The 924,250-nt window shown below is 43.3% G+C and overlaps 2 protein-coding genes and 1 long non-coding RNA gene across 7 annotated transcripts; 1 reads left to right on the top strand and 2 right to left on the bottom strand.

Moving 5' to 3' along the window:
- Nucleotides 1–88,273: 88,273 nt before the first annotated feature.
- Nucleotides 88,274–623,185, bottom strand: PRKCE (protein kinase C epsilon). 3 transcript variants are annotated; one of them, XM_045011041.1, is made up of 16 exons: nucleotides 622,169–623,185; nucleotides 457,943–458,006; nucleotides 295,263–295,422; nucleotides 292,078–292,112; nucleotides 288,942–289,027; nucleotides 286,294–286,426; nucleotides 282,490–282,632; nucleotides 280,012–280,044; nucleotides 279,489–279,585; nucleotides 278,634–278,848; nucleotides 275,560–275,733; nucleotides 204,901–205,055; nucleotides 154,949–155,087; nucleotides 149,748–149,936; nucleotides 133,809–133,955; nucleotides 88,274–91,428 (listed from the first exon to the last, which is right to left on the bottom strand). In XM_045011041.1, exons 1-16 carry the CDS (start codon nucleotides 622,514–622,516, stop codon nucleotides 91,282–91,284), a joined length of 2,265 nt encoding a protein of 754 aa, XP_044866976.1. In that variant the 5' UTR covers nucleotides 622,517–623,185; the 3' UTR covers nucleotides 88,274–91,281. The 3 variants fall into 3 exon arrangements, with proteins under 3 accessions (XP_044866976.1, XP_044866977.1, XP_044866978.1); XM_045011042.1 differs by lacking the exon at nucleotides 280,012–280,044; XM_045011043.1 differs by lacking the exons at nucleotides 457,943–458,006; nucleotides 622,169–623,185 and adding an exon at nucleotides 425,528–425,574.
- Nucleotides 623,186–666,101: 42,916 nt separating this feature from the next.
- On the top strand, nucleotides 666,102–923,133 carry SRBD1 (S1 RNA binding domain 1). 3 transcript variants are annotated; one of them, XR_006578521.1, is made up of 24 exons: nucleotides 673,614–673,736; nucleotides 675,484–675,624; nucleotides 702,968–703,114; nucleotides 708,354–708,436; nucleotides 711,267–711,432; nucleotides 713,414–713,776; nucleotides 716,031–716,197; nucleotides 717,870–717,987; nucleotides 718,451–718,589; nucleotides 726,898–726,994; nucleotides 730,195–730,330; nucleotides 746,183–746,286; nucleotides 753,664–753,771; nucleotides 760,842–760,999; nucleotides 761,292–761,382; nucleotides 762,471–762,578; nucleotides 812,108–812,199; nucleotides 832,918–833,000; nucleotides 891,587–891,693; nucleotides 893,924–894,100; nucleotides 898,252–898,428; nucleotides 915,775–915,959; nucleotides 916,380–916,592; nucleotides 922,108–922,243. XR_006578521.1 is itself a non-coding variant. In XM_045011858.1 (23 exons), exons 4-23 carry the CDS (start codon nucleotides 708,354–708,356, stop codon nucleotides 922,395–922,397), a joined length of 2,949 nt encoding a protein of 982 aa, XP_044867793.1. In that variant the 5' UTR covers nucleotides 666,102–666,119; nucleotides 675,484–675,624; nucleotides 702,968–703,114; the 3' UTR covers nucleotides 922,398–923,133. The 3 variants fall into 3 exon arrangements, 2 of the variants coding, with proteins under 2 accessions (XP_044867793.1, XP_044867792.1); XM_045011858.1 differs by lacking the exons at nucleotides 673,614–673,736; nucleotides 916,380–916,592 and adding an exon at nucleotides 666,102–666,119 and having other exon boundaries at nucleotides 922,108–923,133; XM_045011857.1 differs by lacking the exon at nucleotides 916,380–916,592 and having other exon boundaries at nucleotides 922,108–923,133.
- Nucleotides 883,444–885,377, bottom strand: LOC123367543. The gene is made up of 3 exons (XR_006578522.1): nucleotides 885,295–885,377; nucleotides 884,510–884,629; nucleotides 883,444–883,784 (listed from the first exon to the last, which is right to left on the bottom strand). It is a non-coding gene; the product is annotated as an uncharacterized LOC123367543 (long non-coding RNA).
- Nucleotides 923,134–924,250: the final 1,117 nt, after the last annotated feature.

The following is a 924,250-nucleotide window of genomic DNA, read 5'->3' as shown; positions in this document are numbered from 1 at the left end:
CAACAAAAAAACGTCAAAAACAGACTCCAAAGAGAGACTGCTGAACTTGAATTAATAGGCAAATTAGATACAATTAACTTAGGTTTGAACAGAGACTGGGAATGGTTGGGCCATTATACTAACTGAATCTATTTCCCCATGTTAAGTATCCTCACACCTTCTATGAGTCATCTCGATTATCACTTCAAAAGTTTTTTTTCTCCTGCTGATGATAGCTCATCTCAATTGATTGGCTACTTCCACCTTTTCATGTTCTCTGTATGTATAAATATCTTCTTGCTGTATATTCTAGTCTATGCATCTGATGAAGTGGGCTGTAGCCCACGAAAGCTTATGCTCAAATAAATTTGTTAGTCTCCAAGGTGCCACAATACTCCTGTTCTTTTTGCAGATACAGACTAACACGGCTGCTACTCTGAAATCTAAAAGATAGTATTTCCCTGCACTTAAAATAGGTAATACTGCCATATTTCAAGTACCAGCCTGTTTTAAAAGTATATACTGTGGTTGTTTAATAAATGTAGTATCCCATGCAAAGTACAGCAATAGAACAAAATGACCAAATATTAAAAAACACACAGAAGCCTCAATGTTTTATTTGATGCAGCAATAACAGCTTGTCCTCTGGCACAGATGGCATTTGTATTACTCTATATGCTTTTACTATGCCACATATAGCAATATAGACAGATTAGGAGTGCCAGGGAAACACTCAGGAGAGAGGATACTCCATGAAGTGACCTTTGTAGAGCTTTGTCAGCGTACACTCTTTAAACAGACAGCAAGTCCAGGAAACTGCAAAGCAGCAGAGGGGTCAGGCTTGGAAACCAGACTATCCCTAAGGTTGGTGTGTCCCTGCACAATGCTCCTGTGGGCTCCCTCCACAACGCAGTCCTATAGGAGCATGCTGTTACAAGCCATGTAGCCACTGGGTTTTTCCTGGCACCTGTGACTCATTCTTACTTTAATGGGATTGATGGTGCAGAAGTCAGTTACTGCTGGTCCCATACAGATTTCCAGCAGAAATTTGTATGGTGCAAAGAGGAGTATGAAGTAGACTGCATCTGCACAGGGCTTCTATGGCAGGGGTGGGCAAACTTTTTGGCCTGAGGGCAACATCTGGGTATGGAAATTGTATGGCAGGCCATGAATGCTCATGAAATTGGGGGTTGAGGTGCAGGCTCTGGCTGGGGGTGTGGGCTCTGGGGTGGGGCCAGAAATTAGGACTTCAGGGTATGGGAAGGGGCTCTGGGCTGGGGCAGAGTGTTGGGGTACAGGAGGGTGAGGGCTCCAGCTGGGGGTGCAGGCTCTGGGGATGAGGGGTTGGGGTGCAGGAGGATGCTCTGGGCTGGGACCGAGGGGTTCGGAGGGGGATCAGGGCTGGGGCAAGGGGTTGGGATGCAGGATGGGGTCAAGGGTGCAGGCTCTGGGCAGCACTTACCTCAAGCAGCTGCCAGAAGCAGCGGCATGTCCCCCCTCTGTCTCCTACGTGGAGGCACAGACAGGCAGCTCTGCATGCTGCCCTGTCCATAGGTGCTTGGGGCAGGGGCAGTGTGGAAATCCCCCTGGCTCCCCCTCCATGTAGGAGCCAGATGGATGACATGCTTCTGCTTCTGGGAGCCACACGGAGTGGAGCAAACCCCAGAACCTGGGTGACGAACTAGGAATGTTCTTAATGTTTTCTCTGAATACTGTGTTGGTGCCTCAGTGTCCCCTATGCAGTTCTTAAGTATCTAGGTGGTGGAATAAGGGTGTGTGATTGCTACAGAGCAAAGGGCCAGTGCACCTAAATGCCTGGCATTCCGTCTCCTAGCAACTGATGGCCTGGGCCCCTTCTCTGCAAAGGTGCCAACTGAAGGTGTTGGAGACAAAGGGATCAGGTGACCTCCTGGCCTGGGAAAGGAACTGAGCAGAGGAGGGGCTGGAAGGGTTGGGAGGCTGGAGCTGGTTGGGGACGAGGAGTGAAGTGCAGAGGTGGGGGTCTGGCTCACTGCCCCCCCCCAGAATGGACCCAGCTGAGGGGTCCGGTTTGCGGTACCTACAAGCTCTGGTTTAGACCGTGTTCCTGTAATCACATAAACCTCTGTTTTACTGGCTGGCTGAGAGTCACATTTGACTGCAAAGTGGGGGTGCAGGACCCGGTGGCTTCCCCAGGACCCCGCTGGGGGAGGCTCGCTGTGGAAAGCGCATGGAGGGGCAGAGGATGCTGAATGCTCCAAGGAGAGACCCAGGAGGTGAAGACGTGTGAGCTTCTTGCCCTAAAAAGTCTGCTCCAAGGGAGATGAGGCTCCCCAAAGTCCTGACTGGCTTTGTGGGGAGCAGTTCCAGAGCATCGCCCAGGGACTCCGTGACACCCTGCTCCCTGGCTGGAGTGTCAGAGCGGGGCAAGCCCCAGACCTCGCTCCCCAACTGGAGTTCAAGGGCTGGATTAAAATATCTGAGGGCTGGATGTGTCCCCTGGGCTGTAGTTTGCCCACCCCTGTTCGATGGCCTCCCTAGTCAGCAAAGACATTCAGAGATCTGCTTTCACTCCATACTCTCAGGGAGGTCTCTGGCCCCAGTTTCTCCCATTTGAACTGTAGAATTATAGTGCTTCTCACCACTAGAGTGGAAATAATCTTTAAGTGTCCCAATATCTATCTTTACATTTATATTCTTAATGTTTCATTAAGATCTGTGTGTGGCAATGAATTTCTTAGTTCTTTAACACCTGTTTGAAAGCCCACTGAAGTCAATAGAAAGGCTCCCATTTGCTTTAATGGCGGGGGAGGGGTGGGGGGGAGGGCGGGAGTGTTCAATCTGACTCAGATAAAAAGGGGGAGGGGGAGAAGAGAGGAAATCAATTGCATATTGAAATAAAAGTCAGAACTCTAACTTGTAATTAAACAATACACAATGAAACAGACAAATTTGAAATTTCTATGGGTTCCCTTAAATGCTACTTAATCCCAGAATAGCAAAGTAAGGTATATACACACACACACACTTTTGAGAACACAATTTTATGTAACCAGACATTCAAATCAATGTATGTAATGTGTTTATTTGAACAATCTAGTCTCCGAAATAGCATGCACCTGTCTCTGGAGTACTGTAAATACATGTAACAGTGTATGCATTTGCTTAAACTGCAGTGGAAAATCATGCAGACATGATTTTCGAACATGTGATGATTCTGGGCCAGTACTGCCGAATGCTGAGGCCCAGATCCTTAAAGATATTTGGCCTCCTAACTCAACAGAAGTTAGGAGCCCAAATACTTTTGAGGATTTAGGCCCAGTGCCCCCTGTGGAGTGCTCAGCACCCTCAATTCCCACAAATTAAGTGGGATTTGAGGGCACTCAGCACCTTGCAGGATGAGCCCCTCCAAAACCTCTTCTTTTTTAAAGTTCTAAACCATCATTTTTAGAACATATCGATTGCACACTTTTCACAAAGGATTACATCCATGAAAAGGTTGTTTTAAAATTAAGCCATTTTTTAGTTAGCCAAATTCCAGATTATGTGGAAAACTTCAATGCCTTGAAAAGAATTGTGAATCACAACTTTGTTGCAAGGAGCACCAGGGCTGTGCCCCTACACCAATCCCCAAACATGCTTTTATTTCTTATTTTTAAGATGGCTTATTTTGCTTGGCTTGAGGACATGAACTCCTTTTGGATGAATTTATTTTTGTCCCCATGTTCTTCTTTTTCTTGCCTCATCACCACCAGAGGATGCAACACTGTATCACAACATAATGCTGACACCTGAAGTGACAACAGTCTAACCCAGCGAGCTTTTATCTGTTTTTATCACTGGTGGCAAAGATACGTTTTTAATTAGGTTTTGTCCAGTTAGCCCTGCAGAGCCAGTCGCTGGGGAGGAAAAGTGGGAGACAGCATGGCATAGCAGATTGGGATCCCAGGACAGTGCTTAAGACCTGAGTTCTAGTGCCAGCTCTGCTGGGTAACCATGGGTTCATCACTTCCCTTCTGTGTGCCACAGTCTCCCCATCTTATAGATGGGGATAATGATACTAACATCCTTTTGTAAAGCCCTCTGAGTTCTAAAATCTAAGTTCTATATCTCTGTTAACAATTGTGGCATGAGCCAGAAAAGAATAGATGCAGAATATTTATTACTGGTGACATGTTATAGAAAAAGAAAAGCTTAACTAGTCAGTAGGGTTGGCAGCTAATTAAAATAATCTTTACTTATAAATTGGGCCAGTCTGATACGAAATTCAATGAGAGACACATGACACCATTTTGACAGTCATTTTTCAGACTATTGGTCATAACTTCAGCTAGCATAAATCAATATCGCTGCACTGAGTTCACTGCACATTCTATAAATCACTTTAGGAAAACCTCTTAAGTAGGCTCAGTCCTGTAGTCTTCGCAGAAACAGCTCTTGTTGAAAGGACTCTACAATCAAGCATGAATATAGTATTTCAGGGGAGAGGTTTGTGATTTTTTAGAAACTTCAAGATACAGAATGCACACCTTCAAGAAATTACTAAACAGATAAGCTCAGTCATTTTAAGGCATTGATTACTTACAGACACATTCCTGACGTTTCAGCCATCACACGCCCTTGAGAAAGGCCTGATGGCCAAAATGCTGGGAATGTACCTGTAAATATTAAAAGGCTTAAAATTACTGAGCTTATCTCTTCACCTTTTTTGGAAGGTGTGCTTAGTCTATGTTGAAAAATTCACAATATTACAATGGATCACTGCAATAATGTATACTGAGGATGTCTTAATGCTATAAGAAAGGAAGTATTTAAACTTGCCACAACAGTCTCACATGATTATTTCTTCTATGATCATCACTGATTTGTCTTTTACAAGTTTGTTGCATTAGGATCTATTTAAAAAGAAAAGTGGTGACTAATGAATACTGAAAACATCCCCACATGGTGTTGGCATAGACCACCAGAAATTGGAGCAGCATGTGTGAGGTTTATGTAACTTGTTGAATGAAGAAGGGTTTATTCTCCTTTCTTTCCGCAGCTTATTATTATCTAGTGATCTTGTGCTCTACTGGTTAGCATTACCTTAAAAAACTGAACTGTTGAAGATTATAGATAAATGCTTTTGAAAGCCAGGGCCCTAATCCATCAACACGTTTACGCATATGCCTAATTTCAGGCATTGAGTAGTTCCATTGTAATCAATGGGACTATTTATATGCTTAAAGTTAAGGACATGTTGATTCAGCATTTTTAAAGCACCAATTAAAAGGAGCCAGTTACATCATTTCTAAAACACATGTTGGCATCAAATGTTATTATATGATACCACCATTATTTATATTTAATGCAGTTAAATAGTTACAGTGAAGAAAGCTACATTTTTCACAATTATAACCTTTATCTACTGAAAGCCTTGTGATCCTTCTGGAGGAAAGGCACCATACAAGCAGGGGCGGCTCTAGGAATTTGGCCGCCCCAAGCACGCCGGTCCCGCGGCTCCAGGGGACCTCTTGCAGACATGCCTGCGGATGGTCCGCTGGTCCCGCGGCTCCGGTGGAGCATCCGCAGTCATTCCTGCGGGAGGTCCACCGGAGCCGTGGGACCAGCAGACCCTCCACAGTCATTCCTGCGGGAGGTCCACCGGAGCCGCAGGACCAGCGGCTCTGGTGGACCTCCCGCAGGCATGACTGCGGAAGGTCCGCCGGAGCCGCCTGCCGCCCTCCCGGCAAAATGCCGTCCCAAGCGCGCGCTTGGCGCGCTGGGGTCTAGAGCCAGCCCTGCATACAAGTGTAATATTACACACTTTTTATTGCACTTTGAAACCAGCCATCACTGTAACTATTATCCTAGCTCTCAGTGCACCAGCATGATGTTGATGCAGCATGTAGCCTCCTTTGGCCTCTTGATGTGAGCTCCACTGAAGGACACATACATGCAAGTACTTCTGTAATACTGCAGGTTTCTTTCTGAGGGACAGGGGGTAGGAGGTAATAGAAGCCTATACAAGAAAAATACCCCAAAATTGGGACTGTCCCTATAAAATTGGGACATCTGGTCACCCTGGTGATGTTCAGACTCCACCCATATATTTTAGAGCCCCTGAATATTCCATTAAAGTGGGCCTCTGATTACCTCTTACCAGCTCTTACCATGGAAAGACTTGCAGGCTCTTAAGCACAGAAGGAAGTGCTGAAAGTAGCTGAAAGTCCTGAAAGTAGCGGTGATTCTTGAACAACTATATATTCTTTTCCTCTGCTTGGGTGTGCTACATTATTTGGAATGCCACCTATTATCTAAATTGAAACCAGTTATCTGCATTAAGTAACATTTGTCTTCATTATATTCAGTTATACTGTGTAGTTTATGATACGACACATGCAATTACATTGCAAAATGGGAGGTTTTGTAAAATAAGAGGAGAGAAAGCTAGAACCAACATGCCACAAGTCATCCACGCTTTTGGGATAAGAATGAATAAGGACATTCCATAAGGAGTTGAAAAGCAACAGAGCACCATTTACCTAAGATTATTTTAAATTAATTTACATTGCAGAGTTACTTTGGTTAAGGAAAAGGGGGTACTTTAGCCTGTGTCATGACTGAGTTTCACCACCCTAAAAAAATCAAAGCACTTCATCGGTTGGAGTTATGCTAATTTAAACCAGGAGAGAATCCATTTCAAGTGATTCCTTAGTCTCCCTGTTCCACATTCATAACCTGAATTGATCTTAATAGGAATTATTCATAGGTACTAACAAAAGGACATCAAAGGCCCTAATTCTGATCTCGTGCCAGTTTTAACAGTAACAATTGACTTCAGAGTTACTTGTAATTGACATCAACCTTAAGTGCAATCAGAATCAGACTCCAAATATTTAACTATTGTGTAATCTCACAGAACATTGTGTGGTTACTATTCCTGTGTGTTAGGTCCAAAATAAATAAATAAATAAAAAATTGAAAATGCAGTTAGGTAAGGGCCTGATCCAAAGTCCATCTAAGTCAGTTAAAAAAGATTCCCATTGACTTAGATGGACTTTGGATCAGGCCCTAAAGATGTTACACATTTTAGATATCTATGTTGGTTATCCACCTAGGACAACCCTACTAAAACTTCAGAATAGTGTTACTTTGATAGTGATGCTTTGCACAACTCTGAAGGCAGCGGATTTACAACAGGGAAATGGATTTATGTTCTACATTTTATAAAGATACAGTGAGAAAAGGAAGGGGTAAGGGAAAGTTTGTTTTTGTTTTCTCTCTCTCTCTCTCTCTCTTTTTTTGGGGGGGGGGGAGGAGACAGGGAGGCTTCAGGCACCTACTTAAAACCTCCAATTACATTTTTTAAATAGTGGAGCTAGTTAGGCCTGTATGGCCCCAAAACCTTGGCAAGCCTGACAGGCTTGGCAGGTTTTTTCCTCTAACTGTGCCATAGAGCCTGAGGCAAATAATAGCATTCCAGACTTGCCCAGCTTCAGAACTCAACAACAAAGAGCAAATAAATATACCCACAATCAAGTTTTCAAAGCCATGGATTTGGATTTAGCCATATGAGTTCTACAAGTGTCAATAGAAGTGTGTGGCTAAAACCCCCTGTAAATGTAAGAGTAACTTAGCAGAGCTATGCTGTGCCAACATTCTTAAGCAGAATTCTTCATCCAATCCAGTGGGAAATGCCACTTAAGAATTGATGGCACTACATTGTGTATATTTAATAAAAACACCCAGAGTGGGATGTCTACAAGTGCTCATTGAGGCCTAACTCTCACATTGACTCTGATGGGAGCAAGGCTAGGTCCATGCTTTTTGAAAATGCCACTCTAAGTGTAACACTTGCTGCCTTTGATTGATATAAAGCTACTGCTTCTCCTGGGGGTGGCGGGGTTACAGTGAAACTCCCCATTCTCAAATGCTGTCTGCACTTCATCTGATTATCCAGCCATGTTGAGTTCTGCTTAACATCTGATGATAATGTCCTACAACATGGCTGGCTCCCCAAAACAGCATTGGAAAGTTTGTAAGGTTGTAAATTGAGGACCAGGCTAAAAGCATTTTTTCTTTCAGCAGTACCAAAATGCAAGCAATAAGGGCAACTGTATGTTTTACTTAAACCAAGATCCTGTCAATGGGTCCACTTGAAAACAATCAAGGAGGCTAATTTTGAATTGCTTAATTAACTAAGTGCTCATATGATTTAGCTTATTGGTTATGGCATATTTCTATGGTTACAGGCACATAATGACTTTAGTGGATCTTATCAATAAGCTTAATTTTCACTGTTCACAACAACAAGATTTGTTTGCTATTTTATTAATTTTCATTCCCCTATTGATGTTCTAGCTCTCTGCTTGCTAAAAGTATAGTGAGGAGGAAACTACTAGTGACTGTACTCTTACTTTCAGATCGTACCTGTTTGAAAGCAAACAACTGAAACAGAAATTGAGGTCTAAGTTCTATCTGTTGATTTATACTAGAAACTCTACTTTTTCGAAGTACATTGAAAAGGGATATTTCTGCCTGCATAATATTCCTGCCTTGTCATTTAAAGAAACAAGAAAATGTCACAAGGTCAGTTTCACAAACTGGATTATCCATTTTTAATTATGCAAGGGGATTTGCATTTCTTCTCTAGTACAATGTTACATATTTTAAGATCACTTGTAACATTGAAGTTAATGGTACTCAGCATCTGGCAGCATCAGGCCCTACCTGACATATCTTCGTGGATAAATTTGTGTTACATTGGAGCTAACTTTGGGCTCAGTTCTGCAGGGTTGTTTGGCACCTTCAACTCATATTAAATTCTTTGTTGACTTCAACAAGGGGTGGGCAAACTACATCCCAGGGGCTACATCCGGCCCTCCAGATGTTTTAATCCGGCCCTCCAACTCCCACTGGTGAGCAGGGTCTGGAGCTTGCCCCACTCTGGCACTCCAGCCAGGGAGTGGGATCAGGGGCTTGCCCCACTCTGCACGGCTCCCGGAAGCAGCAGCATGTGCCACCTCTAGCTCCTACGTGGAGGGGCAGCCAGGGGGCTTCGCATGCTGCCACTGCCCCAAGCACCTGCGGACAGGGCAATGTGCAAAGCCGCCTGGCTACACCTCCATGTAGGAGCTGGAGAGGGGACATGTGGCTGCTTCTGGGAGCTGCTTGAGGTAAGCACCACCCAGAGCCTGCACCCCGATCCCCTCCCACACCCCAACCCCCTGCCCCAGCCCTGATCCCCCCTCTCACTCTCCAAACCCCTCGGTCCCAGCCTGGAGCACCCTCCTGCACCCTCAACGCCTCATCCCCAGCCCACCCCAGAGCCTGCACCTCCAGCTGGAGCCCTCACACCCCTGCACTCCAACACCCTGCCCCAGCCCAGAGCCCCCTCCCACACCCTGAGCACCTCATTTCTGGCCCCACCGCGGAGACTGCACCCCCAATTTTGTGAGCATTCATGGCCCATCATACAATTTCCATACCCAGATGTGGCCCTCAGGCCAAAGTTTGCACACCCCTGACTTAGACCCTTATTTTATGACTGATTTTCAAAGCCACTGAGGGGATATGAATGCCATTTCAATAGAAACTGGGCATCGAAATCCTTTAGATAGCTTTGAAAAATCTCAGCCACAAAGTCAACAGCATATTTAAGAGTACACTGATGGGCAAGAGAGCAGTGGAGGAAACAAGTACCAAACATTTTTCCTGTTCATGGCTTGCTCAGGGTCACATAAGTATTTATTTTACTTTCTTCTGTATTACTAGGCATCCTAGTACAGAAGATGAATTTGATTTATCTAGTACCTTGAATGAATTTTATAAAATCCACCATCAAAAATAGGCAAGTCCCACATTTAGGTGAAGCGATCTGATCACAGGAATCAATAGACGATTTGTTAGATTTATTTTTCCCCTGAAATCTAGGGTTGGCAGAAACTCTCCCCTGCAGCCCTGAGAACATGACCCTTTCACTGAAACCTCAGTAGGGTCTTTTGTCCCAATTCCTCTTCAATCCCACCAAAACCCAAGACCCCCAGCACATGTGTTGGTCACTTCCCACCCCTCTTCTTATTACAGAGCCATTAACTAGCAGCTCTCTTGTGCTCCAGCAGCCTCCAGAAGGCATGTTGACTTTCCACTGAATCCTCGATCTGCCTTCCAGCTCTGCCCCAGCCAGTGTAGCTTCCCTAAGTCTGGGTCAGGCTCCTCCTGCTCTGCAGGTCACAGGTATTGCAGAGGAAGGACCAAAGCAGGCAGAAGCTCATCCATTGCAGGTTGGCACCAGAGCTACATGCTCTTGCTTGCCCAGCAAATGGGCATAACTGCCCCTGCTGGCTAGAGGCTGCAAATGAAGCTTCGTACTGCCCAATCAGCCTGGTAAACAGCACATTGCACCCAGCCAGGGAAAGTGAACCATGCTGCTTAGCACTGCTGCATCGAACAGCCTCAGCCTCCTCTCTGCTCTCTTACCTTCAGAGCCAGCCAAGATTTAGGGAGGGGGGGATGGATATGTGGGGGAAGCACTGTTCTCTGGATTTTTTTCCATTAAGTCCAGTGTTGCAGACTATTAGAATTTCATCACAAATCCTGTGCTAGTTGCTGTTATCCTTAAAACCTCAGCTCCTGAGGTCATGTAATTCTGAAAATCTTACCTTTAATTTTTCAAAGAAAGTAAGTTTCTAGTCCTAATAGTTGAAAAAAAAAGCTAGAAAAAAATCTTAAAAACTCAAAAAAAGCAAATAAAAAAAGAACTCAGAATGTTAGTTTAAGCTACTCATGATTTCTGAGTGCATAGGTTAACAATACTGTAAATCTTAAAGGGTAACTTTTTTTTTTTAAAAAGGAAAGACATGGGGCCTGAGTCTGATCTCACTTACACAAGTAAGAACCAGGAGTAATGCCATATTAAGTCAATAAAGTTACTGTAGTTATCACCTACTCTTTCAATTTTATTGAGAGAATCACAATTTTGGATGCATTTCTTTTAAGTCTCAGCTCCTAGAATCGAGATGATATGAGAATCCCAGCTTTCATTTTAAAAACGTGAAATGAAGTTTTAGCCTTCATGGTTGTGAAGGATACCTAGAAAGTGTGACCTGAGTGCTCCCTAAGGGTTCAGAAACCAGCAGGCACATAAAACCCCACAAAGTTTATTTTATTTTAAAAATTGTGTCTTTTTGAATGCTTGCAATTGGCAATACCAGCACCAGATGAGAATCAGGTCAGGTTTCTCCTTTGGGGGAAAAAAAAAAGAAAATCTCTATACTAGTGTGGAAAACTGACTCACCACCAGGCACGACCTAGCTGCTCTTTCATCTTTATTACCCTCTACCAGAAGTTGCTCTGGTCCAGTGGTAATCTGCCTTTTCTCACAAATTAGTCCTCTTGCTAGGTCATGTTTTAGTTCCACTTCTTCTACGTTGAGAGTCCAGCACAAAATACAGTGTTTTTACTTCTGACCTCAGCCCTGTGGTCATTACAGCCATGTCTCAGGGTTTTAAGTTATCCTTTGGTCAGGGAGCATCACACCACCCTCCCAGTGGCTGGCAATGGAACCCAGGCCCATCCTTCATATTGGGTTCCAGTTCCAGCCCTGTAATGAGCAGACAAGATCTGTCTCTTCTAACCCTTCCTAGGCTTCTTATAACCTCAGCCAGCCTCTCCTACCTGTAAGTTCACCCTTCTTTCAGGCCCAGGACTTGTATGGCTCCCCCTTGGAATCCCACAACAAACCCCAAAGCACAAGTACAAACTTAAACCAATTTCTACCTTCCTCAGGCTTTGCCTTTCGTGACTTATGTTCCCTTCGCTCCGTTGAATTGAGGAACACTTCCCAGGGTTTTCTCCCTGGAAGTCCAGAGCCTGAGCTTTTATCAGTGCCCACCACTAGCGTTTGCCCCACTCGACTGGCTGCTCTATGTCTCTCTCTTCTCAGAAGAGTATCCCAGAGCCACCTGTCTCCTAGGGTGACCAGATCACAGGGATGAAATATCGGGACACGGGGGGGGGGGGGGGGGGGGGGGGCGGAGCAAAAAAAATGGCGGCAGAGCAAAAAAAAAAAAAAAAAGTTTTGCAGGGGCCGGGGGCATTAGCAGGACCCAGCCGCGCCGCCGGATCGCACACAGCGCCCCAGCCGCGCGCACTGCATTCCCCGCGGAGCCTCCCACCCCGGGCACATGAGATTCGTCCCACCGCAGGCGGGGAGCCCCGCGCCTCTCCCGCTCAGCTGCACTCCAGCAGCTCCTTCCCGGCAGGGCAAGATGCTGGAGCGCAGCCGAGCGGGAGAGGCGCAGGATTCCCCAGCAGCGTCGGGGAAGTTTATCGGTTCGGGGGACCCTGGCCGGCTCCTCGCGCCAGCCGCCCTGCCTGGGACAGATCTCGCCCCCGCAGCCCCTCTCCACTACATGTCTCCGGCGGGCAGCCCACACCCCCGGGCCACGCCGCTCACCCGGGCCCTGCCTGCTCCGCGCTGCCCCTGGACCCACCATGCTGCCCCGTGGACTGCAGGGCTGGAGCAGCCTCCGCGCTGCACTGCAGCGCTCCCGGCCCCAGCCAGCCATGGCCCGTGTGCCCAGGCTGCTGCACAGGGGCGTCTCCTCCCCAGGTTCGGCTTGGGATCCAATGGGGCAGTGAGGGGGCGGGGCTGGGGGCAGGGATTTGGTGAGGGATCCAATGGGGGAAGGAAGGGGCGGAGTCGGGCCGGGGGGCAAGAGCCCCTCCGGGCTCCGCCTGTGCACGGGAGCGGAGGGCAAAATTGTTTGTTTGTCCAGTGTCCCGACCGAACATTGGTCGGGACGCGGGACAAACAAGCAAATATCGGGACAGTCCCGATAAAATCGGGACGTCTGGTCACCCTACTGTCTCCTCACCTTAACTTGCTTAGTCTAGAAAGGCACCTTGGGACTCCATTTCTTCACTGCCCTCTACTGCTCCAGGCTTCCTCTCTTTATAATCACCACCAGCAACCAACCAGGTGAAACCAGGTGTCTTAGGCCCACATTAAGCCTTTTGCCACCTGTGTGGGGTAGACATCCTATCACAGCTTATATGGCACACAATTAAGCAAAGAGGCAGAGATCCACAAAGGTACTTAGGTGTCTAAATCTGTGATCTACAAAACTCCCAATCAGCTGCTACTTAACCCTGTAGGCACCTACACTCATTTGGCACCCACATTTTCAGGGTGAAAGTTCCCTAGGCACCTAGGTTTCTGCCAATGGCTATTTAATTATTTAGCCAAAGTTGCACAGCTTCAATAGGAAAGACTTAAAGGCCTCTACCCATAACTCAATGGTTAGAGCACTCTCCGGAAGGGTGGTAGATTCCCATTCAAGTCTTTTCTCCTTATCAAAAAGAGTGAGAAATTAAAACCAAGTCTCCCACATCCCAGGTCAGTGCTCTAATCACTAGGCTAAAAGTTATACGGTCATCATTGCAACATTCTGTTCAGGGCCCCCAGAACTATAAGCCACTGTATTATCCCTCTGCCTCAGCAAGTGAGAGCTTTGCTGCTGGTAAACTATGTGTCAACTCCCTGACATTCCAGTCTGTCCACCTTGCCAGCAAACAACTCGAGACTCTGCCAGTCTAACCCTTGCTGGTAACAATAAGTGAACCCCAGTTCCCCAGAGCCATATCCCTGCAGCATCCAGTCCCTCTGAATGGAGTAGGGTGGCCAAATGTCCCAATTTTATAGGGACAGTCCCAATATTTGGTGCTTTATCTTATATTGGCTCCTATTACCCTCCACCCCACGCCCAATTTTTCACACTTGATGTCTGGTCGCCCTACTAGACACTCACAGAAATTATTATGTTCACTGCCTCCAAAGAGATAGAGCACACATCAACCTGTTAGCTTACCTGAAGACTTTAAAAAAGGGAAGGAGGAGGATCCAGGGAACTACAGGCCAGTCAGCCTCACATCAGTCCCTGGAAAAATCATGGAGCAGGTCCTCAAGGAATCAAGTCTGAAGCACTTAGAGGAGAGGAATGTGATCAGGAACAGTCAGAATGGATTCACCAAGGGCAAATCATGCCTGACTAACCTAATTGCCTTCTATGATGAGATAACTGGCTCTGTGGATGAGGGGAAAGCAGTGGATGTGTTATTCCTTGACTTTAGCAAAGCTTTTGATATGGTCTCCCACAGTATTCTTGCCAGCAAGTTAAAGAAGTATGGGCTGGATGAATGGACTATAAGGTGGATAGAAAGCTGGCTAGATCATCGGGCTCAACGGGTAGTGATCAATGGCTCCATGTCTAGTTGGCAGCCATATCAAGCAAAGTGCCCCAAGGGTCGGTCCTGGGGCCGGTTTTGTTCATTAATGACCTGGAGGATGGCGTGGATTGCACCCTCAGCAAGTTTGCAGATGACACTAAACTGGGAGGAGTGGTAGATACGCTGGAGGGTAGGGATAGGATACAGAGGGACCTAGATAAATTAGAGGATTGGGCCCAAATAAACCTGATGAGGTTCAACAAGGACAAGTGCAGAGTCCTGCACTTAGGAAGGAAGAATCCCATGCACTGCTACAGACTAGGGACCGAATGACTAGTCAGCAGTTCTGCAGAAACGGACCTAGGGGTTACAGTGGACGAGAAGCTGGATATGAGTTGAGAGTGTGCCCTTGTTGCCAAGAAAGCTAATAGCATTTTGGGCTGTATAAGAAGAGGCATTGCCAGCAGATCGAGGGACGTGATCGTTCCCCTCTATTCGACATTGGTGAGGCCTCATCTGGAGTACTGTGTCCAGTTTTGTGCCCCACACTACAAGAAGGATGTGGAAAAATTGGAAAGAGTCCAGCGGAGGGCAACAAAAATTATTAGGGGGCTGGAGCACATGACTTATGAGGAGAGGCTGAGGGAACTGGGATTGTTTAGTCTGCAGAAGAGAAAAAATGAGGGGGGATTTGATAGCTGCTTTCAACTACCTGAAAGGGGGTTCCAAAGAGAATGGATCTAGACTGTTCTCAGTGGTAGCAGATGACAGAACAAGGAGTAATGGTCTCAAGTTGCAGTGGGGGAGGTTTAGGTTGGATATTAGGAAACAGTATTTCACTAGGAGGGTGGTGAAGCACTGGAATGTATTACCTAGGGAGGTGGTAGAATCTCCTTCCTTAGAGGTTTTTAAGGCCTGGTTTGACAAAGCCCTGGCTGGGATGATTTAGTTGGGGATTGGTCCTGCTTTGAGCAGGCGGTTGGACTAGATGACCTTCTGAGGTCCCTTCCAACCCTGATATTCTATGATTCTATGAAGACTCACACTTTAATATAACAGTATCGAAACAGGTTATAGTAAAATCAAGAATAAGTTTATTAACAAAGAACAGCGATTTAAGCAGTACTAAGCAAGTGAAAAAGAGACGGTACAGTTAGAAACAAAACAAAACACGCTTCCTAGTGCCTCAAACTTAATTTTAGCAAGTTACAATCTTTGCCTAAGCACTTTTGTCACTTACGCCAAGTTACCAGCATCTTTAGCCTTCCTGATCAGGGTATCCAACTTTCACAGGCTCAGAGGGTGCTGTCCCCATGTCCCTAAATGATGGATACTTAAAATGTCTTTTTGCTCCCCTTATATTACCCAAAGTCCATTGTCTCTGCCTGAAGAGCTGGGAATGCATCCTGGGGTGCAGACTCTATCCCTAGGTATATCTACTAAATTGTCTCCTTTGCTGCTTATTAGTTTGATGGCTTTGTTTACCCTGTATATAAATGTACTTTCATTGTCCTCTGTCAGTAATCAAGCCAGTCAATCACATAAATACACATTTCTTTATTTAGGGCTCCACCTCCCAAACACATTTTATGAACATATTTCCAGCACACACACAAAACTGTTTGTACATGGCCCGTATGTACATCACACAATTATTTTCAGGACTAGCATGTCACCAGTTTACATATGATACCTTACATGATACCATAGATACCCCCAAATCACTGCTGTCATAATATATAATGAGTGTGCCAGGCCTGATATGAGTTACAGTATGGTGGGCCCTCTGCCATCTGGCATTGATAGGGTTCCCAGAGTCACAATCACCATCTCCTTCTCTTCCTCCAACTGTTTTGCATGGAGTGAGGCAGGTGCCTAACTCATTCGCACAAGACATGACTTAGGTGCCCAAGACACTTGACTGCAGGAGATGGGTTCCCAGCTGTTGTTTATAAACAGAGGTGGGCACCTATCTCCAAGGGAGAGGCAGGGCTTAGGATAAACCCATGTCATCAGCATCTCCCATTGGCTAGTTTAACTAAGAAATCACCTAGTGCACTGACTTTTGTGTATCTCATTCTGAGGCACCTCTCTCTCTCCATTCACTGTATAGAAACCCTAGGTGACTTACTCAGGCTTTGTGGAGCCCCAAGATTTTAAAATGATTATCTACGTGCCTGAAAGCCTAAGTCCCTTTGTGGATCTGGGCCACAGTCTCGTCCATAACCCTTTCATAAGATCTGACAGACTTAGCAGTGATTGAGGACAGGATCCAGGGAATTTCTGGGGCTATCACTCCTCAAGATACATATTACAATGCAGGACAGGTTTAATAGTATTTGGCAAATGGGTAATTTAATGAATTTCCCCATTTTTAGGTGAATGATTTATCCTATGAACTCAGTATTCAATATGCACTAGAACACCGTGAGAGCTGCCATATTGCAAATAACAAAATTACTACAATGCGTCTGACGAAGTGGGTATTCACCCACAAAAGCTTATGCTCCAATACGTCTGTTAGTCTTAAAGGTGCCACAGGACTCTCGGTTGCTTTTTACAGATCCATACCAACACGGCTACCCCTCTGATAAAATTACTACAATGAATCACAAGGCAAATTGCTTAAGAAGTAAATGCCCCAGTCATAAGATCAGTTGGTGTTCTGAGAATGTAAGTGGTATTTATATGTGCACAATGAATGCGGAATTACTGTGCGGTATTTTTTTGTGTGTGTGCAAATATTGGGGTGTGCAGTTTTTTATATTTGATTTTCAGGGCCCATATACTGTCATTTTTCCTTACATGGAACTCTGAGAAGTCATTAATTCCTCACATGGATGATTGATTCATTAATATTGGTAAAGTCCTTGGAGCTTCTCAGATTACAGGCCAAATGCAACTGAAAAATAATGTATAATTCAATAGTGGTATTGGATAATACATTGTTATAATTATTTATCATCATTACCACCAAAAGGAAATTGTGCATAAAATGGATGTCAAGAAGGATAGTTCCCTGAATTTTGACTGATTTGTGCAATTATGAGAATCTAAAGTTAAAATCATTTTGTCCATTTGGGAAGAACCCCTGAAATGAGTTCCAGCACTTTAACCTAATGTCTTGTTCCCTCTTGCTTAAGATATAATGTTGAAAAACCAAAGTTTTCAGGGAAAGCATTCTTTGCTGATGGAATAATACACCTACAGCTAATATGAGTACTGCTGAAGTTCTCATATTGTCTCAAAGGGAAACTATTCCAGTTATTGAGACCTCAAACCTATTGTCAGATTTGCTTCATCACAAAGCCAATGGATTATGGTGTCATTGTTGCAACTGATGCCTCCATTACTAGCAATTACATTGGGTAACAGCCAGTCACGATATAAATATAATGGCCCAAATTCTGTTTTCAGTTACACCAGTACAACTATGAAGGAATTTTTTTAACAAAATCTACATTGTCAGACTAAGCTACACTGACAGTGTCTCTTTAATAACCTTTGTTTTCCATCTTTAACTATTTACACATAAATGCTCAGAAGTAAAAGTTCAGCAAATTTTGCAAAAGAACAAAAATAGGCTTCATAAATGACTTAAGATGACTGGAACTTCATATTGAAGGATCTGAGCCTGAGAAGGAGGAAGCTGCTACAGTTGTGCTGAGAGAGTCCAGCAGAGGGGAAATTTTTAGCATTGCTACATTTAAATCTAGACTGCTTGCCAAGTTCTCCAACTGGATGGTATGAGAGGGCTCTTGATCAGTAAAAGAAGGGGAATGCCATTATTAGTAATAAGATGAGTTAACTATCCATTAATTGGCTTTTTCCTAAAAGGAGTGTTCTGATCATAAGAATTTTTGTAAATGCTCTCTAGTTAGTAAAAAAAATTATCAGAAGTAGGAGTTTAAATGGCCTTCTGTGAAATAGCTGTGTTATCTCTTGTTTACAGTACATTCTGATACTGTCTTCTTAGCGCTGAAACAGACGGACATCTGAATATGTGTTACTCAGTTTGCTGAGATGATAGATTATGAAGCATTTCCCCGTCCTATATTCTGTATTAAAGTTTTCTTTATAAACACTAATTGCCTTCATCAAGGCTATCCTCCCAACTAGGATGTCAGATACAAATTATATTTATATTGAAATGCTTGTGCCTATATATGATTTTAACCAATTAATAGTTCTGACAAGAAGAAACTGTGGGTCAGATCCTCAGTAGAACTACTCCAGTTTATACCAGTTTAATCTAAATCTATGGTATTTAACATCCCCAAATCCTCAAGTTCTAAAACAACTTTTCTTCATGGTTCTCTTTAACCCTGCATGTTTTCCTGTATAGAGAATTTTTATGTTAAATAGCTTCAAAATTATAATTCCTATGGAAGCTGCTGCACTATAAGTAACTTTTGGTATTATTTAGACTTGCTCTAACTTATTATAATAAGGGCCCAATCTTGTAAATCCTCACTCATGCATCTAAGTAGTACTGCCATGAACAACGGTTTGCAGGACTGCAACTTTGATAAGTGGTCTTCTCAGGCCTTACACAATCCCACTGAAATCAGTGGAAAACGCCCTTTACCTTCAATGGAAGTTGGCTGAGACTCATTTACACTGTATGGTGGAGGTATTAATTCCACAGCTTCAGCAGTGTTTAAACCTTGTATCCCTTATCAGCGCGCAGACCCTTACACAATGGTTTTTGATCACCCCAAGGAATATTGACAGAGACTTAGATGCATTAACTTGTAATGCCTTTCCTCTAAATCTTTTTAAGCAATCTTGTAAATTCAGAGGCTCCATCTGAGAGCAAAGGCATAGTGACTTAAACCTTTGGACCTGTAAATTGCCAGTCTGAGGGGTAATAATTAGGCAAAGTGCATGGTGTTTGATGTACATAGCCACATTTTCTATAATATAGCCTCCTTTTTTGTAGGCATTATTCATTTGTGCCTTCTAAAAGGAAGACTGAGCCTCAGCCCTTTAAACCTGAACCTCCACCTTTTCTGAATTAACATGTAGTTAAATAAAATCTGTATTTTTAACTTTTTTAAATTAAAAAGAATTGTACTCTGGTGTTGGTTACGTTAAAAAAGACACCATTGAGTTCAATGGAAACTGGGACTGTCAAGCCATTACAAAAATTAATTGTGATTAATCTGCAATTTAAAAAATTTATTGCAATTAATTGCACGGTTAAACAATAGTAGAATACCATTTATTTAAATATTTTTGGATGTTTTCTACAATTTCAAATATATTGATTTCAATTACAATACAGAATACAAAGTGTACAGTGCTCACTTTATATTTATTTTTTATTACAAATATTTGCACTGTAAAAAAAGTTGAACTTACAAATGTAGGACTATCTAAAAAAAACCCTGCATTCAAAATAAACCAATGTAAAATTTTATAGCCTGCAAATCCACTCAGTCCTACTTCTTGTTCAGCTAATCGCTAAGAAAAACAAGTTTGTTTACATTTTGCAGGAGATAATGCTGTCTCCTTCTTGTTTACAATGTCACCTGAAAGTGAAAACAGGCATTCTTGTGGCACTGTTGTAGCCGAGGTCACAAGATATTTGCGTGCCAGATGCTCTAAAGATTCATATGTTCCTTCATACTTCAACCACCATTCCAGGGGCAGGGCCGCCCAGAGGGTGGGGCAAAGGGGGCAATTTGCCCCGGGCCCCGGGCTCCGCAGGGGCCCCCAAGAGAAGAGCGGAGGCTCCCGCCTCCGCCCCTCTCCTGGAGCCTCAGCGTCTCCGGCGGGGCCCCTGAGCCCCGCCCCGCTCAGAGACGATCCCGCCCCGGCCCCGGCCCCTTACCGAGCACGTCTCTGGCGGGGCCTGAGCTCCGTCCCGCTCAGAGCCGCGTGGTGAGCGGGGCGGGGCTGGGAGCTCCAACGGGGCCTGAGCCCCACCCCGCTCAGAGCGCCGTGGGGAGGGGGCGGAGCAGCTGCCTCCGCTCGGCGTGGAGCTCACAGCCCCGCCCCCTCACCACGCGGCTCTGAGCGGGACGGAGCTCAGGCCCCGCCGGAGACGTGCTCGGTAAGAGGCCGGGGCCGGGGCCGGGGGGTGGGAGCGGGACCCGCCGCCGCCGCCGCCGAAGCGCAGCCCGGTCTTCGGCGGCGGGGGGCCCCTTCTGTTCCGGGACCCGCCGCCTAAGTGCCCGGAAGGCCCGCGGCGGGGACCCCACCCCCCGGCACCGAATTACCGCCGAAGACCGGGCTGCGCTTCGGCGGCGGGTCCCGCTTCAGCGGTAATTCGGCGGCGGGGGGCTCCCGCCACGGGTCTTCGGGGCACTTTGGCGGCGGGTCCCGGAACGGAAGGGCCCCCCCGCCGCCGAAGACCCCGGGCCCCCGGAATCCTCTGGGCGGCCCTGTCCAGGGGACATGCATCCATGCTGATGATGGGTTCTGCTTGATCACAATCCAAAGCAGTGCGGACCGACGCATGTTCATTTTCATTATCTGAGTCAGATGCCACCAGCAGAAGGTTGATTTTCATTTTTGGTGGTTCGGGTTCTGTAGTTTCCACATCGGAGTGTTGCTCTTTTAAGACTTCTGAAAGCATGCTCCACACCTTGTCCCGCTCAGATTTTGGAAGGCACTTCAGATTCTTAAACCTTGGGTCAAGTGCTGTAGCTATCTTTAGAAATCTCATATTGGTACCTTGCATTTTGTCAAATCTGCAGTGAAAGTGTTCTTAAAATGAACAATATGTGCTGGGTTTGCTATAGCATGAAATATATGGCAGAATGTGGGTAAAACAGAACAGGGGGCATACAATTCTCCATCAAGGAGTTCAGTCACAAATTTAATTAACACATTATTTTTTTAAATGAGCATCATCAGCATGGAAGCATGTCCTCTGGAATGGTGGCCGAAGCATGAAGGGGCATACGAATGTTCAGCATATCTGGCACATAAATATCTTGCAATTCTGGCTATAAAAGTGCCATGCAAATGTAAATATCTATATTTGTAAGTTGCACTTTTAGGACAAAGAGATTGCACTTCAGTACTTGTATGAGGTGAATTGAAAAATACTATTTCTTTTGTTTACAAATATTTGCACGGTAAAAATGATAATAAAAAATAATATACACTGATTTCAATTACACAAAATACAATATATATGAAAATGTAGAAATCATCCAATATATTTAATAAATTTCAATTGGTGTTCTATTGTTCAACAGTGTGATTAATCACGATTAATTTTTTTTAATCATGATTAATTTTTCTGAGTTAATCACGTGAGTTAACTGCAATTAATCAACAGCCCTAATGGAAATCCTACATGCACACAAGAAGCCAGAATACAGACTGTCATTTATTTAAACTCTGTTTTATTTGTAGTGATGCAAATGTTTATATGGCCTGATTCACACTCGCTAATGCAAGGAGGTATATATTCCAGCTCTATGCACCAAAGAGTTCCTTGCACCATAGGCTTAATTCTCTCTAAGGTCTCACCTTGTTAATATGGTGCATTTCATACCCAGGGGCTCTAGGGTAATTTACAGGTTATGCCATATCATCCTCTCTAATAGTTCCCAATGAGGATGCAAAAGGAGTGGAAAACCTGTCCCCTTGCACTAACCTCCCACCCATGGACACCATGGAAGTTCCTTGTATAAATTTATTTGGGCTTCTGTGGACTTTCAGGGGCTTTGGTTAAGCAAAAAGAGAGTAGATCTAAGACAGTAACAACATTTTAGTAGAACCCCCTGATTTGATCCTGCAAACCTTCAGAAATTATAAGAAAATGATTCATGAATCATAGAAGATTAGTGTTGGAAGAGACCTCAGGAGGTCATTTAGTCCAACCGCCTGCTCAAAGCAGGACCAACCCCAACTAAATCATCCCAGCCAGGGCTTTGTCAAGCCAGGCCTTAAAAACCTCAAAGGATGGAGATTCCAGTGCTTCACCACCCTCCTAGTGAAATAGTTTTTCCTAATATCCAACCTAGCCCTCCCACACTGCAACTTGAGACCATTGCTCCTTGTTCTGTCATCTGCCACCACTGAGAACAACCTTGTTCCATCTTCTTTGGAATCCCCCTTCAGGTAGATGAAGGCTGCTATCAAATCCCCCCTCACTCTTCTCTTCTGCAGACTAAATAAGCCCAATTCCCTCCTAAGTCATGTGTCGTTGCCCTCCGCTGGACTCTCTCTAATTTTTGCACATCCTTTCTGTAGGGAAGGGCCAAAAACTGGACGCAATACTCCAGATGTGGCCTCACCAGTGCTGAATAGAGGGGAATAATTACTTCTTCGAGTGCTGTCCCTGTGGGTGCTCCACTCCAGGTGATGGTGCGTCCGAGCGCCGTTTTTCAGAGATCTTCAGTAGTAGTGCCTGGTCAGGACGTACGCATTCAGCTGCTGTCTCGCTGTCTCGTTAGAGTCTGCCTGAGCGCGTGCATCCCGTGCACCCCTCAGTTCCTTCTCAATCGTCCTCAGCTGAAGACGGGACTCGGGGCAGTGCTGATCCTCTCCCCTGGTTTCTAAAGGAAACAATTACAAAAAACATAGAAATAGTTAGTTTGTAACATCCCAGTTGTTTCCCTTCTTTTAGAATAGTTACTTAATTTAAAAAAAAATTCTTCAAGTTTGTCTCCCGCTAAGATACTTTCTCCTGGCATTCTTAGCGCAATAATGCCAGGGGCTTCAGGAGTCAAGAAATGTGCTTCCTGTCAGGACTCTATGCCAATGTCTGATGGACACTCATGTTGTGTGAAGTGCCTTGGCGAGACACATGTCCCTACCAAGTGTGTCCATTGCACAAGCCTCAAAACCAGGGCTCGTCGTGACAGGGACCTGCGGCTGAAAATGCTTCTCATGCAGAAATCCCTGCAGCCGCCTCTGGACAGGGCAATGGCAAACCCTCTCCCTCATACTCCCCGGCCAGGTCCAAACCAATTGGAAGCATGGCTTCACCCTCTCAGGCGAAGAGGCAGATAGCCCAACTGTCTCCATGCAGAGACTTTCACAAGGGTAAAGGGTCTCCTGTGAGAACCTTACCCTCAGAGCTGACAACACCGAACGCAGGTGCCTCCAACCGTCCCAGCACCTCAGCCATGGCTCCTGCGGAGCGCAGAGGCAGGGACCCGACCTCCCGTACCAGGAAGGTCTCCTCAGCACCGGTCCCCTGGGCACCGAAAATAGACCCGGTTCCTGCTGCTCAGATAACAGCAGCAGACCTCCCACAGGGTGCCTACAAGTGGCCTATGGCACCGGGAAAAGTAAAACAAAAGTCTGTGCACACCTCTGAGCACAGATTGCGCGCAGCAGAATCACAGACCAGGGAGCAGCAACAACAGTTCCTCAGTCAGGACAACCTCTCAGTGGCACCTGAGCCTAAATCTCTGCTCCTGCACACACAGTGCTCACTCTTTGACCAGCCATTCTCCCCCCTGACCTGGCTACCTTTACTGACAGCGAGCCTGATATGCAGCAGCAGGCAGAGTTCTCCCCACCTGCCTCTCCTCCTCCACCAGAACCTTTGGCACCTCAGGTCATGGCTCACAACCACCAGCTTCAGTTTCCCTACTTCACCCCCTGTGGGTGGCACCTAACTTTTCTTATCTGATGCCTTGGCCTCACTGGTACCCTTGACCAGCTCCTACTGCCACTCGCCCTCATGCTTCTTCCACCAGACCACAAGCTCCTTCTGTGCTTCTATCTCCAGCTCCATCTACTTCTAGAGTGCCTGAACCTCCTCTGAAGAGGTGGGCTATGGACCATACCCTGATTCACCAACTCCTAACTCTCCATCAGCTCCAGATGGAGCCCTCAATGCCTCCGCCTCCACAGAATGTGGACGACTTTAAACAATTCCAGGAACTTTTCAAGAGGGTGGCACTCAGCCAAGACATCCCTTTAGAGGAGGTCCAGGAAACACAACACAGACTCCTCAAAACCCTCCAACCCTCTGCTCCCTCAAAGATCACGCTTCCCATAAATGAAGCACTGCTAGAACCAGCTGAAACTCTCTGGCGGACCCCAGCCTCTATCTTACCAACTTGCAAAAAGGCTGAACATAAATATTACGTTCCTGCTAAGGACACAGACTTCTTATTCTCTCATCCACAACCAAATTCTCTTGTAGTGGATGCAGTGACACACAGGACGAAACAGCCACACTACCAGCCCACCCCGCAAGACAAGGACCTCAAACACTTTGATCTCTTGGGACGCAAGGTTTATACCTCCTCCATGCTGCAGTTCAGAATTGCAAACTATTCCGTCCTACTTGCAAGCTACGACTTCGATAACTACAATAAACTCTTCGATTTTACCTCCCATATCCCAGAGACAGGAGAGCAGACTTGAAGTCAGTCCTCGTCGAGGGTCAATTGGTCTCCAGAATGGCCCTACAACCATCTCTAGACATGGCGGACACAGCAGCCCGCACTACTGCGACTGCAGTGGTTATGCGCAGATCTTCCTGGCTCTCTGCATCCAGTATCCCCAAAGACCTGCAGACCAAAATGGAGGACCTCCCCTTTGATAAAGATAAACTCTTTTCCAAGAAAACTAACAAAGTCCTTCACACCATGAAAGACTCTAGAGCGACCCTGCGTACCTGGGTATCTACCCATCCCTTCCCAGGAGACAACGGTATCAACCTTATCGGAGGCCATACACACAACAATATCACCGACCTCAGCCCAGACCATAAAATATACGTAGAAATCGCCCTAGACCTCCTAGGCTCAGACAAAACCAAGTGCAAACAGCTACCTCCCACCCATCGGGAAATAAACAACAATTTTGAAGCGTTGGTTAAGGGTCTGCATGACCACCCCTTGGCTCCACCACCTACTTGACCATTTGGCCACTACCTCCAGGTTTTCCACCATGCCTTGCAGCAGATTACACAGGACTGTTGGGTCCTGGAAATAGTCCAGTCCAGTTACTCTATCCCTTTTATATCCTACCCTCCTACCCTTCCCCCTTCCCTGTCCCTCTTCAGGGACCCCTCTCACGAGCACCTACTTCACGTAGAAGTGGCTCATCTTCTACAGCTAGGTGCAGTGGTACCTGCGCCAACACAACATCGAGGAAAATTTTTCTACTCCCACTACTTTCTGACCCAGAAAAAGACCGGGGGATGGAGGCCTATACTAGATCTATGCCGACTGAACATATTCGTAAGGGTACAGAAATTCAAGGTGGTCACACTGGGCTCAATAATATCTGCGCTGGAACAAGGGGACTGGTTCACAGCCCTCGACCTACAGGACACCTATTTTCATATATCCATTCATCCAGCCCACAGACGCTACCTACGATTCACAATCGGACACGACCATTTCCAATATAGGGTACTCCCTTTTGGACTCTCCACAGCACCGAGAGTATTCTCCAAGACCCTAGCTGTAGTCGTGGCCCACCTCCACAGACACAGGATCCCCTACCCTAGACGATTGCCTCATCAAAGGCAACTCATACGACGAGACGCTACAAGCCACCCATCTCCCTTTTCCACGGCTTAGACCTGCAAATAAACATCCAAAAATCCACCCTGACACCTACACAGCAGATTGAATGCATTGGAGCTCACCTGGACTCAAAGCCTCACTCCCACACAACAGATTCCTCACTATCAGACATCTCATACACATGCTCTCTGTTCGTCCCAGGATACAGGCAAGAATTTGCCTACAGCTCCTTGGCCACATGGCAGCCAACACCTTCGTGGTCAAGTACACGAGGCTGCACATGAGATGTCTTCAGGGCTGGCTCAACTCCAACTCCAAACCCAGCAGGCACAGCCTCTGCACGCTGCTGACTCCTCCAGCGAACATACTAGCTTCCCTACAATGGTGAACAAGACCAGAGAAACTCTGCACAGGCGTTCCCTTCCAGCAACGATCCCCGGCGCTCATGCTCACCACGGACGCTTCCCTGATTGGTTGAGGAGCGCATCTGTGGGGACATACAGCTCAAGGCTGCTGGTCCATGCCAGAGAAACGTCTGCACATAAATCTCCTAGAGCTCAGAGCAGTGGGACACACCTGCCTTCATTTTCTTCCCCTCATAAAGAACAAATCTATCCAGGTCCTAATGGACAATATAGCATGTATGTTTTACATCAACAGACGGGGGAGCACGATCGCACTCCCTATGCATGGAGGCCATCCGATTGTGGAATTGGTGCATTCAGCACCACATACAAATTATTGCTTTGTACCTACCCGGCACTCAGCAGACACTTCTCCACAGAAGTGGAATTGCACCCTGTGATACTACAACAGCTCTTCTCCCACTGGGGCACCCCATCAATAGACTTCTTTGCTACAACCCAGAATCGCAAATGCCACCTATTTTGCTCCAGAGCAGGATTCGGGACTGCATCCCCAGGAGACACGTTCCTCATCCCATGGAACAGCTCTCTCATGTACGCCTTTCCACCGATCCCTCTGATACACAGGGTCCTGCACAAGATCAGAGACGACAAGGCCTGGGTCATACTTATTGCCCCGGCTTGGCTGAGACAGACATGGTATCCTTACCTGCTCCACATGTCCTCCCGTCCTCCATGGACTCTTCCCAACAGACCAAATCTGCTTTCTCAGGACAATGGGCGGATTATTCACCCTCAGCTCCAGAAACTCCACCTGACAGCATGGTTCCTTCACAATTCCAGACCCACGAACTAGCCTGTTCTGAGCAAGTCCAATATGTCCTCCTGCATAGTAGAAGACTCCACTCGTAAAACTTACCTGCAGAAGTGGAAGCGCTTCTTCCTGTGGTGCTCAAATAAACACTTAATGCCCCATACTGTGACCCTCCATAACATCCTAGACTACCTCCTGAATTTGAAACAGGACGGACTTTCGCTCAGCTCCATCAGAGTACATCTCGCGGCCCTCACCACCTTCCATGATTCGCTAGATGGCTATTCACTCTTTGCCCACCCCACTATAAAACGCTTTCTCACGGGCCTACAAAATCTCTACCCTGAGATTTATCCATCAGCAGCTGCATGTAATCTCAACCTTGTTCTTCGCAGTCTTATAAAACCCCTATACGAGTCCTTAGTTACCTCATCTCTTCTTCACATGTCCATGAAAGTAGCCTTCTTGGTTGCTATAACATCAGCAAGGAGAGTAGGGGAAATAAGCGCCCTGATGGCCTACTCTCCCTACACAACCTTTTCTAAAGACAAATTTACCTTGTGACCACTCCCTAAATTTCTCCCTAAGGTAGTATCCACCTTCCACCTTAACCAACCAATATACTTACCTACATTCTATCCCAAACCTCATGAGACTCCGCCCAAGGTGACTCTGCATACTCTCCATGTCAGACGAGCAATAGCCTTCTATTTAGACAGGACTAAGTCATTTCATAAGTTTTTGCGACTATTTGTCTCCACTACCGAGAGATCGAAGGGTGCAGCTATCTCTAAGCAATGCCTTTCCAAGTGAATCTCTGACTGCATCAGATCCTGTTACTGCATTCAGAATGCTCAACCGCCCAAAGGCATCAGCACTCATTTTACTCGAGCTATGTCAACATCCGTTGCCTTCCTCCATAACGTACCCATCCTGATATCTGAAAAGCGGCAATGTGGTCATCTGAACACACATTTACCAAACACTATGCTATCACTCAGGATACCACGGCAGACACCATAGTAGGCCATACAATACCATTTACAGTACTCACTGCCGCAACTCCAAAGTCCCACCAGCCGTAGTGGGTTCCACTCCACATTCACCTGGAGTGGAGCACCCACAGGGACAGCACTCGAAGAAGAAGAGAAAGTTACTCACCTTACAGTAACTGAGGTTCTTCGAGATGTGTGTCCCTGTGGGAGCTCCACTCCCTGCCCTCCTCCCCTCTACTTTGGAGTACTATTCTGACTTCTCCACAGTAGAGAAGGAACTGAGGGGGGTGAGGGACACGCGCACACAGGCAGATTCTAACGAGACCGCCAGACAGCAGCTGAGTGCATGCGTTCCAACCAGACACTGCTACTAAAGATCTCCGATCAACGGCGCCATGATGCACCATCACCTAGAGTGGAGCACCCACAGGGACACACATCTCGAAGAACCTCAGTTACTGCAGGATGAGTAACTTTCTCTTCCCTCGATCTTCTGGCAATGCTGCTTAGTCCTACTGAAGGCACTGGGATTACTCATGTGAGCAAGTTTATTCTAACACTGTTTTAATGCTGATACTAGCAGTGCTAGAGTTAACTAGCAATGAGTTATACAAACTCCTGTTCCATGAGTAGAAAGCCACTCTGTAGAGGGGAGGAGGTGTCCAGCCCTGTGTGAGCAGGGAGATGATGGATTATGTGGAAGAAAGTCTTCACCTTCAAGGAGTTTAATTTTCTGCCCAACTTTGGTTATGGCAATGGGTTATTCTTTGGTATGTCAGGTTCTTGTCACAGTCCAATTCCGAGTAGACAGGTATTTGAATTACGAAAGCCACCACTGCAAATGGCACTAACTGGCACCCTGTTTGGAACTTTCATTAGAGAGGTGAAGGACTGAACAGGCCATGGAGGCTGAACTACGCAGTCACCCTTCGAGGTGGTCATCCAGAACGAGGCATGAGGCACAAGTGGGAGCAACAGCATGAAGCTTGCCCTGCCACAATGTGCTTGTTCTTTTATAAATCCTGACAAAGGACTGTCTCATTTCCAGGGCTGTCAGTCTAGCACAGGGGTGGGCAAACTATGACCGAGGGGCCTCATCCGGCCCTCCAGATGTTTTAATCTGGCCCTTGAGCTCCCGCTGAGAAGCGGGGTCCGGGGCTTGTCCTGCTCCGGCACTCCAGCCAGGGAGAGGGGTTGGGGCTTGCCCCACTCCGCGTGGCTCCCCGAAGCAGCAGCATGTCCCCCCTCTGGCTCCTGTGTGTAGGGGCAGCCAGGGGGCTTTGCATGCTGCTCCTGCCTCAAGCGCCCCACAGCTGGAGGTGAGCACCATCCAGAGCCTGCACCCTCGACTCCCTCCCGCACCCCAACCCCCACCTCAGCCCTAATCCCCCTCCCACCCTCTGAACCCCTTGGTTCCAGCCTGGAGCACCCTCCTGCACTCCCAACCCCTCATCTCCAGCACCACCCCAGAGCCCACACCCCCAGCCAGAGCCCACACCCCAACCCCCAATTTTGTGAGCATTCATGACCCGCCATACAAGTTCCATACTCATTTGTGGCCCTCAGGACAAAAACTTTGCCCACCCCTCATCTAGCACCTAACACAAACACTAATTTCCCATGAAAAATGAAAATTAAAACAGTAATTTTTTGGGTAATATTTCATGCTAGGCCTCAGCTGTGTCCAATTGTGGTCACTAATGTATAGAAAGGATGATGAGAAACTGGAAAGGATCCAGAGGCAAGTGACAAAAATGATCAAAAGGATGGAATGCAAGCCATCTGAACAAAGGCTGAAGAAACCGGGTATATGTAAAATAACTGATAACTCCCTAGGAGGAAAACAACAATGGACAGCATGAACATGTGCTGGAGATATTTTCACCTGCAAAATTTTTTCAAGTAAACAATTATGAAACAAAGGATGTATAGAGCCTTAATTTTCATTATTTGGTTTATAGTAGCACATAGAGGGCCCAACCTCCAGGCATTGTACAAACACAACTAAAAGATGGTCCCCGGTTCTTGTTACTTTCTCTGTTGCAACCCCCTTTTTTCTCCACAACTGACCAAAAGTGAAATGAAGTGAAGAAAAGAAAGCATAGGTTCCAACTCTTGGGGAGAGTAGTGACAATTTCAGCTTAGTGGCATTGTTTGCACAAGTTTCACACTAGTATATTAGGCAAAGGGATGTACTTCTGGTACAAAAAGTAATATCAAAGTTATGCAAGTATTTAGAATGTGTACAGGATCTACTGTAGATAAGTGCATATTCGGTGACCAAATAAGAGTCATGAGGATTTCTTTTTTTAAATACAAACAGAATGCACTCACAATCTTTAGTTATTCATCAACATTTATGGAGACTGATTGGTTATCAGGCACCAAAATGGGAATTCTGGTTTGGAGCTGTCAAGAGAATAGGTTTGATAGCACTGATATGCTTGTGGCTAGATAAAGATGCATAGCTGCTGTCAATGATTCACTGTGTGACATTTGCCGTGAATGTTTCTTGAGTCTGGGGGTATCTAGATGTCCAGGCATCTCTGTAAAAAGGCCAACTTTGTTACTCCTTTAAAAGTAAATGCAAACCTAATGGAAGCAGAGAATTGGGAACACACACACATTCATACACAAGAAAGAAATGCTGGAGCTCTTTGCAGCAGAGGTGTCATTTCTGCTTACACAAAAAAGAGGTGGGAATTTTCCATTCTATTCTATGTACTGAGAGTGAGACACAATGGCAAGTGTTCTCTGTTGTCTGTAGTTCAAATGAGGAAGAAGAAGAATCATTTTCCACTTGTATCACTATCAATATGGGATGCACCACTTATCAGTCACCCAGAGTGCAGTGTTTTGTTTTTCTTTGATGAACATGAATGAGCCCCAGTAAAGTATCAGGCATTATGAATCATTGTCCTGCACTTTGGGAGGTGAGATTGCTGATGAGGCAAATATAAGGGGAATGTCTCCACTGGCTGAGCTGTTAGAAATCAGTAAATACCCCGGAATTCTTTTGACCCAGTCTCTATTTGTTTTTGGCCAGATCATTAGCCAGAGACATGAACAGGTAATCCTTTCTCTTTATCCTTATGCAGGGAGCTCAAGGAAAGAGCAAATTAAGGGCATTTCACTTTGGGGTAGACCAGGTCTCCTTTTCAGAGACTGAAAGACTGATTGAGGCTGATCCCCAGGTGAGCCATGACCAGAAACAAATGTTTGTGGAATATCTGCAACTGCATGTGTAGTGGTGTTAGTTAACTCAAGTTAATTGGTAATTAACTCTCATTACAGCAGGACCAAAACTGCTAATCTAGACAAGGCCTGTTTGTGATCTCAGGCAAGTCACTTAGGCCTCAATCCAGCAAAGCATTTAAGCATTTTGACATCCTCGGATCAAAGGCACAAAATTAATGATGATGATTATAATTAAAGAAATGTCAGATGGCTCTCTTGTGTAACAAAGAGGTGGGGTATTTTCCCATTCTATTGCTTCATTGTAAAATCATTTTGAAAAATTTGCATTGTGCTATGCATACCATAAATTATTTTTTATTTAAATTGAAATGTGGAGCATTCTTCTGTGATTTTAGTACATGTAACATTATTGCCAAAAAAAGAACAGTAGGTTTGTCTCATATACACATTCAGACAAAATTAGGGTGACCAGATGTCCCTTTTTAAAGGGATAGTCCCGTATTTAAGCCCTCCTGCATGTGTCCTGACTTTTTCATTAAAATGGGCAAATTGTCCCATATTTTCTGCCTCCCCCCCATCAGTAATGGTGGGTCCTGCTGCCTGCCGGATCCCTGCTCATTAGCTACGCGCCCACCAGCAGTGAGTGGACGGGGTGTCCAGTGGCTGATGATGGGCGTGGGTGTGCAAGGCTGGTGGCAGGGCAAAGCTGCAGCGCGCAGTGCTGGCTGCTCCCCATGCTGGTCCATCAGCACAGCCCCCGCTGCATGCCAGCTTTCAGCCAGCAAGGCCTCATCCCCTGTCCCAGTTCCAGACGGTGCTGGCTGCACTCTGCGGTGGCTGGTGAATGCCTGCAGGCGCCAGGAAGCGGCCAGTTACGTGTCGCCTCTGCTGCCCACCCATCAGCTCTCTACATGCTCCCCCCTCGCTGTCCTCTCCCTGCTTTTCCCTTTACCCCACCCCGCACCAGCCCTGCTGCTCCTTCATATCCCCCGGAGCGGGGCACGTCCCACTCCCAGCGCTGGGCAGAGAACCAGCCCCTGGTTGGAGCGCTCAGCTCACCAATAGCCTGGCTGGCGGCAGGCTCCTTCCTTCCCCTACTGCCTCTGGCTGGGCCAGCAACCCAGGAAAGCTCAAGACCCTCTGGCCTGGGGCGCTGGCCAGGAGGAGCCGAGCCCCGCATGTGCCAAAGCCCTGCACAGCGCTGGCACGGGGAAGCCTCTCCGCCCCTCAGTTAAGCTCTAGAGTGGTGGTGGGGAAGCGATTCCCAGCATGTTCACACCCTTACCCTGCAGGCTCCACAGCAGCCCCCCAGGCAGCAGCTTAGCACCCTTTTCACCTGCCCCCGGGTCCTGCCCCCCAGGGATTGCAGAGCTGCTCCGTCCCCTAGGCACCCTCTGCTGCTGAGCCACCTCTCTGGTTGGGTTCACTGAAGCCCCTGCAGTCAGGTTCCCTGGGCCCTGGTGCACAATGCATCCTTAGGGCTTAACCCCTTTCTGCCCGCACTGTAGCTGGGGACAGAAGGTGGCTTGGTTATGTCGGTGGCCAGCAGCCTGGAAGTGTTAGCTGCCTTTCAACGCTGTGTGGGCAGGAAGGGACAAGCTGCTTCTAGCCACAGGGGAAGGAGGGAAAGAGATGAGCTCTGCAAAGACATGGGCCAGGTCATCCCTTCCCCTGCCCCGCCTCCGCTGTGGCTGGAAGCAGCTCCCGTCCCCTCCCTCCTGCACAGTGCGGAAAGGCTGCTGCTGGCCACAGTCTGGTGTGAACCCTGGCAGAAATCAGGGGGGAGGGGCATGTGACCCTGTGTGCCCCCCCACACATTGCCTCGGGAAGACACGGTGCCAGGTACCAGGAGAGGTGGGTCCGTCCCGGGGGCCCAGCCAGGCATGGGGGGCAGAGAGCACTGGGCAGGGAAGGTCAGGTTGTTCAGTCACTTCCCGCAAGTGAGAGAGGTGTATGAGAGTGTGTGTGTGTGTGTCACCTCTCCCTGTGTGAACCCTAAAGTCTTAAAGATAGGAAGGTAAATAAAAAGAATCCAACTACTCAGTATTTCTTTTTAACGGGCTCAGTCAACTTGATGCTAATTTGAATGTTTGTACAGCATAGTTCTGATTGATTGCCATTGAACTTGCTTGAATATGAGTAATGTTACCAGGTGTCCCATATTCAGCATAGGGAAATATGGTCACCCTAGACAAAATGAATCAGATGCTTGATTTATAAGGAAAAAACAGATGAAATCATACAAATATTTCTCCTTTGAACAGGGTCTGATTTAGAAATTGGGGTATGTTAGGTATTCACAGAATTTTAACTATGACATTAATAATATTTTGAGCTCTCATAAAGAGATTCCATTTCAGGTAGCAGGTCATGAGGAACAATCTGGGTAGTTATTACTCCATACATATGGCTGAAACTGTTAGTGCTATGAATGTTTCAAATCCAGAACATTCCCTTACCACAGAAAAAGCACGTGGGGAAGGAATCTGGGATGAGGAAGTCTCCACAAAGATTTCTTCAAGAGGTGCCCTGAACCTCATTACATCAAGGGCCCTTGTGTTTGCTTGGTTTGATTGGTTGGCTTTTGGGACGGGGGAAGATTTCAACATTTTATCGAAGTACTGTATGTGTTTGAAGCATCACTTCTGAGCATGTTCAGCTGGCATCTGCTAAGACTTCAACAGAGAAAGTCATGCCCACTTTGTGACAGTTTTGCACATACTCTGTCCAGCCTGATGCTCCCAAGAAACTGCTGCTCTTAGGCTGCTGCTGGGACAGTTTGCAAATCGAAAATGGAAAATTCCACCAAAACAAGAAAAAAAGCAACCATGTACTAACCTCAAATACAGGATAAGATTACACATGTGAAAAAAAATACATCCTTAGTTTTTGGGGTATCACCACAATTTTAACAATATTCTGCAAATCATAAATTTTCATGCTTTAAAAATGTTTTTTCTCTCCATTACAAATAAGTCATCAAAGTGGAAACTTACGTGCTATTGCCTTGTTAACACAGCCTTGCAGAAAACATTTGCTAGTGAACTAGTAATCGTAGCAAAGATAAGACTCCACCCTTTTCACATTGCATTCGCCTTACTGACATAGGAGTCTATATGTGACAACTTAACTACTAAAAATATTAAGTACAGGCCATTTTTCAATTTAAGAAAACAAGGAAATTAAATTGGGGGGGGGGGAACAGCCTTAAGCTAATTTTAACATGGCTGGATAAAAATCACAAAGTTAGGAAATGCAAGCGTTAAAGTTCTAACCACAACAATCATTCAGCCACAGGTATGTATTATTACTCTTATTTGTGAAGACCTGTCCATGCAAAATGTATCATACACAAAGACCATTGAGCCATGCGGAAACCCACTGAAGTCTGTAAGGATCTGCCCAGGCCTAGCAGTCCACTTGGACATTTGACCCACACACCACAAGTTGCAGGATCAGGGCCTACAACTGAACCATCAAGCCGTTTGCATACTCAAACTGCATGATCATGTGACAGACTTTATGTAGCCCTTGTCCTTCTGTATACCACCTCCTCCCTAATGTTTATTGCCCTTGGTCATCATCTAATACTAGGTTGTAAATTCTTGCAGGCGGAGATCACTTCTTCCCATTTTGCCTACCACACTTCTGGGTGTTTTCAAAATAATAGAGTGTAATAAAACTGACTCCCACTGAATTCCCTGGGTAGGATTAAAATGCAGAGCAATATGCTAGTGTTTGTTGTAAAGTATGTGCCACAAAACAAAGGGTATGTACCTTTGTTAAAATTGCTTTTTGGAACCTTAAATTTTGCATTGTCTGCTGTTTTGTAATTTTTATCTGTGTCACCTTAAGACTGCATTAACCTAAGTCTGTGCTTTCTATATACATACTTAGCAATGGTCTGTATGGGACTTGGTCCATACTTTGTAAAGCTCTTTTGTGTTCCCTTCAGGATGAAAGGTGTTATATAAATGTAACGAATGATTATGATGTCATTACAATGGAGCAATCAAAGCCCCAACCTTTTGGAACATAATTAGCTCAATATATTACACAGTTGCTGTTAACAATGATTTTGTTTCAATTATGTCAGCACTTCTATTATAACCCACTTTTTTCATGAATTTATATTACTCAGAAAAAGTAGTTCATTATAGTCTGAAAGCTGGCAGAGGAAATTATAGGCTAGAGAAATTTTTTTGAAAAGAAATTTTTAAAAATAGCAGTATCTATTTTTAAACTCAGAGTAAAAAAATATAACTTGGTTTTTGCACTAGTACTGCTCAGAATTGACACCATTGATCTGGTAATTAACCATACCATAATCACTATGGGTATTATGAAAACCAGACTTTTAAATGTGTAAGGACTTTAAAGTTTAAAGTGTTTGACGTAGCTATTTTTCCAAAAGAATTTTCATGATACTACTTATTTCTTCTGTAGCAAAGAAAAGTATCAATATCCCCATTTTATAGATAAGACACAGAAGGAAGGAGAGGTAAGGTGACCTGCCCCGGTCACACAGATGATCAGTGACAGAGCCAGAAATAGAGTCCAGGTCTGTTGACTCCCAGTTCAGTGCTGTGGCAACTGGGCCACAGTGCATCCTAGCAAAATTGTCTAAGACATTAAGGCCCCAACCCTGCAAACACTGATGGAGCTAGACACACAGTGTCAAGTTAAGTACATGCGTAAGTATTTACAGAATTAAGGTGGAAGACTGTTTTCTGCTCTCACATGTGTGCAGTAGTTTTTTGTGTCATGCATGGTAAGCAAGGTACAGACGCTCCCCGACTTATGCAAGCGTTCTGTTCCGGAACACCTTGTGTAACTCAAATTTTGCGTAAGTCGGAAATGTATACCTGACCATTATGCCAAAAAAAAAAAAAAGGTCCATCTAGATACCACAGTGGTGAGCGTGGTATATAGAATAAAATTCAGTGAAGAAAGGCATACTTACTGATAATGTTTGTTAATATTTATACAATACTTTGATGATATAAGGTGCTATACACATGCTGAATTATTTATTAATTATTATTATTATTATTAGAAAAGCAAGTCCAGAAACCTAAGTGCAAGCCAAAGTTTCCTGCATGGTACCAACCAAGCACACAAAATTGGTCCCAGAGAAAAGAGCCTTATGATTCTCAAAAAGCAGTTCTTGGTTTGCAGCCAAACATTGAGATACAGGTTGAGTCAGAGAACAGTAAAACTATAACCCACAATTCCCAAGAAAGAACAATTACCTTTATGAGATAGGGACATATGCTTTCCTCTGTAGTAAAAAAATAATATGCATGCACATACATAGAGAGAAAGAGCTAAGATCTGCAAAAAATTTACTCTGCAAATAAGCTGCATGTGTTTTTACAAAAGTGGCCTATCCTGCAAACCTTTCCTCTTGCAGATGTTTTCACTGGCCAAGATTTTCAAAAGTGACTAGTGATTTTGAGTACCTAATCTGAGACACCTTAGAAGGGCCTAATTTTCAGAGAGTGCTGAGCATCCTCCTCAGAAAATCAGGCCCCTCTTAGGTATCTCAAGCTGAGCACTCAAAATTACTAGTTAATTTAAAAAATCTTGGCTCTTGACTTCAATGGGATGACGTGGGTAAGTAAGAGTTCAAACCAACCAGCCATGTAAAATTTGTATTGTAGAAACCACCTGGGTGTGAGGCTTGCTCATACATCCTCTGGAGAGATTAAATACCTGCAGATATTACACCAGATTGTGGCACTGAGATTTGTTTGGGGTATGGGGCAGGGCATCAGGGAACTGATTATGACTCCCTCACACCTTGAGCCAGTCTGCCACAGCCCTAATCCCAATATAGGCTAGAACTGCCTATCAGTTCAAGGGACCATATGTCAGCTGAGAATTCTTGGAAAATATTGTGGTCTGGCTCTACTCCATTTGACCCTCTACGCTGGGAGGGTGAGGGAAGGCTGGCACACTGGATGAACCCCCCAAATTGGAAGATACAGGGACTTTTTCTTCCCTTTGAGCCACAGGAGCAGGCCAAAGAAAAGAAAGTCATGTCAAAGAATCTGGCTCAGTGTGCTGGAGACAATACAGAGGAATGCAGTACTAGACAAACTACTATGGCAGCAACCATAGTAGGTGGCCGTTATACGTTATGCGTAGAAATGCAGCAAGCTTTTATGAAGCTTGTTGTAGCCTGAGATGAAGCCCAAATACCTCCACCATTTACAGATGGCCTTTTTTATGCTTATATAGCCACTGAAACATGTATATGTTGGTCACACTAGCTACAGACTTCTGCTGATTGCAAGTTAATGATGCTCAAATTAGCAATAAGGTGCTATTAGTTTTCTGTAGTAACTTAAGTGGGAAAACAGTGTAATTCTTTGGGTTTTGCCTTGATTCTTCCCTTATTTTGCCAGGCAACTTTACTTCTGGAGTGTGCAGATCTTTTTCAGATCTTTATGGGACTATCTCTGTGTTTTTGGATAGCTTAGCACCAAGGAGAGGTTTTTACCTGTGTGTCTGTGGGAGGTTTCTAATGAGTAACTATGCTTTTTGGCATGTGAGTACATGGCTCATAGTAAGCTTCCAATATTCTGGGCAGAAATAACTTACTACTGGCAGAAATTAGCACCTCCAGGTGGGATGGTATAAATGTTTCAGTGGAATCCTAAGTATACTGTGGCCATCTGCTAATGACTGGTGTGTGGGCTGCCTCAGATTAAAAAGGGCTTGAAAAAGCTTGCTGCATAATTACAGACACCCTGTACAGATGCCCTATTCCAGATGATGCCATATATGTAATAATGCAGTGAACTGCATCTTCCCACAGCAAGTATCTCTGGTGTTTGGCTTTTTCCAGAGTTAGTTCTAGTCATACTTAGTACTGGTTTCTATAATGTTTCTCCTCTTGACCAGATGGCTTGCTGTGTAAGTTGGTCAGTCATTTTTATAGTAGATTCTTGTGGATCTTTGCCCTTTTCATGCTTCTATTGCAAAGGGAGAATACACGGCCATGAGTGAGTATACAGTGAGTTAAAATTCAGCTTAGGAAGGTTTAAGGGACTCAGTCATGACAAAAATCATATTCAAAAATATTCTTGCCTATTTCATTAATAGAATTTTTTATTATTAAAGCTGGAATAATTTAAGTAATGTGATTCACCTCTAATCATGTACTGCCTTCTGTTTATTTACTTTTTGCATTTCCTTTGAGCCCTGATTCAGCAAGGTAATTAAGCACATGCCTAACTTTAAGCATGTAAATGGCCCCACTGATGCCACGTGCTTAAAATCAGGTATTAAGTACCTTGCTGCATCAGGGCCTCATCTTGGACAATGAAACAATTTCATTGCCCATTCCATTTTTTATTCCAACATAATGACAAATGGGACGATTTTGACGAAACCTGAGCCTTGAGCAGGAAGAAAGGAGCAAAGTATGATAGTCCGGAGACATTATAAGAGCCATTATAGATACTGCAGATCCTCAGCTGGTGTAAATCCCAGGAAGTTGGGTTGACTTCAATGCCAAGTTACACCAGTTGAGGATCTGTCAAACTGTACTTAAGAGTAGTGAGTGCCTGACAATAAGAACTGTGTGAATGATTTTTGTCTGAGTATGGGGGAGGGATAGCTCAGTGGTTTGAGCATTGGCCTGCTAAATCTAGGGTTGTGAGGTCAATCCTTAAGGGGGCCACCTAGGGATCTGGGGCAAAATCAGTACTTGGTCCTGCTAGTGAAGGCAGGGGGCTGGACTCAATGACATTTCAAGGTCCCTTCCAGCTCTAGGAGATTGGTATATCTCCAATTATTACCTTTTTATCCATTGCTGGCAAAGAAGGGTGTAGCTCAGGCAGGTATAAAGGCCTTTGACTTTGGAAAGATGCAAACAATGAGGTTTCAGAGGAAAGCTATAGAAACAGCTCCAGTTCCTTGTACTTAGAATGACAGAGAACAAGAAGGGAGCCAGTTCTGTTTTGTTTTTGTTTGTCTGAATGCTCTCTGTGTAAGACTGAGAGCCAGGCCGCCCAGAGTATACAGGGGGCCTGGGGCAAAGCGGGGGAGCTGCGGCACTTGTACTCCCCCGGCGATGGTCCGGGTCTTCAGCATTTCGGCAGCGGGGGCCCTTTAGTCACTCCGCATCTTCAGCAGCACTGAAGGGCCCCCGCCGCCGAAATGCCGACAAAGACCTGGACCGCCGCCGGACCAAGGCTCGCGGGGCCCCTGTTGTGCCCGGGGCCTAGGGCAAATTGCCCCACTTGCTCCCCCCTCTGGGCGGCCCTGCTGAGAGCCATTACTACTCATGAGAAGATGGCTCGGAGGCAATTAAAGGCACATGACACTGTGAACTCTGTGAACAGTTAACAGAAAGAGTAGCAGACAGTGGAGTTCCCAGAAGAAATTTGGGAAACAGAAGTGCCTACATACTAACAGGTTCCAACAAGAAAACATGACCAGTGTGTAACATGCAGTGAAATGTGCCTGTTTCTGCAGAACAGCAGCTCTCAGAAGTGTGAAATGCCCCATTCATCTCAGTGTGTGCTAACTCAGAAACCCAGTGAAAATGTGATTGTTAACTCACTGTTAACAGTTTTTTCCACCTCACAGCCAAGAAGGCGCTCAGTCAAGTCCAAGGAGCCTACCAGAGCTCAGGGGCCTCCTCCTCAGTTAGACTTGCCACCAGTCTGGGTTTTACCCAGACAGTCCAGTTTTTGGCTTCTATGTCCGGGTGCCAGTAGAACCAAGCTCAGAAAGCCCAGTGAGGGATCTGAACCTCAGCGAGAGAAGGAAACCCCAAGGATCCTAGCAGAGCACCTGAGCATATTCGGACTTCACTGAGAGAGAGTCAAGTCTAGAGAGCATGAGCGATCATGTCTGAACATCTACACAATTTACTCTGAGTAGAGATGACTCATGTGAGTGGAGCTTATCTTATGAGCAGAGCTCAGAAGAGTACTACCACTTCCTCCCCCCCCATACACACACACAATTAATCTGATCCATAGGGATATAACAAGGCTTGGTATTAGGTCCAACCCTATTTAATTTCTTTACTAATTACCTGGAAGTGAGGGTAAACCATACACTAACAAAAATCACAGATGACAGTAAACTGGAAGGGGAGGACGGAAAAATGAAGGAAGATGGCCTACAGGATTAGAAATATGGGCAGAAAATGGAATGGAGATATAATTTAAAAAACACAGACTAATGTGGCACATCTGGAGAGAAATAATCTGAAATATAAATATTCCCTGAAAGGCAGAAACCTAGAAAGCAGTAAAGTCTAAATCAGGGCCAGATCCATCCAGGGTTGCCCCCTCTGAGACGCAGAAAAAAACCAGCCACTGACCATGCCAAGCCCCCGTCCTCAACAAAATCCAGTCCCTGGCCATCTCAACACCACCAACAACAAATAGGTTCCTAGTTCAACTATAGCTAACTATTACTAAAATGTTTTAGACAACCATTTTAGACAAAGACAAACACATACTAACACAGGCTGTATATTTTATATTGTTTTATCCTTGGTTTACACTATCCTAACATGCCATTGCAGTCTAGACTACAGGGGCTCTGACTGCAGAGCACTCTAACATGTCCCAAATGGAAAAAACAACAATGGCAAATTAAATCTTTTAACTGGCAAGGCAATACAAAATCTAGCCAGGCTGGTTAAAAACTGGCAACCCTAAATTCATCCCTTCTGTAACTCTGCTTAAATCAATGTTTCAGCAGGGACAAATCTGGGCCCTAGGGTGAGAGTGGACAGCAAATGATTTATGGGTTGGCAATGTGATGTGACAGACAAAATGGCCAATGCATTTTTACACTTCAAAGGCATGGAGCAAAGAGGGGATAGTCCTTCTCTGCAAGGCTTTAGTGAGAGTACAGAAGCAACAGTTCACTGCATATCAGCTTCAGAAAGCCGGGACAAATGTGAGGGAGTTTAGAGATGAGAAACAAGAATAATTATGTGTCTGAGAGGAACTGGTTTCTGAGGAAAGACTACAAGAGCTAAATATGTCCAGCTTGGCTAAGTGGACACAAAGGACAACGGGAGACAGATGAAGGCACATGAGCTGTAGCACCCCTAGCTAGAGAACCATTTTGATTTGATTTCCTCCAAATGGCTGGCAGATACCATGCTCTCTGTGGGGGCTAACCCTCAAGCATTTGAGACCATGTTGTGATGATCTGAGCCCTGGTTTGATCTCTATCTATAAGCAAAAAACATTGTCAGAATGTGTCAACTTTAAGAAAAGCTGTTTTTTCAAGGGGCTGTATCTCAGGAACCCTTAGTCAAATGGCCCAAAATTTGGATCATGCCCCCCCCCCCACCTGCCATGAGGCAAACCAGATTTAAAGGCAATCTGATTAACTGTATGAATTTTAGAGCACTTAGAACAGCCATGCTTTAAACAGAAAGCTAGTCTTAACTTTAACTATAGTAAAGCAGTCATTCTGCTATAATGTAATGAAATAATATATGCATAGATCTGAATACAAAAATCTGCCTCACTCCAGAAGCCTGTATATTGGAATTCTTAGCTGAATTAAAACATTCAGCAAATACCAAGCACTGGATACAGAGGTGTCTATTAGGAGCAAAATGTGTAATACTCAGAAAATGGAAATCTAACTTTTGTAAAGGGACTGCTCAGCTCAACAAAAACAAGCTCTCTACTCCCCAGACTGCAAGCTGGGAACTTGCTGCTTTATTCAACTGCATCATAATGGAGAGAGAGAGAGAGTGTGTTGGGGGGAATTCCCACTTACAACACAGGAAATAAGGGGGTATGAATGAAGCATAGCTCCATCCCATAATACTCTACATAACCCAGTTAATTATATTATAATCAGGAGAGGGATAGCTCAGTGGTTTGAGCATTGGCCTGCTCAGGGCCGGCTCCAGACCCCAGCGCGGCAAGCACGCGCGTGGGGCGGCCCTTTCCCGGGGGGGCGGCAGGCTGGGCCGGCGGACCTGCCGCAGTCATGCCTGCGGGAGGTCCACCGGAGCCCCGAGATGACCGGACCTGCCGCAGGCATGACTGCGGAGGAGGCGCTCGTCCCGCGGCTCCAGTGGACCTCCCGCAGGCATGACTGCAGACGGTTCGCTGGTCCCGCGGCTCGGCTGGACCTCCCGCAGGCATGCCTGTGGCAGCTCAAGCAGAGCTGCCGGACCTACAAACCGTCCACAGCTGCGGGAGGTCCAGCCGAGCCGCGCGACCAGCGGACCCTCCTCAGTCATGCCCGCGGGAGGTCCGCTGCTCCCGCGGCTCCGGGGCGCCTCCCGCGCATGACTGCTTGGGGCGGCCAAAAAGGTAGAGCCGCCCCTGGGCCTGCTTAATCCAGGGTTGCAAATTCAATCCTTGAAGGAGCCACTTAGGGATATGGGGCAAAATCAGTATTTGGTCCTCCTAGCAAAGGCAGGGGGCTGGACTCAATGACCTTTCAGGGTCCCTTCTAGTTCTCTGAGATAGGTATATCTCCATATATTTTATTTATTTAGACTATCACTTCACTACACTAAGATGACACCAGTTTACACAGAATAGTTGAAACAATTGTCAAACAGAGCTGTAATGGAGAAAATAACTTTACATAAGTGACAAAATGAGGGAAAATGCAGTATAATTTGGTGTCACATGGAATCATTAATGCAGTTGGGACATAACATGGTGCATACAAGATGTTTTACTTAATGTTTTTTTAGATTACAGTTGTAACTAGTATACATTGAGCATCATGGTCATAAATTGGGCTTTTCTTGGGAGTTTAAAAAAACCCTAAAAATTCACGAAACAACACATCTGTATATTTGCATTCTTATATCTTCCCATCAATAACATTGTCTGCTGTATTCATTTAATATCTATTTTTTCCCTTTTTCAGTTTGTTTTTCTATTATTTTAAAAAAACAACTAAATGTTTCATAAATAAACTGGACAAGTTATTGGCAAATGTCCTGTCAGGAGCATTGACAGAAGGGATGGACTAAGTCATCTAATAAGTCTTTTCCAGCTTATTTCTATGTCTCTGTGGAACTTGGCAATCTTTCCTGCACTTTTACTTCAGTTTAAAATAAGCTGTAATTGTGGTCTTGTCTAAAACTTGGCATATAGCAAGTTTATGGCACATAGATACACAAATATAGTAATTTTCATTTTCTGCATATTATATCCTGCCATTTATGATGTCTGTGGGGGAATAGTTCTTCATCAAACTTGCCTCCAGCTCTTTTTGTTGGCATCCATTTGCACAGAAGTTTTATGTCCTCATCTGTTTTTCCTTTTTTTACTATATTTTTTCTTACTCCTTTTCCTTCAGAAACAGGTAATAGTTACAAATCATGGGTAGAAACATAAAGACTTATCTAGTTCTTTTTGTCTCTTCATTGAAAAATAAGTGATATATATGGATGGGAGATATTATATAATCATACAGCCACTTATGTGGAACACAGAATCTTGATCTGTGTATTTCAGTTGCCTCATTAAGGCCATTTTATTGTAACACTAGACCCACTTGGCAGCACTAGGTCACTTGTTTCCGATAGCAATGAAAAAAACTGAATCCAGCATATTTTTCCAGGATGTTGTTTTCTCATCCATTTCAGTTTCCAGTTCCCATGAACTAGCTCATTGCTGTTGTGTTTGGATTCACTACACTGCAGGAAAAATGTTTAAAACATTGTAAAGGTTTGAATTAAAAAAAACCCTTTCTCTTCACATTGGGCCAAATCTTTAGATCTTTATTTTATTTTTACTCAGTCTTCACTCAGGCAAATCCCCACTAGTTTCACTGGGCATTGGAGTAAAAACTGAGGGCCACCTTGGTAACATTAAAGCTGTAACTTGCATTTGCAGGGCATTAAGGGAGAGTCCTGGGGGGTAATACTGCAGCAGAAGCTTAGTCTAGAACACTCAGCAGAAGCTCTGGAACACTTATCGAGAACTCCAAGCAGAGCACTGGGAGAGTGAATTCTGCAATGATACAGTGTCATCTGGCTCCACTGAATCGGTTCAGGACCAAGGCCTCACTGGGCATGTCTAGACTGCAATAAAACACCTACAGGTGTTCCATGTCAGTTGATTTAGGCTCAGGGTTCAGCCTGTGGGATTATAAAATTGCAGTGTATTGGAATTAGTCTGGAGCCTGGGCTCTGGGACCCCAAGATGGGGAAGGGTCTCCAATTCTGCACTCCAGCCTGAGCTTAAATGTCTACACTGCAACTTTATAGCCCTTCAGCCTTAGTCCCATGAGCCCAAATCAACTAACATGGGTAAGCCATGAACATTTTATTACAGTGTAGACATACTCATTCTCACTCCAGCACCCCCGCCTTTTGAGAGGCTCTCTCAACTGGTGGCAGTAATCCAGACTGGAGTCTCCATTCCCCACAGAGATACAGGTTTGTCCCTGCACAGGGCTGAATGGCTGGGAAGAATCTTTTAATCCCCCATGCATACCCATCCTGGGGCAGCCACACTTGGATCTTAATTACTGCAGGGTTTGATCTTGATAGGGGTCTATTCTATTTATTATTTATGTATTTATTCATTCACCCCTGGTGTTGGGGTGAGTAGTTCAATTTGTCTGATAAACTGTGCCTGGGGGAGAGCCAGGGCTTGAAAGCCTGGTTGAGGATTGAGCCCAGCTGAGAAGGAACAGGTGGGTCTGGTATAAAGCCAGGAAGTTGGCAGTAGAAAGGGGCTGCAAGAAAAGTAGCTTATAGCTACGCCCTAGGAAAAGGGAGGTGTCCTTTGGGGCTCTGGCGTTAAGCAGCCTGCAGTCCCTCCTTGGTGGGGTGGATGTTTTGGCTGGTGAAGCTAGAAATAGGGAGAGCCCAAAGATGTAGGAAGGAGTCCAGGGAAAAAGCAGCAGGGTCTCAGAGAAAAGTAACTACAGTTGTTAGACAGGGTCCCTGGACTGGATCCAATGTAGAGGTTGGACCCAGGTTCCCCTAAAAGCTATTGGAGAAGTGGACACTTTGGACAGCAAAGGGAAGACTGCCACTTTAGCTAGAGATCCTTTGATATCCTGGAAAGGAAGGATTCTAGTGACCTGGCCAGAGGATCAACCCATAAAAGAGAGAGCATGCTGGGTGGCAGAGAGAGAGGCAGCAGGGCATGTGAACAAGCAGCAGAAGGGGGCATTGGACCTAGAAGGAGCTAATCCCCAGAGCAGCTAGAAGGAAGTGCCCTAGTGGTGAGTGGAACCCTGTGACACCCCTCCCCTTCTTTTAGTCCAAGCCAGCCTTTGGGAGCGAGGCTTCATTACAGGATAAAAAGCTGTGCCTGTCTAACCCTGGGGGTTAACTGAAACTGATTTAGTTACAGCAGGGCAAATTTATGTGGAATATATTTTCAATGTAATAGTGGCTTTTTTATTTATTTAGCTTAAGTCAATTGGGAACAGGCTTGAGCTAAACTGCAATAAGTCACTCTTAAACTGAGAAGTGTTCATGAACGGTTTAAACTGGCTTAAACAAATAGGTTTTAAACCCAATTTAATTTAAAGTGGTGTCACTTTCCCATGTAGACAAGGCTCAAAAATCAACTGGCAGAGCCTCTAGTTTGAGCTCTGTAGGCTTCCTTCTCTGTTTAGCCAACTGTCTGTCTTCAGGTGTTTTTACATTCATTTCAGTTAAACCAGAGGTTCAGATGTGAAAACTGGCATATCAGGGGCCCATTTCTCCCACTTCAGGATATGAGCCATGCCCAGAAGTTGTTCATATCCTCTGGTGGAAGAATCAGGCCCACTAGGGGCTTGGTTTTCATTTTTTTTGCAGAAATGATGATCGCTAGCAATTGAAGTCAGTGGATTCCCAGCACTTCTGAAAGCCAAGTGTGGATTTGTGACACTCCTGAAAGCCTATGAACACCAGACATCATAATAGAATGGAAGTGGATTAAACTAAATGTGGGAGGGAGTTTGCCTCTCAGTAAAGGGCATGGTATATGTTAACTTTTTTGCAGTACTGTTCCTTTCTATAAACAATCTATGTACTGATCTGAAGATACTCATTTTGTATAGGTAGGCAGAATTCTTCAGACTAGTGTAACAGTAGGGTCTGCTGTCAACCCTCAAATGTTTCACTTAGTACAGAGAGAGGGACAATGCATGACTTTGGCCCTTTTATCTACAACATACCCACATTGCTATGAACACTTCACCCTACCCTGAGCTAACTCACTCGGAAAAATCTGAGAAACCAAGTAGGAACTGCCCTCGAGGGGACAGGTGAGGAGTTCCAACAACTGTCTAGTGGTGAAAGAATGGCATAATTATGATTGCTTTAATAAATACTATACTTACAGTGTCAGCATTAGTAAAGAAGACGGACTGCTGCGGGATAAGTGGAAAAGAGATAAGGGGATACCTTCCCTTAGACTCACATACAAGTTTCAATACAGAAACTGCAGGGCCTGACTGTCCGGTCCCTATCCCATCCCCCACATCAGGTGTATATCAGACACAAAAGTATTGACAACAATCAAGATCATAAAGCGAGTCAGTGGGAGAACTGAAAAGTACAATATCTGTTTCATGTTCTATTTATCACACAGTGTGGCAAAAATAAGAAAGATCTTTCCCTCCTGTGCTGAATGTCAGCTTGGTGCAGCCAAGGCTCTGGAGCCTGCTATCTCCTTCCCAAGCTGCACCAATAAATCATGCATTTATTAGGCAAGTCTGTGCTCTGTATAGTCATAGTGGGCCAGATCCTCAACTGATGTAAATCAACATAACTCCACAGACCTCAATGAAGCTATGCAGATTTACACCAACTGAAGATGTGTCCCATCATGAGCAAGGGTGCGTTAAAGCCCCCTGAAGCATCTCTGCTTTCTTCTATCCCACCTGGACTCTGTAGTTTTTAATTCTGAAGTCTCTAGAGAGAAATAAAATGGTGAAGACACCCAGGAAATCTTAAGGGCCAGACTGTAACACATGGATTAGTAATTTACATCTGGAGTAATCCTATTTACATCAATATGATTACACAAGGAGTAAGGTGCTTTTTCTATGTGATTATACATATCACAGTTTGGCCCTTAATGGGGTTAGGGATATGTTAAGCAAAGAGGATGTTGCTAACAGCTGTATGAGACAGTGGAGAGGCCCAGGGATGCAAGAAACCCAGTCACAAACAGAGAGATCAAAGAGCCTCAATTTTATGGAAATGAGAGCAGTAAAACTATCCCAACACTCTGGTACAAAGGGAAGCACTAGCTGATAATATGATAATGTCAGACAGAACAACTAGTTTCTTACCTAAACAAACAAGGGGACAGAAGAAAACAACAGTAGTCAAATATCCCATGACTTGAAGACCTACATTTCAAAGGCTAGCTCAGCTGCAGAGGAGACTGTTTCCTGCTAAGCCAATCAGTTATGGGCATGGAGCCTTCACAAACAGCTTTGCTGGCTAATGACTGCCAAGCATGGATAATTGAGAGTAATGTTTCTGTATTGAGCTTGAACTAGGAAGTATCCAGATATTGTATTTCATAAGACTGAAGGATCTAGCAGCAAATTCAGTGTTATTGAACCAGAAAGCAAGGGTTTGCCAAATGTAGATGATACCAAAAGTAAGGTATACATGCAAAAGACTTGCCCACGGTAATTCTAATAGCACTACTGAGCCCAGTTGGAATCACTGGCATGAGGACTTAAAAAGGGCATCTTCAGGCCAGAATGTTATGTGTGTGTGTGTGTGTGTGTGCGCGTGCAAAACTGTCTGCATCATGTGAGCACTCTTGTGTATGCTGTTAGAATAAGTCCTCCATGTAAAAGCAACAGCAGCAAGGCGTCTAGGGGTTATACCCAGTATGGTTGCTACTGCCTTACAGTATAAGATTTTTCAAAGCAGCATCACTGGTTAACCCCAGTGTCACATGTGCAAGTGAGTATCCTGGAGACTGAACATTGTTTTACAGGATTCACTCCCTTTGAAAGCTTCCAGTCTCTCTAAGAGTCTTCTAACTGTAAAAATGGCATTTCTCTTTGCCTTAGCTTCAGCACGGAGCATGTCAGCTCTCCAAGCCTGATCAGTCAAGGAATAGTCCTGTACTTTTCACAACCACAAGGCGTATCAGAGGGCAACAAAATCAGAGTTATTTTCAAATACTAATAAGGTCCATAAGGTCTAGGAACCAATAAACCCTTCTTTCTAATCCAATCGTAATTATTCTAAAGTAAAGCAATGGCATAGAAAATATAATTAATGAAATCCGATTGATCTATTCATTGTGAATGATTTTATTTAATTAATTTGTCCCTTTTTCTCTTTGCAAATTCTCTGTGAGAAAATCATGGTTTTTGATTTTCTCATTATCTGAAATTTTTCAAATATTTTTATAAACATATCTGAGGTTATGGACTATTTGCAAGCTGGGCATAGTGAGCGTTCAGTCCACTGTTCAGAAATGTATTACTTATGTGTTGTGACTGGGTCACCTAAGTTACATAGTATCATTTCTGTTTCTTGACTGGATGAACTAGGTACTTTTGTTTTGTGTGGAAGCAAATTTCTGCTGGTCAAGGAATGAATTTGTTTAAATTTGATTAAGTAACCTCCAGTTGCTGGCCCATAATTCACTGTAAAACTGAACAAACAAAATAGCGGTTAAGTTAATTTTTTCCTAGTGAATGAAAAGGGAGACCTAAGAAACTGAATTGAAATATGAGGTTTAATTCAGCAAGCTGGTTGAGAACAGACTCTTACCCCACTCATCCAGCTTTAGCTGAGACGATATAGTTGAAAAGGCCAAGCCCACATAGACAGACATCAACCACATTCATACTATCATATGACTGAGATAAAGACAAAAAGCTGTCTAAATCCTCAATACCTACACAGCTCAGAGCATGCATATCAGAAGCCAGCAGAGTGAAAGGAAGTTCAGCGCATTCAAACACAGCAGGCTCAGCCTCATGGGGACTAACAATCTATGCACTCTATGAAAGGATTTGTAAGGCCACAATATGGTAAAATATTCATATTCCTACTAGGCATTGCAAACTGGATTTGCAAGCTTCTTTGGAGCCAGTCTTCAGTCATAGAGTCCTGCAGGCAGTAGTGTCTCAATAAAACACACCGACAAATAACTCTGACTGATTGTTTTTGTTTATACATTTTTACCTCAATGTTTGTTCTTATCTGATCATTTATTTTCTCAGAATTTGATCATAGCCACCCATCCAGACTTTATCTAACTAAAGAGAATATTTAAAAAGCAAAACAAGTTGTTTCTCTGAAAATTTTTGAAGGATAATTGAATGTTCAGTTTTAATTACCGGTATTAGTTAACATTGCTAAGTAATTTCCATTATAAAACCCTGTTTTCAATTGCTTATAACTTTGCCGAACTTTAACTGTTTAGGCTGAAATGTCCCAGGCTGGGTGTCTGCCTCAGGCTGATTTTTTAAAAGAAAGTTTAAGCTAAAATTTTTCAGCTGTTTCTGAGATTGAGTGGGGAAAATCCACTGTTTTGTTCATGTTAAATTATTACAGCTGTTTCATGCCTCCATGCTTTGGATTAGTGAACTGAAATTTGAGCCTGATGATAAGGATGTGCCTTTTTTCATTCCTGTGAAAAGCCACCCAAATCTGGCCAAGCTATAACCCTTTCAAAACTGCAGTTTGCACATGTTCAGTAGAAGTTTATTATAGTTTGGGACTTAAAATTCTCTGAAGCTTGTCTGTCCTGAACATGGTCCACCCCTCAAACTCCGGTGTATCATCAGCCTGCATAGGTGCCATCCCTACAAAGTGACTGAGCATGCTTCATCCCAGGGCTGAGCAAGACTTTCCTGGCAATTTCTGTTCTCAGCTGCCAGATGTAGCACAAGGCATCAGAATGCAGAGCAGGGAGATGGTCACTCGTGCCCTCTTGATACCCCAACCCCTGCTGGTGCCCAGGCAGCAGGCCAGGAAGGAAGGAGGAAACTGCCTGGCTTGAATGCACAAAGTGAGAAGCAGTGGGGGCGGTGTGGACAGTAGCTGGAGGCATGGGGATACTGACAGTAGGCAGGACATGAGCAAGAGCTAGGGGAGTAGGAACAGTACTGGGTTTATAATAGTGCCAATGATGCCATGGTGCCAGTCCCACACTGGGAAGGGGCCCTTACAGACCTGTCTAACTCATCCACACAGCCAGGTCTGTCCCCTCCCCCAAGGCAGTCTAGCACTGAGGCCTTGCTGTGTGAGCAGCTCCTAGTCAGCAGATACCACTTGCCTGTATGGGGCTTCCCGCCAAGCACCCAGGCTCTGCCATGCAGGCTTTCTGGGGTCGTGTGCCTGTGGGTCTGCCCTGCTCCCCAGCATGGGTATGGCTCCGAGCAGTCTCTGCTCGCTGCCACCTGTAGGGCCCTGCCCACCTCCTTGGGGCCACGCCACCTGGGACTGGTGCAGAGGCTGTGCTGGTCTTGGCCAGTGGGAAGAGAGGCAGCACGGGGGCCTTGGCTGGGCCCGACTTGGCTGGGCCCTGCCAGGCAAGTGGGTCCTGAGGGAGCCTGGCTCAGACAGGCCCTGCTCCCACTCCAGCCTGACTGATCGCGCCACTCCGGAGGGTCCGGCCCCAGCTGCGCTGCCTGCTTAGCCCACCACTCGGGAGCGGCGGGAGTGCTGGTAGGGTTGCCAACGCGGATAAGAAGCTATTCCAGGAGATTTTTTTTTTCCAACATGAAGTAATGTCATTTTTTAAAAAATATCCTATTAAAATCTCCCAGATTGTTCTCAATAATCACCAGGAGATCAATGCCAATTCTGGGAGACTCCAGGCAAATCCTGGAGGGTTGGCAACCCTAGGTGCTGGCCAGTGCAGAGTGGGGGAGGTTTGTTGTATTTTAGGGCACTGGGCAGTGGGGAGTCTGTGTGGTGCACTGTGCAGTTATGATAATGGGGGAGTCCTGGGAAGTGTGGGGGGGGGTCCTGTGGGCAGGGTGTGTGTGCAAGGCACAGTGCAATTGTAGTGAGGGTCTGGGCGGGGTGGGGGCGCTGGGCATAGGAGCACTGGGCAATGTGGCATGGTACATGGTGTGGGCCCACCCCCGAGGGGAAGGGGCACACTGGCAGCACAGGGCCAGGTGGGCCAGTGCGTGTCTGGCAGCTGTAGGGTAACCAGATAGCAAGTGTGAAAAACTGGGACGGAGGGTGGGTGGTAATAGGTGCCTATATAAGAGAAAGCATCAAATATCAGGACTGTCCCTATAAAATCAGGACATCTGGTCACCCTAGGGGGCTGCCACTTTGTAAACAGTGTCTTTGTGCTGGGCGGAGCGGAGTTGCCACCACAGTGCCATGTCCCATTGCCCCTAGCCAGCCCCTCGCTCCGGGGATCGATCCCCACCCCCGCACCATGTCCCATTGCCCCTAGCCAGCCCCTCGCTCCGGGGATCGATCCCCACCCCCGCACCATGCCCCATTGCCCCTGGCCAGCCCCTCGCTCCGGGGATCGATACCCACCCCCGCACCATGCCCCATTGCCCCTGGCCAGCCCTTCGCTCCGGGGATCGATCCCCACCCCCGCACCATGCCCCATTGCCACCATGGAAGCCCACAAAAGGTTAATCCGGGCCTAGATAGGAACAGAAGATGGGACCATGGCAGCATCCAGGAGGAGAGGGGACAAGAGCACATGAAAGGACAGGGACAGGACCTCAGGTGGGAAGCAGGGAAAGGAGGAGAAAGGGGCAGAAGAGTCTATAATCACTAAAGAAAATTCCCCCCCAGAACCTGGAACTGAGGTCATGATTCTTTAGTCTCAACAGTCCTCTGCTGTCAGTCACTGACAAAGTGTGCATTTCATCTCCCTCCACAAACTGGTCCACAGAGAGGATGACAACGTACTGTTGTTTCTCCATTAGCTCAAGCAGTAGAGGTCTGTACAATGGATCTAAAGGTTCCAATTCTGCTGATGATCCATGTGGGTTTCAGTCTGATGCCACATGATGGAATTTCTGTTCTTCAGTTCATTCAGTGCAGAGGTCAGACCTGCCCTGGGGATGAATCAGGGTTGTGCAGTGAAGGAAGCCATTTTTTGTAGAACCCCTGCCTCATTTGTCACAGAAGTTAGATGTATAATGACTGAGGCAGAGAATTGCAGGAATGGAAAGAATGGTCTCATGGGTAAGTCATTTGAATGCCACGCTAGACAAAGAGATTCTACCTGTGCCTGTGTCACAAAGTTCCTGTGTGGTGCTGGGCAAGTCACTTACACTGAAACTTTGACAGGTGGCCATTATTTGTGTGTTCCTCATTTTCTGAGGTCCTGACTTGAGAATCTGGGGCCAGGTTTGCAGAAGTGCTGAGCAGTCACAACTGCAACTAAAGTAAATTGAAGGTGTGCTTTGAATATCTTAAGTGCTATAAAAATGTTAGGTACTCTGAAAAATCAGGCCCTAGATTTCTTAAATTTGGCACCCAAAATTAGTGCATACTTTTGGCAATTTTGGCCCCAATTTATCTGGCCCAGAACCTCACAGGCATTTAGGCACCTAACTCCTGTTGATTTCAATGGGAGTTAGGGTCATAAATACCTGTGAGGAACTGGGCCTCTGACATAATTCTCCTATCTGTAAAATGGGGATAGCACCCCCATTTCACTTCACAGCAGTGCTGTGGAGGTGAATTAATATTTGTGAAGTACTTGGCCACTTTACTTCTGAAGAGAGCACCCACATAGGGGTTTAACTTTAACTAATGTGCTTTAACTGCACACCTTTAGTTAATTCATCTTCACTTCTCTGAGTGCTTTCAAGTAGACTTGTCCCTCTCCCCTCCTCCCCCTTCTCCCCTCCTGCCCCCCCCCCCCAACATAGTTGAAGGCAGCCTGAGAGACGCCTCCTGCTCACAGCATTCCATCCCATACTCCTCTGGGGGTGAAGAAACTATGTCTGTGGCTCAAAAGCCTTCAGGGAATTAGGACAAAGGTTTTCTGTCAAGTGTTTCATTGTTTCATCACCAGAGGTTATCCTTTGCTTCTATCTCTTTTATGATACCAGTCTTTTCTCTTGACTAAAGGTTTAATAGAAGATCAAGCTCCTATGGAGGGCCTGATTCTTCACTGCCTTGCACATTTATACCTCTCAAAAGGAACTGTAACATTCTACCAAATGGGAGCAATAGTTTTATAGCTTTTTGGTCCAGCGGCAAATGAGAGTGAAGGTGTGCAGCAATGGAGAATGAGTCTCTTCTACAAACAGAATGTCAGCTGTCTTTGTTATTAAGCCACTTCCACCCAGGTTTGCCAAAGCTACAGAGATTCCAGTCCCTTCTGTTCCCATGGCCAACATCTCTCACTATTTTTGATTAATCTTAAGGGGTGGGGGGGGGGCATAGTCAAAATAAGTACCAGAGCTCTATGGTTGCCTGGCCTGCTACACCGCCAGACAGAAGTCCTGGGCATTTGGGATATTTGGGCAGCAGCTATCATCAGGAAGAGCTCCCGCTCCCCACAACAACGCTCAACATTTTGATACAGAATATTGATCTGTTTTGTGCAGAAATACTACTACCTAATTAAAGCTAAATTACTCATCCATTCACAGGATTGCTAAAGGCAGCAAAGTTCTATCACTGAAAGCAGAAGGAAAGACACCTAAGAATGCCATTACCTTCCAGTGCTCAGTGAATACTTTAATTGATATCTGAGCTGGCTCCAAAATCACATTCACCATTCCAGCAAATGTTACAATGTGGTACAAATTACTAGCAGATAAAGCAAAACGTTGGTCCCCAGCTGGCAGTGGCTAAGTTAATATCAGTATAAATAGGCTTATTATAGGACACATTACTGATTATATGCTATATTTGACATGCTGTGTAATTTTATATATTTTGCTTGTGAAGCACTGAAAGAATAAACAAATATACCTATCATTTTACTACCTGAATTTGTAGCTGGCATACAGTGGAATGCAAGGCTTGCTGTGCTGCTTGATGTGCAACAAATTCCAAAAAGGGGGTTTGTCACATCCCACGTATTATCACATTGAACCACCTTATAGTCTGTTAAATGCTATATTTGATTAGCTGAGAATAGTGGGCCATTTCCATTACATAACGCAATATATAGTCATAAAAGATCATCCTTATTCACCATCTTGGCTCCGACTCCTGGGTCCAGTACTAGTCAATATTTTCATTAATGGCTTGGATTGTGGAATGGAGAGTATGTTTATAACACTTGTGGATGACATCAAGCTGGGGGAGGTTTCTCGTTCTTTGGATTACTGTATAGGATTAGAATTCAAAATGAACTTGACAAATTGGAGAATTGGTCTGAAATCAGCAAGATGAAAGTCAATACAGACAAGTGCAAAGTACTTCACCGGGGAAGGAAAAAGTCAAATGCACAACTACAAAATAGGGAATAACTGTCCAGGTGGTAGTCCTGCTGAAAAGCATCTGGGGGGTTATGGTGGATCATGTGGGGCAGTTGTGAAAAAGGTTAATATTCTAGGGTGTATTAACAGGAGTGCCATATGTAAGGGTATGTTTTCACTACCGGTCGGATCGGTGGGCAGTGATCGATCCAACGGAGATCGGCTTATCGTGCCTAGTCTAGATGCGATAAATCAATCCCCGAGTGCTCTCCCATCGACTCCTGTACTCCTGCTCGGCGAGAGGCACAGGCGGAGTCAATGGGGAAGTGGCAGCAGTCAAGTCACTATAGTGAAGACACCGTGGTAAGTAGATCTAAGTACGTTGACTTTCAGCTACATTATTCACGTAGCTGAAGTTGCGTAACTTAGATCGATCCCCTCCCCCCACCGGTGTGGACCAGGCCTTAGATACAAGAGGTAATAGTCCAGCTCTACTTGGCACTGGTGAGGCCTCAGCTGGAGTCCTGTGTCCAATTCTGGGAGCCACACTTTAGGAAAGATGTGGATAAACTTGAAAGTGCCCAGAGGAGAGCAACAAAATAATAAGAGGCTGAGAAAACCAGACCTATGAGAAAAGATTTAAAAAACCTGGGCGTGTATAGTCTTGAGAAAAGAAGACTCAGGGGGACTTATTAACAGTCTTCAAACATGCTGAGGGCTGTTACAAAAACAATTGCTCTTCATGTCCATGTCTTTTATGACTAGACAAGAAGTTATGGGCTTAATCTGCAGCAAGGGAGATTTAGGTTAGATATTAGGAAAAGCTTTCTAACTATAAGTGTAGTTAAACTCTGGAATAGGCTTCCAAGGGAGGCTGTGGAATTCCTAGCATTGGAGGTTTTAAGAACAGGTTGGACAAACAGCTACCAGGGACAGTCTAGGTTTATTTGGTCCTGCCTCAGCTCGGGGGTTGGACTTGATGACTTCTAGAGCAGTGATTCTCAACCTTTTTGGGCTCAGGATCCATTTGTAAATGTTATGACCTGTTCCAACCCAGTAAATAGTGCGGTTTCAGTCAGATCCTGCCCCCACCCAGGGGGGGAGAGGTTGGGTCCTGCCCAACACTCACCTGAGAGCAGCAGCTCCCATGCTGTCAGGCTGGCTGGGTTTGGTTCTCTGCTCTGGGTGTTGTAACCTCTGAGGTTGCAGCACCACTCAGGTTTGGCCCCACTACCCTGACTGGACCAAATTTGTGTGAGTGGAGTTATGACCTGGCTCTTGGGGGTGCAGTAACACTCACTCAGATTTGGCCTTCCGAGACTCCTGTCATCATGACAGCTGAGCTAAACTTTAGTGGCACTGGGACCTCAGTGGTTGCAGTGCCTGGAGCAGGAAGGTGAGCCCAGCCAGCCCCTGGAGCTGCCACGCCACCCTTCAAAACAGTCTGTCAATCCAATTTTGGGCCCCAAAGTCACAGGTTGAGAAACCTTGTTCTAGAGGTCCCATCTAGCCCTATATTTCTATGATTCTACTGAATCATTTTTGCTGACCATGGTTTGTGCAAGGCTCTGATGGTATCTCAGCGAGATACTGAAATATGCCAGAGCTATTTTAATAGCTTCCGAAACCAGCCTTTACACTTGTAAAACCAGCCTGGTAGCCTTTCAGTCTGATGAATATCTTCTGCTCTAGTGATGCACTGCATATTGTATCCCACACTGGAAGTGCCACATTGTTTACTACAAGAAGAACTTTGCCCCATAATCCACTAAACTTCATTCTGACGTAGTCAGGGTAGAATCATCTTATTTTATTATCTACTGATTCAAAGCTGGAATTTGGCAGCTTAGACCACAACAGAACATTAGGTGATCTATCTCTGTTTACTTTCCACTATGTGTTTGGATACAAATCCATTCTCATCTCACCAGGGACCTTGTTTACTGCATACTCAATACTGTAATATGTTGCATGCCTCTGCAGCACTCTGGCTTTACATGCTGTAAATCAACAGTAGCTCTGTTTGAGTAAGGACTACGGGACTTGGCCTGTATAATCATAAATAATCCTTAAAGGAGACATCTAAATATTTATATTCTATTTCATTTTAATCAATCATAGGGTATACCTTTAAATATTGAAATGATAATGTGGTCTAATGAAAACTCGGTGTGATTTTTTCCAAAGCACTATGTGCCTGAGGAGCATAAACCTTATTGAAAGTCCCTGTGCATACTGTGTTACTTTCCATGAGACATGTGACTCTAAGGGCATGTCTACACTTACCGTGGATCAACGCTGCAGTGATCGATCCACCCGGAGTTGATTTAGCAGGTCTAGTGAAGACAGGCTAAATCGACTGCAGATCGCTCGCCCATCAATTCTGGTACTCCACTGGAATGAGAAGCACAGGTAAGTCAGCGGGACAGTTTTTCCCGTCAACCTAGCACGGTGTAGACACCACAGTAAGTCAACCTAAGCTACGTCGACTCCAGCTATGTTATCCACGTAGCTGGAGTTGTGTAACTTAGGTCGACATAACCCCGTAGTGTAGACCTGTCCTCAGTCACACAGGTGCTTTGGAAAATCCCAACCTCAGCTTTCAAGGTTTCGACTAATGTAGCCTGGGATTTGCAAAGGTGCCTAAGGTAATTCCCAAATGCCATTGAAAGTCAATGGGATTTGGTCTCCAAATGGCCTCAGACTTTTTCTTTACATCCCAGTCCAGCCATTAGCATTGGTGTTGAAAGAAAAGGCTTTGGCTGGTGTGAGAATGATCAGTCATGCTGCTCCATTAGTCTTTTTGGAAACAATTCATCAAATTCTGCAATTGGCCATGCATCTCATGCTGCCCCGTTGAGCAGAGTGGAGTTGCACAGAGTGAAGGTGGATTTGGCTCCATAACATTAACAAAAGAGCATTTAGCCTGGAAAGGAGATTTAGAGTGTACCGTGGTGAGATAAACAGATAACTATGAAGGATATAGTGAAAAAACTATCAGTCCTCTCTTTTTATCTTGGCTCATAATATGAGTACAAAGCGACACTCAGTTAGGTTAATGGCCAGTATATTAAAGACCAAAAGAAATGCTATTTTATCCAGTGTGACCAGATTTTCAAGAGGGATGGATAATTTATGACCATTAATAACATTTGTAGCTTACTGTACCAAGATAAAGATGATCAAACATTATGCTCCTGGTCATGAACAGATTGCCAGTGCGTATCAAGAAGGAACCACAGATTCTTCTTTGCCTCCCTGTGCTGGACATGTGCTGGGGTGGTATGTGAGGATAGCTGTACTTATACTTCCTCTACACATCCTCATTCTTCCTCCACACAGTCCTCTGCTGCCCACTTCAGGGAGCTTGTTGCCACCTCCTGCCCACCTTACTTTGAAAGCTGGCCAAACGCCAACAATTCTATGTCATGAAAAATGTTGAGGTTTCAAAATTTGTTTTTGTTCCACATTGGACCAAAAAGACCCTTTGAAATTTTTCATACAAAATTATGAGACACCAACCCCCAGTGTAGCCATTAGCCCAATGAGCAGGGTACTCCCGTGGGAGTCAGGGGTTCAAGTCCTGGCTGTGAATTAAACAGAGCGGGATCTTGAAGCAAGATCTCTCAGGTCCCAGGTGAGTACCTCAGACACCAGGCTATTGGCTATGCTGGGTGTGGCTCTCTAGTTTTGACCAGAAATTCCATCCTGATCTAGAGAAACCTTCCTGACAAAAATGTCATCAACACTGATACACTTTCTTGAAATATTTTGGTTCAATGAATCAGCATTTTTTAATGGAAAAACCTTTTATCAAAGTCTTTTGACCCAGCTCTGTTTGCTTCTCCTTGAGCCCTGACCTTCACGGCTACAAGCCAGACGGCAGAGTGGGGAAGAGCAGAGTAGGCGGTGCGCACAGTGTCATTAAGCTCTTTAAGATCTCAGCTTCTTAATTATACTCACCAATTGCCCCCTGCTGCTCCCTGTGGAGCCACAGAATGGGAGGGAGTGGGGATAGAGCCAGCACTGCTGCCCTGCTCTGTACTTCCTGCACCCACGCAACTCCACACGGAGCCACAAAGAGAAATTAATATGTTTAATTAAGAAGCTAAGCTCTGAACCACACTTCAGTCACCCAACTAGACTCTTCAGATCTTCCCTCTCTGTGCTCACCCATTACTCTGTGCTGCTGTTTGGCTTGTGGGGGTGGAGGTATTGGAAAGGCGAAGGAGCAGAGCAGCAAGGAGAGGGTAGGAAGCAACCAGGGATTAAGGCCCCAATTCAGAAAAGTACTTTAGCATTTGCAATATACACTCCTAAAAAGAAGAGGGGGGAAAAGAAGAGAGAGAGAGAGAGGAGTAAAGCAGGACTGTCAATCCCAGTTCAAAATTATGAGCCAGTACCCCTCAAACCATGGGACTGGCTTAAAAAATAGGATTTTTTTTAATTATAATTTTTTGGATCTTTATTTTCCTGCTGGTTTATGAGCATTTCGGAGGTCACTTTTTCAGGCTGTTTCCCAAGCCACAACAGCAATAAACATCCCTATTTTTTTGATGAAAGATGAGAGTCTTGCATAATCACATGACTTCAGGAGTTATGGCTTAAAGAAACCCACCAAATATGTCCAGTGTCACCAATTCTCATAAGAAGTTACAGAAAGACAAGAGAGAAAATTGAAAGAGAAAAGTGTCAGCAGGGCCGGCTCCAGCTCTTTTGCTGCCCCAAGTGGCGAAGAAAAAAAAAAGCCGCAATCAGCGGCACTTCTGCAGCTGCTCTACCGCGCTGCTTCATAATTCAGTGGCCAGTCCTTCCCTCCAAGAGGGACTGAGGGACCCGCCACCGAATTGCCGCCGAAGACCCGGACGTGCCGCCCCCTTCCATGGGCCGCCCCAAGCACCAGCTTGCTGCACTGGTGCCTGGAGCTGGCCCTGAGTGTCAGGAAAGAAACAGACAAAGGAAGAATATGGGGGGAAAGAAAGGTTTTAGGGCACACGGAGGCGATACGTAAATATTAGATATTATTAATTAACAGCCATTTCAGAGAAAAAATGGAAATGGGGGGGGGAAAGGAAAAGCCACAAAAGTAAGAGAAATAGGGTAGTATCCCTTTAAATAATTTGTGACGCTCACCATGTTCTGTTCTAGATGCTGCCAGAAACCAGTCAGGGTAGTAGTATGCATGTAGGTAGGCCTGGCATGTTTCTATATATTTAGGAAACAGGGTTGTCTGGAACTCAGCTGTGCCCATTTGGTGTCTTCATATTATTTTTGTCATGTGAGCAAAAGATCTACCCCATGGAAATGAACTGATGCTGCTGTTGAAGGGGAGGAAAGAGGAATGGATAGAGTGACTGAGATAGGGGCCCGCATGTGTGCATACATACCAGGGAAGGAAACTTAGAGAGAGACTTTGCCTTTTCAGCTTTATCTACACACAGTTTTTATAGCATATGGCGGGCCAGGCCAGTTTGTTTACCTGCTGCGTCCGCAGGTTCGGCCGATCACGGCTCGCAGTGGCCGCGGTTTGCCACTGCAGGCCAACGGGGGTGGCAGGAAGTGGTGGCCAGCACATCCCTTGGCCCGCACTGCTTCCCACTGCCCCCATTGGCCTAGGGCGGCAAACCACGACCAGTGGAAGCTGCGATTGGCCAAACCTTTGGACACGGCAGGTAAACAAACTGGCCCAGCCCGCCAGGGTGCTTACCCTGTCGGGCTGCATGCCAAAGGTTGCGGATCCCTGATCTAATACATTGTAGTTTTGTTTACCTGGAGCGTCTGCAGGCATGGAGCCCCTCAGCTCCCGGTGGCTATGGTTCGCCATTCCCATTGGCTGGGAACGGTGAACCGCAGCCACCAGGAGCTGAGGGGCTCCCTGCCTGCAGACGCTCCAAGTAAACAAAGCATCCCAACCTACCAGCGGCTTACTCTGATGAGCCAACCCCTGAAATATAGGGTCAGCTTATGAAAGGTATTAATACCATTATACAAGGCACTGGTGAGACCTCATCTGGAATACTGTGTGCAGTTCTGGTCTCCCAGTTTAAGAAGGATGAATTCAAACTGGAACAGGTTCAGAGAAAGGCTGCTAGGATGATCCGAGGAATGGAAAACCTGTCTTATGAAAGGAGACTCAAAGAGCTTGGCTTGTTTAGCCTAACCAAAAGAAGGCTGAGGGGAGATATGATTGCTCTCTATAAATATATCAGAGGAATAAATACCAGGGAGGGAAAGGAATTATTTAAGCTCAGTATCAATGTGGACACAAGAACAAATGGATATAAACTGGCTATTAGGAAGTTTAGACTTGAAATTAGATGAAGGTTTCTAACCATCAGAGGAGTGAAGTTCTGGAACAGCCTTCCAAGGGGAGTAGTGGGAGCAAAAGACATATCTGGCTTCAAGACTAAGCTTGATAAGTTTATGGAGGGGATGATATGATGGGATAGCCTAATTTTGGCAATTAATTTGTCTTTGACTACTAGCGGTAAATATGCCCAATGGCTTCTGATGGGATGTTAGATCGAGTGGGATCTGAGTTATTACAGAGAATTCTTTCCTGGGTGTCTGGCTGGTGAGTCTTGCCCAAATGCTCAGGGTTTAAGTGATCGCCATATATGGGATTGGGAAGGAATTTTCCCCCAGGGCAGATTGGCAGAAGCCCTGGGTGGTTTTTGTCTTCCTCTGCAGCGTGGGGCACGGGTCACTTGCTGGAAGGTTCTCTGCACCTTGAAGTCTTTAAACCATGATTTGAGGACTTCAATGGCTCAGACACAGGTTTGATACAGGAGTGGGTGGGTGAGATTCTGTGGCCTGCATTGTGCAGGAGGTCAGACTAGATTATCATAATGGTCCCTTCTGACCGTAAAGTCTATGATTCTATGAAAGGGTTATACAGTTTTTGCTATTTTTACCTATCCATTTTGGGGGTCGGCTTATAAACGAATGGGCTAATGAATGAGTATATACGGTATATAGATTTAGAAATGGATATAGCTGAAGAGGAAAAATAACCATAGTTTGGAAGCAGTTATAACATCATAAAGGTGCTTATACTGGAATCATTTATTTCAGTAAATGTATGGAAATAATCAATACCAGTATAAGAACTTTTATACCGATGTATCTGCATCTATACAAGGGGATGTACTGATTTAACTATACTGGTATAAAACCACTCTCCTAATTGAAATAGTTAAATCGGTCCAAAAACTGTAGACCAGGCCTTACAGAAAGAGGGGAAGAGACAAATTTTAATTATAATATTTTGCTTTATTTTAGAATTTTCTTTAACTCTGTCCTGCCTACTGATGAAAGACTATTCTCATGAGCTAATGGTTGTGTAATCTTTCTGCCAAGTGCACTAAGAAACATTCATAGAATCATAGAATATAGACTATCAGGGTTGGAAGGGACCTCAGGAGGTCATCTAGTCCAACCCCCGGCTCAGAGGAGGACCAATTCCCAACTAAATCATCCCTGCCAGGGCTTTGTCAAGCCTGAGCTTAAAAAACCTCTAAGGAAGGCGATTCCACCACCTACCTACGTAACCCATTTCAGTGGATCCAAGTTGTTTAGTTATTGGAAAATAACTAAAATGATGCCTAGGCCCCTCCCCCTAGACCTACGCTTATGTCTGCTTTGGAAGATAAATCTTCCCTGGGTCACCTTTGCAGACAATATTTTTCCCATTTGTAAGCATTTCTTGAATATGGAAGAATAATCTTTTATTGGAGGGAAAGGAAACACAATCAAAAGAACATGGGAATCTCCTGTAAAAATGTAAGGCACTTAAGTCAACAAACCAGGAGTTTGGTCAACCTTCCCTCCCCAGTGGCTCAATAAAAGTACATCTGATGGAGATCCAAAACTCTGTCCACCACAAACCTCACCCTCTGAAACCCCACTCATCAGCTGAGTCACTCTCTAGGATAGGGATAGCTCTCCTCTGTTGGGCTACCCACCATAGTACCCATTCCACTCCACCAGTCCAGTTGTGGAGTCTGCCCCCACTTCACTGCCAGTCCAACCCTACATATTCCTTCTATAAGCTCCAGGATGTTCAACTAGGAAACCAAGAGGAATATGACTTTTTAGATACAGCTCCAACTCCTTATCACTAGAAGAGAACACTGTCCCTCTCATCTTGCTGGGCACAAGCTTCATTATCCAACCTTAGTTCAAATCTTATTACCCGATGGTGGTTCCTCATCCAGGACCCATTTAGCACAATTCCTATGCCCTTTCATTAAATAGTAAGAATAAATATTATCACACATTTGCATTATAACTTAAACCAATTCTAACCTAAACAACACTTAGCTGGTGGAATTATGGGTAAATAGTAGGCCAGAGCTGCTTTGTTTTCCCTTCTCCCCAGTAAAGGGCACAGCGAGTTCCTCTAAATTCTCCGTATTACATCTGTAAATTGGTATCCTGTTTTAACACGTTGTCCGGTGGAGATTTTCTAGGACACGGTTGAGTTCCAGCTCTCCTACGTGTAGTTTAATTTAGCTCTTAATTAAAGCTCTTCGTTACACATAGCTAACAAGAATAGTGATAACTGATCACACTTTTGTACTTACATAGCAACTTTCATCCATCAATCCCAAAGCACTTTACAAAGATGGGTTAACTAAGTCTCACAATTCTGACATGGGATTGGAAGGTAGTGTTAATGTATATACCTATTTCACACATGGGCAAAGTGGGATATAGCTATATGTCACAATAGGCTTTTCATCAGGTCTGCATTTCTAAGTTGTGTAGGCTGCTATCAGCCCCAAGGAATCACTGCAGTGTGCCAGCCACACCCCAAATCATTCCCCACACCAGAGCTGGGTGTTGTAAGGCTAAGCTGGCCTTATAGCAGCTGGGGAATCCCCATCTGACTTGTTACGGCACATTTTGCCCTATTTACATTGCTGAAACAGGGCAGAACAAGCAGTATAGGCCTGGAGCGGGTAAGGGATTTTACCGAAGTCACACAGTGATTCAGTGGCAGAGCTGCAAACAGAGTTCATGCATCCTCACTCACAGTTTTACGACCTGACAATCAGATAATAATCTCTCCTCTAGCTACTGCTTTCTTCCTTTCATTTGTAAATAAAGTGTCCTTAAATTTTGGATTAAAAATAAGCATGCAAACCAGAATACATAGTTAAGAATGACTGTGGGCCAGCATCTTGGTAAAACTGAGATCAGAACTTGGACCTATCCATCCAATTTATGCTTAAGTCTAGTATAATTTCCAAACAGGGAACTCACCTTGCGTTTTTTTCAATCACGTAATGGGTGTATTTCATTACATTACTGATAAAGGGACTAAGCCAGCATGCCTCTGTTCCCTGCCCTGCCCCTTCCCAGGCAGAAAGAACACAGTATGCAAAACACAAAATCAATACAGAAAGGAAAACTTGTATGACAAGCAAAAGGATCACAAAAATAACAGGGGAAGATTCTGTGTTTGCATACCACCTAGCAATGGGGTCCTGGTCTGTGACTGTGGTTCTCAGGTGCTATGGCAATATAAATAATAATGATAATTAATTGGACCCTAAAACTCACTATCACAGTGGAATTCCTTGTAGATAACCAATATAGGTGAAATAAACCCCTGTTATATCAAGGGCATGTACTGCTAAGATCATCTTCTCAGATCATCACTTTGGCTGTGTCACCCTTTGAGCATCTGTACTGGCAGCCCTTCAAACACATCACACTACAGCAAGTCAGTGGCAGAGAAAGACCTAGATCTCAGGTCTCAACACTGCTTCCCCCCAGGCACCGGACTGTAGAACTTGGTCTGATCCACAGCGTTACTAGGTGCTCCACTCGCTCACACAGAATGGCTAATAGAGCACTGATCAAAGGACTCCTCTTATGATGCCTGCTGTGGGCATCTCTCGCACAGCGATGCTCCACTCCAAGACCTGGGACCGTGAAGCAAGTCCTCTTCTCCCCCTGACTTGTCTGACGAGAGAAGGGTTTGTTGAATGCGTGGTGGGAAAAGGACACCGGAGAAAGCCTGGGCTCTTAATACAAAAAGATAGTAGAGGAAACAGCTGCTGGCTCCCCATCACCAACACAAAGTAGGAGGGGGACTACATATCCCCTTGACCACACAACCCACCAACCCTCCAAAGAGCCAGGAGTACAGAGGGCCTCCCTGATGCAGGAGAGAGTGATTATCCACTTGTGTGAGAGGAGCAATGATCCACTGGTTAGAGGAACAGCTTGAGGAGTAGAGAGTGTGGGTTTGCTTCATCCTCAAACATCTGGTGTGACTCTGGGCAAGTCACTCAGTCTCTTTATGTCTCAGTTTCCCATCTGTAAGATGGGGATAATAGCATTTCCTTACCTCACTGGGGAGCTGTGAGGATACATACACTAAAGATTGCAAGGCACTCAGATAATCTGGTGATGGGAGAAGTACCTAAAATAGATGTAGCGCCTCACTCCTACTATCCAGGTGGGGGAAAAGATGGGAAAGAGGATATAGGTCTCCATCAAATGCGGACTGTTTATCCTTAGTGTCAAAGCCTTTCACAATGTGCACTCCACCCACTTACATAATCTTCATCTTGTAGCAAGGTCAGCCCCAGTCTTTGCTCTGCCAATGGTGCCAGCTTCTATCGCCTGACTCTCTGCTTCTCTTACAAGCACGTTCACACTCTCACCTAGGGTGTCCCTTACAAGTAGGAACAGCTTCCAGTCAGAATCCGTAAAGCAACCTCTTTATCCTCCTTTGCGTTCCTCCTCAAAGCTCATCTCTTCCACAATGCACATGGAACACTGTGTTCCAATGACAGCCTGGCAGGTGCTGAGCTGTGAGTACTGCTCTTGGCTGACTAATTGTCCCCATCTTCCACTCCAACCTGTCTATGTGTCTCATCCACCTATTCTGTCTACTCTTTTAGACTGCGACCTTTTGGGGGCAGGAACTATCGTTTACCATGTTTGTACAGCACCTAGCACAAAGGGGTCCTGACCTATTGTAATTGTTTAATAAAGAATCATGATTATTATTAATAATAATAATATTCAAAGTAGGCATTGCACGAGTACATTATCCACCTTGTCTGGGTTTGTTGCAGTTTTCCCAATGGGACCTATGAATCAAAGTTAGCAGTGATGTAACCTGTGACAGAAATTACACCTCAGGTGCAAATTAGCCATTACATAGGGATTAGCATAGTGTCATTTTCACTAGCGTGGCATTCTGTCGGGATGAAAAACAAACAAAACTTTGTACTATGGGATGGAATGGGATGGGTGGAGAATGGAAAGAAGGAATGAAGCACGAAAAACAACTAACTTGGGATATTTCCAGAGTAAGGGCCAGTACCCAGGCAAAACTCCTATTCGAGGCAAAGGGAATTTTGCCGGACTAAGTACTGCAGGATTTGACCCATGTGAATAATAGTTCCTTTGCTGCTGTGGCATTTCTAGCCTACTGCTTCAGACACAATAAGAAGATGCATCGTAGCAGTAGCAGAATAATACTTAAAATAATATCTTATTCTAAGCGGTTCTTATACTAAACAAATTTCTGAATCACCCCAGTCAAACTGATGCTCACTTTGCAACTCCTAATAATTACATAGCACTTGAGACAAGTGGGAACTAGAGAAGGAAATGACAACAAATGCTTTCTTAAAACTTATTGTCATACCAGATGTCAGCCACTTTTTTTCAGTGTATTTGTGTCTGTTGTGCACCTAACAATGCAACCATCTGTCATTGCAGTTACCCTCAGGAAAGGGAGTCACACATATTCACCAAGCAACAAAGAAACTTGATAGATATGGGATGTATTAAAACCGGCAAGTAGTAGGTCAAAGGGGAAAGTCATGTACATGTACATGTAGACCCTTGTAAAGTTCCCCTTTTTCTACCTGAGACATATTTTCCAGAAAGCTGAAGAAAGCACAGGACGGAGCTGGGCCACAAACAATTCATAGATGTCAATCTCTGGCCATTCACTCCAGAATGCAGAACAGCATTTCTCTGCCGTTGGCGTCAAAGCCAGGCCTGCACCAACGGTGAGCCACGCACCAAGCAAGAATTCTGTTATCGTTGTTTATGATGTTACAATAGTGCCCGGAGAGTCCAACCAAGATCAAGGCCTCATTCTCCCACATACTGTCTTTACACACAATCTGAGACAGACCCTGCCCCAGGAAGCTTACAAGCCAGAGGGAGACTAGATGCTCAACTGAACATACAACCCACCCCTACTGGGGACTAGCCACTGACACCCCAAAGAGCAAGGAGTGGGCAAGCAAGAGCTGAGGGCCTCTGACTCCCTCACGCAAGCCAACCCCCAATGGACATCAGGAGAGGTGGGGAGAAGAGATAGAGTGCCCACCCCTTTCCAGCAAGGGGAAAGAGCATAAAATGCCCCTCCTCTCATAAGCCAGGAGGAGAGTAAAGCTGGGTGTAATCGGCTTCTGTGGATGACACAGCAGGATCCTAGAACATCCCCTCTACCATATACTAAGACCCAAGGCAATTGTAATTGAGAGTCCCTTGTATAAAACTCTAAGCCAAGAGTCTGAGGAAATCACAAAGTCTTGTTGATCCACTTGTGACACCGGCAGATCAGGTACCAGCTCATACCAAGGGCCCTAGATCTCACTGAACACTGACAAATGCATAGCTGGAAACCAGTCTGGTTCACCTGTGCACTAGTATTGTTAAAATAGGTATTAGATTTATAGATATTGTGATACAGCATGGCCAGAGGGCAGCAGGAGAGTGTTAGCAGGGATCCTTATTCCCTGCAAGGGGAGGAAGGTTTGCTATAGATTAACTAGAGCACCTGAAGCCAATTAGAGCACCAGCAGTCAGTCACATGATATAAACCCCTGCTTCAGTCAGACAGTGTGGGGGTTGGAGCAGAGAGTGGTTTGAAGGAGTTGAAGCAGAGAACAGTTTTGAAGAGAAACAAAAGAAAAGTTTGGAAGAGTGCTGCGGTGGGCTGAGAAGTCCAAAAACCCTAGGTAAGGGGCACCTGGCTTGTGTAGAAGGAAGGCAAGAAGCCCCTCCACAAGCTGAAGGGCAGGAGATGGAAGTAGCCCAGGGGAAGGAACCACCAGTTCAAGTGGTTCACCACTAACCTCAGGGCCCCTGGGTTGGGACCTGGAGAAGAGGGAGGGCCCAGGTCCCTCCCTCTCCACTCCTCAAGGACACTAGTGGGGTACTTAAAAATACTGGTTCAGAAGCCCTGAACCTTCCCCAAAGAAGAGAAAGCATGAGACCCAGCATAACAGTACCGGCAATTTGCCACAATATGTGTTTAATGTTTGGACTTTATGAAATGCTTGTAAATTGCTGCATGCTTCAATCTCATTTATAACATCTGTATCCCATGCTATATGGCAGAGGTGGCCAAACTTCCGAGCCAAATACAATAATCTTCAGAAGTTTGAGAGTTGCAAGACACTCATAACCTGCCCTGCAGGGTGGCACCTGCTGGGGCTTGGGACTTCATCCCCACGTGGTGTGCCTGCCAGGGCATGAGGCACACCTGCTGAAGCCCCAATCCCCAGCACCTCCCCACTAAAGCCTAGAGACCCACCCTCCCTGCAGGCAGAAGCTCCTAACCCCACCACCCAGCTCCCTCCCACAGTCTATTAGGCGGAGAATGGGGGAAGGCAACATGGGGTCTTTGCAAGCCTCACTTCAACTGTAAAAGAGTTTGGCCACACCTGCTATATGGCAATATTTAAGAGTTTGCTTTGTAACTATAAAAGTGTTTGCTATGAAACTGGAAACCCCCACAATCAGGAGAGAAGCATTACCAAGTGTGAAATACTAGTTTACCACAAGACATGTCATCTCCTGCCCAACAAAAGAGGGCCTCTTTCTTTAAGGATCCCCAAAATCTCATTCATTAAGGATGCCCAAAGGGAGTGATGGACAGAATAGTTAGGCCTAATATCTGACACACCAATTGTGGTTCACTGATTTCTGGTTCAACCCTTAGCTTGTTTACCAGGCATAATCTCAGCTGGTCTAGTGTCACCAGATGAACCACTGTGGAACATCAGTGGACAAAATACTTTGTTGATTGTTCCACCCACACCCATAAAGAAAGGGTGTGCACAAACCCTCATCCCCTTACAGTTTGAACTCTAGGGGAAGGGAAGAAAAATCCCTGACCAGAAGGCTCCGTATCACTATGTTGCTAGGATTTTGGAGAAGGCAATATTTCTAAGCATAAGCAAAGGATCCCCAAGCTGCAGAGCTTGGGTTAGCTCTAAAGAACATACAGAGCTTGCACCTTACAGCAATTTCTATTAGGTTCCAAAAAGTAAGACTGTAACTTCTTGTGTGTGTACGTTTACCTGCTTTAACCTTGTAAATAACGTTCATTTCTTTTTCCTACTATTACAGGATTGGCTATAAGCGTTGTCTTTGGTGAGAAATCTAAGGTACAATTGACCTGGAGGAAGTGACTGATCATTTGGGACTGGGATTAGCCTGAATATTGTTGTGATTTTTGGTGTAAGGGACCATCTGTCAACAAAGGCAGACTTCCCTGGGAGGCAAGAGAGAGTGGCATGCCCAAGGGGATTGTCTGTGACTCCATGTTAAGGCAGTTCTAGTGCTTGAGGAGTTCACACCTGGTACTCTAATAGTGAAATCTAATTATCGAACACACAACCAGTTTGAGGTTTGTGCCCTGGCTTGTAACGGTCTGCCCTGATGTTGGCACCCACATTCATGAACCACTCCAGACAGCTTGATACCACTGTTATAAAAACATCCACCAGAAGGGATAATCTGACCTGTCCTTTCTTTACCAGTCACATGATGAACAGCAGCATTACAGGTCAAAATTCCAGCCATCTGGCTTTTCACTGGTAACCTCAGAATCAATATGGATTTCTTGATTTGGGGTTAGGTTAGCAAGGCCAATTCATCTGTCCTTGTTCATTGTGTAACCCAGATACACTTCCAATTTCCAGAGAATAGTGAAGGCCTGATCAGTAGTCACAACAGCTACAGGCAAAGCCCCGAGTATTTGAAGTCATGTGTTCTTCTGTTTGGCTAGATCTCCTTTGAACAAGATTTCAAAGATTCAGTTAGTGTTTGGCCATCGGGCACCTGTGACAGAAGATGACTGACTGAATCAGTGCTTCCTTTCACTCAGAATCACTCATTGTGGATACTGGAGAGCAGTTACACAAAAGTGTATGGTACACAAAAGTGTACTTGTATTGTACATGGAAACTAGCTTTCAAAGCAAACTGAGGGATAAATGTGGAAGCTTAGAACACCCATTAGCATCCTGATCAAATCTCTCTTTTATATCCAGCGTGTTATGTTCCAAGAGTACCGGCTATAAACTGCAGCTCTGTAATAACTCGCCGGGGCACATGCAGGATTGTTGTTTTGATAAATCTGCTTCCCTTTAGTGTCATCAAACCTTTGGGGGGGGCAGGGGGGAGAACAAACAGGTCAGAGTGCCAGCCTTTTTTTTTTTCAACCAACATTTGTACCTATTGAAACATTTTGCAAAATTAATTAGATGAAATAGTTTGCTGTCTCTGGAGTCTGGTGTACTCTTTTCACTAACACAGAGGCTGGAATTAAGCTGGCATCACTTCACAAGCCATTAGATCTGTGATTCACAACCTGGGGGCTGTGAATCTCTGATGGGTCAGGAGGAACTGTTGGATCACAGATTGCTGCAACTATTAGTGTACCACATTGGATGTCTGCGTCCCCCCCTCGCCCCCCCAGGAAGCATCTTGACAGATAGAGATGGCACAGTACGTTCACCTACCTCCCCCACACTAAGTTTTGGCTGCAGCGTAACCAGTGCCCAGAGGGGGAATGTTATGGTTGTGCTGTGCTCCGGCAATGAAGCTTTTTCTCCTACTGTGAATGACACTGAGTGAATTGTATGATGCTAGTCAACATTACAGAAGGTACCATATCAGTGTATAAAACTGTTCAGTAACTGTTTAGTGCAGGAAGGAACCTGGCTTGACTTATTCTCCAGCTACTGACCTGAACTGAAAAGAAGAGAGAGACAATCAGAATGAAAAGAAATGAATAGTGTCAGTGAGAAATAGCCAGAAATACAGCAGAGAGAGAGAGAGACATAGACCCACCCACTGCAAATAGAAGACCAGATCCTGACCTACCTCTACACTATGTGTGAGGGCCAGAAGTGTAGAGGAGAATGGAATCCATGTTTGTGAAGCACTTAGTCCCTGGCCCATGACTGGGGCTCCTAGGTGCCACCACAATACAAATAAATAACTGAGCAAGGGGGAAAACCCGCCTCAGTATCTGCTTAGCTCATACCCCTCCCCAGGAGAAAGAGTCCACACTTCACTCAATGGCAGTCATATCTGGCCATAAGGGAGCTGGTGAGTGATGGACAGAGAGGTAGCAATTCTCCTGAGGTCTGAGTTGGGGGCAGGAGGGAGAGGGCAGGATTTCCCCAGCTGAATGGCAGATGAAGAGGCTGTACAGGCTGTGTGGACCTGAACCTGCAAGCCTGATCAGAGTTGTCAGCAATGTAAGATGGATCCATCAGCATGACTATGGAGTACCTTCAGGTGTTAGGGTGGAGAGAGAGATCACAATCCCTGACTATTTTTCCATTGGAAAGTGCAGATTCATCAAAAGTAAAACATTTCACAGAAGTGTATCGATTTTTTAAATTAAATTTCATGAATACAAACTTCGAAAAAAGCCTTTTCATTTTCCATGTTCATATTTTATAATATAAAGTTTAAAAAAAATGAAATAAGTAAAACCTTGAAATTGGAACAAAACATTTCAGTGTTATTGATCCAAGATTAAATTTGCAGAATTTCATTTGCAGGACATTAGGTTTTGCTCCATATTGGAACGGAAAAAAATTCAAAATTGCAGAGTTCCCCAAGAATTAAAAAATCCAGGTCACACCCAGCTCTGGTTCTCAGGACCGTCATTTTATATATCATTTGAACAGCACTCCCTAATGCACTGTTGAGGCATTGGCTCAGTACTGACTCAGGAAAGAGTCCCACTGGCTCAATAATCAACACTGCTTTTTATAGCACATAGGTGTCTCCTAGGAAATGTGTGTGTCTGGTTTTCTCTAGTAGTGTGTGTTGTATAGTTGATTGGACTTTATGTGAATGTTACTTATTACTTCCTTGCTTTTAGAAACAGAATGAGTATATACAACTCCAAGGTAACTACGTTTTTTGTTGGACGATAGATAGATAGATATTATGCCAGAGTCATTGAGACACCAATAGTTAAGGTTGTCTTCTGGTTTGCAGGTATTCACATTTGTTTGTCTTATAGGAAAACTATAGTATCTGTCCCAAATTTTCAGCACACAAATACTGAGAAAAGTTTTAATTTCTGAGATGTTTCAAGAAAATCTCTGTTAATATCCAAGTTCTCATTGATTAAAAAGTGCATCTCCCCCCCCCCCCCAAATTTCACATTCTGAGTCTCATGCTTTTTTAGACTCCTCTAGCTTAAAAGCTACAGAGGAAAGATGAGAAAAAGCAGAAAGGCGATGGATTGTAAAAAGTCAGAGTTTGGTGGTCTATCTGGGGTGATGTCATTAACAACGAAAAAAATATGTTTAATCATCATAAGTGGCTCCTTCTACACCCTGGTTAGCTGAGGGAGAAAATGTTCCATGTTGATTTCTTCCAAGGAATAAAGAACTGCCTTTTGATATATGCCCTTGGTAATGCTCTCTGCATCCAAAATTGAGATAATAGGGAATGGATGTTATTAGGCTACAGGCTTTGTGTTGTGTCAGAGAAGATCACCACTGAAGTAACTGCTGGTTCATCCAAGACTAGGATGTCTGTGAAAACCAATATCACCTTCCCCAAACCTCAAGCTGTGTAGTTTTACAGAAGTGTGCAGAAGGGATGGTGTAAGGGTTATGCAGTGCAGATGGGAAAGTGAAATTTAGGAAGGAAGTGGTGGGAGGCTGGCATTCTTATTGGGACAGAGTTAAGGTTGGGGTGTGTTTATTACTGTCAAATACTAATGTGTGGTGTATTCTCTGTCCCAGTCAAGCCCGGGTTATCATTATCGCATTCCTATCCTTCTCTCCATTCATTCAAGCCCTACTCAAGCCTCATCCTTCTTGGCTTAGTTAACTTTCAATAATCCTTTTGCTTTTCTTTATAATTTCTAAAACCTTTGTTTATTCCATGGTTCTTTCTCATCTGGGGTACTGTCTCCTCTTCCTCCTTCTCCATCTCCCCAGTTCTAACTCACCCTTCAATCAATCCAACATGCTATCACTAAAATAACCTTCCTCTCCCTCCACTCTGTCCATGCCATCCTAGTTCTTTTTCTCCCTTTACTGGCTTCCTGCCTCTCACCATATCAGGTTCAAACTCCTTGTCCATACGTTCAAGGCCCTGCACAGCTGCCATCTGCAAATGTCTGATAACATGTTAACGAGGCATTCGCACACTATATCCATAAGTAGTTTATATATATCTGCAGGGAGCTCATCAGGGCCAGGTCTTTCCCCAGACATTAAGGAGGAGATGGCCTCAGCTATTTCCTCAGTGCTAATGTCACATCCCAAGGCCTCACATTCTTCCACTTCCAGTTTCTTAAGTGAATAGTCACTTAGGGAAGAATGTTTACGGCTGAAGTTTGATTCTGCTTTGGAATTGTATAGTTCCAAGTAGAATTCCTGGAATCTGTTGTTTACAAGCAAGGGTCAGAGGCTGTAGAATCACTTTCTACTTGCATTTGAGGGATATAACAGGAGTTTTGCCATGCGTAGCAGCTAAGTTAGATGACTAGCATTGTTCTCAGTGTTGCTATGCTCTCTGGCTCTAAGATTAAGCTGTTCAGCTGAGTGTGCAATATAAATTATTGTTAGACAGCCTGAGTAAATGCAAAATAACTTCCTTCTTGATCAACAACATCCTTTTCTTATCCCTGGTCAGGAGCATTAGCAAGATCTGAAAATGTAACTATGGTATAAGGTCTGATACTTAATATAAATGTCAAACAAATGCAGCAGCCTATTAATAACTGCAAAGCATATGGAAGGGATAACCTGCAACCTCAAGCATTTTGGTGGTTTACCACTGGGTACTATCCTCCTTAAAAGGTTAATAATGAATGATGTTACATGGGATTTCAGCAAGACTGTGCTGAGAAAGTGGTATGAGTCTGTTCTTTGATGGTACAACAAAGTCTTTCCTGGCTTTCTGCTGCTCTTAGAATCCTTCCAGCTGGAATTCCCTCTCTGGCCCATTTCCACTTTTACTGAAGCGAGTAGCCATATTCATCTAGTGCAGCGTCAAGCCCCCTGTTGGGGCTTTCTTATGGGAGCTAGTGCAGGGACAGATCACTTCATTGTCAGACTCATAAAATGTAATGATCAGGAAAAGAATGACCAAAGTGAGCAAAGAATTTTGCAGACATTTTTTACTGGAGCAAGTTCACCATATTCACTTGTAACCCTTCTGCCAGGCTAAATTGATAGCAGCAAGGGCTGGGTTCAATATATAGGGGTCCCTTCCCTACAACATAATGCAAAACCAGCTCGAGCTCCCACCCAGTGACCTGGGAAAATCTTACACACACCCCTGGGCGCCTCAAAGAGGCAATACTTCCCCTCTCGCAAGCACAGAGTCTCGGTGTAGCAGAAAATGTTTAATAACATGAGATAAACAACACAGCATTAAATTGGGAAAACACCTCAACTAGAGTTCATAGACCAAACCATAAGCAAAGACCCACCCCAGGAAATTGGGCTGTGTCCTCTTCCCTGGGCTCTTGAGTCCAGCAACCCCCACCCCAAGACTCCAAAGTCCAATACCCCAAATGTCCCTAGAGTCCAGCAACCCAAAGATCACCCACAGTGCCAAAAGTCCCGCAACCCAAAAATCTCTGTCCTGGGTCAGTGCAGCCCCAGAGTTCAAGAGTCTATTTGCAGGGTTTTCTCCCCTCCAGCCTGGGTAGAAAGGGGCACCGTACGTGGTGCGGGGCCGACTGCCCTGCCTCTCCGTGGGGTTCTGCTTCCGCCTTCCCCACAAACTGCTCAGCTCTGCTCCGCTCTGCTTTGCCAGCTGCTCTGCTCCACCAGCCATCCCGTGATCCGCTCCAGCCATCCCCACAAACTGCTCGGTTCCGCTTTCTCCGTGGGCCACTCCAACTGTCCCACAAACTGCTCCGCTCTGCCAGATCCCCCACTAGTTAGCACAGCTCTTTAGTGATTTCAGCTCAGGAACTTGTAACTTAGATTCTTAAGGGAATCAAAAATCAGCTCTGGTATTCAACAGTGGAGAGAGAAGGAAATGCAATTGATGCTTCTGGCTTACACAAGGAGCCCACTCCCTTGTCTAGCGAGTGCCACTCAATTGATGGTGAGACTCCCTGTCACAAAGCAGTTTCACAGTTCCTCATCCACACAATCAGGGTGACAACACTCCACTCCTCCCGTCCCAACAACAAAGAAACTGGGGATCCCACAACTGCCAAAGCAACCTTCCCAGGCTGCCGTGGGCTATGCCAGGCGGGGTGGGTGTGCCTATGCAAACACGATCAGCCCCTGAAATTCTTTTCCACACTCGCCATAATTCACCACCAGATGTCAGGGTAGAGCTCATACTGACTCTGCTTACACACTTAAGTAGTCTGAGATTAAGTAATGACACAAGCTGTCTATCCTAATGTCCTTCTGCCATTAGAAGACAAAGGTCTTCTGCAGCACATTCACTGTCAGCACTTGTAGCTAGGGCTCTACCAAATTCACAGTCCATTTTGGTCAATTTCACAGTCATAGGATTTTAAAAATTATAAATTTTCATGATTTCAGCTATTTAAATCTGAAATTTGTTATTCATGTTTGTTATGAATATGAATAATTTGTTATGATTTCAGCTATTTAAATCTGTTGTAATTGTAGGGGTCCTGACCCAAAATGGAGTTGGGGGGGTTGCAAGGTTATTGTAGGGAGGGGGTTGCAGTATTGCTATCCTTGCTTCTGGCTGCTGCTGGTGGCAGCGCTGGCTTCAGAGCTAGGCAGCTGGAGAGCGGTGGCTGATGGCCGGGATCCCAGATCTGAAGGCAGAGCCACTGCCAGCAGCAGCACAGACGTAAGACTAGCACGGTATGATATTGCCACCCTTACTTCTGCACGGCTGCTGGCGGGGCGCTGCCTTCAGAGCTGGGCACCTGGCCAACAGCTGCCACTCTCCAGCCGCCCAGCTCTGAAGGCAGGGCAGAAGTAAGGGTGGCAATACCGCAATCCCCCTAAAATAACCTTGCGATCCCCCCCTTTTGTGTCAGGACCCCCAATTTGAGAAACGCTGATCTCCCCCATGAAATCTGTATTGTATAGGGTAAAAGCACACAAAAGACCAGATTTTATGGAGGGAGACCAGATTTCACAGTCCGTGATGTGTTTTTCATGGCCATGAATTTGGTAGGGCCCACTTATAGCCTGTGGGTTTGTTGATCAACCCTGCTGATGATTTTTACATGAGAGAACACTGCTGTCACACTGAAGGGTTCCCCTTGGATACTCTATATTGTATGGAAGGACCCACCTGGTATAGAAAAGGCTTGACCAGGGGTAGGCAACCTATGTCACATGTGCTGAAGGTGGCACGCAAGCTGATTTTCAGTGGCACTCACACTGCCCGGGTCCTGGCCACCAGTCTGGGAGGCTCTGCATTTTAATTTAATTTTAAATGAAGCTTCTTAAACATTTTAAAAACCTTATTTACTTTACATACAAAATAGTTTCGTTATATATTATAGACTTATAGAAAGAAACCTTCTAAAAACGTTAAAATGTATTACTGGCACGTGAAACCTTAAATTAGAGTGAATAACTGTAGACTCGGCACACCACTTCTGAAAGGTTGCCGACCCCTGGGCTTGACTATATAGCATCATTGCAGCAGTCTGTGCTGCAAATAGCTAAAAATTCAGCCCTGAGCAGTTAGGGATCATTAACACTTGCCACAGTGATTTCCACATGGGTTACATCTGCACGCTGGAAGGATTTGGTCTGAGGCACCTGGAGGCTTGCAGAAGGGTTTAGCAGCTCAGAGAGGGGCTGAGCTGGGAAAGGTGCTGGTAGGGAGTTTACAGATGAGGTTACCTGTCTGCAGTACCGCAACACAATTTACTGTGAGCAAGGCTACAAGTTTGAAGTATACTGTGGCTGAGAATGAAGTTAGAGTTTGTGTGTGGGGAGGAGAGGTGGTTATTGCTCTGTGCAGTTAGAATGCAGACACAGGCAAGGAGTTAGCACATTGTCAATCCACATGGTTCCACGTCATATTGACAAATAAAGTTTAAAGGTCTTAAAATTGTCTCTATATAGGACAACCCCTCCCCCCCTATCCCAACATGAACGTACACACAAGTGAACGGATTTGTATTTGCATAATCCATTTAACCTTTATCTGTTTCACCTCACAACATCTAACTTAATCAACCACATCCCTATTAGAACACACTGTACAAGTTCAAAGAGTGAGAGACCTTCGACCACTCCTCACTTCTCATTAACCAAAAATCAACACAAAAATGTTCCAGAGATTACACCAACACAGGCAAAAATACATTTCATAGAGCTTACGGGAATCAGAGGTCCTTAATCTTCTTCAGAGTGTGGACTACATCTTAATAGGGCACTCATATCATTGTTACCTTCCCTCTCCATTTACAAAATCATGACACACCCCACTTCCACTTGCAATCAAATAAATCCCTGTGGCAACTACAGCAACTGCTTGCACAGCAAAGTAATATTGCAAAAGTATGTGATATATTTTAAGCTGCCTTTTAATGTGATTGTGCAACTGGAAAGAAGCAATACAGCCATTAGCATGACCAGCTTGTTCACCAGAGCACCAGCAAGTGTTCTCTGAGAATTGTTTTGCTATTATAAAGACATCATTGCCAGTGGGTAGGGCATTGGACTCTTGGGTTCTGTTCCCGGATTTACCGTTGCCCTGGTGCATGAACATGGGCAAAATGCTTCACTTTTCTATACCTTTGTTTGCCTATCCAGATAATGGTCTAGACTTTCTCTGTAATGTGCTTTGAGAGGTACAGATAAAAAGCATTCAGTACAGTACAGTTTGAAATGTGCCAATAGATAAAATATTACAGTAGTAAGAAAACAGCAATTTGTTGATGCAAATATGCTTATTTTAAAAAAGAAAAAAATGAGAAATAAACAAGGTTTTAGTTCCATTTCTGATATTTAGCCAAAGAAGTTTTAGATTCTAACCATACCAGGCATCTGGTATTGGTGTCCCCGTAGGAGGTGTGCTTAAACTAAGTTTTGTTTATTGAATATTGTCACTAAGCTCAATACTGTACAGGACATAAAAGGAGATGTGACCTATTCCCCAAGGCTGATGTCCTGAAAAATCACATTCTTTTCAGAGTGTCCCTAATGGTAGGATACAGGCCACCCCATTATACTGTGAATCTCCAACTCGCACTGGTCACATTTTTCTCCTCTGTGGCTTTGGGCTTATTGTCCTAGATGACTTTGTCTTCCATGTGAATCATGGCTCCTCAAAATTAGCTCATCAACTCCTGGTTTCTACGAAAACCCTGGGCCACAAGTCATTGGAGGTGTGCTGATTTACACCAGCTCAGGCCCTGTGTGCCATACACCACATACTGTATTAAATAAGTCATGACCATATGGAATCAACAGAATGAGTCAATGTAATCACTGATAATAATAGATATGCACCAGGGATGAATTTAGTACAGAATTTTTTAAATTAAACTCAAAAGCACTACACACTATGGATAAAATTATCTTCTTTGGGAGCACCTCAGCAGTGACCCTATTCTGTCCAAGGCACCATCTCACAAAGACCCTAAAAAGTCTCACTCACAGCCAAATGTAGAGTGCTTCTCTGGATAAAATATTGTCGTATTCACCTTCCTGCAGTGATAAAGTACATTGGCTCAGACACTGGTCTCAGCCTAGTACTGACTGCTGTTCCTAGATGCATACATCATGATCGTTCTCAGCTTCAGCTAACCTTGTCTAGCATGTGAGACAACACAGTGGGCAAACAGTGGATCTGCTTGATAGCTACAATCTCCTGATACCAAAACCATGCAGTTCCTCATGCCAAGTTCATGCAGTGCCCACTTCAGCAACAGACTCAGGGTCATTGGCTATCTTTTGGACTGGTCTTTTTCAAGGATTAAATAGCTGTGTACAAAACTGAACACGCTTTAATGCGTTTCCAAACTTCAGACAAGGTCTGGTGTAATTATTTCACAATATTTTTAGTAGTATTGTAGCTTCTGTTCCACCTTCAGCCCCTACTCCCTCATGTGTCGTGTAGTAACAGGAGGGATAGTGTGGGGACTGCTTTGACAGTGTGTGGATTAGTTTTCCTAATCTGCTGGAAAACTTCATCATTCCTAAAATTCCAGCAGAAGACGACATGAGCGAGCAATGTCCTACTGTTTATTTAAGGTTACCGCTGGTAGACAGTTCCTATGTTTTGGTTCTTGCTTCTGATAAAAGCTCACTGCAATCTGGTTGTCAGCTCTGTAATGTTTCCAGCATTAGCTCTGTCCCTCTCCCCAGTCCAGGTCTGCTCCTCACACCTTCAGCAGAGGGCTGAGCAGTTTGCAGGTAGTTATGCTGCTGGACCAGTGGCTGGAACTTCCACCTGTTATCTCATGGAAGCTGCTCGATGCTCCCGTCCCTTTTTTTCTCGCAGGAGGAGGTGGATGAGCCCTAAGAGCAGGTCATGGCTGGAAAGAGGAGAAGGACCATGTTCATCATCCTTGCCAATATTGGTAGCTGATCAAAAAGTCAGAGCTTGAGATTGGTGAAATTCCAGCAAGCTGGAATCGCTGGACACAAGATTGAGGTTAGACAAGTTTGAGAGTGGGGGATGAGGACGATCTGACATGCTGTGTGGACACTGTGTGGCTGTGGCTAGTGCTTCCCAATGTTTCCCACTACCCACCAATATAATTCCTACATTGGCTGGGTTTACATTCAGCCAGCCACTCTTCACCATATATTGATCTTACTTAGGCACTAAGCCAGGGGTCGGCAACCTCTGGCACGTGGCTCGCTAGGGTAAGCACCCCGGTGGGCCGGGCCAGTTTGCTTACCTGCCGCGTCGGCAGGTTCGGCTGATTGCAGCTCCCACTGGCCGCAGTTCGCCCTTCCAGACCAATGGAGGTGGCGGTAAGCTGCAGCCAGAACATCCCTCGCCTGCGCCGCTTCCCGCAGCCCCCATTGGCCTGGGACGGCAAACTGCGGCTGTAGTCCGATGCTCCCAGTGTGGTGCTCTGCTCTGTTCAATGTTGATATCAATCGGCTGCGTGCGTGTGTTCCCTCTGTGTGCTGTTCCAGCTCTGCGCAGATAGCTGACACAGCAGACCCCGAGAGAACCCCCAATGACCACAGACTCTCATAAGGTATGAAGGCACGTCAGCCAGGTTTATTGTCGAAGAGAAACACAGTCTCCAGCTCCCCGACATAGAAAGCCAAGGTGCTGCTGAGGTGCGGCTAGCTAGTACTTATGTGCTCCCTGACAATGGATTCGGCTCAGTCAGTGGCGGGACTTTCCACTGCCCCAGGGATGCATTCTTATACAGAGGTACAAACAAGTAACACATCATTCCTGATGTATTGAGGTGCAACCCCTCTATGTAGCAAGGTACAACCCCTCTACGTAGTAAGGTGCCGCCTCTCACCTTGTACATGTTGGTTCGAACAAAACAACTCTATCCATCATATTACCCTTTTGGCCCTGTCATTGGGATGGGTCAGCCTGTTCCTTGTTATCCGTGTGGAGTGTACAAGTATGCGAATGTTCTGATATCTGGTGTCCAGTACCTTTTTAGGTATGTCTCTTTTCGCAGCATCAGCCCTTTCCTTGCCAGCTTCTGTGAGCAGGGCTATCTCTGGCTCACAGCTTAACTTTGCTTTATGATAGCAAAAGTCTTGACCATTACTTTAGTTCAGGCCTTAGGCCCAATACCGGGCCTCTAATACCATGGTTTATATCTCAGGGCCTCCTCTTACTACAGCGGCCAGTGGTAGCCGCGATCGGCCGAACCGGCTGACGCATGTGGAGCCACAGGTTGGCCACCCCTGACCTAGATCATCCCTGGTCAGTGTTTGTTTAACCTGTTCTTAAAACCCTCCAATGACGGGGATTCCACAACCTCCCTTGGACGCCTAGTCGAATGCTTTATAATTAGAAAGCTTTTCCTAATATCTAATTTAAGTCTCCCTTGCTGCATATTAAACCAATTATGTCTTGGCCTACCTTCCATGGACATGGAGAACAATTGTTGTTATCCTCTTTATAAACACTCTTAACATATATTTGAAGACTGTTATCAGGCCTTCTTTTCATGAGACTTTACATGACCAATTTTGAAAAAAAATTTCTTATAGGTCAGGTTTTTCTAAACCTTTTATCATTTTTGTTGCTCTCATCTGGACTCACACCAATTTGGCCACATATTTCTTGAAGTGTGGTGCCCAGAACTGGACACAGGACTCCAGCTGAGGCCTCATCAGCCAAGTAGTGCATGTCTTATATACAACACACCTGTTAATATACATTAGAATGATATTAGCCTATTTCACAACTACCTCACATTGCTTGATTCATATTTAATTTGTGATCCACTATAACACTCCCAATCCTTTTCAGCAATACTGATGCCTAGCCAGTTATTTCCCATTTTGTTGTTGTGCATTAGATTTTTTTGGCAGTAATTTCCACTTTATTGAATTTCAGCTTGTTGATTTCAGACCAGTTCTCCAATTTGTCAAGGCCATTTTGAATTCTAATCCTGTTCTCCAAAGAACCAGCAACCCCTGCCATCTTGGTGTTATCCACAATTTTATAAGCACACTCTCCACTCCATTATCTAAGTCATTAATGAAAATATTGACTAGTATCAGACTAAGGACTAAGGACAGACCACTGTCTAGTTGAGTCCTCCCAGTTTGACAGCAAACCATTGATATCTACTCTTTGAGTATGGTCTTCCTCACTCTCCCAGCCCCTGCCAGGACTGAGCTGTCTGTGGTGCCAGAAGCACCATCTATTCTTTGGATCCAATGAAGAACTGACTGGTCTACAATGCAGCTCCTTATATACTAGCTTGCAACCCTCTGATAGGCTAGCCCCTTGCAGCCTCCCCCGGATTGGCTGCTTCCTGCACAGTCTCTGTAGGCTAACTTGAAGGATTTAGCTCCACTGCTCCTTTCCTGAGACAGGTGTGGCAGGACCCTGGTCCATCCTGTCACAATATTACAGTACTCCTAGAAACCCCATTCAAGAATCAGAGCCCCATTGTACTAGGCCAGGGGTGGGCAAACTACAGCCCGCGGGCTGGATCTGGCCCCTCAGGGCTTTGGATCCGGCCCATGGATTTGCTGCCCCCAATGGTGCCATGGGCCCCACGCTGTTCTGGGAAGTGTCTAGCACCACGTCCCTGCAGCCCCTGGGGGAGGGGGTGGGGCAGAGGGTTCTGTGCGCTTCTCTTGCCTGTGCGTATCTCCCCTGAAGCACCCATTGGCTGGGAATGGGGAACCATGGCCAATGGGAGCTTCAGGGGAGGTACCCACAGGTGCATGGAGCCCTCTGCACCCCCTCCCCCAGGGGACGCAGTGATGTGGTGTCGGCCGCTTCCCGGAGCAGCGCAGGTCCGAGGCCAGGACAGGCAGGCAAGAAACATAAGAACAGCCATACTGGTCCATCCAGCCCAGTATCCTGTCTACCAACAGTGGCCAATGCCAGGTGCCCCAGAGGGAGTGAACCTAACAGGTAATGATCAAGTGATCTCTCTCCTGCCATCCATCTCCACCATCTGACAAACAGAGGCTAGGGACATTCCTTACCCATCCTGGCTAATAGCCATTAATGGACTTGCACACCGCTACCACCCCAAACCCCTCCTGCACCCCAACCCCCTGCCCTGAGCCCCCTGCAGCACCCAGCACCCCTCCTGCACGTCAACCCCGTGCCCTGAGCCCCCTGCAGCACACCTCCCTGAGCCCCCTCACACAGTGTGCACCCCCTCCTGCACCCCAACCCCTTCCCTGAGCCCCCTCGTACATCCAGCACCCTGCCTGTGCTCCAACCCCTTGCCCTGAGCCCCTTCCTGCACACTGCACCCCCCTCCCACACCCTGCACCAGACCTACATTCATGGCCCTGGAAGCAATTTCACCACCCCGATGTGGCCCTCTGGCCAAAAAGTTTGCCAACCCCTGTACTAGGCTCTGAACAGATGAGCACTATCAATGATGCCTCAGAGATCTTACAGTTTAAGTGTCAGACAACTCACAAAAAAACCACAATAGGACACAAGTCAATGGGGGATGGGATGGGGAAATGGGAGAATAAGTACTTTCACTCACATAAAGTATCATTTATTTATTATTATGAAACCAACCATAACAATCAGGACAACTTTTTGGCAGGAAATGGAAAAGAGCTTTGAATCAGCCTGAAGGAAATACTGGTCTGACCAGGAGAGAAATATAATCTGTATGTCCACCTAATGTCCACCTTCAGGCTGAAAATTAGATGAGCCATGTTGGTGGGTCCAGGCTTCATGTGCAAGGTTGTTATGGGGGATTGAGTAGAACAGTCTGGATCAATGTGTCAGAGGCATCTTTGAAGATGGTGTTGAAATGCCACCAAGGCAAGAGAACTAAGGACTGCAAGCCACAGCTGCTAGCTCTGCAAGGAAACCTGCACTACTTGGAGGTTTGTGGAATAACAACATGGTGATGTTGGCCTTGTACGTGGATTCACAAATGAAGTGCTTGCACTCACTCAATTTATTTTCCTGGAGGGACTGCTCCTATATATGCTACTACATCAGGAACTTCTGCACACTCTAGGTCAGTGAAGCATAGAGTAACCCAAATTGACAAAATCAGCCAGCAACAGGCTAGTATTGTCATCAAGCCACGTTTTGGTGATGCTGGCAAGGGTAGAGGGTCTTCTCAGAGGCCATAGTCATGGAAAATAATGGGATTTATTATTACTGATCAGGTATTGTTCAACATGCGTGAGCGATTGTGGATGTTGCTTGTATGTGTAGTGGCCCTGGGTGAAATTGTTGTGTGTTTGCACCAGTGCACTGCAGCGATCTGGCACAAAGATTTCCTGATACTAGCTGTCGTTTCCCATGACCGGTACTCTTTAATCAGCATAGACTGTAAGAGTACATAAAAGGAACTAAAGAGGTTATATGTAGTGCTGGGTGAGATTTTTTGGAAGAAACATTTTTCCATGAAAAACACAACCCCCCCCTCCAACCCCCTACCCCTTCAAAGGTCTAACATTTTGTTCTGACACATTCTAAATGAACCTTTGATTTTTTTGGATCAAAAAAATGTTTTGTTTGAAATTTCTTTCAAATTTATTTTAAAAATAACTTAAAAACTTGAAAATTGGAGGGTAAGACCACAAATCCCATGTGTATGCTGGTTGTGCTGTTGTGTGGGTGGTTGTGTTTGTGTTGATTTGTGCGCTTGGCACATGCAGGGTGTGCGCGGGAATATTTGTGTTTTGGGTGGGGTGTGTTGTACTGGGAGAGTTGTGTTGATTGGTGTGGGTTGCAGTTGGGTGCACAGACGTGGCAGGTGGGCTAAATAATCCTCCAATTGTTCAGGCTCCCTCATACAACCAATGAAATTGCTGCACAAAAATGAGCTGTAAAGTAAGTTGATTGAGTTACCCGTGATGTCACAATGGTGTAGGACTCTTGGGATGCCATAGATACATGCCTTACCAGTGCTGTCCGTTGCACAGATGCAATTTTTAAAATCAAAATGGCTGAGAACTTAAATTTGGATGGTAACAGATGGTGCTGACTCAGAAAGAGTGCTCAACCATGCTTGAGCTGTTTCCATCACTTCACATTGACTCAACAGACATGTTGGACTTTCGAGTGAACAGTGACATTCCTGGAATCGTCTTATATCAATAACAGCATAGACAATCTGCTATTACTGAATTCCTGGGTCCCTCCCTCCATATCTCTCCATGGTTTCAAGTCCAACTCACTCTTTAGTAGATGTTGGCTGCATTCTATGCAGTCAGTAAGAACAGCTTTAACTGTTAAGCAAGAACATGAAGTTCCCAAACACCTAGAAACTGTTTTATTAGACTGTTGGTTTTGTTTGCTGGTAATGGTAGCTGCTTCCCCCTGCAGCCCCCAGGCAAGCACCACAGCACCAGTACTGTACTTGCCGGCAGGTGTTCTCACTACCAGCCATGCAAGACTGGGCTTCCATCTCTTGACAGCAAAGAAAAATACCTGCTTTGGGCTAAAAAGGGAAAAAACAAACCAATCTGACTTATTTGTGCCTAAAAGGGAGACATGAATTAAAAGGTGTATGCTAAAAGCAGGATTTGCCATTGTTTTTTGCCAGAAATGAGATTTTGGTTAATTTTGAGCAACTCTGATCGCGAGGTCAACACATATAGTAACAGCTTGAGTTACTCATTCATGAAATGCAGCCATTTCCTGAATATGGACATATGGTGTGTGGCTTAGGTAGCATTCCAAGTAGAGCGTGACTCAGTTGGATTTATGCATCTTTCCTTCAAAAGCATCCCAAAGCACTTTACATAAACTCATGCCCATTAACCCCTCCTGAAATGTAGGCTCCTCCAGGGTGGATCACATTGTCAGAAATGTCAGACTTCATTAAATTAATTAAATAAAATAGAGACAAATTCTTGTCCCAAGCATAAATTCAAATGACATAATATCAAAATAATCAAGTATCACACAGTGGTTTGCTTTTAGGTATATCAAAAATAAGACATCTGTGCAGATGGGCCTGGCTGCTGATGGACCCCGGGATCTGCAGGTTCTGGAAGACAAAGGTCCTATGCTTCCACGCTGCCTCCTGGCTGCTTCCCTTCACTCCCATGTTAGCACAGTCATCCAGGGCTTCTGCTGCTGGGAAATGCCCACCACATTTCATAAAGAATTTTTGTTTTTCAAAATTTCTGGGCTTTTTGATGAAAACAGAAATCCAATATATTCTCATTTTTTTAAGTGGGGAAAAAAGATTCTAAGAGGAAAAAAAGGAAAAACTGAAAAACTTCAGAAAACTATGTCATGAAAATTTTCAAAACCAGGTCTTCTCAAAAACTTCAAAATGAAAATATTTTCCAAAATTTTCCAAAGCTCATATCCATTCTCCATCTGCCTCTTGTTACAGACAACTGCCTTGAAGCAGCATGGTTGGCCAATTTACTGTAATTTGAACTACCTGGTTGTATAATAGCATATAATTTATCACTCTTTCATTTTTAAGTAGCATATTGTTTCCATCACAGCAAACACAGTAAAAATATAACGGATCAATTTGTATTATATTATAAGACAAATGAATGTTGGTAGGTTTGCACTCATTTAATGTATGCAAAATTTGGCCACTTACACTTTTAAGGCATGTGCTCGTTGTTATTTCTACTCAGGTAAATATTAATAGAAAATTAGTGACATGCACCTACATATTTACAACTTTCAATTTAATCTTTAATGAGAAAGAAGTGACACACTCAGAAGGGTCTGGAGATAAGGCACCTGTGTAATGGGGTAATTTAGAAAAAAATATTAAAGGATCCCTGCTAAAGAAGAGACAGGCATGGATTATCCCAGAGTCAGGATCTGTCACCTGCTGGTTTTACTGTGAAAGACTAATAGAAAGTGGCTTATTAAATATGGTGTAAGTAGATAAATAAAGATATAACTCTGAGGTTTGTGAGGGCGTGAAGCCCAGATTCTTTTTCTGCCTAAGGTATAATAGATAGAGGCGTTTGTACTTTACAAATCAAAATCCTCCAGAAAGGGGTTCCTCTGGTTTTCTGCATTGACTCTGGTCAGTTGAATCCGGACCTGCTACTGTGTTCAGGGACGTCAGGAAGCGCAGGAGGAACTCAGGCCAACAGCAGCCGGATCAGGACTGAGATCACGATCCGGCGATAAGTAGTAGAGACGTTGCCTCTTGGAGCTCTCTCTTCTCTCCTTCTCTCTCCGCGCATGCATTGAACATTAACTACCCTGACTTGCACGCAAGCTGTCCCATCCCCCAGAGTGCGTGTACAGGGTTGCTATACTCCTTTCATGTTGGGGCAGCTTGTTAAAGAAAGGGTTTCCAAAAACCCATCACACATAAACCAAATAACTTCACAGACTTCTAATGTGACTTTGGGTAAGTCACTTAATCTACCTTGTGCCTCAGTTTACCATTTGTTAAAACAAGGATAATACACTGTGGTGTTCTGATAATAAAATCATGATTGACCATGAGGTGTTCAGATACTATGGTGATGAGAGCCACATAAGTAGGTAGATATATTCAGAGTTTCTATTTGAGAGAGATTCTATCCTTCTGAAATATACATGTGCTCAGTACAGCTCTCCCAGCATGTACAGTGAATCAGAGTGAGTTGCATTTCTATCCATAAGACAGCAGTCTCTCAGCACCTTACAATTCACTAGCAAAGAAGAAAGCCTTTTTTAAATATTTATGTTTTAGAGACCGGGGGGAGGGATAGCTCAGTGGTTTGAGCATTGGCCTGCTAAACCCAGGGTTGTGAGTTCAATCCTTGAGGAGGCCACTTAGGGATCTGGGGCAAAAATTGGTCCTGCTAGTGAAGGCAGGGGGCTGGACTCGATGACCTTTCGAGGTCCCTTCCAGTTCTAGGAGATTGGTATATCTCCAATTATAAAAAAAAAAAGAAAAGTTAGCGGGAGGGGTAAAAGCGGACAGAAAAAATGACATGGATTAATATACTAGGGGAATAATGAAGTCTATTGCCTTGTAAGATGGCAGTTACATTCTTTGTATGCTTGGGTTTTGAACAACTGCCTCAAAAAGACAAAAAGTGACCCAAAGAGCTTTGTGTACCTCGAAAGCTTGTTTTTGCACCAACAGATGTTCATAGAATATCAGGGTTGGAAGAGACCTCAGGAGGTCATCTAGTCCAACCCCCTGCTCAAAGCAGGACCAACACCAACTAAATCATCCCAGCCAGGGCTTTGTCAAGCCAGGCCTTAACACCCTCTAAGGATGGAGATTCCACCACCTTCCTAGGTAACCCATTCCAGTGCTTCACCACCCTCCTAGTGAAATAATGTTTCCTAATATCCAACCTAGACGTTGATCCAATAAAATATATTATCTCACTCACCTTATAGATTCATAGATTCTAGGACTGGAAGGGACCTCAAGAGGTCATTGAGTGCAGTCCCCTGCCCTCATGAAAAGACAAGATATTCTTCCAACTGTATATCCAGAATATCAAGTTGCTTGATAACTGTTTAGCTGCAAAAATGTGTTATGGCACGGCCTTTGTTAATGAATGTCCCTTGAAAGCCAAAGTTACTGAGGCTCAGTGGAATTAAGGGGGCTGAGAGTGAGGGACAAACTGGAGTGATAATAAGGAAAAGCTGAAGGAAATGAGCAAAGAGATATTTGAATGAAATGTAAGGAATTTGCTGTTTTAAAGCTAGTTAATATTTGCTGTAGTTCGAAGCAGTTTGGAAAACTCTCTGCCAAAGACAATGAGCTGGTAGCTGCCATGCTGAGGCTGAACATTTACATACATGGTGGAAATGAGAAATAGCTTACAATTTGCCATTTGTCCTTCACGCGTATTTTCAAGGGCGACAAACCATTTAACTAATGCAAATCAAGACCATTTAACGAGGGTGCTCAGTACCTCTTAGTACTGGGTCCTTATTTATCAAATCCCCCTTTACAAAATGTCCTCCCACAAAAACCAACCAACCAAAACAAAAAATCCCAGCATAATGAAAAAGTATTCTTTCTTCAGCCTTGTAAAGAATGTTTTCTTCTTCCATTGGAATTGGTCATGAAGACTTAGAAAAAATAAGATTTAACATCGTTGTATTTATTAGGTTCTGAAACAATACACATTCACATCCTTTTGAATACAGTACATTTGGCACAGTAATAATGTTTACGATGAAATAACACTAATGAATGGCAAGAGATTCGAATTACATCCATAAGAAAAAGAAATCCTGTACAAATAAAGCCTCACCAAAAAACCCAGCCAACCCCAACTCTAAAACTGAATACATTTTATATTTAACGAGAGCTATTCTGCCCATAATTTAAAAAGAGGTAATTTTTTAGCTTTTTGGAGAGAATTCATTATTTTTCACTCTATGGAAAAAATGTTTCCACTTTTTATAAAATCTATATGGAAGAAAAACAAGAAACAGTGGATTCTTCTCTTTTTTTTTTTGGCATTTTGCACTCATTTTACAAAAAAAGATCAGGAAAGATTTTACAGAAATGTAACAGCATGTCCATTTTTAAGAATTATCTTTAAAAAAATGTTCAAGGTAACAGACAAACCTCCTAATGTAAACCCCACACAGAAGATCTATTTACTTGTATTGAAGAAACATCTGCCCATGCAAAAGTTTGACCTCCTTGACTCCTCACTTAGCATCCTTACAAAACAAATGCAGGTGCCAAGGCCTCTGGTAATAGAAATGTGTGTTCATGATTTTCACACTAAAAACAGGATTGATCTAAACCGTTTGCTCACAAAAGCTTTGTGGAATGTATTTACTCTCCAAAAGCAAATGCTAATAATTTTGTATAAAGGCCTCTAATTTTACAAACAGTAGTGCGCTATGCAATCATTTTTCTTCATTCTATTCACCTATGTAAAAGAACACTTAGCACTGTGATCAGTTCTTGCCTGGATGACAAAAGCTACAGGTGGTGAAAACTACACAGAGCCAGTAGTGACACATGAAAATGTATGGGCAATGTTACAACAGTTTCCTTGGAAAAAAAAATGAGATGATGTAATCATTAAAATGTTTCTGTGCTTGTACTCAACTCCAGAAGCTAGTCTTTTCCCAGTACATAAATTTACTGAAGATAAATTAAATTAATCTAAAGATTCGATCCATTATTACACCTGTAGGCCAGACAACACATGAATAGATATAGCATAATATTTAATATTTTGAAATCATCATAAGAATATATATAATAATTACACCTGAGTTTTTAAAAAAACAAAATGGAACTGAATGTTGTCATCAGTTACAAAGGCTATGAGCAGCCAGACGCATAATTGACACAAACTAACTCATTTGCTTGAGACCAAGATTTCTCTCTTAAAGCCAATGACTCGCACTTTGTCCACCACAATTTGTAACATTCCTTTCTCTTTCCTAGCTCTATCATAGCATAGAGTTGAAGAGAAATATAAAAGAGATTTAGTATAGCTTAATATATGTCTACATCTTTTTAACAAAAAAAAACCTCATCTCTCTGACAGTAACTTGAACCAATACACATACAGAGTATTGCACATGGACATTATTATAATTATTCTTTCATAGACTAAAGTTTTTATAATATGCCTGAACATGCAGCAGTTGATACCTCTATATTCAATGAATTCCACAGGCCTTGCAGCAAACACTATATACAAAATCTCACCTGTACAAAAGGCAAAAAAGCTTCTTAAGTGCCACTTTGCCAGTAACAAGTATATATATTTTTTGTGCAGCTGGAAATCCATGTGCAACAATTAAAATGGATTCCATTAACTGCTCACTCAGTCCAGTAAAATATATAATAAAATTACCTCAGCGATACATGTACACAAAAAACACAGGGTACTTCTGGAAATATAAGTACATAACACTGTTAGCATATCTACAGGAGGTAACTTCACATTAGTAATATTGTCCACATGAGTTACCACTTCAATTAATACACAAGAAAATCAATTTACATCTTTCCATAATGTCAGTTTTTGAATGTTTGATCTTCAGTCTTTCAACACACTTTCACATAATCCATGTTAAGCTTTGTTTTGTGTTTTTCTAATAGCACAGTTTTCATATTAGATTTTAAACATTAAAAACAGTAGTACTATGGTTTTGTAAAAGTGTGCAAAAGTAACACACTGCTGTGAAAAATAAATACACATAATTAAGCAGGATTGTTATCATTCAAATTGAATACAAAGGATTATTATTTTTTAGAAACATGTAATTTAAAACACCTCCATGCCTGCCAATGTTTGCTTTGGGTACAAACTTTTACTAAGAAAGAAAAGTAATGTTTACCCAATTACCTGTCAAATTTGTAGTAAACCTATGTAGCTTTGTTAAAGCTATTATAGGCTTTTGGAGAACTGATCGATTCTTATACTTTAGCCCTTTAATACCTGTCTATAAAGTATCTGATTTCCTATTTTAAGCAACTTTTTACATTATCTTCATGATTCTTTTTATTCCTAACTACTAATCATGAAAAATTAGCTAGGCCTGTTTTTGGTGGATAGTTTTACATTATGCTTGCACCCCAGTACGTTAAAGCATATGTATGTGATCAGTAATTGCACATCTAAGAAAGTAGACTTTTTCAATTACCACAGAACTGTGTATAACTGTCTTCTTCACATCTGAGTACAAACATTGTTGTAATCACCAGTGCAGAAGAAATGGCTCTCTCTCTCTTAATTAAAGATGTATGGCAATTATGTACTGTTGTAGGATGAGAAATAAAATCTGCTAAATCTCTGTTTTAAAATAGTATGGCTCTTTTTGTTTCATGAAAAGATGCAAATGATGTCCTTTCTGGGAGACGTTATGAGTCACAGAAAGGTTGCAAATTGCAAAAGCACGGCAGTGTGTTACATCTACAATTTCTGATACAAAATTGTTTTGCATTGTTTGTGAGACAGAAATTAAGAGTGCCTTCAGATCAGACGATTAAAGGAAAATAATAAATATATAGTTTAAATCGGGATACGGGCTCATGGTAAGAGAAGTAGTTCTTGATCTAGTGAGTCTCAGTAACTGGAGGATCTTCTTAGGACCACTTCTTGCAGCATCATTCATCTAGCAGCCCACTGCTGACTATGGCAGTAGCTCTTCTCCAAAATAAGAGAACCCTTTAAATTCTTCCTGATTGATTTGCTTTATAATTGTCTCATCCACTAGCGTTAATACTGGCTCTTCTCGTGTAAAGTCTTGATCAAAGTTATTTACATCCCTTTTGGTTTTCTGGGGAGGAAAGTATAAAAAGGTGAGTGAGTAATCAAATAAGATACTAAAACCAATAAACATCAAAACTGCTTTTGGGGGGGGGCTGAAATAAGCAGAATTTTCTGAAATGATAAAGAAAAGCTATTTCACACAAAGAATAACAAACATATGGGATAAGCTACCAAAGGAGGCCACAGTGACTTCAAAGAGCCCCACTGGTTTCTGGAGCGCGAAGGGGTCGTGATATGATGAGAAAGCAGGAAGCTGAGATTAAGAGTCATTATCAAAGAAATGGTATGGTAAGCAGTATGGCCGTTTCCTACTCTGACATTTTTCTACGGTTTTAATGGCATCACACTTGAGACGATTAAAGTGAATTGTCTTCCCCACAAGACAAACTTCAGCCCTGACTGAGCTGGTTACATTTGTGTTTAAAATGTAAATGTAGAGCTCATGACAGGTCCTAAACTCAACATCTTGGAGGCTCAGCACAGGCAATTCACGTTTCCCCATGCTGCCCTATTAATATGATCTGTATGAATCAGCTCTAGAGCTGAAATCCTGGCCCCACTGAAATCAGGGGTAAAGCTCCCATTGAGTTGAATAGGGACAGGATTTCTCTCTATGACCCCAGGGCCATTTAGTCCTTGGTCTTTTCTTGGCAATCACTGTGATTTGGATATCTACCAAATAGGAGCTGGACTAAGAACACCAACTCATTTCACATAGATCATTGAACAACCACATGACAGTGATTATGGTCAGTCACTACCCACACAGAAGTGACTTGAAGATGTGATTGAGAGGTAAAAAGCTCCATCTCTCATTACCAGTTTCCTGAGCTCTGCAGTGTTCTTGCATTCCACATTAATGCAGTCATATTTCAGGTATGCACAGCCTCACTGAAAGGAATGGGCATTTTTATTTGTTTAGACCTTTTACGGCTGTCCATTCTTTTGCTATGTTTCATGAAACATTTCAGAATAGTTACAGCTGAACCAAACGATATTCAATGAGGCAAAACTGCCATTTTAAAACTGGTTTAGTATCAATCCTAAAATCAGACAGATATTTTTGAGATTAAGATACCAGAAATACAGTAGCAACCTGACTTACAATGTACTGTGTCAAATCATATTCTAAATATATTTACATACAAAAGTGGTATATCTATCTCCTTTCAATACATATCTATATCTCTTGCTAATGCTAATGCAAGAATATACCCATTAAAGCATTATTTAGCTGGTCAACTCTACTGATGCATTAGAAAAATATTTTTCTTTATTTCACATAACTGACTTTTCTCATATCTGTCAAATAGTCATAGTAACTAGTATAATCTATTTTGGCTGCATAGATTTTATATACTGATAATTTATCTGTCATAGCAAAATAACTCCCCTACTTAAAATGAAGAATCTCTTTACGATTTGGGCACTACAGGATTTTCTAAGTGATGGGCAGTGAATAACGTATAAATCCACCTACTTGCTAATGGGATTTCTGAAGATACTATAACACCCTATGTACTGCCTTTAAAATGCTAAAGTGAAAAAAATTGATATATATTTTTTAACCTAGTACATAAGGATCTCATTCTATACAGTTTAAAAACAACGGGCTTTAAAGTCCTTAGTGAATTCTTACTCAGATGGGAAAATATTGGGGAAACTATCATATGAATTTGCTTTTGACTGTGTTCACACCCCTCTTCTGTGTGCTCTCTGCGAATATCCTAGCAAATGAGTTCATTGTCAGACATGTTCACCAAAGCAGAAAATCGTAAGTGAGTATTTTCAGAAAGTGACTTTCAAATTTGTAGTAAGGATTTTATGCACCAGAACCCTTATCCAATGTTCACACTTTTAGCACTGAATACGCACAGCCAATAACCTGTGGACAAGTTGTAGAACAAGAATTTTTTCAAGAACTAATTTTCATTGAATATATTCATGATGACTGTGGTTTGTTCGCTGGGAATTTGCAAACAAAAAGAGAGGCTAAAGTCATCAAACAGGCATTCATCATAAATCATTTGCCCAGCAAACTGAGGGCCAACTTTTAAAAAGTATTTAGGGGCCTAAAGATACAGATAGTTGTGAAATGGTATTTTCAAAAGCACCTACGCTCCTAACTCCCACTGACTTTTTAAAAAATCTTGTTTTCACTGGGAGTTAAGCACCTGGGCACTTTTAAAATGCCATGCGGTACTTATTTGCATCTTCAGGAGCCTTTTAAAATCTGGCACTGAGTTTCTAATGTGGGCAAAATTTCCAATGATTTAATAGGCCTTTTGTCTAGGAAAAGACTGAAGAAGAGCCTCAGAATTTTTCACTGTTTGTTTTAGATATGGAGGCAATTATCTACTTTTCAACATAGATATAAATATAGATATAATAGGACTAGTATAGAGCAACCTGCATTGCATATTCTAGCAGGCCTCTAACAATGCAATTACTCAAACCAGACAAAAATGAGTGGGACACAAACAAAACTGAATAGATTAACTAATGCAAGGAAAAAAGCATAACCATTGCTTCTTTTAAGCAAAAATCCTCATTTGAGATTTGTCTTCTTAGGCCATTTCTTCTTGAAGCCCCTTCTATTTTGCGGTGCCCCATCCACTGTGAACAAACAAGTCTGAGTGCATTACTGCTTCTTCCTGGCTTTGCTGTTTTAACATTCTTGCATGCTGGGTGCTGCATAGGCCCATAGCATGCACAATTTTAAAGCTGCAGAACCAGAGCACAGAAGGAAGGCAGCAAGGGCTGCTGCTGTCACCCAGAAAGGATCCTGAAAGGTAGAAGGGAGCTTGGCAAGAGAGAGATTCTAAGGCTTCACGTACACTATGAGCTAGGGGTTTGATTCCCAGCTTGCATACACATACTTGCACTAGATAAACGGTAGTGTAGCGGCAATAGTGTAAGCAGTGGCAGCAGTGGCATGGTTTACCCACCATGGTACATAATTGGCATAGCTAAGCCAGGCTGCTGCCACTGCTAATGCCTATGCTACTGTAGGTACTCTGCTATTTATACTCGTACTAGCTTGATAAGGGCTCACACAAATTTGTGTATGCAAGCTGGGAATCCCACTTACATCTACACTTACCTGCAGTGTAGATGTAACCAAAAAGTATATGAAGGGAATGGGATTCCAGTAGAGCCAACCCTAAGCATTCAAACTTCATGAGTAAGGCTACAAAAAAATCTTGAGATGGGATTAAAAATCATAATCACATGACTCCAGGAGCTAAGGCTTTAAGAAAAACACCAAATATCACAGGATTCTGATAATATCATGAGTTGGCAACAATGGGATTTTCTCATGGGAACTACCAAGGCAGCAAAGCCAGTGGGTACTGAAAGTCAGAGGAATTGGCAGGTGACATGGAATGTGAGTCAGGCTTCTTGGTGGAAGCCCAAGGGGAACACAGTAGTCCATGGAAACTGACTTCCCATATAGCATATGTCACAAGGAAAGTCCACTTGGTTTCAGAAATTGCATTTTTTCTGGGTTGTCTGGACAATATGCATGTCCAACCCAAGTGAACTGTACCAATGAATCAGAGACAGAGAGACAGAGCAACTACACAACAGTTTCTGACAGGAAGTGAAGGATACTATGCCCTGATGAAACTGCAGGTGGGCAGAAAGTAGCCAACCATTTTGAATTTGACTGAGGTCCCAGCATTAACAAATGTATTCTTATGAAAAGTGCCTTGTGACCTTTAATGACCACAGGTGGTCAGGTCCTTAGCCATCTCCAGAAGCACAGTGCCTCTTCTACCTTGAAAAAAAAGATGGTTACTCACCTTTGTAACTGTTGTTCTTCGAGATGTGTTGCTCATATCCATTCCAATTAGGTGTGCGCGCGCTGCGTGCACGATCGTCGGAAGATTTTTACCCTAGCAACACTCGGTGGGTCAGCTGGGTCGACCCCCTGGAGTGGCGCCATTATGGCGCTGGATATATACCCCTGCTGGCCCATCGCCCCTTCAGTTCCTTCTTGCTGGCTACTCTGACAGAAGGGAAGGAAGGTGGGTTTGGAATAGATATGAGCAACACATCTCGAAGAACAACAGTTACAAAGGTGAGTAACCGTCTTTTCTTCTTCAAGTGCTTGCTCATATTGATTCCAATTAGGTGACTCCCAAGCCTTACCTAGGCGGTGGGGTTAGAGTGAGATGTCGCAGAGCGCAACACTGCTGAACCAAATGCCGCGTCATCTCTGGACTGTTGCACCAATGCGTAGTGTGACGCGAAGGTGCGCACAGAAGACAAGGTAGCTGCCCGACATATCTCCTGAATGGGTACATGGGCCAGGAAGGCGGCAGATGAGGCTTGAGCCCGAGTAGAATGGGCAGAGAGCTGGCTAGTTGGAACGTGAGCCAAGTCATAATAAGCACGGATGCAAGACGTCACCCAAGATGAAATTCGCTGCGAGGAGACCGGAAGGCCCTTCATCCGGTCTGCCACCACTACGAAGAGTTGAGGTGTCTTTCGAAAGGGCTTTGTTCTTTCGATGTAAAAGGCAAGAGCCCTACGAACTTCCAGGGAATGCAACTGTTGCTCCCGATGTGAGGAATGCAGTTTCGGGAAGAAGACCGGGAGGAAGATGTCCTGATTGACGTGGAAGGCAGACACCAACTTAGGAAGGAAGGCGGGGTGGGGTCGCAGCTGTACCTTGTCCTTATGAAACACTGTATACGGGGGGTCCGCTGTGAGGGTCCGAAGCTCGGACACTCGCCTTGCCGATGTAATGGTGACAAGGAAGGCTATCTTCCAGGAGAGGAACAGCAGCGAGCACATGGCTAGCGGCTCGAAGGGGGCCCCCATGAGCCGGGATAGAACCAGATTGAGGTCCCACATTGGGGACGGACATTGAACCTGCGGGAACAAGCGCTCCAGGCCCTTGAGGAACCTGGAAACCATGGGGTCCGAAAAGAGAGTGCCCAGACTCCCCGGGATGGAAGGCGGAAATGGCTGCTAGGTGTACCTTTATGGACGAGACCGCTAGGCCGTGCTGTTTCAGGGACCAAAGATATTCCAGGACAGTAGGAACTGGTGTCTGCATGGGGACAGTATTATGCTGAGCGCATCGGCAGGAGAAATGCTTCCACTTGGCCAGGTATGTCGACCTAGTGGAAGGCTTCCTACTACCCAGGAGCACCTGCTGGACCGAGGTGGAGCAACGTAACTTGGACTGGCTTAACCATGCAGCATCCATGCTGTGAGGTGAAGAGACTGAAGGTCTGGGTGGTGAAGCCTGCCGTGGTCTTGTGTAATGAGATCCTGCCAGAGGGGTGGGGGAATTGGGTCGGTTACCGATAGGTCGAACAATGTGGTGTACCAGTGTTGTCTCGGCCACGCTGGAGCGATCAGAATCAGATGGGCCTTGTCTCTGCGGAGCTTGAGTAGGACCCTGTGGACCAGCGGGAACGGTGGAAAGGCGTAGAGGAGATGGTCTTTCCACAGTATCAGGAACGTGTCCGAGAGTGAGCCCGGGGAGCGTCCCTGGAAGGAGCAGAACACATGGCATTTCCGATTCTCGCGAGAGGTGTTCTGAGCCCCTGGGAGAAAGGACGCTACCAGATCGATGGAATGGGCTACACAGAACTCCCAGAGGTGAATGGCTTCCTGACGAAGGAGGGAGGAGTGTGCTCCGCCCTGTTTGTTTATGTAAAACATGGCCGTTGTGTTGTCCGTGAACACTGAGACACAACGGTCTTGGAGATGCTCTTGAAACATTTGGCACACTAGACGAACCGTCCTCAGCTCCCTCACATTGATATGCAGGGACAGTTCTTGAGCCGACCAAAGGCCTTGAGTATGGAGACCCCCGAGATGGGCGCCCCAACCCAGAGATGACACATCTGTGGTTAGGGCCATCGACGGTTGTGGTGAGTGGAATGGCATCCCTGCACAGACCAGGGTGGGAATCATCCACCAGGCCAAGGAGCCCAATATGACCTTGGGAACCATGAGGATCGTGTCCAGGCTGTCGCGGCCTGGCCGGTATACTGAGGCGAGCCAAGTTTGAAGTGGACGGAGGCGTAGTCTGGCGTGTTTGGTCACGAAGGTGCAGGTGGCCATGTGGCCTAGGAGACCGAGACAAGTGCGAGCCGACACCGTCGGGAAGTTGTGGAGGCCTTGGATTATTGTTACCATCGCCTGAAATCGAGGCTGTGGTAGGCAGGCTCTGGCGAGATTGGAGTCCAGAATCGCTCCAATGAAGTCTATCCTCTGAGCGGGCACCAGAGTGGACTTCTCGAGGCTGATCATCAGGCCTAGTTAGCTGAAGAGATCTTTGACGATACCCACATGGCGCCGCACTTGCATCTCGGAGATGCCTCGAATGAGCCAATCGTCGAGATACAGGAAGACGTGCACTTGACGACGACGGAGGGAGGCCGCGACAACGGCCATACATTTTGTAAAAACTCGTGGGGCCGTAGAGAGGCCGGATGGAAGGACTGTAAATTGAAAGTGCTGCTAGTTGACCACAAAGCGAAGGTACTGCCTGTATGGTGGGTAAATCGCGATGTGGAAATACGTGTCCTTCATATCGAGGGCGGCATACCAGTCTCCCGGATCCAAGGACGGGATAATTGTTCCCAGGGATACCATGTGGAACTTCAACTTTAGCATGCATTTGTTGAGCCCTCGCAGGTCTAGGATCGGTCTTACACCTCCCTTTGCTTTGGGAACTAGGAAGTAGCGGGAATAAAACCCCTTGCCCCTCAGGTCTTTTGGTACCTCCTCTATAGCTCCCATGACTAGGAGCGTCTGGACCTCCTGTAAGAGGGATTGCTCGTGAGAGGGGTCCCTGAAGAGGGACGGGGAGAGGGGGTGGGAAGGTGGGGGCGAAACAAACTGAAGGTGGTATCCCAATTCCACTGTGCGCAGAACCCAATGATCTGATGTCAATTGGGACCATGCAGGGAGGAAATGAGGCAGTTGTGGAAGGGAGGAAAAGGATCCAGGAAAAGGACTGGTGTGCCGTCCTCGGGCGCCTCTTCAAAAGCTTTATTTGGGCCCCATCGGTGGTTTGGGGGGGCCCTGGTTCTGACCCCCTTGGGGACCAGACTGCCTCCTGCGATTGCCCTGGCCATGTCTTCTGCCGAAGTCCTGTCATGGCCTGGGGGGGCAGGGTAGGTACGTTGAGGCTGGGGGCGGAAGGGTCTGCGCTTTGTCACTGGGGTGTGCATCCCCAGGGAACGCATAATTATTCTGTTGTCCTTCAGGCTTTGAAGCCTACGGTCAGTTTTCTCAGAAAATAGCCCCTGGCCTTCAAAAGGCAAGTCCTGTATGGTCTGCTGTACCTCAAGTGGAAGGCCTGACACCTGGAGCCAGGAGATGCGCCTCATCGCTACTCCTGAAGCCAGAGTTCTGGCAGCGGAATCCGCTGCATCCAAAAAAGCTTGGAGGGAGGTTCTCGCTACCTTCTTCCCCTCTTCCAGCAGGGGGCCGCGAAATCTTGGCGAGACTCCTGTGGAATAAGCTCCGTGAATTTTGCCATGGAAGTCCAGGTATTGTAGTTATTCCGGCATAGGAGGGCTTGCTAGTTTGCCACCCTAAGCTGTAGGCCCCCTGCAGAGTAAATTTTGCGGCCAAACAAGTCCAGGTGCCTAGCCTCCTTAGACTTGGGGGTAGGAGCTTTCTGGCCATGACGTTCCCTCTCATTTACAGATTGCACCACTAAGGAGAAAGGATGAGGGTGCACAAATAGGTATTCGTGCCCTTTAGAAGGCACCATGTACTTCCTCACAACCCCTCTGGCCGTGGGAGGAATGGAGGCTGGAGATTGCCAGATCATATCCGCGTTAGCTTGTATAGTGCGGATAAAGGGCAGGGCCACCCTGGTAGGGGCGTCTGCCGATAAAATGTCTACCACTGGGTCCTCTATCTCAGGGACCTCCTCCACCTGTAAGTTCATATTCTGCGCCACCCTTCGCAGAAAGTCTTGATGAGCCCTCAGGTCAATTGGGGGAGGGTCAGAGGAGGACGTGCCCGCCACTGCCTCATTGGGGGAGGAGGAAGAGGAAAGGCCAAGGACGAGAGGGTCCTGCGGGGGCTCCTGCTCTTGCGGACCGATGTCGGGCGCAGGTGGGGCCTGGGTATCCGCTGGCGGCTCAGCATCATCATCCGTGCCCATGGGGGGAGGTCGGCTTACGGTCGCCTCTGGCACGCGGTGTTCCGAGGCAGATCGTGGTGCAGCCGGGGGAACACCTTGGGCTTGTTGGTACGCCCAAGGTGTCCAGAAGAACCACTGGGTGGGACCTTGTTCATGACCTTGGTCCTCTGCAAAGGCGTGTCTGGCTGCCTCCGAGTCACGACCCTGTGCGTAATACCCGCTACCAGCCTGAGACGATGCTGAAGTGTGTCTCGAAGGCCAAAGGGCTGCTGAGAGTCCTTGAGTGGGCGCCGTGACCTGAGCTGACAGGTCGCGAGATGGCACCGGGGAGAGCGGTACCGGGAGCTGTATCAGTACCGTGATCGGGACCGGGACCTACGACCGTAGCGGTGCTGGGAGGTCAACCGGGATCTTGATCTCCTTTGCCAAGAATGGCTGCGGGAGGAGCAGGGCCGGGAATGGTGCTGGGAACCGGATCGGTACCGGGTGTACCGGGCAGGCGAACGAGAGGCTGAGCGGTGCCGCGAGTGCAACCGGTACCACGATGGAGAGTGGTGCCGGGACTGCGAGCAGCGCCGGGACCGGGATCGGCAGTGAAACTGGGATCGTCGGCGGGACTGGGATCTGGATCGGTGCCTCTCAGCGACTCCCATGGACGGCGGCCTCATCAGGGCAGGCTTGCCTATGGACTGTATAACCCGCACCGGCGGTGCCGGGGGTTGAGGCAGGGCCGGCTCCGTAAGTGCAATAAGTTCATGCGCGGTGGAGAAAGTCTCCGGGGTTGGTGGGAGACCGAGCTCGACCACGGCGCGTACCGGGGAGCTTTGGGGCACCGGACTCGACGGCCCTTGTGGGTCCGGAATCGATGGTGCCGTAACCATCGGTGCCACGGTGGAAGACTGAGCTGGGCAATCCGATGTGGGCAGTTGCTCTGGCTGAGGTAGTGACGGTGCCGAGGCAGCAGAAGTCTTGAGCTGCTTCCTGGGCCGTGGAGATAAGGATTGGTGCCGTGATGTCATCGGTACCGGAGGGGCCCGGTGCCGGGTGTCTTTCGCGGTACCGGAGCGCTCTGGAGCTGAAGGAACGCTTCAAACTGATGCAGTTTGTCCCGCGCTCAGTACCGAGGGCGCTGGACTAAGTGCCGCTTCCATGAGGAGCTGTTCAAACAAAAGTCGTGCTCCCGGTCCTAGGTTTAAAGGACTTACAAATGTGGCACTTATCAGGGAGGTGGGATTCCCCGAGGCACTTGAGACAGGAGTCGTGGGGATCCCCTGTTGGCATCGGCTTTTGGAACGCCAAGCACAGTTTGAAACCTGGTGACCTGGGGTGGAGGAAAGGGGATAATCCCCGATCCCCCAACAACTATATACACTACCTATACACAAATGACTAAGAACGAACTATAACTGTAAACTATTGAACTATCAATCACTATCTATAGAGAAACTACGAGGAAAGCTAGGGAAGTGGAGATCAGCTAAGCCGCGCTCCACAGTTCCAACGACCGTCACGGGCGGTAAGAAGGAACTGAAGGGGCGATGGGCCGGCAGGGGTATATATCCGGTGCCATAACAGCGCCACTCCAGGGGTCGACCCGGCTGACCCACCAAGTGTTGCTAGGGTAAAAATCTTCCGACGATCGTGCACGCGGCGCGCACACACCTAATTGGAATCAATATGAGCAAGCATTCGAAGAAGAAGATATCGATTCCAAAGGAAGAGTGCCACCTGCTTAATCACCATCATCCCCTTTTGTAACACATGTGCTTTTGAGAGCTCACAGCCAACCACTGACCACATTAGTGACCCTGTTTACCCTTTGGTAAGCTCAAAATGGTGTGACTTCCTGAGCAGATATATAACATTACAAATTAACAAACTAATGAACAAAACTGACTGTAAGATAAGATGACATTTGCAAGAAGGCCATTTTTAATTTGACTTAAAGTTACTAGTGCTGTTCAAAAGGACACAGACACAACATAATTGTTAAAAGACTGTCTCATTCAAGGAACACTGTTATTAGTCAGATGTCTCCAATGGTGTGTGTTGGTTTACACAAGGGAATCCTACTTCACGTTTAAAAATGCTAATTTTTGTCTTGAATCTCTATAGGCAGGTCATATAGTGGAAGGGCTCACAAAGGGCTCTGTCTGGAAAAAGACTTTGGAAAAAAATGTGTTTTAATTAAGCTGGGTTGCTGAAAGGCAGACTTTAAGCATTGTCTGACCAAGTACACGAACATTTATTTTGGCTGTGATGCTGAAAGATCTCCCTACCACACTTTTTTCCGACCAATTTAAGCACCGTCTATATGCAGTTAGTAAGTGAGTAATGTGAACTTCAGTACATGTTAATGAGCATGCACTGAACATGGATTCTTTGCACAGTGACTATTGCATTGGTTTTATTTTCACTTTCTGTACTGTACTGCCATTTAGGTCAACACTGAATTTTCTACTTCCATCCACAGAAACAAGTGTAGCAAACCAAAAGAAATGCAAACATGTAACAAACTTTCAAATGACAAAAATCACCTGTCAGCACATACGCTGATGATCATAAACTGAGAGTCAATAAAATATGAAACTCTCTCTATAAACTACAATAAATACCCATCTTATTTGATGTTCTGAGGCGTGAGACTATAGTAAGACGGTTAAAATTCTTTGCATTCAGTCTTCTCCCTAAATCCATTTGAGGCAAATCTGAACTGTGAATGCCCCATGTTTCCCTTTGAAATGAAAAGATACAGAAATAGCTAGGATTTGAACAAACGTACTATGAAAACATGCTGCATAAGTAAACACATATCGGCCCGTACATGACAAGAACAAAATCAGCCTGATCCTATGATGTCAATGGCAAGATTGTCAAGATTTGCTATGGCAGCAAGTTCTGGCCCAATGTGTGTAGTAAGTGGCCAGAAACACTCACTGAAATGTACAAATGCAGATTCTGCTTAAGAGGAAGAGAGACACTACCCCACAATCCTCTAGAGAAGGGAGAGTCTGGTGTACAGAAATATACACTAAGCTTTTTCATGGCCCAAGTAGACTGACATGACACCATCATTGCCAACCACATGCAGACAGTTGCTATAAGTGTAGACATTCAGTGAAACCTTTATTATAATTTACGCCACCCTGGTGCAGATTTCTGTCAACAGCAATATTTGACTCCTCCCAAGTTTTCTCAGACCATAGTCCATTCCTGAAGTGTGCAGCTCTTCTGAGGATCTATAGCATGAAACCTTCTTAGTGCCGTATGTGGGTATGGCAGCAGCATGCCAAGACGAATACTGATGTATGCACTGAATTTAGAGCTACTTCCTCCACTCCCAGTGTGCAGCCACAGGAGCACATGGCATCAGTGCAACAGGAATAGGTGGGGCAGGAATGTCTGCACCATTCAGTGTATATCATACTCTTGTGCAATTTAAAAGGCTCCTATCCAGGTTCTTGGTATTAACAGAGATAAAATAACATGGAATGATTGGGTTAGATTTTTTGATGCAAAGGTTGGGTATGATTATACTGACTTTGATGGGAATTGAGGGGTCTCAGCACTTTATATGACTGAGCTCTTGATAAGTTAAAAATGGACCAAATTCTGTAGCTTATTACAGTCTTTTTCAGATAAGAATCTCATTATCATCACACAAAAGACACAATCCTTTAGCATACCAGACAGAGCCAATTTCCTTTCTATTCTCAGCCTCTTTCAATTAAGTACCAGAAAATACTGAACCATCAAGGAACATCTTCCTTAATGTCAGTGCCCCATGTCTTGAAATGGAATGGAAAGTACCTGGATGATTTCAGTGTGAATTTTGCCTGAGTGAGAATTATAGTGGACTCCAGGGTTTGACCCAGTAACTCTAAGAGAAGAGTAGCCAAGACCTACCGAGTTAGTGTTCTCAGTATTTTCTGAATAACTTCTCACCAATAACATTTTCAGATGGTATTGTTCAAGAGTAATGGAAGCTACAGCAGTCAAACAGATGGCTGCAAAGCATAAGGTACTGTGGCTAACCTCACGTATCAATGCCCTCTCATTCACCTTTCTTTTGTGTGACAGCAAAAACAGCAGCGCTGCCTGAGGATTGTTTTACACCAATCCAAACCTCTGTTCACCAATGCAAAGTAGTTTCTAAAAGGTTGGTAATAGCTGTAAAGACGCAGTTATTTTCACACTTCACTCATTCTACATATACAGAAGATTCGGTATGAATATTGAGAAAAATAGGCTGAAAAACACAAGCTCAGCTTTCTGCTGAGTACTCTGAAGTTTTTAAAAAGTATTTGCATGTATAAAAATCCAATTTGTTATTATAAACCAAAATATTTGCTAAAATCTTCTTTTTGGGAACTACAAAATTTGAAATATATTGTCTTTGGCTAAACAGAATAGTTTTATGAATTAAGAATTTTCAGTCTGTCAATTGATCTTTTCATGTGGGAGGGCTGCAAGAATCAGGTGCATACTTCTTAAACAATCATTATCACAATGACTTCAACTAAAGGTTATCACCAGAGAAGGGTTTTGAACCCAAGTACCCAGTTTTTATGACTATGCTAACATTCTTTGCTTTTAATCAGAGAACCTTGTGTTCTTATCCTAAGTTATTTTTTGCATATAATGTGAAAAAATAACCGTTTCAGATTTCACTGGGAACAAATGGAAATTGAAAAGGAAACTGCTTTCATTAAAAGTTTTAATAGCATGAATCTCAAGCACTTAAGACATGCTGCATTATGCAATTCAAATATTAATTACCAATGCACAGACACCTCTCTTTAGCATCACACGACTTTACAGAATTTTGCATTTTAAGAAGGATAACATTGCCCTCTAGCAACCTGTAACCACTTCTGGAGTGGGAACATTATGCAACAGAAAGTGGAGGGAAATACCCTATCCAACTAAAGGGACATAAGAATGTACTAATTACTCATAAGAATGTACTAAAATGACTCAAACTGGAATATGGTTATGACACCAAGGTTAACAGCTCTAACTCTTGCGTGCACACAAAAAAATGCCATTGGACCCTTCATGATCACAGTACGGTTAGTTAGCCATCTCACTCATTAGATGCCACCCTCCAGAATCACTAGTCCCTATCACCATGTTGTGGCATTGGTTTAGTACTAACTAAGGCTATGCCAGCACTGGAAAAAGGGTTTTGGTTTTTTCAGTGAGATAACACACACATGAGAGTTATCGTGTTTTAAAAATCATAATGGAGACAAGGTACCTGTAGATTTTACGTTGAGGTAGCGAGGTGAGATCAACAGTATACCTACCAACTGTGGTTGATTTAGTTTAGTTTACCTCACATTAAACCTATACTGCCTTGTCTCCACCAGGATTTTACAGAAGGAAAGTTAATGCGCATTAGTTATCCCACAGTAAAGAAACACACCTTTTTTTTGGCAGGGAAGACAAATGGCATGTCTACACTTCAAATATAAACATGTTGGCATCCTTTTGTCTGCAAGAGATGGTGGGAATTGCAGCCTATGATGTCGATGGGTTGCAATGTCTCATGTGACTGAATAGTTCAGTCTGAGATTTGTATGATCTTTGGCAGTTATTGCATATGTATGTATCTTGGTTGTGAGCTGCTTGCTTCCTATGGGCTTTTTTCTTTTCAAGCTGCAGGAGCCAGCTCCTGTCATGGACTTTGATTCCCTGATGGAGACGATGGCGCCACTTGTTGCGATCACTTGCCAAGACTTCCCATTGGTAAGGATCAATTCCGAATTCCTTCATATCTCGCTTGCACGTGTCTTTATAGCAAAGCTTGGGACATCCTGTTGTTCTTGTTCCCTCTGATAGCTCCCTGTATAGCATGTCCTTGGGTATGTGTCCGTCTTCCAACCTACTCAGATGGCCCAACCAGCGCAGTTGTCTTTGCTTGAGCAGGGCTGTCACACTTGGTAAGTTTGCCCTTTAAAGAACCTCTGTGTTGGTGACTTTATCTTGCCTTTTGATGTTGAGTATGCGATGTAAACAGCATAGGTGGAAACTGTTTAACCTTTTCCCCTGATGAGCATGGCACATTAAAAAATGGCAAAAGTAGTTGCCTTGCACAGATATTAGTTATGTAAAATTGACATAATTAATTTTTAAGAACACCCTAACATTTAGATTTATATTCTAGAATCACTTGGCAAATTATAGATTTTATAATAAAATGTGAATTACACAAGCTACTAAAAAGCATCTGACACCAGAACAACTTCATTTATTTTTTAAGCAGAGAGCTTTGACGTATAAGAAAAATGCTGTGAACTTCAATACACTATCTCATCCTCACAGGCTGCGTCTATGGTATACTAGTCCCCTCGCCCCTTCACATCTCCCACCACATTGTAAACAGGGCACTGGCATCTTTATCTAACCCTGCTCAGAGCAGATCTTGCCAGCAGAGTGGTAAGATCTCTAACTGCCATCCAAACCCTGTCTACATTGGAGCTCCCATGTCCTGTAGCTGCTACTATTAATGCAGCTGCATCTGTAGTATTGCAATTAAGTGTATTTAAGGCCTACACTACACCCCATTCCAAAATAATTTTCAGTTAGCCTTCCCATATATTCCTCTGGTTTCTAAACACAGCACAAGTCTTAAGCACAACCATCTGAAAAACAACAACTGGATGTTGGGCCACTATTAATACAAGCTATTGTGTTTTTAACTTGAAGGGAAAAATTGAACATTAAAGAGTTATTCTGCCTTCTGTGGCTTAAACTACGACAAAGGCAAAAATAGTATCAAACACAACCCTGAAGCAAATGCTGCTAGTAAACACTTCATCTCTCTTATCTGAAGCATTTCCATGACTACAATGCGGAGAGTGGACACTTCCTGTCTTCTACTCTGCCTGTAGTAGGGTCTTCACAACATGTACACTTCTGAACATATAAGGTGTAACCACATATTAACAAACTCTAGTTTCTGTGCCCCTCTTCCAGCAACAGATGGTCCTAATGCAATGAAACTGCTGCTGTTTCATTGTGCAGGGAGGATATGCAGAGGCGGCAGCACTGCCCTACACTAGGAGAATGATGACTACACATACCAATCGGCCATTCTTCTGGGGCTGCAATAGTGGCCATAGATCAGCAATGCAACCTAGTGGCAGGTAGGGTTGCCAATAGGGCTGTCAAGCAATTAAAAAAATGAATTGCGCGATTAAAAAACTAATTGTGATTAATCATGTGATTAATCGCACTGTTAAACAATAGCATACCATTTATTTAAATATTGTTGATGTCTACATTTTCAAATATATTGATTTCAATTAAAACACAGAATACAAAGTGCACAGTGCTCACTTTATATTTATTTTTTATTACAAATATTTGCACTGTAAAAAACAAAAGAAATAGTATTTTTCAATCCACCTAATACAAGTACTGTAGTACAATCTCTTTGTCATGAAAGTTGAACTTACAAATGTAGAATAATGTACAAAAAATAACTGCACTCAAAAATAAAACAATGTAAAGATTTAGAGCCTACGAGTCCACCCAGTCCTACTTCTTGTTCAGTCAATCACTCAGACAAACAAGTCTGTTTACATTTATGGGAGATAATGCTGCCCTCTTCTTGTTTATAATGTCACCTGAAAGTGAGAACAGGCATTCGCATGGCACTGTTGTAGCCGGCTGTGACGGTGTACCCCATAAGGCTTCATGGGAATATGCTTATGAATGTATATATGATATAACTGGAATATGTTTTATGCTACATATGCTGTGTAACATATCTATGTAAAGGTTATGATATATTGAATACACTCCTCCTATTTATATGCATGTATCATTTTTGTACTTGAAGTTAGGAATATTGGCTGTATACTTGCTTGATTTCTAAGTAGCTTTAGTAAAGCATTTGGTCAGCTTCTTGAGAAAGGAATGTGCAAATTAAGTGCCCAATCAAGAACCACTTAAGCCAACAATGAACTCGAAGACGTCAATCCACACTGGAGCTTTCCCAGGAATGTGGCTTGGCTGGTAAGAAACTCAGTCATGCATGGACATGTGACTTGCCTATATGACTCCAAAATAGGGTGACAAGACAGTACGTGAGAAAAATCGGGACGGGGTGGGGGTTATAGGCGCCTATATAAGAAAAAGACCCCAAAATCGGGACTGTCCGTATAAAACCAGGACATCTGATCACCCTACTCCATAACTCCATCTTGGAGCTGGACTGCATAGAAGAGAGGAGGGGGTCTCCACCCACAAGGGAAAGTCTATTTAAACCCCTGGGAGACCCCTCCATCTTGTCTTCAGCTGGCTCAAGAGACAGCCTCTCCACCCCGAAGGATACCTGAAAGAAACTGGAACAAAGGACAATAACTACAGGGGATGTGAGTGATTGCTGGACCCAGACTAGAAGGAGACTAGTCTGTAAAAGGAAGCTTACTGGAATTCCTCTAAAGGTGAGGTTTATCTGTACTCAGTTTTCTTACTGTATTAGACTCAGACTTGTGTATTTTATTTTATTTTACTTGGTAATTCACTTTGTTCTGTCTGCTGTTACTTGGAATCATTTAAATTCTACTGTCTGTATTTAATAAAATCATTTTTACTTCTTAATTAACCCCAAGTATGTATTAATATCTGGGGGAGGCAAACAGTTGTGTATATCCCTCTATCAGTGTTACAGAGGGTGAACAATTTAAGCTTATACAGGGTAAAATGGATTTATTTGGGGTTTTGACCTCATTGGGAGTTGGGCATCTGAGTGTTAAAGACAGGAACACTTCTTAAATTGCTTTCAGTTAAATCTGCAGTTTTGGGACACATGGTTCAGACCCTGGGTCTGTGCTGGAGCAGACTGGCGTGTCTGGCTCAACAAGACAGGGTGCTGGAGCCCCAAGCTGGCAGGGAAAGCAGGGGCAATAGTAGTCTTGGCACATCAGTTGGCAGCCCCAATGGGGTTTCTGTGATCCAACCCATCACACTGGCATCGCAAGATATTTACGTGCCAGATGCGCTAAAGACTCATATGTCCCTTCATGCTTCAACCACCATTCCAGAGGACATGCAGCCATGCTGATGACAGGTTCTCCTCAAGAATGATCCAAAGCAGTGTGGACCAACACATGTTCATTTTAATCATCTGAATCAGATGCCACCCGCAGAAGATTGATTTTTTATTTTTTTTGGTGGTGGTGATGGTTTGAGTTCTATAGTTTCCGCATCGGAGAGTTGCTCTTTTAAGACTTCTGAAAGCATGCTCCACACGTCATCCCTCTCAGATTTTGGAAGGCACTTCAGATCCTTAAGCCTTGGGTCGAGTGCTATAGCTATCTTTAGAAATCTCCCATTGGTACTGTCATAAGTAGTTAGTTAAGGGTTAAGGTCTACCTGTAAAGGGTTAACACAGACCTGGTGAAACACCTGACCAAAGGACCAATCAGAGATAAGATTTTTTCAAATCTCTGTGGAGGGAAGCCTTTGTCTGAGTGAGAACTGTTTTTGAATCTAACAGAAGACAGTCATGTCTCCAAGTTCTCCTGGAGTAGTTTCTACTAATTAATAGTGAGTATTAATTAGAAAGGCGAATTAGTCTTATGATTTGATTTCTATATTTGCAGTTGTGTGTTTGCTAAAGGAAATGCTTTATTCCTGTTTGCTGATATTGCTTTTACTGAGAAAAGGGGGAGAGGGGATTCTCTCCAGAGATTGATAAGGTTATACCCTATGAGTGTCCAGCTTGGGCTCATAGAGATTCTGTATTTTTCTTTTTATTCTTTAATAAATTCTTTTCTTTTCTTTGGACTTGGTTAATTCCTTCCCTTGGGGAAATTCAGGGGAAGGGGAGGGGGAAGTGGGCTGCTTCCCTGTGTGTGTGAGATTCAAGGCGTTTGAATCCAGGCACCTCTGTCTTCAGAGCAGGCTGGAGAGAGGGAGGAGGGGGGAGGTTCCTCCTCTGTGAATTGATCTGTGTTCCCAAGGGGGGAAACAGGGGTGTCCCGGCCCACGGAATTGACCGGGTGGTGGCAGCCGAAGGGGAGACCTACCCTAGGATTTTGGGGTGGGGGGAAGACATGCGGGTCCTCACTTTGAAACCGCCCAGTTTCAAGTGAGGGTAGACTCCTGACATGGTGGCAGTGGTGTTTCGGACCCAGAGAGAGAGGCAAGGCTTTTCTACCAGAGGCACTCTGAGGCAGTTTCAGGGTTACAAGTATTTTCAGTTTTTTGCAGGGCTTTCTGTTACAGTACTTGCGTCCATTGTGATACAAGGTACCACTCAGGATTCCTGAGGTGGGGGGAAGTGCTCGCCAAAGTACATTCCCATCCAACAGGAAAAGCAGGTTTGGGGGTTGGAGAGAGAAACCCTCCAGCCAGGTTTTTTTTCTCCCTGTGTCTTTTGAAATCCTCTGGAGCCAGGGAATACAAATCTCTGAGAGGATTTACTACACTTTTCTGCAGGTACTAAGTAGCACCAGCCGGTCCGCTGGGCTTATTAGGAATATTGTTTTTTTGGAAACAGATTTTCAGCTGGGTTTAGCTGAGGCATAAGGTTTCTAACAGGCTGTGTTAGAAAAGGATTTTTTTCCTTCTTCTTTTCTTTTTTCTCCTTTTTTTCTTTCTGTCTGCTTAGAAACAGCTAGGAAAGAGGTGCAAGTTTTTCTAGGAGGCTTGTTAAAAAGGACCCCCACTGGGAGGTACTTAGCAAGTGCTAGAAACAGGACAAACCAGTTTTTTTGGGTCTTCTCAGTATATCAGCAAACAGCAACTACACATTTGCACATGAAAAGGTTTTCTTTCTTTTCTATTCAGTCTCTCGGGAATAGAGAGGGTTAGGAATTGGGGAAACCAATTCCCTGACTGCAAAGGGGTGTGGCCAGCACCAAAAAGCAACACCAGCAAGCCACACATAAAATTCACTGACTGCAGAGGGGTGTGGCCAGCACCAAAAAGCAACACCAGCAAGCCACACATAAAATTCACTGACTGCAGAGGGGTGTGGCCAGCACCAGAAGGCACTGTTCCCCATCCCAAGAAATTTCCCACCTACATGGCAGGTGAGGACACTAAGGCCTTCTTCAAAAAGGTTAAAAGGACCTGCCATGGGTACAGCATCCCTGAAGACCAGTACAAGGACTGGTCAGGAAAAAGGACTTTTGCTGTCTATGACAATTATTCTGTCCCCATGATACTGGGCAACCACTTGGCCCATCACGTTGAGCCGCCAGAAACAGAGGGAGTGGTTACACGCAGCCAAGCCAGACGAGCTGCTGCACCCATCCCTGTTCCTGAGCCATCCACCAAGACCCCGTCTGTGTTACCAGAGACCCAGACAGAGGTGGTGGAACCGGATCCCATGCCAACACCTACAGCAGCCATACTACATCCAGTCCCAGAACCGGAACTGGAAGAGCAACCAGCGCCAGCACCGGCGCCAGCGATTACAACTCCACCGCCAGAGGGCGACAACGGGCCTGAACTGGAAAAACCAGCACACACAAGCCTACCCTAGAGGCTCAGCCGGAGCCTGAAATAACACCTCGTGGACCAGCGGAGAGCGGTTCACAGTCAACAGAAACAATCTCATCACCTACATCACTTCCAGAGGAACTGGTGTCTCCCGCCTCAAGGGAACAGTTCCAGACAGAGCAGGAAGCCGATGACAGCCTCAAGAAAGCATGGGCGGCGGCACGCAGCAACCCACCGCCTCTCAGCTCCACTAACCGATCCACTAACCGATCCCGGTTCGTTGTGGACCAAGGACTTTTATACAAGGAAAGTCTTTCTGGTGGACACCAGGAGGGCTGGCATCCTCAAAAACGGTTGCTAGTTCCGACGAAGTACCGGGAAAAGCTCTTAAGCTTAGCCCATGATCATCCCAGTGGCCATGCTGGGGTGAACCGAAGCAAAGACAGGTTGGGAAGGTCCTTCGACTGGGAGGGGATGGGCAAGGACGTTGCCAAGTATGTCCGGTCTTGTGAGGTATGCCAAAAGGTAGGAAAACCTCAAGACCAGGTCAAGGCTCCTCTCCAGCCACTTCCCATAATTGAGGTCCCATTTCAGCGAGTAGCTGTGGATATTATGGGTCCTTTCCCAAAAAAGACCCCCAGAGGAAAGCAGTACATACTGACTTTTGTGGACTTTGCTACCAGATGGCCGGAAGCAGTAGCTCTAGGCAACACCAGGGCTCAAACTGTGTGCCAGGCCTTAACTGACATTTTTACCAGGGTGGGTTGGCCCTTTGAGATTCTAACAGATTCGGGAACAAATTTCCTATCAGGGACCATGAAAGACCTGTGGGAAACTCATGGGGTGCATCATTTGGTTGGTACCACCACCAAACTAATGGCCTAGTGGAAAGGTTTAATGGAACATTGGGGGCCATGATCCGCAAATTCGTCAATGAACACTCCAATAATTGGGATCTAGTGTTACAACAGTTGCTGTTTGCCTACAGGGCTGTTCCACATCCCAGTTTAGGATTCTCACCATTCGAGCTGGTATATGGCCATGAGGTTAAGGGGCCATTACAGCTGGTAAAGCAGCAATGGGAGGGGTTTACACCTCCTCCAGGGACTAACATTCTGGACTTTGTAAGCAACCTTCAAAACACCCTCCGAGACTCTTGGGCCCTTGCTCGAGAGAACTTAAGAGATGCTCAAGCGGAGCAAAAGGTCTGGTATGATCGACATGCCAAGGAGCGGTCCTTCAAGGTAGGAGACCAGGTCATGGTCTTGAAGGCGCAACAGGCCCATAAGATGGAAGCGTCCTGGAAGGACCATACATGGTCCAGGAGCGCCTGGGAGCTGTTAACTACCTCATAACATTCCCTGATTCCTCTTTAAAGCCTAAAGTGTTTCATGTTAACTCTCTAAAGCCCTTTTATCCCAGAGAATTACAGGTCTGTCACTTTACAGTTCAGGAAGGAGATGACACCGAGTGGCCTGAAGGTGTCTACTACGAAGGTAAAAGAAATGGTGGTGTGGAAGAGGTGACCCTCACCACAACCCTGCAACGTCTGCAGCGTCAACAGATCAAGGAGCTGTGCACTCACTTCGCGCCCTTGTTCTCAGCCAACCCAGGACGGACTGAGCAAACCTGCCACTCCATTGACACAGGTAATGCTCACCCGATTAGGACCCCACCCTACAGGGTGTCACCTCATGCCAAAGTTGCTATTAAACAGGAGATTGACAACATGTTGGAGATGGGTATCATCCGCCCTTCTACCAGTGCATGGGCATCTCCAGTGGTTCTGGTTCCCAAACCAGATGGGGAAATACGCTTTTGTGTGGACTACCGTAAGCTCAATGCTGTAACTCGTCCAGACAACTATCCAATGCCACGCACTGATGAGCTATTGGAAAAGTTGGGACGTGCCCAGTTCATCTCTACCATTGATTTAACCAAGGGATACTGGCAGGTACCACTAGATGAACCCGCCAGGGAAAAATCTGCCTTCATCACCCATGCAGGGGTGTATGAGTTTACTGTGCTTCCATTCGGACTGCGGAATGCACCTGCCACCTTCCAAAGGCTGGTGGATGGTCTACTAGCAGGATTGGAAGACTGTGCAGTTGCATACCTCGATGATGTGGCCATTTTCTCTGATTCATGGCCTGAACACCTAGAACATTTGAAAATGGTTTTTGAGCGCATCAGGCAGGCAGGACTAACTGTTAAGGCCAAAAAGTGTCAAATAGGCCAAAACAGAGTGACTTACCTAGGACACCAGGTGGGTCAAGGAACCATCAACCCCCTACAGGCCAAGGTGCAGGCTATCCAACAGTGGCCTGTCCCAAGATCAAAGAAACAGGTCCAATCCTTCTTAGGGTTGGCCGGATATTACAGGCGATTTGTACCACACTACAGCCAAATCGCTGCTCCACTAACTGATCTGACCAGAAAAACCCAGCCAAATGCAGTTAAGTGGACTGATGAGTGTCAGGAAGCCTTTATCCAGCTTAAGGCGATGCTCATGTCTGACCCTGTATTAAGGGCCCCGGACTTTGACAAACCCTTCCTAGTTACCACCGATGCATCTGAACGTGGGGTAGGAGCGGTACTAATGCAGGAAGGACCGGATCACAACTTCCATCCTGTCGTGTTTCTCAGCAAGAAGCTGTCTGAGAGGGAAAGCCACTGGTTCAGTGAAAAAGAGTGTTACGCCATTGTGTATGCCTTGGAAAAGCTACGCCCATACCTTTGGGGACGGCAGTTCCAGCTACAAACCGATCATGCTGCACTAAAGTGGCTTCATACTAACAAGGGAAACAACAAAAAACTTATCAGATGGAGTTTAGCTCTCCAAGACTTTGATTTTGAAATTCAACACATTTCAGGAGCTTCCAACAAAGTTGCTGATGCACTCTCTCGTGACAGTTTCCCAGAATCTAGTGGCTAAAAAGTGTTCTTTACATGTTATATGCTTAGTAGTATATGTAATAGTGCATGTGTTTATTACTCTGTTGGTTTTGCAGTTTAGGAGGAAATCGCCGCCAGTGGATCCCACTGTGACGATTTGGGGGGCGTGTCATAAGTAGTTAGTTAAGGGTTAAGGTCTACCTGTAAAGGGTTAACACAGACCTGGTGAAACACCTGACCAAAGGACCAATCAGGGAAGAGAATTTGAAAATCCCAGAGAGCGGGAACTTGGGTCTCTGTGTTCTTTGTTCTGAGCTCTTAGCCGTCTGGACCTACACCAGTCCAGATGTTTAATCAAGTCTGCTCATCTTTCTGAACTAATTTCTTCTATTCAAGCTAGTGAGTATTAGAAGAACTGGGTAATTGCATATAAGAATCCTGTGTCTGCAATTCTGTGTGTTTGCATTGATTATTCGTAATTTTGCCTGTATTGTTTGTACTGAGGAAAAGGGAGAAATTTCTCCAGGGATTAATAAGATTAGACCCTATGAATGTCTATCTTGGATTCATAGAGATTGTGTATTTTTTCTCTTCTTTCTTTTATTCTTTTAATAAACTCTTTTAAGTTCAGGACTTGGTTAAGTTCCTTACCTGTGGATTCAGGGGAAGGAAGCTAGGCGCCACTCGGTGGAGACAAGGGTTGTCTCCAAGCAGAGAGAGAGAGCAGGAGAGGGAGGGGGGAAGTGGGCTGCTTCCCTGTGTGTAGAGATTCAAGGGGTTTGAATCTGGGTTCCCCAGGGGAAGCTTGGGGGACAGGCAGTGTGTCAGACACTTTAACCTGACTGGTGGCAGCGCAAAGGAGACCTACCCTAAGGGTTAGGGTGGGGGAAGAATACATGCGGGTCCCCATCTTTGAACCCAAAAGCTCAAAGTGGGGGTGAGATCCCAGGACATGGTGGTAGTTAAGGGTTAAGGTCTACCTGTAAAGGGTTAACACAGACCTGGTGAAACACCTGACCAAAGGACCAATCAGGGAAGAGAATTTGAAAATCCCAGAGAGCGGGAACTTGGGTCTCTGTGTTCTTTGTTCTGAGCTCTTAGCCGTCTGGACCTACACCAGTCCAGATGTTTAATCAAGTCTGCTCATCTTTCTGAACTAATTTCTTCTATTCAAGCTAGTGAGTATTAGAAGAACTGGGTAATTGCATATAAGAATCCTGTGTCTGCAATTCTGTGTGTTTGCATTGATTATTCGTAATTTTGCCTGTATTGTTTGTACTGAGGAAAAGGGAGAAATTCTCCCCCAAGGAGTTCATTCACAAATTGTATTAATGCATGATTTTTTAACAACCATCATCAGTGCGGAAGCATGTACTCTGGAATGCTGCTTGAAGCATGAAGGGGCATATAAATGTTTAGCATATCTGGCACGTAAATACCTTGCAATGCCGTCTACAAAAGTGCCATGTGAATGCCTTTTTTCACTTTCAGGTGACATTGTAAATAAGAAGAGGGCAGCATTATCTCCCATAAATGTAAACAAACTTCTTGTTCAGCCAATTACTAAGACAAGCAAGTAGGACTGAGTGGACTTGTAGGCTCTAAAGTTTTACATTGTTTTGTTTTTGAGTGCAGTTATTTAACAAAAAGAATCTACATTTGTAAGTTGCACTTTCATGATAAAGAGATTGCATGAAAGTACTTGTATGAGGTGAATTGAAAAATACTATTTCTTTTATCGCTTTTACAGTGCAAATATTTGAAATAAAAAATAATAATATAAAGTGAGCACTGTACACTTTGTATTCTGTGTTGTGATAGAAATTTGAAAATGTAGAAAAACATCCAAAAATATTTAATACATTTCAATTGGTACTCTATTGTTTAGCAGTGCTATTAAAACTGATATTAATCAAGATTAATTTTTAAAATTGTGAATTTTTGGGGATAATAGCGAGTTAATTGCGATTAATTGACAGCCTTAGTTGCCAAATTTCTAATCGCACAAACCCGAACAATCTTGCCATGCACCCTGCCCCGAGGCCCCACCCCCACTCACTGCATCCCCCCTCCCTCCGTTGCTCACTCTCCTCCACCCTCACTCACTTTCACCAGGTTGGGGCAAGGGGTTGGGGTGGAGGAGGGGGTGAGGGCTCTGGCTGGGGGTGGGGCCGGGGATGAGGGGTTTGGGGTGCAGGAGGGGCTTCGTGGCTGGGGCAAGGGGGGTTCGGGTGTGGGAAGGGGTTTGGGATGCGGGCTCTGGGAGGGAATTTGGGTATGGAAGGTAGCTCAGGGCTGGGGCAGGGGGTTGGGGTGTGGAAGGGGATGCGCATCACTAATTCCAGGCAGCAGCACTGGCAGCTTGCAGGTCACACTTTATATTAACCATGCATTTTTAATTATAGATGTTTTAATATATGGTTAATAAATTATTACAGGTTCTTATAGATCAAAAGGTTGATTATAGCCATCTATAGTACCTTCAACAGATGTGCTTACAACCACCTCTGTAACATTTCTCATTTCTGTAACATGCTTATAACTTCTATTAATCATTTACCAGCCCCTTAGAAATTATATATTTTTAATAAAAGTCACAGTATATTAGGAAGATAGCAATATAAAGTGCGAGTTCTTTTTTAAAAAAAATACAGATTTGGTAGACTACTCAGCTTTTACTAACAAGCACGTTCACCCCAAAAGTTAATGGATATTTTAAAAACTTCAGTGCACAATCATGGATCACTGCACGTTGCTTCTAGTCCTTGCTACATCCCTTGCAGCTTCTGCACACTATGAGTATGTCTGCACTGCAATTAAAAGCCCACAGCTGGCCCATGGCAGCTGACCCGGGCTCCCGGGGCTCAGGCTAAGGGGCTGTTTAATTGTGATGTAGCCCGTTTGGTCTTGGGATGGAGTGCGGTCTCGAGGGCACTACAAGGACAGCATTTAATAAGTAATGCCTCTCTCCTCCTGTCCTTTTCAAATATCTACTAAACCAGGGGTCGGCAACCTTTCAGAAGTGGTGTGCCAAGTCTTCATTCACTTTAATTTAAGGTTTCTCGTGCCGGTGATACATTTAAATGTTTTTTAGAAGGTCTCTCTCTATAAGTCTATATATTATATAACTAAACTATTGTATTGTAAAATAAACAAGGTTTTCAAAATGTTTAAGAAGCTTCATTTAAAATTAAATTACGCCACTGGCCCACTCAGCCCGCTGCTGGTCTGGGGTTCTGTTCACCTAGGCCGGCAGCAGGCTGAGTGGGGCCTGCAGCCGGGACCCCAGCTGGCAAGGGTTCGGCAGCCAGAACCCCAGATTGGCAGCGGGCTGTGCGGGGCTGGCGGTCAGGACCCCAGACCAGCAGTGGGCTGAGAGGCTCAGCCCACTGCCGCTCAGGGGTTCCATCCGCCGGCTCCTGCCAGCCGGACCCGCTCAGCCTGCTGCCAGTCTGGGGTCCCGGCCCTGCCCACATACAGTGGGTACCTACCTTCTCCCTGGTTCTGGCCCATTCACTTCCTCTCTCTGCACTGAGCTGAGGGTGGGAGTGCACTGAGCACAGGGCTGGGGGTGAAGGGTCTGGCCAGGAGCTAGAATGAGGGAGGGGGCTCAGGGTTGGGGTAGGAGATTTGGGTGTGGGGCACTTACTTGGGCAGCTCCCATTTGATGCGAGGGGTGCAGGTGGGAATGTGGTGGGGGGGGTGCACGAGCTCCCATTTGGTGCTCAGGGTGAGGATGTGGGGGGTGCAAGAGTCAGGATGTGGTGGGTGCATGGGGGGTGGATTTGTGAGGGGGGTGCAAGAGTCAGGCAGAGGGATGGGGGCATGTGAGGGGGTGCAGGTGTCAGGGCGGGGGGGGGAGGCTGGGTATGTGTGGGGGTGCCAGAGTCAGGGCTGGGGTCATGGGGTGTGTGTGAAGAAGTCAAGCAGAGGGCTAGGTGTGTATGAGGGGGGTACAGGGCTCAGGGCAGGGGCCTGGAGTGTGTGCGGGGCTCCAGAGCCCAAGGCAGAGGGCTGGGGGGGTGTGTGGGGGGGGGGGTCAGGGCAGAGGGCTGGGATGTGTGTGAGGGGGGGTCAGGGCAGAGGGCTGGAGGGGATATGCCCCTATTCCACCCCCCCTTCTCCAAGGCCCTGCCCCCCGCTTCTTCTCTGCCTTTGCCAGGAGCACTGAGCACGCCGACTCTGCTCCTTCCCAACCCCCTCCCTTGCAATGGCCATCAGCTGATTGGCCAGCAGGGAGGGAGGGAGGGACGGAGAAGGGGCAGGAACCCAGCACACTACGGGGAAGAGGCAGGGGAGCCGGCAGGACCAAGCTTCTGCCCCCTGCCCCTTGCCCCCTGCCCCCGTGGGGGGAGCAGAGGGAGGAGAAGAGCGGGCTGGGCAGTGTGTGCCATTAAAAATCAGCTTGCGTGCCGCCTTTGGCACACATGCTATGGGTTGCTGACCCCTGCACTAAACTAATGGCCTGATTATAAGAACTGGTGGGACACAGCACCTCTAACATTCAGCCCCCAAATACTTTAATAAACAGAATCATATTCTCTCTCTACCAGTTACTCCTCAAGTGAGAGCCCTGCATATCAGCCTACAATGGCTCTGGTTAAAATGCCTGGGGAAATAGTGGAAGCTGTAGTTTTTCTGCACAGATTTTAAATTTCTGACTCTTAGAATGGGCTATTGATAATGTAATGGGTGCAGCCACATGAATTAGGGCAAAAGTAAATGCTTTGCCTACACTCTCTATCTGCCAGCTCCCAGCTGAGAACTGCAGCAGAGCCAGTGAAGGAAAGACTCTAACTCCCTCCTCTCCTTGCAATGACTTCCTCTTTACTATCTGGCTTGGGGATAAAGGGCCAGATCCTGCTCTTCTTGGAATCAACTGGAGTTTTACCATTAACTTCAACAGGACCAGGAGCAGGCCCCAACGAGATAATTTATCATCTGTGTTAACATATAAATATGTTATAACATAACATAATACAAACATGTCTGTGTGAGTGCTTCAAGAATGCACTGGAAATGGCCACAGTAATAAGAATCTGTGGTTCATATCATTTTCTCAAAATAGCACTGGGGGTTTAAGTAGCCAAAAAGTGAACTAGAATCAACGTTATTCTGAGGAAGCCCAAAAGCCAAGCTAGAACCTTCCTGCTGCTTATCACTCCATCCTAACTGGCACAGTTGGAAATGTAAAGTGAAGAGAGAGTTAAATGTAGAAGTGAACTGAATTTAATTATTCAGAATGAGAATATTTTAATATTACAAGACTACGAATATGCAAAAGGAAAGAAACAAACACTATTGGGCCCTTTGAACAGAATCAAAAGCAGCATTCTAATAATTGTTTAACTTATAAATATTTGGGGAATTGCACTGTTGGGAAGTAGCTTTAATACTTCTGTTATTCTACAGTGTTGTGGTATCAAAGCCAAAGACAGCTGTTCCCAGCACTGACACTCAATAGAATAAGAGACAACCCCGCCCCCCCGCCAAAAAATCCCAACCCAACCCAAAACAAAACAAAAATAAACCAGAAGACTAACAAACAGGCAACTGTTGGGAAAATGGACCCTTGTTCATCTAACCAAGGAACAGTGGAGTCCTTTAAAATATCATTTTGCTTATATTTTCTGATCTACTTTTTACGCCATGCTTCATGGCATCAAATTATTTGGATAAAACCTGCTAAAAAGATTTATCCCTCAATTATAGGGTTAAAAACAAGGTTCCAGATTATTTAGTCTTGGAGACCTAAGCCCTCTTGTCTACAGGGGAACACACAGAAGCCACACAAGTTTCTCCATACTGCCCTTCCAATCTGCCTCAACCCTATTCTGAAGTGACCACACTGAGGGTATGTCTACACTACAAGACTATTTCGAATCTACTTAATTCGAATTTGTGGAATCGACCTTATGAAGTCGAATTTGTGTATCCACACTAAATACACTAATTCGACTGTCTGAGTCCACAGTAACGGGGCCAGCGTCGACTTTGGAAGCGGTGCACTGTGGGAAGCTATCCCACAGTTCCCGCAGTCCCCGCTGCCCATTGGAATGCTGGGTAGAGCCCCCAATGCCTGCTGGGGGAAAAAATGTGTCGAGGGTGGTTTTGGGTAACTGTCATCATTCAACCGTCACTCCCGCCCTCTCTCCTTGAAAGCGCCGGCGGGAAATCTGTTCGCGCCCTTCTCTGGTTGGTTACAGCTCGGACGCCACAGAACTGCGAGCATGGAGCCCTCTGCAATCATCACTGCACTTATGGCCGTTGTCAACTCCTCGCACCTTATCGTCCACCTCTTCCACAGTCAGCTGCTGAGAAATCGGGCAAGGAGGCTCCGTCAGCGCGGTGAGGACAGGAAGTCACAGAGTGGCGCAGACCTCTCACAAAGCAGGGTACGCCGCGCAGTGGAGATCATGGTGGCAATGGGTCAAGTTCATGGTGTGGAACGGCGATTCTGGGCCCGGGAAACAAGCACGGACTGGTGGGACCGCATAGTGCTGCAGGTCTGGGATGAATCACAGTGGCTGCGAAACTTCAGGATGTGTAAGGGCACTTTCCTTGAACTCTGTGACTTGCTGTCCCCTGCCCTGAAGCGCCAGGACACCCGGATGCGAGCAGCCCTGAGTGTGCAGAAGCGAGTGGCCATAGCCCTCTGGAAACTTGCAACGCCAGACAGCTACCGGTCAGTAGCGAACCACTTTGGCGTGGGCAAATCTACTGTAGGGCTTGCTGTGATTCAAGTAGCCCACGCAATCGTTGAGCAACTGCTCTCAAAGGTAGTGACCCTAGGAAACGACCAGGTCGTCAGAGATGGCTTCGCCGCGATGGGATTCCCAAACTGCGGTGGGGCTATAGATGGGACTCACATCCCTATCCTGGGACCGGCCCACCAGGCCAGCGAGTACATTAACCGAAAGGGCTACTTTTCAATGGTGCTGCAAGCACTGGTGGACCATAGGGGACGTTTTACCAACATCTACGTCGGGTGGCCGGGCAAGGTTCATGACGCGCGTGTGTTCAGGAACTCTGGTCTGTTTAAACGCCTCCAGGCAGGTACTTTCTTCCCGGACCACAAAATAACGGTTGGGGATGTGCAGATGCCTACAGTGATCCTCGGGGACCCAGCCTACCCGCTAATGCCCTGGCTCATGAAGCCCTATACAGGCGCCTTGGACAGTGAGAAGGAACTCTTCAACTACCGCCTGAGCAAGTGCAGAATGGTGGAGGAGTGTGCTTTCGGACGTCTCAAGGGGAGATGGAGGAGCTTACTGACTCGCTCGGACCTCAGCGAAAAAAATATCCCCGCTGTTATTGCCGCTTGCTGTGTGCTCCACAATCTCTGTGAGAGCAAGGGGGAGACCTTTATGGCGGGATGGGAGGTTGAGGCAAATCGCCTGGCTGCTGATTACGCTCAGCCAGACAGCCGTGCCGATAGAAGATCCCAGCGGGAAGTGCTGTGCATCCGGGAGGCTTTGAAAGCTAGGTTCCTTGGAGAGCAGGGTAACCTATGACTCTCCAGTTGATTTACAGAGAAGCTGAACCTGAGCCTGTTTCAGTGACTGTTGACTTCGATCTGCGGTTACATACCCCGTTCTCCAGGTTTCCCCCCTTCCAACACATGTTTTAAAATAAATTTAATGGAACACTGATTATTAACAAAGTTTTCTTTAATTATGAATTCCTGTTCAAGGGTTGAAACATGGACGCAGACTGTGGTGGGTACGGTGTGCACTGATGTACAGACCGCTTCTACACTAGAGGAATGACAGGCTCCTGCTCCTACAGCGGTCTCTGGGGGGAGGACGGTTGCAGGTGGGTGTGCAGGAAGGGGTGGGTTTGCAGGAAGGGGTGAGGGGTGCCGTCTTTGGGATGGAGTTTGGATGCAGGCTCTGGGCTGGGGGTTGGGGCGTAGGAAGGGGTGAGGGGTGTGTGGGAAGGGTGAGTATGTGTCCGTGGATGAGGGCTCTTGCTGGGGCTCAGGGCATCGGAGAGGCTCGTGGCTAGGGTGGAAGGGCATGGTAAGGGCAGCCTGCCTTGCCATTTGTGGATGGCAGGCACTAGGACCCTGGGGCAGCATACACCTCACAGACTGACCCGGGGCAGCATTCACCTCCCAGAATGACCCTGGTGCCTAGTGACTGCAGTCTGTGTGTGTCCTGCTGTTGATCCTGCCCCCAAGTCTGTACCCTGGTAATGGGGGCTGTCCTATGCAATTAAAAAAACCCTCCCCCCCCTTCACACAAAGTCTTCTGACAAGGAAAACGTGACGGAAACAGTGAATAACAACAAACTACTCTTAATACTCAACTACACAGTGGGGGGATGAAACTTGGATTTGGGACTGGGTGATCCAGGAAGGGAAGCACTTCTCATACTTTAGGGAATGAGAGCTGTTTGGTACATGAGCGCTCTGCTGGGGTGGAGTGACAGTTTTCACGGCCCCTAGCGCCCCTCCTTCTTGTGATTTTGTGTGAGTGGGGGACAGGACTTTGTGGCGGGGGAAGGCGGTTGCAGATACAGTTCAGGGGGGCTCTCTGCTCCTGCCTGCGGTCCTGCAGAACATCTACAAGGCGCCGGAGCGTGTCCGTTTGCTCCCTCATTAGCCCAAGCAGCGTTTGAGTCGCCTGCTGGTCTTCCTGCCGCCACCTGTCCTCCCGTTCGCTGTGTGAGCGCTGGTGCTGACATAGGGTCTCCCTCCACTGTCTCTGCTCAGCCGCCTCGGCTCTGGAGCAAGCCATCAGTTCCGAGAACATGTTGTCCCTAGTCTTTTTCTTTCGCCGCCTAATCTGCGCCAGCCTCTGTGAGGGGGATGCCGGGGCAGTTCGTGAAAGAGCCGCAGCTGTGTGATGGGAAAAAGGAAGTGATTTCCTTGAAAAGATACATGTTTGCGAACACTGAACACAGTCTAGTCAGTTTCTGTGAACAAGACCATACAGGGTACCTAGTCTCACGAGCTCTCAGAACAAGTTCGAGATTTCGGAATACACTTTCATTGGCTGCGGTCTTGCACAGGAGATCGGACAAGCGGGGCGGTACAGCTGAATCCGTGTAGCAGCCAGGCCTGGTAAGCACTACACTATAGGCTGCTTAACAGTTAATGGATAGCTGTGCCCTCCCGCTGAAGGCAATCTGGAAAGCATAAAGTCTGACCCTGTTCCATCCCCTCGCGGCTGTGCCCGGGAAAGATCACTGTATGCTTTTCCTCTGCGGCCTCCAACACGTGGCTGTTAAACGAAGGTCATTGCTATGCAAAGTAAAAGTCAAGCATTCACAATAGTAACAGTACACTAATTGCCCTAATTAGATGCAGCAGTCGCCGAACGAGATTACCCTGAGGCGGGTCACTCGGAGAGAGAGAGAGAGGATGCTGCTAGAATCCCTGCACAGACCAGGACCGTATGCTGCCATGCTGGTGGAGGCAATGATTCCGCTGTACATTAGGATGGCCTGGCGTGGAAGAGTGTGCTTCCACGGAGCACCAAATAAGGCACCTCTCCCCAGGAACCTCCTGCGGAGGCTTTTCGAGCTCCTGTACGAGAGCTTTGTGGAAGTGTCCCAGGAGGATTTCTGTTCCATCCCTATATGTGTGGACCTTCTTTTTATATAGTTTTATAGGGAAAAGTTTTTATATAGTTTTTATATATTTTTTATTCCTGTTTTTTAAAAAATAAATGTTTCCATGTTTATAGCACTTACCGACTGATCCTTCCCCTGATTCTGAGTCCGGGTTAACGGCCGGGGAGGGTTGGTAGGGGATCTCTGTGAGGGTGATGAAGAGATCCTGGCTCTCGGGGAAAGCGGTATTGTAAGCGCTGTCGCCTGCGTCGTCCTCCACAAACCCTTCCTCATCTTCCCCATCGGCGAACATCGCCGAGGAACTGCCCGTCGACACTATCCCATACTCAGAGTCCACGGTCACTGGTGGGGCAGTGGTGGCAGACCCACCTAGAATGGCATGCAGTGCCTCGTAGAAGCGGCATGTCTGGGGCTGGGCTCCGGAGCGTCCGTTTGCCGCTCTGACTTTTTGGTAGCCTTGTCTCAGGTCCTTGATTTTCACGCGGCACTGCGTTGTATCCCGGCTCTATCCTCTGAGTGCCATGGCTTTGGAGACCTTCTCGTAGGTCTTTGCATTCCGTTTGTTGGAGCGCAGCTCCGAAAGCACAGACTCATCGCCCCACACAGCGATCAGATCCAGGACTTCCCGGTCTGTCCATGCTGGGGACCTCTTTCTATTCTGGGATTGCATGGACTCCTCTGCTGGAGAGCTCTGCATCATTGCAGGTGCTGCTGAGCTCGCCCCGATGTCCAACCAGGACATCAGATTCAAAGTGCCCAGACAGGAAAAGGAATTCAAATTTTCCCGGGTCGTTTCCTGTGAGGCTGGTCAGAGAATCCAAGCTTGGACTGCTGTCCAGAGCGTCAACAGAGCGGTGCACTGTGGGATAGCTCCCGGAGCTACTAAGTTCGATTTGCATCCACACATAGCCTAATTCGAGATAGCCATGTCGAATTTAGCGCTACTCCCCTCGTCGGGGTGGAGTACCGAATTCGAACTAAAGAGCCCTCTAGGTCGAATTAAACGGCTTCCTGGTGTGGACGGTTGAGCGGTTAATTCGAATTAACGCTGCTAAATTCGATTTAAAGTCCTAGTGTAGACCAGGCCTGAGAAGTTTGATCTTCAAGTCATTCAGTACCCGGACAAACTCTGTTGATCCTGCCAATTATGACAGTACTTTTGTGGTGGTGGCAGCTGTCACCTGGGAACTAAACTGAGATTAGCAAGTAATTTTACCACCTATCTATCAGCGGGTAATGATTTTCAATCACTGTAAATCTGCATGGGATTTGAACCGGTGATTAAAGAGGAGGGAAAGTGCTGTATCTTGAAGCCACCCCACTGCCCTTAAACATTTAACTCTCACCTATATTCATTGGTAGGGTCCCGTACATCTTGGGTTACACCAGAAATGAGAAATGGGTAGATGCTAACAAATATTAGCCACCCATAGATAAAGCCCAAAGTTGGTTTTCTCTCCATTCCCCCCTCAGGCTCTTTATAGAGATAAATTTATCACAGATTTAAAAAAATTGATAGGTATTAAATCTTTAATGTCCCAAACTCTTTATTTGTACACTAGCATTGTCCATAATGTCAGCATCACTCTGAGAAAAGAGCTCCTTAGTCAAAGAATCCTGAAAGGACAGCAGGGAGGTGGGGAGTACACAATGCAACAGTGCGTTAACAATGGTACATGAGTGTCTGAGGTTTCAAGCCCACTACCCAGTGTTTGATCTTAGCAATAACATTTCATGCAAAAGCATGCAGTATAGCCCCTTCCATTCCCCTCTGCTAAATGCTGATTGCCATGCATCAGGATGACTGAATGGAAATATATAATGAGACTGAAGGATACCTCAAGGTTATTAGGCCTAAAAATCGACCTACCTTGACATTTTCCCCATACTGAAGGCCTTACCTTAAAGAGGGACATTCACACTGAAGCAAACTTGAAAAGAGAGAACATTTATACAAAAAGAAATTTACTTGGCCAGTAATTTCCTGTGTTCCCTTTGCTATTATTTAAGGATATTGTATTTTAAGAAGGGTTTTCTTCCCCAAAGCCCAACAGTGAAGTCATAATTCTGCCTTTTTGACATCACAGTCCACTGCCATGGAAATTACAGTGATGCCAGAAATGCAGCATTGTGACTTGACAGCAGAAGGACAAGAAGCCCTCATTAAAAAGCACAAATATCTTTGCTCATTAGCAATCAATGCAAGGAAATAAATCTAAAACATGGGAAGATTAAAATGATTTATATTTCAGTGCAATAGATTTGCAAGTTTTTTCCAGAAAGAAAGTCCCTCTTTAAGGATTCCAGCCACATTTCATTGTAACCTGATATCTGCGGCAGCAATTTAAAAATAAACATACACCTGGCTTACTGAACAAATTTTCAGCAGCTCTCCATTGAGACATCTGCAAAATAAGCATCTTTTGTATGTGCAACTTTGCATGTTTGCATGTGCAAATAAGGTAACTGCACATGCAAAGGGCCTACTTGCATTCATCATTTATTACCCAATTTTCACACATTTGTGGGCATGCAGAAAAGTGTTTGGACATTCACAGGTGCATTAATGAAGCTCTGCTGAAGATTTTAGTAACTTTTCACTTGTGAAAAAAAAATCACTCATGCGCATTTTCTCCAGTCATAGCAAGTGCATTGGCTAGTTCTAAAATTTGGTATTTGTGGGGTGATTTTATTTCGAATTTTTGCTGCAGCACAAAATTAAAACAAAATTGCTGGCATCCTTAAGACAAGACTTATAAGGAGGAATAGCTTTAGGAAGAAAGATTTAAAAGAATGAAATACATACACTGTGACTTCGAGAATGATAACTAAGGGGGACGGGGCTATGATAACTGCTTATGATTATTTCAAGGTTGCAGATACTAAGAAGTGATAGCAACTCTTTAGGGTGGTTGTACAAATGAGCACAGGAAAGTTTAGGCTATCCAGAGAAATCTCTTAACACTGAGGTCTGTTATACTATAGAACAGTCTCCCAAGGGAAGTGATGCAAGTGTTGTCATTAAGAAAATGTAAAACTGGATTCAAATTGAGCGTACATACTTTAATAACAATATTTCTCAACTATATGACCCCTTCACTGGAGGATATCAAAGTGCCTTAAACAGGTGGGTAAGTATTACTAGTCCCATTTTACAGGTATGAAAACTGAGGTATGGAAACGCTAGGTGATTTGTTCACAGTCACACAGTTAGCCAGTAGAAAAGCTGGTAAAAGAACCTCTAGACATAGTGCTGCCTCCCAGAGCCTTTAGAATTGCAGACTGAACAGACAGACATTGGGAAAAATATTCTCAACAACACAACAATAGTGGTAAGCTGGCAAAATGCAGGGGATTCAGATCAGATAAACCAGACTCTCATTTGGCAGCACTTGCTTTTATTCCACATTGCCATTTACAATCCTACCACAGCAGAACAAGAGATTACAACCGGTCTTTCCCATCTCTCATTTTTATGATTCTAAGACTGCAGATCACTTTTGAAGCTTAACAGAGTTGACGACAGCAACCTTTTAAATTGGTAAAGTTAGAAGCTATAATGGCATGGAGGTTGAAAACAATGTGTTGCTCTGTGAAAGTTGGGTGTTCACAGCAAATCACCATAGTACAATTACTTTGTTAGCTCCATTTTTATACAGCCACAATAAAAATGGGTTGCTACAGGCACTGATAAAGCCATCAAAGTACCATACTTTGGTTTCATTGCCAAACAGATACCCCACAGGGTAAACATTTGGTTTACTAAGCATTGTAGTAGTGTCCAGCTCAGTGTTCCTCAACCTTTTCAGGGTGGTGACCCGTTATTTGAAGGTAAAAATTTTCCAACCCTCTTAAATGTATTCTATAAGAAGGGATAAAAAAAGTCTAAGGGGTAACCATGGTAAGTCTATACAATTTATTTGTGGATGTGTCTAGAGAGGATGACAGAGAATACTGTCTATACTCATTCATTAGCCTGTTCATTTATAAGCCGACCTCCCAAGATAGATAAGTAAAAATAGCAAAAACAGTATGATCCTTTCATAAGCCAAACCTGTAATTCAGGGTTTGGAAAACTTTGACTCCCAGCCTGTCAGGGTAAGCAGCTGGCGGGTCAGGACGTTTTGTTTACCTGGAGCGTTCACAGGCATGGAGCCCCCAAGCCAACATTCAATTCAATGATTCCATAGAGTTTTAAATCATCAAATTTTAGTGTAGACCCGTTTATAAGCCAACCCCCGCTCTTCAATGCGTCACTTTTTTACCAAAAATATTCAGCTTATGAACGAGTATATACGGTATGTGATCTGAGAGGGAAAGATTTTCTTTGCTTTAGATTGCAACAAAACTTTCAATAACTTGCGACCCACCCTGATTGCCTTTTGTGACCCATCCCCCAGAGGCTGTGACCCAGTGATTGAGAAACGCCAATCTTACTAAAGTAGTAATTTTACTGTGTCCATGTTAATTATACAAGAAAAAGGAGGAAGAATAAAGGGCTGATTTTCAGAGCTGCTGTACATCTGAAGCTCCAACTGACTTCACCCAGGTGAGCTGTGAATTTAGGGTTAGAACTTTCCCCCAGCTTCAGTGGGCAAGTGGGACTGGGCTAGAGTGGATCCTGGATCATAGTACCATTCTTTCCTTCCCCCCAGACACACAAAAGTCCATCTGTGGATGCTTCACTATTTGATGGACTGATGTGTGGGAGGTGGTGGGTCAGCAATGCAACCACACTGGAAACCCATGAGACTTTTGTGGCTAAATGAATGCTTTTCACCAATTTTCTCATTCACAGTGTGAGACCCCTCGTTTTGGGGAATGATCTGATCAAATCAGATTAATGGGCAAAGGCCATGCTGCCATGCAGCTAGAGAGGGATGGAGAGCAGAAAGCCAGCCTGGATACTTGAGGCCTTTGTGGTTCTTGGGGGATTAGCTCTTTCATTGTTGGATGCCTCAAAAAAACCCTATGGCTGGAGATAGGAGAAAACGTGGCCTCCCCAAATGGAAGAATCCTAGGGTTTCGCTGACACAATATGGGAGTATTGTGCCTGGTGGGGTGAACTGTCCCTTAGCCCTTATTCTAGAGGACAGGTTTAAGGTTCAAAGTGCAATTATAATCATCTAATTTGAATTCTATGACACAGGAAAATTCAAGAAGTTCTTTGAAACTCAAGCACAAGCTTTCTAAGAATAATGGAAGTAAACCTTAAGAGACACTATCAAGGTCACCAGGCCCAAGATTTAACATATCCTTCCTCCTTACCTCTGTTTGCAAAGTCCATTTAATTTCTGCATCAGAAGGGTCGCCGTGCTAGTCTGGATCTGTAAAAGCAGCGAACAGTCCTGTGGCACTTTATAGACTAACAGACGTACTGGAGCATGAGCTTTCGTGGATGAATACCCACTTCGTCAGATGCTGGGTATTCACCCATGAAAGCCCATGCTCCAATACGTCTGTTAGTCTATAAGGTGCCACAGGACTCTTTGCTCCATTTAATTTCTATTATTTACCTCCAAACAAATGCTTCAATACTATTTTTGCTTTAAAATAAAACAAAACCTTATAGCATCCCTCCGCAAGAGAAGCACCTAGAGAACTAGAGCAGTAAGCACACTAAAGGAATTCACTTCACCTGCATAAGCATGGATCCCATTGCCCTTCCCTGACCCACAACTATGCTACACTCTGTGTCACTCTTAGCAGTCCGCTGCTTAGCCCTTTGCTGATATTGCTCTGCCAATGGCTCCCCCTGTGCAAATGGCCTTGGAAGGGTCTTCTGTGCCTGGATGATTTTCATCCCAAGGCTGAAAGCCAAAGATAGTTTTGGAAAGAGATCTGTGTTTTTAAGCTTCCAAGGGATCATTGGAATCAATAAATCATTTTGAAAATGATGGAAAATTCTTGACAATATCCTTTTAATTTAGAAAGGTAATTTACTTGGTTACAACCACTGGCTGAATAAACTTTCATGAACCTCATTAGAAGCTGCACTTCCATGAAAGTTGCAGAGTTGCTTGTAATGGGCATAAATCGTACTTTCTGTAATGGTGTAAATACAGAAAGGCTGGTTAATGAACAGCCATACAGCTGCTTCTTACAAATCCAAGTGGAAGATTCAAAGATCAGTTCTAATGGCTGGTAGAGCTGAAAATGACATATTGGACCAATGTAGAAGAGGTTGGGAGCATGACCATTACTGCATACCCAGATATTGTCCTTTCTATTAGCTGCTATGGTTTCCTCTATCACTCTGCAGAGGGATCTTTGCCCTCTTTGAAACAGGAACTGATCCAAAGCCCAACAGATTCAATGGGAGTGTCTCTTGGCATTGATATCAATGAGTTTTGGATCAAGCCTACAGTAAGCACAGCAAGAATAAAAGCCAGTATGGATTGTGACACGATGGCCGATGTTCATCTGGTGGGTCGTGCGCTTTTCTTGGTGGTGGTGGGGGGCTAAGCTTGTCCCTGCTCTTGGGCGCTGAGGGCCCCGCTATTGGCCCAGGAAGGTGGTAGAGGGGGGACGCAGGGGAGTCCCAGCCCCTCTTAAACCCTGTGGGTTTTCTAGTCTCTTCCCCCTTGGGTGGGGTTACCCTCGGTCCTTAGGCACTGGGGAGGGAGTCTCCCTACCCTACCGGGGCAGGGTCTCCCTTACTTCAGTTCTCTGGTCTCTCAAATCTCACACACCTCCAAGATCCAGTCCTCTCTCCTTTCTCCTCCTTCTCTGACTGCCTGAAGCAGGGGGTTTTACGAGATTCCTGGCAGGGCAACCTAATTAACCTGTAGCAACCCTCCCTCGTCTACAGGGAACCACACCTTAATTAGCCTATGGCTTATATATTTCCCCTCTCCCACTCTCCCACTGCTCCCTGGTCCTCCAGTATCACAGGATGGAAAGGACTGTCAGGAATTCTAGATATTTACTCAGAATTAATTCTAATGCTGATGCTTCAGTCACCTCCTTTGGCAGATTATTCTACTGACCTCAGTGTTTGACCATTTTTCCCTAATGTCTTAAGTTTGCTTTTTTTAAAAAAATTAAGCCCTTTATTTGTAATTTTATTACCCATGATTCACTTAAATCAATATCCCTCTTTTCTTACTTCTTCAAGTATCTATAACACAGGTAGATAGCAAAATCCCCCTTAGTCATTTTAGGTCTTGGTCAGAAAACAGCTGCACACTTGTGTAAATATGTGCCTCCTTTGCACAGGCACTACTGTATACATTCGTGCAAATCTGGAATTTTGATGCACACATGACTAGATAGCTGCAAATGCACACAATGCCTATGTGCATTCACAGTGCATGTAAATGTGTGCCTATTTTCTGACTACAAATCAGGCCTCTTGGCTCAAAGGTGTTCTCACTATGTCAAGTCTTCCTAACCTCACTGTTGTATATCAAGCCCTTTTATTCTTTTACATTTTTAGATGACATTCTTAATCAATATTTCCTTCACAGAATTGCAAGAAGTTAAAAATTGTAGAGCACTTCAAGTGTGCCTTTGTCAGGGTTGAAAACAAGGAAGTTTATTAAATCGAATCAAATTTAAAGGGGAATTCTATATACTTTCCATTCCATTTGTTTTAGTCTTCTGTACTTTCTCCCTTCCATCTTTTATTGATTGGTGTCCTTTCAATCTTTCCTAGATTGGTGTCCGTATAAAATCTTCTTCTGGATTATTTATGAAGATATTAAATTTTATTGGCCGAACACTGACCCATGTGAGTCTCACTGGATGTACCTCCGACTTCGAGGTTGCACGGTTTATAATTGTGTCCTCATTGTGTAACCCTTTTGTCAACACTCAATACAAGTCACAATTTTCTTTTCCAAATGATATCACTTTTCTGATTAAGAGGTGCAATAAAACTTTCAGATGATCTTGCCTGGGGATTCTAATAAAACAGGGAAAACTAAACAGGTGCAAAACTATGGAGCTAGTACAAAATAATCACATAGTGTAATTAATTATGCTTGGTGCACTTTCAGAGTAGGGAGATGCTAACTGTAAGAACTGATAGAGACAAGTTAGAAGATAAGTTATCCTTGATACACTTTTTACTGAGAGGGAGGAACAGATTGAGAATGAGAAAATAATAGACCAGACTAAAAAATTTTGAATTCACCATCATAAGGAAAGGTTTCACAGAAAGCAGCCGTACAAGGCTACTAGATTTCAGGAAGGCAAAGTCTGGAGAGCTAAGTAAGCTGGTGAATAAGGTGTGATGGGAAGTATGGAAATCCAATGCTGTGATAGCAGCCTGAAGGATCATAAAACCCAGCATAATTAAGGTGCAACATACAATTATCCCTACAAGTAAGTATTTCAGGAGCCACCAGTTGACACTCTAGCTTTACAAGGATCTGCTTAGAGATCACCAACAAATCTCAATGGAAATGGAAGAGGTAACCAAACAAAAATATTAACAGTGATGTAAGGAAAAAGGAGCAAATATGCAAAAGGAGCTAATGCTATCAAAAGGGTGTGAAAGGAAATAAAAATGGCTTTTGCAATATATTGGGAGAGAAAGAATTATCAGAAAGAAAGATGGCCCATTAACATATTAGGAGGGGTTATATCAATGATCAGTCAAAATGGCTGAGATACTGAATTCCTTTTGTTTTTTAATGAGAAGAAAAACAAAAATTCATTTGGACAATTAAATAATGAAGATCTTGCAAAACAGCTATTGATAAAGTAGAGATAAGGGAATAGCTGGAAAATGTGAATGTATGCAAAACTACCAGTAGATAATCTGCATCCTGAGGTATTAAGGGAAAATAGCTGACAGAAGTACTGGATCACTGGCAATTAGTTTCAGAAATCTCTAGAGAAATAGGGAGATACTGGTGGCCTGGGGTAAAGCAAGTGTGGATTCATTTAGAACTTTACCTTGAGTTCTGGTCAGTCCATTACTAGAAAAAAGTTGACAAACAGGACAGGTTTAGAGAAGAGCAACAAAAATGATTATGGGATGAAAGGACACGTCTATGTGGAAATGTTAAAAGAGCTTGATATATATAGGTTGGCTAAACCTGAACTTAACCGTTCAAATATTTGATGGGTGTGAACAATGAATGGGAAGAAATTAATAAGGAGAGTACGAAGAGGTAAAACTCGGACTAAATTGGATGAAATTAGAAAAGGGAAGATTTAGATTTAGATTTAGAAATATTCCTGTGAGTGAAATCTATTAGGTAGTGGCATATTCTCCCAGTGAAATGGTGAAAGCCCAGTCACTTGGGATATATGAACCTACACTGTTATCCCACAGAGGAAAATTCTGCATAGACATATGGGACAGACTAGACGACTTAATAGGTCTTTTCTGCACCTAATTTTTATGACACTTGGATTCATTGGGCCCAATGTTTTTTAATATCTTCATAAACTCTCTGAAGAAAGACACAAACAGAACATTGAAAATACTTGCAGACAAGACCAAACAGTACAATTCAATAAAGAGGGAACAAAATTAAAAGAAGCATGAGGGTTTCCAAAGCTTTGGCACCAGGTGGAAAATAATATTGTCTGATTAGGTATAAAAGTACCATACTTGCAGTGCTATAGTCAAGAGTCTATTCTTTCTTTAGACTCTAAGCCAATGTTTTCAAATACCTCATCATAAAATTTGCCATACATATTCTTAACCCAAAAGCTGACATTTTTGTAAAATATAAATACATCTCATTTGTTTGGTGATTTTCGTTTAGAGGAAGAAAAGAATAATGAAAACTATTTTGCCTGGGTTCAGTTGCTTTAGCGAGAGGTGGATGTTTATCTACATTTGTTAATTTAAAATACGATACTTTATTATTACTTAGTAACAGATAGGTATCTGGACATAACTAGCCCATTAAACATTTTTCTTTCCTTTATTGGTTTTAGTTCTTAATGTTGTTTTATTGTATTTTTTTTATTTGATGTAATCAGGAACATTTTCCTAAACACCACAACGATTTACCAAGGTGGGACTATTGCATAGTTCCTACTGAGAATGTATATAACTTGAAGCACATTCTTCAGACTGAGATATCCATAGAAACTGAGGGAAAGCTTTAAAATAGGATCTTGTGCTCTCTTCAGTTTGCAAAGAGACTGAATAAAAAAATGTTACAGTGTATTCTAATCTGACACTTACCTTCAGAGGAACCAATACCAGGGAAATCTCTTCAGCACGGCACTTAACTCTGTTATTTCAACTGCTAATTGCTGCACCATGTGCATAGTTTCTTAATACAGCAAAAGAAACCAACTGGTACAAATTTTTAACCAAGTTATCTCCAGAGTTTACTCAAACTGCTACTTACAATCCGAGGTTTGAAGGGTGGCTTGATTTTCTTTTGTTCAAGAAGAACCCAGTCAATTTCCTTAAAGAACGGATGCTGTTTAATCGCGTCCTCCCCATTTTGCGACGCCACACAGCCTAGTCGCTTATTTGGGTTTTTTGTCATGAACTGGGGAAAGGAGAAGTTACAAAATATTAGTGACATATGGTTGATAATTATTTGCAATCCAAACACACATTCTCAGTGCAGCTCTTTGTAAGGATACTCTCCTAGAAAGGGTTGCATTTCTTGCATGAGTGATAGGATTCCCTCTAGGGGTCAGAGGTTCCAGGCAAACTCATCTGAGACTCCTACCTGTAAATCTCATGGGAAAAGGCTTCCTCAAAAATTTCAGAAATATCCTAATTTCACCTGGCTGGGAACAGACTCCTTTTCAGTATTTCTACTCCTACTTCCAGTGTTAGACAAAACTGGTAAATGCAGCAACAAACTATTAAACCCTCCAGAGTCATCTTAAGGATAGACGTTCAGGGAGGCTCTTATTTTAGCCACTCTGGTTTGTGCTGCCATAAATATGATTTTTAACTGTTAATTCAATTCTTTTCTTGAATTCATAGGATCACAATACAGATGCTCTAGCACACATGCTGGAGATGGAAGAAAAGGTGCGGGGACCTTGTCCTTAGTTCCCAGTGTTCCCACAAAGGATGTAGGCATAATTTATTTGTTTGCACTGGCAGTGCTAGGAGGACACTAAGTCACATTCTAAGCAGCTGCCAGAGGGAGTGTAGTCTCATACTGGAGTGAGTTGGGGCCTGGCTCTGCACCGCCCTTACACAAGAGCCAGTGGCTCTGAGACTTGGCTGAAGAGAACATAGCCTATGACTATTCTCTCCATGTGTAGCAAAAGCTGCAGATAGTGAGTTCTACTCAGTGCCTCTTGAGTCATTATACCTGCTCCTGGCTTCTGCAGGTATAATGTTGCCAGGAGGCCTCTGCATAGGTGCAATCCTTCTCTCCCTTGCTCCCAGGAAGGGCCAGATTCTAAGAGTCATAATTAAGATAATAAATATTTCATGACCATGATTTCTGTGAAAACAATATGATTCAGGGTGTTCCCATAAAAAGTCATGCACTGCATGTAGTCACACTCATGTAAAGTGGATATAAAACACTACCAAAACAAATTCTGCATGGCTGTAAATGATACTGGAGAGAATAAGGCCCCATGGAGTGGCGGCAATTCGGCGCACTGCTTGGGGGCAAAACAAGGGGGACTGCCGCCCCTTGCAGAATGCCGCCCCAAGCTCCAGCTTGGCATGCTGGTGCCTGGAGCCGGCCCTGCATGGAGTTTGTCACTATGGCCAACATGTGAGTGAGCTAGATTCTTCCATGAAATTTTACATATTTGTCTCTCTATATATGCAGTGTAATTGAGTATGGGAGAGCGATCAGGGTTTTAAAATAGTTTAACACTATTAGTTAAATATTATTAATTACTAATTTTTGAGTTTTGCATTTTTCCCAATTACCAGAGCATCCTTCCTCATAATTTCCAATGGCAAACATCCAGCTTCATGGGTATTTTGGTCTTTTGTTATCTTTACAAATTCTTAAGCCAGTACTGGCAGCTTTTTAACAGTATTCTCATAGAAAATAAACTTAATGAGAATTAACATATTGACTTTTCCTTCTATTTTAAAACTAAGGTTACAATCTTTGCATTTTTTGCCAGCACAAAGCCATGACCTTCGCTCATTCTTCTGCCCCAACAACCTTCCTTAGCCAGAATAGATCCCGCAGCAGAATCATACCCAAGGAAAACAGGCTTTATTTCATATAATCCTTTCAATATCTTTCTCCTTTGACAAACACATTTTCACAACAATATGGTTTTATTGTTTCTTTATACCATACAAATAAGACTATTTTGGACAGCCAAGGACAAATGTGGTTATGTTGAGTGGAAAGCTGCACATATACATTTTCCCTTATCTCCAATTGTCATAGGTCTCACCCCCACTTGGAGCTGTTGGGTTCCAATGTGGGGACCTGCACTGGTTTCCCTCTAAACTAAAATCCTAGTTTAGATCTAGTAAAAGCTGCCACCACTCAATCAGGAAATGTGGATTGAGACACAGTCCTTCCCCAAAATCCTAGGGGATTCCAAGAGCCCCAAATCCATGGAGTTCTTACACCCAGGAGAAATAAACCATTCCCCCCTGCTTCCTCCCCCCTCCCTTTTCCTAGGAGAGACACCGGGATTTAACTACAGAGGGATACCTCCCCCTCCCCTTTCCCTGAGAATCCACCCAAGGAAAGACCAACCAAGTCCTTAATAGAAAAGAATTTATTAAAGAATAAAAAGAAAGTAACTTGTCTCTGTAATCCAAGATAGAACCATACAGGGTCTAAACTTATCAATCTCTGGAGAGAATCCCCCCTCCCCCTTTCTTTCTCAGTGAAAGCAAAGTAACAGCAAACAGGAATAAAGAATTTCCTTTAGCAAACACACAATTGCAAATATAGAAAGCAACTCAAAAGACTAATTCGCCTTTCTAATTAATACTCACTATTAACTAGTAGAAACTACTCCAGGAGAACTTGGAGACATGACTGACCTCTCTTAGATCCAAAGAGAGCTCTCTAACAAAGAACACAGACAAAGGCTTCCCTCCACAGAGATTTGAAAAAATCTTGTCTCTGATTGGTCCTCTGGTCAGGTGGTCATCAGGTACTGCATGTTAACCCTTTACAGGTAAAAGAGACCTTAACCCTGATCTGTTTATTTATGACACCAGTATGCTGGCCAGGGCAAAGTTACACAAACATCTGTGCCCCAGCTATTGGCTCCTGTGGCTTCTCCCATAAATATGGTGTCGTTTTACCTTGAGCGATCTAGTTAACTTAGAGAAAGTGGTCCCCACAGATAAAGCAGTAATTTCAAATGACCCTTTGCAATGAGCATGTTGAGAAGTCCCAGCCTTTCACTTATTACTGAAGCAAAGAGCTTAGCAAGGGCTGATGAAAGTATTAGGCATGGTGGGTGAAATATCCCTCTGTGCTATACCAACCTGGTACCCCTGTGCCAGTGAGAGGAATGGGGGTGGTAGAGAGGACACCTTGGGGCTACAGGCAGAAGGAAAGGCACAGTGGTCAAGCAGTCAGAAGCACTCCATCTTTATGCTGGGAAGTTCCGCTCTATATTGGAAGCAGGCTAGTATGGAGAAGACAGTTGGGGGAAGCCACAAAGAAGGGCCTCTGGATCTCTGCTTACGCAGATCCAGTTGCAACGTTAAAAGAAAGTGCAGTGGCTGCTGTTCTAGCCTATAGGTAGGAGATGCTATAGCAGCTGCAGAGTGGAGGCAGTGCAGCCCCATTTCATGCCCCCAAGCTGTGGGCTGGAGTTTGTAAATGAGTGCATATATAGCCACCCCCCCAAGCAGGACAGCCACATATAAAGTCACAGGCTCCATGGAGGTTTAGAGAGAGAGTTTTACCCTGATATGAACAATGTATCTGCAGCCATGAGTGATGGGGGAATATTGGCCAAGGGCCCTGGAGCAAACAGATATTCATACAAATACGGCAGTGGGATCATTAACGTCCTCCACAGAGGATAGGGCATTGTTTTTTACAGGATAATCTGCATAGACTGCTTCACAATTAGGGTTGCTAAGCCTCCAGGATTGTCCTGGAGTCTCCAGGAATAAAAGATTAATCTTTAATGAAAGATTACATCATAAAATGAAACCTTCAGGAATTTATCCAACCAAAATTGGCAACCCTACCTCACAATGAACTGCACATGGAAGACAGCTTATCTGCTTCAGAACAGTGACCATAAGAATATAAAAATGACTATTTTATTCTACACAGATTCTCATTTTGCCTCCATTAACTAGTATCTTCCAGTAGTGAATTAAGCCACGTGACTAACATCTGTCACGTGCTGTTTGTTCGCTCTCATTCTCTCTCCACAGGGAGAAGTGTGTGTGCAGTGAAGTTTGTTTTGGTAGGGTTTTGTTTTGTTTCCTGTAAAATTTATTTCAGCTGCTACAGAAGCAGTTACTGCAGCCCTTAAAATGGTCTCTCTCAATGAACATGTGATCCATAGCTGGATCAGCAATTGATGGGAGACTAACCTACTATCTTCTTAAAGGTACAGTGCACTTCTCCCATGCAGTACATTGTGGTTCCAAACAACACATCAGCCATCTCAAGGACAGCCCTTCAAGCTTGGTCTTAAATTAAAGTGAGCTATTTTCACTGTTTCTTCAGGTTCCCCAATAGAAGGCAAGTCTCATGTCAGTAACTGCCTGTATTTTCTGCTAGGGGAAATAAAAACTATTTTTGAAAGAGACTTTGTCAAAGGATGATGATATACTGAGAAAACCACAAAATGCATTCCTAGGTTCCTCTGCTTTATTTCACACACAGGTGCAGCTAAGTGACTGGGAGAGAGAGGAGACCAGGAACCAGCCACAGCACACTTTGGAGAAGAATAACATGGAAGCCAGATGATATGCTTTTTGTACTGTGTAATCCAGATATCAAAGCAATAGAAGCTGGTCTCTGTCTATGTCTGGTCCTATCCTCATGCCAGGCTGCAGGCAACCAAGACATCAGCACAAGTATTTTTTTAAAAGTGCAGGGGATTAAGATGCTACTAATTAGTGTAGTTTAGTATTCTACCCCACAACCTAATAGGACTCATATGTAGATACTGAAGGTGAAGAGACCTGATGAAATGATACCGATGAAAATATTTTAAAAGTATTTTTAATGTTTGCCATATGTTTGTAATCCCTTAAAAGGCTGAAATGGACATTATCCTACTACTCCTTTTGTTTCCATGTGATAAATATCAATTCATTTCCCCTCTATTTTCTATGGAGCCCAAGCCAGTGCAGATTATTTATCTCCCAGTTTGCTAAAGCATCGTTGATGATGTAATTGTCAATACAATTATAGACTAAAAGAACCTTCCTATCAACCGCCACATGGTGGGATGGTGCCAATGCAGCAGGAGAACCACATAAAAAGTCACAGGATCACGTGTTAGTCATAGCTATTGCCTTTCTATTTTAATTTCTTGAGGCTGGATCCTGCTCCCAGTGAAGTTGATGCCAAAACTCACAATGATTCAAATGGGAGCAGGACTGGACTCTTGCTGACATAGTGGTAAATTAAAATTAATACCATGGGCCTAACGCTCAGTTATATTAAAGCACCTTTGCACCACTCTGGCAGTGTAAAGGGGTCTTAGTGTAAATGAGAATCTGATGTTGTAGGTCATGAGACTGAGGCCTTGTCTACACTACAAGACTATTTCGAATCAACTTAGTTCGAATTTGTGGATTCGACCTTATGAAGTCGAATTTGTGTATCCATACTAAATACACTAATTCGAATTTCTGAGTCCACATTCACGGGGCCAGCGTCGACTTTGGAAGCGGTGCACTGTGGGAAGCTATCCCACAGGTCCCGCACCCCGCTGCCCATTGGAATGCTGGGTAGAGCCCCCAATGCTGGGGGAAACATGTGTCGAGGGTGGTTTTGGGTAACTGTCATCATTCAACCGTCACTCACAAACGCCCTCCCTCCCTGAAAGCGCCGGCGGGAAATCTGTTCGCGCACTTTTCTGGTCGGTTACAGCGCGGACGCCACAGCACTGTGAGCATGGAGCCCACTGCGATCATCGCTGCACTTATGGCCGTTGTCAACTCCTCGCACCTTATCGTCCACCTGTGCAACAGTCAGCTACTGAAGCGCGGTGAGGAGAGTGGCGCAGACCTCTCACAAAGCAGGGTACGCCGGGCAGTGGAGATCATGGTGGCAATGGGTCAAGTTCATGGTGTGGAACGGCGATTCTGGGCCCGGGAAACAAGCACGGACTGGTGGGACCGCATAGTGCTGCAGGTCTGGGATGACACAGAGTGGCTGCGAAACTTCAGGATGCGTAAGGGCACTTTCCTTGAACTCTGTGACTTGCTGGCCCCTGCCCTGAAGCGCCAGGACACCCGGATGCGAGCAGCCCTGAGTGTGCAGAAGCGAGTGGCCATAGCCCTCTGGAAACTTGCCACGCCAGACAGCTACCGGTCAGTAGCGAACCACTTTGGCGTGGGCAAATCTACCGTGGGGGTTGCTGTGATGCAAAGGATTTCCTTTTCCTTTCCTTTCCTCGGAGATCAGGGTAACCTATGACTCTCCACTTGCTTTCAAGAGAAACTGACCCTGGGCCTGTGTCAGTTTGTGTCGATTTGGATCTGCGGCTACATGCCTTGTTCTCCAAGTTTCCCCCACTTCCAAAGCACGTTTTTAAGCAAAGTAATTGTTACACTCATTATTAATAAATCTTTCTTTTACTTTGCATTTCTGTTCTGGTGTTGAGACATGGACGCATACTGTGCTGGGCACGGTGTGCACTGACGTACAGACCGCTTCCTCCATAGAGGACTGACATCCTCCTGCTCCTACATAGGTCTCTGGGGTGGGGGACGGATGACAGTGGTTCTGCATGAAGGGGAGGGTTTGCAGGAAGGGGCGAGTGGTGCCTTCTTTGCATAGGGGTTTGGATGACGGCAGTGGGCTGCGGGTTTCTGCGTGGGAAGGGGTGATGGGTGTGGGAGAAGGGTGACTATCTGTCCGTGGATGAGGGCTCTGGTTGGGGCTCAGGGCAGCGGATAGGCTCGTGGATCCGTTGCAAGTGCATCGTAAGGGCAGCCTGCCTTCACAGTAATGGCGTGACAGGCGCTAGGACCCTGGACAATTATACACATTACGAAATGAACAGGGGCAGCATACACAACACAGAATGACCCTGGTGCCTACTGACTGCAGTGTGTGTGTGCCCCGCAGTTGATCCTTTCCCCAAGTCTGTACCCTGGTACTGTAGGCTATACCGTGCAAGTATGAAACCCCTGTCCACCCCATACACCGAAAAATCCTCTGACAGGAAAGACATGACGGAAACAGTGATTAACAGCAAACAGCTTTTATTAATCTAATAAACAGTGGGGGGATGAACCTTGGATTTGGGACTGGCTGAGCCTATAAGGGAAGCACTTCTACAAATTTCTAACGTGAGAAGTGCGGGGTACACGGCCGCTCTGCTCTGGTTCAGTGACAGTTCTCACGTCCTCTACCACCCCTCCGTCTTGTACTTTTGGGTGAGGGGGGGCCAGGACTTCTTGGCTGGTGAGGGCGATTGCAGAGACACTGCAGGGGGGCCCTGTCCTCCAGCCTGTGGTCCTGCAGGACATCAACAAGGCGACGAAGCGTGTCCGTTTGTTCCTTCATGAGACCAAGTAGCGTTTGGGTGGTCTGCTGGTCTTCCTGCCGCCACCTATCCTCACGTTCCATGAGTGTGCGATGCTGCTCACATAGGGTCTCCCTCCAGTGTTTCTGCTCTGCAGCCTCTGCTCGGGAGCAGACCATCAGTTCAGCGAACATGTCGTCCCTAGTCTTCTTCTTTCGCCGTCTAATCATTGCCAGTCTCTGCGAGGGGGATGCCTGGGCAGTCCGGGAAGGACCCGAAGCTGTGTGATGGGGAAAGTTAGTGATTTCCTTGTACAGATACATTTTCGCGAACAGTGAACACCGTCTAGTCAATTTCCATGAAGAAGACCGTACCGGACAACAAGTGTCACGTGGTCTCCAGAGAAGCACAACATTTTGGCCTACGCTCTGATTGGCTGCGCCATTGCACAGGAGAGCGGAGAAGTCGGGAGAGAGAGCAGAATCCCTCTAGCAGAGAGTCCTGGTAAGCCTTACAGTACATTATGCTTATCAGTTAACGGATAGCTGTGCCGTCGTGCTAACGGCAATCTGGGGAAATCAGATACTATGACCCTTTTGCAGCCACTCCCGACACTGCAGGGGAAAGATCAATGTATGCTTTTCCTGTGTGGCCTACAGCACGTGGCTGCTAAGCGCGGGGCTTTGTTATGCAAAGTATAAGTAAACCATTAAGAACAGTAACTATTCGCTAATTGCCCTAATTAGATGCAGCACTTCAGTAACGAGATTACCCTGAGGCGTGTCTCTCGAGTGCAGAAAGAAAGGATGTTAAGGGAAGCACTTCACCGACCGGGACCCTACGCGGCCATGCTGGTAGAGGCGATGGTTCCCCTGTATCTGAGGATGTCGTGGCGTGGAAGAGTGAGCTTCACCGGAGGACCAAATAGGGCACCTCTTCCTCGAAACCTCCTGCGGAGGGTATTTGAGGAACTGTTTGAAGCATTTGTGGAATTGTCCATGGAGGACTATTGTTCCATCCCAATCTGTGTAGACCTACTGTTCGTTTAGTTTCCCTTTAAAAAGTTTTAGATATAGTATTTATAGATAGAATTTATATTTTTGGTATACATGTTTTCGAGCAAATAAATATTTTCTTGTTTATACGACTTACCGCATCATACTTCCCCTGACTCTGAGTCCGGGTTCACGGCCGGTGAGGGTTGGTAGGGGATCTCTGTGAGGGTGAGGAACAGATCCTGGCTGTCAGGGAAAGCGGCATTGTGTTCGCTGTCGCCTGCGCCTTCCTCCACGGACCCTTCGTCGTCTTGCCCATCGGCGAACATCGAGTAGGAACTGTCCTGGCTCACTATGCCATCCACTGAGTCCACGGTCAGTGGTGGGACAGTGGTGGCAGACCCACCGAGAATGGCATGCAGTGCCTCGTAGAAGCGGCATGTCTGGGGCTGTGCTCCGGAGCGTCCGTTTGCCGCTCTGACTTTTTGATAGCCTTGCCTCAGGTCCTTGACTTTCACGCGGCACTGCATCGCATCCCGGCTGTATCCTTTCTGTGTCATGGCTTGGGAGACCTTCTCGAAGGTCTTTGCATTACGCTTGTTGGAGCGCAGCTCCGACAGCACAGACTCCTCGCCCCACACAGCGATCAGATCCTGGACTTCCCGGTCTGTCCATGCTGGGGATCTCTTTCTATTCTTGCATTGGGCTGACTCCTCTGCTGGAGAGCTCTGCATCGTTGCAGGTGCTGCGGAGCTCGCCCCGATGTCCAGCCAGGACGTCAGATTCAAAGTGCCCAGACAGGAAAATGAATTCAAATTTTCCCGGGTCATTTCCTGTGTGGCTGGTCAGAGAATCCAAGCTCCGACTGCTGTCCAGAGCGTCAACAGAGTGGTGCACTGTGGGATAGCTCCCGGAGCTACTAAGTTCGATTTGCATCCACACCTAGCCTAATTCGAGCTAGCAAGTGCGAATTTAGCGTTACTCCACCTGTCGGGGTGGAGTACCAAATTCGAACTAAGGAGCCCCCTAGTTCGAATTAAATGGCTTCCTGGTGTGGACGGTTGAGCGATTAGTTCGAATTAACGCTGCTAAATTCGATTTAAGATCCTAGTGTAGACCAGGCCTTAGGCAGCTAAGTGTTTAACAGACAAACTCTCCAAGGTATTTAGGCACCTAAAGAAACAGCTGGGCACCCAGTGGGATTTTCAAAAGCATCTCAGCAGATTAGGTGCCTACCTCCCATTGAAATCAACTATTTAGGTGCTTTTAAAGATCCGACTAGACACCTATCTGCATCTTTGAATACCTTTGAAAATCTGGCCCTGTGTCATTTTTGAAAATGTACCTTAGGTGCTTTTGCAAATTTTACTGTTAGAATGTGAAGAATATTTTCTATCAGGTCAATTTTAAAGTAGGGTCAAATTTGGAGCTGAAACTATCTGATCATGTCCTTTTAATTTCTAGAACCAGCTTTAAACACAAGCAAGACAGATTAATAGGCCTCCACAGTTCTGTAGGGACTCAGCAATTCATGGCCCTATTCCTCCAACTTTGGTGACCCAGAGATAAGGCACACAATACAGCTTCCCATTCAGCCATCCCCTCACTCTGCAGGAGCAGAGACTGCAGCAAGTCACCTTCCCTCTTCTGGTATTAGACACAGAGAAGATGGCATAGGAACCTGAACAGCAGCTTGGGAATCCTGAAATTTGCAAGACCAGTACTGATTGCCAGAAGGAATGAATCTCATACTTTGTCATTCAAGGAGAACAAAAGTGCTTCATATACAGTCACAGCAAGGAATAGAGACCTTTGCTGGAATAATATGGACACTGGTAAACATTTACGACTCTGCTGGTGTATTGGGGCACAGCCAGCAGTAGGGTGCAGAGATGCACTGTTCCAGTGGAAGTTCCTGGGGTGCTGCCCATAGATAGGTACCAGATCTCTTGGAACAGAGGGAGAACATGGTCATTGTGTCATCTTTCCATAGGGTGCACCTCTCCTTTCCATGTGGGCCCACTCTGCTGGCAACTGCGAGGGGAATGGGGATGAGGCACCCTGTCTGGGAAATCTAGCACTCCTTGTGGTGCCAGACCTGTGTAGTTCTTCTGAGTGTGCCCAGCTCCTGTAAATGAGTGCAAAGTGGCACAGCTCCCACAGCCACACTACAGCTGGTGCAGCTCTCAGGTGGTAACAGTGGTGGTTAGACAGAACACTGGTATGTCTACCACTATGTCATCAAGATCTGCTCTAAGCAAGGGTAGAGAAACAGGCCTCTGAGTTGGTCTAGGGGACACAGTAAAAATGCCCATGTCCCATCAACACAGGCACTACCACTCTTCTTACTACTGGTGGAGCTCTATTGGTGGGAGTACAAGTATCTGAGGCAACACGAAAGACCAATGATCCTGATTCAACCATGAAGACTCATGCAGAACTCCCAACAAATTCCAATGACTGCTAAAGGACAGCAGCACTCCACCCACAGGACAAGGAGTCAAGTGATTCATTATCATTGTACACTAGCCTCAACCATTGACACACTGGCTCCACAACGGCCTCTTCTTCCCCACTGCTCATACAGATCTCAGTGGTTTTCTGACACCCTGCACCGGATGAAGAGAGAGGAGCGGACGCTTGTGTGCCAATGGTGAGGGGGAAAAGGCCGATTCAGATAAAATGAAACATAAATTCCTCAAAGCCTACAATGAGGCTATATTACTAAGAGACTAAGAGAACCTTTCTATCAACCACCACTGAGGCTGCCAAATCCTGACCCAAATTGCTATCCAGGGTGGTAAACCACTTCACCAGTGCTGAATGCCTACAACCTGCATCTGAACTGAGCACCAAGTGCTGTAAAGAACTATCATCCTTCTTTGCTGAAAAGATCACACATCCAAGAAGCCTTCTCAAGCAGCAAGCAGCATGGATCTGTTCCATCTATGCCCACCAACCAACAGCCCACATGCATTTTCACAACTCAGTACATTCATTCATTAAGAAGTTCTGGACATTCCAAAGGAATCTTGACCCAAGACTTGTGAACCTGACCAATGCCCTTCCTGGCTTGTGAAAGAGAGTCATGACCAACTGGTGCAACTCCTGACTGAAATAGCCAAAGTGTCATTCAGGCAAAAAACCTTCCCCTTCTCCTTCAAACACACAATATTCTGATATACTGATATACTGATTCTAGCCAACTGCTGCTCAGTGTCAAACCTCCCATTTCTGAACAAACTCATATAGAAGCTGGTTGAGGCCATCTATAAGCTCATTTAACTGAAGCTAATATTCTAGATCTGGCACTATCTGGTTTCAAGGTAGGACATGGACTGAAATTGCTTTAGGGACACTGATGCATGATCTCCTCCTATCAAAGGCTAGAGGACAGACATCCATTCTCATCGCCCTGGACCTCACAGTATTTGACACTGCTGACTATACTGTAGTCTCACCTGAGAGTGGTGGGCAGGTGTACAGGGCAATGCATTAAAATGGTCTGAGTTTTTCCTAGAGGCACGCACCCAATGAGTAGTACTGGGAAACTGCACCTCCACCAATAGACCCCTGACTTGTGTAGTCCCACAAGGATCAATTCTCTCTGGTCTTTTTCAGTGGCTACATGCAACTAGTAGGTGAACTGGACAGATGACATTGACTCAAGTGCCAGCAATATGCGGATGACACACAATTCTACCTATCCTTCATCACATCAGACCATACTGCTATGACTTAGCATCAAGATGGCCTAGTACTTGGATAAGATCAGCTTATAGCTGAAGAACGGCTGGCTAAAGCTGAACAGCAGCAATAGAGAGTTGACACTGGTGGGCAGAGGGAAGCACTTTGAAGAGTTCACAGCCACCTTAGCAGTCTTTGTTTAAAAGAATATACCACAATTGGCCAATTACACCTGCACAGTCCATTGTGCAGGTGTAATTGTGGAGGTGGTGCCGAGCTCTCATATAGCTGCATTCATGAGTAACGCTTTCTATATCATCTCTGGTTGGCTAGGAAACTCTATCCCGTTGTGGTGGATGATGATCTGACCTCACTTATTCATGCATTTCACTACCTCTCAGCTGGAGTACAGTAATGCAAAATATCTGGGCATGAAGACTTCAGCACTTAGGAAACTCCCAGTAGTATAGAATCAGAACACTGAAGCACACGTTCTCCTACCACAAACACATTAAACCTGTCATTCGTTCTCTATACTGACCTCCCATAGAATATTGTTTCAAGTTCAAGGTCTTGGTCTTTATCTTCAAGGTACTCAAAGGCCTGGGCCCAGCATATCTAAAAGACCGCTTAAAACTCCAGGATGAAAATGGTGGTTGGCAACTTTGCTCCTCTGGAACAAGGCAGCTTGCTACAATAAGGATAAAGCTCATCAGTGTGGGAGACAGAAGTTTCTTGGGGGCAATCTGAGACTGTGGAATGAATGCCTCCACGAATTAAGGACCATCAAAACCTCACCACCTTCTGCTCCAAGTGCAAGGCGAATTTCTTTGACCTGGCCTTTTCTAACAAACACATAGCAATATGTATATATTTTTTTAAAAATCCAAATGACCCAAACAAGATACTCAACAGCAAATACTTTTCCCTCTGTGGAGAGGATGAGTAAACAAACAACATGTGATAGATGTGAGTCACATTGCTTAGTGCATTACTAGAAGAAGCTCAAATACTACGGTGATGAGCATGTCATAAGAACCTATACAGATTAGAATAGAGGTTTTCCCAGAAAGGCTAGTGAAGTTATAATCCACTGGTCAGTGCAGGTTACATGTCTGCCTCTATGCCTGAGTCACAGATTATATGAATCTGTTACCAGCACCCATCTGTAATTTTAGCTTTGGAGGTGCCCAGTTCAATCTCTGGGGTTGGCCAAGATGCCAGGCCGTCACACAAGTAGGAGCTCATCCAGGACTCAAACTAAACATCTCCAGCACTAAACACAAATCTCTACAACTTGAACTAAGCAGACAGACTCAGTAGCAGGGGACTGAAACAGACTCACATCCTCTATGGTCAGGCACAGAAAGAGATCAGTAACACACTGACCACAGACAGTGGAAACCAGAGGAAACTCATCCCAAGCGTCTGAAGCCTACAGCAGCTCAAATCCCAAATTCCACTTATGTGATGGCTGCCATACTGTGGATTGAATTAAGGACCTCCAGACCTCCAAATCTGTACAGCCTGAGCTAAACCACCAGGCTCCAAGGCTGAGAGCTGGAGCAGACCTGTATCCTCTGTGGATCAGGTACAGAGGGAAATGCAAAGCACATTGGCAGTAGGCTAGATAGATACAGCCTTTCTCTCCATCTCTTGCAGACAAACACAGTGCTGGGCACAATCTATCATGCATTCCAGCACTATCAGCAGTAAATAATCTCATTTGAATGAATAATTGTCTCTCTCACATGACAGAATGGAATTTTAAATAGCATCTCCTGCATATTCACAGAAACAGGCCTAAAAAGATCTGTTCTTGTAGGATAAGTAACATGCTGTCAGTAATGTTTACTGGAAAATTGTCCTTGGATTTTTTTTTGTGGGAATTAAAAATGGAAAATTTATTCTTGCAAAAAAATTAAAAATTTAAAACACTGAACTGAAAATTACATTTGAGGTAAATATATGTCGTTTTGTTAAACTTTCCCCAAACCCTATTTGAAGGGCTGTGAAAATGTAGTGTCTAAAGAACAAGACCCATGTCTGAGAGTACAATGTGAGGAAATAAACTGTTCCAAAGCTAATCCCTTGTTAGTATTCAGCAGTAAAATACAGAGACGCCTCTCTATTTCCTCTGTTTTTCCTGTTCTTCATCTGACAATGTGGCTAAAGTATTAGATGAAGATCACAAGTTTCTAATGTTCAGACAATAACTACAGACACAAGCAGATTGTTAAACATAAGGGGCCAGATGCTCAGCTGGTGTATACTGGCACAGTTCCATTGACTTCAACTGATTTACGCCGGCTGAGGAACTGGCCCAACCGGGAATACATCTTTTTAAAATGTAAAATGTAAAAGATGGTTTATGATTGTAACTCTCTTTGTAGAGTTTAAAAAGGGCATTAATGATAACAAACTACAAACAGAAAGACATCAACAAGGGATCACAGTAAGGTAAAAATAAGCATGGCTTGTATCAAAAGATATTGGCAGAAGAACAGACTAACCAGAATTATAAACTGACAACAAAACAGCATTACAGGAAACCAACCTATTATGTGTCATTGCATTTATTTTTCACAAAAATGTGTCGCTTACACAATAGGCCTGTGAATTATTTTCTCTGAGTGGTTAAGATTTATGGACGTGAGCTGTAACATTGGGATCAGTGTCTAAACTCTCATGAAGATGAGAGTGTTGGGCCCCAGCTTTTTGTTTGGTTCATTATGGACAGGGGCCACTGTCAAAAGTCAGATCTGCACTCAGCTTCTCTAAAGTTCAGGGCTATTGGAATTTTAGGGTTTGGTTCATGCCCACATGAGCTATCTGTTCCCTTGACTCTATACAAGGACTTCCCCTAAAAATCCACATCTTACTGGGCTGTATCTTCTCCCCTGTCATGGAAACACTTGTGGTAGGGAGAAAGTGCCATGGTAACTCATCATGAAATGTTCAGTTTCAGAGCCATTCTTCACTCTTTTAGGAATCATATGATTTACATTTGTCTATCTCATTTGTGGTGCAAACAGTCAGCTAGACGTCTAGCTGTTAATGTTTCTGCCCGGAGCTTGCTGAAGATTCACAAATCCAGATGCACAATCAGGTCTATTGTATAAGCGACACATTTTTGTGAAAAATAAATGCAATGACACATAATAGGACACACGAAAGAGTCATTTCAGCTAAGGACAAGAATAAGGCGCAGAAAAAGAGTCACTGAATGATGCTTCTTGTCCCAGTGCTGTCCAAGTCAGTGTTCACTCCAGCTTTCTGTGCCACTTGCAGAATGAAACCTTATACAGATCTTATTATGCTAAGACCCAACCTTTAAAGTTCTTCTCAAACTGAAAGCCCCAAATTTACCACTGGGATGCAGTACAGGACTGATGATTAAGTAGAATGTCCAGAATTACCTGGTGACATGTTTTGGCCACCTGACAAGTAAAACCCACCTGGATTTGACAAGATTCTGTCAATCACCCAGCTCACCCGGGGTGAAGGACCAAAGCAAAGTCACTTGCATTATAGTGGGAACATCTGTTTAAAAATGCCATTGTGTCCAGTAAGGAAAACAACATGCAGCTTTACAATATTTTTTGACAACATGTTAAAAAAGGCAGCAGGGTGGCAAAATTTTATGTGGATTAAAATAAAAACATTGACACTGTTTCTTTAATTACATAATGCTTCCCCTGCTCCTAGTGAGCATGCAGTGTGTAAAGTGTCAGAGTGATAACACAGCTCTAGTTGATTGTGATTTTCCCTGAAACATGATTCTGCCTAGATTTATACAGCATACAACTGCAAAGAACACAAACATTCTGTTCCTTTCCCACAAGAAGTGTAATTTATCCCAGGACCCATTATCCTAATAGTGGCACTCTGAACTGTGGTTGAACTCCCAGTGGTGACTGTTCTGAACTCCTGAAGGTAAATTCAATTTTTAGCAAGGGAATAAAAAGAAGAAAAGAAAAAAAGGAAGAACGAGAGAAAAAGAAATGGAAGACTCACTGCTTTTAAAATGCTGACAGCCTCTTTGCTGAGCCAGACTGGGTAGAGCACATCGTCATGAAGGATGGATTCAAAGAGATCATCTTCATTGTCAGCTTCAAAAGGAGGTTGCCCAGCCATCATTTCATACATCAGAACACCCAAAGCCCACCAGTCTACCGAGGGACCATATTCTAACTCTTGGAGGATCTGTTAGGGAAACAGAGAGGTCAGATTTAATAGGCAACTTGAGTGATACTTTCAGATGCATGTTTACTGATTAGACACAAGATGCTTATCCTACTACAGTGTCTCAAAGAAGCCAAATCCTGTTGACTTCAATGGCAGTAGGCCTGGGCTTTTTACTTGTGCAGCTCCTATTAATATCAATCACATGGCTAAGTTTCAATGTGTTGCACTGAAAACCAACCCGCAGTAGTGTTCTCAGAAGCATTAACCAAGTTTATTGGTCTCCCCTAGCATGTTCATGAGTAAACGAGTTGTATAGCCTTCTATATTGTTTAAACCAAGTCGGGGAAAAGTCTACTGCATATGCAAAAAATTGGTGGTAAATGTAAATTCAGAACATAACTGCCATCATGGGTCAAACCAATGGTCTATCTAGCCTAGTATGTTGTCTCTGACAATGACCAATACCAGAGCTTCAGGGTGAGTGTACAGAACAGGGCCGATGGTGTAATCCTCCCCCGCCTTCCTTTCTCAGCTTCTGGCAGTTAGAGATTTAGGGTCGCCTGAGCATGGGGTTGCAGCCCTGGCCATCTTGGCTAATAGCCATTGATGGACCTATCCTCCATGAACTTACTAAGGTCTTTTTTGAATCCAGTTATGCTTTTGGCCATCATAAGATTCCATAGCAATGAGTTCCATAGGTTAGTTGTGTGTTGCATGAAAAGTACTACTTCTTGTTTGTATTAAATCTTCTGTCTGTTAAATTCATCAGGTGACACCTGGTTTTTGTATTATGGAAAAGGGTAAATAACACTTCTCTATTCACTTTTTCCACACCATTTATGATTTTATAGACCTCTATGATATCCCCCCTTAGTCGTCTCTTTTCTATGCTGAATAGCCTTAATCTTTTCAGTCTCTCCTCGTATGGAAGCTGTTCCATACCCTTGATCATCTTTGGTGCCCTTCTCTGAACTTTTACCAGTTCCATGATATCCTTTTTGAGATCAGGTGATCAGAACTGGACACAATATTCAAGTGTGAGTGTACCATGGATTTATATAGTGCCATTATGACGTTTTCTATCTTAATGTCTATCTCTTTCCTAATAGTTCTTAACATTGTTAGCCTTTTTGACCACTGCTGCATGTTGAGCTGAACTTTTCAGAGAACTATCCACCAAGACCTCAAGATCTCTTTCTAGAGTGGTAATTAATTTAGAACCCATCCTTTCATTGTCCCTGTCTTGAACACTATAAATTGATGTAGTTGATCTTGTTGCACAGAGATCTGCTAAGATTTATAACGGTCCTTTTAGTATGAATACTGGAAGCCAAAAGCATTCGCCTTTGAGAATTTTGTTGACAATAGGAAAACACGATACCCGTTCGTGCAGCATCAACCCCACTGTACTATACTAAAGATTGTAGACTTTGCTTTAATTATCTTTGCTTCTTGGGAAAACTGGCAGGTTTTCTACTTGTAGTGGCAGCAAGTTCCAATGTGTGACACAAGTAAGTCCAACTTTGCAGCAGACACCTCGGGTGGGTTAGAGTGATTGATTATTATTTTATTACTCCAGGGCTACTGTTATTTAAGGAACAAGCTTAATTGTTGACTTTAGTCTGTTGGAAAGAAATCTGCAGTTTGGCTGCAAAGTATCAACACAAGAAGGTTCTTTTAAAGTTTAAAAGAAAAGGTACCGTGACCCCGGGCTGATAGCTGTAATGGCAACCCACCATACACACACTCAAAGGTTATTAGCATTATAGCTGGAATCCTCTGGGTAGGGATTATTGTATTCAGCTCTAGTGAATGCTGATTGTACTGCATATATAAAACCCATTCAATATTAATATAAGCGCAGGTATTGGTCTAAGATTTGAATCATAGTGCTTGGATCCAGATCTGAAATATCCCCAAAATCTGTAGGTGGTTGGACCCTGTGTTTTGGTTTGTGATATTATAGAAATACATTATAGAAATGTCAGCTGCAAAGTTGTCCTCAGAATTGGACTTCTCTGTGGTCTGGTGTGGGAATGATCTTTGGATTTCACATTTTAGCTTTGGCATCCTGCCAATCAAGAGTAACATGAACGATATAGTGGTGACTCAAGAGGACAAAACAGTAGGAAAGCTTGAGGAAAAGGAATGGTGGGAAGCAAACAAAAAGGGAAAATGAGTTTTGCCACCTTCAATGGGCCCAAATTTTCATCTGAAAATGTCTAGGAGTTTAGTACTGCCTTTTTATTTAGTAAAAATTTATAAAAGAATCCACAAAGTTCTGATTCTTTTTCCTAGTGGAGTAAAGAAATAATCTTCACAAAGCCAAAACCTTACACAAACTCATTTTGCTTTCCTTTTCTCACTGGAGTGCTCTCTCAAACTGCGCAAACCACCCTAGGCACAAATTGTGTAGCTTAAAAATGAGTTTACTTGCCTTTGCACTTACCAATACTTGGTATCATCTAGTGCTAAAAATACAGATTTACACTTTATCTTTAATTAGCAACCAACATTTTCCCCCTGCAAAATAATGTTCGATGAAAAAAATGCTGATATAACTTTCTGCCCAGCATCCTTAGCACAAATGCAATATGTGTGAGATACATGTAGGCTGCCTTTACTAGAGGGGCCTCTGAACTTTATTGGGAATGTTCCAATTGGGAAGATCCTGTGCACTGCAATCCAGCCTTAGAGACCACAACTCCCATGATGCCTTGGGGAAAGAGAGAGAGACTTGCTTTTCCAGGCAGTGCAGGGAGAGCAGGCAGTGGGCTCCATTTTTGGGGAGAGGAGCCAGATTACTGGTGTGGAGCTGTGTCCATACCAGGAGCTGCTGCTAGGAAGCCAGAAGCTGCTGCTGAGAGCCTGCTGGGGCTTTGATTGAGCAGGGAGCTTCAGAGATAGCTTGATGGCTTCACTGGAGCCAAGGGAGAGACTGTTGCTGTGCCTGGAGCTGACTGAGGTGGCCCTGCAGTGAAGGCAGTGTGAGTAACCCTCACTCCGGTTTGGGAAAGTATTTGCTCGGGAAGGGGCTCAGCAGAGAGTCTGAGTCTGAGGAGAGGCAGAGTGATCTTCCCATCGAACCAGGACCCAGAGCTGCTGACATGTGTGGAGCCAGCTCCAATCATCAGAGGGGTTGTGCAGCTTGTTGCCTTGGCTGGCCTGACACACAGAACTAACAGTGAGCTGTTGCCAGCTGCAGATCTCCAAGCACTCCCATGCATGTCTAGGACTCTGAAATCCAGAGGCGTGTCCACTGCGCGGTGGGGTAGATGGTGGCAGAGCAAATGCCAGTTACATAAGATTCATTTATTACTGTATATTATATTTGTTAATTGATTTTATTCAACTGCCCCCTGTGGATTTAAATTAGTAGTGACATATAATCTTATATACCCTGTTTCTTTAACTTGTTAAGTAAAGGTGTGTTAACGCTAAATTAAGTATAGTGGATGTATATTATTTATAATTGGTATTTTTGAGTTAGACCAATGCCACAGATTTATTTATTAATTATTATTATCGTTGTTGTTATTGTTGTTATTACTATTTGCAGGGGTTTATTCCTGGAGGTTCCCAAGGCACGCCATTGAGTGTGTACAGGGGCCAGCCAGGTGGAGGCACTGCCAACTGTAAATTTCTTTAGTATAAAGGGACTACAGCAGCGGGGTGAACAGAGGATTCCCACCTATCCAACAGCACCACTGGGATACTCAGGATCTCCTTTCATGTCAACAACATCAGGCACCCAGGCGAGTGTTGCCTGTTCCGAGTAACCCAGGAAAGAAAGAGGGGTTAAATACAGGACAAAATTTTCAAGGATTGGTGACTAAACTTGAATGGGCAAATCTGTACAGCACCTGTTTTGCACATACCAATGCCTGTACTTGTAAAGGGAATCCATGTAAATGGTGCTGACTCAGCTTAGGCACTGACCTTTGAAAATGTATCCATTGTATTAAAATCTAGGTAACCTACAAATAGCATAGTGCTATGTCATCGTTTTTATCCAAATATCACCCACTATGTGAATGTAAGTTATGTCCCTGATTTCCTTCAGAAATCCATCCATGCATAAATTTGCATATTTCCCATGCCATTTGGACGAACAGGGGAGTCTAGTATATGTCACTCATCAGTACCTCAGAGCAGAGAAACAACGATACTCCCATACAGGTCTAACACAATATGATACCTACAGTATGTTACATTGTGTCAGATCATATCTATGTACATCTTATTACATGGGTGAACACATCCCTGTTTTTAGGCCTGGGTACAGGTCACTGCTGGTAGGGAGTATCCGATTACATCCAGCATCTGAAAGATTTAGAAGCACCTTCAATGCGGCAATAGGCTCATAAATGTGGACAAGGAGAAGAATAATGCAATGTGCCAGGAACATGTGTTAGGGGAAAATGTTAAATGACAACATCATGCAATAACAAATTGGTCACTTTAGCTTCAATTTGACATTTTTGTTCTTCACCTTCTAGTACAGAACAAGACAAATGACTAGATGATAAAAGAGCAAAAGTTGAGCATGTTTACCTGCTCGAGTCTTTTGGAAGTTGCAGCAAGGAGTGTATGACATGGGTATTTTGACATCTGGAGTGACTACTCAATTGAAAGGAAAGGTAACATGGAATGGGCAAATATCCAGTGGGAAAACGTTATACACTATTACCCACTAACGAAAGAATGACAGACAACTGGCTACCAGCAAAGCTAAACAATTTACTAGAGAATGCCAGCAAATACAGTATAGGAAACTTTTTAAAAGCAAGGTTGCAACAGCTATCAAGTACAGAATCACAGACATTGCCTCTCCCTTACACTCAAAGGGCCAGATTTTGCGAACTACTGCTGCTGAGTAGGTTACTCCTTGTAGAGATCCACAGATTTCAACAGGATTATTCAAGTAGTGCAGATGACAGAATCTGGCCCACACTTTTCACCTTGCACATACAACAGATACAATATGATTACTGGCAATATTTGTATGTGAAGCCTGGTATAAAAAATACCTCTGGAGCTATGTAGTCTGGTGTTCCGCAAAATGTAGTGGTTGTTACTCCGTTCAGAATCCCTTCTTTACACATTCCGAAATCCGCCAGCTTGCAATGACCCTCTGCATCCAGAAGAATATTGTCCAATTTCAGGTCTCTGGGATAATAAAAAGGTGTAAGATTCAATATTTAACCCTCTCTCGCAAACAGGCCACATACTGCAAACATTTTAAGTACATGGCCCCCATCTGATCCACAAACTATAGGAAAGCACAAACAGGTAAGTGCACAGCAAAAACAAACAGAATCAGCTGTTTGCTATGCGCATGTAGAGTTTGCAGGAGTCATTTTGGTGTAACAAGAAAACTGAGGGTACCAAGCACTTTGCAGGATTAGGCCCTTAAACTTTTGCCAGGTGCATAAAAGCACAAGCCTCAAGCCCAACCCAGCCGTACTCAGCACAGTATCAAGGATGAGTGTGAGAAGACTTGCCCCTGTATAATTCCCAAACCTAGGCCTGGCCAGAGGCCACTTTGGATTCCATCACACCTAAGGCCCTGTCTGCACAAGAGAGATTCACAGTGGACAAAGTTTAACAATGAAGTTATACTGGGGCCAAACTCTAATGTAGATCTGCTGTATGAGTGCAAAACGAGGCTTACCTCAGTCATGCTTACCTGGGCATGTTACTGAGTTACAACAAACCCTGCTTTGCACCACTGCAGTCTGTCTATATTAGGAGTCTGCACTGGTGTGTAACCAAACTGATATAATTGCATCAGCACAAATTCCTTAATGTAAACAGAGGCTAAGAAAAGTAGAAGTAGCCATTCTAGCAACAAGGGTTCAAGTGTTGCTCCAGACATAGCCCTTTGCCATGCGAGAAGAAAGACACCAAACTATGATTCCAGCTTGACCCCAATCAGAGGTTCTGTCTACGCGTGCTACAGAGGCAGGCTCGGCAGGCTTTGCTTTTCCTTTGTCCTGCTGGAGTGATGCAAAGAGTCAGAGCACGTTGGAGATCTGGCCTCGAAAACTGGTAGGAAGTTACCATTGCCAAAGGCTAGCAATGTTCTGAGATCTGAGCTTGGAGGTGCCTCCACCTGGCTGGCCCCTGTACACACTCCAGGGCAGGGGTGGGCAAATTGTGGCCCGGGGGCCACATCCAGCCCTCCAGACGTTTTAATCTGGCCCTCGAGTTCCTGCCGGGGAACGGGGTCGGAGGCTTGTCCCGCTCCAGCACTCCAGCCAGGGAGTGGGGTCTGGGGCTTGCCCCATACTGCGCGGCTCCTGGAGCAGTGGCATGTCCCCCCTCAGGCTCCTACACATAGGGGCAGCTTTGGGGCTCCGCAGGCTGCCCCATGCGAAGCACCGCCCCCGTAGCTCCCATTGGCCGGGAACTGCGACCAATGGGAGCTGCAGGGGCGGCACCTGTGGATGGGGCAGTGTGCAGAGCTGCCTGGCTGTGCCTCCGCGTAGGAGCCGGAGGGGAGACATGCTGCTGCTTGAGGCATGCACCGCTCGGAACCTGCACCCCCTGATCCCCACTCCCTGCCCTGAGACCCCTCGGTCCCAGCCCAGAGCACCCTCCTGCACCCCTAACCTCTCATCTCCAGCCCCACCCCAGAGCCTGCACCCTGAGCCAGAGTCTTCACCCCCACCTGCACCCCAGCCCCCAATTTCATGAGCACTCATGGCCCGCTGTACCATTTCCATACTCATATGTGGCCCTCAGGCCAAAAAGCTTGCCCACCCCTACTCCAGGGCGTGCCTTGGGAACCTCCAGGAATAAACCTATTCTAATAATAAATAAATAAATTAATAAATAATCTGTGGCATGGATTTAACTCAAAATACCAATTATAAATAATATATATCCAATATATTTAAATTAGAGAGCAATGTTCAATAATCCATCTTCCACACATTAAGGTAATATTTATATATCCTTTTAGGCTGAACATGCACACAGAACACACTGCAATATGAAGGACTTTTAAGTCAAATAAGGACAGTTTTATTGTTCCAGTACTCAAAGAGCGTCTCTTAAAGCCACTCTGTTCATTGTGCTAAATGCAACACTTAGCAGATTCTAAAATTGGCATATTTTTCAGTCCTGCAATCTGTGATTTTAAGAGAGGCACAGTACTGCCAACAACAGAATCCTCAGTGCTGGAGTTAAAAGCAAGAGTTGTCAAATACATCCAGGAAAGAAGACATCCTATCATAATTTGCATGAAAAAAATCACTTAAAAATATGGGATTGGGTTCCTCCACTAGAATTTTAGTTCAAAGTTCTGATTCCAACGAGAGAGAAGACTGAGGAGGATAAGCTCCCAGCCTTGCAATACCTCATTATTTTCTTTGCATAAAAAACAGTTCAGAAATAATCTCACAGGAATATAACACATTCATTGTTAAAGAGCAGCACAGCACATCCTAGCAGCTGGTTTCTAATCATTCTTAGCATGAATGTGTTTATGTCAAAAATACCCAACTTTCAGTTACTAGATTGGGAGGGGTCAAAAACATGTTGAGAAAGGGATATCCACCTTTCCTGTCTTGTATGGTATTTATACATTTTCTAAAAATACTGTTGATGATTATCTCATGATTTAATACAGTGGATACTGTGTACCATTAATTTACCTGTCACCTGCCTTAGGTTGGACCAAGAAGGGTAGAAAAACACTTGAATGAAAAAGCAAACAAGTAAAGAAACAAATTGATAAAAATAACAACAAAATAAGTAGAAAGTGTTTCTGCTTAGAGGTGCATTATACAATCTTTTTTATTGTTATTTATTAATTTAGACATATACAAAACTTAAAGAAGTGTCTTTCTGGGCTCTGAACATTTCTGCCATACATTAAAAATACAAGCCAACAAATACAGACAAAAAAAAAGAAAAAGAAAAAGAAAAAGAAAGAAAGAAAAGAAAAATAGCCGTTTTTCCTAAGGCAAGGAAGGGAACAAAATCCCACTCTATGTTCACACTGTACCAAATACTCAGCTGGAGCCAACTATGCTAAAACAGACTTAGTAGTATTATTCAGCCATATTTCAGTAGTATTTGCGTAACGTATATACCTAATAGGGAGATGTCTCTTTAAGAGACCTATGCGGGGATGGGGATAGGAATGAGTTGTGTCTGGGTCATTGTTGCTAGGCAGATTTACCACTCCCCATCCAGAAGTTTCTGGAATTGGGTTTGGTAGTTTTGGATATGCTCCAATAGGTTCCCTGCTGCTGGGGTCAGACTCCATGAGGGCAAGCGGTCAGAGCAACTGCTTTACAAAAGGCCATGTGCCCTGTGTGAGCTGGGAGAAAGGAGCAGAAAGGAGGCTGTTTTCCCTAACTCTGAAGCATCTTGCAACAGGTTAATGACATTGTTAACCCTCCAACAGGGAAGCATGGCCACTATTAATTACAGAAAGGGGAAATTGGGAAGGAAAAATAATTTACTTCTATTTTAATTGTATACTTTGAACGTTGTTTGATTTTAGCCAAATTGTTTTAGTTAAATTGTCTCAACTAGTTTGATTCACCAACTTTCTCTTTAGATGTGATAATGAGAAAAAGTCATTTATATTTTGCTATTCTCAGTTTTGTATTTTCTCGTAACGGTTTTTACAAAAATCTATATATTTAACTGAGTAGTTGGTTAATCAGTTAGCTGACTGGCTAACAGTGATTTCAGAGGAGGAAGAGTCTGCATGGATTCCAACTGAAGATTCCTACAAGCAAATGGAGAGAAGACATTGCTTTTGACTGACCTGTTTATATTTAATTAGTTTTCTTTATTTATATTTATGTATAACTGTGAAGATAATGTATAAGGATTATAAATTAGCCATGTTATGTTCTAAAATTAAATTATTACATTAGAACATCAGAGTTGCGAACTGACCAGTCAACCACACACCTCATTTGGAACTGGAAGTATACGATCAGGCAAGAGCAGAGACTCCCTCCCCCCCCCCCCCCCCAAAAAAGCAAACACAGTACGGTGTTACATAAACTACTAAAAAAATAAAGGGAAAGCAGCATTTTTCTTCTGCACAGTAAAGTTTCAAAGCTGTATTAAGTCAATATTCAGTTGTAAACTTTTGAAAGAACAACCAGAACGTTGTGTTAGCATTACGAACATTTCAGAGTTACAAAAAACCTACATTGCTGACGTGTTCATAACTCTGAGGTTCTATTGTATTATTTATTGTTTCTTTATCATAAGATTTTATAAAGTTATAAATTAAATTCATTCCTTTTGTTCCTGTTGGGACTTGAATGTGTGGAGGTTGACCCTGTGCAATCCTTGCTGAAAATCCTGAAAGACCGAATTCTGGGTCTCCAGCTACTTTTCTATGGGAGTTGGGGTTTTTTTTTGGGTACTGGAGAAGGGCAATGAAGTGAAAGGTTCAGAGCCCACCCAAAGGTTACATTTGCAGAACTGAGGACCTCATTCCTAGTCAAATCACCCCAACCTTCCTTCAGCATGAACCAAGCATCGTCATCCACTGACAACCCAGCCATCCAAGAAATAATTAAAGGCAAAGTCACAAGAATCAACATTTTTAATTCCATGAATCTGGTCTACTCTTTATGAAACAGTCTGCCCAACCTTGTGTCCCTCCACCCACAATGACAGGGATCATGTGAGCTAATCCCTTGGTACCAACTCTTCTCATTCAGGCAGCATTGCTCCACTCTGTTGGCAACTGTAAAGAGCCCCAGCTGACCATCCACATAAGGTCCTCCAGGGCAGGCCACAAAGTCTACTGTCCCAATACCAATGTAAGCACCCTCCTGAGTGCATTCCAGTACCACACAGGAAAAAAAGCCCCACCTCTAGGAACAAACAACAGCAAAACAAAAAATCCCCCCCACGCCAACCCTTTCAACCTAGTGGGTCAACCATTTCCGCTCACCATCCTAGGTAAGTCCCAATTACAGAATTTCTCATTGTCATAGATAGGAGACAGATACTAACCAGCTCAATCCTACCCTGCCAACGGGATGGGATAAATAAAACAAAAGAGTTAACGCCAAAAACCACACAAGCCCTCCATGAGACACTGCTTTCATCTGAGTCACAAGTGCTACACACACACGGATGTGTGTTCAAACAAGACTGTGACATCATTAAGTAGATCTAACAAAGAGAAGACTGGACTCTTGAAGACTGGGAAATTTCTACTGTGTGCAAACACTCTGAGGAGAGTTGTGAAACCATTTACGTTCCAGGCTGAGCTAGCTGAGCTAATAAAGGGGTCAACTACAGCACCAAAGCAGTGCTGCCAGGAAATTAATTCTTCTAGGTGGAGGTTCAGAAACAAGCTTGTAATTGTAGGTGTATTTTAACCTTCCAAATTTGGAAATCCCCACAACCTATGGAATAATAAAAGCTGAATTAGGAAGTTGAGCTGTTAGGGTCAAACAATCATAGCATGATTACATTTGACACAATTTGGGAACCAATTCCAGCTAGTATCAAAACAGAAGTTAAGAACAGAAAGAAGGTCAGAATGTAGCTAATTATGATAGAGGATTGATGAAATTCAAGAGACAGCTCAGATAACTGGAAACTCTGGAATTTGTAGTGGTAAGACTGATCCTGGAAGCTAACGATTCTTCTTACCTTTTAGCTTAACTCTCTGATCTTGGAATTGGGGATTTCCCAGTGCTGGCAGAGGTCACACTGGCAGCTGCTAGCATCTACTCTTTAACATTTCGTAAAGGCCAGCAGCATGCTTGGCAATGAATACAAAAAAGATGAATACATAATCACCACTCCTAGAGAGCAATAAAACACAATAGCACCAGACTGCCATGTGGTGGAGAGGCATAGTGGTGCAGTCACTAGTTTTATTTGCTTATGGGTAGCTAGACATTTGTAATGGGAAAGTTGGATAGAGACTCTAAGATAATTAATAGACAGGAAAATTCTGAATACATCGAAAGTGGATGATGCCATTTACATCACAAAAGTTTAAACCGACCTGCAAATGATCATCACATATTAATGCAGTGATTCTTGTAGCCTTCTTAATTTAAACGGTTAATATTTACTTGATTAGGGTTCACCTCTAGAAAGGCTAAAGTATGTGAGTTATCATTAAATGGAGGATCCCTGAGACACACATGAGGAATAAAAAATCTTTGGTTAGCCAAGAATTCAACACCTATTATAATCATATAAAGGATGGTAAAAAAAAAAAAAAGAACTTGTTTACTCATGGTCGCTTGTGGAGAAATCCATAGACAGGAAAGTGTATGACATCCTAGTTTCTACTATCTAGTCATCCTGATCTTCCCAGTTATGTTCTAGGTGCCACTCTGTCTTATACCATGTTACGCTAGTGCCCATTTTAGCCTATGCATATTCATAATGCATATACATCCCTTTTCTTCTTATCTTAACTTCCACAACCAACTTATGTTGGGGGCCCCAATTCCTATAGGTTAATCAATCATTTACTTCATACTCATTATCATTTACAACAATAGTTGCTATGGCATTACTGAAGTTAATGCTTGTGACTTGTGACATATATTCATAAAAATCCCTAAAATATCAGTAATTCATATTTGTTGGTTCTTACTTCATCTTACTGCACTTATTTATACTTCACACTTGTGAGTCAAGGTCTGTTGTCTGTCATTTATTTATGTCAAGCTATACTTAGGCCTTTCCACTCGTGCTTACTGTCAGTACAGGTCCGTAGGCTTCCAGGTTCACTACTTGCATTACAGCAGAAGCCACACCTTTAGGCATCATTTGAAATCCTGCAAATGCTACATTCTGAATCTTTTCCAAACTGTGACCCTCATCGACTTTAAGGCCAGAGGGTACCATCATGATCATCTAGTCTAATCTCCTGCACATTGCAGGCCACAGAACTTTGCCCATCCACTCCTGTAATAGACCCAGAACCTCTGGCTGAGTTACTGAAGTCCTCAAATCATGATTTAAAAACTTCAAGTTACAGAGAATCCTCCATTAGCACTATGCAAGTGACAAGTGCCCTGTGTTGCAAAGGAATGTGAAAAACCCACAGGATTTCTGCCATTCTGAGCTGGGAGGAAATTCCTTCCCGATCCCAAATATGGCAACCAGTTAGACCTGAGCACGTGGGGAAGAGTCAGCAGCCAGACACCTAGGAAAGAATTCCCCGTGGTAGCTCAGAGCCCTCCCCATCTAGTGTCCCCTCACTGGTCATTAGAGATATTTTCTACTAGCAGTCACAGACCAGCTCCATGCCAGTGTAGGCAGTCTCCTCATACCATCCCCGCCATAAATTTTTCAAGCTCAAGTTAGATTTTTTGCCCCACATTATTCCCCTTGGAAGGCTGTTCCAGACTTCACTCCTTTGGCTTTTAGAAACCTTTGTCTAATTTTAAGCCTAAACTTATTGGTGGCCAGTTTATATCCATTTGTTCTTTTGTCAACATTAGCACTTAACTTAAATAACTCCTCCCTTTCCGTGGTATTTGTCCCTCTGATGTATTTATAGGGAGGAATCATATCTCCCCTCAGCCCACTTTTGGTTAAGCTAAACAAGCCAAGCTCTTCGAGTCTCCTCTCATAAGGTGGGTTTTCCATTCCTCTGATCATCCTGGTAGCCCTTCTCTGCACCTGTGCCAGTTTGAATGAATCTTTCTTAAACATGGGAGATGTGAAAGTAGAATGAATTATATTGTAAAAATAGAATGGATTAAAGAAATGCTGTATGTACCTTTAAGCAGAAATAAGAAATGTTGAAATACAGGTGTCAGGAAAAGAAACATTAAGGCATAAACAATGAGGCCACTTAAGCTAATGGTGAAATATTAACCGGAGATTGGTAAAAAGTTCATAAGGAAATTAACTATGTATGTCTAGCCTCAGGTAAACTTGTCCGTTCTGCTTTCTTTGTCCTCTTGTTAAGTTCGCGCCCTTTTTATCTGTATAAAATAAGGTAGTGTGGGTCTTGGAAAGCACTCACATTATCTGGGTGTGTTAGCAGAGCGCTGTGCTAATAAAACAGAGTGGTCTGACAAATTGTGAGTCCTGAGTCTGACTTTGACAGAGACCATAATTGCACACTGTGTTCCAGATGAGGTCTCACCAGTGCTTTGTATAATGGTACTAACACTTCCCTGTTTCTGCTGGAAATACCTTCCTGATGCATCCCAGGATAGCATTAGCCATTTTTCATGGCCGCATCACGTTGGCATCTCATAGTCATCCTGTGATCAACCAATACACCCAGGGTCTTTCTCTTCTGCTGTTGCTTCCAACTGATAAGTCCTCAGCTTACAGAAAAAAATTCTTGTTGTTAGTTCTTAAGTACATGACCTTGCATGTTGCATTATTAAATTCCCTCCCGTTTCTATTACTCCAATTTTCCAGGTCACCCAGATCTTCCTCTCACTTGTCCCTCACAGAAAGAAGTTCTGGGACCCCTTTGTCTAGTCAAAAAGACAGGTGGAGGGCTTGCAACCCTTAACTGCCAGTTGAGAACCCATATGTTAATGGACTTTAAAATTATTCTTAACATAAGCAAAAAATATACTGGAGTATATGCTAAATTAGGAGAAATTTGAAAGAGACTTTAAAACAATAGCAGCACAATTCCTATAGCCAAATATGTAGGAAGCGAGGAGACAAGTTGAGGTTAACAAATTCATAGCTAGAACAGTCAAATGAAAATCTATCAAGGCTGCAAGACCCTCTGTACCTGAAACCATTGAGGAGTATTTGGTTCATTTACAGTTACCACATTTTAAAAAACAAATAGTTATGCAACTCGGGGGGGGGGGAGTCTAATAACTAAACGGACATATGGTAAGAGAGCTGGTAGGCTGAGGCACTTCACCCTGTCACACATAGAAAAGATGAAGAAACAAAGTGATTATAATAGAAAAGAATGGTCAGGAAGCATATATTTGCACCACACTGGAGTCAATGAAGAAACTGAAAGCAAGTAAAGAGCATCCCATGAGGACAAGAATTCAGAAGAGAGACCACCCCCACTAGAAAAAGGTACCATGTTTTTTCATTCCTTAGAAAAATAGTATAGTATATTCTTCTTTGTTTTGATTAGCTGAGGATAGTATTTTCTTTAGGAATGTTTCACTTAAGTGTATGAAAAATGTGCATGTACATGCATGTGCCTGCATATGTGTGTGTGTGTGTGTGTTAGCAGGACAACTGCAAGGCTCTGTTATCCATCATGTCACCCCAGTCTAATTTCTTCCCTCTTATTACTCTATACCTATTTCACACTACCACCACATTTGTACATTACTTGAGTGAACACATGGTGCTCTTTGCATATGTTCCTTGGAGACAGAAAAGCTGATATGCAACCAGTTATGGCTGCAGAAGAGCTGTATATACTGTGGCTTCCCCCACTTTTGTGATAACTCAAGTCCTGCTTGAGGTGTGGGAGATGTGGCCTACATCACTTCTTATCCAAGGTCTCCTGTGTGACAGTGTAAAGCCAATGGAGTAGTTTGTACAGATTTACCATATAAATTGCCTTCAGAACCAAATTCTCTCTCTCCTAACTACACTGCTCCAAAAACACTTCTATTTAAATGTGCAGTACCCTCTGCTGTGCAATTTACAATTACAGCAGTAACTTCTGATTGTGCAGCCATGAAAAATGATGCTGTGATATTATTCTGGTGTCTATGTTCACTAAACGTGTTCAAACTCAATAATAGAGGATGCTGAAAAGAACTATTTTATTTGAGTATAGTTTTAATTATACTTAGCACAGAGTTTAAGGAAGCTCTTTAAAAAATACTGAGCTTCCTCAACTCCCTTCAACTTCAGTGGGAGTTGGAGATATTCTGCATCTGGCTGGATTGATTTTTTTTTAAATAGGCATAGAAAGGGAATAGCAATTTTGACAGTGCTAAGGCCTGCGTTTCCCCAGAACTGCTCCAAGAAACAGCCAACTATTTTGTTAATTTGGATAGTGAGTAAATAGCCATCAATCTCTGCAATTTAGAGTAACTGTCTACACAGAATGACTCATTCTGTCTTTTGTTTCCCAGTGTAAATGCCAGCTGTCTTCCCCTAAATCTGAACCTCTCAAATGATATAGTGTGAGGTAGCTCAGTGACAACAGTCTATTAGATTTCTTCTTTCTCCTTTTGCATTCTGTTCTCAGGGACTAAGAAAAGTCATCTGTGTCTGGCAAAATGAGACCCCACAACATGAGAGGATTGCAAACAGCCCAACCAGTCATGCCAGGAAAATGCCCAAGTCACCTGAATGCAGTAGAAATATATTAAGCTCTCTTTTTCCTGGTTAGTGTGCCAAAATCTACTGTACAGACACAGTTCAGCTGACTTTAGCAATCGACCACCGAAAATATGCTCTTTTTCAACATTTCTTTTTTCAGGAAGCATTAAATAGAATAATTTGAGCCTTGGCTTTGATTTGTGAACACTTGCCAGCATCACAAATAACCATGCAAGCTGGCATGATTGAAGGATCTGTTCGAGAGAGATCCAGGACTATAGTAGCAAGGCTGGTGCAGGTCAGAACAGAGGTGCACGGACAGACGCCATGCAGACTGTAGGCCACCAATGGAGGGGATGAGAATTTGTACAGTGCCCACTCATACTGGGTCCAGTTCTGCAAACAGCCCTTCCTGTAAGGTGCTGAGTGCCCTCACTTCTAATAAGAGTTGAGATTATCATGCAGGATTGGATGATTATAACCTGACATTAGCTAGCAGCCAGTGTTATAAGTACCTCATTTGTATAGCCACCAGAATGTCTCACACATATTTATTTAGCTAACACAGATAATTATATTTCCACTAGGCGAAGCAGATGCATTTAAATAACCAAAATGGGTTTCTACCAGTAACATCAGAACATCTGCCAAATACCACATACTATAGTCTTTGAATCAGGGTAAACATGAGCTCGTGTATATAAATCTACATTTGAACAACAAAATCAAGTAGCTAAGAAACACGGTCACGTACTGGTTTAAGCAAACAATCATTTAAGAAGGATATATATCTACAGCAGCTGTTTCTACTCTAACTTCAAAATAAAGAACAAAACCAAAAAGCATATGATTTTCAGTGTGGGTGGCACTGGATTCAAAAGATTCCAGGAGCCCAGAGATGCTATTATTTTAGAGGCTAATCATTGCATTGGAGGCAAGGATCAGTTGTTTTTCGTTTATTTGTTTTTGTTTTTTTTATTTTTGAATTAAATGCAAAGTTGGGAGTTAAATAAAGGATCATAACTTATTGTAAGTGTGTAAAGAATGTCCAAGCTAGAGTAAAATGCTGGCAGTAATGTAAAGAAAGGGAGCAGCACTGTATATATTTACTCTTTAATTGGTTTGAACTGCTCAGAAAAGCAGGCTATATAAAAGAATCCTGAGGTCTTTCATAATTTTTAACTTCTATTTTGCCGCTGTTGTTTATAATAAACCCCTTGAACAGTGTACCTGAGATAATATCCATTGACATTGTTTTCTTCTATGGGAAAACCTGGCCTCCACTGCAAAGCTTGAATGGTCAGGACGTTCAGGGAGGGAGTCACAGGAGGTAGAAGGGAAGGAAACATCCCCTTCCAAGCCATGACGAGGCAATGGAACAATTCTAAGCTACTAGAGTTTGCGTTTGGAAGCATGAGAGTTCTTTATCCCATTATCACACAGCAATTAACAATATCAACTAGGTAGCAAACTGAAATTATTTTTCAACAAACCTGATTCTTCCACTTATGTAATTTAGGCCCAGATTCATTTAAGCATATTCTTACATGCTTACCGGAATATGGATGCTTTCCTGAATCAAGGCTTAATGGGCCTGTCTGGTGTCTGATACAAACTCACAATTTTCTGTCATTTTATTTGGTGCTGCATCTAAACGTTAGCAAGTGTACAGTACATCCCTTGATCACCAGAATCTCAGTTGTCTGAAATGTCATAATCTGAAAGAGGATTCTGTCTTCTCAAATCTATTAACACTATTGGCATAATTATCCGAAACCTCAGTTCTTCAAGCATATCATTGTCTCCCATAACATTCAGATAACTAATGTGTGGGGCATCTAAATCTCCAGGCGGCACTAGGGACCCAGGAGTGGTGTTATAGCCATGGGGCCCAAGACCGAACCTTCAAGCCCAGCGACCGAGTACTCCTCCTTCTCCCCTCTGAAGAGTCAAAACTGCTTGCCCAATGGCAGGGTGCTTACGACTTGATCCAGTGAGTGGGGCCAGTCATCTATGAAGTCCACCAACTAGACCGAAGAAAGAAGCAGATTTAGCACATAACCTTCTGAAGCCTTGGCATACATGGGATGGGTTGCTAGTTACCCCTCACCCACCCGAGCCAGCCTTAGGTCCCCAGGTCTTGGATATGGCCAAGACTGAGTAGCCTCAACTGAGGGACACCCTCTCCCCAGAACAATAGGAACAGGCTCAGTGCCTGCTGGCTGCCTTTCGTACAACTTTTACCGCCCTCCCCAGCCAGACTAGCATCGTCCAGCACACCATTAAGACGAACCCGGGGAGGTGAATTGGGAAACCACTCGCCCGCTCCCGCGACAGACACAGGAAGTTGTTGAAAGGGGGAGTCCAAGCGGTGATGGAGCTAGGAGTCATGGAATGATCACAGAGCGAATGGCACAGTCCCATCGCATTGGTTCCAAAGCCCGATGGGGCTCTCCAATTCTGCATAGATTTCTGAAGAGTGAACACGATATCAAAGTTTGACATGTACCCGATGCCCAGGATCAATGAACTCCTCAATCATCTGGGAAATATATCATGACCCTTGACCTCACAAAAGGCTACTGGCAGATCCTTGAATCTGAGCTCCAAAGAGAAGACCATGTTCACTATGCCGAGAGGGCTCCACTTCACTCGGATGCCTTGGGCCTCCATGGAGCCCCAGCAACCTTCTATCACCTGATGGACCACCTCCTGGACCCCCATACTAGGTACGCTGCGGCCTACCTGGATGATGTCACGGTATACAGCCGCCAGTGGGAGGAACATTAAAATCAGGTGGTTGCCGTCCTCTGGACCCTGCGAGAGGCTGGGCTCATGGCCAACCCAAAAAAATGTTGAATTGTCTGGCAGAAGACTGCATACCTGGGTTATACCTTTGGCAGGGGTCTCGTCCACCCCCTTAGAGGAAAGGTCCAGGCACTGCAAGCATGCCCGGCCGTGACGACAAAGCGCCAGGTACGATGGTTCTTACGTCTGGCTGGATACTACCAGCGCTTTGTACCCCAATTCGCATCCCTCGCGGCCCCCTCACGGCCCCTCAGAGCCATCCTCTCCCAGGAGGTGGATGGAGAAGAACATTCCATCCTCTACTTCAGCCACAAGCTTTTTCCTCGTGAGTGCAAATACTCGGTCATCAAGAAGGAGGCCCTCGCCGTAAAGAGGGTGATCAACGCACTCAGATACTATCTTCTGGGGGCCCCCTTCATCCTGATCACCGACCACGCACCCCTGCAGTGGCTGAACACCATGAGGAACTCTAACGCCAGGCTGATGCGCTGGTACCTTACCCTCCAGAAGTACCTCTTTACCGTCAGGCATCGGGCAGGTAAGGAGAACGCCAATGCTGATTTCTTCTCCTGCTTAGGGGAGAATCAAGAGACCAGCCCCAAAGATCAGGAGCTGGACTTGAGGGTGTGTGTATGTAGTGGGGTGGATTGGCCACCCACAGACCCGGAGGGGGAAGAGCCCCTCATTGAACTCTAGTGGGTGGAGCCAGGCCATGCTCAACCCTCCCACCGGAAATCAGTGGGAGGGCCCGGAAGTACAAAAGACATGCTGGAGAACTCAGCTGGAATGCAGCCACCGGAGGAGCCAGATGCCTCCTCTGAGTTCCCGAGCTTGGAGGCTGCTGCAGATCTGAACACAGAGGCGCTGCAAGCCCTGACAGAGGCCTGTGCATAAGGTAATGGTCTCAGTTGACAGTGGGTCTTAGAGAGGAGTTGAATGGTTTTCTTTGTGAGCTTGTGATCCTGGTCATGCTGATGACCCCAGCCTGTCCTCTTGCTGTTGGTGATTTGACAGGCTTGAGATCTCCTCTTCCTATAAATAAATGGTCTCAAAAACTGAGACCTAGCAAGGGGAATTGGGGACAAAACGGTTACATACTTTTCATAACTGTTGTTCTTCGAGATGTGTTGCTCATGTCCACTCCATTCTAGCGGTGTACGTTCCCACGTGCACAGTCATTGGGAGATTTTTGCCTTAGGGGTATCCACAGGGTTGGCTGTAGCACCCCCATGAGTGCCACACTCATGTGCTGGTACATTAGGCGCTGCCGACCCTATGCACTCTCAGTTCCTTCTTGCCGGCAACTCCAAAAGAGGGGTAGGAAGATGGATAACGGAATGAACATGAGTAACACATCTTGAAGAACAACAGTTACAAAAAGGTAAGTAACCATTTTTTCTTCTTCAAGTGTTTGCTCATGTCGATTCCATTCTAGGTGACTTACAAGCAGTATCCTCGGAGGTAGGCTCGAGTTCACAGTCTAGTAGCTTGCAATACTGCGCTACTGAAGCCAGGATCATCCCAGGCCTCCTGGGTAAGTATATAATGGGACGTGAATGTGTGGATAGATGACCAGGTGGCCACCCTACAGATGTCCTGGATAGCCACTAGGGCCAGGAAAGCTGCTGAAGAGGCTTGCGCCCTGGTTGAGTGGGTGGTTACCTTTGCCTCATCATAGCAGAAGTGAATGCATGCAGTGGATCCAAGAAGAAATTATTTGAGTGGACACTGGATGATCTTTCATCCTGCTGTTCATCCACCATGACGAACAATTGCGTTGACTTGCGGAATGGCTTGGTCCTTTTAGTGTAGAAGGCTAGCGCCCACCTGATGTCTAGGGAATGCAATCTACACGCCTCCAACTTACGTGGCTCTTTAGCATAGGTGCAGCCAAGTATTAATTAAAACTGCCTGCTATGTGCGCTCCTAATTTTTTAAATCAAAATAACACTTAACCATTACTTGATAAAACCACCTGATGAAAGATGCTGAAAGGATGGTATGAATCTAGGAAATTCGAATCAGGTCAAGTCTTGATAGTGGAATGCCTAAAAATGTCAACATGTCCCTAGACATGAAATTTATCCATAGACATGTTATCTTTAAGGATTACATTAAGATCAATCCAATAGGTTACTTTGACTTAAGAAATAACTCACACTTGTTTTTTGCAGTGCTTTTAATGTATATATGGGTAAAATGCCAAACCCACCATTATTTTGCAATGGAACAGTCATGATGAAAAATTAAAACAGAAAGGAAAGCAGTCACTGGATTTCATAAGCAATTTTTCTAGATAACAGTAGTACAAACATTCTTAGTGTTTTTACAGTCAGGATCTCATTGGGCAGAGGAGAAAAGAACCCCCCCCCACACAAACATAAATATCCACTTCACTGAGTGCTTTCTACTTCTATAGTACCTGCATTGCAGATAGGGAAACTGAGACACATTGATTGGATGGTGTCCTCTTAACCTATGACATTTCCATCCAAAACGTTTTTTATCTACTGAAAAGATTAGAGAAAAATATTTTCCTTTATTTTCACACTATCTTTATTGTATGTATTTGACAGCATTGTATATATAGTCAATTCATGGGTATTCACCCACGAAAGCTCATGCTCCAATACGTCTGTTAGTCTATAAGGTGCCACAGGACTCTTTGCTGCTTTTACAGATCCAGACTAACACGGCTACTCCTCTGATACTTGACCTCTTTATGTAGATTTTCCATCACCAACGGCTTGATCCTGCTCCCATTCAAGTCAATAGAATATTTCCCATTTTTGCAGGATAAAGCCACCCACCCCAAATCAAATTTAAAAAGAAAAAAAATCTTCATTTGCCTTGATTAATATGAGTGATTATAAGATAAACCTCAGACAAATTATCTAGCTTTTGAAATTGAGATATGTAAAGATTATAATGCTTAACTATATAAGTGGAAAAACACCTTACACCGTTAATATATACATTTTCACAGACTAGCCACAGATTTAATACCATTGTTTAGACACAGAAAAGTGGGCTCTAAAGCAACATTATTCTATGTTGTTTCAGGCATTCAGAAAAAAACTCTACTCCCTCTCCTCCATTTTAACAAAAATAACAGAAGAAAAGCTGCTACTGTAATCAGCCATAATTGAAGGCATTTCCTGTATTTTGTTATCAAAATGTTTTTTTTTTCCATTACATACCAAGTGAACTCTAGTAAGGTCAAGACACCAGAGAAAAACATGACCAATTATGCCTTTAGTCAAATGAATCAACTACTTTGCTCTTCTTTTCAGAAGCTGGAATCTAGATTTCATCTAAGGCCCCGTAATCTTATGTCCTAAGTCACATTTAAAGAAAAGAAAATGCTTCCACATTTACAATTACTTCAATACTATTTAGCTTGTCAGGCTTTTCCACGAATCCCATCACCTAAAAGCCATCGTTAACCTAAGCTCAGTACTTTAATTATATTACGTCGAAAAAACAAACCCTGTTCCAATATGATCTGAGCATGAGATAAGCACAACAGGATACAGAGATTTTCATTTATGACCACGATGCAGGGTTAAACTCTGCCCTCAACTGCAACTTTGTTGATTTCAATTATGTTGCCCTGTTGTCAATCCGGGTAGACTAGGGAAGTCAATGTAGTTACACCAGGGATGAACTGACCAACTGTTGTATGTTAAGGCCAATCCATGGTGCCTAAGTGTATACTAGATGGAGGTATATTCTCTATATACTTATAAATAGCTTCAGTTAATCACGGAACTTGTGCATGTACACTGAGAGAAGAATAAGCAATATAGTCCATAGTAACTTAGTTCACCCACAGCAGCCCTCTTCATAAAGGGCCTTATGTGTTCTAATAACTAGGCAGAACAAGGAGAGTTAAGAAAAGCATAGAGTAATATTTGTTTATGCCTAACCAATAATGTTACTGAAATTATATTTTTTAAATTGCTCATACTTTGCATTTGGGGCCTGATCCTGAAACGTGCTAAGCAGCCATTGCTCCAGTTGAGTAGGAGTTGAATTTGTAGTATAGTCAACAACATTGGTGCTTTAAAAGACTCCCCCTCCTCTTCCCCCCGTTAGCTTTTTTGACTCTTCTTCAGTTTTCTTGTTTTAATCAAACCTGGAGGGGGAACTGAATTAAAATCAGGGTTCCCTATTTTTTTCCTAGAGGTAAAATCTGGTTTCTTCACAGGCTTCAAACAGTAGTTTTGTTGGCAGCAGGTTAAAATGTTGCCTCCTGGCAAGACAGGATCTATTTTCAAGCATATTGTGGGCCTGGGGGGTGGAAAATCCTGAAAATCCTATGCTTTTGGTCACTAAGCCTGCAGCTGGATGGAGAATGTAAGTCCAAGTATGAGGCAGAGAAGACAGAGAGCTAGCTCATCATCCATGCAACTGCTGCTGGAATACCACATGCAGTCCTGGCATCCACAATTCAAGAAGGATGTTGATAAACTGGAGATGGTTAAGAAAAGAACCATAAGAATAATTAAAGGGTTGGAAAACACGCCTTATAGTTATGCTTGGCAGAATTCAATTTTTTAAAATAATTTCAATGGATAATAACGATGTTTATTTCTAAGCATTTTTTCTTATTTTTATCAATTTAAAACTTCACAGTTGTGGGAAACCATGGGGGGAGAGCATCAAACATCAATTATTTAATGACAACAGACGTTGAGATTCAAAAAGTTAAAGCTTTATAACTGTTAAAACACAAATTGTCAACATGTCAAAACAGACAAAGTAAATTTCCTTAAACGCTAATAAGTCCTCAAGCAGTATTTTTCTTACTTCACCTATATGTAAATTTCTGTTATTATTGATGGAAATATTTGTCCTTGGTTTGTGAATGTAACATGAAATCGACATTTACCAATAAAAATGTAATCCTTCCAAGCCTACTTATAGTAATAGACTCAAGGAGCTCTATCTATTTAGTTTAACAAAGACAAGGTTAAGGGATGACTAGTATCTACAAGGGGAACAAATATTTGATAATAAGCTCTTCAAATCTAGCCAACAAAGGTATAAAATGATCCAATGACTGGAAGCTGAAGCTAGATAACTTCAGACTAGAAATAAGGTGTAAATTTTTAACAGTGAGGGTAATTAACCATTGGGAAAATTTACCAATGTCAGTGGTCGTGGATCCTCCTTCACTGATAATTTTTAAATCAAGCCTGGATGCTTTTCTAAAAGATCTGCTCTAGTTAAAACAGGAATTATTTTGGGGAAGTTCTATGGCCTGTGTTATACAAAAGTTCAGATTAGAGGATTACAGTGATCCCTTTTGCCTTGGAATCTATGAATCCAGCCATGAAGTATCCATGGTCTGACATGGTGCCCCATTGAATTTGACTGCACTCGGTACAGCAGCTTAGGTCACCCATGCCTAAAGCCAACCCTGTTGATAGGCCACCAATGCTCTTATTAGAATTAAATGTTTTCTCCATACTTTTCTTTAAAAAAAATAAACTTCAGATCTTTAGGATTTTTTTTTTTGCCTCCTAATCCATGTGAGCATAGGTTGACTGGCAAAAATCCCAGTGAGACACTAAGTGTCTTTCATGTCAGCAGCACTACAATCCCCATATATAAGAGTTTGCCATAAAAATCTGTTGTGCTGCTAGTAGGGGCAGTTCCTGAAAGTGAAGTCAATGGAAGTTCTAAGCCCAAAACACTCTTAGGTCTGAAGTCTCAGACTTGTTCATCCTCTTCTCATTACTAACTTGCCTTTATGGATTCACAGTTCACAAACCCTCTTTCACAGCCTCTCCATTCTGTGAAGAGTACAGATCATAATGAAAGTAAAGGAAAATAAGTCATACTCAACAAGATAAAATACAAAAAGAGAAATATGGAGAACAAACATGACTGGCAACCCAAATTCTAGGACTCTTTTTTAGAGTCTGCTTTGTGTTAGGATGACCAGATAGCAACTGTGAAAAAAAACGGGACGGGGTGGGGGGGTAATAGGTGCCTATATAAGAAAAAGTCCCCAAAAATGGGACTGTCCCTTTAAAAACAGGACATCTGGTCACCCTACTTTGTATAGTCACTTGATACATGAGCTCAGGAAGCAATTCAAGCTTAATAGGCCTAGTGTGTGAAAGAGCAATGTAGCTAATTGTTTTATGAGCCTACGTAAGAAGTAAGCCAAAACATTAGGCCTTAGTGAGTCAGTCGTTTTTGCATCCAGGCCTGTTGTCAATGATGTGGGCAGAATGGAATACCCACAAAAGGCCATATTGTGAATCCCTACTCATCTTGCCAAGCACTTAGTCAAATAGTCCCATTGGTTTCTATAGGACTAGTCACTAGAGTAAGTGCACACCACAGTCTGTCCCTGTTTACACACGCAGACCACCTTTGAACTCCCTGAGTAACAGTCCCCACTTCATGCCTGTGTTAGGGAGAGACTAAGCCACCACATTCAGATACAGATTTCTCAAAAGTTTGGCGGGTTTTGGACCTGGGACTTTGATCTGAGCCTACACCTTTCGTTTCTATCATTTCCTTTACTACCCTAACCTTATGGAGCCTTTTAAATAAAGTTTCCAAGAAATAATAATTCCAGTATGGCAACCGCACCATAATATAGAGTAAAATCCCCTGGCACAGGTAACCATGGGATGGATGATTGCATTTAAAACCATTAATGTGCTAGCATGAGCCTGTATTTTTGTGCCATTTTGGACAACGCAAAAACTCTGCAAATTCATGGTGTGTAGACTGTGCGACGGAGAAGTGTTGTTGCAGGTTGCTATATACAATGCTTCTTTTTATAAAACAAACAAATGCCTCAAAATTCCCCCCACTCTTCTCCCAAGGGTGTCTTTAGTAGGGAATAAATACAAGTCCTCACTTCAAGCAGGCTCTTACTATAGCCCCATGTCAAGTTTCCATTGAGAAGAATGCTTTCTAAGTCAGAAATAACAACTTTCCAGGGAACATTGATATAGACAGATTTTTGCAAGCTCCCTCTGCTCTCAGTGAAACCTTTTGGGTCTTTTTATGGAAAGCCTTTCCACAGGCTAATGTACATGGTATTACATACAAATGGATTAACTCATATTTATGTTGACCCATAAGAATGTTGTTTCCTAACAAAATGTTTACTTATATGGAATCACTGGAGCAAAGGTTTTAATATTTCTCCTTCCATTCTGATTTCAATAGCATAGTTCACATGCCTAAGCTTGTTTTTACACAGCCATGTGATCTGAACTTGGGAAGGATATGTATGCTCTTAAACTGAAAATCTTTTCTACCCCTCAAATAGCTCTATATCATTTAATTGGGATGAAAGCAGCAGTACTCAGCAGAGATGTAATAGGGTTCTAAAGAAACTACTCCAAAAACCTATAGAATTTAATAGAGAATGAGATCTTTTCTAGAGTTGTGGGGAGAGAGAAGAGTTGTTTGTTTTTAAACCATCCGATAGTATTCTGTAGCAGAGAGAGAATTCTCTGGTTCAGAAGTTCTACAAAGGCTATCGTTTCTATTAAATTCCATAGGACACTTTCATAAGGGAGGATCTCTGGCAAAATTAAGAAGAACCTGGTCATTGATCTATAACATAACAAAAAATGTTTCAGACTCTGCTGATAGCACATAACTTTATGACCAGACAGAAAACTGATATTATTTTGTTTATTTTAGAAACAGTCACTGGAAAGAAACTTGAACAACTATTACATGAAATAAGGAACTTATTTTGCATTTCTTGTAATCCCCACACTACTGAACAAGTCAAATGGAGTTGTGGGTGCACAAGGAATGCACTATCAAGACTTAAAGGTGACATGATTTGGTAGTGGTCTCAAGAATAAAAGACAGAATTCTACATGTAATCCACTTGATAAATGTGGGTGATAGCTCCCTCTATTGGCTGGTCTGCATAGAAGATAAGAGCCTTCTACTGCTACCCGGTAATGGAGTTAATTCTGTAGTTCAAGAGGTAGAGGTCTTTGCTTTGGCAATGTGATCCTGGCTTCAAAGCCTGATTACAGGTTGTGGTGAAGGATCATTACATATGGAGTACAAATATTTATATTTCAGAAGCTGGCCATTTTCAGCTAGAGGTGCATAAAGAGATCAACATTATGGTTCCCTATGCTCACAGATAAAGGCTTCAATAGTGTTTTATTAACATTTACAAATATTTTTTTCTAGATAGAGAGCCTGTCAGTAAATTTTAGTTTCAAGGTAATTTTATATGTACTGTGGTAACCCATGAAAAATAAAGGGTTTAAACTGGACAGCTAATACAACCTTAACTCTAACACCATCAAGAAAACACAAAGTAAAGTTCACCTACTGTGTTTAACTATCTACATACATAATAAAAGGCACTATTCTTAATTGTCATACATGTTATGAAAAGCTGATTTGTAAGAGTGTCACTCATGAAAAACAACACCTCATGACTTGTTTAATTACAGGATATATACATTTAACAACATGAAAATTCATCCACAGAGCTACACCCACCTGGTATTTGTTGGAAAGTTCAACAGAGGACAAAAAGAAAATAAAAAAGAAAATGGTTCTACGAAGGCTGATTCATGAATGCAAAACTTGGGAGAAGTAAAAACTGTAAAAATGCAGACAGTTGTAACTTTTGGTATTTACATGGCAGCTAATCCATGCAGACACTGACCTCAGCAGGATTACAGGGCAAACTTTGCACAAAGATGAACTGTTCCTAAACAATTTCTTTAGTATGGAAACCATGTAGTTTGAGCCTGACATATTATTTTTAAAACTTTAAAGTGATATAATCTGAAGTACTCAGCAACAATCTCTTTGGGGGTGAGAGTGTTGGTTGGGGGAGTGTTAATTAGTCTACTCAAGAGGCTAGCTATTAATGTAATATTTCACAAATCTCCTGCTAAATGTTGGTAAGGCCAGTAATTATCCTATTAAACTTCCTGAAACTCACACTGGCAACCAGTTTTAACTCCTGCAGGAAACAATGATACAGATTTCCAGAGAACTGTTTTTTCATAGAATCATAGAATATCAGGGTTGGAAGGGACCTCAGGAGGTCATCTAGTCCAATCCCCTGCTCAAAGCAGGACCAATTCCCAACTAAATCATCCCAGCCAGGGCTTTGTCAAGCCTGACCTTAAAAACCTCTAAGGAAGGAGATTCCACTACCTCCCTAGGTAACCCATTCCAGTTCTTCACCACCCTACTAGTGAAAAAGTTTTTCCTAATGTCCAACCTAAACCTCCCCCTCTGCAACTTGAGACCATTACTCCTTGTTCTGTCATCTTCTACCACTGAGAACAGTCTAGATCCATCCTCTTTGGAACCCCCTTTCAGGTAGTTGAAAGCAGCTATCAAATCCCCCCTCATTCTTCTCTTCTGCAGACTAAACAATCCCAGTTCCCTCAGCCTCTCCTCATAAGTCATATGCTCCAGCCCCCTAATCATTTTTGTTGCCCTCCCCTGGACTCTTTCCAATTTTTCCACATCCTTCTTGTAGTGTGGGGCCCAAAACTGGACACAGTACTCCAAATGAGGCCTTACCAATGTCGAATAGAGGGGAATGATCACATCCCTCGATCTGCTGGCAATGCCCCTACTTATACAGCCCAAAATGCCATTAGCCTTCTTGGCAACCAGGGCACACTGTTGACTCATATCCAGCTTCTCGTCCACTGTAACCCCTAGGTCCTTTTCTGCAGAACTGCTTCCTAGCCATTCGGTCCCTAGTCTATAACAGTGAATGGGATTCTTCCATCCTAAGTGCAGGACTCTGCACTTGTCCTTGTTGAACCTCATCAGGTTTCTTTTGGTCCAATCCTCTAATTTGTCTAGGTCCCTCTGTATCCTATCCCTACCCTCCAGCGTATCTACCACTCCTCCCAGTTTAGTGTCATCTGCAAACTTGCTGAGAGTGCAGTCCACACCATCCTCCAGATCATTAATGAAGATATTGAACAAAACTAGCCCCAGGACCGACCCTTGGGGCACTCCACTTGAAACCGGCTGCCAACTAGACATGGAGCTGTTGATCACTACCCATTGAGCCCGACGATCTAGCCAGCTTTCTATCCACCTCATAGTCCATTCATCCCACCCATACTTCTTTAACTTGCTGGCAAGAATACTGTGGGAGACCGTATCAAAAGCTTTGCTAAAGTCAAGGAATAACACATCCACTGCTTTCCCCTCATCCACAGACCCAGTTATCTCCTCATAGAAGGCAATTAGGTTAGTCAGGCATGACTTGCCCTTGGTGAATCCATGCTGACTGTTCCTGATCACTTTCCTTTCCTCTAAGTGCTTCAGAATTGATTCCTTGAGGACCTGCTCCATGATTTTTCCAGAGACTGACGTGAGGCTGACTGGCCTGTAGTTCCCTGGATCCTCCTTCTTCCCTTTTTTAAAGATGGGCACTACAGTAGCCTTTTTCCAGTCATCCAGGACCTCCCTCATTCGCCATGAGTTTTCAAAGATAATGGCCAATGGCTCTGCAATCACATCCGCCAACTCCTTTAGCATCCTTGGATGCAGCGCATCCGGCCCCCTGGACTTGTGCTCGTCCAGTTTTTCTAAATAGTCCCGAACCACTTCTTTCTCCACAGAGGGCTGGTCACCTTCTCCCCATACTGTGCTGCCCAGTGCAGCAGTCTGGGAGCTGACCTTGTTTGTGAAGACAGAGGCAAAAAAATCATTGAGTACATTAGCTTTTTCCACATCCTCTGTCATTCAGTAAGGGGCCCACACTTTCCTTGACTTTCTTCTTGTTGCTAACATACCTGAAGAAACCCTTCTTGTTACTCTTAACATCTCTTGCTAGCTGCAACTCCAAGTGTGATTTGGCCTTCCTGATTTCACTCCTGCATGTCTAAGCAATATTTTTATACTCCTCCCTGGTAGTTTGTCCAATCTTCCACTTCTTGTAAGCTTCTTTTTTGCGTTTAAGATCAGCAAGGATTTCACTGTTAAGCCAAGCTGGTCACCTGCCATATTTACTATTATTCCTACACATCGGGATGGTTTTTTCCTGCAACCTCAATAAGGATTCTTTAAAATACAGCCAGCTCTCCTGGACTCCTTTCCCCCTCATGTTATTTTCCCAGGGGATCCTGCCCATCAGTTCCCTGAGGGAGTCAAAGTCTGCTTTTCTGAAATCCAGGGTCCGTATTCTGCTGCTCTACTTTTTTTCTTGTGTCAGGATCCTGAACTCGACCATCTCATGGTCACTGCCTCCCAGGTTCCCATCCACTTTTGCTTCCCCTACTAACTCTTCTCTGTTTGTGAGCAGCAGATCTAGAAGAGCTCTGCCCCTAGTTGGTTCCTCCAGCACTTGGACCAGGAAATTGTCCCCTACACTTTCCAAAAACTTCCTGGATTGTCTGTGCACCGCTGTATTGCTCTCCCAGCAGATATCAGGGTGATTAAAGTCTCCCATGAGAACCAGGGCCTGTGATCTAGTAACTTCTGCTAGTTGCCGGAAGAAAGCCTCATCAAAACTTTTCATAAAGTTTTATAAAATTTTCCATTTACACTAAGGTCCCTTTACACCAGTGGTTCTCAACCAGGGGTCTGGGCCCCGCTGCGGGGACATGAGCAGAAAGACAAAGCCCTGGACTCTGGGCCCCGCCCTGAGCCCCACCATCCATGGCTGAAGCCGAAGCCTTAGCAACGTAGCCCTCTGTGGCGTGGGGCCTCAGGCAATCACCCTGCTTGCTACGCCCTAATGCCGGCCCTGACTTCTATATGCAGAAAAACAGTTGTTGTGGCACAGGTGGGCCGTGGAGTTTTTATCGCATGTTGGGGGGGCCTCAGAGAGAAAAAAGTTGAGACCCCCTGCTTTACATCACTTTGACACTGTAAAGTGGCCTTAAAGTGAGTGTAACTGTAATTTACTCCTACTTTAAGGCCACTTTACACCGCTAAAGCAGTAGAAAGGGGACTTAATGTAAATGAGAATCAGGCCCTTTGAGTTAAATGGCCAGGATATTAAACTCCAGTATGCAGCTTCTGTGCATGTGCTGCCACCTCTTTCCATAATCATATTTATATATGATTATATATATTTCTACTATACATAATCATGCATATATCTCTACTGTGTCTTGTGAAATTGCCGGTTCCAAAGGTGTAATCAAATGAAACAGGGAACTTTGAGAAACAAACATTTTAATAAAGGAAATACTTTGTATTAAGAAAATTAGAGAAGAAAAGCCACAGAAGTTTTGCTTCATCCAAAAGAGAGCAATGCAGTGTATCAAAGTTTGAATGACACCTAAATTGTCTAGCACTCATAGAAGTGGGGGTATCAGTTTACAGACTTGGAAGCCAATTGTTTTATTATTATTTGAAAGTTGATCTTATTGCTACTTTATTTACAGGTTAATTCATAGGGTGCACTATAATATGGAACTCAACATTCATCATCATCAGTCAAGATAAATTATGTTGAATTCAACCACCTGTTCGGACCCTTTTATAAGCTGTAGCTCATTCTAGTCTGAGTCTATGGCTACACTGCAGATGTAAGAGCAGCACAACTACGGCACTCCTTACAGAAGAGATTTATCCATTGCTGTAGTTAATCCAGCTCTCCAGGAGGTGGTACTTAGGTCAACAGAAGAATTCTTCCATTGACCTAGTCGTGTCTACACTGGCCTTAGGCTGGCTTAACTATGCTTCAAAGGCACATGGATTTTTCAGATCCCTAAGCAACATAGCTAGGTCAACCTAAATTTTAGGTATAGAGCAGGCCTGAGTAGAGCCACAGCATCTTGTGCATTGGAAAATCCCATGGAAGGGCCAAGAAACTCTTTGAGGTTCCTTCAAATCATTCTGCTGAGGCAAGGGTTCTCCATCCTCTGGCAGTGGTTCTCAAACTTTTTTTTTCGTGGACCACTTGAAAATTGCTGAGGGTCTCGGTGGACCACTTAGTGATCTTTCCAAATGTTGTTTGTACTGTTAGCTAACTATTGTGAAGTGCTTTGGATAAAAGCACTATATAAAAAAAACCTTAATAATAATTAACATTTTTTGTTCTACAAATAAAAGCACACAACTCGTATTTTAATATCAATAGTCTTACCTTTCTAATGCGATGGACGTGCCCTCTCTCTACCACTGCAGCAGCCCGTGCTGGGGCTGGGAAGGACTAGGGTCTCTCCCCCACCACAGCAGCCCCCAGGCTGGGGCTGGGAAAGAGGGAGGTATTTCCCCCGCCACAGAGCTGGGGCTGGGAAGGAGGGCCATTTCTCCCCGGAAGCTGCAGCCCTGGAGCTGGGGAAAAGCGCCACTTTCTCTGGGCACCACAGCCCTGCATGTCCCAAATTCCCCCCACCCATTCTTCTCATCCCACTGCCCCCACCCACCTATCCCTTATTCCCCCCAAGGCCACCACCTCACCTTACATGTGCATCTTCTCCAGGGTCCAGGCACCTAATTAGTGGAGCCACACCTGCGTGGCTCCACTAATTAGGTGGGTGGCACTTCAGTCTCTTGTGCGCAGCCAGCCAGGTGCGCACCTTAGAGTGAACTATCCACAGACCACCTGAATGGAGCTCGTGGACCACTGGTGGTCCACGGACCACAGTTTGAGAACCACTGCTCTATGGAATAGGCAGGGAACAATACACACCAAACCTGCTGATGTTCTAAGAACCTTAGATAAATCCCACAATAGGCAACAACATTTGCCCTTTTGAGTCCTACTCTTGTGGCCTTGCTGCTGGTGGCTGCCACAAGCTTCCCCCAGCTCTTCCTCGGAGAAATTTCAATGGGTGGAAGTGGCATTCACATAAGATAATGCTGATGGGAGAAGCTGCTGTGGAGACTGGTTATCTCCTCACCTTTGCCATTCAGCACACCTTCTCCCCGATCTGCAGAGCCCTGACTTCACAAAGTTTCGTTGGGGAGGCTTCCATAGGATTGTGAGGGAAAGGAACATTCTGCAGAGATGATACCCTTTCATTTTGTGGCTGCTGTCATTTTAAGACCCCTTTTCACTGCAAGGAAGGTGTAAAAGGCCTTTGTGCAAATGAGAATCAGGACCTCTATATAATATTTATAGGGCATGATACACTGTGCCTCTGGAGTTATTACAATTTATCCCCTAAATATAGTCTGTATTTAGGCATTTTTGGTAATATCTTTTTTTGTTCTCAATATACAGCACCATAAAAGCTTATGACCTGTTACTCCGGGTTAACTGAGGTAAATATGTATTTAGGTGGTTTCTTAAGTGCATATTATTTCCCTACTGCAAGGACTCCTTCAGAACCGTCTCATATTTATTGCTTCAATGTGTGTTTGGAACCTTTTAAGTATCCATTATTCCCCTAATTAACCATAGCAATTCCATTTGTGTCATTATGTTTGTCAGGATATATTTAGGCACTTTTTTCAAAATGGGTTTTATTTACTTAATAGACCATAAAATCTCGCTTGGAAAACTTATGCTGTTTCAGGTAGATAAATACTGTGGAAACCATAGTGTTTACCTGTTAATACTTAATTTTACCACCATCTATTTGGACAAACCAGGTACTGTAGTTAATTTAGGTTACTCGTGACCAAGGTTTTCTCAGGACATTTGCTTCTACATGATCTTGGCCCTGGATACATACCACACTGGCACTAAGCCTTCCACTGATGGGTATCTGCACTCATACACCAGCTGCTACCTAGATCTTACTCTTGCTGTGATATGCCCTATGATGTGGAATACTTTGCTTCTCCTCCCACTTATCCTGAATCAGTCTTTTTCTTTCAAAGAGAGGCGAGGTGGGTGAGGTAATATCTTGGGCCAACTTCTGTCTGTGAGAGAGACAAGCCCGACCGGTCTGAAGAAGAGCTCTGTGTAAGTTCGAAAGCTTGTCTCTCTCACCGACAGAAGTTGGTTCAATAAAATATATTACCTCATCCACCTTATCTCTCTAATATCCTGAGACCAACACGGCTACAACTACACTGCATATATTTTATATCCCAAAAGACTTTTTTGCCAAACGATACACTAAACCTTAGAACTACCACTGTCAGCTCTATTTATTGCCCCTCCTTTCAGCCCTTTTCTTCAATTATTTTTGTGTGTTCATATTTTGAGAAGGAGGTATTATATTGTATTTGGTTTTATTTTGTTTCGTGGTTCTGCAAGTGCTTACATGAGAGAAGGGGGTTATATTATTCTGATCTATTATTAATAATAAGTCAAGAAGAACTATCTGGAATAGCTAAAATAAGTATCTGAGATGCAGCCCTTTATTTCAATGTCCTGTTTGGTGCTTTTACACACTGATTCTGAAGGGCCATAATTCAGCCCTACTGAGGCCAAACTCACATTGAAATTTTACTCCTTGGGGAATTCTGCGCCACCTTGCATCTCCCACAGATTTCTTTGATTCCCCACAGAAAAATGACTTTCTAACAGGGAAGCAAAGGGAAGCTGCAAGAGCAGTCATGCACCACACCCTAGCTGCTCAGGTGCTCAGGTACATCGTTTCAGACACCCAGAGCAGCTGGCAGAGAGGTAAATCACGGCAGGGCTGGGAACATCCCAGCCAGTAGCTCCTACACTGAGCTGCTAGTCCCAATTGGGCTGAAGGCAGGAGAGGACAGGACTGCCTCTTCCCCTGCAAGGAGTGGCTGGGGCTGTGTCAGACCCACCCACAGAAACTTCCCCCAGCTGCAGGAAGCTCAGCATTCTCCCTTCTTCCTGCTCCCATTGCTCCTCAGCTGCAGTGGGAGAGGTCATTGTACAGGGAGCTGCTCCCCCATTCACCCAACCCCCGTGCATCCAGACTTCCCATACCCAGACACCCCCACCAAGCCTCACCCTATACACCCAGAACCCCCCTAGCCTCCATGCCTGAACCCCACCCCATTGACCCTCAACCCCTGCAACTGGAATCCCCCTGTGCCCAGATGCCTTGCTGCCGGACTCCCACCCTGCATCCAGACCACCCCACATTCAGCTCCCTACATTCAAACCTCCACCCTTATGAGCCCCACACCCCTGCACCATCCTGAGCCCCCACATCAAGACCCCCATGCCACTGACCCCCAATTAGCTGCACTCAGAACCCCATCCCACCAAGCCCCACTCCCCCAGCATCCAGAACCCCTGCTGATGCCCCCACACTCAGACCCCTCCACTGAGCCCATCCACTTTCACCTGGAAGCCCCTGCAGAGTCCCATTGCCCCTGCACCTGGAACCCCCACAATGAGCCTCTGTGCATCCAGATCCCCGCACACCTAGAGCCCCTACTGAACTGCCTGCACCCAGATATTCCCACACAGAATCCTCTCACCCCACATCTGGATCACCCCAGACTGAGCCCCTCCACACTTGGATCCTGCCTGGTTGAGCCTGCCTGTCCCACACCTGGTGTGCCTGGTGCAGAGGGGCAGGGCCCCAGGGTGTTTCTGGGGCAGGCCCAGGACTTGTGCAGTATCAGGGTCGGGTGCAGTTTCACCACTGAGTCCATGTCTCCAGGGGTTGTGAATCTGCAGGGCGATCTCCTACTTTTGTGCAGTCAGTGGCCTGTGCTCCCCACTGCTATGCTGAAGCCTCTGCATGTATTTATTGACAAATAAAACTTGCAGAATTTTGCAGATTTAAAAAAATATTGTGTGCAGAATTTTTTGGTGCAGAATGCCCTCAGGAGTATGAAATGAACCAAAGTTCGAATCACTGTAAGGATTACTGAATTAAGTAAACCTGTTACAAAAGTGAAAATCAGTTGGGTGGCCTGCAGTTGATGCTACTCCAATCTCTCACCTCTCAGACCATCTTTAGTAAGAGCTTATAACTGGCTCTGTGGTCTTGAGGTATCTGCAGTCACCTCCACTGCCATTCTAGGCTCCCAGCGTTAGATGGCACATTTGGACACCAGGTGCAATGCCAGTGCTAGCCCATTGGGGGCCCTAAGGAGGTATATCCCCGCCTCCCAAATACATACTAAAAATAAGTAGGTGGCTCCCTTGCGCTGCTCAGGGCCCTAAGCATTTGCCTTGTCTGCTTATGCCTGAAACTGGCTCTGATCAGGTGTCTCTAACAACCAGCTAACAGGTGCTGTTGCACCACTAAATGCTTTTGATGATAATCCATTCTATTGGTGCTGTTACCTCTGAGTTCACCTCCAGGCACAGTCCTCAAAACATGACTCAACCTGGGTTTTAATATACAGTTTTGCTGATCTGTCGCTCTCTCTATTATTGCTGGGGAGTAAGTAGGATGTTGAGAGGTAGGCAAGGGAAATGTATAAAAGCAACTGGAGGCTTGTGCCACACAGTAGCATCCAAGATTGCCATTCCCTATTCTTAGGAGAGAAATTATTTGTGGTAATTCTGTACTCCAACATTCCCATTGTAAGGTGGGTGGACATAATGGTGAAAAAGTCTGACTTGTTAACATAATAGAGGTAGCCTATTACCTGGTAAGTGTGCATGAGATGAGCTTCCCAGCTTGCATATGGTCAAATAGAATATCATTCAGCTGAGATCCAGGTTCAATTCTCGGCTGTGTCACAGACTTCCTATCTGACTTAGGCAAGTCACCTAGTCTCCCTGTGTTTCAGTCCCCCATCTGTAGAATATGGATAATACTTCCCTATCTCACTGGGGTGTTGTGAGGATAAATACTTTAAAAGATTGTGAGGCAATCAGATACTATCGCATTGGGCACCCTATAAGTACCTTCGATGACAGATTTGCTTTGCTGGTGCTTCAGGCTGGCCATGTGAATAAATATATTTTGTAGGTTTATTTTTCCTGTCTGGCTTGTATTCTTAGTACCCTCCTTTTCAGTTGTGGAAGCTGGGTTACAGTTTCCACCTCCACTGTCTTAGAAAAATCTTTGTTGTTACTTGGGGCCAACAGATCACCAGTAACAAGATCCTTGCAAGAACTGGCCCGCAAACTATGCTGGACGTTCGCAGATTTCACTGGAGCGCATGCCTCAAGATCATCTGCTGAAGGCTGTGCTCTATGGACAATGTAAGAACTGCCAGCAACACAGAGGAAGGCCAAATCTCTGATACAGCAACAAGGTCAAGAAAGGCCTCAATAGATTCAGCATTCCCACTGACGACTGGGAAAATCCTGCCCACAATCGTTCAGTCTGGAGAAGCCAGATTAAGACTGGTGTAGTCACGGTGGAGAGCTATCAGAGAGCCCAGGCTGAGGCCCACAGGTGAGCGAGGAAGCAGAGTGTGCTCCAACCTCTATCTGGTGAGGGGACCTGTAGCCACTGTGGGAAGGTTTGCTGCTCACGCATCGGTCTCTTTTCCCATGCCATTGCTAAGCACTACCGACGGACAGATTTTGTCGCATCTCCTTTTGTCTCTCAAGATGTTTGACGGCCATATAACTATGTGTAGTTGACATGCTGTGATGATGATAGGAGTAGAAGCCCTATAAATATAATTCTCCCTCTCTAAAATCCTCCAGCTAAGCACAGATTCTCTGGAGACAAGATCTAGAGAATGGCAGGGGCAATTTTTCTTTCAGTTCCACATAAAAGGTAGTACTGGATTAAAGTGGTCTTTGGTGTAAAAAGTGTATCTGTATATTTATGTTATGTCCATGCTCACTCACTCTTGTTCCTCCGAGACTGCTATTGTAATTAAGTTCTATTAGTTTGTGGTCAAGGAGAGGTCAATGTGTCTGATGAAAAGACTGTAGGAAAAATGGTCAAGCAGGCAGCTCACCATGTGGCAAACAAAACTCTTATGAATTTCTTTAAATCCAAAACAAGTTACCAGGTATACAAACAGTCTGTTACAATTCTATTTCCCTTTCACTTACTGTAGACCCTGATCTATAGATCCTGACCTCCTATTAAACTTGTAAGTAAATTTAGCTAATTGACAAGGTTTTTATTTCTTATAATGCCCTCTTTAGTAATTTAATCTAAAATGTACATGACAAATTATTTTTATTACACAGGTGACTTGTTTTGGTCCATTCTTTTCTAATAACTTTTCTGGTGATAGCAATACCTTTTACCACTTTGTTTTAATTCTTTTTCTCTTACTGAAGAATAATCACCTTTCAGGTTTGACCTAGTGGATCGCAAATTACCTTCTCTTTCTGCCAACATTAATTTTGACCAGAATTAGTTTAAGTGATCCCGAGATATTCTGGCCTTATCACTTTTCAGCACAATCTTGGCAGTGAGTCCATTTTGTTTCAGTCTTTGGTTCTCCCACCAGGGTTGGTTATGGTTTATCTGAGGTCTTCCTGGTGAAGTCCTGCCATTGGCTATTCTGACTGTGGTGTTGGCTTTCATGCTCTGCTGAAAATGTTGGGTTTCTTACTGGCTGGTTTCCTCTTCTGTAATCCTTCTGGTTATTTTGGAGCTCGGCTTTCCCTCTGGTATTGGCCTTGCTGGTTCCAATTTAGGTGCCAGCTTGTCTGCTTCTAGCTCTCCTTTTTACAGAGGAATGCAAATTCTCCTCTTTTATTAGTTATTATGACATCTTTTCCTTTTGATTATTGGCATGGTTGGTACTTTGCCTTCAGGTGAATTGGCTTAATGGAGCTCTTCTGAAACAGCTAATTGATGCAGGTACTGTTGGCTACAGTTCAATACCAGGTACAAATCATGTTAGAAAGAGCAGAAAGTACTAACACGTTAAAACCTGTCAAGCTTATTAACCAGATGATGACAAACTAAGTTCTGTGACATCAAGTCATTTTTGTCCACCTCCTAATTAATTAAGTTTTGTTTTCTTCACTTAAACACTGAGGAGCAACTAAACTGGAAATTAAAATACTGCAAGTTTCAGTGATTGTTAGAGTGGATCCCCTGTAACTAAGTTGACCAATCAAAACTGACAATGAAAAAACCCAAGAACAAAAAAGAAAACAAAAAACAGTAAATGCAAAATGAAAACTAAAAATATTAAACAATAATAAAAGATTTTTGTCAAAACATGGAAAATATTAGGACTACCAAAATGTTTTCATGAAAATAACCATCTTTTAAATGGTCACATTTTACACCCCCGGACCCAGGGCCGCTCCAGGCACCAGCTCAGCAAGCAGGTGCTTGCAGCAGCCAAGGGGAAGGGGCGGCATGTCGGGCTCTTCGGCGGCGGGTCCCTCAGTCCCTCTCGGAGGGAAGGACCTGCCGCCGAATTGCCGCCGAAGAAGAAAGCGGCGTGGTGGAGCTGCTGCCGATCGCGGCTTTTCCCCCACCCCCCACTGCTTAGGGGGGCAAAAACCCGGGAGCTGGCCCTGGCCAAGCCTCCATGTTCCCTCCAAAACATGATCATTTTTTTTTATTTGCTCTGTTGAACAACAACTTAAATCTAGAGCTGCTTAAACATGTTGGGCCAACAATGACACTGAGTTATCCCTTTCTCTGCTGCACTCTTCTGTCTAATAGCATGGTGGAAACCCTTTGAAGTGCCAACGTTCCATGGTAATTTATGGAACAGCACCCAAGGACAGTTTGCCCTGTTCCACATATTACCATTGAACACTGGAAAGAGCATTCAACAGTATGCAAGAGGTCACAGCCTCATTCAAAATATAATGCAACGATTGCAGCAATGGTGTGACAGAAATATCAACTGTTTTAGAGACAAACAAACTTGTAGGGCCCTATGGAGACCCAGCCTTCACTTTGATTCCTTTTGTCAGTTTCTGTCTCAGCCTTTGAATGCCCAGGTTTTAAATTTAGAATTCTATCTTCAAGATTTTAATGCAATGAAAAATAAAATCAAATTTATTCTCATTTCACTGTTCAGAAAAAAAATTGACCACAAAATTATGATGGATTGGGACTTGTATATTTATTTCCATTGACACAACAAAGATGTTTCTCAATGTTGTAGAGGAAACTGCAGGGACTGAGTGATTTCAATAAACCATAGTATTAGCATGTGTTGTGGCATAGTAGATTTTTATTTCACATGCATATTCCTTAGTTAAAGTCTACTTATCAAGTGCAGGAAGATAATACACATTTTTCCTGTTATGAAAGTAAAAACAGAAATACCAAACATCCTAAAATAATTGACATTCAAAACAGAAAATAAATATTTTTTCATACTTCCTGTGAGCAATAAGGTTTTACTGTTGTTATCTGTCATGAAGTGCTGTTCCCTTTCCTACACTGTCTGCAGGAACATGGTTGCCCTCCCAGGAATGTAAACTTGGCATTAGCCCCGGCAGACTCCCACTCCCTCCCGCCCTCTCTCATTTAACATTAACTTACTCCCATACTATAACTGGAAGGTAGGGGGTCGCAGTTTTATTTACATAATGTAACATTATAAAAATGGGCATTAAACAAGGAAAACCTTACACCAAATAAACATGAGCAAAAAAATAATGATGCTGATCTTCCCATTGGGAACTCCTTTTGGAAACCACATACCATTCCCAAAGTTAGCGTAATGTTGCTAATCTACCTTCTTCTTAATGTTATATGCCCATTAATCTTTCCTTATATACCCAGTTCTCCTGCAAGCCCGATGCTTCCCATCTAAACTGAGGAATTTGTCAAGTTCCAAAACCAGGAGAAATTTTTAAAACATTCTACAGTTGAAAGAACCACATGGTTTACATCCTATTCCCACAGTCTTCTCTTCCTTCCCACAGCTGGAAATCTTGTTAAAGGGCTCTTCTACATAACAGTAGTCTTCAGCACAATACACAACCTAGGCAGATGGCAAGGTGGACTCTTTCAGACAAAATGCCAGAACCATGAGAACCAACACTTCTTCCCACTTCACCTCTTCTTCTGCCCTGTTTCTCTCCACCCTAGCCCATTGTCTTTTCCTGCAAGGAGGCATCCTCCTTATTCCTTCATTTAGGGATTGCTGACCTGCCTAGATTCAATAGAGGGAGAATGTAGAGAGGCTGGGAGTCCAGGATATTAAACCCCTTCAGCCATCATCCCCCAGTTTTGGAGACTGAAACTCTTAAACTAAGGGCTAGAATGTGTTTCAAGGAACAGATATGAACAAAGAGTGGTACCTAAATTGCACCATCCTAGGCGTAGCCCCAGAAGACATTGACTCTGACACACTCACAGGAAGCTCAATTCCCTCCCTCCTTCCTTCCCCTTTGCACTGGGGGTGACAGGAACAATTTGTTGGCAGCTGTAGAGGAGTGGCCACCAAACAGCATGGCTTGATGGCTTCAGGGCAGCCCTGTGTGCAGCCCCTCACCTCAGTTTCCCTTCTTGGATCCCCAAATAAAGTCCACACAGGATTTTTCCAGTCTAGTCACAACAGCCCTCCTTAAGGTCTGATTTATTAACTTAAAATTCACAACTAAACACGAAAGTCTTCCCTGGACTTCCACTGGGTACAGCCAATACTCCCCTGGTCTGGTCAGAGTCCCTCCTGCCTCAGCACTCTAGTACCAGCCCTTTTTCAATTCACCTCAAACAAGTACTGGACTGTAGTCTATCGTGAAAGTGCAACTTACAAATGCAGATTTTTTTTTGTTACATGACTTCACTCAAAAACAAAACAATGTATAACTTCAGAGCCTGCAATTCTACTCAGGCCTACTTCTTGTTCAGCCAATCTTGTACACCTCAAGCATCTGTGCCCCTCGAATATATGGATGTGGAAGTACATGTCCTGCAGATTGAGGGCAGTGTACCAGTCCCTGGGATCCAGGGAGGGGATGAGGCCAGGGAGACCATGCAGAACTTGAGCTTTACCATGTACTGGTTTAGGCCTCACAGGTCCAAGATGGGCCTGAGCCCCACTTTGGCCTTTGGGATAAGGAAATAGCAGGAATAGTACCCTTTGCCTTTGAACTCCACGGGTATTGCTTCCACCATCCTAGGCCAAGGAGCCACCCCACCTCCTGCTCGAGCAGAGCCTCGTGCGAGGGGTCCCCCAGGAGGGACGGAGGTAGGGGGGTGGTTGGGCGGGGAGGAAGTAAACTGGAGGATGTAGGCCTGGGAGATGGTGTTGAGGACCCATCAGTCAGATGTCAGCTGCGACCACTCCAGGAGGAAAGCACACAACTGATTGGAGAAGGGAAGTTTTACTGGGGGTGGATCCCTGATGAGAACTCGCAGGGAACCCCCGGGCGTCCCGTCAAAACTGCCTTTTCCCCGCTTGCTTGCCCTTGGAGGACCCAGGCTGGAGGGCAGGCCGAGACTGCCTCTGTAGGCGCCTCTTATAGTCCCATGACTTATGAGCGGTCTCATATTTTGGGTGGGTGGCCTGAGCAGGAGTCTGCTGCGGCTTGAACTTAGGTTTAGCCAGAGCTGGAACACAGAGACCCAGAGTCTGGAGAGTCATGTGAGAGTCTTTCAGGCCATGCAACTTTGTATCCGTTTGTTCTGCAAACAGAGCTTTGCTATCAAACGGGAGGTCTTGCAGGGAGGTCTGTGCCTCACTGGACAGTCCAGAGAGCAGGAGCCATGATGCCCTTCTCATGGACACCACTGAGGCGATGGACCGTGTGGCTGTGTCCACAGCATCTGAAGCTGCCTGCAGGGTTGCTCGCCCTGGCAGCTGCTGTGCCCTTCTCCACCAGCACTTTGAACTCCTTCCTGTTGCGTTCCTGCAGTGAGTCCTCGAACTTGGGCAAGGAGCCCCACAGGTTGAACTCATAATGGCCCAGGAGAGCCTGGTGTTTCGCCACCCAGAACTGGAAGCTCAAGGATGAATACATTTTTCTTCCAAAAGAGTCCAGCCTCCGCAAATCTTTATTTTTCGGGGTAAGGGCTGGCTGGCCCTTCCGCTCCCTGTGGCTGACTGACTCGACCACCAGGGAGTTATGAGCAGGGTGGGTGTATAAGTATTCATGCCCCTTGGTGGGCACAAAACACTTGAGTTCTGCTCTCAGAGATGGGGGCCAATGAGGCCGGGGTTTGCCACAGAGCATTTGAAATTTTTGCCACCCCTTCATGGAGAGGCAAGGCCACCTGCCCAGTGCCGAGGAGGACAGCACATTAAACAGGGAGTCCAAGGGCTCCTCCATCTCCTCTGCTTGGAGGTGGAGGCTTGCTGCCACCCTTTTTAAGAATTCTTGGTGGGCCCTAAAGTCCTCCTGTGGAACAGAGGGAGGCGGGGCCGTAATCGCCTCACCCAGGGAGGGCGAGGAGGCCAGCACAGTATTTTGGGTGTCCACCGGCACCAGAGGGTCCACCAGCTGGTCAGTCTCCAGGCACGGTGCCGAGGATGTACGTCCCACCAACTCCTTCCTCAGAGGTCTGGAGAAGGAGGCCGAAGGTCCTTCTGAGGTTCCGGCCACCAACTGAGCCCCCACCGGGGGCTGCGGTTGAGGCCATAGTGCCCACTGGTACCATTGGGCCAGCCACAGGGCTTGGTGCCACTGCACCTGCTGTGGCACCGGCGGGACCGGCTGTTTGGCCTGGCCCATCGATGGACGACTACAAAGGGAGGCCAGGCTGACATACAACCTGCTGCTGTCCACGGTGCCCGGTGCCATACACTGAATGAACAAGCAGTTTTGGGGACGAGCTACAGCAAAGCTGGAGCAGAGCAGCACCTTCCGAAGCACCTTCACTGGCGGCAAGAAGGAACTTAGGGTGGGGGGAGCGTGCAGCACCATGGAGGCACCACTCCAGGGGGTCGCTGGGGAACTCCTCTACGGTACTGTGAGGGGGGAAACTTCCAGCACCAGTGCACGTGACAAGCACACACACCTATTGTGGAATACACGTGAGCAATCACTCGAAGAAGAATCAACCTTCTGCTGGTGGCATCTGACTCAGATAATGAAAACGAACATGCATTGGTCCACACTTCTTTGATTGTTATCAAGCAGAACCCATCATCAGCATGGACGCATGTCCCCTGGAATGGTGTGTGCAGCATAAAGGGACATATGAATCTTTAGCACATCTGGCATGTAAATATATTGCAACATCGGCTACAACAGTGCCATGAGAATGCCTGTTCTCACTTTCAGGTGACATTGTAAACAAGGAGCGGGCAGCATTATCTCCTGCAAATGTAAACAAACTTGTTTGTCTGAGCGATTGACTTAAGAAGTAGGACAGAGTGGACCTGCAGGCTCAACACTTTTACAGTTTTATTTTTGAATGCAGGTTTCTTGTACATAATTCTACATTTGTAGGTTCAACATTCATGATAAAGAGATTGCACTACAGTACTTGTATGAGGTGAATTGAAAAATACTATTTCTTTTTTTACAGTGCAAATACTTGTAATAAAAAATAAATATAAAGTGAGCACTGTACCAATTTGTATTCTGTGTTGTAACTGAAATCAATATATTTGACAATGTAGAAAAAATCCCACCATATTTAAATATATGATATTCTATTATTGTTTAAGAGTGCGACTAATTGCAATTAATTTTTTTAATTGATTGACAGCCCTACTTACAACTTAAGTAAACTAACCTACAAAAAAGACACCTATTGTTTATGATATTTCTCATCCCTCACCCCTTTAAAGTGAACTGTCATTGTGATTGTTCAGCTTTCTCATCTTCTGTTTTACACTGAGTGACCTGCTGACTTGTTCAAATGGTGCTGAAGTGTACTGGAGAAATACTGCACTCTATGACCATTGTTCCCTAAGATCCTCATGGAAACGAGACATACAGCTCACGAGGTTATACTCTTAAAATTTGGCTTATAAGGATAAACATGAATGTTGGTGTTTGCCGGTGGTGCCTCAGTCCAAATCCAGTGGCCTCAGCTGGGAATAACAAGAATTCATTAAGTATCCTTTCACAGATTTTAAGGCCACAAGGAACCTTTATAGTCACCCAGCTTGATCTCCTGCACAAAATCGACTTAGAATTTCACCCAAGAATTCTTGCATGAACTCAATATTTTTTGGTTAAACCAGAGCATAGAATAATAAGAGCTGTGAAGTGTAGAGAAATATAAATGTAGCAGTCAGTGGAAGTGGTTAGACTGAACTGCTGGTCTCCTAACTGCTAGCTCAGTGCATGCTCCCCTACACTGAAGATTACATTAAACTGCTGATGACTGACTTTAAGAGTCAAATGGTCCATGGTCTTTCATCAGTGGGTGTGATGGAGCAGGGGCTGTCTGTGTGCTTGGTAGGCAGAGACAGGTATGCAGCTGTAACATGAGCCTGGCCTGGGGGAGGGGAGGTCTCACCTCTGGCTGTGGCTAGACAAAGGGAAGTGGGGAGTGGAGTCACTCTTCGGTTTTGGGAGGTGGGGTTTCAGGGGATCCTAGGCTGGGATCCAAGCACCCTGAACCCCCAGAAAGGCCAGATTGAGGGGTCCTGGCTCTGCACGCAAGCTGGGCTGTATCCTGTGTTCCTGTTGTTCAATAAACCTTCTGTTTTACTGGCTGGCGGAGAGTCACTGTGAGTTCGGGAAGAGGGGTGCAGGGCCGGACTCCCCCACACTCCGTGACAACTGGTGGCAGAGGTGGGATCGGCGGCACCCCGGGGACGGCGCTTCCTGCAGTAAGTGACTGGGGAGCAGTAAAACGAAGGGGCGATTCACCCCTGGGCGAGTGTGGCCAGAGAGCAGGACTTTGCAGTAACAGGGTCCCCCGGGGGATCACAGCAAGCGATCCCAGGGGCGGAGGAGTCTGCAGCTTGACCCTGGCAGAGAGGTGGTGACCTCAAGGACTGGCACACTAGGGGTCCCTCTGGAACCCGTGGGGAGCGGCGAACACCCCGGCCTGCGAGCGGCCAGCAGGAAGATGTATTCTCAGAAGCGCAAGTGTGAGCTGGTGGAGCTGTGCAAGCAGAAGGGGCTGCGCCATGGGAAGCTCACCAAGGCCCAGCTGATTGCCCGGCTGGAGGAGAGAGATCGCAGGGATGAACCGGTCCCTGTCTCTGAGGGAAGCAGCCGGGCAGATGCAGCACAGGCACCAGTGTCTGGACCCGCTGGGAGTGGTCAGCCGGCCGCTGAGGGCTCCTCGAGACCCCCCACCCCTAGGCCTAGGGGGAGGGGGAGGAGGAGCCCAGCTACCGAGGGCTCCATGACCCCCCCGGCCAGCAGAGGATCGTCCCGGCGACGCTCGGCCTCCGTGGAGCGCAGGCGGCTGGACTTGGAGAGAGAGATACAACTGAAAGAGATGGAGGAGCGTAAGGAGCTGAGGGCATATGAGGAAAGACAAAGGCAATGCGAATTCGAGGAAAGAGAGAAGGAGAAGCAACGCGAATACGAGGACAGGGAGAAGCAGCACAACCATGAGCTGGCCATAGCCCAGCTGAAAAGCAGGGAGGCCCCGGCTGCGATGAGTGAGCGGGGGCCCAAGCCTACAAAGAGCTTCGATAAGAACTTCCTGGCCCCGCGTAAGGAGGGGGAGGACATAGACACCTTCCTGACGGCCTTTGAGAATGCCTGCGAGCTGCACCAGGTTGACCCCGCAGACAGGATCCGGTGCCTCACCCCCTTACTGGACCCCACCGCCGTGGAGGTGTACAGCCGAATGAGAGGGGAGGAGGCGCGGGACTACAACCTGTTCAAAGAGGCCCTACTCCGCGAGTTTGGGCTGACCCCGGAGATGTACCGGAAGAGGTTCCGGAGTCAACGTAAGACCCGGGAGGGCACATACCTGCAACTGGTCAACCAGGCGCAGGGGTACGCCCGCAAGTGGACGGCTGGGGCCCAAACTAGAGAGGACCTGCTTGACCTATTCGTACTGGAGCACCTATATGAGCAGTGCCCATCCGACCTGAAGCGGTGGTTGATGGACCAGAAGCCGGAGAACCCGCAGCATGCAGGCCAGCTGGCCGACCAATATGTGGACAGTCGGGCGGGGGATGGCAGGGAGGAGTCTCGAGGGAGCAGGCCTGCCTCAACGCAGAGAGAGAGTCACCATGGGACCTCCCAGCGGGGCCCTATGGAGAACCCCCACAAAAGGGGAACGTCCAGCGTCAGATCCACCCGACCCCCGCGAGGGGACCCACGAGACATGGGTTGCTTCCACTGTGGCCAGCAAGGCCACATACGGGCCCAGTGCCCCAAGCTCCGAGACAGACCGAGCAGACCCAACCCGCAGAGGGTTGATTGGGTAAAGACCCAATCGGAGGAGGGGCAACATGCCCAAGAGAGGGGGGCTGGCAGCGTCCCACCTGGGAAGGAGGGAGGAGGGTCCCAGGTCAGCGCCCCTGGGGGGCTGGATGCTCCGGACACAAGGTTCTGCTACAGGGTGGCCACGGGGCTGCCCCTCCGGAGCGAGTGCCTTGTTCCCCTGGAGGTGGATGGGAAGAAGGTCACTGGGTACTGGGACACAGGCGCAGAGGTGACGCTGGCCCGGCCCGAGGTGGTGGGCCTAAATCGGATGGTGCCTGATACCTACCTGTCCCTGATGGGCGTGAGCGGGACCCCATTCAAGGTGCCTGTGGCGCGGGTGCACCTGAAGTGGGGGGTCAAGGAGGGCCCCAAGGATGTGGGAGTGCACCCCCATTTGCCCACAGAGGTGCTAATGGGGGGGGACCTCGAGACCTGGCCCGGCAATACCCGGGGTGCCCTGGTCGTGACCCGTAGTCAGAGTCGGCGCAGGGCTCTGCACCCTGACAACGGGGAAAGTACTCTGCCCGAGTGCCTGGCGGGGAGGGAACGCCCAGAGACACGACCCAGAGAGGCTGCGGCCTCAGACCCAGCCGGTGAGAGAGAGCAGGGCCCCATCCCTGTCCCAGCTGCTGAGTTCCAGGCCGAGGTGCAGAAGGATCCCTCCTTGCAGAAGCCCAGGGACCGGGCTGACCGCAATGCAGTGCAGACCATGAGGAGAGGTTGCAAGGAGAGGTTCCTGTGGGAGAAGGGGTTCCTGTATCGAGAATGGGCTCCCCCCGGGGAGGTGGAGTCATGGGGGATTAGGAGGCAGCTGGTGGTTCCCCAGAAATTTCGCCACAAGCTGCTGTACCTGGCCCATGACATCCCCCTCGCAGGGCACCAGGGAATCCGGCGCACCAGGCAGAGGCTGCTACAGAACTTTTACTGGCCTGGGGTCTTTACCCATGTCCGGCAGTACTGCCAATCCTGTGACCCCTGCCAGCGGGTGGGGAAGGCCCGGGACAAGGGGAAAGCAGCTCTGAGGCCTTTGCCCATCATAGAAGAGCCTTTCCAGAAGGTGGCCATAGACATGGTGGGACCTCTCAGCAAGGCGACCCGGTCAGGGAAGAACCACATCCTGGTGGTGGTAGATTTCGCCACTCGATACCCCGAGGCGGTGGCCTTGTCCTCTACCGAAGCAGACACCGTGGCGGATGCGCTGCTGACCATTTTCAGCCGGGTGGGGTTCCCCCAGGAAGTCTTAACGGACCAGAGGTCCAACTTCATGTCGAAGCTGCTCCAGTCCCTGTGGGAGAAATGTGGGGTCCGACCCAGCTGGGCCTCAGCGTACCACCCCCAGACCAACGGGCTGGTGGAGAGGTTCAACGGGACGCTAAAGATGATGCTAAAAACATTCATGCACCAGCACCCACAGGACTGGGACAAGTACTTACCTCACCTGCTGTTTGCGTACAGGGAGGTACCCCAGGAGTCTACTGGGTTTTCGCCGTTCGAACTGTTATATGGAAGGCGGGTAAGGGGGCCCCTGGACCTGCTGAGAGACGAATGGGAGGGGAAGGCCGCTCCCGATGGAGAGTCGGTGGTGGAGTATGTCCTGACCTTCCGGGAAAGACTTACCGAGCTCATGGGCCTGGCCAGGGAGAATCTGGCCCGAGCCCAGAGGAAGCAGAAGGTCTGGTACGACCGCACGGCGCGGGCCCGTGCCTTCGCCACCGGGGACCAAGTGATGGTTCTCATCCCCGTGAGGAAAAACAAACTCCAGGCTGCCTGGGAAGGGCCCTTCAAGGGTGTCAAGCAACTAAATGAGGTAAACTATGTGGTGGAGCTGTCGAACCGGGCTCATCACCGCCGGGTGTACCATGTGAATATGATGAAGCCATACTATGACCGGGGGAATATGGTGTTGGCCGTGTGTGGCCACTGGGAGGAGCCGGGGGATGACCCTCTAGTGGATCTATTCCCAGGGACAAAGGCTGGTTCCCCCCTGGAGGCGATTCCCCTCTCTGATCAGCTGACCCCAGCCCAGCATGCTGAGATCAGAGGGGTGCTGCAACTGTACCGACAGTTGTTTTCCAACCAGCCTGGGCGCACTAATTTGACCGTCCACCGGGTGGAGACTGGGGCACACACCCCGATACGCTGCTCCCCTTTTCGGGTTACCGGGAAGACTGCCCAGGACCTGGAGAGGGAGGTCAGGGACATGCTGGCTTTAGGGGTGATTCAGCCGTCCGCCAGCCCCTGGGCCTCTCTAGTGGTGCTGGTCCCCAAGAAGGACGGGTCGATCCGGTTCTGCGTGGACTATCGAAAGCTCAATGCCATCACTGTATCGGATGCCTACCCCATGCCAAGGCCTGACAAGCTCCTAGACAAGCTAGGAGGCGCTCGGTACCTCACCACCATGGATCTTACAAAGGGCTACTGGCAAGTGCCGCTGGACGCAGATGCCAGGCTGAAATCGGCCTTCATCACCCCCCTGGGGCTCTATGAGTTTCTGACCCTGCCCTTTGGCCTCAAGGGAGCGCCGGCCACCTTCCAGCGCCTGGTGGATCAGCTACTGAGGGGGATGGAGAGTTTTGCTGTGGCGTATATTGATGACATCTGCGTCTTCAGCCAGACCTGGGAGGATCACGTGCTCCAGGTTAGACAAGTGCTGGACCGACTCCGGGAGGCGGGGTTAACCGTAAAGGCAGAGAAGTGCAAGGTGGGGATGGCTGAAGTATCTTACCTGGGCCATCGGGTGGGGAGCGGCTGCCTAAAGCCGGAACCAGCCAAGGTGGAGGCGATCAGAGACTGGCCCGCTCCCCAGACCAAAAAGCAGGTCCAGGCCTTTATCGGGATGGCGGGGTACTATCGAAGGTTCGTGCCCCACTTTAGTGCCATAGCCGCCCCCATCACTGAGCTGTGCAAGAAGGGGAAGCCAGACAAGGTGGTCTGGACCGAGCAGTGCCAGGAGGCTCTCCAGGCGCTGAAGGAGGCTCTGCTCAGAGGCCCAGTTCTGGCAAACCCAAACTTTGACAAGCCCTTTATGGTGTTTACCGACGCCTCAGTCTCGGGGCTGGGGGCGGTGTTGATGCAGGAGGATGAAAAGGGGGAGAGACACCCCATCGTGTACCTGAGCAAGAAGTTGCTACCCCGGGAGCAGAACTACGCGGCCATCGAGAAGGAATGCCTGGCCATGGTGTGGGCCCTGAAGAAACTGGAGCCATATCTCTTTGGGCGCCACTTCACCGTGTACACCGACCACTCTCCCCTGACCTGGCTGCACCAGAAGAAAGGAGCCAACGCCAAGCTCCTGAGGTGGAGCCTGCTCCTGCAGGACTATGACATGGACGTGGTCCACGTGAAGGGAAGTGCCAACCTGATAGCGGACGCGCTGTCCCGGAGAGGGGGCCCCGAACTTCCCCGGGTCACTGGGCAGTGACCCCGCTCAGTTCAGTCTCGGAGGGGGGAGAGGTGTGATGGAGCACGGGCTGTCTGTGTGCTTGGTAGGCAGAGACAGGTATGCAGCTGTAACATGAGCCTGGCCTGGGGGAGGGGAGGTCTCACCTCTGGCTGTGGCTAGACAAAGGGAAGTGGGGAGTGGAGTCACTCTTCGGTTTTGGGAGCTGGGAGGTGGGGTTTCAGGGGATCCTAGGCTGGGATCCAAGCACCCTGAACCCCCAGAAAGGCCAGATTGAGGGGTCCTGGCTCTGCACGCAAGCTGGGCTGTATCCTGTGTTCCTGTTGTTCAATAAACCTTCTGTTTTACTGGCTGGCGGAGAGTCACTGTGAGTTCGGGAAGAGGGGTGCAGGGCCGGACTCCCCCACACTCCGTGACAGTGGGTTCACAGGCAAAATCAGTTTTGTGGTCTCAACCTCAAGTCATGAAGTTATGGTACAATTTTTCATAACTGGTATGTCTGTTTGAATGGCACAGCACAAACAACAAGAGTGCTGCTGGTCTGGGCTGAGCTAAAGGGGCTTTCATTATAAACTTTGTGGGTAAGTCTGTGCAGTGCCTGACTGACTCTGCTTGTACTATCAGTCCCAGATATGCCTAAATACCACCAAATACTAGGTTGTGGGGGAAAATAAGCTCTGAGAGTGTGTTTAGCACTGTGAAGGACATGGAAGTCACACTCCCTACACTGAGGACCTTCCATAATCTCATTAGATGGACATCACAAAGCATATCGAGGTTCAGTCATACAGCATGGCTTTTTTTAAAAACAGCAATACAGCTTTATATGGAACTATTTATATAAATTGAGAATGTGAGCTTTGTTTTCACCACAAGCAGCAGAATCAGATAACGCAACAGCACTGAGATACATAACTCTATTACACAGATCATTTAAACAAGACCGGAAACTGCTGTTGAGCCAATTGCAAAGGCATGAACTTAGATCTGAATTTCTTTTTTTCAAATGGGAAACTAGCTTTCCCTTTGAACTCTGGAGGAAATGAGGCTAATACTGTCTCTTAAAGAAGAACATCACTAACTAGCCTTGTAACACTCTAAAAATCTGACAAATAAGCCAGAGCACTAGCTAGAGAGTTACGCTTTTAGAAATAGACAGTTATGTTTAGCTCCAAACAGATACTTCCAAATACACCGCTACTTCGATATAACGCCACCCGATATAACACAAATTTGGCTATAACGCAGGTAAAGCAGTGCTCCAGGGGGGCGGGGTTGCGCACTCTGGTGGATCAAAGCAAGTTCAATATAACACGGTTTCACCTATAATGCAGTAAGATTTTTTTGGCTCCCAAGGACCGCGTTATATCGAGGTAGAGGTGTATGTGGCTAAACAGAGGTAATTTGACATATCAGGTATTTTGAAACATTACTCTCTTCAAACATGTTCCAAGCATGCTCTGAAATACTGCCCATATAAGAATCATTTCCCACCTTGGAGAACACCCACTAATTTCATATCACAATGTCTTTGGTAGAGCTATCACTATACAGGAAGTGTGTATTACTTCATTTGAGTGTCTGAGGGTAGGGTAGGTATTTTGATTGGTGGTTAATCAAGGGCAAAAAGTACTTTTTTTTTTTTTTTTTTTACTTTTGCTAGCTCACCCCACCACTTTGGAGATATAAATGAAATAATTAGAACCAAATGCCTTTTTCTTGCCAGTGAGTTAGTGCAATGTTTCAAACGATGATGGATCTTTTCCCTGAAAGATGACTGCATTCTGGTGCATGTTAAATACTAACAAACATTTTAGCATTCCTCAAGGGCTTATCACACCATGTATGAATCATGACCTTTTCTTAAAGTATGTTATATAAGCCAATAATAGTGACTTGCTTTTGAAAAAAAGGCCAGTGTCACTGTGTGATGTATTAATAGGAGTGTCATATTTCAGACTGATAATGTAATTGTTCTGCTTTACTCAGCACTGGCAAGGCCTGTTGGAGTCCTGTGTCCATCTTAAGAAAGATGTAAACATATGGGTACAGAGTAGCAAAAATGAAAACATGATCTATTAGGAAAGGGTGAAAGAATTGGGCATATTTCGTTTAGCGGAGAGGGCTGCATGATAACAGTCTTCAAATATGTAAAAGCTAGTTATAAAGAGGATGGTGATCAATTGTTCTCCATGCCTAGTCAGGGCAGGACAAGAAGCTGGCTCAGTTTGCTAGAAAGGAGATATAGTTTAGATTTTAGGAAAATCTTTCTAACTGGTTACCTAGGGAGCTTATGGAATCCCAGTCATTGGAGGTTTTGGGGAACAGATTATACCAGGGAGGGCAGCCCCCTGGTGCAGCGGGGCTAAGGCAGGTTCCCTGTCTGCCCTGGCCCCACACTGATCCCGGAACTGGCCGTCACCACATCCCTGCGGAGTGCTCTATGCACTACCCTCGCCTGCAGGCACTGCCCCACGCAGCTGCCATTGGCCGTGATCAGGAAACCATGGCCAATGGGAGCTTCAGGGGTGGTACCTGCAGGTGAGGGCAGCATGCGGCAGAACTGCCTTCCCCATCTTGTCCCCCCAGGAGCCACTGCTGGACATGCTGGCCACTTCTGGGAGCAGCTCAGGACCAAGGCAGGCAGGGAGCCTGCCTTAGCCCTGCTGCATGCTGCTGCCAGACCAGAGCTGTTTGAGGTAAGTGGTGCCAGGCTGGAGCCCACATCCCGAACCCCTCCTGCATCCTGCACCCCAACCCTCTGCCCTGAGCCCCTTAACCCCCAGCCCTGAGCCCCCTGCTGCACCCCTCCTGCACCCCAACCCCCTGCCCCAAGCCCCCTCTTGCACTCCGCACCCCCTCCTGCACCCCTACCCCTGTCCTGAGCCCCCGTTGCACCCCACACCCCTCCTGCAACCTCCTGCCCTGAGCCCCCTCCCACACTCTGCAGCTCTCACCCCCTCCCACACCGCGCACTCCCTCCCACACCCCAACCTCCTGCCCCAGCCCTACATTCATGGCCCTGCATACAATTTCCCCACTCAGATGTGGCACTCGGGCCAAAAAGTATGCCCACCCCTGGATTAGATGAACACCTGTCAGGAATGGTCTAGGCATACTTGGTCCTGTTTCACTCAGGGGATGGTTGGTTGGGGGTGGACTAGATGACCTCTTGAGGTCTCTTCCAGCCTTACATTTCTATAAGTCAGTGATTATGATGAAATTATGAATTATAGATCTTCAATTGTTTTTTTAAAGTAACTGAGATGTACATTTTATATGTTGTTAAGGTTCTCGGTGACCTTCAGATGAGAAATTAATAGTTGCTAGGAATAAAACAATGTCCAGGTCAAAGGAATTGTACTAAAATAAAGCAGCAGGAAGGGATGTGTTCTTAGTGGATTTTCCTTGCTTTCATCTCAGAACCCACATTTTTTCTTCTCATTTGTCTCTTCTGAAACTAGCCCTAGTACAAATACACCACCAATTATTTTAATACCACAGCATGTCTTACTATGATGTGCCAGAGCTACGGCAGTATAGCTTCTGAGTCAGAAGTTGAGACTATCTCAGCAAGCTTTAAAACACAGAGCATTGCTCACTCATCAGCATTTAGAATGAGTGTGTACACAGTGATACAGTGTAGTTCAGAGCCAAAGCACAATAGCTCTACATATGAGAGAGAAGAAGGAGGGGGAAGGTTATTACACATATCAATATAAGGAAGGTGTTGTATAATGTTATCAATTTAGATTTTCTTCACACTGCGGGTAATTTGTCTCAGAAGTAACCTTTTTGTTTGGTTCACTGAAATCAGTAAATTAACTGCTAATTACTCAGGGTGTAAATTCCAGCTACCAGTGCTGGGAAATGAACATTAGCCTATTTAGAAGAACTAATCCTCAAAATCCTTCACTTGTTAAGACACTAAATTTCTCCTCCCCACCCCCAAAAAACGGCAGTTTATGAAATTCTGACACCTTCAGAGAGGGGTTACCTAAACCCTACAGATATGTTGTTTGGGAAATAAATAAAGGGGGGTGGAAGAGTCCTTACATAGGCAACAAAGATAAGATATGTATTTAGGGCGTAAGCACTTACAATAATTTAAACCCCAGAAGAAGAGGGTTTGGAAAGGGTCCAAATTGGATCTGGTGAACTGATTTTACTTTTGCAAGACTTACAACCTGATTGTCAGTGTTATGGATCAGCCAGACATCCAACTGCAGCTAGAGATGACCAACCCTACAACTGGTCAACATTTTTCTGTCAAAAAACGTTTTACAGAAAAGTGTCTGCTTTCCATGGAAAATGTTGACTTTTCATCAAAAAATGAAACCTTTCCTCCCACTTTTTGATGAGAAGTTGAAATTGTCCATAGAAAGTAGACACTTTTCTGTGGAAATGTTCATTAGGTCAAAACCCATTTTTCTATCAAAAAACAGTTTTTTGACAGAAAAATGTTGACCAGTCCTAGGGTTGGCCATCTCTAGTGCTCACTGACTCCATTTTCGAAGCAGCTCTAATGCAGCATCTTTAAAAATGAGGCCATCAATTTTTTTAATTCCATGTCCTCAGCTAGACTCGTCCTCAGCTAGACTTTTTCACATAAAAAAATCTGGGTCTCCCCCTTCACTCCCCTAAAATAAGTCAGATTTAAAATTTGAGAGGAGGAGTAGGAATATCAGAAACTCTTAATATATATCCATGGCCCGCAACACAGATCTCAATAAGGTTTAAAAGACCCATATCCCAAAACCTACAGCTTTGCTGCTTGCTACAGGCATGCAAGATTTATCGCAAGTGGTGACAGGCTGCCAAAAATAATTTAAAAAGAGAGGAAGGGTGAAACGACAAGATAAAGAACTTAATAAACATACGGATAACAGGGTGAAAATTTCTCAAGTGGTTCCTCATTTCTAATAATAAATATTTATTCTTAAATGCATTCTTCACAGCACAACAAAATTGTCCATAAATTGGTTTGTTTTGTTTTGTTTTAAACTGGAAGGGTAGTGATTTAGTTTAGTTTTTGTTCAGATGGGAACTTTGGGCAGTAACAAGCAAATCCAAATTGTCTGCAAAGAGCCACTTCCTGTTAGGGATTGAGACTTCACCCTAACAGTTAAGAAGAAAGGCCATTGCAAACTACTATCCTGATTCTATCAGACTGGAGACAACTAGGACAAACAAACTCAGGAAGTGGCAGGGAGTTCGAAAGCGAGAGGAAATCTATGGCACAGAGAGGAAAGTGAAGAGATTGCGCTGATCTGCAAAAAGTTCACCCCTAGGTCAGAATGTGCCAAGCTTTTCAAAAAGCTTTATTTGTACTATAATACAAAACTGGCACACACAGCTGGCGATTGCTGCAGAGACTATTCAAATGTTAACATTCTGAATGATAAACTGCCAAAAAAAGTTCTATGTAAGCAAATAGGAACAAGCAACTAATCTAAATCTGGTTGCTAAGAGACAGAGGTTTTCAGCCAAATTCACCCTCAAGAATACGTTATTCTTAATCAAGAAAGTACCTGTAGATGACGCCATGCTGGTGAAGAAACATGAGTGCTGATGTGACCTCTGCAGCATAGAAGCGGGATCGAGGCTCGTCAAATTTGCGTGAGCGCTGAATTTGAAACATTAGATCTCCACCATTTACATATTCCATGACGAAAAAGAGGCGGTCCTGAAATTAATTAAAACAGTGCTATTAAGCTAATTTCTTTCAGCTACACAAAGGGCTGCTTTAAACTACACATTAGGCGACAGCAGGATTTGCGTCAAGAAACTGAAGAATAAACGCTACAATTCTGAACTGGGGAAAGCTGACAACCAAAAAACAAACAACCCCAGGGAAAACTGATTCAAGAAAGAGTGAACGAAAGAGAAAAGGAAGAGAATTAAAATACGATTAAAAAGTAATAAGGATTATTAAAATAGTACAATCAGCTTAGTATTTTTAAAGAAATGTTTACATGCTGTTAAAAAAAAACATTTAATATAAATATTACAAGTCAATGATGATTCTGTCAGTTGCTGAAGGGCAGGACAATTTTGCAGGTTGCCTGCCCACCTGGCTCCCTATCCCTACATATTATCAACCACTCTGTCTATAAAATGCCTTTTCTTCCAAATTATAACTTCACAATACATATTATTAATAATTATTTATATGGAAACCACTATTGTCAGTAGAAAGCAGTCAAAAATCACAAGTCAGGCTCTCTCAAAGATCATAAGATCGGCGTAAATATAACAGATTTTTAAAAATAATCTATTTGGGGTTCTTTTTAATTGTCTTCTGGTTTTTGAATCTTCGGGGTTCTTTTTTTTTCCAGACTTTTCTCCATAGCAATGAGGGATAGAAACCCTCTTCATTTTTCAGTGGCAGCTGCCATTTTCACACAATGATGTGACTTTGGGAGCTGGGGCTTTCAGAAAAACACCAAATATTGTAAGAGTCACAATAAAAAATAGCAGCAATTGGCAATGCTGAGAAACCAAATGTGAATGAGGCATTTTAAAGATCCCCAACCCAAAGAGCTTATAACATAAACAGACAATGCAGATCAAGCATAGGCAAAGAACATGGTATACACATTTTTATCATCTCTGTCCCATTTTCTCTAAAGGTTTCTTGCCCATCCTTAGAATTTTACCTAACTATATCATTAGCCCTACCCCCCCTTGCGCTTTTGCCTTTTGCGAAATTCAGTAGAGCACTTAAACATCACTGACTTAAATTAAGCATGTGCTTAAGTGCTGTCCTGAATGTGGATGCTTTCTTGAAGGGGGCTTGAAACATTTGCTTAGCCCAGTAAAAGTCAGAGGTGGAGGATGTAGAGGAAGAAAATGCAAGCACCTCAACTGTACACATCAGAACATTGGAATTGTCACAATGGATCATTTCCGAGGTCCAGCCAATCCAGCAGCAATCTCTGAGGCCATATCTTCATTACAGCTGCTACAGTGGCACTGTAGCACTGTAGCGTAGAGACGTCGTAGATCAACTGAGGGGGTTTTCCATTACTGTAGTTAATCCACCTCTCCGACAGGCAGTAGCTAGGTCGATGGAAGAATTCTTCCATCCACCTAGCCATGACTATATTGGGGGTTACATCGACCTAACTATGTCACACAGGGCATGACATTTTTCATAGCCCTGAGCGATGCAGGTAGACGATCTAAATATTAAGCATAGACCAGACCTGACAGTGACTGGTACCAGACAGTCACCATCATAGTCCTTTCCTGAAAGGAAAGACTGGGGAAACAATAGCATTACTGCTGCTAGAAGTAACAGACACTCCAAAGGAAATGGTATAGGCTATAGTCTTTCCACCTTCCAGACTGACTCAATATTGCCAATCCTAAGTGTTCAAAAATCATGAGACAGTCTCCAAAAATCATTAGATTTAAACCCTCATGATATTTGTGCCAAACAAAATAATACATGTGAGGTTCTTTTTTATTTTGATCCTCACGTCACATTTTTCAACTTTTTTCTGCAACCATGAAGAATAGAATCTTGCTTTTAAATGACAAAAAAAAAGGAAGAAAAGAAAAAAGATGAGATTCTCACAATCCCATGACTCCAGAAATTGGAGCATTAAAAAAAGCAACAAATATTGTAAGACTCACGATAAAAATCACAAGACTTAGCAACACTGCCGTCTGAGGGATTGCAGAGATGTGGGGCAAGAATACACTATACTTCCAAAGAGGAGATGCAAGCACCTGTTTTCAGCACATTCCCAACTTTTATTCCAAGAGTAGTGCATGCCTGTATGCTCTGCAGGCTGAATGCCTCCGAAGATTGGCATGGGAGAGGCACACAACCAATTTCCAGCATTACTGTGCCTTACACCTTCCCATTTGGAGATGACATGGGAAAACATTACAAATATGATAGGGATGAGAGGTCACAGTCTATGTCATTCAGTTGGCTAAAGTAATTCCTCCCAAGATGATCACCTTTTCACTGTAGCATTTTATGTTCTGCAAAGTTGGTAGAACCTGGGCATGACTGAGCAGCAAGATGATCAGGCAGCGTGAGAAAGGGGTCAGCATTTGCTACCTATGACATGCAGGCTGATTCCCAAAAATGCAACCCACTGGATGTGTCTACACCATAAAATCAAAAGGACTCATATCAAATGCACAAAATGCTGTCGATTGTCCTTGTTATGCTATAGAGAATCCCGAAGGAACAGCCTTTCTATGTCATGAGACTGCTGAGTCACCTATTCTACACTACTCAGTACTGTGAGTGAAGGAACTCGGGAGTAATTTCCTTGTGGGATGAAGATAAGGGAAGCAGTTGAAGACACATAATTACAGTGCTTATGGTTTCTTTCTTCAGTGGGGAGATACTGCTGGAGACACTATCTCCCAAGAGTGAAGACTGTATATTTATCTCCTAAGCTGCCTATACTGCCCCCTTGACCTTGATTTTATTTCAATTTTTATTTAATGACCTTTGGATACTCTTCCCTTATATGAACAGAAGTACCCACTAGAAGTTTTGTAATCCCAATCTATTTTAAAAAATGCTCAATTTTCTTGACTCTGATTTGAGCAGAGAGGATGCCCAACAAATCTTATGCAGAAATTCAGCAGAACCCTCCTTGCTACACAGACCTATTAATATTTTCTGTATGTTACTTAAGATGAGCTCCCAGTTCTTGGATGAGATCCTTAATCATAGGTACTGTTCCCAAACTACTTTCAGTCCAGTGTTTGAATTTCTTTGCCTAATCAATAGGTTGTACAGTTTCAAGTCCATGCACTTTGATATACACAGCGACGAACTCTGTAAATCCAGTAGGGTGCACAGGGAATCACTTCAACATCACTACCCCAATTCATTACTTCTGTAGGTGCAGTCATAGTACTTCCATGTTTGGTCCAAATAGAGCCCATATTCTCTCAAACACCTATCTGTGGCAATTCTAAGCATCACAGGTCAAAATGTGATTTCTGTGGTTTTGGTTTAGGATCCTTTACAGCAGGGGTCGGCAACCTTTCAGAAGTGGTGTGCCGAGTCTTCATTTATTCACTCTGATTTAAGGTTTCGCGTGCCAGTCATACACTTTAATGTTTTTAGAAGGTCTCTTTCTATAAGTCTATAATATATAACTAAACTATTGTTGTATGTAAAGTAAATAAGGTTTCAAAATGTTTCAGAAGCTTCATTTAAAATTAAATTAAAATGCAGAGCCCCCTGGACTGGTGGCCAGAACCCGGGCAGTGTGAGTGCCACTGAAAATCAGCTCGTGTGCCGCCTTTGGCACATGTGCCATAGGTTGCCTACCCCTGCTTTACAGGGTTTTCCTGATTTGTCCAATCTGGAATTTAATCTGGATTGTGAAGCCAGATGTCTTGTGCTCAGTTGAAAACACGGGATTCAGCAACAACTCTGGCCTCAGCAATGGCAAGGTACTAAGTCACACATCTCCCTTCATATTTTCAAATGGAAGGCAATCTCACCTGGATTATATTATACACACTCCAATGTACTTTTTCATTTATGTGAAAGGGTATCAGACACCATGTGTATTGACCAATGTTATGCCCTACAAACAGATTGCTCATCTCTCCAGGCAAGTGTACAGACTGGGTCTTGGATTTGCTGGTTTAACACCACTGTGGGTAAATTTATCCTACAGTGATATCTGTTTGACATGGCATTAAGTGCCTACAAAACACTGCTGTAGGTTACACTCTCCTACTACATACATTTACATTTCAAACAGCCTTCCTAGTTTTCCCAGCTGTGTACTACAGCCAGTTTTATTGGAACTGGCAGCCAGAAGTGTCTTTGAAAATCATGTTTTCCTTATGTCAAGAATTCAGGTGAGGATTTTTTATTTTAGTATAATGTCAATTTGTATAATCAATTGTAATAAGACACATCATGTCAATACTGCAGCACTGGCACAGAGAGAATCTTCCTGGAGAAAAGAGGACTCTAGTATTTTTATGACACCGTGCTTTTCTAAACCCATTCTTTGGCTTTTCATTTCCTATGCTCTAGAGAAAGGACTGCTCAATATGGAACGGGCATAAATAGAGACTAAGATAGGAGCACATTTGTTGGCGTCTATATCAAACTCTGTTTGAGAAATCTATTTACCTAGGTATTTTTCTGGTTCCCATCACTACAGTACCATCTGAGAAAAAAATGTATTGCTATATACTTTCATTAAACCTTTTGCACCCACAATTTGGGATCCTAATGCTAAGAACATATGTATTCTTTTGTTATCTCCTATTTTTATCCCATTACACACACACACACACAGGATGAGATTCTGGGCCTATTGAAGATAATGGCAAAATTCCGATGGACTTAAATACAACCAGGATTTCGCCCTCATCGTACACTTCCCTGTACAGAAACTGAGGCACACCTGAGAACATATCATTCATTATATGTGTCATTCATTAGATTCATTACAATGAGAAGGGTACAAAGTGGACAGAAGACAGTATTGTACAGTATTGACAACCAAGTACCTAGAGCAGCTAAGTATTAGATATGGTCTTATTAATCAATTTTGTTCCAAAACTGGTTTGGATTATCTTTTGGATTCCATATCCATAACATTTGAGAAGTATGTTTTGATGAACAAAAAAAAATGTGAAGCAGTCCTGGGAACTCCTTCATTACATAAACTAAAAGAAAAGAAAAGATCACAAACAAGCCATTATAGATTAATCCCCTCTTGGCATCTGTTATTCAAAACCAAAAAAGCAAAGGACTATAAAATAAGCAAATATGTTTTCTGAAGTAAAGACTTTTTAAAGGGTTTTTGTTTTTCCCTTAGTCTAACCTTCTCTCCCTTGAATTCGAAGAAGTTATGGTGGAATGAAAACATTTAAAATAATAAATGAAAACAAACAATCTAACACAGAGATGGTGGGTATGAGTGTTTCAGGGCAAAGAGGATTTGAGTTAAACAGTCTGGAAGACAACAACAAAAGCTTTCAACTTTAATCTGAATTTCCATGGTACTATAACCTTTCCTGTCTTTGGTTTCAACTATATCTCTTGTGATAACTTGCAGATCTGCCTGTCCTGACTTGTCCCAACCCCTCATCTTGGTCTACCTCTCCAATATAGCTCCTGGTTGTCTCACTGTCCCCTTAAGCAAACACGGGCAAAACCAAACTCCTTAACTTCCCTCTAAATTATCCTCTTTCTTTGTTATCCTAAGCACCACAACCTTCCTCTCACCCACAAAAGCCTGTCAACTGAGGCTATATTTGATTCAGCCTCTCTTATCCCACTCATTTAAGCTGTGCCCAAATCCTGCCTCTTCACCCTCCTCAATATTTCTAAGATCCATCCTTTATTTTCTATCTCCACAGCAAAAGCTTGCATCCAAGCCCTCATTATCTCCTGTCTTGATTTCCTATAACCGCCTCCTCTCTGCAAATATATACACCCACATTAGTTTTTGACATTTTTGTTAGCCTAGCAATATATATGCTACTGTCCTTCTTTCTGCCCTCTCTGCCTGTCTCTCTTTAGACTAAGTTCTTTGAGGCATAGACCACGCCTTCTTTTCTGTTGGGAAAACTGTGGTCACCTCCAGAAATAAATAGCAATAATCTTTGAGGGCATAACTGGGCCATCCTAGGTCATCTCTGATGACCAAGAACCTCCTCCTAGATATTCTTGCCAATTAGTTTTGTGTTGATACATGATTCTCTATAACCTATTAGTTGTTTAAATGTGAAAAGATACCATCGTTGGGGAACGGACTTCCATGTAAATCCCAAACAAAAGTTGAGACTGGGAACTACAGCTTTTGATGTACTGTTTACAACTGAGAAATTATCACTGCCTACCTCTTTTAAGAATTTATCATCATTATATCAGCCCTTAATTCACCCTACGCTTTGTTTGTTTTTCACTTAACATTTAATGAGATCACACTAATGAAAATGTATTCGTAGAGCACAAAGTACAATTATTACTGGAAAGCTCAAGAGTACAAACCTTTCCCCAAGTGAACCTCAGGAGCTGTGTGACCCCACATGGAGTTGAACACAGCCAAATTAACTGAAATATCACAAAGCAGAAATAAATCATCCAATGTGTTTTCCAGCTTCATATCCAAGACGTGTATCCATGCTATATGCCAGGCAAGCAATCTTTTCACTACAAGTCCTAGACTGTAGGATCTATCCCTGCAACCGTTCAAAGCACAGAAATCAGGAAAGGCATCAAACATATACTTCTCAAATAGAATTCACAGTTGATAAGACTTATCAGCATTCTCCAAGTACCATTTTTTCCTTCTTTTATGTTTCTCATACAAATGGGTGTGAATAAATTCTTCCTGATTCTCACTAAATCCTAAGTTCACGGTCTCAATAGACTTTTCTAACAAAGTATCAGAGGGGTAGCCGTGTTAGTCTGGATCTGTAAAAGCAGCAAACAGTCCTGTGGCACCTTATAGACTAACAGACGTTTTGGAGCATAAGCTTTCATTGTATTCACCCACGAAAGCTCATGCTCCGAAACGTCTGTTAGTCTATAAGGTGCCACAGGACTCTTTGCTGCTTTTCTAACAAACAGTATCAGAAAGTTACATCTGAATCAGATTTTTCCAGACACTACTGAAAAATATTTCAAAATCACGCTAGAAAAATTAGGAACGTGTGCTGATTGAGAGTAAATTTAACACACAAAAATAGCTCATACATGAGTTATATCTTCTGTTAAATGACAGAGTGTTTTGTGCTATAACAATACTAAGCTTGTTATCAATACAAAAGTCAAAATACACAAGAAGCCAGATAAATACATCATGTCTTTGGTATGCTGTGTAAGATGATATTTTATTCAAATCATGAGTGTATTAAACTCTTTCCCAACTAGCACAAAACTGTGATTACTTAACTCTATTTAAACAGGATGCTCAAACAGTTTGTTTAAAATTACCTAAAACTGCAGCAACTGTCCCACCCATTAGAACTTGAATAAACATTTCCTGCTTCTGATTGAAATTGCACAGATACACTGGACTTAGTACACAAAACTAAACGAGAGCCTGAAAGAACCAGAGATGGAAATGAACCAGTATCCTAGATTCCAACATCTCCCCCAGCCCCAATCTTGGAAAGGGTCATCTGCAAAATGAGTAAGTGTATGTAAGACAAGAGATATGGAGAAATACAGAGAAACAAAAACTCAAATTCATTTTATTCCCTTTCAAGTTTACTCAAACATAATCCTTTAACAAGAGACTGTGACATGTAAAAAGGCAGTTATGTTTATAGTAATTATCGTTTCCAATTTTTTTCAGTGTCTATTTTAAGGCCAATTATGGCTTTTTAAAATAAAAAATTAAGACTAGAATAATTTTTCCACAGTGTTTAAAAAATTGCTTCTGTGAATGACTAGAAGAAATGACTTCCACTGTAGTCTCATGTTCCTTGGGACGAACACCCAGAAATGATGGCACATGGTGAGAGCTCACAAACAATTTTAAGCATTTCAAGAACTGTAAGTCTGGGGTATTTTCAGTGTGCGTTTTATAAAATCTATTCTCACTCTCAGTGTTTGAATCAGAGGTGTTATCAGTAGTTATAATGTACAAATGGAAATCTATACTAACAAGAGGTAAGAAACATAACAAAAATATTTCTGACAATCCAGCTGCTTTAATTTCCTTCAGGTTGGTTGGAACTACCATTTTTATGCACATGATACTCAGTTTCATTCCTCTCTCCCTGGTGATCAGTTTCTAATAGGCTTTTGCCCTTTTCTTTCTAGAGGAAGAATGGTCTTGTGGTTAGACAATGGCCTGAAAGTTGGGTGATCTGAGTCTGTGACTTTGGGAGAGTCACTTACTCTCTCTGTGCCACAGTTCCCCAACTGTAAAATGGGGATAATAATCCTTCCTGTAACAGGGCGGTACTCACCCCTGCGGCGCCTCCTGCTGGTGACTCATGGAATTAGCTCCGTCCAGCGCCGGAGTGCCCTCTGCAGGCCAGTGATCCACCTGTTCATCTGGCCCCCGTGTCCCTCCCTGGACCCAGTGCCCCTTTCTCTGGGGTGCTGCCCCCTGGCAATAACCCCCGTCTCTCTGGGTCTCCCCTCCTTAGGTAACCCTCACCCTCTATCCCTACCTTGCCTCAGTGTATGGCTACTGCCAGTCATTGTCTAGCCCCCCACTCTGGGCAGACTGCAGTCTCAGCCAACTCATCCCTGGCAAGGAGGGTTTGGACCTGCTGCTTTGTCCTACCCCTGGGCCGCCCTCTGCAACCCACAGTACCTATCGGCCCACTCCTAGGCCACAGCCTGGGGCTTTCTAGGCTGGAGCTCCCCGGCTCCTCAGCCTTCCCCAGCCCTGCTGCACTCAGGTACCTGGTCTCTCTTTCCCAGCAGCTAGGCCCATCTCTCTCTGAAGGCAGAAGAGAGACTGTCTGGGCTCCTAGCTTCCCTGCCTTTTATAAGGCCCTGCTCCTCAGTTTGGGGCGTGGCCCACAGCTGCAGCCACTTCCCCAATCAGCTCAGCTCTGTCAGGCCACTTTTAACCCCTTAAAACCCCGGAGCAGGGTCCACCCTGCTACACATCCTAACATCACAAGGCCTATGCAAGGAGATATTGTTATATTTCTGAGGTGGTTAGACACTATCGAGATGGAGGACATATAAGATCCTAAATAAAAATACTGCTCAATTGCATTTTTATCTAACATTTTACAAACATTTTGGGGACTGGATGGCCCAGTTGGTAGCAAGATACTTTCCAAATATGAAACCCAAACAGGTCAGCTGTAGAGGACTTTTGAAGAAGATAAGAGTATTCTTCTTTACTTACTGTCCTAAACTGTTGTATGAGAACATAAGAACCGCTATACTGGATCAGACTAAAGGTCCATCTAGCCCAGTATCCTATCTTCCGACATTGGCCAATGCCAGGTGCCCCAAAGGGAATGAACAGAACACATAATCATAATCATCAAGTGATCCATTCCCTGTCGCTCATTCCCAGCTTCTGGCAAACAGAGTCTAGGGACACCATCCCTGCCCATCCTGGCTAATAGCCATTGATGGACCTATCCTCCATCAATGTTCTTTTTTGAACCCTGTTATAGTCTTGGCCTTCAAAACATCCCCTGGCAAGGAGTTCCAGATTGACTATGCATTGTGTGAAACAAATACTTCCTTTTGTTTGTTTTAAACCTGCTGCCTATTAATTTCATTTGGTGACCCCTAGTTCTTGTGTTATGAGACGGAGTAAATAACACTTCCTTATTTACTTTCTCCACACCAGTCAAGCTGAAAAGTCCCTGTCTTATTAATCTGATATGGAAGATGTTCCATACCCCTAATAATTTTTGTTGCTCTTTTCTGTACCTTTTCCAATTCCAATATATCTTTTTTGAGATGGGTGACCACATCTGGACGTAGTATTCAAGATGTGGACGTACCATGGATTTATATAGAGGCAATATACTTTTTGTCTTATTATCTATCCCTTTCTTAATGATTCCTAACATTCTGTTCGCTTTTTGAACTGCCGCTGCACATTGAGTGGCAATGACTCCAAGATCTCTTTCTTGAGTGGTAACAGCTAATTTAGACCTCATCATTTTATATGTATAGTTGGGATTATGTTTTCCAATGTGCACTGCTTTGAATTTATCAACACAGAATTTCATCGGCCATTTTGTTGTCCAGTCACCCAGTTTTGTGAGATCCTTTTGTAGCTCTTCGCAGTCTGCCTGGGACTCAACTATTTTGAGAAGTTTTGTATCATCTGCAAATTTTGCCACCTGTTTACTCTTTTTTCTAACGTGTGCTGTTAAACAGCTGCCACTTTCCTTCCAATAATTGGCTGCATTTCAGCAGAGGGTGTAGTGATTCCTGTTTAAAATAAAGGATTCTATAGCTTGTGAAGCCTTTGGAAGTCTGAGGTGAAAAGTATTACCATATATTAGTGCAGGGTGTTATTCATAAATTATTACTACTATGATTATCACCATTTGAAAGCAGCTTTACTGAAATTATTGAAAGGTCTCAGGGCCGAGTGGATAAGCACCATCTTTGCTGACAGCCTCAGTAGTAAATGAACAGACATGCAGACCAAGATGGCCCCTCATTCGCTGTGATGACCCCTCCAAAGTGTATTGAGGGATATTTGAGGGGAGTAGGCAGAACAATGTTGTTCATGCTGTACTTGGTGTGTGTCTAAATAGCCCACGTTAGGTTTCCAGGCTGTTCCAGGAAAACCACTATTAAAATTCACTTGCTGGGGAAAAAAAACCAACAGAAATAAAAATAGCTTGTGGTGGGCCGGCCTGATTGGATACAAACTTTTATCTAGAAATCAGAAAGGAAAACAGCATTAATGCCATGCTCCCTTCTCCCCCACAATCCACCCATTTTATATCGCTGGCCCTGGACCATATTCAGCCCATACTATGAACTGAGTCAGTAGTGGTCCAGGCAGGTTGTGGCAGGAATAACAACTGGTAGTGCTGAGTGATACCTGTACAATCCCACTATGTGCTTAGGTGGATTGTGGAGTGCTGAGGGCTAAGAGTTGCCAAAGCAGTTACCTAACTTCACCCTCACACTCTAGCCAAGTAATGGGAAACAACAAGCTCTGATCTGGTCAAGAAAGCCTATATTATGGATGCAAGTTCGGTTTTCAAACTAATGCTTTTGGAGCTTGTACAGAGCTTCTTATAACCTCTATATTAGATTAGTCTAACACCTTGTGTTTGTGGCCTAGACTGAAATATAAAATGAAGCCTCTGACTAGGGTTTTAACTTGAGCAGGATGCCTGTGCTCCAATTTTAACTTGCACAAAGCAGGTGTCGTATATTACTTTTGCCCTGGGGGTTTTACTATTGGCTTCCTGTTATGTATCAAGTTGTTTTTAGAATTAGAATAGAATTTGTTTTATTCAGTCTTTCATCTCCCTAAAGTAACCCAAAGTGCTTTCCAATGAGCCAGATGCTGCTGGTGTACAAGTGATTCTGTAAGCTAATGGGGGAGCAGGTATATCGTCAGCACTAGATCACAGACTTTTGGAAATTAGTTTATCATAACCAGGGAGTGTTATGGAATGTTAAGTTCTACCTGCTAGGCTAGCCCGTCTTACAGAGATTCTAGCTTTCTAGACACAGATGGAACAGATTCCAGGTGGTTCCACAGCTCCTGAACTGGATCTAGAAGCCTTCCATTGTCAGGTATCACAAACTTTAGGGGAGGGATAGGTCAGTGGTTTGAGCATTGGCCTGCTAAACACAGGGTTGTGAGTTCAATCCTTGAGGGGGCCACTTAGGAATCTGGGGCAAAAATCAGTACTTGGTCCTACTAGTGAAGGCAGGGAGCTGGACTTAATGACCTTTCAAGGTCCATTCCAGTTCTAGGAGATAGGTATATCTCCTATTATATAATCTTCTCCCTATCCTTTAACTCCAGCATGTTGAATAATTTATGCTAAGGGTGTGTTCAAAGAGCCAACCATTCTGCCCACCAGATCCTGAGACGTCCTGGTGTTACTAGGGGAAGAAGGGGAAGAGGCTAAAACAGAACCACTAAGGGCGGGGGTCGAACTAGGGTACGCAAGTTCAGCTACGTGAATAGCGTAGCTGAACTCGAAGTACCCTAGTTCGAACTACTTACCCGTCCAGACGCCACGGGATCGAAGTCCGCGGCTCCAAGGTCGACTCCGCCACCGCCGTTTGCAGTGGTGGAGTACCGGAGTCGACCGGAGCGCGCGGGGAGTTCGAACTATCGCGTCCAGATTAGGCGCGATAGTTCGAACTCCGAGAAGTCGAACTCACCGCGTCGACCCGGCAGGTAAGTGTAGACTAGCCCTTAGGGAAGATAATGAAGAGGATGGAACCACTAATCTCTCTCCTGTTTGTTCCTCTTCCACCAAGTTACTTCTTGGAAAGGGTTTGTGGCTTGGGTGGAAGGATAAGCAACTTCCCATGGGACAATCACGGAGGCTATGTAAAGGAGAAAAAAGTGCATAAACCAACATTTCGAAATTGGTTCACACAGTTAATTTAATGTACTGTATATAAGTTATTTGTCTGGTTAACATAAGCCTGACACTAATGCTCGTTTGCTTGCCAAGAGACAGTAATTAATAACTCACAAAAAACTGCTTAAAAAAATAAAAATATATACATCCAGGCTACCTTGGAGAATTAATCCCATTAGCACCAGTGTGCACACATACTGTACATAAACTTCATTTTTTCTGCTGTCTGCTCCAGAAACACTGTCCACCATATTTTCTTTGTTGTTTTTTATGTTCCCTGTGCCCTGGAAGGAGAGGGGGAATCAGGACAGTTGTTCCCTTTACCTGCCTTCCTTCTCAAGAGTAGTCATCAAATGAAGCTCTGGGAACATTAAGTGAAGCATTCAGGCTTCTACCAATTCATCACCAGAGGGCTGCTGTTCATTGAAGCTATCAATCTTGCACCTTCTATGGGGCAATCATTGCCCCCATCCATTAATCAACATGCACTTATAGCCCTGTGCTACAGTGCTCCTATGTAGAACACCCACCCTTATGTTATTTGTTTTTTCCTACTTCTATTATTATTTATATTACTTTAGCACAGGGGTGGGCAAACTACAGCCCGCGGGACCATCCTGCCCAGCCCCTAAGCTCCCAGCCAGGGAGGCTAGCCCTTGGCCCCTCCTCTGCTGTCCCCCCTCCCCTGCAGAGCGGCAGCATGTCTGGCTCCGGCCGGCGTGGCAGCCAGACACACTGCTGCTCTGCATGCTCTGCTCGGCATGGTAAGTGGTAAGTGGGCCGGGGCTGGAGCATTGTATAAGGGGCAGGGGGTCCCAGGAGGCAGTCAGGGGACAGGGAGAAGGGGGCGGTTGAATGGGGCAGAGGTTCTGGAGGGGGGCGTTCAGGGGACGGGGAACAGAAGGGGTTGGATAGGCGTGGGGTCCCAGGGAGCCTGTCTGGAGGCAGGGTTATGGATGGGGTCGGGGCAGTCAGGGGATAGGGAGCAGGGGGGGTTGGATAGGAGGTGGGGTCCCGGGAGAAGTTAGGGTTGGGGGGTCCCGGGAGCAGGTGGTCAGGGGACAAGGAGCAGGGGCAGGTTGGGTGGGTTAGGGGTTCTGAGGGGGGCAGTCAGGGGGCAGGAAGTAGGAGGGGGTGGATGGGGGTGGGGGGCAGGCTGTTTGGGGAAGAACAGGCTTCACTACCTGGCCCTCCATCTAGTTTTGCAACCCCAATGTGGCCCTCAGGCCAAAAAGTTTGCCCACCCCTGCTTTAGTACCTAGAAGCCCTAATCTAGGCTAGTTGACTCTCAATGCCTTGATAAGGGGAATTCCAAAATCACTCTTGACCAAACAGAAGACTGTAGGATTATTATTTGTCCATGCCACCATAATGGCACATAAGATACGGCAATTTTATATAACACGGTGGGGCGGGGGGTAGGGAGAGAAGTGTATTCAATCTCTGCCCTTATTTTAGGACCTGATTCTGAAACCTTTATTCACTAGAGTAGATCACTGATTCCAACAGGGCCACTCATGTCAGTAAGATCTACTTGCATGACTAAGTGGCAAAGGAGCTGGTTCTTCATTTGTACTTTCAGAGAGTTTGCGGGTGGAAGGGAAATCCTATGCTTCATTCAAAAGAGCTAACTGAATGAGATCTTTGCCAAAGTAAAGATATTCACTAGCAGAGAAATAGCTCTTCTCTACTATGTGAAGTGTTTCAATAATGTTCCCACGTACTTATAAACAGAGGTCAGCCAGTGACAACACTTGGTTCTAGCTTGACAGCACAGCAAGAAACTTTGTACTGCACTGTGATCATCAGAATGGAAAATTTACAAAAGATATTGTCCTATCAGTTCACAAATTATGCCCTGGGTGCCAGAAATAATTTATGTTCAACAATTTATTTGAACTCAATGTTCTGAGTAATATAAAATTATTACATTTCTGTACAATCAGAATTCTGTACTGGACCAGATGAATTCCCTTGAAATGGGAAATTAGCATGCAGTAAACATTTAGGCAATTGAATCTCTCTGTTTTAATGAACATACAAACAAACAAACATCGGCCCCCACAACTTTAGAATAACAGGGGATTACGTTACAGTATTTACCGATCAAGCTCTCTTCTGTGGGATCGCAGCTGAGCCAAAACAAAATAAATATGACAGCAAAGAAAAAAAGATACGACATTGCTCCAGAGGAAGTTTAGAAAGTCCCTTCTCCCCCACCCCGTCCTATTTTGTTTGGGAATATCTCATCCTTCCACATCCACCCAAACCCTCACACAATAATTGTTTGCTTCCCCTGGTCTAGGGCATTGATTCACTAGAGCTCTTAGGGGAAGCAGCAAGGTTAACAATGGTAGGCACACCAATGAAGCAACGGCTTTTTTTCCAAATGCCCACTGAATCTCATTTCCACAAATGCAAGTTCAGCCCCCCATACAATACACATCTCAGTGGAAAGGGTTCAAGTGTGGATTTTATCACTACAGAGACAAAATGGGTGAAGTAATATCTATTATCGGACCACCTTCTGCTGGTGAAAGAGACAAGCTTTTGGGCTCCGCAGAGCTCTTCTCCAACACTGCAAACAACACTGGGTTTTATCAGTTATTTATTATTTGTATTGCAGGAACACAGAGACCTCCCCAATCATCGACTGGGACCCCACGGCACTAGGCACTGTACAAAAGACAGAAAAAGACAGTCTGTGCCCCGAGAAGCTTACAACCTAAGTATAATACAAGAGACAACAGATGGATACAACAAACAGATGGGGGAGTACAAGGAAGCAGTGAAAAGATAATGGTCAGCATATAAAGCAGTGTTCACTGCATGCCAGCTGCCCAGTCATTGTCAATTCAAGCCACAGCCTTCGGGGAGGATAGGTGTGAAGGTGCAAAGAACCCAGCAGGAGACCCTTTGCTTCAGGCAGCATACACCTCCCCTAACACCCACTGGGCCTTCCTTTGAAAGGATGCAGAGTCAGTTCCCCTCCAAGGGGAGCCAGCTTAGCTGGTTGGTACATGGCAAGGAGAGGGGAATGGGCCCTAGACCAGCAGGGCCAACAGCCTTGCGCATTCCTTGTGTTCAGGAAAGAGAATGCAAAGGCCACAACAGTGCCAGGCTTTTTGGGGAGAGGGAGCAGGACCCCTTTACAAACTCTCCTCCCTGAGGCCCCAGGCAATGCCAAACACCAACTAATCTCGTACTGCACATCATTTTACACTGCCCTTTCTTACTCAGGGACAACCATGTCAAAGGAAAGCCATTTAATAAGACAGAGATGATAATTAAAACCAGAAGATTTCCCAAGAACTCTACTGACTTTTACTGGCACTCCTGGGAGTCGGACAATGTCACAATGTCTCATCACGGAGGAATAAACGTTAGTATGACCAGTAGCTTGTGGGTGGGGTTTTGACAGCATGTAAACCCTCCTCTCAAGGCTACAATTGTAATTGCTCAGAGCTTTTGTCTGTATCTACCAGAAGTACCTGTTTTGTTGCCTCACCTGAGCAGTAGCTAACGGGGGATCTTTCTGATATGCTGTTTGCTGCATTTGCTTGCACCCAGCATTAATTTACCCATAAAATCTTATTTCTTGCTTTGACAAATTTCCATTTGACAAGACAACAGACATGATTAAAAAGGCAGACCAAGCTACAAAGAGCAAAACAGCATTAAACATCAGTATCAATAATTGAAAATGAATTACTAAACCCTCACTTTTATTAAACCCCACCATTATTAAAAGTTCACTTTCTATAAATCCCCCATTCATCTTAAAGCAACTAACACAGGCATGAAAGCTCACATTCAGTACACACTCAGCCAATACATTTACCCAGTGTATAGAGTGACACCGAGAGAGGGAGGCGTTGTCCCTATGGGTCTCAGTACAGGACCTAGATTCTAATCCCACCTTGGATACAGACTCTCTCTGCAGCTCTGGTCTAGTCACTTAACCCATCTGCATCTGCAAAATTGAGAATAAAAAAATAAATAATACTTATCTACCACACACAGGATAAACTAAAGGGTGTCACCCATGACTGCTGATGCAAATTTCATCCTCGAAAGAAGCTGATCGGTGGTTGCCCTGATGCTGTCCCCAGGAGCTTTGGGTCGGGGAAGGAATTTGCAGCTTGTGGTTGGGGCTCACTAGGAGCAGCAATAGAAGCTGCCCTGGGGATGTGCGAATGTGTACCCCCAGCCATGAACTTTCTCCAGACAGCAATGCCCAGCTCCCAGTACAGTGGAGGTTGTAGTGCTTTTTGGACTATCCACCAGTGTTGTATCTCTGCCCTGGGTTGAGTTGGGGTGCACTCATGCTGGGTGAATCAAGCCCAATATCTGTAACAGGCTTCAAAGATGTAACATGCTACTACATAAGTGCACTGTAATGAATACTTTATCCTTGATCATGATATCAAAATGAAGTGATGGCATTACTGTAACATTAGCAGTAGCTTGTCATTAGCGAAGGGCATAAGGAACATTTCTCTTGTCCATTCGATAAACAGAACAACTAGGTCCAAATGTGCAAAAGTGTCTGAGCAGAAGGGAATGCAGACTTTTTGCATCCCTGACTTTGCACAAGTCTAATGGTACACACTGGTTGAAGTTTTATGGGCCCAAATCCTCTCTATGAACATGCACATTGGAACTTCAGAGAGGCAAGGTGGGTGAGAACCAACTTCTGTTCATGAAAGAGACAAGCTTTCGAGCTTACACAGAGCTCTTCTTCGGGTTGGAACTTCAATCATATCCAAAAACATGTGGACAATTTTGAAATGCTGGTCCTGTGTATGCATGTGTAGATGTGCACATGCTTTTAATAGGTATGTTTTCTTCATAGGCAGGATGTGCCTATAATGCAGTGGCTCAGCAGCAGTTTAGTTTGGCCAACAGTCTTGTCAATAACATTCCATCATTCTGGACCAGGAAAAGGGGCTCTAATATGCAGCAAATGCCAACTTCAGCTTATCTAAAGCAGTCCATATTTTCTTCAAAGCCTTCACAAAATTTTCCTCTTTGATTTGTAATGTTGCTAGTTAAAGGATAAAACTTTACAACACACAGCATCTATTGCAACATCAAAGATGATTACAGTATAGTCCGGTAGTTTACTTATCCACTTTGGAATGCTCATAAAAAAGAAAGATGTGTGCAATAGGAATTTGCAGAATGTGTTCTCTTTAAGATAAACTGACAAAGGAATGTACATGTGCATGGATACAGTAAGATCTGATTTTGACACATTATATATATATATATATATATATATAACTTAAATGGTGTCGTATTTTCAAACCCTAGGAAGGTATTTAAGGAGACAATGGAATGAGCCAGTTCAGAAAAATTTAAAGCTAGTGTGAATATTGTCCTAGAAAGTGCAATATGACTCAAAGCTCAAAAGAGAATTCGGGAGGTGGAAATACCCAGTTTAGACTAAGATTTTGGTATTGCTTTTGCAACAAAGTTTTCAGCCATCCAATGACATCACAAGATAGAGCTACCAAACAGATGGACAAATCAGCTTCAGAAGTAAAGTCTGTGGCTGGGAATTTTGGTAAATGGTCCTTACATAATGCCAGCATTTATGTCAATTATTAAGAAAAAGAACACATCTGCATTTTTTTTTACCTTAAAGAAATATTGGGCTAATTTCAGCCCTAGATCACCTTGGCTTCTGCTAGCATAACCCAAAGTATAAGGCTCCTGCAATGGGAAGTCCATGCAGAAGAGGACTGTGGTGATGTCAGGGACCTGTGCCTGCTTGCCACAAAATGGGTGTCTATAGTTAACCAGTGGAGGCCTTAGATCTGGCAATATTTGCTACATATAAAGGGGCATGGCTGGTGGATGCACTGATTCAGCACAACTCCTGAGAAGTCTCTGCTGGTAAAGCTCCTACTGTGCCCCAACAATAACTTAAAGCTACTCCCCAAGCAGGAGAACCCCTGAGAGGAATGAGTAGGGATACATGAATGCTTGACTGTCCTAACCCAGGGCTGAATCCCCACTGGGAAGCAGGGCCCCCTTAGTGGTGCAGAAAGGTTCAGTGGGGTGACTGTGGACAAATCACTTCATCTTTCTGAGCCTCGTTTCCCCATCTGTATAATAGGGCTAATCCTCTTTCACAGGACTGTATGAGAGTAAATCCAAAAACATTTATGGAGGTGGCTCAGATGACAGTCTGATAAGTACAACAGAAAAACAAATCAACTAAGGGAATTTTCTGTATGAGAAAGGGCCAGTCTCAGGGATATACAACTTGTAGCAGCCTCTGGAACTTTAATTCGATGTCTGTGACCATGGGCATCCAAGCAAAGTATTCTGAGTACCACTACAAGAAGAAGCTGGGGGAACCACTGGTGGAGGGTGAGCATAATTGCAGGAGGAGGAGGAGAGGTGTTTTTGTTGGTGAAAGCTTCCTAAAGCGCAAGAGAACTAATCCAGCAGGAAATATATTTTGAAGACTGGTACTGGTATAATGGTCTTTTAAAAAACGATGCCTGAGGGGATACAAGTGGGTGACCAGGGTGCTAGGCTAAGGAATGTAATTCTGGTTGTATTAATATTAATGGTGGTTGGTAATACAAAATATAATAGTCTCGTTTATTTCCATGTTATTTTGCAGACGAGATTTTTATTCACCTTATTTCAAGTGTATAAAAGATGAATCATACTTAACACAATGAGAATTATTCATTTACAATTCACAAACCAACATTAGAGAGTGAAAGCATTTAAAATAAAGTTGATAGGAAAGAGTAAGACTGCACATAGGTCAAATAACTTGGGTGTTTAAAGTTCTTCAACACTGAAGGAGCCGTTCAAAGCTTTTTTCCACTGCATATATCAATGAATTGTGACATCTGCATACAATGCAGTAGCGCAGATCAAATGTAAAAAAATAGTACAAATTCCATTCACCAACCACAAGTAAAGATTTTTTAAAACCCTGAACTTTCTACAATGCAGTAACGAATATGAAATCATGTTCAGGAAAGCACACCATTCAATGAAGCCCATTAGGGCCCTGATCCTATCATCTGATCCACACAGGCAGAACCTTGCAATGGCCCTGAAGTTAACTGGGTGCTGTGTCTGGGTCTCAGCAGGTCTGATGGCAGGAGTGGGATTTAATTTGTTACTGAATTGTTCACATGTTGTTATGTTCCTATTAGTTTAGAGTATCAGAAATAAAGCCAAGAATTCAGACTGATTTAAAGTATCTGATTTCAATCAATACAGAGAAGATTAAGGGTCATAATTTGCCCTCAGTCTTTGTACAGTACTGCCATTGGTGTCAATGAGCGTTCTATGCACCGATTCGAGACAGTGTAAAAACCAAAGTATTGGTTACAATCAGGCAATTTTATTTAGATCCCATATACAATAATGCAATTCCTTGAGCATTTCAGTTGGACTGAGACAGCACTGTTAAGGAGAACACTTGAAAACCCAGTTAAAGCAAGAGTACCGTTCTAAAGTAGCTTCAAAATACCTACAATTCTCCTCTGTGTCTGAAATTGCTTTCAAAATGAATGTAGTTCATATTTGTGTCATGGGAGCATTTTTTTGTTTCAATTGTCGCACACAGGAAAAAAATAAACTTGAAACTGATTCACACAAACTCAAACATGCCTCCCATTCTCTCATCAGGTGGACTTTTTACAGCAAAGCCAATGAAAACATGTTTCTATGTCTATACTGAACGGGAATAAAACAATAAAAATTATTTCAGCTGCTGCAGTTCAGGAAGTAAAACAAAACACTAAGTAGGAGAAAGGAAGAAAAAAAATTCCTGGCTTTCAGTCTCCTTGTTCTCTCTCTAGCCTTATTGTCCTGCTGCTAAAATAAGTTGCTCACTGGAAAGAAAGCTTCACCACCACTTTCATAAAGAGGTTTGTTTTTTGACAATGTTTTTTAACTCCCACAAAGTGCTTTTTGATCGACTCCTTGGGAAAAAATAACAGCAAAAAAAGCCAAAGTGAAATATTTTGTATTAACAGTGGGAAGTCAACCTGTGAAAAAGCACACAGACAGCGTACAGTATTGTGCATTTACTGAGAGTACGTGCAGCGGCTGCAAGTTGAAATCCTGTTGCTGAGATCTTGCAGAATACAAATAGGGTCTCAGAGTACTTAAGAGCACAGTAGCAGGGAAAAACGCCAAACCAAATTCTGCTCTTGGGTGTATGCACAGTGGTATTCTGTACCATGGGTTGCCCCGAGATCAAAGGAGTTGGCTCCACATATGCCAGGAGTCAATTGGCCTACTGTGTCTTATTTAGATCACATTTTCTATATAAAGCCAAGCTAATTTTCTGCCACCACAAGCAAAATGTTACTTCTGTGGGATCATTTCAATCCTCCCCACTCCCCTAAAGCCCAGCATACCCGTGATATCTTTTTGGTTTTGATATTTGGAGAACCTATTAAAACCCATAAAGTATTTGGATGTGCTCCAACTCCCACTTTAGCACAGGTTACTGAAGGACTCAGGCCAACAAAACCCCACATCCCTTTGCTCTCCTCACATTCCCTCTGCTTCCAATTTCACCATTCTGCACCTAGACAGTTGTACAATGGAAAAGGACAACAATGACCCAAAGAATGGCGTATGTTTACTGCATTTATTTTGTTTTATTTAAGGTGCAAATCTTTAAGTTCCACATCAACCGTTAATTCTGTAACAAATTTGCAAAATAATTCAAATTGATCCAGTGTTAACACTATAATGCTTCACAGCCAAGAGAAAGCAGGTGCCCATCTCCCTCCCTACATCCCCACTTTAGTAAAATTCATCCCCTCAGAAAAAAAAAGCCTGGATAACATACATAGGTTTTTCAATGTGTCCTGAAGGCAATCTGGCAATACTCACTTAGGGCCAACCACCAGCTGGGGACTGCAGGAGTACATTACACTCTGGCCACTCCTCCCTACCCCCGACACACTTCTACTTGGAGGGAGGCCCAGCAGGAAGGGCCAGCTGGGGATTGCTCAACACTGAGGGAGCCCCCTCCCCCAAATGAGTTATGGAGTCTCAACTCTGTGTGGTGCCTGAATGGCACACAGAGAGCAAAGTGGGGATTAAATCTGCCCCTATAATTTTAAGGAAGAATTCTAATATATTGTAAAAAAAATAAATAAATAACGGAAAGGTACTATTCAGACCCAATGTTATTAAACATTAGATCTAAATAATGCCACCTTAAGATCACTTTGATTTTATACTGGATGCTAAGGAACAGATTTTAAAATCACCGCAAGGGTCTAACTTTTACATCACACCCAAAAAATTAGGCAGAGCCAGGTAAAGCTCCAAATTTGGGCTGACACACAGGTCCGTGAATTGCAGAAGTCGCAGAATGCTGCAGCCAGAGCTTTAACTAGATCCAAACTACGGTAATTGGCCCTATTACATGAAGTGTTGAAGCCATGTTGGTCCCACAGTGGATGAGGTAATAACTTTTACTGGACCCTCTTCTGTTGGTGAGAGCTTACACGGAGCTCTTCTTCAGGTCTTCCACAGGCCAGACCTGAAGAAAAGCTCTATGTAAGCTCGATAGCTTCTCTCTCTCACCAACAAAAGTTGGTCTAATAAAAGATATGACCTCACCCACCTTGTCTGTCTAATATATCCTGGGACCAATATGCCCACAACACTTCATGTAATAGGGTCAATTAGTTTGGATCTAGTTAAAGCTCTGGCTGCAGCATTCTGTGATGTCTGCAATCTCTGGGCGACATATTTACTGACCTGTGTGTCAGCCCAAATTTGGAGCTTTACCTCTGACTAATTTTTTGTGTGTGTGGTTTAAAAGTTAGACCTTTACCATTATTTAAATGTAGTTTTGTTTGATTGAATAAATATTTAACATCCTGGACAGTGAACTTGTTCCTTCCTAATGTTTCTTTCCATCCGGACACAATGAATCAATGGATCTCTGCCAGAGTTATCCCATCTTAAGAAGGGACAAGATGTGTATCCTCCAGACGAGGTGGCCACTGAGTGTCCTGAGTTGCACTGTACCTTTTTTGCAGCCTGTGCTATGTTTAATATTGGTATATTTATGTCACATTGGTGTAAGAGACTTACACATTTAAATAATACGAGACTATCTGGCTCATTAAACCACTATAAACATATAATTTCCACACCGGATCAAAAATCTTGAGACGCTTTAATGATAAGTTAATTTTTGAAATGGGGCCAAATTCACCACTGGTGTAAGCAGGGCACAACCCAATTGACGTCAGTGGTGTTGTGCCTGCTTATGCCAGCAATTAATTTGGCCCATAGTGTTTAATTTACTTTGGCAACACCCAAGTGAATAGTTGCAGTATCACTACTTGGCAGTACTTTGTATGCACGGAGACTTAAGAACAATGCATTCCCTCTGGGGGTCACAAATTGGTTAGGACAAAATCAGAACCAAAACCAAACCTTTACCAATTCCACAAATCAAACCTCTTCTGAAGCTCAAGAAGGTTCCATTATCTTTTTGGTTTTTCTGTTTTCATCAGCATCTGCCCTTTTTAGTTCTGAGTGGGATTAGAAGCAGATTCACTCGATAAGAAAACTGAGTCTTGTACTTTTTTCTAGCCCAGCTAGAGACAGGAGGTACCAGTTCTGACAAGATTCCCAGCCCAGTAATGCAGAGCAAAGATGTCTTTTTAGTATAGGTTTAAACAACAAAATATTCATCATTTAAAACCTCACAAGGCTCTGAGAGCCCTCAGCTCCCACTGAATTCAATGGAGTAAGAAAACTTATGCTACACGTGCACACATACATGATTAAAAATCCTCAAATTTATTGAAATATTCAGAATCCAAGGAGACCAAAAGCAGCAATCTGAAAATAAGTATTTTTCATATGCTGTGAAAATAACCTGCAATGCCTGGACAGCTGCTGCTGTTCAGCACAAGGGCGATAATACCTAAACTGAATACAGACACTATCCTTACTTGATCTGACTGCACAATTGACATTAATGCCAACAGCAACTGCACAAATAAGAGCCATATGACTCCAAGTGCAATGTTCACGCCTTGTCAGGAACTCTGTTTTTAAGCAGACTCTTACTGCAGCAGGTTAGTAGCTGTAGACCCAGTTCTACCCTCCACACACACACCCATCTACCTCCTTCTGAGCCTCAGCTGTTGTGGACTGCCTTGAGGAGAGGGGTCAACATTAATGTTTGCAGGGAAAGTCCCCCCAAGATGTATGAGTGTGTGACCACTCCTCACATGATTAGAAGCCACCTACTTTGTCCCTAACCCTTTTTCAAATGTGAAGATTCCAAACCAGACTGACTCAAGATAGAGGCACTTCTCAGCTGGTTTTCACAGAATTTAGTTCTCCTTCATTCATGGGAGTAGAGAGGAATATCTGGTTCTATGTTTTGGCATTTCTGGTTCATATTGAAATTGGTAGTTTTCATGCAGCTACCAAGCAATATTAAAATAATCATAATCTTATATTTACAAAGAGCTGTCAATCACTTCTGTGGCATTAACAATATTTTCAAAGGCTTGTAGGCTGGGGAAAGGGATGCATTTTTGATTTCTCCATTTCCTTCCTATGATTGTCTGTTCTTATAATAATACTAAATACAATTTATCTGGGTATATTTTTTTCCTTTTTATTTGTAACTACTAAGCCAAAAGAAACTTGCAAAACTCTGGTCCGTTAACATAGTCCATGCATTGTTTCATCCATTAAAGGAGATCCATGTTAATTGCTCAGTAATGAACTGTGGAATTCCATGTATGCAGATATGAAACGTGAGTTTTCTTGAATATTTGCTTATAATGCCATTCCTCTTCCTTCCCTGGGACGTTTTGATTACACAGGTTTCTGCGGCTACATTACATGTTGCTCTGTTTTGAAGTGAGTTCAATAGGAAAGCCTGTATATCGCATATTTAGCATGAGAGTTTACAATAGACAGTAATGTTATTTTAATTCAACTTTTAAAAACAACAAGTACTTTCACTAGTTAACACTGTGCAACTTTGGATTCCCCCTTTCTTTTCTCCTGGTATGTTCTCTGAGAAACAGCTGGAAAACTCCGTCTAGCAACCTTTCACATTATTGATAGTTTTCACCATTTGGCACAACAGGGAGGCTGTAAGTACCAATCAGTGTTGCTGGATTTGCAACATGAAGCATTCTACTATTTTTAGAATGTGTAGTCCCCATTTAGAATACACAAGGCTATTCTACAGCATTAGTCTGCTAAAACATTCTTTCGTAGATAAAGAAAAGGAGCTCTTGCTTATTTTAAAATTATGAGAATCCCTAAGCAATCGTGTTTCTGAAACTGGATTCAAACACAAAATTCAAAGGGAACGGCTGGGGTACTCGGATCTTTTGAAAATCAGACCATTTATTTAGATACTGTGATGAGGCAAGGCCAGATGGCTACAGTAAAGTAGTGAGGAACAGGTATGTTAGCCCCAGGCTAACCAAATCCCTGGTACCATGGTAACCAAATGGCAATTGCTCTAGGTTAATCAAGACACCTGGGGCCAATTAAGATCCTTCTAGAAGGCAGTGGAGATAGCTACATTGATTGGGACACCCAAAGCCAATCAAGGGCTGGCTGAAACTAGTTAAAAGCCTCCCAGTTAGTCAGTGAGGTGTGGGTGTCAGGAGCTATAGGAGGGAGCTGTGTTGTTGGAGGAACGAAGCAGTACAAATTCATATCAGGTGTAAGGAAGGAGGTCCTGAGGTAATTGTGAAGGAGATATTGAGTGGGGACTGCTGTGGGAAAGTGGCCCAGGGAATTGTACACATCCTATTTCCAAAAAGTCCACTACAATAGCTGCTAATTTTAGGGTCCCTGTACTGGAGCCTGTAGTAGAGGGCTCCCCCCATCCCCTCCCTGATTAATCACTGAGACTGGGAGACAACAGAGACTGTGTGAGGGAGAGTAGCTTCTCCTCACCTCCATTGCTGGCTTATGATGAAAATAGCTCAGTAAGCTGTGACCCTTGCCTCTAGAGCAGGGGTCAGCAACCTTTCAGAAGTGCTGTGCCGAGTCTTCATTTATTCACTCCGATTTAAGGTTTTGTGTGCCAGTCATACATTTTAACATTTTTAGAAGGTCTCTTTCTATAAGTCTATAATATAGAACTAAACTATTGTTGTATGGAAAGTAAATAAGGTTTTTTAAATGTTTAAGAAGCTTCATTTAAAATTAAATTAAAATGCAGAGCCCCCCGGACTGGTGGCCAGGACCCGGGCAGTGACTGCCACTGAAAATCAGCTCGCGTGCTGCCTTCAGCACATGTGCCATAGGTTGCCTATCCCTGCTCTAGAGAGAGAAGGGCTACATGGAGGGTCACAGGGAACCTCTGAGGCTAGTGAAATCCACCAGGAAACACAGGACACACAGAGTCAAGGACAGAACTTTGTCACAATACTTGATAGGAGATTATCTTTGGGCACTTGTTTTTGAATGTGTTGGCCAAAGTTTGCATCAAATTTCTGGATTTTATACCTTCAGAAGAACTGAACGCTGAAAACTAAACATGCCATTTTGTGGATGCTCTGAAGTAACTTGCTGTTAATAAAATATCAATGCTGCAAATTAGCTTCTCAAGGAGAGGAAATTAAAATGTATAGTGAATTACACTTTACGATACAGTGACTAATTACAATGTAGATACATTGCAACTATAGTGTAATTACACTATACTCTATTCTAAAACTAATAACTACAAATCAGCAGTAGTAAAATCTCTAACTACTAGGAAAGAAGTATGGTAGCAATTCCCTTTCCTCCTTCTCCCCCTACCACTGCTAGTCTGCTCATGATCATTATGAATCATGAGGTGCCTATCACCATGCAGTTCAACCATGGTTCCTACTTCATGAGGAAAGCCAGAGATATTTATAAAGCCATCTTCAATCACCTTCACTTCTGTGGATGTGTTGGTGACGATTGCTACTCAGTGTAATGGACAGCCATGGCATCCAAGCACGGGGCCAGACAAAATGAAATAGAAGCTTAGCAGAAGCATATGGTATCTTCAGTGTTTCCACAGAAAGAGCCAGAGGCAAGGCAGAGATACAAAGAGTGTCACTGTAGTGTACTCACTTTATCCTTGCCTGTGCTTGTTAAAGATGCAAGTTGTTCTAAGATCTTGGATAAAACCTTGACATACTACTGATGGGGGGAAAAGTGGTCCTTATGGTAGGTCTTTAAAAGAGATTCTAATGCACAAATGATATCATCAGATGCAGATAAGCTGCAAAAGTAAGATCAGGGCTATATGCAGTGCTCTCAAAGATAGGTGCAAGACGATTATAGCAATCATTTCTCAAAACAATTTTCCATGCTAGACAGTGATCTCAAACACAGCATTTACACTAGAGTTCGCTGAGATATGCACACTAACAAAATACACCTAATGTATCCATCCCCACATGGGAAAAGCCAGCTGCTCAGGAGGCTAGAAAAAGCAAGTCAGGAGAAAGCCCTTAATTTTATCCTTAAGGTTCTCTTGAGCCTGGATTGATGCAATCACGTGTAAACCAGGTGGTGAAAACAGTGCTTGGACTGTTCTCTCACTGAGGAGACTTGTCATTGATCAGATAACAGCTGCTGTGTTATTGAAGTTACTCTGATAAAGCAATTTGGACTTAAAGCACATCATCATAGATTTTGCTTGCAACCCACAACTAGTTTAGCAAATCTAGCCAATGTAAGGGAAAGGATAAGTCTCTCTAAAAAAACATGAAATGTTTACCAGCAACATGAAGGACAAAACTGAGATTAGGCCCATGGGACCAGAGTATAATCTGTTTTATACTAATGTACTTCCACTGAGTTTAGTGGAATTACTTAGACTGGTGTGAGATCAGAATCAGGCACACACTCCTGGGCGAGGGGGATGTTGATTATACAGACACTTTTTAAAAGAGTCACATTATGAAAATGTCAAGGTTGCAAAGTGAAGCACTTAAAATTCAGGAAATGCCAGAATTAAGGTTGCCAGTGCAACCTTAATTTGTCCCCCTGGTGTCTATGCATTATGATGCAGTTCTTAATTACATGATCACATTCTGCCTCATTCAGGGCAGGGATGATGCTCTGGGTGTAAATCAGGATTGTGTAGCGAAGGAGACTTGTCTATAGGACCCTTCTCTCATTTGCTGCAAAAATTGGAAGGTGTATAGTAAATGCAGTAGGAACTGCAGGAAGAGAACAGATGGTTCTGTGGTTCAGGCAGTTGAATGCCACTCTGAAGAACCAGATTCTATCCCATCCCTATGCCACAGAGTTCCTACATGATGCTAGACAAGTCACTTCAAAAGAGTCACAGTTGTCCATTAATTCTTTATTTTCTGGGCCTGTCTTGCAGAAGTGCTGAACACCCTCAGCTACAACCAAAGGTGATTGGAGCTGTGCCTTGAACATATAAAATGCTATATAATGCTAAGCACTCTGAAAAATCAGGCCCTTTGTGTCTTCAGATCGGGCACCCAAAGTTGGCAGACATTTTTGACAATTTTGTTCTTAGTTTCTCTGTGCCTCAGTTCCCCAGCTGTACAATGGGAACAACTACAGCACCTAATCGCACAGGGCACTATGAATATACATTCATTCATGTTTGCGGAACACTCAGATACTACAGAAATACCCATGAGGAAATTAATAAGTTTATATTCAGGCAGGGTTTGAATGGTGTGTGTTAAATAAGATCTGACGCTACACACTGAATGAGTGAGAGATCCTAGGGAAAAACAGCATGTGGTCATGTAACTAAGGAGTGTATCATAATGTACACACACTGGAATGACAGCAAGGTTACCTGGGCAACCATAATTCTGGCATTTCCTAAATGCTGAGTGCTTGGCTTTGCAACTTTAATGTTCTTTTAATTTTTTTTGTGATGTAATTTTATATAGAAGGCACAGAGTTCTTGTTTTTAGATAGGTCATTTAAAGGCTTGCCAGGGAGAGGACAATTAACTTACACTTTACAGACAAATTCCCATGGGACCTAAGCCAGTGGTGAATGGAGTTTGGGTAGGTACCATATAAACTCTTAGATGCCATGTCCAACAAGTAAGATATTCTTCAGGAAACCTTAAGAAAAGGTTTACAAGGAGAGGCGGGGGGTGGGGTGCAGAAAGAGATAATTCAAAGGTTCACTTCCATGAGGCTATAGCAAAAGAGAGTAAGACTAAGTGGATGGAAAGTCAGGCAAGTGTAAGAAAATGGAAATGATCCTCTTTAAAAAGGTTGTGGATAAAATCCTGGCTCTGTGGAAGTCAATGGCAAGGCTCCCATTGACTTCAATAGGGCTAGGATTTCACCCTATCAAGACACTTGTGAATACGGAAGATACTCTAAAGGAAGAGAAATCTTGTCAGAGCTGCTGACTAATATTAAGTCAACTTTGGAAGCAGTTTTTTATATTTTTTTGCCTTGTCAGCAGGTTACTTGTATATCTGTGGTATGACTCTGACCTTATATCCTCAAAGGCATGGCCCACAATATCTAGGGAAACATTACAGGGGGTGCTGACGGAGAAGGGACATGTTTAACCTTGGCAGGAGGGAAGGAGGGGAGCTTAACAATAAGCATTTTTCTTTTTGAAAGCAGCTGCCTTCTTGAACTTCACTTAAGCAGAGGAAGTAACATCCAGCTGGGCTATTGCTATAACAAAGGCTTGGACTAGTACAGAAGCGAGGTCGGGTAAAAAGGGGAGGAGGAGAAGTCTGACATCTTCTAAAATAAGATACTTTGTAAGTCAGTGTGGTTAACTGGGTCCAAAGACCTGAGAGGCTGAAATCTTCTCTGCCCAGCTAAATTTAAAGAGACGTTTGGGGTTTGAACAATCTCAGAGACTGCTGCAGATGAGGTTTCAAAGGCATAAGAAAGAGAGACCCCCATCAGTCAGGCTGAGTTTCATTGTCTCACTAAAAAGAGGAGTAGTCAGACATTAGAGTACTATGGTGAGGAGTGCCATTTACATAGGTAGAGAAAGAGATGTTTTCTTTTTTTTCTCATAGGTCTCTCAGCCATATTTAACATCCCCCCCGCCCACACACACACAAGGAGAGTTCTGCAATGGTTCTTTGAAAGCTCTGAACTTGCACTGTCCATTCTGGGTGGAGCAGAGTAAGGCTGGGGTGCTAACAGGAGACTCAAGCTTCCCTGAATTGGCTCCCCAAAATTCTGCAATTTCAAGTGTTCCAGTGTAATACCATTGCCCTTAATCACTCAGAAAGCTCTGATGTAAGGGAGAAAGACTACCCTCAGCAGGTATCATTTCCTAAATGTATAACATCTAATAAAGATAACCTGGGTGTAACCTGGAACTAGTAGCCAGGCTCCCAACTATGTCCCAGCCCAAGTACTAAGTGAAACACAAATCCATCCCAAAGGACTTCACAAACTATACACAGTTTTTACTCCTGGAACTCAACCACTGCTTGGGTGGATGGCAGCTGCTAGAGGAAAAGGTGTAGAGCATACTACACAACAGAAAGAGACATTTTTGCCCCAAGAGGCCTAGGACAAACCTCTACTCTTGCTGGAAGAGCCAGGGGACATTTACTGTCCATGCAGGGTAAACAGGACTTTTGTTCATAGCAGTCTCCTGTGAAAAATCTAAATGATGATTCTATTAATGGTTACAGGGATGTAACTAGTACTACAGAAGTCCACAGTCACTATTTACGTTTGGGTGGCTTTTATAGCTCTAAGAAAGGGGAAATAAAACAATGAGCTGCTGTACCACTCTGATCTTCAAATAAACTCTGACGTGGCAACCACCAAGGCCAAGGAGTTACACAAGCAGGTTCCCATGTATCCAGATGAAAATGCACAGTACCCCTTAACATGCCCAGAATACTCTTGTCTATAATTCAGAAACTTCAAAGACAAAACAAACAAGGACTGGAAGGTGGGACATCTGATAAAAAAAACCCAAAAACAAAACAATGTACCTTTTCTATTGAACTGTTCTTATATGCCCGGGAGTTTTCTGTGGAGTATGTAACAGATGTGGAGTTCATAAAATGGTATTCAGAAGAGCTAGGAGCCAAGGTGACATATCTTCAGATCAGCAGATATAAAGATTAAGTTTATCATTCAGATTTCTTGAGTTTGGCCAACTTGTCAAATTTAGTCTTTTTATTGGGTTAGATGAATCCATTTGCATAGTGGTATATGAATGGCGGAGGATTTACACGCTCCCTTTCTCCAGCTCACTAAAATATTGCAGAATAGTGTGGTACTTCTCAGGTATGTGTAGTGCATCTAACACGAAGAGGTTCAGCAAAGGAGTAGGGTGCAGAGGTGCAAAGAAAGAGGGTGCTTTCCTCACTGTATAGTTTAAACAATTTAGATTCTTCTTAGAATTGGCTCACAGTTTTCCTCTGATATATCTGCCACATCTTCACACCATTCTGACATCCTAGACACCAATCAAAATGTGTGGAGCAAAAATCCCTTTTTCGTGCTAGGCCACTATTCTGTGTTTTCTCTTTGTTTACTTTAAGGAGAAAGACTACAGGTTACCTCCATCAGATTCAGAGCTTTCCTAAAGGCAAAAATTGAACATGAATGCCTATTGCTTAGCTACCATTCTGTGGCCTGGTCTACACTAGGCGTTTAAACCGGTTTTAGGAGCGTAAAACCGATTTAACGCCACACCCGTCCACACTAGGAGGCACCTTATATCGATTTTAATGGCTCTTTAAATCGGTTTCTGTACTCCTCCCCGACGAGAGGAGTAGCGCTAATATCGGGATTAACATATCGGAATAGGGTTAGTGTGGCCGCAAATCGACGGTATTGGCCTCCGGGCGGTATCCCACAGTGCACCACTGTGACTGCTCTGGACAGCATTCTGAACTCTGATGCACTGGCCAGGTAGACAGGAAAAGCCCCGCGAACTTTTGAAATTCATTTCCTGCTTCCCCAGCATGGAGAGCTCATCAGCACAGGTGACCACGCACAGCTCATCTGCACAGGTAACAATGCAGTCTCCTGAGAATCGAAAAAGAGCCCCAGCATGGACTGCACGGGAGGTACTGGATTTGATCGCTATATGGGGAGAGGATTCAGTGCTAACAGAACTGCGTTCCAAAAGACGAAATGAAAAAGTATTTGAAAGAATTTCTAAGGCTATGACGGATAAAGGCCACAGCAGGGACTCAGTGCAGAGTGAAAGTTAAGGAGCTCAGACAAGCCTACCAGAAAACCAAAGAAGCAAACGGAAGATCCGGGGCAGGTCGAAAAACATGCCGCTTCTATGCTGAGCTGCATGCAATTTTAGGGGGCTGCGCCACAAGTACCCCACCCCTGACCGTGGATTCCAAGGTGGGGGTTGTAATCTCTGCCATGTCTGAGGATTATGCAGACGGGGAAGATGAAGATGAAGAAGAGGAGGACGACCTAGCAGAGAGCACACAGCACTCCGTGAGCCCCAGCAGCCAGGAGCTCTTTCTCACCCTGACGGAATTACCCTTCTCCCAGCCCTCCCAAGCAACTATCCCAGACAATGACGCCATGGAAGGGACCTCTGGTGAGTGTACCTTTGCAAATAGCAAACATTGTTTTTTAAGCAAGCATTTAATGATTGATTTGCCCTGAGGACTTGGGATGCATTCGCAGACAGTATAGTTACTTAGAAAAGTTTGTTAACATGTCCGGGGATTGAGAGGAAATCCTCCAGGGACATCTCGATGAAGCGCTCCTGGAGGTACTCCAGAAGCCTTTGCAGAAGGTTTCTGGGCAAGGCAGCCTTGTTCCGCCCACCATGGTAGGACACTTTACCACGCCATGCATGTAGCAAGTAATCAGGTATCATTGCATGGAAAAGCATAGCAGTGTATGGTCCCGGTGATTGCTGGCATTCAAGAAGCATCCGTTCTTTATCTCGCTGTGTTATTCTCAGCAAAGTGATATCGTTCAGGATAACCTGGTTAAAAATCAGGAATTTAAGTAAGGGGGATGGCCATTTTCCTACTGGGTTCGTGGACTGCAGCAGCTTAAAAAAAACCTTTCCTGCATGTAGCCAAGCGGGGGGAGGGGAGGAGTGAAATGCCGATGATCTTTTTTGTGTTTGGTAAGCGGGGATCTTCCCCAAGCTACCAGCCACGCAGTGGGTGGGGGGATGGGAAGGGTGTTGATTAGCAGGCAGCTAGCGTGGTATTAGCCATGCGTTGGGGGCAGGGGTAAATCACTACAGAAGCCGAAAGACAGTGGCTTACCATGGCCGCATGCAAGCTGAATTCTGATGCCCGGACCTGTGTCTGTGAGATCTGTAACTCCAGAGCTGCAGGCAGTCAGTATTAAGATGAAAAATGCAACCTTGTAGGGAAATCACATGTGCTATGTAAGGTGAATAGTGCTGTTCACTGTGAAAGAGTATAACCATTGTTCTGTAAAATGTATCTTTTTAAATATTTCTCTCCCTCATGCAGCTGCAAATTTTTCAAGCGTCCCTCCTCCATCCCAAAGGCTAGCACAGATAAGGCGGAGGAAAAAGAAGACGTGAGATGAAATGTTCTCGGATATTATGGAAGTTACACGCAATGAAAGAGCTCATCTGAATGAGTGGAAGGACGTGGTATCAAATTACAGGAAAGATGCCAGTGAACGTGAGGACAGGAGGGACACCCGAGATGAGAGGAGGCGGCAGGAAGATCAGCGGTGGCGGGATGCAACTGTGGGGTTGCTGCGTGATCAAACTGACATGCTCCGGCGTCTGGTGGAGCTTCAGGAACGGCAGCAGGATCACAGAGTGCCGCTGCAGCCCCTCTATAACCACCCTCAACCATCACCATGTTCCACATCCTCCTCACCCAGACGTGTAAGAACGCGTGGGGGGAGGCTCCGTGCACCCGCCCACTCCACCCCCGTGGACAGCCCAACCAGAAGGCTGTCGTTACTGTGAAATTTTTTTAATGGCCTTCTCCATCCCTCCTATCCTCCTCCCAAACCACACCCTTACTTCTCTCCCTCTTTTTATAATGAATTAATAAAGAATTCATGATTTTTAAATGAGAGTGACTTTATTTGCATAAGCAAGCTGTACTCGAAGGGGGAGGGTGAGTTGCTTACAGGGAATGAGTCAATCAAGGGGGTTGGGTGTTCATCAACAAACACAGCAGTCACACTGTACCCTGGCCATTGATGAAGCTCGTTTTCAAAGCTTCTCTGATGCGCACCGCTTCCTGGTGTGCTCTTCTAATCTCCCTGGTGTCTGGCTGCGCGTAATCAGCGGCCAGGTGATTTGCCTCAGCCTCCCACCCCGCCATAAAGGTCTCCCCCTTACTCTCACAGAGATTGTGGAGAATACAGCAAGCAGCAATAACATAGGGGACATCGATTTGGCTGAGGTCTGAGCGAGTCAGTAATGTGCGCCAGCGCGCCTTTAAACGGCCAAATGCACATTCCACCACCATTCTGCACTTGCTCAGCCTGTAATTGAACAGATCCTGACCACTGTCCAGGCTGCCTGTGTATGGCTTCATGAGCCATGGCATCAAGGGGTAGGCTGGGTCCCCCAGGAGAACGACAGGCATTTCAAAATCCCCAACTGTTATTTTCTGGTCTGGGAAGTAATTCCCTTGCTGCAGCCGTTTAAACAGAGTAGTGCTTCTGAATACGCGAGCGTCATGAACCCTCCCTGGCCATCCCACGTGGATGTTTGTGAAACGTCCCTTGTGATCCACCAGTGCTTGCAGCACCATTGAAAAGTACCCCTTCCGGTTTACGTACTGGGTGCCCTGGCGCTCCGGTGCCAAGATAGGGATATGGGTTCCATCTATCGCCCCCCCACAGTTAGGGAATCCCAGTGCAGCAAAGCCATCCACTATGGCCTGCACGTTTCCCAGAGTCATAATCTTTCGTAGCAGCAGCTTAGTGATTGCTTTGGCTACTTGCATCACAGCAGCCCCCACAGTAGATTTTCCAACTCCAAATTGATTCCCGACTGAACGGTAGCTGTCTGGCGTTGCAAGCTTCCACAGGGCTATCGCCACTCGCTTCTCTACTGTGAGGGCTGCTCTCATCTTGGTATTATGGCGTTTCAGGGCAGGGGCAAGCAAGTCACAAAGTTCCATGAAAGTGCCCTTACGCATGCGAAAGTTTTGCAGCCACTGGGAATCGTCCCACACCTGCAACACAATGCGGTCCCACCAGTCAGTGCTTGTTTCCCGGGCCCAAAATCGGCGTTCAATGGATAGAATCTGCCCCATTACCATCAGGATCTCCAAAGCACAGGGGCCCGCGGTTTGAGAGAATTCTGTGTCTACGTCCTCATCATTGTCATCGCCGCGCTGCCGTATCCGCCTCCTCCTCGCCTCGGTTTGAAGGTCTTGGTTCAACATATACTGCACGAGAGTGCGCGAGGTGTTTAAAACATCCACGATTGCGGTATTGAGCTGAGCAGGGTCCATGCTTGCTGTGCTATGGTGTCTGCACAGTTCACCAAGCAAAAAAGGCACGAAACGGTTGTCTGCTGCTTTCAGGGAGGGAGGGGTGAGGCTGTACCCAGAACCATCCGCGACAATGATTTTTGCCCCATCAGGCACTGGGATCTCAACCCGGAAATTCCAAGGGGCGGGGGAGGCTGCGGGAACTATGGGATAGCTACGGGATAGCTACCCACAGTGCAACACTCCAGAAATCAACGCTAGTCTCGGACCGTGGACGCACACCACCGATTTAATGTGTTTAGTGTGGCCGCGCGCAATCGATTTTATACAATCTGTTTTGCTAAACCGGTTTATGTAAATTCGGAATAATCCCGTAGTGTAGACGTACCCTGTGATAGGCATGGAAGAGTTGGCCTCAAAGAGAATCTAAGTGGAAAAAAGAAAATCAAGGGCTGTGCTTTTTTATCCATCCTTACACTGCTTGGCCCAGATGAACCCTTTTTAACGTCTTGTACAGTGGTGAGGACAATGTCAGCACTTAAAAAAATAAATTATCGGAGGGAAACTTATCTTTTATGAAAAGCTTCTAGTTTTTCTCAACAATGTAAGAGAATTTAAATAAGGGAGGCAAGAAAAGAAAAAGAAAAAATACATACCTATCTCATAAATCTGGAAGGGACCCTGAAAGGTCATTGAGTCCAGCCCCCTGCTTTCACTATCAGGACCAAGTACTGATTTTACTACAGATCTGTAAGTGGCCCCCTCAAGAATTGAGCTCCCAACCCTGGGTTTAACAGACTACTGCTCAAGCCACTGAGCTATCCCTCCTCAAGGAAGGCAGGTGACCCATAAAATCCTATCCTACATTCTACCAAATTGTATCCAGACCCTCAGCTCAGGAAACACAGCATTTACAGAAAGGTGGAGATACAATAGGAGATTAATAAAAAGGAAGATCCAGTACTTGGCAATTCCACTGGAAATCAGCAGCCTATTGACACAAGTGTAAGGAAATGAGCTGAGTTTCTTAGAAAATTTGGTACAAGTGCAAAAGAAAACGTACAGCTTTTAAAAACAACAAGATATTTTAAGGGCTCTGGCTAAATATTGGAATATTTACTTTGAACTATTGCCCAATAAACACCAGTGCACGTTACCAGGCAACAATACCATGTTTGTTAATTACACTTTAGTACCAATCCCGTAGAATCATAGAATATTAGGGTTGGAAGAGACCTAAGGAGGTCATCTAGTCCAACCTCCTGCTCAAAGCAGGACCAACTCCAACGGAATCATCCCAGCCAGGGCTTTGTCAAGCCGGACCTTAAAAACCTCTAAGGATGGAGATTCCATCACCACCCTAGGTAACCCATTCCAGTGCTTCACCACCCTCCTAGTGAAATAGTGTTTCCTAATATCCAACCTAGACCTCCCCCACTGCAACTTGACACCATTGCTTCTTGTTCTGTCATCTGCCACCACTGAGAACAGCCTACCTCCATCCTCTTTGGAACCCCCCTTCAGGTAGTTGAAAGCAGCTATCAAATCCCCCCTCACTCTTCTCTTCTGCAGACTAAATAAGCCCAGTTCCCTCAGCCTCTACTCATAAGTCATGTGTCGTTGCCCTCCGCTGGACTCTCTCCAATTTGTCCACATTCTTTCTGTAGTGCGGGGCCCAAAACTGGATTCAATACTCCAGATGTGGCCTCACCAGTGCCAAAGAGAGGAGAATAATCACTTCCCTTGATCTGCTGTCAATGCTCCTACTAATGCAGCCCAGTATGCCGTTAGCCTTCTTGGCGACAAGGGTACACTGTTGATTCATATCCAGATTTTCGTCCACTGTAATCCCCAGGTCCTTTTCTGCAGAACTGTCACTTAGCCAGTAAGTCCTCAGCCTGTAGCAGTGCATGGGATTTTCCACCCTAAGTGCAGGACTCTGCACTTGTCCTTGTTAAACCTCATCAGTTTTCTTTTGGCCGAATCCTCCAATTTGTTTAGGTCACTCTGGACCCTATCCCAACCCTCCAGCGTACCTACCTCTCCCCCCAGCTTCGTGTGATCCGCAAACTTGCTGAGGGTGCAATCCATCCCATCATCCAGATCATTAATGAAGATATTGAACAAAGCCAGCTCAGGACTGACCCCTAGGGCACTCCTCTAGATACCGGCTGCCAACTAGACATCAAGCCATTGATCACTACCTGGTGAGACCGACAATCTAGCCAGCTTTCTATCCATCTTATAGTCCATTCATCCAATCCATACTTCTTTAACATACTGGCAAGAATACTATGGGAGCCTGTATGAAAAGCTTTGCTAAAGTCAAGATCTACCACATCCACCGATTTCTCCATATCCACAGGGCCAGTTATCTCATCATAGAAGGCAGTCAGGTTGGTCAGGCATGACTTGCCCTTGGTGAATCCATGTTGACTGTTCCTGATATCCTTCCTCTCCTCCAAGTGCTTCAAAAAGGATTCCTTGAGGACCTGCTCCATGATTTTTCTGGGGATAGAGGTGATGCTGACCAGTCTGTAGTTCCCTGGATTCTCCTTCTTCCCTTTTTAAAATATGGGGACTATATTTGCCTTTTTCCAATCATCCAGGACATCCCCCCGATTGCCACAAGTTTTCAAAGATAATGGCCAATGGTTCTGCAATCACATCAGCCAACTCCCTCAGCACCCTCTGATGCATTGCATCCAGCCCCATGGACTTGTGCTCGTCCAGCTTTTCTAAAGAGTCCTTAACTGGTTCTTTCACCACTGAGGGCTGCTCAACTCCTCCCCATACTGTGCTGCCCAGTGCAGCAGTCTGGGAGCTGACCTTGTCTGTGAAGACCGAGGCAAAAAAAATATTGAGTACTTCAGCTTTGTCCACATCATCTGTCACTAGGTTACCTCCCCCATTCAGTAAGGGTCCCACACTTTCCCTGATCATCTTCTTGTTGCTAACATACCTGTAGAAACCCTTCTTGTTACCCTTCACATCCCTTGCTAACTGCAACTCCGGTTGTGCTTTAGCTTTCCTGATTACACCCCTGCATGCTCGAGCAGTATTTTTATACTCTTCCCTAGTCGTCTGTCCAAGTTTCCACTTCTTGTAAGCTTCCTTTCTGTGTTTAAGCTCGCCAAAGATTTCACAGTTAAGCCAAGCTGGTCACCTGCCATATTTGCTATTCTTTCTCCACACCAGAATGGTTGGTTCCTGTGCCTTCAATAAGGCTTCTTTAAAATACAGCCAGCTCTCCTGGACTCCTTTCCCCCTCATATTAGCCTCCAACACTTCTGTTGATGTCAGTATTTCTGCCCAAGTAAGGACTTCAGGATTGAGACCAATATTTATAGGGATGAAAAAAATTGGAAGTGATTGGACAGCCTTATTGAGAAGAAGGGGGGGGAAAATAAGTAACCTGGAGAAGAAACCAGTATAAATAGCACCTTTTCAGGTAAAACAAAGGCACGGTGTCGACATTTGGTTAGTTGAAGGCATGTGGGGGAATGAATTAGTTTGGATATACCAGGGATCATATGATCAAAACAACTTTGGTTCCAATGCAAATGGGAGGATATGACCTCAATTTGGATAAATTAGGTTTCCAAATAATCAAAGACTGAGGGTAGTTAATAATGATCACATATTTATTAAGTCATAAGAGCTTTCATCAATTCAATATTAAGGAGGGGGGAAAAAATCAAACCCTAAAAAAAAAACCATGCAGGACATTTCAAAAGTTAAAACTGAATCTTCAGCTTGACTCTATCCCTTTGTGCTTATATCGTGGGATAAATAATAACAAGAGGACATGTTATTTGTAAATATTAAATCTATATTATTTGTATAGCCACAGTGTGCTAAGTGACTGTAATACAAACCAGAAATCCTTGTAATGTCTTATACAGTATAGTACGCAAACCGGGCAGGATCCTGCAGTCACCATATACACTATGCTCCCACTGAAATTAACAGATATTTTGGGTTCTCAACCAATGCAGGATCAGGCCCATTTTAATGCAGGCACCATTGCATAAGAAAGTCAGCACTGAGAATGATACATACAATGATTTTGTTTTCAAGCACAAGAAGAGAAACAGCGTATTAGATATTTTCAGGGATATTTTTAAATACTAATCACATTCTAATCAAACATGGCTAAAAAATTCTTTCGACTGAGACTGAGTATGGATGGAAACTTTCAGCCCAAAAGCAATTTCAGAAAATTGTGAGCAACCGAAAAAGGGATATGTAGAATGGCAGAGAATAGGAGTTGTGAGTGCTCTGCACCTTTTAGGACCATGCCCACAAGCACATTTCATCCAAAGGAACCCAAAGTGCTTTATAAACTGATAACAGCCATCATTACACCCACCACATTTTGCTGCTTGATCTTTTGCATTTGACATTATGATAATGACAGTAAATAGAACAACAACTTGTACCTGCAGCTTTAAAATGAGCAGTGATGTGTATGATGATATAATTCCTTTCTTCTTTTAGCAAAACTTACAAACAAGGAAATATTTTAAATAGACTTTCTATAGGGAAATGTAGACAAATCTCACTACACCAGTAAGCAGAAGACTGTCAGGATTTTAGCTCTGCACTCCACACAGACAACTTCCCAAACTGATTTTGTCTGCATATAAAAATATCAGCCTTTGTTTTTCTAATGTATATATTGAACATGGTTTTATTTTGTTGCTGTTGATCTGACAGAATTTAGTTTTTACAGAGGGAACGGAAAGACTGCAAATCTTGTTAGTTCGCCAAATTTAAATGTACACAAATCTAGGCTCTGAATTCTCCAGCCTATATTACTCAGGGATATAGCATGGAACAGTCCTTTAGGGTTAAAATATTCAAAATGCACTTTTTATCAGCTGTGCATCTCTAGAAGTTTCTTTTTTAAATCACAGCCTAATTATTGCATGTATGACTTTCCCCCGTGCCACTCTTGGATTGCAAGATGTTTTTCTTGTCATACAAGCAGGTCTGTAAGAAGCCCAAACAAGTTCAGAAAGAGTTATATAACATTGTTTGCATTTTTGGGGGCTATAATTAGAGTGATAAGATTATGGCAGAGATCCTAGAACAGATTAAGGATAGAATTCTATGATGAATGAAAGTTTGGGTCATTAGAAGTGCAGACCTAAAAGTTGTGTGTGTGTGTGCGTGTGTTTTTTTTTTTAAATGAACACGCAGTTAAATATCCAGGACAATAAAATCTTACATTAACATGCACCTGAAATGAAACTCATGAAGAGTATTGGTGGAGAAGTTAAAAAATACAAAACAAAACAATTTGCTACTAGCAAGCCTGACTCAAAAGGTGTGTTCTGCATCTAGATGGACAGCGATTAAGTAAAGGGACACATTTTGTCTTAGATGCATAAGGAAAAGTATTAGAAGACTGCAGGTGGACAGAAGTAATTTGCGCGGACAGAGGGTCAATATCCTACTAGAATCAGATTGTAGCACTCATGCAATTACATAAGAACATTACTAGGGACCGAATGGCTGGGCAGCAGTTCTGCAGAAAAGGACCTAGGGGTTACGGTGGATGAAAAGCTGAATATGAGTCAACAGTGTGCCCTTGTTGCCAAGAAGGCTAATGGCATTTTGGGTTGTATAAGTAGGGGCATTTCCAGCAGATCGAGGTATGTGATCATTCCCCTCTACTCAGCACTGGTGAGGCCTCATTTGGAGTACTGTGTCCAGTTTTGGGCCCCACACTACAAGAAGGATGTGGATAAATTGGAGAGAGTCCAGCGGAGAGCAACAAAAATGATTAGGGGGCTGGAGCACATGACTTATGAGGAGAGGCTGAGGGAACTGGGATTGTTTAGTCTGCAGAAGAGAAGAATGAGGTGGGATTTGATAGCTGCTTTCAACTACCTGAAAGGGGGTTCCAAAGAGGATGGATCTAGACTGTTCTCAGTGGTAGAAGATGACAGAACAAGGAGTAATGGTCTCAAGTTGCAGAGGGGGAGGTTTAGGTTGGACATTAGGAAAAACGTTTTCACTAGTAGGGTGGTGAAGAACTGGAATGGGTTACCTAGGGAGGTAGTGGAATCTCCTTCCTTAGAGGTTTTTAAGGTCAGGCTTGACAAAGCCCTGGCTGGGATGATTTAGTTGGGTTTGGTCCTTCTTTGAGCAGGGGGTTGGACTAGATGACCTCCTGAGGTCCCTTTCAACCATGAGATTCTATGATTCTATGATTAACTTTACAATAATCAAATCTCCTGGTTCTGAAAGAATGCATTTCAATTAATGAAGACAAATAGTTTTTATAGGGCAGGGAGTAAGTTTGCAGCTGGAGGAGCATCTTGAAGTGTTAGAAAATGAAAAGCTAAGAGTTTCTGCTTTGAAAATTGAAACAAACCATACATTTACTACACCTTCAGTATGGATAAGATTGTTTTAGACCAAAAACCTACTGATAGTCTTCCACTTGAAAGCACAACGTGACTAGTTCACCAAATTAACACATTAATGCACATAGACAGCTTCTCTATGTTAGAAATGTGGCTCTATGATTTAACCCACGGAAAGCTGAGCATCTGAACAATCTGATTGTTGGAAGCCAATCAATTGGTTTATTTTCAGTGCCAAACCCCTTGATGGAGTGGAGCAGCAGGCTACATTCCCAGTAGCCATCTGTGACCCTCCCCGCACCATGCATTTTAGGGGGCCCTGTAGTACATGGGAGATAAGGATACTTCATCTCAGTCCTACTGGATTTCAATGTATTTCCCACAGAAGAAAACCCCTTTACTTGGATTCTGAACCATCTTTCAGTGTTTGGCTCTTCAGAGACTTCAGAAACAATAAAAAAGTGATTTAGTTCAAATACATTAATTTAGTCAGAACCCCTGTTTAAAATCTCAACAAACGTGGTTTTAATCTCCCGTGTGTATGGGGCCTTAATCGCAAAAAATAATGTAAAGGAAAACTCACGTCACCCAAAGAAAGAAGGCACAAATTTCTGGAAAATGAAAACTAAATTAAAAAGGCAAAACTCTGTAACACCACCAAAAGCTTGTAAGCACAGCAGGACTGATATTAAAAAAAAGTTTATGAAAATAAGTAGTTTATGTTCAAGGGAAACAGGACAAAAATTGAATGAACGGTAATATGGCAAAAGCATGGATGCTCTGACCAGAGGAACACGATGGATTAACTTTTTCTATTCCCTGAAATAAGTTACCATCTCTCGTCTCTGATTAAGTACAGGGAGCAAAAGTCTTCCTCATAGATACTAGTGGAGAACTTGGCAAATGGGCAAAACTTCAAGAATCCTTTAAGCAAAAATAGTTACTTGAACAGTGTCCAGTAAACACACACACACATCCCCACTAAGTGGGCCATAGTAAAACTCACCACCACCAAACCCAATATAAATGAGAATGGAAAAATCATCTGTGCACACCTTTTATCGCACTTCTCCTATGGCTTTTACATTTTTCCCATTCCAACTCATAAACTGATATGTCACAGTGGGTAACACTTAAATACATGTAGCCAGCAGGTCAAAACTCGCGGTATCTGACTAACTGATCCATGTCTTGTTTGAATGCAGAATGTCAAGATTGCAGTCCTCAAACAAACAGCAATGCACTTAGCGACATTAAACAGAGCAGTCTTTGAGGGAGCAGCCTCATCATGTCTAGAGAATTTTCAGTTTCGCCTGAGTGAAGACTGGTGAAAGCAATACCACATGGACGGGATGTTTCATGATGTTTCTGAACAACATAGCCAGATAGAAACCACCACAAAAAGGGAAGTCTATAATGCTATGTAATAGGCCTCCATGTTTTTCATGCCCATCTCTGAAAGTTCAATGGGAGTTAACGCTGGCCTGCAAGACTGCACAGATACTTTGCACTGTCATTAACCAACATGTAAATCAATGCAGTGCAGCCCAGTTAACCTACATCTTGCTATAAAACAGTAGCAAAGGTGTGAAATCGCGTGGCTTTTACCATGGCAAAGATCTGAACTTCAAAGTCTAGTTGGGATCAGAGTTAAATATTATGAAGTTCTTATCCACACTATGAAAAGCTGCCATGCTGTGGAACTTGTATACTCAGAAGAATCTAATTATTTTATCTGTAATTCTCATAAATGAGGGTTCACTGTATATAACACAGGAATTAAAAAAAATACAGCTTTGTTATTGATTGATTGCATATTTTGTTTCTCTGTTTTACCAAAAGGGGCAATTTACAGGACATCTCAGTGTGTTTTATAAAATACATACTTATGCGGTAGTGATGGTAAAAGATTAAAGGCTAAGGGACTGCTCCAGCTCCTTACAAAATCAATGGGAGTTTTGCTGTAATCTTCAAAGAGATCAGGATTAGCTCACAGATGCTACTTCACTTATTCATAAGAAGGCTCACTGGAGATAAATTAAGCTGCTCATGTGAATAAGGATAAGGCCAAAGAAGGCAAGAATTACAGCCACTAGGCTCAGAAAAGTATTGGCTAGAGAATCAGAGACATTTGGTAAATGTTCTTATTTGTCTGAAAGAACAAACTGCTTTTCTGTTCAAACATTGCAACTTTCTTCCCTACACTAGTTAATTTCAAGTTAAATATATTCTTACTCGCTGCATTCACTCAGAGCCTACATATTTTCAGTATTTTGGTAATCCTATATTATATTTTTTATTTGTTTCATTGGACTATCAAAGATGAGTTGCAAATATTTTTTCATATTCTTTCAGTTTAACCACCTCTTTTGAGAGTATCATAGAAAATTAGGGTTGGAAGAGACCTCAGGAGGTCATCTAGCCCAACCCCCTCCTCAAAGCAGGACCAACAGCAACAGTCGGGCCTTAAAAACCTTTAAAGGATGGAGATTCCACCACCTCCCTAGGTAACCCATTCCAGTGCTTCACCACCCTCCGAGTGAAATAGTGTTTCCTAATATCCAACCTAGACCTCCCCCACTGCAACTTGAGACCATTGCTCCCCTGGGGCACTCCGCTTGATACCAGATGCCAACTAGACATTGAGCCATTGATCACTACCTGTTGAGCCCAACAATCTGATGACAGTCTGATGACAGATTGTTACAGTAAAATATTATGTATCATTGCCAAAAATATGTAAATGTACAATACTACCACACGAAGCCTTGTTTAGATCATTATGGGCCTGATCCTTCAATGGGTTTTGGATTAAGCACCAAATCTGGTAAGTATTTATCCAGCTTTAATTAATTATGCCACACAAATAGCAATAATAAGAACCTGAAGCTTAAGTTTTCAGATGCAGATCTCAAGCCAGATCTTCCGTTAGCCTTTTTTCCCTCCAATACAGTTATCAGGTGTAACTAAAAAGATAATCATCTAAATGGTTGAAAACATACAATGTTAACTACAGACATTGATCAGTAATAAATGAAATGAAATATTTTTAGATACATTTAGGGATATTTTTGGAGATAAAAAATCTCATCCCACTCTTAGAATAATTAAACCAGATTTTTAATGTCGTTTCAACTTAAACTTAAACCTATTATTGATTAGGTGCACAAATAGGAACAGCCAGTCCTTAACGTTGGTCAGAGTACAAATAACAGACGGGAACATGACCAGCGATATTTGGCAAGGGCATAGTGATATGGAACATCACAGCAGTGCAGGAAGATGCACTAAGTTCCTTTAATAATTGCCTAACTCTTTGCATATTTTTAGTATATTTCAAATAGATAAGACATTTTCTTATATATACGTAACCCATGGGTTAAACTGACATTCTCCTTGGTTGTGGCTGTAACCACAGCTGGCTAAAGACCAAAACAATGCACAAAATATTCATGGGACATAAGACTGTAAATCTCAAATGGGCCCATTTGTTCTGTGGTCATTTTTAGGACTATATCTAACCTATTCCAGAAATATGCATGTCCCAAACCTTGTATCAGTGTAATTTCCAGTCTTTGAAAATAATGTATAAGAACCTCTTATACATTCGCTAAAAAAGTTCCTTGATTTCAGAACTAAAAAAGTAGCAGTTAAAATCAAAATTCATTCAAATCATTTTGGGTTGGTTTTTTTTGGTTCATGTACATTTCTACTAACTGACTTGGAGCTTCCCACTTGGAGCTGTGTGTTCAAATGAACCCAGAATCACAAAGCAAAACTTAGCTGAAACTACCAAGTTACCCATAAGTTAGATTCCAGGGGCGAAAGAGAGATTTTTCTTGAAATTTATCCCAAGTTCACTCAGAAGGTTCATGATTGTGGTCCGGTTTCAAGTTTGTAACCAAAGTTTTGCACAGGATTATCAGTATCTGCCCCAAACCCAGCAACTGCTCCTGGTAAAGAAGAACAAATATCTACACTCACAGGAAAAGAGGTTAAAAGATTAGAAATTCTCATAATTTACTTCATCTTGTTGTCCCCCTTAATACTCTATTTAAATCCTCAAACTTCAGTTCATTTGTTGTTCATACATCTCCTTGTAACCAACAGTAGTTTGAACTTTTAGCACAGGAGATATCTTACTCATTTGTAAGCAAACATGTGGCTGGGACAAATAGTTTTTATACAGCCCTTCATTGTACCACGATAAGATCTGGGGAAACTTTTTTTTGCTTCATAGTTTAGATTTCTTTATTCTAATATAACATAGAGAAAATTCTCCACCCTGTCTGCCAAGACACAATGTTCTCTCTTCTGTCTGGGAAACAGCTTGAGTAATGTGATTTACCATTGACTTCAAGACTATTTTCAAAAAACCGGCAAACTTGTGTATCCTTCTGCCTCTTCAAGCAATTGCTTCCACATTTGCCAAAAGAATGTAAACAACTTTAAAAACAGCATGCTACTAATGGATAAAACATTAGCTTTCCCTGGACCAGATCAGTAACTATACCTAGTTGCTATCAATTCTGTTTTGCAGGCTGCTGTTAACTGTGCAATTGTGCAATGCTGGTAATGCTCCACACTTTGTGAAGGTTGCTGAAAAAGGGACTGAATCTTAGCAAAGTCTGCACTGTGTATTCAGCCCCTCGTTGAACAGCATCTTACAAAAGTAATAAAGACATGTTATGATTTGGAGCTCTCCTCTGCTTCTTAAACCTGAATTATCAGCCTAAATGAAGTATGAAAGGTGAGTAAAACAATACTCAGATATCGTGTTACACATGTGGCTGAGTTCACAAGTTAACCTAAGGGATATCTGAACTACACCAGAGTGTTTTATGTAACAATACAACATTAAACTCAACTATGGAAAGCAGATAATCTCCCTGGGCATGTCACCCAGCAACAACACTTTCTTAATTTTTCCCACAGATTGATAATTCATGGTAGGCAAACTTCCAAAAGTTGGATTTGGTTAAGCTCCTCGAAGTTCAGATTCCAATTTAAAGCCCTGCCAAACCTTTTTGATCAAGAATTCTTACTACATCATCATCTCCCTGTCTTTGGTTATGCCAGAAATGCTGCATAAGATGACTTTCCTATGGTCTTGGAGTACAGCAGTTGTCATTAAAGCACTTGTTCTTGAACTGCACAAGCACAGTGGCTATATTAAGGGCTGTTATAAAGAGGTTGGTGATAAAATGTTCTCCACATCCACTGAAAGTAGGAAAAGAAGTAAAGGGTTTAATCTCAGCAAGGAAGATTTATGTTAGATATGAGAAAAAACTTTCTAGCTGTAAGGGTAGTTACGTTTTGGAATAAGTTTCCATGGGAGGTATAATCCCCATCATTGGAGTTTTTTAAAAACAGGTTGGACAAACATCTGTCTGGGATGGTCTAGGTTTACATGGTCCTGCTGCAGTTCAGGGGGCTGGTGACCTATCAAGTCTCTTCCACCCCTATATTTCTAAGATAGAGCATCTTGTGTTAATAAGAACGCTTTGCCTGTCCAAGTTACTCAAGAGTGAGTGAGACCAAAGAGAGGTACTGGAGCTAAATGCATCAGAAGGATCATTCTGAAGCCTGTATGTCCTCAGAAATACATGGTTTCTGTCCATATCCTCCCTGTTTTTACTTTACACACTTTTGAAAAACAACACATTTGGGCCTCCTCACCTGCCTAGGCAATGTCATTTAATTTATCTTTCAGGACTTGTGCTCCTTACTAAGGGACTGTGGGTATATAACTCCAGAATTCAACAGCACTGAAGTCAGCCATCTTGTGTGTTCAGCCACTGTCACCAGAAAACCCAACATCACATAGTTAGGATAATCTTAGGCCCTGAATGGCAAGGTAAGTATCAGAGGGGTAGCCGTGTTAGTCTGGTAACTGCATGTTTGCAGTTTTGTTATCAGAATGGGAGGTTGGGACAAGAAGTGAAGGGTCCATGAAAATAGTAGGAATGTTTGGACAGCGACCTTGGTTTTAGGTGCCTTTAACATGTACGTTTTATTGTTGTTATGATTAGAAATGCTTTGCTGATAAGGAGAATAATGAATTGTTATTGGCTGTTGCTAGGGAAATTGTTAGTCTGTTAGAGGCTATTATGAGTTATGTGCTTTGGAGAAAATTTATAAAAAGTTTAGTTAGAAAGAGTGCTTTGGAGCAGACTTTCCTCTGGGTGAGGATTTGACACCTAAGTTCCCCAGCAGCTAGATGGAAGGAAGAGCCCCCCCAGAAGGCTGGCTGCTGAGTCCTCAAAACCATTTAAGACTTTTTGGATAACTAAAGGTTTGGAATACTCTGAACCTACTGTTATACATACACACACACACACACACACACACACAGTATGTATGTGCATGCGCACTTGAGACCTAATAAAAAAGTAGTTTTAGGTGAAAGCGCCCTGGTTTGTATCAAACAGATGAGCTGTGCTCCCATTGATTTATTCCTGACACCACCGGGAGAGAAACAGTAAAGTTACCACTGCTTTGGGTCCTGAAAACCCTGGGTAAGAAACAGTTGCCCACCTTTTCATAACTGTTGTTCTTCGAGATGTGTTGCTCATGTCCATTCCATTCTAGGTGTGTGGGAGGCCACGTGCACAGTCAGTGGAGATTTTTGCCTTAATAATATCTGTAGGGCCAGCCATATATCAGGCACTGCTGGCCCTACGCCCTCTCAGTTCCTTTTTGCTGACAACTCTGACAGAGGGGCAGGAGGGTGGGTAATGGAATGGACATGAGCAACACATCTTGAGAACAGTTATGAGAAGGTGGGCATCAGTTTTTTCTTCGAGTGCCTGCTCATGTTGATTCCATTCTAGGTGACTCACAAGCAGTGCCAATGGAGGTGGGCTCGGAGTTCACTGTCTTGCAGCTTGCAGCACTGCCCTGTCAAAGCCAGCATCGTCTCAAGCTTGCTGGGTCAGCGCATAATGAGACGTGAACATGTGGATGGATGACCAGGTAGTGGTCGGTACTTGTGCCAGGAAGGCTGCCGAAGATGCCCTAGTTGAGTGAGCAATCACAATTGCTGGCAGAGGCACCTTCAGCAGCTCACAGCAGTAGCGGATGCAGGCCGTGATCCAGGACGAAATCCTCTGTGCACACACTGGGTGACCTTTCATCCTGTCTGCCACCGCAACAAACAACTGTGTTGACTTACGGAACGGCTTCGTAATATCTATGGAGAATGCCAGAGCCCCTGTGACATCCAGGGTATGTAGAGTATGTTCCTCATCTGATGCATGAGGCTTTGGAAGGAAACGGGTAAGCATATGTCCTGGCCAGTATAAAACTGGGAAAAGACCTTGGGCAGAAATGTTGGGTGCAGTCACAGCTGGACATTGTGCTTGTAGAAGACCTTATAGGGCGGCTCCGAGGTGAGCTCCCTGAACTCAGACATCCTGCAGGCCGACGTTATCGCGATCAGGAACGAAACTTTCCAGGAGAGAAGCAGGAGAGAGCAGGAAGTCAGAGGCTCAAGGGAGACCCCATGAGCCTTGATAGTACAAAATTCAGGTCCTGGGGGGGACCGGGTCCCGGACATGTGGTTTGAGGCGCTCCAGACCCTTTTAAAACTGTGCCGTCACATGATGGGTGAAGATAGACCTGCCTTGGAATGGAGGATGGAATGCTGAAATGGAAGCCAAGTGAACCTTGATCAAAGGGAGGGAAAAACCCTGGAGCTTGAGGTGCAGCAAATAATCCAGGATGTCCTGTAGCAAGGCCTGGTCGGCCCAGATACGCTGTCCCAAGGCCCAACACGTGAACCTTTTCCACTTGGCCAGGTAGGTCATGCAGGTAGGTCATTCCTGCTGCCCAGCAAGACCTGCTGAACATGGGTCAAGCATGCCTGTTCATCCATGCTTTGCTATGCAGTAGCCAAGCTGCCAGGTGCAGCGCTGCCAGTTTCAGGTGCAACAGATGCCATAGTTCTGGGACAGCAGATCTGGCCAAAGGGGCAGCTGTAGCAGGTCAGCTGCCATAGGCTCAGCAACGTGCCAAACTAGTGCTGGCAAGGCCATGCGGGGGTTATTAGGATAATTGTTACCATGTCTTGCTTGACTTTCACAAGGACCCTGTGAATCAACAGCACTGGCGGAAAGGCATATATCAGTCCCCCCCAACCAAGGAATGAGAAAGGCATCTGACTGGGAGCCCCGGTCCATCCACCGGATCAAACAGAACACGTGGCACTTTCTGTTCTGCCTGAACGCAAACAGGTCGATCTGGGGAGTTCCCCACCTCTGGAAGATTATGCTGGCCACCTCTGGATGGAGCAACCATTTGTGGCAAGATGAGAAGGACCTGCTGGGGTGATCTGCCAAGATGTTCTTGGTGCCAGGTAGGTGGGCGGCTACCAGATGAATGAGATGCCACACACAAAAGCCCCAAAGGCTGAGCGCCTCCTGACAAAGGGTCGAAGACCTGGCACAACCCTGCCTGTTGATGTAATACATCGTGGCAGTATTGTCCTTTCAGGTCGGGGCAAGAGAGCCTGGCAGACCAGGCAAACTGCTCTGAGCTCCCTGACGTTGATATGAAGGACTAGATCATTCCATAGCCAGCAGCCCTGAGTGCTGAGCTCGCCCAAGTGGGCTCCCGAGCCCAGATCCAAGGTGTTGGAGACCAGGGTCAGTGACAGGGACGGGGTTGTGAAGGGGACTCCCTCCAAAACCAATTCGGGATCCAACCACAAATCCAGGGATGAAAGGATGTGATCCCGCACCTTGACTACTCAGTCCAGGCCATGCCTGTTTGGGATGTAGACTGAGGAAAGCCATGCTCACAGAGGCCGTAGATAGAGCCAAGCATGGCTGACCACATATGTGCATGCAACCACGTGGCCCATCAGTCACAGGTAGGTATGGGCCATAGTGAGCGAGTGGTTCTTCAAATGGGAGAGCAGGTCTGACATGGCCTAAAAATGTGACTCCAGAGAAAACTCTGGCTTGCATGGAGTTGAGAACTGCTCCAATGAACCCCGATGAACTGGACTGGTGTTAAGGTGGACTTTTTTCTGTTTATTAACAGGCCTAGATTGTGGCAGGTGGAACACACCAGACTGAGGCTCCTCTGCACTTGCTCCTGAGACCTGCCCTTGATGAGCCTGTTGTCAAGATACCAGAGAATTTGGACCCTTTGATGTCTCAGGTAAGATGCCACTGGCACCATGCATTTTGTGAACACCCTTGGGGCCAATGACAGGCCAAAGGGCAGCGCTGTAAATTGAAAATGGTGCCCACCCACTATGAAACTGAGGAAACGCCTGTGACCTGGGAATATGAGTCTTTTAAATCGCGGGTGGCGTATCAGTCTCCCGGATCCAGAGAGGAGGCCAGGGAAACCATGCGAAACTTCAACTTCTTGAGAGACTTGTTGAGGTGATGCAGGTCCAGTATGGATCTGAGGCCCCCTTTTGCCTTCAGGATTAGGAAGTAGCGGGAGTAGTACCCCCTTCCTTTCATGTTCTAAGGGACCTCGTCTACTGCCCTCAGGCACAGGAGGTTCTTGAGCCTCCTGAAGGAGGAGTTGCTCATGAGAAGGGTCCCTGAAGAAAGATGGGGAAGAAGGGGGTGGGAGGGAAGGGCAGCTGAAAATTGCAGGGTATAGCCCCGAGATACTAAGTCCAGTACTCGTCCTGAGGTGACCTGTGACCAGGCCAAATGGTAGGAGCAAGGCAGTTGAGGAAAGAATAAGGTGGATCCGGGGGATTGACTAGGGTGTTGCTCTTGAGCGCGCCATCAAAATGAGTACTCTGGCCTCTGGAATGTTTTGCTGGGCCAAGCTGCACAGGTGATCAGGAGGCAGAAGGGCTGCGACAACCAAAACCAGTGTCTCTGTCCCTTCTCCTTGCAGACCCCAAATGAGGCTGCCAAGGCCTTGGTGGTGGGGGCGGACGGAACTGCTTGTGTGCCGACTGTGGCGTATGCATGTCCAGCAAGCAAACACTAGCCCTGGTGTCTTTCAGCTCATGCAGCCTCGTATCCGTCTGGTCGGAAAAGAGACCATTCCAATGGAAGGGGAGGTCTCAAATGGAGGTCTGCATCTCCTGGGAAGGTCCGGCGGTCTGAAGCCAGGAGCTACGCCTCATCCCTACCGTCAACATGACCACCCTGACTGCTGAGTCCGCCACATCCATGGGTGGCAGGTATCAAAGGCAGGGGAAGGCTCAGCCTACCCAAACTTCCTGTGTGGTCCCGCCCACACTCCATCCCCAGGCCCCCTCCCACTTCCCGCCAGGGCTCTTCTTTCCCATGTGGCCAAGTCCCAGGCCAGTGGTGCCGGAACTGGGGGATGGTGAGCCAGGGGGCCATAGCCCTCCAGCTTTTTCATTGTTCACTGGAGCAGACCCCAACCCCTTACCCTCCTCTTCCCCCAAGGCTCCACTACCCCTCCCCCCGCCCAGGCCAGCATGTAGCCTGGCCAGGGAGCCCAGGGAGCTGTGGGGGACCATGGTGGACCCTCCACCTGGCCAGCTCCCCACAGCTGACCCAGCTCCGGACAGGGGTGGGGCCTCAGAGCTGCAGCCTTGCAATAGTAAGAGGTGCTCATTCTGCCTCAAGCCGCTCCGGGGTTTGGGGAGCTCTGGGCTCTGGCAGGGAAAGAGGGGCAGGAGGGGCAGAGCCCCAGGCAGAAAGGGTGGGCCAGCTGGGGACTAGCCTCCCCAAGTCCGCAGTTCACCCACCGCTCATGGCCGCATCCCGCACTGTTTGGAGGGAGCACCTGGCGCATCGCGATGCCCCTCTCTACCAGGGTATCGAACTCTTGAACCAAACCCTGCGTGAGGGATTCCTTGAACTTACGGAGGGTGACCCATAAGTTAAAGTTGTATTGCCCAAGAGGACGTGGTGGTTTGCCACATGAAACTGTAAACTGGCCGTGGAATAAATTTTCCTCCTAAACAAGTCATGTTGTTTGGCCTATTCATTTTTCAGGGTCAAGCTGCAGTGCCCTGTTTTTCCTTTTCATTGGCCACCGAGACCACCAGCGAGCCAGACAGAGGGTGGGTATAAAGGTATTCAAACCCTTTGGCCGGGACAAAATACTTCTTTTCAGTCTGTTTTGAAGTGAGAGGGATGGAGGAAAGAATTTGCCAGACAGGCTTGGCAATCTTGAAGACCCTGCCACGCACTGGTAGTGCCACATGGGTTGGGGTAGAGGCTGATAGGACATTAAACAGGGTGTCCACCTGCTCAGCCATTTCCTCAACTTCCAGCCCAAGTTCTTGGCCACCTGATAAAGCAGTGCCTGGTGGTCTTTGAAATCATCTGGCAGGCTGGCCCTGGAGGGACCTGTGACTGCCTTGTCCGGGGATGAAGATGAGGACTGTACCACCAGTGGAGGGCCCTGGTTCTCTTCCCCAAGGAGGAGGGAGGCTTAGGAGTGGGTACAGCCTCCTCTGCCTCAGCCTCCAGGTGTGCCTCTTGCACCAAGCCTGGTGCCATCGGTGCTGGCAGCTGCTGTTCCAAGGCGGCGGCAGGCGAGCGGAGTGAAGGGGGCATAGCCATGACTGGCATTCCCCATACATTCCAACAAGGCCATTGCAACAGCCACTGGCCGGGCTGCCACTGCGCCGATGCTGTCAATGTGACCTCCCTTCTGTGCCAGAAGAATCTCCTTCCAGAGACCACAATGGGGCCATCGACACCTGGGTCTGTTTGGAGACCATAGTCATCAGGGACTGGTGCCCGGAGCGAGGAGACTGGTATTGGTAATGAGGGGATCGATGTTGGTGCCAGGGGTACTGGAGATGGTACTGATGACACCTGGCTCTTTTTTCCCGGCACCAGGAAGCTTCCTCGCCTTCTTTTTAGGCAGCAGTGATGGGGAATGGTTCTGGGCAGAGCCCAGTGCCGGGGGTGCACTTTGCACCAACGCTGAGGTGCTCGGTGAATCCTGCCAGGACGGCTTGGAGGCTGGACGGAGGGCAGACTCCATGAGGAGAGCCTGTAACCAAATATTCTGCTCTTTCTGCGTGTGGGGCCGAGAGTTCTTACAAATGCGGCACTTGTCTTTTATGGGGTGCCTTCTCCAAGCACTTGAGTTAGCTGCTGTGGGGGTCACTTACAGGCATAGGCCTGTTACAGACAGCGCAGGGCTTAAACCCGGGAGACTGGAGCATGCCCCACCCACTGGGACTCTGACTACTAATTATTATCAAGGACAGCCCAGAGGATTCAGGGAACCTGAGGCAAAGCAATTTTGGGGGCCCCTTCCATAAAAAAAAGTTGCAATACTATAGAATACTATAGTCTCATGGGGGCCCCTGCAGGGCCCAGGGCAAATTGCTCCACTTGCCCCCCACCTCTGGGCAGCCCTGTTACTATCTACACTTAACAGCTTCTTAACACTAACTACTAAAGAATCAACTATATACAAGACCTTAAGGCTCGAAGTCAGAAGACGAAACCGATAGCCCTTGCTAAGCAAGGAAAGGCACTCCGACTAACCACCATGGGCGGTAAGAAGGAACTGAGAGGGTGAAGGGCTGGCGGCATCTTAAATACCAGCACATGAGCTATGGATACGGCCCTACAGATACCGCTAAGGCAAAAATCTCTGACGACCGTGCATGTGGGTGCGTGCACACCTAGAATGGAATTGACATGAGCAAGCACCAGAACAGGTCTATAAACCAATAAATGGATTACACTCCTCAATATAGTCCAGGTAGTTGTTTTCAACCACAAAAGAGAAGATGTAGACAATTCATTTAATAATAATAAATAATTTAATTATTGCTGAAATAATATTATAAATTTTAATAAATTGCTGAAATAAGTTTATAAATATTCTTTAATTTATCTCTGCTTCAGAATTTCAATGGGAGAACACTGCAGATTGAAAATTTAGACAAAATCTGAAAGGGGACTGACATCACTGTGTGGCATGTTTCTCAATGCAGTCTAATGCATTATGCATGATGCCCTTTTGGCTGTGGCATGACATTGCCAGCTATGGCTCACTATTTACATCCCTGATGGGAAAGCACAGCATGCTGCAAGTCTGACATCTTTCTTTGGATCCTAATCTCTTAGGGACAGTAACCATAATCTGAGGGAAGTTCTAGCACAGGAGGTATGTGTCATTTATCCTTATTACAATATGCAAAACATTTTGGTACATGTTATCCTTGATGATCCATCACGGAAGTGTATGTCACACTATCCATTGGGAATCCTGGCCTTTTTGCAGAAGCATGACTGTACTTTAGATAATGCTATTTCCAGTTGCTCAGATAGATTCAACGTTATCTCTTTAGAGTGTGGGAAAAGAGAAAATGCAGCCATGGTCATTGGAAGATTCCTGATGCTAAAAGCAACATCTGAAGAAATAATATGCAAGGAACCAATTAGGAACACTGCATTAGCATTTATATTGTATTATGGGATTTTTTTGTTTGCAGGTGTGATTTTAATTGGTTTTCTTCCCTTCAAACTGTGAAGTGTCCAATCCCAGTATGATCAGGACTCTTACACATTTTTGCTTCTATACAGTTTCTACCCTACACATTTCTGCTGTAGAATGTGTCTCATTCTCTCTTTCATGTAATCAACCTGGTATTACCTTTTCTCCTGTACTCTGCACTAATCTCTTGTAACCTCTTTTGGCAAAATGAAGTCAAGCAATAGATTTCATACATATATGAGCCAACATAGAAAGGACAGGCATATAAAGAATTAGTGAAAACTGATAAATCTATGTAAAATCTGTAGTCCACAAATAATGTTTCCAGTTTAGTACTTTATCATAATCCTTCCCAAAAGCACAGATCTTTGTAAATATCCAGTAAGCTGGTAAATATCACATGCTCATTTACTTTACTTGTACAGTAAACATGAGTTACTCTGAGCCACGTTTTCTCCATACCTATTCAAAGCGATTATCTATTGCTCTCTTTACCTACTGGACATTTCTAGTTCTATAAATGCAACAGTGACCTTTAAAAGCATTAATTATAACTACTTTATTTTCCATACTTTCCTGTTTCCAGTACATGATTAATTCTTGGCAAAGCGTATGGTTCTCACAGCTGAAAATACTGGCTATTCACTACTGTGAATTAGTCAGACAACAGGAGACATTGGGCCAAATCCTGCCATGAGTCAAAACCCACTGAAGTCAACTGGTGCAATTGAGGGAACAATTTGGTCCTTTTTTGTAATCAGTATTGCAGGGAGAGAAATTTCTCTGTAGCTAATTCAATGTAGCTGTTACTGAGGAAATAAAACAGGAGACAAAAATGTTTCAAGATCTTTGACTAAACCACTGACCTATTGAAATATTTGAATTCAACAGTTTTCATCACTTTGAAGGGATTTCTTTAGCAGAACTGTTTCATGGAAACGGATAGCATGGACCTCTTCAGCCTTTCTACCTGTTGTACGGAAGTTTCAGTGGCTACTAGAACAATTTCTCAATCAGCTCAATGGCATATTTAGAATATAGCCAAATTTGTGTACTGTCAAGTTTTATAGTTGGTTCAAATCAAAAGTTGATAGTTATCTGACATCTATTTGGATGCCTGTGTGAAGACAGTAGGAGGTGTTAGTCTAGTTCCTAACAGAAAGGTGTCTACATCCCTCAAATCAATATTACACTTGTTTTTTGGTCTCAGAAGGATTGAAGGACAAAATGAGTATGGAGACTGACCTGCTCACTCTCATTCTCCAGGTCAGGGTTCAGACATGCTGAAAAACTGTGCGGGAAAATTTGTACAGCCACCGTTTGGGCTGTACCTGTTCTATGTATAAAAGAGGGCTTATTACAGGGTTGTAGTGCCTTCCACAAGCACTAAATTCACTTAAAATATATCTTTTTTAAATGTAGAGTCATTTTCTTACAATTGATGATATTATTATAATACAAAATAGTGTGGTTGGTTGTAAAGTTAAAAAATTACACACAGGAAAGAAAGTTACTGTGCCTGGGAAAAAAGACACGAGTACTGAATACACTGTGTGATGCAGGAAGAAATGGATTAGTACACATGACTCAGTAGAAATGAAATATTTATGCTACTGTGTGTAGGAGGAGAAAGATTGCAGGCAAATTAAATGGAGAATTTCTCTTCTCTGGGAAATAATTACAGCAGTTTTGTAAGCTATAATATACTAGCAAAATTACTGGGATATTTTCTGAGACAATATTAAGTTCTCTCCATATTTAAATAATGTTTTGTGCTTCTTAGGACCACAAAGAACGTTAATTAAAACTTACAAGCTTCCCCTTTCCCCCATGAGATGTTGTTATTCACCATTTTTAGGAGTTGTGGAAAGTGAGGAACAGAGAAATTAAGTGACTCACCCAAGATCACACAGCGAGTGAGTTCAAGACCCAAGAGTAGAATCGAGAACCTCGGACTCTCAATCTTGAGCTCTAACAATGACATAACAGACCAGTCCATAGGGGTGCAGCATCAGGCATCAGAAGGAGTTCATAAGTGACTGGTTTGTTCAGCTCCTAATGATTTCTTTTTGTTTACTTATTTTGCAGTTTTCTAGGAGTAGACACCAGGAAGTGTGAATGACAATATGTCCCTATATTTTATATGAGGAAGATATGGTATCCTGGCAACATTGTGAACATTACCATTTACCCTGTCACACTAGTAGTGGAAACTATATTAATGTACATACAGCATCTCTGTGTATTCTTAGGGTTGCATTCTAAGGCTATGTCCACACTGCAGCAGGGGGTATAATTTGTATCTTGTGTAGATTTACCCATGCTAGCTGTAATCTAGTTAATTCACTAAAAATAGCAGTAAGGACATGGCAGCATGGGCTAGCAATGCATTTATATATCCAGAAAGGCCAAGCAGGCTTCTATAGCTCATGCTGAAGCCTACACCACTGCATCCTCACTGATATTTTTAACAAGCTAACTAGATTTAAGATAGCACAGCCTGCACAGGTACATCTACACCAGCTCCCCGGCTTGCAATGTAGGTGTAGCCTAACGGACTGACTGTGCCTCTTAGGCCTGGTCTTGCATTAGAGGCAGTGTGGAGGCTCAGTGCTTCCAGGGAAAAGAGACGGAACACAACTGACACCACCTCTCTTCCAGAGCATAGCAAGACACTCCACTGCATATCCTTCTCACCTTGGGGAGAGGACGAGAGAACACCGCATGACAGACGTGTAGTCACAGTGCTTAATGCTGTACTGGAAGGCACTCAGACACCACGATGATGAGCGCAGTATAAGAACCTGAATAGAACAGAAGCATCTGTTCTCCCTCCACTCGTGGCTGGTGAAGTGGGATTATGGATCTGCATCTTTGCCATCCCTTTGAGGAGGTCATCATTGCTCTGGGTGCTCCCTGAATTTAAAGACTGCCTGTGCCCTGCCATTCCATGCCTGTACAAAGGGGCTCCTTATGCCCTTTTTATTCCACCGTACACAGGTGCCAGCACAGAGGTGAGGCACAAATTTGACTCGTAATATATTGGAATAAAATATTAGATAAGAATCAACCCTGCCTCCATCAAGAATACAAAGCATGTACCGGTAGCACGTTAGAAGCTCAGTCATGTTACCAGAGTTACGGCATCTCATATGATGGGAACAATGCATAGGCCAAATTCAGAAGTGACATATAAAGTGGTATCAGTTGGACTCCCTTCCACTAGCTAACACCCGCTCCACTTGTGTATAAGTGAGTCTATGCAGGTATAAGCTACACACTGAGAAGCAGATAGAAAGTGTAAAGTATCCCCTAGCTGAATTTGGACCATAGTATGTAACATACAGAGTACAGAAAACTATCAAGTCTCAAACCCAGAATTATTCATTCTGACCCATGGAAATGTGAAGTGTGTGATAAACCTAAAAATTAGAATTATTACTTTGTGAGAGATTTAAAAAACAACAACCCAGTGCAGTGGAGGTTTAGATGAAGATGCAAAAAATGAATGTTTTGCAGATTCAACTCTTTTTCCCATGATGAAATACTCTGGTGTATAATTATCATTTACTGAGCTTGCTGCTGTTAAAAAAAAAGTAATAAAGTGCCCAAACTAATCCTGCATTTGGAAAGAAGCTGCAGAAGAATCAGATCTTCATGTACAGTTTCCTTTTTCCGGTGTCTTCCTACAGGGTGATGTAGTTGTTTACTTGTAAGAGCAGCAGCTAACAAACATTGGGTAAAACATTCTCTCTCAAATCACTCAAGTAAAACAGTGGCTCTTTCAGCATGGTTTAAAGAATTAGTAAGGCATAAATGATAACCTGACAGATACCTAGGTCAGCATCAGTTTTCCATGCTTCAGTTAATGTAATGGGCTTTGCTGTTACAGATACATTTCATGCAGCCTACATTAGAGCCAAACAGTGAATAGCCCTATGTGGGTACACATGGGGAAGGAGACCTCCAGCCACAATCTGGATTTTGCATGCGCCGAGTGGGAGGATTCAGGGAGTGTTAATGCTGCCAGTGGTGCTAGGTACTCCTAGCAGGTAGGCGTGCTATGCAGCTTGCATGGTGTGGGGGACTATCAAGATCGTTTAGACTGACCTCATGCACATTGCTGGCCATAGAATCTCACCCACTGGCTCCTGTAATAGGCCCGTAACCTCTGGCTGAGTTACTGAAATCCTCAAATCATGGTTTAAAAGATTTCAAGTTACAGATAATCCATCATTTACCCTAGTGTAAACCTGCAAGCGAACTGTGGCCCATGCTGCAGGGGAAGGTGAAAACCCCCCAGGGTCTCTGCCAGTCTGACCCAGGGGAAAATTCCTTCCCAAATTCAAATATGGCAATCAGTTAGACCCAGAGCATGTGGACAAGACCCACCAGCCAGACACTTGGGAAAGAATTCTCTGTAGTAACTCAGAGACCTCCGCATCTAGTGCTGCTGGGCATATTTGCTTCTGTGCACATTCCCTCAGCACACACAGGGGCCTACTACTTAATTACATGCTTTAGTGGCAGAAGGCCTCCAACGACAGACACCAGTATGATAGCCCATAGTATCTGGTAGATATGTGCAATGTGCATGGTTGTGAGGAAAACTCACTTCTAGAAGTGAGAGAGGTTGGGGTCAGAAAGGCGGGGCAAGCACCAGAGTCATGGGTCTGCTCCCTCCCCACCGTGCTTCCAGGGTCTCTCCCACTGAATGGACCCTGAAAGCTAAGGTGTCTTCACACACAGGAGGAGGGGGAGCGGGAGTGGAACATCAGCACTCTTGGCTGTTGTTTTGGCAGTGGCACTCCCTGCTCCCTTGACCTCCCCCTGTGGATGTATTATTTGAGAGGTTCTTTGTCCCTGGTAACTCCACACACCACCCAGCCAGACTTGTGACAAAAGAGTAGACCAGAACTCTTGCAGAGGCTCCTGTTACAACATGAACCATCTTCATCCTTCTCAGTACCACCGTGAAATGTATCAAACAGCTTAAAAAACACAATCGGCCCTAAACACTGGATTTATTTAAACCAGCATTATTAAATTATTCCTCCCAGTTGAGAACAATTGCACCATTCATACAAACATGTCAATTTAAAAACACTTCATGAGGAACAAACAAAAATGATCATTAAAATAGTCACACGATTGAAGTGAAGGCAACACATCACAGAGTCTGCAAGGGAATGTGGATTCTGCAACAGACGTGTATTCAAGTTCTGCACTCCCTACAAACCTCACTACGACATTTGCCCATTTTTGGAAGACGGCACCCTTGTCTCCTTTGATCTCTGCCAAAGCAGGGTATACAAGACAGACAATTTTGGCGGAAAAATGTTGGTAAAGCTTGTGGGTGGTATTCTGAAAATGCATCTGTACTCAGACATGGCTCAACAGGAGTGGTAATGTGTTTCTCAATGGGGAAAGTGTGCAGAGTTCTACAGTCTGTAGGTAGAAAGCAGGTAGGTCCACACACTTTTGACTCCTCCTGCTACTCAAATAAGCTGCTGTCTGCACTCAATCATTTCTGGTATAAAATCTACTGGACAAGCTAGATGGTGAATCTTCAGGTATAGCAGCAATTGGCATAGCTACACTAGTGCTGACTCCTAAATGTAGACAAAGGTAAACCAGGGTGAACCCTAATTATCTCAAATCAGTGCAGAACCTAGATTGCCCTTGTCTATACCAGCGTAGCTATAGTGAAAGCTGGTCATCATTTGCTGAATCAGGGCTATTCCTAAGTGTGGACAAGGCCCCAGTAGGTTACTACTAGAGCAAAATGTGGAGCCGCAGCTGCAACACTCACTTTTACATATGCACACCAGAAGCAAGTCATGGATTTGGATTTGAAAAGGGTGGTGAAAGAGTCCTGTTCAGTTTGGGTGCTGCATCCAATTCTCAAAATAAAAATCTTTACTGTCATAAAAAGAGAAGCTTTTAGATATTTTTGACTGATGCCTTCTTTAAGGCTGTGTCTACACTATGGACGTTACAGTAGCACAGCTGTACCGTCTCCTGTGTGCCACTCTCTGCCAGCAAGAGAGAGCTCTCCCGCCGGCTTAATTAAACCACCCCCAATGAGCAGCAGTAGCTATTTTGGCAGATGAGTATCTCCTGCAGATATAGTGCTGTCCACACTGGCACTTTTGTCGGTGAAACTTATGTCAGTCAGGGAGAGGGGTGTTTTCCACACTCCTGACTGATATAAGTTTTGCCGACAAAAGTGCTAATGTAGACAAAGCCTAAGTTACAGGACTAAGTATGGATATGGACCCTGAGGGAGTTTGACTGCTCCGATAGCTGGGTCTTGAAATGTAAAACTAACAGGGCTAATGGGAACAATGGCTCTTCAGTGAGCTAACCAGGCTTCAATAATCTTTCAAGAACAGCTAACAACGATTAAGCAGCATAACAGCAAGTTTTCCAAAATCAGGTCACCACGCCGGACACAGGAACTTGTGTGTATGAGAGACAATAATTACAGTATTTACTCAGCAACTTTACCATCCCGACTATTCTCAGCCACAACATCTACTTTTAAACAATGCACTGATCACTAAACAATCATAATGTGTTACTGTCTCTGGGATATCTAAATTAAACACACAGCCCGAAGTAATTCCTGAAGTATCATACTCAGCACAATGTTATTACATCAGATTGTCGGGGTTTCTCTGCACTGTATGATGCCTGAGTCATCACTAGATATTAGTCCTTTGTACCTCTTTGCACTTCATGAAATATCTGCAGAGCAGGTGAACTTCATTTTGTTTGCACTTGTGATTTGAATAAGTCTGTTGGAACCAACTAATAATAAAACAATATAAGTGTGTACAGTAACATCTGTTGTATATTGTATGTTTACCATTGATTCAACCCTCTCACACAGTTAACACTTACTGGTGGAAAATTTGTCTCTGCTCAATGTATTAATGTACCTTGTGTTAAAATATTTTAGCTCTGATGAATCTAAAAGTTACTGGGGCTAATCCAGTGGTCTGTTACACATACACAATCCCACTGAAGCCATAGGCATAACAAAATTGAGCCATACAAAATTTCTAATCTGACACTAACCAGTAACATAGGGCAGTGCAAACTTGTCCTAAACAGATTACAGCCATATAGCAACTACTGGATAATGAGTTTAGCTGCTTAGCAACCAAAGCACAAGAATACCAGGTAAAATGGATTAGAAACCTCTGATTTGTCCCAGATAAATGTAACTGGCCAGCCAGTGAGGTTAATTTGCACCGAAGATCTCAAATGACACCACCCTGAGGTATTATCACACAAGACATTTACTAGCCTGTTAAATAAACATAAGGGGGAAAAAACTTTCTTTAACATGATCAAGAACTATTTTTTCCCCACTTACAAACATGCTACTTCTTAAAGGAACTCTGTCAGGCTAAAAATCATGCATCAAAACAAAAAATATTACCTTTGTTACTTATACCACCTTATATTAAAAAAATAAAGAGCTTTTAAAATCTTATTTACTTTTCACCATTTATACTGTCTGTTCAGCTTTGAGTACTTCATTTTTAGGAATAAAAATAGACTAGTCCATTCCACTTCCTGGTTCTCATGCTATCCACAATACCGCAGTGTGTGAACTGTGAAAACTGCATGGGAATATTTAAACAAACAAACAAACATTTAAACAAACAAAAACCGGTTTGCACTGTCATTTAAATAACAATACATACCATCTCCATTAGTATTAATTTCTGTATGTTTATTTTTTAGCAAACCCTAATTTTTGGATGCAAATTTCCTGATAATATTGACATTTTTAGTCAGCAGTCAGAGAACTAAGGCATAGATTCTAATTATTTTTTTTGTTTCTGGTATCAGGGGCCTCTTTGTAGTAGGTGAGAGATTGCCCCTGCCACAAAGAGCTTACAGTTTAAATAGACAAGCCAGGCAAAGGATGGGAAACGTCAGTGCTTTAAATACAAGAACATCCTTCCAGCAACAACAACAATGTGCTAGGAGCTGTACAAACACAAAGGAAGAAATGGTTTCTACACCAAAGGGCTCACAATCTAAGGGTATGTCTACGGACAATGGCAAGCTGTGGTAGTGCAATGTGCCACTGTAGCACTGTAGTGTAGACCAGTGGTGAGCATGCAGCCCATCAGGGTAAACCACTGGCGGGCTGCCAGATTGTTTGTTTACATTTGCATGGCACCCGCAGTTCCCAGTGGCTGCGGTTCGCCGTTCCTGGCCAATGGGAGCTGCGGGAAGAGGCGTGGGTTGCCATACATCAACAGAAGAAGTTCTTCCATCAATGTAGGTAACCCACCTCTCTAAGACGTTGACAGAACAATTCTTTCATCAACCTAGCTGCACCTACAATGGGGGTTAGGTGACCTAACTACGTTGCACAGAATGTGAAATTTTTCACAACCCTGAACAATGTATCTAGGTCGACCTAAATTTTAGGTGTAGACCAGGCCTAAGACAAACAATCAGTATGGGAATGGTACAACATACAAGCGAACTGGTCAATGTAATCTAGTGAAGGTGAAGTAATTTTAAAAAATAAAGCTGCATAGTCTATAATGGGATGTCTTTCGACTCATCCACTATTAGTTGGCTGATTTCTAGTAGGTGGCACAGCAGAGTGGGTCTTTGAGAGGGATCTGAATGTGGAAAGATGAAAGGCCTTACAGTCTAGCTCAGGGACTGTGTATCATGCAGAGGATAGATTGCTTTTAGCACTTAACCACTGTAGGAAAAGCCCATTCTCATCTTGGGGAGGAGAATTTTTAGTGTCCATGTTAATAACCTTCCTGGTTTTCTCTGATCTTAATTTGTTTACGTAATTAATTACTGTTCCAAGAGAAGTTACTGTAGGGCTGATTGTAAATCTTCCATAACATGTGAATTGTAGAGGAAATCTGAGTATCAATCAATAGCGAGATTGTTCTGCTAAAAAGAATGTCTTCAATGCAAACTGGGGGATGTCTATGTATAATGCAATTTGGCCAAAGGGAAACATTTCTGTGAAGAGGCTGTTGATATTTTGAAAGCTACATTAGAGTAACAGCCTGAAAGATTTAACAAGGAGCACAAAGTTGGTCTAAAACCAAATGATGACACAGTAATGTAAGCATTAACTATTTCAATGCTGATCATTTTATCAGATAGCATGAGAGTGGGACACAGGAGTAGTGGAGGGTAGGAAATACTGAGGAAAGAACAGAGGGAACCCACTAACTGAGGAAAGAAGGAGAGGAAAAAGAGAAAGGAGGATGGGGGAAGAGAAGAAAGAAAGGTCAGAAAAAGCAGTGGTCCTGAAAGGAAACTTGTGTTCCCACTGAGGGGTACTGAATGCAATGAGAAGGTACTACACAGATCATAATGACGACAATAAAAAGGTTAGTAACTACCTAAAGGCTGTACCCTATCACAGATCTTTGTGCAAGCTTCCCATTGCCACAGCTGTACATGGAAAGTCGTATGTTCTTCTCAGTTTTCTAACCTGGCCTCCAGACAATAACTAAAAATAGGATGTTGCCTTCTGCACAGAGTGAGTTGACATCCCTGCTGAGCATACTCTGATAAGGTGAAAAATGGAATCGCTTCCATAATATATGAATGCTAAACGATACTATCTGTTTGTCTTAGGGTTTTATACTGTCATCTTTCATCCCAGTATCCAACTACCTGCCACATAAGAATCGACAGCAATAGCAAAGTCACTAGTTCATGTTGTCTCAGGCTCTTGTCCCTTTTCTGAGGTCAGGGTTTTCTTTTCTCTCTCTCTCTTTCATTAATTACCTTTCTTCTGACACTAATGCCCCTCTTCTGATAACAGCGCTGCCCCTTCTTCTGACACTAATGTCTTGCTTCTGACATCAGATTTGCCCTGTCGAGTGGTAGCAGAATTCTGGGGTCCTGCAGGCTGCCTTCCCAGTGGAGGGAAATCAGTGGTGCAGAGTTTGGGAAAACCCTAAGTTTAGCTTGTCTCATTTACACATATAGACACACCTGTCCTGGAACAGAGGCAGTCAAAAACAGCATGCAGGAAATCCCCTTTTCTAGAAATCTCCCTGCTATCAAGATTCTCTTGAAGGAAATCTGTATAACAAAACTACCAACAACACAGCATTTCCTGAAAGACTAAAATCTTACCCGCATACTAAGAAAAAAACCCACACTTGTAGGACCATATACTTGCACCATCTGGTGTATATTTCTTGCTAGTCCTACCAATAAACATGGGCAAAATTATCTTAGCCAGTATTTTTTCTCTAAATTCTCCATTAGCAGATGAAGCATGGTCTAACAGTCTGAAAAAAGGACTGAAGAGCCAGAAACTTGAGTTCTAATTCAGACTCTGGTAGTGACTCATTTTTTTCACATCAGGGAAAGTCACTGAGTTCCCAAAGTGGCGACTAATTTTGAGTGTCAACTTTAGACACCTCTGAAAACCAGACTCAAAGTGTCAAGCTGGGTATTTAAAATTTGAGGAAGCCAAAATTAGCAGTCACTTTTGGCCTTAATCGCTACCATTTGTACAATGGAGATAACAATGCCTACTTATTACACTTCCATGGCAGGGCTGTTCTTGATATTAATGTATGTTCATAAAGCACTTTGAAGATGAAATAAATATATTGTTTAAATTACTGAAATTTCTCTTCTAGAAACCCGGTTTATAAAACAAACACAGAAGACCAATGAATCGGATAAGTATGTATTAAATGAGTCACATGATGATCTATAAATGACAGATAGCATGGAAGTTCAAACTAGCCAGTTTATTCCTCTTGCCCACATCATTTTAATGAAGCTTTTATCATAGCTAATGCCATCTGTAATAAGTACACAGTATCCTATGCCGCCCCACCTTACTAGCACCTCTTTATTCCTTGTATTACTCCTGCATGCCCAAAGTACAAGCTAATGACTTCGAAATTTTTTTTATCAAATCTAGATTTCTTAACCACAAATATGACACGTGCACAAACATGTACAAATACACACACATTACATATTCATATTAAAATGTGTCACTATTTTCTAACAGAATAGCAGAAATGCATTAAATTGCTAGATTTTTCTTTAGAAACAACACATACTATCCTTGGAGAAATACTCCAGTACAGAAGAGAGGCAAGATGATGTTGTGGTTAGGGCACTAAACTGGAACTCATGAGACCTGTGTTCAGTTTTTAGCTCTGCCACAGACTTTCTGTATAACATCTCTTGGTGCCTCAGTTCCCCATTTATAAAACGGGCATAATGGTTACTAACCTCATGAGGGCTTGGGGGAATAACTATACTCTCAGATTCATGAGAAAGAAAAATCTCCAATGCAAATACACCAGAAAGCTGACTTTTAACATTCATAAATCCATCTGTTAAAACTAATTTTCTACAAAATTGTCTTGTTGTTAACTAACATCTCAGTATAATTAATAGATTATAAGGCAAAAAGGGACGATTATCTAGTCTGATCACCTGTCTATAAAATAAACCATATTTAGTCTGATCACCTGTCTATAAAATAAACCATATTTGAAGCATCTAGCATCCTTCATTTTTCAAATTATTCAAGCATTTACATTTCCTACTGAAAACATATTTTATTCTATGTTCAAGTAACTTCAAAACACTGAGCTGGTTTTGAGCAATCTTTTAGAAAAGTTTACCTTTAGGTTTGAGACAAAACATGAAAAAAATTCAGCTGCAAAAGGTTGTATTTTAGGAAGTTAGGAGCAATTCCTTTCATGATTTTATTTGAATTAAATCATTCAACAACCCCCCCTGCATTATTTGTTCAGTTTATAAGCTGTGTGAACAACAGATGGGAGTTTCACAAAAGTTTTCAGGTAACATCTTTTAATTTTCTGCTAGCCTCCCAGTTCAGCAAAACGCATGCTTATACCCATCCCCATTCACCAAGAACTTCAACACGTGCCTGGCTTTCATATCAATGGATTTAAGCACTTGCTTAAAGTAAAACACATACTTACATAATTTGCTCAGTTGAGACTCTTTTACAGATTATGGTTCCAATCTTGAAGTCATATGGGACTATTCATGTGATTAAAGTTAAGCATGTGTGTAAATGTCTGCAGGCTACGGACCCAATGTATGTTCCTGACAGCCTTCTCATCTGTGTGGGGAGGCTGTCTGACACGTGCCAGTCAAAACCGAGAAGCATTGTTAAAGCAATATTAACATGTAAGTGTATATCCGTATTAGCATCCACTTGGCATAGTTCCTGAATTGGGCCCATGGCTTTCCAAAATAATTTAAAATATTTTCCATAATATATCAATGATGACTATAAGATAATTTAGAAAAACATCTTAATGAAAAGGATATCTGAACAGATTAAAATGTCTACCTTATGAAGAGACAAGGTAGGTTTGGTAATATCTTTGACTGGACCAACTTCTGCTGGTGAAAGAGACAAGCTTTTAAGTTTATACAGAGCTCTTCTTTAGGTCTTCTCTGTGTAAACTGGCAAGCTTGTCTCTTTCACCAATAAAAGATGGCCCATTCAAAGGTATTAGCATACCCACCTTCTCTAATATAAGGGACCAACATGGCTACAACACCACATTATGAAGGCAAACACTACAGTGTGTCTTGCCACGCAATCTGTACTGAGCAACTTCTCTGCACTGTCTGCACGGTTTTAATTACACTTTACAGCATGCAAGGGAAAGCTCCCACTTTTTAGAAACGTTAATTTTTGTGGGGAAGGGAATAAAAGATAAAATGAAGTTACATACAGAAAAAACCCATCAAGTACTTTGGCAATTAATATAATGCCAGTCTTCCCCAGTATGAGCAATAAGATATGGTGGGGCCCCGTTCTGAGGTTCTCAGCACCTTGATCTCCTACTGCAGACAATTTTAGTCTAAATAATTAATCCAACACTTATGTTTGAAACATTGTTGGCTCCACTGTGCAAAAGCCTTTGTCTCAGCAAAGCTATTTTTATTGTACACAGTGCTTGTTTAAGAACTGTTTTCCTACCTGTTTTTTTAATTGGAGCTGAGCAAATAATTCAGTGAATAATATAGCTGTTTCCCCCCCCCCCAATTCACAAACAGTTTACAATTTTTGCTGATGTATTAATTATGTTTATATACAATTTCTACAAAGAGTCCTTTGTAGATTGTTCACAAGCAGTTCTTTGTAATATTTCATTATTGAGATGTGTTGCTTTGTTTTGACTGGACACATAGGTCACATGGTATTTTTTGTTGTTGTTGAACAGGACAAGCTAAATTCTTAAAGACTCCAGTTTCTTGTGAGAATTACGAACTCAACTTTTGCTCTCTGCTAATATAACATTTGAGTGAAATCAACCCCTGTATAGAATGTCAGCACAATGTCTATGCATGATTAAAGTTCCACATAAACCAATGGGGGTCCCACTATTTCCCATAGGATACTGTATCACAGCCAAATATATCTCACTGTGTCTTGGAACAACACTTGTTAGGTGTCTAGTTAGTTAACTCAAGTTACATAGTGATCAGTTCATTCAAGTTATAACTAGTCTAGTTATATAGTCTAGTTATTCCCCTTGAGAGAGGGGAAGTTCTGAATAGTCTCTTTGGTGGAGAGATGGCCTGAGTGGAAGCAAAGTGGGAGGAGAACAGAGGACTGAGAGGATGTCAGTGGGAGCTATAGACAAATTTGTGAATCTCTTACACTTGGAAATGGAGAGCGGGAAGAATACAATTCAGAAGTGTCACGGGAAAGACGGTATGGGCTGGGAATGGAAAGGGAGGGAAATCAGCAATAGAAGCAGGGAGGGAACAGCAGTGGCATAATTTACCTTATGCAAAACTGGCCTTTATTGATGTTAACATTCCCCAGTCACATGACTCGTATCAGCAGGACGGTATATTTATTTACATTTCAGGAGGTCTGGTCTCCCTTAGTCTTGAAAATCTCTCTGTGTTGATGAAATCTATTTCCTCCAAATGCCTCATCTATTATTGTAAGAGTAGTGTGTTCAAACGTTCTGAAACTCAACTGACATTCAAATTAGAATGATCCTCAGATTCTTTGAAGTCTCTTTGGTAGAAATAAACTTTATTTGGATTTTTTTCACATATGTTCCTAACACATTATTTGTGTTAGTGTCAGAAGATGTGAAAGGCTGAAAAAGCCACTACTTTAAATACTATGAGATTATGCCAACAATCTGCTAATGGAAAATTTGAAAACTGTAATCTAGATACTATTGACAATTTTCCTACAACACACTAACCAAACTTCTTGTCTTCTTAATCAACTGTTCAGTTAACAATTTTTCCTGACAATTCTGTTCAAAAACCTTTTAGGCACAGATATTCCATAATTGCATGCAGCTAATTACCACAATTGCAGATAAAGCCATAGCAAATTCATATATAAGCCAGGTAAACATTTAACTACTCATTTGTGCATATACATGTTTGGTTCTGCTATGCAACTAGACAGTATGATTTTTGTTATGCCTACTATTGGTTTAATGACTTTGAATTAGGAACAATGGGCTAATTTCTCCCAGGTTTAACTCCACTTATTTTAACAGTTACACCAACAATGACTTTCCCTCAAGAATTCAAATGCCATCCTTTGCTGAAAAAGAACCCTGAACTCAAGACTTAGCTGTAAGTAATATAACTGAATTTCAAGTATTTTATTTTAAATATAAACATTTATTTATTTATAGATTTTAAGTCTAAATATTGCATTTTCTCTAAGGACAAATCCTGGTCTCATTTAAATTAATGACAAAATTTATATTGACTTAAATGGGGTTAATGATTTGGAACATGTAATATTTTAAAAGAACTTTTTAAGGTTACAGATGTTTTTAAGGTTTTAACCAGATACAATAATTGATATTCTATCAACAAAACTGCTTATTTAGGCTTTATTCTGCAGTCCTTGGGCAAAACTCCCACTGACATCAACGAGATGACACAAAGTATGAGAGAACCTTTATCTACCAGGTGAAAAGCAGACGACTGTTGTCTGCTCTGCTGGACGACAGATGGAAATAAAGGGCTATGGGGATGAAGTATGGAAAGTATGGAATAGGACTAGTCTCAAACATCCTAATTAAACAGTTTCAGAGAGTGTAGACAATTCACTCACCATCCAAACAGAACATTTCAGCTTACAGAGTGTTTACATTTTGGTAACAACCCCAGTCTGCAGAGGGATTCCATATCCAAAATCCCCAACAGTGAACACACAGTGGAGAAGGGAATAGTCTAGGGAGTAAGGATCTCATTATCATCGTTCGCTGTCCTCCTACCTCATGGACAGCATTAGTTTTATGGGAGTTGATTTGAAGAGCAACATATCTGCCTCCTCTTCTTTTTGAACTTTACAAACATCAGCTTCATTTTACAGCATAAGAAACTGAAAATATGAACCGCAAGAGGGTTCTCCTGTAATCTTATTTCTGTCAGAGTTAACGAAAACAGAGTTTTAATGAACAATTTGGGTATCTCTTTCTCTGCATACTGGACACTAACAACATTTTTATCTCAGTTATGTAAGCCACTGATATATCGTATTACCGTACACAGAAACCCTAGAAAAGGATAACTCAGTAACCTATTGTTATTTCTCTACTGCCATCTTCTGGCATGTACAAGGCAACACAGTATTTATGCTGTTTAATAATGGCACTACATTTCCCATGAAGATTCTGTTTGGGCAAGCAGTGAGCTGGATATACTATTTTCCTTTGATTTCTTGACAACATGCAAATTGAAAGGAGAGCCCATTCAAATTTCATGCTTTTGAGGCGTCAATGAAATCCTCTAAGAAATATTTCAAAATACTGTGCATTGATACCTTTTATGCAGCTTCATTTTGAACTGCAAATACTTAATACTGTTGTATAGCTCTCTTGATGAAAGTTAACCAACAGGCTTATTTAGCATACCTTGGTCTGGAAGCAGCAGTAAAGTTGTGTTAGATAGGGATGTTTCCGTGCTAATGCCAGAATTCTCTTTTCTGTCATTGTACAGTCTACATCATCATCTTGAAGGATGACATCTTTCTTTAAGACTTTCACCGCATATACTTCATCTTTACCTTTTAGCTCAGCTAGCATGACCTAGAATCAGCAGAAATCTTTGCTTATATACAGCACATATAATCACACAAATATATTATACATGACAAATTTAAACGCAATAGAAAAAATGTGTAGAGATTTGAAAAGTACAGAACAATTGAAAGGATAACTGCATTCACCCGGCACTCTCAAGTTGCCAATTTTACGTAGCTAAGGAGCTGAAAAAATTCACATTTTAAAATGGACACTTAGTAGAACTTTGAATATCAGCCGCACGGTGTATGCCTCATTCAGTTTAGTTAAGATTCCAGGCAGTTAACTCCTTGTTATCCAGTACCTTACAGTTTGCCTTCTATGCCCTACTGCTGAGATCTGGAAAACAGGGAAGGGGACAAAGCTAGAGCACAATGTGGGTTTACTTCCCTTTTTGGAAAGTGCTGCAACAATTTTGTCATTCTATAGAACAATGCACATCACTATGACAGCCTGAAAAGAGCACCCAAAATCCACACCGATTTGAGGGGAAAGTCCTGTCCCATTCAAACCTGGGTGTGGCACAGAGGTACTCTGCAGAGACTGATTGGGGTATTGAGGAATAAGGAGACAAAGAACTGCTCCAGAACTGGTACTGCAGGAACCCCTGCATATGCAGAGACCTCTTTATTATGGAGGAATCAAGAATGGATCTGTGTAGCAGCAGATTCCCATGTTCCATCCCTATCTCTTAATCACCACAGAGCATAGCAGACTGAAAAGAAAATTACTGTAGATCTGCATAGCTCCAGCTCCACACATTCCCTGCCGCCCTCACTCGCTTTCAATAGTATGTCTACACTGTGAAAAAACACCTGTGGCAGCTGGCCTGAGTCAGCTGACTTGGGCTCATCACGAGGCTCAGATTGTGGGGCTATAAAATTGCAATTTAGATGTTTGGGCTTGGATTGGAGCCCAGGCTCTGATACCCTTCCCCTCACAGAGTCTGAGCTCTAGCCTGAGCCCAAATGTCTACATGGAAATTCTATAGCCCTGCAGCCCGAGCCCCATGGACCTGAGTCAGCTGACCTGGGCACCGAGACTCGGTGCTGTGGGTTTTTAATCACAGTGTAGACATATCCTCTGCAGTGGGTATGTCTATATACCCAGAGTGAGCCCCCAGAGAATTAAAGCTATGAAGCACGCGTGGTGTTTTCGGTCCTCTCACAGACTCCTGCTTCTTCCACTTATTGCCTCGGAGTGGAACTGCACCAGTTCTGCTGCCTAAGGGAAAAGATTTGCCAATTTGGAAATAATTACTCCTTGTTCTCACATGCCATCACTATTATCTTCTTAGTGCTACTTCTGAACTAAGATAAATCCTTGCAAGATATTCACAGTGAGGAAGATCAGACCAGTCAGTAAATTATTATTCATTATTTTTCTTCATAGAATCATAGAAGATTAGGGTTGGAAGAGACCTCAGGAGGTCATCTAGTCCAACCCCCTGCTCAAAGCAGGACCAACCCCATCTAAATGATCCCAGCCAGGGCTTTGTCAAGCCAGGCCTTAAAAACCATTAAGGATGGAGATTCCACCACCTCCCTAGGTAACTCATTTCAGTGCTTCACCACCCTCCTAGTGAAATAGTTTTTCCTAATATCCAACCTAGACCTCCGGCAATGCAACTTGAGACCATTGTTCCTTGTTCTGTCATCTGCCACCACTGAGAACAGCCTAGCTCCATCCTTTTTGGAATCCCCCTTCAGGTAGTTGAAGGCTGGTATCAAATCCCCCCTCACTCCTCTTCTGCAGACTAAATAAGCCTAGTTCCCTCAGCATCTCCTCATAAATCATGTGCCCCAGCCCCCATAATTCCATTAATTTTTCCCCTTTTCTCCCTCCCAAGAAGTATGCTAAAATATTAACAGCTTAATTATGGTCCATGCAAATCTGCATGCAGAAAAACCTGCATGCTCATTTTTCAAGCACTAGCACTAGTGAAAGCAGCCATTAGATCAACACCTGTGTAGACATGTGATGGAATTTATACAAGCTTCATTCATGCCAAACTCATTTGGTCAACTCAAAATCAAACTCAGCCAAAACCACAGAGCTTTGCAAGGTTTTCATCAAGCCCTTAATGGGCTCATGTTTGTTCAAAATACAGTCCAGGCTCACTGAAAGGTTTAAAACACTGAGTGAATCTTATCTGGGTTTCACATCAATAATGAAACCAAAATCAGGAGAGGTCTGCCTGGCCTGGGGGGGGGGAGGGGGAAGATGTCCTTAGGACAGCTCCGGCCTTCAAATTATTTTTGCTTTCTTTGTTGAGAAAACCGTGATTTTACTATTGCTAGCGTTAAGGGACACAATGCAACTATCGCAGAATGAACTGGATTATATCTTGGTCTCTTTCATCATCAATAGAACCACCAGGCTGCTGCTGCTGAGCTAGAGGAGGGATGGAGACCAAACACAACTTAATTTTCACATGGCATGTGGAATTTTCAAGGCAGAAAGTTGGACAAATACAACCAGCCATCATTTGACTTGCAAAGTGAGCAAATTTGAAGTGGAAATCATCTGAAGAGAGAACAAACACAGAATCCCATAATGTCATTTCTACACTTCTGTTTCCTATCGGAGTATACCCACTGTAGTTATTTGCCCTGTCAAGTAGTATTTATTCTACATTTAGTTAATGCAATTTCAATAGTGAAATCTTGAAATCTAGAAATCTAGTTCAAAGCTCTTAGCCCTCATTTTTCAAAATGATTTAAACAGTAACGTAATTCTAGCTAATCATCAGGATACATATTCATGAAAATAACTATTTTGAAAGCTGACTATCCCAATAAGTAAGACAAGAAAGAAACCCCTGTGGTGGGATCACATTAGGCAACATTAACATTAGTACTGTGTACAGCAGAGTCAAAAATAATCCATCAGAGAAAGCCACCAACCTTGCCAAAGCTGCCTTTCCCTAATACTTTAATGAAGTTGAACTCTTCAAGGCCCATTCGCTTGGTCTGGACTTGTTTGACTTCCCCGTTTTCACCATTCTCCCCAGGTTTATTAAGCTGATTGTCTGTTGATGTTGCTGCTGTCGCTCTGTGTTCTTCTCCTCGATTGTCAAATGACAAAGCTTTCCTAATGTTGTTTTCAAGCTCTTTGATTTCTGTGAAAAGGTGGGAACAACAGATTGACTTCTCTACAAACCCAGTCCACGCTATTGCAGGCGATTCCGTCCCTCTTCTCATTATAAGAAATATACTGCTGAATCTCTTAGGTAAAGTTATTTAGTTATCTAAGGGCTTATCTAATGAAATTTATAAGTTTTTAAGGGTGACCACTACATTTCAGTACCACATAAATAATGTGATGCAGGGCATTCAATCTAAATAAATAGATCATGCTGACACTTTCACTTCCAAGTGCTACAGGCCCCATTCTGCTTCCAGACACACCAGCATAAATAAGGAATGAATACTAACTCCTCTGAAGATTCAGGGTTCACGTGAACTCTCTCTTGTGGGTTCAGAGTTTCCCTGAGTTTCACTTGAAGTCAATGGAATATACTGGTGTAAAGGAGAGGAGAATCAGGCCCTTTCAAAGGTGTTTTTTTTAAACTACAATTCACAAATTTCCCATCAGATTTCCAGATCCCTGAAGGTGACTTTTTGTGGCTCACACTCCTTGTTTAATTTGAAGCAGATTGTCTATCAAGGCCAGGGTCCATTGTAACAGCACTATTACTCCTCATAGAGACTGACACTAAAGCAGTATTTATTGGTATGGAAACAAAACAGGTATCTAACCCTGATCACACGGAGAGGTCGGTGCTGACTTTGACCTGTCTTCTTCTGAAGGTGTGGTTCCAGGAACTGGCTGCTGAGATTCTGCACCTGCAATTAGCTAAGAACATTCCCACAAAAGGATATTCAGCTGTGAGATCCTCTAACACAAAGAGTGCAAAAGAAGCAACTTCAAAAACAAAGTAACTTCACAAAGGGAAGGAATAAAGGGAACTGAGTACACATCATCATCGCTAAATTATCATCTCACTGCCAGTGTCAAAAGTTAGATTCCAATGCCTACAGTACAGGCTTTCACTTTAAAGATGAACTGAAATGCTCATCAAACGCACAGAAAGAAGTCTATGTAAGATTTCAATTCAGTAACATGTGAACTTAACAACTGCAAGCAAATATATTTGTAAACAAATTAGTCAACAAATATTAGTTCTTCCATTAGAGTCCAATCCTTCAGGGTGCTAAGTGTCCTCAGTGGCAGATGTCATTGACGGCAGTAGGAGTTCATGCTGCTCAGTATTTTACTTACCCCAAGACCAGAGTTCTCGGTGTTGCCTTTTCCCTGTAATAGCAATAACAGTCCACAGATCTGTGCCAAAATCTTAGTGATATCCTCAAAGATTTTAGTGGTGCCCTAACTCTTAATGCTGGGTTTGGGCCTTAAAATGTCTTTCAATTCACAATTAAAACATACTGATATGTAGGTTTTAAGCCTCTGTTTCTGTTCATTATATGGGATCTCAACCAGCTTTACAATTTATTTCTTACAAAAGCACATAAGTACATCTTTAAATCCCCTGTCCTCTCACTGGTATGTTTGTTGCTGGACTGTCTCATTTACAAGTTACTACTGTCAAGATTAGGTGTTTTCTATGAAAAGCTACTTTATTATTGGTGGAAAAAAACCCAGCCAGGTGGGCAGAAGGTTTTCTTTTCAAACAGTAGTATTAGTATTACTGTAAGTACTAAAACAAACGACCTGGGTCAAATCAGCGGGACCATCCCCAGGTATATCACACACATTCACTGTTGTAGCAGAATTCACAAAAGACTCAATCCCGCAAGCTGTTGAGTGCCATCACAGTCAATGGAAACTTCCTTAAATGTATATGGTGTGAATAACCACCTTTTTAGGTAAAGATGTACTGTTAATTGAATGCCAGCATTTAAGAAACTGACACAGTATTCTAAAGGGGAGCAATGTTAGAATGTCAAAGTGTAAACAAATCACAGCATTGACTGAAATACTGCATGTAGTAACTTAGGGCCAGATTTGTAAAGATACTTAGGAACCTAAAGATGCACATAGGTTTGTAGTGGAATTTTCAAAAGTGACTTAGCTCCTAATTCCAATTAATTTTAATTGTAGCATTAATAGGATTTAGTTGCATATACATTTCAAAGCAAAAATTGACACACTATAAACAAATCTTCCCTAGCTGAGTTTTTGCCACTGGAAAACCTGAGAATATTTTCTACCTGTAAAACATTCCATAGTGAGCCCAGTTCTTCTTTATATTACACCTCTGCACCCATAATGAATTCAAAAGACAATATGGCAAAATGAAATTTAATATTTAGAGGAAACCCAGTTAGACAAAACACTGAGGAAGGACAGCAGTGTACTATGTTTTACTAACCTTTAGCCAAATATTTTAATAGATTCCACCTAATATAACTTCAATGATAAAAATTACATGTCGTCCGGGGAATAGGGGTGTGGACTTAGACCTAGTGTCTCTGCCACTGACGGCTGCACAACTTTGGGGAAGTTATTTTCCCTCTTTCCATCTCTGTTTCCTCTCTGACCCTTAGTCTAAATAGACTAAGTTCTCTGTCTCTTACTACCTGTTTGCACACTGAGCACAACAGGGCCCTGATTTTGGTTGGGCTCTCTACATGTTCCCATAATAATACAAGTGTGGTTATATAATGATTTTAATTCATGCTTCAATATGTTCCTTCAACAAAATGACAATTAAGGATGGAATTTTCAAAAGAGCCTAAGAAGTCCCACTGAAAGTGTTAGGCACTTCTGAAAATCCCACTCTAAGGCTCTTTCAGAACCAATTTTGTAAACAGAGCTGCTGTACACTTTTATCAGTGGCAGTGCTATCAAATATTAGCAAGCACTGCACACTAATTTTGTGCAATTACAGTACAGCAATTTTTCTTTATTTTCCTAAGATTTATTATTCAATTAATCGCTTTCCAATGTTCCCATAACTTTGTTTGTTTTGCTTTAAACAGTTTTTTTAATATTTCAGGACAAACATGTAGTTGACCGTGAAAACAAAATTATGTCTAAAGCCAAGGGACTAACATATGTCAGAAGAACTGATTGTAAAGGTCACTCATTTCAAGAGGTGAGAGACCACTGCCATCACGATGCAAATGTAGATAGATATGAGACCACATGGTGATCAGGGCCACATTGTAAATCCAAATTTAGGATACCTTTTAGGTGGCCCATGATTTTTGTTCAAAGGAAAAGCAGATTAAAAAAGCAGATTAGCTTTGGAAATACCTGCTTGCAGCCAATTTCTTTTTATAAGATAATGTTGTTGTTTCAGTGCATTTATCATCATTACAAGAATATCATAGGGTAGAGTCTAGCCTCTGGCAATCAAATGATCTCATGACAGTTTTCAACCAGATAGGCGTATTTATATATTAGTCATGTATTTCAGCGAGAGATCAAAGTAGTCACCTTGGCTTCTGAAAAGTCCAATTCCTCGTGCCAATCAAAAATAAAACCCATCTTGACTGTTTAAGTTGTCTTCAGGTTTGCAAGACTGTATCAAAACAGATTCCCCAAAGAACTTTACCAGGGATGACGTATGCTAAAACTCCAGAGGCAAGTCCTTTTAGCCTTACTCACATGAACAGGCACATTGACTCCAATGGATTTCTGGAGTGAGTTAGGTGAGTAGGATTCAGCACCAGCTGTTAATACTGATGTACATTAATTAATTTATTGCTCCTTTTATGTGAGATTTTTGGTTACCTTTTTCCTTCGTTGCCCACTATTAGTGATCTTATCTGGAGTGACTCCAAGATCTGCAAGTACTTTAGCTATTCCTCTAGCATCCACTCCACAGTTTGGTGCCACGTTTGTTTCACAGCGTCTATGTACATTCATCTTGCAAACTGCAATGAAATGTGTGGTGGGGAAAAAAAAGGGTTTTCAGTAACTTAAATAGATGTTTATTTAAAAATATCCATTTTATTTGATTTCAGTCAGATCTTCCAGGATCTAACATTTCTTTTAAAATATAATTCTATTTCAGTAGAAAAGAATTTAGCTGAATTTGGAATGGCACTTAACACATTAACATAAAATTATGAGTCCACTTCATTATTCTTAAGAATATAACAATAAAATATTAAATTTAACAGAAAATTGAAAATAATAGTTTTAGACATGCAACCTCAAGCTCCATGCATTTGGACACACACAATTCAGTTACTCTGGCAGTGGCCTGCGTAGGCTGAGCAACATGTTAAAGTGACTGGGCTAACCTCTACTTTCAGTTACACACATGATAATCCAGAATAACTCCTTTTACCTTCAGTACAGTTACTCTGGATTTACACTGGTGTGACAGAGCAGTCTGGCCCATTTATCTCTCCTAGTTCTATACTGAATTTTACTCACTGCCTACTATCACTTCAGCATATCCAATAGGGTTTTTACCACCATCTCAGCCTAAGAGGTGCTTTGGAATATGTTATCCTGTATGTTTCACTGCCTAGCACAATGGGGTCCTGATTCAGGATTAGGGCTCCTAGTCATTACAGTAATACAAATAATGACAATTAATTATTATTACTATTATTATTAAGACATTGATAAAAACCTTATAGAATATGCTGAGCTCATCATGGGTCAGTGAACAGTGCTACTCCTCAGGGCACTTTTCCTGCTCCTACTGAAGTCAATGGGAGCTGCATCAGGCCCCAGGACAGTGACAAGGCAGCCTTTACAACAACAACAGAGAAAACGAATAACCCTGCAAATCTCAGACATGTTCCAACTAGAAAAACATTTAGAGCTTTGAACTCAGCCTAATCCTGCTCCCATTGACTTCAAGGAGAGCAGAATTAGGCCTTAATCTAGCTCTTTCTAATAAACCGCTTACAGTAGTGTCTCTTCATCTGCTTTACTCAAGACTGTTATAATCCAGCATCACACTAACAAGCCATGTATTCGTGTACCTAGTTTTAATTGTTATATGAGGCCAATCACATAATAAAATTATCTCCCCCTTTGGATAATTATCCTCTACACAAGATGCACTGATTCCCTCTCCCCCTCCCCCTACTACTGTCTCTGTAACTAGCATGTTAGCATGACCAGGGAAGGCATGTAGTTTCCTGGATTCTCAGAAAGGAAAAAAATAGTAAAGAATGTGGACTTAATTAAAAAATAAAGTGGATTGGATTTGTTGGGAGCCCACTGACATGTCTGAATAATTTAGCCATCAGCGCCCTCTGGTGGATCATGATACAATGCATGCAAAATTACAAGTGGTGTCAGGCGCTAGATGGACAAGATTCTCTCACTTTAAAATTCAGTTGGTCAAATTCCTCCCTGTATCAACAGAATTATACAAGGCATGAATTAAGCCCAGTTTACCACACTATTTTCCTATTATGATTTTAACCAACATCTAGTCCAATACAAGTTACACTGCACAGCAATCATGTAGAAACAGGTACTCTGTATTTGGCAGCAATCCTGAGCACTTCAGAAAGAAGGTAGCATTGAAGTTCCAGTACACCCCCTACACACAAGAATGGAGCAGAAAGGTATAGGAAGAAATCCCTATGGGCTTGTATGTCTGATCCAAAACACAGCTGGTAGGTCAAACATTTGGCCTATGAGCCTTAACAGTGTGCCATTAAGAGCGGAATGAGCTGAAATGAAACAAAGCAGAAAATTCTGTGCATTCTCAATATGTAAAGTTATTTAAACAGAGGGAGGAAGGGTAATACGCAGTGTAAAACAAGATAAAAGAAGAGCATTTCTCAGGAATAAGCTTTTCATGGAGGAAGCCAGCAGAGCGTGCTTAAGCAGGCAAGTTTCTGGAAAGGTGAGCATTGATGGGCACTAGTTAAAAGAAAAACAGGAAGCACTACTCTCCTGCTGAGAAGCAACCATTTCTGGTTGTTTGTGAATTTTAGATTTCATGCAGGTCATGGTGTATTTTACAGGAAACAGTTTTATAAGGAAAGCATGAAAAGAGGAATGAAGATGCTATATGCCGAACCGTTGTTTATACGTGAGCATGATGATGATGATGATGAGGTGGTGGTGGTAGTGGTAGAGGAGGAGGAGGAGAAGAACCCACAATATAAGGAATTGAAACTTAATTGTTATAGAATGGAAAGGAGATGGTGGATTGACTATAGTTCTAAATGACAAATGGCAAATACCAAGAAGACCCAGATGAACTGAAAAGGGTGGTCTGAATTTCCCACCAACAGAATTAAGGTGACAGAGAAAAATAGGGATGGCAATAATAGGAAAATAATGGTCTTAGTCCTGCCACTATCCATCATTCAATGCTCCAGGGGGAGGCTTAAGCCTCACAATGCCCCTTATCGTGAAACACTCTGCCATGAGAGAAATTTCTTCATGACTTCAGATGGTGATCACCTCATGCCCTGAAGCATAAGGACTGGCAGCTCCCTAATAATTTCATTTTTACCCAGTGTAACTGCAGAAGATATTTTTCTTCATAGACTGCAATGCCTTCTATATGTCACCCTTAGCTCCTGCTCTTTGGAAAGTCAGGCAGAATTTTTATGAGTTTGGCATGAGCTTCAAACCATAGTCCACTAAAAACCCACAACAGATGGTTTGATTCTCCATTGATCCCAAAATGCTGTTACCCTGGAAGTATTTGGACAAACTTTACTTCTCCTTTCAGAACAACTATCTGTCTCAGAGGAATCTAGTCCTTAAGTCTGCCTCATTACCAAATGGAAATGTACATCCTCCTTCAGCAGAAAAGAAGCCCCACATTATCTAATCTAGCAGCCATAAGGAGATTTGAGGCCACCTCTTCCCCGCTAAATCACAAAACAGCCTGTGTCAAGGAGATTAAGGATGAGCAGCCAGTTCATTTCAGGTGCATGATCTAGCTTGAACTTGGGATGGGAAACTGATGCACAGTCCACCGCCTGTGTTCCAAATACTGGATAAGGACACAATCCCATTCTTTCAGAATTACTATGGGAGGGAGCAGGCTAGCCTCCACATAACATGGTGCAGCCAGACATACAAAACCTTTTTTCTTTCTTTTTTCTTGGTTTGGGACTCAAGTTTGGTCCTGCATGGACTTTGCACAGGTAAGGCTCAGCCTTCATGAAGGTATGAAAGCAAAAAATAGTAGTGTATAATTTCCATCCTACAGGAATAAAAATACCAAGAAACATTGAAGGGATACAAACCTTCATGCTTCTGTGAATATGTCAACCTCTAACTAATCGGATTAGGAAGAAACATTTCCCATAGGAAGGATATTCCATTGCTACCTACTGCAGGGTTTCTTGCACCTTCCTCTGAAGCATCTGGTACCAGATGTTGTCAGAGGCAAGACAATGGACTAGATTCTGATCCATGATGGCAATTCCTATTATCTTATACTGCCACTTGCTTTTTACTATTAACTGTACCTGCTAGAAAACAGAATGACTTGTCAATAGTAACGTATTTTCCTGTTATGGCAGGAAAGCACTTCCCAAACCAATGCACTGGCTGAGAAACATAGAAAATCTCTAAAGCAGAAGTGGTTCTCCTTACCTTTGCATTGTAAACCTTGTCTCAAAAGACCCCAGAGCAATGAACCACAGTGGTCACAGAAGGTGGGCACTTTGTAATTATGAATGCTGAACTTGTGAGGCATGTTGACACTGAAGCGCTGGGAGCCCACTTGCTGAAAAAAGCGAAGCACAGCATATTGAAATCCCCTTTGTTTCTAATTATTCACTTTTATGTCAATGTGAATGAGGGCCCTGATATGTTTTGAAAAGTACAGAGGTGAAACAAGATGAAATAGGTACATGTTGGTGTAATCATCCTTTTAAATGGGTTTATTTCCCCCCAGAGTGTTTCACCTTTTATTTTTTATTTATTTATTTTTTTTGTTCTTGGTGTTCAAAAGATCACAGATAATTGATGGTGCAAAGACTGCAGTCTGGTTCCAGGCATTCCTGGAAATAACAACTGCACAGCTATCAGCAGAGATCTCTCAGTGTGAAAGGCAAGGAAGTCGCTCCCAATTGTTTTGAGAGCAGGCATGGGAGGTGCTAGTACAGGAGAAAATGAAAGACGTCACAATCCACTTGCTTTTTTATATTCCACAGGTCTTTGGATTGGTAAGAAGAGAAAACAGGGTACTGTGTACAGGGAATCCACAGTATCATTAGCTTCTGACTGAAGATCATCAATGAAAAGTTAAGGGTGCCCACTGCATAGCAAAAGATTTATTTCAATGCTTTTTCTCCCTCTTTTCTATTACTGCTGGCTTCTCTCCAGTGGGCTAGCACCCCTCTAAACAATGAGAGCATCGTATCAGCAGTGCATCTAAGCTTCCACTAGTCTGGAGCCTGGGAACATAAATCTGCTCAAGTATCAGAGGGGTAGCTGTGTTAGTCTGTATCCACAAAAACAACAACAAGGAGTCTGGTGGCACCTTGAAGACTAGCAGGTTTATTTGGGCATAAGCTTTCGTGGGTAAAAGAAGTGGGTTTTTTACTCACGAAAGCTTATACCCAATTAAATCTGCTCAGGAATTCATATCTCCTTGTGGACACTGCTCAAAATCATTGTTAGCCAAAACACTGGTGCAGCGGGGCTACGTCATAACCCATGAACGAGATCATGTTGTGGAGTGAAAGCACGTCTGCTCCCCAGAACAGGGGACAGAATATTCACTGCAGAGGTTAAAGTGTTGTTCTAAACTGAAACACACTGCAAAAATGGCCGTAGAGAATGCCAGCAGCTGGTGTCTCAGTGACATCCACTTAGCGTACAAGTAAAATTCAGTTAGCGTACAAGTAAAAATAAATAATAAATAGAAGGTGGGGGAAGTGTTTCCCCCAACCATAAGTGCCAGGCCTGCAAACTTAGCCACTGGCAGACAGTATACTTTACAGCATCTTTTATGCTACTCCAAGTTACATGGAGGGGTGGAGGCAAATCTGGCTGGCCCGGCCCATAATTGCAGAAGCACAAAGGTGGTTTTAAACCACCTCTGTACACCCTCTCTATTTCCCCAAATTGCAGGCTGTGTCTTCACTGACAAAAATGGTTTGTCTTACCACGGAATAATCCATGCACATTAGCTGTCCTTCTGTAAAACCAGAATGGAGACAAGGCACTGCAGTTTTACTGCAAGGTAAACTAGGTGATCTCATCTAATTACCTCACATTCACACTACAAGGCCATTGGTTCCATTTAGGATTGTACAGCAAGATAACTATCACGTTAGTTATCTCACTGTAAACACTCATCTTTGATCAGTGCAGACAAAACCATACTGTGCATTTGTTAGCCACAGCTCAGGATCTGGGTCCATGTCTGGAGTGAGCTTTTTGTCTTCTTTAAAAATGTACATCCTTTGAAGTGGGAGTCCTGTGTTCTTTTATATTTAGAGCAGTGGTGAGTACTGTTGGTAGATATAAATAATAATAATATAATATCCAAGCTTAGTAAGACAGTTTATTTCATTATCAGCAGACATCGTTTGCTTAAATATCTGGTAACATAGATAGATAGATAGATAGATAGATAGATAGATAGATCCTTTTTAAGTTATGCCCAACATTTCTCCACAGCTGTGAAATAACTGTTAGAAAATCTGCTAACTACACAGTAATGGGTATAACCTCTCCTGTTTTATTTTATAACTATGGGCATTATTCAATGCAGAATATTACATGTTTTGCTTTTCTTCCACATTTGGAAGCCCTGCATGCAGTTAGAGCAAGCCCTCTGTAAATAATTTATGTCACCTCTGGGCACTCTTTTATGTTAACATATGATACACAAGCAGAGATTTTATACTACTGATAGCTAATGAATCACCCACTTTAAATGCAATTGGGAGAAAAAGGGTCTGAACCTGCTCCCACCGCATTCAATGGCAAAACTTCCATTAACTTTAATGGAAGCAGGATAAAAACAAAAAAGAGCTTTGAGATGTCAGAGAATTTTGATTTTGTCTAACACTTGCTAGCCAGGAACAGACTGCTTTACGATTATTCCCAAGTAAATGGAGCTGTTATGGTGATTTGTCATTCAAGAGTAAATGTTATACTATGTGGAAACCAGAAGGGTGCAAACAAACTCCATTACTTTTTGTTGATGAAATGGAGGAGGCGGTAGTGACATGAATAGATAAAAAGATTTCTTTTTTATCTAGAGCATTTATTTTATAAATATTTACCTCGTCATGAGTTTCCTGTTTCTTTAAACCAGCACACTTAGTTATTATAAGCTCATGGCATCTCTTGTGGACTACACAAGTGCAAACTGTAAACAAAAAGGGGATGAAAGAATGAGTTTTCATGAAGACAATTTTAGAAGTAAAAGCTTGAAGGCAAAAGGCTAAGACACTGGATCCCTTCCCCTGGGATATGAAAGACATAGGCTAAAAAGGCCCAGATCCTCAAATTGTTGTTGGAAGCATTGTCATGTTGGTCCCAGTATTTGAGAGACACAAGGTGAGTGAGATAATATCTTTTACTGGACCCAATTCTGTTGGCACTGATGCTGGAACATTTTTAGTAGTGGGCGCACTGAAAGCCAGCCCTCTTACCCCTGTCCACCACCCCCTCCACACCCAGCTGAAGCCAGGAACAAAGCCCTGGGTGCAGGGTGGCAGCCGGGACCCCGGGTGCGCAGGGCCAGCAGCCTAGGGAGACAGGCAGGACCCCGGGCGTGCGGGGGTACAAGTGGGGAGCCAGTGGGTGGTCCAGCACTCCCCGCACCCATAGTTCCCGCGCCTATGTCTACTGGTGAAAGAGACAAGCTTTCGAACTATATAGAGTTCTTTTGCAGATCTGGGTTGACTTGAAGAAGATCTCGGTGTAGGTTGAAAGCTTGTCTCTTTCACCAACAGCACTTGATCCAATAAAAGATATTACATCACCGGTCTTGTCACTTCCAGATCCACAAAGGTATTTAGGCTTCCATCAGTGTCACTTAGGGACCCTAAATACCTTTGAGGCTCTGGGCCAAAGTGACTTGTGATTTTGGGTGTAAAATTTAAAACACCTTAAAGGGTCCTGACTTTCAGAAGAAGTACTCTTTGCACTTTCTGATGATCAGGCCCCTTTAGGGGACTCTCAGGATGGGCAACCAAAATCCAAGGCACCCAAAATTACAAACCATCTTTAAAACTCTCATCCACACCTTAGTTCTGTCACTGGATAGCAGTTTATATAAAACACTCATTATTTGTTTAGTATAGTCAATGGGATCAGCACTATATAAGTCATGAAGATTAAAAACAGCCCCTGCCTAAAGAGCTTTCAGGCTTAAAGAAACACAGAGGCACATGGGATTCACTGTAATATCAGAAAAAGGAAGAAGTGAAGTTATTCATTTATTTATTATTGTTACTAATAATAATAAATGAACATTTCCCATTGTTTCAGCAGGCAAAAGTGCTTTGTCAATATCCAGTGTCAATTACATTTGAAAAAAAATAAACAGACAGTAGACAAATATCTGCAGATACAGCAGATGGGATAACAATTATAAGGTTGTCAATCCATTGTTCTCAAGATGATGAAAAATTGTCCTCCATGAAAGAAAGACTGGCTACTTTTGATAACAAGACACTGAACTAGATGGATTACTGGTGTATTCCATTATAGCAATTCTTATTTTCTTATGTAAAAATGTGTCTTAATGTTTTTGTTACGATGAGAAAAACTAATCTTTTCAGCTCTCTCATAACTGAAAAATAACAATGCATCTTGCTCAAACTTTCCAAAAATATAATCTTTGGCAGAGACCAAAGCAGGAAAAATTTCACCCCCCAACATGACTGTTTTGAAAAGTTATGAGCATAGGAAATTAGAGGTAAAAATGGAAACTCTTACTCAGTCTTAACTATAACATTTGCTACCGGTGACATCTATAATTATCTAATCTAATTAATTACAGTATTTTGCCATTAGCACCTCTCATCCAAGGTTCACAAATGCTTAACATGGGATAAAGCTTCCACCTTTTCAAGAGCAAATAAGTGAGAAACACAGAGGCCAACATTTCCAGAAATGTCCGCTGTGACAGTATGGGAAATCTGTCCATGTACAGCTTTTGAATTCAGCTTGCTATTGGGGACTCTCTATGTGTATCTGTGTCAGACTGCAATCTCCATTTTGAACATGGGGATTGTTTGTCTTTTCTGATGTATTTTGCCTCCACACTGAGCTAAAACCCACAGGAGGTGACAGGAGAAATTTATGCACCTGGCACAGAGCTAACAATGGAAGGTTGTTACACCTTAAAGATCATCCATTTCAAATGCTGCACCTTTGGAGAAAGAGAGGGCTGCTGCCTAGGGCAAACCAATTTTTCAAGTCTGAACTCCATGCAATGAGGAGGTAATTAAGGAATGGGTCACTTGATAAGGCTGATCCGGGGAAGACATGACAAAATGGACTGGAGGTTGTAAAAGAAAGGGTCTCTCACCAACCACTTTAGAGACAGAGAGAGAAAGAAACTCCATATTCCAGAGGAGAAGCCACATGCAGGAAGGCAGGGGAAGAGGAAGGATCCTGGACGCCTTAAAAGATTCTGACCTAAGCCCAAAGAATGCTCAAGAGTGGTGAGGAAACAAGGTACAGGTATTTTATTGTTTGGTCTAACTCCGTATATTTCTTGTGTTATCTAAAATCAAGAGTAATTATATTAGAAACCTTACAAAGTCTGTGTTTTATGTACTTCAACTATCACATGTTCTTGGAGACGTAAACGGCAAACCAGAGTGTTCACAAGGTTGGAGCTCTGGGAAAGAGTGTGCTTAAACACTGGTCAGCACTGGGCCTGGGAGCCTAGGACAGCTGGTCCATGAGGTTCAACTTAGTCAATACCAAGGATGTGTGCCAAGGATGCCAAAGAAAGAGATGGTGGTTGAAGCCTACCCAGACTCAGGGCAGCTTAAAAGCACATAAGCCCAGTGGGAAGGATCCAAACACTGCAGCCTGCTCAGTGTCCAACAGGGGGAGCTTTACCAGGGCTGCAACATCCACTAATTTTGGATGGCCAGCGAGACAGGTCTGATTTTCAGAGATGCTAAGTATACACTGCTCCTAGTCACTTCAACTGAACCACCCCTAGTTAATGGACACTTTTGAAAATATGTCTAAGAGACTTGCTCTCAGTCACAAGTCAGTAACTGATTCTGTTATAAAACCTACATATTCTGATTCATAGTCCTGTGCTCCAACCCCGCTCTTATATATATACACACTATGTCTGACGAGAAGTGCATAACCTTGCTTATTTATACATACCAGCAATAATATATTAGTATCTATTCTAGTTTCTCTCTGTAGATTTTCTCTTACCTTGACATTGGTATCCCTGTTTTCCTATTACACCCCTGTAGATAAGAACATACATAAAGTATTTTAGAAAATGTAAAATACATAGATAAAAAAGTCACACTATGCTGTTTTCTTCTTCTATTGGCCAGGTTCATGATTCACTAGAACATTTTCCTGTAACCCACAGCCTGCACGCTTCATCACTGACTAGTTTTCACATCATCCTCTTAATATGGGAGAAAGGTATATCACATAACCTGGGAGGGGGTGTGAATGCACCATCTGGATCCTGTACTTGGTGCATTCCTACTTACTCATGGACAGTTCTCCATCTACTAAACAGATGTAGTCCTAATAAACTGAAACTTGCTTTTGCTAATATTTCTCTTTTGTTTCTGAACTGTTGCTTAATTAGAATTTCTCTTTCCATGCCACGTCCGTCTTTTATAATGCTGGATTTATTCTGCAACTATTTTTGGCATAACTAGACTTATTTAAACCTAAACTCATGATGTGCACAGTGTGAAAACAAGAAAACCTCAGGATTTCAGAATGTGGAAGGCCCTTTGTGCACCTTTTGCCTGTTGTAATTTCTCCCCAAATCATGTCAAATCTTCTCTAGCCTAGTGCCCGATCCTGCTGTCCTTTCTTACATGAGTCCAAACAACTTGAAAGTACGTGACTTCACTGTGATTATGCACATGTGAAAGACTTCAGGATCTGGCCTCTACTTATAAACTCTTTAGAATAGGAATTTTGAACCAGATGCTGCTTCTTGCTACCCTAGAGTAAATCTGGCATAGCTCTACTGAAGTCAGTGGAGTCACTCTGGATTTACACTGGAGTAGCTGAAAGCCAAATCTGTCCCCATGCCTTTTCTTTGTAAAGTAACACACATCTGTGCATACCTGTAATTCATACGATAAATCATTTTTGAAGTGGAGCTCTTGACTTAGTGTTATGTTATGATCTTTATTAATTCAGACATGCATTTTAGGCTGAAAAGGACATTTACAAATGTGGGAACCTAAAGTAACCTAAATAAAAGTGGCCTGATTGTCAAATGTGCTGTGCACCGGCATCAACTTCACTGGGATATGTGGGTGCTCAGTGCTTCTAAAAATAAGGCCACTTTTGCCTAAATATGAATTTAGGAGCTTAACTTCAGGCATCCTAGCCAAAATTTATATTCTTAATATTGGGCTCATAAGTCTACTTTCAGGCACCTACATAGCAGTGGCCTGATTTTCATTGAAGTCATTGAGAGCTGCATTGCTCTGCATCTTTGAAAATCAAACCTCTTTGATCTAGGTGTCTAAATTGGTATTTAGGAGCCTAACTTTGGGCACTCATTTTAAAACAAAATTGGACTCAGGTTTGAAAATTTTGGCCTTCTTCAGTCCAATGGAGTAGGAAAAATCCTTGCTGATCTACTAAAGGATCCTAACAATATGCTCAGATAAAGTTTGTGAAAGTGACTAGGTTTTTCTCTCAAAGGCTGTTTGTTATATTCACTGCTGGAAGGAAGTAGCTCAGAAATGAAGAAGCAGAGAAATGATGGTCTGATAGGATATCTTGGGTGAAATTCTGGTTCCACTGAAATCAATGGCAATGTTCCCAATGACTTAAATGGAGGTAGGATTTTCCTCTTGTAGGAGGTGACAATCCCCTTTTCTAGAATCCTCATTCTGGGTGGTTTCTGCATGCCAGCTGATATTTTAGATCCTGAAACACCCTGGGCTCACATCCAAAATATCTGTATTTTCTAGGGGGTTTCTTCATCAAAACTGAAGCTTTTGAAAGCTTCAGGAAAAAAATTGGCCATGAGTACTTCCTCCTCATACAGAAGGCATTCAGGATGGCCTCCAAAAGAGGGAGGGGTTAGGAAGGCACACAGCCAAATTCAGTTTCACAGTGATTCCACTGACTTTACTGAAGTTACTCTGGATTTCTGCCCAAGTAACTAAGATCAGAATCTAGCTCACATTGCTTTAAATGGTGATTATTAAACTGAAAAATGTATTTGTTTAAATTTTTAAACAAGTCATACCACAGCTCTATGCGCTCATTGCTCTTGTGAAGTCTAGCTCTGCAGTGACACTTACAGTTGTGAAATATGAGATTTAGGCTAGCCAGTACAGTAGTGAGTTACAGGAATCAGATCCATTTTAGCTATTAGGCCACACAGGACTGAGCTCTGTAATCTAGAGAAAATCCCAAATTTTATCAATCATAATGGAAGTTTTTGACAAGTTTCAGTTATTGTTTGCAAAAACTGATGATGAATTAAATTAAAGAGGAAAAGAATTAAACTGCTGTACCGCTCTGTGACAGATATGGCAATTTCCTGTAATATCTCTGGGCGATCTCACTGTGTTAAGTTTATGTCATTGTGGGCCCATGGGGGAGGGTGACCACAGCCCTCCAGGAACTAAGAACAGTGCAGGGGGGAGGTGGGGGAAGAGGAGGGAGCTATTAGGCAAATTCACTCAGCCTGTAACACTTCCAGGGAGGTACCACCATCTGGACAGACTCACACATATTAGTACAAACTGGATTCTCCAGAGACCAACAGACAAAGGAAGGACTTCGGGATAAACAGCCTCAGTTTAAACTGACTCAGGGCCTTCTTTCTGATCCAGCAAACGGAGAGAACCTTCAGTCCATGGGAAGGGCTGGAGGGACTGACCCCTGCCAAGCCTGAGGCTGGAGTTGGGGGGACCTCTGGTAAGTTTTTTAGCCTGTGTGTAGATTTTTATTCTTTTAATACATTTTCTCTGCAATGCTTTCACCTTAAGAATAGATGTGTTTGCTTAGACAGAGCTGTGTGGTAACTCAGAACTGTGGGCAATTACACCGTTTATATCTTTCACAGAGTATGTGAAGTGCAAATGCTGGCCTAGTTAAGCAGTCTGTCTTGCTCAGAATAACACAGTGTAGGCAGGGAACTGTGCCGCCTGGAAAAACCCTGGGCAGTAGGAAGACGGACGAGGGTCTCCATTCGAGAAAGAGGTGACGGCTAAGGACCTGGGAGCTTAGAGTGGGTGCCCTTTCTGGACCATGGAGGGGTCATACAGGTGGAGTTCCCCTGACCTGTGACACACTCTACTCCTTTCAGACTGCTGCAAGACACAATGGAACCTCAACAGTTCAATCCAAAACAGCATGCCATTTGCAACAACAACAAAGCCAAATGTTGGTTATACCATATAAAGTCTCGGCAGTGCGAACAATATGTTGGTTGTCTAAGGTAGGTGGCCATAAACTTGTGTCCATTGACTTGATGAACTCTGCGTCGCACAGCACCCTGCCGCTTTCTGGGACGCATCCGCTCTCTGAACACACGTTCTTCATTGTCTTTGGGTGCTGAAAAGAAAAAGCACAGGGGGGGAAATAATAAGCATAAAATCATCCCAGACACACATTCTGAGAACCAGACATGCAAGGGAAAAATCAAAATCGAAGTCTTAAACAAGCCCCGTGTATCTAGCAGTTTAAGGAAACTCGCTTCCACAAAACTTGGTACAGGCTCTACCACAGGCAAAGCAGAGTTATGTTTATTTTTTCATTTAGGGCCTAACGTTAATGGGATACACCTCTTACTGACGTCAGTGGGAGCTGAGGTTCTAAGCAACTCTTATAATCTAACCCTTTCGCTGTAAACGCCATTGAGTGGGGATGAAGTCTTCTTCTGAATTTTGTATAGCACCAAGCACACTGCAACTACTTAAACAATAACCATTGCAATTCTCCAAAGTCCTCAGAGATCTCAACTCCCACTGCCTTCAGTAAGAACAGAGAGCGCTGCTGAATACCCCAAACTTTGGGAGAGCTTAAATGCAGAACAAAATTGTCCCACCTGGTCTTTTTCTCTGAAACAGGCAGGACAAAAACTCCATATGCAAACACCTGGAACTTTGGGGAAGTTCCGATTAGGACCTGAACTTTGTGGTTTTAGCTCTCCTCTAACAATAATGTTATTCTTATTAGTTGTATATATACTTGAGGAAAGGGAGGTAGTCTCATTAACTGGTGTTTGTACAATTGCAAGAAAGTGGGAGCTTTCGCGGATGGGGGAGATGAAAGTTTAAATTATGGCTTCAGACTCATAATGCTTAGAAAGACCCTTCAGGACACCAGGGGCTGTTTTTCAGAGTTGCATTGGAGGTTTATGCACAATTCCCATGAACAAATAAATAATCCTTCTATACACTGTTTTGAAAACATAGCTCTGTGTCTCCTCCAGAAGTTTCCGTATCTGTCAGGCAACTGTTCTGGATGAATTAGCAGCAAAGAATATCTGTGTTGTGATGTCCCATTATTTATTGTAAAGATTAGGATACAGCAGGTGACTTAAATAAATCATATCACATTAATTTTAATGGACATGTGCGCATTTATATCTTTCCTCACAACAATCAAGCCCAGCATTCAGAAGTGGACCTACTGAGCCACACTTTAGGCAGAGTTTTGCTGTGGAATTCGCAGGGTTTCTGATCATTACTTGATCCACCCCCCATCATTCCTGTAGTGTAGAAGGTAGAAGACTGGCAGATCAGCAAAGGGAAACTTCAAGTAACAGTAGAAAAACTATTTATGTTCCCAGTAGATAAATATCCATGTCCCCCCAAACCACTCCTTCAATCCATGCTAATTAGCACCCCTATTGACACACTCAGCAGAGAGCCCAAGGATTTAGCAATCTCTTCTGTCTATACTCACTGGCTCTAATTAAGGTACTTTTAAAGCACTCCTCACCTTGGTATCTGCAGGACAATACCTTTGTTTCCACACACAACATAAACCACTTTTACTTCTTCTTTCAATGGTGATGAATTCTCAAGAGGGCCTTCTCTACTAAACTTGGATCTAAAAAAAGCCTTTAGCTAAATTTAACCAATAGCACTTTCGCATTCTACAAAACTGGTTACCACTCAGTTCTTTCAGATGTCCAGACAGACACAAGAGGGTATATCCAAAAAGGGATTTAGGTGCCTTACTGCCATCCTCAACCCCTGCTCAGCTGCTGTCTAATCCTGATGGTGCCTAAATTCCCTAGGCACCTAATCTTCCACCAGTGGGCATGCACAAAACCAACCAAAGTCCTGACACCACCCAGCCACTTGACATCCTAGCTCATGCCTAAGCCCCTGCTGGATTTTCAAACTAGGCATTCCCCTGCCTATCTTGCCCGTGGGGCCCGATCCAGTAGATATGCTCTGAGCACTCCTAACCCGCACAAAAGACAGCCAAGGGTGAGCAGGCCCAGAATTTTTGTGGCTAGCAGGTGCATCCTGATTACCCAGTAGTCCAAAGATTAAGGCACTCACCTGGGATGTCCAAGAGCCAGGTTTGAATCCCCACACTGCCTGGTATGGAACCCAGTCGTGAACCCAGGAGGACTCCTACCTCCAGGTAAAGTGCCCTAATCTGTAGGCTATTGTGTATACTGGGGAAGGGATCTCTCAATCTCTCGCTGAAACTTCACATAAATACAGTAAATACTCATTGGGTCAGAGCGAGATAGTCTCTACAGACCACTGGTTAGGGCACTCCCTCAGAACATGTAAGAGCCAGGTTCAAATCCCTGGTCCAATGAATATGTAATTACACAAAGTGAAACAGTGTCAACAGGAGAAATTGAGTATTATGGGGTGGGGGTCACCTGATGGGCAAGGTATTCACCTGGGATATGGAAGGCCCAACTTCAAGTCTCTGCTCCTAATCAGGCAGAGCAAGGATTTGAAAACAGGTTTGCCATAACTCAAGTGAATACCCTGAGTCATTGGCTATAATAAGGAGTGTGGGTCTATTTTTTTAATGATAAAGGGATGACCTGACTTAGGCCCCTAACAGCTGTTAGTCCCAAGCAAATAGAGGTGCTTCCCTTCCCAGCCCAGAGTTAAGCACCTAAATAGTTTTAAGCAGACCCCAATCCCCCTCGTCTGCATTTCACTCTTCACAAGCTTAGGCAGCTCCCCCCTTAGTTTGCTGGCTTCTGTGAATCCCATTCTTAGGTGCCTAACTCTCCTCATCCATTGCATATGGAGCCTGAGCACAGAGGTGACAAGGAACTGGTGATGGGGGGGGCACGTGATCGCCCCATGTGTTGACTCTACGGGTGGGGCAGGCACATTCCCACCCATTTGCTCTAGCCTCCCCCTTACTCTCTAGCGCCCAGCGAGGCCCCACGCTCTCTCCCCCACCTCTTCTCCCCCTGATGTCTCCGCTCCCCGCTGGCCCCACAGCGGCTCACATGCCACATCCCAAACCCCGCCCCAGTGCCAACCACATGCTGTATCAAACAGAGAAATTGTGACCGAATTTAGGAGAGTGCTGACATTGCAAAAGCCCACCATGTGCCTCTGGGTGACCTTTCCATGCATGTGCTGACGGCCCCTGCCAGCAGGTGCTTCCCCTCTCCCTGCAAGGCAAGGCAGGCAGAGGCTGGAGCAGCTGGTGGGGGGCTCCGCATAGCAAGTGACAGCATTTGCCACTAAGAACAAGGAGAGAGCCCAGCTCTTGGAGCTCAGAGGTTGCCAGACTCGGGATAAGCTGATGAGCAAGGCTTGACGTTGAGGCTGGAGCCACCTAGAGTTGTCACTCACCTCCCCGCCAAACGTTCCTCCGCGTCTCACAGTTTGAAAACTTCTGAATAGAAGCTGTTGCTAAATGGAAGGCAGAAATCTAGGGGGGCACATGACCCGCCTGCCCCACCTACACATCACGTCTGCCTGAGCACCTAAATTGGGGCTTAGGATTCCACCAGAAAACAGGGCAACTAAAAGTTGTTACAACACTGAGCACTACAACACTTAAGTCCTTTTGTGGATCTAGCCCAGACTGAGCACTGATGACCCAGACTTGATTGTTAGTTGCCATGAGCTGTCAGCATTACAGGAATGTGTATGAATCAGACTACAGAGTCATAGTCTAGTGTCAAACAATATTTCAAGTGAAAAGTACTTGATACTTGACTTTCCTTCAGTTTCAGGACTATGTCTTTTAATATTATGCTGAAGAAGGACACGTACTTTGGTCCATCATATATGTCTGTCCACTTTTTTTTAAAATATGGGTTCTGCTCCAGACTATGTTATGAAACCAATTGTACAAAAGAAATGAAAAAAGATCAGAGAACAAATGCAGTCCGTTTCAACTTCATTTTTTAACCAATTGCTCAGAAGTCATCATTACTACTAGAAGCTGTAAATGTGAAAACTATTTACTTAGAATCATAGAAGATTAGGGTTGGAAGGGACCTCAGGAGGTCATCTAGTCCAACTCCTGCTCAAAGCAGGACCAACCCCAACTAAATGATCCCAGCCAGGGGTTTGACAAGCTGGGCCTTAAAAACCTCTAAGGATGGAGATTCCACCACCTTCCTAGGTAACCCATTCCAGTGCTTCACCACTCTCCTAGTGAAATAGTTTTTCCTAATATCCAACCTAGACCTCCCACACTGCAACTTGAGACCATTGCTCCTTGTTCTGTCATCTGCCACCACTGAGAACAGCCCAGCTCCATCCTCGTTGGAACCTCCCTTCAGGTAGTTGAAGGCTGCTATCAAATCCCACCTCACTCTTCTCTTCTGCAGACTAAATAAGCCCAGTTCCCCCTGCCTCTCCTTATAAGTCATGTGCCCCAGCCCCCTAATCATTTTTGTTGTCCTCCATTGGACTCTCTCCAATTTGTCGACATCCTTTCTGTAGTGGGGGGCCCAAAACTGGATGCAGTACTCCAGATGTGGCCTCACCAGTGCTGAATAGAGGGGAACAGTCACTTCCCTCAATCTGCTGGCGATGGTCCTATTAATGCAGCCAAAATGCCGTTAGCCTTCTTGGCAACAAGGGCACACTGTTGACTCATATCCAGCTTCTCGTCCACTGTAATCCCCAGGTCCTGCCCATCAGTTCCCTTTCTGAAGTCCAGGGTCCGTATTCTGTTGATCTCCTTTCTTCCTTTTCTCAGGATCCTGAACTCGACCATCTCATGGTCATTGCTGGCCAGGTTGCCACCCACTTCTACTCCCCCTAACAATTCTTCCCCATTTGTGAACAGCAGGTCAAGAGGAGCACAGCCCCTAGTTGGTTCGTCCAGCACTTGCACCAGGAAGTTGTCCCCAACACTCTCCAAAAACTTCCTGCATTGTCTGTGCAGTGCTGTATTGCTCTCCCAGCAGATGTCAGGGTGATTCAAGTCCCCCATGAGAACCAAGGCCTGTGATCTGGAAACTTCTGTTAGTTGTCTGAAGAAAGCCTCGTTTACTTCATCCTCCTGGTCTGATGGTCTATAGCAGATGCCCATCACAACATCACCTTTGTTGCTCTCACCCCTAAACTTAACCCAAAGATTCTCAACAGGCTTTTCTCTAGATTCATACTGGAGCTCTGAACAATCATACGGCTCTCTTACATACAGTGCAACTCCTCCACCTTTCACCCCCCACCTGTCCTTCCTGAACAGTTTATACCCATACATGACAGTGCTCCAGTCATATGAGTTACCCCACCAAGTCTCTGTTATTCCAATCACATCATAGTTCCTTGACTGTGTCAGGACTTCCAATTCTTCCTGGTTGTTTCCCAGGCTTCTTGCATTTGTGTACAGGCACCTAAGATAACTAGTATCAGAGGGGTAGCCGTGTTAGTCTGGTTCTGTAAAAGCAGCAAAGAATCCTGTGGCACCTTATAGACTAACAGACGTTTTGCAGCATGAGCTTTCGTGGGTGAATACCCACTTCTTCGGATGCAAGACTTGCATCCGAAGAAGTGGGTATTCACCCACGAACGCTCATGCTGCAAAACGTCTGTTAGTCTATAAGGTGCCACAGGATTCTTTGCTGCTTTTAAGATAACTAGCTGATTGCCCTGCTTTCTCAGTATGAATCAGGAGCCCCTGCCCGCCTGCACTCTCCTCCTTGTGTTTCCTCCCAGCATCCCACTTCCCCGCTTACTTCAGTGCTTAGGTCTCCATCCCCTGGCAAACCTATTTTAAAGCCCTCCTCACTAGGTTAGCAAGCCTGCCTGTGAAGATGCTCTTCCCTCTCTCCGTTAGGTGGATCCCATCTCTTCCTAGCAATCCTTCTTCCTGGAACAACATCCCCTGGTTGAAGAATCCAAAGACCTCTTTTCGACATCACCTGCACAACCAAGCATTTACCTCCACAATTTGATGGTCTCTACCTGGACCTTTTCCTTCAATGGGGAGGATGGACGAGACACTACTTGTGCCTCAAACTCCTTTATCCTTCTTTCCAGATGTAGTCTGCAGTGACCTGCACAAGGTCATTCTTGGCAGTATCACTGGTGCTCACATTGAGAAGTAGGAAGGGGTAGCAGTTCGAGAGCTTGATCAGTCTCAGCAGACACTCAGTCACATCCTGAATTCTAGCTCTAGGCAAGCAGCACACTTCTTGAGTTTCCCAGTCTGGGCAGCAGATGGATGATTCCATCTTCCTTAGGAGGGAATCCGCGAACACCACCACCACCCACCTCCTCCTCTTGGGAGTGGTGGTCGTGGAACCCCCATCCCTAGGACGGTGCATCCCCCATGCCTTTTGGCAGATGGGGTTGCCTTCTGATCCCTTCCCTCAGATGACTCTTCCAAACCATTCTCCGCCATAGTACTTGTGCAGAGAACCTGAAAATGGTGTCTTACCTCCAGGGCTGGCTTTAAGCCATTTCCCTGGAATTGGGCCCCGCACCTAAGAGGGCCCTGTATCTTAGGTGTCTTTTCAATTTTTATTTTTATTTTTTTACTCACCCGGTGGCGGGGGGTGTCCGCTCCGGGTCTTCAGTAGCATTTCGGTGGTGGGGGTGTCCACTCCGGGTCTTCAGCAGCATTTCGGTGGCAGGGGGGTCCTTTGGTGCCACGGAAGACCCGGAGCGGGCCCTCCACCGCCAAAGTGCTGCCGAAGCTCCGAACCGCCACCGGGTATTCAAATCGGGCCCCGCCGTTCATAAAGCCGGCCCTACTTACCTCTATCTGCATGAGGTGGTACATGGGTTCTCCCCTTTCTTCTTCTGGAGGTCACATTTCTTCTCCATTCTGCCCCGCCCTCTGATTCTTCAGCATGCTATGCCTGCAGTACTAAACACTGATTTCTATCCAGAGAAACAGTTTGAAACTGTTTTCACATATTACTAGCCCTTTATCAATCAGTTTGTTTTGAAAACAAAAGAGATTTAGAAACTTGAAAATAAGTAAGAGAGAGTATGTGTGTGTGTGTGGGGGGCATTAATTAGTTCCCATAAAGGTACTTTTTAAAGGACACAGACTATCCATTCATACATCTGGATCAGCACATTACAGGATTTGCTAATAGATACATCCATAGCACAGCAATTTTAGTTGTGTTTTAAACACCAAAGAAGACTACTCTTCATTACATACTAACATCCTGCAAACATTTCATGTTCAGAAATGAGAGTTCATTTTAACAAGACACAAGCATCTGTTGGCTGGCCTATATGACATTATTTTAGTGGTCTCTTTCTGTTCCCAAAAGACAAGCATCTCAGTTCCCCCAAACGATCCCTTCAATCTGGGCTAATTAACATCCTTTATTCAGTAAAAAGGGGGTCAGGGGAGAGATAGCTCAGTGGTTTGAGCATTGGCCTACTTAAACCCAGGGTTGTGAATTCAATCCTTGAAGGGGCCATTTAGGGAACTGGGGTAAAAATCTGTCTGGGGATTGGTCCTGCTTTGAGCAGGAGGTTGGCCTAAATGACCTTCTGAGATCCCTTCCAACTCTAATATAATATAATAATCATTCCAAAATCTCAGGATTCAGGTATTTTTTGCAGCAGTCCCTCTGTGCTACTCAACACCTTGGAAAAATGGCAGGAAACCAAATGTCTGGATATGAAATGTTGCACTACGTAATGCAGTCATATTCTTCAGGAGTCATGCTGCCATTGGTCCCTTAGTCACACCTGCACACTATCCTGCTCTGAGGAGTTGCAGAAGGCACAAAGCCTGAACAGGAGAAAGGTAATTTTGCAACAGTATTAATTTTTCAATGTTTCACAAAAAAAATCTACTTGCAAGTAAGAAACTAGATGTTCTGATTGTATATAGCTCATCATTCATGATGCAGCATTTGAGCTATAGTACAGTCTTGACTCCTCTGTCCCTTGGTGTCCTCAATTTAAGATCTTGTGGTTAAGGCTACAATTACTTTACAAGGTATAATGTCACCTAGAGTTTTTACATTTTAGTCAATAACAGAAATAACAGGAAAATATTTTTAAGTCAAAAATTCTTTAAAACAGTAGTCTAATAAGTTATGCTTTCAGGCCTCTTACATAAAAAGTCTTCTTTATTAGAATCACATGTTTCACTTATGATAGCCATAGGATGGTCAGAAATAGTAAAGAATAATGAAAATAATAAAACTGTTTCTCTTGTAAAAGAAAGCACATACTTTAGCAATGCTAACATTAGATTATGGGGATTTGTTTGGGTTTTTCTGGTAATATTCACTTCTGTCATGCAATGGGTGAGGTACTAGCCTTTTGACACCACAGATCAAGATTACAGTTCTGATCAAGTCACAAGTGAAAACTGAATGCAGAAGTCAGTCGGTCACATCCTAGTCACAAGTGAACAGTTGTCCACCCTTACACTCACCATGTCACATCACAGGACAAACAGCTACTTCTCAAAAGAACTCTATTAAAAATAATAGTACCACCAAAACTATAGTATTCTACAGTATTCACCCACAACACTGCTGTGTCACTTTTGTAACACAATGTTTTGGACCACTGCCACAGGTTAATGTAGTAGCTTTATTAAGTGGCTCAGGACTGGACAAGCAGGTTTGTGGACAGAGCTGCGTTTGGAAGGCACCTGTGGCACCTGTTGGCTCATGCCCAGCTTTGTGTGCCCCTCATTCCCATGAACAATAAATTCCCCTCATCGGTTTAAATAAAACAAGACACATGCTCTAGCTATACACCAGTGAACATCTTCACTAATGCTGTCCATTTGGCTATCCCAGATGTTTACTTAGAAAAAACAAAAAACATAAAGCCCCCCCCAACCTACTTTTATCTGCTGGTGGTTCAGAGATGACCAGAAAATGCTCAGAAAGTATCAGAAAGAGCCATGTATGTATGGCACAACCAGACAATGCTCTCAAGATTTCCTTTGGAAAGTATTAGCTTTACATGTGAAATGAAAACATAATGCAGCTGTAGTTTACTATAAGGGCAGATAACAATGTGGCTATTTCCACAATGATTTCATACATGCCACAAGAATATAAATATGGAAGTGTTTTTATAGACACACCACCCCATGAGCAGTAATTTGGAAGTAGCAGTTGTGCTAGTCATACAGTTTAGTATATATAATATTTGCCTATTTGAACTCAATGAATTTAAAAAAAAGTCTTGGGAAATTCCTAGATCCCTAAAATAATTTTCTGGAGATACTTTCCTCTGATAGACAGTTTGAGAACCATTTTTTCAATAAGATTTATAGAAACAAAATCCTAGAATGGTAGATGATAGGTCCAGAAGAAACCTCTGAGATACAGCATCTAGTCCAGCCCAATTCATTTATTTCCATACTTAGTAGAGGAGTTCGAGTTAAGATTAGATGAGTTTGCCAGAACTATTTTATTAAGCAAATGGTTACAGTGTCCAAAGTAAATAGTTCGTTCCCCTCCTTTATGTTATTTTACTTAGATATTCATACACAATAATCATTCCCTCATTAAAAGCAGTTTCTTTTAGGGAAAATAAATTCAGTTCTCTTAAGCTTTCCTAAGAAATTCTAAAGCTCCCCCCCCCCTTTTTTTGTTTTGTTTTAGAGGGGGCATAATCCTTCACGGTATTATTTTCAAGAGAAGTGTGATAGACCCAGGCCAGTTGTGTACAGCAGAATAGCAGAGGATGCTCCAGGCTAATGAGAACACCTGACTCTAATCTGCAAAGAGTCAGATGAGGCCATTAAGCTACCTGACCACCTGACTCTAATTAAGGCCCCACTGATACTATAAAAGGGCTCACTCCAGTCAGGCAGAGGAGAGCAAGTGTGGCTGAAGGGCTGGTTAATGAAGACACCCTCAAACCATCGGTAAGGGAGCCCTAAGGTAAGGGTGAAGAAGGGAGAAGCAGAAGAGCTGTGGGGAAGTGGCCCAGGGAAATGTAGCAACTCTGGCAGTGAAAGGTTGGCTGCCAACAGCTGCTACCATTAGGGTCCCTGGGCTGGAACCCGGAGTAGAGGGTGGGGCCGGGTTCCCCCCAACCTGCCACTACAGGAACATCTCCTGGGAGGGGAAGTCAGGTCCCTGTCAGGACAGGAAGCTAAACTGTTCTGAAATAAGCCCCCAGGGACAACAGAGACTGGGAGTTCTCTCACAAGCCTCCTTGCTGGCCTATGATGAAAAGGGCTCAGTAGACTGTAACCCTGGCCCTAGGGAGATAAGGGCTATGTGGAGGGTCACAGTGAGCCACTGAGGCTAGCATAACCGCCTAGAAGCGCAGGACCCACGGAGGCAAGGTCAGAGCTCTGCCACAAGAAGGCACCAGAAATGTGCATGATAATTTAATGATTCTTGGGGAGGGGATGTCTCTGCAGCATATATTGCATGCAGTATTGTTGGAGTTGTGTTAGTCCCAGGATATCAACAGAAATATTATCTCAACCACCTGTCCCTCTAATATAGCATATCGCATTTAGACTGCCTGTGTGCCTCAGCAAACCAAAACCTTAAGCGTGTGCTATGTCTTTGAAAGACTGGGACCATAGCGAGTTGTCTGTGTTTAACATTGTCCAAAAATCTGGAAAATGTAGTGCACGTTGTATAACATTATGGAAAGGGACTCTGTAAAAGAGACGTTAAAGTCAAAATGTTCACAAGTGTCCATTAAGTTGGGGCGCCTCAACTTTTGGATGTCCAACTTGAGACACCCAGAGACTGTTTTTCAAAGGTGCTGAGCACCTACAGAGATTCCAACGGAAGCCAGTGAGAGCTCAGTATTCTCAAAAAATCAGACCCTGGGTATCTGAAGCTGGGCACCCAATAATTGAGGCACTCAGAATTAATGGACAATTTGAACATTTTGGCCTAAGTGACTTGTCCAAAGTCCAAGAAACCCTATGGCAGATCCATAAAGAGAAAATTCAGGTGTCCAGATTTCTAGTCCTGCACTGTAGGTGCAAGAACTGACTTTCAATTTTAGCCTCCAGGCTTTCATTTAGTATTAATTTACACTAAAAATCCTCAAACTATAACTTCACTATAACACTATATATAAGGTTTTTAATGATTTTTTTTTGGTCTATTTGCCTGAGAAAGATCAGATGGCTTCAATCCAGATTTCCAGAGGGAAAAGAGTTCTAATGGTGATGTCCTGGTTTGAGTCCTTGCTAGCTGAGAGACCACACGTACCATCAATAAAGTTGTAACAAGCTGGACGGCTCTCACTAGCAATACCTAGATTTGTCTGACAAGTGCCGGAGACAAGAGGCTATCACTGCCTGACCTTTTACTTCTTAATTCACTCCCAACCGTGGCTCTGAAAGACCTGGAATCCTACTGAACTTCAGGGAAAGATGCAAAGCAATGTATTTTTCCAGGTTTCTTCCAGATGAGCGTGATTGTGTGTGGGGCGAGTCTATTTATGTTCTTTGTGTTATGTTGTATGTTCCTAGACACCAATTGTTATAGACACTTTTTGGGACTTAAAAAAATAATAATTACTGGGTAGTCTTTAAAGAGGGCTGAGATACAGGATAGGAATCCTGCTTGTTAAATGACAAAAATTAAAACACGTTAGGTTTCATTTTATAATGAAATGATTAATTTTTAATGTAAACTGAAATGGGGCAGCAAGCAGCGTAAGACCACTGACTGCAACAGGTGGTACTCATCTTAGGTAGCAAAATGTGACATTGCCATCATCAATCTTCATTACTGCAAGTATTCAAGGCACTTCCTATGGTAAATACAAAGGAGTAGGAGAGAATACTGAGGCTATCAAGGTGTGTCAGGTAAAACTGGCAAGTTTTTCATTACCACCACTCTGTATCCAAATGCTGAGTTCTCAAAGAGAGCCCACTGGTTTCTTCCCTGCACCCAGACTACATTGCTGGCGCCTGGGTCCTGCAAAACATTCACACACAAGTTTCCTTTCAACTGTGACTACATTGTTAAAGCAAAAACTACACTGATCCCCATTGTTACATTGGTCACACTTTATATTAAGGATCCATTTATAAAAGATGTGTGTATAACTATTATATTTAAAACATTTTTATACATCAGCTGATGGATATATGGATATAGGCTATGGCGGTAAGCAAACTATTGATCTGCTGTACTCTAACAATTGAATAAGCATTTATTAAAATAACTATTAATCATTTATTAACCCTTTTTAGTCTACTGTATTTATAACTGGCATTTTAATAGAAAGGGTGATCATTGCATTTTATCATAGTGAGGCATTCTTCCAGCCTCAGAAAACAAGCAAATTGTTGCCATGTAGATTTTGATCACTATGCATTTATTAATTTAATAATAATTTGCACTAATGTAACACCCTCAGTTTCAGGATATCAAAGCACTTTACAAACATTAATGAAACAAACCTTACAACACCTTGCTTAGGTAGGCATATATTGTTGTCCTTTTACAGAGGAGGAAGGAAATTGAAGGGACAGGTGGAGGGGCATGCGCAAAAACACATTGCAAATCTGTGTCAGAGCCAGGAGCAGTATCTTGGATTCCTTAAATCACAGGATTGAGTGTAACCAGAAGATTATCATATGCTAAAATTATGCTCTGGGAATTTCTCTGGCGCTCCAATAGCCTAATGTCTTTACAGGCACAGAGCGCCACGAGAAAGAACAGAAATATTGGTACTGTGACCAGCCACACAGAAAAAGTAACAGAATTTTGCCCTTAAAGGTGCTATTTTCTAAAAGAAAGTGTGCATACATTCCAGGTACTCTTTTCTTTGTTAAGCTTTCTTGGGGTTAATTAACTTAAGCAACAAGTTAATGTCATAAATCTTGACAGAGGGAAAGTCATCGTTATAAACAATAAGGAAAGAGGTAAAATGTTATAAAGTTGCAGGTTTTCACTGATCCATAGAAAAAATTATTTAGGTGGTACTCCAAGGTCATATAAAGAATTAATATTTTATTACAAATACAATATTTCTGGACTTAATTTTTTTAATGCGAAGACAGTGATTTAGGTTTCCTAGCTCTTGAACCTGTTCACTCATGGCAAGTAAAAAGGCACTTTTTCCATGTACTTGAATGGAAGAATGATCAGGTCCTTAACTAGATGTGCACTGTCACCAAAGAAAATCTAAAGATGTCTAACAGTAAAAAATAAAATGGAAGAATTATTTATAGGATAAAAATTTTTTCAAAACAAGTGTCTTGACACATAATGTCCACTATTAATTACCATATATACTCATTCATTAGCCTGTTCATTTATAAGCCAGCCTCCCCAAAATGGTTAGGTAAAAATAGCAAAAACTGTATGACCCTTTCATAAGATGACCTTATATTTCCAGGGGTTGGTGGCTCCTGTCTGTCAGGGAAAGCCAGGGGCGGGTCAGGATGTTTTGTTTACTTGGAGCGTCTGCAGGCATGGAGCCCCTCAGCTCTCTGGGGCCGTGGTTCGCCATTTCCAGAGAGATGGTCCAGGTAAACAAAATGACAATGTATTAGATATTCAATTCAATCATTCCATAGAGTTTACAATCATCAAATTTTGGTGTAGACCCGTTATAAGCCGACCCCCACTCTTTGATGTGTCACTTTGCCAAAGATATTCGAGTATATACGGTAAGTAGATGCTTTCTGAATCTCCAAAAATAACTTTAACTTCAGATTGTGTAGGGCCCAGAATGGGCTAGGTGCTTTAAGTACTTGCTTGAGTTCTGCCTTAAATGAGATGCATCTAAATACGCGCTTAAATGTTTTCCTTTATTGGGACCAGAGTAAATCACAGTCCATGCTCTTAAGTGTTTACAAAAAACATTCCATTCATTCACACACACACACACCTGTGCGGGAGGAGAAATGGGCTTCTCTCCTCTCCGCTCATATCTGTGATCCAGGTGGCTAGTGCAAGGGAATAACAGGTGCCTTGTATTACTTTCCTTTGCTCTCTTGCATGGCTATGCAAGCCAGGCCATGATCTAACCCAAAGTGACCAGGGCAGTGACAGGCATGTGACTTTTTTTGTTCCAAGTTTTGTTTTATTATATATAAAATATCCCCACTGCCTCCTACTGGGCCGTTATTAATGTCTGATCCAAACCTTATTTCCATACCTGAATTACATTATTTATTGACAATGTCTTTATTAGCACCTTTAAGGTGCTGAACAGGTAACTGATAATATTGCAGCCCTATCCTTCCAAACTAAGAAACATGGCATTATCTATAGTTTACAGATGAGCCCATAAAAAGGGAAATCCTGTGTGCTGCACATGGATATTGAAGTGGCTGTGCCTTGACAATTTTTGCAAGAATAGGCGACTGACCTGGTGTTCTTAGACAAAATTTTCCAACCTCACTCTTGTGCAAGGCAAAACTTGAAGCCAATAGTCAAAACTCCACACCCACAGAAGTGGGATGTAGCACTTTGGTAGTGGCTGTGGGGTAGTTCTTTTATCCCTGGGGACAATATTCCATCATTACTTAGGCAAACTTTCCTGTGATATAAATGGGAGAATTTCCTCATATAGGACTCCATGATGGGCCCTTATATCTTCCATCAATCCATGTCCACAACTCCCATTAACAATACCAGGGAGTTACATTTATGCCTCAGGAGGTGAGCAGAAGACAATTTTTGAATGAAGGCTAATATTTAAACCACAGCTTAACAATTTAAAGGAACAGACGACTAGAAATCTAGTAAATTCAAACAAAAAAGTAAAGTTAAAAGTAGTTTCAGGTACTACCCTTGTCCCGGAGCCCCCGGCCAATTTTTGTGAAAATTCACACAAGCAACAGGGAAAACTGGCTAACTACTTGACTCTAGAGCAGACACATTAAAAATGAATATATGCAAAAAGCTGTCAAATCCACAGAGAAACCAAAATAAAAAAATAGAGGCACTTTTTTTCTCTAATCTCTTCCAATTATAATAATTGTAGGCATTATTTATAGCAATAGTAGCTAAAACATTTCCAGGCACAAGTGTGATTTTGAAGTTAAAGATGTCCCTTTAATAAAGACTTTGTCACAGAACTATCACAAAGATTCCATTGTTGCAAAAGAGTTCTGTTGCTAGAAATGCCATAGGAAATTTACAGTTAAACAACAGACTCTCTGAAAAATCCATTTTATATCTCAGGGTTTAGATATTTCAGCTTCCAAGACCTTTTTCTCAAGACAGAAGTTTAGAATAAGTATTTTCTGTATGAAAAGAGTCAATTTCACAGAAGCAGGGAGAAGAAAAATCAATAATACACTGTAATCATTTCAAAGGTTCAGTGACATCAAATAAATCACTGCAGACAAAATGTCACTATCACAAATGTGCACTTGAAGTGAGAGAAAAGTCTGTGTGGAATTTGTGTGTTCTTCATACAGACCACGCAATGAGCAAGATTCTAGAACTCTTACTCATGATGAGTGGTACCTTACTCTACTGAACCGAATGGGTCTACTTAAGGAGTAGCATGCTACTCAGTGTGTGTAAGTGTGTCACACTTACTCCAATAGGTTTCCAAGGGAGGAAAAAGTAACGCAAAGCTTTTGGCGACATAGTGGAAAGATGCCGTTCTTCATATCTGTAACCATACTACACTGACTGAGCCCTCATCTGGTCTCAACTAAAGCCTCAACCCTACAAAGAGATGCATGCAGGTGGGTCCTTGAGCCAGTGCACAGCCCGTTGACTTCAATGGTGCTGAAAGTATATGCATGTGTGTCTTTCTCTGAGCATCATATTACAGGATCAGGGCCTAAGCAGAGCATGGCTGTAAGTACTTGGAAAGGAAACAAACCCCTTTCCCAACAGGAGTTGTAGGAAGTAGTGTCAGTGATTCAGAAGGAGGCATGGTTCCCTCTGAATAACAATTAAAGCAGGTATCTGACAGCATTATTTTAAGTGCAAGCTGTTGATGGATAAGGGAAAGCTCAGGTATAGTTTGCTGTTTGATGTCAGGGCTGCAACATGGCATTGCTGATGGAAGCCTTGCGTGGTTGGAATCCTTGTACTCAGATATGGGTTTAGTTTTACAAACTTCTATTTCCTCTTATGTACAGCATACAGTTACCTAGAAATTGCATGTGGGCTTGAGCTAGCAGGATAAAAATAAGATGGAGGCTTCAGTTTGTGCTCAAGCCCGCCCAACCACTTAGACTTGAGCCCAAGTCGCAACCTGAGCTGCAACATCCACACTGTTGTTATAAGCATGCTAACTCACACCCGTCTACCCAGTCTGGGAAGCTTGCTCCCAGTTGCAGAGTAGACCTACCCTCTGAGGCATGGCACACAATCTCACCCTCCATTCCTACAGTTCTTTCCTGAAGAACCTCTGTCCCTGTCCTTAATACCCTCATCATCAGATGGACTTTCAAGCCCTTTTATACCCCTGGGATGGAGCTAATATGGCCCTACCTGGCCTTGTAGCCAGGCTGACTCAGAAGAAGAGCTTTGCACGTCAGTGCAGAGTCCTAGAACCTGCCCTCTGCCACACGAAGTATTCATTATTTTCATCTCTGCTTCCTAAGAGCTCTGATTTTCCAGTTCCATGGGTTATCATAGCATCTATTTTAATAATGAAACCAGATGTAATGAAAATACTTCAATATTCACTGTAGATGCCCAATGGGCTTTCAGAGAGATTCCAGTTATAAACAGTAAAGAGACAAATGTATTAATTTGAATCAAGATACATTTGTCTAATTGATCATAAACAACATTTTAAAACAGGATGATTAATAGACAAATCAGAAATAGCCTATTTGTCCTTCTGCAGGGACCTGAGGTTTGTTGCTTCAAGTGAAAAATACTGGGCTAGATTCCTATTCCCTTATAGGACTAGTCAGTGCTAAAAGAGTATCAGACTGCAGCCCATAACTCAGAACCTAAGACCACATCGCATAACATGCTCACTGTAATTAGATTTATTAACATTCTTATCATTGATCTTTCGATGCAAGTAGTAGTCTTAGTAAATTACAAGCGTCCAATCCTGCATTCTGTGCACCAGAACTCACAATGAAGTCAGCAGAGAGGATTTAGAGGGTAATATTTACTGATGAAAGAGTGGGGAAAAAGAGGAACATTGTACCAGGTCCCTGTCTGCAACTGGGATGAAGTGGAGATGAAATGGGTGGCTCCAGCAAACGTGATATATCAGGACCCCAAATTTCTCGACAGGCCCAAGGGTAATACAGTAGAGTCATAATGGCACCTTTCATATATCAGACAGATGTTGTCTTACAATTTCAGCTATTCTTATATTGAAATTTCAACCAAAATTAAAATATTTTCTAGGTCCAAAGTTTGGAATTTGGGCTTTGGAGAAATAAGAGTCAAATCCCACTCACCTTCATACTCACATGAATAACCCTACTGATGTCATTGGGACGGCTCATGCAAGTAAGCAGAACAGCATTTGTCCCTGAGTGATGGGGTTTATTATTAAAAATAATAAATAAAAAGTTTATCTCCACAACAGCTTCTAATTTGCTCACTAGCTTCAATATTCCTCAAACGTATTCTATCTGACCCCAAATGTACAGTATCTAGTGCTATCTTGCTGCATGATGACTTTAGGAGACAGGTAATTCACAACCCCATCAACAATCCAAAACTACCAAGTGCTGGAAAACAGATCGCAAAGCAATACAGAATATTTACTGCACCTGAAATAGACTAATTTATTAATAATCTTGGCAGCAAATTTTATTTCAAAGTAAAAAGAAGTGCATTGTCCTCTGATGCCAGTCTAAAACCTAGAGTTCTCCAGAGAAGGAGAACCTGACCAAACTGTCAAATTATTTTGTAAATAAAAGATTTATTATACTATTGGTTTAAAATGACAGATGCAAGTAAGATACCCAAGGACAGAGATGTCTGATAGAAGCACTATATTTTAGGTATCACATAAAATACTTTAAATATATACTACATTTAAAACAATATCCAAACCCAAATAAGTAAAATAAAAACCTTATAAAAATGTGGCATATATACTATAATAAACATATTTACAAATGAAATTATATAAAATTTATGCTCAAGTACGGATCTTATACCTTCTCAATCATTTTTGGAAGCACTCTGGATTGACAAGCAATATAGTACGATTGTATATACACATTTATACTCTTAATCTCAATCCGACATTGCCATTACAGATTCTTTAGTCCAATGTATATTTTCTTTTTTAATTTTTTTTTTGAAGGACTGGGGAGAAGTCACTGTACATATTTAGTAAATGTTTAGAAAGCAAATGTCTTTTTCCTTTTGTTCAAGTTTACTGTTCTTAAAAAAAATAAAACATAATTTAAAAAAGATGCCAGTATTATTATTCATAATCCTCCTGGGATTATTTTGTGATATCTCCACAGAGATTGCTACATCTAACAAACAAATGCTTATTGTAGCTATTTGTTTTCAATACATTACTGCATAACACAATATTAATTATTTTAATCAATTATTAAATGGCTTTAATTTCCTTTATTTTTTTTAACATATAAATCTATTTACTAAGGGTCTGATTCTGCCATCCTTACTCAATGAATGATATGCTACTCCTTGAACAACCCCATCATTCTAACCACTCATCCTCTACTAATGGTTAATTATCTGTCCAGTGCATTTGGGTGTAGAACCATTTAAAACAACATCAGACTTTGAAACAAACAGCAAAAAAATTCATTCCCTCCACCTTTTTCCAAACCACAAAGGAAATTTAACCTACTCAGGTAAATGCCTTCGACAAATTCTAGTCTCCTGACTAATGCAAGGGGTCCTAGTAAAGTACAATCCATTGCTTATTTATCTGCCTCAGCATTTAAATATACAATTTATTAATAAAAGCACTTAGAGAACAATGATAGAGGTAAATGTACATGTAAATCAGGTAGCAGTAAAAGTACAAATTATTATTTATTATCAGCTAAGTGCTCTAAGGCCCCAGTTTAGCAAAGCACTTAAGCATGTGATTAAGAATGTGAGTCGTCCCAATGAATAAATGGACTGCTCAAATACTTAAAGGTAAGCACAGCTTACTGAATCAGGCCAAGATACATTTGCATTGTTCAGCAGAAAACTGTGCTAAACAAACAATATGTTCCATTCCCTGAAGGACTTACATTCTATGGGCACAATGTGGTACAGTACAGGACAATACAGAATGATGATGGGTGTCGGCAGACTGTCATTACAGTTGGAATAGGTTAAGAAGCAGGCTTTAAATGAAGGTCTCCTTGCCCCTCAAAATAGGTCAAAATTAAGAAATACCAATGCAGAGTCCAAATAAGGAATGTTCTATCTCTCTGTTCAATCTCAAAGCATTTTTATATATAGCACTTATCACCCTAGCATCTAGGCATAGTGCAAGGATTAAAAAAACAAAACAACCCCCCCACACACAGTAAGATCAGCCTGCACAGTCCATTCCCCATCCTTCTGTAGATGTGATATCGAGTCCTATCATGAATGTGATGTCAGTTCTCTGTTCCATTCTAGTTTCTAATCTAGTTGCTACTTTTTGAGTGTGCCATTAAATTTTTTTCTGTTTTGTTTCTTTAAGGTCATTGGCCTAGATCTTTGAAAAACAGGCAAAAAGGTGCATACAATGTTGCTAACTCTCACAATTTTATCGCAAGTCTTGAAACATCTGACGCTTTGCTTAGTGCCCTAACTCTATCAAACGAAAGCTGCGGTTCTCACATAAATAAGCAAGTTTCTAGCCCTCATGGTTGCAGAGAAAAGTGTGAGTACACCCTGAAGCATAAGAAACCAAAAGGCAAATAAATAAGAAACCCCACATTATTGTTTTTATTAATAACGTCATGATTTTGGTGGACCAACATGACTTTTGAAAGGTTGGGGTTGGCACTATAGTACATCTCAGGGTATGTCTACATTACCCGCCAGATCAGTGGGCAGCGATCGATCCAGCGGGGGTTGATTTCTCGCGTTCAGTCTAGATGTGATAAATCGACCCACCAGCACTCTCCCGATGACTCCTGTACTCCACCGCTGCGAGAGGCGCAGGCAGAGTCGACGGGGGAGCGGCAGCAGTTGACTCACCGCAGTGAAGACACTGCAGTGAGTAGGTCTAAGTACACCGATTTCAGCTACGTTATTCAAGTAGCTGAAGTTGCGTAACTTGGATTGATCCCCCACAGTGTAGACCAGACCTTACAACGACTAGAAGATAGATTGACAGGATAGAACTCTTTAAACTCCTTTGCAAACAGGTTGCAGAATCTTGGACTATTCAAAAATTCTACTCTTTTCTTGATTTTCCAGACTTCCTTCTCCCAGAGTTCACGCTGGGGATTCTCTCTGTACTTCTGCCTTTGGAAGGGCTTTAAAAAAAAAGTCATTTATGTGCTATACATGCTATAGAAATAATACTTTCTGAAGTTTACCTGAGCGCCTAACAGTATCTGTCAACTGACAGACAGAATTTCAGGGTAGATTGTTTATACGTATGAACTTCTTGAAGCAGGCTAGTTGGATCTAGGCCATTTTGTGTGACTGATGGCAGTTTATGTCTCTAATGAATGTAAACTCACTGAGGGAGAGAGCTGGAAAATGACCTTTGAGGAGGCAGCAGATGTGTTGATTGAGCCACATTTTGAATTTCGTAATTCTGTTAAAGTTGATACAATATTGAAGAATGCATGAAAAACTCATTGATGGAAGCAGCTGGCAAGTGTGAGGAGTGGATGTTGGAGGATGAAGAACCTTACTGTAGGAATTAAGAATAAAAGGAGGAGAGAGTATTTTGGGGGAAAAATGAGCCCTGACTTGTATTTCTGTAAGAGAATAATTAACTCATGGATGAAGCACATATGCTAAGACTTTAAGTAGATTGCTCCATTAATACTTTCTCATCCTTATAGAAGAGAGAGAGAAAAAATGAGATCAGAGAGAGAAAAAATGAGATCACAAAGGCAAGTGAAAGGACCAGGGACTGGAAAACATCCAGAAGAATTTTATTTTCCACATGACCTGCCCAATAGCACAGTGCATGTAGAAAATGGATTTTCAATTTAGGTTTGGGATTATATAGACACTCAGCGTCTGGTTTAAATTGAATGTACTGTACATTTATCTGATCTGAGGGAAAGTGAGTGCTCCCTACCCAGGAGGTTTTCTGTCATCTCAATTGTTGGGAATGCCAACAGAAAAGCACCAGAGGGACAAACTTTTCCATAGGAATCTGGAAAGAGTCAATTTGAGCCCTGGCTTGTATTTCTGTAAGAGAATAATTGACTCATGGAGGAAGCAGATATGCTAAGACTTTAAGTAGACTGCTAGTGTTTGGTCCATTAATATTTTCTCAGACACTTAGGGCAGATCTTCAGCTGGTGTAAATGGATTTAGTACACCTGACTTCAAAGGAGCTATTCCAATGTACCCCAGCTGAGGATCCAGAAATTAGTTTTTCCAGATATTCTAATACAGGGGTAGGCAACCGGCGGCACGAGTGCCGAAGGCGGCGCGCAAGCTGATTTTCAGTGGCACTCACACTGCCTGGGTCCTGGCCACCAGTCCAAGGGGCTCTGCATTTTAATTTAATTTTAAGTGAAGCTTCTTAAACATTTAAAAAACCTTATTTACTTTACATACAACAATAGTTTAGTTATACATTATAGACTTATAGAAAGAGACCTTCTAAAAACATTAAAATGTATTACCGGCACGTGAAACCTTAAATTAGAGTGAATAAATGAAGACTCAGCACACCACTTCTGAAAGGTTGCTGACCCCTATTCTAATAGCTAGTGCTAATGCGAACCATGCTTAAGAAAAGGACCAGGTAAGAATCTCACAGACATAAAAGGTGCTTAACACTGGAGGCAATTCTACAGTGCTATTTCAAGCAAACCAAGTTCTCATCCCACTGCCCCCACACACACTTTCACCAACATAAATTTTGTCTGTCACCACTGGATGGCACTCTAGCATGAGAAAGAAAACATACCTACTAATCACAATAGCAAAATCCTATCTCAATCTGTGACTTTTTTAAGACCTGAAATTGTTCAGTCCTAAGAGCCAAAGACCACAGTATGCGCTGAAGGTTAACTTTCACCAAATATGTGAAAACTCTGTGAAAGAATCAATCAATGTGTGTGGGAGAAAATCTACTTCTAACATTTCTTCAAACAGTAAACTTTCCAAGGAAAATATTTGTTAAATGCTGGGCTGCGGAACTTACACTGTGGTTGTAGTTGAAATAGAAAACAGAGTACGGGGGGAGGGGCACCTTTTCCTACCCCCTTTTTCATCCCCCAGTACAAAGAATCTAAATCAAAAAGTATTGCAAGGTCTAAATAACTCCCCACCCACATTATTTTGGAGGTGTATCAAAAATACAGGGGTGGGAAGGAACAGAATGAATAGACAGACAACACAATTCTTGGCATCCCTTAAAGAAGCAGTATTTGGGGGGATTTATTTCATTTGTTTTCTTAAACTAATCTGGTTACAATAGTAAAAGATAACTTTTTCATGTGTTTTTATTCTATAATTTTGTTTAGCCATCACTTATTAAACAGTGAGTCAGCATTCTCTGGTAATGGTCCAAAGCACTTTCACTTACAGTGGTGATACTGAAGGGTTTGGTGTTCTTATAAAACATCATGGATGAGATTTTTAAAGCCACATAAGAGATTTAGATGCACATTTCCCATTGGAATCAATGGGAGTTCAGCTTTCAACCCCCCTAAGCAACTTTGAAAGTTTCAGCTTGTTGCTTTTTGTTTGTTTTTCTAAATGATGCATCCATTGTTTCAAGCCTCTAAAGTAACTGTATTTCTCAGGGTAGGTCCATACTTACCGCACAGGTCGACGCGGTGAGTTCAACTTCTCAGAGTTCGAACTATCACGTCTAATCGAGACGCGATAGTTCGAACTCCCCACGCGCTCCAGTCGACTCCGGAACTCCACCACCGCGAACGGCGGTGGCGGAGTCGATCTTGGAGCCGCAGAGTTCGACCCCGCTGCGTCTGGACAGGTAAGTCAGTCGAACTAAGGTAGTTCGACTTCAGCTACGCTATTCGCGTAGCTGAAGTCGCGTACCTTAGTTCGATTCCCCCCCACCACCATAGTGTAGACCAGGCCTCAGTAACAAATTAGGAGTATTTGGCTCCACTTTTCCCATACAAAACCTGCACTGACATCACTGGACATACCACAAGTGAATTAACAGGAGAGTATGACCCTGAATTTAACTGTGTGAGAGTGAGAGAACAGTTCTGTGCTCAAAGAATACAAAAAGCTCAGTGCATATTTCACATTGAGTGCCATCATCATAACCATTATCCAAGAGCTTGCCCTCGCTGAAAAATAAAACAGGTGAACTGGACTGGCTTTGGTTGCTTTAATTAATAAGAGATAATCAGATGGAATATTTATATTGGTCCAAAATATATCCTTGGTTATATCTACACAACATATTCAAGACTGTGGTTACACATGTGTAAGAGCAAGCAGAATTTGGCCCAGACCATTTAAATTAGGGATAGCCAATTGTTTCTTTTCTGTTCAAACCTTAATGATTCAAAATATTTTAGCAATTATAAAATCTTAACACAAACTAATTCAAAATTGAATTATTAAAAAAGTAAAAAAGTGGTTAGAGAGGGTTAGGCAATATTCAAGTATGAAATCAAGCCACTACCACCATCTGAGCTTTTTGTTTTCCAAGCACCTTCAGGCATATTAATTCTTTTAACACCATAATGTATTCATCCCAACATGCCTCCGTGCAGTTGCTGATAAGCATGTAGGAAGCCTGCCCACCATCAACAAAGGCAGAGAGCTAGTGAGCTTCTAGAAGACACATTTGGTATCTTCTACCATAAACTTAAAGAGGTCCTGCTGTTGCTAGTCTGCCTTAAAGAGGTCCTGCTGTTGCTAGTCTGCCTGTTCCCCTGCTAAGCTGAAATACCACTACAGGAAGCAGCAGCATTTGTCTGTCACTGATGAGAAGTCTTATGTTTGGAAAGTCTGAGCAAAGTGGAGAACTGGCAAGGCTGGTGGCGGTTAGTAACTGAAGGCTTTAAAAAAATACCCTTGAAAAATCTCAGGAAAACTAGGGCATATGGCAACATTTCCAAGAGTTACTTTCTGAGGGGTGTGATGAGCTTTTACACTCAGCTCCCATATGTGTGAATTACCTGCGAAGTTGTTAACAGTTCTCAGAAAAAGTTGCTAACACTGCCTTTAGAAAAAAAGAGTTCAACGGAGAAGTTCTCACATTTATAGTTTGAAAATGAATACTGTAACATTGTAGTAGGAGCCTTCCAATATGACTAATTGAATGCGAAATCACCGTACTCATGCTCTGATTAATTTTGCACTAACATTTCTATGAAGAGGTTGCTTTGGAAGCCAGAAAAAGGGCCTGATTACTACCCAGAGCTGGAAGAGATTATCAGCAGAAGCTGTCCAGATATGAGTTAATGTCATGCAAGCAACTTTTAAGAAGCTGTTAAAAATGGAATACATAAGACTCTGACTTTTTCCTCCAAAGACAGAAAAGAATAAGCTTAACTGGTTGGTTTCTTTAATAAACATTACCTTTTAACAAAATACCAGAGGCCAAATGCCAAGATATATGTCATTTGCTTTGAGAATTGGGGATAAAAGTGGTAATAAAAAGGCCTTTCCTCAAGAAATGTGAGCCTAAAATAAAACATTGTTAATATCCTGTATTTTATATATCAGAGGGGTAGCCGTGTTAGTCTGGATCTGTAAAAGCAGCAAGGAGTCTTGTGGCACCTTATAGACTAACAGACATTTTGGAGCATGAGCTTTCGTGGGTGAATACCCACTTCACATGCATCCGACGAAGTGGGTATTCACCACGAAAGCGCATGCTCCAAAACGTCTGTTAGTCTATAAGGTGCCACAAGACTCTTTGCTGCTTTTACAGATCCTGTATTTTGTTCTTTTCAACAATCCAAGAAATAGCATTCAAAGGATTCAAAATCAAAAAGAAAAATCTGAAGATTCTTTTAATCAAATGGGAGGAACCCCACCCCCCAACCCCACCCCAGGCCATTTCTGAATTCTAGTGCTTCACTAATCTCTTTTACTGAAAAGTCAGTCTTCACCCCATTTGCTCTGATGAAAGCAGAAAATACCCAACAATACTAACACAAATTGCACTTATCTTTTTAAATAAAGGGAAGTATAAAATCATTAAGAATCTTCTCTCAAATGATCATGTTTTAGCCTGAACTAAGCAGTCAGGAAAACAGAATGGAGAGAGTATTTATAGCATCAGTGAGCAAATTTAACAGAAATTACTTTAAATATTATAAGTATGTGAGAGACCAGGTTGGATCACAGGTGGTCCATGGAGGAGTAAAGGCTTGGAATAAAAATAAACATAGTAAATCGGTTTGAAATGTATCTGCTATACTACAAAACCCAAGAAATGAGAAAAAGAGAGAGACAACTTCCACTGCTGTCAGAAATGGGACTGCCATTTTATTTTCCACTGCATCACACAACTGACTTTCTTGAACCAGGAAATGTGACAATCAAGTGATATGATTGGCTGAACCTGGGTGTTTTATCATTTTTAATGTGTTTGGGGCTGTCAGATGTAGTGAGCACCCACAAGCTACACCAGGTTAATTTCCCCCTTTGTTGCCCCAAACATGCAGCTTAATTGTTACTGGTTCCTGAACATAATATAATTAATTCTTTGTCTACACTACAAAATTAACTCGATTTAAGTTACATCAACGATTATCCATCGCTGTAATTAAACCACTTTTGCAAGTCCACACAATGTTCCTTCGTTTTGTGCTGCTTTTCAACAAATCCTGCAAACTGCACACCCACCATCTCTGTCTGAAAGCATAGATCCTGCACTGCTCTCCAGTCTTGTGATGAGTGTTATGAATACAATGTGGCTGATCCTGCAGTATTTCATGAGCTGTGAATCTTATAATGACATCATGATGTCCGCCCTGCTGCATGCCATGGAAAGAAACAATTCAAGATTGCTGTTGGCATCCATGGAGCAGCTGCCGAAACAAGCACTGAGTTGTGGGATGGCATTGTGATGCAGGTCTGGAATGATGAGCATTGGCTACAGAAGTTTCGGATGCACAAAGCCACCTTCCTAGAATTGTGTGCAGTGCTCACTCCTGCCCTGTGGCTCAAGGACACCAAAAGGAAAAGGAGAGCTGCCTTCAGAGTGGAGAAGTGAGTGGCAATCACTGTGTGAAAGCTGGCAACTCCAGGCTTCTACCAATCAGTTGCGAATCAATTTGGAGTTGGGAAGTCCACCGCAGGGGTTGCAGTGATGCAAATGTGCAGTGCCATTAATTGCATCCTTCTACAAAGGACTGTGACTCTGGGCAATGTGCAGGAAATAGTGCATGGCTTTGCGGCAATGGGATTTCTTAACTGCAGAAGGGCGATAGATGGCATGCATATCCCCATTTTGGCCCCAGACCATCTTGTGACGGAGTACATCAACAGAAAGGGCGACTTGTCTAAGGTAGATCACCAGGGTCATTTCACCAGCATTAGAGTGGGGTGGTCAGGGAAGGTCCATGATGCATGCATCTTCAGGAACACTAGCCAGTGTATAAAGCTGCAAGCATGGACTATCTTTCCAGATGAGAAGATTCCAATTGGGGATGTGGAAATGCCAACTGTGATCCTGGGAGACCAAGCCTACCCTTTGTTCCTGTGGCTAATGAAGCTGTACACAGGAAACATATGTGGATAAATTGGAGAGAGTCCAGCAGAGGGCAACAAAAATGATTAGGGGGCTGGAGCACATGACTTATGAGGAGAGGCTGAGGGAACTGGGATTGTTTAGCCTGCAGAAGAGAAGAATGAGGGGGGATTTGATAGCTGCTTTCAACTATCTGAAAGGGGGTTCCAGGGAGGATGGATCTAGACTGTTCTCGGTGGTGGAGGATGATAGAACAAGGAGTAATGGTCTCAAGTTGCAGAGGGGGAGGTTTAGGCTGGATATTAGGAAAAACTTTTTCACTAGTAGGGTGGTGAAGAACTGGAATGGGTTACCTAGGGAGGTAGTGGAATCTCCTTCCTTAGAGGTTTTTAAGGTCAGGCTTGACAAAGCCCTGTCTGGGATGATTTAGTTGGGTTTGGTCCTGCTTTGAGCAGGGGGTTGGACTAGATGACCTCCTGAGGTCCCTTCCAACCCTGAGATTCTATGATTCTATGATTCTATGAAACCTTGACTGCAGTAAGGAGCACTTCAACAACAAGCTCAGCAGGTGCAGAATGACTGTGGAATATGCCTTTGGCAGATTAAGTGGTCACTGATGCTGCCTTTTTGGCAAGTTAGACCTCAGTGAGGAAAATATTCCCATGGTCATAGCAGCCTGCTGTGCTCTGCATAACAGTTATTAAGCTAAGGGAGGAAAACTTCCACAGGTGTGCGGCACATCTGCAGAAGCTAAAGACACAATAGACAGAGGCAGTATTGTGAGGGCACTCACAGCCTTGATTCACCCAAGTTAGATACATCACTCTCTCTCTTTCCCTCAGCGGGTACACAGCCTGGTAAGAGCCCTAAGCATGGGGAGTTTGGCCCGGGAGGGAAGGGGCAAGATGGGACAAATGTCAGGATGGTTTCAGAGGAGGATCACTACAAGCCCCTAGGTACACTATTCTGAATACTGGCACCATTTTCGAGAAACAGGGGTGATAGAAGCTGATTTCTCACTCCTGAGGATAACCGTGGCTGCAAGGGTGCAGCTCCGCATGCGTGTGGCTTCAGACCGTATGCTGCTCGCTTGTGTGAAGCATCAGTGCCTGCAGAAGTTATTGCCGATTGGCACAGCAAAGTTTCCTACTGCAGGGGAAGAAACAAGGCAGCACTCCCAAGGAACCTGCGGCTGAGAATTGCAGAGTGCCTCCAGGAAAGTTTCCTAGAGATCTCTATGGAGGATTCCTGGGACATCCCAGTGTGCGTTAAACTTTTTCACAGGGCTCCCTCTGCCTAGCTGCACAAGAGAATGAGACATAGGTGCAAACAGAGCTAATGCTAGTTATTTCTATCCCTTATCACTCTTCTATCCTGTTGAAAAAAAATGCTTAACTTCAAGTCTCCCTGCAGTATCAAAGCAAAATGAGTACTTACTGGAGCTCCCCGCTACTGCATCAAGCATGCCAAAGCCTGAGTGCCGGGGCTGGCTAGACCCTTCTGGAGTTAAAAAGAGGTCCTGGCTCCTCACACCACCAGATGACCCTGTCGCCTTATCCCCTATCCTCCTCCAACTCCACTTCCTCATCCACCACTTCATCCTCAGGGTTCACTTCGCTGGCTGCTGCCTATAACTGCCCTCTCCCCCTGCCCCCCACAGTATTCATGGGGCTGTTGGTGGTGGCGGTGGAGTCACCGCTGAGCATGGCGCGCATCTCCCGTAGAATTGGCATGTCTTTGGTGACGCACCAGACCAATGATTGGCCACCCTTGCCTCCTGGTACACCGGCTTCAGCTCCTTGATCTTAGCATGGTACTGCTGTGTGTCCCTTTCAGGCCCCTTCTCCATGCCCCAAGCAATCTGCCCTACGGCTGGAGTGGAGCTGCAACTGCAGAGCCTCCTTTCCCCACAGACTCAACACCAATGTACTCCAGGCAGGAGTGCATTTGCTGCAGGGAACTGGCATGGTCATCTGGGGAGATCTGATGTGGGCTGTCCATGCTGAGCAAACAGGAAGTAGAATTTAAAACATTCCTGGGACTTTAAAGGGAGAAGGTCATATACCTGTGTTCCTGGTGCAGGGCAGCAGAGTTCAAACTGGTGACCAGAGCAGTCACAATGGGTGTTGTGGGACACCTTCTGGATGTCACTTAAGGCAACACAAGCAACACAGAGTCTACACTGACATTGTGTCACTCTAACTTCGTCGCAAAATTTCTATGCCTCTCATTGGGGTGGTTTATTATTTCGGGATAACGGGAGAGTTAAATCAGTGGGAGGAGCATTGCAGTATGTACACCTCCACTGTTTTATCTATGAAAGCCAGGGGAAGAAACAAAACTGTGTAGTGTAGACCTGGCTTTAGTCTATGTGCAATATAAGGAGCAACCCATAGTGGTGGTAACTAAAATGTTGCTGTAAAATTGTTCTTTATTAAAATTATATCATGTGTGTTCCCACAACATGCACAGATCTAAGCCCTGCCAGTGGGGTGCTACCTCTACAACTGCATTCTCCGCTCACTATAATAAAATTAAAACAAAATAAAACGGTTTTCAGCTTTAACTATTGTAGTCACTACCAGGCACCTACTCTGGTAAATCTGACCAGTCCCAGGAATCCAAATGTCACTATCCCAAGATAACACAAAATATAATCTACAGATACTTTTCTTGGGTATATAAAAGGATCTAAAGATACTCCAAAAATAACAGGCCTTTGGAACAAACATATTTATTCTTTACACATTTACCAGAAAAGTACAGCAGCAAAACAAACATTCTCAGCAATTCTGAGACATCGTTAGGAAATTAAAATTGCTTTTTCATCCCCAAGAATTGCAAAGTAAAAGGTTGTGTCAGACTGTCCTAATAAATACTCACTTGTCAAATTTTTTGGTAACTTTGTGTTTTTACTTTTCATTATTTCTAATTCCCTCTTGAAGTCTAGAAAATAGTATTTCTTTCAGGATCAATTTTGTATTTTTACTGTCGGTCAAACATTGATTTTTTTCCCCCTTGGATTTTAAAAGGACTGTAGATGAAATTGACACATCTGTTTTTGTCTACAATAACAACTTACAGTTTTATAGAGCCTTCTTAATCATCTTTTCCCATGCACCAGCAACAGCAATGATAACAGCTGAGCGTTTGGGAATACATTTGTTAATTAAATGAATCTGCCACAGATAGCATGAAACATTTTAGCATCTTCTGCAATATTATGTTTAAGTTTAGAACAATGTATTGAGCATTACTATTGGTAACACTTTATCTTTCAAAATATAGCAGTTTTAAGGCCAAGTAGGTCAATTTTGGGGCCTACATCTTTGATAAACACCTCTTTCAGACAGTTATTGTGGGCAGTGGACTTTGCATTACCATTGGTTATGCCATTAACAGATACAAATTAAAAAGCCATAGCTAGAGCTTACAGTCTTAGGACCAAATCCTGCTTGCCTTTGCTTACCCAAACTGTCTGACTGACTTCAATAGTCCAACTGACATAACCTAAATGAGAGAACTGTGTGTGAAGAAGATTTGGTTTTTCTGTAGTGATTTACAAAAGGAAGTAATTATAATTATCCCCATTTTACAGAGAGGAAAACTAAGCCAGGTGAAGGGACTGGGAAATATCATGCCAATATATAAATACATGGTACACCCACAGCTTGAATACTGCATGCTGTTCTGGTCGCCCCCTTGAAAAAAAATATTACAATTGGAAAAGGTAAAAGGAAGGGCAACAAAAATGATTTGGGGTATGGAACAACTTCCATACAAGGAGAGATTAAAAAGACCAGGACTGTTCAAATTAGAAAAGAGACAACTAAGGGGGCATATGAAAAAGGTCTATCACATCATGAATGGTGGGGACAAAGTAAATAAGGAAGTGTTATTTACCTCTTAACACAACACAAGAACTAGAGGTCACCCAATGAAATTAACAGGCGCAGGTTTAAAACAAACAAAAGGAAATACTACTTCACACAACGCACAACCTGTGGAACTCATTGCCAGAGAATGTTGTGAAGGTCAAAAGTATAAGTGGATTAAAAAGAGAACTGGATACATTCATGGAGGATGGGTCCATCATGGACTATTAGCCAAGATCATCAGGGATGCACAACCTCATACTCCAGCTGTCCCTAAATCTCCAACTGCCAGAAGCTGGGAGTGGACAACAGGGGATGAATCACTTGAAATTGTCAAGTTCTGTTCAGTCCCTTTGAGGCATCTGGCATCGACCACTCTCAGAAGACAGGGTACTGAGCTAGATGGACCACTGACCTGACTCAGTACAGCTCTCCTTATGTTCTTGCCCAAAGTCACTCAGAAAGCCAGTGACAGAGGCAGGAATAGAATCCAGGTCTCCTAAATCCCAATCCAGTACTCAGTCCACTAGACCACAAAGAATTCACCCCAAGCAAGTGATTAGTTACTAAAAACATAAAAATGAACATGATGTGAAGATTACAACCAACATCAGATAAAACAGTAAGAGACAACCAAATGTTTAGCACTGAATTAGAATCATATTTTACTTTCCTGTGCATCAGCCTTTAGTATTTTTTCTTGCATCATAAATACAAATGATATCAGTCCATGATCAGTAATTTGACAAATTCCTCCTCTCTTCTTCTGAGCTGTATTTTTGCTTTGTACAATACAATGATAGCTATTTCACGTCATACATCACCTGCCATTCAGGCAGGGGCCAGCAGTCCACAATCATTTACTCACAAGTGTTAATCTTAGAAACAGTCAGGGGTGCTGGAAATCAAGGTGCTTGGGGTGCAGCAGCACCTCCTGGCTTGAAGTGGTTTCCATCATATATAGGGTTTCAATTTTGTTCAATGGCTCTCAGCACCCCCACTATAAAAATTGTTCCAATGCCACTGGAAACATTTATATCTAAAAGTAATATCTACCAAAAAAGTTAGCTGATAACTATTATTAATGGCTTTTATCAAAACTATATGCTTTAGCTGATATTTCAAAGGGAAAATGATATAATGAAACGGTTAGCTCAAGAGAAGAAAAGAAGGGCTTACATGGGTCATACAATTCCTTCCTTTCTTTCCTTCAGAATAATACCCTGAGTGCAGTAGATATGCCACAATACTGGACACCAAAGAGATTATTAAAGACTCTATGGTAAAGATACAAGTGCGATTCTGTGGATCTGTTTCATGTACTTTGGAGTTGCCCTATTATAAAATGCTTTTTTAAAAAAAGACCAATGCCTAAAACCTCTCTAATCACTTGGCTTGTATATTGTATCCCCTTTTCCCACCCGTTGTCTTCATAGTTTTAGACTGAAAGCTTTTTTGGTAAGAGACTGGTTCTTCTTCTGTGTTTGGAAGATGTCTAGAAGGTTTTCATATTACAACCACCACCATCTGCATTGTCTGTTATTCCCTAAGAAGTAACAACAAAAATACCACCACTTCTCATTTCTAGACTGTCTTGTTTTATTCAGGAACACGTTTGCCTAGGTTTATGCTCGCAACCTACAGAAATTATGCACTATTGTATTTTATTCCATGTGTTCAGGTGGCAGACTGAAGCTTGTTATCCTCCTGCTGTATCCACAAGGGACAGCACCCTGCTCTTTCTCTAAAAAGCCAGCATGCAGCTACCCCTTTCCTCAAGTTCCCATCCCAAATTCAATCTCTTCCCCCTCTCCCTTTCACACTTCTCTTCCTTACCTAAGCTCCCCAATCTTTCCTTCCCCTTCCCAAGAGATGAATAAACTCATTTCAGGGTTTTTCTGTGATCATTTCTCTGTCTTCCTCAGAGCCAGAGATCCCCAGTCTACAAACAGTGCTATTAGAAAGTAACAAAAAGAGTCCTGTGGCACCTTATAGACTAAGCATAAGCTTTCGCGGGTGAATACCCATGAAAGCTTATGCTCCAATATGTCTGTTAGTCTATAAGATGCCACAGGACTCTTTGTTGCTTTTTACAGATCCAGACTAACACGGCGACCCCTCTGATACTTAGCGCTATTAGAGTTGATTAAAAAAAAAATCTGCAAGAGCTTCTGCTCTCATTTCTTCATTTCCTTCACTACCTTTACCACAAGCTGTCAAATCCTAAGAATTCCCAGTTACACAGGACATCAACATTACTAAAAAGGCTACTGAACATAGATGATTAATTTAATATGAAGGAATTTAAATGTACAAAATGATCGATGTCAGAATGAATCATGGCTCTACAGAAACTTAATTTATTTTTAAGTACAGTTAAAGGAGTCAAGTATCAAAGGCTCTGTTTCAAAACTGACAAAATCAATGAAGCTTTAAGGCTTGACCAAGCATCTTCGCAACACTAAATCCAAAGCCTTTCCTCTTGAGGCTACTGACTGACGGGATTAAATACATTTTTAAAAGTACTAGCAAAACTTGGGGTAAATCAACCCTAAATGTATAACAATCACACTACTGTAACCTATGTTTACCTACCATACCTCTTGAGCCACTTGTGGCTTCTCACGGCCCTATACAACACTATATCTTTGTGTCTACGCACAATGCTGCAATGACAATGTGGCAGGGGAAACGGTATGTTAAGTGATAGACCAACAAGCACCCTCCTCCCCATACATAAAGTGTCAAAAACCAGGACAAACTCTGAATACCAAATCTTTGTGTAGGTTTTAACCATTTTTGGGTTTCTCTCTCTCTTTCAGCAGCTGATAAGGAGACACTTTTATCCCTTTACAAATTAACTTGTTTTCACCTTTACATATCAACCCTCTTTGCCTTCCTTCTCTCTGTTTTGAGCCCTTCCCTCTCATTTCCTATTTTTGACCCAGTGTAACTACGGAAATCTTCCTCACACTTCCATCTCCTCCCCTGCACCACTCTAAGCCCTTTCCCACCTCTATCCCTACAGCCCACATGTTAAATAAGTGACAATGTTCCATGCCAGCTGATTCTCTGACTTACACTAGTTGTTGAATGTGGGAGGAGTGTTGCCAGCATTCAAAGTGAGAAATGCTCAGGAAAATTAATTCTGATTATTCAAGAGACAAGCTGAGTGAGGTAATATCCTTTATTGGACCAAGTTCTCTTGGTGAGAGAGACCAACTTTCGAGCTACACAGAGCTCTTCCTCAGGCCTGGAAAGACAACTCAGGATCTGTCTACACTGGAACTTCGTTGGCAAAACTTGTGTCGTTCAAGGGTGTTAAAAAAACACCCCCAAACGACAAAAGTTTTACCCACGAAAAGTGCCGGTGTGAACAGCGCTTTGTTGGCAGGAGCACTCTTCTGCAGACAAAGCCACTGCCACTTGTTTTGGGGGGAAGTTTTTTGTCGGCAGGAGAGCTTTCTCCTGCCAACAAATAGCAGCTACACTGCCCGCCTTTTAGCAGTATGGCTGTGGCCGCACAGCCGTGTCACTGAAAGCGAGGTAGCATAGATCAAGCCTGAGAGTGTCACAGCTAAAGACAAGATTGAAGAGATGGTTTAGCATAGTAATTAGCACATATTCTAAGGGACCATTCAAGGTGAAGTGGCCCTTAGTTTAGCACAGGGGTTCCCAGACTGGGGGTCAGAACCCCTCAGGGGGTCATGAGGTTATTACATGGGGGGTCGCAAGCTGTCAGCCTCCACCCCAAACCCCACTTTTCCTCCAGCATTTATAATGGTGTTAAATATATTTTAAAAGTGTTTTTAATTTATAAGGGAGGGTCGCACTCAGAGGCTTGCTGTGTGAAAGGGGTCACCAGTACAAAAGTTTGAGAACCACTGGTTTAGCATAAGTAGTTAGCACATATACTATCTGTTCCATCTTGTATTTAGCTGTGACACTCAATTGTTTTTCCAGACATGAGGAAAAGCTCTGTGTAGCTCAAAAGTCGGTCTCTCTCACCAACAGAAGTTGGTCCAATAAAAGATATTATCTCACCCACCTTGTCTCTCTAATATCTTGGGACTGACATGGTTACATTATTCTGATCATGCCAGATTGTGCTGAGGCTGAAAAGTACAGCTGGTCCGGAACTTTTTTGACTGAATGTGTTTTGACCAAAACCATCAAAACCAAAACTTGTCACAAAAAAGGTTGGTTTCCAAAAATTTCCCACTTAAAACAAAAATGTTAGGGAAAAAAAATCAAAATTGTTGAAATGGGATGTTTTATACTTTCAATATGAAAAAATCATGTTTTTTGGTTCAAAACATTTTCTTTAAATGTAAGTAAACGGTAGGTTTTTTAAAATAAAATGGCAAAATTGAAACAATGTTTTGATTAGCTCAAATCATTTGATTTGGGATAGGACATTTTTTCAAAATCTCAAACGTTTCCCAGAACGAGGAACTGTTTTCTGCACAGTTCTACTGATAAGACTTTCTCCCTCAACCAATGGTGCTATCACTGGAATCTGTGCTTTCTTGTGAGCTGAGGTGTTTTATTTAAGGGCTATACCTGCCAGGCTGCTGGCATTGGTGCGGAAAGTACTGGGACCTGCCTGGTGGTGTGCTGAACAAGGAAAGAGTCATGGTAAGCCCAGCACTCTCTGTAATTCCTTCAGGCACAGAGCTGATGATTGAGCTCCCCACTGCCTGTTAACATAGAACATAGAGGCCATGTTGTCCATCAACACCTGCACCACCCGATCGGACAGTTGGGGAAGGAAGACACTGCAAGCCAGGTGGATGGTTCTGCGCTCCCTGATGTTTATATGCAATGCAAGCTCCTTTCAAGACCATAACCCTTGAGTCCGCAGTGTACCAAGATGCACTCCCCAACTGAGGTCGAACACATACGAAATCAGGAAGACAGTGGGTTGCAGGCTCACAAATGGCACACCTTCCAACACCAGAATTGTGTCAGACCACCACTGCCGAGAGGTAAGTACCTGCAGAGGGATCGTGATGACGTTGTCTAGGTGATGTCTGGCCGGGGAGTAGACCAATGCCACCCACATCTGGAGGGGTCGCAGCCTGAGTCTTGCATGTCAGAGAACACATGTGTGATAAATGAAGTGGGGGAGCTCCCTTTTATGGACACCCAGCCAGCCAGCTAGCTATAAAGTCCCTCTTGGTGGCTGCTTGCTTTACCTGTAAAGGGTTAAAAAGTCCCCAGGTAAAGAAAAGGGAGTGGGCACCTGACCAAAAGAGCCAATGGGAAGGCTAGAACTTTTTAAAATGGGGAAAAAAGCTTTCCCTTTGTCTCTCTGTTGTTCTCTCTGGGCTGAAGAGATGGGGCAACTGGAATGCTGTGTAAAGTTTGAACCAGGTATGAAAATTCATCGTCCATACCTAGAAGAATTCACTGGGACAGGGAGTGTTTAGACAGAGGCAATTAGTGTTATTTCTTTTATTTTCTGTAAGGCTTGTGGACTCCTCTGTGCTAACCCCAGATGCTTTTGTTTGCTTGTAACCCTTAAGCTGAACCCCCAAAAAAGCTATTTTGGATGCTTATTTTTTGGAATTGCTCTTTTAAAATCTAACAAAAGCCTAAGTTCTAGATGTATTTTCTTTCTTTTTGTTTTTAACAAAATTTACCGTTTTTAAGAACCTGATTGGTTTTGTGTCTCAAAAGGTCTGTGCATGTGTTTTTCAATGAGCTGGTGACAACAGCTGGGTTTCCTTTTTGTTGTTTTCTTTCTCAGCTTCCCCAAGGGAAAGGTGGAAAAGCTGAGGGGCCTCAGGGAAAATTTCCCAAGTTTTTCACTTGGGTGGTAGCAGTGTTTACCAAGCCAAGGTCAGAGAAAAGTTGTAACCTTGGGAGTTTAATACAAGCCTGGAGTGGCCAGTATTAATTTTTAAAATCCTTGCGGGCCCCCACCTTCTGCACTCAAAGTAGCAGAGTGGGGAATCAGCCTTGACAGTATGTTCATGCTGCCATGTGCCCTAAATAGTCTGAGACAAACACGGGCCATGGCTCTGACGTTGCCCTGAACCTGGCCTCTAGCAGGAATGCTCTGGCTTGGGTAGATTGGACCAGGATCAATGTTGATTTTTGTTCATTTATCAACAAGCCCAGAGCTTGACAAGTGGCTCGCAACGTCTTGACGCTGCGCTAGACCTGGACCCTGGAGCGGCCCTTGATGAACCAGACGTCGAGATATGGGGATCACTGACCGACATGGGTTTTTTGCAACAGTCAAAAGGTTTAAAGCCTGGGGACTGGGTCATGCTCTGTCCCTAGGCTGAGTCCCGTATGGGACTAACTAACTATATCTAACATAACATTAAAGGAATTATTAACTATACAACTTTAAACAACTATACACAACAAATTCACTACTAGACATAGTAGAGACAGGAAAGCTTGCCGAAGTAAGGAGACGTTCCAGCACCGTCACTGGCGGTAAGAAGGAGCTGGAGGAGGAGGGAGCTGGCGGCGCCCCTTATACAGGCGCATACATGTGCCACTCCAGAGGGTGCCAGAGCCGATCCCCTACGGATACCACTGAGGGAAAAACTTCCAGCAGCGAAGCATGTGGCGAGCACATACCCCTACAATGGAATGGACATGAGCAAGCACTCAAAGAAGAAACTGCTCCCACCAAACACATACGTGGATGGTAACTTTTTGTGCTTATGTCCAATTCCTGGCATTCATATGACACTATTTTGTATGCGAAACTATTTCTTATTCTGGCAGGAATTGTATTCTAAGATGTTACTCATTTACCCAAACGATATTTTGTACTGAAGTTTAACTGACAGCGTTTCTGAAATACTCCTTTTGTCAATCCCAATCTTGATATGTAACACTGGGTTTACAGGCCAATGACCAAGAAAATCATTCCTGTCAAATTTCATACCGCTCTTGTCTAAATGGAACCGCTGCTATTTATTCTTAACAGTTTGGAGGCACAACACTGAGATTTTGTCTTTGTTTTCTTACCTCATCAGACAAAAATATGGTTTTAAAGTTGTATACAATACAAAGAATATTATAACTGACAGAGGAAAGCTAGAGACTTAATTGCAATGCATGAAAAATTAAATTATATTTTTTCAAACTTAAGAAGCTACTGAACAATAATCATGTTTAAACTTAAAATGTTCCCTATACATAAATGTGATTCTATGCCTTTACTATGGCTCTGGCATACGACTTTCTCTAAGTGTTTACACTGTGGAGTCACTTGCAGAGGGTTTTTTCTTATACAGTGATAACTCTAATATGAAAAACTATGGTACTCCACTGAACAAGGTACCACTGAGGAACCATACATGAGCATGTTCTTTTTGTTCCAGGTGACCTGTACCGACGTTTTGCTTATTATAATGGATTGTAAGATCTTCTCTCAACTGCCCTCTGAACAAGGACCTAGTTTTAAAATGTAACATGATTACTCTCTTGGCTCTCCAAATCAAGGTTTTTTGGCAATTACAAAACTTTGCTGAGTCTTGTTGGCTGTTATGCCTTTTCTTATCTGCCCAAGTAATACTCAACAATGTGGAATTTGCTCCCAGAACACACGAAAAGTGCTAGCACACTGGAGAAATGTTATTTATTCAGTGACATTTATTTCACTGTTTCATAACATGGCTTATAAGCAATATATTTTTGTAAAATACTTCCAGACTATATTTATAATTACAAGAGAAATGTACTTAGGAAACAGTTCTCATGAGATGATCTGTAAAATGCCACACAACAGAAGTTTGTTGGCTACATAGGCATGAAATCCCATGTTTCGAGCCCAGAAAAATGTAAGTTAGGACTCAGATACTATTTCCATTTTTTGATTGGCAGTGCAACCTTGAGTATGTCAATCACTTTACTCATCTACCGAACATTTTAGCTATATCACAGAGGTGGCACAAAGCTTCTTTAATTAATAATGTTAGCAAAGTGCCTTGATTATCACCAGACAAAAGATTCTATAATAGTGCCATGTATTTTTATTATAGTATATATTCTTGCTACATTTACAGTATAGTATAGATTACTGAAATGTAGAGCTAGCTTTGCATAGCGCCAGAAAAGAAAAAGAGAAGTTTAAGTCTGCCCCCCCCACACAATCCCTTGCACTTAAATTTTAATTTTATGAACTAAATTACAAAATGAAAAAAAAAATAAGTTAATTCAAAGCAAGAATTATTTTTCTGAGATTGAACTAAGAATCTAAGCTCTATGAACTTTGCCATATTAATGAGTGTTTCTGTAAGATTCAGTATTTCAGTACCAGCACAACCCAGGTAATATTGATAAAGTTTCTGGCACTTGGCTATTTTGACATGACTTCTAAGGCAGGGGTGGGAGGAAAAGCATACGGAAAGAATGGAAGAGAGCAGGCAAAGGTCTGATGTCAGACAGGGCTACACAATGCCTTATTTTTACTGGTAATATGCAAATTTTACTGAAATCAACAAGAGCTGTGTGTACACATTACGGAGCCAGATTGTGCACAGGGATTTGAGGCAGGAAGGAGAATGAGACATTTGCATTTCTGAAGAGGCATTATATAAGTGGAATTTGCCATGGGAAGGAGGAGCTTTTACAAATGTGTGTTAGCTTACTAATATCTTGTGATGAAAAAGCCTGGCTGTTTAAGTACCTTATTTTTTCTTTTAATCACAAAGTTGTGATCTACAATTTTAAACAACCAAATCTTTAGCTTGGAAAACTAAGGGACCAATCCTGTTCCCAGTATACTCAGTGGGAGTTTTGTTACTTTGATGGAAATAAGATCAGGGCCTAAACCAGGAGTCAGCAACCTTTCAGAAGTGGTGTGCCGAGTCTTCATTTATTCACTCTAAGGTTTCACGTGCCGGTAATACATTTTAACATGTTTAGAAGGTCTCTTTCTATAAGTCTATAATATATAAGTAAACTATTGTTGTATGTAAAGTAAATAAGGTTTTAAAAATGTTTAAGAAACTTCATTTAAAATTAAATTAAAATGCAGAGCCCCCCAGATCTTTCTATAAGTCTATAATATATAACTCTTTCTATAAGTCTATAATATATAAGTAAACTATTGTTGTATGTAAAGTAAATAAGGTTTTAAAAATGTTTAAGAAACTTCATTTAAAATTAAATTAAAATGCAGAGCCCCCCAGATCAGTGGCCAGGACCCAGGCAGTATGAGTGCCACTGAAAATCAGCTCGCGTGCCGCCTTTGGCATGCGTGCCATAGGTTGCCTACCCCTGGCCTAAACCAAGAATATGCAATTCGCTAAACTCTAGAAAGCAAAGACAACACACCTTACTCAAAATGCAAAATCTTCTTCCTATTCTATAGGCTGCAGTTTGATCTTTAAAAATAGAATTATTTTAGTCTGATACAGTTTAGCAATCAAAAACAAAAATTCTGATCATACCACAGTTCATAAAAAAGAGTTTTACAAAGCATTGGGTAATCTTATAAAAAAAGCAGCTGCTTCTAAACAAGATAACCACTTGGTGGCAGAAGAATCAACACCTTCCTCAAAGACCATTTTGCTCTAAAGAAAGCAGGATTTGTACTGTACAGTAAATTATTTGCCAGTAACGACATAGATGAAAAATGTGTTGACTCACTATAATTCACCTTCATTACATACCCCTGCCCTCTGGAGCTAACTACTGCAAATTGAGTAGTTTTCATTTTTTGTAAACTGAAAACATTAATTACTGTACACTGAAGATGGCAAACAGATCATGGTAGCCAAGGCCAAATTTATAAATAAATCAAGTTTTTGGGGAAATCATTCATTTTAATGTTTCTTTTAATCACCTCACAGTTCAATAATCTAAAATAAACCTGTTTTAAAGATACAGTGAGACTAAAATGTACTTAGAAATGTGCATTAGAGCCCATTACTCTGGTACCTTTGAGTCTTATACCTCTGCAAATAATCAATTACCAGTTACATAAAATGGAATAGAATATCCCAGAATCCCCTCTTGCTCACCAACTCTTTCTCCCTCTTCTCCAAATGCCCTATCAGAAAAGTCATTCCAAAAGGATAGCCAAACAAATACAGAAATCAAATAATATGACAAGAATGAAAGAGGAATGGTTCATGCATTTCAGAATCATTGGCTGGTAGTTACTGAGCCAGGGAACAAGATACTTGCTACATCTTCACTCCTGCATGGCTACTCAAGCGCAGGTCAATAAAAAGTCACTAGCAGATGTTTGTCCACCTGCACAGACACAGTGCAAGCAGCAGAAAGCTAAAGTAAGGAAGTAAACATGCTATATTATGCCCTTTCTAAGGTTCATGCATGATCCTGCCATCAACAGTTAAAAACTAAATCAATCTGTTGACCTGAAATAGATATTTTTGAATGATCTTACAACCCTCACTAGAAGTTCAACTGAAGCCAATGGGACTAAGGTGAGGTCCATGCTTAAGCACTTCTGCCAGTATGGTAATGTTGGTTAGGGGTCAGATTTTTTTAATGACATTTTAATACTAACAAAATCCCTAGCATAGATGTAATTAGTGACGCTCTGTACTTTGGGGGAACACCCAGAAACCCTCATCCTTGTAAAATGATTGTGTGGTATTCAATGCAAAGTTTGTCATGTCAGGCATCTTCGGAAGGCTCATGATGTACTGAGCATTATTGTTATAGTGATATTATAGTAATGTTATGAGTTATAATTTCATGTATATAGTTATGAGGCTGAAAATGTATCCTCATGGCTTAAAATAAGCCCAGACAAAAACTCTCCAAGAGCATAGAGGCAGTTCACACCTCATCAGGGCAGGTATGGGACAAACCCAGCCCAGCCTCACAGGAACAAAAGACACTGGCTTAGGAAGCAACAAAAGAATCTATTAGACTCTTGAGGGAGTCAACTCCCTTCCTTTGGTCAGTTTGGAACTGCGATGAGGTAAGGCTCACCTGACTCTGAAAGGGGTGAGGACAAAGCCAAGAGGGAAAAAAGGACATGATAAAAGGGAGACATTCGCCATGCTCTCTCTCTCTCTCTCTTTTCCACCTACATCTCCAGACACCACACCAAGCGAATGAAGCTCTGATCAACGGGGAGAGCCTGGCTGAAGAGCAACCAGCCGGCCTGTGGTGAGAAGCATCTGAGTTTATTAGGGCACTGAAAGTGTTAAAATCAGCTTAGAATGTGTTTTGCTTTTATTTTCATTTGACCAAATCTGACTTGTTATGCTTTGACATATAATCACTTAAAATTTATCTTTATCATTAATAAATCTGTTTGTTTATTCTACCTGAAGCAGTGTGTTTGGTTTGAAGTATGTCAGAGGCTCCCCTTGGGATAACAAGCCTATCAATTTCTTTGTTAAATTGATGAACTCATATAAGCTTGCAGCTTCCAGTTGGCATAACTGGACACTGCAAGATGGAGGTTCCTAGGGTTGTGTCTGGGACCAGAGATATTGGTTAGTGACATTCGGTTGCACAATCCAAGGAACAGTTTACATGCCAGAGGCCGTGCTTGAACAGCCCAGGAGTGGGGGTTACCCAGCAGAGCAGGGTAAGGCTGGCTCCCAGAGTCAAGGATTGGAGTGATCTAGCAGATCACCTGTCTGGATAACACCAGTGGGGAATGTCACAGTAGTTATACCAGCAAAAAAATGCTTTTGACAGTATCACTTGTTTTGTTCAGGAAACTGGAATAAATTATACTAACAAACGCACTCTTTTGCCGGTATAAGCTGCGTCTACACTAGGAGGGTTTACTAGTATAGCTATACCACCAAACCTTTTGTATTACAAACTAGGACTAAGTGGGTGACTCAGGGTAGCAACCCTGATTCAAAACTAGAAATCCGTTAGTCATATAAGCATACATGTAAGCATACTAATCAGTTATAATGAACTATTCTGACACTGAAAAAAAAAGGAGGGAAGAGAACTTGAGACCTTTCTATATCCCATTTCTACACTTTCTATGGTATTTGCCACTTTAGATCGTGATAATACTGCTCAACATTCTTATTTGGAAGAAATAGCTCTATCTTGTCACCTAAACTCTTGCTCACAAAACTGAAAAAGCTAACAGCAAAAGTATAGGGAAGGAAAGAACAAATGCGTATGTGCCTCCTAGAATTATTACAATTAATGGAAGTGACAGTTTGTTACCATAGTAATGAACACTGGAGTTGGTCAAATTTTTAATAAAAAATGGCAACATTTTGTGAAAGATTTTTTGCACCTTTTCCAATTGGTTTACCTACAGGACTGAGAGGAAGTACAAGGGTTCCACTCTTCTAGTGACTGGATGATTACCAGAGGATAGATGCTTGTGGTACCATTATTATTAGGACTGTCAATGGCCCTTGTCCTGCAAATACCGGTAGTTAACTGAGAAACAACTGAACACACACACATACATACAAAATCCAATAAAGATAATCCACCATTTGCTGTTTACTCACATGGGACCTGATGCTGTATGTCATACACACAAAATTCCTCTTGATGGCAATATGAGATTGGGTCTCCTGTTGCCTTCCTGGATCCTGAAATCCAGATAGCCTTGTTGGTATTCTGACTCTAATTCTCCTTATGCTTCTTAGAATTAATGTGTACATCTGCTAGGGTACTTTTAGTTATTTTTAAGATATTAGCTTTTTTTGTTTGTTTGTTTGAGATAGAGTGCTTTGAAATCCTTGTTGGATAAAAGCTGCTGTGAAAGGTGCTATTATAAACGGGCCTTCCCTTCACCAATATGAACTGGCAAGAGCTATTCTCATGGAGGATTACTGAATTTTGCAAGTTAGTAAGTAAATAACCAGTAAAAACACACCACAAGAAGTATTTTGGTCATATTTTGACAACTGCAATTTTGCTTTGTTACTATGATAATATTTCAAAGAACCTTAGCAAAGGTACTATATAAAGATAAGAATTACTTTTTGGTGGCCTCATAATGGATGTGTACATTCAAACTTGTAGCCTCATTATAAACCTACACACTATCATGGGCACCCACTCACCCACAGAATAGTTCTCTACCCCTGGAACTCTATATTTAATAAGTTCCATCATGTCTCTAACTACTGGTTAGAACTGTAAAGAAATTTGTATTTTCAAAAATGTCTGTTTTCCTCATGTGGTTTACATTTTGATTCAGATGAAAGATCCCATGAAGAAAAGAGAAATTGTATTTATTTGTCTGAATGTATCAGAGCCTTGCTAAGAGGGAGGGATAGCTCAGTGGTTTGTGCATTGGCCTGCTAAACCCAATGTTATGAGCTCAATACTTGAGCGGGGCCATTTAGGGAACTAGGGTAAAAATCTGTCTGGGGATTGGTCCTGCTTTAAGCAGGGGGTTGGACTAGATGACTTCCTGAGGTCCCTTCTAACCCTTATATTCTATTATTCCATTTGCTAATTAGAATGCTGAATTTTCTCCTCTCTCAGTAAAGATTTATAGTAGCAGATTGCAGGCTTGAGGCTTCTTATTCTTGAATATTATATAGCAGGATGGCCAAATTTACTGATCCTCCAAGCCACATACAACGGTCTTCAGAAGTTAAGGAGTTGGGATGCACCTGCCTGGGCTGAAGCCCCAAGACGCCCCTTCCTGCTGGGCAGACACCAGAGGGGCTGCGAGGGTGGGGGATGCACAGGGGTCACATGCCCCCTAGATTTTTGCCAGGATTTGCTGGCCCAGCTCAGTCCCATGGTGCCGCCAGAACTTGGGCTTGATGTCCATTAATCAGGAGGCAGCTCTAAGGATAAAGGTTGACATCAAGGAAGGCACAAAGTTGGGAAGGAATAAAGACGACAAAAGGAGCAGTCAGGAAACAGTGGGGCAGATCATAATGAGCGGACTGATAAAGGCATTTTGAGTCAGTGATACTTGCAGAAGCTTTAGCTCACATTCCTCCCAGAAGCACAGTGTAATGGTTAAAGCACAGTCCGTTCTCTCCCTTCCTCTGCTATGGACTCACCATGTAAATCTGAGTAAATCACAATATCCGAGCCTCAGTTTCCCCAGCTGTAATACTGGGATAGCAATATTTACCTGTGCCACTTGGTGGTTGTGAGATTTAATTTGCTCATGTTTATACAGCCCTTTGAGAGCTCAGGTGGAAGGTGCTGTAGGCCAAATTAATATTGTATTTCATCTCAAATAATTAAGAACACGAAGTACAAGCATGTGTACAGACATAATTGTATAAATTAAAATCAAATTTGAGAAGAGTATAGTGCAACAGCATTTGTGTATTCATGTACACCCCATAATTGAATAAAACAAAAACATTTTACCGTAGGCCTAAACACCATGAAATCGCATGGCAACAAAACTGGCTGCTAAGCAACAGAAGTCCAAGCAGGATTACCACTGGTATTGTTATTAGAGAGCTATTTCCTCTTCAAAATATGAGAAGAAACCAAATTTTAATTCTCCAGATCACTTAGACACAAAATCGAGAGATTCTACTACACTGTCATTTCTATTTTTTGACAGGAGACTGAAGGTCAAGTAATTTCAAAATACCAGAGAAGTGTCACAAATTCCAAAAGAGTACCTGGAGTGGCTTAATGCTCTTATAAAAGAGAACTGATAGAAAAGAAAAGGGTCATACTGTTTACAAGGCATTTCAGACAGACACAATATTATGGGCAATAGCTATTAATGTACTTGGGACACATAAGTACATGCAGCTTTTTACATAATTAAATGACTTTACATTTACATGGCCTCTTTCCAGCTGAGAGATCACAAAGTGCTTTAACATACTGTAATTAACCATCCAGCTCATTGCTGGGCATTGCTACCACACAGTTCACCAGCCAGCCCATAAAAAGCTCCATAATTACTCCAGCACAGGAAAGGGAAGTACTGCTGGAGTTAAGAGGAGACTAGGCACAGGAGGGAGCCAGAGACTATGTGAGAGCAGGATCAGCCAGCCAGAGACAGCCTGGGAGTTGGCTGAAGAGGGAAGGCCAGACAGCCTTCAGCCTGGAAGGTGGAGCTGGAACTGGATGTCCTGAGAATGGGACAGAGATGTACCCAGTTGCTGGCAGGAGGCCAACAGTAGTCACAGTAGTGCTGCAGCCTACATGCAAGAGGACAGTGTGAATAAGTCATGACAAAACCAGTTTATCCTTATGCTCTTCTACTGGACTGTCCTTAGGGCTGGGTTGAGTGAAGTTTCGGCTTCAAGATATGGATAGACTTGAAAAGGCACATCTACTAGTTACTCACAGTACCTCAAGGGACAAGGCTGGCATTGAACCCTTCTACTGGACTTGTCTAGGAACTACAGTTTGTATTTTTTAACTCATTGACAGCTGGAAGTTTCTTTCTAGGTGCTAGGACTTTCCAGTTCTTCATCTCTTGGCTTTGAGCTCATCAAAACACCAGGTTACACTCCTGAGAATCCACTGGGGTTCAGTGCACTACATCTGTCGCAATCAAAGAGGGGTTCATTGCAGTACATGACCACAGACTGACATCTGGTGGGGTTTGATCAAGTATGTGTCAGAGCACAGATTTCAAATTCCCCTTTTAGAAACAAATAGGTAAAAGCATAATCTCAAAGCCCCCTGGGGACTTTACATGATACTCAGCATCAGAAGAGCAGCCTCCTCCTGACATCAGTGCATAATGCACAGGAACTGGAGGGTTTAAATAACAGCAGGTGGGAGAACTTCTGCCATTTCAGAGATCCTACAAGCCATGACTGCGCACTCTCTGCTGCAAATTCATTGTAATAAACTTTGACACACTCTGTATCTGTAAAGTTAAGGGCAATTAATTGCAATGGGGAAAGAAATAACTGCTGCAGAAAATAATGTACTGTAACCTAAATTTATTTCTTTATGGCTCTCTGTCTTGAGGATGGATCCAAATGGACTTGAAAAAACTCCTGTAGAGTAGCAGTGCCCAGAAATACCTTATAAAGCCAGGGGGTTACTCAAACATCTCCAACCCAAAGGGGAGTTGGATTTTCCTTGCACTGTGCCAAATAATGTGTTTGCCCATGGGGAAGAGAGGCATAAAGACAAGTTGCAGGTCACATAAAGCCTATCTCTGCCTAATATATTAACAAGCCGTGCATCCTTCCCATTTTGCCAAGATCAAGTGAGATTTTGGGTTATCTGCCATCTAACTGCAGACTGCAGAGTGTTAATAGGTACCAAGGGGCTGCTTAAACTGGCTCACCCAAATGATAAAAACATCCTCTATGGTTTGAATTAGTGAACTAGTACAGCTTGTTCACTTAGGACAGTTTTTTCCTGTTTTCTGTGTTCTCTGCCTCCTTTTGGACTTCCCTGCCCTCTATTGCACCACATTCCATGTGTCTATACCAAGGCATTAGCCAAAAATACAGACAGAATTCCAAACTGACGTGTTTAGATGGGAGTGCTGTGTTCTACCATTTTGCTCTGTACAAAAGTTCTATGCCCCTCCCTACATCTGTGCCTGAATCTAGGGTGACCAAATAGCAAGTGGGAAAAATTGGGATGGGGTGAGGGTTAATAGGTGCCTATATAAGAAAAAAGACCTGAATATCGAGACTGTCCCTATAAAATCGGGCCATCTGGTCACCCTACCTGAATTCCTCCCACTTCTATGGTCTGTCCAAGATCCATACCTGACTGATCCCTTTGTTCCTTCACTCACTCCAATTTATAACACTTACCCCCAACACTTCTTGTGTCACAAGAAGAGTCACCAAATGTCTTCCTTCTCCTCATTCAATACATTTTGGAAGTCCCATTTACTCCAGGAAACATTCCTGCTGTAAAACCACAGACCACTCTCTTTTGTTCTGTATTGTACCCGCTAATGCCATTACTGGGGGTGGAGGCTGAAGGGGGTGGTGGTATCTTGCAGCAATGATCCAGAACACCTCAGCTTAGATACCATTACTACACCGCTTTACATACAGCATATACCTTAGTGGATCTCTATTGCAGTGTTGAAATTTTATTTGAAGGGGGGGGAAAAAAAGAGGAGGAAACTGTGTTTAATAAAAGTTTACCATTTTCCATACCATGCACACTTAGGCCACTATGTGACTAGCAAGCACGACAGTGGAAGTTGTACTGATCAGAATTATTGTCAGAACAGGATTCCTACTTATTCACTAAATACAGTGGCCTCCCTAATTAGAGATCCTTTGTGCTGGGAACTTTCCAGAGTTCCAAGGAACTACAAAATCACCGTCTCCACCTTATAATTTCTTCTTCTGCACGTAACAGACTCTTGTGAATTTTGTTTTGAATCAGAAGGGAATATATGGATATAAAGAGTTTGGCTGGTGGAATCTCATTCCCAGAAGAAATGAGTCTAGGTTGGCAGCATGGCCTCATATAGTGGGTCTAAAGTAGCTCCTAGAAGAGCCAAAAGTCTGGCATAAGCAATGGCAAATGTAATCCAAAAGAATGCTGAGCACAGGGCCGGCTCTACAGTTTTCACCGCCCCAAGCAGCGCGCCGAATTGCCGCCACGGGCAGCGGGGGGGGCGGGGGGGGGGCGGGAAGAAGTCCCTGTGCCCTTAGGGCGGCAGGCGTGTTTCCATGGCAGCAGCAATTCGGCGGCAGCTTCTATGTTCAGCTGAAGCCGCCCCAGACAGCTAAACATAGAAGCTGCCGCCGAATTGCCGCCGCCGCGGAAACGCCCTAAGGGCACACAGACTTCCCCCCCCACCAGCGGCGGCAATTCGGCGCGCTGCTTGGGGGCAAAACAACAGGGACTGCCGCCCCTTGCAGAATGCCGCCTGAAGCACCAGCTTGTTATGCTGGTGCCTGGAGCCGGCCCTGGTTGAGCACATGCATTTTCTCTCCTTGTGTCCTTAGAACTCAGCCATTTTTCCCCACTCACAATGTGCTCATACTACAAGTGTTGTCACAACATACTTTTGAAGCAGACTGAGTGAGTAGGAGAGATGACCCAGCCATTGGTACTATGCAATCAACATGTAAAAACCCCCACCTAATTCAGCAAGGCACATCATTTTCTGAATTAAATCCTTGGTGGAGTACTGTTCAACAACTGTTTTGGTAAGTTTTTTCTTTTAACCAACCTCCATTACAGTGTCAACATTTGAAAGTGATAATTCTGCTCCTGCTCCCACTCTCAGTTTTACCCTTTTCCATTTGATATTTCCCTGTGTTTTCAATTAAACTGAAATTAACATAGCTGTTTTAGTTTAACACCAACAACTTCAATTCATATAACCCCTTATCATGCCAAAATATCTTGGCTGTTGCACCAGCATCACTGATAACGTCAGCACTGTTCTCAGAATAGCATTTATTAGCTAAACTGATGCTGCAAGGCCATCAATGGGAGCACAAATTACTGTGTTTATGTAAGTCTTGTTAATAGAGCAGCTATTGTTTCTGTGGGTATTTTGTGGTGGAGAGGGGATCTTCTGGATGATCTCAATATCCCTTTTTCAAATGGTCTTGCACCAAGCTATGTGTTCTTCTCTCCAAAGGAAGGCTGGATGGGACTTTATCTGAAGCTCAGCAAAACCTTGCCTAAGTTGACAAGAATGAGTCACTAAAGAGCAACACAAGACACTTACATTCTATCACACTCTCTACATTCTTGACCCTGAGCACACTGCCTGGAGAGCATTCTCTGCTCAGACCAACCTGGAGACAAAACAATAGGAACATTTACCTGTGCTTACCTGAAAATTTCCTTTCTTTCAGTCACAGGGTCCACAAGTCCATTACAGAGTATTTTGCCTGACTGGTCTGGTTTTGCCCCCAACTTGAGGACCTTAGCATGGTGAACAAAGAAGGCTGATCCCACTCACCCCATACAGATGCAGGCAAGCTTACATTTTGAGTTGTAATTGTTCAGCAGTGGACCATTAGACCTGATACAATAATAGATATTAGGAATCTGATGTGTTTTACTCACAAGAATATGCCAATTTTAAAATGCTGTAGGCCGAACTTTGGCAGATCGTTTCCCTGGGCCCATCTGTGGGAGCTCGCCCTGCACTGGAAGGATTCCTTCTGCAGAAGCTGCACACGCTACCCCTCTCCTCACACTAGTTTACTAGAATATGCAGCATTTGAAACTTAACAAACAAGGTTGTCACACTGTGATGTACCCCATATTCTTCACAGACATATTGTTATGATATGAATATGGCATAACTAAAATATGTTTTCTGTTACGCAAGATGGGTCATGTGAGGTATCACTGCAAAAGTTATGATCTTCTGAGTGTGTTTATCCAGTTTGTATGCATGTATCATTTCTGTATCTGAAGTTAGAAATACTGACTATGTAACAATTACACCTGTGTGTGTACTTGGGGGAATGCCCACCAGACAGTAGGCAATCAGCCTCAATGGCCATTAGGAAGAACAATAAGACTTGGAAGATACTGATCTCCCGCCTTCCTGAGAAGCTCCCAGGGTTGCTGCTTTGACACTACAGGATCTGGTGATTGTGTTATTTGGTACTAGAGCCCATCTTGGGCTTTCAGTGTTTTTTCCATTAAGAGGGGGTGAGGGGATCAGACTGGGAAATAAAAGATTCCCGCCTTATGTAAATTCTATTTAAGGCTGGGAAGTGAGGCAATCAGGACTCTTCTCCATTGCCTCCCCACCCAAGGAGGAACATTGCTAAAAACACCTGACGGGAAAGGCAGGGGCTAAGTCCAAGCTGAGACGGGTCCAGTCTGTAAAGAGAAATAACAGGAACTCTAAGCTACAGAAACGCTGCAACATGCCTAAAACAACATTCAGGGTCAGAAATTCCATTTTGTAACCTGCTTCTTAATTGTATTAAGTTTAGTTTGCGTGTTTTGTTTTATTTGCTCGGTAATCTGCTTTGTTCTATTTGCTATCCCTTATAATCACTTAAAATTTACCTTTTGTAGTTAATAACCTTATTTCTTGTTTATTTCAAAACCCAGTTTGTGCAATTCATAGCTGGGGGAGAGGGGGCAAAAAGCTGTGCATATCTCTCTCCACATTGAAGGAGGCGGCGAATTTTTATAAGCTTGCGCTGTGCAGATCTTTCTATACAGCGCAAGACAATATTATTTCGGGTTTATACCCCAAAGGAGGTGTGCATGTGAGTGCTGGCCATTCCGCTAGCTAAGTCCTCCCACACAGAGCAGATTTCAGCCTGTGTCTGCAGCTGGGTGTTGCCTTACCTGTGTGTGTGCTAGAAAAGGCTTGAGAGCCTAGCACAGCAAGAACAGAGTGAGAAAACCCAGGCTGATGGAAAGGGCGGGCTCAGTGAGACCCCAGCACATCGGGTGGCACCCCAGGTTCAACCCGACACATATACTTTTTAAACAAGTGAAATAATGTCATACAGCGATAGTATGCAGGTTTTAAAACAGTCAAAGACAAAATGCTTCTCACTGTGTGTGTGTGTGAGATGGGACCACAAAAATGAGTGGGTCAGGTTAGCAGGATTTGGCCCCACAGCTAGAATACACTTTACCTGTCAAGCTCTATTATAGCAAATGCTAAATCTACCTTAATGCAACATTAGCCATTTTTTTCTATCCCAGACTCAAATGCAAGGAAAAAAAAACCCTGAAGACAAAATTCTTTGAGGACAGTCAACTACTGTGTGAAGCCAAAGTCAAGACCAACATGTGCATCCTGCTAATCTTCAAAAGCCAAATATTTCTTAGAGGAACTGAGTGCGATCCATGACATGGTCATGAAAGTTTCCAGAGCATATTGTCCTGGGAGACTTCAACATCTATGTTCATAGTGCCTTTGATGCAACAGACCAACTCTCAGTTTCTCACAGGTAACCTCTATACCTATATACACAGCTCAACACACCCTGGATGTGATTTTTTTAGACTAAACACAGATATAGGGAACACAAAAAACACCTCCCCATCCAGGGTTAACCTCTGCCTCCTCCAGGCCAACATCAGAACTCTCTTGACCTTCAGGCAATAAGAAGCAAACATAATGGACTGCCCCTGGAAGCAGAATGAGCCAGTCATATTCCAAAACATCCTTACGAGCAACACTATCACAACAACAAGCTATATAAGAGAGTAAGGTAATAAACAGTAAGGATCTCCTAACAGTATAACCCTATCCATATTGACCTGTTAGTGACTCATGAAATCCCAGTGAAGCAAGGGATCTAATACTTTGCACTTACGTAGCATTAGAACATTATTTATTAAAGTCTCACAGCATTCTATGAAGAAAGTAAATACTAAGATTCCCATTTTACTGAAGGAGGAACTCAGACTAAATTAAGTCAACGTGCCCAAGATCACAGAGCCAATTAGTGCTGGAATCAGGATTAGACTCCCCAGGCACATACCTCATCTGCTAGGCTGAGTGCCTGCTGCTCAATTTACCAAAGCACGCTGTGCCTCAGTTTCTCCACCTATACAATGGGGATATCTGATTCCCTACAGTACCTACCGTATAATGTATATTCTTGGACTTTATCTATAATGACTATCATTGCCCTATTTTAAAGATATTTTGTTTTACAGACTGATATATTCAACATATTTGGTTTCAGGGCAGCTAAAAATATGCAGCACTACATTTAATTGGTATAGTGGATACTAATGAAAAATAAGCTTAGCTATAAAAGCTTAGATTAATATGCCGACATAAACCTCGGTGTTATCCCCTCCCGCAAAATCCCCAGTGGCCAGGGGCCTGCAGGAAGGAAAACTCTTGCAGAGTTTCAGAATTGAGGAGTGGGTTCGGCAAGGTGGAATTGGTCCCCAAAATCTGTATGGAAGATCCCCTATGTGTGTCTCTCAGGGTGGGCAACAATCTATCCCTCAAGTCCTTGTAACTGCTTGAACACTTACATCTTTGATCAAAGCAAGCTTATTTTAAACTAATTAGCATAAATGTTTAATTAGCCATCAAGTTTCATTTCAGCTTTTGAATCCAGTTCTACCACCCCACTAAATCCCTGTTGTTTCAGTTGAGGCCACTAAGGACTTCGGTCCAGGGATTCTTTTAATGAACAGGGCTTTTAAAGTGTCGGCGGACTTTGATAATGCACACGTTTGTGCGATGTTTCTGCTGTTTTGTACAGAAATGAATGTACGGTGATTGAACCAAACCTTAATATGTAATACTCATTCAAAAGCCAAGTGCTCCATGTGTAGGCGGCTCTTACTGAAAATCTTCCTACGGAAGCTGAACACATTTCTTGCAAAACAACACACTGATTTCTATGCAAGTAAGTTTGTTGCCTTCACCAAACCTGGCTCCATTCTTGTGAGCCAACTAATATATTCAACATCATCGCATTACCTACTGAAATAGCCATCCTAGTCAATACATATACTGTGGTCATTATTTATTATTCCATTTCAAAACCCTGCCGATTAATAGTTTATTATTACATTTGCTCTAGGTTTGATAAATAAGCTTTATGTAATGTCGACTCCGTTATAGTCTCATCAGCAGCAAATTCACTAAATTATCAGAAAAAAATTCAGATAAAATACTACCTATTTATTACATTCATTTCTATTTCCATGGTACAGTCCACACAAAAAGATCTGAAATGCTTTATGTCAGGCAGTCATGTAAAACATGATTCTTAATCATCTTCGTCTAATTTACTTTACAGTTTGTAACTGTACACTTGCACAATTGTAATATAAAGTTAACTGTAGTTTTTTACAGAATACTTGATGATCATATCAATGCATTGCTGGGAGTTTCCCTTTAGAGTCTTTGCTTCTCCCTTAATTTCCCCTCACACTTCGCAGCTGGCCAGCTCACCCTTCTAACCGACGCTGACGCCACATGTGGTTTCCTCCAGAGCAGCTCAGCCTTTTCATGGCTGACCGTATTACACCAAAAAGTTCCAGTGGCCATAATCAACACTTAGGGATGGATTCTGTGCCCTGTTCTTCTCCCTTTGCACTGATCATATGGGAGCAAACACAACCAGCACGTCCCCTGCCAGGGACTGCTCTGGCATGGGGGAGCCCCACCCAAGGCACAGAACCAGCAAAGCCAGTCCCTGCAGTCCCTGGTGCAGGGGGCACGTGGCTAGAGATTACTGCAGTCCAGCTCCTCCTCACTGAAACATGGTTTTTGAGGATTATAGCCAGATGGTGCTCATTAGAACAGCCTCGCTCTGCTCTAACCTGTTGCTGGAGCAGAGAATCAGAGCTGTAACTGGTTAACCATGGTTTGGGGTTTTCAACTTCTTTTCTTCACCCTCTCCTGGGCTACCCTCCATGGAGGATGCTGTTCTCCTTAGGGCTACCACAGTTTGGTAAGGAAACTGGCAGAGCTAGTCTCTGCTTCTTCCTCTGCAATACAGCATGTAGCCAGCAGGGAAGATGCTGAACAGCTGCAGTATGGAAGCGGCAACAGCTGCTCAGAGTGCTGCGGCTCACATCACAGATGCTTGTGGGACTACCAGGGAAGCAGGTGGCAAACAGTGCCTCCAACTCCTGCCCATAACAACTAGGCTGATTCAGACACTTCAGTTAAAAGACAGTGTGCAGCTCTGGAACACACTTCAAACTCAGAATCAAATACACTTTTCTTTCCTAATGCAGTCACGCTCATCGGCCACAACTTAGAGTCTTGAGGGCCTCGGGTGGGATCTCACTGTTCCATTTCTGGGTCAGCAGGAAAGAATCATGCAGGAGTGATGCAAGGCCTTCGTTTAATTTCAGTTTACAGTGTTCCCAGTCTGTACGGACCAGGGGCCTGATTCAACTAACTGATGTCAAAGAAACACTCTCCTATTAACTTCACTGGGAGTTGGGTCAGGCCTCAATTTCTAATCTAAAACTAGCCTGGCCCTGGCTACTTAACAAGGAACAAAACAATTTCTTCAGTCCACTCTAGGGATCTTTGATCTTTCCCCCCCATTTTTTCTATCTCATACATTTCCTGTAAAAATAGCAAAACATCTCTTTAGTTTTAAGATGCACTGATGCTATCAGATATCGTGTACATTTTTCAAAAGCACCTAAGTGCCAGATTTTTTTCAGGTATTTGTGTGCCTTAAGGGGCAGACAGGAACCCAGTCAGATTTTTCAAAAGTGTCCAGGCACCTAACGCCACTGATTTCAATGGGAGTTAGGTGCATAAAGGCTTCTGAGAATGCCACCATGTGCCTGTATCTTTATAAGGTTGCCAATTTTGGTTGGATGTATTCCTGGAGATTTCATCACATGACATAATCTTTAATTAAAGATTTAATCTTTAATTCCTGGAGACTCCAGGCCAATCCAGGGGGGTTGGCAACCCTAATCTTTAGATACCTAAATAAAATAAAAAAAATCTGTCCCTAAGTAACTTAGGAGCCTAAGTCCCATTTTCAAAATGGACTTAAGGTACATCTACACCACCATCTTCAGTGTACAGTAATTAATGTTTTCAGTTTACAAAAAATGAAAACTACTCAATTTGCAGTAGTTAGCTCCAGAGGGCAGGGGTATGTAATGAAGGTGAATTATAGTGAGTCAACACATTTTTCATCTATGTCGTTACTGGCAAATAATTTACAGATTAAGTTACACATGTGGGCAAAAAAGTTTATGCACTTTTAACAAAAAGCAGAAACACATGAGAGATTTTTCACTACCTTATAACTCAAAAGCAGCTTAGACAATTTCCTTTAATCTTTCAAAAAACAAACAAAAAATCTTGTTTGATCTGGGACTAAACATGAGAATTTTCAGGACAAAACTTCATTAAAAACTAAGCTACAGGTGACAAAACTAGCATAAGATTGGTGCAAAATTCAAGCTAATCTCTGGCTTTACTCCAAGCAAGGTACAGTAGGGTATGGCTGTGCTGCCCTGGGAGCACACTGGCAAGTGGATTCTGACTCAGAGCCGCATTCTGCCTCCTGGTTCCCCTGTGCTCCCGGGTGGGGGACGTACACTGTGAAAAGCCTAGCTCTGGCAGGTAAGTTTCCTGAGCATGCCAACACCGTGGGGGAAGAGCCAAAGGCCTGCTCACTCCTAACCTTTTTCCCACCCACATGCATAAGAGGAAGCAAGAAATATATCGGTCCCACAGAGGCTGCTCTCCCCTCTACATAAATACCCAGGGTACAGGGAATTTGCCAGATGCAGGGAGTGCAGTATTCCTCTGTGCAGCTCTACAAGCCAGGCCACAATCTGGCCCTTAACTAGAGTCATGGCTATAACCTCATTTTTACCATTCTAACCATTGTACAAGAAACTCCAAAAAGAGAAGTGAAGAAAGGTTTCAGAGACCTTGCTTCCCTGCACCAAATCACTATCCTCGTATTTCTTTACTTTGGCCCATTTTCCTTTCTGTACATAAGTTTGCCTGGCTCCCCTCCACTTAATTCTTCACACTTCAAATAACAGAGATCTGGCACTTTCAAAAGAGAATGTAGCAAATAAGGTCCTGTAAGTGAAAAGAAAAAAACCCCAATGAACCAAAGAAACCCCCCCTCAAACTTTCAAACTTTATATTCTTTGTGTAATGGATTAGACCAAGTAGTATATGAAAGTAAAAAATTCTGCTGTCCCATGTCGTCATTATTCTTCAGACAGCAGATAATCAGAGTAAAGTGCAACCTTCTGCCATGAAGAATTCAAATTCATTCTGTGAATTGCTGGTGTAAGTTCTGTGCACTTTTTAAAAAATATATATTGCTTGTCTTATACGGCGCACTGTGTTTTATGATCACATTGGCACAGCTATTTTAGTGAGGAGCCAAGATCAGAAGAAAAAATACAGAAGGTCTCTGAATTTATACCAGATGACCAGCATAGAAACACCTATATTTGGATTTTCCACAGCATATAAATTCTTTTTTTTCTTTTTTCTTTTTTTGGCAGAATGTTCAGGATTTTCCACAAAAAGTTCATATTAATAAAAGAGAGGAAATAGACTGCTGACAAAAGTATCAGAGACGTTTGAAGCATGGGACCACTTTCAGTAAGAGTGCCCCTAGAAAGGTAGCACATCTGTAAACATTTACCAGCAAGTATACCTTCAACACCAGCCTAAGAGTCGAGACTTTTCAAGTGGTCCTACAGATATGGCTTAGACTGAAGAGCTTAGTAATATTGAGTAGCTCATCTTGTACTAAAAAAAATGTTTTTTAAGAGAAAGACATGGGGGTGTGGAGAAGGATGCAGTTTGTTATGTTTAAAAACATCAAAAACTGGCTGTTGAAAGCTAGGCATCTAAATGTACCTTCCCGCACCAAAATTAATTGTTTGTTTTCAGGGTGATAAATAACTGCAGATCCCACTGACTCCAGTAGGAGCTGTGCTTCCTCAGTCCCTCTGAAGGACAGGCTACTTTTATAAAGGTGCCTAAATGTGGATTTATGTATATTGGGCACCTACATTGGGCCTATTTCTATTCAGCGATTACTTTCATCCTGTGGTCAATGAAATGAGAGAATTTTTTATTTAAAGCAATTAAATTGGCTTTCTCAGCATTGAAAATTCTAGAGAAAGTGGAAAACAATGCTACTAGAGCACTGTGACAGGATGGACGCGCCTTCTGGGATGCCACCTGATGTACTGGGATTTCACTGAGCCTTCCCTGCTCAATCAGCCTGGGTTCCCTCTCCCTGCTTTGCTGAATTAGGGTCTCTGGCCTCTTCCAGTACACACACACACACATAGGTAGGGCCACACCCCGCTGCAGACACAGACTGAAGTCAGCTCTGTGTGAGAAGATTCCCCCAGCACTCACATGCACACCCCATTTTGGGAGATAAACCCAAAATAATACTGTCTTATGCCGTATAGAAAAATCTGCACAGCGCCAGCTCATAAAAATCTGCCCTCTTCCTCAATGTGAAGAGAGATGGGCACACTTCTTGCCCCCCCACCCCAGTTAGAAATTGCATAAACTGGGTTTTATTATAAATAAGAAATAAGTTTATTAATTAACAAATACCAAAGGTGGATTTTAAGTGAATATAAGAGATAACAGACAGAACAAAGCAGATTACTAAGCAAATAAAACCAAACACACAAGCTAAGCTCAATATACCTAAGAATCAGGTTACAAAATGTAATTTCTTACTCTAAATGTTACTTTAGGCAGGTTGCAAATTTTCTGTGGTTCAGAGTTCCAGTTATATTTCTTTTCAGACGGGACCCCTGTCTCAGTCTGGACTCCCCCTTGCCTTCCCTTCAGGTGGCTTCAGCAGTCTTGCTTCTCGGGCAGACACTCCATAGAGAGGACAAGTCCTGTTTGCCTTCCTCACCACCCTTAAATAGGATTTACAGATGTCCCAGAAGGGAGAGAGATTAGTATCTTAATGGTTTTGTTGTTCCTTCCTGATGGCTCATCAAATCTGATGGCCAGTCATCTGGTGGGTGTCTTCCCAACACACCCAGTTGTAATTGTTACACAGTCCATATTTCTAACTTTAGCTACATAAATGATACATGCATACAAATTGGATAATCACATTCAGTAAATCATAACCTTTCCAATGATAACTTACAAGACCCATCTTGCATAAATTATATCTCAGTTATGTCGTATCCATATTATAAGCATATTTCCATAAAGAATATGGAGTGTAATGTCACAAGCATACTATAGAAACTATTTGTGCTGGATTTCTCTCATCATTGTGACATTGGTTCTTCCTTCACCCCTTACACCGGCCAGGGGCATATCAAATGGTGATCCTCGTTTCATCAGGGCACTGGTTAAATAATAATTTCCCAGTCAAAGTGGAGACCATGGACAGTTTTTCCTCCCATATACAAATATCCTCTGTCTATGTCCCTTAGCTGCAACATTTGTTAAACTTCTTACTCCCTACTCCCAGTTGTCTCACATGTATAGTAGGCTGCTGTAGTGAAATATATAGGTTATTCCACTTTCTGGTACTGTGCATGTGACTGAGTCAGGATCAGGTTCTCAGACACTGTAGAAAAGTATTTGATACAGCAGTCGTACAGTATAATATCCTTCTAAGAGAAGTTTAATGCAATTGAGCTAAATCTTGTAATCCTTACTCCCTATTGAGTGCTTTGCCTGGGGAGGGACTGTTGGATTGGGCCTAATTGCAGGGATCTAATTTCACTGAATTTGAATATTCCTTTGAAGAAGCAATTTAGGGGCATATGGTAACTGCATTCTTTATTTGTATAAGAATATATGTGGCTTATAGTTAAAGAATGTTACAGTAAGTGTTATGGATAATATATAAAAGTGAGCACAAAACAGGATGGGTCTAGCCTCCCCATTCAATGTGTGCACGATGCTGAACTGCCCAAGTGGCGCCTCCTCCCCCCCGCCACACACACACACAGCAGCTCCTTTTACCCTGCAACCCTAATCCCAGACTAGTGCTGAGGGGAGCCCCCCAAAATGGGTAAGTGGGGCCTGGGGGAGATAGCCTGCCCTGCACACATCCTGCAGCAACAGCCTCTGTCCTGCAGGGCTGGGCCTAGCTCCTTGCTCCAGGCGTTGCGACCTGGCACACAGAGTCACCAGGCCTCTCAGGTTTGGCTTGGCTGCCCCTCTAGGCAGCCGAGCCAAACCTCACAGGCACTGATTCTGTGCGCCTGGTCGTAATGCCCAAAGCAGAGCCCAGCCTCACAGGACCAGGGCCACCGTTGAAGAGTGTGTGCAGGGTGGGGTGTGCTCTCCAAACCCCAACTCCACTTCTCTGAGATCTCCCCCTCCACACTGGGCCAGAAGTGTAGGCTTGTCTGGTTTTTGCATCCTTTATGATTTCTGTGGGTGCAACTGAAACAGTGAACCTACGCTAACGCCATCCCTCGCACAATACCAAAACCAGGCTTAATCCTAGCCTCCTTTATTTCCCCATACACCTGCTCTAAAACACAGATGTAAAAGATTTAAAAAGCCTGTTTTAAAAAGTTCCCCAGATGGCTGGACACATTTTTGCCTGATCTTTTTGTTAATTATGTTGCATCGCTGACAATCAGATCAGTAGCTCTGATTTCTAATGCTATTAGCCATCTTCCATGCACAAGGCCTTCAAATAGAAGCATAATGGAGTCACGTGCTTTATGAAAACATTATTTACAATGATTTTGCCCCACATGAACCTCTGTGTGCGCCTTGATACAACACAAAAAAAACCCCTTTAAACACTGCACAGAACATGTATTGAAGACAAACGATAATGCAGGTCAGTTCATTACACTAAACAGGCACTTTAATTTGTTTAGTACTTTGGAGAAATTAGCTTTCTATACACATTGACATTAGCTTTTATATGAAAACTGACCAAAAATTACATTCTAAAAATAGCATTTATTGTTTTCAAGTCAGCTTTTATTAGTGTGATGATTTCCCATCATTGGTCATCAGCAGGCACTGAACCCAACACCTCCAAAACAAAAAGCATAAGCCTCTATCTTCTTTGATTGCAAAGCACGTTGGATGAATCTGTTAAGTCTGTTACCTGGCAACTTGTATGCAGACCAGTCACCAGAGTGGGACAAACACCCAAAAGGTGGTAATGTGAGTTACATAAGATTATTCTGGACATCCCTAAATGTGTTAGTTGCTCATGTTTACAAAAATATTTACATAGGAAAGAAAAAGAAAAACTAGATACTCTGGGCCAAATTATCTCAGTTAAAAACAGTTGGTTAATGGTATCTGCAAAGGAAAATAAATTGCATTTGTGCCCTTTTCCCCTTCTTTATAAAATATAGAAACAGTCTGATTTTTTAAACTGGCTTTTCTTCTATGCTCCCCCCACACTTAAATATAAGTAAGGCTAAATTTTGTGCTCCTTGTTTTTGCAGGACAACTATTGGAAGTTCTTAAAATTGAAGAATGAGCTTTGTCAGCACTCGGGTGAAAGGAAAAGCGGTGCTGACTTTCACAATGACAGCTTTTCTCCCAAGTGTTTGTCAGAAGTCTGAATTAAATAAATATTGATAAAAAGCAAAAAATAAAAAGTAGTTTTAAAAAGTCTGAGTAAAAATACCCTGCTTTCTCAGTTACTCAGGTTTCAGTCTCTTATCTTTTTCTGTGATACTCTGACTAGTTTTCAGTCCTCCAAGGAATCCTCCGGGAAAATCACAGAAGTCAAGATATGCTATTTCTAACCCCAAAAAAGCAGAAACAATATTTTAAAATAAAACTATCAAGTCTTCTTTACATATCCTAAAGAAGCAAAATAGAGCAGTTTCACCTTACCCGGAGATTTTTAATGGAGTTACTTAGGGTTTCATTTGGTGTAACAGAGCAATTTTTTTTCCTTTAAGGCAACAGATTGTTTGCTTCCAGTTTTCTAAAAGAGATGGTAATTCAATATGCGAAGTCCAAGAACTCTGTTTAAAATACAGTATTACAGGAGGCTTGCTTTCCTAAATCTCCACTGTGATTTTTAAAAAATTCATATCACGTCCGCATTTTATAACGGAAAAAGTGTAGAATGCTGAAGAATTATTTACAGGGGAAACTTTGTGAGAGCTCCACTGACGCAGTTTATTCTAGAGAACCATTTATAGAAGTGCCACTTTGTCATTTTCGCCCTGACTCTAAGCAGCATGTGATATTCCCACCCCTATACAATTGAGCTCATTATACTGTTTCCATAACAACCAATAGCAGTACATGAAATTACTTCCCAATAAGAGTATGACAAAATTAAGTTAGAGGCTGCTAAATGTATCTCTTAGAGGTTCATACAGTGAATGAGAAACCAAATCTGTGAAGCAGACAGGGTGGGTACCTAACGAAAGAGACCCAAAATGTTAAATACCCAATGAAGAGAAGTCTGGACATAGTGTTCAATCCTGCATTACACCTCTACCTCGATATAATGCTGTCCTCGGGAGCCAAAAAACTTACCGCGTTATAGGTGAAACCGCGTTATATCGAACTTGCTTTGATCCACCAGAGTGTGCAGTCCCGCCCCCCCAGAGCACTGCTTTACCGTGTTATATCCGAATTTGTGTTATATCGGGTCACGTTATATCGGGATAGAGGTGTAATTACACAGGAAAAAATTGGCTTGAACACCGGACCATAGGAATTTGTATAGTGGAGGAGACCAATTATCCATCTAGCCCAGTATCTTGTCCCGAAACCAGCAAAATAGCAGATGCTTCAGAGGAAGGTATAAACCCCCATAATGGGCACTTACATAATAACATACCGCCAGGGAAAATGTCCTCCTCCCCCATAAGATTTATATAGCATATACTTTTCTATTGTGGGTGGTGTAACCACAGATATTCTTACTATTCATAGATGTGTCTAATATTTCTACTATTCAGCCAGGATCCTGGCCTCAATGTCTCGTGACAATGCATCCCACAGGTTAGTTATGCATTGCATATAAATATTTTCTATTTTAAGTTTACTTTTTATTTTCATTGGGCACTACCTTGTTTCAGTAACAAAGAGAAGATAACTATTACCCCATGATTAACCTTCTCTAAATTACAGAAGAGCCAGTCGTAGTCTGTTTGTGCAGTGCCAACCACAATTCAGGTGATCTCTATTGGGGGACTCTGGGCACTACTGTAATGCAAATAAAAACAACAACAAGGCTATGCTCCTACCTAGCAGTTGCTCTAAACTTTGGAATCTAAAGTAAGATAACAGATTATTCTCTTGGCCTACTTCTTTAGGAGATCTCATCATAATCGGAACATAAAAACTTAAAGCAAGCCAGTTCTAAAACCATTTTACCATATATTATGCAAGGGAGGGAAAGAGCATCCCTCTTCTAATTCATACTCTTTTTAAAAATACACTCCATATTTGATCAATCCTAGATTATGAGATTGAAGACTACAAAGATACAGAGGAAAATTGAACAAAAGGTTTATTTTAAAGGACTTTAAGTTATTTTCCCCCAGGCACATACAACAATAATCAGCGTATATCACTATTTCTTAGCTGCTTTGGCACACTACTAAGGAGGAAACTGTTATGGAGGAACCTAAAATCCTCATAAAGGGCTTTGTACTTCAGAACTAGCACTGTTCTTACTACCGCCTAAAAGATCTGTATCTTCCCATGTGATCTGGTAACATCATTCACAACCTACGTTACCGACTGAACCACTGGAATTTCAAGGAAGGTGAAGAGAAAAATTCAATTTCTCTTTGGGAACCCCGGCTGTGTCTCAGACTAATGGGTAGTCTGGTTCAAACTCCTAGGAGCAATCTTCAAACCCAAAGCAGGAAACTTGTTTAATGGAGGAGGAAACTGGGATTGTAGAGTAAGCTAGATTGTAAAATTTTGCAGGCAAGCTCTTTGGAACATCCTTTTATCTGCCATCCTTAGGCCTGGTCTACACTAGGACTTTAATTCGAATTTAGCAGCGTTAAATCGAATTAACCGTGCACCCGTCCACACCAGGAAGCCATTTAATTCGACATAGAGGGCTCTTTAGTTCGAATTCTGTATTCCTCCCCGACGAGGGGAGTAGCGCTAAATTCGACATGGCTATGTCGAATTAGGCTAGGTGTGGATGCAAATCGAACTTAGTAGCTCCGGGAGCTATCCCACAGTGCACCACTCTGTTGACGCTCTGGACAGCAGTCCGAGCTTCGATGTTCTGACCAGCCACACAGGAAAAGCCCCGGGAAAATTTGAATTCCTTTTCCTGTCTGGACAGTTTGAATCTCATTTCGTGGTTGGACATCGGGGCGAGCTCAGCAGCACCGGCAGCAATGCAGAGCTCTCCAGCAGAGGAGTTCATGTAATCTCTGAATAGAAAGAGGGACCCAGCATAGACTGACCGGGAAGTCTTGGATCTGATCGGTGTGTGGGGTGAGGAGTCTGTGCTTTCGGAGCTGCGCTCCAAAAAACGGAATGCAAAGACCTACGAGAAGGTCTCCAAAGCCATGAGAGACAGAGGATACAGGCGGGATGCAACGCAGCGCCGCGTGAAAATCAAGGACCCCAGACAAGGCTACCAAAAAATCAAAGCGGCAAACGGACGCTACGGAGCCTGCCACCACTGCCCCACCAGTGACCATGGACTCTGACGATGGGACAGTGTCGACGGACAGTTCCTCGGCGATGTTCACGGACGGGGAAGATGAGGAAGGGTTTGTGGAGGACGAGGCAGGCGACAGCGCTTACAACGCTGGTTTCCCCGACAGCCAGGATCTCTTCATCACCGTCACGGAGATCCCCTACCAACCCTCCCCGGCCGTTAACCCGGACCCTGAATCAGGGGAAGGAGCAGTCGGTAAGTGCTTTAAACATGTAAACTTTTATTCTTAATATAACAGGAAGCTGAAGTATGTGAAAAGGAGGTCTCTCTATATATGGGGATAGAACAGAAATCCTCCTGGGAGATCTCCACGAAGCTCTCCTGGAGGTAATCGAAAAGCCTCCGCAGGAGGTTCCTGGGGAGAGCTGCCTTATTGGGTGCTCCGTGGTAGCACACTTTTCCACGCCAGGCTTTCATGAGGTACTCAGGGAGCATTGCCTCCCCGAGCACAGCTGCATAGGCCCTGGTTTGTGCTGGCTTTCACGCAGCATGCGCTCTCTATCTCCTTCAGTGACCCTCCTCAGGGCGATCTCGCTCGGCGACTCCTGCATCTAATTAGGGGAATTACTGTAATGTTACGCCTGGTCCAAAGTATGTTTAAAAAATCTCTGGACAGACGGCGTAGCAGAGACTCAGCACGCTGCTGCGTGACAAGCGTAACGGAAAGCCAAAGAATCAAATGGACGCTCATGGAGGGAGCGGGGACTGAGGACGCAAGGTATCCCACAGTTCCTGCTGTCTCCGAAAAGCATTTGCATTCTTGGCTGAGCTCCCAGTACCTGTACAGTCAAACACACTGTCCGCGGCGGTTCAGGGCATAGCTCGTCAATGTACCCCCACCTCCCACCCCCAGAAGGAAAAGGAAAAAAAATCGTCTCTTGACTCTTTTAAATGTCACCCTATGTGTACTGAAAGCTGCTGGTAGACGCGATGCTGCGGCACTGTACTGTAGCATCCTTCCCCCCCCCCCCGCCCCCATGGGTGGCTGACGGTGCAATAAGACTGATATCCGTCGTCATCATCATCAGCCTTGCTGTAGATGGTGTAGTGCAATATGACTGGTACCCGTCCTCATCATCAGCCCATAAGTAGACGGCCTGCTAACCGTCTTCATCATAGCAACAGGGGGCTGAGCTCCATCAGCCCCCGCCCTTCATGTGTAAAGAAAAGATTCTGTACTGCCTGGACTGTCATAGCAGCAGGATGCTGTTTTCCTCTCCCACCACACTGCTTAATGTCCTGTCTGGACAATCATAACAGCTGGAGGCTGCCTTCCCCTCATTTCATTTCAGTAACAAGTCACTGTTTCTTATTCCTGCATTCTTTATTACTTTAGCACACAAATCAGGGGACACTGCAACGGTAGCCCGGGAAGGCTGGGGGAGGAGGGAAGCAACAGGTGGGGTTGTTGCAGGAGCACCCCATGTGAATGCCATGCAGCTCATCATTCCTGCATAATCTGACACGGAGCGGCTGTGCTCTCTGGTTCTCTGAAACACTGGATCTCTACTACATTAGCCCCATCTTCTATGCAGGAATTATTCTATTTTTAGATACCATAAAGGAGGGATTGACTCGGGGAGTCATTCCCAGTTTTGTCTTTTGCGCCCCCGGCTGATCTCGGCCAGGGGCACCTATGACAGCAGCAGAAGGTATAATGCAATACGGCTGGTAACCATCATCACCCTGCCAATTTACAATGGCATGGTAGATGGTACAATATGGCTGATAACCATCTGTGCTGTCATGCAAAAGCAAATGAATGCTGCTGTGTAGCGCTGCTGAATCGCCTCAGTCCGCGGCATCTAGTACACATACGGTGACAGTGACAAGAGGCAAAACAGGCTCCATGGTTGCCACGCTATGGCGTCTGCCAGGGCAATCCAGGGAAAATGGGCTCGAAATGATTGTCTGGCGTTGCTTTCCCGGAGGAAGGAATGAGTGACTACATGTACCCAGAACCACCCGCGACAATGAAATTTGCACCATCAGGCACTGGGATCTCAACCTGGAATTCCAAGGGTCGGGGGACACTGCGATGGGGTGGAACAGGGGCAGAGTTTATGCTTTCCGGATTGCCTGCTGCAGGAGTGCGGACAAGATAGGTGCTGTGCATGGTGTTGTTCACAGACACAGACTAGACTGTGTTCATTGTTCGCAGAAATGTATCTTTGCAAGGAATTCACTCCCTCTTTCCCATCACACAGCTTCCACTGTCTCCAGACCTGCCACAGCATCCCCCTCACAAAGGCTGGCAAAGATTAGGCGGCGAAAGAGAAAGACACGGGACGAGATGATCGCTGAAGTTATGGGGTGCTCCCGAGCCGAGGCGGACCAGCAGAGCCAGTGGAGGGAGAGCCTCTCTCTGTACCAGCGCTCACACAGCGAACGGGAGGAGAGGTGGCGTGAGGAAGACAAGCAGGCGACTCAAACGCTGCTTGGACTAATGAGGGAGCAAACGGACACGCTCCGGCGCCTTGTGGATGTTCTGCAGGACCGCAGCCAGGAGGACAGAGCCCCCCGCAGTGTATCTGCAACTGCCCTCCCCCGCCACAAAGTCCCATACCTCCCGTCACCCAAAGTAACCAGAAGGAGTGGCGCCAGGGGCCATGAAAACTGTCACTGCACCCCAGCAGAGTGCTCAAGTACACAAAAGCTCTCATACCCTAATTTTTGAGAATTCCTTCCCTTCCTGACTCACCCTAGCCCCGATCCCAGTTTCATCCCCTGACTCTCTGGTTAATTATTAAAAATACTTTGCTGTTAATTACTGTTTACGTCATGCTTTTTTACACAACGCTGCGTTTGAAGGGGTGGGTGGGGAAGGGGGTAGGGTATTGCATAGGACAGTCACCTTTAGCAGGGTACAGAGACGGGGGCAGGATCAGCAGCAGGTCACACACACGGTGCAGTCAGTAGGCACCCTGGTCGGTATGGGAGGTGGTTTGCAGGTTCTGTGTGGGTGGGGGGGTACGTGACTTTGTAGCGGGGGAGGGGGGTTACAGATCTCATGCAACGGTCCCTGTCCTGGACCACAGAGCCACGCAGCAGAGGAATCTGTATCTGTCCTCCCCCGCCACAAGGCCCCATAGTCCCCGCACACAGAGTCCCAAAAAGGAGGGATGGCAGGCTCCGTTGAAACAACCAGTCCGGCATTGCAGACCGCTCTGGGAGCAGGAGCCTGTCATTCCTCGAGTTTAGAGGTGGTCTTTACATCATCGCACACCCTACCCAGCACAGTCTGCGTCCCAGTTTCAACCCTTTAATGCAAAGTCATCAATAAAGAAACCTTTGTAAAGTTACAGTGGAACATGTATTTTATTTTTAAACGTGTGTTGGAAGTGGGGGAAGCGGGGTGGACGGGGTATGTAACTGCAGATGCTGGTCAACAGTAACTTGGTAAAGAAACAGGGGCAGGTTCAGCTTCTCTGTAAAGAAACTGAACAGTCACAGGTCACGCTGCTCGCTGGTACTTGAAGAGTTCCTTGTCGCTGTGCAAGGTGCCTGCATAGGGCTTCACGAGCCAGGGCATTAGCGGGTAGGCTGGGTCCCCAAGGATCACTATAGGCATCTGCACATCCCCAAGAGTTATTTTGTGGTCCGGGAAGAAACTACCTTCCTGCAGGCGTCTAAACAGAGCAGAGTTCCTGAAAACACGCACGTCATGAACTTTGCCTGGCCACCCGACGTTGATGTTGGTAAAACGTCCCCCATGGTCCACCAGTGCTCGCAGCACCATTGAAAAGTAGCCCGATTTCTCAGCAGCTGACTGTGGAAGAGGTGGACGATAAAGTGCGAGGAGTTGACAACGGCCATAACTGCCGCGGGCTCCGTGCTCGCAGTGCTGTGGCGTCCGCGCTGTCACTGAGCAGAAAAGTGCACGAACAGATTGCCCGCAGGCGCTTTCGGGGAGGGAGGGAGGGAGGGCGTGATTGACGGTTCAATGATGACAGTTACCCAAAACCACCCTCGACACATTTTTTCCCCCAGCAGGCATTGGGGGGAAATCCCAGAATTCCAATGGGCAGCGGGGAGTGCAGGAACTGTGGGATAGCTTCCCACAGTGCACCGCTTCCAAATTCGACGCTGGCCCCATTACTGTGGACTCACACAGTCGAATTAGTGTTTTTAGTGTGGATACACAACTTCGACTTCATAAGGTCGATTCCACAAATTCGACTTAAGTTGATTCGAAATAGTCTTGTAGTGTAGACATACCCTTAAAGTGTTGATGTGTAGTTAAAATAAACTAGTACCACTGCTGCTGCTACTACTATTACTAATAAACTGAATATCCCAGGAAAAGAACTGCACTCATCATACATGCAACCAAACACAAGGCCTGAAATCTAGGCATCCTACCATAGCTCTAACAGTCTGAGCAAAAAAATTACTGAAATAAAAAGGACGTGGTCAAGGCTGGCAAGCCTAAAATTAGACCCATCAGCTGTGTTTTGGCTTGTTTTATGCCAGCCCTCCCCAAAGTGCATATGTTCCCTTGTTATAGGCAGGCAGCATATTGATATACAGAAGAACCCTGCTCATCGCTGCTAAGAACTGGATTATATTTCAATACCTCCCTTCTTTTCAGTATGGCATAAGGTCAGTGGTGAGCTTGAGCCGGTTCGCGCGATCCGGTTGTTAAATTTAGCAGCCCTTTTAGAACCGGTTGTTCCAGGATAACCGGTTCTATAAGGGCTTTATTTAACAAAAGCTCCAGCCCAAGCTCACTTCCCCCTCCTCTCCTGCTCCGCCCCCTTCTCCTCCCCCTCCCCTGCTTCCCGCGAATCAGATGTTCGCGGGAAGCCTGAACAAGCAGCAGGCAGGCAGGTAAGCTGGGGCACGGGGGGGGGGGCGGGGGCGGAGGGGAGCGGAGGTGCAGCTGGCTCAGCAGCTCCCGGGCCTGCTCCAGCCTGGTCCCGGCCCCCGCCGAGTGCCCCCAGCTTCGGCTCCACAGCTCCAGCCCGGCCCCCGCAGAGCCGGTGCTGGTTCTGGCCCCCGCGATTGTGGCTTCAGCCTGGCTTGGGCCCCGCGGAGCCGGCGCTGGTCCTGGCGCTGCAGCTCCGGCTGGTCCCGGGCGCTGGTGCTGGGCCCGGCCCCACGGTTGCAACTCTGGCGCTGGTCCCAGCGCTACGGCTACGGCTGGTCCCGGCCCTGCAGTTGCGGCTCCAGCCGGTCCCGGGCGCCGGCTCCGGTCCAGCTGGTCCCAGGCACCAGTGCTGGCTCTGGCCCGGCCAGTCCCTGGTGCTGGGCCCGTGCCCCGCGGCACCAGCCCGGCCCCCGCGGTTGTGGCTCTAGCCCAGGCCCTACGGCGCTGGCACAAGTGCTGGCTCCGGCCCGGCCGGCCCCGGCCCTGGCCCCCGCGGTTGCAGCTTGGGCCCCGCGGCGCCGGTCCCGGCCCCGGCCCCCGCGGTTGCAGCTCTGGCCCAGCTCGGGCCCCGCAGCGCCAGTGCCAGTGCTGGTCCTGGTGCCGCAGCTATGGCCCAGCCTGACTCGGGCCCCATGGCGCTGGTGCTGGTCCCGGCGGAGCGGCTCCAGGCAGCGCTGTAAGAGAACAGGGAGGGGGGTGTTGGAAGAGGGCAGGGGAGTTTAGGGGGTTGTGGGGGGGGGGTGGGTAGGGGTGGGGCGGTCAGAGGGCAGGGAACAGGGGGATTGAATGGGGGCAAGGGTCCTGGGGAGGCAGTCAGGAAGGAGCAGGGGTTGGATGGGGTGGCAGGGGGCAGTCAGGGACAGGGAGAAGGGGTGGTTGGATGGGGCAGGGGTCTCGGGGGGGCAATCAGGAATGAGAGGAGGGGTTGGATGGGGCAGCAGGGGGTAGTCAGGGGTCAGGGGAGGGGGGTGGATGGGGCAGGGGTCCCAGGGGGGCATCGAAGAACGCGAGGGGTTGGATTGGGTAGGAGGCCCCGGGGGGGGGGGACGGCCACAACCCCCTTGTGGGGTGAGGAGGAGGGAACCTGTTGTTAATATTTTGGCAGCTCATCACTGCATAAGGTGGAGGGCAGCAGGGAGGCATTGCTTTTGTCACAATGTTTTTCCCACCCGTTAACAACCGATGTAAAGAGCTGCACAAAGAAAGACGTCTGCAGTACACACTGAGCACATTTCTCATGCAGCAAAAAGAGAGCTTGTCAGCCTTAGGAGGATGGTTATATTTAAGGTACTGTACTTTATATTTTGGATCTGTCAATCTTCAGTTTTCCTTCATGCTATACATTCAGTTGTGGAATTTTCCCAGTTGTATTGTGCCTGGCTCCTGGACTTGAGAAGGACTCAGTCTCTCTGCATATATGCTACACATCTATGCTCCTTCAGAAACAATTCAAAATAAGTCTTGTCCCGAGAACTTCCTTGAACATAAAGGACAAGTCTACACAGTTTTTCTAGCAGTATAACTATTTCAGATAGGGGTCTGATTATTTACAATATGGAGAGACAAGGTGGGTGAGGTAATATCTTTTATTGGACTAACTTCTGCTGATGAGAGAGACAAGCTTTCGAGCCACATAGAGCTCATCTTCAGGTCAGGGAAAGGTACTCTCAGCGTCACAGCAAAATGCAAGGTGGAACAAATGGTTTAGCATAAGTCGTTGTCACATACTGTAAGGGACCATTCAAAGACCGATATGGCTACAATTACACTATTTACAATATAGTTATACTTGCACAGCCCCTAGTATGGACACAGTGATACTGGTGTAATGCAGCATTACACCAGCATAGTTTACTCCCCATTCTCTAAGGGAATAGTTATACTGGTATAAAGCACATGTATACTGGTATAACTATACCAATGTACTTAAAGCAGCACAACTTATGTGCATAGGCAAGCCCTAAGCCACATAGACAATGAAGGAAGTAGTTTGCCTTCTGCAGGGGTGAAAGTAACTTAAAGGACTTACCGGTACGCCGGAGTCCTGAGTGGGGGTGTGGCCTCAATTGGAAGAGGCGTTTAAAGGCCCTGGGGCTCTGGCTGTGGCTGTGAGATCCAGGGCCTTTAAATCACCCCGAAGCTACCAGCCGCAGAGGTGGCTGGGAGCCCTGGGGCTCAGGGGCGAAATAAAGGGCCCGGGGCTCTGGCCACAGTGGATCTCCGGGCCCTTTAAAGCACTGCCCAAGCCCTGCTGCTGGAGCTACGGCGGTGATTTAAAGTGCCTAGGGCTCCCCGCAGCGGCAGGAGCCCCGGGCCTTTTAAATCCCCGCCCGAGCCCAGCTGCTGGGCTCTGGTAGGAATTTAAAGGGCCAGAGGCTCTGGCCACTGTGGGGAGCCCCAGGACCTTTAAAGTGCTGCCCAAGCCCCGCTGCCGGAGCTCCAGCGGTGGCGCTTTAAAGGGCCCGGGGCTTCCCACAGCAGCTGGAGCTCCGGGCCCTTTAAATCCCCACCTGAGCCTCGCTTCCGGAGCTACAGCGGTGATTTAAAGGGCCCCGCAGCGGCAGGAGCACTGTGCCCTTTAAATCACCCCCCGGGAAGCTAGTCCAGTCCGGCACGGCGTACCAGCTCCTGCCAGTATGTCGTACCGGACTGTACCGGCTTACTTTCACCTCTGGTCTTCTGACATAAACCCTTAATCCTTGCTAAAAGTGCAAAGTGCAGTGGCCAAAAAACAGTACTGACAGTGTTATATTTTCTGACAGGACCTCAAATCTGTGGAGAAATGACATGATGGCCAATAAAGTCTTGTGTCCTGAGGCTGAAACAACCACAGGAATACCTATGGAATGGTTACCTCAGCATCGACATTCTGTTGTATGTGACTTTGAGAATCCTATACATACTTGCCTAATCCAGGATTAATTGGAGGCACCCACACATTTCAGCAAGAAGACAACTGGACACATCTCTCAATTACTTGCTGTGATGAACTTAGAACTGCCTTTGATATCATCGGGCAAGATTCTCAGGTGCTCAGCACCGTTAAATCCAGATTTTCAAAACAACTCAGATCCTATTAGTTATCAAAATAAGGAGCAGATTCTCAAAAGGGCTCAACACCCAGTGAGCTGTGTTTTTCTGAAAAGCTGACCACTGCTTTAGGTGCCTGTCTTCTGAAAAACTGCCTCAAAACATATCCTGTACTCCACCCCTGCATGTGTCCAAAGGTGCAGGAGAGACAGAGATTCTACCTGTAGGGTGTCAGGAAATAAGTGAATCCTTGTTGTCTGCTATGCCCCCTTTACAGGGGGAGGGAGATAGAAACAATATCTGATGTATCCAATCTGCTATAGGGACCATTACAGGAGGCTGATAGAGGATAGCGCTGGGAAACTACTTTGCCATTCAAGAACTGTTTTAGTGGGCTAGATTTTATTTCAACAAAGTCACCTAAGTCAGTTTTGTTGGTTGTACACCACAACATGCACATGAATTCTTAAGCAAGACATGGTTATTTTATATTTAATTGATATACAATTATTTCACCACAAAACAGAAACCTATAAAGATAATATATTTCATTCCAAGCAAGGACATATAAAAAAACCGCACATGAAACAAATGATTGCAGTAGTTAAGCGGTGGCAAAAATACTAATGTATCAACAAGGTGAAAACAAAAGGAACAAAACAAAAAAAGGAAGTATTTTTCACACATTGCAAAGTCAACCTGTGGAACTCCTTGACAGAGGATGTTGCGAAGGCCAAGACTATAACAGGGTTCAAAAAAGAACTAGATAAGTTCATGAAGGATAGGTCCAACAATGACTATTAGCCAGGCTGGGCAGGGATGGTATCCCTATCCTCTGTTTGCCAGAAGCTGGGAATGGGCAACAGGGGATGGATCACTTGATGATTACCTGTTCTGTTCATTCCCTCTGGGGCACCTGGACTTGGCCACTGTCGGAAGACAGGATACTAGGCTAGATGGACCTTTGGTCTGACCCAGTATGGCTATTCTTATGATCACCCATCTTCCAGGGTAGAATACAGAGAGCTTTAAGGGGAAATCATGTCTTACTAATCTATTAGAGTTCTTTGAAGGGGTCAAACAACATGTGGACAAGGGGGATCCAGTGGACATAGCGCACTTAGATTTCCAGAAAGCATTTGACAAGGTCCCTCACCAAAGGCTCTTACGTAAATTAAGTTGGGATAAGAGGGAAGATCCTTTCATTGATTGAGAACTGGTTAAAAGACAGGGAACAAAGGGAGGAATAAATGGTACATTTTCAGAATGGAGAGGGGTAACTAGTGGTGTTCCCCAAGGGTCAGTCCTAGGACCAATCCTATTCAACCTATTCATAAATGATCTGGAGAAAGGGATAAACAGTGAGGTGGCAAAGTTTTCAGATGATACTAAACTGCTCAAGATAGTTAAGACCAAAACAGACTGTGGAGAACTTCAAAAAGATCTCACAAAAGTAAGTGATTGGGCAACAAAATGACAAATGAAATTTAATGTGGATAAATGTAAAGTAATGCATATTGGGGAGAAAAAACCCAACTATACATACAATATGATGAGGGCTAATTTAGCTACAACTAATCAGGAAAGAGATCTTGGAGTCATTGTGGATAGTTCTCTGAAGACGTCCATGCAGTATGATCTGGTAGTCAAAAAGGCGAACAAGATGTTAGGAATCATTTAAAAAGGGATAGAGAATAAGATGGAGAATATCTTATAGCCCTTATATAAAACTGAATACTGTGTACAGATGTGGTCTCCTCATCTCAAAAAAGATATACTGGCATTGGAAAAGGTTCAGAGAAGGGCAACTAAAATGATTAGGGATTTGGAACAGGTCCCATATGAGGAGAGATTAAAGAAATTAAAGATTTTCAGCTTGGAAAAGAGGAGATTAAAGGGGGATATGATAGAGGTATATAAAATCATTAGTGGTGTGGAGAAAGTGAATAAGGAAAAGTTATTTACTTGTTCCCATAATATAAGAACTAGGTGCCACCAAATGAAATTAATGGGCAGCAGGTTTAAAACAAATAAAAGGAAGTTCTTCTTCACACAGCGCACAGTCAACCTGTGGAACTCCTTGCCTGAGGAGGTTGTGAAGGCTAGAACTATAACAGGGTTTAAAAGAGAACTAGATAAATTCATGGAGGATAAATCCATTAGTGGCTATTTGCCAGGATGGGTAAGGAATAGTGTCCCTAGCCTCTGTTTGTCAGAGGGTGGAGATGGATGGCAGGAGAGATCACTTAATCATTGCCTGTTAGGTTCACTTCCTCTGGGGCACCTGGTATTGGCCACTGTCAGCAGACAGGATATTGGGCTGGATGGACCTTTGGTCTGACCCAGTATGGCAGTTAGCTACTGCATTCTTGGATTGCAGGCAGTTTTGCCTAGTGGATGGAGTTAGTCAAAGTTTGGTTTTGATAGCTGAACCCCTCTGTAACTATCTGGAAACCAGCACAGTTAACACTACGTATCATGCACAATGGGAATTTATTTATGATTTATTTATGATTATTACACACCAGAATGTGAACCCTATAGTGAGGCTTAGAAATCTTTAAGCAATTACCAATATCTGATCTAAGGCAATAGATTTTTTTTCCAATGTTTTCAGCCTGGAATGAAGTCATAACTTACAATTAATAAAAAAAGTGACCTTAGCTTTGTGGAACCTGTGGACTTAACAAAAAAGTGTTTTAATCTCAATGGCAAAAAAAAAAAAAAAAAAAAGAATAACTAAATATGGGTTTCTATGTGAAATTTTTCCCACAGTTATCTCCAGTACTCCTATTATGACCCTACTGTGAAGAGCAAATTAAATCACCAGAGATTAATAAGTCTGACTTTGTTTTTAATAATTTTGATCTCAAAAAGGTTCCATAATTTCCATTTGCCTGAGGCATCCATGATTGTGTTGAGAATAATAATAAACTGTGTCTCACTCAAGTGGCATTGATTCTCTCCATCGGCCTCTCTTTTTCTATAAGACCCACAAGTTGTTCACAGGAAAGATGCAGGTTTTATTGTAAGAGTTCCATTTGAAAGAAAATGGTATTAACACTTAACCTGTTTTACAGTATCGACACAGGTTCCTGACTAAATTATATTCCATCAACTTTAAGATGATTATCTAAGGAGAGGTTGCTTACTTGTACAGTAACTGCAGTTCTTCAAGATGTTTTGTCTCTATGGGTGCTACACTTCAGGAGCACAAGCAGTGTGTGACTTCAAATCAGAGATTTTCAGTAGCAGTGTCCATGGGTCTGTGTCCTACTCATGCTTGTGCTCCAATCCCAGGGTTTATAGGGAAGGGAGTCTGTAACATCATGTGAGCACCCCCTTCTGGTCAGATGTGTCTGCAGTCTTTAGACAGTCCTAGCCAGGGTATTGGGCCATGCCCCCAGGGCTTCCTCCCTGGAGACAATTTTTTCACCCTCTCTGGGCCCTTGTGGCCCCAGTTGGGTCATTAAGTAGTTCAGATCCCCTTCTGGGGGTTTATCACTGTCCAACTGGAGGTCACTTCCCCAGTGGTCTATGAGGGGGGCCCCATGACCACCCACTACTCCGGGTCCCAGCCCAAGGACCCTAAGAATAGCAGCCATGCACCACCATGTCCTTTCAACCAAACTGCTTTCAGTTCCCTGGGCCTCTTCCCCCAGTCCCAGCCTTCATTAAAGCTTCACCTTACCTCTTGGCTCTTCTATGTTCAGGCCCAGCAGCCAGCCAGGAGCTCTTCCTTGTTCCCCCAGTCCCTGCCAGGACTGAGCTGTCTGTGGTGCTGCAGTTCCCTTTGGCCAGCCAGGAGCACCATCTGCACTCCTTTGACTCCGCAAAGAACTGACTCTGGGCTGCACTACAGCTCCTTTTATATACTAGCCTGAAACCCTCTGATTGGCTAGTACCTTGCAGCCTACCCCGATTAGCTGCTTCCTGCGCAGTCTCTCTAGGCCACTTCCAGGACTTGGTTCCACAGCTCATTTCCTGTGATGGGTGTGGCAGGATCCTGAGGCCTCCAGCAGGTGGCCTCTGGGCCACCCCGTCACAGGATCCCCTGCTTCCAATACATTTGCCACCACAAAATCTAGCCAGAGACAAGACTCTGAAGCAGAGGGAAAAGAGGGTGGGTAGTGCAGCACCCATAGGGACAAAACTTCTTGAAGAACTCCACATACTGTACAAGTAACCTTTCCTTCTTGGTGTAGTCGTCCCTGTGGGTGCTCCACTTCAGAGACTCCCAAGAAGTGCCTAGACCAGTGGTTCTCATCCAGGGGTATGCAATACACCTGGGGTATGCAGAGGTCTTCCAGAAGGTACATCAACTCATCTAGATGTTTGCCTAGTTTTACAACAGGCTACATAAAAAGCACTAGCAAAGTCAGTACAAACTAAAATTTCATACAGACAATTACTTGTTTATACTGCTCTATATGCTATACAAGTGGTTCTCTACCCACGGCCCACTTGCAGCCCAATCAGCACACAGCTGTGGCCCATGTGACATCCTCAGGGCCATACAGGTAGTATATATATTGTGTGCATGTGGCCCATATAACACATAGAGAGCTGCATATGCAGCCCACAATGGTAAATAGGTTGAGAAAAACTATACTATATACTGAAATGTAAGTATAATATTTACGGTATATTCCAATTTATTTTAAATTATATAGTAAAAATGAGAACGTACGCAATTTATCAGCAATAGTGTGCTGTGACACTTTTGTATTTTATGTCTCATTTTGAAAATAAGTAGTTTTTAAAGGTGAAACTTGAGGGTACACAAGACAAATTAGACTGCTGAAAGGGATATAGTAGTCTGGAAAGGTTGAAAGGCACTGCCTAGACTATGGAGGTCGGAGCTGAGGAGTAAAATCTAGTACTGATTGCAAGATAGCCATTCTAAAAGCATCATCTGCTCCAGAAGCATGTATGATAGCGTAGTGCCAGGAGAAGATATGATGAGATGACCTGATGGTGGCTTTAGAAATGTGTAATGAGAGTGTGCTTAAGAACAGCACTGTTCCCTGCTAGAATGGGCAGTCACCTTACGAGGAGGATGTGATCCAGAAGCTTTGTAGCATGACAGAATGTAGCTTGAGACCCTATTTAGACATCTTTGGGTGGAGACAGAGGCTCTCTTCATTCGATTAGAAAAGACAAAAAAAAAGAGCCAAGGGGAGGCTCTGAAAGGCCTGGTTCTTGACATGTAGAAAGCTAGGGGCCTTCTAAAGACCAGGCTAGCTTCCTCCCTGGAGTTACATGGCTTAGGGTAGAAGATTAGCAACAGAATGTCCTGGTTAAGGGAAAAACAGTGTGGGCGAAGGGTCATTTTGTCTCAATAGAATAAATTGTAGGGTAGACCCACCATAAGCACAACCTTTCCCCTACTCTCCTGGCTGAGGAGATGGCTATTAAGGGGGAGGTTTTGAAGGATAAAACAGAGAGAGCAGATCACTAGGGGGTTGAAACAATAGTTTCCTTAAGGTATTTAGAACACAATTGAGGTCCCAAGGTAGTATAGGCTCTCTGACACAGGTGAAAAGGTTGACCAAGCCCTAGATTAATCTGGATGCTATGGGGTGTGCAAATACAGAAGCCCATCCACAGGTGAGTGGAAAACTGTCATAGCTTGCACGGCGGATCTCGATGGAACTTAGTTACAAAGTTGTATTGCCTCTGGGCATGCATAAGGATAGGATCTTGCTCCTCCTTGGAGGTTTACATAGTGTATGGATGCTTTGTTTCCATCATAAGCCTGACCAATTGGCTCTTTATGAAGGGAAGGAAATGAATGCTTGCGCATCGGACCACTCTGACATCAAGTAGTTTGATATGAAGTGTGAATTCTTGGGAAGTCCATCTGCCTTGGGCTATAAGGCCCTGGAAGTGATCTCCCCAACCTATCAATGAGGCATCTCTGGTAACAGGCCTCATGGTGGGTGGGGTGAGGAAAAAGTGAGAATGGGATCCCCACACAGACCTTTCAATTGTGGGATGCATAGACTCTCCAGAATCTGGCTTGGAGATATCTCAACTGCAGTCTGGGTGGAGTGTAACAAATGGGCAGGCTGCTGTGTGACCTAGCAGCTGCAGGTAGGTCCATGCTGTGGTTTGAGGGCTCCTTTGAAGGGCAGAGATAAGATTGATCATAGTGGTAAATCTGTACACGAGCAAGAAGGCTCAGGCAGTTGTGGAGTCCAGGGTGGTTCTATGAATGCTATGTGTGAGCTTTTTTTGTGTTGAAACTCAGTCCCAGGGAGCAGAGGAGAGCCAGGGCATTGCTGGTCACAGACTGTAGTACAGGAAGGGACCAGCCTTTGAGGGGCAATCATCGAGATAGCGATCATCCCTAGAGGTATGAATTTACTGTAGTTCATATAGTCATATTTAGCCACTTGGGCATGGTAGTTAGCTACTACTGAAGCACAGTTGAAAAGTAAATTTTTCCAATCAAGAAGGTCCAAATGTTCGAGCTCCTTGGTTGTGGGGTGGACTTAGAATGATGTTATCTGTCTCTCATTTACTGAATCAACCACTGAAGTCACTTGGCCAGGGAGGAGGAAGAGGACTTGTTAGATGTTGCCACCTTATCCTCAACTCCCAGATGGTGTTCCTTTGGAGGGTCATCACCACGTAGAGGGGACATGATCATGGTGTGTTGGAGGGCACCTCTTGCTGAAGGGTGCCCTGTAATACTGCCCCTCATGTTCTTCATAGTTGTATGATTATGATATAATTATGACCTAATTAAGATGCATTTTGTACAAGATGGGTCATGTAAAGTGTCATTAGAAAAGTTATGATTTGCTGATTATAATTATCTGTATGCATGTATCATTTTTGTATCTGAAGTTATGAATATTGACTATGTATCTGTATTTCACATGTAGTCACACCTGCATGACACCCACTAGGCAAATTGCTTCCAGTCTAGATAGGGGGCTGTGAAGGGCCTATTCAAGGTAATGAGCCATTAGGAAAAACAATAGGCATTAGGAGAAGCTTATCCTCCACCTGGTAAGCGTTCCTGAGAATGCTCCAGACAGCCTGTAAGTAATGGCTGCTATGACTCAGCAAGGTATGCAAGGGCATGTGACCAGGCCACATGATTCTGGACTCCATTTTGGGATGTCTGTATGTTTCCACAAACTGGTCTGGGAGACAAGTTTGAAACAAAGGGTTCCCGCCATCTGCTAGAGCTATATTTGGCAGGGAGTGACATCATCTGTTGTTTTTCACTTCCCAACAACTGAACACCTAAGAGAAGCTTCTAAGGAAAAGGACTTGGAATGGGGGAGGGGATCCCAAACTGCAAAGCAAATGCAGCTTGTCCCTTAAGAATCTGTATGTTGGAGGGTGCTCCTCTAAGTGGGACTTCTTGCTGAAGGGTGCTCTGTAATACTGGTCTCCATATGGGGCCCAAAAAATTTCAGAAGGCCTACTGTGGTAGAGCTCACTGTGGTAGAGCTTAGGGGTACGGTGGTGGATCCTAAAGGTGCTGCTGCCAAGGTGGTTGGTTCATCACTGACTGAGTCCTGGGAGCTCCGCTTCAAAGCAGATTCAGGGGAAGGAGGCAGAAACTTGGACAGAAACCTCAGAATCTGAGGAAATATTCTTCCCTGTTTCTGAATGGCAGAGGGAGGCTGGTCATCATGGTACTAAGAAAGGGCAGTCAGATTCTTCAAGGACCATGAGATCCCTTGACAGCAGGTATCTGCTTGGGACCAGTGAGAAAGGCTGCTGTATAACCGGCTGTGATGTAGCCAGTGGTACCAGAGACAGGATATCAGGACAATCTACACATCCCTTATGTTCCTGGCCTGCTGGTGGGCTGGTACCGGGGAGCCAGAGCAGATTTCTTTGAAGAGTTCTTTTACCTAAAGGGCCATGAGCTGGGTACCAACACCAGTGCTGAGCAGGGTTTCTTGCTGTAGGAAGCACCAAGTCTTTTTAAACATTATGTGAGTCTTGGTACTGGAAGGCTAGAGGGGGAGGTTAGGAGCCTCAGCAGTACCCATGCCAGGATGCAAATTCTCCTTATTAACTAACCTTTGGGATGATTGTCCCTTCCCTTTCCACTCCCTACCAGGGGACCTGTGACATCTTTTTTCAGGATGATTCAGGGATTTTGAAACTGTCCCTTGAAACTTGTTTGTCAGAAACGGAGCCATGGAGGTCAATGAGGCATTTAGATCCTCAAAGCCAGGAGTGGGTGTGGGGGCAGGTGTGTCCGTCCATGGCCTGAATCAGAAGTAGGACTCAAGGAGCGTTCCATGAGGAGTACCTGGAGCCTGTTTTCCCTGAACTTCCTAGATCTTGTCTTGAAGCTGGAGCAGACCTTACACTGACAGAATATGAGCCTCCCTGAGGCAGCAGTTGTCTGTTGCTGAGGGAAAGACAAGGTTTAAACCCGTGGGGTTTTGAACTTATCCAAAGCAGAAAAAGGGGTTCTTAAAGGAATCAAGATGGGCAGGGAGACCCCGACTGCTGGGAAAAAGCCAAATGTGAGGTGACCCCCCCCCAAAAAAAATTTGCACAGAAGGTGCAAGAAAAACAAAACGAAGTTGAACTAAAAAAAAAAGAAATAAAAAGAATGAAACAAAGTATAGAAAAATAAAGGATTAGTAAAGCTAACCAACAGACACCACAGAACTCTGTCTCAGGGTGCAAGCAGTGAAAAGGAACTGGAATGTTGGTGGGTCTAACTTCCCCTATACACCCTCGGATCAGAGCACGATTTGTAGGGCTCAGCCTGGACCCACAGACACTGCTACCAAAAATCTCTGATCGAATGCACACAGGCATGTATATGCACCTGAAAGTGCATATGCAAACATAGGGACAGCTATTTGCAAGCTATTCACTTGCCTTTCCAGGGAAATTTCTTGTGACGTTGATTAAACCTGATAAGGAGTCTGAAGAAAGGATAATATTAATACCAGTGACTTCTTGAAAACAACTCAACAGCAAGTTAGAAAACATTTAGTCCAGGCTTTAGGGATATAGCTTTTGTGGTATTATAAGACTTCTTAACAGCAACCCAAATACTAAAAGTCAAATTAATATGGTTCCCATAGGATTACTCATGGGGCAAGGTACTAGTCAATATATGATCAGAGGTGGCACAATCTGGCTTTTAGGGAGCACACAAGTCAGATTTGTCTTTACTCTTGATCAATGAATTTTTTTGTCTTTTTCCCCTCAATTCTGTTAAAAGAAACCTCTTTAATGCATTACCTCAGACATATGACTTCCTAGTTACACTACAGAATTGTCTGATCCTCAGAAGAGAGCAAATACTCTGAGTAGGACAAATTTAAGCACACGAGAAAGTAAGGAATGGACTTCCAACCCCCTGTCAACAATTCTGCAATCAGCTCTCCTATGTGTCTCTCTGACTCTGAGGGGGCAACACAGAGTAGGCTTAAGACTTGGTTGGTGAGGTTACAAGAAACAGATTTATAGGCATATGGAGAACTCAAGTTGAAATGCAGGCACTAACGTGCAGACATTTATTGCCTACAATTTAAAGTTAGCTGGCCACAGCTACAAGGAGCATAAAGGCTAAAGAAAGCTATTTTAGGTGGTCTGTGGTACAGACTTCTACCTGCATAGCTGTATCAGTCAGGGCTTGTGACGAGGTGTGACTCCTGACCAACACAGCTGTCCTGGCAGAATCCCCTAGTGTAGATGCAGCTATATCAGCAAAGCTGTGCTTTTACCTGTAGAGCTTGTTTTGCCAAAGGATGGTTTTATTATGTTGGTACAAAGTGCAGCTTTACCAATATAGCGGTATCCACACGAGCAGAGCTTTGCTGCTATTGTATATCAGTATTTCTATAGTGGTAAAGTGCTGTTGGGTAGAAACAGCCTTGGATTTTCTGCTCAAGAACCAAAAGAGCCAGGGAAAAGAACAATTAGATTTTTTCCCAGAAATGGGACAAACAGGCAAACAAATTGAGTAAATAAAGACATAGCTCGTTACTCCACTTCAGTGGAAATTTCTAATCAACAGTTCCAGTGATAAACTGAATGCAAGTAGTAAGTGTTGCTTTAGTAAGTGTTCAGTAATTTTAGTAATAAAATTGGTGTAACCAAAGTAGAAGAAGGGAAATTTGCATTGCTCTTACTCATCACACATTGTACAAACAAGAAGAGCAGCTTTTATCCCAAAAAACAATAGTATAACAAATACGAAAAGCATCTCCAGGGATTATACTAAGTGCAGAATATGCAACCTAATAAAAGCTTTAATGTTTTCTTAAACAGTCCACTAGAGAATGAATCATCTCCACAAAATGTTATACATAAACAAGTATCATACATAAACAAAACGTTTGAAACTACACACTACCTAGATCTATCACCGTTTGATATGTTTGAAAGAGGAAATCCAATGCCTATAGGACCTCTGAGTAGCAGGAACTGATACAATCATCCTTAGAGACACTATAGATGAGGATGGTTTGTAGAATCTTGTACATCCACTTTTCGTGATCCCAGTGTACTGCACAGCTGTAACTGACAGAATCAGGGAAATAGTTCCATGAGCATTTTATAAATAACACATCAATGGTTGGATTTTCAAGATTTCCCGAAGGTGCTAGATGCCCAAATCCCACTGAAAGCCAGAGAACTGGGCACCTATCTCCCTTAGGTGCTGCTGAAAACCTCTCCTGAAATAAAAACTACTTACTATGTGCCTGATCCAGAGCATTTTGGAGTCGGTGGGTATCTTTCCATTAACTTCAAAGGGCTTTGCATTAGGCCCTATATGAACATACTATGAATTGTTGAACCACATCTTCCACAGTGGCCATGACAGGAGGTTCAGAGGAAGAACTAAAACCACCATAATTGATCATTATATCATAACATACCTCCAGTGGGAAGTTTTTTCCCCAACTCCTGGTTGGTTTACACCCTGAAGTATTGTGCGTGTTTACCTTATAAATAAATAATTATCTTAACTAGCTCTTCCTGAAGGGCCAGATGGAGAACCCAGTGCTCACACTGGTGACTAGTATGCCAAACAAGTGGTCCCCCATTGACTCCAGTTGGTCTACTCATGTGAGTCACTGTTAACAATATGAACAAGGTGCTCACAATCTAGCCCACAATGTGAAATTTGTTTAATTCTACTAAACTCTGTCAGTGGCAATGAGTTCTACAGGTTAATTATGTAAATTATTTCCTTTTATCAGTTTTAAATTCATTACTTTATCACAGGGGTCGGCAACCTTTCAGAAGTGGTGTGCCAAGTCTTCATTTATTCACTCTAATTTAAGGTTTCGTGTGCCAGTAATACATTTTAACATTTTTAGAAGGTCTCTTTCTATAAGTCTATAATATATACCGTATTTATCGGCGTATAACACGCACAGGCGTATAACACGCACCTTCATTTTAAGGGGGAAATTTCAGGAAAAAAACTTACCGGTAAATTTCAAATAAAGCTCCGGGCCCAGCAGAGGCAGCTGACCTGAGCCTGGAGTTTGCGGCCCCGCCCCCTCCCCACGTGGCTCTGAGCGGGAAAGAGCTCAGCCCCCTCCGGAGCCATGCGGCTGCTGCGCTGTGAGCCGGGTCGGGGCGGGGGGGGGCTCGGGCCCGCGCCGCTCGGGTCTCGGGGGGTGGGGGCTCGGGCCCGCGCCGCTCGGGTCTCGGGGGGTGGGGGCTCGGGCCCGCGCCGCTCGGGTCTCGGGGGTGGGGGCTCGGGCCGCGGGCCGGGTCTCGGGGGTGGGGGCTTGGGCCGCGCCGCTCGGGGCTCGGGGGAGGGGGGCTCGGGCCGCGGGCCGGGTCGCGGGCCGGGTCTCGGGGGGTGGGGGCTCGGGCCGCGCCGCTCGGGTCTCGGGGGTGGGGGCTCGGGCCGCGCCGCTCGGGTCTCGGGGGGTGGGGGCTCGGGCCGCGCCGCTCGTGTCTCGGGGGGTGGGCGCTCGCCCCGCGCCGCTCGGGTCTCGGGGGGTGGGGGCTCGGCCGCGGGGCGGGTCTCGGGGGTTGGGGGCTCGGGCCGCGGGCCGGGTCTCGGGGGATGGGGGCTCGGGCCGCGCCGCTCGGGTCTCGGGGTGGGCTCGGGCCCGCGCCGCTCGGGTCTCGGGGGGTGGGGGCTCGGGCCGCGGGCCGGGTCTCGGGGGGTGGGGGCTTGGGCCGCGCCGCTGGAGGGGACGGGGGCTAGGGCCGCGCTGCTCGGGAGCCTAGAGCCGGCCCTGGGTACATGGTTATATCGGCGTATAACACGCACACATCATTTGCCCCCTATTTTCAGGGGAAAAAAGTGCGTGTTATACGCCGATAAATACGGTAACTAAACTATTGTTGTATGTAAAGTAAATAAGGTTTTTAAAATGTTTAAGCAGCTTCATTTAAAATTAAATTAAAATACAGAGCCCCCCAGACCAGTGGCCAGGACCCGGGCAGTGTGAGTGCCACTGAAAATCAGCTCGCGTGCCGCCTTCGGCACGTGTGCCATAGGTTGCCTACCCCTGTTTTATAGGGACCAGATTACTACGAAAAACACTTCACTTGTGACTGCTGTCAGGTTTGAACACAGGTTTGCAGAAATGAAAGCCTGGTGTTTTCATCCACAATGACAGCTTGACTCTTGCTAAAGTGAGTGTAGTAACCCAGGGTTAGATTGCTACTTTCCCTGTGCCTCTGCACTGCAGGGGATCGAGGAAGCATGGGGGGAAAGATCCTTCCCTAATCATTGCATCCTCCACACAAGGGCTAATAACAAGTCTTTGTGCTTAAGATATGCAAGGACAGCAAGCTAGTGCTCAGAGCAAAGCTATTCCCCCCATCTTCCCAAAAAATACCAGCATACAAAACTGGCCTGTTGCTGGTATGAATTCAGAGTGTATCCCATCAAAAAGGGTAGCAGCAGCTGATCTGCTCAGTGAGGGTTATGGATTAAGGGACATATTTGTAAAAGTATTTAGGAACCTAAAGCTGCAGAAGGAGCCTAATAGAGTTTACAAAAGCACCTAAGCAGGTTAAGCATCTAACTCACTTAGGTGGTTTTGAAAATACCACCAGGTGTCCATCTGTATCCCTAGCAGCCTAAATATCTTTGCAAATCTAAGTCTACAATTTAGTACTAAAAATTATAACTCAGTATTGTATTTTCAAGACTTCTAGAGGCTAATCATTCCTTCATGAGAATGAAGTCAACCATCACACTAAAAAGCTGATCCTCAATTGGCAAGCAACCATCTTCAACTCTGCAAAATTACTGTTCAATATACCTTCTATTTTCTACTCAGCTTCCTCAAATTCCTGACAATCACTGTACAGAAAACTGATCACTTCCTTCCTTTGTTAATTTGTGTAGATAAAACCTCTCATTCAGCATCAAACAGAGCACATAAAGCTCAATTTTCTCTTTTTGTTGTTCTTGGGGTTGTTTTAGTTTCTTCTGCTACTAATCTCATTACTTGCTTTCACTCAATTTCTCCTGTTTTACCATGTTCAGCTTTTCTAATTGGCCTTGATCTAGGCTCCTTGTATCTCTGCTTCACCATATAGCCTTTTCCAGCATTCTATACATTCAGTTCCTTCTACTAAAAAACAAAACAAAACTAGACTCCCATGCTACAATGTATTGGCATTTACAAGATCCAGACAGAATTTGTAGGAATGTATGTGTATAATTCTGAGAGATTTCTAAGGCAGTAAAATGCTTTATGAAGCCCACACTATGAATCCCCAAATTCACCATATTTTTCAGCAGTTGACACTAAGCCAGTAATATAATATTGCTGCCAACATGAGCCCACTATGCTTAACGCAAAAGCAGTGAGCTCATACTCATCTACTTATCACCAGCTCATCAACATCCTGACATCTGTGAAATCTTGAAAATTTGCTATAGCGATATTATTCAATTGAAACTATGTTTCAATCTAAATGTTCCATAGTTACATTTAGTTAAATGTATTAACACTGACAATCTTATAAGGGCTGTAGTAGGTTTTTTCTGCTACATGCAGTTTGTACATAAGCCAGCCTGCTGGATTTTGTGAGGCACTGTACCTAACTTTAGCATTAAAAATAAATGGTATAATCTGTGCTCATCATTGTGAAATGCACAATCAGTAGCTATACTCGTCCATGTTATCACAAGTTAGAGAATGTGTTTTCCCAACTGTTTAGTTGCCAAGTTTAAAAGAAAAAGAGCTTTTTATTGGTGTAAAAAAGAAGCTGAGTACAATATAGCTTGTACTGTTAACTCAGGAAGGATAGTGCAGAAGTTGGGGAACCAGCCATGACTCAGGAAATCGGGGTTCAAGTCCTGACTCCTGTGTGACCTTGGGCAAGTCAGTTAAGCCATGTCTACACTAGCGTACTTACAACAGAACTGCTGTACCAATGCAGCTACACCACTGTAAGATTGCTCATGTAGCCGCTCTATGCCAAGCTCTCCCACTGACATAAAACCACCTAAACAAGTGGTGACAGAAGCTCTCCCACCGACATAGCATTGTCCACACCAGGGGCGGCTCCAGGCACCAGCTTAGCAAGCAGGTGCTTGGGGCGGCCACTCCAGAGAGGGGCGGCACGTCCAGGTATTCGGCGGCAACTCGGCAGAGGGTCCCTTGCTCCCGCTCGGAGCAAAGGACCTCCCGCTGAATTGCCACAGATCGCGATCGTTAGGTTGGGGTTTTTTTTGTTTGTTTGTTTTTTTGGCTGCTTGGGGTGGCAAAACCCCTGGAGCCGGCCCTGGTCCACACCAACGTTTATGCCAGCAAAACTTATGTCACCTGGGGGGGATTGTTTTTTTTCACATCCCTGAGCAACATAAGTTTGCTGACATAAGTGGTAGTATAGACATAGACTTAGTCTCTCTGTGCACACTTCCCCATCTGTAAAAATGGTATTATAAATGCTTCCCCCATCTGTTAGGTACTCAGATACTTACAATAATGGGGACCATATATGATAAGGTCCCAAACATTTCAAATATAAAATAAATTCAACAATGTAAAGATGCAATTTTAAAAGTTGTATTAGAGACACGCTATCTGTTTAAAAAACTCAAGTTAAACGAGACAATAAGATAAAAAAAACTGAAGAGATTTTCTTAAAAATAAAAAATGTCAAAGTCCAGTGATTTAGAAAGGCAAGCAAAACTATTTTTTCCTCAAACATTTTTCAGTTCCAAATATTTTTTTATTTTTGGAAGGGGGCTTTGGGGATTTTTGTTGTTTTGATTGTTCTCTCTTTCTCCTTTTTTCTTCTTTCCATTTGCCACTGAAAAAGAGACGGGAGAAAAAGGGGAGAGACAGGCAGCATGTGGAAAAAACAAACCAAAATGATGAGTTCCAACGGGGATCTTTTTGGAAAGCTGTAATTGTTGGGCCAGCTTGCATTGAACTTTAATGAAAGAGATCAACCACAGTAGTGCTAGACACTAAGTTCCTACTCCCTGCCTTTAGTGATCAGAAGAAACTGAATCATGGTCAGAATGGTATCCCTTTCAACTGGTATGTCCTTAGGTGGGAGGCAGGCAAGTACATAGAGTGGACATTGTTTTTTCAAGACCTCCAAGGTCAGATGTCAAGACTGCATGCATTACATTCAATGGTGATCCATGCAGGCAATGCTCAAAGAACTGGGGGTTTTGGGTGGTGTGTGTTCTTTAGGGGTGTTATAAGTGTGAAATGGTGTCATCGGATTTTTTAATTATTTTGCTTTAGAAAACTAGTAAAAATTCATAGAGATGGAAAGAAAAATAGGAATTTTAATAAAAGTGCAAACTTAACAGGATTTAAGCTCTTTACCTTTGAGATAGAAGGCAGACACTGAGCTGAGTCCTTTCCCCATAGAAGTTAATAGTGGATTTGCAACTGACTTTAGGGCATATGTGGTTAATATCCATGGGATTTTGCAGCTGTTAAATCAGCCACCAGACAACCCAATAAAAACCATGAATAAAAATCTCGCTAAAGGATAGAAAACTCAAATAAAAGATGTAAAAACCATTAATCCATTAGAACTACATTCTTGAAAAGCACGAGATGGCGCTCACTGAGAAGCAAAATCCAATCCCAGAACATATAAAGATATCTATATTTGGGAAACTGCTTTAAAAAAAAGTAAATAAACATATTGTACTGGGAAATTGGGTCACAGACTAAATCTGCAAGGCAACAGACCTCATTAATAAAAGAACCTTTACCAGTTTCAGTAAAATAAAAGGAAAAACTGCACCAATACTGGATCTCTAGGGATTGTTTAAAACTTTAGAGAAATGTCTGTACAAAAAAAACCACTATAATAACTTCAGGAAAATTATATACATGGACCATCAAGCCTCTAAAATGTATTGTTTTCTGTTAAGCCAGATAACCAGTATTTCCATATGTCTAAAACACATCTGATAATAAGACCTACTCTTTCAATTATGGATGAAAATGGGATTAAAATTGGGAGGAGTGATGGGGTGGGGGAGAGACACACCCACCTACCAAACTAGAAGAAATACTTCATTAACGCAGACTATCCAGCGAGCGATGGGGAGAGAGGGGAAGAGAAGCGAGGGATGGGGGCGGAGTCTTGAAGGAAGAGGCGGAGCAGGGGCAGGGCCTTGGGGGTCCAGTTACCAGCAGCTAGAAACGTGGCAACCCTAAGTCCAAAGTGGATTGGAAAAGAAGATTCCACCCCCTCACTCACCGTGTGCACAAAGTCTGATTACCAGGTGGTGATGGGGAACGGATATGGTTCGAAGCAACTACATAAACTTGTTTGAGAGTCTAAAAGGGTTACAATGTTTTGAAGCAAATCAGTATTAATAACTGAAAAAGTTGTGGAGCAAATACATTTAAAACCATATGTCTGCATTATAATCAGCGTTTCAGGAACTAATGGGGGCTACAGTTCAACATTAAAATGGATCCATTACAATTTAATGTGATTGCTAAAAGAATCAGATTAAGATACTGGAAGGACTGAAATTCCTTTATGGGCAACTGATTCCTAACTGATTCTACAGTCCCAGCCTCATGTGAAAAAGTAATTTATGGGACACACAACAAAATGGAAGAGATTAATAAGATCTGGAACCCATTTTTAATACTTTATAGGAAAATTCATAGAGATGAAGCACAGTTTAACATATGGTTTTACTGTACTAAGTGCAAGGAAGAAAAATGTGATTTGTGCATAGGTTCTTAAGAGGCTGGTATTTTTATTTCAATTCTAAACACACATACACACACACACAAACACACACACATATATGCATGTGGAGACTAGATGCAGTATGCGATCTAGTAGATAGGGCACTGGACAGGGAGTCAAAAGACGCGGATATTATTCCCAGTTCAGCTGCTGCCCTTCTGTGCGACACTGAACAAGTCCCTTTACCTTTCTGTTGCTCAGTTCCCTCACCCCCGCGTGTTGTCTAACTCATCTGTTTAGACTGTAAGCTGAGGTGGGCAAACTATGGCCTGCGGGCCACATCTGGCCCTTGAGTTCCCACTGGGGAATGGGGTTGGGTGCTTTCCCCGCTCTGGTGCTCCAGCCGGGGAGCAGGGGCAGGGCCTTGCCTTGCTCCGCTCTGTGCATGCAGCAGCTCTGCGCAGCTCCTGGAAGCAGAGGCAGCCAGGGGTCTCCGCACGCTGTCCCAAGCACCAGCTCTGCAGCTCCCATTGGCCGGGACAGGGCAGCGCACAGAGCGGCGTGGCCCCACCTCTGCATGGGAGGCCGCTGTTTCCAGGAGCTGCTTCAGGTAAGCGCTGCCTGTATCCTGTACCCCCACAACCCCCCTGCCCCAGCCCTGATCGCCCTCCAAACCCTTTGATCCCAGCCCGGAGCACCCTCCTGCACTCCAAACCCCTCATCCTCAGCCCCACCAGAGTCTGCACCCCCAGCCGGAGCCCTCATCCCCCTGTTCACCCCAATCCCCTGCCCCAGCCGGCCCTCCATACAATTTCCATAGTGAGATTAGGCCCTCAGGCCAAAAAGTTTGCCCACCCCTGCTGTAAGCTTTCTGAGGCAGGAATTCTCTCTTGCTATGTATAATGGGGCCCTGATCTTGCTGTGGCCTGAATGCATTACTTTAACAAGGATAACAATAGAGGCATTCTACAGAAGCTTTTCTGAATTTTTAAAAATATATATTTTACATCTATGGATTTGGTTTACATTGACATATTTCATTCAATTTTGGAGGAGAATTTAGCTTATGTTTTTAATAGCTTAATTATCTGTTTTGATTTCCATAAGGAAATAAAATATTTGTTATTTTTTAAAGTTCAAACAAAAATGTGTTCCCTAATTCACACCAAGGCCTATGGCCAAGCTTTTCAAAACTCTAATAGAGTTTGGGTGCCTCAATTTTTGGGTGCCCAACTTGAGACACTTTCAAGGGGCCTGGTTTCAGAGGGTGGGTGCTAAGCACTTTTTTAAAAACAAGGCCCCTTTTAGGTTTATCTAATCTATCACCCCAAAACTGGGACACCCATTAGGGTTTTTAAACTCTTGGTTTACATGCATGCAGGTTTTCATGACATTCAGACAGAATGCTAATTTGATTTTATTCTTCAAAAATGAAAAAAAACCAAACCAATCTAAAAGTTACTCTGTTCAATTAGATTGGACAAAGCACTAGCAAACATGCAACACTAAATATTTATTGATTTCTGAAAGATCAACTAGGGCAGTGGTTCTCAAAGCCAGTCTGCCACTTGTTCAGGGAAAGCCCCTGGCGGGCTGGGCTGGTTTGTTTACCCGCCGCGTCCGCAAGTTCGGCCGATCGCGGCTCCCTCTATTCACATCTTGACCTCACTAATGAAACTGCTAAGAAGTCTGAGGGTTTTTTAAACCTTTTTATTAAGGGAAAGTTTCAATAAAACATTAATACAGTATATGGTAAAATGCTTATTCAGGATCAGGTTAATATTCAAAGAACCTGGCTAAAGATTCTGTTTTGCTTGTTGAGGAGTTCACCTTCTCTGAGTATGATAGAAAGAGCAACCACATTTCTAAATACCTATTCTCTTTTTTGGTGCTCCTCTTGTGTACGTACTTGGTGTGAAACCTCTTCCATTCCAAAGGCAGATTAAAATAATAAGAACTGGAGGAATGGAACAAATATGAAATAACTTGACTAACTGTGATAAAAATTGACACCAAAACTGTTACATGGATACCTGTCCACTAGGGACTGGACTGAAAGCAGCATCATTTTGCATAGGACACTAAAGCAACATCAATAGCTACCAATGCTAGGCCACTAGTAACCAGGGATGCAATGAAGTGAAAAGCTCTATATTCCAATAGCAACTCCCTCTAGGATGCTCACCAGTATGTTCACTCTGCAAGACCAATGAGACTACTGCCCCATCACCTCTCTCTTCTCTGCAAGCTATTTGGATCTGGTAGAACGCTCTGCTTTGCTTGGCATATGAATGCCCCACAAAGCCCGGCAAATGACCCTCTAGAGCTCATTTTATAATTTAAAATTTTTAAAAGCCACAGCAAAACAACTCCAATATCAACCCAACATACTTTCCAAAAATAACCAAAGAAACCATCCATCACTGAATACTGGAAAAATTATCAAAATTTGGGTATTTTTTTTCTTTAAAGTGAAAAATCTCATATCTAAAAAACCGCCTTGCCCAACTGCCTTTTATTATTCCAAAACAATTTTCCTCTGGCAGAAGACTCCACATGAGAAACTTCAGGCACATTTGGTTTCATTTAGGCAAAGTTAGAGAAGAGGTCAAAACTGGTCATATAATGGAAAGCAAGTCACAGCTACTGCCTTTCCATAAAGAGCAAGGAAATCTGGTTGTAAGCCAATACTTATTTATAGCCAGCATTTATTTTTAGGTATTTATTTTAGCCACTAGAAAACAATTGCCTCTAAGAAATATTTATTACTATCTGCAACATTTTTATGGCATCTGTCAATGCAAGTATTTTGTTACTGCTTACAACTTATCTATGTTCACTATCTGTGTGCACATGCACACAGCGCTTTCATTGGAATAATACTGAGGCACCTGGAAGACCTGTTATGTTTCTAGCTAATAATAATGGACCTAATTCTGAGGTCCACGCTCAGTTTGTACTTGGTCCTTACTCAAGTTAAACTCCCACAGGGCCAACACCTGACCTCACTGAGCATTTTTTGCCTATAACCATAATGAACTGATCACTGCTGGTGAAATACGGTATCTTTCAAGTCCCTTATCCCAAGAGATTGTCCCATATTCTGAAGCCGAACTCCCACATTCCCATTTAGAAATGGGAAAGGCTAACTAATGATAACCAACTAAGGCTAATCAATGATCCTTTTTAAAAAAAAAAAATTATTTCATACGTGAACATTTATGAAACAGAACTTACATAGATTTTTCTTTGTAGCCCAAAGCCTGATGCCTTTTCAGCTTTTACTCCTTTCTTACTCAAAATTCTGTGCCGTTTAGACTGATGTGTAAAATTCTCAGTGGCTGGCTCTTATTTCGCAAAACTATTGCCCTTTAATATAGAGATTTCCTTTCACTGATGTTTTCTGTATTTCTCCCCTTCTCTTCAATTTTACTATTTTTTTCCATATTTGGGGTTATGTATTGAACTGAACCTTGTCCATACACTCCACTCCTCCTGGAACCAATAAACCCCGGTACTTATATAGACCCCACCACCAACGTATCTGACAACCTCCCAGGTATTTATTGATTTATTCTTGGAACACTCCCTGTGAGGTAGGGAATTATTACCCACCACATTTTACAGACTGGGAATGAATTACAGAGAAATTATGTGATTTACTCATGGTCATATTGGAAGTCTGTGGCAGTAGCACATAGAGAGTAAGCATAATAGGTTGCCTTTAGACATGCAGGGCTTTTCCAGACCAGGAAAATTAGTATGGCCAACAAAGGCCTGGTCTCCTTTTAAAGTTTAGGTAAACAGAGTTACGTTGGTCAGGGGTGTGAAATATCTACACCCCTAACTGACAGCTATGTTGACCTAACCCGCACTGTAGATGTAGGTAGGTTGACGGAAGAATGCTTCCGTCAAAGTAGCTACTGTTGTTTTGGGAGGTGGTACTCCTATACTGTACTGATGGAAAAAAGCCCTTCCATCAGTGTAGACTGCATCTACACTAAGGGGTTATGCTGCTTTAGCTACTGTGATGTAGCTATGCCAGTACAGTCCCGGTAGAGTAGACATATCCAAAGACAGTGATTTTTTACAAATATATAGCTTGCTGTGGTCAATGCTAACGGCTAGCTAACTTGCAGCTAATATTTTTAGACATCACTTTGTACAGACCAGGTGCTAAGCGGCATTTAAAAACATGTTAACTAACAAGTGTTGACTAACATTTTAAAAACACCATGCATTTTTTCAATCTACACAACACCACATTTACTGCCTAGGCCTTGTCTAGACTAGGATTTGGAAGGTTAGCTAACATGCTTAGCACAGACAAGGCACTGTGCACTTGTCTTTGCTAGGAAAAAAAAAAGGTGGGGGGTTTACCACATGGAAGATGGAGGTAAACCCAAGGTTCCCCTTTGCATTTACCTCAACCTTCTAACATATGTGAAAACTACAAACTGCTTTGTCCACACTAGGATTTGACACATTGGACAACACATGGTTTAAAAACCCACCTTTTTTCCTAGCGTACAGCCTCAGACAGGAGGCTCTTCACATGTGCTAGCCAGCACCTTCCAAATCTTAGTCTAGATAAGGCCCTATTTGGTAGAAAAGCCTGGATGGGTACACATTTCTTTGGTAGGACTGTGAGACAAAGCTACGGTAAATAATAACATTAACTACTTTGAAAATAGGTTTATTTCCCCTCCAAATGAAGTGGCACCAGCAGCTCATCTCATTTTTTCCATGAGTCGTTTACTTAGCTCCCTGCAGAAACACAAGAGCCTGTGTTAAAAACTGCTGTCAGTATTATCAGAGCTACAGAGTTCAACCCCACATTACCTTTCAGATGAAAGCACCATAGATATTTTTCAAAGCTCTCTCTACTGAATTACAGGGCTTAGATGAGCCCTCTGTCCTACTCCACATATAAAGTCTGAAGAGGCACTGAATAGTGCACAAATGGGCTTAATATTCATAGCTCCTCACCCAGACCCTCCTGGTTTTTCCCCTCTCCAACAGTAAAGAAGCCTTGAGGACAAAAATCAAGGAAAGCATTCTCAGAGATAAAGAATTATTGAGCATGGAAGATGCATACATTATCACAGCTTCTTGAAGTCCAAGAGCTACCTGGACAGATGAACAAAACAGCATGTTATTCTATGAACTACTGATTATCTTCATATTTTGCCACTCAAGACTTGGTTATTTCTTATTGCACAGAGTGGGTTAATTCCTTGTCTTCCAATCCAAGCCAGATGATTCACATTAGGCTAGCGATGTTAATGTCTTTAGAAATGCTGCCAATGCCATAATGCAGCAGAGCTTTCAATGGGTGTAACTTTTCTGTAAAGTGCATAATGGTTTTGCTGTTCTTAATGGTATGCCTTACTCTATCCCAAGATATTTTAAGTTGATTACTGAAGTCATAGTCTACTAAGGCCATTATCAACCATTCTGTCTGCATTAAAAAGGATCCCAATGCCTTGACTACCATCCCATTGCAATCAGCTCATCAATATACATAAGAGCTAGAAGCTTGATATTGATTGCTGCATCTAATGGACTCATTATGCAGTTCACTGTGACCTTAAAACAATTCCACATTGGATACTCACCCAGGTCCTTATTCAAAACAACAATCTAAATTATTGGGGGGGAGGAGGGAGGAAGAGTAAAAAATGATGAGCCTGCTGCTGTACCTTAATTAGCAGTGCAATGATAGGGTGGACTTTTTCCAGGCCTGCATGAGATGTTATGCAACACTATAGGCCCTATCCTGAACTAACAAGCAGCCAGTTTTCCCACACAGCATGAAGCGGAAGTTAATAGTAACTGGTCATTATTAGTGCTCATTATGGCAAAACAATCTGTGTTATAGCCTTCTGCTGCCTCAATGAACTGCAGTCATTCTGCATGCTGCTTTTTGCACAATATTCAGTCCATGCTCATCAAAATTGTGGTTGTTGTATAACATCTTTAAATGTGTCAGTAATTCAGCAAAACAAAATGTATTCCTTTCCCTACAGAAAAGCAGCACAAAGGTAGAGGATGCATGCACTTTGCAAATATTTTCCAATTAAAATATTTTTTTCTGCTCAGCATGTCTGCAATTAATACACACAAGCATTCATTTAGAAAAGAAGAATACAAAAATACTATGAAATGTGTTTTGACCTGCCTTGGAGCTGACCTCGTTAATACCTGACCTTGCCTGGAAGAACTCTGCTATGGACAATGGACTTTATCTAAGTTTCTCACTCCTTATTACACTTTAACGAACAATTAAGACAATGGAAGGTTTGAAATGTTAGTTGCAGTTATTGTGGTAGAGCCATATAGTTCTTTCTCAAGAATTGTATTGCAAGTATACAAATCTCTCTTCCCTGACTGGGCACCATAATCCCTGTACACTAAGTGGATCAATCAGAATTGCCAAACAATTTGCCTGAGCAAAGACATCACCTTAACTTCTCCCTCTGCAGGGGTAGAAAGACTACAAAAGGTATATGAAAGAAAAGAAAAACAGAGCTAAGAGAGTATGGAAAGAGAAATAGTTTTACAAAACGTGTGACATACTTATCTGGTTTCCGGTTTTGGGTTCAATCCTGTTCTCATGAAATCAATGAGAGTCGTGCTTGTGAAATCAGAATTTTGACTTTCACCAAGAGGTTACAATGTGAGGCCCAAATTTCTTGATAACAGTTTCCTTAGTTCTCCAATTACTTAGATTTACCTGGTATGATATTTCAGAAGCCTCTTTCCCATTAACATGGCACTTTCAAAATGTAAATATATCAAAAAGAGAGCTAAGAGGTGAATTGATCATGCTCTATAGGTACCCATATGGGGAGAATATTTCTGATAGTAAAGGGCTATTTAATTTAGCAGACAAAGGTATAACAAGATCCAATGGTTGGAAACTGGAGCTAGATAAATTCAGACTAGAAATAAGGTGCACATTTTTAAGTGAGGGTAGTTAACCGCTGGAACAATTTACCTTAAAACATAGAGGATTTGCTGTCAATTGATGTCTTTTAATCATGGCTGTCTTTCTAAAAGATATGGTTTAACTCAACCAGAACCTATTAGCTTGATGCAGGAATCACTTGGTGAAATCCTACTGTGGCAGAAATGGGGGTGCAATAATTTATAAATGCTGTGCATGACCTTGTTATTGGGATCTTTACTGTATGACTACACGGGGTTAACTGAACGGGGCTGTTGTGAAGCAAACAGGAAGGCAAAACAATAGCTGGGGATTAGCTATCTCCCAGTAAATACTTTATTATGGTTAAGAGACAATGCCTCAGCTATTAACTCCGAAGATAATGCATCTGGGCTTCAGCCAAGTAGCAACACTTATTCTTCCAGTGCTGGAAGCAAAACGGCTATAAAGAGTTAAAAAGACACTCTGACAAGAGGCAGACACAGTTGTCAGGGCGCCATTCTGGGAACAGATTTGACACCAGAGATGCCCTCCAGCATGTCTAAAGAACTTAGGGGACAGCCTAGGCTTCCACTGGAGAGTTGATAGGCCTTTAGGTAAGACAGACATGCATACAGACGGTTTTTAAATCCTTTTTTCAAATGTTATGCTTTATCATGTGGATGGTAGTCATAAAGCTCGCATAGCAATCCTAATGTTGAATGAAACAGAGCAGGCACTGACCAAGTGGGAATCAGTCCATGAAAGAATTAGAGATCGCTTTCAAACTAGATTCTTCAAATTAACAGTCATATAGTGCTATGCATCAACCAATGAAAATCCAAATAATCAAAAGCATCTTTGTCTTATCTATCTCAAGATGTGTTAACCAAAGTCCAAAAATATGATGCTATAATGACTCTGGGTGATTTTAATGCAAAGATTGAAAATAAACATTGATGGACTGGATAAAGTCATGGGCAAATGCAGCAGGGATTTGGACATGAACCTAAATGGTGAAAGATTAGTAGAAATTGGCAGTGTGAACAACCTAATGATAGGTTACAGAATATTTCCTAATAAAGAAACCCATAAAGCAACATGGAGCTCCCCAAATGGCACTACAAAAAACCAGATAGATCACTTCTGCATTCCAAGAACGTTTTGCTACTTGTTGGCAGGTATACCTGCGTACAAGGCAGCAGATCTGGGCAGATCCATAACCTTTGTATCACTAAATTGAAGATCAAGTTAAAGAGGATGAAGAAGGTAAAAATACAACTGTGCATCACCAATTAAAAGACAAAAACACAAAAAGCTTTTCAGGCTGAACTGAAGAACGGGTTCAGTGTTCTAATGGAGTTAACTGAAGCAAACCAAGACATTGATACTCTTTGTGAAGACATCAGCAAGTGCTATCTAGAAGATGCAAAGACAGTTCTGTTATCAGTTCTATCATCAGCATCATCATCATCAACAAAATCTGCTACCCAGGCAGCAGTGGAAAAGAAAAGTTTAAAGCAAAAACTTATGAATGCTAATGTAAACTGACCTCTAAGAGTAGAGTTATTGTGTTATCATTTGAAATACATCCAAGGGTCACCCTGGGATAAAAGGTTAAATGGTAGATAAGATAATACAACTGGCAGTAAAAACAAAACAAGTCAACCACACCTTACAACCTAACAGGGATTTTATTTAAAGCAGAACAAACAGCACTGGATTCCACCTACTTACAATAACAAATATATGAAGAACACATATAATAAAACAAATAATGATTCTGAACCTTTGAGGTTGGCAATAATGGATAATTATAATGGTCCCTTTTGGCCTTAAAATCCATTAAGCTATGAAATTCCAAAATACCAGGAGACGAGTTCTTCTTGCTGACTTTCTGAAGATCCAAGGTCCCAGAATTTGGCCGCAGTTGTGGAACGGGGTAGTCTGAAAACAACTTGCCTAGCACTCATCTTCACATTGTATTAGTGTACTGTATCTTTTTTATTAATATGCCAAATTTAGGTTTTATAGTGCAATTTGTTGTATGCACACTTGATTTCAATTAGAATGGGAATTGATATAAATGCACTTTATACAAGTTTTTCTTGCACTTTTAATAAAAAGATAGAAATTTACATATAAGAAGTTAAGAGGTAAAGTTGATTATTTTAGGGGTTTGATTAAAAATGGTTATTTCCATTTTTGTTGACAAGTGTGGAAATTCTTACTTTATAAAATGGCTTAAAAATCTCCTAGACTAGAATATTGGGAGCTTTCATTCATACTTAAAAATTAAAATAAATTCAGTATTGAGTGCCCCAATGATTAAAAAATAATTCCTCTGTTCTTTAGTCTGTCTGTAAATACTTTCATTTCAGTGTGGAAGTGATCACTACTCTGGGCCTGCACTCTGCCAGAGGATTTAGCAATTCAACAATATTTGATTATGTTTAGGAGAGCTTTAATCTTCCACACTGGGAGCTAAATCTCTCTCAGGTGTAACTATATTTAGTTCAAGGAAGTTACACTGGGGATAAATTTGCCGCTGAAACTCCTATTTGGAAATCTGAAGCTCTCAAAAATGTGACGTACTTAACAAATTGAAATCAAAGCACAGACACACATGACCAAAAGCTTGAGGTGATTAATCAAGGCCAGATTCTGCCAAACTTAGTGACACTGAGTAGTTCTTTATCCTATGTGTAGCTCCATTGCAACTACAGTGGCAGCTTCTTCCACCCTTACTCATGTAGCAACTTACTCAATGACTAGCCCCATTGATTTAAATCAGATTATTCATGGAGAAAAAGTACCACGTCAATAAGGATGGCAGAAGCTGGCCCTCAGTTGTGACTCAGGGTACGTCTACACTACAATACTATTTCGAATCTACTTAACTCGAATTTGTGGAATCGACCTTATGAAGTCGAATTTGTGTATCCGCACTAAATACACTAATTCGACTGTCTGAGTCCACAGTAACGGGGCCAGCGTCGACTTTGGAAGCGGTGCACTGTGGGAAGCTATCCCACAGTTCCCGCAGTCCCCGCTGCCCATTGGAATGCTGGGTAGAGCCCCCAATGCCTGCTGGGGGAAAAAATGTGTCGAGGGTGGTTTTGGGTAACTGTCATCATTCAACCGTCACTCCCACCCTCTCTCCTTGAAAGCGCCGGCGGGAAATCTGTTCGCGCCCTTCTCTGGTCGGTTACAGGTTGGACGCCACAGCACTGCGAGCATGGAGCCCGCTGCGATCATCGCTGCACTTATGGCCGTTGTCAACTCCTCGCACCTTATCGTCCACCTCTTCCACAGTCAGCTGCTGAGAAATCGGGCGAGGAGGCTCCGTCAGCGCGGTGAGGACAGGAAGTCACAGAGTGGCACAGACCTCTCACAAAGCAGGGTACGCCGCGCAGTGGAGATCATGGTGGCAATGGGTCAAGTTCATGGTGTGGAACGGCGATTCTGGGCCCGGGAAACAAGCACGGACTGGTGGGACCGCATAGTGCTGCAGGTCTGGGATGAATCACAGTGGCTGCAAAACTTCAGAATGCGTAAGGGCACTTTCCTTGAACTCTGTGACTTGCTGTCCCCTGCCCTGAAGCGCCAGGACACCTGGATGCGAGCAGCCCTGACTGTGCAGAAGCGAGTGGCCATAGCCCTCTAGAAACTTGCAACGCCAGACAGGTCAGTAGCGAACCACTTTGGCGTGGGCAAATCTACCGTAGGGCTTGCTGTGATTCAAGTAGCCCACGCAATCGTTGAGCAACTGCTCTCAAAGGTAGTGACTCTAGGAAACGTCCAGGTCGTCAGAGATGGCTTCGCCACGATGGGATTCCCAAACTGCGGTGGGGCTATAGATGGGACTCACATCCCTATCCTGGGACCAGCCCACCAGGCCAGCCATTACATTAACCGAAAGGGCTACTTTTCTATGGTGCTGCAAGCACTGGTGGACCATAGGGGACGTTTTACCAACATCTACGTCGGGTGGCAGGGCAAGGTTCATGACGCGCGTGTGTTCAGGAACTCTGGTCTGTTTAGACGCCTCCAGGCAGGTATTTTCTTCCCGGACCACAAAATAACGGTTGGGGATGTGCAGATGCCTACAGTGATCCTCGGGGACCCAGCCTACCCGCTAATGCCCTGGCTCATGAAGCCCTATACAGGCGCCTTGGACAGTGAGAAGGAACTATTCAACTACCGGCTGAGCAAGTGCAGAATGGTGGTGGAGTGTGCTTTCGGACGTCTCAAGGGGAGATGGCGGAGCTTACTGACTCGCTCGGACCTCAGCGAAAAAAATATCCCCGTTGTTATTGCTGCTTGCTGTGTGCTCCACAATCTCTGTGAGAGCAAGGGGGAGACCTTTATGGCGGGATGGGAGGTTGAGGCAAATCGCCTGGCTGCTGATTACGCTCAGCCAGACAGCCGTGCCGATAGAAGATCCCAGCGGGAAGCGCTGTGCATCCGGGAGGCTTTGAAAGCTAGGTTCCTCGGAGAGCAGGGTAACCTATGACTCTCCAGTTGATTTACAGAGAAGCTGAACCTGAGCCTGTTTCAGTGACTGTTGACTTCGATCTGCGGTTACATACCCCGTTCTCCAGGTTTCCCCCCTTCCAACACACGTTTTAAAATAAATTTAATGGAACACTGATTATTAACAAAGTTTTCTTTAATTATGAATTCCTGTTCAAGGGTTGAAACATGGACGCAGACTGTGGTGGGTAGGGTGTGCACTGATGTACAGACCGCTTCTACACTAGAGGAATGACAGGCTCCTGCTCCTACAGCGGTCTCTGGGGGGAGGACGGTTGCAGGTGGGTGTGCAGGAAGGGGTGGGTTTGCAGGAAGGGATGAGGGGTGCCGTCTTTGGGACGGAGTTTGGATGCAGGCTCTGGGCTGCGGGTTGGGGCGAAGGAAGGGGTGAGGGGTGTGTGGGAAGGGTGAGTATGTGTCCGTGGATGAGGGCTCTTGCTGGGGCTCAGGGCATCGGAGAGGCTCGTGGCTAGGGGGGAAGGGCATGGTAAGGGCAGCCTGCCTTGCCATTTGTGGATGGCAGGCGCTAGGACCCTGGGGCAGCATACACCTCACAGACTGACCCGGGGCAGCATACACCTCACAGACTGACCCTGGTGCCTAGTGACTGCAGTCTGTGTGTGTCCTGCTGTTGATCCTGCCCCCAAGTCTGTACCCTGGTAATGGAGGCTGTCCTATGCAATTAAAAACCCCTCCCCCCCTTCACACAAAGTCTTCTGACAAGGAAAACGTGACGGAAACAGTGAATAACAACAAACTACTCTTAATACTCAACTACACAGTGGGGGGATGAAACTTGGATTTTGGACTGGGTGATCCAGGAAGGGAAGCACTTCTCAAAATTTATGGCATGAGAGCTGTGTGGTACATGAGCGCTCTGCTGGGGTGCAGTGACAGTTTTCACGGCCCCTAGCGCCCCTCCTTCTTGTTATTTTGGGTGAGGGGGGGACAGGACTTTGTGGCGGGGGATGGCGGTTGCAGATACAGTGCAGGGGGGCTCTCTCCTCCTGCCTGCGGTCCTGCAGAACATCTACAAGGCGCCGGAGCGTGTCCGTTTGCTCCCTCATTAGCCCAAGCAGCGTTTGAGTCGCCTGCTGGTCTTCCTGCCGCCACCTGTCCTCCCGTTCGCTGTGTGAGCGCTGGTGCTGACATAGGGTCTCCCTCCACTGTCTCTGCTCGGCCGCCTCGGCTCTGGAGCAGGCCATCAGTTCCGAGAACATGTCGTCCCTAGTCTTTTTCTTTCGCCGCGTAATCTGCGCCAGCCTCTGTGAGGGGGAAGCCGGGGCAGTTCGTGAAAGAGCCGCAGCTGTGTGATGGGAAAAAGGAAGTGATTTCCTTGAAAAGATACGTTTGCGAACACTGAACACAGTCTAGTCAGTTTCTGTGAACAAGACCATACAGGGCACCTAGTCTCACGAGCTCTCAGGACAAGTTCGAGATTTCGGAATACGCTTTCATTGGCTGCGGTCTTGCACAGGAGATCGGACAAGCGGGGCGGTACAGCTGAATCCGTGTAGCAGCCAGGCCTGGTAAGCCCTACACTATAGGCTGCTTAACAGTTAATGGATAGCTGTGCCCTCCCGCTGAAGGCAATCTGGAAAGCATAAAGTCTGACCCTGTTCCAGCCCCTCGCGGCTGTGCCCGGGAAAGATCACTGTATGCTTTTCCTCTGCGGCCTCCAACACGTGGCTGTTAAACGAAGGTCATTGCTATGCAAAGTAAAAGTCAAGCATTCACAATAGTAACAGTACACTAATTGCCCTAATTAGATGCAGCAGTTGCCGAACGAGATTACCCTGAGGTGGGTCACTCGGAGAGAGAGAGAGAGGATGCTGCTAGAATCCCTGCACAGACCAGGACCGTATGCTGCCATGCTGGTGGAGGCAATGATTCCGCTGTACGTTAGGATGGCCTGGCGCGGAAGAGTGTGCTTCCACGGAGCACCAAATAAGGCACCTCTCCCCAGGAACCTCCTGCGGAGGCTTTTCGAGCTCCTCTACGAGAGCTTCGTGGAAGTGTCCCAAGAGGATTTCTGTTCCATCCCTATATGTGTGGACCTTCTTTTTATATAGTTTTATATGGAAAACTTTTTAGATAGTTCTTATATAGTTTTTATTCCTGTTTTTTTAAAAATAAATGTTACCATGTTTATAGCACTTACCGACTGATCCTTCCCCTGATTCTGAGTCCGGGTTAACGGCCAGGGAGGGTTGGTAGGGGATCTCTGTGAGGGTGATGAAGAGATCCTGGCTGTCGGGGAAAGCGGTATTGTAAGCGCTGTCGCCTGCGTCGTCCTCCACAAACCCTTCCTCATCTTCCCCATCGGCGAACATCGCCGAGGAACTGCCCGTCGACACTATCCCATCCTCAGAGTCCACGGTCACTGGTGGGGCAGTGGTGGCAGACCCACCTAGAATGGCATGCAGTGCCTCGTAGAAGCGGCATGTCTGGGGCTGGGCTCCGGAGCGTCCGTTTGCCGCTCTGACTTTTTGGTAGCCTTGTCTCAGGTCCTTGATTTTCACGCGGCACTGCGTTGTATCCCGGCTGTATCCTCTGAGTGCCATGGCTTTGGAGACCTTCTCGTAGGTCTTTGCATTCCATTTGTTGGAGCGCAGCTCCGAAAGCACAGACTCCTCGCCCCACACAGCGATCAGATCCAGGACTTCCCGGTCTGTCCATGCTGGGGACCTCTTTCTATTCTGGGATTGCATGGACTCCTCTGCTGGAGAGCTCTGCATCATTGCAGGTGCTGCTGAGCTCGCCCCGATGTCCAACCAGGACATCAGATTCAAAGTGCCCAGACAGGAAAAGGAATTCAAATTTTCCCGGGTCGTTTCCTGTGTGGCTGGTCAGAGAATCCAAGCTTGGACTGCTGTCCAGAGCGTCAACAGAGTGGTGCACTGTGGGATAGCTCCCGGAGCTACTAAGTTCGATTTGCATCCACACATAGCCTAATTCGAGATAGCCATGTCGAATTTAGCGCTACTCCCCTCGTCTGGGTGAAGTACCGAATTCGAACTAAAGAGCCCTCTAGGTCGAATTAAACGGCTTCCTGGTGTGGACGGTTGAGCGGTTAATTCGAATTAACGCTGCTAAATTCGATTTAAAGTCCTAGTGTAGACCAGGCCTCAGAGAGGCTCCCACTGATGTCATATAGCTTTCTGCCTGAGTAAGGACTGACGAAAAAAACTGAGCGAAGACCTTAGGATTGGGTCATATTGTACAGTCCTCTAAGCTAATTGCTTCTAATGTGAAACTGTTTATTAGAGAATCTCAAACACACCCCAAATTTCACAGACACAAAATGTGCTTAAACAGAGGCTGCCTTTTTATTAGTATTCCAAACATCACCAAAAGTGCTAACAAATTAGCACTTTTGGTCCAGCCGTGTTTCAAATTTTGGCCCCCAAAACACAATTTACCTCATTAAAGTTATAGGTGAGCAGTTCACCTCCAAACAGAATAAAAAACAGTTCTTTTCCTGTCTTAGAAATTTGGTGCAATTAAGCATTTGTGACCTGAAAGAACAATGTTTGTTTCCACCTTATTCTCCAGACAAGCATCAACAATGAAAAATGCAGAGCACACAGTCCTTGTCATCTACATTGCTTTCTACCATACAGACCTCTTTAACACTGAATTCTGGGCATCTGATTCACATCATTTTATAAATGTGTGTTGATAACGCCAAATAGCCGCCCTATAAAATTTCAAATACAAATCTGCTCTGTTGCTGCCCATTAAACTCCGATGTCCCTGGACAGAATGATTTTAAACACTTTTGGAAACTGCAAGATGTGGTCATGGAAGATGCAAAAATTATAACTGCCCAAATGAAGTTGCCTAGCATGACTTTGGGCCTGCTGACTAAGAGGGTATGAACACAAGAAGAAATCTTTCATTTAAAGGAAGATACAGTTTCAAGGTCCTGTGACCAGTAGAGTAATAAAGGTGCCTGACAAAGATATTTTTCAACTTACTATGTAAGGCTTTGTCTACACTGGCAATTGAACAACAAAACTTTGGTTGTTCAGAGGTGTTACCCTCCCACCCCCGAAAGACATAAGTTTTGCCGTGGCAAGTGCCAGTGTGAACAGCGTGTTGTCGGCAAGAGCACAAACTCTGATCACTGGGGGAAGAATATTTTGTCAGGAAAAGAGCCAACAAACAGCGGCTACACTGAGGTGCCCGACTTTTAGCAGCACAGCTGTATCAACACAGCCAGGTCACTAAAAGCTGCGTAGTGTAGACAAAGCCTTACGCAATTAATAAGCACAGATGAATTACATCAAAGTTCAGGTGAATGTCTAAACTGACTCTCAGTCGATTCAGCCACTGTTCTGTGCTCAGAACTAACTGGAAATAGTCCTTATTGTTCAAGCAATCGAGGCTTAACTTGCAACTCTGTCAGTTGCTTTTTCCTTTGGAATCTACACATGAGACGCAACAAGCTAAGCTAAATCACATGTTCCGACTCAAATGGCCAAAGGAGAAAGAGCAACCTAGGTTTGCCTAGACAAGGACACATAGTATCCAGTGCAAGCCCATGTGATCTCGCACTGTGGAGTAGCGCGAACCCAGAGAAAGTTGCAGCCCTGTGAAAATGGGCACACAATGTCCTTCCTGCTATCTTCTCTTTCATACACACACACACACACACACACACACCCCTGCTCCTCTATCATCAATAAAGTTCCAGCTGTCTCAGTCAGCACAGGTTCCCACTATGTGCTCTGCCTCCCTCTGTGGAGTCTCAGAGTCCAGCTGGGGCAGCACGCTAACAGCAGCACAGGTACAGATCTTTACATGCCAGGATGACTGTGGGGAGAGAGACAGAGGCTACAGGGCAGCAAGGAGAGGCTGCAGCTCACCAACCTACCTACCTACCTACAGCCAAGGTGTGAACCCCTTTGGATTTGTAACGCTCTGCTCACTATACAGACCCCCTTCCTCACGATGGCTCTGTGGCCTGGGAAAATGCTAGGCTGAATCCACAGATCTATTTCTTGGCAATGAAAGCATTCCCATCCACATACATTTATACAGATGGGAAGGTCATGGTCCCAGATCAGTAACTTTCACCAAAATCCTTGAGAGGATGACAAGCTACAGTCCTGCAGACAGGGGCAGCTCTAGCTTTTTTGCTGCCCCAAGCACACTGCCTTTGGTGGCTTGCCTGCAGGAGGTCCCCGGTCCCGTGGATTCGGTGGTGCACCTGCAGGAGGTCCACCGGTCCCGCGCCTTTGGCGTACCTGCCGCCGAATTGCTGCTGAATCCGCGGGACCGGTGGACCTCCCGCGGGCACACCGCCGAATGAGGCCATAATGGTTCAATTCCATCCTCAGGCATAATTCCAACTGCAGTCAAAAGGACTTGTGGCCATGTAGCTGAGGAGCTTTTTGGCCCCCCTGAAATCAAAAGGAGTCTTTCCACTGACATCATGGGCTTTAGACTAGGCCCTACATAATACATGTCCAGTATCCTCCACCAAATGCTGTTAAATCCTTTTCTGCAAGAAACTTTTATCTAATAATGTATAGAGTTTGAATTACCCCCAAAACACTTTCAAATCCCTGTGAAACAAGATGCAACTTTTCCTGATAGCTTTATCTTTAATTTTAATATTTTTCATAAGAGCCCTAAACAGATCAAAATTAATTGGAGCCTGGAAGCAAAGGAGGAAGACCTCATAGTTGCCTGTGATGAAAAAAAATTCTACACAACAAATTTGGGATATTTAAGCTCAAGCGGGGTTGCTGGGTTTTAGCAACACTTCCACGATGAATTTGATCCAGTGGGATGGGTCTTACGTAGGTTTGCTTCATTTCAGATAAACCTACTGATGGGTAATACTAATTTGTAATGATACCACAGAAACTTTTCTATTTTCACAATTTTAATTGACATTTTTATATGCATACATACGGCAGCAAAAATGAAAAACTAATAATAATTACACAATCAGCAACCACCATCAATTATTTGTTTTGTTTCCTGTAACTGAGGGATGTTCTTAAACCTCAGGGCCCGATGGTCCCATCTTTTTGCCTGTGCTATGGGAACCTAGATTTGCTGGATCTTGCTAGATGGACTGCAGAAGGGGAAACACAATTTTCCCCGACCCCTCAGATCACTCACTGGAGGTGGGCAGGGTGAAGGAGTGGAGGCTTAGCTCTTCTCTATGACACTTGTTAGCCCCACACACTGGGAATCACAGAATAAGAGAAATCAGCGCAGGTTACCTGGATCTGGGCAGATACATGGGTTTATAGAGCTTAACTGTCTTCCAGGTGTGCTTGGAGGGAATTGGGTGAGTGGTGGAGTAGGGACACTGCTCCTCAGCAAAACAGTGTATTGGAAATTTGGTAATTGGCAACTAGGAGTTTCCATTCCCCTCCATAGGGTTTCCCCATATAACAACAGCCATGTGGAACTCCAGCAGTCTCAGAAGCCCTATATTTGGCTTTCTAGAGTCAACATTCCAATGAAACCCAGGAAACAACTAAGCTGAGTCCAAAGGCCAGCCCCGGGTGGCTGTACTGGGTACTGTGACTAGCCCTTGTCTTTCAGTTACACTGATTTTGGAAACTTTGAGTCCAGTTATTGGTTTATATTTTGAAGCCAATCTCTCCCTAGAAAAGCACTAGAGACTGCCTTTAAAAAAAGAAATGCATTGCAGAGATTGTCTTTGCCTCTTATAAAAATCCCCAAAATCATAGAAGCCTGTAGATCTGGACTTTGTGGGCCCAACACCCACCTCTGTTGTTCTTTATACTGCCATTTACAGCTTCCGTCAAATGAATAAAAATTGGTCTTATTACTAGGGGGTACTTGCATTGCAGCATTTTGCATCTTCTGAAACGCAAAATGAATTCCTGGATACTTTATTCTAGGACATGTTTCCAGCTGTGTTTCATAAAGCGGCCACAGTTCGCTTTTTAATTCACTCTAACCCAGTTCTAGGCCTTTTCATTTACAAGGGCGACATGACATGATTTCACCTAGATCTTTTGCTTTTAATGATCAGATTTACCGATCATTAAAACCTGTGGTTTTCTTAGTGTAAGCAGAGTCAGGATGAGCCCCACCCTGACATCTGGTGGTAAATTATGGGGAGTGCGGAAAGTGTTGCATTGGTATTTCGGTTATTTGCATGGGCACTCCCACCCCACTTAGCATACCGCAAAGCAGCATGGGATGGTTACTTTCACAGCTGTGGGAGCCCCCAATTTCGTTGTTATTGGGGCAGGAGGAATGAAATGTTGTCACCCTGATTGGGTAAATGGAGAACTACAAAATTGTCTTGTGATGGGGGGTTTCATTGTCAGCTGGATAGCGCTTGCTAGATGGGGCACATGGGTTCCAAAACCCATTGAGAGGAGAGAGGCTGGGGCCAGTATCTGTACTTGGTGGTGCAGGCTCCTTGTGTGAGCCAGAAGCACCAGTTCCACCTGTGCCTCTCTCCACTGTGGAATGTCAGAGTTAACTTTTGATTCCCTTAAGAATCTAGATGCAGGTTACTGAGCTGAATTCACTGGGGCTCCCCTACTATGAGCTGAAATCACTGAAGAGCTGGACTTGCTGAGCTGGACTTGCTGAGCTGAGAGCACTGTGCTAATGAGTGGAGCTGAAATCGCTGAAGAGCTGGACTTGCTGAGCTGAGAGCACTGTGCTGATGAGTGGGGGAGCCTGAAGCAATACTGGCAGAGCAGAGTGGAGCAGTTTGTGCAGCCCTGGGTGAGTGGAGCCAAACAGCTCGCGAGGACGGCCGGAGCAGATCACAGGACAGCTGGTGGACCAGAGCAGCTGGCAGAGCAGAGCAGCCCACAGAGCCAGCGGAGCTGAGCGGTTGCGGGGACGGCTGGTGGAAGCAGAACCCCACGAAGAGGCAGGGCAGTTGGCCCCGAACCACGTAAGGTGCCCCTTTCTACCCAGGCTGGGGAGGGGGACCTCTGCAAAGAGACTCTTGAACTCTGGGGCTGCACTGACCCGGGACAGAGACTTTTGGATTGTGGGACTTTTGGGACTGTGGGTGATTTGGGGGGTTGCTGGACTCAAGGGCCCAGAAAGAAGGACACGGCCCAATTTGCTGGGGTGGGTCTTTGCTCACGGTTTGACCCATGATCTCTAGTTAAGGTATTTTCCAGATTTAATGCTTGTTGTTGTTTATCTTATGTAATTAAACCTTTTCTGCTACACCAAGACTCTGTGCTTGCGAGAGGGGAAGTATTGCCTCTTCGAGGCGCCCAGGGGTGAGTGTAAGATTTTCCCAGGTCACTGGGTGGGGGCTCGAGCTGGTTTTACATTATGTTGTGGGGAAGGGACCCCTATGTATTGAACCCAGCCCTTGCTGCTATCGTTTCGGCCCGGCAGAAGGGTTACATTAGTAAATAACCTATCAATGTTAAAGAGACAAAGTAACAGACTTTCTCAGAAATACATAAGGTTACAAAATATATCAGACATCCACTGATATGATCGTTTAATTTAGAAGGCACCTGGAGGAAACTGAATATCAATATTTGCAAAACTTTGCTAAATGGTTCACAACAAACTGTGCTGGGGTCCAGTGTTTAAAATGGTAGATCACAATGGGATCTTAAGGGTGTCCAAGGAGCAATATTTAACCCCCACTTTCAATAGGTACATTTTCTTAGTTCCCATGCAAAGCAGCTGTTGCAGGTGCTCATGGTCAACAAGGGAGAGGAGCTCTTTTAGGCAGGTTGGGGTTGCAATATTAGGAGAGGTTTTAGTATCCCATACAGATTGTAGTTTACAGAAATAAGAGCTTGATATTAGATTTCAAAGCTGGAGGAGGGATGTTGTGTAATTGCATACAATTACTTATAAATATGTGCTGTAGGCCCATGCTGGAATTGCACTACTAACTGCAAATAATAGGGTACAATTATTACTACCACAGAATTACTTTGCAGTAATAGGCACACAGCACCAAACCCCAACCGGTTCCCTTTATGTTCCATACACATTTATTTCATGTCTTGTAGAGCTGATCGACATTTTTTCTTCTAAACTTATTTTTTTAAGACAGAAAAACCAGGAAATGTCCATTTTTTGGCAAAAATGTTGGGGTTTGCATTTAAAAAATAAAAAACAAAATATCACCAATGCTACTTCACCCCACCCCACCCCTTGCCCCCCAAAATGTAAAACCAAAAATTTTGGTTGCAACCAACATAAAAAAAATTTGGTTTTCAGGGTTTAGGTTCTTTCTCCCTTTCCCTCCCAATCAAAAACCCCACACAGACACTTTTGAACAACAATTTAAGTTTTCATAGGAGGAATAGACATTTCCTAGCCAACCCCGGTGCCTTGCTTTTCAATGACCAAAGTGACACTGCACCCCTTTTAGATAAGAAAACAGAATCAGACACTGAGTAACACCCAGTTCATGTGAGTTCCAGTCTTCCCCTGCCTGTGTAAGAAAGCATCTCCTCTCCACACAAAGGGGCTTCCCCACACACACATAGCACACTGGAGACATGAGTGGCACCATGGTTCAGTTGGTACCATCCACTGCACACCTGCAGATATCTGGGCATTAACACTTGAATTGTCTCTCCTCCGTGACTACTAGCAAGTTGCTACTCGAGGGCCCAGTGGCAGCCAATGCAGCATGGATCCTGCAACAAGCAAGGAAGAGGGTCTCAGTGGAGCCCTGCAGAGATGCCTCTTCCAAGCAAAAGAGATCTGGGGTGGGGAGAATCCTACAGGCCATGCCTCCACAAATATTTCCCCCACTTAGAAGATATTTTGGAAGTCATTCCATTAGGTGGGCCTCACAGAATTTTTCCTGCCTCTCCTTCCCCTTCCGCAGAAGGAGAGATCTGGCTGCACGGGATTAAAACAAAGCAACAATGATTTTCTGCACAGCTTGTGTATGAAGTGTAACCAAAATCCTAACAAAGTAAAGGAGTTTTTTAAACCTGAAGCTAAAAAAAAAAAAAAAATAGCTTACCCCTGTAACACTGGACATTTTTGTGAGTCTGCATTTATTATTATGACCATGAAATGGAACGGGTTTGCCCTTCTCCCTCTTCTGCAGCAGAAGTACACTCTGTCAGCGTTCCCCTTCAACGGCTGTTAAATCTCACTGCCTTTCAGGAGCCCTACAGATCATCTGGCCATAGTTTTATTTTTGAAATTAATAAAAGAAATTATTAAAGAAATTATTCCTTTCAGCTTTTTTTTAAACTCTCAAAACTATTCATGAAGAATTTCCACCTGATCTATAGTAAGCAGTGAAACTCAAATCAAAATACATTTGTATTTTTCATTGTTTTGATAAGAATATATTGGCCCAACCCTGAATATATCAGAAAACCGCATACACTCTTATTTACAGCACACAATTAATTCCCTGGCTCTATTACACATAAAAATGTTAAGAGACACTGTCAGGTTACAATTCAAATTTTACAAGAAATCCCACAGAATTAGTTAACACTCATAAAAAATGAGCAATACTAAAAACAGAGGGATTTTAAAAGCCTAATTAGTTTTTCACTCCTTAGGCTGTTGGGCTGGCGCTGAAGGATTCCTGCTGCAGGCACACAGTCAGGAGTGGGGACTGTGTTACTCTAATGCCATGATATCTCTTAGCACTCAAGCCAATGGAAGGGGCTTTTTAGTGGCCTTCAGGATTTCAGTTGCACGATCATGTTTAGCTTCCAGCACCTGGGAAAAGAATTAGAGGAAACTCACTCTCTCCTAAGCAGGTTATTCCTACATGGGAGTGCATGAAGTCCCAAATTTCATATTTAAAATAAAACAAAAATCTTGTCGCACTTCATTGGCTCATTTGAGTCAGTTGAGCATTGTGATTTCATTGTCTGATCAAACACACCGCCCCTGCAGGGAGCTCCTGCAGCACCAAGGGAAGTCCTTGCAGCACTGAGGAAGTTAGCTGCTACTCTGCATCCCAGAGATTAGCAGGAGTATTGCACACACACATACACACCATGCAGTGTGGAACTACCCTCCACCAAGCCTGCATTCTTGTGAGTGACACAGGGACCACGGCTTGGGCCACAACCTGGTGTCCTGCTTTAAACTGTGCACAACTGGTTGAAAACAGGAGTTTTGTGGATAGAAGCCCCCTTCTAAAACAAGCTACAATTGCCTGAGGTCTACAAACAAAATCTGACACAAAGACCAGTGAAGTCAATTAAAAGACTCCTGGTCACTTCAGTGGGCTTTGGATCTGACCCCTCAGGAGCTTGTCCCTTGAAAACAATGGATAAACAGAACCCCTGGTACTACGTACAACATAATATACACATTGTCCTGCAATTCATAAAAGTCCATACATGGAAGAACGACTATTTCAAGCTGGGAAAGTAATCCATTTCTCATTATGGTGACCATACGTCCTGATAAAATCGGGACCGTCCCAATATTTGGGTGGTTGTCCTGCATCCCAACCGATCTTTGGTCAGGACGCAATTTGTCCTGATATTTCGCTTCGCCGGCAGCACTCGGCTTTTTTTTTTTCTCCGCCGGACCCCCCGCAATGTGTCCTGATATTTTTTTTTGCTCCGCAGCCCTCGGCTTATTTTTTTTATTTTTTTATTTTTTTTGTGCTCTGCCGGCGGACCCCACAATGTGTCCCAATATTTTCTTCATCCCATCTGGTCACCCTATTTCTCATTGACTTTCTGCCCTAAACTTATTTTGTGTAAGCTGCCACTTTCATCAAAGTGTGTCATTTTCACTTTTAACTTACAGTGACCTCAAGTAAACCTATATGTAGATCTGCTAAAGAGTATTTGTCTGAGATAAACACTTAAACAATCTAAGCATACAATAATATGAGATGTTTTAAGTAATGAAACTCCCCTGGATTAGAGTTGTATGCCACTAGAACAAGTAGCCATGACCAATTAAAAATTCCACAAGAATCACTTAAAGTTGATAACTTTACAGTCGTTGAGTTAGAAAAGTTGCTACACAAGGGCTATAGAATGTCAAGAGTTTCTAAAAGTATGTTCTTATTTTTCAAAGAATGTTGGTATAATCAGCATTAGAATGTATCTACCGGTACTTATAAATTTAATAAATCTGTTACAATAATATGGTACATGGTTGTTATAGCCTAGATTCCATTTGGCTACAATATAGGCAGTCTTATTTCTTGGTGCATTGATGGAGTTCAGACAGGACACAGGGGAATACTTCCTTCTCTCGCCCTCCTTTCTTCCTGCTCCTAAGTAATTCACCAAATGGCAGTAAAAAACAACAGTCAATCTGCAGGACGGTACACAGTCACCTGGTCTCTTGTGCTAATGTCAGCTACCTTTGGCTTATGTGTGTGACATTCTCTCTCATTAAGGATAAAGGATTTTTTCTTTGTTTACATTCTTATTGTTATTGTACCTGCAATCACTGCAATTTCTTAAAGTGGAATTTATTTTTCAAATTGAAATAAATATATTTTGAATCTGCAAATGTTGACAGAGAACATTTAATTACAGAACTAAGTATCTGTCTTTTTTTTTCAGATCTGTCAACCAATGTCCAACTGTAATGTCCAATAGAGTTTGAAGATTTCTTACCAAGAAGACAGTATATTTCACATCACTAATCTGAATGTGGATTTCCTTAGCCACACCAAGGATGGAAGCAAATACTGTTTAGCAAATAGAGTTCTGTTTCCCTCATTCCACTTCCTTCTTTTGATGACTATTGAAGAGCATGTTGAAGTACAGCAATATGGTCTGAATAGCCCCAATCAAACAATATTTACTGTTTGTACTATGTAATTAAATAGGAACAAAGGCAAGCAACCTTATAAGATTCAAATACATGGAATAGTGTCCATGGTAAGACATGCAGAAACTTCTCAAGGAATTAATCAATTACACAAATAGAACCCCAGATTTCTAAACATCTCTTCCAAGGATAGGTTCTTTCTCAGAAACCAGATAGCAACAGAGAAGATAGAAGCTCATTTTAAAAAAAATAATTTCAAAGATGAATTCCTGTTCCACCCTAATTATGGAAAATGATGGCCTGTAACAAAACAAGTATTGCACAGGCAATAGGATGCAATTTTCCCCACATCGCCCTACCAAAGTGGACTGTATTCCAGCAGAACTAACATCTAAGGGTCACAAAGAAGTTCAATCTCCATGTCAATTCAATTGTTGTCATTTATGCTGAGCACATCAGCAGGGGTGCCCTTTGTAATAAAGCTTTTTGTGATATCTCCCCTAGGAACTAAAGTTAGACCACCAACTAATTTCACACAGGCCACCCAAGAATCCCTCACAGCACAAAACAAGAGCAGGATTTTTGAGCAATTAGAGGATTTTCCTTTCTTTTTCTTTTTTGTGTGTGCATTGTCAATTGTAATACAGAAATCGGTAAAATAACAGAGCAAGAGAAATTCTCAATCCTGCTGGCTAAAATAACAGAAAAATCCTACACTACAAGGACTAACAAAAATAGGACACACACAGCCCATGATGGAATCCATGCATTACAAACAATGCTGACATCATGGTACAGCTCACCATGGAGAGCCAGCTTTCCATGCCTTAGGCAAATGCTCAACTGCCTTTTACCAGCACTATTAGTCACTACCATGACAGCAATATAGGATGAAATCAGCATCCATTACATTGCATGGCTACCTTAAATGCCATCAACCACTGTAATAGCAAAGGCCTGGAAAATTACTTGGAGCGAAATTGTGCTTTTGCTTGTGCTAGTACATTTTTCAATTGATGTAAACCCATTAAGACAGTTAATCAATTACAAATCAAAATCCATTCTCTGTACTATTAATGAGTGTATCTTTGCTTAGGCATAACCATGGACTGAAATGCTTTCCAATTAAACCCTTACAGTGTATAAGTTATGCAAAGTAATATGAAACCTCTCCAAGCAATGTTACTTACAAACAGCAATTTCCTTACTTTACAAGATTTAAAAAATACATAAATCAGATTTTTTTTAGCACCAATTTACCTTGGACCAAATCCTGATCAATGGAAGTTTTGCCTGAGGCCTGGTCTACACTAGGAGTTTATGTCAAATTTAGCAGCGTTAATTCGACTTAACCGTGCACCCGTCCACACCAGGAAGCTAATTAGTTCGACCTAGAGGGCTCTTTAATTTGAATTCTGTACTCCTCCCCGATGAGGGGAGTAGCACTAAATTCGACATGGCTATGTCGAATTAGGCTAGGTGTGGACAGAAATCGACCTTAGTAGCTCCGGGAGCTATCCCACAGTGCACCACTCTGTTGACGCTCTGGACAGCAGTCCGAGCTTGGATGTTCTGACCAGCCACACAGGAAATGCCCAGGGAAAATCTGACATGCTCCGGCGCCTTGTGGATGTTCTGCAGGACCGCAGGCAAGAGGACAGAGCCTCCCTGCACTGTATCTGCAACCGCCCTCCCCCGCCACAAAGTCCCAAACCCCCCTCACCCAAAGTAACAAGAAGGAGGGGCGACAGGGGCCGTGAAAACTGTCACTGCACCCCTGCAGAGTGCACAAATACAAGAAGGCTCTCATTCCCTAAATGTTGAGAAGTCCTTCCCTTCCTGGCTCACCGAAGCCCCAATCCCAGTTTCATCCCCTAACTGTGTAGTTGATTATTAAAAGTAGTTTGCTGTTAATTACTATTTCTGTCAAGTTTTTCTACAGAAGACTGTCTGTGAAGGGGGGGGGGGGAAGGGGGTTGTTAATTGCATAGGACAGTCACCTTTACCAGGGTACAGACACGGGGGCAGGATCAACAGCAGGTCACACACACAGTGCAGTCAGTAGGCACCCTGGTCGGTCTGGGAAGTGTTTTCCATGTTCTGTGTGGGTGGGGGGTACGTGACTTTGTGGCATGGGAGGGCGGTTACAGAACTTATGCAGCGGTCCTTGTCCCAGACCACAGAGCCACGCAGCAGGGGAATCTGTAACCGTCCTCCCCCGCCACAAGGTCACGTAGCCCCCGCACACAGAGTCCCGAAAAGGAGGGATGGCAGGCTCCGTTGAAACAACCAGTCCAGCACTGCAGACCACTCTAGGACCAGGAGCCTATCATTCCTCGAGTGTAGAAGCGGTGTTAACATCACTGCACACCCTACCCACTACAGTCTGCGTCCCTGTTTCAACCCTTTAACGTGAATTCATTAATAAAGAAAACGTTGTTAATTAACAATGTTCCATTAACTTTATTTTTAAACGTGTGTTGGAAGGGGGGAAACGTGGTGAACGGTGTATGTAACCGCAGAAGAAAGTCAACAGTAACTGAAGCAGGGGCAGGTTCAGCTTCTCTGTAAAGAAACTGAACAGTCACAGGTTACCCTGCTCCCAGAGGAACCTAGCTTTCAAAGCCTCCCGGATGCACAGCGCTTCCCGCTGGGCTCTTCTAATTGCACGGCTGTCTGGCTGAGCGTAATCAGCAGCCAGGCGATTTGTCTCAACCTCCCATCCCGCCATAAAGGTCTCCCCCTTGCTCTCACAGAGATTGTGGAGCACACAGCAAGCTGCAATAACAATGGGGATATTGGTTTCGCTGAGATCCGAGCGAGTCAGTAAGCTCCTCCATCTCCCCTTGAGACGTCCGAAAGCACATTGAATGATGACAGTTACCCAAGACCACCCTCGACACATTTTTCCCCCCAGCATGCATTGTGGGGAAATCCCAGAATTCAAATGGACAGCGGGGACTGCGGGAACTGTGGGATAGCTTCCCACAGTGCACCGCTTCCAATGTCAACGCTTGCCCCGTTAGTGTGGACTCACAAAGTCGAATTAGTGTCCTTAGTGTGGACACACAAATTCGACTTTGTAAGGTCGATTCCACAAATTCGAATTAAGTTAAATCGAACTAATCCGGTAGTGTAGACATACCCTGAGTAAGACTGAGAAGTGAGTGAGTAAGGACCTCAGGATTCACCCACTCTTACAAACACATGCACAGTCTGGTTCCATTACAACCTTCTGCGCTCAAAAAGGATATCGGAGCTCTACATTTTCTTAATCAACTGCTTCTCTCTTTTTCACAGTGGTCCAATATTGCTGCAAAGAGATTACTCTGTATCCACTCTATTTCACTGACAGGTGTCTATGATAAAAGTCAGGGTGAGAAGGAGCAGGTTTGGAATATCCTGCACTAAATCTTTAATGTGAAATATTTCAATAAAAACAAATTTAAAAATAAAATTAGGAACCTTTCAGATAACTCCCCTCCCATTTGTGTCACAGAGATGAGGAAGAGAATACAGTGTCTGATTCTGCCACCCTTACTTCCATCAATAATCCCAGCTGCCTCCAGTGACTAAGGATTAGAGCATTGGACCTAAACAAGGGATTCAGTCAATTCTGCATTTAATATCTAATAAATACAAGTTAATTTAATTACATTAATTTAGCTCCCAAATTCTTTAATATCTTCAAGTAGGTCACAAGTGTGGCCTACACTGGAGAGTTGAGTACATCTCTGTAGGTAACAGATGCTAATGTGAATAAAAACACTCAGCACCACTGACTGACTCACTGATGCTACAGGGGAAAGCCAATGAGCCAGACCCTCTGCTAGGCACAGTGGTGACAAGGGAGCCAGTTGAGGCGCTCTGATTCTCAAGCCACTTTATGGCAGCCTCAGCACGTAGCTGCAGGGGGTGACATAAGAGCCAGCTATACCTGTCTCGGACTCCCCGACACTGTGGGAATCCCAGCTAAGGAGATACAGAGTCTGCCCTCTGTACACCATTGAGGTAGTGAAAGGGGAGCAGAGCAGGACAGAATCTGGCACAATAACTTTACATCTAAAGTGACAGAAATATATACAAGGCTGAGAAGAGATATTGATCAAATAATACATTGTGTGTTCCCAAAGGAATATTAATGCATATTTTAAAAGGGCATCAGTTTAAAGCACTAGTAAAAGTGCATCATCTTGATCAGAGTGGTCACAAACAGTATGCAGGAAATCCCCAGCCCCAGGAACCTCAATCCAAACACTAATGCCCGATTACCAGGTAGCACCTCTGCCTCAAGAACTGATTCAAATTAGAGAGATTACAGAAAAAAGCAAACTTCCCTGCTGTTTACCATAGCTCCCTGCAAAGTTAGTTTTCTGGTGTGGTGTAACACCACACCATTTTCCTCCAAGACTGGAAACTTGATTAGATGTTAAGAATTTGTAAGACTGTGTGACATTGCCATCTGGTGACTCCTGCCATGACAATATGCATTAGTTTATCCTGGATTTTCTCTAATTCTGTCCACCATATTTTAAGGTATCTGAGGACCAGGAACCCAGAACTCCTGAGTGCTAACCCTTGCTCAGACATGGAGTCCCACCTGTGATCTATCTAGAAACTTGTCTAGGTTTTCATCTTATCACCATAGTAGATAAGCCCCTCACAATCATTCATGGATTTTTCCTCAAGAACCCTGTGCAGTGGAGAAGCATTATCATCTCCACTTTACAGATGGAGAATTGATGTACAGTGTAGATTCAGTGACTTATGTAAAGTCTCAGAAAAGTCTGCAGCTGAATTGGGAATTCAACCCAATTCTCCTGAATTCCAGTCCTTTGCCCAATCCATTAGACCACACTTCCCTTCTGGACTCATCTGTAAAAAAGGGCAATTTTAATTTATACTTACCTAAGTCACAAGAGTGTTGCAAAGATTATTGGTTAAATGTTTCTAAAGTGCTCTGAAGAGGAGAAATGCTATATAAGTGCAAATATTACGTAGTAGGTCATGTTACATTTTCCTTGTAGAAGGGTAGAGGACATCAGCCATGCCAGCACAAGCACTGTATGCATAAAATAAGGATACTGATTTTGCTAATTAAATAGGATTAAAGGAGAAAGAAACTCTAATGCTTTAAACTTATAGTAATCAGCATCCTACAGCTTGTTTGTACCCACTGTTTTCAAGGCTTAGTAAATATATTTCAGCAAACAATGAGAACACCCTCAAACATTTGCATATATATACTCTGTTCCATCTTCTACCTAGTAGAGACAATTTGCTTTTCAAACTGTGTGAACTGTCAGTGGGTTTTTGTTTTTCATTTTGGCTCTTTTCAGTTTTCAGACAGTGCATTTTTGTGGGTTTGCCACAAGTGAAACAAGAATTACCTGCAGTCCGTAAACAAGAGACAGGAAACTGAAGCAAGCAACCCACCCTTAGAAACCATTCTTGCTACTTTCAGACCTAAACATCCACATGTAACAGTCATAAATTTATCACACACATCAAAGGAACTGATCCTGCTCCCACTGACATGTAGAGTTTTTCCACTGACTGCACAGGAGCAAGAGAAAGCCTTACTTTTTTTCTCCCCTCATTCTAATAAAGATTAGATGTGCTTGTACAAAGTATAAGACAAAGATCTGAGTTATGCACCAAAACTAGGGCAGACCACAACAGTGACAGATAGTACTTGCAGAACAATTCTTTTTTAAAAATATGCTACCTTCTGTACTGTAACATTCTCCAAAGTCTAACTTTTGTAATATGTCTGTTAGTCTATAAGGTGCCACAGCACTCTTTGCTGCTTTTGTAATATGTTATCCCTGGGAATTCCAAGGCACAAGCATAAGGCAGAATTATATCTATAAACTGAATAATGTTAATTTTTTCAGCAAAGAGCCACATACTAAAACAGCAGGAATTTAGAGCCAACAATATCCCACTTTAAACCGATTAAACTGGAATGGAAATATTTATTTTTCTGAGATGGTACATAAAATATCTGATGCTTTTCAAGCACTAATTGATCAAATTTCAGCTGAAGGAGGTATACACTAGCCAGCTCTGATCAAGCTAGCACACTAAAAATAGGAGTGCAGCCGTCACAGTGCAAGCATCATAAAGGGCTAGCTGCCCTGAATACGTGCCAGGGGACTGTACTCAGGAAGGCTAGCCTCTCCTGGGGCAGCAGATACACTTCTATCTGTAATTCTATATGCATACATTTAGCATTTTCTGGGCATTGGTCTCTGCTATTGAGTATGCCTCTTAAATGAATGATTTGATCCATTTATCTTACAAGAATTTGGAAACCCTCTTTTTGGTGGGGGGGAGGTCAGGAGAGGCACTGAGCGGGGAGTTGGGGGAGTCAGTGGCCAGAGGAGGACAGAGACAGGCAGTATATCTGGGCATTGGGAGCGCAAGCATGAAAGAAGAAAATGCTACATTTAAGGAAGGCGTAACTGCCACCCAGCGCAGAAAAGGGTCATCCATTGGATATGCGCAACTTTGGGGGGGCATCTAGCACTGCTGACATCACTATGATTTGCACATTGTGCACTGTTACCAACTGTCATGATTTTAATCACAGGTCACACGGTATTTGGTGTTTTTCTGAAAGCCCCAATTCCGGGATTCAAGTGATAAAGTGATCATCTCAATTTTCGATTTTAAAAAGAAGAGTTAATTTCTAGCCTTTGTGGTAGCAGAGAAAAACATAAAATCATGTCCTGATCATTCCCTAAAGGCTCAGGATACAGAAGGCAAATAAGAGTAACACTTTTTAAAATGATTTTTAAGACAACCTCTTGATTTTTGAATGCTTATAGTGGCACTACTGATTGCATTCTGGGGAGCCCAAGTACCAGGCTTCTGGTTGTCCCCTGCACAAGCTACACAGAGACAAGAGAGAGCTAGCTGGGCCTTTTTTCTCCTCGTACACCTGCATAAGAAGCAACTGGAATATATCCTTAGAATTGTAGCTCTTCTCCCACATGCCCCTTCAGCTTTTGAGTCCACAAGCGATTTCCACTCCATGGATTGATGTGGCCATTCAGTCTGAACCCAAGCTTCACGATAAATATCCGTTTTGCAGAATTTCTTGATTTCAACCTGCTCTAAAAATCTGACCACACTAGAGCCATAGTGATTTTTCAATAGCCATGTCTGACTATTTTCTTTGTAATTTAAATATTTTTTAAAATGAATCCCATGTAAATCCTTTGGCTCTTTACCTACAATCTACTCAATCTTCTCTATGGATTCCTTTAACATTATCCAATCCAAAATAGCCAGAAATTATCTGTTCTTGATTTGAAACTCCTTGCCTCATTGGGGTGAATCTTTGTGGCAGTAATTTTAAGTAGTAGTAGTGGTAATATTAAGTAATTAGAAAAATTATTCATAGCTTTGCTTATTAAGCCATGGTTTATTCTCCCAATAGTGGCCTCTTTATCTAATCTTTAAATTCTGGTAATTCAGCAGTTTCTCCGGCATTCTGAAATAGTAACTCCCCACAAAGCCAAATTAAGTATACTGCATTGGTCTTCCCAAACCAAATCTTAGATTAAAATATGCTCTGTAGTGAAAGTTATACTGTCATCGACGCACCTGTTACTGACTTTTAATTGTAATGTGCCCTAAGCCCCTGGGTAAGGGGAGAGGCTTCTTTCTAAATAATATCCTTAACCTAGGCAACATCTCCAATGGGATTTTTTTCCTGGGTAAGGACTTTAAATTTTGGCTCATTACTATTAATACTACTGGAAATCAAAAAGTGTAGCGTTCAAACAGGAAATACTTACCTGGACAAAAATCCTACCAACTTCACTGGGATTTTTTTTTCCTTGAGTCAAAACTGCAGGGTCAGGTCTTAAATTTGTTGAGTGCAACTATGAGATTTTGTGGAAGGGGCTGATCAAAAAGTAAATGTGAAGCTTTCTACTGACTCCAGTGGACTTTGGACTAGGGCCTGAATATATCAGTTTCTGAATTAGAAACGTTGACTTTGGGAAGTTGCTCCTCCGGTCAATGAAATTACACCAATGTAAAACCAATATATGCGATAGAGGAATAGCACAGAGGTGTTTACTAATGGTATAATTGTAACCCTCCTGTCAAAAATTAGCAAAGTTCAGGTGCTAACCTTTTGTCACATTTTAGGAGTATTTCCTCACTAATCACATATCTGACTTGGGATCCCATGTGCTGAGCCCCAAGAAAACAGAAAGGTCTGAATAACCAAACAGATGCTTCCCACATCAGCAAGTGATGAATAGAAACATAAAGTTTGTAATTAAATCAGAGGGTAACAAAGGGAAACTCAGTGTGATCACTGTGGCAGGTGTGGAGCTGCTAGGTAATAATATAGGATTATTATGCTATGCTAAGAATATACTGGTCTATAATAATTTTATGAATACAGTATGTGATCTGGTCAGTGAGGTAGAGTTATTGTATAGTTATACTGAGTTATTACTTTTCTAGCATAAATGTATTGGTCTAGCTTAATAGGGAAAACAAGCAAGCAACAGAAAGGTCTAGATAAGCCACTTCCCAGCAAAGATTTGGCGGGCAATTATGGGACAACTGACTACTTCCAGGCTCCAGCCTGAGATCGCACATCAGGAACACAGTAAAATATTTTCCCAGAACCCCAGAGTCTCCACAAAGCTGGATCTTACAAAGTTTGCACTCTGGAGCAAAGAAAAGTCACATCAGAATGAAGGCTGTCTTGCAGGGGGCCCTTTGGATAGACAGCTGTTATATCACTCCACTGGCTGCTCACTGAGTCCTAGCCATAAACAAGCCAAGCTCATGCCCCTACCAAGATACAAACAGCATCTGGGCTCCAGCAATAGTAAATGGGGGACAATACAAAAGCTGGGCTGTGGTGCCAGTGACCAGGGTTTCCCATTCTCCCACACCTAATTCCTCCAATTTCCACCAGCCCTTGGCACAGCAGATGTCTGTGCTTCACTGTGGCATGTGACTGCACTTGTTGTGGAAGCACCAGATAGGCAGGCTTTCCCGCTGTAGACTGGGAGGTGCTTTGCATGAGCTGCTTCTGTTCTCTTGCCCTTAGTGCTATCCCATGACACCATATATGCGATAAAGTCTCAGCTTCTTGATAGTGGTGAGGGAGGCAAAGCAGCTGCTTTCTGACTGGATAAGGAGTATGTCAGTCAGTGACTACTGGCACAGCTACACCCCATCCTAGCAAGGAAATATATTTTCAATCTGAGCGCTGAAGCAAAGGGGTATTAAGCAGTCCGACAGCCCAAATTCAAACAGTACCATTTACTGCCCTTCATTCCATAAACTTCTTTTACCAATTAACTATTATCTTCATCTAATATAAGACTGCACATGTAGCTTTTCTTTTTTAATTAAAGAGTTCCACTGGGCTAGTGTTTATTGTGATTGAAGACTCTGGGCCAGAGGCTGTCACGCAGTAGCACAGAGTTGTATATTACCCATCCCTGACTCAGAGGCCAGATTTTCAAATGTATTTAGTGCCTAAAGATGCAGACAGGCACAGTGGAAAATCCCAGTAGGCACCTAAGCGAGTTGGTACTGAAATCAATAGATAACAAAATCAATGAAATCAAATAAAAAACATCTGTCCCTATGTGCCTGTGGAGAAGGGGATTCACCTCACAAGAGGGCATGCAGCATCCGTTCAACAACCTTCCCTCAGGATCTCTCTAGGGAGAAGTTAAGGAGAGCTCTGCAGGCAAGAGCTCATGACAGAAGGCACTGAGCAAAAAACTCCCACTGATTTTAGACCAGATTTTGACACTTAATATTGTCTTTTGTTTTGCAAATTAACTAAAGATAAAAATATGCAGTTAGAATTATGCAGATAATGATTTGGGAAAAACACATTCCCCTCAAACTCATGGAACAGATATCAAAATCCATTTTTCATTCATCGTGTTTACAAAGGATTTGTGGGTATGTTTATTACCGTTTCAGTATATCTTGTTGTATCAATTGCAGTAAAACAGCAACACAGGAGCACTAATAAATTTAGATCAGTGTCCTTAACATTGTTACACTTAAGATCACCTTTTCAATCAGGATTTACATTATCGGACATTTAATTGACCACTCTAACTTCAACTGAAATCCTACTCCTCAAGTTTGTTGGGCAGGAAGAATGGGAAAAGAAGATACACAGTTTAATCGAAGTTGAACTTACTAAAATAAAATACTAATCCAAAGATCTATATCTCCCAGGAGTGCAGGAGAAGAGAAAGCATAAAGAAGGAAAAAATAATAAAAAAAAATAGGGGGAAAAAAGGAACAAATAAATTCCAGATGTTCGGAGGCAATTTCTTTTCTCAGTTCTTTTTTGGTGTAGGCATATCTAGAAGAAGGGAGTTTCTTTCCATGTCGTCTTCCAAATCTCCTACTGATGTTACATCTGAATGTTCAGTAAAACTGTTTTGGCTTCATCAGTGGCCCAGAAGATAGACTGCATATAATATATTATACAGAGTTTTTCAGAACAACAATGCTACACTAATTTCAATTTTACCAAGATGTGCTCTAAGACAATTCAAGTCCCTCCATAATTGTATTACTAATTTATATAACCCTTTAATAGCAAAGTGTTTTTACTGATGAGTTTACCAATAGGTGGTGCTGCTGGAATAAATCCTGACTGGAGTATTATGCAAATAGAACTCTGAGAAAGGACTGCTGGGACTTATACAGTACATAGCATTTGTAACGCTAAAAAGCACTGATTATGAAATATTAGTTACGTTTTCTATTTTAGGGGTCTGGGACAGTTTCAGGTAAAGAATCAAAAAGTGGATCAGAAGCCCCAAAACAACCCAACTGTCTGCAGTAGGGAAGTCTTGGCTATAAAATAGCTACTTAACATGTGCTTCATTGACTTTATATATCCAGGGCCCATGACTTTATATACCCAGGGACCAATAGTATTTAAATAAAGCAATGCTAACATTTGTCGTTCTCCATCTGAAGGAGTCTACATGAGTGCAACACTATATTAATCAGCAAGGTTATGCTGCCTAGAACAATATGAATCCTGCAGAGGCTTATGGCTTTGAATATACCAGTGTAGAATCAGGGGCGGCTCTAGACATTTCGCCGCCCCAAGCAGGGCAGCATGCCGTGGGGGGCGCTCTGCCGGTCGCTGGTCCCGCGGCTCCACCGAAGCCGCGCGGGACCAGCAGACCCTCCGCAGGCACGCCTGCGGGAGGTCCACCAGAGCCGCCAGCCGCCCTCCCGGCGACCAGCAGAGCGCCTCCCGTGGGGCATGCCGCCCCAAGCACGTGCTTGGCATGCTGGGGTCTGGAGCCGCCCCTATGTTGAATAATTCAGTATATGGCAGTAGTTACATCTGATTTTCATTAACTCATTTGAAAGTGACCTCAGGCTTCTCAAAGCCTTTATCACCCAAGCTACTAGCACTGAAGAGGCAATGCTCTTAAGGTTTTTCTTCTGAAGGAATAGTGCAGTACAAAGAAGGCAAAGAAGGCACTATTTGTGCAGCCTGTTTTGGACATTTTACTGTTGTGTTTGTTTCTAGTTTACAAGAACAGAAGCATGCTCTGAGTGCCTGATCCAAACCTACTGATGTCATGCCAATGGAATTGGAAAGAGTCCCATTGACTTCCATGGGTTCTGGATCAGGCCCTGAATACAGATTAAATAAAAGGAAAGATTGAGAAAACATGAAAATACAGGGCTAAATGCTGATGAACCCAATGGGGTTGGATAAAGTCAAAATCCGCAAACAACATGTTCCAGGCTAACAGGCTGTGTGAAAAGCTGAACACCAGTCCAATATGCCAAATCCTTGACAAGTTAGGTGGGAAATACACCTTTGGCTAACATAATTAATACGAGTCCACATATCTATAACTGAATCATCCCCAGGGAGCAGGGAGAGAAAGATCAAACAAAAACATTATATCTTACCTGTGAAGTTTGTTTTCATATGATTAAGTAAAACGTTGGCTCCAGTTCTGATAAAGGAAATATTTAATCTACCCAGAAGCAGTTGAACTTTTGGTGGCACAGGAGTACTTTACATACATACACACACATCCATCAAGAAACTATTCAAAGTAGGAAAAACCCCAGACAAAACAAGAAACAGAGACAAGTTCACATATCTGATAAAACAGTATGCTCCATCTGTTTTTACAAGGCTTGCTATAATAACCCCATCTCTCTGATAACGTGCAATAAAACTATTGTGCTGTGGCTTTCTACTACAGACAAGCTAGGCAGAACAGGCATATCTTAGAATGCTCTCCCACATCCTCGAGAACATTAATATAATAGCTGAGATGGATGATCTACCAGTAAGAAGAGCTGGTTTGTTTGAAAACCTATACTCTTTGATAAGCTTGCTGGTTTCTACTCTCTCATCTACAGGAGTGCTTTATGTTTCAGTGGGCCCCACTGCAGTTCTGCATTCTTTTATACTTCTGTGTTCCCCTTCTGTCACAGGATGTGCTTAGATTAACAGAAGCAAAATACAGATTTTGAATGATGGGTGCTGGAGTCTTTTCGGAGTATGCCTGGTTTGTGCACTCTGCTGATGATGTTCAGGGATGACTTTTAAGCAACAGCTGAAGACATGGTTGTTAGGAGAAACTTTCCATTATTAATTTTTTGCCACTGTAATTATGAGCCAAATTTTGAACTCGGTTACAATGCTATAACTCAAGAGTAAACCCTTTCATTACAGTCAGTTAAGAATATGGCCCTATCTTTGTACACAGATGTCCTGTATTCTATAAAATGCACTGGAATGGGATAATGAAGAGTGCTTTCTCACTGTCTTGTGTTTAACACGTACACCTAGTATGAACAACTTCTGCACATATAGTTTATTCAAACTCTGCTTTTTCAAAACCAGAAAAGTTCTATTATGATTTTAAAAAGGAAACAAATTCTAATTTTTAACAGGCTTAAGTGATGTTACATTTTATTTCTCACTCCCTTTTGATCAAAAATGGGCAACTGGTCTAAGAATGAATAATGAGCCAAATCTTCCAATCATTAACTCTGTCTCCATTCAGTACTCTCTCTCTCTAGCAAAACTTCCGTAGTTTCAGTGATAGTTTTTCTTGAACAAGGACAGCAAGAATTGGTTCATGTTGGCTCAGTAACTATATTTTGTTTATACAATATAGTGCCCCACATGAAAATTTCCTACAACCTTGATACTAATTATTTTAGTTTCACAACGTACTATGGTTGGAGAAGTATCCACATTTTACAGAGAAGAAAACAGAGACAAAGAAATAAAATGACTTACACAAAGTCAGACAATAAAGTATATAACAGAACCTGACTATCCTGCCTTCCTCCACACTAAATCAGTCATCAATAATTCAGTACGTGGATGTTGAAAGCTACAGCAGCATCTTGCTTACTCTTTAGTGCTAAACTTGCACCTCTCTGAAATGTATTAAATATAATATCTGGTTATATATGTACATCAAGAAAATTATTGATATGTAAAACCAGAGTATTTTAATGAAAACCTTTACTATAGTGGGTAGTTCCAGGAGCCTGCTATAATTATGAAGTGCATTAATATGAATTACACAAATCTTTAGAACTCTTCTCAAATACATTTTATTCTATTTTTCTCTCAGAAATAGGTTGAAGCACTTGAAGGTAATTAACAAAATGTACGCAGCCAACATGCTGCTTGAACATCAAAGCAAACCTGGCACCACAATGCAGGCTGCTGCAATTTAAAAGTAAACTCGCTGAAACCTTATTGCAGTTAAATTATTGAAATTGTAATTATTGCATTTGCAGTTAAGAGACCAGACCTTTTATTTTTCCATTGTATTAGCCTTTCCTTTAAGTGGTTCTCAAACTGAGGGTTGAAACACCCTGAATATCTGTGATACTGGTTTATCGCTTATTATTGGGACGTTCACATAGTTTTCTATTGGAACTGTTTGTGTTCCAACTTTGTATACAAATAGGTTATTCCTTAAGAATATTCCCCAACCTCTAGAAAAGGCTTTAATAGGAATGGGAGTGAAATCAAGGGAATACAAAGTTTGAAACCCTGTGTACTATGCAATAGCTGAAAGTCTACCATACAATTAAGACAATACAGAATGCATGGCAACTACTGTCAGTGATTCGTATTTTACATTTATCACAGCATTACACAGGATGCAAACTCACTTTGGTAGACTAATCTGAATGAAATTTGAAGGCGACAGTGAATATGAATTAAAATGCATTATCTATACGAAAGACACAGGACTAGGTAAAGTCTACATCAGTTACTATTTCTGATGGTTTAATTACTAAAGGCTTTCATAAAACCCAGGGGAATTGTGTAAGGTCCTGACCATTTTTGTTTAGATCTTGCTGCTGCTAAAATTTTCTATAAACAATTCTGGACTACTAGTAACAAACACGTAATCTAAACAGTGGTTTAGATGTTTTCCTGAATGGCAGAGCAATTGTTTTAGACACTAAAAATCAGATTTTAATGTGCATGAAATGGCTCAAACAAAGAGACAAAACAAACTGAATTTTAAAGCGGAAAAATAATTAGTAATGGAAATGAATTTAATCCAAAACTATACACTATACCTCATCACATTAGAAACAATTCAGCTGACATCTAATAAAGCTATGTCAGAATATTTCTCTTGTCGCAACCAAACTAAATGCATAGGGAAGGGGGGGCAGTTATGGTAGCAGCCTTTCAAAACTAAATTAACCTTGGGGTGAGTGAGTTTGTTTGGCTGTTTGTGTGTTTCTTTCTCTTTCAGGTTATTTCAGTTACTGGGTCAGTTGCGATTGTGTGTTTGGGGACTGTTTGAGCCTTTGTTCCCTCGGTCATCCTTGATCATCTTTGATCAGCCTCAATCAGCCTTGTGATCACACTCCTCCTGTGTGATTAATGAGGGGGTAGGGCTGACCTAGGAGAGAAGGCTTTAAAAGCCAGAGGCTGAGTGACCAAGGGAGTTTGTGGGAGGGAGATGTAATATAAACGCTGTGGTTCGGAAAGGCCGCATCACCAGTGCCAACGCTGCTCCTGTCTCCTCCATCTCCGCCTGTATCCAGACAAACAACCTAACCCTGGATGCCTCTACCCCGATCCTGGTGTGGATTTGCAGAGACTGTGGCCTGCATTTCCCACTCACCAAAAGCCAGGCTGGGGGGACCATCTAGTGTGAAAGATGCCTGCTGGTGGAATCTCTCAGGAAGCAGGTGGGAGAGCTACAGGAGGAGGTGACTAGGCTGAGGAGCATCCATGCCCACATGGAATTCCTTGAGAGTATTCACATGGAGACATCCAAGGCTGAGGACACTATCCAGCTAGAGTGGACTGCTGGATAGGGGGAGGAGGATAAGGGGAAGTCTAAGGGGAAAAACAACTGAAGACTGTTAGCAGTTTTTCAAACAGACATTATTAAGGGCACAAGAGCAAACTATCCCACTGCGTAGGAAAGATAGGAAGTATGACAAGAGACCACCCTGGCCTAACCAGGAGATCTTCAATGATCTAAAAGTCAAAAAAGAGTCCTACAAAAAGTGGAAACTAGGTCAAATTACAAAGGATGAATATAAACAAATAACACAAGTATGTAGGGACAAAATTAGAAAGGCCACGGCACAAAGCGAGATCAAACTAGCTAGAGACAAAGGGTAACAAGAAAACATTCTACAAATACATTAGAAGCAAGAGGAAGACCAAGGACAGGGTAGGCCTGTTACTCAATAAGGGGGGAAAAATAATAACAGAAAACGTGGAAATGGCAGAGGTGCTTAATAACTGCTTTGTTTCAGTTTTCACAAAGAAGGTTGGTGGTGATTGGATGTCTAACATAGTGAATGCCCGTGAAAATGAGGTAGGCTCAGAGGCTAAAATAGGAAAAGAACAAGTTAAAAAATTACTAAGACAAATTAGATGTCTTCAAGTCACTAGGGCCTGATGAAATGCATCCTAGAATACTCAAGGAGCTGACTGAGGAGATATCTGAGACATGAGCGATTATCTCGAAAAGTCATGGAAAATGAGAGAAATTCCAGAAGCCTTGTGGATAGGGGAGAAGTGGTACACATGGTATATCTTGACTTTAGTAAGGCTTTTGATCAGGGCTTTGGAGCAGAGGCTGGAGCTGGTGCATGGAGCAGCTCTAGAGCAGTGGACCTGCAGGTTTTTGCCTGGAGCTGGAGCGGAGCCAGAGCACGGCTCCAAAGCCCTGCTTTTGATACTGTCTCACGTGACCTTCTCATAAACAAACTAAGGAAATGCAACCTAGATGGAGGTGCTATAAGGTGGGTGCAAAGCTGGTTAGAAAACCATTCTCAAAGAGTAGTTATGAGTGATTCACAGACATGCTGGAAGGACATAACGAGTGGGGTTCTGCTGGGATCAGTTCTGGGTCCGGTTCTGTTCAATATCTTCATTAATGATTTAGATAATGGCATAGAGCATACACTTATAAAGGTTGTGGACAATATTAAGCTGGGAGGAGTTGCAAGTGCTTTGGAGGATAGGATTAAAATTCAAAATGATCTGGACAAACTGGAGAAATGGTTTGAAGTAAGTAGGATGAAATTCAATAAGGACAAATGCAAAATACTCCATTTAGGAAGGAACAATCAGTTGCACACATACAAAATGGGAAATGACTGCCTAGGAAGGAGCATTGAGGAAAGGGATCTGGGGGTTATAGTGGACCACAAGCTAAATATGAGTCAACAGATCTGATTAGGCCTCAGGAGTATTGTGTCCAGTTGTGGGCACCACTTTTCAGGAAAGATGTGGACAAATTGGAGAGAGTCCAGAGAAGAGCAACAAAAATAATTAAAGGTCTAGAAAACATGACCTATGAGGGAAGATTGAAAACATTGGGTTTGTTTAGTCTTAAAAAGAAAAGACTGAGAGGAGACATGATAACAAGTACGTAAAAGGTTGTTACAAGGAGGAGGCAGAAAAATTGTTTTTCTTAACTCTGAGGATAAGGCAAGAAGCAATGGGTTTAAATTGCAGCAAGGGAAGTTTAGGTTGGACATTAGGAAAAACTTCCTAACTGTCAGTCTGGTTAAGCACTGGAATAAATTGGAGATTTTTTTAAGAGCAGGTTAGACAAACAACTGTCAGGGATGGTCTAGATAATACTAACTCGTGCCATGAGTGCAGGGACTGGACTAGATGACCTCTCGAGGTCCCTTCCAGTCCTATGATTCTATAGGTTTCTCTGGTAACAGTGCAATGGTAACAATATCATCTCAATACCACTTACTGCTGATCCCTCTGCAAAGGCATTTCCAAAAGCATACTACAAAACACTACCTTCTTAATATGAAAAGGCAATTTGAATAGCCTCCAGATTATGGGACAAGTCATTTTTACTTCACGGGTTACCAAACCCACAGATTTATCCATCAATCTACCTAAAAGATCCACATATCTAACTAGTATAGACAAGCCACAAGTGGATCACCTCCAAGTGTCAATAAGATTATTGAACTACCTGAATTTAATCTGGGTAGCTTGCAAACAGGGACCAGTCGACTAGCAGAGCAAGTAGTCCTATACCTGCAGCTCTTTCCACCTATGGAAAAGCAGAAAAAAGGGTCTATTTCTTTAAGCCTCTTATTTATTTCATTATATGAAATACATCTGTGAACATTTGAGTTAAATAGATGTTTTTATTCTCCAATAAAACAGAGAATTGGGTCTCCTGGAAAAGCACATCTATTTCCAAAACAATATCTAATCATCTGCAGTATTTACATGCGATTACAATGTGCACGGCCCTTCCAGCAATGACCATATTCACTGAAGATAAGCATGTTTAACTTGGAATGTTTGGCACCATGAATAAAGGATATTTGAAGCCCCAGAGATGCACATGCCTAATGAATAGGAATTACGAGTAATCATCAAGAGAACCTACCCCCAGGAGCCTACTTTATAAATATCCTCAATCAATAGATACAAAATGTTCAACCAGACTAATTTTTGCACAACATCGAACAGTCTCACTGTATTTAGTCCCTCATCTAAATACATGTTCAATTTCTGATCCAACATCATTGTCAGTGGGCAAGGAGTCTGATTTATGTGCTCAGGCCCCACTAAATAAGAAATACACAACTACATTAATAGAAGTGTATCATAAGACAAGGCATGGACTCAGTACAAATGAAAATAGCCCATAAAATCTCCACAGCCTTCTGTGTTCTTCAGCTATGAAGGCTATTCTTGGTTATCAGAGACTGGATCAAGAGAATGCTACTTCTAGAGCAGCTATGGAATATTTCATTAAATATTCTAATTATTTGATAGAGACTACTCAGGTAGGGGCTTCTTTCAGACACTGGGGGTTAGGATGGAGCAACACCAATAGACTCTGGCCCTAGGTTTTATCATTATATATGGTATAATGGAAAACCAGTTATTGAAAATTTCAAGGGATTCCAGGGAACATATTCAGCAATTTCCAGTGTCTTAACATCAAGAAAGAGAACTTAAAGAGATCTCAGCCCAACAGTGATAAGCCTGGCAGGTCCATTCTTGAGGGCAGCCATGGTGAAGGTCATGGATATTAAGTACTGGATTCGGTACAAGTGTCAAAAATTGCTTGAGCAGCAAAGAGTCTTGTGGCACCTTATATCCTTGCTGCTTTTACAGATCCAGACTAACACGGCTACCCCTCTGAAAAATTGCTTGCACACTATCAAATATTAACTAACTAAAACAGAATTCAAAGAAATTTAGATATGAAATGAAGTGAATAGTTAAACAGGCAGGGCCATTTTTAAAAAAACTTGAGATCCATTGAGTCATATGGTGAGACATAAGACATTAATGTTCATCAGTGTTGCAGAAGTTGCTACACAACATCAAATGTGCAGTACTTTGGTTGGAAAAATCCAAAAATGATGAACCGTAGGACTTGCACACGTGACACCAAACACATACCCCAAAAGGCATGGATAAAGATAGCTGATAGGGAACGAACAAACACACACACACCACTCCCCCCAACTCTGCATTTTGGCTCAGATACCACATGGGCATCTATAGTCAATACCCAAACAGACTACTCAAGTTCAGCCATGGAAAAAAATGAGAATGGTCACTCTAAATTTTTACCTTAGGTGCAGTAAAGAGTTGCATTCCCTAGGGAGGAAAGATATGTCCATGAGAGGGAAGCTATCATGATGCCAGAGTCCTTGTCTTCATCAAATAGTTTGTCAGGTAATATCAGGAAAAACAGAATATATACTCAAGTGATATCACGAAATAGAACTAGGCAAAACCAACATGGTCAGATTTGTACCAATACCTGGCTGGCAATGACATTTGATTATGCTAGTTGAGGTTTTATCTGTGACAGACCGACAGCAGTACATTCCACACCATTGGGCTGCATGTTCAGGACATGTTCATCTGCTTGAGGTAAATCACTCTTGCTGAAGAGGTATAGATGCCCATCAGCTGAATACAAGAAGTACACTAATCTATTGGTAGGGCCCTACCAAATTCATGATCCCATTTTGGTAAAATTTCACGGTCATAGCATTTTTAAAACCTTGAATTTCATGGTTTCAAATATTTAAATCTTAAATTTTACAGTGTTGTAACTCTGGGGGTCCCAATCCAAAAGAGGGTCATGGGGGGGATGGGTCGCAAGGCTATTGTTAAGGGGTTGCGGTGTTGCCACCCTTATTCCTGCACTGCCTTCAGAGCTCGGTGGCCAGAGAGTGGCGGCTGCTGGCCAGGAACCCTACTCTGAAGGCAGTGCTGCTGCCAGCAGCAGCACAGAAGAAGTAAGGGTGGCAATACAAGATCATGCCACCCTTGCTTCTGCACTGCTGCTGGGTGCCTGCCCAGTAGCCACCACGCTCTGGCCACCAGCTCTAAAGGCAATGCAGAAGTAAGGGTAGCTATATTGTGGTCCCCCTACAATAGTCAGTTTTCACTGGGGAGACCAAATTTCATAGGGTAGACCATATTTCATGGTCCATGACGTGTTTTTCACAGCCATGAATTTCGTAGGGCCCTACCTATTGGGATATAGTATTGTCAAAAATTGTGTCTTCCATGCAGACTCAGAGCCATATCCTCCCCTCCTGTATGTGATTAACACATGTATTGAAACCTCAGTTGCCCAAAAAGTTACATGCATATTCATATTGGTGATAGACAGAACGTGGGTGTGAACTAACATTCTTGTGTCTTTGTATGTCTGTTCCATTTTCTGGGAGAGGCATATCTTTTTCAGTCCATTAATTTTGAAAGGAAAAAAGCCTTGTTGTACTTGATATAGAATTATCCCTCCCTATGATCAGTATCTTAATTTTGCTGTCAGAAGATAACCATCACAATCTGCATCCAATAATGAAAGGAGGTAATGGTAAAATAATAAATTCATGCAGTTATGGTAGTGGTACATAAAAATATATAGATGAACCCAGGAGTATATTTTATAGGCTTTATTAAATGCTAAAAAGACTATATGAAAAATTGAAAATTGTAAAAGGAAACACCTTGGATGAGAGTATCAAAGACTATTGACTTGTCCTCAGATACACCTGTGTAACTGTGCTGAAATCAGTTTGAGTTAGGTGTGCATATCTCAGGTCAGAATATGGCCCATTATGGGCATCTCTTATTCACTCTCATGAGCAGTTGTTCTCACAAGCGGTCCAGAAAAGTCAATGGGACTATTCACAATATAAGAAGAGGTTCACAAACTGAGCATACGTTTTCATTTCTTTCAGAAGTTAAAGACCGGGATAAAGTACAAACTCAAATGTTCTGGTTAACAAGTAGTAAATTTCATGGGGGTTCACAATCCATCATGTGTATTGTGTCAGACCTAAACTAAAAGAAATATATTGTATTGGTTTAAAGGGTATAATATATTAGCTGTTCTTGCAGACTTTGTTTTTCTCTTCACAAGAAACTTGATTTTGCCAAATTATACATCACAGGTTTTTTGCTGAGGCTGAGGCTCAGAAGGCTGAATTCATTTCTTTATGATACTTTTTCAATTCACGACCTGAAAGATCGAGACCTGTGAGGCTGACATTTTAGCACATCTGTGTGTTAGTTATTTACTTGAACATGATTTTATTCCTCTGAATCCAGTATACAATTCAATGGTTCTGTCTTAACTCTTGCTAATATGTTTATCAAATCAATAATATGTCAGCAGTTTCTGTATCATACCAAAATTCTTCCAATTATTATTAAAAAACAGAAGCCTATTCAGTGAACAGAGTATAGGGTCTATAAATGTCAAAGGAAATGAAAATAATATAAATAAAGTGCATACTTCATCAGAGATGGACTCCAACCAAAGCCACAGTTCTGAGCACAGCTTTGAAGATGTCTGAAATCTGTAAAAATCTGGATTGGGCCTGGCTTCAAAAGGTCTCTATCATTATAGTGGTATGACCCAAAAGCCTGGATCCAAAAATCCTCAAAACTAAGGTGAATTTGAAATTCAGATGAAGATCTAAATTTTGTGTATTGAACATTTTATATTGAGCTTTTATAATGCTCTTATTCTCTTGATTTGACATGAAACCATATATGTAAAATTAGATTGTCTATCTTTATGGAGAACAAGGGGTGACCAGAAAGCCATGGGTGATCCACTGGTTAGGGTGCACAAAGCTTTCCTAATGGAAATTGTTCAAGTGGAAAGCCAAATGTCAGGCCAGGTTTGCTGAAAAGCTCACAGACCTTTCGTCAAGCCTGTATTAAACTGGAAACAATGAAGAGAAAGTCTGAAGCAAACCCCAGACAAGTTCGGAAAGTGCCTGAGACTATTTACAGTTTCAGGTGCAAAGCAGGAAAATTTGATGCTTTCATTTTGAGGGTTTGTTTGAATCTAAAACTCCAAGTGAAATTCAGATGGAGAATGGAACCAGAGTCAGAGGGAATTAGAACAAAAACAATAAAAAAAAAGAATTGTACAAACCTCTGTAAGTGGAAACAATGAAGTTTCACACAGCTCTACAGTGTCCCTTTATTCTGTTCTATGGGAAAGCCAAACAGACAGATTTTTTGAATGTCTTATTTCTCTCACAAGATTGTCTTATTTGTCCTTCCCATTATGCATCTTGGGCCTGATTTTCAGATGTGCTGAACAGTTGTCATTGATTGCAACTGGAACCGTAGATGCTCAGTAATTCTGTAGAGCAGGCCCTTAGGCCTGATCTACACTACAAACTTAGGTCTACATAAGCCCCGTTAAGTCAATCTAATAATGTGTCTACTCTACCGAGTCCCTTCCATGACCTAAGTGGCCTGTAAAGTAGACTTCTGTACTCCACCTCCGCGAGAGGCATAGCACTTGATTCAACATCCATGGGTCAACATGGGGATAGTGTAGACACTGCACTGTGTAATTCGAATGAATTGGCCTCCAGGAGGTGTCCCACAGTGTTACGCTGTGACCGCTCTGGAGAGCACTTTCAACTCCACTGCACATCAACCAAGTACACAGGAAACAGCCGCTCCCCTATTATAGCCCTGGGAACATTTGGATTTTCATTTGTTGTTTGATCAGCATGGAGAGCTCGCGAGCACAGATGATCATGGAGACTCAAGGCCACAAATGCACTCCAGAATGGAGAACAAAGGAGATGGTGGATCTTATTGCTGAGGGGGGAGAGGAGTCTGTGCAGGCAGAGCTCTGATCCAGCAGAAGAAATGCTGACATCTGTACCAAGATCGCGTGCGGCATGGGGGAGAAGGCTACAATAGGGACACACAGAAGTGCCTCATGAAAAAATAAAGGAGCTTCGGCAAGTGTACCAGAAGACAAGGGAGGCAAACGGTCGTTCTGGTTCTACCCCACAGACATGCCGCTTTTATGATGAGCTGTATATAATTCTCAGACCCCACCACTATCCCAAAACGCTCCGTAGATAACTCCCAGGAGCCCTGGGCAATCTCGAACAACAAAGAGGAGGACACTGATGAGGAAGAGGAGGAGGAGGATGTGAGGCAGACAAGCAGAGGATCCATTCTTCCCAACAACCAAGAACTGTTTTTAACCCTGGAGCCCATCCCTTCACAGGACCAGTTGGCAGTGGAGTGTGATGCTGGGGAAGACACCTCTGGTGAGTACACATTTCCAATCAAACTGTAGGGGTTACATGCTATTATTTTTAATGTTTAATCCAGGGGTCGGCAACCTACGGCACGCGTGCCAAACATGGCACACAAGCCGATTCTGAGCGGCACGCAGCTACCTGCCGCGGTCCCAGCCCCCAGCCCCGCTCAGCCCCCCCGCCCACCACTCTCCCCTGCGGGGGCAGGAGGCAGAAGCTTGGTTCTGCTGCAGCCAAGCTTCCCCCTCCCCCGCTTCTTCCTCCAGCGTGGTGCTTTCCTGCCCCGCCCCCTCTCCGTCCATGAGCCAATCAGCTGATGGCCCTTGCGAGAGGGAGGAGGGAAGAACGGCAGCGTGCTGGCAGCTCTGTGCAGGACGCAGAGAGAGGTAGGAATGGGGCCTTGGGGAAGGGGGTGGAACAGGCATATCCCTTCCAGCCCCCTGCTATGAGCCGCTCAGGGCAGGGGGCTGGGAGCACCCCCACGAGCCGAGAACCCCAGCCTTCTGCCCTGCACCCCCCCATGCCCCCAGGCCTCTGCCCTGACCCCCCCACACACTCAGCCTTCTGCCCTGCACCCCCCCATGCCCCCAGCCCTCTGCCTTGACCCCCCCACACACTCAGCCTTCTGCCCTGCAGCCTCCCATACCCCCAGCCCTCTGCCCTGACCCCCCCCAACACACACTCAGCCTTCTGCCCTTCACCTCCCATACCCCGCAGCCCTCTGCCCTGACCCTTGAACCCCCCACACACCCAGCCTTCTGCCCTGCACCCCCAGCCCTCTGCCCTGCACCCCCCAACACTCCCAGCCCTCTGCCCTGCACCTCCCCCACCCCAGCCCTCTGCCCTGACCCCACACACACACTCAGCATTCTGCCCTTCACCTCCCATACCCCCCCAGCCCTCTGCCCTGACCCTTGAACCCCCACACACCCAGCCTTCTGCCCTGCACCCCCCAGCCCTCTGCCCTGAATCCCCCCACCCCAACACACCCTCAGCCCTCTGCCCTGCACCCCCAACACTCCCAGCCGTCTGCCCTTCACCTCCATACACACCCAGCCTTCTGCCCTGCAGCCCCCATACCCCCCAGCCCTCTGCCCTGACCCCACACACACAGTCAGCATTCTGCCCTTCACCTCCCATACCCCCCAGCCCTCTGTCCTGACCCTTGAACCCCCACACACACCCAGCCTTCTGCCCTGCACCCCCCAGCCCTCTGCCCTGAACCCCCCCACACCCCAGCCCTCTGCCCTGACCCCTGAACCCCTCCCCCAGGTCTGGGGTCCTGGCCGCAGGCCCTGCTCAGCCCGCTGCTGGCCTAGGTGAACAGAACCCCAGGCTGGCAGTGAGCTCAGCAGGCTGGCGGCATAAGATCAGCATTTTAATTTAATTTTGAAAACCTTGTTTACTTTACATACAATAGTTTAGTTATATAATATAGACTTATAGAAAGAGACCTTCTAAAAACGTTAAAATGTATTACCGGCATGTGAAACCTTAAATTAGAGTGAATAAATGAAGACTCGGCACACCACTTCTGAAAGGTTGCCGACCCCTGGTTTAATCTGAATGAAAAAGTAGGTAAAGTGGTTATTGGTGGCCACTCCAGCTACGCAGAGGCTGCTCTCCGAAAAAGACTGTTTGCATGGGGATGGCCCGGGAATCCTTCATGGAGATCTCTAGGAAGCTTTCATGGAGGTACTTTGCAATCCTTTGCAGAAGGTTTCTGGGAAGGGCTGCCTTATTTCATCCACCACAGTAGGACACTTTCCTGTACCACTCCAGTATTAACTCTACTGGCATCATTGCAGCATAAGTACCGGGTCTGTACCCAGACGCTTGCAGCATCTGCTCACTTGCTGCCTCCATTACCCTCAGGAGAGTGACATTGCATAGGGTCACCTAGAGGAAATGGGGGAAGTTTTCAATGACATACTTTAAACTGCAAACAATTCAGCAAGTAATCTGCCCCGTTTGGTGAAATATGAGTCACACAACCACGCTTTCCCAAACATGCTGTGGCTGTGGTTGGGAGAGATCACCATGTATTGCAAGCAGTATTGGAAAAAAAAAGGGGGTGGCAGTTTCCTGTTTGTCTCCCTTCCCCGTCGACTTGGTGCCGCTTTTGTAAAAAACAAACTATTTGGGGATGTGACAGGGTTCGACTCACCACTCAGGTGTCTCCTGCTGGCTGTCCTGGGGATTAGCTCTGTATGCCAGTGCCACCTCTTCTGGTGATGTTTCATCACCTTCACTTCTGCACCAGGGATCCACATCACTCCCAAGACCTTGGCGTCCTCTTCATAACACAGCCCTCCGGCTGTGCCACACTCCATGTTCCCCCCTTTCCAGGGGACAGTATTGCAGTCCCTCAGTCCAGTCACTTCCTCAGGGGCAAGTGAGGGCAGAGGAGGGCCTGGGCCCGCACACTACTCCAGATCCCAGCCCAGGGACCCTGTTGATGGCTGCCACTGCTGTGCCCCCTCTGACTCCTCTGTAGATCTCCGTGGGCCACTTCCCAACAGCCCCAGCATCCTCTTTGCCCTTGCCTCAGGGCCTTAGCCTCCATATCCCTGCAGCCTGCCAGGAGCTGCCTTTAGCTCCCTGGGTCTCTGCCTGCAGCACTGCTACGTCCAGGGTGCTTGCTGCCCTCCGCCTGCACAACAGCCAGTCTTCCTCCCTCCTCAAGCTCCATGGAGTGACTGAAGCTGTCTGTACTGCAGCTCTTCTTATGTGGGCCTGCCTGGCCCTGATTGGCTGTTCCTATAAGCCCTTCTGTGATTGGCTGCCTCCTGTGCAGCCTCCCTAGTGCTCTCTTAACCCCTGAGAGCCCAGTGGGGGGCAGGTTCCCTTGCACCAGAAACAATGCATGCACTGTCAATACTACCCTTGTGCTTTCCATTCCTTGCAGTTGAAACCTTGTCTGTCGGTTCATCCTCCACACCAGGACAGAGACTTTCCCAGATTAAAAGGTGGAAAAAGAAGACTCGGGAGGACATGTTCAATGAGTTAATGCACACCTCCAAGAGTGACAAGACAGAGCTCAGAGCATGCAGGATTACACTGTCCGAGGACATGGACAAGGAGGACAGGAGAGCATGCAGGGAACAAAAGCATGCCACACAGGAAGAGATGCTGCGGATTATGAAGGAGCAATCAGACACATTGAGGCATCCGGTTGAGGTTCAAGAAAGGCAGCTGGATGCTTGAGTCTCTCTGTATCCTATGCAGAACCTGTTGCCATCATCACCCAGTTCTACATCCTCCTCCCCCAACCATCCTATGAGGCGGGGGTGGGGGTGGGGCGAAGTTCGGTATCCCTTGCTTTCAGCACCAGGGGAGGGTACAAGGACCGGAAGTGCCCAATCCCACACCTCTGATTGTTACTGCAGTGCATCTGTAAGCAAACTTTCCTTGTTCTCCCCCTACAGTGTTATCAGTCCTTTTGCCCCAAGTTATCTTATTTTTCTTTGCTATCTGTGTGTGTTTGGGTGCATAATAAAACTGAACGGATTGAGGAGAAGAGACTCTTTATTCATTCAACACACGGCAGTTGGTGGGGGTGGAGTTTACAGGGGAGAAAATGCAATGCAGGGGGCAATTTGGTAAGGAACAACACATATAAGTGTCACATTACTCTGGCTCATTGCTGAAAAAGGGTTTCAAAGCTTCATGGAGACGTAGAGCCCCTTGATGTGCTCTTCTTATTGCCCTGGTGTCTGGCTGCTCAAAATTGGCTGTCACCCTGGCAGAAACTTTTCTCCCTTTGTTTTACAGATATTATGGCGCACACAGCAGGCAGCAATAACAATGGGGATCACTGAGGTCTAACCTCATGAGCAAACAATGACAGCGACCTTTTAAACATCCAAAGGCACATTCCACCACTATTCTGCACTTGCTCAGTGTATGGTTGAACCTGTCCTTACTGCTGTGCAGGCTGCCTGTGTACAGCTGTGACGTTATTGATATAAATTGGGACCATATAGAACATGGGTTGCAACCAAGGTCCTGTAGTGGCACCAAATCTTAGGTAAAGGGGGTCATATAAGGTGTCTAAGACCAGGTTATGGGTTGCTGCTTATGATTATGCTTTCTGTGTGCATGTATTATTTTTAGTTGAAGTTATGAATATTGGCTCTATACTGTCTGTATTTCAAGTTGGTGCTGTGCTTCTGGGAAACATCCCAGACAAGTTGGTGTTAGCTCTGCCTAGCCTGCTTGATGGCCCATTAAGGACCATCAGCTACACAATTGACCCATGGAGAGAAGGCAGACACGCCTTGTGATTCAGCAAAGTATGCAGGGACTGGCCCATGTGACTCCAGACTCCATTTTGCTGTAATTTTCCATAGTAAGGACAAAGAGGTTCTTACACCTGGAAGAGCCTATATAAGGCTGATGCCTCATCTCCATCTTGTCTTCAATCCTGCTTCTTACCTCTGGAGGGACTTTGCTGCATGCTGAAGCTCTACACAAGGGACTGATGACCAATCCCAGCGGGGGATGTACTCCAGAGACTTGATTTGAACCTGCAGTTTTATTCCATCACTGCTACAAGCCTGAACTAAGAACTTTGCCATTACTGTATGTAATTGTTTTCATTTAACCAATTCTAGCTCTCAGCTCTACCTTTTTCCCTTTACGAATAAACCTTTAGATATTAGATCCTAAAGGATTGGCAACAGTGTGATTTGTGGGTAAGATCTGATGTGTATATTGAGCTGGGTCTGGGGCTTGATTCTTTGGGATCGAGAGAACCTTTTTCTTTTATTGGGGTGTTGGTTTTCATAACCATTCCTCCCCAGGACGAGTGGGACTGGTGGTAATACTGGGAGACTGGAGTGTCTAAGGAAATTGCTTGTGTGACTTGTGGTTAGCCAGTGGGGTGAAACCGAAGTCATTTTTGTCTTGCTGGTTTGGTTTGCCTTAGAGGTGGAAAAACCCCAGCCTTGGGCTGTGACTGCCCTGTTTGAGCAATTGGCCCTGAATTGGCACTCTCAGTTGGGTCCCGCCAGAACAGCTTCGTCACAACAGCTACATGAGTCATGGGCACAAGGGGTAGGCTAGGTCTCCCAGGATCACAACTGGCATTTCAATATCACCTATGGTTATTTTGCAGTCTGGAAAGAAAGTCCCTGCTTGCAGCTTTCTGAACAGACCTGTGCTCCTAAAGATGCATGCATCATGCACCTTTCCCGACCATCCCACGCTGATGTTGGTGAAATGGCCCCTGTAATCCACCAGCGCTTGCAACACCGTTGAGAAGTACCCCTTTCGGTTTAGGTACTATTTGGCAAGGTGGTCTGGTGCCAAGACAGGGATGTGCATTCTATCTATCACCCCACTGCAGTTAGGGAACCCCAGGATGGCAAAACCATCCACTATGTCTTGCACATTGCCCAGAATCACTACTCTTCTTAGCAGAAGTCTGTTGACAGCCCTGCAAACTTGGATCACAACAGAGCCCACAATAGATTTACCCACTTCAAATTGATGCCTCACTGACTGGTAGCAGTCTGGCATTGCAAGCTTCCACAGAGCTATTGCCACTCACTTCTCCACTGTCAGAGCAGCTCTCATTTTAGTATTGCTGCACTTCAGGGCTGGGGAAAGCTTTTCATACAGTTCCTGGAATGTGGCCTTATGCATTCAAAAGTTCTGCAGCCACTGCTCGTCATCCCATAGCTGCATAACAATGTGGTCCCACCAGTCAATGCTTGTTTCATAGAATCATAGAATCTCAGGGTTGGAAGGGACCTCAGGAGGTCATCTAGTCCAACCCCCTGCTCAAAGCAGGACCAAACCCAACTAAATCATCCCAGCCAGGGCTTTGTCAAGCCTGACCTTAAAAACCTCTAAGGAAGGAGATTCCGCTACCTCCCTAGGTAACCCATTCCAGTTCTTCACCACCCTACTAGTGAAAAAGTTTTTCCTAATGTCCAACCTAAACCTCCCCCTCTGCAACTTGAGACCATTACTCCTTGTTCTGTCATCTTCTACCACTGAGAACAGTCTAGATCCATCCTCTTTGGAACCCCCTTTCAGGTTCCAAAGCAGCTATCAAATCCCCCCTCATTCTTCTCTTCTGCAGACTAAACAATCCCAGTTCCCTCAGCCTCTCCTCATAAGTCATGTGCTCCAGCCCCCTAATCATTTTTGTTGCCCTCCGCTGGACTCTCTCCAATTTATCCACATCCTTCTTGTAGTGTGGGGCCCAAAACTGGACACAGTACTCCAAATGAGGCCTCACCAGTGCTGAGTAGAGGGGAATGATCACATCCCTCAATCTGCTGGAAATGCCCCTACTTATACAACCCAAAATACCATTAGCCTTCTTGGCAACAAGGGTACACTGTTGACTCATATTCAGCTTTTCGTCCACCGTAACCCCTAGGTCCTTTTCTGCAGAACTGCTGCCCAGCCATTCGGTCCCTAGTCTGTAACAGTGCATGGGATACTTCCGTCCTAAGTGCAGGACTCTGCACTTGTCCTTGTTGAACCTCATCATATTGTCCTTGTTGAACCTCATCATATTTCTTTTGGCCCAATCCTCTAATTTGTCTAGGTCCCTCTGTATCCTATCCCTACCCTCCAGCGTATCAACCACTCCTCCCAGTTTAGTGTCATCTGCAAACTTGCTGAGGGTGCAGTCCACACCATCCTCCAGATCGTTAATGAAGATATTGAATAAAACCGGCCCCAGCACCGACCCTTGGGGCACTCCACTTGATACCGGCTGCCAACTAGACATGGAACCATTGATCACTACCCGTTGAGCCCGACCATCTAGCCAGTTTCCTGAGCTCAGAAACGGCGCTCAACCCTGTCAAGGTGATGTGTGACTGTTGCCAGCAACTGTGAATTGCTCCGCTTTATGTCTTCCAGCAGGGCTGCTTGCATGGCGTCACATTGGTCCACACATCAGCTCCTGTATCGGCTGCATAAATATTGCAGGATAAGGCGTGAGGTGTTTTTAATGTTCACAACAATGGTGTACAGCTGAGCGGGGTCCATGCTTATCATACTGTGGTGTCCGCGAGGGTAACCCAGGCTTGCACAAAAGGCTTGGTTTGTTTGCCATTGATTTCAGGGAGAGTGGGAGGTAAGTGCATCATGGGAGGCTAACACCATGTTCCCATAATCACCTGTGCTAATGTTTTGGTCCCATAAGGCATTGCAAACCCAACCCAAAATTCCACTCAGCTAGGTGCACTGTGGGATAGCTACCCACAGTGCAGTGCTCCGTGCATAGTTGCAAGCCCTGCTAGTGAGGACGCACTCCGCCAACTCAATGAACATAGTGTGGACATGCAAGATCAACTTGCTTAAATTGGAGGCTCGATGTCGACTTACATAAAGTTGACTTAACTTTGTGGTGTAGACATGGCCTTAATATACAATTCTGTTCCTAATGAGGTTTGTGATAACTTCAACAGGAGAAGCACTAGGACCTTAATGTCATTTGAATTTCATAAACCAAATATTTACTGCCCTCAGCATAGCTTATGAACCTGACTCTATTCTCATTCTGTTCTTCAGAGAGTGCAAGCAGATGCAGGGCCAAAAACAATTCTCAAATGTGGACTGAAAAGCTCACAAGGGCAGCTGGAAACAAAAAATAACAATTAGCATTGTTAACAGAAGTTTAAGAGAGTTGTGAAAGTGTATATTCATGTTAATTTTATGAATCAATTTAAAAATAAGCATAGAACAAGTATTGAAACATTCTCAGAGACTGTTAAGGGAATGCTGATTGATTACCAGTCCAAGAACATGAAATGAACAGCAAGATGCAGATGCGTAATGGCAGCATGCACACCAGTAAAAAGCTAGGAATAAGCTTGCAGACAACACAGGTTGTGAGCCATTTATCCATTGTTCAGTAATTGAAAATATACCATACTGAAGCTGTGTCCTGGCAATAATACCAGTTAAAAAGATGAGCCATTTATCAGAGGGTTGATTAAATGAATTCTACTGTAGCTCAAGAAGATGATTAGAAGTATAGCAAGAATACAAGGATTATAAACCCATAACTACAGTCAAAATATTAATAATGTTATTTTCTGATGATATACTGTGGCACAGTATGCACTTTGGATTAAATTCTGCCTAATGTATCCAGTATTGAATGTTATTTAACTGTACTGTAGTCTGGGGGCGTGGCCTCTCCCCAAGACTAGCAGGGAGGAACCCCTGCCATCCCTTGGTGGGCAGAGCCAGGACACCCAAACCAGCCTCACTGGAAGCAGAGAGGCAGGACAGGAAATATAAAAGGTGGGCCCTGCAGCACAGGTGGGCTGGAGTCACCAGAGGGGACAGACACCTCCCACCCACTGCTGGAGCTGGAACCCAAAGAGAACCCTGCAGTGCTGAGAACTTGCCAGAGCTAGCAGAGCTGCCAGCTGACCAGGGTGCCGAGGAGCTTCTGGGACTGCCACTGGGCATGCTGGGAAGATGGAGGATACCAAGGTACAGAGCAAAGGGGTCACAGGAAGTAGCCCAGGGACACTAGACTATAGTCTGGGTGTGTGGCCAGAAGACTGGTCGGCATCTTTCGGCCAGATCCCCGCTGACCAAGTGGCAGAACCATCCGCCACTGTTAGGGCCCTGGGCTGGGACCTTGTGGAGTAGGGTGGGCCTGGGTCCCTCTACAGCCTTGCAGCGGGCAGCAACCCCACCTTAGGCCAAGAGGACCTGTGTTTGTCTTTCATCTGCCAGTAGGGTGACCAGATGTCCTGATTTTATAGGGACAGTCCCGATATCCGAGGATTTTTCTTCTCTAGGCACCTATTACCCCCCATCGCCCATCCTGATTTTTCACATTTGCTATCTGGTCAACCTATCTGCCAGAGCCAGGATGTCAGACTGTCTGTTTCATGTCCCGCCCTGCCTGAGGGCCTGAGCCCAGAGACTGATTGGTGCTCCACCCTGCCTGAGGCCTGAGCCCTGGACTACTTGCTGCTTGGCCCTACCTAGAGACTGCTAATTCCCCAATAACCTTTGCCTTGCTAAGGACCTGAGAGCCAGGGGGTGTGGCCTCCCTCCAAGACTGATGGGGAAGGCTAGCCACCTACTCTTACACGTACCCAGAAGATTGTACATTTCTTAAACATATCTCATTTTATTTACTGTTCATGGTCTTCTCTAGATTTAAAAGTGAAACATCTAGTGGTCTGTTTCCATCAACAGTTCCCAAAACTGGGTGAGTAAATGAGAGGTTCCTAGTTTTCTTCTTTCCTTCTCATATAAATATGGCTACTCCAAAGGCAGAATGCAGCCTTTGCATAATTTCCTTTGAAAGCATGTGAAAATCAGGGCATATATTGCACAAAGGGTGGCAAAAGAGAGAGATTTTACTTGAAATATGTTACGTATACAATTTCACAGCTTTTCCTACTTCAAATTACTAGTACCGTCTCAAAAAAGTAAAGAGTCTTGCAGTCCTACAAAAATCTATTTAAACTAAATTCTCTATCAATGATTTGCTCTCTTTGACATGTGTTTTGGCAAATAGCTAAGAGCTTGCCAAGGAAAGGTCACTGATCTTTGCCTGAAAAGCTTGGCCAGTGTTATATGGTAAGGGCCTATTACAAACATACAATGCTTTCCAGATGTTCCATCAACTAACTGGATATGATCCAAGGGAGGGCTGTAAATCTACAAAGAGATGCTTGTTACTAAAGCATTCACCATATAAAAATCAAAATATCTATAAACACCCTACGGAGTGCCTCTTTGCTGGGAAGGGGCTTGTAAGCACAAAAGGTCATACTGGACAACCTCATCTTATACCATATACTAAAGATGTGGCCCTTAGTACTGAAGATTTGTCCTCCTAACTAAAGGAGTTTGTCAGTTACCAAAGCCAACCTGTCTAGTGTTGACAGTGCTGATTGAAAAATGAACAGATAAAAGTGATATAGGAGTATGCATGACTATTTCTTAGCTCCACCTTTGATCCTCCTCCCTCTTCAGCTATTTATGCCTGTGTTAAAATGCCTGCTCTTGAATCACAGACTTAGTTTTTCCCGCAATGATTATCTACACACCAACCAACACCCAGTTACACTGGAGCACAAACAAGTCTCATAGGGCCAAATGTAACCCAGAATGCTGCTCTGAAGAGAACATAAGTGTGTTATTGTAGTTTAGAGCCTGAACTCTTAAATATTCTTCTTAGTACTTCAGATCAAAGGAAAGAGTCATCTCGTAGATTATGATGGAACTTTGTACAAAGTTTCCATCTTAGAACAAGTGACTGTCCAGCAGTCTAAATACTGTAGGGAATTATTCTTTGGTCAACATTAAAACTGATATTCAAAAGGAAAAACAGTTCCCTAGTCAAACTAGGGAGATGAGTGATGGGGTTTGGATGGGTGCAGGTTTCTTACACAGCTGTGCAGATGGTCATAACATAGGTCAAGGCTTGCAAGCACAGAGGAGAAAAAGCAAGACTGAAGAACTTTCATTCTTGAGATGTGTCCCCAACTACACACTTAAAATATTTTGCTGTAATCAAAATAAGACCTGAGAGTAAATGCATATTTGAAATTGATTTAATCTCCTGGGAGGAGAACACTTATCATGCAGTAGAAAGATAAGCACTCATCTGATTTCAAACATCTGTGGAAGTAGAGAAAGAATTGACAGGGATTTGAAGGGGATTTCAAATCCACATAGTCTCCTTATGTGAGCAAGAGTTGGGCTAGCTGTAACCCTAATAACGTGAGATTTGTAGAAGCGAGAATTGTGTGAGGTGAGTGGGAAAGAGGAAAAAAAAAAGGGGGGGGGGGAGTGCCAAAACCCGGGAAACTGGTAGAGATAATAAAGTATCTGACTTGCTGCACCCAACCTGAATGTGAGACCTCTGTTTTTCTCCGACACATCTATTTTTTATAACTTCAGATCTACCTTGGCTTGGAGAGATACTAGTTTTCTGATGCTGATGAAAGGAGTAAGTGAAATGAATACTCTGCCCCATTTTGCTCAGCTTGGCTCCAAAGGGGAAAATCTCTTCTCACCCTTGATAAACTGTGAAATGGCTTTTGAAAACAACAATTCTACTTACATTTGAAATTTGTGAGCCAACTAATGTTTGCTGTTATCCTGCAAAAACAAGGGACTGGCAGCATAGGAGCCTAAAGAAAGAAAATTGAAAACAATTCCATCCTACCTTCAAATCAGTTTAATTACAAACAAAAGTGTCAGGGCTATACCCTGACGTGTGGCTGAGTTCTGCTCATGGCAACTGAGGGGATGTGGGGGTGAAAGGTGTGTCTAAGTATGGGACCATTCTTCTGGCTGGATATTGACTTACACCTGGAGAGGGACTCGGAGTGCGGGGGCTAGAGCTCTGCATGGGACTATTTTTCAATCCCGCTCCCGTCCCATCCTGCAATACCCACTCTCACTCCCACTGATACCAGACACCTTTGTGTTCTTGGGGAACCAGGGTGCAGTATCCAGCCTGACTCATGAAAGACACCCCCCCGCAGCCTCTGCTTAAACCAAAACCCATCAGAGGAAAAACCTTGCAGAGAGCAGTGAAGGGCGTTGGGAGACACACCTCGACCCCTCCTGACAAGGGTGACAAGATTAAGACATCTCCATTAGCATACAGAATGGAGAGCAGAGACAACTCCCCTAGCCTCATCTGCATGAAAGATGGGACAGGAAGACCTCTCAATTTACATACAGAATGGAGAACGGAGAACAGAGAACCACACTGAATTCTGGGACCAGAAAAAGCAGGGAAGCACTGCATCATGGGAATCTCTGCTCCAGATGCGAATGACCCTATGTCTGCACACACCCAGCTCAGCAATTATCAGACCAATTCTAGTAATGAATCCTTAATTGATATCCAAATAGTGAAGCAGTCTAGTTGCATTGTGAGCTCCCTGGAAGAAAACACCACCCATAGCCAAGAGTGATCAGCTCCTATTGTCTAGTCTAAAGAAAACCCTTGAGTCATCAGCTTACCTATAAACAAATGTATTGTTCTCCCTTGAACCATTGTATTTTCTCTACAAAAATCCCTACTCACTGTCTAGTCAGGGTTCTGATGCTTAGATCCAAACTAGGCATCAGTTCCACTGGAACTCCATCTTCTCCTGGCTGATCGTACTGGGGACTCTGCCTGTCTCCAGCCCTCAGGACAGAGCTACCAGCATCACCTGGGAACTCCGATCAGTTCAAGCCTCATGGAGTGGGTGAGATCTCCCCGCCTCTTTCTCTCTCTCTGTTTTCCTTTCTACCTTAGGTATTAACCTTTAATAATGTAGGTTATGTTGGTTTAGCCCTCCTTGTGTAGTTATCACTATTATTCAATAAATAACTTTTATGGTTAAGTTGGTTGCTTCTCTCTCTCTTGCTGAACTTTACTCTTTTGTGTTTTTAGCTTCCCCCATTCATTCTACAGCAATGCTTCTTTTACCTAAGCTAAAGATCCCTGCAGCACCCAGAATACTGTGGGGTTTGCTCATCAAGTAGGTTACTGCCAGTACAATTGTGTTGTGAGAGTGGGGATAGGGACGTGCTGAATCTGGGATGCATAAGGATGACAGCTTGAAAGTGCTGCTTGACCCAGTCCATGGAGCCCAGGGGCATATAAGGAGAGTCAGCTTGTAAGTGCTGCTCCATCCAGCCCAGTGAATCCAGAGACATATAAGGGGTCAGCTTGACAGTGCTGATTGACCCGGTCCGCTCAGACTTGCTCTGTTAATGTATGTGTGGGTGGGTGTGTGCTCATCCAGTTCTGGAATTGGAGAAACCCAGCCCTGGGGAACCTAGGTCCTGCAGGATAGCTCCATTGGGAAGGGACTTGCAGAAGGGAGAAGTAGAGCTCCACATGAAAACACAAGTGACACAAGCAGTACGTTGATAGAATTACAGCATCTCCTTCTCCAGAACGGTAACCCGAATAAATGAGCATACCCCAAAGTAATGGGCAAATCTGGTAACACCACACACTCCCATATTGTTTCTTGCATTTTTATCTTGCTCCCACCTGCAAAAACCTTAGATACCACAAGAGAGACAGATTGTCTCATACTACTAAAAAAAAAGTTGGTTAATTGTGATTATTGATATATATATATATATATATAGGTGGTGAAACAATTAAAAAGTCATCACAATTAGGACACTAGGCTGGGACCCAGTGGAGTAGGGTGGGCCCAGGTCCCCGTATTGCCTCCCCCTCTGCCAACCTCATCCGTGAGGTGACAGCCTACCCACTTTAGGCCAAAGGGCCTTGTTTTATCTGCTGTCTGCCCCAGCCCGAAAGCTGGACCATAGACTGCTATTGTTCTGCCCCTCCCAGAACGTCAGAACCCTGACTCTTGATTGCTGTTGGCCCCTGCCAGAGAATTGGGCTAAAAATTGCCTATTTCTCTGCCCTGCCCAGAGGATCAGGGCCCTGACTGCATTGGTTGCTGCCTGCCCTAGCCAGAAGGCTGAGCTAAAGGCTGCTCCTTGCTCTGCCCTGCCCAGAGGACCAGAGCACCTGACTATATATGCTGTCTGTCCTACACGGGAGGCTAGGATAAATATTGATTGTTGTAGTGTGTTGGCTGTCGTCCCTCCCTCCGAGCCTGAACGGAGAGGGACGACAGCAAACACACTACACTACAATGTACAGGAAGATTAGGATTCCACACACTAGATGTCACAGGTAGATGACCCAAGACACCTTGGGTTATGAAAGGAAAGGGTCAGGGGGACTATGCAGTGAAACTATTAATGGACTTTGTGGTTCTTCATTTCATGTGTCCATTATAAGAATTGGATGGTTTGTTGTACATTACTAGTGTTACAGAATCAGCCTAGTACTTGAGCTACAAGTGGCAGAATCTCCCTAATGGGTCCTTCATCATAGGGAGAACTAGTACAATGAAGGAAGCTGTACCTACAGATGGAATAAAAGATTTCTATTCTAAAATCCCACTCTACTGATGGGAGCCAAACAGCTGCTGTTAGCCACAATGAAACACCTGCAGCTGAGGAGAGATCGGCCTGAGACAGGTCTTCATCTAAAGGGAAGATGCCACTGCCAAGACGGGTTGCGGGGGGATGGTGTTAAAGTTCTATCTTGGTGGGAGAGCTATACAGATGGAATAAAGCATGGTTTATTTCTTTGTCTGTAATTTATAGTTGTTGAGAAACTGAGAAATCCTGCTAGAAAAAGTAGAGCTGGTCTATGAATTATCACGACAGCTTTTTCCCTCCGTCCCCCAGCCCTCCACACTAACCCTCTGTCTAGTTGCAAGTTATCTAACCAGCAACCATGTTCTGGAAATTCAGACTTAGTGCCAGCATTCTTTTGCAGCCCACCTCCATTCTCTAATCACAGTAGCAAGCATCTGGCTATGAAGCATAATGTAATGCCAGCCTGAAGAATTTCAAGGGAACAGATATGTTAAGACAAACCACCACTGATTTGGAGTGACATTCACAGATCACAAGATTTTGATAAGTCTCCACATTCAGGCACAATTCTGAACACTAAGGGTATGTCTACACTACAAAATTAGGTCGATTTAATAGAAGTTGAATTTTTAGAAATCGATTTGATTCAGTCGATTGGGTGTGTCCCCACTAAGCACATTATGTCGGCGGTGTGCGTCCACAGTACCGAGACTAGCGTCAACTTTCGGAGCATTGCACTGTGGTAGCTATCCCACAGTTCCCACAGTCTCTGCCGCCCATTGGAATTCTGGGTTGAGCTCCCAATGCCTGATGGGGCAAAAACATTGTCGCGGGTAGTTCTGGGTACATGTCGTCATGCCCTCCCTCTGTGAAACAACGGCAAAAAATCATCTCTCGCCTTTTTTCCTGGGTTACCCATGCAGATGACATACCATGGCAAGCACAGAGCCTGCTCAGCTCACTGTCACCGTATGTCTCCTGGGTGCTGCTGGCCAACGCGGTACTGCAGTGCTACACACTGCGGATGGCAGACGGTACAATAGGATTGCTAGCCATTGTCATCATCCCGTGGGTGTTCCTTGCTGACCTCGGTTAGGTTGGTCGGGGGTACCTGTGCAGACATGGGTGCTCCTGGCCGGCCTCGGTGAGGTCGGTCGGGAGCACCTGGACAAAAATGGGAATGATTCCAGGTCATTCTCTTCTTCAAGATTCGTCTAATGGAGATTCAGTTCTGTCTGGAATATCATGTGAGCTGGAGGCTTCTGCCTCAGGTTGCTCTCCCAGTCAGCAGCACTGGAAGCCTGGAAATGAAATCTTAATCTTGTGTGTGATTGTGTGAAAAGGCAATTACCTAATATGAACTCAGGCATCTGATGATGATAATTAATCATCACAACTTACTGTGCTTAATGCAAAGAAATGTGGTTCTGGATAGTTCTTATTTAGAATGCTATTATAAGCCATTCATAATGATACAGTCAGAAAAATAACTGAGTGTCCCCTCAAGTCTGTTCTCGGAATCATTCTATAGTTACTGGCCCACATGCCAAAATGGTGGTGTGAAACTCACATAGTGGTGCAAGCCACCATACGTATCTGTACATTGGTGTAATTTACATGGCAAGGAGGTGGAAGAGGAAAGCTGTAGCAAATAAAAAGCAAGAACTACGTAAAAAATAGGTGAGTCTTCCCTTTCAAGCCATATAAAGTCTACTTTGTTGAAGAGGGATTTAACCATTGTTTGGCCAAAGTGCGTCTCTTATCCCTTTCTATGACCATTTGTTATGATAGTTTATAAACTGACTCACCCACCTTGTCTCACTGTGTTACCATGAATTCTTGGATGAAAGTTTTAAACTTTCATTGCATCTCTGAAATTGGTTCAAGAGAGTCAGGGAGACGACACTGGAGCTCTTATATCTCATTTCTGATATTAAAAAACTCAGTCACAAGTTTTATAAGCACAAGAGGTAGATCAAAAACCCCACTGTAATAGCTCAATGAAATAATCAATGGATGTCATAGACTCATAGAATCATAAAAATGGAAGGGGCCTTGAGAGGTCATCTAGTCCAGTCCCCTGCACTCATGGCAGGACTAAGTATTATCTAGACCATCCCTGACAGGTGTTTGTCTAACCTGCTCTTAAAAATTTCCAATGATGGAGATTCCACAACCTTCCTAGGCAAATTATTCCAGTGCTTAACCGCCCTGATAGGTGTACTTCACTCGAGAAATAAACTCTACACTGCAGCCAAACCAAGTTAATATGGAAAATCAGTATGACTTTGGACAACAGCCAAGGAAATAAAAGAATAAGGTACCTTATCTCAAAAGATTCTTCCCTTCAACAGAATAGAAAGAATGAATGGAAATACCCTTCTCTGCTAGCCATTGACCCCATTAATGATAAATGTTAGCAGGAGTTAAAGGTTGTAACACAAGCTATTCTGGCTGAAAGTCATCTATACCACATGCACATACACAACAGTTAACATGAACGTTCTTCTTGTAAGACATTGGCATGATATATACCAAGAAGCCATGCTAGAACTAGGTGCAGTACAACAAAAGAATATGGGAAGAGTATTAGGAAACTTCTTCCTGCTGACTTCTTGCTGGTGACTCCTTATAAAAATAGGTCTGTTGTAAGTCTTTTCTTTCAGTGAGTTTATTTTTTCATATTTATTCCTTTATTGGATATTCAATTAATAAAGGAGACACTAATGTGCCATGCAGCATTAAAATAAAGCATCCTGGAGCAGTAACAATGACAACACATTTTTAACTCGAATGTCTATTAGTTGTTTACGGAACACTTTTGCTGTGCTTGTTTTTTGTCCATGCATCTTTCGTGATAAGTGTCTGTTACAGCTCCATTTTGTTTCTTACAGCTGTCCCCTTACTCCATTTTGTTCTTGTTCTCCTCTGTGGCCGCCCCTCCCTGGCTGTTAAGTTGTTTACCAGGGCCTCTGCCCTTCTCGAAGGGAGGGCCCCTTAAGTTGTTCAACAAAAGCCATTGCCCTTCTCAAAGGGATGGCCACTTGTGCTAAGTGGGACCACTGCCCTGTTCAAAGGGTTAGTCCTGTTATCACCTTGTTAAAACCTGGGCTTGGTGTAGGGTAGGCTCTGTCCAGAGCTGCAAGACCTATTGTGTTTTTAAGATCCTGGGCATGAGTCATACCTCTGGGCTCAGGGCTAGTCCAAACATGCCTCTGTGGCTACCTGCAGTTTTTCCCTGCCTGCTCTCCTCCCTGTGAGAAGGGGAACCAATCAGAGTTACTGGCAGGAAGCTGCCAGGGTTTGCCTTTAAAAACAGACATTTTTTGAACAGACTTCAGAAAGGTTCTTGCATTGCTGCCTGGTCTGATCAACCAGGGGTTCTGGGGGTCCTTTCTCTGCTCTCGTTTTATTTTTGAGCGTACCCCTGTTTTTGAAACCCCCCGTCCCCACGAACAACAAATTTTGCCTGGAGATCTCCTGATTATTGTGAACGAATTGAGCCCTCTCTGCATCCTCTGATGATGCTGCTGCTGCTGTGCCTGCTTCTGCCTCTGCTGCTGCTGCCTTGTGGGATGGTAAGAATCCCTTTGTGAAACTTTCTATACTTTTATTTTATTATTTTAGCTGCTGGCTCTGTCTCCCCAGCACTCAGACTCAAGCTAAACCTTGGTCTGTGTCCTAAAACCTCTCTCTTAAACCCCGTGGCACTCTGCCACTAAAAGTAAGTTGGTGCTGCTGCTAAGCTCTGCTCCTGTGGGCTTTGCCCTGGACTCACAGTTTTCAGCTGTATCCACTGCTGCAGCCACCTCCCTTGGCTTCCTTGGGGGCTGTATTCTGGGGCACATACCACTCTGCCCTCTGTAACTTCCCCATAGCATAAGGTGCACCATAGATTTTGTTTCTTTAGTTTAATAAGTCATAGTTTGTTAAGATTGTAAAGCTTGTAAGTCTCACCTGCCTTGCTATAGTTCGTTGTTTTGTTGCTCCATATAGCTGCTTGTTGCAGTTTGCTTAGAATTGTGATATTTGTTGTTTTGCCTAGTCATTGGTTAAGATAGATTTAAAAAGTCATTGCCTGATTGTATTCTGTACCTGTTTTGTTACTTTGTAGAAGCTGCTTGTCATTTTATATAAGTTTGATTAAGTTAGAGGATAGATAAGGTTCTTGCTGTTCCAATCTCCCCCTCTGAACTTCCCAAACCCCTTGCTGCTTTTTTCCCCTGTGTCTGCATCAACCTCTGAACTTCCCAAATCCCTTGCTGCTTTTTTCCCCTGTGTCTGCATCACCCTCTGAATTTCCCAAACTCCTTGATGCTTTCTCCCCCACGTCTGCATCACCATCTGAACTTCCCAACCCCCCCCCCCCCAACACACACTGCTCTGTTGTCCTTACCTCGCAGGGCTTCAGAGTCTCTCGCTGCTTGCAGCTGCATCTCTCATCAGTTGCCACTATCATTCCCCCCCCTCCTGTTTCTTGACCCAGCCTTTGGGTACACTCTTGCTATCATAGCCTCACAAATTAAGTCTACACTGCATAATTTCACTTATCACCCATATTGTATTATTGCACTGTGATTCACATATTAATTCCACCTTTCTGATATACTTTGTATTTGCATTAATACTATTGTGTTACATTGTGTATAAGGCCACCTACCACTTAATACATTCTATCTAAGATTGTTGACCATTCTATATAGAAGCTACTATTTTATTTTGCATTTCCTTTTGGTATGTTTTACATTCCACATTGTATCTAAAGCTGTTCCTATATAAAGTTGAGTTGCTTATTAACTGTACTGTATCCCACTGTGCTAAACCCCACTTACTGTACCCCACTGTTAGAACTCCCTACACTGTTCAATAAGAAACACCCGCCCCACCATCATTGTCTATTGTAAACACCCTATACACCCCATCCCATCGTATTTCATTGTTAAATTCTCACCACTCCCTTTTTCCTTTAATAAAGAAATTAATTTGCACCCCACCCGTGTGGTAATTGCTCCCCAAGATCCCATATACCTGCAGGCAGGGACAATAAGCTACAATAGTACTGCAGCTTCTGACTCGACACTTCAATATGTACAAATATTTCTCTGCTTTAGGAAGTTTCCACTACCACCATTGTATTAATTCATCAGACTCTCAGGGATTTCAATCTCTTCAGCCAGAGATGAACCTACTATAAGGGGGATGCCCAACCAGTTGGAAAACTGTACTCAGAATAATTATCAGTGGTTCACGGTCAAGATGAAAGGGCATATTGATTGGGGTTCCGCAGGGATCTCTCCTGGGTCTGGTTTAATATCTTCATAAATGATTTGGATAATGCCATAGAGAGTACACTTCCAAAGTTTGTGGATGATACCAAGTTAGGAGGGGTTGCAAGAGCATTGGGGAACAGGATCAGAATTCAAAATGATCTGAACAAACTGGAGAAATGATCTTAAATAAACAGGATGAAATTCAATAAGGTCAGATACAAAATACTACACTTAGGAAGGAATAATCTATTGCACAAATACCAACTAGGAAATGACTGCCTATGAAGGAGTACTGCAGAAAAAGGACCTGGCGGTTATTAGTGGATCACAACCTAATTATAAGTCAGCCATGTAATACTGTTAAAAGCAAACAGCACTCTGGGATATATTAGCAGGATTGTTGTACACAAGAAGTAATTCTTCTAGTCTATTCAACACTTATAAGGTCTCAATTGGGGTTCTTAGGGAAAGATGTGGACAAGTTGGAGAAAGTCCATAAGAGAGCAACAAAATTATTAAAGTTCTGGAAAACACGAGGAAATATTGAAAAAATTAGGTCTGGTTAGGCTGGAGAACAGAAAACTGAAGGGGGACATAACAGGTTTTCAAGTACACAAAAGGTTGTTACAAAGAGCAGGATGATGAAATGTTCTCTTATCTACTGAGGACAGGACAAGAAGTGATGGGCTTAAATTGCAACAAGGGCGGTTTAGGATGGACATTAGGAAAAACTTCCTAACTGTCACAGTAGTTAAGCACTGGAACAAATTGCCTAGGGAGGTTGTGGAATCTCCATCACTGGAGATTTTTAAGAGCAGGTTGGACAAATACGTGTCAGGGATGGTCTAGATAATACTTAGTCCTGTCTCAGTCCAGGGGTCTGGACTAGGTGACCTACTGAGGTCCCTTCTAGTCCTACATTTCTATGATTTTGACTTTGAACATGTCAAGTTCCCTTGATTTCATGGAAAAATGGAGAACCAATACAAGATGAACACCTGAGAGGGCAGATTTTGGGCCTCTGAATGTAACGAACTGTCTGGAAAGTTCTTTTAATACATGGTTTGAAGTTTCTCTCCAAGGGAATGAAATTAATTCCAAGCCTGTAAGGCCCACTCCCTAATCACATGAGCAGTCCCATTGAGGTCAGTGAGTAAAAGCTACTCCCACAAGTTAAGAGTTGCAGGATTCATGCCTGTACCTTTATCTATGACATAATATGAACTATTACATAATTAATCCTTCTGCCTTACAGAGTACTTTTCTCTCTTTCAGGTACTTCACTTTATTGCTCACAGAGACAGATACAGCAGCCAATTAGTGCTTAGATCTGGGGGGGAGGGTGGGGAAGGAGGGAGGAGTATCGTGCCACATAGAAGCTGGCCATTTTTTATTTACCTGCAACGGGCCTTTCCCCTTAAATTTTAAAAGTGGTAAAGATGACTTCCAATAACAGCAAATGTTTTCCTAAAACCCTGTGTAATTCTTTGCAAATGTAGGGGTTAGTGTATTAGGTCAGAACTCCTGCCAAGGTTCTCTTGTTCTACTTGGCAACGCTTTCAAGACAAAGCTGTTCTTTTAAGCTGTAACCTGAGAATATGCCTTACCACTCAAAAACATAATGAATTTGCAATTAGAACTGAGGCCCTTAATCTTGTGCATGTATCTTCTCAAAGATCCCTAGAACAAATGAGGTAAGAGAGAAGTAGAAAAGACATATGGGCAGAGGAAAATCCCTAGAAAGCACTTTTAATATCAAATACAAGCCACTTCAAAGCAGGTTCTTTGAAGGCTGTAAGGTTCACTCAACATAACCAGTCCCACTAATGCTTTTCTAACTCCAGTGTGTCAGCACTGCCAGTACAGCCCCTGCATCAAATCCAGAGTGGGTGCAAGCAAGGTGCAACTCTGCTTACACCTGAACTGAAACAGGCCTTTGTTGTTCTGAGCTCCAAGATAAGACAATCTGAACTACAATTGGCATGCAAAAGTGTTTTAAATTTTTTTATTTGACTCCTATGCGTTAAAGTTTATATGGAGAAGTCTAGATTAGGGAACCCTTTCTGGCACTGCCTTAATCTCCAAAAAGAGCTTTGTCATTTGCAGGCCATTTGATAAAAGAGATTCAGCCTCTCTATTTCTCTTGTATGTTTTATACACTGAACCCGAGAAGGGCTTAATATACTTGGAACCCAATCTTGCAAAGACTTACGCGCACGTACACTGTGAGTAGTCCTGTCCTATTGTCTTTAACGGGACTACTCATGGTGTGTTTAAGCACATGCATAAATCTTTGCAGTATCAGGGCCCAACACTATAAAATGTAATATCTTCACACACTGATACCTGTGTTATAAATAGCCCACATGTATTTAGTAACTATGTGGAAAAGGACTTGATGTTCCATGCCATGAGCCAAAATGACATCTAAAAATAAACTTTTCACCCTCCAAATTTGTGTATGCACTAAATACTGTATGGTACAAACACAACCACTTGCATATGCAAGTGGCATTTAGGTGCCCAGCTATGCATTTTGCAGACCTAAGTGGAGGACTGGTTTTGAAAGCACAATGTACCAATTTTGCTGCTAGACAGACACAAGCCTGTGAAAATATGGACCTCTGTGCCACAATGTAGTGTCCACTCAGCATTTTATCCTAAACTCTTCTGTCCAGATTGCTCCCACTGCAATTTGCAACAGTTCATTTCATCAAGGGCAGAGCTTGTTCTCTGCCTCTCCCGCTCCCGACGCCCGCTCCAGTGCAGAATGGATATATGGTTCAGATGCCAAAAGCTGCAAGTCTCAGGAGCAGCACTGTCGACCTCAAATGTTCAGAACTTATGAGCAGGCCCTAGACAACATGATTATCTTAAAAATCATAAGATTGTAAACAAATTATCTATAAATTTGGGAATCTTTGTATTTGCCTCCTGATTTCTGAGGCGTTAGGGCTCATAATTTCAAGCTTTTTTCTGCAACTATGAGGTCTAGACATTTTTTTTTTAAATGAAAGCAGAGATTCTCAGACAACAACATGATTCCAGGAGATGGGGCTTTAAGGAAAAAAACACTGAATACCTCAAAACCTGCAGTAAAACTATGAGATTAACTGGAGGTGAGTCCAAATGCCTTCTTCATCACTTCTCTGGTGGAGCAGCACTGGCAGAACTCCCCTGCTCTAAAAGATGTTTCTCAATGCAGAAAGGGGGCATATAAAAGAGTCAATAAAACCTCTGGCTGTAATAACTTTTATGTAGATTCCCAGCTTGTCTCTGGAATAGGCGAGGAATCCAAGTAGCAATGCCAGCGCACACAGTCCCTTGCCCCAGCACTTCTCCCAATGGCAGCCTGGTCCCCAACTCCTGATATGAAGTTTCTATCTATAGTTGGACCTCCACAACGTCCAATGACAACAGTGGAGAAGAGGCCAAAACTCCTTCTCATGGCCTCAGCTAGGGATCTGCCATGTTTTCAACTCCTCTATCCACAAAGGGGGAAGGAGTGATTGAAGCCCGTAAATTCCTTGATTTTGTTGTGGGTGAGGCAGAGCGGTGTTATGGAAATTGCCAGAACCATAAGATTGACTGTTACCGGTACTGTGCCATACCAAAGCAAGAAGCATATGGGGGGAAAACAAGCTAATGATTGGAATTCACTTTGCAGGACAATTAGATTTTTGTGGGTCCAGGATGGAACTAAAAATGATGTTTAGGAAAAGGAGTCTTGGTGGTGTAATGGGTTATAATGCACTAGCCTTTCATCTCCAGGGACTGGAGTTGAAAACCAAGGTTTCTGGTTACAAATAAGATCAAGTTTGCTAGTCTCATTCTTTTCAAAATACACCTCTACCCTGATATAACGTGACCTGATATAACATGAATTCGGATATAACGCGGTAAAGCAGTGCTCCGGGGGGGAGCGGGGGGTGTGAGACTGCACACTCCGGCGGATCAAAGCAAGTTCGATATAACGCGGTTTCACCTATAACGCAGTAAGATTTTTTGGCTCCCAAGGACAGCATTATATTGGGGTAGAGGTGTATATGACAGTATTCTACTGTAATAGCCCATAACATGGCCTGATCACTACTGTGAGATGTGTTTTAGACCAGTACTGTAGGACAGTGTATAACTTGCCTATGGAGAAATCCACAACCTTTCTATAACTTTCTAGAATCTTTTTATAGTAGAGCTGTCAATCAATTGCAGTTAATTTCACGCAATTAACTCAAAAAAATTAATGATGATTTAAAAAATGAATCATGATTAATCGCACTGTTAAATAATAGAATACCAATTGAAATGTATTAAATATTTTTTATGTTTTTCTACATTTTCAAATATGTAGATTTTAATTACAACACAGAATACAAAGTGTAGAGTGCTCACTTTATATTATTTTTATTACAAATATTTGCACTCTAAAAATGATAAACAAAAGAAATAGTATTTCTCAATTCACTTCAAACAAGTACTGTGGTGCAATCTCTTTATCATGAAAGTGCAACTTACAAATGTAGGGTTTCTTTGTTACATAACTGCACTCAAAAACAAAACAATGTAAAACTTTAGTGCCTACAAGTCCACTCAGTCCCACTTCTTGCTCAGCCAATTGCTAAGAGAAACAAGTTTGTTTACATTTGCAGGAGATAATGCTGCCCACTTATTAATTGCCAGACAGATAATTCTGCCCACTTCTCAGTTACAATGTCACCTGAAAGTGAGAACAGGCATTCGCATGGTACTGCTGTAGCTTGCGTCGCAAGATATTTACGTGCCAGATGCACTAAAGAGTCATATGCGTCTTTGTGCTTTCGGCCATCTTTCCAGAGGACATCTTTCCATGCTGTTGACACTCGTTAAAAAAAAAATGCATTAATTAATTTTGTGACTGAACGCCTTGGGGGAAAAACTGTGTTTCCTGCTCTATTTTAACCGCATTCTGCCATACATTTCACGTTATAGTAGTCTCGGATGATGACTCAGCACATGTTCATTTTAAGAACACTTTCATTGCAGATTTGACAAAACGCAAAGAAGGTACCAATGTGAGATTTCTAAAGATAGATGCAGCAGTCAATCCAAGATTTAAGAATCTCAAGTGCCTTCCAAAATCTGAGAGGGATGAGGTGTGGAGCATGCTTTCAGAAGTCTTAAAAGAGCAACACTCTGATGCGGAAACTACAGAACCCGAACCACCAAAAAAGACCTTCAACCTTCTGCTGGTGGCATCTGACTCAGATGATGAAAATGAACATGCGTCGGTCTGCACTGCTTTAGATCGTTATCAAGCAGAACCCGTCATCAGCATGGACGTATGTCCCCTGGAATAGCGGTTGAAGCATGAAGGTACATATGAATCTTTAGCGCATCTGGCATGTAAATATCTTGCGATGCCAGCTACAACAGTGCCACACAAACACCTGATCTCACTTTCAGGGGACCTTGTAAACAAGAAGCAGGCAGCATTATCTTCTGCAAATGTAAACAAACTTGTTTGTCTGAGTGATTGGCTGAACAGGAAGTAGGACTGATTGGACTTGTAGCTCTACAGTTTTACATTATTTTATTTTTAAATGCAGGGTTTTTTGTACATAATTCTACATTTCTAAGTTCAACTTTCATGATAAAGAGATTGCACTACAGTACTTGTATTAGGTGAATTGAAAAATACGATTTCTTTTGTTTTTTACAGTGCAAATATTTGTAATAAAAATAAATATAAAGTGAGCACTGTACACTTTGTATTCTGTGTTGTAATTGAAATCAATATATTTGAAAATGTAGAAAACGTCCAAAAATATTTAAATAAATGGTATTCTATTATTGCTTAACAGCATGATTAATCGTGATTAATTTTTTTAATCTCTTGACAGCCTTATTTTAAAGTCTATACGAGAAATGTATATACTTATGTAATTCTGTAGGATCGTTTAAAGATAATAGAATTTCACAAAAAATGATAAACTCTGTACAATTATTTTTGCTATAGAATTCTATTAGCTTCATCTCTATTATATTCTGTGCACCTCTCCAAAAGGATTTTCTTTTTTCCTAAGGATTTAAAGAGCCTAGGGACATCCATTCACATAAAAAAGAAAACCAAAATCCAATGGCAATTCGGCACCACTGGCAGTGTGTGATAAAGGATTGAAATAGCGAGGTTGTTGCTAGGCAGAATTAAGATCTTATTAATGAACTGCAAATGGAAACTTTGAAGAACATCTGCATACACCATGATGGACTGTTAGATCCTTATTTCTATGAGCTCTAAACTTGACACAGCAATTAAAAAGAAGAAAAAAATATGGCTATTTGTACTAACATGAAATTTGTTCCACATACTGCAGACACTGGATAATCAATCTATGAGAGTAAAACAACAAAGCAGATTGTCTTACAACTTTTCGAGGCATGAGTGAGAATTGCTTAGGGGGCATGTGTTTGTTATTAAAGCATCATGTATGCAGTTTATATGTAAGAATGAAGGGTGTGAAGAATGCCCTATGTGGCCACAGGAGTGTAAGAACAGCTGTAAGCAATACGTTTTTAAAAAAAATAAGGCAAAAGCACAGTATGTGCTTGTGCAACTTCTAGCAACTACCCATGGACATCAATTATTCCTTTTTGAACACCAAAATGACACATGCAAAACATTCTTCTGTTGATCTCTTAAGTGATCCAGGCAAAACAACTGTAGCTTACTCCTGTTCCGCATTTCTCCTCCTGCCAGGGCCCTCATGAATTTGCATTGAGTAATCTGACCCAACAGACACTGTTTAGATAGGCTGCATTACACGTAACTATTCAAAAGAACACAGCTTAAACTGACTCACCAAAAAAGACCCCATGCCACCAAATACACTTCAGCAGCTAAAATCTTGATAAAGAGCATGTTTGAGACGATACAGAGAAGAGCTTTGGGACTCTTAATTGTTTGGACTGTTGTAAATTAGTTTCATACCATATATGACCCGATCCTGCCCCCACTGAAGCCGCTGGCAGTATCTCTAGCAAAAACAGTTGCTGAGGAGTACCTTTAATTGCCACGGAATACCCATCTTCCTGATTTCTAGGGTTTTCCCCAAGCCAATATGCAAGTACTGTATTACCAAATACAAACCACTACTCTTCTATTATGAAAATATTTTGCTTATGCACTTTGCTTGGAAAGGGAATACTTTAGTGGAGAAAATACTAATAATTTAGTATGATGAAACACTTGATGTGTATAACATCTATTTCTACAAATTTAACAGTTAGTGTCAGGTTTATAGCACATTTTTCCCCCAAACCAGACAAATTAGTACTTGGAAATAAATTCCAGGTATATTAAACAGCTCTAAGCTACTGCATCTTGGTTACTATCTTATTTATTTTTTTATTGTTGTCTGTGTATAATTCCAGGACTACCATGGACTGCTATTCCTTAGAGGTACAACAAAATATACTTTATTAAGATAACATTTTCTTTTTAACCTGAGCTTGTGCAGATTAGTTAAGTAATACTGCAATACACGGTTTTCCCAACAACATTTGCATGATAGAGCTTTTTAAAAAGCACCATTCATGGGAGGAACAAGATAAAATATCGAAAGGTCTTACCTTCACCTGATGAGCCTGAAAGATCTATGATGACATATACTCTTCCTTCGGGCTCCAAGTCAATCTGTAATTGAGAAGAGAATGAAACACTTAGACTGGTGTTCCCTTAATGAGCTCCTGTGTGCACCATTAATAAAAAGTTTCCACTGATTCTTAAACCTGAAGGGAAAGGTCCCCAAACTGTGGGGCGCATAACGTTCGGGGGGGGGGGGCCGGTGTGGCCCAGGCCAGCCTCTCCACGTGGCAGGGAGGGAGCGCCACCCAGGCCTGCTCTGCTGTAGCCCCGCCCCCAGCTGTGGTCCTCGCTCCTGGCCCTGTGCTCCTGGCCTTGGCTTGGGGGTGGGGAGTGCGCAGACCGGGATAAGGGGGGGCGCGACCCTGAAAAGTTTGGCAATCCCTGCCCCAAGGCATGTCACTGTTCACAGAGCAAGTATCATGCTCTCACTAAACCCGGCCCCGCAAAGAGCTAAGCACCTGTAGGAGGTGCTAAGCAACCTCAACTCCCACTGCAGTCAAGGGGCCTCCACACCCTGCAGGATCAGTCCTGCTTCCGTTTTATAAATCCAGGAAGCTGCCTCAGTACAGTAATAAGCTTTGCAGAGGTGTAAGGAAGCCGGTCCGGTCCTGCGGGCAGCCCAGGGCCCTTTAAATCCCGGCCATGGCACCGGCGGCCGGGCTGGGGCCAGGATTTAAAGGGCTCAGAGCTCCCCGCCGCTGCGGGCAGCCCAGAGCCCTTTAAATCCCGCCCGTGACTCTGGCGGCCGGGCTGGGGCCGGATTTAAAGGGCTCAGGGCTTCCCGCGGCTGCGGGCAGCCCAGAGCCCTTCAAATCCCGGCTGTGGGATTTAAAAGTTCTTAAAAGAAGATCTGATTGGCTCTAGATATTGGAAGGCGTAGGTTTAGACAGATACCACAATGATGAATGCAGTATAAATGCCTAGACAGATAATATATTGCACTGTACATTTCATCATCGACTCTGAATTTCACTAATTGTGTGTGATTAACTGACTCCCAGAACATTACACTGACAGCTTTTGTGATTTAAATCTCTTTAAAAGTTTCAGGAAAAGTTAAGGAAAGAGAAATATGTCTCCTTTAAGTATATGAACACACAGCATAACTACAGGTTTCAGAGTGGTAGCCATGTTAGTCTGTATCAGCAAAAAGAATGAGGAGTACTTGTGGCACCTTAGAGACTAACAAATTTATTTGGGCATAAGCTTTCGTGGCTCTTCCATTGAAATCTGAGTGGAATGCTGCACAGTGTTTGGAAGCAGCGCATTATGGGCTATATTTCACCTTCTTCCTACCTGACTGTGCAAGACTGCACCAACACCTACCTGCATGGCCATTGAGGACCTACTGGGATCACAGAGATGCATGCACAAGACAACTCCCCACAAGCACGTGAGAGGAGCGGAGTGGGGAGTAGGTGAAGATGGCACCTTTCCCACCATGTACTTGCAAGGAATGGAGAGCAGGAGGAGGGGATTAAGTGTCATTGTGACACTTCTTACTCCCTAATCCAGCAGAAGTTCAATGCCTTCCTGAGGTGACAACTATCCACTGCCCCAGACCTTGGGCATCAGTTCCCAATCTATATCTGCTGAAGTGGGAAAAGGGTTAGTGCTTAAGACCCATAAGTGCTTGGAACTTTGTTTTCCTAAAGTCATACATTTTGGCTACTAAAAACACTAAAAACTGCATCTCAGGTCACTAATAATGCATTACATTAGAATCTTGCTAATTCACTTCTTGCTAATGACTAGAAGATAATGGTCTCCTGATCTTTGCAAATTAGCAAGGAAGTGAATACACACAACAACAAAGCTAGGATCACAAAATGTACTTTGCTCATTAATTTTGACAACTACAGTTTAGGTTGAATTATTTATGATAATATCTCACTCTCTTAGATATAGGAAATTTCACTATATCATGCTGGGTTTGAATCTTTGCTCAGATGTGGGGAGAAAGAGACAGTTTGGTTGAGGATTAAGTGGTGTGCAGATTCACAAGGTTCTATGATATTGCAGAGGGCGTAGAGGGAAAGTCACAACAATGGTTAAAACATAATTTTCTTCACATTTTGGGAGAAAATTTCTCATTCAGGCTAAGAAGTGGGATGAGTAGCGGGTAACGTTTTTGTTGTAAACTGAAAAACAAAGGAATCTCTGGCAGTGCAGAGGGAGCAGCGACTGCATTTAATTCCCCAGCTCAGGGGGATACATTGAAGTGGCCCAGAGCACACTGTGCTCTGATATCCCCAGCTGGAGGACAGTCCCTCGGGGACCATGCCAGATGGTGTAAGTTAGAGCAGCCTTAACAGGCTCCTTCTGTTTCCAACCTTTTATCCTCACCTATAAGGCCCTTCAAAACAAGGGAACCTCTCACTGCACTTCTGTTCTTGTCTCTTATTGGGTCACCCCTGCGTCCTTCACTCTGCCAATAACACCCACCTAGTCCATCCGATAGCTTTTCACACAAATGTTTCTGCAAAAAGAACAGGAGTACTTGTGGCACCTTAGAGACTAACACATTTATTTAAGCGTAAGCTTTCATGGGCTACAGCCCACTTCATCGGATGCATGCAGTGGAAAATACAGTAGGAAGATTATATATATATATATACACAGAGAACATGAAACAATGGGTGTTACCATACACACTCTAATGAGAGTGATCAGTTAAGGTGAGCTATTACCAGCAGGAGAGAAAAAAACTTTTTGTAGTGGTAATCAAAATGGTGCATTTGCAGCAGTTGACAAGAAGTTGTGAGGAACGGCGTGGGGGGGGGGATAAACATGGGGAAATAGTTTTACTTTGTGTAATGACCCATCCACTCCCAGTCTTTATTTAAGCCTACTTTCCCTAACGCCCTTGCCCTACTTGCGCTACACTGATGACATCTTCATCATCTGGACCCATGGAAAAGAAGCCCTTGAGGAATTCCACCATGATTTCAACAATTTCCACCCCACCATCAACCTCAGCCTGAACCAGTCCACACAAGAGATCCAATTCCTGGACACTACAGTGCTAATAAGCGATGGTCACATAAACACCACCCTATACTGGAAACCTGCTGACCGCTATACTTACCTACATGCCTCCAGCTTCTATCCAGACCACACCACACGATCCATTGTCTACAGCCAAGCTCTACGATACAATCACATTTGCTCCAACCCCTCAGAAAGACACAAACACCCACAGAATCTCTATCAAGCGTTCTTGCAACTACAATACCCACCTGCTGAAGTGAAGAAACAGATTGACAGAGCCAGAAGAGTACCCAGAAGTCACCTAAAACAGGACAGACCCAACAAAGAAAGTAACAGAATGCCACTAGCCATCACCTTCAGCTCCCAACTAAAACCTCTCCAGCGCATCATCAAGGATCTATAACCTATCTTGAAGGACGATCCATCACTCTCACAGATCTTGGGAGGCAGACCAGTCCTTGCTTACAGACAGTCCCCCAACCTGAATCAAAGACTCACTAGCAACCACAGACCACACAACAAAAACACTAACCCAGGAACCTATCCTTGCAACAAAGCCCGTTGCCAACTCTGTCCACATATCTATTCAGGGGACACCATCACAGGACCTAATCACATCAGCCACACTATCAGAGGCTCGTTCACCTGCACATCTACCAATATGATATATGCCATCATGTGCCAGCAATGCCCCTCTGCCATGTACATTGGCCAAACCGGACAGTCTCTACGTAAAAGAATAAATGCACACAAATCAGATATCAAGAATTATAACATTCAAAAACCAGTCGGAGAACACTTCAATCTCCCTGGCCACTCGATTACAGACCTAAAAGTCGCAATATTACAACAAAAAAACTTCAAAAACAGACTCCAATGAGAGACTGATGAATTGGAATTAATTTTCAAAATGGACACCATTAAATTAGGCTTGAATAAAGACTGGAAGTGGATGGGTCATTAAACAAAGTAAAACTATTTCCCCATGTTTATTCCCTCCCACCACCACTGTTCCTTACAACTTATTGTCAACTGCTGCAAATGGACCATTTTGATTACCACTACAAAAAAGTTTTTTTCTCTCCTGCTGGTAATAGCTCACCTTCACTGATCACTCTCGTTAGTGTGTGTATGGTAACATCCATTGTTTCATGTTCTCTGTGTGTGTATATATATATATATATATATATATATATATAATCTTCCTACTGTATTTTCCACTGCATGCATCCGATGAAGTGGGCTGTAGCCCACAAAAGCTTATGCTCAAATAAATGTGTTAGTCTCTAAGGTGCCACAGGTACTCCTGTTCTTTTTGCGGATACAGACTAACACGGCTGCTACTCTGAAACAAATGTTTCTGCAGCTCTTCCACCAAAGGAGCCAGGTGAGGGATTCAAAGAGGGCTGAGGAGTGATCTGGTCAAACACTCAAACACTCAAAGCTGAACTTTGAATGGATTGGGAGGGAAGGAGAGGGGGAGATGGGTGTTAGGAAGATCAAGGAGGTGGTTGTCCAGACATGGGATGAGGATGGCCTGGTTGAGAGGTTGTCCATGAATATCAGTAAAGTGTTAAATATTTAGTGAGGACATTTGTAATAATTTCTGAAATGGAAATAAAAATACTACTACTGAAATACTATTTACCTCCTTTTGCAGTTTTTAAATACAAGATATTAGGAGATCAGAAGCACAGGTGCAAGGACAGGCTTTAAAGTCTGAGCTGATGTTTGCTTTTGAACAATTTCTATATTACTCCACAGATGGCTGCTTGGAAGAAAAATACTTCTAGGGCTCCATTCATACCAGCCTCACATAATGTTTACTTGGGCTTTCAATAAAGGCCTTTGAATCTGAAAAATCAATACTCTCCCTCCCACCTGCCCAACCCCAGGATACTGCCCCGCCAAAGTCAGTCAATGCGTCTCCTGAGTAGCTGAAGGTGCCACAGCAGATATAAATAAGTATTCTTTCTGTCCAGTGTGTGTATGCCTCTCTCTCTCTGTCTCACCCTCTCCCTCACCCAGCAGCCCAAGACAGAGCCTTGAGCTCTGAACTCATTTCTACCACCAAGTAGGCAGCTTCCATCAGCTATTCCAAACTCTCTCTTCTCCTCTCAATTCGTTACTCCAAGAAAATTTATGAAAATTATTTTCTAACAAAGGATTTCACAAGTTAAATGGAACGCTCCAGTACTGATGACACAGCCTTACTTACAGGTTTATAAAAATGCACCTTTCCACTTCACTCAGGATACACACGTGTCAAATGTGTACTTTTATCACAGGCAAAAACCAGTTCCTCTCCATATAAACGGCCTCTGCCCTCTCATAAATGCTTGTGAAGACAAATGGGTCTTCATCTGACTTCTAAAGGCCAAGAAGCTCAGGGTGAAATCATGGACCTATTGAAGTCAATGAGAGTTTTGCCAGTGATTTCAATGGTCTCAGGATTTCACTCTCTACCTCGACTGGGTCACTGAGGGGGAAGCAGGAAGGGAGGGAAAACTTACTCTAGAACTGAGTACCTTCCACTAAGCACACCTCGTGCCAGCAGCTCGGAGACATTTAAATCAAATGACTTAGTTCAAAGGCTCCAGCTGCCATGGACCCAAAGCTCACTGAAGTCAATTTGGATATGCCTGCAATGCAGATGGGAGATCGATTCCCAGAGCAGGTAGGCAGACTTGTGCTGCCACACCTCACACTAGCATACTAAAAATAGCAGTGCAGATGCAGCGGCACTAGCAGCGGCTCAAGCTAGCCACTCAAATCCAAATCTGCCCAACCTCCGGGTCTGAGCTCTGGTGGCTAGCCTGAGCTGCTGCCAGAGCCCGCGACCTCCACACTGCTATTTTCAGCATGCTAGTTCGAGGAAAGCTAGTGTAAATCTGTCTACCCATACTGGGAATCATGCCTCCCAGCTGCAGCACAAACATACCTAGAGAGTCTTGGACTTCAGATCAGGCCCTTCCTGGATAATCCCAGAAATGGAAGGTGCAGTGTCTATTAGCAATTCCACTTCATGCTGGCATAAATGTTTGTACTTCATTGCTTATAGATTACATTGATGAGAGTGTGAAGACCTCAAATAAATTAGACAGAGGTGGTCTCTCAGAGAGCTAGGATCAAACCTATACAGGGCTTTCAACACCAAAATCCTCACTTTAAATAGAACCTGGTGGACAATTAGTGAAAAAATATTCACATATCCCAACATCACCTAAAAAGCAATGCAAAAAGCTATCAAGTGATCTTGAAATGCTGTCTAAAAGCATGTGCATTGCAATTACGCAGTGTAGAAACCAGTTACTTGCATCGTTTTAAGCAAAGTGCAAATCTGAAAGCAACTTTTTCAAATGCCTATAAAGACACTGGCAGGAGGCCACCAATGTCACCTGTGGTTTCCAGAAGTAGTTGTTGATGGATCAAATTTAATTTGGGTAACAGTGGGCACAACTTGAATGCAATGGGGGTTACGCCTACTCATGGCAGGTCTGAACCTGACCCTTCCATTTGGCTAAAAAATGTTTGCATCTTTGACTATGACTTGGACCACTGGCTCGGAGAGAAGTTATTTATGAAAAGAAAAAGCAGGTTAGCAAAGAGAAAACCAAGGTGTGAACACAACTTGCCTGAGTGACAGAGATGAGTTGATCCAAGCTGAACTTTGTTATAACCAAGGACTAAATCTACATTGTATCCTGTGCAGCACAGACGATGATCTCAACACGTAACAAAAACATTGTTAATGTAAAAACACATTAGAGAAGAGGTTGAACACCAGCAAAACATATTTGTCTTTGCTTCCTGCATAAGCCAATTTCATGGCATCAATTAAAGTGTCTAGTAGTAGGTGCAGAGTAAGATGAATCATATCTGTTTTTTAAATACGTCCTATGAATAGCCCCCTTATTCCTGATGTGGAAATAAAGTGAAACAATAGCTGCATTACAGCAATGATCTTGAAAAATTCCAGGCATGAATAAAACATATGACTTGGTCTGTTTCAGGAAAAATAAAGCAGCTGTCCACAAAAACAGACCTGCTTTCCACATACACCTGTCGAAACAATGCCCAAATTTCAGCATATCATCATTTCTACTTCAGTACTTATATAGCACTCATCATCATATTATCAAGTGCCTCACAATCATTCATGGATTTTATCTTCAACAGAGCTGTGAGGTACAGGAGTTTCACCCTCATTTTACAGATGGGAAGCGGAGACACAAGTTAGATTAAGTGACTTGCCCAAGGTTACACAAAACATCTGGGGATTGGCCAGGAACCAAACCCAGGATTCCTGAGGCTTAGATTAGTGCCATATACACTGACTAGACCAGAGACCTTTGGCATGCAGCCTGTCAGGAAAATCTGCTGATGGGCTGGGACGGTTTGTTTACCTGTAGCGTCTGCAGGTTCGGCCAATCGCAGCTCCGACTGGCTGCAGTTCGCCGTTCCAGGCCAATGGGAGCAGCGATCGGCTGAACCTGTGGACGCTGCAGGTAAACAAACCGCCCCAGCCCATCAGCAGATTTCCCTGACGGGCCGCGTGCCAAAGGTTGCTGATCCCTGGAATAGACCATCCTTCCTACTTTTCCTTTAAGCTTCACTTGTTCAGAACATGCACATCCTGTCTTCCTGTAACATTAGTCACTGACATCTAAGTAATGTTTTCACGACTATATTGGCTACATACTTCAGAGCCAATCTTTCTCTTTATTCAAGGAGTAATGCAGGAGAAGCAAGGATCAAACGCTTTCTTCCCCCTCCCCCAGCATTTCCAAATCATGGCAGTTTTTAGGCTACTCTAAAGCAGTGTGAAACTCAATCTGAGCTCACAGGGATTTGTGCAAGTTTATGTCCCACTAGTTTTAGTTTGTGAGTTTGCATCCCCTGAATTTTGTTCTGAGTTCCAGGTAAGCCCAAAACTTGGCCAGTAGCCCCATGTTTTTCCTGATTTCAGACTGAAGCTGTACAGAGTTACTTAGTTCTGTATGGTTCCCAGCCACACACAAAAAAAAAATACAAAACCCCAGGCACAACGCTCCTAATTTGGGGTTTCTTTAAGAAAGTTTTTCACTTCTCCAAGAAGATTGGATATAGTGAGTTGGCATGCACTGACACTTCATCTACATATGAAAAAGCTCTGAGCAGCAAATTTCACTCTTGGTAATTCCTGAATAAGTCCACTGATTAGAGAGTGACCTCTCTGACTTCAACAGAGTTACCCCACCCAAATTGACAGTGATACAGTCAGAGAGCTAAATCTGACCTTAAAGAGCAAGTTCAGACATGATGTAAAGCAGTTGCAACTCCATTCACATCAGTGGACCTACACCTGATTATAACAAGTTCGAATTTGGCCCTAGAAGCATGGACTATGGCAATCATCCTGAAGTCACTTATGTACAATAGAAGCATGTCATCTAAGATTAGGTGCATTCTTTTTATTTAAAATCTAACTTGGCTCTTGACAGAGAAATCTAAGAATAGGTGATGACATAACATTTAGGTCTTCATGTGGTAATGACTGTATAACAGCATTTCCCATAACTCAACTAGCTAACAGTGCACTGTTGGGATCAGTTCTACTCTGATGTCTCTGAGACAAGTTATTCAACACTACAGGGTGCATAAGAAAGCTTTCAACCTCATAGCTGACTGGGATTTGTGGTCCATTTGAAGCAGTAAAAACTAAATGGACCTAAGCAATGAAGCAGTGGCAGAAACAAAAAACATTAATGAAATCTTTGTACTGATATACATGGATTTTTTGTGACATTGAAGGATTATCCAATACTTGGATAGCTTATGGGATAAACTTCTAAGCACATGATTTGACTTTGCAGATGGTCATATTTGTAATGTAGGATTTTTGAAAGCCAAAATATACTAATAACGCTTACTGAACATATAAAAAGTAGAATGGATTCTTCTTGCATCACAAGTAATGCACTATTTCCTTTCAGAAAAAACCTGCATGGGATGGTTACCTGGAAAAACTGATATAACTCTAGATTCATTTCTTTTTGCAATTGTGTGTATACATTTATTATGTTCATGTAATCTCTTTTTATGATGCCTGTGCATTGTTTAGTTAATTACAATATCTGCTATCTTAAAAGCAACAAGATATGTTCCCCAATGGCTCTCACTACCCATAGTAGTGACTAGGAGTGTAATGGGAAGCAGCAGAAGTGCTTTGCAGCCTGTTCTCCAAAGTTTACCAAAATTAAAATGTTACCTTGCATTAGGGAGAGAATATCCCTAGCTGCAAGAGGATTTTATGCCGGCTGTCAGTTTCATTAAGAGAGTCTTGTAACCAGTCCCTTTCACCTCTCCCTGGGTGCTTGAGACTGTTTTTTATAATATATGGTGCTAATGGAATATACTCAACAAAACTCTGGATCATACAATCACATTCAAAACTGAGGTCAGTACTGAACAGTCACAGGAAAAACAGCATGAATATAAGAAATACATTTGTCGTGATTAAAAGAGAATGACTGAAAATGGAAACTTCCATCTGTCCTTGGGTTTATGTTGTTTAGCACAAGATTTTGACAGATTTTACCTTCTGTTTTCTACTTAAAAAGCTAAAAACAGGAGTTTCTGTTTAATACTCTATCGAACAGCAAAAATAAATTAAGGGTGGAGCTCGTCAAAAGCATCTACGGGTATGTCTAGGAGTGAGCTTCCTGGCTCAGTTAGACAGACAATAGCTAGCTTCCCTTATCTAGCCTGCTAAAAAATAGCAACGTAGACATGGCAGCTTGGGCAGCAGCTTGGGTTCTCAGGCCCACCCGACGCCCTAGGTCTGAGCTCGGTGGCCAGCCCAAGTCTCCACCAGAGCTGTAACATCCACACTTCTATTTTTAGCACATTAGCTCAAGCTGAGCTAGAGCAAATCTGTCTACCCAAGTGGGGCTACTCGCTCCCAGCAGCAGTGTAGACAAACCTTAAGTGACTTAAAGCACAACTCCCATTCAAAGATGCTTTTGAAAATGCTACTTTAAATTCTGTTACAGCCACCATCAGGCACAACAAAAAATCCAAGTCAGAATTATCAGAGTAGGGAGATGGTTAATATGGTTCCCACCCTTAACTTTGGAATAGTGTGACAAAGTCAACTGTGGACGCGATGACATTTTGCAGCTGATGAGATTGTGGCTATATGTTACCCTGCAGTAACGTAATATGATCCACAAAGCACTTCTACCGCATTTTTAAATCTTCCAAAATGCTAAAAACCAGCCAATTAACTAGCCAACACAAATTATGGGACCTGACAACATCCCAAAAAACATTCAGGTTGATCCCACAAAATTAGGCACTGGTGGCCTAAATGGACAGAGAGCTGCATATGGAAGAAAAATTACTAGAAAAGCAGTAAGAGAAAAGGGAAGCAAAAGTAATGCATGGTATAAATAACCAAACCACAAAATCCCCCTCCAGTATAAAACACTCTCTCCAAAGTTCAGAATGTTCCACCCGTGGTTTAAGATGACTCCAGAATCCCTTGATGGAAGAAGTTTGAAGTGGAGTTCAATGTATGGTACCACAAAGCTGAGGATTTTAATTTGCGCAGGTTAAAGAGATCCTGACAAGTAGTTCGGGTCCTAAAAAAAGTCTCTGCCACAGCCAGAAAAAAAGAGCAGGGATATGCAAAGCAATGAAAAAAAACAGTCTTTCTGTCCAGATTTAAACCTTCCCATGTACTGTCTGTGACCAAGATACTGCAGTAGTGTTATAATGCAGTAGATCCAGAAAGGGAATCTGCACTTCATATAAACTATGAAAAGTAAATTAGCCATTTAAAATTTTAATTTCCAATAACTTAAGTGTTAATGTGATTTTGTTTATAGCTATTAGAATCATAGAATAGAATATCAGGGTTGGAAGAGACCTCAGGAGGTCATCTAGTCCAACCCCCTGCTCAAGGCAGGACCAACACTAAGGTGACCAGACATGCCGATAAAATCGGGACCATCCCGATATTTAGGTGTTTGTCCTGCGTCCCGACCAATCTTGGGTCAGGACGCAATTTATCCCGATATTTCGTTTCGCTGGCAGAACTCAGCTTTTTTATTTTTTTTCCCCTCGCTGCTCTTCAGGCAGCACTTGGCTTCTTTTTTTTTCCCTCTCTCTCTCTGCTCTGCCGGCAGCGCTCACCTTTTTTTTTTTTTTTTGCTCCGCCGGTGGACACCTCCCCCCCCCCCCCCATGTGTCCCGATATTTTCTCCCTCTCATCTGGTCACTCTAACCAACTATATCATCCCAGCCAGGCCTTAAAAACCTCTGTGTGTGAGACCTGCATCTCTGTGTTTATTAGATACAAAAATTTAAAACATCTCAGGAACAAGCAAAACATCAGATTTTACTTTATGTTTTAATTTTAATTTCAACATATAAAATATAAAAGGACCCCTCTACCAGGCTCTAGACATTACTGATAAATAAGGGCGTGGCTACACTTGCGAGTTAGGGCACATTAAAGCAACCCTGGGCGCCCTAGCTCACTACCCATTCACACTGGCAAGGCACATAGAGTGCTCTGACTCCAGGGCTAGAGCACTCCTGGTACTCCACCTCGGCAAGAAGATTAACACTTGGTGCGCATTGGCAGAAACGCCCGGGCATCAGTGTGAACGAGGTGTTGCATTACTGTGCTCTGATCAGCCTCCAGAAACGTCCCATAATCCCCTTAAGACAAGTGGCCACTCTTGTCATTGTTTTGGAATCACTGCAAGCATGGCAATATGCCCTTTTAAAGCTCCGTTTCTGACAACCCACATGCTTATCTGCTCTGAGACAAAGCAACCATCACTGTGGAATGCTGTGTGTGAGAGAGAGAGGTGTGTGGGGGTCTGTTGCTGTCTGAGCTTACAAGACAGCATACTGACATGCTCTCAGCCCCCCAAAAACCCTCTCTCTCTCCCCCCACATACACACAACACACTCCCTGTCACACTCCATCCCACCCGCCTCATTTGAAAAGCATGTTGCAGCCATTTGCATGCTGGGATAGCTACCACAATGCACTGCTCTCTGTGGCTGTTGCAAGAGTTGCTAATGTGGCCACGCCAGTGCACTTGCAGCTGTGAGTGTGGACAGACTGCAGCACTTTCCCTACTGCGCTCTACGAAGGCTGGTTTAACTCAAAGCGCTCTACATCTGCAAGTGTAGCCAGGCCCTAAGTAGAAACTCTGCAATCCAATAAAGACACAAACAGCAGTAGCATCAAACAAACTTTTCTTTGCACCACAGGAGCCAGACTAAAACTAAGTCTCTCCATCTCCATTCCCACCAACTTCGCACACAGTCCTGAATCCCCACCAAACCTCCCTAACTAGATGGGCTTTGCAGTGTGCCCTTTGGGCATCAAACATGGAAACTGAGCAGGGAAAACGTCTGATTGCTAAATTACATTATCTGCAGAAGAACTGATTTCACAAGCCACCTACTTAATTATGAGAGAGACGTATTTTTGACTTTTAAAATAAGCTATTGAACATAAATTTATTTGGTATTTTGAGGAAATGCCTGCAGAATCTCTCCTATTTGTCCTCTATTCTCACCCTATAGCTCTGTGTCCTTCCATCTGGTCAGAATATGACGTCTTCTCGAACCAGCCAATGAATCTCCTTACACTGGCAAGATGCAGGGGAGTCCCCCTCCCACAGAAACTAAATATACATCTTCCACAGTGCTTACAGCTCTTAGTAGCTCTGGGAAATACTGACATGGAGTCAGAACTACCATTTAGCAGTGCACTGCCACACAGATCATAGAGCTGCCTGTCAGCATAAATGTTAGAGTTTTGAAATTGATCCTCATAATTATGAAGACATTTCACAGTTTGCTGCCCGGTATCTGATCATAGCAATATAAAGAAGTTGAGAAATTTTAGCCATGGAAAGCTCTATAATTTATTCACTCAAACTCAAGAATATAAGAGACATCAAAGATTGTGCAAAGATAAAAAATGACCTACAGAAAAGATCGAACATTTCTCAGTACCAGAGATAACACAGAAAGAGGAAGCCTGTGAAAACAAGACCCAGTTTGAATAATCACAGCATTTAGAAATCAATTTTTAAAAAAACCCAACCACACACACACCTATATATTAAACGCATATATTGACATCCAGACACAATATACTAAAATCAGATATTGTGTGTCTTTGATGCAGCTGCACAAGCTAATGATGTGATCTACCATGAATTACTGTGGCAAGAGTCCCCCAGGCTGCTATGGGAAATTGTTTTTGAACTCATTGCAGGATACCATAAATACATAAAATAAAAAAGAATTTCTCCACTATACTGAGACAGATGGTCTTGTGAACCACTGGACTGGGACTCAGGAGATCAGAGTGCGATTTCCAGCTCTGTCACAGACTTCCAGTGTGACCTAGGACAAGTCACCATACTCCTCATCCCTTATCTCTCCATCTGTAAAATGGGGATAATATTCGTCCTTTGTCTGCCTTGTCTATTTAGATTAGACAGTCTTTGGAGTAGGGATTGTCTTTTACTATGTGTTTGTACAGCATCTAAATGAGTAAAACAATATATAGTAAATACATTTCTTCTACTGGAAGAAGAGGATGATCTACAGTACAATTGAAGCACGAGCTGAACATGGGAGCAAACTCTCTGTGGACAGCCAAGTAACGAAAAGCTTATGTGGTGTGTCAGGCAGGGCCGCCCAGAGTATTCAGGGGGCCTGGGGCAAAGCCGGGGAGTGGACATAAAAAAAGGCATCACCTGCTGTGGTGCTTGTACTCACCGGGCGGCGCTCCGAGTCTGCGGTGGCAGCGGGTCCTTCACTCGCTCTGCATCTTCGGCAGCACTGAAGGACCCGCTGCTGAAGACCCGGGACCGCCACCGGGTGAGTAGCCAGGGAAGGGATTCTCGGTCAGGGCTCGTGGGGCCCCTGCAGGGCCTGGGGCAAATTGCCCCACTTGTTCCCCACTCTGGGCGGCCCTGGTGTCAGGAAGGCATTACTGGCATGAATCATTTTAGCTAAATACTAGTGCCAAATCTTTATGGTAGCCTCACACCTCATGTCATCCGTTATGCCAGAAGAGCTATTTTAAAAGTATTTTAGAGTTTTTCTTTCTGCCTTTAAATCCAGGCTTTTGTGCTATTATTTCACCACCACCACCACAGCACATTCCTAATGAGTGTTAGTAACCTCTAAAATAATACATCTGGGGAAGGGGATAAATTTGCTTGGGGCTAATGCCTGGTTGAAGCAAACTAGATGGCAGTTCTAGCTGATGGAGGAGAGCAATCAAACTGGTGGGAGACACTGACTGGCTAGGAAAGGGGAGAGTCACAGTGGGTGGTGGGGTGGGGGTTGTTGAAAGGTTAATGGAAAGAAGTAAACTGTGGAAATAAATGTGTTAGTCTCTAAGGTGCCACAAGGACACCTCGTTGTTTTTGTGGACAGAAAATCAGGCATAGAATCAGGCAGGAAGTTGTCACACTAGATCACAGCAGTGGTCCATCTGCTCCAGTATCCTGCCTTTTGGCAGTTGCCGGTGCCAGCACATTCAGAAGAAAACTTTGCAGTGGCAGTTATTGGATAAGCGTCCCACAGGTAAAGTTTCCTCATAACACAACCCTCCATAGTTTATGCCACAGAGCGTATGGGTTTTTATCCCTCCCCAGCTCTTGTTTATTTAAACAAATTACTATTATCCATAACACAATTTTTAATACTTTTTGGATCCTAGGCCCAGATATTTAAAGGTATTCAGGTGTTGCTACGCTCAGCATTGCAGTACCTAACTGATTTAAGAGCCTAAAATCTCATTTTCAGAAGGGTTTTAGACATTTAGGAGCCATCACTGCCATGACATCCGTGGGGAAACTCCTTTTGTCCTTCCTTCAGTCTTTAAATATAGTACTATATACATTTTAATACATACATACACACACAGATATAACCCACAAAAATCTGTTAAGAGCACCTATACAAAAATCCACACCAATACTAGAAGAAACTGATAACAGCAGTAGAATCAGAAATCTTCACAATATTTCATGAGGACAAAACCAGTTATTTAGAAAAAAGTCAACAGAACCTTCAACTAACGCTTCAGGAAACTTTACTAAAACCTGCTCTACACAGTTTTGTACCAGTATAATTATTTCCGTTAGGGATGGATTTTTAAACTGACTGTTATTATGCCAGTGTAAAGAAGATCTATACTGGTATAAGCGTATTCTTCTTCCCTTGTGGGAATAAGCTATACCAGTATAAGCACATTTATACTGGTTTAACTGTGTCCATACTGTAGTGGCATAGTTAAAGCTGCATACAAAAACTATACAAGCCTTAAGATAACCTGAAACACTACAGGGGAAAACACACATACACACCCATTAAACGCACGTGCACACACACGTCTCTTGGGGGAGAAACAGACGAAACCACATGTAAGACAGAAGTTTGCATGAAGCCACTCATTTGAAACACATCTGTTTAATACATTTAGAGAAGGAAAAGAAAATCATCTATGTGCAATCAGTTTCCCAAGCAGATGGTTATATGATTTCAGAATAAGGAGTTTACATCATGTGGTAAAAATTGACCTGCAATTTCATCACAAAGCTTTTTCAAAATCTGTTCCTCACTGCACTGCCACTAGTGCAGTGCCATTTCCCAAACTGGAAGGAAATAATTAACTTCTGTGTAGCTGTAACATTCCCTAGCCCCATGCAATCTTTTTAAATGTTTCTTTTCTTGGCTTATGACATTTTTTTTCCAAAGTATATACTTCTCAGCTGGCAACCAGGAAGGGGCTAGATTGCCTACAGAGCTGATGATAAAATACTGAGCTTTTAAAATACAGATTGCTGGTTTGAATCTTGCCTGAGTTAAAAGATGACTGAAAGTTAACATCTGGTGGCAACCGTGAAATGATCTGATGATTTCAATCCAGTTTCGTGGGCACTTGTTCACATCTCATAAACCAAAGCCACAACTGTCATATTTGCTGGCAGTCTCAGCAGGCCAGGAACTAGCTGGACAGGGAGACCTAACTACTCCAATTCAGAGTTGAGAGTAGTTGTTTCCTCTGACTAGAGATAGCTGAAATACATTGCCAGGGCAACATGGGAAGTTGCCCACACTGTACAGGATCTATGGATCCAGTCTTCAGGGCTGACTGGCAGCTTTCACAAGCAGCTATGTCTACATAAAATCAGTGTCAATGAACAATAATTTAATTCTTCATCTCTCTCTCTCTCCTGTACTATATCTGTTGTGGATTTAGTATAAAGGCTTAAAGTCTAATAGATGATAAAGCAACATTTCCTGTTTAATATATAGCACATTATTTTTCTTCTCTTCTGTGGTAAAATACACTTTTCTTTTCCCTTTGTCATGCACTCCCTTCCCCTCCAGGTGTACTTTACAAAAGTGTGCTCAAGAGAGGAAGTACCCACACAACATTATTATATCAAAGGTGAGGGAAACCAGAAAACATGCAGATTTTTTTGAAGGTTTGCAATTCTGATAGATTAACAGCTGGGAGCGCTATGGCTGATGATGTGGCATAAATTCAAATCCTTCCTAAATGAGGCAAAATAATCTTCAAAGGCAATGTATAAATAACTGAGAGGAAGTCATGAAGTTGAGCTGAGGTAAAGCTGTCACTCAGATTTTCAGTATAAGTGTACTTCATATGTATTAATCCTTTCCTGTGACATCAGAAATATCCCTTCCCAGGTTTTGGTTGCAAGCTGCATGGCAAGAGAGGATTGCCTTGGTTTACAAAAGAGATTGATCCCAAAATTTGTTTATTAACTGCATGTATTTTTAAAGGGATTTTTGCATACAAATGTTGGCTTGGCCAGGCTAGGCTGACAGGAAGTCAGATTACCCTGGCAGGGCTGGCTCCAGACCCCAGCACGCCAAGCGCGTGCTTGGGGCGGCATGCTGCGGGGGGCGCTCTGCCAGTCGGTGGGAGGGCGACAGGCGGCTCCGGCGGACCTCCCGCAGGCGTGCCTGCGGAGGGTCCGCTGGTCCCGCGGCTTCGGTGGAGCATCCGCAGACGTGCCTGCGGGAGGTCCACCGGAGCCGCGGGACCACCGGACCCTCCGCAGACACGTCTGCGGGAGGTCCACCGGAGCCGCCCCTGTACCCTGGTGTGGGCCAACTACATTGGTTCACTCTGTCTAGGAGAGAGAACTATTGTCCCTTCCACTTTGAAAGGAAGACTAAAACAAAGTTAAACTTTTAGTAAGTTACCTCTCCTGCCATGAAACCAAAGTACAGGCTGGGCTGGCACCAAAGCTCAGGATGTTAACTGCTAACTTGCAGATCCCATGATATGTCACTCTTGGCTTTGAGGCTTTTAGACATGACTCTACAAAACTTGTAGATAATACAACAAAGGTCCTAATCTGCTTGCAGCCAACATGGAGAAACAAGGGATACAGACCAAGATCCTCAGCTGAAAAAACAGCCTTAATAATGTTTCCTCCATTTCCATTCACTGTCACTATGGCCTACCACAGGAAATGTACTACAGACAGGTGCTCCTGAAAAAAACCTGAAGATCATCAATAAAACCAAGAACAAACCTGAAGCATGAGCATCAGCCAGAAACTGAAGTATCTTGTTTCGATTCAGGGAAAAGACTGGGAGACGCTGGGAAAGGGGAGAATCGCAGGCACACACAGGGCACAAAAATCATATAATATTGCAATTTGCAAGGCGGAGATAAAACACAGTTGTGCAGTGGCAGCAAGCAAAGCCACAGGAAACTGATTTATGTTTTAAAAACAAAGTTAAGCTAAAAGGACTTGAAGTATGAACATTTCAAGTTCAGAAATGAGCCAATCTCATTCCTAGGTATTAGAAACACTTTCCATCACTTGATCCAGTTTGAGCTACCACTTTCATGTTATCATACTTTTTGTCTGAACTCAAGGACCAAGCTTTTCAGAAGTGACTAGTTTGGGTGTCTCTGTTTCTGGATGCTCATCCTCTAACAACTTATTGGGACATATGCATAAGAGTATTCAGTATTTTTTTAATATAAAGGTGTCTCAGGTTGAGCACCCAAAAATTACTAATTATTTGAAAACCTTGACCTACATGGACAAAATGCATCCCTATTCACCCCACCAAATTAATCAGGAATGAATTTATCCCCTTATATTTAGGTACTACAATTCACTATAAATAATGAGGCACCACTAAAATGACTTGTCGTGGTTTCACACCAAGAACTGATTTTTAAAAAGGAGGGGGGGGGAATGGGTATTTTCAAATTTTTTGCACAAAAGAGTCCCTTTTCTGTTAAAAAATGTCAGAATGAGAAATTTTTCAACCAGCTCAAGTAAACATGCAAGCAAGAATACACAACCTTCAAGTGTTATACACAAATCCTCTGTGATTGTTATGAAGATGAAAGCAAAAAAACAAACAAAAAAGAACCACTGGTTCCACGCAAATATCACCTATGCACTTACATACACAACAGTGGCTTAAAGAGTTTTATAATGTCTTTTAAATTGCTATAGAATAAACATTAATATTAAAATAAATATCTAATGATACACAAACCACAAGAGTAAAAACAACAGAACTAGCACCAAATATTTTAACAACGTGCCCCTTCTTGGAAACAGCTTTGCTTCTTACAGCTTGCCAAGCGTTCCACTGATTTAGATGCTCTGAAACAGCTATAGTTAGTGTAAACATTAGAGATTTAAACAAAGTAGAAAATAAAGTACAGCTGACTTGTAAAAGTAGCTTTGTTTTTTATATTTCTTCAGTGAGGAATGACAAGCCCAGTTGCAACCTCAGATAATATATGGGGCATAGCACTGTGTACAATATTTTGAGAAATCAGCCAGGGTGTGGCTGTGGATTCATGCACACTTTGTTTTCCCACCTCTGTAGTAAATGTGATGTGGCACCACTAAAATGGTGATGTGTTGCACTGGAGGGCCTATCTACTTCGTACTGTCTATGTTGTAAGCCCCTCCAAGTTGGCTTTTCTGGTTCTCTCACTGTTATGGGCTGCTAATGTGCCCGGGTAACTGTTAGGAAGTGAAACAGAGTATACTGGGAGCCCTCAGTCTTTACGAAATGGGGGAACTCCAATATATCAGAAGGATAATGGCCACTAATAATATCCTTTAAATAGCCTTCTATACGCTAATTAGGATTAGCTACCCACTACCCATCAAATCCATGCACCATACTGCATGAATGGAGTCACAAGGCTTCCAACTTTCTAAGAATGGAAGAATGTATGGGAACAAGGAAACATTTGCTCCACGTGCAGTGGCGGTTAAAGAAGATAAAGTTAGAAACTATTAGGAAAAGGATAGATAATAAAACAGAATATATCATAACACCACTATATAAGCCACAACTTGCATACTGTGTGCAGTTCTGGTCGCCTCCTTTCAAAAAGAAATATTAGAAATGGAAAAAGTACAGAAGGGCAACAAAAATGATTAAGGGTATAGAACAGCTTCCATATGAGGAAAGATTAAAGAGATTGGGTATATTCAGCTTTGAAAAGAGACCATAAGGGGGGGTATGATAGAGGTCTATAAAACTGTAAATGGTATGGAGAAAAAGTGTTATTTACTCCTTCACATAACACAAGAACCAGGGGTCACCCAATGAAATTAATAAGAAGCAGGTTTAAAACAAACAAAAGGAAGTTCTTCGTACAACGCACAGTGAACCTGTGGAACTCGTTGCCAGGGGATGTTATGAAGACCAAAAATATAAGTGGATTCAAAAAAGAATTGGATAAGTTCATGGAGGATAGGTGGTCCATCAATGGCTATTAGCCAAGATGGTCAGGGATACTGCACTAGATGGACCCAGTATGATCATTCTTGTGATGGGATTATAACTCACAGGATACAACTCTCCATTGCTTTGCACTTTGGGCAGTTATTTACCTCTGTGCAGAGTGATCACACAATGATACCCTCCTGTTTAGCCAAGGTCACACAGGGAACCTACAGCAGACTTAGGAACCCAGACCTCTTAAGTCTCAGGCCAACACCTTAACCACAAGAGTCTCCTTGTGGTTTCAAAGCAAATGTTCCTTTTATAAAAGCTTGTCCAAAAGAACGTCATTGGCATCTCAAGTGTGCAAAATAATGCACAGAGGATTTCATTCATTCTTACATACAAAGGGAATTTAAAATATATACCACACACCAAAAACCAAAGTTATTTTGTAGTTCCTCAAAAGCAAGTATGCAGAGTTAGATGAAATGCCTCAAAAAAATCAACAAATTCATCACATTGTTGCCCAAATTACTATGTGAGGGTTTCTACAAAATTAAAACAAATGCCTCTAGAGAACTAGTAGTTTTTCTGCTTGCGGGTAACTTACTCTATTATCTTTTTGGTACACACACTTTTTTATTTTAATGCTCCTAGTTCGGTATTTTGATGAGCTGTGTGTTGATCACTTCATTATTTTCTTTTTTTATACCGCTTTTGTCTTGCTCTAAAGATGGTGTTTCTCCCTCTGTTTACATTAATAGATTAGGAAGGGATTAATGAAGCTAATTCTATTAACAAAATGGCTACTCTGTTGAAGACTGCAAATTATCAGTGATTCACTTTGACTTCCTCTGCAGCCTTAGCCATAACAAATCCAGGGTAACTCTTGTGTTAGCCACGAAGTGCCTCCTGCACTCAGTTAGAAAAGGATCCATTGCAGTGCACAATACCTGTGTTTAGGACCAGAATGGAAAACTCACTGTCAGACACAAGCTAGCGCAAAACAAACAACTGGACACATGCTGCCAGGCAACTTATACTCACTGAAGCAGAGCCAGATCAGGGCATAATTGCCTCATGATGAGTGCAGCGACCATAAAGGAAAAACACCAACATTCGGTATTGGCATTGATGTTGCTGTTACCTGTGAAAGTAAAATCTGGAGGGAAGCCCTTCGGCCTGGACTGGTGGACTGAGGGTGTAGAAATAAATACACCTTTAACACAATTGCAAGTAGGTGTGTATGCGAGCTCTACTGTAGCATTTGTATTTAGGTTTATTCTTATCTCCATTTTTCACAGGCTCTATTAGGGCTGAAATAAATTGGGGTTTGGTCTGCTGATGGAATAACTTCACCATCCAAGACTGAATTACAGTGAGAAGTCCAACTCTCGTGACATTTCAATCCCACAAGTGGCTTCACTGATTGGAAAAACAATGTGAAAACAAAATACCGAGGTGCCTATTTTAAGCACAGCCTCATCTTGCAAAATCTTATTCAGCTGATTAGTGCAGGTGAGGTCAACTGGAATACATATAAGTGAGAAACAACTGCTTTCATGAGTATAATAATAATAATAATAATTGGAGATATACCTATCTCCTAGAACTGGAAGGGACCTTGAAAGGTCATTGAGTCCAGCCCCCTGCCTTCATTAGCAGGACCAAGTACTGATTTTTGCCCCAGATCCCTAAGTGGCCCCTCAAGGATGGAATTCACAACCCTACATTGAGCAGGTCCATGCTCATACCACTGAGCTATCCCTCCCCACAGGATGAGGCTCTTTAAATTCTAAGCTTGGACCCAACATGGCCCCATTAAGTCAATGGTAATTCTGCCATTGGCTTCAGTGCGCTCAGGCCCCTTTTTCTTCATAATTGTCTCTACAGAGCCTATCACATTTTTTGGTGATTACTGTGACATGCACCGTACCAATGCAACTCCCTCCCACACACACACGATGTGCAGCAGCACCAGTAAGTCCACAAGTCCCAGAATAAAGATAACAGCAGCGGTATGAAGTAGAAAATCATCCTCGGTAATAAGCAATGGGCACACCATGCAAACAAATACAAGTACCCCATAGCTGGAACCATCTGGCATTACTGAGCTGAACTTCTGCTGCAGTATGCACAGATGGCTAGGCAATGTGAAAGGTGTTTACTAAAATCAGGCTACAGTTACCAACAGATGCTGCATTATAATCCCTACTTCACGTCTACCTTGAACATTTCCGTTTATTGTAGTGCTTTACATGGGTCGAGTTTTTATAGAGGTGCATGTCCGTGACCCTCTTAAGGCGTGGGATTTCAGTTTGATTTGGATGTTTACCAGAAGCTTGCTAAACCTCACTCTAATTCCTTAGGCTGAGCTCATGAGACTTCCAGCCCGTTCTTGGGAGATTTCCAGTACTTCCTGGTTTCAGTTAGCCCAGAAACCTGGGGAGCATCTAGCCTTGCCAGTCATGCAGTGATTTGGTTGTTCCTCTTTCAGTCCAGGTTGAAACAGGAAGCAGAGAAATACATGCATGTTAGGTCTTTCTCTGCTAGATTAAAGAACCTTTTAATACCTAGTATTTTTTCCCCAGGAAGGTATTTATACACTGATCAAGTCACCTCTCAATCTTCTTTTTGATAAGCTGAACAGATGAGCTCCATATGTCTCTCACTGTAAGGTATTTTCTCCAGACCTTGAATCATTTTTGGATTCTATTCTTGGTTCAGTCACTGACATGCTGTGTGACTTTGAGAAAGTCACGTCACCTTTCCGGGCCCCCACTTCCCCTCTCACCATTAGTCTTATTTAGATTGTAAACTCCTCAAGACACAGACACTCTCTTATTATGCTGTTATACAAAGGGGTCCTGATCTCCTGTATAACACCTGTATAAGTGTCTGGAGCCGCTAGGTGCTATACTAATACAATTTGCTATAAAACATTAAAGTGGCTATTATTATTATTGTAACATATCCATAACCTTAAGGAACGTCACACTTGTCACAACGGTGCACAACTAGTGCTTCCTGGAAACTGCGGGGACAGGACTTAGACCTTATAGATTCATAGATTGTAGGGCTGGAAGGGACCTCAAGAGGTCATTGAGTCCAGTCCCCTACCCTCATGGCAGGACCAAATACTGTCTAGACCATCCCTGATAGACATTTCTCTAACCTACTCTTAAATATCTCCAGAGATGGAGATTCCACAACCTCCCTAGGCATATTCCAGTGTTTAACCACCCTGACAGTTAGGAACTTTTTCCTAATCTCCAACCTAAACCACCCCTGCTGCAGTTTAAGCCAATTGCTTCTTGTTCTATCTTTAGTGGCTAAGATGAACAAGTTTTCTCCCTCCTCCTTATGAAACCCTTTTAGATACCTGAAAACTCCTATCATGTCCCCTCTCAGTCTTCTCTTTTCCAAACTAAACAAACCCAATTCTTTCAGCCTTCCTTCACAGGTCATGTTCTCTAGACCTTTAATCATTCTTGTTGCTCTTCTCTGGACCCTCTCCAATTTCTCCACCTTTCTTGAAATGCGGTGCCCAGAACTGGACACAATATTCCAGTTGAGGCCTAACCAGCGCAGAGTAGAGCGGAAGAATGACTTCTCGTGTCTGGCTCACAACACACTTGTTACTGCATCCCAGAATCACGTTTGCTTTTTTTGCAACAGCATCACACTGTTGACTCATATTTAGCTTCTGGTCCACTATAACCCCTAGATCCCTTTCTGCCATACTCCTTCCTAGACAGTCTCTTCCCATTCTGTATGTGTGAAACTGATTGTTCCTTCTTAAGTGGAGCACTTTGCATTTGCCTTTATTAAACTTCATCCTGTTTACTTCAGACCATTTCTCCAATTTGTCCAGATTATTTTGAATTATGACCCTATCCTCCAAAGCAGTTGCAATCCCTCCCAGTTTGGTATCATTTGCTAACTTAATAAGCGTACTTTCTATGTCAATATCTAAGTCGTTGATGAAGATATTGAACAAAGCCAGTCCCAAAACAGACCCCTGCGGAACCCCACTTATTATACCTTTCCAGCAGGATTGGGAACCATTAATAACTACTCTGAGTACGGTTATCCAGCCAGTTATGCACCCACCTTATAGTAGCCCCATCTAAGTTGTATTTGCCTAGTTTATTGATAAGAATATCATGCAAGACCATATAAAATGCCTTACTAAAGTCTAGGTATACCACATCCACCGCTTCTCCCTTATCCACAAGACTTTTATCCTGTCAAAGAAAGCTATCAGATTGGTTTGACATGATTTGTTCTTTACAAATCCATGCTGGCTATTCCCTATCACCTTACCACCTTCCAAGTGTTTGCAGATGATTTCCTTAATTACTTGCTCCATTATCTTCCCTGGCACAGAAGTAAAACTAACTGGTCTGTAGTTCCCTGGGTTGTTTTTATTTCCCTTTTTATAGATAGGCACTATATTTGCCCTTTTCCAGTCTTCTGGAATCTCTCCTGTCTCCTGTGATTTCCCAAAGATAATAGCTAGAGGCTCAGCTACCTCCTTTATTAGCTCCTTGAGTATTCTAGGATGCATTTCATCAGGCCCTGGTGACTTGCAGGCATCTAACTCTTCTAAGTGATTTTTAACTTGTTCTTTTTTTATTTTATCTTCCAAACCTACCCCCTTCCCATTAGCATTCACTATGTTAGGCATTCCTTCAGACTTCTCGGTGAAGATCGAAACAAAGAAGTCATTGAGCATCTCTGCCATTTCCAAGTTTCCTGTTACTGTTTCTCCCTCCTCACTGAGCAGTAGGCCTACCCTGTCCTTGGTCTTCCTCTTGCTTCTAATGTAATTTGCTGTTCATAGCATGGGACCTATCAATGCTGATTCCATTCAGCAACCAGCAGTGACATATATGCAAACAGGAAGGATAGTAAGAATATCAGTGCAGTTCTTACCTCATAATTCCCAACCTGTATTGAAAGGACAGTGGTCCATAAATTTCCTGTATGTAAAAAGCTGCTTGGGTAGGCAGAATAAATTGCCATAATGGAAAGGCACTGTATGGGAGGTATGTCTCATGAGAGATCCTTCCTCCATAAAAGCGTTTGGAAAGAGGGTGCTCTTCTTCAGAAACACATACTTCAATTCAGGAGGTAGCTTGCTTCCTCCTCTTAGTGGCTTTCCACTTCCAGCTGGGTTACAGACAGTATAAAAGCCCTATCCACCAGGCATTCTGTGGGAAATTCAGCTGCAAAGTAGTATCTTGCAATCACTTACTAAGGGCCAGATCATGGTCCCATTCAAGTCAATGTCACAACCCCCTTTTATTTCAGTGGGCTATGATTCAGCTCTAAATGTGGAAAGATCTACTTTAAAAGGTGACTTGAAACAGCAAAGATATATTTCAAGATAGAAGTTCTATAGTTAAAACCGTAAGAGAAGTCCACAAGCTATTTATCCAGAGACAGAGCAATGAACACTTTACACCACTGATGTCACAAAGACTGAACTGGAAAAATTTAACTAGTGTGTCAGGGAGGTTCTTTTTTTCCTTTTAAACAGTGGTTTTCTGGGTTGTAGTCAAGATGAAAATGATTCACGCACAAGTATGATCTTGCTAACTGTCAGGGCAAACCCCCTTTAAATAAAGCTCCCTGGGGAGTCCGATAGCTCTCCATGATGTCTGTGTAATATTGCCCTGCAGAGTGAGAGTTTTGGACTGTTTCCATTTCTGACTCCCTGACCTTATCCAGTGTGCTGGCTGTGGCTCAGTCAGATATGTTGCATTCTAACTTTTCCCATGAGTCTATAGAGTTTCTCTTTTGGGTTGTCTCAGATTTCATTCTCTGCAAACCACCTACTTTTAAAAAGCCTTCCACTTATTCTAAACTGCAAAATTATTTCTCTCCAATCATCCAGGAAAGGAGCCCCCTACAAAAAGTTAAAACATTCTACAATATATACACTAATCAGTCACTAAATAAGAATACAAAGTGCATTTGAATCTAAATAAGTAGAACACAACAGTATAAATATTGATGATCTCTTGATCTACTATTTTAGCTCACCGACAGGGATAGATGTAAGAATTTCTGGCTGATTTGTCTATTGCTCTTAAAAATTCTTCCAAATGTGCTAATTTGCATCTTTGGAATTGCACTAGTTTGCACCAAACAGCAATTACATTATTATTTTTCTGGATACTGTAAGAACCTATAAAGAAAGATTTATACCCTCCTTGCTGGCAGAAATTTTAAGGGTTCTGCGAGTCCCTTGGTCCTTAAAACAGAATCTGAGGGTATGTCTACACTATGAAATTATGTCGAATTTATAGAAGTCGATTTTTTAGAAATCAATTGTATACAGTCAATTGTGTGTGTCCCCACTTAAGACCATTATCTCAGCGGAGTGCATCCACAGTACCAAGGCTAGCATCGACTTCTGGAGCACTGCACTGTGGGTAGCTATCCCACAGTTCCCGCAGTCTCCACCTCCCATTGGAATTCTGGGTTGAGCTCCCAATGCCTGATAGGGCAAAATCATTGACACAGGTGGTTCTGGGTAAATGTCATCAGCCCCCCACCCCCCTCCGTGAAAGCAACGGCAATAAATCATTTCTTGCCTTTTTTCCTGGGTTACTCATGCAGACGCCATACCACGGCAAGCATGGAGCCCGCTCAGCTCACTGTATGTCTCCTGGGTGCTGCCAGACGTGGTACTGCACTGCTACACAGCAGCAGCTCATTGCCTTTTGGCAGTAGACGGTGCATTATGACTGGTAGCCATCGTCATCGTCTCCTGGGTGCTCTTTTAGCAGACCTCAGTGAGGTCGGTCGGGGGCGCCTAGGCAGATGTGTGCTCCTGGCTGGCCTCGGTGAGGTCGGCCGGGGGCACCTGGACATAAATGGGAGATGACGATGGCTAGCAGTCGTACTGCACCATCTGCTGCCAGCCTAAGATGTATAAGAGAGATAGAGTGGATCAAAACAATAAAGAGACCAGATTCATTTGCTCCCCACTCCTTCCCTCCCTCCCTCTGTGACTAGTGGGGGGAGGGATAGCTCAGTGGTTTGAGCATTGGCCTGCTAAATCCTGGCTTGTGAGTTCAATCCTTAAGGGGACCATTTTGTGTGACAACCCTGTAAGCCATGTCATCAGCCACCCCTCCCTCTGTCAGAGCAATAGCAGGACTATTGTTTCACACCTTTTTTCATCACGGCCATAATTATGAGCACTGTAAACACCACACGCATTATCCTGCACTATATACAGAACCAGAACTTGCAAAAGCAAAACCAGGCGAGGAGGTGAAGGCAGCGCGGTGACGAGAGTGATGAAGACATGGACACAGACTTCTCTCAAAGCATGGGCCCCGGCAATGTGGACATCATGGTGTTAATGGGGCAGGTTCATGCCATGGAATGCCGATTCTGGGCCCGGGAAATAAGCACAGACTGGTGGGACTGCATAGTGTTGCAGGTGTGGGACGATTCCCAGTGGCTGCGAAACTTTCGCATGTGTAAGGGCACTTTCATGGAACTTTGTGACTTGCTTTCCCCTCTGCCCTGAAGCGCCAGAATACCAAGATGAGAGCAGCCCTCACAGTTCACAAGCAAGTGGTGATAGCCCGTAGAAGCTTGCAATGCCAGAAAGCTACCAGTCAGTCGAGCATCAGTTTGGAGTGGGAAAATCTACTGTGGGGGCTGCTGTGATCCAAGTAGCCAATGCAATCAAAGAGCTGCTGATATCAAGGGTAGTGACTCTGGGAAATGTGCAGGTCATAGTGGATGGGTTTGCTGCAATGGGATTCCCTAACTGTGATGGGGCTATAGATGGAACCCATATGCCTATCTTGGTGCCAGAGCACCAAGGCAGCGAGTACATAAACCGAAAGGGGTACTTTTCAATGCTGCTGCAAGCACTGGTGGATCACAAGGGATGTTTCACCAACATCAACGTGGGATGGCTGGGAAAGGTACATGACGCTCGTGTCTTCAGGAACTCTGGTCTGTTTCAAAAGCTGCAGCGAGGGACTTTCTTCCCAGATGAGAAAATAACCATTGGGGATGTTGAAATGCCTATAGTTATCCTTGGGGACCCAGCCTACCCCTTAATGAAGCTGTACACAGGCAGCCTGGACACTAGTCAGGAGCTGTTCAACTATAGGCTGAGCAAGTGCAGAATGGTGGTAGAATGTGCATTTGGATGTTTAAAAGCATGCTGCAACAGTTTACTGACTTGGATAGACCTCAGCTAAACCAATATTCCCATTGTTATTACCACTTGCTGTGTGTTCCATAATATCTGTGAGAGTAAGGAGGAGACGTTTATGGTGGGGTAGGAGGTTGAGGCAAATTGCCTGGCTGCTGATTACGTGCAGCCAGACACCAGAGTACAGGAGGGCACAGTGCGCATCAGAGAAGCTTTGAAAACCAGTTTCATGACTGGCCAGGCTATGGTGTGAAAGTTCTGTTTGTTTTTCCTTAATGAACCCCCCCTCCTTGGTTCACTCTACTTCCCTGTAAGAGAACCACTCTCCCCTCCCCCCTTCGATCAACGCTTGCAGAGGCAATAAAGTCATTGTTGCTTCACATTCATGCATTCTTTATTAATTCATCACACAAACAGGGGGATAACTGCCAAGGTAGCCCGGGAGGGGTGGGGGAGAAGGGAAGCACTGGGTGGGGTGGGGGAGGAGAGAAGGACAAGGCCACACTGCACTTTAAAAACTTATTGAATGCCAGCTTTCTGTTGCTTGGTCAATCCTCTGGGATGGAGTGGTTGGGTTCCCGGAGGCCTCCCCACTGCATTCTTGGGTGTTTGGATGAGGAGGCTATGGAACTTGGGGAGGAGGGCGGTTGGTTACACCGGGGCTGTAGCGGCGGTCAAGCTGCCTTTCCTGAACTGCAACCATACACTGGAGCATATCTGTTTATTCCTCCAGTAGCCTCAGCATTGCCTCTTGCCTTCTGTCACCAAGCTGACACCACCTATCGTCTTCAGCCCGCCACTTATTGTCTTCAGCCCGCCACCTGTCCTCACATTCATATTGGGCTTTCCTGGACTCTGACATTGTCTGCCTCCACGCATTCTGCTGGGCTCTTTCAGTGTGGGAGGACTGCATGAGCTCAGAGAACATTTCATTGCGAGTGTGGTTTTTTCGCCTTCTAATCTTCGCTAGCCTCTGGGAAGGAGAAGATAGTGTGAGCGTTGAAACATTTGCAGCTGGTGGAGGGAAAAAAAAGGGAGAGTGGTAGTTAAAAAGACACATTTTAGAGAACAATGGGCAGACTCTTTCACGGTAAACCTTGCTGTTAACATTACATAGCACATGTGCTTTCGGTACAAGGTCGCATTATGGCGTAAGAGATCTTTCATGCAGGGCCGGGCAACAGAATTTGGCTTGCAGGCAGCCATGGTAAGACACAGTCTTTTGGCTTCTTTAACCTTCAGAACATGTGGGAATGGTTTCAAACAGCAGCGCCCTCATTTCCCATACCAAGCAGCCGTTGGGTTGGCCATTTAAAATGGGTTGGCCATTTAAAAGGAGGAGGGGCTGCGGTTTTCGGGTTAACATGCAGCACAAACCCAACTTCCCCCCCACACCCCCCCCCAATTCTTTGGGATGATCGCTTCACCCCTCCCCCCACCGCATGGCTAACAGCGGGAACATTTCTGTTCAGCCACAGGCAAACAGCTCAGCAGGAACGGGCACCTCTGAATGTCCCCTTAATAAAATCACTCTATTTCAACCAGGTGTCCAGGAATGATATCACTCTACTGAGGATAACACAGAGAGATAAAGAACAGATGCTGTTTGAATGCCAGCAAACACTGGGACCATACACTGCCAGGCTTTGTTACGCAATGATTCCAGACTACGTGCTACTGGCCTGGCGTGGTAAAGTGTCCTACCATGGAGGACGGAATAAGGCTGCCCTCCCCAGATACCTTTGCAAAGGCTTTGGGAGTACATCCAGGAGAGCTTCATTGAGATGTCCCTGGAGGATTTCCGCTCCATCCCCAGACATGTTAACAGACTTTTCCAGTATCTGTACTGGCCATGAATGCCAGGGCAAATCAATCATTAAACATGCTTGCTTTTAAACCATGTATAATATTTACAAAGGTACACTCACCAGAGGTCCCATCTCCGCCTGGCAGGTCCGGGAGGCAGCCTTGGGTGGGTTTGGGGGATACTGACTCCAGGTCCAGGGTGAGAATCAGTTCCTGGCTGTCAGGGAAAACGGTTTCTCTGCTTCCTTGCTGTGAGCTATCTTCAACCTCCTCATCATCATCTTCCTCATCCCCAAAACCCGCATCCCTGTTGAGTGCTACTCCACTGATGGAGTCAAAGCACAGGGGTGGGGTAGTGGTGGCTGCACCACCTAGAATGGCATGCAGCTCATCAGAGAAGCGGCATGTCTGGGGCTCTGACCCGGAGTGGCTGTTGGCCTCTCTGGTTTTCTGGTAGGCTTGCCTCAGCTCCTTAAGTTTCATGAGGCACTGCTGCAGGTCCCTGTTATAGCCTCTGTCCTTCATGCCCTTTGAGATTTTTTCAAATGTTTGGGCATTTCGTCTTTTGGAACAGAGTTCTGATAGCACGGATTCGTCTCCCCATACAGCGATCAGATCCTGTACCTCCTGTTCGGTCCATGCTGGAGCTCTTTTGTGATTCTGGGACTCCATCATGGTAACCTCTGCTGATGAGATCTGCACTCACTTGCAGATTGCCATGCTGGCCAAACAGGAAATGAGATTCAAAAGTTCGCGGGCCTTTTCTTGTCTACCTGGCCAGTGCATCGGAGCTGAGAGCGCTGTCCAGAGCGGTCACAATGGAGCACTCTGGGATAGCTCCCGGAGGCCAATACCGTTGAACTGTGACCACACTACCTCAAATTCAACCCAGCAAGGTCGATTTTTGCGCTAATCCTCTCGTCTGGGAGGAGTACAGAAATCGATTTTAAGAGCCCTTTAAGTCGAAAAAACGGCTTCATCATGTGGATGGGTGCAGGGTTAAATCGATGTAATGCTGCTAAATTCAACCTAAACTCATAGGGTAGACCAAAGCTGAGAGTCAGAGACCAATCTTGGCAATTCTTTCTTTGCAGAACTGAGCCTTCTCTATTGTACTGCAGTGGAGGTAGGAGCAGAAAGCCCAGATGCACTGATCCATTCTAAGGCCCCAGTCCTGCAATCATGTATACAACTTTACTACCTGGAACTATGGCAATAAAATTAAGCAGTACTGAAATATTTTCAGGATCAGGGCCTAAGACCTTTCACCCAGTAAACCATGGGCCAAAATGTTAACCTGCAAAAACTACTTTTTCTTATTAACTTTGGATACAATTCTGCAGAGTATGCCTGTATTATACTGTTTTCTAGCGTTCTGTTCTCCATGTGATTAACATCTCCAAAAAGTATTAAAAAGCTAAACCAAAATGAACACAAAGCCCTTGTTCAGTCAAGAGATTTTTGTGATGTTTGATAATGAATAGAAAAAATACATTTTAGTTATTTTTCATTAAAATTAAGCACTAAAAACTTGCAGACTTTAATTCTACTATCTTTCTCATCTAGTCATGTATACCATATTTCTGATAAATATTTTTAAAAATTACACTCATTTGAGACCACTATTTTTAGCATAACAATCACATAGTGGCAAACAATTAGATATTTGCTTGCAACCATCAATATTTGCTCAGAGGTTTTGAGAAAATTCTCCTTTTGGGATTAGATTTTCCATATGTCTTATCAGCCAGAAAGTGTTTTTTCTAAAAAAATAAATTTGGTGGAGACTGTTTCAGAGTTATGTAATACTAATGCACATATTTTTTCTATTGTAAGTTATCATCACACTTAGTTAACCAACAGAATTAAAAAATGGTCTGCTTTTGGAAAAGGGCTCGTTTTCATCCATATTCGACCAAGTTTGAAAGAAGTATGGTGATTATAATAAAGATGAGAGACTTAACAATAACTTCAGAAAATGCTCAGATTTTTGTGGGGACAAGAGCTTAATGAAGCCTCTTCCACTTAGCACATTTTCTGCCCGCCCTGATAGCCACAAGGGCTGGGACAATTTGAATAAGGAAGCATGTAAGAGCTTCAAGACACACACACATAACACAACCCGCCAACAAAAAGCCTCAGAGAAATGAAAAAAACTCCATTTCCCACCATCTTATGATCTCTCCACAAGCTTTCCTGCATTCTTCAGTATTCTGCAAATACTAACCTTGCATTCAAAAAAAGTAAAGCTAACTTTTCCTGTTATCAACATACACCCACCACAATGTTAGGAGATCTGGGGCTTCCCTTTTAACTTAGCCTCACTGTCTACACCCAAAACAGTAACAACAGTAATGAAGGAGGAGATTCACACCTCTCCCACCCAAAGAAGTATGAACTTAAAAGCCTAAGTGGCATCACTTAAATATTGTTATTATGTAAAAGCAATTTTTAAACCTTATATTTCAAAAGCAAAAGTTAAAAGGAGAAAAATACATGTGAGGTTAAGACTAAACAATTAACATCATAAACATCAGTGAATACTAAAATTAAGTTTTCTACAGCATAGACATGTTGCACAGCCTTCAATTGTTCCAGAATATACTTAAATATAAAACATATATTAATGCTACACATTTGAAAAAACAGTTTTCAAACTTAACATTGCACTGAAAATTGAACTACTACCTTTTTTGATTTTCTGAAATTTTAGATTAAACAGCCTTAACTTTTCACTTTTGTTGATTGTATGTCACATTTGGATATGTTGTGTCCATTGCTGTGGCCAGTCTCAGACAAGAATGACTAAGCAAGCTGAAAAAGGCATTTCTCAACACTGTCTCTAACTGGACGTCCAGGAATAGTAATGAATCCAACAGGATCTGGGGGTTTTCACTGCTTTAACAAACAAGAAAATCTGGGGGAAAGACGGAACAGAAGTGGGCAGGTGCCTTCAATGCAAGTAATGTCCCAGATAGTTCTTCTAAACATTATGTACTCCTAATCGTCATTACTTCTGGCTCATACTGAAACTGGACAAGACTGTTGTTCTTCATGCAGGTGCTGATCCACTGGGAGCTCTTATAAAATTAGGTATATAGCTAGTTGTCATCAGCATACTAGTGATAATGAAGTCCATGTTGACTCACAACCTCTCCAGAAATATCTACGTGATCTCACAAGCGGAAGGGAGTATATTGATTCCTGTGGGACTCCACAGGTGAGGGCTTTCAGAGGGTAGAGCAGTTGCCCATTGCCACTCTGTTGGAGAGGAATGTTTGGAATCATTGCAATGCTGTGCCATCTACTACAGCTATGGTATGTATGTGGGTCAGCAAGAATTTGTAGTTGATTGAGCTGAACGCTGCAGAGAGGTCAGATAGTATGAGTATTGAGACATAGCCTTTGCCATGAGGCAGAAATGGATGGGAGGAGGGGAGTTTGTGACCCATAGCCCTATTTTAAAATTTTACCATAGGATCATAATAATACACAGATATAAATATTCCCCAACACCATCAATGTAATCTTCAGAGTTTCAACAGTTGCTTCTGGTTTGAAGAAAACATAGCTAACTTTCTAAAAGATATTGGTGAGGAAGGGAATTTTATACCACACACTTTCATCAAAGTCTTCATCTAAAGTTTGCTAATTTAAAGAAAAAAATTGAATGAAAAAATAGGGAGTCAAACTTTTCATGCAAATGTCATGAAACACGTCCCTTTTTTTAACCACCTCTGTCTTTATCATCCTACATTACCTTAGTTAAGAAAAGAGAAAAATAAAGTACTGAAGATGCACACCCTTGAAAGAAGCTTGCACAGAGGACAAAGGAATGAAGATTGAACTAATATGAGTTAACATCTGTTCTCAGAGGACATTTGCATTAACACTGATACAACAGAGAGAGAAGTGTTGCCGCAGCTTTTACACTTACAAAAATAGTGAGTCTGATGTTGCTATTTGCATCCTGTAACACTGTCCTGGGATTTGGAGCGCTGCAACCACCGCAATCTGCTTTGTAACTCAAGGGAACCTTAGAGCTAAGAGTTACCATATTGCTAGAGCAGTTTATAGATTCTGAAGGGTTTCAAGAGAGCAAAGCAATAGCTCTTGTGCAATAGCTCAAGACAGAATTTATTTTATTTTATTATTTCCCTTGATTTATCTGTAATTTTGTTCCTTTATTCTTTTATTTCTTCTTGGAAACCTTATGTGAACCTGGACAAAATGGGGTTTTTAGCACTTATTGCCTCCTAAGCACCCCCTCATGGCTCGGGTTGCCTCTTTGGTTGTCTCACTTCTACTTCTCATTCATTCAGGCCCCTTCAAGAAATCACTCAGTCTCCAGACACCTTCTAATGTCAATCCTTTAATTCACTCTTCACCTGTCCTCCTCAGACTGGCAACAGAGTACAGAACTCAAAAGTCTATTTAAACACCAAGTTTTCCAGCTCCCCTTCCCTTCTTTAACTCCCATTTTCAGGCTTTATCTGGCTAGGGCTCCGCAGGAGTCAAACTTGCTCCTCATGGAGGCTCCTTCCACCAGCCCCAGCTCCACATGGTCTCCTGTTTCCTGCACTTCTCCAGTTTACCACCAGGCTTCCTGCCTCTGGCAGTCTCAACTGTTCTCTCAACCACATCACACATCCCCTGAAGCTTCCTGTCTTTTATACTGGAAGAAGTTACTCACCTTGTACGGTAACAATCGTTCTTTGAGATATGTCCCCCTATGGGTGCTCCACTGTAAGTGTGCTTGCATCCCTGATCAGAGAACTTCAGTAGTAGTGTCTGTTGGGCCCACACACACGCTGTCTCTCCTCACGCTGTGCCATGAAGCTAGTCAGCACGCATAGGCTGACCTCCCTCAGTTCTTTCCTTAGAGGTTTTTATGGTCAGGCTTGACAAAGCCCTGGCTGGGATGATTTAGTTGGGGATTGGTCCTGCTTTGAGCAGGGGGTTGGACTAGATGACCCTTGGGCCAAAAAGTTTGCCCACTCTGATCTAGGCCATTTCTGACAGGTGTTTGTCTAACCTGCTCTTAAAAATCTCCAATTATGGAGATTCCACAACCTCCCTAGGCAATTTATTCCAGTGCTCAACCATCCTAATGTCCAACCTAAACCTCCCTTGCTGCAATTTAAAGTCCATTGCTTCTTGTTCTATCCTCAGAGGTTAAGAACAACAATTTTTCTCCCTCTTCCTTGTAACAACCTTTTACGTACTTGAAACCTGTTATCATGTCCCCTCTCAGTCTTCTCTTTTCCAGACTAAACAAACCCAATGTTTTCAATCTTCCCTCATAGGTCATGTTTTCTAGACCTTTAATCATTTTTGTTGCTCTTCTCTGGACTTTCTCCAATTTGTCCACATCTTTCCTGAAATGTGGCGCCCACAACTGGACACAATACTCCAGTTGAGGCCTAATCAGCGTGGAGTACAGTGGAAGAATTACTTCGTGTGTCTTACTTATAACATTCCTGCTAATACATGCCAGAATGTTGTTCACTTTTCTGCACAGTGTTACACTGTTGACTCATAATTAGTTTGTAGTCCACTATGACTCCCAGATCCCTTTCCGCAGTACTCCTTCCTATGCAGTCATTTCCCATTTTGTATGTGTGCAACTGATTGTTCCTTCCTAAATGGAGTACTTTGCATTTGTCCTTATTGAATTCCATCCTATTTCCTTCAGACCATTTCTCCAGATCATTTTGAATTTTAATCCTATCCTCCAAAGCACTTGCAACCCCTCCCAGCTTGGTACCATCCGCAAAAGGGTGTTGTGGAAAGGGTAGGCAGATAAAATGGATGGAATACCCAGTTTGAACAATATCTAGGACCCATCGGTCCAATGTTATACATTCCCAGGCTCTGCGGAATGCTGCCAATCGGTGGCCAAATAGCTGTAATAGATGATCAGCTGTATCAGTTGGGGGGAGTGGTCTAACGGGGCCTTGACCTGTCCATCAAAAGTGGTGCTTAGATGTAGAGGTTTGGGACAAACATTGTGGGCCACGTGGTTTGTGTTTTGGAAATTTCCCATTATTTCTTTGCACCTTGTAATGGCACTGAGGTTGGTATTGCGCATGCAGCCTATGCTGAGTTTGGGGACTAAATTGTCTCTTTTGTCCCAGTGTACAGATACCCAGCAACCAGAGGGTAGCCCTAGAATCCTTCAGGGTATGAAGTTAGGAGTCAGTCTTCTTGGCAAAGACCTTCATGCCCTCAAAAGGAAGATCTTCCACCGTGGACTGCACCTCTTTTGAGAATCTTGACAAGTGAAGCCATGACACCCATCGCATCACCACAGCTATGGACATGGGTCTAGATGCCATGTCGGTGGCGTAGAGGGCCAACTGTAGTGATTTTTTGTCACTAATTGGCCCTCCTGGATAACAGCCTTAAAGGTGTCCTGATGTGTGTTTGGCAACTTTTCAATTAAGTCATTAAGTTTAGAGTAATTTATGTAATTATACTTGGCCATTAGGGCCTGATAGTTGGTGATACAGAACTGTAAGGTGGCTGAAGAACATGACTTTCTGCTGAAAAGATCTAGGCACTTCCAGTCCCTATCACAGGGTGTAGCCCTGGCCTGGTGTTGTCAACCACGGGAATTGATGGCATCCATCACAATGGAGTTGGGTGGCAGGTGAGAAAATAAGAATTCCAATTCCTTTGAGGGAACATAATATTTTTTGTCAACTCGCTTGCAAGTTGACACCATTAGAGCTGGTGTTTGCCACATGGTCTTTGCCATGTCTAAAATGGACTCAGTAATTGAGAGGACAATCTTTCAGGAGGATGAAGAGTGGAGAATATCACGACGTTAATGATGGGTGTTCCTGAATTCCTCTAGTGGTATCTGGACCATGTTCACCACCCTCTTTGCCAGTTCCTGGAAAAGAAGGAAGTCATCTGCCAGAGACGGTGAGGGAGGCATGACAGCTTCACCCAGAGAAGAAGTAGATATGGCATTTGGTATTATTTCCTCCTAGGTACCGGCTTTATGTTTCTCTGTATCCATAGGCAGTTCCCAGGCCCTGGATGCTGAAGTCAAGGAGTGTACCTGGTGAGTTCTCAGGCAAGGCTAGAAGTCCAAAAAGCAGGCTGTCGGCGTGCCACCCAAGGGTCCCAATATGGCCATTGTGGTCGCATAGGGCCTGGTGGAGGTGCCCATGGGTGGCCGTATCAAGATGGTGGTGCTAGTAGAACCATCTGTGGGTACATTCTTGGGCCCTTTCAGGCCATATGGAGCTTTGGAGGAGTACTGTGAAACCACCCAATCTGGCTCTCACTAGACAGTGGACGGGCATGACATAGCTGCAGGGATAGCCCCGTGTTTGATAAAAATTTAGGGCTGAGATATCAGTACTGAGATGCAGGGACTTGGGTGCATCCCATACGCCAAGGTCTCTGGGCTGGTGGAATTCCACCAATACCAAATGTCCAGTGTTGGTGGTAGTGCCGGGGAAACGGAGATTTTGTCTGCACCAGTCTCTGGTGCCGGGCGAACTGTTGCTGGCAGTACCAAGGTCGATTTGCATATTGGGAGCACCTTTATAGAGTGCTTACTCCTGTCCTTTGGTACAGAAGACTCGGTGCCTGTGCCCATTGGGTCCAGGGGCCTGTCAGTGGTACCAGTAGCTGTTGGCGGTCGTGAGGCATGGGTGCCAGACTGAGATGGTCTTGGTGCCAGTGGTGCCGAAGATACCGAGCAAGATGGTGATCGCTTGCAGCCATCTCTGGGCTCATTTAGGGGACTTCCCACTCTTTTCTTAGAAGACTTGTTTTTCTTAGAAACCTGTTTCTTCAACCCACTTCCCTTAGTTGTGGGGAAGACTCATGTCCCCTGGGCGACTGGGGTCAGAGAGCTGCCTCTGTAAAGATGATCTTTTGGTGGAGCTCGGCCAGAGCTGCTGGCAGAAGCTTACACTTCTGCTGTATGTGGCCCTCAAGAAGGCAGCAAATGCATTAAGACTGCTTATCTGTAACTGGGATCACCTCATTGCAGGTGCAGCACTTCTTGAAGCCCAGGGAGCTGCTAAGGGGAAGGGTCCCCAGTGGGGAAAAAAGGCAGGAAAAAAATAAAGATTGTTATTTTTTAAATTTTAAGGATAGAAAAAGAACGGAAGAATTACAACTAGAACTAGAACTGGGAAAACTGTATAACTGTGAAGCTAAAACAGAAGAACAATAGTCCTAACGGACTGCTAATGACTCCATCTGTAGCCCGGGGCAGTTGAGAAGGAACTAAAAGGGATTAGCCCATGAGCGCTGACTAGCCTCCTGGCATAGCACTAGGAGAGAAAAGGAATGTGTGGGCCCAACGGACACTGCTACTAAAGACAGGGGCGGCTCTACAAATTTGGCCGCCCCAAGCAGTCATGCCCGGGAGGCGCCCCCGAGCCGCGGGAGCAGCAGACCTCCCGCGGGCATGACTGCGGAGGGTCCGCTGGTCGCGCGGCTCGGCTGGACCTTCCGCGGCTGCGGGCGGTTCGCTGGTCCGGCGGATCCGGTTGAGCTGCCGCAGGCATGCCTGCGGGAGGTCCAGCCGAGTCGCGGGACCGGCGAACTGTCCGCAGTCATGCCTGCGGGAGGTCCACTGGAGCCGCCGGCCGAGCGTCCCCTCCGCAGTCATGCCTGCGGCAGGTCCGCCGGCCCAGCCTGCCGCCCCCCCCGGGAAAGGGCCGCCCCAGGCGGGTGCTTGCCCCGCTGGGCTCTGGAGCCGGCCCTGACTAAAGATCTCTGATCAGCAGCAAAGAATTACAGGATTAACCATTAATTGTACACATTGTAGTAGTCTTGCAAGGTGAATCACTCCAAGTGATGTAAAATGCAAACAAGATCATCATTGTCTCAGAATCTGACTCCACGATGGGATGACTGGAGGATAATTACAGAAAATTTCTGGAAACAGGCCAACAATTGTGCAGCTGCACTGATGCAGCTGTGCCGCTGTAGCACTTTAATAAAGATGCTCTAGTTCAGGAATAGGCAATCTATGGCACATGTGACGAAGGCGGCACACGAGCTGATTTTCAGTGGCACTCACACTGCCCGGGTCCTGGCCACCAGTCTGAGGGGCTCTGCATTTTAATTTAATTTTAAATGAAGCTTCTTAAACATTTAAAAAAACTTATTTACTTTACATACAACAATAGTTTAGTTATATATTATAGACATAGAAAGAGACCTTCTAAAATGTTAAAATGTATTACTGGCATGCAAAACCTTAAATTAGAGTGAATAAATGAAGACTCGGCACACCACTTTTGAAAGGTTGCCAACCTCTGCTCTAGTTAATCCACCTCTGCAAGAGGCGGCAGCTGTGTCGATGGGAGAAGCTCTCCTGCTGACATAATACTCTCTCTATGCCAGCGCTTAGGGGTTAGTATAACTACGTTGCTCAGGGATGTAAATTATTCACATCCTTGAGCAATTTAGTCATACCAAAGTAATTCTGTAGTGTAGCCCAAGGCTAAGACAGGAATTCCTGCTGAATTCAATGAGAGCACAGTGTGTGGAGGGTTTCCTGGTCTGGTACTTATTTTTCAGTCTGCACACAGAAGAGTCGTTTCAGAGTGGTAGCCGTGTTAGTCTGTATTGGCAAAAACAACAAGGAGTCCTTGTGGCACTTGGAGACTAAAAAATTTATTTGGGCATATGCTTTTGTGGGCTAAAACCCACTTCATCAGATGCATGGAGTGGAAAATACGGAGGAAGGTATAAAACACAGCACATGAAAAGATGGGAGCTGCCTTATCAAGTGGTGGATCAGTGCTAACGAGCCAATTCAATTAAGGTGGAAGTGGGCTATTCTCAACAGTTGACAAGAAGGGGTGAATACTAATGAGGCCAATGTAATCAAGGTGGCTCATTTCAAACAGTTGACAAGAAGATGTGAAAACAATATGCCCAAATAAATTTGTTAGTCTCTAAGGTGCCACAAGGACTCCTCGTTGTTTTTACAGAAGACAAGGAATTTCTTCCACAAAGTAATGCAACTTCAGATTTGTGTGAGGATAAGGGATGGACTTGAAGGTGAGGTCATTTTAAAAGAAGAGGAGCATCACATCATGGCTCTTTCCCCCATACCGTCCAGATGCCGCAGCCTATAAAGAGAGAGGTCTAGTGGAGATCCAAGTATTTTATTACTTTCTTCTTTGTTATTAGGTTTTCTTCCAACATTACCACGACCTTTTTGCTGAGTTTCAATAATGTGTTTTCTGTATAATCCATTTGATCTTTTTGTTTAGTTTCATGTTTTGTAAATAGCGTGAATATATAATGCATCTTTCAAAGGAATGATTGCCCAATGCTTAGGACACTAGCCGAAGACTTAAGAGACCCATGTTCAATTCCCTGCTCTGCCACCAACTTCATGTGGCAAGTGACTTAAGCTCTCTGTTCCTCATCTGTAAAAGGGGGATACACTACTTCCCTACCTCACAGGTATGCTGCAAGGATAAATATATTCAAGACTGTGAAGTACTTTAAGTTCTACTAATGGAAGCACTATGTAAGAGATTGGTGATATCTTTATTAATATATTACATCTTTTTTATGACATCTAATTTTAAGGACATTCACGCTTGATGTACCTGCCAAAACCACATTAGAAGAGGGCATATCTTATGGGATCTGCTTGGTCCTCATTTGGCAGAAGACCAAGATGAGTTTGTTAGAAATACAGCTTCTGCCCCTAATGGGTCCATTTTGTTTTAGTTCCAGCTGAGCAAAGGACTTTCCATTGCTCTGCTATAACCTTGGGCATCCACAAAAGATTCAGGCAATTTTGCAGGTGCAAGTGGTGAAGGGATTAAGGCACCAGGGAAAGAAATCTGATAAGTGAAGAAGTGACAAATGTATCTCTTCTTCCTCTGTGCTGAGAGCTGTTCAGCAATGCTGCTGTTACATGGAAAAGCACTGCACGAAAGACTGAGTAATACAGGGAGTGCACAGCATGAACCCTTCCCCACTCAGCACTACTTAGGTCGCCTTGATTGACAGAGAAAGGGCAGGTACATACAGATCAAAGAATATCTGGAGGTCCAGAATATTCTCTCAACAACAAGCCTTTCCTCCTCCAGTTTGCTGCACTTTCTTAATGCGCTGTCATGTAATTCACCTGAATTTATTACTCAGGAGACAATCTGCCACCGTTCCAACTTACAGTAATAATGACAAATCCATTTCCAGTTACACCGTGCATTAATAGGCCTGTTATTGCTTATCTACTGCATGTCTTAGTGAAGAATTAGAACTTTTTCTTCTCTGTATGCTGTCTTTCGTACTATTAAGTTGTCTGTAACAGACAGAAGGAATAAAGAAATATATAGTCAGATTATTTCATGTATTAAAAATATAATGCTTTCATTTGCTACACTGATCTACCTATCTAAGTATTTATATGGCCATCATCACTATGACTTGAGTGCATCCCATTTTTTTTTAAAGTGACAAATGCTCTCTTCTCTCTTACGCCAAGAAGCAGGCTTAGAAAGTTCTCACCTCCCTACATGCCCCCCACCCTTTTAAATGAAAGAATCTTTGAGCTTGTCTGCATGAACTTTTAGTTCACAAGCAAGCTGGGGTGTGAATCTATTCTGCACTAATCTGCCACAATCTGTCCAAGTGGAGCCTATTGACTTGCATTAGAGTGAGGGTACTACTGTGCTGAAACCTGGGCAAAGAGCTGGGTCTTACATTCAGAGCTGAACGTGGTGGTACAGTGCCAAAATAGAGGCTAGATAACAAACAACTTCCAGAAAAGAATCAGATTCAGATTTAACTGCTCATTTCAACTGAGGCACAAGATAATAACAACAAAAAAATACACTAAATACCTGGTTTTTAACATGATCCTTTGCAGCATCATAGTTTTTAAAATCAAACTCCACAGCTTCACTGGTTGGGGTTGCCAACTTTCTGCTTGCAGAAAAGTGAAAACCTTTGCCCCGCCACTTGCCCCACCTCTTCTCTGAGGCCATCCTCTCCCCTCCCACTCACTCCAACCTCCACCAGAACAAAGTAATTATTTAATTTTTAAAAATTCAAAAGTGATCACGGTTGGAGTTTCTGTGGACTGTAATTTAACTACAAGAACCTAGAGAAATGTTAGAACACTCTCTAGAGATTCTTCATTTTGAGGAAAGGCAGTTCCCTTTAAAATAATTGAGAAATGTCAATAAATCAGCGTTACTGTGCTCTGAACTTTTAACTCGGCTGCTGAAATGCTCCAGAGCTGGAATACAAAACATTTGGAACCATTTCCGTTCTCTTTCCTAACACAGTATATTGAGCTGTGAAACAGTTTGCTGCTCACCTGTTTCCTGAAGACTGAGGTTTTAATCCATTTACACTGCTTTACTATAGAAGAAACTGGCCTAGGACAGTTACAATTGCAAAACTGAAATGCTGTGTTGCTTCAGCTGAAGAGAAAGGCTCATAATATTCCACATGGTAGCACTGGGGAACCTTCTACATCCTATTAGAGACTCTATCCCACTAAGACTGGTTATTTCTACTACCACAAAAATAATTCCCTAGCCCAGAGTCTCTCTACCAGAATCACAAGTACATTTGGCTTAGTTCTGTTCTCTCTTTGGCCTGGTCTACACTGGGGGGGGAGGGTCGATCTAAGGTACGCAACTTCAGCTATGTGAATAGCGTAGCTGAAGTCGAAGTACCTTAGCTCGAATTACTTACTGTCCTCACGGCGCGGGATCGACGTCCGCGGCTCCCCATGTCGACTCCGTACCGCCATTCGCATTGGTGGAGTTCCGGAGTCGACAGGAGCACGTTCGGGGTTTGATATATCGCGTCTAGATGAGACGCGATATATCGACTCCGAGAAATCGACTGCTACCCGCCGATCCAGCAGGTAGTGAAGACGTACCCTTACATTAGGGTGAGTGATAAAGTCAGCAACATTGCTCTGCTTTGAATACAAGATGGAATCAGCTCCATTACATTTAGAAATTGGCAAGTGGGAATGCATATCCAGCTGTCTCACTCCCTTGATACCCAAAGACCAATTCTAGTGGGTAGATTGTGCTTATATCTAAATATCTGATTGCTTTAAATCTTTTTTTTTAAATATAGGTACCACCTATTTATCTGATTGACTTGGGAGACATCAGAAATATTTAGACATAAATGAAACCTGTTTCTAAACAAGTTTGGGGTCATCTGAGTTTGATAATCGGGGTTCAACCTGGTTCTCAGAAAGATTGGTTGTTGTTATTTTGTTGGATTTTTTTGGAAGTATTAGACATTTACATAGATGAGAACATCCACAGCTACATTACATTGTATTTAAAGGATAAGGGATATAAGCCTTCATGCTTCCTGGCATAAGCCAGTCATTAATTACAGGGGTTTTAAAAAATATTCCTCTATGCATAGGATCCTCTGCAGCAGCTTGTACTGGCTATGGTCCACACAAGATGCCATGTAAGTGGACCATTTACCTGATCTAGTAATGGCAAGACAGATCTTTGAAGATCCACATCTTCATTTGCTTGCTTTTATATTTCTACCATACCTGCCCTGTTTCATGGCCTTCATCCTTTTGTTCATGAACAACTAGAAGGGATTCCCTGTTGATGCTGTTTCCTTAACAGGGAGAAGGGATCGTGGCTAAGTGCACTTTGCAGCACTCCTAGCTCATCCAGGAAATTCATCCAGGTTATAATGTGGGACTGGATCCCACAACCATATTCGGTGAGTGGAAAAACATACTACTACTTTTGAGGGCAAAATCTGGTCCCTAATCTGTGAGTCTGATGGTTACTGCACACAGGCAACCAGAAGTAGTCCTAAATATGAAAGAAAAATGTGTAAGTTCAATAAAAATTATGAAGCCTATTTTAATGGCTTAATATCTAGCTCTTCCCCCAGTGCCCTTAATGACTTCAGGTGCTTCTTTTGGCCAAGAAGCAAACAAAGACCACTAAAAAGATGGCTCTCCAATAGCTGTGCAGAGCACTATCACGAAGTCCAACAACACTAACCCACTCAAGTACAAGTTAAATTAACAGATCTTAAAGTATCCAACATTCTCATGCAATAAAACAATAGAGTCATGTAAGTTCCCCCTCTATTCAAAGAGAAGCGGCATCACATGAAGAGGTAAAACTAAGTGTTGTCAATGACTAGTTTATTGTGTTGATTTACACCACATTATGTGGATTTGATAATTCAGGTTTTCAAAGTCACAACCACGCTCATGTTCACAGCTTTACTGGGTGACAAGGGTTAACAGAGGTTCTGAAGGTAGTTGGGTGATTTTATTATGTTCTCCAGTATTCTGAACAAACAGAAAGCCCAGAAGTGAGTGATAATTGTTAAATAAGCTCTCTTAAAAATACCTGCTTAGCTCTAACTACTATTAAATCATTTTAACACCTTAAAATGAAAATTCCCCAGACACATTTCCATCTTCTTTTTCCAAATTACCCAGTCTACTTGGTGGGATTTACAGATGTTCATAAGTGATTTAAAAGCATATGTTTCCTTGAAAGTCAATGGGACTGGGCTCCTAAGTCACTTTGGTGCTTCTGAAAATCCCACCCAGTCTTTCCCTACATATCCCCAAGCCCTTCCCCACTGACATCACCTGAGTGACACCAACCACCATGAGACAAACAGCAGTTGGAACACTTGGAAATGGGAGAAAGAGAGAATCAGCGGTGTCTTTTATCTCATCCAGAGAAGCGTGGAGCTCCCTCATATCCCACTAGTATGAAGTCAGTGGAAAGGCCCTTTGGATTATTAAGAAACTGGAACACAGACAGAGCTATATTTGTTTTTATGACCAAGTAAGACTCAAAAAATAGAATGGAATGTCCCAGAGACTGACTGGTCCTTTCTGTGCATCTTAATAAGGATACCAGGATAAAACAAAAGAGAAAGCTAGTGTACTCTAGGATTGCTATCTGTGCTTTCAAATGTCTTCTCTGTAGAATCCTCCTTATGGGGGAGGGTTGTTGATGTTAATTGACAGTTCTCTCCACTTCATGTAAGCAGTTTGTGTGCTGTTAAAACGATCACACAATCACTGCACTCTCAAATGAACTCGCACAGGAAAATGATAAAAGACAAACACCCTACACTTCAGAGTCATCATTCTATGTCTGGCCTTTCAGCCCTCATCCTCAAAGGAAACCTGCACAACACTCTCAAAAGACGAGCCTGGCAGCTTAAATTCATAATTCTACTAGACACTAAAAATCATGGACTGAACAGAGACTCTGGATTTGTGGCTTATTACAACCATCTGTAACCCATTAACCCCCTCTTTTCATCCTATGACTACAGAGGTGTTAATAGGCTACTCTACCTCAACTGGTACCTTAAAATATGTGCCAACTATTTATGCTAAACAATCTGTTCCCCCTTGCATTTAGCTGTGACGCTGGGAGCACCTTTGCCAAACCTGAAGAAGAGCTCTGTGTGGCTGGAAAGCTCTCTCCATGAACGTTTTGCAGATCTTATTAATAGGTTGGCTCAAGGCAAGATCGAAGGCTGGGGGAAATAATTATTTTAAGACTCCCCAAAAAAGGTTTTATTTAAAAAAAATGTAGAGATCTATTCAAATATAATGCATTATGTTGTGTACAGTTTAAAAAAGTTCATTCACTTTGTCCTTCATTATTATAAGGGGTTAAGTAGAGTGATCAAAAACTTCTTTGTTCTGTATTCCCATTTGATCAGGATAGATTTTTCACACTCTGTTATAGTTTCAGCATGCCACTTTGTACTTTTCGTGTATCCTTTCCAAATCTGTGCTTGCTGTAGTGTGTATTGTTCTGTTTAGGTTAGTAGCACAAATGTTTACTAAGTTGTTCCTGATCTGGTATAGTCACAAAACTAAACTTATTTTTAAACACATTGTGAGTGTATATTTTAAACTTGTAATCTTTAAAAACAGAGTACTGAGTAATTTTCATGATTTCTTGAAAAATCATATTAATATATTAGTTTTTAGAAAATGTAATTTGCAAGTGAATATTTAACAGGGACCAGATGATATGTTCTTAAATGAATTTTATAAGAAACACAGGCACTCTTGAAAATCCAACCTTACCTGCTGCCAAAGTGATTTAGAAGCACAAGTCACTGCTAATTTAGGTGCTGCCATCTTATTTATGTGCTTTTGAGAATCTCATCCTTAATTTCTATGACTTTGGTTATTGCTGTGGGAGAGGGGTGGATAGCTTGACTTTTCTACGCAAAATAAAAATATGCCTACAAAAAACCTGACCTCTGTTGGAGGAAATGTAGACTCTGGCATGTATGTAGTTGCCATTCCCCCAAATTCAATCCTTTGGATTACAAAATAATTATTTTCCCCCAGCCTTCAATCTTGCCTTAAGCCAGGGGTTTGCCAACCTATTAATAAGATCTGCAAAACAGTCACGATTTCAAAATAAAAATTGTGTGCTTTGTAAGTTCCAAAAACATTGGTGAAGGAGAGGTGAGGCATTCATGGGTTCAACAGCAAGGCTCCAGATGTTCATTATTAGATTGGTCCCTCAGATTATAGATACGTAATTGTCCTGGGTTAACTCTGCCTCATTTTTATCCACCAAGCCAACAGTAATTTTGTCCTGTGCCAGATGGGTCACTTTATAGACTGGGTCACTTTATAGACTCTCCCTTTCTGGGACAACAGAGTCTGACAGACCAGGAGTCAATAACACAGTGAAGTGGCAATAATTCCAGGCTTCCGCAGAGCCCTGACCCCTTTTTTCTAAGGGGTTTTGCTATTTTTCCCCCATTCGGTTGTAGGGGAATTCAGTTCTGCCCACTCTGAGTTCCAGCTCAGGGACTCTGTGAAGAAGTTGGGACCAGCTCCTTACAATCCCTTACTACTTCCTACCTTGCCTATCTTATAGGTGTTTCCAGACTCCTTTTCTCTGATTCTCCCTCTCTGGGCAGTTTGACTTCCTACCTGTCTCCTGCTACTGAAGTCTCCCCTCAGTATTCTCTCTGGCAGCCGGCCCTGTATCCGCAGCCTTCTCACCCCCAGCTGTTGCTGGCCCAGCAATTAGCCACAACTAAAGAGATAGTTAGCCTGCCTGTTAACCCTTTTGTGGTTGTTGTAGCCAGGATGGGGTCTATATACTTCATGGTAGTAATGAATACAGGCAGCATTTTTAAAAAGAGTTGAAGAACAGAACAGAAGGCCTCAGCTGCACAGACAGTAAAAGCCTGGGACTAAGATAAACAGTGCATAATACTCTTCTTCCACCCTTTGTCTTTTCAGTTTAGATTGCAAGCTCTTCAAGGCATGGACTGTCTCTTAGGGCTGGTCTTCACTACCAGAGAGATCAACACTGCTGCAATCGATGCAGCAGGGGTCAATTTAGCGGGTCTAGTGAAGACCCGCTAAATCGACGGCAGAGCACTCTCGGGTCGACACCAGTACCAGCTCTCGGAGAAGAATAAGGTAAATTGAGCAAAGAGTGTCTCCCATTGGTGCAGTGTAGTGAAGACACCTGAGTAAGTCGACCTAAGCTACATCAACTCCAGCTACATTATTCACATACTTACCCCCGTGTTTTCACAGTGCCTGACATAATGATCTCTGTCAGTGTCAGCAGGTGCTACCAAAATATTAATTAAATATTAGCTGTCAATTAATCACAGTTAACTCAAGCGATTAACTCAAAACAAATTAACTCGATTTTAAAAATTGATCGTGATTAATCACAATTTTAATTGCACTGTTAAACAATAATAGAATACCAATTTGAATTTATTATAAATATTTTGGATGTTTTTCAACATTTTCAAATATATTGATTTCAATTGCAACACAGAATACAAAGTGTACAGTGCTCACTTTATATTTTTATTACAAATACTTGCACTGTAAAAAAGATAAACAAAAGAAATAGTATTTTTAATTCACCTCATACAAATACTGTAGTGTAATCTCTTTATCATGAAAATACAACTTAAAAATGTAGACTTTTTGGTACAGAATTGCACTCAAAAACAAAACAATGTAAAACTTTAGAGCAGGAGTGGGCAAACGTTGGCACGCTGCCCATCAGGTTAAATTAGCCGAGACATTTTGCCGATGTTGACCATCCACAGGCACGGCCCCCTGCAGCTCCCAGTGGCCACGGTTCGCCGTCTCCGGCCAGTGAGAGCTGTGGGAAGCAGCAGCCAGCACGTCTCTGCAGCCTCCTGCAGCTCGCATTGGCCGGGAACGGCGAACTGCAGCCACTGGGAGCTGTGGGGGGTCATGCCTGAGGATGGCAAACATCAGCAAAATGTCTCGTGGCCTGCCAGCTGATTATCCTGTTAGGCCACATGCCAAAGGCTGCTGACCCCTGCTTTAGAGCCTACAAGTCCATTCAGTCCTACTTCTTGTTCAGCCAATTGCTAAGACAAACAAGTTTGTTTACATTTACGGGGGATAATGCTGTCTGTTACTTATTTACTATGTCACCTGAAAGTGAGAACAGGCGTTTGCATGGCACTGTTGTAGCAGGCGTTGTAAGGTATTTATGTGCCAGATATGCCAAACATTCATATGCCCCTTCATGCTTTGGCTTGTAGATTATGCTATCTTTATTTACAGTGCAAATATTAGTAATAAAAAATAATATAAAGTGAGCACTCACACATTGTATGCTGCGTTGTAATTGTAATTAATATATTTTAAAATGTAGAAAAACATCCAAAAATATTTAATAAATTCAAATTGGTATTCTATTATTGTTTAATGGTGCAATTAAAACTGATTAATCACGATTATTTTTTTTAATTGTTTGACAGCCCTAATTATAAATGCATAATTGCAACAAAAGAGTCTTTGACCGGGCTCTGGGTTTTCCAATCACAGATACATTAGCGTGGTGTGCAGAGGGGAACTACCCACGCAGCAGTTGTTAGAGACTGGGGTACTATGGCAGGCAGAATATATTGGGGGTATTGTGTGAGAACATTCAGGAATGCAAACTCTTTAAAGACAGAGGAGCTCAGGTTCCCTCACCATTAGGATCCAAACACTACTGAGTACAGAAAAGGTACAAGACATTGGTCATCACCCCACCCAGATATGTCCAGCACTTTATTTCCAGATGAAATAAGTTACTCTCAGGTAACTGCAACTATCGAGGGCAGGGGGAGAATCAGCGCTTGGGGCATACCCCAAAACTTCAGGGCGACTACTGGAAGTGGGATGGAGAAAGCAGCCAAAAATGGCAGCACTAAAAAGTCCTACCACTAGTTTCACAAGGATTCTATGCTTGCTCCTGTGAACCACACACTAGTGGATTTTCTCTTTACAGCAGAAATTGTAAGGATGGTCTAGTTGGTGTTCCAAGCAGTCACACACCAAGAAATAACTTCCATCTCACAGTTATTTTTCATCTCCCTTTAAGGTATGACAAAGACATTCCAAAGACTCCCAGAAGCTCAATATCACATTATAAAAGACAGTGCTTTCCTCCATCTCCAAAGCCAGTCGGAGAAGCAAGTTAAGGTACATGACCATCTACCTCCTCCTGGCCTCCCTACACACTTCCTACAGAGTCTCTCCCTGCTCTTGGCTTATATCCTCCACCTCTGGGAATAAAGTGCATGCTGCCAATTAGGCTTGTTAACATTCCCCCAAGGAACTCCTGCTGTTCTATTAAGCCTAATTGTTGGGTTGCTGGCAGCAGCTGTGGGACGTCTGGTTGCCTGGGACAGGGTTTTAACTCCTTGCTTCCCAGGTATTGCATGAGGTTATCCACCCCCACCAAAGTACATAACACATTAACACTTTCATCATTCCTGTTAAAGTTTTAAAAAAAGGACAGACTCATGCCTGTGCCTGGAAAATGCTCTTGAATCCAACGCCTGAACCAGTAAATCCAGAGCAGACATAGAATAATTCCCAATTAAAACAGCCTACTATATCTATAACATAATCTGAAACTCAGTGCTTTATTCTGCCATGTAAACAAAGCCTTCAGAATTGCACGTGTTAAATCAGTCTTTAACTGCTGTAGATCAACTATCTGCTTCTTTAATCCAGAACAAATTTATAGATATATTCTTGATGTTTCACAGCCACAGTATTACTTTTAAGTTTTGCTGTTCCAATAAAACATTTGGCATATTATTTAGCAATAACATTTTTCAATTTTCATCCCAGTGGTTTCATTTCCCTGAGGCGAAAAGTTCCTTCAGATAGAAAACTGTTTGGCTCTTAAAAATCATATCTTAAATTCAATAGGCTCAGCTTGCTCATCAATATCCACTAACTTCTATGCTGCAAAAGTCCCATGCAAATCTACAAACCCTACAAAATGTATTACTGAACGCAGACCAAAGTTGCCAAAAAAGTGCATGTTAAGCTGCTTCATAATACCAGCGTGTCTATTAGCAGCAACTTTTGTACTGATGAGGTATCTCATCTGTGGCCGTCTAATCCTGCAATTTATCATAGTACTAATCCATCCAGGAGTGACCATTCATACCCTGTGTTCACATGTGAGTCTAAACTGTCCTTCAAATCCTTCTTTTGTTTTGTCTTTTTTCAAATTCCCTCCTGCCCTTCCACAAGTTTTCTAATTTCTTCACAGCTTTGTTCTGCCAAGAAATACCAGACTCATTTCTTTTTCACATAGTGTTTATTCTTCTCTGTTTCATTTGAATAACTGACTTGCTTGTGGCGCTCCTTGAGAACCAGCCAGGAAAGGAAATACTGCGTTTGCAGTCCTCGAGGCATTATTAAATTGGATACTTAGTTCCAGAAACCAATAAGTTGGCTTCCACATTTATCACTTTAAATGAAAAATTTTACATGGGAATATAAAATGCAAAGATATAGAAAACTGGCTCCAATAGGAAGCAATTGACTCTCACAGAATTACCACACTTTTCATTTATTTTCACTTTTCAGCTGCTCTGCACTTCATTCTGAGTTTTACAGTCCAGCCTGAAGCCTCATTATTGATTATATTTCTGAAAAGGTTAAAATACCATTATTGCTTTCCATAAGCTCCAACCTACAATATACATTAGGAAAATTACAACTCCCCTTTTTATGAATTCAGATTTTATAGAAGAATTTACAGTGAGTTAACACTGCTTTTCTGTCCATATGGATAGATACATCTTACATGACATGACATGAAAGTTTAAAATATGAATGAATCTAATAATCAAGACTCCGATTGCTTCTAGTTACCTTGTGATATATCATAAGATACCCTGCTATAGCTCATAGTAATTCCATAGAATTATTCCATATATCTAAGCACAAAAGCATTATTATGACAGGTCACGATATCTTGTCATATAACAAGAACATGCTGTGTTTACCTACAGAGGCCATCTCTGAATCTTTATTACAAATCTCTAGCTAAAAAATTATACCATGCCCATGGTGTCTCAGCACCTCCGTCTAATCCAGCTGCATGAAATGCGAAACCCAGATCTAAAGGATCACCATCATGTCCTTCTTCCACACCAAAGACCACCACTCATTAATTTTAATGGGCATTTCATGAAGCCCTATTTCCTACCATTTACTGAGTGGAAGAAATACTTCCAGAAAACATTCCAAGAGAAGGTAGAGGTGCTTAATGGGCTCAGGAGAAGAAATCACTCCTAATCACATCCTACTTGATGCAGGTCAGTTTGCTATCCCCACGGAGTGCACGTGTACTGTCTGTTACAGAGAAAAAGCCAACAGGATTTATTTATAGGGTGAAATTCTGTCCTCACCTGCACCCAAAGCAATCTCAGTGACAACCACTGATGTTAGCAGGGTAACATGGATATAACTGACAGCAGAATTACAGTTAGTATTTCTGTAGAAGCAACCAAACTTTACTATTCCTAAACTGCTCTTGAGTACCACAAAATGAAAAAAAATATGTATATGTACACAGTATATGTACTTTTGGGGTTGGGAAGGACGACTGTCTCCCTTTACCAGCCCATCCAATTCTCCCTAGCCAGACAAGATGTAACCTGAAGCCAAGTAGCAATAGGTTCTATGGTATGTTTAACTTATGTTATTACTAGCATGCAGTGGCTCATTTTTATTCTCTTTCCCCCCACTTGTCCTTCTCTAACATATGGTCACCAGTGCTGTGCTCTTCTTTTAGGTGAGAGGGCGGATAAACAACCAATCACTGAGACTCCAGACTTGTACAAAACTAGAGAACGACCTCCTACTTGGAAGTCCTTTACTTTAAGTCCCTCCTACAGTATGTTCTGTTCCACTCCAGTACCTGTTCCACTCTGTTCCACTCAAGAACTCCAGGAGTTCAACTCAACCCCACAAATGTCAGCATCAGTCACCGTGAGGGATACATTTTCACGTGAAAGCCACAAATTGTCAAACATGCACAATATTCAGGTTATCAGGGATCAAACTCAGTTCCCACTGATAGGTGGCTTATGGGAAATATATTGGTGGGCTCAGTGAGTTCCCAATGGAAAAGTGTTCACATCACAAAAGTCACCACCACAGCTGACTAACTAGCAATCTTTTCACAAGTCACAGCATGGAAGTCCAGAATGTGATAGGTCATGAAAACTGAGAGCTTGTATACATTAGGGATTTGTGCACCAATGCAGCATTTCAGTGTAGATGTGCAGCACTAGTATACAGTGGTGAAAAGTGGGAGAGAGGAAGTAGAGCATGGGAGGGGTGAGTGTAGTGAAAGATGAGTAGAGAGATTCTTGGTATACAGCCACTAGAGACAAGGGGGGATTTAGGGTTAGGTGCCTGGAAGGAGACAGAACTGGCCAAGGGAGGAAGGAGAACCCAGGGGACTACAGACCGGTCAGCCTCACCTCAGTCCTTGGAAAAATCATGGAGCAGGTCCTCAAGGAAACCATTTTGAAGCACTTGGAAGAGAGGAAGGTGATCAGGAACAGTCAACATGGATTCACCAAAGGCAAACTATCCCTCAGGGGAGGGATAGCTCAGTGGTTTGAGCATTAGCCTGCTAAACCTAGGGTTGTGAGTTCAATCCTTGAGGAGGCCACTTAAGGATCTGGGGCAAAAATTGGTCCTGCTAGTGAAGGCAGGGGGCTGGACTAGATGACCTTTCAAGGTCCCTTCCAGTTCTAGGAGATTGGTATAGCTCCTTTTATTACTTTTTTTTAAGTTATGCCTGACCATCCTGATTGCCTTCTATGATGAGATAACTGGGTCTGTGGATATGGAAAAAGCAGTGGACGTGATATATCTTGAGTTTAGCAACGCTTTTGATACAGTCTCCCACAGTATTCTTGCCAGCAAGTTAAAAAAGTATGGATTGGATGAATGGAATACAAGGTGGATAGAAAGCTGGCTAGATTGTTAGGCTCAACGGGTAGTGATCAACTGCTCAATGTTGAGTTGGCAGCTGGTATCAAGTGGAGTGCCCCAGGGGTCGGTCCTGGGGCCAGTTTTGTTTAACATCTTTATTAATGATCTGGAAAATGGGCTAGATTACACCCTCAGCAAGTTCGCGGATGATACTAAGCTGCAGGGAGCAGTAGATATGCTGGAGGGTAGGAATAGGGTCCACAGTGACCTAGACAAATTGGAGGATTGGGCCAGAAGAAATCTGATGGGGTTCAACAAGGACAAGTGCAGAGTCCTGCACTTATGATGAAAGAATCCCATGCACAGCTACATGCTAGGGACTGACTGGCTAAGGAGCAGTTCTGCAGAAAAGGACCTGGGGATTACAGTGGATGAGAAGCTGGATATGAGTCAGCAGTGTGCCCTTGTTGCCAAGAAGGCTAATGGCATATTGGGCTGCACTAGTAGGAGCATTGCCAGCAGATTGAAGGAAGGGATTATTCCCCTCTATTCAGCACTGGTGAGGCCACATCTGGAGTACTGCAACCAGTTTTGGGCCCCCCACTATAGAAAGGATGTGGACAAACTGGAGAGAGTCCAGCGGAGGACAACGAAAATGATCAGGGGGCTGGGGCACATGACTTATGAGGAGAGGCTGAGGGAACTGGGATTGTTTAGTCTGCAGAAGGGAAGAATGAGGGGGGATTTGATAGCAGCTTTCAACTACCTGAAGAGGAGGTTCCAAAGAGGATGGAGATTGGCTGTTCTCAGTGATGGCAGATGACAGAACAAGGAGCAATGGTCTCAAGTTGCAGTGGGGGAGGTCTAGATTGGATATTAGGAAACACTATTTCACTAGGAGGGTGGTGAAGCACTGGAATGGGTTACCTAGGGAGGTGGTGGAATCTCCTTCCTTAGAGGTTTTTAAGGCCCAGCTTGACAAAGCCCTGGCTGGGATGATTCAGTTCGGGTTGGTCCTGCTTTGAACAGGGGATTGGACTAGATTACCTCCTGAGGTCTCTGTCAACCCTAATTTTCTATGATTCTATGAACTGGTGGCTGGAAGGGGGTGAGGACAGGGAGATGGTGGCCATGGGACAAAAGGGGAGAGGAGATTGTAATTAGTTGGGGAGAAGAGGGCATTGATGGTCAGGGGGAGGAGTTTCAGGCCAAAGGTGTAGCAGAAAGAGGTGGTGCTGGAGTCTGCAGGGGGCAAAACAGGTGAGCTCACAGTGCCATGAGGCAGAGAAGCCCTGTTCAGTCACCTGGCCAGCCAACTGAGAATGGGAGGAGATATCTCCAGATGTCATCTTATCATCATCATCATAATCAAGGCCCTCTTGTGCTAGTCACTCTACATGCATAAAATGGGAAGATGGTCCTTGGCCTAGAGAGCTCCCTCTCTAAGCATAAGAACAGGCCTGACTACAAACTAACTCCCTTGATTCCCAGTCCCACACCCTATCCCTTCAACCACGATTCCTCCACCGGAAGGATGATCCAAGAGATCCTTATCAAGCCTACTTGCTATGAATCTGTTACTGCAGTTTTAATCAACTCCTAGTTTAGAGTCACAATCACTACACTGGATTTTCTTATGGGCATATAAAAATCTTCCCTTGATGCCACTATGTATTGTTTCTTTATTTGTTAGTATTAGCTGCAAACAGAGTTAAAAGTAATTTCTTGCAGCCCTTCCCTACAATACTTTAACTGATTTGAAAGATCAAGCTTTTTCCTTGCTAATTCATTATTCATAGAAGAGAGAGAGCGAATGCGGGTTTCCATTTATTTTTGCTGAACAACAAATCTTGTGCTGGTTTTCAGAAGAGTCCATAAGAGCAATTATAATGAGAAAAAAAGTCAATTGCTGAAAGATAGGTGGAGAGCTTAAAAGGCCCATTATTCAGAAAGCAATAACACTGCTCCCTAAAAGGAATTCTACAATGATGTAATCACATTTGCGGAGATGAAGTTGTAACAGCTGCAGCATACATGAACTTTTCAGATTTGTTCTTGTGCAAGTAGTGCTAACACAGCTGAAGTTTATATATTGCCTGCACAAGAAAGAGGTGAAGGGGTAGCAGCAGGTAAGGGAGAGTACACAGCAAATGCTATTCTATTTTGTCTCCTTATAAGGCCTGAGTCAATCCACACGCAGCAAGAAAAGCTCTGAAAACTTACCAACCGTGGCTCAGTGGAAGCTTCTGCACTGTAGGGGCCTAACATCATCTCTTGATGAATCCAGCCCTAAGTATTCTGCATGCCAGTATTTGAAAATGTTACTAAAAAGGTAGTTCATTAGAGTTCAGATCACATTTCCTTAGCATTTCTGCATAGGTTTCCTTTTATCTAGACATCCCTATGGAGATGTATTGTATACCTGGGAACTGGAACATTTAGATTGTATTGTATAGGTTGGATGTTTTGTGAATGAAACAACTAAAGAATTTTTGATTTGTACCATAATGTACAAGTGTTACAGAAAAAAAAAGGCTACCTGGCTGTGCTATTCAGATGTAACGATCAAGAGGTATTAATAATTCTTTACAAAAATTGTATTTTACAGTTTTGTAGAACAACCCTAGAGATCACATTCAATTATTATTTCCCAGGATAAAAGTGGATGGTGAAAAGGTCCGTCCTCATCACTGTAGCTAACTAGAGATACATCTGACACAAAATCATATACAGAACCTCTCAAAACAGTGCCAGAAATAATACTCTTTTCTTGCATTTTCATGTGTTGGAAGGGAGGAAAAGGGAAACAGCAGGGAGGAGAATTCACAGCTACTGGAGTGAAGAATAGAAGAACCGAGTTAGCCAGCTAACATTTGGAGGCAATTCTTCAAACAAGTATAGGCACCACTGTGTACAATTTGGTGGGAATCCAAAATGATCATGTGGGGCAGATTCTGAAATGTATTCCATTTCACGTGGAATGTCACAGTGCATGGTATTCTAATCAGTCAGCATAAGTTACTCCGTCCTATGTATAAGGCATTAACAGTGAGAATATACAAGCTTGTTTAAAACCCGTGCAAATATATTATTACTACATTATTGTGCATGCTGCCTTTTTAAATACGTGGAAAATAAGCTTTTGTAAATAAAGCTTTTTCTAGTGTTCATTTTTTAGCTTTATATGGAAAATAACTTCACACAGGGAGAAATACCAAACAGGCTTGTTACAAGAAATTCAGTTCTCTTTACCAGGCACTCATAAGTATGATCTACCAGTAGTTCTATTTTCAAAAATGAAGAGAAATTAGGGTTGGTTTGTTTGTTTTTAAAATAAATTAATGTGGTGGTTTAAGACAAGTGAATTCAAGTTAAACTGAAAGACTCAAAAGGAAAGGATGGGAGGCAGCCCATCTAGCCGTTTCACATTAGCGCTGAGCACCTCAGCTGGTGCAATCTGGCATAGCTTAGCTGACTTTGAGACCGCTAAGTTACCTTACACCCTTTAAGGAGCTGACCCCAAAGCTTTACAACACTGCTGATTTGCAACTTTTAAAAATCAAGCATCAAATCCAGATGAGGGAAGGTTTCCTACACTGAAAATAAATTAGTTCATTTTGTAGATCAATTAAAGTTGGTTTAACACTAATTGTAATTTATCTCAAAATACTCATTGACTGATGCTGCAATATGGCAAACTTCAGAGACCTGTTAAAAAGGAAAGCACGTAGGTTTATTTCCAAAAAGGTGCCAAGATCCACATGCTGCTATGGCAAGCTCCAGCCTTCTCCCATCTTTCAAATCCAGCCTCAAAATGCACTTTTTCAGCAAAGGATTATCAATGTCAACACCCACCCTCTGAAGTGCAAAAATCCCCTCTGAATATTGTATTCTGGTTACTCCCACAGCACCCACACCAGAAATATTAAGAAAGAAGCTGTGGAAGCTGGCACACCTTCTGTGTTATTGGCTTACCAATGACAAGTAGTGTACAGTGGTTCTTGTAGCTGTGTCACTCTCAGGATATTTGAGAGATAAGGTTGGAGAGGTAATATCTTTTATTGAACCAACTTCTGGACTAACTTCCTCTTCAGGAAGAGCTCTGTGTAGCACAAAAGTTTGTCTCTCTCACCAACAAAAGTTAGTCCAATTAACGATATTGGACCCACCCACCTTGTCTTTCAAGTAGTATAAAGGCAACTACGAAGATAGGTATTCTGAACATCATGAACCAGGATAGCCACATATGCACCTGAAATCTCAGGGTGTGCATGTGCCCTTGCATTCTGTGATCAGGAATGGGAAGCTGTGAAAGCTTCAGGTGGGTGCCTGACTTCTGCCAGCCTCCCACACATTCCAGAGTTTTCATGTTCCATTGCTCCAATCTTCAGACTCCTCCTAACTTTGATGATCCTCTTGGCAAGTTCTCTTCTCTAGCAGAGTCGAGTTGGTGCATGCTGCCCTAAGCCTACATGTCTCAATGCTCAACATGATCAGATTTTACAGAAAATACCTTCCCTGGCCCCAGGGGGGAGCCTCAGAGCAAAGGAACAAAAATATAAACAGAGTAGGAATGGTATACAAAACACACAAACACACACAAGGCTTTAAATGAAGGTCTTTCCTCTTGCATGGGGATTACTGAAGGTAGGAAGTCTCAGGTGCAAGTCACAGAGTTGGAATTTTCAGGAAGACACAAAATAGAAGGTAGTCCGAAGCCAGTTTGTAGGGGAAAGGTGGTGGAACCCAGGAGCCTGGGAGATAAAGGTGTGGGGAAATCAGGAATTTGCATGGAAGTGGTGAAGAGGGAATGGATGTCCATAAATATTTCAGAAGCAAAGTAATATATGAAAGCTCATAGCATATGTTCTTTGAATTCAAGTTTTGAACAGTGTGATATTTGTGCTATTGATCCACATCTACACTGATTTCCATGAGCACTCCCCATCCAAGAGTACTCAAGGAGGTTAACAGTAAAAATACCATAATACCTAAACAATACTGGAATATACATTATAGAACATAACATTAAAATGCCATAATGAAAGCCAGTTACAGAGAATCCCATGATATAAAGGATACTTCCTGTTATCCAATTTCCTTTCATTGTATTTCAGTGGAACAAAAATTCTATAGGGAACAGGCACTTGGCAACAGATTATTTTAATAGATACATCACATTAACCTTTGAAAGTGTATTCTGCCCTTCAATTATAAATGCAAAAATAACACTCCACACGATGTAGGAGATAAGATTTAAATGCATTTGTTTTTCCTTCAATCTAGTTTTCATACTTTCCTCATGATTTCAGCACCGTTCTGTCCTTGATAGTATTCTCCCGCCCAAGATAAATATGAGTTTACTAAGATGACAGCTCCACATTCTGCTATACTGCATACATTTTAATCGTAATTTAAATGACTGATACATTGTAGTCTGAGGAAGATTTCATGATTCTGCTTGGCCTTACTCACTCAAGTATCCTTATTGTAACAGGAGTACAATGAGACTACTCAGGAGTAGAGATTATTTACAAGAGGAGACTTCACAGGATCAAGATTCATTACTGTAGATTTTCCTTTGTTTCTTAGGCTGACTGTATTTACACTATGATTCTCTCCAGACAGGAATCTAAGAGCAGTTCTGTATGTTTTATGAATTTCCACCAGGACACAAAGTTCAGTACTGCTTTGAGGATCCACTCTTGTAATCAAAGAAGTGTTCTCTGTTGTCCTACTTCTGCATCTCAGGCATTTCATTAAAGCCTCCCTTTGTCGTCACATGATCATGAATATACAGTAATTCTGACTATTCGATTTCTAGTAGCATGCAGACCAAAATGGGAGGAGGAAAAACAATAAATAAGTCAGACTATAGCATTATGAAAGGAGCGTTGTATACATGGAAGAAAAATACCAGAACCTCTAAAAATATGGAATTCCTTATCTTTTACAAGAAGAAATGTATTAAGTTTTAGGAGCTTTAAAGGGACACCTAGTTTAGATTATGACCAAACATCAGGTTGTTAAAATAAAGGATTTTAGGCCCACAGAAATTTGAGATTAAGAAGGTGTATCAGAGCAAGTCCACCTCTAGGACAATGCAGGGTATGGCTCCCTAAAGGAAGCATTAGATATTAAACTGATATTACATCACCAAAAGAAAGTGTGATTAAAACATACAGTAATATGAACAAAGGAACTTGTATTAGTTCAATGAAAACTATTTCCAAAGTTCCTACATTCCCCTCTGAATTCAAATACACCAATGTGCTAGCACAGAAGAAAAAAGAATGTGTAGTTTCTTAAGCTATGTTTAGTTATTGTCTACATTGAGTGAAAGGCAAAAAACAAACAAGCAGCAATATTTAAATGCAAATTGGGCTTTTAATATTCTTATAATTTAAATAAGCCAAAAGTATTAATAATACCGGCCAATCCTCCCCCCAGCCTCACGCAACTATGTCCCTTACCAATCTTCCAATATTTCTGAATTTTGAAAAAGGCTGTAATGCTGGGCCAGATTGTGCAACCCTTACTCATGTGATGTAGTGCCTTACTTTGCAAACGATCCCACTGAAATCAATGGGGATCGTTGAAGTGTCAGGAATTACTCGCAGTCGTGGTGGCAGAATCAGGCCCTGAGAAAGTCGAAAGACTGTATAGGAAATGTACTTATAATCAGATGCCAAATGGGATGTATCATATGATACATGAAGTACAATATAATTAGCTACTCCATAGCTGCAGTAATTGTTCCTGTTTACATGATTTCTAGACTCTTCATTAGCTGTTTGAAGGATAGCCTGTAAACTGCTATTCTAGATAGCAAAAGGCTGTCTCTGTAGGTAAATAATGACTACTGTAGGGATTACTGTATACAGATATTAATGGACTACTAAACATGGATCACTGCGGTAGATTTCATACCGTAGATTTCCTTTTTTCCTGAATACGGAGGATATCTTTTGGGGTAAGGAGAGGGACCTATGTAGTTCCTCAAATTACTACTACATGGGAGTTTGTCCCAGTCCTCCAATCAGATCCACATTTGCAGGCCCTTATGCCCAAACAGACTCCATTGAAGGCCCACAGGCAAGGGTCCACCCATGTAAATTCAATTGCAGGATCAACGCCTTATCTTCTTAGACCATGCAGTACAGCAAATACAAATATTTTTATATAAAGTTTTTATTTTTCCTAAAGCCAAAAGATTACTGCTTGGTTAGATAAGAATTGAACTGTTATTTATTCAAGTGGCACATCTGTGAAGCTGAATTGTAACCTCCATCATGGTTGGATACTTCCACCATACACAACCAACTCTCCAGGGCATATCTTCTACTCAGTTCCTACTCTCAGTGATAAAGTGGCGTGAAGAGGCCAGCTGATAAATACTCTTGCATCAACAAATCCAGAAAGTGTTGGCAGCTCTTTTGGGGGATAACTTCTAAGAAATCCAGAGAGAGAGTTGATGTAGAAAAAATATCTTGTTTTATTAACACATAATACTGCTTCTTCATGCAGTACTGTTATAAAGGAATGTTCATAAAGAGCTACCAGAGAAAACTATGGAAAAGCAAATAACACAAGTGTGGAAACCCTCTCCTCCTCTCTACCCCCTGCCCATTTTTCCCCTACAGAGTTTTTCCACTGGAAAAAAGATGAGATAATGGTTAAAAAAGATAAGATTTGAACAATTCAGCTTTATTTTTATTTGTTAAGTTATGTACAATTCTAATGTTACAAGTGTTTGGTTGTTTCCCCTTCAGTTAACATAATTTTCAGCCTAAATGCTAGTTCTCCTTTAATTGTCTCCATAACAAGATCACTTTCTTCAGTGAAAAAGATCATTAGGGCCAGTTTATTTCTACATTCCTTATTCACTTTTTTTTTATTAATACCCTGGCTGACAGAAAATAACACGTTTGAATTGCATATGCTCTTTATCAGGGAGGCAGTTTTCAGGGGAGCGGGCTGGAAAGAGGTGGGTTAGCATCTATTGCAATAATCTAAGCATGATTTCAAAAGGAATACTATACTAAGGCTACATTTAGCTAACTCTTTCAAACATCTGAATGATCAGTACCTGAGAATCCACAAAAACACACTATTCCAAATCGACACCAATCATCAGCACAAGGGAAAAACAAATGCAATTCAGAAGATCTCAACGAACTGTACAACAGAACCATAGTTTAAAAGTGCCAATTAGGTAAATCAAGATCCACAGTATTTTACCTGAGATATAAATAATTGTGCTGACCAGTGCTATGGCACATTAATTATTAAGTGAAGACCGTGTGTGCGATGCTGAACACGATACAAAATTAAGACAACTTCTGTCCTTAAGTAGTAAGACTGTAAGACCAGTACAAAGACAGGATGCCCTGGGAAGGACATAGGAGGAAATTATTTGCAGGTCTGAGTATTATTATGGGCATCACAGAACAACAGAGAGTTAAATCCAGGTCCCACTGAAGCAAATGAGAATTTTGCCATTCACTTTAATGGGGCTAGGATTTAAACCAGAGTCTGTAAGAGATATTCGAACATGGAGAAATGCGCGGCTTGGTGAACAGGATGACAGTTCAGTGCTCACAGGCAGCATCAAAGAGGGCATGGAAATAAAAAGTACCATCAAGACTTCAACGGCTGGCAGAATGGAGGGGCAGCAGATACCACTGGAGGATCACTGGGAGGAGTGGTAGACACGCTGGAGGGTAGGGATAGGATACAGAGGGACCTAGACAAATTAGAGGAATGGGCCAAAAGAAATATGATGAGGTTCAACAAAGACAAGTGCAGAGACCTGCACTTAGGACAGAAGAATCCCATGCACTGCTACAGACTAGGGACCGAATGGCTAGTCAGCAGTTCTGCAGAAAAAGACCTGGGGATTACAGTGGACGAGAAGCTGGATATGAGTCGACAGTGCGCCCTTGGCATTTTGGGCTGTATAAGTAGGTGCATTGCCAGCAGATCGAGGGACGTGGTCATTCCCCTCTAACGAATGGAAAAAGTTAATTTTAGCTGCCATCCTCACCCCTCCATCAGCATTTAGTGCTGACCCAGCCCCCAACATCCCTGCTCCCCACTGCATTTCACTAATCATCTCCCTTCTCTCATACCCTTACCACTCCTGAGCAGATTCATCCCCCAACATGCTTTTCAACACATGCCTCTGTCCTCTGTTCACACTCCCAAACTTTCCCTATCAGATACAGATGAGCTGTTTCTTTCTCTTTAATGATAGGTAGGGACCTATCAAATTCACAGCCTCGAGAAACACGTCATGGACCATGAAATCTGGTCTCCCCTCATGAAATCTGGTCTTTTGTGTATGCTTTTACCCTATACTATACAGATTTCACAGGGGAGACCAGCATTTCTCAAACTGGGGGTCCTGCCCCCAAAAGGGAGTTGTGTGGGGGGGGGAAGGTTGGAAGGTTATTTTAGGGGGGGATTGGCCATGGGGCTGCAGAGACCTGGCAGCCACGGTAAGCACCGCCGGAACCCCACACCTCTTTCTGCACCCTAACTTGCTGCCCCAGCCCGGAGTCTCCTCCCACACCCAAATTCCCTCCCAGAGCCCACGCCTCCTGCACTCTCCAATCCCCTGCCCCAGCCCTGAGCCCCCTCCTGCACCCCAAATCCCTCATCCCTGGTCCCACCCCAGAGCCCACACCCCCAGTCATGGCCCTCACCCCCCTGCACCTCCAACCCCAGCCCAGATGAAAGTGAGTAAGGATGGGGGAGAGTGAACGCCAGGGGGAGGGGGGACAGAGCATGTGGGGGCAGGGCCTCAGAGAAGGGGCGGGGCAGGGGAGGGAGCTGCTGAACAGGATTATGTGGATACCAGGCTGGCTATCTACCTGATGGTAAACCATGGTGGAATCAGGAGGAGTGGGATAGCTAAGGACAAGGAGGGGAGAAAATTTTTGACTGAAAATAAGGTAACAAACTGTCTGTAACTGTTCCTATTGCATATTAGCTTTTATAGTCAGTGGCCGGGAAGGAACACAGCTAAAAACTTCTCACATTCATGTCACCTTCCACCTGGGGATTTCAAAGGGCTTTACAAATATAAGTTAAGCCTTTTACCCCAAAGAGGTGTTACATGATTATTTCCCAAAAAATCTTACAGATGTGAAAATGGAAACACAAAAATGGTTAAGTGACTTGCCCAAGGTCATGCAGTAATACAGTGGCAGAGCTAAGAAGAGACGACATTTCTTAATTCACAGGCCTGTACTTTAACCCCTACCCCATGCTTCCTTCACCAGCACAGCACCAAATACTTTATTTCCCAACATTATTGTCAGATGAGGGTCTTCTTTTACTGATATGCAAGGAAGATACACACACTTAACTCCTATTTGCTGGATGGATGGGAGAACCACACTGAAGCAGAGACAAAGGCAATATAAGATAGTGGAGAACAGAAAAAGGAGAGGAAAGGAGAAGGGGAAAACATAGTCCCTAAAGACAAGACCAAAGAAATATAATAATCAAGGAGCAGATGAAGATTGTCTCCTATAAACTTTTAAATACTACAGATATCAGAAAAGTGGTGAGTTCAGAGGCTCAGATAGATTTCTGAGCAAAAGAAGAAGAGACAAAACAAACGTGAGCAAAATCACAGGCACAAGTCAATTCAACAGCAGTTTTTGATTTGTAAGGGGTTTTGTACTGTATCTTAGGGATAACTTAATCCCTACTGAAATGCCACTGAAGCAAACGAAGTTACATCAGGGATGAATTTGGCCTTTGATGTCTCATTTAAAGTGCAGCAGTGAAAGATCTATAACTGCAGCACATCCCTTAGGATTCTCTCGTATGCTGAAGAATAGTTTTAACCTTAAAATGGCAAAATACAGTGCGGAGGGGAAGACCACTGTAAATTAAATGGAAACACTTAGTGCCATCCCACTGAATGTCTAGATGACAGTATTCAGAAGGGAGGAGCATAAGAAGTCAAAATCTTCACTCCCACTAGATGGCAATATTGTTTTCTTGCAATTGTACAATAGATTGTAAGCAATCAAGGGAAACAGCAGTGGTTTCATGCTGTTTTCTAAAAGTTCAACTATTTTGTACATTTGAAAGAGAAAAAGAGAAAAACCATCCTTGTGGTCTTAAAAAAAGCCATTTATAAATATATAGGTTGGCCAATGTATATACTGCGCTATAAACACACACAATAAAATACAGGATCTCTCTTTCGTATGGCTTGGGTTGGTAGCAAAGACTACAAATTTATATCTAGGTTTGATAGCCAGCACATTGCTGCAGTGGCGAGCTGGTGAATGTCCTTCAGGCCCCTGGCAAAAGAACAAAGGGGACACTCAGATACAATGTTCTCCATCGTTTGGGCCTGGTGACCACAGTTGCATACAGATGTTTGCCTCATTTTTCATTTAAAGATGGTTTGTCCACACCTCCCATGAGATGTCCTGATACGATTCAATCTGCACCAGTCTTTCCGATATAAATCAAAACCCAGTGGTTCCTTGGCAGGGTCAGCGATCAGCTGTTTGTTTTGAATGTCGAAATACTCCGTGTGGCTCTACACTGAGCCTCAGCATTGAAGTTGGGTGTAAAGGTCTTACTGAGGTTCCTTAAAGGATTGCGGGTCATCACGGAGCGGGATCCTCACGTTTGCATTGACATGGTTAAGAAAGCGAGATGTCTGAGCAGCTCTTCTAATCTGTGTTGGCTGGATGTGCGATAGGACCAGTAGCCAGTCGAACGGAGTTGATTAGAACGTCCTTGATACTATGCACATAGTGTTATTGAGTTGAGTGTCAAGGACTTTAAGGACTGCTATGAGACCACACTGGCGCACAATATTCAGCTGCAGAATATACCAAGGCAATTGTTGCAGTTCGTAAGATCCGTGGACTGGAGTCCCATGATGTTCTGGCCAATTTTCTGATAAGTGCGACACGAGACCTGACCGTATCGCGGGTGCTCTCAAGGTGTTGTCAAAAGGTCAAATTCCGGTCCAGTGTAACATCAAGATACTTTGGATTAGCCTCGTGGCTGACGCTCTCACTGCAGAACTGATATATAGGATAGAATTGAAAGGGCACTATTAACGCTGGTAGGCCTATAAGTAGCCCTATGACAAACAGGGTCTTCAGCTCAATCCCTCACCCTGGGTCAGCAGTTAACACTGCAGAAGCAGCAGATAGAACTCTTGTGGAAGGGAACATCTCAATTTACACTCAAACAGCCCCCTCACCCCACCTCCTGTGATGTTAAGCAGCAGTTTAGAGCAGCATCTAGGGACTCTAGAGGGATCTGCTTCCAGCCTCCTTAGCCAGAGGAGGATCACGGTGAGAGCAAGCCCAGAAGCAGTAAACAGGTTAGGGAGAAAATGGAAGTATGCCCACTCTTTAAAACACACTAGGGGGACCAGGTGTCCTGATTTTATAGGGACAGTCCCTATTTTGGGGTATTTTTCTTATATAGGCTCCTATCACCCCCCTACCCTGTCCCAATTTTTCACACTTGCTGTCTGGTCACCCTAAAACACACAAACAAAGAAAAACACACACACCCCCACACAGAAGTATTTGTGAGAGACTCCATGCAATGTTTTAAATGCTCCCTCCATTCAGTTTTGCAAATTACATGCTAGTGAGTGGGCACAATGTTCCTAACCAAAAAAATTAAGAAAAAAGTTAAGCTAGAAAACCAGCTGTTCTCCAGAGAAACAAGCACCCCAAACTAACAGTATGCTCTCTTTACAAAATTCTGCACCCCTAAATATAGTAGTCCCACTATAAAGAATTAAAAAGGCTCAGCCAGCTGCCCATCACAGAAAACACTTCACCACTCAGTATCATTCACACAGCCTTAACTTTGCTTCCTACCATTTGAAAAAATTGGCAAAGATCAAAATAAGCTACTAGCATTTGAGAGAAGAAAGATGGCCCAGTGGTTAGGACTGTAGCTTAGGACTTGAGAGATCTAGATGCAAGTCCCTGATCCCCCTACAGACTTGTGTGACCTTGGTTAAGTCACTTTTAACTGGGAAGAGGAAACACAATGAGGAAGGATGATACAACTTCCCTTTCTTACAGGAGTGTTGTGAAGATAAATACATTAAAGATCATGAGGTGTTCAGATACTAGAGTAATGGGGGGGTATATGTGTATCTAAATTACACTGAGTATACAATCCTGTTTCTCATTCAAGAGATCCACTTCCAATATACTCTGATGTTAACATTCTGCAACATTACTGACTGCAAACAAAAACAACAATTTTCTTTGCTACACAACAATTATCGTTAAAATACAAATTTGCAAGGTCACATGTACATAAGCCTATGACACCATGTTAATCAAGACATTCCATAACACTAAGTAGAGTGATCGTTCCAGTTCTATTCTGTTTCACCAACACATCTCACTGTGAGAATACTTCTAGAACTTGGACATAACGTAATAAGCCTCACTATAATATACTAATTTTAGAAGTTGTGTCTTGACCTTGAATAGAAGTACACATCCAACCACATATTTCCATTACACAACAAAACATGGAGACAAAGCGAGAGGTGGTTGATACTAAAGGAAAGATTACATAGTTATGGAGAACTGGTTGCATCCTTTAACTGTTAAGGTTTTGAGGGTTTCCTAACTGCTGTAAAAAGGCCCTAAGCAGTATTTTGATAGGTATAGGGCAAACTCATAACACAGGCCCCCATTCCATCACATATAGATCGATACATAGGTACAAACACACCATCAAGATTATACAAATAACTTTTAGTCAAACTCAAATGTCCAGACTTTAACCTGACTTTTTTCCTAAAGATTGAGCTTGCACATGTCTGGCCAGGGTCCTGGTAAACTGTACCCATTTTCTCCCCTTTACTTGGGGCCTGGCTGTAGAATTTCTTGCAGAGAAAGTATATCATCTTTTTTCAGGTGTTACAGTGGTCTACACTGAAACTAACCTATAACTGAAACCTTTTTTTTTTTTTAAATGAACATGTAGGTTGAGAATTTCCCTGTTTTTTAAATGAGCAAAAATACTTTATGTTTGTTTGGCATATGAGGTCTGTAGGATCAACTCTGCTCTGACAGCCACTGATTGAATCATGCTGTTTTCAAAATATGAATATGCATTCAGTAGAGCTGGTACCATTTTTTTAATTGCAAAAAAATGTTAATATTTTGTAAATTTCAGGGATGAAAGTTGACCCATTTTTCATTCTTTTAGAAAAAACACAATTTTAATCAAAAATTCTCAAATATTTTTAAAATTATAATAAAAAATTCATTTAAAAAAATTGAGGTTTTCAGTAAAGGAAGATTTTTTTTAGTCTTATGGAGAAGAAGAAAAAAGCATCCCCAAAGAGCACAGCGAAAAATGTCTGCTGGTTTTCACAAAAAAAAACCTAAACTAAACTAAACTAGCCAGCTCTAGGATCCAGACCTCCTGTGTATCAATGCCAGAGCCAGTTCAGATGTCCATAACCAAAAGCATTGGTCAGCTAGAAGATATAGATTAATGATATTGCTTCCATCTAGACTAGTGCCAGTTTTGTCACTCTCTTCAATAGCAGCAGACTTGAGCTCTACATCAAGATACACAAAATCTCAGTCATAGTCTGAAAACAGAAGCACCTCCCAGTGTTTAATCCTTAAAGAAATTAGATCTAAGAAAAAAATACATTGCCATGCCACTTAGATTTCTCTTGAAAATGTTTGTAAAAAGCCTTTCAGGAGACCTTCCATGAAGTTGTCCATACATTATTTTTGTTGGCCACTCTTTAACACAAAGTACTCATTGAACAACTGTTACAATGACTGACCCCCTCTAAAGATTCCAAGTTATTATAATCTAACAATTGAGATGTCTAACTGGGACAATTGAACTGTTATTCTCTTAACTTGAATCTGCAAAGTCAGTTCTCAAATCTAAAAAGGTATATTTTTTGAAGTACAAGCCAAAGAGAGTCATATCCATTGTCTGACCTTCACTGAAGTACAATAACCAACAAACCTAAAAAAAAAGCAAACATTACTACAGTCTGAATGGAAATACAAACATTCTGCAAGCTTAACTATAGCACATGCTGATATCAACCACTCTAAGTGTTGAATATTCAAAATTTTTAGATTGTTTTAAATGCACTTTTCCTTCACCCCACATACATGTACAATATCAACAGGTGCAAGGCTTAGATCTAAATGTGTTCTGGCTGTTGTTAAAATGAAGTCTGTATGAGTGTAAGTGAATTGCCTACCATCATCCTTAATTAACAAAGTAATTAAGACCAGGAGGGGCCTGATTTTTAAAAGGGATTTAGGTGCCTAATGATGCAGAGAGAGTGAAAAGTCTAATAGGCTCCTATCTGCATCTTTAGTCACCTTAATTCGTTTTAAGAGTAACTAAAACTATGTAAAGATAGCAAAAATTATTTCCCCTATGGCACAAAAGTGAACACAAGGAAGGGAGATGTGTTTGTACTGCACGGCAAAGTGTGCTCACTTTCTGATGGAGAACTTAAATCATGATACTACTAAGGCCTCAGCACACTTGGCAACAGGAAGCACATCATGACCAAATGATGGCACAGAACTATTAACAGAAATGCCATGCTGTGTTGCAGCTTCTGAAGGTTAGACAGGCATCAGCAATGACACCAAAGGGCAACAAGCTTTAGTTTGGACATATGCATGCCATACTGGCCTGCAACCAAGAAAGAGGGAAAATGGGCAGAAAGATAAGATACTAAGGTGATTGAAATGTGTCTGTGCCAATACACAGCCACCCATGTGGTCAGTCATATATGCACAGCAAAGCTAGATATACATATATCTGGGACAGAAATAGCAACTTCCCTTGCAATGTACATTTCCCATCCTGTGGGATAGGAGCTCACTCCTGTGTGGTGCTGAGTTTCCTCAGCTCCCGCTGAACTCATTGGGAGTTCCATACTTTACAGCACCTATCACCACCTAGCAGAACAAAGCCCAAAGTAAAGCTGCTATGATAGCCCCTGGGTGACCAGATGCTGAGCTGTGAAAATATGCATAATTAGAACCCTGCAAATCCACAGATAACCACTTCATATCCATGGATATCTGCATCCACAAATGTGGTTTTAATGTTTCCCATCTTTGCGGATCACAGATCGGATGTGTGTCCCAATGTTTGTATTGATGCAGGGCTCTAACAGTGAGCTAGGTGCTGGTACAGGTGCGCATATAGACACATATAAAAGGTGGTGGGCAGATCACGGGTCGCATACAAGTTAATTATCACGGATGCAGATTGGAGGTGGATCCAAATTTTTGTATCCATGCAGGGCTCTATCCATAATCAGCAGAGACTCACTGGCCAGCAGCCTATTCTCATGCTGCATCTCACTTCCATAACTATCCTCTGTGCTCTTTGGGACCAGATTACACTGTATCAAGACAGACTTGGCAGCTGTGGCTTGGGCTCGCTCTGTGCCCTTTCTTGATGGTAGCTGGTTGTGCAGAGACTGTGGTACTTGCCATACTTCCTGTTTCTGGCAACACAGCTGCATCTGCTTGAGCATACTTCACTCCGCTTCACCAAATACTATTTACTGCCTTAGCTTACGTAACCTGACCACTTCTGTCATATGGCACCCAAAGAGGACAACAGAGCTCTCAGCTCTCGCTATCATGGCTCCTGTCACTAATACATTGCTCCGTTCATATGGTGATTAGGTTTAGGAGCAAAACCCAGGCAGTTGTTAGTTGTGCCAAACATGTGGTAATTTTCCCTTAAGAGCTAAGACCACCCACTGTGGACTAATTGCCAAAATTAATATTTTAATCTCACAATAAGACATATGCTATTTGTTTGTACCTTAGCCTGCAAAGAGCCATTACAAAGATATATAAAAAACATAGGGGGGGAAAACCCACTTTGCAGCAAGTTAAAACAGCCTATTACACAGACTGAAATGAAGAGGGACAGAATCTTTGAGGTCAGTGGGAACCAGAAATTTTGACTTCTGAGAAATCATTCTGAAAAATTATCAGGAGTATTTCAAGCCCCAAACAGGGAAAAGCCTTCCAGAAATGTCAGAAGAAATTAAGCTGAGTGAATAATCCCATTTGGGATCAACATTGGTTCCGAGAAAACAGAATTATCATACAAGCTGGTCAGAGCAGGGAAAGGACTCTAAACTCCACTCCTGTGCAAACACCTGTGTGTTGGGCTTTATTGTGAAACAGAAAAGTAAATGCAAATAACGTACGCCCTTTGCTTAAGACAAACAGTCCTTCCTCCTGAATTTTTAGAGAGCAAATCCCTAGTAGCATACAAGGAGTGGGAGTGGTGAAATAGTTTACTATTCCCCACAGATGGCCCAGCCGTGCAAATCCCCACTACACTCTGTCCCATCAAAAGGAGAAGGTTAATCCTTTCCCTGACAACACTCCCATCACATCACCACATTTCTAGGAAGGTGAAGTGGTCGGAATATCAGAGAATGGCGTGAAATTCTGTCCCTATTGACGTTAATGAAAATTTTACCAGTGATTTCAATGGGGCTGGGATTTCACCCCAGATCTGGAAACAAGTTATTTAGAGCAATTCTAAATCATGTCTTCAAACTAGCTGGCAGGAACAATCAAAACCTGCCAGGATATTTTCCCCTAAATCTGTGTTATTTCTCTGGAAAGCCATATTTTCTATTTTATTTGGGTCTAGTTGCCACTCTAAAGACACAAGAAAATTAATTCCTAAACATTTAGCTATGTATTGAATTTACACTGAACCCCCTTCGCTGCTATTGATGCACCAGATTTAACTAAAAATCCCAAACCCTGCAAGTTGCACAATTAAATCCAATACATTTTAGCTGATGGCAATACAAACATTACTTTTACCCTGTCTTGTAGAGACAGGTAGTAAATATCCACATCATCACAATAACTGAAAGAATCTTTTTTAAAAACCCTATGCTCTTTACATATTCAAAATCTGCAGCGTTATTACAGATAGTGCTCACATTTCTATAAGTACCTTTCATCCTGAAGGATCCTAAAAGATTTTGAGGTAGGCCTGGTCTACACTTAAAGGTTATATTGGTATAACAATGTTGGCAAAAATTCACACCCCGCCCTCACCAATATTGTTACAGCAGTACAGGCACTAGTGCAGACTTAATTATATCAGGATAGCACCGATCTAGTTATTCTCCTTCCTGTATGGGAACAGCTATAGGGGTACAAAGCATCAGAATACTGAAATAGTAATTGTAGCCACACAAGGGAGGTTGTATTACTTTCACTATACCAGTCTGTTGTTATTTGCATTACTGTAGCATGCATGGACCAGGACCCCACTGTGCTAGGTGCTGTACAAACACAGCACAAAAAGAGTCAGTCAAAGCAGTACAACTTTCTAGTTTACACAAGGCCTTGCAGACACAGGAATCACTTCAAGCTCCATCTAGAAAGGCAGCACGCAACAGAAGTTTACAGCAGGAAGCGAACGAGATTATAACCAATTGCAACAGAATAATATTAATACCTGGTTATTTCCTTTATGGAACCGACATCTCCCCAGTCTGTGACATTTGGGGGCTGCATTGGTTTCTGCAGGAATAAGCGGTGCACACCACCCATAAACATCTGAAGCGGGGGGAGATTTAAGATCAAGAACTATAGCAGGAATTATATATAGGCGGCAGAATGTATTTAACCAAATTGAAATTTGGCCAAGACACGACGATTGAGATTTCTTCTCCTGCAAAAAAGACCCTGGCATCAGTGACACAACTAAAGTCCTGTCTATTTGTTAAATCTCATCCAAAAGATGAGATCTCCAACTTCACAGTGCCTCCTAGCAGATGGCTGGAGATTTAGCTCTTTAAATGACTCAGAAAAATTCTGCCTACTGAATTATCAATACCACCTAGTCCAATAAGATATGCTTTCAAATGCACACAACGTCAAGCTGAGACAGGTACATTGGCTGAACAGATCTGATATGGCAATCAGGAGTAAAATGGGTCGCAATGATAGTGCTGGTGTGGTCATACTGAGGCTGAAATGACTGGTTAAGTTAATATTTTTCCTTGGTGCTTTTGTTTTGCTATTCCTGGCTGCAGACAAACATTATTTTACATTGACATGGCTTCCAAAATCTTCACAATGGGAAGGATTAGAAATTACTTTCCCTCATAGATAATGAGAGCTTTGGTTCTGGAGAATACAGTAAGGAAAGCAACAGGAAGATCGTGACCCTGAGTTAGTGAGTTTTTCTCTCACACAGGTTTCTCTTGCATCACTAAGAGTGACACTTCAGAGTAGAAGAACTAGATTCAGACCCCGGTGTAAGCCCGTGCAACTCCAGTGAACTCAGTGGAGCTGCATCAAATGTCACAAGCCTGAATTTGGCCCAGAATGTCACAGCTCTGTCCACAACACAGTTGAAATCCTGCTAGCAAGTATGACAAGTTATTTTTTCCACTGCTATATAAGCCATACTGTCCAATTGCCATGGTTGCTGAGGAGGGAAAAGATTGTCATGTCATAGATTAACTAGCAGAGTTCTCAGAAAAAAAGTCATGTGTTTACTATTCATTAACATATGTGAGGAAGGTAGTTTGGAGAGATCCAACACAGTTCCCTATCTAGCAGATCCTTAAGGCCTGTTCGACACTTGCAGGGAGGGGGGGAAATCAATCTAAAATACGCAACTTCAGCTACGGGAATAGCATAGCTGAAGTCGACGTATCTTAGATCAGAGAGATAGCCGTGTTAGTCTGGTTCTGTAAAAGCAGCAAAGAATCCTGTGGCACCTTATAGACTGACAGACGTTTTGCAGCATGAGCTTTCGTGGGTGAATGCCTCTTGCATCCGATAAAGTGGGCATTCACCCACGAAAGCTCATGCTGCAAAACGTCTGTTAGTCTATAAGGTGCCACAGGATTCTTTGTATCTTAGATCGACTTAGATTGACTTACTTCGCGTCCTCGCGGCGCAGGATCGACGGCCACCGCTCCCCCGTCGACTCCGCTTCCACCTCTCGCCCTGGTGGAGTTCCAGACTCAATGGGGAGCACGTTTGGGGATCGATGTATCGCGTCTCATCTAGATGCGATACATCGATCCCCGATAGATCGATACACTACTCACTGGATTGGCGGGTAGTGAGACATACCCTAAGAAGGATGGACTCAGTTTCTAGAATTAGAACTTTTTATTAAATGTACAATCACAGATGTTAACAACTGAAAGGTCTACCCATCTCACAGTAACAGAATCTCACTGTGACATCACAGTCCAAGAGCAGGAAAATATCAGTGGTGACAATGTGCATTTATCTTATCACAGTACTGACTGTTTCCTTTTCAGCTAGTACCAGCCCTAGTGCAGAATCAGGCCTGCCCCAAAAATTCAGTCTTTTTTGCTACTCTGCCACACCCTCAACATAGCTAATTCCTCTCCCCTATCAGCACACCATCATTAGCACAGAACTCAGCCAATCGCTAAAATAATCTGAAGAAATCCCCCCCACACACACACACACACGATGTGCTTGAATAAGCAGTGCAAATCTTCTATTTAAAACCCTTTATCTTTGATCCTCCTCTAGGCAAGTAGCGCTAAAGGATACATTGCCCAGCTGCCAAGGAAGATTGTCTGGGAGGGAAAACTCTTGCTTCATAAGAGCAGAAGAACAGGCAGATTGGCAGACCCACTGTCCAGATTGTCCAGTATATGCCACTGACAGTGGCCAGATCCAAATGCTTCAGAGGAAGGTGCAAAGTCACCACAGTGGAATAACCGCCTCCTAAAAGGGCATTTATGTCCCTATATAAAACATGGAATCCCTTTGTATCCTTCTAACCTCTCAATGATAGTTTCCATGGGTTAATTACGTGTTTGTAAAGTAGTATGTCTCTGTATTTCTTTTAAATGTTGCCTTTAATTTTACTGAATGGCTCCTTTTCCTTAGATTAGGAGAAAAAAATACTGCAGGAATGCTCAATTAACCTTCTGTATATCACTCATTAATTAATCTGTGCACAGGAAGGCCCAATTACTTTTCCTTGGCAGTTAGAGGTAATTTACATCTCAGCAACGTATACAAGCAATTCAAATTATACCTGCTAATCTGCATTGCCTTGCATTAATCAACATTGGATTTACTCTTATAATGGCAGCATTCTCCTACAGTATCTTTTTTGGGTCCTTCTGGAGGACCTCAGAGTCTTTGCCCAAAATAATTGCATGACCTGAAAATTCTGCCACTTCATAGTTTAGCTGCTCTCCCATTAACGGATATATCAAACCAGGGTATCAACATGGGTCCTTGGGGAGAACTGCTGTGAAACTATTAATCTGCTGCTGAAGCCTGACTGTAGATATTCCTACTTGGTTTCCATCTTTTAGCCGGTTTCTGAGTCATGACAGAACATAGTCATAGGCTGAGAGACAATTTAGTTTCTTCACTAGCCTTTTGTGAAGGACCTTGTGGCAGGCTTTTTGAAAGTCCAAATTAATTGTGTCAGTCCATTCTCTTCTAGCCTTTATTTTGCAGGCATGCTCCAATAATTCCATTTGATTGAAGAGGCATGGTTTTCCTTTATATGACTCAGTGGCAGCAGGCAAGGGAGTAGATTTACCACCCCACAATGGAAATATTGGAGGGACTGAGTAGGGTTGCCAACTTTCTGATTGCAGAAAACCAAACACCCTTGCCCCACCCCCTCCCAGCCCCTTTCCCCAAGGCCCACCCCTTCTCCAAGGCCCCAGCCCTGCTCCCTCCATCCTCCCTCCATCTGTCGCTCGCTCTCCCCTACCTACATTCACTCGCTCATTTCCACCAGGCTGGGGCAGAGGAATGGGGGGCAGAAAGGGGTGTGGACTCCAGGGTGGGGCTAGAAATGAGGATTCAGAGTGTGGTAGAGGGCTCAAGGCTGGGCCAGGGGGTTGGTGTGCGGGAGGGGGTGAGGGCTCCAGATGGAGGTGTGGGCTCCAGGGTGGGGCCAGAAATGAGGGGTTCAAGATGCAGGACGGGGTGAGAGGTGCAGGCTCCGGATGGTGCTTACCTCAGGCAGCTCCCAGGAAGCGATGGCATGTCCCTCCAGCACCTAGTTGGAGGCGTTGCCCCCATCTGCAGGTACCGCCCCACAGCTCCGATTGGCTGTGGTTCCTGGCCAATAGGAGCTGCAGAGCCAGCACTTGGGGCGGGGGCAGAGTGCGGAGTCTCCCTGGCTGCCCCTGTGCATATGGGCTGCAGGGACCTGGTGGCCGCTTCTGGGAGCTGCGCAGAGCCTGGGCAGGCAGGGAGCCTGCCTTAGCCCTGCTGTGCCGCTGACCGGGCTTTTAACGGCTGACCAGAGCCGCCAGGGTCCCTTTTCAACTGGGCGTTCCTGTCAAAAACTGGATGCCTGGCCACCCTAGGGCTGAGGTACATTTCTCTCCGCATCACCCGATGTTTCCCAACCCCCCAGTATCTCAGAGGCAAGAGCATGATCTCACTATGTTTTTGCCCCTGCGTGCATACACCAGGGGGTGGGCAGAAGCGAGAGTGGACCCTGGAAGACAGGCTGGAGTGCCTGTGGCAGCCCACAAGGTCTGACCAGCCACCAGGGAGCAGGTAGGAACAGCTCTCCTCCCTCTGCCTTCCAGCCACCATAGAGCCTAGCGGAGATATCCCGACTGGAGGATAGGCAGGAGCATTTGTGCCAGCTGATGGGATGAAGCGGAAGGAGGAACCATCACTGCCAGGCACTAGCCACCAAGGAACTAGGGTGACCAGATAGCAAATGTGAAAAATTGGGACAGGGGGTGGGGGGTAATAGGAGCCTATATAAGAAAAAGATCCAAAAATCGGGACTGCCCCTATAAAATCGGGACATCTAGTCACCCTACAAGGAACAGCAGTAGGAACTCCCAAGAGTCAGCTTCCCCCTGCCTGAGTCTCAATAACTCCCTCTCCTCTCCCTCTGCACAACTAAATTTCGCCCTCCCCTAGGCTGATTTGTCTTAGCCTGGGCACTTGGGCCTTTCATTAGGCAGCCCAATTCACTGAATGGCTAGTAAGCAAGAACAACACTCTTTCTAAAGAAAAAGAAGTTGGCAGGCAATGGCTTACAAGAGACATAGGCACAAAAATGCTTTTACTTAGCTGGCAGCATCTGCCTGATTGACAGGTCATAAGCAGATGCCTCCTATCTTTCCAGATTCATTTTACCAGTGACCAGAAAAAACCTCAATTTTTCAAGAGACAGATGATCAGCAGCTAGAAGAGAGGTGAGGATTCTAGTGCCACTTTTAGAAGGCCCATGGAAGGTAGTTTGTAAACAGTTTTTAGAGAGAGGAAATGGGGATCCCTGCAATAAGAGAAGGTTTTCAGGCCTATTTTTTCTGATCCTTCTGCATCCAGTACTTCATCTCCTTCACTGCTTCTTAGAGTTGCACCGCACTGTCTCTTTGCTCTCTTACCCAGCTGTCTGAAGGCAAGAGTCAAATCCTCAAAATTTCAAGTGAAGTGTCATTAATTTTGACCTATTAAGCTTGGCCAGCAGTGTTTAAAAAAATTAAAAGAATGCCAGTGACTGCACATGCCTGCCCAGAAACATCATTACTTATTGAATGGATAAAATATGAGGGGTAACCTGCTACAGAGCAAGGCACATCCTAAAAATGACAGATCAAAAGCGAAACGTGCATTTATTGCATCTTGCTTTTTAATACGCAATAGGCAGAGATGTGTCAATCAATTCAGAAATCACTGAAATATTTTTTTAAAATACTAAACTCCACTTCATACATTTTATATTAAAATCTTATTAAAATATCTCTTTTTTGCCAAGAATTTCTCACATACAAATATCCCCCACTGCCTCATGCTCATAGCTGGGCTGGATGCTAATTAGCTCATCCTGTTAGAGTGACTTATAAATGTCATTACAGATGGGTACAGCACTGATGACAGCCCAAGCTGGGGAATGTATCACCACTCAGTTACACAAGCTGCTAGGAAACGAGAAGAGTGGAAATTGGAAGATAAATCTGGGACCTTGGAAGCACTTATTACAGATTGAAAGATAAACCATCCCATTGTTAGAAAGAATCCAGAATACTAAAAACCCCCACAATTTTCATTACACCGCTGACAAAAGATACACTTGACTGTGGGTAAGATGTTTTTAAGCATGGTGTAAAATAAAATCAACGATAAATTAACATGAGTAATATTCTGAAGTCCATATTACAAATTACTACATCAATGTTATAAAATATTTAGGGCCTGTTCCTTCAATTCAGTGAGATTGCTCGTCAGCAAATATTACTCAGCATGGCTGTGGTGGGAGAAGCAGGCTTAGAAAGTCAGTGGTAGGATTCTGTGCTGGCATCGGACGGGTGCAAACCAGTACAGACTCCCATTATGTTTAAATTCTTGACAATTTCTCTCCCCACTTTCAGAGAGAAAACGGGCCCAATAGACAGCAGAAATGATACAGCTCTGCATGGAGGGCGTGATGTAAGGAGCCTGCCTTTGCAATGCAGATTCCCCATCCATTAGTGCAGGGAACTGGGTTTAGAGGGCAGCAAGGGGACAGTGGCTGCATGGCTTCAGAGAGCAAACTGCCAATGGAGCAACAGCTGTGCTGTGCATTCTGACAGGGTGGGTTTTTTTCTCCCTCACCTTCATGTAACCTTGCTCCATACACAACCCATTATTCAGGTTATGTGTAGGGTACAGTATTTGGGCCTAGGACTTCTCACGGACTCAATTTGGCAAAATTTAAGAAAGTCCTTGTAGCAGGTGAAATCCAGGAACACTTGTGGCTGGCTTGGGCTCTTAAATTAGACTTTAGGTGAATAACATTCCATTTAGTTCTTGTTGGTTTTCATTATCAACCCCAAGCATTCAAATATCATGAGTCGGGATTGCAGAAGTCATGAGAGTGCCTGAAAAATGAGTTTTAAAAAGAATTTTGGACTTGGATTGGATATGGAGGCAGTTGTCTACAAATGCTTCATCTGGTCCCTAAGTACCACCCATGAAAACTCAGCCTCCACAGGTTTCCAGTCTCTTCAACTCTTCACTTCTTAAAGGATTGTTTAATTTTATCTGATACCAGTTTCTTCAATATTTACAGAACATTTTATCTTGTTTCATTTGTGCTTGTGTTTTTCCTTTGCACACTGTGAAGGGGAACACTCACTGCCAGTGACACCGGTCAGACCAGGGCATGGCAGGTTGTCTTCCTCCTAGGCATTCCCCTTTCTCATTACAGCTCTACTGCGTGATGGTCTGTCCTTTTAGCAACTTAGTTCTCCAACCGTACACATACAGAATTCAACAACATGGAATTCTTCAGAAGTCAGAAAGGAATTCTGAGCTTCCCCCTTTGATTGGGATCTGGATCCTTGCACCTTCAGGATCTGCCCCAGCTAGGTTCCCTGTCATTGTTCCCTCTTCAGAGGTTGGTAGGCAAGCCTGGGCCTATCCTCTCCATGGATTCCAATCCAAGGCTCAATGTTAGGCAGCTAAGACCTACACTTTGGTGCACTACGCAGCTGTCTCCCTGGATCACTCCCTACCAATGTCCCCTCTTCTTACAGGAGTAAAGTAAAGAGCTGAACACAAAATTAAAGTTTCTGACTTCAAAAATCACCAGGCCCTTCTTTGCTTGCATGCTAGGTCAGGTCAGTATTGCCAAGCCTCAGGCAGCATGATTTCCTGGGGTTTTCCTTCCAGCTCCCCTAACCATCTGCCTGCTCCCAGGCTACTCTGCTTCCCTTTTTAAGCTCTACCTCCAGAGTGTGCAAGCTTTGCAGGTGAGGTGAGGTGAGCTGGGGTGGGGCCAGGCCACCTGGTCACAAAGCAGCTCCTTAACCCCTTCTTCTCCAGTGTGGGGTTTGTATATCCACTGTGACAGGGTATACCAGGACCTTTGAGGCCCCCTGCTGGAGGCCTTGCGGTCCTGCCACACCCCACCTCACCTCAGAATAGGAGCAGCTGGGTCCTCCAGGCCCACCTGGAAAAGCTGTGGGGAAGCTGCCAATCAGAGTCCAGCAGGCTCAGCTAACAGGAGCTGCAGAGGTTGAGCAGGCCAGGTTTGGCTGGGACCTGAGTGGCAGAAAAGGTGCTCTGCTCTGGCCACAGGAGCCTGAGAGATAACCAGAAGTTGAGTTCTAGGTGCATTTTGCATCGTGGAAGGACACCACGAACCCAGAGATGATCCATACCTGCTGATAGTGGGGAGGGGGGCACAATTTAAAGGTTTGGCCACCCTTGGAACAGCATGAATCATGCCCTGCTCCCCAAGCAGACCCCCCTTTACTCTCAGTCTCCCTTCCCAGAAAGCAGCGGCCCCTCCCTGCAGCTCCTAGCTGTTGCGCCTGCCTGTCCCCATGGAGCGCAGCTTGCTAGCTCCAGCAGCTGCTGCAGAGGGAGGGGGCCCAGCTGCACCATGTGACTAAGCAGGACTGGCAAACCCTGGAAGAAATCTGGGGAGGTACATGACCTCCCATGTACTGCTCACACACGGCCTCTGCATGAACCTGAGAACAGTACCCCTCAGAGACTAGGTGACAGCGAAGAGATCCACTGGGAAGAAGCCCGGGGAAAAACAGTAGCAGCTAATTTACAGAGTTAAAGGGAGCAGTGCATGACTGCTGTTCACAGAGTCCCTGGGTTGGGACCCAGAGTAGCAAGCGGACCTGGGTCCCACCTCTGAGGAAATGGCCTAAGCCATGAGATGAGGATAAGACTCTTTACTAAAAGCCCAGAAAATGGCGGGAGTTTAAACAGACCAAGAGAAGGGGCTGAAGACCCGAGAGAGGGCCAACCATCTGTTGAACTTTGCCACCTAGGAAGGGGACTGAGCTTAAGGGGTGACTGGCTGGAGAGCTGGGGCTGTGAGATCAGGTAAAGTCAGTCTTGAGGGAGAAAGCCCTGGGGGCAGTGCTCTATAACAGGGCAGGGACGGACTTAAAGTGAGCACAGAAGGGGCTGAGAACTGAGCCCAGAAACAGGGCTAAAGACACTAACAAGGGCACTGCAATAGGCCCTGTTGGACCTTTTTTACCCCAGCAGGGATTCATCCATTATTGACTGTGTGACTTAGCTGGAGGGCTGAGCCACTAAAGACCCACCTATGAGGTCAACAACCTACGTGGGATGCCAGGAGAAAAATAAAATTGCAGCACTGCACCCAGCTGACAGGATGCACTCACCAGAGGGTGAAAGGCTCTAAAATCAACAACTGTCTTCGCTCAATGCTTTTTTATTGCTTCCCCTGTTGTGAATTGGGGAAACGTAAGCATTTTGATTAATGGACTAGCCACTTGGTCAGCTGACTCTAAATACTCATTTGATTTATACAGAACAGGAGAGCGGGCGTAGAATTACAGAATGGAAATTCAGGAGATGAAGGGGTTAGGCAGAAATCGAAAGAAACTCTGCCTCTAGATATTGTGACTGCATGGAGCCAACAGGGGACACCTGGACTCCCTGTCCTAAAATAAGGAAAAACAAGTTACAAATAACCACCTACTGAACGTAATTTTTATTTATAAAACATCTAACATCTAGTGTAATAGTGACAATCTAAATAGTCTGATCATTTTCAGGTTTGCTTCCTGAATTGTATGCGTGGCCTTGTCTACACTACAAGACTATTTCGAATCTACTTAAGTTGAATTTGTGGATTCGACCTTATGAAGTCGAATTTGTGTATCCACAATAAATACACTAATTCGAATTTCCGAGTCCACATTAACAGGGCCGGCATCGACTTTCGAAGCGGTGCACTGTGGGAAGCTATCCCACAGTTCCCGCAGTCCCCGCTGCCCATTGGAATGCTGGGTAGAGCTCCCAATGCCTGCTGGGGGAAAAAATGTGTCGAGGGAGGTTTTGGGTAACTGTCGTCATCGAACCGTCAATCACGCCCTCCCTCCATGAAAGCGCCGGCGGGAAATCTGTTCGTGCACTTTTCTGGTCGGTTACAGTGCGGACGCCACAGCACTGCGAGCATGGAGCCCGCTGCGATCATCGCTGCACTTATGGCCGTTGTCAACTCCTCGCACCTTATCGTCCACCTCTTCCACAGTCAGCTGCTGAGAAATCGGGCGAGGAGGCTCCGGCAGCGCGGTGAGGACAGGAAGTCACAGAGTGGCGCAGACCTCTCACAAAGCAGGGTACGCCGCGCAGTGGAGATCATGGTGGCAATGGGTCAAGTTCATGGTGTGGAACGGCGATTCTGGGCCCGGGAAACAAGCACGGACTGGTGGGACCGCATAGTGCTGCAGGTCTGGGATGAATCACAGTGGCTGCGAAACTTCAGGATGCGTAAGGGCACTTTCCTTGAACTCTGTGACTTGCTGGCCCCTGCACTGAAGCGCCAGGACACACGGATGCAAGCAGCCCTGAGTGTGCAGAAGCGAGTGGCCATAGCCCTCTGGAAACTTGCAACGCCAGACAGCTACCGGTCAGTAGCGAACCACTTTGGCGTGGGCAAATCTACCGTGGGGGTTGCTGTGATTCAAGTAGCCCACGCAATCGTTGAGCAACTGCTCTCAAAGGTAGTGACTCTGGGAAACGTCCAGGTCGTCATAGATGGCTTCGCCGCGATGGGATTCCCAAACTGCGGTGGGGCTATAGATGGCACTCACATCCCTATCCTGGCACCAGCCCACCAGGCCAGCGAGTACATTAACTGAAAGGGCTACTTTTCAATGGTGCTGCAAGCACTGGTGGACCATAGGGGACGTTTTACCAACATCTTCGTCGGGTGGGCGGGCAAGGTTCATGACGCGCGTGTGTTCAGGAACTCTGGTCTGTTTAGACACCTCCAGGCAGGAACTTTCTTCCCGGACCACAAAATAACGGTTGGGGATGTGCAGATGCCTACAGTGATCCTCGGGGACCCAGCCTACCCGCTAATGCCCTGGCTCATGAAGCCCTATACAGGCGCCTTGGACAGTGAGAAGGAACTATTCAACTACCGGCTGAGCAAGTGCAGAATGGTGGTGGAGTGTGCTTTCGGACGTCTTAAGGGGAGGTGGCGGAGCTTACTGACTCGCTCGGACATCAGCGAAAAGAATATCCCCGTAGTTATTGCTGCTTGCTGTGTGCTCCACAATGTCTGTGAGAGCAAGGGCGAGACCTTTTTGGCCGGATGGGAGGTTGAGGCAAATCGCCTGGCTGCTGTTTACGCTCAGCCAGACACCCGTGCCGAAAGAATATCCCAGCGGGAAGCGCTGTGTATCCGGGAGGCTTTGAAAGCAAGTTTCCTCGGAGAGCAGGGTAACCTATGACTCTCCACTTGATTTTAAGAGAAGCTGATCCTGGGCCTGTGTCTCTATGTGTTGAGTGAGATCTGCGGTTACATACCCCGTTCTCCAAGTTTCCCCCACTTCCAAAACACGTTTTAAAACAAATTAAACGGAACAGTTATTGTTAATAAATCTTTCTTTTACTTTGCATTTCTGTTCAGGGTTTGAAACATGGACGCATACTGTGCTGGGTACGGTGTGCACTGATGTACAGACCGCTTGTACAATACAGGACGGACAGCCTCCTGCTCCTACATAGGTCTCTGGGGTGGGGGACGGTTTCAAGTGGTTGTGCATGTAGGGGTGGGTTTGCAGGAAGGGGCGAGTGGTGCCGTCTTTGGATAGGGATTTGGATGCAGGCTCTGGGCTGTGGGTTTGGGCGTAGGAAGGAGTGAGGGGTGTGGGGGAAGGGTGAGTATCTGTCCGTGGATGAGGGCTCTTGTTGGGGCTCAGGGCAGCGGAGAGGATCACGCCTACGGTGGAAGCGCATGGTAAGGGCAGCATGCCTTAACATTAGGGGGTGGCAGGCGCTAGGACCGTGGACAAGCGTACACATCACAGAATGACCCGGGGCAGCATACACCACACAGAGTGACCCTGGTGACTACTGACTGCAGTCTGTGTGTGCCCTGCAGTTGATCCTGCCCCCGATAGTCTGTACCCTGCTAATGTAGGCTATCCCGTGCAATTATAAATCCCCTGCCCCCCCCCACATACACAGTCTTCTGACACGAAAGACGTGACGGAAAGAGTGAACAACAGCAAACAGCTTTTATTAATCTACTACATAGTGGGGTGATGAAACTTGGATTTGGGACTGGGTGATCCTGTAAGGGAAGCGCTTCTACACAGTTATAGCGTCAGAGGTGTGTGGTACATTAGCGCTCAGCTGTGGTGCAGTGACAGTTCTCACAGCCCCTACCGCCCCTCCGTCTTGTAATTTTTGGTGAGGGGGGGACAGGACTTCTTGGCGTTGGAGGGTGGTTGCAGATACAGTGCAGGGGGGCTCTCTCCTCCTGCCTGCGGTCCTGCAGAACATCAACAAGGCGCCGGAGCGTGTCCGTTTGCTCCCTCATTAGCCCAAGCAGCGTTTGAGTCGCCTGCTGGTCTTCCTGCCGCCACCTGTCCTCCCGTTCGCTGTGTGTGCGATGCTGTTGACATAGGGTCCCCCTCCACTGTCTCTGCTCTGCCGCCTCGGCTCTGGAGCAGGCCATCAGTTCCGCGAACATCTCGTCCCGAGTCTTTTTCTTTCGCCGCCTAATCTGAGCCAGCCTCTGCGAGGGGGATGCCGGGGCAGTCCGGGAAAGAGCAGAAGCTGTGTGATGGGAAACAGTAAGTGATTTCCTTGAACAGATACATGTTTGCGAACAGTGAACACAGTCTAGTCAGTTTCTCTGAACAAGACCATACAGGGCACCAAGTTCCACGAGATCTCAGGACAAGTTCGAGATTTCGGAATACGCTCTCATTGGCGGCGCCATTGCACAGGAGAGCGGACAAGCGGGGAGAGACAGCTGAATCCGTCTTGCAGACAGTCCTGGTAAGCCTTAAAGTAGATAATGCTTATCAGTTAGTGGATAGCTGTGCTCTCCTGCTAAAGGCAATCTGGAAAGCAGAAAGGCTGAGCCTTTTCCAGCCCCTCCCGCCAGTGCACGGGAAAGATCAATGTATGCTTGTTCTCTGTGGCCTCCAGCACGCGGCTGTTAAGCGAGGGTCGTTGTTATGCAACCTAATTTTAAACCATTAACAATAGTAACAATACACTAATTGCCCTACTTAGATGCAGCCTGTCCAGAACGACATCACCCTGAGGCGGGTCACTCGGAGTCAGAGAGAGCGGATGCTAAGGGAAGCCCTGCACAGACCAGGACCATATGCAGCAATGCTGGTGGAGGCGATGATTCCTCTCTACATTAGGATGTCCTGGCGCGGAAGAGTGTGCTTCCACGGAGCACCCAATAAGGCACCTCTCCCCAGGAACCTCCTGCGGAGGCTTTTCGAGCAGCTCTCTGAGAGCTTTGTTGAACTGTCCCAAGAGGATTATTGTTCAATCCCTATATGTGTGGACCTACTATTTATATAGTTTGACATTTAAAATTTTTTATGTAGTATTTCTATTTTTTCTATACCTGTTTTTTAAAAAATAAATGTTTCCATGTTTATAGCACTTACCGCCTGATCCTTCCCCTGATTCTGAGTCCGGGTTAACGGCCGGGGAGGGTTGGTAGGGGATCTCTGTGAGGGTGATGAAGAGATCCTGGCTGTCAGGGCAAGCGGTATTGTGTTCGCTGTCGCCTGCGCCGTCCTCCACAAACCCTTCCTCATCTTCCCCATCGGCGAGCATCGCCGAGGAACTGTCCAGGTACACTATGCCATCCTCAGAGTCCACGGTCACTGGTGGGGCAGTGGTGACAGACCCACCGAGAATGGCATGCAGTGCCTTGTAGAAGCGGCATGTCTGGGGCTGTGCTCCGGAGCGTCCGTTTGCCGCTCTGACTTTTTGGTAACCTTGTCTCAGGTCCTTGACTTTCACGCGGCACTGCATCGCATCCCGGCTGTATCCTTTGTCTATCATGGCTTTGGAGACCTTCTCGAAGGTCTTTGCATTCCGCTTGTTGGAGCGCAGCTCCGAGAGCACAGACTCCTCGCCCCACACAGCGATCAGATCCATGACTTCCCGGTCAGTCCATGCTGGGGACCTCTTTCTATTCTTGGATTGCCCGGACTCCTCTGTTGGAGAGCTCTGCATCGTTGCAGGTGCTGCGGAGCTCGCCCCGATGTCCAAACAGGACGTCAGATTCAAAGTGCCCAGACAGGAAAAGGAATTCAAATTTTCCCGGGTCGTTTCCTGTGTGGCTGGTCAGAGCATCCAAGCTCGGACTGCTGTCCAGAGCGTCAACAGAGTGGTGCAGTGTGGGATAGCTCCCGGAGCTACTAAGTTCGATTAGCATCCACACCTAGCCTAATTCGAGCTAGCCATGTCGAATTTAGCGCTACTCCACCTGTCGGGGTGGAGTACCAAATTCGAACTAAAGAGCCCTCTAGTTGAGCGGTTAGTTCGAATTAACGCTGCTAAATTCGACTTAAAGTCCTAGTGTAGACCAGGCCTGTGACTCAAAACAGATAGAAATTGAATGGAAACACTGATACATTGTTGCCTTGGCTGGTATAATGGTTATAGGATCAACTGGCAGGCAGCATTCATTTATTATGATAGGAAGCATGGTCTTTGTATTTCTGGTGTGAAGCCAGTCCTCCAGGTCTTCAGCAGCATCCTCCCAATGTGCAACCATCTCTCTTCAACAAATTCTCAGCCCTGTCTTGCAGATGGATACTAAAAGGGGGTTGTTTGATCCTCTGTAAATCTGGCCCTTCTTCAGAGGTGACTAACACCCCACTTTCAATGCAGATGTCCTATTCTTCCTAGAGCACTACTGTTCTGCCACAAGAAACGTTTAACTCCTGTGGAAACTGTATCTCACTGCATCCTTTGTTGTGCAAATGTAGGCACGTGAATTTCTGGGACAGTCTGGCATGGTTCTTCTGGATGGTATTGCCCAAAAGTTCTCTTTAATAAGACACTCTGGAGGTCTTCTAGAAAGATTTACACACAGAGCCAGTCTCTAGCATTGCCAACCAACCTCTCAATTCTGAGAGGATTTATAACTATTTTACCCCTGCTCATGACTCCTGAGAACAATCTCCTTTATGAAACTGTGGATCAGATCAACTTGGTTCTAGAGGAAGCTGAGTTTTTCTAAGAGCTCACCCTTCTGCATCCAATCCTTTTTGATTATTAGAAGCAAGGACCTTTGCTAGTTTGAAGGATAAGTTGATAGCTCTTCCCTCATCATTGTCCAAGGAGGAACAGACAGAGGGGAAGCAGAGCGGTAGGTCTGACTCCCTGCTCCCCAGGTGCCACAGTGGACCGGGTATCTGGGAGGTTCAACTGCAGTCCAAACCCTCTCTTTGCCTGAAGTCTGGCTGAATGTGTGACACATTCAGGTTGGGCTGTAGTAATTTGGAGGTAGGTCACCACCACAAAACCAGGCATAAGCGATGGGGCAGGGCTGCAGGAACACACGGGTTGAGTGTAAATGTCAACCGAGGTGCTGGACACTTGGCAGATCCATCTAGGCACTATTATGATATAATAGCTTACACCATAGCTAGCTATACCCACTATCTGTCTATGAACCAGTACACTCAGTCCGAAGGTGAGACATGGGCACAATATCATTTCAGTGTAGTGACTTTCCTGGCTAACTCAAGAGTGGAATCAACAGCAGGCAGCTATGTTGTTTATGCCTCTGGGATACCACAGCATTCAGATACCATGGTAATGAGGGCAATATAAATGCCTATATAGATAATAGATTCAGTCTCTCTCACTCAAAGCTGAACTTCCTAGAGGTTTATGGTAGGGGAAACAGAAGAGGATCATCTGAGCCCTGGGAACCCTAGGAAAATTATACCCACTTGCTTCTGCTTGACACTTATCTCCCATCCTAAACTGGTGCAAGGAATTAATGCTTTATCCTTTGAACCAATGGAGCTGAAGTACAGATAAAACAAAAAAAATCACTTGCCCTATCACAAGATCATGAGGCTACATTAAATGAATAAATATGGCTCTGTCATGTGAGCCTTTTCTGTAAGCCTCTAGATATATTTTATCACTTGCAGTAGCCACAGAATAAAAAGACATTGCTGTTACGACACTGGCAACTTTGAAAACAAATGAGGTATCATGTGATTTAAAGAATTTCCAATATTTTATCTAAAAAGTTGATAAAGCTGCAAGGTTTGTACTTGTAAAGAACTGTCTGCTCCAGTCCACATCTCTCCCATGTCTAGTATTGCCAAACTGAGCGATACAAATTACAAGTTAGGAGTACAGATGGCAGAGCCTACAGTAAAGTCCTGACATCTAGAGTCTGCGGGATCCCTTTTCTCCCGTTCCTCTATCTAACACAGAGCTATATCACCCCTCCTAGAGAAAATTCTCTGGGAGAGGAAGAAAAGAGAAAATATCAGAGGAAATTCCATATGTTGGCACCAATCCGTCCAGAGCATCAGCTGGTATAAATTGGCATTGTTCTGTTGAAGTCAACGCTATTTAGACTTACACTGAGGATCTGCCCCTACGAATTTCTAATTTATTATCACATTGATTTGCATACTTGACCAAGAGGTATCATGCTATAAACATTTGGATGTTCTGAGCTCTTGGTTTAAGCCAATTTATTGAAGCCATTCATGGAATTAGTCAAGACAGGGTGATCAATAAAGAGAGAAAAGAACTTCCATAAGTGCAACCAGCAGTAGTCATTTAAATGGTGGTACGATACAACCAACCATATGATTGCTTGAATACATAAGGTTTACAGAATTGACTTGAATGGGTTTTTGAGGGCACTCAGCAAATCACAGGATGGGACTCTAAAAGTGAGGAGAGTAACTTGTGTAGCCACTGGCAACTGTGCCAATTGGTGTAAAATGCTATCCAATCAGAACTCAAGGCAGGGAAGAATTAGCCCTACTATATGCTGGCATGGGCACAAGAGAGGAAGTATCTGATAATTCTGGCTGGACTGGCAGCTCGTCAATTGCTGACTGCAATGAATAAATGCCTTGTTTTGTTCTTACCAGAACACCTAGCAACCAATCAGTGCATTTTTTCCTATCTAAAGATATGATTGGATTTTTACGTATAGAAGCCAATGAATCGATACAAGTACTAAAGCTTCTCTCCGCTTCCAGCTAATATCTTTTTAATCCCGCCCACCTTGATATGCAAAGCCATGATTCAAAGTGTAGTGAAGAAGAGCATTTTGACTTTTTTCCATGTGTATCTTTCATGAGACATTTTCCTTCACACCCTTTTTGTTACCTTTTGTTATTACTGCAGTCACGTTGCGTTTCTTTTCATATGGTGTGTTGTGTGTTTGATAGCCAGCCTCTGCCTGCACATTTTTTAATGTAATGAAAAGGGAAAAGTGTTCTTTCTTCTCCCTTCTCTCTGTACAAAACTACACAAACTAGGAATGCCTAAGGACATAATTCCAGGCACTCTACAGCCCATTTAAGAAGACGCTATCGCTACCCCTAGCCAAAAAAATAAATAATGAGATTATTATCCACCGTGGAGATTTTACACTCTTTACTGAAGTAGCTGGTACGGGTGGGTCAATGTTGGAGACAGGATGCTGGGCCAGAGAGATCACCAGTCTGCTTCGTATAGCAATACCTATGTTCTTATTAGGTGTTAGACAAATATGTCAGGCCAAAAGCCAAGCCTATCTCCTGCATTACATTGAAGGATTAAGCTGCAAGCACATTCATTTAATAGTAATTTAATGGCCTCATTAAGAACTCAACTACACCAGTTTTACGCAGCATAACTGCACTGACTTCAGAAGAGTTATTCCTGACACTAGAGGTTTCTTACAGTCAAGTAAAATCAATCTAAATGCAAAACCAGCATAAGTCAGAGAGAGATCAGGCCCTTTCTTCTGAAACACTCTCTACCATTGAAACCTTAAGACAGAGAAACAGTAATAACTAGTTCTTCAAAGCTTTAAATCTTTTTGTGTTAAATTATTGCTAAGGGTGTTCACAAAGTTAAATCAATGTAGGATCTAGCTATGTTGCTCATCGAGGTCATTAACCAACCAGCTTGCAGCCTGTGAAGGCTCATTAAAAGAAATAATTTACATTTTATTTTCATTAAGTTTATTTTGTGAATTTGCAGGGCAAGACAGGAGGTGTGGTCAAGACCCTGTGCATTGCTTTAGTCCTTAACGTGAGACTTGGGAGGTTCAAGTGGTGCAGAGGGCCTTTTGCTGGACGCTGTTGGTGCAAAATTCTTCTCAGAGAGGGTAAAGATTTCATTGATAAATGACCCACAAACATATTGCAGCAGTGGCAAAGCTCAAGCTCAGATAACACATTTGAGGACACTTTGTTCACAGGGTATTTTGCAGCTTTTATACAAGCCAGTTATAGAACTATCAATATGATTTAAGATGGAAAATACTGAAGCTTGTTAACTGTATTACCTTGGCAATATGTTTACATTAGGGTAAAAACCAACAGCAGCAGCACTCCCCCAGGAGCATGATGGCACTGCTGTGCAGTGCACTATGGGCATTCATCATTTAGATATGATCTCCTGATCCTCTTCACACAGAGAACATACATAGTGTGGAGAAATGTCAGATCCAGGAGCCATCCATTAAGAGACATTTCTAGTTGTCTTAAAAGGATGCTTCCTGCCCTATCATACTGAATATATGGTGGGATGGTGACAAGAAGAAAGGATAGGAAAGGAAAGGGGGACAAAAAACCCTCAGAACTGAAGTGGTAATTTATTAAGGACTGGAAAGAGGATGCAGTAAATAGCAGCACCCAGGGAAAGAATCTATTAGCCATTAGGTTAGCAGAAGACAATTGGTCACATTAAGTTGTCTAATTTCATATCAAATCAGACTTAAGAGGTCCATATATGCTATATGGTACATTAGACCTGATTTATACAACAAAGTACCACCCCTTTCACAATTTAGCTGTATGTGAATCCTACGATAACTGTGCAAAGTCTCTGTGTGCATGCAGTAAAAGCAAATAAATCCCAGCAAGAAAATAACTTCTGCACTTCTAGGTATTTATTATAAAGATGTAAAAAAAGACTTTAAAATAATGGCAAGTGGTGGAGCAGCTGGAGTGGGAAGACTCAATGGCATTCTGAAAACAGACCCTGTTAAAGTATCTAGGCATTCTTTGCACTGGTCACAAGCTAACATTTCTTGGAGCTCCCACCTTTTTTCCAGCTCTCACAATACAGGCAAATAAAAGCCATGTTTCTGAGAATAAGTTTTTCAATGTTAAAACCCCACTGGTTATTGGGAATACTTCAGCACCAGTTATCTATCCCCTTGGCCCAAACCCAGGCTGCAACAGGCTTTAACCACAGGTAGTACATCAGTAACTCCAAGCTTTGATGCTCTGTAGGACCCCAGTCACTACAATGTGAATAATTGGTCTCACAATTCATGGTGACAGGTGGGAAGGTGTCCAGCAGGAAGTATTAACATAGTAGCAAAAGTGGCTAAAGAAAATTCCATTAGAAAGCCAAAACAGATCCTATGGAGACTAAGGCAAGCCTGGTATTTCCTCATGGGTGGTCCAGAAATCCTGTTTTAACCCATTGGTAGGACTTTCTGTTGCGATAGCTACTGGAAGAACTGACAGCCCAGGGGTCAGCAATCTTTCAGAAGTGGTGTGCCGAGTCTTCATTTATTCACTCTAATTTAAGGTTTCGCATGCCAGTAATGTATCAGAGGGGTAGTCTGGATCTGTAAAAGCAGCAAAGAGTTCTGTGGCATCTTATAGACTAAGAGACGTTTTGGAGCATGAGCTTTCATGGGTGAATACCCACTTCGTCGGATGCATGAGATGCCAGTAATACATTTTAACCTTTTTAGAAGGTCTCTTTCTATAAGTCTATAATATATAACTAAACAATTGTTATATGTAAAGTAAATAAGGTTTCAAAATGTTTCAGAAGCTTCATTTAAAATTAAATTAAAATGCAGAGTTCCCCAGACCGGTGACCAGGACCCAGGCAGTGAGAGTGCCACTGAAAATCACCTCACGTGCTGCCTTCGGCATGCGTGCCATAGGTTGCCTACCCCTGGCTTACAATTTACCAGCTCCTTTAAAAAAGGACATTCTCTCCCCTCACCCGATCAAATTAACAGCCAGCCAGTGGACTCTCCTAAAAACTTAATTTTCTACACATCAGCATGTGACTGGAACAAGAGACTATGCTGCAAGATGGGTGTGAAGCTCTATACATGAAAGTGTCCCATAACATTCTTTATGGATTATACACCTCTGCTTGTTAAAAGCTCATGGGGCTTTTGATAAAGTCATGACTACAGTATACTCTGCTATTCCCCACGAAGATCATGACTATTATGAAAGGCTGCACTCCAGAGGACACTATGTTGCATATGGATCATTTTAGCACACAAACTGAGTCAGAGATGGAAGAGGCAGTCTCCATTTCTGATAGCTAACAATTAACTTATGTTTGAATTTTTTCCCTATAGAAGTTGTTCCTAGTTTTAGTTGTCTCTGATTCTTCCTGTCCGGGTGAAATTCCTCATAAGTCACTGTAGCATGCACTCCCTTCAACTCTACCAGCATAATGATTTAGTTTTGTTAACCCAGAAGTGTCTTTCCTTTATCTTTTGTACTGTTTGTGTTGATTGTATACTGTTATTCTTACTGAAGCAGGAAGCCAGGCAGGGAGCAGCAGAAGCTCTACAGTGAAAGGGAGCGAGAGAGAAAGAGAATCTTTATTAGATTAAGTTTCTTGTTCAGTGTTAGAAAGAAGTGCCATTCTGTGATTCTTTACCATTGTCACACATAGTATTCATGAGCTCCAGCCATTTGAATTATGAAGATGGGAAGTTCTTGGATGTTTAGCTGAAGTCCATAGATACTGACTCCTGTCATGCAATAGTGTTATTAACTATTTGTAAACTGGGGCCAGGAAATGAAGATGAGCCCACCTATGTATCATGCTGGTTGGGGAAGATGAACTCGCCTATCTGGTGGGTTCATACCAAGCCATTTCAATGGGTGTGAGGTATGAAGACATTCATGCGAGTTTTACATTAGTAAGTATCAAAGAACTTGCAGGTCTATTCCCTTTGCATTGCTGTGATCCCCATTAACTATTATCTGGCATTGGAGCCACTGAACTCATTACACAAACTTTGAATAACTACCAGGATATTATGTAGTTTGAGCACTGGAGGGTAAGGAAAAAGACAGTGAAGTACTCACTCTTCACAGCAATTGAAGGCTCTTACCAAAATGATGGTGTTTTGGGTTAGAAATGAACTGGATTGAAAGATTTGTGCTAGGAGGCACTTCGATTAAAAAAAATGCTTCCCCTTTCTTTTCCAAAGCATATAGACAGTACTGTTGCCATTGTCATACTTCTTGTACTGTATAGAGAAAAAACAGCATGCTCTATTGTGAGTTTGACTGTCAGAGCCTGTGTTGGTAGGAATGGGGGTTGGTGGGAAGAGGTATGCTCATGGCATTAGTCCCTGTAAGCATGGCTGACCTTCAAAACAATGCAGTATGAGCCCTTCTGCACCAGCCCTGGTCTGCTAGCTGGTGTGGAGTCCCAGAGCCCCAGCCCACCAGCCACCTGGCCCCTCCCAAAAGTCTGGAGCCACTGTTAGGAATAAATATCCTTGGTCATGACATTCAATCCAGCTCTGCAGGACTACCATCATTTAACCCTGTGTATTTGGGAATGGACTCACTAACATATGCTTAGATAAATGAGAATCGACGTCTTTGATTTTCTTTGGCCCAGGAAAAAGGATCTGATATTTGCCTTGTTAGAACACAAAAATCTCTTCGTACAACTGAGGTACCTACCAGAATGCAGGCAAAGCTGCACAGTGTCTAGAGGAAAGATGCTGAACATTCAGAGATGGAGAAATATACTCCTCAAGTGTCATAAAATTTCAATGGTTTCAATTACTTCTGTACCCCACTCTGTTTTAATCAGCAACGCGTGTACAAGCATATAAATCTCACATTGCATACCCTCCAGGTTAGGATCAGATATTACTATAATAAGCATAGCACGCAGCAATCAGCCCAGACTCCTACAGTGCTGTTGTATCGTAATATCTTTGCATCTAATGCCATGTTCCAAATTATAGCTGGCAAGCATCTTAGCTTCACACAATAATGCCATATGGAGTTACATCTGATACTGTTTGAGTAGAACTCCTTCTCATCCAGAACACATCAATCAGTCCCACAGATACACTATGGTGTTTAAATATTAGTAATTCAAATGTGAAAGCTACATATAAAATGTGTTGCATATTAGAAAAAATAATTCTTGCACCAAGAATAAAAAAGGTTATTTGCTGTATTTTAGCAGCAGAACCTGTGTATGCAAATAAGATGCTTGCATGCTTACCTATAGGCCACTTTTACCAGCAGAGCAGTTATGGAGTTAGAGTTATGGAAGGGTTATTAGTTAAGAGAGAAAAGGACTTAAGAACATAACTGCCATACTGGGTCAGCCCAATGGTCCATCTAGCCCACTATCTTGTCTACCAAAGTGGCCAGTATCAGCACTTTGGGAGAGAGGGGCACACAGAACAGGCCCCTTCTGTTCCCCACCCAGCTTCTGGCAGTCACAGGTTTCGTGTCACCCTACACATGGAGTTATATCCCTGACCATCTTGGCTAATAGCCATTGATAGACCTATCCTCCATGAACTTGTAAACCCAGTTACACTTTTGGCCATCACAACATCCAATGGCAATGAGTTCCACACGTTAGTTGTGCATTGTGTGAAAATATTTCCTCTTGTTTGTATTAAGCCTGTTGCCTATTCATTTCATAGGGTGACCCCCAGTGTTATATTGTGAGAAAGAATAACTAACACCTATTCACTTTTTCCACACCATTCATGATTTTATAGACCTTTTATCACATATAATGATAGACTTTAAGGTCAGAAGGGACCATTATGATCATCTAGTCTAACCTCCTGCACAATGCAGGCCACAGAATCTCACCCACCCACTCCTGTATCAAACCTGTGTCTGAGCCACTGAAGTCCTCAAATCATGGTTTAAAGACTTCAAGGTGCAGAGAACCTTCCAGCAAGTGACCCATGCTCCACGCTGCAGAGGAAGGCGAAAATCCCCCAGGGCTTCTGCCAATCTGCCCTGGAGGAAAATTCCTTCCCGACCCCAAATATGGTATCAGCTAAACCCTGAGCATGTGGGCAAGCCCTAATCTTGTCTTTCCTTGTATGGAAGCCATTCCATACCCTTGCTCATCTTTGTTGCCCTTCTCTGAACCTTTTCCAGTTCCACTATATCCTTTTTGAGATGGGGCAACTGGAACTGGACACAGTAGTCAAGATGTGGGCACACCACAGATTTATATGATGCCATTATGATGCTCTGTCTTATTGTTTATTCCTTTTCTAATAATTCCTTCTGTTCCACGTGCACAACTAGCAGCAGCTAGGGCTCAGTCAAGGCAGATTAATAGAGACACAGCATTAGATAGTTTACATGCAGGTGGTAGCTGTGGGCAAGTTTACTGTCCAAATGGGGGGGTTCTGTTTCAGTTTCTTTGTAAAGGGGGTTGATTTCTGTGGTGAATTTAGTCTTCTAGAAGGAAGAAACAAGTCTCTCATTTATCCACAGAAAAGGCAAAACAATTCCTCACCAACAAGTCTCAACCCTGATCTGGACAGATCAGGGATAGAAAGAGAAGAATAATTCAGTCTCCTTTTATTTGTATAGTATCAGCAGTGCAGATCCACAGTCAGCCAATTCAATCCTTTGCTGCTGAGACTGTTAAGGTTACCAATTAAACCCATTGTGATTTTTGGGGAGGTGGGAGGGGTTTGGGGCAATTTAGTTTTAGTTATGAAGCCACATGTTCAATACAAACTGATTTGAGACCATGATACTTATTTCAGATAGCCAAATAGCCAATAGACAGTATCCCACTTTGAGTAAGTACATTCCAGGGCAGGAGTCTAGTGACATACTGACTTGATACATCCTATTACCAATCCCCCGGGATGCCTCCTTCCCTTTCACAAAATCCATTTTCTAAGTTAGGTATTTGCTTGAGACTCCTGTATTGGCCAGGGGGGCTTCCCTATAGCATGTATTTCCATACCCCCTACACACCGATGAAGAAAATCCAGGTGAATGAATGCATTTTGCATAACATCTTAAAAGGAGGTATATTGGGACTCTGAATTGCAAGAGGGAGTGAATTCCAGAGCAGAGGGACCCCCTTACCTCCTCTCTCCACAAACAGAGGGAAGGCCCTGCTGCCTGCTCTTCTAAGGAGCACCAACCTGAGGGCAGACAGCAAGATGGTTCTCTCAATGCAACTGTTGTGACAGAGCATACGGGAAAGAAGTTGTGAGAGAGATGCATTCTGAGCCATGGAAGGCTTATTTATCTTGGCAGGTTTGTCACCAGGAACGTCAAGGGTTGCCCCCTGCACCTAAGGTCAGTGTGGTCAAAGTGCTCATCACTTAAGAAGTTCCCCTGCAGCCATTCGACAGCTATATAGGAGCTGACAGGAGGCGTGGCAGCCTTGACCACTCAGCTATAGCTTGCACAGAGATAAAATGTCTGTCTTAGTTTGACAGACGCTTTACTTCAGTCTTGCCTCTTGTGGATTTTATGGGCTCACACACAAATGCATGTGCAGCAGAGCAATTGCTCTCTGGATTTAATTAAAGAAACTCAAAGCTTGGCAGGCCAACAGGCACAGACAGACTTGACTATGCAAAATGTGATATTTCTGATTTGAACATCTGAAGCTACAGAACGAATATTGATTGTGCAGTGGTTTGCTGAATGGTAATTTTCTTTATATCTGTCCAAAACCTACAGTGTATTTTAACAAAGTCATTCTGTGAACACTTTCATTTGGGATCTCTGAAAGCATATGGTAGAGTCAGAGACCCAGTATGCTGTACTAGATGACTGAGAAAGGGACAGTATTAAACAGTTGTATCTTTAGTAGCATTACCATAAAATCAGAGAGCCTCACCATCTTTCTTTGTAATGCCTGTGCTGCTGCTCCTTCATCCATACAAATTTCAAGGGAGGTGCCAAAAATTATTAAATGATTCTTGCTCTGTAACTAGCTCTTCACTGAGCACAATTCTCCATGTTGCTTCCAATTTACATAAACAAGGGGGATGGGTCATCTTGTTCCAAGGGTTCATCCTGGTTTTGGTAGAAGATTTTTGGAAGATTAGGACCTTCCTTTAGTCAGCTAGAAAGGGCTACTCTTTACCTATTTGTTACTGTGTTCTTCTGGTAATGTATAGCTGTAGGAAACAAATCCTGCTGTGTTTACTCAGTGGAGTCAATGGGGAGTCTGCCAGAATTGGACTGAGTAAGGAATTTTAAACTAAATATATAAAGAGTCATAAGTTATTTACATGTACATTGCAATAAAGCTGAAGCCTCTGAAGTGCAAATAGGTGCCTGGTGTTTAAGGGGCTCTTAGGCCATAGCTCCTTTTTTGGGTTGACCATAATGCCATTTGTTGGCAACAGTTGTTTTTTTTGGGGGGGAAGGTTTACCCCCCTCGTTACAGGGCAGCACAGCCTAGTGGCCAGAGTCCACAGAAGTAGCCTCTGGTTACAGGGCCTTGACACTGGCTCAGCAGGGAGATCCTGCCAAAACACACTGAGGCTTACTGGGGGCAAGGTACCAGTCCATCCCCTCCCCGCCCCGAGTAGCTTCCTACCATCTTGAGACTTGGAGTCTCCCACAAATCTCCAGGTTCTCCACGTGTCTCCAGGTCCATCACTCCTCGGGCTCCTCCCACAGCAGGGGTTCATGCTGGCCAGGGGAAGCTTCAGATCCCAGCAAGTTCAATAATGCTGGCTGGTTCTCCACAGGCACTTCCCAGGAAGGTCCTTCCCCTGCAGCCACCCACCCAGACTAAGCTGAATTCCCTCCTTTTATAGTCCTATAGCACTTGGAGCATGCCCAGTACGAACGGGGCAGGACTTCCTCCATCAGAGCTACTGGTCTGACGCTGCTGGGGCTAGTGCAGGGCGGGGCTGCCCCGTCACACAGGATTTGATATCAACTTTAATAACATGCACCCAAATAGCATGATCACAGTGCAACATAAAATAAAGAACTAGAACCAACTGTGTTCTCCACTACCCTTAAACTATCATTAGCTATTCAGAAGCTTCCAGGATGCATAGACAGTCAATTCTGAAGTATGGGTATTTTGAGGGGTTCAAATCCAGTGTGCGGGGACTTTCAGAAGGGAAACATCCTGCAAGCCTCTTGAAGCACAGCTCTGATAATTTAGTAAAAGGACAAAACAATGGGGTTGGTTCCTTTCACTCCCTATTTCCAAAAGAGTATAGATCAGGTCAAGCCACAAGAAGAACTCAGATGCCCGAAGAAGGCTAACTTATCGTATGATTACTTTCACCTGCTTATGGAACTAAGTGTGACAAAATACAGACTAAACAAAACTTAAATGTCAATCTTTGAAAAAGGGTTGACATTTCAATGGGGTTATTGAACCACAGCTCCTTGAAGTTAGGTGAAAACTGGTGCATTTATGAGCAATAATTCTAAGACAATGAGTCCAATCCATCTCACAGTTCTCACAATCCAACCGTCTCACAGTTCTGCCTCAAATTAGAATTCCTTGCTGCTGGACAGCTCTAAACTAGATTTGACATCTCCAGTTTTATTGATTGATGCAATGACTGTGACCACTCGGTTTACAACCAATAAAATGCCATGAAAAATAACTTTGTTGTGCAGTTACTGCTACATGGAAAGACAATCTCACTGCTGTCTGGCCATAAATTAAATAGAAGTTTTCTAACCTTCACTTAAAAGTATGTCAAAGTTACAGCAATGGAGTATTGTCAGTAATATGGATGACCAAATAAAAAACAGAACAAGAACTCAACTGATAAGTGACAATAAATGTTCTAATTGTAACCATGCTGGGAACATTAGAAGCAAATAACAGCAAATTTGGTAACTTGAAGTGGAGGCCAAGTTTTTCTAAAGGTTTTCCCAGAGATTTTGGATGTCTCACTCTTTGGGTGGCCTAAAAGATACATCTTAAAAGAGGCCTAATTTTCAGAGAGAAGGTGCTCAGCATTTCCTGAAAGTAAGATCCTTTCAAGATGTCTCAGTTTGGCTACCCAAAATCACTAGTCACTTTTGGAGGTCTTGGCCTGCATGTTAACCATTAAATAAATAAATGATATATATATATAAAATTGGAGATATACCTATCTCCTAGAACTGTAAGGGACCTTGAAACGTCATCAAGTCTAGCCCCTTGCCTTCACTATCAGGACCAAGTACTGATCTTTGCCCCAGATTCCTAAGTGGCCCCCTCAAGGATTGAACTTATAACCCTGGGTTTAGCAGACCAATACTCAAACCACTGAGCTATCTCTCCCCCTCACTGGGTCCCTATATCCCTCACCAAACCCTAAACTGGAGGAAATGGTTCAGTCACAGATAGCACTAAAATTCTTATATACCCAGTACAAAAGAGTACTCAGTGTCTGGGGAAATCCTTTTGATCATCTCAGGGATCCGGGAATCTGCGACACTTAGACACTTTTGAAAATTGTATCCTCTTTGCACAGGCTCTTTGTGCTGGGTATCAAAAAACATTCAGCCCCATCCACACTCGTAGCTAAATCTCTCTCAATGTTGAAACTCTGAGGAAACTGTGGTTTACACCTGCTGCCCACCAAGTCATTCTCCTAGTGTAGTGTTCTGAGGCCCTGTGTTCCCCAGGGAAAATTTTTGAATGGTCTCACCTTTGCTGAACCAATTTAGCAATGCTGAATCCCCATGCAGACACCCCTAATGCAGCTACTGATTCCATTTTCAGCATTAGATACTCAAGTAGGGTAGGAGAACACATAGCTGAAAATTGGGTTGGCAACCAGTGACCCATCTGTATTGTAGTTCCATATTTTCCAGAGGTCAGAATATTTCAATCATTTTATCTAGTTGTAGACAATTCTAAAAAGATGAAGCCTCAGAAGTTTTGTACAACTCCTGAGTACTTCCTCCACTACCCATCTTCCTTATGCTGTTCTACGAACAATACAGTGTCGTCTAGAGAGAGTAGAAGACAGAATAAGGAAAAAGAAACATGATTGTTTTAAGTTACAAGAATTCTCAATAATATTTTTTAAAGATACAGATAATTATATTTGTTAACATATTATCACATGTCCATGATGAGGTTTTATATTCTAAATAAAGAAGTTATCAGAATTTAAAGGCACTTATTAAATAGCTCCTATTATCAAAGGTCTTTCCTCAATTTCGTTCTTTAGCTCCCGGGTATTTAAAAGAAAAAGCTAATTTTACTACTTCTCAAATATAACAGAGGGAACAATTTTCAAAAGTGTCTAAGTGACTGAGAAACCTAAGTCCCATTTTCTAAAGGGATATTTAAAGTCAATGGGACTTAGGTCCCTAAATCACTTAGACACTTTTGAAAATTTTACCCAGTCTCTTTTCAGCTCTTGCTGTTTTCTCTCTATTTGTTACTTCCAGGAGTTCCATTTAAGTCATTTAGTATTCTTTTTCCAAAACTGTTTTACACCAACTGGCTATTTATATTGCAAGTAGCAACTAGAGGCTCCAACCAAGTTCAGGACCACACTGTACAAGGCTCTGTAAAAACACATAGTAAGAGACAGTATCTGCCCCATAGAGCTTACTATCTAAACACCCAAAGTAGTATCTTCCTCTCAATTTTACACATGGGGAACTGAGGCACAGGGAGAATAAGTGATTTGCTCAAGATTACACAGGAAGACTGTAGCAGAGCTCAGGGATTGAACGTAAATCTTATGATTCTCAGAGCCTTAACCACAAAACCAACCTTTTTCTCTACTAAACCATACTTTTCCTGCAGGAAAAGCTATAATAACGCTGCAGTCTCTCCCTCGGCCCAAGGCCTGGGCAGAAAAAATGCCATTGTGCGTTGCCTCTAGGAGGTGCTAAAAAGAAGGCTCCTTGTGTCCTCCCCTCCCAACTTATGCTCCCATATAGGAACCAGGCACAATCTTGCTCTTCACCAATATATATGCCCAATACATAAATGGCTTCTTTACATTAAATTTGACTTCAATTTAAGTTCTTTTTCTCCACTGCACGTTCAAATATCTGTTAGTGACCAGCATTCAGAATTTACTTAGCTGTAACCAAGAAGCACAATATTACGAATGGGACCAAGCCAAGAACATTATTATTATGTTGCCATAAACATACACTGCACTTTACTAAACAAATAAGACAAAAAGGTCCCTGACCCAAACCCAAGCGAAAGGTAAAACCATTAGAAAAATATCTTGCAGCATAAATCTCAGAAGACAGTGACTAACAAGCAAGTACGATTATGCAGCACAGAATCCTGGTTTTATTTTTGGAATATGCAACTCCGTGCAGAGCTCTGAGTTACTGTAATGCTAGAATTCTCCCACTGTCTCTTACAAAGCATGCTTCATTTATCTAAACAGGAGCAGAGTCTAAAGAATATCTGTACAGACTGGAGTCAGAGCCAAGCCCTCAGTGGATGGTCCTGCTAACGTCAGCTTCTGCTTAAGCTATCTGGACTAGACATGCCTTAACATTTTAACAATTAACAACAAATAAATAAATGAATGGCAACATGTTCACTTTTGGCACAATGCAACAGATAAACCATGATCTGATCATGAAGATCCCACTTCCAGTACAAAATGCATCTAGTAGCCCCTTTGTGATATGAAAGGCAAAATTAATAGGACTTGGGTCATACAGTAGAACCTCGTAGTTACAGACACCTCGAGAATGGAGGTTGTCCGTAACTCTGAAATGTTCGTAACTCTGAACAAAGTGCAGCTCCACTTCCAGCAGCTGACACTCCAAGTCGGGTTTCAGCAGCAGCTGAACTCCCTCCTCAGTGCCTGCAGCTTCCTTGCAGTCAGCTTCTTTCCCTGGGTTGGACTGCACAAGCTTGTCCCACTCCCAGCCAGGGGAGCTTGTCCCCCTCCCGGCTGGGGGAGGAGGGGTGAAAACAGCGCCCGCCCCCCCAGCCAGGGGAAGGGAGGAGGTGTGAAAACAGCGCAGACCCCAGTGCTGCTCCTGCTCTGTTGGCTGCCTTGAGCAGGCAGACCCAGCGTCTTCATTCCTAGGTGTAAGTGGCTGCCCCAAGCGTGGGAGGGGGACAGGCAGCCCAGATGTCCCTACCTTTAAGATGCAATACAGGCACAGCAAATGAAAATATTTGCCTTTTTGGGTGCAGGGGAGGGGTGTCTCTGCAGCTGCCTGATTAGTTACCTCTGGTTTCAGATGGTGTCCGGTTGACTGGTCAGTCCGTAACTCCGGTGTTCGAATCTTTGGTGTTCTACTGCATCCTCAAGATCATGACTAATTGCTAATGATGATCAGTTCTCAGAAGGTAAGCCATTCGGAATGGACAGGGAACCATATATATCTAAATATTCTGAGAATTAATCATTCATATTTTGCACCGATAGCTGCTGCCTCCTCTTTCACTCCCTACACGAGTTAGCTACTTGCCACCTATTCTACCACTTGCTACAATTTTTCCTTGAACCACAGCAAGACGCCAGTGATACCCCACTCCCCGGAAGTCTTTTAATATCTGTTTTGGAGACTTTGCTATGCATCAGGCACCTCTAATTACACCTCTTCAGTCTCAGCACACTCTAGACTTTGTTATGCCCTAAATTATGATGTGTGTAACACATATATCCAGGAGCTGCCATTAAGCAGAAGAGAGGCAGCTAGCTTCTGAATAGGATTTTAGAAGCTTGGTAGGGATCAGCAGTGCGCGCAAGATCTGGAAGGGAGAACTCAGGAATGCGATGGGAATCCATAAGTGTGTTTGGACCAGGCATCAGGAGAGTGCTTGGGAAGTAGCAGGGAAGCCATCAGCTTGCTGTGGGTCTTGACTGAGTTTGGAGGAAACATAAAGTATGCTGGGACATGTGAAGGTGAGCAAAGTATCCAGAGTAAATTTAGCGAGGAGGGAAAGCTAAAAGCTTATAAGGAGGAAGAAGGGTTCCAAAGGCATGCTAGGGACAGGAGAAAGCAAAATGAGAGAAGGCCCAAGAACTAATTCTGTGAGGCAGTGGAAGTCATTTCTCATACTTTAAAATTAATCCTACTCAGAGCTGGATTAGCCATAGCACACCCCCTTATCCTCAGAGGTGAACGCTCAGGAAAGACAACGTTTTCATAATATTTTAAAGTCAGAATCATGCCCTTAACATCCATAGTTGATGCTACATTAGTGCCTATCTGCTCAGATAACATGCTGTCTACTTCCAAGTTGGTTGAACCTATGCTCCAGGGCACAGATACCGGGAAGCTATGTCTTACATAGCAATTGGTTGTTTTTTAAACACTGCACAGGCCATCCTTCCCACAGGAAGACTCTTCACTATATTTACACAGAAGACGACAGAGTTAATAGTTTCCCAGAGTTTCTGGCTCAGAACAAGACAGGTTGCATTGCAGCAGGTGTCTGGAAAGCCTATTAAGATTGCTGTGGAGTACTCAAGCATGAAATATCACTGTACTGTCCTTGAGCAGTCTATGGGCAGGCAAGTGTGTGACAAACTGCACTAGCAGAGGTGGTGGACTGAAGACAGTCACAAAGAAAGAATGTGACAGAGCTCCTAACATACCCAACGCACTTGCTGCAACGGAAGTTTTTCACAGGGCCTTTAAAGTGAGATGCAGAGGAACAAGTTATTTTGCATATATTTGTTCTGCTACAGAACTGCCATTGCTTATACATGGGGAAAAAATGCACTTATTGCAGAAAATTTGCCTTCCAGAAACATTCAGCTTGTGGAAATAGAAGATTGACACAACAATCATCAGCTGGTTGTGATTATCAAGTTCCCAGAAGGGAAATGAAAAACTGACCACAGTTCCCAGACAGCACATCAGACCCCTTGTTACAGGGCTGCTGCCTCCAGAGGACCCCCTCATGGCCCAGGGTGGCTCTGCAGCATCCCTGCTTCAGTTTCCTCTCCTCAGGACTCCTCTGCGATTTCATAAAAGCTCTCAGTCATAGCCAATAATACCCTTACTTGGCCTGGTTTGCTATCAAACCGTTCCAAAATGAAATCCTCAAAGTCCAAAATAAACATAAACCGAAGAGGCTTCACCTCAGTCGCCATCTGGACCCAGTTCTTCCTCCCCAAGAGCCTGTCTTCTTGTTTTCTATCCAGCAGCAACTCTCCAGGGCGTCTTGCCTAGACTCTTGCCCCCTCTGGCTCTTTCAGAAGCCTCTGTTCTTATCTCTTTCCCAGAAGGCCTGATTTACCCACATGACATTACCCATTCTCTCCATCTGGGGAGCTGAGCTAACTGTGTCACAAGTGGGGTGGGCCCATCTCCCCTTAAAGAGGCCAGCCACCCTGTGACACCTCCACTTGAGCTGAGATAGTAGGGGGTCAGGAATCACCAGTGTGAGGAAAACCACATACTAATAACACATGTTGTTTAGCACTGAGACCAGCTAAGGAGGCAAAAGAGATTCTGGCTGGAAACACAAAGAACAGTAGTGGAGACTTTGAATTCTGTACCACACGATAAAACGGGTGGGCAAACTACAGCCCACCAGCCATTTTAATCCGGCCCTCGAGCTCCTGCTCGGGAGTGGGGTCTGGGGCTTGCCCCACTCCAGCACTCCAGCCTGGGAGCAGGGTTGGGGCCACTCCGCACGGCTCCTGAAAGCAGCAGCATGTCTCCCCTCTGGCTTCTATGCTTAGGGGCAGCCAGAGGGCTCCGCACGCTGCTCCCGTCCCAAGTGCCACCCCCGCAGCTCCCATTGGTCATGAACCATGGCCAATGGGAGCTGCAGGGGCAGCGATTGTGATGGGGCAGCACGCAGCAGAGCCACCTGGCCACGCCTCCGCGTAGGAGCTGGAGAGGGGACATGCCGCTGCTTTTGGGAGCCGCTTGAGGTAAGCACTGCCCAGAGCCTACACCCCTGAGCCAACCCCCGTGCCCCAATCCCCTGCCCCAGCCCTGATCCCTCTCCCGCCTTCCACACCCCTCGGTCTCGACCTGAAGCACCCTCCTACACCCCAAACCTCTCATCCCCAGCACCACCCCAGAGCCCGCACCCATAGCCGGAGCCCTCCCCTCCACAACACCCCCCCTGCCCCAGCCTGGATCCCCCTCCTGCACCCTGAACTCCTCATTTCTGGCCCCACCCCGGAGCCCACACTCCCAGCCAGAGCCCTCACCTCATCCCGCACCTCAACCCCAATTGCGTGAGAATTCATGGCCCGCTATACAATTTCTATACCCAGATGTTGCCCTCAGGTCAAAAAGTGTGCCCACCCCTGCAATAAAACCTGAGAATCTATGAACTATTAATAACTTTATATTGGAAATTTATATAGGAAATTTAACAGTCCACAGAAATAAAAATAAATGTGTTTCATATGAGATTCAGGAGACTTATCTGTGTGGTATCCTGTTAGATCGTTCATTTTAATATTATTAGGTTGAGACGCTATTTTCTTGCTAGAGAAAATCAAGATCTTTTGAACCAGAACGAAGAATTGCAACCATGGTATCTAGCCACATCCCTATACACACAAAAGAACTGACTAAACCGCCTCATTTTTCATGTGCTACGTAAGGTTCCAATTCAAAATGAAAAACAACAACAAGCCATAGCTGGCTTCTGTGCAATGGAGAAAATATTTTCCCTTTTCAGTTAAAAAAAAGAGAGAGACAATTTCAACTGAATTGAACCCCAGGGGCTAAATTCAGTCCTGCTGTAAAAAGGCAAGATTCTACTGAAGTCAATCAATGGGAGCTGTAGATACTCAGCACCTCTGAAAAACAGGTCAGAGGTATCCAGGAGCTGACACCTACAATTAGAGACCACTTAAGAACATTTGGGGCTCATCACCACCCAATTTACAGATGGACCCACAGAAAGGTTAAGCAAATTGCCCAAGTTCACATAGCGAATCAGTAGCAGAGTTAGGAATGGAAATCAGAGTACGATTGCTGGTTTAGAACAGTGACCAGATAATCTGTCTCCAATGGCAGTCAGTCACACTGGGCCAGATCTTCAGCTAGTGTAATGGTGGAACTTTCCTATTTTACATCTGTGAGGAACTGCCCTGCTATGTTTAATGGAGGGCTCTAAAATAAGTATTTTCAGGAAGGCTATGGACAAAAAAAGGGAAGGGGAGGAGCCTGAAATGGGAATTTTACACCTTTCATGACAATAATTTAGCAAAAAGAATGTACATGATTTGTACAAATAACATTCTCTCATAGCAACATGGCTTTAGGCCACATTACAACCCCCATGATGAATCATTTGCAATTAAAGCATGCTAAGGTGTGCTTTTAGACTAAACTGCAGATTAGCAAAGAAGAATATTGTGCTCCAATTGAAAGAACACCAAACAATCCCCCATAAAGCCTCAGATGACAGGGCAGCTAAAATAAAATATGCAATGGGAGTGGATGCACCTAAGACCATGAAAAGACATGTGGCAATAGTTTATATAATATTATTGCCTGCTTTCCTGTATAATGTATATTTGTAGCCATTATTATTGAACGAGAACAATCATAAGTATTAAGAACAGTGTCAGCTTTGTATCAGAGACTTCTTCTATCTGGGGACTACAGCCTGCCATATTAGGGGATAGTCTTAACATTCAAATAGGTCCTTCCCATCTCCAGCTTCCTTTATTCTGTTTACTGTTGGGATGAATATGAAAAATGCTACTTATCACAATTCTAGTTTTGTAACTACAACTGGATAAATATTACAAAAAGCTTCTCATTAATATTCACAATTTTCATATCATTATGAGATCTTGCCTCCTCCAGATTCCTCCCCTTTCATATTTACTCAGCAGATGTTCCAGTGAACAATTACACTGGCAGGAATATTTTCCAAAAGTAAATTTTGAATTCATAAATCTGATGAGTTACTCTCACTCAATCAAGAGACAAATGTCACGTGATCCATCAAAACGACAAACTTTGAACACCTGCAACAATTGTGCATAAATGAGTTACTGCCCAAGAATTATGCACAGAAATGTGGCAGTTTTCAAATAAAGAAAAAAATGAGAAAAATCAGAACCTCACTGTGAATAGTTTGAGAACAGAAGTTCTGACATCTACCAGTAAGTAGTAAGTTATTAGTCACACATTATTCACCCAGCTCTATTTATAACTCAGCAGTAATGTTAATTATGGATGAAATTCAGAAGTCCAGGAGTTAAGAATTTAATAAAACAAAAGCAAATTAATAGATATATGGGAGTATAAAATATATGGGGTGAATTCTAGCCCCATTTAAGTCAGTGGGAGAACTATTTACTTCGATAAGATCAAGGTTTCACCCATTAATTTTACTGGTCTCTACTTTTTCTTGTGCTTTCAGATTCCAGTCTACTTTCAACTATATAAGAAAGCATATTGTCTGGAAGACTTTCTTCAAAATATGATACGTCAACTAAAGTTTGAGAAGAGATCTAGGATTTGCTAACATTCCCATGCATGTTCAATCATGACTCAAGGAGATGCAGCAGCATGCAGAGTTCATTTATCATTCCGTCCAAATATGTTTAATACCACATTATATGATTAATTCTCAAAGAGCTCTTTTACTGTATTTTGTTTATTAGCTACTGTAGCTCATAACAACCAAGTATTGTATTCCTCAAGGCTACAGAAAGACTTTTCAGGTTAATAAAGTTTGGACATTGTCCAAAATGGACATTTGGCATTCTTCATTTGAAGCAACTCTGGTGAGATTATTGAATGCCTCAAGGAACATGAGCCAAGTGGAACTGAAGAGAATCAAAACTCTGAATGTTCTAAGTGCTGAAACATAAATACTTTGGATACTTGTGGTCCCAGACACACAGGTTTCTTTGACTGGTTCTCTAGATCCCCTTCCTGATTCTAGGGAAGAGAGTTTGTTGCTCCTCTCCATATCTGCTTCCCAGGCACTTGGGAGACTGGAGTTTGGAGCAGGCCAGACCTCCACTGCAAGCAGGGCTGGCTCCAGGCACCAGCGCAGCAAGCAGGTGCTTGGGGCGGCCAATGGGAAGGGGCGGCACCTCCGCCTCTTCAGCGGCAATTCGGCGGCAGGTCCCTCAGTTTCTCTCAGAGGGAAGGACCTGCTGCTGAATTGCTGCCGAAGAATGAAGCGGCGGCAGCCTGAAGTGCTGCCGATCTCTTGGGGCAGCAAAAACGCTGGGGCCAGCCCTGACTGCAAGTTACAATACACTCAGCTGAATGGGAAACAAAGGGCACCCACTGGTGCAGCAGAGTTCTTAGTTCAGCCAAGTGATACATTTGCTCCAAGACACAGGAAACCACTTGTTTAACATACTGAGGTCTATTCTGCTCCTTCATTGTGCCCATGGAGGAAGCTATGTTCCACATTATTTTTATCCTGAAATATTCTTCCAAGTTGTGTTTATGTATTATTCCTGCAAGGCACCATCCCAATATAGTTTACAGTTCAATTCATAACTATCAGAAACCATTATTTTCGTATGTCTCACATACATGCAGACACACATTAAGGACAAGTCTCTCAGTTGGTAAGCTGGGATCTCTGGGCCAAATTACACCAGCTGAGAGTATGGCCCCAAGGGCCCAACAATACACTGAAAGATGTGTGTGAAAACTCATGCAGCCAGACGGTTCCCTTATTAGTTACATATCGTGGCTGGCCTCTACTCAAAAGTTATTCCTACAAATGTTGGCAATAATTTGCACCCCCTAACTTGCCTCCAGATATGTATATTTAAACCAGTAGCAAAGGAATAACTCTTGGCTTGTGTCAGAAACACTGGCTTTTGGTCACTGCAGGTCCCTTTTGAAGAATCTGCTATTGCAAACATGCAGAAGGTGCAGATTGTGAGCTCTGCAGATTTTGCAGGATTACAAATGAGCAAAAATTAAGGTGTTATCTGCTAAACTGTTCTTGTGACTATCAGTAGAAAACAGGAACACCTTCAGTCTTAACTGGCGGCAACCAACCCACGAGGCAGCTAGTGGTTTCAACCTCCCACACTCAGCATCTACTAACTAAAGTGCATGAGTGCAGGATCTGACTTAAATACATATCTGCAAAATTTTTGTTTAATTTTATACTTTAGTGAAGTCACAAAGTTGGCCAGATGCTACTCTCAGTTATCCTGGTGCAAAGCCAGGATCTCCACTGAAAAGATGTGTATGTTACTCATTCTAAGACAGATGCCACTACCCTTTAGTCCCCTTCTGGGACTACTCCAGAAGTAAGGTTCTACCCAACGTGAGTAAGGGTGGCCCTCAATAATTAAACACAGTGAATATTAAATCTGACCTAATAAATTGCTAGTGTTGTCCCCTAGCTCCCAGAAGAATGGTGGAGGAAGGAAGCAATTGGCTACCTGGCTCGAAAGTAGCAGATTACTACCCTCCCTGCATCAGCTCAGCTCATTCCTTGCCCACCTGTGGAGAACGAGAGACATAGAGGAAGTGGAGTACCAGGCACATACCTCTTCCTCTCTACCCGCCCCTTGACTGAACCTCAGATGTGGGGAGGTAGGACAGGGGGATCCTGCTCCCCACTGTACTCTGCACGCCCACAGAGGTTGTTCAACAAACCGTAACATAATACTTAGGGAAACACATGCATTTTTCCCCCCTCAAAACCACTCCCTTTGGCATGGAGCACTGCACAGCCTCCACCTCATATCTGTAAATAATGCCATTTTTTATCCAGAACAGTGTGCGCACACACATACACTCTCAAAGGAAAAATCCCCAGCCGGGGGGATTCCTTTAATCTTTCTAAATCAAACATATCTGGACCCAATTATAATTTTTGTAAGACAAACTGGCATTCAAGATGACAGTTAGAATGCCAAGACGTCCCCATCTGATCCGAATTGGGGTTTATAATTGAAAAGCGGACAGAGCCTTAACTGCAAGAGTGATACAGAGCACTGCTATAATAGTAGCTTTCAATTGTTGAATAATTGATTGACAGCTGCCTAACTACAATCGTTGGTATGTTCAGCCTCCATAATTATTCGCTTTCCATGGAACAACCAACTCAGACTGACGGGCATCCTGTCTGCATCTTGTCAATTACATATGTGTCCCTGGCATTCCTCTGTTCTGCTTAACTATAGGACAGCTACAACCTCAGCAACATATTTTTTTAAATGCAGCTCGATTTTTTTTCAGACTTCAAGTCCATTTCATGCCCTCAATTCTTGCACATAGTTCCATCAATAGTGGGAATTGTGCACTCAATCCATGGACAGCTGTGCTATGGGATAGGCTATTTTGTAGATGAGACCACAGACAGATATTGATAGTAATTAAAAATCCCAGGATACTTTTTTGAAAGAGTGGGATGCTATTCTTCCATGACCTGAGAAAATACCAGCATTGGTAAATAAATGTACATCCCTGCCCCCAGAATCCCACGTTAGTTTGAAACATATAAAGGTATTCTTCGCTTCCTATCCTAAACTATTCTGTAGTGTTGCTGTGTGCTGTTACAACAGCTTGTATCTTCGACCAGAAACTGCTGCATTTCATCAACAGGATATACCCATATGAGTGCATCCTTCAAGATGAGAAGTGCTATATAAAGAAAAAGGATGAAATCCTGCTTCCACTGAAGTCAATGGCAAAACTTCCATTGACTCTGGAGGGGCTAGGATTTCACCCAAACTGCTTATCACAAAAAGGTGTCTGCCTCCAGCTGAATTTTTTTTTTAAATTTAAAGTTTTAAAGTTTCTGCCAAAATGGTTCGGGACATTGGCCACCTTAATTCTGGTCATTCCTAACCTTTGAGTGCTTGACTTTGCAACCGTAACATTCTTTTAACATGTTTTTTGGGGGGAGGGAGGGGTGTACTTATACATATGGGATATTTGTGACACACTCAAGGTTCAGCCTAAATGTGGTCATTGCATTTCTTTTTACATAGTCTGTTCCAGGTAGGTTAATTTCCCTGAAAGAAGAAGTACTGTCTTTTAAGAAGGTATTTGAATACCACTAGGAAGGTTCCTTTATGGACTAGAGCAGAGGAAGGGGCATGGAAGAAGGAAACAAAGGCCTGGTCTACACTAGGCGTTTAAATCGGTTTTAGGAGCGTAAAACCGATTTAACGCCAAAACCGTCCACACTAGGAGGCACCTTATATCGATTTTAATGGCTCTTTAAACCGGTTTCTGTACTCCTCCCTAACGAGAGGAGTAACGCTAGTATCGGTATTAACATATCGGATTAGGGTTAGTGTGGACGCTGATCGACGGTATTGGCCTCCGGGAGCTATCCCACAGTGCACCAGTGACCGCTCTGGACCGCAATCTGAACTCGGATGCAGTGGTCAGGTAAACAGGAAAAGCCCCGCGAACTTTTGAATATTTCCTGTTTGCCCAGCGTGGAGCTCCGATCAGCACGGGTGGCGATGCAGTCCGAAATCAAAATTAAAAAAAGAGCTCCCGCATGGACCATGCGGATGTGATCGCTGTAAGGGCAGGCAAATCCGTTCTATCCGTTCTATCAGCGCTCCGTTACAGAAGATGAAATTCAGAATCCTTTTTTAAAAATCTCCAGACAGACGCCATAGCAGGGACTCAGCGCACTGCAGCGTGACAAGCGTAACGGAAAGCCAAAGAATCAAATGGATGCGCATGGACTGGAGGACTGAAGCTATCCCACAGTTCCTGCAGCCTCCTAAAATTATTTGCATTCTTGGCTGAGCTCCAAATGCTTCTAGGGTCAAACACAGTGCCCGCGGGTCAGGGCATAGCTTGGCAATCTACTCACCCACCCCCCACCCACCCCCAGAAGCGAAAGGTAAAACAATCCTCTGACTCTTTTACATGTCACCCTATCTTTACTGAATGCTGCAGATAGACGCGATAGTGCAGCACTCAACACCAACATCCTTGCTTCCCCCCCCCCCGCCATGGGCGGCTGATGGTACAAAAGGATGGAAATCCATCCTCATCATCAGCATAAACTGATCGTACAAAATGATGGAAATCCATCCTCATCATCAGCCTCAGCTGATGGTACAAAAGGACTGGTAACCGTCCTCGTCATCAGCCTATTGGCCCTAATTTTTTCTGGTGGATGGATGGTGCAATATGGCTGGTAACCATCCTCATCATAGCAACAGGGGGCTGAGCTCCATCAGCCCCCACCCTTCATGTGTAAAGAAAAGATTCAGTTGCCCCTGGACTAGCAGTGGGATGCTGGGCTTCTCTCCTACACACTGCTTAATGTCCTGTCTGGACTATCATAGCAGCTGGAGGCTGCCTTCCACTCATTTCTCACTAACAAGTCAGTGTGTCTTATTCCTGCATTCTTTATTAATTCATCACACAAGTGGGGGGACAATGCTACGGTAGCCAAGAAAGGCTGGGGGAAGAACGGAATCAACAGGTGGGGTTGTTACAGGAGCACCCCCTGTGAATAGCATACAGATAATAATTTCTGCGGGCTCTGACACAGAGCAGGTGGTTCTCTAGCACACTTGCCTATATTAGGCAGCACTGATTCTATTTTTAGATACCAAAAAGGAGGGATTGACTCAGGTAGTCATTCCCAATTTTTGCTTTTGCGCCCCTGGCTGATCGGCCAGGGGCACTTATGACAGCAGCCAATGGTACAAAACGATGGAAGGTGCAATATGGCTAGTAACCACTCTTGGCTTTTGCGCCCCTGGCTGATTGACCAGGGGCACTAGCAGCAAATGGTACAAAAGGACTGGTAGCCATGATCATCCTCAGTTCCAATTTATGGAAGGGTTTGGATGGTGCAATATGGCTAGTAACCATCTCTGCTGTCATGCAAAAGCAAAAGCATGCTTCTGTGTAGCGCTGCTGAATCGCCTCTGTGAGCGGCATCTAGTACACATACGGTGAGAGTCACAAACGGCAAAAAAAGCTCCATGATTGCCATGCTATGGCATCTGCCAGGGCAATCCAGGGGAAAAAGGCGCGAAATGCTTGTCTGCCGTTGCTTTCCCAGACGAAGGAGTGACTGACGACATTTACCCAGAACCACCCGCGACAATGATTTTTGCCCCATCAGGCACTGGGATCTCAACCCGGAAGTTCCAAGGGGCGGGGGAGGCTACGGGAACTATGGGATAGCTAGGGAATAGCTACCCACAGTGCAACGCTCCAGAAATCGACGCTAGCCACGGACCATGGACGCACACCACCGATTTAATGTGCTTAGTATGGCCGCGCTCCACCCGATTTTATAAATTCTGTTTTACAAAACCGGTTTATGCAAATTCGGAATAATCCCGTAGTGTAGACGTACCCAAAGAGAGGCTTGGACAGAGGAGAAAATAAGAGTAGAGACTTCCTGAGAGAAACAGCTGCTCATGAAAAACACGTGAACCTTAAGAACGTGAGCAGTGGAGTTATAAGCTTCTAAGCTTCCAAAGTCTAGCTAGAAATGAGGAGTTTAAAGATTCAAGGGAAACCCCCCAAAACTAGTTCACAAGACATGTTGAAGTACACAAGCAGTAACGACTGTGTTAATCATTTAAGTCTCTATCCTGCAACATCAAATGTGTGGGTTGACTTGAGCACCGCATGGTGCCCCACGGAAGTCAGTGGAGCTCTGCAGCACAGCAGTCTGCCTGTGCACTATATATTACGGGACTGGGGCCTCAATCTATGCAACAGAAAAGCAGTGTATCGGCAGTGTTAATTTCTCCTTTAATGACCGTTTCCTATGCATATATTGACTGATTCACGACATTCTTTTTAATAATCAGAAATGTACATTTTTGCTCATTAATAAATAACTTTTTTTTAAAAGGACTCCTATGGCATCTGATCACCATGAGCAGCAGCAATTATTTTTCCCTGGAAAAGATTACTGTATTAGTCAGTTTTCAATTCATATGTAACTTTATTTTCAGCCACATGACTTAATATAATAGCCACATGACTCATTAATATAATAATAATTAGCTCTTATATAGCACTTTTCATCAGCAGATCTCACGGTGCTTTACAAAGGAGCTCAGTATTATTATTCCCATTTTACAGATGGGGAAACTGAGGAAAGAGAGCAAATAAGTGAGTTTTATTTTACAGAATTATTGTATTTTTATTGGAATTGATTTATTTTGAGAAAAGTTTATCTTCTTTATGCACAGTTACTTATTGACTGAGTCTGTAACCTGTGTCCGAAACAACATGAAGTCCCAGGAATCTATGTGGAACAAATGAATGTAAAAAGTTACAACCAAAGCTCAGAAATTAAGGAGTATGATGAAGAGCCATACAAGACCCAAAGGTGACATTAACCTTTGACAGCCTGATGATGATCTTGGAGATTGTCAGAGAATCCCTTAGTCACTAAAAAAAAATTAAAAATCCAGCTAAAGATAAAGTGAAGCCAATCTCCCATAAAAATTCCCATAGTTCTAGAGAGGATATCCAGTTTACACCCTCCTGTCCCGTCCCCCGCCCCACAAATCAGAAGATTAAGCCCGCTAACTGAGAATGCACCACACCAGCTGCCACAAGGTAGGCAGTAATACTTTGTGATTACTGGATTAGAGGATTGGGCCAAAAGAAATATGATGAGGTTCAACAAGGACAAGTGCAGAGTCCTGCACTTAGGAAGGAAGAATCCCATGCACTGCTACAGACTAGGGACCGAATGGCTGGGCAGCAGTTCTGCAGAAAAGGACCTAGGGGTTACGGTGGACGAAAAGCTGAATATGAGTCAACAGTGTGCCCTTGTTGCCAAGAAGGCTAATGGCATTTTGGGTTGTATAAGTAGGGGCATTTCCAGCAGATCGAGGGATGTGATCATTCCCCTCTGTTCAGCACTGGTGAGGCCTCATTTGGAGTACTGTGTCCAGTTTTGGGCCCCACACTACAAGAAGAATGTGGATAAATTGGAGAGAGTCCAGCGGAGGGCAACAAAAGCACGCCTCAAACCATCCTTCCAACACAGATACACTCAGCATATAAAGAGGCCCTGCCTAGGTATTTATACCATGTGCATCAGAGTGGTACCTAAGCACTTCCAGAGCATATGAGCACCTACCAAGAAAAAGATGGTTACGTCTCCTTTAAATAATGACTGGCCTGTCCACTGCCCTGTAAATATTAAAGAAGGGAGCCAATCTGGCCTAAGAACAGAGAAGAGGAAAAAGGAATCTGCTCTCCAGCTGCCTGAAGACTAGTTGGAGCAGGCATGATTTGCAGAAAGAAGCTGACTCCTTCTGCAATTACGGAGGCATACGAAAGCCATCAAGCACTACCTCAGAAAAGGGGCCTAGAAAGAAGAACCATAACTGGGGCAAACAAGGGTCTGTAGTGTAGCGGGATGAACACCTGCTCCAGCCCTGGAGGGGTTGGAAAAGCCCTGCAGAGGGCTGGGGCTGGGCAAGGTAAAACCCTGGCTGATTGGGGGAAGTGGCTGCAGCTGGGGCCACGTCCCAAACTGAGCAACAGGGCCTTATAAGGAGGCCAGGGAAGCTAAAAGCACTAGTCTCTCTCTGACCTGAGAGGGAGACAGGCCTGACTGCTGGGGAACTCACCCAGGGGACCTAGAGTGAGGCAGGGCTGGGGAAAGGCCTCAGGAACTGGGAAGCCGTAGGCCAGTAACTCACCAGGCTGCAGGGCCTAGTTCTAGGCCTCCTAGGTACTGGGCTTGCAGAGGGGTAGCCGGAGGGTGGGTAAAGGCAGCCAGTCCAAACCCCTTGTTGCCTGTGATGATTGGCTGATACACTGCAGTCTGCCCCAGGGTGCGGGGGCTAAACAGAGACTGGCAGTAGCTATGACTGAGGTGATGTGGGGGTTCCCCTGGGGTGGGGAAACCCAGTAAGACTGTGGGTACTGCAGGAGGCAGAACCCTGAGATAAGGGCACTGGGGTCTTGGGAGGGACATGGGGGCCAACGGCAAGTGGATCACTGGCCTGCAGAGGGTGCTCCTGAGTTGAAGAGCTAATTCCTGAGGATGACCAGCAGGAGGTGCTGCAGGGGTGAGTCTGGGCCAGTCTACAGTAGTAAGAAAGGAAATGGAGAAAACTAGCTACCACATAACTCCTTAAGGTAAAAAGTAAACAGGTTGTTTTGAACAAGGCAACAATTTAGTATTGTTGTGTGTTTTTGGTCAAAACACAACCCAGGGAGTCATGTGGGAGATACCTCAGCTGGGTCAATACTCTCACCTGATGAAAGAAACAAAGGCATTTAGGCCTGTCAAGGAAATTACAAAAAATAAAGTAAACCTAAATAGTTCCAGCTATAGCTAAATAACCTTTGTGCTAGATCTGCCAGGTGATTCAGGCAAGTGGCAGTTTCCTCCCCTTAGAATGCCCTAGAATATTTCTCAGGGAGTAAGTCTTGGGCCACAGAGGCAATAGAGGAGGGGAGGGAAATTTATCATGGGAACCACAAGGTTTTCAGCTACGCAGACATACATACATACATTTACATATACACACAGTGCACAATCCATTGCTGCCTCAGAATAAGAGTCTAACTTACCATAAGGTCTTGTTAAGTGACTATGTACACACCATATATTATATAATATGGATGAAGATTAGTAAAAGCCTGTAATCTAATGAGTTACAGTGACTTCTACTCTCAATATCTAATGGGTGTTCATTTTAAGTCATTGATAGAGAAGCCATGCACCCCAGGAGCTGGATCTCTCAGGAATCCCACTTCCCTTCAGCTGGATTCCTCCAAAGAAATGTAACAGCAAGAAACCCAAACTGTCATGTAGCACCAGAGGTCAGCTTAGATGACTGGAGCAGGGATAAAAGCCCTGGGGCTAATTCTATTTCTTTTATTCTCTCTAGGTAGCTTTTTTGTGTAGCACTGTAGGCTTCACTTAAACTAGAGAAGCTGTTTCTAGCTGGAAGGAAATTGAATCAAGCCTAACAAAGTAGCTTTTTAACATATGCATGTTTATAGATTCATGGTTCATTAGTTTGTTTCTTTCCTAGTTATTCTCATAGTTTATTATGATCAATTTTAGATATTTCTGATCCAGGTGGCAAAGACTAACTTCAGCAAGATATTTTTGTTTTCTGCATCTCCTTCCAATATCTGCCTATCCTTTTTTTAATATATGCTCTTCCCACCACAATCTGTCACAAGACCATTTATGTCATTTATGTCAGAGCAAAGGCTTGAGAGCCAGGCACTTCAGGCATTCAAGTTTAAAACTGTGGCCTTAGTGAAACTGAATGAGGCAAGGTTATCTATAAAGGGGAATAACACCAGTCTTCTGTCTCACATGAGTGTTGTGGGGGCACTTTAGGGAACTTTTGTAAACTGCTTTGAAGATAAAAAGCATTACACAAGTAAATCCCTACCGGATGGCATTGGGATTACATCTGGTTTGTAATAATGTATTTGTAGTTCTAATAAGAAAAAATTGCTTAGGTCCAGTAAACCAGTGACAGTCTACAAGGGTGAAGAATCCATTTAGTTCTTCTCTACAAACAGTCCATTGCTTGCTTCCAAGAAGATTTCACAGGGTGGCTGGGTCGGGATAGTACTGATGCTGTACTGGAGGCCCTATTGCTCCAGGGGCCAAAATTCATTGCTCTGGTAAGTTGGTGAAACTCCATTCACATTCCTTGATATGTTCAGAAGGACGTCACAAAACCATACACCCTTCGTTTTTTACTCAAAATTGCTTCTGATAAGAAATTTAAGTAAACAGCTCCATCAGTTACTTATCAACAGTGACAAATGCTAACGTGTTCTCCTCTACTGCTTTGTTTGCCCCCAACATTACAAACTTATGTTTGTTCAGTACATTTCACTACTTGCAGTTTTCAAACTCGTATAACAAAAAACATAGGGGAAATATTCAGAACTAATCCTGTATCAAACCTGTTGAAGATTCAGAGGGGCAGAGCCTTTTCTGGTGTAAACTGTCATAGCTCCATTGACTTTACAGCAGTGGAGGATCTACCTCAGAATGTCTTACAATGGAAGTTGTGTACGCATGCACATCTGGGACTCTGGGCTTCGAAACAGTACTACATTAAATCTATAGGGCACACCAACAGGGTCTACACGGACCAATTAATATGCAACCTGTGAGTGTGCTTTAGAAATTACACTCCTGTAGTGCACATTACCCCATCATGTAGACTTGTTCTTACTTGCACAGCCCTATGGACTTCAGTGTGACTACTCATGTAAAGATTTGCAAGATAAAACCCAAGCAACATCATCGTTGCTATGAGGACATATGTCCTGCAGTGACTAGGCATGAATGGACTGAGTTAAGTGAGCTATAGAAACAACAAACTGAACTGGCCTACCTTTTGTGGGTTTATGTCCACATGCACAAAGTTTTTGCAGAGTCTTCAAACTAATGTTACTTCTTCAGTTCTTTCAGAACTAACTAGAAGCAGTTTGCAATCTTCATTGTTTAATTACTATTCTGAAGTGTGATTTGAAAACCATATGCCACTGGGGAAGGAGATTTTCATTAAAAGGACAGCCTTCTCTTCATGGTTTATTCACATAAGAACCCCCAGTAGATTTTAAATGTTATACTTCAGGGTTTTGGTTTGTTCTACATTTAGGAATTTTTTATTGTTACCAACATATTAACAAAAGAAAGTTCATAATTAGGCCACCTTTAATCAACAGTGTAGCCAAGTAAATTGTCACACAGTTGTCCATCTTTTTGGATTTGCCACATAATTTTACTCCAGAAGGCAAATGCAATTACCCAGTTTGTACTCTTTTGCAGATACCATTTGAAAATTCACAGCACTAAATCTCATTTTTGTTATAAATGAAACTGGCCTCTAATTAACTAGCTAAACCAGCAGTTGTTAAACTATAGCCTGTGATCTACCACAGTCCACAGAGCCATTCCTTGTGGTCCACAGAATGAAACATTTTTGGGACCTGAGGACTGGGATCCTGGGAAGAAGGCGGTTTGCAGGATTACTTATGAACTTGAGAATGAAACTGGAGGACCATCAACCTACATCATGAAGTGGCCCAGAGTCTCTCTTATATCAAGATATACTTAGTGTTGGAGGGGTGCAGGTCCAGGATGCCAGGGGGCTAGATATGCCTCCCTAATTCTCCAACTGCCCTTACTCCTAGGGGAATTCTGTGCCATTGAACTCATAATTCATGTGCCATGCATATTTCCCCCCCCCCCCAGAAAATAACTTCTGTGGGAAAGTTGCTGCAGTTCAGCCTTCTTCCATCAGAGGGCGCTGTGGTGCTAGAACAGAGCAACTGCTCCCAGCCAGCCCCAGCTCCCATAGGAAAGAGAAAAAGCCTGCAGTGCCTGTCAGGCCAGGTCAGGAGATAGACAGCATGGGGCTGCTGGGGGGGCACAGACAGGGGTTCATAAGGGCTAGTGGGGAGGACAGACTGCGGTAGGGGCTGAATGGGAGTGGCGGTGAAGAGCCACAGGAGGGAGGGAGAGGGGGTGCAGGGACACATGGAGATGAGGAGAGGAGGCTGGCTGAGGAGGTGCATGGGGACAGGGGGAGGGGGTGCAGAGACACAAGGATGGGAAAGTGGGTGTCTAAGAGTGAGGGTGGAGGCACACATGAGGACAGGGGGTGCGAGGACACATGGTAGTGCAGGGACACATGGGGACAGCAGCAAATGTTCCCTGACAATCTCTCCCCACCCCCGCAAAAAAAATCTTCCATACTTTTCCACCCATACCCAACCACTCTCCAAGTTCACACGCAGGCTCCTTCCCAGCAATTACTTCCCTCTCCGTCAGTTCCTCCGTTACTCCGACTCAACCAAGCCTTTGCACTGCTTCTGAGTGGTGCGGGAAATACAGTTCTGGATTGTAGTTTAAATGAATTATTACTCAGAGTTTGGCATTAATATGCCTGTAAGGAATCTATTTGTCAAAAAAACATTTCCTGAATCTATTTTCTTGTCTGCATTGTTACAGACATACTTGCTGACAGGTATTTTAAAATAAATTACCAAAATAATTGAAATTGGTGTGATTATATTGTGTTATTTTGACAAATAAAAATATGCTGAATTTTGCAGCATTTTAAAATATTGTGCACAGAATTTTTTATTTTTTGGTGCAGAATTCCCCCAGGAGTATACCCTGGCATTAATTAGGGAAGTTTAGAGGCCACTCTCAGAACACCAGGCTATGGTTCCTACAAAACCATATACTACTTGGGAAAGGTTGCTCCACCCCCAACACTCTTCTTCCACCTGCTTCATAGCAATTGGACTTTCCCCTCCAAGGGAATTCTCAGGAAGCCAACTGTGGTTTATGCTACTCAAGCAAGAAAGGAGATGGAACCATGGTTGAAAGTGTAGCCTAGTGTTTCTAATTATTATTATTATTATTTATTATTATTTATTTTGCACAACAGGCCAGCAGTTAGACTCCATAGCATTTTATGTAACAAAAGGACTGTTTCACCTTATAAAATATACAGGGGATGACAGATTTATGGGTCATTTCTTAAAGGCTCATGAGCAAAACATCATGATGTGGCTATTTTGAATCTATGTTAAAGATTTTCAAATTCCTCACATTTAATTTCCAACCTGAGAAGAGTGAAAGACAGATATATTTCATAGAATCACAGGGTTAGAAGCGATCGCAAGTGTCACCTAGTCTAAACTATCCAAGACAGATGGCTATCAGCCTCCTTTTGAAAACCTCCAGTGAAGAAGCTTTCACAACCTCCCAAGGCAGTCTGTTCCATTGTCCTACTGTTCTTACAGTTAGGAAGTTTTTTCCTGATATTTAATCTAAATCTATGCTGTAGTTTGAACACATTGCCTCTTCTCCTGCACACTGTGGCAAAAGAGAACTTTTCTCCATCTTTTTATGGTAGCCTTTCAAGTATCTAAAAACTACTATCATATCCTCCTCCCCTTAATCTCCTCTTTTCCAAACTAAGCATATCCAGTTCCTTCAGCCCTTACTCATATGGCCTGCGTTCCATCCCTTTGATCATCTTTGTCATAGACTCATAGAATCATAGAACTGGAAGGGACCTTAAGAGGTCATCTAGTCCAGTCTCCTGCACTCATGGCAGGGCTAAGTATTATCTAGACCATCCCTGACAGGTGTTTGTCTAACCTGCTCTTAAAAATTTCCAATGATGGAGATTCCACAACCTCCCTAGGCAATTTATTCCAGTACTTAACCACCCTGATAGTTAGGAAGTTTTTCCTAATGTCCAACCTAAACCTCCCTTTCTGCAATTTAAGTCCATTGCTGCTTGTCCTATCCTCGGAGGTTAAGAAGAACAATTTTTCTCCCTCCTCCTTGTAACAACCTTTTATGAACTTGAAAACTGTTATCATGTCCTCCCTCAGTATTCTCTTTTCCAAACTAAACAAACCCAATTTTTTCAGTCTTCCCTCATAGCTCATGTTTTCTAGACCTTTAATCATTTTTGTTGCTCTTCTCTGGGCTTTCTACAATTTGTCTACATCTTTCCTGAAATGTGGCACGCAGGACTGGACACAATACTTCAGTTGAGGCCTAATCAGCACAGAGTAGAGCAGAAGAATTACTTCTTGTATCTTGCTTACAACACTCCTGCTAATATGTCCCAGAATGAAGTTGCTTTTTTTTTTTGCAACAGTGTTACACTGTTGATTCATATGTAGCCCTTTGTCCACTAAGACCCGGCTCACCTCTGGATCCTTTCCAGTTTCTCTACATCCTTTCTATACATTGGTAACCAAAATTGGACACACTACTCCAGTTGAGGGCTAACCAGCACCAAGTAGAGCAGTACTATCACGTCCTGTGACTTGCATGCTATGCCTTCGTTAATGCAACCTAAAATTGCATTTGCTTTTTTTGCAACAGCTTCTTGTTGACTCATGTTGAGGTTGTGATCCACCACAACTCCCAGATCCTTCTCAGCACTGCTGCTGCCAAGCCAGTTTTCCCCCATTCTGTATTTGTGCAGTTGGTTTTTCTTCTCTACGTGTTCCACTTAACATTTGTCTTTGTTGAATTTCATTTTGTTGTCTATATCCCAGTTCTCTAATTTATCAAGATCCCTCTGAATTTTAGCTCTATCCTCAGAGTATTGGCAACCACCCCCACAGCTTTGTGTCATCTGCAAACTTGATCAGTGTGCTCTCTATACCTACATTCAGGTCATTAATAAAGATATTAAAAACCACCAGACCCAGAACAAATCCCTGTGGAACCCCACGTGAAACCTCCCTACAATCTGACATCATTCCATTACTCTTTGTTTGCAGTTGTTTAACCAATAATGTATCCACTTAATTGGTAGTTCTGCCGAGTCCACATCTCTCCAGCTTACTTATCATAATGTCATGTGGGGCTGTGTCAAAAGCCTTGTTGAAATCCAGGTATATTATGTCCACTCCATTCCTCCATCCACCAAATCAATTACCCTTTCCTCACTATCAAATCAGAAACACCTTTTCTCACTATCATTATTATTCTTTTTTTCACCTGAGTGCCCTCAGTAATACAGCATATCTTTACCTCACCATCCCTTTCCAATCAATTTTGCTTGTCAGCTATGACAGCAATTGGCAAACACTTTCCCACCAGGTTTTCAGTTCTTTGCCCAGTGCTATCAAACCTGCAGGCCCAGAAGCCCCAAACTCCTGGAACCACACCAAATAAAGGGCAAGGTATACATATGACATGCTAACTGTTCATGTTCAGTGCCATCTGGTGTGGTCTATAAGCTGCTATGTGTTGACAAAGTCATGGGTAATCAGCACTATTTTCTCTTTTCCTTGCCACCAGCCATTTGGGGCAGGTGAACAAGGGAAAATTGTATAGGGGATCTTGGGCCTTGCAGCAAGAGATGGGATGACCCAATCAACAAGATATGCAGGGGTCTCAGATTTGTCTGAACCTGCCCTGTCTGAGGGTTAGCATCCAGCCAGCAGTTCTTACCCTTAGGCATAGTGACTCAGAAATATGCTAACTGTACAATCAGGTAATTATAAATCTCCAGATGAACTCGGTAATAAAGGGATCCCAACATAGTTCTAGATGAAGCTCAAGTTACACCACTCAAGCAATCTACAACGCCCTCATGCTGGCAAGATTTCTTTACCTTCTGGGATTACACATAACTAAAGCATACAAGCTTGTCATCAGCTATACAGCCTGGTGGCATCATGCCTGTGACTCAGACCATCTGTGTCAATGACGATTGAGAACAGAACTGATGTTCGTAAAGTCAGTTAACTGGCAGCTCCTGACCAAAAGTACTGACAAATGCTAGTTCTGTCCACTGCTGCTGAAGCACATAACCAAAGAGTTCTATATGCCAGGTTATGCTAATTAAAGTGTATGACTTAATCAGTTCAAAAGTGTTTGATCTGCAAATGCGATCACTTCCAACACATTAAGCATTAGAATTAGAGTTGCCAACACTATTTTATTATGGAATTATGTCAAGGGATATTTCAATTTAGGTTGACATGAACAACTACATGCAGTAACAACTACCTTTTAATAGTCTATACGGTGAAAGATCCCATACAACCATTTCAAAGCCTTTAATCCCAAGGTTTAAATTAAACATTCAGAGAAGACAAGATTTTTCTAAAAGCAGCAGAGTCCTGTGGCACTTTATAGACTAACAGACGTATTGGAGCATGCTTTTGTGGGTGAATACACACTTCCTCGGATGCATGTCACATGCATGTCACATGCATCCGATGAAGTGGGTATTCACAGACGAACGCTCATGCTCCAATACGTCTGTTAGTCTATAAGGTGCCACAGGACTCCTTGCTGCTTTTACAGATCCAGACTAACATGGCTATCCCTCTGATACTTGACAAGATTTTTCTAATATGTGTGGGCAATAAGCTGTCTCACATCATCTGCACAAGTTTGTATATGTATGTATATAATGTAAATTTATGTAACATTTACATAACATTTACGAAACAAGTGTGCATACAGATCTAAAGCAGCAATCCATCCCTATTTAGCAAAGCATTTAAGCATATGCTTCATTGTAAGCATATGCTTAAGTACTTTACTGTATGGGGAACATAGATCACATGATGGTACAAGATATATAAATGTTTTATTGGCATCAATTTGGGGTGGCTGCATTACTTACAAGGGGTGAATCCACGGGTGAGCTGAAATGGTCATCTTAAGTGCCAATAAAATGTTATGTCACCCCACCCTATCTTGTATTCTGTATGTGTCACATAAGTTACAGAAAATCTATTTTAGAAATGTTTAAATTATAACCAGTTTATAAGTTATAGCTAATTATTTTATGACACTTTTAGAAGTTCTAAATTTTAATTTTCCATACATAAAAATGTCAACCCTTTAAAATTCAGTCTCTTGGGACTTTGCAAGTGCAATTCCACTGGAAATTCAGGAATTTCAATGTTTGAAGCTATGCAGAGGTTTGAACGTTAGAAGTAGTTCCTGGCAGAAATGGAATAATGGGCAGAGTTAAGGGTAAGCCAGTCAAAAGTGCCTGATGCATAACATTTCTCATATCATGGCAACTCACCAAATGGCTCAGCAATCTGGCATGTGGATACATAAGTAGTGTATCTCTAAAATATAGATAGCATATCACCTATTACTCTAGTAAAAAAAAAAACAGTGTAGTGTTAGGTATTTTTTCTTTTGTGTACATGCCTTTCCTAAACTTTGAATCAATGCCTATAATATCTCTGGCTCAGTATATAGATAAATCAAGCGAGACCTAGATTTAGAGATTACAAATATGTTAAGTACCACATTAGTTATTTTTATTATTCTTTAATTAAATTCAAATTCTTAAATGCCAAAGAATAGACAAGTGAACATATAGATTCACCTTCTCCATGTTATTTGTTCTTCAAATGTCTTAAATTTCTTGGGAAAAGTGAACAGGAGAAATGATGGTGCGATTCTCCAAATGGCCGTTGGAAAGTTATTTTAGGAGTATTTTGAACAAAAATACTAAAGACTCTCAAACTCTAGACAACTTAATCAAAAATTAATTAGAAAAATCAGAAGGTATGTCTTAAAAATCTTCAGGACATGTACAAGCTAATTCTCTCATTGGGAAAAGAAGGAATCGCTTTTAAAGAGGCCTTTAGTACAGAATATATACTGAAGCTAGCATGGAGGAGGTACAAAATGCTAGTCTCTTTGTACTTCATATTCAAACTCCCAACAATTTCAGGCAACTCTGCATACTACATGTCCTGAAATGGCCTTTTCCCTCATTCCTGCACCTATCCACAGCCAGGCCAAGACTCTTTGTGACCCTTATTCCCTGTGATGCCCAGATGCTAAGGCAATGTTATTTTAATCTTTCTGATGACAGATACACACGTATGCAGTTTCTTTATTGCACTTTATGATTTGTAAAGAGTGTATTTCTGATTGCAGCACCCCTATGTTTCCTCTTTGTAGTTTCCTATGGGACAGATTTGGAATCCCCTATCTCGGCAAGACTTCCACCGAGAGTTCCTGAAGCCCTTATAAAGACACAAATCCTGGTGCATTCTGTGGAAGTTTCGCCTGTTTGGCAGCTGTAAATTCTAGCCTTCTCTGTTGAAGAGCTCTGGCTGGATTTGCTTTCCGCTCCTTGCAAGCTACTGTAACTTTTAACCCCATCTTTAGTAGTGCCTTTTATTACAGACATGCTAATTTCTCATCTTCCACCAGTAGGCAGGATTAACTGCTTTTCACTCAGCTGCACTGACAAGATGTGAAATAAAATATAAGTTATTAGCTTTTGGCCTATTTTTTCAGAGTAGCATATTATGTTGTAGCTTTGTGTTGAGTGGGAAAGTCACTCACTCACTTCATTTTATGCCATATTAAGTTGAATACACATGGGGCAAAATTCAGGCCCTAAGCATTATCAAGCACAGATATAAGCGCACAACAATTCTTCAAAAGCAGCATAGTCTGTATTCTGCCCATTCCCATCCAATCTCCCCCACACCTCCTCCTTACTCCACAAATTATTTCTGCTGGCAGTCAGTCATATGTGCAATACAAAGGCCAGAGCATGCATGCTAAAACTCAGACATCAGGCCTAGCCATTTTATTCTCCATGCCTCCAGCTATGGAGGACCTGAAGAGTAGTAGTTTCATTACTCCTGTGGGAATTCTGGGTCAAAAAATTAAAAATTCTGAGCCCCAAAATTAAAAATTCTACACTCAATATTTTAAAATTCTGCGATAGTCTGCATATTTTATTTATCAAAATGACACAATATAATCACGCCAGTTTCAATTATTTTGGTAATTTATTTCAAAATACTTGTCAACAAGTATGTTTGTAACAATACAGACAACACAAAAGATTCAGAAAATGTTTTTGACAAATAGATTCCTTACTAGATATATTAATACAGAACTCTGAGTAATAATTTAAGCTACAATACACAGAGGTATTTCCTGTACCACTCAGAAGCATTGAAAAATCTTGCAGGAGTCAGAGGTAATTTTTTTTTTTTTTTTTAATAATTGGAGATATACCAATCTCCTAGAACTGGAAGGGACCTTGAAAGATCATGGAGTCCAGCCCCCTGCCTTCACTAGCAGGACCAATTTTTTTTGCCCCAGATTCCTAAGAGGCCCCCTCAAGGATTGAACTCACAACCCTAGGTTTAGCAGGCTAATGCTCAAACCACTGAGCTATCCTGCTCCCCCATAATGGAGGAGCTGAGGCAGAGAGAAGTAATTGCTGGGCAGGAGCCTGGAAGTGAACCTGACGGCTTGTTGGGTGTGGGTGGGAGAAGTATGGAAGAGGGTTTTTTGTGGAGAGGAGGGATTAGGGGAGCTGCCCCCATGCAGATCCTGGCTGACCCCTGACCTCTCCCATTCAGCTAAGCATATCTGCACATGACCCTGCACCTCCCCTCCTCCCTGTCCCCATATGGCCCTGCACACCCCCTGCCTCCTGTCCCCATGTGGCCCTGAACCCCCACTCCCATTCAGTCTCTGGCTCAATATTCTCACCCCTCTACCTGCTGTGCCCCCACCCCCGTCTGTCCTCCCCACTAGTCCTTCTGAACCACAGTTTGTGTGACCCCCTTGCCCCAGCAGTCCCGTGTGCCCTGCTCTGTCCGTCCGTCTGATATCCTGTGCCTCCTCACCTGGCCTATGGGCAGGGCACTGTGAGAAAGGCAGTCTCTGCTCCTTCCTCTCTGCAGATGGCTGCTCTGGCCCATGAGCCAGCTTTCCTCTCTTCTAGCACCACATCAGCCCCTGGTGGGCAAAAGCTGTAACTGCAGTGTGACCCTCAAAGCTTCTCTTCACCTCCTCGTCAGAATCAACTATTCGGGGGGGCATTAATTCTGTGCTTGCAAAGGGGCACAGAATTCCCCCAGGAGTATACAGGTGAGAGGAGCCAGCCCAAACTATCCTGTGGTTGCTCTCCAGGCACATGCTTTACTTACACTGAGGTCTGAACTTGAACCATGAAATAATTTTGTTTAATTCTTCAATGTAATAATTTATTATCCAAACTGTGAAGAAAAGAGACTGTGAGAACGGGAGTTAGACAAGGGTGCATTATTTCGCCCATCCTATTTCTTGTGGTCATAGATTGGGTGATGCGGAAAGCCACTGAAGATAGGCCAAGAGGGATTGCATGGGGACCCTCTGGTCATATTGAAGACTGTGACTTTGCGGATGACATCGCCCTGATTTCAAGCTCTCAGACGGACCTCCAAGAGAAGACTGATAGAGTAGGTAGAGTAGCAAGATGCGTAGGACTTAATATCCATGCCGGTAAGAGCAAAATAATGAAAGTAAAAACAGCCAGCTCGACGAAGACAGTGTTATGTGACGCAGAATTGGAGGAGGTGAACGACTTCAAATATCTTGGTAGTTACATATCGGCTGATGGCAATATTCAGAAGGAGATATCTACCGGAATCGGTCTTGCAGCAAATGCATTCTATAGACTTCAGAATATTTGGAGGTCAACCATCTTGCAAATGAAAACCAAGGTAGAGATCTATAGGTCGAACGTCCGCTCTGTATTGCTCTATGCGGCGGAAACATGGAGGACCAACAAGAAGATAGAAAGTCGGCTTCGGGGCTTTGAAGGAAGGTGTCTTAGGCGAATTCTTAACATACATTGGCCGCAGCGTATCACCAATGTTGAAGTGAGCCGATTAACGGGCATCAACAATATAGTGGATGAAGCTAAACAACGAAGATGGAGGTGGCTGGGGCATGTGTTGAGAATGGATGCTGATAGACACCCTCGTATTGCCCTACGATGGACACCACAAGGAAGAAGGAGGAGAGGTAGACCATTGGGGACGTGGCGAAGGACCATTGAAGAGGAAATGAAAGGTATGGGAATGAAGTGGGATGAACTCTGCTGTCTCGCTCAAGAACAAAATGAATGGAGGAGAGTGGTTGGCGCCTTATGCTCCACAGGGAGTGAAGAAGAAGAAGAAGAAAAGAGAATGAGAGGGGATGAAGGAGAAAATACGTACACAAAACCAAACCTCATTCCCATGTAGCATAAACGGAATATATAATATTATTGGCCAGCCCACATGGCCTGGTGATGAAGAACTGAGAGCCCTCAGCTACCCTTACAGACAATGGAGGACCACCAGCCATGCCTCTTCCTATATTTCAGAGCCCGCCTGCCCCCCACACCCAACTACCTCCAAACAACAAAAAGGGCTGGGGTGAATTTCATTCCTAACCAAATAACAGTCCTTATAGCCAACCTTTAGACACACATCCCAGTGAAATAAATCAAATTCAGAACAGCTTCCTTGATTTAGCTCAAATGCCCACAGATCATAAAGTGCTGCTTCCTGCAGCCAAGAGTCCAGGTGGATAACACAGTTTGTATTGTGGTTATAATCTCTGGGCATTGGTATAATGCTTCCCACTATAAGCCAGGCAAACAATTCTCAAAGCTCCTCCTGTCCCCTCCCTGGGCCTGTTTCAGGAGACAATTAGAGTGCAGCTCCTGTCCCTTCTTAGGAAATGCGAGTGAAGTGTTGCTCCCTTTGGGAGCCTCTGCTTCCTTTTTATGCCTTCCCCAATTTAGGAGGCACAGCTGTCAGTTCCACCTCCCAGAAGCCTAACACCCATAGTTACCAGCTCTTCTCTCCAGGTCTGGCTGCTCAAGTAGTGTTTAAAGATTTGCTTCCCCCTTTCTGCCCAGTGAAAGGTTTAACCCCTTCCTGATTCACACATGGATTGGGTACATACACCAGATTTACAGATTTATGTGAAATCAGATGCTGAACTAATAGGAACTGATAGCACTCAGCACCTGACAGGATTGGGCTCTACATCACTTGTCTGTTCTTAATAAAGTACTTTTCAACTCTTGTAATTCAGAAATAAAATATTTATATATCTCTATTAGCAAAGTACAAATAAGGTGTGTCAACTAGTGTCAAATAGAATAGCTGTGCAAATTCCAGGAAATTCCATGCAGCACTTAGACAACACACATACCCAACAAAGGCTGATTTGTAGTTAGTTACAGTAATAAATGCCAAGGCATAAACTCTAAATAAATTGCCCTGTTGGAAGAACTCAAGATACAGTTCTGTAATTAAGCCACAATGCTCTCTGCATAGTCATACAATAGATGCTTTTTAAAGTTTGGCATACCACTATTAGTGCCTTGTGATGCAGATATATTACAAACCTAAACTTATTCAACTTGTTTACTGGTATGATAGATTCATCTTTAAGCAGTTTTTAAAAATACAAACTTGACAAAACAGGTAGTGAGAAATACATTAACAGCATAATCAAGGTACAATATTGAATTACAGCATCACTTAGGGCATGTCTACACTTACCTCCGGAGCAATTGATCCAGCAGGGGTTAATTTATCATGTCTTCAATCGACCGCTAAGTGCTTTCCCATCGACTCCAGTACTCCACCGGAGTGAGAGGCACAGGTGGAGTCAACGAGGGAGCATCAGTCGACTTACCACAGTGAAGACACTGCGGTAAGTAGATCTAAGTATGTCGACTTCAGCTACGTTATTCACGTAGCTGAATTTGCGTAACTTAGATCGAGCCCTATTCCCCTCCCCCCCAGTGTAGACCAGGCCTTAGTGTTCTTTTAAGCACCAAATCAATAAATAAAATTATTTGCCATCCTGGGTCCGTTTCTTATCTAACCCGCAATGGTTTTACATCCATTCAACTTTTTTGACTTCAGTTGACTTCCTGCCACTTTGCACTGGTCTATGAGTAAGTGGAGAAACAGGTCCCTAATCTCGAATCTTGCTTTATCCTTGTGAACTGCTTCATGCTGTTGTTTCCTTTTTGTATCATAGACACAAGGCATTAGGAGCCTTATGCTACCCTTCATTCACGTGAGCAGCTACCATTGGCATTAATGGGAGATCTGCCAGACATAGATAATGGCTCTTAATTCAGTCTCAATAAGGACCCCCATTTTGTGACACCAAGTTCATCTGAGCTCCACGTACCTAAAAACAAGTGAATGTTGTATTTTCTTTGAGAAAATAAAACTATCCTGCAGACACAGAAATACAGGGCGTCTATTGTTGGCATCTGCAATATGGTGCCTAGGTAGTTTGATTTGCAACGCTATCATTTATTTGGATTTTTGCTACAATAAAAGAGCACCATTCAATGCTCTGGGTGCCCATAGCAAGCTTTTAAATGTATGCTTCTAAAACAAACAGGTTCTTCCAAATCAAATAAAATAGTCTAGTGACAAATAAAAATTAATCAACCTCTTCACAAAATCCCAGCCCACCTCCACCCACACCTGCCCAACACCCATCTCCAGAAATCGGAGAAGTGGGTGTTGCAGTGTGCCCTGAAGGCTAACAAAGTTGGGCTGTTACAAACACCTGGATTGGTGAGCTCCAAATATCCAGCACCCTAACAGAGACCACTGCCAAATGCTCCCTCTCAAAAGGGAGGTGATCTCCACTCTACTTCAGCCTCTGCACAGTGGACTGAAGACAGTATGTTGCCCATTATGATCATAAAAACATACCAATATTATTCTCAAACTTGCTTCCTTTATAGTTAATAGGAGTTTTGCCATTGGCTTCAACTGGGTCCAGAAAGAATGACAAAATATTCAGGATGAATGTGGCAGTATTAAAATCATGTGCCTGTGAGGTCAGATTTTCAAAAAAGCTCTGAGGTGGATTTTTAAGTACTCCACACACAAAATTCAAGCCAGGTTTTGAAAAGAGTTCAAACACCCAGTATCTTCTCTTGTGATACTTATGGCCATCAAAGAGATGAGATTTTGACAAGCTGGCCAGTAATTTAGGTGCCTAAATGGGAGTGGAGCTCTATTAAAAATGATTAAAACCTCTCCTATTTTTTTCTGTGGTACGTTGCTTTTCACACAGCTGTGAAAGGATGAATCGCAGCAGTGAAGTTCATGCTAAGGATGAGATTTTGAATAGAGGAATTCCTGTTTGCTGAAGGTCATGCGTCAGAAATACCCTTTTCTGTATATCAGGCTTTAGAAGGACAACACCTCACTTCCTGGTCTGGGCAGAATACGTTATGAATTTTCAAAATAATACTGGGATGTGTTTTTAACAGTTATTTTAAATTACAGATTAAACCATTACAAAAATGGTACAGAACTTCTAACATCCTGTGGCTGTTTGCACTCAGACTGAGTGCTTGTGGTTTATTCTGCAGAAAAACTGATTTTTGTGGGGGCAAAGAGAAAGATTTTACCAACATAATCTTCTCCTAGTTATTTTCTGTGGAAAGGTGATTTAAATATTAAAATAGAAATATAAATAATTAGGCTGTTCAATTCAGTACAAGAGCCAGAAAAAAAATTAAATAAATCCAGACTGAATTATGAGTGTAAAGGAGTGATGATTGCCAAAAAAAAAAAAAACCATAGAGGAATGGAAAAACAAGGTGTCTTCCTTTAAGCCACAGCAGTGATTAATCAAAGCTATTAATGACCATACACACCAGTTAGTGTTGTAAATAAACATGTTTGTACATTTTTTAAATTACCAGTATTTTACCAATAGTTATTTATAACCATATTCTTTATCAGCCTGAAACTGAACACAGATCAGACTAGATCAGACAGTGGTCTATCTAGTGAAATATGCAGTGTCCAGTAACAGATATTTCAGAGGAAGATGCAAGAAACCCCCTAGTGGACTACTAAGAAAGAATTTCTCCAATTAAGAAGTCTTCCTATCTCCTGTCGGTTCATGGCTGGCTTATGTTCTGAAGCATGAATGTTTATAGTATATAAAAAATACAGGATAACTAATGTAACATACTATCTACATAATTTTTGTAATCCAGCTAAGCTGTGGGTCTCAGTGATATCTAGTGGCATTGAGTTCCACAAGTTAACTATTCATTGTGTAAATCCTACCACATGGAAGGACATAGTCATAACATGGTAGTCCCATAGCATAGTTCAGTCTTGCGGTACAACTGGGAGTGAATTGTGTTTTAACCATGTTCCTGAATCATGCTGTAGGCATACTAATATCCAAAAGCTAGATGGATGACTGAAAATATGTGCTGTTATGACACATTTTCCCATAAATATTATAAAAGAAAGTACAAAGGCATATCAGAGACATGCATTTCTCTAAGGTGATATTGTAGAATTTCAGACATTATCCATTAACAAATGTGAGGTTGATATCATGGGCTAAATTGTTCCCTAAGGGTCATTACTGCCAAAGAAACAGCAAACTCTTCAAGTTTCAATTTACAGAGTTTCCAACGGCCCATTTGGGAGTAAGCTGGCTTTGCCCTCTTCACAGAAGTTCACCCCCACCCCCAGCCTTCAAGACTCCGTAGATCCACATGGATTTCAGCACATGTAGTGAGTCTGAAAGGTGGGAACACTCTTCTTTTCTCTCCCTTCCACTCCGGGATGCAAAGGGTAACATTTTTTCCTAATGGTTGATATTGTACTATACAGAAGAAGTATTTTTACCGCTTTCTAGTCTTCATAACTTTTGATGCAAACAATTTAAAGCAAAAATTTCACACACTTCCCTACTCTATATAATGGTAGCAAATTGCAACCAGATTGAGTCCTTTCACAGATGTCGATCATTGCAACTGTAAGAGGGGTCTGCAGTTCAGAAACACATGATTGCTATTCAGCTAATACTGAACCCCACACATAAGGGGCTAGATTTTACCATTTTCTATTAATGGTGCCTGGTTCTGGCTTCAAAACACACAGCAGGGCTCCTAGTAATTTTCTTACCTGAAATTACACCGATAATGTTCCTATCAGGGAACAGCACTATCTGAAGCACATGTATCTTTATACTAAAAGTCCAGAGACTCAATATGTAATCTGAAAAATTGTTTCACAATGGATTATCTCCATAAGAATTTAGCAGGGATGTCACATACCATAAATAGGAGCCAATAGCATGTATTGGAAAGGCTTCCTATTGCAATATGTTATTAGCAGATCCCTAGGTGGATACAAAATTTGTATCTGCATCCGATCTGCAATCTGCAAACATGATCCACGGATATGAAGCGGATATCCACAGATTTGCAGGGCTCTAGTTATTAGAGTCTTCACAGTGCTGTAGGTCTAGGCTACACGAGGCTTAAATAGACTGTACCAGAACAGCAGCACTCCAGTTCCCCATTATTGTTCTCTACGTTAAATAATTAGGGTGATTCCAAACACTGAATTCCACAGCCCATGATGCCGTCTATGACTGCAATAATATGCATTAGACTGGAGGTTGCCACGTGCCTTATGTCCCAGAACTGCATCACACTCCTGTGTTTTAGCTGGGCTCAGGTAGATTTATTCTAGCTGTGTTATAATATTGTGTGATGGGAAACAAGCCTTCTGGACCTTAACAGGGGAACCCTTTGCAAGCAGGAACATCCCTCCTCGTTTTCTATATTGGATGCAGTTCCCCCTCGTCCTCCAGAAGATGCCAGCACCTACACAGATTATAGACAGCTGTCCCAAAACACCAAGGGCTGGTCTACACTGGGGGGGGAGGAATCGATCTAAGATACGCAACTTCAGCTATGTGAATAGCGTAGCTGAAGTCGAAGTATCTTAGATCGATTTACCTCTCGTCCTCACGGCACAGGATCGACGTCCGTGGCTCCTCCTGTCGACTCCGCTACCGCCGTTCGCGCTGGTGGAGTTCTGGAGTCGACGGGAGCGCATTCGGGCATCGATATATCGCGTCTAGATGAGACGCGATATATCGATCCCTGATAAATCGATCGCTACCCGCCGATACGGCGAGTAGTCTAGACGTACCCCAAGTCTTCTTAATGCTTGTGGACCCTAATTGAGATAGTAGGTGGGTGCTGTGGGACCCTGGAGGTGGAAGAGTGGATAAAAGGAATACCTCTGTTGCTGGAACACAGGGAAGACAGTGGAGCTATATTATTCAACTAGAGGTCAGCTGACCTTCCACCTAAAAACAACTCTGAAAGGTAACCAGAGTTTGTCTCTTCTCAGAAAGAGTGAGGAAAGGGAGTCAGAAGAACCTGTTTGATGAAACTTGGAGCACAGAAGCATGAGACAAGGACTTCTTTATAATAAAATGCAGTTCCTTTTAAAATTCTTTCTAGTTTATTTTTTATAAGTCATCTGCTGGATGATAGTCTGTGCTATGAAACTGTGAGTTTGACTTGAGCCACTGGAAACAAATATACAAATCCCAGGAACGGTGTTCATTTACCAACCCCTCTATGACTCAGGTATTTTCAGTAGGGCCAAGACCTTTCATACATTGCTAATTTACCATGGCAAAGCACAGGTGTCATACTGCAGCCAAAAAAGCAGGTGAGCCGTGCCTCATTTGTCCAACATGCACACCACAAAATACTGAAAACCCACTGCACATTTTAGATGGAGTTTTGTTTCCAGCATGCTGCTCTACACCAATGACAAAAACTGTAACCATCTGCTCATCACAAAAGTGCTAAATTATGAAAAATTGGATTGGGATATGTACATTTCTCATTTTAGTCATACTTACGGAGGATGCCTCACTTCTTGTGATTCTTCAGAGTAGAACTCAGAAGTAAGTGGGTGGATTTTCCCTTTACAAATGACCGACATTGAAGCCAAATTATATCTGTCTCAGCACAAGTTATTCCAGCTATGACTGCGCCCAAAACACTGGTAGATCTATCTAGTTGGGGTATTAAAACATAGTTCAGTGATAGAGGAGAGATTAATATATGTCTAGAGTTAGCACCCAGAGGCCTTTACAAAGATCTGAACCTCGTTATGGGCCAGATTGTGATATCCTTATACCACGAATAGTTCCCTGAAGTCAATAGGAGTGCCTATGGGGCAAGGCACTACTCAGATGACTAAGTGTATCACAGTCTGTCCCTATGTGAGGCACTGTACAAACGCGCATTCCCTGCCCCAAAGACCTTGCTCTACCCACATTGTCAACACACCCATCATGGTGGCATCTGAATGTATTAAAGAGATGACCATGTAGAGGAGCTCCCAAATGGCAGAGCAAAGCAAAGGCAGAAGTTAGATGTCATTTCAACAGAATCATTTTTCTTGTCACCAAGGGGCATCCTATAATATTTCTGATTATTTCACTTGATGCTCTGATGTCTCCTTTTTAGATGGCAGTTGTTACTAGAACTATGAGAAGAACTTCTAAAATGTGATAGTACAAGGCATTAAAACATAGAACTAGAACAGGTCACTTTCTGCTCCCTGTGTGGGAGGAAAACATTTTCAGGGATATAATTTTTTTACAGCCAAAAATAATCCCAGCACCACGAAGATATACTAACTTAACATAGACCCTGATAACTTTACAGCGATTGAAACAATGTGTGTCTGCTGGACTTAGGTAACTTAGAAGAATCACTTCAAACAATATATTTTATTTTTGCTTGAGTCCACAGAGCTGGCACCAGATGGCTTTTACTCGTGGGTTGTGATTGATTTTTGTGTTTAAAAAAAAAACAGTCTTCAGTCAGAATCTAAATTAGGCCTACCTAATTAAAATAGTTAAAATTATTATTTAACAATACTCTCATATAAGTGACCTCATCTAGACTTCAAGGCTAGGATCTTTAATGGTGCTGGTTGCCTAAGGCCGCTTAGAAAATTCACAGCATAAAGAGAGAATCTTTTCTGTGTATCATAATTGCTTAAAAGGCTAAATCTCTGCTGGGGTAAATTAACATAGCCCTATTGACTTCAATGGAGCTGTGCTAATTTACACCACCAGAGAATTTAGCTCTACGCCCCTCTTGGGGTGCAATGCTGAGCATCTCCTATGAGATGTGCTGAGCTCTCTGCTCAGGACCTCTCAGGAAGCTCTAAACACATCGCAGAATCCAGCCTTAAAGGCTACGTGTACCGATTATCATATTTAAAACTGTACTTGAAGCCAGGAAAGCTGGACACTTTGTTCTTTTTTTAAATTAAAGCTGAGATTTTGGAGAACATTATTAATCCACCCACTGCTGCCCTGCTCAATACTAATATTTCTGTACTATGGATTTGGATTTCCCCTCTGCACATGATACACTCGCACTTGTGATGTCGAAGGATAGCAAGAGCCATGCTCTGAAAATAACGCTAGAATTATGGAGTTGCTTTTAAGTATCAGAGGGGTAGCCGTGTTAGTCTGAATCTGTAAAAAGCGACAAAGAGTTCTGTGGCACCTTACAAACTAACAGAAGTACTGGAGCATGAGCTTTCGTGGGTGAATACCCACTTCGTCAGACGCAAGTTGCTTTTATCTTTACTCAAGTACTGTGTATGCTCTCTCTGTATGTATGCACGCACACACACCCACTCTCTCTCTCTCTCACACACACACAGAGCAGTGTTGTGCATTACTATTTCATTTTACTGATTGTCACTGCAGAGAGCAATTTACTTATATGCCATAGATCAAACCTTAAGACCTGATCCTGCCAGGTACTAAGTGCTTTCAACTAAATGGACATAAAAAATGTGCTCAGCATTTTGCAGGAGACATTCAACATCTCCCAGCATTGAGCCCATACTTTTCAAAAGCCACTTCCTATTTATCCTTTGTTTACCCTGGTTTGTCCTGAAAAGTAAGGCTTTCTGACATAAAGATCACTTTGGAAATTATTTCTCTCATTTTCTTTGATGATTTCAAAGGGCAGGAAAAAATTTCTCCCCTTTTTGAGAGCCACCCAGCTGAAGCAGAGAACGTTACTGTTCGTAGGCGGTCTAATTAGAGCCAGTTATAACTCAATTGACCTGCCTTCGCCTTAAAATACTTGGAAAGTCTTGCTCTGTGCTTGTTAAACGAATAATGTATTTTACTTCCATAGATGTGTCTGATTTGGGAATATCAAGTTTACCTGTAGTGATCAGATATGACCACTAAAAGAGAGATTGCCCAAATGGATCCTTGCAAAATGATATACACCCACCCTACGTTATACAACCAGCCACACAACTCACAAATAAGCACATGTATATTTGTACTATGCCACTGGGAAATAGAAATTAATAATAAATCAGTTCTTTATGAAGTTTAATCTGAACAATGAAGTATGCTAATAATTATTAAAGCTGCTACATGAATCTGAATTCCCTCCTTCCAGCAGTGCTCAAACTGTGGGTTGGGACCCCACGTTAACGGGGTCGCCTGGGCTAGCTTAGATTTTCTGGGGCCTGGAGTCAAAGCTGAAGCCCGAGCACCACTGCTCGAGGCCAAAGCCTGAGGGCTTTAGCCCTGGGTGTTGGGACTCAGATCACATGCCCCTGCCTGGGACTGAAGCCCTGGGGCTTCAGCTTTGTCCCCCACCACCACCTGAGGCTCAGGCTGGCTCAGACTTCGGTCCCTTCTCCTGGGGTCATGTAGTAATTTTTATTGTCGAAAGGGGGTCACAATGCAATGAAGTTTGAGAACCCCTGCTAACCTATATAGCTTGTATGCTGTAAGCATAACAAGTTGGTGGAGAATGGTATTAATTGTTCTATATTAGTGAGTTAGGGGATGACAACAAAAGTGCGTTGCACATGATTATCACTAACAAAAGAAGAAAAACAGTTTAATTCTTTCCCAACTTCATGGACTCTCTAGCTATTAAGAAATATTGATGAGTCAAAACCTAAAACAAAACATTGTTTAATCAAAGTGCAAAAATAATATCCAAATGTACTAGCATCACATCCAGAACTGAAGATAACACAGCTGTTGTCTTCATTCTCAGGTGATAATCATGAACATGTTCTTTTCCTACTTGACAGAGCACCTACCAACACACTAACAAACCAAGCAATACTCATCTGAGCTGCTTCACTCAGACAAAGCTCTAATGCTATAATTGGTGTCACAGCTCAAACATAACAAGCCTCTAACGTTGGGATGTATCTATGTATGCATAGTGATTTCTCCTCCTGTTTACACTGGTGGTGTAAGCCAGGGGTAACCCCAGTGTAGTCCATGGTATTACATTAGTGTAAGCTGAGAATAGAAGAATTAGACTCTTATAACAGAACTCCCAGGAGCTAATGTGATTGTTGGATTTCATGACCCCGTATTTGAAGGCAGTGAACTAGTGACTAAAACAGAGAACTGGGATTCAAGTGACTTGGGTTCTACTCCCAACTTATTTAGGGTATGTCTACTCCGCAATTAAAAACCCATTGCTGGCCTGTGCCACCTGATTCGGGCTCAGGCTAAGGGGCTGTTAAATTGCAGCGTAGGCTTCCGGGCTCAGGCTGGAGCCTGAACTCAAGGACTCTGCGAGGTGGGAGGGTCCCAGAGCTTGGGCTACAGCCCAAGGCCTGAAGTCTACATTGCAATGAAACAGCCCTGTAGCCCAAGCCCCGTGAACCTGTTTCAGCTGGCACGGGTCAGCCACGGGTGTCTATCTGCAGTGTAGACATACTCTTAGGCCAATATAGTGAATCGTAGCTGCTAATTTTGGATGTCCAGCTTGAAATATGTAGGTAGCAATTTTCAGAGGGTGGGCCCAGGTCCCCCTAGCCCCTGCTGCCAATCCCACCTGTGGGGTGGCAGCCTCCCCACCTTAGGCCAAGAGGCCTGCATTTGTCTGCCATCTGCCAGAGCCTGTCTATTTGATGTTCTGCCCTGCCTGAGGGCCTGAGCCCCAAGACCGGTTGGTGTTCCACCCTGCCTGAGGGCCTGAGCCCCGAGACCGGTTGGTGCTCCACTTTGCCTGGGAGCCTGAGCCCCTAGATTGTTTGGTGCTCTGCCCTGCCTGAGGGCCTGAGCCCTAGACTACCTGTTGCTCAGCCCCGCCTAGAGGGCCAGGGCCTTAGAGACTGCTAATTCCCCAATAACTCTTGCCTTGCTAGGGACCCAAGAGTGATGGGGCATGGCCTCCCTCTGAAACTGACGGGGAGGGACGGCCACGCACTCCTACATGATACTTACTTCCATTGTAAAGCACTTTGAGATCTATGGATGAAAAGCCTGCTCCCATCAAAGTTAACTGGAAACTTCTCATGGCCTCAATTCTGCAGGATCTACCTCTCTAAGACAGGATGTATGGTCTAGCACAGTCGTTCTCAACCCTTTTGGGCTGAGGAGCCATTTGCAAATGTTTATGGCCTGTCACGACCGAGTACATAGTCTGGAGGTAGAGGCACTGGGGTGGTTTCAGTCACACCCTGCCCCCTGGAGGGTTGGGTCCTGGCCGGCACTCACCCCACAGTGGCAGCTGTTGCAGCTACTGTGCTGTGGGACTGGGTGGGCTTGGCTCTCTGCCCCTCTAATTGGACCAAATTTGTGTGAGTGGAGTTGTGACCCGGGTCATGGGGTTACAGTGCCATTCACTCAAATTTGGCCTTCCCGGACTCCCATCATCATGACAGCTGGGGTAAACCTGAGTGGCTCCAGGACCCCAGAGGTTGCAGTGCTTGGAACAGGGAGGTGAGCCCAGCCAGCCCCGTTGGACAGAAGCCACAGGAGCTGCCACGTGACCTTTCAAAACATTCTGGCAACCCAATTTTGGGTTCCAACCCACAGGCTGAGAAACCCTGGTCTAGTGGTTAGAGTACTAGCTTAAAACTTGGAAGACCAGGCTGCAAGTCCCTGCTCTGCACAGACTTCCTGTGTGACCTTGGGCAAGTCATTTAGCCTCTCTGTACTCAATTTCCCACAGGGGTATAGTGAAGACAAATACATTAAAGATTATGAGGTGCTCAGATACCATGATAATGGGAACCACATAAGTACCTTAGATATGAGAGCAATGTATTATTATTTTCCTATGTAAATCCAGGGTTGATTGTGGACAAAGGTGTGTTATCTGCAGCTAAGCAAGGTAAATCTTGGCCCGTTTATTTAAGAACAGACTTGTACCAGGCTTTAGATAAGATGCCATCCTCTCAGCTCAAGCAATTAATGCCCTAAATTGTACCAAAATGTGATGTGATTGGAAATAAAAGAGAGAGCAATGAATAGCAGAACACAAGAATGGTAACATATTAAAACTAGTCTGATCAGTACAGATTAGGCAACATTGATTAATTTATTAAATGTAATAATCATAGAAGAATAGGGTACCTCAGGAGGTCATCTAGTCCAATCCCCTGCTCAAAGCAGGACCAACACCAACTAAATAATTCCAGCAAGTGTTTGTCAAGCCAGGCCTTAAAAACCTCTAAGGATGGAGATTCCACCACCTCCCTAGCTAACCCAATCCAGCGCTTCACCACCCTCCTAGTGAAATAGTTTTTCCTTATATCCAACTTAGACCTCGCCCACTGCAGTTTGAGACCATTGCTTCTTGTTCTGTCATCTGCCACCACTGAGAACAACCTACCTCCATCCTCTTTGGAACCCCCCTTCAGGTAGTTGAAGGCTGCTATCAAATCCCCCCTCACTCTTCTCTTCTGCAGACTAAATAAGCCCAGTTCCCTCAGCCTCTCCTTGTAAGTCATATGCCCCAGCCCCCTAATCATTTTTATTGCCCTCCGCTGGACTCTCTTCAATTTGTCCACATCCTTTCTGTAGTGGGAGGCCCAAAACTGAACACAATACTCCAGATGTGGCCTCCCAGTGCCAAAGAGAGGAGAATAATCACTTCCCTTGATCTGCTGTCAATGCTCCTACTAATGCAGCCCAGTATGCCATTAGCCTTCTTGGCAACAAAGGTACACTGTTGATTCATATCCAGCTTTTCGTCCACTGTAATCCCCAGGTCCTTTTCTGCAGAACTGCGACCTAGCCAGTCAGTTCCCAGCCTGTAGCAGTGCATGGGATTCTTCCATCCTAAGTGCAGGACTCTGCACTTGTCCTTGTTGAACCTCATCAGATTTCTTTTGGCCCAGTCCTCCAATTTGTCTAGATCACTCTAGACCCTATCCCTACACTCCAGCATATCTACTTCTCCCCCCATCTTAGAGTCGCCCTTGAACTTGCTGAGAGTGCAATCCATCTCATCATCCAGATCATTAATGAACAAAACCAGCCCCAGGACTGACACCTGGGGCACTCCGCTTGATACCAGCTGCCAACTAGACATCGAGCCATGAATCACTACCAGTTGAGCCTGATGATCTAGACAGCTTTCTAGTCCATTCATCCAATCCATACTTTTTTAACTTGCTGGCAAGAATACTGTGGGAGACCGTATGAAAACCTTTGCTAAAGTCAAGATCTATCACGTCCACTGCTTTCCCCATCTCTACAGACGTGCTCCATGATTCTACCAGGAACTGGGGTGAGACTAACCGGTCTTAGTTCCCCGGATTCTCCTTCCTCACTTTTAAAAGATGGGCACTATATTTGCCTTCCAATCATCCGGGACCTCCCCTGATCGCCACAAGTTTTCAAAGATAATGGCTAATGGCTCTGCAACCACATCAACCTCAGCACCCTCGATGCATTAGATCCAGACCCATGGACTTGTGGTCATCCAGCTTTTATAAACAGTCGTTAACCAGTTCTTTCACCACTGAGGGCTACTCACCTCCTCCCCATACTGTGCTGCCCAGTGCAGCAGTCTGGGAGCTGGCCTTGTCTGGGAAGACCGAGGCAAAAAAAGCATTGAGTACTTCAGCTTTCTCCACATCATCTGTCACTAGGTTGCCTCCCCCATTCAGTAAGCATCCCACACTTTCCCTAACCTTCTTCTTGTTGCTAACATACCTGTAGAAACCCTTCTTGTTACCCTTCACATCCCTTCTTAGCTGCAACTCCAGTTGTGTTTTGGCTTTCCTGATTATACCCCTGCATGCTCGAGCAATATTTTTATACTCCTCCCTAGTCATCTGTCCAAGTTTCCACTTCTTGTAAACTTCCTTTTTGTGTTTAAGCTCACCAAAGATTTCTCTGTTAAGCCAAGCTCATCGCCTGCCATATTTGCTATTCTTTCTGCACATTGTTCCTGTGCTCTCAATAAGGCTTCTTTAAAATACAGCCAGCTCTCCTGCGCTCCTTTCCCCTCATATTAGCCTCCCAGGGGATCCTGCCCATCAGTTCCCTGAGGGAGTCAAAGTTTGCTTTTCTGAAGTCCAGGGTTCGTATTCTGCTGATCTCCTTTCTTCCTTTTGCCAGGATCCTGAACTCGACCATCTCATGGTCACTGCTGCCCAGGTTACCACCCACTTCTACTCCCCCTACCAATTCTTCCCTGTTTGTGAGCAGCAGGTCAAGAAGAGCTTTTCCCCTAGTTGGTTTCTCCAGCACTTGCACCAGGAAGTTGTCCCCAACAGTCTCCAAAAACTTCCTGGATTGTCTGTGCACTCCTGTATTGCTCTCCCAGCAGATGTTAGGGTGGTTCAAGTCCCCCATGAGAACCAGGGCCTGTGATCTGGAAATTTCTGTTATTTGTCCAAAGAAAGCCTCGTCTACCTCATCCTCCTGGTCTGGTGGTCTATATCAGATGCCCACCACAACATCACCCTTGTTGCTCTCATCTCTAAAGTTAACCCAAAGATTCTCAGCAGGCTTTACTCCAGTTTCATACTGGAACTCTGAGCAATCATACTGCTCTCTTACAAATGGTGTAACTCCTCCACCTTTCCCCCCCCACCTGTCCTTCCTGAACAGTTTATAACCCATACATGACAGTGCTTCAGTCATGTGAGTTACCCCACCAAGTCTCTGTTATTCCAATCACATCATAGTTCTTTGACTGTGCCAGGACTTCCAATTCTTCCTGCTTGTTTCCCAGGCTTCTTGCGTTCGTGTACAGGCAACTAAGATAACTAGCCAATTGCCCTACCTTCACAGTATGAATCAGGAGGCCTCCCTGTTGCACCCTACCTTGTGTTTCCTTCTGGTATCCCACTTCCCCCCTTACCTCTGGATTTAAGTTACCATCCCCTGGTGAACCTAGTTTAAAGCCCTCCTCACTAGGTTAGCAAGCCTACATGCAGGGCCGGCTCCAGACCCCAGCGCGCCAAGCGCGTGCTTGGGGCGGCATTTTGCCGGCAGGGCAGCAGGCGGCTCCGGCAGACCTTCCGCAGTCATGCCTGCGGGAGGTCCACTGGAGCCGCGGGACCAGCGGACCCTCCGCAGACACGTCTGCAGGAGGTCCCCTAGAGCCGCGGGACCGGCGACCGCCAGAGCTCCCCGCGCGGCGCGCCGCCCTGCTTGGGGCGGCGAAATTACTAGAGCCGCCCCTGCCTACATGCAAAGATGCTCTTCCCTCTCTTTGTTAGGTGGATCCCATCTCTTCCTAGCAATCCTTCTTCCTGGAACAACAAACTGTGGTCAAATAATCCAAAGCCTTCTCTCCAACACCACCGGCATAACCACGCATTCACCTCCACTATTCGATGGTCCCTACCATGGCCTTTTCCTTCAACAGGGAGGATGGAAGGGAACACGACTTGGGCCTCAAACTCCTTTATACTTCTTTCCAGGGCCACGTAGTCTGCAGTGACCTGCTCAAGGTCATTCTTGGCAGTACCATTGGGGCCCACGTGGAGAAGTAGGAAGAAGTAGCAGTCTGAGGGCTTGATCAGTCTCAGCAGACACTCCATCACATCCTGAATTCTAGCTCCAGGCAAGCAGCACACTTCTCAAGTTTCCCGGTCTGAACGGCAGATGGATGACCCTGACCACCACCACCCGTCTCCTCCTGTTGGGAGTGGTGGTCATGGAACTCCCATCCTTAGGACAATGCATCCCATGCCTTCTGGTCGATGGGGTCTCCTTCTGATCGCTTCCCTCAGATAACTCTTCCATGACTCATTAAAGATACAGACTACTAAGGGATAAGTATCAGGGACACTGGCTCATTCAGATTCAGACACAAATTCAATCTCCACCATAGCTACAAATATTGGTGAAAGCCAAACACAGGGGACCATTTTCAAAGACTCTTGTAATTTTGAAACAAAAAGAGGAAATATATAAAGGACCCTTACAACTCTGACCCTCCTAATTTGTCTGCTCTTCTATCTTACCAAGTTGCCCATCTAACTTCTTCTGCTCCACCAGTGATGCCCTGGTCCACCAGTCTCATCTGCCTGCTTCTCAGCTTGTCACACAAAAGGTTCTGCACCTTCTTCTGTGATACCCCTTGTGCAATAAGCATCCTTTCTTAATTGATCAGTCAGACAATACCCCTCTCCTCAAGACCCATCACATCACATACGTCCAACGAGTCACAATAATTCAACATTTCTGGATACTTTGCATATTTCTGACCTAAACACCACAGCTTATTTGCCTTATGCATTTTGTTACACCTTCTCTAGGCAGCTGGCCTTTGAACTTCACCCCATTCTTGACATACAAGTTGTTCAAACCTCAGGTTATAGTTTATTGCTCACCAGCCAATTGTGAGTTTGTAAATTACTTCATTTTTAAACTGTAGGCTCTTCAAGGATGGCACTGGGTCTCTTTTGTTTGAACAGAATCTAGCACATTCAGGGCGCTAGCAAAACCAATAAATAATTCCAGTGTAAAGATGTCATTCAGTCACTATCTGCAGAACATTTAATGTTCTGGGCAAGTTTTAAACACTTCATTTCAACTCTTACCTTTAAAAAAAATCATATAGTATCAAAGGGAGGTAAAATTTTCAAAGGCACCTAAGTAGTCACTTAAGCTTCCCATCATTTCACCATGGAGTTTGACTAACCAGTGTGACAGGGTCAGGTCAGATGGCTACAGGAGAGTGTTAGAAGGCAGATATATTAGTCCCAGAATAAGTAGATCCCTTTTCCCTGGGTAAGGTAACAGGGGAAGTTCCAGAACAAGCAGAAACTGCTAGAATCAATTAGGACAGGCAGGCTAATCAGGGCACTTGAGTTAAAAAGGACCTCACTTCAGTTTGTAGCATGCATGCGAGGAGCTGGGAGCAAGAGGCATTAGGAGCTGAGAATGAGAAGGCATATTGCTGGAAGACTGGGGAGTACAAGCATTATCAGACACAAGAAGAAAGGTCCTGTGGTGAGGATAAAGAAGGTGTTGGGAAGAGGCTATGGGGAAGTAGCCCAGGGAGTTGTAGCTGTCGTAGACTATGGATGCTGAGCGATCCGCTGTTGTGACCTGCACAGGATGCGCCATGTTTGTCTTCCTTCCACAGGATAGAAGCGACTTTGTCTGTACAAAGTGCAAGCTGATCTCCATCTTGGAAGAGAAGATTCAAGGTCTGGAGAAACGAATATCAACCCTGCGTTCCATAAAAGAAAATGAGGATTTCCTGGATAGACGTCAGGATCAGCTTCAGCGGGCACAATGTTCTGAAGATTCAGAGCAGGCTACGCAGCGGGGACAGAAGACCAGCGAGGATAATTGACGGAATGTGACTTCCAGAAGAGGAAAGAATACCAGAAATGTCCATGTACCAGAAACACAGATGCAGGTGAGCAACCGTTTTCATGGTGAGCAACCGCAGGTACTAGTGCAGAGAGTGGAGTGGATGATACATCTGAGGGAACAGAGCAGAAGGAGACTCCACTGATTGGAAGGCATGAGATGCACCGTCCTAGGGATGGGGGTTCCACGACCACCACTCCCAAGAGGAGGAGGAGGAGGTGGTGGTGGTCGGGGACTTTCTCCTCAGGGGGACTGAGTCATCTATCTGCCGCCCTGACCGGGAAAACCGAGAGGTGTGCTGCTTGCCAGGGGCTAGATACATGATGTGACGGAGAGACTGACGAGACTCATCAAGCCCTCAGATTGCTACCCCTTCCTGCTTCTCCACGTGGGCACCAATGATACTGCCAAGAATGACCTTGAGCGTATCACTGCAGACTACGTGGCTCTGGGAAGAAGGATAAAGGAGTTTGAAGCGCAAGTGGTGTTCTCGTCTATCCTCCCTGTGGCAGGAAAAGGCCAGGGTAGAGACCGTCGAATCGTGGAAATCAACGAATGGCTACGCAGATGGTGTCGAAGAGAAGGGTTTGGATTCTTTGACCATGGGATGGTCTTCCAAGAAGAAGGATTGCTAGGCAGAGACGGGCTCCACCTCACGAAGAGAGGGAAGAGCATCTTTGCAAGCAGGCTGGCCAACCTAGTGAGGAGGGCTTTAAACTAGGTTCACCGGGGGAAGGAGACCAAAGCCCCAAGGTAAGTGGGGAAGTGGGATATTGGGAGAAAGCACAAGTAGGTGAGTGCAAGAGGGGAGGGCTCCTGCCCCATACTGGGACACCAGGACCATCAGTGAGTTATCTTACATGCCTATACACAAATGCAAGAAGCCTGGGGAACAAGCAGGGAGAACTAGAAGTCCTGGCACAGTCAAGGAATTATGATGTAATTGGAATAACAGAGACTTGGTGGGATAACTCACATGATTGGAGCACTGTCATGGATGGATATAAACTGTTCAGGAAGGATAGGCAGGGTAGAAAAGGTGGGGGAGTTGCGTTGTATGTAAGAGAGCAGTATGACTGCTCAGAGCTCCAGTATGAAACTGCAGAAAAACCTGAGAGTCTCTGGATTAAATTTAGAAGTATGAACAACAAGGGTAATGTCGTGGTGGGAGTCTGCTACAGACCACCAGACCAGGGGGATGAGGTGGACGAGGCTTTCTTCCAGCAACTAACGGAAGTTGCTAGATCACAGGCCCTGGTTCTCATGGGTGACTTTAATCACCCTGGTATCTGCTGGGAGAGCAATACAGCAGTGCACAGACAATCCAGGAAGTTTCTGGAAAGTGTAGGGGACAATTTCCTGGTGCAAGTGCTGGAGGAACCAACTAGGGGAAAAGCTCTTCTTGACCTGCTGCTCACAAACAGGGAAGAAATAGTTGAGGAACCAATAGTGGATGGGAACCTGGGAGGCAGTGACCATGAGATGGTCGAGTTCAGGATCCTGATACAAGGAAGAAAGGAGAGCAATAGAACAGAGACCCTGGACTTCAGAAAAGCAGACTTCGACTCCCTCAGGGAACTGATGGGTAAGGTCCCCTGGGAGAATAACATGACGGGGAAAGGAGTCGAGGAAAGCTGGCTGTATTTTAAAGAATCCTTATTGAGGTTGCAGGAACAAACCATCCCGATGTGTAGGAAGAAAAGTAAATATGGCAGGCGACCAGCTTGGCTTAACAGTGAAATCCTTGCTCGTCTTAAACACAAAAAAACAGCTTACAAGAAATGGAAGATTGGACAAATAACCAGGGAGGAGTATAAAAGTATTGCTCAGGCATGCAGGTGTGAAATTAGGAAGGCCAAATCACACTTGGAGTTGCAGCTAGCCGGAGATGTTAGGAGTAACAAGAAGGGTTTCTTCAGGTATGTTAGCAACAAGAAGAAAGTCAAGGAAAGTGTGGGCCCCTTGCTGAATGAGGGAGGGAACCTAGTGACGGAGGATGTGGAGAAAGCTAGTGTACTCAATGCTTTTTTTGCCTCTGTCTTCACAGACAAGGTCAGCTCCCAGACAGCTGCACTCTGCAGCACGGTATGGGGAGGAGGTGACCAGCTCTCTGTGGAGAAAGAAGTAGTTCAGGACTATTTAGAAAAGCTGGACGAGCACAAGTCCATGGGGCCGGATGCGCTGCATCCAAGGGTGCTAAAGGAGTTGGCCAATGAGATTGCAGAGCCATTGGCCATTATCTTTGAAAAATCATGGCGATCGGGGGAGGTCCCGGATGACTGGAAAAAAGCTAATGTAGTGCCCATCTTTAAAAAAGGGAAGAAGGAAGATCCAGGGAACTACAGGCCAGTCAGTCTCACCTCAGTCCCTGGAAAAATCATGGAACAGGTCCTCAAGGAATCAATTCTGAACTTCTTAAAGGAGGGGAAAGTGATCAGGAACAGTCAGCATGGATTCACCAAGGGCTGACTAACCTAATTGCCTTCTATGATGAGATAACCGGCTCTGTGGATAAGGGGAAAGCAGTGGATGTGCTATTTCTGGACTTTAGCAAAGCTTTTGATACAGTCTCCCACAGTATTCTTGCCAGCAAGTTAAAGAAGTATGGGCTGGATGAATGGACGGTAAGGTGGATAGAAAACTGGCTAGATGGTCGGGCTCAACGGGTAGCGATCAATGGTTCCATGTCTAGTTGGCAGCCGGTATCAAGTGGAGTGCCCCAAGGGTCGGTGCTGGGGCCGGTTTTGTTCAATATCTTCATTAACGATCTGGAGGATGGTGTGGACTGCACCCTTAGCAAGTTTGCAGATGACACTAAACTGGGAGGAGTGGTTGATACGCTGGAGGGTAGGGATAGGATACAGAGGGACCTAGACAAATTAGAGGATTGGGCCAAAAGAAATATGATGAGGTTCAACAAGGACAAGTGCAGAGTCCTGCACTTAGGATGGAAGAATCCCATGCACTGCTACAGACTAGGGACCAAATGGCTGGGCAGCAGTTCTGCAGAAAAGGACCTAGGGGTTACGGTGGACGAAAAGCTGAATATGAGTCATCAGTGTGCCCTTGTTGCCAAGAAGGCTAATGGCATTTTGGGTTGTATAAGTAGGGGCATTTCCAGCAGATCGAGGGATGTGATCATTCCCCTCTACTCAGCACTGGTGAGGCCTCATTTGGAGTACTGTGTCCAGTTTTGGGCCCCACACTACAAGAAGGATGTGAATAAATTGGAGAGAGTCCAGCGGAGGGCAACAAAAATGATTAGGGGGCTGGAGCACATGACTTATGAGGAGAGGCTGAGGGAACTGGGATTGTTTAGTCTGCAGAAGAGAAGAATGAGGGGGGATTTGATAGCTGCTTTCAACTACCTGAAAGGGGGTTCCAAAGAGGATGGATCTAGACTGTTCTCAGTGGTAGAAGATGACAGAACAAGGAGTAATGGTCTCAAGTTGCAGAGGGGGAGGTTTAGGTTGGACATTAGGAAAAACGTTTTCACTAGTAGGGTGGTGAAGAACTGGAATGGGTTACCTAGGGAGGTGGTGAAATCTCCTTCCTTAGAGGTTTTTAAGGTCAGGCTTGACAAAGCCCTGGCTGGGATGATTTAGTTGGGTTTGGTCCTGCTTTGAGCAGGGGGTTGGACTAGATGACCTCCTGAGGTCCCTTCCAACCCTGAGATTCTATGATTCTATGATACCAAAAGGCACTCTAGACAGCTGCAATCCACAGGGCCCTGGGCTGGAACCCAGAGTAGAGGGCGGGCCCAGGTTCCCCACAAACCTCCCAACTCCTGATCAGACACAGGAGGAATTGACCTGGATTGTGGCTTCTACCAGAGGGGAAGGTCTCTGGGCTGTTTCCTGACCCACATGGTGAATCTCTGAGGCGAGCAAATCCGGCAATAAGCGCATGACCTAACAAGGTAGAGGAGGAACCTTATCACACCAGGCATAAAACTCAAGCAATCGGGCTCTATGTGTTGAACCTTGCATATTAGGAGGTGAACTCCACTTCCCAACCTGGGAATTGCTGCACAGCTGGTGTGGTAGCTGCTGTAGCCCCTTCATGCCACTTGTACATTGTATTAAACTCACAATTTATGGCACCAATAGCAGCAAGAATTATATCCAGCAGCCACCTCATAGAAGCCCACACAATACTGCAGAGGATTGCTGGAGGGAGTGGTGGCTTCTTAAGGCTTGTGCATATTCTTCCTTGACCTCAGCCTTCCTATCTTCAGCTTTGGTTAGATACTAATTTTTATCTCAGCTTTTCAGAGACTGCATTAGTTGCCAGATGACCTCACACTTCAAATCTGATTTTTTTTAAAATGGCCTTTGATCAAAATTTTGGATTATGCCATAGGATTTTGAAATATTTGTGACAAGTTAGTCAAATGGAAATAAAAAAAACAATACTTGGCTGGAATACATGTGCCTTTTAAATAGAATGTAATTGCTAGAATGTTTTAAAAATTCAATACAGATCATTCATTCAAACAAGATTGGCTCTCACCTGTTTAATTGCACAAATTATTTAAGTACTCTATTATTGTATTCACTAATGAGATTAATTATGTCATAAAAATAAGACTTTCCGATTTTATTTTTAAAAAGGAAGAGGAAATAATATTTCCAAAGTCAGGCTAAATCTCATCACGCAGAGAATGATTTTAGAAAAGAACTAGAACTCGAATCACAGTTCTAATAGGCAGGATCAAGACCTATTTAACAAGGAAAAAAACACGCTATTTTAAAAATACTGCACTAAATTTATCTCTGGGGAAATTTTTAAAGCTCCTAAGTGACTTAGGAGTTTAAATCCCATTTTCAAATGGATTTAGTGCACTTTTGAAAATTTTACCCCTTGGCCTCATTAAGGTACATAGGTCTCTGCTTAACTTTAAATATGCAAGGAGTCCCCTCGATAGGTCTCTGCTTAACTTTAAACATGCAAGGAGTCCCCTTGATAGGTCTCTGCTTAACTTTAAACATGCAAGGAGTCCCCTTGATGGCTGTGGGTCTATTCATAGACTCATAGACTTTAAGGTTCAGAAAGGACCATCATGATCTAGTCTGACCTCCTGCACATTGCAGGCCAAAAACCTCACCCACCCACTCCAATAATAGACCCATAACCCCCGGCTGAGTTACTGAAGTTCTCAAATCATGGTTTAAAGACTTCAAGTTTCAGAGTATCCACCATTTACACTAGTTTAAACCTTCAAGTGCCCTGTGCCCCATGCTGCTTCAAGTGCCCTCGGGTTCTCTGCCAATCTGACCCGGGGGAAAATTCCTTCCCGACACTAAATACGGCCATCAGTTAGACCCTGAACATGTGGGCAAGACCCACCAGACAGAGACCGAGGAAAGAATTCTTGGTAGTAACTCAAGAGCCCTCCCCATCAAGTGTCCCACCACCAGCTGTTGGAGATATTTGCTGCTAGCAGTTGCACAAAGTTAGGCACATAGTTAAGTATCTTGTGGAATCGGTATCCTATTTTGCAGCAGGGTAGGGTGCTTTTGCTCCTGCTCAAGGGGACAGCACAGCATACCACATAAAACAACCCAGCATGCCCTGATCACATTTATACCAGCATAAGGGCCTGATCATATTTATGTAAAGTTAAGCGTGTGGGTGTTTACAGGAACAGGCCCTACATCTAGTATAGCTACACTGAGATTAATGCAGTTACACCAACCTTAAATGATGTGAGAGGTGAATCAGCCTCTATGTCTCTGTTTCCCATCACCGGTGGATAGCATATTAACATAAGACTCAGAATGTTTCCCAATTTCATTTTGAAAATCTTGTTTCTTTACTTAAGTGACAATCATGTTAAAAGTCACATTCCTTTAAAATCATGTTACTTTTATTACTAATAATATCCCCAATTGTATGAACAGAAAGATTTTTTTTTAATTAACTGATTTTTCACAGGTTCTGCTGTGCTTAGTTTTTGTGCTGCATTCTGCTTGGACAAACTTTGGTTTGTAGTCCACGTCATTTGCTGTTTCTTGTGCATTATTAATGATCTTACCAAAGCAGCTAGGAGCCTCAGTCAAAGATCCTATTGTGCTAGGTGCTGTACGTTCAAGAAGACAGTCCCTACCCACGTGAGCATGCAACAGGTGGATGAAAAAAACAAATGGAAGTATGGGATAATGAGAACAGAGCTATCATGAGTTAGCACAACATCAGGGTTTCAGACGTTGCAGGGGAGTGTTTAAAATTGGTTTTAATGAATTTGTGTTTTAAAATTACAACACTTTACAGATTTGGTGCTATAAAACATTTGTGTGTGCACAAAATCTAAGTTTGGAGCCTAAACTACCTGCAAGTGTTCCTTTAAAATCAATAAAGTGTACACAGTACACTAAATAACTATAGAACCATTAGTTATAAGCACAAGAAAACATTTTGCTCTTTAAAATACAAGGGAAAATACCTACCTGCTGCTTATTTCTTAAGGGACAGGTAGCATTTGTATACAAAAATTGTTTATTAAAGTTAACTAAAACCCTTCTTCCTCAGAACCATGACTGGCACAAAGAGAAAAGATGTAGAATGGAACTTAAAGGGACAGAGCCCTATGATACTGAACGAGTATATGGCACTGTTCCTAGAATTATATTTATGTTTGACCATTGCACTGGGAGTGTACTTATCAGTTACTGACAAAGAAAGAGCTCAAGCACAGCAGCACAGTAGCAGTGTTACAGTGGATCGGCGGTTCAGCACAGTAGGTGGTGACAACTGTCACAGGATTATACTGAAATTGGGACAAAAATCTCCTGGTGCAGTTCAATCAGCTGTCCTTCAAAACCCAGCCAATCTTAGTGGGATGGAAGCCATATGCGGCAGAGTGTTGGAGCACCTCCAGCAGAATTTACACTGCGACCTATCCCGCATCCTGTACTTGACAGTTCTCTTGGCAGTTATTGCAGATGTGGTTTTGGGAGCTCTTCTTCCCCAGGCACCATTATTCGTGCAATTCCAGCGTTGTCAGTGCTTTGCTACAAAGTTGCAATGCATGGTTTCCATCCCACCGGGATTGTCCCAATTTTGAGGGATAGACCCTCAGCTTATTCTACTGAAACTGGAGATTCTGTCCCAGCTTCAAATCAGTCATGCTAAATCTGGTCATCTCTTAACCAGGCTGAACCTCTTCCTTCTCTGTAACGGAGCTTATTGGAGTAGCACAACTTCACTTTCTCTGACTTCCAGGCAGGTGGCTGCTCACCCACCTCACCAGCCTGTCCGCTGCTTATTCTGAAGTGATGTCCAGATCAGATTCTCTTTGGGGAAATCTTGGTCCTGCTAGCAAAAGGCAGAGGAACAGGACAGTCTTTCATAGTGAAAGGACACTTTAAAACCCAAACTTTACTAGCAATTCAAATCACTCACTTTGACTAGCAATCAGTAGGTTATATAATTCTCCACTTTTTTTTTGGATCATGCTAGTTTGTATTTCATTTTAGCAACTAGTGCAAAGCATAACTGTCATTCAAAAAATTGCCTAATGTATGGCACTATTTGCTAATACTATAATTTGCTGATCCAAGTGTTTAATTGTTGCTGAATAGTCTTTTCTGACCTTTCTAGTGACATCTGTAATGTAGGAAAGCAATTATTTATACAGAGCTAGGGCATTTCATTCAGTATTCTCTGATGTTCCCTTTTTCCAATCCTTGCAACAGGTTTTACACAATCTGGTACCAGACCCTATCACTCCCTCAGTTTCCCTTTCTTGGATACTCAGAACATCCCTTCTCAAGGTCCAGTTTATCAACACGTCAGAATTCGAACATCGGCTTGAATCAAACAAGCCTTTCCCTCATTTCAGATTCACCAGCCTCTCGCAAGACATTTCCCCAAACCTACTGTCCAGCATTTTCTCAAGCCTTGTCAGGCTTCTGTTCTCATTCCTCACTCCAGATAGCTCCCCACAGGCCTCTCCATCTGGCTGGGCTGGAAAGTCCCTTCCCCAGTCCTCTCTGGTGGTGAATCTCCTACAGGTCTTTCTCTAGAAATCTGCCAAAAGCTCTCGTGCCACCAACTAAGGCTATGTCTACACTAAAAACCTTACAGCAGCACAGCTGTACTGATGCAGCTGCACCGCTAAAAGATCTCTCATGTAGCTGCTCTATACCGACAGGAGAGAGCTCTCCCACCCGCCCAACGAGCAGCAGCAATGTTGGCAGGAGATGCCGACATAGCGCTGTGCACACTACCACTTATGCCAGCGAAACTTATGTCATTCAGGGGAGTCTTTTTTTTTCACTTCCCTGAGTGACAGAAATTTTGCCGACATAAGTGGTAGTGTAGACATGGCCTAAGCTAAGCAGATTCCTGTTTCTCTGCCTCAAAGCCCAACACCTAGGGAGGCACCAGACAAGGCACAGTGAGGCTGAGCCCAACTCCCTTAAAGAGCCGGCGCACTCTGGGACACCCTCATAGCATTTCATTACCCCAGCCCCGGTGTCATACAATTATTCCAAGAACGATATCCCCCAGCTTTGTTTTCTAAGCAACGTGTTCACATTTACAAGACAAAATTATAAAACCACAATAAAAATGCAAAAGACATTGTAGAAGTACAACAAGAAGGACAATAGTAACTCATTACCCCTTATGGGCAAAGTCCTGCAGTCCTGACTCAAGTTCCCACTGATTTCAGCAGTGTTTGAAGAGCTGTAGGTGGGATGGCAGCTGTGATCTCAGGGGGGGTTCTCTGTGAGAGAAGACAGCAGGACTTGGAGCTGTATAAGCAGTAGTAGTGGTAATGAATAAGAGTAAAGGGCAAAGGGATTTTATTAAATGTCAGTCTTTATTTACTGACTGCTTTTCCTAGTAATATTTAGACACCTAACAGTAGGATTTTCAAAAACACCTAAGTGACATAGGAACACTAGTCCCATCAACCTCAAACAATTTCTTGATTTGTGGAAATTCAGTATGTCAGAAGGTGATTTTGTTTGCAAATGCAGTACAGGCGTAAGTCTGTGTTTTTCTCAGAGGAAAGATGTTAATGAAGATCCGGATTTGTCTTTTTCAGCACACATGAGAATTTTTATGTGTGAAATGTCAAACTTCTCAGGCCAACTCTACATTACAAACTGGTCGACGCAAGATATGCATATAGTCACCGCAGTTATTACATCGTTTGTATGCGTGCGTATTTGGCTCCTTGCTTTGGCACTGGTGCAGACTCACCAGGAGTAGCTATCCAAGTGTGCAACCCACCATTGTCCAGCGCATTGTCTTTTGGGAAGTTTTGGCAATGCATAGTGGGGCAGAAAATAGTCGCACAGCAGTGACAGGGAGCAAGGTGTTAACTTCCCAGCATGCAACTGTCTCCATCCCATAATGTCATCTATAGCCTTTTTAAAATATCTCATGAACCTGCGCAGCCCTCCTTGCAGTCCGCCATCTCTGACAGCAGCATGGAGCCTGCACAGCTCTGCACTATTGTCACAAATGTTGCAAGCACAGGATGCACAATCCTTTGATATTTGCAGAGCCATAAGAACTGAATCAGCATGGACCACGATGATTTTGAGGAAGGACAGATTGCTGTGGGATATAGCAAGAAACAATTCAAGGTTGTCGGTGGCATTCACAGAGCAGCTGAAGATGGTGGAGTGCTGCTTCTGGGCCCAAGAAACAAGCACTGGCTGGTGGGATTGCACTGTAATGCTAGCTTGGAATTATAAGCAATGGCTGCAGACCTTTCAGATGCACAAGGCCACATTCCTGGATCTGTGTGCCAAGTTTGTCCCAGCCTTCCAGTGCAGGGACGCCACAATGAGAGCTGCACTGACAGCAGAGAAGTGAGGGGGGATTTCACTGTGGAAACTTGCAACGCTGGATTGCTACTGGTCAGTGGAAAATCATTTTGGAACTGGAAAATCCACTGTGGGGGCTGTTGTCATGCAAGTGTGCAAAGCCATTAATGGTCTCCTGCTGCGCAGGACCATGACTCTCGGCAATGATGCTGTATGTTTAGTAAAATGCAAGATAATGAATGGATCTGTAGCAACGGGGTTCCCAAATGGTGGTGGAGTTGCCAAGTGTTCAGGAACTGCGGCCAATGGGAGCTGTGGGGGCAGCGCTTCCAGGTGCAGGCAGCACACGGAGCCCCTGGCCCCTCTGTCTAGGGCCCGCAGGGACATGCTGGCCGCTTCTGCGAGCTGCATGGAGCCAGGGCAGGCAAGGAATTAGCTGGAGTCCTCACTCCCTCCCATACCCCAACCCCCTGCTCCAGCCCAGTGAAAATGATTGAGGGTGAGGGAGAGCAAGCGACGGCAGAAGGGGGGGATGGAGTGATTGGGGGCTGGGCCTCAGAGAAGGGGTGGGGCAGGGGCAGGGCCTCAGGGCAGGGGTGTTCAGTTTTGTGCAATTAGAAAATTGGGAACCCTAAGCACAAATATCCCTATTTTGGCACCTGATCACCTTGCCACAGAGAACATCAACAGAAAGAGCTAGTTTTCTATGGTTATGCAAGAGTTCATGGATCACCAGGGATTCTTCACCAACATCCATATTGCTAGTCAGGGAAGGTGCTTGACTCTTGCATCTTTAAGAACACAGGACTGTTCAGAAAGCAGGAACCTTCTTTCCTGATTGGCAATGTTGTCAACAGTGATCCTGGGTGACCCAGTTTATCCCTTACTCCTCTGGCTCATGAAGCCATACACTAGCCACCTCAACAGCACTAAGAAAAGATTCAACTACTGGCTCAGCTGGTACAGAATGACAGTTGAATGTGGTTTTGCTAGACTGAAGGGGCGCTGGTGTTGTTTAATCACAAGTTTGGATCTCAGTGAAAAAAACATCCCAATGGTTGTAGTTGCCTCCTGCGTCCTGCATAATATCTGTGAAGCAAAGAGGGAAAAGCTGCTGCCGGAATGGAGGGTGGAGGTGGAACAGCTGTCTGCTGAGTTTGAACAGCTCAGGGAGGCTTTGAAAGAGCACTTTAACAGTAAGCCACAGTAATGCCTTGCAGTGTATTGTGCTCTCTCTTGCCCTGCTGTTTTGGAGCTTGTTAGGAATTGTGTGGTGCTTGGTATACAGCTGTGAACACAACTGGCAATGCACCTATTAATTTTGAAGTGCTGGGTGCTTTCTGAACTACTAGGCACTCTGCAACATATGTTGTGAACTAATAAAGATTAATTATTTTCCAAATAATAGAATGTTATTAAGTAACAAAACCAGTACAAAAACAATCTGTACCATTTAAAAGCACATACATTAAAAATTTAATATATTAATGGAATAGAACTTACCAATGGGAAAGAGCATTCAAGTCCATTTTACCTACATATACAGCATCAGTGGATTTCACAGAGCAGTGTATGTGAAGCTGTGGTTGTCCTTAATAGCCCCCCGATGTGGAGTGGTAGGGGTAAGGTTGTGGCCCCTGGTGCCACGTGCAACATTGTGTTGTATGTAGGGAAGTGCTGTAATGGAGTTCTCCATGGACTGCAAACAGAGGCGAGCCCGGGATTGTTGAACCTGCAGGTCCACAAGAGACTGCAGCATCTGTGTTTGCTGCCAGAGAAGCCCCATTCTGTTCTGGTGAATCTACTGCTCCTTTTCCTGCTGGGACTCCTGGGTCTTTCTCCTGTCCGCTCTTTCCTTCTCCAGGCTGTCTGCAGTGTTCAACCTCCAAGCCCTTTGCTTACAGTCTGATGCAGCACTGGCTTGCAAGATTTCATTGAACATGTCACCTGAGTCCTCTTCTTTCTCCTTCTTAGCTGGCTCAGGCATTCCAAGGATGTGGAGGAGGAACCCCTCAAGGCCTCGATGGCAGCAGCTGCAAATAAAACACACAGAGGAACCATTGTCAGTATAGTCACAACTGAAAGTGAAAGTTAAGATTCAGAACTCCCCTCCTTTGCTCCCCTAAAATTTTAAACAAGTGTATTGACACTTCTGCTTTGGAGTGCTTGTGCACATGCCATCCGCAGCACCAGCCATTGTGAGTATGGCTCACAGGCAGTGAGGCAGGAATTGCTCAGTTGCATGAAACTATGAGTCTAGGGCAATTGCACTGAATAATGGTACCATTTTCTACACGTGGTGGTGATTTTAGCTGATATCTCACTCCAGCAGGTAACAAAGGCAGAGAGAGCATAGTTACAGCTGGCATCCTAAAGAGGCCCATATGCTGCTAGCCTCTTTACTGCAATGGTGCCTGCCAAAGTTATTGCTGAGTGGCATGGGAAACTGTCCTACCACAGAGGAAGATATAAGACTGCCATCCCTAGAAACTTCAGGAGAGGACTGCAGAGTATCACCATGAAAGTTTCATCACAGTCTCTCAGGTGGATTCAAGGGACATTCCTGTGTACATGAACTAACTGCTCTCCATGACCCCGCTACAACCCCTCCTAACTCTAAAGGGGAATGAAAGGCAGATAACAAGCTACCTCGCTTTGTTGTACCTCTACCTCTTAAAGTACAAGTAAATTAATGAAAAATTATATCTGTGAGCTGCTAAGTTAGGGGCATCAATGTAATGGAAAATAAATGTACACACTTACCCGAGGTTTTTTCTCCTGCACTGGGCTCACCCACGATCGACTGCCAAGACTGACTGGACTGCTGTGGAGTCTCAAATACGTCCTGGCTCATGGTTAAGCTGGACCCCTCCCCCCCGGTCACATGTCCCCCATCTTCCTCCTCTTCCTTCTGCAGCTCCTCTTTGCTGTTCTTGCAAGGGGCCTGCGATTTTGGTTCCTCAGATTTATCCTCGGTGGTCTGCGGGGTGGTGGTGGGGTCTCCAAGTATGGCATGCAGCTCTTTGCAAAAGCAGCAGGTCTGTGACTTGACATGGGATTGACATTTTGCCTCCCAGGCCTTCTAGCATGCCTGCTACAGTTCCTTCGCTTTCACATGGCACTGCTGTTGGTCCCCATCGTACCTACAATCCCCCTGCAATCTACTCATAGATGATGACATTTCTATGGCTGGTTCAGAGCTGTGCCTGCACAACCCCTTCTCCCCACAGGTCGAGATCCAATATCTCCTGTCTACTCCAAGCTGAAGCATGCCTAGAATGTGTAGCCCACAGTTCAGCTGGGCAGTTGCTCACAACAATGGAGAGCAGCTAGATGTGCTCACCAACCTGGACAGTCAGAGAAAGGCACTTCAAAAATTTTAAATGGGAGAGGTGGGTTCCAGTCTCCGTGACCCCTGGGCAATGGTGTTCACAACTGTGACCAGAGCAATCAGTGTTGAGGATTGTGCGACAGCTGGGTCAACATAAGTAATGCAGCATCTACACTTGTGCTGTGCCAACCTCAGTACATCGACCATGGCTCAATGCTGCTCAGGGAGGTAGTGTTTGTCATTGTAACAGGACACTTACATCGTGGGAGGCATTTAAGTGTAGACAAATGAACACAGGTCAACGCAAGGCAGTTTATGTTTACCTAACTTTGTAGTGTATTGCAGGCCATAGTAGAGAAAAATCTCTATGTAACAGCTGAAATTTTACTAACAATTAGGAAGCTCATTGAAGAATCGAGTATTATACACATTTCAGCAATTTAAGACTATAAAATTAGAAGAAAATTAATCACTAGCAAGATGTAAATAAAAAAATCTAAGTTAAATAAAACACAATTACATTCTTTCTTTAGAATCATGATTTGTATCCACTCACTTCATCCATATAACTGGTACCTTGCAGGAAATACTAGTACTGCACATTTCTCTGGCTTCTCAGTCCTGATCTGGAAGCAACACCTTTCAGAGTGAAAGTGTAGTTCAGCCTCCATGGCATAGTCAAATTTTGCTGAAATTAACCTGGGTTTCCAATTAGTGATGGTTGTTTTGTGATGTAGATGCCTGTCAACCAGGATCAGAGTTTACTAATTGATTTCAACCAACCGTCAACAGATTATATGATTTACAGCAGCTGATGATCTGGCTCTGAATATGTAGATAAGAAGCAAAGCTTCTAAATAGAAAATCCTGGGCTTCTCAAATTTCATATTCTGTGCAGATAAGTTGAATGGATAGAGAAGAATAGAAAAGGGAAGATGCATAATGATCATACTCCTGTAGTCTATTTCCAACGTTCATCATCCAGTCCTCATCAGGCACAAGTACAAACTAACATGTAGAGTGACCTATACTAAAATTATTACAATTCAATCCACTGTCCACTGGAATAATAGAACTCCTAGACCTGCTAGCTGTGGTAAGTTATCACACAAAAAGCAAAAGGTGCATGACAATCCAAAGCAGAAAACCAGGGGCAGGCACCTGAACAACCTTTACAATTAACTCAGCACACGGAGTATAGTATGTGGCAAGCTGTATCCTACTATTTTCAGTGGATATTGCTACTGGTTATATCCAGTATTCCTCCTCATATATTTTTGTATTTCTCATATATTTTCACTAGATAACTAGGCCCAACAACTCCTGTGTTAGCTCAGCACTTTGAAAATCAGGGCTTTCTAATTTACGCACCTAACTTTAGGCAGTGTCACTTAAAGCCTTGACACTACTCAATGCAGCCCCAAAGTATGGACCTGACCTTGCAAACACTTACTACCATGAGTAATCTCATTCCAAGTGTTTTTACAGGCCCATAATCTATATTTAGGTAAACTGCTAAACTTTTCCAAATTCCATTTTTCATAATTGCTGATTGACGAGGCATTCACTTTCTGTTCAATTCATAATCAGCCTATTTTATCCAGTGATGCGACACAGTCACATGAGTGTCATCACCATCATTTACTAAAGGAAATGTGATGCTTCCAGTACTGGCTTTACTATCACTGAATAAATCAGGTAAATAAGCAGGATGATTTTAAAAGTATATGCTTCATTTTTAGATCTTGGGAATCAGCAATGATTGGGAACTGAAGTACGTGAAAAGGGCAGTACAAAATGAAGTCCAGTACATTATTCTAACTCTAGCTTTATGATATTCTGTGATGCAAATAAAAGGTCTTCATTTTTAAAAGTTGTGATGTCCTGGTTGAACACATGCATTCTAGTTATTCAGCCTGCAAAAGGATTAACTTCTCACGAGGGCCCAATTTCAGTGACTTCAAGAAGAGATTTTTCTCATGCAAAGAGTTGGGCCTACTGGGTAAGATCCTTAGCTAGTGTAATCAGCATAGATCCAGTGACGTCAACAGAGCTAGGTTGATTTACATCAACTCAGGATCCGGCCACACAGCTGGCAGATAAACTAATATCCAGTGTCCTGACTACTAGCGATCTGAACATAAGCACTAGTAATTCTAGTTCATAAAGTTACAGTCATGAGCCTTGTTATAAAAATAATTTTCTTCCCACTTTAAAACTTACTGATTTACATGTGACTATATTACTAAGTGAAAGTACAAACTTCATACATGATAAACCTTGGTAAAATAGATCAAGACATGTCTATTATAATATTATGAATGACATTTTACCTAAATTGAATCACACTTAACTAATACTTTCATGTTATTTTTAACAGAATATTTTCTCATGATTTCCTAACTTATTGCTCCATATTTCCCAAATGTAAAGCTTTCAACATCTTCCTGAATATCCTTTGCCCCATTCCTAGTACTTTATTCAGCTACAGAGAAGCTTGTAACATTAACAATCTAGGACTCTCTTTAAAACTGCAATGTAGCCATTAACAAGTAAAATCTGCAAAACTGACACTTTAACTGTGCTGTGTCTGTATTGATGCATCGCTGTAAAAAGCAGCCATCTTTTTAATTGTCACTGTTCTGTTTTCAGAAATCAACACAAGCTTCTGCGTAAATGCACAAGCATTTTTTTTTAAAAAGCACATACATAGCATTTAATTCTTTAAAAATCTGCCATCTGTTAGTATGTAGACCATTGTGTTGAAATAAGACACCACTTTGAAAATGTGCCATGAGGTACACATGTACAGGTAGTCTGCACTGGATCAGTAAACAATGTTACAAATTAATTTTTGTGACTGCTGAGTATTCCTAGGGATAAAAAAAATTGCTTGTTGCGTGTTTAATGGAGTCTTCCTAATGCAAAAGTCGCTATCATGATACTAAGCTTTGTACTTGTGTATCACGTTAATGCTTCCACTGTAACCATAGTGTCAGTCTACATCACAGCCATAATAATGAGAAAAATATGTAGCATAGTCCTGAAAAATTCATCTTTTAAAAAAACATTAGGGATAGCATAATGAGCAAAATCAACCAAAGCAGGTGAGCTGAGTACATACAGGAGAATTTTTTTTCCCCCTAGAAAACAACACAGTATTCCTTTTCAGCTACTTATCGGACAACAATGTCCACTTTGCATTCTGGACCTTTGATAAGAAATACAAGGTCAGTAATTTCCCCTTAAAACTAGTATGGATATTTAAAAAAAAAAGTTCTCATAAAAATACATTTTAGAACTGTATGTATTATAAGATCATGCACTTGAATGCATGAGAGCTGTTAATATGTTGACAAGAACTGTTATCAATACATTATTATTTTGACAAATTTATTTTATTATAAAGGTCTAGTGTAGGAAGCAGTATTGCATCAGACTGGATGGTGTAAGGTAAAAGATGGTAACAATGTGATTTAATTTAATATGCTCAGCAGGTACATGTTACTCAGTTGTAACTACCAGGATTACTGTGTTAGTGGGCAGACCTTAGAACTGATAAGCATAGTTTCCAAGACTGTTCATCAGACTATATTTATTAGATATTGCAGGCATTAAGGAGAAATTGGCAACTCCAATTTCTGTTCTTTAATTTCTGAAAAATAGCAAAAATAACAGAAAAAACAGCAGCCTTCAATTACAGACCTAAAATGAGGAATGTATTTCTCTTATTAAACATAGGAACCTCATCTCTAACATGATTAAAGGTCCAGATAGTGCATACTTACAATGCACAAGTATATTTGTTTGACTGAAGGTGGTTTAGGCCATGTACATTTTCCTTGTAGTGTAAGAATCATAAGGCACCTTCATGTATTTGATTTCACAGAACATTTCTTTTTTCTAGGCTTTAATCTTCAAATACTGCTGAAGTTGTTAATAAATGTGTTGTTTTTATTTACTTTTATTTTGTTTAGCGATGGCACTAGATATAGGCTTAATCTAAGCCTCTAGTAGCTCAGTGAAAACAGCTGAAGAAACAGTTTGTTGTCCTGAAAGCAAGTTTGTTGGATGTCCCTAGCTATTAACCAGTGAAATAATCACATGCAGTATAATAATAATTATGCCATGTTCTATCCTATACTGATCAAAGTCAGTAAAGCAAGATTCATTAGATAATTTTGGAAAAGGCCAACCCTGGATCCTGCCAGTATTTGGCCACACCCTTCAAATTCTAATACTAAAATAGAGAACAGGTGTATCTGCTCCTGCGGCACCAATAAAATTCAGACCATAAGACATCACGGCATGAGAGCAATGCAAAAATGCACATCCAGCACCTGGATTCTGCTGGATCAGCCAATTTTTGGCCACTACCACTGTGCCCTCAACTCTACTGCATCAATGGAAAACAAATGTAGACACTCCTTTTACTCTCAACAAATCTGGACCTCAATGCATCTCAGTACAATAGCACCACAAATTCCTGGATTTGCTACCAGGATCCTGACAGATCTTGTCAGTTTTGGGGCCCAAACGGCTAAATTCCATTGCCTACTTAAAGAACGTATTTAGATGCTCCTATTGCACCTTAAAAATCTGAACCCTGATATGCCCAGCACAATAGCACTGCCAAAATTCATATTTGGCATCTGAATCATTCAAGGTCCTGCCAAATTTGGGCCACAAACTCAGAATTTGTACCATGAAAATAGAAAATAAGTCTTGCTTCTACTCTTCCACCAAAAAAATGTGAGCTGAATCCTGGTCTGATATTCCCATTGATTTCAGTGGGGCCAGGATTTCATTGCTGGTTTCAGATACAAGATAGCTGCAAAAACCTTTCCAAATGAGCTAAGTTTTGGCTGCATAATACCCAGTTTTAGCATCTAAACTTGGTAAATATGCAACTCTGATAGCCCACCAAAATAATACAGACCCCAAGCATCGTGGTGCAACATATTTAGCGGAAGTTATGTTTGGCTTTATAGACTCATTTAAAGCTATAAAGGTTAATTTTAATATTAAAATAAAAATTATACAGCCCTCATTCAGTTCTTAGTCAATCAGCATAAATAGGGCCTGATTGTCATTTCCACTAATGCCCCTTTCCTTCACGCTGACACCTCTTTACATCCACTTTAAGGCTCCTTTACACTGCCATTGCGATGTAAAGGTGCCCTTTCGTGTAAATTAGAATCAGGCCCATGATCTGCCAACTATTTTCTAGTTTGGGCTCTGGTGTTTTGTTGTTATTCCATCTGCTAAACAAATAATGCCCAGATTTGGATTCTTCATCAAGAATAAATAAACATGTAGGTGCACATTTCACAACATTATGGCTGGTCATGTATGGAACATCCCAGATCAGAGGATTGTTTCTAATGCTTTCTTATGAACATTATTGTTAACATTATTTACAATCATATAGCCAACTTTGTTGCTGTTTCAGTGATACATTATAGTTATGAAATGCACATCTCCAAATGTTTTTTTGTTTGCAGTGCAATTGAACCACAATATGTTGGGATGCTGGATTCAAGATTTTGCAGCGCAGTGGGGCTTGGGCACCTCAGATCTGGATATTTAAGGGGCAGCTAAACATGTGGCTTAGTTAGGCAGTGGAATTTCACAGACTAGGACCAAAAATTGACAGGATTTAGCTACCAAGTACCTGCAATACAACTGCACTGGAATGCATCGAGATCCAGATTTTTGGTGTCAGAAGAATATCTCTGTTTATTTTCTATTGATGCTGTGAAGTTCGGGGTTTGGGATCAAAAATTGCCTGGTTCTAAGTATGATTTCTGGATTTTGGTGGTGCTTTCATGCCAGGATCCATCATGGTCTGGATTCTGTTGGTGCAACAAGAGCATTTATATGTGTTCTCAATTTAAGCATTAGAATTTGGGAGGTGTGAGCCACATTCTGGCTCCATCAAGATCTAGCTTCTGGATCTGGGTTTTTGCCGCATTGTTACTCCTGGACGCACTGGGGGTCTGTCTTGTTTGTTTTGTTTTGTTTTTTTGGTACAATAGGAGCAACTAGACTTGTTCCCCATTTAGGCAGTGACATTTCGGAGGCTGGATCCAGACTCAATGATTCCCCCTCTCAAAATAAAAATTGTAAAGCACATCTTAGAGAAGGGAGATATGCGGTAACAGTGCCTGACTGAGTATAACAAAGCCTGGAAAGGCTTCAGAGCCATTTCATGCCATTGGCAACCTAGCTCTGCAATGATGAAGGTGTTGCATCCCCAGCAGTGCCTTACAGAACCATATGCATTTACAGTGCAAACACTTACCCAGTCCTCAAAGTGGCGGCTCCCATTCTGCAGCAAGTCCTCAAACTGGATAGTGCAGTTAGCCACAAAATCATCGTACCCGATGGGGGCATCATGGAAAACAGCCATCTCAATCTTCCTGCCATTGCAAACGTCAGTGACAAACTCATCATTCCAGGCAGGGCTGTTAGTCTTTTGCTTGGTCGAGGTCTGCCCGATCCTGGAATCGTCCACGTTGAGGGCGATGTAAGGGTCCAGCAAAAAGGTCTGTGGTTTGGGACCCACCGCATGCCTCAGCGACCAAGGTGTGGGTTTCAGATTCACCGCCTCGCAGATCTTGATTTTCAGCAAGCCATTAAAAACCACCATGGTTGGATGGCTTCACTTTTCCTGGGATTAAGCACACTCACTCACACACACACACTCACAGGCACAGGGAGGGAGGCAGGGAGATCTCACCAATAAATAGGAGAGCAGGTCTGCGGGGGGGACAGGGGGGGAGACCACAACGTGGGGGCTCCCTTCTTGTCGCTGCTGCTACCTTTGATTATTTAGCCTTTGCTCTTGCGACACCCCGTGAATACATACAATGTGCCTGTGTTTCTAACGGAAAACAAGGGAGGAAGGGAGGGAAGGAGGGGGGACGGCCGTGTTTGCAGAAACCCCCCCAAAATACAATCAAAATCCGAGCATAATAAACCTTTGGGGGAGGGGGCAACAGACTTCCCCTTCACCTAGATCATAATCCTGGATCAGCCTTTGCAAAGGAGGCAGAACCGCGATCCGAGGCTCTTGCTCACGCTAGTACTGTCTGTGGGCAGCAGCAGCAACACACACAAACCCGAACCACCAAGCCAAACAACCAGCCCTGCCTACTTCACAGCCTCTGCTCAGAAAACACACACCCGGGGACCTTACATCCGCATAGGATCGAGGAGCCTCCTCGCCTTCTCCTCCTCCTCCTCCTCCTCAAAGGCCAAGGATCCAGTGGAACGAATCCAATGCATGAGGGGAGTCTGCTCCGGATCAGGCTCTTTGGAGATTTAAAAAGGCACAGGGTGACCACCGCCTTCTGGATGGCTAGCGCTGCTGGCTCGCGGTGGTGCTGGGCTGAGTAGCAGCAGCAGCACCACCCCACCTCTCTTTGCCTCGCTCTCTCTAATGCAGGAAATGCGCAAAAGACGTCAGTGTGTGTGTGTGAATAGAAAGTTTTGCCTGTTGGGGGAGCAATACGGTAAAAGTGAACATGAAAGAGCAACAGCTACAAGCAAGTCAAGAAACCACGACTGGGGTCGTGACTCTTCCAGACTCAATAAGCGCTGCCCTGCATATTCATGGGGTGATTTGTTCAGGGGTGGGGGAGTGGGGGCTTCTTCCTCCTCCCCCCAGTCTGCTCAAGATAAACGTTGTGAGCCAGTGTGGGGGGGAAACATCCCTGATCGTCTTCCTCTGAAGTTTTAAACAGCACCCCCGTTTTATGTCAGTTCCTTAACACTCAAATCCTGCTCCCCAATAAACACTGCAAACATCTAGCCCCCCCCCACTCCCTCCCGCAGTCTCCCGCGCTGTAGTACTGTTGTTGTTGTGTTGTTTATTCTCACTCCGGTGTGGATGATCCCAAGACGTTACTGTTATTTCCTAGCCTGCAAGTCTATAGTTCAACTGTGTATTTGTGCAGTATGCGGCACAGAAAAGAGATGTCAACGCCTAACGTAAATATTTCTTTCTGAGGAATTTCCACTGCGGCTGTTTGTTGTTGTTTCCTTTACTTTCTTTCTTTCTGCTCTGTAACAACACAAATCCCACTGGGATCCCTTTCGGGCTCTCCAATCTGCGATAAATTGTTGTTGACAAATGCAAGCTTCGGTTTTTGGACTCCTTTTCCCTTGTAATCGCTTTGATCCTCGCTGGCTGACAACATTAACCCCTCAGCTCCCCTTTGCAAGCAAACCCAGCAGAATGTGTCTGCTTTCTGCTGGTGCATCCTCTCTGCCCTCCCATTGGGCAGCAGCCGCAGCATAGGCACCCTGACGTCATTTTAGGGGGCAGAGCTTTTGGCCTCTTTAGGAAGAATTTCCCCTCCGTCTCCAAGCGCTGGGAAGTGAACTGAGAGCCAAAGGGAAACCGTCCTCCAAGGCAGAGCCGAGATTTGATTTGCGAGGAAGGGGACCTGGAGTCGCCTCCTCCTGGGGGAGGAGAGTTGCTTGGAGCAAAGGACCCAGGAGATTTTACCTGCAAAGACAATTTCCCTGACTGGTTTGCCTGGAAAACTTTGATCAGTAATACTGCCTGGGTAAAAATAATGTGGTTTTGCCACCATTGCTAGGACTATAATCAAATATGCCAGCCAAAACCACACACTTAAACTATAAACTCCATATGCCTTTGTCATGAATCAGTCTCTTTTGCTGCTGTTGATCATCTCATATTTCAGAGTGCATATGTCAACGTCAACAGAATTCACATAACATTAGTAAGTGTTTAACTATTTTGTCATTGGCTGTCCTCCAACGAATACTGGAAATAATACCAGTGGGAAATACCTACTCAACCTGGAGGTTATTAAATGCAAAAAACCACCCTACTACAACACTATGGGTGAGATTCTATCAAATCTATCTGTCATTTAGGGATTTATACCATTCTCATCAGCATGGTATTTGAGAATTTTGCAGTAAAACAGGAGAGTCTTTCTCTTCACCCACACGATTGTAGAGAAGTCTGGGAACCATCATGTTACCCAGTCTTTCTATTATGATCATTATTACTGATTTTGTGTTATTAATTTATTAGCATTGTTTTGTTGTGGAGAAGCAGAAGGCAAAGAGATGGATCCTGCCCTTCGCCCTGAAGGTGGTAAATTTCTGAGTTCATTCTGCTCCCCTGAGGAAAAGAGTTCCAGTCTATGAGCTGACTGCCAAGGAAGTTCTGTCTCCAGCTCTCACGAGTCTAAATCTAGATGGGGACAGCTCCAGTGTTAACAGGACAACAGTCCTATATTGGATATCAGGCATCTTAGATCCAGTCAATGGAGAGCTTTAAAGATTAGCACTGTGGCCTTGGTCTGAATCTGACATTCACTGGGGAGCCAATATAATGACCAGACAGAAAATAATAATGTATTTCCACAGAAGAGTATTGTTTAGCAGGCAGGCTGACGTATTCTGGACCTGATGGGATAGCTTCAGGATTTGTGCATTAGTTCCCACCTATTGGGTATTGCACTAAAAAAGCCTGAAGGTTATGAAAGCATGACTGTTAGTACTGTGTGTGCTCTTCTGGCAGGCCACAAATAGGAGAAAGCATTTCTAGTGCACATTGCTACTTCATCTCCCAGTATCAGCCAGAAGTGCAGAAGGACCCCGGTACTAATCACAGTCTCTGGGCAGACTCCCTTAAATGGGGAGCAAAGATATGGTGCCAGTTATATGAAATGCCTTCCTCAACCACCCAGCATTACATCTGTCTTGTTCAGTTTCAGACAACTGTGCTGTATCCGCACCTGTGATTTCACTGAGATAGTGTAGTCACTGGGAGATTTCACATGCATCAAAGTCAAGAAATACAAAATTCAAATACAAAATTGACTCCTCCAAAAACTGTAACTTGGCCCGCTTGGGCACACATAGTATTTTGTATTACATGATACAGTGTTAATTTTAATGCCTCAGAGAGAGATTTTGAAGTGCATTAAATGGCCCTTATTGGAGGTTTCGTGTCATGTGCCTTAGGTATGGTTACTGTGGGAAACACTTTGAATTTCCTGACATTAACGTAATGTAAAAGCTGAAGTCTTATATTGCAACAATGTATTTTTTCCATTTAATTCCTTTTTTTTTAAAGATAACTGCAATTGAACATATAATCTGAATGCACAAGACTCAAATAAACACAATGTATGCAGTGGCTTTTAATATTCCTGCATCTCCATGAGATCACACATGCAAATGAATGCATATTTTCAATGTATTGTAAGTCTAATCACTGAAATAAATACATGTGCATTTATTTCAGTGGGTGGATATTCAGCAATATGTACACACAATATATTTGCATACACGCATACCACACATCTGGTTTTATATACTGATATATACACAGATATGTTGTGTATGCAAATATCTGGCTATCTGCATCTATAGCCAAGTTCTGTTCTCTAATTTTAGTCAATGTGAGTTTTGCTATGCACTCAGTGGAACCATGATCTCGCTGCAAGGGGACAGCTTGCATGAGTGAGGACTAAAGAGCTCAGTAAGGATTGCAGAATACATTACGTTTATTCATTTATCAGACGTTTTTAAATTTTGTTCAACAAAAGCATAAATTTCTCCTTGTGGATCATGTACCTGCAAGACTAAACTTTTCAAAGTAAAACAGCTATTGATTTACCCACAAGACACCTGAACCATTGTTGTAAAGTTCAGTTAAAAACAGGTGAAGGAACCTGCTTCAGATATTCCCCCCATAAATTCATCAGTAGAAGAAAAATCAGCCCAATTGTCTCAAATATTGTAGTTGTCAATAATGGTAATTAGTATAATGCTTTTCATCCTGAATGGTTTTTAAGTATTTCATTTCTGGCTTGGTTTTAGTTTCTGTTCCCTTATCATGGGATTTGATCCTCTAAGTGCTTAGAGGCTAATACTGTTCCTCCTATTCCACATGAATGCGGAAGGCCAAAACTACATGGAAAATGCCCCATTTCTGCTGCAGAGAGGCTGCACAGGGGACCCACCATCCTTTTGTATATCATAGTGCAAAGCTCCACAGTGGTTCTTGGCCATTCACTGCAGAGGGGCATATCAACGGGCTGGGGTCTCAGCCAATAGATGTGTGCACAGCATGGCTCCACAAGCACCAGTGCCATCCAGAGAGAGGAGCAATGGCCCATGACTGATTCATGACAGGGAATGGATCACCTGATGATTATCTGTTCTGTTCATTCCCTCTGAAGAACCTGGCATTGGCCACTGTCGGAAGACAGGATACTGGGCTAGATGGACCTTTGGTCTGACCCAGTGTGGTTGTTCCTATCCTTCTCATACCCAGTCATGGTATCCACAGGCGCCGACTTTCCAAAGTGCTGGGGGTGCTCGACCCAAAGCCCCACCTCCACCCCGCCTCTTCCCGCTCCACCCCTGTCCCTCCTCTTCCTGCCCTCCCTCGACCCCCACCCCACCTCTTCCAACCACTGCTTCATCCCCTCCCTTGAGCATGCCACAAAACAGCTGATTGCAGCAGGCAGGAGGCGCAGGGAGGGAGGTGGGGGCGCTGATAGGCAGGGCCCGCCGGCAGGTGGGAGGCACTGGGGGGAGGGGGAGAGCTGATATGGGGGCTGCTGGTGGGTGCTAAGCATCCACCATTTTTTCCCTGTGGAAAAGCACCCACAGAGTTGGCACCATATGGTATGGGGCGGCTCTACCTTTTTGGCCGCCCCAAGCAGTCATGCGCGGGAGGTGCCCCGGAGCCGCGGGAGTAGCGGACCTCCCGCGGGCATGACTGCGGAGGGTCCGCTGGTCGCGCAGCTCGGCTGGACCTCCCGCAGCTGCGGACGGTTCGCAGGTCCGGCGGCTCTGCTTGAGCTGCCGCAGTCATGCCTGCGGGAGGTCCAGCCGAGCCGCGGGACCAGCGAACCGTCCGCAGTCATGCCTGCGGGAGGTCCACTGGAGCCGCGGGAGGAGCGCCCCCTCCGCAGTCATGCCTGCGGCAGGTCCGCCGGCCCAGCCTGCCGCCCCCCCGGGAAAGGGCCGCCCCACGTGCGTGCTTGCCGCGCTGGGGTCTGGAGCCGGCCCTGCATATGGTGTCCATAGCCAGGTGTCTATGGCCAGGTCTATGGCATAGTGTCTATATAGCTCCTGCAGGCAAAGCCCTTTTACTCAAGCTTTGCTCATGAGACCAAAATTTGGCCCTCAGAGACAACTGTAGTACACAAATACTGGAAAACTGTATCCAAGATGGCAAACAGTATTTATTGTTACCATTCAGATTCTTAACTAACTTAACTCATAGACTCATAGACTCAAACTTATTAACTGTTAACTATTTTTTAAAAAGATAAATTAAATAACAGTGATTACATTGGAGGGCAGCACCAAGGAATCAGCACCAAGGAAATATGGATAAAATATTATAGAAGCAGTAACACTCTTGGAAGATAGCTATTTTTATTTCTGGAGGATTTGTGAGCTTTACCATAATTATGAATGTTATGAATTTATTATTATAGGTTAGGGCACCAAAATTGCAAACACTTATGCACACAGATGAATAGATTCCAAGGCCAGAAAGGACCATTGTAATAATCTAGTCTGACCTCCTGTATAACACAGGCCACAGAACTTCCCCAAAATAATTAACAGCTTTGTGTCAAGACTACTCATCTGCTAAAGCTACTCATGAGCTGAAGTGTCTGCAGGATTAGAATCTTGATTTCCTGATTAATGTTACATCTGTGCATGTAACCACACATCAGACTACTGATAATTTAGGTATTCTGCAAAAACCGGGGAGGGGGTAGGAACAGATCGTAGTACTACAATAAAAATCTGGACATATTTATTTGCATATTGAGCTTTAAAAAAGCGAATATTAAACTTGTAATCAGATTGCAATGATGTAAGAAAAACATGTAGTCATGCCCAAAGAACAGCCCTTGCGTGTAGCATTTTGCGTCTCCAGTGCCCCAGCCTGCTTTCCCTGCTTGAGTTACAGTAACAGTGAAATGAGAACTAGCAAGCTGCAGGCAGCGTTTGTTACCTTGAGTCAGCCCCTGACCTTTGCATGGCCCATGAATCCCAAATGGGCTCTGTGGATAAATAGCACTATCTGGTGGAAGGAGTGTGCAAAGTCGTCTCTCAACTTTTAATGAGCCATGTAGTCAGTTAAGAATCACTGCTGCTGCTGTTGTGTTCCTGGTCCAGAATTGCTGGAAGTTTTTAGGAGGTGTTTTTCCACACTCATGGCCCCAGTGAGCTATATAGGGAAATGTGCCTGGCAGAGTTTTTCATAGCTAATGTCAATGCTAATTGCAAGGATTTCCTGGGAATTGTATAAGTTACTGAAACTTCTGTGAAATCTTTTGGGGCTCTTCAATTATGGCAGTTTCAGAGAAGAGTGGTTAAATGTTACATTGAAACATACACACATGCAGAGCAAGATCCACTCTCACGCTGATGGAGAAGTTTTAAGAACCACCTTCATGTCAGAGATAGATTCAAAACTGGAACCCTGGCTATAAACCTCCTGACCTCTGGCTATAAACCCCCTTAACTTTGATCTCTGATTTCAGATCCAAACATAGTGATCAATCCTGCAAAGAGTTATGAATATGATTAACTTTACTTCTGTGAGTCAGTTCAATGGAACCGCTTATATGAGTAAAGTTCCTCATGTACATAAATGTTTGCAGGATTGAGTCAATGGAAACTGCTGAGTGCCCAGCACTTTTGAAAATTAGATCTCTTACTTTAGGTGCCTACTTTCAGCCACCTATTTCTGAAAATCTTGCCCAGGTCCTCTCCCGAGAGCATTTTCACTTTCCTCATGCTGTAGAGGATTTATGGGATATGCAGATATCTAATTTCCCTTCAATAGGAAAAACCCAACCGTCTCTGGCTCAAATCTTCTTCTCTCCTGCTACAGCATTTCCTATCACCAGCCAATTCCCCATTAAGGAATTCCTGCACTGCAAAACATATACCTGGGGGAAGTTAGCTAGGGAATTCCTAACGTCCCCTCTGAAATGTCTTAGGGATGGAGAACTTTCTCCTGTTTGTGGTTAATGTTCTCCAAGTCTTAGTAGTTATGTCTAATTATATATTTGACCCTGTACATTTAAGAGTTTATTTTAAATCAGGTGCATCAGTTAGTGGAATCTCATTGGGAAGAATTATGTCTTAGACTTGACCTGTCACATGGATCTTTTCAGCCTCCACATAATCTACCATAGTTCTCCTAGTTTGCTGCATTCTCCGTGAGTGTGGAGTTCACTGTTATATAGAATCATAGGACTGGAAGGGACCTCAAGAGGTCATCTAGTCCAGTCCCCTACACTCATCGCAGGACTAAGTATTATCATTCTAGACTGTCCCTGACAGGTGTTGTCTAACCTGCTCCTAAAAATCTCCAATGATGGAGATTCCACAACCTTCCTAGGCAATTTATTCCAGTGCTTAACCCTGACAGTTAGGAAGTTTTTCCTACTGTCCAACCTAAACCTCCTTGCTGCAATTTAAGCCCACTGCTTCTTGTCTTATTCTCAGAGGATAAGAACAATATTTCTCCCTCCTCTTTGTAACAATCTTTTATGTACTTGAAAAATGTTATCGTGTCCCCTCTCAGTCTTCTCTTTTCCAGACTAAACAAACCCAGTTTTTTTCAATCTTCCCCCATAGGTCATGTTTTCCAGATCTTAAATAATTTCTGTTGCTCTTCTCTGGCAGGACCAGCTCCAGCTTTTTTGCCACCCCAAACAGCGAAGAAAAAAAAAAGAAAAAACCCAATTGAGGTGCCGCCAAAGTGCTGCCGAAGAGGAAGAGAGGGAGTGAAGGACCTGCCGCCGAATTGCCGCTAAAGACTGAAACGGAGTGATTGAGGTGCCGCCAAAGTGCTGCCAAAGAGGAAGAGAGGGACTGAAGGACCTGCCGCCGAATTGCTGCTGCAGACCTGGACGTGCCACCCCTTTTTATTGGCCGCCCCAGGCACCTGCTTCCTTCGCTGGTGCCTGGAGCTGGCCCTGTTCTCTGGACTCTCTCCAGTTCGTCCACATCTTTCCTGAAATGTGGCACCCAGAACTGGACACAATACTTCAGTTGAGACCTAATCAGCACAGAGTAGAGCGGAAGAATTACTTCTCGTGTCTTGCTTACAACACCCCTGCTCATACATCCCAGAATGATGTTTGGTTTTTTTGCAACAGTGTTACACTGTTGACTTATATTTAGCTTGTGGTCCACTATGACCCCCAAACCCCTTTCTGCAGTACTCCTTCCTAGGCAGTCATTTCCCATTTTGTATGTGTGCAACTGATTGTTCCTTCCTAAGCGGAGTACTTTGCATCATTTATCCTTATTGAATTTCATCCTATTTACTTCAGACCATTTCTCCAGTTTGTCCAGATCATTTTGAAATTTAATCCTATCCTCCAAAGCACTTGCAACCCCTCCCAGCTTGGTATCATTCACAAACTTTATAAGTGTTCTCTCTATGCCATTATCTAAATCATTGATGAAAATCTCCACAACCAGAACTGATCCCTGCAGGCCCCCACTCCTTATGCCCATCCAGCATGACTGTGAACCACTGATAACTACTCTCTGAGAACGGTTCTCCAACCAGTTATGCACTCACCTTATAATTGCTCCATCTAGGTTGCAATTCTTTAGTTTGTTTATGAGAAGGTCATGCAAGACAGTATCAAAAGCCTTACTAAAGTCAAGAAATACCATGTCGACCGCTTCCCCCCATCCACAAGGCTTGTTACCCTGTCAAAGAAAGCTAGCAGGTTGGTTTGACATGATTTGTTCTTGACAAATCCCTGCTGACTGTTAGGTATCACCTTATTATCATCTAGATGTTTGCAAATTGATTGCTTTATTATTTGCTCTATTATCTTTTCAGGTACAGAAGTTAAGTTGACTGGTCTGTAATTCCCCAGGTTGTCCTTATATCCTTTTTATAGATAAGCACTATATTTGTCCTTTTCCTGTCTTTTGGAATCTCTCCCGTCTTCCATGACTTTTCAAAGATAATCGCTAATGACTCAGATATCTCCTCAGTCAGCTCCTTGAGTATTCTAGGATGCATTTCATCAGGCCCTGATGACTTGAAGACATCTAACTTGTGTAAGTAATTTTTAACTTGTTCTTTCCCTATTTTAGCCTCTGATCCTGCCTCATTTTCACTGGCATTCACTATGTTAGACATCCAATCACCACCAACCATCTTGGTGAAAATCAAAACAAAGAAGTCATTAAGCACCTCTGCCATTTCCACATTTTCTATTATTGTTTTTCCTCCCTCACTGAGTAATGGGCCTACCTTGGAACAGCATCCTGTGGTCAAGGAAGCCAAAGCCCTCCTGGCAACACCATCTTTGCAGCCAGGCATTCACCTCCAGGATGCATCTGTCTCTGCCTGGGTCCCTACCCTTGACCAGAAAGATCAAAAAGAACAGCACCTGTGCTCCCAACTCCTTCACTCTTACTCCCAGAGCCCTGTAGTCACTTCTGATCTGCTGAGGGTCATACCTCACAGTATTAGTGCCCACATGGATAAGTAGCATGGGAAAGTAGTCAGAGGGCTAGATGATCCTCGACAATCCTTCTGTAATATCTCAGATATGGGCCCCTGGCAAGCAGCATCGCTTCCGGGATGCCATGTCAGGGAGACAGATGGATGCCTCCGTCCCCCTCAGAAGAGAGTTACCAACCACCGCTACTCTAAGTTTCTGCCTGGGAGTGGTGGCTGCGATCCTCTCAGCCTTGGGGATACATGGCTTCTCCTTCTCCACCTTTAGAAGTGATTCCTCATCGCTCGCTGCCAGGGCAGCATATTGGTTTTCCATCACTGTGGTAGGTGGATTGGGAGTAGGGGTGGAGCACTGTTTGCTGCCAGAAGTAATCAGCAGCCAGTGTCCTCCCTATGACTGAGCCATATCCTCCTCCCCCGATGGTGTGACAGCAGTTCTCTGTAGCTGGATAGCCTCCTCAGCCTTGGATGTCTCCATGTGAATACTCTCAAGGAATTCCTCGTGGGCACCTCAGTCTAGCCACCTCCTCCTGTAGCTCTGGATCATTGCTATTCTGAACATAGAACTGCTGGAGAAAGAGTGCTTGTGAAGGTAAAACCAATTCTGTTTCATACCAATCACACTTCATTTATCAGCTCTCATCTGGAGAATGTGCAATATACTGTTGGGGCAGGGAATCTTCCTATGCACTAACATTACAAGGGACTCTAATGTGCATGACATAATAGGAGGTCTGATGATATTGAGCGCAGGGCTACATTCTGCCTATCATAAAAATCCCCAAACTGAAAGGTTTTCAGTAAAGCTGTTGATTAATCGCAGTTAACTCAGGGATTAATGCAAAACAAATTAATCGTGATTAAAAAATTAATTGTGATTAATCACAGTTTTGATCACATTATAAGTACTAATTGTTGTTACCTTTTCTTGAGAATTCCATTCTTTCGCAACAACCAAGAAATGCTCTACATGTTTCAGCATAATGTCTCTCTTCAGTATGCATTGCTGTTAAAGCAAATGACTGCAGTGTCCATGCAGAATCAATAGGTGTGCTGTGACTCCAAGATAGCTGTGATTGCCCAAGGATGTCCAGTGATCACCAGTCAAAGCAGTAGCTAGTGCATCTTTCAGAAGCTCCAACTCCGTAGTCTTCTCGTTGTGATATAGGTCATGTATTTGTGATATAATGGTTCCTCAGGAGGGCAAGGTGTATGACTGATTGGAAGATGCAATTTGAATAACATCTCTTAACCCTGTGTCATTTACAATGTTGAGTGATGTGCAGTTTATAGCTATCCACTTTGCAATAGCATTGGTTAAGATGTTGTACTTTGTTTGATCCATGGGCTTGTAGCGATTCTGCAACTCTGTAAGCATATTGTGTCAGGGCTAGCGGGATTCATTTGCAGACTTGAAATACTTCAGTGGTATTGGAACTTGGCCTTCCATTAGCTACATATAACCATCTTTTTATTCAGTACAATAAAAAAAGTGATTAATAGCGACTATTTTTTTATAATCGTTTGATAGCCCTACTTATCAAACTCAGTCTTGAAACAAGTTAGGGTTTTTGCCCCACTACTCCCTTGGAAGGCTGTTCCAGAATTTCACTTCTCTGACAGTTAGAAAATTTAATCTAACTTCAAGCCTAAACTTGTTGGTGGCCAGTTTATATCCATTTGTTCTTGTACTACCACTGACCCTTAACTTAAATATCTCCTCTCTCTCTCTCTGATATTTATCTCTCTGGTGTATTTATAGAGAGCAATCATATCTCCCTTCAGCCTTCATTTTGTTAGACTAAACAAGCCAAGATCCTTAAGTCTCCTACTGTAAGGAAGTTTCTCCATTCCTCTGATGATCCTAGCAGTCCTTCTCTGAAAATGATTAGGGGGCTGGGGCACATGCCTTACAAGGAGAGGCTGAGGGAACTGGGGTTATTTAGTCTGCAGAAGAGAAGAGTAAGGGGGGATTTGATAGCAGTCTTCAACTACCAGAAGGGGGGATTTCAAAGAGGATGGACCTCAGCTGTTCTCAGTAGTGGCAGATGACAGAACAAGGAGCAATGGTCTCAAGTTGCAGTGGGGGAGGTCTACGGTGGATATAAGGAAAAACTATTTCACCAGGAGGGTGGTGAAGAACTGGAATGGGTTACCTAGGGAAGCAGTGGAATCTCCAACCTGAATCTCCACACTGAACCAACTAGTTCTGTCCATGCTCTGGCACCAGCTCAGCACCCTGAGCTCCACCCTGGGGATCTGGCCCATCTTCAGAGGGTAGCTCTGGAGTTCTTCTGGCCAGGACTGCACTGGGTCTCTGCAGGGGTCCTGAGTCTTCCCCTGAAGGAGGGAGGACAGGGCTTGGTCTGTCTCTGCAGCCAGGTCCATGTCTTCCACCTCCAGGCCCTGCAGAGACTCTTTTATGGTGCAGGTAGTCCAGTGTGGAGCACGTTGTCGCACGCCTTCCTCTGCCGCCTCCGAGGGCTCCAATACGAACAGCAGCTCTTTTTTCTCCATCTGAGGGGTCTTCCACAAGATCTCTCCGAGCTGCTGGTCTTCTACCAGGACCTCCTCCAGACCTGGAAGCTGTTCTCAGTGATCAGGTTTGTTGTGGTCACCGAAGGGGAGGACCTCCTTGTGGAGCCCCTGCTACACAATCCCTACCTTCGTGTGCAGATGGTGGAGTCCCCCTCTGCGCACTGGAGGCTGGTCCTGACAGAAGCTACCAGATTTGGAGACCTCCTGGACTACAACAGTGAGGACTGGGTGTATCCTTGGTGCTCGGTCAGTGAATGGGGCTCTCCACCCCCCTGACCTTCCCCTGCGCATGCTCCAGGAGGTGGGGGCAGCCTTGTTGGCCAACTCTCAGGTTTTCCTTGAGCGGGTACTGTGAGAGGGTGCTCCCTGCCCACCCCTTACCCCAGGCCCTCCGGACCTTTTCATCAGGCCCCTGTCCCATGAGCCCCCCCATCCCCAATCCCCTCCCTTCCACAGTCTGAGCCTGTGGAGGGTGAGGAGCTCTGGTGGGCCAGCCTCTATTCCACTCTGGTCCCATGGCCCTCCGGGGATATTGGTTGGCGGCTCCTTCATGGAGCCTTGAGCACGGGTGTGTACATGGCGTGGTTCATCCCATCCCCGATGCCTGCCCCTTTTGCAGCTTGTGGGAAACCTGGTGCACGCTTATCTTGAATGCATCAGGTTGCAGCCCATATTCTGGCTCCTCCAGAACCTCCTGCTCAGGTTCTGGCTGCACTTTTCCCAACACCTGTTTATATTCGTGTAACCCGTCTGCCTGTCTGAGTTGGCAGCAACAAGGGCCGGGTGCAGTCTCTATGGGTTCCGTTTCAATAACACAATGCAAAACTGGCTTGAGCCCCCACCCAGTGACCTGGGACAATTACATACCACCCCCCGGGCGCCTCTAAGAGGCAATACTTCCCCTCTCGCAAGCACAGAGTCTGAGTGTAGCAAAATCCTTTTAATAAAGGAGGGAAACAATGTGGCATTATGTTGGGGAAACACCAAAAACAGGATTCATAACACAAACCATGAGCAAAAGACCCACCCCCAAGTAAGTTTGGCAGTATCCTTTTCCCCTCAGGGTCTAAGTCCAACAACCCAAAAGATCACCCCAAAGTCCCAAAAGTCCAACACCACAAAAGTCTCTGTCCCTGGTCAGTGCAGCCCCAGAATTCAAAAGTTTATTTGCAGAGTTTTACCCCCCAAACATGGGTGGAAATGCGGGGGGATAAGGGGTACGCAGGGTGTTAAGGGGCATCTTACATGGTCCGACGCTGACTGCCCTGCCTCTCCGTGGGGTTCTGCTGCAGCCTTCACCATGAGCCGCTCCACTCCACCAGCCGTCCTGTGAGCCGCTCCAGCCATCCCATGAACTGCTCCACTATGCCCCACTCCGCCCTGCTTCACTCCACTCGCCGTCCCATGGGCCGCCCCAACCAACCCGCAAACTGCACCACTCTGCCAGCCGTTTAGCAATATAGCTTCAGGCCCCCAACTAGTTAACACATCACTCAGTGATCTCAGCCCTTACAGATTTCAGCTTATAGTAGGGGAGCCCCAGTGCTAGTGCACCATTGGCCCAAAGTGAATTCAGCACAGCAGCCTGTAACTAGACTCTTAATAGAATCAAAATTAGCTCTGCTATTCAATAGTGGAGAGATGCAGGGGTGCAATTGGTGTTTTAGGCCCTCAAAAGGAGCCCCTACTATCAGACATAAATACTTAGCCCCAACATCTCTCAATTCACTGGGTTTTGGAACCCATGCCCCTTGTCTAGTGAGTGCTACTTAGTTGATGGTGAGTCCCTCTGTCATAAAACAGTTCCACTGGCATTGATTCACATAATCAGGGTAACAACACTTTATTCTTCCTGACCCAATAACTGAGAAACTGGGGATCCCACAGCAGCCAAAGTGACCATTTGGGTGGCTGTGGGCTCATGCTAGGCGGGGTGGGTGTGCCTATGCAAACAAGACCAGCCTCTGAAGTTCTTTTCCACAACTCGCCACAAGTTATCACCAGATGTCAGGGTAGAGCTCATCCTGAATCTGCTTACATCCGCACACCCTGTCTGTGGCCCCACGAAGTTGTGAGACCTCCTCATCAACCTCCTCCTGGCCTGGCCCAGGTGGCCATTTTCAACACCAGGAGGAGGATGCTAGACAAGGGGATGCTCTGCAACTGTGGGGCCTATTTCCGCTCCTCCCTGGTCTCATGCATCCAGGCAGAGTTCCTCTGGGCAGCATCCGCTGGCTCCCTAGACAGCTTTGAAGAGCAGTGGGTGCTGTCTGGAGTTCTCTGCTTGGTGTCCCCCTCTGGATCCCTAGTTTTGAACCTGTGACTTTCACTACTGACCCTGTTACTCATTAGTTGTCCCCCGTACTTAGTTGGTTCCTGGGTCCAGTGGTGCCCGCTCACCTCCCAGGATTCCAATAAGGCCTCACTACGTCCCCCCTCCCACAGTCCTTGCCCTCACTTAGCTGTCCATTGTGCTGCAGTTCCCTCAGCCAACCAGGTATGCAGTCATTTCTTCTCCAGCTTCCGGCAGCAACTAACTGCTGCTCTATTCTGCAGTTCCTTTTATATGGTCCTCCTGGCCCCTGATTGGCTGTTCCAGCAGCCCCTCTGATTGGTTGCTTTCTCGCTACCACTCTAGGCCACTTGGAGGCTAGTCCACCCCATCACATCCCCATTTTACAGATGGCAAAATAGAGGCAAGGTTAGTCTAAGCTCCACCTTTTTAGAAGTGGCTCAGTTTTCTAGGTGTTCAACTTCTGACACTAAGGGCCTGACATGAAAGGCCTTTAGACACTGAGGTTTTGATTTGCAGAGGTATTGAGAATGGGAACCCATAGCAGTAAGACCATTACTAGAATACCATTCCCGGATTTGGTGCCCCACTTCAAGAAGGCTGTTGAAAAATGTGAAAAGGTTTAGAAAAGAGCTACAATGATGTGAGGTTTGGAAAACATGCTTGACAGTGAGAGATTGAAGAAGCTCAATCTATTAGGTTTATTGAAGAGAAGGTTAGAAGTGACTTGCTCCCCATCTACAAGATTCTACATGGCGAATAGACTTCTGATAGCAAAGGGGGTTCTTTAAACTAGCAGCAAAAGACCTCAAATGTGAAGTTGCGGAATTATTAACTAAGATTTGTAACCTGTCCTTTAAATTGGCTTTGATAACCAATGACTGGAAGTTAGCTAATATAACACCAATATTTAAAAAGGGCTCTAGAGGTGATCCTGGCAATTACAGACTGGAAAGTCTAACGTCAGTACCGGGAAAATTAGTCGAAACAATAGTTAAGAATAAAATTGTCAGACACATAGAGAAACATAAACTGTTGAGCAATAGTCAACATGGTTTCTGTAAAGGGAAATCGTGTCTTACTAATCTATTAGAGTTCTTTGAAGGGGTCAACAAACATGTGGACAAGGGGGATCCAGTGGACATGGTATACTTAGATTTCCAGAAAGCCTTTGACAAGGTCCCTCACCAAAGGCTCTTACGTAAATTAAGCTGTCATGGGATAAAAGGGAAGGTCCTTTCATGGACTGAGAACTGGTTAAAAGACAGGGAACAAAGGGTAGGAATTAATGGTAAATTCTCAGAATGGAGAGGGGTAACTAGTGGTGTTCCTCAAGGGTCAGTCCTAGGACCAATCCTATTCAATTTATTCATAAATGATCTGGAGAAAGGGGTAAACAGTGAGGTGGCAAAGTTTGCAGATGATACTAAACTGCTCAAGATACTTAAGCCCGAAGCAGACTGTGAAGAACTTCAAAAAGATCTCACAAAACTAAGTGATTGGGCAACAAAATGGCAAATGAAATTTAATGTGGATAAATGTAAAGTAATGCACATTGGAAAAAATCACCCCAACTATACATACAATATGATGGGGGCTAATATAGCTACAACGAGTCAGGAAAAAGATCTTGGAGTCATCATGGACAGTTCTCTGAAGATGTCCACGCAGTGTGCAGAGGCGGTCAAAAAAGCAAACAGGATGTTAGGAATCATTAAAAAGGGGATAGAGAATAAGACTGAGAATATATTATTGCACTTATATAAATCCATGGTACACCCACATCTCGAATACTGTGTACAGATGTGGTCTCCTCACCTCAAAAAAGATATACTGGCACTAGAAAAGATTCAGAAAAGTGCAACTAAAATGATTAGGGGTTTGGAGAGGGTCCCATAGGAGGAAAGATTAAAGAGTCTAGGACTCTTCAGCTTGGAAAAGAGGAGACTAATGTGGGATATGATAGAGGTATATAAAATCATGAATGATGTGGAGAAAGTAGATAAGGAAAAGTTATTTACTTATTCCCATAATACAAGAACTAGGGGTCACCAAATGAAATTGATAGGCAGCAGGTTTAAAACAAATAAAAGGAAGTTCTTCTTCACGCAGCACACAGTCAACTTGTGGAACTCCTTACCTGAGGAGGTTGTGAAGGCTAGGACTATAACAGCGTTTAAAAGAGAACTGGATAAATTCATGGTGGTTAAGTCCATAAATGGCTATTAGCCAGGATGGGTAAGGAATGGTGTCCCTAGCCTCTATTTGTCAGAGGGTGGAGATGGATGGCAGGAGAAAGATCACTTGATCATTGCCTGTTAGGTTCACTTCCTCTGGGCCACCTGGCATTGGCCACTGTCGGTAGACACATACGGGGCTAGATGGACCTTTGGTCTGACCCGGTATGGCCATTCTTATGTTCTTATACATAATGCGATCCAATGGTTGGAAGCTGAAGTGAGACAAATTCAGACTAGAAAAAAAAGTGGTGTATGCAGTGTTGTTGTAGCCGTATCGGTCCCAGGATATTAGAGAGTCAAGGTGGGTGAGGTAATATCTTTTATTGGAGCCACTTCTGTTGGTGAGAGAGACAGGCTTTTGAGCTTTCTGTGTAAGCTCAAAAGCTTGTCTCTCTAACTGACAGAAGTGGCTCCAATAAAAGATATGATCCCCCCCCTCTCCTTGTCTCTAATATCCTGGGACCAACACGGCTATAACGACACTGCGTAGAAATAAAATGCACATTTTTAACAGAGATGTACTTAACCATTGGAGTAATTTACCAAGGGATGTGCTGATTATTTATCCCTTCAAGTCTTTAAGTCATGATTATATATCTTTCTAAAAGATTGGCTGTAGCTCAAAAAGAAGTTATGGACCTGATGCAGAAATATAGCCTGTGTTATGCAGTGGCTCCGACTACATTATTATAATATGAATCTATGAACTTTTGAATTTCAGGCCAGTTTTGTTTAGGTGCCTAAATATATGGATTATTAAATGTCTAATTTTGATCACCCATGTTTGAAAATCTGGACTACATATGTAAAGTTGGTGTAGCGAGTCGGTGTGGCTCCCCTCCTGCCCAGCAGAGGGAGCTCCCTCCCAGCCGCCCAAGTGGGCTGAGTCACCACTTCCTGTCCCCGCCCCCCGGAAGTCAAGGGGCGGGACAGGAAGTAGAAAAGGAGAACGCCAAAGCTCAGTCAGCAGCCAGCCACCGCCGCGAGCAGACGTGCCGGCGGGGGCTCCAGACTGGGAACCCTCTAGGACCTGAGGCGGCGATCAGGACTGGCCCCCACTGCCCCGCGCCCGGTACGACGAGGAACCCGCGGAACTTCCCCGGGATCAGAACCCGGAGCAGCCGCTAGGACTTCCTCGCGCCCGGTACGAGGAGGAGCCACCGCCGCCGCTTCCGCCCTGCTGTTATCCGGAGGAACCGCCGGAGGCAGCCTGGCCGGACTTCCAGCAGGAGTTGCCGGACCTGCCCCCAAGCCCTGGTCCCGCAGACCCCATGCCGATGGACTGGTCCGAACTCATGGCGACTGAGGAGCAGGTACCCACAGAGGGGGAAATGGAATGTAGCCCGGGGATAGCCGACCCCTGTCAGGCTGTAGGCACCGAGGTGCACATGTCAGTGTGTTGCGGTCAGGACCCCACTGACCAGCGGCAGTGCTAGCCGCTAATAGGGCCCTGGGCTGGGACACAGTGGAGTGGGTGGGCCTGTGTCCCCCCTGCCACCCCACTCACGGGTGGCAGTCTCCCCCTCACCCCAGCGCAGACAACGCCCTAATCTGGGTAGTTGTCATTGCTCAGCTACTGACACCAGGACCTGAGCCCTGTGGACTATGGTTGTGGCCCCGCCCTGTTCCAGAGGGCCTGGGCTTATATTGAACTGCTGTTACCCAGCCCCCTGCTCCAGAGGGCCTGGGCTGATATTGAACTGCTGTTACCCAGCCCCCTGCTCTAGAGGGCCTGGGTTTGTATTGAACTGCTGGTACCCAGCCCCTGCTCCAGAGGGCCTGGGTTTATATTGAACTACTGTTACCCAGCCCCTGCTCCAGAGGGCCTGGGTTTGTATTGAACTGCTGGTACCCAGCCCCTGCTCCAGAGGGCCTGGGTTTATATTGAACTACTGTTACCCAGCCCCTGCTCCAGAGGGCCTGGGTTTGTATTGAACTGCTGGTACCCAGCCCCTGCTCCAGAGGGCCTGGGTTTATATTGAACTACTGTTGTGTTGCCCCGCCCTGACTGAGGACCTGGGCTTACATTGATTGACTGTGTGCCTTGTGTTCAGCCCCTGCCTGAGGATCTGAACCTGTGAACCTTCTTGAGACTGATTGCTGTTCAGCCCCCCTGATCCAGAGGGCCTGACGGTGTTGAGACTGATTGCTGTTCAGCCCCCTGATCCAGAGGGCCCGAGACATGAGCCCGTGCTAACCCTGATTTCTTGCCGCCCCACCAGTTCGAGGGGACAAGGAGCGAGTCGGTGGGGCTCCCCTCCCGCCAGCTGGAGGGTTGAGCCCCGACCAACAGTTTACACTGGTGCCTTCTCTGAGGCCTGCCGAACCCCTACCCTGTGAGAAAGGGTAACGAGAGGGGTGGGGTTTATCTACCCCTCCCCGGACCAGCATGGATATGGAGCGTTTAATCCAACGCCTTGTGGAGAGCCAAGAGCGGCTGCAGGCTGCTCAAATGCAACAGCAACAACAGCAGCAGGCTGTTCAGCACGAGCAGCAGCAGCAACGGGATGCCGCACACCTCCGGCTCACCCAGGAGCTACACGCGGCCCAGCTGGAGCAACAGCAGCAACTGCTACAGCAGCTGGGGACCCAGCTCCAGCAGCTCCTGGTTACCCTCCCTCGCCCCGCAGAAGAACCGGGTGGTGGGGGGACCGGAACCCCCCGGATGGCGGCTCCCCTCCGCTTGACCAAGATGGGCCCGAATGATGACCCTGAAGCTTTCCTGGTCACCTTCGAGCGCGTGGCCCTAGTCGCTGGGTGGGCCCGAGAGCATTGGGCTACACTGTTAGCCCCGTACTTGACCGGGGCGGCCCAGACGGCTTATCGAGACCTGGCGACTGAGGACGCACGAGACTATGACCGGGTAAAAGCCGCTATACTAGACGCACTGGACGTCAGCCCCGAGACGTTCAGGCAAAGATTCCGGAGCCAGACGTATCCGCAGGGCGCCCGGCCGCGGGCGGTGGCCCAGATGCTAAAGGAGGCCGGCCGACGCTGGCTCCTCCCCGATCTCCGGACAGCCTAGCAGGTGACAGAGCAGGTCGTCTTAGAACAGTTTATTAGCATCCTGCCCTCACGCGGACGAGCTTGGGTGCTCCGCCATCGGCCGGCGACGCTTGCGGCAGCGGTGACACTTACGGAGGATTTCCTCACCGCCGAGACGGCGATGGGGCCGATGCTCCCGCGGCCCAGCGCCAGGCCTGAGACCGCTCGCCTGGAGAAAAAGGGGAGCCCCGCGAAGGCGGTGCGAAATCCCGGCCACGGATTTACCTCGCACCCGGAGCCTCAAGCCCGTTGGCGGGACGCTGACCTCCGAACCAGACCTGCCGGTCCCGGTTCAGGAGCCCCGGGGGTCCGACGAAGCCCGCCCCGAAGTCCAAGCCGAGGGGCCACCCGAATTAAACGGCCTGAGCTCAGTCCCTGCTTTGGTTGCGGGAAGTTGGGACACCTCCAGAGGGACTGTCCAGACATGGACTGCAGTTACGGGCAGGTTTGGGCAGGACACAACCGGGCCCGGCCCGCCTTGAGTCCCAAACTCACCGTCGCTGCCGTCGTCAAGGGCCAGGCTGTCGAGGCCCTGATCGACTCCGGCTGTGGCCAGACACTAATCCGCCAGAGCTTGGGACCCCCGCCGGACCCCGGTTTGCAGCCAATACACCTGCAGTGCATTCACGGAGATATCCGGCCTTATCCCAGTGTCCGCGTCTCCCTGACCGTCGCAGGGGTCACCCGGCGTTTGATCGTCGGCCTAGCTCCCCATTTAGCATATCCCGTTGTCCTGGGGCAGGATTGGCCTGCCTTCGAAGATGTGCTACGCGCTACGCCGACCCTCGAAGCGGAACCCCGGGAGCCCCTGCCCGAGTCCACCGGGGATGCCACTGAGACCGAACCCGAAGTTACAACCGACGCAGAAAGGCCCGCGGAACCCGCCCGGGACCCCCGCCTCTACACTGATTTCTGCAGGGACCAACGAGCAGATCCCACGCTCGGCCACTATTATGAGCAGCTCGCGGCGGTGGATGGGGTGGTCCTGGATCCCCAACAAGCAGCCCGATGGCCGCATTTCGAGCTACGGCAGGACCGCCTGTATCGGATTGACCGGGATCCCTGCACCCGCGAGCCGCAGACCCAGTTGGTAGTTCCACAGTGTCATAGGCGGGCCGTCCTAAAATTGGCACATGATGTACCGGCCGCCGGGCATCTGGGGCAGGAAAAGACACTGGCCCGGATCCTGGGACGGTTCTTCTGGCCAGGGATCCACCAAGACGTCCAGAGGTATTGTGGCTCATGCCCAGCGTGCCAACTCGCCGCACCACCGGGGGTCCCTCGCACGCCACTGATTCCTATGCCATTAATGGAGATACCCTTCGAGAGGGTTGGCATGGACCTTGTGGGGCCCCTCCCGAAGAGCACAACGGGGTTCCAGTATGTTCTGGTCCTCGTCGACTATGCCACCCGGTTTCCGGAGGCCGTCCCGCTACGTAGCACGACCGCCCGGACTATTACCGGGGAGCTACTAAAAATCTTCGCCAGAGTCGGACTCCCGCGGGAGATTTTAACGGACCAGGGAACCAATTTTACCTCCCGGCTATTGAAACAAGTATGTACTCTCTTGGGGGTAAAACAGCTCCGCACCTCAGTGTACCATCCGCAATCTGACGGGCTGGTGGAGCGTTTCAACTGGACCCTCAAGGGGATGATGCGGAAGTTCCCACCAGGGGAGCTCCGCAGCTGGGACCAGTTTCTCCCTGCCTTGCTGCTGGCCGTCCGGGAAGTCCCCCAGTCCTCGACGAGGTTCTCCCCCTTCGAGCTGTTATACGGACGCCGGCCGCGCGGCCTCCTCGACCTAGTGCGCAAGACCTGGGAACAGACGGCCTCCCCGGCCCAGGGCCTCCTGGAGTATGTCCTACAGTTGCAGGGGTACCTATCTCAGGCGGGGACCCTAGCACGCGAGAATTTGAAGAGGGCCCAGGAGCGACAAGAGCAGACCTATAACCGAGAGGCTCAGGTTCGGGAGTTTAAGCCGGAGGACCGAGTCTTACTCCTCTTGCCGTCCAGCGAGTCCAAATTGTTGGCTCGCTGGCAGGGACCATACGAGGTCGTCCGAAAGGTGGGAGCGGTCAACTACGAGGTGCGCCAACCTGATAGACGTAAAGAAACGCAGCGTTACCACGTAAACCTATTGAAACCCTGGCGAGACCGAGAGGGCCTCCTGATCAACCCATACCCGCCCGAGCCGGAACTGGGTCCCCAAGTGCCCCAGGCGGAAGACCCCCCAACCCCCATGCTTGGGGAGTCACTCTCCGAAGACCAGCGCAAGCAAGCGAATTGTCTCCTGAAGGCCTTCCGGAAGACTTTCACAGCAGTCCCGGGGTACACCACATTGGTCTGCCACTCCATTCAAACGGAACCCGGAAAGGTGATCCGAGAAACAACTCGGCCGCTGCCCTACAGGATGAGGGAGGCCGTCGAAGAAGAGGTACGAGCGATGCTGGCCCTGGGCGTTATCGAGCCCTCCCTAAGTGAATGGCGTAGCCCCGTGGTCCTGGTGCCCAAGCCCGACGGCACCCGTCGGTTCTGCATCGATTTCCGGCGGGTAAACGCCATCTCGCGCTTTGACGCATACCCAATGCCCCGAGTGGACGAGCTGTTGGACCGGTTGGGAGAGGCCCGATTTATCACCACCTTGGACCTCAGCAAGGGGTATTGGCAAATTCCCCTTGAAGAGACCTCTAAGGAGAAGACAGCTTTTGCCACCCCGACGGGGCTGTACCACTTCACTAGGATGCCCTTCGGTCTTCATGGGGCCCCCGCGACCTTCTAGAGGCTGATGGACCGCCTGCTCCAAACCCATCACGACTATGCTGCCGCGTACCTGGATGACGTGGTCATCTATAGTCGTTGGTGGGAAGACCATCTGCCCCGGGTCGCGGCCGTCCTGAGGTCCCTAAGGCAAGCGGGGTTGACGGCTAACCCCAAGAAGTGCCGGATCGCCTGGCAGGAAACTACCTACCTAGGTTACACCGTTGGCGGGGGGCAGGTAAAACCCCTGGTGGGAAAGGTCCAGGCCCTAATGGACTGCCCGACTCCAACCACCAAACGACATGTCCGGCAGTTCTTAGGCCTGGTCGGGTATTACAGAAGGTTTATCCCGCAGTTCGCCTCCATAGCGGCACCCCTCACCGGCCTGCTGACGAAGGACAGCCCTCGGCAGGTGAAATGGACCCAGGAGTGCGAGACAGCTTTCCGGCGCCTCCAGAGATGCCTCTGTCGAGAGCCGGTCCTGTACAGCCCGGACTTCCACCGAGGGTTCGTCCTGCAGACCGACGCCTCCGAGGTAGGACTGGGGGCCATCCTGTCCCAGGAGGTAAATGGACAGGACCACCCCGTGCTGTACCTGAGCCGCAAGCTGTTCCCCCGTGAGAGGAACTATGCGGTGGTAGAGAAGGAGGCGCTGGCCATAAAATGGGCCTGCGAAGCCCTCCGTTTCTACCTTTTGGGGGCGCCCTTCATCCTGGTCACGGACCATGCCCCCCTCACCTGGCTGACGCGGATGAAGGACAAGAATGCCCGCATCATGCGGTGGTACTTGGCCTTGCAGCCGTATGCTTTTACTATTCTGCATCGAGCTGGCAAGGACCATGCCAACGCGGACTTCATGTCCCGTATTGGGGGAATGGAAGAGCCTGGCCCCGACCGCCGGGCGCCAGACTTAAGGGGGGGGGTGTAGCGAGTCGGTGTGGCTCCCCTCCTGCCCAGCAGAGGGAGCTCCCTCCCAGCCGCCCAAGTGGGCTGAGTCACCACTTCCTGTCCCCGCCCCCCGGAAGTCAAGGGGCGGGACAGGAAGTAGAAAAGGAGAACGCCAAAGCTCAGTCAGCAGCCAGCCACCGCCGCGAGCAGACGTGCCGGCGGGGGCTCCAGACTGGGAACCCTCTAGGACCCGAGGCGGCGATCAGGACTGGCCCCCACTGCCCCGCGCCCGGTACGACGAGGAACCCGCGGAACTTCCCCGGGATCGGAACCCGGAGCAGCCGCTAGGACTTCCTCGCGCCCGGTACGAGAAGGAGCCACCGCCGCCGCTTCCGCCCTGCTGTTATCCGGAGGAACCGCCGGAGGCAGCCTGGCCGGACTTCCAGCAGGAGTTGCCGGACCTGCCCCCAAGCCCTGGTCCCGCAGACCCCATGCCGATGGACTGGTCCGAACTCACGGCGACCGAGGAGCAGGTACCCACTGAGGGGGAAATGGAATGTAGCCCGGGGATAGCCGACCCCTGTCAGGCTGTAGGCACCGAGGTGCACATGTCAGTGTGTTGCGGTCAGGACCCCACTGACCAGCGGCAGTGCTAGCCGCTAATAGGGCCCTGGGCTGGGACACAGTGGAGTGGGTGGGCCTGTGTCCCTCCTGCCACCCCACTCACGGGTGGCAGTCTCCCCATCACCCCAGCGCAGACAGAGACGCCTGCCCTAATCTGGGTAGTTTTCATTGCTCAGCTCCTGACACCAGGACCTGAGCCCTGAGGACTATGGTTGTGGCCCCGCCCTGTTCCAGAGGGCCTGGGCTTATATTGAACTGCTGTTACCCAGCCCCCTGCTCCAGAGGGCCTGGGTTTATATTGAACTACTGTTACCCAGCCCCTGCTCCAGAGGGCCTGGGTTTGTATTGAACTGCTGGTACCCAGCCCCTGCTCCAGAGGGCCTGGGTTTATATTGAACTACTGTTACCCAGCCCCTGCTCCAGAGGGCCTGGGTTTGTATTGAACTGCTGGTACCCAGCCCCTGCTCCAGAGGGCCTGGGTTTATATTGAACTACTGTTACCCAGCCCCTGCTCCAGAGGGCCTGGATTTGTATTGAACTGCTGGTACCCAGCCCCTGCTCCAAAGGGCCTGGGCTTATATTGAACTGCTGTTACCCAGCCCCCTGCTCCAGAGGGCCTGGGCTTATAGTGAACTGCTGTTGTGTTGCCCCGCCCTGATTGAGGACCTGGGCTTACATTGATTGACTGTGTGCCTTGTGTTCAGCCCCTGCCTGAGGATCTGAACCTGTGAACCTTCTTGAGACTGATTGCTGTTCAGCCCCCCTGATCCAGAGGGCCTGATGGTGTTGAGACTGATTGCTGTTCAGCCCCCCTGATCCAGAGGGCCTGACGGTGTTGAGACTGATTGCTGTTCAGCCCCCTGATCCAGAGGGCCCGAGACGTGAGCCCGTGCTAACCCTGATTTCTTGCCGCCCCACCAGTTCGAGGGGACAAGGAGCGAGTCGGTGGGGCTCCCCTCCCGCCAGCCGGAGGGTTGAGCCCCGACCAACAGTTTACAGTTGGGTACCAAAATTAGAGAGCACTTTTTGAAACATGACACACAGTGAGTGAGCAGCAAAGCCAATAAGGCTGTTCTAATTTTGAGTCACACAGAGGGAAATCCTCCTTCCTGCGTCAAACCCAAGTAAACTGGCTTGATCCATGGGACTGCACAGTGACGAGGAGACAGAATCCTCCTCTCTAGGCCACAGATCAGAATGTGACCATTCCAGGGCCATTACCTCAGCCAGTAGAGTTTCCAGTCTGTGTGCCTTCCTTCTGCAAAGAGGACTGACTGGTCGATCTTTGTAGTCAGCGTTCCACCAGGCTCTATGGCACCCTGTCACTAAATCCCTCATCTATGATGGCATGGACAGTGCCTAGTACAATGGGCTCTTAGGACTTACTGCAGGCCTAATATTGATTTCAGGGAAGGGGACCCTCCAGAGTTAGGCTCCACAAGAAGAAGGTGGCTCTAATGCCTTCTATGAGCTCCAGGCATAGGTGCTGATTTTCTTCTTTGCAGGGAGGTGTTCCCAACTCTGCTCTGCTCCACGACCCTGCCCCCACTCTCCCCCTTCCCCAAGGCTCCACCCTTGCTCTGCCTCTTCCCGCCCCCACTCTGACCCTCCCCTGCAGCACCTTCATCAGGGGTGCCATATCAGATTTTTTCCAGGGCAAGGGGGCAACTTTAACCGTGATTCCAGGGGCTACTTATGCTCTTGACAACTTTTTTTGCTAGATAACTTAGCAATTGGCTGACAGGAGCACTGTATCTTTTTCCTATATAAAAGAAAGAAACTTAATAAATATTAGGCCCACTCAGCTCTAATACTAACATGTTCTGACATCTTGTGGCAAGTCACCTAATGGACACCGGTTAGGTTTAAAATTTTAATGTATATTCTTATTTTGTTATTAACTCTGTGGAGAGAGAGAGACCCCGTCAGGACTCCTGGGTTCTATCTCAGCTCTGGGAGGGGAGTGGGTCTAGTGGGTTACAGCAGGGGGCATCTGAATTCTATATAAGCACATCAGAATGGTCATACTGTGTAAACCAATGGTCCATCTAGCCCAATATCCTGTCTTCCAACAGTGGCCAATAGCAGGTGCTTCAGAGGGAATGGACAGAACAGGTAATCGTCAAGTGATTCATCCCCTATCGCCCCCTCCCAGCTTCTGACAAACAGAGACTAGGGGCATGCAGAACATGGTCTTGGATCACTGCCCACCCTGGCTAATAGCCATTGATGGACACATCCTCCATGAACTTATCTAGTTCTTACTGGAACCCTGTTATAGTTTTGGACTTCACAACATCCCCTAGCAAAGAGTTCCACAGGTTGACTGTGAAGAAATACTTCATTTTGTTTGTTTTAAATCTAATGCCTATTAATTTCATTGGGTGACCCCCTGGTTCTTGTATTATGTGTAGGAGTAAATAACATTTCCTTATTCAATTTTTCCATACCATTCATGATTTTATAGACCTCTATCATATCCCTCCTTAGTCATGTCTTTTCCAAGCTGAAAAGTCCCAGTCTTTTTAATCTCTCCTTATCGAAGCTGTCCCATACCCCTAATCATTTTTGTTGTCCTTCTCTGTACTTTTTCAAATCCAATATATCTTTTTTGAGATGGGGTGACCAAATCTGCACTCAGTGTTCAATATGTGGCCATACCATGTATATATATATAGAACAGGGTGACCGGATAGAAAGTGTGAAAAATCGGGACAGGGGATGGGGGGTAATAGGTGCCTATATAAGAAAAATTCCCCAATATCAGGACTCTCCCTATAAAATCAGAGCATCTGGTCACCGTAATATAGAGGCAATATGATATTTTCTGTCGTATTATCTGTCCCTTTCCTAATGATTCCCAATATTCTGTTGCCACTTCACATTAAGGAGATGTTTTCAGAGAACTATCCACAATGACACCAATATATCTTTCTTGATGGGTAACAGCTAATTTAGACCCCTATCATTTTGTATATATAGTTGGGATTATATTTTGCCATGTGCATTACTTGGCATTTATCAACACTGAATTTCATCTGCCATTTTGTTGCCCACTCACCCAGTTTAGTGAAATCCCTTTGTAACTCTTTGCAATCAGCTTTGGACTTGAGTCATTTTGTAACATCTGCAAATTTAGCCACCTCACTGTTTACCCTTTTCCAGATCATTTATGAATTTGTTGAAAAGCACTGGCACCAGTATGCACCCCTGGGGAACACCACTATTTACCTCTCACCATTCTCACCATTTATTCCTACCCTTTGTTTCCTATCTTTTAGCTGAGTGTCTGGCAATGCTTTCAGGATCATCTAACCATCCTTAATTTAATTTAATGACAAGTCTTTTGTCATCTTAATCACCCTGCCTGTGTTTATAAACAAACTGCCTGCCTCAAAGGCAGAAGCTGGGAGCAGAACAGAACTCATCACGTATCACACTCAAGCTGTGTTGCAGTTAAGAGCTCAGGCCAGGACTTGTGCTGTGAGCAGACCTCAGGTATGAAATATGGAGGGCTAGAGTCCTCCCTGTTCTCCCCAAATGACACCCCTGACTCTGCCTGCCGAACAGCTGATGGGCAGGTGGTTGGTGGGTGCTGAACACCCGCTATTTTATTTGGAGCACCCACAGAGTCAGCACCTATGGCTTTGGGAATCTCATGTCTTCCTTCCCCTTGGTGGAAGTGCCCTGAGTCTGTTACATCTAGGGCCATTTGTGAGGGCAGAAAAGAAGTAATGCAAGGATGGTAATATGCAAGAGAAGCATGGAAAATATATTAATATTTCTACATCTACATTACTTTATGTGCCACAATTAGCACAGTGTCCTAGTCGTGCTTCATAAAATAAAGAACATTTGTGTTAATTCAGTAGGTAACTTCTTCATTCTGATTTCTTCCTGTTAGACTGGTTCTAATCTAATATGCTTAGTTATGATGAAATTTGACTACCATTATATCATTCCTTCCAGAGCAACACAGTGTCCGTTTTTCTAGTTATCTCTGTTCTGGTTTGTATTTGCACTTAATTTGGGATTTTCATACTGTACTTAATATCCTGAATACAGATGTTAGGACTTTATGCCAACAATGAGACATTAGGTAAATGCATATTTATAAACTATAAAAAGCTAAGAGTTCAAATAACGTACATCTCCCTTTAGTATAAAAAGATAGTTTAGACAAGCTCTCATATCCCGCTCAGAAAAATCTAGCAAGCCATTATATGCAACTAGTAGGAAATCACAAATTGGGTGTGGGGGAGGGGTGGAACCAGGGTGGTAGAACAATCACGTTAAAAGCTATAAGATGGTTACATGTTTATGTATATACATGTGTTTATTATAGCAGAAGTACTGCACACTATCATTAGAGAGTTCCATCTTTCATTACCCCCCCTCCTTCCTCCCACCTCATTGCTGAGTGTGCATTAACAACATAACCTTTTTCCAGTAGGAAACTTTTTGCCTGGTTAATTCAACAATGGCAGAAGATAGAAACATCACATCTAGGTTCTAGGGCTCTTAAACTCTCATTGAGATCTAAGAAATGGGCCATGTCTAAAGAAAAACACTTTAGTTGTAAAGTTATGAGATTTTAAGGAGACATTTGGCACAACAGAATTTTGCTGTGGATTTGTTTTTTATTCTTAGCAATCTAAAGAGATAGAGGCCAACATTTTGAAACGTATTTAGGTACCTACATGTAAATAGTCTGACTTCCAGAGATGATGTGGCCACAGCTGCCATTTTGTTTAACACCTTTGAAAATCAGGGCACTTTTATTTAGGTGTCTAAATATAGATTTTGGTGCCTACCTTTGGGCACCATGTTTGGAGATTTTGGCCAGCATTTGAGGTGATGTGACAGGGTAGTCTACCCCTTTAAGGGTCGTTGTGCCTAGTGGTCAGCCCCCTCCCCCCCATCACATTGTGTGTCCTTTTACGATTTTGAAAGGCCCAATATACAAACAAAGACCTATGAGATTAAATGGTGACAGGGAGAAATCCTGTCTTTAAAGGTCCAGGACCGGGATCCTTGCAGGGGGCTAAATTACAACCCAGCTCCAAAGAGGAGAGCTGGCAACCCTGGCTTAAGGAGAGAGGTAACAACCACCTTAATAGCCAGCTCCAGGAGGAGGGCTTGGGCTCCTGTTTCAGGAAAGACAGAGACTGAAAGGTAACCCAGAAGGGACTCCAAACATGGGAATTGTTACTTCAAACATAGGAATTGAACTCATAATGACTCAGGTACAGGGCTGAGCTCTTTGAACCCTGGGAAAGACAGAAAAACCTGGGGGGGAGGAGAAAACTGAGGCAGGGAGTGTCTGCAGTGCCACATTCAGACAGCAGGGGGTGCAACAGTGCTGTCATGCCCTGTGACAGATGAGTTTATATATTTTTGATTATTTAGGCCTTGTCTACACTACAAGACTATTTCGAATCTACTTAAGTCGAATTTGTGGATTCGACCTTATGAAGTCGAATTTGTGTATCCACAGTAAATACACTAATTCGAATTTCTGAGTCCACAGTAACGGGGCTGGCGTCGACTTTGGAAGCGGTGCACTGTGGGAAGCTATCCCACAGTTCCCGCAGTCCCCGCTGCCCATTGGAATGCTGGGTAGAGCTCCCAATGCCTCCTGGGGGAAAAATGTGTCGAGGGTGCTTTTGGGTAACTGTTGTCATTGAACCGTCAATCACGCCCTCCCTCCCTGAAAGCTCCGGCGGGAAATCTGTTCGCGCCCTTCTCTTGTCAGTTACAGCGCGTACGCCACAGCACTGCGAGCATGGAGCCCGCTGCGATCATCGCTGCACTTATGGCCGTTGTCAACTCCTCGCACCTTATCGTCCACCTCTTCCACAGTCAGCTGCTGAGAAATCGGGCGAGGAGGCTCCGGCAGCGCGGTGAGGAGAGTGGCGCAGACCTCTCACAAAGCAGGGTACGCCGCGCCGTGGAGATCATGGTGGCAATGGGTCAAGTTCATGGTGTGGAACGGCGATTCTGGGCCCGGGAAACAAGCACGGACTGGTGGGACCGCATAGTGCTGCAGGTCTGGGATGAATCACAGTGGCTGCGAAACTTCAGGATGCGTAAGGGCACTTTCCTTGAACTCTGTGACTTGCTGTCCCCTGCCCTGAAGCGCCAGGACACCCGGATGCGAGCAGCCCTGAGTGTGCAGAAGCGAGTGGCCATAGCCCTCTGGAAACTTGCAACGCCAGACAGCTACCGGTCAGTAGCGAACCACTTTGGCGTGGGCAAATCTACCGTGGGGGTTGCTGTGATTGAAGTAGCCCACGCAATCGTTGAGCAACTGCTCTCAAAGGTAGTGACTCTCGGAAACGTCCAGGACATCATAGATGGCTTCGCCGCGATGGGATTCCCAAACTGCGGTGGGGCTATAGATGGGACTCACATCCCTATCCTGGCACCAGCCCACCAGGCCAGCGAGTACATTAACCGAAAGGGCTACTTTTCAATGGTGCTGCAAGCACTGGTAGACCATAGGGGACGGTTTACCAACATCTTCGTTGGGTGGGCGGGCAAGGTTCATGACGCGCGTGTGTTCAGGAACTCTGGTCTGTTTAAACGCCTCCAGGCAGGTACTTTCTTCCCGGAACACAAACTAACGGTTGGGGATGTGCAGATGCCTACAGTGATCCTCGGGGACCCAGCCTACCCGCTCATGAAGCCCTATACAGGCGCCTTGGACAGAGAGAAGGAACTCTTCAACTACCGGCTGAGCAAGTGCAGAATGGTGGTGGAGTGTGCTTTCGGACGTCTCAAGGGGAGATGGCGGAGCTTACTGACTCGCTCGGACATCAGCGAAAAGAATATCCCCGTAGTTATTGCTGCTTGCTGTGTGCTACACAATCTCTGTGAGAGCAAGGGCGAGACCTTTTTGTCTGGATGGGAGGTTGAGGCAAATCGCCTGGCTGCAGTTTACGCTCAGCCAGACACCCGTGCCGAGAGAATATCCCAGCGGGAAGCGCTGTGTATCCGGGAGGCTTTGAAAGCAAGTTTCCTCGGAGAGCAGGGTAACCTATGACTCTCCACTTGCTTTCAAGAGAAACTGACCCTGGGCCTGTGTCTCTATGTGTTGAGTGAGATCTGCAGTTACATACCCCGTTCTCCAAGTTTCCCCCACTTCCAAAGCACGTTTTAAAGCAAATTAATTGTTACACTCATTATTAATAAATGTTTGTTTTACTTTGCATTTCTGTTCAGGTGTTGAAACATGGACGCATACTGTGCTGGGCATGGTGTGCACTGATGTACAGACCGCTTGTTCCATAGAGGAATGACATCCTCCTGCTCCTACATAGGTCTCTGGGGTGGGGGACGGTTGCAAGTGGTTGTGCATGGAGGGGAGGGATTGCAGGAAGGGGTGGGTTTGCAGGAAGGGGCGAGTGGTGCCTTCTTTGGATAGGGGTTTGGATGACAGCAGTGGCCTGCGGGTTTGGGCGTAGGAAGGGGTGAGGGGTGTGGGGGAAGGGTGAGTATCTGTCCGTGGATGAGGGCTCTTGTTGGGGCTCAGGGCAGCGGAGAGGCTCGTTGCTACGGTGGAAGTGCATGGTAAGGGCAGCGTGCCTTAACATTAAGGGGGTGGCAGGCGCTAGGACCCTGGACAAGCATACACATCACAGAATGACCTGGGGCAGCATACACCACACAGAGTGACCCTGGTGCCTACTGACTGCAGTGTGTGTGTGCCCTGCAGTTGATCATGCCCCCAAGTCTGTACCCTGGTAATGTAGGCTATACCGTGCAATTATAAATCCCCTCCCCCCCCCATACACAAAAAAATCCTCTGACACGAAAGACGTGACCGAAACAGTGAATAACAGCAAACAGCTTTTAATAATCTAATACACAGTGGGGGGATGAAACTTGGATTTGGGACTGGGTGAGCCTGTAAGGGAAGCACTTCTACAAATGTATAGCGTGAGAGGTGTGTGGTACATTAGCGCTATGCAGTGGTGCAGTGACAGTTCTCACGGCCCCTACCGCCCCTCCGTCTTGTACTTTTGGGTGAGGGGGGGGCAGGACTTCTTGGCGGGGGAGGGCGGTTGCAGATACACTGCAGGGGGGCTCTGTCCTCCTGCCTGCGGTCCTGCAGAACATCAACAAGGCGCCGGAGCGTGTCCGTTTGCTCCCTCATTAGCCCAAGCAGCGTTTGAGTCGCCTGCTGGTCTTCCTGCCGCCACCTGTCCTCCCGTTCGCTGTGTGTGCGATGCTGTTGACATAGGGTCCCCCTCCACTGTCTCTGCTCTGCCGCCTCGGCTCTGGAGCAAGCCATCAGTTCCGCGAACATCTCGTCCCTAGTCTTTTTCTTTCGCCGCCTAATCTGCGCCAGCCTCTGCGAGGGGGATGCCGGGGCAGTCCGGGAAAGAGCCGAAGCTGTGTGATGGGAAAAGTAACTGATTTCCTTGAACAGATACATGTTTGCGAACAGTGAACACAGTCTAGTCAGTTTCTCTGAACAAGACCATACAGGGCAACAAGTCTCACGAGATCTCAGGCCAAGTTCGAGATTTCGGAATACGCTCTCATTGGCTGCGGCATTGCACAGGAGAGCAGACAAGTGGGGAGAGACAGCTGAATCCGTCTAGCAGACAGTCCTGGTAAGCCTTACAGTACATTCTGCTTATCAGTTAATGGATAGCTGTGCCCTCCCGCTAAAGGCAATCTGGAAATCATATACTCTGACCCTTTTCCAGCCACTCCCGCCAGTGCACGGGAAAGATCAATGTATGCTTTTCCTATGTGGCCTACAACACGTGGCTGTTAAGCGAGGGTCATTGTTATGCAAAGTAAAAGTCAACCATTCACAACAGTAACAATACACTAATTGCCCTAATTAGATGCAGCATTTCATGAACGAGATCACCCTGATGCGGGTCCCTCGGAGTCACAAAGAGCGGATGCTAAGGGAAGCCCTGCAGAGACCAGGACCATATGCGGCCATGCTTGTCGAGGCGATGATTCCCATCTACATAAGGATGTCCTGGCGCGGAAGAGTGTGCTTCCACGGAGCACCCAACAAGGCACCTCTCCCCAGGAACCTCCTGCGGAGGCTTTTCGAGGACCTAAATGAGACCTTTCTTGAATTGTCCCTGGAGGATTATTGTTCAATCCCTATATGTGTGGACCTACTTTTCATATAGTTTTTCATTGAAAATTTTATATATAGTATTTCTATTTTTTTATACCTGTTTTATAAAAAATAAATGTTTACATGTTTAGAGCACTTACCGCCTGATCCTTCCCCTGATTCAGAGTCCGGGTTAACGGCCGGGGAGGGTTGGTAGGGGATCTCTGTGAGGGTGATGAAGAGATCCTGGCTGTCAGGGAAAGCGGGAGTGTGTTCGCTGTCGCCTGCGCCGTCTTCCACAGACCCTTCCTCATCTTCCCCATAGGCGAACATCGAGGAGGAACTGTCCAGGTTCACTATGCCATCCACTGAGTCCACGGTCACTGGTGGGGCAGTGGTGGCAGACCCACCTAGAATGGCATGCAGTGCCTCGTAGAAGCGGCATGTCTGGGGCTGGGCTCCGGAGCGTCCGTTTGCTGCTCTGACTTTTTGGTAGCCTTGTCTCAGGTCCTTGATTTTCACGCGGCACTGCATTGCATCCCGGCTGTATCCTTTCTCTATCATTGCTTTGGAGACCTTCTCGAAGGTCTTTGCATTCCGCTTGCTGGAGCGCAGCTCCGACAGCACACACCGATCAGATCCAGGACTTCCCGGTCTGTCCATGCTGGGGACCTCTTTCTATTCTTGGATTGGCCGGACTCCTCTGCTGGAGAGCTCTGCATCGTTGCAGGTGCTGCGGAGCTCGCCCCGATGTCCAGCCAGGACGTCAGATTCAAAGTGCCCAGACAGGAAAATGAATTCAAATTTTCCCGGGTCATTTCCTGTGTGGCTGGTCAGAGAATCCAAGCTCCGACTGCTGTCCAGAGCGTCAACAGAGTGGTGCAGTGTGGGATAGCTCCCGGAGCTACTAAGTTCGATTTGCATCCACACCTAGCCTAGTCGAATTTAGCGTTACTCCACCTGTCGGAGTACCAAATTCGAACTAAAGAGCCCTCTAGTTTGAATTGAGCGGTTAGTTCGAATTAACGCTGCTAAATTCGAATTAAAGTCCTAGTGTAGACCAGGCCTTAGAAAGTTAGACCCTGCTCCTACAGTTGAATCCATTCAGTTATACAGTTGCCTCTGTGCAAATCTTTATTGATTGCAGGTGTGGCACTGTGGGCACTGGGCAAATATCTCAGAAAACAGTCAGGAGGATTAGGGGCTTGTGGGGCCCTGGGCTAGAGCAAGTGGGGGCCCCTTCCCACCCCTTCCGCCTGCATTCCCCCCGCCTTCCCGTCCTGGTGCTCCTGCCAGGGAAATGGGGTTGGGGCGCGGGGGCTTACCTTGCCCCATTCCGCCCACCTGGCACTCCTGCCAGGGAGCAGGGTCGGTGTGCAGGAGCTTCCCCTGCTTCCTGGCAGGAGTGCAAGCCCCCAACCCTGCTCCCCGGCAGGAGTGCTGGGCAGGCAGAGTGGGGCAACCCCCTGCACCCCGATCCCACTCCCCGGCAGGAGCACTGGTTGGGTGGAGAGGGTCAGGGCATGGGGTTGCCCATTTTTCAAGGGGGCCCCCAATTGGCCAGGGCCCCTGGGCACGGGCCCCACTGGCCCAGTGGCTAATCTGCCACTGAGGAGGAAATAGGCTACAGAGAAGCGTGAAGGCATATAGGGAGAGGGGTTCTCTGGATAAGATAATTCTATTTTATCTATTAAAATGTTGATGTAATAGTTAAACAAAACCATTTAACTGAAACTTGAGACACCCTGCTTCTTTGGGAATATATGTCTGGTGACCAGAGATGGCTTTGTTGATAATACGTGGCAAGCCCCAATTTATTGCTGCTCATGCCTTTCAACTTGAGTGCAATTTATCTCTATGCCTAATACAAGATGTAGCTGGATTCCTTCTTTTTCTGTGAGATTGTCAGTGGACTGCATAGAGCAGATAAGATGATGGAAGCAACATTACTGCACAGTCTGGGATACCCTCCACATAGGATTTCCCCTAATTTAATAGGAGGAGAAAGTAATTTGAACAAACAGATGTGGCCTTCGGTGCCTATTTTACTCTACAAGAAGGTAACATGTCATAGCTGGTTTGGGGTTATAAATCCTGATTAGGCAGTACACATAAGCATGTGCTTACCTTTAAGGAAGTGCTTAACTCCATCTCTATTCAGCCAAGCACTTAAAAATGTGTTACATCCCATTGTATGTGCCTTAGTCCTTTGCTGAATTGGGTCCTTAGTTTGAAATTGATGAGTCCAGGGGGCTTCATTTAAAGACTACTGGATTTAGAAGGCCTGGGTTAAAGAGTTCTGCATTAAACAAGCACCAAGCCAATATAAAGGACTGGGGCATAAGCGGTCTGGCCTAGCAGTCACAGCCAGGCTGATGTGTGCACACCAGCAGTTGCCGAGCAGGAGTTGGAAGAATTGCAAGAGCCAGTCCAGTAATCAAGAGTGAGGTTTAGGGTTGCCAGCCCTCCAGGATTGTTCTGGAGTCTCCAGGAATTAGAGATTAATCTTTAATTAAAGATTATGTCATGCAATAAAACCTCCAGGAATACATCCAACCAAATTTGGCAACCTAGTCAGGCTGGTATTGGAGACCAGCAATCAGTGGAAGCACCAGGCTAGAATCAAGAGGCAAGCAATAGAGTCAAGGTAAGGCTGGAGTCAGAGACCAGAGATAGTACCACGCTAGAATCAGGCTGGAATCGGAGGCCGTCGATCAAGCAAAGTCTGGTGTTGCAGCAGGCCAAAGTCTGTGTGGCTGCCCAGACAACTTCCTGGGCCAAGCCCTCGGATTAAATAAGACACTATTTAGAGGGCTGCAGGGTACCATCACTCTGGGTCTCTTGGGTGGTATGTCCTGCGGTGCTTACTCTCCACAGTGCACCCTAGCTATGCCTCTACATAGCCTCCTGGCACTGTGGGACTATCGGCTGTAAACCTGGGTTCTAGGTCCCAGGATTTATGTCCCAGCTTCTTATAGCCAAGAGGCTCCACATCAAGGCCTTTGCAAATCCCACAGATGAATAATTCACATTATTGTGAAAACTGACATTAATACACTGCTAAGGCTGAGAAACAGTGAATTCAGAAAATGCAGACTTGAAGCACATGGTTAAACACATTCAATCTAAGTGCTTTCCTGGATAGGAATGCTGTCTTTCTGTCCTACAAGAAGTCTTTTCAAAGCTCTCCTGAGGGGCCAGGCCAAGGACCAACCTCCTTCCACAAAGGGCCCTTCCCAACACCTCACAAGAAATTGAGGCAGTGACTCCTTCCTCAATGGGTCGAGGAAGGAACTTGCTTTGTCCTCAGATTTTATGAGTGTGTAAGGACTGAATTGTAGAGGAAGAGTGGTCTAGGTGTTTGGGCCCTAGTCTAGCACTCAGGTGGCAAGGGTTTAAGTCCTTGATCCCCCACAGACTTCCTGTGTGATCATAAGCAACTCTCTTGGTGCTTTATTTTACAGGGGGAGGGTTAGCTCAGTGGTTTGCATATTGGCCTGCTAAACCCAGGATTGTGAGTTCAATCTTTGAGGGGGTGATTTAGGGCAAAAATATGTCTGGGGAGTGGTCCTGTTTTGAGCAGTGGGTTGGACTAGATGACCTCCTGAGGTCCCATCCAACCCCGATATTCTATGTTCTTCGGTAAAGTGATATTTCCCTACCCCACAGGAGTGTTCAGAAGATACCCACATTAAAGACTGGGAAGTGCTCAGACACTGGTAATGGGGTTCATAAGTATCAGATACATTTTGTGTTTAGGTCTATAATATAACACTAACAAGAGAGAAAATAGTATATATTTGCAATAAATGTCTGAATAACTTCACAGTAAACTCTGTGCTGTTGTATCTCTGTCTGATTATGGACTAGATTGTGAATCTCTTATTCTCACTAGGGAGCAGTTACTTGCATGAGTAGTCCCAGTGACTTCAATGGCACTGCTCTTGAGAGTAATTGCTCACAGTGCAATGAGCAGTTTGGCCTTACATTTGTAACTGGAAAGAAATAATACAAATATTAAATTTGAAATAAAGGACACTTAAAATGATGCAGCATAAATTTCTTTTAGTGTGTTTAATGATTCCCTGAATTATAGGACAAAAGCAGATGTTACAAAATTAAAATATCAGATTGTGTTACATATGGAAAGTGGATATTGGCATAAAAGGCCACATTTTTGAAAGGGTGGCCTCCTTTTTTATGATCACAGTTTGCATTAGGGGCCATTATAAGCAGCCTATTTTCCTTTCCCCGTGAAGCACTTAGTGCTGTAGTATGAAGCTGGAGGTATAAGTCCATAGAGTGTATTAGAAAGAATATAAATAGCAAAGTGAAGAATAAACTCAAAGTTAAATTCAGCTCTGATGTAACTCCATTTTACAAGACGGCTGGATTTGTCTGAATGGACTAAGTCAATGGGAGCAGGAGCAGGTTTAAAGAAACTAGAACAGTTTAGAAAATGACACCTTTTTACAGTGTTATAACTTAGTGGGGAGGCTGTACAGTACGCATGATGCTTAGGCTAGTCAAATATTTCCTGGAAATACAGATTCTAATCCCAGCAGGTCTGATCAACTGCATAGCCTTCTCCAACAGTTAAAATGAGTTTTATACTGATTACTAATTAAGGGCCAGTCCTATAACAGCTTATGTGTGTACTTAGTTTTACAGCTGTGAATAGTCCATCTGATTTCAATGGGAATAGACACACATGTAATATTGAGCAGGTGCATTAAGAACTGGGGCTCAATATTTTTTATATTAATTTATTTTGTTTGTATGGTACACCCTGGAGACAGCAGCTCTGGAAATGGGCCCATTAATTAAGAGAGTCAGGAAACAGATTTTAAAAGACTCTAAAAAGAATTGTAGCATAACACAGAACAATTCAAACTGCCCGTAGTTCTGGTAAAAGATCGTTGTAAGGATACCTGGTGAGTCTGAGTTAATTTCTCGTTTTGTGATAAAACATTAATCTGAGCTTCTAGCCGCTCTGTCTTGAGACTAAAGAACCTATGGCACTTTTTGTAAAAGCAGGCGTTACCTTCATGTTCTTGGTAACCCCTCTCCCCTTTAAAACAGTATCCCAGTGTGCTATGTGCTTAGGGTCTCTCTTCTACCCTCAAAGGTGGCGTTTCTGGGTGCTGTATATTTTTCAGTTTGTGAAGCACTTTGTAATCCTCAAGAACAAAAGATATTGCATTCAACTGAACTATTTCTGTAATTCAGGGCTGCTGTTCTGAACCAGTAGAGAGGAAGTTTGATAGAAGCATATTTACAGTGGCCATCATATCAAGCAAACTTAATATGAATATTGGTACAAAGAAGAAAGAGTATCATAGGACTTGCAAACTCTTGTGTAGGTGTCCTCTGTGACTCCTCAGCACATGCACACTTCACAAAAGATGAGCCCCGCAACCCTGCAGCCCCACTCTCCCGACCGGAGCCCCGCAACCCCGCGGTCTCGCTCCCCCAGCCGGAGCCCCGCAACCCCGCGGCCCTGGGGGGTACAGAAGCTGATTTAACAGAGTAGAACACAAAGGTTTCTACTGAGGGTCATGACCTAAATGCCTTCTTCCACAGTCCTCAAATGCTGAAACAAAAGATAAATTAACAGACAAAGACAAAGGTATATTATTTCTTTCATCTGAACAACAGTCCTTCTTGTAGGAGCTCTGATTTATCTGTGACTTCCCCACCTCCTACCCAGAGAATAGAGAGGTACATCTCTTTGGGAAAATGTATAGGGTAACAAGGCAAATACAGTATCATATAACTACGCTTGTTTGCGTACATGCCTGCTGTAGGTAAAGGAGCAAAGCCTTTTATTGTTCCCCCAATACTAGTTTTGGGTAGGGTGCTTGGGTTCCAGTTAGGTTTTCCTCAAAGAACTGGTACAGTCCATTAAACATACTTTAAAAAAGCATACAGTCAAAAAATTGTCAGAAGGGTGCTTATTTTAGAAATATCTTAACAGCTGTTTATTTGGACTATACATTGTGAATGGGCTGAATCTGTCCTTATCTCATCTGAACAGAACACACAAAAACTGAGCAAGTATCCAAACTCACACCTCTTTCTCATGATTAGGCTCTATTGGTAACCCAGAAACAAAAACACAACCTAAACCTCAGCCTAAGTTGATGCTACCTCCCTGGGTTTGATTGTCCCTAGGGTTTCCCTCCAGGACTTGTCCAACATCTCTTTCTCCACCCTTATAACTAGAATGGAGTTACAGAGCTACATCTGCTACAAGGAGCGAGCAGAACTTCAGCAGCAATTTTGCAGGATTTTAAATGCCTGCTAACAGGGTGAGTCAACAGAGGAGCTGTTAAGGGGATATGCCATCACTCAGTCAACTCCAGTGGTTAGAGTGCTATCCTTGGACTTGGGAGATGCAGGATCAATTTCCTGCTCTATCATAGGCTTCCTGTGTGACCTTGGGGCAAGTCACTTAGCCTTTCTGTGTCTGGGTTCCCCATTTGTAAAATGGGGATAACACTTTCCTACTTCACATGGGTTTTGAGGATAAATAATTGTGGGGCACTCAGATACGCTGCATCCGAGGGTGCTAAAGGAGTTGGCCGATGCGATTGCAGAGCCATTGGCCATTATCTTTGAAAAATCATGGCGATCGGGGGAGGTCCCGGATGACTGGAAAAAGGCTAATGTAGTGCCCATCTTTAAAAAAGGGAAGAAGGAAGATCCAGGGAACTACAGGCCAGTCAGTCTCACCTCAGTCCCTGGAAAAATCATGGAACAGGTCCTCAAGGAATCAATTCTGAACCACTTAAAGGAGGGGAAAGTGATCAGGAACAGTCAGCATGGATTCACCAAGGACAAGTCATGCCTGACTAATCTAATTGCCTTCTATGAGGAGATAACCGGCTCTGTGGATGAAGGGAAAGCAGTGGATGTGCTATTTCTGGACTTTAGCAAAGCTTTTGATACAGGCTCTCACAGTATTCTTGCCAGCAAGTTAAATAAGTATGGGCTGGATGAATGGACGGTAAGGTGGATAGAAAACTGGCTAGATGGTCGGGCTCAACAGGTAGTGATCAATAGTTCCATGTCTAGTTGGCAGCCGGTATCAAGTGGAGTGCCCCAAGGGTCGGTGCTGGGGCCGGTTTTATTCGATATCTTCATTAATGATCTGGAGGATGGTGTGGACTGCACCCTTAGCAAGTTTGCAGATGACACTAAACTGGGAGGAGTGGTTGATACGCTAGAGGGTAGGGATAGGATACAGAGGGATCTAGACAAATTAGAGGACTGGGCCAAAAGAAATATGATGAGGTTCAACAAGGACAAGTGCAGAGTCCTGCACTTAGGACGGAAGAATCCCATGCACTGCTACAGACTAGGGACCGAATGGCTGGGCAGCAGTTCTGCAGAAAAGGACCTAGGGGTTACGGTGGACGAAAAGCTGAATATGAGTCAACAGTGTGCCCTTGTTGCCAAGAAGGCTAATGGCATTTTGGGTTGTATAAGTAGGGGCATTTCCAGCAGATCGAGGGATGTGATCATTCCCCTCTGTTCAGCACTGGTGAGGCCTCATCTGGAGTACTGTGTCCAGTTTTGGGCCCCACACTACAAGAAGGATGTGGATAAATTGGAGAGAGTCCAGTGGAGGGCAACAAAAATGATTAGGGGGCTGGAGCACATGACTTATGAGCAGAGGCTGAGGGAACTGGGATTGTTTAGTCTGCAGAAGAGAAGAATGAGGGGGGATTTGATAGCTGCTTTCAACTACCTGAAAGGGGGTTCCAAAGAGGATGGATGTAGACTGTTCTCAGTGGTAGAAGATGACAGAACAAGGAGTAATGGTCTCAAGTTGCAGAGTGGGAGGTTTAGGTTGGACATTAGGAAAAACGTTTTCACTAGTAGGGTGGTGAAGAACTGGAATGGGTTACCTAGGGAGGTGGTGGAATCTCCTTCCTTAGAGGTTTTTAAGGTCAGGCTTGACAAAGCCCTGGCTGGGATGATTTAGTTGGGTTTGGTCCTGCTTTGAGCAGGGGGTTGGACTAGATGACCTCCTGAGGTCCCTTCCAACCCTGAGATTCTATGATTCTATGATTCTGTGAAGACATGTAGCTTGTGTTTGATGGAACAATGTTTGTTTTTTAAAGATGGGAGACACTGAGGGAAAAGAGTGAGAGGTTAAGGAAAAGAGTAAGGGAGATGAGAGTAAGTGTGAGGGTGATCAGGAGTTAGGATGGGGTCACTGGCACCGGTGGAGAGGTTAGAGAAGAACAGCAGATGAGAAATATGTGCATCTGTTGCAGGGGAGAAGGAAGAGAGACTTGTAGGTAGAGAAGGGAAAGCATGAGGAAGGTCACATCATAGTTTCAGCTGTCTTTTGGAAGACAATTGGTGAGATCCTGTGCCGAGAGAGAAGTAGATGGAAGAGATAGGGAGGGTTTGGGGAGTGAATCAGAAGTGACAGAAAGATGGTTGGGATTGAGAATATGGGATTCTATTACATTGGAAAAGTAGAGCTGTTTAGCTAGAAAGATGACAGAACTGAAGGAGAGAACAAGTTTGTAGTGGAGGAAGTCAGCCTGATCATAGAAAGCTGGTGTTGGGAGTGAACCAGGGCTGGGAGCTGGCAGTGCAGAACTTTTCATGGAGGGAACATGATAGAAAGGACTGGAGAACACTTGTGTATCCTATCTTTAGACAATTCTTTTCAGCATAGCTAACTTTTGGGTTTATCTGGTATATGATACTGCTTCACCAGGGTCTTCTCTCTATACCTATTGATAACTTGCTTATATTAATGGGATTACAAAATTTTAAATGACTTTGGAAAATATTATTTAATAATCTAGTCTCCGACGTGTCCTGTGGGTACCACATGGGGCAGAAGCTCTTCCACTTCCTGGAGGTGAAGAGAGAAAGGGGACCAGCCTGAGCTCATCCCTACTGATCACCTCCAGGACCCAGCAGTCCATACCCCCTCAGATTCACACCCTTCTCCCATAATGAGGTAGCTCCTGTAGCTCAAGTGGCAGTGATCTGTGCTAGAGTGCTGCAGATTCAGGTTTCAAATACCACTGGTGAGAATGATAGGTGATTGTTAATGTTGCACCTAATTAATTTTTATCTTTAAACTAGGAAATTGCATACAAAAAACTAAGTTAAAAGAATGGTATTTAGGTTGCAAAGTCGAGAACTGGAAAGTTAGGAAATGCCAGAATTTAGGTTGCCCATGAAACCTATGCGTCGTGATAGTTTTAAATAAGTATATAATCATATACTATTTTTTCAATAGGATGCCTGTGTTACTTAGTATTTTGTATGGATGCATAACAGGGCAAAATTAAGGTTGTGTGGGCAGCTGTAAAGCTGACTTTTCTTAACTTCTGGATACTTTACATTGTAAATAACATTCTTTTAATGCATGTGTAAGCCTAGTCTGTATGAGCTCTCCCCTGACATCTAGTGGTGAGCTGTGGAAAAAGACTTCGGAAGCTGATCTCGTTTTCATGGACACACCCACCCTGCCTAGGTGCTCAGGTTGACGGGATTGCTTGCCCAAAATGATCACTCGTGGCTGGTGTTGGATCCCCACCCAGTCTCCTTGTTACTGGGGCAGGAGTAATAAAGTGTTGTTATCCTTGTTGTGTGAACTGAGGGCAGCAGAACTGTACCTGGCATACCCCAATGGAGGGACTCACCCACAAGTGAATGGCACTCGGTAGGCAGGGGACATGGGTTCCAAAACTCAATGAGTTGAAAAAGTGTGAGGGCTCTGTTTAAGGAGCTGAGACAGTGTTTGAGGTTTTTGGCTCTTCATGGTCTAATAAAAGAGCTAATTTAAAGTCAATTGAGAGTCTTATTACATACTGTGGAGTTGAAATCACTAATATCTAGGTTTAAGTATTACACCTACTTTGAGACAGTGTCTTTATTACAAAAGACTAATCAGTGTGCACTAGCAGTGAGGTCCCCCACTAACACCTGAAATCACTGAGAGCTGTGTTAAGTGGGGGGCCCTGAAGACATCTTGGTGAGTGGTCAGCTGGTGGAAAGATGCAGCAAGTGGCCAGCAGGGTGGCTGGTGGAGAAGGCCAGAGAAGAGCAGATCAGAGAGGCATGGCAATTGGCTGTTGGGGTGATGAGCGAGTGCCCGAGCAGTGGAGCGTGTCAGATGCCTTCTTATCTCTCCCCTCCACACAGGGTGGGAGGTGAACTCTGTGGATGAACCTCTGAACTCTGGGGCTGCACTGACCAAGGACAGCAACTGTGAGTGGGGTACAGAGAAGAGATGGGCACATTAAAGGGACTTTTGGGTTGCTGGATTTAAGAACCTGAGGGGAAAAGGACACTGCCCAACTTACTTGCGGGTGGGTCTTTTGCTTATGGTTTATGTTTATGAACCCTATTTGTGGTGTTTTCCCAAAAAAACTTCCCTCCTTTTATTAAAAGTGTTTGCTACACTCAGACTATGTGCTTGCGAGAGGTGAATTATTGCCTCTTAGAGGTGCCCAGGAGGTGGAATATAATTGTCCTAAATCACTGGGTGGGGGCTCGAGCCAGTTTTGTCTTGTATTGTTGAAAAGCAATCCCTAGATACTGAACCTAGCCCTTGTTGCTGCTGACTCCACCTGGCAGGTTTACACATGCAGTAGCCATGTTGGTCCCAGGATATTAGCAGGACGAGGTGTGTGAAGTATTATCTTTTACTATCTTAGTTTTTTTTTTTAACTTAGCTTTTAAAAATCTGATGTGCATATAAATTTGAAGAAAAACATGTACATAGATTGTATCTAGCCGGTGGACAATAGTTTTACTGTGCTGAGCATATTTAAACCCAAACACTTGAAAGCATCTCTACTCAGGACAGCATTTAAGCATGTGCTTAACTTTAATCTTATTCTTCTGTCCCATTGAAGTCAATGAGACCACTTGTGTTTTAAATTAGGCATATGCTCAAGTACCTTGCTTAATCTGGGTCTGAATGCTGTCCTGAACAGAGATGAATTTAAGCACCGACTTAAGTGCTTTCCTCAATTGGGGCACTAATACTTTATTAACCTTATCACCTGAAATCAATGGGAATTTTGCCAATGATTTCAGTGGTGTCAAGCCTAACCCTTGAAAGAAGAAAGTTAGCAATAACACAGAACAAACATTCTACAAAAAAAAACTATTTTAGTTTGTGCTTATGCTGCCTTGTATTCGAAAGTAAAATTCTACATATTTATGAGAAAAAACAACAACGTGAGTAGATTAGTTTTAATTCAAACTCTTCTAACTGAGGACTTCCAGATTTTAGACTCTTTACCTCATCTTACTACTGGAGGGTACTTTCAATTGAATATTGGAATAATTGTTAAACACATTTTAAAGGCTTACAGTGATGTCTGTCTTAATCTCTTGCAGCAGGGGTCACTGTAAACAAATATAAGAGAACCTGCCAGAATGGAATACATTTGCTAGAGCAGATATTACTGACTAAAGATAAGCTGCATTGCCAAACGGTGTTAGTGTGGAAAAAAGCCCCAGCATTTTTATAAAGATAACTTTCCTAAAATCAGTGGTATAGACTTAGCTCATTCTTACAAGAATGGTGACCTAATTTCAAACTATTAATAGAAGTGAAGGAAGTTGGCTCTGTGATATGTACTCAGACACAGGAATTCTAATGCAGTGCATCAAAGGAACTGGATGACACATACATTATTTTTGTCTCATCCAAAACTTTCATTGCAAATATTTAAAAAAATTAAGCAGATCAAATGTTTACATATATTTAAAGTTACTTAAACTCACAAAGCCTCTGAGCATACTTATGTAGTGTGTTGAGGCATTAAAGATTGCTTCAATGGAGCTGCACTGATATAATTGAGAGGCCAAATAAAGGGATCAGAGTCTCAACTAGTGTAAATTAGCATATTAAATTGTTTTACACTAGCTGAGGTTCAGTCCCAGAATTCCTAACATAAATTGTTGCAAATTACATTAATCAGTTAAACTACAATAGGCTTGTCTTTGTCAGCAGGTATTTCCCTAACACTGAGTTCTTACACAGTTTCTACTCAAGTCTTTATGTGGACAAAACTCTCATTGAAGTGAGGCCCTGATCTTGCAATCACTTACCCACTTGATTCCCTCTAAACATCTGAGTAGTCCTATTGAGTTCTATGGATCAGATCCTCAACTTTTGTAAAGCTGTCACTCTCTTGAAGTGAATTTACACCAGCTCAGGATCTGGCTATGGAAATATTGATGTGCATAAAGTTAAGTGTGTACATAAGTGTCTGCAGCTTTGGAGCCCAAAACTAAACTATAAAGGTCAGGTGAGCTTTATGGAAAGAGTGCTGGTGTTGAGTACTCAGTTTAAATTAATTTCAGATGGTTAAACTCATATTTATTATTAATACTTAAACTTGAATTATTCATATTTTTTAATATTATTACACCTCAGTTATATTTAAGAAGTTAACATTCCTGGATTTGGCTGGCTGGTAGTTATGACCACAAGTTACAAATATTTATGATACAAAACCAGAAGCCCTTTTACAGTAGTGGGAGCTTGCAAGGAGGTTTCAATGTAATATCATTTTTGCCACATTGTTGTTGCTACGCCTATTGCAAACCAGCACCCATAAAATTTTCCACATGTGGTGGATTCCATAACATTTTGATCAAATGTTAATCAATAGATATAAACGAGAAAGGGACTGAACTATAGCAGAGATCACAGCGAAATATATATCATAATACTTTTAAGATAGATCACTGTCAGGTTGACAGTATTTTCAGTGTTAAAATGAAAATATTTATTGTCATAGGGAAGAATAATATGAGTCCTGGTCTGCATGCTGTGGAGCAACATAAACTTGCTTGAAGACTTTAGAGCTAAACACTCTTCTCTACTTCTACAAGGAGAAAGGAGGGATATGTATTTATTTATACGGTTTTCTATGCCCCCCACCATGGTATCTAACCATCTCACAAATATTAATTTATCCTGACAGCACCTAGTGGGGTAAGTTTGATTATCCCCATTTTACTGAGTGGAAAGTGAGGCACAGAATGAATAAGGGCCTAAACCAAAGCCCCCTGAAGTCAATGGAAAGACTACCAGTGACTTTCAAGGTGAGATAGGCCAGGAACTGAACCCCCGGCTTCCGTTGACAATGCCTTAATCCCAGGCCATTGTTCCTTTCATAAAGCAGTGGATCTTGTTGGTTGTGGATGGAGGAGGAGGAGTGCTGGCTCTGCAGCGTATTGCACCCTGTTCTTCAGCCCACACAAGGCCCTCTGTGCGTGCTGCTCCTCTTCTGGAGGTGGGATGTGGTGGTAGCAGGGCACAGACATACTCCATGAAGTGTCCTCATTTTAGGGTTAGAGTTTGAGCTCTACAATGCAGCTAGAAGATGGGGCTCTGCTAGTTTCTGGATGGCCTGAGATCTACAGGGAAGTCCTGCACAAGCCATGGCATTTGCAGAGGACTTGAGTGAGAGGAAGAGGATTGGGTAGGGAAGGATAGCCCAGTGATTTGGGTGCTAGCTGAAGAGCTGGGTTCAATTCCCTACTCTCCCACAGGCTTCCTGTGTCACTTTTGACAAATCAATTAGGCCTAGATTCACAAAAGTATTTAGGCTCCTAACCTCCATTTAAATTAATGAACCTCCATCCTCTATGTGTGGGATGGGGACAATAGATTTCCCTACCTCAGAGAGCAACAAAGAGTCCTGTGGCACCTTATAGGCAGCCGCTACCACCCCAGCCCTTAAAATAGACGCCGGAGCCCCACCTCTGCCTCCCCAGGGCTCCGGGGATGATTTAAATGGTCCATGGCTCCAGTAACCGCTACTGCCCCGGGTCCTTTAAATTATCCCCAGAGCCTGCCGGAGCCCTGGGGAGGTGGCGGCGGGCTCCGGCGGCGATTTAAAGTGCCAGGGACTCGGCCGCTGCTACCGCCCTGGGCCCTTTAACTTGCTGCCGGAGCCCCACCACCGCTACCCCAGGTCTCCAGTAGCAGGGCTCTGGGGATGGTTTAAAGGGCCCAGGGCGGTAGTGGCAGCCAGAGCCCCAGGCTCTTTAAATCACTGCCCGAGCACCCAGCTGCTGCTGCTACCCTGGGGCCCTTTAAATCGCCACCCGAATCCCGCTGCCGGAGCCCTGGGGTAGCGGCGGCGGGGCTCTGGCAGTGATTTAAAGGGTCAGGGGCTCCTGGCTGCCGCTACTGCAGCGGAGCCCCGGGCCCTTTAAAGCTCTGCCAGAGGCTGGGGCCCCGGCGGCAGTTGGGAGCCCCCTCCGATGGTGATTTAAAGTGCCTGGGGATTTAAAGGCTCTGCCTCTTCCAGTAGAGGCCACGCTTCTTCTGGTTGAGGCCCCGCCCCCTCTGAAGGATTCTGGAATACCAGTAAGTCCTTTAAGTTACTTTCACCCCTGCTTCACACATACCTGACCATAATACCCCATGGAATCCTCTGCGGATTAGAGCCATGGTGCTAGTTTCTGGAAACCCCCTTCCCATGGGGATCTGGCTCATGGTGCTAGTTTCTGGAAAGATTCTATATTTTATGCCAGTTTTTAGATATGGTCCCTTAAATGTTTCTTACAACTATCTTAAGTGAAGGGTGAGCACACACTCAATCTCAAAGATGTTTGTGGTCCAAGCAGTGACCAGTACCTCTGAGCATAACAGTGCTTTAGACAGATGTTCGTATTTGTACAGAAGCCCACCAGTTCTGCATTATTTCCTCTCCTTAACAACTCCTCAAGAGTGGTGTTTACAATGATTCCCAACTCATGCCTTGGCAAAGAAACTTCTTCTGGGGTGGGGAGCTGATATAATGGAGAGGTATTCATGTAAGTTAATGCATTTTTAATACATTTCTTAAAGCACTTAGTACTCTCTTTGCATGGAATCACATTACTTATTAAATGAAACAGCTACTAAACAACTACCGATAAACAGCTTCTACTCTTGGGGGAATTCTGCGCCACTGTGAGTGCGCATAATTCATGTCCCCTGCAGATTTCTTTGCTTCCCTGCAGAAAAATGACTTTCTGACAGGGAAACAAAGAGAAGCTGCAAAACTAGTCACGCACCGCTCCCTAGCTGCTCAGGTACATTATTTCAGGCACCCAGAGCTGCTGGTGGAGAGGTAAATCACTACACGTCTGGGGACACCTTAGCCAGTGGCTCCTACCCTGAGCCAGGATCAGCTGCTAGTCCCAGCTGGGCTGGAGGCAGGAGGGGACAGGACTTCCTCTTCCCTTGTAAGGAGTGGCTGGGGCTGTGTCAGACCACCCCTAGAAATCTCCCCCAACTTCAGGAAGCTCAGCATCCTCTACTGCTTCCTGCCCCCATTGCTCCTCATTTGTGGGGGGAGGGGTCATTGTATGGGGAGCTGCTCCACCATCCGCCCAACCCCCGTGCATCCAGAACTCCCATACCCAGAAACCCCCGCCAGTCCTCACCCTGTACACCCAGAACCCCACTAGTCCTTCATACCTGAACCTCAACCCCTGCACCCCTGCCTCCAGACCCTATCCTGCACCCAATCTCCCCCGACTGAACTCCCAGCACTCAAACCCCCACCCTGATGAGCCCCACCTCCCTGAACCCCTACATCGAGACCCCCCACACCACTGACCCCCAATTAGCTGCACCCAAACCCGCACCCCACCAAGCCCCATCCCCCTGCTGAGGCTCCCACACCCAGATCTCTCTGCTGAGCCCCAACCACTTTCACCTGGAAGCCCCTGTACCCGGAACCGCCCCCCTCCGAGTCTCTGTGCATACAGATCCCCCCAAAGCTAGACCCCTCCACTGAGCTGCCTGCACCCAGATTGTCCCACACAGAATCCTCTCACCCCACACCTGGATCCCCCCCACACTGAGCCCCTCCACACTTGGATCCTGCATGGTTGAGCCTGCCTGTCCCACACCTGGTGCCCCTGGCGCAGAGGGTGAGGGCCCCAGGGTGTTTCTGGCGCAGGCTCAGGGCCTGTGCTGTGTCAAGGTCAGGTGCAGCCTCATCACTGAGTCCATGTCCCTGGGGTGGGAGGCCGCAGGGTGATCCCAGTGGCCTGTGCTCCCCACTGCCAGGCTAGCGTTTCTGCATCTATATATTGACAAATAAAACTTGCAGATTTTTTAAATATTGTGCCCCGAATTTTAAATTTTTTGGTGCAGACTGACCTCAGGAATAAGCTTCTTCACAGCTTGAGTTCCAGCTTTGTCTGTGTTGCTTAGGTGGAACTACAGCTGTACAGCACACAGACACATCTAGAGGCTGAATGGAAATCTGAATCTTTCAGACATTGATTAGGCTAAGGCAGGGGTGGGCAATAATTTTCACGGGGGCCACGCCATGAATTTTGGTAAGTCATCACAGGCTGCACATTTCTACTATATTAATGGAGGGGGTGCAGGCTCTGGGAGGGAGCTCCGGGCTGGTGCAGAGTGTTGGGGTGCAGGAGAGGGTGAGGGCTGTGGACTCTGGGAGGGTGTTTGGTGAAGGAGGGCTCCAGGCTGGGACAAGGGGTTGGGGTGCAGAAGGGGGTGCAGGGTCTAGGAGGGAGTTTGAGTGCAGGAGGGTTTCTAAGCTGGGGCAGGTGGCTGGGATGCTGGAGGGAGTGCGAGGTGCAGGCTCTGGCCAGGAGGCGCTTACCACAGGTGGCTCCCAGCCGGCATAGCAGCAAGGCTCAGGCAGGCTGCCTGCTTCCTGTGGCCCCATGCTGCTCCCAGAAGTGGCCGGCTGCTGCTTGTATGTCTCTGCTCATCCCTTGGGGGGAGAGGAGGTAGCGGGTCTCCATGCGCTGCCCGCGTCTGCAAGCACAGCCCCTGCAGCGCCCATTGGCCGGTTTCCACCCTGCTGCTCGTGGGACTTTTAGTGGCCCGGAGATTGTGAGGGGGTAGCCAGAGAGCCTGGTGGGCCAGACAGAAATGTTAGATGAGCTGGATCCAGCATGCGAGCTGCATTTTGCTCACCCCTGGGCAGGACTGCCCAGAGGATTCAGGGGGCCTGGGGCAAAGCAATTTTGGGGGCCCCTTCCATAAAAAAAAGTTGCAATACTATAGTCTCGTAGGGGCCCCTGTGGGGCCCAGGGCCTGGGGCAAATTGCCCCACTTGCCCCCTGCCCCGGGCTAAGGTATGAATAAGGCTTTGCCAGCCCTGTTTATATTGAGCCACACTTTGCAAAAGCTATATAACTGCAAATAAACTCTTTCCACTCTTGAAGTCAGTAACAATAGTGAGGTTAACAGGGGCTGGAAAAGGAGGGTGCCGGCTGGAATCTGCTTGCTGGGGACTGGGATTGTACTCGCTACGCACAGACAGGGAAGGATTGACTGGAGCATGCACAGGGGATGGGCTGGCCCACGGTGAAAGCGCTAACGGGGGCGCGCTGGCCGCACTGCTGAAGCAGGTATCCAGGCTGGCTCTGGAGAGGGTGAGTTCTCCTGGAAGTCGCTCCCCCAGCCTGGCCCGGCACAGCAGCGCTCCCATCGCATTGCCAGGGCGGTCGCTTGCAGAGGGTGTCCGGGGGCGCGACCCCTCTCCTGACAGCTCCTTGCAGCGCGGTCCCGGCGAGCTGCTCCCGCGGGTGGGGGCACAGCACAACAGCCCCCCTCCCCCAGGCCGGAACTCAGCGCTCAGCCCGGGGCTCCCGGGAACCGAAGCCGGGGCGGCGCAGGCCGGCAGCCGGGCCACGCTCGCCCCCAGCCGCAGCCCCGGCCGCGGATTGGCGCCGGGCTTGTTCCTTCCGGGGCCGCCCGGCCGCCGCTTCCTGATCCTCCCCTTGCGCGGCGGGACTAGGCCCGGCAGCCGCGGCCTGGGTGGCGGCGCTTTCAAACCCAGCGCCGGCTCCAGCCGCCGCCAGCAGCAAGCGGGACCGGTGCGTGAGCTCCCCGCGCCGTGCCCGGGCCGGGAGAGGGCGGAGGGGAGCGGGCTGGCGCTGCCGCCTGGCGGCGGGGAAGGGGGGTTGGTTGCAGGGGGCTGCTGGCCTCTGACCCCGGTGCCTGCGGAGGGGAAGAAACTGTCCGGTGGAACCAGCCCTTCCCCCGGGTGGGGGCTCCGCGCCGCCGGGACCCTGCCGCCCGCCCGCAGCCGCCGCCGGGGCCAGGGGAGCCCACGCTGCGCTGACTCCGGGTTCCGGGGCGCAGAGCAGGGGCGGCTCGCAGGGGAGCGGGGAGCCCCCTCTGTGACACTGCAGGAGGGTAGGGGATACCCCGGAGTGCGGGGTGGTTAACGGGAGTGTTGATTGAAACGGCCTGGGCCCCCCTCACACGACAGCGAAAAATCTGTTCTCGCCCCTGGGCCAGCCGGAGAAACTTTCTGATGATGGGGCGGCGGTTGCTGTTTACCCGCAATCACACACTTAACAATAATGAAAAATGAATTTTGTTATTGGCATGACAAGCTGTGCAGTGGTTACCAACGTGCAGAAAGACACACCGCTCCTTTATCGCAGAGTGAAATGCAAGCCAGTAAATTAAACGAATTGAAAAGGGACTCTAGTGCATAGACCTAGGGTCTATACCTGACTCTGCTACTTGCCTGCTGGGTGACCTTGAGGAAGTCATTTCCCCCTCTCTGCCTCAGTTTCCCCATCTGTTAAATGGGAATGATGAGCTTGACCTCTGTAAAGTGCTTTGAGATCTATGGACGAAAAATGCTATATACAGCTTGGTGGTGGTAAATATTTGTCCAGCTTTGGACTTCATTGTGTTTGAGGTATTATCCTCTGTCCACTTCTCAATTGTTGTTATCCTTCTTCTCATTCAGTGACAGGTTCCTACATAATATGGGGCTATTTCTCCCCTGTCACATGGAGGAGTGGGGTCATAGGGGGTGGTTTTGGGGAGTACTTATTACAAAGTTCACTGCCGTGATGCACTCTGTTCTCACTCCTGGCGGAGTACTTTCCGATGATGCAAAAACAACGAGGAGTCCTTCTGGCACCTTAGAGACAAACAAATGTATTTGGGCATAAGCTTTCATGGGCTAGAACCCACTTCATCAGATGTATGGAGTGGAAAATACAGGAGCAGGTATAAATATATGAAAGGATGGGAGTTGAGGTCCCTAGCGTGAGGTCAGTCTAACGAGACAATTCAATTAACACCAGGATACCAAGGGAGGAAAAATAACTTTTGAAGTGGTAATGAGAGTGGCCCATTTCAGGCAGTTGACAAGAAGGTGTGAGTAACAGTAGGGGGAAGTGAGGTTTAGGTTATGTAATGACTCAACCACTCCCAGTCTTTATTCAGGCCTAATCTGATGGTGTCCAGTTTGCAAATTACTTCCAGTTCTGCAGTTTCACATTGGAATCTGTGTAGCAACAATTGCTGTTTAACTCCAGCCATGCATATCAAAACAGTAATGCAACGTGAATTTTATTATTGGCATGACAAGTTGTGCATGCTCTTTGCTCACAGCTACTGGGAGCAAATTTGGGGGAGGGGAAGGGAGCATATTGTGTGTCACGCTGGCATTTTGCCCTTCCAGCGGTGCTTCCTTCCCAGCTCCTGGGAACCTCTGTCTCTCCCTATCCAGCCAGTTTTGGGTGCTGTTTACCCCACCTTATATGTCTGTCCTGTTCTCGCCAGCTGTGTAACCCTCATCTCTCTGTCTCCCTCCAGATTTGTACTTCTCATTTTGCCCCCAAGCACCTTTGGCTTGTTTTCTCCAGTGATGTTTGCGTACCCTGGCTATTTATTCCTCCAGCTTATGTGTGCAAAGTTGCTGGCAGTTTTGCGGGACCTGGCCCTAGGAGGACTCTGGTAAGTCCAACCCTCTCCCCCACCCCCAAAGTCTAATTTTTAATGGTCCAAAAATGGAATGGCTAGGAAAACCTGACAGCACAGATAGCAGAACAAAGTTTTCCAGCAGCAGTAGTGTGAGTCGTGTCTTCTGCTTGTTGTTGGCTGTGTGGTCCTCACACCTCAGAGTTTCTCTTCCCGCAGCTTCTTCCCACGCTGACTCTGGAATGCAGTGGAGTTGCCTTAAAATGATGAAAGTAAATGGCAGCAATTATATGTATGGTGTAGAACTGGACTATTTTGTTAGTATTAACAATGTAAAAAATTACATCCTCCTCCCCCTTATAGAATCCATGTTTTTTTTTTACAGGTATTGGAACAACCTGCTAGTCAGCTCTTGCTATGTCAGTTAAAGTTTGTTTTGGGGCTGTCTTGGGCAAACTTAAAACTCCTCTCCTCAAAGCCCAGTCACTAAATGTTGCTATTGTTAATATTCTGTTGCCTTCCCTGCTGTACAGGCAGGATGACTGGTGAATTCTGTTAGTTGAGGATTAGCAAAGAGCTTCCTGTATAGGCAGACCTGCAAAATAGTGCACTTTGTAGGGAAAATATCATTTTGGATTAACTGGAAGACAGTTTAAAACATCTCCCTCTTTGCTGGTGAAGGATTTTGGTATGATTGTTTCAATGAGAAAAAATATCATTCACTTTGGTTTTTGAAATGTCATGGTTTCAAACTGAGACAGTCCAGCAAAGTGTAAGGTGCAAAATCCAATTACTAACAGATTTTCTTTGTTTTTTTCCCCTTTAAAATTTTCTGGGAAATTAAATGCCAAAACATATGGAACATGAAGGTTATGAGATCTAGGACTCAAAAGTCAGGAAATTTCAAAATATAAGGTTACGGTAATTAAGTTAACTTGACCATGTTGCAGAAATATAATACTTTCCATTACTCCTAACTCTGGTTAAATGTGAACCTTAGGGTACGTCTACACTACAAGACTATTTCGAATCTACTTAACGCGAATTTGTGGAATCGACCTTATGAAGTCGAATTTGTGTATCCACACTAAATACACTAATTCGACTGTCTGAGTCCACAGTAACGGGGCCAGCGTCGACTTCGGAAGCGGTGCACTGTGGGAAGCTATCCCACAGTTCCCGCAGTCCCCGCTGCCCATTGGAATGCTGGGTAGAGCCCCCAATGCCTGCTGGGGAAAAAAATGTGTCGAGGGTGGTTTTGGGTAACTGTCATCATTCAACCGTCACTCCCGCCCTCTCTCCTTGAAAGCGCCGGCGGGAAATCTGTTCGCGCCCTTCTCTGGTCGGTTACAGCTCGGACGCCACAGCACTGCGAGCATGGAGCCCGCTGCGATCATCGCTGCACTTATGGCCGTTGTCAACTCCTCGCACCTTATCGTCCACCTCTTCCACAGTCAGCTGCTGAGAAATCGGGCGAGGAGGCTCCGGCAGCGCGGTGAGGACAGGAAGTCACAGAGTGGCGCAGACCTCTCACAAAGCAGGGTACGCCGCGCAGTAGAGATCATGGTGGCAATGGGTCAAGTTCATGGTGTGGAACGGCGATTCTGGGCCCGGGAAACAAGCACGGACTGGTGGGACCGCATAGTGCTGCAGGTCTGGGATGAATCACAGTGGCTGCGAAACTTCAGGATGCGTAAGGGCACTTTCCTTGAACTCTGTGACTTGCTGTCCCCTGCCCTGAAGCGCCAGGACACCCGGATGCGAGCAGCCCTGACTGTGCAGAAGCGAGTGGCCATAGCCCTCTGGAAACTTGCAACGCCAGACAGCTACCGGTCAGTAGCGAACCACTTTGGCGTGGGCAAATCTACCGTAGGGCTTGCTGTGATTCAAGTAGCCTACGCAATCGTTGAGCAACTGCTCTCAAAGGTAGTGACTCTAGGAAACATCCAGGTCGTCAGAGATGGCTTCACCACGATGGGATTCCCAAACTGCGGTGGGGCTATAGATGGGACTCACATCCCTATCCTGGAACCAGCACACCAGGCCAGCCATTACATTAACCGAAAGGGCTACTTTTCTATGGTGCTGCAAGCACTGGTGGACCATAGGGGACGTTTTACCAACATCTACGTCGGGTGGCCGGGCAAGGTTCATGACGCGCGTGTGTTCAGGAACTCTGGTCTGTTTAAACGCCTCCAGGCAGGTATTTTCTTCCCGGACCACAAAATAACGGTTGGGGATGTGCAGATGCCTACAGTGATCCTCGGGGACCCAGCCTACCCGCTAATGCCCTGGCTCATGAAGCCCTATACAGGCGCCTTGGACAGTGAGAAGGAACTCTTCAACTACCGGCTGAGCAAGTGCAGAATGGTGGTGGAGTGTGCTTTCGGACGTCTCAAGGGGAGATGGCGGAGCTTACTGACTCGCTCGGACCTCAGCGAAAAAAATATCCCCGTTGTTATTGCTTCTTGCTGTGTGCTACACAATCTCTGTGAGAGCAAGGGGGAGACCTTTTTGGCGGGATGGGAGGTTGAGGCAAATCGCCTGGCTGCTGATTACGCTCAGCCAGACAGCCGTGCCGATAGAAGATCCCAGCGGGAAGCGCTGTGTATCCGGGAGGCTTTGAAAGCTAGGTTCCTCGGAGAGCAGGGTAACCTATGACTGTCCACTTGATTTACAGAGAAGCTGAACCTGAGCCTGTTTCAGTGACTGTTGACTTCGATCTGCGGTTACATACCCCGTTCTCCAGGTTTCCCCCCTTCCAACACACGTTTTAAAATAAATTTAATGGAACACTGATTATTAACAAAGTTTTCTTTAATTATGAATTCCTGTTCTAGGGTTGAAACATGGACGCAGACTGTGGTGGGTACGGTGTGCACTGATGTACAGACCGCTTCTACACTAGAGGAATGACAGGCTCCTGCTCCTACAGCGGTCTCTGGGGGGAGGACGGTTGCAGGTGGGTGTGCAGGAAGGGGTGGGTTTGCAGGAAGGGGTGAGGGGTGCCGTCTTTGGGACGGAGTTTGGATGCAGGCTCTGGGCTGGGGGTTGGGGCGTAGGAAGGGGTGAGGGGTGTGTGGGAAGGGTGAGTATGTGTCCGTGGATGAGGGCTCTTGCTGGGGCTCAGGGCATCGGAGAGGCTCGTGGCTAGGGTGGAAGGGCATGGTAAGGGCAGCCTGCCTTGCCATTTGTGGATAGCAGGCGCTAGGACCCTGGGGCAGCATACACCTCACAGATTGACCCGGGAAAGCATACACCTCCCAGACTGACCCTGGTGCCTAGTGACTGCAGTCTGTGTGTGTCCTGCTGTTGATCCTGCCCCCAAGTCTGTACCCTGGAAATGGAGGCTGTCCTTTGCAATTAAACCCCCACCCCCCTTCACACAAAGTCTTCTGACAAGAAAAACGTGACGGGAACAGTGAATAACAACAAACTACTTTTAATACTCAACTACACAGTGGGGGGATGAAACTTGGATTTTGGACTGGGTGATCCAGGAAGGGAAGCACTTCTCAAAATTTATGGCATGAGAGCTGTGTGGTACATGAGTGCTCTGCTGAGGTGCAGTGACAGTTTTCACGGCCCGTAGCGCCCCTCCTTCTTGTTATTTTGGGTGAGGGGGGGACAGGACTTTGTGGCGGGGGATGGCGGTTGCAGATACAGTGCAGGGGGGCTCTCTCCTCCTGCCTGCGGTCCTGCAGAACATCTACAAGGCGCCGGAGCGTGTCCGTTTGCTCCCTCATTAGCCCAAGCAGCGTTTGAGTCGCCTGCTGGTCTTCCTGCCGCCACCTGTCCTCCCGTTCGCTGTGTGAGCGCTGGTGCTGACATAGGGTCTCCTTCCACTGTCTCTGCTCAGCCGCCTCGGCTCTGGAGCAGGCCATCAGTTCCGAGAACATGTCGTCCCTAGTCTTTTACTTTCGCCGCCTAATCTGCGCCAGCCTCTGTGAGGGGGAAGCCGGGGCAGTTCGTGAAAGAGCCGCAGCTGTGTGATGGGAAAAAGGAAGTGATTTCCTTGAAAAGATACATGTTTGCGAACACTGAACACAGTCTACTCAGTTTCTGTGAACAAGACCATACAGGGCACCTAGTCTCACGAGCTCTCAGGACAAGTTCGAGATTTCGGAATACGCTTTCATTGGCTGCGGTCTTGCACAGGAGATCGGACAAGCGGGGCGGTACAGCTGAATCCGTGTAGCAGCCAGGCCTGGTAAGCCCTACACTATAGGCTGCTTAACAGTTAATGGATAGCTGTGCCCTCCCGCTGAAGGCAATCTGGAAAGCATAAAGTCTGACCCTGTTCCAGCCCCTCGCGGCTGTGCCCGGAAAAGATCACTGTATGCTTTTCCTCTGCGGCCTCCAACACGTGGCTGTTAAACGAAGGTCATTGCTATGCAAAGTAAAAGTCAAGCATTCACAATAGTAACAGTACACTAATTGCCCTAATTAGATGCAGCAGTCGCCGAACGAGATTACCCTGAGGCGGGTCACTCGGAGAGAGAGCGAGAGGATGCTGCTAGAATCCCTGCACAGACCAGGACCGTATGCTGCCATGCTGGTGGAGGCAATGATTCCGCTGTACGTTAGGATGGCCTGGCGCGGAAGAGTGTGCTTCCACGGAGCACCAAATAAGGCACCTCTCCCCAGGAACCTCCTGCGGAGGCTTTTCGAGCTGCTCTACGAGAGCTTCGTGGAAGTGTCCCAAGAGGATTTCTGTTCCATCCCTATATGTGTGGACCTTCTTTTTATATAGTTTTATATGGAAACGTTTTTATATAGTTTTTATATAGTTTTTATTCCTGTTTTTTTAAAAATAAATGTTTCCATGTTTATAGCACTTACCGCCTGATCCTTCCCCTGATTCTGAGTCCGGGTTAACGGCCGGGGAGGGTTGGTAGGGGATCTCTGTGAGGGTGATGAAGAGATCCTGGCTGTCGGGGAAAGCGGTATTGTAAGCGCTGTCGCCTGCGTCGTCCTCCACAAACCCTTCCTCATCTTCCCCATCGGCGAACGTCGCCGAGGAACTGCCCGTCGACACTATCCCATCCTCAGAGTCCACGGTCACTGGTGGGGCAGTGGTGGCAGACCCACCGAGAATGGCATGCAGTGCCTCGTAGAAGCAGCATGTCTGGGGCTGGGCTCCGGAGCGTCCGTTTGCCGCTCTGACTTTTTGGTAGCCTTGTCTCAGGTCCTTGATTTTCACGCGGCACTGCGTTGTATCCCGGCTGTATCCTCTGAGTGCCATGGCTTTGGAGACCTTCTCGTAGGTCTTTGCATTCCGTTTGTTGGAGCGCAGCTCCGAAAGCACAGACTCCTCGCCCCACACAGCGATCAGATCCAGGACTTCCCGGTCTGTCCATGCTGGGGACCTCTTTCTATTCTGGGATTGCATGGACTCCTCTGCTGGAGAGCTCTGCATCGTTGCAGGTGCTGCTGAGCTCGCCCCAATGTCCAACCAGGACATCAGATTCAAAGTGCCCAGACAGGAAAAGGAATTCAAATTTTCCCGGGTCGTTTCCTGTGTGGCTGGTCAGAGAATCCAAGCTTGGACTGCTGTCCAGAGCGTCAACAGAGTGGTGCACTGTGGGATAGCTCCCGGAGCTACTAAGTTCGATTTGCATCCACACATAGCCTAATTCGAGATAGCCATGTCGAATTTAGCGCTACTCCCCTCGTCGGGGTGGAGTACCGAATTCGAACTAAAGAGCCCTCTAGGTCAAATTAAACGGCTTCCTGGTGTGGACGGTTGAGCGGTTAATTCGAATTAACGCTGCTAAATTCGATTTAAAGTCCTAGTGTAGACCAGGCCTTAGTGTGTTACTGTTTATTAGAGTATACCATATAAAATATACAGGATGTTAACATTGCAAGGGCAACCTTTGGGTTTGAAATTCTTGACTATATTATACTAATATAACAAGAGTTAGCATTGCATTAATGCTAGCTTTTTGCATTTAATCATTTCTAAATTCATGTAAGTTTAGCCGCTGGAAGTTGCTTTTCCACCATACAACAAGCAACTGATTGACATGAGGAGCATTTCCTTTAGGTTCACACTTGATTGACTTAGCTCTAGTCCTGCCACACCTTAAACATATTTTCTCAACCCTTTTGGAGTCATAAAATTGTAGGACTGGAAGGGACCTTGAGGGGTCCTCCAGTCCTTTGGACTTAAAGCAGGACTAAGTATTATCTAGACCATCCCTGACAGGTGTTTGTCTAGCCTGCTCTTAAAAATCTCCAATGATTGAGATTCCACAACCTTCCTAGGCAATTTATTCGAGTGCGTAACCACCCTGACAGTTAGAAGTTTTTCTTAATGTCTAACCTAAACTGCCCTTGCTGCAATTTAAGCCCATTGCTTCTTGTCCTATCTTCAGAGGTTAATTTTTCTCCCTTCGCCTTGTAACAACCTTTTATGTACTTAAAAATGGTTATTATGTCCCCTCTTAGTCTTCTCCAGATGAAAGAAATCCAATGTTTTCAATCTTCCCTCATAGATCAGTGCGGAGTAGAGTGGTAGAATTACTTATGTCTTGCTTAGAACACTCCTGCTAGTACATCCCAAAATTATATTCGCATTTTTTTGCAACAGTGTTACACTATCTTTGTAACATCATGAGGCCCCAAAAGGCCAATCCTGCTTATGCTCCACATGCCTTCCTTCTCTCCTGCACCGCAGCCCTATCTGTGAGTGTCTGTGTGTGCATGTTTGGGGGATGAAAAGCTGCATTAGGTTTTCAGGCCATAAGCTGATCTCCTGGTGTGCAATCACTTCTTCTCAGTATGCTTTGCATGAACTGAGTTAAGATATCATCGATCATAAGTAGTTATGAATGACTAAAAGAATGTGCCACTGTCTTTGTTGTATGCCACAGATTTGAATTCCAGCATTTATCTGCATGCATTCCCGCTATATTCATTGTGTTATGTGCAGCTGTATTAGCATGGCAGAGTGGTGAATGTGATATGAAGAGACGTGTATGAGTACTTTGAGAGATCAAATATGCCTCATGGTAGTACTGAGTATTGTAGGCTATGTTTGCAGAGGTGAACACAGGTGTCTTCTTATCATTGGGATTGTCAGCAGTCTGGTGACATATATGTCTGGTCTCCCGTGCTTAGTGAGGGCAAGTGAAGGAAATATCTCAGAAGAAATGCTCTGGGCAAGCATGAAGGGGTAGTAACATTTTGCAAATCTGGTGTGGTTTGTGTAGATTAGGCTCAGTGTTTGAGTGTAGGCCGTGTGTAGGTCACTGCTGGTTGCAAAACTGACCTAAACCCAGTGTAACTCACATCAGCTCGGTGTACTGTGTACCCCTTTGATGAATGTTTGCAGACTTGGCTTAAAGAGATGGGTCTTTTAGTTCAGGCAGTAGAGGCTCATTGAATAAAATATAGAGGTTCCTTGTTGCTGATGACCCCTGCCCCCAGGGCGTGGCACTACACTAAGTTTTGCCTTAGTAAAGAGAGGATCTTAAAATTTGTCCTCCAAGAGTTCACGTGCTCTATTCCACAAGTGTTCTGTAACAACTTTGAGGGTAGAGTGCTAATACATTTGTTGGTGTGCTGGGGCATTGCTCACAGGGGGCAGGATTGATTTTGCATTGCGGGGGTGGCATGTGACTTAATTCTTTCATTTCCCTGGTTTTCAGAGATTTAAATTTAGCTCATCTGGAAGGTCCACTGAGGAGTCTTAAATCTGCATTAACAAAGTTTTGGCGGATGTAATCTACCTTATTTAAAACAGTTTCAAGGCTAAATCATTTTTAACACCTGTGTTCTAGATTAGGTTGAGATTTAGGTCCCGATTCTTATCTCACTTGCAGTATGAATCAAACAAAATTCCATGGAAACTGAATTGTACCCTTATTAAACTAATATAAGAGGCAAATCTGATCCATAGACTAATGCACAGTTGGTGGATGATTAAACTTAAAAGTGGAATTTACCAAAATCAAAAAAGTGAAAATAGTTTTGTTTCATCTTTTTTTAGAGTCATTAACTTCTTAAATTATTTGCTAGTGTTTCAAATGTATGGATTATGGCATCTGCATGGTATTTCAGATTAAATGGTGTAAAAATTCAGATTTTTGTAAAAGGTCACCGCCCCCTTTCAGTATGTCTGGGAATAGCAAGAGAGACAAGGTGGGTGAGGTAATATCTTTTATTGGACAAACTTGTGTTGGAGAGAGACAAGCTTTCGAGCAATATAGAGCTAGCTCTTCTTCAGATCTGGGAAAAAAGAACAAGGAGCACTTGTGGCACCTTAGAGACTAACAAATTTAGTTGGATATAAGCTTTCATGGACTAAAACCCACTTTTAGCCCACAAAAGCTTATGCCCAAATAAATTTGTTAGTGTCTAAGGTGCCACAAGTGCTCCATGTTCCTTTTGCTGATACAGATTAACATGGCTACCACTCTGAGGCCTTGGCTACACTGGTGCTTTAGAGCGCTGCAACTTTCTCGCTCAGGGGTGTGAAAAAACACCCCCCTGAGCGCAGCAAGTTACAGCGCTGTAAAGCGCCAGTGTAAACAGTGCCCCAGTGCTGGGACTGACATGGTTGTATCTACACTAGGAATAGCAAAACATTTACTCTTTTGACTATTATTAAAAAAAGTAAAAAGTAATATTCTGTGAGACATATATGATGTCATGATAGTGCAATGTAGCATCATTGTATCATGCTGTGATTAGGGAGATGGAAGTATTTTTTTTTTGTCCTGCATTTTATAAACACCAGCCGACTAACTAGCTGAGCTGGCAATGTGGAGAGCAGTGTGGCAATCCATGCACTTCATCCCACCATGTACTCCTGTGCCTGCCCTGCCCCTGCCCCCACTAGGGCTATTGCATGCTGACATCATTCCTGCCCTGCCTTCAGATTTCCAGTTAAGCTCATCATGAAAGAGTGTCTAGCATCTACTTATAGGCAAGGGAAAACTTGAGGCACAATTTTTTTTTAACAGAGTCCTGAATAAATTGAACCCAGTCAGCAGGGCCAGCTCTAACTTTTTTGCTGCCCCAAGAAAAAAAAAAAAAAGAGTGCCGCCCCACCGTAACACCCCCCCCGCGAGCGCCGCCCCGCCCAAGCCCCCGCCCCCCAGAGTGCCGCGCCACCCAAGCCCCCCCTCGAGTGCTGTGCCGTGCTGCCCAACCCCCCTCACCCCCCCGAGCGCCGTGCCGCCCAAGCCCCCGCCCTCCCCGAGAGCTGCGCCACCCAAGCCCCCTCCTAGCATTGTGTCGCCCCCCCCCCCAGTGTCGCGCCGCCGAAATACCTCCCCCCTGCCCCCGAGCGCCGCCCGGCCGAACCAAAAACCAAAAAATAATAAAAAAACAAGCGCTGCCCCGCCCCAGCTCTCTCTCTCTCTGCATAGAGCAGAGCAAGGTTGTTACACAGACCAAAGAGCTCAGAGAAAACATTGTGTCTCATTTGTCTTCTGTAACTAAGCTAAGTGACACTGCCTTTCTGGTTCCTGTAAAATATTCAGAGGAGATGTGCTATGTGAACTGTTTCTTCTGTTTCCATCTGATTCTCTCTTAATGTTTATTTTTTAAGGAAGCAACTGTTGTGTGGGTGTTTCACACATTCTGCCCTTAGGGAGAGCAAAATACTTTCACCTTGAAGGGGAAATATGGAAGCATAGGTGCCAAATCCTGGGGTGCTCCAGGTGCTTAGCACCCACTGGCAATAGAGCTGCAGCCCCAGCCAGGGATCAATAGTTTCGGAGCAGCCCTGACCCCACTGATCAGCTAGTAGACAGCTGTGTTACTTGCTTAGCAGCTGTTCAACTTTTGTGGCCTCTGGGCTTGCTGCAGCTGGGGCCCCTCTTCCAGCAGCCTCAGGGAGCAGCTTCACTGCTCCAGCCAGGGTTAGGGGTGGGCGAGGGGAGGGAGCACCGGCTGGGATCCCTCTGCTCTGCAGAAGACCAGCCTGATCAGCAGCAGTGAGACCCTGCTCACCTGGGTTGCCCTGCCTCCTACTACTTTTTACACATACTTGGGGCTCAAACTACAGCTCTGATCCTGATATTACTCTCTTGGGATCAATTGTGGATAACTTTCACCACCCACTTCCCTTTTGGGGAAGCAATAATTAAAAAAGCTATTCAGGGACTGGGGTAGAATTTATGGTGCAAATTTAGGTCATTTGCTCAAGAGGTTCCCAATATATATCCTCCCCCTGCATTATGAGCGTCTTTTAATTTTCAAAGTACTCTAAAATCCACATGCATAATGAGATTATATATGCCACAACAGGGGCAATGGTACAAGTTTGGAATAATTTGGTTCAGGCGTTCCTCAGATACTGTCTCCCCACAATAAGAAGAAAATTTTAATATTCCAGTTGATCTAAAACTGACATGCATAGTGAGATTACCTTGAACAGTGCTGTTCCACAACTGAAACTGAGGTAGAGGGGAACTCCTATTGAGATGAACGGGTCATTTCACACCACCGAGAGCTATTGTGTTAGACTCTTCATCCTAATTCATCTGAGCACATCCCACTGAGGTGAACGGGCCATTCCACACATCAACAGTACTCCTGTACTTCAGAGGGCTGTGCAGACCCCCTTCCTTTACACTAGCTCCCTGAAGTAGATACAAAGTCTGGGGCTTCCTGCTATTCCTCTTGCTGTCTCCAGCTGGTAGATGTGCTCCTCACAGCCCATCAGTTACCATCCTCTTTTCTTCCCATGGCCCGTCCAGCCCTACCTGGGGCATGGTGAGGCCAGGAGGAGGGCAGAGCTGGTAGCTAAAGTGGCAGATTGTTCCCATCCCATAGGTGCCCTCCAATCACCCCTCCTCACTCACACTTCTTCCTCAAGGAAACAAGGGAAATTAACTGCCCAAAATCATGGTTAATGCAGGTCTTGTTTTCATTACAGTGCCTTTGCCAGTATAGCTATGCCCGCTAGACTCACCCCTGCTTAGTACCCTCTTCAACTCAAGAAGTGTGTTTCAAATTCTTGCTGGCACTGCCAGTGTGACATGCCTTCTCTGACTTGTCAGATTGGGTTTATATCTGCTGGTGAATCACAGCGCTACTCATTAGATTGATTCCCAGGCTGATGTACCATCTGTGGTACATTGGTATAAAATTAATGAAACTCCATTGGTTTCATTGGGGTTGTTCATGATTTACACTGCTACAAGTGAGGAGAGAATCAGGCATAGGCACTGATTCTGTGGGTGCTCCAGGGCTCAAGCACCCATGGAAAAAAATAGTGAGGGTGGTCAACACCCACAGCTGTTCAGCTGGGCTGCCATGCAGCTGTTCGGCAGCTGGCATGGGGCCTCAGGGGAACGGGCGGAACAAGGGCAGAAAGAGGTGGAGTGAGGGCAGGGCCTTGAGGGAGAGGGTGGAATGGGGCAGAGTGGGGGTGGAGCACCCACCAGGAAAAATAAAAGTCAGCGTTTATGTATGGAAGGTAAAACAGGGTGTCTGAAGCCTAAGCCCCCTTGTGTAGTCTCTGCCTACAGGGCATGCACAGAGGGGTCCTCTCCTAGTGAAGTGTGTTACAAAAGGTTGTGGTTGACCCACACCAGTGGAGACACTGCAGGATCAAGGAGGAGGGGTAAATTGGAAGAGGTGTGACTCTCTCATCCTCTGCATGAGTCTTTGAAGGAGCCCTCCCATATATAGAATCAAATCCCTAAGGAAGGAAAAGGAAAGAGTAGTGGACATTTTTCTCTTTTACCCTCCAGTGTACATCTCCTTAATACCAAAAGCAACCCATGCTTTCCCTCATCCCTCCCATGACAGGTGTGGTGGTGTTTCACTTTGAAAATCTGGTTACCCTTGTTGTGATGTTGCCTTATGGCTAGGGTGACCATACGTCCCATTCTTGCCGGGACAGTTCCTTTTTTAAGCCCTGACCCTGCCATTCCAACTTTTTTGGCAAAACTGGGTATTTATCTGTTTGATAATCAGTTGGCAAGAGCAAACTGGACAAATACACAGTTTTGCCAAAAATTGGTGTGCATGTTATACCAATAAAAACTAGCAGGATCTTATTAAGAGGGATAAGGCAAAGATGCCACATTTATTGTAAATATAATAGTAAAGCAAAAGATAAAAGCAAACAACGTTGTTTTACTACTTATTTCTATCACTACTTATTCCTTATACACACACACATATATATATATATTCATTCATTCACACAATCATTCATTCAGGTTCTGTATAGATGTTATAGTTACCAGCCTAGACGTTGCTCGTGCCAAGTTACTGGCCAGGTATCTTGGTCATGAGGATGGAGCCAAGTCTGTGTCAGATGCATCTGATGCTCCTGGAGGCTGGCAGCAGAACCATAGACTCAAAGTCCTCAGTCTTCAGAGTCCAGTTTTATAGGAATTTATTCCTATGTCAGTCCATGAGAGTTGCTTCATTCTGCTGTTGCTAAATCAATCAGCAGGTGGCTGGCTCCATGTTATCAGATGTTTGTTTTTCCTTCCTTTGAGGTGTGGTGGGGTGGATTCCAGTTTGCCCTCCGGGGGTCATCTTGTTGATCCCACTTGACACTTTCTTCGGTGGTCACTGCATTCTTTAGGCTGGTAACTCCCTAACCATTCATTCATTATTTAAACTAGGCACTCATTCACATACATTCTCTATCTTAGGGCTTGGCTACACTTGAAAGTTGCAGCGCTGGTGGAGGCTTTCCAGCGGTGCAATTAGTAACTGTCCACACCTGCAAGGCACATCCAGCGCTGCAACTCCCTGGCTGCAGCGCTGGCTGACCACCTGGTCTGGTTGGGGTATAACGAGTGCAGCGCTGGTGATCCAGCGCTGCTCGTCAAGTGTGGCCACACACCAGCGCTTTAATTGGCCTCCAGGGTATTAGGAGATATCCCAGAATGCTTTTAACTAAATTACTCTCTTTGTTTTGTTATGCAGCCTCTCTTTGTTTTGTTGTGAACTCCGAGCTCCGCGTGCGGAGCTCCGTTGCCGGTGCTGCTTATCTAAAAAAACAAACAGAGCTCCTGTTTGCTTTGATCAATCTGTACCTGGCTGTAAACAATCAAATGAGAGGCAGGCAGGGAGTGAGTGAAACAGCGGGGAGTCGTGTTGGATGCAGTTAAGAGTTAAGGGTAAGGGGTCGGGAACATGTTCTGATTTTTCAAGGCAGGAAGGTAACACACAGTGTTGGCTCCAAAAATCCACTCACTCTCTCTCCCCCCCCGCTCCCTGTCACACTAGACCCCACTCCATCCCCCTCTTTTGAAAAGCACGTTGCTGCCACTTGAACGCTGGGATAGCTGCCCATAATTCATCACTCCCAACAGCGCTGCAAATGTGGCCACACACCAGCGCTGGTAGCTGTGAGTGTGGCCACACAACAGCGCTGTTCCTGCACAGCTGCACGACCAGCGCTGTAACTCCCAGCGCTGCAACTTTCAAGTGTAGCCAAGCCCTTAATCACATCTATTTCACTGTCTCTTTACCTTTTGGGGTGTTACCAATTTATGTGAGACTCCCTGTCTTTTAACAATCAAAAATAAAGTGAGATGAAAACTTACAGAGGGTGGGGGTCTCTATCTATATACTATAACAGCTACTGTTTTGGCTTACTTAGCGTCAGTTGACATCAATTAACCACTTAACAGCTTACAGCCCCTACTACAAAGTTTTACTTAGAGACAGGGGCGGCTCTACGTTTTTGGCCGCCCCAAGCAGTCATGCGCGGGAGGCGCCCCGGAGCCGCGGGAGCAGCGGACCTCCCGCGGGCATGACTGCGGAGGGTCCGCTGGTTGCGCGGCTCGGCTGGACCTCCCGCAGCTGCGGGCGGTTCGCTGGTCCGGTGGCTCTGGTTGAGCTGCCGCAGGCATGCCTGCGGGAGGTCCAGCCGAGCCGCGGGACCAGCGAACCGTCCGCAGTCATGCCTGCGGGAGGTCCAGCCGAGCCGCGGGATGAGCGCCCCCTCCGCAGTCATGCCTGCGGCAGGTCCGGTCCTCCTGGGGCTCCGGTGGACCTCCCGCAGGCATGACTGCGGCAGGTCCGCCGGCCCAGCCTGCCGCCCCCCCCCGGCGGCAGGGAACGCCCCCTACATTTTGCCGCCCTAGGCACCAGCTTGTTTTGCTGGTGCCTAGAGCCGCCCCTGCTTAGAGAACAGGCACTTAGAGTCAATTGACATTTAACAAGTTTTATACAAAGTATTTCTTTGAGCAGGCTTCACACAGACACAGCTGGTGGCTTGCAGGTTAGAGGCTAAATGTTGGGAATCACAAATTTACTTCTAACATAAACCTTCAGTTATAAAGTATCAATTAACAATAAATCAGTAAATCATTTTTCATATAAACCATGTCTAATATAAACCTTCTTTAATATTCCTACATGCAACCCCTAGCAGGCATGGAGGAATGTGGGGGGGGGGAGTGGGGGCGGGACGAGCAGCAATGCCAGCCTCACATAGGAGGGTGGGCTCAGGAAAGCAGCTTGGGCCGCTCCGCATGCGGGGGGTAGAAGTGAGCCTCAGGGTGGCCCTGAGTGGGTGTGCGGTACTGGGGACTTGGGCTGCCCTGTGTGTGAGGGGCCTGCACACAGGTGGGCGGTGGGAGGGCTATGAGCTGGCCTATGGGGTGTCCCGTTTTCCCTTTGGGGATAATATGGTCACCCTACTTATGGCAATTACAACAATGGGATTTTTTCCTGTACTTGGTCAAGTTTGGGTTTGATTAACCTTCTGTAAGCTAGTCTTATAAGACACCAGAGAGACACATCCAAATAAGAGCAGAACTTGGGATACGCAGCAAACCGTGAACTGCTCTGTCAAGCAGTCAACATGACCAGCATTTCAGATGCCTCAGCTTTGGAGTGTCTACAGTTGATGTGTGGTTGTGTCTTGAATCTTCCTGGTCACTTCCATTTTCATCTTCCTGGAAATTATAATTTTTCATACAGACTTAGGGCATTTCTACATTACAGTCTTAAATTGACCTATGTTAGGTCAACTTACAGGGTATGGCCACATTACCCTCCTTCTGTCAGTGGTGCACATCCTCCCTAGTGGCTGAAGAGGAGCCGTGTGGGGGGCTGAGAGCAAATTTAGGTTCAAGGCTTTGTTTAAGATGGCATTTCTCACCCACCGTCTTCTTGCAAGATGGTGATTGACCCTCTCCTTAGAGCTTGTCTACACTGACAAGTTTCTGCGCAGTAAAGCAGCTTTTTGTGCTCAAACTGCAGATATGTATATACTGACAAGAAACTCCTCAGTTGCAGCGCTGCATAAAAACCCACCTCAATGAGAGTCGTAAGGCTATTTGCGCAGAGGCTTCAGCGCTCTGTTGCCAGTATAGACACTTGATTGCTTTCTGCCCTGTAATTGGCCTCCGGAGCTGTCCCATAATGCCTCAAGTGACCGCTCTGCTCATGGTTTTGAACTTGGCTGTCCTGAAGCCTTTCAAAGCCCCGTTTCTGACAGCTGTTGTGTGCTGTTCTGATCTGCTCCAGGACACGAAGCAAACCATTAATGTGGAATGCTCATGCTGTTGAACACAGAGGCGTGTGTGTGTGTGTGTGTGTGTGTGTGTGTGAGAGAGAGAGAGAGAGAGAGAGAGAGTGCTGTGCGGAGAGCCCAGGGAGGAAGGTGGGGGCTGAAATCGAGGTCCCCCCCCCAGCCTCAGGACTGGTTGCTTCCTGTCACTGTCTGCACTTACAAGACAGCATACTGACACACTCTCTGCCCCCCAAAACACACTGTCTCTCTCTCCTCCATACACACACACAAACTCCTGTCACACACTCTCTCCCCCCTTCAGTTGAAAAGCAGCTGACAATGTAGTAGGATGCCCATGGAACAATGGGATTGGGAAATCTGCATCGTGTGATGCTGCTTTGCCCCATGAGCCACTGCAAATCCTTCCCAAAGCGCCCTGTGGCCAGTTGCACAGTGGGATAGCTACCACAATGCACTGCTGTCTTTGCCATTGCAAGAGCTGCTAATGTGGATGCGCTCCAGGGATGCGCTCCAAGGTCACAAGGTGCACAGTGTGGACATGCAACAGGGGTTTAATTCCAGCGTTTTAATAAAAGTGGTATAACTTGTGGCGCAGAAACTTACCAGTGTAGACATACCCTAAGTCAGGATCTCTCAGAAGGCCTAACGGTGCTGGTGCCTTTGTCTTGTTAGGTGAAAGAGAGACAACTTGGGGTTCTTTGCCACTTTCTTTTATAGTCCAGTGAACCTTTGAAGTGGATTCTTTTGAGGGTTACCCTTCAAAGTAAAGTTTATTCAAGCAGTAAAGGAGACATGGAGTCTGGTGGTGAAGGCGGCTTCATGCTTCTTTTATTTTCTCCACTTCTGTTTGCTGAAATCCAAACTGTTCTTTCTGTTTCATACCATCTCCTCCTCTTAGGGCTTGGCTACACTTACAGTTTGCAGCGCTGGTAGTTTGCAGCGCTGGTCATCCAGCTGTGTAGGAGCAGCGCTGGTGTGTGGCCACACTCACAGCTACCAGCGCTGGTGTGTGGCCACATTTTCAGCATTTCCAGCGCTGTTGGGAGTGATGCATTATGGGCAGCTATCCCAGCATTCAAGTGGCCGCAACGTGCTTTTCAAAAGAGGGGGGTGGAGTGGGGTCTAGTGTGACAGGGAGCGGGGGGAAAGAGAGAGTGGATTTTTGGAGCCAACACTGTGTGTTAGCTTCCTGACTTGAAAAATCAGAACATTTTTCCGACCCCTTAGTCTTAACTCTTAATTGCAAACAGCATGTAGGCAACACGACTCCCCGCTGTTTCCCTGCCTGCCTCTCATTTGATTGTTTACAGCCAAGTACAGATGATCACAGCAAACAGGAGCTGTGTTTGTTTTTTAGATAGCAGCAGCAACGGAGGAGCTCCACAGAGCTCGTTCACAACAGGGAGGAGGATCTCATTTGATTGTTCACAGATTGATCACAGCAAACAGGAGCTGATAAGCAGCTCCAGTAGAAACGGAGCGAAACGGAGCTCCTCCGGAGGTTCACAACAAAACAAAGAGAGGCTGCATAACAAAACAAAGGGAGTAATTTAGTTTAAAGCATTCTGGGATATCTCCTTATTCCCTGGAGGCCAATAAAAGCGCTGGTGTGTGTCCACACTTGATGAGCAGCGCTGGATCACCAGCGCTGCAATCGCTACACCCCAACCTGGCCAGGTGTACAGCCAGCGCTGCAGCCAGGGAGTTGCAGCGCTGGATGTGCCTTGCAGGTGTGGACAGTTACTAATTGCAGCGCTGGAAAGCCTCTACCAGCGCTGCAACTTGCAAGTGTAGCCAAGCCCTTACTGTTTCAAGGACCTATTTACTACTTATATGTAAATTGAGGTAAACACACTTTCCTTTGTTGAGGATAGGCTTGTTTATCAGCTTTTGCCTAGGCAGGGCTTCTGGTTTTGAACTTGTGCTAATGATGTCATAAAGGGGTAATTCATAACTTTTCATATAATACTTGTCGAAGAAAAACTTAGTTCTCGCTTTTTGTTTGGGTGCAGCAAGATTAAATACTTTATTATTTCTCCAGTAATTACCATGGAGGGAGAGAGTGCCATAGGACACAGGGTCCTGGACAGGTCTCTCAACTGGTAAACAATTACATCAAGCCTTTATACCTTTGTTACAGACAGTTTCTAGCAATCATGGAGACAGTAAAAAGCAACAAATACATTTTGTTTATACATAAGCTTTTCTGCTATCGCACTAGAAAAACAAGACTGCAAGACTGCATATTGCAAGGTCGTAATAACTTTCACACAATTCACTCTGTCTTACATTATCTTGCTTCCTCACGTCACCAGGGTCACAGTTAACCTAACTCATGCTAACTAACATTCATTAAGATCTCTTCAAAACCTTGTTAATTATTTACTGGCTTCCACACTCCCCCCTTTTGTACTTCTAGTACAACAAATATTTCAAATCTCAATCTGCATTAAACCATGGATGTCAGATTCTACAGCAAATATGTCAATCTTAGGGGTTTCATGGGATGTAATGACAATGCATGATCAGCACGAACATGAAAGGTATTATTACTAGCATTATATCCTTTACAACAACAAGAACACAATCCTAAACTAACTAACAACACCACAAACAATAACATTCCCATAGGAATAAAATAATGGTGGTGTCGTACAATTTTGGTTACAAAGCACAATACACCATACTCAGTACCTAAAGTAAACACTCTATAAGCTGTATGAAAGGCATACTATTCAGCATGATATACATATCCTGAAGCATATGAATTTGCCCTTGCAACGCAGAGATTCTTGGAACCTCTGGTAACAATGAAAGCAAATTTTTGAAACCGATCAGGCACTAGTCTAGTCCAAGGAAAATATACCTGAAATCTAAAAGCTACTGGCAACATTCCATCTGCAGGCCAGGAAATGATATGATTGCCTGCAGCAGTGGTAAGATTAATATGTATATCTTGTAAAGTGGTGGCATTAACGCACACACAGCTATCATTAGCTCGAAAAAGTGGGTGTCCTGTCAGGGTAGGTCCTTGACCTCCACCCTCCCAGCAAATATTGTCATAAACAGTGACAACTTCCCTGGCTTCAGTTTCTGTACACACTGAAGGTGTGGTGGTTCTAAGGGCCAAAATGTCCATAGAGTTCCTAACCCCATCCAAATATCAGCTGTAATCCCAGGAGCACTAACTAAAAATCGATTAGGAGTATCAGGCGGTCTCACTTCCCAGATATCTCGGTGAATCACCCAATCCCACATGCATGCTCCCCATGGACCCAGCAGGATTCGGTATGTGGGAGCCCACATCCACCCTAACCGGCCCATATGCTTGGAAGGAGCACCGTGAATGTCCACACTTCCATCCAGAAAGTGTCCAAGTATATATGCATGACCACAGATCAGATGGCACTCCTGATGTGACAGTAAGGGCAGTGGGCCAAGTCTGGTCTAGATCCCACTGCAATGCCTTCCCAGCCTCAGTGACATTCAATACCATCTCTGGCAGTAACTTCTGGGTCAGAGAACTAAGGGCGGAAATGACATAGTACTCACCAACTCCAGCCCGTACTTAAGATAGCTGAGTTTTAAGAATAAGGCTAGTGGCCTTGAAGAATAGTCCAAATGGCTACGACACTATCAGCCCCAGCCCATAGGGATCTGCCCAATGTCCTCTTATTCCAGGTTCTCCGTTGTGCTAATCTAATGGCAGCCCCTTGTGAGCAATCTGGGTATGTAAAAGTGACGTGAAACTGGATAAGGGCAATATCATTTAAAATCCAATTAGGGAGGGCAATACATACTGAAGGATTTATCCAAAACACAGGGCGCAGCCTGTAGATCAAACCCCAAAATCCAATTAATACCACATCCCCAAGCATGGGTCCCATAACTTCTTCCTGCCAGTGTACAAGTCTTCGTACAATTCTTTGTTTCTTCACCAGGGTCAGTTCTCAATGTCTTGTTCTCAAATTCCTGGATTTGGCAATGTCAGTGGACAAGGGAGAGGTTAACTAGCACGTCACTCTGTCCTTTTTCCCTGCTGTCCAGAAACACAGTAGAGCTAGAAGCAGAAATAGGCTAATCATCAATAGGAAAATTCTTCTGATGTGGAGGGGTCTTTTTGCAGTGAGAATCCTGGGTCCAGGCAGTCAGTCTTTGGCACTTCACAGTGGTGTTGGTAGACAGCAGGACTTGGAAAGGGCCATTCTAGCGTGGAGCCAAGGCAGTCTTTCGGTGATGGATCCTTTGGTAGTGCTTCCTTCACCTGTGTATAAAAAGACTTAACACATTTCATTAGTGCCTGACAATACTTAAGCATTATGTTATCCATCAAATGAATGTCCATCTGAGCTGGGGTAAGTGGGGATGCAGTTGGTAGTTGCATTGTGTGTCCTGTCAAAATTTCATGAGGGCCGAGTCCAGTCTTTCGATTGGGAATGGCTCTCATACACATCAGTGCCAAAGGAAGGGCATCTGGCCACTTTAAGTGTGTCTCAGCACAAATCTTGGCCAGTTTATTTTGTTAAGTCCCGTTCTGGCGTTCCACTGTCCCAGCAGATTGTGGATGATGAGGGCAGTGAAGGTTGTGTTGGATCTGCAAAACTGCACATAACCCCTTTACAATCTGTCCAGTAAAGTGAGTTCCACGATCACTGTTGATAGTCATAGGGATGCCAAAACGTGGTACAAAATCTGTAAGCAAAGACATCTACTGTCCTGCAGGGAAAAGCTTCAACCCAAGTGGTAAATACATCAACTAAAACTAATACATATTCATAACCACAACATTTAGACATATAAATAAAATCAATCTGAATATTTACAAAAGGTTCCCAAGGAGGAGAGTGGGCTGGCCGCTGCACACCAATCCCGTGTAACTGCAGCAACCATTCCCCCCCCCTTCCCTTGGTAGGCAGCCAAGCGGTGTCCTTGACTGGGGCCAGCGCATGTTAGCCATTCTCTTTTTTTTTTTTTTTTTTTTTGTTCATTTAACCTACAAAGGAAACTTTTACTCTTCAATTATACACCTTTTTCATACCATGAACACATAAACAGTACTGTTATACAGTACATAAGTCTTATTATTCAATGTATGCCACATATACCCTTGCACTAAAATAACCTTATTACAAAACTTTGGAATAACAAGCCAGGACAAGCACACCCACTTTGAGAAGTTCACTGAATATAACTTCTAGTCCAATAGCAATCCACCATCCCCAGCCCTCTGGCTAAAAGTCTGAGGTAGCCAGAAGGATCCCTTGTACAATATGGGGAGTGGGTTAACTTTTCATGTCATTGCCTCCAAAGACTGGCAGTATGCAAATTTTAATAACCACTCTAAATTAAAAGATTTGGCCAATGTAGTTTCTTTCTCTTACTTAAGAAAATGTATTAGACTTTAGTGTATCACATTTTTCTGATGTAACCAAAAACACTTTGTATTCTAAGTTGAACAAAACAAGTATCTGCATTTCAATTTAACACTGCCACTTGATTTTAAATTAGACCATCCCATAAAAATATTAAACACAACAATTCTGGCCACGACAAACATCACAAGACAGAACATAGAATACACAACATAATTTTTACTCTGTCAGTAAATGCATGATATGTTGAATGCTGTTCAGCTGGCATTAGTTTTCTTTGATTATCTGAAAGACAAAACAAAAGTCTACCCCTTCTGGGCAGTCAAGCATTACTTAAAACATACAAATACTCTTGTTGATTTCAGGCAAAATAGAGGAATTACCCCATATTTCTCGTATGTGTTTCTCAGACAGCCCTGGTTTCAGCGGCCTCTACCTTATCAGTTAGTTAATTTGCAGTAACACAGATTCTTTCTGGCTTGCTTTTTATTTTATTTTATTTTATTTTTTTTATTTTTTAACTCCTGCTTAGAAACACTGGAAGGAAACAGCACCACTTATAGCGCCTTTAGAGCCTAATAAAATTTTCAGTACATAGCACTGTATACATTCTTCAACTGATTTAACAAAACATAGCCAAGTGATTGCAATCTAATAATTTCTTAGCCACTTTACCACTTCAAATCACCAGTCCAAATGTCCTTCTGAGTATTTGAAATTCAAAAGTTTCCAACCTGTATTCTCTCCCTGTCCGTTGCCTGCCTGGGCCCGATCCTGCTTTTCTCGCTGAATCGTCCCTATCCTAGGCACTACCAGTTTAGCTAGGAGGGTGGGCTTCACAACTAGCCCTCACCCTTCTGGTCTTGTCCCCAAAACATTTCTACTCACAAGACTACCCGAGTCCTCCCTAGTAAGGCTTGCCACCTGGGCAAAAATACATGGCCATTTACTTAATACATAATCCAAACCCCTTTGGGGGTCTACCCAGAGACCCACCCATTTGTCTGCTGACACTTAAACAGAAAAGAAAATTACACAGAGAGCAAAGAAAATTACAGTCTAAGCCAGATTTTTCCACTTCTATTACATTGTCCGTTACAGGGGGGCGGGACAGTAAAATCGCAGGACAACCTCAGAGCTTCATCGCACACATGGCTTCCACCCTGAGGAATTACGAACGAGAAGTTCAGTTCCGCTCACACACCTAACGCCCAAATGAACAGAGCAGAAAAACAACAGTAACCGGTCAAAGAAAACAGAGCCAAAGCTAAATAGTGCACCAAAACCAAATAGTGTTTCCTTATTCTATACACCTTTAATCATGCAATCCTTATCATATAACACCAACAATACCAAACAAAGCAAACACAAAATAACAAGGGTAAAACAGATAGATGGTGTAAATTCTGCAGGGCTCCTCCATTATTAAGTGCTCACCAAACTGTGACAAATTCCTGTTACTAATTTATCCCTCATGTCAGGTGATCAGACTGACAGAGCATATAATCAAATTTTAAAGCTTCATTAAAAATAATAAAACAACAATGGAGAGTATTGGGAATGCTTCCACCTCACACAGGAAAAACATGAATGCCCCAAGCCTTAAACCACTTTAATACTCACACATGTCTCACTGGGAAGTTAAGCTTTGCAAATATAATTCCAATTCTGTAACTCGTACTGCCTTTGGTTTGCCTCAGTTTCTATTTTCCACAAGCAGCTGGGGCTGAAAGCAGTTTTCTTTGCACTTAGCATAGTCCGCACTGATTCATGACCTTGAACACAAAACAACTTCTCCTTTATCTCAGGGCTAAGCCGAATTGCAAATTAACCCGTTCCCAGACAAATTGCTCACACTGTGTCAGAGGTTTTTCTTTGTGATTAAAAGCTCCACTGAGATATATGATCTTATCTAGATTGAAGGTACCTTCTAATGGGCATTATTTAGATGGATTTTCACGCGTGTGAAGATTCCAATTAGCTAAATACCTGCAGGTTTTAGGGCCATAATGTACGTACATGTAATATGCTGGGGTACCCTTAGGGGGTGAGGTGGAATATTTAGACAGTCCCTTACCCATTTTCCACTCACACAGGAGAGACTCACAAGGAAAGGGGAGGGAAGATGGGTTCACACACTCCTAGACCCAGGCAGCTTCCTCGCCGGACAATGCCTGGCCGAGTCAGCCCACCGTGGGTCGGATCTCCTAAAGATCCACTAGTTACCGGGCTAGCCCGGTAACAGCCACTCACACTGGTGTACACACACACACACCAAGGCCTATTTTTCTTCCTTTTTCTAACCCTTTTTTTAACCTTTTTATGTCTTTTTTAAATTTTTTTTTTCTTTTCAACCACGATGCATCTTTACCTGGTCCGGACCAATACCATGAGGCGGTATGACAACCCCTCTTGAGGCGGTAAAAAACCCCTCAGCACCGGTGCATTCTAATGCATTACCTATGCATTACCTTATGCATTTACCTTGGCCAACTCAGCAGTTCCCAGTACTGCTATAAACTAACCTTATTGGGGCCTCTCCCCAATACCACTTTGCATCTGATCCTGCTGCACAGTCAATAAGTTCAGATGGCGTGAGCCCAACAGAGAGACAGACGTCCTCAGGGACAGTCCTCCTCCGATACCCCAATAGAGATTTCAAAAGGTCTCATACCTCTCATGTGGCGCCATGGGGTTCGAAGGGGAATGATCCGTAGTAGCCGTCTGTGGGTCCGTGGGCGTTGCCATCCCGGACGAGCCCCCAAATTGTCGAAGAAAAACTTAGTTCTCGCTTTTTGTTTGGGTGCAGCAAGATTAAATACTTTATTATTTCTCCAGTAATTACCATGGAGGGAGAGAGTGCCATAGGACACAGGGTCCTGGACAGGTCTCTCAACTGGTAAACAATTACATCAAGCCTTTATACCTTTGTTACAGACAGTTTCTAGCAATCATGGAGACAGTAAAAAGCAACAAATACATTTTGTTTATACATAAGCTTTTCTGCTATCGCACTAGAAAAACAAGACTGCAAGACTGCATATTGCAAGGTCGTAATAACTTTCACACAATTCACTCTGTCTTACATTATCTTGCTTCCTCACGTCACCAGGGTCACAGTTAACCTAACTCATGCTAACTAACATTCATTAAGATCTCTTCAAAACCTTGTTAATTATTTACTGGCTTCCACATACTGATATGTATATTTCACCATGATATTATTGACAAAGTTGTTAGTTTTCAAATGATACCTCACAAGACATATTTCGTACAAAGATGATTACAATAGTGTGTAGGCCAGGGTGCGGATGGGCATACCCCACACTCCCTCCCACACCCCACACTCCCTGCCCTGGCCCTGCATGCAATTTCCCCACCCAGATATAGCCCTTGGGCCAAAAAGTTTGCTCACCCCTGGTGTAGGTGATGAATACACTTCTGTTTGGTCCAAATTAATCAGAGAAAGCATTTTAAACTGGATTAGGCTGAATCTCTTTTATTCAAATGTCCAGGTAACAGGATTTTTTGTATAGTGTAGATGAAGATATATGTGTAGTTGGTTTCACAGTGACTGACTGAAATCTAAAAATGTGTATTCTTGCCTTCTGCTTTGCTAAATTCTTCTGATGGCTCTGGTCAGCTAGCTGTGCTCTGTACTGCACTTTGGGAGGAGTTCATATGACGGTCACTCTTTTCCCAAGTCCTGTATTAGAATTGGTTATCATTTGTATTATAGTAGAAACTAGGAATGCCAGTTTAAGGATCAGGCCTTCATTGTGCTATGCAGTACAGAAAAGTAGCTAAGAATCATAGAATCGTAGACTTTAAGGTCAGAAGGGACCATTATGATAATCTAGTCTGACCTCCTGCACAATGCAGGCCACAGAATCTCACCCGAGAACCTTCTAGCAAGTGACCCGTGCCCAAGGCTGCAGAGGAAGGTGAAAAACCCCCAGGGCTTCTGCCAATCTGCCCTGGAGGAAAATTCCTTCCTGACCCCAAATATGGCGATCAGCATGTGGGCAAGACTCACCAGCCAGACACCCAGGAAAGAATTCTCTGTAGTAACTCAGATCCCACCCCATCTACCATCCCATCAGAAGCCATTGGGCATATTTACCGCTAGTAGTCAAAGACGTATTAATTGCCAAAATTAGGCTAACCCGTTATACCATCCTCTCCATAAACTTATCAAGCTCAGTCTTGAAGCCAGATATGTCTTTTGCCCCCACTACTCCCCTTGGAAGTCTGTTCCAGAACTTCACTCCTCTGATGGTTAGAAACCTTTGTCTAATTTCAAGTCTAAACTTCCTGATAGCCAGTTTATATCCATTTGTTCTTGTGTCCACATTGATACTGAGTTTAAATAATTCCTCTCCCTCCCTGGTATTTATTCCTCTGATATATTTATAGAGAGCAATCATATCTCCCTCCAGCCTTCTTTTGGTTAGGCTAAACAAGCCAAGCTCTTTGAGTCTCTTTTCATATGACAGGTTTTCCATTCCTCGGATCATCTTAGTAGCCCGTCTCTGTACCTGTTCCAGTTTGAATTCATTCTTCTTAAACATGGGAGACCAGAACTGCACACAGTATTCCAGATGAGGTCTCACCAGTGCCTTGTATAACGGTACTAACACCTCCTTATCTGTACTGGAAATACCTCACCTGATGCATCCCAAGACCGCTTTAGCTTTTTTCACAGCCATATCACACTGGCGGCTCATAGTCATCCTGTGATCAACTAATACTCCGAGGTCCTTCTCCTTCTCTGTTACTTCCAACTGATGCCTCTCCAGCTTATAACAATAATTCTTGTTATTAATCCCTAAATGCATGACCTTGCACTTTTCACTATTAAATTTCATCCTATTACTATTACTCCAGTTTACAAGGTTATCCTGATCTTCCTATATGATATCCCGGGTCCTCTCTGTATTGGCAATACCTCCCAGCTTTGTGTCATCCGCCGACTTTATTAGTACATTCCCACTTTTTGTGCCAAGGTCAGTAACAAGAAGATTAAATAAGATTGGTCTCAAAACCGATCCCTGAGGAACTCCACTAGTAACCTCCCTCCAGCCTGACAATTCACCTTTCAGTATGACCCGTTGTAGTCTCCCCTTTAACCAGTTCCTTATCCACCTTTCAATTTTCATATTGATCCCCATCTTCTCCAATTTAGCTAATAATTGCCCATGTGGAACCGTATCAAATGCCTTACTGAAATCGAGGTAAATTAGATCCACTGCATTTCCTTTGTCTAAAATATCTGTTACCTTCTCAAGGAAGGAGATCAGATTGGTTTGGCACGATCTACCTTTTGTAAAACCATGTTGTATAGCCGAGTCTCATCTTATGCGCATTTAACATGCGCGAATTCAGCTTTGCGCGGTTGGCAAAAACAAACAAAAACCCAAAAAGAGAAAAATAACAATTTAAATACTGTACCTGTGGTGCGGGCGATTCCTCCCGCGATTACACTCAATGTAATTTTGACTATAAGCGATTTTTGCTGTACGCGCTGACAGCGGAACATAACCCCAGCATAAGATGAGACTCGCCTGTATTTTGTCCCAATTACCATTGACCTCAATGTCCTTGACTACTTTTTCCTTCAAAATCTTTTCCAAGACCTTGCATACTACAGATGTCAAACTGACAGGCCTGTAGTTGCCCAGATCACTTTTTTCCCCTTTCTTAAAGAGACCATTTCTGCCCCAGAGATCTTACATACTATTGGAACATTACCACCCTTAGGTGACATGCAAGAAAAGTGACATGCAAAGCCAGTTTTCACTTTAAACATCTGGTGAGGAAAAATGTATCAAAAGACTTGATGAAAGGTTAGAAACCTTATCCAGAAGCTGAGAGACAGACACAGGTTGTACTCCAAGCCCTGTGCTGGGGTACCATAATGAAATTGGGTTTGAGGGAAGTGCTAAGCTTATCTAAGGTGTCTCTACACTGGCAGAGTTACAGCGCCAGCAGTTACAGTGCTGCTCAGAGAGCACAGAAGGGAAACCGCTGTTGTGTGTTCACACTGTCAGGGGCCTAAGACAATATGCTTGTAGGCCTTTTTTATTGTTAACCTTTTCTCTCTTTGCTGTTGTTCTGAAGAAGCTGGCTGAAGTCACTGTATTTTTCATGCTGTTCACAGGCTTCTGAAGGGAAGTCTGTATATAGCAGGGGCAAAACCTGTTGGACCAGCTGAGGAAGTATGGTTAGTAAATGGGGATGCTGTAACCTGGAGACCCAGTCTAAAAGTAGGGTGAACCGTAGGAGTCTGCCTTGAAAGAAGTGTAGGCGTGGGCCTGTCACTTGAAAGGGGTGCCACAGAGAGGCCAAGAGAGAGGTGAAAGGTTCAACTCACCCTGAACCATTACACTAATATGTCCTGATTTTCAAGAAATTACAGCTTCACAAACTTTAATAACGTTCTTTCAGTGTAGTTATTTTGCAGAAGCGGCAAAATTAAAATGAAATATAGTATCATATGTCTTTTGTAGAAACAATAAAACTCTGATTCATGCAGGAGTCTGGCACAGTGACCTTTCGGCTTTAAAGATCAGAGGAAAAAGGAGATAGAAGTGACTGCGTGAAGAAGCAAGAGTATCAGAGAGAGAAAACAGCTAGCAGTGCAGCTTATGAAGGAGAGAAGAGTAACTGAGAAAGCTAAAAGGTGAGTAGTGTCCTGTGTGTTCCATGCAGATTTATAGCCTCCTCTAAGAGAGCAACGTTCCCCCATTCACATGAATGGGATTTCTGCCTGTAGAACAGGATTAAGAAACTGGTCTATTATTGACAAATGTTTTCTGCAGTGGGAACCAGTTCTGAGTGCAATTTAACTGCTGGTGCTGGTTGGCATAGGGTTCAGTCATGCCTTCTGCAGTGGTGCTGGAAATTGGTTTTGTCCTATCAATACTAGCAGTCTAGTACTAGTTCATGAGGGGGAAAGCTGCTGAAAACCATTGTCGGTACAGTAACTCCTCACTTAACGTTATAGTTCTGTTCCTGAAAAATGCGCCTTTAAGCAAAACGATGTTAAGCGAAACCAGTTTCCCCATAAGAATTAATGTAAATGAGGGGGTTAGGTTTCAGGGAAATATATAATATATACACACACAGTATAAGTTTTAAACAAACAATTTAATATTGGTACACAGTGATGATGATTGTGAAGCTTGGTTGAGGTGGAGGAGTCAGAGGGTGGGATATTTCCCTTACTGCTAAATGATGAACTAGCAATTGGCTGAGCCCTCAAGGATTAACTCTCTCTCTACACAAGGTAGCAGGCATGGAGGGAGATATGCGCATTTCCCTTAAGTACACTGCCTTGTTAATTAGATCAGCTTCCTCTGACCTGAGTCCTGGTCTGTCCCCCCTGCTCTATGGAAGATGGGGTAAGCGGGGTGCAGGGGGAAGGGGGACATCCTGACATTATCCCCCCTCTTCCTTCCCTCCCCCACCCCCACAGCAAACAGGAGTCTCGGGGAGCAGCTCCAAGGCAGAGGGCAGGAGCAGCACATGGCAGTGGTGGGAGGGACACAGCTGAACTGCAGGCAGGTGCTGCACAGGGAACTTAGGGGAGCGGGGAGCTGATAGGGGGAGCTGATAGGGGGGCTGCTGGTCCACCCTGGTTCCAAGCCCCCACCAGCTAGCTGCAACAGGCTGCTCTTCCAGCAAGCAGTAGACAAAGCAGGCAGCTGCCAAACAACGTTAGAAGGGAGCATTATACAACTTTAAATGAGCATGTTCCCTAATCGATCAGCAAGGTAACAATGAAACAATGTTAACTGGGACGACTTTAAGTGAGGAGTTACTGTAGTAGGTCAAGTTCATAGTGTCTGGGTGGGGTTGATTTAAAGGGCTATGTTTACAAAGGGACAATTACCTGGTTCACATGTGCAAATGTGTGGTTTTCAGGGCACATGTGTGGTTTTCAGTGGGAAAACTGGCCCCAAACACCAAGGAACAAAGTGATTTTTTTTTCTTTTTGGGCTATGCTCCTGCAGGGCTGGCTCTGGCTTTTTTGCCGCCCCAAGCAAAAAAAAAAAAAAATCAACAAACCTGCGCGGGGGCCGGAGCAGCAAAGGGCGGGGGGGGGGACAAACCTGCCGCTCGGCCGGAGCGGCGAAGGGGCGGGGCAGAACAAACCTGCCAGCCAGCCTGAACAGCAAAGGGGGGGTGGGGGCGGGGCAGGAAACCTGCCAGCCGGTCGGAGCGATGAAGGGGGGGGGGGCGGGAAACAAACCTGCCGGCCGGAGCAGCAAAGGGGTGTGTGTGTGGGTGTGAAACAAACCTGCCGGCCGGAGCAGCAAAGGGGTGTGTGTGTGGGTGTGTGTGAAACAAACCTGCCGGCCGGAGCAGCGAGCGGGGGGCGGGGGCGGGAACGTGAAACAAACCTGCCGGCTGGAGCAGCGAAGGGCGGGTGGGTGCGAAACAAACTGCCCGGTCGTCCGGAGCGGCAAAGGGAAGAAAAAACAAAAAGAAAAAAAAATACCTGCAGGGCGGCGGGAGCGTGGGTGCAGGGGGACTCCCAGCCCTGCAGACCCCAGGCAGCAGAGTGCACACTCCAGCTAGCGTGGGGGGAGGGATTGAGAGAGAGAAGGGGGGTGGCCAGGGCTTCCTTAAGCGGGGCGCTCGCCATGCGGCCCCTCCCGCCACACCACCTGCTGGGAGGGCTCCGCGCTGCTCCCGTGGGCAGGCAGGGAAGGACGCGGTCTGTGTGCGGGGCTTGCTGCAACCCTGGCACCGCTCCCAGCAGCTCCCCTCCTCTGCGCCGCTGCCCCCTACAGGGCAGCAGGAGCAGCAAACCAAAAAGAAAAAAACCTGCAAGGGCGGCGGAAGCGTCCAAGCGCCCCCCCCCCCCCCAAAAAAAAAGTATTCGGCGGGATGCCGCCCCTTGGAATCTGCCGCCCCAAGCACTGGCTTGTTTGGCTGGTGCCTGGAGCCGGCCCTGTGCTCCTGACATGGTATCTGAGATCTTAATGCAGGCAGGTGCTGTCTTATAATTCTGGGCTACAAAGTGCCACCTGTCTGCTTACAATGATATGGGCCAATCAGTTTAAAAAAAATCTGACCAATCCAAGCACATTTGTTGCGGAGTTGTACCCACTGCTTGCAGAACAGAAACAGAGACAATTTCAATGTCCTGTTGTTGGCAGGGATAGATATAACATGCTGATAGGTAAAACTATGTAAAAAGTAAGATCTAGTCACCCTAGAGGACAAAAGATAGTTTAAGAGCCCATTCAGTTAGCAGGACATCTAGATGTTAAGAAGGGCAACTCAAATTCAAATAAAAAGAACAGGAATACGTGTGGCACCTGAAAACTTATGTCCAAATAAATTTGTTAGTCTCTAAGGTGTACCACAAGTACTCCTTGTTCTTTTTGCTGATACAGACTAACACGGCTACCACTCTGAAACCTGTCAAATTCAAATGTTACCACTGGTCTGTGCGCATGTAAGGCTAACAACTTCAAAAGCTCGGGGGAATAATGGGTAACGTAGCCATTTCCCTCGGAATGCAAGGAGTGGATCCTGCAGAGAGGTTTCCCAAGCCATCAGAGATGAGCTAATCAAGTGCTTAACTGATGGGCAAGGCTCAGTCCTCTATGATAACATAAGAGAGGATATTTGAACCCAAACACAGCTGAACAGAGAAGGGGGAAGAATTATGTGGAAGGTTTCCAGATTTTCTTACCGAAATGGTGTATAGGCAATTCTCTGTAAGTACATGATTTTAGGTTCTTATCTACTATTAATTTAGTAACATCTTGAAAATAATTGTTCTTGCTCTGGTAATTGTTTTATGCAATATGTTTGCTGAAGGATCAGAAATGGACACCGTGTAGAGTCAAGCACAGGAGTTTATTACACACAGCGCTGGCGGAGTGCCACTTTGCTTATCAGGCTCAGAGACACTGCAGGACAGTTAATTACAATAGATTATATAGAGTGCTCATTGGGCAGAGAGAAGCGACGGGGATGGGTTTCCCAAGCCCCTAGATAGGTTCTAGCAGCAAGACAAGATAAGCACAATAAGCCAGTGGTCTAAAAGATTACATAATGGCTCCGCCCAAGGCTCAAATTAACATATTGCTGACACACAGGTAATTACCCCCAAACTATGTCTATTAAAGTGTATAGATTAAATCCTAATTTTGGGGTCCATGGGAATGAGGTAGCAGTTCTCCCAGTTGACCCAATAGGTACATTCTTGGAGATTTAAAGCAAAAAAGCAATAATTAGTATTTAGCAATAACAATTGTTTGCATTTCTGTGGGCTAGGATTGGCATACATCTGTGATGGGAGGGTGTCATAACTTATGTCAATTATATACGGCCTCTCCCTGAACTCTGTCTGGGATCCGACGGGTATTGTACCACTACCTCCTCCCTGCATTAGGGAGTAACCGTGAGGCCTTTCACAGCACTTCCAGTGCCTCTGACAACCAGTCCCTTGTAATTTTTAAAACTTAGTGTGGGCATGGTTGTGCATGTATGCTTGAGTATAGTGCTTATGAGAGATGTACCTCAGCCCTAGGATCGAAGCACTTTATCAAAACAAACAAAACTCCCTCAGTACAGTATTGTCACATAATGTGTCCATTCAGTCACACTTAAATGAATAGAATAAATTTTCAACATTCAGTATCTACTAGCCCTATTTTATTTTGTTCACATACGAAGTAGTACAGTCACCCACTCAAGACTTACGCATGCTCAAAATTTAGCTGTAATCCAGTAATAAAACAACCAAAGGGGGGAGGGATAGCTCAGTGGTTTGAGCATTGGCCTGTTAAACCCAGGGTTGTGAGTTCAGTCCTTGAGGGGGCCATTTAGGGAACTGGGGTAAAAATCTGTCTGGGGATTAGTCCGGCTTATAGCAGAGGGTTGGGCTAGATGACCTCCCAAGGTCCCTTCCAACCCTGATATTCTATATGTCTATAACTCACAATGAGGATGCCCAATTACATCCAGAGTTATGCTGACTCCACTCACTGACTTGAAACACACAAGGTTATCTGTTTACCCCAGCTTTCTCTTAGCTCTGTATTGTTCTTTGTTAGCTAGTCCTCATCCGGGCCTATATGAAAAGTTCTTAGCAGAAACTGTATTTAAGATTTTACATCCACAGCAAATAAATTTTGGCCCTTCATTTGCAAACAGTTATTTTTTAAATACTGTTTTGTGGTACCCAAATTTAAAGACTGGATGCAACTTGACTCTGAGGGAAGTGTGTGTACGTCTAACAGCTAACCATTGTTGTATGGAGTATATGTAGCTGTCTCTCTCTGAAAACTAACCCACATTCTTGGAATTTAAACTTCATTTCTGGGTTGATCAGAGAGGTTGTTTGTAATCCAGGGCCTGTGGGCTAATTATTTGGAATTACTGCCTATGTACACATCGGGTTTGGGGAAGTCTGGCAAGTTGTGTTGTTAACACGCCATAATGCTGGTGTAATGGCATCCATTTTGTTATGGCTGGTCCACTCACAAGTTTGCATTGAAACAACAAATCAATTTTCATTCATGCTTTATAACAAAGTGTGGTTTAAAACATGCTTAGTTATTTTGGTGCAAGTTCGTGGACCATTTTATTTCAGAATAGAAGTATCCTATTTTGACTTATATTGGTTAAAAAAAATGGCATAGGTTTGTGTCTAAAATGATTGCATTGGCTATATGTAATTTTCCCCAAAGCAAAGTGTTGTGGGATTAGATTGATTTGATGCTGTGGTCTAAATTCTTTAACACATAGGAGTGTGTTCTGATCATACTACATGCAGACTTGTGTGCCATATGAAAAGAGAATGTACTCCATACGGTACAATTCTGATAAACTAGATGAGAGAGAATATTTTTGTAGTTGATTGTTGTTGGTTTCCCCCCAACCTCTCTTCCTTTCAGATGTCAACTCTACCAAGGATAGCAAAATCTAAAGCAAAACCGCTGGTATCAGAAGAAGATGAGTTACCCTCCTTTCTTAAATCGTAAGATTAATTTTCCATTCAAATTTTTTGGTCTACAGAACATATGCATATTTGTTGTATATAATTTGCTTCAAGTTTGAGGTTTTGAGGTCATTCTGGTGCAGTATAAGTGAGACACAGTGCGTTCTCAAGATCCCTGGTCAGAGGAGATGAAACGATTAATGTAAAAAAGGGATTGGTTTACTAAACACTCCTTCCCCCACCTGCATACTTAACACACACAATGAAAATAACAAATGGCAAAATGTGTGTTAGGCCTTGTATACACTTGCAAGTTGGAGTGCATTAAATCAGCCTCAGGTGCCCTAACTCCTGAGGTGTCCACACTGGCAAGGCACTTAGAGCGCCTGAACTCCATGGCTGGAGCACCCCTGGTAATCCACCTCCACGAGAAGCATAGAGCTTGCCGCGCCCAGGCTGGAGTGCTGGGGTATCAGTGTGGATGACATGTTGCGTTACTGTGCTGTGATTGGCCTCCGGAACCGTTCCATAATCCCTTGAAGTCAAGTGGCCACTCTCGTAATGGTTTTGAACTCGGCTGCAGGCATACGGATATCCCCTTTCAAAGCTCTGTCTCTGACAGCTGGCATGCTTATCTGCTCCGGGACACAAAGCAAACCATTACTGTGGAGTGTGCCTTTTGCAGAGGCAGGCGTGTGTGTATGTTATGCTCATACAAAGCACATGGGATCTTTATAGAGGAAGGTAAATACGCAGCATTTTTTGAAAATACAACAGTTAGCATATGCTTTTTAGTCTCTCTCTCTCACACACACACAGTCACTCTCTCTCTCTCCCTCTCCCCCTCCCCCCCCCCGCATTGATGTTTATAGTTACCAGTCCAGAGTCTGGATCAATCTAGTGGCCAGCCAGATTGGTCACAGAGGGGAGCAGGGCTCTGTCAGTCACGATCTGATGCTCCTGGAGTGTGGCAAAATGAACCCAAAGTCCCATGGCCAAGCACCCTGCTCTTATAGGTGTTTTTCTCTGTTGAAGTCTATGGATTTTGCTGTGTCAGTCTGGGACCAGGTTACTTCTTAATTGGTGTAAACATTCCAATACACTTCAGAGAGGGTCATCCTGTCCTTTGTTCTGATTTAATCAATTATCCTTAGGGGTGCCAGCCTTCACCTCAGGGTCGTCAATTTGCCCTTCATTATGGATGCGAGTTGATGATTCTTTGATGTCCTTTAAGTCTCTTCACTCCTTCCTTGACCATCTGGCTATAACAATGGCCTTCACACCTTATCTTTTTCTGATGCATACATTCCTCATTTACACAATCTCTTACAGAAACCTTCAAAGGTATACAGACAGCATTTTATATTCAGCAGAATACATTGTAAATCAAGCCTTGCTAAATCTTATAACATTGGGGCTTCAGGCCCTCAACATTCCTCTAATCTCCTTAACATAGATACAATACAAGATCCTGTCTCTTACTTTCTAAAACCTTAAAACAAAGAAATGTATATTTAACTAGAGTACCTAATTTGTAATACATATAGGAAACCATAGTAGAGATTATAACTTATCCTAAAACAAAAAAAGCAGCGAAGAGTCCTGTGGCACCTTATAGACTAACAGACGTATTGTAGCATGAGCTTTTGTGGGTGAATACCCACTTCGTCGGATGCTGCTTTTACAGATCCAGACTAACACGGCTACCTCTCTGATACTTAAAACAAAAACGTGACCATAATCAGTCATAAGGATTGTTCTAGTCTGTCATTCCTTTCTGCTATTCAAAAAGGGCGGCTGACAGGATGAAATCAAATCATACATTAATTCTCATAGTACATTATAAAATCCAGCTCCTACGTACGTGTGTGTGTGTGTGTGTGTGTGAGAGAGCGAGAGAGAGAGAGAGAGAGGCGGAGGATTGGGGCTGATGTCGGGGCTTCCCCCTCCTCCCTGCCGCTGTCTGAATTTACAAAATAGCATGCTGTCACACTCTCTGCCCGCCAAAACACACTGTCTCTCCCCCCACATACACATGTCACACTCCACCCCCCCATTTGAAAAGCAGCTGGCAATCTAGTACTGTAGGATGCCCTGGAACAATGGGATTGGGAAACCTGCATCTTGTGATGCTGTGCCTGCCCCATTAGGCATTGCAAATCCTTTCCAAAGCATGTTGCAGCCACTTGCACACTGGGATAGCTACAACAATGCACCACTCTCTGTGGCATTGCAAGAGCTGCTAATATGGCTTGCAGCTGACAGTGTGAACACATGGCAGCGCTTTCTCTGCTGCTGTCTCTGAGGGCTGGTGTAACTCCTGGTGTTCTACATCTGCAAGTGTAGCCAAGCCCTTAGAATAAAGACTAACTACTAAAGTCCCTAAAACAAAATCAACCATGTACAAACTGTGTGTACCACTTTAGCAAGGCCAGAGGTCTGCATGGAGTAGCTCTAGATCCTGCACTTCACTCCAGCCACTAACTGCAGTAGGCTAAAAGGCTTTACTTATAGGCTCTGCATCCCTTCCTGCTCATCTTCCCTGCCCATTTCCCTTTACTTCAGAAAACAGCTTTACAATCTTTCTTAGGCTCCATCTATACTTAAAACTAAAATTGAAAAAATCACCCCCACAGCGACATAGTTATGCTGACAAAAACGCCATTGTAAAGGCAGCCTTGTCAACGGAAGAGTGCTGCTGTTGGTGTAGTTAATGTTTGGGGAGGTGGTGTTCCCACACTGGCAGAAAAACTCCTGCTGTCAGCATGTACGGCCTCTGTGCTTAGGGAACTGTATCCGTCTAGGCTCTGTAGTATAGATATAGCCTGACAGATGTTTTTTCCTCTTGCAATGTTTACTTTTGTTTCAGTTCCTCTGAATCAGAGGAGGAAGAAGAGGAGTGGGAACCAAAAAGCAAAGTGGCAAGTAAACGTAGGCTGCCCAAAAAACCTGAGTCAAAACCTAAAAAGGCTGCTGCTCCACGGTCAACTGTGATTAGGAAAAGGACCAGGAAGACAGCAGTAAAAGAGGAGCCGGTAGGTATCTGTAAGCAGGACACACATAACTACTAAAGCTGTCAAATGCAATGGCCAAAATTTTCCTACTGAGAGTTGTAGGTGCTCAACACCTCTGAGAAGTAGGCCATACATCTCTTTATAGCCATGAGGTTTATATATTAATTTAAAAAAAACCCTACCTCGTCCCCTCCTTTAGAGGAAACGAAACAGCACTGAAATGTCATTTTGTTGTACTGCGCCTGCATTCTCTTCCACCTTTTCACAACTCTGGTACTCCAGATAAATTCTTAGCACAATGGAAGGGATAGAAATGCTGTACGTTTTATACTAGTTAGTGTTGGTTCCATAGTGCAGCTTGCAGAATATTTTTCTGTAAATCTTACCCAGCAGCAGTGAAGCCAGTTCAGTTTGAAGACCTAATGAGTATGTTTGAATGACTTTCCTTGTGTCTTTCATCAAATATTTGATACTAAAATATAAGAGTAGGGCTAAGAAATACTCAAGATTAGAAAAAATTGCAGGGAGGGTATTCATCACGAGGGAAACTACTCTGTTTGTAACTTACCCTAATGTGCTTAGATATTTCAGTATGCATGGCCTATGTACAAGATCCCCTGTGTTTGGAGCTCCCTTTGTTATTGTGTTTGCCAGCCTTTGATCCTGGATCCCAAAGAAGAACTTTGATGAAAAAACTGGGGCACAAGCCAGTTGTGACTTGCATAAGACTTCTTGTCATAGGTCTCACCCCCACTTAGAGCTGTTGGGTTCCAAAATGGGGACCTGCACTGGTTTCCCTCTAAACTAAAAATCCTAGTTTAGATCTGGTAAAAGCTGCCACCACCCAATCAGGTACGTGGATTGGGACACAGTCCTTCCCCAAAATCCTTGGGGATCCCAAGAGCCCCAAATCCATGGAGTTCTTACACCCAGGAGAAATAAACCATTCCCCCCTGCTTCCTCCCCCCTCCCTTTCCTAGGAGGGATACCGGGATCTAACTACAGAGGGATGCCTCCCCCTCCCCTTTCCCTGAGAATCCACCCAAGGAAAGATCAACCAAGTCCTTAATAGAAAAGAATTTATTAAAGAATAAAAAGAAAGTCACTGTCTCTGTAACCAAGATGGAACAATATACAGGGTCTAAACTTATCAATCTCTGGAGAGAATTCCCCCTCCTTTCTTTCTCAGTAAAAGCAATAACAGTACAGACTTAAAGAAATTCTATAGCAAAACACAGAATTGCAAATGTAGAAATCAAATTATAAGACTAATCCGCCTTTCTAATTAATACTCACTATTGAATAGTAGGAACTACTCCAGGAGAACTTGGAGACATGTCTGGCCTCTCTTAGATCCAAAAAGAGAACGCAGAGCCAACAAGGAACACAGACAAAGGCTTCCCTCCACAGAGATTTGAAATTATCCTGTCCCTTGATTGGTCCTCTGGTCAGGTGTTTCTCAGGTTACTGAGGTTGTTAACCCTTTCCAGGGAAAAGAGACCTTAACCCTGATCTGTTTATTTATGACACTTCTCAACAACTTAGCAGAAGGAATGGAATTGGAACTCGGGAGGTGCCTTCTAGTTCCAAGCTCAGTCTGTTAGAGCACTGAATTATATATACACGATGTAGGCAGTGAAACCCGCAGCCTACATTCTCTCCATAGGCAATTTTAAGAGAGCTGTTTAAAAATAATTCCAAGATTTCTAGAGTAACTTTGATCTTCAAAGCCCATCTCTACTAGGCTGCAGTTTTTATCTTTTTGCTGGTCCTTGGAAGGTCTGCTTAAGACAGGCTGCACTGTAATTAGAGGCCTGATTTTACAGTGCTGAACACCAACTCTGAGGCTCTGAGCACCTCTCAGTATAGGGCCATAACTTGGGAAAATGATGTCTACCATCAAGTTCTCCATGTGACAACACTTATGTTAAAGCTGCTATGTTTTTATAGGACTAATTCATGATATTCAGTGTTTAATTTATTTTGATGGATTATTTGGCAGAATGTATCTTTGCCTATTGCTGCTGATGAAGACAGTAAAGATGGACTGAAACTTTTACAGCCTAAAGAAGATGGAGACCCCAAACCAAAAACGAGAACTAAAAAGCCAAAAATGCCTCGGGGAACAAAAATAAATGTTAGTCAAGGAAAGATGAATAACCTAGATAGTGATGAAATACCCTCAACAAGTGCGCCTTTGATGGAAAATGAAGTAAAGCAGGAAAAATATGAAGAAGATTTTACATTTGATGAACCCCCTTTAAAAAGGATAAAATCGACAACATGTCCTCAAGGAAAACCAGTAAAACATCCTGGAAGCACCAAGCACCAAGAGGAATTAGAAATGAACTGGGACATTGTGCAGGTATGACATGTCTTCCATTTCTTATAGCAGTCCACTAAAGCGCTACTGTAGCTTACAGAAATAGGACTAACTTGGGCTCTGGTACACATTTGTGATCCCTGTTGACTTCAATAAGAGCCGTTGACACATTCCAGGAAGTAGCATGGTACTCTTAAGTAAATAGTGCTTGAGTTACTTTATTTACTACAGTTTGTTCTTAGCCTGAACATAGGCCATGACAAGATACACAGATGAAAGTTATAGTTCACTATAAAATGCCTCTGAATAACCAGTTTTACAAATTTCCATTCAGATATCATTCTGACATTTATGACTTGTTGACAAACTTTGAATTAAAGATCGTTTAGTGACTTACAGAACAATCTCACTTTCTTTCTCGTTATCACCATTAGAGCTTGAGGGAGTTGCAAATCAAAGACTGTAGCACCCTTGAAAATTTAGGATTTTTTTTTTTTGCAGACTTCATAGTAATTTCTAGAATGTAAGTTTTAAGTACGGTAAAGAAATCATGGCCCATTTGTTTTGGAGATAGACTTCAGCATATATATCAGCCAGAGTGGAACCTTCATCCAGATAGACTTAAAACAATAATGTCAAATAGTGTGAGGACATCTTCATGCATCTCAGTAGAATATTAACTATGAAGCCTAATCATGACCATTTAAATGCAGATGTTGTAGAAATAGCCAGTAATGCCCTTGTTCTACGAGGCTAGATGTAGCTATGGAACACTGGGACGTGACTGGAATAGGGCAGCACATTGTAGCGTACTCATGCTACTGTACTGTACAGCTTGCTACTACATTAAAAATATTAGAATAGATTATCAGAGTTCTCTCCCCGACTTCCTTAAAATTCTGCTGACTTCTAAAGGGAAGAAGTTCCTGCAAATATTGTTGGCAAACTCCTTGAAGTTCTCCCATGTCCTTGTTTATTATCTAAGCCTGTGTATGCACTTGGTTATGACTAGGTACTCAGTAAGGTACATAAGATATTTTATGTAGCCTCAAATGTGTTACTGTTAATGTGATTTGTATGATCACAGGTGAGCATGTGTGTGTTGTATAATCATATAGAGTAAAATTTTCAGAGGCTTCTAAGTCACTTAGGTGTTGTCTACACATACAAGTTGTGCCACTTTAACTATACCAAGATAATTAAAGCGATGCAAACCACTGTAGGGTAGATGCAGTTATACTGGCATAAAGAGGACTTATCCCAGAAGAGCTTATTCCCATACACTGAGTCCACACTAAGGATTGTACTGGTATAACTATATCAATAGAAAATTCTACCCCTAACTGAATTAGTACACCAGTACAAAATCTGTGTGTAGATCAGGGCTTAGGGTATTTTGAAAATTCTGCCTGTATTTAATTATTGAGACTTCAGTAAAATGAGCTTGATGGCATCATTTTGGTTCCCAGTGGACCAAGTCTGCATTTTTTTTAATATAGGGTTTTGCAATGCCAGTCCCCCCTTCCCCCCCAAAAACAACCTACTGCAGCTATTTTTAATAATTGGGTGGGGTTTTTGTGGTGATTATTCTGCTAGAAAATTGGCCTAATTATGAAAATTGCATATTTTGTTTAGGATTGATGGCATTCTCACCTCAGTTCAGTTTTAGTGCTTATGAAAGGCCCTGGAGACTGAAGGCTTCTGTTTATCCACAGAGCAGCTATAGCACTGACAGATGAAGTATAATCTTCCCCATACCACTGTATCAATGTACCTTAGCCACCCACATGGCTGAGGCTATTCCAGGGTACGCTGAGCCCTTGGTTTCTACTAAGACTGATAGCAAAGGTGCCTATAATATGGTGGTGGTTTTTGCGATGTTGACCCTTGTGTGTTAGGAAAGACCCTGAGATTATCAAAGTCACATCACACTTGGAACAGTCTTTAATAATGACTTTTTGGTCACCACTGACCTAGTATAACAGGATTGTGGCCACCCAGTGCTTCATGTTCATCCTACCCCCCCTGTGTCCGTCCCCACAGTGGCCACTTTATTTCATGGTCATCATATGCCAGAACTCATTCTTTTTTTCTTAATAAGTACAAATTCAAGGTCAAGGTACCTGTAGCAGTATTATAGTTTGACACATGCTTTTACAAGCTTGGCATTCCATCCAGCAGAGGGCAGTATTGTGCACAAAACAGCACTCTATTCGGTCTGGATATGAAACTGAAGTGAAGACATTAAGCCAATTTACCAGCTTTAAAAATGGTTAATTATGTTTTCTTGTGGCAGGTCCTGTCAGAAAGAACAAATATTGAACCATGGGTGTGTGCAAACATAATTTGCCTTTTCCGTGATGAAAACACAATTCCATTCATTGCCCGGTATCGAAAAGAGCTTGTCAATAATCTGGAAGCTGATGCCTTGCGAGAAGTACAGCAAACGCTGGAAGAACTACGGTAAGTAATCTAGTGGGGGGCGTGTATATGTGTGTGAGGGAAAGGAGTTAAACGATGACCTGCTGCCAGGTCTGTGTTCCTCGTGTGCTTGGTTACAATTTGGAACTCTGTGCGTATGGTGTCTAAAAAAGCAATAGTATAATTCCCAGTAAAATATGTTGTGAAGGTGGTGAGTATGCATCAGTAATGCAAGTGGGGAAAATCCCAACTAGAATGTTCCCATTTAAAAAAAAAAGAACACAAAGATCTTAAAGCCAAAATACTCAGAGTTAAAGAGAGGGATCTACTTGTTGCTCCCCTGCCTTTCACTTTGATTAAGAAGAAAAAAGAGAGTTAGGGTTGCTAATTGCTGAGTGAGGAGTTATTTTAAATATGTTTTGTGATTTAGAGGCCCCTGAAGTATGTAGCCCTGAATCATAAATAAGCTCTACCCCTTGCATTGACATCTGAACATCTGGAAAAGAAGCCCAGGGCTCATTTCAGTCAGTCCAGCAGCTTCTAGTGTAGGGTAAGGCGAGTAGCAGGTGGTACCTTAGCGTTTGTAGCGGGGATGGAAGGCAGCTCCAAAATATTACTGTGATTAGGGAGCCAGGCCAGGAGCCAGTAACCCATGCACACACTTAGCGGAGACGGAGGAAGTGAGTGCAAGGAGCAAGCTGCTATACTTATAAGTAGGCAAGGAGGACAGGGAGTCGCTCCTCTTCTTCCCCCAGTGCACATGCACACAGTCTCTCCGGGCCTGTGGAGACATAACAACCCTCTCCAAATAATATAGTTGGGGAGTGGGAAGCACTTATTTGGCCAAGCAGCGCAAGCTGCCGCTGAAGCTGCCCGCAGCTCTCTGTTAGTTCAGACTCTACCGCAGAGGCAATCAGGGCTGCCACAGTTCCTCCTTGATGCAGTGGTTAGTGTGTCTTTAAAATATGTTTGATGTGCTCTAGGTGGGCAGGGAACAGATGTAAAGGTTCTATGTGCTGAGGTCTCCCCCTTCCAGTCCTGGCCATTGTTGGAGTAGGGGATCCCCCCAGATAGGGGAGAAGGCCTGGGACAGGAAATGGGGTTCTGAGGGGGCATGCAGTATTGTGTGCCACTGTCCTTCACTGTCAGACCAACTCATGTGTTTTGTAATGATTTCACGTACTAGTGGCTGCTGGACCCTAAGACGTCTGCTACTATAGAGACAGATTCTGAGCGGTGCTGAGCATCTTCAGCTCCCGTTGACTTGAGCAAGAGTTCCAGGTGTTCATCACCCTGGATTTAGCTCATAGGTACTTAATATAAATTCTTATTTAGATAAAGTGTCAGAGTTGCTGCACTTGGATCATAGGGTGGCAGTGTTACAAGGAACATCAAAGCATAAAACACTTAGCTTAACACTCTTTGCTTGATTTCTAGATTCCTCCCCCCCCCCCCGCCCAACTATTGCAAGCTTTGTTGATTGTTGAACAAATATTAAAATGGGAGAGAAATTATTAGGATTTCTACAGCATTTGTCAGAGTGGGTTTCTCGAGGCTGATATATGGTGTAGTCTTCCATGGCTTCTGAGGGAAAACACACTGCCTCAACAACATGCTGTCATGAGACCCAGTGGATTGGACCATATTTAGTGATAATCTTTTTTATCTGATTTGAAATGTGATTATTTATTAACATAAAACTCATGTATTGTAGTACTGTTGCAAAGAAGACACATGCAACAATACAGAAGATAAAGAAAGAAGGAAAGCTATCGGGAAGTCTATTAACAGCCTTATTAAACTGCAAAACTTTGGATGAATTGGACCATGTGGTTAGTGTCTCTTTTTTAAATATGTTTGTAAAATTTTATCTTGTACAATTAAAGATGATGTAATGAAAAATGGTAGCAGTGACTAGTACTGTGAGAATAAATGATTTTTGGTTCGCTGGCCATTCTGAAAAATGGGGAAAAAATAGTTTAGGATTGAACAAAACATTTTGTTTAGTTTTTTGAGCTTTTTTTATATTTTGTAAATAAGCTGAAGCACATTTTGAAATAAAAAGTCATTTTGAATCCAAAAATTGAAACCTTTCATTTAGAAGATGTTAAGACACAATGTTTTGATTTTGGGAGTGGGGGTATTTTTGATTGAAACAAATTGATGAATTTGACACAAATTTGCCAATGTTCTGGTTGACCTAAAATATGTTGCCTAGCTTAGATATGGCAGAAATGTTGATCTCTGCCTTTTTAAATAACAATACATTTTACAACTACTTTCCCCCCCCCACAGTCTGCACCATATAAAACTGGAAGTAAAGGCACCAAAGCCCAAAGGGCCAAACAACTGGGATTGGAACCTGCTGCCATATCTCTCATCGAAAACCCAGTAGAACTCAGTCTGTTTTCTTACATTAAGCCTAATGTCAAAGGTAAGTACTCAGTGCCTATATGCGGGAATGGGAATTAGAACATGCCTTGAATAAAAAACAGCTTTATTTATTAGTTGTCCTTATCCTATTGAAAGTTAATATGAGAATATCTTACATTGCTTAGAGACTTCAGCGATAGATGCAGTAGAAAAAGCCAAGTTGAAAATCACAGTCATCTATTGTCTAAAAAAAAATTCTGGAAAATCTGAGAAGGAAAGCTGGAGAAATGAATACCTGCTACAGGGACTGGGGCATGAGGAAATATAGGGTGAACTTCACTACAGCACAGAGGGCCTGTCTAAAGTTCCATCCCCACTTACACCCTTGACATGAGACTTATAGTTCAGTGTTATAAAGGGTCTTGTGCAGGCATCTTGCACTGAGGCAAATTTCATCCACCAAGGCGCATCCTAAAAATGTCTGTATTTGGTGGTTGGGAGTGAGTGGGAGCCCTTTAAGTGTTGGGTGGGTGTTGATGGTGCTGGAGAGAAGGCAGTCTGGTATTGGAATGAGTGCTCTAACTACTACTTGTGTCACATTTAAATTCTGCAGAATTGATTCTGTCTTTGAAAATGTGATTATTTGTAGGGGGCAGTTTCTGACAATAAACCACCTCACCCTTTTTTTACAGTGCATACGCTGAAACTGCTTGTTGATACTGACTCTTACTCATCTCACATTATAAACAGTAATCAAAATATAAAGATTAACTAAAATGGTAAAGTTAAATTGGTCCAAATTTAGCATTGTGAATCAATTGGCAAAATTTCTGATTGATTAAATATCACATTTTAGAGTGCTGCAATATTTCATAAGCAAGATGTTGCAAGCATTGCTGTGTGCTATACTGCCAGATGATTGTGCGGGGAGAGTGTCAGAGCCAAAATGAAGTGTTTGTAATGAAAGTTGAGATGAATTATCAGGAGTACCAATGTTTGCATTCAAAAGGGACTGTCAGTTATTGGAGTAGCATGTATCATTGTCATTTTTAATATTTGGAATGAATAAACCTTTTTCAATATTCTGCTAGAAATAGAGAATCAGAGCTTGCATTTATATTTTGCCTTTCATCCTAAAGGACCATGAGGCACTTTACAAACGACATACAGATAGGAATCAGGTATCGGTATGAGAGGAGAATAAATTTTGTTTGATCTCACAGGAGTGAGCTCCTAGTCATGTAAAAATGGTCCCATGGGATTCTGGCTTATAGCTTTTAATTTCTCAGTTGAAATTTTTAGAATATTCCTAGTAATATGTTATGTATCAAAACAAAACAAAACTCTGAATTAAAAATATGTTGTTTAGGTTGCAAAGTCTAGCATTCAAAAATTATGAAATTCCAGAATTTAGGCTGTCTGGAGGCTTCATTCTGCTCCTTTGTGCATATGCATTGTAATATAATTGTTAATTACATGATCACATATAGTTTTTAGCATGGACCCCTTCCTCCAGCAGTGCACCTGCTAGGTGGTGCTCACTCAATGGGTAGCTCTTCAATATTTCTCTTATCCTCACCATCCAATGTGCAGATTTATCCTTCATTTACTGCACCCCATCCAAATTCTGCACTGGATACAGAATTATTCATTTCCTCACATGCTTTTCTGTGGTGCCATCACTGTAGTGTCTGAGCACCTCACAGACACAAATGAATGTTTAATAGGAAAGACTTGCATCCTTTTTTACAAATGGGAAACTGACACACACAGATTCAGGGCAAAGCTTACCACTATTTTGATTTGCTCAATAACTTGCTGCTTGTTCTGTTAATTTAGATAGAATAAAAGAACCCAAAGAGTCAAAGGTGTGTTAACAGGACACTGAAACTGTCCAACATTAAACAGTTTTAAACAAGATTTAGGGTTTTGTATACAGAAACCTCAGCATGCTTATTACCATGGTAAACACACATTTAAGAATTCTTTTAACCTTTTATTAAAGATACAGAAAAAGAAGGAAAAATGATTAAACCATTTTATTTTTAATGTATTAAGTAAGGCTTTTATTTGAACAGTATCTCTTATGCCCTTTTACTTTAGCTGTAGAGAGTCTTTAAAGGAACTCCCCCATGCCCACCCACCCTTGTTTGATTGTCTTCTCAATGATAACTGTGCTTTTGGCGAAGAGAGAAGAAGTTAGTTGAGATGGGCTGGAGCTATCGGTGGTGGTGTTGCTAAAGTCCAGTTCTGTTTTCTAGAAAACAAGACCAACACATACACAAGGGAAAAGAAGAGAACAGCAAAGATTAAAAAAAAATGCAGCTTCTGTCTTGGTGTTGACTTTCACTTGCAACCTCACTGCTGAAAAACACAGGCACCGCACATGGTCTTTTCAGTCATACTGCAACCTGGTAAACTTGTATTAGCATCAGGCTGTTTAGGACATTTAGCTGCCTTTCTGGTCACAGGCTTACAGCAGTGTTGCAAAATAAACAGTCTTGGCCAGCTAAGTCAGACTGCTATTAGAAGGCAAAGGAGAGGGAGAGGGCAAAAGTGTATGATATGTTGGGGAAGAGTCAACACAGCTTTTGTAAAGGGAAGTCATGACTCACCAATCTACTAGAATTCTTTGAGTGAGTCAACAAACCTGTTGACAAGGGTGATCCAGTGGATCTAGTGTACTTGGGCTTTCAGAAAGCCTTTGACAAAATATCTCCTTGAAGGCTCCTAAACAAACTAAGCAGTCAAGGGAGAAGAGGGAAGGACCTTGTGTGGATCAGTAACTGGTTAAAAGACAGGAAACAAAGGTTAGGAATAAATGGTAAGTTTTCAGAATGGAGAGAGGTAAATAGCAGTGTCCCTCTGGTATCTGTAGTGGGACCAGTACATAATCATAAATGATCTGGAAAAAGGGTTAAAGAGTGAGGTGGCAAAATTTGCAGATGTTACAAAATTACTCAAGATATCCAAAGCAGATTACAAAGAGTTAGAAAGAGATCTCCCAAAACTAGGTGACTGGATAACAAAATGGCAAATGAAATTCAGTGTTGCCCATTGGAAAACATAATCCCAGCTATACATGCAAAATGATGGGGTCTAAATTAGCTGTTACCATTCAAGAAAGAGATCTTGAAGTCCTCATGGATAGTTCTCTGAACAGAACAACAGAATATTAGCTAACAGAATATTAGGAACAATTAGGAAATGGATAGATAATAAAACAGGAAATACCATAATGCGACTATATAAATCCATTGTACACCCACACCTTGAATACCACATCCAGTTCTGGTCACTCCATCTCAGAAAAGATATATTAGAAATGGAAAAGGTACAGGGAACCTTAGACCTTAGTCAATCCTGTGCTTTGCTGCACATTGGGCTACCCACATTTGTCATCTTTGCCTGTAAACTGCCCTTCTCACCAAATCTTCCCATTTCATGTGGAGGTGCTTGATGTTGTTCAGAACTCTTTGTTTCCATGTTATTCACGGTCTTCCTTTCTTCTTGTATTTTCTGGCTTCCATTCAAGGGCAGTATTGGGTAAGCGTTCTTTTTCCATTCTCAGCACATGTTCTTTCTTTTTAAACTTCAATTTGATGTTTGCTTTCAGCAAATAGTGATTGCTCCCTATATCTGCTCCTCTGAATACTCTTGTGTCTAACACTGATGTTTTCCACCTGTGACTAACACAGATATAGTCGATCTCATTTTGTGTACGGCCACCTGGTGAAATCCATGTTTTTTTGTGTTTGTTTTTATGTTGGAAGAAGGAATTGCAGATGCTAAGATTGTTTTTGGCACAAAATTCAAGAAGTCTTTTGCCATTGTCTGTCGTTGCTCCAGTTGTATGTGGGCTGATGATTATTTCCCAACCTCTTCTTTCATTTCTGATCTGGACATTAAAATCTCCCATAACCAGGACAAGATTGTGGTCTGGTATTTCTTTCATTACATCGTTCAATTCTGTATATAATCTCTCTTTGTCCTCTTCATCTGCATTGTTTGTTGGAGCACATGCCTGGACTATGGTGCACTTAATGTGCTGAGAGTGGACTCTAGCTGCCAGTAGCTTATCTGATATTGGCTGCCAATTCATATGTGATTTCTTTGCAGCGCTATTCATGATGATTCCTACATCTCTCTCATGTTTGGTTCCAGATGTTATCATACCTGATCTTTTCCTCTAACTTCACAAAGTCCTAGAATGTCAATTTTACATCGATCCATTTCTTTGATTACCTGTGCTAATTTTCCTGCACTATTTAGAGTTCGTACATTCCATGTAGCTATGGATGTACTCTTTTTGGCCTTCAGAGTTTGGACCATCGAGTGGGTGACTACCTGATGAATTTGATCATCCACTGTCATATGCGCATCTGAATGCTTTCCAGCCTCCTCAGGCCTTGATTTTTGGTTTATGTGAGTAGTCTCTGTAGCTAGACCTTTTTTTTTTTTTTTAATGTGATGGGAAACTGCCCCATCAAACAACCCTCCCTCTATTTGATCCGGGCTTGGGACTGGCACTGGTGGAGTTTGAACAAGGAAGAGCAACAAAAATTATTAAGGGTATGGAACAGCTTAATGTATGAGGAAAGATTAAAGAGATGGGGACTATTCAGCTTGGAAAAGGGGCAGCTAAGGGGGGAAATGATGGAGGTCTATCAAATCATGAATGGTATGGAGAAAGAGAATAAGGAAGTGTTATTTACTCCTTCACATAACACAAGAACCAGGAGTTACCCAATGAAATTAATAGGCAGCAGGTTTAAAACAAACAGAAGGAAGTACTTCTTCACACAATGCACAGTCAGCCTGTGGAACTCGTTGCCAGGGGATGTTCTGAAGGCCAAAACTATAACTGGGTTCAAAAAGAATTAGGTAAGTTCATGGAGGATAGGTCCATCAATGACTATTGTAGCCAAGATGGTCAGGGATGCAACCCCATGCTCTGGTGTCTGAAAGCCTCTGACTATAGATGCTTGGACTGGATGATGGGATGGATCACTTGATGATTACCCTGTTCTGTTCATTGCCTTTGAAGCATGTGGCATTGGCCACTGTTGGAAGACAGGATACTGGGCTAGATGGACCATTGGTCTGATCCAGTATGTCCATTCTTATGTACTTATGGATGGGAAGGAGAAGAAATAAGGTAGGGAAGGAAATTAACAGATTTGGTGGTAGGGGACGAGAGGTTTCCCTTCTCAGGTGGTGGTTGGGATTTAGCAGAAGTCAATGGAGGTGGTAGTGTCATCTGGGTTCCTCCCTCTGGTCCAGTCTGGTCAGAATATGCCTTCGGATCAGGATGAAGAAGGTACAGAGTCCCTGAAGACAGTGGGGGTGGCAGCCATGATGGTGAAGCATGCTCCTTCCACTTTTTCAGTCAGCCAGCATCACAGTATCCTGCTCCCTTGTTGTCTATCTTTTATTATGTATCCCAAAAAGCAGTGATGTGTGGAACAACCCCTCCTCTCATTACATTGACCGCCAATTAGGCCTAATTTCTGAAACACCAATTTTGATTGGTTGATCTCCAGTCTCTCTCTGTTCTTGTTTACCAGGCATGATCTTAGCACAGTCTTTGAATTATATCAGTAGGCCCTTTCGTTTGGACTAATTTGGGCTTTGTCTTCCTTTTGCACCATTTCCTGTTGACTTTGATTGTTCTAGTTATTTATTTTATGTATTTTTCTCACTTTTCACAGATGAGTTTACAATTATGGTAAATTTATAGGCCCAGTTATTCCAACTTGCCCAATTTGAGAAACCTAGGTTTTTCAGAGTATGAAGCACTTGTATAGCTTTCTGTATGTTCAGAGCCTTGTACGGATGTTAAGAGATTGAATACCTATTTTACATGTGAAGAAACTTAGGGCTTGTCTACACTACTGGCTGGATCGACAGGCAGCGATCGATCCAGCGGGGGTTGATTTATCATGTCTAGTATAGACGGGAGAGCATCTCTCGTTGACATCGCGGTAAGTAGATCTAAGTACATTGACTTCAGCTACGTTATTCCCGCCCCTTCTCCCCCCCCCCCCCTCGGTAGTGTAGACCAGCCCTGAAACAGATTTGCGCAAGGCTACACGTTATCCCCGGAGAGCCAGGATTAGAAGGTGGAATCTTCTGGTTCCTCCAGGCCACACTGCCTTACTGTCAGAGATGCTGAGCACTCATAGCTTCTGCTGTCTTCAGGACTGCAAGTGCCCATCACTTCTTAAAATGAGACCTCATGTCAAGTTGGGCATTCAAAAAATGAAGGACATACAATTATTGGCTCTGGGCAAAATTTTGGTGTAGTAAACTTGACCAGTATCGTATAGAAAATTTGGCAGAGCCAGGGATGAAACAGAGTTCCCCTGCTCATGTGGACCTCCTTGAACCAGAAGACAAATCATGCCTCAGTCTTCACGTGCCTTTCAGTTCTCATTCGCTAAGCACCTGAGGCAGGGATTCTATAGGAAAAAGTAGCATTCGATCATATTATTAAAGGCTATGTCATAGTGCACATGCACGAGTGCATAGAATTAAGATTGCTTTGGCAGCCTTAGTTCTGGTATTTCCTAATTTGGAGTGCTTGACCCTAACATTCTTTGAAGGTTTTTTCTGCATAACTTTTTATTTTAAAAGGAAAAAAAAGCAAGAACAAATTCTATAATGTGTAACTGTGGTGCCTCATCCCATGCGCCAGCAGCAGAGTTTGAGTCCTAAAATTTCAGCACTGCAGCACAGACGTCTAGCATTTGAAGTAAAGGATTAACTATAATAACTTGGTTGCAGGATTAGGCTGTTACCTTTGTGGAGGGTGTAACACTCTGGAACAGTGCTTTATGTATATGTAAATAGTCTGTTTTACAATCAGCAGACTGAAGCACATACATTTGGCAGATTCTTTTGAGAAGTAGTGCAGCTAAATGGTGTTAAACTTGAGTGTGCAGATATGAGTTTATGCTTGGCTTGATTGCTCTCAGTGGGATATGAAGCCTTGCAGAGTTGTGAGGGACACAGTTGGTTTAACAGGTGAGTCCAGAATTCATGAAGTATATCAGAAGCAGGAAACCTGCCAAACAATTGGTGGGTCTGCTGGATTATCAGGGATTAAAAGGAGCAGTTAAGGAAGATAAAGACATTGCTGAGATGTGAAATTATTTCTTTACATCACTCTTCACCTCTGAGAATGTTGAGGGGATTTCTAACCTGGATGTGCTCCTTTCTGGTAATAAAGAGGAGGTACTCTGAGTCTGAGGTGTCAGAAAAAGAGGCTTAGGAGCAAACTGATAATTTACAAAGCAAATTAGTCACCAGGTCAGAAGGTACGTCTAAGACAGTGGCTCTCAAACCTTTTTACTGGTGACCGTTTTCACATAGCAAGCCTCTGAGTGCGACCTCCCCCCTTTTAAATTAAAAACGCTTTTTAATATATTTAATACCATTATAAATGATGGAGGCAAAGCGGGATTTGGGGTGGAGATTGACAGTTTGCGACCCCCCCATGTAATAACCTCATGACTCCCTGAGGGGTCCCGACCCCCAGTTTGAGAACCCCTGGTCTAAGAGTTCTGAAGAAGCTGAATGAAATGGCTCAGCTACTAACAAAAATATTGCAATCTCTCATTTAAAAACAGCCAGTGTTCCACATTTAGCAGTATAGCAAACATTTTTGTACCTATACTTTAAAAAAAAAAAAAGGCTATAGGAGTAATCCTTGGAATAACAGACCCTCTAAGAGTTACATCTGTACTGAGCAAAATGGTTGAAATAATTAAAAACAGAACAAAAAAGCATCTGAAGATCAGGCAGCCTCAATACAGGGATCACAATGTGCTCCCCCTGTAATACTGAAGTTTATAGCATTTTATGGAAAGGTACTCAGGATTGCAACAATGTAATATGCTTAAAAAAGTGACATAGTTGGTAGGTAGTGGGAGCATGTGATCCTCTATTTTGCTTACTTATCTTGGGTGAACTCTCTTAATCTGTGTCCAAATATCTAACTTTAGAAATAATAATAATAATAATAATAATAATGTATAATAAATATGAAGCCCATGCAAGTACTTTTAGAATAAGGTATAGATGTTTGATATCCATCTCTCAATTAACATTGCTTTGATTTACAGTAACATAATTAATAATCTGTACTTTTAGAATCTGATATTAATTTTAGATGTTTTGGAAGGGATGGCCAGATGATATTCGCTAATTCCATCAATTTGGTTTCTTTACTGCAACACTCCAGATTATTCCAGTAGCTTGTATTTATATTCTTTCCGTTTGTATGTATTTAGGGATATGTTTTATTACTGATGTTATTACTGGTGTTTAGCTTCTTTATAATAATTAGCAGTATGTTTTCATTTAAGGACTTACAACCATTCAGGAAGTAGAAGCTGGAATACAACACATCCTTGCTGACATGTTTGCTAAAGATAAGGATACACTGGATTTCATTAGGACACTGTAAGTTTCAAAGTTTCATAGTCATTCACTTATTTTGCAGGTTACATGGCCAAATTCTGTCTTTTTTTGTGTTTGGCAGAGAACTTGCCCCACACAAATGCTGGGAAAGAAGTATTATTGGCTATCGCTCTCTCTGTGTACACACATTCCTTAGTCCTGTGCCTGGCAAATTTATTCAAGACCAGAATAGGAGAAATCTGTTGTGATCAGGACAGGATATTTAATCCCCCAAAACGTCATTCACGATAGCTCTGTGAATTGTTCTCCCTCAGAGTTTTAGGGGGATTGAAAATTGGAAGGAAAATTTTCCATCCCTTGCGGCTTCCTCACACTGTAGCTTTTCAAGTACTTACTAGTAAGTTGTGTGCATACAGATTAGGCCCTCAGGGCCAACCTGAGACCTAATGTCTTACTTCACTTGCACCCACTTAGGCCAGGGCTGGATGCAGCCTATAAAGGTTAATGGCTCATTTTCTATGGTTTAATTCTTAAAGCATAGAATCGGTATAATTAAAACAGTGTGAGGATAATAGTCTCCTGCTTTAATATAAATGCCAAAGCAAAGCAGAGAGATTTATTTTCAAAGCAGGAGATATTGATCTTTGACTACATTTGAATAGAATGAATTTATTTTTGTTATACCAAATACTGATTTAGATTTAATTGCTTTATCTGATGAATATTGATGCAGTAGAGTGACAGTTGCTCTTGCTGTGTTGTTATTACTCTGTTGCATTCTGGTTGGAATAGAAAACAGATTTAGTGCAACTGTTATCTATATGGAGCAATTTATCCAGAAAAATAAATATTTTTAGCAGTATACCACATTATGAATTGGGTAGGATCTGATTGGCTGATATTATAGATGGGGCCATACCAAATTCATCGCCGTGAAAAACATGTCTCCGACCATGAAATCTGGTCTCTCGGGTGAAATCTGATCTTTTGTGTACTTTTACCCTGTACTCTACAGATTTCACTGGGAAGACCAGCATTTCTCAAATGGTGGGTCCCAACCCAAAAGGGGATCAGGGGGCATCACAAAGTTATTGTAGGGGGTTACAATATTGCCATCCTTAATTCTGTGCTGCCTTCAGGGTTGGGTGGCTGGAGAGCAGCAGCTGCTGGCCAGGCACCGAGCTTTGAAGGCAGTGCCCGGTCAGCAGCAGTGCAGAAGTGAAGGTGGCAATACCATACCATGCCACCCTTACTTCTGTGCTGCTGCCTTCAGAGCCAGGCGTCATTTTGGGGACTGCTTTGCGTGAGAGAGATGCTTTTGTGGGTTAGCCATCCCTGTTCTTTTACTACTTTGTTCTCAAAATAATTAATTCTCCAGATAACCAGAAAATGCTTAATGGAACACTGATGTCCTACACACTCATATTTTGAGAAACGCTGTTCTGTTGTATCAGTTTAAACTACAAATTAAGAATTGTTGCCGTGGAACATTTTCTTTTTTTTAAAGGGTCTCGTAAAATGTAGCTGTCTATAATAAAGTCATAGTAGAGTATGCCAAGAAGCAAGTGGATATTGAGTTTGGTTAAATGTTAAAGTGAAATTTAGCGAGACAAGGTGGGTGAGGTAATATCTTTTATTGGACCATCTCTATACTGGGACCAACCCAGCTATAACAGTACTGCATACAAAATGAAATGTAGGCATTTGCTAAACACATTATATCTCTGCAGCGTTCTGCAACCTCCTGAACTCTATTTGTATGAAATGACAGGTGAAATAAACATATTTGAAAACTTTTTCCTTTTGTATTTTAACTTTATAATAACATTATGTGCGATGAGGTTAGAATGAATAATTGATTTAGGACTGGGTTAAAACAAATACTTGTTTAATGGAGTGGTCTGTGTTGAAAAGAGGAGTTATAAGTTAACACACAATATTAACAGGATCCTTTTTTGCATGGTAAATTAGAATGACATTTAAAAAAACAGTTTCATTTGGCATGGTTGCACCAATCATGGACAGGTTATAACTTTCATAAACTGGTTTTTAAAATATCATTTTAAAACTGGAGTTTGGATAGAAATCATTAAAGAGTAAGGGTAACATTTTCAAAAGCATCTAATTGACTTTCAGTGAGACTTAGGCTCTCAAGTGCCTAACGGCTTGCCTACTTGGGGGAAATTATCCGGCATAGCCATTCCAGAATAGCTACTCCAGTATAATTTAGCTACTGGGTATAACTCCTTGGTGTAAACACTCTCTTCTGGCATATTTTAGATACTGTGTTCACGTGAGGAGCTATTCCAAAATAGCCGTTCTGGTCAGTTTTCCCCATGTACAGAAGCCCAATTTTGAAAAAGGGATTTAGGTTCCCAAGTGTGCTAGGTGCATTTGAAAATGTAATCCTAGGTGACTAACCTAGGTTAGTTAGTATTGTAAGGATGAGTGAGAAAAGCAGCTGAATAAATGTGGCTCTTTTCTCTCCCTCACTTTCCAAGAAACTGAATTAGTCCTTCTGCAGTTTTCTAGACTGTCATGCTCCCCGTCCACCTATTGGTTTATTTGGTCTGGAGCCACACTTTTTGTCTCACCTTCTGTCGTTATTCTCAGCTGCCCGCTCATGGGATCAGGCCGGTGTTAGGATCCACTAGCCACAGAAGTAGAGTTACTCCATCAGACAGGTGTGGGGGACACAGCCAGGAGGTTGGCAGGACTGTGTCCATCTGGGCTTCCAGATAGAGTCTCACTGCCCCAACCATAGACCAGTTCTTCTCCTTCCACGCAGCACCTTATATGGGCCTTCCCAAACCTCCAAAAACGGCTAGTCTCCAGATTTAAAAAACTTTGGGGCCAGTCAGTTTCATAAGAGTTAAAACTTGCTTCTCATCCACAGTACTGTCATCCCTTGGCTAGTGAAAACCCCCAAACTGCAATGTAAAAGGAGCCTTTGGGCTCCCCACTTAGATCACTCTTGAGAAGGATAAGGCTCTGCTTTTCTGAGCTCTGCTTGAAATTCTTTTGCTGTCCATATATTAACTATGTCTTATGATTTCATTCGTGTCCCTAAGACATGTTATGCAATTCCCTTACGATGATTATGACATAAAATGCAATTGAAAACAATAGTATCAGCTTCATATTTATTTCAGTAGGATTTTGTGTTTTAACACAAACTCCAGTTACACTATTAAAGGCTTCATGTCATATCACCCAATTAACTTACTCTTCTTTGTATTTAGATGTCAGCAAAGGTACATATGTATCCAGTCAGCCTTGGCAAAAGTGTCATCAAAAAATGTAAATGAGAAAGATGTTAACAAATTCCAACTGTACCAGAATTTTTCTTGCAATATTAAGAACATTCAGCATCACCAGGTACACATTATGAATATGCTATTGATTTTCTTTGTAATGGTAACTGACAGCATGTATACAGCTCCTAGAAAAAAAAAAAGGTGTCATAAGTATTTCCTTTAAAAATTGAGTTTACCCATCTTTTGATTTCACCGTTCAGTCACCTGAGGTAACGAAAGACACTGGTTTCTTGGTAAAGTAACTTGGAAGGTTAAAACACATGTTAAAAAATTGAAGTGGGAATTGAGTATTCGGGAGTGTTTGTCTAATTATCAGAGGGGTAGCCGTGCTAGTCTGGATCTGTAAAAGCAGCAAAGAGTCTTGTGGCACCTTATAGACTAACAGACGTTTGGGAGCATGAGCTTTCGTGGGTGAATACCCACTTCGTCGGATGCATCCACGAAAGCTCATGCTCCCAAACGTCTGTTAGTCTATAAGGTGCCACAAGACTCTTTGCTGCTTCTATGTCTAATTAAAGTGTCTAATTAAAGCAAATGTATTTAAAGAGTCAGTAGCAGAGTGTTCAATACCAATGAGATCCATTTGCTGAAGGAGAATAGGGCACATGCTCTATTTTTCCAAGGCAATAAGCAGGTACCAAGCATTTGGAGGAAAAGGGGGAAGGTTAAATAGTTTATTCTGACAAGGATAAGAATATAGGTTACTTTACTAGTTTTTCACTAAGAGCAATGCTCTGAGCCCTAGCTGGATTTAAAAAACTGTGAAATAGAATTAAACACACTTTTTTCTTGGTAGTTCTTTGGTCATGTCTTGTTCTGTTGTTTGCTTCAACACTGAGTGGCTCAAAGACCATCCACTTGGGCAAAGAGTGCTCTGAGCCACTCGGCATTAAACCTGTCAGTTGAAATTGGTGCAAAGCAGCAAGAAAAGGTTAGATAATAGTAGTTAAAGGTGACCTGCAAATATAATACTTAAAAAAAGTATTCAGCAACTTCACTTATGCTGAATGCTTCAAATAAGAAGGTTAAGGGAAACATTCAGCATATAACATACTGAAGACATAGGTAGTATTTTTCCTGTTTGGCAGGTGATCAGTCTTCTGATCTGTGAGGTCTTTGTGATAACTATAGAGCTGTAGGTCTTCAAAAGGGATTATGGGAAGAAAGCGATTTCTGCACTGGAGGGGAGCTTTCTCCATTGATATGCAATATCTTACACCCCCATCAGTACATATGCTGTTCCAAATTGCTTAATCTCAGAAACAGAGGTGCACACTTCAGGTATTGCTCTGAATATTGTAAATGTAGAGAATTCTGCCCTGATGGGGTGACAGGCAACATGTGTACCTTCTGGACACTGTTCTATTATTTAAACGAAGAATCTTCATTAATCCACAAGAAGTGTCTAGATTTGTAGATGGCTGTTTCTGCTTCCACTCTTGTACAACATTTCATTATTTCTGTGACACTGTCTTCATTGGCTTGTCCTGTTGCCATTTTAAAAAGCCATGTGAGGTTTTGCCTGCTCAAGTTGATTTTGACTTTTGTTTTGAATTCTCCTGAGTGTTTTAAAGTGGATTTGTTATGCTGAACACTTGCCATAGAGGTACTGAGGTTTGAAATTAGTTCACGTGTAATTCTACAAAGATTACATTATTTCTAGCAATCTGGGTATTGGGGAAAGGAGGAAATTATTACTAATAGTTTTAATATCCAAACCCTTGGGGTAAATGTGTAAAAGGTCCCTGCTATGCTCTTTTTATTAAGTGTCAATGTTTATAGCATTTTATCATATTTTTACAGTAATTGGTCTGTAGAGGTTTACATTAATGAAGTCTGAAGAGCTCAATTAGCTCAAGCCTAGACTATCATTTTTACAGTATTTCTTATAAATCATTTATATTTTATCATAAAATACTGTGGTGTGACAAGTTTGTAGATCCCTACCGGAGATTGTTTTTCATTTGAAAAAAGAAAACTTCAACCATTGCAAACTGATCAGTTTCTCCATTACTGAAGTGGCAGCAGAAATAGATTGCTGTTAGAATGCGTAATAAAGAGATAAGATCACACAGTGTGTCCTAACATGGCTCACTGAGTTACTGAGAATAAATCAACATCTATTCATGTTTCACCACATTGAAATCATGCAAATTAGAGAGAGAAAAACCCTGTCACCTTTTTTCGACTAGCTCCACTTCAGTATTATTTCCGTAACACGTTTTCTGTTGCTTTGTCTTAATCTTATTTTAAATGCCACAAGTGATGTATAGTCTTCATCACAGTTTTATAGAACGCTAAAATTAACAGTGCATGTACAGTATCAGTTAAAGAATCTGTTCTTGTAACTGGGAAGGTTTAGAAACAGATGCCCTCTGGTGACTCAGCATAGAGGAGACAGAGTGTGTTTTGTTTGCACAGTACGTGATTTCAAAATGCATAGTTGCTAACCATTACTTTCTCAGTGTCTGCAGTCTTTTTTCTGAGAGCAGTATTATATTAGAATCATGAGTCAGGCCCCCCAAAATCATGAGATTGGCGTGAAAACCTCATTAAAATCCTGAAAATCAGGTAATTAAATACATGTGAGTGCTTCTTACTTTCCTTCTGGTTTTTGAGCCACATTTGCAAGCTTTGCTCTACAAAAACAAAGGCTCCAAATTTACTTTAAAAAAGTGAAATTGAGATTTGTATGAATGGTTTTTAAAATATTCTCCTATAATGTTATAAATGTGAAAATTGTGCTAGGGCCCGAGAACCAGAACACTTAATTGCTTAATTTTTTTTTAAAAAGTGACTGACCAGTTTACTTCCATCCTCCAAACTGAGTGAAGAGGGAAAAATAAATTAAACATCATAAATGGTGAAAAAGCAAATTTAAACTTTTAAACAATTCTTGCAGCTTCAGTAATCTAAGGGTTTTTTAAAATGCACATTTTATGTTGTGTTCCTTTTGAAAAGTAGAAGGATCTCTTGGGAAATTGTCCAGGATTCTGTTTCTCTTTCCCTTTTGAAGATTAAACAAGTGCAAAACAAAACAACAACAAAGGAATGTGCCTCTATTGCTTTCGCAAAACCAAGAGCCTTATTCTTTCTTGATCAGCCTATAAACTTTTCTTCAGTCCTCACCTACAGTGAATCCATCACCAACTTCCTTTGTTTCATCATTAGCTTATGTCCTCACCGGACCTTATTTTGTTGCCTTCTCGCCAACTCTACTCTAACTACTGAATGTTTGTCTGTCATACTTCTTGAAAAGTCTGTGTTGTTTGCATTGTGGTAGTGCCTAAGAGCCCAGCTAGGGTTAGGTCCCATTGTGCTAGGCACTGTACAAACATAATTCAGCAACAGGCTGTGACCTATGGAGTTTGCAATCTAGAGCTCCTGTTTTTAAAAATACAAAATACTTCTCTCTTGTCATACTCTCTCTTCCTAATTTCAAAACACCTTTCTCTTTCTAACCTTGCTTGCTAGGGGAAAAATGTCTTTGTTCTTCTTCGAGTGCTTGCTCATATCGATTCCAATTAGGTGTGCATGCGCTGCGTGCACGTTCGTCGGAAGATTTTTACCCTAGCAACACTCGGTGGGTCGGCCGGGTCGCCGTTATGGCGGTGAATATATACCCCTGCCGACCCAACGGCCCTTCAGTTCCTTCTTACCGCCCGTGTCGGTCGTTGGAACAGTGGAGCGCGGCTTAGCTGATCTCCACTTCCCTAGCCTACTCGTAGTTCCTTACTAATAGTTGTGTATATAGTTCCAATTTTTATAGTTGTAGTTAGTTTTAGTCGTTTCTATAATATAGTTAGTGTATATAGTTGCGAGGGGATCGGGGATTAGCCCCTTCCCCGCACCCGGTACCGAGGCTCATGCCCGGGTCACCGGGCTTCAAACCGTGCTCGGCCTGCCATAAGCCGATACCAACGGGAGATCCCCACGTCTCCTGCCTTAAGTGCCTTGGGAAATCCCATCTCTCAGATAAGAGCCGGATCTGTAAGGCCTTTAAGCCGAGGACGAAGAAGGAGCGGGACTTTCATCTCAAACAGCTCCTGATGGAGGCAGCTCTTAGTCCAATGCCCTCAGCACCGAGCGCTGAACAATCTACATCAGGGAGAAGCGCTCTTTCGGCTCCGGATCGCCCCTCTACGCTAAGGCCCCTCGGCACTGACCGTTGCCGGCACCGATGTCTGCTCGGCACCATTCCCTCTCCCCGCGGGTCAAGAAGCATCATAAGACTTCCGCTGCTTCGGTGCCGCCTGCACCACAGTCGGAGCACCCGCCTAAGTTGGACCGCCCAGCACCGACACCTGCTGTGGCACTGCCAGCTTCGGCACCGTCGATTCCGGTCCCGCAAGGGCCGTTGAGTCTGGTGCCTGAAAGCTCCCTGGCGCACGCTGTGGTCGAGCTCACTATCCCCTCCACGCCGGAGACCTTTTCCACGGCGAGGGATTTAATCGCGCTGACGGAGTCCGCACTGCCTTAACCCCCGGCACTGCTGGTGCGGGTCATTCAGTCTATTGGCAAGCCTGCCCTGCTGAGGCCACCCTCCATTGGCACCACTGAGAGGCACTGATCAAGATCTCGGTCCCACCGGCATTCTTGGTCCTGTCGCCAATCCCTGTCCCGACACCGCTCGCAGTCCCGGCACCGCTCTCCATCACGGTACCGGTCGCACTCGCGGCACCGCTCAGTGTCCCGTTCGCCGGCCCGGTACTCCCGGTACCGATCCAGCTCCCGGCACTGTTCCCGGCACCGCGCCTCCTTGCAGCCGCTCCAGGTGTCGAGCTTCAAGATCCCGGTCGACCTCCCGGCACCAATACGGTTGCAGGTCCTGGTCTCATTCCCGGTACCATTATGGCGCCCGGTACCGCTCTCCGGTGCCGCCCTGAGAAAGTCCATCGAGAGACGTGGCCCCTTCTCAGGGTTTCTCAGCTCCTCCGTGGCCGTCTAGACGCACCTCAGTGTCATCTCATGCTGGCAGTGCTTCCTATGCACAGGACTGTGACTCAGACATGCCCAGCCAAGTCTTCCAGGAGACCCAAGGCCAAGAACAAGGCCCCCATCAGTGGTCGTTCTGGACACTTTGGGCGTATCACCAAGCCCAAGGTGCGCCCCCAGAGGCATCATGCTCCGTGCCATCAGAACACTGGGTGCCAGAGGCGACAGTAAGCCTCCCCCCTCCTGCAGATATGGATGAGGCTTCCGTTCCACCGACAGACTCCCAGGTCCCACCTGAACTTGACACCGCCCAAGAACAAGAGCCCCCGCAGGACCCTCTTGTCCCTGGCAGGACCCTCTTGTCCTTTCTCCTCTTCCTCCTCTCCAGATGAGGCGGTGGCGGGGACATCCTCCTCCGGCCCTCCCCAATTGACCTGAGGGCCCATCAGGACCTTCTGAGTCGGGTGGCTCAGAACATGAATCTTCAGGTGGAGGAGGTCCCGGAAATAGAAGACCCTGTGGTGGATATTTTATCAGCTGACACGCCCACAAGAGTGGCCTTGCCCTTTATTCGTACTATTCAGGCGAACGCCGATACCATCTGGCAATCCCCAGCCTCTATTCTGCCCACAGCCAGAGGAGTTGAGTGGAAGTACATGGTACCCTCTAAGGGGTACGAGTATCTTTACGTGCACCCTTCTCCCTTGTCGTTCAATCGGTCAACGAAAGGGAGCGCCATGGCCAGCAAGCTCCTGCTCCAAAGTCAAAGGAGGCTAGGCGCATGGACTTATTGGGTCGCAAAGTATACTCTGCCGGAGGCCTCCAACTCAGGGTGGCAAACCAGCAAGCCCTACTTAGTCGTTACAACTACAACACCTGGGTGGCGGTTGGAAAATTCACGGAGCTAGTTCCCCAAGACTCCCACCAGGAGTTTGCAGCCCTCTTGGAGGAAGGAAAGAAGGTAGCGAGAACCTCTCTCCAAGCCTCACTGGACGCAGCCGACTCCGCAGCCAGGACTCTGGCTTCAGGAGTGGCCATGAGGAGAATATCATGCTTCAGGTATAAGGCCTTCCACCCGAGTTACAACAGACTATACAAGACTTGCCCTTTGAAGGCCAAGGCCTATTTTCTGAAAAGACTGACCCTGCAAAGCCTAAAGGACAACAGGGTGATCATGCGCTCGCTGGGAATGCACACCCCGGTGACTCAGTGCAGGTCCTTCCGTCCTCAGCCTCACTGCGCTTACCCCCCGCCTAGGCTGCGACAGGACTTCGTCAGAAGGCGCGGCCAGGGGAATCGCAGACGGCAATCTGGGCCCCAAGGGGGTCAAAATCAGGGTCCCCGCAAACCACCCGCGGGACCCAAACCGAACTTTTGAAGGGACGCCCGAGGACGGCGTACCAGTTGTTTCCCAGGATCCTTTTCCACCTTTTTACAACTGCCTCTCCCATTTTCTCCCTGCGTGGACCCAACTAACATCGGATCGTTGGGTCCTGCGCACGGTAGAATTGGGATACCACCTCCAGTTTATTTCGCCGCCCTCCTCTAATCCCCCATCCTCGTCCCTCTTCAGGGTCCCCTCTCACGAGCAATTCCTCTTGCAAGAGGTACGGACGCTCCTTACCATGGGAGCTACAGAGGAGGTACCGAAAGACTCGAGGGGCAAGGGATTTTATTCCCGCTATTTCCTAATCCCCAAGGCGAAGGGAGGTCTGAGACCTATCCTAGACCTGCGAGGACTCAACAAATTCATGATAAAGTTGAAGTTCCGCATGGTATCCCTGGGGACCATCATCCCGTCTTTGGATCCCGGAGACTGGTATGCCGCCCTCGATATGAAGGACGCGTATTTTCACATCGCTATTTACCCACCACACAGACGGTACCTCCGTTTTGTGGTCAACCATCAACATTTTCAATTTACGGTCCTTCCGTTTGGCCTCTCTACAGCCCCACGAGTATTCACAAAATGCATGGCTGTAGTCGCCGTCTCCCTCTGTCGTCGTCAGGTACACGTCTTCCCGTATCTCAACGATTAGCTCATTCGAGGGACCTCCGAGACCCAAGTTACCTGTCATGTGGGCATCGTCAAGGACCTATTCAGGCGATTAGGCCTGATGATCAATATAGAGAAATCCACTCTGGTTCCCACACAGAGAATGGACTTCATTGGGGCCATCCTGGACTCCAATCTCGCCAGAGCCTGCTTACCACAGCCTCAGTTTCAGGCGATGGAATCAATTATCCAAGGCCTACAAAACTTTCCGACAACTTCGGCTTGCACTTGTCTCGGCCTCCTAGGGCACATGGCTGCCTGCACGTTCGTGACCAAACACGCCAGACTACGCCTCCGTCCCCTTCAAACTTGGCTCACCTCGGTATACCAACCGGGCAGAGACAGCATAGACACGATCCTCACGATCCCCCCGAGCATCCTAGGCTCCCTGGCCTGGTGGCTGATGCCCACCCTGGTCTGTGCAGGGATGCCATTCCACCCGCCTCAACCTTCAATGGCCCTGACCATGGACGCGTCACCTCTGGGTTGGGGTGCCCACCTCGAGGATCTCCGCACTCAAGGCCTTTGGTCAGCTCAAGAACTGACCTTGCACATCAATGTGCGGGAGCTGAGGGCAGTCCGCCTCGCGTGCCAGGCGTTTCGAGAGCATATACAAGGCCGTTGTGTCTCAGTGTTCACAGACAACACAACGGCCATGTTTTACATAAACAAGCAGGGCGGAGCACGTTCCTCCCTCCTTTGTCAGGAAGCTATCCAGCTCTGGGACTTTTGCATAGCCCACTCGATCGACCTGGTAGCGTCTTTTCTCCCAGGGGTTTGGAACACTCTGGCGGATCACCTCAGCAGATCCTTCCTGTCTCATGAGTGGTCGATTCATCCGGACGTTATCCATTCTGTTTTCCGGAAGCGGGGTTCTCCCCGCATAGACCTCTTCGCCTCCCGCGAGAACAGGAAATGCCATGTGTTCTGCTCCTTCCAGGGACTCTCACCGGGCTCCCTCTCAGACACATTTCTGATACCGTGGACGAGCCATCTACTTTACACCTTTCCACCGTTCCCGCTGGTTCACAGGGCCCTGCTCAAGCTCCGCAGAGACAGAGCCCACCTGATCATGATCGCTCCAGCATGGCTGAGGCAACACTGGTACACCATGTTGCTCGACCTGTCGGTGGCCAACCCAGTCCCCCTATCTCTTTGGCCGGATCTCATAACTCAGGACCACGGCAGACTTCACTACCCAGACCTGCAGTCTCTTCACCTCACAGCATGGTTGCTGCATGGTTAAGCCAGTCCGAGTTACGCTGCTCTGCCTCGGTACAGCAAGTACTCCTGGGTAGTAGGAAACCCTCCACTAGGTTAACATATCTGGCCAAGTGGAGGCGTTTCTCCTGCTGGTGCGATCAGCGTAACGTTGTTCCCACCAAGGTACCAGTTCCTACCATCTTGGACTACCTCTGGTCCTTAAAACAACACGGCCTAGCGGTTTCATCAATAAAGGTGCACTTGGTGGCCATCTCTGCCTTCCACCCAGGGGAGCGCGGCTGTTCGGTCTTCTCTCACCCCATGGTTTCGAGGTTCCTCAAGGGCTTGGAGCGTTTATACCCACAGGTCCGCCGCCCCGCCCCAACCTGGGATCTCAATCTAGTTCTAGCCAAATTTATGGCTGCTCCCTTCGAGCCGCTAGCAACCTGCTCGCTGCTGTACCTATCCTGGAAGACAACGTTCCTCGTAGCCATTACATCGGCAAGACGAGTCTCCGAACTTCGGGCTCTCACTGTGGACTCCCCATATACAGTGTTTCACAAGGACAAGGTACAGCTGTGACCACATCCGGCCTTCCTCCCTAAAGTGGTATCGGCCTTTCATATCAATCAAGATATCTTCCTTCCGGTCTTCTTCCCGAAGCCACACTCATCACTCCGGGAGCAGCAACTGCACTCCCTAGATGTCCGTAGGGCTCTCGCCTTTTATATCGATTGAACAAAGCCCTTTCGTAAAACACCCTAACTCTTCGTTGCGGTGGCAGATCGAATGAAGGGCCTACCTGTCTCCTCCCAGAGGATTTCATCTTGGGTGACGTCGTGCATCCGTACCTGCTATGACTTGGCTCACGTTCCAATGAGCCACCTCACTGCCCATTCTACTAGGGCTCAGGCTTCATCTGCTGCCTTCCTCGCTCATGTACCCATCCAGGAGATATGTCGTGCAGCTACCTGGTCCTCAGTTCACACCTTTGCGTCACATTACGCATTGGTACAACAGTCCAGAGATGACGCAGCATTTGGCTCAGCAGTTCTACATTCTGCGGCATCTCACTCCGACCCCACCACCTAGGTAAGGCTTGGGAGTCACCTAACTGGAATGGATATGAGCAAGCACTCGAAGAAGAAAAGACGGTTACTCACCTTTGTAACTGTTGTTCTTCGAGATGTGTTGCTCATATCCATTCCAAACCCGCCCTCCTTCCCTTCTGTCGGAGTAGCCGGCAAGAAGGAACTGAAGGGCCGTTGGGTCGGCAGGGGTATATATTCACCGCCATAACGGCGCCACTCCAGAGGGTGACCCGGCCGACCCACCGAGTGTTGCTAGGGTAAAAATCTTCCGACGAACGTGCACGCAGTGCGCGCACACCTAATTGGAATGGATATGAGCAACACATCTCGAAGAACAACAGTTACAAAGGTGAGTAACCGTCTTTTTTTTGTTTTTTCACCTAGTATTTTATTTCTCTTTCAACTTGGCCCTCGATTTCTGAAAATCTTAGTCATTCCTCACCCTGAATTTATTTCCTACCCAATCCTTGCAACCCTGAAAGCTATGTGGTCACACTTTCACTTGTGGTGCTCTGGATTAGAACTCTCCTTCCTTCCTAAACAGTGCAAGTCATTTCCTCTTTAAATAACTTCTTTTCTCCCGTACCTGTTATGACTTTCAGTAAAGAATGTTGTGATCTTCCATATTAAGGAGGCCATATAAAATATGCACTGAAGAGAGAAGAGGGGATTCAAAGAAATCCTCTTTTTCAGTCCATTGTTTTTTAAGAAGCATGTCTGTAAGTGATGTGGAGAACTTGGAAACTTTAGGAAGAATCTGTGAAATAAATAAAAAAAAATTCCCTACATAAAAATTACACTGAGAATGCTAAGCATTCAAGTTAGGCAATACTCAGAGTTAAAGTTCTATGAACAACCTTAATTCTGCCATTCAGAATCATGTATGTAAAAGTACAGAGTAAGTTGTTCTTATTCTAGATTTGTAGTGTGAGTAACACAGTACAGTAAAAGCTGTGTTATTTGGTACTTTACCATCCAGAAAGCTCTATAAACCAGCATTTCTGATCTTCATTGAAAGTCCGGTTTATAGTCCAGTTGGCACGGGCCTGGCAGACTCCCTATCTGGCTCTGCATGGCTCCCCGGAAGCGGCAACATGTCCCTGCTGCTCCTAGGCGGAAGAACGGCCACCAGGAGTTTGGAGTATGGGACGGGGGTGCGGGGCTGGAGGTTGGGGCATGGGAGGGGGTGCCGGATCCGGGTGGCACTCACCTCTGGTAGCTCCCCGCAAGCAGCGAACCTGTCTTTGCTGCTCCTAGGCAGAGGTGTGGCTAAGCGGCTCTGCGCACTGCCCCTGCCTTCCCTGAGTGCTGGCTCCACATCTCCTATTTGCTGGGAACCGCAGCCAATGGGAGCTGCGTGTGCAGCACCTGTGGGTGGAGGCAGCGCGCAGAGCCGCTTAGCCATGCCTCTGCCTAGGAGCAGCAGGGACAAGGCTGCTTGTGGGGAGCCACCCGAGGTGAGTGCCACCCAGATCTGGCACCCTACATCCACTCCCACGGCCTAGCCCCAGCCCCCTGCCCCGAGTCCCCTCCCACACCAAAACTCCCTCCCAGAGTCAGAACTCTGCACCCCCCTCCTGTGCCCCAATACCCAGCCCCGCACCCCCTTTTGCACCCAAACTCCCTCTCTCTTAGTTAACTGGAATTTTCACTTACTGGTGCCCCCCCTATTGTCCCAGCATGCTGGATAAAAAAGCTTTTACTGTACTAGTGAAAACTTTAATTGCATCTAAGGAAGGATATGAACTGAACTGGGTAGAGAAAAAAAGATAATTCCTGGTTGCTGAATTAAAAAAAAAATTAAAATATAGGTCTTGAAAAATAACGACCCAATGTCAGCTTCGCTGTATGTGTAGCTTTACCTTTCCTGAGGGTGCCGCCTCTCTGGAAGATTTTGCTATACATTAAAGATGATAGTTATGCACCTTTTTTCTCTAAGGGTATGTCTATCTACACAACAACTAGACACCTGTGGCTGGTCCATGCCAGTTGACTCAGGCTCGCAGGGTTTGAGATGCGGAACTGTTTCATTGCAGTGTAGACTTCCGGACTCGGGCTGGAGCCTGAGCTCTGGGACTCGCCCACCTCGCACGGTCCTGGGCCCGGGCTTGAACCCGGAAGTCTACACAGCAATGAAACAACCACAAGTCTGAGTTCCCTGGCATGGGCCAGTCAAGGGTGTCTAGTTGCTGTGTAGACATACCCTAAGAGGAAAGAGGTCAACATATCCTGCCCTTCTTCTAGGATGCTAGCTGTTCAGGTAGGGGACTTATATATGTACAGGATTTAGCATATTTTAGTCACTGCCACAATATAAATAATAGAATGAACCTCCACCACAACATCTTGACATTGTCTGACTTGCTGTAAACATACTAGTGCTTATGCACTAGTCTCTTTCATTCTTCTTAGTGACAGAGGATGTGGAGAAAGCTAGTGTACTCAATGCTTTTTTTGCCTCTGTCTTCACAGACAAGGTCAGCTCCCAGACAGCTGCACTCTGCAGCACGGTATGGGGAGGAGGTGACCAGCTCTCTGTGGAGAAAGAAGTAGTTCGGGACTATTTAGAAAAGCTGGACGAGCACAAGTCCATGGGGCCGGATGCGCTGCATCCGAGGGTGCTAAAGGAGTTGGCCGATGAGATTGCAGAACCATTGGCCATTATCTTTGAAAAATCATGGCGATCGGGGGCAGTCCCGGATGACTGGAAAAAAGCTAATGTAGTGCCCATCTTTAAAAAAGGGAAGAAGGAAGATCCAGGGAACTACAGGCCAGTCAGTCTCACCTCAGTCCCTGGAAAAATCATGGAACAGGTCCTCAAGGAATCAATCCTGAACCATTTAAAGGAGGGGAAAGTGATCAGGAACAGTCAGCATGGATTCACCAAGGGCAAGTCATGCCTGACTAACCTAATTGCCTTCTATGACGAGATAACCGGCTCTGTGGATGAGGGGAAAGCAGTGGATGTACTATTTCTGGACTTTAGCAAAGCTTTTGATACAGTCTCCCACAGTATTCTTGCCAGCAAGTTAAAGAAGTATGGGCTGGATGAATGGACAGTAAGGTGGATAGAAAACTGGCTAGATGGTCGGGCTCAATGGGTAGTGATCAATGGTTCCATGTCTAGTTGGCAGCCGGTATCAAGTGGAGTGCCCCAAGGGTCGGTGCTGGGGCCGGTTTTATTCAATATCTTCATTAATGATCTGGAGGATGGTGTGGACTGCACCCTTAGCAAGTTTGCAGATGACACTAAACTGGGAGGAGTGGTTGATACGCTGGAGGGTAGGGCTAGGATACAGAGGGACCTAGACAAATTAGAGGATTGGGCCAAAAGAAATATGATGAGGTTCAACAAGGACAAGTGCAGAGTCCTGCACTTAGGACGGAAGAATCCCATGCACTGCTACAGACTAGGGACCGAATGGCTGGGCAGCAGTTCTGCAGAAAAGGACCTAGGGGTTACGGTGGACGAAAAGCTGAATATGAGTCAACAGTGTGCCCTTGTTGCCAAGAAGGCTAATGGCATTTTGGGTTGTATAAGTAGGGGCATTTCCAGCAGATCGAGGGATGTGATCATTCCCCTCTACTCAGCACTGGTGAGGCCTCATTTGGAGTCGTGTGTCCAGTTTTGGGCCCCACACTACGAGAAGGATGTGGATAAATTGGAGAGAGTCCAGCGGAGGGCAACAAAAATGATTAGGGGGTTGGAGCACATGACTTATGAGGAGAGGCTGAGGGAACTGGGATTGTTTAGTCTGCAGAAGAGAAGAATGAGGGGGGATTTGATAGCTGCTTTCAACTACCTGAAAGGGGGTTCCAAAGAGGATGGATCTAGACTGTTCTCAGTGGTAGAAGATGACAGAACAAGGAGTAATGGTCTCAAGTTGCAGAGGGGGAGGTTTAGGTTGGATATTAGGAAAAACTTTTTCACTAGTAGGGTGGTGAAGAACTGGAATGGGTTACCTAGGGAGGTAGTGGAATCTCCTTCCTTAGAGGTTTTTAAGGTCAGGCTTGACAAAGCCCTGGCTGGGATGATTTAGTTGGGTTTGGTCCTGCTTTGAAAAGGGGGTTGAACTAGATGACCTCCTGAGGTCCCTTCCAACCCTGAGAATCTATGATTCTATGATTCTTTTCTATACCGTGTGGCAGGAAGACATAATTGGGTGTGTGGCAGGGGAGGCGGAGAGTGATATGTAAAATACCATGTTTTAGGCATAATAGCTTCAATACCATTTAAAATGTGTGATTCAAAAGTAGGATGACCAGATGTCCCATTTTTATAGGGAGAGTCCCGTTTCTTGGGACTTTTTCTTATATAGGCGCCTATTACCCCTCACCCCCGTCCCGTTTTTTCACAGTTGCTATTTGGTCACCCTATTCAAAAGAGATATTTAAAGTTACTGAAAGATATAAATGGAATATATTAATTCAAGACTGTTGCTGCTTATTTTAAGGCTCTCTGATAAATATGTAATCAGGAAGTTCTGTGAAATAATACACAAGATGTTATGCATTCAGTAGCTAGAACTAAGTGTGATTTATCTCTTTGTGTCACTGGATTAAATCACTGCTCCTGTTTTGTTTTTTAGAAGATATTTTTTTCGTTATTAGTCTATGATAGTGTAACTCCTATCCATTGGATCTATTCCAGTCTGTTAATACAGACACAATTTAGGGTTGGAGAAAAATGTATGGTAGCTTATGTTCATTGTGGCTGTTTGTGGAATCTGCCGCCAAAAGTGTACATGACATGGGGAAATGGGCTAACTGCTTGCCATATTTAATTGAGGCCCTTTTCAATTTATATTTTTTTCTGTAGACACTCATCATTTAGAACAGACTAAATTGAGTGTTACATTTTAAGTTTGGTAAAAACATTTGCTAGTGAGAGAGAACTCTTTTTGCTAAGTTCCAACTCAGAGCATTTTTACTGCCTAGTTATAAGCTCTTGTAAATAAAGTGTTTTAATTAAACACTGACCCTTAATAATAATGTTGTGAATGGTGACACTATAATTCTATATCAGATATGTTGTTTGTCCTGAACATCATTTTGATTTCACTTTAGCTTGACATTAACTTTGTCTTTTTATATATATATATAAAATTGGAATAAACATGAAAGTATTTGATTTGTTAAAAATGTGTCTTTCTAATCTCTGCATGAAAACGTTTGCTTTGGCAGTCAAGGTACCCGATGCTATAATATTTCACATACAATTTTTATTATTAGCTTTGTTGTTCAATGATATGTCAGGCCTGGTATGTCACAAGCACAGTAAAGCTGAGGAATATAAATTGGTACTATGTCCTGGAGTCATTTTAAACCATTGTATTTAACATATGTGACATGTCTGAATTAGCTAGTGATTGAATTAAAGTTCATGATTGACACAGAATGCTCTGTTGTGACAGTGTTTATGGCCTGTAATATACAGCAACATGTGCAGCAATATAGGAATGTCAACTTTTAACAGCTTTTTTTAATGGAATCTACATGTCTAATGTTTAAGGAATCTGTGTTGGTGGAGTTTAACTTAGAGGAAAAAAAGGAAATAAAACTGAAGTATAAAAACCAGTGTTCTCTTCTATGCAGTTGCATGCAAATTACATGCTTTACATTTATTAAATCCCTTATTCTGAGATTGCATTGTCTATAAGATACCAATATAGGACTTGATCCAAATAGAAAAGGCTCCCATTGACTTAAATGGGATTTAGCCTTGGTTTATAGTGACAAACTTCCAGTAATTACCTCTTGAATTGTGACCCCAGATTTGCATCTTAGTCACAGATGCCCATAAAAAACCCAGAATGTGTATTGAAATAGATTTTTTTCTTTCCAGACCTGCTAGTTCATTAGTGTAAGTGCTGCATTTGTGCACAGATTCTTTCTCTTGTGAGCATAGATGATTGTGTCTTCGATATGTGCAGTGATTTAAAGGCTGGTATATTAATATTAATTTGAAAATGAGGTCCAAAATGTTTTAAGGTTTCCTAGGGATGAGTAATGAAAAGTTCAACTTTTACAAATTAAACTGATTATCTTTCTTGTCACATATTCTGCTACAAACTGACTGATTTTAATTTGGGTTGTTGTCAGGACAAATAAGGAAACCAGGAGATAAATGTAGCTCTGTCTCTTCTGTAGTCTCCTGTTTTGATTTGAATCACTTTCCATTTCGTTTAGTGAAAGTTTGAACTGGGGTTGTACAAGGGCAACACCTCAGTGGATCAATCAGTGAATTAACAACTGGCTAATTTCCTGTTTTGATTTTATATATATATATATATATATATATGAGTGTGTCTCTATATATAATATATGTATACATACATGTACATATGTGTGTATATATATATAAAAGAGAAACTGGATTCTCAAAATGAAATTGGGATTCTTTACTCTGGGGAAACAATATACTGTATTCTGCTATGACGTGATTTTATCTAAGTTACATTTTGGATGTTATTTGTACAAACCAATACTTTGTGAACTGTTTTACTATATAGGCAGCATGACTTGCTCCAGAATGTCAAGCAAATGTGTATACAAATGTTGACTTGATAAGTTTATCTTTTGGGTATTTTGTGTGTCATCTGTCTTTGCCATTTATGTTTGCACTCAGATTCTGGCCATTAACCGAGGGGAAAATCTGAAGATCCTGACAGTGAAGGTCAATGTTCCTGACGGGGTGAAGAATGAATTCTGTAGGTGGTGTGTCAATGAAAGGTCTGTGTGTGTGTGTATATATATGTATATATATTCTTACTGAAATCATATTTTTCTATAAACAGCTGCATACTAAAATGCACCTCACGTGTCTTGTTACATTAAGAAAATAGTTGAAACAAATGTTTAACTTATTAGATGAGTTTAAATTTGTGAACAGCTAGATCTCATTCTGTATTACCACCTACTGCAGGCTTATTATTATTTTGAGGAGGAGGATGTTTTTGGAAGTATCTTGAGAATTCTGGCAGCATTCTTTAAGCATCTAAAATTCTAAAATATTTGAAGGTTTACTTTGTAATGCATTCTGAAATTTTTACAGTATGCCCTTTGTACAGGGACATGTGATAGAAGAACATTTAGGATAAAATATTAGTATATTTTGAAGCTCTGAAACATCTGGCACCAGCCACTATGAAAAGATACTATATAGGTTTAGATGGACCATTGGTCTGACCTACTATGGCTTTTCTTAGTTACATTCATAAGTATTGATTATACTGTCTAAAATAGTCTATCTTCATTCATTAAAAACCTTGTGCTAAAAATATGAAAAAACATTCTTATTTCTAATGAAAAGTACACTTTTTAAAATAAAGAAGGTGTAACTACTTCCAAGGCATTATATAATTTGATACTTTGGAATGTATTCTGTATACTTTCAGGAATGTCATTTATTGATATTATTTCTTAAATATTATTTTTAATTACCCAAAAACCTAAATATGATCTGTTTCCCCATAGTTCCCATCACAGATGTCCTGACAACTGACTGTGTGCTGTTTATGTAGGCTAGTGGTTAAAGCATTGAATTGGGAGTCCGGACTCAGGTTCTATTTCCATTTCTTACTGAGTCTCTGTATGACTTCAGGCATGTCACTTTCTTAAGATAACTTGTCTGTTGTGAGGCTTGTGTAACGTTTGCCAAATGCTTTGAGAATCTATGGTGAAAGATGTGCTCTAAGTCCTAGTTATAGTAATATTTTCTCCAGTGCTTTGCTATTTCTAGGTCTTGGTCCCTTCCCTTCCCAGCTTCCTTCCCTTCAGTGTCAACTGCAGCCCAGCCATCTGCTTTGCAAAGTTATATTCTCCTGACCTTATTTGTTTATCTTGCTTGCATACACAAAATACCGGAGCTGGGGTTTTCCAAGGATCCAAAGGGTGTTAGGCACCCAATTCCCATTGTGAAGGATCCTTGGAAATCCTGACCTTGATGTGTAAAATTTAGTTAATGTGAAATTGTGCACAGACAGGAAGAAAGACCTTGCTAATGGCTGAATACATAAAGAGGATAACATACTATGATATGAAATTTAAATTATACACCACAGAAAGTGTATGAGTGATTAAAAGTGGTTTCCTCTAGTAGTATAGTGTTTCTTAATGGTAAGGTCCTTGGGCTTTTCAGAGCTGTCATGATTCTTGATCACAGTTAAAAATCTATTTTAGTTCTTATAGACGCTACAGACTAAACTGTTTCCCACTGTAGTAGGTGAAAACATTGTCTATGGCAGAGGTCCCCAAACTGTGGGGCATACCCCAGGCCAGCCCCCACATGGGGTGGGGAGAGAGCGCCTCCCAGATCCGCTCCTGGCCCCTGCCCGGGGATCCACTGCCGGCCCTGAGCCCTAGATCCTGGCTGCCAGCCTCAGCTCTGCCCCTGCTCTCAGCTGTGGCTCCAGCCTCGGCCCCCTTAGCCCTGTCCGCATCCTCCCCACCCAGAGCTGCGTCACTGCTCCCAGAGTGCAGGGGGTAGACAGATAAGGGAGAGTGCGAGGTAAAAAGTTTGGTCTAAAGTGTAGGAAGGAAATATCTGTAACAGTCTTAAAAAGCTGCATCTACAGTAGAATTCATCAACAGCATGAGTCACTGTCAGTGGAACAGTTTGTGCTGCTACAGGAATGACAATTTAAAATGTAAATTTAGATATTTTTGTCAGTCTTACAGTGCTAAGAGAAATAATGACCTCAGAAATCGAATGTTCGACTCAAGAGTCAATATATGATCTTGCTTAGGTTTTTCTAATTAAGGGCCAAATTATTTTGTCTCAAACAAAAAAATTCCATAGGAGACAATTCCAGTAGATCTTGATGCATGAAAATCTATGCTAGATTCTACGCTTTCCCACTGGATCCCAGAGTGTACATCTGATCACCAGAAGAGTTTCCTAATGTTACTGAACATGGATGCTGCTCCACCCTGGGCCAGCCATCTTCAGTTACTCTGATGATGTTGGCACAATGGTCTGAACAGGAGGATGAGAATAAATACACGCAGGGCTGGCTCCAGGCACCAGCTCAGCAAGCAGGTGCTTGGGCTGGCCAAGGGGAAAGGGCGGCATGTCGGGCTCTTCAGCGGCAATTCGGCGGCGGGTCCCTCAGTCCTTCTCGGAGGGAAGGATGTGCCGCCGAATTGCCGCCATAGAAGAAAGCGGCATGGTGGAGCTGTCGCCGATCAGAATCGTGGCTTTTTTTTTTCCTTCTCCCCCTCTCCCTCCACGCCGCTTGTGGCAGCAAAAACCCTGGAGCCGGCCCTGAATACACTCCCTGGTACCCCACATTCTAAATTTGACAGGTTGATCTTAGCTTCTCATTCATCTCATGTACAAATGGAATACTATGTAGCTTACTGTATTAGACCCAGACCTGGGTCTTTTTGGACTGCTCTGAGGTAGGGATTCCAATGTATACAGTGCACCAAGTCTACTTTTGTGATTTGCAGCCCAGTCAGTATTCTTTGTGCCACCTCTCTTCATCCCATATAATTGATTTGTGAACATTGGAGGCAGTCCTCTTGGATGACACTATTACAAAAGATTTTTTCCCCTATTATCAGTTGTTTCATCTGCAGTAACTGAAATTCATCAGCAATTCACATAAGGATATCTCTCATTTCTTACCCAGTGCTTTAAATACTGTATATCTTTGGGGACAGATTTTAGATGCTGCTTTAACTTTTTGTCACTTTGCTAACATTTATACAAAGGAGACTGTCATATAATATACAGTAGAACCTTAATTTTATGAACATCAGTCTAATGGTACGCCCATAACTTGAATACGGCGTACAGATGTGGTCTCCTCATCTCAAAAAAGATATACCGACATTAGAAAAGGTTCAGAGAAGGGAAACTAAAATGATTAGGGGTTTGGAACGGGTCCCATATGAGGAGAGATTAAAGAGGCTAGAACTTTTCAGCTTGGAAAAGAGGAGACTAATTGGGGATATGATAGAGGTATATAAAATCTTGAGTGGTGTGGAGAAAGTGAATAAGGAAAAATTATTTACTTGTTCCTATAATATAAGAACTAGGGGCCACCAAATGAAATTAATGGGCAGCAGGTTTAAAACAAATAAAAGGAAGTTCTTTACACAGTGCACAGTCAACCTTTGGAACTCCTTGCCTGAGGAGGTTGTGAAGGCTAGAACTATAACAGGGTTTAAAAGAGAACTGGATAAATTCATGGAGGTTAAGTCCATTAATGGCTATTAGCCAGGATGGGTAAGGAATGGTGTCCCTAGCCTCTGTTTGTCAGAGGGTGGAGATCACTTGATCTTTACTTGTTAGGTTCACTCCCTCTGGGGCACCTGGCATTGGCCACTGTTGGTAGACAGGATACTGGGCTGGATGGACCTTTGGTCTGACCCAGTATGGCCATTCTTATGTTCTTATGAGTGACCAGTTATATGAACCATTTTTTCTTACAGAAAACAAATGAAAAAGAAATCACATAACAAAAGTGAAAGTAAATGAAAAACAAGCTGATGTCTTATCCCATTCTGATGCCTTCAGGGCACTAGGAATTGCTTTGCAGTGGTTTGAAGGACAAGAAGAGAACAATGCAGTGCACCATTCTGCAATTTATGCATCATATCTACTGTAATGTTGCGATGTTGATTTTACAAACTCCTCAGTCCCCAGTCATTTTAATAGGGGTTCTACTGTAGTGTTATTCTGAGGTGGGTGACTGCAAATCCCAAAGCTTTTTTTCTTATTCTTGTGCCTCCTAGGATTTGAAGAGAGATGTCAGTGTCCTATATCCACAATTACCTACCTATTCACTTGCTTCTCATCACTGTAATATCTGAGTTCCTTCCAATTAGTTATGGAGAGAACATCCCAACACTCGTCTGAGATGAAATTTTACAGAAGGGGAACTAAAATACAGAGAGATTGAGCTATATGCCTAAACTTAAACAAGAAGCTGGTGGCGTAACCAAGACTAGAATCCAAATATCCAGAGAGCGGAAAGTGCCCTCTCCACAAGACAATGCTATCTCCTACCTGTTAAATTAGTAGTTAATACACTAACCTTTAATTTGTTCTCCTGAGGCAGTCTTCAGAGATAGCATGCCAGTGAGGGGAAAAGGGGAATTGGAGGGTGATAGGCTGAGCACCCACCCCTAGAACTGCCATTGTGGTTGGGCCAAATTCTAGAAAATGGCTGCTTAGGTTGAGCTGCCTCCTGCAGTACCCCGGACTCTGTATCTAACCCCCTCTTATGCAGCAGGACCATACTGATCACTGAGGAGGAGGATGGATTTGTACTGAAGTGTGATTAGATTTTCAGAAGTTACTCTGTAAAAATAGAATCACTTGGCTTGAGGGGAGAGTGGATTTTATTTTTTCCCTTCCTCTCAGGATGAAATTCTCAAATCCCACATAAGGCCAGAGTTATCATGCTTTAAATAGCTGTTTTTGTGGGTGACTTCCACCTTCCATGTATAATTATCTAAGTTCTCAGGAAAACAGATTATAGTGCTGCCTTTTTGACTTGGGGTCTAGAAAACCAGCTGTGTTCTTTTTGGTTCAGTCATCGTAACGAAGATTCCTCAGCTGAACTTCAACAATTCTCGTGATGATGAGTGTGCCCAAATAGAACCCAGCTCACTCTCCCATAGCTGTTATTTGCTATGCAGGCCCAACAGGAGTGCAGATATGTTTACCTTATTCCCTAGGGTAAGAAGATGCACTCAGAGAGAAGACCTGTTGAGTAAGAAGATGCTATTTTCATAACAACTTTCCTGACCATTGCCACACTTAAAGTATTTTAGAAATTAATTAAATATTCCAGAAAAAAACACTTCACTGAGTAGAGATTATTTAGGTTCAGATTATCTTTCAAGAGCTATCTAGAGGTACTTTAGCTCCATTCCAGTGTTAAACTTTGCTTCTCTCTCTCTCCCCACAAGTAATGGAACGTGTGTGTGGGTTAAAAAACATGCTATTTATTCACAGGCTGTTTATTGAATACGTCTTCTGGGTGTTTTTAGTTTCATGACGAATTGTAGAATATGGTTCTGTAGTATTTATAGGACTTCTCACTGAATATCACAAAAGCACTTTATTAGTCATACGTAGGTGGCATGCAGTCAGAAATATCTGCTGTGATGAGCTATTTGTGGATAAGAGATCTACTAATCAGCCTTAACAAGAGAGAGGGGGAACCTGATGTCTGCTGTCCAAATGCATTACTGTCTCCATCAGTATAGTCAGTTTTACCACCTGTACAAATTTCTGGTAATAGAATTGGGTAGCAACGAGAGCAAAGTAAACCCTGCGCCTGTTTTATGTGTATACCAAAAAATCCTCTCTGCAACAAAGTATAATAAAATTGTGGCCAAAAATTGTTACTACAATGTTAAGGTCATAAGGCTAAGCACTCAAAAGTAATGAAATGGTGAAACACGGTCCTCATGTAATCTTTAAATCCCCTTGTATATATGCATCAAGGTATGGTGTCTAATTAGATGATCACATACTACTACTCAAATATAAATACATAAGAAGAGAATCCATTTCAGGAGATAATTCCTTAAACAACTGAAAATTTGTCTGGGCTGTTTCAGAGAAGTTTAGGAGTCTGGATCTTTCTAAATTAGCTTTACATGTAAGAGCAGTACAGACAAGATTAATACTCTGTATCTTTTAAAAATTGGAATAATTTTCAACTGCACTTATGGCTGGACAGATTTTCAAATGGCCACAACTCTCTCATGTTGTTAACAACAGTTTTCTGATATGTACCCGAATGTTTCCAGATAGAGAGAGAGAGAGAGCAATAAATCCTGCCATGTCCCTCTTAGCTGCTCAGTGGACAACTTTAATTCTCTTGTCTGGTAGGTGATTGCATGGGTTCTTGCTAATAATGTTACTCAGAAAATAGCCTGGTGAGAACCAAAACTTTGGATCTAATCACACCTGAATTTTGGGGAAGCTTGAAATTCAGATCTGACTTCTGTGGCTTGGGTTGATGTCTTGTAGCAAATCTTAGCAGAGCCTTGTCTAGCCACACAGTTGCACCAGAGTAGAGAAGGTACAAGATGGGCATGGCTTAAAAAATTCTGGGAGATTATTTTTGAATGAGATTTTGCCAGTCTCTGGAATTTGGTGTATAATTTAAGCATACCAGTAACAGAACAAAAAGAAAATGCATGTACTGGGTACATGTTTGCTTTTTTGCTGTTCCAAAACAAATAGACTTTTCACTCATACAGATGTTAAGAAAATGTTTTAACTCAATTTTGTATTTGTTTTCCCTTAGCTGTCTGTAGTTCACCACTTCAACTTTTATATGACCTTCGTTGCCTTCCTTAACTAGCTGCCCTCTATTCACGTCCATAACTCAATAGTGGCCTCCGCAGGAAATGCTTTGTCACATTTGAGGCAGTGGGGAATTGTAAATGAGGTGCACATAATGGAAATGTAAAACTGATTTATTCATACATTTGGGATGAAGTTTGACTGGTTCTTTTTTATTTTCAGTCCAAGTGAGAGGGAAGTTTTAATTTATTTTTGTAGTATTTTCTTTAAAATGAAGACAGTCTGAAATACCAGTTCCCTAAAAGTCCATAGTCCCCTCACCTTTTCTGACAGTAAAGGCATGTGCCAAATTACAGTGCCTTCTTCAATTCATTATTGAGGGTGTAACTTTACAGCAGCATTGGTGCAGTAATACTGGCATTTACAGAACATTATGCTGAAGCAATACATAGTAAAGAATTGTTTTGGTCTTTATTTTTTCTCTCTCAAACTATGGAAGCGTCTTCTTTCTTATCTCGAGGGGATCTTCTATACTGAGGGTAGGACAAGAAATAATCAGCTTAGTTTGCAGCAAGGAATTTTAGGAACAACTTTCTAACTACAGTATAAGGATAGTTAGTCACTGGAACAGAGCGGTTTTTGAATCCCCGTTATTGAAGGTTTTTAAGGACAGATTAGACAAATGCCTGTCAGTTATGATTTAGGTATCCTTGTTCTGCCTCAGTGCAGGGAGGCTGGACTAAATGACCTCCTGAAGCTCATTCCAGCTCTACATTTATGAGTTGGTGTGGTGGAAGTGTTTAATGCTGCCCTTTTTTGGTTTTTTTGTACAGGTGGAGACCAAAACGCTATGCAAAACCAGAGTTAATGAAAATATTGCATAATTCGGTGGAAGATTCATATAAACGTCTCATTTATCCTCTCCTCTGTAGAGAATTCAGGTAAAGACTGCACTGTTTGTTTTCACAAAACCTATTACCATGTAGGATTTAATGTGTATCATTCAGCCAAGTAAAAATTAATAATGTTCAGTGTAGCCTGAAATAATCCAAAAAGAGATGAATTATCAATCTCAGTTCTCAAGATTCAGTTTTCAACTGCATTCAGGTTAGTGTAGGTAAACAAGTGGTCTATGCCAAAAGAGAACATTTTTGACTTGCATTATATTGTTTATACTACTAAGACCCACTTTATTGTGACATGCACTATCAGACATTTTTAATAATCTGTAATCTTAATTTTTTTTTAAATTGACATTTTATAGGCATTTTATTCCTATTAATTTTAATTGGAGAAGAAGTATTTAAAATGGTGAATAACTCAACTTCGGGAGGAAAAAAAGAACCCTATTTCATATGTTGGCTGTACTTTTCATAATATTTTTACCTAACAAATACAGTTTAGAGTTTATATTACAATACAATAAACACATCATTATCATCATCTTAACAATAAACCTTTGTCTCTGAAATTGTCCTAGACATCTGTTGTTTCCATTACACAATTGCCATTGCAATAATGCTGTCACTGACATTGTTCTGACTCCATTTCTCTTACCTGTCTGAAAGAAACTGACAAAGTAATTGCTCTTGCTGGAAGTGGCCCTTCTGTTTGTCATCTCCTCTGCATGATAAATATAGTAGTCATAATGTTGGTTTGATACCGTACTATGGGTATTTTGATGGCTCTGGAAAATAGTCTTATTTTCAGTGACACTGTAATAGCTGTGTCATGAGATGAAGTGTCACATGCAAGATATATAATACTGTGTAAATAAACAGAAAATTTAAAATTCAAAACTTAGTAGCATTTGAATCTGTTTTGCCATTAATGGGTGGGAGTTAACTACATAAGTAGACTCCAGTGTGACTGACTTAAGTCCCCGAAGTAGATCACTTCATAGTTAGGCTGCCATGTTGGGCTTAATTTGCATCATTCCTTGCTACAGAATCTAATGTGTGACTGGGGCCTTCTCTGGCCTTGGATTTTACACATTGGTGCAGCCTCTTGTGCAGATGGGGAAAGCCAGGATTTGCACTGGTACAGCTCCCCCTTGCTTAGAATCAGGATAAGCTGCACTGGTGCAGATTGTATCATATCTTGCCTTCCCCCGTGTACACTATGGGGTTGTGTCGCTGCAGCATCTGTGGTTGGCCACCTATATCTGTAATCAGGACACATGCCACAGCCCTGAATCCCCTCCTGTAACTCCAAACCCCTCATCCCTGGCCCCGCACCAGAGCCTGCACCCCCAGCTGGAGCCCTCACCCCTCCACACACACCCCTGCCCCAGACGGGAGCCCCCTCCCACACTCTGAACCCTTCAGCCCTATCCTCCAGCCTGGAACCCCCTCCTGCACCCCAAACCTCTCATCCCTGGCCCTACCTCAGAGCCCGCACCTCCAGCCGGAGCCTTCACCCCCGCTTGCACCCCAACCCACTGCCCCAACCCAGTGAAAATGAGCAAGTGAGCAAGGGTGGGGGAGAGCGAGCAACGGAGGGAGGGGTGATGGAGTGAGTGGGGGGTGGGGCTTCGTAGCAGGGGTGGGGCTTTGGGACAGGGGTTGGGGCAAGGCAAGGGTAACTGGTTTTTGGCAATCAGAAAGTTGGCAACCCTAACCAATGTAGACAAGGCCTGAGAGTTGGGATTTCTGGGGTCTGTTCCCAACTTCGACACTGATTCACTCTGTGACCTTGGGTGAATCATTTAACTTCTGTGTTTGTTTCCTCATCTGTAAAATGGGATTAATTGTACTCAAAGGGTTTCTTATGAGGTTTGGTTATATAGGGGCAAGTTGTAGTCTGAGATCCCACTTGACTCTCCTTATAGTGAATGGATGGCATGTGAAAGCATATCTGAAGGTTAAATTTGGCATTTAAAGATTTGTAAAGCGATACATGTAAAGCTTTAAAAGTGGACTTGTGAATTTGCTTGGTAACTGCAAGCTGGTATGACAGAATTTCACATATTCTATGATCGAGAGCTGAGGTGGGGAAAGGATTGAGGTATTTTCCCGAAAACATAATTGTCCACATTCACTTGTCTGTCTCTCCCTCCCACAACTCCCTAGACTACTTCTGGCTTCTGAGAGAGCGGGAAAGTATGTCCCTTTCCCCTCCTAGATACGGGAGGGCTTTTCCTTTAGCTTATCTCCCACTCTTCTTTGTAGGTGTAGGCAGGGGTGAGGTTGAGATGACACTAGATCCAGTTGTCAAGATCCAGCTGCACTTAAACTTTCATCTGAGCTGACCATGTTTTGTGGTGGGTTATAAGTCAGCCAGGCTTATAGAAGGTGTCATGGTCCATTCCTCCTCTTCACTTTCCCCTGAACCTCCTTCAAATTTGACTTCAAGTTAAGGTTGCTACAGTAAATATAACCCTTATACAAAATACATGACAAAAATATTGGTTAGTTGTGGTAACTACTCTATAACTCTAACAGTTAATACATTAGTAGGGCCCTACCAATTCACATGCAAAACGCATCCCGGACTGTGAAATCTGGTCCTCCCTCCCCCCCCCCCCCCCCGTGGTCTTTTGTGTGCTTACCCCATACGATACAGATTTCACGGGAGAGACCAGCGTTTTTCAAATTGGGGGTCCTTACCCAAAAGGGAGTTGCAGGGGGGTCATAGTATTGCCACCCTTACTTCTGTGCTGCTGCTGGCAGGGCACTGCCTTCAGAGCTGGGTGTGTGGCTTCTGCACTGCTGCCTTCAGCGCTGGGCAGCCAGAGAGTGGAGGCTGCTGACTGAGGGCCCAGCTCTGCAGGCAGTGTGTAGAAGTAAAAGTGGCAATACCGTACCATGCCATCCTTACTTCTGCGCTGCTGCTAGTGGCAGCTCTGCCTTCAGAGCTGAACTCCGGGGCCTGCAGCCGTCGCGCTCCAGCTGCCCAGCTCTGAAGGCAGCACCGCCACCAGCAGCAGCACAGAAGTAAGGGTAGCAGTACTGAAATGCTCCCCCCGCCCCATAACCTTGTTACCACCCCTCCCACACACAACTCCTTTTTGGGACAGGGCCCCTACAATTACAACACTGTGAAATTTCATATTTAAATAGTTGAAATCATGAAATTTACTATTTTAAATATCCTGTGGCTGTGAAATTGACCAAAATGGACCGTGAATTTGGTAGGGCCCTATACATTAGGTTAAGAATAATATTGATGTGAAAATCCACTTTGAGTTGCAAAAATAGCCATAACCCCAGATAAACATACAGGAATACATGTTTTTCACCAAACCAGCACCTTCAATGAAATCTTCATCAACAATTTATAATGTGAAGTTTGCTGCAAGAGTGGGTTAGTGCAATTTTTTGTTTTGCTTTTTTAAAATAAAACAAATCTACTCTGGATCAGATAAAGTCTGAGTTTAGGTCATAAGTGAAATAAGTGAAATACTTTGTTCCTGAGTGGATGTTTGTCCATATCTTACTGTTTGGGAAAATTTGGCATAATTGGCCGTTTCCAATTAGGAAAGGCCTGGAACTGGAATAATATGGGATGAGTGCTGAAACTGAACTCCTATGGGGAAGAATGTACGGCACCTGCCAATAGTATTCCTGGCTTAAGACAGTGAGCAATCACTTTCTCACTTTTGTGACCACATAACTCCTCTCCTTTTTTATCCTCTCTCTCTCCTCACCAGAAATTTTTCTTTGGAGTCTCGCACAGGGCTGCTAAAGTATTTTAAAACCTCCTTTTAGTGTTAACGTCTCCAACTTCTTTTTTATTAATAAGCGTTGGAGCAGAAAGTTTTGAAGAGTGTATTGAAACTTTTACTCCTAGTGATGAGGAGGACAGAACTTGCCAGCAAGACAATTACCTTATTTATTGTTTCATTTCCTGTCTTCTACGTTCCTTCCTGTCAGATACCATGATTGCTCAGACCTGGTATAATAATATCCAGCCATACTTTTGGCCATTCAGAATACGTTTTATTTTGTTGCAGTCCTGCATGGAATAATTTCATAGGGATTCAACACAAGTGATGAGATGAAGAAATATTTTTTAATTTAATTTAATTAATTTTTTAATACTTTCCTAATTTTCCATACTCTCTCAAAAAGCGTTGGAGCTCTTTCCCTCACTGTTCTTCATAGACATTTTTTTCCCTATACATCTCATTTCACATCTGAAGTTCCCACAGAAAATATTGCTTGTGCTTTGCATATGGAAGCTGGAGTTGGAAATGGAGTCCAAACTTTAGAACCCTTATCTTCCAGCTGTGACTCCAGATGTCAGTAGGCCAAGATTAGGATAATTGCCCATATTAAATACTTCTCTTGGCAATCTGATGACTGAATGCAATTTTGAGTTTCAAATGCAGAAGAAAATTAAAGGAATCTCCATAGTCTTTATATTTGTTGTTACTATAATCATCCTAGTAAATTTGAAATGATATGTTAAATCATTTGTTAAATTATTTTATTTTTTCATAAAATGGCAAATGAGAATATTTATTTTCAAAATAATGTTCTTATGTTTAAGAGGGATCTCCTCCTCCCCGAAACCTTATTAATAAGAATTACCAGAAATTAGAACACCACAAAGCTAGGTATTTTATCATTTTTGACGCAGACAGTGGTGCCCTGAGAACATAAAGGGAAAATAAATGTCAGGCTACCTGGGACAGTTTCATAAAGGATTAAATTACTATCCAAAATTTTAAATTGAGGGCCAGCACTTGGGGTGGTGGGTCATATCACTGATACACATGTTGAATGAGAAGCAGGTAGAGAGAAAAAGAAAGGTTTATATTTGAAATTTAAAGTACAGGATATTAAGTAATAGAAAGGACATACGTTATAGTCTCCACACACCTGGCACTTTCAGTACCATTTCCTGTTACTATAAAAGTTTCTTAAATCCAAGCCAACTTCAAACATGTTACCATAAAGTGTACAAAACTAATAACATGTGGCTAGGGGTAAATCCAGTTCCTGCACAGGTCCCCGTTGTAGTAGAACTGGTAGATTGAGCTGCATGTGGGGAGTGGATGTCCTGTGCGTGATATAGAACCCACTTTTTGGGGATAGAGGAAAGCCAGGGCCAGAGGATCTTCCTTTGTGCAGATTCTCCAGTCTTCACGTCCACACACCATGGCAGAGGCAGCAACTGCTTCTGTTGTTGGGTTCAGTGGCGGCTGCTACAACGCAGCCATTCTGCTACCTGGGGGTGATTCCTTCTTCTACTCAATGGAGACCAGAGCACAGTCTGCTATTGGTCTGTCTGCAATACTAGGGAATGCATGTAAATTTTGTGTACTTTTCATAATCTCCCTTTAGATAATATCTATGCTAATTTTGTGTTCTTCATTCAGAAACAATTCCAGAGGGATTTTCTTTCTTTTGCATGAAGGATGCCTTTCCATAGAAATGCTTTGCAAACAATGTGTGAAGGGAAACATGTGGGTGGTTATGTCTTTGAGTGTTGAAGGGACATCACCAACTTGTAATCTAATCTCTTTTTCAAAAATTGGAGTTAAAAGTAGTTTCACATTCTACATATGTTCACGAGTCCGGGTGCCAGTAGCTGTGGTTTTAGTCATATTTTCCTATCTTTTAAAAATGTCTTTTCTCCTCATAGTTGCTCTGTGTAAAGATGTTCACGAACTGGGAACAGACTGGCTCTTTGGGAAGCAATGGATCTGACTATGCATAAAATACTATCAAATGCACAAAATTAATTGATGTGTAAATGAGAATGTTTATATAGTTGCGTAGAGAAGAATAATTTAAGAATTATTTTCCCTAGTTTTTCATTTATGGTAATCTTACGTGTTGTTTCAGTGATACATTAATGTACAGGAAAGGGTTCCTTTTTGACTGACCAAAAAGACACACATTCCTGGGGGGAAAAGTGGGTAGTTTTAATGTTATATGCAGGCTTACAGTGTTAGTTACTATATGACTCATCATGACTTCCTTAATTATCCTCATAACCGATCACATTATACAGATGGTGCATGGATGTGTGCACATGCAAAGAGAGAGGAAACCACTGAATACTAAAGATTCATTTTGTTTAATAAACTTTTTTATTCTGTAATAAGTGTAAACAACTAAGACATTTTGTTGTTATCAGACATTCTCTTCTTGGCTGCTGTTGATATACAAGGCACATACTTTGCATACTTACACCTAGCAAAAATACACATTTGTCTCAGATAAATAAGGATATTTTAATAAATGGTGCTAAAGTTACAGAATTCATTCCTTGGTCTTCAGTGGCATATTTCTTTTTCCTGTCAAAGATCATGGAAGAGGAAAAAAAAATAGAGAACGTTTTGTATCTATGAATTTCTACTTTCCCTAATTCCACACAAGCAAATGTGGAAACACATCAACTACACTGTTATTATTTTGCATCTGAAATTGTTTATCGAGTCACCAGTTTCAAATACAGTTGTGAAATACCGTAACTCATAAACCAGACAGGCTATCTAATGAATTATAGTAATTTAGCAATTACAAATAGAAACGACTTATCAGGCTATCTAGTCCATTTCAAGCTTAGTGGCTTAAACTAATTCTGCTTGGTAGTAATTTTCTCAGTAACTAGGAAATTATCCCAGTCTCTGCAGGTTTACATTAGAAGCTGAATTCAGCGTAGATGTTTCTCAAGGCCGGTCTGATGAGAATCAGAATACCATTCCCCTGCAAGTAGAAACCCAGCTTTGAGTAGAGGCTGCTGTCTATTCAAAAATTTAATAGTGGATGTGTGAAAATAAGGCAGAAAGGAGTCTGTGCAGACTTTACACAACTTATGGGTAACTGTAACTGCAAGCCAGTTACTGATGCTACTTTCTTAGGACTACAACCAATTTTTCATATACTATTCCAGTTAAAGTAAAGGTACCAAAAACTCGAGATCCATAGTGCATAGTAGATGGTAACAAAGAAATAATCAGAAATGCTCCAAAAAGCACGTACTTTGAACCAACTAAAAAAATGTGTCTGAAAACTAACTGGAAAAAACCCCCTCTTTTTGCTTTCTATCCTCTAAGATCAAAGTTAACGTCTGATGCAGAGAAAGAATCTATAATGATGTTTGGAAGAAATCTTCGACAGTTGCTTCTGACGAGCCCTGTGAGAGGACGTACTTTGATGGGAGTTGATCCTGGGTACAAACATGGCTGCAAGCTGGCAATCATTTCACCAACCAGTAAGTTTAAATTCCAATTTTTTCCATCAGCTTTTAAAACACTGTTTAACTTTTGAAATTTACTGAATTACAGTAAAAGCTAGTTGTTATAGAATATACTTATGGAGGGTATCTATTTTCTGTTATGATATAGTCTTTCATGTTTGCATGTTACTTACCCTGCAAATTCCTTTAGTAGCATGGGATTAAATGTTTTTCTTGTGAATCAGCCCTTCACCTAGGTAGTTCATCAGGAAATACCGTCTGGATTTTTCTGTTTCTAACTGAATGGTTTTGCCTTTCCTCGTTCTAGGTCAGATACTCCATACTGATGTTGTCTACTTGCATTCTGGACAAGGATTCCGTGAAGCTGAAAAGATAAGGAGACTTCTTGTGCATTACAAGTATGATAATGAAGCTTTCATTAAAATATAAATAGGATAAATATCTACATTGTATCAAAATTGGATATGCCCAGAGATTCAGTGGAATTTCTCCTTTCATGGCTGACGGCTGAATGTTGCTCAATTTATGTTCATGTTTTAAAACATTGTATGTATTAGATGCTTATGAAATCAAGCAGTGAATATAGTTAGTTTACAAATTAGATGCTGTGGAAATGTATTTGCAAAGGTGTGCCAATTCATCTTATTCCTACTGTGCAACACCCATGTTAGTCTATTTTGGGAGCTTTTATGAACAGCTATTGTCACTTGTATTAAATTTTGGGATGGTTTTGGGTGGTGGGACGTTGTTCTCTGGGGATTAGGAGTTTGACGTTAAACACTCATGCATACCTGTTGATAGCCTGGGATTAATGTTAGCTCTGGCCCTTACTGTACTGTTTTTGAGGCAGTTCCATCCAGTGTTATTCCACTGAGTGAGCTTCCAAAGCGAGTTTTTCTTTATTTTAGCTTCTGTTTAATTGAATAGAAGCCATTTTGCATGGGGAAGGATTTTCCTGTCTGTGCAATAAAATGATTTAACATGAAGACTGCCAAGGAGAGTCATGAATGATGTACTACAGCCCTTGAGTTTCCTGTAGTTAGGAATTCTGTTCACGTCTATAAGAGAGAGGTGAAAATTATCACTCTCGCCGCTCACAACATCACAATGCATTCAAACCTTCAGACAGTCAGTCCCTTCCACCATGCATGCCTCAAGCCCTTGAAAAGTCTTACTGCTAGAGCCACTTAAAGGTTGTTTTGCTGTTGTACATGCAACTAAGGGGATGGAATTCTCCATTGCAGGGTACTAGCTACTTTGTAGCTACTGCAGCAAGACACACTTTTGTGTGTGTCGTGCAGCTTAACTCTTAGCTAATCAGCCTGGTTCATGCTGAGGTGCTGATGTCTACAGGGTTCTAAGATCTTCCTGTGTGTGGAAGTTGGCGGCATGTTCTTGTTGAGTACAGCTTTTACATAAAATGAAATTACTACACATCCCTAACTATGCAGGAAAACTGAATGTTTATCCTTTATCTCCTTTAAAGCTGCAGCACTGTTGTGATAGGCAACGGGACTGCCTGCAGGGAGACAGAAGCTTACTTTGCTGACTTAATTATGAAAAAGTACTTTGCACCACTGGATGTTGTATATTGGTAAGATTGCTTCCTTTGTTTGACATTTTGTTTTCCTCTTCAGCACATTTCAATTTCAGTAGGTGCTTTTAAATGTGTTTTTTTTTTTAAGGTAGTTCCTCTGCAGTCCTCACCATATTTTACTGGCCCACCCTTCTGGCCATAGAGAAGTGGTCTTGGCTCCCTTTGGAGTATGTAAGCACCCATTCATGGGGAGAAGTTCACTAGAGCATCATTCAATGCATTCCCTCTCTTACCAGCCCAAGGAACTTGGCCCATAGCTGAGGACCTGCGTCCCATATCCTCTGTGTTTCACTACAGCACCTGTAGGTTGCTGATTGCTTGGCTGGGCCACTGGAATGCAAATTTAAATACTGGTATCATCTGTCTATGCTATGGAAAGCTTGCTGATCCTTTGGGTATTAAGTTGCCTGGAAAAAATCCTTTGTTAATGCACAGCAAGTGTAATGAAGGATTCATCTTGCCAAAAACTCAGTTTTTGACCATTAGATTTCAGAATTCAACAGAACTGTTTGAAAAGCCTCTGGGTTTTGGTGTGAATGCTAAGTCTGCCTGCTGCCTGACCAGAGGACAGAACCTCTTGGTTTCCCTCTGAGAAATAATGGAAATATACCCACTATTATTTAATCATCTCAAATGATTTTTTTAAATCTTGGAGTAAGCGTTTGCATTGAAAGTAAAAAGCAACCATTTTTGTTCCTCCACTGAAATATTAAGATGGATACAGTAAAAAGAAGTTCTACGTTTTCCAAAAAGGGATTGCTTTTCTCTCTTTGGACTTCATTTTCTGTGTGTTTAAAGTTTTTTTGTCAAATCCATAGATTGAAAAGAGATCTGACAAATTTTCAGTAAATGCATTTTTCCTAGGAAATTATGTTGTCATGTAACTCCATTTGTTCTTTGTTTTCCAGACTGGTATAAATTTGTTATGAAAACCAATAATTAATCTGATTCTATTTCAAAAGGCACTCTAGGGGTCCTGTTTAAATTTTTTAATGTTTGTTTTCAAATCGGAAGCTCATACAAGACTGCAGAAGCTTTTTATTGACTCTAGCCCCAAAGCAGGGGCTTTGTGTCGTTCGGTTAGCATGGAAGACAATTATAATATGTTTGGAAAAAAGTCATATTGTAAAATTTAATTTTCATTTATTTAGATAAAATTTGAAAGCCAGTTATGGAAATATAAGTGCTTTATTTTTTGTTGGAAGAAGCAATTGTAACTTGTTTGAATTTGTCATTTTTTTTTCAGTTCTTTGTGCTACAGAATGCAAATATCTGTTTGTTAAAGTTCGTGCAGCAAGATTTATTTTTTTATTTTATGACAGGTTTTGCGGATGGTTTTCTTATCGTGCTTTGCTTTTTTTTTCTTTGTGTTTTGTTACATTTATTTTGTGAGTAGAATAGGAATGTAGAGATAACTTCCAAAATATTTAGCTCTGTCGGTTTCTTGGGCTGAACTTTGTGGAGCTACTGTAATGGAATATTTTAAAAATAAAAATATTAGGAACTGGTTAAATGAATGTGGAAATAGGAATTGTGAGAACATTTTTCAATCCAAAGTATCAAGTAGATAGCTTTCTCGAATAATTGTATATGAGACAGATTTTTCTCAAGTTGCAAGAATTAGATTATTCATTAAATCATATTATATCTTTTTTTGACAAAACTAGTTGTAAAACTTCAAGTGAAATATAAACTTTTTGATATTCAATAGAAGAGAGAGCTGAAATTAAAAGTTAGCATAATTAAAGTACTATTTAGTATCACTATCACTATTAATTTATGTTGTACTAGTATTTGCAGGTCCTAATTGGGATTTAGGGCTCCTTTGTACTAGGTGCACACTTAAGGAAAAGATGGTATCTGCATTGGTGAGCTTGTATAGGGAACTAAGATGGCACCAATGCTAATGTTAAAAGGAATAACAGGTGGAATAATTTTAATTGCAGTAAACGTATTCAGAATATTGGATGCTATTAGCCATGTAGCTGTCACTATTTAAATATTTCCAAATAAGCTGAGCCTGGGGTCTTAGTGGCTGTCCCCCACTTCTGACCTCCTTGACTATCTGTCTTTTTATGGAGGTTGGACTTTCATCTTGCTCTTTGGTCTGGCTGCCGTTTCTCCCTGGTGAGAGGGGTGTTTGTGCGCACGCACAGGAAGCCTGCTGCTCACTCTTGAAAGCAGTTGTTAGAAGCAGGAAGTAGTTTTTTTCTTTACTAGATAGTTCAGCCAATGGCCTGGGACTGAGGACGGCTAACAACCAGGACAGAATTTAAAAACCTGAACAGTCCTGGTCAAATGGGACATTGTGAAGCATGAGTCAGAAGAATGAGTACTGTCAGTAACCTGAATGTTTTGATGGTCCAAGAATGAACACTCCTTTGTGTCATATTACGTTTCCAGAAAAGCTTCATTAATTTAGAGTAGGGCTATCAAGTGATTTAAAAAAAGTAATTGCGTGATTAATCACATTGTTAAACAATAATAGAATACCAAATATTTTGGGATATTTTCTACGTTTTCAAATATATTGATTTGAGATACCAGTTTATTTCAATTACAACACAGAACACAAATTGTACAGTGCTCACTTTATATTTATTTTTATTACAAATATTTGTGCTATAAAAAAAATAGTATTTTTCAATTCACTTCATACAAGTACTGTAGTGCAATCTCTTTATCATGAAAGTTGAACTTACAAATGTAGAATTATGTACAAAAAAGCCTGCATTAAAAAATAAAACAGTGTAAAACTTTAGTGCCTACAAGTCCACTCAGTCCTACTTCTTGTTCAGCCAGTCACTCGGACAAACAAGTTTGTTTACATTTGCAGAAGATAATGCTGCCTGCTTCTTGTTTACAATGTCACCTGAAAGTGAGAACAGGTGTTCTCATGGCACTGTAGTAGCCGCCATCACAAGATATTTGCCAGATGCGTTAAAGATTCATATGTCTCTTCATGTTTCAACCACCATTCCAAAGGACATGCATCCATGCTAATGAGGGCTTCTGCTCGATAATGATCCAAAGCAGGGCAGACCGATGCACGTTCATTTTCATTATCTGAGTCAGAGGCCACCAGCATCAGTCTGATTTTCTTTTTTGGTGGTTCGGGTTCAGTAGTTTCCGCATCGGAGTGTTGCTCTTTTAAGACTTCTGAAAGCATGCTCCACACCTCATCCCTCTCAGATTTTGGAAGGCACTTCAGATTCTTAAACCTTGGATTGACTGCTGCATCTATCTTTAGAAATCTCACATTGGTACCTTCTTTGCGTTTTGTCAAATCTGCAGTGAAAGTGTCCTTGAAACGAACATGTGTTGGGTCATCATCCGAGATTGCTATAACATTAAATATATAGCAGAATGCGGGTAAAACAGAGTAGGAGACATACTATTCTCCCTCAAGGAGTTCAATCTCAAATTTAATTAACATATTATTTTTTTAACAAGCGTCAGCAGCATGGAAACGTCCTCTGGAATGGTGGCTGAAGCACGAAGGGGTATACGAATGTTGTTCTCACTTGCAGGTGACATTTTAGATAAGAAGCCGGCATCATTATCGCCCATAAATGTAAACAAATTTGATTGGCTGAACAAGAAGTAGGACTGAGTGGACTTGTAGGTGCTAAAGTTTTACATTGTTTTGTTTTTGAATGTAGTTACGTAACAAAAAAAATCTACATTTGTAAGTTGCACTTTCATGATGAAGAGATTGCATTGTAGTATTAGGTGAACTGAAAATACTATTTCTTTTGGTTATCATTTTTACAGTGCAAATATTTGTAATAAAAATAATGTAAAGTGAGCGCTGTATACTTTGTATTCTGTGTTGTAATAGAAATCAATATATTTGAAAATGTAAAAAAAAATCCTAAAATATTTAATAAATTTCAATTGCAATTCTATTGTTTAACTGTGCAATTAAAACTGCGATTAATTGTGATTAATTTTTTTAATCACGATAATTTTTTTGAGTTAACTGTGATTAATCGACAGCCCTAATTTAGAGATAAGGTTGCTCAAGTCCTTTTCTTCGTGATAATCAAACGCAAGGACCTTTTCTACACACAGTCTGAGCACAGCTGTGTAGTTAAACATGTGCCACCCCCTGGTGAGAGACACTCTGGTTTGGGTGCCTTATATCGATTCTGCTACTACTAAGGAATCAATTTAAGCAAAATCGAAACAGGACATTGTTAATCTGAGACAAGAGTGTTCACCCTGGGGCATTGCACAGATTAAACTAAATCAGTTTACAAACCAGTTGAGTGAAACTAGTACTAAAAGTGTAGCAGAAAACATAAATTAAGGCAACGTTCACACCCAACTCAGTAATACCAGTCTCCAAGCATTAGTTCTTCAGCACTGCTCAAGCACACCAACAGTCTACTACAGGGGTCGGCAACCTTTCAGAAGTGGTGTGTTGAGTCTTCATTTATTCACTCTAATTTAAGGTTTTGCGTGCCAGTAATACATTTTAAAGTTTTTAGAAGGTCTCTTTCTGTAAGTCTGTAATATATAACTAAACTGTTGTTGTATGTAAAGTAAAGAAGGTTTTTAAAATGTTTAAGAAGCTTCAGTTAAAATTAAATTAAAATGCAGAGCCCCCCAGACCTGTGGCCAGGACCTGGGCAGTGTGAGTGCCACTGAAAATCAGCTCGCGTGCCACCTTCGGTACCCGTGCCATAGGTTGCCTGCCCCTGGTCTACTACCTTCCCTAGATGTTCGCTTTGAGTTCAACAGTACTGTTGCCTTCAATGCACATACTTCAAAGCAGTGTCAATCCAGAGCCCCACTTAAAAAAAGAAAAAAAAGAGAGAGAGGCCAGTATGTTCACTGGCCCTTCAGAATAGGCTAGCTTGCTTAACAGTTCAGCAATACTTATAGAGCAGATTTGGGAGCTCTTGCAGATCTCCCCAAATCAGCTTCTTAGTAGCTCAGCTGTTGCAGAACATGTGGGCTTGGAGGCGGGATAGGAAGCGGATGGAGTGGAACTGCAGAGTTTGGCTTCTTTTGTATTTAAAGCCTGTGGTATATACTTTTTAAATTATCACTAACAGAGGGGTTGGAGAGCACAGGTGATTTTTTTTAAAACCATTTCTCCCTCTCATTTTCTTTTTTCTCCTACCCATCATGTGAAAGTAGCATAATACAATTTCAGACAATGAGAGTTATACAATGAGGAAAGTATGTGGGTAATTGTGTGTACTAAAATTTATACACAATTGAATGTCTAACTTCTATGCACAGCTGCTATCTCTGCATGTGCAGTCCTGCTATGTTGTGCACTGATGACCAATTACACATCCAGCTAGTTACTTGCATGTGCAATTACTGCAACTGGGCATGCATTTTTGCTTACACATTTTGAAATTCTGGTCCTCCATTTCCAAAGCCATATATAGTAATTTCAGAATTGCATGTAGAAAGATCTTGGGTAAAAATCTGATCCCACTGAGGTCAATGGGGAATTTTGCCATTGACTTCAGTGAGGACAGGATTTCACACTTTGTTTGTAGTTGGTGGTACAAGAATGAAATAACTGGGCAGTTCTTCTTTATTTAGTTTGCATATTTTAGTTTATTTTTCGACATATCTTGAAGGAGACCAGTCTGTTTGTCTTCCAGAGCTATGACAAAGACAAAATATTTTATTTGATCAGCTATTTATAAACATTGCTGATACCAGTAAGTATAATAAAATATGAGCTATTAAAATACCAGGCCTTCAACAATAACAATTATATATTCATAGAATCATAGAATACAGTAACTCCCTACTTAAGGTCCTCTCACTTAACGTTGTTTCAGTCGTATGTCCCTGGTCAGTTAGAGAACATGCTCCATTTATGCAATGCTTCACTATAACGTCGTTTGGCTGCCTGCTTTGTCCACAGCTGGCAGCCCCTCATCAGCTCCCCTATGCCCTCCTCACAGCGCCTCCCGCCCACCAGCAGACCCTGTGGATCAGCGTCGTCCCCCTCCTCCCCTCACCTCCTGCCCGCAGCAATCAGCTGGCTTGCGGCATTCAGGAGGGATGTGGGAGGAGTGAGGACTCGGCGCGCAGTCTCCACCTCCCTCCTCTGTCTTCCACAAACCAGCTAATTGCTGTGGGCAGGAGGCAGGGGAGGGAAGGGGAAGGAGCGAGCATGCAGTGTGCGGAGTAAAGCGGTGGGGGGGAGAAGAAGAGGCGGGTTAAGGGGGGGGGGGTTGAGGGAAGGGGTGGAGTGGGTGGGCCGAGGGTTGAGCCCTCCGTCCCTCGTGCTTGCAGAGTAGGGGGAGCTGCCGCTGCTGCTGCGCAACATGCTTCTCCTAACCTACAGCACCTTCAGCCTCCTTGCCTGCCTCATAGTCTCCAGTGCCAGTGAGCTGTGCCTGTGTGGGGTAAGGCGGGGGCACCTCCCAACTATAGTACTGTACTATATAGCAAAAAAAAAATTCCCTGGAACCTAACCCCCCCCATTTACGTTCATTCTTATGGGGAAATTGGATTCACTTAACATCATTTCACATAAAGTTCCTTTTTTTCAGGAACATAACTACAACGTTAAGTGAGGAGTTACTGTGTCAGGGTTCATCTAGTCCAACCCCCTGCTCAAAGCAGGACCAATTCCTAACTAAATCATCCCAGCCAGGGCTTTGTCAAGCCTGACCTTAAAAACCTCTAAGGATGGAGATTCCACCACCCATTCCAGTGCTTCACCACCCTCATAATGAAAAAGTTTTTCCTAATATCCAACCTAAACCTCCCCCACTGCAACTTGAGACCATTACTCCTTGTTCTCTCATCTGCTACCACTGAGAACAGCCTAGATCCATCGTCTTTGGAACCCCCTTTCAGGTAGTTGAAAGCAGCTATCAAATCCCCCCTCATTCTTCTCTTGTGCAGAATAAGCACATAGTTTTACTGAAATACTCAAGTTTTGCTAAATAAAGTTTTTATTCAAAAATGAAATCACTGAGGACTGCAGTAGGAAATGAGGCCTATGGTGTTTTTTGGGGGTTTTTTTTGGTGTGGCTTTAAAAACTGTCTGAACAAAGTTTGACAGTTTTTGATTTAAAACAAATATTTTTCACTACTTTTGTAACCAGCACACTTTCCTTACCTAAGTCCAACCTAAATAATTGCAAGACTTCCCTTTTTTTTTTTAATGTAGTTTCTCTTGTAGACCTGTGTTTATTGACTTAGATTAGGACTGGACTAGAGCCCAGAGACAGTCATATTGGGTCTTTAGGTTTTTTGTTACAAATCAACTTTTGTTGCCAGGCCTAGTAAATATTCTTGATTATTTTTGTTAGTTTTATTGTAAGTTCTTGCCAAAGATACAGTGTATTATACCCAAAACAGATGTTCTGTTTAGACAAATGTATATTTGCTTTAACAGAACCCAAAATGAAAATGAAACAACAGTGTGTTCAGCATTAACATGACAGCTGATGAACTTCAGGATTTCATGGGCCTTTTTAAGTTAAGTTAAAAATCTTTGGGAAATGCATATGCAGAGCACTGGGACTGGTTTTCTTTGGCTTGCTGTCCGTTCTAGGAGTCTTTGAGTGACAACTGTTTGAGTGACAGATGGGCTATGCTGGAATAGAGCAATGTAAACAGCTTTATCATGTTTTTAAAAATAAATTTAAAAACCACAATTTTACTTTCTGCCTAAATAGTCTTATGATAAGAATACTTGCATTCTTGCAGGTGAAACTAATTATTTGTATATTTATATTGAAGTGCACTCATGATAAATTATTTCAGCTCACACTTAACAATAGTTTGTAGCATGTGCGTTAGATTACTGGTAGATAAAACAACATCAGCAGATTAAGAACATAACCTGTACACTTTAGGTGTTTTTTGTTTATCATCTATTTGGCTTGTTGTCATTTGTATTGTTTCTGTTATCCTGGACTTTAAACAGTTTGTCCTTTTCCCTTACCTTTGACAAAATCTTTTTCTGGCTTTTCAGGCATTTCAAGCATTGATCTTATTGATGATCTATTAGTATTTATGTTCAAACACTACTATATTGTAGCAAGTCAAGCAAAATCCATAAAATCTTGTAAGATCATTTCTAATGCATTTTATTTCTTTGCTTTAATGTCTTAAATACTTAGGAATTTTCTGCTGAGGTAGAACAGGAGTTCCATAACTTTGAAGTTGGTTCTTAATGGTGGAAAATAGATATGAAAATATTTGTTCAACAGGAATTTAAGTTCACTTGTATTTTTATAGGTATCTGTACAAACTGTAAATTCCCCTTTTGATTTTAATCTGTGTTTTATGTTGCTGAATATCTGCTATACTCTGTAGACTTGAACAAATGCCACTTTCAAGTTCTCTGTGCCTCCACATTTCTATGTTACACCCAACTTAATTCCATTGCTTTTCTGCTTCATAGAACTCTGTTTGAAGGGAGTCTAACGTTCAGGTTCACATTATGATAATTAGGTTTCAAGGCGAAGCAGGGGGATTAAGATGTCTGACGTCTAGTTGCAGAATAAAGTTCAGAGCCACTTGTAAAACTTGTTTGATTGGTTAACGGAAGTATTCAATGTTTATGCCAGCATTAGTCCGTATTTCATCAGGTATCCTCGGTGCTGTAACTCTAGATGTGACCTTGGGACTTGATTTACCTCAGCTAAGTTTTCTTTATTAATGTGCCATGAAAGAGGTACATGAAAGATAGCTAACATCAAAGCACCTTTTAAAGTAAAATAGTTGATATGAATCCCTTGGCATTTAACACTGTCTGTCAAATGTTTCAGCTGGCTTGCATCCTTTTACAAGCTATTGCTTGCTGCATTAAAGCAGTTGTTTCAAGTCTGTTGAGGGTACTGAAAGGAGAGGTGGGGGAAGTGGAAAATTTTACTCATATTTCTTTCAAATTGTACTTTCTTCAAGTTTTTATTTTGATCTGTTAGACAGTATAACATTGATGACACAAATGTATGCAACCACACATTAGACGCCTGTATAGGAGGCAGAAAATAGTTTCCAAAGCTGTTGCAAAAGGAATAAATGTTCTACAAAGACAGCATGTAAGTGTCTGAACTGAAAAACAAACTGTTTTTTAACCATTTAGCTACTTGGGTTTTGACAAGTCTTAAACGCAGACATGCAAAATTCTAATCAACACATAATATTTAGAATGGTGACAAGGGGTGTGTGTGTGTGTGTGTGTGTAAAGCAGTGTTTCTCAAACTGGGGTCGCCGCTTGTGTAGGGAAAGCCCCTGGTATGCCAGGCCAGTTTGTTTACTTGCCCTGTCCACAGGTCCGCGGTTCGCTGCTCCGGGCCAATGGGAGATGCGGGAAGTGGCCTGGGCCGAGGGACGTATTGGCCGCCGCTTCCAGCAGCTCCCATTGGCCTGCAGCGGCAAACCATGGCCAATGGGAGCCGCGATTGGCCGGACCTCAGGACGGGGCAGGTAAACAAACTGGCCCGGCCCGCCGGGGGCTTTCCCTACACATGTGGCGACCCCGGTTTGAGAAACGCTGGTGTAAAGAGTGTGTGTGGAGGGGGAAATAAGACACAAATAATTTTTAGAAAATTATGTAATGTTCTCCATCCAAACTGTCTTCCAGCCCTTGCTTAATGTTACTTAATGTTACTTAACTCAAGATAGTTAAGACCAAAGCAGATTGTGAAGAACTTCAAAAAGATCTCACAAAACTAAGTGATTGGGCAACAAAATGGCAAATGAAATTTAATGTGGATAAATGTAAAGTAATGCACATTGGAAAAAATAACCCCAACTATACATACAACATGATGGGGGCTAATTTAGCTACAACGAGTCAGGAAAAAGATCTTGGAGTTATCGTGGATAGTTCTCTGAAGATGTCCACGCAGTGTGCAGAGGCGGTCAAAAAAGCAAACAGGATGTTAGGAATCATTAAAAAGGGGATAGAGAATAAGACTGAGAATATATTATTGCCCTTATATAAATCCATGGTACGCCCACATCTCGAATACTGTGTACAGATGTGGTCTCCTCACCTCAAAAAAGATATTCTAGCACTAGAAAAGGTTCAGAAAAGAGCAACTAAAATGATTAGGGGTTTAGAGAGGGTCCCATATGAGGAAAGATTAAAGAGGCTAGGACTCTTCAGTTTGGAAAAGAGAAGACTAAGGGGGGACATGATAGAGGTATATAAAATCATGAGTGATGTTGAGAAAGTGGATAAGGAAAAGTTATTTACTTATTCCCATAATACAAGAACTAGGGGTCACCAAATGAAATTAATAGGCAGCAGGTTTAAAACAAATAAAAGGAAGTTCTTCTTCACGCAGCGCACAGTCAACTTGTGGAACTCCTTACCTGAGGAGGTTGTGAAGGCTAGGACTATAACAATGTTTAAAAGGGGACTGGATAAATTCATGGTGGCTAAGTCCATAAATGGCTATTAGCCAGGATGGGTAAGAATGGTGTCCCTAGCCTCTGTTCGTCAGAGGATGGAGATGGATGGCAGGAGAGAGATCACTTGATCGTTGCCTTTTAGGTTCACTCCCTCAGGGGCACCTGGCATTGGCCACTGTCGGTAGACAGATACTGGGCTAGATGGACCTTTGGTCTGACCCGGTACGGCCTTTCTTATGTTCTTATGTTCTAATGGGTGTTAACCCTTTCATTGTGATCACTGGGAGCAGTTGAAGCAGAACTGATAACCATGAGCACTTCACAGGAACAACCGTATAATATGTTATATTTCCTGATACTGACAGAATTTCTGACGTCACACCAGCAGGCAGCAGTAGTTTCATTGTAATCCTGTTTTAATGAATGCTCACTTTTAGCTGTGTTTATATTTGAGACCATCCTGTAAATGAGAATTTTACTTGTGGGTGAAAAGAGTGATTTTCTACAACTTTTCTTGCGCTCGCTCTCTCTCTCTCTCTCTCTCTCTCTCTCTCTCTCTCTCTCTCGAGCAAGAAAAGTTATAGAAAATATGTGTGTGTGTGTGTCTCAAATCACATATGTATGTGTGTGTGTGAAAACATTTGATTAAACTATCAGACATAATCAGCAGGGTTCAAGATGAGGTTCTGAGCTTCATTTGACATAAGCCTGCAGGTAAGTGTAGAAGGTGTGGTGAGCCCAAATTGTTAGAGCCCTGCAAATCCGCAGATGTTTTCCATCTTTGCAGATTGAAGATTGGATGCGGATGCAGATTTTTGATCCGCGCAGGACTCTAGAGCAGCAGTTCTTGATGGGGAGTAGGGAGGAGCGGGAAGGATTCAGGGGGTCCGCCCATTGGGCTGAAGCTCTGAGTCCTGGTGCGGGGGCAGGGGAGTGCCAGACCTCAGGGCTTTAGCTCCAGGACGGTGGGGGAGGAGTGTTGGGGCTCAGGGCTTCTACCCTGGGTGGCTGTGGCCCCCCCTGAAACCAGCTCCTGGCTCTCCAGGGAGCCATGGACACCTGGTTCAGAACTGCTGCTCTGTAGAGTGCTGGTGCGGATATGAATCCATCTAAAAGTGCAGATTGTGGGTCAGATACAATTTAATTACTGTGGATGTGTATCAGATGCGGATCCAAATTTTTGTATCTGCACGGGCCTCTACAAATTGCATCCAAGAGTGAATCTCAGAAGGCACTTTGAAATTCTGAACCCGACTGTGTAGAAAAGGCAAGGTTTTACTTGTCCTGAGTATGTGACTATTAGAAAAGTTTACTGGGTATGCTAGATGAAATCTCTATTCACCCGTCTGAAGAGGAGCAGGCAAGTGAAAAAAAAATTGAACCGGCACCGGAAAACCACCAGCTGAGCTGGCAAATTAGGAGATGTGAATTCTGGCCTTTCCTAGAATGAATTTGGGGATTTTTAAATATAAACTTTTAAAAGGGTGTTAACTGAAGTTGTGAAATGGGTTTTATAGCAATGTGGAAGGAATTAGGATTTTTTTGAAAAACCCTGCCTCTTTTGAAATAAGAATGAAGTACAGTCAGGAACTTTTTAATAGATGTAAAGAGAGTGAATGATGGGTGATTGCTAATGTCTCTTATTTTAGAAACGAGGAGGTCCTGTCTACATCAATCTGAGAACCAGACATAAAAACAAAACAAAACAAAACATAACTAGTAAAAAGAGGTCTACATCTAAATATAATTCTTAACTTTTCCAGATCATCAGAGGGAATTATCTGATGCAGATGTAGAACAATTGACTGAAAATTCTTTAAAAAGATACTCCTATATTTCTTCCCCTTTATTTTTACTTTTGAGAATAAAATCATGCTAACAGTGATAAAATATAAAGCCAAGATCAAAATATTTATCATACATAAATCTCATCAGATATTATAAAGATCTTATAAACACACAAGAAAAAGTTGAATTTGTGCAAAAATAGAAAAGATTTTAAGCAGAGTGGATTTGTTTTAAATCAAAATGAAGCAGATATTTATGAAGTCATTGGAAGGTGAACTATCTCCACATCAGCAGGTTAATCATTAATATTTGGAGAATATTCTTGCCATACTGTATTAGGAGGAGAACATCACCGGACAGACATTTACATTGTTTTATTTAACTAAAATAGCAACGTTATGTATTCTGGATTTTTTTCTTCAACAGCAAACATAATATTTTAACAAAACAAGCATGAACTTTTGAATTTAGTTAAACATTAAAGTTTTTTAAAATCAGGTTTTTTTTTGTTAAAATTGTTTAACTAAAATAGTTAAATGAAATATTTAAAAAAACAAACAAAAATTAAATCGACTGTGTCAGTCAGGTCAACATGAGAAACTTAAAGTATTGGCTTCTGCAGCTAACTCAGTCATCTTCACCTTCATTTTCCTGTTTGTTCATAATCTGGAAATGAAAAACATGCTTTCCTGCTTTTTCAGGTACCAAATGATTTCTCAATTTGGAATGAATTAGTCCAAAGGAAGAAAATATTCTTTCTACACTGACTCAAGAAGCTACTGCTGTTAAAAGTGAGATTATCACTCCAACAGTCTCTGAATCCAAGTGCTTAAGTGACTTCCACAAGTTCACTGGTTTGACTTTCTTTAAAACATCATCAGCAAACATATTTCTTGAATGGTTCTTTTTTTCCCAAACTCGGTCTCTTTTATGGCCTGCTGCCATTATAGGTTTTCCCTTCTAGTGAGAGAATGGTATGGCAGATCTCAAATCAATGAAGGCTACACTCAGAAAGACCTCAAAAAGCATTTTATCAAAAAAATCCAATTTAAATACAAAAATACGATATATAATATATATATATTTTAAATAATTGATTTTTTATCCATCCTGATTTTAAGCCTGTATGTTACCAAGCATACAACAATGCATTCAAGGGCAATTATTCATACATTTTACAATGAAATACATTGATTTCAAAGCCAGTCTCAAAATTCAGGTAACTATTATTCAAATAGCTCTGTTTTAGAAACTGAGTGTCCATTTTCAGTATTTTATGGTATTATCTACAGAGCAACTAGTTGTAGGAAATAGTAGGAAATAGTATGGGTTTGTTCAGAAAATTTTTTATACCACAGAAATGTAGGTAGTTAAAACCCCATACTGGCTACCTCCTCAGGAGGAAAAAAAGAAGATACCAAAATGATGGGCACTTTATACATATAATAACAGAAAGGAGTAAGGTGAGGGGAAGCAAATGAGAGAAATATTTACAAATAAAAGAACAAAAAAATATTGCAAGTGAAGGAGATTTCTTAGTGATAGGCTAGGAAAAATGAAAAAGATGGTGCTTACTGTTTAGCACACCCAAGTGTGTCCATCCGATCTCATGAGATTTGGTTGGCATCATGGTCAGAGCTTTGGAAGGCATTCACTGAGCAAGACTATATATGTGAGTAAAGTGCAACAACTTACTCTAGAAAGCTCAGAGAATCAGTTTAAAAAACTCAAAGTACCAGTATAATGCATTAAACAAAGAATCGTTGAAAAGCCATGTACAAAACAGAAGGCAGCTAGTTATTCTGTGCATAAAAATGAGTTTAATCCATACGTAGCCATCATTTAAAATTGTACAGTATTCTGTTGTGCTGTCCACTAATGTTTCAATACTTTTAGTTTGTCAACATAATTTACTGTACTCAGGATTTTATGTGTTGGCAATAGCAGTCTCTGTAGCCGGAAACCTGGCATTCAAAATCTTATCATAGAAGACAATGATTGTTATTGAATTTGAAGAAAATTGATTTGCTAGCTCTTAAATTGCTACATTGTAAAAATGAAACAAAATTAGCCTATGTAGATGTCTTTTTTTTTTTAAGGTTCCATAGATTAAAGACCATCTTGTTTTCTATAATAAAATGATTTAGGCTATTGGTTCATAATATAGCTACGTCCAATAGAGCTTTTATATTCTGTCTAATCAATAGTCTACTTTTCATACAATGTGTAAAGGCAGACTTACATGAGTTACTTCGTTGAATTGCTATGGGACAACTAAACATAAGTCAGTATTATAAATTAATGTTTTTGCTACGGTCAATTGTTAAAAACACATTAAACTGTTCTTAAATAATTGCTGACAAAATAGACTATTGATAATTGATTTATTTGTCAGCGCTTTCTATCTAAAAGCCTCTGCTATTGGAATTAATCTAATTGTAGTTTTGGGACTCTGTGTGGGTAAAATATTGGGTGGGTGGATGAATTAGGATACACAGTGTATACCACCATTGGGGTGTATGATTGCAGCACAGCCTTGTCCTGTTGCCTGTAGCAGTAATCACACCCACTCTATGCTACTTGGATAATACTTATATGGCCACATATCTGCTGTTCATTCCGGTAGTACCTAGGGGCCTCAACCAGCTGAGGACTAGAAATAGCATAAAAGGCAGCGTTGGCCCAAAGAGCTTATAATGCACAACAAAGAGGTGAAATGGGCAGGGTAGGAGCACAAATTGGCAACCGAACAAGCACTTGAAGAAGAAGTGCTTTTGTTATGTCGATTTCAAGTAGGTGTGTGTGGCGCAGTCGTTGGAAAGTTTTTCCCCTCGTGGTACCCGTCGGGTCGGCCGTGGAGCCCTCTGGAGTCGCATCTTCATGGCGGTGAATATAGGTCCCTGCTGACCTGCCACCTCTTCAGTTCCTTCTTACTGCCAGTGACTGTCATTGGAGCAGCTCTTCTCCTGCTATGGCAAGCAATCCCCTAGTGGACTCCTTCTGGTTGTATCTGTAAATAGTTTAAAACTTAGTATTAGTTCAAGTAGTTCTTAGTTAGATAAGTTTCAGTTGAGGGTTCCACCCACCATGTTTCCCTTCCCGGGGACCGGAGCATGCCTCAGTCTCAAGGGTTTAAGCCATGCAGGTCTGGTCTGAAGCCTATTCCAAAGGGAGACCCACACGACTCCTGTTTAAAGTGTTTGGGGGAAGCCCATCAGACTGAGAAATGCAAAATCTGTAGAGGCTTCTGCCCAAGGACTAAGAAGGAGAGGGACTTTAGGCTGAAACTATTCCTCATGGAGTCAACCCTTCATCCCTAGCCCGCATAGGCGGCATCCTACTCCAAGCCCAGCGCTTCGGTGCGGAGCACAGCAGCCTCAATAAGAGAGCCCAGTGCCGAGGAAGGACTCGAGCTCCAGGGACCTTCGGCACTGCCACTCCCTGACATTGAAGACCTCCTATGGTGCAAGTAGCTGGCACTGTTCCCATTCGCTGGTGCCGCACAAAAGAAAGGTCACTCTCCCACTAAAACAGTGGAATAAGGAGGCGCCAATGAGGTGCATCCTGCGCCAGGAAACCCTGCTCCAGCTCCGACTCAGCCAGTACCGGCCTCACAGGGAGGTCCGTCGAGTCTGGTTCTAGTGGACTCACCAGTGCAGGAGTCTTGGGAGGAGGACTTAGACTTTCCCTCCATGCCAGACACCATTGAGGCGGCTAGGGATCTCATAGCAATGATGGCACAGTGCCCCGCATGGTACTGCAATGAGGCACTGTGCCTTCTAGGGGCAAGCCGGCAATGATGTGGCACTGCTTGCCCTCACCTCAGCTCTGCTCCCTGACACCATCTCGCTCCACACTGCCCTGGTCGCCAGGGTAGGAGTCCTTTTGGATTTGGAGGCAGAGTTGGCACCGCTCCAGACAACAGGAAGGGAAGCCATTGCCTATGATGCCTATGATGTCATGGCCACCAAGCCCAAGGGTCCAGATCCCTGTCAGTGATTTTGGCGGCATGGGCCTCTCCATAATCAACATCTGTAACCCAGTAACCTCTGTGGAGACAAGAGATGGGCATGGAGGCCGGCACTAGATGGGGGCTGGTACTGAGATGGGTCTGGGCCTGGAGACCAGCACCACTCCAGGCACCATTCAGGGTGTTTCAGCAGGGGGATCCCTGCGAGCCAGAGGAGGCTCATCCTCCCCTGATGAAGTGGTGGCAGGCACATCTACCACGCTGCCGGCCATGGACAACAGAGCCCATCAGGAGTTGATTATATGGGTGGCTCAGAATTTGAGCATTCAGGTGGAAGAGGTGTCGGAGGAGACTGACCCCATGGTTGACATTTTGTTGCCTGGAACTTGAGGGTGGCTTTGCCCCTCATTAAGACCATCCACAACACTACTAAAGCATTGTGGCAATCACCGACCTCTCTTCCTCCCATGTCAAAAGCGGTGGAAAGGAAGTATTTTGTGCCTTCCAAAGGGTATGAGTACCTGTTCACTCACCCTCAGGCACTCTGGTTTAGGCTGCCGACTAAAAGGAAAAGCAGGGACAACCGGGACTGATGCCTTAATCCAAGAGGGCAAAGAAGCTGGACCTCTTTGGTAGGAAGCTATATTCTACCGGGAGGCTCCAGCTTTGCCAACCAGCAGGCCCTCCTTAGCCGCTATAGTTTTAATTCATGGAACACGTTGTCCAAATTTAAAGAGCTACTTCCGTCGGACTCCCACTCGGAGTTTGCTGCAGTCCTCGAGGAAGCAGGGTTGTTGTGAGGACCTCCTTACAGGTCTCCTTAGATTCGGTGGACTTGGCAACCAGTACCATGGCAACAGCCATAGCCATGAGAAGGAGCTCATGGCTTCAGGTGTCGGGACTCCCGCATACTATTCAGGACTTGCCTTTTGACTGTGTAGGGTTCTTTTCAGAGCAAACAGACACTAAGCTCCACAGCCTAAAGGACTCAAGGGCAACTTTGAATTCCCTGGGGCTTCATATGCCAGCGCCCCAAAGAGAGCATTTTAAACTGCAGCCTGTTCCCTGATTCTATCCAGCTCCTCCTAGACAGGACTATAGCAGGAAGTAGGAGTAACAGACAGAGACCTTCTCAGGGTACGTCTACACTACGGGACTATTCCGAATTTGCATAAACCGGTTTTGTAAAACAGATTTTATAAAATCGAGTGCGCGCGGCCACACTAAACACATTAAATCGGTAGTGTGCGTCCATGGTCCGAGGCTAGCGTCGATTTCTGGAGCGTTGCACTGTGGGTAGCTATCCCGTAGCTATCCCATAGTTCCCGCAGCCTCCCCCGCCCCTTGGCATTTCCGGGTTGAGATCCCAGTGCCTGATGGGGCAAAAATCATTGTCGCGGGTGGTTCTGGGTACAGCCTCACCCCTCCCTCCCTGAGCAGCAGACAACCGTTTCGCGCCTTTTTTTGCTTGGTGAACTGTGCAGACGCCATAGCACAGCAAGCATGGACCCTGCTCAGCTCCATACCGCAATCGTGAATGTTTTAAACACCTCGCGCACTCTCGTGCAGTCTATGGTGAACCAGGACCTTCAATCCGAGGCGAGGAGGAGGCGGATACGGCAGCGCGGCGATGACAGTGATGAGGACGTAGACACAGAATTCTCTCAAACCACGGGCCCCTGCGCTTTGGAGATCCTGATGGTAATGGGGCAGATTCTATCCATTGAACGCCGATTTTGGGCCCGGGAAACAAGCACTGACTGGTGGGACCGCATTGTGTTGCAGGTGTGGGACGATTCCCAGTGGCTGCGAAACTTTCGCATGCGTAAGGGCACTTTCATGGAACTTTGGGACTTGCTTGCCCCTGCCCTGAAACGCCATAATACCAAGATGAGAGCAGCCCTCACAGTAGAGAAGCGAGTGGCGATAGCCCTGTGGAAGCTTGCAACGCCAGACAGCTACCGGTCAGTCGGGAATCAATTTGGAGTTGGAAAATCTACTGTGGGGGCTGCTGTGATGCAAGTAGCCAAAGCAATCACTAAGCTGCTGCTACGAAAGGTTGTGACTCTGGGAAACGTGCAGGCCATAGTGGATGGCTTTGCTGCAATGGGATTCCCTAACTGTGGTGGGGCGATAGATGGAACCCATATCCCTATCTTGGCACCGCAGCGCCAGGGCACCCAGTACGTAAACCGGAAGGGGTACTTTTCAATGGTGCTGCAAGCACTGGTAGATCACAAGGGACGTTTCACAAACATCCACGTGGGATGGCCAGGGAGGGTTCATGACGCTCGCGTCTTCAGAAGCACTACTCTGTTTAAACGGCTGCAGCAAGGGAATTACTTCCCAGACCAGAAAATAACAGTTGGGGATGTTGAAATGCCTGTCGTTATCCTGGGGGACCCAGCCTACCCCTTGATGCCATGGCTCATGAAGCCATACACAGGCAGCCTGGACAGTGGTCAGGATCTGTTCAATTACAGGCTGAGCAAGTGCAGAATGGTGGTGGAATGTGCATTTGGCCGTTTAAAGGCGCGCTGGCGGACATTACTGACTCGCTCAGACCTCAGCCAAACCAATGTCCCCTATGTTATTACTGCTTGCTGTATTCTCCACAATCTCTGTGAGAGTAAGGGGGAGACCTTTATGGCGGGGTGGGAGGCTGAGGCAAATCACCTGGCCGCTGATTACGCGCAGCCAGACACCAGGGAGATTAGAAGAGCACACCAGGAAGCGGTGCGCATCAGAGAAGCTTTGAAAACGAGCTTCATCAATGGCCAGGGTACAGTGTGACTGCTGTGTTTGTTGATGAACACCCAACCCCCTTGATTGACTCAGTCCCTGTAAGCAACTCCCCCACCCCCTTCGAGTACAGCTTACTTATGCAAATAAAGTCACTCTCATTTAAAAAGCATGAATTCTTTATTGATTCATTATAAAAAGAGATAGAGAAGTAAGGGTGTGGTTTGGGAGGAGGATAGGAGGGATGGAGAAGGCCATTAAAAAAAATTCACAGTAACGACAGCCTTCTGGTTGGGCTGTCCACGGGGGTGGAGTGGGCGGGTGCACGGAGCCTCCCCCCACGCGTTCTTACACGTCTGGGTGAGGAGGATGTGGAACATGGTGAGGGATGAGGGTGGTTATACAAGGGCTGCAGCGGCACTCTGTGATCCTGCTGCCATTCCTGAAGCTCCACAAGACGCCGGAGCATGTCAGTTTGATCACGCAGCAGCCCCAGAGTTGCATCCCACCACCGCTGATCTTCCTGCCGCCACCGCTGATTTTCCTGCCGGTTTTCCTGCCGTCACCTCTCATCTCGGTTGTCCCTCCTGTCCTCACGTTCATCCCTCCTGTCCTCACGTTCACTGGCCTCTTTCCTGTAATTTGAAACCACGTCCTTCCACTCATTCAGATGAGCTCTTTCATTGCGTGTAACTTCCATAATATCCGAGAACATCTCATCTCGCGTCTTCTTTTTCCTCCGCCTTATCTGTGCTAGCCTTTGGGATGGAGGAGGGATGGTTGAAAAATTTGCAGCTGCATGAGGGAGATAAATATTTAGAAAGATACATTTTACAGAACGATGGTTATACTCTTTCACAGTGAAAAGCAGTATTCACCTAGCACATGTGATTTCCCTACAAGGTCGCATTTTTCATCTGAATAGTGAGTGCTTGCAGCTCTGGAGTTACAGATCTCTCGGTCCAGGCATCAGAATTCAGCTTGCATGCGGCCATGGTAAGCCACTGTCTTTCGGCTTCTGCAGTGATTTACCCCTCCCCCCAACGCATGGCTAATACCACGCTAGCTCCCTGCTAATCAACACCCTTCCCACCCCCACCCCCTGCGTGTCTGGTACCTTGGAGAAGATCGCCGGTGACCAAACACAGAAAAGATCATCGGCATTTCATCCTCCCCTCCCCCCGCTTCGCTACGTGCAGGAAAGTTTTTTTTTTAAGCTGATGCATTCCACGAACCCAGTAGAAAAATGGCCACCCCCCTTACTTAAATTCCTGATTTTTAAACAGGTTATCCTGAACGATATCACTTTGCTGAGGATAACAGAACAAGATAAAGAACGGATGCTTCTTGAATGCCAGCAGTCACCGGGACCATACGCTGCTATGCTTTGCCACGCAATGATACCTGATTACTTGCTACATGCATGGCGTGGTAAAGTGTCCTACCACGGTGGGCGGAACAAGGCTGCCTTGCCCAGAAACCTTCTGCAAAGGCTTCTGGAGTACCTACAGGAGCGCTTCATCGAGATGTCCCTGGAGGATTTCCTCTCAATCCCCGGACATGTTAACAAACTTTTCTAAGTAACTATACTGTCTGCGAATGCATCCCAAGTCCTCAGGGCAAATCAATCATTAAAAAAGGCTTGGTTAAAAAAACAATGTTTGCTATTTGCAAAGGTACACTCACCAGAGCTCCCTTCCATGGCGTCATTGTCTGGGATAGTGGCTTGTGAGGGCTGGGAGGACGGTAATTCCGCTTGTGAGGGCTGGGAGGACGGTAATTCCGTCAGGGTGATAAAAAGCTCCTGGCTGCTGGGGCTCACGGAGTGCTGTGTGCTCTCTGCTAGGTCTTCCTCCTCTTCTTCATCTTCATCTTCCCCGTCTGCATAATCCTCAGCCATGGAAGAGATTACAACCCCCACCTCGGAATCCACGATCAGGGGTGGGGTACTTGTGGCGCAGCCCCCTAAAATTGCATGCAGCTCAGCATAGAAGCGGCATGTTTTTCGACCTGCCCCGGACCTTCCGTTTGCTTCTTTGGTTTTCTGGTAGCCTTGTCTGAGCTCCTTAACTTTCACTCTGCACTGCACTGAGTCCCGGCTGTGGCCTTTATCCATCATAGCCTTAGAAATTCTTTCAAATACTTTTTCATTTCGTCTTTTGGAACGCAGTTCTGTTAGCACTGAATCCTCTCCCCAGATAGCGATCAGATCCAGTACCTCCCGTGCAGTCCATGCTGGGGCTCTTTTACGATTCTCAGGAGACTGCATTGTTAACTGTGCTGATGAGCTGTGCGTGGTCACCTGTGCTGATGAGATGAGATCTCCACGCTGGGGAAGCAGGAAATGAATTTCAAAAGTTCGCGGGGCTTTTCCTGTCTACCTGGCCAGTGCATCCGAGTTCAGAATGCTGTCCAGAGCGGTCACTGGTGCACTGTGGGATAGCTCCCGGAGGCCAATGCCGTCGATCAGCGTCCACACTAACCCTAATCCGATATTTTAATACCGATACTAGCGTTACTCCTCTCGTTAGGGAGGAGTACAGAAACCGGTTTAAAGAGCCATTAAAATCGATATATGGTGCCTCCTAGTGTGGACGGTTGTGGCGTTAAATCGGTTTTGCGCTCCTAAAACCGGTTTAAACGCCTAGTGTAGACCAGGCTTCAGTCCTCCTCTAACCAGGACCAGGGCTCAGCAAAGCAGACCCTAGCCTCCAAGCCATATTTTTAAAAGTGTGCCCAGGGGCGACACACCAGTTCAGATCCTGCATCCTTCCACTCCCTTTGTGAATCATCTATCCCATTTCTACCATGCCTGGGCACAAATCACCTCAGATCAATGGGTCTTGAGCACGGTAGAATTGGGATATTCTCTCCAATTCTGTTCCCTCCTGCCTTCCCACCCTCTTTCCCCGTCCCTCTTCAAAGACCCTTCTCATGAGCAACTTCTCATGCAGGAGGTGCAAATGCTCCTACAATTCGGGCCGGTAGAAGAGGACCCTTTAGAATTCAGGGGCAGGAGGTTCTATTCCAAGTATTTCCTAATTGCGAAAGCCAAGGGTTGGGCTCAGACCTGTTCTAGACCTCTGAAACTTCAACAAATTCATGAAGATGATACAGTTTTTCATGGTCTCTCTGGCTTCCATTATCATTTCCCTGGATCCGGGTGACTGATACGCCATCCTCAACTTGAAGGACACATATTTTCACGTGTCCGTAGTCCCATCCCACAGACAGTTCCTCCACTTTGTGGTCAACAACACCCACTGTCAGTTTACAGTTCTTCTCTTTGGGCTCTTGGCGGCCCCTCAGGTGTTCACCAAGTGCATGTCAGTTCTCCACTATCTTCTTGTTTAAATGCCTGTTGAATGTACAAAATGGTTGCACACTCTTATTTGTAGTATTAAAACAAGGGACCATTGCTGAAAAATGTGGCTCGTTATATTTCTACTTGCCACAGTGACCGCACAACACTGCACATGCTGGCCCAAAGTGTGAAATAGCAGTTCAGAGAATCAAATTTTGGTCTCCTACATCCTAGTGCTGCTGCCAAGTCACCAAAATCTTTAAGAAACCATGAAGTATTTATTTTTTTTAATGTTATATTTGTAAAGGAGGACCATCTCCACGAGTGCCTTTTTGTAAATCAAAAGACATTTGTGATATTTCACATCCTTCTCATATTTAGAGAAACCAGCAAGACTTTTTAAGAGTTGTTTTGTCCTGGTAACCATGGCAAAGGAAGGTGAATTCTTCATTTTTTAGGCTGCCATCCATAAGTAATCCCTCTTGCTCCAGTGTGATCACTTTGGTACTACTTAATTTAAATAAAAGTGTCAGACTCTGGCTGCAGATGTACAAAGTATTTAATACTGATAATATCCAAATTAAAGTGACATAAATACAAGGTATATCCTTTCATTTGAGCTGTGCAAAAACTGAGTCTTCATTATTTCTCTAACCTGACTATGTGTTTGGACTTTTTCTTCAAGCATACAAACTGCCAGAGCATAATGGATAGTAAGCATTTTTCATAGATGTCAGATATGTTTTTACTTAAATTGAGATTCTGCCAAACTTCTTATGTATCTATTCATTTGTGAGACCGTGTCTGGATTTCTGCGCTCCAGCTCCTACTGGGCTACCTCTGTTTTTGCGGGATGTTTGTTAGATAGGCTTTTTTTTCATTTAATAGTTTTTAAACTGTGCAATTATAGTTGATACTGATAGCAGCTATATTTAAGTTGTCTGACACTTTCCATTATAGCCCTTCGTTTTCAAGTTGCTTATAACTGACAAAATTTAACCTTGTGGGCTGAAAATTCTCATCTGGGTCTCTGCCTAAGGGAGAATTTGTTTCAAATGATTGAACAAAAATGGTTCAGCCATTTTTGAGAATGAAATTAATGTTGGGGGAGGTGGAAATGCTATTTTTCCAATTTTGAAAAATGTCCTCCCCCCTCTTTCTTTTATCTGATACCATTGTGGTTTGGAAAAGAAAGCTGAAATTTTTCAGCAGAGGTTGGAGAGGTGCCCTTTACTATCCCTGTGTTCAGATTTGGTCAAGATATAAGCCTCAGGAAATTACCATTTTCACATTCACAGTATGGTTTGCACAGCTGTTAGCAAACTCTCTTAGTACCATGAGCTCAACTGTATAAGCCTCAGAGCGGGAGAGAGGAAAATGACTTCTACATTTGAGAAACTTCTAAAAATTACCATTAATACAATCACTTCAAGTTCTGATAGCTTGAGATCTTCCAGGACTAAGAAGCAAGTGCTGCATGTCCCCCTAGAAAGCTGAGACTTTCCAGTGGCATAAAACCACTATTTCTAACCCAAACTGAGTATTGTCCATGATGCACCTCAGGTCCGTGTACTTTTGTATGATCTTTAAACTGAGAAGTGTCCTTGTCAGTTGGTTGGACATATTCCTGGAGTTTTCATCACATGACATAGTCTTTAATTTAACGATTAATCTTTAATTCTTGGAGACTCCAGGACAATCCCGGAGGATTGGCAACCTTACTTGTCAGGACTCATATAACTTTCTTACTAGGAAAGTGGGGTGGGGGAGAGGGAGGAGAGAGAGGGGAGGAGTTCTTACAGGCTCTGTGAGTTAAACTGAAAGCAGCCACAGCAAGAGAAGTTGTTCAGTGTACTTCTGATGCCTTCAGGACATGAGAGAGAGAGAGAGAGAAATAGACATGGTGTGCATCTCAAAGGCCACTGTATGGTTTATTCCAGTTTGAAAAGGGATTAGCACTAGATGTCTGTGCTGTCCAAAGTTTGTAATTGAAGGTGGCTATTGAGAATAATTCCTTGTAATACCTGGATTCTAGCAGTGTAGTAAGTGGAGGGAATGTCATTTGTCATCATCTGAGACTTGAAGGCAAGAAACACATTGAGAGCAGATACTGAAAAGTGCTAGCAGTTTCGGAACATCAAATTCAGTTGCAGGACCTTGCAGCAGGAGCTTCTATAGAGTAGAGTATAGATAGCAAACAAAAATCTATGCAAGCTCTTATGATAAGAAATTAAAATGTTTGTTATAAGTAGTTAATTCACTGAAGATGAAATAAAACAAGTGTTGTGAACAGAGTACAAGCATAAAGAAGGTTTTTGCAAAGCTATTTGACCTCATTGTGGTGATTTACTTTTTGGTTACGTGTTAGTTGCTTTTTGTTAAAAAAGCAGTTCAAATGATTTTTTTTCATAGTTGAGAGTGAAATATACAAAATATAAGAAATACAGAGTTGAGACAGTATTGTATGTTATGGTAGGTACTAGGGCTGTAAAGTGATTAAAAAAATAATCACACGATTAATTGCACTGTTGAACAATAATAGAATACTTTTATTTAAATATTTTTGGATGTTTTCTACATTTTTAAATATATTGATTTCAGTTACAACACAGAACCCAGAGTGCTCACTTTATATTTATTTTTATTACAAATATTTGTGCTGTACAAAAAAAACAAAAAAACCCAGTATTTTTCAGTTCACCTCATACAAGCACTGTAGTGCAATCTCTTTATCATGAAAGTTAAACTTACAAATGTAGAATTATGTACAAAAAATAACTGCATTCAAAATAAAACAATATAAAACTTTAGAGCTTACAAGTCCACTCAGTCCTACTTCTTGTTCAGCTAGTCACTCAGACAAACAAGTTTGTTTACATTTGAGGGAAATAATGCTGCCCGCTCCTAGTTTACAATGTCACCTGAAAACAAGAACAGGCATTCTCATGTCATTGTTGTAGCTGGTGTCGCAAGATATTTACATGCCAGATGTGCCAAAGATTCATATGTTCCTTCATGCTTCAACCATCATTTCAGCGGACATGTGTCCATGCTGATGATGGGTTCTGCTCGATAATGATCCAAAGCAGTGCAGACCGACACATGTTCACTTTCATCATATGAGTCAGTTGCCACCAGCACAAGGTTGATTTTCTTTTTCGCCAGTTTGGGTTCTGTAGTTTCTGCATTGGAGTGTTGCTCTTTTAAGACTTCTTAAAGCATGCTCCACACCTCGTCCTTCTCAGATTTTGGAAGGCACTTCAGATTCTTAAAACTTGGGTTGACTGCTGTATCTGTCTTTAGAAATCTCATATTGGTACCTTTTTTGCGTTTTGTCAGATCTGCAGTAAAAGTGTTCTTAAAACGAACAACATGTGCTGGGCCATCATCCGAGATTGCTGTAACATGAAATATATAGCAGAATGCGGGTAAAAAAGAGCAGGAGACATACTATTCTCTCCCAAGTCAAAATTTAATTAACTCATTATTTTTTTTTGCGAGCGTCATCAGCATGGAAGTATGTCCTTTGGAATGGTGGCCGAAGCATGAAGGGGCATACGATTGTTTAGCGTATCTGGCATGTAAATACCTTGCAATGCCAGCTACAAAAGTGCCATGCGAACGCCTGTTCTCACATACAGGTGACATAAATAAGAAGCCGGCAGCATTATCTCCCGTAGATGTAAACTATGTTGTTTGTCTTAGCGATTGGCTGAACAAGAGGTAGGACTGAGGCCTGGCCTACACTAGTCTGTTATTTCGGAATTAGCCGAGTTAATTAAAAAAAAATGATTGCGTCCACATGACAAAACCGGCTTTTTTGATTTAAAGGGCTCTTTAAATTGATTTCTGTACTCCACCTCGGCAAGTGGAGTAGCGCTTAAATCGAGATCGCAATCCTGGGTTAAAGGTATTCTGGATGCAATTCAAGTCAAGCTCATGGGGGAGCAAACTGACATCCTACGCTGTATGGTGGATCTAATGTGGAAAAGGCAGCAAGACCACAGACTGCTGCTGCAGCCCCTGTATAACCATCCTCCCTCCTCCCCAAGTTCCATAGCCTCCTCACCCAGATGCCCAAGAACACGAGCGGGGAGGCTATGGGGACCCACACACTCAACCCCAGAGGATTGCCCAACCAGCAAAAAGCTGGCATCTGCAAACTTTTGGTTTGGTTTCTGGACTTGTCCCCCCTCTCCCCCCCGACCCAACACCTCCCCCCCCATCTGCCTTATGATTTCTCTCAATGTGTTGTGCAACAAATAATAAAGAACAGTTTTTAAACAATTTAGACTTTATTTCCTTTCATATGTATAGGGGACAGGTAACTTCAAGAGAAACAAACACAACTGTCACACCTTACCCTGGCCAGTCATGAAACTGGCTTTCAAAGCTTCTCTGATGCGCAGCGCGCCCTGCTGCGCTCTTCTAATTGCCGTGTTGTCTGGCTGTGCAAAATTGGCTGCCAGGCGAGTTGCAGGATAACTATAGGCATTTCAACATCCCCAACAGAATTTTTTTTGGTCTGGGAAGTAAGTCCCTTCCTGCAGCTGTTCAAACAGACCAGAATTCCTGAAGATGCGAGCGTCATGCACCGTTCCTGGCCATCCCACATTGATGTCAGTAAAACATCCCTTGTGATCCACCAATGCTTGCAGCACCATGGAAAAGTACCCCTTGCGGTTTATGCACTGGCTGCCCCGTGTGCCGGGGCCAAGATAGGGATATGCATTCCTTCTATCGCCCCGCAGCAGTTAGGGAACCCCAGCACATTAAAGCCATCCACAATGATCTGCACATTTCCCAGAGTCACTACCCTTGATAGCAGCTGGTCAGTGATTGTGTTGGCTACTTGCAGCACTGCAGCCCCCACAGTAGATTTGCCCACTCCAAACTGATTCCCGACTGACTGACTGACTGTCAGGCGTTGCAAGCTTCCACAGTGCTATGGCCACTCGCTTCTCAACTGTGAGGGCTGCTCTCATTTTGGTGTCTTTGCGCTTCAGGGCAGGGGACAGCAAGTCACCAAGTTCCATGAAAGTGGCCCTATGCATACAAAAGTTTTGCAGCCACTGGGAATCATCCCAGACCTGCAACACTATGCGGTCCCACCAGTCTGTGCTTGTTTCCCGGGCCCAGAATCGGCTTTCCACGGTATGAACCAGGCCCAATGCCACCATGATCTCCCAATCGCCACATGCCGTGCTTCTAGGAATGTCTGTGTCCATGTCCTCATCAGTATAGTAATTGCATTCTCGTCACTTCCTCGCCTGGATAATGTGCAAGGTATTTAGAATGATCAAAACTGCAGCGGAGATCTGAGTGGGCTCTATGCTTGCCGCGCTATGGTGCCTGCAGGAGTAATGCTGGAAAAAGGGCGCGAAATGAGCTGTTTGGTTCAAGATGGCTGATAAAAGGCAGTAAATGGTTGTCTTCTGTGGCTTTAACGGAGTCAGGAAGCTTGTTAGAGCCGCAAGAGCGGGAGACCAGAGTTTGTGGTGGAAACGTGAGCAGAGTTTGTGGCAGAAGTTGTGTGGCTCGGGTCACAATGACCGAAAAACGGCAGGGATTTGTTGCCTTCTATAGCTTCCACGGGAGCCCATGACTGACAACATGGAAAAAGCGATGGAAGCTGTGTGGCTCTGTTCATGGTAGCCGAAAAAAGGCGGGAAATGGTTAGATGAAAGAATAGATAGAACGATGAGAGGACAAGCGAGGTGGATTCATAGTACCAGGAGACAGGTGGTGCACTGTGCTGCACTGTCTGCTGGTAGTATGGCGTCTGCCGTAGCTTTCACAGAGAGAGGAGCGGGTGACGGCACACACCCAGAAATACCTGTGAGAATGTTTTTGCACTGGGAGCTTAACCCACAATTCCAATGGGCAGCAGAGACTGCGGGAACTGTGGGTTAGCTACCACAATGCACCAACATTTGATGCTGGCCTCGGTACTGTGGATGCACTCTGCAGAATTCATGCGCTTTAGTGGGGACACACAACACCAAATGTATAAAATCGCTTCCGAAAATTCGAATAAAATAAATTCTAATTAATTTTTTACTGTAGACGTACCCTGAGTCGACTTGTAGGTTCTAATGTTTTACATTTTTTTTAGTGCAGTTATGTAACAAAAAAATCTACATTTGTAAGTTGCACTTTCATAATAAAAAGATTGCATTTCGGTACTTGTATGAGGTGATTTGAAAAATACTATTTCTTTTGTTTATCATTTTTACAGTGCAAGTATTTGTAATAAAAATAATAATATAAAGTGAGCACTGCACACTTTGTATTCTGTGTTGTAATTGAAATCAATATATTTGAAAATGTAGAAAAACATCCACAAATATTTAATACATTTCAATTGGTACTCTGTTCTTTAGCAGTGTGATTTAAAACTGTGATTAATCGGGATTAATATTTTTAATCATGATTAATTTTTTAAGTTAGTTGCATGAGTTAACTGTGATTATTTGACAACCCTAGTAAGTACATATATTATCTTCTACAAGTTGCATCAATAATTTTTTTTAACCAGTTCATCCCATTTGGATTATCTTCCGTCATATAGTTCAGTTGTTAACCAAACTCTTATTTACATTTTAGACAAATTTGTCAGTTTATAAAAATAAATTATAAAGTAAATATAGAATTAAATTCAACTGTTTAAGCATAATAAGACTTACTGTGGAAACTGTTTTCTATGTTGCTAAATAAGATAAGAAAGAGTGGTGACTTGATCAGGGTCTAAATACCTTCATGGGCAGAAATATCTGATCCCAATGGACTCTTTAACGTACTGGAGAAAGACATAACAAGAACCAATGGCAGAAAGGTAATGCCAGACAAATTCAAATAAGAAATATGGCACACATTTTTAACAGCGAGGGTGATTAATCACTGGAACAAACTACCAACAACACGTGGTAGATTCTACATATGTTGAGATCTTCATATCAAGACCAGATGCCTTTCTGGAAGATGCGCTTTAGTTAAACATAAGAGGTTGGGCTCAGTACACAGAGATAACTGGGTGAAATTCTATGGCCTGTGCTATGTAGGAAGTCTCATTAGATGATCAAATGGTCCCTTACCTTAAAATCTATGAGAATATAAACTGCTCTGACAGCTTTCCTTTAAGCAACACATTATGGATTTTGAATTCACATTTGGTTTGGCATTTAAGGGAATAAAATGAGAGGAGCAATGGCCCATTTTTTTGTGATGTTGATGAACATAAGATCCAGTGTGTAAAGACAGCTATTAATAAATTAATATCTTAATATTATTACTAATTTACATTCTCTCTATCAGAAGATAACAGTGACTCTGTGTAAGTGACTCTGGAGGCTGGCCCTCTGTGACAGCAAGCTACTTAAAAGGACTCTGGAAACTTGAAAGTTAGTCAGTTCTTAAAGAAGATGATTTTGATTGTCTCACAACCACATTTTCTCCCCCCCCCCCCCAGTGTTTCTCTCCCTTGCTGCTGTGTGAAAGGCTCTCACAGTTTAATCTGTTTCAGGGTCCTGTCCTGCTCTCAGTAAAGCAAAACTCCCATTCAGTTCATTTGTAACAATCAGGCCATAACTGAACTGATACAGAAAATGCTGTCAAGTGTGCTGTGAAAATAAACTAGGGAGGGTTGGGACAAATGAGGGAATTTTACTGTAATCTCTTTCGCTTGAGTGTTTCTGCTCTTGGGTCTTACTGCTTAGTAGAGAAGACGGTAAAGATAGAAGTTTGTTAGTCATGTCCCTTTAACCATTCTCTGAATCAGTTACATGGAGGATTTTCTGTTCCTTGGAACATCTATTAAATCCTAAAAGCAAATTTGAGTAATGATGTAGTATCACAGTAGTTGGAAGCTGCATGAAATGTCGGTTGTGTATCATTCCTTTTTTATAAAGTTATCAAACATCTCTCTGTCCAAACAGATCAATTTTCTATTGTACACTTCTACATAAACAGATAATTTTAAAATAGCAACTCATCCATATGCTGCTGTGGTTATTGCTAATATTAAATCGACTCTTCAAATGAAACATCTCTTAGAACTAATTGCCATATATTTATTTTAAAACTCTTCAGTAGGTAAAGCAACCTTCCTGTTAATCAGTGGTTGCTCAGTACTTTTAGGTAGGTTACACTGGAGTTAACATTTTGATAAAATGTTTTCTGACATTTGAACTTGATAGGAAATGTTCCAGGGAAACAATTTAGACATATGCTTTCACTGGATTATTCTCTTGTCAGGATTGTGATATTCTACTGTAGCAAATGTACTTTGGAGTGAGCTTTCAGTAAGATCACTGGTGCAGTTAAAATTTATTTGTTGGTCCTGGTTGGTTTCTCTTTATAACATAAAGTCACACCTCAAGCATATTTTGTCACATTGTGTGAAATGTTGTTTCTGGAAGTTAGTGTATCACATTGAGGTAGGTCAGACTGGGTATTCTTGCATTCCTTGTGTTAGAAAAGTGATAAGCGTTTTAATATTGGAGAAAATGTTACATCTACTGGAGTATTCTAATAGCAAAAGTAAACTTCAGGGACATTGTCAGATTGAATGTTTGAAACTAACTTCAATGAGCAGACAGGTTACCCTTTTAATATGTCCTGACTTTTAAAAAATAAATCTTTTAAAGACATGCTTAATAAGGATGCTTATTTTCCCTTTTCTATAGTGTGTAGAAATTCATTTTCAACAGGCCCACAGATAACATTTCTAAACATTCTCTGATCCACTTCACCGCACCCTTCCCTTTACCTCTCTCTGTATATATCTGTTGCTGCCTTTTCAGTCTTCGCAGCTATTACTGCTAATACCTTTTTGCGAGTCCTGGAGAAGAGCATGCATGAGACAGGAAGTGCAGATGACCATCAACAGCAAAATGTGGGGAAGAGGAATTGGAGGGAAGATAAGAGTCTTTGATACAGTAATTACTTAGGGGTTACTTGTGACAATAGGAAGTACAACTTTTCTGATGGAGAGGATTTCAAATATCATGCCTCCTTAACTGATAAATAGGAAGAGGATGGATGATTACACTTTAATTCTCAGTAGCTGAAGGTTTAAAGCTTTTGCTATTAAGAGTTTCTTGTAACTTTTAACAAATTAAATAATATGTAGTAAATGCATATGTATGTTGTAATTAATTTAAAAGATTTTAATTTCCCATTCAAAGTAGACAATAACACGTTAATTATGATTGCTTTTCAGTTCCTCTAACACTTGGAAAGCATTAGGAAAAAGCTAATCTACTTTTACTTAGGGCTTTTCTACACTTACAGCACTGCACCGCTAAGTGAAGATACTACTATGCCAATGGGAGAGCTGCTGCCATTGACATAGGTACTCCACCTCCCCAAGAGGCAGTAGCTATGTCAATGGGAGAAGCCGTCCTCAGACCGTGAGTGATGCAATTATACTGACATAAGTTTGTAGTGTAGACCAGGGCTCAGTGTTACAAGCTCGTAAACTATATAATACATTTTAACATAGGAGTTATGTCTTTATTTGTCTTAGTGAAACATCATTTCATCTAAAATATTAAATATTTGCACTCATTACAAAGAAGATGGCTTTAATTTTTAAAACAGATCTCCTGTTTAAGATTTCAAAGCAGTAATAGAATATATAAAGGGAGTGTAAGATTGCATCTGCTGTACATTTGAAAAGCACATTTGTTAATCTGTTTCTACTGTGTCTGCCTGTCAAGATGCAAGTTTGGGATTCCTTGTTTACTTACAACAGTTAATACCACCAAATCCTGTAAACCAGGAGAGCTTTCCATGATGGGGATGTTATCAGCAATAGTAGAGGAAATGCAGAAGTATGGATTTGTGAAACTTGCTGGCTTTGTTTCACAATTTTTAGTAAACCCAAATCAAAGGACTCAATTTTGCAGCTTTTAGTAATTTTAAGCTTCATTTGCAGGTTTCTGGGGTTTGTCTGGCTTCAGGGTTTGATGCAGAAGGTATACACATCCCTAAACAGAGCCTTAGCTCACCAGCTTTCAGGTGATTAGAAAAAAAAAAGATTTTCAAATACTTTGTTTATAAAATATGCATATATTATGAGAACCAGATTCTCCTCTCATGTGTACCAGAATAATTCAAGAGTAACAATTCTGTTGAAGTGTATTGAGAACCAGGCCCTTAATATTAAAACCTGCATGTACATTCTATTAATGATTTGGGATCCAAGCAATATGAAAAAAATATTGTTAAAAGCTTTGAAGTTCACCTTCTCTTAGGGGCATGCTGTATTTTCCATTAATGTTTGCACTCTCATCTAGCCATAGTGATGGATGGAAGACACAAGGAGCTTTCCTGAACTCTTTACACCGAGTGTTAACACCAGACAGTGTTAGCCCTTATAGTTCCTGAACAAAAGAATCAGTTCCCCAGTCCAGTACAAAGCACTCAACTATACTCTTAATTTTAACCAGTTGAGTTTTCTAGTGTAGACTTCATTGGTACTCTTTGTGTGCTTATGCCAGAGAGGGGGCCAAGATATTCTAATGCCCCTGATGACATGAGGCTCCCTAATAGGGCCACCAGGGTGAGGAGAGGCCCATGGCTTTGCCATACTAGCCAGCAGTGCTGAGTTGGTGCTTGGGAGGATAGATGCTGTGCTCTATTAAAGGGTGTCACAGACTCCACTCTGGCATGTTCTTCCCTCAAACCACTTGGAGGAATTCTGTCTGAATGAGGCAGAATGCCTGTAGGTTACTTCTGGGGGAATTCTGCGCCACTACACATGCACAGAATTTATGTCCCCCGCAGATTTCTTTGCTTCCCCGCAGAAAAATGACTTTCTGATGGGGAAGCAAAGGGAAGCCACAAGAGAGGTCATGCGACCCTCCCCAGCAGCATATTTTGGGTACCCAGAGAAGCCAGCAGAGAGGTAAATCACTGGAGGGCAGGAGGCAGGACTGGGGAAGACCCGGATGGTGGCTCCTACGCTGCGCTGGGCTCAGCTGCAAGTCACAGTTGGGCTGGGGAGGATGGGACTTCCTCTTCCCCTGCATGGCATCCGGTGCCAGGTCAGACCCAACCCCAGGTTTCTCCCCTGGCTACAGGAAGCTCTGCAAACTCCTCTCCCCACACCCACTTCCTGCACCCATCGCTCCTTAGCTGAAGGGGGAGGGATCCCTGTACAGGGAGCTGCTCCCCCATCTGCCCAAACCTGTGCATCCAGACCCCCTCATACTCAAACCCTGCCGATGAGCCCCACTCCCTCTGCACCTGGACCACCCTGATGAGCCACCCGGATCCCCACCCTATCGAGCCCCAACCAGCTGTACCTGGATCCTCACTGAGCCCCACTACCGCAGATCTGGACCCCTCCACTGAGTGGGGGAGTGGGGAAGTGTCCTGTTACTTTTTTTTGAAGTGTAGTTGTTCCTTTTTTTTGCTTTCCAGTTAAAAATGAGTTATAAACTTCATTCTTCGCATGGGCTTATTCCGCAATGAGGGTGAGTGCCTTTGTCATGCTTGAAAAAGATTGGTTCATAGCACTTTGTTTTCATTGCTGCTTTCATCTTAAATAATGTGTAACTCCCCCACACCCATACCCCCCTGCCAAGTTCTGTTCCCCTCATCCCCCCCCAGATTCCCCCTGTTGAGGCCCAGCCACCTTCACCTGGACTCCCCTGTAGAGTCCCATTATGGTTGCAGCCAGAACCCCCAACAAGCCTCTGTGCATCCAGCGGAGGGGGAGGGGGAAACAGCCACCCGGATCCCCCACTGAGGTCCCTGCACCCAGATTGCCCAAAACAGAACTCTCTCAACCCGCACCTGATTCCCCGCACATTAAGCCCCTCTGCACTTGGATCCTGCCTTGCTGAACCTGCCTTCCCACACAGAGGGGCAGGACCCTGGGGTATTTCTGGGGCAAGCTGGGTCCTTGCACTGTGTCAGGGTTGGGTGCAGCTTCACCGCTGAGTCCATGTCCTGGGGGTTGGGGGGGGGGGGGCAGGGGAAGAGCCGCACAGTGATCTCCCACCTCTGTGCAGCCGGTGGCCTGTGCTCCCCAATGTCACGCTGGAACCTCCACATTTATTTGACAAACAAAATGTGCAGAATTTTAAAATACTGTGTGAGAATTTTATTTTTTTTGTGTGCAGAATTTTAATTTTTTTGGTGCAGAATGCCTTCAGGAGTAGTAGGTGCTCCCTTTGCTGTGGAGTCTTTCCACACAGATGGTCTTTCATCCTAATCTAGACCTTTATAGTTATCATAACCACCACTGTGTCTCTATTTTTTGTCTCTCCCATCATTTCCCTCCCCCTTAAGTAGGTATTTAAAAAAAACCAAAAAACTATTATTGTTATTGGGGGAAAATGGGGTGCAAAAAACAAGTAACAATTTGATACTCAGGCAGATGAGATTCATTGTAATTCTACTTACTTCCTGCAAGAATCAACAATATAGGGCGTAGAGTTAATTTCATTTCTAATTTATTCTGATTTATCTTTGTTTACAATATTTACACTAGCTCTTTTAAAAAGTTACTCTTCAGTGTGATTTGGATGTTATTAAAGGCAAACTGCCAGTGTCTTTTTTTTTAAATATCAAAGCTTGTTTGTCAGATTCTAACTCGGGGGGCGGGAAATATATGATTATTCTGAAAGTTTAATAGATCTGACTCTTTAGAAAAATCTGAGGCAGTCATTTACTTCCTCAGACCTTGGAGAATTGGCGAATCCTAGCTGCAGACTAACTGGCTACTCTGGTAGGGTGAAAAAAATCTCTTTAAGCTCAATCCTGCATGTGACTAGTCCCAGTGGAGTCAATGGTATTATTCAGGTGATGTACACAAATGTTTGTTTATGGGATTGGATCCTCAATCATTATTTTCATTTCATTATAATGATCTTCAGACATTTGGGGCTGAAAAGTTGTTGTTTTTTTTTTTTTTTGCTTTCCAATTTAAAATGAGTTATAAACTTAATTCTTTGCATGAGCTTATTCCTCAGTGAGGGTGAGTGCCTTTGTCATGCTTGAAAAATATTGGTTTGTAGCACTTGGTTTTCATTGCTGCTTTCATCTTAAATAATGCATAAGTCCTTTTAATTGTGAACCAAATGCCTTGAAATACATCAAAGGCATATTTAAAAAAACAAAATCTATATACAGCTGTGATTAAAAACCTCCACTCACTTTCTGGTTTTGTATCTGCAAATAAGTACTGGTGCATTTTACAACACGTAGAAGCCTGTCTACTGTATTTTCAGGCCCAAAAAGGTAATTAGACATCTATGTGCTATAAAAGGCACTGGCCAATGTCTTTCACAAATTGCAGTGTAAAAAGTGAGATTTCTTTTCAAAATCAGGCTATGTTTTGTATTATTTGAACACAAAAAGCACTTCAATTTTGTAATGGATTTCCTATATTTTTTCATATTTGCATAACTCAAAAATGGCTAACTTACACTTAAAAAACCACCCCCACACCCTTAAACAAAGCCTAGGAACGAAGCATAGAATCATAACTTTATGATGGTAGATTTCAGTCCAGAAACATTTTTCAGAGAGTTTATTAAGGGATGAAAATAGGTGTTTAAAATTAAATCTCTTTCAGCCTATGTTTATGCCAATTATAGTGATATAATTCAGGGAAAGCGTACAGTGTGGATTCCCCACAATCTGAAGGAACAAATTATTCTTCTTTAAAATAAATACTAATTAAATCCATTTTTTATCTATTTTTTTCCTTCTGGTTGCTTTTTTAGCAAAACATCTGCAATTTACAAAATTAATTAGTGTCTTTTTTTTTTTTTTTTTACTGCTGGTATGTTTAGAGAAATATTGCCGTAGTGAAACTTCTTTGTGCATAGATTCTCAGTTTGTGTGCACTTCTGTATATAACTCAAAATAAGAATTTATCCTTTGTTTTATATGGTGGGAGGTTGAAACAATGGTAAGAGTTAGGTTGCCTGATATGTAGCCCACTTTTGTTTGGAGATGTATTGGATTCAGATCAGCATCTGTTACTGCAGACACCCAGCAGATGTACATGATATCAGCAAAAAACAATATTTAAAACAATGACAGTGAGGAGCACTAGAGAAGACATGAAAGAAGCCTGGAGGCCTTAAAGTAGAAAAAATGATAATTTAAGAGTAAAGCACCAAATCTGTATCTGTGGCTCTGCGGACATCTGAGTAAGTCTCCCTGCATTTAGATGCATTCCTCAGAAAAGTAACTTAGGGAAAAATATATTTAATCCTTAAACTCATCGGTCAGCATTTTGCTTTGGAGGTTGTGGTGATTTGGCTATTACTTCAGCTTTGTGTACATGTTTGAATTTTAAAATGCAATATTCTAAATTGATCTGAATTTAACTTGAAATTCTGAGCCTGATGCTGCTAATTATTTTGCCATCAGACTGAATATTAAACATATCTACTGGATTGTTCCCTCTTTTTGTTTTCATATAACACCTGGTGCTTGACTTACATCCTGTTAATTTCTTGCTGTTTAGTAAATTATACCCTGCAATTTTCTCTGCTGTATGTAAAATCTTTTTTTATCCCATGATGCTTTATTCTCTTAATTGATTTATGTGATTCACCTCTGAGAAACGCTAGCTGGTGCCTCAACACATCACGTATTTCCAATAAACAGCAGAAATTCATTTGACAGACAAAACAGGATACATTTTTATGCTGAGCAATGTAAACATGGAATATCCACAAATCCACAATGTAAGAATCCCTAAAAGCCATGTCAGAGTAGGTAGTCTGCTCTTTTCTCTTTTTTTTTTAATTAAATGAAGCCCAGGAAATTTAGACTTCAGACTGAGATTAAGAACGTGGAGCAATGTCTGATTATTAGCAAAGACATTGAGGCAGTCACTCAAAAAGGATACCAGTGTGTGAATTTAATAAAGTCTCCACAGAGGACTATTTGCTTTATCAGAAGTATTTTGAGTCAGAGGATAAAGGCAGGAGGCTGTTAGCCTATGAAATGGAAAAGACAGAATTTTCCAGATGTGTCCTACCTATAAGAGAGGCAAGAGATAACATCAAGATCAGCACTAGAAAAATTAACCACACCTTTTACCATGTTTATATAAGCTTTTCCTCCTACCCATGACCCAAAGAAGATTTCCCAGTTTCTCTGTAATATCTTCCATTCAACTATAGATCATGGAGAAGCCCTAAACTCTGTGATCTCCCTGCAAGAAACCTAAAACTGCTGTGGGTTTCCCTTTGTGGAAAGTCCCAGATACTCCACAACGTTCTAATAGGTAACACTAGAAAGTATCCTCTGGTATTTTATTTGTTAAATAAGGTAAAAAGATAAGATCATCTTGCTGGATACCATTGTGAGATCAAATTATTGTAAAAAAAGTAGTATAAAGCCTGAATCAGAAAAGCAAATCTGCAGGCCAGTATTTCTTAAGAATCAAGGCTATAGCATCCACACCAAAATCCTTGTTGGGCTCCTTCCAGAATATTTAGAATGAGTGTTAAAGAAAATGACAATTGCTGGAGGTGCAACTCTCCAAGAGGCACTTTGATCCATATGTTGTAGTCTTGTCCAGTTATTGCTGCACTCTGTGGACTAAGTCTTCAGGAGAATTAATATGATATTAAGCACCAACCTCTTGTCCAGTATAACTACATTTTAACCACTACATTCACTCTATCTGAATTATCTGGCCTCCGAACAAAAACAGTTCCTCAGGGCAACTATGGCAACTAAAAAGCATATTCTTACAGCTTGTCTGAATAAGTTCACTCCCCCTATACAACACTGGTTGAATGCACTGTTGGATCTGACTGAATTTGAGTTCCTCTGTGAAATGCATTAACAAATTAATTAGTTGAGGACCTGGCTCTTATTCTAAATAAACAAATAAACAAAGATGGATGTCTTGCACAATATATCAAAATAAAGAGGTTTTTGGACAGGCTTCTTTTTCTTCCTGAACACATGGAAAGGCCAACATGGGCTCCATCTACTTTACTTTATGCTATTAGAGTGCTGAAGGCTCCATCTGGCCCCTCTCTCTAATTCTCTTCTGGCTTTTTCTTTTATTTATTTAATTTTATTGCTATAGGGAACTGTATCTGTGTTATGCCAGGAAGCAAGGATATAGAGCCCCAAGAGAAAGTCATGACTAATAGTGGCAGTGGATGCTTAGAAAGAAAGTTTTAAAAGTTACCAGTGCAACATATCCAGACACTATCTGGCATGTGAGTGAAGGATTTCAAACTTGAATCCTTACACGTACCGCTTGCAGGAAGGATGCTATATAGAATAAAGGCTCTATTCTGAAAATCCTTGCTAATGCAAGTAGGCCTATTAAATTTTAAATAGTTACCCTGCTCTTCACGGCCTGAGCAGGCATATTTCTCAGTAGAAAAGGGTCAAGGGGACATCATGGTTGCCTCTGTTCTTGGCTAGGGTAAACTGGGAAGAGTTGACTACAGCACCCAAACTACTACGTGTGGGCAAGCTTTTTTTTCATTTCCCTTTGAGCTGTTACTGATCATATCGGGGGGAATCATTGGATAGGTTTGCAATAATCCAGGTTTTTTTCTGGCTTGATCAAAAATTATAGCTATTTGCATGAGTAAGGACTATTCAATACAGCCACTCACTTGGGTAAGGGTTGTTTATGGCAGGGAAGATTTGCAGGGGTCAAGCTGTACAGTATTGTATGGAAGTGCTCTATGCTGCTGCAAGGCCATTTATAATGGACAATTCTCCCCAACAGCAATAGTAATAAAAACAGTCAAGTTAACAAAGGTTCCTTTCCTGTTCCTGAATTGTAAGAATATGCTATTTGAGAGAGCAATTCTCTCCCTATGTGTGATACCACTCCAGTTGATGTCACCATAACTGATGGTGCGTGGGCTGGGATCCTCCTGGTTTAATTGAGAATGAACTGCCGGCGGAACTTTGTTAGTGATAGGCCTTCTGCTCTGAAACTTGCCTCTCGTGTTCTGTTGACTTCTACAAGGCCCATCCTGCAGTCACATGTTTTTCTGATCTGGGAAGAACAGTGATGGGCATATGAGTGGGATTCATTAGTCTGGAAGGGTTTTGATAGGCTCATTGGGTAAATTGATTCACTGAAGGGCAGAATCTAATAATGTTTTGGTTAATTTCTTTTTAGATTAACTGATTATTTAGAATATAGATAAGTGCATTAAAAACAAACAAACAAAAAAAACTCTCCATACATAAATATATATTAAACCTGAGCATTAACACACTGCATTCCCCTTGCGCTTGTCTTCTCTTGATCAGAGACTGCCTATATTCTCACTGGTTGGGTAGCTTTTATGATATGGGAATCTAGATGGAATCTTGTTTGGTCCCTGTTCCTGAAAATACCTGAGAATGTGTTTCCCTTGTCAAATACAAATTGTCTTGGTGAAGTCATTGGGATTAGTCAGTTGCACGAATCTAAGCATGTATGAAGGTTTTGCAGGTCAGGACCTTGAATTGTAAAATTAATACAAGGTATATCAGTCTCTGGAGGTGTCATGTTTTGAAATAAAATTTTCAGGCCTTTATTCATAATGTCAACCCTGAGACCCTTTAAGTGTCTCTCTTGCTCTCTTCCAATTAAAATTGCTGAGTTATATTAATTGACTATTAATCAGTAATTTTTTCAGAGCATTTTTAAATGTGTGAATACATGTTCTATTGTGTGAATGTTCATACATCCTGTTTGGAAGGGGCTTTTTTTTTAAGAGCTATTGTGTATTTTACTGGCTAACGCTAAATGAAATTCACAAAGCTGAAGAAGTTAAAAATTAAAATTGAAACTTTGCTCTGATTCCAGTTTGACAGTATTTGACAGTATTATCCCATGTTACCTTTCCAGTGCCTAGGCAAAATGAGTGGAGGGGATTGAAAGAAAAATGGCTAAAATTCCATCTCTCAAATTCTCCTTTACTTACAGTACTTAACTCTGAAAGTAAAAGCCAAATAGATGTATGGCTTTAGTTGGATGATTAACTTGGAAGTAGAGTTTAGATATGAAAGCTCATATTTACGTAAGCATTTGCAACAGAGAGAGGGGCTTCAAGTCAGACTGCTTTACGAGCAATGACAGAACCTGTTTTCACAAATTGTCAATAAAAACAATAAGGGCACATGCAGGTAACTGTCACCTTTAGGCTCGAAAGGTGCCATACTAGGTCTTCGCTTTTCGCTCCTGACTTGGGATGTTTATTTCTCCTGGGGTGAATCCATAGCACCAGCTTTGTTCTGATAACAGCATCTGGCACTAGATTGATTTAACAGACTATGAGGTTTGCTCTTTTCAGATATGCACTCGTACAGCAGCTACTGTATAGCTCTGACATGGCCACACGCTGCTGTTGTTTTTTCTGCCTCCTAGCACCACGTGTGAAGCTAAAACTCTTTGACACCTGCCATTTGGACCCTTTTCGTACTGAAAAATGTCATCGTTTTCAGACAAGATGAAGACAGATATCTGATCGTTCTTCTCTTTACAGGGATGTGCTGAGGGCATGGTTCATAGATGAATGAATAGAGGATTCCAGTGTCATAATTGTACAGTTTGTTACATTAGTTTAGTAAGCTAGAGGTCTTACTTAAATTATGGATTCTTAGCCTTACATCAAAATGGGAAGGAATTAATCTTATTTAACTCTAATATTAAGGAATATTTATTTAATCCATTTAATTCTGATGGTAGTAAATAAAAACTTTTCATACAACCTTCTCACTTGCTGTTTTTAATATTGTGCAAAAAAATTTTGCACTGTTTTTCAAATAGGAATACTAACTGAAAAAATAAGATGGGAAAATCCTGAACTAGTTACTTTGTTTTGTAAAGTAACCAGTGAACGACTTTATCTAGGAAACATTCAAATTCCTCAAAATCAGAAGTTTAGCAGAGGTGTGCTATATTCTCCAAACTTTCATGTGTTGTTTCAGGAAAACCTGTTTGCTAATGCGGGTGTCACAAGTATCACCCATGTTGTTGAAAGCCATTCCATATTAACAAAGAAGAGATCAGGTTGCATATCTCTGAACAAAATTGCTCTAATACTTAAAATACCTTTTTTTATTACATTTAAGTACTTTACAGGATGCTCTTAGAATGCAAAATCAACATTTTGGTTTCACTCTCAGGTACAGGCCAGCAAGAGTCTGAAAGGATGTGCTTTTTAAAAAATGTGCGAATGTCATCCTGTCAATTTGGAGGGGAGTGGAGGTACCCTTTTAAGATAATTATTTCAGTAATTGCATTTTGTATTTCATGCATGCTCAGAGGTTTGACTGCAAACATTTGTAGCTGAACTCTCCCTGACTTTCTTGGTTACCTCTTAATTTATTGTAAAGTAAGCTTTCAACAACATTAAAGAATGTGAGAAAATCCGTAAATATCTCCAATATTTGAGGTCTGAGTTATTCTAAAAGGTCCCAAGGTTAGCAAAATAAATAAAATTAGACATAAATGGTGTGTGTGTGTGTGTGTGTGTGCATGCGCAATGCATATAATAGTACTTATTTTTGTTTGCCTGGTGTTAACTCTGTTTTCAAGAGGGAATTCAAAAGAAGTTCCCTTTATTTGAAAGGGCATGTTTGTTTCAAAATTAGATGGCTAAATAGTTAACTTACATTGATTTTGAGTAATTCCAGGTTTAAATTGTTCATATGACTTAATGCCAAGTGGATGTTATCTAGATGTTGTGCTTCTTTTCCCTTTCTAAATAACTACCGTAATTGTTTATGTGAAGAGAGAGGCTGACATGGATTTTTTTTCTTGCATATTTTGGGCTCATATAATTATTTACTTTACTTTATATCTACCATGATGCTTCTGTTTGTAGTGAAAGCTTCCATTTATATGCTGTTTTAGGAGAATTCATAAACTTATCAAGCAAGAATTGAAATCAGCTTTCAAGTTCTCTCTATTTTCCTGTTAAAACTTGATGATAAAATTTATCGAGGAAAGCATTGAAATCACTCCTCTCTTCGTAGGCATGCAGAATGAATATATTTTGAAATTGTAGCATTCTTTTCTCTAATGCAGCATAAAAAAGTTCCTTTGTCTTGATGCAAAAAATGTATATTTGTAAATTAATATTTACAGTGCTTAATATATAGAATGTTCAAAGATGTTGATCGATCTCAAGCTGCAGATTTAAATCTGGATGAAGAAAATATTGGCGTAGCCTGAAAGTGCCTTTTCCTCATAGGGAGGATTATTTATTTTCAAGCATTAAAAAGAGTGAGTGAGCGACAGGGGGTTATTTTTAAACATTTTGCTCTCTGTTTCAAATATGCTTTTAAAATTACAACACAGTCTTGAGTGTCTGAAAGCAGTTATCACAAGGGCAGAGGTACATTTAGAAAAACATTAGCAAGTTTAGCGTTCTGAAGAGTAGGCAGAGACTTCAGTTCCCAACCCCTAGCCAAAGGAGGTTGAGCATGTCAGATGAAGGTCATATGTCTGCAGTCTCCAGAGCCTGAGAAGGGAGTCTGATGAGTGCATTGTACTGACTGCAGCCTCTGCCAGTTAATGGAGTGGCACGTTGGCTTTGTCAGGAGGTGAAGTGCTCTAGCAGTCTAAGTCAAGCAAGGTCAACTAGGAGGGAGGTAAACATTAGATACAGCAGCATGTGCATGCACATTCCATTTGTACATGAAGATGATGCAGCTCTGAAATTGCTCAGAAATAATTTTGACTTGAAAAGGTAGGTTATGAGGGAGGGACCACTCAGGCATTACTTGTGCACCCAAAGCTTTCTGTAAAGCCAGGGAGTGATTTAGATTTGCAAAGAATGCAGGGGTAGTACATTTTGGCCTTAACTTGATTAAATGATTTTTACTAAAGGCAAACACTCTGGGCCATATCCTGTTCTGTTACATTGGCAGTAATTCAGATTAATTCCATTTACTTCACTGGAGTCCCTGCAAGTTTGCATGTTTGTAAAGGAGGCCAGAATCTCAGCTCTTTATGTGCAACACATAAATGCCTTTTCTCTTTAAAAGGAAAATACACACTATCATTAAACCTGTAACATTTTAAAAGACTGTTAGAATTTGCAAAAAAAAAAGTGAGGGTTTTGGGAGGGTGACAATGTTGATTATTCAGGACCTTCCAGTTAACAAGTTGTAACAATAAGATGAAAGTTTATGGTTGCTTCATTACTGTACAAAACAGTGAATGGGAAAATTGAGTTTTAGAAGTGGTAGTGACTATATATTTGGACTGTGAATTTGTTTTACAAAAATAGTATTGGGCCACAGTCTTGCAGTTTGAGACAACTTAGACCCCTGCATCTGAGCAGAGCCCTGTTGACTTCACTGTGTGGGCACATAGGGACAGTTCAGGATTTGTATATTTCAGGATCATGCCCTTCATTAGCTTGAAAGATTTATTTTTGCAGCTTTTAGAAAGTCTGTCTGAGATCACTATTTATTAACAACTGTAAGGTTATACACTGATTAGGCAAGCTGGATAACTTCCTGCAGTGTGGTGTCAGGTGGCTAAAGTGTCTTGCAGCAAAGAATAAAAACATTAACATTACTTAAAATACCTAACTTCTGGTGAGCTTTTGCTATAAGGGGAAGAATAGAGAAACTATTAGCCCCAAAATTATGGCAAAAGATGCCTAATAATGTTAATGTAGCCCTACATGTTATACCCAGAACCCAAGCCAATATATGAACAAATAATCTCAAAATGGTCAGAGCAATTTTTAAAAATCGTTACATATTGTGGATGGTTCTGTAAAATCAGGCTTGTGTTTAAACACACCACAGTATAATTGTTAGTATTTGGAATGTAAACTGACAAATGATGTGATGAAAGAACTGTCTGTGGATATGCAGAGATAAAGATAATAACCAGTTAACAGAGCTCCACCAAAGTATTAAATCTGCAATGTGTTTCAATTTGATTCTTTAAGGTGGTAAATGATCATTATTACTGGCTCTGAGGCCAAGGATGCTGCAGCTGTTTTTCCCAAAGAAATAAAGCGAATCCGTACATGTTCATGGGATATTCAAAGAATTCCATTTGGTGTAGTGGGGCTTTATCCTCAGATTATCTTCTGGTGGATTTAAGAAAGCATATTGATAAATTATCTTTCATCAAGTCTTTCAGCCCTTGACACTTGTTTGATTATGATAACTTTCCAATCTGCTAGACTGTGGTTTGTTGTTGAAGTGTTGGAACACTGATTGGTCAGTTTCCCGAGTAATGATGATAGGTGATGCGTAATTTCTACATCCTGCAGGTTTTGCACATCTGTTGTTGCTTGCATTCTGTATCTTGACAATGAATGATATAAATCACATCTGTTGAGTCGAATGCTACATTTTACTGTAAATTTTGCCTGTAATGGTACTAGTGAATACACAGATGGATACAAATACTCACAAGTTGTGCATCTCTTTGAATTACAATACACTCCTATTGTGAGGAGAATTTCAGGTTCTCTGTCTTCTCTGACAATGAGTTAAATGAAGAGGTTGGTCAGTCAAGGGGGTTTTTGTATGGCTGTTTGTAGCTTAACTGCTCTGAGGTATCTGAAGATTCTTACTGTGTGTTATTTATGTGTGTTTTGAAGCTGCTGGATACATATATATAGCAAAAAGAATCTTAATTTAAAAGACTAATTGTTATTACTTTGTCTCATTTATTTTGCAGGTGCTTATGCAAATAATTTCTCGTGCCTTTTTGCACACATTTAGAGGTCAAATTATCTGATCACATCTAAAAATAAGTTAGCTGGCTATCTATATAAGCAGTCACATTTGATGATGCAAAGTGATAGATTGTCTTGAGGTCTGTTTTTAAATTTAGCTTTAAGTGTGTGATGCAAGTTTATTACTGTTTTTTTCCACATTTTTATTTCTGTCTAATTATAGTATACTCTGTTCTCCATTCTCTCATTCTAGTGCTCTATATGGATGCTGCTGCATCTCTCCTTCCACCTGTACTCAAGGATTCTCATTTGAGGAACTCATAATCTGGCTCTATTTTCTTGTTTGTTTGTTTTTTTATTTCCCTGCATGTGTTATGTTTGGTTAAAGGAAGTACCTGCTGAATCTGGGTCAGGAAGTGATAGCGTCATCACTTGCTTTTGTTGTATTCTCTTAAAGGAGGACACATAGCACCCTTGCATACTATCCATGCATATTCAAGATGTTGCACCAGATGACAATGGGATTGTACGGGTGTGACTGAGGACAGGATTTGGACTGTGACTTTGACTTGACAAGTGGCCTTTTAATGCAGCACAAAAAAAGAATGATCTAATATAAGCAATCTTTTGCTGTGCAGTATATAACAATTAATGAAAACAGAATGAAAAATAAACAGCATGTAGTTTCATATTTAAGTAAAAGCTGGATGAAAACCTTTTCTTCTATAAACAAGATAAATGCAGACTTTAAAATATTCATGATGCTGAAAAGTCCTCTAACTATACACACTATTAAAATTCTGAATAATAATTTGATCTTTTAGTTTGATTGATGCACAGACCTAAAATTTTGTGTGTTTCCAGGCTAAATTATACTTGTCTTTATATTATTCAACAAACACCTATTAATAGATTTTTCTTGCACAACATGCCTTCGTTTTCCTTTTCTGCTTGGGCAATATCACTGGCCGATGAGAGACAGTGAATTTATTATTTGAATTTAGTTTCACAGTCTCTCTGACCTAACAGTCTGCTTCTATCCTTTCTGGATTTTCCAGTCCTGGAGTTCCATTATTTTTATGTCCTGTATAATATTTAAACCACTTCTCCTAGCTAGTAAGATTACTCAGTCAATGTGGGGCTCTCCAGTGTTTCAGCCCTTTGCAGAGGTCTTGCCTGCGGCTGCCGCCAAAAGATAAATGAAGGGCTTATGTGATAGTTTCCCAGACAGTCTCATAAGTGCAATAATTAATCATGATACTTTTATATTTTAGAAATTAAATTATGCAACCTTCAGCATCAAAACACTGTTTTGGGATAAATCATTTTTAGTCAATGGCAAAACTCCTATTAACTATGTTGAGTCAAGGATTTCACCCCAAATGTATAAAGGTGGCTTATTGATTCTGACCTTCTTTGTCCCATTATTGTTTTATAACTAGTAATGTTTTTATAAGGCAACTACAAGAAATTGTATTTATGCACAGCAGTTCTGCCACATCAGTGTTGGAGGATCGTTGTAATTAGGATGGGAAAATCCTCCTTAGAGGCCGAATATATAGATATCCCCTCTCTATTTTATAGATTATGAATCCAGTATTGCATTTGATCTTAGGCAAAACTCTAGAGTGTAATACAGTGTTAATAAACATAATTGAGATTTGCGGAAGTATTATAAAGCAATATCATTTTTTGTCAATTCTAAAAGTATAAATACAGATATGTATTATTTTAACATGTATGGTATGGATGGTTAAGCATATTAGGTAAAATTTTCAAAAGTGCCTAAGTCTTATTGCCTTTCAATGAGATTTAGGCACCCACGTCACTAGGTGCTTTTGAAAACTTTACTGCCTATATGCACAAACATGAGTGAAGTAGTAATTATGTAAAAGAGCTATATGATAAAATAATTTTGAGTTTGGAGCAAATTTAACTCTTTTTGGATTCATATGTACTAATTTCCCTCTATTCCTTTTATTTCCTTGAAAATTCACAAAAAGAGAAAATGTAAGTGTTGTAATAGAATGTTTTTATTAGATCTCTGAGTGAAATGTGTCTTATGTCTGCCAGAGTTAGATAGGCTTTCCCATTTAGTAAGCAATGTTAACAAAGGAAATAGAACACCACCAGGTGGTGCTAGTGCAATACATTTAAAGAGCAGCCTTGGTTTTAACATTTAAAATGCATCTCTTTTAGTAACCGTAAATGAGACCTGCACACCACATAAGGCTTTATGTACTAAGCAATAAGCAATAATAGCGGTGTAATTAGTAAACATAAATTGAAGGATTATGTAGTGGGTAATTTGTGTTCAGGTGTGCTTCAGATGTGTATATTTTGTAACTTTAAAAAGTTGGATGGGGATATGGAGAAACATCTCTAGGATGGATTTATATCGCCAGTGGGAAGGCATATTCTATAAACTTTAGTCATCTTTTTGTTGATGAAACCATTAGGAAGCAGTATATTGTGATAGCACATATAAGGCCTGCCACTTCCCACACACTATGGGTATTTTGTGTATCCGTGGCATTGTTTGTTGTTTATATATTATTTCTTACAATGTATTAGTTTTCAATATGTAATTATTTTCTATTAATTATATAGTTGCTATTTTGTACTGTCCAAAAATGTGGTGGGTATTCAGAAATGCCCAGGAAAAAAGGATACCCTTCTGTTTTGTCTAGTATTTTTAAGGAAAATACAAAAATAAAAAAAAAGTTATATTAAAAAATAAAACAAAAAACCCCAACAAATCCAAATATTAGACAGTGCAGCTTTTCATAATGGGTAAAATAAAATTAAAAAATTGGCCCGTTTTCAAAAGTGATTTGAAAGTCCATCTTAGGTGGCATTTATGCTCTTCTGAAAATTTAACCAATCACCCCTTTTTTCTTGAAAAATGTTGTAAAAAACAACTTTCATCTGGTGAACATAAGAGTTAAAAAACAATATGGATCAAATTCAGCACAGAGGAAGCAAACATGATTCCTGCTGAAGTCTCCAGGAATTATACCAGCTTATGCCAGGTCTGAATTTGACTCTAGATGCTCTGAGGAATGGTAAAGATAGACACTTGCAATTGGGCAGCTGAGCAATTAACTTAAACTGGTATAAAAAGCCCAAACAAAACTCTTTTGCTTGCTATAATAGTATTTTTGTGATCAAGATAAAGCATATTAGAGTGTATATGTCAGCCTCACTTGGGTGACCACTTTGCTGCAACTAAAACCAAATGAAATAAAACCAGAGAGGTATTAATAAATCTGTAAAACCTTGGTTGAGACTGGATAAACCAATCATTTTTTTGGAATTGCTTTTCTGGAATGCATAGCCCTATACTTTTACTCCGGACAATTTGTTTTGTTTTATGTCTAGATTTTCCGGTCTCAATTCTGAATGCCAGTTGTTTGGGGTGGTTTTGTGCTGGGTGGAAGCTCTGCTGCCTTCGGAATCTCAGACCCGGGGTGCCCAATGGGGATTACTGCATACATACAAAAACACCTTTGTATGCAAATCTCATAATAATGATAGGTGCTTTACCTGAGTGCGTTCCATATTTTTTTTCTAATTAAAAACATGTTGTAGGACAATGTTTCAGTTTTGCGTGAATGGAGTATAAAAATCCTTATGCTTGAGAAAAGCAAACATGCTCTTTCAGTTGTTGTTTCCTAAGTTTTACTTTTGTTTACTCTTTAGTTTGTGAATTTTTGAACCATCTAAAACTATGGGTGATTTTTTCCCAAGTGCACAATGAAACCAAAGTGAGCTCACCTGGACTAGTAAAATAACATTTTGATGAGTATCAATAAATCATTAAGTGTCCTTGAATTCCTAGTCAAGTCACTTTTAAATTAGCGGACGCTGCTGCTGTTCCTTGGTGCGGGGGGGCGGATACGCTCTCGCAGACGCTGCTATTCCACGGGGAGGTGGTAGCCCAGGGCTCCACTGCTGCTCCTGGGGGATGAGGGCAGCCCGGGGCCTTGGTGCTGCTCCTGGACTGCTGCTCTGGGGCAGCACCCAGGACCAGCTGCCTTGGGCCGCCCGACAGCAGCTGGTGTAGCTTGGGCGGCCCTGGGGTCAGCCACCCTGGCCACTGCAGAAGTCATGGAGGTCCCAGAAAGTGACCTCTGTGAAAGACTCGCAGCCTTACACACACACACACACACACACACACACACACACACACACACACACACACACACACACACACACACACACACACACAAAAACAATATTCTAAATGTGTGTACAGGAGATAAGTGGTCCAACTAAATTACCAGCGAGTATTTTTTGTTTGAGAAAATCTGACTTCCTGATTGGTCACAAGTGAATAGTGTCTCACCCATTTTTCAACATCACAGAATACTGTAGAGGTTGGCGTGATGGGCAGTGTGTACTCGGAGACTCACCACTGAAAGAGCAGAGGTGTTACAGGCCAGGCAAGGAATAGGCGCACTGGCAGAACTAGAGGTGCTTTCACAGTGTCTGTACTGTTGTCTCACTGTGGCCAATGATGTTTGTCCTTCACTTTTATTAGCATTCAGTTCATCCAGAATATTTTAAAAATGTGTTTTAAAAATTTGTAAAAATGCAAAAAAAAAAATCACTTCTTAATGAAGTGAAGTCTTGTCTATCTCAAGTTGATTTGATTGTCAGCTGTGCATTTTTAACTGTTTGCTATTCTATTTCGTAGCATTGTCAGTGAAGCGGGAGCATCTATCTACAGTGTTAGTCCAGAAGCTTCTAAAGAGATGCCAGACCTAGATCCTAACGTAAGAAGTGCAGGTATGAAATATACGTAATAGTTCTATTATTCGTATAATTCAGTTGGTATTGTGTGTGATATTCCGTACAGTAATAAGAAGAGGCCCCTAAATACAAGGGGAGGGAATGGACTGAAGAAAGCGCTTTTACCTGTGACTTTGCATCTCTTTATTTTTGGTTGCTTGGTTTCTCAATTGTAATGTTGGATTAACATTATTTGGTATGGAGTTTGGAATGTGTTTGAAATACTGGATATCTAACTATCCATCTGACCACACTGCCTTCTACCTAGCCCTGTTAAGGCTCTGAGCTGACATGTCTCATGAATATGTTGGGTCTTGTGGACTTCTGGGGCTAAACAAGATCCAGAAAATTGCCAAACCTTTGCCTGAACAACAGGACATTTGTACTCTTCTATGAACTAACCCTCATCTTTCTCACATCTCACACAGACGTGCGAATATATACATACGTGTCTATATTTTGCCCAGAATGTGGTCACTTTTAGTGTGTTCTTCCAGTAACTGCACATGATCTTTAAAGCAGAAGTAGTTTGTTTTAGAGATGTAAAAATGACTACTGCAGTGTAAATGCCGCTGTACTGTAAGATAGACCAGGTGCATAATGAGATCATGGGAGCCACTGATGGTATTAAAATGTGTGTCTGATTATGGGATACTCTGCCAGGGTATAACTTCCACTGATTGTGGTGGAGCCAGGATTTAACATACAGATTCCAGCTCTTCAGGGGACCTACTTCAGCCAATCGCTTAGACAAACAAGTTTGTTTACATTTGCAGGAGACAATGCTGCCTGCTTCTTGTTTACAGTGTCACCTGAAAGTGAGAACAGGCGTTCGCATGGCACTATTGTAGCCGGCATCGCAAGATATTTACGTGCCAGATACACTAAAGATCCATATGTCCCTTCATGCTTCAACCACCATTCCAGAGGACATGCGTCCATGCTGTTGACGGGTTCTGCTTGATAACAATCCAAAGCAGAGTGGACCGACTTAAGTTCATTTTCATCATCTGAGTCAGATGCCACCAGCAGAAGGTGAATTTTTTTTTTGTTGGTTCAGGTTCTGTAGTTTCCGCATCTGAGTGTTGCTCTTAAGACTTCTGAAAAATGCTCCACACCTCGTCCCTCTCAGATTTTGGACGGGACTTCAGATTCTTAAACCTTGGGTCTAGAGCTGTAGCCATTTTTAGAAATCTCACATTGGTACCTTCCTTGCGTTTTGTCAGCTCTGCTGTGAAAATAATCATGTGTTGGGTCATCATCCGAGAATGCTATAACATGAAATATATAGCAAAATGCAGGTAAAACAGAGCAGGAGACATACAATTCTCCCCCAAAGGGTTCAGTCACAAATTTAATTAATGCATTTTTTTTTAACGAGCATCATCAGCATGGAAGCATGTCCTCTGGAATGGTGGCTGAAGCATGAAGGGGCATACAGATGTTTAGCATATCTAGCATGTAAATACTTTGCAACGCCGGCTACAAAACTTCCATGGAATGCCTCTTCTCACTTTTAGGGCGACATTATAAAAAAGAAGCAGGCAGCATTATCTCCCATAAATGTAAACAAATTTGTTTGTCTGAGCGGTTGGCTGAACAAGAAGTAGGCCTGAGTGGACTTGTAGGCTGTAAAGTTGTACATTGTTTTGTTTTTGAGTGCAGTTATATAATAAAAAAGAAGCTACATTTGTAAGTTACGTTTTCACGATAAAGAGATTGCACTACAGTCCTTGTATGAGGTGAATTGAAAAATACAATTTCTTTTGTTTATAATTTTTACAGTGCAAATATTTGTAATAAAAATAATAATATAAAGTCAGCACTGTACACTTTGTCTTCTGTGTTGTAATAGAAATCAATATATTTGAAAATGTAGAAAAGCATCCAAAAATATTTAATAAATTTCAGTTGGTATTCTATTGTTTATCAGTGCGATTAATCACGATTAATTTTGTATGACTTTATCTGTGTTTCCATTTTCATAATTTGTAAATTCTTCTTCTAGTGCTTGCTCATCTTGATTCCATTCTAGGTGTGTGCGCGCCCACGTGCATGGTCGTTAGAGATTTTTGCCTTTGTAGTGGTATCTGTAAGGTTGGTTATGGCGCCCCCTTGAATGCCGCACTCATGCGTCGGTATATTAGGCGCCGCCAGCTCTACACCCTCTGAGTTCTTTCTTACCACCTGTGGTGGTTAGTTGGAGCACCTCCTCCCTGCCTACCAAAGGCTAGCAGTTTCATCTCTACTGTATTTGATCCTTAGGGCCTTGTAAATAGTTTGTTTATAATAGTTAGTGTTTAAGTAGTTGTTAAGTAATGTAGGAAGAAGTTACAGTCCCAAAGGCCTCTGCCCCAGGTGGGGCATACCCCTGTCTCCAGGTTTTAAGCCCTACTCTGACTGTAGCAGGCCTATGCCTGTTAGTGACCCCCATAGCAGCTGCCTGAAATGCTTGGGGAAATCGCATGTGAAGGACAAGGGTGGCATGTGTAAGAACTTTAGATCCAGGACCCAGAAAGAGCGCGACACCCTTCTGAGGGCCCTCCTTGTGGAGGCTGCTCTGAGCCAGTCTTCTGAGCCTTCCCAGCTGGACTCTACCCCTAGCACTTCAGCCTCAATGTGTAGCGCACCCCCAGCATCGGGCAAGAAAGAAGTCCAAGACGGACAGCTTCCCGGCACCAAGCAAGAAAGGTCTCGGGGTATTGGGCAAAGGACCCAGTTTGAGCCACCTTCCCACACCAGAACCACATGGGCGTGCCTCCCCAATGGGGGCCTCTAGCTCCCCAAGGGAGCTGCCACCGACTCCCGGGAGCCATAGGGGACCCAGGCTTGTGGCGAGGCTGATGACTTTCCAGGCTCTCCCAGCACCCAGAGAGCAGAGGCCTCTACCAGTGCCGCTGGCGCCTTGTGTTTCACAGGAAGCGGCAAAAGCTCCCTACGAGGGTAAGCCAGCTGTCAAGCTCCCCCCCGCAGCGGGCAAGTGAGCGCCGCCAGTCCCCAGAGCCGAGACAATGCTCTCTGTCTCCATACTGTAGATTTCCAGCTTTGCAACCCAGGTCTTCTGCAAGTCACCCTAGATCACTGGCGCCGCAATCGCTGTCCTCTCAACGCAGATTGCCTAGGGGGAGGCGCTGGTCATTGTATTGCCAGCACCGTTTACCCTCCCACGGTTGTCTTCTTGGTGCAGACCCCTGTCCCCTGCACCATGGGAATGGTCTCTGTCGCAGTACCAGTCCACCCGCCCCCAGCACCGATCCTCTTATTCAAAACGCCGGTCTCCAGTGGCGACGGTTAGCCACCAGACGCAGGCATCGACAGCCACACTGTGGTCACCGGAAGGGGATTCCTCCAGCACGGAGAGGGAATTGAGCTCCTCGCTGAGGCATCACCGGTGTGATCGAGCACCCAAGGCTGCGTCAACCTCTGTGATGCCATCTTGGCAACATGGCCAGTGGCCAGCACAGTGGCCTTACTGGAGTGTGTGGGGCATGCTTCTGATGCCAATACCCTCTTCACGCCATTTGTCGACTGCTGCCTCGGGGCAGCAGCTGACGGCACTTGTGGCACACAGGATCAGTGTGCAAAGTGCACTCAGAGGTCAGGGTAGAGGAGTGATTGCCCACCCCAAAACTCCCTTCCCCTTGGAGATGTTGCTCTGGGGCTTCCCCCGGTGGTCCAGTCGTCATACTCATCCCCAGACGAGGCGGAGGTAGGGCCCTCGAGTGCCAGCCCGCCGGATGACTTCAAACAGCACCAGGCCCTGCTTCGACGGGTGGCCAAGAACTTGGGCCTGGAGGTAGAGGAGATCGCCGAACAGGCGGACACCCTGTTCCGTGTGCTCTCGGCATCTACCCCTGTCTGTGTTGCGCTATGAGTGCATGATGGGGTCTTAAAAATAGCTAAGCCCTCTGGCAAACCCTGTCATCCATCCCTCCCACCTCCAAGAGGGCTGAGAAAAAATACTTTGTCCCAGTCAAGGGGTTTGAGTACTTATATACCCACCTGCCTCCAAGCTTGCTGGTAGTCTCTGAAACCAATGAAAAGAACAAACAGGAGCACAGAAGTTCAACCACCAAAAATAAAGAGGCCAAGAGGCTGGACCTTTTTGGGAGGAAGGTTTATTCAACGGCCAGCCTTCAGTTCCGGGTGGCGAACTACCAGGCTCTGTTGTACAGCTACAACTTCAACTTATGGGATTCCCTCCATAAGTTCAAAGAGTCCCTGCCTCAGTACTTGGCCCAGGAGTTTGGTACCCGATGGAGGAGGGTACTGCAGCAGCAGCGAGGTGCTCCCTCCAAATGACGTAGGATGCGGCCAACTTGGCGGCTAGGGTGGTTGCATTGGCAGTGGTCATGAAGTGCAGCTCCTGGCTTGTGTCAGGAAATGTAGGCCTCAATTCAAGATCTCCTGTTTGATGGGAATGGTCTCTTTGTGGAGCAGACTGACACAAGGCTGCATGACCTAAAGTACACTTTGGCCATCCTTTGCTCGCTGGGTCTGCATACGCTGCAATCGGTGAGGAAATAGTTCCAGCTGCCGCCAAGGCCTTGGCAGCCTCGACAGGGGTCTGCAAGAAGAAGGGATAGAGACACAAGCTTTCTTCAGGTTTTAAAAAATGTTTAGGAACAGCTTAGTTAAAGGTAGGCTATGTGGAGCTTACGAGATGTGCAAGGATAGAACACTCTATGCATCCCCAAGTGAATTCTTCCTCCTTCCTCCCACACCCATGGAGAAGAGTTGCATTGTGTGGTATATAAAGTTGATTTATTACAGTAGAAGTCGTTAGACTATTACATGGGCCCTTGCCTCCCCAGGCCACCCCCTTGCCTCTTAGTGGGTATGTCTACATTGCAAGAAAACACCTGTGGCTGCCCTGTGTCAGCTGACATGGGTTCACGGGGCGCCGGCTGCAGGGCTATAAAATTGCAGTGTAGATGTTCAGGCTCAGGCTGTGGGACCCTCTCCCCCCGGCATGTCTACACAGCAATTTTATAGCTCAGCAGCCGGAGCCCCACGAGCCCAAGTCAAGTGACATAGGGCAGCTGCAGGTGTCTGATTGCAGGATAGCCATACCCAGTGTGGCTCTCCCCTTCCTGTACGCTAATTTACTCCTTTGTGACTAAATCCTTCAGGGGCCATGCAGACTGTGCAAACACCATGTCAGGGTAGGGATGGACTGCATAGTGGAAACGTCTTGTTATTTGTAAATGATGCCACCAATAATTTGTCCCTACTCCAAAACTTCCCCAAATTACTATTGTTACTGAAAGGCACCTGTCGCCACTCAGACCAACAATTAAAAAATATTTGGAATTAATATAAACAAACAAACAAGCATTAGGAAAATGTTCCACATGGAAAGTTCCTTGTTTCTTAAACTCTCTTAATCTCCAAAACACCTGATTTTTCTGATGCTTTCAAGAAAAAATGCCGTCCTAAAAGTAAAAGTAAATAATTGGAGATTACCAATCTCCTAGAACTGGAAAGGACCTTGAAAGGTCATTGAGTCCAGCCCCCTGCCTTCACTAGCAGGACCAATTTTTGCCCCAGATCCCTAAGTGGCCCCCTCAAGGACTGAACTCACAACCCTGGGTTTAGCGGCCAATGCTCAAACCACTGAGCTATCTGTCTCCCCGCTGTGAAATATCAGGCAATTTGCCTTAGTTTTGATAAAGCTAGTGGGTCAAAAGCAGGTCTGTTGACTAGCTTCAATGTTAATTATATAGAGAATTGCATCTCTCTATAATATATAGAAATCGCTTCACCCATCATTGAAATGCAGCCATCTCTGGTTTGAAAAGCAGCACTTCTTCTACAGTCCCCAGGAATGCTACATGTCAGTTTAGGATAAAAAGTGAAGAATATTGATTGTATCCACTTGAAACTGCAGTGGGATATCAAGGTTTATGGAAGTCAACACCCTAAATACTTGTTTACAAATGTGAGAATACAGCCTTTTAAAATCCAGCTGACTCTTTTCTTGAGGTTTGTTTTAAAAAAATCTATACTGTAATATATTTCCCTGCACTATGCAAGCAAAGACATGAACAAGGTTAGCATTGAATGGCTAACTTTGAAGGGAAGCACAGCTTAATACAGTAACTCCTCACTTAAAGTTGTCCTGGTTAACGTTGTTTCGTTATTAGGTTGCTGATCAATTAGGGAATATGCTCGTTTAAAGTTGTGCAATGCTCCCTTCTAATGTCGTTTGGCAGCCGCCTGCTTTGTCCACTGCTTGCAGGAAGAGCAGCCCATTGCTGCTAGCTGGTGGGGGCTTGGAACCAGGATGGACCGTCAGCCCCCCTATCAGCTCCTCCTATCAGCTCCCTGCTCCCCTAAGTTCCCTGTGCAGCAGCTGCCCAGCAGGCTAGCAATTGCAGCTGTCCCTTCTCCCACTGCCATGTGCTGCTCCTGCCCTCTTTCTTCGTGTGCGGGGGTGGGGGGGGAAAGAGGGGCGGCTAATGTCAGGGTGTCCTCCTCCCCCCTGCACCCTGCATACCCCATCTTCCATAGAGCAGGGGGGACACACGACAGGGCTCAGGACAGAAGGAGCTTGCTGGCAGCAGCAGCTGCGGTCTCAGCAAGCTGATCTAATTAACAAGGCAGTGTACTTAAAGGGGAAATGCACCTCTCTCTCTCACACACACAGTGTATGTCTCTGTCTGCGATGCTGTCTCTCCTCCCTCCATTCCTGCTGCCTTGTAGAGTGTGAGAGTTAACCCTTGAGGGCTCAGCCAATTTCTAGTTCATCATTTAGCAGTAAGGCATTCCCTGGAAAATATCCCACCTTCTGACTCCTCCACCTCAACCAAGCTTCACAATCATCATCGCTGTGTACCAGTATTAAATTGTTTGTTTAAAACTTATATTTTGTGTGTGTGTGTGTGTATATTATACTACATATATAGTCTTTTGTCTGGTGAAAAAAAATTCCCTGGAACGTAACCCTCTCATTTACATTAATTCTCATGGGGAAATTGGATTCGCTTAACATCGTTTTGCTTAAAGTCGCATTTTTCAGGAACATAACTACAACGTTAAGTGAGGAGTTACTATATAAGCATAGTATTGAAAAAGAATAAAAAGAAACTGATAAAACTACATTTGCTACTTTTCCCCTCTTGAATGCATCTTCCTCTTGTGATCTTGGATTTCTTTTGTTTGGTATTGGTGTGCATCTGATAATATGGTGTGAAAGATAACTTTTTTTTAATTGTTATGTTACATCATGTTAGGTTCTCTGTACACAAAATGGAGTTTAGTACATTAAAAGAAGCTGACAGCTGCATGATGAAGTGTGACATTTATAGTTAAGATAAAAGGTACTGCAGACATATTATGTGAGATAGCTGTGATCTTAACACAATTTGCCACTTTAACATTTCTCTCAATACAAAGGAGATAGCAGCGGTCATTTTTTTGAAATACAGGGAGTAGACCCGTGTCTACCCATGAGCTATATGAATTTAAAAAATATAAGATAGTGCATTTTGTAGGAGAATTAACTTTCACATGTTGTGCTTTATTAAGCACACTTCTGGTACTGCTAAACGACCACTGCTTGTCTAAATTTATCTTTATTCTCACTCAGTTCTGACTTCCCACTTAAAAATGTAATATAGCTATCCTTACTGAAAATGTTTTATTATTCATTTCTTATAAATGAATAAACAGATGAGTGTTCACTTAGCCAAAAGGCATTTGGCATTAATTGGCAATCTTAATAGATGGGTCAAGAACTGAATTATTGTTCTATTAGCTTTTGAACTTGTTATTAAGGTTATTAAGAATGTTGTGGTGATGCTATTTTGGTGTGGGATTTGGCTTGAGCATGATAGAAAATGAGCTATTATCTCTTCCAGCAGCCTCATATCCATGCAGAACAAGGTGTTGATGTGTGCCAAAATAAATCCCTGCAACCTGCACAGAAGTGGATTGGGGGTAAATGAGGATATATGCTATATCAATCTCAGGGAGTTTATTCGGCTCTGTGAGGGTCCATAGGCAGATAAATGGTATCAAAAACTGCGAGCAAGCCTAAAATGATCAGCATGGACTCCTAACCTTTGTCCATAGCTGGAATCACCTGCTGAGGTGATGTGGTCTGTGCCACCATCAGTATGCAGAAGCCAGGCCATTTTAATGACCGTGGGTTTTTTTTGTTTTTTTTTGTCAGGGAACACAGGCTCTTCTAGTTCCTGGCTGATGTGGTAACTTTTATGAGGGCATGTTGACTGAATCTCAGACTTGACAGGGTGGAGGTGATTGTGGTCCTCTCTTTCCTCAGTATTGAATGGGTTCACACACCCTTTCATCAAGGTGTTTGCAATGTAGTGATATTTCTGGATGCCTAAAATGTCAGATGGATTTTGTAGTCAAATCACCTGTTTTCATGTGAGCCTAGTAAGGTGATTCTAACTGTACTTTCTATGTCTTTATCAGTTATTTATTCTCTTATGACCTTAAGACTGGATTACTGAAATGCACTCCATATATGATTAACCTTGGGGGTCACTTGGAAGCTAAAGCTAGTGCTGAATGTTACTGTGTGTTTGCCTAGAAGAACTACAGATGCCATATTGAATCAATTTTCTGAGAAACAGTACTGGTTTCTTTCTTGATTCCTGGTTTAATTTAGGTTGTTGACTTGATCCATTATTCTCTTCATGGTTTAGGTCCTGGTTACCTGGCCCTGATCTACACTGGGGGTCGGGGATCGATCTAAGTTAAGCAACTTCAGCTATGTGAATAACATAGCTGAAGTCAACGTACTTAGATTGACTTACCGTGGTGTCTTCACCGCGGTGAGTCAACTGCTGCTGCTCCCCCGTCGACTCCACCTGCGCCTCTCGTGGCAGTGGAGTACAGGAGTCAGTGGGAGAGCGCTCGGGACTAGAAGCGATAAATCGATCCCCGCTGGATCAATCACTGCCCGCCGATCCGGCAGATACTGAAGACATACCCCTGGGAGCCTGTATTTCTGACCATGTACTGCTATTTCAGCTAAAGTCATCTGAGGTTTTCTATCTGACCGTCCCTAGATTTCAGTGTCTGGGGTTGGGGGTACAGGAACCTCACAGGAGGGCTCTTGGCTCTGGAACTTCTTGTTTCCATTAGCCCACTAAAGTCAGAGTCTGTTGACCTTTAGGGCACCATGCAAGATCCATCTTGCTTCTTTGATTTTTGCCTGAGGGGCTGATTTATAAAAGCGATATATAATTTAACAAGGCATGGACTTCCCCATTGCTGACACTGACCATCAACTATTATGTTGTTTGTGCATAAATAACACGTGATTACACAGTGTATCCGGTTTAACTAATTTTACACTTCTTTTCTGTATTCCAGTACAATAATTTTTCTGCACAATCTGGAGTTCAGAAATGTGACATGCATACTCCTTAGGCAAACCCTCACCAAGCTTTCAAAATGATGTCATCTCTTATAGTAGATTTCCTTTGAATTTTATGGTTGGATTGGGCAGATAAACTTAGTGTTCTGGTAGTAATACTTAAAACCTGGTAAACTTCAAAATCAATAACATTACCATGGGTATGTAAAATTTCAAACAGTTTTTCCAGATAGGATTCAATTGATGTACAAATATATTTTTTTGGACTTTTCGGGGGGCTGGAGGTCGTCTTGTGCTCTTCACAGAATAAAATCTTAAGTCTAGTTTTTTAAGGCTATTTTAAACTGAGCTTTTTATATTAATACTTATTTTAAGGTCTCTTTGTTCTGTTGGAATCAGAGTACACATCTACACTATGAAGCAGTGGCACATCAAGGCAGCCTACAAGCTCAGTTTGTCGTTTTTACTTTATTATGAAGTACAACTATTTGGGTTACTGTGAAACAGGGATTTGTCTAGTTCCTGGACCGTTGAAAATCTTGTTAGCTGCACACCACCCGGCATTGATTTTTTGGTGGTGGTTGTTTGGGGTTGTGGGTGGAGGAGAGGATGTATATTATGTTTGTCACAGATAAAAATGTCTAGGTTGAGTGGTCCCTGACTGGCTGTGTAATGTTGAAAGCAGTTGATCAAGTGGAATATTTGTTTCAACTACTGTGCTTAACCAAAGTGGGGAAAACCCTGATGAAATTAATGTTTTATAATAACTTTAAGCAACAGCAGTGCTGCTGAGTCCTGGAGATAAATTGTGGCATGAAGGTTGAGAGAGAGAGAGAATTGCTGCTGTGAAGTAAGATTATGTAGCAGCTCTGATTGTGTGTTAGGGAACGGTAATACTAATTTAGGAATGCTTCAATTTCAGGGTATTACATTTCATTTGAAGTTTTTACCGTACTGATAAAATGTCTTTCTTTGCAATCACTTTACTTTCTTTTTTCTTAACCACTTAAAACCAAAATAAAGAACATGGTGTGCTCCATTGCACCAATTTATGCAAGTAATACAGACAAGCCATAGTATGAAGATTTCTTCAGACATGGGTAGGATAGGAAAGGGCACTTACCGTTTACAGACAAGGACATCTATACTACCCCCTGTCAGAAGAGATCACCATACTAAAGCTTGTCTGTACTACTTAGTGCGGTGAAGCACTAAGTTAATGTTGCACTTAGTGCAATGAAGCACTTTTTAATGTTGTATTTACCTGCTTAAGCAAGATCAATGCATTTTAATTTCCATATTACAGAGCATAAAAGAAACACCCATCTTCGTCTCAGCCTGTCAGGGCTTGGGATCCTGTGTTTGACTTCATAGTTGTGTCTCCCAGTTAGCAGGAGAGCGAGCTGCAAATATATAAACAAACTAAAGTTACATTTTGCACAGGCATTGTGTACCAAGAGGGTGAGAATGTGGGTTGTATTCTATTTGCAGGTATGATATTGAAAAGGCACTGCATTAAAGAATGATTTCTGAGGATAAAGAGTGTCTCGGAGAGCAAAAGGTCAGCTAACGCAGCTTGGCTTAGCATTGTCAAATCCCATCTGCTTGTCTTCTCTCCACAGGGCAGAATACATTGGATTATTGTACGCTCAAAGTTCAGCAAACCATTTGCACTTTCCCTTGCAAGCGAAAACCTTATAGGCTTGTTGGGACTTTGAGACTGTCATGCTACAGGGGCTAGTACCCTTGGGTGCTGTTAAAGATAGAGATGTACAGTTCAGAGCTGTCATAGTGCCCAACAAATGGAAGGTAAAGATAGGAGACAATATAATTTCTTCTGACTTTATCTTAAGGAAAGTAAAACCATTTGATGCTTAGATGTGTGGGACATAGTGCCTTCATGTCTACTTGAGCTAATTTCTTCATTTTCTTAAAAGAGCACCACTCCCCTTCGGCTGCTGAAAAGAGGTCATTTTTCAAAAACTTTTATCATACAAAACTCTTACGGTTAAACCTTCCCCAATGCTTTAGAGTCAGTAAATAGCAATGGCGGATCACAGAGAGCAGGTGTGAGTTACACAGGTTTAGAGACATAGAATAAGGGGAAATCAACGGTATATATTATAAACTATTTTGACTTAAGTACACAGCATCAGCTGTTTTTGGAGCATATGGGAGTAATTATAATGCAGAACAAAATAAAATAGTATTGTATTGCCTCTTTCATGCAAACTATATTATCAGGAAGATTTATAGAGTTTAATAATCCACTTAATTATAGTAGAGTTGGAGAAAATACATGATTTATTTTTCCATCTGAAATTTGACATGAGTTGGAGGGTCTTTGGGCAGGGAGGTTCAGGAAAGCTGCTCCAGATGTCAGGAATTCCACATTGTAGGGGCACAGAGAGGAGATCCAGCCTAGATCAGCAGAGGCAGAAGGTAAGGAGGTAGAGCTGCAGCTCCATGGCATTAGCTGGAGCATGACTGTTGGAGGTTTATAAATAAAATTGAACTTGATCCAGCAGTGAATGGGAATCCTAAGAATTGTACCCATAATGCACACACACTCTACTTCAATACTGAGCAGTATGATATAGTCTTTGTTTGAAATGGCCTATGGTATTTTCATTATATGAAGAAGCTTGTAGGAATGTAAGGGTTTTTTAGATTGCTATTGAATGGCTTTGTACTTTTTAGTGGGAATGACTATTTGAGCCAATATGACAAATGGATTCATTTGATCTGCAACTTTAGATACAGAGTGTTTGTCAGTCTTTACTTCCTTGTCACTGTGGATGCAATCCCATATTGTTGGGCTTTGTGCAGGCATGGTTGTGTGTGAAAGGAGATGGCATTAATTCCCAAGCCTCCAGGCATGGCTGTAGGGTTCCAGTATAGTGCCCCGCTCCCCAAGGTTTGTACTGGCATTATTAGCCTTTGAACAGAGAACTTAGCTGTTTTGAGGAGCATAATCAGGAGCCCACTTGAATGTCAGCCTGTCTGTTCTGCCCGTGGTGCCCCCATAGCCTCACCACTGGACTTAAAAGGAACAGGGCCTTGCTGCCTGGGCTAGATGAGTATTGTCTTGTGTGCCTATTGTTTGGCTCAGCGTTGCCATCAATGGGAGATACTTTTGTATGTTTCTCTCATCAGCAACTTGCCGTGTTCTTTTGTGTAGGCTAATCTTTGTGGCTGAATGGACACTTGTATATTTTTTGTAATAGTGTGGTGCTCAGATTTAACTTGAAGTGCCTGTCTTCTACCTTGTTGGCATTTGCTTCGGTGCATGCCTAGGCGTTTCTCGTATCCCTGAGTGACTCAGAATTTAGTAGACCAGTTCCACTGGCCCTTTCCTTTTGGGTTGTGTTTTTCTTGGCATAATCCCATCACATCCTTCAGTTATCTGGGAATGCTGGAAGTGGCCTTCTCCAAAAGTGCAACATTACTGCAGACTGTTGCAAAACAAGCTTCCACTAGTGTGAAGGAATGATGGAAGTAGCATCCTTCCCTTCTCGCACATACTTCTCCCCCTGGAGGCTGTCTCTCTCATTTCTGTGATGTTTCCCGCCCTTGCCAGCTGAATGAACAATAGAGGTAAGGCTACTCTTGAACTTGGGTTTTATATGTGGCAGTGTGCTATGCTATTCACTGAACCCTCAAGACTACCTACTGTTTCTTAATATATAACATAAGACACTCTGTGGTCACCTGGAAAAGATTAATATTTTATTGTTGACATCAGCGAATAAGTGCAAACCATTACGAAAGTTTTACTTTTTTAGTAATAATGGTAATAAATTAATGCTGGGATGATGCAATTAAAATTAATACCAGTTTAATTGTTAAATGTACACTGGCAATTTTTTTCTTTTAAGTTGCCTGTTTGAACAGATGAGCGAAGAAAAACCTAATAAAAAAAATCTAATAAGACTCTTCAAGGAATGAGTAACAATCAGTCATGTCAGACTTCAATTAAAAAAAAAAAAACAGCCAATGCTGTTTCATCCCCATCTCACCATGAATTAAAATGGTATATCCTATAAAATATCAATTCAGAAATGCTTAATACTCAGGCAGAGAAAGTTTGTTTATTGAATGTCTATTTCTGAGTAAATTGTCACTTTCAAATAGTCATATTTTATTTTTCACTCTTAACTTGTGTAAGGATTTATTGTTTTTATATATAAAATCTATATAAGCATTTTTATTAAAATTCTTCTTTCATTCATGATGTCTTTAGAGATTTCTGTATTGTGTTAGAAGATTGTCATTCATTATTTCATTAATCTTAAGCAAATAAAAGGTTATCAGTTTGATGGAGTTAAAACTAACCTAAAATATAACTTTTAAAAACAAAAACCTGCCACCTTGCCACCAAAGAATTTTGGATGAGATATAGCTGTTGAGCCATTGCTTAAATAAGTTACATATTTAAAACCCATTGAGAAAATATATTAGAATTCAAAGCTGTGTCAGAAATCCTGGCCTACTTAGAAAGAATGCTTAATGAAAAGACTACTGTACATTTTACTGTATCCCTTACTAAGAGGGTGAAATTCAGGTCAACAGGATAGAAAGCTTCTAGGGCTCAGGAAACCTGAAAAATCGATCACTGAGTAAACATTATTGCAGATCCTTATGGAGAGTAACTGATCTTGAACACAATAATAAGCTTTATAAAAAGGATTTAAATATGTTAGAATGTTCCCAGACCTATCATTGGGTGATATATTGATAGTAATTACTGATGAAATTGCTAGTTGGTCTTTTAATTATCTTAGTATCTTTTAAATTGAGTTCACATTTAAAATTTTAATCTAGGTTTAAAACTAAGAAAGTTGATTTTTTTTTTTTGGTTACTTGGATGTTTTTGTAGTAGCATGTTTCACCAAGAACAAAATACTGAGGTTTTAAAATAAAAATACAGAATGTTCTCATTTATGACAACATTTAAGTTGAAAACAATCATAGCCTAATAACTTGTGGTTGCCATATATTTATTTATATAGGCATTTGTAAAAGCCCATTGCCTTTGCATCCGGAAGCCTCATATTCTATAACAACAAATGCTCCCACTCATAGAGGATGGCCAAATCATCATCGTTATTGCCTGGGATACATTTTTAGCCCTGTATAAAGACCCATATGTTTAAAGGAATGTCATCAACTTAAAACTCCCATTTCTGGCTGAAAATGTTTCATTTCTTATTATTACAAGCAATGCTTAAGGTCACTGAAAATGAAAGAAATCAGAGAGAAATATTTTTCTCCCTCTCGCAGTTTGTGTTCTTAGTGCATTTGGCAGCACTCTGTGTACAGCCAGTTTCGCGGATTCCCTATCTATAGTCAGTCAGTTTCCCTGTTCTATGTGGATCTTGCACAGCAACTCAGGAAAGAAAATAATATTTTAAAATGCAGTTGTAAAACCACAGAAATTGGCAAAGAGATACACAGGCAAGTTTGATCGCCATGAAACTTCTTTTAGTTCATTTTCTTTTTAAATTGACTAGATTCCTGTTGGTGTGCCTTTAAACAGGGTGCATTTATGCTGCTCCTTGTATGCCATCGTAGTCTAATGCTAGCTGGCAATGAGGAGAGGCAGGTAGCATAATTAAGGGCCCTCAACTAAGAATGTCCCACCACTGTCTATTCTTGGACCTGACAGCTGAAACATCCCAGTTGCTGTTAACTGCCATAATAGAAAAATACAGCTTTCTTCTACTCTCTGGGCCAAATCCTGCAATTTTCACTCGTTAGGGATTTTTCCTGAGATACTTGAAGATTTGGCTGAGTAGTAGGAAGTGAAAGTTATCTCCTTTCTGATCTATGGGAACAATACATATTGCTTGCGATGGCAAATATTAGCAAAACGGAAGTTTTAGGGACTGTGAGGTCTGGATAAAAGAAGTTAAAACATTGCCTTTAATTTGGTCTATAGATGGGAATTGTCAGAAGGTGAACTCTCCTCGTGTGTCTCTGTGTGTGTAATTGGATGATAAAGGATTATTTTAATGTCTTGTGGACATAGAGGTGAGGTGATATTATTAGCTTGAATTGTGCAAGCAGCTACTGTGCAAGCTTTTGCCCCACGGCACTGTCAGTGCACCTCAGTGAAGACTGGCAAAAATACTAAACTATATGGTGGCTGAGTCACATCAGATATCCAGTATGTAGTGGATTGAGACCATCGTACTGTTGTTACATCACCATCTTGCAAAGTGCTATAAGATATCTTAATAATAAGATAGCATTTCAACATCTACACCTTCTCTGTACCTTATCTCAGACATTGAGGTGAAAAGCATGTGCGTTAAACCCAGTTTGCAACCCTCTTCTCCCCTTAAGCTCTTAAATTTTATATTGCTTTCCTGCATGGCAGCAGAATATATTACTGTAATTTCAAAGGTTGCAATGAATATTTTATTAATAATTGGAAACTTTGAAGAGGTTTTGCATCAGCCTGTATGCAGTTTACGTGATTATATTTTCTGATGAATGAAAAACAGCGCAATGTTGAAGTTACAATGCTGTTTAAAATCAAAGAGTAAAAAGGTTTCGTGTTTTATTTCAAAAAGTTTTCTTCACATAGTTTTACTTCAGTTAGACTAATGTATTTTGACAATGGTATTTCAAATCTCCTGCATGTTTGACCTGGCTGACATTTTAAGAGAAAATTGATTTATTTTATTTTATTTTATTTTGCTGCTTGGCCATCAGAGTATGTCATTTATATTTTCTGAGCAAAAATGAAATATCCTTTAATAACTTCAGAAATGGTGAATGAGTTGCCATTCTAAAAATGTTCTAAAAATGCATGTTTTTTATTCGCTCCTAGAATGCACATTTAAAACAGCTTCATCAATTTTGGTAATTAAACTATACTGCTTCATATATATTTTTTAAAATTGTGATTTGCTTTTGTATGGGGAATGCGACCCCTCCTAAGTGTTTCTGTTTTACCTTCTGTGTCCCTGGTGGTCCATATGGGCAGACCTTGCAGCCATGGAGAGCCCTGTTGACTTTGCTCTGGTGCCAAGAGTCCACATATGTGGATCAGATTGCAGGATTGGGGCCTGAAATTTCTGCCCCCCCTTAAAGGATCAGTATCATGGAAATCCATTACTCTGACATCTGTATATAGACACTTTTGACACAATTCTTGTGTCAGGGTAGGAGAGTTGGTGCATGCCACGTGAGGGGGTGAGTTTTCATAGTATACCTTCTATTTTATTTCTCAGTTAGAAAAATTCTGGAGTAGAGCTGAGGCTTTCGTGGAGATTTTCACAGTGCTGTGCCATTAAAAGTTGTGTACTCTCCATTTTCTTCTTCAAGCTGTATAATCTGTTGGTTGGTCTTTGTCCTCCACTTTTCCCATGACTCCCACAAAGGCCCCAATCCAGGAAAACACTTAAGCATCTATGTAACTTTTAAGCATATGAATAGTTTCTTTGATTCCCATGTATGGATGTGCTTAAGTGCTTTGCTGGATCAGGGCCTACCTCCAGGGCTTAAACCCTGCAGAGACATGCTAGTACTGTTATCAGCCAAACTTTTACAAAAAGGAAGGTTCCAAGGTTTATAAAATGAGGCTAAAATTGGGTCCAGGGAGAAATTTCAAAACACTCTTGTCCTTCCTCTAGCTGCGACTATCCTGTGTCCATTTGCTTATTTGATATAGGTCTAACTAGATTAATATAGACTGTGATAAATTTTTGCTCTCAGATTCTTTGCTCTCTAAAAACACACTTATGCAAATTTATTCCATATTGATTAGTTTTTCTGTAGTTAGGAAACACTTATGCCAAACAGTTGTATAGAAATTGAGCAGTCTTCCTTAAACTTGACTTGTTGACATGATATCTATGTGTGTGTTCAGCAGTATAAAATAGTTAAAAATAATCTTTTCTGTTTTGCAACAAAGTCATTTTGATTTTATTTATTTTTAGTTTTTATGCTTAAGTGAAACTCTGCTAACTTTAAAGCCTGTTAGTGATCTGTATGCTCAGGAGGTTCAGTTGGTAATTATCTGAGTGATTATTATAGGAAAGCATTTCTGTTGTAATCTAGAGCACTTGCACTGATTAACCTTTTGTGATTTTGACAAGAGCCTTTGAATTCATATGTGAGAGCCTTTGAATTCACAACTTCTGTGATAGAGAAGCAGGCAGATCAGATGTCACCGGTATAGTGCTTTCTAAGCCTAGCCTGGAAGCTGCCATTGTCAGCTTATGTTAAAGCTATAATAATAAAGGATGTGAAAAGTATTACATGACCGAGCAGTGAACTTAATGTTAACTGTACATCTTATTTTTTATCAGAGGGGGGTGATAAAAATCTTTGAATGTGAAGTACCTGATGCCACAGTCAGTTGGTATATTTTGTGGCTGTGGTTTTGAGGAGTCTTCCATAAGAGGGAAACAAGTAGGCATTAAGTTTGCTATATTGGCTTTAAGCATCATTGGGTAATGAAGTTCTTTTCAGAAACGTTATGAATTATTTGTCAGTCTATAATAATGGTAGTTGCCATTTAAAGATGTGTGTAAAAATTTTTGTGCGCCTGTAAACTGTTAATTTGAACATTCACATTATTCACTGTTTTTCTATTATGCCAGTAAATGTACCATTGGGGGGAAAAAGATATTAACGACCCACATATAATTTTAAGCCATCGCTCTTGGAGTGTGCCCAGATCAGCTGTGGACAGCTTCTGGGGTGGCTTATAAAAGACCCCAGCCTTCTCCCATCCTGCCTTCCTTCTCCTATTTTTACATCCACAGCAGGTGAAGCACCCGCATCCTCTCCGGGGGCTGCGCTTCAAACCCTCTGCCATGTGACACCAGAGCCGAAATCTACTCTTGGACCTTTTTCCCTCCACCCTCTTTGATCTTTGGTTCAATCACCAGTCTTCCTACTCCTCCTTCCTGTGTCTGTCAGGCTCTTTCTGTCCATACATCTTCTCTTCCCTCCCTTCCTACCCTGTTACCCCACCACCCTGACCCTCTTCTACCAAAAAGAGACCATGGATTTTAGTCTGACCATTTGCTTGTATTCTCCCCCCCCCCGGCCGCCTTTTTTTTCTTTGTCTGTTTAGTTTGTCACCTCTTTGGGACAAGACGCATCAATTTCTATGTATTTGTACAATGCCTAGCAGAATAACCTACTGGCCCCAATTGGGGCCCTGCGACCCTATCTGAGTAAAAATAACAGTCATTACATTATAACTAATTTAGTTAATTTGTCATAAAAACAAAGACCCTAGTTTGAAAATGTGTTCTAGGTTTATACTATTAAAATCTTATTGGGTTCACAATGGAAAACAAAATATATTTGGTTCCTTATGGCAAGTACACCACAGGGTTTATTTATAACCACATATCAGGACTGATTCTCTAGTGCATTAAACTGCTTTGTGCTGCGCTGGTGGTGCAGCTTAATACCAGCTTATCTGGCTTTTGAAGGATCTACTTTGCATCGAGGGAATCTTTGGGTGTTGTGACTACTATGCCACCCACCTCTTGGCTGTTGGCATAGGGAGTGTGTCCGGAGCATCCCTGTGACCCAGTGATCCTTGACTGTCAGACCAGCCTCTTGATGGGGATGGAGGGGAAAGGCCCTGGTCACTATTGTAAATTCAGCCTTCATGGCTTGTTTGGGGCCTCAGGTGCAGACGGGCCTGTTTATTTGTCAGTTCACATGAGGACTGGCTGATATCCATTTCACTAACATGCTGAGTCCTAGTAGGTAATTCTGTTCAGTCTTTCATTTCTTCAAATTCTCTGTGTATTATGATTGGCCCTCTTATGAATGGTTTTGATATTTTATAAGGAGGTGCTTTGCTGTGTCTTACTGGCTCATTGTCTGTTTCTGCATAGTGTAGTATTAGGAACCATTGGGTTTAATCTTGAGAAGCAATTTTGTGCTGCTAACCCACCCAATTCTAACCTCCCATGGGTAGGTTTGCCCTACATGCATATTTCTGCCATTCTCGAAGGCCCGGATCTGCACTTCGATATTCGTGGAACATCTTGCACAATGGTATTCCATGTCATGATTTCCGGAGGTAGGCAGAGACACCTTACCAACATGGGATAGTTCAGAAGAACAGTTAAATCAAGCATCCTGTCTTCTCTGGTCTGTCATGCTGGGGAGAAGAGGGAGCTTACACATTTTAACATTCATTGGGCAAGACTTCTGTTTGCTGTGAATGGGAGGGAGCAATGTCTGCGTAGTTAGCCCAAGAGTCAGATTTTGTAAGTAGATGCCAACCCTGAGAGCTCAATATGTGAGGGGCTGGCTGCAACATCACCTCTTAGGTTCCAGCAATGGACCAGGTATCCAGGTTACAAATGGAGAGAGCTTGAGTTTGGTAAGATCTTCTTTCCTGTGTGCAATTAGTTATTTCATAAAAGTGGCAGCCAGTTTTGTCCTCTGTACTGTCTCTTGATTTGCAGCCTGGCATTCTCAATCAAGAATCAGTACTTAATCAGCACTAAATCAAATTAACTGAGATGCTAGGTAAAATTTTCTGGAACACCAAAGTTCCAGTTTAAGCCTAAGTCTCGTTGAAAGTCAATGGGGCTTGGACTTTTAAGTGACTTAGGCTCTTTTGAAAATGATACTTTCTGTGTACATGTTACTTAATACTCTCTGGGTGGTTTTTAGGTTGACAGTTGCTGTATAAAAATATCCTGATATTGCTACCCAGTACATTTTCAAAGTGATCATTTAGAATTTAATTAATAGATAGTTCAACTATAGATGTACAGGGTACAATGAGACTTTTATGTTGTGGAGAACTAATGTAATGAACCAGAGTTAAATTTTCACTTTATGACAAATATCTACAAACATCAATAATGTCATTTAAATTTCTACAACTCAGATTCTGAGGAAATTTCAGAACTTAGTAACAGAAAATGTCGTACTCTCATTTTTAGTATGAAATCATTGTTATATAAAAATAAACTTTTCATCTGTATATGTAATTATCTCAGACTAATTGAAACTAGACTCAAAAGCCAGCTAACTAGTAGGCCTATGAAAATGAACATTGAGATGCAGTGGTATGTGTGCATTTTAGGCCTTTGAATTATAAAAAAAAAAGTTCATTAAGTATAGATTTCCGCTTATATTTCTAACAATGAGGAAAAGATTGAGAAAAGAATGTGTCTTGATCATAACTTTGTGCTGCTTTCATTTGTAATAAAACATTTTCTCTCAGTTAAGGCATTCACATGGATTTTTTCCAGGCAAAAAAAGAGAGATTAAATATCTACAATACTGAAAAATACTAACAAAAGTAATTATGCAGTGCTGCTCTTTACATAAAACCACAGTTGTTTTCTACTTCTATTTTTCAGTTTCCATAGCTAGACGTGTACAAGACCCATTAGCTGAGCTAGTGAAAATTGAGCCCAAGCACATTGGAGTTGGAATGTATCAGGTAAGGTAATGCAGATCATTTAATCTAGTAATTCAACATGATATAGTGCAACACAAAAACACTGCTTTGTAATTAAGTGTCAACTAGTTATGTGTCTACTTTAAAAGATTTGTGTGGAATAGATGGGATGGTACTCAATATTTATGTTGTATGGATTTTTTTATTCTCTGGCTTTAACAATTGTGATTTAGATTTAGAAATGGCTAAAGCCAGATTTATAGTCTGTTTAAAACATCAGTTGAAACTGGTAACCCGATCTGTAATGATGTGATCTCTTTCACATCATTACAGCAGTGGGGTTTTATTTCTTTTTGTAAAATAGTATGAGATATTGATCCTCCATTTAGAAGCCATTGGTTGGCGCCATTATCTACATTCTTTCTTCCCTTACTGTTTGTAATAAAAACATTGATTTCAGTTTTTCTTTCATTTACGAAAGCTGAACTGGAAAATGTTTGACAATTCTTATATAGTTTTGTGGGTTTCTTGAGGTTATTGGGGGAAGGGGGCAATAGTTAGTTTTAAATAGTTTTTAAATCTTTAATGTTATTGAGAAGTAGTTTAGTGACTGTCATTTTATTGCATCTGCCTGTCTGTCTTACACAGAAACACACTGTAAGTACTACATATAATATAAATAAATATAAAGTATTGCCCTCAATTGAGGAAACCACTTAAGCACTTGTTTAAATCCCAGTGACTTGAATAGAGAAATGCCAAAAGTGTAAGGAACGTTAAACATGTGCTTAAGTGCTCTCTTAAACAGAGGTGCTTTCATGAATCCAGGAGATGGAGCAGAAGTAAAAGCTGAAAGGTTTGAAGAAATAAAACACACTGTATTTAATTATATTGTTCAGAGGTCACGTAGCTTTACATCCAGGTAAGTTCATGATAATGTTGAATATTTTCTTTTTAAAATAAGAGAGATGTATCCAGTAACATGTATTATTGCAAAAGATTGTTGGTCAACAATTCATCTAGTGAAGGTTGCTCACTGTGCCATTGTTGTTAGAAATTACTTTTCTAGATAAAGTATACTATAATTCTAAGAATAACTGGGATTCTGATTGACTGTTTTTTAATGTAATAAATATAGTAAAGATCCTTCTTGTAAATTGGTTGGTTGATATCAGTCCTGTTCATTATAATCTTACATAAAGTGCAAATTAAAAGCATCCATTTCTTATGCAATGTAAAGTATCTTTCTGATAGTTGCTTTATTTTTGCTGTTGATTAATAGGAAAAGAAGTTTAGTAATCTTATTAAAATAAGTTGCATATTAACCTGCACTTCTGATGCTGTGCCTTGCGGGTTTAAAGAGATGAATTGATCATTCTATGATGATGTATCATATAAGGTGTATATATACATGTAATTTGAATCCATTATAAAATTCTAAAAACTATGCCTCGAGGCTATCTGACCTACAAGTGTGTGTACACTATCAACTTGGAAAATCACGCTTCATCTTAAAATGTTGTATCAATTATTGTTGTAAGTAACCTTAGGAGGAGATGGTACTTTTCCTCTTTTTAATTTTGCTGTGTGTATTTGATAGCACTTAGTGGATAGTAAGTTTCACTCAGTTGCTGGCCTCAGTTGCATCTCTGTGGTGCACTGCTCTGTGAGGAGCCCATCTGCACACTCACCCAAAGCTCTTCACAAGGGTGCTTATAATTACAGCAGCAGCAAAGCAGGTGTTTGCACAGAGCGAAAGGAGAAAGGCTGATCTGCAGCATGTTTTGTTTTGTTGCTCTTGAGACCACCTAAAGACCCTTAATAAACACAGTAAAAGAGTAACTACTCCCTTTATCGTTTTTAAATAAAAAGTCAGAATATACTACTGGAGACCTGAAGGCGACTATATCAGAAAACTGATATTTTGCAATTGGCTAATTCTAAAAAAAGTCCAATTGACAGCATCCCTTTAAACATGTGGTGAATTTATAGATCTCACATCACAGCACCTAAAAGGCTCTGCATATGCACACGTTATCTGCTACCACCAACATATATGTTGTGCAGTAAGCCCACTGCAGTACTTTTGAAGATTTAAAATCGTAGCTCATGTTCTAAATGATTATTTAAAACTTTAGAAGAAGGGGATTTCAAAATAGCAACTGCAATTCAGGCAGGACACTGCGAGTTTTCCCACTGGTTCTTTGCACTTAAGTCACATTGTGGTGCAAATAATACTCTTAGGTACATAAACCTCCTGTCAGAAGGTTTTAAATGAAAATATCAGCCCATAAGCTATGAGATGCTTGTTCATTGGTATAAAGGAATTTTGAGTTACCCGAGCATACTGTGACACTTTTGAAAACAAATTGTATTACCATGTTTCAAAGTTTTGCTGTTCTTTGGGCAACAGAACTCTTTGTGAGGGGGAAAATATTAAGCTATTATGACTCGTCTTCCTTTGGGGAAAACAGTTATTTGTTTACATCTTAGCAGTTAGAGATGAAAAAAGATCTATTTAGATCATTGAGTGATTGTAGGATATAGTTCCTCAATAAAGAATGTATCAGATGCAGAACTGAATCTTATCCAAAATAATTTTAAGGGTTATTTTACATTTGCCTGTCCTTGGTGCTAGGTTTTTTTACTAATTTCTAAGATGAAATATATCAACATACATAAAGATAATGGACTTCTGACAAAGAACATTATTTTATTCACCCACTATAACAATAAACCTATGATAGCCCCTTTATATGACCACATTCCAAAATGAGCTCTCTAGTGTGTCCAGAAAGTTAACAAATCCAAGGTTTGGTTCCCTTGGCGTGGAGGAAGAACAGCTACTAGAGGAGGGGGATCATAAATGAAAGTTAAGAATTTTCATGCATGTTTTTCAAAATTGAGAATATCAGCAGGTTGGTCCCTCAGTGTGATTTCCAGGGGCGGGCCAACTGTGCTATTACCATAAGCCCCAGCTTATGTGGGTGTGCCACACCACTGTGTCACTCTGCCTTTTTTCACCCCTTTCTCCACTAATTGACTGGCTGTTTTTAATTGTTTTTTGTTTTGTTCAGCCACTTCTGGTGGTGTGGCAAAAATGTTTTCTACCTTGGCAGGCAAAATACTTATGGCCAACCCTGGTGATTTCTCCCAGTTAAATCCTGACCAAGACTTCCTAAACTGGGTGCCTAAATTTAGAGTTTTAAGTCCATGGTTACGTTCGTAAATCTCGGCACGATTTTCAAAAATGCTGAGGACTCAGTAACTCCCAGTGAATTGAAAGGGAGCTGCTGGATATTAATACCTTTAAAACAATGAGGCCCCTCATACAGGCATAATCAGTTTATGGCACACTGGGAGGGATTTGACCCAATCATGTAGGTCGGTGGGGGCTAATCACAATAGCATTAAGTGGTGAATGGGGAAAGGTAGGCACCATCTGTCCATATCGTTTCCGCTAGTGCTCTATCTGCCTGATGACCAGGTGTGAATGAAAGGTGAAGTTTAAGAACAAGGTCTCCAAGTAGCCAGCCTTTATTTCATCCGTTGATACTGTGGTGATCTCTTATATTAATTGCCAGGAGCGTACCAGAGCAGAATGTTAGAAAGGCAAGTGTTTTCTTAGAAAGAAAAGGAAGAATCTCAGCTGTAACAGCAACTTACCTGGCATGACCCCTGTTTGCAGGCAAACTGCTTAGTTGTCAAACCATAAGTTCTGAGAGATGGTCTCTGAATAAGATATACTCAATTTCAGTTTGCATGACCTGCAAGAGACCTTAAATGGATAGTTTTGTACCTCCACAGAAAGGCAAGCTGCCAAAATTCTGCACCAGATTCAGAGCCTCCTGTATGCTGGTAATGGACGCATTTTACACCAGCTAGCCAGTAGCCCTTATGTTTGTCTTTCCCCTCCTTTCTGCTTATCCTAAAGGTCCTATGAACAGTGAAAACAGATGGAGGAATGTTCCTTCTAGTAACTTCTGAGTGGCCTGGCAGGCCATTGTACGTGGTACTCAGCTGACAGTCCCATCACCTATGCTCCCCATTCTCATGCCCCAACTTACAAACCTGTTGTTACAAAGCCAGTTCATTGCACTTCCCCTGAAAACTTCTTAAAGGCCTGACATGATTCTGGATATTTGTCTCGCTTCTACTTGTCCTCTGATAGGGAAAGGGCTTGGCATTCCTGAGATGTCATTAGACCTACACTCCTACTTACAGAGTTGAATTAATGGTCTCACTGCATTTATCCTATATTTGGACTGCTTCCAGTTCACTTGTTGCTAAATGGACTGGATCACGCACCTCTGACATTCCCCAGGGTATGACGTGGACTGCTGAACTGCTGTGTCCCCTCAGCTCTATAGCCAGAGGTGCCTTTTACACTGCTTTGCTGTGAACAGCCACTGTTCCCAGTCCTGCTCATACAGTCACTAGCATGTAAAAGCACTCCCAGCTGAATACATGAATTCTGTCCAAGCCACTCATGAATTACATACAGGGCAACACCCGCATATTCCTAGCCCCAGCCTTCTACCCCAGAAATGTGTCTTATACTGTTCAGTATCCCCCGGGACAGTACAAGCTCATAGTAAGTTTGTCATTTCAATAAAGGAAAATGATTGTGCACCAGCTTTGTTGCCTCAAGTGAAGTTTCCCAAACACTTCAAACCAAACACTTAGTAGATTAGATAAAACATTAAAACAACTATATTAACTACAATAAGACATATTTTAAATGGTTACAAGTGATAAGGCATATAGTCAGAATTGGTTACAAAAGAAATAAAAAGATAAAATTGCAAGCTAATCCCTAAATTTTAACAAGCAAGTGAACCTAAAAGCAAAAGGTTTGTCGCACTATAAGCTGCAGCACATTTCACAGTCTATGTCCCCTTCCAGTCTGTGACCCCTCCCCTTAGTTCAGTGCCATTCAGGAATTTGTTGATGTCATGAACAGAGAGATGGGAGGTGGAGAGGTGCTGTGGAGGTCACCATCTCTTATACCCTTCTTCCCACACTGAGCTATCCCCTCCTCCCTGCCCCCCCCCCCACTAAAGAATTATATATTGCAAAAGGAGGCATTAGATCTCACTCCTCTTGTAAAGTGGTCTCCTCCTGGGCAGAGAGAGAATCTGCCTCAGTAGAAGAAATTTATTGAACAACATACCCCTCCATGTGCCATTCTTGTCTGAGTGCGGGAGCTTTCTCTGAGACAGCTTTCAAGTGTCCTTGCTGTAGATCCTTGGCTAGCTTCCCTAGATAAATCCTATTTTGTCTGGATATTGGGTACTGCTAGACATATCAGTTTCCAGATCGTTGGAGCTTCTCAAGCAGAAAATAGATTTGTAAATTGTGTTTCTAAAAGACAATCAAACAGTCTGAAATCCTACCTTGGGTACTGCTTTATTCTCATTTTACATTATAGTTCAAAATTTTAGTGCTGTTAGGAAAGTTACTGGATGGTAAATGAGGTTATGTTAGCTAAGGAGAAAAAGATGCTAAAGTTTCCTACCATCTACCTCATAAACCATAAGAGGAGAAGCAAACCAACTTTCAGATTTCTATAGCTTCTTCTAGAGGGGCAATGCACAGGTAGGACCAAAATTCCATTTGACTAGAATTCTCTGAAAATTGTTGTAGACATAATTGAGTTTATTATTATGAAAAATACTTTTCTAATTTTTTAAGAGTCTTTTAGGATTAGGTTGTGGATGTGAAGCTTCATGGTCGGAAACATGTCAGGATAGTTCCATTGATGGCTGGGCTAGAATAGATATGCCTTATGCTAAGCTCCAGTGCTTAAAGGAATTCTGGTAATATTACTATGCATTGCATTTGGACTGTTGACATTCTTATTGAACAGGGAAGAGGGCTACCGTAAGAATACTTTTATCAATGGATATAAGAAATTGCTCTGATTCTCTGGTTGTGAGTTTAAATATAATTTATCTAGGTAAAATTCCACCTCACCCCACCCTCTTTCTGTGATTCTGAGATCCCTAATCCTGTGAAATGACTTCAGCTCCACTGTGCTGAGAAGGTTCAGTTTGCAAAGACTGCTCACAGGAGGACTGTGAGCCATCAGTATTCCATAGAGAAGATCTGTCTTTCTGCCCAGTGTGTTTTTCCCTGGTAGAGCAAAGAGGGAAGTTGGGAGGAGTCAGGGAAGAAGGTGAGGACATGGCCAATGGAGCTACTAGCCAACAAGCTTCCCTCACAGAAGAGTAGTGTAGGAGCTAAGGCAGTGGTATGGTTTGGCGGATACTTTTGTCTCCTCTGGTGAATTCCTGTCCATCTCCTAGCTGAATGTGACAACAATGCCTTTGCTCCGGCTGGTATGGAATGTGTCTGCATTCTCCACATCAGGCCACTGTGAGCACAAGTCCATGGCTTAGGCCTGTGCTCAAGTCTCTCCACTGGCTCCTAGTCAGCTGCCAATGCTGGTTCAAGGTCCTAGTCTTCAAAGCAATTAGCGGATGAAGCCCTGGTTACATTTAAAACTGAATTTTGATCTACAGCCATTGAAACAGTTTTAAGGGTGTAAAAATCTTCATAATATTATCCTCTTGTTCTACACTACAGCTTCTTTCCTGTTTAGCATATTTGGAAAATTATCTCTTACACATTAACATTCCATAAAAATGTATAGTTCTTCTTCAAGTGATTGCTCATATCAATTCCAGTTAGTTGTGTGCGCGCACTGCGTGCGCGGAAGTCAGAAACTTTTTCCCCTAGCAGCTACCTGTTGGGCCGGCTGGGGAGCCCCCTGGAGTGGCGCCGTTATGGCGTTCTATATAAGACCCCGTCGGCCCAATCCCCCTTCAGTTCCTTCTTACCGCCCGTGATGGTTGTTGGAACAGTGGTCTCTTGTTTTCTCAAGTGCTCCACTAATCCCTAGCCTATCTTAATTGTTACCGTTGTAGTTAATTGTTAATAGTTAGCGTTAAGTGTTTTCTCTGTTGTGCTAAGTGTAGTTTAGTAGTTGAGGGCAGTTTCTCAACTGCACTCAACTGCCCTGCGGGGCTCTGGGGCATGCCCTCCAGGGCTTCAAGCCTTGCACGTCTTGCAACAAGCCCATCTCTATGGGCAATTCCCATGACTCCTGCCTTAGATGTCTGGGGAAGGGCCATCAGGCTGACAAGTGTAAAATCTGTAAGGCGTTCGAGCCCCAGACAAGAAGAGAGAGGGAAATTCGACTCAAGCAACTCCTCATGGAGTCTGCATTGCGGCCCTCTCAAGACGTGGGCCCAAGTGCCTTGGTGTGCAGTGATCCCCAGGCAGTACTGATTACGGCGCCACAGAAGATCCTGCGTCCACCTCGGGACTGACGATCTCCCTGGCCCCAGAAACGCCTGTCTCGGCACCGTTCCCATTCCCCGGTTGCTGGAAAGAAACAAGCCTTGGCAGGACCTCTCGTTAGGGCCGATGCAGTTGTTCCAGCCCCGACCGAGCAGCAAGACAGCCGAGCACAAGGGATTGTGCAAGTGGAAGAGATTACATTGCCTTCCACCCCAGATACCTTCGAGGCTGCCAGAGGGCTTATCAAAATGACAATCCCGGTGCCCCCGGCCCCAGCATCACCCCGGTACCATCCAAGGGCAAACTGGCAATGTTCGGACTGTCAGCCCCCAGACCAGCATCTCCATGCCGCTCTGAGTCCTGGCGCCGCTCCGAGTCCCGGCACTGTTCCAGATACCAGTCTGACTCATGGCACTGGTTAGACTCGCGGCGCTGGTCCCGCAGTGCTGACCCTCGGAGCCGTTCCCATTCGAGGTCGCTGTCGACTGCTGGAACATGGTCCTGCTCGAGGTCCAGGTCACGCTCAGTGACCTCGCAGCCCCGTTCGGCCCGATGCCGTATGGAACACCAATCCCCGCGTAGACTGTCGCCACAGTACTGGCCCACGGCTTGACGCCAATTCGCTTCACGGCACAACTCACAAGCGCGGCACCACTCTCCACCACAGCACCAGTCACAATCAGCCTCGCGACGCCGATCTCCGCATGAACCGCGGCTGCCAAGGGACTTGGTGCCCCCTTTGCTCCATTCTCGCACTGCTCCTCCTTGACTGTTGTGATCTCAATCTCCTTCTGGCAGGTTGGGGAGAGCTTCAGGAGTATGACATTCCCTGGTCGGATCTGGGAAGCCTCGGTCAAGACCCCCCAGCACCCAACTGGCAGCCCCAGTGGCAATTTTGGACTCCCTGGGCATATCACCAGGCCCAGGGTGCCACTCCGGTTGCCTGACCATTGTCACGCTCGGACACCTGACCTCCCAAGGCAACCCTCAGCTGTCCCCCTCCGGACCCGGACCAACCTGCTGAGTCAGCACCCATGGTAGGGGCTACCCAGGTGCCCAAGAAGAGCTGCCCACAGCTGACCAAGACACTATCTCTGCTCTAGCTCTTCCGGTGGAGTCGTCTTCGTCCTCACCTGATGAGGCTGTGGCTGGCACGTCCACGTCTGGCCCACCTCCGATGGACTTTAGGGTTCTACAAGAATTGCTTAGGCACGTGGCCCTTAATATGAACCTCCAAGTTGAGGAGGTTGTGGAGGAGGAGGACCCTATGGTGGACATTTTAGGCCAGGAAGGGCCTTCCAGGGTGCCCCTTCCCATGAATAAGACCATTCAAACTAATGCCAAGACTCCCTGGCAAACCCCGGCCTCCATGCCTCCCACAGCCAAAGGGGTGGAAAGAAAATACCCACCAGGGGCTATGAATATCTTTTTACCCACACCGCTCCATGCTCTCTTGTAGTGGACGCGGTGAACACCAGAGAAAGGCAAGGCCAACAAGGACCTGCTCCCAAGTCAAAGGACGCTAAACAGCTGGACCCTTTCAGAAGAAAGGTTTATTCTACTGAGGGTCTCTCATTACGGAACACTAACCAGTAGATACAATTTTAACTCTTGGTCTGCGGTCCTCAGATTCCAAGATCTTCTCCCAGCAGAGGCTCGTACAGAACTGGGGGCCATTGCTGAGGAGGGTAAATTGGTTGCTCGGACTTTCCTTCAGGGTTCCCTCGATGCTGCGGACGCGGCTGCACACACTCTGGCATCAGCATGAGGCAGAACGCTTGGCTCCAGTCTTCGGGACTCCCGCCGGAGGTTCAGCACACCATCCAAGATCTCCCCTTTGACGGTCAGGGCCTGTTTGCGGAGTAAAATGATTCCTGCCTACATACTTTAAAGGACACAAGAAACACGTTAAATCCTTGGGTATGCATATCCCGGCTAATCAAAGAAAGCCGTTCAAACCCCAAACCACCCAAAACCCCCCTTCTCACCTAGACCCAGGCAGGACTTTTCTCATCAGAGAAGCAGATACTCTCAACGTAGACCATCTTGTCCTCCCTCTGGACAGGGTCAAGGGCAATCCAAGCCGCCCCCAGGCCCTAAGCGCCATTTTTGAAGGTGCGCCTGAGGACGGACTACCAGCTCTCACCCCGGACAGTTATCCCTTTCTGAACCATCTATCCTGTTTCTACCATGCCTGGTCCCATATTACATTGGACCGCTGGGTCCTCCGCACGGTGCAGACAGGATATTCTATCCTTTTTCATCTCATCCCGCCCTCCCAATCTCCTTCCCCTGTCCCTCTTCAGGGACCCTTCTCACGAGCAACTCCTCGTCCAGGAGGTACAATCCCTCCTTGCCCTAGGGGCAGTGGAGGAAGTGCCTCAGGAGCTCAGGGGCAAGGGTTTCTACTCCCGTTATTTCCTTGTCTCCAAGACAAAGGGAGGCCTAAGAACCATTCTGGACCTCAGGGAGCTCAACAAGCACATGGTCAACCTGAAGTTCCATATGGTCTCCTTAGCCACTATCATTCCCTCTCTGGATCCGGGAGACTAGTATGCCACCCTCCATATGAAAGACACGTACTTTCACATTTCAATTACTCCGTCTCACAGACGTTTCCTCCGTTTTGTGGTGAGCAAGACGCACAGCCCTCCCATTCGGCTTGTGCACAGCCCTTCGCATCTTTACCAAGTGCATGGCAGTCGTGGCAGCTTTCCTTGGTCGACACCACATGTACGTCTTCCCGTACCTCGATGGCTGGCTCATATGGGGCCTGTCTCACCAACAAGTCAGGTCTCAAGTACTACTACTGGCCACGGACATGTTCAGTCGCTTGGACATCATGCCGAACGTCAGCAGGTCTGTCCTTTCCCCTGCTCAAACAATAGAGTTCATCGGGGCAGTCCTGGACGCAAACCAAGTGAGGACCTTCCTCCCGGAGGCCCAACGCCTGGCTATAGCAAGCATGATTACCAGCCTCTGCAAGTTTCCCACAACCACAGCCAGGCAGTGTCTCAGGTTGCTGGGTCACATGGCATCCTGTACCTACGTGGTGCAACACGCCAGGCTAAGACTCAGGCCTCTGCAGACGTGGTTGGTGTCAGCCTATCGACCGGGACGCAACAGCCTAGAAATGGTCCTCATGGTCCCAAAGCGTGCACACAACTCCCTGCGCTGGTGGCTGGATCCTCGGATGGTGGGTGCTGCAGTCCCGTTCCATCCCCCTCAACCCACCTTGACCCTGGTTACAGACATGTCTGCCCTGGGATGGGGGGCCCACTTGGGGAGCCTAGCAACGCAGAGCTTATGGCATGAAAGCGAGCTGTCTTTGCACATCAATATCAAAGAGCTCAGGGCAATTCGCCTTGCGTGCCAAGCCTTCCTTCCCCACTTGCAGGGCCATTGTGTAGCAGTCCTAACGGACAACACCACGGGCATGTTCTACCTGAACAGTCAAGGCGGAGCCCGGTCATCGCCACTCTGCCAAGAAGCCCTCCTTCTGCGTGACTTCTGCGTAGCCCATTCCATCACCCTTCAAGCCTCGTACCTACCAGGTGTCCAGAACGTACTGGCAGACAGCTTGAGCAGGCGTTTTCTCATACATGAATGGTCGATACGGCCATTCTGCATCTGGGGTTTTCCCCGACTCGACTTGTTCGCTTCGCGGACCAACAGGAAGTGCCCAACCTTCTGTTCCTTCTGGGGTCACAGCCCGGGCTCGATAGCGGACGCCTTCCAAATCACGTGGTCAGGCCAGTTGCTTTATGCCTTTCCACCGTTCCCACTGGTCCACAAGGTGCTCCTCAAGGTCCACTGGGACCAGGAGGATGTCATACTGGTAGCACCTGCCTGGCCGCGCCAGTGTTGGTAGCCAATCCTGCTGGACCTGTCAATTCAGGCTCCCCTACGTCTCCCTCTCAGCACCGACCTCATCTCTCAGAACCACGGTTGCCTCCTGCACCCAGACCTTCCGTTGCTCCACCTCATGGCCTGGAGGATCCGAACCAGGCTGAACGCGCCTGTTCGGACTCAATAAGGCGTGTGCTCCTCGAAAGTCGCAAGCTGTTGACTAGGCTTATCTACTAAGCTAAGTGGAAGAGGTTTTCCTGCTGGTGCGCTCAGTGGCAGGTGTCACTGCTCCAGGCTTCAATCCCGTGCATCTTGGATTACCTGATATTCTTAAAGGATCAGCACCTAGCCTTTGGATCCCTTAAGGTTCACTTTGTGGCCATCTCTGCATTTCACCCAAGTGCAGCCGGGCGCTTGGTATTTGCACACCTGGTCGTGCGGCGTTTCCTCAAAGGTCTGGAGAAAGTCCATCCTCCAACGAAGCCACTCGTCCCTGCATGGGACCTTAATTTGGTCCTCTCCTGCCTTATGGGCCCTCCTTCCGAGCCGCTGGCCTCCTGCTCACTTCTCTATCTCTCCTGGAAGATTGCCTTCCTAGTGGCCATAATTTCCGCACGTCGGGTGTCTGAACTACGGACTCTCACGTGTGAACTGCCTTATACTGTTTTTCATAAAGATAAAGTTCAACTAATACCCCACCCTGGCTTTCTGCCAAAAGTGGTGTCCCACTTCCATGTGAGCCAGGATATCTTCCTGCCGGTTTTCTACCCAAAACCGCATGTTGACCTTCAGAAACAGCGTCTCCATTCTCTGGACATTAGAAGGACACTTGCCTTCTATATAGACCGAACAAAGCCCTTCCGTAAAACAACCCAGGTATTTGTTGCCATCGCGGAGCGGCTGAAAGGCACTCCCGTTTCCTCTCAGCGAATATCTTCGTGGCTCACCGGGTGTATTCATACTTGCTACAGCTTGGCAAATGTCCCTTCTGTTACGGCTCAGTCCATGAGAGCTCAGGCATAGTCTGCTGCCTTTCCGGCACACATCCCCCTCCAGAAAATCTGCAGGGCTGCCACGTGGGCCTCGGTTCACACCTTCACATCCCATTATGCCATCATTCAGCACTTTCGGGATGATGCGGCCTTTGGCCGAGCGATTCTTCAATCTGCAGTTCCTTGACTCTGACCCCACCTCCGAGGAAAGGCTTGGGAGTCACCTAACTGGGATTGATATGAGCAATCACTCGAATAAGTAACTGTTGTTCTTCGAGATGTGTTGCTCATATCTATTCCATCCCCCACCACCACCTTCCCCTCTGTCGGAGGAGCCGACAAGAAGGAACTGAAGGGGGATTGAGCCAGCAGGGTCTTATATAGAATGCCATAATCGGCGCCACTCCAGGGGGCTCCCCAGCTGGCCTGATGGGTAGCTGCTAGGGAAAAAGTTTTCAACTTCCATGCATGCAGCGCATGCACACACCTAACTGGAACTGATATGAGCAACACATCTCGAAGAACAACAGTTACAGAAAGGTAAGTAATAGTTTTTTCTCAAACCTGCAGAAGGAGAGCATGCTTGATTCCAGATGTAACTGGAACATTTTGTGTCAAATAAAATTTGTGAATGATATTCTTAGCAGGTTCCTTAAGGGAAAATAGTTGAGCTAATTCCTGTTGTAGTTCTCATGTCTTGCTGGAGGGTACTGATCAAAGGAGGGTTTTATGAAGCATAATTGGAATGCTTAATAGTAAGAGCTTAAAATATGGTAATGCTGTTTCTTCCCCTCTTGTCCTCTTCTTCTCCCACTTTTCCTCTGATTTTATTGATTTTGCATTTAATATTTATCTATGACCTTTACCATTCCAAATTAAATTGGATATCATACAGCCTAGCTTGTTTTAAAATAAAGTTTGACACATAGAGAGATTTGGGACCATTTTCTTGAAACTTAAAGGAACACTGTTTCACTAAGATTTGCTTCCTCTTTAATTGGTAATGGGAGATATATTCTCCAATGTCCTGTCCAAATTATTGTAATATGGCTGTTGACCTACTTTTAAAATCTGTGCGTCCAATCTTATAGAACTTAGTGACTACAGTAAGTAGTTCCATTGAAGCTACAGCAGGTTCTCAGCTGGTTGCCTTCTGGAAAGTGGGAGGTTTTCTCTTTCCCCTGGAAGATAGGTGGATGATTTTCTTTCCCATTTGTTCTCCTTGCCTACGGACTTTGTGTGCTCAGTCACTGGGGACTCAAATAGCCGTACAGGCACTACTCAACACTGATCCTTGTTCTTTTCTCCCTTTGGCCCTAGGCCTGAAAGATAGGGAGGGTCAGAAGAGACAGAAATGTGCAGGTTGTACTGGGAGACTGGCTCAGTGCCCTTTCCTATAATTTTAAATAAAGCCGCAAACCAGACACAGCGGCAGTATTGCCACCTGTCTCTGTGGCCCTCCAGTGGTGGCTCTAGTAATAGTATGTACATTTGAAGGGGTCATTGTACTGACTAGTAAGTGAACTTCAGGTTTTTGACTAAATAGCATCACCTAGAATTTCACCACTGTTTTAAATTCCTTCATGAAAGCTCTTTGTGTGAGACAAATTGATTAGAGCTTCAATGCTTAAAATATGTAGACATTAAATACAGGTTGGAGGTACACCGCTACCCCACTATAACGCGGTCGTGGGGAGCCAAAAATCCCTACCGTGTTATAGCTGAAACCTCATTATATCGGGGTAGGGGCGGCAGGGCTCCGGCAGTGATTTAAAGAGCTCCGGGCTCCAGCCCCTGTGGGGAGCCCCAGGCCCTTTAAATCGCTGGCGGAGCCCCGCTGCCACAGCCCCCGGGTAGGGGCGATAGGACTCCAGCGGGATTTAAAGGGCCCGAGGCTCCCTGGAGCAGCCAGAACCCTGGACCCTTAAAGTGCCACCAGAGCCCCGCTGCTGCAGCCCCGGGGTAATGGCAGCAGGGCTCCAGCAGTGATTTAAAGAGCTCCGGGCTCCGGCTGCTGCGGGGAATCCGGGCCCTTTAAAGTGGTGGCAAGGCTCCAGCAGGATTTAAAGGGCCCGGGCTCCCCGCAGCAGCCGGAGCCCCAGACCTTTTAGAGTGCCACTGGAGCCCCGCTGCTACCGCGCTATATGTTATATCGGGTCGCATTATAGTGGGGTAGTGGTGTATTTAGAAGGTTGATTTTGAAAAGACATGACTAGAAAGTCTACTATAAATGTGTAAGGTATTCAACAAAAATTCAGACTTTATATTAGGTCCCTATGTTTAAATCATTAATAAAAAAACAAACATACATATGTCCATTTGATTGTAATAGAAGTCTAACGCTTCAATAGCTTTACCCAAAACAATCTGGAAGTATTTAAACAGACCCAAATGAAACACTAGCATAAAATTAAGAGTATTGTTGTATTGCGTTTTCTCTCTCCACGTGAAAACTGCTGGAAACTAACAATTATGTTAGAGTAGAAAATTGCTAACAAGAAGAGACCGGTATAAAAGAAATATTACTCTTGCTCATTCTCTCTCTCATTAATATTAATAATTATAAAGGATTGGTGTGCAATTTTGTGTTTGCAGGCAAGGTTAGCTTATAATTCTACATAAAAATACATGTACAATCTTTTTAATGGTTTACAATGAGAGTCATTCTGTTGCCTATCTCTTATATTAAAATGTATATTGGTCTTACGATCTGTACACATTTCCTATCCTTGTGTTTTCATTATTAGCATAGAGTGAAGTGCATTGCTTGATAGTCTGCATCTGAAAAGCCACAATAAATAAATGTAATAAAAGGCCTCAACACAGAAAAATGTGGATTAATTGGATCATAGGATATTTGGATTGTAAGATGCACTAGAGGAGCTTGGATGTCATAAAAGAATCACTCTCAAAGAATTTTTGAGATGTAATGTGCAAATGAGTGATTTTTAAATCTCTGAAGCAAAGAACACTTCCATAGACTACTAGAAGGAATAATAACCCTAAAATTCATGCGAGAGACAAGCCAGAAATAATCCTCAAAGTTTATTGGGCACAAAATCTTTTGGAAGTGGGAGATTGTGGTGTGATCTAACTGCTCTTGGCCACTGGAGGCAGGAAAAATCCAGGGCATGTTAATAAGCAGAAGTTACTTGACTAGCGTGGGAAGGGGTGGATTTTATTCAGGCATCCCAGCATCAAATCTTGGAATCCTGTGTATTGGAGGTTGAGGAAGACTTTTAGGTTGTATAATCTATCCACTTGCTAGTTGCAGGTTTGTTAACTAAATCATATGGTGGGAAAAGCATGAGCTTTTTGAGAAAAGCAGGCAAAGATCCTACAAGTTCCTGGTTGGCAAACTTTTGCTGGGGAGTTGTATGCTCTTCATTTCTGAATGGCAAAAATCCCCAGCCGTGTGTTGAAGCAGCAGTCACCTGGCACATATGGAGGGGGAAAAATTAAAGCCGGATTTTTGAGTGAAACCTGTTTGCTTCTTAAGCTGTAGTTGGTGTTTTTCAGTCAGCTAGAGATGCAAAAGTTGCTGAAAGACTGTTTGTAAATAAAATTGCAGATCCGGAGCCTTAACAGCATTTAAACCAATCCTCAACCGCAGTTCTTCCGGCTGCAAGGAGGGTTCACATCTTTCACTGCTGTAGCTTTGGCAGTCTGATCAGTGAAGCCTGCCTTTTTGGGGCTGGTAGTGAGAACACCAGTCTGCCGATGCTCTGATTCCCTACCTTGTTGGCAAACTTGAACTAGCATTATATATGCTTGCTGCCTTCTCTGGCTGGTGCTGGGGGAAGTGGCCACTGGACTGTCTACCTTGAAGCTGCAAATAAATGAGGTGTTAGGTACTACAGAAGGGCGCCAGTAGCACATTGGAATGGATTTGGCAAAACTTGAGACTGGCTTTCGCTTTAGCGCCCAGGCTGAAACTTGGAGAGGCCCTGCCCTGGTCCCTAAGATACCTGACCTCTGTTAAGTGGAGCTTGCTGTTGTGATGAGCCCATAGTTGAAGTTTTTGGAGCTGCCTTTTAGGGAAGCTCTCAAGAAGGAAGAGCAATGATGGGAATGATGCTGGTGGTGGTTGTAAGTAGGGCTGTCGAGCAATTAAAAAAATTAATTGCCATTAATCGCGCGATTAAAAAAATTAATCATGATTAATTGTGCGATTAAGCACACTGTTAATAATAGAATACCATTTATTTAAATATTGTTGGATGTTTTCTACATTTTCAAATATATTAATTTCAATTACAACACAGAATACAAAGTATACAGTGCTCACTTTATATTTATTTTTTTATTACAAATATTTGCACTGTAAAAAAACCAAAAGAAATAGTATTTTTCAATTAATCTAATACAAGTACTGGAGTGCAATCTCTTTATCATGAAAGTTGAACTTACAAATGTAGAATTATGTACAAAAAATAACTGCATTCAAAAATAAAACAATGTAAAACTACAAGTCCACTCAGTCCTACTTCAGCCAATCGGTCAGATAAACAACTTTGGTTACAATTTGTAGGAGATAATGCTGCCCATGTCTCGTTTACAATGTCACCTGAAAGTGAGAACAGGCATTCGCATCGTAGCTAGCATCGCAAGATATTTAGGTGCCAGATGCGCAAAAGATGTGTATGTTCCTTCATGCTTCAACTGACATTCCAGAAGACATGCTGATGGGTTCTGCTTGATAATGATCCAAAGCAATGTGGACCAACACATGTTCATTTTCATCATCTGAGTCAGATGCCACCAGCAGAAGGTTGATTTTATTTTTTGGTTGTTTGGGTTCTGTAGTTTCCACATCAGAGTGTTGCTCCTTTAAGACGCCTGAAAGCATTCTCCACACCTCGTCCGTCTCAGATTTTGGAAGGCACTTCAGATTCTTAAACCTTGGTTCAAGTGCTGTATCTATCCTTAGAAATCTCACATTTGTACCTTCTTTGCTTCTTGTCAAATCTGCTGTGACAGTGTTCTGAAAATGAACATGTGCTGGGTCATCATCTGAGACTGCTATAACATGAAATATATGGCAGAATGTGGGTAAAACAGAACAGGAGACATACAGTTCTCCCCCAAGGAGTTCATTCTCAAATTTAATTAATGCATTATTTTTTTTAACAAGCATCATCAGCATGGAAGCATGTCTTCTGGAATGGTGGCCGAAACATGAAGGGGCATATGAATGTTTAGCATATATGGCACGTAAATACCTTGCAATGCCAGCTACAAAAGTGCCATGCCAAACACCTGTTCTCACTTTCAGGTGACATTGTAAATAAGAAGCAGTCAGCAGTATCTCATTTCAATGTAAACAAACTTGTTTGTCTTAGCAATTGGCTGAACAAGAACTAAGACTGAGTGGACTTGTAAGCTCTAAAGTTTTGCATTGTTTTGTTTTTGAGTGCAGTTATGTAACAAAAAAAATCTACATTTGGAAGTTACACTTTCACGATAGATTGCACTAAATGGGAGCTATTTTATCTTTGAAGCTGTAGCAGCTGCTAAGTGGCTTTGCATCCTGGGTGGAGAATTCCTTTCCTCTCCCCTAAGCCCTCTGAAGAGTGCCTGCCACAAGCCCATGTACTCTGGCTTAGTTCAGAGTACAGATTTTAGCTGTGTAAAAGTAGTCATTTTGATAATAAAAACAAGAGGAGATACAAAGAATTTAACTGATTCTTGTCTTAGTATTTCTGTGGTACAATATAGATGTTTACCAATATCTTCAACTTTGAAGACAGGGCAATAGCTCAACAGGATCAGATGCTGTTTCTTTAAGAGCTGAAGGAAATCAACCCATGTGAACTTCAAAAGCAGTGCATGAGCCTAATGATACCATCGCATCTATGGCCTTGGCTACACTTGCAAATTTGCAGCGCTGCAGCAGGGTGTGAAAACACACCCTCTCCAGCGCTGCAAATTGCGGCGCTGCAAAGCGCCAGTGTGGTCAAAGCCCCAGCGCTGTACGTTATTCCCCACCGGGAGGTGGAGTACGGAGAGCGCTGGGAGAGCTCTCTCCCAGCGCTGGCGCTTTGACTACACTTAGCGCTTCAAAGCGCTGCCGCGGCAGCGCTTTGAAGTGCAAGTGTAGCCAAAGCTATGCCTGTGGTCCATGAGGCTGCCAATAAACTGCATTGCTGTCATAGACACACAAAAAAGCATAGGATTTAAAAACACTATTTTTATTATTTCACAGGAATTCCAAGCTGAATTAGATACATTTAAAAATAAATATTTAAATGTTAATAGTGTACCCCTTAATGCTGCTGTCTATTGTTATTACAATGTGTGTGTTTTTAGGTAACTTCTAAAATTTAAACTACATCAGGACAGTCTCAAAAAAACCCACCCTTTTTTAGCACATTAAGGTGGGATAATTTAGTTATAACCTGTCAATAGGAAACAGCTGTTTGTTGTTGATGGGTTTCTCCTCCCCCTTAATCAAAACTGTTTCTAATTGTATGATTTACCAAATCTGTTTTCAAAAATTTACTAGAAAGGCAGCTTTTGTTGTCAAAGCAATGTAGATCTGATTAAAAATACTTTATAATATGATTTATAACTATTTAGTTAATAGTTCATAAGGAGTAGGTGTTTCTAAAACTCTCGTTAGAGGCAGTTGAACTCCAGAGATAGAGCCTATCATGTACAATACATCCTCCATGCCAATCTGGTTAATTTTTCACTGTTTGATCTTCCTTTCCATAAATGTACTTGGGCAGAGCTAGTTCAGACAGCAGGCTAGATTAGTTAAGATCCAATAGGGTGGATTTAACTTCTTGAAAGACACTGTTCTGATGTTGAAGCCAAGAATTAAGAGGAACAAAATTGAGTTATAGAGCTGTGAGTTTTTAGGCGACTTGGCTTTTATATTCACTAGATTGGTAACATTCTGAGTGAACAAAAGGCAAAACGAAAAAAAGATTTACAAAGTTTATCACTAGAGAGACAACTTATTCAAATAAAATCAAAACAGTTTCCTAAATGCATGTTTGCTATTGTTCTGTTGAGTTTCATGTTTATAAATAGAAGTGTTAAAAACCTTAGTAAATGATGTGATCCATTAACAATGGAAAATTGCTGAACAGCTTTCATACATGTACTTAAAATGTAGTTTAATGTTTGTAACCTCTCTTGAAAATACTGGAGCTGTTCTTTGTTTTCATGGCATCTTACATCAATTTGTATATTGCTTTGATTATTTTTTAACTCTAAAGATATTACTCTTTTTTTTCATTTTTGTAAAGGACTGTTGGGTAGTTACAGTTTAGTTTGGGGCACTCACAGTGTCAAGTTGATATCTGAAATCAGTGATGAATTCACTTTCTCTTTTTAAAAAAGATACCATAAATAGCATTTAAAGTTATATTAGTATTTTAAGCCATTTAACAGTTTATTAAATGCAAATGTTAATGTTCATGGATATTATATAAGATACATGCATTTAATTTGTTTGAACTGAAACTTAGAAAATATTATTTTTGGCACAGTTTGAGTAACTAGCAAAGTATGGAACACAGGGATGAAGGTTCCATATGTACAGCTGTGCATATATATTTCACTAGCTATTGTTCACTGAAAGGTGCTCTTTAGTTGATATTGTGCATAATTCAGTTATAAAAGAACTGTATGCACATTTGTTTATAATAATTTATATTCAAAATATTTTGATTATATGTTTCCTCCTTCTCTCCTCAAAAATAAGATGAGTATAAATGAGTATCATGCTTTCTCTCAAGACTTCTGCAGTTAAAGGTTATTTGTGTGTTGTTCAGTAGTTGTCACTGAAGCTTACAGAGTCTCATTGCATTTTCTAGTAGAGATATTATTATGTTGTACAAGATTTCTTTGTTTTGTAATTTGTTGCATTTAGATTTTATCTGGCTAATAGCATTTTTTGTAAATGGTTTTTAAAAGAACACTGTTATAGAAATTAAAATTATGTTTCATTAGGCAAAGATTAATATCTGTGACCTTTATTTTCAGATCAGCAACATAAATATACACTTTTTTCTATGTCACTCATTGTCTAAGATTTCATCTTTGTTCTGCTTTCCATTACATACCATGAATTATATGAAATTAATTTAATCGCTATTCCAAACAGAAATTAAATGTGCTCTAATCCAGAGTTACGTTGTTTGCTTTTACAACTGTAAGTCATAAGTAATTAATTTTCCTTGGAAAATTAATTCACTTACCATTCCCAGTAGCATCATATGTTGACACAGGGTTATAGATAGTTTAATATTTTTCTTCAGTATGTTGGCCTCAACTTTGGAAGACCTTATATCAAAAACAAATTCAAATTTACTCAACTGTATATAATGCAGGGTTATTTAAAATGAATGTTGTCTTTATTGCTGTCATCCAGATGATGATGACTCTAAAATTATGTCTGAACTTTACAAAACCTTAAATCTGTGGATAGATGTGAGACATTTTTTTTAAAAGTTGACTATCTGGCTCATTTTAAACTTGAATAACATGACCACTACGACTCTGTCAGTAGTAGAAAACGTATCTTCACAGAGAGCAGGCTAACTGTATATTCACAAGGCCTTTCACCTACACCTATGGACACAACCATTTTTAAACATACCTTAAATTGTCTGAGCCTGTTAATAATCTGTGACTAATTATTCCTGTTGCTGCTTCTTCTAAATGAACTTGATCCTACTTAATCTCATTCTGTTTTCTGTGTTATGATATAGATATGAATTTGAGATGGAAATTTACTGCAGTGCAGGTCTTAAGTAGTACACGGGGACTTGTTCACCCCAGTACAAAGGACCTTCACATCACTCTTACTTTCCAGTAATGGAAATCATGGAGAGGCAAAGTATGCCAAAAATCTTCCAGAATGACAGGGTTTTTTCCCTTCCCCTTATTTCTTGGGAATTCAAAAGAGATAAGTGAACCACATTAAAATTGTCGTTGAGTTTGCCAAGAGGTTGTTAGCTAGGAGAACTATTTTCCTTTAGGTTTGTACAGTTCCATAAAACGTACAGTGTTTATTACTTAAGTTTATTTTTGTTTATTTAAGTCTCCAGTGTGAAAGTCCAGTGGTGGCAATGATACAGTTCAAATACGCGAGGCTTATTTTATAAATGTTCCTTTGCAGATTGGTAGCTGCATTTTTGCATGAGCGCAGGGGGTCAGTACCAATGGCCTACAATTTAGGTGTTCTGGAGGGAGCAGGAGGAGGAGGTAGAAATTGACATTTCATTGCAATGTAAAGTTACTACTACATCAGATACAAAAATGTTGTTTTCGCAGTCAAGGGGAAAAAAATCAACAAGGGCCATATTGACAATATGTAATAGTGTGATGTAGACTTAATTTTTCTACATACTGCATGTCTGTATTTATATAGGAGATATTTTATTTTATATATTTTTCATTGAAACACACATTTTTGTAGAAGCTAAAGATTAGAAAAGCGTAACACATTATAGAGTTAGTGTCCAGAAAAGAATCCTATTACGTACACAGGTAATGCTTAGACTCCTGCATATTTGTGTACATCCTGCATATATTTATGCATGAAATATTCACAGTAGTGATGAATATATTGACAGAGCTCTCTATTAAATCCTGTAACTTTCATGCAAAAACTAAGAAAGGTCCATTGTATTGAGATTGGGCTCGAATGGGATATTTTAAATGAATTTATAGATCTGACGTTTGACCCGTTCTTAGTAATTTGCCTGGTGGTTCACACATTTTTTTTATTGGTATTTCAAAGGGATTCATTATATAATTTTACATCTTTAAATATCATGCAGAGAAGATATTCATGGAGCGAATAGAATTTGGCTATATAATTCCCGTTAACAATAATGAGAACTGCTGCCCATCACACTGAATGTTTACCCCCTAGACATATGCCATCTTGACTAAGTGCATGTATGTTCAGTTTTAACTGAAGATCTATTATTGTTGAACAAATGAGTACCTGATGCAGGCATGCTGCATCTCCCAGATGAGAATGAAGGGGAACGAGAAGCAAGAACCAGCTGTACCCCTTTTCATATGTACTGTTTATAAAAGAGTTTGTGCTGATTATGCATAGCAACACATGCTGCCACAAAATATCAGCATTCTTGTTCCAGTTACCCCATTGGATCACTGTTATCTACATGCTTCATATCAAATTGTATTGGATGTAAAATAACTTGGAGAAAGAAAAATACCAACCAAAAGCTATTGCTTTTTCTGATGTATTTCTTGGCAGTTTACAGAATTTGTTTCTGTTTGGAATATTCCCAGATGTATTCATTTTATGCAGCTGATGATGATTGTCTAAATGTGTAAGAAAAATGAAGTTGGAATAGTTGTTAAAAAAAACAGTATCTGAAAAGCCTGTTTCCTTAGTTGAAATTTGAATTTTAAATCTCAATGTAGTTTTGGATTAGATAGCCCAGAGTTGGCACTAATTCTGAAATAAACATTTGGACTATAAGCTACAGTAGGAAAAAAGCATAAGAAACATGAACAAATACTTACAGTGTCTCTTAATAGAAGTGTTTGGCTCTGTGGAGGCCACCAAGAAGTCTACAGTGATTGACATGCATTCTGGTAGAGTATTTTTTTCCTGTGGCAGTGTTGAAGTCAGTCAAAGTGCATAGACAAAGCTGAGTGAATACCAGTTTCCCCAGTACAGAGGCTATTTTTTCAGGAAGTCTAACTCAAACCAGATGTTTTGCCTAGACCTAGAGTTTGTTGCTGCCAAGCATCTCATCAGAGGTCAGAGTTCTGGGCTCAGGGCCCTGCTAGAATTCTTTCACAAATTGCTATTCGGTGAGGTTTTAATCCTAATGGAAAGAATAATGTGCTTGTAAAATCTGCAGTTATTACAAACACAGTATACATATTGTGGACTTCAAATGACTACATATTTCACTCCCATAAACAGGGAATGTAGATGAATGCAGTGTGTAATAGCTTTGGACATTCAAACTGAAACCAAGTATATAGTTTATACGACTGTTAACCATTTGCATTCTTAACACCCCTGTAAAAGGAACAGTAATCTTGACTAACAATTGGCAACACAAAAAAAAAACCCAAACCACCCTGCTACCCCCACATTATACTTGAGGCAGTTTCCTGAAATAAGTAGAAAATCCTTATGTTTCTGAGAATTTGAAAAACTGCTCACTAAGCCAGTAGGGTTGGCTGTTTGATTTTTGGTTTGGTTTTGCAATTCTTAATTTAAATTAGTATCAGTAGCAATGTTTGATGACCTAGCTACAGTCTGCCCAGTCATATATTCATACAGCTAAGTCTTAATCTCAACAGTTTCTCACTGGACAGTATGTACTATTCTGTAATTTACTTAGAAATTGCTTCTAAATTTGAATTTTATCTTTAGTTAAAGCAAGGGCTGGTAACAATCTTACCTATCTTTTTTTTTTTATGGCTTGTTTATGGTAGTGTGGTGTATTCTTATAATATGCAGGATAAGCTTCTACTGTGATTCTGCTGAACCTGATTATGAGCATAGGAAACTTTTCAATGTAGCTGCATCTGTACCTGCGTGAAACTAGAGAATACACAACTCAATAAGTGATAAGGATGGCGATTAGAACATGGCTCTTAAAATTTATATGCCTGTAGCAGAAAAATATTGCATAGAGTGTGAAATTAGAATACGCAAACAGCCTTTTTTTAGGCAAGTTAAATTGGATTCTTCAACTCTTACTCATGCAGTGTAATACCTTATTCTGCCACTAGCCACCCCAAACTCAAAGGGGATTACTCATGTGATTAAGTACTATTCTGTGTGAGTAAAGTTTACAGAATTGGACTCAAGCTCACTGAAAACTGTGGGAAAGGGCAGAACTTTTAGATAAGCTTTTTGAACTTTATTTAATTATTGAATTTAATGCTGTGTTTCATCTAAAACTACCCTTGTGAGTTTTAAGTTACTTTTTAAAAGTATTTTTATGGAAAAATTAAGAGTTTCTCAAAACTGTTTTAGTTGATGACTTGCCACACCTGTTACCCAGTCCTTGTAGTAATCACAGTTGGGTGATAATCACACTGGAAAGGGGATTAGTATGCATGAAGCAATATGTCTGCAGTAATGTCATAAACATTGAGACATGCTGAGGTGTTCATCTGTTACAGGATATTTTTGTACTGAGAAAACACTAAACCATGGCATAAATGTTACTGCTTGGCAACAGGTGTTTAATTTGCCAAAAAACTTTTTCAAAACCAATATAGCTATCCAGGAAAGTTCCCTGGTGGACAAATGTGTTGGTATGGCATTGAGTATAGAATTTTCTGAACAGAGTGCAACATAACTATGATGGCTACAAATTAAACAGAAAAAGATTCTATTGAAGTTTATATTATGAATAGAAAATTATTTTTGAGACTCCTGCAATGGTCAGTAGAGTATTGTGAATAACTGAATCTCTTGGTTTGGTGGCAGAACCAAAAATTGGGGGGAGGGGGGATTCTTTTTGGTCACCTGGTATGAAGAGTTTTCAAATTTTTCAGCAAATCACAAGAGTTAAAAATGAAAACAAAATTATTTTGGGTTGCACAAATGTTTCATTTGGCCTGAAACACGATGTTTCATGTTATGTAGGGTTTTTTAAATCTTTTAAAAATAAAATTGAAACAGAATTCACAACAAAGTCATTAGTAATAGAAAAATCAAAATGCTTCATTTAGAAAATGTCAATTAAGTGTTTCATATTTTTCTGAAATTTTTTGTTTGTTTTTTTGGCTGAAAGAATTTGGCGAATTCAACACAAATTCACAGTGTTCCCAATTACACCTTTTTTTTTTAAACAGCAAAAAAGGCTTTGTCTGAAAAATGTCATGCCGCTGAGGTAGTTAGACATTCTTCAAACTGAAAAAATAAAGTTTTGTTCTTGTTAAACTACATTATTCCACAATTTAGAAAGGAACTCCTGGTCAAAATGTCATTTCTAGCTTTATTTTCGTTATAACATACATTTAGATAAATAATATTTTCTCTTCGATTTATTGTGCAAAGATCACTTAGGTTTGGAATTGCAAACATGAGTCAGAAAGGTTTTGAGCTCTGTGAATGTATAGATTCTTATCAGTTCTTACTTTATTAAATGACCTGCTAGTAGTTCTGTGTTTTGATTAGCTGAGAATATTGACCTAGCTTAAAAATTAAACAAATTAAAGGTATATTGTTTTTGTTTTAAGTAAGGTAATATTACTGTAAATTAATGTACAGAGGCATAAAAGAGAAACTATTAAGCACAGGCTGGAATTAATTCAATGCACCATTGATTTATGGAGTATAAAGGCCCTGCAATTTGGACTAAGGGGGTATAAATTGCAGCATGCACCAAGATGCTGCGCAGTAACTGCTCCATGTGGATGTGGCTGGAGTGAACTAAAAAGTACCTACTTCATATTAATGTAGTCCTATTTGAAGAGCAGGTTTGTACTCGGCCCGGATCAGCCAGACCTCAACTGCTGCTACCTGTGCTACGGCAGCGACATTGCTATTTATGCACACGTTAGCTCGACTGCTAGCATGAGTATGTGTACATGAGTAGGGGAATCGCGCTCATAGTGTAGACATAGCTTAAGACTACAATCTCATAAGAAAAACTTTTTCATATTAATGAGTTTCCATTTGCCAATAATTCTGTCATTTGTAACTTGAATCATTCATCACCCTTGCAAATAGGTCTTTCAAGACATTATTTGCAATTTTGTCTTGTGTTTTTGTCCTTGATGTTGTGAAAATGGCTGTCTACTGTTACAGGAATGAAAAGAGATCCCATTCAAACATCTTTTGTGTTTCCACTTTCAGTGGAAAATGTTTTTCAAACCTGCAGCTGGTTATTTCTGCAGGAGTTCCCACTTATATTCAGTTTTGATTGACATTTTGAAATGGCAGCTTTTCATGAAAAGCTGTTAACTTGTAGAATTTGGTTATGGTACTAAGACAGACTGACTTTGTTCTACTGTTGGGGCCTGTCCAACCTAAACAGAACCCTGCATCTGAATTTAATAGTGCTACTCAGCCCAGAGAGAGCAAGCATTTTTTTTTTGCATTTGTGCTTCTGATGTGTTTTTAAACCTGACCTGATAGATATTCATCCTGAGATCTTTTCTGTTATGTAATTGCTTTAATTGGCATTCTCTCTCTTTCTCGCTCCCTCTCTCTCTCAATCAGCAGGTCATGTTCTATTGTTTGAGTGATGGAATATGTCTGTTTTAAGTGGTGAAATTAAATGGAAAATTTATTTTTTACAATGAATGTACCCAATACACAGGCCTGTCTTATTTAAAATTTTAAAAATAACTGTCTGTAGTTTTTATTACTTTTTTCTGTTCTTGAAGTGGTGAAAAAAACACATTTGTGGTCTTAACAAATCATCCTAACACCGATTATATTTTAATTTCAAGTTGAAAACTGAGAAAATGGTGAATAACATAATAATTCTCTCCTAATCTTTGCCAAGCTTCTCTTTTATAATGCGACAGATAGCTGAAAATCAGAAAATATAAGAAGGGATATATCCAAAAACAGAGCTCCCCACTGTATTTATTACCATGCTTCAAAATATAAAAAATGTTCATATGCATTAACTGAAAGGAGTAATAGTATTTTTAACATCTCGTACACATGATCTTATTTACTTAAGGGAACTAAAAAAAATAAGCAAAAAGAAACCCAAGGATCCTGCATCCACCACTGAAGAATAATAGTGCTTTACTTAAGAGTTAGAGGAAACTCTACAAATATTAGTTCTTGTATTTATATCAACACACTGTTCTTTTCCCAGAAAGTTTAACTTTATACCCCCTGAACTTTAATGTTGTTTGATAAATGAGCATTTGAATCCTGGTTTAATGGAAGTGTACAGCATATTTGTGCCAGATGGTCACAAGTGCCACTGTATGCTTTTGTGAAACTATTTGATCAGAAAATCACTGTTCTCTTTACAATGGACAGAAAAAGAGATGTTTCAGAATTTCTTACTGGCTAATTTCTTTCATGTAAGCCTCTGTATCAACCTGCCACTTCAGGATTTCTGGTTTTAGATATTCCCACCTACCCCTGTGCTGCTGGGTGGTGTTCATTGCCTCTCTCCATACCCTTGAAAATTTCTTAGTTTTCTCCTTTTGGGGCTCTGTGTCACCTCTTTCATCCTTCTGGCCGGAGACACCTTAATAGGAGGCCATTTTGAGTCATTTACCACCGCGCCTGAATCATCTAGATAGTGGTGATGTTGGAGTTTCAAGAGAAGACTGCAGCGTGTCCAGCCCTTGTGCTGGCATAGTGAATGAGAGACTGCAAATCAAAAATAAAATAGGATTAAAAAAAAGTTATATGTCTTAAATATTAAGAAGCAAAGCATAACATCTGATTTATGTTTGTGCTCTGAAGTAAAGACCATCAGTAATTTCTCAGTAGTTTACATCTCTGTTCTTTGGTTTAATATATGGTTACACAAGCAGCTTGTTTGTCCTTTAAAATTCTAAAAACAGTCATAAAGGTGTAAATAGTATGCGACTGACACTTAATGAGCTGCAGTGTAGTTGTATTTTGAATGCCAAAGGCAATAATTTTAAATATTTCCTATATCTGCTCCTTTTTTTTTTTAGAAGTCAGTCTCTTTGTACAGTTATACACAAATAATACTGAAATTACAATCTTACAGTGTACTGATATTTTAAGTCAGGTGTGTTATTTCATTTTAGGTCTTTCTTTTTTAAATAAAATTGGAAGTTGCTTGAAACCTTTCTTAAAAACCATTCAGATTAAATGAATAAAAATATCTTCTCAGATCTATAATTTGTGTAGACTGTAAATTTTAATGTGCATTTTTAGGAACAATTGGAAAACATAAATTTGATGTTTTAGCATATATGTAGTGTCTTAATTTTAATTTTTAAATTTATCCATCACCTTTGGTGTTGGGGGTGTTTTCACAACGCTTAAATCAGTGCAAGACTAAATGGAGTCAACACCAAAATGTTATACTATTATCCCTCAGGCATAAGTATAGGCAGAACAGATTGTCTTTACAGTTGTACTCTAAAGATCAAACAACCGGATGAAATCCTGGCATAATTGAAATCAATGGTAGAACTCCAAATTGACTTATATGGAGCCAGGATTTGACCCACTGGTAGGGTGACCAGACAGCAAGCGTGAAAAGTCAGGACTGGTGTGGGGGGTAATAGGTGCCTATATAAGACACAGCCCTGAATATTGGGACAGTCCCAATAATATCAGGACATCTGGTCACCCTATCCCCTGGCTCTGTCAAACCAAAAGGTAAAGTAAATTCCATTGTCAAAGACTCTGCACTTCAAACACTGTGTGCGAATGTATAGGGATAAGACTAAGCGCTCTTGTAGCTATGACCCAAACAATAAAAGGATTGCATGGTAACCTTCTCTTTGAGTTTCTTGTTTAGTGATCATATATAAAATCTTCAATATTTTGGCAAACAAGGAAATAATTTAGATAAAAACAACATTAAACTGGGCTTAAGGCATCTCAGTATCTTAAGGTAAAAACATTAGAAGGATGTTCTAATTAGCATTGCAAGCCCAGGAATTTCTGAGTGAAGGTTAAAATTAAAAGAAATCCAAACAATACAATATCCCTCTAATGTTTTTACCTTTGATTTATTGATATATACTCTCAACCTTAACTCCAGTTTAACTCTTCTCTGGGAATATATAAGTAGCATGGTATTACTGTTCTCTCAAGAAGTCAGTATGGCTGTAGTGGTCTGGAAACTCTTCAAACAGAAGGGCTACTAATCTGAAGCATTTCTGATATCCTTTAAATCTCTTCATCTTTTTTTTCCCCCTCTGCCTTAATAGTACATTTGTCCTTTTAGTTCACAAAACTTACTGCTTGGCTGCAAAATTCAGCCTCATTACAAATTGAGCTGTAATTGAGAAAGATGTAGGAATACTGTTGTCATTTGCCCCATCAAAACTTTCAGTCTCTTCAGTGAAAGTGTCAGCACAGGGATGGTGCCCCATAATAATAATAATGAAATGGCACTTTAAAATTTTTTGCTATGGATATTCTAAGGTGATCCATGAACCCTCTCACTGTTGAAATGACATCCTGTGTAAAGCTTTGTGACGGAGTAATGATTTCTGTTACTTTGTGAGTCTGTACTACTATTGCCAGGAATCATTTAAGTTTTCAGAACTTGTTTCCAGAAAAGGCACAACTTCTTTTTCACTCAGTCCAATCTGATGTTCAAGAATGTTATAACCTGACAACCCTCTGTCTTTCCTTAAACTGAACAGGCTCCAAAATCAGTAATAAGATGTCTGTAGTTCTTGCTTTGCCCCAAATATTTGGCAATCCCACAAACAAGAATTATCCCCAATAAACGATGCATTGATCTTTACCCTCACTGTTTTTATTAACAGCCATTGAAAAATTGATTGAATGTTTCAAGAAACTGAACATTCCATAAGTACATATTTATCATAGAAATATAGGGCTGGAAGGGATCTCAAGAAGTCATCAACACCAGCCCCCTGTATTATGGCAGGACCAAGTAAACCTAGACTGGGGTGGGCAAACTTTTTGGCCAGAGGGCTGCATCGGGTTTCTGAAATTGTATGGAGGGCCGGTTAGGGGAGGCTGTGCCTCCTCAAACAGCCACGCGTGGCCCAGCCCCTGCCCCCATCTGACACCCCCCCCCTGCTTCTCGCCACCTGATGGTGTGTCCCTTCCCCTCACCCCCCCAGGACCCCTGCCCCACCCACTGCCCCACTCTCTGACTGCCCCTGGAATCCCTGCCCCTGACTGCCCCCCACCACCCCATCCAACCTCCCGTCTCCTTCTGACTGCCCTCCCCCGGGACTCCTGCCCCCATTCAACCCCCCTGTTCCTCGCCCTCTGACCGCCTCGACCCCTATCCACACACCCCGTGCCCCCTGACCATCACCACTGCAAACTCCCCTGCCCTCTATCCAGTGCCCCCGCCCCCCGGGCTCCCTGCCCTCTTACCATGCTCCCTGGAGCACTGGTGGCTGGACCAGGACAGGCAACTTCACAGCACAGAGCACCGGGTCAGGCCCCTGTGCTGCCCCAGGAGATTGTGGCCCAGAGCATTGTGCCGACGGCGCAGTGAGCTGAGGCTGCGGGGGAGGGGGAACAGCAGGGGAGGGACCATGAGCGAGCCTCCCAGGCCAGGAGCTCAGGGGCTGGGCAGGAGGATCCTGCGGGCTGGATGCGGCCTGTGGGCTGTAGTTTGCCCACCTCTGACCTACACCATCCTACAGGTGTTTGTCTAACCTGTTTTTAGAAACTTCCAATGATGGGAAGCCTATTCCAGAGTTTAACTACCCTTACCTAGTTTTAACTATCTAGGTTTTCCTAATATCCAACCTAAACCTCCCTTGCTGCAGATTAAGCCCATTACTACTTGTCCTACCTTCAATGGATATGGAGAACAATTTGTCACAGTCCTCTTTGTAACAGCCCTTAAGATATTTGAAGACGGTTATCAAGCTTCCCCTCAGTCCACTTTTCTCAGGACTAAACATGCCAATTTTTATAACCTTTCCTTATAGTCAGGTTATTTAAACCTTTTATCATTTTTGTTGCTCTCCTCTGGACTCTCCAATTTGTCCAAATCTTTTGCAAAGTTTGGTGCCCAGAGTGGGGGACAGTTTTCCAGCTGAGGCCTCATCAGTGCTGACAAACTGCCACAAGCTCTTTAGATTTCAAGCGCTGGAGTGGAAAAGACAATGAAGCAGCTAAATAAAACTGCAGTTGGAGCCTTTAAGTGGAAGTCTGTGGATAACACAAGTCCAAATTGTTGTCTATTTCCACAGTAAAAAGGTGTCTAGGCGTGAAAATGTAACAGAAAAAATCTAATTTTAACAGTAGATTTTTTACAAGTTTCCATAAAACATGAACTAAACTTCAGTGAGTTCAGTTGCCAGAATTTTATAGTTACATAACAGATTAGGACCATCAGTTGAGGAAAGGGTTCGTATTTTTCATATCCGGTATGCTGTGTGCCTTTTTCATCTTGCATGCTCATCCACCAGATGATTTACTAACATGGTAAATATGTAGAATCGAGTTGGTTTGCAGTTTTGAGGAAATGTGTCTGCCATTTATGACTGAGTAAATTAGAATTATTTCAGTGCATCAAATGAAAGTCTAAGATTAGCCTTCAAAGGAAGATTGTCTTCACTGTAATTCCCCTCATGAGCGGTGAGAAGGAGAAAATGGATGGATCCTATAAGTAAAAGTATATGGGATTAAGACTGTTACTGCCATACCAGGTTGCTGTTTTTAAAGACTTACCAAAAAATCTTTCATTATCCCTTTTAGGCAAAATTATTGAGATTATTATGACACTTTTTTTTTTCAATTTAAATCTGTTTTTGGTCTGAGACTTCTATAAGAACATTGTAAATTCAGTAGCATAATGTCTGACTTCATGTTATCACATGTACGACAGTGTCAAAGTGGAAAACGTTAATTCTGTGTCTTCAGTTGGAGCAGCAAAGAGTCCCGTGGCACCTTATAGACTAACAGACATATTGGAGCATGAGCTTTCGTAGGTGAATACCCACTTCGTTGATCCGACGAAGTGGGTATTCACCCACGAAAGCTCATGCTCCAATACGTCTATTAGTCTATAAGGTGCCACGAGACTCTTAGTCTGGATCTGTAAAAGCAGCAAACACGGCTACCCCTCTGATACTTCAGTTGGAGCGTGAGTGGTGGGGTAGGGGATTCTTTGTATCAATATCTGTAAAGAAAAGAAGTCATCAACACCAGCCCCCTGTATTATGACTGTACTTAAGAGCTGTAAATGATGATTTAAAAAAAAATCTAAAATCCCGTAATAAATAGTTCTCTATTTGCCTTGGGAAGGATACAGGGAAGGAGATAAAATTTCCTGTGTGAAATCTGAAGGCAAGGTGTTATAATTTTTTTTATTTCTTGGCCTCTTTCTAGTGTTTTAGGATAACTGAGAACAGAAGTCGAAACGCCTTGCACTTTTAGTGTTTGCAGCTATACTTCATAAATTACACATTTAGTCCTAAGTATTTATACAGATAATGGCACCTAATTATTGTATTCATCACTTCTTTAAAGAAAAATTTGTTTAGCAATGAAGAGTCTTTTAGTATCCATGTATAACTCCTGTCATTTTGGTCATGACCTCCATCCACCACCCTGAAGTATCAGGCTCAGTGACAGAACACCGAGACCGCAACAAGGCTAATACTAATGTATTGCTTTTTGGATCCAAAAAACACATGGTTTTGCCCTACATCTCTTGTACATAACTTACTACTTCAAAGTCTGTCTAAATTAAGAACCTTCTTGACTAAAATAATTATGGAAACATTGATCCCATTCGTTCATATCTATAAGGTAGTCTGATTTTCACTGCTAGCAGAGTTTAGTAGGCATGAGGGTTTGGGAACAGCTGTAGGAGACATTTATATGTTCTAGCTGCCAGAAATTTAATTTCACAGTGCTATTAAATAGTGACTCTTTCTCTCCCACTTCCCCCTCTCCCCTCCTGACTGCAAACATTAAATCTAGAAGCCCAAGTGGATAGCCTGGTTCCAACTTAATTGCAGTAGCTGTCTGCAAAAAATTCATGAAAGAGGAAAATGGAACATACAATTTATCACTGAACTGGTTATCAGAGCACTTGCTTTGGAATAGGGTGAAATAGGTTCTGTAAAGGACAAGCTACTCCTTTTTTCTCTCCATGCTTGTCAGGTAGGCAATTGTTCGTTTTTGGGGGTGGGAGGTGTGGGTGTGGGTATGTGAGTCTTATTCCATAAAGAGGATATTTAAAGTAACTGTTAACTTGTTTTCTATATTGTTCTGTGGGACTTGTCAGATCAAAATTATAGCTATGTTTGTGAGATAACACTGGACCATACTTCTAACTAAAAGAGGGGAATCCGTAATTTTTAGTATTTTAGCAAAATGCTATAGTAACCAAAACATGATAGGCTGCATGCTGCATAATGAATGCAGTTCAAGGCTGCAGCCAGGAAATCATGAGTTATAATCCTTCCTCTTCCATTGATTCCTCCTGTGATTTAGGAGATGTGACTCTAATTTTGTGCTTCAGTTTCTCCATCTGTAAAATGGGGACAATAAACATACCTACATTGCAGTAATGCTATACATTTTAATATTTCTACAGTATTTTTTTTAAAAGGTACTGTTGTTGTTTGCACTTCAGAATGATTTAGCAGAACCAGAATAGTTGTCACAGAAGTCTTTCTTGTGAACTTAGTATGTAAAACATTTGAGGAAGTGCTTTGGTTGGTAGACTCCAGAGGCTGCAGCCATTTAAATGAAATAGATAGAATCTGAGTGTCTTTGTACCACAGGTACTTTACTTGCTGCCACTGAAGCTTCAGGAGAAATAGCAGTGCTTTTAATGTTCTACAAAGGCGTTAAGAGCAGCGGAGAAGCCTCTGCCCTGTTCTGCAGCTGAAGACTTAGTCTTCCTAGCCTACTTGTACTAGGAACTGGAGGAACAAAATTGTTAGCTAGAGACTAATTTTTAAGACCAAAACAGACATTGAACCACAGTCATTGAACGGATACCTGAAAGATACTTCATGGTGCTACATAGTCAAAAGTTGTATTCAGAGAGAAAAGACTGAAGATCCCATTGAGTAACTGGGTACACTTTTTCAGCTTACATGGAACAAAAGAATTTGAGCCTACTGATCTGGACAAGGAAGCCCTATCCACTCAGTAATAAATGAAAAACCTTGAACTGTATATATTTTTAATCCCCCTGAAACCTCACAACTCCGTTTACAACCTTGTCTTTACTAAAATGAGCTGTAGGACCAAGATGACCCAACAAGCACAGAGAATCAAGACAGCATTTGCTCTTTGGTAATGAAAAAGAGGCACAACTTATAGTGTTAATTATATGACACACTATTCCATGATTTAAAAAGTCACATGCACATTTTTTGAAACTGGTAACAATTGCTCAATATTAAGCTCTTTTGATCTCTAATGCTAATTATTATCCACGTTCTAACCTACACCATCTAAAATGTTTTTATTTTCAGATTGCCTTGCTTAGCATATTTTTGAATAATTAAAGCAAGAAGAGAAAATGAAACAGAAATGGGGAGAGGCCTATGCTAAATAGATCACTTAAGGAATTTATTTTAAGGCCATTTGGGGTATTAATATTTTAAGCATTTGTAACCCAAATGGCACAAAAGGAACTTATTTTAAGTGATCTATTTAGCATAGGCCTCTCCCCATTTCTGTTTCACTTTCTTAAGCATTTAAAAATAAATATTAAAATGCATGATTTGGCTTAAACCACCCAACACATGTACAGCAATTTTAAAACCTGTAAAATGTAAAGCATTATTGAATTAACATTTTAAATTCACTGAAATTGCAAGAATTGCAAATATGATATTTAAACTTCCTGAGATGTTTTCTGTGTTTGAAAACTAGCAAGCTGGAACTTGATTGATGAGTGTCAGCAGTTTTCTTTCAAATCTGATCTTTTTCTGATCTATGTCTGTTATGACACGATATGACATCATATTGTCTATAATAGTAAAAACGAAGAAAGCTTAGTTGGTCTTTGCTCAGAAGTGTAACTAGTCTTGATCTGCTGAAAGTGTTATATTTGTGTCTATCTGAATAAGAAGGGTGCATTAAGGAAAGTCTCTTACCTAGCCTAGAAATGTGCCCAAAGATAGAGGATGTTAGTGTTACACTCTGATGCACAATTTGAACATACTGTTGTTAAAACTCCTAAGTACAGTTTTTAAGCTAATTTTTTTTTGTCAAATAGTGATTACTTAGTAGTGTACTCTGAACTGCTTTGAATGATTTTTCTATAATATAAGTTGAGAATTTTTTTTTAAATGTTATGTTTTGTGGTAGTGGGGACCCCAGGCCCCAAGTGTCAACAATGCCACTTCTTTTGGTTAGGGCTGCTATTTCCTATCAGTGTTCCCAGATCACCACCCCTTAAAAGCAAAACAAAATGCCAACAAAATGCACACGCGGCTGATTTCTGGCATTTTCCCTCTAGCTGGGGAAGGAAAATATGCTCAGGCTCATGTGAAGCCACCATTATTGCTGTTTCGTTGGCTGACTGTAAGAGGGTGCTGAAGATCTGTGTTGTCATCAGTAAATTTTCTACATGCTGGACCTTTGCACGGTGATGAATTTCACCCCAGTGAAGATTTGTAACAAAATTGAAGAATATGCTGTATTTTATATTGTGTATAAAACAATGCAAAAATTATGAAACCCTCAGTAAATCAGATGATCCCCATTTCTCAGCTCCACTCACTCTCCTCTGGTCCCATTTCTGTTTAGCTGTAATTTTCTTTAATGGAAATGTGTATTTTACTCATCAGAAATAAATCTTCTAATTTTTACTACTTAGTTTTTAACTTTCTTTGGAACATACTTTTTTTTTTCCTTTTGCCATATCTAGTAAGGACTGATTTCACATGACAAGAATAATATAGTCTGTAGACAAAGTGATAAAATACCAATCTTATCTATGTGCCAATCCTTGAAGTGGTGCAGACACCCTTTTCTATTTTCCCATTTGACTTTCTCTTTTATGAAATTATATGTAGTGATTAAATATATCTGTTGTCATTTTTGTTCAAGAACAGAATTCTAGGTTGGTATTTGGGTCTTGATTAAGGATGACATATAACCCATTTCCTGCAAAATGAAAACCAAAACTCAAATCTTTATTCACATGTGGATAAGTCCACTCTCTGATACAAGGGCAGCCTCTTCCCCACAGCTTTTAAAATGGGTAACTAACAGTAGCTACATGTGCTTTTAACAGACATTCCCAGAGCTCATGGTACGTCCCACTATATAAGTGGCTTGTGAGAAGAGAAAACATTTTTTGTAGGTTTGGATAAGCACAAAGTTGAACTTCTGAACCCTTCGGGGCGTGCCCATCACTAGCCCATGTTTGCTTGACATTGGTCACCAAACTATAAGAATAATCAGTAATAAAGATACACAGTTTATAGCCCAGTGTAATGCTAGATGACCAGCTCCTATATTCCAGATGTAACTCTAAATTGTGTGGCTTTCCTTGTACTGCATTTGTTTTCACTTCCATAGCAAAGCTTTTATTTTTGGCTACTACTATTATTATTGTTTTAATTCTTCTCAGTTATCTAATGTATTTGCTCAAAAACACAAAACACCTGTTAGGTCTCGTTTTAAGCAAAAGTCCTGATCCTGCAAACACGTCTGCATGTGCGCACTTTACTGATGTGAATAACAGCCACATTGACTTCAGTGGGACTACTCACCATACCGTGCCTGAGTGTGTGATTGCAGGATCACTGTCAAAGTGGCCTGGTCCTGTAACTTGTTGCATGTAGAGCAATTTTCTGGACAAGTGCACAACTAATTAGAGAATCGGGGCTTATGACTGTCAGCTGTTTGGGACAAGGAATATTACTCCTGGGGAATTTCTGTGCCACTGTGCAATGCAGAAATTGCGCTTAAGTTAATATTCTGGGCATAATTTCTTCTTCCCCCGCTCCCCCCCACGAAATGGGCTGGAGAGCTGCTGGTTGCAACTAGAGGCCCAGCTCACAGATAGAAGACACTGCCAGGGACATGGGGCGGGAGCTGGAGAGTGCCAGGCAGCTGCAGTTCCTGGCACGTCCTGAAGGTAGGAGGCGGCGCGCAGGAAACTCCACACAAGCCTGGGACCCAGCATCAGGCTGTTTCTCCCTCTGGATCCCTGGGCTCTGGGCGGGAGGGGAGTGCAAATATCTGGGTGGGGGCAAGTGCCCTGTGGCTAGGGTCTGGGGGGTAGGGGTGCAAGTGTCTTGTCTGGGGGGTGCCCCTCGGCTGGGCTCTGGGGGGAAGGAGTTTGGTTGTTTAACCTGTGGCTGGACTCGGGAAGGGGGCAGAAAAACAGGAACTAGGTTGTCGAAGTGGTTTCCTTAACTCCCTACTCCATACTCCTGGGGGAATTTTTTCTGTCTGTATTGTTAGACATAGTTGCTGACAGGTATTTTGAAATAAATTACCAAAATAATTGAAGCCGGCATGATTGGCAAATAAAATATGCAGAATTTTGCAGAATTAAAAATATTGTGCTCAGAATTTTTAAATTTTTTGGCCCAGAATTTAATTTTTTGGCATAGAGTGTGTACACACACACACACACACACACAAATATAATGTGGTCCTGACCTGATTCCAGCTTCTATGTGCTACTAAAATACAAATTGCAAATAATAATTTGGAACATCAAGTAATAAGGAAACATTTCTATATTTTATAATTATTGTATTAAATATATGCAGTAATTAAACATTTCCTAAAGCAGCAAGGTTAGACATACCATACTAATCACCTGACTAGATCCATCACACATCCAGTCTCCTAAAAATCTTCAGTACGCTTAGTTGTTAGCGAAAAATTGTGGGTGAAATCTTGGCCCCACTGAAGTCAATGGGAGTTTTGCCATTGATTCCAGTGAGACCAAGTTTTGATTCTCCGTTGCCCATCACATTGACCAATCATTTACACTTATTTAAAGAAAGTGCAAACTGGGTGTAAGCTCTACTAACTCAGAATTTTCTGCTCACCTCTATACCAGTGGTATAGTCTGTACTCACTTCATATGGTAGGGGGAGGGAGAGGATTAAATAACACGAGCTACAGGACAATGAAGTATCAGGACAGTAGTCTGCATTCACAGATAGGTTAATAAAAACAGAAGCTACAAAGGGAGCATTACTACATTCTGAGTTGAGTGTCTTCAGAATTAAATTTTATAGAATAAATATTTTTAAAATTGTAGTTTCTAGTTTTTCTTAGGATACGTCTTCACTATTGGCCGTATCGGCGGGTAGCAATCGATTTCTCGGGGATCGATATATCGCGTCTCATCTAGACGCGATACATCGATCCCCGAACGCGCTCCTGTCAACTCCGGAACTCCACCAACACGAACGGCGGTAGCGGAGTCGACAGGGGGAGCCGCGGACATCGATCCTGCGCCGTGAGGACGGTAGGTAACTTGATCTAAGATACTTTGACTTCAGCTACGCTATATTTAGATCTTAGATTGATCCCCGCCCAGTGTAGACCAGCCCTTATTTTCATGTTTATACATCTCAGATTTTCCAATTAGATAATTTTCTGAACCTTATGGGGAAGGAAAAATCTGTCTATATGATATGTCCCAAGTTTGTGTAAAGTTAATTTTTTTATGGCTAATTTATAAATCCCTGAAAATAAGGGTTTACAGTGGAAACAAACATTTATTTTAGGATGACTGATTCCGCTAATATGTGTATCGGTATGAATATATTATATTTATACATATAGCATTTAAATATTTAAATTAAGCTAAAATAAACCAGGAATTATGCATTTATGATAATTTTGATATCTAAATCTTGCCTCTCTCCCCCTTTGTTCACCTGTATCCACTAGAGGACACCTTAAGCATACTTTGTACACAAAGTAAGAGCAGAATGAGTGTCTTGTTATACAAGGGAAACATGTATTTTTGTATTTTGGAATGCGTAAAGAATTTAAACATATATGTTTTTATTTGAACCTCTGCAGGAAACTGTTTGAAAGACAGAATCGATGTGTGTATTAGTATGAATGAGTTGAGGTAGAACATCACTGAGCTGCCGTCTCTTTAGCAATCCATTACTGGATTTGAATTTTCATTTAATAAGTTCCCATGTCTTCAGTAGAAGTAAGGGATATGTTGTGATGCCACAGATCACAAGTTTATATTCAGCACTTATCAGGGAATGGCTGTGATGTCATAGCTTTTTTTCCCTGTCTTTAACTACTCAGATCCTTGTTGTTAAAAATGTTACATTTGGAAGAGTGCTCAGCTATCAAGCAATAAGCAGGTACTGTGTTCTCTTCCATGCAGTTCTGCCAATGCATATTGATTCTCACCTCCTGGCACACTCTTGCTATCTGGATTCTGCACCTACATGGACCAGATACTGTCAATTGTGATGTATTACTCCCAACTGTCTGCTGGTTTTGAGAAGTAGTAGGACTTGAGTTAAAACATCATATTTATTTTCACTGGTGATCTAAACTACATAGCTTTTATCTCAATGCACAGCAAATCTTAAAAAGAAAAGGTATAAATTTGCTATACAGTACTGAAGTTTCTTTTACAGATGAATTATTTATGCTTTTGCTTAAATATAACTTACTCACATGTACAATGAATGGTGCTGAAATTAGTTCCAGTTATCAAAGATGTGAATGACACAATGGGTTCTTATGTGCTGTGTTTGGAGAATCTGAGAAACACTGGTACTGAGCACACTATTCTGTTTTTTCAAATGTTTCCTGGATTTCTGTTAGCTTTCAGTCTTTCATGGGTCATTCAACACACACTACCTTGGATGACTTTTTTGAGCTGCCATGTGCCAATCAAAATGAAGTGGATGCTTTCTAGCAAGCAGAGAAAATAAGCTTTCTTTATTTGGAATTGGCTGCATTTTCTGTGGAAAACATTCTTGCATTTCCTTTAATACCTAACCCTGTTTTGGCCTTTAGCTATAGGAGGCGAAGGGGGAGTGAGGGGGATGTGTGGCTGATAAAACAAAGGGGGGACCCAAATAAAGCCAATACAGTGAGCTATGAACCATAAGTAGAAACTATTATTTAAGCCTGGGCAATATGAATGTTTTTGTGCTAAAGAAGGAAAGTCAACTCATCTAAAACCTGCCCTCTCCAATGGCTTCTGAAGCTGTATTCACATTACATAAAATTAATTTTTCTTCTGATTTAATCAAATAACCACTATCATGATTAACAGCTGGTTCTTCTTTGAGTGATTGCTCATATCAATTCCAGTTAGTTGTGTGCGCACACCGCATGCACGGAAGTCAGAAACGTTTACCCTTAGCAGCTACCCATCGGGCCGGCTGGGGAGCCCCCTGGAGTGGCGCCGATATGGCGTTCTATATAAGACCCTGCCAGCCCAACCCCCCGTCAGTTCCTTCTTACCGCCCATGATGGTTGTTGGAACAGTGGTCTCTTGTTTTCTCAAGTGCTCCACTAATCCCTAGCCTATCTTAATTGTTACCGTTGTAGTTAATTGTTAATAGTTAGTGTTAAGTGTTTTCTCTGTAGTGTAGTTTAGTAGTTGAGGGCAGTTTCACACTCAACAACTGCCCTGCGGGGCTCTGGGACATGCCCTCCCAGGGCGTCAAGCCTTGCACGTCTTGCAACAAGCCCATGCCTATGGGCGATCCCAACGACTCCTGCCTTAGGTGTCTGGGGGAGGGCCATCAGGCTGACAAGTGTAAAATCTGTAAACTGTTCAAGCCCCGGACAAGAAAAGAGAGGGAAATTCGACTCAAGCAACTCCTCATGGAGTCTGCATTGCGGCCCTCTCAAGACGTGGGACTGAGCGCCTCGGTGCTCAGTGCTCCCCCGGCGGTACCGATTACAGTGCCACAGAAGATCCTGCGTCCACCTCATGACGGTGATTGTTTGGCATATAAGCTTTGTAATGAAAGTATTGATGTGTAATTGCGTTTAATATTGACACGACAAAAGCAGTATTTTGTGGTACAACAATTACAAAATGTATTTGAATAGTGACCTAGAGAAAGCCAGTTGGCATGAATAGCTGCCTGTATTTAGAAATCTCATTTGCGTCGGACTTAACAAATATGCACCAACAGTACAAAACTGACTCTTTATGTAAAGTTTCCTTAAGTTGTTGTGTGTAGCATTTTCTTTTTCATTAAGAATGATAATTTTGTTATATTACGTTGCCTAATTTATTAGAGGTGTGTGAGGGAAATTCTACTACACCTTTAGTAGAGCTGTGAGGATCTCATATTTGCCTCTTGCTTTTCCAAGCATACACCAAAGTTCCCACCCCTGCCAAGGGCTCATCATGCTTATGACAGGCTAAGTGGAACTCTTCCCTCTAAAAGGTTAAAAAAAAAAAAAAGTAATAATTGGAGATATACCAATCTCCTAGAATTGGAAGGGACCTTGAAAGGTCATTGAGTCTAGCCCCCTGCCTTCACTAGCAGGACCAATTTTTGCCCCAGATCCCTAAGTGGTCTCCTTAAGGATTGAACTCACAACCCTGGGTTTAGCAGGCCAATGCTCAAACCACTGAGCTATCCCTCCCCCCCTAAAACACACAATTGCTGCTCCTTAATCTTCTACAGTGGCTCATATTCTGAGACTAAATTGAGCTGTGAAGCATCACTAGGCTCACCTGGCCTTCGTTATCTTCCACCTACATTCCTCCAAAACAATTTGTTCTCCCCTGTCCTTTCCCAGAACATAATCTTCCTTGTTGGCTGTGCCCCTCTGTAATGGCTCAGTGCGGAGGCCCTCCCACTCCGGGTCCTCTGGAGGCCATCCTGCCTCACTACGTCACTGATACGTTGGCCGCTGTGTGAAATGAAGCAATCTCTTCTCGCAGCTGGGGCCCAGGCCTGTGCTCAGGCTGGGCGGGAACCATACAGTCAATGGGCCCCAGCCCGGGATCAAGGCGGGGCAGCAAAGAGTCTGAGGCTCGGGCTTCTAGCCTGTGGAAGGGGAGACTGCCACCCCCCAGATTGGGTTAGCAGGGGGGACGCAGGCCCACCCACTCCACTGCATCCCGGACCAGGACCTTTGTCACTGGGTCAGCAGGGATCCACGCTGCAACACACTGACTCACCCTCTGTCAGTGTTGTGGCCAGACAGGGGTCTGCTACCCCTGGGCCACTTCCACACTCCCTTTCTCGGTGAACCTGTTGAGGGGTCAAGGTTGACGGTGGCTTCCAGGACCCCGAGCAAGTCTTTGGGGGTCTAGTCCGGGCCAGTCGTCTTCTCCTTCCGGAATCAGATCCGACAGCGGTCCGGGCTACTTGTCTGCTTCCTCCAGGTCTGAGTCAGCTGGTGGCCCAGGCCAGTCCCTCAGCACCCTCTGTCCCTTCCCAGCTCAGGAGGCGTCTGCTCTCTCCGGTGGTTGCCTCCCTACTGAGCTTTCTGGGCCGCCTTTTATACTTCCTGTCCCTCCTACCCACTTCCTGGGGGAGGGGCAACTAGGCCCTGGTTCCACCCACCAGGGCTTAGTGCGCGGGCCTTCCCACTCCAGGTCCTTAGGAGGCCACCCCGCCTCACTACACCCTCCTTCAGCAAAGTTCTGGAGGGCAATTCCCTGACCAGACTTGCTGCTGTTTTGGAGCCAATCAGATCCCAAGGTTCCTGGTTTAATCTCCCTCTGATGTTACACGGCATTCCCTGCCAGGGTTAATTGTATGCCATGTTAATGACACAAAGAAGGACTGCTATTGGAAATGAAATCCCAGCCTCCTGCCTGGCAGTCAGAAGCATTGTCATGGAAGCCACAAATCTCTTTCTTGATCCCCCTCCCATAGAAGTCGATGGGAATTCTGCTATTGATTTAAATCAAAATCAGATTGTGCCCCTGGTGTGGCCTCATAGTATGCATTGGAGAATATTGATATTTGTTCTATTTTTGCTTTGGGATATATTGTAGTTACTGCTAGTTTAATTGCATCAAGGCAGAGGTCATAGCTTAGGATATCAGTTTTACAAATAATGGGATTTAAATTGTGTAACAAGTGGGCAATGCTATTGCTCCTGTTGGGACATACTTATTATGAGTAAGACTAATTCAACACACACACAGATAACTGCTAAGCATCTGAAGGGTCAAATGTTGTTTCTTTAAATAAAGACTGGTGCATTTTTGTTTTGTTTTGTCAAAATTTTTGATTGATGGAAACAGAATTCCATTTCTCCCTCTGGGGCAGTGGCTCTCAGCCTTTCCAGACTACTGTACCCCTTTCAGGAGTCTGATTTGTCTTGCGTACCCCAAGTTTCACCTCATTTAAAAACTACCTGCTTACAAAATCAGACATAAAAATACAAAAGTGTCACAACGCTGTTACTGAAACGTTGCTTACTTTTTCATTTTTACCATATAATTATAAAATCAATGGAAATATAAATATTGTACTTACATTTCAGTGTACAGTATATAGAGCAGTATAAACAAGTCATTGTATGAAATTTTAGTTCATACCGACTTTGCTAGTGCATTTTATGTGGCCTTTTGTAAAACTAAGCAAATATCTAGATGAGTTGATATACCCACTGGGAGACCTCTGCGTATCCCCTCGATTACATGTACCTCTGGGTTGAGAACCACGGCTCTAGTGTATTTCAGTAATATATTGCTATTAAAAATAAACAGAATTTGGATTTTAAAAGACAAGAAATGAGTCAGAGTTAAATACATAGCATAACAAAATATCCCCATTTAGAAAAACCACAAAAAAATCTTCAAAAGAAAGACTTGAAGTTAGGCTCTTTTATCAAACATCAGAGGGATAAGCTTGTGTTCTTAGAATCTAATTGAAAGGGATTTTCCAAAGGGAAGCTAGAGATTAAAACGTCCAACCTGAACTTTCAAGCATTTCTACCTGAGGTGTAAAATGTGTTGTTTTTTTAAAAATCTGCACATGAAAGGGTGCTAGTTGTTAAAGTATTGTGTATTACATTACTCCTGCCATACTTAAGACTTGATATTTTGATTATAAACCTTGATTTTCTTGATTTCATATCTCACACATTTGAAATTGCAGCCGGTTGCATACAGGTCATCAGAGTAGTTTAGAATGTTCCCCCCCCCCTTTTTTTTTTAATACCAAAGCTGATTTTTCAGAAATTAAGGTGTCTTTTAATTTTAGACAGTGCAATGAAAAAGCTTTAATTTTATTTTAAGATGTGCTGCCTCCCCCAATTTTTAGAGGGGAAAAAACACCACACACTTAAAATAAATGCTACTCAAAGTTATTCAGTAGCGCTAGGCTGTATCTTTTTTCTTAATTCAAAAAGTGCTATTTTTCATGAGGCAAATTGGCCAGTCTCACATGGCAATATTAAATTTCATAAACACATATTTGAATGACGGGTAGCAATGTAACAATGCTTTACGAGGTGCTAGAAATGTTTCATTACATACCCGAAGAAAGAAACAAAGAATTTCCACTCACTTTTTAGCTTGCTGGAGCTTTACTTTAGAATCAAAGGATAACTGATGTTTAAGTTGTTCAGAAAACAAAACAGATTTCCCTCTACACACAGCCCTACCTATTCAGGGTTAATGTTGATCTGGTTATACCATTGCTATTCCAGGCCTGGGTCCAGAGCCCAAAAATTTCACTGCACGATATTGAGAACCCTCCTCCAGCCCCTCTCTACGACCGACCGTGTTAATCACCTCATTAGGTCATGTCTGCATTTAGTTTGCAAGCTCCTCAGGGTAGGGATAATTTCTTTTTAACTGTATTGTGAGGGGCCTCGCTGGACTCTGGGGCACTGTAAAATAATAGGAATGCATGGGTAGGTCAATTGATTTCTACTAGTGTGTATATATGTAAAATGTCAGTGTTCATTTTAAAAATATTTACTGCACATTTGTGTGTCACAGTACAGTTTTTAGACCCTGTTTGAACCTCTCTTCAACAGACCCATAATTGTCCTGAATTGTTCCCAAATAAAGGTTTTGCAATGGACTTGGTTGAAGTTACCAAACTCGTTTTTAGTTGTGACCTATTTGCTGTTTGGTCTTCAGACGTGAAAGGCTTAGAGCAGTAGTTCATTTCCGCACCCAGGCTCCAGTAGAGGAGGTGTTTTGGCACATGATTGTGACCCTATTGTTTAGTGCGTTTAGTCAAGTAAGGTTAGTAAACATGTTTGGCCAGATCCTCAGCTCGTGTAAACTGTACAGTTTACACGAGCTGAGGATCTGGCCAAACTGGAATTTAAAACTGTGTAATTTTTCATTACGTTGCCACTGGGCTATATTTCAAGTCCAGATCTAATTTGAATAATGAATAAATACAAAGGGCACCACCTTACTCAGCAGACTACATTGTTTATGTTCAGTTATAACTTTAACTCCACATTTTTGTGACTTCAGTCACAGAAATAAGGTTTTACTAGTCTCTATTCCTCTTAACACTACAGAACCAGTAGAATTGAGAGAGTTTGAGCTAGATTCTCTATCCTGTACATCAGAATTGTTTACTAAATTCCAGTGGAAGTGCCGTGTTTTGTCTTCACTTACTCATGTGTTAGCAATTGCAATGCTATAGCAGAATTTGGTTTGCAGAATCTGTATTGCTGTGATTTCTTATTTAGACTGTGTTAATTCGAACAGTGTGCTTGGTGGTTTCCAAACACGGAGAAAGACACAATTGCTGTCCTATAGATCATACCATCTAAATACAGAAGGACAAAGGATGACAGGATGTAATACTAAAGCAAAATGATCAGTGGGTGATACATGTCTTAATTAGTACTTTGTTGTTTTGTGATTTGGGATTTTATTTATTTATTTATTTATTTAGTTTGCTTTTTATTTTTTAAAGTTAAACAAAGTACATTGCCCTCTCCTAATCATTGTAATGCAGGAAAACAAAACAAAACAAACCATTTTGACTTTCAGATCCCAGGATGAATTTCGGGGTGGTTGTTTGAGAACAGAAATATTTTTAAGCTTAGCAGATTTGCCATGGAACTAATTGAGAGACAATAACTGGCACCTTGTGATCTGTAGTCCTTTTTCAGAGTAGAACCACACTTCAAAGTGAGACATAAGTGTAAACTAAATTTATGAGCTGTTGGTTATAAAATTCTAGGTTGAAAGTGTAATTTTGGTATTAGAACTTCCTTTGATGTTAATTACAGTTTGTGTGATTTTTATTGTTAGTATATCAGTTTCAACTAGTCATCAGGTAATCTAATTTTATACATCAGTACTTCCTGGTTCACTGAGTGTATCCTAGAATATAAATACCAGACATCGCATTGCAACGTATGGTATTTGTGATACCACAGAGTAATATATTTTGAGATACCTTCTATTTAAAAAGTAATCCTGCAACAAAATCTGCAGGTAGTGCTTTCTAGCACTGTTCCGAGAAGCATGCTGGCCTTGTGTTTAAGGAATTGGGGTGGGAACAGGGGATCTGGATTCAATTCCCCGTTCTGTCACTGATTCCTTGAGTATCTTTATGTAGCATTTGAGAGGTGTGATTGCAGCACATGCAGGTGTACCTGAGCTAGGTTGAGTAACAATAATAGTGAAGCCACTCAAGTATGTAACCAGGATTCTGCACAGGCACGACTAGTGCATGCAGCCGCCTGTGTTTCCACAGTTTCATTGCTGTCATCACTCGAGCAGGTATGTCTACATGTGCTGCAGTCACATCTCCTGAATGCAGGGTAGACATACCACCTGTGTGACCATGGGGCTCTCACTTTATCTCTGTGGGTCTTGGTTTCCCATCTGTAAAACAGGGACAATAATCCTTTCTTCATTTAAGTGAGGTTAATTGGCTTCTGATGCACAAGAGGTCAGACTAGATGATCATAATGGTCCTTTCTGGCTTTAAATATATCACTCTAACTCTGAAAGCTGCAAGAGAAAATAGAACTCTTGCCTAACCCTATGCTGGTCCCCACTACTGTAGTTGCTGAGTAACTTCATCAAGCCTTGTTATTGTGAGTTTAAAGGGATACTGTCCATTTAAAAATCCAAATTTTAAAAATGGGTTTTCAAAATCTATTCAACTTGAACCTGAAATGGTTTGTTTAGGTGGTAAATGTTTCCAGGCTGGTATTTGAAACTGAACCAGAGAGCACAATCAGACCCATTAAGCATGGCTGGGAGGAGCACTCCTGTAGTGCTAAGTCCCTCAGGCTGACCTCCTAGTGCAGAGGATCTGCTGACCTTGCTGCATCTGGGTTCTGTATTTCAGAGGAGAGGAAGTGAGTCCAGTCCCTGTTGACCTTGCTGAGGGTGGGCATGGAGCATTTGGAAGTGAAGAGCAGTGCCAGGTGCCTGGAGGCCCCCATCTTCAGAGTATGCGTATGTGAAGTTGAACACCCAGCATACACATCCTTCTTCCCTCTCCCACCTGACTGTGTAAAGGAACACCCAGGTCGTAGCCTCAGCCCCTGTCGCAGGAGATGAAGGCTGCCCTGCTGTTTGTGTACTCCACCCGCACCCCACAGGGCAACTTATCTTTCTTAGTAAGATGCTTTGAGCATGAAGACCCATGTGTGGTGTTAAGGGAGGTCAGTGCATGAGGGGACAGCACCATGCATGGGTTGTGACATGGAAGGCTTTTGTGTAGTGCTGGGATGGGAAGGGTTCCAAAAGGGTGGTGTTAGTAAGTGATGGTAATGTCTATGAGATGTGGGCATAGTTAGCATTGTGTATGAGTTGGGTGAGGAGTTTTCATTTAGGAGGATGGACTGGGGAGTCAGGTGACGTATGGGTTTGCTGTCTGAGTGGGGAGGCAGTTGTCAAACATAGTGTAGTATAGCTCAAATTTTGACAATAAACGAACAGGTGAAGTATAGTTTGAAAACAGTGATCCCACTCTTCATAAAATGAGATTAAAAATCTGATTAAATTTAATCATATGCACATAGATTGAAGGTAAAAGCAGCAAAGAGTCCTGTGCCACCTTATAGACTAACAGATGTTTTGGAGCATAAGCTTTCGTGGGTGAATACCCACTTCGTCGGATTGGAGGTGTTTCCCTCCTCAGTTATGCTTCTTCGAGTGCTTGCTCATGTCAATTCCATTCTCGTGTGCCCACTTGCGTGGTTGTTGGAAATTTTTGCCTTAGCCGTATCCATAGGGCCAGCTCTGGCGCCCCCATGAGTGCCACGCTCATGTGTTGGTATATCAGGTACTGCCGGCCCTACACCCTCTCAGTTCCTTCTTACATCCCGTGGTGGTTAGTCAGAGCACATTTCCTTGAATAGCAAGAGCTATCGATTTCATCTTTTCTGACTTCAAGCCTTAGGGCCTTGTAAATAGTTTATAGTAGTTAGTGTTAAGTAGTTAAGTATAGTTACGAGTTAGAAGTTAGAGTCCCAGTGGGGACTTTGCCCCAGGCGGGGCATGCCACAGTCTCCAGGGTTGAAGCCCTGCACGGACTGTAACAGGCCTATTCCTGTTAGTGACCCCCCCACAGTAGCTGCCTCAAGAACTTGGGGGAATCACATGTGAAAGACAAGTGTCGTATTTGTAAAAATGTTTGACCCAGGACTCAGAAAGAGTGGGATATTAGTTTCCGGCTCTCCTCATGGAGGCTACCCTTTGTCCAGCTTCCAAGCCGGCCCGCCAAGACTAGCCTAATATCTCGGCCTCGTGTGCAGCGCACCCCGGCAATGGTGCCCAGAAAGAAAATGAAGAAACGCGGCTCCCCGGCACCGGGCAAGGAAGGCCATAGGGCTTCGGGCAAAGGACTCACTTTGGGCCACCTTGCCACTCCAGAGCCATGTGGACATGCCTCCCAGTCAGGGCCCTTAGCTGCTTAAAGGATCCACCGCCGACTCCCGGGAGCGGCAGGGCACCCAAACTTCTGGCGGCATCAATGCCTTCCCAAGCTCCCCTGGTGCCGAGAGAGCAGAGGCCTGCGCCCGTCACACAGGCACCATGTGTGCCGCAGGAAGCAGCAAAGGCTCCCTCTGAGGGAAAGCCAGCTGCTAAGATCCCTTCAGGGGGCAGGTGAGTGCCGCCGATCCCCTGAGACAAGGCAGCACTCTCCATCTCCGTTCCACAGATCTCTGGCGTCGCAGCCCAGATCCTCTGAGGCTCGCCCTTGGTCACCAGCATCGCGATCCCCACCATCTTGATGTGGATCGCCTTGGGAGAGGCACCAGTCTCCATTCCACTGGCATCGTTTGCCCTCCCACCAGTTGTCCTCTTGGCGCAGATCTCGGTCGTCTGCCCCGTGGGAGCGCTCCCCGTTGCGATTCCGCTCCCCCCTACCCCCTTGATACCAGCACCGATCCTCCCACTCCAAACAGAAGTCTCTGGTGGCGACGATCAGCAGGCAGACAGGCATCAATGGCCCTGCTGTGATCACCAGCAGGGGATTCCTCCAGGACAGAAGGGCAGTTCAGACCCTCACCAAGACCCCACCAGTGCAAATGGGCCACGTCGACGTCTGTGGTGCTGGGTTGGCAGCATGGCCAGTGCAGTGGCCTTATCGGAGGAGGTGGGGCATGCCGGTGATAACAATGTCCCTTTCGCACCGCTCATCTGCCGCTCGGTGCCTGAGACCTGGTCGGAGTAGAGGAGACAATGCCCACCCCAAAAAACCTCTCCCCAGGGATGATGTCCTGGAGCCTACCCCGGCAGTACATTCGTCCTCAGCCCTGGACGAGGTCGTTGCGGGACCCTCAAGGGCCAGCCAGCCAGATGATTTTAAGGAACACCAGGCCCTGCTTCAATGGCTGGGTGAGAACTTGGGCTTAGAGGTGGAGGAGATGGCCGAGCAGTTGGACACCTTGTTCAATGTGTCTCAGCCTCTACCCTGGCACGTTTTGCACTATGATAGAATAATAGAATATCAGGGTTGGAAGGCACCTCAGGAGGTCATCTAGTCCAAACCCCTGCTCAAAGCAGGACCAACCCGAACTACATCATCCCAGCTAGGGCTTTGTCATGCCGGGCCTTTAAAACCTCTAAGGATGGAGATTCTACCACCTCCCTAGGTAACCCATTCCAGTGCTTCATCACCCTCCTAGTGAAATAGTTTTTTCTAATATCCAGCGTAGACCACACTGCAACTTGAGACCATTGCTCCTTGTTCTGTTATCTGCCACCACTGAGAACAGCCTAGCTCCATCCTCTTTGAAACCCCCCTTCAGGTAGTTGAAGGCTGCTATCAAATCCCCGCTCACTCATCTCTTCTGCAGACTAAATAAGCCCAGTTCCCTCAGCCTTTCTTCATAAGTCATGTGCCCCAGCCTTCTAATCATTTTCGTTGCCCTCTGCTGGACTCTTTCCAATTTGTCCACATCCTTTCTGCAGTGGGGGCCCCAAAACTGGACACAGTACTCCATGTGGCCTCACCAGTGCATGACGGGGTCCTGAAAATTGCCAAGGCCCTCTGGCAAACCCCGTGCTCCCTCCTCCAAAAGGGCCGAAAAGAAGTACTTCGTCCCAGCCAAAGGGTTCAAGTACCTTTATACCCACCCACCTCCAGGCTTGCTGGTTGTCTCTGCGGCCAACGGAAAGGTCAAGCAGGGACACAGTAGTTCAACTCCCAAACAAGAGGCCAAAAGACTGGACCTTTCTGGGAGGAAAAATTTATTCAGTAGCCAACTTGCAATTTGGGGTGGCGAACCATCAGGCCCTCTTGGGCAGGTACAATTTTGACTTATGGGACTCCCTCCGTAAGTTCAAGGAGTCTTTCCCTCAGGCTCTGGCACAAGAATTCAGCACCCTGGTGGAGGAAGGCACCGTGGCGGCTGGGTGTTGTCTGCAGATGGAATGGGACGCAGCAGACTTGGAGGCTAGGGTGGTCACGTCAGCAGTAGTCATGAGGCGCAGCTCCTGGCTTCAGATCGCTGGCCTGTCCCACAAGATGCAGACCTCTATCCAGGACCTCCCATTCAATGGGAATGGTCTCTTTTCAGAACAGAGAGATGCGAGGCTGCATGGGTAAAAGGACATTCGGGCCACCCTTTGCCCCCTGGGCATGCAAATGGCACAGTCTCCACGGAAGCAGTTCTGGCTGCCCCTGCCACCAAGGCCTTGGCAGCCTAGTCAGGGACCTTCAAGGAGAAGGGATAGAGACATGAGCTTTAGTCATCTCCGCCCTTCCTCCTACCTCTCACCCATGCAGCCCAGCCCGGAGAAGCATCCTGGGGGCAGGAAGCACTCATTTTGAAGGTGCACTCGAGGATGACACCTCAGTCAATTCCCCAGATACGCCTTGTTCTTTCCTTCACCATCTTCATCCCTACCTTTCGGCCTGATTGCATGTCACCTCAGACCACTGGGTGCTGGACATAATATCTCAGGGTTATACCCTGCCATTTTCGGCCGCCCCTCATCCCACCTCACCTCTTCCCTTTCCCTCTTCAGGTACCTTCTCACGAGCAACTCCTTATCGAAGAGGTCGAGAATCTCCTGCACCTGGGGGTGGTGGAGGAGGTCCCCTGGGACATGAAGGGAAAATGGTTCTTTTCCTGCTACTTCCTAATTCTGAAAGCAAAAGGGGGCCTCAGACCCATTTTGGACCTGTGTTGCCTTAACAAGCCTCTCAGAAAGTTGAAGTTTCACATTGTCTCCTTGCCCTCCATCATCTCCTCCTTGGATCTGGGAGACTGGTACGCAGCTCTCAACTTGAAGGACACTTACTTCCATATTCTAAAGGCACAGATGCTTCCTCCGTTTCATAGTCGACAGACGCCATCTTCAATTCATGGTGCTGCCTTTTGGCCTCTCATTGGCCCCAAGGGTGTTCACGAAATGTATGGCACCAGTGGCTGCTTACCTGAGATGTTGAGGGGTTCAGGTCTTCCTGTATCTCGACGACTGGCTCATCTAGGGCAGGTTTCAGGAGCAAGCACAGAGGAGCTTTGATCTGGAACATTCCACCTGGCGCAAACTGGGCCTGTTAATAAATGAGAAAAAAATCCACCTTAATGCCTGTCAAGTAAATAGAGTTCATTTTGGGGTGGTTCTTGACTCCACATGAGCCAGAGCCCTCCTTCCGGAAGTGCATTTTCAGGCCATGTCGGACCTGATCTCCCATGTGACGAACCACCCACTCACCACAGCTCACACCTGCCTGTGGCTGTTGGGCCACATGGCTGTGTGTACATACGTCCATCTCTGGCCTCTGCAAGAGTGGCTGGTGTCGGTCTATGTCCCCCAACAGGCACAACCTAGACCAGGTAGTCAGGGTGCCAGACCACTTCAGGTCCTCCCTGGATAGGTGGTTGGATCCTGGGTCAGTGTTGGAGTCCCCTTTGCGACCCCATCCCTGTCGTTGGCCCTGGTCTCCGATGCTTCAGACCTGGGCTGGGGAGCCCACTTGGGCAAGCTCAGCACCCAGGGCTTCTGGCTGCAGAATTATCTAGCCCTTCATATCAACATCAGGGAGCTCAGAGCGGTTTGCTTGGCCTGCCAGGCTTTCTTGCCCCCTCTGAAGAGCAAGGTGGACAATACTGCTGCGATGTATCAAATCAACAGGCAGGGTGGTGCCAGGTATTCGGCCCAGCTCTCCTCCTTTGAGATTTTTGTGTTCAGCATGGCATTCATCTGATAGCCGCGCACCTGCCTGGAACCAGGAACGTCTTGGCGGATCACCTCAGCAGGACTTCCTTGTCTCACCACGATTGGTCGCTTCTCTGTTGGAGTTGCTGGAAAGAAGGAACGGAGAGAGAATAGGGCCAGTGGTGCCTGATATACCGACGCATGAGTATGGCAGTCAAGGGGGCGCCACAGCTGGCCATACAGATACAGCTAGGGTAAAAATCTCCACAACTGCGCATGGGGGCACACGCACACCAGGAATGGAATGGACATGAGCCACACATCCTGAAGAGCAACAGTTACGAAAGGTAGGTAACTGGTTTTTCTACAGAGTGAGCGAGTGGAATCCATGTCCCTCTGAGACAAATGCATGAGTAATGTGATGGCACCATTTTTCTGCACAGAAGCAGCAAATACCAGCATGAGTCAGTGACCGCTGCAGTTTGTATAAGAACTATAGAAAGATCTGAAAGCACATTTCACTTAGCTGTTTACTGAAATATAATGACTATTATTTATTTGATGCCTTTAAGATGGGTAGTAATAACTAATTTTTAGGGCTGTCGATTAATCGCAGTTAACTCAGGTGATTAAAAAAATTAATTGTGATTAATCACAGTTTTAATTGCACTGTTAAACAATAGAATAGCAATTGAAATTTATTAAATATTTTGGATGTTTTTCTACATTTTCATATATAGTGTATTCTGTGTTGTAATTGAAATCAAAGTGTATATTATTTTTATTACAAATATTTGCACTGTAAAATGATAGACAAAAGAAATAGTATTTTTTAGTTCACCTCATACAAGTATTGTAGTGTAGTCTCTTTGTTGTGAAAGTGCAACTTACAAATGTAGATTTTTTTTTTGTTACATAACTGTACTAAAAACAAAACAATTTAAAACTTCAGATCCTACAAGTCCACTCAGTCCTACTTCTTATTCAGCCAATCGCTAAGACAAACATGTTTGTTTACATTTACAGAAGATAATGCTGCCCTCTTCTTATTTACAATGTCACCCGAAAGTGAGAACGGGTGTTTACATGGCACTTTTGTAGCCGGCATTTCAAGGTATTATGTACCAGGTATGTTAAACATGTGTATGCCCCTTCATGCTTCGGCCAACATTCCAGAGGACATGCTTCCAGGCTGATTACGCTCATTAAAAAAAATAATGCGTTAATTAAATTTATGACTGAACTCCTTGGGGGAGAATTGTATGTCTCCTGTTCTGTTTTACCCGCATTCTGCCATATATTTCATGTTATAGCAGTCTCAGATGATGACCCAGCACATGTTGTTCATTTTAAGAACACTTTCACTGCAGCTTTCACAAAACGCAAAGAAGATACCAATCTGTGATTTCTTAAGATAACTACTGCACTCGACCCAAGGTTTAAGAATCTGAAGTGCTTTCCAAAATCTGAGAGAGACAAGATGTGAAGCATGCTTTCAGAAGTCTTAAAAAAGTAACACTGCAATGCGGAAACTACAGAATCCAAATAACCAAAAAAGAAAATCAACCTTCTGTGGGTGGCATCTGATTCAGATAATGAAATTGAACATGCGTCGGTCCGTACTACTTTGGATTGTTATCGGACAGAACCTATCATCAGCATGGACGCATGTCCCCTTGACTGGTGGTTGACACATGAAGGGATATAAGAATTTTTAGCGCATCTGGCATGTAAATATCTTGCGACCCCAGCTACAACAGTACCATGAGAACGCCTGTTCTCACTTTCAGGTGACACTGTAAACAAGATGCAGGCAGCATTATCTCCTGCAAATGTAAACAGACTTGTTTGTCTGAGTGATTGGCTGACCAAGAAGTAGGACTGAGTGGACTTTCAGGCTCTAAAATTTTACATTTTTTTAAAATTTACATTGCTTCTATTGCATTTAAAATAAGGCTCACAGTATGGGTGAGAAGTCTCTGCAATGCAGTCAAAGGAAGCAATGCCAGTCAGAGGCTGTGTCTCCGGAAGAGTTTGCCACAATTCACAGCTGGCCGCCTTCCACAAGCCTTATTTTCTCTATGAGTTCAAGATGGCTTGTAACTAAGGCTGCGAGTTTGTCACTGATTCTGTGACTTCAGCAGCAGCCGGTGTGGCTGGCCCAGGGGCCACCTGAGCAGCTCTGGCAGCCTCTGGGCCAGCCACACCAGCAGCAGCTGCCTCAGCAGTGGGAGTTTGGGTGTGGGAGGGGGCTCAGTGTTGGGACACAAGGCTGGTGCAAAGGTTGGACCCCTTTGCACCAGCGGGAATCTTGGGCTGCTCTCCGCAGAGCACCCACGCCGCCCCTCCCCCCAGAGCATCTGCAGTACCTCCGGGCCATCTCCCCCCGCAAGATTTAGTCAGGGGTATATAGTACAGTACATGAAAAGGAGCTTGGATAACAACCTTGAGTACTCCATTCTGAGCAAGTTTACATGACGAAAACTGAAGGACGGCTTTGAGAACTTCCAGAAAGAAACTCCTCGAAACTCCCCTCCGCATCCCAATCGAAAAAAGCGTAAAGCAAGGAGATACGATTTCACCAAAACTATTTACCGCCTGCCTTGAAATGGTTATGAACAAGATCAATTGGAGGAGTGGTGTTAACATAAATGGAGAACAATTATCTCATCTCAGATTCGCAGATGACATCGTACTAATTGCTGAAAGCACCAACCAACTGCAGAGCGTACTACGAAGTCTCAACAAGAAAAGCAGTCAGGTCAGTCTGAAAATGAACCGCTGCAAAACGAAATACATGCGATCAGACATCTTACGAAAAGCCTGAATAATGGTAACAGGAGAAGAAATTGAAGAAGTGGAACAGTACATAATATGTGCCAAGACATGAACAGAGAACTCTCGTGAAAGATTTGGGCAGGATGGTGTGCGTTTAATTCTATCAAGGATGTCCTCAAAGCAAAACTCGACAAGACCACACGTACAAATATCTTCAATTCAACAGTGCTGCCAGCCATGCTGTATGGCAGTGAAACGTGGACACTGACGAAGAGAGAAGAATGGCGGCTGTCGGTAGCTGAAAGGGCAATGGAACGAGCTATGTTGGGAATTTCCCTTCTGGATCGTATCCCAAATGAAATAATTAGTGAACGCAGTGGTGTGAAAGATATTGTCGTGGAAAGCAGATATAAGAAGATATGATGGGCGGGCCACATACATGGCTCACGGACAGTAGGTGGACTGCAATCATTACTGAGTGGTACCTGCAAGAACAGAAAAGACCACTTGGTTGGCCTCCAAGAAGATGGGACGATGACATTGTTAAAAGTTTCAGACGAACGTGGAAAAGAGAGGCAAGAATGCGAGAAGAATGGCGGCCGTGTTGTGATCAGCAGAGTCTTAACAGCTGAAGACCAATCAATCCAGGTGGTCCAAGTGATATAGTACAAGTGATGGACAGGTCACGGGCCGTGAATTTTTGTTTACTGCCTGTGACCTGTCCATGACTTTTACTAAAAATACCTGTGACTAAAATGTAGCCTTACCTATAACTAAGGTTTTAGTCCTGCTTTCTGTAGAAAAGGGGCGGCCCTACAATTTGCTTATATATATCCATCACATTCACACTCACTCACCATGCATCGGTTCACTCCCATATATGCTGTAGATATCCATTCTGAGTGGTTCATCTGTATTATATTGAGGTATTAAAGAGGAGCTAGTGCCTGTCTTTTTCTTTTTATTGGTAGCTGTAGAGCTATTTAAGCAGGCGTTAAGCTGTACGCAGTTGGTGGACAAAGCTGAGGCATGCTTACAAATAAAATTATTGGGCCTTCTGCAAGAGAAATATGTCCTGACACCTTTAAAGGGGTTTCTTGTTTCTTTCCTCTCTCACTTTGCTCACCAACATCTTTTAAAATACGGACCTCAGCCGCAAGTCAAACATACAACCTTGGGTATAAAGGCAATGTGGGATGTGTGATGGTAAGCATTATCGAGGAACTAATAATGGTTCCATGGTAAAGGTTGCAGTGGGATTTTTCCTTTGATAGCCCTTATTTCTTAAATTCTAATATGAAGCTGAAACACACTGACTTGTTTTTTAAAAAGTGAAAAATGCAAAGCATTCTTTGAGAGGCCTATGAATTTTTAGTCATTGGCAATTGTTCCTGGAAAAAGAAATAAATCAAATAAAACACTTCACAGATTTTTTCATGTTTGCTCTCACTCACTAAATTTGTTCTTCATTTAACACACAAGCTACAACAGGCACCAAAGTTCCCCTTTGAAGCCAGAAGACCATGAGTTCAAGTTTCACCTCTCCTATTGGTGGAGGTAATTCTGTGCACTTTACAATCCTTGCTATTGATCAAGGCTTCAGATACCATCCCCCTGTGTTACTGATGATGTAACTGAGTACTGTATCTGAAATGTCACATGACACTTCTAGCAGAGCTGAGAATCAAAGCTAGGACACTGTGGCCAAATCATGTTTTGTCCACACAGCCATACAGCCTCTCAGAAAGATTAGGCCAAATGTGGTTGATTACATTCTCTGTTATTTGGGGCTACTCCTACATATGCAGCTCTACAAATTACTCCTGGGGGGATTCTTTGCCATTAATGTTCTGTGCAGAATTTCCCTTTTCCTGCAGAATTGATGCTACAGAGCTGCTGGCTGCCACTAGAGGCTGCTGGACCCAGCGGAGCCCAGCTCGCAAATACAGGACACTGCCGAGAGGGAGCGGGGGGGGGGGAGCTGGAGGGTTCTGGGCAGCTGCACTTCCTGGCACGCCCTGAAGGAAGGAGGTGGCATGAAGGAAATTCTGTACAAGCCCAGGATCCACCATGAGGCTGTTTCTCCCTCTGGATCCCTGGACTCTAAGGGGGAGGGTATGCAAGTGTCTGGGCTCGGAGGGGTGCTCCATGGCTGGGCTCTGGAGGAGAGAGGGTGCAGGTGTCTATCATAGGAGTGTTCCTTTGGTCTGCTTATATCATGTCAGTTTATTAATACATTTGTGGCGATCAGTGTACATTACAATATGATTAGCTCTAATAAGGAGGGCTACATTGGCACAGGATTTGGTTATGATATTAACTATTGTTTAATGAATGACAAATATAACTAGATGGAGCCTGATGCTGGTGGCATGTCATATTTATTTATAATAACTTTAAAAGAGCTGAATGGCTTGGGAGATAAAATGTAGTACTGGACAAAATATCTGGGATTTTGGCTTGAATCCAAGATGATGTCCTAAATAAATGCATCACAGAACCACTACAGATCAACTCAGATTTATGTGAGTGACTTATAAGAACCCTAGAGCGAAGCCAACATTGTGATTAAATTAGCTTGTACATTTAGAAAGGATTCTCCCTTCAGGTCAGACTTCTAAGCATTGGTGGGCTCATAGAGAAGTTCGCATTGTTGTGGATTGAAGTAAAACTTTGGTATCTAGAGTTTCATAACTTTTGATCTTTAACAAGCATGACTAATTAAAACAAAGGAAAAATGTGCAAACAAATGAAAAGCTAGAAGAATTTTCAGTAGTGCTACTGTAGTGAAGGATCTGCTAATCTTCTGAATATAGCCATTTGCAATTTGATGTATTTTATTGATGCAGGGTTGAAATTTAGCCTTCATGTTCTCAGACCTAATGTAGTATCTGGTTTACTCTTAAAGGGTAATGAATAATGAGCTGTTCTATAACAACATGAAGATTAGTTGTCAAAAAAGGAAAATTTGACAGGCACTTAGTATATACTTACCCCGCTGCAGTGTGCACAGATGTAGCATTCATGTGTGCAAATATGTCCAATTATTATGCAGTGATATTAATTTGAAATTTTTGTCCTACCTGTCTTTTTAATAACAATTTTAAAATCGGATTTTAGAATAAGGAGGTAACTATCAGGCTAAACAAATCTATATTTATAGGTATAGATAATAAAATACAATGTTAATTCTATTTTTAACTGTTTTGTGTGTGTGTTTCATTAAATTTTGATTTTAAATAAGGCAGGAAAACATTTATCCAGCGCAGTAAAAAAAAAAAAAAAAGGTCTAATTTGACAAGGAATAGAATATACTGCATATTCTAGGAATTTGACACACAACAGAGTTCTTGCAAAGAGATATTGAGAAACATTAAGAAAAAATCAATGGGCTAAGGTAACTCTACAATAGAAAAAGTGGTATTAAATTTGAGGTCCCTGTAATGTTGTTTCTTATGTTGACAATATACTAGCAAATGTTTTGTTAAATTGCCATTGTCTGCACTTCTCATTTATCTCGTTTATGCATGTTCCAATATTTCAGTAACCCTATATCTGTATTTTTGTGTCTCAGCATGACGTCTCACAGACTTTGCTCAAAGCAACTCTGGACAGTGTGGTTGAGGAGTGTGTCAGCTTTGTAGGAGTAGATATTAACATCTGCTCTGAAATACTATTAAGGTGGGTTGAATACTTTCCTATTCCAGTAATTACATGGCTCTGGATCACAGAGTCTGTGTTTAGTCTGCCATCCGACTCAAACTCAGCTGGAGCAAATGGCTCTTGTGTTAAACTTCCAATTACATGAAAATGACATATTAAGACAGTATTTCACTGGAGTATTAAGGGTCAGCTTTTTGAAAGAGGGGATGTGGTTCTGCAAGGTAAAACCATTCTTCTGAGGGAGACAAATATTTTCAAAGTAATAACGCATATCATAAAACAAACACAGCATTCAAAAATAACATGGCATAATAAATATGATATTAATATTGCAAAGGAAGGATTTTCAAATGTTCTGTCTGTGAGAAGATGGCTGTACAGATTATAACAAATAAAGCTAGTTGAAAAACAGAGAGAAAATTCTGGAAAATGTTCATGAAAAATGTATCCCTTTTTCAATGTGTACATTTAAAAAAAATTACTAGCTCTATAATGTACTGGAAAATGTTATGATTTTTTATGTAAAGTTTTTGTGAAATTTTATCTAATTGTCTGTTGAAAAATCAAAATTCAGAAAATTTCAACCATCTGGTCCAGCGGACTGTTAAAAATAAACAGTGGGAGGAGGTCATGCCCATAATCATAGAAAAGTAGGACTGAAACAGGTCATCTAGTCCAGTCCCCTGCCCTGACAGGTGTTTGTCTAACCTGTTCTTAAAAACCTGCAATGACAGACACTCCACAGCCTTCCTAGGCAATGTATTCCAGTGCTTAACTACCCTCACAGTTAAGAAGCTTTTCCTAATGTCCAACCTAAATCTCCCTTGCTACAACTTAAGCCCATTACTTCTTGTCCTGTCCTCCGTGGTTAAGGAGAACAATTTATCACCCTCCTCTTTATAACAACCCTTTCCATACTTGAAGACTGTCATCATGCCCCCCCCCCCCACTCCCCACCCTGGTATCCTATTCTCCAGTATGCTCTTCTGCTTCTGTACAGGGCTTGTCTACACGGCACCGCAGTGTGCTCTAAAGAGATGTGAGTTAGCATGTTGCACACTAACTACCCCATCTAGACCCTGCTGGCAACTACAAGGTACTTAGTTCATGCTGATGAAGTCCTGTTTGAACTACATTACATGAACTACATGCACTAGGTACCTTGTAGTTCATGCCAGCAGGGTCTACATGGGGCAGTCAGAGCACAAATGCTCTGCAGTTCACACCCCTTATAGCGCACACTGTGTCAAAAAGCAATGAGTGTCCCTGAGAACTAAGTTGTAGAAAACAGAGCATCCCAGACAGGCTGATTACCAACATTGCTTACTGCTCAGGTATGTGATATGTTAAATGTATTCATCATCACCTGTTGCATTTACAAGACATGTTATATCTCTGCAGGCATGAGAAGTTAGATATGTTCTCTGAGGCAGATTAAAGATCAATGGAAATTTTGTGAGCTGTATTTTTGAGGTATATACCTTTGTCATCAAGAAGAGCTGTTGTAAGCCATTGTGAAATGAGAGTATGTCAGAGTGCATTGTGGAACTTCCAGTGAGCTGTCACAGGTTCCCTGTTTTGAGTTAGTGTGCAATAAGCATGTGCATTGGAGAGTCTAACACCCTGGCTTACCATGCACTATCCACTGCCTAGATAAGAGCTTAAAATCATGATCTATTTCTTAACATTTCTAAGAATGACTTGCCAAAATTTTCATTCTTAATTAGTAGTATTTTTATTTTGTGGGTTGTTACGTTTCAAATTCTCCTTATAATTCTGATATCTCAGCAATGCTGAGTTTGTCACTCTATTCCAACTTTTGTTGCATGAAGGATGAGACTGTTTGGGGGAAATTTTTCTTCTCTTTGCTATTTTGTGTCTTTTGCATCAATTGCAGGTGCTATTTCTTTTGGAACCACTATCAGTGACACTCCATGAACAATTCTCTGCTTCCATTCACTTAGAACCTGAATGCAGATTTGGGTCTGATCCTGCAGAAATATCCTCCCACACAGACCCTTATACCCAGATAGTCCAGAGACTTGTTATGGATCCTTTTGCAGGATCATGTGAAGATGGATCCTTCAGTCTTTGATCTTGCACTGCTTTTGCAAACTATTTAGTGTATTGATATTTGTGTTATCCGGCCCAGATTTCCATGAGCAGTTTGTATCCTTGCTGTTAATTTGTATCTGCACTACTTATTGTTTATTTGTAACTAATATAATTTGAAAACTTTGCTTCTCAGACATATTGCAGGACTGAATGCTAATAGGGCTAAAAATGTAATTGAATGGCGAGAAAAGAATGGACCATTTATAAGTCGGGAACAGCTCAAGGAAGTTAAAGGACTGGGTCCAAAATCCTTTCAACAGTGCGCTGGCTTCATCAGGTTTAACCAAGAATATATAAGAACCTTTTGCAGGTAATTACTAAGGTGTGAATTAAACTCAGTAACAGCCATGCATTCACAAGCCCATTCCTTCTCAAAGCAGCAACCAAGCAGAGCTGATTGAGTGTCTAATGGGTTTGTTGGCTATAGCTAAGGCTAAGATTTTGTCATGAATATTTTTTAGTAAATGTCACGAACAGGTCACCGGCAATAAAGAAAAATTCACGGAAGCCCATGACCTGTCCCTGACTTTTACTAAAAATATCCATGATAAAATGGGAAGTGGCTTGGCAGCTGCGGGGTGGCTGGGAGCTCTGGGGCCATAACCACCCATGGGGACTCAGAGCTCCAGGGTCCCCCTGCCCCAGCAGTGGAGAGCTGCGGGAATCCTTCTGCTGCCATAGTGGGGAGCTGCCGGGGGCCCCCCTGCTCCACTGTGGAAGCAGGGAGCTGCTGGGTATCCCCCTGTCCTGCTGCGGCGGCCTCAGACCTGCCAGGGATCCCCCTGCCCTGCCCCGGCGGCAGGGAGTTGCAGGGATCCCCCTGCTTCTGCTGCAGTGGGGAGCTGCAGGGGTCCCCCTGCCCCATCACAGCTGGTGGGGAGCTGCAGGGATCCCCCTGCCCTGCTGCGGCTGGTGGGGAGCTGTGAGGTAACCCCATCGTCCATGGCGGCTTGGGGACTCTGCCTCAGGCGGTGGGCGACGTACCGCACAGCTCCTTGCTGCTGCGGAGGCAGCAGGGCCCTGCAGCTCCCAGCCACCAGGGCTGAAGTCACAGAGGTCTTTGGAAGTCACAGATTCCGTGACAAAATCATAGCCTTAGCTACAGCCCATTATTGTGAATTAGGATTCCTGGGTTTTACTCCTTGTTCTGCCACTGACTCATTAGTTACCTTGGGCAAATCTCTTTAGTCTCTCTCTCTGTGCCTCTGTTTCTCCATCTGTAAGATACTAATAACTCACAGGGGTGTTTTTAATGCATAATTGTTTGTAAATTACATTTTTCGAGTGCTTGCTCATATCGATTCCAATTAGGTGTGTGCGCGCTGCGTGCACGATCGTCGGAGAATTTTTACCCTAGCAACACCCGATGGGTCGGCTGTGGAGGCCAGGAGCCTAATCCTGATATCAGATAAACAGATGCCTATCGATGCATGTCTTGCAAAATCAGGTGCTGCATTGAAAAACTCGAGTCAAAATTAGGCCCTGACTGCATTGCCTCTGCAACATTTCTGGTGGGCCCAACCAACAAAAGATATCCTGTTGTGGGCCAGAAGCCAGTACATCTCTGCCACTGGGCCATCAGCATTAGAGCTTTATTTGTGCTAGTTCCCATGTTTTATATTTGGCAAGTTAACAAAAACATAGCAGTTCTCACCTAAAATATTGATCTGAAAGAAGTTTAACAGTCTAAACTTCTTTCTGGGCGTCAAGAGCTTGATTCACTCCACTGATGGAAACCAATGTATGAGTGGTGAACACTGTGGTGGAGGGCCCAGAGCTATTCCACACTGCCACAACAGTGGGCAGTGCTGAGCAGGTCTGAGTACAAAGATATGAGATGAGCAATTTATATCCTAGGGAGACTTCACTGTGAGGACTCATTTGATGCCCTAATCATATTTTAAAGCTGCCCTCACTTGGTGGAATTGCCAGGGAAGGGTGGCAGTGACAAAAGCACAGCTCACATGAGGGCAAGTCTCTTTTCCTTTCTTCCTCCCAGGATAGGATGTAGCTGCACCACTCAGGCAGACGGTGTGTCCAGTTAGTACTCCCTTTACCAGTAGGGGCAGTCAAACCCTAGAACTATTTGTGACTTTGCAGTTTGTTCAATATCTGAATTGTTCTTAAAAATCTGTAGAAATAATTGATTGAACTTACGTCATTGAGAATGTAGGATATAACTAGTATATTTCATAAATGCGTTATAAAATGCCTAGTGACTATTCTGAAGTGGTAATAATTTTAACCATAAGTTTTGTAGTGTTCCAAACATTTCAAACTAATTTCTTTTGGTCTGGGATTTCCCTGGTTTTGTCTTAGCCCTGGTTTGAGCAAAATCATTTCAGCTAGTTGAGTGAAAAAATATTTTTACCATCTGATCTCGCTGCTCATATAACTCATAATCATCTGACACCTAAACACTTCTGACTTGAATTGTTCTGTAGATTTCACCGAGACATAAAAATAAAGCTATAAAGGTATAAAGTTCCAAAATAGAGAAATCTGCTAAACCTTTCAATTTCAGACATTTTCGGGCTCCATTAAAGATAGCTGTTAGGACACTCAAGTCCAGTCCATTTTCAAAGGTGGTAGAGTTAGTAAAGCCTGCAAGCTGCACAGGAACTTAATAGGTTAGTCAAAAATGACTCTGTTAAGGACATCTCTGTTGTAGCTGTTGTGGGTAAGGACCCTGTAGAGCTGATAAGCTCTGCATGAACAAGAGTTACAGAAATCTTTTAGCATAGGCCTAGGGTCAAGGAATTTACAAGTACTTACATGGCTCTGGATTATTTTCCCCTTTAAAAACAAAACAAAAAGTGGAGAATGAAATAGAAAAATCTCATACCAGTGCAACATTCAAGATTAAATATCAACTATTGAAAAGTCTGGAACGTTTTAACAAAACAGAACAAAATAAGTTATCCCATAGCACTAACTTAGCCATATTGTATCTAGCTAGTATTTTCTATTGCTGTTTTTCTTTTAAAATGACATGAGCACTTTCACTGACCACATCACTAGTACATTTCACTGTGAAACTCCATAATTGATTAATGTGGTTAACTAAATATTATCTGAAAACATCATCAGTGTATAGAAAAATTAATTTTTGTGTTTGCTTGCACTTGTCTAGTTAGAAATGTATGAATAACATTATACTAGTAGTGTGTAAGTGCAAATTCTATATACACATTCTCCCTTCTTTAAAAAAGGTTTAAGAAAGTTTATGCAATATTTGGAGAAGGTTATACTGACTTTATTAAGACAGCGTTAGGGTAGGTCACGTGAAAACTACAATTAAGATACATTGTGTCATAGTTAAACAAGAAATAATAAAATACACAATATGACTTTATGGGTAAGATCCTCATCCCTCCTCCATTCCTTTTACACCAGGTAATGGGGCCAGAGCAGCATAAAGGGTTTCTAGAAGCCCAAGATCTGGCTGAGAAAGAATTTCCTGGAAGAGAAACTGAGACAGACAGCTCTATGCTGTCCTCCGAGGATCCCCTTACAAGCCATAGCATAGGGACCAGACCCTGAGGTGGGAGGATGGATGATTGGCAGGGCTGCAGCATGTAGCTCTGCAGACATTCTGGGTAGCACTTCTCCCACAGGGCTGTCTAAATTACACCTGGGGAGCTCTGACCCCTGGAGCAGCCTAGGATTGGGAGGGCACAAACATGGCTTAAGGCAACTGTAGTCTCCCCACCCCCCTGGGCTGCACCCCACAATATCACCCTAGGTGTATTTCTCTGGGAGATAGACTTCTAAACAGTAATATATTACTGTAGTATCTGGCTCTAAAGGATGACAGAAATGTCCTGTTCAATGTATAGTATATGGATGCTCCCACTTCTGCAGTGCTTTCCATCTGCAGATCTAAAAATTTTACAAATATTAATGAAGTAGTCCTCTCAGCACCCTGTGAAGTAGGGAAATAGAAACTGTGTGTCACATGACTTGCCCAAAGGTACATAGTCTGTGGCAAAGCTGGGAGTCAGTTGTCTCGAGCTTAGCCCCAAGACTTATTTCTAAGTCCTCTACTCTAATTTAATGGTGTGGTTTTGTTTGTTTCATTTGTTGCTATTTTCTATTGCCTGTAACCATATAATCCCTGCATTGTTCAGCAGTTGGATGCAACCGAGAGACACACTTCCCATAACTTTTTAAGTGGACTTGTGAATGTGCCGCTGTGCCATTTTAATGCTTCTTAACAAAGGCTCCTATGTTCACGCTGTGAATAGTTTATATTGAGTATCATATTATGCTTTTACCCTCTCTTTCCCATGAGAAGGAGCCAGAACACAATCTTATTTTGTAATTTAAAAAAAATGAGCAATTAAGGGCTGAGTCTTTATGGAATGAACAAATTGCAAAAGCTGATCACTGTCTGTGTGTGTGGGCACTTGGAAGGGTGTTCATATACCAAGAACTATGTCTCTTTTTGAATTTTGACAGCAATCAGCAAACTAAGCTTGCAGCAGAAGGTCATGCACTTATGGCTAAAGCAGATGTTCAAGTCACAAGCGAAAAACGGGGCAAAAAGAAGAGCAAACCAGCAGCAAACGTTGCAGTATGGCCAAATCCTTTGGACCAAACTTGTATCCACCCAGAGTCATATGACATTGCAAAGAGGTAAGCAATGGCAGAGTTTCTGAGCAGTTTATGCAATTAGTCTTTTAAACAGTGAGCAGTGATTTTTCTTACATAATGGAGAAATTTGTTAAACCTTTGGGGACCCAGAATACATATGCGTTAATGTACATGTGCACTAATCTCGCCCTTCCCCAAAAGAGGGACGTTCTCATGTGAATGAAGGACTGGAATCCATTTTGTTTGTCCATTTATATGTTTTCTCAGTTTTTCAAAAAAGGGCGATTTTCAGACAAATATTGTGTGTTTTTGTAATTTTATTTCAGTGAGGAAAATGTGTTCCAAAGTTTACGTAGAGCACACAGACTGCACTAGTGAATTAGGGTGCCATTATGCTGTATCTTTGGACATTCCAACTATTAAAATACAAGCAAATATTCTTCCCACTAGCCCTCTCACTTTTTCTTCCAAGTGTGACTCTCATCACCTTGCCACCTATACTGAGCCCCTTTCCGTCCATTTGCCAGCTCCATTATGCCATACCCCATAACATTCAGGTTCTCTGCTTGATCAAGTGCAGAAGCAAACTGCTGATTGTTCTGTAAATCTGAAAGATTGTGGCTCTGTCCCAGCCCCATCTTGTATATTATGGGAATAAATAAAAAAGGCAGTGTTTGCATTTTCTGTAACCTAATGTTTTGTGCAGTATTATTTCCCTTCCGTTTTTCTCCATACATTTAAATTCTCCTGCAATGCCACCAAGTGATAATAGTAGTAGGTGTAAAATTCTTTTCAGCAAAGCTATGGGAGTTAAACTGGGTGTTACATCAGCGGGATTGGATCACTTTATACCCAGCAAACGCACTTCAGTGTCTCTGATTGTGCCCAGCCTTGCTTGGCAATCTGTTTATCACAGTGGAACCTGCAGCACCTTACTATTCATGAGAGCAAAGAGGGGCCATCAGCAAAGTGTTTCATGCATCTGTGATTTGTTAGTAATAAATCTGGTTTTAGAGACGTTTACACTGTAATCAGAAGCCCTCATTTCAGGTAAGTGTAACTTGTGCTTAGCAAAAGTAAACAAACAGAAAAAGTATCTAGTTAATACTGAATTTATTATCAATTCTGGTCTCCATACGGTCTTTGCCTGAAGGTAATTGAACCATGGTTTTCTTTATTCCTAAAAGTAATACCATTTAAATGCAGTTCAAATTATGCTAAGGTACTAAAGAATCACCAATTGCAAATTAATACAGTGTGTTAATGTGTTGGCTGGTCTAAGCATAAGAGCGATTGCCTTCTAAATAAAACAGACTTTCTTTGTTCAGTAAAGATTGTCCATTAAAATAAATGTGTATATGTTTGTGTATGTATATCTGCACGTTTATGAATGTGTCATTATCATTAGCCTTTAAAATTAAATTCAGATCTTACCAGGTGCTAAGATGTCTATTTTAAATTCCAAATACTTGGAAGTTTTAGCATGGGACCTTTTGCTGAGAGAGGAAAATGTTTTTTCTTGTAGGTTACAAAAAACAGTAATTCAGAGACCATGTGTGCCTCCCTTGTTAGGGGGCAAAGCAGCTGGTAAATGCTTACTTAAGATGTGATCTTCTCTATCATCACCCTAAGGTTGAAATTAGACTCTTCTTTCCTCATGAGAAAACATTATCTCCTCCTATAAACTAAGTAGTGCCTATTTATTTTTGAAACTGAACAGGTACTTTTTGTAAACTATACTGGAATTAATTTAAGTGGCAGTTAGACTTTTGGGGTTCTTGTGAACTCTTTGATATCACTGTGTCCAGAGAAACAAGAAGTTTGTGTTTTCTATGTTATTAAGTTGGATGGTTAAATTAAAAAAATAAAAGCATTTAAAGTTAGATAATTTTAGACAGACTGTATAAGACCATTTTCCATATTTAAAGTAATGTAATACTCTAATAAGTACTTGGCACTTCTATAATATCTTACTAGAAGGTCGCAATCAACGCACACTTTGTTGCTTCTGTAGGCCGAGTGCATTGCAGACACTAGGGGTTCCTTGGATTACTTCATTCCCCTCCTGTTCATGACCTTCCCATCCTGTTCTATTTCAGGGACTCCTTGCAACTCCCACTCCATCCTCTCCCTCCTGCCATGGGCTCCGTCTATGTCCCCTTCCCCAGGACTAGGGTCCCCCATTCTCCCTCTATGCCAGGGACTCTTTGTGTCCCCCATTTCCCCTTGCCCCCATACTGCAGTCCCCATTCTCCCTTCTCTAGGGGTTCTGTGTGTGTCCTCCATTCTCCCTTTCAGTTTTTCTGATTTTTTCACCAAAATCAATAGGATTCTGGCCACTGATGCGTAGAATATTCCCTGAAATTTTGGAATTAATCAGCTGTAATGTCCAAAAATTATTATGTTACAGAGAAACACTGAGAAATGTCCCTGAGTTGAGTGTTAGACCCCATTTCACTTGGCAAATCAGAACATCTCAAAACATGAAAGAGACATTGTTAGATTTAAACATAAGAATTGTTAAAAGTAATACTGCACATTTAAAAATGAAATCATTTTAAACTCTAATTACCTGTCTGCATTCATGCAGTTTGTTTTGGTTTTACATTTCATTCAGCTTGAAAACTGAACAGAGACTACTTAGTTTCACTTTTTCCTATAGTCAATTTCACTTTCTGGTTCTCCTGTTAATACTGTAATTAAGACCCACATCACCTGTTTACATTTGAGAGGAATATAGAAGGAACACTTCAGGAAACAGAAGTACAGCCATTTTTTGTGTGGAATACAAGAGTTATATAATAGTATGCAGCACCACCATAGACCAAAGAAAGATAGAAAATAAAGAATAGATCTTTATTCTTATTTACATCAAGACCCCTTTATACTATTCTTGCTGTGGAAAGTGGAGTGTAGGAATTTTAGTGTAAATAAGAATCTTAATCACCATATCCAGCTGAAATTCCAGAGGGATTACCTGATTTAGAATTTGGCCAGGACCCCAGGGTTAGCACATCTTATAAAAAGTGTCATGGAGTCTTTAATTGACAGAAGTGGTAAGGACCTTAGTTTGATACCTGATCCATAGGCTAGTGCTTGCTAACATCATATGAGGTACTGTCTTTGCAGTTATTCAGAGGAAAGACTGCCACCTACTGAATCACCAGCTCCACTTCATGCACCACCTAAAAGTTCCTTGGAGCTCTTTCATCTATGTACTGACCCTGTTTAGCTTTTTGAGTTCTGAAGTGACCACAGCAACGTCGTACGGCTGCCAGCCATGCTATGTTTCATATAATTTAGTCTCTAATACAGTAATTAAAAGACATTTTCTGACTGAATAATTCTGCCCATTGTGCTTCTGACTGAGCATTTTGGCTTCTCAATGTAAATATTTCTGCTGAAATATTTAGACCAATGTTAAAGTTGTAAATATTGTGTCATCTGGTATGCTTACACAGAAGCACACCACTTGATTCTGTTGCTTAGGTGTGGAGAAATGGAGAATCTAACTAAAGTGAGGAGCAAGAAAGATAATGAACTAACCAAGTAGGTAACTTAAAGTAAGTGAACAATGAAACCATTCCTAGGATTACTTCCAGTCAGGGAAGGCATTGCATTAGTCTTGACTTTGCTGACTAGTGCATGGTTGTTACATTAGACATTTATTTATTTTAGTTTCAGTCAATGATAGAAAAGCTCCTGGGTAAACTAGATGTGAACATGTACTCACCCATAACATGAAGGTAAGAATGCAATAATGATATCTGTAAATTATTTTAATAAGCTTTTAATACCAATTCCCTTTTATTTGAGTTTATCCTATAGGTTGGCAGTGCCTTTTGCTAATGTGATGTAGCTGGATGCAATAGGCATTTCCCAAAGGTTTCATTCAGATGAACAACATTATTGACTGCAGATAGCTACACTTGAGAGAAAAGTTATAGTTCTGCAGAAAATTGACAAAGGACAGGAAATATAATATTAAAATTGACACTCATTATGACGTTAGGACAGAGTGTAAACTGAATTACCTTTCTTCTGGCAATTTACATCACAACTTTAATACAGTTTAAATATTATTGTTTATAATTTTTTTTCTTTATCTGTATTTTGAAGGATTATAAAGAAAACAGCACTTAAAAATAGCTTATAACCTATGTAATTAAGCAGAATTCATGAAACAGCTGTTCTAGACTCATTCTGGTTTGTTGGATAAATATGGTTTAAGGATAAAATTCTACTAATACTTCAAACTTCAACATTGGTTAAGTATATGGGGCCTGATCCAATGCCCTTTGATTTCAATGGAAATAGTCTCACTGACTGAATGAGCTCTGGATCACATGGAGGGCATAATTCTTCATTGCTGGATCTATGTTCATGAAAAAGCAACTGAAAGATAATGGACTAAATTCTGCTTGCATTACTGATACAAGTTGCCCTGTTGAAGTCAATCAGAGTCATAGCCTGGAAACTAATTTTGTTTTTAAAAATGTTGATCGTTTCAAAAAATTTTGGAACTCTGCTTTATATAAAAAACATTTTCATGGTTTATTTTTGTATGATAAATTCCTAATGTGCACTAGAGCCATTAAGAACATTGGATGAGGATTAAAATGAGTGGTTTAATTTGTCTATAAATCTGAAATTCATTTCACCGCAACTGTATTTTTCCCCAGTAGAAGGGAGTAAGGTTTTTTTTTCCATATGCAGCTAGAGGTCAATCTTCTTGTTTGGTAGAACAACCTGCAAAAGTAACGGGGGTGCTTCTGGGAATTCTGACATGAAGTAAACAAAACAGCAATGTCACAAGACTTCTCACATTCTGTAAGATAAACTACTTATTCTGAGTATTGCATTATAAAATGGAATCCAACAGTTCTTTTCACTGTACTGGCAAATGGTGGGACACGGTGCCAATTAACTGAATTTCTACCTCCTTCCTGTAGTCACCCAGTTTGGGAAAACTGGGTGTCGTCCCCCTGATGGAATCGGAACTGTGCAAACCAGGGAGGTAATTGAAAGGGCACAGAAGCAAATGTTCAGTGGCAGAAAGTAGAGATTGGAAAATCCACCCTCCTTCTGCTGCCTCCCTCCCTGGAAAGCAAAATTTTCTGTTACCATCTCCCAGGGCATCATCCCCTGCCCTTAGTGCAGGCTCCTTAGGTGGTGAAATTCAGTTACATAAAAGCTGGGATACTGCCCATTAGCTGTTGAATCTACTCTGTAACAGGCATTGGCTGTTGAGTGTACTCTTGTAACAGTCATCCCTAGCCCTTGCCTCAGCAAATGTACAAGATGTGACCTAAACATAAATAATCACATCTTAAAATAACACCCAGATGAGGCACAATTCAGCAAAGCATTTAACTTCAGACACTACATTTCAATGAGACTTAAGTATATGCTTAATATTAAGCATATGATTAAGTTTATTGTTGAATCCAAACCTGACTGTTGATAACAAAGAGCATTATAGATACACAAAATCTGGTTGAGGCATAAATCTTTAGTTTAAGCAATCTTGTAAATACATTTAAAAGAACTCTCTCTCAGTATGTAGCCAACCACATTAAGTAACATCAGCTTATACTAGACACAAGTCTTACAATTGTATAATTTGCAAAAGAACATTCCCACTTGCATAATGCTAAACCACATCTTTAAACCCCTTTTATAAATAGAGGCACAAGATTCCCAAATTGTCAGTCTCGCTGAAATATAACCTGCATGCCAGATGTTGCAGTTTGTGTACATCATATACATATGCTGGTTGCCGTCCTTTAAAAATGAGTATGGTTAAGATTCTGTAATGGCTATTTTTAGTAAAAGTCAGGGACAGGTTGTGGACAATAAACAGTGACCTGTCCTTGAATTTTTCTAAAAATACCAAGGGTGGGGGTACAAACAGAGCACTGCCGGAGCTAGCAGCTGCTCCAGCCCCGCTGCTGGTCTGGCGGTCCTGGGGCTAGCCACCGGTCAGCTGTTCGGCAGTCCTGGGGCTAGCCGCCGGTCAGCTGTTCGGCAGTCCTGGGGCTAGCCGCCGGTCACCTGTTCGGCAGTCCTGGGGCTGGCCGCCAGTCAGTTGTTCCGGTGCTGCATTCTCTGCTCCCCTCCCACTACCTCTCCTCTGCTCCAGAATCCCTGGGACTGGCTGCCAATAAGCTGTTCTGGCGGCCCCGGGGTTGACAGCTGCTCAGAAGAAGTCATGGAGGTCCCGGAAATTCACGGAATCTGTGACTTCAGTGACTGAATCGTATCCTTATCAATGAGTATTTTCCATGGGATACATATATACTATTTTTTAAAAGCTTACATTTAGTGATTAGAAACCAACTGGGTCCAGTAGATGGATACCATGATAAGAAATGTTGCCTTTCCTTCTAAAGTCTCAGATTATAGGCATATGACCGTTACCTGGTTCTAACTTCTTTAGGACTTCCTAAATGTTTCCTTAGTTTTTCTAGTGGCTCTTTTACAATATGTCTTCAGAAACTGGATACCTGGTACATGGTGTATTAATTGTATGAAGAAGGATGTGCCTCTGTAAGCTGGTGTTCATAAATAGACTTTTCAGAAACTTAAAACACAGTTCCAGTTTTTCAGGAAAATATGCTGCCTAGGATGAGTTTAGGCAGAAATTCCTTTGGTTTAAGATCTAAAAGGCCATTTCTTTATCTTTTCTTTTTTTATTCAGAATATTTGAACATACTTCGATGTTTGATTAGAATGGATCACAAAGCAAGGCTTTGATAGCATGAAACCATGAACAAAAAATGTTCTGATAATGTTTTGATATGTATTATATCGTCATTAAAATGTTTTCTAATTCTTTTACAGCAATTGTACAGATTTTGAGTTAAGAAGACTTAATGTCATAAATCAATATATCAGCACCATTTGTGCTGTTATTAGTAAAGATTACCTAAGTATTTCCATTATGAAACCCTCTATTTTTCAGGGGTTTCTAAATCAGCCGTAAAATTGGTTCTCGTCTGAAACTTGGCAAGCAGAGTTTCCACTTGGGAACAATTTTTTAACCAAATTTTAAAACAAACAACAACAAAATCCTCCATGGCCTTTAAAGCAATAAAATATTTCAGAAAAAGAAAATTAGTGGTTTTAAATGTTGGTGGACTTCTGTACCTCAAAAAAATTATTTAAAAATGGATGATTTTGTATGTCATGAATCTGTAATGTGGACTTGTGCCTCTGAATAATTTGAATCGGAGTAGTGTATAATAAATGCTGGCTTATTTTGTTTAAAAATAAACAATTTCATATGATAACTTTTTAATACAATACATTTTTGTAAAATATTTTTCTCATGCAAAAAGGAATAGCCCGTGCAGAGAACGACTCCTTACAATTTCTTTGTACAATGTGTAGCACAGGGGTCGGCAGCCTTTCAGAAGTGGTGTGCCTTGTCTTCATTTACTGACTCTAATTTAAGGTTTCGCGTGCCAGTAATACATTTTAATGTTTTAGAAAGTCTCTTTCTATAAGTCTCTAATATATAACTAAACTATTGTTGTATGTAAGTAAATAAGGTTTTAAAAATGTTTAAGAAGCTTAATTTAAAATTAAATGAAAATGCAGAGCCCCCCAGACTAGTGGCCAGGACCTGGGCAGTGTGAGTGCCACTGAAAATCAGCTCACGTGCCACAGATTGCCTATCCCTGGTGTAGTACATTTTGCATGGTACTATAATAAATAATAAGGTTTTTCAAATTAAACTAGAAAGCATCTTTGTTTAACATTTTGTGACTTTCCAAATTGTGCAGTGAATGTGCCCTCAGTTGTTTAAGGAGAAAAATAAGTGTCTGTTCATCTCCCCCACCCCCTGTCCCCAGGACTCCATTTGGATTCAATAATATAATGCATACAGTCCTGCAAAATCTTCTTTCGGAATAAGTCTCCTATGTTTAGGAACTTAAAAGTGCAGATTATGACGCAGAGTATGCACTTCATGATACTTGCAGCTAACCTTAAGGTACAGACTTTCAAGCCTATATTTTCCAAAATAGAAGACTAATATCTCCTTATTTAGACACCTAAATAAGTGTCTTGATTTTCAAAAGTGCTGAGCACCCAATGGCTACAAGTGGCCCCAATTCAGCAAAGTACTTAAGCACTTGGTGAAGAAGGACCATTCAGCATATTGGGAAACACTGTATTTGATTCTCAGCACTTCTGTAAATCAGGCTGCTCATTTAGATATCTGAATAATAATTTAGTAGCCTGGTTATAGAGACTCTATTTTTGAAAGTGTTGGCCTTCAACATATATCATTTAAAATACATATTTTTACATCATACATATACTTTACAAGTCTTATTATTGGGGTATATTTTATCACAGTGATTGTAATTACACTGCAATTGCAATATAATTACTAAAGCTGATCAGAAAAGGTGATATTTTTCATTGAATTGTCAACATTTGAAAAACTTCATTCAGCTCTGTAAGTTGGATGAAAAGCAGCTAAAAGTTTTGAAGGAAAAAAATTGGAGTTTTGTTCCAGCTAAAGTAGTTATTGTGGTTGTGCTTTTTTCATAATTAATAACCACTAATCAACTACATGACTGAAACTTATTATCTATTTAGTATCATACATAATGCACTTGGATTCAAGAAATATATGTATTAACATGATAATTTACATGGTAATTGCTCTATGTAATGTAGTTATCCTTGATATCTTTTTAGGTGAAAGTGCAGTAATTATAAGGGTCAAAAAGCATGACTACAATGTAACTACAGCGTATTAGCAAACTACCTACGGTATGGTATAATAACTATACCAATAGTTGTTTATTTCCATTAAAAATTATTTCTCAGATAATTTATTATACATTAAAAATTATGTATCTTAATGTTTAGGGACTACATATCTATATATAAATATTAGGGCTGTCGATTAATCTCAGTTAATTCATGTGGTTAACTCAAAAAATTAATCGTGATTAAAAAATTAATCGCAATGAATCACTGTTTTAATCGCAATGAATCACTGTTTTAATCGCCCTGTTAAACAATAGAATACCAATTGAAATGTATAAGATATTTTAGATGTTTTTCTACATTTTCATATATATTGTATTCTGTGTTGTAATTGAAATCAAAGTGTATATTATTTTTTATTATAAATATTTGCACTGTAGAAATGATAAACAAAAGAAATAGTATTTTTCAATTAACCTCATACAAGTACTGTAATGCAATCTCTGTCGTGAAAGTGCAATTTACAAATGTAGATTTTTTTTGTTATATAACTGCACTCAAAACCAAAACATTGTAAAACTTCAGAGCCTATAAGTCCACTCAGTACTACTTCTTTTTCAGCCAATCGCTAAGACAAACACGTTTATTTATATTTACAGAAGATAATGCTGCCCTCTTATTATTTACAATGTCACCAGAAAGTGAGAACAGGTGTTTGCCTGGCACTTTTGTAGCCGGCATTTCAAGGTATTTATGTGCCAGATATGTTAAACATTCATATGCCCCTTCATGCTTTGGCCACCATTCCAGAGGACATGCTTCTATGTTGATGACGCTGGTTAAAAAAATAATGCGTTAATTAAATTTGTGACTGAACTCCTTGGGGGAGAATTGTACAGTAACTCCTCACTTAAAGTCGTCCTGGTTAACATTGTTTCGTTGTTATGTTGCTGATCAATTAGGGAACATGCTCGTTTAAAGTTGTGCAATGCTCCCTTCTAACATCGTTTGGCAGCCGCCTGCTTTGTCCACTCCTTGCAGGAAGAGCAGCTTGGTGCAGCTAGCTGGTGGGGGCTTGGAACCAGGGTGGACCGGCAGGCCCCCTATCAGCTCCCTCTATGAGCTCCCCGCTCCCCTAAGTTCCCTGTGCAGCAGCTGCCCAGCAGGCTAGCAATTGCAGCTGTCTCTCCCCCACTGCCATGTGCTGCTCCTGCCCTCTGCCTTGGAGCTGCTCCCCGAGACTCCTGCTTGCTGTGCAGGGGGGAGGGAAGGAAGAGGGGGGCTAATGTCAGGGTGTCCCCCTCCCCACTGCTCCTGCACCCCACTTACCCCATCTTCTATAAAGCAGGGGGGACACATGAGAGGGCTCAGGACGGGGGGAGCTTGCTGGCAGCAGCTGGGGTCTCAGCAAACTGATCTAATTAACAAGGCAGTGTACTTAAAGGGGAAATGCGCCCCACACACACACACACACACACACACACACACACACACACACTGTGTGTCTCTGTCTGCGATGCTGTCTCTCCTCCCTCCATTCCTGCTGCCTTGTAGAGTGTGAGAGTTAACTCTTGAGGACTCAGCCAATTGCTAGTTCATCATTTAGCAGTAAGGCATTTCCTGGAAAATATCCCACCCTCTGACTCCTCCACCTCAACCAAGCTTCACAATCATCATCACTGTGTACCAGTATTAAATCGTTTGTTTAAAACTTATACTGTGTGTGTATATATACATATAATATAGTCTTTTGTCTGGTGAAAAAAAATTCCTTGAAATGTAACCCCCTCATTTACATTAATTCTTGTGGGGAAATTGGATGCGCTTAACATCGCTTTGCTTAAAGTCGCATTTTTCAGAAACATAACTACGCTAAGTGAGGAGTTACTGTATGTCCCCTGCTCTGTTTTACCTGCATTCTGCCATATATTTCAAGAAGTAGGACTGACTGGACTTGCTGGCTCTAAAGTTTTCCATTGTTTTATTTTAGAATGCAGTTATTTTTTTGTACATATTTCTACATTTGTAAGTTCAACTTTCATGATAAGGAGATTGCACTGTAGTACTTGTATTAGGTGAATTGAAAAATACTATTTCTTTTGGGTTTTTTACAGTGCAAATACTTGTAATCAGAAAAAAATATAAAGCGGGCTGTACACTTTGTATTCTGTGTTGTCATTGAAATCAATATACTTGAAAATGTAGAAAACATCCAAAAATATTTAAATAAATGGTATTCTGTTATTGTTTAACAGTGCAATTAATTGCTTTAATCGCTTGACAGCCCTAATAAATATATAGATATAAATATCAAGACCTGTTAACTATTCATACCAGAGTGTTTGTCTAACCCATTTATATATTTTCATATATATTTGGAAATTAATTTTGGACTTGGCAACCAGTTAGTTTAGAGTAGTACACAAATACTACATGACATTTATATAATCCAAGATAGTAGTTGAAATATTAAAGATTGATATTATGTTGTTTTGTAGCAACACTACAAAAATCTTTAATTTGCTTTATAAATTAATAATGTTTGTTTTTTTTACTTGAAACTATTACTAGATATTTATGACTCTTTTGGTCCATATAGTTTAACTTTTATTTGGTACTGGCAAATATATGCATTCTGTCTAACTGTGCACATACTAATACAAAGTTATGTTTTAGAAGTGATAGTGTTGCATTACCATTAATTCATGTGTGCACTATGACAAGATTTAATGGCATATCATGTTGCTTTCATGTAATGAACCCAGTACTCTCAGCTCTTAAGTCATGTTGCTGGAAATGATTACAGAAAACAGAATGACTGACTAAAACCCTTATGTAGCTTTAAGAACTACTGTATATCACAAAGAAGCTGCTGCTTGTAAACAAAATAGTTTAAATGCACTGCAACTCTCTGTTGGAAATAATTGTTGCTTTTTCTAATGATCTTTGCAGTCTGTTCAGAAATTTGCATTTTCTTTAAGCACTGCAAGGTCTGTGTTATAATTTTATGCAGATGTGTATGTTAAGAGAACATGATGTGCTTATTTGTTACATCTATGCTACATTTTTACTTTATCTGAGTAAGATGGATGAAATTATGTATTAAATAAAAACATCAGTGACTTAGCCATGAGCATTTCTGCATGTTCTGTAACATCCCAAAGGCTGCTGTAGAAATGAAAGCTTGCTGTAGAAATTCATGAGTAGTATGTGCTATCCTCCTGCAGTTTTGATTTTTTAAAAAAAACAAGATTCTGGTAGCTTTACCGCCGTTGACATTCCTTTATATGAAAAGGATTCATCATTAAGTCAAACAATCAGTATCTGAGGACGGGGGGACAATATATCCTACTTTATAAGATTGATCAAAGTTATGAAGAATCTCACCTTTCACATGTCAATTTTTGTGGAACTTTTTAAACATTATTGGGTTTTTAGAGAGAGATGGTAGCTGTTGCTAAACTATATTTTAACTACTAATTACAACTTGTTACTTTACTCATATGCATACACAAGAAAATACTTAGAGAAGGGGACATTGTTTGTTTACTATGGGATCTATAATTTGCTTTCTTGCAGAACTGGAACTGTCAAGCTTGTTAAAATTATGATTTCAAAGATAGTATCATCCAGATTAAGTGTTTAACATAACTAAAACCATAGTAAGGGAAGTTGCTTGTCACACAGTCTATTCTTATTTTTTCTAACAATATCAAAACCTTTCTTTTCTGACTGTAGTTTTTCTGACCTTGCAGTAACCCCAAGAAAGTTTTCTAAATAAGAGAGCATTTAACTTTGTTCTTAAGCAATGACATTTAAAAATATTGATGATCAATATAACGCATTACTGCTGAGCAAGAGCTTTGTGCTTTATATTGATTTTTGTTGTAAATGCCCTCAAGGCACACATGTTTGAGTGAAAAATGATATATGAAATATAGAACCAGATTAAACAGTCTCTTTTTAAAAATTACATCTGTAGTCACTATAATCACTTAAGTAATATCTTTATATGGAAATATTTTAGCATCTAGTTTCTTATCAGGACCTAAAGGATTGAGAATCTCTAAAATAAGAATTTTATTGTTTCTATTGAAGATGCTTATATTTGTTGGTGTTGGGCATTTGTATAAATACTACAGAGATTCTAGTTTTGTCTTAGCTGTCAGTATTATGAGCTGTTAATGAAAGGAATTTAGGCAAAGACCAGTTCCTCTGAAAAGACCCCCAGTTCAGGAAGGCACTGAAGCAGATGCCTAACTTTAATAACGTGAGTAGTTCTATTGAAGTCAGTGGTAAGTCTCATACTTAAAGTTAGGCATCTGCTTCAGTACCTTCCTGAACTGAAACCAAATTGCTGATCATGACCTTACCAGTATGAAATGATTCAGGTAACTATGATTGGTAATTTAGGACCTGACTCCGCCCATCGTCACTCATATGAGTAAGCCTTATTCATTCAAGTAGTCCATTATCTTCAATGGGATTCCAAAACCAAAATTTACTTGTGCGAAGAAGGATTTAAGGATCAGGCTCCTGGGCTTACTCAGAGTCCTATTTCTTACTAACTGCTTTTCTTCCGAAAAATCTGCACACAATACTGTACATCCTGATTACATTATCCACACATTTGAAAGATCTGTACATAATTTTTTGTACATCTGTGAACGTTCCATGTGGTTACATTTATTAACAGTGAAATGTGCCCTGTTATTGATTTACAATATGAATGCACTTTATGACATTCTAATGGTGAAAAAATGTTACTTGAAGGTACTCAAGCTGAATTTCCATTTCTGGTAAAAATAAAGCCAAGTGCACGAATGTCAGCAGACTTGTTTATAGGTCTGCTTTGTGAAGCATATATTATTTAGAACGTTGAGTCAGGAGGCTGGCTGTTTGTAGGGATTGTCATGTTACATCTGCCATGTCAGTCAAAGCTCAGGCAGCTGTTGCCTGCCACTGGTGTTCTGGTGTGGCATTGTCCATCTTTCAGCACTTAACAGTAAGCAGCTCTCTCTCAGCTGTGCTGTGCAGAGCACACTGCACAGGCCTACACACATTTTCAGTATTGTCTATACAGTCCCATGAATGTTCTTTTCAGGTAGAAGGAGAATAGTACATGTCCTTTTTCATTTTGGTAGTGATGGTTCTTTTGGATACAGCCCTTCTTTTGGATAACAATTACAGTTGGTTTAAGGAAATACCGGTATGCTTACGTGAACAGCAATAATGATGTTGATAAAAATTGCATTTGCTTTGATACTTTACGTTGTTATCCATCCAGTTAAAATAGTAAAGTGACACCAAAAGTTGAAATCTGTTGATTGAGTTAAAATAAATTAATGGGGATTCAGGGGCCAATGCCTATCACTAAATTCTTGGGTTTAGTGATTTTGTAGCCACATTTTCAATTTTTTTTAATACTTTTCTCTCCCTTGTTACTGTGTGAAAGAGCCACATGAACGGGGGAAGCTGGTTGACACTGACTACAGGCGGGAAGCTGTGAAATTGACTATGCTCAAATTTCTATCAAAGGCAAAAATAACCTGAAAAATAGAGAAAATAACTTTATCTAATAATTTTCAGATGTAATAATCTTAGGTGTTACTTGAATCTAGAAAAAAATCATTTAGGAATATAATTTATAAACCCACAGTATCCCGTTGCTTAAGCTACCTCTGTGAAGTAGGGGACATTATCCACATTTCAGCTGAGAGGGAGACACTGGCTGAATTGACTGTGTCACATAGTAAATCAGTAGAAGAATTGGGAATAGAATTCATAAATCTTGATTTCCTATTCTGGGGTGAAGTCCTGGCCCCATTAAAGTCAATGGGAGTTTAGCCACTGACTTCAATTAGGCCATTTTTACCTTTATTAATATTCTTTTGTTTTAATTTTCTGAAAGAGAAAATAAGTTGTTCCCATGATTAATACCAATTTAAGATTTGCAACATTGTATAGTAATTAGATTGATATATATTTATCTCTTCAACCCCCCTCTGAAAATTATGTAGCTATACCGTGAACACAAAAGCATGCACTAATAGCAGTTGAACAGAGAGCACATTCAGTTGCATCATCAGAAGTGCAATGTCTTTGGTTTCAAGGGAGGAAGTCAGTGATTCACACATTAGCTTATCTTAATGGCAGAAAACTAGACAAAGATACAAAGATAGGCCACATAAGAGGAGAGCTATCCATTATATTGTCAAGTAGACCCCCTCAGGTAGAAGAAAAATAATACTTCATGCTGAACAAAATACTTATCTCAATTGTGCCTTTAAGGCACAGCCCTTCATTGGGAGTAGAGTGAAGGTTACAGCTGCAGGGGAGTGCCAGAATGCATTGTCCCAGACATGTGAGAAGAAAAACAAGATGCAAGGGATGTGGTTTAATTAGGCCACAACTTTATTAACTTAATTCATCTGGGAACTATATGGCAATAATTCATACAGTGCTGGTCATAATTCCATCCTTAATCTTTTCTACCTATTGTAGGACTGCCATCAGTCCCCCCACCCTCCACAGCTGGTCCCCAGCGCCCACACCTTGTTAAGGGGCTGCGGAAAGGCCATTGTCTCCTCACTGTACCAGATGTTAGGAGCCCAAACCTGTTCCCAGCTTCTTTAGGGTATGCCTTTCCCTAACTTCACTTCCAGTTCCAGTTACGAGGGAACCAGACCCCCTATGGAATAACTCCTGCACTGGACCACCTGCTAAGTTGTGACAACTAAAACCTTACTTCCTGACTTACCCCAGGGTCCCTGAGCTGCTGTGTGTAAGGCCAAAAAAACAAACAAACAAACAAAAACACCCCAGCAATCTAGCCCCGGTCAATCTGGCACTGAGGGAAAAATTCCTTTCCAGTCCCAAAAAAGGTGACTTGCACTATGCCAGCAGCAGACCAGAAACCCCAGGGATATGTGGTGCTCATCTGGGTGTGAGGGGAGACAGAGTTTATATACCTTCCCCCAGTGTCCAGGGCCAGTGGCTTACTTGAGCCCTACCGGCCTGCTCACCAGCTCAAGTGATGCCTTCCCATCCAACTCCCCAGGGGAATGGAACCATTAAAAGAGCCACCACCTTTCTTTTCCCCACCAATCCAGACAACCCACACCACCACCAGTTGCATTGTCTTGGGGATGAGGAGGTGGAATGCCTCCTACAGCTCCCTGTTGTGCAGGGGATGTGCCTGTTACTACACCACTTTGTGGAGTGCAGCATATTCCCATTCTTCCTCCATCCTATGTGCAGGTTTTGTTCTACAGGCTGGTGCAGTGGTGTGGGATAGGGCGACGAACCCTGAGGGTGGAGAGTAGAGGGAGCAGACCCCTGTGATTCCTTGAGCACAAGGACTGCAGTTGTTCCTGGCTGCCATGGAGAACATGCTAGGGCAGAGGAAGTCTTCCTTCCCATTGCCCTACTGTGCACCTTCATAAAGGACAAGCATAATCAAACCCCATGTGAATCCTGAACGAGGAGAGTTCTATTTGGTGAAAAAAGTCTATTTACTGAACACCAAGACTAGGCAATTAAGAGATGTCTGTGGTGAATAGTTTTAAGAAAAGGACAGATTGCTTCATTTTATAAACATAATATTCCATTATTTTTCATAATAGAAAAAGTATTTAAAAACCACTCGTTTTGAATTTCTCATCCTTTTATTGATATGAGGCTATTTAGCCATTGTCACTGATAAAATAAATATTATGTAAGACACAGCATAAAAATGTATGCTTTGTTTGTGAGCATATTCATTAGCTAATTCCCTTCAATATCTATGCATGTAAACTAACTATGCTCTTGTGCATTGTGTATTCAAAACCCAAGAACTATGGTCAGGGTGTTTATATCTTTATTATTAAATATAATATAATATAATATAATATAATTAAGCCAACATATGCAGTTTCTTGATTTGGTGGACTAAGAAATACATCAGTCAAATAGTGACCCTGGTGTGAATTTCTTCTGTTAGTATCTGAACACTTAATTATAATTAGCCAACTTTTATATGTAGCTCCGAGAGAACAGATTATTTTGTAAAGTTTTTTCATCCTCTTCTTTAAATTATAAAATTCAGAACCAGAAAAGTTTCTTTGTACTTCTGTAAGATTTGCAAATATTTCACTGTATTTTCGTTTTAATTGAATTAATTAAAAGTCATATTAAAAGAATTATAAACTGATGAAATTTTCACTTTTTGAAGGCATGTCCATGGTAAGTCGCATTTTTTCTGTAAATATTTAATTAATTTTGGGATAAAATGAATCATCATGAATCTAGGAAATCATTTTGGAAATAATAGGGCTCATGGATTGCAAGTCCTAAAGTTAAGCCTGAGAAGTGGATTCTATTCTGAACCTTGTATTCAATCATTCATATTCTTCAGAAAAAGTTATTTTAGACTCAAACTTTACATGCGTGGCCTCAGCCTGAAAGTGAATTGAGAAGTGCAGAATGTTTGAGTTATGTTAAGATGAAAGAAATAAGCTTTTCTTACTGTTACTTTTTAAAATGAGATGTTTTTGTGCATGTAAGAGTTCAAAAATAGTTTGAACTTTATACTTGGCAAGATTTCAGTCCTCACTGATGACTGTATAAATATCTCTAATGATCTTACAGGTTATTGTCTTTTTTGTTTTAATTTTCAAGGTTTTTAACTTTAATTGGAGAAAACCCAAATGATATAGGAAAACCTGATATGCAACAAAAAGTAAATGCTGTAATTCAGAAAGAAGGAATAGAAGGAGCAGCAAAAACACTAAATACAACAGTACATACACTCCAAATAATCATTGATGGTCTGACTCAACCTGAAGGCTTTGACATCCGAACAGGTAAAAACTGAATGCCTTCCTTTATAAAGGTAGTTTTGTTGTAGTCTGGAATTTAGAATGTTGTGGGTTTCATTTTTAAACTGCAAGTTTTCTTCTAAACTAGCAGTAGATTTAGTGGATGTGTAGGTCAACTGACTCCCTCCCTTCATCCTGTCGAACAGAGAAGAATGTAGTACAGCATGCAGTCAGTCAGATAGTATTTGCTGGCTCGGTAATTAAGGAGTGTGAATCCTGTCTTAAATCATGACCTTTTGAGCCATAGGAAGGTGGGCTGCATGGCTTTTAACAGATAAGACAGTTGTAATATGTTGACTGTACTGATTAAATCTACTGTTGGCGGTTGTGGGAGAAGCATGAGACGACTGAAAACACTAGTAATAAAGATCTATGGAATAGTAATATAAAATTCTGATTTATTAGAAGTTTGGGTCACACACTCCTCGGAGAAGAGTTTAATTGGAGTACATGACTCATGACCCACACTGGTTAGATCTTCACAGCAGTGCAAAACAGTTTAGGGAGGAGGAGAGTGAGGAAGACGTAGGAGAGGAGGCGGATATATCAGGAGGTGCAATTGTTCAATGAACCTTACAGTGGATACACTCTATCCTCTCACAACTGCAAGAGATAAAGGTAGGCAACAAAAATACAGGCGTGTAATAATAAATAGTAGACTGATGCTAAAAGAGAAACATATATTTCCACTCTCTCAACATTCATTGTTTTGCTTCATTATAGTTATTTATAAATGCAGCCCACTAAAGACTCTGGAAATCCATTTCCTATCTTGTAGTAATTTAATTCTGGACCTCTAATGTCTAATTTTCAGTTAAATGGAATATCTAGCCATAAACGTAAAAATACATTGTGTTACTCAACACCAAAATAAATGACAGTTCTTAATGCAAACATTCATATTTTAATGCACCAATAGCAGTATAATGGTGGAAGATTTTTGGAACAATCTGTTGTAGAAAAGGCCTGTGCCTGGAAACTGTGCTAGTAGCAATCGTGCTCAGAAATGTTTTCTTAATATAGACAGGAATTTTGTTTGTTTTGGAATTGAACTAACCCATTATTAAAATTTTTTGAACTGAGCTAACCCATTGTTAAAACTTTATGCCTTAAGAACATAAGAATGGCCATACTGGGTCACACAGGTAGTCCGTCAAGCCTACTATCCTGTCTTCTGACATTAGCAGTACCAGATGCATCAGAGGGAATGAACAGAACAGGGCAATTTATCAAGTGATCCATCCCCTGTTGTTCACTCCCAGCTTCTGGCAGTCAGCTGTTTAAGGACACATGGGGAGCATGTGTTTGTGTTCCTGACCATCTTGGCTAATAGCCATTGATGGACATATCCTTCATTAACTTATCTAAATTTTTTTAACCCAGTTATTCTTTTGGGTTTCACAGCGTCCCATGGCAATGAACTCCACAGGTTAACTGTGCGTTAAAAACAAAGTACTTCCTTTGTTTTTAAACCTGCTACCTATTGATTTCATTCAGTGATCTTTGGTTCTTGTGTTATGTGAAGGGTATAACACTTCCCTCTTCACTTTATCCACACCATTCATGATTTTACAGACTTCTATCATATCCTCCCTTAGTCTTCTCTTTTCGAAGTTGAACAGTCCCCGTCTTTTTAACTTCTCATACAGAAGCTGTTCCATTTCCTTCATAATTTTTGTTGTCCTTTTCTGTACATTTTCCAATTCTAACATATCTTTTTTGAACTGGAACGACCAGAACTGCATTCAGTATTCAAGGTGTGGGCGTAACATGGATTTATATAGTGACATTATGACATTTTCTGTCTTACTATCTATCCCTTTCCTAATGGTTCCTAACCTTCTGTTAGCTTTTTTGACTGTCATTGTATATTGAGCAGATGTTTTCAGAGAACTATTCATGATGACTCCAAGATCTCTTTGTTGAGTGGTAAAAACTAATTTAGACCTCAACATTTATATATATATATATATATATATATATATATATATATATATATTTGGGATTATGTTTTCCAATGTGCATTACTTTCAATTTTTAACATTGAATTTAGTCTGCTGTTTTGTTGCACAGTCACCCAGTTTTATGAGATCCTTTTGTAACTCTTTGCAGGCAGATTTGGACTTAATTATTTTGAGTAGTTTTGTATCATTTGCAAACTTTGCCTTCTCACTGTTTACCCCTTTTTCCAGATTATTTATGAATATGTTGAACAGCACTGGTCCCAGTACAGATCCTTGGGGCAATCCAGTTTTTACCTTTCTCCACTGTGAAAACTGACCATTTATTCCTAACCTTGTTTACTATCTTTTAACCAGTTACTGATCCATGAGAGGACCTTCCCTTTTATCCCATGCCAACTTACTTTGCTTAAGAGCCTTTGGTGAGGGAGCTTGTTCAAAGGCTTTTGGATAGTCCAAGCACACTATTTCCACTGGATCACCCTTGTCCACATGTTTGTTGACCTCAAAAATTCTACTAGATTGGTGAGGCATGATTTGCCTTTACAAAAGCCATGTTCACTCTTCCTCAAAATATTGCATACATCTATGTGTCTGATAATTCTATTCTACATTTTCAACCAGTTTGCCTGGTACTGAAGTTAGGCTTAATGGTCTGTAATTGCCAGGATCACCTCTGGAGCCTTTTCTAAAAATCAGCCTAACATTAGCTATCTGACAGTCATCTGGTACAGAGTCTAATTTAAACGATAGGTTAAATTGTTCTGGAATTTCATATTTGAGTTCCTTCAGGACTCTTGGATGATACCACCGGATCCTGGTGGCTTGCTACTGTTTAATTTTGCTCCCCATGTATGTACTTATAGACAGTGATCAAGTCACCCCTTAACCTTCTCTTCGTTAAGCTGAATAGATTGAGCTCCTTGAGTCTTTCACTATCAGACATGTTTTCTAATCCTTTAATCATTCTCATTGCTCTTCTCTGAATCCACTCCAATTTATCAACATCCTTTTTGAGTTGTGGGTGCCAGAATTGGACACAATATTCCAGAAATGGTCACACCAGTGGCAAATGCAGAGGTAAAATAAGCTCTCTGCACCTGCTTGAGATTCCCCTTATTATGCGTCGAAGGATTGCATTAGCCCTTTTGGCCGCAGCATCAGACTAGGAGTTCATGTTCAGTTGATTATCCATTATGATCCCCAAATCTTTTTCAAGTATCAGAGGGGTAGCCATGTTAGTCTGGATCTGTAAAAGCAGCAAAGAATCCTGTGGCACCTTATAGACTAACAGACGTTTTGCAGCATGAGCTTTCGTGGGTGAATACCCACTTCTTCAGATGCTTGCATTCACCCACGAAAGCTCATGCTGCAAAACGTCTGTTAGTCTATAAGGTGCCACAGGATTCTTTGCTGCTTTTACAAATCTTTTTCAGAGTCTCAGGATAGAGTTCCCTGTCTTGTAAGTATGGCCTATATTCCTAGTTGTATATATTTACATTTAGCCATATTAAAAAGCTGGATTGCTAGTGCCAGTTTACCAAGCAATCCAGATTTCTCTGTCAGTGAGCTGTCCTCTTCACTATTCACCATTCTCCCAATTTTTGTGTCATCAGCAAACTTTATCTGTGGTGATTTTGTTTTCTTCCAGGTCATTAATAAAATAGGGCCAACAACCAATCCCTGTGGGACTCCACTAGAAACGTACCCATTAGTTGATGATTCCCTGTTTACAGTTACATTTTGAGATCTATCAGTTAACCATTTTTAATCCATTTAATATGTGCCATGTTCATTTTATATCTTTCTAGGTTTTTTTTAATAAAAATGTCATGCAATACCAAATCAAACACCTTACAGAAGTTTAAATATATGACGTCAACACCATTACCTTTATCAGCCAAACTTGTAATCCCATCAGAAAAGATCACATTAATTTGACCTGTTTTCCATAAACCATTGTTGATTCATTAACTTCATCACCCTCCTTTAATACTTGATTAATCAAGTCCCATATCCGTCTCTCCATTATCTTGCCTGGGATCAATGTCAGACTGACAGGCCTATAATTACCCAGATCATCTTGTTTACCCTTTTAAAAATATTAGCACAACATTAGCTTTCTTACAGTCTTCTGGAACTTCCCCATTGTTCAAAGTTTTATTGAAAATCAGCATTTACAGTCCTGGTTGCTCCTCAGCCAGCTCTTTTAAAATTCTTGGATGTAAGGTATCTGAACTTGCTGATTTAAAAATGTCTCACCTCAGTATCTACTGTTTAACATCCTCCTGAGAAGCTACTGGAATGGAAAGAGTGTTAAATGATATGACTACATCACTACTTTCTTTTCTGTATTATTATTGATACTCCTACCATTTCAATTTAATAATGGATCAATAACATTGTTAGGATTCCTTTTGTTCTGATATACATTGAAAACTCCTTCTTATTTTCCTTAGCTCTGCTGGCCATAGATTTCTCCTTGTCTCTTTGCTTCCTTAATCAATTTTCAACAATTCCTAGCTCCCGATTTATATTCATTACTATTAACTTCCCCTTTCTTCAGTTTGTTATATCTTGTTTCTTGTAGTTTAGTTTTCTAAAGTGCTCCCTTCAGTTTGAACTGAAATACTCTATTGTTCGCTGTTTAATGCTCCTCAATGAGTTTAATAGAACATGAAACAGGAAAAACTATTTGGGGATGGGAACTAGAAAGATGATTTTAAAATACATATTTTTAAATGTACTAGTAACCAACGTACTCCCCAGGGAGTAAATCTCAAGAGTTTTGCACAAAGGAACTAACTTAGAGCAACAGTTAAATGGCTGATCAGGTAACTGTGGACAATCTGCAGACACTGGGTCATGCCAGGCTGGAACAAAAAGCAGCATTTTAAACATTAAATGGTTCCCATGGTTTCTCCCAGTCTCATCCCTGCCAGTGCCCTGAGCAGCTATTTAGTTTCTTTTTGCATTGAAATGCCTCTGCACAGTGTAATATTACAAAAGGATTAATTGATTTGGAGTCAAGTAATTAGGTGCATTCCTTCAGTGGAAACTTCAGTGTCATGCAGGGTCTACTGATGCCACCGCCAATCTGGGTAATATTTTAGGGCCTGAGACAAAGCACACTGCAGTCGCACAGACTCCCATTCAGTGAACTTTGGCTTTAGGCCTTTAACTTGTGTTTTATTTTTTTAAAGACAAAAGGGGAAAACATTTAAAATCCCAGTCTAACTTTTGTGAAATTTAGAATCTCTCTGGTAATTGAGTATATTACTTCTGCTAAACTATCAAACTTAGTGCATCAGGAAGAGGAAAGACAGCTGTAGGGGAGGGCAGAAGGGCAGGTATGAAAGTGGCACAAAAGGAAAGAGGTTTTGGTAAAGGATCAACAAATAAGTGAGTAATAGGAGGGGGGAAAAGTCCTATCAATTCCCACATACTGTACTATATAGGCTTGAATATACCAACAGTGTGCATTTAAAAGTGTATGTGTCTGCTTCTCCACTCTCATCAGTGTAAATGAGGAGTGACTTCCTTGAAGTTAGTGGAATTACGTTGGTGTCAAACTGGTATAAATGTGTAGAGGGCATATAGGACTATCTCTGAGGCATGGTGGTATGAATAAGCCATTTGAGTGACTTTCCTTCTGCTTAGTGGTATCACCAGACTACCTCAATTGAATATTCACTTAACTATGTACAATTATGTGCACTAAAATATAACCATGTATATGATTATAAATCTGTGCTAAGAACCACCTGTAAGAGAAAACCCTTCTCCCAAGCAAATGCTTACAGGGCTTTCAATACACTGTGTAGCCATTAGTTATAAACCCTATCAGGCAACCAATTTTTGTTGGTCTCTTGGGGTAGCCTCTTGCCATAGGTTTCACTATACCTGGCTCTCCATATACAGTAGTATAAACTGTTTTAAGTGACCAGCCAAGGGGCTAGCAAAATAGAAGAAAATCCATTGCCTGGTAGAGGTAATGCTTATATGAAAGCCAAATGAAAATGTATTGGAAATCCTGGAGCTACTTTCAATTAGTCTCCAAAAGTAGAAGGCTGCCTATTATAGGTGATCCTCAGCACAAGTTTAATTGTACTGTTGTCTTTCCAGTATCTTATTTCAGAAACTTGATTTTCATCTCTTGTTTTTTATGACAGATTTTGATAAACCTGATTTCAAGAGAAGCATAGTTTGTCTTGAAGACTTGAGCATTGGCACTGTTCTGACTGGAAAAGTAGAGAATGCTACTCTCTTTGGAGTTTTTGTTGATATTGGTGTTGGTAAGTCAGGATTGATTCCAATTAGGAACATAACAGAAACAAAACTTTCTAAAGCCAAGAAGAGAAGAAGTCTCGGATTGGGCCCTGGAGAAAGAGTGGAAGTTAAAGTACTCAATATTGATATCCCTCGATCAAGGATAACGTTGGACCTTCTTCGTGTTTTATGAGTTTTTTACCACTGATAAGACTTTTATTTCTTTTTAAAAGGTTCAATGTTGTCACCAAGATTCTAAAGGTTTCAAGTTCAAGTATTTACTGAGTATACTGGATATGAAGGAATTAATCCAACTTTTGAAATCTTCAATTTCACTTTTTAATTCCAGAAGCTTTTCCAGAACTCTCTAAGCTCCCTCCCCTTAACAGTCACTTTAATACCAGCCTTGAAGTGGCTTTCACCCTCTTATTAGGGCATACACCTTCTTTTTGCAGAATAAGTGATATCTCAATGCACTGCCAGACAGATCTCTTACCTGTTTTCTTCTGTGCAAGATTTCCTCTCTCAATCCACCTTTGGTCTGTGCTGCTTCAGCAGACTCAGCCATGTTCTTTCATACTGAAAAACACCACTTGATTGGTCTGTTTCCATGCTGTTTTCTTAAGGAGGGATTAAAAGTGGACCTTGGTAGAAGCTAAAATAGAACCTTAAAAATGCCCTCTGCTTAGACCAAGGAAGAATAGCAACACATAATACTAAAATCTGGATATAATGGTAATAGTATTATTGGGTCAGAAATTTTCTGTTTTTACTTGAGCTACCGTGTAAAGATTTTGGTTTTTTTATTGATTTTTTTTTTATTTCTTGGGCAATCATCATATTAATTAACACGGTGAGGTCTAATTTGTTCAGAAAGTTGCAAAAGCATTTATTCTGTACCTGTACATAATAAAAATCTTTCTGACCTATTTTTTTCAGTGTACTGATTACATAAACTATCTGCACAATCCGAGGGCAATCCTGTCCCTTCCCAACAACCACTGTTTGTGCACCAACAACATTCCACTCTAGGAAGATAATTGTGAGGATGCGCTTGTCAGAACATCATGTTACTTAATTGTAATTGTTTTTTCACTAGCTGAAGCTTCAGATAATATTTTCAGCAGAAACTATGGGAATAGAGAGTGCTCAGTACTTCATAGAGGTGTTCAGAACCTGGTAGGATCAGGTCAGTCTTAGATTCCAAGGCCAGAAGGGACCATTGTGATCTCTTATATAACACAGGCCATAGACCTTCCCCAAAGTAATTCCTAGTGCTGATCTTTCAGAAAAACATCCAATCTTGATTTTAAAATTGCCAGTGATGGAGAATCTACCACAGCCCTTGGTACATTGTTCCTTGAAATGTCTACTCTGAAAAAATACATAATGAAAACTAAATGACAATGACAAAGTCTCTGGTTGTCTGATATCAACTGATCTTAATGAGGCTAGAGATTGGGAACCATGATGCAGGAGGGTAATCAATGAGCTGTTTATTTAATCTGTACTCTCTTCCCTGTCCCATTTTGATTTTCTGGCTGAAGTAAGTCATAATGAGTTGGATTTAAGTAGTACAGAGCACATTGCAAACAGTTTTGTTTGATGGAAATGAACTCCTAAATGAACTGGGATGACTGCCAAGGCAATCTGTTCCACAGAAAAGGAGGTATAAATTACCTCCCACTCTTCATATATAGGATAGTTCTTCAGATTAAGCTTGAGGTCATGAGTAGCTGTATGGTGTGAAAAAACTAACTTTGAGGCTATCCGCACTGTAGATTAATAAAGGACCTGGTTTTACTGGTCATTCATTCTTTCACAGTGAATGGAAACTTGCACCTGAAAACATAAAATTAGTTTAAAAAACCCCCACAACACACATCCATTGAAAAAGAGGACAGATGATTTCTTTGTAATTTATGCAACTCAATAAATTATTTATCTAAATTAGGGTGGTCAATTAATTGCAATTAACTTATGCGATTAACTAAAAAAAAATCAAAATTTAAAAAATTAATCGTGATTAATCGCACTTATAACAAT

The sequence above is a fragment of the Mauremys mutica genome, chromosome 3 (genome assembly GCF_020497125.1).
Source record: "Mauremys mutica isolate MM-2020 ecotype Southern chromosome 3, ASM2049712v1, whole genome shotgun sequence".
In the NCBI taxonomy this organism is placed as follows: Eukaryota; Metazoa; Chordata; order Testudines; family Geoemydidae; genus Mauremys; species Mauremys mutica.
The sequence above is the reverse complement of the archived record's forward strand: the minus strand, read 5'-3'. Positions and strand labels throughout refer to the sequence as shown.

Excerpts from the sequence above, each read along its gene's own strand:
- SRBD1 (XM_045011858.1), top strand. The coding sequence starts at position 708,354 with ATGTCAACTCTACCAAGGATAGCAAAATCTAAAGCAAAACCGCTGGTA. Across the intron at positions 713,777-716,030 it reads TGAACTGGGACATTGTGCAG|GTCCTGTCAGAAAGAACAAA; the intron begins GTATGACATGTC and ends TTCTTGTGGCAG. Across the intron at positions 761,000-761,291 it reads GGCAATCATTTCACCAACCA|GTCAGATACTCCATACTGAT; the intron begins GTAAGTTTAAAT and ends TCCTCGTTCTAG.
- PRKCE (XM_045011041.1), bottom strand. The coding sequence starts at position 622,516 with ATGGTGGTTTTTAATGGCTTGCTGAAAATCAAGATCTGCGAGGCGGTG. Across the intron at positions 282,633-286,293 it reads ACAAGGTTTACAATGCAAAG|TTTGCAAGATGAATGTACAT; the intron begins GTAAGGAGAACC and ends ATTTCATTGCAG. Across the intron at positions 133,956-149,747 it reads CTGTCAGCATTTTAAAAGCA|TTCATGACAAAAAACCCAAA; the intron begins GTGAGTCTTCCA and ends TCCTTTCCCCAG.